The sequence below is a fragment of the Pelophylax lessonae genome (assembly GCF_965119305.1).
Source record: "Pelophylax lessonae genome assembly, chromosome: 10".
Lineage (NCBI taxonomy): Eukaryota > Metazoa > Chordata > Amphibia > Anura > Ranidae > Pelophylax > Pelophylax lessonae.
The window spans coordinates 11,075,766-12,043,265 of record NC_138777.1 but is presented as its reverse complement, the minus strand read 5'-3'; the positions used below and the strand labels follow the sequence as shown (position 1 = coordinate 12,043,265).

Below are 967,500 nucleotides of genomic sequence, written 5' to 3'. Positions count from 1 at the left end.
CTGCAAGATTTAAAGTGACCGTAAAGTATTTTTTTTGTGTGTAGCTACAGGTAAGCCTACATTAAGGCTTACCTGTAGGTACAGTGAAAAAAGGTCAGTGGCCTCTACCTATAAAACCATTCCTGTTTTGGAGGTCGTCCCATTATTGCCCATCTAGAGCAGCTGTTAACACCAAAGCAGCTGAAACTGACTAACAACCCCCTCTGCTACTTTAACTGACCAGATCAATATTCCAGGAGTTTAATTGGCTTGATTTTGAGCAGTGTATTTGGGTTGAATACCGCTTTAAAAAACAAGTAGGAAAAGAACACAAAGTATCATTACGCATGTCAGCGCATCAAACACCACACCAACGCATGCTCATCGGTGCAAAAAGACCAAAAGGATAAGCCGACTTTTATCCCTGGTTCGCATTCCTGTGCAATTCACATGCGATTCAGTGCCCATTAATTTTCAATGGGCTCAAATCGCACTAAAGACGAGCATGCACCTTTTTTGGAGCCGCACTGCAACCAGATTGTATAGGTTTTTTGCATCGTGCGATCCGGTGCTGGCAAAAACGCACTGCAATTGGGGTGTCGTTAACTTTATATTGACACCCACTGTAGATTGCAAGGGCATGCAGTGCGGGAAACGTGCAGGGATCACAGTGTTTCCCGCACCACATAAGTGTGAACCTAGGCTAAGACCCCTTTCACACGAGCGATCCGATCAGGTCCTCCTGTCAGTTTTGTAGGCCGATCTGATCGGATCCTCCATGCATCCCTATGGGGCAGCGGATGTCAGCGGAGACATGTCCGCTGCTAGCCGCATCCGATCCTCTCCATGAAATCCGGACGGATGGAAACCCCATTTTCCATCCGTCTGGATGATTGGATTGGATGAGATCAAACAGGCAGTCCGTTCTCATCCGATTCCCCCATAGAGAGCAGCAGGGCTCTGACACCTCCCTCTCCGCACACAGAGCGGAGACGGAGCTGTCATCCGCCGGCTCAGCGGGGATCGGCGGATCGATCCCCTGCTGAGCAGCATTGATCCCCCTACGGAGGGGGACCGTGTGAAAGGACCCTTACTCTCTTGCACAGTCCTGCTCGCTCACTCACATATTCTAGCTATGGTAAACATAGTTGCACTCATTTTTATTTTTTTTTCTAACTTGATCCAATTGTTGGATTTTTTTTTTCTTTTCAGGGCTCATTCACATACAGTATTGAAGAGCGGTTATATTTCCTGAGTTACATGCTAGCGGTGTGTTAATTAATGGAAACAGAGAAGCTGTATAGACTCATCCAAACTTGAGAGGCACGTGGCCCTGAACGCACACTGCTTGCAGTCGGGGCCACACACCCGTCCCTGCAGGCCTGTCAAACTGAGATGTGTGGGTAATCCTATACAGCCGCTGTGTCTCCACTGATTAAGGCCCTTGCCACAATTTTACAGCAATTTTGACTGGACTTGAAACAATGCCTATGGGCCTCAAAACGCATTAACCACTTAAGCCCCGGAGGATTTGGCTGCTCAAAGACCAGGCCCTATTTTGCGATTCGGCACTGCGTGATTTTAACGGACAATTGCGCGGTCGTGCGACGCTGTACCCAAATGAAATTGATGTCCTTTTTTTCCCACAAACAGAGCTTTCTTTTGGTGGTATTTGATCACCTGTGCGACTTTTACTTTTTGTGCTATAAACAAAAAAAAGAGCGACAATTTTGAAAAAATAATATTTTTCACTTATTTTTTTTATATGAAATTCCCAAAAAAAAAAAAAAATGTAAAAATCTAAATTTTTTAACATTTTAGGCCAATTTGTTTTCTGCTACATATTTTTGGTAAAAAAAAAAAACAATAAAAATACGCTTATTGCGATTTTTTTTTGTTTGCGCAAAAGTTATTGCATTTACTAACTAAGGGAAAGATATTTGTCATTTTTATTGTTTTTTTTTTTTTTTTTTTAACGAGTAATGGCGGCGATCTGCGATTTTTTTTGCGGGACTGCGACATTGCAGCGGAAAGATAGGACCCTTGACTGACATTTTTGACACTTTTGGGGAGACCAGTGACATTACTACAGTAATCAGTGCTATACATATGCACTGTTACTGTAAAAATGACACTGGCAGGGAAGGGGTTAACTTTAGCGATCAAGGGGTTAATGTATGCCTAGGGGCGTGATTCTAACTGTAAAGGACCGTATGATCTCTGCAGTTACACCAAGGAGAATGACAGACGGCTTGGTTTACATCAGCCGCCTGCCTTTCTCCCTCTCCTGCGGGAGATTGCGAGTGGCCGGTGGACATCAGAGACGCCGGTCACTCGCACAGGGATGTCCCTGAACGAGCGGGGGCGGGAGTGCGCCTTCGGCGGCACGCGCTAGCACCCTACAGGCTCCTGGGTAGTACTACGTCGCTTTGCCCAGAAGGGGCTGACTGCCGCAGTAAATATACTGTGGGCGGTCGGCAAGTGGTTAATGCGTTTTGGAGGTCCAGAGACATAGGCTTTGCTTCAAGTCCAGGCAAAAATTGTGGCAAAAAAGCAGCAAGAAATCGCGGTAAGAAATAACGCGACTTTTAGCTCGCATAAGTGTGAAAGGGGCCTTAGTCAGCTGCCTGCATGGGGTTTGGGAAACAAATGGCTCCTGCACTCTGCATAGCTCTCTGCATCTGTGTGAATGAACCCGGTCCCTTACCACCAAAATGAATGAAAGAAAACACTACAAAGAGGTGTAGAGAGGGACAGATGGAGAAGCGGGATCGTCAGTAAACCTAGAACGAGCCGTTCCATTTAACAAGAACATCAGAGCTGCCAAACGACTTGACACGAGCGGCTGAAAAAAGGCGACAAAGCCAAAGAATCCGTCTCAGCGGGACGTCTTTCAGGTGTCGGTAAAGTGTGACTTATCAACAAGATTGATTCCTGTTAATGGTGCAGAGCAGCGCGTTCTCTCTACAGGTGCGGGATTTACTATTTAGGATCCTGAGTGTATTCGTAATTCTAGACAATAGACGCCTAAACGCTCCATTTACATCTAAACTGACCACATCAGATAAATGCAGAGCAATTCCAGAAAAACCACTATAAAAATAAATACACATATATAGTATTGATGAGGTTCTCATCCCTGGAATAGTTCCAGAAAAGTGAAAAAAAAGTCAGGAGCTGCTCCTAATCAGGTAGTAAGCGGGGTCCCCCAAGGCTCAGTCCTGGGACCAACCTTGTTCAATTTATTCATAAACAGCATTGAGGACGGGATCAGTAGTTCGATATCAGTTTTTGCAGATGACACAAAATTGGCCAGGGCAATAACTGCACAGCATGAAGCAGATATCCTACAGGATGACCTGGACAAAATAACGGAGTGGGCAACGACATGGCAAATGAGGTTTAATGTGGAGAAGTGTAAGGTTTTGCACTTGGGGACTAAAAACATAAAAACACAATACACGTTAGGAGGGGAACCCTTGGGGGAATCAAAAATGGAGAAGGATCTGGGAGTCTTGGTTGATGATAGACTAGGCAACAGCATGCAATGTCAAGCGGCAGCTGCCAAAGCCGGCAGAATATTAGCATGCATAAAGAAAGGGATGTTTTCCAGAGATAAGACTATAATCCTTCCACTTTATAAAACTCTGGTCCGACCGCATCTGGAGTATTCTGTCCAGTTATGGTCGCCAGTCCTCAGGAGGGATGTGTTGGAGCTGGAGAAAGTCCAGAGAAGGGCAACTAAACTAATTAGGGGATTGGAGGACCTTGATTATGAAGAGCGTCTGCAATCGCTTGATTTATTCTCCCTGGAGATGAGACGCCTGAGGGGGGACATGATAGCAATTTTTAAATATCTCAATGGGGATCTCAGCTTAGAAAAAAAGCTGTTTAGTCGAAGGGATTGCATGAGGACTCGAGGGCATACAATGCGATTAGAGGAGAAGCGTTTTAACCTCAGGCAACGAGGAGGGTTCTTTACTGTTAGGGCTACAAGATTGTGGAATTCTCTACCACAAGAGGTGGTTTCTGCAGGAAGTATGGTGGCTTTTTAAAAGACTATTGGACGTGCATCTCAAGGATCAGAACATTCAGGGGTATGTGAGATGATTACAGCCACACACACCTACACAGGTTGAACTGGATGGACTATTGTCTTTATTCAACCTCACTTACTATGTAAGCATGCCGAGGTCAGGAACCAAGAAAATGGTTGCTTGTGTAACCCAATGGGAGATACATATGGCACTTCTCCACTGCAAGTACCGGCTCGACTCCACTTGGCCCTGCTTGGCTCCGTTTGGTTTTCCACCGCATGGTACGGTGTTGGAACGGTTCGGTACGGTTTGCTTTTCCACTAAAGTAAAGTGGGTGGGATAACAACGATTCTCTGACCAATCAGTGGGTAGTAGTGACAAACAGTCAAGGCTGCATGCAAAGGATTGTGGGATATGGTACCGGTACGGCCCTCTTGGAACCACAATCGAGGTGGTACTGTTTAAGCGAGCCGTACCGTTCGGTTCCATGTAGTGGAAAAGCATCGCCGTACCGTACCGTACCGAACCGTTCCAACACTGTACCAGGCGGTACCATGCAGTGGAAAAGCGCAAAAGCGAGCCGAACCGTTCGGTTCCATGCAGTGGAAAAGCACCAATAGAGACAGAGCTGCACGATTCTGGGTAAAATGAGAATCACAAATTTTTTTTTTCCATAGATTAAAGATCACGATTCTCAGTGAAACATCTTTCACATTATACAAAAAAATTTGAAGTGTATATTTTCCTAAAAAACTGTATTCGAAAAAGCAGCTGTGCAAATACAGTGTGACATAAAATATTGCAACAACCGCCATTTTATTCTCCAGGGTCTCTGCTAAAAAATTTATACATAATGTTTGGGGGGTTCTAAGTAATTTTCTAGCGAAAAATACAGATTTTTAACTTGTAAGCAACAGGTGTAAAAAAAAAAATAAATAAATAAAATAGGGCTTAGTCTTTGTGGTTAAAGCAGACTTACACCCAAAATTGGAACTTCTGCTCATCTGCTCCCCCCCCCCTCCGGTGCCACATTTGTCACCTTTCGGGTGGAACGGGTACCTGATTTTGACAGGTACCCTTCCCCACTTGCGGAAGACAGCGTCGCATCGCCGTCCCTCGGAAGATCGGCCCCATCCTCCTTCCCCTGGCGCCGGGCCAATTAGAAAGCACAGCACACTCGCGCATGCGCAGTAGGAAACTGGCTGTGAAGCCGAAAGGTTTCACTGCTGGCTTTCCTTAGAATGAATGGCGGCGGCACCCAATCCGAAAATCGGCTGGGGTGCCGACAAATCTCGGGCTCCCTGGACAGGTAAGTGTCTTATAAAGTCAGTAGCTACAGTATTTGCAGCTGGTGATTTTTAATTTTATTTCCACAGCTAGAACATCGCTTTAAACTGATCTAATTTGCAGACCAATGTTCATCCCTTTGATCTAAAAGAACCAAATGATACAAATGTTTCTCTTTATGTCAGTGCTGAGCAATGTTGTGATAAAAAAATAAAAAACAGCCGGCAAAGTTTGACAGCTGCGTGCACAAAACTGCTCTGCACTTGTTACATGAATCGTGGACATGCCGGATTAAGATCCTGAGGCGGATTGAAGCGAGATGACGATTTAAAGATTAATAGTGCAGCTCTAGTGTCAGATATGAATAATAGGATTTTTTTGTACTTACCGTAAAAATCCTTTTCTTTGAGTTCACTGACAGACACAGCTCCATATTCTTCACCATAGGATTATGCTGCCCTCTACAGGAGAAGAGCTAGGCAGACAAAACAAAAGTTTGGCTACGCCCTGTGGGCCGTCCTCAGCTGGCATAACCCCCTCTCTGCTTAGAGATATTCCGTTTTGTACCAAGCAGTAACAGAAGCATAACATCTGCTCAGAGGGGTGGGTGCTGTGTCCGTTCATGAACTCTGAGAAAAGGATTTTATGGGGAGTACAAAAATTCTATTTCCTCTTCCGTTCATTGACAGACACAGCTCCATATACTTCACCAATTGGACGTACCAAAGCAGTGCTGAAAATGAGGGGTGGGAATAAAAAACCCAAGGCTAAACACAAGCCAATCCAGGTAATAGTAACTCAACTAGAACAGGAGCCCAACCTGTAATACACCCTCAAGAGGGTAAAACAGACCCTCTAAATCGCAGCCCGCAAAAACTTTGCGGCCAAAGGAGGCAACCGCAGATGCTAAAATATCCATGTTGTAAAACTTTGAAAAAGTACGCACCGACGACCAAGTGGCCGCCATGCACACCTGCGCCACTGACACCCGATGATAGAAGGCCCAAGAAGCACTAAGTGCCAGAGTAGAATGTGCCATCACAGGGAAAGGGGGGGGGACCTGAAATACAACAAGAGAAGGGCGCACGGACCTTGTGCATTACCACTAAAAAGGTTTAATAAATATCCGAAAAAACAACATACATTATACTCTCAAACATATGAAAGTAGCACATATGTAAAAAATTTATATTGGACCCAATCGCCCACAAGACAACCAGCATATTCCTATGGTGCTGGGTGACATGATGGTATCTGCATATAGCTGGCTGACGCATTTCGAGGGAGAACGTTCTGGCTCTGAGGAAGAGGGTCCTCCCTCGAAACGCGTTTGGGTCCAATATAGATTTTCACATGTGTGCTACATTCATATGTTTGGGAGTATAATGCATGTTGTTTTTTTCGGATATTATTAAACCTTTTTAGTGGTAATGCACAAGGTTGGTGCGCCCTTCTCTTCTTGTTGTCGTCGTGTTTCAGTGTATTTGGATACCCTTGGTCCTGGCTAGGGAGCAAGACTTTAGGTGGTGTCCACAAAGACCACACACCTTCTTGCATACCACTCGAACGCAGGAGAAATATTGCTTTTGAAGGGGGGGGGGGGACCGTAAGCGAAAAAGCCTGGTCACCGTCTTTCTGATCCATCTGGAATAGGTAGCAGAGGAAGCAGGAATTCCCTTCCGTGGCCCATCCGCAATCTCAAAGAGTGAGTCTGACCCCCAAAAAGGGACTCAGTGGTTGCCAAATGGCTCGAACATCAGAGTATAAAAGGCACAATGTCCCCATTCAAATGGAAATCAGAGAAAACCCTAGGGAGGAATGACGGCCATGGTCACAAGACCACCTTATCCCAGTGAACCACCAGATAGAGAGAATGACAAGACAAAGCCACCAACTCTGACACCCTAGGAGCAGAGGTCATAGACACCTTTTGTGACAGCGTAAGAAAGGGATTTCCCATACGTTTTCAAAGGGAGATTTTGAAGACCCGACAGAATCAGATTCAAATCGCATGGGGACAGAGGAGAACTTAGAGCCGGAGTAGAAAGATGAACCCCCTGAAGGTGTGTACACCCCAATGAATGGGAAGCCAAAAGTCTTTGAAAAAAGACTGCTGAGGCAGACACTTGGTCTTTCACGGTGCTCAAGGTCAGTTCCTGATTCAACCCCGCTGACGAAAGGCCAGAATCTGAGCCACCGAAAAGAAAGGAGGCAAACCGCACAGCAAGAAATGTACGCCTTCCACGTCCGATGATAAAGCTTTTGAGATGTAGATTTCCTCGCCTTCAACATGGTTGGAATCACCGAGCCAGACAAGCACCTGTCCTTTAGCACCTGGCCCTCAACAGCAAGGCCGTCAAAGCCAGCGACTGTAAAACAGGATGGAAGATCGGTCCTTGAGACAACAGGGGAGGTTGACAACCAGTCACACTAGGTCTGCGTACCAAGACTGGAAAGGTCAGTCAAGAGACACCAGAATGACCGAAATCCCTTCGTCCTTGATCCTGCATAGAAGTCACATAAGAAGCTGTAGCGAAGGAAGGCGTAAATCATATGGTACCGGCTCCATGGAGCCACAGAGCATCTGTGGCATCTGCCAGAGGATCCCGGGACCTGGCCACGAACCTTAGCACCTTTTCTGTGGAGCCGGGACACCAACAGAGCCACCTCGGGGGTGTCCCACCACCGACATATCTAATGACACGTCCAGATGAATGGCCATTCCCCCTGGTCCAACGCCTGAGGTAATTCGCCTGTAAATTTTCCACGCCGGAAAAGTGCACGGCGGAGAGGGCAAGAATATCTGCCCACCTGAGAATGCCGGACATCTCCCTGGTGACTTACAAAGCCACGGCCATGGCGTTGTCCAACTGAATCTGCACTGGGAGCCCCCAGAGCCGCTCCACCCAATGATCCAGGCAAAGCCTGATCGCTAAAAATTCCAAGACAGCGTCCAACAGCCTTAAGTCAAGTCCAGCCCCAGGACCCCTTCCCACCTGGACAGGCTGGCATCTGTCATGACCACTGTCCAGTACAGAGGGGAGACAGGACTTGCCCTGTAGCAAGGTTGGGGAGCGCAGCCACCAGACCAGAGAACTCGGTCGCCTGACTCAGACAAATTACATTGTCCAGCGACTTGGGACACTTGTCCCATTTGACCAGAATCTCCTTTGAAGGAGTCTCGTGCAGAACTGTGCAGATGGAACTGCCTCGAAGGTGGACACCATCAGGCCCAAACACTCGCATACATGCCCGAAGGGACGCCACTTGTGGGCTAACAGCAGTTGAATAGCAGAATGCAACTTCTGCAACTTTCCCAGAGGAAGGAACACTCTGGCTAGAGCTGAATCCAGAGTCAGCCTGAAATAATCCAATCTCCTGGTTGGAACCAGGGCAGACTTCTGAAATTCAGAAGCCTCCCGATCTCCCGCAAAGTCTGGAAAGTAATTTCCACATTGGCTATCAGAGCCGATAGAGACTCTGCTCACAAGAGGTGGTCGTCCAGGTATCCCAGCACAGCAATCCCCCGCTGATGCAGCAACGCAAAGACCGGGGCCAACACTTTCGTTCGTAAGGAACCAAGGAGCGGAGGCTAAACCAAAGGGTACCGCCACAAACTGATAGTGCTCTTTCTCAGAGCGAAGCAGAGGAAACGCTGATGCCGGGTGCAAAAATGATTGTGCAGGTAGACATCCTTGACGTCTAAAGAAGCCAGGGAACCTTCTTGATGCAGGGACATCACCACCATCCAAAAGGACGTCATGAATTCTTGCACACACACACAAAAACAGTTGAGGGCCTTGAGGTCCAGAATAGGATGAACTTGCCCTTCTTCCTGGGAACCATGAAAGGGTATGAATAAAAACCCTCGATAAACATTTGGACACTGGAACCAGGACGATCACGCCCTGGGACAACAAGTCCTGACCTGCCAACAACGGAGCTTGCAGCCGAGCCAGGGCCAGGTGCACACTGGAAGGAAAAGACCTTTCCAGAGGACAAGAAATGGAATTCGATCTTCAAACCAGATACAATCACCTCATGGACCCACTAGTCACTGACCCAGGGAGGTCCACGGCCCCAGAACCAGAGAAGACATCCCCCCACCCCAGATATCGATGGTGGCAAACCGCCATGCCGAACAGGTTTTGTCAGCAGTTCTGGAGAAGTTTGCTCTCCGATTGCCAGACCAAGGCCACTAGAAACCTCTCAAAGAGGCCTTGAAACCTTTTCGTCCCTGAGGGACGAAAAAACTTCTCGTGGGCTGAAATCATCCAGGGTAGCCCCGAACAGGCGCTCACCCTGAAAAGGCAATTCAGTCAGATCCTTCTTGGAGGTATGATCTGCAGACCAACACTTCAGCCACAAAATACACCTAAGCACCACTGCCGAGACAGATAGCTTAGAGACTCCCAGGAACCGGATCCAAAGATGCATCACAAACTGCAGACCCTGAACCAACCGGTCTGCCAGTTTGCCACAGGCGGGGGAAACCGGTTGCCCCCCCCATGGTCAGACGCAAAAGCGTCGCCCACCACATCCGTGTCTGAGACACCCGAACGGAGGCCAAAACATGCCCCAATAAGGCACCAGCCATAGGAAACATGGATCGGGCCTTAGCAATTCTGCTGGCCTGTCAGCCAGGGTCCTCAAAGCAGGGGAATCTACCACCGGAAACATGGTTGCCTTTGTCAACCTGGAAAATAGGAGCACCCACCGCCCAAAAACAAACAGCAAAAAAAAAAAAAAAAACAGGACCTAGGGCCCGGCAGGAAGACTAGGCCCTCCTCCTGAATTAGGCAAACAAAAACTGAGTATCTCTAAGCAGAGAGGGGGGTTATGCCAGCTGAGGACGCCCCACAGGGTGTAGCCAAGCTTTTGTGTTGTCTGCCTAGTCCTACTCCTGTAGAGGTCAGAATGAATGGTGAAGAATATGGAGCCGTGTCTGTCAATGAACAGAAGAGAAAATCATTTTTTGTGCACAGCAATAGGAGAGCAAGGATGGGAGGTATAAATGGTGAAGATGTAGTATAAAATCTCTTTTTCCTTTTTATGATTCAACTCACACAACAATCTCTTTAATTTCTATAGACAAATGTGCAATTAAAAAGTGACAGGTTCACTTTAAACCTGTGCAGTCTGCATTCAAGTATATGCAAACCCTCACCTTGTAAAAACAACTTATTCAGTTCAAAATAGAAAAATGAAAGGCAAACATTTGCAAATAGATATAAAAAAAAAACAGTATACTGTATATATATATATATATATATATATATATATATATATATATATATATATATATATATATATATACACACACACACACTCCTTTTTTTTTTCCTCCCTTTTTTATCAGTGTTCACATTCCCTCTGTTCTCAGCTGCATACGAGCTGGGTGGAGGAGAAACAGCAGCACACTAATCTTCCTAGTGAGTGGATGTGCAGGGGGGCGCAAGCACGATCATTGGTTTAGCTTCCAGCACAGCCAGAACACTGACCATGCTGTGCTCTCCTGCCTAGTGTGGTCATTTTTTAATAGGAAAGCGTAGGGACTGGTGGGAACACCAGGGATTTCACACAAAGGAAAAACTACAAAGAAAACAGGAGACTTTGCCATACAAGTACATGGTACAGCAGCCACATATGAGAAATATGAAATGTTGGGTTTACATATTCTTTCACTGTACCTCCAGCATCTCCCGCTCTCGGTTCCGGATTTCAGGACTGGCTGCACTGATCAGCATCTTCAGGTTTGCAGTTGGGGTCCATGGGTCGTTAATCTCTGGTGGTTTGGTCGGAGTCTTTAAGGCGGTAGCAGCACATTGCAGCTCTGATAACACCAACGTTGGCTGCTTTGATGGGGTGCGCAAGACTCTCTTGTTTAAGTGCAAAATGCAATTTTCCTGGAAGGAGGAAAAATGGTGGAATAATTGTCAGTGTGTTCCATGCGTATCGCCCCAAGGTGAGGAGATCAGGAACATTTGTACTTACTTTCTGAGCTTCCTCCATATTGGATGCGTTTGTTGGTTTCCTCACAGTGATGTGTATATCCTCGCATAGGGGCCTTGGGAGGAAATAAAAATGAAAATGTTATAAATATAGATAGAGAAGATCTGTCCTGCAGGGTACATTGTGAAAAAGGATATAAACATCGTATACCATCTGATAGAGTAACGTCCCACAATGGAAGACGGCCTAAAGATGCCCATATATGCCTCCAATTTCCACTGACTCCGGGAGAAATTTGCCAAAATTGGAGCCATGGTTGCCCAAGTTAGCACCATCCAATCTCCAAAAAAGGAGCCAGGCAGAAAATTGTAGGCTGTAGGCATGAAGAAGCAGTCACTGTTTGGGTATTCGCCAGCCCAGTCACAGGTGCTGCAGTCCTTAGAATGCGATAATCAGGAAGTCCCACCCAACGAAAACCTCATATACTGTTATAATTCGGTTCCTTTGGGAAAAAAAATTGTTCATGCTGCTCCCTTGAATTTTCTTGTCCATGCAGTCAAAGGACCATCAATTAAACCCCACTAAAGAACTGTTGACCCCCACATGGCCGCTGGCGCAAGGGGCTGCTCAAACCCACGCTGGCCCACTTACGCAAAGGGGTGCACTGGCCCACCTGGGCAAGGGGCCGACCCATCTGCTCTCTTGAATTTTCTTTTCCCTGAAGTCAAAAACAACCATCAATTAGACCCCTGCTAAAGAACTCCTGTGGAGCACAAGGGGCCTGCTGGGGGCCGCTCTGACCGCCAACCCACACGCACACAAGGGGGGGAGGGGGGGGGGCGGATCATGCCCCTTGCGCATGTGGCCAGGAGTAAGGGGCCTCTCTAACCACCCACCTCTTGCGTAAGGGACCGCTCCGAACAACACCACCCCCCCCGTGAGGGGCCCGCTCCGAACAACAACACCCACCCCTCCCCCCCCCCTGTGAGGGGCCCGCTCCAACCAACACCATCCACCCCTCCCCCCCCCGTGAGGGGCCCGCTCCAACCAACACCATCCACCCATCCCCCCCCCGTGAGGGGCCCGCTCCGACCAACACCATCCACCCCCCCGTGAGGGGCCCGCTCCAACCAACACCATCCACCCCTCCCCCCCCTGCGAGGAGGGGCCCGCTCCAAACACCATCCACCCCCCCCGCGAGGGGCCCGCTCGGACCAACACCATCCACCCCTCCCCCCTGCGAAGGGCCGCTCCGACCAACACCATTCACCCCTCCCCCCCACCCGCGCGAGGGGCCCGCTCCGACCAACACCACCCACTCCCACCCCCCCCCACGCGCGCGCGCGAGGGGCCCGCTCCGACCAACACCACCCACTCCCCCCCCGCGCGCGAAGGGCCCGCTCCGACCAACACCACCCACTCCCCCCCCCCCACGTGCGCGAGGGGCCCGCTCCGACCAACACCACCCACCCCACCCCCCGCGAGGGGCCCGCTCCTACCACCACCACCCCGTGCAACGGGCCGCTCCTACTACCACCCCACGCAAGGGGCTGCTCCTACCACCACCACCCCGCGCAAGGGGCCGCTCCTACCACCACCACCCCGCGCAAGGGGCCGCTCCTACCACCACCACCCCGCGCAAGGGGCCGCTCCTACCACCACCACCCCGCGCAAGGGGCCGCTCCTACCACCACCACCCCGCGCAAGGGGCCGCTCCTACCACCACCACCCCGCGCAAGGGGCCGCTCATACTACTAACCACCCCGCGCAAGGGGCCGCTCCTACTACTAACCACCCCGCACAAGGGGCCGCTCCTACCACCACCACCCCGCGCAAGGGGCCGCTCCTACTACTAACCACCCCGCGCAAGGGGCCGCTCCTACTACTAACCACCCCGCGCAAGGGGCCGCTCCTACCACCACAACCACCACCCCGCGCAAGGGGCTGCTCCTACCACCACCCCTTGCACCCACAAGGGGCTGCTCCGACCCCCCCAAACGAAAACCTCATATAAGATTAAAGTTCTGTTCCTTTTTTTTTTTCCATCCTGCTCCCTTCAAATTTTCTTGTCCCTGCAGTCGAAAACAACTATCAATTTGACCCCACTAACGAAATTCCTGTTGACACCCACTGGCCCACCCCGTAAGGGGCCATTCTGACCACCTCCCTACACATGCAAGGGGCTGCTGCGGGCCCCAGCCACACAAGGGGCCGCTCCCACAAAAGCCTAATATTCTGTTTCTATGAGAAAAGTTTTCCATCCCACTCCCTTGAATTTTTCAAAAACGACCATCAAATTGACCCCCACTAACAATTAGAAAATGAAATGTTGACAAAATTCTACTAGTGCACGGTCAGCTTAAGTCTCATTTCCTTTCCTTAATAAAGCAGCCCCCACCCCCTCCATCCTGAAAGTTGGTCAAGCAAAGGAAAGTCATAGGAACAGTCTCTGTTGCAACTTCCTTTTAGACTGTGAAGTTCCGTATACAGTTCAGCTTATGTCTGCTATGCGGGTTGTGATAGATCACCTGACATCATGCAGACTTGAACCCTGCTGCTCCGACTTACCAAGGATTAGGGTTGGGAGTTCCCTCTTAGGAATGCAAGAAGGGTGAGGAAATATTGAGAAATAAAGCGCAGGGACATCTCTTCCTTGCTGAACCAACTGGGTGAGGGTCCATAGTCCATAGCATTCCGTCCAGTGATGGAGCAAAGCCCATTAGGGAAGAAGTTAATTGCATTTTAGTTATTCCACCACTGGCGAGGCAACGACAGTGTAACATAGACCTTATGCTGGTCATACAAGGCTGGAATATCAGCCGATTCCTACTGAATGGTCTGAAATTCGAGTCGTGGTTGGCCGGCCCTGTCAGCACCACCCAACTCAACAAAAGTTGACTGCAAAAATCAAAGGAGTCACTGTTTGGGTATTCAAGATGCTACGGGTGCCATGGCTGTTTGAATACAACAGATCTAAGGCTATCCAGCAATGACGGAGGAACATATATGGCTAGCCTGAAGCTGGCCATGGATGGAAATTCGGACGATTCAGCAGGGACTGACCAAATTTTGATCCATATGTGACTGTCCATTGGGGCCCCCAAGGTCACCAGAATCTCATTTCCTCATTGGAAAATGTCCCCTCTATTACTTATCTGGGGACAACCCAAAATTTGGCATTTTCTTTTACTTTCAATGATAATGGTAAACAGGACAAATAGAGAGGGTGACTCTCTGTAACGGGGGCACAGACAGCAATAAAAACTGACAGGGGTTTGAATTGCCTTTAGTTATACTTTACGCTCTTGATAGTACCAGACCCGCGCCAGGGGACTGCTCCGACCGGAACCCCCCCGCGCCAGGGGACTGCTCCGACCGGAACCCCCCCGCGCCAGGGGACTGCTCCGACCGGAAACCCCCCCCCCCCGCGCGCGCCAGGGGACTGCTCCGACCCGAAACCCCCGCGCGCGCGCGCGCCAGGGGACTGCTCCGACCGGAACCCCCGCGCGCGCGCCAGGGGACTGCTCCGACCGGAACCCCCGCGCGCGCGCCAGGGGACTGCTCCGACCGGAACCCCCGCGCGCGCGCCAGGGGACTGCTCCGACCGGAACCCCCGCGCACGCGCCAGGGGACTGCTCCGACCGGAACCCCCGCGCGCGCGCCAGGGGACTGCTCCGACCGGAACCCCCGCGCGCGCGCCAGGGGACTGCTCCGACCGGAACCCCCGCGCGCGCGCCAGGGGACTGCTCCGACCGCTTTTTCCATCCTGCTCCCTTGAATTTTCTTGTCCTTGCAGTCGAAATATGACCATCAATTTGACCCTACTAATGAAACTCCTGTTGAAACTCGCTGGCCCACCCCTGTAAGGGGGCTGCACTGACCCCCCACTCACAAGGGGCTGCTCCCGGCCCCTGAGGGAAAGGAAAAGAAAAAAAGAGAAAAATCTCTCAGAAGAAAAAAAAAAAAAAAAAAAATAAAGATAAAAAGAAAGGAGGAGGGAAAGAGACACACATCCCTATCAGAGTCTTCATGTGTGTTGTGCCTGAACATATAGTAAAGTAACTTTATCTCGCACATACAAAGTTGTGAAGGTGAAGTGAAGGTGAGCAAAAAAAAAAAAAAAAAAAAGGACAAATAATCGCCTAGGGATCGCAAGTATTGTTGGTATATTGCTATTTATTTGTTCGGTCAATTTTGTGTTCAGGATTCGGCTGAAACTAGAAAAATGATTGTGTGTGTGTCCAGCAGTAAAGTTTATAGAGAACAATGTATATACCGGGAGGAGGCGGAGCCCGGTGTAATCTGCATGGACACAGCAGAGATTCTCCCTCCAACACATCTGATAGGTTGTCTATAGAGCTGGTAAAAGGTTTATAATGTATCTGTGTATGTATAATCCAATTATATCTATTGGTAAACTATCTATCAAAACTTTGGAGCCAATCAAGTACATTCAATGTATCAGCGTTACCAAGGGAAGGCGGAGCCATTTCAGTACATACAATGTATCAGAGCTATCTATGGAAGGCGGGGCTATCTTAGTACATACAATGTATCACAGCTAGCTACAGGGGGAAGGGCTGTTCAAATACATACAATGTATCTAACACAGTATCAAAAGTTATGCATTGTATAGGTCAGAGTACTGAATGTATACATTGTATATAAAAAGGAGCTCTAAACAATCAGTATCAGTGGAACTCTACGTGTACAATGTATCTATCAGAATGTACAGTATACAATGTATGTATTACTAATGCAATGACTAACAATTCTATGAAGCCAATGATGATGAATGTACAATCAGAATATCCGGGAGGGGCTATCCAAGTACATACAATGTATCGATCAGAGGATCAAGGTTATACATTGATAGTATGGCAAGTATACATTGTATTTATGAGAACACTAAGTCTATATGTGTCAATTATCTATTGGAATATCTATCTATCTATCTATATACACACACACACACACACACATACATCAGATTGTTTATTATTTATATTCTATACAATGTAAGAGAACATCTATTGGAATGCCTATGTATACCAAGTAACAATGTATATACAATATATTGTTCTATCGCTATATTATATATATACATACATACACACACACAATGTATCGATCGGTATGTATATACAATGTGTCGATCGGAATGTGTATATTATGAATCAATCTATCAGTGTGTGTATATACACACACAATGTATCGATCTATCAATATATATACACACACACACACACACAATGTATCAATCTATCAATATGTATATATACACACACACGCAATGTATCAATATGTATATATACAATGTATCAATCTATCGGTATATACATACACACACACACACACAATGTATCGATCTATCAATATGTATATATACACACACGCAATGTATCAATATGTATATATACAATGTATCAATCTATCGGTATATACATACACACACACACGCAATGTATCGGTCTATCGGTATGTATATATACAATGTATTGATCTATCGGTATGTATATATACAATGTATCGACCTATCGGTATGTATATATACAATGTATTGATCTATCGGTATGTATATATACAATGTATCGATCTATTGGTATGTATGTACAATGTATTGGTATGTATATATACACAATGTATCGATCTATCAGAATATATATATATATATATATATATATATATATATATATACACACACAATGTATCGATCTATCAGTATATATATATATATATACACACACACACACACACAAAATGAATCGATCTATCAGAATGTGTATATTATGATGTATTCCTCACCTCTCCCGGGTGTCTCCTACCCGGATCGGGTCATTCCTCTTCTCCAGCCGGCGGGTGACGGTGTGATCCGGGCTCAGGGTCACCTGATTCGCCCGGTAGGGTGACGTGGACGGGCAGACAGCCGGGTGGGGTAATGGGGTGGCTCGGTGTTCGGCGGGATCGGGGGCACGGAGTGGCCCGGGTGGGGTGTAATCAGGGACGGGGACCCGGTGGAGTGCAGGATTGGCGGGTGACCCGGTTCGGGTGTCACAATCGCTCAGTTTCAACTTTCGGGCGCCAAAGTGCAGAGGTTTTTTTTTTCAATTTCCCACTTATCTGCAAAAAACGCAGAGAGCCAATCAGGGAAGAGTTGCTCATACAAGCCGGCCAATCAGGAGTGAAGGTCAGCCTGATGGGGCGGGGCGCGGGAAAGCAGTGACCTATATGTGTACTTTGCACTGGAGGGAGATTTACACTAAACTGAGTTATCGGTTATTGGGAGTACTACAACTCCCAGCACTTCATGTACCTAAATATACCATCCATATATTATAGTATATTCATCACTGGGGGACTACAACTCCCAGCACTTCATATACAATCCATATATTATAGTATATTCATCACTAGGGGAACTACAACTCCCTGCACTTCATATACCATCCATATATGATAGTATATTCATCACTGGGGGAACTACAACTCCCAGCACTTCATATACCTACATATATTACAGTATATTCATCACTGGGGGAACTACAACTCCCAGCACTTCATATACCTACATATACCATCCATATATTATAGTATATTCATCACTGGGGGAACTACAACTCCCAGCACTTCATATACCATCCATATATTACAGTATATTCATCACTGGGGGAACTACAACTCCCAGCACTTCATATACCTACATATACCACCCATATATTATAGTATATTCATCATTGGGGGGAACTACAACTCCCAGAACTTTATATACCATCCATATATTATAGTATATTCACCACTGGGGGAACTACAACTCCCAGCACTTCATATACCAACATATACCATCCATATATTATAGGATATTCATCACTGGGGGAACTACAACTCCCAGCACTTCATATACCTACATATACTATCCATATATTATAGTATATTCATCACTGGGGGAACTACAACGCCCAGAACTTCATATACCATCCATATATGATAGTATATTCATCACTGGGGGAACTACAACTCCCAGCACTTCATATACCTACATATACCATCCATATATTATAGGATATTCATCATTGGGGGAACTACAACTCCCAGCACTTCATATACCTACATATACTATCCATATATTATAGTATATTGATCACTGGGGGAACTACAACTCCCAGCACTTCATATACCTACATATACTATCCATATATTATAGTATATTCATCACTGAGGGAACTACAACTCCCAGCGCTCCATATACCTACATATACCATCCATATATTATAGTATATTCATCACTGGGGGGACTACAACTCCCAGCACTTCATATACCTACATATACCATCCATATATTATACTATATTCATCATTGGGGGGACTACAACTCCCAGCACTTCATATACCTACATATACCATCCATATATTATACTATATTCATCACTGGGGGACTACAACTCCCAGCACTCCATATACCTAGATATACCATCCATATATTACAGTATATTCATCACTGAGGGGACTACAACTCGCAGCACTTCATATACCTACATATACCATCCATATATTATACTATATTCATCACTGGGGGAACTACAACTCCCAGTACTCCATAAACCTACATATACCATCCATATATTATAGTATATTCATCACTGGGGGAACTACAACTCCCAGCACTCCATATACTTACATATACCATCCATATATTATAGTATATTCATCACTGGGGGAACTACAACTCGCAGCACTCCATATACCTACATATACCATCCATATATTATATTATATTCATCACTGGGGGAACTACAACTCCCAACACTCCATATACCTAGATATACCATCCATATATTACAGTATATTCATCACTGAGGGGACTACAACTCGCAGCACTTCATATACCTACATATACCATCCATATATTATAGTATATTCATCACTGGGGGAACTACAACTCCCAGCACTCCATATACTTACATATACCATCCATATATTATAGTATATTCATCACTGGGGGACTACAGCTCCCAGCACTTCATATACCTACATATACCATCCATATATTATAGTATATTCATCACCGGGGGGACTACAACTCCCAGCAATCCATATACCTACATATACCATCCATATATTATAGTATATTTATCACCGGGGGAACTACAACTCCCAGCACTCCTTATACCTACATATACCACCCATGTATTATAGTAGATTCATCACTGGGCGACTACAACTCCCAGCACTCCAAATATCTACATATACCTATATTCATCACTGGGGGAACAACAACTCCCAGCACTCCATGTACCTACATATACAGTATCTCACAAAAGTAAGTACACCCCCGATATTATAAAAAAAAAAAAAAAATGAATTTGTAAAATAATTTTTAATGATTTGTACCACAGCTGGCAGCTGAAGTGTAAACAAAAAGGTTGGGGTAGGTAATAGGTAGTGTATTGGTAATTTATACCTAAAAGAAAATACTGTAATATAACTTTATGGAAATGTTTTTAATTCTTTACACTTTACATTATTTTTCATTACATTTCTTTAAATTTGATTGAAGCAGAGAGTATTATGTTTTATTTTATTGCCAACTTGTTTGATAACTTAATGTTCAGGGGTTAAAAATCTGTAAAATAAAAAAGTTCTATATAAAAAAAAAAAAGAATTCCATGTGGTGACTTTTTTTTGGGCCGGGTATATTGTATTTGTCACTGGAGGGGGGCAATAAAACCCAGCACTCAATGTACCTACATATACCATCCATATATTTTAGTACATGTATCCCTACGGGGCTACAGATTTCAGCACGGCCTGCCAATTATAGAATATTCATCACTGGTGGGACTACAAGCCCCAGCATGGCCTGCCAATGATATTGTGTTTATCAATGGGGGACTACAAGTCCAAACACGGCCTGCCATTTAGAGTGTGTACATCTCATAGACTGGCAGCAGTCTCTGTCTGACCTTCCATGTCCCCCCATTGTAAATCGGAGTGTCATTTACTAATTATGGGTTTGTGTCCTTATAAGGGCGCTGACATCACCATAATCCCGCCTCTTTGTTTATGCATGCTAATGACCTCCCAAAAAAAGAGCATGACTTTGAAGATTGGATAGAGGGGAGTTCGGATAACGCCTGAGCTTCATGTCTAATCCCAGGAGAACACTGTGTTCAGGAATGAATGCAGGTTTAGAGAAGAACTAAAACCCAAACCCCCCCTTTTTTTTTTTTTGCCATCTGTGTCCCATGGGGGAGATTTCCCTTCACTTCCTGTCCATAGCCAGGAAGTGGGAGGAAATCCCTCCAAAGTGAGGGAGTCCCTGTGTTTCACCAGAAATAGTGTCCCCATTGAAAGATTTCCCCTCCGATTGTGTTCTGGTGTCAACCCAAAATCTGGGATTTTCTTTCACTTTTGATGATATTTTTTGCGCTATAAACATAAAAATAGTGACAATTTGGAAAAAAAGCAATATTTTTCACATTCTGCTATATGACATTCTCAAAAAAAAAAATTAAAAATCAGAATTTTTGGACATCTTAGGCCAATTTGCTTTCTGCTACATATTTTTGGTAAAGAAAAATCATAATGAGCGTATTTTGATTGGTTTGCGCAAAAGTTATCGCGTCTACAAACTACGGGAAATATTTATGTAATTTTTATTGTTTTTTTTTTACTAGTAATGGCGGCAATCTGCAATTTTTTGCGGTACTGTGACATTACGGCGGACAGATCAGACCCCTAACTTTTTTTTGACACTTTTGGAGGGGACCAGTGACATTACTACAGTAATCAGTGCTAAAAATATGCACTGCTACTGTAATAATAACACTGTCAGGGGTTAACAATGTGGGTGATCAAGGGGTTAAATATGAGCCTAGGCGAGTGATTCTAACTGTGGGGGGGGGGGGGGGGGTGGTTTCTGAAATGACTATATAGAAGGATCACAGGGGCTCTATGTCATTCCAGGGAGAAAAACGGTCAGCTGTGTTTACAACAGCTGACCGTTCTTCTCTCTCAGCGGTGAAGGATCGCGGGTGTCAGGCGGCAATCAGAGCCGCCTGCCCACCGCATCGGCTTCCCCGCTGATGAGTGGGGGCAGGAGCGTGCCGCGCGCTCGCCCCCTAGCTTCGTGCACGCAACTGCTGTACATGTACGGGCGATTTGCCTGTAAGCGGCTGCCTGCCGCTGTATAACTGCGGCGGTCGGTCGGCAACAGGTTAATAGGAGGTGACTGAATGCTTTCACTATTATGTGTTAGCCATCTTGGATGTACACAGCATCGCTAATTGGACGATGTTTCTGAATGAGGATATTCTGTAATAAATTTATTACAGAATGTCCTTATCCAGAACCATAATCCAATCAGCGATGCTGTGTACATCCAAGATGGCTAACACATAATAGTGAAAGCATTCAGTCACCTCCTATTGAAGAGTGAATGCTTGACAAAGTTTCTTATCAACAGCCCTGAAGAAGGGGGAGGCCGTTCCCCTGAAACCCGCTGGCTTCATCTGTAACCTTTGTCATCTTCAATAAACTTCTAGATGGAACCATCAAGAGAGGATCAATTATTACCAGGCGCTCTGTCATACCCACTTAAAGCGGTTGTAAACCTAAAAAAAAAAAAAAACCCTGCAAGACAAAGGCATAATGAGCTAGTATGCATCGCATACTAGCTCATTATGAATTACTTACCTTAGAACGAAGCCCCGACAGGGACCCCCGGACACCGCTGTGGGAGCTGACATGATCCCTCGGCATCTCTTCCGGGTTCGGCGGCTCCATGCGCGCAGGAGTCATTTTCCGGCAAGCTCCCGGCAAGGAAAGCTGAAGGTCCGCCGGACCTTCAGAGCGCATGCGCAGCTCGCGTGAGCGGCTGCATGCAGTGCAAATATCTCCTAAACCGTGCCGGTTTAGGAGATATTAATTGTACCTACAGGTAAGCCTTATTATAGGCTTACCTGTAGTTAAAAGTGGAAAAAAGCGGTATACTACCGCTTTAAGTTTTTCCAGCTGAAACGTCGCTGGCATATCAGACAAGTAGCAGCCCCACGATCTCAACTGAGTACACTACCAATGCCTATCCTTGGGGGTGAATTCCCTGAGATATACAGTACTTCCATCCTATAAATCGTTTTGATATTCACCAACAACCTATTGGTTGGTTCACCAGTACAGTGCCGTCTTCTACACTATTGGTCTTTAAACTGCAGCCCGGGGGCCGAATGTGGCCCTTTTGTTGCTTTTATTGCTTATTTTCCCCATCTGTCAGCAAGAGCGGGGCATTGTTCCTGCCACTGCCACAGACGATGGGGCACTACTTCTCCCACAAGACCATTAATGGGGGGGCACAATTTCTCCTGTTGATCCAATGATGGAGCACTATTCCTGCCATTGATGGAGCACTATTCCTCCTACTGACACCAATGACGAGGCACTATTTGTCAGGGAAGAAGTCCAAGAAGAACTGGCAAATATGCCAATGCCCAATATGGCCGTGCTGATTTGTGCATGTGCATTAGCGAAAGGCACGCAATGGCACATCGGCGTACGCAAAGCGTGCTAATTGCCAGTGTTTACTGGCCTATCTGAGGACATCATTTTCTATCATAAATTGCTGGGTTAGCTTCAGCTTTGTATCCTGTGTTCCTGTGCCTTGTGCTTCTGTTTGATTACCCGTTACCGACCCGGCTTACCCCTGACCTGCTCTGGCTTCTCTCCTGGCTCTTAACCCAGCTTGCTTCATGGACCTGCTCATGCCTATTTTAGATTGACATCCTGTGTTTGACCCTGGCTTAATCTCGACTATGCTACCTACCTCTGCTCTGGATTGACTTGCTGGCTTCTGACCTTGCTCCTGCTTACTTATCTGTCAAGATCCGCCATCACCTCCAGAGAACCTTTGGCTGTGACCACCATGTCTACCCATGGGTGTCATCGCATCTGGTTTCATCTGGGCAACTTTACCTGCAGGCAACCCGTGCATTTTTGGGCATAGCACCCTCTGTCAAAACTTTCAGGGGTACTCTGCACTCAACCACAAGGGGAGCCCTCTCATCACCTCAGCCTCCAGTCAGGTACATGACACTATTCCTCCCACTGACACCAATGATGGGACACTATTCCTCCCACTGACACCAATGATGGGGCACTATTCCTTCCATTGAAACTAACAACAGAACGGTATTCCTACCACTGATACCGATGATGGGGCAAATATTCCTCCCACTGACACCAGTGAAGGGGCACCATTCCTCCCACTGACACCAATAACGGGGCAATATTCCTTCCATTGATACCAACAACAGGGTTCTATTCCTCCCACTGACACTTATGATGGGGCACTATTCCTCCTACTGACACCAATGATGGGGCACTATTCCTCCCACTGACACAGATGACAGGGCACTATTCATTCCTTTGATACCAACAACAGAAAGCTATTCCTCCCACTGACACCAATGATGGGGCACTATTTCTCCTATTGATACCAACGATGGGGCAACTATTCCTCCCACTGACACTAATGATGGGGCAATATTCCTTCCACTGCCACCAATGATGGTGCACTATTCCTCCTATTGATACCAATAATAGGGCAACTATTCCTCCCAGACACTAATGATGGTGCACTATTCCTCCTACTGCCACCAATGATGGGGCACTATTCCTCCCACTGCCACCAATGATGGGGCAATATTCTTCCCACTCACACCAATGACGGTGCACTATTCTTCTCACTTACACCAATGATGGGACATTGTTCCTCCCACTGACACAATGATGGGGCAATATTCTTCCCACTCACACCAATGATGGTGCACTATTCTTCTCATTTACACCAATGATGGGACATTGTTCCTCCCACTGACACAATGATGGGGCATTATTCCTCCCACTAACACCAATGATGGGGCATTATTCCTCCCACTAACACCAATGATGGGGCACTATTCCTCCCACTGACACCAATGATGGGGCACTATTCCTCCCACTGACACCAATGATGGGGAACTATTCCTCCCACTGACATCAATGATGGGGCATTATTCCTCCCACTGACACCAATGATGGGGCACTATTACTCCCCCTAATTCCAAAATGGGCCATTGTTTACTCTCACTGATGCCAATACATTTTCTTCTCCCACTGGCAACAGTCCAGCCCCCCCAAAATTTGAAGGACAGTAAATGGGCCCTTTGTTTAGAAAATTTGGAGATCCCTGTTCTGCACACATCACAGAATGCAAGCAATCTGAATTCAGAACATTCGTCCCCGGGGCATACTGACATAGAAGTTGGTGCCCATCCAGCCCTGTCCAGCTGCGAGCCTCTTATAGAGTTTTACAGACTGCTGGCGGCAGGGTTGGATGGTCTCTGACCTGTAACAAACACTCAGCCAGTGAAGTTAGAACTCCTAGTAGAGTTCTTTCTCCTCGATTCTCTGTTACAGGAAGAACAAGTGTCTGCAAGTTTTTACCTCTCAAAAGGATAGACACACCCAACATTTATTCTTATATTGAAAAACACCCAACCCAGTGTGGAAGGATGCACATTTTTAAAAAGCGCGTAAAGGCAAACGTTACGGTATTAACAGATGTCAGATCTGGAATAACGGTGTTACCGGTTATGTAGTATTAGGGATTCCCGCTGCATAGTGAAACGTGCACCCTAAAACAGCAGTCCTGGGATTCAGGCAATGACAGCCTCTGCATTGGGGCACCCTATGCCCATTATACATACACTATATTGTCAGAAATATTGGGACGCCTGCCTTTACACACAATAATGGCATTCCAGTCTTAGTCCGTAGGGTTCAATATTGAGTTGGCCCACCCTTTGCAGCTATAACAGCTTCAGCTCTTCTGGGAAGGCTGTCCACAAGGTTTAGGAGTGTGTTTATGGGAATGTTTGACCATTCTTCCAGAAGCGCATCTGTGAGGTGAGGCACTGATGTTGGAGGAGATGCCTGGCTCGCAGTCTGCACTCTAATTCATCCCAAAGTTATTCTATTAGGTTGAGGTCAGGACAGTAGAGTTCCTCCACCCTAAACTCGCTCATCCATGTCTTTATGGACCTTGGTTTGTGCACTCGTCCAAATCATTTGGTGGAGGGGGGATTATGGGGTGGGGTTGTTTTTCAGGGGTTGGGCTTGACCCTTTAGTTCCAGTGAAGGGAACTCTTAAGGCGTCAGCATACCAAGACATTTTGGACAATTTCACGCTCCCAATTTTGTGGGAACAGTTTGGGGATGGCCTCTTCCTGTTCCAACATGACTGCGCACCAGTGCACAAAGCAAGGTCCATAAAGACATGGATGAGCGAGTTTGAGAAAGGAGCGCACATGCCCAAGCACGGCACAGCGCATTCTCCGAAACGTGTTGCAAAATATTGTTGATCTTGCTGACCTCACTTCACCGCCCCCTCTATGCTGCACTTCAAGGTGCGGTCCACCACATCCCACCAGCACAAGCAGATTTCCAACATCAGCCCTGGGACTGCCGAGGCACATCTTTCGGGTGTAAAGGCGCAAGACACCACAGACACATGGATTCTTGTTCATAACAGATAAGCCTATGATTTTAACAGCAGCCCTATATAGGGGCCCAATCAATTGTATTGCTCATACTACACTTAGAGAGGCTTTTCCTCTTTTCTGCTTCTCCTGTTTATCTGCAGCCTCCTCTTCTCTACATCTGCTCAAAGTGCTGAATTTATAAGCTTGTCTGAGCGTTCAGGAAAAAAAGGGGCGGAGAGCTGAAGTTACACTCTGCAGAGCTCAGTGAGAGCTGATTGGAGGGAAGTAATACAATCACCTTTACACAGCACACAGGAACAGAGCTAAGGCTGTCAATCAAAAGCTGTGTGCTGGAGCTCCCTTCCCTGTCACCTTTTTTCTCTTGGTGTCAAGAAAACTTGTCAGAGGTGATTCATGCCGATAGCAGAGGAAGGAGGCAGCAGACAGAAATTACACTAATACCTAGCACACACGATCAGAAATTTGGACGAAAAAATAATGCTTTTGAAGCGATCATACCATAATCTGATCATTAGTACACAGCTTTGGAGAGCCAATCAGGACAGTTCATGCAAAATTATCAGAAGGGATAAACACGAAAAGTTTTCTTGTAGGGTACCAGAACATACAATTTTCATTTATTCAGTTATTCGTCTAAAAAAGATTGAAAGACCAAGACAGCGTATGCTCACAAATGAAAGAATACATTACAATACAACACATTACATCACTTCCGAAGTTGCATTTTGTATGAAAGTTTTGGTAAATTGAGTAACTTGTTTATTTTTGATATGAGACTAGCATGGAAAAAAACAACAAAAAAAACAAACAAAACGATTTTCCCATCATGTGTACGAGGCTTTAGTGCTCTTAACTGAGACAAATACACACTATAAGGGGATATGCCAGTGATGGTGAACCTTGGCACTTAAGATATTTTGGAACTACATTTCCCATGATGCTCAACTACACTGCAGAGTGCATGAGCATCATGGGAAATGTAGTTCCAAAACATCTGGGGTGTTAAGGTTCCCCATTACTTGGATATGCTTTGTTCATATCCACTTGCCCACCGCATAACACCATTATACGGCAGCAAGGTGGCTCTCCTGTGCCTAGTCACGTACCTAATACATCACCAGCGCGGCGCTTCTTCTGTTGTGATTAGTCCCAGAAGATACCGATCAGTGGGTGCCGGCCAATGGATGTCTGCCAGCACCCGCTGACCGGTGAGGAGAACAACAGAACAGAGCTCTGCCTTTGTAAACAAGGCAGAGCTCTGTCCCGTCAGCGGGGATGCGCTGAATTTTGTTTCACTGCAAAGCACATCCCTTAGTAAAAGCAGCACACAGTACACATAAACACTGGCTAGGCACATATTTAACCCTTTGATTGCCCTAGATGTTTAACCCCCTCCCAGCCAGTGTCATTACTACAGTGACAGTGCATATTTTTAGCACTGATCACTGTATCAGTGTCACTGGTTCCCACAAAGTGTTAAAAGTTGTCAATTAGTGTCCGCTGCAATATCGCAGTCCCACTTTAAGTCACTGATCGCCGTCATTACTAGTATAAAGAAAAAAATGAAAAATTTCAGTATACATCCCATAGTTTGTAGACGCTATAACTTTTGCACAAACCAATCAATATATTGGGGGCTTTTTTACCAAAAACATGTAGCAGAATACATATTGGCCTAACTTTATAAAGAAATTTGATTTTTAATTTTTTTTTTAATGGATATGTTTTATAGCAGAAAGTAAAAAATTTATATTTTTTTCAAAATTGTCTGCCGCTTTTTCGTTTTAAACGCAAAAAATTAAAAACGCAAAGGTGATCACATACCTTTTAAAGAAATCTCTATTTGTGGGGAAACAAATGACATAAAAATGATTTATGTACAGCGTTGCATGATAGCGCAATTGTTAGTTAAAATAATGCAGTGCTGTATAGCAAAAAATGGTCTGGTCATAAAGGGGGGGGGGGGGGGTAATCGTCTGGAGGATTAAAAACATAAACATAATTTAAAATCATTTTCACAAAGATGCGATCAGCTGTGCCTTGCATCACATCCCAAAAATGACCATAAATATACAGTATATACTAAAAAACAGTGGGACTTCTGGCGGTGCTGCAATCTCAGGAAAAAAACACATATCCACAAAATAAATAAATAAAAATTTTTATTTTTTTATTGAGTACAAAGATTAAAAACATCTTAAAATCATTAATTATTGCCTGATGATGATGAAAACATTTTGAGCCAAATTCTTCTAGTGTGTTGCTGGCATTGGAATAATTCTCCTGTGACCAATGCGGGGATGCATGGCCAGTCTTCTCCCAGTATCCGTCCTTTATTCAGTTACGCTCCTTCAACCCTTTCCTAATTTGTTTATATGTAAACAGGTCCAGCCAGTTTCTTGGAAAAGAGAAACACGCCTTTGTGATCAGTATTACCCTAACAATAGATCAAAGAATGGTCGGGGCTAAATTGTCAGCTTGCTGGGCCAGTAGGACACGCCTGGACATGGCTATGGTCACTATATTGGACAGGGTCAGGTACAGCATGGAGATCTCATCTAAACAAATCCTTTTCTATGGTTTCTGTTGGTGATTCAAATGGTAAATCTCTGACTATAACTTGGTATTAATGGGGATTCAGAGTTGGAAGCTGTTATTATGACAATTATTTCTAAAACTAGTCTGTGTCCGCCCCGATTTACCATTGTGGGCAGCCAGTGGGAGGAAAGCTGCATCTCCACCTGTCTCCACTATTATCAGCTATGGTGCATGTAGCACTACCCCTGAAGGGACTGCTGGTAACTGGCTCTCCTACTCCTGCACAGCCAGGCAACACGCATTCTCCGCTTGCATTCAGACACAAGTCAGTCCCTTGGCTTTGTTTTTATGTTTTATTAGGGGTAACAACTTGGATGGGGTGAAGGGATTTATGGGATGGCCAACTTGAGTCAAGAACACCAACAGGGGACAATTTCCTTCTTTTGTACAAAAGATCCTGGACTGCTATCCTCTCTGTATATACACACAGTCCTTAGTTGATTTAGTAGCAAAAGTCCATTACAGGCTAGGAACTCTCAACCCCTCTTAGATATAGCACAAACACTGGAGGCAAACTGCAAGCAGGAGTGTATCCTCTTCTCTAGAGATGGGCTCAGGCATCTTTGAGATTCTAGTCCCAACCCACCTGCGCGATCCCACCAGGAAGCCAACAATGCACACCGCTAATCACAGGCATTAAGACATTTCCTGGTCTGTGCAGCTGCTGACTGGGAAATCTCTCACTGGTTGTGAATAGCGGTGTGCAGTGTCGGCTTCCTGGCGGGATTGGGTAGGTGGGTTGGGACTAGGATCCCGAGCATGCCTGAGCCCATCTCTACTCTCCTCGTGTAGATCTGCTCCCAGCTACACTATTTGCAGGCATTACGAGCCCTCCTGGCTGCTCAGAAGATTTCCCAGGGCAAGGTAATAAAAGGGTTAGACACAGCGCTGTGTTTTCAGAAAGCTTGCTACATGTGGCAGCATTTCCCCTTAAATGTCCCTGGGTATGCTGATGTGCTCATACTGTCCTCATTGCTCCTGCTGCTTTTCAGGCAGGATTCCATGTTAAATCACACTGCTGAATGGATTCCCCTGAGACAGCCTAAACCCAGCCTGGAGCTGGGATCTCCCCTAGACCTAGGAGACCCTGCCTCGGCCATAGAGAGTCTAGTAAGCATTATATGTTCCACCCGACTCCCCTGCCAGCATGACTCAACCTTATTTAAGTGCTGGCTCAGCCACCCTTCTAGGCCCGCTGCCTGAGATTTGGCCAAGCTCCCCCAAGTATGCAGATCAACCCTCCTTGCCTCCGCCCACTAACTTCTAGAAATGTCTCCAAACTTCCAGAACCAGGGGGGGGGGGGGCACCAGAGACCTGCCTCTATTATTCATCCAGCCTGCCCTGCAATAAACCTTGACCCAGATTCCAGACTCACACTTACCATGAGCCAAATACATTTTCCTGCACTTCACTACTAGTACACTAGAGGGTGCTACATGTGATAAGGTTTAATCTGCTCATATCTTCCCTTCCCTGGATCCTCCCCTTCCCCCCTGTTCCCGTCTCTATCCCCAATCAAATGAAACATCATTGGGTCTCTGTGCTTCTCTATGCAATGCAGGAAGATTAGCCTGGTGGAAGAGGCCAGCAGGGTGTTACAATGCTTCTTGAAATCATTACAGCACCCTGCCTCAGTACTCCCTTCAAGATACCTCAGCTCTGTCACAGGCAATGGGATGGTTTATAGGAGGAGTTAAGCAAAAATGCGTTCATGGGTGGATCAATCTAGGGGAGTGGGCATTCCTAGACAGGCTGTATTTGCATGCAGACAACCCTAAGTAATGCCTACATATGATGCTGAGCCTCCATGATTGAAAGAACTGAAATCCAGTGAATGAGAGGGGTGGGCCAGGGACAATCGGGCTGGGAAAGAAAGAGCTAGATGATGCTGGATTTCCTCCAGCCAGGAAATGAGGCAGGCTCTATCTGATCTACTCCAGCTTCTAATGCAACAGAATTCCAGTAAGTAAATGTGTGGAAATCTTCACAAAGTAAAGATGGTTATAATGAATAAAAGTAGGCTTGCAATAATGGAAATACAATATAGAAATTAATATAGATTCTTATATTATAGGATCTTATTGGAGGGTGGCTATGTTTGTGTTCCATGATCCCAATGTATCTTAGAATGTAGCCATCTTCTCTTTCCCCCTCCAGAGATGGACTATGGGGTTTGTGGTGGGCACAGAGCACTGCACATAACCACAATTGGGTCTTTTTTTTCAGCTAGAATGTGGTGGAACTCTGTTCTGCAACTTCCGGCAGCCCTGTCCCCTCTGACCTGTCATTGTAAAGTAAACACAGAAGCCGGTAGAGGAAGTTTTCTGTACTTCTTACTTCCTGTAACGGCTTCTGTGTTTATGATAGCGCGCCTCTTATTGCAGTTCAGGCAAGCTGAGCCGCCTAGCCTCACTGCTTCTCCTGAGGACTTTTCCCCAGCACTCTCAGGTAAGTGGTGGGAGCACTCTGTAGTGTGTGTGTCCTCCTCAGAACTTCTCCCTGGTGCTCTCGGGTAAGTGGGGGGAGCACTCTGTAGTGTGTGTGTCCTCCTAAAGGACTTCTCTCTTGCACCCTCAGGTAAGTGGTGGGAGCACTCTGTAGTGTGTGTCCTCCTGAGGACTTCTCCTCAGCACTCTCAGGTAAGTGGTGGGAGCACTCTGTACCGTGTGTGTTCCCCTAAGGACATCTCCCTGGCGCTCTCAGGTAAGTGGTTGGAGTACTCTGTAGTGTTTGTCCTCCTCAGGATTTCTCTCCAGCACTCTCAGGTAAGTGGTGGGAGCACTCTGTAGTGTGTGTGCTCCTCAGGACTTCTCTCCAGCACTCTCAGGTAAGCGGTGGGAGCACTCTGTAGTGTGTGTGTCCTCCTCAGGACTTCTCCCCAAAACTCTCAGGTACGTGGTGGGAGCACTCTGCAGTGTGTCTGTCCTCCTCAGGACTTCTCCCTGGCACACTCAGGTAAGTGATGGGAGCACTCTGTAGCGTGTGTCCTCCTCAGGATTTCACACGGATGCACCGTAGTTTACCTGCACCTCAACTGACTTCAGTCTTAACTTCTTCCTCACGATTCCTGCAGGTATTGCTGGCTGCTGCTGTCTCCCAGGTGGGTATGGCTGGTGGCTACTGCTGGCTGTCTTCCAGGGCTGGTAATGCTGGTGGGTTCTGATGGCTGGTACTGCTGGTGGATACTCCTGGCTGGTACTGCTGGCTGGTACTACTGGTGGGTAGTACTACTGGTGGGTACTTCTGTCTGGTAATGCTGGCTGGTACTGCTGGCTTGTACTACTGGTGCGTACTGCTGGTGGGTACTGCTGGCTGGTACTACTGGCTGGTACTGCTGGCGGGTACTGCTAACTGATACTGCTGGCTGTTACTACTGGCGGGTACTGTTGGCTGATACTCTGGCAGGTACTGCTGGTGGGTACTGCTGGTTGGTACTACTGGCTGGTACTACTGAAGGGTACTGCTGGTGGGTACTTGTGACGGTGTTCACCATCACTGGGAGTGAGGGACAGATACTTGGGGGACGCTGAGAGAATGGTTTGGATGGCTTCAGATGGGACAGTAATATTTGTCAGCAATATCTATCAGGAAATGTATGAAGATGAATGGTTTGACTTTTCAGATTGCTAGAATATTGCAGGAGTGTCTCATAGACCCTTGCTAGATAGTGAGATGGGGTGGGGTGTGTTATTGGTAAGTGCCTGTATTCCATTGTTCTATTGTTTCTGTCTGCCTTAAGATAAACTTATTATGGAATATATATGTGTATGTGGATTGGCTGCTAAGAGGGAGGGGGGGGGGGGTTGTCCCACAGCGTATATCTCTTTGTGCATGTGTTTGAATAAACAGTTTGAGTTCTACTTCACCCTCAATTCTAGAGTCCTGTCTCTTATTGGGGGAATCTGCTACAAGGGATTGCTATGCTCTTCATACTCCTTTGAATAATCACTAAGCTCTTGTAAGGGCTTGTTCCTGTTACTGTTTCACTCTCTGGGGAAAGAGAGGTTCACCCACTGGAACCTGGAGCCTTGTCGTAGGTCCAGGGTGGGTAGGAGACGATGAGACCCCAATCAAGTTGCGGCGGTTCATGGAGTCTGAGGTGGTTATGGTGTCTGGTGGAGTGCTTGGAGCCCTCGGGAAGCACTAGGAGCATCCGTCAATGGAGGTACCCGGTTGGGGTGCCAATTGATCCGTTACAGTGATGCTGGCTAGTACTGCTGGTGTGTAATGCAGGCTGGTACTGCGATGGGTACTGTTCATGGGTACTGCTGGCTGGTACTGCTGGTGGGTACTGCTGGGTGGTACTGCTGGCTGGTCCTTGTGGGTACTGCTGGAGGGGACTGCTGGTGGGTACTGTTGTCGGGTACTACTGGCTGGTACTGCTGGTGGGTACTGCTAGCTGATACTGCTGGTAGGTACTGTTGGTGGGTACTACTGGCTGGTACTGCTGGTGGGTACTGCTAGCTGGTATTGCTGGTGGGAACTGCTTGTGGGTACTGTTGGCGGGTACTACTGGCTGGTATTGCTGGTGAGTACTGCTAGCTGGTACCGCTGGTGGGTAATGCTGGTGGGTGCTTCTGGCTGGAACTGCTGGCTGGGACTGCTGGTGGGTATTGCTGGCTGGTACTGTTGGTGGGTAATGCTGGCTGGTACTACTGGTGGGTACTGCTGGCTGGTACTACTAGCTGGTATTGCTGCTGGCTGGTACTACTGGTGTGTATTCCTGGTGGGTACTACTGACTGGTACTGCTGGCTGGTACTACTGGTGGGTACTGCTGGTGGGTACTGTTGGCTGGTACCGCTGGTGGGTACTGCTGGTTGGTACTACTGGCTAGAACTGCTGGCTGGTACTATTGGTGGGTACTGGTGGGTACTGCTGGCTGGTACTGTTGACTGGTAGTGCTAGCTGGTACTACTGGCTGGTACTGCTGGCTGGTACTGGTGAGTATTGCTGGTGGGTACTGTTTGCGGTACTTCTGGCTGCTACTGCTGGTGGGTACTGCTAGCTGGTACTGCTGGTGGGTACTGTTGGCAGGTACTACTGGCCGGTACTGCTGGTGAGTACTGCTAGCTGGTACTGCTGGTGGGTAATGCTGGTGGGTACTACTGGCTGGTACTGCTGGTGAGTACTGCTAGCTGGTACTGCTGGTGGGTAATGCTGGTGGTTGCTGCTGGCTGGTACTGCTGGCGATTACTACTGGCCGGTACTGCTGGTGAGTACTGCTAGCTGGTACTGCTAGCTGGTACTGCTGGTGGGTAATGCTGGTGGGTACTACTGGCTGGTACTGCTGGTGAGTACTGCTAACTGGTACTGCTGGTGGGTAATGCTGGTGGTTGCTGCTGGCTGGTACTGCTGGCGATTACTACTGGTGGGTACTGCTGGCGGGTACTGCAATCAAGAGTATTTTGTCCAGTCTCTTTCTTATTGTTGAATCATGAATAATGATCTTACCTGAGGCAAGTGAGGCCTGCACTTCTTTAGATGTTGTTCTGAGTTCTTTTATGACCTTCTGGATGCGTTGTGCTCTTGGAGTAATATTGGTCGGCTGGCCACTCCTGGCAAGGTTCACCACTGTTCTAAGTTTTCTCCATTTGTGGATAATGGCTCTCACTGTGGTTCGCTGGAGTCCCAAAGCCTTAAAAATAGCTTTGTAACCCTTTCCAGACTGATACATGTCAATTACTTTGTTTCTTATCTCTGTTCTTGAATTTCTTTAGATCGCGGATGATGTATTACTTTTTAAGATCTTTTAGCGTGCTTCACTTTGTCAGACAGCTTTTTTTAAGTGATGTCTTGATTCAACAGGTCTGGCAGTAATCAGGCCTGGGTATGGCAAGAAAATTTAACTCAGCTTTCCAAAAAATGTGAATAATCACAGTTTATTCATGATTTAGCAAGGGGGAGGGGAATACTTTTTCACATAGGGTCAGGCTGGTGTGGGCAGCTTTTCCCCTTCAAAAGTCCTGGAGGCGAGCATGGGAAGAGGTGACGAGGGGGCTAGAGAGCAGGAGGTTTTGAGAGGAACGAAGAGAGCGATTAGGTTGGTATTTTGAGACGAGGCTGGTGATGTAGCTAGGGGCTAAGCTGTGGATTGCTTTGTAAGATGTTGTAAGTATTTTGAATTTAATTTGTTGGGTGAGCGGAAGCCAGTGGAGGGCTTGACAGAGATTGCAAATCCTTTGCAGTCAATTACAGCCTGAAGTCTGGAATGCATAGACATCACCAGATTCTGGGTTTCATCCCTGGTGATGCTCTGCCAGGCCTCTACTGCAACTGTCTTCAGTTCCTGCTTGTTCTTGGGGCATTTTCCCTTCAGTTTTGTCTTCAGCAAGTGAAATGCATGCTCAATCGGATTCAGGTCAGGTGATTGACTTGGCCATTGCATACCATTCCACTTCTTTCCCTTAAAAAACTCATTGGTTGCTTCAACAGTATGCTTCGGGTCATTGTCCATCTGCACTGTGAAGCGCCGTCCAATGAGTTCTGAAGCATTTGGCTGAATATGAGCAGATAATATTGCCCGAAACAGTTCAGAATTCATCCTGCTGCTTTTGTCAGTAGTCACATCATCAACAAATACAACATAACTAGTTCCATTGACAGCCATACATGCCCACGCCATGACACTACCACCACCATGCTTCACTGATGAGGTGGTATGCTTTGGATCATGAGCAGTTCCTTTCCTTCTCCATACTCTTCTCTTCCCATCACTCTGGTACAAGTTGATCTTGGTCTCATCTGTCCATAGGATGTTGTTCCAGAACTGTGAAGGCTTTTTTAGATGTTGTTTGGAAAACTCTAATCCGGCCTTCCTGTTTTTGAGGCTCACCAATGGTTTACATCTTGTGGTGAACCCTCTGTATTCACTCTGGTGAAGTCTTCTCTTGATTGTTGACTTTGACACACATACACACCTACCTCCTGGAGAGTGTTCTTGATCTGGCCAACTGTTGTGAAGGGTGTTTTCTTCACCACGGAAAGAATTCTTCGGTCATCCACCACAGTTGTTTTCGGTGGTCTTCTGGGTCTTTTGGTGTTTCTGAGCTCACCATTGCATTCTTTCTTTTTAAGGATGTTCCAAACAGTTGATTTGGCCACACATAATGTTTTTGCTATCTCTCTGATGGGTTTATTTGTTTTTTTCAGCCTAATGATGGCTTGCTTCACTGATAGTGACAGCTCTTTGGATCTCATATTGAGAGTTGACAGCAACAGATTCCAAATGCAAATAGCACACTTGAAATGAACTCTGGACCTTTTATCTGCTGAGCAGCCAATTGTCCCATTACTTTTGGTCCCTTAAAAAGTGGGAGGCACATATACAAACTGTTGTAATTCCTACACCTATCACCTGATTTGGATGGAAATACCCTCAAATTATAGCTGAAAGTCTGCAATTAAAGCACATCTTGTTTGTTTAATTTCAAATCCATTATGGTGGTGTATAGAGCCAAAAATATTAGAATTGTGTTGATGTCCCAATATTTATGGACCTGACTGTATATATATATAGCATAAATGTGTTTTTAACTGACATTTCTGTTTTATAGAATTTTAAAACTAATTGCACATTGTAGATCGTACCGTTTCATGCCAACTGTTATATTAATGATACATAACTAAAAGCAGAGCCGGAAGCCCCAGACAGTGCTTTGTGCACATGCACTGCAGATGATTATTCAACATGGCTGCAATCAGACTGAATGTACCGTAGCATTATAAAGTAAATCTGCACACTGACAGAGGCAGCTAAATGTGTTATAATATCTAAGAGAGGCTCCCTTACATGTCACAGCACTCTTCTCTCTGGCTTATGTTTGCTATAAACACAATGGCCGAGCCTGCCTCTGAAATTTGCTTCCTTGAAGGGTTAGAGGCGGTCTGTATTACATTTGCCTTATAAGGACCCAACACAAGGATGGCAATACTTGTCGGACGTATAGTGAATTCTTTTTTGAAGAACTTCACTTTCTCAATCCACATGAACTATTTCTAATCCTTATGCTTCTAGTATTAGTAAATACAGTGCTGTGAAAAAGTATTTGCCTCTTCCTGATTTTTTTTTTTGCATAGTTGTCAAACTTGAATGATTCAGATCATCAAACAAATCTTAATATTACACAAAGATAACAAGAGGAAATACAAAATGCAGTTTTTTTTAATGATGATTTAATGTATTAACCACTTATGAACCAGAAGGATTTGCCCTCTTAATGACCAGGGCATTTCTTTTCGGATGGTGCATTATTTTAACGGACAATTGGTTAATGGACAATGGTTCGGCACTGCATTATTTTAACGGACAATTGTGCGGTCGTGAGACGCTGTACCTAAATAAAAGTGATGTCCTTTTTTCCCCACAAATAGCGCTTTCTTTTGGTGGTATTTGATTACCTGTGCGGTTTTTATTTATTGCGCTATAAACAAAAAAAGAGCGACAATTCTGAAAAAAAAAAAAAAAAAGAAAACAACATTTTTCACTTTCTGCTAAATAACATCCCCCCCCCCCCCAAAAAAAAATGTAAAAATTAATTTTTTTCATCCTTTTAGGCCAATTTGTATTCTGCTACATATTTTTGCTAAAAAAAAAATCCCAATAAGCATATTTTGATTGGTTTGCGCAAAAGTTATCACATCTACAAAATAGGGGAAAGATTTATGTCATTTTTATTTATTTATTTTCTTTTACTAGTCCGCCGGACCTTCAGGCTCCATTCACACCTGGGCGTTTTCAGCTCCAAAAACGCTCAAAAGAAACGCTTCCAAAACGCCCAACAAGTAAAACCCCATTCATTTAAATGGCCCCTGTTCACATCTGAGCGTTTTGCAAAACGCCTGTAGCTGAAAAAAGTACATGAGCTTCTTTTTGGGCTGATTACCAGCGTTTTTGATAGATGTCAATGAAAAACGCCTGAAAAAATCGCGGTAAAATCGCGGTAAAAACGCCTGAAAAAATCGCGGTAAAATCGCGGTAAAATCGCGGTTAAAAATCGCTGTAAAAATCGCGGTAAAATCGCGGTAAAAACCGCTACGGTCAAGTGTGAATGCAGCCTCAGAGTGCATGCGCCGCAGACGTCAGCGGCTGCATGCAGGTTGAATATCTCCTAAACCGTGCAGGTTTAGGAGATATTAATTGTACCTACAGGTAAGCCTTACCTGTAGGTAAAAGTCAAATAGCAGAGTATACAATCGCTTTAAGTGTGACAAATATGCAAATAAAATAAAAATCAGGAAGGGGGAAAATACTTTTTCCCAGCACTGTAGATAGGAAGGTATAATATATTTACTTGTTTTAACCTTTTACATTTTTTCAGTTACTTCCTGGTTTCTGGCCTAGATAAAGATTATGTCATTGATCCTGGGAGTCTTCATGGGAGGAGGGGCTTTCAGCTAAGCACACCCTGCTGCTTGAATGTCTAAGCTAAAGGCAGATGGATTCCAGGAAGTAAATGCTACATGAATCATCTGCCCTTACTCAAGATGGCTGCAGTGAGAAATGTTAGGGAGCTGTTTATTGAAGTGATTTCTCAACAAAATAAAACATGGAGACATGGATGGCTGTTGGCTCTCAATATTAAATATGAATTAAATAGCTCTTTCAGTTTGTGGTGCTCGGTTCTCCTTTAACTGGTGCTTAGCACCTAAAAACTCAGGATATTGCAAAACCACTTTTCAGTATAGAGCTAGCTGTTGTGCCACAAACAAAAAAGACGTTTTTCCAGTTTTCAACATCTGTAGCATATTTTTGTACAGATAAAAAAACAAAGCATGCAAGGAAAATATGCTTTTGCCTTTTGGTTTCAATATATTTTTTATCATTTTCTTTACCAAAAGATTTTATTGATATTTAGACAATGGCATAGAGCTGGAGCTGGAGAACTCCAGATGTTGATATTTTTATTTTTATAATTTTCAAGTAGGAGAGTAATAAAGTTACAAAAATAATTATACAGAGATACAGTAGATTTGTACAGAATAACTTGCAACAATAATGGTTTATTTTAGAAAGGTTTGAATGAATTTTCACTTTGTGTTTGGATTACTTTTTGTATCATCGGCTCCACCTTGTGGCCAAAATGCAGTATAGTTTTCTGAAATGCCTCAAAGAGAACAAAATACCACATACTGGCCGCTAGATTGAGCTGATGATACAGGAATTCCTATATTAAAAAAAAACTACAGATAAATATAATTCAGCTTGCACCAATGTTTGTGACAGCATTTTAAAAATAGACCCCTTAGAGCAGTGGTCTCCAAACTGCAGCCCAGGGTCCAGATGTGGCCCTTTGATTGCCTAAATCTGGCCCTTGAGACACTACAGTATTCCTCCCACTGATACAAGACACTATTCTGCCTATTGACACCAACAATGGGGCACCATTTCTTCCACTGACACCAACAATGGGGCACCATTTCTTCCACTGACACCAACAATGGGGCACTATTCCTCCCAATGTCCAAATGATACCAACGATGGGGTACTATTCTTCTTCCTAATACCAAATATGGCAATGTTTACTTCCACTGATGCCAGGAAAATGTCCACTCCCACTGGACACAGTCCAGCCCCTCTAAAGTCTGAAGGACAATAAACGGGCCGTTTGTTTTTACATTTTGGAGACCCCTGCCTTAGGCTCCGTTCACATGTCAGCGTATGGATCGCGGGCAGAACCACCGCGGTTCCGCCCGCGATCCGGAGATTATTGCAAATCGCGGGACGCCTGTGCGTTGCCCGTTGATTTGCAATAGCCCCCCAAACGCTGAGCGATGTTGCCGCGATTTCCACCTGCCGAATCGCGGTAACATCGTGCAAAAAAAAATCGCGGGACGCATTACGCCCAAAAAAGTACAAGAGCTTCTTTGGAGCGTATTGCGTCCCGCGACTTTTTTTGCGCGATGTTACCGCGATTCGGCAGGCGGAAATCGCGGCAACATCGCTCAGCGTTTGGGGGGCTATTGCAAATCAACGGGCAACGCACAGGCGTCCCGCGATTTGCAATAATCTCCGGATCGCGGGCGGAACCGCGGCGGTTCTGCCCGCGATCCATACGCTGACATGTGAATGGAGCCTTAGAGTAACAGACATATAATATCAAGCAAATCTTTACAACATAGCTGCATCATTTTCAAAGAACACAATGGGGTTTGTCTCTCAGACCCTTGACATGCCCCTCTGTAAAAGTTCATTGTGATATATATATATATATTAATATATATATATTATAATAGAAAAGGGTGAGTTATACTGTTTACTTATCAGTTGTAATCGTGAAGACTAGATTTCCACATCAAAGACAGGCTCCCAATATGCCACCAAAATCTTATTTAGAAAGAAGGAGATGTGGTATCTAATTTGATGCAAAAATGATCGACTTTTTGATCGATGCACCATCACAATATTAGTATATTAAATATATATATATATATATATATATATATATATATATATACAGGACTTTTTTTCTCAGAAAATAGGTGCGGGAACTCAAGCAGAACCCCTATCCTCCCCCCCCTTCCGCACACACGCCCTCCAAACTGCACCTAATACTGGGTGTGGCTGAACTTCACTAACAGCAAGTGGGTCTTAAAGGGGCAACAAATGGCAGGAATGCATTAGATACAGAGTGCAGAATTAAGGGATGCCCTGCACACATTCAGAATTTTTCCACAGCTGCCTACCTCTGCATCTCCCAACCACATCTCACTTTCACCCCTCTTCAGGTCTCACCTCTGCATGTAACCTCCCCTTCATTGCCCCCATCCCCCCCCCTTTAAAAGCTTCATAATTTTCCACGTCTTACATTTTTTCTGTATTAAGCTGAAGTACCCAGTCGGCTCTAGTACCTCCCTGCACACTGTAGGTGGCTCTGCCTCTCTCTCACTTGCAGGGAGATCACCTAAAGGGGGTGTTGGCATCCACGTTCCACCCTAGACTCCTGCATCTCCCTTGCCCCATCCTGAACTCAATGGAAGCCACTCAGGAGATCAGACCTGTGGGAGCTGTTGGGAGACAAGCCATCACTTGTGAATACTGTACAGAAGCTGGACTTCTGTGTTTACAACTGTGATACTGGTGAGCATGGAGAAGAGGACCTAAGCCAGAGGTGGTGGAACTGAGTTCCACCAAGTTCCAGCTGAAAAAAAGCCCTGTGTATATATATTATATATATTTATGTATTTATTTATTTATTTTTTAAATATGACTGTGTGAAAATGATTACATTATAGAAAATGTAATATAATCTACGGCATAGGGACAATTTATGAAAGTAAAAGCAAAATAGTAGCATTACCTATAGCAATGAATCAGATTGAGTGGGGGTTATTTACTAAAACTGAAGAGTGCAAAATCTGGTGCAAATCTGCATAGAAACCAATCAGCTTCCAAGTTTTATTGCCAAAGTTTAATTGAATAAGCTTGCAATATCATCACATATATGCTATGTTTTGTATGTTCTAAAACATGTATTTTCAATTCTACCACGGATCATAGTGTACTGTCTTCAGAGTTACCCCTGAGAAAGAAGCTACTATCTCTGAAGCACATTGGGTACGCATATAGAATCTCTGCACACTAAGTTTGTGTATTGCAATTTTTGTACAGAGTTTATTATTGTAACATTATTGTATTGATACATAAGGCTACGTTCACATGTGGGCGCAGCGGATCACGGGCAGAATCACCACAATTCTGCCCGCGATCCGGAAATCATTGCAAATTGTGGGATGCCTGTGCGATGCCTGTGATTTGCAATGGCACCCCAAACGCTGTGCGATGTTGCCGCGATTTCCGCCTGCCGAATCGCGCAAGCAGAATCGCGGGACGCATGACACACAAAAGAAGCTCTTGTACCTTTTTTGGGCGTCATGCGTCCAGCGATTCTGTTTGCGCAATGTTACAGCGATTCGGCAGGCGGAAATCGCGGCAACATCGCACAGCGTTTGGGGTGCCATTGCAAATCACGGGCATCGCACAGGCATCCCGCGAATTGCAATGATTTCCAGATCGCGGGCAGAATCGCAGTGATTCTGCCCGTGATCAGATGCACCCACATGTGAACGTAGCCTTAGAATTTGCATTTTTAACATTTCTATCACCTTTATGATGTAATTACAATAAAAAATATTTTGTAATTATTAATACTGTCTTTGCCTAAAAAGTCCCACTTATTTCGTCACTGTAGTAGCAGTGCCTACTACAGTGGTTTTCAGCTGTCACAGGGATCCCATAGCTATGATATATGGATATTTACATTGGTCCAAACTGGTCCAACGTAACTATGCAAAAATTGCCATACCTGGAATTCAGCTTTAACCACTTGCCGACAGGTTGCAGTACATATACTGTAGCTGGTTGGCTCTATTGCGCAAAATGACATACCTGTACGTTATTTTGCGTAATAGTCAACGGAGGCGCGTGCGCTAATTGGCCAGAGGGTGAGACAATTAGCAGATCCGGCGCTGGCCACCCGCGATCGCTCCCCAGATAGACAGAACAGCGGTCTGCCGATGTAAACAAGGCAGACTGTCGTTCTGTCAGAGATGAACACAGGGATCCTGTGTTCCTGCTATTTAGGAACACGGATCTCTGTGTTCATCTAGTGAGTCCATCCCCCATACAGTTTGAAAGCATCTCCTAGGGACACACTTAACCCTTTTATCGCCCCTTGTGTTAACCCCTTCCATGCCAGTGTCAGTAGTACAGTAACAGTGCATATTTTTAGCACTGATTACTGTAGTAGTGTCACTGGCTCCCTCAAAAGTGTAAAAAGTGTCAGTTCAGTGTTCGATCTGTCTGCTGCAATATTCCAGTCCCTAAAAATCGCTTAAAATCGCTGATCGCCGTCATTAAAAATAATTAAATAAATGCCATAAACCTTTCCCCTAGTTTGTAGAAGTGGTAACTTTTGTGCAAACCAATCAATGTACACTTATTGGGATTTTCTTTTTAACCAAAAATATGTAGCAGAATACATATTGGCCTAAAATGATGAAAAAATGCGATTTTTTAAAAAAAAAAATTTTTGGATGTGTTTTATAGCAGAAAGTAAAAAATATTGTTTTTATTTTTTCAAAATTACTGCTCTTTTTTTGTTTATAGTGAAAAAAAAAAAACGCAGAGGTGATCAAATATCACCAAAAGAAATCTCTATTTGTGGGGAAAAAATGACATCAATTTTATTTGGGTACAGCGTCGCACGGCCACACAATTGTTAGTTAAAATAACGCAGTGGCAAATCGCCAAAAAAGTCTTGGTCATTAGAAGGGAACATTTTTAGATTTATAGGGGTTCGGCGATCCGCGGGAATCTGACGCTGTATATCAAGGGCGGCTGGTCAGCAAGTGGTTAAAATATAATAGCTGCACTCACATTTTGATAGCGCCAACCCAACACTAAGGATCAAACTCTGTGTGAAAAAAAAACTCTTTGTAGCGCCTCCGGCTGTTGCCCCATCGCAAAAAAATGACCTGGTCATTAAGGGGGAAGTTGTTAAAGTGATACTTTAGCCCAGCCTTTCTCAACCTTTTCAACACAGAGGAACCCTTAGAAAATATTTCTGGTCTCGGGGAACCCCTGCTAAAAATTAAAATTCTACAACTCATGACACATTAGTGTGACAGTCAGTGGGCAGAATGCTCCTTACTTTTGTCATCATTGGGAAGAATTACTGCCCTTACAGATAGCTGAAAGGAACAATGGTGTCATTAACCACTTTACAACCGGAGGATTTTGCTGTCTTCCGTCCAGGCCACTTTTTGCGATTCGGCGCTGTGCGACTTCAACTGACAATTGCGTGGTCGTGCGACGCCGTACCCAAACGAAATTTACGTCCTTTTTTTCCCACAAACAGAGCTTTCTTTTGGTGGTATTTGATCACCTGTGCGATTTTTACTTTTTGCGCTATAAACAAAAAAAGAGCGTTTATTTTGAAAAAATAACAATATTTTTCACATTTTTTTATATGAAATTCCCCCCAAAAAAGATGTAAAAACCAATTTTTTTAAAAGTTTTTGGCCAATTTGTTTTATGCTACATATGTTTGGTAAAAAAAATCGCAATAAGCGTATTTTGATTGGTTTGCGCAAAAGTTATTGCGTTTACTAACAAAGGGAAAGATTTCTGTCATTTTTGGTGTTTTTTTTTTAACGCGTAATGGCGGCGATCTGCGATTTTTTTTGCGGGACTGCGACATTGCGGCGGACAGACCGGACCCCTGACTGACATTTTTGACACTTTTGGGGGTACCAGTGACATTACTGCAGTAATCAGTGCTATATATATGCACTGTTACTGTAAAAATGACACTGGCAGGGAAGGGGTTAATTTTATTGGAGAGGGAGGGGTTAATGTATGCCTGGTGCTTACTGACGTGTAGGGGGGGAGGTGACTATGTGATTCATGGACAGATCGGATGTCCAGCTATGCTGAACAGTCCGATCTGTCACTCCCTGTCACTATGGAGATCCGCCCGCTGTGTTTACACACAGCGGGCGGATCTCCAGACTCGATCCCCGACGATCGGGTAAGAGCAGCGGCGATCGCCGCTGCTCCTCCCCTGGCCCGACTCCCGCTGTGAATGAAAACAGCGGGAGCGAGCCTCCGGCGGCGCGCAAGCGCCGCCCAGAAGGGGAGGAGTCCAGTCACGTTAATACTACGTGACTGGACGGGAACGAGCCACTCTGCCGCAGTAGTATTACTGTGAGCGGTAGTAGAGTGGTTAAACTTATTTGAGAGGCAGAAATCGGCCATTGCTCAAGGAACCCCTAGCAACCTCAGGAGGAACCCTAGGGTTTCACAGAACCCTGATTGAGAAACCCTGCTTTAGACTATAAAGTACAGAGCCTATCAACACAGTAGGTATTTATACTGGTGACTACTCCTTTAACTACTGGCAACAATTTAACACCACTTTTTCTGGTTTTCAAATGAATTGGCAACATTTAGAATGAATGACTCCATTCTAGCTAATAGTCTTATCTGTATCCTTTTCACTAAGCTTGCCACAGACAGGGGCTGGCCAAAGTGCAGACATATTGTGATCCCCCTCAGGGTTGTCTGTCTGCCAGCCGGCCTCTGTCTGGTACTGGCCATAGGCATGAGATAGTTGCCTGGTCTGACCAACTGTCATCTGTTGTGTATAGTCTCTGCCAATGACGCCACAGGCTGCCAGTTTTATATCGGATAAAATTCTCATTTCTAAATCTTTCATCTCCCGTTTCACTGACCCAAACCCATATGTGACCCCCAGATCTATTTACATTGACAATAACCACTTGAAGACCAGGCTTTTCTGGAACTTTTTGTTTACATGTAACAGGTTTTTGTTTTTTTTTTGCTAGAAAATTGGTTAGAACCCCCAAACATTTTTATATTTTTATTTTTGTTACAGCAAAGACCCTTGAGAATAAATAAATTGATGGGTTTAGTAATTTTTTTTTATCTTGCACGGTATTTGAGCAGCTGTTTTTTAAACGCAATTTTTGGGAAAAAAAGGCACCTTTTTGAATTTGAATGTAAAAGAACACAATACATAACCCATTTTTTTTTTGGTAAAATAAAAAAGATGAATTTACATCAAGTAAATAGATACCAAACATGTCACACTTTAAAAATGCACACGCCCATGCAACGGCAACAAACAGCGTTAATTTTACTATCCATTGGGGACGCTTTAAAAGCCTTTCAAGGTTACCACCTTAGATTTACACAGGAGGGTTTGCCCATTGTCTGACGTTCATGGTGATGCCTCACATGTGTGGGAAGATCGGCGTTTGCGTGCGTACGAGACTGACGCACTGACGAAAGCGTTTGCCTTTGTGCACTCTTACAGGGGGTTGGGGGCACTTTAATTTTTTTTTTTTTATAAATAAATTAGTTTTCTTTTTTACGTTTTTGCACTGTTGCTTTAATTTTTTTTTTTTATTGCGGTCACAAGGAATGTAAACATCCTTTGTGACAGCAATAGGCACGTGACAGGTACTCTTTATGGAGGGATCTGGCGGTCTTTAAGACCCCAAAATCCCTCCTCTGCCCTTAACAGCATTCAAAAAACCAAGAACTGTGTTTTTGAATACTTTTGATTTTTTAAAAATGGTGCCGTTGACATCCGGGTAAACCGGAAGTCATGTCAGGTCATCGCTTCCAGGTTACTATTGCGAACAGCCGATCCTGGCTTTGTTTGGCGGTCCGGCCAGCTGAAGATGGCCTGAAAAAGGAGCGCATGCTCCGCAACGCGTCGCCACTACGTCCTGGCATCACTACCAGGAAGTGAAGTCACGGTCCTCCAGAGACGATACCCTGCGTTCCACGGACTCGGGAAACTGCGGAAACCACCGAGGCTACCCCTCACCGTGGGAACAAGCACGGACATCGCCACCAGGGACCCCCAGGATTGTGATGCCTATGATGACCCTGTATTATGCTACATGTTTTTACCAAGACTTACCTTTGTGAGTAAGATTTTATTGCACCTCCATTAAAGTAATTGCCTGCTGCACTTAGAAGGGGCTGTGTGTTTCTCTCATTGTTTCCCCTAGAGTTGCTTCTACCTCTTTCACCAGCAGCTGCTACAGTGAGCAGCCTCCACCTGGACATCCCATGCTTCGTCCCCTTCCTTTTTCAAACCCTACCCATGGATGGTCCACTAAGACACTTTGGGGTGACATTGCGAATTCTTACTTGCGCCAATAATCCTGCTGTTTAAGAAAAAAGGAGGGTCTTGGGGGCAGCTGAAGCAGAAAAGGTTTTTCACCTTCATGCATACAATGCATGAAGGGGAAAAACTATGAGACTTTACAACTCCTTTAAACCATTGGCAGGGAAGTCTTGAAAAGCAGCAGGAAGGGATCAGCACCTGTGTCTGTGAGTGGAGTGGTTCAAAATACTGCGAGTATGTGTGAACTCTCTGGCAACAGAGATGCTTGTTGCTGAATCCCTCCAGCTTTGCGGCACCCTGAAACAAGTGGGAACCCTAACCCTCAGTGTGGGACTGATAGTCCGGCGGCGAGCCTGTTGTATGGTTTCCTTTATACCAGGATTATGAACTGTTTGCTTCACTTCTTCTGAAGGAAGCTTTTTGTGTTTGCTTGTTATTAAAGACAAAAAAAAAAAAGACTACTTGCCTTTACAAATGGCATGCTGGTGATCTCTGGTACCATACAACACTATGTAAAAATATCCATACCTATAATTCTTCTTTAAATGTTTGTTCTTGGGTTTAGATACACATTAATAACAATAATAACTGTTTTATGGAATTGCTGCTTTGTGAACTAGTTAGAGGTACACCGCACATCTGTGAAAACCCGATTATGTAGCACAACACGTTTAGATATTAATAAGCAGATAATGCAGCATTAATAATGAATATGCCTCTCTGGGAGTTATTCATATTACTGAACAGCACAGGTTGACTGGGTATTTCCCGATCAATTTGATGAAGGCTTTTGGTGAGGAGTAGAGTAACCCTTGGAGAGGTCTAATCTATAGCACTGTGGAACATTTCCTTGTCCCCACTGGACATTGCCCCACTTTAATTCCTGGATTCCTGAACTGAAGTGGATCAGGTTACACGTTCGATGACATTGATGGACGGCCATGTTCCTATCTCTATTCCCCTCTATCCATTATTTTTGGGTCCCAAGGAACCATCTGCTACGTGTGAAATATGTCTCCTTCTGTTAAGAAACTACCAATAATCATCTCCATTCCATACAATGTTGTTTTAGGTTTCTAAGAGTTCGTTGATGGGTTTAGCCTTGGCTTCTCTGCTTTGATTCCTCAGAACATTTCGGAAAACACATATCAATTTTACAGGCTTATACTAATAATTTTCGGTGACTACTGTACATTCATTTTATTAGTATTCCGGATCTTAATGTCATTTATGATGTGATTTTGACATTTTTACAAGCTTGCCATTCCATAATTTTATAATTGTATTTCCCATACCGATGTGTAGGTTCCTCCTCTAGTGCAGACATGTCAAACTCAATTATGTCACCCTTACCCCTAACACAGGTGGTCAAGCACTATAGCTGGCTTCTGTGTTCTTCACCTATAGCAGCCCACTTTCCCATAAGGCAAGCAGGCCTACTGGTACTTGGTTGCCCCCAGGACTTATACACAATGCTATAGTGCCTGGCTACCATGAACTGAGTAAAGCAAAGGGGTACTTGCAGTGGGCAGATAGGCAGAGTGATGACAGTAAAGGTACATGGTAGGGAGAGTTCAGAATTGTCAGGGTCAAATCCATTGTCAAAAGGCAGGCAAAGATTAGAGAATAGTCAATATCCGATCCGATATGAGAGAATCCAATCTAGCAAAGCAGGGCAGACAAACAGGGAGCTTAATCAGGTATTTATACACTCTATCACAAACATGACTGCAGGCTTAGCTGGCTTAAAGGGGTTGTAAAGTCAGAAGTTCTTTTTATCATAATGCATTCTATGCATTAAGAAAAAAAAAGCCTTCTGTGTGCAGCAGCCCCCCTCAGCCCTCTAATACTTACCTGAGCCCCCTCTCTATCCAGCGATGTCCACGAGTGCCTCAGCTGTCCAAGACTCTCTGTCTCCTGATTGCCTGAGACACAGCAGCAGCGCCATTGGCTCCTACTACTGTCAATCAAACTCAGTTAGAAAATCAGGAGAGAGAGGTGGCAGGGCCGAACAGCATTTTCATGCCTGAATGCATACACGGAGCTGCAGCTTGGCTCGGGTGTTCCCTTAGCAAGCGGAGGGGCCAGAAGCTCCAGCCAGAACATTGTCCCTCCTGCTGAGACTGAACCCTCTGCCATCTAGTGTCCTGCTCTTTGCCATAGGCATCTACATGACTTTCCCAGCCATAGACCTTTGTATCCCCAAGGAAGGAATGCCTACTCAAGAAGTAGCTTTGATGCACTTCAGGAAATGGCATTACAGTCACATCACTAGGACATACGTTCCACATTCCTTTTGATATTACACAGTTAATCACATTTAGTCAACGGTCTGCAGTAGTCACATGTGAAAGCATGTGCAGCCCCTCAGTAGCCACCCCCCTTACAGACTCTTCTCTGCCCTGGGTCATTAGACCTTACAGGAATGTGCTCTCTAAAGACACCTCCTTGCAAGGTACATTTCTCCTGGGAACGCTCCAGGGAGCAGCCTCACACAGGGAACTCTGACCCAGCCTAAAAGGTCTTTTGCAATTCGCCCTAGGCCCCTAGCCCCCATTTCCATAAGGTACAGAAAGACTACAGCCGGCTCCTCCTGAATACAGGTCCACTCCACCCGGCCTCCTGCCCTGTCCAGGGCCTACATGTGCTGACTACATTCTTATAGATATGGGGTGTTCAGCTCTTTTGCCCAAAGACTCACCGTGCCCCACCCTACCAGACTTATAGCAGGGCACTGACTTCACTGCAGGAGAGCTCTATCTAAAAAGGGGCCTAGCACCTAATAACCTTACTTACTGTAACCAGACAATATTCTGGTACAGAGCCACCTAGTGGCAGAGTAGCTAACTGCACCTGCTTATAAACTGCTCTTTTATTCTAGGACAGTGGTTTGCAACTGGGGCCCGTGGTTGAGATGCGACTCTTTGCATGCTTTTATCCAGCCCTTGGGGCAATATTCCTCCCACTGACACCAATGATGGGGCACAATTCCTCCCAATGACACCAATGATGATCATAGAGAATCTGTGGGGCATTGTCAAGAGGAAGATGGGAGACACCAGACCCAACAATGTAGATGAGCTGAGAGCCGCTATCAAAACCACCTGGGCTTCCATAACACCTCAGCAGTACTACAGGCTGATCACCTCCATGCCACGTCGAATTGATGCAGTAATTCATGCAAAAGGAGCCCCGACCAAGTATTGAGCGCATACTATACTGTACATGGACAGACTTTTCACTAAGACAACATTTCTGTATTAAAAATCCTTTTTTTTATTGATCTATGTGATATTCAAATTTTCTGAGATACTGATTTTTGGGGTGTCACTATCTGTAAGCCATAATCATCAAAATTAAAAGAAATAAATGCTTGAAATATATCTCTCTGTGTGTAACACATCTATATAAAATATATGAGTTTACCTTTTTGAATTGAATTTCTGAAATTAATTAACTTTTTGATGATATTCTAATTTTATGAGATGCACCTGTGTATGTAGACACACTCACACTGTGTTTGAGCTTTAGGGTGCACACACCCGAATGCAGTAGGCTGCGCACACCTTTGAGTTTAGGTATGAATATTTTTTCTACAGTTAGCACTTAGGGTTAATGTAAGTGTGTATGTCAGTATGTGTCATACCTGGAAGATCCCCGTGGAAGCTGGAAATCACTGTAACAGGCACCGCTAAGACCTAGCCTCTTCTGTGACTACCAACCATTCTTTGTCAAAAGGAAACTATGCACTTTTAACGAAAACTGGTTCATCTCCAAAGAAAAAAAGGTGTCTCCGCCAAGGAGCAGGAATGAATCGCACGATGAAATGACAACCCGTCAACGCGGGACTGTTATACCTGGAACATCCACAGAAAATTGAGTGAGATTCCGAGCCTCTAGGAAATCTTCGTCTTTCCACTTCAAAGAACCTTCTTGATCATTACTTTCATCCACTGCCAATTTTATATGTCAAGAAGGCCCAGGGGTCTAGTTAGCCCAGTAAATCGAGATGTAATTGTTTTCAGGAGCAAATACTTTCCAGGAGGGGAAATAAAGAAATATTTGAAGTTCCTTTTCTGCTTGGGCCAAAGATGCAAAACAGTCGTTGAAAGAGGAGCACTTAATGGATGGCAATGTAATGAACAGAAAAGTGATGGCAATGTGGCACATCCTGTACAGATAATGCACTGAGCATCAAGTGGTGATATTTAGTTTTTCAAATTTATGGTACCTACCTTCTGCAAACTACATGTAACATAATGTTTTAAATAGGGTATTTGGGAGCAGGGCTGCCATCAGGGGGATACATGAAGGAAGAAAAGGGTCGCACACCACCACGGAATCCAATGAAGACAAGTTCCTTTATTAACATAAGGGGTACAAGGTACAGCAGGGTAGGACAGTAGACGCATGACTGCTACGTGCTTGTTCACTACTAATAGCGGGGGGACAGCCCATACACACTTAGGGGGCCCTAAGATCACTAGGGGCCCAGCCGCCCTGGTGTCCCAAGCTGCCAGAGTGATGTCTCTTTGCTGGATTTGGATGTTTTTTGCTGGATTTGGTTGTCTCTTTGATGGAGGCACTGTCTCCTTGATGGAGGGGCTTTCTCTCTGCTGGACTGGGCTGTCTTTTTGCTGAAGGGGATGTCTCTTTGCTGAATTGGGATGTCTCTTTGCGGGATAGGGATGTCTCTTTGCTGACTATATGGGGGTGTTTCTTAGCTGGATTGAAATTAAATGGCCATGCAAAGGAAAGTAGGGTGAAAATTTTACCCCCCTTTGAAATGGGCATGTAAAGGGAAGGAGAGGTGAAATGTTGTGGTGGCAGGCTTAATTTTTTTTTGCCCAAACATAATTGCTTACTGTTAAATCTTGAAAGCACTGATGACTTGGAATACACTCTTCATTTTCATATCTTAAGAAGTTGTAGGAGTGTTAAATAAAAGTGGGTGCACTGAAGGACTTGGTGAGTTGGCCATTGGGTCCTGGGCAATGTTGGAGGTCAGGCCTGGGGGTCCCGGCCTAAAGCTGTACTAGGAGCCCCAAAATTTCTGATGGGTGCCCTGTTTGGGAGGCCATGGAAAATAAGTACATTCCTAATAGCAGATTTCTCTTATATACAATATATTGGTGTAAATACTTTTGAAATACAATTGGATGAGCATAAGGGGATAAATAATCTATATACGTAACTATTTTATTTATGTGCAATACATATTTGATTTTGTCATTTCCATCAAATTTTTAACATTGAAAAAGACCATGGATTAATTTATTAATTTATTCTAGTACAGTAATCCCCCGCTCCATTGCGGTTCAGTTTTTGCGGTCCCGGTAATTCGCGTTTTTTTTTGTAATGTTATTTTACTATATAAATCATTAAAAATGAAATATTTTTGTGTTTTCCATAGCTCTTGCTATGTCTCTTAGTATCTTTTATGTGTTTAAATGTGTTTCTATTGTTTTAAAAGTGTGTTTAAAGACCTTAAAATGCTTTTACACGTACAGTGACAGTAAAATAATCATGCCTACAATGCATTTTAATAGGGTTTTTCTATTTCACAGAATTTCACTTTTCGCGGCTTGGTCCGGAACGTAACCCCCGCAATGGAGGGGGGTTTACTGTATTAAAGCGAGCCAGCAGTACAGTGTGCAAAAAACTAAACATCAAAGGAACTAGAAAAGTGCACAGGGTGTGTCACTGGTCCCCTTCCAAAGAAAAAGGACCCTTCCATGAGCCCCTGGGGTACAAGACTCCCGATCCCCTTCCCCATTGGTAAACTGAAAAATGCTTGGGTGCACAACACAAGTAATATAATATATGCATCCAATGAGGGAGGGACACACAGTACCCATAGCAGATGCACAAAATACCAAGTGAAATTCCCTACTGAGTGCTTGGCATTTTGATGGCTACTGACAAAGGTGGGCTGTGCCCCACCAAAACAATGTTTTTCAATTTGTGGCTTCTCTTTAACCAGTTCTGGACTGGAAGGATTTGCCCCCTTAATGACCAGGCTATTTTTTGCGATTCGGCACTGCGTTATTTTAACGGACAATTGCGCGGTCATGCAAATGCTGTACCCCAAAAAATGTATGTCATTTTTTCCCCCACAAGTAGAGCTTTCTTTTGGTGGTATTTGATCACCTGTGCGATTTTTATTTTTTGCGCTATAAACAAAAAAAGAGCGACAATTCTGAAAAAAACAAACAAACAATAATTTCCACTTTCTGCTATATAAGATTCCCCCCCAAAAAAACAATGTAAAAATCTAAATTTTCTAACATTTTAGGTAAAATTTGTTTTTTGCTACATATTTTTGGTAACAAAAATTGCAATAAGTGTATTTTGATTGGTTTGTGCCGCAAACGTTATCACGTCTGCTTACTACGGGAAAAGATTTATGTAATTTTCATTGTTTTTTTTTTTACTAGTAATGGCAGCGATCTGCAATTTTTTGCGGGACTGTGACATTGCGGCGGACAGATCGGACCCCTAACTGACATTTTTGACACTTCTGGGGGGACCAGTGACATTACTACAGTAATCAGTGCTAAAAATATGCACTGTTACTGTAATAATGACACTGGCAGGGAAGGGGTTAACACTGTGGGTGATCAAGGGGTTAAATGTGAGCCTAGGGGGGTGATTCTAACTGTATGGGGGTTGGGCTTTTGAAATGATCACAGAGACCTGTGATCCTATATAGAAGGATCACAGGCACTCTGTGATCATTCCAGAGAGAAGAACGGTCAGCTGTGTTTACAATAGCTGACCGTCCTTCTCTCTCAGCGGGGAGCAATCGTGGGTGGTAGGCGGCAATCAGAGCCGCCTGCCCCGTGCATTGGAGTCCCCGCTGAGGAGTAGGGGCAGGAGCGTGCCGCCAGGAGCCCCCTAGCTGCAGGCGCGCGACCGACGTAGAGCTACGTCGGTTCGCGCAGGAGCAGTGGCGTACCTAGAGCATTTGGCACCCCGGGGCGGATCCTATATCTGGCACCCCCCCCCCCCGACTTTAAAATGTAAAAACACCCACAAAAAAATGTAATGTGTTCAAGAATATTTTTTGCACAAATTTCACAGACCCCCCATCACAGTGCCCCTTGCAGTCTGCCCTCCGTCTCTCTAATCACAGTTCCCCCTTTTGCACTCTCTGCCTCCCCTGCACAGTCCTACCTTCAGCATAGATAGATAGCTAATATTAGCAATGTGTTTAAGTTTGAGTAAGAGATTGGAGACTTGCTAAAGGAGATATTCAGGGACTACAGACATGATACAGTAGATGGTCAGAGACTGCAGACGTGATACAGGAGATGGTCAGAGACTGCAGACGTGATACAGGAGATGGTCAGAGACTGCAGACGTGATACAGGAGATGGTCAGAGACTGCAGACGTGATACAGGAGATGGCCAGAGACTGCAGACGTGATACAGGAGATGGTCAGAGACTGCAGACATGATACAGGAGATGGTCAGAGACTGCAGACATGATACAGGAGATGGTCAGAGATTGCAGACGTGATACAGGAGATGGTCAGAGATTGAGGACATGATACAGTAGATGGTCAGAGACTACAGACATGATACAGGAGATGGTCAGAGACTGCAGACATGATACAGGAGATGGTCAGAGACTGCAGACATGATACAGGAGATGGTCAGAGACTACAGACATGATACAGGAGATGGTCAGAGACTGCAGACATGATACAGGAGATGGTCAGAGACTGCAGACATGATACAGGAGATGGTCTGAGACTGCAGACGTGATACAGGAGATGGTCAGAGACTGCAGACATGATACAGGAGATGGTCAGACATTGCAGATGTGATACAGGAGATGGTCAGAGATTGAGGACATGATACAGTAGATGGTCAGAGACTACAGACATGATACAGGAGATGGTCAGAGACTGCAGACATGATACAGGAGATGGTCAGAGACTACAGACATGATACAGGAGATGGTCAGAGACTGCAGACATGATACAGGAGGTGGTCAGAGACTACAGAAATGATACAGGAGATGGTCAGAGACTGCAGACATGATACAGGAGATGGTCAGAGACTGCAGACGTGATACAGGAGATGGTCAGAGACTGCAGACATGATACAGGAGATGGTCAGAGACTGCGGACATGATACAGGAGATGGTCAGAGACTGCAGACATGATACAGTAGATGATCAGAGACTGCAGACATGATACAGTAGATGGTCAGAGACTGCAGACATGATACAGTAGATGATCAGAGACTGCAGACATGATACAGGAGATGGTCAGAGACTGAGGACATGATACAGTAGATGGTCAGAGACTACAGACATGATACAGGAGATGGTCAGAGACTGCAGACATGATACAGGAGATGGTCAGAGACTACAGACATGATACAGTAGATGCTCAGAGACTGAGGACATGATACAGGAGATGGTCAGAGACTGCAGACATGATACAGGAGATGGTCAGAGACTGCAGACATGATACAGGAGATGGTCAGAGACTACAGACATGATACAGTAGATGATCAGAGACTACAGACATGATACAGGAGATGGTCAGAGACTGCAGACGTGATACAGGAGATGGTCAGAGACTGCAGACATGATACAGGAGATGGTCAGAGACTACAGACATGATACAGTAGATGGTCAGAGACTACAGACATGATACAGGAGATGGTCAGAGACTGCAGACATGATACAGGAGATGGTCAGAGACTACAGACATAATACAGTAGATGATCAGAGACTACAGACATGATACAGGAGATGGTCAGAGACTGCAGACATGATACAGGAGATGGTCAGAGACTACAGACATGATACAGTAGATGGTCAGAGACTACAGACATGATACAGGAGATGGTCAGAGACTACAGACATGATACAGTAGATGATCAGAGACTACAGACATGATACAGGAGATGGTCAGAGACTGCAGACATGATACAGGAGATGGTCAGAGACTACAGACATGATACAGTAGATGGTCAGAGACTACAGACATGATACAGGAGATGGTCAGAGACTATAGACATGATACAGTAGATGGTCAGAGACTACAGACATGATACAGGAGATGGTCAGAGACTGCAGACATGATACAGGAGATGGTCAGAGACTACAGACATGATACAGTAGATGCTCAGAGACTGAGGACATGATACAGGAGATGGTCAGAGACTGCAGACATGATACAGGAGATGGTCAGAGACTACAGACATGATACAGTAGATGATCAGAGACTACAGACATGATACAGGAGATGGTCAGAGACTGCAGACGTGATACAGGAGATGGTCAGAGACTGCAGACATGATACAGGAGATGGTCAGAGACTACAGACATGATACAGTAGATGGTCAGAGACTACAGACATGATACAGGAGATGGTCAGAGACTGCAGACATGATACAGGAGATGGTCAGAGACTACAGACATGATACAGTAGATGATCAGAGACTACAGACATGATACAGGAGATGGTCAGAGACTGCAGACATGATACAGGAGATGGTCAGAGACTACAGACATGATACAGTAGATGGTCAGAGACTACAGACATGATACAGGAGATGGTCAGAGACTGCAGACATGATACAGGAGATGGTCAGAGACTACAGACATGATACAGTAGATGATCAGAGACTACAGACATGATACAGGAGATGGTCAGAGACTGCAGACATGATACAGGAGATGGTCAGAGACTACAGACATGATACAGTAGATGGTCAGAGACTACAGACATGATACAGGAGATGGTCAGAGACTACAGACATGATACAGTAGATGATCAGAGACTACAGACATGATACAGGAGATGGTCAGAGACTGCAGACATGATACAGGAGATGGTCAGAGACTACAGACATGATACAGTAGATGGTCAGAGACTACAGACATGATACAGGAGATGGTCAGAGACTATAGACATGATACAGTAGATGGTCAGAGACTACAGACATGATACAGGAGATGGTCAGAGACTACAGACATGATACAGTAGATGGTCAGAGACTACAGACATGATACAGGAGATGGTCAGAGACTATAGACATGATACAGTAGATGCTCAGAGACTGAGGACATGATAGAAGATAGAAGAGCACTAGGGGGGCCGGAGAGCACAGACGAAGCAGAGAGCACAGACGAAGCAGAAAGCACTGGAGGTGCTGAAGGGCCCGGTGGGGGGGGGGGGGAACTGGAGAGAATTAAGAGAGGGTTTGGAAAGCATTGTAGGGGGGTTGGAAGGTGCAGGGGGTGGATTGCACTGGGGGAGACAGGGAGTACTTGAGGGGGCGAGCAGGGAAAATCAGGGGGGTGGAGAGCACTGGGGGGACAGGGAGTACTTGGGGGGCGAGCAGGGAAAATCAGGGGGGTGGAGAGCACTGGAGGGACAGGGAGTACTTGGGGGGCGAGCAGGGAAAATCAGGGGGGTGGAGAGCACTGGGGGGACAGGGAGTACTTGGGGGGCGAGCAGGGAAAATCAGGGGGGTGGAGAGCACTGGGGGGACGGGGAGCACTTAGGGGGGAGGGAGAAAGCACTGTGGGGAGTTGAAGAGCATGGAGGGGGGCTAAAGAACAGGGGGGGTCTAGTGCACTGGGGGGAGAGGGGCTAAAAGCACTGAGGGAGGGATTAGGAGCACTGGAGGAGGTTAAGAACTTTGGGGGGCCAGCAAAAGAACTTGTATAGGAGGGGGATGGGGCTGCTGCATATAGATGAATTGATCTTTCCATATTCTTCCTGCAGGAGGGAGAGGAGGAGAATCAGTTATTCAGCAGGAAGCTGCAGGAAGAATAGAGAAAGATGAATTCCTCTATATGTAGCAGCCCCATCCCCCTCCTATCCAGCACACACTTTTGCAATGGGCACTCACCTTCTTCCCGCCGAGGCTCCGCCCCTTATTCCCGCCGAGGCTCCGCCCCTTATTCCCGCCGCGGCTCCGCCCCTTATTCCCGCCGCGGCTCCGTTCCCTTATTCCAGCTGCGGCTCCGCCCCCTTATTCCCGCCGTGGCTCCGCCCCCCCACTAGCAGCACGGACTGAAGGAGCTGCCAGCCACTGCAGCTGCCTTCACACTGCGGGATCTGTCTGACTCTGAACACACCGGGCAGGACACCGGCTGACACCCCCCAGTGAGTGGCACCCGGGGCGGGCCGCACCCCCGCCCCCCCCATTGGTACGCCACTGCGCAGGAGGGGCTGTCTGCCGCAGTAAAACTGCGGCGGGCGGTCTGAAAGCAGTTAAAGTACAACTAAATACAAAACTTTTTTTTTTTTTTTTTGTTTTGGATAGAGTGGAGATGAATTAGAACCCCCTGTCAAGTTTAATTCCTGTCTGTTCACCCTCTCTATTTGTCCTGTTTACTGTTATCATCAAAAGTGAAAGTAAAAGAAAAAGTCCAAGTTTTGGGTTGATGCCAGAACAGTAATAGAGGGGAAATCTTCCAGTCAGGACACTAGCTCTAAGGACACCTCCCACTTTGGAGGGATTTCCTCTAAATTCCTGTTTTGGCTTTGTGGCAGGAAGTGAAGTGAAATGTCCCCAATGGGACATAGAGTGAAGGAGGGCCTTTTTTCTATCTCAAAATGAAGAAAAAAAAAAGTTAGTTCTACTTTAAGACTATCTATCTATCTATCTATCTATCTATCTATCTATCTATCTATCTATCTATCTATCTATCTATCTATCTATCTATCTATCAGAAATGATTTGTTAGTGATTTATTTATGTATAGATGTATGTATACATATATGTGTGTGTGTGTATATATATATATATATATTATGTGTGTATGTATGTGTATGTATATGTATATGTATGTGTATGTATATGTATGTGTAATAAATATATATATATATATATATATATATATATCACAAAAGAGTACACCCCTCACATTTTTGTAAATATTTTATATCTCTTCATGTGACAACACTGAAGAAATTACACTTTGCTACAATGTAAAGTAGTGAGTGTACAGCTTGTATAACAGTGTAAATTTGTTGTCCCCTCAAAATAACTCAACACACAGTCATTAATGTCTAAACTGCTGGCAACAAAAGTGAGTACACCTCTAAGTGAAAATGTCCAAATTGGACCCAGTTAGCCATTTTCCCTCCCTGGTGTCATGTGACTCGTTAGTGTTACAAGGTTTCAGGTGTGAATGGGGAGCAGGTGTGTTAAATTTGGTGTTATCACTCTCACTCTCTCATACTGGTCACTGGAAGTTCAACATGGCACCGCATGGCAAAGAACTCTCTGAGGATTTGAAAAAAAGAATTGCTGCTCTACATAAAGTTGGCCTAGGCTATAAGAAGATTGCCAAGACCCTGAAACTGAGCTGCAGCATGGTGGCCAAAACCATACAGCGATTTAACAGGACAGGTTCCACTCAGAACAGGCCTCGCCATGGTCGACCAAAAAAGTTAAGTGCATGTGCTCAGCATCAAAGTTTGTCTTTGGGAAATAGAGGTATGAGTGCTGCCAGCATTTCTGCAGAGGTTGAAGGGGTAGGGGGTTAGCCTTTCAGACCATACGCTGCACACTGCATTAAATTGGTCTGCATGGTTGTCGTCCCAGAAGGAAGCTTCTTCCAAAAAATGATGCACAAGAAAGCCCACAAACAGTTTGCTGAAGACAGGCAGACTAAGGACATGGATTACTGGAACCATCTCCTGTGGTCTGATGAGACCAAGATAAACTTATTTGGTTCAGATGGTGTCAAGCGTGTGTGGTTGCAACCAGGTGAAGAGTACAAAGACAAGTGTGTCTTGCCCAGTGCTGGGACAAGGTCATATGGTGCCCAGGGCGAAGATGGCAAACTGCGCCCCCCCAAACCCCCCACCCCCCCGCAGTTCAGCGTTCTTACAGAGTGCCGAAATATGCCCGGTATACAAGTGGTTAACTGTCCCAGGAACCTCTTATGGCAAATGGACCCACCGTCCAGGAAACAAATACACAGATGGTCCCCAAAATACAAAAGTCTCGCTAGTAGTAGTCTAAAAATCTTTAAAAAATGTATTTAAGGTATAAAATATTGCACTTATAGCTAGAAGAACATGTCATTTCATTAGGATCAAAACAAGCCAGCTGGCTAATCGCAGCTACCTGTCCTTCCGCAGACATCCCAAGTCTCCCGCAAGTCGCGGGAGACTCCCGCTTTCCGCCCTGAGCTCACGGACACCCGCGAGCTCAGGGCAATATCCCGGCTCTGTCTGTGTGTGAGTCAGATGACTCATCGATGCAGGCAGAAGAGTGTGCCAGCAAGCCTGCACAGAGCCGAAGTAGGACCGGCTCACAGGCGGAGTGATATGAGTCATCCACTCCGTCTGTGGAAGGAGCTGCAGAGAGCAAGCAGAGGCTTTGCTCTCTACTACAGCCACATCGTCTACTCCAGGAGGCATTTTGGCACGCGGGGGGACCAATCATCGTGACACCCCACTCTGTGACAGACACAGTGACCTAACCTGAGAGCAGCACCAGAGAGCCATGCCCTGAGACCAGTACCAGCAAATGACCAGCACCTATGACCAGCGCCAGTACCAGCACCAGTGACCAGCACCAGCACCAGTACCAGCACCAGTGACCAGCACCAGTGACCAGGCCAGTACCAGCACCAGTGACCAGTACCAGCACCAGTGACCAGCACCAGTGACCAGGCCAGTACCAGCACCAGTACCAGCACCAGTGACCAGTACCAGCATCAGTGACCAGTACCAGCACCAGTGACCAGCACCAGTACCAGCACCAGTGACCAGGCCAGTACCAGCACCAGTGACCAGGCCAGTACCAGCACCAGTGACCAGGCCAGTACCAGCACCAGTACTAGCACCAGTGACCAGGCCAGTACCAGCACCAGTGACCAGGCCAGTACCAGCACCAGTGACCAGGCCAGTACCAGCACCAGTGACCAGGCCAGTACCAGCACCAGTACCAGCACCAGTACCAGTACCAGCACCAGTGACCAGCACCAGTACTAGCACCAGTGACCAGGCCAGTACCAGCACCAGTGACCAGGCAAGTACCAGCACCAGTGACCAGGCCAGTACCAGCACCAGTGACAAGACCAGCACCAGTGACCAGGCAAGTACCAGCACCAGTGACCAGACCAGCACCAGCACCAGTGACCAGGCCAGTACCAGCACCAGCACCAGTGACCAGGCCAGTACCAGCACCAGTGACCAGACCAGCACCAGTGACCAGGCCAGTACCAGCACCAGTGACCAGACCAGCACCAGTGACCAGGCCAGTACCAGCACCAGTGACCAGGCCAGTACCAGCACCAGTGACCAGACCAGCACCAGTGACCAGGCCAGTACCAGCACCAGTGACCAGACCAGCACCAGTGACCAGGCCAGTACCAGCACCAGTGACCAGACCAGCACCAGTACAAGTGACCAGGCCAGTGACCAGACCAGCACCAGTGACCAGGCCAGTACCAGCACCAGTGACCAGACCAGCACCAGTGACCAGGCCAGTACCAGCACCAGAGACCAGCACAAGTGACCAGACCAGCACCAGTGACCAGGCCAGTACCAGCACCAGTGACCAGACCAGCACCAGTGACCAGGCCAGTACCAGCACCAGTGACCAGACCAGCACCAGTGACCAGGCCAGTACCAGCACCAGTGACCAAGCCAGTACCAGCACCAGTGACCAAGCCAGTACCAGCACCAGTGACCAGACCAGCACCAGTGACCAGGCCAGTACCAGCACCAGTGACCAGGCCAGCACCAGTGACCAGGCCAGTACCAGCACCAGTGACCAGACCAGTACCAGCACCAGTGACCAGGCCAGTACCAGCACCAGTGACCAGTACCAGTGACCAGACCAGCACCAGTACCAGCACCAGTGACCAGGCCAGTACCAGCACCAGTGACCAGGCCAGTACCAGCACCAGTGACCAGACCAGTACCAGCACCAGTGACAAGGGCCAGTACCAGCACCAGTGACCAGACCAGCACCAGTGACCAGGCCAGTACCAGCACCAGTGACCAGGCCAGTACCAGCACCAGTGACCAGGCCAGTACCAGCACCAGTGACCAGGCCAGCACCAGTACAAGCACCAGTGACCAGGCCAGTACCAGCACCAGTGACCAGGCCAGTACCAGTGACCAGGCCAGTACCAGCACCAGTCACCAGTACCAGCACCAGTGACCAGACCAGCACCAGTACCAGCACCAGTGACCAGGCCAGTACCAGCACCAGTGACCAGTACCAGCACCAGTGACCAGACCAGTACCAGCACCAGTGACCAGGCCAGTACCAGCACCAGTGACCAGGCCAGTACCAGCACCAGTGACCAGGCCAGTACCAGCACCAGTGACCAGGCCAGTACAAGCACCAGTGACCAGACCAGTACCAGCACCAGTGACCAGACCAGTACCAGCACCAGTGACCAGACCAGCACCAGTGACCAGGCCAGTACCAGTGACCAGGCCAGTACCAGTGACCAGGCCAGTACCAGCACCAGTGACCAGGCCAGTACCAGCACCAGTGACCAGACCAGTACCAGCACCAGTGACAAGGGCCAGTACCAGCACCAGTGACCAGACCAGCACCAGTGACCAGGCCAGTACCAGCACCAGTGACCAGGCCAGCACCAGTACAAGCACCAGTGACCAGGCCAGTACCAGCACCAGTGACCAGGCCAGTACCAGTGACCAGGCCAGTACCAGCACCAGTCACCAGTACCAGCACCAGTGACCAGACCAGCACCAGTGACCAGGCCAGTACCAGCACCAGTGACCAGTACCAGCACCAGTGACCAGACCAGTACCAGCACCAGTGACCAGGCCAGTACAAGCACCAGTGACCAGACCAGTACCAGCACCAGTGACCAGACCAGTACCAGCACCAGTGACCAGACCAGCACCAGTGACCAGGCCAGTACCAGTGACCAGGCCAGTACCACCTCCCTGAAATGAGTTTTTGCAGGTTGGGATGTCTGCCTTCCGGGATTCGAGAAGCGCCGTGACGTCAGCTGACGGAGTGATGTGCTGATGTCACCATGGTACCGGTCACATTGGTACTTTGTGTTTATCACTGGTGTTTGACTCAATTTGTATTATGCAACATGAGGGGGTTAATGTATTGCGCTGGTCACTGATACATTAATGACCAGTGGCAGTTAATTAACCCCTTTGTGCTGCATTAGTGGCACCAGTGTCAGTGTTACTGATGTATCAGGGACAATACATTAACCCCCTCATGCTGCATGTTACAGAAATTAAATGATAGAGAGGGGGGAGAGAGAGGGGGAGAGAGGTGGGGGGGAGAGAGAGGAAGGGAGAGAGAGGAAGGGAGAGAGAGAGAGAGAGAGAGAGAGAGAGAGAGAGAGAGAGAGAGAGAGAGAGGAAGGGAGAGAGAGAGAGAGAGAGAGAGAGAGAGAGGGAGGGAGAGAGAGAGAGAGAGAGAGAGGAAGGGAGAGAGAGAGAGAGAGAGAGAGAGAGGGAGGGAGAGAGAGAGAGAGAGAGAGAGAGGAGGGAGGGAGAGAGAGAGAGAGAGAGGAAGGGAGAGAGAGAGAGAGAGGAAGGGAGAGAGAGAGAGAGAGAGGGAGGGAGAGAGAGAGAGAGAGAGAGAGGGAGGGAGAGAGAGAGAGAGAGAGGAAGGGAGAGAGGAGAGAGAGAGAGAGAGAGGAAGGAGAGAGAGAGAGAGAGAGAGAGAGGGAGAGAGGAGAGAGAGAGAGGAGAGAGAGAGAGAGAGAGAGAGGAGAGAGAGAGAGAGAGAGAGGAGAGAGAGAGAGAGAGAGAGAGAGAGAGAGAGAGAGAGAGAGAGAGAAGAGAGAGGGAGAGAGAGAGAGAGAGGGGGGGGGGAGAGAGAGAGGGGGGGGGAGGAGAGGGGGAGGGGGAGAGAGAGAGAAAGAGAGGGAGAGAGGGGAGGGAGGGAGAGAGAAGGGGAGAGAGAGGGAGGAGAGAGAGGGGGAGAGAGGGGGAGAGAGGGGAGAGAGGGAGGGAGGGAGGGAGGGAGAGAGAGGGGGAGAGAGAGGGAGAGATAAAGAGAGAGAGAGAGGGAGGGGGGGAGGGAGAGAGGAAGGGAGGGAGTTACATCAGAGTACTCACTGGGAAGCAGAAGGGAGGGAGTGGATGGATGGGATGGATGAATGGATCAGACTGCATCTTTCCTCTTCTGGTGCTTACTGTTCAATCTTCCCGCCCACACATCTTCTCTGATGCAGTCAGGCAGAAAACTGTCGGGGAGTGTGGGCGGGGCAAGCACAGGAGGGGAGGGCGGGAGGAGGAGCAGCAGCAGAAGGAGCTCTGTCTTCTCTCCTGTTTGTGGGGGAGGGAGGGGGGAAGTGTTAGCGCAGCGGCTCTCTGACTGATCTGAAATGAAAGGATGAAAGGCTGGACTGCTCTAAGGCTTGTGCCGAGTGCAGGAGCGCACTCGGCACATCGTTGCAGGAGGTACAGCAATCACACACAGTTGTCCTTTTTAGAAGTGCACTTCACTGCGCCCCCCTCCCTCCAATAAATTGTTCCGCCCAGGGCACCCGCCCCTTTCGCCCCCGCCTTGTACCGGCTCTGGTCTTGCCTACAGTCAAGCATGGTGGTGGGAGTGTCATGGTCTGGGGCTGCATAAGTAGTGCGGCACTGGGGAGCTACAGTTCATTGAGGGAACCATAAATGCCAACATACTGTGACATACTGAAGCAGAGCATGATCCCCTTCCTTCCGAGACTGGGCCTCAGGGCAGTATTCCAGCATGATAACAACTCCAAACACACCTCCAAGACAACCACTGCCTTGCTAAAGAAGCTGAGGGTAAAGGTGATGGACTGCCAAGCATGTCTCCAGACCTAAACCCGATTGAGCATCTGTGGGGCATCCTGGAGGAGCGCAAGGTCTCTAACATCCACCAGCTCCGGGATGTCGTTATGGAGGAGTGGAAGAGGATTCCAGTGGCAACCTGTGAAGCTCTGGTGAACTCCATTCCCAAGAGGGTTAAGGCAGAGCTGGAATATAGTGGTGGCAACACAAAATATTGACACTTTGGGCCCAATTTGGACACTGTCACTTAGGGGTGTACTCACTTTTGTTGCCAGCGGTTTATGCATTAATGGCTGTGTGTTGAGTTATTTTGAGGGGACAGCAAATTTACACTGTTATACAAGCTGTACACTCACTACTTTACATTGTAGCAAAGTGTCTAATAAAATATTTACTACAAAAATGTGAGGGGTGTACTCACTTTTGTGAGATAATATATATATATTGTGTGTGTATATATATATATATATATATATATATTGTGTGTATCTATCTATTTTTATATATATATATATATATATATATATATATATATATAAATACATTTTTAGCTAAGTGATACATTTGCAAGTTTTTTTTCTGCTATAAAGCAACTTTATGTACCTAAAATCTATGAACGCGTCCAATAAACACAAACCCATTGATGTTCTTTTATTGAATCTGCTTTGTGCCAGAGGGCCTTCATTGGCTTCCTCTTTCATCCCCCACAACAGCATAATTACAGTGCAAAACATAATTCAAGCGCCGTTTATTCATGTTGAGCACGTTAGGGGTTGTGTCGGGTGCACGCAATCAATGCTGACGCACTTTTTCATTAATTACAATTATTGTCTGAAGCTGAATTGTCAATTTGTCATCGGGTAAAACATGAGCGGAGGGTGTGGGGCTTCCAGCGGCTGCAGTAATTGAAGAAAGCGATTATTACAGATAAGATCTGTAACTTCATTAATTCTGTTTGTCTTTAAACAATTAGCATGATATATTAAATTGACAATGTAGCACGTCTCATTGCGATGTTTGTTTCTGGGCTCGGGACCGAGTTTATATAAACATGAAATTGAAACTGAATTGCGGTGAAATCTGGAATAATTGCAGAATAGGAGAGTGTTATAAAGTGAGGAGAGGATACAATCTAACTGGAAGGGATTTTTCTAATATGTCTAAATCTAAGAAATTCCCTGTGTGAATGTATCAAAATTTGTGAATTAAAATCCTTGCAAAATGATTTTAATATGTGAAAAATTGTATTTTCTAATAGTGAAGTTTTTTTTCAGGGGGAAAAGAATGCATTAATTTGGTGAAACCTGTTTGTTCTAATGTTAAATGGAATGTAATCTGAATGCGTTAAAGTAGTTGTACACCTGAGTAGTTGTACTCAGATCCCAGATTACTCTCAGTTTCCTGCTCTATCTCGTGCAGTGTGTGATATCTTGCAATCAGCAGGGAATATATCCATTGCTGGTAGGTCCAGGTCTGCCTCACAAGGGGCATGTCAGGCCACTGCAAAGAACTCTATGGACCTTCTTGGCAGCATGCTGGCAGGGGGCAGGTTGTTTTAATCTGGCTGTGGCTGCTTTCTTCCAAAAAACAAAAACAAATGGTGAGGTTTCTTTTTGGGAGAATTTTACAAGCAAATAATATGCATAGTAAAAAAGGGGGTATGGAGCAATAAGTGGCGTGTGTACAAAGTTAGTCTAATGAGATCGGCAAAAGGTCCATAAAGCCCAATTGGAACATCCATGACAACTCTCTGCTGGCCACAAAACACTTGATGCAGAATATCTTAGGAGACTGAAGTATCTTGAAGTGAACAGATAAGGAGAACAGGAGGGCGCAATCCGAATGCAGTACATTAAATATTTATTGTGTTAAAAGACAACTGTCAACTCACATGTGTCAGCTAAAAACATTGGCTCAACAACATCACGGGCAGTGTTCATTTTGTTGACAAACATATTTTCATCATAATTTTCGCTGGCAGTGACAAAAACGAAACTAAAATCAATTTGAATTTACGTCAGTCGCAAAATTTATGCCAAAAATCAATTCCAATATTTGTTAACAAACAAAAATGTGAGGGAGGGATGTTTACCCACATGAGCTTCTGCTTTCCTCGGAGCTCCACCTGTAGAGCCTGTGGGTGTTTTCCTTCCCAGCAAAAAAGGGAGCAACCATAGCGTGCATAGTGACGTGCTTAGTGGTGTGGCATACTAGCACTGTGGAGCATTATAGCCCCCCTCAAACAACCAACCAGTGCACTGTGCAGCATTTACAGACCTTCTTCTCAGATGCTCATCTAGAGCACTGTGTGCGCCATTACAGGCCTCCTCAGGTTACTGTCCAGAGCACTGTGTGTGCCATTACTGGCGTCCTCAGATGACTGGCCAACGCACTGTGTGCATTACAGGCCTCGCGCTGTCCAGAGAGTACTGTGTGCAATACAGGCCTCCTCAGATGACCATTTAGAGAACTTTGCACATTACAGGCATCCTCAGACTGTCCAGAGCACTGTGTGCATTACAGGCCTCCTCAGACCATCCAGAGCACTGTGCATTACAGGCCTTCTCAGACCATCTAGAGCACTGTGCATTACAGGCCTCCTCAGACTGTCCAAAGAGCTCTGTGTGCGCTATTACAGGCCTCCTCAGACGACAGTCCAGAGCACTGTGTGCAGCATTACAGTCCTCCTCAGACCATCCAGAGCACTGTTTACAACAGGCCTCCTCAGACTGTCCAAAGAGCTCTGTGTACACTATTACAGGCCTCCTCAGATGACAGTCCATAGCACTGGGTGCAACATTACATTCCTCCTCAGACCATCCAGAGCACTGTGCATTACAGGCCTCTGCAGACTGTCTAGAGCACTGTGCATTACAGGCCCCCTCAGACCATCTAGAGAGCACTGTTCATTACAGGCCTCCTCAGACGATCGTCCAGAGCACTGTGCAGCATTTACAGGCCTCCTCAGGTGACCAGCCAGAGCACTATGTGCACCATTACAGGCCCCCTCAGGTAACTGTCCAGAGCACTGTGTGTGCCCTTACAGGCCTCCGCAGACATCTCAAACTGTGTGCATTACAGGCCCTTAACACTGTCCAGAGAATACTGTGTGCAATACAGGCCTCATCAGATGACCATTCAGAGAACTTTGTACATTACAGGCCTCCTCAAACTGTCCAGAGCACTGTGTGCATTACAGGCCTCCTCTGACCATCCAGAGCACTGTGCATTACAGGCCTCCTAAGACTGTCCAAAGAGCTCTGTGTGTGCTATTACAGGCCTCCTCAGATGACAGTCCGGAGCACTGTGTGCAGCATTACAGTCCTCCTCACACCATCCAGAGCACTGTGCATTACAGGCCTCTGCAGACTGTCCAGAGCACTGTCCATTAAAGACCCCTAAGACCATCCAGAGAGCACTGTAGATTACAGGTCTCCTCAGATGACCATCCTGAGCACTGTGTGCATAATAGGCCTCCTCAGATGACTAACCTGAGCATTGTGTGCATTACAGGCCTCCTCAGATGACCGCCCTAAGCACTGTGTGCATTACAGGCCTCCTCACACTGTCCAGAGCACCGTGCATTACAGGCCTCCTCAGAAATTCTTAAATAATGCATTACAATTTACCTAAACCCATTCGATTTTAGTCGACTAAAATGATTTTAGTCAACTAAATTGTAGTATAATATGACTAAAACTGCATTTTAGTCATAGGACTATGAAACTAATAAAATTGAAACTTGACTTCAAAATGAACACTGATCATGGGGCTCTGTTAGAGAACCCCAGCACAGCAGGGCACCACAGTCCAGACAGAATACACTGGGTTGGTCTGTGAAATAAAACTTGAAGGGCTGAGAAAACACCAGAGGGTGCCAGACCAAGTTACTCAGTATATAGTAATGCCAGGTTCATGTAGATAGGCATCTCACAGAAGTAGGAAGAAATAGCGCTTTGGATGTATATTCAGTTGGCGGTTGGCTCATGCGCATGGGAAGCGGAGTCTCATCTAACAACTTGCAGTCTAAAAGATTAGGATGTAAGCCCAGGTATTGGCTGGGATGCCACAGGAAGGAAGATGGCGGAGGGATCCATGAATGCAAAATGAACTGGAAGTGATGTCTGCAGCACATCAGGGGGGGGGGGGGTACATGTTTTGAAGCAGCCCATGCTTCTTTCTCAAGCCAAATAACATGCATGAGATGCGTTAAATGCACATGTATTCTTATGTTGAAATAAATGCTCTGGTGACAGGGTCTCTGTAAAATAAAATGTATTAAAAACTCAGAAGGTTCTTTTGAACCTGAAGCCAGACAATGTTTCTAAATTTCGACATAAGCTATTCTTGCAGGTCAGAACAGCAACCAAACAAACCATAGCAAAAGCCTGGAAAACACCTCACTTGCCCTTACCGGAAGTGAAACATAGAGTCACCAATGCGATGATTCACGCCAAAATTGAAGCGGTTTTGACTGACAAGGTTGAGAAATTCGATAGACTCTGGCACCCTTGGGTGACTCATTTTCTACCCCCCAATTTTGACGAATCCCTCTTATTGCCTTGATCTGACTCCATGTCCTGAGCAACTCAGGATATAGAATACCTGTTCCCCCCCCCCGACGACTTGCCTTCCCCCAACCCCCCCTTCTCTCCTCTCCCACTTCCCCCCCTCTTTTCCCCCTCCTCTTACTCCCTTCCTCCCTGCTCCTTTTCTTCTATCTTCCTCTCCTTCCCCCCTCTCTCTTTTTTCTGCAAACACTTGCAGTTGTATCAGCAAAGTTCCTGTCATGATCAGCCACTATTATTCAACCTACTGTTATATGGTAATTGAGTTCAGTTTTCCCCTTCCCATTTACCGCTTGTAACTTCTTGTTCCAGCAGTCTTGGTCTATGACCATGATGATCCTGCCTTTCTCATACTTCCCCCCTCTGGGATATGAGTATCTCAATACTATTGCCTCGTCACACGATGATTGACCGTTGACTATGCCTCCCCACCCAGGCACAGCAGCGAGTTCCCTTTACGGGGTGCCTGGGGGGTAGGCCACGCCTACTATTCTCCATCCCCAGATCCCTCATTTTACCACCCCTTTTGCCACCACCTACCATGGTTTACCTGAAGGTACGGTTGTTTCATGCTCTCTGTTACCAAATTTTTGGGTTGTATCTCTTTCATTATCCTCTGTATATCAAATGTTGTATTATATTTGATCTCTCTAATAAAATGTTTGAAACAGAAAAACTCAGAAGGTTGAATTGGCCCCCTTTGTGATAGCGGTGAAAGGTGTGAACATAAATAAAATGAACGAGCCCATGAAAAGCATCTACGAGTTTTAATCTGCAAACTGAAAATGTGTATCCAAGCTTCTTTTCCACCGTCATTGAAAGATCCAGTGATCAAAAGCCATGCGGATAATGGCAGAACAAACATACAATTCATCTGCTACTACAAGTGCTGCTGTAGTAATGGAGTTCCCATGGTAACTGATAGCCCTGATAAGTGAGCAGCACCGCTAGCTAAACAGAGAGCTTATCATTTATGAAGAGAAAGCGGAATCACCTGCATGGTGTGCAGAATGTGATGGCCAATCAAACACTCGGACTCCGGCTGAGCTGACTGCATTTCATCATTGCAACCCTGACAGATAAGAGTGCATGGAGGTGAAAAAACATTTTCTGACGTTAGGCGTATAAAATGTTCTGAGAGCAGCAGTACTCCGGGTTATAGTGCCCTCAGCTGCACTGTGGTTTGTAGTTCCACGTAGCACTGAGTTGCGTAAACCAAAACATGAAAAATCTGCACCCGCAGTCTGATTTATTTAAGCATTTTATGTAGGGTGTATGTAAATGTTTAGCGCACGTTTACATTCGTTATATGTAAGTGGTTATTGACCTCAGGTCATTAACCACTTAAGGACAGGAAGGTTTTACCCTCTTAATGACCAGGCCAATTTTTGCGATACGGCACTGCATTACTCTAACTGACAATTGCGCGGTCGTGCGATGCTGTACCCAAAAAAACGGATGTCCTTTTTTTCCCACAAATAAAGCTTTCTTTTGATGGTATTTGACCACCCGTGTGATTTTTATTTTTTTTGCGCTATAAACAAAAAAAGAGCGAAAATTCTAAAAAAACAATATTTTTTACTTTCCGGTATAAAACATTCCCAATAAAAAAATTAAAAATCTAATTTTTTCATCATTTTAGGCCAATTCGTATTCTGCTACATACTTTTGATAAAAAAATCCCAATAAGTGTACAGTATCTCACAAAAGTGAGTACACCCACATTTTTGTAAATATTTTATTCTATCTTTTCATGTGACAACACTGAAGAAATGACACTTTGCTACATTGTAAAGTAGTGAGTGTACAGCTTGTATAAGAGCCCATTCAGACTAGCGCGACACGACTTTGGGGGGCGACCTGTGAAGTCGCGTGCACCGCTGTGCACGGCGACTTAATGGAAGTCTATGCAAGTCGCCTCCAGGTCGCCCCAAAGTAGTACAGGACCCTTTTTCTAAGTCGGAGCGACTTGTGTTGCTCCTATTAGAACGGGTCCTATGCTAATCAATGGACCGCGACCGAGCGCGACTTGTCAGGCTGACAAGTCGCCTGACAAGTCGCGCTAATGTGAATGGGCTCTTACAGTGTAAATTTGCTTTCCCCTCAAAATAACTCAACACACAGTCATTAATGTCTAAACCGCTAGCAACAAAAGTGAGTACACCCCTAGCCTCCCACAGTGCCTTCAAGCTCCCATCATGCACCCCAGCCTACCATAGTGAACTGCAGTGCCCCTAAGCCCCTACAGTGCCCCCAACCTCCCGGAACCCCGGACCGCCATCTGCCTCTCTGTTTCCTTGTTTCACCACGTCAACAGAGAGAGCTGCAGGACGGCTCTCTCCTTCTCCCTCACCCGGTAGACAGAGGACACAGCAAACCAAAAGAGGACAGTTATTACATGCCTTTTATCTCTGCCATCTTGTAAGTGTTTTTAATCCCTTGCACCAAATAATAAATGCTTTTAATATTGCACTTAGAGGCGCCTTTCTTTCCTTAAATGTATAATCCTATAGAGCTGCTTCTTTTCATACAAGTGCTGCCCTCAGTGCAACCTCTCCACCACAACAAGGGACCCGGGCAGCCTTCCTCACCAGAGCGCCCTCATCTCACCCTTACTGACATCCTAACAACCAACGATGTCATCAGTTGATAAGGAGGATGTCTGTTGCCTCCACAGTATTAGGGTTGCCACTTTTTCTTCAAGCCAGAACTGAACATAACAATTTTTTTTTTTGTATACACTATAAGATAACAGACCTAGGACACCTTTGGGGGCTCCAAAGAGAATAGTAATGTGGTGCACATAGTGCCCCCTTACCCTCCTGTTCCGAAGCACATTCCTGTCTGAATAACGTGTCCGGGTTTCAGGGGGGTCTAAAACCCGGACACACAATTCAAAACCCCGACTGTGCGGATGAATCCCGGACAGGTGGCAACCCTACACAGCATCCTTGTTTGACCCTCCTCTGCCCCTCTCCCTCAGCACTGGGGTCACATTCGCTGACTGATGGAGAGAAATTGAGGGGGATGAGAAACATTGGAATACTGGTTCGTACCAGTGTGCAAAATTGACAGGGTCTTTTTTAGGGTAGGGACTCACTAATCTGCAAAGTAAGCAGGCACTTTCAAGACCAACAACCAAGACCAAATCGTAAAGCGTAACTCCACTTTTGTTGAGAAAAAACATTCCCCTCTGACTGATCTCTGAATGTTTCCCCCTCTGCAGGGATTTTAACAAACGTTGCAGAGATTTTAACAAACGTTGTTGCAGATTCCTACCTTTTTTTCATTCTGAATAAATAATTGTTTGTTGCTCTGTGCTGAGTGGGTTTAATGCAGGGGCAGACTGACAACTTTCGGCCCAGGGGGCAAGTACAAACCAGAGGCCCATGGTGCGGCGACTCTGCCCCCCTCCCACTTACCATCTGAGTTCCCAACCTGGCCAGCAGGAGGAGGTTGGGGGAGCTGGGACAGCTCAGTTAGGGCTGGCCGGGGCAGAAGAGTCTCCAGTGGGGCATGGAACCGGCCTCTGCACAGACACAGTCTATACCATTCATGCTGGGTGGGGGGGGGGGACGCGATTTGTCCTTGTCTTCAACCCACACTCAGTAGGTCAGCGGCTGGGACTTTTTACTTTTCTTCACCAGGAAACCTTTAGGCATGTCTGTGGCAGAAGCAGTGCAGCCTTTTTACGGGGCATCAGAGTGGCCCAAGGGGCAATTGCCCCCTGGCCCAGTCCTCCCCTGGTCTAATGGGAGTGGTTTCATAATTATCTATCAGCTGTGGCAGCTGCAGGGCTATAATGAGGAAAGCTGCTGGGCCTGCATCCCTTTAGACGTGTTCCTATTGGGAGTATCTCACCAAAAATTACATTTTTGTTGCAGGGGATGCCAGAAATTTGACTTGTATCGTAGGCAGACTTCTGGGAAAATTGGTGAGCCAATCACACAAGCAGGAAATGATGTTTCTGGGGGTGTGGTCAGTATACATTCTGTGTACAGAACAGCTCCAGGCGGCCATATTGCATTTTCGTAAATATACAACAGCTGCAGATTGAAAAGGAAAGGTCATTTTTAATAACATTCAATTACAATATGATTTGTGTAGCAATTGTATACGCTGTATTGTTTTTTCTTTATTTGCTATTTTTTTCTCCACAAAAGTGGAGTTACACTTTAAGGTACAAGGCAAATACAATAAAAATATGCCTACCTGCCGTTATTCCAGGCCAAATGATTATAAATAATCCAAAGATTGACCTAAATTGCATAAAATGGTCATGTTGAAAAATATATATTAACGGTTGCTCATCTATAATTATATGGATAATGTGAACATTTTAAGTCTTTGAACATTCTTCCAAAAAAAAACAAAAAAAAGGCCATTTATTGCCAGCCTTATGGTGATAATCCAAGCCTTGCTATTATTGAGTCTCCTGGTACTATAAATGAAATCAGCGTGACTAAGCCAGCAAGAGGTGAATGCAGCATGGAGACCCCTCATGTTGGAGGGACACAGGAGGGAGAAAGCACTTCCAGTGTTTTGGTAAGAAATCCTTTGCTCACCAGACAGAATCAAATTACAGATAAGGTTGAGTCTGAGAAGAGAACCCAGACAGGACATAATTGTAGAGGTCTAATTTAAGCTTTTCTCTTTGACTGACATGTAATAATCCCATTTGTAGATAACTGATACTGAGTAGGCTTGTCTGCAGGCACCGGTTTAGATTTGAGAAACAACTGTTTCTATGAAATAAAATCACCATCAGGCTTATTAGTTAGGACAAAGAGAAGGGTGGTGCAACCCAAGAGCAACTAGCCAGATTTGGATGTTTTCATGGTATAAAACCTGAGCTGGTACGTGTCGAAGTATTTGACCTTTACAGTTAAAGTTGAAGTTTAGATATGGCAATTTCTACATCGCTTCATGGCCTTTTGGCTAAGATCAAGTGTAGTATCTGTTCTGATCAGTTGGTATGGACCTTGATGGTTAGTATCGGCAGAGGCTGAAATGATCCAGGGCGCTCCAGGAGAATCTGGGGGACTGGGAAGTAGGCACTGTCAGAGAAAGCCGGATGGGTCCATTGCCTCCTGGTTTGAATGGGAACCGCCCCTATCAGTTTGAAGGGAGCGAGAAAGCTGGCATAGTTCCACCGGTTAGTACTGCTCCTGGATGTGATTGGAGAGGAATGGTGATGGCGGTGGGAGGGCTTTTCCTCCTGGGTTGAATCTGGCCTTGCAAAAGGCTTGTCCCCAGTTGAAGGCAGGCTCTCCCTAAGCTGTCTAAAGTTCAGATGCCTCCTGGTAGGTATGGGCTATGTTGGTCTGGCTGAAGGTCTGGACCGAAAAAAAGCCAGTGGTGTACATGCCCCTAGGGTGGCAGCCCAGGGGTGCCATAATTCTCACTAGTGGGGGGCAGCTCAACTTGAGGTTTTGGCACCTTGGTCACTGCACACACACACTTTTTTCTCACCTGCCTCTTGGGACGGGCTTTTTGGCCAAGACCAGAGGAATTTGTTATTCCTGGCCGAAGGGCCTATCAAGGTCCTGCACCTTGACACCATGTACTTTCTCCTCTTCCCCTTCCCCACCTTTGTGTTTGTGTGTTTTTTTTTCTTTGTGGTTTGTGAACTTTTCTTTCTCCTTTTTTTTCACTATGAGTAGGAGGGGGTGGATATGGCGTTCTGGCTTAGTTCGCCCTCTCTCATGGGGTCTCCCTTCGGGGTTTACCTGGTTTCGGCCAGGCAGACCATAGTGAGTACCTCAGTCCCTGTCAGGAGTCTTGCGCCCCGGGGGATCAAGGTTAGGGTCTGTCCTCTTCGGAGGTGGACTTTCTGCACACCCTGTGCACTTTTTGTTTTCTCACGTTTGCGTGTGTACACTTTTTTATGCACCTGGTGTTAGTTTGAGTGTGTTCACACACCACGGGCTTACAAAAAAAAAAAAAAAAAATTCTACATAGTTACATTGTTCCAACGTAAGTGTGCAAGGCTGGGACTGAGGGGAGGGGGTGCAGGAAGGGCAGCTGCCCTGGGTGCAATATTCATATATATGTGTGGGGGGGTGGGGTGGCTTGCCGAGCTTCAGACGTCAAGTTGAGGTCTCAATCAAAATGGCACTGAGTGGACCTTCAGGAAGTTCGGAAACTGAAACACTCACTAAGGGCTCATTCATATGTGCTTTGGTCTCGGAAGAGTGATCTGCATCTGGCATTTGGCAGGCAGTGAGGAGGCGCTTTGTCTCCTCCTCACCACCTGCTTTAATAGAACCATTGCATTGCACAACCAGGTGCAATGTATGCAGTTGCAGGGTGCTAACAAAGCAGCCCCATTTATTTGAATAAATCACTATCAGCAGCAGGTAGCAGCCACTGGAAGCGACAGTGTATAATTCCTGCCATGGCTATGGCAAGTATGCGCCTTCGACCACTGTCTCTTCAGCTAAAAGGGGAGCAGTTAGGAGGGCAATAAAACCGCAGCTCAAAAATGAGGTTTTACTATCACTCAACTGCTAGTGTGAACAAAACCTAAGGGAGTTACACTGCAGGCAACACACAGGGCCGGCCTTATGTGTTCAGGCGCCCTGTGCGAGCTAATCCTGTGGCGCCCCCCCTCCCCCGCGCGCATTTTCTTGCACCTTTTTTGCACTTTATTTGACTTTTCTTTTTTATGATCACTAATAACTTAGCCCCCTCTTACATCAGAGACCCTCACAGAGGCCCCACTTCACATCAGAGACCCTCACAGAGTCCTGCCTACATTAGAGACCCCCACGGGAACCCCCTTAAATCAGAGACCCCCCACAGACATCAGAGACCTCACACAGAGCTTTCCTTACATCAGAGACCCCCACACAGAGCCCCCCTTACATCACAGACCCCCCCACACAAAGCCCCCCTTACATCAGAGACCCCCCACACAAAGAGCCACCCACATCAGAGCCCCCACACACAGAGCCCCCCTTACATCAGAGAGCCCCCCTCACATCGAGCCCCCCTCACATCAGAGACCCCCCCTTACATTATTGCAGGAGAGAGACCTCACTTACCTCACGCTGTCTGCAGCTTTTTTTCCCGCCCACACATCCCCGGGGAGAGTGTGGGCGGGGCAGGAGGGGGAGGAGAAGTGGCAGGAGGAGGAGGAGCTGACGATCTCTCTCCTCTGGCGTCCCTGCAGAGGAGGAGGAGGGATCAGTCAGCGGCAGCGTCTCTGTGGCTGAGCTGTTTGTGATACACAGCTCAGTCTGCAGCAGTATGAGACCGGGCACAGCCGCACAGCGGGAGGTAAGCAGGGGCTGCGGCCTGTGTTGACCCTGCCCAGGCTGCGGTCACCGCTTACCTCCCGCTGTGCGGCCTGATCTTCTGCGAGCTGTGATGGCCGCATGGCGCCACTGTTGCCCATGGCGTCCTGTGCGGCCGCACAGCTCGCACACCCCAAAGGCCGGCCCCGGCAACATATTTCTCCAGCATTCTATCCAACACCTCATCTTCGTCACTAAGCACCTGAAGACACATAAAACTACCCATCACTCACTAGAGGAGTACTGGAGTGGGAAGCTGAGCCCAGTGAGCAGCAGTGTCACTCTCCTCTCTGCACTTCAGAGGCACACTGCTCAGTTCCTGTTGTGAGTGAGGGCAGAGAGGGCCACTATCTGCAAGTGCCAGGTGAAGGACACCCGAGGGTTGCCTCATGAGCCGGTGGATTGTGTCCTGGATGAGGAGTTAACAGAAGACATCTTACCCCTCTGCTGACAGATTGTTCTCCTCAGCCACCTCATATTCCAACTCACCCCCCCACATCGAAAATCATTCCTACCAAACCATCTTAGCCCCTCCAGTAGTTACTTCACCTTAACCCATCACAGATATTCCATCCAGACTGCCTCATCCTCCACTGATATCCCTCTACGGTCACCTCGACACCTCACTGATAGACAAGCACGTTGCTTCCTGGTTGCCTTACTTTACTCCCACTGACACACATTACTCTCCAGCCAACACACTGCCAGCCTGGTGGAATCAACACCAACCCCTACTGACATACATCCTTCCCTGAGTTCCTTATCCTATCTCAAAAAAAGCAACAGAAGAGAAATCCAAGTCAAATCAATATTTGATGTGACCACCCTTTGCCTTCAAACCAGCATCAATTCCTCTAGGTAGACTTGCCCACAGTTTCTGAAGGAACTTGGCAGGCAGGTTGTTCCAGACATCTTGGAGAACTAAGAACAGGTCTTCTGTGGATGTTGGCTGCCTCACATCCTTCTTTCTCTTCATGGCATCCCAGATAATAATAATGTTGAGATCAGGGCTCTGTGGGGGCTAAACAACTACTTCCAGGACTCCCTATTCTTCTTTACACTGAAGACAGTTCTTAATAAAATTGGTTGGATGTTTGGGGTGGTTGTCTTGCTGCAAAATAAGTTTGTTGCCAATCCCACGCCTCCCTGATGGTATGGTATGATGGAGAAGTATCTCCTTGTATTTCTCAGCATTGAGGACACCATTGATCCTGACCAAATCTCCAACTCTGTTTGCAGAAATGCAGCCCCAAACTTACAGGGAATCTCCACCATGCTTCAGGGATCCAGGGAACCAATCACACTTCTATTTCTGAAAGAATTCTTCATTTACAGCATTTTTTTCCCACCTACCTAAAACTTTTGCACAGTACTGTACATGTTCACGAGGCTGGAAGATTTTAAGACAATTTTTGAGTGCAGAGGAAAAATAGCCACACCTGACTTCCTTCCAGTACAAAGCCCTGGCAATCAGACTCTCCACAGTAATAAACTGGTGATAACAATGAAAAATAAGATTGAATAAAATTACATGAGAAATGCTAATATCATGGAAAATATCTCAAGCTATTAGACTACAGCCACATATGGGAATTTTATTGCTTGTTAATGAGAAATGTAACTCTTTGTTGACAATTGTACAAACTACGTGTTGCAAACACAGCAACTGGCAATAAAGTGGCATTAAACCTAATTTATTTTGAATGGCACCCTAATGCTAAGGCAATGCAGATTTGAAATACACGCATTGCGCGGTACAACACACGAGGTACCACTGTCTAATAAAATGCTGAATGTATATATTTTTTGGAAGTGCTGGCAGCCCATTAAACTTGCCTACTGTGCACTTAAACACCCTTCCCATCCAGGCCAATTTTCAGCTTTCAGCGCTGTCACACTTTGACTGACAATTGCGCGGTCATGCTACACTGTACCCATATGAAATTTTTATCATTTTTTTCACACAAATAGAGCTTTCTTTTGGTGGTATTTAATCATCTCTGGGTTTTTTATTTTTTACAAAAAAAAAGAATAAAGACAGAAAATTTTGAAAAAAAAAAAAGTTTTTCTTATTTTCTGCGAGTAAATTTTGAAAATAAAATTTTCTCCTTCACTGATGTGCGCTGATGAGGCGGCACTGATAGGCTGCACTGATGGGCACTGATGAGGTGGCACTTATGGGCACTGATGAGGTGGCACTTATGGGCACTGATGAGGTGGCACTTATGGGCACTGATAGGAGGCACTGCTGGGCACTGAGAGGTGGCACTGCTGGGCACTGAGAGGTGGCACTGAGAGGTGGCACTGCTGGGCACTGAGAGGCGGCACTGATGGGCACTGAGAGGCGGCACTGATGGGCACTGGCGGGTGGCACTGATGGACACTGACGGGTGGCACTGATGAGCACTGATGGGCGGCACTGATGAGCACTGATGGGCAGCACCATCAGTGCCCACACTCAGTGCCCATAGTGCTGCCAGTCAGTGCTCATCAGTGCCTAGATGAGCAGGCACTGATGGGCACTGACTGGCAGCACTATGGGCACTGATTGTGGGCATTGATGGGGGACACTGATGGCGGGCACTGTGGGCACTGTTGGGGGCAATGTGTGTATGTTTTTTTACCTTTTAGTAATCAGGGCACTGGTGATCAGTGCCCTGATTACATGTCTCTGTGTCCCCGGCGGCTGACGGCTCCCCCTCCTTCCTCACACTGCAGGCTCCGTGTGAGGAAGGAGCGCTGGCGATGAGAGATGATCTCATATGTTTACATATGAGACCATCTCTCATTGGATGGTCCGATCACGTGGTGAATGGCCGCTGTGATTGGCCATTCACCACGATCTGTGATCGGCTGTGTCCAAGGGACACGGCCGACACAGATTCTCCCCGATGCGCGCTCGCGGGAGCGCGCCGGGAGCCTGCTTCGTTTAAAAACGGCCTCCCGAAAATTCGAGTCCGCGCTGCAGCCGTATATAGGCTGTAGCGCGGATGGGAGGTAGTTAAAGAATGGGCTACCAGAGTAGGAAGCGAAGAAAAATACTATATATCAGTGGTTCTCAACCTGGTTCTTAACCCTGTTTACATATGAGATCATCTCTCATCGCCAGGCTGTGGCCTCCCTTCTGCTGGGCCTCCAGTCAAGTGCAGCTCTCCTAACCTCCCACAGTGCCTTCCAGCTCCCCTAGTGCCCCCAACCTTCAATAATGGGACTGCAGTGCCTCTCAGCCCCCACAGTGCCCCCAACCTCCCACAGTGCTTCCTAGCTCCCAATGTGCCCCCCAACCCAGGGCCAGATTAACGTAGGGGCTATTGGAGCTGCAGCTCCAGGCCCCTACCTTTATATAGGCCCCGGGTTGGCCATATTCACTGTTACCGCTCTTCTGTCACTTGTAAACACAGAAGTCTGGCTTCTATGCTCGCTTCCCCAGGCAGCTCCCTCAGAACCTCCCCACACAGCACGAAGGCCGGACAAGGAGGGACAGTTGCCGATGCATGGATGTGTTTATGGGCTTCAGAGACAGCATCCCATGTTGAATTAGGCATGCATGGCTGCACCCTTCCTCTTCTGGGTGCATGCCAAGGCACGGCCCTTAAGGCCCTTCAAAATCCTCAGCACCAAGCCCATGATGCTCTTAATCCGGCCCTGCCCCAACCTTCCATAGTGGACTGCATTGTCCCTAAGCCCCCACAGTGGCCCCAACCTCCCTCAGTGCCTCCCAGCTTCCATAGTGCACCAAACCTTCCAAAGTGGACTGCAGTGCCCCTCACCCCCCACAGTGCCCCCAACCTTCCAAAGTGGACTGCAGTGCCCCTCAGCCCCTACAGTGCCCCCAACATCCCACAGTGCTTCCCAGCTCCCATTGTACCCCCCAACCTTCCATAGTGGACTGCATTGCCCCTCAGCTCCCACAGTGCCTCAAACCTCCTACAGTGCTTCCCAGCTCCCATTGTGCCCCCCAACCTTCCATAGTGGACTGCAGTGCCCCTCAGCCCCCATGATGCCCCCAACCTTCCACAGTGCCTCCCAGCTCCCATAGTGCCACCCGACATCCATAGTGGACTGCATTGCCCCTCGGCCCCCAAAGTGCCCCCAACCTGCCACGGTGCCTCCCAACTTTCATAGTGCCCCCAACCATCCATAGTGAACTGCAGTGCCTCTCAGCCCCCACAGTTTTCTCCACCCTTCCACAGTGCCCCCCACCCCTGTGTACCCTCCACTACTATGTGCCCCTGCAAAGTCCCCAGTTTCTCCAGAGATCTAATCTCCCATGCTTTCCCTCAGCCCACTCTAGAAATCTGATTGGCCGGAGCCGCGGTGACGTCACTCCCGCGCGCGAGAGCCGACAGTCATGGCACGGGACTCTGAAGGAACGGCCCGAGCGGCCGTTCCTTCAGAGCGCATGCGCCAGTGACGTCACTGGCTGCATGTAAGGTAAATATCTCCTAAACAGTACATGTTTAGGAGATATTTACAGTACCTATAGGTAAGCCTTATCATAGGCTTACCTATAGGTACAAGTTGTAGAGGAGGGTTTACTTCCTCTTTAAGTGTTGTTCACCTATAAATATGGAAAATATCTCAAGCTATTAGGCTACAGCCAAATGGGGGGAATTTTATCGCTTGTTAACGACAAAAGTAACTCCTTGTTGACAAATGTAGAAACCAAGGAGTTGCAAACACATCAGCTGTCAACCAGGTGTTAAAGTGGTATTAAACCCAATTTATTTTGAACGGCACCCTAATGCACTAAGACAATGCAGGTCTGAAATACATGTGTTGCACGGTACAACAAACGAGGCACACTGTCTAATAAAATGCTGAACATCCATTTTTTTGGAAGTGCTGGCAGCCCATTCTTAAAGAGGTTGTAAGCCTATAGGTAAGCATTTATTAACCGGTTGCCGTACGCCACACGACTATTTACTGCGGCGGTCAGCCCCGGCCAGGCAAAGTGACGTAGGGGTACGTCACTAGCCTGTCACTAGCTTGTGAGCCAATAGCGGGCGCGCTCCCGCCCCGGCTTGTTCCCTAAGAAGTCCGTGCGTGTGACACCCGATGTCCGCCGGTCACTTGCGATCGTCCACTGTGAAGGGAGAAAGGCAGGCGGCTAATGTAAACAAAGCCGCCTGTCATTCTCCCCTGTGTAAAAATGGAGATCATACGGTTCTACTATGTAGGACCGTTGAGCTCTGTTCTTACACCAGTAGCCATGTCCAATCACAGTTAGAAACACGCCCCTAGGGACATACTTAACCCCTCCTTCCCCAATAAAGTTAACCCCTTCCCTGCCAGTGTCATTTTTACAGTAACAGTGCATATGTATAGTACTGATTACTACAGTAATGTCACTGGTACCCCCACAAGTGTCAAAAATGTCAGTCAAGGGTCCAATCTGTCCGCCGCAATGTCGCAGTCCCGCAAATAAAATTGCAGATCGCCGCCATTACTCGTTAAATAAAAAAAACAACAAAATTGACAAAAATCTTTCCCTTAGTTAGTAAACGCAATAACTTTTGCGCAAACCAATCAAAATACGCTTTTTGTGATTTTTTTTGTACCAAACATACGTAGCAGAAAACAAATTGGCCAAAAATTTTAAAAAATTTACATTTTTACATTTTTTGGGGGGGAATTTCATATAAAAAAATGTGAAAAATATTTTTATTTTTGCAAAATTGTTGCTCTTTTTTTGATTATAGCGCATGATCAAAAAATCGCACAGGTGATCAAATACCACCAAAAGAAAGCTCTGTTTGTGGGAAAAAAAGGACGTCAAATTCGTTTAGGTACAGCGTCGCACAACTGCGCAATTGTCCGTTAAAGTCACGCAGTGCCGAATCGCAAAATACCCCCTGGTCAGGAAGGGGGTAAAATCTTCCGGGGCTTAAGTGGTTAAGGCTTTCCTATAGGTACTGTAAATATCTCCTAAACTTGCACTGTTTAGGAGATATTTACTTTTAATGCAGCTTGTGCTCTGTGCTCTGTAGGAACGGCCACCCGTGCCATTCCTTCAGAGCCCTGTGCCTTGAACATCAACTCCTGCGCGCATGCGCGGGAGTGACGTAATCGCGCCTTTGGCCAATCAGATGGCCGGAGGACGCGAACCAGGAAGCAGGACGGCCGAACATTTCGGCCATCCTGTCGCTGAGCGGGCGGCACTGCGGAGGCTATGTTCTAAGGTAAGTATTTCATAATTGTGCCTTTGTCTTACAGGGTTTGTTTTTTTTTTTTTTCATTATTTTGGGGAGGGTTTACTTCCTCTCTGGCCAGCCGACGGACATGTCGGCTGGTTGCTCGATTCTGCCGATGGGACAGGAGACCCGGGCGGAGTGGCAAAAGGTGACGAGGAGGGGGGCATCCCCTCCCGCTGCTTGTAATAACAGTCAAGCAGCTACTTAGCCGCATTGGTTGTAATTACAAGAATGCTGACCATCCGCTCTAAAAAACGGTACCAGGGTGATATCTGCAGCTGCACCCATCATCCTCCTACAACCACCTGAGCAAAATGACATCCAGGTATGTGATTTTGTGACAAGTTATTACAATGCATGTTAAAGTATGACGCAAAATGTGTTAATACAATGTAAAAGAATGGCAAAGTGCGCATTCGCCTTTAAAGGAAAAATACAGCCAAAGCTTGTTTGGCTGTACTTCTCATGTGGATCACAGGAATGCAGTTCGTTCGGCTGAAGCCCGCTGTCTGCTGACGTCACAGAGCCAGACAAGGCTCGGGCAAGATTGCGACAATAAAGTCAGGATCTTCCCCTGTGCCAGAACCAGCACCCTGCTCCAGTGAGCGTGGTGGGGGGGGGGGGGGGGGGGGTGAAGAGCAGGGAGCTGGTGACTGTCTGCCCAGGGGGATCTGAGAACTGAGCGATCTGCGGTTTTTAAACGCTTTGTTCTCAGTTTTAGAGTAGGCGGGGGACAGATGCAGCATAGGACCGATCCTGCATCCGCCTAGGTAAGTATGATTCTAAAATAAAAAAGAAAATTCCCATACTTCTCTTTTAACCACTTTACGACTGCCCACCACAGATATACTGTGGCAGGCAGCCGCTCCTGGGCAAAACGACGTAGGTATTCGTCGCTCGCTCTCAGAAGGCTAGGGGGCGAGCGCGCGCGCGCCCGCTCCTCAGCGGGGAAGCCGATGCATGTGTCAGGCGGCTCCGATTGCTGCCTGACACCCACGATCGTTCTTCACTGAGAGAGAAGAACGGTCAGATGTTGTAAACACAGCTGACCGTTCTTCTCCCTGCAATGATCATAGAGCCCATATGATCCTTCTATACAGGATCACATGTCTCTATGGTCATTTCACAAGCCCCCCCCCCCCCCCACAGTTAGAATCACTCCCCTAGGCTCACATTTTACCCTTTGATCACCCATAATGTTAAGGCTCCATGTACACGGGACGTTGTTAAAAGTCCCTTTGAATGCTGGAATTTTTAGGACGTTTGAAACGTCCGTTCGGTCGCGTTTGTACCCGCGTTTAGCGGGCGTTTAGCGGCGTTTGCGGGCGTTTGCGTTTAGAAGCGTTCCTAGAGGTCAAAAAAATTATTCCCCTTTAAAATGGAAAAACACGAACGCTAAACGCGGGTCATCGCGTTTGGACGCATTCAGACGCGTTCGGACGCGTTTGTGCGTTTGAAACGCTGGGAAACACACGTTCGAACGCAAATAATTGCCGCCATTACTAATAAAAGAAAAAAAAAAACAATAAAAATGACATAAATCTTTCCCGTAGTTAGTAGACGCGATATACGCTTATGACCTTAGATTGTAAGCTCCTTGAGGGCAGGGACTGATGTGAATGTATATGTAAAGCGCTGCGTAAATTGACAGCGCTATATAAGTACCTGAAAAAATAATAATAATAATAATTGCGACTTTTTTTTTACCAAAAAATATGTAGCAGAAAACAAATTGGCCTAAAACGTTAAAAAATTTTGATTTTTAATTTTTCTTTGAGAATGTCATATAGCAGAATGTGAAAAATATAGTTTTTTTTTTTTCAGAATTGTCGCTATGTTTTTGTTTATAGCGCAAAAAATAAAAATCGCACAGGTGATCAAATACCACCAAAAGAAAGCTCTATTTGTGGGAGAAAAAGGACATCAATTTTATTTGGGTACAGCATCGTATGACCATGCAATTGTCTGTTAAAGTAACGCAGTGCCGAATCGCAAAATAGGCCTGGTCATTAAGGGGGAAAATTCTTCCGGTCTTAAAGTGGTTAGGTCTCTTTCCTGAATTCAAATCAGCAATGCAACCATGACAGAAGATAGAAGGAAGGAAAATGGAAGATCTCTAGCTACCACTAGAGGGGGCTCCGATCATTAGATATATATATATTTGACTCCATAGTTGTAAAACACGCTTTGTAAAAGTCACTACGGGTACGCTAGAGTTAAATGGCTCTATATTAACAGCCCCCCCCCCCCCATACAGGGAGTTCCATTTTTATAAAGTGAAAACGATTCTGACATCATTATGTGACAACATTTCTGTGTGCGGTGTGAAAACCATGATAACTACCAGTTACCACCCAGCACAGGGGCTGCAATCAAATTTTTGTGAAAATTCAATTTGATTTTGTTTTTTATTTATTTAAAAAAGAGAATATATAGACCGAGAAATTGGGGAAATCTGTGGTGTGCGAATATTGAGCACCAACATATAAATAAAGCTTCTTCACTGACTGTCAAATGTTCTCTGATAAGCAATACGAATGCAAATGTCTCTTCAGAGCGCAGGGCCAGTGCAGTGCAGGGGCAGTTAAAGTCTCCTTCAGACAGGCGGCACCTGAGCTGTACACATACCACGGCCACGGCATACCGTGGCTCAACTCCACATTTATTCGCCCCCCCCCCAACCGCAAATCTAAACAAAGCCTTACAGGTTCCTCCAGCTGAAACTATGAAAAGAGATTTTACAATCCCATAATTGTATGATATACAGTATTTCACAAAAGTAAGTACGTCCCTCATATTTTTGTAAATTTTTTATTATATCTTTTCATGTGACAACACTGAAGAAATGACACTTTGCTACAATGTAAAGTAGTGAGTGTACAGCTTGTATAACAGTGTAAATTTGCTGTCTCCTCAAAATAACTCAACACACAGCCATTAATGTCTAAACCGCTGGCAACAAAAGTGAGTAAACCCCTACGTGGAAATGTCCAAATTGGGCCCAAAATGTCAATAGTTTGTGTGGCCACCATTATTTTCCAGCACTGCCCTAACCCTCTTGGGCATGGAGTTCACCAGAGCTTCACAGGTTGCCACTGGAGTCCTCTTCCACTCCTCCGGAGCTGGTGGATGTTAGAGACCTTGCGCTCCTCCACCTTCCGTTTGAGGATGCCCCACAGAAGCTCAATAGGTTTAGGTCTGGAGACATGCTTGGCCAGTCCATCACCTTTACCCTCAGCTTCTTTAGCAAGGCAGTGGTTGTCTTGGAGGTGTGTTTGGGATCGTTATTATGTTGGAATACTGCCCTGCGGCCCAGTATTCGCGGAGAGGGAGGATCATGCTCTGCTTCAGTATGTCACAGTACCCCTAAGTGACAGTGTCCAAATTGGGCCCAAAGTGTCAGTATTTTGTGTGGCCACCACGATATTACAGCTCTGCCTTAACCCTCTTGGGAATGGAGTTCACCAGAGCTTCACAGGTTGCCACTGGAATCCTCTTCTACTCCTCCATAACGACATCCCGGAGCTGGTGGATGTTAGAGACCTTGCGCTCCTCCACCTTCCGTTTGAGGATGCCCCACAGATGCTCAATAGGGTTTAGGTCTGGAGACGTGCTTGGCCAGTCCATCACCTTTACCCTCAGCTTCTTTAGCAAGGCAGTGGTTGTCTTGGAGGTGTGTTTGGGATCGTTATTATGTTGGAATACTGCCCTGCGGCCCAGTATTCGCGGAGAGGGAGGATCATGCTCTGCTTCAGTATGTCACAGTACATGTTGGCATTCATGGTTCCCTCAATGAACTGTAGCTCCCCAGTGCCGCAGACCATGACACTCCCACCACCATGCTTGACTGTAGGCAAGACACACTTGTCTTTGTACTCCTCACCTGGTTGCCGCCACACACGCTTGACACCATCTGAACCAAATAAGTTTATCTTGGTCTCATCAGACCACAGGACATGGTTCCAGTAATCCATGTCCTTAGTCTGCTTGTCTTCAGCAAACTGTTTGCGAGCTTTCTTGTCTATCATTTAGAAGAGGCTTCCTTCTGGGACGACAGCCATGCAGACCAATTAGATGCAGTGTGTGGCGTATGGTCTGAGCACTGATAGGCTGACTCCCCACCCCCCCCACTTCTGCAGCAATGCTGGCAGCACTCATACGTCTATTTCCCAAAGACAACCTCTGGATATGACGCTGAGCACATGCACTGGTCGACCATGGTGAGGCCTGTTCTGAGTGGAACCTGTCCTGTTAAACCCCTGTATGGTCTCTTGTCCACCGTGCTGCAGCTCAGTTTTTGGGTCTTGGCAATCTTCTTATAGCCTAGGCCATCTTTATGTAGAGCAACAATTCTTTTTTTCAGGTCCTCAGAGAGTTCTTTGCCATGAGATGCCATGTTGAACTTCCAGTGACCAGTATGAGAGAGTGAGAGCGATAACACCAAATTTACCACACCTGCTCCCCATTCACACCTGAGACCTTGTAACACCAACGAGTCACATGACACCGGGGAGAGAAAATGGATAATTGGACCCAATTTGGACATTGTCACTTAGGGGTGTACTCACTTTTGTTGCCAGCGGTTTAGACATTAATGGCTGTGTGTTGAGTTATTTTGAGGGAACAGCAAATTTACACTGTTATACAAGCTGTACACTCACTACTTTACATTGTAGCAAAGTCTCATTTCTTCAGTGTTGTCACATGAAAAGATAGAATAAAATATTTACAAAAATATGAGGGGTGTACTTACTTTTGTGAGATACTGTATTTTACAAATAATTTTCTATAGCAGGGGTCTCGAAACTTTATGAACAAAGGGCCAATTTACTATCCTTCAAACAATGCCCAGTCAGTGGGAGGAATAGTGCCCCATCATTGGTGTCAGTAGGAGGTATAGTGCCCCATCATTGGTGTCAGTAGGAGGTATAGTGCCCCATCATTGTTGTTATCAGTAGCAGGAACCATGCCCCAATGTTGCTGAAAGTGGGAGGAATAGTGACCCAAGGGCCGTATGTAAGCAAGTAAAGGGATAAATCTGGCCCCTGGGCCGCAGTTTGGAGACTACTGTTTTATAAGACTGATTTTCATACAAATTCCTGTGTGAGGTCCCCGAACTCTCTTCTTTCATAGCGGAACCTCTGTACGGTCCCCTCACTCTCTCCTCCCCCAGGGGCCCCTCTGTAGGGTCCCCACACTCTCTCCTCCCTCAAGGGCCCCTCTCTGTGTGATCCCCTCACTCTCTTATCCCTCAGGGAGCCCTCTGTGTGTGGTCTTCTCACTTCCTCCTCCCCCATCGGCCCCTCTGTATGGTCCCCTCACTCTCTCCTCCCTCAGCGGCTACTCTGTACAGTCCCCTCACTCCTTCCTCCCCCGGGGGCCCCTCTGTACGGTCCCCTCACTCTCTTCTCCCTCATGGGTCCCTCTGTACGGTCCCCTCTCTGTGTGATACCCTCCTTCCTCCCCCGGGGCCCCTCTGTACGGTCCCCTCACTCTCTCCTCCCTCAAGGGCCCCTCTCTGTGTGATCCCCTCACTCTCCTCTGCCTCAGGGGCCCCTCTGTGTGTTGTCTTCTCACTTCCTCCTCCCCCAGAGTCCCCTCTGTATGATCCCCCCACTTTTCCCCCCTCAGGGGCTACTCTGTACAGATCCATTACTCCTCCCTCCCCCAGGGGCCCCTCTGTACGGTCCCCTCACTCTCTTCTCCTTCAGGGGCCCCTCTGTGCAGTCACTCCACTCCTTTCTCCCTCAAGGGCCCCTCTGTACGGTCCCCTCACTCTCTTCTCCCTCGGGGGCCCCTCTGTGTGGGGTGCCCTCACTCCCTCCTCCCCCAGGGGCCCCTCTGTATGATCCCCTCACTCTCTCCTCCCTCAGGTGTCCTCTGTGCGGTCCCCTTACTCCCTCCACCCCAGGGGGCCCTCTGTACAGTACCCTCACTCTCTTCTCCCTCAGGGGCCCATCTATATAGTCTCCTCGCTCTCTACTCCCCCAGAGGCCCCTCTGTATTGTCTTCTTACTCTCTCCACCCTCAGGGGTCCCTCTCTCTCACTCTCCCCTCCCTCAAGGGCCCCTCTCTCTCTTACTCTCTCCTCCCTCCGGGGCCCCTATGTATCACTCCCTCTTCCCTCAGGGGCTTCTCTCTTTCACTCTCTCAGGGGCCCCTCTCTCTCTCTCTCCATCCTCTATATGGTCTCCTCACTCCCTCAGGGGCCCCTCTCTCTCACTCCTTTAGAGGCCCCTCTGTGCGGTCCCCTCACTCAGTCAGGGGCCCCTCACTCTCTCTCTCAGGGCCCCATCTCTCACACCCTCTCAGAGGCCCCCCTCTCTCTTTCTCTCTCCCAGGGGCCCCCCTCTCTCACTCCCCTACGGGGCCCCTCCCTCTCAGGGGCCCCCCTCTCTCTCTCAGGGGCCCAGCTCTCTCACTCCCACAGGAGCCCCTCTGTGTGGTCCCCTCACTCTCTCTCAGGGCCCCATCTCTCACACCCTCTCAGAGGCCCCCCTCTTTCTTTCTCTCTCCCAGGGGCCCCCCTCCTCTCACTCCCCTACGGGGCCCCTCCCGCTCTCTCTCAGGGGCCCCCCTCTCTCACTTCCACAGGAGCCCCTCTGTGTGGTCCCCTCACTCCCTCAGGGGCCCCTCTCTCTGACTCTCTCAGGGGCCCCTCTCTTTCACTCTCTCCGGGGCCCCTCTCTCTCACTGCCCCAGGGGCCCCTCTGTGTAGTCCCCTCACTCCCTCAGGGGCCCCGCTCTCACACTCTCTAAGGGGCCCCTCTCTCTCACTGTCTCTGGGGCCCCTCACTCTCTCCAGGGCCCCTCTCTTTCATTCCCTCAGGGGCCCCCCTCTCTCACTCCCTTAGAGGCCCCTCTCTCTCACTGTCTCCCGGGCCCCTCTCTCGCTCTTAGGGGCCCCTCTCTCTAACTCCCTCAGGCCCCCCTCTCTCTCTCCCTCAGGGGCCCCTCTCTCTCACTCCCTCAGGAGCCTCTCACTCTCTCCGGGGCCCTTCTCTCTCACTCCCTCAGGGCCCCTCTCTCACACTCCCTCAGGGGCCCCCTTTCTCTCTCTCACAGGGCCCCTCTCTCTCAGGGGCCCCTCTGTCTCACACTCTCTCTCAGGGCCCCTCTCTCTCAGGGGCCCCTCTGTCTCTCTCAGGGGCCCCCTCTCTCTCTCAGGGGCCCCTCTCTCTCTCAGGGGCCCCTCTGTCTCACGCTCTCTCTCTCTCAGGGGCCCCTCTGTCTCACGCTCTCTCTCAGGGGCCCCTCTGTCTCACACTCTCTCAAGGGCCCCCTCTCTCTCTCAGGGGCCCCTCTGTCTCACACTCTCTCTCTCAGGGGCCCCTCTGTCTCACACTCTCTCAGGGGCCCCCTCTCTCTCTCAGGGACCCTCTGTCTCACACTCTCTCTCTCAGGGGCCCCTCTCTCTTTCTCAGGGCCCCTCTCTCTCTCAGGGCCCCTGTGTCTCTCTCTCTCTCAGGGGCCCCTGTGTCTCTCACACTCTCTCACTCTCACACATCATCCCGCTCTGAGAACAATTTCTAACCTGGCTGAGGAGATGCTGAGGTACTCTGCACTCTGATTGGCCGGAGCCTCAGCACATGACTCCCGATCTCACCAATGACTGGCTGGAGGGACGGGGCGGGGATAGAGTTGCTCAGGTAACGGGATGGATGGAGTAAGCGGGCTCCGGTCCTGAGAGGAGAGAAGGGAGGAGGAGAGGAGAACACTGCCCGGACCGGTGAGTGTACCGGAGAGAGGAGGAGGGGAGAACTGTGTGTGACCGGAGAGAGAGCCCGCCTTACACCCGGAGCGCGGAGACCCCAGCGAGGAGAGAGCAGTGTGTGGGGGGCTCTACATTTACTTTATATAAAGGAGGGGGGGGGGGGGGGTTCTATAATGGGGAACTCTCCATGTGCTCCTAGGGGGGTTGTATGCTTCTTATAATGGGGGGATGGGGGGGGGCAGTGTACTTCATATAATGGGGGGCCCCTGAGTGTGAGGGGGGGGCAGTGTACTTCATATAATGGGGGGGCCCTGAGTGTGAGGGGGGGGGGCAGTGTACTTCATATAATGGGGGGATGGGGGGGCAGTGTACTTCATATAATGGGGGGGCCCTGAGTGTGAGGGGGGGCAGTGTACTTCATATAATGGGGGGATGGGGGGGGGGCAGTGTATTTCATATAATGGGGGGCCCCTGAGTGTGAGGGGGGGGCAGTGTACTTCATATAATGGGGGGATGGGGGGGGGCAGTGTATTTCATATAATGGGGGGCCCCTGAGTGTGAGGGGGGGGGCAGTGTACTTCATATAATGGGGGGATGGGGGGGGGCAGTGTATTTCATATAATGGGGGGCCCCTGAGTGTGAGGGGGGGAGCAGTGTGTTTCATATAATGGGGGGGCCCTGAGTGTGAGGGGGGGCAGTGTACTTCATATAATGGGGGGATGGGGGGGGCAGTGTATTTCATATAATGGGGGGCCCCTGAGTGTGAGGGGGGGGCAGTGTACTTCATATAATGGGGGGGCCCTGAGTGTGAGGGGGGGGAGCAGTGTGTTTCATATAATGGGGGGCCCCTGAGTGTGAGGGGGCAGTGTACTTCATATAATGGGGGGCCCCTAAATTTGAGGGGGGCAGTGTACTTCATATAATGGGGTGCCCCTGAGTGTGAGGGGGGCAGTGCACTTCATATAATGGGGGGCCCCTAAATTTGAGGGGGGCAGTGTACTTCATATAATGGGGTGCCCCTGAGTGTGAGGGGGCAGTGCACTTCATATAATGGGGGGCCCCTGAGTGTGAGGGGGGCAGTGTGTTTCATATAATGGGGGCCCCTGAGTGTGAGAGGGGGCAGTGTACTTCATACAATGGGGGGGGGGCCCTGAGTGTGAGGGGGGGCAGTGTACTTCATATAATGGGGGGTCCCTGTGTGTGTGGGGGGGGGGCAGTGTACTTTATATAATGGGGACCCCTCTGTGTGTGTGTGGGGGGGGGCAGTGTACATCATCTAAAGGGGGGCTCCTGTGTGTGGGGGGGGCAGTGTACTTCATATAATGGGGGGGGGGGCCTGAGTGTGAGGGGGGGGCAGTGTACTTCATATAATGTGGGACCCCGGGGTGTGTGTGGGAGGGAGGCACTGTACTTCATATAATGGGGGGCCCCTGTGTGGGGGATGCACTGTACTTCATATAATGGGGGGCCCCCCTGTGTCTCCTGAGGATGAGGGGCACGTTACATCTGATATGGGTGCCCCAATGTGTCCTGATGATGGGGTCACTGTATGTCCTATAATGGGGGAACCCCTTGTGTATCTTTAAGATGGGGGGCACTGTACCTCTTATATGGGGTCCCCCTGTGTCCTGATGATGGGGGCACTGTACATCTTATATGGGGGGACCCCCTGTGTTTCCTGATGATGGGGGTCACTGTATGTCCTATAATGGGAGAACCCCTTGTGTATCTTTAAGATGGGGGGCACTGTACCTCTTATATGGGGTCCCTCTGTGTGTCCTGATGATGGGGGCACTTTACGTCTTAATAGGGGGACCCCCTGTGTATCCTAAAGGATGGGGGGCACTGTTGGTGTTATAATGGGGTACTCCCTGTGTGACTTGAGGATGGGGCGTGGCTGTTTGTCCTATTTTAGGGGATCCCTGTGTACTCTAAGTGGGGAGTTCTGTACTCATAATGGGGGACTGTGTGGTGTTGTGAGGGGGGAAGGGAGAAGGGAGGAGGAGAGGAGAACACTGCCCGGACCGGTGAGTGTACCGGAGAGAGGAGGAGGGGAGAACTGTGTGTGACCGGAGAGAGAGCCCGCCTTACACCCGGAGCGCGGAGACCCCAGCGAGGAGAGAGCAGTGTGTGGGGGGCTCTACATTTACTTTATATAAAGGAGGGGGGGGGGGGTTCTATAATGGGGAACTCTCCATGTGCTCCTAGGGGGGTTGTATGCTTCTTATAATGGGGGGATGGGGGGGGGGCAGTGTACTTCATATAATGGGGGGCCCCTGAGTGTGAGGGGGGGGCAGTGTACTTCATATAATGGGGGGGCCCTGAGTGTGAGGGGGGGGGGCAGTGTACTTCATATAATGGGGGGATGGGGGGGGCAGTGTACTTCATATAATGGGGGGGCCCTGAGTGTGAGGGGGGGGCAGTGTACTTCATATAATGGGGGGATGGGGGGGGCAGTGTATTTCATATAATGGGGGGCCCCTGAGTGTGAGGGGGGGGGGCAGTGTACTTCATATAATGGGGGGGCCCTGAGTGTGAGGGGGGGAGCAGTGTGTTTCATATAATGGGGGGGCCCTGAGTGTGAGGGGGGGCAGTGTACTTCATATAATGGGGGGATGGGGGGGGGCAGTGTATTTCATATAATGGGGGGCCCCTGAGTGTGAGGGGGGGGCAGTGTACTTCATATAATGGGGGGCCCTGAGTGTGAGGGGGGGAGCAGTGTATTTCATATAATGGGGGGCCCCTGAGTGTGAGGGGGGGGGCAGTGTACTTCATATAATGGGGGGGCCCTGAGTGTGAGGGGGGGGAGCAGTGTGTTTCATATAATGGGGGGCCCCTGAGTGTGAGGGGGGGGCAGTGTACTTTATATAATGGGGACCCCTGAGTGTGAGGGGGAGCAGTGTGTTTCATATAATGGGGGGCCCCTGAGTGTGAGGGGGCAGTGTACTTCATATAATGGGGGGCCCCTAAATTTGAGGGGGGCAGTGTTACTTCATATAATGGGGTGCCCCTGAGTGTGAGGGGGGCAGTGCACTTCATATAATGGGGGGCCCCTAAATTTGAGGGGGGCAGTGTACTTCATATAATGGGGTGCCCCTGAGTGTGAGGGGGCAGTGCACTTCATATAATGGGGGGCCCCTGAGTGTGAGGGGGCAGTGCACTTCATATAATGGGGGGCCCCTGAGTGTGAGGGGGGCAGTGTGTTTCATATAATGGGGGCCCCTGAGTGTGAGAGGGGGGCAGTGTACTTCATACAATGGGGGGGGGGCCCTGAGTGTGAGGGGGGGCAGTGTACTTCATATAATGGGGGGGCCCCTCCTGTGTGTGTGGGGGGGGCAGTGTACTTTATATAATGGGGACCCCTCTGTGTGTGTGTGGGGGGGGGCAGTGTACATCATCTAAAAGGGGGGCTCCTGTGTGTGGGGGGGGGGCAGTGTACTTCATATAATGGGAGGGGGGGGGCCTGAGTGTGAGGGGGGGGCAGTGTACTTCATATAATGTGGGACCCCCGGGGTGTGTGTGGGAGGGAGGCACTGTACTTCATATAATGGGGGGCCCCTGTGTGGGGGATGCACTGTACTTCATATAATGGGGGGGCCCCCCTGTGTCTCCTGAGGATGAGGGGGCACGTTACATCTGATATGGGTGCCCCAATGTGTCCTGATGATGGGGTCACTGTATGTCCTATAATGGGGGAACCCCTTGTGTATCTTTAAGATGGGGGGGGCACTGTACCTCTTATATGGGTCCCCCTGTGTCCTGATGATGGGGGCACTGTACATCTTATATGGGGGGACCCCCTGTGTTTCCTGATGATGGGGGTCACTGTATGTCCTATAATGGGAGAACCCCTTGTGTATCTTTAAGATGGGGGGGCACTGTACCTCTTATATGGGGTCCCTCTGTGTGTCCTGATGATGGGGGCACTTTACGTCTTAATAGGGGGACCCCCCTGTGTATCCTAAAGGATGGGGGGCACTGTTTGTGTTATAATGGGGGACTCCTGTGTGACTTGAGGATGGGGCGTGGCTGTTTGTCCTATTTTAGGGGATCCCTGTGTACTCTAAGTGGGGAGTTCTGTACTCATAATGGGGGACTGTGTGGTGTTGTGAGGGGAATGGTGAACTCTTTATTCATAATGGTGACCCTTTATGGGGGGCTTCCCCCCCCCATTAGGAACCCCCTGTGTGTTGTGGAGGATGGGGAAGCTCTATGAGTCTTGGAGGTAGGCTCTGTATTATTTAATAATGGACCCCATGTGTGTTATGAAGGGGGGGGGGGGGGGCTCTGTACTCCCTATAATGTTCCTATTGCAGGAGACCTGAGTGCACATTGGGTTCCATGTCATATAATCAGGGGGACCCCTCCATAATGTGAACCCCTTATCATGCTTATCATATACAATACAAAAGCACTGTGTAACTGGGACTAAAAAATAAACTGCTAACTGCTAGATTGAATTTAGAATATAATACTTCCATTGAATGAATAGAGCAGTATGTGTAGGTTAGCATTAGGCATACATGAGAGAAAATTGTCTGGTGAGTATTTTTATCCCTGGGAAATTCTGGGGGAGCCCTGCATCTCCTACAATGTAAGAGTGCAATAACTTCCATAATCCCTCCTAATACCTGATGGGGGAGACCCCCCCTGTATCTTGTATCAGCACTTTTTCTTAGACTTCATTCACACGACAGGTCCGACTTTCAGCCGAATCTGATCGGACCCTCCATTCTCCTCTAAAAGGAGTCAGGGTGTTATTACAGGTACTTATATAGTATATTTATATATAATATATATATATTGTACATTGACATCAGTCCCTGCCCCAAGGAGTTTACAATCTAAGCCCCCCTAGCTCGCATTATCACATACACACAGTGCCAGGGACAAGGTCATCCAGAGCTCAGGGTTAACATGCCAAATTGAGACCCCCACCCCCAAGATGTATGAGCATTAAATGTCAGGCAACCCCCCCCCCCCCCAAAAAAAAAAAATTAAGCACTAATCTGCATGCTTGCTCCCTAAGCAATAATTCCCCCTCCTCCCCAATACAAATCAACCCCCCTGCTGAAATCCCCTTCCCATCATGAATCTATGCTTAGATTCCCCAGCTTAAATCCTCTGATTCCCCATATGCTCCCAGCACAAATACACCCCCCCCCCCTGAAACCCCCCCCCCCCTCTAGTACAAATCTTTCAACCCTCAAATTTCCCTCCGCACACAAATCCTCTTCCCCCATTCTAATTCCTCCCCCTCCCTAGCACAACCCCCCCCCCCCCCATTTACCCTCCTAGTCCTATACATTCCTGCTAGCACCATTCCTTCTATCTACAAATCCATCAACTATCAAATTCCCTCTGCGCACAAATCCTCTCCCTATTCTAATTCCTCCCCCTCCCTAGCACAACCCCCCCCCCCATTTCCCTCCTAGTCCCATAAATTCCTGCTAGCACCATTCCTTCTATCTACAAATCCTTCAACCCTCAAATTTCCCTCTGCGCACAAATCCTCTTCCCCCATTCTAATTCCTCCCTCTCCCTACACATATTCCCCCCCCCCATTTCCCCTCCTAGTCCCATACATTCCTGCTAGCTCCATCCCCCCCTCAAAAAAATCCCCTCCTACCTCCTAGCACAAATCACTTCCCTCCTACCATATTACTTTTTCTAGTAACCCTGCCCCCCCTCCCCCCCCCACAAAGTTCAACCCTCAAATTTCCCTCTGCGCACAAATCCTCTTCCCCCATTCTAATTCCTCCCCCTCCCTAGCACAACCCCCCCCCCATTTCCCCTCCTAGTCCCATAAATTCCTGCTAGCACCATTCCTTCTATCTACAAATCCATCAACTATCAAATTTCCCTCTGCGCACAAATCCTCTCCCTATTCTAATTCCTCCCCCTCCCCTAGCACAACCCCCCCCCCCATTTCCCCTCCTAGTCCCATAAATTCCTGCTAGCACCATTCCTTCTATCTACTAATCCTTCAACCCTCAAATTTCCCTCTGCGCACAAATCCTCTTCCCCCATTCTAATTCCTCCCTCTCCCTACCACATATTCCCCCCCCCCATTTCCCCTCCTAGTCCCATACATTCCTGCTAGCTCCATCCCCCCCTCAAAAAAAATCCCCTCCTACCTCCTAGCACAAATCACTTCCCTCCTACCATATTACTTTTTCTAGTAACCCTGCCCCCCCTCCCCCCCCCACAAAGTTCTCCCTCCTAGCACAAATCCTCTCCCCCCACTCCAATTCCTCCCCCTCCCATCAAAAGTTCTCCCCAATCCCCCATCCTAGCACAAATCCCCCCCATTTCCCCTCCTAGTCCCATACATTCCTGCTGGCACCATTCCTGCTAGCTACAAATCCTTCAACCCTCAAATTTCCCTCTGCGCACAAATCCTATGCTAGTTCCAACCCCCCCTCCCCCTAAAAAAAAAAATCCCCTCCTAGCACAGATCACTTCCCTCCTACCATATTATTTTTTCTATTACCCCCCCCACGAAGTTCTCCCTCCTAACACAAATCCTCTCCCCCACTCCAATTCCTCCTCCTCCCAGCACAAGTTCTCCCCAATCCCCCATCCTAGCACAAACCCCCCCCCCCTCAAAAAAAAATATCCCCTCCTAGCACAAATCCCCTCTCCCCTACCATATCACTTTTTCTAGCACAAACCCCCAAAATTCCCCCTTTTAGCACAGATTTTCTTTCCCCCATCCCCCTTCCAAACACAAATCCGCTCAAATCACCACTCCTAGCACACCTCCCCAAATTTCCCCTCCTAGAACAATTCTTATCCCCTGCCACCCCCAAATTCTTTCTGCCCCCAACCTCCTTGTGCTGCCCTCCCCACCTTACATTAAACCACAGTGCCCAGGGCAGCCGCCCCTCCTGCCCAACCCTTGTCCAAGCCCCGCATACACATACTAGGGCCAGTTTAGACAGGATCCAATTAACCTACCAGCATGCCTTTGGAGTGTGGGAGGAAACTGGAGTAAACCCACACAGGCACAACATGCAAACTCCAGACAGGTAGTGTCATGGTTGGGTTTGAAATCGACGACCCTAGTGCTGCCAGGTGGAAGCACTAACCACTTAGCCACTTGTGCCCGTTTACACCTGGCTGTCTCCAGTCTGATCCAGCAAAAACAAACAGAAGGGGGATCCATTCCCCTCCCCTTGCCCGGATGGGATCGGAGGGCTGTCCGTTATCCCTGTTCACTCTGCACAAGCGGAGCAGACGCAGACCTCTCATCTGGTCACTCCGCTCAACTCAGCTCCGCAGGAGATCAGCGGACAGATCCCCTGCCGAGAAAAACGAATCCGGTCTGTGAGTAAGGGGCCTTAGGAATCCTTTATATCATAAGATCACATTGGGGAGGGATTTACTAAAACTGGAGCAGACAGAATCTGGAGCAGCTGTGCATAGTAACCAATCAGCTTCTAGCTTCAGTGATTCTAAAGGCAGAAGGGTTTGCATTAAGATTAAAAAAAAAAAAAAAAAAGCCACCTAATACTTACCTGAGCCCCCTCTCTAGCCAGCAATATCAATGTATGTCTCAGTCGTCCGGGACTCTCCCTCCTGATTGGCTAGGACACAGCAGAGGCACCTTTGGCTTCCGCTGTTGTCAATCAAAGACAGTTAGCCAATGAGGAGAGATGAGAAGAGAGGGGGCGGGGCCGAACGGCGGCTCCGAGTCTGAATGGATACACAGAGCTGCAGCTCAGCTCGGGTGCCCCCATAGCAAGCTGCTTGCTGTGGGGTCACTCAACAAGAGGGAGGGGCCAGGAGATCCAGCCAGGAGGGGGATCCGGGCTGACCTGTGCAAAACCAACTGCACAGAGCAGGAAAGTATAACATACCATGTTTGTTATTTTAAAGAGGTTGTAAACCCAAAATTTTTTTTTTTCAACCTGAAAGAGAAACCCATAATGAGCTAGTATGCATCGCATACTAGCTCATTATGAAATACTTACCTTAGAACGAGCCCCCGCCGTCCCGCCCGCTTACCTCTATGACGGACGACATGTTCAGTTGCCCGTCTTCCGGTATCGCTGCATCCGGCCATCTGATTGGCCGGAGCCGCGGTGACGTCACTCCCGCACACACGCGCGGGAGCCGACGGTCACGGCACGGGGCTCTGAAGAAACGGCACCAGCGGCCGTTCCTTCAGAGCGCATGCGCCAGTGACGTCACTGGCTGCATGTAAGGTAAATATCTCCTAAACGGTGCATGTTTAGGAGATATTTACAGTACCTATAGGTAAGCATTAGCATAGGATCACCTATAGGTACAACTTGCAGAGGAGGGTTTACTTCCTCTTTAGCTTTTAGCTTGAAAATTCATACGTTTGACCTTTGAGCTGTCATAGGAGGAAGTCTGCTACATTAAAGAAACACAAGACACGCTACACCTACACGTGGGGTATTCCAGATGCTAAACAGCTGTCCCCCCTGGCCCCCATTGTTATTTAGAGGATACCTCCTCATATCACATAAGATTCTGCCTAGTTTGGATACTAACAATAGGGGGTGGATTCTTTTGCACACAGGATTGCTAAAGCTTCACATGAATCGCTGATGGAACAATAACAGAATGTGGGATTGTATAATTCAATTAATGACAATTATTTTCATTTACTTTGTTAATTGTGTTGTGGTTGATGCTCGGTATTTTTTTTTTCTGTGGGTAATTGTGGTGAATTGGGATTGTGGACCCTCAGGCAGAGCACACTGTTCAGTTGTGCCAAACATTTATTATTCAGCTGGGCAACAATGCTCCTGGCAATACTCAGGTGGTATTGGTATGGAAAGTCTACATAGGCAGCATGTGTGGTCAGAATAATAGTACTGTGTTAGGGTAGTATTTCTCAATCAGGGGATCATGAAACCCAGTTTATTCTGGTTGAGAGATGAATGAGAGGACTCTACAATCTCGAGGGTATTCTGTGGTGATGGGGGACTCTGTCATGGGGGTGTTGTGATTTGATGGAGGGCTCTAATGTTTTTGTGGTGGAGGGACTCTATGGTGAAGGGGGCCTCTGATGTGTAGGGAGATCCCTGATGTGATTGGGAGCCTATGTCTCTGTGGTGGAGGGACTGTATGGTGAAGGGGGGCTCTGATGTATAGGGGGGCTTTGATGTGATGGGGTCCTCTGTCTCTGTGGTGGGGCACTCTATGGTTAAGGGGGGCTCTCCCTTTAACCCCCCCCTTTAACAAACAGGGGGGCCTCTGCTGTGATGGGAGCCCTATGTCTCTGTGGTGAAGGGACTCTATGGTAAAGGGGGGTCTCTGATATGTTTGGAGGATTTCTGATGTGATTGGTGACCTCTGTGAGTTGGGGGGACTCTGTAGTAAAGGGGTTCCTCTGATATGGGGGGGGGCTGTGATGTGTTGGGGGCCCTCTGTCTCTGTGGTGGAGGGCCTCTATGGTTAAGGGGGGGGGGTGGCTGTAATGTGTTGGAAGATCTCTGATGTTATTGAGGGCCTCTGTCTTTGTGGTGGGGGAACTCTATGATTGAGGGGGGTCTCTGATGTGTTGAGGGATCTCTGGTGTGATTGGGGGCCTCTGTCTATGTGGTGGGGGGACTCTATGGTAAGGGGGGCCTCTGATGTATAGGAGGGGGCTCTTTCTCTGTAGTGATTGGATTCTATGGTGAAGGTGGGCCTCTGCTGCAAAGGAGGGCTTTGATATGATGGGGGCCCTCTGTCTCTGTGGTGGAGGGAATTTATGGTAAAGAGGGGACTCTATGGTGTAGGGGAGCCTCTGATGTGTAAGGGGGACTTCTAATGTGAAGTTAATTTAATCAAGACAGTTGTTGTGTGCATGGCTCCAGGCTTCCCATCAACAAGATTTACATTGTAGACTGGGGTGCCTCAAGATTTTGCACACTTATAAAGGGTGCCGCCACTGAGAAAAGGTTTAGAAACGCAGTGTTAGTGGATAAAGTGCTTTTATGTTATATCTATATTCTTGCTTTGACTTGTTTACCTTCCTCATTATTTCAAAGCTTCACAGTTCATAAAGTAGCATTTGCTGGTATTACTCTAATTAAAGAAAACACAGCATACAGCAGGGGCGTAACTACAGGGGTTGCAGGGGTTGCAATTGCTACCGGCCGGGCCCCATGCTCCAGGGGGCCCAGTAGCAAACCAGTGGGTGAACTTCCAGGATCTCAAAGGTCACACTTGCGACCGGGCCCTGGCATTGCACCACTGTGGGGAGGCCCCAAGATTGCAGGAAGGCGGCCCATTGCAGAACTTGTGAAAGGATCCTGCTGCGGAACCATAATAAAAGGCCATGCAACGAGAGTAAAGAGCCCCAGGATTAGTGGGAAGAGCCCCGGGCTTGAAGGGAAGGGCCCCGGCCAGGGGTCTGGGGGGCCCTTCATGGTTTCTTGCATCGGGGCCCTGAAGGTTCTAGTTACGCCTCTGGCATACAGCGTTGTTAAACAATTCAGAAGCTTTCTTTTGTGATATTATTTACTGTGATATATCTCAATTTCTGTTTTGATTTTTTTTTTTTTGTTAACAAAAGTCTAATGTAACACAGTAATTGAAGCAATTAGCAGTAATTACCCAGCTACTATTGTTAATTGATGTCATTTTCCTGCTGTTTATAGCAGAAACGCTGCATTCTGTGTTGTTTTATTGCACTGTTTGTAAACTTATACACTTTCCGCCACGTTACCCTGGGTTTAAATATGCATGCTGAATACGATTAGTCCTGTAATCCTCTGAGTCGACATTATTTGCTTGCCCTGTTGGTACTTGCTAGTTTCCCCTGTTGTCCATATTTTCTTCTTTTTTTTTTTCATGAATGGGTCCAAAAGCTTTCCAATCTTTTAGTGACCAAATTGTGTCTTTATTGGCCATTGTAAAATAATTGACTTGCTTACAAGGCTGTGCCTCGAGCACCCCGGCTGCTGATAGACTTCTGGAAGGTAAAAAGGATCAAGGGTTTTGCACAATTTATATTCAGGCAGTGAAAGGCTATTCTGTATTGAGCATGCAGAGGTAAAGAGCAGCAGATGTCTTTGCTTTTCCTAGCTGAAAACCCTACCCCCAGTTTTTTCTTCAGTGTTTACACTGTTCGCAAGCATCGCACAGGGAGATTTTGTGTTCTCTTGCTGTATGGTTGGGTATATTTTATATATTTTGTTTCAATATGGTAATATTTTGTGTTCTCTTGCTGTATGGTTGAGTATATTTTATATATTTTGTTTCAATATGTTAATATTTTGTGTTTTCTTGCTGTATGGTTGGGTGTATTTTATATATTTTGTTTCAACATGGTAATATTTTGTGTTCTCTTGTTGTATGGTTGGGTATATTTTATATATTTTGTTTCAATATGGTAATATTTTGTGTTCTCTTGTTGTATGGTTGGGTATATTTTATATATTTTTGTTTCAATATGGTAATATTTTGTGTTCTCTTGTTGTATGATTGGGTGTATTTTATATATTTTTGTTTCAATATGGTAATATTTTGTGTTCTCTTGTTGTATGGTTGGATATATTTTGTTTCAATATGTTAATATTTTGTGTTCTCTTGTATGGTTGGGTGTATTTTATATATTTTGTTTCAATATGTTAATATTTTGTGTGCTCTTGTTGTATGGTTGGGTATATTTTATATATTTTGTTTCAGTATGTTAATATTTTGTGTTCTGTTGCTGTATTGTTGAGTATACTTTTATATCTTGTTTTAATATGTTATTATATTTTGTGTTCTCTTGCTGTATTGTTGAGTATATTTTTATATTTTGTTTCAATATGTTATTTTGTATCTATTGTTTTCATTACTGTATCAGTACATTTTCAAGCTTTGTTGACAGCCAGGGTTAACATAAAATGCGCATATTTTATTACATTTTTACTGTTTTTGATGCATTTTCCAGAACCTCATTCAATTGACTTTTACAGCGATTTATCTGGTAATTCAGGAAAATAATGTAGGATTTGCTATTTTGTAATGCAAGCTAGCACAATGTTTTTGTTAAGCATGCCCTGCATGTGCTTTATAAGCATTTATCATAGTAAATACTGCATGTGTTTTATGTTTTTTTTTTTTTTTTTACTTGCAGGTATGACATTATTGCATGGAATTCCTAGGATACAAATCTCTTTTTTTACAATTTTGGACTTAAAGTTGGCTGATTTTCAAACCGCTGGATTTTATTACATTTCTGTGCAGATGTTATTGTTTGGAAGACCTTAAAATTTTTATCATATTGATGAATAAATATATTTTTTTGGCTCTGGTTTTCTTGTGGATTACTCCTTTTGACTTCCCATGGTGGGCAGAGGGTAGCTAATGCAATGGATGCAGCATCTTTGGTCAGCGTTCGGATGGCCCGGATTCGGCGGGATTGCGAGGATGCATTATGCTGAAATACACTTTGGAATTTTGAATATGGATTGCCTTAGTGCAGCGGCGGGACATCTGGTTCGATGGTCAAATGGAGGAGCGCTATAGAGGAATATATTCGCTTTTTTTATGGATTTCCTGAACGATTAATCCGAAAAATGGAATCTGTTACGGAGACTAAGCATCATCAGAGGAGAAAGCCAGTGACACATGGACTGGAGGACCAGAAGAGGGTAAGAGCATATATATTGTGCATTGCATGAGTTTTATTTTATATACGTCTGTGGTCGGAGTAGTAAGCTTTCAGTTTGTAGCAAGCATCCCTTCATCTCTTTATCCCTTCATCTCTGGGCCTTAACAAGCAAAAGGGGTATTGCAAATGTTGTTTGTGTTAAGGGCCTCATGGAATATATGTTTCCTGGAAACCTTCTGGGGATGTCTTTGTATGATCTTCCTGCAGTTTATTGATCTATGCCGGCATTCAGCTGCAGCCAGGGTAGGGCATGCTATCAAGCCAAAAGTGACCTGCGACTATACAGTTAGGTTATATGCACAAAACGATGTTGTTCTCTGTTCCTTTTTGACAGGTTTTTGTGAGAGTTGAGTGAAGGATGGATGTCATCATATGAGGATAGTTATTGCTGAGTTTTTCATGTTTTTGAGATGCCAGTTTTCATCAAATAATATTAAATTCTTCTATAAGTACTCATAATTGTAATGGTTACCTCATTTTTTATACTCTTTCATATTTTTTCGTGCTTGCTGGTCCATGATTTGCTGACTGCGTTTCATATATAGTACAAATAATTGTAGACAATACCTCTTTTGACTGTCTGTGCAATAAAGGTGAAAGCATTCGCTCTGCGGTGCTTTTTTTTTTGTCAGTGACCTGTTTGATTTAGTGAGGAACAAGAACTGTGGCCAGGTAAAGAACATTCAAAATTTACGTATTTTTAACAAGCAGTAAACAAGCTTTAAAATACGCACACACTGACCTCAGTAGCTAAAGTCACTGTGGGACAATTAGGGGGTAGCCCTACTGCTTAGCAACACTAGGGTTGTCAGTTCAAATTACAAACATGGCACTACTTGCACAGAGATTGTATTTACTCCATGTGCCTGTGTGGGTTTCCTCCCACACTCCAAAGACATGCTGCAAGGCTAACTGGCTCTTCTCTAAAATGGCCCTAGTTTTGTCTATGTATCAGGGGCGTAACTACAGGGGTTGCAATTGCAACCGGGCCTCATGCTCCAGGGGTCTGTGCGGCTCCCCTGTACACCTGGATAGGAGGGGCGGGGGGCAGCATATAGCGAAATCACTGTCCTCCTTTTTACTCCTTTAGCTGCAGGAGGAAAATGGAGGAGAATGGTTCCTCTGTATGCTGCCCCCACCGCTCCTCCTATCCAGTTCACTTGTGTTCTGCAGTCTCTGGGCCCCTGTGTGCTCCCCTGGTCCCTGCCTCCACTGTGCTCCCTTCCCTCTCCTGCCGGCTGCTGCAGGGGATGTGTCACAATAGAGAACCAGGAAGGGGTCAGTAAATATGTAATTTACCAGCTTCTTCCTTTTCTGAATGGACAGAGTCATAGTCAGTGACATTGTAAAAAAATAAAATAAAATGATAAAAAATAATACAATTAAAATACCAAAAAATAAAAACTACTGACACCAGTGGGTGAACTTCCAGGATCGCAAAGGTTACACTTGCGACCGGGCCCTGGCATTCCACCACCGTGGGGAGGCCCCAAGATGGCAGGAAGGGGGCCCATTGCAGAACCTGTGATAAAGGACCCCGCAATGAGAGTAAATGGCCTCAGGATCAGTGGGAAGGGCCTCAGTCATCCTGGGGCCCTTTACGAGAGTAAAGGACCACAAAATCTGTGGGAAGGGCTCCGGCCAGGGGTCTAGGGGGCCCTTCATGGTTTCTTGAATGGGGCCCTGAAGGTTCTAGTTATGCCTCTGCTATGTATAAATATGAGTTAGGGGCATTAGATTGTACACTCTTTGACAACAGAAACTGATGTGAATGTATATATATATATATATATATATATATATATATATATGTATATATGTAAAGCGCTGTGTAAATTGACAGCACTATACAAGTAACTGAAATAAATAAATAATATCTGAACTCAAAAAGTACAGATTTTTAATTTATGGGTGACATTTAAAAATGTTAGTTGAACTTCATCAGTACCCTAAAAACCAACCTTTGGTCTGGAATTCCTCCTAAAAAACGAGTTGTGTACATCTTGGTATGTTATGTTTGTGCCTAGAAGCTCCTCTGCCTTCAGCTTCATAGCAGTATATCTACTGTGTGAAATCCAAGGCACTGCCACCACTTACCACTAGTCTCAGATCCGGAGTCAGATTTATTGATGTCACTGCTTTCCTGCTCGCAGTAATAGGCCAAGCCCGGTCTCTACCTAGATGGCCACCTCCATACATATGGCACTTTTTCACTGCAAGTACCGGCTCGGCTCCACTCGGCACTGCTTGGTCCAGCTCGGCTCAGTTTGCTTTTCCACTGCGTGGAACAAGTCGGCACATTTCAGCACTGTATAGGCTCTACTCGGCTCGGTTTGCTTTTCCACTAAAGTAGTAAGTGGGTGGGATTACAACTATTCTCTGACCAATCAGTGGCTAGTAGTGACAAACAATCAAGTCTGCATGCAAAGGATTGTGGGATATGGTATAGGTACGGCCCGCCTGGAACCCCAACCGAGGTGGTACTGTTTAACCACTTAAGCCCCAGAAGATTTTACCCCCTTCCTGACCAGGGGGTATTTTGCGATTCGGCACTGCGTGATTTTAACGGACAATTGCGCGGTCGTGCGACTCTGTACCTAAACAAATTTGACGTCCTTTTTTCCCCACAAACAGAGCTTTCTTTTGGTGGTATTTGATTACCTGTGCTATAAACAAAAAAAGAGCGTCAATTTTGCAAAAATAACAATATTTTTCACATTTTATTATATGAAATTCCCCCCAAAAAAATGTAAAAATCAAATTTTTTTAACATTTTCGGCCAATTTGTTTTATGCTACTTATGTTTGGTAAAAAAAATTGCAAAAAGCTTACTTTGATTGGTTTGCGCAAAAGTTATCGCGTTTACTAACAAAGGGAAAGATTTTTATCATTTTTGTTGTTTTTTTTTTTTAACGCGTAATGGCGGCGATCTGCGATTTTTTTTGCGGTACTGCGACATTGCGGCGGACAGATCGGACCCTTGACTGACATTTTTGACACTTTTGGGGTTACCAGTGACATTTCTACAGTAATCAGTGCTATACATATGCAATGTTACTGTAAAAATACACTGATAGTGAAGGGGTTAACTTTATTTGAGAGGGAGGGGCTGTGTGTGTCCCTAGGGGTGTGATTCTAACTGTGATTGGCTGTGGCTTGAGCTGTAGGAACAATGATCAACGGTCCTACATAGTAGAACCGTATGATCATTGTTTCTACGGAGGGGAGAATGACAGGCGGCTTGTTTACATTAGCCGCCTGCCTTTCTCCCTCTCCCCCGACAATCGCAGAGTGACCGGCGGACATCGGGTCGGCAAGCGGTTAAGCGAGCCGTACCGAGCCGTACCATGTAGTGGAAAAGTGCCGCTGTACCAAACCGTACCGAACCGTTCTAACACGTACCATGCGGTACCATGCAGTGGAAAAGCGCCTATAGACACAGTGAAAAAATAGTCAGTAATGGGGACAGGAAAAGATTAGTCACTGGCAGTACTGTTGTTGACTATTTCTATTGCCTTTACCTGCTTTTTTTTTTTTTTTTTTTTTTTTTGGGGGGGGGGGGGGGGGTATAGCTTCACAAAGTCAGTTTGAAGGCTGACAGCCTGCCAAGCCACTGCTGAGAGGGGCAACTGAGCAACAGAAATAAAGTGCAAGTATAATTGAGGAGCTATGACTGCAAAGTTTGATTATACGGTGCCTGCATCTACAAAGGCTAGAAATGAACTAACGCTTGTTAAGTACATAAAAAAAAAATGAAAGTCTTTTGCCTGGCTACAGTTCTACTCTTTGTATGAATGTGTGTGTAGGTAACAGTTGGGCTCTTTTAGTTGCTATGGTAGTTTTCCTTGTTTCCTTTCAGGCACGAGTTCCATTTTCTCTGGTGCAGTGTGATGTGCTCCTTTTTTTGTATCAGATCAGGAGATATTGTTAAAATCACCATTTCTGAAAGTTAGTAAATAAATGAAAAATGTAACCATTTTTTTGCTCTGTTGAGAATTGATTATAATTTGTTTGTTTTATTTGCAGCACTGCAAATGGAAAATACTACCAGGAAATATGTTTTTCAGTGTCCAAGGCTGATATCAGATGGATGATTCTCCCGCTGTTTTTGATAGAACCGGTAGGAGGTTGCCTGATTTTTCCCTATGGAAAGGCCACCTCTCTGTAGCAGAGGCAGCAATCTGTGGCTTCCATCACTAGCGAATGAGATTCAGCAGTATTCTGGATAGTGACATCTTGCTGCATTTGGCTACAGTGGGAGTGATTGCATAGGGACAGAGAGGCACCCTCTTTAGTGATCCTGCCGCTGTTGACTTGTCTCTAGTGGTAGCATCACCCATCTGACTTCAGCCTGTAATTGTAATTGGGCCATCATTTCTTGGGCTGGGCATGTGTGGGACAAATGTTTAACAAAAAATTGGGCGAACCAGGTTTAAAAATGATTGATAACTATCAGTAGAAATGCAGAGTTATTTGTCAAAACGAATTGGGTATTCTGGGTTCTCCAATATCCGCCCAGCAGGGCCGCTGATAGGAGGGGGGGGGACCACCAGCCCTCTTGTAGGGGGCCCCGAGCACACAGAGGGGGATTAGTGATGGACAACAAATACAGAAATCTTCCTCCAGCACCTGAATCTGATCTCTGTCCCTCTCCCTGCTATCAGCTTTTATCTGTTGAGAAAGAGACAGTCTTCCCTCACTAATCCCCCTCCCTTGTGTGGGCCCCCCTCCCAGCACTTATCTCTGCTCAGGAGTTTATTTGTAAATTGTAACTTTGTTTCTCTCTCTCTGTCTCTCTGATCACTGAGCTCCAACTGCCCAGCCTGTATATTTTTCTCATCTCATCTTCTTTTTTATTTATGCGAGTTCTGTTATATTTGTGTCTGCTAAAAGTGATTTTGTTGTAATTTTAGCTAAATACATTTTTTATATTTTCTTGGGGGGGCCCTGCCAGGTAGTCTGTACGGGGCCCCGCAATTTCTAACAGCAGCCCTGCCATGGGGGCAGAGCAGAGAGCCATTATAGGTCCAGGAAGACCCAAAACGTTTAATACCAGACAGGAAAAGTACTGTCAATCAAAAAAAAAGAAGAAAAATAAAATCACTGCATTAGTTACATAAAAAGATGTCAATATATGCTACTCATTATACTTTCAGTAATACATTTCAGTCAGCTTTTATGATTTTTTTTCTAAGCAGTATATGTATGGCTAATTTTTGGTTAGCAATGAACTTATCATTTTATTTCCTGGCAATGCAATTAGTTTATCATTAGAGAGATTCAGGTAGTGTATGAGTAGAGTTTCTTCAGTCTCCATCCAACTGACTAGACTGCTGCAGTCGTACACAACACTGGCAGATGACTGGCAATACGTTGCCAATACAGGAGTCAGCAGTTTGCAGTCTGGAGCGATTGATTATGGAAATGCTTTGGGACATTTTTACTTGTGTAGGTTGTCTTAAAATCACCCATGTGGCTCAGAATTTGCATTGTGTCAATGCTGCTGGCAAGACTTGAAGGGTATGGCTGACAGGTTTGAAGTGCGCTGTAATGTGTAAACAGAGGCACTAATGAGTGAAGCACACATCTCTGGCCATGATGTTAACCTTTAGCAGTCTCCAGAGAGTGCCTATAGATTTTACTTGTATGATAGCTTTAAAGAGGAAGTAAACTCTTCCCCTATGAAGCTTTTTTTTTTTTTTTAAATAAGCAATGTATTCAAACACATTTCACATTAAAAATAACCCCAAATCATTTGTTTCTTTGGTCCTGTTCACACCTGAGCGTTGTTCGGCTTGTAAAACGCTCATCTCTGCAGTCTCAAAACGTCCAACAAGCAATATCCCATTAAAGCGGAGTTCTGGCCTATTTTGCAACTTTAGTGATTCCTGGAGTGCTCGCTATGATGATCAACAATTGGGCATTTTACATTTTTTTTGGGGGGTCCCTTACCTTATTACAATAAACGGGGGTGACCAGCGCTATGGAGTTGTGTAAGTGATATATAAAGATTAACAGGTGTAAGCTGCCAACAACCAAACCCTTGGGGGTTTAAAATGAAATAGGTGCCAAGAGGTTGCAACGGCGCTACCTTTAAAGTGATTAAGTGCTATGTGAATAATGTGCCAAAGTAAATAGTGGTGCTCAAACACTATTAACAAGCTTATGTTTGGGTCCAAAGTAAGGTGCACTAGTGACTTGTGGTGTGACAAGAATAACCAATTTTTTATCCTGGACCCAAAACAAGGTGCAATAGTAAAGTGCTATTTGCTGTGCAATAAATATGCCAAAATAATGGAGAAATAGTAAATTTTATTTCAAAGAATAAATATATTAAACAATGCAATTTATTAGTGATAAATTGTGCTTGCTGAAAAAACACATGAATAAAATAAATAAATTCCTCCTTAGAATGAAAGTGCTTGTAATCAAGTAGAAATTTCACTTAGTGAAAGGTTAAGTGAAAAAAGTTATTATGAATGAGAAACTAATGAGAAATGAAAAAAATGAGAAAAATTGGGGTTGCATCCACCAGTGTGACCACTAGGTGTCGCCCCTCACATACGACCTGTTGGCCAAACGATAGGATTTTTCGGGGGTTCTCCGGTAGAATGAGCGTTTACCAGCTTTTGATTCCTCAAAAAGAAAGAGGGAACCCCATGATGCTGTATACAATGTATTAGGAATTGGAGAATAGTAGTGACTCAAAGGTTAGGCTGTCCGAGATCAGTTGGTGCAGCCGGGAAGCTTCCGCGTTCCACGGCCCAGGCTCCGAAAACCGGAAGTGACATAATGACGTTTTTTACTCCACCCTACGCGTTTCGTCAGAGGACGTCTGCTGGAGCCTTACATTATTTTCAGGGCATTTTTGATTGTACTTCTCCTTAAACCCCCTCTGTGGCCATGGCCACCGACATCACTTCCGCCTTTGCATTGCATTGCTGTTTTTCATCACTCCCAGGAGGCTGTAATCAGGAAGAACTCCCAGAACACTCCCTGGAATCAGGAAGAAGGACACAGCAGATTACACTGCGGCTTCAGATGCCCACATCCAAGATGGCCGCGCCCAGACAGCGTTTTTAAAAGTAAGATTTTGACTAAAATCCAATACTGTACACCTTGTAAGTATGAGAATAGCGGTTCTGTAAAGGGCGTTGGATTAGTATTATAGGGGTATTTTTAGTTAAAAAAGGTATTTGAGGCCGGAACTCTAATTTTAATGGCCCCTGTTAGCATTTTGTCGCCTGAAGCAAAACACCTGAAGCTCAAAAAAGTACATGAGCTTCTTTTTTGGCAGATTACCAACGTTTTTGTTAGATGTCAATGGCTGCTTTCAAACACCTGCAAAAAACGCCTGGAAAAATGCCCAAAAAACGTCTGGAAACAATACGCTCAGGTGTGAATGGAGCCTTACTGTTTTGCAGCAGTTTTAAAAAATCCTCCTTCCTGGGGTAAGCCAGTGCCATTTTACCTATTGACTTCTGAGTCCATCTCACAATTTACTTCTGCCCTTTCTGCTAGTCCAATCTTTAATCTCGCGCATGCGCATTGGATTTTTAGCAAGCCTCATTCTAGTTATGAAAACACTATGGTTACTGTGTCGTGTGGCTCATCCTGCAGTTAGCTGTGATGTCCCGATGTTTACACCCCTCCCTGTGACATGTAAGCTCACATGGGGTGTATCAGGACACTTTAGTATCCCGGGATCTCAGTGCTGTGCCGCACAGAGTGGCTATGACAGATGCGGCATACATCTTTATGGACTGACAGCACAAAGAGCGTTAAAGATGTGCATGCGCCGGTGACGTAAGCAAATGCAAAAGTAAAAATAACTAGAAAACAGAGCAAGTAAGATGACATTTGCATACAGCGAATTTAACCGTAGTGATGTTTGATATGGGCATAAATTATGAGGGAGACTTTACTTCCTCTTTAATTCCACTTTAATAATTACTTTAAAGAAGAAATACAGGTATGGATATTTTTACATAGTTACATTAGGCCAGTTTGGACCAATGTAACTATGAACATACCATACCTGTGGGAACCCTCTAGAACTCAATTTCACTGCGGGCCGCATCAGCATTATGTCCTCAAAGGGCCGGTTGTATCAGAAAGATTAGATGTCCAGAGTACCCTGATTCCCTTACATCAAATGTCAAGACCCCCCCCCCCCCACCATCAGAAGTCAAGACTCCCAAAACCTCCCTTACATCACCGTGCACCTACTTACCTGCTGCCTGGAAGAGCTGGAGTAGGAGCTGGGAAGAAGAAAGTACAGGGTCTGGAGGAGGACCAGAGGAGGGTGGGAGTCAGCTGCCTGAGTTTGCTGAATGCTGAGACCAGGGGAGGCAGAGACAAAGGCGTGCTGTGGCTGCAAAGAGAGGCACAGGGTCTGTAGGAGTTTGGTCCTCCTTTCTGCTACCAACTGTTGAGACAGGGGCAGAGAAGACCCTCTCCGCAGCTGCACAGAAAATGGCAGGATCTGTCGGAGGTGTTCTGTCCCCCTCTCTACTGAGACAAGGTGGAGGCAGAGATAAAGGGGGTGCCGCAGCTGCAGGAGAGATGCAAGGGCAAAATGAAATGGCCTGGGGGGCTGTTTTTTGCCCACAGGCCTTGTGTTTGACACATGTGCTCTAGAAGCTGGAAATCACTGTAGTAGGCACTGCAAATCCAGCTGCTTGGCACACCCACCTTTCAGAGATTGCTTTGCATTCTCTCAATGAATGCAAAGTGTTCTCTGATTTGGACACGGTGGGTCAGGGACATCATGCTCTCTACCTTGTCCAATCAGAGCACACTTTGCATTCATTGAGAAAATGCAAAGAAATCTCTGAATGGCACCCAGGCATAGTAGCTGACCTCCTGTGTTCATAATGCAGCAGGGCAGTGGCAGCACAAGACATAGAGCTAGTGGAGATCACTGGGGTAGCAGTGTCTAAACAGTGATTTCCAGCATCTAGAGAGATCCCACAGGTATGGTACATGCATAGTTACATTGCTTGAGTTTGGATCAATGTAACCAGTGGTGGCTGGTGCTCCATGGGTCGGGGGGGGGGGGGGCAGACCACACCAGCCCACACACCATACCCCCCCCCGGACCAGCCCGCACACCTTACCGGCTCACTCACCCTGACACATGGAGGGCAGGCAGCGGCGGCTTCCCCCTCAGTCTCCTCTGTGGGTCAGGCTTCCCCTGCGTCTCCTCCCTCCTCCCTCCTCCCTCCTCCTCCTCCTTGGCCAATAGCATGGCTTCTCCTTTCCGCCAATCGGGAAACGGGTCTCAGGACCTGCTTCCTGATTGGCCAGGAGGAGAATCTGTGTGACAATAGCGAGTATTCATTCGCTATTGTCACACAACTGGGTGGGCTCAGGGCGCAGTGCTGTGCTCCCCGAGCCCACCCTTTTTTGAAGCCTAATAGAGCCTCTGGCTCTAATCACGTGTTTCAAAAAAAAAAAAAAAAACCACATTGGAATCCATGCGTCAGGCGCCCTGCATGTAGATTAGGGGGCTGGACGCATGGATAGGGGGGGGGGGGGCGGCGCCCCTGCGCTCCCAATGGACGGGCCGCCACTGAATGTAACTATGTAAAAATATCTATACCTGGAATTATTCTTTAAAATCACCCATGTGGCTCAGACTTCATGGTATGACTGACAGGTTTGGATTGCGCAGTAACAAAGTAAACAAAGGCACTATTGAGTGAAACACAAATCTCTTGCCATTATGTTAACCTTTAGCAGTCTCCAGAGATACTTATAGAATTTGCTTATAGAACACCTTTAATTCCCCTTCACTTTAAGATTATAAGCTGTGTAGTTGTTAAACAAAGGTGCCACCATTGTTTGCACTGTTTGACGGACGTCCTCCATGTGAAGGCAGTTTATAAAGTGACAGTGTAGATGAAGACATTGGCTACTGCATTGTTTAGCTCAGCATATGGGCAATAAATGTAAATGACTTTATTGGACTTGTTTCCATCCAGTAAAAAATAGAGAGGCTGGCAGTGTCACTTGGCATTGCTGACGAGAGATGAATGGGATTAGCAGTAATTAACAGTTGCTGTTATCAGTTTGTAGGCTGTCGTATTGATCAGAAATGCGGCTTGTCTGTGAAACAGAATATCATTTTCTCATCTGACGCTAGACAGTAGGTCAAAGTTTATGATCTGTGAGGCATCTGTTGTGCGGCTCTCACACTATAGATGTTAATGAAGTCAGGGCACAGAGCCTACGTAATGATTCCTCAGTGCATCTGAACAAAGAGATGACATTTCCCCATGCTGTGTCTGTATTCTTATCTGTGTGCCAACAGACTGGGTAACATACCTTAAGCTAGCTCAGAACTGTAGATTTATTTTTTAGGATAGTCATGCTCATAGCTGAATAGCTGTTTTTTTTTTTTTTAGTTGAAAAAATGAAACTTGCTTTAGGACATGGGTGTCCAATCTTTTGGCTTCTCTGGGCCACATTGAGTGTAGAGAAATTTTCACGGGCCGAATTTAAAATATATACTATAGTTAAAGCAGACATCCCAACTTGCAAAAACTCATTTCAGGGAGGTGACAAACGCATTTCAGGGAGATGGCACTCCACGCCGCCGCCAAGGCCCCCCCACCCCCTTCACTAATTTAACACAACTAGAAGATGATCAAATGAAATGGAATCAGTATACAGAGGTTTACTCCTTCTGAGAAATATTAAAGGAACACTCTATCCACCATGACCACTTCAGTGATTTGAAGTGGTGATGGTGGGAGGAGTCAGAAACACTGCACATACTGGGATATTTACAGTTATGTGTTGGGGGATAGTTGCACCCCTAACACATATGACTTACGCAGCCAGAAAATGTCATGTCCTTATTCATACATGTATGAACAAGGACATGACATATTATGACAAAACGCAACTGGTTATTAAAAAATATATTGCAACAATTTACACACGCTAATGCACATACCTTTTATACTTATTTTGCAGACTGCTGGCGGTTACTGCTGGTGGTTACTGCTGGTGGGTACTGCTGGCGGGTAATGCTGGCGGTTACTGCTGGTGGTTACTGCTGGCGGGTAATGCTGGTGGGTAATGCTTGCGGTTACTGCTGGTGGTTACTGCTGACGGGTAATGCTGGTGGGTAATGCTTGCGGTTACTGCTGACGGGTAATGCTGGTGGGTAATGCTTGCGGTTACTGCTGACAGGTAATGCTGGTGGGTAATGCTTGCGGTTACTGCTGACAGGTAATGCGGGTGGGTAATGCTTGCGGTTACTACTGGTGGTTACTGATGACGGGTAATGCTGGTGGGTAATGCTTGCAGTAACTGCTGGTGGTTACTGATGACGGGTAATGCTGGTGGGTAATGCTTGCGGTTACTGCTGGTGGTTACTGATGATGGGTAATGCTGGCGGCTACTGCTGGTGGTTACTGATGATGGGTAATGCTGGCGGCTACTGCTGGTGGTTACTGGTGTCCCCATCAGAGTGCCCCCTTACATCAATTGTCCTTATCAGAATTCCCCCTTACATCAGGTGTCCCCCATCAGAGTGCCGCCATACATAAGGTGTCAGAATCAGAGTGTCCCCCTTACATGAATTGTCCCTAACAAAGTGCTTCCTTACATCAACTGTCTGGATCAGACTGCCTCATGGATCAGTGGATGCACTCTCATAGACCTAGGGGGAGAACAACTAAAATCTGTGGGGTGGGGGGGAACCCAAACCAGCACCTCCTAGATCCGGCCCTGCAGACACATCAAATAATTTCAATAGGGTGATGACAACTCCACAAGACTTAAATATGTCCAGCCGAACGCTGCAGCCGGAGAATGACGTCATCGCTGTGAGCTGACTGACACTCCGATGGTATGGGACGGGCCGCACACAGCTACTGAAGGCACTGTGTGATGCTTGGACAAGCAGTCCCACCCCATGGGAGTGTCAGTCGGCTCACCGTGGTGACGTCATCCTCCGGCTACAGCGTTCGGCTCCATCGCCTTCAGTCTCCTCTCCAGCAGACATCCTAAGACTCCCGCAGCAGCCGGGAGATTGCATGCCACTTGCGGGTGTCCGTGAGCCGTCGGCCAAAGGCAGGAGACTCCCGCAAGTCGCGGGAGACTTGGGATGTCTGGTTAAAGTATGTATTAAAATGCCGCCGCGCCCCCCGCACTAATTTAACACAACTAGAGGATGATCAAATGAAATGGAATTAGTATACAGAGGTTTACTTCTTCTGAGAGACAATAAAGGAACACTCTAACCACCATGACCACTTCAGTAATTTGAAGTGGTCATGGTGGTAGGAGTCAGAAACCCTGCACATGCTCCTCTCCCCCCCCCCCTCCTCCCCTCCAAGGCAGCCTCTGCCTACTGTTAGTTGGAAGCTGCTGTGGCCGTGTCCCCGACCTGACTTCCTTCCTTCCCAGCAAAAAAAAAAAAATGTCAGGGGGCAATGGGCCGCATTGCCTGCGGTGTCGGGCCGCAGGTTGGACATGCCTGCTTTAGGATATCAGTGGGATTGTCCCTCCTTTCTTCACTGTCTCCTTTTTTCCTCTTCTTCTCCCTCTTTTGTTTTTGATATTCTTCCCCTGTTCTGTTTTGCTGCAATTCTTCTCCAATTTTAGCATCAGTGTAATTACAAAAGACACAAAAGCAGTTTGATCTCCAGCTGCAAAAAAAAAAGAGATCTTCACTAAAACATGGATTAGGCTGGATACATACTATACAACTTTTGTTGGTAGATTTCCTTTAGATTTATCTTCAACTATGTAGTGCAAGGGCCGGCCTGATTGGATACAAATTGAAAGTGTTTAGGTTTGACCTCATATTATACGGTTTTGGTAAATCTTAGTGTCCATTCACATTGATCCAACTTGTCAGGCGACTTGTCAGCCTGACAAGTCGCGGTCCTCACGCTCCCATTGTGTAGTACAGGAGCCGTTCTAATAGGAGCGACACAAGTCGCTCCGACTTAGAAAAAGGGTCCTGTACTACTTCGGGGCGACCTGGAGGCGACTTGCATAGACATTCATGTTATGAAGTCCGTACAAGTCGCGCCGAAGTCGCGCTGCACGCGACTTCATAGGTCGCCCCCTAAGTCGGAGCGACCTAATGTGAATGGAGTCTAAAGGAAAAGATCTAAAGAAAATCGTATAGTGTGTATCCAGCTATAGTTTTCTACAGAGGTTGGTTCTAGCAGATATAGATTGTTTTAAAAAGTGGCTTGGAGTTGTACAAAAAGCCATTGTGGATAGTTGATTCGGGAAGTTATACAATTTGCAAGCAATTTAGAGTCAGAACAAATTTCTTTTTTTACCTGCCAAAGAAAAGTCAACTACACTAGGCTTCCACTGGACTTCCACTGAATCCGCTAGACTTGAGTTTCTGCAAACATTCTGAACTCAACAATTTGGAGGAGAATCCACACATTCTTGGCCATATAGTATAACAACACAGGAGACTATTCCAATCCAAGCCTCTCTTTGCCAGTTAAAATGTCAGTTCCTCATTCCTCTCTGCTGAGTCTGACTGTAAATTGATTACCCGAAAATGTCATAGCTATTGATTTTGTTGTTTGTCGACTTGTTTTCTGTTAATATGTTGCTACTTTGTTTGAAAATTAATACAGAGATTGAAAATGGTGAAAACTTTTAAACAACTGCAATAGTTGACATTACCCTCTGGCTCAGGGGTCTCCAAACTATGTACCAAAGGCCAAACCTGACCCCCTGCAATATTTTATGTGGCACACAGCTAAGGTCAGTGGCGAATTCTCATAGTGCACAGATTGAGGATTCAGATCAGCAGAGGCTTACCACCCTCCATAGTATACAGGGCAGGTTCCCCCCTCTGTGCTGTCATCATCCCCATTGTTGGTTGCTAGAACTGCCAGTAACTTACTAACCAATGACCCACTTGCCCCAGCTTTCACAGGAGGAGAAGGTCCAGACTTTCTTCTTCTCCCGGCTCCTGCCCTGCTGCTTCAGCCAAGCTGCAAGCCTTATAGCGGTATGGGGGATTCTGATGGGGAAACTGATGTAAGGGGGAATTCTGCTTGGCAGGGGGCTGTGATAGGGATAGGGATAGGGCTGCTTGTTCTTAAGAATTACATGCAAAATAATGGTACCGCTTTCAGCACCTAAAATCGGAAAGAATCATACCGCCAGGGAGGTTAAGGGTTACCATAGAGGGAACTTTACTCTCACTTGGGCCTTACCGGTTCCCCTTCTCTTTCAATTAATGAGTGTTGTCCCATCTAATGGATTCATGGTATGATGATTTCATCAGGTATAGGATGGAAAAAGGGGGAAAAGAAGGGAGGAAGACAGTTGGGGAAGGAGAGAGGGGGAGAGTGGAGGGAAGGAAGAAAGGGGGGTGAGGTAGGTAAACCCGTTCTCTCTCCAAGGGTGCAATAATTTGTTTAGTAAATTTTGGGTAAGATAAGAGAATCACGTAAACTATTTTAGGAATCTGTATGGTCCAATTGTTTTACAGTGTCCTAAAGGAAAAGAATGGTAGGGGTAAAAAAAAGTTATGAAATATAGCTACTAATAAGGGGTTATGTATGGGAAGTGTGTTCTAAATGTCATCTGTGTATGATGTGGTATTCTTAAAGTTTAACCAGTAGTGCCATGTTGTTGTAAATTTGGAGAGTTTTTCCTGTGAAATACTGATGAGTTCTTCTATCTTTTCCATGTTGTTCAGTCATTGGTACCATTCCTGTCTTGTCAGAGTCAAATCATAACGCCAATGACAAGGAATACAATGTCTAGCTGCGTAGATCAAATTATTTATTCATTTAACCACTTGCCGACCGCCGCACGACTATTTACTGCGGCGGTCAGCCCCTCACAGGCAGAGCGACGTAGTACTACGTCGCTAGCCTGTGAGGGTCTAGGGAGCGAGAGCGCGCTCCCGCTCCCGAGTGATCACGGACCCCCCGCACGTGTGACCGGCGGACCCGATGTCCGCCGGTCACTCGGCGATCGTCGGTGCAGAGGGAGAAAGGCAGGCGGCTGATGTAAACAAGCCGCCGGTCATTCTCCCCTGTGTATGAAGGATGATCATACGGTTCTACTATGTAGGACCGTTGATCACTGTTCATACACCTCAAGCCACAGCCAATCACAGTTAGAATCACGCCCCTAGGGACACACATAGCCCCTCCCTCTCAAAAAAAGTTAACCCCTTCACTGCCAGTGTCATTTTACAGTAACAGTGCATATGTATAGCACTGATTACTGTAGAAATGTCACTGGTAACCCCAAAAGTGTCAAAAATGTAAGTCAAGGGTCCGATCTGTCCGCCGCAATGTCGCAGTACCGCAAAAAAAATCGCAGATCGCTACCATTACGCCTTAAAAAAAAATGACAAAAATCTTTCCCTTAGTTAGTAAACGCAATAACTTTTGCGCAAACCAATCAAAATTTTGCAATTTTTTTTACCAAACATATGTAGCAGAAAACAAATTGGCCAAAAATGTTAAAAAATTTTGATTTTTACATTTTTTGGGGGGGGGGGGGGGATTTCATATAAAAAAATGTGAAAAATATTGTTATTTTTGCAAAATTGTCGCTCTTTTTTTGATTATAGCGCATGATCAAAAAATCGCACAGATGATCAAATACCACCAAAAGAAAGCTCTGTTTGCGGGAAAAAAAGGACGTCAAATTTGTTTAGGTACAGTGTCGCACGACCGCGCAATTGTCCATTAAAGTCACGCAGTGCCGAATCGCAAAAAAATCCCTGGTCAGGAAGGGGGTAAAATCTTCTGGGGCTTAAGTGGTTAAATTGTGCTCTTTCATTAAAAGCCTTTTGTTTTGTTTTTCGGCTCAGGATTGCTTGTAAAATTTACAGTATGGCCCTTGTACTGAAAAGTTTGGAGGTTCCCTTGTTCTAGATGCTGAATACCTTGTATACTTACTAGATTCATGCTTACCCCCGCTTGCTGTGCTTTGAGAGCAGACTATCTCTTCACATTGGCTTTCTCATTTCTTACTGATAAATCAGTGAGATCTTACAGCACACCGTGGGTAACCACAAGCAGTTCATTTACTATAACATACAGATGAAATGTGATAACATCCTCACTTATGAAGTATATGACCGATAAAACAGTTGGCTTTTCCTCCTAGCAAACAATCAATGCCTTGGTTCAGTTCTTGTATAAATAAAAATGCCTAAAAAAGTATAAATATGTATTTCTTTTGGATGGAAATATATACATGTGTACTAATAAGGTATAAATTAAATTGGCAGTAGTGTGTCTTTAAAAAAAAAAAAGAAGTTAAGAATTTAAATGCCTGCAAATAGTGATCTGTTACAGCTGGTTCCCAGGGCCTCAGTCCACAATATTTGGAAAACTGGGGGGAGTCCTAAATGGATTTTAATGCATGGAGTTTGATTTATTGACTGTAAAGCTGTCAGCTCATCCTGCCTCCCATTCTTCCATAGAAGGCCTCTGGAGCAGGGATCAATCAATACAAGCTGTAGCAAGAGTTTAGGGCTAGGTTGTATAGAAAGGCTTGAAATATACAAGATCTTTGTGATAAAACTATTTTGAACCTTGGTACGTTTTTAATAGCCGAAATTAAACATAGTTATTTCTATGGAGTTGGGCACAATAGGAGCAGCATCCCATCTGCTGCAGGCACAGGGCACCCAACGAATGCGTAATAAGGGGGCTTTGGGGGGGCTTGCAGCTGAGCTCGCATCAATTGGTTATGCTTAGTTGCCATTCATCTTAACTTTAACTGAGGCTGTCACAGAGATCATCCCATTTATAATGATATGTGTAAGTTTGATTTTAATGACTCCTCAGATGTTCCCCTCAGCAGCCTAAAACAAGACTAATTAATAAAAAATACATTCAGATTCCCTATTAAGGCAGACTCATTGGCATTAGCACTCTGGGGTAACATATTTTAGAGGAAATGTATCAATAAAGTCAAATCTTCTGTGACTGCAAAATTGACTCAAGCATCTATTGCTCCTTCACGTTTGTGCCCTGTTTTTTGTGCTGCCTCTATAAGTGTGGCACAGAGCCAATTTGAAGTTCCATGTAGAAATGCTTATTTCTGCCCCACTTTGAGGGCAAAACAGGCCTGGATCTAGGTGGATGTTGGAGTGGGTTGTGCTCTCCCAGATTTTAGTTGGGCCCCCCCCCAGGTCTTTAAGGGTAAATTTACACCAGGTGCAGTAGGACTGTGTTGGGTGGTTATTTAAGCACAGTCCCACCCAGAGGCATAACTAAAACCTTTAGGGCTGGTGCAAGAAACCATGAAAGGCCCTCCTGATTCCTAGTTGGGGCCATTCCCTCCGAGCCCAGGGCCCCTCCCTCTGGGCCCAGGGCCCTTCCCACTAATCCAGGGGGTATCCCTTTACTACCATTGCGGGGCCCTTTATTATGATCACACAGCGGGACCCTTTCACATGTTCTGCGGTAGGCCCCCTTCCTGCCGTCTTACAAATGCGACCTTTTCGACCCTGGTAATTCCACCGCCGGTGTCAGTAGTTTTTTCTTTTTGTTATTTTATTTTTATTTTTTATTTTTTTTTACCATTTTTTTCTTACAATTTTATTTTTTATTATTTTTTTACAATTTTTTTTAGGAGCCCTGTTGGGGGGCTTTGGTAAGACATCAGGGGTCCAAAGAAATCTGTTGTTTCACCTTTGAGTCAGAGAAAGGAGATTGAGGACACAGCCCTCAATCTCCATCTCTGCAGCCCCAGCAGCACAGAATGAATGGATCAGAATAGCTCTGTACGGAGGTTTCTGTTCATTCACAAACTAAAGTATAATAAACACAGTTTACTATGCTTCAGTTATGAATGAACAGAGTGAGTGATCGGTACCAATCACTGACTCTATCCATTCAGAAAGGGAAGGGGCTGGTAAATGACATATTTACTGGCCCCTTTCCCGCTCTCCTTCCTGACACATCCGCTGCAGCCAGCGGGAGAGGTGCCAGTGTTCTGCCGAAAACTCCCAACTCGCCAAAACCTTCAACCACGTCACTTCCGGTGACTCTCCAGCAGCAATAATTGGAGATTTTGACGAGTTAGCTGTTTTCACAAAACACCGGCAGCATACACACTACGGTACACGATATAATGAGTGGACATTGTTAGTCCTCCCGCTAGTACCCAACAACATGGCCGCCTCCAAGGGGACAACAACTTTTTTCCTCCTTACCTGGTGTTCTGTCAAAACAGCCAACTCTTCATGTGCCGTAGTGTATATGCTGCTGGTGTTCTGTGAAAACAGCCAGCACGTCAGAAACCCCAATTATTGCTGTTTCAGAGTCACCAGAAGTGATTAGGGAGTGCTGTGGGGGTGGGGGGGGGGGGGTAGGAGAGCACACAGGGGTATGGGAGCAGCAGGACCTGGATAGGAGGGATGGCATGGGCAGCAAATAGAGAAACTGTTCTGCTTCATTTTCAGCGGATGCAGGAAGAAAATAGAGGGGATTGGTTTCCCTACATGCTGCCCCTCCTATCCAGGTGTACAGAGGAGCCACATAGGTCTCCTGGGGCATGGGGCCGGGCGGAATTGCAACCCCTGAGAATCCTGTAGTTTTGCCCCTGGTTCCACCGCAAGACAAGGCAAAAGGCCTCGTCCCCTACCTGGCTGGTTCACATCACCACATTGCAGTGCGAGGCAATTCACCAGAGTTCACTGCCTCATACTCTCCAGCAGCCAATAGAACCCTAAAGAGGTTGTAAACCTCAGAATTAAAAAAAACAAAAACAAACAAACACCTGAAAGACAAACACATAATGAGCTAGTATGCATTGCAACTCATTATGAAATACCTTAGAACGAAGCTCCGCAGTGCTGTTCGCGCACCTCCTTCACAGGCGACATGTTCGATCGCTCTTCTTCCGGGTTTGTGGCATCCTGCCATCTGATTGGCTGGAGCCGCGGTGACGTCACTCCCGCGCATGCGCGCGGGAGTCGACTTTCACAGCACTGGGCTCTGAAGGAACGGCATGAGCGGCCGTTCCTTCAGAGCACATGCGCCAGTGATGTCACTTGGCTGCATGCAAGCTAAATATCTCCTAAACGGTATATGTTTAGGAGATAATTGCAGTACTTATAGGTAAGCCTTATCATAGGCTTACCTATAGATACAAGTTGCAGAGGAGGGTTTACTTCCTCTTTGAAGTGGTTCTGAAGCCTAAACATTTTTTACCTTAACCACTTTATGTCCGCTCACATTGCTGCTACTGCAGCAATGTGGCTCGTTATCGTCCAGCGGCGTAGACCTACGTCGCTGGACTCCTCCTCTTGTGGGCAGCGCGCACACGCCGCCGGAGGCTCACTCCCGCTGTGTTCAGTCACAGCGGGAGTCGGGCCAGGGGACGAGCAGCGGCGATTGCTGAATGAATCCCTTCCCTGCCAGTGTCATTTTTACAGTAACAGTGCATATTTATAGCACTGATTACTGTAGTAATGTCACTGGTACCCCCAAAAGTGTCAAAAATGTCAGTCAAGGGTCCGATCTGTTCGCCGCAATGTCGCAGTCCCGCAAAAAAAATCGCAGATCGCCGCCATTACTCGTTAAAAAAAAAACACCAAAAATGACAGAAATCTTTCCCTTAGTTAGTAAACGCAATAACTTTTGCGCAAACCAATCAAAATACGCTTATTGCAATTTTTTTTACCAAAAATATGTAGCAGAAAACAAATTGGCCAAAAATGATAAAAAATTTTGATTTTTACATTTTTTTAGGGGGAATTTCATATAAAAAAATGTGAAAAATATTGTTATTTTTTCAAAATTTTTGCTCTTTTTTTGTTTATAGCGCAAAAAGTAAAAATCGCACAGGTGATCAAATACCACCATAAGAAAGCTCTGTTTGTTGGAAAAAAAGGACATAAATTTTGTTTGGGTACAGCGTTGCATGACCGCGCAATTGTCAGTTAAATTCGCACAGTGCCGAATTGCAAAAAGTGGCCTGGATGTAAGACAGCAAAATCTTCCGGTGGTAAAGTGGTTAATGCATTCCCTAAAAACGCTTTTAGGCAGCAGTGTGCAAGTGACCTAAAAGTCTATTGAGCACTAACAGGACAGTGAGACATGCAGCGTCGGATGTAAAGAAATACTTTGGATTGAGGTAAGTACGCATCTGTGGAGGGGTGGGTTGGTTAGATTAGATCAGGACAAAGGGGCAAAATAGATAGTGTACTTTATGTTAAAGTGCAACTGTCCTTTCATAAACCCAGATGACCCATTGTTCCTTCAGTTTGATACTCTATCTGAACTGTGACCTGTATAACAAGTGAGCAGGTGGTTCACAGAATAGGAAGTCAGGGAGCTCCGAATGACTCATTACTTAGGCTTTTCATTTTTTTCCTGACTAAAGGCTTCTTTTCCCTCCCTCAGGTGAAATTATTTTTGGCTGACGCTATAATACGTCTTATAAATCCAATTGATAGATTACCTGCGGCCAAAAGGCAGGCTGGATTCCCAGTGGGTGACTAAGTTAAGGTTGACGAGTATACGGCACAGCAGCAGAAACTATGTGTGGATTTTAGGCAGAAAAGGCTTTACTTCTATGTTCTCTGGCTTTAGCTGACAGATCTCATTTTCTGTGCTCAAATCAGACTTTTTTTTAAGGGTTACTACAAGGGCAATGTTCTGATTATGATACTGCAGAGATGAGGTGTGACACCGTGCTAGGGCTTACTCCTCGTTTTAGTGAACTGAACCATGCAAAGTATTTCTTTATGTCCCTGGATTGAGTGTACATGCAAAACCACACTAGTATATAGCACAAATACAGTTTAACACTGTGGGGCAATGTATTCAAACTGAATACTGCTGTTTCAGGCTTTCATCTGTACAGTAAATGGACACCATAACTTCTGTGGAGCAATTGCATTTATTTCTGTGCTTCCTGTGGAGGTTTTTGTGGTGGACGTGGGCCCCTCCATGGGACAGTTTGACCCCTGGGTTCCCCTCCTTCCCTCTAGGCACCCCCTCATCGGCATGGTGGTCCCTGTGGAATGAAAGAGTCCCTGATATGGTGGCTTTGTTCTTTGGCGCTTCGGCTGGCAAATCCTTCCTCCCCTTGTATTGGACAGTGGTCACCACGGATGCCAGTCTGTCCAGCAATGGAGGCGTCCTTGGCAAAAATCCTGCTAAGGGGATCTGGACACTGGAAGAGTCCACACTACCGATCAATGTCTTGGAACTCCGAGCGATCAGACTGTGTCTGGATCATTGGACGGATCGTCTTCAGGGATGTCCAATGCACATTCAATTGGACAATGCCACGGTCGTGGCTTATGTCAATCACCAGGAGGGCACAAGAAGTGTCCTGGCAGCTCTGGAGGTATCCGGCATTCTAAGGTGGGTAGAACGGTTCGTTCCAGTCTCTGCCGTACACATTCCCGGGATGGAAAACTGGCAGGCAGATTACCTCAGTCGGCAGGCGTTTGACCAAGGAGAGGTCCCTTCATCCAAAGGTGTTTCATCAGTTGTGTCTCTGGTGGGGCATTCCTGAGGTGGATCTGTTGGGGTCCCAGCTCAAGAGAAAGGTGCTGAGGTTTGTGGCTCTGTCATGGGGTCTTTTGGAAGATGCCACAGACGCGCTGGTGGCCCCGTGGGGTCAGCATCGTCTGATTTACACCTTTCCTCCTCTCAAGCTTCTGCCAAGACTTCTACGCAGGATTGAGGGAGAAGGGATTCCGGTCATCTTAGTGGCCCCAGACTGGCCTCGCCAGGCTTGGTACGCCGATCTGGTGCTGCTGGTCACCGACGATCCTTGGAAGCTTCCTCTCAGGGAGGATCTGCTGTCCCAAGGACCAATCTTCCATCCTGCTTTACAGTTGTTGGCTTTGACAGCTTGGCTGTTTAACGCCAGGTGCTGGTGGATAGAGGTTGGTTATTCCAATGCTGTTAAAAGCTAGGAAATCTGCTTCTTGGAAGATCTACCATTGTACATGAAAGATGTACATTGCGGGGGTGGGAGTCTCTTGGGGTTCATCCTCGTTCTTTTTCGGTGGCTCGGATTTTGACCTTCCTTCAACAGGGGGTTGAGCAGAAACTGACCTTGAGTATTATCAAGGGCCAGGTGTCGGCCTTAGCGGTCTTCTTTCAATGGCTCTTGGCCACACACTCCCTGGTGCATACTTTTCTTCAGGGAGTTCACACTTGGCTCCTCCATCGCGGTCTCTGCTACCGCCTTGGGACCTCAATTTGGTGCTCTCAGTCCTCCAGAAGCCTCCCTTTGAGAATCTTCAGGAGATTCCCCTTCTTACGCTGTCCCAGAAGGTGGCCTTTTTGGTGCCTATCACCTCTGCGCGCATGGTGTCGGAATTGGTGGTGTTATCCTGCCGTTCACCTTACTTGGTGGTTCACAGAGATAAGGTGGTTCTTCGCCTCTGTCCATCGTTCCTTCTAAAGGTTGTCTCTGATTTTGAATGATTTGAATGAAGACATTGTGTTGCCTTCCCTGTTTCCCAGGCCAAAACATCCGAGGGAAATTGCTTTGCATGCCTTTGATGTGGTCCAGGCGATTAGGGTGTACCTGGCAGCTACGGAGTCTTTTAGGAAATCAGACTCACTATTTGTGTTCACAGATGGGCCTCGGAAAGGGTTGTCCGCTTCCTCTGCGACTATTTCCAGAGGGATCAGACAGACGGTGGTTCAGGCTTATTCCACCAAGGGTCAGGTTCCTCCTTTCCCTGTTAAGGTACATTCTACTTGGGCACTTAGTGGCTTCTGGGCCTTCCATCATCAGGCGTCAGTGACGCAGGTTTGCAAGGCGGCCACCTGGTCCGTCGGTGCACACTTTCACAAAGTTCTATAAAGTGGATGGGTCGGCATCTGCGGCTGCTTTCTTTAACTGCAAAGTTTTGCAGGCTGTTGTTTAGAGGGGGAGAAGGACCGGTGCTCTCCTTATTCGCCGTCCTCACATACAATGCAAGGTTTTCAGTCCTGCACTGTACTTGACGACATCATTTAACAACCACAGCCTTGGGTGCCTTATAGAAGCATTTTCAGGGGGCTGGTCGCACAGATAGAGGGAGCCTGTTTGAGTAAGGGGTAAGGTAAGAATAACACCTTATTTCTCCTAGAGCTAACGAGTTGTCTTTAAACCTGTTTAGATCATGCGTTGGTTGAGTTTGGACCAATGTTGGTATGTATGTGCCATACCTGTGGATCCCTGTGGAAGCTGGAAAATACTGTAGCAGGCACACCTACTAAAGTGATTGCCATTGTCTTCCAGGTCCCATGCCGAGTGGCTGCCCTGCTGTTTAAGCCAGCCATAGTTGGTGCAATTTTCTTTCCTGCAACCACAAGATGCAGAAAAGAAAATTGTTTGATTCCCGCATCAACACGATTAGTGTTGATGGGGGAATCCCTTCTGTGGAGCTATTGTGTTCTCCAGACGGGGGGTGGAGTCATCCCAGCTGGTAGAACACACAGTGGTTATTGCTAGCAGCTAGAGCGGCTGGCATTAAATCCATGAAAAATCTGACAGGCTGGTTGTACCCAAGTTGATCAAATACCTCCCGTGGAGCTATTGTGTTCTCCCGGCGGGGGGAGCTGTCCTGGCCAGGAGCACGCACAGTGATTATTGCTAGCAGCTATATCCGCTGGCAATATTTCAATGAAATATCCGGCAGGCTAGTTGTATCTAAGTTGATCAATCGAACAACTTGGGTAAGATCAGCCTGCCCATACACTGTTCGAATCTCGGCCAGTCCCTGCTGAACTGGCCGAGATTCAACTGTCTATGGCCAGCTTTACAAAACTCAGGAGGTTGCTTGGCATAGGTGCCATTCAGGGAGCGCTTTGCATTTTGTCGATGAATGCAAAACTTCTCCACCTCATCCAATCAGAGGATGCTCATGCCAAGCAAGTGATCTACTGTGTCCACAATGCAGCAGGGTAACTGCTTGGCACAGGACCTGGAAGCTAGTGCAGATCATTGGTGTAGCGATGCCTATTAAAGTGACTTCCAGTTTCCACATGGATCCCACATATATGGTACATACATACTTGCATTGGTTCAAGATGGTATAAAAATTGCCATACCTAAATTTCAGATTTATTGAGCCCAGTAAGTGTGTGTGTCTGTGTAATATAAGAGGGGTCTTCAAAAAGTTTCCACACTTTTATATATTTAATTGAGTTAAAAAAAAAGTGTGGAAACTTTTTGAAGAACCCCCGTATATACAGTATATATGAATATATATATATAAATATATTTATATTTTTTCTTAATTGAAGTTAATGTCGCAAGGGGTTGTCTCACAGCAGGCTTGGAATGTCTAGAATTTAATTATTACTCTGAGAAATAAATGTATTTGTATAATTTGTCAGAAAGTTTCAGACGCTGTTTCCACTTCTTGTGTAACATGTATTAACACATTCAGTATGTCTATAAACTTCTGTTTTTCTTTATAAGTCCTTGGATTGGGTCCAGGGCTTGCACAGCATGTTCTCTAAGCTATTATATTACATTTCTTGTCGGAGATCTGCATTTAATTGGGTTATATAGAAGAACAGTTCAGTAACTGGGTTCATCTTACTGAAATGTGTGATATTAGTCACCAGATAAAGCCCGGTGAAGCTTATACCTAAATCCCTAGTTCTCTGCCAGCTGTGTCCTTCCAGTGCTGACAGACGGCTCTTAGGTGTTATACTAAAGGGGAGCACTCCCCACTTCTTCTGTATGGAATGGTTCTTCAGCTCAAAAAAACCTTAAGTGCCGGTACACATATATGCAACGCGGGAACCCCGGCGAATCCACTGCGGGTTCCTGCATCGCATTCAACTCGCAGGCAGTTCACACTGCCATATCTGAATTTCTGGGGTTTCAATGCAAAGTTAATGACACCCCCAGATCAGTTTGCATATCGTAATCATTGTATTTTGCTGGCCAGGAAGGCTGCCTGCGCCCCCCTGTCAGCAGAACACAATAGCGCTGTGGGAGACATTCCCCTATCAACAATGAATGTCTTAATGGGGGAATCAAGTGATTTTCTTTGCTTCCACCAGTGGTAGGAAATGGAATCATCTATGAGCAGGCGCTGGGCTCTTTCACACGGGCGATCCGCCTGTCAGTTTTTTAGGCGGATCTGATCGGATCCTCCATGCAGCTCTATGGGGCAGCGGATGTCAGCGGAGACACCTCCACTGACACCCGCTGCCATCCGTATCCGATCCTGTCCGTGAAATCTGGATGGAAACCCTATTTTTCCATCCGTTAAGGGATCGGATCAGATCGGATGAGAGCGGACAGGCGGTCCACTCTCATCCGATTCCCCATAAAGAGCAGTGGGAGCTGTGACACCTCCCTCTCCGCACTGCAAGCAGGGACGGAGCTGTCATCCGCCGGCTCAGCGGGGATCGGCGGATCGATCCCCGCTGAGCAGCACGGATCCGCCTACGGAGGCGAACCGTGTGAAAGAGCCCTAACACATTCTTGTGGCAACTGTAACATATTTGGAGACTAAAGCCGGCCATACATGGTTGGAATCTTGGCCAGTTCAGCAGGGACCAAGATTCAAACCATCTATGGGCAGGCTGGTTGTACTCAAGTCAATCCTTCAATCGACTTGGGTTCAACCAGCATGTTGGATTTTTACACGTGTTTACTGGCAACACCTATAGATGCTAATAATAATTACTGTGTTCTCCTGGCAGGGGCGTCCCCCCGCGCCCCCCCTCCACAGGTAGAACACAATAGCTCTGCGGGAGGGATTCCCCCATCAACACAGACTGCGTTGATAAGGCAATTGAGTGATTTTCTGTCCTTCCACCTGTGGTTGCAGGAATGAAAATTGCATCATCTATGGCCTTGCCAAGGCAAGCCATTGATGATGCGATTTTCTTTCCTTCCACCATGGGTGGAAGGAAAGAAACCCCTTGATTCCCCCATCAACATAGTCAGTGTTGTTGGGGGACTGCCTCCTGCAGCACTACTGTGTTCTCCTAGCACAGGGGTAGGGAACCTATTGCTCACGAGCCAGACGTGGCTCTTTTGATGGCTGCATCTGGCTCGCAGACAAATCTTTAATAAAGGGGGGCGTTCCTGGACGTGAGCCACACTTGACGTGTAGTCCCAGAGCTCCGCCGCGTCTACCACTCAATCCAGTGCCATCCGCGTAGCTGTGCCTGGTGCCAAGGAGATTTCTGCACCCATCAACGGTACACTTTGTGGGCTACCCTCAGTTTGTCTCTGTGTGACCGGATTGCCATGCTACAGACCCCGCGGCCTACTCGCGGTACCGCCGCCGGCTCGTGTGCTGTGCATCTGAGGGCCTTGGCCATCACCGCCCGGTAAGGAGACCTGCTATCCGCTCCCTGTGCCCCGACAGACACAATCTCTTTCCGCTCTGACACCCGGGGACCCGTGGGAGCTGCCTCTCATATCTCCACTTCTGAGGCCTTCAGCGGCCGGCCGCCATTTTCTCAGGGCCTATACTCACTTCCTTCACTCAAAGGCCTGCAGGCCCTTCACCACTCTGGCCTCATTGCATACCTGCCTGCTCTGCTCTCTTCCTGACCGGACTCCAGGCACTTTCACACGGCTCCATCTACTCACTGTATAGCTGCGGCCCATGAAAATGAATATTAAATAAAGGTTCCCGACCCCTGAAATATAGTGTATGGCTCTCATGGAATTACATTTGAAAATATGTGGTGTTCATGGCTCTCTCAGCCAAAAAGGTTCCGACCCCTGTGCTAGCATAAGGGTGCGTAGGGGAGCATTCATGATTTCTGCTAGTGGCTATAGCCGCTGGCAGCAATCACATGTAAAAAATCTGACTGACAGGCTAGATGTACCCACGTCAATCAATGGATTGACTTGGGGACAACCAGCCTGCAACATAGTTGGTTTGAATATCGGCCGATCCTTGCTGAACTGACCAAGATTCGATCCATCTATGGCCGTCCTAACAGCCTTGCTCTGACCTTTTTTTCTATTGGTGCTCTTTTTCAGAACAGCACAAGTTTCCTTAAATGCCTTTTAAGCTTGGTTTAATTTGGGGTGCGAAGCTTCACTTGTCATTCTGTCACAACAATGTATTAAATGTCCCTTACGTTGCATGTAAGCTGTGTGTTATTGCATTAGATGTTCGGCATCTGAACTTTTTCCTCACCAACAGCTATTCATAACTCATGACACTAATTGAATTCACCCAAGTGATTTTGTTAGCGGGGTACATAGCCAGTCCATGTCACGACCTTTCCTGTAAATTTCCCAAGATAATGGCGTCCTTTCCATTTTCACAGCACTTCAAGCAGTGATTTTCAGCTGGTGTGATGAAAGGATGAGTAGTGACTCTTGTCTGTCTTGGAATCGAGTTATCAATTACTTTTTTAAAAAATCAAAGAGCCTTATCAGTCTGCATCTGCCCGGAGAAGCCTTTTCAGAATTATTACGCATTACGGTTCTCTTTTCTTGGCAGAGCATATCCATAATCGTAGTTTAGAAATAAGGGGAAACAAAACATAAACAGACCATAACAAACCACAAAAACTATTTCACAGGATTGCAAGGTATTGTAGTGGCCACTTCACAGGGATGCAAACGAAGGTCAAATTAAGGTTAAAGCTGGAGTCTAATTAGCTTTTTTGTCTTCCTGGTTTCTCCTTTAGAGGAGGACTATGTTGCAATTTTTGAAGATGGCTTTAACAGCTGCATAATTGGGTGTTATTGGGAGGTTTTAAATGAATTTGATCTGCTTCTATTGTGGTCTCTATTGTAAATTGTATATTTTTATTTTTTTTTAAAAACCTTTTCGTGACATTGTTCTTGCCTATTTTTTCAGTCTTCACAAATTCTCATTTTCCTTGAGAAAGAAAGCAATTTTAAAACGTGTTGGAATAAAATCGAATTGAACCCAATCAGTGGTGGCTGGTGTATTGGGGGCACAGGGGCACCGCACCCCCCATCCATGCATCCGTCCCCCTAATCCACATGGGGGGCGCCAGACGCATGGAGTTCAATGGGGCTTTTTATTTTTTTTTAGCCATGTGATTAGAGCCAGAGGCTGTAATAGGCTAAAAAAAGGGTGGGCACGGGGCGCAGAGCACTTCAACCCGAGCCCACCCAGTTGTGTGACAATAGCGAATGAAAATTCGCTATTGTCACATGGATCCTCCTCCTGGCCAATTTGAAGCTATGCCATTGGGCATGGAGGAGGAGGGAGGAGACCGAGAAGGGTATAAGCCGAAGTTGCCGCCGCTGCACTTGTCCAGATGTCGCGTCCAGACAGGGTGAGTGAGCTGGGGGGGGGGGGGTCCTGCTGTGGTCCGGGGGGGGGGGGTGTATGGCGCGCAGCCTGGTGTGGTCCGGGGGGGGGAGTGTATGTTGCGGTCCGTCTGCCGCCCCCATGGAGCACCAGCCGCCACTGAACCCAATATATATTTTGATTGCTGGATGTATATGCAGCTATGCTATGTGATTTTATGTACTATTTTGGATATGTTTTGGATAAAAAGGTTTCTTTTGGATTTATGAGTTATTATATGGAATGCCCTTAAAGGGGATGTAAAGTCAGAAGGTTTTTTATATTGATGCATTCTATGCATTAAGGCCTTTAGTGTGTAGCAGCCCCCCTAATACTTACCTGAGCTCCCTCTCTATCCAGCGATGTTCACCTCTCCTGATTGGCTGAGACACGTCCCTTCCGTGTATGCCCGCTTGGTGTATATCGTACATTCGTTGTGGACAGATCTTTCTGTTCCTCTTCGTTTTTGTTATCTTCATGTGTAGTAAAAATGGGGATTCAATATAATGTGTCCATATGCGATTACAAAGTTTGCTAATAGCAATTTACGCTTATCTTTACTTTGTAAGCTTATTTTTTACATTTAACCTTTTGCCGACCAGTCGCCGGTCGGCAGGTTTCCGCGAATCTACGTACCTCTACAGGGGTTTGCGGGAGCAATCCTGGGGGCGTGCACGTGCCTATTCGCCAGCGTGGAAGCTGAGGCGTGGGGCCAGCGGCCGCGATTACTGCCGGGCACCCGAGATCGCTCCCCGTGGGGAGAGAGCGGCGGTCTGCTGTTGTAAACACAGCAGACCGCTGTTCTCTCAGTAATCATCACAGGGCTCCTGTGTTCCTCCTATTTAGGATCACTGGTCCCTGTGATGATTTTCAAAAGCCCACCCCCCCCCCCCCACAGTTAGAAAACACACCCTAGGCATACATTTAACCCTTTGATCACCCCCTGGTGATCGCCCCTTGGTGTTAACCCCTTCCCTAAGTGTCATTAGTACAGTAACAGTGCATATTTTTAGCACTGATTACTGTAGTAATGTCACTGGTCCCCTAAAAGTGTCAATAATGTCAGTTAGGTGTCCGATCTGTCCGCCACAATGTTGCAGTCCTGCTAAAAATCGCTGATCGCCGCCAATACTAGTAAAAAAATATAAATAAATAAAAATGACATAATTCTTTCCCCTAGTTTGTAGACGCGATAACTTTTGCGCAAACCAATCAAGATATGCTTATTGGGATTTTTTTTACCAAAAATATGTAGCAGAATACAAATTGATGAAAAAATTTGATTTTTACATTGTTTTTATTGGGAATGTTATATTTTGTTATTTTGTTTTATAGGGCAAAAAATAAAAATTGCAGAGGTTAACAAATACCACCAAAAGAAAGCTCTATTTGTGAGAAAAATTTTTTATTTGGGTACAGCATCACACGACCGCGCAATTGACAGTTAAAATAATCGCGAAAATTGGCCTGGTCATTAAGGGGGAAGATCTTCCGGTCCATAAGTGGTTAAAGATACGATTTTTACATGCCTGTAGTCAATGGCAAGCTCAAATGTACTATGTGTCCTGCTAGCTGAATGTGTATTTGAGCTTGTGTAGACCAAAGATCGCTGCGTCTCTATGTTACCTTATTACTAATTTGCTTGCTTCCAGGTTAAAGTTTTCTTGCACCTGCACACAAAAAAATCAAACGATTTTTCCCACGTGAGAAAGCCACTAACCTTACAAATTTTATTCATTCAATAAATATATTTCAAAAATTTCAATCAAATTTTTAGGCCTGAAAATTTGAAACTGATTATTGTTCGTGATCCACTAACTATAAGAAAATTGTCCATTCATTCAATAGAATTTCGTCCGATTTTTCGTATAGTGTATGACCAGCATTAGTATCATCAAAACAAGCTGATATTGTTTCCATTTCATAATAAACAGCGTGAAGGGGAAGGGATATCTCATTATGATTGTAATGAAGTGGGTTAGTCCTTTGCTTGCATACTAAGGGGAGGGATACTTGTAGATATAATCTTTAGTTCCCCATAAGGATCTCCGATTTGAGGCTTTGTGATTGGTTGATGCCACCACACTATCTGAAATTGGATTGGGGGGGATTGGGTTGTTTGTGTCTACAACATTCATACAGCATATGTATAAACAAAGCTATACAGTGTATCCTTGTGTATGGGAGTGCATGTGTTTATTTATATATATATATTAGGGATGCACCGAAATGAAATGCTTGGCCGCAGCCGAAGCCGAATAATAATGAAATGCTTGGCCGAAGGCCGAAGGCCGAATACCGAACGCGGTGTTTCAGGAGCAGGGGGCGGGACGTCACACCCCCTACTCGTGGCCGGACAGGACACCGGCGGCGTGTGAGAAGGGAGCCGCGAGCCGCAATGAGGAAGGTGAGCGGTCAGGGCGGAAGCTACAGAGGATCATTACATACATTATAGCAGAGGGTTACTGCAGAGGACATTTACATAGATCATAATAGAGGACCACAGCAGATCACTACAGAGGATCACTACAGAGGATCACTACAGAGATAATAGCAGAGGATTATTACAGAGATCATAGCAGAAGGTCACTGCAGAGGATCATAGCAGAGGACAATTACATAGATCATAATAAAGGACCATAGCAGATCACTACAGAGGATCATTACAGAGATCATAGAAGAGGATCACTACATAGGATCATTTCAGAGATCATAGCAGAGGATCATTACAGAGATCATAGCAGAGGATCATTACAGAACAGGGGGGCGGAGTGTGGACCTAGTGTGAAGGAGCCGCAGTCAGGAGCAGGGGGCGGGACGCGCGTGTGACGTCACACCCCCTACTCCCGGCCGGACAGGACACCGGCGGCATGTGAGAAGGGAGCCGCGAGCCGCAATGAGGAAGGTGAGCGGTCAGGGCGGAAGCTGACATTGTTCGGCTCAAAATTATTCGGCCTTTTGACTTATTCGCCTGAACGCCGAAAGTGCTATTTTCTCTATTTTCGGCCGAATAATGTTCGGCCGCCGAATATTCGGTGCATCCCTAATATATATATATATATATATATATATATATATATATATACAGCACTTTGGCTTGAAAAAGGGTCATATTAAACCCAAATCTTGTAATGCAAGGTTAGGTTCACACTTATGCTGTTTCCCTGCAGTTGCTTTTGTGAAGGCATGGTAGTCCATTAATTTGTTGGAAATGCGGGGAAAAGGTTCCTGCACCTATTCTAAAATTGCAGCCACACAGAAATGGCATAGCACTACGCATTTCCATGCACAGGAAAACACGCCATGGTTTCCAAAGCGTAGTGGTGCTAATAAGAATTAATGGCACCCCCACGCGTCTGCTGAAAAACAACATGTTTTTGCTGTGGGTGTGGGAATGTGTGCAATTTATATGCAGTCCCACATCCACATTGATGTGAACCTAGCCTAAGATCGATTTTATTGATACATCTCTGCTATTCTGATATTCAGTTGATGAAAAATCCTAGTTTAAAAAAGTAATAATTACAAATCCTCTTCTATACACCGTAATAAAGTTTGCCCTGGAGGTGGTGGGGAAGAGGGAGACCTCAGCACATAGGCGTAAATCACTTTGACGTTCAAGATTATTTTTTTTTCTTGACACAGTATAATAAACACCTTATTAATAATACAAGGTATAATATACCTATTAGACAATTAAACAATTAAAAGAATTACGTAGAAATATATTTGACATTGAAATGTATCCCTAATTTAAAAAAAGTAGGAATATAGCAGATTTGTTAACAAAATCAAACAATCTCGTGTAAACAAGATATTAAAAGGGTCAGTATATAGTACTAGTAATATATTAAGTAGTATTTACGTAGTATAATGAGTATCATTGTTATCAATTGCTAATCAAATGAATAGTGTTTTTAAAGTTGTTCAAAAATAAAATAAATCATATATTATATGGAAATAAAGGAAAGATAAGAAAGAAAATGTGGGCAAGACCAGGACAAGTAAGGTTATTCTTTCACAAATCCCTAATATTCATAGATGAATAATGTAACCGAGGTCGCCTCGTATTTTCAAAAATAGTTAGGCGGTAAAATGAAAGTCAATTTGTCATTGATCATAACCCAGTTCAACTTTTGTATGACATAATCAAAGCATAAATCACCTTGAAGGTGCGCAGGCATCAATGCAGAGGAGAAACATTCTGTCATTAGATATCCATGCTGAGGAATAAAGAATGTAAAATTAAAAAAATAAAAAATAATCCAAAAGAGAAGTGTAAAACAGGTACAATGTGTATAATCAAGTTCATAGATGGATGTTTGGTATTGCCCTGTAGGGTCGCCCTAAGTGGTCTGAATATTGTATCAAACCTTTGAATTGGGTGGCATTATGTCACCTCTGGCCACTCTTTGAATGTTAGACATTATTTATCTTGTGTCTATATTATATACCCAAGAAGAAGATCAAAACGTTGATTGCAGCAGCAGCCCTAGGTCATTCTGATTCATTAGTTTTATAGGCTTACGGCTTCTTCAGTTAAACTGGAACTGAGATGTGAAATTGCCGAAAGCTTGGTCTGCGTTTCACCTTTCTGCTGGTGTAAGGCCTCAGTGTTCCTCCTCGCCTCCCTGACAGTAATATCAGGCAGACTTGGCCTGCAGACCAGTTTTCTGTCTTTGAAAAATGATGTCTGTTCATCTAATGCGAAGTCACGTTCCCATGGCCTTTCAGCAGTAATACTTCTATTTATTTTGTGTTCTGTGAAATGAAATGAGCCTGAAATCTACGCCTGACAGAAATATTATCTTATCTCTATAAGTCCTTCTTGATTTGCCCTAATTTTTAATGTGCTATTCTGTTCAGTGTTTTCTCAGTGTCAAAGCTTTGACTTGATTTTAGCAAGTTTTTTTTTATCCGTGTTAATATTTTTCTTGCTACAAGGCTTAATGAGATTTATATACACTATTAGTGAGTATAGTTAAATATCAAATGACACATTTTGGATTGGCTAAGTCTGCCAATAGAAGGAAGATGACTGAACAAGATTGAGAGAGTGGGAGACATTTTCTTTTTTGACTCTAGAACAGTGGCCCTTTGCTTACTTTTATCCGGCCCTTGGGGCACTATTTTATGTACTGATACCAAAAATAAAGTATAATTCCCTTCACTGACGCCAATGCAGGGGCGCAATTTTTCCCCCAATAATACCAGCGATGGGGCACTATTCCTCCCAATGACACCAATGATGGGGCACTATTCCTCCCACTGACACCAATGATGGGGCACAATTTCTCCCAATGACACCAATGATGGGGCATAATTTCTCCAATTATCACCAACAATGGGACACAATTTCTTCCAATGACACCAATGATGGGACGCAATTTCTCCCAATGACACCAATGATGAGACACAGTTTTTCCCAATGACACCAACGATGATACACAGCTTCTCACAATAACACCAACATCGGGACACAATTCCTTCCAATGACGCCAACAATGAGACACAGTTCTTACCAATGACACCAGTAATGGGAAACAATTTCTCCCAATGACACCAATGATAGGAAACAGTTCCTCCCAATGACAGCAAAGATGGGGCACAATTTCTCCAATTATCACCAACAATGGGACACAATTTCTTCCAATGACACTAATGATGGGACATAATTCCTCCCAATGACACCAATGATGGGACACAATTTCTCCCAATGACACCAATGATGGGACACAATTTCTCCCAATGACACCAATGATGGGGCACAATTTCTCGCAATGACACCAATGATGAGACACAGTTTTTCCCAATGACGCCAATGATAGGAAACAGTTCCTTCCAATGACAGCAAAGATGGGGCACAATTTCTCCAATTATCACCAACAATGGGACACAATTTCTTCCAATGAAACTAATGATGGGACATAATTCCTCCCAATGACACCAATCATGAGGCACAATTTCTCCCAATGACACCAATGATGGTACACAATTTCTCCCAATGACACCAACGATGGGACACAATTTCTCCCAATGACACCAACGATGATACACAGTTCCTCCCAATAACACCCACAATGGGACACAATTCCTTCCAATGATGCCAACAATGAGACACAGTTCTTACCAATGACACCAATAATGGGGAACAATTTCTCCCAACGATACCAATGATGGGAAACAATTCCTCCCAATTGTAGGGCAACCATACTGCTGATGCTGCCCATTATGAAATTGAGTCTGACACCTCTATCCTAAGAGATGAAACAGAGAGTTGTCCAGCATTTTAGGTGGCACAACAAGATGAGCTACAGCCAGAAGCTGCAGAGGTTGCAGGTTCTAAATCTGGACCTTCCCACCATCATAAGCTATGAGAAGCACTAAATATTGTTTTAATTTGCATTACAAGGAAGCATTCCATGCTGCTTTCACTTAAATTTTGCTCCTATATTTGTGGCGTCTGTGGAAGCTCAAACCTGATGTTATTAGTGCACAGAAATGTATAACATTAATGTAACATAGCTGTTAACTGAGGCATCGCCTCTCAAGCTCGTAATGATCTCTGTTAACAGGTTAGTTAGGCGATTCGTCATCAGCGTTATTTTTTCTCTCATTATGCTCAGTTTCTGTTAACATATACGTGAGCCAAGCATCTCAGAACGTGGCTGAATGCCCTGCGCTTTGCCTTCAAGGTCAGCTGTGAAACAGTAGCTTTCTGCGTTTCTGGATTGCATTAAAGCAGGAAACAAAGGAAGAAATGAAATATTTACTTGTTGTGGGCTTATTGCAGGAAGTACTTATACTGTAATGTTTCCTTCTGGAGAATAATTACATTTTCCCCATAAAAAAAAAATTACTGGTAATAACTTTATTGTGATATGCGGGACTTCATGGCGTTTTCCCTGCAGACTGACAAAGAATGCTTCAGAGTTCTAAGATAAGATGTTGGTGATGGTGGTGGAGAAGGGGAGGGGGTTCATTCTGAAACTGCACATTATTTATTTTTATTATTTGCTTTTAGCAGTGTGGTTATAGAGTGGCTGTTTTTTTTATCCCCAACTCTAATGATATCTGTAGACTTGAGATGACTATTGCCCAGTCTGGATGATAATCATTGAATCAGAAAACAATTGCATACCTGTGGACACATTGGGGCTGATTTACTAAAACTGGAGAGTGGAAAATCTGGTGCATCTGTAGACAATCAGCTTATTTAATAAAGTAATTGTATAATAAAAATAATAAACATGTCATACTTACCACATCTGTGCAGTTGGATTTGCACAGAGCAGCCCAGATCCTTCTCTTCTTGGGTCCCTCTTCTGTGCTCCTGGCCCCTCCCTCCTGTCGAGTGCCCCCACAGCAAGCAGCTTGCTATGGGGACACCCGGGCTGAGTCACAGCTCCGTGTGTCCATTCAGACACTGAGCTGTGGCCCGGCCCCGCCCCTTTCTCTCCTGATTAGCTGACTGACTTTGATTGACAGCAACGGGAGCCAATGGTGCCGCTGCTGTGTCAGTCAATCAGGAGGGAGAGTCTTGGACGGCCGACATCGTGGACATCGATGGATATACAATGCATTAAGATAAAAAAAACGTCTGACTTTACAACTCCTTTAAGCTTTGGCCAAAGAAAAAGGAAATAAACTGGAAGCTGACTCTTTTCTATGCAGAGCTACACCAGATTTAGCATTCTCCAGTTTTAGTAAAACAACCCCACGGAGACCTCTGCATACACACCCTGATTGATTTTACATTTTTTTTAGGTTGTAAATCTCCAAAAAAAAATAAAATACCTGAAAGACAAAGGCATAAGGAGCTAGTATGCATCGCATACTAGCTCATTTTAAAATACCTTAGAACTAAGCCCCCGCAATGGCGCCCACACACCGCCGACACGGCCAACATGTTTACCCGTCTTTCTTCCGGGTTCGTGTCCTCTGGCCATCTAATTGGCCGAAGTCAAGATGATGTCACTCCCGCGCATTTGTACGGGAGCCGCCATTCACAGCACATGGCTCTGAAGGAATGGCACAGGCGGCCGTTCCTTCAGAGCACATGCGCCAGTGCGGTCACTGGGTGCATGCCAAGTAAATATCTCCTAAACCGTACAAGTTTAGGAGATATTTACAATACCTATAGGTAAGCCTTATCATAGGCTTACCTATAGGTAAAAGTTACAGAGGAAGCTTTACATGTAAGGAAGCTTTACATGTATATATTGTTTGTTTTACAACTGAATATTTAATATTATATTAAAATATTATATTAAAATTAAGGATTCACAGAGCACTGTGGGTTATCTAAAAAAAAAAAAATATATATATATATATATATATATATATATAGGCATGCCGTCATAGTATTACTGAAGGCAAGACTTTTATTATTTTAGTTTTAGAGTGGAAAAGGATTGGAATACCAGTCAGGTTTTTATTGATGTCTGTGTCCATTAGGAAGATTCACCCTCTCTATTTGTTCTGGTCACCATTATCACCGAAAGTGGAAGAAAATCCCAAATTTTGAGTGGTCACCACAGAGCAGAAATAGAGAGGAAATCTTCCAATGGGAACACTAGTTCTGGTGACAACCAGAGCACAACCCGGGATTCCCTCACTTTGGAGGGATTTCCTCTCACTTACCATGTTGGCTATGAATAGGAAGTGAAGGGAAATCTCCCCAACTGAACACAGATGAGAAAAAAAAACTGACAGGGTTTATAATCTTCTCGTACGCTATCCAAAATGAAAGCTTTGCCTTTTTTTCTACCTTTTGTTTAGTGCTGACAATATATAGTAAACTACTATGCATTTACCTTAAAGACATCCCTAGACATACTTCAGTGATTGGTTTTACAGACAGTAGCCCATGAGTTCCTCAGACAGCTTCATGCGCACAGACACTCAGCTTGGCAGAACCCTCGTGTTTATGGCTACAGGGGTAGAAGAGGCATAGATCTGGAGCTGGATTATCATGGGGAAAAAGTAGTCAAACAAGGTTCTCTAACCTTTGGACACATTGGGGTTGATTTACAAAAGGCAAATAGAATTTTCACCTTGCAAGGGAATGAGGTGAGGCCACGCTGACTTCTATCATGTGCAAGCAAACATGCAGTTTTTTTCCTTTGCATGTGATTGGGTATTATTTGAAAAGTGAATTTTTTTTACCACATTCACCGAGCTGTGGGAAAAATGATCTTGCAAAATAAACAGCCTACTTTATCTTAATATATCAACCTGGCTGAGACCTCTGCATACTTGCCCTGATTGACCAATATTGGGGGGAAAAAATTATTTTTTTCCAGATGATTAAAGGAATTGTAAAGACAGAAGTTTTTTTTCATCTTTAAGGAGTTGTAAAAGCAGAATGCAAAAATACACTTCCCCCGGGACAACAAAGTAGCATCAATAGACCCTCCATCAGCCAGAAACAATAGACCTCTCCCTCAACAGTAGATCCCTCTCAGCAACAACTGACCCTCCACCAGCAACAATAGACCCCCATGCAAAAACGGATCTCCATCAGTGACAATAGATTCTCCCAGCAGCTAGCATCAATAGACCCTCCAGCACACCCCAGCACCCCTTTCCAATACATACATTCATTGCTGGAGGTGCCGGAACTGCGTTCCCTCGCGTTCCCGCTGAAAAAAAGCCCTGGGTACAAGTGTCAGAGGAGGGTTTACTTCCTCTTTAATTGCGGGCTGCATCAGCATTATTATTGCCCTCAAAAGGGCCAGTTGTATCGGTAAGACTAGATGTCCAGAGCATCCCCTACCCTTACATAAGACATCAAAAGCCTCTTCACCATCAGAGGTTGAGTCTCCCACCCTCTCTTACATCACAGTGCACCCCCCTTACCTTGTGCTACTGCTGGGAAGAAGCTGGAGGCATTGCTGGAAAGCAGAAAGTACAGGTTCTGGAGAAGAACCAGAGGAGGGCTGGAGCTCTCCTGCAGCTGCAGGAGAGGTGAGAGGGCCACATAAAATGGCCTGGAGCGCCGGTTTCGGCCCGCCGGCCTTGTGTTTGACACGTGTTCTTGAGGGATCCCACAAGTATGGTATATGCATATACATTTGTTCAAGCTGGACCAATGTAACTATGTAAAAAATGACATACCTGGAGTTCTTCTTTAATATAGTGCAGCTTACTGGTCATTGGATGTGGTGGTCTCAAATATTTTTTTTTTTTTTTTTTTCATTCAGTGATTCTACACCTTTTCCGTCTTAGAATGAGAAAATACTGACTCACTGCACTATATCTTTGCAGAAGCAATGTTGTCACAGGACTTCAGAAATCTCCCCCTCTTTCCATCTCTGTGCCATAAAAGGAAGGTATTCTGCAGTTCTTAGAGATAGCTGGGAACAACGTGTCGGTTCAAACTATGGCGATCCGACTTCGGGGGCGACTAGTGAGGTCGCCGTGCACCGCGACTTCGGCGCGACTTGCACGAACTTCACATGGAAGTCAATGCAAGTCGCTCCGACTTCTGTCAAAAGTAGTACAGGAACTATTTTCTAAGTCAGAGCGACTTGAGTCGCTCCTATTAGAACGGTTCCCATAGCACTGAATGGACCGCGACTTGTCAGGCTGACAAGTCGCGGTAGTGTGAACAGGGACTCATTGATAGGAGTGCAGCACAGTCAGAGAGGGGAAGTTATCAGCTGTCTGTGGAATACACACCCTGGTGTTCAGATAATTATTCTCCTAGACAAATATTCTCCAAATATCACAATTATCAGCATCACATAAGGTATGAGTTGCATGCAATTTATACTACATATAATATAGAGACTCATCTGTATGGTATGGTTATGGTACCATCCTCATCTGACCCCATCCCAGCCATAAATATTTTATGCGTATAACTCCTGTGTCCTCAAAGCTATTGATTGCTTTCTAAATCCATTAGATGCTGATCTAAACTGAAGCAGCTGGAGCCAGACTGCTGCTACTTCTTTAATACAAGTGACACCTTGGCAGCATGCTGCAAGCAGAGCAAATGTTTAGTCACAGTACAGGACAGTACAAAAGATGGCTCTAACTTTTCTTTTTCCCCTCTCTGTCTTTTTATTTCTTTGTGGATAAAGCAGGTGAAGGTTAGGACAGGGGTGGGCTACTTACCTAATTTTGAGGACCTTACATGGGCCCCTGACATAGCCAAAGAGCTGCACATGAAATTCAATGAATGTAAGGCCTTGTTCACATGGGCAAAGAGGGCAGTATAGTGTGACCGGACTGTTTTATTCGCGTCTTTAACCTCCAGGTGCTGCAGGCAGCCCATTGAAGTCTATTAGGATGCAGTGGCTGCATGGACACAACAGCTTGTCCTAGTGTGACAGGCAGTTGCGGGTAATCAATCTTTCAATGATAAAATTAGGCTTCCACCAATTGAAACATGTCAGATTAGGATGCAGCTGACCTCAACAGTTTAGCTTTTTTTTTTTTTGGCGGTACTATTATCCACAGTCCGGACACTGATGGTGATCTAGCGCTCTTGTTCCCTTTTCGCAGCATTCTGCTATACATCCACCAACCCACAGGGGCGAGACGCTCTACAACAGAGGTAGGTGACCTCAGCAGCACTCCAGCTGTTGTGAAACTACAAGTCCCAAAAGGCATTGCAAGACTTTGGCAGCCATAGGCATGACTCCAAAGAGAAGAGGGGATGATGTGATTTGTAGTTTCAGTACAGCTGGAGTGCCAAGGTTGCCTACCTTTGCTCTACAGACACTGGGGTTGATTTACTACAGGCAAAAAGACTGTGCGCTTTGCAAATTGCAGTTGCATTCTGCAAGTGCAGTTGCTCTAGAGCAGGGGTAATGAATTAAAATTCAAGGAGGTCCGGTCGCTAAAATTTTCTTTGGCCCGAGGTCCGAATCTGAAGTCTGTGCTATGACTCCGAAAGATGGGAAAAAAAAAAACGTGTACATCAGCGTTGCTCTTAACATAAAATATGCCCATTTGAGTGCCCCTTAACATAAAATGTGTCCATCAGCGTGACCCTTAGCATAAAATTTGCCCATCAGTGTGACCCTTAACATAAAATAAGGTGCACGCTGATGGGCACATTTTATGTTAGGGGGCACTCTGATGGACACATTTTATGTTAAGGGGCACTCAAATGGGCATATTTTATGTTAGGGGGCACTCTGATGGGCACATTTTATGTTAGGGGGCACGCTGATGGGCACATTTTATGTTAGGGGGCACTCTGTTGGGCACATTTTATGTTAGGGGGCACTCTGATAGGCACATTTTATGTTAGGGGGCACGCTGATGGGCACATTTTACGTTGGGGGCACTCTGTTGGGCACATTTTATGTTAGGGGGCACTCTGTTGGGCACATTTTGTTAGGGGGCACGCTGATGGGCAAAACAAAACGTGTCCATCAGCGTTGCTCTTAACATAAAATATGCCCATTAGAGTGCCCCTTAGCATAAAATGTGCCCATCAGCATGACCCTTAGCATAAAATGTGCCCATCAGCGTGACCCTTAGCATAAAATTTGCCCATCAGCGTGACCCTTAACATAAAATAAGGGGAACACTGATGGGCACATTTTATGTTAGGGGGCATTCTGATGGGCATATTTTATGTTAGGGGGCATTCTGATGGGCATATTTTATGTTAGGGGGCACGCTGAGGCACATTTTATGTTAGGGGGCATTCTGATGGGCATATTTTATGTTAGGGGGCACTCTGATGGGAACATTTTATGTTAAGGGGCACGCTGATGGGCAAAACAAAACGTGTCCATCAGCGTTGCTCTTAACATTAAATATGCCCATTAGAGTGCCCATTAACATAAAATATGCCCATTAGAGTCCCTTAACATAAAATATGCCCATTACAGTGCCCCTTAACATAAAATATACCCATCAGCGTGACCCTTAACATAAAATAAGGCGCACGCTGATGGGCACATTCTATGTTAGGGGGCACTTTAATGGGCATATTTTATTTTATGGGGCACTCTAATAGGCACAAATGTGCCCATCTGTGTGCCCCTTAACAAAATATGCCCATAAGTCTGTATTTTATAAAATTAAGCAAACGCCTAAAAAAAATGTGCCCCACATACCTTTGGGAGCGGTAAATGCCAGAGCCAGGAGCCGCAAACATCAGGGGGGCGGGGCGTGCATGTGATATCACGCCCCAGCTCGCGCAGCTAGGCTGAGTGTGAGAGTCAGGACTCGGACAATACCCAATCACGTGCAAGGAAAATTAAATAAACAGCATTTTTGCTTGCACATGATTGGATAATGGAAGTCAGCAGAACTTCTGCTTATTTAGTAAGCTCTGGAGCAACTGCACTTGCAGGGTGCAACTGCACTTTGCAAAGTGCACAGTCTATTCGCCTTTAGTAAATCTACCCCACTGTGTGCTCTGTGGGACTAATGCACAGAGAAGCACAGCATCTGGGCTCATTGAAGCTGGTGAGCTGTGTGGGTTATTGTTTTTATTTCTCTTCACAACTGTGCATAATTGTTGCCAACATAAGCTACATTGTTTATGGAAGAGTTTTATTTGATACATGTTGTTCAATTTGTGTTTAGTGTAAGAACTGCCTGAAGTTTGTTTATATTATATATAAATGATTACATAGTCCATCTAGTTCAACTAATAGAAAAAAAAAAAAAGAGTAAATACCTTCATATACAGAATCCTAATAGCACAGTTGATCCAGAGGAAATCAAAAACACGGTAAATGCTTTGTTTTGGAAATTGCACTTTTCATATTCCTTGGCCCAACCATGACACCAGAGTCAGTCATGCAAGAGCCTAGGGAGTGTACAGCATTAATATGCATCAGTAAGTGTATCTGCTCGCTAGGCCCTTCCTAATGACTGTGAGAGCTAGGGGTCGTCTGCTCATTTACTCAGTAAAAGTGCTGGTAAACTGCCATTCTGAGCCAAACTGACACCAATTAAGCGTTTAACAAGAATATAAAAACACTGAGAACACAATGCTGCCTCCTTGATCATCTCAATATTAATTTCAAGATGAGCTGTGATGGGCTTAGGGCTATGGCAGGCCTACTGAGGATACCGTAATGCTGCATTTAGAAAATTGGAGAACAGTTTGTGTGATGATCACGGGCGGTTTGCCAAGGGATTCTAAGTTGAACAAGGAATTTCTAGGATATTTTTATTTAAATATTGTATTTACTGCTTCATTTTCTCCTCCTTTCCTTGTCTATCCTTTCCTTTCTTCTTTTCCTTCCTTTCTTTCACTTTCTTTCCTTATACTGTATATGTGTTACAATAAGTACACAGTTTTCTGATGGTTTATACGTGAAATGTAATAGCTAAAACAATTAACACTTGTGAGTGGTGTAATTTTAGGTTTCACGGGGATGACTATAGGTAGGTAGTGTTGTAAAATCTGTAAGGAATCATGTACACCAGGGATATGCAAACTGTGGCCCTCCAGCTGCTACAAAACTACAATTCCCATCATGCCTCTGCCTCTGGGTGTCATACTTGTGGCTGTCAGAGTCTTTCTATACCTCATGGGACTTGTAGTTCTGCAACATTTGGAGGGCCACAGTTTGCAAATCCCTGATGTACACTATAGCTGCTAAACTAAATTTTAGGAGCAGTTGGGCATTTATTTCAGTAGCCTCCTTTATATTATCTTATGTGTACATGTTCAGTAGTTTATAGTAGTTTAGAGGCAGTTGAGTTTACAGGAATTTTTTTGAAAGCAGAAAAATTGCGTTCAGGCCTGTAGTTTACTGACATTTCAAATGCCAAATGTTTATAACCGGGGTAAACCGCAGTTATACGTGTTTGCGTTTGTAAGCATTTTTAACCTCTTCCGGACTACCCCGCGCACATATACTGTGGCAGAGCGGCCCTTCAGCGCGAAATCTCGTACCTGTACGTCTCTTTTCCGGGTATGGGGCGCGCATGTGCGCCACCGCCTACCTGTCCAATCACAGCGGGAGCCAGTCAGCGAGTTTGGCGGACCCGATTTTCGCTGACACCTGGCGATCGTTTCCCGAGAGAGGCAGAACCACCGTCTGCCTCTGTAAACAAGGCAGATCGTCCTTCTGTCAGAGGGGAAGATGGGGATCTTGTGTTTCTGCTAAGCAGGAACACGGATCTCTGTCTTCCCCCAGTCAAAGCACCTCCCCCACACAGTTAGCAACCACTCCCAGGGAACACATTTAACCCTTTGATCGCCCCCGATGTTAACCCCCTTCCCTCCCAGTGTCATTAGTACAATGACAATGCAATTTTTGTTTAGTACTGATCCCTGTATTGGTGTCACTGGTCCCCAAAAAGTGTCACTTCGTGTCAGATTTGTCCGCCGCAATGTCGCAGTCCTGCTAAAAATCGCTGATCACCACCATTACTAGTAAAAAGTAAAAAAAAAAATTCCATAAATCTATCCCATAGTTTGATGAAGCTATAACTTTTGCGCAAATCAATAACTATATGCTTATTGGGATTTTTTTTTTTTTTTACCAAAAATATGTAGCAGAATACAAATTGGCCTAAATTAATGAAGACATTTTATTTTTTACATTCATTTGATATATTTTATAGCAGAAAGTAAAAAATTATCAGTCTTTTTTTTGTTTATAGCGTGAAAAATAAAAACAGCAGAGTTGATCAAATACCACCAAAAGAAAGCTCTATTTCTGGGGAAAAATAAAGGACATCAATTTTATTTGGGTACAGCGTCGCACGACCACGCAATTGTCAGTTAAAGTAACGCAGTGCCGTATCGCCAAAAAATGGCCTGGTCAGGAAGGGGGGTAAACCTTCTGTAGCTGAAGTGGTTAAAGGGGAAAATATTTCTGATAATTTTTGAACATATAAAAATGTTGAAAACAAACAAATTTCACCACATGCTGTTGCCTGCATCAATGGATGAGTCCAGTAGTGATGGAGTTAGGTCCTCTCACACAATTTTCTGTGTCTTTGGAGCCTCAGCAACAGCAACATCAGGAGCATTTCCTCACACATACTCATGATGGGATCCAAAGTGAAAACACAAAAATAGGACAGCTATCTGCAAGCACACGGCTCTCTCTGCTTCTGCACTCTCTTCTCTCACAGAATGGATGAAATGAAATAGTTAATAATTTACTAGTTTTTCATGCATTGTGGGCATTTGGGAGGGTCTCCTGAGGTTATCTTTAAAAAATGTTTCTAACCTCAAATGCTTATAACTGTTGTTAAACTTGCATAAACTTGATATGTAAAACTGTAAAACTGAGGTTCTTTACCGTCAGTGTCCAGCTGTCAGTTTCCAGCATTCAGAAGAGGTTTTCAACTCCCCTGTGTACATGAGCCCTAAAGTGTTACTAAACCCAAAACAGTAAAATCAGTATGTATATGCAGTAAAGCATGCTTGTTATACTCACTGTGGAACCTAAGGGGTTAATCCTCCACATTGTGTAAAAAGGCTGTTTGATTCTGTCTTCTCTAAACCTCCCCTTCTTCCACTCTCCCCAATCCATCTCCTGATAAGACAGAGCCTTTGGAGTCACTCTGCACATGCTCAGTTTGGTGTGTTTTGCTAAAGAGTTTTTTTTTGTTGGGAGGGTGCATATGACCAGCACAGGACCAATCAGCACTGTTCAGACAGAGAGTCATGGGTCCTGCAGCCTCATAGGAGTAGAATGAAAACTCCTCCTCTCCTCCTATAAGCTTTAACCAGTCACTGATAAAAGTCACAAGACTGTGTATTGCTAGAGAGGTTTTTTTTTTTGGGAGGGTGCAGATGGCCAATCAGCACTGTCCAGACTAAAGGGGGTCAGGGGGCCGGCAGCATCATAGGACATTTAGAGTAGAAGGAAAACTCCTTCTAAAGCTTTAACAAGACACTGATAAAAGTCACAAGACTGCTATATGCTGCTGATAGGAAAAGATATTTAGCAGTTTATATTTACAAAATAATTGCATTTCCAGGTTCTGTGTACTGTGGGAGACCAGATATAGTGACTGCAGGCTCCTGGGTTTAGTAACACTTCAATTTTTGCCCCTACTTTGTGTATGCTATCGTCAGTCTGAGAGGTGTAAGGTATGCCATTAACCGGTTGCCGACCGCCTCACGACGATATACGTCGGCAGTCAGCCCCAGCCAGGCAAAGTGACGTATATATACATCACTAGCCTGTCACTTGCTTGGGAGCCAATAGCGGGCGAGCGCGCGCCCGCGGAGGCACGCTCCCGCCCCGGCTCGTTCCCCAGCAAGTCCGTGCGTGTGACAGGCGGACCCGATGTCCGCCGGTCACTCGCCGATCATCGGTGCAGAGGGAGAAAGTCAGGCGGCTGATGTAAACAAGCCGCCTGTCATTCTCCCCTGTGTGGAAACAGTGATCATACGGTTCTACTATGTAGGACCATTGATCATTGGTCCTACACTTCAAGCCACAGCCAATCACAGTTAGAATCACGCCCCTAGGGACACACACCACCCCTCCCTCTCCAAATAAAGTTAACCCCTTCATTACCAGTGTAATTTTGCAGTAACAGTGCATATGTATGGCACTGATTACTGCAGTAATGTCACTGGTAACCCCAAAAGTGTCAAAAATGTCAGTCAAGGGTTTGATCTGTCCGCTGCAATGTCGCAGTACCATAAAAAAAAATCACAGATCGCCGCCGATACGCGTTAAAAAAAAAAACACCAAAAATGACAGAAATCTTTCCCTTAGTTAGTAAACGCAATAACTTTTGCGCAAACCAATCAAAATACGTTTTTTGCGATTTTTTTTTACCAAACATATGTAGCAGAAAACAAATTGGCCAAAAATGTTAAAAAATTTAGATTTTTACATTTTTTTCGGGGGGAATTTCATATAAAAAAATGTGAAAAATATTGTTGTTTTTGCAAAATTTACGCTCTTTTTTTGTTTACAGCGCAAAAAGTACACAGGTGATCAAATACCACTAAAAGAAAGCTCTGTTTGTGGGAAAAAAAGAACGTCAAATTTGTTTAGGTACAGCGTCGCACGACCGCGCAATTGTCCGTTAAAGTCACGCAGTAAAAAAATCGCAAAAAAAACCCTGGTCAGGAAGGGGGTAAAATCTTCCAGGGCTTAAGTGGTTAAACAAATATTAAAAAATGATTCCAGTTTTGGCATTTTTACCTAATTACATTGTTACAGCTTGGATCAATGTAATTATGAATATACCATACCTGTGGTATCCCTTTCTAAAAGCTGGAAATTGCTGTAGTAGACTGCTACTACATTTATGTAGTTAAACAGTTAGTCTGGCTGAAAAATAACACAAGTCCATGTAGTTCAACCAATAAATACAAAGATCTCCACTAGACTCTAGGTCCTGTGCCAAGCGGCGACCTACTGATACTCACTTCTCTATCCCTCATTATCCCTTCCACCATCTCAACTGGCTTCAATACCCAGGGACCCCCTTCCATGCTGCAATGCTTGGACCTAGTGGCCAATCATTAGGTTTTACACAATGCGCAAAATTAACCCTTTCCACAGTGAGTATAACAAGCATGCTTTACTGAATATGCTTTCTAAAAGCAGAAGGTTTTTACCCTAATGCATTCTATTGCATTAGGGTAAAAAACCTTCTGTGCCCTGTTCCCCCTGTATACTTACCTGAGCATGCCCTCGATCCACTGCTGTGCCTGAGAGCAGTAGCACTGCTCTCTCTCTCCATCCTCACAGGACTCAGATGCAGCAGTGAGACCCATCGGCTCCTGCTGCTGTCAATAGACTCACTCACTCAGTGCAGCATCGGGATCAAGCCTGTATGAGTGCCCCCATAGCAAGTGGCTTACTATGGGGGCACTCAGAAGGCAAGATGAGCCAGGGGGAAGGAAGGGTTGAGAAGAGGAGTATTGGGGCTACTCTGTGTAAAACCATTGCACAGAGCAGGTAAGTATGACTGTAAATGATGTAATAAATACCAAAACCAATAAAAGTTCAGCACCAGTCACATCCAGCAGCGCTCAATATGTAATAACATATAAAAGATCATATAGTCCTCATAAATGAGTAAATAAATGCCAAAATCAGTCAATGTTCATAACACAGCCAGATAATCCATATGTTAGTGATTCCCCGGTGCCTGATGTATGTAATCCGGTATTCACCTTCACCACACCATGCGTGACCCCTTAAGGATGGGCACTCACCAGAAATACTATGGTCATACGCCTGTAAGCATTGGTTGCTTGGACCCTTGACACTCCGGTTCTTACTTCTGTCTCAGCTCTGAGATGTAGCCTGTGTGCTCGGAGCTGAGACAGAAGTAAGAACGCTGGGAGCACTGCCTCCAGACCTCTGTGAGTTCTTCTCCCAGACCTTTGAAAGCCCTGCCTCCAGACCTCTGAGAGCTCCGCTCCCAGATCCCTGAGGGCCCCGCACCTGGACCGCTGAGGGCCCCGCACCTGGAACTCTGAGGGCCCCGCACCTGGAACTCTGAGGGCACCGCATCTGGACCTATGAGAGCGGGTGGTGAGCCTGGCTGGCTAGGTCCCTAATTGGTACTCGTGTGCGGAGGTCATCTGATACTGGCAGAGGTATTCCGGAGTGTCAAGGGTCCAAGCAACCAATGCTTACAGGCATATGACCATAGTATTTCTGGTGAGTGCCCATCCTTAAGGGGTCACGCATGGTGTGGTGAAGGTGAATACCGGATTACATACATCAGGCACCGGGGAATCACTAACATATGGATTATCTGGCTGTGTTATGAACATTGACTGATTTTGGTGTTTTTTTACTCATTTATGAGGACTATATGATCTTTTATATGTTATTACATATTGAGCGCTGCTGGATGTGACTGGTGCTGAACTTTTATTGGTTTTGGTATTTATTACATCATTTACAGATTTCCTTTTATCACAGCGGCTGCGATCAGGAAATTTTATTCAGTTTTAAACTCTATATTTATTACTGTGTGGTTTTACCCCTCTTAACAAGAAGCGCTGGGCGAGTGTTTGGAATCTCTGTCTTTCAACCACTTTTTTACATTTAGGTAAGTATGACGTGTTTTTTTTATTTTAAAGGAATTGAACGTTTGCAATCACTTCAAATACCAGCAAATGATAATTCAGTTTCACATGGTTTTAAATCACTGGAGATAGGCACCAGTAGCCTCCCAGTTTGCGAGGAACATTACAGAACCAGAAGATAAAGTCATGCTTGCTTAGTGAATTCTCCATAATGTAGAATAAACAGAAAATTGTGAAATACAGACAAGAAAATGACACCTTATTATGGCTTGGTGGGCGGTAGAAACCACTGCTGAAAATATCTTTCCACTGGAGTCTGATTCAGCTCGTAATTCAATCTGGCAATATCCATCAAGAACTAAAATATTAGTTTTGGGCGAAGTTGGCCTTTAATGAATCTTATTTAATAAAAGCAAGTGGGCTTTGTCTGCGTTGCTTATAGCAGACAGGAAAATTCTAGCTGTCATTTTTCTAGATTAGGTTAAAACACAAGAGCAGGCATCTGGCAAGATAGACATTTTCTTTGCTTTTTACAAACGAGATCCATTGTGCGGTTTGCATTGTGCATTAATTAGCTCACCTCTGCCCTGCAGGTGACAGTATAAATGACGAGAAGATGACAAACACACTATCTCTGAGGCTCATCATTTTCAGTCTAGATAAACACAATAGAATGCTATGGAGAGATGGCTCATTGTCTCCACTAATAGGACTGCTACCAAGTCAGACTGCAGATGAATGGCAGCCACACTCACTGTACAAGCTGTTCTGCTGGACTAATTAGACACACTCATTCTTTTTTTTCCTCCTATCTCTTGCGCCATTCAATTTTTAATTAACTTTCTTCTAATGGGCTCTAAGCACATTAAATTTATCTCAATGACTTGTAAATTCTTTTATCTGCTTCTCTTACTTATTTCACCAAAATACCACCACAGCGGCTTTTCAAAATGAATGTTAAAAGTACATTAGCAGAATAAGATCAGAGATGCAGTATTCCCTTTATGCAGAGAGCAAATTCTGTCACCTCTAGGCACATGATGTTGTTGAAATATTAAGGCCTCTCTCTTTTTAAAGGAATTTATAAGTATATATGCAGTATATAGATCAATATTTTAGGAAGAGTTCAGTTTGTCTTGAAAGAATCTCACGGTCACTCGAATTCTTTCCTCTATATGTATACACATTTGGACCCCACATAAAGCAGCTTTGAAAATTTGAGCAGCAAACAACTCACTACCTTATCGGAAGTACCCACTGTAACGGAACCGCCGACCCACACTGTGTTTGTGGTCTTCCATCAGTATACGGCTTCCTTGAAGTCATGAGCATATATACCAGATTTTCCCAGACACCCTCACTCATACAAACCTAGCCAACAACTTAGCTTGTACTGGAATCACTCTTTATTGAACAGTCACACAGAATTTATATACAGCATGGACCTCCCCCTCCTGCTCATATTACCACACACAGGTCAGGGGTTGCCTGATTACATTATCATATGCAATTGTATACAGAAACAGAATTAACCTGAACTAATTATCTAGCTGTCTGGACAGAATACACATCCCACCTCATTACACAAACAATAGGGAGAGCCTGTCTGACATTGAAGTACAGTACACATTAGCATAAGTGTAAACACAGACCCCATTTGAAGCAATCCAAACCATTAAGTATCTGTCTTTCACTCCCAGTGACGGTGAGTACCGTCACACCCACCTATCTATCTATCTATCTATCTATCTATCTATCTATCTATCTATCTATCTATCTATCTATCTATCTATCTATCTATCTATCTATTTATTTATTTTTTTATTAGTATTTATTTAATACAGGTACTTATATAGAACCATCATTTTAAGCAGCAATTTACATATACTGTATATTGTGTACATTCACATAGCTCCCAACTGTCCCGGATTTCAAGGGACTGTCCCTGATTTGGAACAAAGTCCCTCTGTTGTCCCTCTTTCTTCCTCATTTGTCCCTTTATTTTGTTCTGATCTATATAGTTGTATATAAAATTTACTTTTTATCTTTCAAAAAGTGTTTCCCAGTTCTAAACCTTTCATCCAATTCCTAAAATTGCTGCATTTGTAAATTTCAAAAGCCAGTATAAAGAAATAGTAGTGGTAAAAAAAAAGTACTTGTGGGTTTAACTCAATGTTTCTCAACCTTTTTTCAGTCAAGGCACCCTTTAAAATTTATGGGCAATCTCAAGGCATTCTTTAAAAATGATGGACAGTCTCCAGGCACCCAATTCTAAAATGTAAAACCCATTCTAATAGCTTTACATGATGCAGCAACATCCCCACAATTTAGCAAATTGGTAGGGACTAGTATTTCAATGTTTCTCTTCTATCTCAGTTTTTCTCCTTCACTCAGCTAATGTGACCCTCAATGCTGGTGGAAAGGGGCAGGGGAGGGGCAAACAAGGATGCTATGCAGGCGACTGACATCCTCCTTATCAACTGATGATGCCATGTCCAGCAGGTAGAAGGTTGTATTGGAGCAAAATAAAAACCTGTGGCTTTGTGTAACTAAAAGGCAGGCTATAGCCACACACCGGTTTGTATACCATTTTTGGGCACCTTTTTGGCATTTTGCCAAGGCACCCCTGAATACACCTCAAGGCACCCCAGGGAGCCTGGGCACCTTGGTTAAAAAAGGCTGGTTTAACTAATCATTTTTTATTTTGTATAATTCTCCTATGAGGGGGTGTGACAGAGGGTCCTATGCCTACATACCTTTGGTAATAGGTGTCCTTTGTTCCTATCTGAAAAAGTTGGGAGGTATGCATATGGAAAAAAAGATAACACTATACCAGTGTATCTTTCTGCGCCTCGGAAAAGGTTTTGATTAAATATAAAATAAAAGTATAAAAATATGTGTGTAATTAGTGAGATATAAATATAAAAATATATATTGTGTGGCAGCAGCTGTAGATTTAAATGGATGATAGAAAAATAGCCTAGGCTATATACAGCGCTTGCCGCAAAAAAAATTATGTTAATGTATGTGAACAATGTTGAAAACGTATCTTTACAGTATAAGTGAAAATACAAATCAATTGAACATATGAAAATTAATAAAAAGTTCCAAGAAATTGATAAATAGATAAAAAAGTATTTTCTGGTGGTGGTCATATCTATCTATCTATCTATCTATCTATCTATCTATCTATCTATCTATCTATCTATCTATCTATCTATCTATCTATCTATCTATCTATCTATCTATCTATCTATCTATCTGTAACTACAGTATAGACCAGTGACATCTCAAATGAGCTCCAAGGGGCTGCATTTGCATCCAGTCAAAATGTAGGGCCTCATCTAAGTCAAAACCTCTGCTGTTCCCTGTCCAGGCTATATAAGGAACCCAAGGTAAGGGTGCCACTGTGCCCCTTCCAGACATTTTGTTTAGTTGCATAAAAAGATACAAATACAAGTTTAAAAAGTTTACATAAAAAACTAAAGGAAGGGAGGAAGGGGTAAAAAAAAAACAAACTAGGCAGTGATTCTCCTGTTTAAATTATTGTCATTCTGTGACAGCTGTGCTTTCACTTATCCTGATTATAGAGGGAGAGACGTACTTTCCCGTTGTAATCTGTACGACTAAGCTGTCAATTTGACAGCCCAGTCCTGCAAAGTGCAAGATGCGATAGGGAAAATGCAGAGGTGGGAAAGGAATGTGATTAGACCTTTCGTCAAAGTCAGACATTTTAAAAACGAATGAAGAGCAGATAGCTGAAAGTGGAAGTTCAGCCTAAAACTAAAATCTCTAAATCTACTTGCACCCACAATCTAAGACTAATTTATCTAGCCCTGTAAAGCAAAATTCTCTATACATACCTTTTCTGAAACCACTCCAGTCCGATCTCCTGCAGAGGAAGAACTGTGCAGAAGGCAGGCTGGGAAATGCCTGGGAACTGACATCTCCCATATTGTTACTATGGGGCTTCCATTGTCGGCTGTCTCTTCTGCACCCCTCCTACACAGAAAAGCCGTTGCTGACAGCTCAGCATGGGACTGGACCCGAGAAGATTTCCAGGTATGGGTGCTTTATTCATAGTGACAGTGTTACAGCTTGAACCAATGCAAGCTATGCATTTACCATACCTGTGGGATTCCTCTAGATCAGGGGTTCTTAATTTAGGGTCCGTAGGTCTATGAGGGTCATATAAAAAAAATAACATTTACATTCATTAGTGTCAATGGGAGGAATAATGGCCTATTGTTGGTGTCATTGGCAGAAATGATGCCCCACTTTTAGCAGACATGGGAGTAAGTCACACATGTGGAAGTCACAAGCAAGTCTCAAGTCTTAACCTTCAAGTCTCAAGCAAGTACCAAGTTACTGTGGCGAAAAGCAAGCAAGTCAAGTCAAGTCCCTGCTAGAAGTCAAGCAAGTCAAGTCAAGTCATTTATTTTGGTCAAGTCACAAATCAAGTCAAAATACTGATCTACCCCAATTTTCATCTTTAAATCAGTTAAAAGTCAGTGGTCAGCAAAGGTTTTGTTTTATTTTCAACATTAACAAAACTGCTTAGTGCTTTTTTCTTGGCATATTAAAGAAACACTTTGAATGCCCAAACAGCTCAAAATCCTTCGTCCGGTCATGTTTCAACACCACAGTCACTAAAAACATGTTAACTTAAAAAAGTAAAGTCATTTCGAGTCATATATCTCAAGTCAAAGTCAAGTCTCAAGTCATGAATACCAAGTTAAAGTCAAGTCTTTTATTAATTTTAGTCAAGCAAGTCTCAAGTCCTCAAACTGGTGACTTAAGTCTGACTTAAAGTGGAGTTCCACCCTAAAATGATACTTACCTCCAGCTTCTCGCTCCGGGTCACCTGAAAAACAAATGGATAATCGCATTTTTTTTTTTTTTTACTTACCTCGTAGAGAAGAAAATATACTTACCTTACTTCCTTCTTCCTCCCCTCGGCGGTCGCGGCCTGTCGTCACTTCCTGGCTTTGTAATGATTCCTGGGAGCTGAACGTCATCGCTCCCAGGAATCATTGCGCCTGCACCCACCACGACGTCAGTTCCGGGGCGCGCGCGTTATTCCCTTCTAAACAGCTTCTGGGCATGCCCAGAAGCTGTGGAGGGATGACGCGCGAGCACCGGAAGTGACGTCGGGGCTGGTGCAGTGCATCGTGGGACCGAAGAAGACGGAAGAGGACGCAGAAGAGGATCGCGCTGGCTTCAAGCTGCCCACACCTGAGATGGCAGCGCTGGACAATACTTTTTCAAGGTAAGTATTTTTCCTAAAAGGTAAGTGCAACCCGGGACAGATCAGAGGCTAGCCATTGTGGAATGTACTAGCCCTGACTGTCCCGGGGGTATTTTTATTAAAAAAAGTATTCCAGGGTTGAACTCCGCTTTAAGTCAAGTCATGTGACTCGAGTCCCCCACCACTGACTTTTAGTGTCAGTGGAGAGCATAGTGCCTTTTATCAGAGGGAGGAATAGTGCCCCAAGGGCCGGATAAAGATAAGCAAAGGGCCACATCCATTCCCCGGGCTGCAGTTTGAAGACCATTAATGTAGATGCTGGAAATCACTGTCGAAGGCACCCCTACTTTAGTAATCCCCACTAGTTTCCAGGTCCTGTGTTGAGCAGCTTCCCTGCTGCATTGTGAAAATAGGAGGTCTGCCGCTGGGCATCCAAGAATGCTTTGTATTTTCTCAATGAATGCAAAGCATTCTCTGATTGGACTAGGTGGAGAGTGTGACATCACCACGGTGACCCTCCATCCTGTCCAATCAGGGTACGCTTTGCATTGATTGAGAAAATACAAAGCGATTTCTGCATGATGGCCATGTTGAGCAGCTGACCCCCTGTGTTAACAATGCAGCAGGACTGGGAGATCACTAGGGTAGTGGTGCCTACTACTACAGTGATTTCCATCTTTTAGAGGGATCCCACAGGTATAATATATACATCCAGTTACATCCAAGCTGGATCAATGTAACTATGTAAAAATATTCTTCTATAGCTGTGTTGGAAATCCCAGCAAGGCACAAGGATCCTTCTTCAGGCCCTATAATTCCTTAGCAGATGTGCAGACCTGGAAATTGAAATGCATCTCACCACAAGGGTCCCCAAGAGATATAGGAAATGTAAGATGATTTCATTCTCCAGCATCTACAAAGTACCTAAAACTGAAATAACAGTTCTAGATAGACCTCCTTATTTTTTTTTAATGCAAGCATTCCATTGTTTTTCCTGAAATAATTGTACAGAAAATACCGATCACCCATTCCACAATCATTGGAGACTGGGTATTCTTTTGACCAATATTTAATTCCCATCCTTGTTCTCAATTCTAGCACACTATTGATCATAAAGGGGACAGAGGGAAATAATCAATATTGTTGTTTATGAAGCAGAAAGAGAAGACACAGAGCTTGCCGTTTGTGTATATGGGAAACAATTTCTTAGTTTGGAAGGGTAACAAAAATGATGCACGGATGAACATGTAGCAATTGACTGGATTGTATTTCCTTACTGCTCCCCTTGGAAAGTGCGTATTGTAAGTGCTCTTTCTGTATTATTGTACTGCGTGCAGTTTATGTCCAGTAAGAGAATTGTTAATAGACTCACTTTTACAGTAATAAGTCTTTTTAGATGTTAAAAACTTTTATACGAGTTGTTCCAGTTTTGAAGGAGTTTAAAGTAGAATTCCAGCCTCAACCTAACTAGTTTTAAAAAAAAGTCCCCTCCTCCCTCCTAACATCTATGCTGACCAACCTGTGTATAAAAAATATGTATACTTACCTGTTCTCAGTCCTCTTTTTTTCATGTGATCTCTGTGTCATCCAGCGGCATTCTATGCATTAAATGAAAAAAGGGGTAAACATATATAGGACAAGTGGCCCATAATATAATATTATATAATAGGTAAAATCACATGATGAGTGGACAACTCCACAACATAATAACAATATTACAATGGCCAACTGCCTCTATCCCTAATATGGGAATAAAGGGAATTAGGGAATAAAGGGGAAATTGGGAATTTATATGAAGTGTGTGAAGACAGTTAACACATAAAAGAGGTAGAATGATTCTCCAAATATATGCAGGCGGGATTTCACACAAAGGAAGCAACAAAATCTATGTTCTTTTTTTCCCGCAAATAGAGCTTTCTTTTGGTGGTATTTAATCACCTGTGTGCGATTTTTATTTTTTGCTCTATAAACAAAAAAAAAAAAGCGTCAATTCTGAAAAAAAACCCAATATTCTTCACATTTTAAACAAGCAAAAAATTGGGGGAGCAAGCCCTGAACATGTATATCTAAAGCCGGTGCAGCTATGGACCAAGCAACATATATATTAAAAAAGAATAGCGCACACATGCAAAAGAAATGACTATCAAATATGGAGACAATCCATAAATAAAAATGGGGATTTAGTCCCACCATATGGCCATATCGTGCTCAAGCCCACCACTGCGTCAAAGTACCCCATTATCACATTTTCACATTTTGCTATATAAACTTCCCAAAAAAAAATTTTTTAAATCTATTTTTTAACACTTTAGGCCAATTTGTTTTCTGCTACATATTTTTGGTAAAAAAAACTCACAATAAGCGTATTTTGATTGGTTTGCGCAAAAGTTATTGCGTCTACTAACTCCGGGAAAGATTTATGTCATTTTTATTGTTTTTTTTTTTTTACTAGTAATGGCGGCGATCTGCGATTTTTTGCGGGACTGCGCCGGACAGATCGGACCCCTGACTGACATTTTTGACACTTTTGGGGGGACCAGTGACATTACTACAGTAATCAGTGCTAAAAATATGCACTGTTACTGTAATAATGACACTGGCAGGGAAGGGGTTAATTTTATGGGTGATTAAGGGGTTAAATGTGAGCCTAGGGCAGTGATTCTAACTGTGGGGGGGTGTGGCTTGTGAAATGACCATAGAGACCTGTCTTCCTATATAGAAGGATCACAGGGGCTCTATGATCATTCCAGAGAGAACGGTCAGCTTTGTTTACAACAGCTGACGTTTTTCTCTCTCAGCGGGGAACAATCTGAGCCGCCTGCCTGCTGCATCGGCTTCCCCGCTGACGAGCGGGGGTGGGAGCGCTTGCCCCCTAGCCTTCTGGGCGCGTCCGACGTATAACTAAGTTGGTTTGCCCAGGAGCGGCTGCCTGCCGCCGTATAATTTCGGTTTGGCGGTCGTAAAGTGGTTTAAAATGCCAAAATCAAAGTGGTGAATTAAAAAACTGATACTGCAAGCTAGACTTTCTGATAAGCATTTATAAATAAAATGCCTGCCTTTCCTGAGGAACACCTAAAATAATTTTTAGGCATTGGAGAGCCCTTACTAAAACAAATTAATTTGGGTTCAGTGGAAAAATGATGTCCCTTACATTGGTGGTCAATGGAAAGCTTGTGACCCTACAGTGGTGGTCAATGTAAAGCTCGTGACCCTACAGAGGTGGTCAATGGAAAGCTCGTGACCCTACAGTGGTGGTCAATGGAAAGCTTGTGACCCTACAGTGGTGGTCAATGGAAAGCTCGTGACCCTACAGTGGTGGTCAATGGAAAGCTCGTGACCCTACAGTGGTGGTCAATGTAAAGCTCGTGACCCTACTACAGTGGTGGTCAATGGAAAGCTCGTGACCCTACAGTGGTGGTCAATGGAAAGCTCGTGACCCTACAGTGGTGGTCAATGGAAAGCTCGTGACCCTACAGTGGTGGTCAATGGAAAGCTCGTGACCCTACAGTGGTGGTCAATGGAAAGCTTGTGACCCTACAGTGGTGGTCAGAATGCCACCTTAATGGACATCTAACAAACACTTTTGTCTTGCTGCTTTTTACCAAGGAGCATTGGTCCTACAACTATGCATGCACCATAGTATGGAAGGCCAATCAGCCACAGCTCAAGGACCTCTAGACACCCTTTGAGGAACCTCAAGGTTCCACAAAACCCTGCTGGAGAATGGCTGATCTAAATAAATGAGAGGCAAACTGGCCATCTGCACCTTTACAAATTGGCCCCTTATTTATATGACTGAGGACATTTTTTGGTAAGTGAATATAAGATCTGTGGTTTCAGCTGCCCTGGTTTTGTTGGGTCAGGGCCACTGACATCTCTTTTACACTCGGAAAATTGATCCTGTCTATTCACCAAGGCGAGAGGGCAAATCAGGCAGTCTCAAATGTGATACCAAGCGAAAACAATCTACAAATTGTTCCTTTGTTCTTGGTAACAGATCTATTTGTGTGGTGAAGGATTCACTTTCATGTTTATTATGTTTTAGTGAAGTTTATTTTGTCTTAGATGAAACTTTTCTTATAGGAGCAGAAACCCCAAGACTTTGTAAAATGAGGAGGTTTGTTTCATGTGTGAAGGTGGTAACTGGAGACATTTTGTTGCACTTTTATAATTACACATTTATATTATAGTTTACTAGTGTTTAAAGCTGAACTCCAGGGAAATAGCTAAACATACAGATCAAATACATCAATGAGAGCTCTTTTACCTTCAGTTCTGTCCACCCATTCCTGAGCATTACCGTATAATCTCAGATATCCCAAAAAGGTTGAGATTTACCTGTTTGGATTCCACATACTTAATTTTACTTGTTAAATCAAATATAACTTTTGTAATATTTCATTATAAATCCATATAAAAAAGATACCATACTTATATTAATGTATCAGACATTAAAAACACATAGTTACATAAAGTGCCGCGCAATCCTATATTACGATCAGTGTAGATAAAGATAGATTATAAAAGTAAAACAGTGTAATGAAGATCAATTAAAAAAGAACGGCTCCTTCACATGTGCAGTGATCGCTCTTCAGAAGCCTTTGACAGGCAGTGAGGAGGCATTATGTCGCCTCCCCCCACTGCCTGATTTAACCCTGTAAAGGCAATGGTCACATTTGAAGGCAGTAACGCCTGCTAAATGTGACATGCTGTTGAATTTCTGCCATGGCCACAAAGAACGGCATCACTGCCATATGTACAAACTTGAGTGGCTACATGTCAGTATTCAGGTGGCGTAAAGTGATTGTAAGAACACTGAGCTTCCCAGTGAATGGCTGTGCAGCGGTGGCGTATCAGGAAAAGTCTGATCACTGGAGGAGAGTACACTGAGTTCCCAGCATAGCTAGAGAACTGACCACACTGTGCTTTCCTGCATTGTTTGGTCAGTTTTTAATAGGAAAGCAAGGGGACTAGCAGGAACACCAGGGATTTCACATAAAGGAAGCAATACAAAGGGAACAGGATACTTTGTCATATAAGTACACGGTACAGCAGGCACAAATCAGGAATATGAAGTGTTGGGGTAACATGCTTTAACCTCATGGTTTTACCACCCCCCGATCGCTTGTGTGATCAAGGCCGTCAAAGTCTTCCCTGAAGGGCATGCAATTATAGCTTCCGTCTAATTTCAATCAGTACTGCACAAGAGATATCAGTTTGCCATTGGTCCCATATGGCTGCTCTTCTTTTGCAGCTGCGTGACCGACATCATTATGTACAGTGCATGACCAGTGGCTATTGCTGGCCCTGCACTGTATCAGAGGCGTAACTAGAAGCTTCAGGGCCCTGGTGCAAGAAACCATGAAGGGCCCCCTGGACAGTGGGGGACAGGGAGCAGGGGGGGGGGGGGACCAGGGAAGCACACAGGGGCCCAGAGACAGCAGAACACAAGTGAACTGGATAGGAGGAGTGGCGGGGGCAGCATACAGGGGAACCAATCTCCTCCATTGTCCTCCTGCAGTTACAGGAGGAAAAAGGAGGACAGTGATTTCTCTACATGCTGCCCCAGCCATCCCTCTTATCCAGGTTTAGAGGGGAGCCGCATAGGCCCCCTGGAGCATGGGGCCCGGTTGCAATTGCAACCCCTGCAACCCCTGTAGTTACACCCTGCTGTACATGATGACATTGAAGACCTGCCCACATTTTTCAGTGAGAACAAGAAAGTGGAGGACTTAGGAATAAGGTAAATATTCCTCTGTATTATACCCTCTTGACTATACAAGCATTAAATCATGAAAATAAATGCGGTGTCACCCATATTAAGAGGATTTTTTCCTTTAGAACGGCTGAAGATGTTTCTGGATAACATAAGCTTAAGGATTCACAGTTCGCAGAGAGCCGTAAGGTGGTGGATCCAGCTCTGAACTCAGCTGCCAGAAAGAGAACTTTGGTTGGTATAGATCAGGGGTCTCCACACTTTGGCAGTGGTTAAATATGGCCCCTCAAAAGCATTTTTATCTGGCCCTCTGATGTAAGGGGGGACTCTAATGGGGACCCTCATGTAGGGGTAGACTCTTATGGTGACTCAGATGTTGAGGGGGAACTCTGATGTAAGACTCTAACATAAGGAGGACTCGGATGTAAGAGGGAGTTTGATAGGGACTGTGATGTGCAGGGGCTCTGACTGGGATTAAGGGGGGATTCGAGTTTGTTTGGATTTTTCTTTATTGTTCTAATTTAAATCTTGCTAATTACAATAAAAACTCCAAGTGTTTCACTTAATAATTCATTTAAATCTGCATTGTTCATTTATTAAACTTTTTTTTTTTTTTTTTTCAGCTCGCTAATATTTGTAAAAAAATAAGACATGGAAAAGTTTAGAGACCCTGACATAGATTACTGTATGTTAACCATATCCTATTCTTTCCTAGCGGTTGGTGTTTGATGTACTGTACAGTATAAAGAATGAAACATACTCCATTGATATTATGATGCAGTTCAGAAGTGGACATTGATTTCCACAATTCCTGAGCCACTAACCACAGGATGTATTAGCCATGGTTTTCTTAAGTAGCGGGTGAAGGAGCCAACGAGTGCCAACATTTAGACCCAGCCTTTATTTCTTTTTCTTAGCTGCCTGGCTCCTGGAATTTATTTAGCGCTGGTTTCTGGGAAGGCCAGGGCATGGTGATGGTAATCTGGGACGTAGCGGTGATGGGGTTAAGTTTGGAGTGTGGGCAGGTGCCTCTGGTAGCACAGAGGCGGATTGGAGCAGATGGTCACAGTTTGGAGATGGTCCCAGCAGATAGATTACTGGTGATGCCTCAGTGAAGGCAGATTCACCCTGACCACTGTTTGACTCTGTAATGCTGTCATCGCTTTTGTGTTATTTTTTTTGTTTTTTTTATAGCGCACTAATTGTATTCAAACCCACTACGTTCACGCTGCAGCACAGCTGAGCATCTTCCTCTCACCAGTTATATAATGCTGTACTGACCAGAGGGTGCATTATTATATACACATTCACAGTTGTGCTTTTAAGTCAAGCACCTTTAGTAAAAAAAAAAAAAAAAAAAAAGAAAACTGTCTTAATGTAAAATTTTTAAATAACTTTATTGTTTCCTTCTGCCTGCTTCTGTACTAGAAATAACACACGTACGGATTGTCGGCCGTAAATATTCGGCCAACATCCGATCGGCCGATTGTCGGCTTGTTAGTATGATGGTTGCGACAACTGACTGCGACTTTTCGGCCGAACAAAATCTGGTGTGCATGCTATAAAGTTTTTGTTGGCCGTCACCAGAACGGCCGATTGTTGGTCAGTCAGTACAGATTTCGGCCGACAAAAGTCAGATGAGCAAGACTGGGCATGCTCAGAGAAGAAAAAACACACGAAAAGTAGACCAGAACATGACATCACTTCCGCAGTTTGTTGTTTTTGGCCGACAAAATTTGTGTGCAGTCTAGAGCACATTTCAACCAACACAACAACACTGGACAAAAGACGGCCGATCGTTCGGCCGACAATCGGTGCGTGTGTACGGGGCTTAAGAGCTACTGATGGCATTGAAAAACGAGTCAATGGGAATGTTCTGTAAAGATGGTTAAGCCTAATCTCTGAGAGACAATAATAGCTTCCATTACATAGGTACATAATAGATGTGATTATTTCTCTTATGTTCCTTGAAGGACACAGTCACATTTTTAACTTGTGACCAATGGGTAATCATGCAACCTGCAGGAGTAGGGCTCTAAGTAAAACACATAAAAAACATACCCTAGGGCAGTGATGGCGAACCTTTTCACCCCAGACGTTTTGGAACTACATTTCCCATGATGCTCAACTACACTGCAGAGTGCATGAGCATCATGGGAAATGTAGTCCCAAAACATCTGGGGTGCCAAGGTTCGCCATCACTGGCCTAGGGGGTGGCCCCTGCTGGCAGCTAAACTCCCATCTGCAACACAAAGCTCAGTTTTTTGCCTAGCTCTTAGGAGTTAGGAATTGAAATTTTACAGCGTTGTGCTAAATCTAATAAACATCTTAAATAAATATATAAATGGAGGTATCAAAATCATAAGTAATTGTTATACTCAATGGCTAGCTTCAGATTCAAGAAAGTGTCAAAATGATCCTCTTGAGCTCTGAGGAAGGATGTTTGTCTCTCGAAACGCACCATATTTCCAACTACAGTGATCTGGTATCCACCATGTTGGAGTTGTGATCATATATTCTTGTGATTTCCTCATGTTTGTGAGTTTGGTTTTGGCTTTTTAATAAATTGGATGGTGTTGGAGGTAATGTGTTTGCGCCCTCCTTTATTTCCTTATAGTGGTTTGGAGTTTCCCTGCTCAAGGAGAGCAGCATCGCCTGAAACACTACCTTTGTACCATTGGATGTGAGACGAAGTGAGCCGTGAGGTTTGACTGGTCTTAAGATGTGGGTTTACTAGATAACTATGACCCCTAGTTAAAGAGAAGTCATAGATAGCATAATCCATTTAATTAGGTATTAAAGGCATCCATCATCTCCTCCACACACCATCATATATCTGCGCTTCCTTGGTCCACACCCCTGGTCTTCAGCAGCACAAACTCAGGGGAGAGATAAGCACACAAATGCACCACATAGTGTAAAAAAGCTTCAGGTACCTTTATTACATATAAAAACTATACTTACATATAGTAAAACAAACCTAAATATTAAAATAACAAAACAGCCAGCAAACAGTGAAAACTTCCAGTTTATTTCCAGTACGCAATGACGTCAGCAGGAGGCTCCTCCCTACGCGTTTTGTCATATATGCTTCTTCCAGAGCATGTGCAATTTTCAGGTTTGTTACTGTCAATGAATTTTTGTCTCCAATCAACTGTGGGGCTAGGTGACAGGTTGAAAATATAGATCCTGGTAGCCTATCCAGAGAGGATGAAGGGTTTGGCCACCAGCAGGGGCCCTCCCCTAGGTTGTGTATCTAGCGTTCTACCCCTACAGGTGGCACAAGAACCTATTGATCACAATTTAAAGATCCAGCTTTGTCCTTCGATGAACGCAGAGAGAAGGATTTCCCCTTCAGTACAAAAATCAATTTTTTGTACGTTAAAAAGTCTCAGTTTCTGAAAAAAAAACACTTCTTCAATCTCAGTGCAGCCACAGGTACAGAGAGGCAAAATCTATCCAGCGTATACCGCACATCCACTCACTTTGCTGCTCCACTTACAGAACCTATGGCAATGGGAATTGTAGTTAATAACACTACTTGGGATCAGTGATTGTTTTTTTTAGATTTTTGTGCATGCCACTTTTGTAAAGTGATAAAACTTGGGGAAACATACCTATATTACTAAATGTTTTTATTTTTCATATTAACATTTTTTTCTATTATTTTACCCTGACATTCACTTATTTTTATCTGAATGGAGTTCCACTTCAGGATTAAACAAATTCAGCAAATTGTCGGTCAGCTGGCAGTGTAGCAGTCAGAAGCAGGAGCCGCTGTGCAGCCATATTGCTGCGGGACACCAGCTTGATGTATCCCCTGCTGGTACAGCTGCAAATAATCTGTCTGTATGTACTCCTCTCATCACATAGCTAATATGTAATTAAACATGAGAATCGTTAGCAGGCTACTAATGAGGCATCGTCTGGCCATGGTCCTGTTCTAGAGGCTATGAACTCTCCGAATAGCTCTGCACACCAAGATAATTTGAAGGGCAGCAGAACTGTCTGATATCCGAAACTGATATTTCACATACTTTGTTACAAGGCTTTGATTTAATACAAAAATTAGTAAGAGTGGATAAATTGAGTGTGCATTTTTATTTATTTATTTTTTTTAAGCTGCCACAGTGTAGGGGAAACTCCAAAACTCGTGGGTTTCAGTAACATACTGTTGACACCAGATTGAAAAATATTTATTTTACAAACATGTAGGTAGAAAGACATGTTTGGAGAGCAATTCAGTCGCATTACATTCTGTTGGTTTGAAAACAATTGCTCTATCTGCCTAAGAGTTTGTATTACAATTTAGGCTCCGTTCACATGTAGGCGTTTTGGGGAGTTTTTGGGGAGTTTTTCTGCTCTAGGATCAGCTCTCAAAACACCCAACAAGACAAATCCTATTTATTTCAATGGCCCCTGTTCACATCTGAGCGTTTTGATGCTGTATACAAAACGCCCAATGCTCAAAAAAGTACATGAGCTTCTTTTTGGGCAGATTACAGGCGTTTTCCATTGGTCTCTATTCAATCTAAAAACGCCTGCACAAAAAACGCCTGTAAATCGCGGTAAAAATCGCGGTAAAAAACGCGCGAAAACGCTACGCTCAGGTGTGAATGTAGCCTTATACATTCTGAAGTGGGTGGCACCTAGCTAACTAAATTATTTTGAAGTCCCATTTGAGTCTTTGGTAACATTCTTTGATATGCGGATTGTCATTCACATAGACTTGTCACTTCCAAGGCTCGTTAGCTGAACAGGTCTTCAAAGGTCGAGATAGCAATCTAACAGCTGGAGGTGTAAATGGCTTTTGAACACAACAGCTGTTATACAATATGACTTCTCACAACATAAACATCCAATATATCTGCTTAATCATAAATACATGTTTGACAATCATAAATAAATGTTTGATAAATAAAATGGCTGTTCTCTTTTCTCCTTCATTAGAAAGAGTGTGACACCACTATTCAGAACCTACATAGGACAGTTGTGACACAGCCCCATTCACTTGAATAGGTCATATTGTGTGGCAGTACCCCCACCCGAACAACTGCATGCCCTTGTAGAGGTGGGTGGTAAAATCATGGCTCCCCCGTCTTCTTTTACCATTCCCTGATTGACCAGGTGAATGAGCCCTAAAGGCTGTAATAAAATATTTACTCTAAGGATCCTGAAGAAGACACATGTCCAGGATTTGAGGTTAGAAAAAAAGAGGCTTAACCTTAGATTGTGCAACGGGTTCTTTACTGTTAGAGCAGTTACAATGTTGAACACCTTCCCCAGGAAGGGATACTAGCTGAGAGTCTCAACAACGTTTAGTTTTCTTCTTCAGAAAGCCGAATATACAGGACAATGGGAATTGTTAGGCCTTTTTTCATTCAGGCGTACTATAGCTTATGGCTGTACGAAGACCATGGTTGCCCACACCGGGATACATAGGTGTTCTGTGAGTCTCAGTGCCGAAAGTCCCATTATTGTCAATTGGGGCTCAGCAGAGGAATACTGCCTGTACTCAGGTTGCACCTGAAGGGAAAGTTGGCACATGGGCAACATCCCACAAACTGCGTCCTGGGATGTGTGAGGAGGAGGCAGTTTGTGGGATTTCATACATGTGAAGAAATGCTGCAAGGACTTCTGAAGAGATCCACATCTGGCCTGCGCATGCGCTAGGTCCAGCTACTCCATCCCTTACCTAAGCGTATAATAAAGGGTAGAAGGCAGAAGAGAGGACAATAAGAAAAGGTATTAAGGTAAGATTTAATTGTCTCCAGTTGTGTTATTTAGGAAATGGAGGTTAGTGCAGTCATAACACCACTTTTATTAATTTGTAACACCAATTTTAACAGCACCCTTTTTTTATAGGATATATTTTATAGTAGAAAGTAAAAAATGTTTTTTTTTTATCTGTCTTTTTTTGTTTATAGCGCAAAAAAATAAGAACTGCAGAGGTGATCAAATACCACCAAAATAAAGCTCTGTTTGTGGGAAATAAATGATAATGAAAAGAGGTGCGCGAACCAATGTAAATGTGTAAAAGCAGCACTGTGATAAAGTGAATTTGTGAAAAAAATGTAACTGAAAATTACAAAAGTGCGCTATTACTAAACAATAAAACAATACGCATTGTCCATATGTGCAAAAATCCAAAAAACAATGAGGAGTCTATTCCATCTGAAGGGGGGTGTTCCCAAGGTGATTCATGTAAAATGGACCAACTTGATTGGTGATAGGTGAATTAGCCTCTTACCAAAAAAAAGAATCTAGTAAAACGTGACTTGGTGCAAAAACTGCAAACTTAGAGTGACACCCAGTGATGTGAATGGACTCTTACCACAATAAAGAGAGAATGGAGCATGTACTGTGGTACCAAGGAATCCAGTCCAACGGCCACACTTGATAAAATATCCAGAGGGATGGATGGACGGAGCTTCCCGGTATCTTTTTATGGGTCTGAAGGCTTCCACAGGTAGAATTGCCAGCAGGAGGGCCACAATAAAGAAGAGGAAGGGAAGTAAGAACTCAGGATCAATAGCTTGCTTTTTCAGTGTAGGTCGCATGAAGAAGCTACATGGCTATGTATGCTAAAAAGATACCGGGAAGCTCCGTCCATCCATCCATCCCTCTGGATATTTTATCAAGTGTGGCCGTTGGACTGGATTCCTTGGTACCACAGTACATGCTCCATTCTCTCTCTTTTGTGGTAAGAGTCCATTCACATCACTGGGTGTCACTCTAAGTTTGCAGTTTTTGCACCAAGTCACGTTTTACTGGATTATTTTTTTGGGTAAGAGGCTAATTCACCTATCACCAATTAAGTTGGTCCGTTTTACATGAATCACCTTGGGAACACCCCCCTTCAGATGGAATAGACTCCTCATTGTTTTTTGGATTTTTATGGGAAATAAATGACTTACATTTTATTTATGTAAACTTTGTAAAGTGGCGCACGACTGTGCAATTGTCAGTTAACGCAGTGCCGTATCACGAAAAATGACCTAGTCATGGGGGGGGGGGGGGGGGTTTCTTTATTGAATTCCTCCCAGTGTCTGATAACCACATACTCCAACATGCAGTCTGTTGGCATATTTTTGCAGATCAGTTTATTCACCTGTCACCTATCTCAGTGTTTTGGAATGGCTTTGTAAAACATCCTTGGATTCCCTAAAGGAAACAATCAAGGCTATTCCCTGCCTTGCATGGACAGGTAGATCGGAAATACAAACAGATGGCTCGTACAATTGTATCACTGCTGGCTTACAACTGATTTTCTTCTATTATTATTTTCCTGCCATTTGAGGCCATGAATACTGGCATTATCTCCAATTATTTCCTAGCTAAAGTGTCAAGTATCAGTAAAATAGATATCATCTTACTGTTGGGGACCTCCAGAGACCCGAGCCGCTGTCCACCAGGATTTGTCTCCGGTATGAGTAACTCTGCCCTGCCAGCTAATTATATTAGATGAGATCCCAGGCTTACATTGCTGGAGATATAACTCATTACCTTCCATCCATTACTATTCAGCATTTAAACTGTGCGCACGGCTTCGGAGGGAATTTATTCTAACTGAATATTTTCAGTGAATACAAATTTCAGTTATTATTGTAAAGTTTATCCAAACCTTACTTAAGTTAGGTTTTTATAAACAAGAGACAATTTCAGTAGTCTTCATAGTCACATACTGTAGTCTTTTCCTGCATTGTAAAGGCACAAGTTTTTTTACCTTCATGCATTGTATGTATACATTCATGCTTTCATTGTATACATTTCTATGTAAACTCACCTGAGCCCCCTCTCAACCCAGCGATGTGTATGAGAACCTCAGCTGTCCCAGGACTCCCTCTTCTCATTGGTTGAGACAGCAGAGGGAGCCATTAGCTTCCACTGCTGTCAATCACAGCCAGTGAGCCAATGAGGAGGGAGTGGGGGTAGGGCTGAGCTGCGGCTCTATGTGTCTAATAGATGCATAAAGCAGGGCTCAGAATCTAGCGTGCACCAGTGCCCCCATAGCAAGCAGCTTGCTATTGGTGTCACTGGTCAAGGAGGAGGGGCCAGGCGCATCGGCGGAGGATCCAAGAAAAGGAGACTCAGGGCTGCTCTGTGTAAAACCACATTTTGTGTTGCTCTCCTCACAGGACACAGAGGCAGTAGCAAGAGCCAGGGCTGAGCTGCGGCTCTATGTGTCTAATAGATGCATAAAGCAGGGCTCAGAATCTAGCGTGCACCAGTGCCCCCATAGCAAGCAGCTTGCTATTGGGGGCACTGGTCAAGGAGGAGGGGCCAGGAGCATCGGCGGAGGATCCAAGAAAAAGAGACTCAGGGCTGCTCTGTGCAAAACCACATTTTGTGTTGCTCTCCTCACAGGAGACAGAGGCAGTAGCAAGAGCCATTCTCTCTCCTTGGGTCCCCAGTTAGTGCTTCTGACACTTCCCCTCCTATGAGTGTCCCCATACCAAGCTGTGCAAAACCACGTTTTGTGTTCCTCTCCTTACAGGACACAGAGGCAGTAGCAAGAGCCATTCTCTCTCCTTGGGTCCCCAGTTAGTGCTTCTGACACTTCCCCTCCTATGAGTGTCCCCATACCAAGCTGTGCAAAACCACGTTTTGTGTTCCTCTCCTTACAGGACACAGAGGCAGTAGCAAGAGCTATTCTCTCTCCTTGTGTCCCCAGCCAGCGCTCCTGACACTTCCCCTCCTATGAGTGTCCCTATACCGCTTGCTATGAGGGCCCTACTCCTGCGAGCTCAAGCCTGACCGACACTGTGTGTGTGTCCAGTGACACACATAGCGTGGCTCAACCCCACCCCTCAGAGCTTGTGATTGACATTAGTAAGAGCCAATGGCTCAAACTACCCTGTTTATCTGCTTTTGGCGCAGCCATCATCAGTTTTTAAACAGGGGCCAATTAACCTATCGGCATTTTTTTGGAGTGTGGGAGGAAATCAAGTAACCAGAGGAAACCCACACAGGCACAGGGAGAACATGCAAACTCCACAAACTCCATGCATAGTATGACGACTGGGATGCAAACCACAGCCCCCAGTGCTGCAAGGCGGAAATGCTAACCTCTGAGCCAGAGTGCTGCTTTCATTTCCCATGAGATCACGATTCTGGTTCTTGCAGTCTCGCAGCAACATCAGTACCTTAACTTCTAATGCCTTCATAAAGAATCCAAATACCTTCGGGACAGATGTAGTTTATTTCCCACAGGACCTGTCCTCAGCACAAAACTGAAGATAATGTGTGTCTTTGTGCTCTAAACTATTTATTGCATGGCTGTGGGCTTGTGGCTGCTTGTGCAATTATGTCTCTGAAACAGATGCAGGAATATAAAATGTTAGTTCTGATTTACATATTACTTGTAATATGCTGGGTCACCTACATGTAGAAGAAATGTATACATCACTCCTTAGGGAGTACAGAATTAAATCTATACAGGTGGAGCTTTAGATAGTTTTGATTAAGTATTTTTTTTTTTTTTTTCTGTCCTTCGGCACAATGTTATTATTTTTCATTTCTATTCATTGATTTTAGTTTCCACCTTCTGAATTCCTAGCTTTCTTAGGTCTTGTTCACATCACCGACCAATCTTTTCTTTCTTTTGGTTTCCTTCATAGCTTTAGATCTACACTGCTAAAAAAAATTAAAGGAACACTTTGGAAACGCATCAATGGGGAAAAATCTCATGCTGGATATCTATACTGATATGGACTGGGTAGTTGTTAGGGACTATACTGGTATGGACTGGGTAATGTGTTAGGAATGAAAGGATGCCACATTGTTTGATGGAAATGAAAATTATCAACTTACAGAGGGCTGAATTCAAAGACACCACGATATTTTGGTCATAACATATTGGTATCGACCGATATGGGCCGATATTTTGTACATTTAAACTTTTGAAAAATAAAGACAATTTTTGACACAAATCTGGTACTAAAAATGTTAATTTTTTTTAATGCTTAATGGCTGGCTTGCTGGCACCCTGTGGTGGTTGACTGGCTGGCTGTCACTCTGTGGTGGGTGGCTGCCTTGCTGGCAGCCTGTGGTTGGTGGCTGCCTTGCTGGCACCTAGTGGTGGGTGGCTGGCACCCTGTGGTGGATGACTGGCACCCTGTGGTGGATGACTGGCTGGCTGGCACCCTGTGGTGGCTGGTTGGCTGGCTGGCACCCTGTGGTGGGTGGGTGGCTGCCACAGGGGCTGTGGATGGCTGGCTGGTACAGGGCCTGTGGGTGGCTGGCTGGCTTGCTTGTACAGTGCCTGTGGCTGGCTGGCTGGTACAGGGCCTGTGGATGTGGGTGGCTGGCTGGCACCGGGCTGCTGTGGGTGGGTGTATGGCTGTGATACACTCCCACGAGACTAGTCCCGACTCCAGACGAGGCTGTCCATGGCGAGGGAGACAGCCTAGGAAGGCAGAATGACGTCACAAAAATATCGGCAATATCGGCCAATTCCGGGCCGATACCGATATATCAGGGAAAGTGCATAACGGCTCTCGATATATCGGCCTTGCCGATAATCGGTCTATCCCTACATTGCAGTGACACTCTCCACCTTGGGACAGCCCCCTGTAACTCATTTCACCAAATAGTGCTTAGTCTTAGAGATGACGTAGGCTATCTATATATGGAATAATGATCCTTAGTTAGTTAGGATCCTTAGTTATAACTTACTTAGGATAATAATCAGGGTGTATCACCACATCCTCTAATACTGTATATACTAATTTAAGTAAAACCCGGAAAAACTCAAGGCAGAATGACACTTTAAGGTGGTTGGTCTCTCAATATATACAATATATAACGCATTAATAAAATCAACGGCTTTATTTATTAAACACATAAAACTGGGATACATACATCTCTACATTAAAAAATGTAAACAAGCTCTTATAGTCATAGAACATAATTCCCCAAATTCTTACAAATAACCATAAAATGCATTTCCAACACACATGTGTATTGGTACCAAATATGACACGGTATAAATTTGGACCAATAAGGTGTTGGTAACCAGTGTGCTAAGCCAATCGAACTTGTTTTGTCCAAAGAGGGCTTCCTCAGGAGAACAGTAAGGGTTATTTTCTATAGGTTTGCGTCTTTGACTTTCCAGGCAACTTGGCGATCACATGTTTGTCCAGATGTGATAGCACCCCTCATTCCAATCATCCACTCAGTCATCCACCACTCCGAATGGGTCTCAGATGGAATATACAATGTGGTTTTAATTAGAATCATATATGAACCCGCTACGTCTAACAAATCCAAAGCTCAAAATCCAAAGGGGGCCAGGGCTTTTTTTTCTCAGAAAATAGGTGCAGGAACTCAACCATGACCCCCATGCACACCCCTCCCCCCATGCACACCCTCCAAAACTCATCAAATAGTGGGTGTGGTCGAATTTGACTAAAAGTGTGAGGGGCTTAAGGGCATTCAATTCCAGGAGTGCAGAAATTGTGGAGACGGGTGGGGGTTACACACATAGTGCAGAGTTCAGGAGCGTGCTGCATACAGAGTGCAGAGATCAGCCCTCTTCCACAGCTGCTTACCTCTGCATCTTCCATCTACATCTCACTTTCACCACTGCCCCCATCTTCTTCCCCCTCCTTAACCACTTGCCGACCGCCGCAAGTAGATATACTGCGGCGGTCAGCCCCGGCCAGGCAAAGTGACGTATATATACGTCACTAGCCTGTGACCGGTTTGTGAGCCAATAGCGGGCGAGCGCGCGCCCGCTGAGGCGCGCGCCCACCGCGGCTCATTCACGGAGGAGTCAGCACGTGTGACCGGCGGACCCGATGTCCGCCGGTCACACTACGATCTTCGGTAGAGCGGGAGAAAGGCGGGCGGCTTATGTAAACAAGCCGCCTGTCATTCTCCCCTGTGTAAAAATGGAGATCAGACGGTTCTACTATGTAGAACCATTGATCTCTGTTTTTACAATAGGAGACCTGTCCCACTACAGTTAGAAACACGCCCCTAGGACACACTTAACCCCTCCCTCTCCAATACAGTTAACCCCTTCCCTGCCAGTGTCATTTTTACAGTAACAGTGCATATTTTTAGCACTGATTACTGCAGTAATGTCACTGGTAACCCCAAAAGTGTCAAAAATGTCAGTCAAGGGTCCGATCTGTCCGCCGCAATGTCGCAGTCCCGCAAAAAAAATCGCAGATCGCCGCCATTACTCGTTAAAAAAAAAACCCACCAAAAATGACAAAAATCTTTCACTTTGTTAGTAAACGCGATAACTTTTGCGCAAACCAATCAAAATACGCTTTTTGCGATTTTTTTATACCAAATATATGTAGCATAAAACAAATTGGCCGAAAATGTTAAAAAATTTTGATTTTTACATTTTTTTTTGGGAATCTCAAAATGTGAAAAATATTGTTATTTTTGCAAAATTGACGCTCTTTTTTTTTTTTGTTTATAGCGCATGATCAAAAAATCGCACAGGTGATCAAATACCACCAAAAGAAAGCTCTGTTTGTGGGAAAAAAAGGACGTGAAATTAGTTTAGGTACAGCGACGCACGACCGCGCAATTGTCCATTAAAGTCACGCAGTAAAAAATCGCAAAAAAAACCCTGGTCGGAATGGGGGTAAAATCTTCCGGGGCTTAAGTGGTTAAACACTCCACCATCGTCCACATGTCTTACTTTTATTGCTGTATTAAACTGAAGTACCAAGCCAGCTCTAGTACCTCCCCACACTCTGTAGGTGGCTCAGACTCTCTTGCTTGCAGGGAGATTATCCAGTGGGGGTGTCGGCATCTGCACAGCACCTGCATCTTCCTTATCCCCATCCTGCACTCAATGGGAGCTACTCAGGAGATCAGATCTGTGGGTTTGTCACTTGTAAAACCAGACTTCTGTGTTTACAAGTGATAGTTAGTGATGAACAGGGAGGAAAGTGCTTGAGCCCATAGGTGGTGGAACTGAGTTCCACCAAATTCAAGCTAAAAAAAGCCCTGAAGGGGACACTCCTATTATCTGTAGCCCCTCACTGGTGTTAGCATGCTACCATAGTAGTGTGATTCAAGTGATCCTTATTCATTATTCTGACTATGGCTAGCCGCCTTTTTTCTACTTTTTATCTACATTGATGTTCTTCTTTAAACATTGAGCAAGGTGTTATAGCCTATGGATGCTCTCAGAAAAGTTCAGCCTCTTTGGCTGGTCCCTAAGGATGACCAGTACTGAGTCTTCCTCTTTTCCTGAAGGCATAACAATGGTTCACCAGGCACTTGAAATTTTCCAGATTGGCCAATTACCTTCTTATATCTTTGGCATATTGATGTCAAAGTCATGCCTTACCAGGTTCAGTCTCAAATTTTGCATTGCTAGTTGTCAGTGCCAAATCATTCTATTGTGTTGATGCTTCTATACAGCTGACACTGTCAGGTCATGTAATATCTCGATCACCGGACACAGCGGGACTTAAGTCTAATCTTCCAATTGTGGTGTCAGCGGGGGGGTCACTTTATCTCCCTCTGCAGAACCTCTTCGCCAAGATTCAACCCTTACAGTCCTTGTCATGCAAATGTCTTGCTGCACCCAAGGAGGCCACACTGACCAGCTGCTGCATGTCTTGCTGGGCACCTTCATGTCCTTGTCCCTCCATTGTCCTTTTCTGCTCGACTGGCCTGATTAGGCCTTGTCTCAGAGAGACTGCAACCTCAGCAGGTTGTAGGGCAGATTTTAGTGGCTGGGGTCAGCATAAAGAAAAGATTTGCCTATTAAAGCTCTTTAGATGTAATTTTGCTTTTTTTTTTTTTGTGATGTTTTTATTAGAATTAATGCAACCTAGGCAATTATTTCATGAGTCCAACCTTATGGATCAATATTTTATTTATTTTATCGCTTTTTTTCAAAGGCAAGAAAATGTAAAAGCTGTATCAGCTAATCTTTAGGCAGCGTCATATTTTTTCTTGGGCTTGGCTTCCTCTTTTCTTTTTGAGTTTGTTATTAGTTGGACATGGCAGTATTTTTTCTATACGCTTTAGACATTTAATAAATATTTATAAGGGTTTAAGTAAACCTGTCAAAAATTGGGCAGTTTAAACTGAGCATATGGTGAATGATATGCATAAACAGTGGTTGTCTTCAGTGAAAACTCCAGAGATGTAGAGATATAGGCAACTAATTTATTTTAATCTATCTCTACTTTTCATGTAAAAATTGAGATCAGTTTAAGCCCTCCCACTTCCTCGCGGTCCCCATTTGTCCATTGCTGTGATGAAGGGCTTCAATGACCAGTAGGGAGGCTTAAGGCTCCGTTCACATATTGGGGTCCCAGAACGCAGTCAGAAACACTGCGATTTTGTCTGCGATTCCGAATCACAGCAAATCGCAAGACGCCCGTGTGATTCCTAGTACCTTCCAATGGCACCCCAAACACGGCACGATTTTGCCGCGATTGTCGCCTGACCAATCTTGGTAAAATTGTGCAAACAGAAAAGCGGGACGCCTGTTGCCCAAAGGAAGTTCTTGTAGCTTTTTTTGGGGTGACAGGCGTCCTGCGCTTCTGTTTGCGGGATTTTACAATCGCGGCAAAATCGCGCTGTGTTTGGGGTGCCATTGGAGGTGACAGGAATTGCGTGGGCGTCCCGCGATTTGCCGTAATTCGGAATTGCGGGCAGAATTGCAGTGATTCTGCCCATGATCTGGGACGCCAATATGTTAACAGAGCCTAAAGGATAAGTTCAATTTAAAAAAAAAATAAAAATAAATGCAGGTAAAAAAAAATTTACATTTTGGACTGTAAAGCAGTGCAGGTCTCCTGCAGATCTTTCTGTGTATCTGTTTGTCTGTACATCCTGGGATTCAATCCATCTATGTGCAGGTTGATTGTACCCAAGTCTATCCGTCAATGGACTTGGGTAAAGCCAGCATCTCAGATTTTTAGCATGCAATTATTGCCAGCGGTGGAAGCGATTCCCCCATTAACACTGACTCTGCTGGGGAATCAAGCGTGGTTGCAGGAAAGAAGCTCACATAATCTATGGCCTGCCTTTGGAGGAGTTACAATATGGAGGTAAAGTTACCCATAGATGGATTGAAATTCAGCCTTTGCAGCAGAGACTTGACAAATTTCCATCCATGTGTGGGCACTGTGGTTGTACAGAAGTTGATCAACCGCCCTACTGCTGGAAAATTTTCTCTCGATCAGCTCCGCAGGCTGTAAACTGCAGTGCTGATTAGTGTATTCTAAAAGTGGGGAAGTCTCTCTGCTGTTAGAATACAATGACACAGTGGGTAAGATTCCCCCATCCTCCTTAAATGTATGGATGGGGTATTTGGCCAGTATTTTTTTCATTTATTGCACTGGCTGAATGAAAAAACAGACTCATCTATGACCAGTTTTAACTCGACCCTTACAGGCGGAGTCAAGATTTGTGTATAATTTCAAATAATTGTAAAGCTGGCCATACATGTATCGAAATTCAGCTGGTTCAGCAGGAACTGGACAAAGTTTGACCCACGTATGGCCCAGTGGCAGCTGGTGCTCGGTAATTCAGGGGGGGGGGGGGGGCGGCAAACCAATGGGGTCTCACAACCCTCTTCCTGATTGGCTGGGAGGAGAGTCAGTGTGACAATAGCAAATATTCATTCACTATTGTCACACAACTGGGTGGGCTCAGGGCGCAGTGCTCTGCACCTCGAGCTCACCCTTTTTTTGAAGACTATTAGAGTCTCTGGCTCTGATCATGTGCTTCAAAAAGAAAAAACCCTATTGGAATCCATGCGTCCGGCGCCCTGCATGTAGACTAGGAGGCCGGATGCATGGATAGGGGGGGCTGTGCCCCCAATGGATGGGCTGCCCCTGATGTGGCCCCTATGGTTGAGCAGAAGTCGATCTTCCATTCAACTTCTGTTCAACCACCCTGTCGGTATATTTGGGCTTGATCAGCACCTCAGTCATTAGGCTGTAGTTCTGATCTGTGTATTCTGACAGAAGGGGAGTTTCCCTGCAGTCAGAATACAATGACACAGTGGGGAGGATTCCCACATTCACATCAGATGTGTGTATGGGAAAATCGGGTTGAACAACAAAAAAAAATAACTGACCTATGTATGGCCAGCTTAACTCTGACTCAATTGATCATACAGTAAACCCCCCTCCATTGCGGGGGTTACGTTCCGGACCCAGCCGCGAAAAGTGAAAATCCGCGAAATAGAAAAACCCTATTAAAATGCATTGTAGGCATGCTTTTTTTACTGTCACTGTACATGTAAAAGCATTTTAAGGTCTTTAAACACACTTTTAAAACAATAGAAACTCATTTAAACACATAAAAGATACTGAGAGACACAGCAAGAGCTATGGAAAACACAAAAATATTTCATTTTTAATGATTTATATAGTAAAATAACATTACAAAAAAAACCGAAATATTCCGGGACCGCAAAAACTGAACCGCGATGGAGCGGGGGTTTACTGTACTGACTTTTTTTTTTTTTTTTAAATAGAAGTCTCCAGTCTAAACCAGTGTTTCTCAACCTTTCTTCAATCAAGGTACCCTTTAAAAATTATGGACAGTCTCGAGGCACCCCGTTCTAAAATGTATAAACTATTCTAATAGTTTTGCATAATACATCAAAATCCACATAAGTAGGACACCCAATGTTAGAGGTGATTTATTCTTCCAAAGCAAATACACTTTTGTAAACTGGTACTGACTAGTATTCCAGTGTTTTTTTTTCTCCATCACTCAGCTAATGTGACCCCAAGGCTGATGGAGAGGAGCAGGAGAGGGGGATACAAGGATGCTGTGCAGGCGACTGCCATCCTTCTTATCAGCTGACGATGCCATCGGTCGCTAGGATGCCGGCAGCTAGAAGGTTGTAATGGTGCACAATATAAACCTGTGGCTTTGTGTAACTAAAAGGCAGGCTTCATCCACATGTTGGCTTGTATGCAATTTTTAGGTATTTTGCCAAGGCACCCCTGAATAAACCTCAAGGCACCCTGGTTGAATAAGGGTGTTCTAAATAGTTCCCAAATCCATTTACTATGTAATGCACAAGCCCCATAAAGTAAATAAAAAAAATTCCTTATCCTACTTCAAATATGTCTCACACAGAAGAAATAGCCCCCTATGTAATAGCATATAGGTAGTGACAGGTTCTCTTTATGGAGACATCAGGGGTCTATTAGAGGTCTCCCTCTGCCCTACCCAGCTTCACCCACCATTGCCTTCCCGGGCCCAGAGGTGGGATACCAGAGTCTGGAATACATGGTGGGGCAGTCGTGCAGGATGACAGCATGTTCCTGTAGTTATGGAAGTGAATGGGCACAGTGGCAGAACTACCAGGGTCACAAAGGGCATACTTGCAACCAGCCCTGGTGTTCCCCCACCATAGAGGGGGCCCAAAACAGCAGGAAGGGGGCCCGCTGCTGAACATATGAAAGGGCCCGATCTGGGACCGTAAAAAAAAGGGCTTTAAGAAAGAAAGAAGATCTTTAAAACGCTATACTGCCCCTGGATGGATGTAGAACACAGCCGTGAGGTGGAATGGCGGCTGGTAATGCTGAATGGATCAGTGGAAAGGGCCAGGACCCAGAAGGAAGGGCCCTAAAAAACGATAGAAAGGGGCCGGGGGGGACGACTTCATACTTTCTTGCCGCTGGGCCCTGAAGGTTCTAGTTACACCTCTGATTGGGCGGCTATGAATCACTTCCACCTGAAGACCAACAGTCAGCTTGAAGAAAGTACACACAATCCCTGCTGCTATAGCAGTTTGGAATATATTTAAAAGACTTTATTATTATTATTATGATTTATATGTTTAAAAGATTTTGAAAGCCTTAGATAGCAGCGCCGTTTTTTAACCACTTGCCGACTGCCGCACGACTATTTACGTCGGCAGTCAGCCCCTCACAGGCAGAGTGACGTAGATCTACATCACTAGCCTGTGAGGGTCTAGGGAGCGAGCATGCGCCCCCGGAGGCGCGCTCCCGCGTGGTCACGGACCCCCCCCGCGCATGTGACCGGCGGACCTGATGTCCGCCGGTCACTCGGCGATCGTCGCTGCAGAGGGAGAAAGGCAGGCGGCTAATGTAAACAAGCCGCCTTTCATTCTCCCCTGTGTAGAAACAGTGATCACACGGTTCTACTATGTAGGACCGTTGATCACTGTTTCTACAGCTCAAGCCACAGCCAATCACAGTAAGAATCACGCCCCTAGGGACACACACCACCCCTCCCTCTCAAATAAAGTTAACCCCTTCACTACCAGTGTCATTTTGCAGTAACAGTGCATATATATAGCACTGATTACTGCAGTAATGTCACTGGTAACCCCAAAAGTGTCAAAAATGTCAGTCAAGGGTCCGATCTGTCCGCCGCAATGTCGCAGTACCGCAAAAAAAATCGCAGATCGCCGCCATTACGCGTTAAAAAAAAAACAACAAAAATGACAAAAATCTTTCCCTTTGTTAGTAAACGCGATAACTTTTGCGCAAACCAATCAAAATATGCTTTTTGCGATTTTTTTTTTACCAAACATATGTAGCATAAAACAAATTGGCCGAAAATGTTAAAAAATTTTGATTTTTACATTTTTTTGGGGGAATTTCATATAAAAAAATGTGAAAAATATTGCTATTTTTGCAAAATTTACACTCTTTTTTTGTTTATAGCGCATGATCAAAAAATCGCACAGGTGATCAAATACCACCAAAAGAAAGCTCTGTTTGTGGAAAAAAAAGGACGTCAAATTCGTTTAGGTACAGCGTCGCACGACCGCGCAATTGTCCGTTAAAGTCACGCAGTGCCAAATCGCAAAATAGGCCCTGGTCAGGAAGGGGGTAAAATCTTCCGGGGCTTAAGTGGTTAAATGGCACTGAGACTCAAGCATTTTTATACTTTTATTCCACATTTATATGCCCTGCTTTGTGATTTACCTAGCTGTCCCAGTTTTACCTCCATCACACATATGTGGAATCCTGCAAAATGACTCTCTCTTGGACCATTTTGGTCTCTTGGACCAAAATGATTGATGATGGTAGCAGTCAGCGAGCGTGTACTGTGTTTACACATATTTATTCAGAGCTCTTGCCTCTGATTTGATTCATTTTACCAGTTACGAGAGTATTTTCGCTCATTTAGAATTTTTAGAGGCTCGGAGGTCGGGAACACAGCCTCAACTGCTTCGCTGCGGTGTATTATTGGAAGCGATTTTGGATTATATTGATCAATTTCTCTGAGGCATCGCTGAGCGGTGGGCTGTAAATGAGACCTCCAGCAGTACCAATAGAAAGGCTGCGAGAATATGAATTGGCCTCCTCTCAGTTCACCGACTCACTCAGTCACTGATTCAAGACTAGCCTGTAGTAGATGATTGCTCCAGTATCCAAGCAACCTGGACCATCTCCACCGCCTGCAGAGAAGGGAGCACGATTTATCTTGTGGGCAGGAAAACCTGATTAATTTTAGATTTTCACCTCAGCGGTATGAGCTCCAAAGCCACAAAGGCACAGAAGGACTTTTTTTTAGATGATCCATCTACTTCAGATAGCCAAATTCACTCCAATAATTGTACCAGTTGTTGTCCCAACTCCATTCAGTCTATTGCTCTTCAGAAGTGCTATGGAAAAAAATACAGATGAAAATAAAAATTTAGTCAGTAGTAGTGGGCTTGAATGCCTTAAATCAGTGTTTCTCAGCCAGGGTGTCATTTCAGTTCAACCAAGGTGTCATCAGCACAGGAATCAGTTTGCCCAAGATCAGAGATTGATGAGAGGATTCTGTGATCCAGGGGAAAAACTGCAGGGATGAGGATTCTGAAGCCCTGTACACACAGGTCAAATATGGGGCGGTATATTGGCCGGTTCAATAGAATTCCGTATTTGGCCCGTGTGTTCAGGAGCCAGTCCGACAGAAGCCAGTTGAATGTCCGGCTTCTGTCGAAGGGGCATGACTGAAAAAGGTCTGCCGATCGGCATCTCCTCAGCGTTCTCAGCCAATGGCTGAGAGCACTGACTGGTGTGTGTTAGTGGGAAGGGGGCGTGTCAGTACACAATAGCTGAGCAGCGAGGCCGCTGTACTAACATTGGACTGTTAGTACAGCAATCTCCTCAAGAGCTCTTCAGTTTTTTTTTCTTCAGCCCATGGAGTTGAATTAAAAAAAAAAAACTGATAGTGTGTACCAGTCTTAAATGTGATTGGAGATTTTGCTGTGATGAAGGGAGGGGCTCTCATGTATAGGGGGGACTCTGACTCTCTGATGGGGGAACTATGTGGTAATGGGGGGGGGGTGATGTATAGGAGGGACTTTGATTTGATGGGAGGACTCTGACGTGAAGGGGGACCTCTGTTCTAAAGTTACATAGTTACAACATAGTCACATAGTTAGTCAGGTTGAAAAAAGACACAAGTCCATCTGGCTCAACCAATAAAAAACAAAAAACAGTAAAGAAAACCCAACCATTCAATCCCATATACACAATCCTATACCTGCAGTTGATCCAGAGGAAGGCGAAAAACCCAGCAAAGCATGATCCAATTTGCTACAGCAGGGGAAAAAAATCCTTCCTGATCTCCCGAGAGGCAATCAGATATTCCCTGGATCAACTTTACCTATAAATGTTAGTACCCAATTATATTATGGACACCTAGGAAAGAATCCAGGCCTTTTTTAAAGCAATCTAGTGCGCTGGCCAGAACCACCTCTGGAGGGAGTCTATTCCACATTTTCACAGTTCTTACTGTGAAGAAACTTTTCAGTTTTCGGAGACAAAATCTCTTTTCCTCTAGACCAGTGATGGCGAACCTTGGCACCCCAGATGTTTGGATCTACATTTCCCATGATGCTCAGCTACATTGCAGAGTACATGAGCATTATGGGAAATTAAGTTCCAAAACATCTGGGGTGCCAAGGTTTGCCATCACTGCTCTAGACGTAAAGAGTGCCCCCTTGTCCTCTGTGATGGCCTTAAATTGAATAACCAAGTTCACTATATGGACCCCTTATGTATTTATACATGGTGATCATATCCCCCCTTAATCTCCTCTTCTCAAGAGAGAATAAATTCAGTTCCCCTAATTTTTCCTCAAAGCTGAGCTCCTCCATGCCTCTTATCAGTTTGGTTGCCCTTTTCTGCACTCTCTTCAGTTCCCCGATATTCTTTTTGAGAACTGGAGCCCAAACCTGAACTACATAGTTAGTTTCATTAAGGTGATTAAAAGAGATGTATGGCTTTGGCTTTTTTGCCAGAATTATACTTACCTAGGTGAATGCAGCATCCATCCAATGCTGCATCTGTCCCCTGGCGGCTCTGTACTGAGAACCGAGCAATCGAACACCACCGATCGCTCGGGTCTGACAGCTTCCCGAGCAGAGAGCTGCTGACTGTCAGTCACCGCTCTCTGCTCTTCCCCTTTCTCACTCATTGGAGCGCTGGGCTGTGGAGGGGGCGGGGAGCGCCGGCTCAGCTTCTCAGCGGCTTGCTGAGAGGCTAAGTCGGTAGTCAGTATAGGCACCTGGCGGATCCCAACTTCCATTGTCGTGATTGTTCTGTGACGTCAGCAGAGAGTGGACTTCAGCCCGCTCTCTGCTGAAAATGGGTCACAGGAGTGTGAAATTAATTGCACTCCTGTGATTCATAGGAGAAGTGCAGCCAAACTAGCTCTGGCTATACTGATTCTTTAAGTGAATTGTCCCAGGCTCAGATTTCCCATTGATAAGTAATACTGACATTTTTTACATTTTAGACTGGGCTGTCTCAAGATATTGATCCATGTATGGCTACTGTGGTTGAACAGAAGTTGATCTGCCGGTTGATTTCTTTTTAGGCTCCCTGTTGGAAAACTACTGTCCAATCAGTGCTGTGGGCTATAGACTGCAGCGCTGATCAGTGTATTCAGATGATGTCTTCCCACTGTCAGAATACAAAGACACAGCAGGGAGGATTCCCCCCATTCATCTCGAATGTGTGGATAGGAATATTAGGTCAGTTTTTTCCTTTAATCGGGTTGGCTGAATGAAAAAAAAATGGACTCATCTATAGCCAGCCATACCACTATTTCCCAGATTCATGTGTACTCATGTGTACAGCTGAGCGATTGGCACATTGCTGTTCCCAGTGTGCAGTTCTGCAGGCAACCTGCTTGTCTGGATAATCCCTGTAGGCTTCTATGGGGCCAACAACTGATTCTAGATGCCAGCGGAGTGTTATACTGGGAGGAAGAGCATGCCAGCTGTTAAAATTTGCTTGAGAAAATCTCTGTATTAGTTAAAAACGTGAATGGTACATCATTGCACTCCGCTCCATCTATGTAGCATTATATGTAAAACATACAGTATATGAAATTATTATTAAATAGCTCTCTTCCTATATGTTGATATACACCAAGGAAAATATTACAATACACGAATATACAACTGTATTCCTCAGTGCCGGTTCACACTAGGGCGACCTGTGAGGCGACCTGGTCGCCTCACAGGTTGCCGCAGGTCGCCTCCCATAGGGAAGCTACGGACCCGTTCTAATAGGAGCGACACAAGTTGCTCCGACCTAGAAAAAGGGTCCGGAGCTTCTTTGGGGCGACCAGGAGGCGACCGCCATAGACTTCAATGTTATGAAGTCCGTGGCGGCCGCTCCGAGGTCGAGGTAGTGTGAACCGGCGCTAACAGTTCTAATTAAGTGCTAAATAATGTATCATTCATATGTTTAATTTCATACCTGTTTACAATATAACACTACATGTACATTTACTTACATAGCGGCTTGCTATGGGGGCACTCAGCAAGGAGGAGAGGCCAAGAGCTCTGGTGGGGGATTCCAGAAGAAGAGAATCTAGGCTGCTCTGTATAAAGCCATTGCTCAGAGCAGGTTAAGTATAACTTGTTTGGTGTTAAAAATTACATTTTCTACCTTTATTATTACTTTAACCGCTTTCTGACAGCCTTTAGGAGTACAGCGGCAGAGTGGCTCTCCTGTGCCAGATCACGTACCTAGTATGTGATCTGGCCCTTCTGGGTGGGGGGCGCGCTCCGCAGCTGTCTGTGATTAGACACAGCACAAGCCGATAAGCGGGTGCCAGCCAACGGATGTCCGCCGACACCTGCTGATCGGCGAGGAGAGACACAGAACAGAGCTCTGCCTATGGAAACAAGGTAGAGCTCTGTTCTGTCAGCAGGGATGTGTTGAATTATGTTTCAGCAGGGAATAAAATTCACCACATCCCTTAGTAAACACAAAAACACTGGTTAGGCACACATTTAACCCTTTGATCGCTCTAGATGTTTAACCTCTTCCCAGCCAGTATCATTAGTACAGTGACACTGTATTAGCATCCCTGGTTCCCACAAAGTGTCAAAAGTGTCAGTTAGTGTCCGATTAGTGCCCTGCAATATCGCAGTCCCGCTAAAAGTCGCTGATCGCCTTCATTACTAGTTAAAAAAAAGTTCTAGTTTGTAGACACTATAACTTTTGCAAAAACCAATCAATATACGCTTATTAAGATTTTTTTTTTTTTCTTTTACCAAAAACATGTAGCATCATGTACACATTGATCTAAATTTATGAAGAAATATGATAAAATTTATTGGATATGTTTTATAGCAGAAAGTAAAAAATGTTTTATTTTTTAAAATTGTTGGTCTTTTTTTGTTTATAGCTCAAAAAATAAAAAACTCAGTGGTGATAAAATACCACCAAAAGAAAGCCCTATTTCTGGGGAAAAAAGGATCTAAATGTTATTTATGTACAGCATTGCCGTTAAAATAACACAGTGCCAAAAAGCAGAAAATGGCCTGGTCATGAATGGGGGTAAATCTTCTGGCGGTCAATTGGTTAATAAGACCATTGAGTTGTAGCCCACTAAAATAAAGCCAAGAGCCTGGATCTACTGGTACAATATATTCCCAAAAGTATTGGGACGCCTGCCTTTACGCGCACATGAACTTTAATGGCATCCCAGTCTGAATCCGTAGGCTTCAATATTGAGTTGGATCACCCTTTGCAGCTACAGTCATGGCCAAAAATATTGGCACCGCTGCATTTCTGTCAGATAATGCACCACTTCGCTCAGAAAATTGTTGCAAATACACATGTTTAGGCATTCTCGTGTTTATCCCTTATGTTTGACACAAAAAATTGGGGAAACAAAAAAGCAAATCTGACTCCTAAAATAGGCTGGACAAAATTATTGGCACCCTCAATTTAATATTTGGTAGCACACCCCTTACAAAAAATAGTTGAAAGCAATCACTTCCTGTAACCATCAATGAGTTTCTTACAGCTGTCTACTGGAAGTTTGGACCACTCTTCTATCGCTAACTGCTCCAGGTCTCTCAGATTGGAAGGGTTTCTCTTCACAGATGCTCTATGGAATTTAGATCTGCTGGCCAGTTTGGGACTCTCCAGCTCTTTGTCTTAAACCATTTCTGGGTGTTTTTTGACTTGTGCTTTGGGTCATTGTCCTGCTGTTAGACCCATGACCTCTGACGGAGAGCCAGCTTTCTGACAGTGGGCCCTACATTGCACCCCAGAATTCTTTGGTAGTCTTCAGATTTCAAAATGCCTTGCGCACGGTCAAGACTCAAGATATCCAGTGCCTGAAGCAGCAAGGCAACCCCAAAACATCAGTGAACCTCCACCATGTGTGACTGTAGTAGGGACTTTATTCTTTTATTTAAAAGTCTCATTTCTTTTTCTGAAAACAGCAGAATGATGGGCTTTACCAAAAAGCTGTAATTTTGTTACGTCTGTCCACAGCACATTCTCCCAAAAGCATGTTTGGCTTCCTCAGGTAAGTTCTGGCAAACTCCAATCTGGATTTTTTATGCTTCTGTGTCAGCAGTGGGTTCCTCCTGGGTCTCTTACCATAGCTTCCCTTTTCATTCAGATGGCGACATATAGTGCGAGCCTACACATTTGTACCCTGTGCCTGAAGGTCAGTTTGAATTTGTCTGGAAGTTGATCAAGGTTCTTTATCCACCATTCGAACAGTTCTTCATTGCAATCTTTGATCAATTTTTCTCTTTCATCCACGTCCAGGGAGATTAGCTACAGTACCATTCGATGTAGACTTCTTAACCACTTGCCGACCGCCGCACGACTATCTACGTCGGCGGTCAGCCCCTCACAGGCAAACTAACGTAGGGCTACGTTGCTTGCTTGTGAGGGTCTAGGGAGCGAGCGCGCGCCGCCGGAGGCGCGCTCCAGCTCCCGCGCGGTCACGGACCCCCCCGCGCGTGTGACCAGCGGACCCGATGTCCGCCGGCCACTCGGCGATCGGCGGGGGAGAGGGAGAATGTCAGGCAGCTTGTGTAAACAAGCCACCTGTCATTCTCCTCGCTGTAAAGACACTGATCACATGGATCTACTATGTAGATCCGTTGATCAGTGTCCTTACAGCTCAAGCCACAGCCAATCACAGTAGAAAGCACGCCCCTAGGGACACACACAGCCCCTCCCTCCCAAATAAAGTTAACCCCTTCACTACCAGTGTATTTTTACAGTAACAGTGCATATATATAGCACTGATTACTGTAAAAATGTCACTGGTAACCCCAAAAGTGTCAAAAATGTCAGTCAAGGGTCCGATCTGTCCGCCGCAATGTCGCAGTACCGCAAAAAAATCGCAGATCGCCGCCATTACGCGTTAAAAAAAAAAACAACAAAAATGACAAAAATCTTTCCCTTTGTTAGTAAACGCGATAACTTTTGCGCAAACCAATCAAAATACACTTTTTGCGATTTTTTTTACCAAACATAGGTAGCATAAAACAAATTGGCCAGAAATGTTAAAAAATTTTGATTTTTACATTTTTTTGGGGGGGAATTTCATATAAAAAAATGTGAAAAATATTGCTATTTTTGCAAAATTGACGCTCTTTTTTTGTTTATAGCGCGTGATCAAAAAATCGCACAGGTGATCAAATACCACCAAAAGAAGGCTCTGTTTGTGGGGAAAAAAGGACGCCAAATTCGTTTAGGTACAGCGTCGCACGACCGCGCAATTGTCCGTTAAAGTCACGCAGTGCCGAATCGCAAAATACCCCCTGGTCGGAATGGGGGTAAAATCTTCCGGGGCTTAAGTGGTTAAACAATATTGCGCACAGTGGACACAGGAACATTAAAATCTCTGGAGATGGACTTGACATTGTTCATGCTTTTTACAATTTTTGCTCTCAAATCCTCAGACAATTCTTTGCTGCTCTTTCTCCTCTCACTGCTCCATATGACACACAGAGACACAACAGAATGGCTGAGTCAATTTTTCACCATTTTAACTGGTTGCCTGTGTGATTTCTATATTGTCAGCACCTGTTAACGTGACAGGCGAGTTTAACTACAAATTACAGGAGCATTACAGGTTTGGAATGTGATTATTTCTTACAATTTTGAGAAGGTGCCAATAATTTTGTCCAGTCCATTTTTGGAGTTTTGCGTGGAATGTGTCAGATTCGTTTTTTTTTTTTGTTTCTCCACTTTTTTGTGTCACACTAATGCAAACAAAAGTAATAAACATGAGATTGCCTAAATATTTGTAATTACAACAATTTTTTGGGTGAAGTGGTGCATTAGCTAACAGAAATGCAAGGGTGCCAATATTTTTAGCCATGACTGTACACCAGCTTCCACTCTTCTGGGAATGCTATCCACAAGGTTTAGGAGTGGGTCTATGGGAATGATTGATCATTCTTCCAGAAGCGCATTTGTGAGGTCAGTCACTAATTTTGGAGAGAAGTTTTGGCTCGCAGTCTCCGCTCTAATTCATCCCAAAGGTGTTCTGTCGGGTTGAGGTCAGGACTCTATACAGGCCAGTTAAGTTCCTCCACCCCAGGGGCTGACTGGTCGAATTGCAGCCCAGGGGCAAGTACAAACTAGAGGCCCTCTTCCCGGCCTTCTCCTGACCCCCATTCCAGGCTAAATCTCCGCTCCAGGTACTCTCTACTCACCGGCTGAATCTGGTTTCCCAACCTGGCCAGCAGGGGCAGTTGGGGGGAGCTGGGACAGCTCAGTTGGGGCTGGCCTGGGGAGGAGAGTCTCCAGTGGGGCATGGAACCGGCCTCTGCTCAGACACAGTTTACACCATCCATGCTGAGGGGAGGGGAGTGCTCTGTCCTTGTCTTTACTCAGTAGGTCAATGGTGGGGACTTTTTACTTCTCTTCACCGGGAATCATTTAGGCATGTCTGTGGCAGAAGCGGTGCAGCCTTTTTTATGGGGCATCAGAGTGGCCTGGGGGGCAATTGCCCCCCTGCCCCCTGGCCCAGTCCTTTCCTGCTCCACCCTAAACTCGTTCATCCATGTCTTTATGGACCTTGCTTTGAGGACTGTTGCGCAGTCATGTTGGAACAGGAAGGGGCAATCCCCAAACTTTTCCCGCAAAGTTGGGAGCATGAAACTGTCCAAATTGCCTTGGTATGCTCACCCCTTAGGAGTTCCCTTCACTGGAACTAAGGGGCCAAGCCCAACCCCAGAAAAACAATCCCACACCATAATCCCCCCTCTACCAAATGATTTGGACCAGTGCACAAAGCAAAGTCCATAAAGACATGGATGAGCAGGTTTGGGGTGGAGAAACATGACCGACCTGCCCAGAGTCCTGACCCTAACCCGATAGAACACCTTTGGGATGAATTAGAGCTGAGACTGCGAGCCAGGCCTTCTTGTCCACATCAGTGCCTGACCTCACAAATGCGCTTCTGGAAGAATGGTCAAACATTCCCATAGACACTCCTAAACCTTGTGGACAGCCTTCCCGGAAGAGCAGTAGTTGTTATAGCTGCAAACTCAATATTGAACCCTACATACTAAAACTGGGATGCCATTAAAGTTAATGTGTGTGTAAAAGCAGGCGTCCCAATACTTTTGATAATATAGTGTATATGGCCAATGTATGGGTTATCTCTGTTCTATACTACCTTGTTTTGTCTTTTATTGATCCTCGTGCTGCAGCAAAATGTCCCTTATTCAATGAATTTGAATACAACGTATCCTTGATTAGGTTGTTGCAGATTTGTCATGATTCATTAGCAAGCAGTTAGGCCCTGTTCACATCTGATGATTTGGGATTGCAGGCAAAGTCGCCGCAATTCTGCCAGGGATCCCAAATTGCCAGATGTGAACGAGGCCTACGTTTCTGGACGATTATTAGAATTCTTCAGCCAGCGGAAGGGGAAACATCCGACCAAGTTTAGACCTTGATACAGAGAGCCATAACTGTGATTTTCCCACTAGTGTCAATTCTTGTTCCTCAAGTACGGGAGCAGCGAAGTCCGTCACTTTGCATTACAGCTCATTGCTATTATATCTACATCTACTTGACAGGCTGACTTCACATAGAAACATTCTATTAGACATCTCTGCTGTGCACAACATTAAAATAGATCTTATTACTGGGAGCGTTCTCAGTGTTCCGTGCCAAATGCCCTCCGCCCCTCACTTTTTGCTTAATAGTTTGTAGCGATCATTGTAATATCTCAGAAAAAGAGGCACTCTGCAAAGAAACATGTCCATTTTTTTTCCTTTTTGGGCAATGATGTGCATGCATTGTGCATATGAAATCTCTGTTTTGCTGGTCAAGGACAAGAATTGAAACTGAAGTCAAAGTGCCATACCGGAATGTTAGAGTCCAAAGTAAGATTTTATTCCAAACTAGAGATCGACCGATTATCGGCAAAGCCGATATATCGAGGGCCGATATGCACTTTCCCCGATATATCGGAATCGGCCCCAAAGGTTACTGTTATTACCAATATTTTGGGAAAGTGCTTGTACCGGAGTGATGCCTGCAGCTAGAGGCATCACCCCGATACCGGCGTCCATAGCCGACGGTCGGCTGTCTTGTAATGACAACTGATGTGGCTGAGAAGCCACTCGGCTGTCATTACAAGGAGCGGGAGGGGACGTCCCCCCCTCCTGCCGCCTTGCGCGACTCACCTGGGTCACCTGTCCCACCGGGAGACCCGGGCAACCAGCCTGCACAGCCACCGAAGACCCGATCAAAGCCACATTCGGCTCTGATCAGGTCTCCATGTAAAAACCCGGAAGTGACGTCATGAGTGACATCACTTCCGGGTACTGTCTGGCGCCAGATTAAAAAAAAAATTACAGCATTCAAAACAGCCAAACTTGGCGTTTTTAAATGCTTTTAAGGGCAAAGGAGGGGTTTAAGGTCTTTTAGACCCCCCAGATCCCTCCATAAGAGTACCTGTCAAATAAAAAAAATAAAACATTTTTTTTTTGTACGAAAATATCGGCCAATATCGGCCGATATCAATATGCATTGGCCAAAATATCGGCAACGAAAAACCGATATTGGTCGATCACGTTGATTGATTAACATTCATTGACATGTGGGAATCCCTCCTGCCTGGCATTGTCTGCTCCTTGCTAGGAGGTGGGGGGCGGCGTAGAAGGGTGGGGGAAGATGTCCCGGCAGGTATAGCCGCCACTTGTGATAATCGCAAAAGAATCCAGCAGGCTGGTTGTACTCAAGTTGATATGATTAACATTCATCGACATCAATCGTACATTCAGCCTGCCCAATAATGATTCGAACTGTGTATGGCTGGCCTAATAAGCAGGGCCCTCTGATTCCTCCTGTATTGAATTGTATTGTAACTTTACTATCTGCCCTCATGTTGTAAAGCCCTGAGCAAACTGTGCTATTTAAATCCTATGTAATAATAATAATATTACTTGCATGAAAATATTCTTAGCCTAAAAAAAGAAACTAATGCAGCCACCACATCTAAAGACTGGTAAGCTGCTATATATTTAGGTTTTGTTCTTCAGTTTGGATATAAATATTCATAAAGAAAGCCTCTCACAGACTTGGGAAATTCAAAGTGAACAGTTGCCTAGCTGCATTGCCGACCCCGACTTCAATACTTACTGACCTCATACAAGTTTGCAGATCAAGAAAGACAGAGACGTGTAGAAGTCCTTGTTCGAGGTCTGCGATTCAAGGGGTCAACATTACAGCCAGGCTACTAACATTTTTCTCTAATGGCGTGTTTCTTTACAAATTCTATTAAATGCAATGCAGTCAGATCTAGCAGGCTTCTGTCAGACGTCACTACGGCTGCTCCAAGGTGTCTCCTTTTACCCCATTTTGTACAGGGAAAGCTGCAATGAGCAATACGGTCAGAGAACTGGCATATACATGGACTTTATTTTTATAGGATGATTTGGGTAATTCAGAAGATTGGGTTAATGGCAGACACAGAGAATTAGTGATGACAAGATAAATACCAGATTAGGAATTACAGAGAGCACAGTAGGTGGGCTATATCTTCTGGGTCTAATGGGAATAAAGTAAACTTCTTACTAGATTCTCTATAAAAAAAGAACACATTCTAAACTCAGAACTAATAATGTGCATCCAGCAGCTCCCCATTAAAGCGTTATTAACCTTCCTTGCAAAAAATAAATGTATACATGTTGCTGTATACCTTTTTATGCCAACATTGTCTCCTGTACCCTGTTTTTGGAGTCTTTACACAACATTAGCAACTAGTCATGAGCTCAGGTATGTTCGGATACTAGTCCAAACCCAGGTGAGTGAGCCTGCCAAAAAGCTGCCACCTGTACTGAACCATTCTTCTATGGCTGGGGCATTCCCACATACAATAGCAGCTGTCTGCAGATGATTGCCAAAGTATAGGTGACAGCTTCCGAGACAAGGATCTGAAGTCACCTGAGCTCATCTCCAATAGCAGCCTATGAAAGAATTTCCGCCTATGTCTCCTTTGTCTCCAGTGTCTCCCTAGTGCCACTCCAACATGTACATTCCCACTAATTAGCGCCATACTTATGAGACACATGTTCAATAGAGGCCTGTGTCTGGTTGGTACATGCAAGTTAGGGACCCCTGTCTTTTTGCAGTCTGTTGCTGTGTCCAGTGGCTCATGCCCAGTAGGGTCTGCTGGCACTGTGCCTGCCTTGCGCTTTTGCTGCCAGGGCTGTGTCCAGTGCTGTGCTTATATTTCTAAGGCAGACCCTACTGTGCACTCGCCACATGGACATGGCGCAGGGGGTTCTTTTCTTTGTGTGCACCAGGATGACAGAGCACCAGTGGGCCTTACTGTTGTGCATATGGTGCACTACCAAAGAAAAAATGGCATCACAAAAGTAGGAATTTTGGTCACAAAATAATTCCACAATATTTAGGTAAAGGGAAATTTCATTTAAGGGTTAGTTTTTGAGGAAGGGTCAGTCACTGCTTATTCCAAGGCTGCGGAGTACAATGCATTCAGCTCCAGTGCCAGAATAACTGTGGATATTCGTAAGCAATATCTGCCGGACTCTCCCTGCAGTCAGTCTCATTTGTGCAGTACCGACCCAAGGTTTGCAACCATCTCTCCATGCAGAAGGCTAGGTAATGTTTATTTCCCAGGACAGCATCTCTTTAATAATGTACAACCCTGGGAATGAGGAGTTTCACAAAGTGATTACTCAGCCAGACAGTGGAAGATGTCCTCACTGAGCTTTTCACACCTATGAAAGTTCTTACCACTCGTATTTAAACTACTGCCCGCATTCAGGGCTGTTTACACCTCAGACTTGGTGCTCCTTTGTGTTGAGCATTCATACAGCAGTTTGAATTCACTTTCATAGGGTGCAGCATTAACTATCGTCTAAAGATGAATTGTCGCCACACAAAAACTGCTTTTTTAAAGGGGATTTGGAAAAAGTCAAATGCAGCCACAAGGAGGCATGCTTTGGGTGATTTCTGGTAATAACAAATTGTTTTGGAGATGCCTTTATCATAGATTTACAGTTCATTTTCATTGACTTGTATAAGTAAAAAGAGTTGAAATTTAGCAGAATAAATAAATACAAGTTAACACTGCAACTTATTGTCTAATCCAAACCTAAAACCAGAAATGCCCAAGTACACTAACGATGCTCCAAATCTTTACAATGACCAATCAAGGGTCAGACTGTTCTGGGTCTTCCTAGAGGCAATAATAAACATTTGCAGCTGTTATAAGATCTTTGGTATGAAGTACTGGATTATTGGCCCATGTACCATAGGTAGATGTTATTTGGTACATGATCAAAATGATGCAGACGATGTCCCAACGGCACATCTGGGTGATATGTGAGCTGTTATCATGCACTCCTATGGAAACCTCGGGATATAAATGTAATATTTGGATCAAATGTCTGAAGTGTTGAAGTCTAAAATTAGGTTTTATTCCAAATCTGCAATAATTATAATACCCATCACGTTTCAGTTTCCACACTTTGCCCCTTCATTAGCGCTATGGCATGATATGAAAATATGAAATCGTTACAATAAATAAATAAAAGAAAATTTTAAAAAAATGTTTGATGACCAAGCAAGACACCGTTAGAAGCGCTTTGGTATGGGACACACTTTCTTTAACCAAGGGTGTCATCCTGTGTGCTTTGCTAATACCCATCGGCTGACCTGCAGGGAAGACAGTGACAGCCCTTCATTTTCCTGCACATGCTTACTAGTTGGTGTCATGGTCAGGGGTCAGGCTTGGAGACCAGTAGCTATAGCAGTAGAGAGGCTTCCACCGAACAGCAGGATAGGTGTACAGACAAATCACTTTGGGAAGGATATGGACTCACCCAATGTGTGGGGTCTAAGCACTAACCGGTATTCACCAAAGCTCTTGGTGGTGGTGATGGGCTTTACTGCATGTTAGTACCAGGTTGGGGTCCTCAGGATCGCCCCACCAGAAGGTAAGCAAGCCGGGGTCTAGTAGCAGATATAGCAGGTAGGGAAGAAGCAGATATGTAGTCAGTAAACAAGCCAAAGATCGGTAAGAAGTGGTTGCAGGTTGGGAGCAAGCAAAAGTATATTCGGGGAACAAGTATGAGTAGCGAGCAGTAGCAAAGATATGGATGGCAGCAGGAGTGGCAAGAACAAGACATTGGCTGGAGAGAGCACAATAACCTGGCAAACAGAAAGTGCAAAGCCTTCAATTGGAAGTTCATTGGAGGAGCAAAGGGTTCAAGGTTCAAGAGAAACAAGACACAGGGAAAGGTTATCTAAGGAAGCAGGCATGGCACTATTCAGCATTTCAGGTAGCTCAGCAAGAAGCTATACTCCCAGACACAGCAAAGGTTGCAGGTTCAGATCTACTTCCCGGCAGCTGGAATTCAGGCACCACCCTGCCTCTTCACCTCATCCAGTCTTCATTGAGAGAAAACAGGGCATTGTCTGAAGGGCACCTGTGCCTTGTGGCCAACCTCTTGTGTTTATAATGCATCGGGGCATCCATTTGGCATGGGACCCTGAAGCCAATGCAGATCACTGGAGTAATGGTGTCTACTACAGTGATTTTCATTTTCCACTGGGATCCCACAGGTATGGTATATGCAGTTACATTGGTCCAAGCTAAAAACAATGTAACTACTGTATGTATAAAATATCTATACCTGGAATATTTATTTACTGGCACCTATGCTGGCAACAAATTGGTTCCATTTTGAGGCCTCATCCCCTTGACCTGCAGGGAAGCCCGTATTGGGTCTCAGCAGCATGGCCACAGTGTTGATATGTCTCATCACCTGTTATTCTAAGTGAGCTATCTGACCATCTATAGCCAGCCTCAATCGTAGGAACGCTTTAGGAAGGGCAATCAGCAGCTGGAAAATGATGAATAAGCCGTGGCGTGCTGTTAGACAAGGGCAATCCCAGTCAGCCTGGTCCCGCTAACACCCTCCATTGTTCAGAGGAAAGGCAATATTCACATGAGCGGACGCAAGGCCGGTGTGCCGCAAGACACTGACTCAGCCAGGATTACGCTGATCAGTTCCGGTCTGGTAAAGAGATAGATGTACTATTCCGATTAGCCCTAGGGATTTGTAAAGTTATATTACGTTAAGCTTGTGAATGCATCACTCTATGACCAATACAAATCCTGCCATTATCTCTGTCAGTAACAAGAGACAATTAGAAATTGTTTAAGCAATTTTCTTTAAGAAGATCTTCAGTCTAATTAGAAGGCCAGATCTCGTATTAAAAATTCAAGGTGGCTGAAATCACTAAGTATATCTGATTAGCAATTTTTACATTATTTTTTTTTTGCAATGGAAGAAACAGAAATATATGGTTTAATTTTTGAAAATATTCCATCTGTTCATTCCCTTCATGACATTAAATTTATTGTTAACTCACTTTACACACACAACAGAGCACCTGTTCAAAATCTTGCATTGTATCAAGGGAGTATGTTAGATGTGATAGCCTAAATTGGATCAAACATTGACGTTTTTAACCACCTCCCACCCGGGTCATTGTACATATACGGCCGGGTGGGAGTCTCGTCCTTCTGAATGGACGTTCCGTAACGTCCTTCAGAAGGAGCGAGATCGCGCCGCCGCGGGCACGCGCAGCGGCGCGATCTCGATGTGCCTGTGTCCCTCGGACACAGCGCAACAAGATGCGTCAGGAGGGCCCTGTGATTGGCCCTCCTGATCACATGACGGCTGTGTCCAATCACAGCCGTCATGCAATGTAAATACAGCCGTTGTAACGGCTTCGATCTCTTCTCCTCCCTGACAGATCCTGTCAGGGAGGAGAAGAAGAGGATCGATACTGGAGCTGGGGTGATCAGTGAGTATTTCTAAGTACTCACTGATCACAGGGGGGGTCTGTGCTGGTAATCAGATGATTGATTACCAGTGCAGCCCTGGGGGGAGGGGATGCCACTAGAGCCACCAGGGATGCCCACCGATGACCACCAGGGATGCCCACCATGGCCACCAGGGATGGCAAACAGCCTGCCAGTAGTGCCCTCCTATCAGTGCTGCCCACCAATGCCATATATCAGTGCTGCCCACCAGTGCCCGTTATTGCCATCCACCAGTGCTGCCCACCAGTGCCCATTAATGCCCACCAGTGCTGCCTATCAGTGCCCATCAGTGCCCCCCATCAGTGCCCATAAGTGCCCCCCATCAGTGCCAATCAGTGCCGCCCATCAGTGCCGATCATTGCCACCTATCAGTGCCCACCATTGCCCATCAGTGCCGCCGATCAGTGCCCATCAGTGCTGCCTATCAGTGCCCATCAGCGCTGCCTATCAGTGCCCACCAATGCTACATATCAGTGCTATCTATCAGTGCCACATATCAGTGTCCATCAGTGCTGCATATCAGTGCTACCTATCAGTGCCCATCAGTGCTGCATATCAGTGCCACCCCATCAGTGCCACCCCATCAGTGCCACCCAATCAGTGTCTCCTCATCAGTGCCTGTCAGTGCGGCATCATCAGTGCTCATCAGTGCAGGAAAAAACGTATCTATTCACAAAATTTTATAACCTAAACAAAAAAACTTTTTTTTTTTTTCAAACTTTTCTGTCTTTTTTTATTTGTGCACCAAAAAAGAAAAAACCTGGCAGTGATCAAATACCACCGAAAGAAAGCTCTATTTGTGGGGAAAAAATGACACAAATTTGGTTTAGGTACAATGTTGCATGACCGCGCAATTGTCATTCAAAATGCAACAGCGCTAAAAGATGAAAATTGGTCTGGGAAGGAAGGGGGTTTAAGTGCCCAGTATTGAGGTAGTTAAAAAGGGGGAAGGGAATACTCTTTATTCCAGGAAGGGAGTGATGGAAGTAAAGTAATGTAACACAAGCATATGCATTAAAAATAACAAGCAGCAGTTTTATATTGTATATGGCATACAACCTGCCAATGTACAGCCAACTTGAACAAGAACTCTGGGTATCGATATTTTTAGATAGTTACATTAGTACAGCTTGGACCAATGTAACTATGAATATATCATACCTGTGAGATCCTTCTAGGGGTCTCCAAACTTTATAAACAAAGGGACAATTTTTACTGTCCTTCAAACTTTAGGGAGCCAAGAAAATATCCTGGCATCAGTGGGAGTAAACAGTGCCCCATCATGGGTTTTAGGGGGATTAATAGTGCCCCATCGCTGGTATCAATGGAAGGAATAGTGTCCCAACTTTGGTCTAAGTCTCCAAACTGTGGCCCGGGGGGCAAAAATGCGGACCTTAACTTGCTTTTATCCAGCTCTTGGGACATTATTCCCTCCTCTGTCAGCAACAGTGGGGCACTATTCTTCCAACTGACACCAATGATGCAGCCCTACTACTCCCACTGACACCAACGATGGGGCACTACTACTCCCACTGGCACCAATGATGGGGCACTATTCCTTCCACTGACACCAATGATAGGGCACTATTCCTTCCACTGACACCAATGATGGGGCACTATTCCTTCCACTGACACCAATGATGGGGCACTATTCCTCCCACTGAATCCAATAGTGGGGCACTATTCCTCCTATTTATACCAATGATGGGGCACTATTGCTCCCACTGACACCAATGATGGAACACTATTCCCCTCATTGGTGTCAGTGGGAGGAATAGTGCCCCATTATTGTGTCCTTGGAAAGGAATAGTGCCCCGTTAGTGGTGTCAGTGGGAGGAATAGTGTTCCATTAGTGATGTCAGTGGAAGGAAAGCTTGTCATCATTTGTGTCAGTGGAAGGAATATTGCCTCCCATCATTGGTGTCAGTGTGAGGAGTAGTGCCCCATCATTGGTGCTAGTAGGAGGAATAGTGCTTCATCCTTGGTGTCAGTGGGAGGAATAGTGCCCCATCACTTGCATCAGTGAGAGGAATAGTGCCCCATCTTTGGTGTCAGCGAAAGGAATAGTGCCCTGTTGTCTGTGTCAGTGGCAGGAACTATACCCCACTGTTGTTGATGGTGGGGGGGAATAATACCCCAAGGGCCAGGTAAAAGCAATCAAAGGGCCACAATTGGAGACCACAAATGTAGCCCCCCTAATACAGAAGCTGTGTTATCACATGAAAATAAAGGAATAAACACTTGAAAAAAAGCAAAGTAATGCAGCCACCACATTCAATGATTGTTAAGCTACTATTGTAGCTTATTGTATTATTGTAGCTTATTGCATTACTTTTACTATTGTAGCTTATTGTATTATTGTAGCTTACTGTTTTTTTGTGGGGGGTTAGTGGCCATACATGGATGGATGGATATTTGCCCTGTTGGGGTGTCCTGTTGGCAGCACCCGGATCAACCAAAGTCAATATTTCATCTATCTTTTGCCAAGAGAGAAAATTGTCAGCCAAACAGCGTCTGCATCCAATCAGATGGAGGCACAATTCAGATGTTCTGATAATCGCGGTGGGAGATTCGACCATCCACGTTGTTAGTGTGGATGGAGGAATCTCTTAGATTTCCTTTATTCATATAGAAATCTATACATATATGGCCCGCTTTATTTTGCGAATGCATCAGGTTCTGAAGAGCGAGGTGTGTAGAATGTGTGTATGATAAGCAGGCAAATTAATTCTTGACACATTTATATTTTTACTTAGAAAAATGTGCTAAATGTGCAATAAATGTAACTGTGCAGTGGCAGCACTCACAACATTTTGACATGTGTCTGCTATAGAAAGGGATCTCAAGCCCGTTGTGTCATCCTACATCCGTATCTTCCTGACAGGCTCTGCTCATACAGAAACATTGGATCAGGCATCTCAGGCGGCAATGGGTTCCTGAGACTGGGCTGCATGTGTGCAAGGAGGCAGCCCAGAACATTGGTAGATCCGCAATGATATTAAAGTATCGTTGATCAGCGATGGTGCATGTGGACAGGGTGTCAAAACACAGAAACCTTCTTTATTGTATAATGGACCATTTTACCTTTTTAGTCTGTTTTAAAACACCCTGAATTGGAAGTGGTTGGAAACAAGCTCAGCTGCAGCCATAAACTTGGTGTAATTTTTTTAGCCGGCAATTGGGTGTTCATTAAAAGTGATTGGTTGGCCCTATAGCGGCCCAATCACTTTTAATGTCATGAGAAGGAAAGCCTCCCTCATCCCACCACTGCCCGTGGTTATCCCTGGGCTCTCCCAGTCCTCCGGGTAGCCATGACTACAATACACTGTCCTAATAGATCCAAAGGAGATCAAGAAACATGTATTCCCCAATCTCCTCTGTGACCAATGAACCTGCAAGCGATGAGGATTTTATTACTTATGCTTTTATATTTAGTATTTCCCAGTTCAAAATGGGGGCCCGGGCATCTGCTGAGCAAGAAGGCTGGCTTTACTGTCTTATTGCAGCCACTGATCATCTTCTGCCTCCCCCTGCAGCGCTGCCATCTTCTTCTCCTCATTCTCCCTCCGGCTGCACTGCAGGGGGATTGGGATGTGCCCCTTCCATCTGTTGTCTGGGCAACCCTATGCACCCACCCATCAGGGCATTTTTATATTTGCATAACTCCTCCCAAGAGCTTGCATCAGGACTAAGGCCCCCTGGAGTACTGAGGGGGGGTGGTGCTGTGATGTGTTCAGGAAGTTCTGTACAGCCCCCTACTGGCCCCTCCCACCAGCCATGATCTGCATTGCATAGAGAAGCCCAGAGACCTAGTGATGACATCACTGGCACTAAAATAAGATATGTTTTGAAAACATATTGTATTAGTATATTGATGAAGGAGGAGCCAGGAAAGGGAAATAGAAGCAGATTCAATTTCAGCTTTAACCACTTCCGGACCGCCTGCCGCAGTTTTAAGTTGGTACTTTGACATTAAATACCAGGGTTTTGACAGCAGATAGCTGCCATAACCCTGGTAATTTCCGGGAGTCCTCTTTCACATAAAAGTGGTCCCAGCGGTGGAGACACAACAAGATCACTTTTATGGGCAGTGGGTGAGGTGCCCACCCCCCTCCTGCAGCTTCCCGGAGCCGTCGGTAGCAGGGAAAACGATCTGATCCATCCATGTCCCAGGCAGGAGACATGAGGGAAAGATGGCCCCCACTCGACTCTATGGCCTTGGCGGACCAGTCATACGTCTCTTCCTCCCAGTGGCCTTAAAGGGCCCATTTTTTTTCTTGCTGAAAAAAAAAAATTAAATTTTTTTTAATTACTTTTATTTTTGCTTTTAAGTGTAGAGGTTTTTTTTTGACCCCAGATCTCACATTAAAGAGGACCTGTCCTGCTTATTGCTATTACAAGGGATGCTTACATTCCTTGTAATAGCGGACAAAAATTATCAAATTTTTTTTTTTATAGGGTCAGTGTAAAAATAAAAAATGAAAGGTAAAAAAAAAAAGAAGAAATTTAAAGCGCCCCGTCTCTCCGAACTTGCGCGCAGAAGCGAACGCATACGCAAGTCGCGTCCACATATTTAAACGGTGTTCAAACCACACATGTGAGGTATCGCCAAGATCGCTAGAGTGAGAGCAATAATTTTAGCACCAGACCTGCTCTAACTCTTAACTGGTAACCTGCAGAAATGTTTAAAACTTCACCTATGGAGATTTTTGAGTACCAATGTTTGTCGCTACTCCACGAGCGTGCGCTATTTTGAAGCATGTCATGTTGGATATCTATTTACTCGGTGTAACATCATCATCATTATAGGGGTAGCCGGGGGGGGGGGGGGGGGCATGGTTCTTTTTTACATTTAGCTGTATATATGTCAATGTGATATGTCAATGAAATATTCAGTATGGTTGTCTGTTTTTTATCTATGTATGTTGTTGTGATAAAATGTACATTTTTAAATGATTTATTTAATAAATGATGAATTTTTATTGATTGAGTTTACTGCTCCAGTAGTTCCATTAAAGTCCTGTGTTCCCCCCAAATTTTGCTCGATTTTTCTAATAGAAAAAAATTGGGCTAACTTTACTGTTTTCTTATTTTTTAATTAAAAAAAGTGTATTTTTTTTTTTAATTGTGTTTGTAAGACTGCTACGCAAATATTGTGACATAAAGTATTGCAGCAATCTCCATTTTATTCTCTAGGGTCTCTGCTAAAAAAAAATATATAATGTTTGGGGGTTCTAAGTAATTTTCTAGCAAAAATAGTGTCAGAAACAGCGATGCCAACCATCAGTATTTTATACTGGCAGCCAGTTAAAAAATGGACATTTTTCTCCTGCCAGTAAATGCCAGTGACGTGAAAAGGATGCCAGTAAAAAATATGGCTGTGATGCTTGGTTCGGAACTGTGAATGCACAATTCAAGTCCAGAGCCGAAAGAGACCATTCAAGTGCCCACTACAGTGTGTTTGGAGGGCGCCGGCGCGGAGAGGGTCTGGTGGAGGTGGTGCATGTGCGTATCATGTGATGTCATGGTGCAAGATAGCCGAGCGGTGCCTGCCCATTCTAATTTCTTGCCCTCCCGAGTCCTGTCCCTAAGCTAATTGCTATATTTCTAAAATAAAATAAATGTTTTTTTTGCTTTAATACCTACTTTAAATCACATTGTTAATTGCATATTGTACTTGTTTGTAGCCTAAATACAGAAATTTGCACTTAAAACTATAATTTTGTAACTTTTGGAAATGTCAGTAAAAACTTGGCTGTGCCAGTAAATTTTGGTTGTTGTGTCAGTAAATTTCAATCTGGTAGGTTGGCAACACTGGTCAGAAATGGGCCTGGTCCTTAAGTGGTTAAGGTATTTTAACTATTGTTAGCATTTGTGGTGTCAGGTTTGTTAGGGAGACCCATAAGGTGTGGCTTAATCACCCAGACAAGAATGGCGCCTGATTGTAGCCCTGTAAGTGTTGTGCGTTCCCTTTAAGTGGCATTTTATATGCAGTCGGCATGAAGTGCCTTATAATGAAGACACTTATTCCGCCCCGCTACGGCAGATGATCTTTGTACATATAGAAATGCGTGCGGTGAATCTGAATTCTGCGCTGCTCCAGAAATTCGGGTTAGATGAGACAGATGAGTTTGATATTAGAACACACAGAAAACACTTGCAAATAAAGGCAGCGGTTGCATCTCATGAATTACACATGACTAGCAGCTCCGACCTGTCTGTAGGAGATAGTAGAGACATTCTTTGTGCAACTCGCTACACTGTAACTCTCTCTACTCTCACAATCCTGCGATATGATCAATCACTTGAGGATAAATCCTGCTTGAAATTGAATCTTAGGCATGACTTTCCCGTGAAGCTTGCTGGCAGTGCAAGATGTTTATTGCAAAATGTGTCAACAGATTGTAGAAGAGGCCTGTCAAAATGTGTCTATTCAACCGTATTCCCCGAGCTAAAGACGGGCCCCAGTTGGGTAGAAAAGCAGAATACACTATATTGTCAAAAGTATTGGGACGCCTGCCTTTACACGCACATGAACTTTAATGGCATCCCAATCTTAGGCTGGCCATACGTTATTACAATGTTATTGTACAGTTTTCCTTTAGATTTACCAAAACCATATAATATTAGGTCAAGCCTAAACAGTTTCAATTTGTATGCAATCACTCTGGCCCCTGGACTGCAAAGGTGATGGTAAATCTAAAGGAAATTGAATAAGACAATGGTATAATGTATGGCGAGAAGAGTTGCAGCTGTTATAGCTGCAAAGGGTGAGTCAACTCAATATTGAACCCTACGGACTAAACTGGGATGCCATTAAAGTTCATGTGCGTGTAAAGGCAGGCGTCCCAATCCCTTTGACAATAAAGTGTATGTATAGTCTAGGTTTCTGTGAGTACAGATTTTCAGGTATTTTTAACGTTTAAAGTGTTACTAAACCCTGAAGCCTGCAGTCACTATATCTGGTCTCCCCAGGACTCTTCTTTCACTATATCTGGTCTCCCAAGGAGCCTGAAGACACTATATCTGGTCTCCCCAGGAGCCTACATTCACTATATCTGGTCTTCCCAGGACTCTGCATTCACTATATCTGGTCTCCCCAGGAGCCTGCAGTCACTATATCTGGTCTCCTCAGGAGCCTGCAGTCCCTATATCTGGTCTCCCCAGGAGCCTGCAGTCACTATATCTGGTCTCCTCAGGAGCCTGCAGTCACTATATTTGCTCTCCCCAGGAGCCTGCAGTCACTATATCTGCTCTCCCCAGGAGCCTGCAGACACTCTATCTGGTCTCCCCAGGAGCCTGCAGTCACTATATCCGGTCTCCCCAGGACTCTGCAGTCACTATATCTGGTCTCCCCAGGACTCTGCATTCACTATATCTGATCTCCCTAGGAGCCTGCAGTCACTATATCTGGTCTCCTCAGGAGCCTGCAGTCCCTATATCTGATCTCCCCAGGACTCTGCATTCACTATATCTGCTCTCCCCAGGAGCCTACAGTCACTATATCTGGTCTCCCCAGGAGCCTGCAGTCACTATATCTGATCTCCCCAGGAGCCTGCAGTCAATATATCTGGTCTCCCCAGGAGCCTGCAGTCACTATATCTGATCTCCCACAGTACAAAGAAAATGGAAATGCAATTATTTTAGTAAATATAAACTGCTAAATACCTTTTCTTTTTCTTTGTGACCTCTATCAGTGTCTGGTTAAAGCTTGTAGGAGGAGTTTTCATTATTCTCTGACTGTCCTTTGAGGCTGCATGACTCCTGACCCTCTGTCTGGACAGTGCTGATTGGCCCTGTGCCAATCACATGCACCCCCCTAAAAAAAAAAACAACTCTCTAGCAATACACACCAAACTTAGCACATGCAGAGTGCCCCCAAGGTTCCACAGTAATTATAACAAGCATTCTTTACTGTATATACACTGTCAGGAATGATGGGGCACTATTCCTTCCACTGACACCAATGATGGGGCACTATTCCTCCCACTGACACCAATGATGGGGCACTATTCCTCCCACTGACACCAATGATGGGGCACTATTCCTCCCACTGACACCAATGATGGGGCACTATTCCTCCCACTGACACCAATGATGGGGCACTATTCCTCCCACTGGCACCAATGATGGGGCACTATTCCTCCCACTGGCACCAATGATGGGGCACTATTCCTCCCACTGGCACCAATGATGGGGCACTATTCCTACCACTGTTAGGGATGATGGGGCACCATTCCTCCCACTGATGCAAATGATGGGGCACTATTCCTTGCGCTGACACCAACGATGGGACACAATTTGTCTAATACCAAAAATAGGGCATTTTTTTACTGCCACCGATGCCAGGACGATTTCTGCTCCCACTGGCCACAGTCTGGCCCCTCTAAAATCTAAAGGACAGTAAACAGACCCCTGTTCTAGTAGCTGGAAATCACTGTTCCATTGATCGCCGCTAGCTTTCTGGGTCCTGCGTGGATCGGCCGCCCTTCTGTTTTCTAAACACAGGAGGGTGGCTGCTGAGTATGGATGTCATTCTGGGAATGCTTTGCAAAGCATTCTCTGATCAGATGAGATGGAGAGGTGGGGCAGTGACACCTTGATCTCCACCTCATCCAATCAGAGAATGCTTTGCATTATTGAGAAAATGTAAAGTGTTCCCTGAATGGCGCCTGTGCCAAGCAGCCGATCCTCCTGTGTTCAGAATGCAGCAGGGCATAAGCTGGTGGAGATCACTGGAGTAACGGTGTCCAGTACAGGCGGTCCCCGGGTTACAAACAAGATAGGGACTGTAGGTTTGTTCTTAAGTCGAATTTGTTTGTAAGTCGGAACAGGTACATTTTGTAAGTGTAGCTCCAGCCAAAGGAATATTTTTTAAGTTATTTGGATAGCATAAGGAAGGGCTAACACCCCTGTACCATTTGTTTTGCTGTCTGTACCCCTGTTCAGAAGATGTCACCTCACTTTCTTTCCCTATGACAACTGGATTTTGAAAATTTTGGGTTATTGTGGAAACAAGGATTAGTGATAAAGCTTCAGAGGAGACACCTTTTTCCCATGAGAACTCTTCCAGGAGTAAATTTCCCTTCCTAGGGGGAGATTTCTCCCTCCGTTTGTAAGTAGGAGTCGTTTGTAAGTGGGATGTTTGTAACCCGGGGACCGCATGTACAACGATTTCCAGCTTCTAGAGGAATCCAACAGGTATAGTACAGTATATACATAGTTATATTGGCCAAGCTGTAACAAAGTATCTATGTAGAAATATCTATACCTGCAAATCTTCTTTAGGGTTTATAAACTGCTTTAAATACTTTGGATTTTGCTTTATTTTTTTTTTTTCTAGATGTTTACATCAAATTTAAGGCTGCATTCACATGTCAGCGTATTGATCGCGGGCAGAATCGCCGCGATTCCGCCCGCGATCCGCAAATCATTGCAAATCGCGGAACGCATGTGCGTTGCCCGTGATTTGCAATAGCACCCCAAACGCTGTGCAATGTTGCCGTGATTTCCGCCTGCCGAATCGCGGTAAGATCGCGAAAAAAAAAATCGCGGGACGCATTACGCCCAAAAAAGTACAAGAGCTTCTTTGGAGCGTAATGCGTCCTGCGGTTTTTTTTTTTGCGCGATGTTACCGCGATTCAGCAGGCGGAAATCGCTGCAACATCGCACAGCGTTTGGGGTGCTATTGCAAATCACGGGCAACGCACATGCGTCCCGCGATTTGCAATGATTTCCGGATTGCAGGCAAAATCGCGGCGATTCTGCCCACGATCAATACGCTGACATGTGAATGCAGCCTAAAATATACAGGAAGAATTATTTATAAAACACTAAAACCATCTTAAAACTTATATAAGAGATCAGTTAATAATAAAAATATATATATATATATATACGTATATATATATATATATATATATATATATATATATATATACTACTACTTGCTTTATTCCACTTTGTATTGAGGATCTCTCTGTGTTTTGTTGTAGCAGATTGACTCAGAAGACACTCTTACTGCTTCTTATAATTCCCGCACTGTTTTGGGGTCCTTGCAGGAATTGCAATGCACTGAGCTTCTTATCTCAGCATGCAGAGAGAGTGTAGTGTACAGAGATGGGAATTCTCTCCATCAGTATTCATAGCACTCTCATTTGAAAGAACAAGGTTTATTTACATAACTATAACATTCTGTCTATTACCAGAGAGGATTTTTTGTTGTTGTTGTATCTTAGATAAGCATTATGGGTGTCTAAACAACTATAAAGAATAACTGCATTGTAATGTCAGCAAAACTGAAACTATTTCTGTGTCTGCTTATAAAGCTTGGATTTTGTGTTTTGCTATTAGAAAATATTGTCTATTTATAAAGCTTCTCTGGCCAAACTTCTCAGCTTCCAGGCACAACATTTTGTATTTAAATATATTTCTCAATAGCCACAAAGGATATAAATACACATTGGGGTTGATTTACTAAAGGCAAATAGACTGTGCACTTTGCAAAGTACAGTTGCACTCTGCAATTGCAGTTGCTCCAGAGATTAGTAAATGAGGTAACGTTTCACTTTACAAAGAATACCCAATCACATGCAAGGAAAATAAAAAAAACAGCATTTTTGCGTGCACCCGATTGGATGATGAAAGTCAGCAGATCTTCTGCTCATTTACTAAGCTCTGAAGCAGCTGCACTTGCAGAGTGAAGCTGCACATTCCAAAGCGCACAGTCTATTTGCCTTTAGTAAATCAACCCCATTGTGTGCAGTAAACTCCGCCCTTACGCATAACGTGCCAGTGGGTGGGGACTTAATCAGAACTACTATCTGAGCGCGTGGAGCAGAACTACTATCTGAGCTCGTGGACCCTCTGATGAAGTACCTACCCACTGGGTCGTAATGCGTAAGGGCAGAGTTTATGTAGTGGCATCAACACTCCCACTGGCAAGGCAAGAAAGCGAGCAATGGTGCCTTTGTGTTTGGGATGCCTGGAGCCTAACACGATCCGCAGGATACAACCCAGCCTGATTGTTTTATCTGATATGCACATCAATTATTTTACTATGTGAATAGTTCTTTGGAAATTTTAAAATTAAATCACTATACTGAGAGCACCAGATGTGGCTTATTAATTAAAGGGACGCATGAAGATATATTGATCTGGTGGATCATATATCTATATTACTACTGACTTTATACAAAGCGGTAGTGTGGCACCCTTTCTTATTTATTTATTTCTATTTATACATTTATTTTTTCTCACTAGTAATGTCAGTGATCAGCAACTTATAGCGGGGCTGTGATATTGCGGCGGAAATTCTGACACTAATTGACACTTTTGACACTTTTTGGGAACCATGGACACTAATACAGTGATCAGTGCTAAAAAATATGCACTGTCACTGTACTAATGACACTGCCTGGTAATGGGTTAACATGAGGGGTAATCAATGGATTAAATGTGTGCCTAGCCAGTGTTTTACTACAGTGTGGGAGTGTTTTTACTAGGGGAAGACATGGATCATTGTCCCTGCTTTGCAGAGACTCAGGGTCCATGCCTTCCCCCCTGACAGAATGGCAATCTGCCTTCTTTACATATGCAGATCGCCATTCTGCCTCTCTGCTGCATGATTGGCTGGTGCAGGCGGACATCAAGTCTGCAGGACCTGCTGATGGGCTCCCACTGTGTATGACCACAGCGGGAGCGAGCCGTTGGTGGTGCTCATGCACGCCCCCTACCCGTGAGAGCCGGATCTAGTAAAAAAACTGCTAAAGGGTGGACGATAAATGCTTACAGCGTCACTAAAGGCAATATTTTTTTTTCATTTTGGATACAGTAAGGAAGGGTTATAACCCCTGTCAGTTTTTTCTTTTGCCGTCTGTGTCCCATTGCAGAGATTTCCCTTCACTTCCTGTCCCAAAGCCAAAACAGGAAGTGTGAGGAAATCCCTCCAAAATGAGGGAATCCTGGTATGTCATCGGATATTGTGTCCCCAATGGAAGATTTCCTTTCTATTTCTGTTTCGATGTCAATGCAAAATTTGGCATTTTCTTTTACTTTTAGTGATAATGGTAAACAGGACAAATAGAGAGGGTGAGTCTCCCTAACGGGGGGCACAGACAGCAATAAAAACTGAAAGGGGTTCTAATCCCTATCCACTCTATCTAAAACTAAACTAAAAAATGTTGCCTTTAGAGACACTTCTCTACCTGATGTCTATAGATTGATAACAGACACATGCATTGTTGCTTTAGGCGGCTTCCATGATTTTAGTGTTTTCAGGTGAAGGCGGTTCAGAATGTCACTATATGCAATAATATGACAGGCCAGGATCATCTGCTTTTCACAGCGAGGGACTGACAATTAACACCTCCTTGCATATTATATATATTCAGCTGGCAAAGGTTAAACAAGATTAGGTCAGTGTGAAAGGAAAGGTCACAGATTAACCCCTCGCCCTCCCAGCTGGGCGTCTTTGGGTCCTGACAGCCTTCCTCCTTATTATATTCTCTGCCTCATATTTATGCTTTTGATTCATTGACTTAATTAGTTTAGCGTTCTAATGATCGCTCAGTTTTCTTTTACTTGTGTGATTATGGATGATGGAGAATAATCTTCCTCTGGTAATGGATTCACAGACATACATTCACCTTGGCAAGAAGATCTATCGCCGTTAAAGGACATGATGATATTATGAGAGATCTGTGTTAGTCTATTTGCTTTAATAAATATTATTTCTTCAAATAATAACTTATTCTAATATGGCAAAATAATATATTCCCTGGTGAATTCCTCTATTTAAAGATCCACAAAGTAATCGCTTTTCATTTTGCTGTAATCCAACTTCTTCAGCTGAATTTTTCTCTCATTAAAAATAAAAAATGCTGAGAAAATATAACATGCTGAACAGTAGACAGGTGAAAAAAAAAATGCAATTAGAAAAAAATTAAAAATCATTGTTTTGTTTATGGAGTGATCCCCAGCCCAGGCCATTTCTCAATATTATATATCATAACTAAATATAATATATACAAAAGCAGCAGTCTTCTGTTATCTGATCAGTAATATCAATATTGGGGATCACACAAGACTGCTGCTTTTGTATATATTATATTTAGTTATGATATATACTATAGGGAAATGGCCTGGGCTGGGGATCACACAGGACTGCTGCTTATATTACAATTTACTGCCGATATAAATATTGGGGACACTGGCCTGACTGATCCCTATCTCTTCTCTTACCTTCTCTTCTCAGCTCCGTGTGGGACAGACAGCAGGGACTGACCCTTGGCGGGCTCCTCTGCTCTGTGGGTGGAAGGAGGAAATTAATGATGTCATGTTGAGGTGCCATGCGCCGCGCGTGCAGCACCTCATTGGCTGGAAGCAGTGGCACCTGGCCTGACACACTGCTGGCAGCCAGGCCGCAGCCTAATCCTATTCGCAAGCCGGATTGGCTGCAAACATCAACCAATCCGGGTCGTGCTCACTCACAGTCAGCACAGGTGACCCTAAGACTTGCCTGCACTGCACACATGCACAGTGACAGGAGGATACTCAGCAGCAGTATGCCAGCGGAGCCATGCTCCCGGTGCTGGCGAACAACATGATCAATCTGTGCACACAGGCAGAGCTGAAGGGGCTCGGGAAGCACCCTCCCTAGGCAACAGTGCGCCCCTAGGTGGCTCCAAAAACCAATAGGGTGTGACCACCCTCCTCCTGCGCTTGGTATCCAAACCCCTCGACCACACTCCTCACGGGACTCACAACTGGCTTCTCAAATGGCTTAAGTCTTGCTGCCCATATCGGACTGGGGTAGTCCACCGGTACTAGAATCAAAGAAAACAAAAAAGGGCGCATCGACCTAGCGCATTATCCTCAGTAGAAGGCTTTATTTATGTAACTTCTCATCGATTATGAACGATTGTATGGACTACACCCGGACATTGGAGCAATCTAGCTTGATATGATGTATTTTCATCTACGTCTGTGAGTAGCCATTTTTTATTGTTACATAAATAAAGCCTTCTACTAAGGATAATGCGCTAGGTCGATGCGCCCTTTTTTGTTTTCTTTGATTCCCGCCCCTAGGTGGCAATGCGCCCCAGGCGGCGGCCTAGTTTGCCTAGCGGGAGCACTGGCCCTGCATTTAAGAATGTTGCTGCTGATTTTTTAGGTATTGGGAGAACAGTAGTAGATTTAAAACAAGAAGGTACTGCAGCCTGCTTCGATGACAGATTAAATATATCAGTAAAAACGCCTGCTAACTGGTCTGCACATCCCCTCAGTATTGGGCACCTTTCACACGCGCGATCCGATCCGATGTCAGTTTTTCCGGCGGACCAGATTGGATCCTCCATGCATCCCTATGGGGCAGCGGATGTCAGTGGAGAGATCTCCACTGGCACCTGCTGCTATCCGATCCTGTCCGTGAAATCGTGACGGATGGAAACCCTATTTTCCATCCCTCTGGAAGATGGGATCGGATGAGAATGGACAGGCGGTCCGTTCTCATCCGATCTACCCATAGAGGACAGCAGGGATCTGACAGCTCTTTCTCTGCACACAGAGCGGAGACGGAGCTGTCATCTGCCTGCTCAGCGGGGATTGGCAGATCAACCCCCCCGCTGAGCAGAACGGACTCTGTCGGGCGGTGCGCCCATGTGAAAAGGGCCTTAGGGTTGCCACCTCATCCCTTAAAACCAGGACACATATTAATTACACAGGTTCTGAGGCTAATATAATGCACATAAGGCATTCAAATTGGTTTCAGGTGTCGGGGAGCACTTTAGAAACCTGTGTATTGCTAGATTTAAAATCTACCATTGCTTTAATCCCCTTCCACATGCTACAGGAATTTTGATTTTCTAACTGTTGGCCTCTGAGGTTACTGCATTGCACTATGGGATCTGAGGAAAGGGAGTGTCTGGACTCCTAATTTGAGGTATAAACATATACACTGCGTAAAATTGGATTCGGAGATTCCTGAGCCAAAGCACAGCGGGGTTTATACAAACCAGCAATATCTCCAGGCACATGGACTATGTGGATGGATTTCTTATTTAGCTTTGCATGTTTTTTTAATGACAGGTTCTCTTAAGCACTCTGTCCAGAGCTCACTGTTATATTGGTGGATCAGCCTGGCAGAATTCCAGGGCTAAGGCCTTGAGCTCTCTTCCCTCTTATTACATGCTTATATTGCTCAGCACGATTACATGTCATGAGTTAACAGTATTGACAGAAGCAGCCACTGACATGATACTCCCGGCATTGATAGGATTACACAAGGATTATGTTTTAATGGGATAGAAAACCAGTCTGTGAATGGAGGAAAAAAAAAATCTTGAGGTTTAGTGAAAAAAGCTCATTATTATGTAGAACTGTCCAGAATCTGTAGTGCGGCAATTCACCAGTTGGTCCTCGCCATGGATATAAAGAAAAAAAAATCAAATTCTTTTTTTATTTTTTAACTTTAATGTGTGGAGTTTAACGAACTTCATGCAAGCATAAAACACATTTTTGTAGCCATTTGTGTTTATTTCTTTAAAACATTATTTCAATTTTGCAGAAAACCCCTCTATATGTTTATAATGTGTTCCTACCTGCTATATCTGCTACTTGATCTTCGCTTGCTCACCTCCTGGTGAGGCGATCCTGAGGACTGGGACCTGGTACTAACATGCAGAAAAACTCATCTCCACCATCAGGAGGTCTGTTGAATACCGGTTAGTAATTAAACCCGGCACTGAGGGTGAGCTTGAATCATCCGCCAGGGTGATCTGCTTGTTTACCTATCTTGCTGGTCAGTGGGAGCCTCTCTACTGCTCTAACTACTGGTCCCTGAGCCTGACCCCTGACCATGACACTTGTAACGGATCAACTGGCACCCCGACTGGATGCCTCAGTTGACGGATGCTTCTAGTGCTTCCCGAGGGCTCCAAGCACTCCACCGGACACCATAACCACCTCAGACCCCACGAACCGCCGCAGCTTGGTTGGGGTCTCGCCGTCTCCTACCCACCCTGGACCTACGACAAGGTTCCAAGTTCCAGTGGGGGAACCTCTCTTTCCCCAGAGGGTGAAACAGGAACAAGCTCTTACAAGAGCTTAGTGATTATCCAATGGAGTATGAAGAGCATAGCAATCCCTTGTAGCAGATTCCCCCAATAAGAGACAGGACTCTAGATTGAGGGTGAAGTAGAACTCTTTATTGAACAATCACACAGAATTTATATACAGCATGGGCCTCCCCCTCCTGATCATATTACCACACACAGGTCAGGGGTTGCCTGATTACATTATCATATGCAGATGGAATTGTATACAGAAACAGAATTAACCTGAACTAACCTGAACTAATTATCTAGCCATCTGGACAGAACAATGAGGGGTCAATAACATTTAACAATGGGACAGGCAGACTTAACACAATCCGCATTCCATCTCAATAGATAGACAATAGGACAAGACTGCCAATGACAATCTGCCGTCTCTTACATTGAAATACATGGAATACACATCTACGTATTATTATGATTATTTAGGAGTCAGAATTCATAGCAACAGGCTATAGGTCTCACAGTGGAAAGTGGGATTAAATCTTCATAGTTCTTGAGAGATATTGTTGATAAATATTACTCTCCCATTTGAAGTTATCCAAACCATTTTCTCAGTGTCCCTTAAGTATCTGTCTTTCACTCCCAGTGATGGTGAGAACCATCACAACACTCAACCAGGGTTCCTACATGGGTTGCTTAGGGTTCCTGAAGCCTTGGATAAATTACCACCTAATGGAGCATGCATAGTTCCATGTATGGGAGAGCCAGTGATATTACTCCAAGGGTGTTACTCTAGCAATCCTGTAAGGGGGTCATTTTTCCCACTTACTACCACCAATGCAAGGGGCATTTTCCAATTGACCCCTGTGGAATAATCTTACCAGGAGTTCCCTTAGACCATAAAATTATTTCAAGGGTTCATGTGGGGTAAAGAAGATGGGAAAGGTTGTTCTGGAGAGATCTCACAGGTACGGTATATCAATAGCTGGTCCAAGCTGGAATAATGTAAAAAATACCACACCTGGATTAATCCTTTAATCACTTGTCTACAGGACACTTTCACCCCCTTCCTACCCAGGCCAATTTTCAGGTTTCAGTGCTGTTGCACTTTGAATGACAATTGCGCGGTCATGCAACACTGTACCCAAAGTTTTTGTCATTTTTTTTTGATAGAGCTTTCTTTTGGTGGTATTTAATCACCACTGGGTTTTTTATTTTTTTGCTAAACAAACAAAAAAAGACCAAACATTTTGGAAAAAAAAAATTTTTTCTTAGTTTCTGTTATACAATTTTATAAATAAGTAATTTTCTCCTTCACTTATCTGTGCTGTTGTGGCTGCACTGACGGGCACTGATAGGCTGCACTAATGAGGCGGCACTGATGAGGTGGCACTGTTGGGCACAGATGAGGAGGCACTAATATGCAGCACTGATGGGTACTGATAGGTGGCACTGATGGGCACTGATAGGTGGCACTTATGGACACTGATAGGGAACACAGATAGGTGTCAATAGACTTACACAGTGCAGATCTGGATTAGGTCCACATGAGTAACCCCCCCCCCCCCCATAGCAAGAAGCTTGTTAGTGGGGGTACCCAAAGGGGGGAGGTTGCAGGAGCTCCGGGAAGGACCTGAAAAAAGGAGAATCAGGGCTGCTTTGTGCCAAACTATTACTCAGAGTAAGTAAATATGACATGTTTGTTATTAAAAAGAAAGAAAATGGAACCTTTATGATCACTTTAAGCTGTAGCTGCTGTTTGCTTGGCAGTATGGCTAGCTGACTCCCAGGAATTCCCTAGCTCAGGCTTATGGTGACCTTCAGAGCTTACAAAACTTAGTAGAAAAACAAGTGTTGAGGAATAAAAGTCAGTAGGGAACACAGAATCCAGCCACATAAATGAAGTCATTTCCCAGCTTCAGCGGTACGAAGCCTTATTTGCATTGCTCTGTGTGTGGATTTAATTCCCTCTGATATTTTTCTTGCAAATGACCGTCCACCCTCCCCTCATTGCACCGGGGCTCTGCTGAGAAGCATCCAGCTAACGTGTAATTTCCTGCAGGACCTGAACTGCTATTAGGATGTAATATTCCCACTGTAAATCTCCTAAGACATCACTTCCACCTACAAGACCTGCAGGTTCAATCGTAATTCACTTCAATGGGCCTCTTCCTGCTTTCACAATTGATCAATGCCGGCAGAAACCGGTAAATTGCTCCAGGTTCTGGTTCCCTGAGCAGCTTATTTCCATAGAAGAGGAAATATTTGTCCATTTGTGTAGAGCAGCGCTGACACAGCAAGGAGGTCAGTGAAGTCTTTTACAGAGGACACGGCAAGCCATCAACCAACATGCATAAATTGGAAAGGAAAGAGAAAGTGTTACCACTGCAACCAATCAAATGTCTCCTTTTGTTTCCTAACAGAAATCCAAAAACATGACAGCTGGATTTGATTGGTTGAGGGAAGGCTGGTCATACGGAAATTTATCAGATGTCTCTAGTTTTGACAAGTAGCCCCAACATTTTGTAAATTGGACCAAACAAGTTTTTCATATGTGGAAATTTTCTAGTTCTAAAAATAATTAACATTATAGCAAACCTTTTTTTTTTTTTTTTTGCTTTTGCACAGTTTGCATCTATGGAATTTAGAAGTGTGCATTTATTATCTGTAAAATGCATTGTATATGTTAGATTGTGTAGGATACAGAAGCATGATATAATCGCTGAATTAACATTTTCTTTTGCATTTATACCCTTGTATTGTCTAAGCAGATGTGTTAGTCTCCGTTCACATCTGTGCACTGCAGGAACACATGTGATATTGTTGTTTGTCTTTTTAATGGCACCCCAACACACCTTGCCAACGCACATGCATAGCTGCACACCACAACTCTTGGTAACAAAGTACTATGTATTGTGGTTCATTAAAAAAAAAATAAAAGGTACATGCACTTCTTTGGTGTGATTTCCATGCATTTAGGCAGCCCAATCTCAAATAACTGTGTTTTATCTTTTTTTAAGCTGCGCAGTGCAGTGAGCACATACAAAGCTAAATACCAGCTCCATACAAAAGTGAGCACACAAAAAAAAGTGCACAGGGTGTACACATGGTCCTCCAAAGAGAAGTAAACCCTGGTCCTGATCCCCCGGGGCAGTCATGGTCAACCCAGCCAAAACCGAGTGGACCCCTTTCTTTGGGAGACCTGCTAAAGCAAGGCCTATCCAAGTACTAGGTGGGACTCCCCTGAATACCCCAAGGGAGGGGGAGAGCCTGACCAAAAGGCCAAGACTTTTGTGGCAAGCCCAACGACCTGCACCCTAATGGTCAGGAGTGAGTAAGTGTCAAACTGCATGTACCAAAAAAAAAAAACCAACATAACAAACAAACATGAAAAGTAAAGGGGGTGAAAAAATGCTTCAGGTGCCAAAATGTAATACAATGGCAGGCCCTTCAGCCAGTATAATAATTCCTCCAGTCCTATACAAAAGGCCCAGCCTAGAAGGTAAGTGTGAAAAAGCATGCAAAGGGTGTAGTGGCCATGGTGCTAAATAAACTCATAGTGAGCTCACCCACCGTGAGAATCTCTGGCACCCCTGGACTACCACTCCAGGGGCACATACTCTGTTGGCTTCTCTTAGCTCAGCCCCTGCCAACCAGCTCCCCCCGATTGAAAGAGAGCCAGCCTTTTTCCTCCCGAAAACTGCCAAGAACAGATAATACACTTGATCTTAAGCCTGGTACACACTACAGTTTTTTTTTTCGTGCAATCCAGCGGGTTCCACAGAAAAAAAACTGACAGCTCCAGTCGGAGCCGCTGTACCAACCGTGCGAGGTTAGTACAGCGATTCCTCCCCCCCCCCCCCCCCGCTGAGTTTTTGTGTTCTGACAGGGGGGCGACCCCTCCCCCCCACCACCAGAACACTCTAATCAGCGCTTTCTGCCTTTGGCTGAGAGCACTGATTGAAAGTTGATTGGCTGCTGGTTTTCCAGCATGCACGTCTGACAGAAGCCGGCTGAATTCCCCCTCAGTCTCCTCCGTGTCCCCCTTCGTTGGTCAGGCTTCCCCTGCGACTCCTCCCTCCTCCTCCTTCGCCAATAGGATGGCTTCTCCTTTCGGTCAATCGGAAAACGGGTCTCAGGACCTGCTTCCTGATTGGCCTGGAGGAGAATCCGTGTGACAATAGCGAATATTCATTTGTTTTTGTCACACAACTGGGTGGGCTCAGGACGCAGTGCTCTGCGCCCCGAACCCACCCTTTTTTTGAAGCCTATTAGAGCCTCTGGCTCTAATCACGTGCTTAAAAAAAAATCCCCCATTGGAATCCATGCATCTGGCGCCCTGCATGTAGATTAGGGGGCCGGGCGCATGGATAGGGGGGGCGGCGCCCCTGCACCCCTAATGGATGGACCGCCACTGGCTATAAGCTCAAAAGATTTCTGGTAAAATCAATAGGCAATCTTTTCACTTATCAAATAGATATAACAAAACACTTTGGATGGTATAATTAGCAGACCAAAAGGGAACAAATACAAGAAATTCATTGTTTGGGTTTACATATCCTTTAAATTAATTTGTGTCTTTTATATTTGCCTAGAGTTCAGCTTTACATGATTCAGGCCCAGCTATAAGAAGCAAGAAAGAGGTTGGTGATGGATAAGAAAGACACAGAGAGATGGAGAGGGAAATACAGAGACAAAAAGTGGGGTGGGGGGGGGGGGGAGCGGGCATGGTAGCGGAGTTAGGAAGAAGTGCTTTCTTGCATACATTAATGCTATTATATTACATTTATCTTGCCTGCCTTAATCGGCATGAAATACAAATCATGTTGTACAATTACAATAAATCAATTACAAGCAATGAAGTGAAATCTAGAGCTTCCAGTCCTTCTGGGGAGCGATATATTCATAGATGCTAAAAGATATAAGAATCATACAAGATAAAAAGGGAGGAATCAGACAGTGCCTGTGGGGGAGGGCAGCCAGCAGGGACGAGGCTGGGAAGAGCACCCTGTAAATTAAACATGCTGATTTAGGCTCTGTGCATGGGAGCGTTACATTCTCCATCTATCAGAGCTTTCCCAATAAAGAACTGAAGAGAAGAACACTGACTTTAAGATGCAATTTTTTCATTGATTAAAATATTGAACATGCCAACTGTTGGCTGTGAGGTGGAAGTGCCAAATATGCCAGAGAGTAAAAGTAAAAATGATTATTCTATTTCATCTTTTATCTTTTACAAAAAAATGTGTAATTTGTTGCATTTGTGTGCCCTAAAACTAGCTCAATTGTATTATTTATTCAAATTTGGCACTTGTGTGTGTTAATATCATGTGACTTAAAAGTTTGAAACTTCCACCATTTTTTCCCCAGGGTGTCTGCTTTCAGAAAATGTATAATGTCTTGGGGGATATAAATAATATTCAGGTTCTTTATAGTGGAACTTCACCCCTAAAGGGAAGTTTGGCTTTTATGCCTCCCCCAACTTTTGGATACTTTTTTGATGAGGGGGGGGAGCATGTACCTGGTTTTAACAGGTACCCACTTCCAGTTCTGCCCGGTGTTCCGTGAAAAAAAACCTACCCGTGAAAATTTCATACCCTCGTCACTTCCGGTGCACCTACGTCATTGAACAGCTGAGGAGCTGACTAGTGCGCATGCTTGGAGGGTATGGATTTTTCACGGCAGTGTGTTGTAACGTTACACCGCCTCAGCTGTTGCGGCGGTTACATTAAAACAGCTGGGCTGCAATATGAGTCATCTCCGCTCCTATCCCTGTCACTTCCCTGATCTGGGCTACTAAATATAAAAGCAGCGGCAGGTGTATGAAAAGATAAATCAAGGAGCCGAGATCTCCGTTCATTTAGATTTCATACACCCGCCGCCGCTTTTATATTTACTAGCCAAGATCAGGGAAGTGACAGGGGTTTGAGCGGAGATGACTCATATTGCAGCCGAGCTGTTTTAATGTAACCGCCGCAACAGCTGATGCGGTGTAATGTTACACACACTGCCGTGAAAAATCCATACCCTCCAAGCATGCGCACTAGTAAGCTCCTCAGCTGTTCAATTACGTATCCGGGGCTGTGAGCATGCACACTGCTACGCTGCTCAGCTGTTCCTCACAGGAAGTGACGTGGGTATGCAATTTTCACGGGGTATGCTTTTCTAACGTTACACCGGTTCGCATAGGCAATCCAATCGGCAGTTCAGCCTCGCCTTCTTTGCCCGCAGCCCTTTGGGACACGTCCCAGGAGGCTGCGGATCCATTCACAGGGTGTGTGCAGCTCACACATGCGCATTGGGGAGCCGGCTGTGAAGCTGCAAGGAGTCACAGCCGGCTTCCAACAGTTAGCGTTAGGGGAGGACTGGGCCAGGGGGCACGGGGGCAATTGCCCCCCAGGCCTCTCTGATGCCCCCTAAAATGGCTGTACCGCTTCTGCCACAAACATGCCTAAAGGATTCCTGGTAAAGAGAAGTTAAATGTTCCCGCTACTGACCTACTGAGTACAGGATGAAGACAAGGACAGAGCGCAGGCCTCCCCCCCCTGCCCAGCATGGATGGTGTAAACTGTGTCTGAGCAGAGGCCATTTTCGTGCCTCACTGGAAACTCTCCTCCCCCAGGCAGCTCCATCCGACCTCCCCCCAACTGCCTGCCAGGCCAGGTCAGGAACCAAGATTCGGCCGGTAAGTAGAGAGTACTTGGAGTGGAGCTTCAGCCTGGAATGGGGGTCAGGAGGAGGCCTGGAGAAGGGAGAGTGGGAGGGGGGCCGTGTCGCTGCACCATGGGCCTCTGGTTTGTACTTGCCCTCTGGGCCGAAAGTTGCCAGTCAGCCCCTGGTTAGCATGGTTTCGCCAAGGCACAAAAACAGGCAAAGAACCGGGCTATAAAAGAACACTTACTTGTCCAGGGATCCAGCGTTGTCTTTTGGTTCTTCACCGGCAATCTTTTGTCTACACCAGTGGTCTTCAGATTGCAGCATGCAGGCCAAATGCAGCCCTTTGCTTTTTTTTTTTTATAGCCCTTCGGCACTTTTCCTCCCACTGATACAAGGCACTTTTTCTACCACTTACTTACATTTGTCTACACCAGTGGTCTCCAGATTGTGGCCTGCGGGCCAAATGCAGCTCTTCGCTTGTGTTTTTCTAGCCCTTCGGCACTGTTCCTCCCATTGATACAATGCACTATTTATTCCACTAACACTGGTAAATCACCATTCCTTCCACTGACACAGTGGGGTGTAATACCTCCAACTGACACCAACTACGTGGCATATTCCTCCCACTGACACCAGTGATGGGCCATTATTTCTTTCCACTGATATCACCAATGGGGTACTACTACTCTTCCTAATGATCACAGGCGCTATGTATTTTTTTTACTCCCACTCTCGCTGGGGCATTTTCCTCTCCCACTGGCCACAATCTGGCCCTCGTAAAGTCTGAGGGACAGTAAACTGGCCCTTTGTTTAGAAAGTTTGGGGACCCCTGCTCCACACAGAAGCGGGCCGCTAAAGAGCTCTTGTGACGGGACCAGAGCACCCTCAGCATAAGCAAGTAAACACATCTTTCCTTTCACAGCGTAGTTAAAGCGGAGTTCCACCCACTTTTTCAACTAAACAGATTTGAGTAGGCATATGCTTTTTAAAAATGAATTGGGCAATCATTTTTTTTTTTTTTATCACTTACCTTATTTTAGAAGATTTTTTGTTCCACTTCCTTCTTCTGCGGCCGCGGCTCCGGACGTCACTTCCGGTTTCGCATTGCGTCCTGGGAGATGTGTGTCATCAATACCAGGAGGCAATGGGCATGGCCTCCTCTGGTTGCCGATCGCAATCTACAGCGCATGTGCGAGATTGCTATCGGCATTCTGGGTAGCCAGAAATCAGGAAGAAGGACACAGCGGGAAACACAGCGGCTTCAGACGCCCACACCGGAGATGGCCATGCTCTGCAATTTTAAAGGTAAGAAATTATCAGCAATTAAAAACTGTACTGTACTGTAGTGTGAGGATAATGTAAATGTAATTGGCCATTCGTTAGTATTAAGGGGGTATTTTTAGTTTAAAAAAGTGTTTTCTGCCAGAACTCCGCTTTAAAATAAGCTTAGAATGGGGATTGGAGTAGATTTAGGTATAGTTAGGATTTGACTGGAATTCTACTTTAACTCTTTGTTATAAAGTCTTATATAGACTATGCTATGTGGCCACGTTCTACCTGATTGGGTCACAGAGACATTGATGTGAAAAGTCCACGTTTGGGCAGCTTTAAAAGAAAAGTATGGGGTTTGGGGTTTGGGGTTTTTGCGGATTTATACTTGCCTAGGTGGATGCAGTATCGGTCCAATGCAGCATCTGTCCCCCGCTGGCTCTAACACTGAGAACTGAGGGACCCAACACTGCTGATCGCTCAGTTGTCACAGCTCCCCGAACAGAGAGCTGGTGACTGTCATTCACTGCTTTCTGCTCTGTTTCGCTCACTGGACCGCTGAGCTGTGGAGCGGGCGGGAGCAGCCAGCTCAGGCTCTTAGCTGCTCCCGTCCCCTCCACAGCCAGCGGTCCAGAGAGCGTGGCTGAGCCTTGATCGGCACCCTGAACCAGGTGCCAGTCTAGGCATGTGAGCAGATCCTGACCCCAGTGTTGCTATCTTGCCCGTGCCTCGACTGGCTCTGTGACATCAGCAGACAGCGGGTTTCAGCCCACTGTCTGCTGAAAACAGGTCATAGGAGTGCAAAACAAACTGCACTCCTGTGATCCACAGGAGAAGTACAGCCAAACAAGCTTTTATAATCTGTTGTGTTGCTGTGTACTATATGCATACTCTTTGCCATTCTAACCCGGTTTGCATTCTTGATTTTATTTTGCACCTGTTTAGTAAACTGCAGGTTAAAGTTACTCCCTGTCCCTATGCGATTACCCATCCTGTATTACCGTCATTTCAGTGTGGGAGGGGGAATGTGGGGAACTGAGAACCTAATATTCTTCCATCTAACATTCATGTGGGACATAAAAAATAGATCATGAATTTATCTAATTTTTTGTACAGAGGTGTAGTGGGGAGAAATACATTGCAAAAATGGCATGGATACATTATTTCATCCTTTCTGATGCTTTGGCAGTCCCTTTAAAATATTGCAACGCATGTTAACACAAGTGCAGTAACACACAGCAATGCAGTGGAAAAGTGTGAAGAGGCCCTCGGAGCCAGAAAACCGTCATGACAGCCAGCCAAACTAGCATTTTGACAAGTAGGTCAGCATTGGCATTTCCCCTTGTGCTTGATTGGATGCTATTATTTATCGGTTTTCCCCGAACTGTAAACATGACACATTTTTCTGTAAATTAAGAATGACCCAGTTTTTTTTTTTCTTGTGTTCCTTGTTGTCTGGTGACATTTGTATTACAAGATAATGTCACCGTGAAGAATGGTTTCTTTTCTTCTGATTTATTGATCGTCACTTGTCTCTGCTTGAGGTCTAATTTTATGTCACTCCGTAGCGTAAGATTGTTTGTGTCCTAAAGAGAGAGTTCCACAAAAATACAAAATATACACAAGACATTTGGATTTAACCGCTTGAATACCAGCCTGTAACACTGTTTCATTATGAGCCCATTTTTGCAGTTTTCAGTGCTGTGATAGTTTGATTGACAATTACTCTGTCATACAACGTTATACCCAAATTAACTTTATATCATTTGTCAATTACTCTGTCATGCAACATTATACCAAAATTAACTTTATATTATTTGACAATTACTCTGCCATACAACATTATACCCAAAATAACTTTATATAATTTTTTGAGATGTAAAGAGCTGCCATTAAACCTCTTCAGCCCCGGAAGGTTTACCGCCCCTTCATGACCAGGCAATTTTTTTGCAATATGGCACTGCGCTACTTTAACTGACAGTTGCTCGGTCGTGCAGCGCTGTACCCAAATAAAATTGATTTCCCTTTTACCCACCAATAGAGCTTTCTTTTGGTGGTATTTGATCACCTCTGTGTTTTTTTATTTTTTTTTGCACTATATACAAAAAAAGTGACAATTTTGAAAAAACAAAAACGTACTTTCTGCTTTAAAACATACCCAATAAAAAAATGTAAAAAATCTCATTTATAATAAACAGAAAGAATTCTGCACTAAGGGGAAATAAAGGCTGCAGCCTCCCTCAAATATAAGGCACTGCCTAGGAGTAGAATGTAATATCCAATCAGGAGCATCAGACGTCACTCGAAGCGTCTGATGACGAAACACGTAGAGCGCCATTACGCTACTCGCTACTGTGCCTGAACTTACCAGCTTGTATGTAAGTACCGCTAATTATTTACAGTAGCAGGAGCCAAAACCTCCCGCTACTGTCTCAGCCAATGAGGAGAAAGAGACCCAGGAGAGCCACTGCTCTCATGCACATCGCCGGATCGAGAAGGAGCTCAGGTAATTATTAGGGGGTGGCTGCTGCACACAGAAGGTTTTTTTTATCTTATGCAAAAACCTTGAGCCTTTACAGCCACCTAAATTACTCTCCAATCGCAGGTTGCAAATACACAAAACTACCATGCAATCTGGTTGCAGTGTGTTTCCAAAAAAATAGTGCACACCATAGGTGTGCACAGCCTATTGCATTAGGGTGTGTATATAAAGTATACTGATGGTGTCAGCAGAACAATAGACGGTGTCAGTAAGGCAGAGATTGGTGTTAGTAGGGCACTAGTTTTTAGTTTTAATATTTATTTTTACAATTTTGTAGGAGCCCCGTTAGGGGGTGTTAATGAAATGGGGAAATATTAGTGGAATCTGCACCATACAGAGTGATTAGAGTGTGCCCAGGCACACCTGGCACACCCTGTGCGCACGCCTATTGTGCACACACTACTACTTCGAAATGAATGGGCTCAAATTTCACCACACGGAGTTGCATGTGAATTGCACAGGAATGATCATGCCAGTGCGATTCATAGTCAAGTTTTATTGTGAACCTAGCCCTCATGTTGTGAGTGCTGCCTTTCTGCTTGCCGTCTCTTTTCACAACTTCCTGGATTGCCTGCCTGCTTTGCAGATTCTCCTCCATTGCTAAGGACTCCATATCACATGGAACTTTGCTGTCTGCAAGCTGTGATTCCTGTATTGACTCTGCCCCTCAAACTCCTCTGTTGTTTAGAAGGCAGGCTCTGTGAATTGTGTGACACAGCAGTGCCTACTCACAGAGCGTAGTGAATACGCATCATAGAATTCAAGGTTTACAAACTTTAAGATCATTCAGATTCATAGGAGTCAGATAGAAACAATTGAAATACAAGGTGGAAATTAATATATAATTTTACATTTTGACCATAGATACACTTTTAGGATATTATGATGAAAAACATTTTTGCAGAATAATCCGTTATTGTAACCAATATAAGATCTGTGTGTAAAAATCAGAGATTTGCAGAGATCCAACCTTTGTTACTATTATCACAAACATTAGAAATATATAAAAATAGAAATTAGAAATATAGAAACATTTTTATTGGCTTCTTTGAAAACATTTAATATGCAAACCAGGCATGTGATGTTTTTTGCCAAAAAATAAAAAAAAAAAGAAATTTTCCACCTTTTTCACAGATTAATGTGCGTTTCATCTAACCTTTAAAGTGACAGCTCAGGAGCCCGGCGATCTGAATTATTCATGAGGATGAGAGATTAGTGGGTTGGCGGGAACACTGCGCGGTCTGATTGATCTCCGTCGTCTCACCGTTCTTCTGCTCCACGTGAAACCGGCCCGGTTTAATCACAACATTCGTTCTCAATTAACAAACCTGGTGTTTCTGAGGAGGATTATAATAACTGGTGGTGGATAACCGCAGAAAAATGTCTTTATATCCATAATTGTTATTATTATTTGCTGGGCTGCCTGAGTTTACTTACTGGAATAAGTATTTAGCAGGAGCAATAAGATTAGTTAAAGTGAAGTCTAGAGGGGATTCAAAATAGGCCAGATTACTGCTTTAGTTAAAGCGGTATTACACCCAAAAACAAAAAAAATTATATTACAGTTTACTAATTCTTAGGTGTGGTGGCTGCATTCGTTTTCTTTTTGTAGGTTTTTTACTTTATTTTCACCTGCTGATACTACCAGTAAGTTTATTATTTCTAGACTTCTTTTTACAAACCAAGCTGTCCAGCAAAAGTGGCCATTCATGTTTGGCCAAACCATTTAACACTGGCAGGGGTGCTTACAATGATCAACCTTTGATCTTAAATGATAAGATTGGGGAAGGTGGGTGTTAAAAATGTGTGGTGGGTTAAAAACACATCTCAAGCTGGCCTAAAATTTTATAAAGTGTTAGGTGGGGTTTGGCTTTAATTTGTTTGGTCAAATTCAGGCTAAATTTGCTAGTGCGCCATAAATGGAGCAAATTTCTTGTGCACCATAGTTCACCATAAATGGAGAAATTAGCTTCATTCCCCTGTCAACACAGTCAGTGGGGGGAAGCTATCCCAGCTGGGAGAACACAGTGATTCTAACTAGCAGCTTTAACAGCCGCTAGCGATAATTGCATGTAGAATCCGGTAACCACTTTAAGCAAGCTGCTAGCAGGCTTCAGCAGGCTTTTAACAAGCTTCAAGAAGTGCTGAAGCCTGCTAGCAGCTTGCTTAAAGTGGCATTCAGCACTCCCATTAGGATTTGTGTTTAGCTTTTACAAATTGGGGGTGAATGGTACCATGAGTGTCCGCAGAACTTTTTTCGGGGGGGGGGGGGTATCTTAAGGTCACCCATGATCTGCCCCTTTTCAACAATGTCATGAAGGGGAGGGGCTTAGTCATTATTTCCTATAATCCTTGGCCCCACCCGCTGCAGGCAGCTGTCAGACAGGGAGAGGTCATGACGGGTCATGTGAGCGGTGCTCGGCCCTCTGAAAACTGGCAAACAACGGCTTATTTTTTTTAAAACACATACGCGACCTGGTTCCAGTTTGCTGCAAGGCAGTCCCCACCATCAGGGGCCCTAGTGAAAAAGCAGGCTGGGGCTTATGCTCCTCACCATGGCAAACCCTGGGTTTGCCATCTACAAGGGTTCGGAATCACAGACACCTGACAGTTGATCAGAAATAGGAAGTCGGGTAGACCACCTTGTGAAGAGAAACAGATAGCATGAATTACTTCCAGGTTGCTAGAGAATACAAGAAGTAGTACTATGTCACATTTACATACAAAAACCTAAAAGAGTTACAGCTAATGTAAGTAACAATAAGAAGTATTATACAATATCTGTATGTACAGTATCTCACAAAGTAAGTACACCCCTCAAATTTTTGTAAATATTTTAATATATCTTTTCATGTGACAACACTGAAGAAATGACACTTTGCTACAATGTAAAGTAGTGAGTGTACAGCTTGTATAACAGTGTAAATTTGCTGTCCCCTCAAAATAACTCAACACACAGCCATTAATGTCACAACCGCTGGCATCAAAAGTAAGTCTACCCTTAACCACTTAAGCCCCGGAGGATTTGGCTGCTAAACGACCAGGGGATATTTTGCGATTCGGCACTGCGTTACTTTAACGGACAATTGCGCGGTCGTGCGACGCTGTACCTAAACGAATTTGACGTCCTTTTTTTCCCACAAACAGAGCTTTCTTTTGGTGGTATCTGATCACCTGTGCGATTTTTTGATCATGCGCTATAAACAAAAATAGAGTGTTGAAAGAGAAATAGGGGTGATGGCGCTGCCTGTATAAATTTAGATATAATAAAGATATAATAAACTGTGAATTAAAGTGCCTTATGCTAAAACAATAATGTGTATACTCATACAATAGTATGTTCCATAAAACATCAGTTGGGTGCAAGTGCAAAGTATAAAGGTGCCTTCAAGAAAATTAGAAAGTGACTGGTGCAATAAATATATAAACAATAAATAATAGCTAATATTGATAATATTTAACATGCAATATTAATGTGCTAAAAAATAAAGTGCTATATGATGTGAACTGTTCCACTCATACCACGTGTTGATATGGGGAGTTTATATAAAGTGCCAACAGAGCCAAATAGAAAAAAGTTTTTAAAATACAGCTTGCAAAGTCCAGTAAGGAGAGATCCAGTAAAAAAGTCTATGTCATATACGGTGACTTCAAGAACAATAAAGGTGACAACACTCGGAAAATCAACACTCAGGTGAAAGGTGACCCCGTGGTGGGTGGTAAGGTGCTGGGATTCCTTTGGTAAAAATGCACACTTACCAGAGACACCCACCCCACACAGGGGTATAGAGCAGGTGCTTTAATGGGTCTGGCAACCTAGCGATATCCTCCTATCCCTGGATGGAGGGCGTGTGCCGAGGATCAGGCTGGTCCTGGTATGGATATACCCTGGGATAGTCCCCTGTGTGCCTTCTTGACCTAGGTGTGTTCCGAGGGATCCACTCAGCTCCACTCCCGATATTTATACATTGAATAAAAGAAGGAAGTGCTCGTAAGACAATCTGTGGAGCGCAGAGCGGTCCAAGCCTCCTTCTCTATGCCGGAAGTGATGCTACACGCTGTACCGGTTTCATACGTCAGTACGTCTTCAGCAGGCTACATTGTAGAACCATGTGATCAGTGTTTTTACACCGAGGAGAATGACAGGTGGCTTGTTTACACAAGCTGCCTGACTTTCTCCCTCTCCCCCGCCGATCGCCGAGTGACCGTGGACATCGGGTCCGCCGGTCACACGCGCGGGGGGGTCCGTGACCGCGCGGGAGCGGGAGCGCGCCTCCGCGGGCGCTCGCTCGCTCCCCAGAGCCTCACAGGCTAGCGACGTAGACCTACGTCGCTCTGCCTGTGAGGGGCTGACTGCCGCAGTAAATATACTGTGAGCAGTCGGCAAGCGGTTAAGTGACAACGTCCAAATAGTGTCAATATTTTGTGTGGCCACCATTATTTTCCAGCACTGCCTTAACCCTCTTGGGCATGGAATTCACCAGAGCTCCACAGGTTGCCACTTGGCCAGTCCATCACCTTTACCCTCAGCTTCTTTAGCAAGGCAATGGTCGTCTTGGAGGTGTGTTTGGGGTCCATATCATGTTGGAATACTGCCCTCCTTCAACCTCTGCAACAATGCTGGCAGCACTCATACGTATATTTCCCAAAGACAACCTCTGGATATGACGCTGAGCACGTGCACTCAACTTCTTTGGTCGACCATGGCGAGGCCTGTTCTGAGTGGAACCTGTCCTGTTAAACCACTGTATGGTCTTGGCCACCATGCTGCAGCTCAGTTTCAGGGTCTTGGCAATCTTCTTATAGCCTTGGCCATCTTTATGTAGGGCAACAATTCTTTTTTTCAGATCCTCAGAGAGTTCTTTGCCATGAGGTGCCATGTTGAACTTCCAGTCACCAGTATGAGAGAGTGAGAGTGATAACACCAAATTAAACACACCTACTCCCCATTCACACCTGAGACCTTGTAACACTAATGAGTCACATGACACCGGGGAGGGAAAATTGCTAATTGGGCCCAATTTGGACATTTTCTCTTATGGGTGTGTACTCACTTTTGTTGCCAGCGACTTAGACATTAATGGCTGTGTGTTGAGTTATTTTAAGGGGACAGCAAATTTATAGTAAGGGCTCTTTCACACGGGTGATCCGATCAGATCCGCCTGTCAGTTTTTTAGGCGGATCTGATCGGATCCTCCATGCAGCTCTACGGGGCAGCGGATGTCAGCGGAGACACCTCCGCTGACACCCGCTGCCATCCGTATCCGATCCTGTCCTTGAAATCTGGACGGATGGAAACCCTATTTTTCCAGGGATCGGATTGGATCAGATGAGAGCGGACAGGCGGTCCGCTCTCATCCGATCCCCCATAGAGAGCAGCGGGGCTCTGACACCTCCCTCTACGCACTGCAAGTGGAGACGGAGCTGTCATCCGCCGGCTCAGCGGGGATCTGCGGATCGATCCCCGCTGAGCAGCACGGCTCCATCTAGGGAGGTGGACCATGTGAAAGAGCCCTTATACTGTACACTCACTACTTCACATTGTGGCAGTGTCATTTGTTCAGTGTTGTCACATTTAAAGATATAATAAAATATTTACAAAAATGTGAGGGGTGTACTCATTTTTCTGTTGTCTGTATATGTTGTCACCAAAATACCAATATAGCAGGTCTTCTAAAAGCAGAATGAAACCTCCAGAAGCAGGGAACGAGCTAGCATTTACCGCAGGGCTGAGTCCCTGGCTATAATGGGGAGTTGTAAACAGAAATTGGGCGCCAGTCACTTTTGATCTTTTCAAAGCTTTAATGTTGTACTTGGAAAGAAGGTAGTAGGAGACAGGGTCAGGGGTCCCAAATGCGGCAGCAGATCACTTACAGACTCCTTCTATCCAGAAAAGGTACAGCTTCACAGTGTTAGGACCTTTAAGCCAACCTGGCAACACTGCAAACACAGATTTAGATGTAGAATGAGATCCAGCTTCTCAGTCTCAGAACCTTTATGCCAACCTGGCAACACTGCATGCACATTGTTAGATTCTGGTTGGCTCTCCAAGGGAGTCATCAGGCCCTTCTGAGAGACCAGCCTTCATCCTGGCTCTCTCCAGAAAGGGACCTGCCCTGGGTCTTCTTACCTTAACTAGGCTTCTTCCACACCGGGCAAGACAGCTTCAGGACCACCTCAGCGTTCAGAGGCCCCAGACAGGCTTCTGGGCCTAACCACAGTGCTCACTTCAGCAGCACCTCCTCAGGCCTCAGCCTGAGGCAAGAGTGCGAGCACATGACCCAGCCCAAATATACACTATATTGTCAAAAGTAACTTATTGGTATCCCAATCTTAGTCCATAGGGTTCAATATTGAGTTGACCCACCCTTTGCAGCAATAACAGCTTCAACTCTTCTGGGAAGGCTGTCCATAAGGTTTAGGAGTGTGTCTATAGGAATGTTTGACCATTTTTCCAGAAGCGCATTTGTGAGGTCAGGCACTGATGTTGGACGAAAAGGCCTGGCTTGCAGTGTCCGCTCTAATTCATCCCAGAGGTTTTCTATTGGGTTGAGGTCAGGACTCTGTGCAGGCCAGTTAAATTCCTCCACCCCAAACTCGCTCATCTATGTCTTTATTGACCTTGCTTTGTGCACTGGTCCAAATCATTTGGTGGAGGGGGATTGTGTGACGGGTTGTGTTTCTGGGGCTGGGCTTGGCCCCTTAGTTCCAGTGAAGGGAACTCTTAAGTTGTTAGCATACCAAGACATTTTGGACAATTTCATGCTCCCAAAGTTGTGGGAACAGTTTTGGGATGTCCCCTTCCTGTTCCAACATGACTGCGCACCAGTGCACAAAGCAAGGTCCATAAATACATGGATGAGCAAGTTTGGGGTGGAGGAACTTGACTGGCCTGCACAGAGTCATGACCTCAACCCGATAGAACACCTTTGGGATGAATTAGAGCGGAGACTGCGAGCCAGGCCTTCTCCCAAAACATAAGTGCCTGACCTCACAAATGCGCTTCTCTAAGAATGGTCAAACATTCCCATAGACACACTCCTAAACCTTGTGGACAGCCTTCTCAGAAGAGTTGAAGATGTTGTATGTGCAAAGGGTGGGCCAACTAAGTATTGAACCCTACTGACTAAGACTGGGATGCCTTTAAAGTTCATGTGCGTCAGGCGTCCCAAAACTTTTGACCATATCGTTTATATACTCTCCCAGAATGCACCAGGGGCCATTAACCTCCTACTGGACTGGCTGGAAGAAATATAAATATTCATAACTCAGTCTAGTTGTACAATCTCATACTATGGCCTGAGGAACCAGTGACACCTACTGGCAACATTGAGAAATGCACAACCCAATTAAGCTTAGGGAAAGGCCAGATATAAACTGTACAATCAGTCTAAGCTGCCTACAGCCCAGCCAAAAACTAAATTTACATAGTATCCTGGCATTTAGGACCAAGGGGCTACATCAACACTTACTGCATTTTATGCATAATAACATATCAAAGGGAAAGGGTTGGGTCTCTGGAGAATGAGAAGACTCAAGGGAGACACGGCATAGCCTGCATGACAGGGACACTTCCTATTAATGCCAGGGTACTCTCAGAATCCAGAAGTCTGTACCCTGGGGGATCAATTTTTGCCCAGAGAAGGATCGATGGATAAATGCCCGCTGCCCATGAAGTAAACTGGTATACGGCCTACTTTCATAGTCTGATTTACTGTGTGGGTGTCCTTTAATGTGTAATGGTTAAAACTTTAGATATGGGTATGTACTAATCTTTACCCGTTTAGTGGGTGGAACTATATTTAGCAACTTTTAAGCAAACGGACAATCTGTTTGTCAGATCACTTGTCTTTGCTACGCCTGGTTAATTAAAAATAAAGGCAGTTCTGTGTTGTGCAAAATTTTACTTTGGGAATTAGTAATCTGCGTAGCAAGCATATAATTAGATCTATATTTGCATATTATTCATCCATTATTCATCCCCCGTATAGCAGTTTCCTTCTTTGATCATGATGCTTGATGATTCATAAACACCTCCCCATTACCATAAAATATTGCCTCTCTAACATGTTATATATAGGTTACCCGCTGAGCCGGGGAAGGACATGTCTTGTGTACAGAAGATAGAATCCAACAACTGACAGGCAGCACCTTGAATACTGGGGTGATTAATTATCTTGTAGGAGCAAATACTTCACAGCTCCGATTGTCTTAACGAATCATAAAACAACCTTTATGGGTGACAACTTAAAGAGGAACTTCGCCTTTGTTTAAAAAAAAATGAAAAGCCAGCAGCTACAAATACTGTGAATGTTGACAAATTAGATATCGATGACTTCCCACAGCCAGTTCTTCTTCCTGCTGCGGGTCACCAGTGCCGCTATCTTGGATTTGGTTCCCTTCCCTGTGAGCGTTGCGACGCAGGGGGGTGGAACCGGCGGCAAATTCAAAAAGGTAAATAAACCAAATGAGATGATAGAAAGCTGTGATCCTAACTGATTACACTGTATCATCCCATTTCACCACAGGGTTTCACCTGGTGGCTTTTCCAGTGCCCTGCCTGTGCTTTTCCAGTTCTTTGTGCTTGGAAAATAGAGAACGACCATGGCGTCCAAAAAGCGTTTTTAGACGAACTGGAAAACAGCGACAGCGAAACAGAGTTACTTGAAGAACTGAGCGATAGCGATTCGTGGGAAATTTATCATCAGGTACGGAAAGTGACGACAGCGACGATTCTGATGTCTCTGGCACATCGCTCCATTGGAAATTCTGAACAATCATTTGATATATTTCCCAAATTCCACAAGCGATGTGCCGGAAAGAGACATCAGAATCACCGCTGTCGTCACTTTCCGTACCTGATGATGAATTTTACCACAAATCGCTATCGCTCAGTTCTTCAAGTAAGTCATTGTACTGTTATTGGTTGCTTGGACTGATAATGTCCTTACAGCCAATCATGCAAGTCCCCCTTACATGAGAGTCTGGGCCCCCATCAGTGTCCCCCTGACATCAGAGCCCCCCTTATTTCAGGGTCCCCATCAGCATCCCCATTACATGATAGTTCTCATCAGAATCCCCTCTTACATGAGAGTTCCCATCAGAGTCCCCTCTTACATGAGAGTTCCCAATCAAAGCCCCCTCTTACATGAGAGTTCCCATCAGAGTCCCCTCTTACATGAGAGTTCCCATCAGAGTCCCCTCTTACATGACAGTTCCCATCAGAGTCCCCTCTTACATGAGAGTTCCAATCAGAGTCCCCTCTTACATGAGAGTTCCCACCAGAATCCCCTCTTACATGAGAGTTCCCATCAGAGTCCCCTCTTACATGAGAGTTCCCATCAGAGTCCCCTCTTACACGAGAGTTCCAATCAGAGTCCCCTCTTACACTAGAGTTCCCATCAGAATCCCCTCTTACATGAGAGTTCCCATCAGTCCCCTCTTACATGAGAGTTCCCTTTAGAGTCTCCTCTTGCATGACAGTTCCCATCAGAGTCCCCTCTTACATGAGAGTTCCCATCAGTCTCCTCTTACATGAGAGTTCCCATCAGTCTCCTCTTACATGAGAGTTCCCATCAGTCTCCTCTTACATGAGAGTTCCCATCAGCATCCTCATATCCAGATCATAGTACCTCTTTACATCAGAATCCCCATCAGTGTCTCACTTTACATGAGAGTCCTCACCAGAAACCTCCATATATGAGAGTCCCCATCAGAGCTCCCCCTTCCTATATAAAACAGGGTCCAGATTAGAGTCCTCCCCTTACATGAGAATTCCCATTTGGATCCTGATGTAAGGGGGGGGGGGGGCTTTGATGGGCTCAAGTTTATTTGGATATTCTTTACTTTGTTATACTTATACATTACATTAGAGTCCCCATCAGCATCCCCCCTACATGGGAGTTTCAATCAGAGCCCCCTCTTACATGAAAGTTCCCGTCAGAATCCGCTAATCACCTTATATCAGAATCCCCATATCCAGATCAGAGTCCCTCCTTACATGAGAATCCACATCAGTGCCCCCCTTTATATGAGAGTCCTCACAAGAAACCCCCTTATGTGAGAGTCCCCATTAGAGCTCCCCCTCCCCCTTCCTCTATACAACAGGGTCCAAAGTAGAGTCCCCCCCTTACATGAGAATTCCCATCAGGATCCTGATGTAAGGGGGTCTCTAATGGGGGCCCTGGTGGAAGGGGGGGGGCTTTGATGGGCTCAAGTTTATTTGGATATTCTTTACTTTGTTATACTGAAGTTCTTTCTCTGTTACTCTGAATCATATCATGCTGATTACAAAAAATCTCCAGATAAAACATATTCATTCATTTAAATTCTATTCATTCATTCATCAAACTGATTTTTACTGGTCGACAAATATTTGTAAAATGTACGATGTGGCCCTTATACTGAAAAATTCGAAAACCCCGGAGTTACAGCTTCAATGCCACCAAATAGTTGCTTTTTTCAAAAACAAGACCTCAGCAGTAACAAGACTCGGGGTCTTAATTAATGTAAATCCCCGCTCTGAATGTCAGGAGAGGATGCCCCGTTCATTCTATTCTTCAGAGATCAGATAGGAAAGGCCTTTTGCATGCATGGATCACTGTTTTCCTTCATTAGCTGTCTGACATTTCAGTAACTTACTGTCATGATAATGAGTTCAGGACTGCAGCTTTCTGATGCATACACAGACCTTTACATCCAATACAAAGAGATACGCTTAGACAAAGATTCTTTACAAAAATATTTGTTATCTTTTTCTTTTGTAGTGGGGATGGTTGTTAAAAAATGCATCTAAGAATTTGCATCTAAACTGGTCGTATAACTTAGAGTCATTCCACCTAGTTCACACTTGAGCATATTTCATCTCAATGCTAAGAAACGCTCAACAAGCAAAATCCATTCATTTCAATGGCCTGGCCTCTGTTTATATTTGAGTGTTTTGGCGCCTGCAGCAAAGCGCCTATCGCTCAAAAAAGTACATAAGCTACTTTTCAGGCAGATTTGAGCGCCTATTATGATGGGTTCCCACCATTCCTGTGCTGAGTTCCTGGGTCTGTACCCCTGCTGTACCCATTATGATGGGTTCTCACCATCCCTCTGCTGAGTTCCCGGGTCTTCACACCTGCTTTGCCCATTATGAGGGGTTCTCACCATCCCTGTGCTGAGTTCCCGGGTCTGTACACCTGCTGTGCCCATTATGAGGGGTTCCCACCATCCCTGTGCTGAATTCCCAGATCTGTACACCTGCTGTGCCCATTATGAGGGGTTCCCACCATCCCTGTGCTGAGTTCCCGGATCTGTACACCTGCTGTGCCCATTATGAGGGGTTCCCACCATCCCTGTGCTGAGTTCCCGGATCTGTACACCTGCTGTGCCCATTATGAGGGGTTCCCACCATCCCTGTGCTGAATTCCCAGATCTGTACACCTGCTGTGCCCATTATGAGGGGTTCCCACCATCCCTGTGCTGAGTTCCCGGATCTGTACACCTGCTGTGCCCAATATGAGGGGTTCCCACCATCCCTGTGCTGAGTTCCCTGGTCTTCACACCTGCTGTGCCCATTATGAGGGTTCCCACCATCCCTGTGCTGAGTTCCGGGGTCTTCACACCTTCTGTGCCTATTATGAGGAGTTCCCACCATCCCTGTGCTGAGTTCCCTGGTCTGTACCCCTGCTGTACCCATTATGAGGGGTTCTCACCATCCCTGTGCTGAATTCCCGGGTCTTCACACCTGCTTTGCCCATTATTAGGGGTTCCCACCATCCCTGTGCGGAGTTCCCGGGTCTGTACACCTGCTGTACCCATTATGAGGGGTTCCCACCATCCCTGTGCTGAGTTCCAGGGTCTGTACACCTGCTGTGCCCATTATGAGGGGTTCCCACCATCCCTGTGCTGAGTTCCCGGGTCTGTACACCTGCTGTGCCCATTATGAGGGGTTCCCACCATTCCTGTGCGGAGTTCCCGGGTCTGTACACCTGCTGTGCCAATTATGAGGGGTTCTCACCATCCCTGTGCTGAGTTTTTGGGTCTGAACACCTGATTTGCCCATTATGAGGAGTTGCCACCATCCCTGTGCTGAGTTCCTGGATCGGTACACCTGATTTGCTCATTATGAGGGCCTCCCTGCTAGTATTTCTATTTTTTATATTTAAAAAAAATATATTATAGAGAGATGTGAGCTGTGGAGGTGAGATCTATTTTTTTCCAACAAGCTCCGCCCATACCCTAATTATCTATATCTAGGTAGATTACTCTTTTAATGTGAATTTCAAAGCCAGAATGAAGCGGATCTGAATCAGGGATAAAAAAAGAATCAGTTCCCAAGAAACAGGAGCTTTCCTTCTTTTACTTTTGGAAAATATATAAACTTGGCCTTCTTGAACATAATTACATTGCTGCACAAAGATTTAAGCCTTTAATTGAATCCGCACTTTGCAGAGTAAAATTTCCTGGTGCTTTTCATGTGCTCCGTTGTTTCTTTGAAGATCTTAAACGTTAATGATAATATGCAAATTATCTTTATTCCATTGAGGTCCACATTGAGAGTGGAATTGGTTTTTAATGTTTTTGGAGCATTAGAAAGCTGTCCCTTATGATAGAGAAATTTCCATTTTTTTTTTTTAAAGACAAAAATTAAATTTTCTTTGCCTTAACCGCTTCCATACAGAGCAGTTAGACCCCCTTCCTGCCCAGACCAATTTTCAGCTTTCAGCACTCTCACACTTTGAATGACAATTGCTCAGTCATGCTACACTGTAACCAAACAAAATTTTTATCATTTTTTTCACACAAATAGAGCTTTCTTTTGGTGGTATTTGATCACAACTGGGGTTTTTTTTTTCCGTGATATAAGCAAAAAAAGAGCAAAAATTTTGCAAAAAAAAAACACTTTTTTTTAGTTTCTATTATAAAATTTTGCAAAAAATTAATTTTTCTTCATACATTTGGGCCAAAATTTATACTGCTACATATCTCTGGTAAAATTAACCCAAATTAGTGTATATTATTTAGTCTGTGTGAAAGTTATTGAGTCTAGAAGCTATGGTACCAATTACTGAAAATTGATCACACCAGATGTACTGATGGCCTATCTCCTTTCTTGAGGCCCTGAAATGTCAGGACAGTACAAATACCCCCCAAATGACCCTTTTTTGTAAAGTAGACAGTCCAAGGTATTTAGTAAGAGGCATGGTGAGTTTTTTGACGTTATAATTTTTTCCCACAATTCTTGGGAAAATGAAGAAAACATTTTTTTTTCTTTTTTTTTCCCAAAACGTTGTCAATTTATAAGCTATTTCTAACACATAGCATGTACACAGCAAAAATGACACCCCAAAATTCATTCTGCTACTCCTTCTGAGTATGGTGATACCACATGTGTGAGACTTTTACACAGCCTGGCCACAAAAAGAGACTCCACGTCCAAGTAGCACCATAAGGCGTTTTAGGAGCATAAATACACATAAAACTTTCTTACTACCTATCACACTTTTCAAGGCCCTAGAGCACCAATACAATGGAAAAGTCCACAAAATGACCCCATTTTGGAAAGCAAACACTCCAACGTATATTCTATGAGGCATTATGGGTCCTTTGAACATGTCATTTTTTTCCACAAGTTTTTGGAAAATGTGGGAAAAAAATAAAAACTTTTTTTTTTTACACAAAGTTGTAAATTTATAGAATATTCCTAACACATAGCATGTACATAGCAAAAATGACACCCCAAAATACATTCTGCCACTCCTCCTGAGTATGGCAATACCACATGTGTGAGACTTTTTCACAGCCTAGCCATATAGAGGGGCCTAAACATCCAAGGAGCATCATCATGCATCCTAGCCACTTGCCTAGGCCTATTTTTGACATTTGGTGTTTACAAGCTAAAATCAGTTGTTTTTGCTAGAAAACTACTTAAAACCCCAAAACATTATATATTTTTTTTTAGCAGAGACCCTAGAGAATAAAATGGAGATTATTGCAATATTTTTTATCACACCGTATTTGCGCAGCGGTCTTCCAAACGCAATTTTTTGGGAAAAAAATCACTTTTTTTAATTAAAAAATAAGAAAACAGTAAAGTTAGCCCAATTGTTTTCCATAATGTGAAAGATAATGTTACGCCGAGTAAATAGATACCCAACATGTCATGCTTCAAAATTGCGCACGCTCACAGAATGGTGACAAACTTTGGTACTTAAAAATCCCCATAGGCGACATTTTAAAAATTTCTACAGGTTGCTATCTTAGAGTTACAGAGGAGGTCTAGGGCTCAAATTATTGCTCTTGCTCTAACGATCGCGACGATACCTCACATGTGTAGTTTGAACACTGTTTACATATGTGGGCGGGGTTTCCGTATGCGTTCGCTTCTGCGCGCGAGCTCGCGGGGACAGGGCGCTTTAATTTTTTTTTTTTTTTACTATTTATTTTATTTATTATTTTTTATTTTTACACTGTTTTTAAAAAAAAAAAAAAATTGATCATTTTTATTTCTATTACAAGAAATGTAAACATTACTTGTAATAGAAAAAGGCACGACAGGACCTCTTTTTTGTGAGATCTGGGGTAAAAAAGTCCTCAGATCTCACAAGTACACTAAAAGATAGAAAAAATAAAAAAAAAAAATTAAAAAAAAATTAAATAAAATGAAATAAAAAAAAAAAGGGACCTTTAAACTGGTTGCTAGGCAATGACATTTGCCGTAGCTCCGGTCCTCCAAGACCATAGAGTCAAGTGAGGGCAAGCTTGCCCTCACTCGACATCCTGTCTGTGAGGATCTGGGACCGGATCGTTTTCCCCGCTGCCGGCGGGTCCGGTAAACGGGGAAAAGGACCAGAATGCAGCGGGAGGGGGGGGGGGGGGGCACCTCTTCCGCCACCCCGGAAGGGTGATCCCGCGGCGAATCCGCCGCTGGGACCACCCTTATCGGAAAGCCAACCGTCCACCGTTTAAAAAAATACCAGGGTTATGGCAGCTATCTGCTGCCATAACACCGGTATTTAGGTTTAAACGGACGACGTATATAAACCTTTTTGGACTTGGACATGGTGGCTGTATGAAGGGTGACAGGTACTCGGGTACTTTGCTGGGCAGGTGACAGGTACTCTGGTACTGATGAGCAAGTGGCAGGTACTCGAGTACTCCGATAGGCAGGTGACAGGTACTCGGGTACTCTTATGGGCAGGTGACAGGCAGGTGATAGGTACTGATGAGTAGTACTGATACTGATAGGTGATACTGATACTGTACTGATGATGGGTACGGATGATCAGTACTGATACTAATAGGTGATAGGTACTGATGGGTACTGATGAGTACTGATGAGTAGTGATGGGTAATGATGAGCAGGTGGCAAGTACTCGGGTACTTCAGGTGTCAGGTACTCTGATGAGCAGGTGGAAGGTACTCGGGTACTCTGTTGGGTAGGTGACAGGTACTTGGGTACTCTGATGGGTAGGTGACAGGTACTCGGGTACTCCGATGACGGGTACTCAAAGTACCAGAGTACCTGTCGTCAGAGTACCTGAGTACCTGTCATCAGAGTACCCGAGTACCCATCATCAGAGTATCCGAGTACCCGTCATCCGCGTACCCGAGTACCTGTCATCAGAGTACCCGAGTACCTGTCATCAGAGTACCCGAGTACCTGTCATCAGAGTACCCGAGTACCCATCATCAGAGTACCCGAGTACCTGTCACCAGCCCATCAGAGTACCTGTCATCAGAGTACCCGAGTACCTGTCACCAGCCCATCAGAGTACCTGTCATCAGAGTACCCGAGTACCTGTCATCAGAGTACCCGAGTACCTGTCATCAGAGTACCCGAGTACCTGTCATCAGCCCATCAGAGTACCCGAGTACCTGTCATCAGAGTACCTGATGGGCTGGTGACAGGTACTTGGGTACTTTGATGGACTAGTGACAGGTGCTCTTTATTGGGGGGGGGGGGGCAATCAGTGTGTTTGGGGTGCACTGTACTTGGTAACTAGCTGTTACCACAATCTCCTCCCCACACAGGATCAGTGTGTGAGGAGGAGAACACGGTGACAGCTAGTTACTGTGTTCTCTGATGACATTTGTGACCGGCTGTGATTGGACACAGCCGGTCACGTGGTAAAGAGCCAATTTCATTGGCTCTTTACCTAGATCGGGGATCGACTCTGTCCGAGGGACGAGCCTCGTCCCCGATCGCCGCGCTGCGCGCCCCCGGGGGCGCGCAATAAGGAAGTAACGAGCGGCTCGCGCTGGAGCCGCTCATGTGATCGGCTGTGATTGACACAGCCGATCACGTGGTAAACAGCCAATTTCATTGGCTGTTTACCTTGATCGGGGTTGGGCTCAGTCCGAGGGACGAGCCTCACCCCCGATCGCCGCGCTGTGCGCCCCCGGGGGCGCGCAGTAGCGGGGAGATCCGGGCGCCGTCATATGACGTCCGCCCGGATCGAGAAAGGATTTGTGCCGACGTCATTTGACATGACGCGGTACGGAAGGGGTTAAATAACTCGAGTCTAATTAAAATTCAGGGAACTGTTACTAAATACAGAGCTGTTGCCAGCTATTGTATCCGGACAGGCAACACCTGTGGCTGTCAGAATACCTGAACAGTGACGGCAGCTGATTGGATGCATTCATTGTTTGGCTGACAGTTTATCGCTCAGTTTCTGCTTCAGTTTTCAGGGAGATGCTGACAGGGCCATTAACTACTCAGATTTCCGCTGGTTCACCAGGAACTGATCAAAATTTTCTTCTGTGTACGGGTGTATGGCCAGCCTAAGACCCGGTCCACACTAGCGCGACTTGTCAGGCGACTTGTCAGCCTGACAAGTCGCGCTCCCTCGCGGTCCATTGACCGCTACAGGACCTGTTCTAATAGGAGCGACACAAGTCGCTCCGACTTAGAAAAAGGGTCCTGTACTACTTCGGGGCGACCTCGCAGCGACTTGCATAGACTTCCATTATGTGAAGTCCATGCAAGTCGCTCCGAAGTCGTGGTGCATGGCAATGCACAAGTCGCCCCCGAAGTAGTACAGAGTCGTGTCGCCTTAGTGTGAACCAACTGTAAAGTGTTACTAAACCCTCTTTTTTTACATTAACCACTTCTGGACCGGAAGGATTTGCCCCCTTAATGACCAGGCCATATTTAGCTATTCGGAACTACGTTAATTTAACGGACAATTGCTCGGTCATGCGACACTATACCCAAATAAAATTGATGTCCTTTTTTCCCCACAAATAGAGCTTTCTTTTGGTGGTATTTGATCACCTGTGCGATTTTTATTTTTTGCGCTATAAACAAAAAAAGAGCGACAATTCTGAAAAATGAAAACAATATTTTTCACATTCTGCTATATAACATTCCCCCCCAAAAAAATTTAAAAATCAAAAATTTTTAACATTTTAGGCCAATTTGTTTTATGCTACATATTTTTGGTAAAAAAAAAAAATCGCAATAAGCGTATTTTCATTGGTTTGCGCAAAATCTATCGCATCTACTAACTATGGGAAAGATTTATGTAATTTTTATTGGTTTTCTCTTTACTAGTAATGGCAGCGATCTGCGATTTTATGCGGGGCTGCGACATTGCGACGGACAGATCGGACCCCTGACTGACATTTTTGGGGGGGATTAGTGACATTACTACAGTAATCAGTGCTAAAAATATGCATTGTTAGTGTAATAATGACACTGGCAGGGAAGGGGTTAACACAGTAAGTGATCAAGGGGTTAAATGTGTACCTAGGGGCGTGTTTCCAACTGTATGGGGGCGGGGCTTGTTAAATGATCACAGAGACCTATGATCCTATATAGCTCTGTGATCATTCCAGAGAGAAGAATGGTCAGCTGTGTTTACAACAGCTGACCGTTCTTCTCTCTCAGCGGGGAACGATTGCGTGTGTCAGACGGCAATCGGAGCCGCCTGCCCCGTGCATCGGAGTCCCCGCTGACGAGTGGGGGTGGGAGCGCACCGTCGGCGGCACGCGCTCGCCCCCTAGCTGCAGGCGCACGGCCGACGTATGCCTATGTCATTTCGCGCAGGAGCGGCTGCCTGACGCAGAATAACTGCGGCGGGCAGTCGTTAAGCAGTTAAAATAACAAACATGTTAGACTTACCTGCTCTGTGTATTGGTTATGCACAGAGTAACCCTGATCCTCCTCTTCTTGGGGCCCACTCTAGCACTCCTGGCCCCTCCCTCCTTCCAGGTGCCCCCACACAGCAAGCAGCTTGCTCTGGGGGCACCCTAGCAGGCGCACGCCCGAGACGCAGGTCTGTGTGTCCATTCGCACAAAGGGTTGCGGTTTGGCCTGCCCCCTCTGTCTCCTGATTGGCTCACTGGCTGTGATAGACCGCAGCGGGAGCTGAGAACAGAGGAAATGTAAACAGGTATTTATAATGTATTTTTTTATATCTATACACAAATGTTTTGCCTTCCATTTCTATTTTAAACTGAATGTTTTTTTTTTTTTTTTTACAAGGTGATCGTTTCCAATCACTTTAACCCATGCAGTGTGGGGGGGGGGGGGGGGACACAGCCCCACTGCATAGGCATTTTTTTTCTTACCAGAGTTCGAGTTCTGCTTTAAAAGAATAAAATGTAAGAAAGAATGTGTTGATGAGCTTTACGAGAGGTTTTCAGAATAATTAGGTACATTTCAGAGATTTAGTACATGGTAATGAATGTTCCCTGGCAAATTAATAAAGAATCAATAGGAGTTTTAATGAAAGTTGCAGCACTGTGAAGTGCGATTGGAGCAAGAAGTGGATGATTGCAGAGCACCAGGCTTTCTGCCGTGGCCACCCATTGATTTGTGAAACACAATTACTCCACAAGGCCAGGAACACGGTAATTAAATGGAATCAGCACAATAAATTGTCAGCAGTGATGTTTACAAACGGCCTCTCTGCTGATATAGGTGCCAGTACTCTGGTAATTGATGTCTTAGTCGTGGCGTGTCGTGCTTGCGGTGCCAATCGTTGTTAATGGCACCCCAAATGTGTCTACCGCAAGAATCCACGGTAAATGCTGCAAAAAACACGTGGAAGCGCAAAAAGATACATGAAGTTCTATTGGCATGTTTCAGTGGGCATCCCTATGCGTGAAGTGCGACAACTTTCAAAGAAGTGCATGAAAATGCATTTATGCTTTAGTAGTGCAAATGGAGGCTTTAAATGTGTTCTCAACTTTACTTGTTCATGAGGGGAGTCCCCCATTTTTGTGGAGTGCTGCAAAAAACTGGAGCAAGTGTGCCAAGTGACAATCTCAGTGACCCTAAGCCCCAGTTCACGCTAAAACACAGTGCAGGAAACATGTGATGCCAGCACGTTTCCCACATCGCGTATAAATCGCGTCACGCCCTTGCAATCTCCAGCGGGTGTCACTGCAAAGTTACCGACAACCAGGGATTTTTTTCAGCAGGAATGCGGGGGGAATGCAGCTCAAGCACCTCCAGCACTGAATGTCTGTAATGGCAAGGAGTGCTGGGGTGTGCTACAGGATCTATTGATGCTGGCTGCTGGGGATCTATTGTCACTGGAGGAGATTTTTGCCAGGGGGGGGGGGTTATTGTTCCTTTTGGGTGATCTATTGTTGCTGGAGGTGGCTCTTCTGTTGCTGGGGGGCCGGTAGTTGCTGGGAAGGATCTACTACTGTTGAGGGTAGGGGTCTATTGTTGCTGGCTGCTGGAGAGTCTATTAATGCTGGTTGCGGGGGGATCTGTTTTTGCTGCAGGGGGCCTATTGATGCTGGGGGGGGAGGTATTTTGTTGTAGGCAATCCATTCTTGCCGGGGAAATCTATCGTTGCTGGGGTAGCCTCTTGTTGCTGGCTGTGAGCAGGGCCGGCCTTTGGGGTGTGCGAGCTGTGCGGCCGCACGGGGCGCCATCACAGCTCGCAGACTGTGAGTCGCAGTTAGTTACTCACATCAGTGAATGAGTCACACCAGCAGGCGCTGCCAGGTCCCCCTGCCCTGGGACTGGGTGAAGAGCATCGCACCCCCCGAAAGGCACACTGCGCAGGCACCGCTGCTCGGGAAAACCCAAACACGCTCGGCTATTCTCGGGCAGACGGCGCATGCGCAGTGGCGTCCACAGAATGGTAAGTGAGCCCTGTGCTGTCACTGTGTATCTACTTTTTAAGAGAAATTAGGCTAAATACTTTTTATTTTGTATTGACAATGAAGGGGAGGATATAAGGGACTTAACATAAGGAAAAAAAAAAAAAGAAGTAAAATACAATAAAATAATACATAAAAATAATATGTTTATTACATAATTAATAATGTAATGTATGCATGTATGTAATGTATGCATGTAATGTATGTATATATGTAATGTATGTATGTAATGTAATGTATGCATGTATGTAATGCATTGTATACATGTATGTAATGTAATGTATGTATGCAATGCATGCAATGTAATATATGCATGTATGTAATGTATGTAATGTAATGTATACATGTATGTAATGTATTGTATACATGTATGTAATGTATGTATGCATGTAATGTATGTATGTAATGTATGTATGTAATGTATACAGGTGACCAGGGGGCAAGGGGTGAAGATGGGCGCCACAGGATTAGCTCGCACAGGGTGCCTGAACACCTAAGGCCGGCCCTGGCTGTGAGGGATCTATTGTACTGCTTTTCATGTTATCGTTAACAAATTCCATAAAAATTACTTAATACCACAAATGTTACTTGGTTCTGTATTATCTAAAAGGGGCAGTACTAGGAGGTGAGTAGGGGGTGGAACCAAGGACCGGTGCTCCGAGGTTGGTAGAGGAGACAAGGGGATACTCGGAAAGGGGGAGTTCCTGCACCTATTCTCTGACCACCACCACATCGCATAATGCAAAATGACCATGCGATCCGTTTGCAGTGCGGTTTTAAAATTGGTGCATGCACAACTTGAGCCCAATTTAAATGAAAGGGCTCAATTAACACCACACTGAATCGCATGTGAATTGCACAGGAATGCGGTACACTTCCTGTGCGATTTATAGTATGAACCTAAACTCAGAAAATCTGAATGCAGGGGCCCATTTGTTCTTTTGTTTGGATTATTGGCCATTGCGCCTCTCCCCCCTGGGCATGTGGGGTAGTATTCCTGTCCAAATCTGTTGCCAGCTTTCTGCTACATTGTTTCAGGAAATTGCCTATTTTTCTGTCTCTGATCGGGTTATTTGTGTCACAGTTATTTACTATCCTGTTAACTTCCAATTCCTATAAAGTCAGTTTGCTGAGAAAATCCTATTTAATCTCTGAGTCCCTAGGGGGGTTTTCCAATGATTACATCCAGACGCTGTGATTAATAAGAGTCAGGTGTAAAATATATCTATCCAAAGTTAAATGAGACATCCAGATACAAAGTGTCCACCTGCTGTAAACTGGGATTATACGATGTTCCTAAAGCCATGAAAATTTGAATGCCAAGCTTCACATACAACCTGTCTTCTGTGTAGTAACATTGGAGGAGAATTTCTAATAGTGGAGTACACAGAATCTGGTGCAGATGTGCATGATAGCCAATTAGCTTCTACCTTCAGCTTTCCGATCCAACCCGCCTGTCAGTTTTTCAGTCGGACCGGATCGGATGCTCCATGGAGCTCTAGGAAGCGGCGAATGTCAGCGGAGACATCTCTGCTGAAGCCCGCTTCTATCCAATCTGATCCGGTCCGTGAAATCCGGACAGACGGAAGCCCTATTTTCCATCTGTCTAAAGGATCGGATAGGATCGGATGAGAATGGACAGGCGGTCGGTTCTCATCCGATCTCCCCATAGAGGACAGCGGGGATCTGACAGCTCTGTCTCTGCACACAGAGCGGAGACGGAGCTGTCATCCGCCTGCTCAGCAGGGATTGGCGGATCAACCATAACTGAGCATAACGGACTCCGTCGGGCGCACCGCCCATGTGAAAGGAGCCAGAAGCTGTGACAAAAAAAACCTGGACACGGATTGGTTTCCATGCAGTGCTGCACCAGATTCTGCACTCTCCAGTTTTAGTAAATCACCCAGGTATCCATATTTAAAGTAGTAAAAGTTTAGAAGATTAACCCTTCTGACCTCCTCCTGGCGGCTTTTTCCAGTAAGTGTTAATGCCAGGAGGTAGCGTCTCAATCACTGTGATTGGATCTGACAGTGGTCAAATGATGAGGAGCCTGTACCTCTGACTTCAAATCACAAACAGAGACCAAGAGCTGTCAGTGATAGCTCAGTTAGTATGCAGGAAATAAAAATTATTAACTTGTCATTAGCAACTATGAGTGCAAATCAAACTATATGACTATGGTGTGCTATTGCTCACTGGCACCCCAGCTATGTAATGCTTTTAAATTGACACAAAATAAGGAAAAGATTGCTGACCCCTGATACAATAGTACATTTTTAGCAGAGCTTATATTTTAGAGAACATTTTTACGGACCTACACTTATCTGCATAAGACGACTGCTAGCCTACAGAGGCATAAATGTAAATGTGATGGAGAAACTGTGATGTAAAAAGGGGACTCTGATGTAATGGCGGAGGGGGGGGGGGACCTCTGATATGATAGGAGACCTCTGATGTAATAGGGTGATTTCTGATGTGATGGGGAACCTCTGATGTGATGGGGGAACCTATGATGTGATGGGGGAACCTATGATGTGATAGGGGGACCACTGTTGTAAAGGGGTGATTCAGATATGATGGAGGGACTTCTGATGTGTGTATTCTGATGCTGAAGTTCATTTCACCAAGGCAATTGTGTTCCCCGCTGACAGCTGAATGTAAAAAAAAAAAAAAAATGCTGGTAATAAAAACCGGCATGGGGGTCTCCCCCCGAATCCATATCAGGCCCTTTCATGTCTGGTATGGATCTTAAGGGAAACCCCAAGCCAAAGATTAAAAAAAAATGGCTTGGGGTCCCCCTAAATCAATACCAGACCCTTATCTGAGCATGCAGCCTGGCAGGCCAGGAAAGGCAGGGACGAGCGAGCGCCTCCCCCCACTTTCCTGAACCATACCAGACCACATGCCCTCAATATGGGGGGCTGCTTTGGGAACTCCAAAGCACCTCGTCCCCATGTTGATGGTGACAAGGGCCTCTTCCCCACAACCCTGAGCGGTGGTTGTGGGGGTCTGCAAGCAGGGGGCATATTGGAATCTGGAAGCCCCCTTTAACAAGGGAGCCCCCAGATGCCGGCTCCCGACGTCACAAGTCAGTAGTGCCACTAGGTGACTTTGCTGGGTGGCCCCGTCCCTTAACAATTTAGGAACTGTCACATGGCAGAGCAGGCAGACAGGCAGCTCCACCCTTGTCGCTTCTGGTGGAGCTTTTTTTTTTCTTTTTCCAGGTCTGGTGGCGGCGGGTGTCGTGATTGACGAGGGATCTACATCGGGGGACGGAATTGTCAAAAACTGTGTTTTTATTTATTTTTTCACACTTTTATTGGTGAATGAGTAGGGGTACAATGCACACATGGGGGGGATCTGGGGGGCTTCCTTGTTAAAGGGGGCTTCCAGATTCTGATAAGCCCCCTGCCTGCAGAGCCTCACAACCATTGCCCAGGGTTGTGGGCAAGAGACCCTTGTCCCCAACAACATGGGGACAAGGTGCTTTGGGGCTGGCTGTTGAGGGCATGTGGCCCAGTATGGTTCAGGGGGGGGGGGCGCTCGCTCACCCCCCCCTTTTCCAGTCTGCCAGGCAGCATGCTCAGATCAGGGTCTGGTATGGGTTTTGGGGGGGAGGGGCCCAGGCCATTATCTTTTTAAATTTTGGCGTGGGGTTTCCCTTCAAAATCCATACCCCCCATGCTGTTTTTTTTTTTTTCTGATCCGATGTGTGATTCGTTCCCATAGAAGGCAATGAAAGCCAGTTTATTTTGCGTCATGCGAATCAGATGTGGTTCAAAACGCATCCAATTCGCATATATATAAACCAAACCTAAGGCATGCTAAAATGGCTTCTGCGCCAATGTTGTCCTGTGTCATTTTAGCACATCTTAAAAACTATTTAGTACTTCTTGTGAACCCGTATTCAACCCATTTCAGAAATTTTTAGAACCTCCCCATTTATTGCACATAAATGTAAATGCAGGAAAATGTGTTTCAAGTCCCAGCTAGAAAACCAATATGGAGTCGGTGTTTCTTCTGTATAGGATGCTGCTGAAGAGTGCAGTCATTAAAAGTGATTTTTACATAAAAAGCTTTATAGTTTGCCTGGAACTGCCCAGGTCAGAACCCTCTCCCTTTGTGTCCATGCAGCATTAATAGACCCCCTTTGTCTGGCAGGAAAATGAGTTGGGGGGGGGAGATGGACTCCCATGTTTATGTGATCCATTATTAATGAAGCTGCTAAGTGGAAGGCGCTGGGGTCGGTGCTGGAGAGGAGGCTCGCTCGGGGATTGTTCTGAGCCTCGGGCCGCTCATGCATGCTGTACAGATGGTGGGGAAGCTCGGTAAGGTGAAATCAGGATTTGTCGAAGTTGATTTCATGCCTGGAGGCTGAAGAAAGGGTGTTTTCCACCAGTGGGACAGAGACAAAAGCAGATGGATGAGACCGAGCAATGAGTGTTCAGCTGCCAGACTTTACTGCCTGCATCTGAATCCTCTTCTCCTGACATGATAGGAGTCATCGGAATCAAATCTGAGAGGCCGCAAAACTTCCGCTACCATTAACTGTACGTTTACATTCTGCCCTCAAATAACTCCTATCAGCCTGAATTCACCTTACTTCACTTTTCCTTACTCACCTCAAATACCAAGCTTGTGTATTGTTATATAGCCACATGTGCTCCCATTCATCCGCTTAGTATTTTTCAAAGCGAACCTGTGCCTTGCCAATACAGGGCAAAAAGCAACAGGTTTGTTTCAAGTTACCACTTCTGGACCGGAAGGATTTGCCTCCTTAAAGCGGAGTTCCACCCTGGAATACTTTTTTTTAATAAAAATACCCCCGGGACAGTCAGGGCTAGTACGTTCCACAATGGCTAGCCTCTGATCTGTCCCGGGTTGCACTTACCTTTTAGGACAAATACTTACCTTGAAAAAGTATTGTCCAGCGCTGCCATCTCAGGTGTGTGCAGCTTGAAGCCAGCGCGATCCTCTTCGGCGTCCTCTTCCGTCTTCTTGGCCCCACGATGCACTGCACCGGCCCCGTCGTCACTTCCAGTGCGCGCGCGTCATCCCTCCACAGCTTCTGGGCATGCCCAGAAGCTGTTTAGAAGGGAATGACGCGCGCGTCCCGGAACTGACGTCGGGGCCGGTGCAGGCGCAATGATTACTGGGAGCGATGACGTTCAGCTCCCAGGAATCATTGCAGAGCCAGGAAGTGACGACGGGCCGTGGCCGCCGAGGGGAGGAAGAAGGAAGTAAGGTAAGTATATTTTCTTCTCTACGAGGTAAGTAAAAAAAAAAAAAATGCGATTATCCAATTGTTTCTCAGGTGACCCAGAGCGAGAAGATGGAGGTAAGTATCATTTTAGGGTGGAACTCCACTTTAATGACCAGGCCATATTTTGCGATTCGGCACTGCGTTATTTTAACGGACAATTGCGCAGTTGTACGACAGTGTACCTAAATAAATGTCCTTTTTTTCCCCCACAAATAGAGCTTTCTTTTGGTGGTATTTGATCACCTGTGCGATTTTTATTTTTTGCGCTATAAACAAAAAAAGAGCAACAATTCTGAAAAACAAAAAAAAAAAAAAAAAATATTTTTCACATTCTGCTATATAACATTCCCCCCAAAAAAATTTTCAAATCTAAATTTTTTAACATTTTAGGCCAATTTGTTTTCTGCTACATATTTTTGGTTAAAAAAATCGCAATCAACGTAATTTGATTGGTTTATGCAAAAGTTATCGCGTCTACTAACTACAAGAAAGATTTATGTAATTTTTATTGTTCTTTGTTTTACTAGTAATGGCGGCGATCTGACTGACTGAGATTTTTTACACTTTTGGGGGTACCAGTGACATTACTACAGTAACAACAACTGAGCGAATCAATTTGCAAATCAAACTTTTTCAGTGCATTTGTGGCTATACAAACTGTATGCAGTGTATAGTGTTTGGTTTACAGTTCCAAAGATCCAGAAAATCAATGAATCCAGTTTTGGGATGTTTGGGTGTGAGGTGTTGGATCTTTATAATATCAAAGTTAGATATTGGTAAGGGCAAATTCAAATTCCAGAGCTCACTGGCTTAGATTAGACTGTTCTCATGTATACATTTTACCATTGTTCTAATCTGTTGTACTAAAGCTTTTGGATATTATTGAGTTGATATATGACATTTCTATTTCACACATTTGAAAGCCCCATGTGTGGGGTCCCCCCCCCCACACTTTTATTCTTTGAATAGGTTCCTCTTCTTCTTTTCACAATAGGACTGTAGAATCCAAGTTGGATTAAATTACTAGGTTGACATAAGATATAACAGCCAATCCATTTAGGGGCTCAATTACTTCCCCTTCATTAGGGCTTGATGGCTGTATGGGCCTTAAATTGTTTGGCTCAATGGAAAGATGAGAGTACTAATCATGTTGTTAACATTCATCCAGAACAGTAGCTCAGTAGCTGGTGGCACAGCATGGTACACTATTTCAGCCTTTTTCAACCAGGGTGCCTTGAGGTTTCTTCAGGGGTCCCTTGGTCAAATGCCTAAAAAAATTGTTCAAAAATTGCATAAAACCAGCAGGTGGATCAAGCCTGCCCTTATAGTTACACAAAGCCACGGGTTTTCATTATGCACCATTACAACTAGACACTGGTATCCTAAAAATTGATCAAAAATTGCATAAAACCAGGAGGTGGATCAAGCCTGCCCTTATAGTTACACAAAGCCACGGGTTTTCATTATGCACCATTACGACTAGACACTGGCATCCTAAAAATTGATCAAAAATTGCATGAAACCAGGAGGTGGATCAAGCCTGCCCTTATAGTTACACAAAGCCACGGGTTTTCATTATGCACCATTACAACTAGACACTGGCATCCTAGCAACAAATGCCATCATCAGTTGATAAGGAGGATGTCTGTAGCCTCCACAGCATCCTTGTTTGACTCTCCTCTGCCCCTCTTCCTCAGCACTGGGGTCACATTAGCTGACTGATGGAGAGAAATTGAGGGAGAAGAGAAACATTGGAATACTAGTCAGTACCGGTGTGCAAAAGTGTATTTGCTTTGGAAGAATAAATCACCTCTAACATTGGGTGTCCTACCTATGGAAGTTGCTGTATCTTGTAAAACTATTTGAATAGTTTTTTTACATTTTAGAATAGGGTGTCTTGAGACTGTCCATAATTTTAAAGGGTGCCTTGGCTGACAAAAAGGTTGAGAAACACTCCACTATTGGTTGACCTCCAACCATTTCAAGCCCATTTTAACCACTTACCGCAAAGTGACGTATATTTACGTCGGCAGACTTTGCGGTGTTATACCGGGATGATGCCTCTAGCTAGAGGCATCATCCCGGTACCGTGGTTTAGAGCCGACGGTCGGCTTTCCGTCGGTAATGACCGATGCGGCTCGGGAGCCGCTCAATCGTTACCTGGGTGAGCGGGAGGGGACGCCCCCCCCTACCGCGGCCTTCCGTGACTGTGCTCGGGCCTCCCGTCCCACCAGGAGACCCGAGCACCGAGCCGGCGCGTCCGCCGGCTGTATGGAGTCCCGATCTAAGCCGGAAGTGGCTTTGTTTGGGTCTCCGATGACGTAACCTGGGGGCGGCGTCCATGACGTCACGTCCGGGTTACTCTGCATACATGAAAGTGTAGTGGAGGGGTTTGTTGTCTTTTAGACCCTCGATCCCTCCATAAAGAGTACTTGTCACTGCATATTGGTGTCACAAGGGATGTTTACATTGCTTGTGACAGCAATAAAAGTGATCAGATTTTATTTTTTTAAAAACCTGTAATAAAGTTAAAAAAAAAAAAAATAAATAGGAAAAAAAAAGCCACCCCCGTCACCGTTAGCTCGCGCATGAAAGAAAACGTATACCGAAGTCGAGCTGCGAATTAAATCACTGTTCAAACCACATATGTGAGGTATCGCCGCGATCACCAGAGCATGGGCAATAATAAAAAAAAAAAAAGAGCTACACTCTAAACTGGTAACCGTTAAAAAATTTTAAAGCGTCGCCTATTGAGATTTCTATTGACCGTAGTTTGTCGCCATTCCACGGGTGTGCGCAATTTTAAACCGTAACATGTTGGGTATCTATTTACTCGGCGTGACATCATCTTTCACAATATACAAAAAAAATGGGCTAACTTTACTGCTTAGTATTTTTTAAATGCAGTGAAATGTGATTTTTCCAAAAAAATGGCGTTTTAAAGACCGCTGCGCAAATACCGCGTGACAAAAAATATTAAAATGACCGACATTTTATTCTCCAGAGTCTTTGCTAAAATATATATATAATGTTTGGGGGTTCTAAGTAGTTTTCTAGGAAAAAATACTGATTTTAACTTGTAAACAAAAAGTGTCCGAAATAGGCCTGGGGCTTAAGTGGTTAAGCCCATGCAGCTTTTAAGCCTTGATGAAAAGCTAGTACTTGAACCCCTGAATGTGTTAGATGTTTTATTTTATGCTATCCTAACATGACATATTTAAAAACCAGCTTGGACTCAACAATTTTTGGTTTGATGCTCTTATTGCATCTTCAAGTTGAACCCATGAGTCCAGTAAGTTGGGACGAATGGATTTTTTTTGATCATGGTGGTTTGGACAAATCTATATGCACATATCCAGGGACATTTAATCCTGAGCTCAATCTTTGTGTTTGTTAAAAGAAGCCAAAATTGAAAATGTCATCTTCTTTTCAGTAACACTTGAGAGATCTCAATGGACAGGCTACATTTTCTTGGCTATCCAATAATTTGGTAAAATGGCATTGCAGTCTGTGTTTCTATAGATGTCTATCACACAGGTTTGGTTACATACCGACGACACCCCCTCCTCAAGGGAGGAAACAATGATAGGCTACGTAGACAGCCTAAAGTGGACTTCCGCTTGAAGGCCTCAAATTACAGTTATTTTAAGTCTTCAGGCCATACATATTCCTTCATAGAAGACATTACTGAAGTCAGATAACCCCTCCATTTGAAAGGCAGCCTAATGGATTCACAAGCTGCTGTTGTGGGCCAGTCAATTGGCCGGTATCGTAATTTGAATTTCATCCTCATTTGCTGCATTTTACACATCTCTATCTACTGTGACATTCACATCAAACTCCCTCTGTGACAGCGCTGATATTTACATACAAATCGCGGTGCTCTGGTTTTATGTACTGATGGGATCCCTCTTGGGTTATATATCTCACCGATAATTGTGCTCTGCAAGCTGCATCTCAGGATAAAGCCAGCTTTCAGTCCAGGTTACATTTTTGAATGCATTGGAAGAGATTTATCAAGTTTGGCCTACAGCAATACAGTGCAAACCAGGGGCAATAATACACGAGACAAGTATACTATAAGACTGCAGAACTAATTCATACATTTCTCCCTCTGTAGCTCTAAAGTACCATTGCACCAATCCAACCATCCCCCTGACCACTTTATAGGTGTGTGGGTATTAAGTTGAAAACTGATGCAAGTCCAATTATAAATCTTGTAGATAACTGATACAGCCAGCTATGTGGAATTGCAGGCACAGGGCTTCAAATAAATGCAAAATTATCCATGTGTTCACATTGCATTGTGATCTGTGCATTGCAGCCGCCTAGTTGTACACTTTAGAATGTATTTGGAGATCCGTGTAGGCCAGCCACCTGTCAATGATTTGAAGTGGCTGCCTGCATGGGAATTCCTGTGCATCCTCCATGGATGAAAATGGCCCTTCACACGGGCAGATGGACCAAAATATTCCAGTCTGAATGTGACCTGAGTGGACAGATAAGAATTGGGTCTTAATTGAATCTATTGCACGGGGTGTCCAACTCAATTTCATTGCAGGCAGTATCGGCAGTATAGTCGCCCTCAAAGGGCCAGTTGCTTCTGGGTGCGCTACGTACAGATCGCAGGGTTCAGGCGTGCATTATGTAGAAGTGTCATATGTCATATGTCAGAAGTGCGCTATGTACAGAGTGCCGAGTTCAGGATTGCACTACATACAGAGTGCAGAGTTCAGGATTACACTATGTGCAGAGTTCAGGAGTGCATTATGTACAGAGAGCAGGGTTCAAGGGTGCGCTATGTACAGAGTGCAGTTCCAGGAGTGCCCATTACATAGGGCACCACAAGGAGGTTGGGGAGAAGAAATTTGTGTTGAGAGGGGGAATTTGGGGGGGGGGGGCATGGGATATGAATTGTTCTAGGAGGGGATGTTTGGGAAGGTGTGCTAGGAGTGGTGATTTGTGTTAGTATTGTTTTTGTGTGTTTGTGTAATATGGCAGGGGAGGGGGGATTTGTGCTAGAAGGGGACATTTTTTTTGGGGGGGGGGATTTGTGCTAGCAGGGATGATTTGGGGTAGATTTGTGCTGGGGGCATAACGATAATGCCTGGGGGGAGCAAAGATTCACGCTGGAAAGGGCGGATTTGTATTGGGAGGAGAGGCAATTTATGCTTAGGGGTAAGCATGCAAATTAGTGCTTGCTTTTTCTTTTTTTTTTTTTTTGGGGGGGGGGGGGGATTTTGCTGGCACATAATGCTCATACATCTTTGAGGGGGGGGGGGCACAATTTGGCATGTTGGCCCTGGGCTCTAGGTGGCCTTGTCCCGACACTGCTATAGCATCCCAGACAGTGGAAAAAACAAGTAATAGGAAGCAAACAAGGCCCACAGGATTGTGCACATATATCACATGATTTATTTGAATGAGTAAACACATAAAAAATGCACCTATTTGTAAAAATAGAGTCACATGCCAGGTATTATGTGTCCTCTGAGTCCCTTTAATAACAGTATTTTCATACTTGACCTGAGAGTATCTTTCCATAGAGCAGGGAACATCTGAGGCGACTGCAACATGACTGACACCATCATCCAACTCCAGTGCATTCTGCCTTTACCTACAAAGAGTGCAGCCTTTGCAGTAAGGACTCATTCACATGGATGACCAGGGGGTTGTAGGGGGAGGTAGTAAAAGCAGGTGGTTCAGCCTCAGTTTTACTGCCTCCCCCCTGACTGCTCGCCTAAACACAAAAATGCAGTCGCTCAGGGCTGTACACATGCAAAATTTTTCTCTCTCATGCTCAGCGTTCATTACCGTTTTTAGTTGACAGTGCATAAATGCTCACGAAATTTCTCGTCCGATTTATTTATTTTTTTTTTGGCACATTTGTTCCTAGACTTCCGAGTTATCAGCAACCTCAGATCATGCGCGGTCTTTCATATCCGATTTTTCACGGACGTACTGCATACACATTAAACGAAAATTGGTCGTCTGGGGACGGACGATAAAAATTTTGGTGTTTGTCCCTCCGTTTTTTTTAGTTGAAAATGTCGGCATCGGCTGCTGAAAGTTGCGTACACACTAGACGAAAATCGTACGATGTTACCTTGGACGGGAATTCTCGGCTGATTTTCTACTAGTGTGTACCCCACTTTAGCCACTTGCCGACCGCAGCCCGACTATATACGGCGGCGGTCAGCCCCTCCCAGGCAAAGTGACGTACCGGTACGTCACTAGCCCAGGAGCCAATAGGGGGCGAGCGCGCGCCGCCGGAGGCGCCCTCCCGCCCCCGCTCGTTCACTAAGAAGCCGGCGCGTGTGACCGGCGGACCCGATGTCCGCCGGTCACTCGCGATCATCGGGTGGAGAGGGAGAAAGGCAGGCGGCTAATGTAAACAAAGCCGCCTGTCACTCTCCCCTGTGTAAAAGCATAGATCATACGGTCCTGCTATGTAGGACCGTTGATCTCTGCTGTGTTACACACAGCCACATCCAATCACAGTTAGAAACACGCCCCTAGGGACACACTTAACCCCTCCCTCTCCAATAAAGTTAACCCCTTCCCTCCCAGTGTTTTACAGTAACAGTGCATATGTATAGCACTGATTACTGTAGTAATGGCACTGGTACCCCCAAAAGTGTCAAAAATGTCAGTCAAAGGTCCAATCTGTCCGCCGCAATGTTGCAGTCCCACAAAAAAATCGCAGATCGCCGCCATTACGCGTTAAAAAAAAAACAATAAAAATGACAAAAATCTCTTCCTTAGTTAGTAAACGCAATAACTTTTGCGCAAACCAATCAAAATACGATTTTTACGTTTTTTTTTTACCAAACATATGTAGCAGAAAACAAATTGGCCTAAAATGTTAAAAAATTTTGATTTTTACATTTTTTGGGGGGAATTTCATATAAAAAAAATGTGAAAAATATTGTTATTTTTGCAAAATTGACGCTCTTTTTTTGTTTATAGCGCATGATCAAAAAATCACACAGGTGATCAAATACCACCAAAAGAAAGCTCTGTTTGTGGGAAAAAAAGAACGTCAATTTCATTTGGGTACAGAGTTGCACGACCGCGCAATTGTCCATTAAAATCACGCAGTGCCGAATCGCAAAATACCCCCATGGTCAGGAAGGGAGTAAAATCTTCCAGGGCTTAAGTGGTTAGAGTGCAATGTGGGGAAATGCAATGAATCTTGTGTGTTTCCCACATCGTATTAATGTGAACCGAGACTTAAAATTATATAAACTAAGAGCACGTACCTGTGATATTTTGATGACAAACCTGCCGGTGCGAATATTTGGCATTGCTCAGAAAGTGGCCAAAAAAAACGTGTTGAAGATATTGCCAGTTACCCTTGAACTAGATATCATTTTTTTTTTTTTAATATGTAGAAGCATGCGTACAAGCTGCTCCTCGGGGCATGATCATATAGCTGGAAATATTTATTCTATCCTGACGTTTTTCTGCATGAGATGATTTAAAATTAGCACTTGCAATTCATGCCACATGCATACAAAATGTGACCGCAGAAGCTGTGCGTTGGCAGACATTGAGGAGCTGAGGGGAATCGCATCCTTACGCCCAGATAAAATATGCCAGTTTGCACAACACATTTTATTCACACATACGATTTCTACAGTGTGCGGATCTGATAAATCATAGAAAACTCCGCTTGGATAGAATAACGGCCAGCTCTGTGCCTGGCAGAGGATGTTTATTTGTATGAAGGAAAGTCAGAATAAACCTAAATTATTATTATTATTATCTTATTATTATTACCTAAGCACAGAAAATGATTTAAAGTCCTGTGTGTGAAGCATGCTGGTACTTCTAGTACCTCAACAAATTAAAGGGTGGCTGGTTGATATTCCGTTCTTTAACCACTTTACCCCCAAGCCTATTTTTGACACTTTTTGTTTACAAGTTTAAATCAGTATTTTTTGCTAGAAAACTACTTAAAACCCCCAAACATTATATATATATATATATATATATATATATATATATATATATATATATATATATATATATTTTTTTAGCAAAGACTCTGGAGAATAAAATGGCGGTCATTGCAATATTTTTTGTCACGCGGTATTTGCGCAGCGGTCTTTCAAACGCCTTTTTTTTGGAAAAATTACGAAAAATCACATTTCACTGCATTTAAAAAAAACGAAACAGTAAAGTTAGCCCATTTTTTTTGTATATTGTGAAAGATGATGTCACGCTGAGTAAATAGATACCCAACATGTTGTGGTTTAAAATTGCGCACACCCGCGGAATGGCGACAAACTACGGTCAATAGAAATCTCCATAGGCGATGCTTTAAAAAATTTTAACGGTTACCAGTTTAGAGTTAAAGTGTAGTTCTTTTTTTTAAATTATTGCTCACGCTCTGGCGATCGCGGCGATACCACACATGTGTGGTTTGAACAGCGACTTCCATATACGTTTTCATTTGCGGTGCGACTTCCATATACGTTTTCTTTCATGCGCGAGCTAACGGCGACGGGGGTGGTTACATTTTTTTTTCCTATTTATTTATTCTTTTTTTTTAACTTTAACACAGGTTTTTTAAAAAAAAAAAAAAAAATCTGATCGCTTTTATTGCTGTCACAAGCAATGTAAACATCCCTTGTGACAGTAATAGGCAGTGACAGGTACTCTTTATGGAGGGATCGAAGGTCTAAAGACCCCAAACCCCTCCTCTGCACTTCCATGGATTCAAAACGCCGCAAACGGCATTTTTGAATACACTCGTTTTTTGAATCTGCCGCCTTTTGCAGCAGAGTAACCCGTAAGTGACGTCATGGACGCCGCCTCCGGGTTACGTCATCGGAGACCCGATCGAAGCCGCTTCCGGCTTTGATCGGGACTCCATCCAGCCGGTGGACGTGACGGCTGGGTGCTCGGGTCTCCCGGTGGGACGGGAGAACCGTGCAAAGCCACGGAAGGCGGTCGGAGGGGGGGGGGATGTCCCCTCCTGCTCGCCGGGGTAACGATCGAGAGGCTCCCGAGCCACATCTAGCTAGAGGCATCACCCCGGTACCACCACACAAAGCCAGCCGACTTAAGTCTACGTCCCTGGTTAAGTGGTTAAAGAAAACAGCTTTTGTTAAAAAAAAATTTTACTATGTAATTGCTACTCAAGTCATTCTGTGATTAAAGCGGTAGTATCCCCGTACATTAAAAAAAAAAAAACTCAGCAAGACAATGGCATAATGAGCTAGTATGCGTTGCATACTAGCACATTATGAAATACTTACCTTAGAACGAAGCCCCCACACAGTCGCTCGGACACTGCTGAGGGAGCTGTCATGTTCCCTCTGCGTCTCTCTTCCGGGTTCGACGGCTCCGGCGCTGTGAGTGGCCAGAGCCGCAATGTCGTCACTCCTTTCTAGCAAGGAGCCGGCAAGGAGCTCTAAAGGTCCGCCTTCAGAGCGTATGCGCCGCTGGTGTCAGCGGCTGCATGCAGGGTGAATATCTCCTAAACCGTGCAGATTTAGGAGATATTAATTTTACCTGCAAGTAAGCCTTATTATAAACCTTATTATAGGCTTACCTGTAGGTAAAAGTTAAAAAGCGGAGTATAATACCGCTTTAACCACTTGTCCATGGGAAGGTTTTACCTGCTTCATGATCAGGGCAAGTTTTGCTATTCAGCTCTGCTCTACTTATCTGGTATTTGCGCAGTCATGCAACACTGTACACAAATAAAAATGTATATTATTTTTTTAACATAAATATAACTTCCTTTTTTTTTTTTTTTGTGGTATTTGATCACCACAGGGTTTTTTATTATATAACGGAAAAAAGACCAAACATTTTTAAAGAAAAAAACAATATTTTCTACTTTCTGTTTATAAAACATATCCAACAAAAAAAAAAAATCGAATTTCTTCATAAATTGAGGCCAAAATGCATGCTGCTACATGCATGTCTATGGTAAAAAAAAATATCAATCCCAATAAGTTTATATTGATTGTTTTTTTTTTTTAAAGTTATATAGTCTACTAACCATGGTATATACTGTATACTGGAATTTACACAGCTATAGACGTACTAATAATGGCGGTGATCAGAGACTTATAGTGAGACTGTGATAGGGTGGCAAGCAATCCGGCACTAACAGACACTCGCTGGGATGGTCACTAAAGCCTCATACACAACCCATTGGGTTGAACAACAAAAAAAAAACCTGCCAAAAAAAAAAAAACCTGAGAGTTAAGGTGGAAGCCAATTTTAATACAGCGATCTTCCCTGCTGTTCTACTGTGTTCTGACAGGGGGACACCCCCCCCCCCCCAGAACACTCTGGTCAGCGCTCTCAGCCGATCGGGAGCCAGTCAGCAGTCCTTTGTCGATCATGAGCCTTCGACAGAGACAGGCCGAATGGCCGGCTTCTGTCGGACTCGATGCTATACACAGTCGGCCCGTGTGTACTTAACTGACACTGACGTTGCTAGTGACACTAATACAGTGATCAATGGTAATACTGACACTGGCTCGGAAGGGGTTAACATGTTGGGGCAATCAAGGGTTAAAGGATTTGTAAAGTCAGGAAGGTTTTTAATTTAATGCATTTTATGCATTAAGATAAAAAGCCTTCGGTGTGTAGCAGCCTCCCCAGCATTCCCCTAATACTTACCTGTGCCTCCTCTCTGTCCAGCGATGTCCAGGAGCCCCTCGGCCATCCTGGGACTCTCTTTCCTGATTGGCTGAGATACAGCTCCTGCGGCTGTCAATCAAAGTCAGTGAGCCAGTCAGGGGAGAGAGGGGGTGGGGCCGAACAGCAGCTCCGTGTCTGAATGGACACATGGAGCTGCAGCTCGGCTCGGGTGCCCCCATAGCAAGCGGCTTTCTGAGGAGGCACTCAAAAGAAGGGAGAAGCCAGGAGCAGGAAGGAGGATCCGGGCTGCTCTATGCAAAACCAACTGTACAGAGGAGGTAAGTATAACATGTGTGTCGGTTCACACTATGGCGATCCGACTTCGGGGGTGACCTGTGAAGTCGCGTGCACCGCGACTTCGGCGCGACTTGCACCGACTTCATATAATGGAAGTCAATGCAAGTCGCTCCGAAGTAGTGCAAGAACTATTTTCTAAGTCGGAGCGACTTGAGTTGCTCCTATTAGAATGGTTCCATAGCACAGAATGGACCGCGACTTGTCAGGCTGACAAGTCGCCTGACAAGTCGCGGTAGTGTGAACTGGGACTGTTTGTTTTTTTTTTTTTTTTTTTAAACAAGACTTTACAATCACTTTAACTGTGTGCCTAACAATGTGTAATGTGTGTAATGTGTGCTGATTTTACTTACTTTTCACTTAGGCTCGGTTTCCACTAGTGCGGCTACTAAGTCGTGCTACTTCTAGCGAAATTAAACTGCGCCTTCAGTGAGACTTGTCCCTCATATATAGAGGGAAGTCGCACTGAAGACGGCTCAAAAGTAGTGCACGATCTACTTTTGAAGTTGCCGCAACTGAAGCCGCGGCAGTGGAAACGGGCCCCATTGAAAACAATGGGTTTTGACTTGCTGTGCGACTTGACATGTGTCAAGTCGCACCGCAAGTCGCACTAGTGGAAACCGAGCCTTAGATGGACTTGTGTCTTTTTCAGCCAGACTAACTATGTAACTATGTAACTGATCTGGCTGTTTTTTCTCCATGCTTTTCAGGGAAAAGAAACAGCTAGATTGCTGTTCCTGTGTAAACATAGAACTCTGTGCTGTGATTGGACATTGGCTGAAATCTGCTACCAAACTCGTCCTGTGTCCAATCAATGCACGGGTGGGCAGGGGGCGTAAGCATAGATGTCCCAAAACTGGAAGATGTCCGGTCCCATATATGTGACTGTGCCTGTACCTGCCGCTCGCTCGCAATTTATTCACTGTGAACGCTCAGCAGGTGGTTAAGAAGAAAACTGACATTTGATGTGGATGGGGGAATCCTTCCTGCTGAGCTATTGTATTCTGACAGCAGGGAGACTTCCCTACCATCAGCATACACTGATCAACGTTGCAAACTATAGCCTGTGGTTCTAATAGAGCGGGGAAAATCCGGCAGAGGGGTTGTTCAGAGGTCGATCGGTCCCTGCTGAACCAGCCAAATTTCGATCCATGTATGACCAGCTTAAGGCTCCGTTCACATCTAGGCGTTTTGGGGCGTTTTTGGGGCGTTTTTCTGCTCTAGGATCAGCTCTCAAAACGCCCAACAAGACAAATCCTATTCATTTCAATGGCCCCTGTTCACATCTGAGCGTTTTGACGCTGTATACAAAACGCCCAACGCTCAAAAAAGTACATGAGCTTCTTTTTGGGCAGATTACAGGCGTTTTCCATTGATCTCTATTCAATCTAAAAACGCCTGCACAAAAATCGCGGTAAAAATCGCGGTAAAAAACGCCGCAAAAATCGCGGTAAAATCGCGGTAAAAACGCTCAGGTGTGAATGTAGCCTAAAGGGGTTGAAAAATCAGAAGATTTTTTTTATCTTAATGCATTCTATGCATTAACCACTTTACCACTAAGCCTATTTTTGACACTTTTTGTTTACAAGTTTAAATCAGTATTTTTTGCTAGAAAACTACTTAAAACCCCCAAACATTATATATATTTTTTTAGCAAAGACTCTGGAGAATAAAATGTCGGTCATTGCAAAAATTTTTGTCACGCGGTATTTGCGCGAAAAAATTTTTTTGAAAAAATTTGAAAAATCACATTTCACTGCATTTAAAAAATACTAAACAGTAAAGTTAGCCCATTTTTTTTGTATATTGTGAAAGATGATGTCACGCAGAGTAAATAGATACCCAACATGTTACGGTTTAAAATTGCGCCCCCCCCCGTGGGATGGCGACAAACTACGGTCAATAGAGATCTCAATCTGCGACGCTTTAAATTTAGTTAACGGTTACCAGTTTAGAGTTAGAGTGTAGCTCTTTTTTTTAATTATTGCCCACGCTCTGGCGATCGCGGCGATACCTCACATGTGTGGTTTGAACAGCGATTTCATTCGCGGCTCGACTTGCGTATACGTTTTTTTTGTGCGCGAGCTAACGGTGACGGGGGCAGCTAAATTTTTCTTTTTTTTTTCCTATTTATTTTTTCTTTTATTTTTTTACTTTATTACAGGTTTTTTAAAAAAAATAAAATCTGATCACTTTTATTGCTGTCACAAGCAATGTAAACATCCCTTGTGACACCAATATGTAGTGACAGGTACTCTTTATGGAGGGATCGAGGGTCTAAAAGACCCCAAACCCCTCCACTGCACTTCCCTGTATGCAAAACGCCGAAAACAGCATTTTTGCATACAGCCGTTTTTCAAATTTGCCGCCTTTTGCAGCACAGTAACCCGGAAGTGACGTCATGGACGCCGCCTCCACGTTACGTCATCAGAGACCCGATCGAAGCCGTTTCCGTTTCTGGACGTGCCGGCTGGGTGCTCGGGGCTCCCGGTGAGACGGGAGCCTCGAGCAAAGCCACGGAAGGCGGCGGGAGGGGGGGGACGTCCCCTCCCGCCCCCGGGTAACGATTGAGCGGCTCCCGAGCCGCATCAGTCGTTACCGACGGAAAGCCGACCGTCGGCTTCAAACAACGGTACCGGGATGATGCCTCTAGCTAGAGGCATCATCCTGGTATAACCCCGCAAAGTCTGCCGACGTAGGTCTACGTGGCTAGACATTAAGTGGTTAAGATAGAAAACCTTCTGTGTTCAGCAGCCCCCCTCAGCCCCACTAATACTTACCTGAGGTCCCTCTCTGCCCAGCGATATCCACAAATGCCTCATCCGTCTGAGATTCTCACTCCTCTTTGGCTGGGACACAGCAGCAGCGCCATTGGCTCCTACTGCTCTCAATCAAAGTCAGCTAACCAATCAGGCGAGAGAGGGGGCGGGGCCGGGTCAGGGCTCTGTGTCTGAATGGACACAGGGTGCTGTGACTCGGCTCGGGTGCCCCCATAGCAAGCTGCTTGCGGTGAGGGCACTCTACAGGAGGGAGGGGCCAAAATCACAAAGGAGGGATCTGAGAAGAGGAGGATCTGGGCTGCCCTGTGCAAATCTACTGCAACAGAGCAGGTAAGTATAACATGTTTGTTATTTTTATAGGAAAAAAATGTAGACTTTACAATTACTCAACCTCCATGTATAGGAATGAACTCTGTGCTTCGGGAAAACTGTTTTTATTGTTCAGTACTTTATCTTTTCTAGTTTTATTGCTGTGTTATGGCCGTCCCACATCATCCAATTAAACTGGCTAAATCTCTTAAAATGTTTATGACCAGTCTGAATCCTCCCCCCATCTAATAATCATTCATTGTGTTCTGTCTGTGGCCCCTGTAATCCGGTCACTGATTGACTTGGTGGAATCTTGTTACTTCATCTAAGGCAATTAGTACTCCTGCATGTCCTGTTATTTGGTTGCAAATTGCCTATTCTGCTGCCTGCTGTAAAAACATTGTTGCTCATTATAATGCATACAGATTTTGCATTTCTTTTGTGTTACCTTTATTTTTTTATTTTTTTACTGTCTTTCCTATGTAGTGGTAATATTCTCCCTTTGAGAACATTTTTTTTCATGCAGAATACAACTAACAAACATGGCAAGGCAAGGTGTCTATAGCTTTTCACAAAGTGCTTGTTTGTATAATCAACACTCCTTTATTGTAATGTGAAGCCTCAATATTTCTTTAATATTTTTGCAACAGGATACATACTGCACGTTTTACTGTTTTGTATAGTGTGCCCTCTTCTGGTCAGCTAAAGAAGTACATGCATATTTTTTTCAATTCTGAATAATATATATATCACAGTGCAAACGTTTTAGGCAGGTGTGAAGAAATGCTGTAAATGAGGAATGCTTTCAGAAATAGAAGTGTTAATATTTTATTTTATTAATTAAAAATCTGGAAAGTAAATGAACAGAAGATAAATCCAAATCAAAACAATATTTTTATGTGGCTACCCTTCAGGGGAGGACTGGGCCAGGTGGCAGGGGGGCAGTTGCCCCCTGGGCCGCTCTGATGACCCGTAAAAAGGCTGCACCGCTTCTGCCACAGTGCTTTAAAGGATTGCTGGTAAAGAGAAGTAAAAAGTCCCTGCCACTGACCTACTAAGGGCGGGTTGAAGACAAGGACAGAGCGCAGGCCTCCCCCCCTCCCCCCAGCATGGATGGTGTAAACTGTGTCACTCTGAGCAGAGGCCGGTTCCATGCCCCACTGGAGACTCTCCTCCCCTGGCCAGCCTCAGTTGAGCTGCATCTTTACTGGGCCGACTGTAAAAAAGCAGGAGGAGACAGTCGGCCCCCTGTAATCATGCAACGCACTTTATGTGTAGGTGTGCCCTCCTGAGTTACATGATGTGTGCATCCCAGGATGCTGTGGGCAACTGCAACATCATTGTTGTCTAGGTGAGCATACAGGAAGTGTGGGGAGGAGTCCCTGATATAGGTACTTAAATAAAAAACATCTCTCCGGGATCTTCACTGAGCCTTTTGTGACAGAGTATTATATTCATCATGCTTATATCGATCTCTGTAATGGGGGTCTATATCCTTTGGTAAGCGGCTGTGTGATTGGGTGCTGGTGAAGGCTTTTCCACTGAATCTCAGATCTACTTCCATCTACCTTTACAAGGTTCCTTCATTATGGACTTTGGTATTTAGTTAATCAGTTTTAGCGCTGCATCCCCTCTCTTTTAAATATTATTAGCCCCACACTATGTAACATAACAAAACAACTTTTGCTGCAATACTCACCTTACCTCCGGCGTCGTCCCCATCACTGCTTTGCAATCTAGCGTCCGTCTTCTTGTAGGAATTTATAGCTGTGATTTTTTTGGCCTCAGGTGTTATTTCATCTCCCCCTCATCTCTTCCTCATGTCACTCCTGGTTTGCAGCCCAGGTGTATTATTTAGCCGCTATTAGCCGTTACATGGCCATATACACAGGTCACCATTCCCAAGATATAACTTAATCAATAATAATTTATTCCTACAGCTCTCTGGTCACCACTTTGCTTCCATAGACCAGCTTGGACCGATTTAATGACACCTTTAGCAGCAGTAACACAGATTAGCATGCAAATTAGAACATGTGGGCTAATTCATTATTCACGCCCTTCCCTAAATATTGATGCCTAATTGTGAGAGACACATAAACGCCAATTGGAACCATGACCCCAGGCGTATCTAGCAGTAAATTAGCTTACAATTTGGACGGTTCTGATATAAGTTGGCGACAGAGCTTTGCTAAATTTGATTTGTCTGGTATTTTAAAGTACAACTAAACTCTAACTGGATGACATTCAGTTTGCTCTGTTCTCTGTATATCATTAACAATTACCATTTTTTTTTAAATTATCTGTATTTGCGTTTCATCTCCTGCAGCTTAATCCAGCCCCTTCCGATCTACTTGCATTCGCTCCAGCATTGACTCAATGCCATTACTCTGGACTGGGCTCTTAGGCTCGGTTCACACTGGGGCGGCACGACATAATGGAAGTCTATGCAAGTCGCTCCAAGGTCGCCCCGAAGTAGTACAGGACCCTTTTTCTAAGTCGGAGCGACTTGTGTCGCTCCTATTAAAACGGGTCCTGTAGCAGTCAATGGACTGCGAGGGAGAGCGCGACTTGTCAGACTGACAAGTCGCCTGACAAGTCGCGCTGGTGTGAATGGAGCCTTAAAGTGATTGTAAAGTCTTGTTTTTTTGTCTATTAAAATAACAAACATGTTATACTTTCCTGCTCTGTGCAGTTGGTTTTGCACAGGGCCTCCTCTTCTTAGGAGCTCCTGGCCCCTCCCTCCTTTTGAATGCCCCCCCACAGCAAGCAGTTTGCTATGGGGCACCCATGCCGAGCTGCAGCTCCATGTATCCATTCAGACACAGAGCTGCTGTTTGGCCCCGCCCCCTCTCTCTCCTGACTGGCTAACTGAGTTTAATTGACAGCAGCGGGAGCCAATCAGGAGAGATAGTCCTGGACAGCTGAGGCACTCCTGGACATCGCTGGATAGAGAGGGGGCTCAGGTAATTTAGGGGGGGGGGGGTGCTACACACAGAAGGCTTTTTATCTTAATGCATACAATGCATTAAGATAAAAAAACTTCTGACTTTACAACTCCTTTAAAAGTTCCAAGATGACTATGCCTATTGCCTATAGTCTCTGTCAGGGATGTGTAGATGCAGGAGCACAATTGGGAAAAAATTGTCACACCAATATACCAAGTTTTATAGCAGAAAATAAAAAATATTGTGTTTTTTTTTTTTCAGAATTGTCAGTCTTTTTTTGTTTATAGCGCAAAAAAAAAAAAAAAAAAGAAATGCAGAGGTGATCAAATACCACCAAAACAAAGCTCTATTTGTAGGAAAAAAGGACATCAATTTTATTTGGGAACAGTGACGCACGACCGCGCAATTGTCAGTTAACCGATTGCCGTTGCCGCACTGCCTTTTTACGTCAGCAGTGTGGCTCTCCCAGACGTCATCTGCCTGGGAGGCCACTAGGGGGCAAGTGCGTGCCGCCGGAGGCACGCTCCCGCCCCCTATTGTCAACAGGGAAGCCAGTGTGGGTGCCAGGCGGCTCCGATGTCCGCATGACACCGGCAATCTCCCCCCCCCCCCCGACAGAGAAGGACTGACGGCTGATGTAAACACACCCGTCTGTCATTCTCCCTGACATGATCACAGAGACCATGCGATCCTGCTATATATGATCACATGTCTGTGATCATTTCAAAAGCCCAACCCCCCCCCCCACAGTTAGAATCACTCCCCTAGGCTTACATTTAACCCCTTGATCAACCACAGTGTTAACCCCTTCCCTGCCAATGGCATTATTACAGTAACAGTGCATATTTTTAGCACTGATTACTGTAGTAATGTCGCTGTACCCCCAAAAGTGTCAAAAATGTCAGTCAAGGGTCCGATCTGTCCGCCACAATGTCGCAGTCCCGCAAAAAAATCGCAGATCGCTGCCATTCCAGTAAAAAAAACCAAAAAAAAAAACAATAAAAATGACATAAATCTTTCCTGTAGTTAGTAAAACCAATCAAAATACGCTTATTGCGATTTTTTTTTTACCAAACATATGTAGCAGAAAACAAATTGGCCTAAAATGTTAAAAAATTTAGATTTTTATATTTTTATTTGGGAATGTTATATAGCAGAATGTGAAAAATATTGTTTTTTTTTTGTTTCAAAATTGTCGCTCTTTTTTTGTTTATAGCACAAAAAATTAAAATCGCACAGGTGATCAAATACCAATAAATGAAAGCTCTATTTGTGGGAAAAAAAAGGACATCAATTTCATTTGGGCACAGCGTCGCACGACCGCGCAATTGTCCGTTAAAGTAACGCAGTGCCGAATCGCAAAATAGGGCCTGGCCATTAAGCAGCAAAATCTTCCGGTCTTAAAGTGGTTAAGTTAATGCAGTGCCATATTACAAAAAATGGACTGGTCATGGAGGGGGGTAAATCTTCCAAAGGTCAAGTGGTTAAATAAACATTAATGTGTTAATGCTCAGATGAGATTTTAGTGATTAGGATTTGATGTATTTTAAAGAGAATCTCTAAGGCTCGGTTCCCACTATGAATTGCACAGGAACACGCAGCGCTCCTCATCCATTCACATGTGATTCAGTGGGGTGTGGTTTGAGCAGATTCATTTTGAATTTTAATTTTTAATTCTTTTGAAGCTGTCTTGTTAGATATATATTAGATATGTATGTGGATGTGATCTACCTAAAGAGGAACTCTTCTTTTTTTTATATGCATGCAGGGTGGATTTGATTTAAAGGGGGGGGGGGTCTCTGGTGGGGACCCCCCCCCCCCAGTTTGGCATCCTTGCCCTGGGCACTGGATGACCTTGTCCTGGCCCTGGGGACAACATAGCCCCCCCTTACATCAGGATTTTCATCAGAGTCCCCCCTTACATCAGCATCCCCATCAACGTCCCTCCCTTAACCACTTGCCGACCGCCGCACGACTATTTACGTCGGCAGTCAGCCCCTCACAGGCAGAGCGACGTAGGGGTACGTCGCTAGCCTGTGAGGGTCTAGGGAGGCGAGCGCGCGCTGCCAGAGGCGCGCTCCCGCGCGGTCATGGACCCCCCCGCGCATGTGACCGGCGGACCCGATGTCCGCCGGTCACTCGCGATCGTCGGGTGGAGAGGGAGAAAGGCAGATGGCTGATGTAAACAAGCCGCCTGTCATTCTCCCCTGTGTATGAATGGTGATCATACGGTTCTACTATGTAGGACCGTTGATCACTGTTCATACACCTCAAGCCACAGCCAATCACAGTTAGAATCACGCCCCTAGGGACACACATAACCCCTCCCTCTCAAAAAAAAGTTAACCCCTTCACTGCCAGTGTCATTTTTACAGTAACACAGTAACAGTGCATATGTATAGCACTGATTACTGCAGTAATGTCACTGGTAACCCCAAAAGTGTCAAAAATGTCAATCAAGGGTCCAATCTGTCCGCCGCAATGTCGCAGTACCGCAAAAAAAAATCGCAGATAGCCGCCATTAGGCGTTAAAAAAAAAACAACAAAAATGACAACAAAAATGACAAAAATCTTTCCCTTTGTTAGTAAACGCAATAACTTTTGCGCAAACCAATCAAAATATGCTTTTTGCGATTTTTTTTTACCGAACATATGGTAAAAAAAAAATTGGCCTAAAATGTTAAAAAATTTAGATTTTTACATTTTTTTTTTTTTTCATATAAAAAAATGTGAAAAATATTGTTATTTTTGCAAAATTGACGCTCTTTTTTTGTTTATAGCGCATGATCAAAAAATCGCACAGGTGATCAAATACCACCAAAAGAAAGCTCTGTTTGTGGGAAAAAAAGGACGCCAAATTAGTTTAGGTACAGCGTCGCACAACCGCGCAATTGTCCGTTAAAGTCACGCAGTGCCGAATCGCAAAATAGGCCCTGGTCAGGAAGGGGGTAAATTCTTCCGGGGCTTAAGTGGTTAAATCAGGGTTCCCATCAAAGTACCTCCTTACATCAGGATTCCCATCTGATTCAACCCTCTATATCAGGGTCCCCACCAGAGACCCCCCTACATCAGAGTCCCCATCAGAGTGCCTCCTAACATGGGGTCCCCAGCAAAGTCATCGCCCCCCCCCCCCCACCCTCACCAGGGTCTCCATTAGTGTCCCCATTTTACATCAGAGTCCCTATCAGAGTTTCTGTGCAAGACAGGGGGAGACCATACGCAGCTTCTGCTGACCCTAATCCTCAATCTGTGCACATGTGGATATGCCCCCAGCTCTAGACATGGGCCAGATAGAATCTTGTAGTGGGCCAGATGTGACCCACAGGATGTAGTGGGAAGACCGCTGTCCTATATGCTATACCTTGCTTTGCTGCTTGAGATTTACTGTCTGTATTGTGCTAGCAGTTCATGCCAGTAGGGGGCAGAATGACAACAAAAATGCTGCGACTGTTGCCTTGCTGAGTTGATTGCTTGTGCAGTATTTGTATAATGTTTGTTCTGCGTTGTGTGATGTGGGTGTCAGCTTTCTTGAGATCTGTTTATTGGGTGTTTATTTAAATCCCGCCACCCATCGTGAAGCTGGCTCCTGCGCCTTCTCTGTAGTGCCAGATTGGATGGCGTTGAATAATCTTGGCCCGGTTTTAGCTTTATGTGGTTTTTCCATTCACTATGCAGGTATCTTAAACAGAGTAGAATCAGTGCCAGTTAAAGGGCACCTGTAATAGGAGTCCAATTGGGGTATTAAAAGAGGTCTGTATATAGAATGTTAGGTGGGTACATCAATAATAATAATATGCAATTTTACCATTTACAGCAGGGATCCTCAAACTACGGCCCTCCAGCTGTTGCAGAACTACACGTCCCATGAGACATTGTAAAAGTCTGACATTTACAGACATGACTAGGCATGATGGGAGTTGGAGTTCCTGAACAACTGGAGAGCCATAGTATGAGGACCCCTGATTTAGAGGGAAGCTATAGTCCTTTGACGTTCTTTAAATATATGTTATCAACATCATTAAAGACCAAATTAACTTAAGTTTGGAGCTTTACTTGGTGCAAAATAGGACCCCCCCCCATTTCTTTTTTTTACCTGGGGAATCAAGATATATTTTGCTGTCCAGACTCCAGGTCCCATTGTTTCAGGTGTGCGGGTGGGAATGGGCCACTAAACCAGCGCTGCAAAGGCACCCAAAGCTGCTGGCCTCGCACAGTTCCCTCACACTAGTCTCACTCTGTTTCTGGATCCTGAGAGGACCCCTGCCGCTGGAAATTTAAAAGGAAGGGTCCACATCATGCAAGTCAATGATGAGGACACCCCAAGAAAGACCTTGACGATCCTGGGTGTAAACAAAGATAGAGAGAAGACTAAAGTGTCACATGACCATGGCCGCCCTGGAGATGTGTGAACCAGCTCAATTGAGAGCCGGTCACACTCTCCTGTTATGCAAATTGGATGCAGGGAAACCTGCATGCAATTCGCATAAGGCACCTTTCACACGGCTCCGTTCTGTCGACGGAACCGTTCTGCTCAGCGGGGGATCGATCCGCCGATCCCCGCCGAGCAGGCGGATGACAACTTCGTCTCCTCTCTGTGGGCGGGAACTGAGGTGCCAGATCCCCGCTGTCCTCTATGGGGAATGTTATGAGAACGGACCGCTTGTCCGTTAGGGTTTCCATCCGTCCGGATTTGACGGACAGGATCGGTTTGGATGTCAATGGACATGTCTCCGCTGACATCAGCTGCCCCATCGAGATGCATGGGGCATCCATTCAGATCTGCCTGAAAAACTGACAGGCGGATCTGAACGGACCGTATGTGTGAAAGGGGCCTCAGTGAACCCAGACCTAATCAGCTAAATACATTTCAGGTGCACAAAAAAAGCAAAATGTGTACAAAATCCTACAGTGAAAGTAGAACTATAGGCAATTTTTTTTTTCATTTTGAATATATATATATTTTTTTGCCATCTGTATCCCATTTGGGAGATTTCCCTTCACTTCCTGTCCCATAGCCAAATCAGGAAGTGATAGGAAATCCCTGCAAATAAAGGGAATCCTCTGGGGACCCCCAAGCCACCAGAACTAGTGTCCCCAAGATTTCCCCTCTATTACTTTTCTGGGAACAACTCAAAATTTGGAGTTTTCTTTTACTTTCAGTGATAATGGTAAACAGGAAAAATATAGAGGGTTAATCTCCCTAACGGGGGGACAGACAGCAATAGAAACTGACAAGGGTTTGAATCCCTCTCCACTCTATCCAAAAACAAAAAAAATAAAGTATTGCCTTTAGTTATACTTTAACCACTTATTTACTGGGCACATATACCCCCTTCCTGCCCAGGCCAATTTTCAGCTTTTAGCGCTGTCACATTTTGAATGACAATTACGCGGTCATGCAACACTGTACCCATATAACATTTTTATCATTTTTTTCACACAAATAGAGCTTTCTTTTGGTGGTATTTAATCACCACTGCAATTTTTATTTATTGCTAAACAAACAAAAAAGTTAGAAAATTTTGAAAAAAAAAAAAAGAACTTTTCTTAGTTTGTTATAACATTTTTCAAGGAGGTAATTTTTCTTCTTCATTGATGTGCGCTAATGAGGCTGCACTGATAGGTGGCACTAATGGGCACTGATAAGGCTGCACCAATAGGTTACACTGATGGGCACTGATAGGTGGCACTTAAGGGAACTAAGAGGTGGTACTGATAGGTGGCACTGATGGGTACTGGTAGGTGGCACTGATGATGAGGCACTGATGGGCATTGATTTGCAGCACTGATGTGCACTAATAGGCACTAGTAAGTGGCACTGATAGGCAGCACTGATAGGTGGCACTGGTGGGCACTAATAGGTGGCACTGGCAGGCACTGGCTAGCAGTACTGATGGGCGCTGGTAGGTGGCACTGGTTAGGAGCACTGGAGTCACTGTGTGGGACCGATGCCCCTTTTACAGAAGCCGACAATCGGCTTTTTTTTTCTCTCCTTACGTTGTCAGCGTGAGGGGAAAAAAAGCTGATTACTGTCTTCTGTTTACTTCATGCGATCACCTGTCATTGGCTGACAGCTGATCATGTGGTAAGGGGCAGGATCTGTGTTTAGCCGAGTCCCAAGACCTCTGTGATCACAGAGCGATCCAGGTGGTTAACACCTCCCTCCCCGGCATCCCTTTAAGGATTCATGTACGGACAGTTGAGCGTGGGAGGCCCCACTGCAAGGGTAGATTTCTTTCTTATGTAGCACCCTCCTAGGTAGGTGCTAGTGAGAGAGTATAGTTTTTGGCTCTGTCTGCTTACCAGAGGGGCTGCAGGTAAATCTATATTGCTCTTTGCTTACCAGAGAACAGGATCTGTTAGTGAGGTCTGCTCATTGTGCTCAGTATGCGATTCATTGTGTCTAGAGAGTGTTTCACACTGGTCCAATAGGGAGACATGTTGGACAGTGGGAGGAAACCTGACGAATGAATGTGTAGGCTTTGATACAGTCCTGGTGATTGGCAGTGGTAAGTCGCCTCAGCACATTCTGGAATACTGTAAAAATGCCAGGAGCACATGTGCTGCGGGGTCTTTGTCTGGTCAGCAGTGTCCCAGAAGGAGGGGGGCGGCGGCCTCCTCCTCTGTAGCAGTGGCACGTGGTCCCAGGAGGTCATCCTGAGGGCCGGAGGAATGGATGAGAGGAGCTGAACCCAGAGGTCCAGGAGAGCTGACTGAAGGAGAGACACTTGAGACCCTGGAAAAACAGTATCGTGAGTACAGGGACTCGTGTCAAGGGGCCTGACCTGAGTGGGGCCACCCCACATGTAAGATAGTCAGAGGACAGGTGTCAGCAGTAAAGAGAGAGAGAGAGAGAATGCTGAGGAGAGTGTCCTGAAGACAATCAATAGTTCACCAAGTCTACTTAGGAAAGAGACTTAATTCAAATTCACCTTTTCGTGGCAGGGTGAATCAACAGCCTGGCTGTACATGAAGATGGCAGTCCCCCAACATTGTGCATAGTTAATTTGGAGTATCCCACTATTCCCTTTTCCTATTCCTAATTTATAATAAAACACAAAACAACAAAATACCCCTGGACTGGTAATTGGAGTGAGCCAAGGAGGAAAAGTGAGAAACTGTCATGTCAAGGTTGCTGTTGGTAACTGAGGGGGACCCGCAGGTGTGAAATCTGGCAGTCCTTATGGGGGCAGTGCTACACTTAAATATATAAAGAATAGGTGGGCTAATCATATGACAGTGTATAGAATAAATTAATAATTCCAAAAACTCAAATAAATCAATAAAATATCCATTAAAGTCTTTCAGGTGGTTTATCTTTCTTCAATAGTAAAAAAACATATATCCGTGTTCACAAAGGAATCCAGACAAAAAGGTGCTCAAAGCAGATCCCTTCATCACATATACACACCGCTTACCAGAAATTGTGGATCTCAAATTATAGAGATCACACACGCCTTAGTCACTCCCAACGGGGTGAAGGGTGTTGATTCCTCTGGTTCTTATATGGAAAATCCCATAAGATTCAATAATGAAGCAATCGACTGGCAATAGCTCCCCATGTATATACACATTGTTTGCCCACTCAAGTCTGTTACGATGACCAACTGCACTCAGGTGGAGACCCCAATGAGGACGACAAGCATGCAGATGAGCTTCCCTGAGACGGTTTCTGACAGTTTGTGCAGAAATTCTTTGGTTATGCAAACTGATTGTTGCAGCAGCTGTCTGGGTGGCCGGTCTCAGACCATCTTGGAGATGAAGATGCTGGATGTGGAGGTCCTGGGCTGGTCTCAGACCATCTTGGAGGTGAAGATGCTGGATGTGGAGGTCTTGGGCTGGTCTCAGACCATCTTGGAGGTGAAGATGCTGGATGTGGAGGTCCTGGGCTGGTCTCAGACCATCTTGGAGGTGAAGATGCTGGATGTGGAGGTCCTGGGCTGGTCTCAGACCATCTTGGAGGTGAAGATGCTGGATGTGGAGGTCCTGGGCTGGTGTGGTTACACATGGTCTTCGGTTGTGTGGCCAGTTGGATGTACTGCCAAATTCTCTGAAACGCCTTTGGAGAAGTCTTATGGTAGAGAAATGAACATTCAATTCACAGGCAACAGCTCTGGTGGACATTCCTGCAGTCAGCGTGCCAATTGCACGCTCCCTCAAAACTTGGGACATCTGTGGCATTGTGCTGTGTGATAAAACTGCACATTTTAGAGCGGCCTTTTATTGTGGCCAGCCTAAGGCACACCTGTGCAATAATCATGCTGTCAAATCAGCATCTTGATATGTCACACCTGTGAGGTGGATGGATTATCTTGGCAAAGGAGAAGTGATCACTAACACAGATTTACACAGATTTGTGAACAGTATTTGAGAGAAATCGGCCTTTTGTGTACATAGAAAAAGTCTTAGATCTTTGAGTTCAGCTCATGAAAAATGGCTGCAAAAACAAAAGTGTTGCGTTCTATAATTTTGTTCAGTGTAGATAAAAGAGGGAAACCTCATAGTGTAATACGTTAAAACAGCGTTTATTAACACAAAATATAAGTTACACTTACAGGAATGAAGATACAAACCAGCGTTGTCTAAACACTTAGTGCCCATTCACACTACCGCGACTTGTTAGGCGACTGGTCAGCCTGACAAGTCGCGGTCCATGCAGTGCTACGGAACCGTTCTCCGACTTAGAAAGTAATTTCTGTACTACTTCGGGGCGACATCGGAGCGACTTGCATTGACATTCATTATATGAAGTCTGTGCAAGTCGCGCCGAAGTCGCGGTGCATGCGACTTCACAGGTCGCCCCCGAAGTCGTGCCGCGGTAGTATGAACCGGCACTTAGGGGGATATTTACTAAAGCTGGTGCACACAGAATTTGGTGCAGCTGTGCATAGTAACCAATCAGCTTCCATGTTTTATTGTCAAAGCTTTATTGAACAAGTTGAAGTTAGAAGCTGATTGGTTACATTGCACAGCTGAACCAGATTTTGTGAGTACCAGCTTTGGTAAATTCCCCCCTTAGTATCAAACACACCAGCCTGTTCGTGCGGAATGACGTCACAAATATGGCTCCGCCCGACGCGTTTCCCTATAACAGGCTTCAACTGGGAAAGGAGACTCAATTTCTTTCCTTTTCCTGAAGTTGGGTTGTAGGAGAAAAAGCTATTCAATTCTGGAATTTGCAGATAACCACTAGAGGGAGCACATACAATTATGTAACATTAATCAAAATATGCAACAGCAAGTAAAAATGTCAAAGCCGCCCAAAATGTAATTATAGATAAATGATACAATCATAGCTTAAATTGTGTAGTCACTAAAAATACACCTTAATGGATCCCGCTAAGTGCTGGCAAGAGCTCATTATGACTCCTGACAGTGACAGACATGTTAGTAGGGTAGTTGAGGTGCGCACTCCTGGGAACTCGCAGCAAAATCTTCTCAGGTGACTTGGAATAAATTTGTCAGTAAAGCGTCTGCCCATTATTACCCCCCTCCCCCCTTCATGTTCTTAGAGTATTGTGACCTGATTCAGCTTGGCATTGCTCCCGGCCTCTCAGCAGCCAGGCTCTGCTTGAGACCAGCAGTTTAGTCTATAATGGCTCAGTGTCCTCCGATGTGAGTTCAAAGTCAGGTGGACCTAATTGTCCCTCTGCTCTTTCCATGTCTGATATTGTGCTTCTCCGTCCGCCTTCCGCTCACAGCACTTAGACAACCGGTGAGATGGGATACAGAAAACGATTCAATAAAACTGGAGTAAAGAAAATTTGCTAATGGCAGCCAATTAGCTTTCACCTATCATGGAAAAATGACTTTCATTTGTCAGCATCTCAGCCCCAGTATCGTTAAAGCAAAACTCCAGCCACAACAAAAAATAAAATAAATCAAGACAAAAATAAACAGAACATAAAAGACGAAATGAAAAAAAAAAAGATTTTTCTGCAATATCCACCTTTAATTCAGAGATCTCCTTTGCAGTACCTTCTTTTTTCTGGCAAGTTTAATGGCAAGCATCAAATAAACCACTTCCTCTGAGCCCAGGTTGTCCTTGACCCCCTCCCAGCCTGTGAGGAGCAGCACAGTGATGAGCTAATCTCTCTGTCACTCTGCTTTCTCCTCCTGTCAGAATGCCTCCTGTCAGCACATGAACTGCTTATACTACATTTTCTTCCCCTAGTTTGAGCTCTGCTGTACAGAGACTGTGGGGCTGATACCAGGTTGAATTCAGGTACTTACACAGCTTTTGCTGCAATATTCACCTTCAATCCAGAGATCTCCCCTGCAGTATCTATTCTATCTATTCTTTCTATTCTCTTTCTATCTATTTTTGTGCTATCAAATATCCTGATTTTAATGGCAAGCATCAATCAAACCACCTACTCTGAGCCCAGATTATCCTGGACCCACCCCCAGCCTCTGACTGGACAGTAAAAGGAGAAGCGGCACAGTGATATGATCATCTCTCTATTCGTTTTCTCCTCCTATCTGCATGCTTCCTGTCAGCACATGAACAGATTGGCTTCTTTTACTGCATCTTCCTCTCCAGGTCTGAGCTCTGCTGTACATATACTACAAGAGATTGATATGGTTTACATTAGCATTGCCCTCTAAAGAGTTATCCACAGTGGATCACTTTTCAGAGAGCATTTGACAGAAGGCTGAGAGGTGCTATGTTGCCTCCTCCTTGCCTGTTTAAACCCCTAAAAGCCCACGCATGGCAACCATGGCCCATCCCCTTTCCCAGGGACATTGAGGCTGTGGCAAGTATACAACCCCCACCTGATTGCCTTTGCAGCCATGCTCAGCCACCTTTTTTTTACCGTCCCACAACCGTAAATTTAGCCAAGCTGAAATCCTGACATTGAGCCGAAAACACGAGTCCCTCCAATCAGGCAACAGGCAGCAACCTCCCTTTCTGTGATTCTCTGGGTTTTCAAATCTCAAAATAAGGAACAGAAAACCTGTAAAAAGATGAAGGTAATGTTAAACTTGGCCATCAGACATCACAATGATACATCTTAATTAAAAATCCTGGGGACAATGATTGCCTATATGTTATCTAGATTTTAGTATTCTTCAGGGCCTTTTTTTACAGCGGGAACGCATGGGAACGCAGTTCCGGCACCTGCTGCACTGAATGTGTGTAATGGGAAGAGTGCTGAGCGTGTGCTGAAGGTTCCAATGAGGCTGGCAGCTGGGAGATCTATTGTCACTGGGAGATCTATTGTTGCGGGGCATCTATTGTTTGCCTGATAGGTCTATAGTTGCTAGTGGGGGATCTATTGTTGCTGTTGGTGTCAATTTCTGCTGGGAGGGATCTACTATTGAGGGAGGGGGTTTATTGATGCTGGATGCTGGGAGATCTGTTTTTTCTAGCAGAGGTCTGTTGTTGCTGCGGTGGATTTATTATTGCTGGGGGGTATTTTCTTGTGGAGGACCTATTGTTGCTGGGGGGGGGGGCTATTGTTCTAATTTACTGCCTTTATTGTTATCAGTAGCAAATTTTCCGGCATAGCTAGCCCAACAAAATGATACTTTTTTCTGTATTCTGCAAAGGGGGCGGTACTGAGTGGGGGTGAAACCAAGGGATGGTGTTCAGAGGTGGGTAGGAGGCACAAGGGGTGACTCAGAAGGAGGGAGTACCTGCACCTATTTTCTGAGGAAAAAAAGCCCTGGCATTTTTTTATCTGAAAGCCGAGAGCTGACAGCAGTGCCGGGATGAGGTCATCTAGAGCCCAGGGTGAACATGCCAAATTGCGTCCCCCCCCTCCAAGATGTATGAGCATTATGTATCCGCAAAAAATCACCACTCCTAGCACAACTCCCCAAATTTTCCCTCCTAGAATAATTCTTTTCCCCTGCCTTCCCCCAAACTCCCCACACAAATCCGTTTCCCCCAACCTCCTTGTGGTGCCCCACCTCACATGATACCCCAGTGCCCATGGCAGCTGCCCCTCCTGCCCACTCCTTGTATTGGTCCTGGCTGGTAGTGTTAGGTGCCTTGGTCTCTAGGTTTGTAAAATGCGTCCACTGAAGGGTTAAACTACACAAAATTCTGCTGCGTGATGCTGCGCTGTTGTAGAGATTATTCCACATCTCTGCCACTATGTCATGACTACTACTACTTGACAGCCACTTGCATTAATGTCAGGAGAGTTCTCGCCGTGTGACAAGTAGGCCTGGAGATGTTTGTGCATACATTACACTGGAAGCCTGCACTGCACCATCACACAGGGAGGAAACGGCAGCACCGGCTGCCATGGCAACTGCTGGAGCCAAAGTGTGTGTGTGTGGCGTTAACTACTTCAAAGCTTTATCCATCAGTCCAGGTGACTGGTGGCATTATAAAGATCTCTTTACTATAGGGCAATGACAGGCTTCTGTTCATAGTAGGAATGGACACATCAGGATACAGCAGCGGTAGGGTTACAATGTTGCAAATCTGCTTGGCTACATTATATCCAGGCTGCTTTTACAAATAGATTTGTATTCAGCACAGAAAAGAAGGTCTTCATCTGCCTCATTGCATCACATATCCCAACAATAAGAGGATTATTTCTCATTTCATGACAGTGGGCAAAGCTTTATACCCTATAGGCCATATGCAGATCCAGAACCGATGGTGTACGTCAGAGTTCATTTTGTTGACAATGATTTTCGGCATAATTTCGTCAGCAGCGTGTTTCCAGTGATGAAAACTAAACGAAAATCAATTAGAATTTTCATCACCGAACAAAAAACGAAAATATGAGGGAAAAACGTTCACCCACCCAAAATTCCACTTTATATAATGGCTAAGGCCCAGTTCACACCTGAGTGATTTTCTGCTTGAAGCTTGTAGCTCTAAAACACTCAACAAGCCAAATCCTATTCATTTCAATGGCCTCTGTTCACATCTGAGCATTCTGTCACCTAAGGCAAAACACCTGTTGCTCAAAAAAATTACATGAGCTTCTTTTTGGCAGATTACAAGCGTTTTTGGCCCCATAGACTTCAATAGAAACGCCTGACTTGAGCGTTTTACGAGTGTTTTCTGCTCAAATGGCAGCTCTCCACCCCTAATTTCCTCTGCCTCTCCTCTCCCTAATGTTTTCCAGTAGGGATAGACCAATATGGATTTTTCAGGGCCGATACCAATATTTTGGTCACAATGTATCGGTATCAGTTGATATGGGCCGATATTTTGTACATTTAAAGTTTTGAAAAATAAAGACAATTTTTGACACAAATCTGGTACTGAACATATTAATTTTTGTTTAATGTTTAATGGCTGGCTTGCTGGCACCCTGTGGTGGGTGGCTGGCTGGCACCCTGTGGTGGGTGGCGTGCTGTCTGGCACCCTGAGGTGGGTGGCTGGCTGGCTGGTACAGGGCCTGTGGCTGGCTGGCTGGTACAGGGCCTGTGGCTGGCTGGCTGGTACAGGGCCTGTGGCTGGCTGGCTGGTACAGGGCCTGTGGGTGGCTGGCTGGCTGGCTCGCTGGTACAGTGCCTGTGGCTGGCTGGCTGGTACAGTGCCTGTGGCTGGCTGGCTGGTACAGTGCCTGTGGCTGGCTGGTACAGTGCCTGTGGCTGGCTGGCTGGCTGGCTCGCTGGTACAGTGCCTGTGGCTGGCTGGTACAGTGCCTGTGGCTGGCTGGCTGGCTGGCTCGCTGGTACAGTGCCTGTGGCTGGCTGGCTGGTACAGTGCCTGTGGCTGGCTGGCTGGCTGGCTCGCTGGTACAGTGCCTGTGGCTGGCTGGTACAGTGCCTGTGGCTGGCTGGCTGGCTGGCTCGCTGGTACAGTGCCTGTGGCTGGCTGTCTGGTACAGTGCCTGTGGCTGGCTGTCTGGTACAGTGCCTGTGGCTGGCTGACTGGTACAGGGCCTGTGGATGTGGGTGGCTGGCTGGCACCGGGCTGCTGTGGGGGGGTGTATGGCTGTGATACACTCCCGCAAGACTAGTCCCAACTGCAGACAAGGCTGTCCAAGGCAAGGGAGGCGGCCTAGGAAGGCAGAATGACGTCCCAAAAATATCTGCAATAACGGCCAGTTCCGGGGCCGATACCGATATATCGGGGAAAGTGCATATCAGCCACCGATATATCGGCCTTGTCGATAATCGGTCTATCCCTACTTTCCAGGGCCGGGACAAGGTCATCTAGAGCCCTGGGCGAACGTGCCAAACTGCGCCCCCCCCCCTTTCCCCCAAAATGTATGAACATTATGTGTCAGAAAAAATCCCCCACAAAATCTGCATGCTTACCCCCTAAGCATATATTCCTTCTCCTCCCAGTACAAATTGCCCCCCCTGCTGAAATTCCCCCTGCTCAGCACAAATCTTTACCACTCAATCCCTCAAATGCCCCCAGTTCCAATGGCCCTACCTCAAAAAAAAAAATGTCCCCTTCAAGTACACATAATCTTCCCTCCACTTCAACTCCCCCTCCCAGCCTAAATTCCCCCCAAATCCTTCCTCCAAGCATAAATCTTCTTCCCTCATCCCCCCTCCCAACACAAATCCCCCTAAATCACCACTCTTAGCACTCTAGTCCTAACGTTCCCTCCTAGAACAATACTTACCCTGCCACCCCCCCAAATGCCCCCTTCCAACACAAATCCCCCCCCCTAATCTCCTTGTGGTGCCCCCCCCCCTACTTCACATGATATTACAGTGCCCAGGACAGCTGCCCTTCCTCCCCTCCCCTTGTCCTGGCCCTGGTGCTTTCTATTGGCTAAACATAAACACCTGGAGCTGTAAAATGCTTGTAATAAACTTATAACACACTTTAAAAATGCTTGTAAAAAGCTGCAAAAACTTTAAAAAATGCTAGTAAATCGCTACACTCAGGTGTGAATGGAGCCTAAATCAGTGGGGGTTGATTTTCAAACACTGGAGAGTGCAAAATCTGGTGCAGCTCTGCATAAAAACCAATCAGCTTCCAGATTTTTTTTTTTTTCAAAGCTTAAAGCAGAGTTCCACCCAAAAGTGTTAGCTTCGCTTATCTGACTCCTCCCCCTCCAGTGCCAAATTTGGCACCTTTCCGGGGAGGGGGGAGCGGGTACCTGTTTTTGACAGGTACCTGTCCTTACTTCCAGGAGATCGTGCCGCGGCGCGATCACTCGAAAGTTTGGCTCCCCTCCCCCTTCCCCTCTGCCTGGCCATTCAGAAAGTGCAGCACGGTTCGTGCATGCGCAGTAGGGTACCAGCTGTGAAGCCGCAAGGCTTCACTGCCAGTTTTGCTTACAGACAATGGCAGTGAGAGGCACCCGAGAGCAGATGGAAACGTTGGCTGGGGTGCTGACATTGCTGGATTCCAGGACAGGTAGGTGTCACTCTATGCTGAGAAATCAGCCTGGATCAAACTTGTCCTGACACACCTCTCCCGTGCAGTTATTTGCTGGTAAGATTAGTGTGCTGCTGTTTCTCCTCCTCCCAGCTCTTTTACAGCTGAGAACAGAGGATATGTGAGGGTATCTTATAAACAAAAAGGGAAAAAAAGGTATTTATAATGGTTCAGACTTTGGGGGGGGGGGGGGGCAGAACTGTGGCCATTGGGAGTAGAAATTGTCCTGCCATCAGTCGGAAAACATCACATTTGGTATTAGGTGGAGGAACAGTGCCCTATCGTTGGTATCTTTGGGAGTAATAGTGCCTCATTGTTGGTGTCAATGGGAGAAATGTTTCCCCATTGTTGGTATCAATTGAAGAAATGGTGCCCCATTGTTGGTATCAATTGAAGAAATGGTGCCCCATTGTTGGTATCAATGAAAGAAATGGTGCCCCATTCTTGGTATCAATGAAAGAAATGGTGCCTCATTGTTGGTATCAATGAAAGAAATGGTGCCTCATTGTTGGTATCAATGAAAGAAATGGTGCCTCATTGTTGGTATCAGTGGAAGAAATGGTGCCTCATTGTTGGTATCAGTGGAAGAAATGGTGCCCCATTGTTGGTATCAGTGGGAGAAATGGTGCCCCATTGTTGGTATCAATTGAAGAAATGGTGCCCCATTGTTGGTGTCAATGGAAGAAATAGTGCCCCATTGTTGGTGTCAATGGAATAAATGGTGCCCCATTGCCACTGTCAGTTGTCAGAATATTGTCTTGTATTAGTGGGAGGAATAGTGGGAGAAATAGTGCCCCAAGGGCCAGATAAAGGCAAGCAAAGGGTCGTATCCAGCCCCCGGGCCGCAGTTTGAGGAACACTGATATACTATAGTTTTTAGGTGCTATAACTTTCATGCAAACCAATCAATATACACTTATATTGATTTTTTTAAAATGTAAAAACATGTAGCAGAATACATTTTAGCCAAAATTGATGAGGAATTTATATAGATATATATATATATATATATATATATATATATATATATATATATATATATATATATATATACATATTATAGCTGAAAAAATAAAATCTTGTTTTTTTTATTTTTTTCAAAATATTAAGTCTTTTTTTGTTTATAGCGCACAAACTAAAAAAAACCATTGGTGATCCAATACCACCAAAAGAAAGCTCTGTTTGTGTGGAAGAAAAAAAATAAAATGACCTGATCATGAAGGGGGTAAAATCTTCCAGAGCTGAAGTGGTTATAAAAGAATATTTGCTTTTGAATTCCAGCTGGAACACTATCTGTATGGAGTTTGTATGTTTACCTCATGGTGATGGTTTTCTCTGGGTTCTCCTTTTTCTCTCACAATTCAATGACTTCCACACTTGGACCTTGTATTTTTATAGTTTGAACATTACATTGTGAGCTCCTTCGGGAAATGTGAACCAATATTAGTGGATCAGTGGATGGATTCTGTAAAGCACTGTGCAATATACTGTATACTGCCGTCCTATATATAAAAAAATACAACAGCAAAAGGATAAGATCTTCCAGCATACACAAAGATAGAAGTAGCGGAATCCTGCATTATTGATGTAGCAAATACTTACCTTTGTTCTCCCTTCTGAAGTGCAAAAAACATAGCTGGTTCCTTAATGTCTGGCCTGATAGCATCAGAGCTGCAGAATACAGGCGGGAGAATGGGTGCCTCCCAGCTTTTAAAAAGGCAGCTCCAGTTCTCCTTTGCAGACTTTTAAATCATCTGTTAAGTCGTTTTTGAGATCAGAGGCCGTAGTTTTTACTTAAAGCTTCAGTCTTATTATATACAGTCAGGTCCATAAATATTGGGACATCGACACAATTCTAACAGACAAGATGTGCTTTAACTGCAGACTTTCAGCTTTAATTTGAGAGTATTTACATCCAAATCAGGTGAAAGGTGTAGGAATTACAACAGTTTGTATATGTGCCTCCCACTTTTTAAGGGACCAAAAGTAATGGGAGAATTGGCTGCTCAGCTGTTCCATGGCCAGGTGTGTGTTATTCCCTCATTATCCCATTTACAAGGAGCAGATAAAAGGTCCAGAGTTCATTCCAAGTGTGCTATTTGCATTTGGAATCTGTTGTTGTCAACTCTCAATATGAGATCCATAGAGCTGCACTATCAGTGAAGCAAGCCATCAGTGATGCCCCTGAAGAAGTCTAACATTGGACGAAACGCTGCGTCGGGTGGGACCTGTGACGCAGGACGTCACTACGGAGTGAAGCAGTGGTCATTTATTTGGCATAAGGAAATTAAATGGTGGTTCATTAGGTGTTGCACTATGGTTTTCTTTTTTGTTTTTTTCTGGTATATATGAGTGATCAGTCTGCCTTGTACCATCTGTATGGAGTCGCACCTAATTGGCTTGATCCTGGAATTGCTGAGGATTTCTGGAGGAGCAGTTTGGTGGAACCTTTGAGCCTTCTTTTATTAGTGGGACGGTAAGCGGCAGTGTGATTGGTTGGGGTTGCTCTATCTCTCTGGTGGTGGTGGCACTTCAAGGAGACCAATCAGCTGTACCCTACTTATACCTGGACTTTTTATATAGCGCTGCTTTTCAATTTTATACTGTTTTTATGTTTTATCCAGCATATGTGCAGCAGCTGTTTTTTATTTAATAGACCCAAGCACAGTTTTTTGTTTCATTTTTTTAAGCCATCATTAGGCTGAAAAAACAAAACAAACCCATCAGAGAGATAGCAAAAACATTAGGTGTGGCCAAATCAACTGTTTGGAGCATCCTTAAAAAGAAAGAATGCACTGGTGAGCTCAGCAACACCAAAAGACCCGGAAGACCACAGAAAACAGGAGTATAACTCTGCATTTATATTGGGAAAAAGCAGATGCTAAATCTTTTAGCTCATTAGATAAAACATCTCTCATTTTTGAGTAACCTAGGAGAGGACTATTGACTTTATGTGTAAAGTAATCAAACCTTCCCATTTTAAAATGAAAGGATCTAAAGCAGGGGTGTCAAACTCAATTTTATCACGGGCCGCATCAGCATTATGGTTGCCCTCAAAGGGCCAGTTATATCTGTAGGATTAGATGTCCACTGCACCCCACGCCCCCTTACACCCTTACATGGGATGTCAAGAACCCCCCACCATCAGGTATCAAGAGTCACCCACCCTTCCTTACAGCACAATGCACCCTCTTACCTTGTGCTGCTGCCAGGAAGAAGATGCGGGTGCATCTGGGAACAAGTGCAGGGTCTGGAGGTGAACCAGAGGAGGGCTGGAGTCAGCTTCCAGAGTCTGCTGAATGCTGAGACCAGGGGGAGGCAGAGGCAAGGTGGTGTTGCAGCTGCAAAGAGACGTGCAGGATCTGCAGGAGTTCTGCCCTTCTCTCTGCTGCTGGCTGCTGAGAAGGGGGAGGGGGCAAAGATGAGCCTTTTTGCAGCTGCACAGAGCAGTGCAGGATCTGGCAAAGGAGTTCTGTCCTCTCTGCTGCCGACTACAGAGACAAGGGGGGGGGGCAGAGACAAGGGGGTGCTGCAGCTGCAGGAGAGATGAGAGGGCCACATGAAATGGCCTGGGGGGCTGCATTCGGCCCGCGGGCCTTGTGTTTGACACCTGTGATCTAAAGGATTGTTTCAGCCAAGCAATTAAATACATACATACATGGGAGGAAGTAAATATGTAGAACCCCAACTGCAGCACCAAAAATGTTGTAAAATGATGCATATTGCCTTGAGATCCTTCCACCCCTGCTGTGACATATAGCTACATGGCTTTAGGAGGTCAACAACACTTCTCAGGGCCTGCAGTGCTGCAGATGTGTCACTGCTCCACCTCTTCCCTATTAACATCAGTGATTCCCAATCTCAGCTCCCTCTCCCTCTCTCTCTTTTAAGCCCCTCCATCAGCTCTAAGGCTATGGCTACACTGTCAATTAACGTGACCCTTTGACTTGTCTATGCAGCACAGTGTAGAAAGGTCCCTTAAAGTGTCACTAAACCCACATCATTAAAAAAAAAAAGAAGATCAATAAACAGTGTATTACATGCTGTTCATACTCACTTGGTCACTATGGGATTAATTTTCTGTATTCTGAAAAAAAACCTGGTCTCTATCTCCCTCTCCTGTCTATATCCCCACTGCAGTTAGGGATTTTGCAGTTGTGGTGCCAACTATGCACAAGCTCAGTTTTCAGTGAGTTTCTATGCTGGGCATTTCCTCCCTATTATTATACAGGATTTATATAGCGCCAACAGTTTGCGCAGCGCTTTACAATATGAGGGAAGACGATACAATTCAATACAGGAGGAATTAGAGGGCCCTGCTCGTTAGAGCTTACAATCTAGAAGGGAGATCACATCTGAACAGCTCATGTGACTATAGAGTCACACATGTGGGTGTATACACAGTGGTAAATGACAGCCCTCTCCCTCCCTCCTCCTCCATGCCCACTAACCAGCTAAACACAATGGGGGTGGGGTATTACATGTGAATTAATGGAGGCTTCACCTCCCGGTTATTCTAAGACACAGGCTGGAAGGGTGTGATACATGCCCACACCATGTTATTTCCACAAAATAATAAAGATTTATTTTCAGATATTTTTTTGTAAGACAATCTAAAACAGTTTATTGATATTACTTATTAGTAATTTAGTATTAATCTGTATTCCAAAAGGCTGTTTTTTTCATTTTGTTTTTTCATTTGTGACCAGCAGTAGATGACTGGATGCTCCTCCTGCCACTGTTTCCCTGCAGTCAAGCTGGGAGAGAGCTGGGTCATGTGATAGCTGTATATCAATTACAGAAAAGGTACTTAGATGTTTTTTATTAAAATAATTACAGTGCAATCATCCACATACAGAAAGAGAAGGGGCAATTAAATGCAGCACTGTGTGTTTAGTATTACTTTAACTTTTCTCTCCCAAGCAGGATATATTCACCTTTCAATGGTATCGTGCCCCTTCACCCAGATGCTGGGGTAGGAAAGCCCTGTGTAAATTACAAGATGACTTATCAGTGCTTACAGATCACTATGGGCTCTTTCTTCACTCCATCTGACAGCTCTGAGCCAATTATCAGACAGTAGAACTGTCACATGGGAGAGAGAGAGAGAGACACTTGGTCATTTATGTTTGGAAGTTTCAGGTACACTACATGTCCCAAACCTATGTGGACATTCCTTCCAATGATGTGGTTCAGGTGTTTCCAGTGAAGGGTACTCTCAATACTACATCATACAAATACATTGTGGATGACTGAGATCTTCAAACCTTGTGGTAACAGTTTGGAGTGGACATTTTTCTGTTTCTGTCCCCCTGTTTACAAAGCCAGCTCCCTAAAGACACGGCTTGACTAGTTTGGTGTGGAGGAACTCAAGTTCCTGCACAAAACCTTGATTTCAACCCTACTGACCACCTTTTTCATCAGTCAGAATGTTGATGGCAATCCAGGTATGTTTTTTTTTCTGGTGCCCAAAGTAGGGCCCCAAATGCAAGGAGCCCTGTCTTCTTATCCAGCATCAGCACCTGTCTTCACAAATGGCCACACATTCCCACAGTCCACACAAAAGGTAACACTGCTTCAGGTTGAGCGTACTCACCCCAATTACAATCCACAAATAGAGGATCGTGCCCGGCTCACCTCCAAGATGCAAGATATATAAGATTGGATGGCTGCATACTCTACTGGAAACACCAATTCATTATAAAGATATAAAAAATGCAAGATAAAAACATCACAGCACAAACAGGTTACATAGTTACATAGTTAGTGAGGTTGAAAAAAGACATCAGTCCATCCAGTTCAACCTATGATGTGTGTGTGTGTTTGCTGTTAACCGTACATTGTATACCCCTGTATGTTGTATGTTGTACATTGTATACCCCTGTATGTTGTACATTCTATACCCCTGTATGTTGTACATTGTATACCCCTGTATGTTGTACATTGTATACCCCTGTATGTTGTACATTGTATACCCCTGTATGTTGTACATTCTATACCCCTGTATGTTGTACATTGTATACCCCTGTATGTTGTACATTGTATACCCCTGTATGTTGTGGTCTCTAAGGTGCCCATCTAATAGTTTTTTGAAACTATCGATGCTCCCTGCTGATACGACTGCTTGTGGAAGAGAATTCCACATCCTTACTGCTCTTACAGTGAAGAACCCCCTACGTATTTTAAGGTTAAACCGCCTTTCCTCTAGTTTTAGTGAGTGGCCACGTGTCTTATTATATTCCCTTTCTCTGAATAGTTTGTTCCTTATGCTAGGATCACCAGTACAGTATTTGTACATTGATATCATATCCCCCCTCAATCGTCTCTTCCCCAGAGAGAATAGGTTCAGTGCTTGTAGTCTTTCCTCATAGCTGAGGTCCTCCATTCCCCTAATTATTTTTGTTGCCCTTCTCTGGACTCTCTCCAGTTCCAGCACATCCTCCCTGAGGACCGGTTCCCAGAACTGGACAGCATACTCCGGATGTGGCCGGACCAGAGTCTTGTAGAGTGGGAGAATAATCTCTTTATTTCTGGAGTGAATCCCCTTTTTTATACATCCCAGTATTCTGTTGGCTTTGCTTGCGGCGGCTTGGCATTGCATGCCACTGCCAAGCCTGTTGTCTACCAGTACCCCCAGGTCCTTTTCCATCCTAGACTCACCCAGAGGTTTCCCCCCTAGTGAGTAGCTTGCTTTCTGGTTTCTGGCACCCAGGTGCATTACTTTACATTTTTCAACATTAAACCTCATCTGCCATGTAGTTGCCCTCCCCATTATTTTGTTCAGGTCCGCTTGTAAGGTTTCCTGCATAGAAGATATTGGAATGCTTAGTTTAGGATCATCCGCAAATACCGAGATTGTACTCGATATCCCCTTCTCTAGATCATTTATGTATAAATTAAACAGGATTGGCCCCAGGACAGAACCCTGGGGGACCCCACTTTCAACACCCGCCCAATCCGAGGTAGGAAGGTTGACGGATTTCATGCACAACAGTGTTTAATTATAACACACGTCCAAACGAGGATGCAAATTAGAAAATACCACAACACAATACTAAGGATGACATAAGAAAAAAAAGCATGTACAAAAACAAATGGAAACATATAAAAATAAATATGTAATTTTACAGTGAGGGGGGAAAAAGTATTTGACCCCCTGCTGATTTTGTACGTTTGCCCGCTGACAAAGAAATACTCAGTCTATAATTTTATTGGTCGGTTTATTTTAACAGTGAGAGACAGAATAACAACAAAAATATCCAGAAAACGCATTTCAAAAAAGTTATAAATTAATTTGCATTTTAATGAGTGAAATAAGTATTTGACCCTTCACTAAACACGACTTATTACTTGGTGCCAAAACCCTTGTTGGCAATCACAGAGGTCAGACATTTCTTGTAGTTGGCCACCAGGTTTGCACGCATCTCAGGAGGGATTTTGTCCCACTCCACTTTGCAGATCTTCTCCAAATTATTAAGGTTTTAAAGCTGACATTTGGTAACTCAAACCTTCAGCCCCCTCCACATATTTTCTATGGGTTTAGGGTCTGGAGACTGGCTAGGCCACTCCAGAACCTTAATGTACTTCTTTCTTGAACCACTCCTTTGTGGCCTTGGCTGTGTGTTATGGGCCATTGTTATGCTGGAAGACCCATCTATGACCCATTTTCAATGCCATGGCTGAGGGAAGGAGGTTCTCACCCAAGATTTGATGGTACAGGGCCCCGTCCATTGTCCCTTTGATGCGGTAAAGTTGTCCTGTCTCCTTAGCAGTAAAACACCCCCAAAGCATAATGTTTTCACCTTCATGTTTGATGGTGGGGATGGGGGTCCTTGGGTTCAAAGGCAGCATTCCTCCTCCTCCAAACACAGAGAGTTGGGTTGATGCCAAAGAGCTTGATTTTGGTCTCATCTGAAAACAAAAATTTTCAACCAGTTCTCCTCTGAATAATTCAGATGTTCATTTGTAAACTTCAGACGGGCCTGTACATGTGCTTTCTTGGGCAGGGGGGAGTTGGAAAAATATGATCTTTTTACTTTGCAGTCCATGGTCAAAGAAAAGGTAGCTATAAATCCCTTTTTCTACTGAGGGATTGTGAAGCACACTGGAGTCAATGGGGTTGGTTTACTAATACTGGAGAGTGCAAAATCTGGTGCAGCTGTGCATGGTAGCCAATCAGCTTCTAACTTCAACTTGTTTAATTAAGCTTTGACAATAAAAAATTTAAAAATGGAAGCTGATTGTTTTGTATGCAGAGCTGCACCAGATTTTACTCTCTGATTTTGCACTCAGTTTTAGTAAATCTCCCCCAATGTGTACTGATGAGAAGACCACTGAGTAGTGAAAATTTCCCAGTAGCAGAGATTTAATTGCCGGTGTAACATCACTTTATGTCACTGCAAGCTTCGTTTCAGCTTTCATCTTGCGTGTGACAGCTCAGTATAAAGACAGATTACAGGTAATTAGAGTGACTGAGCTTAACATATATTTACAATATTTGAAGAAATTCAAAAGCGAACTTAAGGATGAATATATGTATTTATAGAGTTTCCATATAAATGTTGTTTATTATTAAAGTTAAAATTGATGCTTTTCTTTATTTCTATCGACAATTTAATTTCTTTGATGATATATTATTTTGTCACCTTATTGACTCACTTATCCCTCTCCTTGAAATTCTCTCACCTGGATTCTTCTACAGTAATTGTTCCATGTGAGGTTGTCAGCGAGCATCATTTTCTCTCCACATCTGCGGCAGAGTCGGGCTGTCAGAGTGACAGTTGCGTTCGTTAATGTGTATGAAAGACATTAATAATATATCTGGCTCGTCTATCTCTTTCATGGTGCCGCTGATGCAGAAAGACAATTAGCTAGTTGACAAAGCATGTGAAGTTTGTGTGGCCTCTTCTAAAGGAATAGAAGTTGTTCGTCTCCCATCCGTCATAAGTGATCAGTTATGACATCCTGGCAGATCCATCCCTCTCTTCTTCCAGACAAGCGAGCACCCCAGAAGGAGGGTTTACATCTCTGCTGATCAGCAATTCAGAAACTGCACTTCAAGGTTAGATGGAAGATGCTGAAAGTCAGAACAGAAGTTTTTATTGACTTTTCGTCTTTATTGTCAATACAGATTACGGTCTTTGTTGCATAAATGAAAGTGGGGTTTGTGGTTAGAGGAATGATACATTCTTTCCAAGAACAAATTATTAATGCAAGGCAGGGTCAGGCAATAAACAGTGTACCACAACAGAAAAACAGTAATTCTCCTGCTCTTAGGTGCTGTGCTGGGTGTCTCTGATGAAGAGGGTTCTCCCTTGAAACGCGTCAACCCTACCAGTACAGACACCTCCAGTCCTTCTGCAGCACTGACAGTATTCTTGTCCTAGAGCTCAACTGACTGCATCAGGATTTTAGATGCGTATTTACAGCATGTGTTTGTGAGTATGCTGTATGACACTCTTTTTTTACTCTTTAAAGCGGAGTTCCGGCCTCTGAAAGTATTTTTCAATAAAAATACCCCCGGGACAGTCAGGGCTAGTACATTCCACAATGGATAGCCTCTGAACTGTCCCAGGTCGCACTTACCTTTTAAAAGAAAAACTTACCTTGAAAATGTCTTGTCCAGCGCTGCCATCTCAGGTGTGGGCAGCTGAAGCCAGCGCTTCCTCTTCTGCGTCCTCTTCCGTGTCCTCTTCGGTCCCACAATGCACTGCACCGGCCCCGCTCGTCACTTCCGGGGCAGGAGCATCATCCCTGCATAGCTTCTGAGCATGCCCAGAAGCTGTTTAGCAGGGAATGCCACACCTGCACCGGAAGTGACGAGCGGGTTTGGTGCAGGCGCATTGATTCCTGGGAGCGATGACGTTCAGCTCCCAGGAATCAACGTGGAGGAAGAGATGGCGCGGGCCGCGGCCGCAGAGGGAGGAAGAGGAAGGAAGGTGAGTATATTTTCTTCAATAACAAGGTAAGTAAACAAAAAAAAAATCGTGACTGTCCATTTCTTTTTCAGGTGACACTGAGCAAGCGGATGGCCCAAAGTGCATGTTGAGGCCGGAACTCCGCTTTAATAAATGTTTTATCATATTGCACTAGGTCGGCTCCCTTCTCTTTTTGTTGTTTTCTAATAACCAGTGTACCCTGAGGCTTAGGATTTGATGGGACGATCACAAGCTGCTTTTGGATGACAAACCAGCTACTGACAAAGCCCGTCGTTGCAAACACACATAAAATAACATAAAAGGTCAAGTTCACTTCACAGATCCTGTCCTGTCAGTGGGGATGTAGTGGATACCCCCCCCCCCCCCCACAAAGTATGGAATAAAATCCATTGCTTGTCTTGTAAAAGCACAGTACACCATAACACTGGCTAGGCACACATTTAACCATTTGATTGCCCTACATGTTTAACTCCTTCCCAGCCAGTGTCATTAGTACAGTGACAAGGTATATTTTTTAGCACTGATCACTGTATTAGTGTCACTGGTCCCCAAAAAAGTGTCAGTTAGTGTCTGAATGTCTGCCGCAATATCGCAGTCCCCTCTATAAGTTGCTGACTGCCGCCATTAATAGTAAAAACAAAATAAAAATTCCAGTATATATCCCATCTTTTGTAGACACAACTTTTGCGCAAACTAATCAATATATGCTTAATGGGATTTTTTTTTTTTAACCAAAAACATGTAGCAGAATAAACACTGGCCTAAATTTATGAAGAAATTAGATTTTTTCCATTTTTTTACAGACGTTTTTCTGGCTTTTTACAGGCGTTTTTTTCTGGCTTTTTACAGGTGTTTTTTTCTGGCTTTTTACAGGCGTTTTTTTTCTGGCTTTTTACAGGCGTTTTTTTCTGGCTTTTTACAGGCGTTTTTTTCTGGCTTTTTACAGACATTTTTTCTGGCTTTTTACAGGCGTTTTTTCGGGGCTTTTTACAGGTGTTTTTCAGGCTTTTTACAGGTGTTTTTTGCAGATAACAAAAACGCTTGTAATCAGCCAAATTTTTGCGCAAACCAATCAATATATGCTTAATGGGATTTTTTTTTTTTTAACCAAAAACATGTAGCAGAATAAACACTGGCCTAAATTTATGAAGAAATTAGATTTTTTCCATTTTTTTTATTGGCTATGTTTTATAGCAGAAAGTAAATAATATTGTTCTTTTTTTTTTTTCAAAATAGTAAGGTTTTTTCGTTTAGGCTCCGTTTACACCTGAGCGTATCATTTTCAGGCATTTTTTCGGGCTTTTTACATATGTTTTTTTTGGCTTTTTACAGACGTTTTTCTGGCTTTTTTACAGGCGTTTTTTTCCGGCTTTTTACAGGAGTTTTTTCAGGCTTTTTACAGACGTTTTTCTGGCTTTTTACAGACGTTTTTTCGGGCTTTTTTCCGGCCTTTTTCTCGGGCTTTTTACAGACGTTTTTCTGGCTTTTTACAGGCGTTTTTTTCTGGCTTTTTACAGGTGTTTTTTTCTGGCTTTTTACAGGCGTTTTTTTTCTGGCTTTTTACAGGCGTTTTTTTCTGGCTTTTTACAGGCGTTTTTTTCTGGCTTTTTACAGACATTTTTTCTGGCTTTTTACAGGCGTTTTTTCGGGGCTTTTTACAGGTGTTTTTCAGGCTTTTTACAGGAGTTTTTTCAGGCTTTTTACAGGTGTTTTTTGCAGATATTTGGAGGAAGGCATTGACATCTAACAAAAACGCTTGTAATCAGCCAAAAAAGATGCTCATGTACTTTTTTTGAGCTTCAGGCATTTTTCTTCTGGAGACAAAACACTCAGATGTGAACAGGGGCCATTGAAATGAATGGGATTTTGCTTGTTGGGCGTCTTGAGACTTCAGAGATGAGCGTTTTACGAGCTGAAATACGCTCAGGTGTGAACAGGGCCTTATAATGCAAAAAAAAAAAAAAAACCCCAGTGATGATAAAATACCACCAAAAGAAAGCTTTATTTATGGAAAAAAAAAGGAAATAAATTTTGTTTGGATACAACGTTGCATGACCGTGCAATTCTCAGTTAAAGTAACACAGCGCCGTGTCGCATAAATGGCCTTGTGATGTAAAGGGGGTAAATTGCAGTTTAAAGCGGAGTTCCGGGCACGAAAACGTTTTTTCACTAAACATACCCCCGGGACAGTCAAGGCTAGTACATTCCACAATGGCTAGCCTCTTATCTGTCCCGGTTCGCACTTACCTGCAAGAAGAAATACTCACTTATAAAATTTCTTCTCCAGCGCTGCCATCTCTGTTGTGGGCAGCTGAAGCCGGCGCGATCCTCTTCTGCGTCCTCTTCCGTGTCTTCTTCTCCCAGAATGCGCCTGCACCGGCCCCTCTCGTCACTTCCGGTGCGGCGCCGCATTCCTCCACAGCTTCTGGACATGCTCAGAAGCTGTTTAGCGGTGAATGCGGTGTTGCCCCGGAAGTGACGAGCGGGGCCGGTGCCGTCGCATTGATTCCTGGGAGCGATGACGTTCAGCTCCCAGGAATCATCGGAAGACAGGAAGTGACGGAGGAGCCGCGGCACAGAGGGAGGAAGTGGAGAATAGGTGAGTATTTTCTATCTAAAATTACAAGGTGAGTGAAAAAAAAAAATATACCTAACTATCCAATTCCTTTCCAGGTGAAGAAGATCCAGCGGAGAGGCACAAAATCGATTAGGTCGATTTTGTGCCCGGAACTCTGCTTTAAGTGGTTAATTATATACTGTATATAAACAAATTTCTTATATTATACAGGATGGTCGCTGCTGTAGTCTCAAAGGACAATATCTCTATTAATCAATCTTTAAACAACTGTGCTAACCTATTAAAAAACAGCTTGTTTTTAAAGGTATACAATGTATACAATGTGTCCACAGGAGGATGAATAACGTGTAAAGTGTATCCAACAATTAGTTACCTGTCAGAAGCAGGAGAACGCATTGTTCTTTACAAATCTCAGGCTTTCTTTCTGTGTGAGCACTGGTGTCTCTCATTTGTTTATAGATTGTATGTTGTAAGTTGGTGTTCATTGATTGAACAGTGTTTTGCGATTACAATATCTGAAACTATATTCCTGCTTTATGTAATTTGATCGGAGTTCTTCTTTAGAGACCTCACAGTCCGCCGGTGGAAGTTGTGTACATTCTCTCTTTGCTTTCTGCAGCGGATGATAAATCTGTGTGTTGCAATGACAGCTGTTACTATTGTTAAGCTGCCACATTAATCCCATCGACAGAAAGGCTTCGCGTTCGGAATAAAAGACAACCTAATTTGGATAGATTTTTTTGTAGCTATTTTCTGCTTTGCTTGTAATAGTTTCATTGCCTAGTTGAACTTTTTCCAGCCCAGAACTTTTATGAACTGTTAGTTATAAGTGTCTTCTCTAATAAAGCAAATGTTTAAACCACAACATTCTATGTGGAGATTTTTTTATGTAGCAGGTTTTCCAGGCCTGTGGCCTGATGTGGGTCTGCCATTGTTACCGGTTACCTCTCCAGCCCATGTGAGCTGCGGCCCTGGGTGTGAGAACTGAGACATCGACAACTCCGGCATCTTGGTTTTTTATCGTAGAAAAGGGGGATGGGAGAAGGGAATGAGTGGGATACTCCTTTAGGCTTAAAGCGGTAGTATACTCAAAAAAAAAGAAAAGAAAAAAAACCCCCCTGCAAGACAAAGGCATAATGAGCTAGTATGCATCGCATACTAGTTCATTATGAAAAACTTACCTTAGAACGAAGCCCCGACACGGACCCCCGGACACCGCTGTGGGAGCGGACATGATCCCTTGGCATCTTTTCCGGGTTCAGCGGCTCCGGCGCTGTGAGTGGCCGGAGCCGCGATTACGTCAAACCACGCATGCGCGTGGGGGATTAACTTTCCAGCAACTTCCCAGCAAGGAACTCTGAAGGTCCACCGGACCTTCAGAGCAAACGCGCCGCTCGCGTCAGCGACTGCATGCAGTGCAAATATCTCCTAAACCGAGCAGGTTTAGGAGATATTAATTGTACCTACAGGTAAGCCTTATTATAGGCTTACCTGTAGGTAAAAGTCACAAAAATCGGTATACTACCACTTTAACTAATTACAGTTGGGACTTAATCCTAGAAAAATGCCCGTTGATGCTTCCTTGACGCCAGCCGACGCCAGCCAATGCTCCTTAACACTGAGAACACACTGTAGCTTGATAGAAGTGCTGGATCCTCGACAATAAGTCCGGAAGACTGGAATTGTAGAATTACTGACACTGCTGCACTGCGAAGTCACTGAATACTCCCCTCCCGCCTTGCACTGGCTTGAGGTAGTACACTGTAGGTTTCTGTAAAGCTGCAACCATTAACTGACACACTCTGTACAATTCAGGGCCCAACTGCAGGTGCCCCCTTTAACTTGAATTTTTCGGGGTTCACCGACTATGTACCCTCTTCTGTAACTTCAGGGTCCTCAACCTAGGTACCCCCTTTCAGCTATCTGGCACTGGATCCCAGAACCTCTTCCGGAGTGGTCCCCTCTGACTCTGGCAGACCCCCAGGGGCAATCCTCAGTACTCACGACCTGTGTAGGCTTTCCTGGGACTGGACCCCTCTCGCTCTCCGCAGGCTCTCTGCACACCGGATCCCCTCAGCTCAACTCAGCTCTCTCTGGATTCTCAAGCGACACCCCGAGACATCCACCTCCTCAGACAGGAGGAGAGACAGCGGCACTCTCCCTCCTGGGACTCTGCTGCCGCCAAAGACACCCCGTCACGCACTTCCCCCAAACTTATACCCACTCCCAGAATCCTTTGCAGCACAATCTGCCTTCTGGGGTAGTTACAAGCTTGGATGTGCCCCCTGATTGGGCTTCCCACACTGCCCTATGAGAATCCTCTCACAGGAGCCAGTCGGGATACTTCTCCCCTCAGCAGGCACATCTGGAAGCCCTGACACCCGGACTAAATAAATCACAGCACTGCTGATAGGCAGACAAGGCTCACTATACATTTACCTAGCACTTACCTGTAGGGTGCTACATTTATATCTGCTGAGAGCTCTTCTCCAAAAGGCTAAGATTCACCTTTTTCTTTTTGTCATTTATTAATTTCCTCCATTGTGTTTAATTACTTTTCTTCCCCCATTTACTTAACTTCGCACTGTCTTTCTGTATCCTCACAATTTTTTTCAAATGTATTAATCCTGTTGGTTCAATTATGTGTAATATTTATATGAAAGCAAAACTACACCTTGGGTGGCCTTGCCAACAATAGCAGAATACCTCTTTCCATTCACCATTGCCTGGTTTGGTACACAGCCTGCACATAGTCTGTACAGAAACAAACATGAAAGGACTGGCGCAACCAGACTGAAAAGTAACCTCAATGGGCTCCTAATGATCAAAGGAAAACTAAACGGACCTGAAAGATGTTACAAAAGAGTCCATGGAGTCCATACATGAAACCGGTCTGTGCTCTCCTGAAGGCAGCTTAATCTCAAGTGTAGAAGAAAAGCTTGCAGGATGCTGGAAAAAAAAAAGAAAAGCGCCACTCTGAGTGCAGTAAACTCGGTACTTTATTAGCCATATACCATCATGGGTACTCACAAGATAAAAATTGTAAAAACATGATGAATTCTTCAGATGGTCGTTAGGTCCAAGGCCTCAGCGAGGGGGGGCTGTTGTGCTCCAGACAAATCCGTGGCTGACTGCAAGAGTCAGCGATATGCGGACCTAGGGGACACCAGCTAATAAAGTACCGAGTTTACTGCACTCAGAGTGGCGCTTTTCTTTTTTTTTTTCCAACATAGTCTGTACAGCCTCCGACACCTTTAGGGCTTGTAACGGTGCCATGCCTACAAGATCAGCACTAGTAGGGCTCTGCCTCACATTGGTTAATAGAGAATTATGTAAAATAAAGAAGAGAGGGCGCACCAGTCTTGCGCATTACCCAAGTGGTATCTTTAATAATATATAAAAAGAAGTATACTCAAATTATTGATAACAGCATATCGGGGTCCGTAGTAGACACAAAGGGGTTTATTTACTGAAGCTAGAGAGGACAAAATTAGTCACATTTCTGCAGAGAAACCAACCAGCTTCTAACCTCAGCTTGTTTAATTAAGCTTTAGCAATAAAACATGGAAGCTGATCAGTTTCGCTGCCCTCTCTAGCTTTAGTAAATAAAGCAACCAGGTCACCAAGACTGTTCCCAGCAAGCCAGAGGACCTTTTAATTGTAATTTCAACTGTCATCCTTCCAGGCCATCTGGAAGGTCCTTCGGCTTGCTGGGAACAGTCTCGTTGACTTGGTTGTTTTGGTGTCTACTATGGACCCTGATATGCTTTTATCACTAATTTGTTTGTGAGTATATTTCTTTTTATATGTTATTAACCTCCCTGGCGGTATTCCCGAGTGTGGCTCGGGCTGGGATTTCACTGCCATTAGCGGTAACCCCGAGCCACACTCTGGGTACCGCCAGGGAGCATCGCTGGATCCTGGTAGAGGTTACTTACCTTGTCCCCGGGATCCTGTGATGTGTCCCTTCAGCATACGGCGGCCGGATCTTCCGCCCGATGTTCTGTGCCCCGGCTTCCGTCTCCTGCGACGTAACACTCGCAGGGGGGGGGGGGGGTGGAACAGGCGGCAAATTCAAATAGTAAGACACACAAACACACTGATTACATTACAAAATAAAATAAATTGACATTAGTTTGCCCCCCAGTGCCCTTTCCTGCAGTTTTACTGTACTTTATATATATATATATATATATATATATATATATATATTTGTACACATCCATCTTCACCCATCTTCCTTCCGGGTCTGCGGGCTCCGGCTGTAATACTGGCCGGAGCCTCATGACTTCACTCCCATGCATGCGCGGGAGCCGCCAGTCATGGCACAGGGCTCTGAAGAAACGACACTGGCGGTTTCTTCAGAGCACATGCGCCGCTGACCTCATCGGCTGCATTCAATGTAAATATCTCCTAAACAGTGAAAGTTTAAGAGATATTTACAGCACCTATAGGTAAGCCTTAATATAGGCTCCCCTATAGGTAAAAGTCAGCAAAGTGGGTTTACAACCACTTTAATGTAATTAAATTGTCATTCTTAATATTTTACATTTGCAGCATCTTTTAAAATATTGCCTGGTAGTCCTGCCAACTTAAAGGTCCTTTTTTTTGACCCTGTTATAGGGTGACAACGCTCCTCTCCTTATCTAACAGTTGTGATCTTGTCATCAGTCAATCTTTCTACGAAGACTGTGGGGTTGATTTAGTAAAGGCAAATAGGCTTTTCACTTTGCAAGGGAAGTTACCCATTGCAAAAGAATCTTCCCCTAAACTTAAGCTGGATACACACTATACAACTTTTGTTGTTAGATTTCCTTTAGATTTATGCCCCGTACACATGTTCAGATAATCGGACGACTTATCGTTCGCATTTTGTTGCATGATACTAACATCGAATTCAACAATGCGTACAAACCGTATGATTTATGTTGTACGATTCGGGAAAAGTTTCCTGGTTGCTTAGTTACGTATCAGATGGTGCAAAACAAAAACAATGGCAGCCAGGCTTTTTCCGTTGTAACGTTAAAAAACCATACCCCGTGAAGAAACCATACCCTCGTCACTTCCTGTGTGAAACAGCTGAGCAGCGCAGCAGTGTGCATGCTCAGAGCCCCGGAGACGTAACTGAACAGCAAAGAAGATCACAAGTGCGCATGCTCAGAGAGTAGGAAAAACTCACGGCACTGTGTGAAATGTCATACTTGCAGCGGTATAATTAAAACAGTTCGGCTGCAACATTAAACATCTCCTTTTCTATCGCTGTGACTTCCCTGATCTCCCCTAATAAATATAAAAGCGGCGGCGGGTGTATGAGATGAAAATGACGCCGATCGCGGCTCCGTGATCCGCTTTTATATTTATTAGGCGAGATGAGGGAAGTGACAGGGGGAAGAGCGGAGATGACTGATGTTGCAGAGGAGCTGTTTTAATGTAACAGCGGTGTTCTAAAATTTTGTCGGACCCGTGAAAAAATCGGACCTCGTCACTTCCGGTGACAGAGCGTCACAAAACAGTTGATAGAAGTCGTCCGTGCGCATGCGCAGAAGACATTTTTCGAGGTTTGGCAAAATTATAACAGAGAACGGACAGCTGATTGCGAGAAGGCGGGGCTGAGGTGCGACGGGACGGAGGCACATATGCAGAGCTGGCGGAGGAGGCGGGACGGAGGTGCGGCCGTGTAATATATGCAGGGCTTAAGCGACTCCCTGTTTTATTATCTTTAGTAATTATCGTATTATTTATCCTTCGGATTTCATGACATTTAGTATTTCTATAATGCAAAATAAGAAATACTAAATGTAATGAAATCCTAAGGGTAAATAATACGATAATTAGTAAAGATAATAAAACAGAAGGAGTCGCTAAAGTCCTGCATTTATTACACGGTCGCACCTCCGTCCCGCCTCCTCTATTCAGCTCTGCAGATGACGCGGCGGTGTCTTCCGTCCCACCTCAGCCCCGCCTCCTCTCATTCAACTGGTCGCTCTGTGTTATAAGTTTACCAAACCAAGATAATGTCTGGTGCGCATGCGCACTTGAGACTCCCATGACCGGAAGTGACGAGGTCTGATTTTTTCACGGGTCCGACAAAATTTTACAACAGCGGCAAGTGTAAGTACAGTGAGAAATCCATACCCTCCGTAGGTGCACCGGAAGTGACGAGGGTATGGTTTTCTCACGGGTATGGTTTTTTCACGGAACACCGTGCTATTTTAGTGTTTCTGATCATGCGCGGTCTTTGTCGGTCGATTTTTATCTTCAATATCTCTTTTATTATGATTTTCCACAAAACAAATAATACACATACACAAGAAGAAAAGGAAAAATATAAACAAAAAATGTTGCAATAAACTTATCAGTCATAGCATTATACATTCAAAACGAGAAAGAAAGCAAAAGAAAAGAGAAAAAAAAGGGGGGGGGGGGGAGAGAGGGAGGAAAGGACAAGGAAAGGGATAGGAAAAGGGGAACCTTCCTTCCAGCTCAGTTTAATCACCAACCAAGGGGTTTCCATATATATATGCCTTTTATCTTGAATCTATCGTCACTGGATGTCAATCTTATAGTGGAGGAGGGATCTTTTCCCCGTGACACATTCGCATTTTACCACATAATCAAAAGTTCATTACTACTAAACAATCCTTACATTTACACACATACCATATCTAATCCATTGTTACTATATATCTTAAATTATTTAACCATGGATTCCATCTGACTCCAAATATTTTCTTCGCCGAACTTATAGTAGCCATATTTTTTTCCATCTCACACTGGTGATTAAGTAATGTAACAATATCAGATAGAGTTGGAATAGTCGATCGATTTTTAGCGGACGCATAGTGTACTGATGAAACGATTGTCGTTCACAGGGCTATCGTACGACAGAAGTTTTCCTGTTTGTCCCTTCGGATTTTGTTGGACCAACTGTCGTGATCGGCTGTCGAAAGCTGTGTACTAACGATCAGATTATCGTGCGATCAGGTCGAAAGCGAGTTTTATCGTAAAATTATCGGACACGTGTACGGGGCATTACCTTCAACTATGTAGTGCAGGGGCCTGCCTGATTACATAGAAATTAGGGCTGCACGATATTGGGGAAAAAAGTATATTGCGATATTTCATTTTTAACGATATATATCGCGATATTTCTCCCAGACAGTCTCCGGAGGAGGTATCCGTTAGCAGAGCTCAGCTTTCTGCCAGGGGATCCACCACACTCCTAGAACTTCTCCCGCCCGAGCCTTCTGTCGGAGCCAAAGTGTAGAGGAAGCGGGCTGTCGGTAGCAGCCTTTGTCCCGCAGTGCTCCTCCGCCATGCTTCGGACGTCTCCCCCCTCTCCTGCTGCAAACACTGTTCCGCTGCCATGCAATCCGCCCCGTACTCCAGCCCTCCCTCTTAGTCAACAGCCGACCATTACTCCGCCCATTGTCTCTCCATTGAAAAACATTACAGCCTGATCCCGCCCCCGATGCAGCCAGGAGAGACAATGGGCGGAGCAGGGCGGAGTAATGGTCGGCTGGATACTAGAGGCAGAGCTGGGAGGGAAGTGTGGGACGGACGCAGTCACTGTAAGTCCTCCTCCTCCCCCCGAGTCCTGACTTCTCCACGCTCTGCCTAATGCCTGAATATCGTGGCTTCGGCGATATGAATATCGCCCGTGCCTGCATCGACTATCGTTCAGCCCTAATAGAAATTGAAAGTGTTTAGGTCTGACCTCATATTATATGGTTTTGGTAAATCTAAATAAAATTGTATAGTGTGTATCCAGCTTTAGGGAGGGTGGTGAAATTTATCTTTGCAAAGAATACCCCTTTACATGTTAGAAAAGTAAAAAAAAAAAACAAAAAAAAAACATTTTTGCTTACACATGATTGGGTGGTGGAAGTCAACTGATTGACTCAAATTCCCATGTAAAGTTCCTTTTAATAAATTATCATTTATAACATATACATATATATATATATATATATATATATATATATATATATATATAATAAAATAATAAATCCCCTATAAATGGCTGTTTCCACATGCATTCACCTATGTGGTCATCATTAGAAAACCCGCCCTGAGAAATGCCATGCAGCTATTGCGGGAGTGCATATAGCCTGGAAGTTGCTGAACAGAGGGTGCAGGTTTTTCAAATTAAAGGATGAAAAAAAAAAAATTGAAAACAAAGATGTTAATTTAATGAGACATGGTTCTTCAGGAAAGTAAATGTCATGAAGGTGCAAATGTACTGGAGCTGCACTGATATAGATGCTTCATGTTTTCCAAATCTGGGATGGAAACTCTTTGTCCCTGGCATACATGTTTTATCGTCCCACCTTGCACATCTTTTTCATAAGTTCATTTCCTCTGCTCTCGGCCTATCTGTCACTCGCACGCCTTCCATCATTCCTGGCTATTTTTATCGCCTTATCACAGTTATTTCCTCCAGCAAGTGGTTTCCTGGCACTGGAGGGAACTGCAGGAGTCCGCGCTGTGCCTGAGCAGGTGCTGAGCATGGAATGATTACTAGTGAAATCAGCCGTGTGTCTTTTGTGATGAATTCTGGGAGATGCAGAGAGAGCGAGAACGATGAGTTTCTGCTGGGGGAATGAAGAACTGACTCCGTAAAGCAGAGAGAGAGAGAGAGATAAATGTGATACTCATTTCCTAAAGACCCAAAAATCGGAAATAAATTTTCGCCCGACTAATGATCTGCCGATTTTCGAAACCTTATGGCTGGAATACACGATAAGAAAATCGGCCGCAAATTTCCGTTCAGCGAGCGATCGGCTGATATTCTACTTGTTAATGCCCAGGCATCAATGAGCGATATCGATATTGTGAATAAAAAATACCATTTGAAAAATCCGAAAAATTCTGTCGTCTCGTTTGCGTATGAACGATATTCTATACGTTGGTGTTGAGGTCGTTTAGTTTAAATCTGTATAACCTCATCACACATGAGGACCGAGGAACACTGTTTCGATGGTCGGCGGGCAACGGTCGGGCGATATTCGGACCGTGTATGTTGGCAACATTTTTGACCGACAAATACTTTTTCAAAAGTCGGTGGTCGAATGATCAGGTGATATTCTAATTCACACCATTAGTATAGTGCTTTTGACAGCCGATTACAAATATTCGGACGACAAAATCTGGATGTGCAGGCTATAAAATTTTTATAGTACGTCAACACAATGTCCGATTTTTGTTTAATTAGTACAGTTTTCATCTGAAAAAAATCTTAAGAGCAAGACTAGGCATGCTCAGAAATGAAAGAAGGCATACAAAACAATTCAATACATGACATCACTTCTGAGGTGGAATTCTGTCATACAGGAATTTTCGTATGAAAATAACCTCTTCACTTTCCATATGAAACTAGCATGCAACAGAAAACGGACGAAAGATCGTTCGATAATCTGATCGTGTGTACGAGGCTTTAGAAGCAGCTGATTCCTTGGGGTAACTTGTTCAGTCACTAGACCCCCTGACATTAGGGTTGCCACCTCATCCCTTTAATCCAGGACACATATTAATTACACAGGTTCTGAGGCTAATATAATGCACTTAAAGCTGGATACACACTATACAACTTTTGTTGTTGGATTTCCTTTAGATTTACTTTTACTATGTAGTGCAAGGGCGATTGCATACAAATTGAAAGTGTTTCGATTTGACCTCATATTATATGGTTTTGGTAAATCTAAAGGAAAAAAAATCTAAAGACAATTGTATAGTGTGTATCCAGCTTTAGGCGCTTTAGGTTCCACAGTTCCGGAACCTCCAGTACTGAATCTAATGGCAAGGGTGTGCTGGAGGTTCTATTGATGCTGGCTACTGGGGGATCTATTGTTGCTGGAGGGGATCCATTTTGCACGATGGTCTATTCCTACTGGAGAGGCCTATTGTTGCTGGGTGAGGGGCGCTTATGTTGCTCGAGGGTCCATTGTTGCTGGAAGGGATCTGCTTTTGAGGGAGGGGTCTATGGATGCTCGCTGCTGGGGGATATGTTGCTACTGCTCAAAGTCTATTGTTGCTAGGGAGTTTTTTTGGGTTTTTTTTTTTTTTGCAGTGGTCCATTTTTTGCTGGGGGAAATCTATTTTTGCTGGGGAAGGTCTTTTGCTGCTGACTGCAGGGGATTCATTTTACTGCTTTTCTTTTTATCATTACCAAATTCCATACAAATTACCTAGTACCACAAAATGATACTTGGCCCTGTATTCTCTAAAAGGGTTGGTACTGAGAGGTGGGTGGGAGTGGAATCAAGAAAGGGTGCTCGGAGGTGGATAGTGGGTGGAGGCAAGAATTGACTCAGGTGGAGTTCCTGCACCTATTCTCTATGAAAAAAAACATCTATCTGTCTGTCTGTCTGTCTGTCTGCCTGCCTGCCTGCCTGCCTGCCTGCCTGCCTGTCTGTCTGTCTGTCTGTCTGTCTGTCTGTCTGTCTATCTATCTATCTATCTATCTATCTATCTATCTATCTATCTATCTATCTATCTATCTAAAGATTTATATTTCTGTCTATCCAACCTGGCAGGTCAAAAGACCTGATTTTCTCTGCTGCAGTTCAGTAACATTTACAGGTCATCTCCCTCCCCACCCTGTGACTGGACAGTGACAAGAAAAGCAGCAATCTGATGAGCTCATCTCTCTGTCATTTTGCTCTCTCCTTCTGTCTGTATGCTCCTTCTTAAATCATGAGCACTGCAGCACAACTGACTCCTTGTGCTGCTCCCCACCCCTACCGAGTATGAGCTCTGCTGTACTGAGAATTGCAAGAGGCGTCATACCAAGTTAATATTCTGGTACTTGCAATGCTTGTATTTAAAGATGATGTACAGATCTGAATTATGTGGTGTCTTTTATATCTGCCTTAAAGGAGTTGTAAAGTCGGAAGGTTTTTTATCTTAATGCATTCTATGCATTAAGAAAAAAAACCTTCTGTGTGCAGCAGCCCTCCTAACACTTACTTGAGGTCCCTCTCTGTCCAGCTAAGTCCACGAGTGTCTCAGTCGACCGAGATTCTCCATACTGATTGACTAAGACACAGCAGTGGCGCCATAGGCTGCCGCTGCTGTCAATCAAAGTCAGCTAGCCAATCAGGAGAGAGAAGGGGCTGGGTCAGGGCTCCGTGTCTGAATTAACACAGGGAGCTGTGACTCCGCTTGGGTGCCCCATACCAAGCTGCTTGCTGTGGAGGCACTCACCAGGAGGGAGGGGCCAGGATCACAGAAGAGGGACCCGAGAAGAGTAGGATCTGGGCTGCTCTGTGCAAATCCACTGCACAGAGGAGGGAAGTATAACATGTTTGCTATTTTTATAGGAAAAAAAACAAGACTTTACAATGGCTTTAAGTTTAGCTTTAAGGGTGCTCATGAAGGGCCTTTCACTGTTTGCAAAAGTGTTAAAGTTGAGTATTGCTTTAAAAGATTTGGCTGTTTAGGGGTTCGCCAGGGCTATGTTGCTGAGCACTCTCCCCATCAGAAACTCCTATTAAAGTACAAAGAATTTCCAGAGAATCTCTATTCAAGAAGGTACCAATTATACTCTTTTCTATAGAGCAGTAGATCCAGACTTTCTAAACAAAGGGCCAGTTTATTGATCTTCAGGCTTTAGGGGGGCCAGACTGTGGCCAATAGGAGTAGAAAAATGCCCCTCATTGGTTTAGTGGGAGGAATAGTGCCCCATCATTGGTGTCAGTAGGAGGAATATTGCCCCATTGTTCGTATCAGTGGGAGGAATAGTGCCCCATCGATAGTGTCAATGGAAGGAATAGTGCCCAACTGATGGTGTTAGTGGGAGGAATAATGCCTCATTATTGGTATCAGTGGGAGGAAAAGTGCCCCATCGTTGGTATCAGTTGGAGGAATAGTGCCCAATTGTTCATATCAGTAGGAGAAATAGTGCCCAATCATTGATATCAGTGGGAGGAATAGTGCCCTATCGTTGGTGTCAGTGGGAGGAATAGTGCCCCATCACTGGTGTCAGTGGAAGAAATAGTGCCCCATCATTGGTGTCAGTGGGAGGAATTGTGCCCCATCATTGGTGTCAGTGGGAGGAATTGTGCCCCATCATTGGTGTCAGTGGGAGGAATTGTGCCCCATCATTGGTGTCAGTGGGAGGAATAGTGCCCCATCGTTAGTGTCAGTGGGACAAATAGTGCCGAATTGTTGGTATCAGTTGGAGAAATAGTACCCCATTGATAGTGTCAATACTGCTCGACTGATGATGTTAGTGGGAGGAATAATGCCTGATTATTGTATCAATGGGAGGAATAGTTTCATATCGATGGTCTCCGTGGGAAGAATAGTGCCCCATCGTTGGTGTCAGTGGGAAGAATAGTGCCCCATTGTTGGTGTCAGTGGGAGGAATAATGCCCCATCGTTTGTGTCAGTGGGATGAATAGCGCCGAATTGTTGGTATCAGTTGGAGAAATAGTGCCCTATCGATGTTGTGAGTGGGAGGAATATTGCCCAATTGTTGTTATCAGTTGGAGGAATAGTACCCCATTGATAGTGTCAGTGGGACAAATAGTGCCGAATTGTTGGTATCAGTTGGAGAAATAGTACCCCATTGATAGTGTCAATACTGCTCGACTGATGATGTTAGTGGGAGGAATAATGCCTGATTATTGTATCAATGGGAGGAATAGTGTCGTATCGATGGTCTCCGTGGGAAGAATGGTGCCCCATCGTTGGTGTCAGTGGGAGAAATAGTGCCCCTGGGGCCAGATAAAGGCAAGAAAATGGTCTCATCTGGCCCACGGGGTGGAATTTGGAGACCACTACGATACAGAAACAGAAAAAAAAAGGACATTAGTGAGTGTTAATTATTCAGACATCGAGTCATAGAGAACATTATAGCAGGTCATGGCTACATGGTGATGCATTCCGCAACATCTCACTGCCAGTTGTTTCTGGTACATCTGCCCATCGATGACTAGCCTTCTTCTTCCCAGAGCTCCTGCTAAATTCATCTACCATAAAATATTTCCCCTTCCCTCCATTAATCTGATAAATATCTGATGTTTCCTATTTTTCTACAAAGTATTTCCAGGATTTCTGCCTGTTTGGCTTCCGTAAGCAACTGGAAGAAAATCAACATTTTTTTTATTTTTGCAACAGCTGAAGGAAACAGAATAAAGGGTGACAGATTTGTCGTTTTCCCAGCTCCAAGTCTGCCCATGAAATGAGATGACTCTGCTCCTGCCCGGCTCACATGTAAGATCTACTCCAGGCAGAGATATATCAGACCAATAAATCTGTTTCATTACCAAGTTATTGTTTTTTTGTTTTTGCAGTTCTGTCTGTAAAAATGATCACCTCAATTTCAAGTAACATAAATAAAAATAATAAAGCAATCCTTCTTGCGTATGTCCCCAGTAGGAGAACAGACAGCAGAGAAGACGCTGATAGAGAGATTCCAAGCCTTCCCCTCTCAATGCAAAACTAAAAGTTTTTGCTGAAGTTGCACTATGGGTAACACACGAAGCCCAGGGTGCAATAAAGTTTTTGCGTTTTCATCTTAAAAGGATGACTAGATTGTATTTTTTAAATATACATCATGCATCATGTAAAACACGAAAATATTTTTTAATGTCAATCTTTTATGTTCGCACATACGGACCGTTCATTTCATAAGTTCAGTCATTTTAACCACTTGCCGACCACCGCAAGTACATATACTGCGGCGGTCAGCTCCTCCTGGGCAAAGTGACGTACCGGTACGTCACTCGCCCACAAGCCTCTAGTTGGCGAGCGCGCGCCGCCGAAGGCGCGCTCCCGCTCGTTCCCTGACATCCCCGCGCGAGTGACCGGCAGCTCCGATGTCCGCCAGCCACTCGCGATCTCCCGCTGGAGAGGGAGAAAGGCAGGCGGCTGATGTAAACACAACCATCTGTCATTCTCTCTGGTGTAACTGCAGAGATCAAACGATCCTGCTATGTAGGATCCTATGTCTCTGTGGTTACATCACAAGCCACGCCCCTTGACAGTTAGAATCACGCCCTTCGGGACACACTTAACCCCTCGATCACTAATAAAGTTAACCCCTTCCCTGCCAGTGTCATTTTTACAGTAACAGTGCATATTTTTAGCACGGATTACTGTAGTAATGTCACTGGTACCCCCAAAAGTGTCACAAATGTCAATCAGTGGTCCGATCTGTCCGCCGCAATGTCGCAGTCCCGCAAAAAAAAAATCACAGATCGTTACTCGTTAAAAAAAAAACAATAAAAATGACAGAAATCTTTCCCGTAGTTAGTAAACGCAATAACTTTTGCGCAAACCAATCAAAATCTGCTTATTGCGTTTTTTTTTTTACCCAAAATATGTAGCAGAAAACAAATTAGCCTAAAATGTTAAAAAATTTAGATTTTTACTTTTTTTGTTGAGATTTTCATATAAAAAAATGTGAAAAATATTGTTATTTTTTCAAAATTGTTGTTCTTTTTTTGTTTATAGCGCAAAAGGTAAAAATCGCACAGGTGATCAAATACCACCAAAAGAAAGCTCTGTTTGTGGGGAAAAAAAGGACCTCAATTTCATTCGGGTACAGCGTCGCACGACCGTGCAATTTTCCGTTAAAGTCACGCAGTGCCGAATCGCAAAATATGGCCTGGTCTTTGAGCAGCCAAATCCTCCGGGGGGCTTAAGTGGTTAAAATGAATGAAGTATTCATCAGTTTTTCATCCATTTTCATCTATTTTTCACCCGTTTTTCGTTAGTTTTTTTTTTACATCCACTACCAACGCAAAAATGAATGAAAAACTGACCGTTTGTCAGTTTACATCCGTTTTTCATCCAATCTGTTTTATTAACGGAAGAAAAATAGAGCTTTGATCAGTTTAAAAAAACTGATGATGACGGATTCTGATGTAAACGCAGGTAAATGGATGATCATCCATTTACATCTGTTTTTCCATAGAGATGCCTTAATGTCCGTTTTTCATCCGTCAAAGGATGGATAAAAAAACAGACAAATGCACAGCATGTGTGAAAGGGGCCAAATGTTCGATTGTGGGTCATCTGATCGCTGTGATAGCCTCTGATTGGCTATCACAGTGATCAGTCACAGTGAAGCCTGTCCCCATCTTTTCTGTCTCTGTGAATGGATGAGACAGAATCATTGTATCTTTGTCCTTCAAGAGATAGGGAAATATAAAGTAATAATATTAATAATAATATAAAAAAAAAATAGGTCAGCCTCAGGGTTAGTGTTTGGGTCATGGTCAAGGTCATAGGTAAGGGTCAATATTTGTTGGACAGATTTTTTTTTTAAAGTTTTAAATTAGTTTTAGTGTCACTTAGAGTTTTATTTACTAAAACTAGAGCGTGCAAAATTAGTCACATTTCTGCATAGAAATCTATCAGCTTCTAACCTCAGCTCAATTAAACCTGGTAGCTGGTTGGTTTCTCTGCAGAATTGTGACAAATTTTGCACTCTCTAGCTTTAGTAAATAAACCCTTTGTGTGTCAGTATCAGTGTGTTTTAGGTAGGATATAAAAAAGCACTATTGTTTCTGGGCTGTACTACATGTACAAACAACTAACATACACGTATGTCTTCTGCAATCATGAGGAGACCTGCCCCCCCATATCACTCCAACCTGCACCCCCACATCTCTCACCCGCCAGTCAGTCAGTCAATCAATTTACTTACAATGACAGGTGGGGGCGGCTTCCCCCTCAGTCTCCTTCATGTCCCTTCTCGGCGGCTGTCTCCTCCCCCATTTTGGCCAATAGCATGCCTTCTCCTTTCGGCCAATCGGAAAACAGGTCTCAGGACCTGCTTCCTGATTGGCTGGGAGAAGAATTAGTGTGGCAATAGCATAACACAACTGGGTGGGCTCAGGGCACAGTGCTCTGCGCCCCAGGCCCATTCTTTTATGAAGCCTATTAGAGCATCTGGCTCTAATCAGGTGCTTCAAAAAAAAAAAAACCCCATTGGAATCCATGCGTCCAGCACCCAGCATGTAGATTAGGGGGGCGGGTTTATGGATAGGGGGGCGGCGCCCCTGTGCACCTAATGGACGGGCCGCCACTGGAGGCAGTCATGCTCAAACAGAAAATGTTCTTTATCAAACTGTTACCACAAGGTTGGAGGAGCACAATTGTGTAGAAGAAATTTGCCTGGGGTTCAGCTTTTACTAAACATAAGGGTGCTGAATTGCATAGAAAATTAATCTGGGCTGTAGATAACAATAAAATAAAATAGCAAAACCATCATTCCACAATCCAGAAAAAAAATAAATAAAGTAGAATTTAAACTGGAAATTTCCACTGTAGGAAGTGACTCTGGGGGACACAGGCCATGCACAAGAGACATGAGCGGGACTGATCTCTCGCTGGGGGCCTCTCTGGCCTTATCTTTGGGATTTTCAAAATTGTTGATAGAACTGACACAGTCGCACTCAGTGTTACTATATGTGTTTCACTTTGTTTTTTATGTTTTCAGATTATTCTGCTTTACCGGGCGTGAACATCATCATTAGCATGTCTAAACAGTACTGCTGTGTTTTGATAAAATACTGTATTTGTAATACGTTTGTGCGTCGAAAAGTTTTAGCACTTATTTTTTAAAATATTAATATCGCATTTTATATTTTTATTTCTTTATTACAGGTAATTACATAGCGCTGACAATTTACACATCACTTTTCATGTATTGTACTAGGGATCGACCGATTATCGGCAAACCCAAATTATCGGGGGCTGATCTGCACTATCACCGATATATTGGAATCGGCCCCGGTGGTTACCGATATTGCTGATATTTCGGGAAAGTGCTTGTACCGGAGTGATACCTGCAGCTAGAGGCATCACCCCGATACCGGCGTCCATAGCCGACAGTCAGCTGTCTTGTAATGACAACCGATGCGGCTGAGAAGCCGCTCGGCTGTCATTACAAGGAGCGGGAGGGGACGCCCCCCCTCCCACCGCCTTCTGTGGCTCAAGTGGGTCTCCTGTCCCACCGGGAGACCCGGGCAACCAGCCTGCATAGCCACCGAAGAGAAGACCCAATCAAAGCCACATTCGGCTCTGATCGGGTCTCCATGCAAAAACCCGGAAGTGATATCATAACATCACTTCCGGGTACTGTACTTGGTACTTGGCGTTTTGAATGCTTTTAAGTGCAGAGGAGGGGTTTGGAGTATTTTAGACCTCCAGATCCCTCCACAAAAGTACCTGTCAAGAAAAAAAAATAAAAATGTTTTAAATGTACAAAAATATCGGCGCATATTGGCCGATACCGATATGCATTGGCCAAAATATCGGTATCGGCACCGAAAAAAACCTATATCGGTCGATCACTAGAGGAATCTGAAGTACCTGAAGAAAACCAATACCAGCACAAGGAGAACGTGCAAACCCCATGCTGATAGTATCCTGGCCAGTATTCAAACTCAGAGTTCCCAAAAAATGGTGCAAGTTGAGTTCCCAATGCTGCAAGGCAGAAGTGCTAACAACTGATTGTGATTGTACTTTTTTTTTTTGGGATTAGTCCCAGACAGGGATTGATGCTTAAAGAGATATTAAAGGCAAAAAATAAATAAATAACAAACATGTTATACTCACTTGCTCTGTGCAGTGGTTTTGCACAGAGAAGCCCTGATCATTTTTCTTCTTGGGTCCCCTGCTGGCACTCTTGGCCATTCCCTCCTGTCGAGTGCCCCCAGAGCAAGCAGCGCTGGGGGCACTCAAGCATAGTTACATAGTTACATAGTTACATAGTTTGTGAGGTTGAAAAAAGACACTAGTCCATCCAGTTCAACCTATGATGTGTGTGTGTGTTTGCTGCTAACCGTACATTGTATACCCCTGTATGTTGTACATTGTATACCCCTGTATGTTGTACATTGTATACCCCTGTATGTTGTACATTGTATACCCCTGTATGTTGTACATTGTATACCCCTGTATGTTGTGGTCTTTAAGGTGCCCATCTAATAGTTTTTTGAAACTATCAATGCTCCCTGCTGATACGACTGTTTGCGGAAGAGAATTCCACATCCTTACTGCTCTCTCAGTGAAGAACCCCCTGCGTATTTTAAGGTTAAACCGCCTTTCCTCTAGTTTTAGTGAGTGGCCACGTGTCTTATTGTATTTCCAAAGCAAGAGTCCCCCTCAGAGTGCACCTCTGCTCTGTGTTTCCATTCAGACATGAAGCTGGGGCTTGGCCCTGATCCTTCTCTTTCATCATTGGCTCACTGGCTGTGATTGACAGCCATGAGGAGGGAGAGCCGATTCTCTCATGCACATCGCTGGATCAAGAGGGAGCTCAGGTAAGTATGGGGGGGGGGGGGTGAATGCATGAAGGTAAAAAATGTTCAGCTTTTAGATCCACAAATGGGGAAGGTTAAACCCTATGTCAGGTGTTTATTGTGGTCTGTTTCCCCATTGGGGGGATAATACAGTGATCAGTGATAAAAATATGCACTGTCAATGTACTAATGACACTGGCTGGGAAGGGGTTTACATCAGGGGGCGATCAACCAGTTAACTGTGTGCCTAGCCAGTGTTTTACTAGGGGAGGAATGCTTTCACTAGGGGAAGACATGGATCCTTGTCTCTGCTTTGCAAAGAGACAGGATCCATGCCTTCCCTTTCTGTCAGAATGACAAACTGCCTTGTTTATATCAGATCGCCGTTCTGTCTCTCTACCTGAAGATCGGCGGGTGCCGGGGGACATCGAGTTACGACATTGATTACACACAGCGGGACCGAGCTGCTGGTGGCGCACGTGGGCCCCTTACCTGGAAGAGTTGGATCACGTCGTGATCCGGCGCACAGATGCCGCCCTGTAGCAGTAAAACTGCTATAGGCTGACCTTAAGTGGTTAACTGAATCTCTTCTCTCTAATAAATAAATCTTACTGGCCCACTGCTGAAACTGTCACCTGGAGCTTGGTGTTCTATGTTTAGCTTGAACAAAGTGTCTTTATCATTTCCCCTGGAAAATGGAGGCTGACGGTTATATAAAGCAGAAAAGAATATGCAGAGGCTGAATCTGCTGTTCTGTGTGGAATAAAAAGATGATGTCAATGCAGGCAGCAAAATCACTTGCAATAGGATTACATGAGAGGTTGCTGAGTTGGCGGAATACATGGATTCTCTGCTATAATGGGCAGATTTGGAGCTGTGACAGCATCCAACAGAAAGTCACATCACAGGAGTACGGGATATTTCAGCTGTCATACTGACATAAGATTTACTCCTGGATCAGGATGAGGAGAGGAATAAAGACGGTGACACAGAGATGACGGAGGACATATGAAAATGATCTAAGCTGAATGATGGAAAATATGGGGGGGGGGGGTAATGATGTCAATGACATCGAGAAGATGGGATATAAGAGAGAGTAACCTGAGCAGGGAGAGGTGGGAGCTGTAAGAGAGTAATAGAGGCAATGATAGGTGGATGATGGGAGTTGTAGGAGGATAATAGAGGAAGTGACAGATGGATGATGGGTGTTGTAGGAGGATAATAGAGGAAGTGACAGGTGGATGATGGGAGTTGTAGGAGGATAATAGAGGAAGTGACAGGTGGATGATGGGGGTTGTAGGAGGATAATAGAGGAAGTGACAGGTGGATGATGGGAAATGTAGTATGGGAATAGTGGCTGTGACAGGGCGATGATAGGAAATGTGTTAAGGGGGATAGGGGAAGTGATGGGTGGATAATAGGAAGTGTAGTAGGAGAATGGAGCCTGTGATGAGTGGATAGTGGGAAATGTAGTATGGGAATAGTGGCTGTGACAGGGCAATAATGGGAAATGTCAGAAGGGAACAGAGGCTGTGACAGGTAGATGATAGGAAATATCGGAGGGTAATAGAGGCTGTGACAAGGGAATGATAGGAAATGTCAGAGGGGAATAGAGGCTGTGACAGGGGAATGATAGGAAATGTCAGAGGGGAATAGAGCCTGTGACAGGTGGAAGATGGGAAATGTCAGAGGGGAATAGAGGCTGTGACAGGGAAATTATATAAATATCGGAGGAGAATACAGGCGGTGACAGGGGAATAATAGAAAATGTCAGAGGGGAATAGAGGCTGTGACAGGTGGATGATAGGAAATGTCAGAGGGGAATAGAGGCTGTGACAGGTGGAGGATGGGAAATGTCAGAGGGGAATAGAGGCTGTGACAGGGAAATGATAGGAAATGTCAGAGGGGAATAGAGGCTGTGACAGGGAAATGATAGGAAATATCGGAGGGGAATAGAGGCTGTGACAGGGGAATGATAGGAAATGTCAGAGGGGAATAGAGGCTGTGACAGGGGAATGATAGGAAATGTCAGAGGGGAATAGAGGCTGTGACAGGGGAATGATAGGAAATGTCAGAGGGGAATAGAGCCTGTGACAGGGAAATGATAGGAAATGTCAGAGGGGAATAGAGGCTGTGACAGGGAAATGATAGGAAATATCGGAGGGGAATAGAGGCTGTGACAGGGGAATGATAGGAAATGTCAGAGGGGAATAGAGCCTGTGACAGGTGGAAGATGGGAAATGTCAGAGGGGAATAGAGGCTGTGACAGGGGAATGATATAAATATCGGAGGAGAATACAGGCGGTGACAGGGGAATAATAGAAAATGTCAGAGGGGAATAGAGGCTGTGACAGGTGGATGATAGGAAATGTCAGAGGGGAATAGAGCCTGTGACAGGTAGATGATAGGAAATTTCGGAGGGGAATAGAGCCTGTGACAGGTAGATTATCGGAAAAATCGGAGGGGAATAGAGGCTGTGACAGGGGAATGATAGGAAATGTCAGAGGGGAATAGAGGCTGTGACAGGTGGAGGATGGGAAATGTCAGAGGGGAATAGAGGCTGTGACAGGGAAATGATATAAATATCAGAGGAGAATACAGGCGGTGACAGGGGAATAATAGAAAATGTCAGAGGGGAATAGAGGCTGTGACGGGTGGATGATAGGAAATGTTGGAGGGTAATAGAGGCTGTGACAGGGAAATGATAAGAAATGTCAGAGGGGAATAGAGGTTGTGACAGGGGAATGATAGAACATGTTGGAGGGGAATAGAGGCTGTGACAGGTTGATGATGAGAAATGTCAGAGGAGAATGAAGGCTGTGATGGGGTTATGGGAAATGTCAGAGGGGAATAGAGGCTTTGATAGGGAGATGATGGGAAATGTGTCGAGAGGAATAGAGGCTGTGACAGGGGAATGATGGGAAATGTTAATGGGAAACAGAGACTGGGAAAGGTGGCTGATGGGAAATGGAGTGAAATAGAGGCTGTGACAGGTGAATGATGGGAGGTATAGGAGGGGAACAGGGGCAGTGACAGGTGGATGATGGAAAAGTCAGAGGAAAATAGAGTCTGTGACAGGGGGATGATCAGAGATTAGGAGAGGAATAGAGGCTGTGACAGGTGGATGATTTATAGGTGAGGGAAGGAATAGAGGCTGTGACAGGTAAATGATGGGAAATGTTGGAGGGAAATAGAGGCTGTGACAGGGAGATTATGGGAGATGTAGAAAGGGAAAACAGGCTGTGACAGGTGGATGGTCAGAGACATAGGAGGGACACAGAGGCTGTGGCAGTTGGATGGTCAGAGACGTAGGAGGGACACAGAGGCTGTGACAGGTGGATTATTGGGGATGTAAGAAGGGAATAGAGGTGGTGAAGGGTGGGTCATGAGAGAATTTGGAGGGCAATTGAGTCTGTGACATATGGATGATAGGAAAGGGAGATCAGAGGTAAAGGATGGAAATAACAGACCAGGGGGATGATGAATGAGAAGGAGGAATGGGGCAGGAAAGGGATGGATGATGGTCAGTGTAGTACAGAATGAAAGTGTCCACAGGTAAGAAGATGGGATGTTATTAGCTTTGTATATTTAGTGGCTGCAGCTTCATATTGTAGCTCAGAAAAGCCTCTTGTGGGTAAGTGGAAATATGGCTGTAACATTCTCTGTCATTCCTCATCCAATAAAATGTGATATATTTGTCTGTAATTGCCTAGGAATAAGCTCCACATTTGCAATGCAAATACTCCCAGATTATCATTTCAAGCTTGTATCAGCTGGAACCTTCTCTTGTCCTGAATAAATAATACATTTTGTTTTTCTATCATGAAGTGAGAACGTGCATTCTATTATTTTACATCACTAACTTTAATCTTGGGCTGGAAACATTAATTTAGATTTTAGGAGCTAGTCAATCCAGCTGAAGACCCGGGGGAGGGTGTTTACTAAAACTGAAGCACACAGAATACAGAATCTGGTGCAGCTGTGCATAGAAACCAATCGGCTTCTAGATTTTATGGTCAAAGCTTCATTGAATAAGCTGAAGATAAAAGGTGATTGGTTACTATACACAGTTGCACCAGATTCTGTGTGTTCCAGTTTTAAGTTCCTCCAATATATAAACTATTGTGTAATGCCCAGAGGCGTAACCTTCAGGGCCCCGGTGCAAGACACCTTGAAGGGCCCCTTGGCCAGGGCCCTTCTCTTCAAGCCTGGGGCTCTTCCCACTGATCCAGGGGCCCTTTAATCTCCTTGCGGGGCCCTTTATTACAGTCCCACAGCGGGACCCTTTCACAAGTTCTGCAGTGGGCCCCCTTCTTGCCATCTTGGGGCCTCCCCATGGTGGTGGAATGCCAGGGCCCGATTGTAAGTTGATTCTCTGTTGTGACACATCCCCGGCAGCAGTCGGCAGAAGAGGGAAGGGGGTACAGTGGTGGGGGGACCAGGGGAGTACACAGGGGCCCAGAGACAGCAGAACACAAGTGAACTGGATAGGAGTAATGGCGGGGGCAGCATACAGAGGAACTAATCTCCTCCATTTTCCTTCTGCAGCTACAGAAGGGAAAAAGAAGGACAGTGATTTCTCGACATGCTGCCACCGCCGCACCTCCTATCCAGGTGTACAGGGGAGCCACACAGGCCCCCTGAAGCATGGGGCCCAGTTGCAATTGTGACCCCTGCAATCCCTGTAGTTACGCCCCTGGTAATGACATCTATTTTACACAGCCTCCATCACCTAAACTCAGTGTCAAGGCTACCTCTGCCAGCCGGTGACATCATGGACATGTGACTAAGGTGTTCTCCATTGTGGTGGATGGAAGGCTTGGTCAATCAAAGGCCACATTTCCACAACCTCATCCCAAGCCTTGATTACTCCTGCCATTTGTGGTTCCCTATACAGCCTACCCATATACTTTAACCTTCTACGAGTATCTGTCTTATTCTTCTCATACAGTTCTAAAAACCATACAGTACAACTGAATAGAATGTTCTAACAGCTGATCACATGACCGGGAACATTTAGGGTTTGTTTATATCTGCCCCATTGGGCTGTGTTGGGCTGCATTGCCCATGTCAGCCGCAATGCATAGAAAATAAAATAAAGCTTGCACAGGCTTTACAAAACGCACACCTGTATATGAGTTGGTATACCTTTAGGACTTTGGGGAAGCCCATGTTCAATTCACCTTCACACTCGCCTACAGCTCAGGAGGTATTGGAGGAGTGCGTTACCCCCTTATCAGTGGCCTTGGCTGGCACCCAAAGACATGCCTACCAACTTTCTTTGGAAGATATAGCTCAAAGTATTTTTTTTCACCATATATTTATAGCACTATCTCTTCAAATACAAACAATATATGCTTAAATTACTCTCTTAGTTGAAAAAAACCACTGAAAATATTAAAATAAAAATATTGAAGTGTTATCTCACATAAATAGTGTCCATCAATAAATCATGCTCATAAATCCAGTCACAACCAAATCCACAGTGCATCAAAACCAAACTAATTTTTCTCCTTTGAAAAGTGTCAGCACACCAGGTGAGAAGGGTCCTCCACCTGCACCAAAATATAACCAAACTCCTTACCATGCAGAATGACCCCATTGTTTTGAAAATCTATGTACACTACAAACTGTATGATTGAATTGGTTCTGATATCGCTGTTTTACTAACCTGACAGCTTATTATTCTAAATGGAAAACCTTCATTTTGCTTGTAAATATTAAAGCCTAACTCCACTTTTGTTGACAAAAAAACATTCCCCTCTGGGTGGGTCTAATGGGAGTGGGAGTGGTTTCATAATTATCTATCAGCTGTGGCAGTTTAATAATGGATTGGCAATCATAAAATCTTACTTTATAAAAAGTTTGCTGAGTGCCGCCATCTTTGTCCTGGTCACCCGAAGCCGCAGTATGCAAATGTCTGCCCTGCTTCCTGGTTAAGGATGGAGGGGGCCGATGAATGCAGCGCGAAATCTCGCGCATGCCCAGTACTATGCGTTCGGCATAGTAAGGGTTTCCATAGGGACGGCAGCGATGAGAGGAGCGGCCGGCCGCCTATGTCACTGCCCATTGCCTCCTGGGAGTGATGAGTAAGAGCTCCCAGGACACATTGCAGGACAGGAAGTGACAGCGCGGGCCGCGGGCCCCACAGGGGGAGGAAGTTGAAGGAAAGGGGAGTATATTTTCTTCTAAAACAAGGTAAGTTAAAAAAAAAAAAATTCGGGAATATCCAATTCTTTTTCAGGTGACAATAAGGAAGCGGATGGCACAAAATCGAATGTAACGATTTTGCGGCCGGAACTCCGCTTTAACTCTGAAGGATAAATCATCCATACTGCATGAGGGACTTCTACAGTATGATTGGCTGTACAGAAAAGATTTATTAGCCATCATGTTTTTCCAAAAGCGGTCGGTAATGACTTTTCTACTTCTAAGGGGTCACTGCACCCATACACGTTGGGTGAGTTGGGCTTTAAGGGTTTAATAGATGCCGGAGAGCTCTGTGTGGTTCTAGAACAATCAGCCCTGATTGTTATGGTAATAATATATCTGTGATATCTAATAGCTCATTCATAGGAGGGTGAATTAATTTGTGCTAATGAACAATATGTCTTTATGACGAATCAACAGATGTTTGCCATATTTTACATTGTATATGAGTCACTGGTGCATAATTTCTCTGTCTAATTCATGGGGATAACTGCCACGGAACAACTGTTCATTATAATGTTCTATATGGCTGTCTATTCATTTCTGCTGTCTGTGCTGCTCGACCACATTCTTCAACTCACCAGCTCCCCGATCATTAAGCGTCAGCAACTGCAGATTTAAATGTGGATGATTGTAAAAGTCCATTTCTCACTTTGACTAGCTGAATATTTTACAGTAAAGGTCGGGTTCATCCAAGTTTGATTGAGTTGGAAAATGGCAGCACTGTTGTTATGGAATGTCACCAATGTGGTTATGGAAGTATCAGCTGTAATTCGGTGGGACCCAAGAAAAACGGATTAAAATACACCTTATGGGTAAATGTTTGTTAACACCTAACCATCATATCTACACTATATGCAGGGCCGTCTTTAATATTGATTGGACCCTGGGCAAATATTTTCTTCGGCCCACCCAAATCCACTTATCAACTATTTGCAGGCAGTGCTGGCTCAAGGGGCAGCTGCTTTGGGCCCCACAACAATAAATGGGCCCAGGGCAGCCGTCCCTTTTGCCCTGTGTTAAAGACAGCCCTGACTATATGGCCATTTGGGCATCCCTCCAAATAATTAAACTCAGGGGTTTCCAGTGAAGGGTCCTGTTAATGATACAAAAAAAAAAAAAAAAGTCAAAGAAAGAACACAAAGAAATAGGGACCTTAAAGGTACATTATGTCACATTTGTGTTAAAATAATATAATTTTATTCCATATTCAAACTTTTGCAATTTGTCATTATTGATAAAATATACTGATATCAGTATATCTATTAACCATATACTATAAGTGCCCATTATAAATAATCCATAGTCCATAATTCAACCTCCATCACTGCCTATCTGTGTGTCATTCATTGGGTCACATAAATTATCACAGTATGAATTTTACAAATAGTAGATGGGAAGTAATACAAATCTCTAAACATTTCTTGGACTGATGGTCCACAGGAGAAACATTGGAGGTCTAAAATGATGCAAAGCTACATTACTACACCATATACATTTCTAAATCTAACTCATTTAGTGGAAAAGAAATACTCAGATTTGCATCATATCGGACCTCCAAAATGTGGCCCCTGGGCCAGACATTGCCGTTTGCTTGCTTTTATCTGACCCTTGGGGCACTAATTCCTTCCACTGACACCATTGATGGGGCACTATTCCTCCTACTGACACCAGTGAGGCACTATTCCATCCACTGACACCAACAGTGGGGCATAATTCCTCCGACTGAAACCAACGATTGGGGTATTATTCCTTCTACTGACACCAATGATGGGGTACTTTTTCTCCCACTGACACCAATGATGGGGCACTATTCCTCCCACTGACACCAATGATGGGACACTATTCCTCCCACTGATACCAATGATGGGGCACTATTCCTCCCACTGACACCAATGATGGGGCACTATTCCTCCCACTGACACCAATGATGGGGCACTATTCCTCCCACTGACACCAATGATGGGGCACTATCCCTCCCACTGACACCAATGATGGGGCACTATTCCTCCGACTGACACCAATGATGGGGCACTATTCCTCCCACTGACACCAATGATTTTGCACTATTTCTCCCACTGACACCAATGATGGGGGTACTATTCCTCCCACTGACACAAATGGTGGGGCACTATTCCTCCCACTGACCCCAATGATGGGGCACTATTCCTTCCACTGACACCAATGATGGGGCACTATTCCTCCCACTGACCCCAATGATGGGGCACTATTCCTCCCACTGACACCAATGATGAGGCACTATTCCTCCCACTGACACCAATGATGGGGCACTATTCCTTCCACTGACACCAATGATGAGGCACTATTCCTCCCACTGACACCAATGATGGGGCACTATTACTTCCACTAACACCAATGATGGGGCACTATTCCTCCCACTGACACCAATGATGGGGCACTATTCCTCCCACTGACACCAATGATGGGGCATTGTTTACTCCCATTGAGGCAGGAGGTTGACTTCTCTTTTCTCCTGAATGCATGCTGTCTGCCCCAGATCAGAGTCTTGGGTTTCCATGGCTCAGGAAGGCTTGCCGACATGAGGCCAGGTAACCTGGCCCTTGAGCGTCATTGGTTGTTATGATGCTGACGGCTGGCCTGCCCACATCATGGTAACTTCCGGTCCAGGCCAAACAGGGTCCCATGCTTGCGGCACCCTGGGAGAAGGCAGACAACACCTCAAGGAGCCATGGCTCTGTGGTTGAGAGACACTGCCTTAAGCTGTACCAGGATGAGTAAGACTTCCAGGTTGCAAGAGAAATGGCAGGAAAAGCCATAAGTCCTTGTTATGAGGACAGTGCGTCCTTGTTATTTTTTCCGGCATGCCTCATATTAGGTGCACATAGGGGCACCGGTTGATCAGAGCAGTTTTAGTTTTGATAACATCTCTGTTAATATATTTTTCCCCCCAGCACTGCAGTGTTTTGGAAAAAGTGAAATCTCTGTAACGTAGTACAGCCATGTCCCGTTGTGCTCTCCCACCCTTCCTGCTCCCCGCTGGGGGGTGTTATGGCAAAACATCTCTGGAAGAACAACACACTTTGCAACATTAGGGATTTGAAAAGCAATCCAATTACAAAATTAAAATCCTATTAGGAAAACAAGTGCTACGAGACAAGCAAAGGGAGAGATGGGAGATGCATAATTATTACTCCTGCCATGACAATGTGTGTACACTTAACCCTTCAGAGGACGGGGAATTCACTTCATTCTGCTGCAGAATCTGCACCCTTGGGGAATAAAAAATAAAAAAAACCAAAAAATCCCTCCAGACTTAATGAAAAGAAATTATAAAGCAATGATGCTGTCTTAATTGATCACTCTGGTTTTGTGTACCACCCTCTTGTTTGTCTTGTTTGTGTGAGCTATGATGGTTTTATTACCCGAAGACTGAATAAAGTACCGGATTTTCCAACACGGTGTGCTGTCATCCTATTATATTTGTACACTTATCCGAAGGCGAACCAGACCAGCACCTGGTATATGGACTGGGGCTAGAAGACGGCAGACCAATCAGGAGCAGTGTGGTTAAAGGTCCGGTTTTGTGATGATGGCTTTCCCCAGCATTTTATCCAATTACATTAAAAGCAGAGCTACTGCCAAAAAAATAAATAAAAAATGAATAGCGATTAAAAGCAAAAAAAAAAAAAGAAACAGCTTTTGCTTCAATAGTCACAAGATCCAGGGATCTCCCCTGCAGCTCTTTTTTCTGCCACTAGATGCCCCTCGGTCTGATGGCCAGAATTTTCCTCTGAGCCCAGGTCATCCTAAACCCAGCTGGTGAATGGACAGTGAAAGGAGAAGCAGCACAGTGATGGGCTCATCTCTCACTCTGTTTTATCCTCCAAGCAGCATGCTTCTTGTTACCACTTGGATTTATTGCTGTATAGTGGCTGCAAGTGGACGATTCCAGGTCAAATTCAGGTATTTATAGTGCTAGTATTTAAACATTAATTTAATAATGTATTGGTGAATACAGAGCTGCATTTATTTGTGTCTTTTATATCTGCCTGCAGTTTATCTGTAGGGCCGGTTCATACCATAATTTCTATGTTCTGGATGTGTTTCTGCATGCGCATTCTTGATGCGTTCCAGTGCTTTTTTTATGTGTTTTTGATTTGTTCCAGTGCATTTTTCCCTTTGTTTTTGTTTTTTTTTCTTCATCTCAATAGGAAGACATGTGGATTACATGTGTTTAAGCGTATTGCCGCATTCGAGATGTGTTCCATACAGAACAAATGAAACATGTTTTGCTTTTGTTGAGTGCACTGAAATGCACTGCACTGCACTGCACTGCTGAGAAGTAGAGCCTTTGGAATCCATGTTCAACACTGTTCATGTGTTTTTGATGCAGAATAAAAACTGAACTGCATTTGCTGTGAACCAGCCCTTGAAGTAGAACTATAGGCAAAACGTGTTTTTTCATTTTGGATAGAGTAAGGGAGGGTTATAACCCCTGTCATGTTTTTTTTTCACCATCTGTGTCCATTGGAAAGATTTCCCTTTAAAGAGGACGTAAACCCGTTTAAAAAATGTGGGAAAAAAAAAACCTGTAAAGACAAAGGCATAATGAGCTAGTATGCATCGCATACTAGCTCATTATGAAGTACCTAAAAACGAAGCCCCCTCAGTGCCGACAGGACGGCTGACATGTCCTGCTTCCTGGATCTCGTCCTCCGGCCATCTGATTGGCCGGGGGCGCGATTACATCACTCCCACGTATGCGCGCGGGAGCCGCCGTTCACGGCACTGGGATCTGAAGAAACGGCACGGGTGGCTGTTCCTTCAGAGCGCATGCGCCGATGACGTCATCGGCTGCATGCACTGTAAATATCTCCTAAACCGTGCAAGTTTAGGAGATATTTATAGCACCTATAGGTAAGCCTTAATGTAGGCTTACCTATAGGTAAATGTAAACAAAAGGGGTTTACAACCTCTTTAATTCCTGCCCCCTAGCCAAAGAGGAAGTGAGAGGAAATCCCTACAAGTTAACACCTTCTCATCCGGCCTATAACAAAATGACAGCCGGGCGATGACTTTAAGATCTTGACTGGCCATCATAAGGCGTCCTGTCAAAAACCGCTGTTCAATGGGCCACAGCCGATGACTGATCAGAGTACCAGCTTGCTGCCGGTACCATGTGACCACCGTGACTAACCACAGCAGGTCACATGACAGTTGTACACAATGGATGACTTCCTTTCATGCCATCCATTGTGTACAATTGTGTTGCTAGCTGTGATTTGTCAATTTAAACACATGGTACAGATGGGCCAATCACAGCCCATCTGTACCATGTGATTGGCTTTGACCAATCACAGCTAATCACAACAAAACAAACTGAATGAATATGTTTCATTCAGTAAAATGCTTGCTTATAGCAATTTAATTCGCTTTTTTACAAAAAATGGGAGGAAGGTGAACACACCTACTCCCGCAACACAGCGCTTGCTGAAGATAAACATATATATATATATATATATATATATATATATATATATACACTATGGTGAAATAAATAAAGTGAACTTGCCAATAGGCAATATAAAATGAACTGTACTATAAATACCGTACCACTGAGGCTGCATTCACATGTCAGCTTATAATGGCGGGCAGAACCGCCGCGGTTCCGCCCGCGATTCGGAGATTTATTGCAAATCGCGGGACGCCTAGCGTTGCCCGTTGATTTGCAATAGCCCCCCAAACGCCGAGCGATGTTGCCGCGATTTACGCCTGCCGAATCGCGGCAACATCGCGCAAACAAAATCGCGGGACGCAATACGCTCCAAAAAAGTACAAGAGCTTCTTTGGAGCGTATTGCGTCCCGCGATTTTGTTTGCGCGATGTTGCCGCGATTCGGCGGGCGTAAATCGCGGCAACATCGCTCGGCGTTTGGGGGGCTATTGCAAATCAACGGGCAACGCTAGGCGTCCCGCGATTTGCAATAAATCTCCGAATCGCGGGCGGAACCACGGCGGTTCTGCCCGCCATTATAAGCTGACATGTGAATGCAGCCTTAGTGAATGTAAATAAATATATGTACACCTTGAAGGGATAAATAAATAAAATAGGATTGCCACTAAGGCCAATAAATATGTGCAATAACCACAAAAAAACTTCAAAGAATCAGGATGAATAGAAAAAAATGTATATTAGATGAATGTATATTAGATGAAAAAGTCCAATAACATATTATAGTCCAAAGCTTATTGCTTCAATAAGAATAAAAGGGTGATGTTGGTCCCAGAAAAAATTCTGGACACTGTATCATGCAGGGAGTGAAAGCCGGGGTCACCATGGGTGCACAGGAAATGTAGGAAAACTCACCAGATACCGTGGATCCTCTCTTGTCTTGCGACAAGGGGATTAACCAAGCTTAGGTGGTTTTCTCAACCAATCGTATCAGGGGCACCTGGATCCGTCCTTCACTCTGCTCCTTCTTCTCCTGCCCCAGATGACTTAACAAGTGTGTGAGTGTGTAAATGGGAAAGGAAGACAAAATCCTCATAGTGAATTCCATTAAGGCAATGATTTATTAAAAAAGTTCCAATAAAAGCTTCAGTACAGGCCATAAAAGTTCTAAATGTGCAGAGAGGAAATGGCACTATACAAAAACCGCGGACTCTGACACAGAAAAAGTGTTTTGAAAGTGTAAGCAGAGAAACGCCGTGCAAGCGGAAATAGCAGTAGCACTTTATTTATTTCACCATAGTGTATATATATATATAATAATTTATATGTATTGTGTGACATTCATAGCATAACTTCTTGCACTCTTTTATTTATTTATTTGTGTGTGCACTCAATATACAGAGCCTTGCGAAAGTATTCAGCCCCTTTGAACTTTGCGACCTTTTGCCACATTTCAGGCTTCAAACATAAAGATATAAAACTGTAATTTTTTGTGAAGAATCAACAAGTGGGACACAATCATGAAGTGAAACGAAATTTATTGGATATTTCAAACTTTTTTTAACAAATAAAAAACTGAAAAATTGGGCTTGCAAAATTATTCAGCCCCTTTACTTTCAGTGCAGAAAACTCTCTCCAGAAGTTCAGTGAGGATCTCTGAATGATCCAATGTTGACCTAAATGACTAATGATGATAAATAGAATCCACCTGTGTGTAATCAAGTCTCCATATAAATGCACCTGCACTGTGATAGTCTCAGAGGTCCGTTTAAAGCGCAGAGAGCATCATGAAGAACAAGGAACACACCAGGCAGGTCCGAGATACTGTTGTGGAGAAGTTTAAAGCCGGATTTGGATACAAAAAGATTTCCCAAGCTTTAAACATCCCAAGGAGCACTGTGCAAGCGATAATATTGAAATGGAAGGAGTATCAGACCACTGCAAATCTACGAAGACCTGGCCGTCCCTCTAAACTTTTAGCTCATACAAGGAGAAGACTGATCAGAGATGCAGCCAAGAGGCCCATGATCACTCTGGATGAACTGCAGAGATCTACAGCTGAGGTGGGAGACTCTGTCCATAGGACAACAATCAGTCGTATACTGCACAAATCTGCCCTTTATGGAAGAGTGGCAAGAAGAAAACCATTTCTTAAAGATATCCATAAAAAGTGTCCTTTAAAGTTTGCCACAAGCCACCTGGGAGACACCAAACATGTGGAAGAAGGCGCTCTGGTCAGATGAAACCAAAATCAAACTTTTTGGCAACAATGCAAAACGTTATGTTTGGGGTAAAAGCAACACAGCTCATCACCCTGAACACACCATCCCCACTGTCAGACATGGCGGTGGCAGCATCATGGTTTGGGTCTGCTTTTCTTCAGCAGGGACAGGGAAGATGGTTAAAATTGATGGGAAGATGGATGGAGCCAAATACAGGACCATTCTGGAAGAAAACCTGATGGAGTCTGCAAAAGACCTGAGACTGGGACGGAGATTTGTCTTCCAACAAGACAATGATCCAAAACATAAAGCAAAATCTACAATGGAATGGTTCACAAATAAACATATCCAGGTGTTAGAATGGCCAAGTCAAAGTCCAGACCTGAATCCAATCGAGAATCTGTGGAAAGAACTGAAAACTGCTGTTCACAAACGCTCTCCATCCAACCTCACTGAGCTCGAGCTGTTTTGCAAGGAGGAATGGGCAAACATTTCAGTCTCTGTGCAAAACTGATAGAGACATACCCCAAGCGACTTACAGCTGTAATCGCAGCAAAAGGTGGCTCTACAAAGTATTAACTTAAGGGGGGTGAATAATTTTGCACGCCCAATTTTTCAGTTTTTTATTTGTTAAAAAAGTTTGAAATATCCAATAAATTTCGTTCCACTTCATGATTGTGTCCCACTTGTTGTTGATTCTTCACAATAAATTACAGTTTTATATCTTTATGTTTGAAGCCTGAAATGTGGCAAAAGGTCGCAAAGTTCAAGGGGGCCAAATACTTTTGCAAGGCACTGTATCATCCACATTCTAGACTATATATTTTTTTTTTCATGTGGGGGTTATTTTGAGTTTAACCCTGCACTTGTTATAGTGTTTAAGCACTTTGGTTTATCTCCAGCAAGCGCTGTGTTGCGGGAGTAGGTGTGTTCACCTTCCTCTCTTTTTTTGTAAAAAATTTTTGCCGTAGCAGGTGGGGCCACAGCGGCTGTTTATATTCGTATTTATTTTTAGAATCACATTCTAATTATTAATTTTTACCCCTTTTTTTTATATATTACAGATTATTTTTTCAGTAGCATTTAAGGATCGTATCAGATAGCGGCGGGTGTCAACGGACATGTCACCGCTGACATCCGCTGCTCCGTAGGGGTGCATGGAGCATCCGATCAGATCTGCCTGGAAAAACTGACAAGGACCGGATCGGAAAGCCCGTGTGAAAGGGGCCAAAGGTTTACACCCCAGCCAGCATAATTGTTATTTTGCTCACAAAAAGACTTCCTGCTTTTATTTGTATTTGGGTTACGTAGCTAATTTAGATGCAAATATTTTTTTGTGGGGGTTATTTTCCTTTAATCTTGTCCACCCTAGAATGTGTCTGACGAAAAATCATATTCCCGTTCTTAGAAAGTTGTTGAACATGTGATCTTTGACACAGACCCAGAATCGTGCTGCATTGCGCTCACCAGTCATATCGCATTAATGTTCCGCTGATAGGAACAGGCTCACTGGAGGAGAATGGGAAGAGCTGCTTTGCTGCGCTCGGCAGAATCGTCTGAATTCTCCTGATCCTTCCAGAAGCAATTCCCTACAGCCAATCATAAAAGCCGGCATTAATAACCTGTTATGTCAGTCCCTCGCAGTCTACACGCTTGTCCAAGACTTGTTGACATGATTTTAACAAACGAGTGTGACTTTATTATAAGGTGTGCAGCGGCGTAGCAAGGCCGTTCTACACGATGGCTGAAAAAAGAGAACAAATCATATCTTGGTTTATGGAAGAATTTGAACATTCAGTATTAAAGGAGAAGTATAGCCAAAGCTTTTTTTGGTCATACTTTATTTCTGGTTCACAGGAACACACTTACTTTTGCCCTCCTGTGACCCAGAATCAGCTGACAGCTGACTACAGCCTGTTGTCAGCTGACAATACAGAGTCAGTCCAGGCTCTGGAAGGATTCCAACAATAATGTAGGCACCCAGTGAGGTGCCTGAACGGCAGCTAGCTCCACTGAGAGCCTGAGCCAGCCACTCCTGCCCCCTCCACAGCCCAGAGCTCAGTAAGCCCTGGAGGGGCAGAGTAGACAGTCACCACTCTCTTCTCAGAGCAGACCTGAGAACTCAGTGATCAGCAGTCATGTGGTCGCACATTTCTCTGGCTTAGACCCAACAGGGGACAGTGATGCTGCAGCCATAGCCACATCTGGTGACATCACCATTACCTTCTATTCTTCCTCCGGAAGAGGATTGGTATTCTTTGAGGACTGAGCAGCATTCGCATAATGACGTATAAGTGTTGCTCAGTCCTGTGTGATGATGCATCCTCTAGGGCAGGGGCCGCACAGCAGGAGATGAGCAGCGACTATGGTCCGCACAGGGCTGTCACAGACCGCGGTCGCCCCTCACCTCCTGCTGTGTGGCCATGCCTGTTTGTCCTTTCCTGACTCCTCCACCCACCTGGCCGACAATGTCATCCAATCAGCAGGGCAGGGGGTGGGAGGAACTGCAGTTCGGAATGGAGAGCTGGGAAAGGACACACGGGTTAATCGCAGCCTCTGCCCTGCCAAAGCTACAAGTCCTGTGCAGGAGGGGGGGGGGGGGCAGACATTAGAATGAGGAATTGTCATGTTAGAGAGGAAAGGGTGGGGGGCAAACTGGAGGGGCACTGTGATGGAGGAGGCTTTGATTGCTAGGGACATTGTAATATAAAGGGGACTGCACTGTAATGGGGCACTATACTTATTACAGTGCCCCTTTACAGTGCAGGCCCCTTTATATCACAGTGCCCCCTTTACAGTGCAGTCCCCATTACATTACTATAAAGGGGGGCTGTGATGTAAAGGGGGGCTGTGATGTGACGGGGAACTGAACACACTGATATAAAGGGGGTCTGTGCTGTAAAGGGGGGCTGTAATGTAAAGGGTGACTGTGATGTGAAGGGGAACTGAACACACTGATATAAAGGGGGGTCTGTTCTGTAAAGGGGGGCTGTAATATAAAGGGTGACTGATGTAAGGGGGAACTGAAGACACTGATATAAAGGGGGTCTGTGCTGTAAAGGGGGGCTGTAATGTAAAGGGTGACTGTGATGTGTAGGGGAACTGAAGACACTGATATAAAGTGGGGTCTGTGCTGTAAAGGGGGGGCTGTAATGTAACGGGTGACTGTGATGTGAAGGGGAACTGAAGACACTGATATAAAGGGGGGGTCTGTGCTGTAAAGGGGGGCTGTAATGCAAAGGGTGACTGTGATGTGAAGGGGAACTGAAGACACTGATATAAAGGGGGGTCTGTGCTGTAAATGGGGGCTGTAATATAAAGGGTGACTGATGTAAGGGGGAACTGAAGACACTGATATAAAAGGGGGTATGTGCTGTAAAGGGGGGCTGTAATGTAAAGGGTGACTGTGATGTGAATGGGAACTGAAGACACTGATATAAAGAGGGGTCTAAGCTGTAAAGAGGGGCTGAAGACAGACCCTGTAAATAGCCCCCCCCCCCAGCAAAATTGGCAGCCGTGAAACCTGTCCCTGGTGCCAAAAAGGTTGAGGACCATTGATCTAGGGCAGTGATGGCAAACCTTGGCACCCCAGATGTTTTGGAACTACATTTCCCATGATGCTCAACTACACTGCAGAGTGCATGCTAAGGTTCGACATCACTGCTCTAGGGCATGTAAGGTCACATTCACTCCTGTGAATGGGCCTACCAGTGCCCTCAGCTAATTGCAGCTGCTCGCATGTAAGTGCTCATGCAGAGGTCACCTGCTCGTTGATTGACCCTGGATGTAGGAAATCTGGGTCCATGGCTGCTCACTCGCAGGTGATCACTGCATGAGAACATGTGAGAGGCCATGATTAGCTGCGGGAGCCAGCAGACTCTCGTAGCTTTCCATGGGGGTGCCTCCTACACTTAATCGCCGGGAACCCCCACTGGGGTCCTCGCACGTAATCATTATCAGGTCCATTCGCAGGCGTGAATGTAGCCTTTATGACAGGCTCTGAGTGTCACTCTGCCTGAAGAGGGTCACTGGTGCTGGACCGAGGAGTAAGTTGGGGACACTGGAAGATGGAGAGGGAAAGTAGAACTTGGATTCTTTTTAACAAAGGAGGAAGTAAACTAATAAAGAAAAAAGAATATAACTAGATTTTGACATGAAAGGCTCACATTTGGGGGGGTGTGATGTTCCTCACAGCGCCAGCTGTATTGATGGAACTAGTTTTAGTTGCTAGGAGTTTGGCAAAAAATAGCAACTTTCTTCTCTTAAATGTGTAAGTAGTAATTACTTTGTAACATACTGTGCTTTTCTCCTGAACATCACAATAGACTTGTCTACATATGTGATGCGATAATGTGCTTATTTGTCTCCTAATGACGGGTTTATGGGGAATATAAGCAGCCAGCCCATCTTTACATTACACTTCACGTGGCTTCTCTTTACAAAGGGCAGCTGGAACCGGCTTCATTACTTTAAATAAATGTTTTTTTTTCTTCTCTAAAATGTTGATCAAGTTTTTTACAACAGAAAATCATAAAGCGGTATTAAACCCAAAACCAAAAATATCATATATTGCAGCTTACCAATCATTAGATGTGACGGCTGCATTCGATTTCTTTTTTCAAGTTTTTTTCCCCTCTGTTTTCACCTGGTGATCTCTGCAGTAACACACCTCCCTTGTTGGAGCGCCCCCCCACTCTGGATGAAGGAGCACAGGGGCACCTTTGGACAGCAGCATTGTCAGTCTGGGGGGAGGGGAGTGTTATGGCACTTTTCCACTGCAAGTACCGGCCCTGCTTGGCTCGATTTGGTTTTCCACTGCATGGTACCGCATGGTACGGTGTTGGAACGGTTCAGTACAGTTTGCTTTTCCACTAAAGTAGTAAGTGGGTGGGATAACAACGATTCTCTTACCAATCAGTGGCTAGTAGTGACAGTCAAGGCTGCATGCAAAGGATTGTGGGATATGGTATCGGTACGGCCCTCTTGGAACCACAACCGAGGTGGTACTGTTTAAGCGAGCCGTACTGTTCGGTTCCATGTAGTGGAAAAGCGCCGCTGTACCGTACCGAACCGAACCGTTCCAACACCGCACCATGCGGTACCATGCAGTGGAAAAGCGCAAAAGCGAGTCGAACCATTCGGTTCCATGCAGTGGAAATGCGCCATGGACTAGCAGATTTAAATACACTGAACAAAAATGATGACAAAGCTCTAGCTCACACTTTATAAACGGTCACAGCAAACAGTTTTTTTTTCTTTTTGGAAAAAGGTTCTACATAAAAAAAAAAAATCTGATCATTGTAAACACCCCTGTCAGTGGTAAATGGTTTGTCTCAACACTCCAGCTGCTACATGTGCAGGACAGCTGGTTCTGTTGAAAAACTGACTGTTAGTGAAGTAAATAGCTTTGTCCAGATTAACTATTTTAGCTTCACTAAAACGTGGAAAACAGATTTAAAGTGGAGTTCCACCCAAAAGTGGAACTTCGGCTCGTCTGCTTCTTCCTCCCCTCCGCTGCCACATTTGGCACCTTTCAGGGGGGTAGAGGGGAATGGGTACCTGTTTTTGACAGGTATCCTTCTCCACTTCTGGGAGACAGCGGCGCGGCGATGTCCCTTGGATGTTTGCGCCCTTCCTCCTTCCTCCCGCTGCTGAGCCAATGAGAATGCGCAGCGCGCTTTGCGCATGCGCAGTTCGGCTTCACAGCCGGTTTCCCTTAGAAAGAATGGCAGCGGCAGCACCCGGCAGCCGATCTGAAAATTGGCTGGGGTGCTGACATTGCGGGCTCCCTGGACAGCTAAGTGTCTATATATTAAAAGTCAGCAGCTACAGGATTTGTAGCTGCTGACTTTTATTTTTTTTTCCCCAGCTGGAACACCGCTTTAAATACCATTCCAATTATATGCCATACCTATTCAATAATCAGGTGAAATAACTAGGAAAACTAAGAACACAGCAGACGCAGAATATACAAAAGAGATCTCCTATTTTGCAATGTTCTGTATGCGCATCTAAGCATCTTATAATACTTTTCTTTTTTTACTTTTTTTAATGTTTATACCAAATGTCAAATATAAAATTACCTGAAGCTTTAAAAAATAAACTTCACTACACCCACACCCCCCCCCTTCCATTTTTTTGCTATTTGTAGTTTAGGTTCTACCAAAGCAACATTAAATGTAAAGTGGCTCTAAGGCTGGGTTCACACTTTGTGCAGAGCGGCTCGCAGCAGGGGGTCCGGTACATCCCTGTTCACTGTTTCAGGTCCAAATTCGGTCCAAATTTTTGGCTCAATTCGGACCTTAAACAGACCAGAAGATGCACAGGACCCTTCTCCAAACTGCTCCGCAGCCGTCCCGGAGCTGTGTGAACTGACTCCATTGAGAGCCGGCAGAGATGTATAGTAACTAAGTAGAAATACTTCACTACTGTACTTAAGTACCGAAAGGCGGTATCAGTACTTTCCTAGAGTAGAATTTTTTTCTCCTACTTCCACTTTTACTTCACTACATTTTTTCAAAGAATTTCAATACTTCTACTCCGATATTTTTTTTTTGTGCTGCATAGTTACTCGTTACAATTATAAAAATTACCACTGCCAGAACAGTAGATGGCAGGTTTCATGAAGTTCAAAACATGTGTATTATCAGCGCATACGAAAATAAATGCTACTGTATGTATAAATAAAAGCTGCATTTGAAATAATAAAAAACAATATGATGTTCAAACTTTTGACTTCTTTCTTTAATAACTACATAACACAGTACTTGTACTTTTACTTTCAGTACTTGAGTAGCAAAATATTTAATGTTATTTTAATATTTAAAAATGTTGAATACTTTAGTACTTTTACTCAAGTCACTTTTTGATCAAGCACTTCTACTTCTACTCAAGTCACTTTTTTATTCGAGCACTTGTACTATTACTCAAGTATGGGTTTTGAGTACTTTATACAACTCTGAGAGCCGGTCATAGTTACCTGACATGCAGACTGGATGTGGAGAAACCTACATCCAATTCCCACCAGTGTGGACCCAGCCTCAAGCCTTAGGACTCTCACACTTGCCACTCCGTCGGCGGACTCCGTTTTTCTCAGCGAGGGATCAATCCGGCGATCCCCCGCTGAGCAGGCGGATGGCAGCTCTGTCTCTGCACTGCGGAGACGGAGCTGTCAGGTCCCCGCTGTCCGTTATCATCCGATCCCATCCGCCAGACAGATGGAAAATAGGGTTTCCATCCGTCCGGATTTGACGGACAGGATCGGATCGGATAGCAGTGGACATGTCTCCGCTGACATCCGATGCCCCATAGAGATGCATGGGGCATTCGTTTAGATGAAAAACTGACTGGCAGATCTGAACGGTCCGCAAGTGTGAAAGGGGCCTTAACGGTTTTCACCTTAATGCATTCTATGCACTTTAAGTGATATTAGAGGCAATTTTTTTTAAAATAACAAACGTCATAATTACCTGCACTGTGCAGTTGGTTTTGCACAGAGCAGCCCGGATCCTCCTCTTCTCGAGCCCCCAGCCAGAGCTCCTGGTCCCTCCCTCCTGCCAAGTGTCCCTAGAGCAAGCAGATTGCTGTGGCGGCCCCCGAGCAGGCTCACTCCCTAGCAGCTACTCTGCGTATCCATTCAGACACAGAGCCGCGGGTCGGCTCTGCCCCCTCTCTCTTCTCATTGGCTCACTGGCTGTGATTGACAGTTTTAGCCAAAGAAGAGAGAGAGTCCCCGGAAAGCTGAGGCTCTCGTGCACATCGATGGATTGCAATGGGACTCAGGTAAGTATCGGGGGCGGTGGCTGAAGGGGTGGCTGCACACAGATGGTTTTTGTCCTTTATGCATAGAATGCATGAAGGTCAATTACCTTGAGCTTTTGGAACCACTTTTATATCTAAACATCACAATAGTAAAAACAACATTCAATTTACCTAGTTCCCCTCTACAGTATTTTTAAATGTTTGCACATATGATAAAATCAGATTTTTTTTTTGCTATAAAAATTACTTTATCCCCCCCAGAACATAAATCTTCTGAAAGCAGAATCCCTGCACGATACAAATATATTCATTGCAATTGTTTATGTTATACATGATTTGCTCAACTTTATCAAATCTACATATATTTTCAGGATAAACTGGAGATACAATAGACACAACTCTTCATATGTTTGCTAGTCTCAGACATCAGGTAATTTTCTTGTATGATTTATAAATCTCACAGCCAGCCTAGACTTGATGAACCAAACAAAATGGCTGCCTTTCTATGTGCAGACAGGAGATCACTTTAAGTCTGACATCTGATAAATGTATCATACGGCCTTTTTATGGAAGCACTTTGCTTTCAAGGAACCTCATTTCAATGCTGACAGAATGACTGAAAGCAGGAGCGCTGCGAGAGACCCATTCAGACGCACCGCACATTCATTTCCAAGAACGATTCCGTTTATCAGAAAAAACATCCTTCTGACCAATCCAGCGTCCCCTTCCAGAGCAATTCCAGGCATAGCAAATTGTGAGCGTTTTTTCCACCACAGGAAAGACCTTGTCGCTCGTTATAGGGTCATATCTGTGATCTTGGATGGAGTGAATGTTAAAAGTGCTCACGCCAGGAATTCATTCTGAATCACGGTCAACATTCTTCTGCCAGTAGGAAAATACAAAAAGAAGAATATGTGGGATTTTAATGGAGCTGAAACCTCCCCATAGATAAAACATTAGACAAGCATATTTATGAAAAAACATTAATTTTATTATAACAAATTCATTAACCAGTTCTGGACCGGAAGATTTTCCCCCTTAATGCCCAGGCCATTTTTTGCCATTCGGCACTGCGTTACTTTAATGGACAATTGCGCGGTCATGCAACGCTGTACCCAAATAAAATTGATGTCCTTTTTTTCCCACAAATAGACCTTTCTTTTGGTGGTATTTGATCACCTCTGCGATTTTTATTTTTTGCGCTATAAACAAAAAAGCGACAATTCTGAAAAAAAAATATTTTTCACTTTCTGCTATATAACATTTTCAAAAAAAAAATTAAAAAATCAGATTTTTTTTAACATTTTAGGCCAATTTGTTTTCTGCTTTGTATTTTTGGTAAAAAAAAAAAAAAAATCGCAATAGGTGTATTTTGATTGGTTTGCGCAAAAGTTATCGGCGTCAACTAACTATGGGAAAGATTTATGTCATTTTTACCATCCGCTGACATCCGATGTTCCTCCTTTCAGTTCTGTTCCGTTTTTTGGAACGGAACAGAACCCTATTTTTCCTCCGTTCAAAAAACGGAAAGGAAGGAAAATCGGATGTCAGCGGTGTCATCCGCTGACATCCGCAATCCCCATAGACTTACATTATGTCCGCATATCATCCACAAACGGATGGGATGATATGCGAACACACGGAGTGGATGACACAAATGTCATCCGCTCCGTGAAAAAAAAAAAAAAAAGTCCCGCAGCGGAGCTTTCACACAGAGCGGCCGTGTGAAAGAGCCCTTACTGTATTACATATTTACGTACATATTTTGCGATTCGGCACTGCGGTACTTTAATGGACAATTGCGGGGTCATGTGATGCTGTACCCAAATAAAATTGATGTCCTTTTTTCCCACAAATAGAGCTTTCTTTCGGTGGTATTTGATCACCTCTGCAATTATTATTTTTTGCACTATAAACAGAAAAACAGCGACAATTCTGAAAAAATAAATATATATTTTTCTTAAAAATCTAAATTTTTTAACATTTTAGGCCAATTTGTTTTCTGCTACATATTTATGGTAAAAGTTATTGCGTCTACTATCTACGGGAAAGATTTACGTCATTTTTATTGTTTTTTTTTTACTAGTAATGGCGGCGATCTGCGATTTTTTGCGGGACTGCGACATTGCGGCGGACAGATCAGACCCCTAACTGACATTTTTGACACTTTTGGGGGGACCAGTGATATTACTACAGTAATCATTGCTAAGAATATGCACTGTTACTGTAATAATGACACTGGCAGGGAAGGGGTTAACACTGTGGGTGATCAATGGGTTAAATGTGAGCCTAGGGGAGTGATTCTAACTGTATGGGGGTGGGGCTTATGGAGTGACCATAGAGACATGTCATCCTATATAGAAGGATCACAGGAGCTCTGTGATCATTCCACAGAGAACGGTCAGCTGTGTTTACAACAGCTGACTGTTCTTCTCTCTCAGCGGGGAGCGATCGCGGGTGTCAGGCGGCAATTGGAGCCGTCTGCCCTGTGCATCGGAGTCCCTGCTGCCGAGTGGGGGCGGGAGCACGCAAGCAGCGGCATGCCCTCACCCCTTAGCTGCCAGCGCGCGACCGACGTAGCCCTAGCAGGAGGGCCAGCCTGCCGCAGTATATATGCGGTGGACAGTCTGGAACCGGTTAAAAAAAGTAGCACTAGGGAATCTTAACCCATAAAAATGCATTTAGCAGAGGCATATTAGATAGACAGCTCAGTCACCCTCAACATCAACCTCCGTTATTTATTGGTCAGAAAAGAGTGTATACAAACACTAATACATGGAATGCACAAACTCAAATGAGAGGTGATGATATATGACTGATGCGTTTCACAATAATAGCTTCCTCAGGGGTGGAGGGTGTTTTTAGAAATAGTAGACTCTAATTCCCTGGAAAGGGAGAGGATATGTGTTCCGAGCTGGTAAAAACCTCAAGATCTTGAGTGAAGGGTAGACGACAAGCTAGTAAGAAGAGAAGTTGGTATCAAAGATGTCAAGCCTGGAGGCACAGCAAGCTCTGCATAGGGGGAGAGGAGTGTGGCTCAGAACTCCTGTTGCCTTTCAAAGGAAGATATCCATTTGAGAAGGTGAGGTGAATCGTAGCAAAATTACAGCTTCATCTACAATGGGGGAGAGGTAAGATGGTAAAAGACCACATGGAGTCACCTCCTTGTATTCTCCAATGTTTGTTTGCAAGCATCAGCCAGGCAGCGGCAACCATGCTTCTGTCAGTACTTGGGATTTTCACATCACTTGCTTCCTTTGGTCTGTTAAATATAATTTACCTTATCACTTAAATCTAACACTGTCAGTGAACAGCGGTGCTCAAGTGTATGTTAAATGAAAATTAACTACTAATGCTTATTAGAAACATAGAAATCATACATAATGAATATGAACATCAAGATATAAAAACATAAATGAAACAATCACTACAGTGATAATTTAATGCACATGTACATGTGTAACAAAAGTCCATCAATGAAGTGCAAGAAATGTCAAAGTGTACAAGAGCAGTCCTCCAAAGAGTGAGGAGTTCTTCACATCACACCGTTAGTGCACCAAAACATCTCTCCCTTAACCTCCCTGGCGGTATGATTCTGTCAGGAATTCTGTTCCAAAAGCGGTACAATTCTTTTCATGGAAATTTGGCGTTATGTATTATAGGCCTACAATTCTTAGTAATTACTGACTTAAACCTGACCAAAACAAGTCTCTAGTAGACATCCCAGATGTGATAAATTTGAAACACAAACAAGTGAATTATAATCGAATCAATAATATTATTTTATTATTTAATATATAATATATATAATAAAATTATATTATTGATTAGATTATAATTCATGCGTTATATATTTTATATATATATATATATATATATATGTGTGTATATAGATATATATATATATATGTGTGTGTTTATATATATATATATATATATATATATATATAATGCATGAATTATAATTGAATCAATAATATAATTTTATATATATATATATATATATATATATATGTGTGTGTGTATATAGGTATATATATATATATATATATATATATATATATATATATATACATATACATATATATATATACATATATACATATATATATATATATATATATATATTTGCATATATATATATATATATATATGCATATATATATATATATATGCATATATATAATATAAAATGTGTTATGTGTTTTGTGCAACGTTTTTTTTTTTTTGAATTTCCCTCCCTAGTTCCGCTCCCATGCAGCATTGCTGCTGCAGGGAACTGAACTAGGAAGTCCTCCTACCGACAGACGAGCGGAGGAGATCTCGGCTGGCGGTCACAGCAATGAGAGCTCATCGCTGGATCGCCAGGATAAGGTAAGAGAAGCTCCGCTGCGCTGTCTGCATAGCTCTGCCATTCACCCCGAGCGTGACTCGGGGATACCGCTAATAGCATAAAATTCCTACCCCGAGTCACGCTCGGGGATACCGCTAAGGCGGTTAAGGATGTGCACTCCCCGGAGCTATTTGCCTCACACTCGCATGTTTGCAGGTACCCCCACAGGGTTAATGTCTCCAGCACAGCGCTCTCTCTCTGTATTGCAGTTATACATAGAATTTGCTCATAAAAATTGGGAGACAAAGGAAAGTTCCACTAGTGTAATATGTCTCATACATGTGATCAATTTATTAAAATCTTCAAACTTTGAACTTACAATTACAACTGTAGCACTGCCCCCTAGAGGACTGCTGAGAATTGCACTTTCTGGATTCCCCTGGGTTACCCGTAGCAACAGTCTATGGAAACTTATCACTCACTTAGATGCTTGGCTCAGACAATGAACAGTCCAGGTCCAGGGGATTTGGTTTTTGTGTTTTATTTAGAACTGGGATGGGAGAAGGGATGAGTGGGGTACTCCAAATATGAACTATGCACAGATCTGAGGACAACTAGCTGTAGTGTGCGGCAAGGCCGCTGCTTCACCCTGCCACTGAAGTGAAGATAAAGAATATGATCCTGTTATAGTTTCTCTTCAGGGTCCTAACTTGGCACCCCCTTTCTCACTTGCTGTGTGCTAGCTCCTGTCCACTGACTCTCCACTGGAGTGGTCCCCTTCCTGGGCAGACCCCTGGCAAGCTTGCTGGTTCTCACAGACACTGTTTTTCCCAAGGTTGCTCTGCCTTCAACTCCACTTGTCAGCATCTGCTGGACCTCCTGGCTCAGCACCACACTTCTGGCTCACTAGGCTGACCGCCTGTGACCACCTTCCACACCGACAGGAGGAGAAACAGCCGCCACCCGCCTCCTGGGACCTGGCTTCCCGCCCAAAGACACCCTGTCACATGTGCCCTTTACTTTTATAAAATATCCCAAGATGCACCACTGTGTGCCAACCCACTGGGATAGCTACAAAAGCCTGTGTGTCACTGGCTGGGTTTCCTCCACTGTCCAACAGGCTCCTCTATTGGATACAATGGGGACACTACATGGACACATGAAACAGGCCTAACTACTGATCAGGCTCCTCTGATAAACAGATGGAGCAGGCTATGGTTTACCTGCTGCTCCCCTGTTAAGCAGGCAACAGTGCCATCTTAAGAGCATTGTAGACCCCCGGGCAATGCAGTGCACTGGGGCCCCGCCTATACAATCACCCACGAGAATAAAAAATGCAAATTATTGATAAGGCGATATTTATTGGTACAGCAGTGCCAGGCTAATGACAGCTTCCAAGTTCGGCGGCTGGGTCCGGTGAACACACACACTGATGGGAGTCAGACTCGACTGTCCTGTGTGTGCGCCTGTTCCCATGGAGGTGGACAGGCATTCCTGCAGTTGTGGGCTCCCCCCTCCACAGCCAAAGTGTCCTGACAGCAGCGCAGGGTTGACAGGCGCTTGCCACCTGCTGGGACTGGGTTGCTGGGCAGGTGGGGCTCCCTGGGGAAGTGGGCCCCCCCGGGCAACTGTCCAGCGTGCCCATTCGGAAAGATGGCCCTGGCAGGCAGAACAAACTATCCTCCCTAACTAGCACCTATCTAGGAAGATGCTAAACAACATTAAAAATGAGCATTGGATACACAAATCCCAGAGTGTTATAATGTCTCACCAGACTGGAAACCTCGCTGGAACGACACTTCCAATACTCCTAAACGTCACTTTCAGTTGCCGTACAGCCACGTACTGACGCATTTCGTTGTCAAAACTTTGTCCAGGGCTGTAACACTCTGGGATATGTGTATGCAATGCTCATTTTAATGTTGTAATTTAAGTGCAATGTTTGAAGATTTTAATAAATTGATGACGTGTTTGAGACATATTACACCAGTGGAACTTTCCTTTTTCTCCTCTTTTTTATGAGTGAGTTCTATGTATAACTGCAACAAGTGGAGAGCACTGTGCTGGAGACATTAACCCTGTGGGGGTACCTGCTTATCTGCCAAACACGTGAGTGGAAGGCAAATAGCTCCGGGGAGTCCACATCTTATGGGGAGACGTGTTTTGGCAACTAATGGTGTGGTGTGAAGAAATCCACTCTTTGGAGGACTGCTCTTGTACACTTTGACATTTCTTGCACTTCATTTATGGACTTTTGTTACACATGTACAGTATATGTGCATTTTGTTATCACTGTGGTGATTGTTAAATTTCATTTCATTTATGTTTTTACATCTTGATGTTCATATTCACTATGTATGATTGCTATGTTTCTAATAAGCATTAGTAGTTCATTTTCATTTAACATACACTTGAGCGCTAACATACACTTGAGCGTCGCTGTTCACTTACAGTGTTAGATTTAAAGCGGAGTTCCACCCTGTAATTTTTTTTTTTTTTAAAATACCCCCGGCACAGTCAGGGCTAGTACATTCCACAATGGCTAGCCTCTGATCTGTCCCGGGTTGCACTTACCTGTTAGGACAAATACTTACCTTGAAAACGTCTTGTCCAGCGCTGCCATCTCTGATGTGGGCAGCTTGAAGCCAGCGAGATCCTCTTCTGCGTCCTCTTCCGCCTTCTTCGGTCCCTCGATGCCCTGCGCCGGTGTAACGTTAAAAAACCATACCCCGTGAAGAAACCATACCCTCGTCACTTCCGGTCTGAAACAGCTGAGCAGCGCAGTAGTGCGCATGCTCAGAGCCCCGGATACGTGATTGAAGAAGAAAGAATTTGACAAGTGCGCATGCTCGGTGGGCATGAAATTCTCACGGCACTGTTTCTAATGTTATACTTGCAGCGGGTACATTGAAACACTTTGGGTGCAACATAAATCATGTCCTCTCCTATCGCTGTAACATCCCTCATCTCCGGTAATAAATATAAAAGCGGCGGCGGGTGTATGAGACGTAAATGTGACGGCGATGGCGGCTCCGTGATCCGCTTTTATATTTATTACCGGAGATGAGGGATGTTACAGCGATAGGAGAGGACATGATTTATGTTGCACCCGAAGTGTTTTAATGTACCCGCCGCAAGTTTAACTACCGTGAGAAATCCATACCCTCCGTAGCGGAACCGGAAGTGACGAGGGTATGGTTTTCTCACGGGTATGGTTTTTTCACGGAACACCGGCCCAGACGTCACTTCCGGTGCGCGCGCGTCATCCCTCCACAGCTTCTGGGCATGCCCAGAAGCTGTTTAGAAGGGGATGACGCGTGCGCCCCGGAACTGACGTCGGGGCCGGTGCAGGCGCAATGATTCCTGGGAGCGATGACGTTCAGCTCCCAGGAATCATTGCAGAGCCAGGAAGTGACGACGGGCCGCGGCCGAGGAAGGAGGAAGAAGGAAGTAAGGTAAGTATATTTTCTTCGCTACGAGGTAAGTAAAAAAAAAAAAAATATGTGATTATCCATTTCTTTTTCAGGTGACCCGGAGCGAGAAGATGGAGGTAAGTATTAAAATAGGGTGGAACTCCACTTTAAGTGATAAGGTTAAAAAAATTCTTTGAATGTATATTGAAAATGGCGCCTCCTAGTGATAGAATTCTACAAAAACATACAAGCAGCAGCCTTCAATTTTGGTGAAACCAAAATAAAATATATAAAATAAAATTTGAGGCGCTGTTTAATTTTGAATCACAAAGTGCTAAGTGCTAGAAAGTGGTATGTGAATAAATAGTGTGATAAGTAATCAATTAATAAAACTTTCATAAAAAAACAATGGTATAATATCAATTGATAAAAAACAAATTGTAAAATTCCATAACAATATCCGGATCAACAATTCACCACAAAAGTGCCAAGTGCTCAGTAATCTTCTTATAAGAGGTGCTTGGTGCTCCTCCACCCAATGATAAAAAGGGGCCACTCACCAGAAGGCTACGGGCCCTAGGACCCAACTTGCTTTTCTAATGATCCAATTGGGATAACCTCCTTTATGATGCAGCAAATGCACTGGATTGCCCCCTTGGGCTGGCAATAGAGGATATAAAGTCCTTGTTCCACAATAAGTGGTAGGATGGCAAAACGTTGCCCCAAAAAAATATAAAAAAAGGATAATTACCGTTACAATACCGTTTTATTGAATTAATTTGTTAAGATCTAGTACAAAGTACTCACATATAAAAGGGCCATCAAACTGCGCCCATTGTATGTAGCTGTCCGGAACGCTGCTCAGTCACGACGTGCGTTCCAGCAAAAGCAGATTAGAGGAAACCAGAAGTGTTGCCAATGGATTGACCTCAATGCATTTCGCATCTAGCATCATCAGGGAGTAGTACTACTACTTCCGGATATTGTTATGGACTTTTACAATTTGTTTTTTATCAATTGATACTATACCATTGTTTTTTTATGAAAGTTTTATTAATTGATTATTTATCACACTATTTATTCACATACCACTTTCTAGCACTTTGTGTTTGAAATTTATACAGCGCCTCAAATTTTATTTTATAAAATAATTCTTTGATGTTTATTGAAAGTGGGGGCTACAAACCTATACCTAATTTTATTCACGTTTCATGTTCACCTTTTTATATATTTTTCTTTGGCCCAGTGGTGGATGGGTGTTTTTTTTTTTTTACCTAGTAGATCACTTATTCATATATTGCTGTTAAATATACTATTTGGAAGAATCTGTTTGGTAAGTGCAAAAAAAAAAAAAAAAAAACTGCTGATGCTGCCAGACTTTAATGCTGGCCATACACCTGCCGAAAAATAGGGCAAACTCAATTTTGAAAAATGAAAAACCGGCCCTGAGAGCAGACGATCGTGCCATCATGTTATGATCAAATTTCGAGCGATAAATAATTCAATGGACATAAATGAATTCAGTTTGTCACATATACCTAGCGCAAGCAGGTCGGGCCGAGAAACACATTAACCTTTCAATTCATCGTTCGTTTATCGATCGGCCGGCAGATTTTCAAAACTGTTCCTTCGATTTTTCGGCTCTGAAAAGTTGAAAACGATTTTCTATTTGTGCCCATTAACTGGACGAAAATTTTCGAACGATTTTTCGGCAGGTGTATGGGTAGCATTAGGCCTTTTGCACACTGCAGCTTAACCACCTCCCACCCGGGCCATTGTACATATACGGCCGGGTGGGAATCTCGTCCTTCTGATCGGACGTTTCGGAACGTCCTTCAGAAGGAGAGAGATTGCGCCTATGCGGGTGCCCGCATCGGCGCGATCTCGATGTGTCTGTGTCCCTCGGACACAGAGCAACAAGATGCGGCAGGAGGGCCCTGTGATTGGCCCTCCTGATCACATGACGGCTGTGTCCAATCACAACCATCATGTAATGTAAATACAGCTGTTGTAACGGCTTCGATCTCTTCTCCTCCTGACAGATCCTGTCAGTGAGGAGAAGAGGAGAGGATCGATACTGCAGCCGGGGTGATCAGTGAGTATTTCTAATTACTCACTGATCACAGGGGGGGGTCTGTGCTGGTAATCAGAACATTGATTACCAGTGCAGCCCTGGGGGGGGGGGGGGTGCCACTAGAGCCACCAGGGATGCCCACCCATGACCACTAGGGATGCCCACCCATGACCACCAGGGATGCCCACCATGGCCACCGGGGATGGCAAACAGGGCTCAGAGAGCCCCCCAGTGCCCTCCCTATCAGTGCTGCCCACCAATGCCATCTATCAGTGCTGCCCACCAGTGCCCGTTATTGCCATCTATCAGTGCCACCCACCAGTGCCCATTATTGCCCACCAGTGCTGCCTATCAGTGCCCATCAGTGCCCCCCATCAGTGGCGATCAGTGCCGCCCATCAGTGCCGCCCATCAGTGCCACCTATCAGTGCCCATCAGTGCCGCCAATCAGTGCCCATCAGTGCTGCCGATCAGTGCCCATCAGTGCTGCCTATCAGTGCCCATCAGCGCTGCCTATCAGTGCCCACCAATGCTGCATATCAGTGCTATCTATCAGTGCCACATATCAGTGCCCATCAGTGCTGCATATCAGTGCTACCTATCAGTGCCCATCAGTGCTGCATATCAGTGCCACCCCATCAGTGCCAAACCATCAGTGCCACCCTATCAGTGTCTCCTCATCAGTGCCTGTCAGTGCGGCGTCATCAGTGCTCATCAGTGCAGGTAAAAACGTATCTATTTGCAAATTTTATAACCTAAACAAAAAAACTTTTTTTTTTTTTTCAAACTTTTCGGTCTTTTTTTATTTGTGCACCAAAAAAGAAAAAACCTGGCGGTGATCAAATACCACCAAAAGAAAGCGCTATTTGTGGGGAAAAAATGACACAAATTTGGTTTAGGTACAGTGTTGCATGACCGCGCAATTCAAATTGCAACAGCGCTAAAAGCTGAAAATTGGTCTGGGAAGGAAGGGGGTTTAAGTGCCCTGTATTGAGGTAGTTAAAAAAGCTCAGTACAGCCTTTTTTTTCTTCTGAGCTAAAATACAGCCCATTCATTGTAATGTGCCTATGCACACAGGCGCGTAAATGAGCGCCGTGCATTCTTCAGTAAGAACAAAATGGAAAAATCTGCATTTTAGGCCTAATGCGCGCAAATACACGCAATTGCGAACAAATGAGTGCACACGAACACACTGTTGATCTGAAAAATGCAAATTTGCATATGTTACAAAAACGTGAGAATACATTTGCGCGAAAAGACGCAAATCTTTGCAAAAGCGTATGCGCGAAAATACGTGCATTTCATTTAACCACTTAAGCCCCGGAGGATTTTCCTGCTAAAAGACCAGGGGGTATTTTGCGATTCGGCACTGCGTGACTTTAACGGACAATTGCGCGGTCGTGCGACGCTGTACCTAAACGAATTTGACGTCCTTTTTTTCCCATAAACAGAGCTTTCTTTTGGTGGTATTTGATCACCTGTGCGATTTTTTGATCACGCGCTATAAACAAAAAAAGAGCGACAATTTTGCAAAAATAACAATATTTTTCACATTTTTTTATATGAAATTCCCCAAAAAAAAATGTAAAAATCAAAATTTTTTAACATTTTTGGCCAATTTGTTTTATCCTACCTATGTTTGGTAAAAAAAATCGCAAAAAGCGTATTTTGATTGGTTTGCGCAAAAGTTATCGCGTTTACTAACAAAGGGAAAGATTTTTGTAATTTTTGTTGTTTTTTTTTTTAACGCGTAATGGCGGCGATCTGCAATTTTTTTTGCGGTACTGCGACATTGCGGCGGACAGATCGGACCCTTGACTGACATTTTTGACACTTTTGGGGTTACCAGTGACATTACTACAGTAATCAGTGCTATACATATGCACTGTTACTGTAAAAATACACTGGCAGTGAAGGGGTTAACTTTATTTGGGAGGGAGGGGCTGTGTGTGTCCCTAGGGGCGTGATTCTTACTGTGATTGGCTGTGGCTCTAGCTGTAAGGACACTGATCAACGGATCTACATACTAGATCCGTGCAATCAGTGTCTTTACAGCGAGGAGAATGACAGGCAGCTTGTTTACACAAGCTGCCTGACATTCTCCCTCTTCCCCCGACGATCGCCGAGTGGCCGGCGGACATCGGGTCCGCTGGTCACACGCGCGGGGGGGTGCGTGACCGCGCGGGAGCGGGAGCGCGCCTCCGCGGGCGCGCGCTCGCTCCCCAGACCCTCCCAGGCTAGTGACGTTAATTAACGTCACTCTGCCTGGCAGGGGCTGACCGCCGCAGTAAATCTACTTGCGGCGGTCGGCAAGCAGTTAAACAAATACGGCTGAAAAAGGAGACGCTCAAACAGGAGTATCGTGTGTAAGGTGTTCATGTGTCCTTTCCACACTTTCTTTGTTATGTCAAGGAGCCCTCCTGGTTACATAATTAGGCTGAATAAAGACATTTATTCTTTTTTTCTGTGTAGTCTTTTTTTTTTTTTTAGTCCATTTAGTTCAATCAATAGAAATACTAAAAATTCTCCATATATAGAACCCTATACTTACCTACAGTTGATCCAGAGGAAGGAAAAAATTAAGCATGTCCAATTTTCTCCAAAGAGGGAAAAAATCCTTCCTGATCCCCAAGGAGGCAGTCTAATATTCCCTGAATAAACAATCTCTGGTGTTATTACCTATAAACGTTTTGTGTATTTAGGAATGTTTCCAGCTCTTTTTTCAAACAATCTATTGAGCTGACCAGAACTAGTTCTTGAGGGGGGGTCTATTCCTTACTGTGAAGAATCCTTTCCATATGTAGATGTTAAATCTCTTTTCTTACATGTGTAAAGAGTGCCCCCTTGTCCTCTATAAATAACCACGTTCACTTTATGGACCACTTATTTATTTATACAATGTGATCATACCCACTCTTAATTGGCTAAATTCAGTTCCTTTAATCTCTACTGATAGCTGAGCTCCTCCATGCCTCTTTGTGGCCCTTCTCTGCTCTTTATCCTGTTCCCAGATATCCGTTGGCGCCCAAAACTGAACTGCATATTCCAGATGAGGTAGTATCATGGATTACAGAAAAAAATTTGCCTTTATGTTGTAAAGATCTAAGAATAGGAGTGGTTGAGTACTTTAGCAAAAGACACTGGACAGGGCTGACACCACTCATTCCACAATAGGAAGTTTGTTGCTGAGTGCATTTCTGGGAGTTTAAAATTTGATGTAATTGCAGGGTCAAAGCATGGGGGAAAGTGCCAGTCCATCAGTATGATTTCACCCCATCACCTATTGGCAGTTTTCCACTGCAAGTACCGGCTTGGCTCCACTCGGCCCTGCTTGGCTTGGTTTGGTTTTCCACTGCATAGTACCGCATGGTACAGTGTTGGAACGGTTCGGTACGGTTTGGTACGGTTTGCTTTTTCACTAAAAGTAAGTGGGTGGGATAACAACAATTCTCTGACCAATCAGTGGCTAGTAGTGACAAACAGTCAAGGCTGCATGCAAAGGATTGTGGGATATGGTACCGGTACGGCCCTCTTGGAACCACAACCGAGGTGGTACTGTTTAAGCGAGCCGTACCGTTCGGTTCCATGTAGTGGAAAAGCGCTGCCGTACCGCACCGAACCGTTCCAACACCGTACCATGCGGTACCATGCAGTGGAAAAGTGCAAAAGCGAGCCGAACCGTTCGGTTCCATGCAGTGGAAAAGCGCCATTTGGTTATTGTAACGGAACCTCCGACCCACACTGTACTTGTGGTCTTACGTCAGTATACGGCTTCCTTGCAGTCATGAACATATATCCCAGATTTTCCCAGCCGCCCTCATACAAAGCTAGCCAACAACTGAGCTCGTACAAGTTTTGGAACCTTCTTCCTTATTGAACAGTTTCACACTCAATTTATACACACATGAGCACATCCCCCTCCTGATCAAATTACTACACACAGGTCAGGGGTTGCCTGATTACATTATCCTATGCAGATGAAATTGTATACAGAAACAGAATGAACCTCAACTAATTATTTAGCCATCTGGACAGAACAATGTGAGGTCATTAACATTTAACAATGGGACAGGCAGACTTAACATAATCCACACCCCAGCTCAATAGATAGACAATAGGACAAGTCTGCCAATAACAGTCTGAACGTTTCCTACATTGAAGTACATGGAATACACATTATCTCAATACACAAACAATAAGGGAAGTCTGTCTGTGACATTGAAGGACATGGAACAGAAGCCTATGTGATTAGCTCTTTCAATGAACATGTTCAGAATCAAACAGCTGACAAATATTACTGTCCCACTTGACGCAATTCAAACCATTAAGTATCTGTCTTTCACTCCCAGTGACGGTGCGTACCGTCACAGTTATAATGTAGTGTAAAGCTAGGTACACATGTGAAGTTTTTCTTTCATTCAACCCAGCAGGTTGAGCTGAGAAAAGACTGAGAGGTCGCTGCACTAAATAATCAATCTTAATGTGGTGATCTCCCCCCACTGTGCTATTGTGTTCTGATAGGGGGACTGTCTCTCCCCCCCTCCCCCTGCCAGAATACACTGATCAGCGCCTTACAGCCATTGGCTGCGAGTGCTGATCTGATGCTGGTTTTCAACATGCGTTCAAGAAAAGTCGGCTGTGAGACCACCTTCTGTCAGAGGAGGAGCTGTACACAGGGGCCGAATGTCAGCTGATTTCTGTTGAATGGTCAGATACCGGCCTATATGTGGCCTGTGTGTGCCAGCCTTAGAGAACAATTTGAACTTTCCACACACTTTACATAGTTAGTTTTGGCCAGCTATGTCCCTCACTAACCTGTGAGGCCACTGGATGTGCGGTATAAACTGTATACATACAGCATACCACGCTGTGTCCCGGGGGTGACCTGAGACTTCCTACCCAGAACATAAAAGAGTCTTCCACAGCGATGCTCTGCAGCAGACTCTTCCGGGTGTTCCGGGTATGAGACAGGAAGACAGGAAGCTTCCGCTTGCACCCGGAACACAGTTCTTCTTTAACCACTTTACCACCGGAGGATTTTGCTGTCTTACGTCCAGGCCACTTTTTGCGATTCGGTACTGTGCGACTTTAACTGACAATTGCGCGGTCGTGCGACGCCGTACCCAAACGAAATTTACGTCCTTTTTTCCCCACAAACAGAGCTTTCTTTTGGTGGTATTTGATTACCTGTGTGATTTTTACTTTTTGCGCTATAAACAAAAAAAAAGCGTTTATTTTGAAAAAATAACAATATTTTAACATTTTTTTTATATGAAATTCCCCCCCCAAAAAAATGTAAAAATCTAAATTTTTTAAAATTTTTGGCCAATTTGTTTTCTGCTACCTATGTTTAGTAAAAAAAATCCCAATAAGCGTATTTTGATTGGTTTGCGCAAAAGTTTTTTGCGTTTACTAACTAAGGGAAAGATTTCTGTCATTTTTGGTGTTTTTTTTTTAACGAGTAATGGCGGCGATCTGCGTTTTTTTTTGCGGGACTGCGACATTGCGGCGGACAGATCGGACCCTTGACTGACATTATTTACACTTTTGGGGTTACCAGTGACATTACTACAGTAATCAGTGCTATATATATGCACTGTTACTGTAAAAATGACACTGGCAGTGAAGGGGTTAATTTTACTGGAGAGGGAGGGGTTAATGTATGCCTGGTGCTTACTGATGTGTGTGGGGGGGGGGAGGTGACCGAGTGACACAGGGACAGATCGGATGTTCAGCTATGCTGAACACTGCGATCTGTCACTCCCTGTCACTTAGGAGATCCGCCTGCACTGTTTACACCAGCGGGCGGATCTCCAAACTCGATTCCCCGACGATCGGGGAAGAGCAGCGGCGATCGCCGCCGCTCCTCCCCTGGCCCGACTCCCGCTGTGACTGAAAACAGCCGGAGCGAGCCTCCAGCGGCGCGCGAGCGCCGCCTACAGGGTTTGGAGTCCAGCGACGTAGGTCTACGCCGCTGGACGGAATCATGCCACTTTGCCGCAGTACGGTCAACGTGACCGGTCGGCAAGTGGTTAAATTAGCACTGCTGAGTTATGACCTAGATCCTCCATGCACTCGGCTGGCGCTGTGGTCCTGGCTGTCCTTGTGTATCAGTAATCTGTTGAAGTGATTGGTGGCTCCAGATGCAAATTGTTATTGCTGCATCCAATATATTTAATCCCATAATAGGATTGTCCCTGTGATTTAGTAAAATAATGTTTGAAGAGATTGACAGTCCCATCAAGGTACTGAAGCGTGCACCCCCAGTACTAATTGTATTATTGCTGTTTGCTTATCTAATGTCATAATCCACGGTGCTTTGCAGAGTCTATTCTATCCACCTGTTTCACATGGGATCTTACAACCTAAACTCCTTCACACTAAAGGCGACCATAGACAGTTCCAACTGAACCAGCCGAGATTTGAACCATGTACCATGCATGGGCAGGCAGATTGTACCCAAGTCGATCGACTGGGTACAACCAGCATGTTGGATTTTTACATGTGATTATTGCCGGCAGCTAAAGCCGCTAGCAATAATTGTGTTCTCCTGGCAGGAACACAATTCCCCCCCCCCCCCCCCCCCCGCAAGGATGAAGAACACAATAGCTCTGGGGGAGGGATTCCCCTAGCAACACTGGCTGTGTTGATGGTGGAATCAAGCAATTTTCTTTCCTGCAATCTCTTGTTGCAGGAAAGAAAATGGTATCATCTGTGGCCTGCTTAGGTTATCTCATGCTGAACCTGATGTTTTCAACCATGGATTGAATTTGGTCTGATTCCCTGAGAATTGGCAAACATTCTTTTCTTGGGTGTTCCTGCCTGTACAACACAGCTAAACAAAAGTCGATGTTTCAATTGGCTTGCCAGCCCTCTGAGAAGTGATCAGCGGTGAATCACTTTTCAGAGGGTGATAGGTGGCAGAGAGGTGTGCATTACATTAGATAGCAGGGCAATTGCTGCATGGCCGTATAAACTTTAATAGGTCAGGTTCGGTGGTGATGTGTGGTGGGGGTACTGTTCGGTGAATGCGGCATGTGTACAGCCATGTTCTTCTTTGAGTGGGAGGTTGGAGGACAGTAGAACTACCACTGAATTGCCGGCTTGTACTGCCCCCTGTCTGCCTGTCTGAACGAAGCCTAAAGGCCCGTACACACGTACCGATCGTCGTCATACAAACGTCGGCGGACGAAAGATCTGCCGATTGTACGCGTGTTAGTATGGTGCCTCCGACAGCTGTCTGCACACAATCCGCGGACAAGAGTCTTTCTTGCAAACATGAAAATTTTTGTCTGCAGACACCAGAACGGACGATTGTTCGCCTGTCAGTACAGAAATCAGCCGACAGACCGCAGATTTGCAAGACTGGGCATGCTCAGAAAATAAAAAACACAGGGAAAGTTAACCATTACATGACATCACTTCTGCAGTCAGCTGAAGTCTGCGGACAAAATTCTTGTGCTGTCCTTGTGCTGTCTTTGCACTTTTCAACAGACACCGACATCCCGGGGAGAAAAAACGAACATTTGTATGACGACGATCTGTGTGTGTGTACGGGGCTTTACTGCCATTTTTGCTGAACAGCTTGGTTTGTTAAAGAAAGCTGAGAAATAACAGACATACTGGCAGGATCACAAGGTTAAAATAAAGAAAAAAAGCCTAATACCAAACAAATGCAGCCACCACATCTAAGAATTGGCCAGCAACGATATGTTCTTTTTTGGGGTTTAATACTGCTTTGAGGAAACTGAAATAAATACGATGCTGGAAAATACCTGCAACTGGTGGGAATTTGTCTTCTTTCTTCTCCTGGAAATTGATCGATTCTCCCAGTCTCAGTACACTGAGTAGGATTTTTGTATCCAGTGATTTCTTTTTCATTGATCATCCTATGTGTTTTGTACATGTGGACAGCCATACCTGTCTGTTCTTTGCAGATTTTGATCTACTTGAGGCTGGGTTCACACTTATGTGAACTGGATGCGGGGTTCCCCCGCATCTAATTCGCATGACAGGAGACTGTGACCGGTTTTCAATGGAGCCGGTTCACACAGCTCCGGGCGGCTGCCGTTCGCACTGGAAAAGGGTCCTGTGCATCTTTGGCTCAGTTTCAGGTCCGAATTCAGCCAAATATTTGGACCTGATTTGCACCTGAAACGGGGAACAGGGGCGCTCCAGACCCCTGCTGCGAGCCACGGCTAGTGTGAACACGGTCTGATATCTGTGGAAAACTCATCTCTCTAGATATATACTTGTTTACTGAATGAAGTGGCCACTGACCACTGCCCTGTGCAGTGCTGTTACATTAGTAGGGGCTGAAAAGGTCATGGCGAAATGAAACCTGAGCCTACACTCCTGCAGAATAATTAGTATCCCTGCATACCAACATGCGTTAACATGCATTGCAAATGTGGTTCTAATATTAAATAAAAGAAGAATTCAGGTATATTTGTTTAGTTACATAGTTCCAGCTGGGACCAATGCATATAGATTTTGGGTTCGGAGTGGCTGCTCTGCTGCATTGGCGCCATTGGTTGGCTACTCGGCATGGGCATCATTCAGAGAATGCTTTGCATTTTCTCAATGGATGCAAAGTATACTCGGATTGGACCGAAGTGGAGGCATGTCACCACCCCGCCTTTCCTCCTTGAGAGAATACAAAGCGGTCTCTGAATGGCGCCCATGCCAAGCAGTTAACCTCCTGTGTTCAGAATAGCACTCAGCACAGGACCCAGAAGCCAGTGAAGTGCACTGTAGTAGCAGTGTCCATTGTATTGATTACCAGCTTTTAGAGGTTGGATGCTGGACCAGTGTAACTATGTAAAAGTATACCATACTGTCATAGTTTCGACGGAAGTCTCCTGCCCATGAAAATCTTACCTCCATGCTGCAGTGGTTCTGCTAGATCTGCAATTCTATTCACGAATTGTTTAGCTTTGTGTTTACCTATGTACATCATTGCTCTACTGTGGATTTATATCCATTTCCCTTCTATCACCTCTTAGCCCGCCTCCCAGTTTGCTTCCCTATATAAGACATGCTTGGTGCAACCCACGTTGCCTTAGCAACTTCCTAGTTCTCTGTGCTTCTGTTTCCTTGTATTACTTGTATTTAGTGTCTGACTTCCCTTGTACCGACCCTACCTTCGTCTACTGTTTGTGCCGTCATGACCTCGGCTTGTTTTACTGGATCTTCTTTCTCCTGCCACTTGTACTCTGCACACGTGAGTGGTTTCTGCATCTTTAGCTGGGTGTACCTGGGGCTGCAACCTGGTTCCAGTTTGCTGCAAGTCAATCGCCACCTTTAGGGGCCCTGGTGAAGAAGCAGGCTGGGGTTTAGACTCCTCGCCCTGGGGACCCCAAGTTGGTGTTCTACATAGTTACATAGTAGTTGAGGTTGAATAAAGACAATTGTCCATCCAGTTCAACCTGTGTAGGTGTGTGTGGCCGTAATCCTCTCTCATACCCCTGAATGTTCTGATCAATGAGATGTACGTCTAAGAGTCTTTTGAAAGCCACCATACTTCCCGCTGAAACCACCTCTTGTGGTAGAGAATTCCACAATCCTATAGCCCTAACAGTAAAGGTTAAAACGCTTCTCCTCTAATCGCATTGTATGCCCTCGAGTCCTCATGCAATCCTTTCGACTAAATAGCTTTTTTTCTATGCTGAGATCCCCATTGAGGTATTTATAAATTGCTATCATGTCCCCTCTCAGGCAAGGACTTAATACAAGGTCGTCTACAAGGACTTAATACCACTAAAACCTGACCCATATCTTGAATTCTTCTTAAACAACATTACAAATGTTTTGGAAGGTAAGACTGGTATAAATATCTGTATTTTAGTGGTATGGTTCAGTTATAAAAAGCTGGTATGCGGTGTGAAAAATGTCAGTTCTTTTCTAGCTAAGAATTCTCTATCTTGTTTTTGTGTTGTTGGTCTTTTTATTACTTTATTCTTTCACTTTAAAACCTAATTATTTACTACTGTCTTTCTTTTTTCTTGCTCTGTTGGCACACTCTAAGCAGAAAATAAAAAGTGTCTCTGACATCTGCCTTGGGGGACAGAGGTGGGGGGGATTAAAGGGGTTTTCCACCTTCAGCGATGAAATGGGAATCCCCCCTCCCTGAACTGCGGCAGTTGCTGGGAGTTTGTCCCCTGGCGCTACAACTCCATCTAACTAATTACTGTTTGTCCCAGTGGCCGGAACCTGCAGGCTGTTCCACTTTCTCTTTATTAGGAAAATAAGTCAATGTATTGAAAGTTATAATAGGCATCCATGTTTTCCTTCAGAGCTCTTGTGTCAGCGTTTTTTTCTGATATGCAAAAAGACAAAATTCTTAAACTGAAGGGAGGCCGAACTACTTGAGATAACTGGGCCTTACTGGAGATGATAGACCGATTGAGGACACTTGTGGGTTCACAAAGCGCTCATTGTCACATGCAGTCTATTTTCTGACATATTGAAGGTATGCATTCTTATCCTATTTTGGGTCTTTCGGTAGTAATGTAATTTATTGGTTTCCCGGTAGAGCAGGAACAAAGATAGAGGCACTGCAAAATTTGAGCAATGAATGAAATATTGATTGCAATAGACCAGCCATTCTCAACAAGGGTTTCAATGAAACTCTAAGGTTTCTCAAGAGGTTGCTAGGGGTACCTTGAGCTGTGACTGATTGACCTCTCATCTGATGGTACCTTCATAGTTCCTGAGTCAAAACCATTTGGTAGAGCCTATTGAATGACACCAGTGATCTTTTTATACATCTGTATGGGTGGCATTGTGGCCACCACTGAAATAGGTGCATTCTTCCCACTGACCACCAATGTAAGGGGCATTTTATCCACGTGTGACTAAGGTGCAGCATGGTGTGGTGGGTAGTCCAAGTCAGGTAATAATGTTATATTGTAGAAAAGGTTCAGGTTGGGTTCACACTAAATTCGGATGCGGTTCACAGCAGGGGTCCGGTGCGTCCATATTCTCAGTTTCAGGGACAAATTAGGCCCAAATTTTTGCCTGAATTTGGACCTGAAATGGAGCCAAAGACGCACAGGACACCTGTGCAATCTGTTCTGAAGCCGCTTTGGAGATGTGTGAACTAGCTCCATTGAGAGCCGGTCATAGTCTCCTATTATGCAAATTAGATGCGGGAAATTCCACATCCGATTCGCATAAGCGTGTGAACCCAGCCACAAATACAACTTATTTAGGACCCGCGGGTAAGCACGCTTATTCAGGGCCACTTACAAACAGTGACAGTGGTCTAAAGACTTGAAAATGCCAACAGCATCTGCAACAAGTAGTGGAATGCAGCCTGGTCGGTCTGCACTCAATAGTGAAGCTTACTAAAGAGAGGTATACGTAGTCCCTGCACTGTCCCTACTCTTCTGGAACCTTTCCCTACCTCTAAGCACTGTCCCTGTCAGATGGGGATCCTGTCCCTATGCTAGCCACATAAATAGCGCATAAAGCCCACCAAACCAGGGAGACTGAGTCCTAAATAGACTCTGCCTGACCCAAGATGGCCACTGGAGTCACATGGGGGGGCCAACGTCCAATCAGACAGTTGCCTCCCAAGTTCCTCACAACTTCCTTCCCCTTCTGCTTTGCTGCTTCAGTGGAGTGCCACCTGCAGTGGGGAGTACAGACTGCACCTGCCTACACACTGACTTCCAAATAATTAGTTTAGCTGGCCTGAAAATTATTTCAAGGGTTTCTCCGGGACAAAAAAGTTTGGGAAAGGCTGCAATAGACAATATGGAAGAACTATGGCCAATCCACATGAGGGTTGCAGGGCACTAAGAAAGCCTAATAAGTGTATCAACATCATTATTTTATGGTTTGCCATTCTCACAACTACCGCCACTTTGCCAGGAGTTTTGACGCTTTATTTATAGAACCTTTCATTGCATATGCATTCCCAACTTTAACCAAACTGATAATTCATGTGTATCTGGTTGTTGGCAAGTAGAATCTCATGATGGCTCCCTCTACATATTAGAGACTGCACTGGTGAAGTAGTACCAGCCCACACTGAGCCAGAGCCACAGTACCTATAGGGCTGCCAGAACCTATGGGGCTGCTATAGGTTTCTTATGGCCCTAAGCTACACATCCCAGCATGCCTTGTTATCCTGCATGTTGGCGGGTGGTGGGTTGCCTTGTGTGTGGGCATAGCAAGCAGCCAAGCTGACCCCTAACGTGAATTGATCTGCAGGACAACACAGAACCTTTGGCCACGATTCTCCCCGATGTGTGGGTGATGGGCAGAGACTGACCCCCAATCCACCCTCCTAGCTGTGCGGCTTTGCCCCTCACTCAGATGGGTTTTAGATGCTGGCCTACCTTTTCCAGGCCCAACAGACAGGGGACACAGGTAGAACTCAATCTCCTCGGAGCAGCATTTTGACCAATTAAATGCACCACAAGGCTGGATAAGGTAATGTTCTTTACTGAAAGCCTCAATGGGTCACAGACCCCAGGGGGTTCCAATAACAACTTGGACTCTTGGTCCCAGGCCCTGTCGGTGGCTGCTATTGGCCTGCTTTTCTTCCTGGGCTAAGGAGGGAAGGGACAGAGGGGTGTACTACCTTCCAAAGTCCTCTCCTGGGCCTGCACTGACCCACTGCAACATTCTCTTTTTTTCTCATGGGGCATCCCCGGGCACTGAAGAAGTGTTGAAGCGTCGAAACGCGCCAGCTGTCATTTTGTCAGGGACAGTGGACATTTACACAACTGTTTCCGATGTTTGGATTTGATATGCTGGTTTACACCATTGTTTGTGAGTAGTTACTTTTACTTTTTACTAATAAAGCCTTTATTGAGGATAATGCACTCTCTTTGTTTTTTGTTTGCAGCACTTTTAGACTACCCCAGTTCTATAGGGCAGCAAGACCTTAGCCATTTGCGATGCCAAGTGTCAGTTCCGTGAAAGGAGTGATCGGGGGGCTCTGGTTCTGAGCGCATGAGCAAGGTGCTATGCATCGCAATTTTGTTTTGGGGATCCCGGGGCACCCTGCCGTCCCCCAGGAGGGGGGAGAGAAGGAGCTCAGCAGACAGTTGTTGCCTCCTCCTTTTCTTTTGTAGTTTGACCCAGCTCCCTCCTGGATCCTGCCTTGTCTCCCAGATATCTCCCTAGGGAAGGAGGCACTTTAAAGGGGCACCTACTAGGGATCGAACGATTATCGGCAAAGCCGATATATCGAGGGCCGATCTGCACTTTCCCCGATATATATCGGAATTGGCCCGAGGTTACCGATATTTCAGGAAAGTGCTTGTACCGGAGTGATGCCTGCAGCTAGAGGCATCACCCCGGTACCGGCGTCCATAGCCGACGGTCGGCTGTCTTGTAATGAAAGCTGATGCGGCTGAGAAGCCGCTTGGCTGTCATTACAAGGAGCGGGAGGGGACGACTCCCTCCTCCCGCCGGCTTCCGCGGCTTGCCCGGGTCCCCCGTCCCACCGGGAGGCCCGGGCATCCTACCTGCACGGCCGCTGAAGAGAAGACCCGATCAAAGCCGCATTCGGCTCTGATCGGTTCTCCATGTAAAAACCCGGAAGTGATATCATGACATCACTTCCGGGTACTCGGCGCCAAATTCAAAAAAATGACAGCATTCAAAACAGCCAAACTTGGCATTTTGAATGTTTTGAAGTGCAGAGGAGGACCCCCAGATCCCTCCACAACAGTACCTGTGTAAAAAAAAAAAAAATAAAATAAAAATTTTTTTTTTTTTCAAAAGTCAGAAAATATCTTCAGATATCGGCCGATACCGATATGCGATGACCAAAATATCGGTATCGGCAATAAAAAAACAATATCAGTCAATCACTAGAACCTACTCTACCACCTGTCTATAAACAGCTGGCAACATGTGCTAAGACATGTAGATCTTGTAAAGTAGGAGGTCAGCTGGTGGTCCAATGTCTGGATTACGCTGTGAAATAAATGTGTGGTTTGGTGTCACCAGGGGCAGCAATGAATCATCATCTGCGGAATTATAGATAACCACTTTCTGCTATTCACTGGTGATGAATGTGGATGGTTTTATATGAACTTTGCGGCTCTCCTACGATAGCATCAGGTGGGAGGTTAGGATGAAAAGACTCAATATCACCAATTGTTCGGAAAGTATCGTGTATTTTCCGGGAACATATGCTTTCAGTTACCATTGCCAGTACCTGGCTTTAAAAAATGCTGTTCAGTTCTGCTAAACTCATTATATGATCCGCTGCAGGACAACACGAACCATTACACACTGTGTGATCTGGGGCAAAGGTAGACCAATTACATGTAGCAATTCTTATCATTATATCATCTGGTAACTGGAGGTGCTGAAGCTCTACCTGGAGTTCTGCTTTATTTCCCACAGCATATAATAAATGTTCTTCATCATTTCCATCTGAGCTTCTTGTGCTACTGTGAATGTCTGAGTCTGGTTTCTGCTCCTATTCCATAGCTTCCATTAACCCTTCAGCTGCAACAGGCCGCACTGCGAGGCCTCTCTGGGTGTATCAGAACGCGGCATGATCCATGACGAGCGTTGTCTGGGCTGCGTTCCCCTCACCACAGCTTGAAATAATTATCCTGCTCTCTGAAAAATCAATAGAGGATCCAAGACTGTTTTCCAAAGTCATTAAAATATGCAATTAATGAGGCGCTTTCTTTAATCGCACTTTTATGCTGCGCTTTAGTGGGCTGCAAATTACTCATACAGTTTCATCGCTCTTTATTTATGTAGCAGTCTTGGGACTGAACGGAAAAATGCTGTTGTCTTTAAATTCCCATAGTGAAAACAAATTACATTTTTCTTTTTCGATCTGCAGCCTGTTTAAAGGTTTAGTATGTTTTAGTTTGGTTTGGACTGTGTAGGTGCTGCGCCACTTACCGGCCACACAAGTGATGAGCCATGGAAGCAAAGAGTGTTACCCATAAAGAACACTTGTCGGCTCTACAAAAGATCCGCTTGAAGGGCAGCTACAACCAAACAGATAATTGACCAACTGAAGAACACAGTATTGGTATTGTTTTACCAGCCTAAAGATCTGTGAAGTAATGCACTTGCCCTTATAGTTCTCCTACCTTCATCTAGGCCAGTGATGGTGAACCTTGGCACCCCAGATGCTATGGAACTACATGATGCTCAACTACACTGCAGAGTGCATGAGCATCATGGGAAATGTAGTTCCAAAATATCTGGGGTGCCAAGGTTCGCCATCACTGATCTAGGCTATATGGCCCCTATACTTCAGATCTTGCTAGTTTTCTCCATCCCGTGAACCACCACAACATGTACTCGCTTGGTTTGGCAACTTATTATTGAGACACATTGCAGGGTTTTATACTGGCTGAAATGAAGAATGTTTTAATGGCTTTGAATTAATTGGATTGTCTTTAAAAAGGATTTTCTTTACATTGGTGGGCAGTGGCATAGCTCTCTTTACATTAGTGGTCTGTGGCAAAGCCGCCTTTACATTGGTGGTAAGTTACAAAGCCCCTTTTACATTAGTAGTCCATGGCAAAGCCCCCTTTACATTGGTGGTCAGTGAGAAAACCCTCTTTACATTAGTGATCAGTGACAAAGCCCCCTTTAAATTAGTGGTCAGTGACAAAGGCCCCTTTATATTAGTGGTCCGTGGCAAAGCTTTCTTTACATTGGTGGTCAGTGACAAAACCCCCTTTAAATTAGTGGTCCATGGCAATGTCCCCTTTACATTGGTGGTCAGTGACAAAGCCCCCTTTACATTAGTGGTCCATGGCAAAGCCTCCTTTACATTAATGGTCCATGGCAAAGCCTCCTTTACATTAGTGGTCTGTGGCAAAGCCCCCTTTCCATTGGTGGTCAGTGACAAAGCCTCCTTTACATTTGTGGTCAGTGACAAAGCCCCCTTTAAATTAATGATCAGTGACAAACCCCATTTACATTAGTGATCAGTGACAAAGCCCCCTTAAATTAGTGGTCAGTGACAAAGGCCCCTTTAAATTAGTGGTCCGTGGCAAAGCTTTCTTTACATTGTTGGTCAGTGACAAAACCCCTTTACATTGGTGGTCAGTGACAAAGCCCCCTTTACATTAGTGGTCTGTGGCAAAGCCCCCTTTACATTGGTGGACAGTAACAAAGCCTGCTTTAAATTAGTAGTCAGTGACAAAGGCCCCTTTATATTAGTGGTCCTTGGCAAAGCTTTCTTTACATTGGTGGTCAGTGACAAAACCCCCTTTAAATTAGTGGTCCATGGCAAAGCCCCCCTTTACATTGGTGGTCAGTGACAAAACCCCTTTACATTAATGATCAGTGACAAAGGCCCCCTTTAAATTAGTGGTCAGCGACAAAGTCCCTTTTACACTGGCGGTTAGTGACAAAGCCCCTATACCTCAGTGGTCCATGGCAAATCCCCCTTCACATTAGTGGTCCGTGGCAAAGCCCTTTTTACATTTGTGCTTAGTGACAAAGCCTCTTCTCCCGGCCCTGCCAGGCGCCCCCTACAAGTGTATGGGCTGTCCCCCCTGATGGCGGCCCTGCAGCTTACCAATCATTATATGTGGTGGCTGCATTAGTTTTCTTTTTTAGGCTTTGTCCCCTCTCTTTTCACCTGGTGATCTAACCAGCAATGCACCTCCAGTATTAGAGTGCCTCTAATCTGAATGAAGGAGCACAGGGGGCACCTTTAGACATGAGCATTGTTAATTTGGCAGAAGGAGAATGTTAGATGTACTTGCAGATTGCAATACACTAACGCATTAAAGCCAAACTCCGGCTAACCCTTTATAATCAGTTACAGCAAACACTTTTTTTTTTCCCGTTGGCATAAAGGATTTACATAAATGAATAGAAGCACACCTGAGTACTCTGATGGGCTGGTGACAGGTACTCGGGTACTCTGATGGGCTGGTGACAGGTACTCGGGTACTCTGATGGGCTGGTGACAGGTACTTTGATGGGCTAGTGACAGGTCCTCTTTATTGGGGGGGGGGGGGCAATCAGTGTGTTTTGGGGTGCACTGTAATCGGTGACTAGCTGTTACCACAATCTCCTCCTCACACAGGATCAGTGTGTGAGGAGGAGAACACGGTAACAGCTAGTTACTGTGTTCTCTGTTGACATTCTGTGACCGGCTGTGATTGACAGCCGGTCATGTGGTAAAAAGCCAATTTCATTGGCTCTTTACCTAGATCGGGGATGGGCTCTGTCCGAGGGATGAGCCTCGCCCCCGATCGCCGCACATTGAGGAGAGAACGAGTGGCTCGTGCTGGAGCCGCTCATGTGATCGGCTGTGAATAAAACAGCCGATCATATGGTAAACAGCCAATTTTCATTGGCTGTTTACCTTGATCGGGGATGGGCTATGTCCGAGGGACGAGCCTCATCCCTGATTGCCGCGCTGCGCGCCCCAGGGGGCGCTCAGTAGCGGCGAGAGCGGGCCGCTGGCATATGACGTCGGCTCGGATTGACAAAAGCTTCCTGTCTCCGTCATTTTACAATGACGCGGTATGGAAGTGGGTCATGCACTACCTTGGTCCGACTTTCATGCAACTTAAGGGCTATAAACTTCAATGAATAAAGGAATATGGAGCGGCGCTATATCAATAATATAGTAGTGAAATAAAAGTGGAATAGTGAAACAATATTTAGAATGACATAATATAATGCCTGAGCTTCAAAACATATAACATGCATCTAAAAATAATTGTATGATGAAAAAAGTGCATGTGCAAACAAGCAAACCATCAACAAGTGTTACATATCATCCAATAAGAATATCAATATATACCGTACATATATATATATATATATATATATCATGTGAGATGTTCAAAAAAACTGTGTAAAAAACGTGTCCAAGATACACTGTGCAATGGTGATAATTGAACAACAAAAAGTTTGTTGATTCAAAAATAATGTGATCCAAAATGTGTCCTTTTCCCCACAACCAATCTCCAACACTGAGTGCAATGGCCGCTCACCTTAGGAGGAATGATTTTGCATTTTTATGGGGGTCATACATTGGCTGAAGAGGATCACTCCAAATATAGTCAAACGCAGCTCATACAAAATAAAACGAGGATCTCCATAGTGTAATATGTAAAATAAGGCTTTAATGTAAACAACAGTCACCTACAGTTAAGTAGGAGACAGCAGATGTAGCCTAGGAACCAAACCGAGGGGTCCCTGGATGATAGCAGCTAGAAAATCTGAACATTATATATATATTTTGGGACTTTGATATACACTATCTCACAAAACTGTGTAAACCCCTCACATTTTTGTAAATTTTTTCTTATATCTTTTCATGTGACAACACTGAAGAAATGACACTTTGCTACAATGTAAAGTAGTGAGTGTACAGCTTGTATAACAGTGTAAATTTGCTGTCCTCTCAAAATAATTCAACACACAGCCATTAATGTCTAAACTGCTGGCAACAAGTGAGTACACCCCTAAGTGACAATGTCCAAAATTGGTCCCAAAGTGTCAACATTTTGTGTGGCCACCATTATTTTCCAGCACTGCCTTATCCCTCTTGGCCATGGAGTTCACCAGAGCTTCACAGGTTGCCACTGGAGTTGGGGTTGTTATCATGTTGGAATACTGCCCTGCGGCCCAGTCTCTGAAGGGAGGGGATCATGCTCTGCTTCAGTATGTCACAGTACATGTTGGCATTCATGGTTCCCTCAATGAACTGTAGCTACCCAGTGTCGTCAACACTCATGCAGCCCCAGACCATGACACTCCCACCACCATGCTTGACTGTAGGCAAGACACACTTGTCTTTGTACCCCTCACCTGGTTGCCGCCACACACGCTTGACACCATCTGAACCAAATAAGTTTATCTTGGTCTCTTCAAGCCACAGAAGATGGTTCCAGTAATCCATGTCCTTAGTCTGCTTGTCTTCAGCAAACTATTTGCAGGCTTTCTTGTGCATCATCTTTAGAAGAGGCTTCCTTCTGGGACAACAGCCATGCAGACCAATTTGATGCAGTGTGCGGCGTATGGTCTGAGCAATGACATGCTGACCCCCCCCCTCCCCACCCCTTCAACCTCTGCAGCAATGCTGACAGCCCTAAATGACGCTGAGCACGTGCACTCAACTTCTTTGGTCAGCCATGGTGAGGCCTGTTCTGAGTGGAACCTATTCTGTTAAACTACTGTATGGTCTTGGCCACTGTGCTGCAGCTCAGTTTCAAGGTCTTGGCAATCTTCTTATAGCCTAGGCCATCTTTATGTAGAGCAACAATTCTTTTTTTCAGATCCTCAGAGAGTTCTTTGCCATGAGATGCCATGTTGAACTTCCAGTGACCAGTATGAGAGACAGAGCGGTAACACAAAATTTAACACACCTGCTCACCATTAACACCTGAGACCTTGTAACACTATTGAGTCAGATAACACCGGGGATGTGGGAAGTTCGATGCAGGAAACCCTGCGACTCAGTGCCGGTTCCCACAACGCACCTGAATCACACAGGGGTTTACACTGACATCTACTAATGTAAACTTAATCACATCCCCAGATTGGTTCACAGATCGCAGTGCGAACTGTGAAATAGTGCAGGAATCGGTTCACATAGGTGTGTACACCCATGCGATCCAATTCTAGTGCAGATGAAAAGAAGGGTCCTGTACAATTTTGGTGCGAATGCGATGCAATTTCAGCCATACAGTTTGTATGGCTGAATTTGCATTGCACAGACGTGATCACACGCATGTGATCTGCACAGCAATGCCGTGCGAATTATATGCGATGTCTGCGATCGCACAAGTGTAAACCCAACTTCAATGCCACACAGTGTAAAATCACATCAAAGTCGTATCAAAGTCAGATTGCAAAGTTGCACTGAAAGTTGCGAGACTTACACTATACACTATACAGAAAGAAGCTGCAGGCACACTGCATATGCCCATCTCCATCATCTCTTAGAAATCACCCCATTCTCCTTCTATTAGGTGAAAAAATATTTTCATTATTTCTCAGTCGCAGGACTTCCACGTGATCCAATACAGCCCACCGAACAAAGCCACTTCACATAACAGAGGAGGAATCTTCTGATCGAAGCTTGTCATTTCGTGCTATCTTGTATCTTTTTGTACCTCTAAGCTTAGATTGTGGATTAGATTTATCTTTTAAATCTTCCAGATCAGGCTAAGTAATACAAGTTGTGCTTTTCAGATTACCGAAAGCCCCGTTCTGGCACAGCAGGAGGGAACCGTAATACAGACTTCATGTTATTCCTTCCAATTTGAATGTCTAGTCACGATATGTATTAGATTAGGTTCGATTCACACGTTGGCTTCTGAAAAAGTACATGCACGCATTTTTATGGAAAAAAACAAAATGAGTAGCGCTTTTGTATAGTTGTGGTGTATTTGCAGAACTTTTGATACTTTCATTAACCACTTGAGCTCCATAAGATTTACCCCCTTTCATGACCAGGCCATTTTTTTGTGATACGGCACTGCATTAATTTAACTGTGCGGATGTGCGACGCTGTACCTAAATAAAATGAATGTCCTTTTTTTTCCCCAACATATAGAGCTTTCTTTTGATGGTATTTGATCACATCTGCGTTTTTTTTTTTTTTTTTTTGCGCTATGAGCAAAAAAAAGACCGACAATGTTGAAAAAAATATATACTGTATATATTTCTTACTTTATGCTATAGACCATACCCAATGAACAAATAGAAAAAATCAAATGTCTTCATAAATTTAGGCCAATATGTATTCTGCTACATATTTTTGGTAAAAATAAAATTCTAGTAAGTGTATATTGATTGGTTTGCGCAAATGTTAAAGCGTCTACAAACTATGGGATATATTTATTCATTTATCATTCATTATTTCATTTTTTCTTCTTTTTACCAGGGGTGGCCTGTCCATTGAGGGCACAGGGGCGCTCCCATATCCATGCGTCCGGCCCCCTAATCGACATGCAGGGCGCCGGACACATGGATTCCAATAGGGGATTTTTTTTTAAGCACGTGATTAGAGCCAGAGGCTCTAATAGGCTTCAGAAAAGGGAGAGCTCGGGGCGCAGAGCACTGCGCCCCGAGCCCACCCAGTTGTATGGCAATAGCGACTGAATATTCGCTATTGTCACACTGACCTCCTCCCAGCCAATCAGGAAGAGGGTTGTGAGACCCCTTTCCTGATTGGCTGAAAAGAGAAGCAATCTTACTGGCCAGTGGCCAGGAAGAGGCAGAAGACATACGGCGGCTGGAGGAGGCAGGAGGACAGCGGCTCAGTCATCCAGCACTCCCCGGCTCCCAACAGGAGGAAGGAGGTAAGGAGACAGAGAGGGGGGGGGTGGAGGAATGTGTCGCCTGACTCACTGACCCGACAACCTGACCCGCCCCGACCGACCGACACATTGGTTTGCCGCCCCTCCCCCCCGAGTTACCGAGCACCAGCCGCCACCCCTTTTTTCTAGTAGAGGCAGTGATCAGCGACTTATAGCGGGACTGTGATATTGCGGCAGACATTCGGACACTAACTGACACTTTTTGGGAACCAGTTACACTAATACATAAAGTGATCAGTGCTAAAAAAATATGCAATGTCGCTGTACTAATGACACTGGCTGGAAAGGGGTTATTATCTAGGAGAAGGGTCTTTAAACTATGGCCCTCCAGTTGTTCAGGAACTACAATTCCCATCATACCTATTCATGTCTGTGAATGTCAGAGTTTTACAATGCCTCATTGGATGTGTAGTTCTGCAACAGCTGGAGGGCCGTAGTTTGAGGATCCCTGATCTAGGACAATTAAAGGGTTAAATGTGTGCCTAACCAGTGTTTTACTATAGTGTGGGGTTTGCTTTTACTAGGGGAAGACATAGATCCTTGTCCCTGCTTTGCAAAGACACAGGATCCATGCCTTCCCTCCTGTCAGAACGACAATCTGCCTTGTTTACATAGGCAATTTAATGAAAAGTGTTTGGGTCTGGTGGTTAGGATGGGTATTGCCAACATCCCTAAAGTTATGAAACTGGAAAAGGAATTCCCCTTGGGTATGGGACTTTATAGGCAATAACCCATCACAGAGTAGGCTCCAGTAAAAATATAGATTTATTCAAAATATACAAAATGACATAATAAAGAAAAAAGCGATCAAGAACAATAACGATTAAAATACATGTGGCTAGATGTTACATCACTTCAGAGAAGAAATGAGATGAGAAGAGCGAGAGTTCCATGTGATGAACTGATGCGTTTCGGACTTGGCCTTTTTCAGGGGTCAATGGAAATGCATCTCAGGCACTCATACCACTCCACAAGGTGTATAAAGCCACTGAGTTAAAAACACAAATGTTGCGCATCCAATAAATGGACTGCTGCAACACTATAAAACAGTATAAATTTGCCGAGGCCACAGGGAGAAAACGGAGGGAGAGCCAGCATGGACAAAGTATATTATGATGGTGAATATGCGTAGTATCATTCCATAAAGAATGCGGTAAACCCCCACTATTGGTTCCCACGAGGATCCCAAAATGGTCCCTGAAGGGGCGTTATGTTCAAGGTAAAGATGTATGTTGGTCTTGATAATAAAGGAGACTTTATGAGTAGAAGAAGTAAGTAATGTCTCACAGAAAAAGGGGGGGGGGTGACCAGCTCTATGGAATATATGAAAAAATGTATATACAGGTGTAAAGCTGCCACCAACCAATCCCTGGGTAACAGGGGTCGAATATAAATAAAGGGTTGGAAAAGGTTGGTACCGGCGCTACCTGTTAAAAATGTATATTGGCCCTATTCAGGCTGATCGGATTCAGTGCAGACGTCGGAATGCTTCTGTGTTCTACGGCTAGAGACTTCAAAACCGGAAGTGACGTTGACGTACGAAACTCCGCCCTACGCGTTTCGTCATTGGACGTCTACTGGAGCGGCGTCAACCTAACATACTCCCAGTTGTTATATAGCCGTCTGTATCCTAGCAACAAATAGCTCGCCCATCGCCATATCCATAGCACTTTATTAAAGGGGTCTCCTCCCTTTATCCATTTCATTTGTTTATATTTTCCTTATATTTCTTTGATTTATACATGTTTTGAGGTTGTTTACCAAGGTTTACATTATATTGATTTATCCACATTCCCGCACTGGATACTGCACTACCAGCACTGTATAAATAAATTTTATTACCTTTGCACCTTGTTTTATTTTTGGTAAAAAAAAAAAAAAATCGCAAAAAGCGTATTTTGATTGGTTTGCCCAAAAGTTATTGAGTCTACTAATTACGGGAAAGATTTCTGTCATTTTTATTTATTTTTTTTATTAGTAATGGCGGCGATCTGCAATTTTTTGCGGAACTGTGACATTGCGGCGGACAGATCTGACGCCTAACTGACATTTTTGACACTTTTGGGGGGACCAGTGACATTACTACAGTAATCAGTGCTAAAAATATGCACTTTCACTGTAATAATGACACTGGCAGGGAAGGGGTTAACATTGTGGGCGATCAAGGGGGTTAAATGTGTACCTAGAGGCGTGTTTCTAACGGTGGGGGGGCGTGGCTTGTGGAATGACCATAGAGACATGTGATCCTATATAGAAGGATCACAGGAGCTCTATGATCATTCCAGAAAGAAGAACGGTCAGCTGTGTCTACAACAGCTGGCCATCCTTCTCTCTCAGTGGGGAGCGATCGCGGGTGTCAGGAGGCAATCAGAGCCGTCTGCCCCGTGCATCGGCTTCCCCGCTGCCGACTGGGGGCGGGAGCGCGCCGCTCGCCCCCTAGCTGCCACCAAGCAACCGACGTATAACGATACGTCGGTTTGCCTGGGAGAGCCACACTGCCACAGTATATATGCGGTAAGCGGTCGGCAAGTGGTTAATGAGAACAGTGGCTAAGTGCTTAGAACTTCCGCCTGGCAGCAGTAGAGTCGCCCGTTCAAATCCCAACCACCACATTACCTGCCTGGAGTTTGCTTGTTCTCCAGGCACCTGTATATGTAAAGTGCTGCTTAAATCGGCAGTGCAATATAAGTACCTAAAATAAATAAATATAATAAACATGAGGATACCATCAAACAAGAGGGAGCTGATATTGGCAACTGTTTCGTTTTGTAGAGTTGTATAAATTTCTGGTTGTTAGCGCCCACTTCTCAGACATACTGTACGCTTGCTGTATCACACTTCCACCCACGACATGCGTTCTGTGTCTTGTCTGTGTCACCTGACTCATGATTCCTGCACCTCCATCTGCTGAGCCCCCTGTGTCTTTCCTCTCCTCACACTTGCTATTTTCAGCCCTGCACTGCTAATTGTATACTGTGTCTCTGTGCTGCTTCATTTCACAAGATTTACACAATTTTAAGAAACTGACCTTTTTTTCTGCTTTTTATTTTTGTGTTCTTGCATTGCATTTTTTTTGATACTTACCATTACAGAGTTTAGGAAGTACACAGAGCTGTGGATATAGAATAAGATTTCTCTTTAATATTGTATTTAAAGGAAAACTTTACTTTTTAATGTATTTCAATTTTGGATGCACTAATAAAAATGATCAGTAGTAGGTAAATCTGTGTAAGTGTCGGTTCACACTATGGCGACACGACTTCGGGGGCGACTAGTGAAGTTGCCGTGCACCGCGACTTCGGCGCGACTTGCACGGACTTTACATAATGGAAGTCAATGCAAGTCGCTCCGACTTCTGTCAAAAGTAGTGCAGGAACTATTTTCTACTTGAGTCGCTCCTATTAGAACGGTTCCCATAGCACTGAATGGACCGCGACTTGACAAGTCGCGGTAGTGTGAACCGGGACTAATGGCCGGAATACACTATAAAAAAATCGGCTGAAAATTTCCATTCAGCGAAGAATCGGCCGATATTCTACTCGTTAATGCCCAGCCATCAGTGACCGATATCGATATTGTGAACGAAAAATCCCGTTTGAAAAAAACGAAAAATTCTGTCGTCTCGTTTGCGAACGAACGATATTCTATATGTTGGTGTTAAGGTCGTTCATTTAAAATCTGTAGAACATCATCACGCATGCACATGGTCGGCGGTCAAACGGTCGGGCGATATTCGGCCTGTGTATGTTGGCAACGTTTTCGACCAAGGAACACTTTTTCATAAATCGGTGGTTGAATGATCGGGCGATATTCGGCCCGTGTATTCCAACCATAAATCCTGGATTACAGCAGAATGTAAACAAAGTAGCCCGTCATTAACCACTTTACCACCGGAGGATTTTGCTGTCTTACGTCCAGGCCACTTTTTGCGATTCGGCGCTGTGTGACTTTAACTGACAATTGCGCGGTCGTGCGACGCTGTACCGAAAATAAATTTAAGTCCTTTTCTTCCCACAAACAGAGCTTTCTTTTGCTGGTATTTGATCACCTGTGCGATTTTTACTTTTTGCGCTATAAACAAAAAAATGCGTTTATTTTGAAAAAATAACAATATTTTTAACATTTTTTTATATGAAATCCCCAAAAAATGTAAAAATCTAAATTTTTTAAAATTTTTGGCCAATTTGTTTTCTGCTACCTATGTTTGGTAAAAAAAAATCACAATAAGCGTATTTTGATTGGTTTGCGCAAAAGTTATTGCGTTTACTAACTAAGGGAAAGGTTTCTGTCATTTTTGGTGTTTTTTTTTTTAACGAGTAATGGCGGCGATCTGCGATTTTTTTTGCGGGACTGCGACATTGCGGCAGACAGATCGAACCCTTGACTGACATTTTTGACACTTTTGGGGTTACCAGTGACATTACTACAGTAATCAGTGCTATAAATATGCACTGTTACTGTAAAAATGACACTGGCAGGGAAGGGGTTAATTTTATTGGAGAGGGAGGGGTTAATGTATGCCTGGTGCTTACTGACGTGTGTGGGGGGAGGTGGCTGAGTGACACAGGGACAGATCGCAGGTTGAGCTATGCTGAACCATGCTATCTGACCCTGCCTGTCACTTAGGAGATCCGCCCGCTCTGTTTACACAAGCGGGCGGATCTCCAAACTTGATTCCCTGACGATCGGGGAAGAGCAGCAGCGATCGCCGCCGCTCCTCCCCTGGCCCGACTCCCGCTGTGACTGAAAACAGCGGGAGCGCGCCTCTGGCGGCGCGCGAGCACCGCCTACAGGGGGTAGGTCTACGTTGCTGGACGGAATCGAGCCGCTTTGCCACAGTACAGTCAACGTGACTGGTCGGCAAGTGGTTAAAAATAAACAAAATGGCATGAGTTTGTTTCCTGGTTCACATCTCTGGAATCGCACTAGTGTGAACCAGGCCTAAGTGCTGGTTCACATTTGTGCAATGCGAGAACGCTGCGAATATACAGCGTGTTCCCGCATCGCATCCGCACCCCTGGCAGTTCACACTGCCATATGTGATACACTGGGGGTGTCAATTAAGAGTTAACGTCACCCCCAGATCAGATCGCATATCGCAGTGCAATCTGAAAGTTCACACAGAATCGGATCGCAGTAGTATGAACCACCATGCGATCCGATTCTGCTGTGGACCAAAAAAAGGGTCCTGTGCGTGTTTTAGTGCGATTGCGGTGCGAATTCAGCCATACAAACTGTATGACTGAATTTGCACCTCACAGAGATCGCATGTAATTTTAGGAGCAGTGCGCTCCGAATTACATGCGATCTCTATGATCGCACAAATGTGAACCGGTCGCCGTAGGTCGCCTCCCATAGGGAAGCTGCAGACCCGTTCTAATAGGGTCCGGAGCTTCTTTGGGGCGACCTGGAGGCGACCGCCGACTTCAATGTTATGAAGTCCGTGGCGGCCGCTCCGAGGTCGCAGCGAAGTAGCGTCGCTTGTATGTGAACGGGGCCTAAATCCTGGATTACAGCAGAATGTAAACAAAGTAGCCCGTCATTAAAAATAAACAAAATGGCATGAGTTTGTTTCCTGGTTCACATCTCTGGAATCGCACTAGTGTGAAGCAGGTCTAAAACAAACTCCATATTTAGAGTGGAGATTATATTTAAAATGAACCATTGGTCATTGGTAATAGCAATAGTTATAGTAATATTTATAGTTTAGCAATAGTTATAGTTGACAATATTTGACAATCCAACATAAGCTTATGTGAAAAATCTCCTTTTATGTTATGAGCTCTACCTGTCTACTGGCCAATGGCCATCTCTTTCCACAACTTCCTGCTTTCCCTGCATGCTTTGCAGCTTCTCCTCTGCTGTTTATTTGTAATTTCTAAGGACTACATATCCCATGGGGCCTTGCTGCCAGCAACCAGTGATTTCTGTACTGACCCCGCCTCCTGAAACTCCTCCTCTCATCCCCTCAGCAGTTTAGAGGCAGGCTTTGTGAGATATGTGACGCAGCAGAGCCTACTCACAGGCATTCAAGGAAGTAAATGTGTGGGGATCTTCAAACAGTAAGTTTGCAAACTTCAAGATCCTTCTGGTTATTGGATGTAGGCTAGAAATAATAGAAATACAATGTGGAAAAGTATATAGGATTTTACATTATGATCAAAGATGTGCTTTAATAACAGAACCCTGAAGTCCTTTTTCCCAGTAGCTCATCCCATCCTGCTCTTCCTCTCAACTGGTATGTAGCAGCTCAGCGCCCCCTCTTAGCAGTGATTTCATAGAGGCTCCATCATCCCAGCTCAGCTTACTCCCTCCAAGCAGCGACTTTCAGCCATCTTTAACCACTTCCTGCCCGGCCCATTGTAATAAGACGGCCGGGCGGGACTTTCGTCATTCCGGGGGGACAACATCTGACGCCGAAAACAGCAGATAACTGATTGCTGTACAGGTGTTCCGTGAAAAATCCATACCCGTGAGAAAACCATACCCTCGTCACTTCCGGTTCCGCTACGGAGGGTATGGATTTCTCACGGTAGTTAAACTTGCGGCGCTTACATTAAAACAGCTCATCTGAAACGTAAATCATCTCCGCTCTTCGCCCTGTCACTGCCCTCATCTCCGGTAATAAATATAAAAGCGGATCACGGAGCCACGATCGCCGTCACAATTACATCACATACACCCGCCACCGCTTTTATATTTATTACCGGAGATGAGGGCAGTGACAGAGCGAAGAGCGGAGATGATTTACGTTTCAGATGAGCTGTTTTAATGTAAGCGCCGCAAGTTTTACATTAGACACAGTGCCGTGAGAATTTCATGCCCACCGAGCATGCGCACTTGTCTAATTCTTTAATGTTCAATCACGTATCCGGGGCTCTGAGCATGCGCACTGCTGCGCTGCTCAGCTGTTTCAGCCCGGAAGTGACGAGGGTATGGTTTCTCCACGGGGTATGGTTTTTTAACGTTACACCGGCCTGCTGCCGATACCATGTGATCGCTGCGACCAATCACAGCAGATCACATGACAATTGTAAACAATGAATGGCTTCCTTTCATGTATTTCATTGTATGCAATTGTGTTGCTAGCTGTGATTGGTCACAGTAATCACATAGTATAGACAGAGCCAGTCACAGCCAGATCCTCTGTACCATGTGTCCATTCACAGCTAATCACAACAATACTGTAAATACTAAATTAATCCGTTTTATTCAGTAAAAATGGTTGTTTATACCAGTGAAATACACTGTTATAAGCAATCAGTGAGGAAAAAAAAACTCCTGATCACTTCCCCAGAGTAGTACGTTGTTACTTTGGTAACAATGTATTGCTCTGGTCAAAGGGGTAAAAAAAAAAAATTAATGTTACAAAATGAGAAAAAAAAAAAAAATTATAATGTCACCAGACAATGTCCCTGATCATCATCACACCAGTTATAAGATGACGCTGAACTGCATTTGTAAAAATATGTAAAAAAATGTAAAAAATTGTGAATTTTTTTTTTTTTTATTTCTTCATTTTCAAACACACAGTTTGCGGACTCTATAACTTTCCTACAGGCTTAATAATATACACTGATTTGGGTTATTTTCACCATAGAATTGGAGCAGAATATATTTTGGCATAAATCTATGAAGAAAGTTTATTTATTTGCAACATTTTATAACATGGCGATTAAATACAACCAAAAGAAAGCTCTATTCGTGTGAAAAAAAGATAAAAATTTCATATGGGTACAATTTTATATAGATACTCTAGAGAGAGTTCAGAGAAGAGCTACTAAACTAGTACATGGATTGCAGGAAAAAACTTACCAGGAAAGGTTAAAGGACCTTAACATGTATAGCTTGGAAGAAAGAAGAGACAGAGGGGATATGATAGAAACTTTTAAATACATAAAGGGAATCAACTCGGTAAAGGAGGAGAGCATATTTAAAAGAAGAAAAACTACCACAAGAGGACACCGTTTTAAATTAGAGGGGCAAAGGTTTAAAAGTAATATGAGGAAGTATTACTTTACTGAGAGAGTAGTGGATGCATGGAATAACCTTCCTGCAGAAGTGGTAGCTGCAAATACAGTGAAGGAGTTTAAGCATGCATGGGATAGGCATAAGGCTATCCTTCATATAAGATAGGGCCAGGGACTATTCATAGGATTCAGATATATTGGGCAGACTAGATGGGCCAAATGGTTCTTATCTGCCGACACATTCTATGTTTCTACAGTGTTGCATGACGGCGCAATTGTCATTCAAAGTGTGACAGCGCTGAAAATTGGCCTGGGCAGAAAGGGGATAACAGTGCTCGGTATTGAAGTGGTTAGTGTAACCATAGAGTAGGAGCTCTGAGAGGGGTTGACAGGGTAAGTGCTTCTACCGTGAACTTTGGTATAAGTTGTTTATTATGGCTTGTGTTAATATATTAGGGCAAAACTTTTTTTTTTGTTTTGGATGGAGTGGAGAGGGATTAGAACCCCTGTCAGGTTTTTATTGCTGTCTGTGCCCCTGTTAAGGAGATTAACCCTCTATATTTGTCCTGTTTACCATTATTATTGAAAGTGAAGATAAAAGAAAATCCAAAACTTTGGGTTGTCCCCAAAAAAGTAATAGAGGGGAAATCTTCCAATAGGGACACTCATTCTGGTGATCTGGGGGGTCTCCAAAGGAATTCCCCTAATTTGCAGGAATTTCTTCTCACTTCCTGTTTGGTTATGGGACAGGAAGTGAAGGGACATCTCCGCAATGAGACACAGATTGCGAAAAAACCCTCCCTTGCTCTATCTAAAATGAAAAGTTTTGCCTAAAGTTCTACTTTAAAGAGGAAGTAAACCCTCCTCTGACACTTTTACCTATAGGTGATCCTATGATAAGGCTTACCTATAGGTACTGTAAATATCTCCTAAACATGCACCGTTTAGGAGATATTTACCTTACATGCAGCCAGTGACGTCACTGGCACATGCGCTCTGAAGTAACGGCCGCTGGTGCCGTTCCTTCAGAGTCCCGTGCCGTGACGGTCGGCTCCCGCGCGCGTGCGCGGGAGTGACGTCACCGCGGCTCCGGCCAATCAGATGGCCGGATGCCGCGATCCCGGACATGTCGCCCGTCATACAGGTAAGCGGGCGGCACGGCGGGGGCTCGTTCTAAGGTAAGTATTTCATAATGAGCTAGTACTAGCTCATTATGTGTTTCTCTTTCAGGTTACAAAAAAAAAAATATGTATATATATATATATATATATATATATATATATATGGGTTTACAACCTCTTTAAAGCCCATTTACTGCTTATAAAGTATATGTAAATTAATGAATGCCCATCACCTAGATGCAGGTTCAATTTAAAGTATACTGTCTGCGCCCGCGTTAGCGAGATTCACCCCCTCTATTTGTCCTGTCTACCATATTATTGAAAATAAAAGAAAATCCCACATTTTTGGTTGTACCCAGAAAAGTAATAGAAAGAGGTGTTACTCCTCCTGAGGACGTCATTACGACGAAACATACGTTGGGGTGGGGCTACAGGAAGTGACATAATTTCTCCGGGGATAAAGTGAAGATGAATTAGAACACTTGTCGGGCCTTTATTGCTGTCTGTGCCCCCGTTAGGGAGATTCACCCCCTCTATTTGTCCTGCTTATCATATTATTAAAAAAGTAAAAGAAAATCCCACATTTTTGGTTGTACCCAGAAAAGTAATAGAAAGAGGTGTTACTCCTCCTAAGAACGTCATTACGTAGGGTGGAGCTCCATGAAGTGACATAATTTCTCCGGGGACACCGGATGTGGTGAGAGAAACCCATACAGATCAAGGGAACGAGCCGTGCTCACATTAGGTAAAGTGGAGGCAGCTCACAACAATACTTAGGCTCCATTCACACCTCTGCTGTTTGCTTTTGAGCATTGTTGCAGTGCTTTTTGCATTTTGCGTTTTTTTATGCTTTTTTTTTTCTGACAAATTTGTGATCCAGGGGTGATCAATGGGTTAGGTGTACTCCTAGGGTGTGTTTTTTAACTGTGTGGGGGATGGATGTGCTGGAGGAAAAGCTTAGCTGAAACACAAGATTTCACTCTTCCTCTGTGACAGAACAGCCGTCTGCCTTGTTTAGATGGCCGTTCTGTCATTCTCCTGCACGGTCGCAGGCGGCTGGCGGCCTTCAGGGTCGCCGGACCGGCTGATTGGCTCCCACTGTGTCTAATCACAGCAGAAGGGGCGCTCCGGCGGCATGCGTGTTCCCCCGAGAACCCCTGCACAAAATCAAGTATCTATACGTGATTTTGCGCAGCCGGGCCACCCTGCCGCAGTTTATATAGGCGGTGGGCGGTCCGAAAGTGGTTAAATAGATATGGTGCAATATGTCATTGAAAAAAAGGTTTTACACTATTGGAGGTCTTCTCTAGCCTGATTTTTAAGGTGTTTATAGTGGTTCTGAGGTATCATATAAAGGAACTGGTGGTAACCCTGGGGATCTGATCCCTTAAAGCGCATATTGACCTACTCTAAATTTTAGTGGTCAAGGGAATCTGGTGAGTTTTCCTGAGTGGTGGTGGAGCCCTGGGGTGATGTGAGAGCACTTTTTGCACAAGGCACCATTTTCATGATAAAAAGGAGCTCCAGGCTCCCCCAAAAATATTAAAAGTCAGCAGCTACAAATACTGTAGCTGCTGACTTTTAGTATTAGGACACTTACCTGTCCAGGGATCCAGTAATGTCCTCACCCGATCCGATTCTTCAATCAGCTTCTGGTGCAGGTGCCGGCATCTCTAGTAAGGGAAACAGGAAGTGTAGCCTTATGGCTTCACAGTCGGTTTCCTGCTGCACATGCATGAGCCGCGCTGCGCCTTTTGAATGGTTCCAAAGTCTTCTGGGATCTGTAATGTGTCCCATAAGACTGGGGGGAAAGGGGCGAACTTCTGGCTCAGATCACCATGGCGCATCAGACCAGAAGTGGGAGCGGGTACCTGTCGATACCAGGTACCCGCTCCCCCCTTACCCCCCAAAAAGTGGCAGTGGAGGGGGGGATGCAAACAATCTGAACTTCCCCTTTTGGGTAAATCCTAAATCCTATTGGGCATCTGTGAGCGCAATGTCTCTAACATCCACCAGCTCCGTGATGTCGTCATAGAGGAGTGGAAGAGGACTCCAGTGGCAACCTGTGAAGCTCTGGGGAACTCCATGCCCAAGAGGGTTAAGGCAGTGCTGGAAAATAATGGTGGCCACACAAAATATTGACACTTTGGGCCCAATTTGGACATTGTCATTTAGGGGCGTACTCACTTTTGTTGCCAGCGGTTTAGACATTAATGGCTGTGTGTTGAGTTATTTTGAGGGGACAGTAAATTTACACTGTTATACAAGCTGTACACTCACTACTTTACATTGTAGCAAAGTGTCATTTCTTCAGTGTTGTCACATGAAAACTTTTTACAAAAATGTGAGGGGTGTAGTCACTTTTGTGAGATACTGTAGATGATTTTTACACTGTTTTCAGATATTTATTTGTGCACTGTTATTTGAATGCACTTCATTTAAGAAAAGTGCTGCAATTTTTTGTGACTAGCAAAAAAAAGTGTTTTAAAGAGGTTGTAAACTCATTTAAAAAAAAATTTTTTTTTTTACAACCTGCAAGAGAAAAACATAATGAGCTAGTATGCTTCGCATACTAGCTCATTATGAAATACTTACCTTAGAACGAGCCCCCGCCGTGCCGCTCTCTTACCTGTATGACGGGCGACATGACATGTCGCCCGTCTTCCGGGATCGCGGCATCCGGTCATCTGATTGGCCGGAGCCGCGGTGACGTCACTCCCGCGCACGCGCACGGGAGCCGACGGTCACGGCACGGGGCTCTGAAGGAACGGCACGATCAGCCGTTCCTTCAGAGCGCATGCGCCAGTGACGTCACTGGCTGCATTAAAGGTAAATATCTCCTAAACGGTGTAAGTTTAGGAGATATTTACAGTACCTATAGGTAAGCCTTAACATAGGCTTACCTATAGGTACAACTTCCTGAGGAGGGTTTACTTCCTCTTTAAAGCCCCTGGCTGCAAGTAAAAATTACAATGCCGTGTGCTCTCCGCAAGACCAGTCTCTGAACCTGCTTCACTTCCCGGCTGCGTGCAGCTTTCTCATGTTATCTTGTACAATGCAGGACCAGCAGTCCTGCATTGTACAGTAGGACAGGAGGGGCAAATTTAACCCCAGCCCAGAGATAGGCCTTAAGCAAGCAGTTTTGTATACAACATGCGTATCTTATCGCCTAAAGAGGTCAATCAAAGGTACGTCAGTGTAAAATAAAAGTACACGCATATTTGTGAGTCTTCCCAGGCGCTGTTTAAACAAGCTCTGTTTTATTGCTCCATATCTGCTGTTGGTTTTGTAAGCGGTGCCGGCCTGTCCTTATATAGGCACAATCCTAATTATGTAAATGCCTCATAGTGACACTATACACAAGCTTCTCTCAGCAGCGAACGGGATCGCAGCCAAGAGTCAGAGCCATAGAGCTGCGCATCATCTGTTTCTGCAATGTGTGAAAAAGGGAATAACATTGTCACACCTCCAGACCTCGGGTGGCTCCAGTCTTCTGCTATACATGAGGCTGAGCACACACAGCAGCCCGAAAATTCTACAAATGGCTATGTTTACTGGGGAAATATACCACAGCTTTGCTCTGCACACACACTGCAGTATTTTTGCCTATAAATGTATAATCACCTGTCTCTAAGCCAGCGTTTCTCAAGGTACCTTAGTCTAAACTAGGGATTGACCGATTATTGGCAACACCTGATATATCGGGGGCCGATATGCACTTTCCTTGATAAATCGGAATCGGCCCCTGAGTATACCGATATTGCCAATATTTAGGGAAAGTGCTTGTACCGGAGTGATGCCTGCAGCTAGAGGCATCGCCCCGGTACCGGTGTCCATAGCCGACGGTCGGCTGACTTGTAATGACAGCCGATGCGGCTGAGAAGCCGCCCGGCTGTCATTACAAGGAGCGGGAGGGGATGTCTCCCCCCTCCGGCCGACTTCCGCTGCTCACCCGGGTCTCTCGTCCTACCAGGAGACCTGGGCAACCTAACTCCAACGTCGACGCCACCAAAGAGAAGACCCGGGTCTCCATGTAAAAAAACCCGGAAGTGATATCATGACATCACTTCCAGGTACTCGGCGCCAAATTAAAAAAACTGACAATGTTCAAAACAGCCAAACTTGGCGTTTTGAATGCTTTTCAGTGCCGAGGAGGGGTTTGGGGTCTTTTAGACCTCCAGATCCCTCCACAAGAAGTACCTTTATAAAAAAAATAATAATAAAACATGTCCGAAAATATCGGCCGATACCGATATCTGATGACCAAAATATCGGTATCGGCATTAAAAAAAACGATATTAGTCTAAGCGTAATAAAAATGTAAAGCTGGCCATAGATGGATCCAAATTTGACATGGTTCAGCACGGATTGGACGCAATTCAGTCCATCTATGGCTGTTCTTGCTTGAGAGAAGTCAACCCAATAATCGGATTCTTTTGAACGGGAATGTAGGAAATCTTTAATTTGATTGGCTTCTGCAGCCAATTGGCTGCAGTGCTGATCACTGTATTCTGATAGCAGAGATGACCCCGCTGTCAGAATACAATAATGCAGCAGGGAGGATTCCTCCATCCACCTCTCTTGTGTGGATGGGGGAATCTATTAAGTTTTTTTAATCAGCCAGTTGGCTAATTATCCATCTTTGCCCAGCCTTACTTATCAAAACCTAAGCCTGGGGCGATGCACACAACTGTCTCTGATGAAATAAAATGCACATCAGAAGCCCCCTTCACATCAGAGGTCCCCCCTGATCATAACAGAGACCTTCCATCACATCACAGGTCCCCACATCTCATCAAAACCCCCATTCACATCATAGGTTCCCCCATCACATCAGCTGTCCCCTCAAGATCAGAGGTCGCCCCCCTTCAGCACATCAGAGGTCTCCCCCATCACATAAGCATCCCCTTTTCACATCAGAGGCCCCCATCACCATCTCGTCAGACGTCCCCCATCACATCAGAGGCCCCCCCCCCATCACATCAGAGATTTCCCATCACCATTATGTCAGAGGTCCCCTCATCCCATCAGAACCCCCCATTTCTTTTAAGAGTCCCCTCTGCACGTCAGAAGCCCCCCATTAGAGTTCACCCCCATCATATCAGAGGTCCCCCATCACATAAGTGTCTCTCTCTCTTCACATCAGAGGCCCCCCATCACATCAGAGGTTTCCCATAACCATCACGTCGGAGGGTATCTATCGCATCAGATGTCCCACCTACACATCTGAAGCTCCTCTTCACATCAGAGATCCCCCATCTCATTAGAGTTCCCCTTCACATCAGAACCCCCATCTCATTAGAACCCCCCTTATCTTTAGAGTCCCTCCTAGACACATCAGAAGTCCTTCTTCCGATCAGACGTCCCCCATCACATCAGAGGCACCACCCATCACATCAGAGATTTCCCATCACCATTATGTCAGAGGTCACCCATCGCATCAGGGGTCCCTCCTACACATCTGAAGCCCCCTTTTACAATAAATGTCCCCCATCTCATCAGAGTTCCCATATACATCAGAGCCCCCCCCCCCCACATCTTATCAGAACTTCCGTTCACATCATAGGTTCCCCTATGACATAAGAGGTCCCCTCATCTCGTCAAAACCCCCCTCCTTCACTTCAGTGTACCCTTTACACATTAGAAACCCCCATTCAAATCAGAGGTGCCCAAATTACATAAGAGTCCCCCTTCACATCAGAGGCCCCCCAAGACATCAGAGGTTGTCCATTACCATCAAGTCAGAGGTGCCCCTTTACATCAGCATTCCCCCCCCCCCACACATCAGAAGCTCCCCTTCACATTAAAGGTCCCTCCATCACATCAGAGGTCCACCATCAGATCAAAATCCCCCTTTACATCAAAAGCCCACTCCACAACAGAGTCCTCCTTCATATCAGAAGCCCCCCATTACATTAGAAGTCCCCCTTCACATCAGAAGCCCCCCATAACATCAGAGTCCCCCTTCAGGTCAGAGGCACCCTCATTACATCAAAGTCACTCCTATACACCAGAGGCCCCTGTACATGAAATGGAGAGATTTTCCCTCATTTCCTGTCCTGTCCTGTGACCACACTGGGAGTAAGGAGAATCCACCTCCCAGGGGCATGCACTTTAAAATGTGTGAAAACAAAAGGCCTTTATTGTTACCTGTGCTACTTTTGGAAAGATTGAGTTCACTTCCGGGCCCGGGCTACGACACAGGTAATAAAGGAAACTCTATTCAGTGGAGTCCCATTGTAATCCCTCCCAGCTCTATCCAAAACTTAAACATTTTGGCCAGAGACCACCACTGATTGCCTTCAGCCTCTGGAAGAGGAGTGTATGGAACACTAATGTACGGGTACAGCCAGAATGGTGAAGAGCATTGAAACAGAGGAACTGCAGCTGTCAGAGGTAAGTATGCATCTGTGGGGATAGGGGGGTAGGTCAGGGGAAAGGGCAATGAGGACATATGCACTTATTCTTTAATAACATACTAAACAAAGTGTACAAAATAAAAATACTAAGGCAAGTAAATATTACACAAGAATGTTATATAAACATTATCCCAAAGAAAAGAAAATAGCAGGACGTAATGATCACATCTACAGCCACCACAGACCTAATCCAACAATTTAGGTGGAAATTCAGACAACATTTTTGTGATGTAAATTAGGAAAGGGTATTTAACTATCTGTGTTCCTGTAGGGGAGAGTCCCCTCAGTTGTGTGGCCTCTGGGACTGGACATAAGGCTAGTTCTCCCAAGAAAGGACAAAGACAACAAGAAACTTGACAAAAGCTATATAACCTTTCCACATTCTTATCAGTTTAAAAAATAAATAAAAAGGCAGCAGGTGAAGCAGTGACACCTCCCCTTCCTTTAGACTGCTCTTTTGGAGGTTTCAATCAGAGATAGGGTGTCTGAAAGCAAAAAGACTCTATTATTCTGCCTACACTATAGTACCAAAAATATTGTGACGCCTGCCTATATGCACACACATGAACTTTAATGGCATCCCAGTCGTAGTCCGTAGGGTTTACTATTGAGTTGGCCCACCCTTTGCAGCTATAACAGCTTCAATTCTTCTGAAAGGCTTCCACAAGGTTTAGGAGTGTGTCTATGGGAATGTTTGACCATTCTTCCAGAAGCGCATTTATGAGGTTAGGCACCGATATTGGGCAAGAAGTCCTGGCTCGCAGTCTCCGCTCTCATTCATCCCAAATGTGTTCTATCAGGTTGTCAGGTTAATTTGGTTTGTAAGCAAACTGGTTAGCAAATTGAACTGGGAATTTTTATCTTTGTCTCACGTGCGTTGCCCTTCCATCTGTTCTTTGCTATGAAGGCCAGTTATAGGTGGGGGCAGAGGCCATTTTCTTTGTTGTATATGTGTACTGGTGAGTGGACATACTGGATTCCTTTGCTGTTGTACCATTGGCTGGGCGTCCATTATGCCCCCAAGTACCTTTAGGAGGGTTGGGCTACCTCCAGCCTCACCTGCCCCCTATCTATCCATTAGCTTGCATGTGCTTCCACTGTGGAGACTCTCATAAATTCACAAGAGTTAGGACTGCAGGTAATACAGGGTGCTGTGGAGTGGCCCTGCAGCTTACAAATGCGTTTGCAAATGTGTGCTACTAAACCCCTGTTTTGACGCAAACTGTTAGACAGGTAAATTTGTTTTTTAAGCAAACTGGTTAACAAATTGAACTGGGAATTGTTATCTTTGTTTGCCTCATGAGGCCAGAACTCTGTGCAGGCCAGTCAAGTTCCTCCACCTCAAACTCACTCATCCATGCCTTTATGGACCTTGGTTTGTGCACTCGTCCAAATCATTTGGTGGAGGAGGGATTACAGTGTGGGGTTGTTTTTCAGGGGTTTGGCTTGGCCCCTTAGTTCCAGTGAAGGATCTCTTAAGGCATCAGCATTCCAAGACATTTTGGACAATTTCATGCTCCCAACTTTGTGGGAACTTCCAGTTCCAACAGGACTGCACACCAATGCACATAACAAGGTCTATAAAGACATGGATGAGCGAGTTTGGGGTGGAAGAACTTGACTGGCCTGCACAGAGTCCTGGCCTCAATCCGATAGAACACCTTTGGGTTGAATTAGAGCGGAGACTGCAAGAGCGGAGACCTTCTCTCCAACAGTGTCTAAGCTTACAAATGCGCTTTTGAAAGAATGGTCAAACATTCCCATAGACACACTCCTAAACCTTGTGGATGGCCTTCCCAGAAGAGTTGAAGCTGTTATAGCTTCAAACGGTGCCGGTGGGCCAACTCACTATTGAACCCTATAGACTAAGACTGGGATGCCATTAAAGTTCATGTGCGTGTAAAGGCTGGTGTCCCAATACTTTTGGTAATATAGTGTATATTGCTCTAGGAATCAATAATTACCCACCAGCAGCACTAAGCCCTGCCCAGGATTTTCAACTGTCAGTATTTCATTGGACAGTTCAGGCTGTGGCATTCAACAGGTGAGCGATGGGATGGGGCTTTAAGCCAGGTGCTGTATGGACTTTACGATGACTTGGATTGAAGTTAAGGCCTCATGTAGTGCCAGGCCTAAGATCCAAAGGGCTCTACAGGGACACAGGATTAAAGTGATTGTAAAGGCTTTGTTATTTTTAAAATGGCAAACATGTTATACTTATCTGGTCTGTGTAATGGTTTTGCACAGAGCAGCCCTGATCCTCCTCTTCAGGGGTCTCCCACTGGCTCACTGGGTTCCTCCTCTTCTCCCTGAGCCGTCATAGAAAGCCACTTCCTATGATGGAATACATGTGAGCTCCATCCCAAACCATGCTGTGTGTCTATTGACACACATATTGCAGCTCGGCCACACCCCCCGCTCCCTTGTCACTGGATTTGATTAACAGCAGCAGGAGCTAATAGCTCCCACTGCTCTCACTGGGTCCAGTGAGGAGGGGGAGAGAGAACAGCACTGCTGCTCTCAGGCACAGCGCTGGATCGAGATCGTGCTCAGATAAGTATTAAGAGGGAGCTGCACATAAAATACTTTTTACCTTAATGCAAAGAGTGCGTCAAGGTACAAACCTGAAGCCACAAGATATTGTAGCACAGCTGTTACTTTAGAAAAGTTTTAGGTCAGGCCAGTTGCACTTGAATTTGAAAGTATTTTCGTGATTTTTAATTAGACCGAAGCTGATTAATAGTTTCTCCCTGATATGGGAGTAGATAAGAATTATACAGAGTGGCATCTTCATATTCAGATGCCATTCAACCCTTCATTATTGGCAGTCAGCGCGTTATTGTTGCATCGCCAGAATTTTAATCGCAATTTGTCAAGTCTGTTCATTTTACATTGTATCTGTTATAAACACATTTCCATTCTGTTCACATGAGATGAAGGAAAAGACATGTAACCAGATTGCTGTAGTCAGATTTCACTCTGTCACCACACAGTGCTGCCACTACTTCCCCACGACTTCTTATGCATTATATATACCGTATTATTACAACTAGCCACAATGGAGGAATAAATGACCATTCCAGGCCCCCAGACCCTATTTGGAAAGTTACCTACTCAAGCAGTCTTTGGTATCCTAATGTATTCTTAAGTATGAAATCATTTTTTTTTTAAAAGATGAACTCCAGGCAGATAGAAAAAACACCAGTAAATACAGTTATCCCCCAAAGTATTTTTAAAATGTAACTAGCGAAAGTATCTGAATTTTATCTGGGATAGATATGTTATGATTTCTTGTACAAGAAAGCTTGGGCTGGGAGGAGAAGGGGCAGCATTTGGGCCAGCAGGTTCTGGTGCATGCACAGGTCATTAAAAAGGAACAAATTGATAAATAAGAGCTGAGTGATGATGATGTTAGTGCCCTGGTGCTCCTAGATTGTCCAGTCACAAGCTGGGGGGCTGAGATGACCAAGTTGCATTGCTTAACTGCAGCAAGGAAAAGTGACACCACCACCCTGGCCTGGATGTTCTATCTGGCAGGGGTTTGTCATTCTCAGGAATGGCTGGACAGAAATGGCACAGTGACTGCAGAGCTGCAAGCTCTAAAATGCCTTTAACCAGGGGCGTAGATAAGGGGGGATATGGGGGTCTAAACCCAACAAGAGAGTCCTGACTGGTGGATGTCTTAAGACCTTGGAGTTGCATAGCCTGGGCATTCTTCTGTGTCTTCTTGATGCACTATCAGCAATAGGGAGAATACATCCGTACACTCTACACAGGTTTACACAAGTACCGGTGTACACACACACAGCCATTCATGTCTATGGGCAGCTGTACACAGTACCTGGTGTTCCCAGAAGCAGAAATTTGCCCATATTTATGTTGTACATGGCCTCATATTTCCGGGTGCATGAGGCCTTTTAGTGCAAGGACTGTGGTGTATAATACTGTGTAGGCTCATGCTTTAAGCCCCTCCCACTGTTAGCACACTTTTGACAGACCTATAATTCACCGCAACATGGACAGTGCGCTGCCATATTGTTCACCTCTGGGTGCCTGAGGTTAACAACACCCCAGGAAAAAAAATGATCAATGGCCCTGGTTGTCACTATTTTTAAGCTGTGCAGGTATAAGCACACAAGGGGCAGGAGAACAAAAAAAGCTATGTGCATAACTTAACAAATTGTCTGGCAAGTCATATTATTCCTATGTATGCATTTCAACTGTGTTTTTAGGTTTTGGGCTGGAGTTCCCCTATAAAATGTCCATTTTAAAGTTGCAGCCATTCTGGTGGTATGGAGGTCATGACTGCAACTGGCAGATATCTCATCCCCCTTCCATGGCCATCCTTACATAAGTATAGGTGGTGTTTCCCATATAAACCAACCATGTATGGGTAGGTATGTAGGCAAATGACACGCCACTTTGATGCACCATGTTACATGATCCATAAAGAATTAATACAAATAAAATTTATTGTATAATAAACCCCTAGTGCCCGACCTGTGGCCCTAGGGCCAAAATGCAGCCCTTTGGCACTTTTTATGTGACCTGTGAGCCCCTGCAGAAACGAATTTGTGTGTCACTAATTACTTGTTATTGTAGTGATTTCCAGCAGTCCCGTAATATGTCTCCAGTCAATGACTGTCTCCTGAAGCATGTCCCAAATCTCCAACCACTCTTATAGCATGTTTACAGTCTCTTACAGTATTCTGCAGCATGTTCCCAGTCTCTGACCATCTGTTGTGTTATGTTTGCAGTCTCTTACCATCTCCTGTATCATGTCCACAGTCTCTGACCCTCTTCTGTACCATGTCTGCAGTCTCTGACCATCTCCTGTACCATGTCTTCAGTCTTTGACCATCTTCTGTACCGTACGGAGTCTGCAGTCTCTGACCATCTCCAGTACCATGTCTGCAGTCTCTGACCATCTCCTGTACCACACCTGCAGTCTCTGACCATCTCCTGTACCACACCTGCAGTCTTTGACCATCTTCTGTACCGTACCATGTCTGCAGTCTCTGACCATCTCCTGTACCATGTCTGCAGTCTCTGACCATCTCCAGTACCATGTCTGCAGTCTCTGACCATCTCCTGTACCACGCCTGCAGTCTTTGACCATCTTCTGTACCGTACCATGTCTGCAGTCTCTGACCATCTCCTGTACCATGTCTGCAATCTCTGACCATCTCTTGTATCATGTCCACAATCTTTGACCATCTCCTATCTAATTTTCATGGTCTTTGACTATATCCTGTTGTATGTTTGCTGTCTCACACTGAAGATCCACTGAATTTTGTGTTGGCCTTTGGTGATGTTGAGGGCCACACTTTGCCTTCACTCCTTTTCAAGAAAGTTGATCACCACGGGGTTGAGACACCAAGTGGTTGTTTTTCACAAGTGTTTTATAGAAGTCTTTTAAACAAACAAATACAATAATTTAGTGGTTGGATATAATTTTTATTGCAATATATAACACTTCTTTATAGAGGTCTATGAAAAAGGTCAGCTGGAAAAGAGGGACAACGAGGAGGAAAGAGGGACAAAGGTGTCAGGGATGTGGGAATCTGCTCCCACTAGGGACAGAGTCAATTCAGAAGATGGTGGCGAAAGCCATGGAGTAGACACAGTTGTGCTCAGGGTGCCTGCTCACTTGGTGATGGTGAGAGCTCTGAAATGGGCCGAGGTGCAGAATCTAAGGCACCCTCTGGTCTTCACCACAGCTACTAGAGTTGGAGATGTTACCCTGCATACGATACCCTGATTTTGGTCCTCAGACCCACCTGAGCAGGAGACAGGCCCTTGCAGTGCTGGGGCACTGGATTCTCCAGGCAGCAGGTAACACATGAGTGACAGCAACAGTGCATGGGAAAACACAGAGGTAGGATCCTTTCACATGGGCTTTTCGCTCGGCAGACTCTGCTTTGCTCAGTGGGGGATCGATCCGCTGATCCCCGCTGAGCATGCAGTTTACAGGTCCGTCTCCACTCACTGTGCTGAGACGGATCTGTCAGAGCCCTGCTCTCCTCTATGGTAGAGCTGCACGATTCTGGCCAAAATGAGAATCACGATTTTTTAGCTTGGAATAAAGATCATGATTCTCTCACGATTCTCTGTGTAACAAAAAAAAATTGGGATAACTTTACTGTTACGTTTTTTTTTTTATTCATTAAAGTGTATTAATTGCGTTTGAAAGACTGCTGCGCAAATACAGTGTGACATAAAATATTACAACAATCGCCATTTTATTCTGTAGGGTCTCTGCTAAAAAAATATATAAAATGTTTGGGGGTTCTAAGTACTTTTCTAGCAAAAAAAAATGATTTTAACTTGCAAGCAACAAGTGTCAGAAAAAGGTCCAGTCTTTAAGAGGTTAAACGTTCTTTCTCCCTGGCAGAGGGAAGGAAAAGATACAATGTAATCATTTTGTTTATAGTTACTGGGAGACTAATGCTGATAGGCGTTTGCGGGAGGCTTTTTTTTTTTTTTCCACAGCTGTTCTCTCTGCTTCCTCAGCTATGCAAAGAATCGAGCATATGTCAGGTTTAGATCATCAGGGGGGGGTGAATCGAGATCGCGATTTTCATACGATTAATCGTGCAGCTCTACTCTATGGGAGATCAGATTAAAACAGACCGCCTGTCCGTTTTCATCTGATCCAATCCAATCCTCCAGACGGATGGAAAATAGGGTCACCATCCATCTGGATTTCACGGACAGGTTTGAAGCAGATAGCAGCAGGTGTCAGCGGACAGCGGATCGCACGATAATCTGATCGTTAGCTTTCGACAGTCGATCACGACAGTTCATCCAACAAAATCCGAAGGGACAAACAGGAAAACTTCTGTCGTGCGACAGCCTAACAAACGACAATCGTTTCATCAGTACACTATGCGCTAAAAATCGATCGAGAAAGACCGCGCATGCTCAGAAACACTAAAATAGCACAGAAAAAGCCTGGCTGCCATTGTTTTTGTTTTGCGCCATCTGATACGTAGCTAAGCAACCAGGAAGCTTTTCCAGAATCGTAAGACAAAAATCATACGGTTTCTACGCATTGTTGGATTCGATGTTAGTATGATGCAACAAAATGCGAACGATAAGTCCCCCGACTATCTGAACGTGTGTACGGGGCATAAAAGAGTATGAGTTCAGTATGAGAGAGATATAACACCAAATTTAACACACCTGCTCCCCATTCACACTTGAGACCTTGTAACACTAACGAGTCACATGACACCGGGGAGGGAAAATGGCTAATTGGGCCCAATTTGGACATTGTCACTTAGGGGGTGTACACACTTTTGTTGCCAGCGGTAATGGATGTGTGTTGAGTTATTTTGAGGGGACAGTAAATTTACACTGTTATACAAGCTGTACACTCACTACTTTACATTGTAGCAAAGTGTCATTTCTTCAGTGTTGTCACATGAAAAGATATAATCAAATATTTACAAAAATGTGAGGGGTGTACTCACTTTTGTGAGATACTGTATGTGTTTTCTGTCTTTTCCAGTCAGTGAATGAGGCCTGCTGACAGGTTTTTGCATGTCTTGTCTTCCTCTGCAATAACTACTTGTGTCATTGAAACAGACCTAAATACAGCCGAGGTCCACTTTAACTCCATTAGAAAATTATTTTCCTGAAAAGTTCGGTGTCAGCGCTGAGATGGTGGCGGTGTTGGAGCACTCTGTAGATTTCTTAGGTTTGGCTCGTGGCCTCCAGCGCATCTGTGTCTATTTGTCGCTGGAGACCGTCATCCTTCTCTGGGATGTGGTGTGTGACGAGCCCTGGGGAGCCTCCAGAAGCTGCTTCAGTCTCTCTGGGATGTTCACATTTATGTGACATGTTTCGCTCATGATTGCCTCGTGTAATAGACTAAAATGTTTTACATTCCAGAGCTGCGTAATGGGAATCGGGAACATTATGAACACTAAGTTTCAGTTTAAGGAATTACTTTGCACAGGATTCAGTGCATACTTCAGACGTAATTGGTATAAATTATTTTGCTTTCATTGCATTGATTTTGATTGCAGTAACTGACAGCAGAGTAATGTCTATAGTGCATGATCCACATTTTGTTTGAGTTTAGCAATCATAGCTCACTGCTGTGATTGAAACTGAAAACAATCGGATGGGTTGAAAAATTCAGTCAGTTGTGTGCTGTATGAAGGAATTGATTCTGAAACCATCACTTGCTTTTTGTTTTATTTTTCCAAAAAAATGTTTGATCATAACAACTATCAGATGAATGTACATGTAGTGTAAGGCTGGCCATACATGGGTCGAATTTTCGTTCGATTTTCACACCATTAGTGGGCCGCAGCAACCGATGGTTACATTTGAGGGATCTGGCATGTTGGAAATTTTTTCAAAAATTAATGATTTTCTAATCAATGATGGGAGAAACGTGTGGGAAATATAATCCCCCAAAAAATGTGCATGAGCACAAGAAAATAAAATTCCTGGAAAGAAATTAAGATTCCCGGCCACAAAAAAAATTATTTGTACCAACATGAGGTGAAATTGAAGGCTTGGTTGATCAAATTTTGGAAATCAATAGTGGTACCACAAAACGCACAAAATTTCTGCAGCATCTTTTTATCCTGTTGTTTGAACTTTTATTTTGGGTTGCAGCATCCCATTGCTCTCATTTCTAGTCACTTCTCCACTGGCCGCTAGTGTGAGGGGACACTACCATTTTTTTTACAGACTGTTTCTATTCAGGTCTTTATTACTGTTCATTTCTTTTTGTGATTTTTTATTAAAATCGCTTTGCCATGTAGACAAGGCCAGGACAAGAGGTGGGCAGGAGGGAGCAGCCATCCCAGGTTCAGTGTGTGTGGGGGAGGGGTGGTGCCAGCCAGCACACCGCACACCCCAGATCAGTGGGCTTCCAGCAGCTTCATGGCTGCTTTGACAGCCGTTCCTGTCACACTGTACTCCAAGATGCCCACTTTCCAGGCCATTCGCCCACAGTTGACACGATATAAAACACACTGTGCGAGTGCAACTAAACTCTAGCTGCTAGAAACAAAGTAATTGGTCACACATGGGTAGTACATGCCCAATGCCAAAAATGGACAACGGAAGTAAGGGGTCAGAGAATAGACTCATGTAAGACAGAGAAAACGCTGGTTTAAAGTGATATTAACCGCTTGCCGCGTGCCCACCGCCAAATGATGGCAGAGCGGTGTGGCTCTCGTTCTGGGAGGACGTCATATGACGGCGCCCCAGAACAGCCGCTCTTGCACGCCCGCGGGGGCTCGCAGCATGGCGATCACCGTCGCGCTGTGTTCCTAGGACACAGCGCGACCCCGATCTTGGTAAAGAGCCAATGACGTGTTCCTAGGATACAGCGCGACCCCGATCTTGGTAAAGAGCCAATGACGTGTTCCTAGGACACAGCACGACCCCGATCTTGGTAAAGAGCCAATGACGTGTTCCTAGGATACAGCGCGACCCCGATCTTGGTAAAGATCCAATGACGTGTTCCTAGGACACAGCACGACCCCGATCTTGGTAAAGAGCCAATGTCCTAGGACACAGCACGACCCCAATCTTGGTAAAGAGCCAATGACGTGTTCCTAGGACACAGTGCGACCCCGATCTTGGTAAAGAGCCAATGACGTGTTCCTAGGACACAGCGCGACCCCGATCTTGGTAAAGAGCCAATGACATGTTCCTAGGACACAGCGCGACCCCGATCTTGGTAAAGAGCCAATGACGTGTTCCTAGGACACAGCGCAACCCCGATCTTGGTAAAGAGCCAATGACATGTTCCTAGGACACAGTGCGACCCCGATCTTGGTAAAGAGCCAATAACGTGTTCCTAGGATACAGCGCGACCCCGATCTTGGTAAAGAGCCAATGACGTGTTCCTAGGACACAGCACGACCCCGATCTTGGTAAAGAGCCAATGACGTGTTCCTAGGACACAGCGCGACGCCGATCTTGGTAAAGAGCCAATGACGTGTTCCTGGGAAACAGCACGACCCCGATCTTGGTAAAGAGCCAATGACGTGTTCCTAGGACACAGCGCGACCCCGATCTTGGTAAAGAGCCAATGACATGTTCCTAGGACACAGCGCGACGCCGATCTTGGTAAAGAGCCAATGACGTGTTCCTGGGAAACAGCACGACCCCGATCTTGGTAAAGAGCCAATGACGTGTTCCTAGGACACAGCGCGACCCCGATCTTGGTAAAGAGCCAATGACGTGTTCCTAGGACACAGCGCGACCCCGATCTTGGTAAAGAGCCAATGACGTGTTCCTAGGACACAGCGCAACCCCGATCTTGGTAAAGAGCCAATGACATGTTTCTAGGACACAGTGCGACCCCGATCTTGGTAAAGAGCCAATAACGTGTTCCTAGGATACAGCGCGACCCCGATCTTGGTAAAGAGCCAATGACGTGTTCCTAGGACACAGCACGACCCCGATCTTGGTAAAGAGCCAATGACGTGTTCCTAGGACACAGCGCGACGCCGATCTTGGTGAAGAGCCAATGACGTGTTCCTGGGAAACAGCACGACCCCGATCTTGGTAAAGAGCCAATGACGTGTTCCTAGGACACAGCGCGACCCCGATCTTGGTAAAGAGCCAATGACGTGTTCCTAGGACACAGCGCGACCCCGATCTTGGTAAAGAGCCAATGACGTGTTCCTAGGACACAGCGCGACCCCGATCTTGGTAAAGAGCCAATGACGTGTTCCTAGGACACAGCGCAACCCCGATCTTGGTAAAGAGCCAATGACATGTTTCTAGGACACAGTGCGACCCCGATCTTGGTAAAGAGCCAATAACGTGTTCCTAGGATACAGCGCGACCCCGATCTTGGTAAAGAGCCAATGACGTGTTCCTAGGACACAGCACGACCCCGATCTTGGTAAAGAGCCAATGACGTGTTCCTAGGACACAGCGCGACGCCGATCTTGGTGAAGAGCCAATGACGTGTTCCTGGGAAACAGCACGACCCCGATCTTGGTAAAGAGCCAATGACGTGTTCCTAGGACACAGCGCGACCCCGATCTTGGTAAAGAGCCAATGACGTGTTCCTAGGACACAGCGCGACCCCGATCTTGGTAAAGAGCCAATGACGTGTTCCTAGGACACAGCGCGACCCCGATCTTGGTAAAGAGCCAATGACGTGTTCCTAGGACACAGCGCAACCCCGATCTTGGTAAAGAGCCAATGACGTGTTCCTAAGACACAGCGCAACCCCGATCTTGGTAAAGAGCTGATGACATGTTCCTAGGACACAGCGCGACCCGATCTTGGTAAAGAGCCAATGACGTGTTCCTAGGACACAGCATGACCCGATCTTGGTAAGGAGCCAATGACGTGTTCCTAGGACACAGCGCGACCCCCATCTTGGTAAAGAGCCAATGACGTGACTCTTTACCCATGTGATCGGGTGTGTCCAATCACAGCCGGTCACATGTAAATGAGGAAGTGCCATTTATTGGCGCTCCTCGCCTCACACTGTCAGGGTGTGTGGCGAGGAGAGCCGATCAGCGGCTCCTCCTCAAAGGGGAGTCTAGGGCAGGTAATCAGGGCCCTGATGATCAGTGCCCTGATTACAGTAAAGTAAAAACAGTGCCCATAAGTCACCTCAACCAATGCCCATCAGTGCCCACAATCAGTGCCCGCAGTGGCCTGGGCAGGAAGGGGGAGAAAGTGGCCTGAATTGAAGGGGTTAAAGTTATTATGTTTTTTTTTTTTCCCAGTGTGCTGTTGCTGTTGATTTCATAATTTTTCTCCTTTGAGATTGATCCTCACATTGACCTCTGGCCGCACTGCCTAACTCCAGGTATGTGGGTGCCCCCTGGTTGGCACCACAACGCGTCATTGCATGTAATATGCATTGCTGCACGTTTCAGTAACACACGTGGTAAAACTATATTTTTTCAAGTAACTATTCCTAACCCAAAGAAATCCCTTCTATTGCTCTCGAGCCTCCTACAGACCTTTAGTTTCCTTTCCTGCTGTGATCCAGCTTCCTTTTTGAAGAAAACTTTATTTTGTGCACAATGCAGAACGTGGCTGTTTTCTGTGACAGCTCAGTAGATGAAAACGTAAACAAGGTTTGTGATGATGTCATATTATTGATTTTATGATTAAATATTTCATTATCATACTTTATGACCAATCTTTTCCAGGTTGAAGTTTGCCTTGGGATTAGCAGTTATGAGTCAAAGGTAATTTGGTTTAGATTCGGAGGACATTCTGACCCTTAGGATCTCTTCATCCTTAACCACTTAAGCCCCGGAGGATTTTACCACCTTCCTTACCAGGGGTTTTTTTGCGATTCGGCACTGCGTGACTTTAACGGACAATTGCGCGGTCGTGCGACGTTGTACCTAAACGAATTTGATGCCTTTTTTTTCCCCCACAAACAGAGCTTTCTTTTGGTGGTATTTGATCACCTGTGCGATTTTTTGATCATGCGCTATAAACAAAAAAAGAGCGACAATTTTTCAAAAATAACAATATTTTTCACATTTTTTATATGAAATTCCCCAAATAAAAAAATGTAAAAATCAAAATTTTTTAACATTTTAGGCCAATTTGTTTTCTGCTACATATGCTTGGTAAAAAAAAATCACAATAAGCGTATTTTGATTGGTTTGCGCAAAAGTTATTGCGTTTACTAACTATAGGAAAGATTTTTGTAATTTTTGTTGGTTTTTTTTAACGAGTAATGGCGGCGATCTGCGATTTATTTTTGCGGGACTGCGACATTGCGGCGGACAGATCAGACCCTTGACTGACATTTTTGACACTTTTAGGGGTACCAGTGACATTACTACAGTAATCAGTGCTATAAATATGCACTGTTACTTTAAAAATGACACTGGCAGGGAAGGGGTTAACTTTATTGGGGTAGGAGGGGTTAAGTGTGTCCCTAGGGGCGTGTTTCTAACTGTGATTGGACATAGCTACTGGTGTAAGAACAGAGATCAACGGTCCTACATAGTAGAACCGTGTGATATCCATTTTTACACAGGGGAGAATGACAGGCGGCTTTGTTTACATTAGCCGCCTGCCTTTCTCCCTTCACGGCGAACGATTGCGAGTGACCAGCGGACATCGGGTCCGCCGGTCACACGCACTGACTTGTTAGGGAACAAGCCGGGGCGGGCGCGCGCTCGCCCGCTATTGGCTCACAAGCTAGTGACAGGCTAGTGACGTACCCATACGTCACTTTGCCTGGCCGGGGCTGACCGCCGCAGTATATGTACTTGCGGCGGTCGGCAACCAGTTAAAGAGAAAGTACGACATTAACTTCTCAAGTTGTGCTGGTTTGAGACTATGCTGTTCTTACCCCTAGCTTTATTAAAGATAGTACCGTCCAGCTGGCAGCTCCAGGCCTTCTTCTGTGGCCCTCGGGGTCCTCTGTGCAATGTTGCCAATAGTCATCGGGAGGAGAGCAAGAGTGCAGGAGTGACTGTTTAGGAAAGTAGCAACCGAGACCAAAGAATGGGGACTATTATTCCTGTCATTGTCACTGACACCAATGAAGAAGTAGGGGTCTTTATTGTTGCCATTGACACCTGAAGGGTGGGTGACCGTGTGAGGTAAAAACATCCATGCCTGGAGTTCTGCTTTAAAGACACAAATTAATGCAGCTTTGTATTCATTATTACACATATGTCAAAAGGCCCATGGGCTAAATCTGGCCCACCAGACCTTGTCATGTGGCCCTCCCACCCAGTTTTGCAGCTGAATCGTGGCGGAACTCCATTCTGCCACCTCCAGCTCTCACCCTTTTGCTCCTGCTCCCCGCTATCACTTGTAAACACACAAGGGACATCTTTGCTTTCACCGGATTCCTGATGTAACCGATCCCACTCAGGCATGGTGGGGTCAGCTTTCTAGAATCTGAGAGTGAGATCGATTTCCCACCTACACAACACAGGGCGGTACTAGAGCCGCCTACATAGGGGGGGCGTAGGAAAGAGTAGAGATGAGAGGAAGCTTTGAGTGGGGGTTGGTGTTGCACACTGTGCATAGCGCGCTCCTAAACCCTGCACTCTGTACACAGCACACCTCCGAACTCTGCACTCTGTACGTAGCACACCCCTAAATTCTGCACTCTGGGTATAGTGCACTCCTAAACCCTGCACTCTGTACACAGCAAACCTCCGAACTCTGCACTCTGTACGTAGCACACCCCTAAATTCTGCACTCTGGGTATAGTGCACTCCTAAACCCTGCACTCTGTACACAGCACACCTCCGAACTCTGCACTCTGTACATAGCACACCCCTAAATTCTGTACTCTGGGTATAGCGCACTCCTAAACCCTGCACTCTGTACACAGCACACCTCCGAACTCTGCACTCTGTACCTAGCACACCCCTAAATTCTGCACTCTGGGTATAGTGCACTCCTAAACCCTGCACTCTGTACACAGCACACCTCCGAACTCTGCACACTGTACGTAGCACACCCCTAAATTCTGCACTCTGGGTATAGCGCGCTCCTAAGCCCTGCACTCTGTACACAGCACACCTCCGAACTCTGCACTCTGTACGTAGCACACCCCTAAATTCTGCACTCTGGGTATAGTGCACTCCTAAACCCTGCACTCTGTACACAGCAAACCTCCGAACTCTGCACTCTGTACGTAGCACACCCCTAAATTCTGCACTCTGTACACAGCGCAACCCTAAATTCTGCACTCTGGGTATAGTGCTCTCCTAAACCCTGCACTCTGTACACGGCACACTCCTGAACTCTGTACATGCCGTACTCCTGAATATTTAAAAGAGCAGATGTACTATATTATCAAAAGTATTGGGACGCCTGCCTTTACACGCACATGAACTAGCATCCCAGTCCTAGCCCGTAGGGTTCAATATTAAGTTGGCCCACCCATTGCAGCTATAACAGCTTCAACTTTTCTGGGAAGGCTGTCCACAAGGTTTAGGAGTGTGTCTATGGGAATGTTTGACTATTCTTCCAGAAGCACATTTGTGAGGTCAGGTACTGATGTGGACGAGAAGGCCTGGCTCGCAGTCTCTGCTCTAATTGAACCCAAAGGGGTTCTATCGGGTTGAGGTCAGGACTCTGTGCAGGCCAGTCAAGTTCCTTCACCCCAAACTCGTTCATCCATGTTTATTATGGACCTTGCGTTGTGCACTGGTCCAAATCATTTGGTGGAGGGGGATTATGGTGTGAGGTTGTTTTTTAGGGGTTGGGCTTGGCCCCTTAGTTCCAGTGAAAGGAACTCTTAAGGCATCAGCACACCAAGACATTTTGGACATTTCATGGTCCCAACTTTGTGGGAATAGTTGGGCGATGGCCCCTTCCTGTTCCAACATGACTGCGCACCAGTGCACAAAGCAAGGTCCATAAAGACATGGATGAGCGAGTTTGGGGGGGGGGGGAGGAGCTTGACTGGCCTGCACAGAGTCCTGACCTCATCCCCATAGAACACCTTTGGGATGAATTAGAGCGGAGACTGCGAGCCAGGCCTTCTCAAGGCCGGCGGCCATGAACGCTCCCCGTGGAGCGAGAACGGCAGTCTGCTGTTGTAAACACAGCAGACCGTTGTTCTCTCTGCTATCAACACAGAGCTACTGTATTCCTCCTATTAAGGGACACAGGTCTCTGTGTTGATGTCACAAGCCCATCCCCCTACAGTTAGAAAACACCCCCTTGGCTGACATTTAACACTTTGATTGCCCCTGGGCCCCTTCCCTGCCAGTGTCATTGTTACAGTAACAGTGCATATTTTTACCACTGATTACTGTAGTAACATCACTGGTCCCCCCAAAAGTGTCAAAAATGTCAGTTGGGTGTCTGATCTGTCCGCCGCAAAGTCGCAGTCCCGCTACAAATCGCAGATCACCGCTAAAATAAAATGAATAAAAATGGCATAAATCTTTTCCCTAGTTTGTAGACGTGATAACTTTTGCGCAGACCAATTAAAATACGCTTATTGGGATTTTTTTGTAGCAGAATACAAATTGGCCTAAAATGATGAAAAAAAATTGATTTTAACATTTTGTTTTTTGGGAATGTATAGCAGAAAGTGAAAAATATATTGTTTTTTTTTTTTTCAGAATTGTCGCTCTTTTTTTGTTTATAGCGCAAAAAATAAAAAATCGCAGAAGTGATCAAATACCACCAAAAGAAAGCATTATTTGTGGGGGAAAAAAGAACATCAATTTTATTTGGGTACAGCGTCGCACGACCGCACAATTGTCCGTTAAAATAATGCAGTGCCGAATCGCAAAAAATGGCCTGGTCATTAACCACTTGCCGACCGCCCACAGTATATTTACTGCGGCAGTCAGCCCCTCCTGGGCAAAGCGCCTTAGTACTACGTCGCTCGCCCAGGAGCCTGCAGGGGGCGAGCACGCGCCGCCAGAGGCGCGCTCCCGCCCCCGCTCATTCCCTGACATCCCCGCGTGAGTGACCGGCTGCTCCAATGTCCGCCAGCCACTTGCGATCTCCCGCTGGAGAGGGAGAAAGGCAGGCGGCTGATGTAAACAAAGCTGTCTGTCATTCTCCCTGGTGTAACTGCGGAGACTGTACGATCCTGCTATGTAGGATCGTATGTCTCTGTGGTTACATCACAAGCCACACCCCTTTACAGTTAGAATCACGCCCCTAGGGACACACTTAACCCCTTGATCACTAATAAAGTTAACCCCTTCCCTGTCAGTGTCATTTTTACAGTAACAGTGCATATGTATAGCACTGATTACTGCAGTAATGTCACTGGTCCCCCCAAAAGTGTCAAAAATGTCAGTCAAGGGTCCGATCTGTCCGCCGCAATGTCGCAGTCCTGCAAAAAAAAAAAAAAGAAAAATCGCAGAAAAAAAAAACACCAAAAATGACATAAATCTTCCCCGTAGTTAGTAAACGCAATAAGTTTTGCGCAAACCAATCAAAATACGCTTATTGCAATTTTTTTTACCAAAAATATGTAGCAGAAAACAAATTGGCCTAAAATGTTAAAAAATTTAGATTTTTACATTTTTTTGGGGGGAATTTCATATAAAAAATTTGAAAAATATTGTTATTTTTTCAAAATTGTCGTCCTTTTTTTGTTTATAGTGCAAAAAATAAAAATCGCACAGGTGATCAAATACCACCAAAAGAAATCTCTGTTTGTGGGAAAAAAAGGACATCAATTTTATTTGGGTACAGCGTCGCACGACACGAATTGTCAGTTAAAGTAACGCAGTGCCGAATCGCAAAAAATGGCCTGGTCATTAGGAGGGCAAATCTTCCGGTCCAGAAGTGGTTAATATATCATTAAATGTATAGATTAAAGGTCAAGCAGCATGTACCTGAATTTGACCTTATATCAGCCTCTTGCAGTCCCTGTATAACAGGCCTGGAATGTAAGCAAGAGGAACAGCACAAGGAGCCAATCAATTGTACTGCAGTGCAAGGAGCATGCTGATAGGAGGGGGATAGCAGAGTGACAGAAAGATTAACTCACCAGTCCAGAAGGAGGGAAAAGAATTGTACCTGTTACCGAACTGCAGCTGAGAAAAATCAGTTCTCTTCCTCTACTAGACAAGACTGTGCCTTTGTGACAAAGCTGTGTAAGCGCCGGTTCACATAGGAGCGACGCTACTTTCAGGGGCGACCTCCGAGATCGCGGTGCGAGCAGCGCGCCGCGACCTCGGAGCGTCCGCCACGGACTTCATAACATTGAAGTCTATGGCGGTCGCCTCCTGGTCGCCCCAAAGAAGCTCCGGACCCTTTTTCTAGGTCGGAGCGACTTGTGTCGCTCCTATTAGAACGGGTCCGTAGCTTCCCTATGGGAGGCGACCTGCGGCGACCTGTGAGGCGACCAGGTCGCCTCACAGGTCGCCCTAGTGTGAACCGGGGCTAAATCTGAGGACTCTTTAGAAATTGATACAAATCCCTTGGCAGGTAAATAGCTCCCACATATGTATTTCATCTGTGCATTTATCTGTCTGGAGTTCATTAAAGATTCTGGAGCTGTATCTGGTAATCATCTCCTGTGCATTCAGTAAAGTCACCACCTTTCAGGTGAGGGAAGGAGAGACTCGTGTAATGATTTGCCTTTGAGACTCTTTATTTCCAGCTGAGCCATGGCTGATAATTCCTGGTGGAGTTGTATTGCTGCAGATCCACATTATCTACAAATCATTTAAAGCACACAGCGGCTGGTAGCATTTCCTAAATTAGTACCAGACAGAGAAATGGAAGAATTTTTATACACAGATCAATATATCAGACCCAGAAGGACACGGGAAAGAGATCGGCACAAGGACAAGGAAGCCGGAAATCTTCTGGAGAACTTAAAGCGACCCTGTCACTATGTTAAAATATGACAGTTTCTGGGGGTGTTGGATACCACACCTCCCGCTAGGTGCTGTCCTTCCTTCTGCTGGCTGCTACTTCACTATGGTCACAGTAGTGGGGTAGAAGGGGGCAGGGGGAACCACAGCACCAAGGGGGGATGCTCTCTGACATACCCTGAAGTAGTGATTGACCAATATCGTTTTTTTATTGCCGATATTTTGGTCATCGCATATCGAAAATCGGTATTTTTTTTTTTTTTGTTAACAGGTACTCTTGTGGGGGGATCTGGGAGGTCTAAAATTATGCAATTCCCAAATCACCTCAAAATGCAGGACGCACTTGCGATCCCATTACTTTTCAATGGCACCCCAGTCGCCCAGAAGGCTCCATGCACACTTGGAATTCCCGAATCACCGCAAAATGCTGGATGCACTTGCGATCTCATTAATTTTCAATAGCACCTCAATCGTGGCGCGTTTGTGCCGCAATAGTCAACCAGACAAATCTCGACAAAATCGCCCAGAAGGCTCCATGCACACTGGGTTTAAAAAAACTCCAGTTCCCTTGGCAGAAAAAAAATGCTCAAATAGAGCATTTTTTGTACAAAGTTTAGACCAGTTTGGGAGAGTTTTACATTTTTTCTGCCAGAAAGCTCCAATCAGGAACGCAAACCTGAAGTTTTTTTTTTTTTTTTTTCTCCTGCCGCTAAACGTTGAGCTCAAAATATGCCTGTAATCTTCCTAATGTGCATGGACACGTAGGATAACATTGAGCTGCTTCTACACGCAAAACACAAAACTCCTGTACAAATAGCGATTTTTTTAAGCCAATGTGCATGGAGCCAAAAAAGTTCCAGAAAGTCTTTTGCGCAACAGGCGCTCCCCGATTTCGTTTGTACGATTTTGCCACAATTTGGCTGGTGACAATCGCAGCAAAAGCCTGCCGTGATTGAGGTACCATTAAAAAGTAATGGGATCACAGGCGTGTCATCAGCATTTTGCGGCAATTCGGGATTTCCCCAGTGATCTGGAACGCGTAGGTGTGAATAGAGCCATATAGTCAAAGAGAGGAGCCGGTACAACTTTGCAAGACTGAAAGGAAGGCCGGAGGTCAGATTTAACAAATCACATTATTGATTTGCATGCAAAAGAATTACAGTTACAGTTATACAGGATTTATATAACGCCAACAGATTGCTCAGCACTTTACAATAATAAAGGAAGTCGGCACAGTTACAATACAATGCAAGACAACAGGGTAAGGAGGGCCCTAATCAAAAGAGCTTACAATCTACAAAGAAATCCTCTTTCTTGCTATGAACAGAGTCTTGGACTATGTGATACTGACAGTAACTTGTGCTCATGCTGGACCATTGCTATCCACATCCAACTACCATCCTGTGTGTGGGAACCATATACTAAGCTGATGCCTGACAAAGCAATGTCTGTACCAGTTTATAGCAATGGAAAACCTGGTGCTTTCCTCTCATATAACCTTTCCCCTCGGTGTCCTATATAAAAACAGATGTGGTGTTTACAAAGGGTGTGGGAGTTCAAACATGAAGCCGTAAAATCTCTTTACTCAATTGGGAGATATGATCTCTGGGTGTGTTTGTATGTATATATATATATATATATATACAGTATCTTACAAAAGTGAGTACACCCCTCACATTTTTGTAAATACATTTATTTTAGCTTTTCATGTGACAACACTGAAGAAATGACACTTTGCTACAATGTAAAGTAGTGAGTGTACAGCTTGTATAACAGTGTAAATTTGCTGTCCCCTCAAAATAACTCAACACACAGCCATTAATGACTAAACCACTGAGTACACCCCTAAGTGAAAATGTCCAAATTGGGCCAGATTAGCAATTTTTCCTCCACCCGGTGTCATGTGACTCATTAGTGTTACAAGGTCTCAGGTGTGAATGGGGAGTGGATGTGTTAAATTTGGTGTTATCGCTCTCACTCTCTCATATTGGTCACTGGAAGTTCAACATGGCACCTCATGGCTCTCTGGTGATCTGAAAAAAAGAATTGTTTCTACATGAAGGTGACCTAGGCTGTAAGAAGATTGCCAAGACCCTGAAACTGAGCTGCAGCACGGTGGCCAAGACCATACAGTGGTTTAACAGGACAAGTTACACTCAGAACAGACCTCGCCATGGCCGACCAAAGAAGTTGAGTGCACGTGATCAGCGTCATATGCAGAGGTTGTCTTTTGGGAAATAGACGTATGAGTGCTGCCAGCATTGCTGCAGAGGTTGAAGAGGTGGGGGGTCAGCCTGTCAGTGCTCAGACCATACGCCGCACACTGCATCAAATTGGTCTGCATGGCTGTTGTCCCAGAAGGAAGCCTCCTCTATAGATGATGCACAAGAAAGCCCACAAACAGTTTGCTGAAGACAAGCAGACTAGGGACATGGATTACTGGAACCATGTCCTGTGGTCTGATGAGACCAAGATAAACTTATTTGGGTCTGATGGTGTCAAGCGTGTGTGGGGGCAACCAGGTGAGGAGTACAAAGACAAGTGTGTCTTGCCTACAGTCAAGCATGGTGGTGGGAGTGTCATGGTCTGGGGCTGTAGGAGTGCTGCTGGTACCGGGGAGCTACAGTTCATTGAGGGAACCATGAATGCCAACATGTACTGTGACATACTGAAGCAGAGCATGATCCCCTCCCTTCAGAGACTGGGCCACAGGGCAGTATTCCAACATAACGACCCCAAACACATCTCCAAGATGACCACTGCCTTGCTAAAGAAGCTGAGGGTAAAGGTGATGGACTGCCAAGCATGTCTCCAGACCTAAATCCTATTGAGCATCTGTGGGGCATCCTCAAGGTGGAGGAGCGCAAGGTCTCTAACATCCACCAGCTCTGTGATGTCATCATGGAGGAGGGGAAGAGGACTCCAGTGGCAACCTGTGAAGCTCTGGTGAACTCCATGCCCAAGAGGGTTAAGGCAGTGCTGGAAAATAATGGAGGCCACGCACAATATTGACACTTTGGGCCCAATTTTGGACATTTTCACTTAGGGGTGTACTCACTTTTGTTGCCAGCGGTTTAGACATTAATGGCTGTGTGTTGAGTTATTTTGAGGGGACAGCAAATTTACACTGTTATACAAGCTGTACACTCACTACTTTACATTGTAGCAAAGTGTCATTTCTTCAGTGTTGTCACATGAAAAGATAGAATAAAATATTTACAAAAATATGAGGGGTGTACTCACTTTTGTGAGATACTGTATATAATATTTTCTATTGCATTAAGGCTACATTCACACCTGAGCGTAGCGTTTTTCGCGCGTTTTTTACCGCGATTTTACCGCGATTTTTGCGGCGTTTTTTACCGCGATTTTACCGCGATTTTTACCGCGATTTTTGTGCAGGCGTTTTTAGATTGAATAGAGATCAATGGAAAACGCCTGTAATCTGCCCAAAAAGAAGCTCATGTACTTTTTTGAGCGTTGGGCGTTTTGTAAACAGCGTCAAAACGCTCAGATGTGAACAGGGGCCATTGAAATGAATAGGATTTGTCTTGTTGGGCGTTTTGAGAGCTGATCCTAGAGCAGAAAAACGCCCCAAAAACGCCCCAAAACGCCTAGATGTGAACGGAGCCTAAGGCTATGAAATTCCCATGTCTGGAGCTGATGAATTTATTTTTAAATCACTATGGAAACCATTTAGAGACTCGACCATAATCCTGCTTTGCTGTTCTTTGTGTTACCAAAACTCGTAAATGGAGCACATAAATGGGGGCACGCAGTTCACCCTAACACAGCACTATGGGGACACAGACACCACGCATGTCAGTTTTGTTGGAATGTTGACGAATGATGCGTATTATTATGTATTCACATAAACTAATTATAATATACGTATTTTTCTGATAGGCTCTAATAATTACATCATAAAAAATAAGAAGCAAGAAACAGAACTGAACTGTAGTTTTCTGCAGTGGGTGGGGCCTAATGGGCCCCTCCCACAGCCCTGCTCTCTCTCCTTGTGCAGGGTAACTGGTCTTGTCTCTGTCCCCTGTGTAGTTTTCTGAAGGCAGCCTTTGGTGGGAGGGGCTGCTTGGCCTCCCCCCACAGCTCTACTTACATACAGCCCCATGATGATGTCACTGCTGCTTTTACAAGGTAATATCTGGGTTTAAAAAGGCATTTGGTGCACGCAAAGTGTATTTATATCTTTTGTGGCTAGATAGAAATAGGGTCAGTTTTCCTTCCTTGGACCACTTTTGGCTTAAAAAAAAAAAAAAAAGATATACTTACAGTGGTTTTTCACAGAGCAGCCCTGATCCTCCTCTTCTCGGTTCCCCGCCAGGACTCCTGGCTCCTCCTCCATGACCAATGCCCCCAATAGCAAGCTGCTTACTATGGCGGCACTGGTGCATGCTCATTACCAAGCCACGCTCTGTGTCCATAAGACACATAGAGCCACAGCTGGGCACTGCCCCCCGCCCTGCCCTCATTGGCTCACTGGCTACGATTGACAGCCAGTGGTTCCCGCTGCTGTCACAGCCAATGAAGAGATAGAGACCTGAGACAGCCGAGGCTCTCGTGCACATTGCTGGATTAAGAGGGGGCTCAGGTGAGTATAAGGGAGGTCTGTGGGGGAAGCATAGAATGCACAAAGGTAAAAAAAAAAACATCAGCCTTTACAACCACTTTAATGCTGACTTTCGCATGACCATGGCCCCCATGACACTGTTCCTGGGCATAAGTGAGCACGTTCACGAAAATCCCCACATTGGATGATAATTCCTGCCCACACTACAGTTTTGGAGTTGTTCTGACCCGGTCATGTAACCATTACAGTTTGGCCCGTGTCATAGTCGATCAAATCCTTATGGTTGGCCAGTTTTTTCTGCTTTCAACACATCGACTTTAGGGATAACATGTTCACTTGCTGCCTAATATATCCCACCCACTTTCAGGAGCCATTGTCACAAGATAATCAATGTTATTCACTTTACCTGTCAGTGGGCAGAATGTTATGCCTGATTGGTGTGTGTATGCGCGTGTATGTATATATGTGTGTGTGTATGAATATATATATATACACACACACACACACACGTGCATTTCAATGAATTACACACAGAGTGATATATTTCAAGCATTTCTTTCTTTTAATTGTGATGATTATGGCTTACAGCGAGTCACACCCCAAAATTCAGTATCTCAGAAAATGAGAATATTGTGAAAAAGTTCAATATTGTAGACTCATGGTGTCACACTCTAATCAGCTTATTAACTCAAAACACCTGTAAAGGTTTCCTGATTCTTTAAATGGTCTCTCAGTGCCGGTTCACATATATGCGATCACAGACACCGCATATGATTCGGAGCGCACTGCTCCTAAAATCACTTGCAATGTCTGTGCCGGTGTGAATTCAGCCATACAGTTTATATAGCTGAATTCGCACCACAATCGCAGTGAACTCGCACAGGACACTTTTTTTGGTCCACAGCAGAATCGGATCGCATGGTGGTTCACACCAGTGCGATCCGTTTCTGTGCGAACTCTCAGATAGCACTGCGATATGCGATCTGATCTGGGGCTGTCGTTTACTTTGAATTGACACCCACAGCGTATCGCATATGGCAGTGTGAACTGCCTGTGCTGTGGATGCAATTCGGGAACACGCAGTATATTCGCAGTGTTCCCGCATCGCAATAGTGTGAACCGGGACTCAGTCAGGTTCAGTAGATTACACAATTATGAGGAAAAAGACTGCTGACTTGACGGTTGTCCAGAAGACAGTCATTGACACCTTCCACAAGGAAGGTAAGTCACAAAAGGTCATTGCTAAAGAAGCTGGCTGTTCACAGAGTGCTATATCCAAGCATATTAATGGAAAGTTGATTGGAAGGAAAAAAGTGTGGCAGAAAAAGGTGCACAAGCAACAGGGATGACCTCAGCCTTGAGAGGATTGTGAAGAAAAGTCCATTCAAGAATTTGGGGGAGACTCACAAGGAGTGGACTACGGCTGGTGTCAGTGCTTCAAGAGCCACCACACACAGACATATCCAGGACATGGGCTACAACTGTCACATTCCTTCCTTCCAGAGACGTCAGAATCGTCTTACCTGGGCTAAGGAAAAAAAGGACTGAATTGTTGCTCATTGGTCCAAAGTACATTTTGCATTTCATTTAGAAATCAAGGTCCCAGACTCTGTAGGAAGAGTGGAGAGGCACAGAGTCCAAGTTGCATGAGGTCCAGTGTGAAGTTTTCCACAGTCAGTGATGATTTGGGGAGCCATGTCATCTGCTGGTGTTGGTCCACTGTGTTTTATCGAGTCCAAAGTCAGTGCAGCCCTCTAGCAGGAAATTCTAGAGCACTTCATGCTTCCCTCTGCTGACCAGCTTTATTGAGATCCTGATTTCATTTTCCAGCAGGACTTGGCACCGCCCACACTGCCAAAACTACCAATACCTGGTCACATGATTATGGGATCACTGTGCTTGATTAGCCAGCAAACTCATCTGACCTAAACCCCATAGAGAATCTGTGGGGTATTGTTAAGAGGAAGATGAGAGACCCAACAATGCAGACGAGCTGAAGGCTGAAGCAACCTGGACTTCCATAACACCTCAGCAGTGCCACAGGCTGATCGCCTCCATGCCACGCTGCATTGATGTACTAATTCATGCAAAAGGAGCCCCGACCAAGTATTGAGTGCATCCTATACTGTACATGGACAGACTTCTCCCCCTATACTGTACATGGACAGACTTTTCACTAAGCCAACATTTCTGTATTAAAAATCCTTTGTTTTTTATTGGTCTTATGTAATATTCTAATTTTCTGAGATACTGAGTTTTGGGGTTTCACTCGCTGTAAGCCATAATCCTCAAAATTAAAAGAAAGAAATGTTTGAAATATGTCACTTTGTGTGTAATAAATCTATATGAGTTTTACTTTTTGAATTGAATTACTGAAATCTGATATTCTAATTTTCTGAGATGCACCTGTATGACTTTTTTTTTTTTAGCCAAAATTTTAAACTGTTAGGTGTGGACACCACGCTAGAGAAGGACCTCATACAAGCTGCAGGAAGAACTGTCTTTATTGCTCCCAGTGGCCAGTCAGACCACAGTTTCTATTTTTCCACAGCCAATATAAAAATGGAAAGGAAAGGTTAACCACTTGCCGACTGCCGCCCGACTATATACGGCGGCAGTCAGCCCCTCACAGGCAAAGTGACGTATGGGTATGTCACTAGCCTGTGAGGCTCTAGGGAGCGAGCGCGCGCCGCCGTAGGCGCAATCCCGCTTGCTCACGGACCCCCCCCCCCCCCCGCGCGAGTGACCGGCGGACCCGATGTCCGCCGCTCACTCGCGATCCTCCGGTACAGCTGGAGAAAATCAGGTGGCTAATGTAAACAAAGCCGCCTGTCATTCTCCCCTGTGTAACAGCACAGATCATACGGTCCTGCTATGTAGGACCGTATATCTCTGCTTTTACACACACAGCCACATCCAATCACAGTTAGAATCACGCCCCTAGGGACACACTTAACCCCTCCCTCTCAAATAAAGTTAACCCCTTCACTGCCAGTGTCATTTTTACAGTAACAGTGCATATGTATAGCACTGATTACTGTAGAAATGTCACTGGTACCCCCAAAAGTGTCAAAAATGTCAGTCAAGGGTCCGATCTGTCCGCCGTAATTTCGCAACAATAAAAATGACAAAAATCTTTCCCTTAGTAAACCAATCAAAATACGCTTTTTGCGATTTTTTTTTTAACCAAACATATGGTACAAAAAAAAAATTGGCCTAAAATGTTAAAAAAATTTGATTTTTACATTTTTTTTGGGGGGGGGGATTTCATATAAAAAAATGTGAAAAATATTGTTATTTTTGCAAAATTGTCGCTCTTTTTTTGTTTATAGCGCATGATCAAAAAATCGCACAGGTGATCAAATACCACCAAAAGAAAGCTCTGTTTGTGGGAAAAAAAGGACGTCAATTTAATTTGGGTACAGCGTCGCACGACCGTGCAATTGTCCCTTAAATTCACGCAGTGCCGAATCGCAAAATAGGCCCTGGTCAGGAAGGGGGTAAAATCTTCCGGGGCTTAAGTGGTTAAAAATCAGACACTTTGTTACAGGTGGCCCCCCTGACTTCAAACATTTTAGGGCTCTCCTTAGACCTCTAGCTAGCTTGCGATGCATACTGGCACCTGTAGTTCCCCAGCAGCTGCAGGGAAGCAGGTCATTTACTGCTGAGCAAAGAGTCATGTGACATTGCCCATATTGCAGGAAATGTGCCTTTTCCTTACACGCCGATGTTTTTCCTTGAATCATATCAGGGATGAATCACCCATCCCCTTGTATTCTCGGCAGTTATTTGGCTGTTTGAAAAACTGGCTGATTTTCTGTTTCCTAGTACGGTGAGACGACTCTGACAGCTCTGAGCAGGCCCCTCCCCTCCTGCAGAGATATTTTCCAATCTGGCCAATAAGCATCCTGCGTTGCACTGTACTGTCAAAATGCAAAGCTATCCCCACACACATACACACACACACTCTCAGCTCAGCGAGCTCTGTACAGACAACCTGCTAGTGACACATTACCATTCTGCTAAAGTCTACAGGTTGGGCTGATCCCATCACTACTACGCCGAGATCCCGGATAACGTCAGCTCCAGACAAATTTCCTCTTCTCGCCTTCCAGCAGCCCTGAGCCTCTAACTGGTATTATGATTAAAGAGGCTTGATTCCCTCTAAAGCAAATATACAAGGGCATCAGTCATTATCGTAGTAAGCTGCATCTGCTTCTTGGCTCAGGCTGAAGAAAAAAGACATCTTAAGCTGCTTGGAAGCCACGCTGCCATCAGGACAGGGGGGGGGGACACATGCTACGTCTTCCCTGAGATACCCTTCGGAGACGAGCTGATTAGATAATGAAGAGAAGTCTTCCATTTCCCGAGAGGAGAATTACAGGTGTCTCCCCATGAGAAGATTCCGATGAACGGAGACGAAGATGAGTCTCGGTTGTACATCAGAGGAATCGTTATAAGGATGGCGACTCCAGTCCGTTAGTGGGATTCATGTGTATTGCCGACTCGTTCTGCAGTGGACGTGATTGAAAGATTTTTTTTTTTCTCCATCTAGCAGGGCAAGCTTATCCTCGTAGAGAGAGAGAGACGATTGTGTCAAGAAAAGGGTTATTGGAAAAGATGCCATCCATCCTGGTGGCCTCCAAAATGAAATCAGGACTGCCCAAACCGGTCCACAGTGCCGCACCAATCCTCCATGTTCCTGCAAGGACAATCCCCCAGCCCTGTTACCTCAAATTGGGAAATAAGGTAGATGTCTCGAAGCCCACTTACCCCAGTCAGATTTCGCTGAAGCCTCAGTATGGGTACGAGTCCACCGGGGAGGCATTGCCTATCAAGAAGACGGATTCTGAAGAAAATGTCTTTGACACACAGGTCAGTATACAGTCTGATTCAGCACCATTGGGAATAGCATGTCTTTAAATAAAACATTTCCAACAAAATTCTACTAGTGTATGGCCAGCTTTATACAATAATATGTTTATTGGGCTATATATCATTAGCTGTTGACAGAATGCACTAATGTGGCTTTATTTATAAAGAATCTCATGTACTATATGACTCTATCCCCATATGATAGCACCCTGATCCTGGGGTTTGGTCAGTGATGTGTGTGGGCTATGGTAGACCTTCACAGACCTCGATTGATCCTAGAGGAAGAATTGGACTGCTGTTGACCAGCTTCTATTTCTCCCTTAATAATAAACCAGTACTGGAGGCATCTGCAGTGCTTGAACATGTACACATGGCTGGTGTAAGTGCACATGTCTATGCCACAATTGATGCACAGATTGATCATACAACAGTTGAATATCACCTCAGTCTGATTTATAGTGTGGCCAAAGATCTGCATTCATGGAAAGCCACCAATGGTTATAGATTGATTTTTTCTTTAGTGCTGGATCTCTTAAGGCTCCCCCTGGGATCTTTTTTTTGGCAGCTGTGTACACAGGCTCGTTCGCACAAGCATGGGCTGTGTATGGGGTGCAAACATGGGCTGTTTATGGGGTGCAAGCATTGACTGTTTGGGGTGTAAGCATGGGCTGTTTATGGGGTGCAAGCATGGGCTGTTTATGGGGTGCAAGCATGGGCTGTTTGGGGTGTAAGCATGTGCTGTATATGAGGTGCAAGCCTAGGTTATGTATGGGGTGCAAGCATAGCTTGTGTATGGGTGACTGTGGTCTCTCTCATGAGTGTCTATGGATTAATAATGTGACATACTAGAGCCCAGTCAATGCACAGATTAAATATTACCTCCATCTTATTTAGGGTGGTCAAAGATCTGCATTCATAGAAAGCCACTAATGGTTTTAGATTGATTTTTCTTTTAGTCTTAGATCTGTTGGGCCCCACTGGGATTTTTTTTTTTTGGCAGATCTGTACACAGGCCAGTCAGTACAAGCATGGGCTGTGTGTGGGGTGCTAGCATAGGATTTATATGGGTGACTGTGGTCTCTCTCATGGGTATCTGTGGATTAATAATGTGAAATACTAGAGTCGAATCAATGCACAGATGGATCATGCAATGGTAGAATATTACATTTGTCTTATTTAGGGTGGCCAAAGATCTGTATTCATAGAAAGTCACCAGTGGTTTTAGATTTATATTTCCTTTAGTCTTGGATCACTTGAGGCCCCAGGGATCTTTTTTGGCAGTTCTGTACATAGGCCAGTTGGTACAAGCAATGGCTGTAAATGGAGTGCAAGCACAGGCTTTGTAAACGGTGAAACATAAGATTTGTGTGGGGTGCAAGTATGGACTGTGTATGGGGTACAGGCATGGGCTGTGTATGGGCTGGAAGCATGAGCTGTGTATGGGGTGTAAGCATGGGTTTTGTATGGGGTGCAAGCATGGACTGTGTATAGGGTGTAATCATGGGCTGAGTTTGGGGTACAAGCATGGGCTGTATATGAGGCGCAAGCCTGGGTTATGTATGAGGTGCAAGCATAGGCCATGTATGATTGACCACGGTCTCTCTCATTAGTGTCTGTGAATTAATAACGTCAAATACTAGAGCCCAGTCGATGCACAGATTGAATATCACATCCGTCTTATTTAGGGTGGCCAAAGATCTGCATTCATGGAAAGCCACCAATGGTTTTAGATTAATTTTTCTTTTAGTCTAAGATCTCTTGGGCCACACTGGGATCTTTTGGTGGCAGTTCTGTACATAGGCCAGTGGGTACAAGCATAGGTTGTAAATGGAGTGCAAGCACAGGCTTTGTAAAGGGTGAAACATTGAACTTTGTATGGACTATGTATGGAGTACAAGCATGGGCTATGTATGGGGTACAAGCATGGGCTTTGTATGGGGTACAAGCATGGGCTGTGTATGGGGTACAAGCATGGGATGCAAGGATGGGCTGTGTATGGGGTGTAAGCATGGGCTGTGTATGGGGTACAAGCATGGGCTGTGTATGGGGTGTAAGCATGGGCTGTGTATGGAGTACAAGCATGGGATGCAAGGATGGGCTGTGTATGGGGTGTAAGCATGGGCTGTGTATGGGGTGTAAGCATGGGCTGTGTATGGGGTGCAAGCATGGGCTGTGTATGGGGGGCAAGCATGGGCTGTGTATGGGGGGCAAGCATGGGCTGTGTATGGGGTGTAAGCATGGGCTGTGTATGGGGTGTAAGCATGGGCTGTGTATGGGGTGCAAGCATGGGCTGTGTACGGGGGGCAAGCATGGGCTGTGTATGGGGGGCAAGCATGGGCTGTGTATGGGGGGCAAGCATGGGCTGTGTATGGGGGGCAAGCATGGGCTGTGTATGGGGTGCAAGCATGGGCTGTGTATGGGGAGCAAGCATGGGCTGTGTATGGGGTGTAAATATGGGCTGTGTATGGGGTGCAAGCATGGGCTGTGTATGGGGGGCAAGCATGGGCTGTGTATGGGGTGTAAGCATGGGCTGTGTATGGGGTGTAAACATGGGCTGTGTATGGGGTGCAAGCATGGGCTGTGTATGGGGTACAAGCATGGGATGCAAGGATGGGATGTATATGAGGTGTAAGCATTGACTGTGTATGGGGTGCAGCATGGGATGTGTATATCTATCTATCTATCTATCTATCTATCTATCTATCTATCTATCTATCTATCTATCTATCTATCTATCTATCTATCTATCTATCTATCTGTCTGTCTGTCTGTCTGTCTGTCTGTCTGTCTGTCTGTCTGTCTGTCTGTCTGTCTGTCTGTCTGTCTGTCTGTCTATCTGTCTGTCTATCTAAATATCTATCTATTATCCATGTATGTATGTATGTATGTATGTATGTATGTATGTATACGTATATTATACATCTGCAACAAAAATTGGCTATTTTAGAAAAGAAAGAATTGTCCCTGGCCTGTAATAACGTCATACACACAGAGAATTGAATATCATATGCAAATAACATTGTTTATGTACCCGATACCAATAACATTTCAGTCACCTGACCTTTCTTGGAACGCTCTGTAGCTGGTGTAGTGATTGTTGAGCTTCTCCTGTAACGTAGCCATGTCTGGAATGGTGGTGCTGTTTCAGTTTCATACATACACATGCAGAAAGTCACCGTAAGGCGTCAGTGTATTTCCAAATTACAGACAGATCCATTCTCTGATATCCTCTGTTTGGAGAATAGCATTTACTATGTGATTGTTTCTAGAAAACGTGGTTGGTTTGAGCATGGTTCACTCATGCCCTAGGTGCAGAACATGTCCTGTGTGTCAGTAGCAGAAATTTCCCAGCATGCTGAGAAACCTTTGTAATTCATTTAGAAAAATAGATAGAGCTGTTCTGTGGTCACCTATTGGCTTTTTAGCTCTGAAGCAAACAATAGTTTTTTTTTTGTTCTATTTTCACATGTGGGAGATGAAAGGAAGAATCTAAATTGTTCAGAAGGGGCAACGGGGATTGCCTGGGAAAATTCTTCCTTCTAGCACTCTGATAAATTAGGGCCCATTAGGGCTTGTATCTACTTGTATTTCCTTGCAGCTAAACACACGTGTTGGACACAGGTACAGCGCAGAGCCTGGAGAAATAAATTGGAAATCAAGGTAGTTTCCATTATTGCTCTGCAGTGCAGAACCCCATTCAAGGGTGGTACATGCTGCTGCTTGGCTATTTTTTGGCTCTTCAGATGAAAGTCAATCTGCCAGCATGCATGCAACATTCTTTTCTCTCCTTTCTCTTCTTTTTCTCCTTTTCTTATCTCCCTTGTAAATCCATGCACTAAAATCTCATATAAGCTTCAACATGGACATGTTAATGTCATTTCAAAAGTAATTGTTAGTCAATAATAATACCTGGTGGTCCTGTCATGAGTCCTTGTTCTAGCACTTTCCATTATAGGGTGACAAGCACTCCATCCGCAGCCGTGCCAACACATATTGCACAGGCATGGTCCACAGTTATCACTATCAGGAAGAAGCCAGTCCAGGGCAAGGATGTGCAGCGGTTGGTGGAGTGAGTGCATATAGACAAGAAGTGGCTGAAAAAAAAGGCAGGAGGGGATCAGCAGCACTTAAATGAATAAAGGATAAAGGTGAAGACAATATTGCAATTATTTATAATACATGGTGCAACCTAAATGCCATCCAGATAGCTTTTGCATCCTAACACAAAACTGTAAGTCAAAGAGCAAATAATGGAACATAAGAGGTTTATACATGTAATAAGAACTCCAGCTGAAGGTCTATAACAGTGGTCTCTAAACTGCGGCCCATTGCTTGTCTTTATCTGGCCCTTTGGTCACTATTCTTCCCTCTGACACCAACTATGGGACATTATTCCTCCCATTGACACCAATGATGCAGTGTAAATTCTTCCTCTGATACCATTGATGGTGAACAATATCTCTCACAGACACCGATAACAGGACATTATTTCTTACACTGACACCAACAATGGGGCACTATTCCTCCCATTTACACTAATGATGAAGCACTATTCCTCTCACTCACACCGATAATGGGGCACTATTCCTCTCACTGACACCAATAACAGGACATTATTTCTTACACTGACACCAACAATGGGGCACTATTCCTCCCATTTACACTAATGATGAAGCACTATTCCTCTCACTCACACCGATAATGGGGCACTATTCCTCTCACTGACACCAATAACAGGACATTATTTCTTACACTGACACCAACGATGGGGCATTATTCCTCCCATTTACACTAATGATGAAGCACTATTCCTCTCACTGACACTGAGGATTGGGCACTGTTCCTTCCACTGACATCAACAATGAGGCACTTTTTCTCCTACTGACACCAAGGATGGGGCACTATTCCTCCCACTGACACCACTGAAGGAGCACTATTCCTTCCACTGACACCTATACCGGGGCATTATTTATTCCACTGACGCCAATGATGGGGCACTACTCCTCCCACTGACGCCAATGATGGGGCACTACTCCTCCCACTTACACCAATGATGGGGCACTATTCCTCCCACTGACGCCAATGATGGGGCACTACTCCTCCCACTGACACCAATGATGGGGCACTATTCCTCCTACTGACACCAATGATGGGGCACTATTCCTCCTACTGACACCAATGATGGGGCACTATTCCTCCCACTGACACCAATGATGGGGCATTATTCCTGCTACTGATACCAATGATGGGGCACTGTTCCTCCCACTGACACCAATTCATGCAGACACCTGTTAGCTCCCTCTGTGCTGTGTAATTTTTTTATTCCCACTGATCACCAAGCCTGAGGCATTATCTCTTTCCCCCGGCCACAGTCCGGTCCTGCTAAAGTCAGAAAGACAGTAAGCTGGCCCCTTGTTTAGAGACCCCTGCTCTATAACATGCCACTGTGTGGGTATAAGTGCTTCTGACCACCACACAGAATATGCATAAGGTTTCCACCCCCAGACATGTGAAGAGGGCCCTGTGCTGTATATTGGCAGCATGCAGTCTGGGTGGTGACTTCATTGTTTCGCTCTCTTTGAGGCTTCAGTTACAAAGCCAGACAAAACCTGCACAGCACAGAGGGGGTTAATAGGTGTCTGCCTGAATTACCCGGGCTGGCTGTGCCCAATCACTTGTGCCTCTTGCAGCTCTCATTCTCAGTGGCTGCCCTGCAGATGGCCCCCCAGTAATGAATCATTTTTTCCCCTCCGTCTAACGAGTAGCATTCCTGGAAGTCGCAGATTCAGACAGGTGTCGCCCTGAAGTCAGACGGAAAGGATGTGACTTTTATATTAAGATGAAGAGGGAAAGGTGATGTTTTCCGGCACGTTTGAGCGTGCTGACCGTGCTGGACGGTGTGCTCTTCTGTTGGAAAAAAACACATTTATTTTCATAAATGTGGGACTTTACATGAGGTGTGGCCAGTATACACATAATGATAATGGTATCACATATGCATCTGCTGGTAAGCATATAGAAGCATCACATGTTTATTTATATATCCATAGCAGTTGACATAAAGTACAGTAAATACAAAACAAGTAAAAGGGGACATAGATAGAGTACATATGGATAACATGATAAGACCATAAAAAATAATGAAGAATAATAACAAAATAAACCAGAAGGCGTAGAGTGTAAATGAATATTGATAATAGGATGCATGATGAATATGGCCTCCATGGCTCAACACGTTTCATGAAAAGTGTTTCACTTCATCAGGAGAAGGCACATTTCTAGTTTCTAAAATATATATATATATAAGAACAATATTGCATCCAATGGAGGGGTATTTTGAAAAAAATGAAAATTATATAACTTACAATCAGTGCTGTATTTTGGCATAGGCCAACAAGGCCCAGGCCTAGGGCGGCACTTTGCAGGGGGGCAGCAAAAAAGCCACCCCTCCACCTGAAACTCTATTGGCCACTGGTTGCTAGAACTGCTTCTCTCACCCCCCTCTCTCTCTCTCACTCACCCCCTCCTCTCTCTCTCTAAGCCCTCCTCTCTCTCTCTTCCTCTCTCTCACCTCCCTCTCTCTCTTTCACCCCCCCTCTCTCTCTCTCATCCCCCTCTCTCTCTCATCCCCCCTCTCTCTCTCACCCCCCTCTCTCGCGCTTTCTCTCTCATCCCTCTCTCTCTCACCCCTCTCTCTCTCTCATTCCCCCTCTCTCACATTCCCCCCCTCTCTCTCATCCCCCTCTCTCTCTCATCCCCCTCTCTCTCTCATCCCCCTCTCTCTCTCATCTCCCCTCTCTCTCTCATCTCCCCTCTCTCTCTCATCTCCCCTCTCTCTCTCATCTCCCCACTCTCTCTCATCTCCCCACTCTCTCTCATCTCCCTACTCTCTCTCATCTCCCCACTCTCTCTCTCATCCCCCTCTCTCTCTCATCTCCCCACTCTCTCTCATCTCCCCACTCTCTCTCATCTCCCCACTCTCTCTCATCTCCCTACTCTCTCTCATCTCCCCACTCTCTCTCATCTCCCCACTCTCTCTCATCTCCCTACTCTCTCTCATCTCCCCACTCTCTCTCTCATCCCCCTCTCTCTCTCTTTGATTCCCCCCTCTCTCTCTCATCTCCCCTCTCTCTCTCATCTCCCCTCTCTCTCATCTCCCCACTCTCTCTCATCTCCCCTCTCTCTCTCATCTCCCCTCTCTCTCATCTCCCCACTCTCTCTCATCCCCCCTCTCTCTCTCATCCCCCCTCTCTCTCTCTTTGATTCCCCCTTCTCTCTCTCATCCCCCCTCTCTCTCTCCCTCACCCACCCCCTCTCTCTTTCTCTCCTTCCCTCACCCACCCCCCTCTCTCTCTCCCTCACCCACCCCCTCTCACCCTCCCACCCCCCCCTCTCATGAGATCTCAAGGGTTCATGATGGGACTTGTAGTCTTTCAATTTTGGAGGGAGTCACATCTGTTAAAAAAGGAGTTGGGCAAATTTACATAAGGGGGGCGCCCAATTTTAGTCTTGCCTAGGGCAGCGCCAAACCAAGATACACCACTGCTTACAATAGAGTATTGGTTGTCAATGAGACTGTTGATCTCCCAGAAAAAATGTCCCTGTTGGAAACTGAGGGGGCACAGTCAAAAGCGCAAGGTCCAGTAGCATGGTATGGATTCCCATAGTAGGTCTTGGGCTGGATAATCAGGTAAAAATCTAATAGGGGGGTACCAAAGTAGTAATGTATATTATAAATGAAACCATAAGATATATAAATAGAATCAATAAGCCCAAGACCAAGAGTGAAAAAGAGAAAAATATAAATGTTGGGCAAAAATGCACCAATAGGTCCAAATAGGTGGAGGGTAGACAGTGAAGGAGCGTAACAACCATATACCGGTACATAAGATAGTGTGCCAAAAAGCAATACTAAAACGTGATGGAGGAAGCAATGAAAAGATAATGGAGAGAAAAATCCCAAAAGGAATAGTCAAAAGTGTGGCCAAAAATGTGGAGGAAAAAACATCTGGTGCAAAAAGGCTAAAAAGTGTGGTTCCAGTGTAGCAAGGATAGTGTGCATAAGGGAAGAAAATAGACCTGCACAGTGGTGTCAACATGCTAATTACAATTTTAAATAACATCTCTGCATTTTCATTACATACCTTTTTTTGTCTCGACGCAGCAGTGTCATCACTGGGTCTCTTAGCTTCCCTATACAATGCAGACAGACAACAGACAATGGCTGGTGGGGAGGTGGGGGGCATGGTGCCAGGGCCATCTTACCGAATGGGCACGCTGGGCAGTTGCCTGGGGGCCCCACTTGCCTGGGAGGCCCCACCTGCCCAGCGACCCAGCCAAGCATTAGTCCCGATTCATGTGTGCATCCCGTCGCCAAACTTAGCAGGTGGCAATGCCTGTCAGCCCTGCGCTGCTGTCAGGCCACTTGGGCCGTGGAGGGGAGCTCACAACTGCAGGAATGCCTGTCCGCCTCCACGGGAACAGGCACACACAGGACAGTCGAGTCTGACTCCCGTCCGTGTGTGTGTTCACCAGACCCAGCCGCCGAACTTGGAAGCTGTCATTAGCCTGGCACTGCTGTACCAATAAATATCACCTTATTGATAATTTGCCTTTTTATTCTCGTGGGTGATGTGTAGGCGGGGGCCCCAGTGCACTGCATTGCCCGCGGCCCGTTAATGCTCTTAAGATGGCACTGCATGGTGCTGTATGTAGCTTCCTAAAAACATCACAGCACTTGGCCTCGGTACACGGTGGGGGCTCGTTCCAGGGTAAGTATTTCATAATGAGCTAGTATGCGATGCATACTAGCTCATTATGTGTTTCTCTTGCAGGGTGAAAAAAAAAAAAAAAAGGGTTTACAACCTCTTTAAAGAGCACCTGTCATTTCAGATCCATCATGGCAGCGCCTGTTAGTGGGCATCCACTCACCTGCTGCCGCCACGTCCCTCACCTTGTTGTGTCACTGCCGCATCACCAGCTGTCCCATTAAAGTAAATGGGACTGTCAGTGAGTCAAGAGCGGGTCAGAGGAGGAGCCGCAGGGGGACAGAGATGACAGTTGCTGTTTAAAAATTATAATTTAAATCTACTTTATTTAAATCAAATCTACTCAGCATACATTTGCTATTGGATATTTCCAAAAAGCTCAGAATGGAGGGGCTGGCGTGTGGTGAAGTTGAGTATCGGGGGGGGGGGGGGTGGAGCTGGTGCCCAATCAAGAGAACCTGTTGCTTTGCCCTTGATGGGTACATGAACACATTTCTTTTGTTTGGCATAAGAAGGTTGTATTTTTTTTGCTGACTTTGTATTCCTGAATGTGAATGAAGTTTCCACAGAAGCCGCTGTTCTCCTAAAGTAGTAAAGAGTCACAGAACATATTTTAGCTGTTTTTTTTCTAATGACAAACACATTAAAAATGTGTTACTCGCTTCGAAAATGAGAGTAGTAGCAGGGAGGCTCAGCGATGGAAAGTGTGAAGAGGGATTTTGGCAGAATGAGAACTTCTTCCTATCAGAATATTATGTTCCCTTTTCTTCTCAGCGTGCTACAATATAGAGACGATTGTAAAGTAGATCTACACCCGGACTGACATGTATTTTTCACTGTGCACTCATAAACAAGTCTCATTTATTTAATTAAAATGCTTGTTTTCACCTTTGTTACATCTCAGTGCTGCTGAACGTCTGCAGCCTCTTTACAGTCACTTCATCTCTATATAATGCAGATGGCTGCTAAATAATGGAGAATGATGCCCGCATCCCTATTCTGTAGACTCTATTGGCAAGGCCCCTTATTATGGGATTTTTTAGGGCAAAAATATCACCAAAACAATTAAAAGTGCATGAAATTTTTAATTTACATATATGTATAAAAAGACACTACAATACAAAAATCCAATAAAATAACATAACATTGCAGTTGAAATATACTGTATATTACTGTTGTGTAAGTGTAACCTCAAATCCACTGTAATGACATAATATGATATGAACCCAACGCGTTTCGTAAAATCTTATAGTTTTTCTTCCTCGGGGATAAAGGGTGCATTTTTTTCTGCTGGGGCTGCACAACAATGAAAAAACAACCGCATAATTAAAAGCACAAAAGAGGGGTTTTTGCTATCGCCTGTAGCCCGAAGTTTAAACCAATGGGGGTCACCACCTAGGACACCACGGAAACCACAAGGGGTACAAAGAACACGGACCCAATTGATTAGTAAGTCTTTATCGCACACATAGAAAAACGGGTACGCGGGGGGGGGGGGGGGAGGGAGTCCACCCTGTCTCATATAGGTATTGGCCGAAGCGTATAAAAAGTGTGATGATGCCACTAGGTGCACAGCGTTAGCAGGTTATGGCCAGAATCTGAAGTCCAAAAGCCCAATCCTTCCTAGTGCCACTTTAGCCTGAAGCGTGGCACTAGCAAGGATTGAGCTATTGGACTGTTAATTGTTTTGGTGATACTCTTGGCCTAAAAAAATGGGGTCTTGCCATTAAAGTCTTTCTCTCTATATACACTTCAGCAATGGCTGCATGGAATTTCCCAGAAGGTGAAAACAGTGGGCCGTGTCTGTTGTGTGTCGGCTTCTCTATTGGTAGCCTATGTGACTGGGTGACAACACAGGAGAACAATGGGGAGACAGAGCAATGTCACCCTTTAATATGAAGCGTTTGAGGAAGGGCTTCATATCAGGATCACCAGGAACTTTTTTTAACAAAAGTCTTTGATTCAAAAATATTGAAAATAAAACAAGCAGGACACCCCTCCGCCCCTGGGGCATGACGGTAGGGATGGGTGAACCGAGCAAAATTCAGTTTGTTGGACATTTGCTGAACGCAGCAGGAAATCCACAAACTCTGAACATAGCACCTGGACTTCAATGACGTCTATAAGAGCTGATATTTCAATGCCAATCTTTAAGCTTTTCAATAAAAAAAAAAAAGGGCATGGGTAGCTGGACACCGCCATGTTTATTTGACTATATATGGTCAATAATGTTCCTGGGAAGCTGTTATTTAATGGCGGTAATCATACCACCAATAGTTGGATGACTTCTGGCTATAGCAGCCTGAGGTTCGGGTAGACGGTCAGGTGAAGCGGCCAGATCTGCCCATTTAGTTTGCTGAACAGCAAACAAGTTGGGTTTGAATTAACTGATGATCCACCATAACCTCCTCCTCACCTGAGGGCTGCCCTCTTACTTTATCTGCATTTTTGTAAATTGACTTATAAATATTGTCCCATTATTTCATGGGGCCCCGTGCAGCTTAAAACGCACCGAGTTCAGGCGTCTGGAGTATGTATTGTACAGAGTGTAGGTTCAAGAGGATGCAACAAACAGAGTGTAGGTTCAGGAGTATGCAACAGAGTGCAGGTGTCAGGAGTATGTATTGTACAGAGTAGATTCAGGAGTATGTAACATACAGCATGCAGGTGTCAGTAGTATGTATTGTATAGAGTGCAGGTTCAGAAGTATGTAACATACAGAGTGCAGGGGTCAGGAGAATGTATTGTACTGAGTGTAGGTTCAGGAGTATGTAATGTACAGCATGCAGGTGTCAGGAGTATGTATTGTAGAGAGTGTGGGTTCAGGAGTATGTAATGTACAGCATGCAGGTGTAAGGAGTATGTATTGTAAAGAGTGCAGGTTCAGGAGTATGTAACATACAGAGTGCAGGGGTCAGGAGTATGTATTGTAGAGAGTGTGGGTTCAGGAGTATGTAATGTACAGCATGCAGGTGTCAGTAGTATGTATTGTAAAGAGTGCAGGTTCAGGAGTATGTAACATACAGAGTGCAGGGGTCTGGAGTATGTATTCTAGAGAGTGTAGGTTTAGAAGTATGCAACATACAGAGTGCAGGGGTCAGAAGTATGTTTCTAATACAGAGTGTAGGTTCAAAAGTATGTATCATACAGAGTGCAGGTGTCAGGAGTATGTATTGTACAGAGTAGATTCAGGAGTATGTAACATACAGCATGCAGGTGTCAGGAGTATGTATTGTACAGAGTAGATTCAGGAGTATGTAACGTACAGCATGCAGGTGTCAGGAGTATGTATTGTACAGAGTGCAGGTTCAGGAGTATGTATTGTACAGAGTGCAGGTTCAGGAGTATGTAACATAGAGAGTGCAGGTGTCAGGAGTATGTATTGTACAGAGTACAGGTTCAGGAGTATGTAATGTACAGCATGCAGGTGTCAGTAGTATGTATTGTAAAGAGTGCAGGTTCAGGAGTATGTAACATACAGAGTGCAGGGGTCTGGAGTATGTATTCTAGAGAGTGTAGGTTTAGAAGTATGCAACATACAGAGTGTAGGTTCAAAAGTATGTAACATACAGAGTTCAGGTGTCAGGAGTATGTATTGTACAGAGTGTAGGTTCAAGAGTATGTAACATACAGAGTTCAGGTGTCAGAGGTGTGTATTGTACAGAGTGCAGGCTCAGGAGTATGTACCATACAGTGTGCAGGCTCAGGAGTATGTACCATACAGTGTGCAGGCTCAGGAGTATGTACCATACAGAGTGCAGGGGGCAGGAGTATGAATTTTACAGAATGTAGGTTCAGGGGTATGTAACATACATAGAGTGCAGGGGTCAGGACTATGTATTGTGCAGAGTGTAGGTTCAGAATTATGTAACATACAGAGTGTAGGTTTGGGAGTATGTAACATACAGAGTGCAGGGGTCAGGAGTATGTAACATACGGAGTGCAGGTATCTGTAAAGACTGTTGGGAATCACTTAATATTACTCCACCGTCTCCCGAAAGAAAAAAAAAAATTCCCCCTCTCAGCCCTTGGGCCGTCCTGTTGAACTAATGGGGCCCATGGAACTTTATTATAAGTGCTTGGAGCTGCAGACCAAAGTAATACTTCCCCTGCGTCCCATGGAAAATAGAAAGCTCCTTCTCTGCCTCTGGGTCCCCTCACTGGACTAATGGAGTAAGGGTCCAATACCGGGGGGCCAGCTTTAACCTCCTATCAGCAGCCCTGCCTTCTTTTATTTCCATGGAGACCCTGTTTCCAGATTTACTGAAAAATCTATCAAAATTTCGAATAGAAAAAAAAATATTGAAAAAAATTACATTTTAAATTATTTTAAAATAAATCTTTTATGGGATGTTAAGGACTGAGTTTCCATCCTCTTTGAAGCAGTTTCTGCCTTACCTATTCAATCCGCTATTCAAACTTTTTTAATAATTTAAATTAAAAGTTATTTTTTAGTGGAATGCAGCTTATCCTGCCAAATCCATGGAAAAAGAAATCTATTCAACCTGCACCGATCATTACTTTTTCACAGAAAAAAGAGAAGCAAATGTTTTGTAAATTTTGACCTTTGAAGTGAAAGTTCCCCTTTAAAAAAAATATAAAAAAACATTTTGTGACATGTTTGCTACATTCTTCACTTCCTCAGATACTTTTAGTTAAGTTTTCTTTCCTCTTTTTATGATTACTCACTTTATTTTGTTGGCATGGGTGATGTTATATGAGATTTCCCCTGAATTCTTGTTTTATTGACACCACAGGACATAGAGCCTACCTGGACACATACCTCAGTAAAAGCATGGCAGTGGTTGTATCCCTTTCCCACTCTATATGAAAGGAAAATATTATTTCGTTGGAGTTTCACTTTAACCGCTTGCCGACTGCCGCACGACTATTTACTGCGGCGGTCAGCCCCTCACAGGCAGAGCGACGTAGTACTACGTCGCCTGCCTGTGAGGGTCTAGGGAGCGAGCGCGCGCCCTCGGAGGCCCCCCCCCCGTGCGTGTGACCGGCGGACCCAATGTCCGCCGGTCACTCGGTGATCGTCGGTGCAGAGGGAGAAAGGCAGGCGGCTAATGTAAACAAGCCGCCTGTCATTCTCCCCTGTGTAGGAATGGTGATCATACGGTTCTACTATGTAGGACCGTTGATCACTGTTCCTACACCTCAAGCCACAGCCAATCACAGTTAGAATCACGCCCCTAGGGACACACATAGCCCCTCCCTCTCAAAAAAAGTTAACCCCTTCACTGCCAGTGTAATTTTACAGTAACAGTGCATATGTATAGCACTGATTACTGTAGAAATGTCACTGGTAACCCCAAAAGTGTCAAAAATGTCAGTCAAGGGTCCGATCTGTCCGCCGCAATGTCGCAGTACCGCAAAAAAAATCGCAGATCGCCGCCATTACGCGTTAAAAACAAAAATGACAAAAATCTTTCCCTTTGTTAGTAAACAAAATAATAACTTTTGCGCAAACCAATCAAAATACGCTTTTTGCGATTTTTTTTACCAAACATATGTAGCATAAAACAAATTGGCCGAAAATGTTAAAAAATTTAGATTTTTACATTTTTTTTTGGGGGGGGGGGATTTCATATAAAAAAATGTGAAAAATATTGTTATTTTTGCAAAATTTACGCTCTTTTTTTGTTTATGGCGCATGATCAAAAAATCGCACAGGGGATCAAATACCACCAAAAGAAAGCTCTGTTTGTGGGGGAAAAAAGGACGTCAAATTAGTTTAGGTACAGCGTCGCACGATCACGCAATTGTCTGTTAAACTCACGCAGTGCCGAATCGCAAAAAAACCACTGGTCGGAATGGGGGTAAAATCTGACCCAGCTTTGGAATGGTTACCGGCTCAGTATGTAGGTGACAGGTACACTTTACTGCCCATGTGTGGGGTGTGGGGTGGGGGGGGCTCACACATGTTTTCCCTGAGGAGGAACATTTCCATCATTTTGGAAATTACCTGTAATCAGTGAGTTTTTTTTTTTCTTTAAGGATCTGTAATTGCAGCTGATTTGTTGACCGGCGTTTGGCCTTCCAGATGGCAGCGAGCGTTTTATATTTAGTCTTTTCTGTGCAGATCATTTTTTCCTACAAACAAGCTGGAAAATTCATCCCAATGCCAGTTCTCCCGGGAATGCCGCCGAAATTTATATAGGCATATACAGAATATTTAAAGTTTTTTTTTTTCTTTAATAAATGAAGGTTGTTATATATTTTTTTCAACCACTTGACCTCTGGAAGGTTTTATCCCCTTCATGACCAGGCCATATTTTGCTATTCCTCACTACGCTACTTTAACTGGCAATTGCTTAGTCATGCAACACTGTACCCAAATTAAATTTATATCATTTTTTTTACACATATATGCAATGGTGGCTGGTGGATGGACCACACCATACCCCCCCCCGGACCACACCAGCCCACACACCATACCCCACCCCCCCGACCACACTAGCCCGCACACCATACATACCCACCCACCCCCGGGCGCTGGCTCACTCACCCTGCCTGGACATGTGGAGGGAGGGCAGGCAGCAGCAGCTTCTTCCCCCTCGGTATCCTGCGTCACCTCCTCCATGGCCAATGGCATGGCCTCTTCTTTCAGCCGATCGGGAAATGGGTCTCAGGACCCGCTTCCTGATTGGCCAGAAGGAGAATCCATGTGACAATAGTGAATATTCATTCGCTATTGTCACACAACTAGATGGGCTCAGGGCGCAGTGCTCTGCACCCCGAGCCCACCATTTTTGAAGCCTATTAGAGCCACTGGCTCTGATCACGTGCTTCAAGAAAAAAAAAAACCCCCATTGGAATCCCTGCATCCGGCGTCCTGCATGTAGATTAGGGGGCCGGACGCATAGGGGGGGCGGCGCCCCTGTACCCCCAATGGACGGGCCACCACTGCATATAGGGGGTTAGTTACTAAAAGCAAATCCACTATGTACTACAAGTGCACTGTAAGTGCAGCCGCTATATATCTGAGAAGAAGATCTCAAATCAGGGAAGCTCTGCTGATTTCTATCATCCAATCATGTGCAAGTAAAAATGCAGTTTTTTTATTTTCCTTGCATGTCCCCCTCAGATCTACAGTGACTGTACTTCCAAGTGCACTTGTAGTGCACAGTGGATTTGCCTTTAGTAAATAACCCCCAAAGAGCTTTCTTTTGTTGGTATTTGATCACCACTGTTTTTTTTTTTTTTTTTTTTTATTATTATATAAATTAAAAAATACTGAAAACTTAAAAAAAAAAACAAACAAACAATATTTTCTACTTTCTGTTCTAAAACAGATCCAATAAAATCAAATGTCTTCATGAATGTAGGCCAAAAGGTATTCTGCTATATGTCTTTGGTAAAAGAAAATAAAAATCCCAACAAATGTATACTAATTGGTTTGTGTGAAAGTTATAGCATCTACAAACTACGGTATATATATACTGGAATTTATGCAGCTATGGATGCTATTCTAGTAATGGCAGCTATCAGCGACTTATAGTGGGACTGTGATAGTGTGGCGGGAAATCTGGCGCTAACTGACACTGGCTGGGAGGGACACTAACTGACCAGCTAACCAACTGACACTCAGACAATGGCTCCTGCTGTTGTCAATCACAGCCAGTGAGGAGGGAGCAGGGGGCGGGGCCAAGCCATGCCATGAAAGTCAATAGGCACACAGAGCGGGGCTCAGAAGCGAGCATGCGAGGGGGGGAGGGGGAGCCAAGAGAGCCACTGGGGGACCTAAGAAGAGGAGGATCGGGGCTGCTCCGTGCTTTTAAATCGGCCTAATTCCTTTCCACTGTCAAACAACAAGCAGGCAGACCTGATGGAGAAGTAGCCTCTTGGCTACGAATGGAAGACAAACAAATGAATAAAAGGTCCGTCCACTCCATTCATGGATACTATTTCATTTATACACACTGTAGTATCGGCTTCAATGAACAGAGGCGCTGGGCCGAAAGGACGAGCATAATTGGAGTCTCTCATAATGAGTGTAAATAATAGCTCCTTCAGTTCTATTATTCCCCTATGACACTGGTAGATTACAGTGGTGAGGGTGGGTGGGCTTTAAGGATGGAGAAGGATTTTAATGAAACCAGTAGCCAGCAGCACAAGGGATACAGGGCTTTAAAGGTCATATTCCGTGTGCTGATGTTTGTGTTTTTTGTTTTGACTACACTTTTACCCCGGGTTCACACTGCCTGGGACTTCTGCGGGACTTTGAAGTCGGACCCCAGTGCGACTTTGGCGCAACTTGCATGCGACTTCTTTAACCACTTGCCGACTGCCTAACGACGATTTACGTCGGCAGTCAGCCCCTCACAGGCAAAGTGACGTAGTACTACGTCGCTAGCCTGTGAGGCTCTAGGGAGCGAACGCGCGCCACTGGAGGCACGCTCGCTCACGGTCCGCCACCCCCCCCCCCCCGCGAGTGACTGGCGGACCCAATGTCCGCCGGTCACTCGCGATCATCGGTTACACCGGGAGAAAGGCAGGCGGCTAATGTAAACAAAGCCGCCTGTCATTCTCCCCTGTGTAACAGCACAGATCATACGGTCCTGCTATGTAGGACCGTAGATCTGTGCTGTTACATCACAAGCCACATCCAATGACAGTAAGAATCACGCCCCTAGGGACACACTTACCCCTCCTTCTCAAATAAAGTTAACCCCTTCCCTGCCAGTGTCATTTTTAGAGTAACAGTGCATATGTATAGCACTGATTACTGTAGTAATGTCACTGGTAACCCCAAAAGTGTCAAAAATGTCAGTCAAGGGTCCGATCTGTCCGCCGCAATGTCGCAGTCCCGCAAAAAAAAAAAATCGCAGATCGCCGCCATTACTCGTTAAAAAAAAAACAATAAAAATTACAAAAATCTTTCCCGTAGTTAGTAAATGCAATAACTTTTGCGCAAACCAATCAAAATACGCTTTTTGCGATTTTTTTTTTTTTTTACCAAACATATGTAGCACAAAAAAAACAAATTGGCCTAAAATGGTAAAAAAATTAGATTTTTACATTTTTTGGGGGGGAATTTCATATAAAAAAATGTGAAAAATATTGTTATTTTTGCAAAATTGTCGCACTTTTTTTGTTTATAGCGCATGATCAAAAAATCGCACAGGTGATCAAATACCACCAAAAGAAAGCTCTGTTTGTGGGGAAAAAAAGAACGTCAAATTCGTTTGGGTACAGCATCGCACGACCGCGCAATTGTCCGTTAAAGTCACGCAGTGCCGAATCGCAAAATAGGCCCTAGTCAGGAAGGGGGTAAAATCTTCCGGGGCTTAAGTGCTTAAGAGAAATCAATGCAAGTCGTACCAAAGTGGGATCAAAAATAGTGCAGGAACCTTTTTCCAAGTCGCACTGATAAGAACGGTTCCATAGCACTGAATAGGGTCCGACTTCTGATGCGGGAAGTGCTGGAAATTCGGAGCAATTGTTGGATCAGTGTGAACTGGGCCTTCGGCTTTATTCCAGGCGGTCTGATTTGCACTAGGCAGGTGTCTGATTCTGTCAGTAACTTGGTTGATAAATATGCCTCACTGTTTTCAAAACTTTATCCCAAGCTGATAAGATTATTTGCACCGCGCTGATTGCATTCATCTGTATTTTTAAACAGAACTGAAAAATGTGGTAATTCAATGTTCAAGGTGTTTGCTGACATTTACAATGTATACTGTTCTGTACAACCACCTCATAGAACATACAATATATATCTCTTCACACTGACGTGCTGATTCTGTATTGCTCTGTACGGCCCTGTTCTGTGCACCAGTCACGCAGTGCAGAGACACACAGGTTGTTGTATCAGGGGTACAGCGCAGTGTACACTGACCTAGATTTACCAGTGAGGTGTGGGCAAAATAGCAATTAATAAGCAGCAGGGTGTGTCACTTATCTATATAGTGCTGCAAGGGGTAAACAGTTTAAGGCGGAGGCAACTTGTGAGATTTTATAGTAGATATGAATTAGGAAAAGTGAAGAGTTACATTCTGTTAACCACTTAAGCCCCGGAAGATTTTACCCCCTTCCCGACCAGGGCCTATTTTGCGATTCGGCACTGTTTGATTTTAACGGACAATTGCGCGGTCGTGCGACACTGTATCCAAATGAAATTGACGTCCTTTTTTTCCCACAAACAGAGCTTTCTTTTGGTGGTATTTGATCACCTGTGCGATTTTTACTTTTTGCGCTATAAACAAAAAGAGCGTCAATTTTGAAAAAATAACAATATTTTTCACATTTTTTTATATGAAATTCCCCCCCAAAAAAATGTAAAAATCAAAATTTTTTAACATTTTTGGCCAATTTGTTTTCTGCTACATATGTTTAGTAAAAAAAATCGCAATAAGCGTATTTTGATTGGTTTGCGCAAAAGTTATTGCGTTTACTAACTAAGGGAAAGATTTCTGTCATTTTTGGTGGGTTTTTTTTTCAACAAGTAATGGCGGCGATCTGCGTTTTTTTTTGCGGGACTGCGACATTGCGGCGGACAGATAGGACCCTTGACTGACATTTTTGACACTTTTGGGGGTACCAGTGACATTTCTACAGTAATCAGTGCTATAAATATGCACTGTTACTGTAAAAATGACACTGGCAGGGAAGGGGTTAATTTTATTGGAGAGGGAGGGGTTAATGTATGCCTGGTGCTTACTAACGTGTGTGGGGGGAGGTGACTGAGTGACACAGGGACAGATCGCATGTTCAGCTATGCTGAACCCTGCAATCTGTCACTGTTTGTCACTTAGGAGATCCGCCCGCTCTGTTTACACAAGCGGGCGGATCTCCAAACTCGATTCCCCGACGATCGAGGAAGATCAGTGGCCATCGCCGCTGCTCCTCCCCTGGCCCGACTCCCGCTGTGACTGAAAACAGCGGGAGCGAGCCTCCGGCGGCGCATGAGCGCCGCCCACAAGGGGAGGAGTTCAGCGACGTAGGTCTACGTCGCTGGACGGAATCGAGCCACTTTGCCGCAGTACAGTCCCAGTGACTGGTCGGCAAGTGGTTAATTAATGCAAAGTACAATGTGACAAACAGTCCATAAATATGAGTGAATCCAAATAACACACAAATCCACCTTCCGAGCATAAAACAAAACATTCAGTGCTAGTGCTGATCCACCACCCGTGCTAATGAGCCTCTCATCTTACATTCTGACCCCTGTCTTACCGGTCAGAATACGCAGGTCCCCTTCTGGGGATAAAAGTTATCTGATGGACCTCTCTGGCTGTAGGCTATAAAGGCCCGTACACACGATAAGAAAATCTGTAGGGAAAATTCGTCCGACGACCGATCTGCCGATTTTCGGATTGTTAGTATGGTGCTTTCGACAGCCGACTCCGACTTTTCGGCCGACAAAATCCTGATGTCCAGACTATATATTTTTTTTGTCGTCCGTCAAAACAACGTCCGATTTTCGTCTCATTAGTACAGATTTTGACGGAAAAAAATCTTAAGAGCAAGACTAGGCATGCTCAGAGGTGAAAGAACGCATACAAAGCAATCCAACACATGACATCACTTCTGAAGTAGAATTCTGTTGTACGGGAAAATTCATATGAAAATAACCTCTTCACTTTCCACATCAGACTAGCATGCCACAAACAACGGACGACAGAACGTTCGATAATCTGATCGTGTGTACGGGGCTTTAGGCAGGCTTCTCAAGACCTCAATCTCAATCCATAGTAGGTCATAAATATAGGGAAATGGAAAAAGGAAATCTCTAGAGCTCTCCATTTAAAATCCAAAAGATTTATTAAAAGATAAATAACTCACAAAACAAGCACTTCAGCAGTGCGAGCTGTTCCAGCATATACAATCGTATCTGTGGCCACGATGTGACATCAATGGACAGGCTCCGCCCCTATACGCGTTTCATCAGACGTTGAATTCCTCGGCCTGATTGGCTAAGAAACAGCAGCAGGCACCCTTGTTTCCCCTCTCTTCTGAAGCTGCCACTGAAGGCCCATTATGTGGCCAGAACAGACTGCCCTGAGGATAGGTAAGTAGTCGCATCTTCCTTCTACAGGTTAGTTAGTAAAGGTGTTAGAAGGGGGATGGGAGCCGTTTTAAGCTTAGCGTGTTAGAGCCTAAAATTCCACTTTAACTTGCATAAAAATGCATGCATAGGTATGAATCCACCTAACTGACTGCAAGGCTTGCATCTAAACTGCTGCTACCCTGTGAGGAGGCGATGTGATGCCTCCTCGCCACCTATTTTAACCTTGTAATTGCCACAACAACGCACAGCAACCACGTGCACTGCATGCATTTGCAGGTCATTTGCAGTGCTACTGCTTCCCCATTTGCTTGATTTGGTTGCATTCCGCAGGCTTGCTGCCTGCCAGACGTGACAAGAGAGATAATTTTATTGCTACGAGCATAATGCAAAGCATTGCAACCACAGCAGTGAGATGTAGCGGGGAAGCTTTACCTGTCAGGAGTTCTGTTATCTGGGGCTCCTATGTTCCCTTCATTTTCCAAACACTCTGACAATACTTTTGATCTCCGGCCATATAGGGGATTACAAAAAGCTATTATAAAGACAGACTAGGTACTTATACTTCCTGTATTTAAAAATAAATCTAGGAAATTTGTTTTATAACTATTGCTAAACTGGATTAAATGGTAGCCTTTTATATCTGTCTGGAGTTCAGACTTTAAAGAAACACATATTTCAAATGTCGACACAACACATACACAAAAAATAATTTTTAGTCCCGGTTCACACTACCGCGACTTGTCAGGTGACTTGGTTGCCTTAGAAGTCGCTGTCCATTCAATGCTATGGGAACCGTTCTAATAGGAGCGACTCAAGTCGCTCTGACCTAGAAAAAGGTTCCTGTACTACTTTTGACAGAAGTCGCGGTACACAGCGACTTCACTAGTGGCCCCCGAAGTCGTTTCGGATCAGTGTGAACCGACTCTTAAAGGCATTCAATAAGTACACCAGAATCTCTTCCTATTAAATATTTTAAACGCTAAGTTTTTATATTACTTAAAAAACACTTGACGCCCACTAACAGTACATTTACTGCTAGCGGGTGGTACAGCCAGACAAACTTCCTGGTTTAGTGGTGCCTGCTGACATGTGCAGTGATTGGACACAGCACGAGTTTGTCAGCAGGTTACAGCCAATGGCTTTGGCTGTATAGCTGCTGATCAGCTATAATCAATCACAGCACAGACACGCAATCTGGCTGTTTTTTCTCCCTGAAATCAACTCGAGTTCAGGGAGAAAAGACAGCCAGATTCTATAAAATCAGCGCAAGTACATTTGTTAGGCACACGGTTAACCCCTTGATTGCCCTTCTGATCACTCCTTACACCCATTAGGTGCATTATCACTGTATTAGTGTCACAGTCACTGAGCCAATGAGGAGGGAGAGAGCCGCTGCTCTCATGCTCATTGCTGAATCGATCGGGCTCAGGTAAGTATAAGGAGGGCTGGGCAGAGAATGCTTCAAGGTAAAAACCTTCTGCCTTTAGAACCACTTTAAATGTTACAGTAATGGATCAAACTCTTTATTAAAAAAAAAATATATATATACTATATAGGCCAGGGATTCCCAAACTACGGCCCTGCAGCTGTTCCAGAACTACACATCCCATGAGGCATTGTAAAACTCTGACATTCACAGACATGACTAGACATGATGGGAATTGTAGTTCCTTAACAACTGCAGGGCCATAGTTTGGGAATCCCTGATATAGGCTAACTGCATATTTGCCAACATCATCTCAGTCCCCAGGACACCGTCACCCCCTCCTATGGCCCACACACACCATGCCCTATGCTGGCCGTCTCACCCTTATTATGCCCTTTTTCCAGATGGTCTTGCCCAGATTATGCTTACACTATGGGCAGCCACAATTATACGGGGACTGCCCACTTGCATGTGTGATGCCCTTAGTAATGTGTATACTCATTAACTCAAATAGGGCGGTGTTGTGATCTTGGAATGCAGTCAGGGACACAGCATCTTCAGGACCTAGACTAGCAAACCTTGGACAGTTGGCAACTATGTAACCGGAGGAATTGTTCATCTACTGATTAAAACAAAAAAGGTTAAAATGTAACTTTTTGTTAAAGTAATGATGTCTGCTTGGCTTTGAGGGTTTGACCAGCTCCAGACTACACCACTACTCCTTGACTTGGATGTGCTGAGCGGAGTATGAGGATGAATATGGTGTAGAGGCAGCCGTGAGTTCTGTTACTGTATGATGCTGATACTGTACTCTTTACATGATAAATCTCTGGGGCAATGGAGGATTTAATTATATCTTGTAAATGTAATGCACTATACATTAGATTCCAGCCTGGAAGACTCGCCTGGGCTATTAAGGATGCAATCATATTTGTTTAAATGACAATGAGCTTTTAAATACCAAACATACCTTTAGGAGGATATGGCTAAATATAGCATGCAATTCCATAATGTGAGTGATCTCTGTGCCCCGCGCTGCTATGGAAACGCTGTTCACAATTCATTGTTATTTGTTGGAAATATATTACACACACTACTTGCTGTTCTTATAACTTACAATTCCCAACTGTGGCTGGAATTATGAATGACCACTGACTGACCACCATGCTGTTCTGCCCTGTCCTGTGACCTTAAATTGTACATTTAATAGAAGCTGCAAAGATGTTATATTTTTGCTGCATTTCTGTCCAACCTAAAGGTATTCCAGTTTGGGGTAGTCTGGTATTTTTGCAAGGAACATTCAGGACCTCATGCTGCCCATTTCTTGTATACAGTTCAGCTATGCAGCATCAATATAGCATCTGAGACCATTGTAAGCACCAGGGGAAGACTGGGCAAGGGGGCAGGGGGGCAATTTCCCCCTGGGCTGCTCTGATGTCCCATTAAAAGGCTGCACTGCTTCTGCTACAGACATGCCTAACAGATTCCTGGTGAAGAGAAGTAAAAAGTCTCTGCCGCTGACCTAATGAGTGCGGGTTGAAGACAAGGACAGGCCTCCCCCAGCATGGATGGTGTAAACTGTGTCTGAGCAGAGGCCAGTTTAATGCACCACTGGAGACTCTTCTCCCCTGGCCAGCCCCAACCAAGCTGTCCCAGCTCCCCCCAACTGCCCCCTGCTGGGCAGGTCGGGAATCAGGAAATATCATTGGTGTCAGTGGAAGGAATAGTGCCCCAATAATGCTGTCAGTGGAAGGAATAGTGCCCCATCATTGGTATTAGTGGGTGGTATAGTGCCTCATCGTTGGTATCACTAGAAGAAATAGTGCCCCATCATTGGTATCAGTAGGAGGATTAGTGCTTCATCGTTGGTGTCAGTGGGAGGAATAGTGCCCCTTCATTGATGTCAGTGGGAGAAATAGTGTCCCATCATTGATGTCAATGGGAGAAATAGTAGGAATAGTGTCCCATCATTGGTATCAGTGGGAGGACTAGTGCCCCATCATTGGTGTCAGTGGGAGAAATAGTGTCCCATCATTGGTGTCAGTGGGAGGAATAGTGCCCCATCATTGGTGTCAGTGGGAGGACTAGTGCCCCATCATTGGTGTCAGTGGGAGGAATAGTGTCCCATCATTGATGTCAATGGGAGAAATAGTAGGAATAGTGTCCCATCATTGGTATCAGTGGGAGGACTAGTGCCCCATCATTGGTGTCAGTGGGAGAAATAGTGTCCCATCATTGGTGTCAGTGGGAGGAATAGTGCCCCATCATTGGTGTCAGTGGGAGGACTAGTGCCCCATCATTGGTGTCAGTGGGAGGAATAGTGTCCCATCATTGGTGTCAGTGGGAGGAATAGTGCCCCAATAATGGTATCAGTGTGAGGAATATTTTCCCATCATTGGTGTCAGTGGGTGGAATAATGTCCCTTCATTGATGTCAGTGGGAGGAATAGTGTCCCATCATTGATGTCAATGGGAGAAATAGTAGAAATAGTGTCCCATCATTGGTATTAGGGAGGGAATAGTGCCCCATCGTTGGTGTCAATGGGAGGAATAGTGCCTCATCATTGGTATCAGTGGGAGGAATAGTGTCCCATCATTGGTGTCAGTGGGAGGAATAGTGTCCCATCATTCAGCTTCGGGTGTGGCTGCAGGAAGGTTCTCTGGCTGTGTGTCTGGAGCTGCTCCAGGTGATTTCTGTGAGAGGGGAGTCTGGTAAAATCTCTCCCAGCCCTGCTGGCCCCTATCTGGGGAGGCCATGCAGGCCAGCAGGGCCTCTCCTGCTGGAAGCTCTCAGCTATCCCCTGGGCTGATGGATGACATACCTGCTCCTGAACAAGCCATGGCTGGAGATCTCTCTGCCCCTGGTGAGGATGAGGATACCGAGTCCATTCGGGAGCGAGTGGTGGCCGGGATCAAGGTCCTGAATAGGGAGAGAGACCAGCTCTACAAATTGAGAGCGGAGTTGAAGCGTCTGCGAAAGCAACGTGAAGGTTTGCACAGCCGCAACCGTGGATCTATGGATTCGGAAATCCAGTTGGCAAAGGTCCGGGTTCAACACCAGGAAACCATTGTGGCCATGATGGAAGGTAAAGAGGGGCCCTTTAAGGAAAAGTTTTGCAATGACCGCAGATTTGCAAGGATGGCAAAGATGGAGGTGGGGGAGGAGACCCCCAATTCTGTCCCCTTGACCCCCCAAGGTGAGGTAAGCAACCCGTTGCCTTCTCAGGGCTCAGGAGGCATGCTGAAAGTGATCCAGGCAGTGGAGTCTCCAGTACGGGCGGATCAGCTGGTGTTTGGTGAGGAGAACTTTCCTGACAATGTGCCTGATAAGGTAAAGCCTATCAAGTCTCAAGTGACTGATAAAACTATTTTTGTGCCATTTAACACCTTGGCTAATGCGGATGTTTTGCCCAATGACACCCAGGCTGGTAATTCCATATCCAGCAATATTTCAGCTGCTGATGTTTCCTTGCAGGAAAAACTGCGTTTAAAAAAATGACATTGCAGCAAAGGAACTACAAGAGCCAGAGCAACCCATTAACCCCCCTTTTGCTGAGTCAAAGGCTGTTTGTCCAGTCATAGCTGCTGTCTCTATACTGCAGCATCAGGCCACCTGTGGTACTACAGCAGAAACTGTGATAGTGAATACTGATTGTTGTGACATTTCTTCCAACACAGCTGTTCTGAATAATCATACTAATGTGTGTTTAATGGACAATCCTGCTGGCTCAGTACAAGAAGTTAATAATAAGGATAATAATAATAATGTACCGGCTAAAGTTACATCAGTGTGGGGCCTTGGCCCTGATAAGCCCTCTTTTGCTCAGGTGGTACGCTCTGCTCCTGGTAATATTATTAAGCCAGGGCTGCAGCCAATGAGGAACCCTGCTTCCAGGCAGAGATTTACACCACAAACTGCCACTTTGAGCACCACTGGTTCCGGTCTTGGGTCTCTGGCTTCTGCTGGGGGTCCAAGACGTAATGTCGTTATACTTAAATGGGAAGGTGGTGCAGTCTCTCCAGCACGGCGTGTGGTGGTGGATATGATTTTGGAGATGGGCTTTGGGGCGAATGACCTTTATGCCCTAATACACGTAGCTGGGAGCCGGGAGTACACAATCAGCTTCACCAGGCCGGAGGGTCTTGACCTGTTCTGGGAACGATATGAAGCTCGGTGCAGGTCAAGACCCGAATGGGAAGATCTGGCACCAGTTGCTGTTTTGCAGAGATCAACGGTTAAAAAAATAACCATCATCCTCAATAATGAGAGTGTTCCTGCTCGGGACCTAGAGGTCTGGTTAAGGAACTATGGTGAGGTTTTGACAAGGCTAGAAAAAATCCTTGATGAACGTGACATCTGGACCGGGGGTTGGTCAGTAACGGTCAGGTTGGCCAGGGATGGGAATGTTGTCCGTCACCTGCCCTCCTCGGCTTTCATAGGGAGGGATAGGATGACTATTTTTTATCCTGGTCAGCCAAAGCTATGTCACCGCTGTGGAGAAAAGGGGCATTTTAGCTCCTCCTGTTCAGCCTTAATATGTTCAGTATGTCGGGGACAGGGTCATGTGGCCAGGGACTGTACCCAGGCGATAAGGTGCAACCTGTGCCTGCGCCTTGGCCACCCCTACAGCCGATGTCCGGAGGCCTGGCACAACATGGAGAAGGAGGTAGTAGATGAACTGTTGAGGCTGGACGGGATGGAGGATGAGGCCCCTGGTGTACCATCCTCCTCAGCGGTGACTGACCCCGCAGGTCCTGTTCAGGATCCCTCCCCAGTTTCTGTGGCCAACCCTCCTGTGTCTGTAGGTATTCCTTCTGTGGCTGTCTCTGTGTCCCCCCAGCCTACTGTACCCGCTCCTCTTGTGTCAGAACCTTCTAAGTCTGTACCCCCCGAGTCAGTCTTTCCCCATGAGTCATCCCCTCCTAGGTCTGACTTAAGGGAAGGTCCCCCCCCCACCAGGAGTGGTAGAAGGTACCAAAAAGGGTGCTGCGGTTTCCTCTGTAAAGAAGTCTTCTGTGAAGACTTCAAAAAAGAAGAAAACAAGAGATAACATCTCTGAATCTGACCTGCAGTACCTGGAGGAGAGAAGGAAGGTTGTGAGGCGGAAGAGACAGGCGGTGAGGACGGAACAGGGACAGGAAGCCCCAGTGTCTGTCCCCAACCGTTCTAGGGCTTCTGCATGGGATATCTCCACATCTGGAGCTTCTTCTGAGCAAAATTCTGATTCAGAAATGGAATTGGAGGAGGCCTCAAGAAAGAGAGAGGCTTCTGGTGATGAGCAGCAGAGGGGAGCTAAGAAGCAATCCACCCAATAACCCAAATGGCGGTTCCCCCTCCGTTAAAAGTGGTGACAATAAATGTTGCCAGCATTAAGTCGGTAAGAGCTCGTTCTATGGCCTTCTTTTTGTTCAGCCAATTAGATGCTGAAATTTTATTTCTCTTACGTCCTCCGACAGTCGCCGCCTCTTCATATTCGTCACATATGGGGTATTAGACTTTGCTCCGAAGGAGTAGCTAGGCAACAGAATATGTTAACAATAAAGCTTTAACATATCCCACCCTCAAGGGGTGGTCCCCTCAGTCAATACCCTCCTACTTCCTGCAACCATATCTCAGTTTTAATGTCTAGCTTGTCAGGAGTGGCTGGCTCTCTCTGTGCTGGGACTTTTTGTCCCAGACTCTTTCTTCTTTTTGATATTTTGTTTGAGTTTTCTCTCTACCTTTACTTAGCTGTTATTTTTGTCAGCATTAGTTAGTTCTTCGGACGAAGAGGATCATGCGGACTGGGTCTCGGGCTGATCCCCCTGGTCGCAGGTCGTGGGTCAGTGGCTTCCCAGTCTGCCATCGAGCGTTCAGCCAGGTATCGCTCCTGGCACAGTGAACGACCCATCCCTGTTCGGTGCAGGGATGATTGGTGAGGTGGCTACCTCACCGGACGCTGTGCGGTTTCTGAACCGCCATTGTGTGCGTCTTGAATTGCGACTCTCCCTGCCTCATGTGCAGCGGCTTGTTCGCCTGTGCGGGTTCCCCACGCCATGTGAGGTAAGTGTATCTATGTGGGGACCTGTCTGTCTGGGGGGGGTCTCAGTCTGGGACTGTGTAACCTGCCTTTAATCACACTGCTTGTCTCCCTATCTCTCGGCTGCATGCTGTGGGCTGCAAGGGGGGGGGGAGCTGTATGACACTGAGTATGTCAGGCTGGGCAGTGTGAGGAGCTGTGTGCTGTGGGGCATGTTTTTTAATGGCATGTTGGGGCATATACAGCGATCGCTGCGGCGATCTAACATGTATCCATATAATGGGTTAATATTGTGTGTGATTTTATGCACTGTGGAGCGGCGATTTCGGCGCCAAACGACGCCATTTTACCGGCGCCCGCTCCGGCCGCATGGTTTACATGCACGGCGGCCATTTTCTTGTAGCCTCCATAGGCTTACATAGAGCGCCCTGGCAGCATCACTTCCTCTCTCCTGGAAGCACCGATCGAGGCAGCAGCAGCAGCGGAGTCTCCTCAGGTTTTATCCTTCTATTCCTGTGTTCCATTGCCTGTATTCAGTCTGTATATTCCCTGTGGGGGTCTCATTGTGCCTGAGTGTGGTGCGGTGGGCTGCGCTTGCCGCGCTTGCTGTAAGGGGGCAGTTAACCCTTGGTTGTCTGGCATACAGGGGCAATGGATTCTCAGGAGGGCAAGTTTCCCACAGTATTGGTGGAAAGCCAGGGGACCGCTGTTTCCCCCCCAGGGGGGGATTTAGCCACTATTGTGGCTGGCCTTGCTGCACAGGTGCAAATGCTGGTGGCTGCTCAATCTACTAAACGGCCCAGAGTTGCTCTGTCCTCTGATTCTGAGGGTGAAGGTGATGGGGCTGTTCTGGCGGGGACCTCCCTATCGGGGTCCCGCTCCTCTCTTGATCTAGTGGGGTCTGAGGTAGAGGCTGAAGTTGAGGGGGTTGATAATTCTCCCCCTGGCTCGCCTGAAGAGCTTGCAATCATGGATGAGTTGATTGCTTCCATTAAGCAGACGCTACGTTTGCAGGACGAGGTGTGTCCCCCAGCTGCCTTGGCGGCTTATGGGACGCAGAGAAAACGCAGGACGCCGCAGGTTTTTCCCTGCAATGCTGATTTTCAGCGCGCTGTTAAGGACCAATGGCGCGATTTGCGCAAGCCTTTTGCGGTGCCAAGTAAATTTAAGCTGCGTTATCCTTTCTCGCCTGCCACTGATGAACGGTGGTGTGTGCCTCCGCCGGTGGATCATGCTATTGCGGTTTTGAACAAAGCCACTGCGATCCCTGCAGAGGGATCCCCTGTTTTCCGTGATGCCACGGATAGGAGACTGGAGTCTCTTGCCCGTCATACTTATTCTGTTACGGGTTCTATGCTTAAGGCTCTGTTTGCTTCTCTCATGGCGGCCCAGGCGATCGCAAGTTGGACGCAGATGCTTAGGCGCGTCCTAGTGGCCGATTCGGCCTCGGCGGCGACCCTGGATATGGTGGATCAGATCCACCAGGGTGTCATGTATCTGTGTGATGCGGACCTGGACCTGATTCCGTTGGCCGCGCGTGTGCACAGCGTGGCGGTGTTGTCTCGCCGCCTGGTTTGGTTGAAATGTTGGTCGGTGGACCAATCTTCACGTACAACCTTAGCCAATCTGCCTTATGATGGGTCTCGCCTTTTTGGGGAGTCCCTGGATGTGTTGATTAAGGGGATTACCGGGGGTAAGAGCACTCTCTTGCCCCATTTCCCCAAGGCTAAGGGGGCTTCTGGGAAGAAGCATGCTCAGTTTCGGCCCCCTCAGGGGTCCTTTCGTGCCTTTCGGCCGCACTACAAGGGCAAACCGTTCAAGGGCCAAGGCTCTCAGAAGAAGCCCTGGTCTGGGAAACAGAAGTCCGGTCAATCCGGACCTGCGGCCCATAACAGTTCGGCCTGAAGGGGCGCCCTCACCCAGTTTTGGGGTGGGGGGACGCTTGCTCGGTTTTCTTCAGCCCTGGTTGGCCCGTGTGAGGGACAGATGGGTTCTGGAAATCGTTCGATCTGGTTACAAGATCGAGTTTCTCTCTCGGCCGGAGAGCAGATTTTTTCCCTCAAATCTTCAACTGTCTCCAGAGCGCCTGCGGGATCTGCACCTGGCGGTGCGGGACCTGAGGGCTCAGGGAGTGGTGGTTCCGGTGCCTCATCGGGACAGATTTCGGGGGTTTTATTCCAATCTGTTCACCGTGCCCAGAAAGGAGGGCAAGGTTCGTCCGATTCTGGACTTGAAAGCTCTGAACCGCTCTGTGCGAGTTCGCAAGTTCCGCATGGAATCCCTGCGCTCGGTGGTGGCTGCCCTGGTTCCGGGGGAATTCATGGCCTCCATCGATTTGAAGGATGCGTACCTTCACATCCCCATATTCGAGGGTCATCAGAAGTACCTTCGATTTGCCATTGCGGAGGATCACTACCAGTTTGTGGCGTTGCCCTTTGGGCTCGCCTCGGCTCCGCGGGTCTTCACCAAGGTGCTTGCACCGGTTCTGGCATTATTGAGAGCCCAGGGCATTTCTGTCCTGGGGTATCTGGACGACATTCTGGTTCGGTCTGCGACCAGACAGGGTCTGGAGAAGGACCTGTCTGTCACAATGCAAACTCTGCAGGAGTTCGGTTGGACGATAAATGTTCCAAAGTCGACACTGAGTCCGTCGGTTCGTCTCCCCTATCTGGGAATGATACTGGACTCGGTGCAGGCGAAGGTCTTCCTGCCGGAAGACAAACTCAGGACTCTTCAGGAGGAAGTCAGGTCCCTCAGGGACGTTCCGCACTTGTCTCTGCGGACGTGCATGAGATGTCTGGGATTGATGGTCTCGGCCTTCGAGGCGATTCCTTTCGCGCAGTTTCACACGCGGGGTCTCCAAGCGGAGATCCTGTCCAGGTGGGACGGGCGACCTCAATCTCTGGATCTTCAGATCTCGTTGAGTCATCGCACCAGGGAAAACCTTCTGTGGTGGCTCCAGTCCCCGTTGGTGTCCGGGGGCAAGTCGTTTCGTCCGATCTCGTGGACGATAATCACCACGGATGCCAGCCTGTCGGGCTGGGGTGGTGTTCTGGGCGTTCTGTCCGCCCAGGGGACCTGGTCGGAGGGGGAGTCTTCCCTTCCGATCAACATTCTGGAATTGCGTGCGATAAGGCTCTGTCTTCATCGCTGGACGGACCGGCTGCAGGGCTGCCCGGTTCGGGTGCAGACGGACAATGCCACGGCGGTGGCCTACATCAACCACCAAGGGGGCACCAGGAGTGCCCGAGCGGCTCGAGAAGTGGCCGACATTCTGTCTTGGGCCGAGACTCATGTCCCGGCGATAACGGCGGTTCACATTCCGGGAGTGGAGAACTGGCAGGCGGACTATCTGAGTCGCCAGACCCTGGATCAGGGGGAATGGTCTCTCCACCCGGCTGTCTTCCAGATGTTGTGCGCGAAGTGGGGTTTTCCAGATGTGGACCTGTTCGCGTCTCGCCTCAACTACAAGGTGAAGAGGTTCGTGGCAAGGACGCGCGACCCTCGGGCAGACGCGTCGGACGCGTTAGTGGCCCCGTGGCATCAGTACAGGCTGATGTACGCGTTTCCACCGATTCAGTTGCTGTCCAGGTTCCTTCGCAGGTTGCACTCGGAACGCAGCACGGTGATTCTTGTGGCACCGGACTGGCCTCGCCGGTCCTGGTACGCAGACCTCGTGAATCTGGCGGTCGACGCTCCTTGGCGTCTGCCTCTTCGAGACGATCTACTGTCTCAAGGACCGATTTACCATCCTGCTTTACAGTCGCTGGCTTTGACGGCCTGGCTGTTGAGACCGAGGTCCTGAAGGAGAAGGGTCTCTCTCCGGAGGTCGTTCATACTTTGATCAACGCGAGGAAGTCTTCCTCGGGGAAGGTTTATTACCGTACTTGGAAGGCCTATTTTGCCTGGTGTGAGTCCAGGGGGTTTTCACCCCGCACGTACTCGGTTTCCCGTGTGCTGTCTTTCCTTCAGACGGGTGTCGATCAGCGTTTGGCGCTGGCTACGATTAAGGGTCAGGTGTCGGCGCTGGCCGTTCTATTTCAACGTCCCGTGGCTTCCAACTCCTTGGTTGGCACTTTTATTCAGGGTGTGCGGCATCTGGTTCCTCCTAGGAGGGATCCTTTGCCCCCTTGGGACTTGAATCTAGTTCTGTCTGTGTTACAACGTGCTCCTTTTGAACAGATCAGGGAGATCTCGTTGTCTATGTTGTCCAAAAAGGTCGCCTTTTTGGTGGCGATCACTTCGGCTCGCAGAGTGTCGGAACTGGCGGCTTTGTCCTGCAAGTCTCCGTACCTGGTTGTTCATTTGGATAAGGTGGTCTTGCGACCTAATCCTTCCTTTCTACCGAAACGAGTTTCGGAATTCCATCTTAACGAGGATATTGTTTTGCCTTCGTTGTGCACGAAGCCTAAACATCCAAAGGAGGTGAGATTGCACTCTCTGGATGTTGTTCGGGCGATAAGGGTTTACCTTAAATCGACTGAGTCTTTTCGTAAGACTGACTCCTTGTTTGTTCTTCCAGAGGGTCCTCGGAAGGGCATGGCGGCTTCCGCCTCTACCATTGCCAAATGGATCAGGCAAACCATTGAACAGGCCTATGCCTTGCAGGGGAAGGTTCCCCCTGTGCCTGTGAAGGCGCACTCTACTAGATCACTGAGTACGTCTTGGGCCTGCCGTCATGGGGCTTCTGTAGCCCAGGTGTGTAAGGCGGCGACTTGGTCGACCGTACACACTTTCACAAAATTCTACAAAGTAGATGTTCAGGCATCGGCGGATGCTTCCTTTGGCCGCAAGGTTCTTAGTGCGGCTGTTCCATAGGGTCCCTTGTTGGGGACTCCTGGCTGTTGGGATAGTTTTTTTGTATCCCCTGGTTTTTTTGTCTTTTCCTGGGTTGTTGCTCCTGTTGAGCACTTATTTTTGCTGTTGCCCAGCTGGTTTCCTTCCTTTGGTAAGGTTCCTTTCTTTGATGTGGAGACTGCGTTGCCTTTCGGCGCGGATGCGTTTCCCACCCCTCATGTTTGCACTGCTTTGGGACGTCCCCATATGTGACGAATATGAAGAGGCGGCGACTGTCGGAGGACGTAAGAGAAAACGGAATTTTTGTAAAATCTTACCTGTAAAATTCCTTTCTCTGAGTCCTCCGACAGTCGCCGCCCCCACCCCTCTTTTGGGGTTTGAATGTATACTCTACTGCTATTCCACTAAAACTGAGATATGGTTGCAGGAAGTAGGAGGGTATTGACTGAGGGGACCACCCCTTGAGGGTGGGATATGTTAAAGCTTTATTGTTAACATATTCTGTTGCCTAGCTACTCCTTCGGAGCAAAGTCTAATACCCCATATGTGACGAATATGAAGAGGCGGCGACTGTCGGAGGACTCAGAGAAAGGAATTTTACAGGTAAGATTTTACAAAAATTCCGTTTTTTGCAGGAGACTAGGCTCACCTCCTTGGCAGATATTCATATGGCCAAGAGAGAGTGGAGGTATGGTCCATCTTACTGGTCTCTTGCGGCCGAGCCTTACGGCGGGGTGGCGGTGTTGTTTAAAACCGGCATGGTAACTGTCCGGCGGGTTATTGAGGTGGAGATTGGGAGATGTATGGTCTTAGACGTTCTTGTGGGAGGGCAGGACCTGCGCCTAATTAATATTTATGGGCCGCACACAAAGTGGGACAGGAAATGCCTTTTTACAAGGATCAAGCCATTTCTTTTTACATCCCGGCAAGTGGTTTTTGGAGGTGACTTTAATACTGTGACTAGGCCCAAGGACAGGAAGGACTTCAATGACAGGCTGGGATATGATAGCGTTTTTTTAAATAGTATGGTTAGGGATGCTGGTCTTGTGGATGTGCACATTAAGCACCTTCCGGATGACACAGGGTTCACCTTTCATCGAGGTAATAGTCAGAGTAGGATAGATAGGTTTTTTTTTGAAGGAGGCCTCTGCTTTCTCACCCCCAGTGGTGCAGGCAGTGGAGTTCTCTGATCACTGTATGCTATCTGTGGTCTTGAATGCTTCAGACTTCCCTCAGAGGGGCAAAGGCATCTGGAGATTAAATTCGACTCTCCTTGAGGAAGAACATGTTAGACAATCCTTTGAGGAATTCTTTCAGGCACAGGTGACCATCCTGGACTTTTGTAGCAGCAAGGCTGAGTGGTGGGAGCTGACCAAAAAGAGGATTGCTGGATTCTTCAGGGGTCTAGCCAATTAAAAACAGTTTAATAGATACATGACCTACCAACGTTTGCGGAGGAAGCTGGATATTCTTGTCTCGAGAGGAGGAGATCCTGGGGCAATCTCTGAAGTGAAAATCCTCCTCAGGAAGTGTCAATATGACCAGCATACCTCTTTGGTTCTGGAGAGGGACTATGGGAAATACCACTCGCCTGACCCTTACCAGAACTGCAAACAGGGTGTAGCTGTTAAGATGGTAGTTGGCCTTAAGGATAGTACAGGTTCCTTGACAAAGTCCAGGTCAGGGATCCTGGAGGTCGTGAGGTCTTTTTATGCTGAACTTCTTGGGAGGAAAGAGCTTGACCGAGACAAGATGGAAAGCTTTTTGGACTCTACTCCAGGTCTAAATGGTGGAGATGTCCTCTTGATGAATTTGACAGAAGAGATCACAGTTGAAGAGGTGACGAGGGCAATTGAACAGCTTGCCATCAAAAAGTCACCTGGACCGGATGGTCTGACGGCTGAGTTTTACAAAGCCTTTAAGTCTATTCTGGCCCCACATTTGGTAGAGATTTTTAACAGTTGTCTTGCTGAGGGGGTGCTTCCCCCTTCCATGAGACTCTCAGCTGTGATTCTTCTTTCAAAAGGTAAAGATCCTTCGATGATTGAGAATTGGCGCCCCATCAGCCTTCTCAATGTCGATAGAAAGGTGCTGGCGAAGATACTTTTCTGGCGCCTATCGGCAGTAGCAGAGTCTTTGCTTTCTCGCCATCAGCACTGTTCTATCCAGGGTAGGAGCACCTTCACAGCGGTTTTAGCTGTCCGGGAGGCCTTGGAGCAGTACAGGGCTGCAGGCTGGGGAAAGTATTTACTGGCATTGGATCAGGCAAAGGCTTTCGATCGTGTCAACCATGAGTACCTGTGGTTGCTCTTTAGTAAGTATGGTCTGCCGAGTGGTTTTGTCGATTGGTTAAAAGTCTTGTATAAGGGGGCAGAAAGCTACCCTCTTGTTAATGGTTGGGTTGGACAGTCCTTTGAGGTTGGTTCTGGGGTGCGCCAGGGTTGTCCCCTGAGTCCCCTGCTCTATGTGTTTGCAATCGACCCCTTCATCAGGAGACTAGAGAGCAGCATGTTGTGTGGGGTACCAGTGGGAATCCCGGGTGACCCGCCTTTGAGGGTTGTTGCCTATGCGGATGTTGTGTCAGTGATTGTCACTGGGACAGATGAAGCGGAGGAGGTGGTCTCTCTGACATCACGGTACTCTGAAGCATCAGGCTCCAAGATCAATCAGGAAAAGAGTGAAGTTTTTTGGATGGGAAAGGAAGGGGAGGGGTTTGATCTCCCGGACACCTTTCCAGTGCCCCAGGAAAATATTAAGATATTAGGCATTGAATTTGGACCTGGCGATTATGGCCTCAAAAACTGGGAAGGCAGGCTGGAAGTTGCCAATACTAAGGTGGTCAACTGGAAGAGATGGAAGTTATCTCTGAGGGAAAGGGTTGATCTGATTAAGACTTACCTGATACCGATCTTCTTGTATGTCAGCCCTGTCTGCATCTTGCCAGTGTCTCTCTATGCTAGGATCTATAGTGTGTTCTTCCAGATGCTGTGGGGGAACAGACTGAACCCCATCAAGAGGAATGTCACCTATCTATCCAGGAGGGAGGGTGGCTTAGGTATGGTCAACCCCGTTTTCTTTTCACTGCTATTTCTCAAGTTTAACATTGGTAGTATGCTTACAGTGGAACCTCCTGGATGGGCAGGCATGTTTAGATCTTGGTTTAGGCTTTTTCTGCGACTTTGGGAGGAAGGTGGCCAAGTGAAGAATCTCAGGGGTCATCGTGGTCAGCTCCCAGCCTATGTCGCTCAGTGTCTGAAGTTACTGCTGCAGTGGCGACTGTCGGCTGAAGATCTCAGATCCGCTCCGAGGAAAGTCCTTATGAGCCGAGTCTTGAGCGAAGTCTTTCATGACCCACTGGCCTTAAGGGATTGCCCAGGCCCAATTTTGAGGGAAGGGTTAAGACTGATTAATTTGGCTAGAGTCCCCCTTAAATTCAGGGATCTCCCCTGGTTGTGTTTCCACGGGAGGCTCTATGTTTGGGGCAATTTGAAATTCCGCAGTGGGATGGATCGTGGTTGTCCTGGGGAGGAATGTACAGGTGAGGAGGAGACTATGGACCATTTTCTGCTTCGTTGCCCTTTTAACATAGAGGTATACAAACAGGTTGGGCGGGCCCTCGGTGTTCCTTTCCTCTCCAGGCTGGGTTATGATGAGTGGGTGTACGGAGCATTCAATACTGGTGGGGGCTTTTGTTTGGATACACTTTTTTTAGTTAGTTTAGTAGTCCGTTATTACACCTGGAAAGCACGGTGTCAGGTCACCCTTCGGCGTAAAATCCTTCCTGTTCAGGTGGTGGTGTGTGACATTCTGCATGAGGTGGGGAAGATTCGGGCGCTTGAGAGAGACAAGTGGGGTCAGAGGGCTTGGCTGAAGGCATGGAGGGGTTTCAAGCCTCCCTGACTGCCAGGAGTCTCTTTCCCGGGTGTGGATTTCTGTCTCTTATCACCCTAGATTTTTTCTTAATGCTCAGTTTTTGATAAATGGCTGCATACATAGGTGATGGGTTGTGCCTCTTAGGCCCTCTCTGCTGCTTTATGTAAATAGTTTTCTAAAAATGTTGGAAGTGGATTATGTATATATTGTATATATTCTGCACATGGATGTGTATTCCTTTGTTTTCTGTTGGAATATTGTACTATAGTTCTGTTTTTTACTTTTGTATAAAATATGTTGCTTGATTCTTTTCAATAAAAGATCAATAGTGCCCCTTTATTGATGTCATTGGGAAGAATAGTGCCCCATCTTTGGTATCAGTGGGAGGATTAGTGCCTCATTATTGGTGTCAGTGGGCGGAATAGTGTCCCATCATTGGTGTCAGTGGGAGGAATAGTGCCCCATCTTTGGTATTAGTAGGAGGACTAGTGCCTCATTGTTGTTATCAGTGGGAGGAATAGTGCCCCATCATTGGTGTCAGTGGGAGGAATAGTGCCCCAATAATGGTATCAGTGGGGGGAATAGTGCCCCATCATTGGTGTCAGTGGGAGGAATAGTTTCCCATCATTGGTATCAGTGGGTGGAATGATGTCACTTCATTGCTGTCAGTGGGAGGAATAGTAGGAATAGTGTCCCATCATTGGTATTAGGGAGGGAATAATGCCCCATCATTGGTGTCAGTGGAAGGAATAGTACCCCGGGGCCAAATAATAACAAGCAAAGGACCACATCTGGCCCATGGGCCACCGTTTGGAGACCACAGAGCTATAGCATCAGTAGGTCAGAGATCACTTAAATTCCTATCGTTGCTGCCCTGTCACCTGCCTGACCTCACACACTGTCTCACATTTGCAGAGATGATCAGTATTAGCAGTTTCCATTCTTCCTCAATATAGGCTTCACCTAATCTCCTGGGTGTCCTGGCACACAGGCTGTGTACATTTATATATTTATATTATACTTTCTGTCTCTAGAGCCGCAGGCTTTAATAATGTAAATTTAACCTGCAGGAATAAATCGGGAGTTGTATGTGTGTGTGCTCTGCTGTGTCACACAGAATTTACATCTCCTTTCACTATAGCCATGACAACTACATAACAGAGCCAGGGATTGTCCTGCGGTCTCTATTTATATATTTGAGGATTACTGGTGTGACTGGGCATAACATTGATGGGTTCTGTATGTATTTGTTTTTCTCTGTGTGCTATAATACACGGCTTGGTAGATTGCTGGCGTCAGGTCGTCAATACACAACTCAAGCCAACAGCAGATCTAAACCCAATTGCTAAAATCACATAAAAGCTTTAACACGTTAAGATAATTTCAAAAGTCATTTTCAATATTTTAAAGTCCACCAAAGTTGGTAGTGCCCTAGGTGGTGTATTGACATGGGTGCTCAGACATTGGATAAATACCTTTTCTCATCGGCAGTATATTGCAGTCTTGTGACTTGTATAAGTTCCTAGTAAAGCTTGGAGGAGGAGTTTTCATTCTCCCCTGACCCTCTGTCTGGACAGTGCTGATTTGCCCTGTGCTGATCACATGTACCCTCCCAAGAAAAATAAATAAATCTCTCTAGCAATGCACACAGAATTGAGCATTTGCAGCCCATCCCCTGGCTCTGTAAATATTGGGTTATTTTTTGGAGACAGTGAAAGAGGAGGATCAGAGAGACAGGATCAAACAGCCTTTTTACACAATGCAGAGGATTAACCTCTTAGGTTCCACAGTAAGTAAAACAAGCATGCTTTACTGCATATACACACTGATTTTAGTGTTGTTGGTTTAGTAACACTTTAAGCATGGGCGGTAACTCCAAAAAGGATAATAACTGGGGGGATTGCAGACAACAGTGGCTGGTTCTTGCATAATAAAGGATGTGACCATCCAAAAAATGTGCATCATTTAGGCAGGACCAGCAAGAAAGTGAGCCTGATCTGGGCAAGGAACACCAGAAAAATGGGCGTGGCCTGGGCAGGACCATCCTGAAGGGGAGCATACCAAGTCCTGGGGAGGGGTATGAAGATTTTGGTATGTAGGGTAATAACTGGGGGGATTGCAGGCAGGGCAGCCATCAGGGGGGTACAGCCCATACACATGTAGGGGGCCTGGGCGTTCTGAGGGGCCCAGCCGCCCAGGCCCCAACCAATGAGATTGAGTTGTTGCTGCTGTATTAACTAGCAATTGCTAAAGCAGGATGGCTCCAGAGGAAGCCGATGCAGCTGAAGGGATGTTTCTTTGCTGTCTCTTTGATGAAAATATGAGGCTGTCTCTTTACTGGTTGGGGATGTGTCTTTGCTGAATATATAAGGCCGTCTCTTTGCTGGATTCGGATGTCTCTTTACTGAATATATGGGAATGTCTCTTTGCTGGCTTGGATTAATTTTCATAAGTTGTAAGAGTGTCAAAATATCAGTGGGTGCACTGAAGGACTCGGTGGGATGGCCAGTGGGCGGATTTGGTGGGACGGCCAGAGGGCGGGCCCCAAAAAATGTTGGTGATCAGGCCCGGAGGGGCCCAGGCCTAAAGCGGTGTAAGGGGCCCCAAAATTTCTGATGGCTGCCCTGATTGCAGGCATAATAAAGGTTGTGACCATCCAGCAAGTGGGTGTCATCTAGGCAGGACCAGCCAGAAAGTGAGCATGATCTGGGCAAGACCACCTAGAAAATGTGTGTGGTCTGGGCAGGACCATCCAGAAGGTGAGGATACCAAGTTTGGTTGTTCTGGGGGTTGGGATGAAGATGTTGGTATGTAGGTTATGAATGTGATGTTCAGGGAATGGAATCGCAGAGAGTGGCATTGAATGCAGGCATTTCACCCATCGCAACTGTCACACCTCATTCTATCCCATTTTATTCTTCACAATGAAAATCCTGTTTCCTTCTCTGTGCCTCCAGGTGATGTCCTTGATTTGAGGCTGATGCAGAGAGACCGGGCAATTTTCCTAGCTGCATGAAATGCACACAGCAGTCTTTTTATAGCACCCGTGATATTTACATAGCAGAAACGTCCAGATTCTCTGTGTATTGTACGTTCTGTAATAGGAAACTGCCTGGAATCAGCTCAAACACTCGTACCACTGGCCGTCCGCTATTTTTAACATGCACATTCTCTTCTACCCAATTTATGGGAAACTTCAGAGAAACAAATCTGGTGATTTCTCAGTGAACCGGGGAAAATATCCACTTCTGCTTCTCCAGCGCTGACGCATCCAGCATATTGGAGGAAGAGAACCTGATCCTGCCAGTAATACAATGACTGCATGTCTGCTGGATAGTCAGGGTGTAAATATTTCTAACTACTATAATAGTAACTGAGCTTATAAACACAGTCAGGAAATTCATAGCCATATATACATAGGTATATATAATCTGCTGTTAAAATGCAATTTTTTCATTTGTAAATATATCAGAGAAGAGGCTGCAATAGAAAAAATAATTGGAGAAATTCAATAAATTCCGGCTGACACTTTGCTGGCACTATGCCAGAACCATTTTTACATTTATTTGCACACATGGTTAAAAAATCATTTTAGGCATGAAAATTACACAAAATATTTTATACCCTAGTCCGACCTGGACCGCGACTTGTCAGCCTGACAAGTCGCGGTCCGTCACGCTCCCATTGTGCGGTACAGGAACGGTTCTAATAGGAGCGACACAAGTCGCCCCGATTTAGAAAAAGGTTCCTGTACTACTTCGGGGACCTGGAGGCGACTTGCATAGAAATTCATTTTATGAAGTCCGTGCAAGTCGCGCTGCACGCCACTTCACAGGTCGCCCCCTAAGTCGGAGCGTCGTAGTGTGAACCGGCACTAAAGAAAAAAATAGCGAAAGTTCCAATTTGTTATGTTACACGATTTTACCGCAAAGGTCAAGAAAACGCAAAATTTCAGTATAAAACACACCAGTGGCGGCTGGTGCTCCATGAGTCGGGGTGGGGATAGAGGGACCACACCATAATTCCCCCCCCCCCCCTGGACCGCACCAGATCGCACACCATACCACCCCCCCCCCCCCTCGTTGCCGGCTCACTCACCTAGACTGACGTGGAGGGCAGGCAGGGGCGGCTTCCCCCAGCAGCTGCGGGGGCTTCCCCTGCGTCTCCCCCCCCTTCCTCATCCTCCTTGGCCAATAGCATGACCTCTCATTTCCACCAATCGGGAAACGGGTTCCTGATTGGCTGGGAGGAGAATCAGTGTGATAATAGTGAATATTCATTCACTATTGTCACACAACTGGGTAGGTTCAGGGTGCAGTGCTCTGCACCCCAAGCCCACCCTTTTTTGAAGCCTATTAGAGCCTCTGGGTATAATTACGTGCTTCAAAAAAAACCACATTGGAATCCATGCGGCCGGCGCCCTGCATGTAGATTAGGGGGCCGGACTCATGGTTAAGGGGGGCCGCGCCCCTGCACCCCAAATGCACCAACCGCCACTGAAACACACCAAAGTGAATTTTTGGTCCAATATAAAGGACAAGATTGCACCGAGTAAATAGATACCCAACATGCCAAACCTAAAATTTGTGTGCGCCTGTGAAATGGCAACAAACTTCAGTACCCTATACTTTACTGGAATCATTTTAGGCATGAAGATTACACATTAATTACTGAAAGTAATTAAGACTAACTCTAAGTTGGCATACAGAGACATGCACAGTGCCTGACCCTGTGCACAGTGTAGAAGGACGCCATCTTTTGCCATCTGTGTCCCACTGGGGTCTTCACTCCACTTTTCCTTCACTTCCTGTCCCATAGCCAGAACAGGAAGAGTGAGGAATTACCTCCAAAGTTAGGGAAATCCATTGTTGTCAATGGTGTCCCCTCCATCCCTGTTCTTTTTATGCTGTATTTATTTTGGCTGTCAGTGATAACGGTCATCAGGACATATGAAGTGGGTGAATCTCCTTGGAGCCGATTTAACATTAATCCGACTCAAAGGCCCCCCCCGACTTTGGGCGACTTTGAAGTCGCCTGTGCAGCGCGACTTCATCGCAGCTTGCAATAGAAGTCAATGCAAGTCGCTCCGACTTTGCCAAAAAATTGTGCAGGAACCTTTTTCTAAGTCGGAGCGACTTGAGTCGCTCTGTTTAGAACGGTTCCATTGCACAGCATTGGGAGCTACCAAATCACCTGACAAGTCGGAGTAGTGTGAACCGGCTCTTAATAGGGACACAGACAGCAATTAAAACCTGACAGATTTCCTAATCCCTCTCCATTCTACCCAAAGCTAAAAAAATATATATTTCAAGGTGACTAGTAAAACCAATCATAGAACTGCCAGTGAATTTCATAAGATATCTAGAGCCTTCATTGGGGGGGATGGGGTGAGGGGGTGCCCTGATAAAGTCTATGAGATGAAACATTGTGGGGGAGGGTACCCTGATGAAGCCTATGAGACGACATGTGTAATGCCCCATACACACGTGCAGATTATCTGCAGACTTTTGTCTGCAGACTTACCAAAACCATATAATATGAGGTCAAACCTAAACACTTTCAATTTGTATGCAATCCGGCAGGCCCTTGCACTACATAGAAAAGGTAAGTCTGCAGATAATCTGCACGTGTGTATGGGGCATAAGGAGGAGGAGACAGCGATGCAATTGTATATGTGAGCTAAGTCGGAGGATCAGGTGGGAGGATCAGGTGGGAGGATCAGGTGGAGCAGAGGTGACCCTGGAGTATTGGAGATGTATACAATAAATGGATTTAACTTAACCACTTTACCACCGGAGGATTTTGCTGTCTTACGTCTGGGCCACTTTTTGCGATTCGGCACTGTGCGACTTTAACTGACAATTGCGCGGTCGTGCGACGCTGTACCCAAACAAAATTTACGTCCTTTTTTCCCCACAAACAGAGCTTTATTTTGGTGGTATTTGATCACCTGTGCGATTTTTACTTTTTGCGCTATAAACAAAAAAAGAGCGACAATTTTGAAAAAATAACAATATATTTCACATTTTTTTATATGAAATTCCCCCCCAAAAAATTTAAAAATCTAAATTTTTTTTATCATTTTAGGCCAATTTGTTTTCTGCTACATATTTTTGGTAAAAAAATCGCAATAAGCGTATTTTGATTGGTTTGCGCAAAAGTTATTGCGTTTACTAACTAAGGGAAAGATTTCTGTCGTTTTTTGTGTTTTTTTTTTTTTTAACGAGTAATGGCGGCGATCTGCGATTTTTTTTTTGCGGTACTGCGACATTGTGGCAGGCAGATTGGACCCTTGACTGACATTTTTGACACTTTTGGGGGTATCAGTGACATTACTACAGTAATCAGTGCTATATATATGCACTGTTACTGTAAAAATGACACTGGCAGGGAAGGGGTTAATTTTATTGGAGAAGGAGGGGTTAATGTATGCCTGGTGCTTACTAACGTGTGTGGGGGGAGGTGACTGAGTGACACAGGGACAGATCGCATGTTCAGCTATGCTGAACCCTGCAATCTGACCCTGCCTGTCACTTAGGAGGTCCGCCCGCTGTGTTTACACAAGCGGGCGGATTTCCACACTAGATCCCCGACGATCGGGGAAGAGCGGCGGTGATCACCGCCGCTCCTCCCCATGCCCGACTCCCGCTGTAACTGAATACAGCGAGAGCGAGCCTCCGGCGGCGCGTGCTTGCCGCCAAGAGAGGGGATTGTCTGGTGACTTAGGTTTACGTCGCCAGATGGTAAAGAACCACTTTGTTTACACAAGCGGGCGGATTCCACACTCGATTCCCCGATGATCGCCGCTGCTCCTCCCCTGGCCCGACTCCCGCTGTGACTGAATACAGCGGGAGCGAGCCTCCGGCCGCACACGCCGCCGAGAAGGGGGAGTGGCTGCTGACGTAGGTCTACGTCGTCAGACCTACAAGAGCCACTTTGCCGCAGTAGACCTCTAGTGAGCAGCGGCAAAGTGGTTAATGGCTCAACATTTGCGTAATATTTTGCAAGAGCCTATTGCAGCCAATCAGGATCCATCCTGTACTGATATGATGTCAGCAACGTGCATTCAGATTTGTTGCATGCAGGAATTAGTGCTCATTTTATTGAACATCAGAACAATCATATTTTGTACAATCCTCATATCTGGAGAGTCCAACTATAACATTTTTACATAGTTAGTCAGGTTGAAAAAAGACACAAGTCCATCTGGCTCAACCAATAAAAAACAACAAAGAAAGCACAATCATACAATCCCATATACACAATCCTATACCCATTCTTGATGAAAGCAAATTACAACATATAAAAAAAAATGTTCTTTTGCTCGTAGCATCCAATCATTTATGGGCTTTGTAGCTCTAGCCTGAGCTGGGGCCACTATATAAATGATCTGGTTGCTCTACTAATCGGCCTCAATGTGTAGATTTGGGTGTCGTAGGAAAGAGAGATGAGGTCATACGCACATCACTGCAGTCTTATTCCAAGCTTGCAGATTTTTTTCTCTGTGTCACATTGCGTCCTTGTAGCCCCCGTTGTTCTGCAGAGGTGAGGCGTCCTTCATGGGTGAGTACATCACTCAGTGACATCATTTAGGTGACACATTAGTAACATCCAGCTGAACACAAGTGACACTAATCAGTGAGCAGATTACTGAAGAGTTCTAGGAAAGTTTCCTGTAACATTTCCTTCTAGGTGAGAAGTTCCATGTAATATATTAAGAGAGGCTGCAGGCATCAGAGGTTGGTTGGGTCAGTTCTGCCGGAAGGATCCAGCCCTATGAAGATGTCTTTGGGTCCAGCTGTAGCCATAAACATAGAGACTCGGTTCAACACGAAGGTTCATGTTTATGCTGCAAAGAAGGGAGGTGCATGAGGGGGGTCTCCGGCACCAGCTCACCAGACCAAGCTTTACCAAGATCTCTTTTTACAATCTCTGGTTAGATCAGGTGAAAATCACATGACAGCCACCTTGTATTTATGTTTATTGCAGAATGTATCATTTTTACATTAACATTTGCTTCATGCTTGCTATGTTTTTCATGATTGGATTTTTTATACAAAAATGCCATTCTCCTTATCTCTCTAGTACAGTGGTCTCCAAACTGAGGCCCAGGGGCCCGATGCAGCCATTTGCTTGCATTTACCTGGCCCTTGGGGCATTTTTTCTCCCACTGACATTAACAATGGGGCATAATTCCTGCCACTGACACCAACAGTGGGGCACTATTCCTCCCACTCACACCAATAATGGGACACAATTCCTCCCACCGACAACAATGATGGTACACTATAGCTCCCACTGACACAACACTGGGGCACTATTCCTCCCACTGACACCAATGATGGGACACAATTCCTCCCACTGACAACAATGATGGTACACTATAGCTCCCACTGACACAACACTGGGGCACTATTCCTCCCACTGACACCAATGATGGGGCACTATTCCTCCCACTGACACCAATGATGGGGCACTATTCCTCCCACTGACACAACACTGGGGCACTATTCCTCCCACTGACACCAATGATGGGGCACTATTACTCCCACTGACACCAATGATGGGGCACTATTACTCCCACTGACACCAATGATGGGGCACTATTCCTCCCACTGACACTAATAATGGGTTACTATAGCTCCCACTGATACCAATGATGGGACACTATCCCTTCCACTGACACCAATAATAGGACACTATTCCTTCCACTGACACTAATGATAGGGCATTGTTACTGATACTAGGACATTTTCTACTCCCATTGGCTACCGTTCCAGCACCTCTGAAGGATAGTAAACTGGCCCTTTGTTTAGAAAGTTTAGAGACCTCTGCTCTAGTACAAGAGTCTCCAAAAATTTCTAAACAAAGGACCAGTTTGATGTCCTTCAGGCTTTAGGGGGGCCACACTGTGACCAATGAGAGTAGAGAATGCCTCAGTGGCAGTGGGAGCAAACAGTGCCCCTTCAATGATTTTAGCAGGAGGAATAAAGCTCCATCAATGGTGTCAGTGGCAGGAATAATGCCCCATTATTGGTGTCAGTTGGAGGAATAATGCCCCATCATTGGTGTCAGTGGGAGGAATAGTGTCCCATCATTGGTGTCAGTGCGAGGAATAGTGCCCCATCATTGGTTTCATTGGGAGGAATAGTGCCCTATCATTGGTGTCAGTGAGAGGTATAGTGCCCCATCAATGGTGTCAATGGCAGGAATAATGCCCCATCATTGGTGTCAGTGGGAGGAATAGTGCCCCATCATTGGTGTCAGTGGGAGGAATAATACCCCATCATTGGTGTCAGTGGGAGGAATAATGCCCCATCATTGGTGTCAGTGGGAGGAATAAAGTCCAAAGGCCAAAATCAGACAAAGAAAAGGCCATATCTGGCCCCTGGGTCACCATTTGTAGACCACTGCTCTAGCAGATATGTAGTTCTCGCTCTAGTGGCTATTTATGCTTGTCAGACAAGTACATACTGTATTAGCTTTGCTGAAAGACTTGAGTCTATGTACATCTATTAAAAAATAATATTGTATTAAAATTTTATTGTATGCTAAAAACCTTAGGATCACACACTAATAAACCGATATACCTTTAAGAAAATCTGCCACATTGACTACCCACAACAACCATACTTAACTTTACTGTGCTACGCCATCCCTCCAAAAAAGTAGGGGTGGAAGGGGAGCCAACTGCATGGCATGCTTCATGCACCACTGCAAAAATTGGGCTTGGCTACAAAGCGTTGCATATATGTGAGCATTAAGGTGCATGGTTAACCCTAACCTATAGTTAAATTGGGTTTAATCAGAAATATCTTAAAGGTTTACTGTTTGGCTGCAGTATAGGTCGAGGATGATGACCATATTTCAGATGAATAAAAAAAATATTTATGGATTTATGTACAAAGTTAAAGGGTTAGAAAAAGATGTGATTCTTAAAGGATAAGTCCACCCTAAAACTAAAATCCTTGCATCTATAAATCTCCACGTTCTAACACTAATTTATGTAGCCCTGTAAAGAAGAAATCAGTATACATACCATTGGCTGCTAGTGCTCAATATTTTAGTGGGGCAGCAAACCAATGCTTCTCCTCCCGGCCAGCAGAAAGTAGGTCCTGACACCCCAATTGGCCGGGAGTCCTAAGACTCCCTGGCCAATCAGGCCTTAGGACTCACTTCCTGATTGGTCGAGAGGAGAATCAGGAGGACAATAGCGAATATTAATTCGCTATTGTCACACAACTGGGTTTGCAGCTGTACCCCGAGCCCACCCTTTTTTTAAGCCAATTAAAGCCTCAGGCTCTAATCACGTGCTTAAAAAAAAATAAATAAAAACCATTGAAATTCATGCGTCCAGCGCCCTTGTAGATTAGGGGCCGGGCGCATTGATTAGGGGGGCGGCGCCCCTGTGCCCCATATGGACGGGCCGCCACTGATACATACTTTTTTTTAAAGTGGATCCGAGCGAATCTCCAGCGGCAAAAGCTCTGCAGAGGACACGGCCGACAGCAGCTGTGAAATGAATGGGGAGTGATGTCACCCATAGACTTACTATAGGGCTTCTGTTGTCAGCTGTGTCTTCTGCACCCGCCTACACAGCGAAGCCACGGCTAACAGCTCAACGTGGGATTGGGTCGGATCGGCTTAAAAAAAAGGTATGTATATACTGATTTCTTCTTTACAGGGCTAGATAGGTTAGTGTTAGAACGTGGAGATCTATAGATGCAGGGATTTTAGTTTTAGGGTGGACTTCTCCTTTAAATATTTGACAAAATCAGTATGTTTTTACAGCTGCCAAATATACCTGGTGTGGGAAAAATGTGACTTCCTCCCAGGATGAAGTGCTCAGGCCTAATTAGCCCATCACCAGGTTGAACACTATTGCCTGACGAGGATGACATCATCAACCCCATGTATACAATGACACCATCCGACATGGAGGCTTAGGCTGGCCATACATTATACAATTTTCTTATTAAATTTTCCTTTAGATTCACTAAAATCATATAGTATGAGGTCAAACCTAAAACACTTTCAATGTGTATGCAATCAGGGAGGCCCTCACACTACATAGTTGAAGGTAAATCTAAAGAAAATTGAGTAAGAAAACTGTATAGTGCATGGGGTCTCCAAACTATGGCCCTCCAGTTGTTCAGGAACTACAATTCCCATCATTCCTAGTCATATCTGTGCATGTCAGAGTTTTACAATGCCTCATTGGAAGTGTAGTTCCACACCAGCTGGAGGGCTGTAGTTTGGAGATCCCTGGTATAGTGTATAGCCAGCCTAACACCAGGTTTGATTGTCCAGCGTCTGCAAGATTACTGACTGACCACCTGTGAATTAATTAGGGCAAGGCCGATATATCAGTGGCCGATATGCACTTTCCCCGATATATCGGTATCGGCCCTGGAACTGGCCGATATTGCCGATATTTTTGGGATGTTATTCTTAGGCTGCCTCCCTCGCCTTGGACAGCCTCGTATAGAGTTGGGACTAGTCTTGCGGTAGTGTATCACAGCCATACACCCACCCACAGGAGCCAGCCAGAAACTCAAATCCTCAGGCCCTGTACCAGCCAGCCACAGGCACTGTACCAGCGAGCCTGCCAGCTACCCACGGGCCCTCTACCTGCCAGCCACAGGAACTGTACCAGCCAGCCACCCACAGGCCCTGTACCAGCCAGCCACCAACAGCCCCTGTGCCAGCCACCCACCCACCACAGGGTGCCAGCCAGCCAGCCACCACAGACAGGGTGCCAGACAGCCAGCCACCCACAGGCCGTGTACTAGCCAGCCACAGGCACTGTACCAGCCAGCCACCCACAGCCCCTGTGCCAGCCACCCATCTACCACAGGGTGCCAGCCACCCACCACAGGGTGCCAGACAGACAGCCACCCTCCACAGGGTGCCAGCCACCCACCCACCACAGGGTGTCAGCCAGCCAGTCACCCACCACAGGGTGCCAGCCAGCCAGTATATCCCTAGAATTAATTACTCATTCTGATATAAGCTGCCATTGCTGGCCTTATAAAAATGCCAGTTGGCCAGGCTTCTGTACTTTCTGGGTCACTGACCTAGATCAAGCATGCAGAAAGTGATGTCTTGCCTCTGCCTAATGCTCTGGCCCAGAAAGTATTGCACCTACACAACAGCCAGCCAACTAGCAATTTCAGAAAGTAAGCACTGGCAGCTTTTCCTGCCACAGGTTTCTTCAACAATGTCTGGTGCTGTGATGTATCCAGTCATTCCTGTCCTATAGTTAGAAGGCATTTGTGTTATTTCTGTCCCACTCCACGGTTCACACACAGGGTCAGCGCCGTCTTTCTGTTGCCCTGAACTCCGCTTCTGGTTATTATACGGAGCAGAGTCTCCGCTGCACAAGTCAAGCCCGTTCAGGTCACACTGATCCTCCATCCTGACAGCCGTCGTCTCCGGTTATCCTCTGTGATGCCATGGCACTGGAAGAGATGCTGAGGGAGGAAGTACAGGCTCTGTCACTGAACTCGCAGATCTCTTCTGGGCGAGCAGACCACACAGTGTCAGGAGGAATTATGGGGGCTAAGATGTGTGCATAGCTCAGCAACAGGAGATCTGCCACCAACTTCCATTATATGAAATTCGGGGTCTGCTTAGACAGACTGGTATAGTAATGACTTTTGTGGACCTCCTCCTCTTCTTCAAGCAGCATAATAAGGATTATTAGTTATAGCCGGTAATATGCTGTTTGAATTGGCTACAGAAATACTGTTTTTGACAAATATTATCTTGCCTACCTCATCCAATATTTACCCTAAAATGAATATCTTTATTGCAAATTCATGAATATTCTAAGCACTGATGAAGTGGGAAAGTCAGAGCACCTGAAACACCTTGGTTGCTCTACATCAGGGATCCTCAAACTACGGCCCTCCAGCTGTTGTGGAACTACACATCCCATGAGGCATTGTAAAACTCTTGACATTCACAGACATGACTAGGTATGATGGGAATTGTAGTTCCTGAACAACTGGAGGGCCATAGTTTGAAGACCCCTGCTCTACATCATCCTAATATTATCTAAAATGTAGAAAAAATTTGGTCTTGCTCTTATTAGACTTGGTACTTGTTAAATTCAAAATAGAAGTAAAAACCCAACTATTCTTAAAAATATTCCAATCCCCTCCCCCTAAATATCCCGCCTAACCTGTATAAAATGATGTGTCTATTTACCTATATATCAATCTCAGTGCATGATCCACAATGTCTGGGGATTCCAGGAGCCATGACATCACCCATAGACTCCCATGACCCAGCCGTTGTTACACTTAGGCTTTTCTTCAACTTTATATTTTGGGACCTCCAGCTAGGGGTACCTGGTTTTCTTGAGAGAGGCCTTACCAAAGCCCTTGTGCTCCATGCACTGGACTGAGCTTCTACAATCATGAGACATTTAGAAATGAAAACTGGTCTGTATAAACTAGAGGTGCAGGGAACATATAGGAAGGGGGAATTAAAAAATGGGATCAGGAACAGGGGGGAGTAGGAACAAGGTGGCAGCATTCAGGGTATAGATACAAGGCAAAGAGCATGATAAAGAACAGGAACAGGATAAACAGTAAGAAGTATCTGGCAGCAAAGCAAAATACTGGAGTGAGGGGAAAATGTAGAGAAAGGACTAAATACCCTCCCAGTAGCTAGCATCAGGTGGAATCTAATTATTGGGATATGGAGATGTACCTGGCACCGACATTTTTATATGCACATTATTACATTGCAATGAAGGTATACCTATCACTGTTATAGTCTGTTGGGCACATATATGTTGTATATTAATTATTATCCACACTGTTTTTGCGCTGTGGTACAAGTCTTGTTTGATTTCACTGTGTGTTGAACAGCAGCAACAGTTTTTCTTTAATTTAAAAGGTATATACATTTAGCGCGGGGTGGGATATGCTTCCTGCTGGGAGACACCCGCTGGTGGACACTGGAACTACAACTTTCTGCTCTGGGAAGCACAGTGCCACCAGCAGGTGGTCCAGTTCATGTCAACTATGTAACTGTTTACAATTCTATGCAGCCAGCTTAAAGAGGTTGTAAACCTTCTCTTATAATTTGTACCTATAGGTAAGCCTTTAATAAGGCTTACCTATAAGTACTGTAAATATCTCTAAAAATTCACCGTTAAGGAGATATTTACTCCTAAACACCTGTGCCGTTCCTTCAAAGCGCTGTGCCGTGAACTGCGGCTCCCGCGCGCATGAGCAGGAGTGATGTCACTGCGCCTCTGGCCAATCAGATGGCTGGAGGACGCGAACCAGAAAGCAGGATGGCTGAACATGTCGTCCCTGCTGAGTGGGCGGCATTGCGGGGGCTTCGTTCTAAGGTAAATATTTCATAATGAGCTAGTATGCGATGCATACTAGCTCATTATGCCTTTGTCTTACAGTTTTTTTCCCCTTTTTCATTTTTTTTTGGGGGGTTTACAACCTCTTTAGGTGATAAGAGTACCTGTCTGGGTTGCTGCTATCGATTTCTAGTCCTTTGTGCTCAATGCCCTTCATCAACCCCCGATGAAGTGGGGTGTCGGAGCTCCTGAAACGCGTTGGCTCTTCTGCCTCAGGCTAAAATAAATGAATTATAAAAAAAAACTCTTGGATAATCAATCTATTGATAATAGATTGGTTTGTTGTGTTCGGACATATTGACATACTGTGATGGTGCCGTGTTCACATCACTATAAACCTACCGCTTTCAATGAACAGGCACCCTAATCAATTTTTTTTTTTTTTTATATGTGTGTGGTTTTATATTATATATTTAAAAAATATATTCACTATAATTCCACAAAGTATTATTATTTTAAGCACAAGGCAAAACTTAACCTTGGGAATACCAATGTACCCATTCCTCATCCAATGCTACACAAATGGAAAACTTCATTTTACACATTTGGCCAAGTAAAGCAATTTATTTTTATTATTCCACCCTGATGACACCGCTCTTGTGATTTAATTTATAAGCCCAGTTATTAAAGTTGGCATTAGCCCTCATCCTCACTCCCTCGCTGCCTGGAATTAGCGACCTTTTCTAACCAATGTCAGACAGTTGAGCTGGTGATGTGCAGAGGCTCCCTTGGCCGGGCTGCAGGCTGTCGTCTCCCGACTGCCCCTCTCATACACGAAGTTTGCGCTCAAAGGCCCCACGTATAGCCGGCCCGGCCACCAGCCAGACCAGAATAATTTAATTAGGCGGGTAGAATTCATGCTTCATGCTGGCATAAGCAGGAAGTGTTCAGCGATGTGTTTATTTAAATGATACCACTGCTTGGCATGATCTTTTTATAAGGCAACTTGTGCAAAATCAGCATTCTATACATTAATGCTCAGAGGGGGAAAAAAAAAAAAACCAGCGTGGGTGTTCCATTTCCTTTATTAACAGCTAATCCCATCTAAATGGCCCAATAACTAGGTCAGTGTATCCCAAACAGGACCCACCAGGGTATATAGCTGTTTCTTAAAGGGTAACTCCACTTTCGTGGGGGAAAAAAATCAGCACAAAAACAAATCATATTGTAATTGAATGTTATTAAAAAGTAGACATGAAGCCCGTTAAATTAACGGGCGCTAGAACATATAACCAGCTCTGCGCATAGCGTCCTTGTTGCCCTAGCAACATCGGGGACACACGCAGAGCTGACCGAGCGGCTCTCGCGTGCCCGCGCACACCCGCCGCTTCAACATTTTCGCCCGGCCGCCCGAAGTCTCTGCGCTCCAAGTCCCAACGGCTGTCCGTAGGGCACATGCGCAGTAGCGCAATCCCACGGACACAGGGCCTGGATGCAGAGACACTTGTACTTTATTATAGTAGATTACCTTTCCTTTTCAATCTGCAGCAGTTGTAATTTTCTGAAAATGCAATATGGCCTCCTGGAGCTGTTCTGTACACAGAATGTATACTGACCACACCCCAGAAACATTTTCTGCTTGTGTGATTGGCTCACCAATTTTCCCAGAAGTCTGCACTAAGATACAAGTCAGATTTCTGGCATCCCCTGCAACAAAAATGCAATTTTTGGTGAGATACTCCCAATAGGAACACGTCTAAAGGGATGCAGGCCCAGCAGCTTCACTCATTAGAGCCCTGCAGCTGCCACAGCTGATAGATAATCATGAAGCCACTCCCATTTGATCCACTCAGCACAGAGGAACAAACAACGATTTCTTCAGAATTACAAAAGAGAGGAATCTGCAACAAAGTTTGTTATAATCCTTGTAATGTACAGAGATCACCCAGAGGGAATGTTTTTTTTTCTCAGCAAAAGTGGAGTTACGCTTTAAAGGAACACTCCTGTCAAAATGAAAAAAATATTTCTTGAGGTACAGAAAGAGAGCACAGTCCGCCAGCAGGGGGCTTTAGATCCACAAAACTTAATTTTAACCACTTGGACCCCTGGAAGATTTACCCTCCTTCATGACCAGGCCATTTTTTGCGATATGGCACTGTTATTTTAACTGACAATTGCGCGGTCGTGTAGCGCTGTACCCAAATAAAATTTGTATAATTCTTTTCACACAAATAGAGCTTGAGGTGGAGGAACTTGACTGGCCTGCACAGAGTCCTGATCTAAACCCGTTAGAACACCTTTAGGATGAATTAGAGCGGAGACTGTGAGCCAGGCCCTCTCATCCAACAGCAGTGTTGACCTGACAAATGCGCTTCTGGAAGAATGGTCAAACATTCCCATAGACACTCCTAAACCTTGTGGACAGCCTTCCCAGAAGAGTTGAAGCTGTTGTAGCTGCAAAGGGTGGGCCAACCCAATATAGGTAAATGGAGGTTGGGGTGTCAATGAATCCTCATGGAAATGAAGGCAGTGACTGAAGGAGACTTTGCCCCCTGAAACATGTTGGCTTTTCTTAGTCAACTTTTTATATTTATCATCAAGCTAGGTTACCTTTTTTTTTTTTTTTTTATTATGCTCTTCTAACCCCTAATACTCTTCAGCAAGTAGTGAAGGAGCTGGCACTATCAGACCCCGTTCACACTGGGGCGACAAAGGTCTGACAGGTCGCCTGCCATAGAGAAGCTGTGGACCCGTTCTAATAGGAGCGACACAAGTCGCTCCGACATAGAAAAAAGGTCCGGAGCTTCTTTGGGGCGACTTGGAGCGACCTGCATTGACTTCAGTGTTATGAAGTCTGTGCCGGCCGCTCCAAGGTCGCGGTGTGAGCTGCGCAACGCGACCTGTGAGGTCGCCCCGGCAAGTAGCATCGCCCCAGTGTGAACGGGGTCTCAGAAGTGGCAGCTTCTATACTTCTCTCCTTTTGTTCCTTTTGTTAACCACTTACCGCATACTAACGTAGGGCTACGTCAGTAAACTTTGCGGTAGTGTACCGGGATGATGCCTTTAGCTAGAGGCACCATCCCGGTACCGTGGTTTGAAGCCGATGGTTGGCTTTCCGTCGGTATCGACCGATGCGGCTCGGGAGCCGCTCGATCGGTACCCGGGGGGGCGGGAGGGGACGTCCCCCCCCCTCCCGCCGCCTTCCGTGGCTTTGCTCGGGGCTCCCGTCCCACCGGGAGCCCCGAGCACCCAGCCGGCACGTCCGCCGGCTGGATGGAGTCCCGATGAATGCCGGAAACGGCATTGATCGGGTCTCCGATGACGTAACCCGGAGGCGGCGTCCATGACGTCACGTCCGGGTTACTGTGCTGCAAAAGGCGGCAAATTTGAAAAACGGCTGTATGCAAATATGCCGTTTTCGGCGTTTTGCATACAGGGAAGTGTAGTGGAGGGGTCTAGGGTCTTTTAGACCCTCGATCCCTCCATAAAGTGTACCTGTCACTACATATTGGTGTCACAAGGGATTTTTAATTAAGTTTTTAATTAACTTTAATAAAGTTAAAAAAATAAATAAAATAAATGGGAAAAAAAAAAAAAAATTTAGCCGCCCCCGTCACCGTTAGCTCGCGCACAAAAAAAAACGTATACGGAAGTCGAGCCGCAAATGAAATCGCTGTTCAAACCACACATGTGAGGTATCGCCGCGATCGCCAGAGCGTGGGCAATAATTTAAAAAAAAGAGCTACACTCTAACTCTAAACTGGTAACCGTTAAATAAATTTAAAGTGTTGCAGATTGAGATCTCTATTGACCGTAGTTTGTCGCGATCCCACGGGGGGGGGGGGCGCAATTTTAAACCGTAACATGTTTGGTATCTATTTACTCGGCCTGACATGTTCTTTCACAATATACAAAAAAATGGGCTAACTTTACTGTTTAGTATTTTTTAAAATTAGTGAAATGTGATTTTTGAAAATTTTTCCAAAAAAATGGCGCTTTAAAGACCGCTGCGCAAATACCGCGTGATAAAAAATATTGCAATGACTGACATTTTATTCTCCAGAGTCTTTGCTAAAAAAATATATATAATGTTTGGGGGTTCTAAGTAGTTTTCTAGGAAAAAAATACTGGTTTTAACGCGTGAACAAAAAGTGTCCGAAATAGGGCTGGGGCTTAAGTGGTTAAACAAGTCCAGGTACACTTTACATTGCTGACATGTATCTTTGTCTGGTGACATTGTAGCAGATTATGTTGTTACATGGTAACAGTTCTACAAAAACTACAAATATTTGTCTATCGCTAGCGTGTGACTTGTGTTGACAGAAGTTATTTTGTGTCTGAGAAAGATTTGGAAATGAAACCCGCTAAGTTTATAGGAGCCGCGTGCCCGGGAATGAGTGCTGTGACCACGGTGCCCAGCACAGCACTAGTCCAGACCAACCTTTTTCAACCAGGGTGCCTAGGCATCCTCGTGTGCCTTGAGGTTCTTTTAGGGGTGCCCTGGCAAAATGCCTAAAAATTGCCCCAAAATTGTATATGATTCAGCGTGTGGATGAAGTCTACCTGTTTAGTTACACCAAGTCACAGGTTTCCATCATCATTTGATAAGGAGGATGTCAGTCGCCTGCATGGCATCCTTGTTTGACCCTCCCCTGCCCCTCTCCATCAGCGATGGTGTCACATTAGCTGAGTGATGGAGAAAAACTGAGGGAGAAGAGAAACATTGGAATACTAGTCAGTACCAGTTTGCAAAAGTATATTTGCTTTGGAAGAAGTAATCCCCTCTAACGTTGGGTGTCCTACTTGAACTTGTGGATGGTGCTGCATTATGTAAAACTATTAGAAAAGCTTTTACATTTTAGAATGGGGCGCTTCTAGACTGTCCATCATTTTTAAAGGGTGCTTCGAGATTGTCCAAAGTTTTTAAAGGGTGCCTTGACTGAAAAAATGTTGAGAAACACCGGTCCAGACCAATGGAAGTCAGGCCGTGCCCAGAAAAGACAAGCAGAGGACTAAAGCTGGCCATGCATAGGTAGATGTTTGAACGAACATTCATTTGAACATCCGTGTGAAAATTCTCAGAACATTCAATGACTTGATGAACGCCATTCAAAAGTACTTTTTTTTTTTTTTTTTTTTGCTGTGGTCAAAAATGAACATTGCTTTGACCCCACTAATGAATAGAAAATCAAACAAAATGTTTACTAATAGGTAGTAAACCACACTGTTTTTTTATTTTTTATTTTTAACCCTGCAAGGTGAAAGCATAATGTGCATTGCATACTAGCACATTATGAAATACTTACTGTCGAACAAAGCCCTCCTGTGGCGCGCTGTCACCGCTGAGAGGGCTTCCATCTTCTCCCGGTCTTCCTTCCGGGGTCACGCGATGAAGTCATTCCTGTGCATGCCATTGGCTCCTGCTACTGTCAATCAAATTTTTTTGACAAGTGAGTGGGGGCGGGGCCGAGCCATCCTTGACACAGACAAGGTGGCTTGGGAGCGAGCCCACATGAGTGCCCCCATGGGGGTGCCTCCTGAAGAGAAGGAGCCGGAAGCGCCAGCGGGGGACCCTAGAAGAGGAGGATCAGGGCTTCTCTGTGCAAAACCAGGAGAAAACGTGAAAGTTTAATCCTTCATCCTTACATAGATGTGACGTTGTCCTGCCTCCTCCTCACCAGTATTGTCTGTAAGGCTCCCTGCAGCGGATATTTTCCCATTACTCACTGACGAAGCCTGTGCTGTGTCTGTGTGTGGGCGCGGCCATTTTGGTAGAGGCAGGGCTTTGCTTCCTAATATTAGAGTCCCCCCCCCCTATAACTGATGACCTGATGACCACTGGAGGAAAAATTAAGCATATATTTTTTTTGACTGATATGCCAGAGTGCAATTGGCCAACCAGAACCCAAATATTTTACAGTGGAGCCTTTGGTGAGCCATTTGCCTTGAGTAGAGAAGAAAAAAATGGGTATCGTGGGACTTTAAGGGTGCGTTTTTTTCCTCTAGAATTTTCCTAAAAGAATTTATTTTATCATAATTTTGTTTGTATTGACCACATTAAATGTTTTTTAATATAATTATTTAATAAAATTGGAATACTTTCCTTCCTTTTAAAACTTTGTGTCTTGCCTAGTTTTGATAACTAGAGGAAAAAAACCACACCCTTAAAGTCCCATGATACCCCTTTTTTTCTTCTCTAATTACATTATGGGGATGTCGGTGCATTACTTGACCTTCATTACATTGGCTCCGTTCCTTTGATTTCTTTTTTATTTGCCTTGAGTAGTGCATTATCTCCTTGTGACACCAGATCCCACATGGGCTAAAAAGTCAATCGGGACTTTCTCAAGAAGCCAAAATTTACAAAGGCGTTTCTGGAGTTGTTGGGATTGAGGCGTTGAAGCAGAGAAAGGGTAAAACACATAATACAGGCAACATTCTTAATGTGTATGCTATAAAGGAAAATGTTACTTTGCCTCAGCTAAGGACAGGTTCTCTCCAAATCCTGGATGTGAATTTAGTGCAATTTACAGGTTGCTGAACTGCAGATGGAGAATGATCAGTTCAGTTTAATATTGGCGCCATCTAGTGGCTGATTGAAGTCATGACAGTCTGGGATATCTTTTGCTCTTATTATTATTATTATTATTATTATTATTATTATTATTATTATTCAGGATTTATATAGCACCAACAGTTTACGTAGCGCTTTACAATATAAAAGGGAGACAATACAGTTACAATACAATAAAATACAAGATGATTAAGAGGGCCTCAGAAGAGCTTACAATCTAATGGCATATGATTTAAAAATTGGGTTATCTGCTACTAGAAAGGTGATGAAACACAACATTGGTGATGGTTTAATAATAATAATCATAATGATCATCATAATAATAGTACACACTGTAGGAGGGTAAAATATATATACAGTATATATGTGTGTTTATATACTGTAGGCCGGCTGGGGACCAGAGAAGTAGAGAATCATGGCCAGTTTGTGCAATTCCATTGCACAGAGCAGGTACATACATTATATTGCCAAAAGTATTGGGACGCCTGCCTTTACACGCACATGAACTTTATTGGCGTCCCTTTACACGCAAGGTCCATAAAGACATGGATGAGTGAGTTCGGGGTGGAGGAACTTGACTGGCCTGCGCAGCGTCCCGACCTCAACCCAATAGAACACCTTTGGGATGAATTAGAGCGGAGACTGTGAGCCAGGCCGCCTTGTCCGACCTCACAAATGCGCTTCTGGAAGAATGGTGAAACATTCCCACAGACACACTCCTAAACCTTGTGGAAAGCCTTCCCAGAAGAGTTGAAGCTGTTATAGCTGCAAAGGGTGGGCCAACTCAATATTGAACCCTACAGACTAAGACTGGCATGCCAATAAAGTTCATGTGCGTGTAAAGGCAGGTGGCGTCCCAATACTTTAGGTAATATAGTATATTTAATGTTTGCTATTTTAAAAAAAAAAACTTGACTTTACAAATCGCTTATATAAAACTAAAAATAAAAAAAAATGGCCTTTACATAACCTTTTGAGCTGTGTGCAATGCAATGTGCATAGAAGCTGCAGAAAGTCAGAAAGAGTCCATCTCATTTTCTGCCTGGAGGACATCCAGCATCATCTAGCCCCCTGACCCCAATCAGCATAAGGGCCCTTTCACACAGGCGGACCGTTAAGATCCGCCTGTCAGTTTTTTTTTGGCGGATCTGAACGGATACCCCATGCATCTCTATGGGGTATCGGATGTCAGCGCTTTACATATATATTGCACATTCACATCAGTCCCTGCCCTCAAGGAGCTTACAATCTAAGGTCCCTAACTCACATTCATACACAGTAGGGCCAATTTTTTATACAGGATCCAATTAACCTACCAGCATGTCTTTGGAGGTAATTCATGCAAAAGGAGCCCCGACCAAGTATTGAGTGCATCCTATACTCTACATGGACAGACTTTTCACTAAGCCAACATTTCTGTATTAAAAATCCTTATTTTTATTCGTTTCATGTAATCTAATTTTCTGAGATACTGAATTTTGGGGTGTCACTCGCTGTAAGCCATAATCAGCAAAATAAAAAGTAAGAAATGCATGAAATCTATCACTCTGTGTGTAACACATCTCTATAAAATAGATTTTACTTTTTGAATTGAATTACTGAAATTAACTTTTTGATGATATTCTATGTATACACACTACCTGTGTGAGATAAACTGTATATATACAGTGTATATGTGTGTGTGTATATATATATATACAGTATATATGTTTATTCTGTATATATAGTATAATGCATACCTAAAGAAAATACAGTAATATCTTTATAGCTTAGCGGAGTTCACTTTTATTCCCCTATATATAATGTGCGCCCCAAGGAATAAAGTTCATTCAAATATGACCCAACGGTTTTGAAATGTCAGACTTCGGCGGTAGCTGGAAGTGGGCGGCTGTCTTCTGAAGCTGTGCCAGGAACTCTGGAGAAACGACTTTGGTTCCTTTGAGTTTAAAAAGTACAAATTGAGCTTCTGTACATTTTTTTTTTTTGTCAATAAAATAAACAAGCGTCGCGAGCGGGATATTCCAGACGATACGTAAAAAAAACCACACACGGTTTTCATTACAAGGGGATACTGTGTAGGCTGGGAACATACAGCGGGGTTATTCTTTATACTCAGGGTTTGTTTCATGTCTGTCCTCTGTCTATATTGCGGCTTCATTCACAGCTTAACTGGTAAACCACACGCTGTCATATGTCTTATATAACAGATAAGGAAATAGGAGAGACGTGTGGGTGACTTTAAACCTGCGGAAACCAGCCAAGCACTGTTTGGATCCAGAAAAGTCCTATATTTAGATTGCTTTTAGATTGTAAGCTCTAAGGAGCAGAGCCCTCTGATTCCTTTTGTACCAAATTGTATTGTAACTGTAATGTCTGCCTTCATTTTGTTAAGCGCTGTGCAAACTGTTGGCGCTATATAAGCTTTTTCCTGCCTTGTGTCCTAATCCTGTATAAGCCAATAGTTAACCACTTCTGGACCGGAAGATTTCCCCCCTAATGACCAGGCCATATTTTGCGATTCGGCACTGCGTTACTTTAAAGGACAATTGCGCGGCCGTGCGACGCTGTACCCAAATAAAATTGATGTCCTTTTTTCCCCACAAATAGAGCTTTCTTTTGGTGGTATTTGATCACCTCTACAATTTTTATATTTTTTGCGCTATAAACAATAAAAGACCGACAATTCTGAAAAAAAAAAAAAAAACAATATTTTTCACATTCTGCTATATAACATTCCCCCCCCCCCCCCAAAAAAAAAAAAAAAATTAAATTCACAATTTTTTAACACTTTAGGCCAATTTGTTTTCTGCTACATATTTTTGGAAAAAAATCGCAATAAGCGTATTTTGATTGGTTTGCGCAAAAGTTATCGCGTCTACTACAGGAAAGATTTATGTCATTTTTATTGTTTTTTTTTTCCTTACTAGTAATGGCGGCGATCTGCGATTTTATTGCAGGACTGCGACATTGCGGCGGACAGATCGGACCCCTAACTGACATTTTTGACACTTTTGGGGGGACCAGTGACATTACTACAGTAATCAGTGCTATACATATGCACCGTTGCTGTAATAATGACACTGGCAGGGAAGGGGTTAACACTGTGGGTGATCAAGGGGTTAAATGCTAGCCTAGGGGAGTGATTCTAACAGTATGGGGGCGGGGCTTATGGAATGACCATAGAGACCTGTGATCCTATATAGAAGGATCACAGACGCTCTGTGATCATTCCAGAGAGAAGAACGGTCAGCTGTGTTTACAACAGCCGTCCGTCCTTCTCTCTCAGCGGGGAGCAATTGCGGGTGTCAGGTGGCAATCGGAGACGCCTGCCCTGTGCATCAGAGTCCCCGCTGCCAAGTGGGGGTGGGCGTGCGCTGCCTATATGTGTGTATATATACTGTAGGCCGGCTGGGGACCCGAGAAGCGGAGGATCATGGTCAGTCTGTGCAATTCCATTGCATTCGTCCTTCTCTCTCAGCGGGGAGCAAGTGCGGGTGGCAGGCGGCAATCAGAGCCGCCTGCCCCGTGCATCGAAGTCCCCATAGCTGCAGGCACGCGACTGATGAAGCCCTATGATGATTTGCGCAGGAGGGCCAGCCTGCCGCAGTATATACAGTGCATTGCGAAAGTATTCGGCCCCCTTGAACTTTGCGACCTTTTGCCACATTTCAGACTTCAAACATAAAGATATAAAACTGTAATTTTTTTTGAAGAATCAACAACAAGTGGGACACAATCATGAAGTGAAATGAAATTTATTGGATATTTCAAACTTTTTTAACAAATAAAAAACGGAAAAATTGGGCGTGCAAAATTATTCAGCCCCCTTAATACTTTGTTAATACTTTGTAGCACCACCTTTTGCTGCGATTACAGCTGTAAGTCGCTTGGGGTATGTCTCTATCAGTTTTGCACATCGAGAGACTGAAATTTTTGCCCATTCCTCCTTGCAAAACAGCTCGAGCTCAGTGAGGTTGGATGGAGAGCGTTTGTGAACAGCAGTTTTCAGTTCTTTCCACAGATTCTCGATTGGATTGAGGTCTGGACTTTGATTTGGCCATTCTAACACCTGGATATGTTTATTTGTGAACCATTCCATTGTAGATTTTGCTTTATGTTTTGGATCATTGTTTTGTTGGAAGACAAATCTCCGTCCCAGGTTTGCGCAGGTGGGGCCACCCTGCCGCAGTATACATGCAGTGGGAGGTCCGGAACCGGTTAAGAAGAATCAGGAGCTGTTTGTCAATGTGCATCAGAGAAATTGATTTTATGGTAAGTCAAAATCCCATTTTTTCAGTTTTGGGGGACCCACTGCAGGTGTAACATTTTTTTCCCCATGTTGGGGGACCCTTTAGAAGGGTAACTCCCCCATAGTTCACTTTTGAAATCATCACAGAATCTGACTTCTGAATATGCTAAGTTTTCTTTTTTCAGTGCTTTGTGACAACGCATTGGAAGTCATGTGTCCAGGAACCATGATTGCTCCAGGATCCTGTGATCTTGTAATCCACAGAGGATCTGCAATGAGATTTGTTTACTAGAGAGGCCTGGCTGATAACGCTGACCTCTTTGTGCACTCCTTATTGGCTTTGGAGAGATTTCAAGACCTTTGCCTCAGCACGTTTATACTATTCAGACACCTTGTGCTTCCAACACCAGTGATAACGTTACCATGGTGACGGTTTTACGGACCAGAAATGGGTTGGGGATCACCGTATACCTTGAAGGGCCCTGGTAACCGAGCTCATTCACCGTGTCCCTGCTATCTCCACCCCACAAAAGCGGCCTTGTCTCCTCCAAGATAAACAGCGCAGAGGGCACTGCTTTTCAGCGTTGACAGGTCGTTTCCCCTGCCAAATTCCCACCTTGTGATTCTCTGCCAAGCTTTGATGGAGCTGCAAGCTTCTTGGGGCCCCTGGGTATCACAGTTCACAGTTATTTTTGGCAGTTCTTTCCGTGTTTTTTTCAAAATCCTTCGTTTTCATGTCAAAGCGGGTCAGTTTTTGAGAAAGTTTTCAAATTTAAATTTCCCGCTTGCGTAGAGGAATTTGTTTTGTCTTATTACGTCAATTAACCACTTTACCACCGGAGGATTTTGCTGTCTTATGTCTGGGCCACTTTTTGCGATTCGGCGCTGTGCGACTTTAACTGACAATTGCGCGGTTGTGCAATGCCGTACCCAAACAAAATTTACATCCTTTTTTTCCCACAAACAGAGCTTTCTTTTGGTGGTATTTGATCACCTGTGCGATTTTTACTTTTTGCGCTATAAATAAAAAAAGAGCGTAAATTTTGAAAAAATAACAATATTTTTCACATTTTTTTTATATGAAATCCCCCCCCCCCCCCCCAAAAAAAAAATGTAAAAATCAAAATTTTTTTAAATTTTTGGCCAATTTGTTTTCTGCTACCTATGTTTGGTAAAAAAAAAATCACAATAAGCGTATTTTGATCGGTTTGCGCAAAAGTTATTGCGTTTACTAACTAAGGGAAAGATTTATGTCATTTTTGGTGTTTTGTTTTTTTTACGAGTAATGGCGGCGATCTGCAATTTTTTTTTTGCGGGACTGCGACATTGCGGCGGACAGATCGGACCCTTGACTGACATTTTTGATACTTTTGGGGGTACCAGTGAAATATGCACTGTTACTGTAAAAATGACACTGGCAGGGAAGGGGTTAATTTTATTGGAGAGGGAGGGGTTAATGTGTGCCTGGTGCTTACTGACGTGTGTGGGGGGAGGTGACTGAGTGACACAGGGACAGATCGCAGGTTCAGCTATGCTGAACCCTGCAATCTGTCACTGTCTGTCACTTAGGAGATCCGCCCGCTTTGTTTACACAAGCAGGCGGATCTCCAAACTCGATTCCCCGACGATTGGGGAAGAGCAGCAGCGATCGCCGCTGCTCCTCCCCTGGCCCGACTCCCGCTGTGAATGAATACAGAGGGAGCGAGCCTCCAGCGGCGCGCGAGCGCCGCCCACAAGGGCAAGAGTCCAGCGACGTAGTACTACGTCGCTGGACGATAACGAGCCACTGTGCCGCAGTAGAGGCACAGTGAGCGGTCGTAAAGTGGTCAAAGAAGAACTAAACCCATCCGTTATAACAGTTTACCAAAACTGTTATAAGGCATGCCATGAATGATAATGGTGACGGTTGCTTGTGCCCTCATCCGAACTGTCAAGCCATCAAAAGGCTGGTGTCACAGTCAGGGGACAGGCTCAGAGATGAGTAGCTATTGCAGTAGAGAGGCTCCCGCCAACCAGCAGGATAGATATACAAGCAGGTCACCCCATAGGCATTTACATTATTATAGTTACATAGTAGGTGAGGTTGAATAAAGACAATAGTCCATCCAGTTCAACCTGTGTAGGTGTGTGTGGCTGTAATCATCTCACATAGCCCTTAATGTCCTGATTATTATTATTATGGATTTCTATAGCGCCAGCAATTTACGCAGAGCTTTACAATATTAGAGGGAGACAGTACATATACAATACAATAAAATACAAGAGGATTTAGAGGGTCCTGCTCAGAAGAGCTTACAATCTTCTGATCCTTGAAATGTACATCCAAGAGTCTTTTGAAAGCCACCATACTTCCTGCAGAAACCACCTCTTGTGGTAGAGAATTCCACAATCTTGTAACCCTAACAGTAAAGAACCCCCTGCGTTGCCTGATGTTAAAACGCTTCTCCTCTAATCGCATTGTATGCCCTCGAGTCCTCATGCAATCCTTTCGACTGAATCGTTTTTTTTCTATGTCGAGATAACCGTTGAGATATTTATAAATTGCTATCATTTCCCCTCTCAGGCGTCTCTTCTCCAGGGAGAATAAATCAAACGATTGCAGACGCTCTGCATAGTTAAAAGTTATAACTTATAACGCATAACATGTGCTTGCTGGGACTTGCCCGACCCCAGTGAATCACAGGTCAGACACCGGCCTCTGTTCTTCTCCCCCTGTCTGACGTCTGGAGAAAAATTTACAATACTTGCACTACCGGTACTTTTGATTATTCACATAAATGTCTAGTTACCTCCACAGAAGATAACCTATTTTCCTAAATATGTTTATGCACCCCTGAAGAAGAAAAGAAAAATAAATTACATTTTGAAACGCGTTGGGTGTCGATCACTTGAATTTCCTGTTTGGCGCTTTCAATTGGAAACCTGAGTGTACTCGAGATTATCTAGGAATTGTGCAATAATCATTGTAATATTGAGTAATGTATATACAGGCATACCCCATTTTACGTACACTCACGAGTACAGACACAGCTTGGTCAGCTTGGCATGGCACTACTTCCAGTTTTTAACATTGGCGTCTATGAGAAAACTTGGTCAGCTTGGTAAGACACTGCTCACTGTCTAACATTTGTGTCTATAGGAAATCTTGGTCAGCTTGGTAAGGCACTGCTCCCTGTCTAACATTTGCGTCTATGGGAAATCTTGGTCAGCTTGACATAGCACTGCTCCCGAACCATAAGTGACAGGGACACCAAACTTAGGGAGCACTAAGAATGGACCCAGTACTACAACATATCCTATTTTGTGGCAGGCCACCTTTCTAGGTCTACCATGTCATAGTCCTGGGTCCCTTAACGTGCTCCCCAAGTTTGGTGTCCTTGTCACTTATGGTTTGGGAGCAGTGCCATGTCAAGCAGCTGACCAAGATTTCCCATAGAGCTAGTGTATTTACATGCATTGAGAAGTGATAAAAGGTATTGCTTCACTTTAAGTACATTTTAGTTTTACATACATGCTCTTGTCCTATTGTGTACTTAAAAGTGGGGTATGCCTGTATATTTTTTATATTTTTGTTACAATAATAAAGCTTTTGTATCATTTTAACAGTTTACTCAAAATCACAACATTCTATGTCTATGTGTTGTTGTTAAAAGTCCCATTTTGAGGGTTCTTCTCCATAATTTATTAGTTTAAGGGATGTTGGCAACTATCAGCTACTTCTTCCATTTCTGATGGTGGAGATAGGTTTTGCTGTGTGTCAGTACTCAATACCCAGTTAAAAAAACCAAAATTGTATGAATCCTGGGAGTGGTTGTTTGAAATGGTGCCTGTACCCTAATACTGAGGGGAGGCGCTTCCATTATTATACCATACAAAAGCCACACAAGATAAAAATGCACCAAAGCTACCAATACAAAAAATATAAACATATATTGGACATATTATATCAATGTTGCACAAGGAAACCCTCAACATCACAAGGTACCCCTGACCCCCTCTCCCTTTCCTCCCCACAGCACATCCAGAACCCCCCCCCCACCCCCCACTCTAAATGCCTTGGGCCGCCCTTCTCCCAATAGTACCCTCCCTAACCCTTCTTCCCTTAGCTAAAACCTAGCTCCCCCTCTGCCATTTGGAGTGGGGGGTGTTTCTGGGTGTGCTGTGGGGAGGAACAGTGGGGGTCAGGTTGACCTTGTGATGCTGGGAACACACCCCAAGTGGGTGGGGGGTTTCCCTGTGACACATTGATACAATATTGATATATTATGTCCAATAAATGTATATATATATTGAATTGGTAGCCTTTGTAGGTGCATTTTTCCTTGTGTGGTTTTTGTATATGCTCTTCAATACCGACCCTAGAGCTAAGTCATGTGACCTGCAGTTAGAACTCCATTGGATACCGCAGGCTTCACCCTGTGACCTGCATTTTATGAATGGACTGCAATATGCAATAGGACTGTAAAGTGTAATTTGAAAACGACTTGGGATATCTTCTCTCTCTTATAAATGCCCCCCCCCCCCCTTAGTGTTGAGCACACGGGTATTTGGATAATTAAACTTCCAGAGCTAAGTCATGTGACCTGCAGTAAGAACTCCATTGAATACCGCAGGCTACACTCTGTGACCTGCATTTTATGAATGGGCTGCAATGTGCAATAGCACTGTGAAGTATAATGGAGAACGAATTGGGATATCTTCTCTCTCTTAAAAATGACCCCCTTAGTGTTGTTTATTAGCTTATTAAAAAAAAAAAAGTTTGGATAATTAAACTTCCAGTGTAGTCCCACATTTATATGCACTCCTATTGTATTGAGGGGTTGAGATGAATGAGTATTCAGCTGGCTGATTCCCTATATGAGCCTTGAGGGCTCCTGCTGTGCGGGGCACAAAGGCAGATAAGTATTGTAGTCCACCGAGTATCTGCCTGTCTGGAGGGGAGGGACCTGATAAGTAAATAATAGGAGATGCTTGAATTGAGGAAAATAGCCGTTTGAGCCCCGCTGATGTCATGCAGGGATCCCAGCGAGATAAGCTTGGGGAAGGCTGGTGACTCAGTCCAGTACAATCAGCGGGGAGTTTGACCCCTGGAGCTGGGAAAAAAAAAAAATCTTTGTCAAAAGAGCACTAAATCTGTGAACAGCTGAGCTTACAGAATCCACCAGTGCATTGAACTGATAAGGCCTTAATTAATGTCCGAATAAAACGGATGGATCACACAATGGCCTGCGAGGTTTTGTCTCCATGTAAATGACCCAAAACATTTTGTGGTCCACAGAGCAAGAGCACTTCACACATCCATCCTTCCTAATCCGGCTGTTTGAGGACGGCTCCAAACCATCAATTGGGTGGGACTGCCTCAGTTCACCCCAAATATTCCAATTACAGGTGGGGGTCTAATGGGCTCTGTGTACATCTGCTGGCCTTCTATGCCAGCCTTTTTCAACCAGGGTGCCCAGCAGGGCCGGGACAAGGTGTGGGCCCTGGGTGCAAAGGTTTATTGCAGGGATGGAGACGCCCTGACCTTAACCCCAAGGGATGGGAGGGGGGTGCAGTTTGGCATCTTTGCCATGGACGCTGGATGATCTTGTCCCAGCACTGGTGCCCAGGCACACTAGGGTGCCTTGAGGTCTCTTCAGTAAATGCTTTGGCAAAATGCCTAAAAATTGATCAAAAATTGTATACAAGCCAGCAGGTGGATGAAGCCTGCCACAGGTTTTCATTGTGCACATAGGTGTGCACAGCCTATTACATTAGGGTGTGCACCTCAAAGCTTAAACATGTGTGTGCATGTGTATATACAGTATATACTGCATGTATGTATATATATATATATATATATATATATATATATATATAGACAGTGTCAGTAGGGCAGTTGATGGTGTCAGTAGTTTTTATTTTTATTATTTTTTTATTTTTCATTTATTATTTTTTTTAGGATCCCTATTAGGGGGCTTTGGTGAAATATCAGGGGTTTAAACAGGGGGAATCTGTGCTACACAGGATGATTAGGGTGTGCCCAGGCACACCTGGCACACCCTGTGCTCACGCCTATGATTGTGCACCATTACGGCTTTCTGGACACTGGCATACTAGACGTCATCAGTTGATAAGGAGGATGTCTGTTGCCTCCACAGCATCCTTGATTGACCTTCCTCTGCCCCTCTCCATCAGCACTGGGGTTAGATTTGCTCACTGATGGAGAGAATTGAGGGAGAAGAGAAACATTGGAATACTAGTCAGTACCAGTCTGCTTTGGAAGAATAAATCACCTCTAACGTTGGGTGCCTTACGTGTGGATGTTGCTGCATTGTATCAAACATATAGAATAGTTTTTTTTTACATTTTATAATGGGGTGTCTTGAGATTGTCCATAATTTTAAACAGGGGCGTAACTACAGGGGTTGCAGTTGCAACCGGGCCCCATGCTCCAGGGGTCCTGTGCGACTCCCCTGTACACCTGGATAGGAGGGGCGGCGGGGGCAGCATGTAGAGAAATCACTGTCCTCCTGGTTCCCCCCCCCCCCCCACTGTGCTCCCTCCCCTCTCCTGCCGGCTGCTGCAGGGGATGTGTCACAATAGAGAACCAGGAAGGGGTCAGTAACAATGTAATTTACCAGCTCCTTCCTTTTCTGAATGGACAGAGTCATAGTCAGTGACATTGTAAAAAAATAAAAAAAAATAATAAAAAAAAAAATACAATTAAATTACCAAAAATGAAAAACTACTGACATCAGTGGGTGAACTTCCAGGATCGCAAAGTCACACTTGCAACCGGGCCCTGGCATTCCACCACCATGGGGAGGCCCCAAGATGGCAGGAAGGGGGCCCACTGCAGAACTTGTGAAAGGGCCCCGCAGCGAGAGTAAAGGGCCCCAGGATCAGTGGGAAGAGCCCCAGACTTGAAGGGAAGGGCCCAGGCCAGGGGTCCGGGGGGCCCTTCATTGTTTCTTGCATCGGGGCCCTGAAGGTTCTAGTTACGCCTCTGATTTTAAAGGGTGCCTTGACTGAAAAAAAGGTTGAGAAACTCTGCTCTATACAGTAGTCCAACAGAGGAATTTTTTTCTGCCATAGTTGCCGAGTTCCTGTGCACCTTGGAATCTTTATTCTGCAGCATCCTGGGTGTCCCAACTGTTGTACTCTCCAAATTAGACCTCCAAAAGATTTACACCCCCCCCCCCCCTCCTTCATGACCAGGCCATTTTTTGCAATACGGCACTGTGTTATTAAAACTGACAATTGTGTGGTTGTGCGACACTGTATCCATTTTTTTCCCCAGAAATAGAGATTTATTTTGGTGGTATTTAATCTCCTCTGCATTTTTTTATTTTTTTCAGTATAAACAAAAAAAGAGCAGCAATTTGGAAAAAAAAAAAAAAAAAAAAAAAAAAAAACACAATATCTTTTACTTCTGCTATAAAACACATCCAATAAAAAAAAAATGTAAAAAATCAAATTTCTTTATAAATTTAGACCAATATGTATTCTGCTACATTTTTTTGGTAAAAAAATAAAAGAAATCCCAATAAGCGTATATTGATTGGTTTGCGCAAAAGTTATAGCAACTAGAAACTATGGGATACGTACTGGAATTTTTATGTATCTATTTTTTTATGCTAGTAATGGCGGCGATCAGCGATTTATAGTGGGACTGTAATATTGCGGCAGACAATCAGACACTAACTGACACTTTGCGGGAACTAGGGGTGCACCGATCCGACTTTTCTAGTCCCGATACCGATATCTGGCATTGTGTATCTGCAGATTCCAATACCAATCCAGAACTACACACATACACAATATCCATCCGGCTGCAGTACAGAGCAAAGCCACTGCTTCATGTGTATGGCTCCTCCATTAACAGGTGGAGTGCATCTGATATCACTACGCCTGTGAGCCTGACCTATACAGGAAGTAGCGACTACCATCATACTACTAATACACCAAGTAAGGGATGGCTGAGCCGGGACTCAGCAAAACCGTGTCGGCCCGTGGATCCGTTAATTTTACAGATCCAGCTATTTTGGCAGCATCGGCGACGATATCTGATCCTAATATCGGATCGGTGTCGGTGCATCCCTAGCGGGAACCAGTGACAATAATCAGGGCTGCTGTTAGAAATCACGGGGCCCCCTACCTGGCAGCCCCCCCCCCCCCCCCGTATTTATCAAGACAATACTTTCACTAAATATACACTCTGTAGCAAAATTGCGGTAAAAACGAAGATGCAATTTTGCTCGGTTTCAGAAGCGTTTCTGGTGTGTTTTTGGGTTGCCTGCACCTGTGAAAAATGGACTTGTGACTTAAAAATGCAACAAAAACTCAAATCGAGGTTGTGTTTTACTGTGATTTCCATTCATTTAAATCGGAAGCTGCGTTTTTGGTGCATTTTTCAAAACCGCACCAAAGATGCAGCATGCAGGACTTTGCAAAATGCACCGCACCTGTATCGCAGTGGTGTAAAGATTCTCATAGGATTTAAGGCTACGTTCACATGTGGGCGTAGCGGATCACAGGCAGAATCACTGCGATCCGGAATCATTGCAAATCGCGGGACGCCTGTGCGATGCCCGTAATTTGCAATGGCACCCCAAACGCTGTGCAATGTTGCCGCGATTTCCCCCTGCCGAATCGCGGGAACATCGCGCAAACAGAATCGCGGGATGCCTGACGCCCTATAAAGTTACAAGAGCTTCTTTAGGGCGTCAGGCGTCCCGCGATTCTGTTTGCACGATGTTTCCGCGATTCGGCAGGCGGAAATCGCTGCAACATCGCACAGCGTTCGGGGTGCCATTGCAAATCACGGGCATCGCACAGGCGTCCCACGATTTGCAATGATTCTGGATTGCGGGCAGAATCGTGGTGATTCTGCCCATGATCCGCTACGCCCACATGTGAACGTAGCCTAAAGGGAAACATTTTTCTTGCAAGGAAAAAAACGCAGGATAAACATATGAGTGTGAAAGGGCCCTAAAAGTCAGCGCTGTCTGTCGGTGGGAATAACCCGCATGTTGTCATTTTAAAAACGAAAAAAGTGCCCTTTTTGAGAGCAATCATCAGAGACGAGGTCAGAGTTCTATCGTCCTTTCTGCGCAGTGTTGGTGCGATGTGAATGTGCCAGGCTGGATAACCCACGCGGGTAAATGCAGTTTTATCGTTGGCTAATTGGCTGGCTCAAACAGATGGCAGCGGTGGATTATTAATTCATCTCTGGCCGGTTGGCTCTTTTGTCCCGTTTGTCCTTTTGTTGCGATTCATTTGAGCATAAATACATTTATAGATGTTAAAGTGGATCTTTTCTGGCACCAGCAGCAAATGTTGTCCCGTCATCCGGTATTCATGACTGCGGTTCTTACACGCGACAGATCCTGGCATATGACTCCAGGCCGGGACAGGGGGTGGGAAGGAGGGTGACTGCCCTGGGCACTGTGGTATCATTTGAGGTGGAGGGGCATCACAAGGAGATTGGAGGGGGGGGAGGGAGATTTGTGTTAAGAAGGGGAATTTGGGGGGGGGGGGGTTGGCAGGGATAAGAATTGTTCTAGGAGGGCAAATTTGGGGATGTGCTAGGAGTGGTGATTTGGGGGGGGGATTTGTGTTGGGAGTGGGGATGGGGGAAGGAGATTTGTGCTAGGAGGGGATATTTATGCGTAGGGGGTGAGCATGCGGATTATTCCTAATTTCATGGAGGGGGGGAGGGGATTTTTACTGGCACATAATGCTCATACATCTTGGAGGGAGATGCAATTAGGCATGTTCGCCCTGGGCTCTAGATGACCTTGTTTTGGCACTGCATTACACAGAGGTAACAGTCCAGCCTGTAGTATCAAAGCTTAGCCTAGGTGCACACCAGTGGCGGCCCATCCATTGGGGGCGCTCGGGGCGCCTCCCCCCCTATCAATGTGTCCGGCCCCCTAATCTACATGCAGGGCACCGGACGCATGGATTCCAATGGAGTTTTTCTTTTTTGAAGCACTGCACCCTGAGCCCACCCAGTTGTGTGGCAATAGCGAATCAATATTCGCTATTGTCACACGGATTCTCCCCCTAGCCAGTCAGGAAGCGGGTCCTGAGACCTGTTTCCTGATTGGCCGAAAGGAGAAGCCATGCCATTGGCTGAGGAGGAGGAGGGAGGAGACGCAGGAGACTGAGGGGGAAGCCACCGCCGCCGTTGCCGCTTGCCCTCCATACATCCAGGGTGAGTGAGCCGGCGACGGGTGGGGGGGGGGGGGGTATGGTGTGCAGGCTGGTGTGGTCCGGGGGGCGGCCCTTGGAGCACCAGCCGCCACCGGTTCACACTACTGCGATGCGGGAACCAACACGATTCTAGTACTGGTTTCTGCATCGCATCTCCCCCCGATTCCAGTGCAGGACAAAAAATTCCTGCAGCTTTTTCGTGTGAATGGGATGCGAGTTCAGGTATACAAAATGTATGGCTGAATTCGCATCGCACATACATCACGTGATCTGCACAGCAATGCGGTGCAAATCACATGCAATGTCTGTGTTCGCAATAGTGCGGCCTTAATCTGTTTTATTTTTGCCTTCCCTGGTTCCTGCTTTCCCAATGCTGCTGCCTTCTGTGGCCTCTGTGCTCCTTCATCCAGAGTTGCATTTGTTTAATACAGGAGGTGTATTAGGCTCGGTTCACACTGGGACAACTTGTCAGGCAACTTAACCGCCTGACAAGTCACGCTTCATTCAGTGCAATGGAACCGTTCTAATCGGAGCAACTCAAGTTGCTCTAAATTAGAAAAAATTTTCCTGCACTACTTTGGGGACGACTAGCATTGACTTCTATTAGAGAAGGTCGTTTGCAAGCCACTCTGAAGTTGCGCTGCACGGGGCGGCTTCAGAGTCAGACGACTTTGAAGCCGCCCCCAGTGTGAACCCAGCCTCACTGGCCAGATCATCAGGTGAAAATTTTCCAAAGTTTTGGATCTGTATGGTGGGAACCCCCCATAATGGGCACAGCAGGGGTACAGACCCGGGAATAGGGATGTAACGATATCGAAGATATCGCGATATCGTATCTTCGTAGTCGTCTCGATATCGTCGTGGTCGTGTCTCAATATCATCGTGGTTGGGTTACAATATTAAAAGGACAGGTGTCCGTCAAAAAGCAAGAGGAATAAACACAGTCCCACGGAACAAATCATTGTTAACTACATAGACCAGAGTTTAAGGATTTTTTTTACTGTTTTTATTTTCTTGCAATGTAGATATTTTGATCTTTCTGATGAAAAACGTGAACATAAGCTAAATGATAGGTCAGTGTTTTTTTTAAAGGCTTTTTGACTGACTATTTTATTTAAGTTTAAGTTATGTTCCTAAATACCAGTTTTAAAAGGCTGCCTTTATTTGCCTTGCACATTTAAACCACCTGACTTAAAGCGGAGTTCCACCCAAAAGTGGAACTTCCGCTTTAGGGAGTCCTGACCCCCCGACATGCCACATTTGGCATGTCATTTTTTGGGGGGGGGAGCGGGTACCTAGTTTTGACAGGTACCCGCTCCCACTTCCGCTCGGAGCGCCGCGGCGCCCTGAGCGGAAGTTCTCCTCTCCCCCTCCCTCCCTGCAATCTTCTGGGACACGTCAGAGGTCCCAGAAGATTGCCGGCCAATCACGGCGCGCAGCGCGACTCGCGCATGCGCAGTGGGTACCCGGCTGTGAAGCCGCAAACTGTAACAGCCGGGTGCCCACAGCAGTGATGCCGGCGCCGAGGGAGAGGATCGAGGCTTCCGGCGGCCGCATCGCTGGACCGTTGGACAGGTGAGTAAATGGCTGGAACTCCGCTTTAACTTGATCTTTGTTTGCACTTAAAGGGAATTGCCTATTGTTTGATTACAATTGTTCTAGCTGCTTCTTAACTTGAACATTGCACAGAAGAATCAGTTATGCAACCAAATATTACTATACAGAATATTGATGTTCCTGACTACAACTTGCACTTTAAAAGCACTATGTGATCAGTGTTTTATGTTGTCATGGATCCATAAATACAACAATAAATTGCCTGTTGACTGGCAAAAGCAGAATAAATGTCGGTATTTTTTCGCTATTATCATCACAAACACTATCATGAGCTATTTAACAATACCGTGAGCTTTTCCACAATATCGCAATAAATATCGTACCGTGAGGTCAATATCGAAATTGTATCGTACCGTGAGATTTTGATATCGTTACATCCCTACCCGGGAACCCATTGGTTTTGGATCTGTATGGTGGGAACCCCCCATAATGGGCACAGCAGGGGTACCGACCTGGGAACCCAATGGTTTTGGATCTGCATGGTGGGAACCCCCCATAATGGGCACAGCAGGGGTACCGACCTGGGAACCCAATGGTTTTGGATCTGCATGGTGGGAACCCCCCATATTGGGCACAGTAAGGGTACAGACCTGGAAACCCATTGGTTTTGGATCTGTGTGGTGGGAACCCCCCATAATGGGCACAGCAGGGTTACAGACCTGGAACCCATTGGTTTTGGATATGCATGGTCGGTGGGAACCCCCATAATGGGCACAGTAGGGTACAGACCTGGTAACCCATTGGTTTTGGATCTGTATGGTGGGAACCCCCCATAATGGGCACAGCAGGGGTACCGACCTGGGAACCCATTGGTTTTGGATCTGCATGGTGGGTGGGAACCCCCATAATGGGCACAGCAGGGGTACAGACCTGGGAACTCATTGGTTTTGGATCTGCATGGTGGTAACCCCCCATAATGGGCACAGCAGGGGTAACGACCTGGGAACCCATTGGTTTTGGATCTGCATGGTGGGAACGCCCCATAGTGGGCACAGCAGTGGTACAGACCTGGGAACCCATTGGTTTTGGATCTGCATGGTGGTAACCCCTCATAATGGGCACAGCAGGGGTAACGACCTGGGAACCCATTGATTTTGGATCTGCATGGTAGGAACCCCCCATAATGGGCACAACAGGGGTACAGACCTGGAAACCCATTGGTTTTGGATCTGCATGACTAGATTTACATAAATCTAGTCATACAATGCACATAGGATTTATTCACACTGTAACCCGTGTTAGCATATTATTTATTTCCTGGAAAACATTCTATTACATGTTTCCCCCAATCATTACTTATTTGTGTGATTGCTGTATTTTTATTCAGTGTTTTCTTTGTTTACCATTGCTTTTGGCGTACACAGCATTGTGCTTCAAGAAATGATTAGGAAAACAAATATAATTCATCCCTGAAGGTTTCCTGTGAGAAAATGGTGTTTTGCTGGAGTGAATGTAGAACACAATGCTAATTGGTGAGTGTTTTGGGTTCCCAGCACCTGCTTCCTATGTTTTCCCGGGATTCAGGATGTACAGATTTTTTAGCAGGTCATGTACAGCGAGTGAAGGCCAAACTTCAGGTTCTGGTAGCCACTGGCTGGATGTACAGGGGCCTGTGGGTTCACACAGAAATGTATAGACCTTGCATCAAAAGCCTTGGGTCTGTACACCTGCTATGCCCATTATGAGGGTTCCCACCATCCCTGTGCTCATTTCCCAGGTCTGTACACCTGCTGTGCCCATTATGAGGGTTCCCACCATCCCTGTGCTGAGTTCCCGGGTCTGTACACCTGCTGTGCCCATTATGAGGGTTCCCACCATCCCTGTGCTGAGTTCCCGGGTCTGTACACCGGCTGTGCCCATTATGAGGGGTTCCCACCATCCCTGTGCTGAGTTCCCGGGTCTGTACACCTGCTGTGCCCATTATGAGGGGTTCCCACCATCCCTATGCTGAGTTCCTGGGCCTATACAACTGCTGTGCCCATTGTGAGGGGTTCTCACCATCCCCGTGCTGAGTTCCTGGGTCTGTACACCTGCTGTGCCCATTATATGCGGTTCCCACCATCCCTGTGCTGAGTTCCTGGGTCTGTACACCTGCTGTGCCCATTATGAGGGTTCCCACCATCCCTGTGCTGAGTTCCCAGGTCTGTACACCGGCTGTGCCCATTATGAGGGGTTCCCACCATCCCTGTGCTGAGTTCCCGGGTCTGTACACCTGCTGTGCCCATTATGAGGGGTTAATTTTGTTTATTGAAAAATCTTACAAACAACAACTTATATACAATAAAACCATAATAAATAAATTAATAAATAACATATTTACAAAATAATTAAATATAACTATACAAAACCAAAAACCAAACAAGAACATAATAAATAAACCAAATTGCGCACAGCATAAACCCTACGAGAGAGCCAGACTAAGGAACATCACCGTCACCATGCATGTAGCCTTTTATCAAAAATATATTTTATCTGAAAATCTAGGGGAGTGAAGCAAGGACAGAAAGAAAAGCCGCACACCCCGAGATCAACAGGCAGCAGCTACAGAGTCCTGATATTCCTCCACGCCTTTATCCAGGCCTCCTGCTGCCACCTGTCTTTCTCAAGACCCCGAATCTTCCCAACCTCACCCAGAATGTTCTGCACCACCACCTCAACAGGGAGGATTTTACTCCGTAAGGATACCTGGCACCGTGCACTCCACGTGAAATAACGGACTACTACACTAACTAAAAAAAGTGTTTCCAAATCATAATCCCGGCGAGTCTGGAATGCCCCATACACCCACTCTGCATAACTCATATGGGGGAGGAAGGGTACACTCAGAGCCCTCCCTACCCTCTTGTACACCTCTATATTAAAAGGGCACTGAAGCAAAAAATGATCCATGGACTCCACCGCACCTCCACACTCTACTCTCGGGCAGCCACGATCACTCACAGAGAGAAACTTCAGGTTGCCCTTCACATATAGTTTTCCATGGAAAGCGAGCCAAGCCTGATCCCTAAACTTCATTGGGATTCTCTCCAAATTAATCAAACGCAAACCCTCCCCCAAAACTAGGCTTGGGCAATCCCTTAAGGCCAGTGGTTCGCAAAAAACAGAGCTCATGATCCGCTTCTCAAGAAGTTTCCTTGGAAGAGATCTGATCTCCCCTGCCGTTACTTGCCACTGCCGAAGTATTTTCAAACACGGGGCAACATAAGTCGGGAGCTTATCATGCTTGACCCTCAGGCTTTTCACTGGCCCACCATTTTCCCAGTTTCGCAGAAAGGGCCTAAACCAGGACTGGAAAATACCAACCCACCCAGGCGGTCTCTCTGCCAACATGTTACCAAGGTTGTACTTTACAAACATCAGAGAGAAAAAGACTACAGGGTTGATCATTCCTAGACCACCCTCCCGCCTAGGAAGATAAGTCACACTCCTTTTGACAAGGTTTATTCTGTTTCCCCATAACAGCTGGAAGAAACAACTATAGATCCTGGTATAGAGAGACACTGGCAAAATGCAGACAAAACTGACATACAGAAAAATTGGAATCAGGTAACCTTTGATCAGATCAACCTTTTCCCTTAAGGAAAACCGCCAACTTTTCCAGCTCGCCACCTTGGCATTGGCATTCTCCAGCCTGCTCACCCAATTTGCATGACCATAGTCACCTGGGCCAAATTCAATGCCTAGAACTCTAATTTTTTGTTGGGGCTCCGGGAAGTCATCCGGGAGAACAAAGCTCTCACCTTCCACGCCCATCCAGAAAGCTTCACACTTGTCCTGGTTGACCTTTGAACCTGATGCTTCCGCATACTGCCTTGTCACTGAGACCACCTCCTGCGCTTCCCCAGTCCCAGAGACAAAAACAGAAACGTCATCAGCATAAGCCACAACCTTCAAAGGAGGCTCACCAGCGATGCCCAAAGGTACCCCACACAATGGTCCACTCTCTAGCCTTCTAATGAAGGGGTCGATTGCAAACGCATATAGCAGAGGACTCAAAGGACACCCCTGACGCACACCTGAGCCAACCACAAAGGGCTGCCCAACCCAACCATTAACCAGAGGAAAGCTTTCAGCCCCTTTGTACAAAATCTTGAGCCAATCAATGAAACCCCCCTCCAGGCCATACTTGCCAAGAAGGAGCCATAGGTACTCATGATTAACCCTATCAAAGGCCTTAGCCTGATCCAATGTCAGCAGATATTTACCCCAACCAGCAGCCCTACAACGCTCCAAGGCCTCCCGGACAGCTAACACAGCTGAGAAAGTGCTTCTACCCTGGATTGCGCAGTGCTGGTGATGGGATAACAAATCGCCTGCCACTGATGATAATCACCAGAAAAAAATCTTTGCCAGTATCTTTCTATCGACATTAAGAAGGCTAATGGGGCGCCAATTCTCAATCATCGAAGGATCTTTGCCCTTTGACAGAAGAACCACTGCAGATTGCCTCATGGAAGGAGGGAGAGAACCCTCATGCAAACAGCCATTAAAAACCTCCGCAAGGTGTGAAGCCAGGATCTTCTTAAAACATTTATAAAATTCGGCTGTCAAACCATCTGGCCCTGGCGTTTTCCTGATGGCTAGTTTATCAATAGCCTGGATCACCTCATCTGCAGTGATTTCATCTGTCAAATTCATCAAAGGAACAATATTTTCCAGACCTGGCGTAGAGTCCAAAAAACTCAACATCCCTGCCCGATCAAGGTTCTTTCCTCCCAGGAGATCAGCATAGTATGACCTGACGACCTCCAGGATCCCTGACCTAGACTTCGTCAGAGAGCCCGTACTGTCCTTCAGGCCATTGACCGTCTTAACTGCTACGCTCTGTTTACAATTCTGGTAAGGGTCAGGCGAATGGTATTTCCCATAGTCCCTTTCCTGAACCAAAGAGGCGTGCCGGTCATATTGATGGGTCCTCAGGAGGAGCTTCACCTCAGAGATCGCCCCAGAATCTCCTCCATTCGATACAAGGCGGTCAAGTTTCCTCCGCAAACGCTGGTAGGTGATATACTTATCTTGCTGTCTCTTTCTCCCTATGGCCTTGAAAAGCCTAACAGTCCGCTGTTTTATAAGCTCCCACCATTCTGACTTACTGTTGCAAAAGTCTAGGATAGTTACCTGTGCCTGAAAAAATTCCTCAAAGGATTGTCTTACTTCCTCGTCATCCAGGAGGGCCGAATTCAATCTCCAGATACCCCTCCCCCTAGGTGGCACGCCTGAGGCATTCAGAGTCAAATATAGAATACAGTGATCAGAAAACTCCACTGCCCGACAAACAGGTGCCGAAAAAGCAGAGTCCTCCTTTAAAAAAAACCTATCTATCCTACTCTGACTATTACCTCGCTGAAAAGTGAACCCCGTGCTGTCTGGGCAGCGCTTAATGTGCACATCTACCAGACCTGCTTCCCTAACCATTGCATTCAGGAAAAGGCTGTCATAGCCCAGCTTATCTCTGAAACCTCTCCTGTCTTTAGGCCTAGTAATGGTGTTGAAGTCACCTCCAAAGATAACCTGCTGAGCCGTAAAAAGAAAAGGCTTAATCTTTGTAAAGAGGCATTTCCTGTCCCATTTTGTCTGGGGACCATAGATGTTAATCAGGCGCAGGTCCTGCCCCCTCACAGAGACATCCAAAATCATGCATCTCCCAATCTCTACCTCAATTACCCGTCGGCATGTTACCATACCAGAAAAAAGGACCGCAACCCCGCTGTAAGGCTCGGCCGCAAGAGACCAAAAGGAGGGACCACGCTTCCACTCCTTCTTTGCCAGATGTATATCAGCCAGATTACTGAGATGGGTCTCTTGCAAAAACAAAATGTCAGCATCAAACTCGCTGAGCAAAAATAAGGCCATATGACGAGCACTCACTGATTTTAAGCTGGCAACATTAATGGTTGCCACTTTTAACGGAGTGGGAACTGCCATTAGGATAATTGAGGCAGCCGTTTCTTAGCCTGACTACTCTCTCTTCCTGGAGAACCAGTGCGCTTCAATGCACCCTGGGACTCATCATCCATAGAAGACGCCGTACTCAACGAGTCCCATTCATCGTCATCATCTGACAGGACCCCAAACTTATTTTTCAAGGGCAAAACCTTAGGACTTTGGGCAACTGAACACCTTTTTTTTTTTCTTTTGCCCTTCTTCCTTTTCTCCTCCAACCATTCCACATCATCCTTGGACAAACTGCAAATTACAGTCTCCCCACTCTTAGCCTCCCCTTCACCCCCACTCTCCCTTACCTTATCTGCCACCAGGCCAGCCTCTTCACCATTTTCCCCACTCCTCTGCATCCCCTGGTCCCCAATAGAAGCCCTGAAATGTCGAGGGGGTGGGACTGGCACTGCACTTGATGCCCCTGCATCAGCACCTCTTGCGGCCTCTGCAATTTTGGAGGACATAGACACAGAAGGATTGGACACATTCTCGGTAACTGATACATGCAAACGCACAGACTGGGGCACCACAGATTTGGAAGACACTGACACACTGGGAATTGGCACAGACTGGGAAATCACAGACTGGGAAGACACAGGCACACTAGGCAAACGCACAGACTGGGAAGACACAGGCACACTAGGCAAACGCACAGACTGGGAAGACACATGCACACTGGGCATTGGCACAGACTTAGAGGGAATCGCAGGCACCCTAGCTGCTGAGCTCTGAGCATCCTCCATGTCCAGGCGGAAGAACTCTCTCATGAGCTCAGGCTGGTTATGCATTGCCTCGGGACACTGGCTATAAGGATGCCCAACCGAATTGCACAAGTTGCACCTTATAATGTTGCAATCCTTTGCCAAATGCCCTAAATCCTGACACAGAGAGCATTTCATCACTGGACAGGAGGATGCAAAGTGCCCTTTATCCCCACATTTATTACACAGTTTTGGCTGGCCTGGATAAAAGATGGTCAGCCTGTCCCTTCCCAGGAAAGCTGAGGATGGCAGATGCTGGATGACATTATCAATAACCCTCAGTTTTAGCTGCACAGACCATCCCCCCGTCCATATTCCTCGGTCATCCATAATTTTGTGTAAGGGGCTCAGGATGTCTCCATATCTCCTCAGCCATACAGATAAATCCCCTTGTGGTATGGACTCATTGCGCACAAGAATCGTCACCATTTTAATAAGTGGCTGACGTGACACAACTTTGGGGATGAGCCCTCTCCAGTCCGGCAGGCTCCTACACACATGCTCATATTTCTCCCAAAATATGTCCAAAGACTCCGGACGGATAAAGGACAAATCATACTCATAGGAGCCGGTCGGACTGATCAGGGCGAAGATATCTTCGGGTCTAAACCCCATCTGCAGAATCTTATCAACCACAGCTCTCCTATATGGGGGAATACCTTCGCCTTCCCATCTGAGCTGAACCACATTCCTCCTTTTAAATAGTGAGGAAGATAAACCATTTCCATGCTCCCCCCTACCAGATCCTGTAGCAGCACCAGCATAGGTTTTCCTCCCAGACATACCAGTAATTACAGCATTGTCCTTAGACACAACCACACCTGCTGACAAGGAGCCTGAATCAACCCTTGCAGTCTTTGGAGCAGCAGAGACAAGACCCACCCCCTCCCCCTTCTCTAAACACTCAGCTGCTTTCCTGGGTTCAATCACAGTTTTTTTTACTGCAGAATCCCCAACAGTTGTAGCACTACTGCTCCCAGCATCTCCTGCACCATTTTCAGGAACAACAGCTTTATCTGGGTCAGGAAAAGCCTTTGCAATGTCCGTGGTGCTCCTCTCTGCAGACACTTCAACCAAAAGCTCAAAGTTATTTTCAGTTTTCCCACCAATCGCATTTAAAGTTTTTTTAGCAGGTGCATCAGGTTGCACTGCATGCTGCACATTGTCTATGGGTGTGGGCTGACAGCCCATAGCACTACAACCCTCAGCAAGCACATTGTCATTAAAGTTCACATCACCACCTTGCACACACACTGTACCTGCTTGCTGTGTTGTTACCTCTGCAGTGTCATGGCTGATGGTGGGATCAAACTTCCTCCTGGTTGTTGCAGGCTTCATGGTGAATGTTCCTCTCTCCACAGGTCTCTCTTTCATAGGGCGAGGAACGGTATCCATATCCTCATCTGAGGAATCCGCAGAAAAATGTAACTTTCTTCCATCCAGAGGGGTTTCCAGCTCAGCGATGAACTCCAACATGCCAGTACCCCCCTCAACCTCCTGCTCAGATGTTCCACATTGCTGCTGCAGAGGGAGGGAGACAGAGGCCTCCGCCATTGGGGGCTCAGCAGATGTCTGAGGTGTTGAAGAGCTGGGCTCATCCTCCGGGCCCACTTTCTCACTCTCTGCTGACTCTGTCGGTACCTGAATCTCCTCACTGGCTGGGTCACTCTCCATGCTGGAAACGGCTCCTCTCCTCATACGGCTGAAACGTTCCTCATTCCTGTATTTTTCCTTAAAAGCTCCGCTACTTTCCTTCAGAGAGCTCACCAACTCTTTCTGCTTCCTCAAAGCTTGCTCCAAGTCCTTTAATTCAGGCCTCAGAGCCGGTCTCTTCTTACTGTACAGTTTGGCACAATACAACTTTTTCTTTTTAAATTCAGTTTTTAAAGCTGCCAATTTCTCCTCCTCTTTCTCAATCCTTGTCAGCTTGTCCACAATCCTCCGTCTAAAGGTAGATAGGGATTCACCCCTCCTTGGGCCGAGCTCCATGTCTTCCATAGGCTGAGGCCTAGTCTCAGGCCTATCCAGGGGGCCCCCGCCGGGGTCCTCCCCAGGATCCAGCATCCCTCCTGGGGCAGAGAAACAACTCTAGCCCCTGGCTTCTGGAAGCACACGAGCTAAGGAATCAGCAACCTCACACCTCGCTGTCAGGGAGTGGAATGGCAGTTTCCCACCATCCCTATGCTGAGTTCCTGGGCCTATACAACTGCTGTGCCCATTGTGAGGGGTTCTCACCATCCCCGTGCTGAGTTCCTGGGTCTGTACACCTGCTGTGCCCATTATATGCGGTTCCCACCATCCCTGTGCTGAGTTCCTGGGTCTGTACACCTGCTGTGCCCATTATGAGGGTTCCCACCATCCCTGTGCTGAGTTCCCAGGTCTGTACACCGGCTGTGCCCATTATGAGGGGTTCCCACCATCCCTGTGCTGAGTTCCCGGGTCTGTACACCTGCTGTGCCCATTATGAGGGGTTCCCACCATCCCTGTGCTGAGTTCCCGGGGTCTGTACACCTGCTGTGCCCATTATGAGGGGTTCCCACCATCCCTGTGCTGAGTTCCCGGGTCTGTACACCTGCTGTGCCCATTATGAGGAGTTCCCACCATCCCTGTGCTGAGTTCCCGGGCCTATACAACTGCTGTGCCCATTATGGGGGTTCTCACCATCCCCGTGCTGAGTTCCTGGGTCTGTACACCTGCTGTGCCCATTATATGCGGTTCCCACCATCCCTGTGCTGAGTTCCCGGGTCTGTACACCTGCTGTGCCCATTATAAGGGGTTCCTATGATTAAATAAAATAATAATAAAATAAATTATTTTAAAGGAATGAAATTTCATTCACACAATACACACAAAAGAAAACCTATTAGACAGATACAACATTTTTTTTGAAGAAAAGACATAAAAAGTCACTTCTACTAAAAACAAAAAATAAATTAAAAAAAAAAAACTCCACCTGCTCGCAATATTTTTTGCCTCTTTTTCTGCTTTAAGTGACAGAATCAGTTTAAGGCTCAGCTGCATCATCTTTCCAAACTGGATAAAAAAGGAACAATTGCAGCAAAACACATGAGCTGTCATTTATTGCTGTGGGACATTAATAGATAATTGTCACAGCTCTGCTCCCAGGATCAATTTATTGACAGTAACAAGGGTAATATACACAGCAAGGAACTTCTAGAGCGATCCTCCGGGGAGGGGGGGACAAAGCAAGAAATGTCCGAAGTATATCCACAGCTCAAATGTCCTGAAGTGTCCGGCGGGGGGTGAGGAAGCAAAGGATGAGCTAACCCTCGTCTTTTGTCACCGGTGTCAGCTGAGAATGTCAGCATTTAAATCACAATGACACCCAGATAAATAAGAAACCTATTTGCACGCTATCGCATCTTGGGTGCCAGTATTCAGGCAAAGTGGTTAAATGGTCTGATAGAGCCACGTCAAGGCTTGTAGAGCTTCAAAATGCTATCCTGCATTAAACTTTTCATCCATCCTGTAAATTATTTGAAAACCAAAGCAAAGCTCATGATACCTGCTAAATGCAGAGCTCTGACTCAGCTGGGGGTGTACCTGACCTCTGCAGACAGACCACTGCTTCCACACAGAGAGCAAGGGTCCTACTCTGCAGCATGCTGACAAGCAGGGGTCCTACTCTGCAGCATGCTTCTACTCAGGATGAGGCTGCGTCCAAAAACAATAAACTGTTAGGGATCTTTCATACTTAAAGAATATATAAACCCAACACACCCCGCGCACGCAAAGATCCCCCCTTACATACTTTATAAAAACGCAGTGTATCACAGAGCATTGTTTGTGTGTTGTATTGTGCTGCAGTGCACAGGCTGTAATTGTACAATCTGTTAGGGTGCCATTCAAAATAAATGGCAGCAAAATGAATTGCATATGGTACATTTCAATGCATTGCATTAACATGTGTGTTTTAGGCTGAGTTCACACTAGTGCGACTTGGATGCAGGTTTCCCCTCATCCGATTCGCATGACAGGAGAGTGTGCCTGGCTTTCAATGGAGCCTGTTCACACATCTCTGTGGCGGCTGCGGAGAGAATTGTACAGGGGTTCTGTGTGTCTTTGGCTCCATTTCAGGTCCGAATTCAGGCAGCAAACTCACCTGACCTAAACCCCATAGAGAATCTGTGGGGTATATTCAAGAGGAAGATGAGAGACATCAGACCCAACAATGCAGATGAGATGAAGGCCGCTATCAAAGCAACCTGGGCTTCCATAACCCCTCAGCAGTGCCACAGGCTGATCGCCTCCATGCCACGCCGCATTGATGCAGTAATTCATGCAAAAGAAGCCCCGGCCAAGTATTGAGTGCATCCTATACTGTACATGGACAGACTTTTCACTAAAGCCCCGTACACGCGTACCGATCGTCGGCCGAACGATCGGCCGTCTTTTGTCCAGGGCTGTCTTGTCTGTTGAAAAGTGCAAAAGACTGCACACAAATTTTGTCGGCCAACAACAGCCGACTGCAGAAGTGATGTCATGTGATGGTTAACTTTCCCTGTGTTTTTTCTTTTCTGAGCATGCCCAGTCTTGCAAATCTGCTGTCTGTCGGCCGAAATCTGTACTGACTGGCGAACAATCGGCCGTTCTGGTGTCGGCGTACAAAAATTTTAATGCCTGCACGACAGATTCTGTTCGGGCCGAAAATGCGCTGTCGGCTGTTGGAAGCATCATACTAACAAGCCTACAATCGGCCGATCGTTCGGCAGCCGAATATTTGCGGCCGACAATCGGTACGTGTGTACGGGGCTTTAGACAACATTTCTGTATTAAAAATCCTTTTTTTTTTTTTTATTTGTCTTATGTAATATTCTAATTTTCTGAGATACTGAATTTTGGGGTGTCACTCGCTGTAAGCCGTAAACATCAAAATTAAAAGAAAGAAATGCATGAAATCTATCACTCCGTGTGTAACGCAGTAATATGCTGCTGGTGTTGGTCCATTGTGTTTTATCAAGTCCAATGTCAGTGCAGCCCTCTAGCAGGAAATTCTGGAGCTCTTCATGCTTCCCTCTGCTGACCAGCTTTATGGAGTTGCTGATATATCAAATATATTAGTTTCACTTTTTGAATTGAATTACTGAAATAAATTAACTTTTTGATGATATTAAAATTTTATGAGCTGCACCTGTACATATTTCACATTCACATCAATCCCTGCCTTCTTCAACAAGCTTACAATCTAAGATCCCCTAACTCACATTCATACATACTTATACTAAATAACAAGTTCAGACGGAGGATGAACTAGCCCTTGCTCTCTCCACCTCCAAGCCGCACAAGGCGCCGGGCCCCGACGGTTTTACTCTGCCCTACTACCAGCAGTTTGCGGCAAGTCTCAACGCTCCCCTTCTGGCTCATTTCAACGCTGTCAGGGAGGGCGGCTCTTTGCCCGCAGACTCCCTCCGGGCATATATTACCCTTATTCACAAGGATGGTAAGGATCCCACCTCCTGCGGCAGTTACCGCCCCATCTCCCTTCTCAATGCGGATCTTAAGCTATTCGCTAAGATTCTCGCCAACAGACTTCTGCCCCACATACCGCACCTGATCCATTATGACCAGGTGGGTTTTGTACCGCTCCGGGAGGCGAGGGACAATACGACCCGGGTGATTGACCTTATCCATTTCGCTCGCTCTTCTCGTCGCCCGATGGTGCTCCTCTCCACCGATGCCGAAAAGGCGTTTGACAGGGTGGCCTGGGATTTTATCAGGGCCACCCTGTCCCACGTTGGCCTTGGCCCCAGACTGCTGCAGTGCATCCTGGCCCTCTACTCCTCGCCCTCGGCGGCGGTACGGGTCAATGAATGGCGGTCGGATTTTTTCCCGATAACGAACGGTACTCGTCAGGGCTGCCCATTGTCCCCCCTGATCTTTGTTCTGGCCCTTGAACCGTTCCTCTGTACGCTCCGGAGGAATCCAGATATCACGGGCCTACAATTAGCAGGCGGCAACCATAAAGTGGCGGCTTACGCGGACGATTTGATTTTCTTTGTCACAAACCCTGTCACGTCACTTCCGAATATTCTGCACGCTCTCGATGTTTATGGTAAACTTTCAAATTATAAGATCAATCTCACTAAGTCTGCGGCACTTAATATCTCTTCCCCTGCGGCGGCCGAGCGCGCCCTCAGGTCCTCCTTCCCATTTCACTGGGCCGACAAGTCTCTGGTGTACCTGGGGATCCGCATCACGGCAGATCCACTCGACCTCTTTCAGGCAAATTTTCCTCCTCTCCTGGGAACCCTCAAGGCGGATATTCGAACTTGGCAGTCGCTAACGCTAACCTGGTTCGGGCGTTGCAGCGCCCTTAAAATGAACGTACTCCCCAGACTCCTCTATGTCCTCCAGGCTTTGCCGATTGCGGTTCCTATCACTTTTTTTACCCAGGTGCGGGCGCTTTTTCGATCCTTCATCTGGGCCTCTAGATCCCCTAGGATCGGGATGCGGATCCTCTCCCTCCCCAAGGTGAGGGGGGGTGTGGGTCTGCCGGACCTCCTCCGCTATTACAGGGCTTCCCACCTTGTGCGCGTTCTCGACTGGCATGGTAATGCGGCGGCTAAGCAGTGGGTGGGCCTAGAGAATGGTGTGGCGGGCCGACCCTTGCCCCTGGCCCCTTGGTCGCCCATAACACCTGCTGACCCTCTTCTCTCTCACCCGACGATCGGGGCCACACTCCGAGAGACCCGACGAATACAACAGCACCCGTCGGTCGCCCCCTCGCCCTCCCCACTAATACCCATCCTGGGCAACCCTGACTTTCCCCCGGGATGCATGAGTGCTAGAGTGCGGGCATTGGCCCAGTCTGGGAGGACCCGCCTCATGGATGTGTGGCCGAGGGGCGGCGTTCCTTCTCACGCGGAGATCGTGGCCTGGCCGGGGACTTCCTTAGACCCCCTCAGTGCTCTACAGATCCGACACTTCCTCCTCCATATGCAGAAAACAGGCTACACTCCTCGACCTCTGACGACGTTCGAGGCCCTATGTCGAGATGGTGACCCCCCTAGACATGCTCTGTCCTTCCTTTACTCTCTCCTTCTGGATCTGGATGGGGGATCACAATTGCCCTTCTTGAAACAATGGGAGCGCGACCTTGGCGTCTCTTTCACGCCCAAGCAAACGGAAAAGATCCTGACCTTGGCCCACAAGGCCTCCCTGGCTTGCAAATCCCAAGAAATCAGTTACAAAATTCTTACCAGGTGGTACAGGGTCCCTGCGGTCCTCCACAAAATGAGTGCGGATAGCCCTGACAGGTGTTGGAGATGCAGCTCTGAGGGAGGGACGATGCTTCACATTTTTTGGGAATGCCCTTTACTGCGGGCTTTCTGGAGCGAGGTAGCATCGGTCATCAAACAGCTTACTGCGGTCGAGGTGGGAGACGACCCTGCACTGTGCCTATTACACCTTACAGGGAGGCCTATTCAGAAATACCGGAAGTCTTTGACAATCCATCTCCTCAATGCCGCGAAGGCCTGCATCCCAGCCTTGTGGAGGCAGACTCAACCCCCCACTCGGAAATTATGGTTCTCTAAGATAGTGGAAACCCACCGTATGGAGGACCTGACTGCAACATTGAAAAACACCGAAGAACTCACAAGGGACCGCTGGCGGCCTTGGGTGCATCTCACATGTACGGACGCGTACTTACAGGCCATGGGTTAGGCTATGGCGGTCTGTTGGGCCTTCGCCGGGTAGGTGCTCTGGTGCCCACGTCCCGGCCCTCTTCCTTCCCTTTTTTTTTCTTCTCTCCCCCTTCTTCAACTTGTAACTTCCATTCTTTCCTCCATTCCTCCCCCCCTCTCCCTTCCCGTGTCCCCCCCCTCTCCCGTCCCGTGTCCCCCCTCCTCCCCCTTTGTTCTTACGTGGCTGTTTATTCGTTGCCAGTTATGTTACCTGTCATTCATTGCTGTATCTGGACCCTCCTCTCCTAGGCGATATGTAAGGTGTCCTCGGTTAGGGGTTGGCGGCACGTCTTTGCGCCTCCCCTGGCATGCAAATTCACAGAGTGCACCTTCCTTTGCTATATTTTTGCAGATTGTTCTCATGAGGCACCTGCATAGATCTGTACACGGTCACTGCGTATTTGTTACCACCATGTTCACTTTCGTGCCTGACTGCTGCTGTATTTCACTGTTGACTTTTTCTGTTAACTGGAGTGACTTTGTTCCCGTCCTCCTACTGCCTTTTTGTACGGTGCTTTGTTCTCAATAAAGAAATTAAAAAAAAAAAAAAATAACAAGTTCAGTTACAGAATCTTTGAAAAGTCTTAAAGATCTCCTTAAAGAGAGTCAATAATTGCCGGAATCCAGTCCATGGCTATCAGCACTGCTACAATTGCTGCAGAGTTTCTGTTAATTTAGGTAGTAAATGAATCAGAAGGGGAGCAGAAGAAGAACCTTTTACTTCCCTGCAATAATTCTTGTAAATAGCCTGAGCCAGAGAGCCAGGCCTCTCCAACGTGGTATTCATCCATTCATGAGCCTGTCAGCGGGTCATTGTGCCTGTCTGTCCGGCCCTCCTCCGGCTCGTTCATCTTACTAGCCAGACTCCCACTGGGTGCAGCCCCATCATGTTCACAGCATTGTACAGCTGACCCCCCCAGCAGCACCAACTTCCCTGACTACAAATATCTAAGAGCTTCATTAAAGTGTATCCAAACCGAAGAACCAAACAGAAGAAATGTATTATATTGCAGCTTACCAATTCTTAAATATCATGGTGGGATTGGTTTTCTTTTTTAGGCTTTTTTTCTCCCTATTGTCACCTAATGATCCCGCCAGTAAGTCTGTTATTTTTCAACTTACTTTTAAGGGGCCTTTCATGCGATCAGTCTGATCAGGTATATGTCCATTTTTTGGATCCTCCATTCATTTCTATGGAGCAGCAGATGTAAACAGACTTGTGCCCGTTTCAACCTGCTTTCCTCCAATCCGATCTGCTAAACCAGTGTTTGTCAACTCCGGTCCTCAGGACTCACTAACAGGCCAGATTTTAAGTATTTCCTTGGGAAGATGCAGACTAGAATACTGCAATCACTGAGCAGCAAATGATATATCCCGGGATGTATTTCAGTTTTCTTCCAAACCTGCCTGTTAGTGGGCCCTGAGGACCGGAGTTAAGAAACCCTGATCTAGCGGATCAGATCAGTGGGTAGCCGGGTGTAAATAGACAGCTTGTCCATTTACACCTGGCCGCCCATAGAGCAGAGCAGGCTGTGTCCCCTCTGCATAAATTGAGCAGACATGGATCTGTTATCCAGCCGCTGTGCTCGGCGGGGATCTGCAGACAGATTCCCTGCTGAGAAAACCGGAATTAAGCCTGGCCCGTGTGAAAGGGGCCTAAAAGACTAAGCTGTCCAGCAAAAGTGACAGTTAGAGGGTTGAGACAAACAATTTGTCCCTGACAGGGGTGCTTACAAGGATCAGCTTTTATTAATTTATGTAAAACCTTTATCCCAAAAGGAAAAAAACAGTTTCTGTAGCTAGCAATTGAGCCCCGCTTTTACTGGCCACCTTTAGCTGCAGAGGCAGCAGCTAGGGGTGTACACATGCACTGGCTGTGATGCTTTGTAGGAATTATACCCTCTGTCACTTTTGGTGGGCACAGCTCCCGCTGAACGAGATGTGTTCAAGGGAATGTGGCTGCTCTTCAAGATCCCCTAAACTGTGTGCTATTGCGGGGTTAAAGCACTGCCTATCAAATGCTCTCAGAAAGCAAAGCCTAGTGTAAATTATCCCTAACTGCTTTAAACATGTTTGCTATACTTCACCTTTAACCCTTTCTCGTCAACGCCTCCTAGCCCCTTAAAGGTATCAAACTGGTAGGAAGTGGGCATCCCAATCATGTGACTGCTGTGATTGGCTGATACAGCGGTGACATGACCAAAAGCTCCTGATTGCAAGTAAGCATTGGCAGTTTTTCATGACAGTTTAGTTACTGTTCTCACAGCACAGTAAACTGTTTACATATAGAGGCATACAGTGCCGGGACAAGGTCATTCAGCGCCCAGGGCAAGGATGCCAAACTGCACCCCCCCCCTTCTCTTAGGGTTAGGGTCAAGGCGCCCTCATCCCTGCAATAAACCATTGCACCCAGGGCAAATTTCCTGCCCACCCCTTGTCCAGGCCCTGGAGGCATATACTGTATATACTCGAGTATAAGCTGACCCGAATATAAGCCGAGGCACCTAATTTTACCACAAAAAACTGGGAAAACGTATTGACTCGTGTATGCCTAGGGTGGAAAATGCAGCAGCTACTGGACCCAACTGGACCACCATGAGACCCAAAACAGGGGTTGCGGGCATGGTGCAGGGGCTGCGGACATGGTACAGGAGATGCAGGGCTGTGGCATGGTACAGGAGATGGTACAGGCATGGTACAGGAGATGGTTCAGGAGATGGTACAGGTATGGCACAGGAGATGGTACAGGCATGGTACAGGAGATGGTTCAGGCATGGTACAGGAGATGGTACAGGCATGGCACAGGAGATGGTACAGGCATGGCACAGATGGTATAGGCATGGTGCAGGAGATGCAGTGCTGCAGGCATGTTACACCTGTACCATGCCTGCAGCACTGCATCTCCTGAGGAGATGCATGGGCTGCGAAAGGAGTCTGACTTACCTTTCGGTGAGGTGCCTTACATTTAAAAATGGCGCCGCCTGGCGCCGTGTACCCAGGAATAGCCGAACGTGTACAGACTTTTCCGAGCGGCGGCGGCACATGCACACTGACCGGGAAAAAGGTAAGGGAGACCATGACTCGAGTATAAGCCAAGGGGAGCTTTTTCAGCATAAAAAAACTTGCTGAAAAAGTCGGCTTACACTCGAGTATATATGGCATGCAGCCGATCGGTGGTAAAGCCCACCTGCTGAGAGGCCACATACATGCATGCGTTCAGCAGGAAGAGGTTACATTGTTAGTCACTTATGTTAAGTCCATTTAAATCTACTCGTCCTATAAACACTGCCCTATCCATACAGTGCTGCTCTCCAAGGGTGTCTTATTTGCACCTCCATAGATAGAGGACGCCCTACGGCAGGCCATAGATGATGTGATTTTCTTTCCTACAACCACGGGTTGCAAAAATGAAAGTCGTTCGATTCCCCCCATCTGAGATTGTTCTGTTTTCATGGTTTTACCACATTCGTTTTCTTCTGTGAAGTTGCCCCAGACGATTTCTTCATTTTTTTTTTTTTCAACAAATGTATAAACCCCCCAGTAAGGTCCAGCCTGCTGATAACATTACAGTTTATAAAGGTTTCCCACCTCTCTTTCTGTTCTGATAATTTATTGCCGCTGGGTGGTGTTGATGAAATCTCCACACTCAGCACACAGCTGTCCAATTCAGAGATCCGGGATGATGGCACAACATTGTGGAGGAGTTTCATTTTACAGAATCAGCAGGAACACCTGCCGCTGCCCTTTCTGTGCTATGTGAAGGTAAATAACAAGGCCTTGTGTAAATGCTGCATCTCCTCCTCCTATAAAAATGGGGCGTGGGGCAGGTGGAGCGCTATGTACTGACACATATGTGGGAGAGAAATAACGTAGCCGGTGGATTTTCAATTAAATTCCAGATCCTCCCTTCTGCTGCTGACCTTTCAATGGAAGATCATTCTGTTATGATATATGTTACATTGCAGAGCCTGCAGCAGGGGTAGTGAGACTACTGTAGCTCCAGGAGAAGGGGATGGAAACCAGGAGCTCCAGTGGGAACAATTCACTTTGAGAATCACAGGCATACCTCGAACCTTCAGGACCCCAGTGCAGGAAACCATGAACGGCCTCCCTAAACCCCGGGGTTCCTTTCCATCAGTCCCAGGCCCTTCCACCTGAGCCCAGGGCTCTTCTCACTGATGCAGGGACCCTTTCCATCAGTCCCAGGTCCTTCCACCTGGGCCCAGGGCCCTTCTCACTGAAGCTGGGACCCTTTCCAGCATGTCCCTGGCCCTTCCACCTTTTCATCAGTCCCAGGCCCTTCCACCTGAGCCCAGGGCCCTTCTCACTGATGCTGGGACCCTTTCCATCAGTCCCAGGCCCTCCCACCTGAGCCCAGGGCCCTTCTCACTGATGCTGGGACCCTTTTCATAAGTACCTGGCCCTTCTGCCTGGGCCCAGGGCCCGTCTCACTGATGCTGGGACCCTTTCCATCAGTCCCAGGTCCTTCCACCTGGGCCCAGGGCCGTTCTCACTGATGCTGGGACCCTTTCCATCAGTCCCAGGTCCTTCCACCTGAGCCCAGGGCCCTTCTCACTGATGCTGGGACCCTTTTCATCAGTCCCAGGCCCTTCCACCTTGGCCCAGGGCCCTTCTCACTGATGCTGGGACCCTTTCCATCAGTCCGTGGCCCTTCCATCTGAGCCCAGGGCCCTTCTCACTGATGCTGGGACCCTTTCCATCAGTCCCAGGTCCTTCCACCTGAGCCCAGGGCCCTTCTCACTGATGCTGGGACCCTTTTCATCAGTCCCAGGCCCTTCCACCTGAGCCCAGGGCCCTTCCCACTGATGCTGGGACCCTTTTCATCAGTCCCAGGCCCTTCCACCTGAGCCCAGGGCCCTTCTCACTGATGCTGGGACCCTTTTCATCAGTCCCAGGCCCTTCCACCTGAGCCCAGGGCCCTTCTCACTGATGCTGGGACCCTTTTCATCAGTCCCAGGTCCTTCCACCTGAACCCAGGGTCCTTCTCACTGACGCTGGGACCGTTTTCATCAGTCTCAGGCCCTCCCACCTGAGCCCAGGGCCCTTCTCACTGATGCTGGAACCCTTTCCATCAGTCCCAGATCCTTCCACCACGGCCCAGGGCCCTTCTCACTGATGCTGGGACCCTTTCCATCAGTCCCAGGCCCTCCCACCTGAGCCCAGGGCCCTTCTCACTGATGCTGGGACCCTTTTCATAAGTACCTGGCCCTTCCACCTGGGCCCAGGGCCGTTCTCACTGATGCTTGGACCCTTTCCATCAGTCCCAGGTCCTTCCACCTGAGCCCAGGGCCCTTCTCACTGATGCTGGGACCCTTTTCATCAGTCCCAGGCCCTTCCACCTTGGCCACCCCCCCACCAACTTACTGCGGCAGGGTGGCTCGGCCGCGCATAATCACGTAGATCTATGTGATTATGTGCATGCGGTTTCGGTGTGCCCCGACCAAGTATTGAGTGCATATGCATGCTTATACTTTTCAGAGGTCCGATATTCTTCTATGTACACTCCTTGTTTTATTGATTGCACTTACTATTCTAATTTACTGAGATTGTGGATTTTGGGCTTTCATGAGCTGTAAGCCATAATCATCACAATTATGATAAATCACGGCTTGAACTATCTTGCTTTGCATGTAATGAGTCTCTCTCATGTATTCGTTTCCCCTTTTAAGTTGCATTACTGAAATAAATGAACTTTTGTACAATATTGTAATTTTTTCGAGTTTCCCCTGTATGTGTATTGCATGTGACTCTTTTGGGTAATAATTCCTTTATCAGGTAAAACACAAAAGAGTCATTGAAGAGCCATATACTTACCACATGTACTTTGATCTGGAAGTCATTAACTTTCATTAATGTTCAATACAGATCAAGCAATCGCTACATAAACCAGAACAGAGAAAAAGACCTGCTGCGCATTTGACAGTTTTGCATTTGTACCTGAACACTGCATTGTTCTCTATTTATGGAATTTATGCTGCAGTGCATTTGAAATCCCTCTATACACAACATTGAAATACAGTCAGGAACCCCCCCCCCCCCCCCAGATAAAAAACCGCCCCTGATTATTTACCCCAATCAGAAATTAAGATAATTGCCAAAACACTCACCTTAATCTACAGTAACATGACATGTCCTCTGGTCCCAAGTCTTTTCTTCTCTCCTGAACTACATGTCCGGCCCTCCTGCTTCCTTGTTTGCGTCCTCCGGCCATCTGATTTGCCGGAGGCACGCATGCGCGAGGGAGAGGCCGTTCACGGCATTGGGCTCTGAAGGAACGGCACGGGTAGCCGTTCCTTCAGAGTGCATGTGCCAATGACGTCATCGGCTGCATGCACTGTAAATATCTCCTAAACTGTGCATGTTTAGGAGATATTTATAGCACCTATAGGTAAACCTTAATATAGGCTTACCTATAGGCAAAAGACTTTAAAGTGGGTTTACAACCACTTTAATGACCCATAAGGTTAGATTTCTCATTACCATTTTATATCTGTCACATCATAATTGTAAAAAGTGTGTTCAAAAGTAACATATGATATCCTCCAATCATCGGTGTTACCTTCCGTCCGCGTACAAAGATTCCCACCACTTTTTGCAATTCTGGACCAAACTTTAATTTATAAGTGATCTTAAAATTCAAGAATATGGGATTGATTTATTAAAGGCAAATAGCCTGAACATTTTGAAAGTGCAGTCACTCCAGAGCTTAGTAAATGAGGTAAAGGGTCACTTTGCAAAGAATCCCCAATCACATGCAAGGAAAATAAAAAAAACTGCATTTTTCCTTGTGCATGATTGGATAATAGACATCAGCAGAACGTCCCCTCATTTACTAAGCTCTGGAGCAACTGCACTGACAAAATGCAGTCTATTTCCTTTAATAAATCAACGCTTATATCTCATCTTACCTGTCAACCTTTACTTCTAAATATAGGTAATCCTGCAAGCTATACTCATATGCTCAAAATATCAGAGTCCACTTTATATATGTGTACATAGAAGGCGGCCATCGCTATCTGCTTCCTCAGGAGATAAGAATAACATAAAAAAAAAGAAGATAATGTAGCCCAATGGGACCACAATGTAACAGTTTTGACTGAATATGTTATAAAGTATATTTGTATGATTTTATTATATAGGCTTCGTTCATATTAGCTTACCACTCTTTGAAAAGTGATCAGCAATGGTTTACTTTTCAGAGGATGGTATAGCAGCAGCTGACAGGCATATAGAAGGTGCTACTGCCAGCTCTTGACCGTCTATTTTGTTTTTTTTTTTACTTTTATTTTTATATTGCAGGACTGCGCCGCAACTGCTGAGGCTTGCAGTGTGGCCCCATTGAACTCTATGGGCGATTTTGATAAGCCGCGCTGCTTGTGAGACTTTGTACCCCAAGTTAACCACATTAAGACCGCCCGTCGCACATTTACTGCGGCAGGCTGCCTCTCCTGCGTGAACCCACGTAGCCCTACGTTGGTCACGCATGTGGTGCTGGGGAAGGGGGGGTGCCAATGCACGAGACCGGTGGCCGCGATTGCCACCAGGCACCCACGATTGCTCCCCGCTGGGAGAGAAGAACAGTCAGATGTTGTAAACACAGCTGACCGTTCTTCTCCCTGAAATGATCACAGAGCTCCTGTGATCCTTCTATATAGGATCACAGGTCTCTATGGTCATTTCACAAGCCCATCCCCCTTACAGTTAGAAAACACTCCCCTAGGCTCACACTTAACCCTTTGATCACCCCTGGGTTAACTCCTTCCCTGCCAGTGTCATTATTACAGTAACAGTGCATATTTCTAGCACTGATTACTCTAGTAATGCCACTGGTCCCCCCAAAAGTCTCAAAAATTTCAGTCAGGGGTCCGATCTGTCCCCCGCAATGTTTAGGTCCCGCTAAGAATCGCAGATCGCTGCCATTACTAGTATAAAATAATATAAATAATATAAATAAATAAAAATGACATAAATCTTTTCCTATAGTTAGTAGACACGATAACTTTTGCGCAAACCAATCTAAATACGCTTATTGCGATTTTTTTAAACCAAAAAATTGTAGCAGAATACAAATTGGCCTAAAAGGATGAAAAATTCATATTTTTACTTTTTTTTTTCTTTTGGGAATGTTATAGAGCAGAATGTGAAAAATATTGTTTTTATTCTTTCAGAATTGTCGCTCTTTTTTTGTTTATAGTGCAAAAAATAAAAATTGCACAGGTGATCAAATACCACCAAAAGAAATCTCTATTTGTGGGAAAAAAAAGGACTTCAATTTTATTTGGGTACAGCGTCGCACGACCGCGGAATGTTTTCGTTAAAATAACGCAGTGCCGAATCGCAAAAAACGGCCTGGTCATCCTTCCGGTCCAGAAGTGGTTAAAAATGCTGTGGCTATGATGCTTTGCTTCATGTGTACATCTCTGTCTGGTTATATTGTTACAGTTTGGGTGGGCTGCCAGGGGGTAGTAAAACCGCGGCTCAGCCACCCCTCATTTGAAAGAGTCTTCTGACTCATATCTGACACCCCAACCAGTGCCGGGACAAGGGGTGGGCAGGTGGGGTCGGCTGCCCTGGGTGCAATGGTTTTCGGAAAGGATGGGGGTGGCCCTAACCCTAACCATAAGGGAAGGGGGGGGGGGTGCAGTTTGGCATCTTTGCTCTGGGGGCAGGATGGCCTTGTCCTGGCACTGACCCCAACTGTGGGTATATGATTTTTTTTTTTGTGACGTGGTACCTTAGTTACCCCCCCCCTCCATCACCACCACAACCGCCCCCCCCCCCCCCATCACCACCACCACCACTTCAACCGCCCCTCTCATCACCACCACTAACACAACTGCCCCCCCCATCACCACCACTTCAACCGCCACTCCCATCACCACAACCGCCCCCCCATCACCACCACTAACACAACTGCCCCGCCCCCCCCACCACCACCACAACTGCCCCCCCCCCCCCCCCATCACCACCACTAACACAACTGCCCTGCCCCCCCCCCCCCACCACCACCACAAAGCTTTCCTCTCTCCTACAGTAAAGCAGAGAAGATTGCCATTACTGGTGTTAGTTTTCTTTCTTTTTAATGACTGATCTCTCATTCTCATTAAAGTTTACAGAACTCTTTGGAAACTTCTGTCTGGAGGACTTTGTTCCAATACTTTAATGACTTCCTAAAGAGAAATCTGTTTTCTTTCTGTGGCCAGCCAGCCCACAATATGTGCTTATCCCTCTAGGAGTTAATTGCAATTCTTTTCTGTAATGATGAACAGCCTATTGAGTCAGGAATGGCCCGGGGGAGGGGAGTCCATCTCACCCCCCCCCCCCCCCCTATCTCTGTCCCAGCTGCCACCTCCTGCCCCATTCACAACCAGTTTTGAATGTGTAGAGGCGGTGAAGGAACTGGTTGCTGCAATTGGGACAATGCTTTGCTCTCAGACCTGATCTCTGATGGAGGGGACCCTGTCCAAGTCACCTGAGATTGGATTGCTGGAATAATGACGGGGACACGCTGTGGGTTCATCCAGGGGCCCGGGCCCTCAGCAGCAGCAGGTGCCTATGAGGACAGGGAGAGGAGTGTGATGCTTTGGAGATGGGAACAGAACAACAGCAGTATGAAGCTGGTAAGTGATCTGTGCCCAGATTCCTACAATCACAGTTTACCACCAGAAAACTAAAACTGGCTGCAAACTCCATGAAAAAGGAAAAAGCTTTTTTTTTCTGGCATTATCACTTCTAAACTATAAACTCTATTGGTGTCAGTCACCCAAATAATGGGGCCCCTATCTGTCATAGAGCTCTGCAGCTATACCAACATGTCCAGGCAATGCCCATAGGGGTCCCATTATATGTAAACCCATTATAAACTCTGACTTAAGCTGGATACACACTGTTGTTAGATTTCTTTTAGATTTACCTTCAACTATGTAGTGTAAGGGCCGGCCTGATTGTATACACATTGAAAGTGTTTTAGGTCTGACCTCATATTATATGGTTTTGGTAAATCTAAAGGAAAAAATCTAAAGACAATTGTATAGTGTGTATCCAGCTTTAGGCTGGGTTCACAGTATTGCAATGTGGGAACCAGCGCGACCCCACGTCTCTGGCAGGCGATGTAAACCACTGTGGGTGTCAATACAAAGTTAATGACACCCCGAGATTGGTTCGCAGATCGGGGTGCAAACCGCCAAATGGTGCAGGAATCAAATCGCATCCCAAAATATTCGCTTCCAGTGCGGACCAAAAAAAAGGATCCTGCACCATTTCGGTGTGAATGCGATGCAAATTCAGCCATAAAATCTGCACAGCTGAATTCACATCGCACAGACATCGCATGCGATCTTGCACAGCAGTGCGGTGCGAATCACATGCTATGTCTGACATTGCAATAGTGTGAATCCAGCCTTATCAAGAAATTGTGCGCAAAGTAATCAGACTTCTAACGTATAGGCCCCCTTCACACCGAAGTATCGGAATCGCAGTAAAAAGTGCTTGCGGTGCCATTATTATTATTATTAATGGCACTCAACGCGGTGCGATTATACTGTGATTGTCACAGAAATCGTGACAAAATGCATGTCGCCAAACACACCTGGCTGAGTGCCAAAATTTGGTACATTAACTTATTTGGCGTGACAAACGTTCACATTGAAGTGAGGTGGGCTGCCTTATGTGCAACACATGGAATCGCATTTAAATTGCACAAAAAAAAAATCATGAGTGGGAATGCACACGCTCACCATATGAACGGAGCAGGTTGGTGATTTTTCTGCAGAAGTTTATATTACATTTTGGAAGATTTACCTACCAAGAGGGTCGCTGGTTTGAATCCCAGTCACGACACTTCCCTGTGTGTGTTTCCTCCGGGTTCTCCGGTTTCCTCCCACACTCCAAAGACATGCTGGTAGGTGAATTTGCTCCTGTCTAAATTGGCCCTAGTATGTATGAATGTGAGTTAGGGACCTTAGATTGTAAGCTTCTTGAGGGCAGGGACTGATATGAATGTACAATGTATATGTAAAGCGCTGCATACATTGACAGCGTTATATAAGTACCCGACATAAATAAATTAATAAAATAAATATATTTTGGGGTTTTACAGGGGAGTGAAACCCGGCTAAAACACAACACAAAAATATTTCTGTGTTTTCCGGCCCTATTCACACTTCGTGTAGCGGGAAGTCGCATTACTGCTCGCCATTTTGTGTGAGCAATTTTCACACGATTCCACCGGTCACACACAGGGCAGCCCATGCACATTTGTTGCCCAAAAGAAGCCCCTGCTCCTTTTTGGGGCGTCAAGCTTCATGCGAATTTTAAATCTGAAATTCCGTCACGCAACTAATCGCACTGCATTTAGGGTGCCATTTAGAGTGAATGCCACCCAAACATGTGCAGTGACTGCCACCCAAACATGTGCAGTGAATGCCACCCAAACATGTGCAGTGACTGCCACAGGATTTGGAATTGCAGGCAGGCCTGGGATTCTACATTGCCAAGTCTGAATGGGACCTCAGTGCTGGTTGTGATACATTGTAACACAGTTTGGTGGTGGTGTTTTTTTTTTTTTTTTTTAATTATTCACTGATACTTTGTAATATACAGTTTGTTGTGTTTCTAATGCCGGCTGTGATATATTGTAACATACAGGGTTTTTTTTAATTTGCTTGTTTTTTTTTTAATTCTCCTGTTGGGATACATTGTAACATGCAGTTCTGTGTTTTTTTTCAATACTGGTTGTGATACATGGTAACATATTCCTAATGTGGGCTGTGAAACTTTAACATACAGTTTGGTGTTTTTTTTTTTTTTTTTATTCACTGGTTGTGATACTTTGTAACATACAGTTTGTTGTGTTTCTAAGGCTGGCCATACACTATACAATTTTCTTATTCAATTTCCTTTAGGTTTACCTTTAACTATGTAGTGCAGGGGCCGGCCTGATTGCATACAAACTGAAAGTGTTTAGGTTTGAACTTATATTATATGGTTTTGGTAAATCTAAAGGAAAGTTGAACAAGAAAATTGTATAGTGTATGGCCAGCCTTAAGCTGGTTGTGATATATTGTAACAAACAATGTTTTTTTTTTTTGTTTTTTTTTTGCGTGTATTTTTTATTTATTTATTTTTTTTTAAACTCCCTGGTTGTGATACATTGTAACAAACAGTTTGGTGTTTTGGGTTTTTTTATTTACTGGTTGTGATTCTTTGTAACTTACAGTTTGTTTTGTTTCTAATGCTGGCTGTGATATATTGTAACATACAATTTCTTTTTTTTTTTTATTTGCGTGTGTTTTTTTTTTTATTCCCTGGTTGTGATACATTGTAACATGCGGTTTGGTGTTTTTTTTTTTCAATGCTGGTTGTGATACATGGTAACATATTTCTAATGTGGGCTGTGATACTTTGTAACATACAGTTTGTTGTGTTTCCAATGCCTGTTGTGATATATAGTAACATACAATATATATATAATTTTATTTGCGTGTGGTATTTGTTTGTTTTTAATTCCCTGGTTGTGATACATTGTAACATACAGTTTGGTTTATGTGTTTTTTTAGAAATCATCAATACCCATGCTCCTCACTGGGGGGGGGGGGGGGGGGGGAATGCATGCTGAAAAGTACCAAAAGCATATGAAAATACATTTGTGCACTTTGCATGTTAACCAGAGAAGTGGCACAATGTACCAAAGCGTGTTTTTGCTGGGTACAGCTGGAACAAAGGATGACGTGTTTTTGGGATACACACTGTGGGGGAGATTTACTAAAACTGGAGAGAGCAAAATCTGGTACAGCTGTGATTGGTAGCCAATCAGCTTCTAGCTTGTTCAATTAAGCTCAATAAAACTTACAACTGATTGGTTTCTCTGCAGCGCTGAACCAGATTTTACACTCTCCAGTTTTAGTAAATCAACCCCTGTATGTTTTTTTTCTGCAAGTATAGGATGTACTGTATATAGTGTTTTTAGAGTTGTCCAGTTTGGCTATAAATGGCCCAACCGGAGGAGTTCATGTGATTAGGTTACACGAGGTCAGAGATGAGGAACTGTTTACATCCCAGAGACAGCCTGACCCTCTACCGATCCTGTCCTAGTATTTCCCAGTGTCCTATTGTGGAAGCAAGGCATGCTGGGGATTGTAGACTCTCTTCTAATCACATGATCTGTGCTGAAGGAGAATATTACAGTTCTGATTGGTAAGTCCTTCCCTTTAACAGCAATCATGGGAAGTATTATTTGGCATTTGGTCATATGACAAGCATCATTGGGATCCCAGAGCATCTCTTCTTCTCTCAATGGGTATTTTATGGATTCTTCCGTTCATGTGCCTAATGTGGAGCTTTCACAAAGAATAGGGCATTGATCACCATAATCATATCATCTTCAATTTGAAAGTGCTTGTGTTTTGCCCTGAATTAAAAAAGCTTAGCAGGGCCAGATCTAGTTTATCCAATCTAGGGGTGCTGTATAAAAATTCAGAGTGCTCCCTTACATCAATTGCCCCCAGCAGAGTGCCCCGTTATTTTGACTGTCCCCAGTGGAGTGCCCTATTAATTTGACTGTCCCCATCGGAGTGCCCCCTTAAATCATTTGTCCCCATCAGAGTGCCCCCTTACATCAACTGTCCCTATCAGAGTACCCCTTACATCAATTATCTCTATTGGAGTGCCCCCTTACATCAATTGTCTCCATCAGAGTGCCCCTTACATCAATTGTCCCCATCAGAGTGCCCCCTTACATCAATTGTCCCCATCAGAGTGCCCCCTTACATCAATTGTCCCCATCAGAGTGCCCCCTTACTCCAATTGTCTCCATCAGAGTGCCCCCTTACTCCAATTGTCTCCATCAGAGTGCCCCCTTACATCAATTGTCTCCATCAGAGTGCCCCCTTACTCCAATTGTCTCCATCAGAGTGCCCCCTTACATCAATTGTCTCCATCAGAGTGCCCCTTACATCAATTGTCTCCATCAGAGTGCCCCTTACATCAATTGTCTCCATCAGAGTGCCCCCTTACATCAGTTGTCTCCATCAGAGTGCCCCCTTACATCAATTGTCCCCATCAGAGTGCCCCCTTACATCAATTGTCCCCATCAGAGTGCCCCCTTACATCAATTGTCCCCATCAGAGTGCCCCCTTACACCAATTGTCTCCATCAGAGTGCCCCCTTACATCAATTGTCCCCATCTGAGTGCCCCCTTACACCAATTGTCTCCATCAGAGTGCCCCCTTACATCAATTGTCTCCATCAGAGTGTCCCCTTACATCAATTGTCTCCATCAGAGTGCCCCCTTACCTCAACTGTCCCCATCTGAGTTCTTCATGGATCAGTGGATGCACTCTTGTAGACCGGGGGGCACAACTAAAATCAGGGGAGGCACAGCGCCCCCCTAGATCCAGGCCTGAAGTGTAGGCAGGGATCACATGGTAGTTCAGGAGCAGGGTGGAAAAAAATCAACAATTTTTTTTATTTTTTTTTTTAAAACAAAAAATCTTTATTTTTTATTTATTTTTGTTTATTTAAATCAGATTTTTTTTAAATTTAACTCCGATTTTTTTTTTATTTAAATCCAATTTTTCTTTTTTTTTTTTTTATCAAATTTATTTTAATAAAATTATTTTAGAGTAAACATCTATGTAAAGACAGTTTTCTAATTAAGGTACATTATTAATTTAGTTTATTCAGCATGAAATGAAGCTTAGTTATGTAGCATGAGGCTGTATATTCTGCAATATTTACAATTTTTGGTAAACTCATTCAATAAATCCAAGCTCTGCAAGCCGAGATAACATGCACTGCATTGATGCATTCACATTAACTACCAGCAGGAATGAGTGCTTACATTTAAAGAGCACCTGTCATTTCAGATCCATCATGGCAGCGCCTGTTAGCGGGCATCCACTCACCTGCTGCCGCCAGGTCCCTCACCTTGGCGTATCACTGCAGCATCACCAGCCGTCCCATTAACCACTTGCCAACCAGCCGCCGCAGTAATACGTCGGCAGGTTCCCGCGAATCGCCGTACCTGTACGGTGGTCCGCAGGAGCGATCCTTGGGGTGCACGCCTCCACTCGCCAGGGGGAGGCCGATCCACGGGACCGGTAGCCGCAATTGCCACCTGGCACCTGCGATCACTCCCCGTGAAGAGAGAACAGCGGTCTGCACAGCAACACAGCAGACCTCTGTTCTCTCTGGAATGAACACAGGGCTCCTGTGATCCTCCTATTTAGGAACACAGGTCTCTGTATTGATTTCACAAGCCCATCCCCCTCACAGTTCTAAAACACCCTCTAGGCTCACACTTGACCCTTTGATCGCCCCTGGTTTTAACCCCTTCCCTGCCAGTGTCATTATTACAGTGACAGTGCATATTTTTAGCACTGATTACTGTAGTAACATCACTGATCCCACCAAAAGTGTCAAAAATGTCAGTTAGGGGTCCGATCTGTCTGCCGCAATGTCACAGTCCCGCTAAAAATCGCTGATCACCACTATTACTAGTAAAAAAAAATAAAATAAATAAAAATGACAAATTTTTCCCCTAGTTTGTAGACGCAATAACTTTTCTGCAAACCAATCAAAATACACTTATTGGTATTTTCTTTTACCAAAAATATGTAGCAGAAAACAAATTGGCCCTAAAATGATGAAAACATTTCATTTCTAACTTTTTTTTTTTGTATTGGGAATGTTTTATAGCAGAAAGTAAAGAATATATATTTTTTTTTTTTTTCAGAATTGTCGCTCTCTTTTTGTTTATAGCGCAAAAAAATAAAAATCGCACATGTATTTAAATATCACCAAAAGAAAGCTCTATTTTTGGGGAAAAAAAATATAAATTTTATTTGGGTACAGCATCACACGACCGTGCAATCGTCCATTAACCTCCTTGGCGGTAATCCCGAGCGTGACTCGGGGTGGATTTTTTAGTCTAGGATCGGTATCCCCGAGTCACGCTCGGGGTGGATGGGCAGAGCGCGCAGCGGCCTCTTACCTTCTCCTGGCGATCCAGCGATGATCTCCCATTGCTGTGATCGCCAGCTGTCTGAGATCCCCGTCGCTCATCCGTCCTCCGTCGGTGTGATGACTTCCTAGTTCCGTTCCCTGCAGCAGCAATGCTGCATGGGAGCAGAACTAGGGAGGGAAATTCAAATGTTGCACAAAACACAAACACACACATAACATTTATATTATATATATATACACACACGCACACATATATATATATATATATATATATATATATATATATATATATATTATATAACGCATGAATTATAATCTAATCAATAATATAATTTTATTATATAATATATATATTATATATTATATAATAAAATTATATTATTGATTAGATTATAAATCATGCGTTTGTGTTTCAAATTTATCACATCTGGGATGTCTACTAGAGTCTTGTTTTGGTCAGGTTTAAGTCAGTAATTACTAAGAATTGTAGGCCTATAATACATAACGCCAAATTTCCATGAAAACAATTGTACCGCTTTTGGTATGTAATTCCTGACATAATCATACCGCCAGGGAGGTTAAAGTAACGCGGTGCCGAATTGCAAAAAATGGCCTGGTCATAAAGGGGGGAACTCTTCTTCCGGTCCAGAACTGGGTAAAGTGTTGAGTTAACAGCGGGTCAGAGGAGGAGCTGCTGAGGGACGGAGATGACAGTTGCTCTTTAATAATTATGATTTAAATCAGGCATGTCCAACCTGCGGCCCTGGGGCCGCATGCAGCCCGGAACCGCAGGCAATGCGGCTCACTGCACCCTAACTATTTATTTTTTTTTGCTGGGGAGGAAAGAAGTCGAGTCGCGGGCATGGCCCAACTAACTGTAGGCAGAGGCTGCCTCGGAGGGGATCATCCACTAATTGTGTTAAATTAGTGCTGGGGGGGGGGGGGGGGCAGCTGCATTTTTTTTACTTATATACCTTAACTAAAGTATATATTTTATATGCGGCCCGAGAAAATTTCTCTACACTCAATGTGACCCAGAGAAGCCAAAAGGTTGGACACCCATGATTTAAATAAAGCCTTTTTACAAGTGATTTAAATAAATTTGATTTAAAACAAATCCGCCCTGTTCAGGAGGACACGCCCCCTACAGAGGTGATGGTGGACTCTGTTATTGGGGGCGTGTCACGCACTCTTCCATAGGATTTCTCTATAAGGTTCCCATCCGTATCCTATTTGTAAAATGAGTAGAAAGCCACCTGATTGTTTAGTCAAGTACTAAACGCACGTCTTCCCACCCGGCCCCGGTTTACTGTAAGCCGATAAGCGTGTAACAGTGAGGTGTGTGGGGATTGTCTGATTGCAGAAGTCGTAGAACCGGTTTGGTTTGGGTTTTAGTAAATACGGTCTATAGAATGGACATGAGGTTCAGTAATCCATTGTGCCGGGTAAATCCCTTTTCTGTGCGTGATTTGAAACTGGAGTAGAGTTCCTTACCTTTGTTCCAGGCATTACATCACCCCACAGATAATGACAATGGAGCTCAGCAGAGGCCGGCAAGTGACCCTGTCATTCCCTCATGATGTGATGTGGGGGGGGGGGGGGTCGTACAGCTGGGACTGAGGTTTATACGGTGCCTCTATACCTCTCACTTTATGGGGCTCATAGTGTATGTGCAATGGGGTGCGCTCTAAGGGGTCAGAATCATAAAACATACTCAGCTCAGTCTCTATGGCGAAATCAGACAAAGATCTCCATTCCCCTGTTACATATCTGAGTGAGAATTCCCAGAGGATGAAGCAATAATCCTCTGATGGGCAAAATCTCTCTCTAATGAGTACATCAACTACAGGCATCCTCCCTATGTGAACTACAGGCATCCTCCCTATGTACTGCAGGCATCCTTCCTATGTGAACTACAGGCATCCTCCATATGTGAACTACAGGCATCCTCCATATGTGAACTACAGGCACCCTCCCTATGTGAACTACAGGCACCCTCCCTATGTGAACTACAGGCATCCTTCCTATGTGAACTACAGGCATCCTCCATATGTGAACTACAGGCATCCTCCATATGTGAACTACAGGCATCCTCCATATGTGAACTACAGGCATCCTCCCTATGTGAACTACCGGCATCCTTCCTATGTGAGCTGCAGGCATCCTTCCTATGTGAACTACAGGCATCCTTCCTATGTGAACTACAGGCATCCTCCCTATGTGAACTGCAGGCATCCTTCCTATGTGAACTGCAGGCATCCTTCCTATGTGAACTGCAGGCATCCTTCCTATGTGAACTGCAGGCATCCTCCCTATATGAACTGCAGGCATCCTCCCTATGTACTGCAGGCATCCTTCCTATGTGAACTACAGGCATCCTCCATATGTGAACTACAGGCATCCTCCATATGTGAACTACAGGCATCCTCCATATGTGAACTACAGTTATCCTCCCTATGTGAACTACAGGCTTCCTCCCTATGTGAACTACCGGCATCCTTCCTATGTGAACTGCAGGCATCCTTCCTATGTGAACTACAGGCATCCTCCCTATGTGAACTGCATAGTGCTGAGGAGCATGGACAGTGATTGCACGGTGCTGAGGAGCATGGACAGTGATTGCACAGTGCTGAGGAGTATGGACAGTGATTGTAGAGTGCTGAGGAACATGGACAGTGATTGCACAGTGCTGAGGAGCATGGACAGTGATTGCACAGTGCTGAGGAGCATGGACAGTGATTGCACAGTGCTGAGGAGCATGGACAGTGATTGCACAGTGCTGAGGAGCATGGACAGTGATTGCACAATGCTGGGGATCATGGACAGTGATTGCACAGTGCTGGGGATCATGGACAGTGATTGCACAGTGCTGAGGAGCATGGACAGTGATTGCACAGTGCTGGGGATCATGGACAGTGATTGCACAGTGCTGAGGAGCGCGGACAGTGATTGCACAGTGCTGAGGAGCATGGACAGTAATTGCACAGTGCTGAGGAGCATGGACAGTGATTGCACGATGCTGAGGAGCATGGACAGTGATTGCACAGTGCTGAGGAGCATGGACAGTGATTGCACAGTGCTGGGGAGCATGGACAGTGATTGCACAGTGCTGGGGATCATGGACAGTGATTGCACAGTGCTGAGGAGCGCGGACAGTGATTGCACAGTGCTGAGGAGCATGGACAGTGATTGCACAGTGCTGGGGAGCGTGGACAGTGATTGCACAGTGCTGGGGAGCATGGACAGTGATTGCACAGTGCTGAGGAGCATGGACAGTGATTGCACAGTGCTGAGGATCATGGACAGTGATTGCGCAGTGCTGAGGAGTATGGACAGTGATTGTAGAGTGCTGAGGAGCATGGAAAGTGATTGCACAGTGCTGGGGATCATGGACAGTGATTGCACAGTGCTGAGGAGCATGGAAAGTGATTGCACAGTGCTGAGGAGCATGGACAGTGATTGCACAGTGCTGAGGAGCATGGACAGTAATTGCACAGTGCTGAGGAGCATGGACAGTGATTGCACGATGCTGAGGAGCATGGACAGTGATTGCACAGTGCTGAGGAGCATGGACAGTGATTGCACAGTGCTGGGGAGCATGGACAGTGATTGCACAGTGCTGGGGATCATGGACAGTGATTGCACAGTGCTGAGGAGCGCGGACAGTGATTGCACAGTGCTGAGGAGCATGGACAGTGATTGCACAGTGCTGGGGAGCGTGGACAGTGATTGCACAGTGCTGGGGAGCATGGACAGTGATTGCACAGTGCTGAGGAGCATGGACAGTGATTGCACAGTGCTGAGGATCATGGACAGTGATTGCGCAGTGCTGAGGAGTATGGACAGTGATTGTAGAGTGCTGAGGAGCATGGAAAGTGATTGCACAGTGCTGGGGATCATGGACAGTGATTGCACAGTGCTGAGGAGCATGGAAAGTGATTGCACAGTGCTGAGGAGCATGGACAGTGATTGCACAGTGCTGAGGAGCACGGACAGTGATTGCACAGTGCTGAGGAGCATGGACAGTGATTGCACAGTGCTGAGGAGCATGGAAAGTGATTGCACAGTGCTGGGGATCATGGACAGTGATTGTAGAGTGCTGAGGAGTATGGACAGTGATTGCACAGTGCTGAGGAGCATGGAAAGTGATTGCACAGTGCTGAGGAGCATGGACAGTGATTGCACAGTGCGGAGGAACGTGGACAGTGATTGTAGAGTGCTGAGGAGCATGGACAGTGATTGCACAGTGCTGGGGAGCATGGACAGTGATTGCACAGTGCTGAGGAGCATGGACAGTGATTGCACAGTGCTGGGGAGCATGGACAGTGATTGCACAGTGCTGAGGAGCATGGACAGTGATTGCACAGTGCTGGGGATCATGGACAGTGATTGCACAGTGCTGAGGAACATGGACAGTGATTGCACAGTGCTGAGGAGCATGGACAGTGATTGCACAGTGCTGAGGAGCATGGAAAGTGATTGCACAGTGCTGGGGATCATGGACAGTGATTGTAGAGTGCTGAGGAGTATGGACAGTGATTGCACAGTGCTGAGGAGCATGGAAAGTGATTGCACAGTGCTGAGGAGCATGGACAGTGATTGCACAGTGCGGAGGATCATGGACAGTGATTGCACAGTGCGGAGGAACGTGGACAGTGATTGTAGAGTGCTGAGGAGCACGGACAGTGATTGCACAGTGCTGAGGAGCATGGACAGTGATTGCACAGTGCTGGGGATCATGGACAGTGATTGCACAGTGCTGAGGAGCATGGAAAGTGATTGCACAGTGCTGGGGATCATGGACAGTGATTGTAGAGTGCTGAGGAGTATGGACAGTGATTGCACAGTGCTGAGGAGCATGGAAAGTGATTGCACAGTGCTGAGGAGCATGGACAGTGATTGCACAGTGCGGAGGTACGTGGACAGTGATTGTAGAGTGCTGAGGAGCACGGACAGTGATTGCACAGTGCTGAGGAGCATGGACAGTGATTGCGCAGTGCTGAGGAGCATGGAAAGTGATTGCACAGTGCTGGGGATCATGGACAGTGATTTCACAGTGCTGGGGATCATGGACAGTGATTGCACAGTGCTGAGGAGCATGGACAGTGATTGCACGGTGCTGAGGAGCATGGACAGTGATTGCACGGTGCTGAGGAGCATGGACAGTGATTGCACAGTGCGGAGGAGCATGGACAGTGATTGCACGATGCTGAGGAGCATGGACAGTGATTGCACAGTGCTGAGGAGCATGGACAGTGATTGCACAATGCTGGGGAGCATGGACAGTGATTGCACAGTGCTGGGGATCATAGACAGTGATTGCACAGTGCTGAGGAGCGCGGACAGTGATTGCACAGTGCTGAGGAGCATGGACAGTGATTGCACAGTGCTGGGGAGCATGGACAGTGATTGCACAGTGCTGAGGAGCATGGACAGTGATTGCACAGTGCTGAGGATCATGGACAGTGATTGTGCAGTGCTGAGGAGTATGGACAGTGATTGTAGAGTGCTGAGGAGCATGGAAAGTGATTGCACAGTGCTGAGGATCATGGACAGTGATTGCACAGTGCTGAGGAGCATGGAAAGTGATTGCACAGTGCTGAGGAGCATGGACAGTGATTGCACAGTGCTGAGGAGCATGGACAGTGATTGCACAGTGCTGAGGAGTATGGACAGTGATTGCACAGTGCTGAGGAGCATGGACAGTGATTGCACAGTGCTGAGGAGCATGGAAAGTGATTGCACAGTGCTGGGGATCATGGACAGTGATTGTAGAGTGCTGAGGAGTATGGACAGTGATTGCACAGTGCTGAGGAGCATGGAAAGTGATTGCACAGTGCTGAGGAGCATGGACAGTGATTGCACAGTGCGGAGGAACGTGGACAGTGATTGCACAGTGCTGAGGAGCACGGACAGTGATTGCACAGTGCTGAGGAGCATGGACAGTGATTGCACAGTGCTGAGGAGCATGGAAAGTGATTGCACAGTGCTGGGGATCATGGACAGTGATTGTAGAGTGCTGAGGAGTATGGACAGTGATTGCACAGTGCTGAGGAGCATGGACAGTGATTGCACAGTGCTGAGGAGCATGGACAGTGATTGCACAGTGCGGAGGAACGTGGACAGTGATTGTAGAGTGCTGAGGAGCACGGACAGTGATTGCACAGTGCTGAGGAGCATGGAAAGTGATTGCACAGTGCTGAGGAGCACGGACAGTGATTGCACAGTGCTGAGGAGCATGGACAGTGATTGCACAGTGCTGAGGAGCATGGAAAGTGATTGCACAGTGCTGGGGATCATGGACAGTGATTGCACAGTGCTGAGGAGCATGGACAGTGATTGCACAGTGCTGAGGAGCATGGACAGTGATTGCACAGTGCTGAGGAGCATGGAAAGTGATTGCACAGTGCTGGGGATCATGGACAGTGATTGCACAGTGCTGAGGAGCATAGACAGTGATTGCACGGTGCTGAGGAGCATGGACAGTGATTGCACAGTGCTGAGGAGCATGGACAGTGATTGCACAGTGCGGAGGAACGTGGACAGTGATTGTAGAGTGCTGAGGAGCACGGACAGTGATTGCACAGTGCTGAGGAGCATGGAAAGTGATTGCACAGTGCTGAGGAGCATGGACAGTGATTGCACAGTGCGGAGGAACGTGGACAGTGATTGTAGAGTGCTGAGGAGCACGGACAGTGATTGCACAGTGCTGAGGAGCATGGAAAGTGATTGCACAGTGCTGAGGAGCACGGACAGTGATTGCACAGTGCTGAGGAGCATGGACAGTGATTGCACAGTGCTGAGGAGCATGGAAAGTGATTGCACAGTGCTGGGGATCATGGACAGTGATTGCACAGTGCTGAGGAGCATGGACAGTGATTGCACAGTGCTGAGGAGCATGGACAGTGATTGCACAGTGCTGAGGAGCATGGAAAGTGATTGCACAGTGCTGGGGATCATGGACAGTGATTGCACAGTGCTGAGGAGCATAGACAGTGATTGCACGGTGCTGAGGAGCATGGACAGTGATTGCACGGTGCTGAGGAGCATGGACAGTGATTGCACGGTGCTGAGGAGCATGGACAGTGATTGCACGGTGCTGAGGAGCATGGACAGTGATTGCACAGTGCTGAGGAGCATGGACAGTGATTGCACAGTGCTGAGGAGCACGGACAGTGATTGCACAGTGCTGAGGAGCATGGACAGTGATTGCACAGTGCTGAGGAGCATGGACAGTGATTGATTGTACTCATGCTCAGTAATAGAGAGCAAAGAGTAAACGCTGACCACAGACCACAAGCTGGCCGCAAGTATCTTACTGCAATCCAAAATATATTCAAACGATGAGTTATTAACCTGGAGGGGAAATATTAAAAAGTTACCCATTCCTATCAAAGAGAATTGAGATTGTACAGCTACTCTACACATTGTAATCCGTTTAGATCTGCAGTATTTGTGATGGGATTGGATGTTGTACGAGCTCTGTACTGAGAGTGTAATCCTATCCAATATTCCCTAGCAGCCAATCAGAACTCAGGAATGCTTGTATAGATTATCTGCAGTGAGTGTTTTAGGGGCACCATATTCGTCTGACCATACAATCTCTATCTCCATACAATCAATATTTAGATTGTTTGGTCAGAAATATATAAATACAATAATATATAATACAAAGACCTACCTAAACTTTCAAATCAATTTGTATAAAATCAGAAAGACCCTGGCACTTTGTTGGTAGATCTGAAGGAGATTGTACAATTAGATTATAACGTGTGGTGAGCTTTGCATTTGCAACTTGAAGGGGGTAAATAAGGACAGAGGCCCCCCCCCAAAAATGAGGGTTGTTTGATTGCTGCGTAGCCCGTGTGGTTACTCTCCCACAGACATTCAGGTCGGGTTGTGTAAATGATGAGCTGGTGCTCCTGTTACTTGTAAAACGCTAATCTCATCCTGTAACAAGACTCCTCCAGGAAGTGTCCACACGCCATTTCCAATGTCTCCACAATCTGTCCAATCAATACTTCCATCTGCTCAGTCAATGTGTACAGTCAGGATGACTTCTTTGAGTGTCCCATCATTCGTACACTACACAATATATTGTAAAACCTGAAGGTGCTGCTTGGCTTATGGAAGAACCAAGGACTATTTCCACCCAAACCTATCCCTGGAAAACCAATGACCCCATCAGTGAGGAAAAAAAAAACTTTCTGGGGCTCCCATATCTGTAACAGTCAAATGTGGAAGGATTTTAAAAAATGAGGTGTGTGTGTGTGTGACCTCGAAAGGTCTGAGCCAGGAAAAAAAAAATGTTGTGTCACCTATGGAGCTGCAGGAGCTTACACTGGTCCAAATCATTTGATGGAGGGGGGATTATGGTGCGGGTTGTTTTTTCAGGGGTTGGGCCCTATACAGATAGCTGCGGTACATCGCTCCTGGACGCTGTCAGCTGTATTTTTCTTAAATGCACAAAACTGTTATGAAAACTATGCTAAACGCAGTGTGTGAACGGGGTCATAGGAATGCATTGCCTGCATTTAGCTGCGGTAAATAAGTTCTTCTATCCGCAGCTAAAAACTGAAATCTAACCACTCGTGTGAAAGTGGCCTAAAGGTAATGGACTGGCCAAGCATGTCTCCAGACCTAAACCCTATTGAGCATCTGTGGGGCATCCTCAAATGGAAGGTGAAGGAGCGCAAGGTCTCTAACATCCACCAGCTCTGTGATATCATCATGGAGGAGGGGAAGAGGGGAAGAGGACTCCAATGGTAACCTGTGAAGCTCTGGTGAACTCCATGCCCAAGAGGGTTAAGGCAGTGCTGGAAAATAATGGTGGCCACACAAAATATTGACACTTTGGGCCCAATTTGGACATTTCCACTTAGGGGTGTACTCACTTTTGTTGCCAGCGGTTTAGACATTAATGGCTGTGTGTTGAGTTATTTTGAGGGGACAGCAAATTTACACTGTTATACAAGCTGTACACTCACTACTTTACATTGTAGCAAAGTGTCATTTCTTCAGTGTTGTCACATGAAAAGATAGAATAAAATATTTACAAAAATGTGAGGGGTGTACTCACTTATGTGAGATACTGTAGATGAGTGAGTTTGGGGTGGAGGAACATGACTGGCCTGACTTCAACCCCATAGACTTTGTGGGAACAGTTTGGGGATGGCCCCTTCCTGTTCCAACATGACTGTGCAGTGAGATTGGGGTGGAGATATTTGACTAGTCTGCATCGAGTCCTGACCGCAACCCGATAGGACACCTTTGGGATGAATTAGAGCGCAGACTACGAGCCACTGCCAGGCCTTCTCATTCAACATCAGTGGCTGACCTCACAAATGTGCTTCTGGAAGAATGGTGAAACATTCCCATAGACACTCCTAAACCTTGTGGACAGCCTTCCCAGAAGAGTTGAAGCTGTTATAGCTGCTAAGGGTGGGCCAACTCAATATTGAACCCTACGGACTAAGCCCCGTCAGACACCGCATGTGATTCGGAGTGCACTGCTCTGAAAATCACGTGTGATGTCTGTGCGATGCGAATTCAGCCATACAGATTGTATGGCTGAATTTGCATCGGATTCGGACACACCCTTTTTTTTGGGTCCGCAGCAGAATCTGATTGCACGGTGGTTCACACCTTTTTCGATTCAGGTCTGAACTGACAGTTCGCACTGCGATATGCAAACTGATCTGGGGGTGTCGTTAACTTTGTATTGACACCCCCAGCGATTCGCATATGGGAGTGTGAACTGCCTGCGATTTGAATGTGATGCGGTATTCGCAGGGTTCCCTCATTGCATATATGTGAACCGGCACTAAGACTGGGATGCCATTAAAATTCATGTGCGTGTAAAGGCAGGCGTCCCAATACTTTTGACAATATAGTGCATGTATGTAAGTGATTTAGGGACCTTTAGATTGTAAGCTCCTTGAAGGCAGGGACTAATGTGAATGTACAATATAGATGTAAATCGCTGCCTAAAATTGACAGCGCTATATAAGTGCATGTAATAAATAAATAAATATTCCCTGATATACAGAAAGCCACTAGAGGGAGACTCTCTGTATCAAGTACAATAATCAAAATATGAAAACAGCAAGCATGTAATATCTGAAAAACACATTAAATATGACTTATGGTTTAAGTTGGAATAAAAAGTGAAAATGTAGTAATAATAGCCGGCGTTTCCCTATAACATGGGAGTCACCTGTCTTTTCTTGCACAATGCTGTGTTTATATTGGACTCTTCCTGTGTGACCGGCTCTGACATGTTGTATCCATTCATCTGATATTGTATGAGCTTCATTCACCACCCACTGCCTCCACCACTCTGTAGGATGTTATTTATACAGCGGGAGCTTTTACATGTGATTGTGTGAATATCTGCGCAATGCCGACACTTTATATTCTGGCAGCAAAGTATGTGCACCCCTTCCTGACCACAATCCGCCTTGTAACTGCAGAAAAAAACATTTTTTTATTCATGTTGGTTGGCCAGGGGACGGTAAAATCGCTGCTCAGCCGCCTGTGTGAAGAGCCCGAATTGTTACCATCCGCATCCTGATTAGTAAAAAAGAAAAGCTGAAGTTTAGCAATTATTTATTTTTATGTATCGCACCCCCTTAAGGGCCACAGTCGAACTGAGATCCCCCCAACCTGCACAGCCAGGCATATCGAATTTTCACAGGCACTTCAAAGTCAGAGAATAGTCTGTGACTTTGTATTTATTTTTTATTGGGGGTAATAACTTAGATAGGGGAGGGGGGGAGGGGGGGGGGTGGGGGGGTGCCCACTTGACTTCAACAACTTCAGGGACAACTTTCTATATACAGTCCCTATATACAGCACTCACTTCTTCCTCCAGCACTCACTTGCAGAACCCAGCTGGAACACTGTGAAGATCTGACAGTCATTCAGTCAGATTAACCACAACAATACCGGGCACTTTCACCCCCTTCCTGCCCAGGCCAATTTTCAGCTTTTAGCGCTGTTGTATTTTGAATGACAATTGCGCAGCAGTCATGCAACACTGTACCTAAACCAAATATATGTCATTTTTCCCCCACAAATTTCTTTTGGTGGTATTTGATCACTGCAAGGTTTTTATCTTTTATGCTAAACAAATAAAAAAATACCGAAACGTTTGAAAAAATATATAATTTTTTATTTGTTATAAAATTTGGGAAATAAATATGTTTTTTCCTGCACTGACCATAACTGATTAGGCCGCACTGATGAGGAGGCATTGATGGGCACTGATATGCAGCACTGATGGGCACTGATAGGTAGCACTGATAGGCGGCACTGATGGGCACTGATAGGTAGCACTGATATGCAGCACTGATGGACACTGATAGGTAGCACTTATAGGCGGCACTGATGGTCACGGATAGGCGGCACTGATGGGCACTAAAAGGGCAGCACTGATGGGCAATGTCGGGCACTGGTGGGCAGCACTGATAGATGGCAATGATGGGCACTGGTGGGCGGCACTGATGAGGGCACTGACAGGCTCCTTGAGCACTGATTGGCATCCCTGGTGGCATGGGTGGGCATCCCTGGTGGCCATGGGTGGGCAGCCCTGGTGGCCATGGGTGGGCAATCCTGGTGGCATTCCCTAAGGGTCTGCACTGGTAATCAATGCTCTGATTATCAGCACAGACCCCCCCCCCCCCCGTCAGGAGAGCCGCAGATTGGCTCTCCTCTTCTCGTGCCTGTCAGGCGCAAACTGAGGAAAGCCAATCAATGGCACTTCCTATTTACTATGTGACCAGCTGTGATTGGACACAACTGATCACATGGTAAAGACCCTACGTCATATGCTCTTTACCATTAAAGGCAGGAACCCGAGGCCCCTTGGTTGTGTAGCAAGAATTAGTGTCCAGCTCCTCCTGTGGCTACTGATCCCAGCACCACCTCTTCAGGCACTGCCAACCCACCTGGCTGCAGCTGCCCTTTACTAGCCCTCCAGCCTAACCTCTCCACCACAGTCCTCCAAACACTCATCAGCCGACCCGGCTGACTCTCAATGGCCTGACAGGTGGGATTCCCCTGTCAGCACTGTCTGTGTTGATGGGGGAATCGTGCAAATTTCTTTTCTGCAACCCGTGGTTGCAGGAAAGAAACTTGCTCTGTGTATGGCCGGCCTTAGACTACCAAAGCAAGGAGTGTTAGTGTGCATCGTGTGCAACTCTTATGACTGATGTTTCAGTTGCTCCTGAGAACTAGGATGTGCACAGTTGCAAATTCCTAGCACTCTGTTGCAAGGTAAACTGATAACAAAGCACGAGTTTAAGACCAGTTATAGGTGGGGGCCACTGCCATCATAAGAGCATTAAAGGGCCCTCGGGCAATGCAGTGCACTGGGGCTCCGCCTACACAATCACCCACGAGAATAAAAATGCAAATTATCGATAAGGCGATATTTATTGGTACAGCAGTGCCAGGCTAATGACAGCTTCCAAGTTGGGCAGCTGGGTCCGGTGAACACACACACGCGGGCAGGAGTCAGACTCGACTGTCCTGTGTGTGCCTGTTCCCGTGGAGGCGGACCGGCATTCCTGCAGTTTTGGGCTCCCCCTCCACGGCCCAAGTGGCCTGACAGCAGCGCAGGGCCGACACCCACGTGCCACCTGCTAGGTTCGGCGGCGGGGTGCACACGGGAATCAGGACTAATGCTTGACTGGGGGCCGCTGGGCAAGTGGGGCTCCTGTGCAACTGCCCAGCATGCCCATTCGGTAAGATTTCTGAAGTGGGGGCGGTGGCCACTTGTTTGGTGGCAGGATGGATTCTCCTGTCAGCACTGTCTGTGTCAATGAGGGAATCGAGCGAACTTCACGGGTTGCAGGGAAAAAAGATCTGCACCGTCTTATCACCTGCCTAAGCTTCAAAAACTGTCACTAAAGGGTTAAAAATCAGAATATTGTTTCAAAATTGGGTCTGAGTGAAAGTTTTCCCGAGTAATTAGTGTCAGAACCGGGATCCAGTGCGGTGGTAAGGCTCCATGTTTGATGTTGGCGCTGTGGAGGAGCCTGCGCTCAGTATGTCGTGGTTTTGGAGGGATTGTGTTAACCACACCAGTCCCCGAGGGCTTCTCATGAATCTCTCTGAAGTCTCATAGACTATCCGGCATCGCACATTGCCCCCAAACTGTCCCTCCTTTACTGACCAGCTTCTGGATCCAAATGCCTCTGTCCTATAAAAAGGAATATAAGGATCGAGCACTGGGAATCATCCAGGCACCACATCCATCGCAGAAACATTGAAACAAAATAACAATATCACGTGTCAGGACTTTTTAGGTGCCACAGAAACAAATGAACAAATATGTATCAATATTTTATCACTTCAATACCGGGCACTTTTACCCTCTTCCTGTCCAGGCCAATTTTCAGCTTTCAGCGCTGTCGCACTTTGAATGACAATTGCGCAGTCAACACTGTGCCCAAATTAAATTTTTATAATTTTTTTCACACAAATAGAGCTTTCTTTTGATGGTATTTAATCACCACTGGTTTTTTTTATTTTTCGCTAAACAAACAAAAAAAAAATAATACATTTTGAAAAAAATTGTTTGTTTTTTTTTTGTTTCTGTATTACAATTTTGCAAATAAATAATCTTTCTTCATAAATTTAGGTCAAAATGTATTTTGCTCCAATTTTGCTTGGTGAAAATAACCCAAATCAGTGTATATTATTTAGTCTGTAGGGAAGTTCGAGAGTCCACAAACTATGGTATATATATCTGATCAATCCTGATGTACTGACGGCAGATGTAATTTCTTGAGGCTCGAAAAGCAAAGACAGTACAAATATCCCCCAAATATATACATAATTTTTTATTTTTTTTTACTATTTTTTTTCTAACACACTGTGACTAGAGCAATCCACTGTTACCATAGTAACACTGTACTACTCTGGGGAAGTAATCAGGATTTTTTTCTTTTCTTACACATTATGATTGCTTATACCAGTGAATTTCATTGGTATAAGCAACCATTTTTACTGAATTAAACTGATTCATTAAGTCCTGGTTTACACATATGCGAATTGGATGCCAGATTCCCCGAATCTAATTTTGCATGAGATGCGAGTGTGATCGGCTCTCAATGGAGCGGGTTCACACATGTCCGGGGCGACCGTGGTCTGGACTGAAACGGTCCAATGAGTGTTTGGGTCCGATTCAGGTGCGAATTCAGGCAAACATTCGGACCTGAACCAGTGAACAGACACGCACCAGACCCAAGGCATAAACCCATGGCCGCACATGTTTGAACCCAGCCTTATGCAATGCACGAAACGCAGTGAATCCTTTGTGTTTTCCGCATTGCACGGCATCCATGCAATGTGCTGCGGGTGTCAATGGTATCCTAACGACACCCTAAAACAGATCGCAAAACGCAGTGTGATTGCCAGAACACCCATATGAGGCGATTCAGGTGCAGGGGAAAAAAGTGTCCTGCACCATTTTGGTGCAGATGCAACATTTTTCCCCTGCACCTGAATCGCATCATATGGGTGTTGTTTTGTTTTTATTTTTTAAATTAGGGATGGGAGAAGGGAATACTCCAGATTAAGAATGCACAAAGTTTGGAGGACATCTATCTGTTGGTACAGCCAGGCTGTTGATCCACCTTGCCACTTGGATTTAGGATTGACTTGATGAACTAAAGTTATCTTCAGGACACTCTCCTAGTATCCTCTTTCTTGACCACTGACTCCCGTCCACTGACTATCCTACTCCGGGGTGGCCCCCCTCAGGTCAGGCCCCTTGACACAATCCCCTGTACTCACGATACTGTTTTTCTAGGGTCTACAGTAGTGATCGACCGATATCGGTTTTTCGTTGCCGATACCGATATTTTGGCCAATGCATATCGGTATCGGCCGATATTTTCGTACATTTAAAAAAATATATATTTGTTATCTTTAGCACTTGACAGGTACTGTTGTGGAGGGATCTGGGGGGTCTAAAAGACCCCAAACCCCTCCTCTGCACTTAAAAGCATTCAAAACGCCAAGTTTGGCTGTTTTTGAATGCTGTAATTTTTTAAAATCTGGCGCCGAGTACACGGAAATGATGTCATGACATCACTTCCGGGTTTTACATGGAGACCAGATCAGAGCCGAATGCAGCTTTGATCGGGTCTTCGGCAGCCGTGCAGGCTGGTTGCCCGGGTCTCCTGGTGGGACAGGAGACCCAAGCGAGCCGCGGAAGGCGGTGGGAGAGGGGGGGGGACATCCCCTCCCGCTCCTTGTAATGACAGCTGAGCGGCTTCTCAGCCACATCAGTTGTCATTACAAGACAGCTGACCGTCAGCTATGGACGCCGGGACCGGGGTGATGCCTCCAGCTGCAGGCATCACTCCATTACAGCACTTTCCGAAATATTGGCAATATCAGTAACCTCAGGGGCTGATTCTGATATATCGGGGAAAGTGCATATCGGCCCTCAATATATTGGCTTTGCCGATAATTGGTCGATCCCTAGTCTCCAGTGTCTCTTCCTCAGTCAGCTTTCCTGGACCTCTGGGTTCAGCTCTGTTCCTCTGGCCCTCAGGACGACCTCCTGATGCCACATGCCACTGCTACAGAGGAGGAAGCAACCGCCACCGTCCCTCCGGGACTCTGCTCACCAGCCAAACACCCAAACACCCCACAGCACATGTGCTCCTGGCTTTTATGCAGTATTCCAGAATGCACCGAGACCGCCTGTCTCTGCCAATCACCAGGACTGTATCAAAGCCTATGTATCCATTGGTCATGTTTTCCTCCCTATTGCCTCCCTATTGGACCAGTGTGAAACACTCTCTAGACTAAATGAATCGCACACTGAGCACACAGAGCAGACCTCACTAACAGATCCTGCTCTCTGGTAGGCAGAAAGCAATATAGATTTACCTGCTGCTCCTCTGATAGGCAGACGGAGCCAAAAACTATACTCTCTCACTAGCACCTACCTAGGAGGGTGCTACACTCACCCCCCGCCAAACAGAGCCATGTCTCCACTAGCACCTACCTAGGAGGGTGCTACACTCACCCCCCACCAAACAGAGCCATGTCCTCCCTAGCACCTACCTAGGAAGGTGCTACACTCACCCCCCACCAAACAGAGCCATGTCCCCACTAGCACCTACCTAGGAGGGTGCTACAGAGATATAAAAGGGGAAGGGTGGAGCCTCTGCCAGGTTTTTATTGCTGTCTGTGTCCCTATGGAGGAGTTTTATTGAATGATTGTGTCATACAGAAACTTTTCAGCCTGTCGATGGTGTTTACTCAGAATGATTGTTACAGCACCCTTTTCATCTTCCTCACTTTGCCACCATCATAGGTTGCGAGCAAGTTTGGTGCTTTATGGCGATGGTGTAAAGTTCTTTCTGTGACCGCACTCTGTTAGGCAATATCTGAATGAAGTCAGCGCCGTCTCCCAGTGCTTCACATGAATCAGACTTATCTGGTTGGCTAGAAAGGGAACAAGCAATCGTATTAAACTGGAAAGGAATTAAGGATTCACCCCGCTGGAAATGCACAGAGGTTTATCACACCAAGCAGCATATCGCGGCTGATTTACACGCGGCTCCCCCTTCTATTTAGCGTGCCCCCGGTAATACCCTTATCTCCTTCTGCCTTCTGGGCTAATGTGAAGTGTGCCGCTGACGCTACGCACCCATGTAGACGCTGCAGATTGTCAAGTGCAGATTCCCCCGTTGCTTAGCTGAGGCGAGACCTCTTCAATGTTCAGATTTACATTTAATGAGTCGTCAAGCCAATCTAAAAGCAGACAAATTGACAGAAAGCAATGCGTGCAATTTATCCGGGCCGGATTCTGCATCATTTAGATGGCTGCAGATGATCTGAAAATGCAATTAAAGGGCTCGTCTGTGAAGGTTCTCGTTTATCCAGGTCAGGGGATAGCTGGTAATGGTCACATTCATCTGGACTTTTTCTTTCATGTTGAAGATGTTTCATAGCTTCTCCAAGCTGCTTCTTCGCTTCTAATGAGTGTCAGGAACATACCCCAACCTTTGTATCCGCATAGGAAACCCCAACCTTTGTATCCGCATAGGAAACCCCAACCTTTGTATCCGCATAGGAAATCCCAACCTTTGTATCCGCATAGGAAGCACCAACACCAATCGCCATGGAATGTGTTAAGCCAGATGTTGATTGTGCATTTTAGGTGTAAGAGGGTCTGCATAGGTGTTAATTATTTCATTTGTATGGATGAAGGTGTGAACCTTTGTCAAATTTTATTATAACTGAAGAGGTGGCTAAAAAACACCGTCACCATTACAAAATAAGTCCTTCTAAAGGTGACCAACTACTACTAGCAGTTTAAGGGCTTATTCATGTTTATGTGTTTCATCTCTATCACATGTCAGGAAGAGAGGCTGTTCACAACTCAATATTGGTGCAGTGGCATGTTTGGTGACCACTACCGAGTTATGGTGAGGCCTAGCAGTTGCTCTCTGGGAAGACCCCAAATCTAGGTTCACATCTGAGTCAGGCCAAAAGAGGATCGGTCAAGTGAGATGTCTACATGGAGTTCCCAGATCTGTACACCTTCTGTGCCCCTAATGTGCATATAATAAGGGGTCACCCACCATCTCTGTGATGATTTCCTGGGTCGGCACACCTGCTGTGCTCATTATGAGGGGTTCCTACTATCCCTATGCTGAGTTCTCGAGTCTGTACATGCTGTTCCCATTATGAGGGGTTCCACCATTCCTGTGATGGGTTCCTAGGTCTATACACCTGCTGTGCCCATTATGAAGGGTTCCCACCATCCCTGTGCTGGGTTCCCTGGTCTGTACACCTGCCGTGCTCATGAGGGATTCCTGCTATCCCTATGCTGAGTTCTCGGGTCTGTACACCTGTTGTTCCCATTATTAGGGGTTCCACCATTCCTGTGCTGGGTTCCCAGGTCTGTACACCTGCTGTGCCCATTATGATGGGTTCCTACCATCCCTGTGCTGGGTTCCCTGGTCTGTACACCTGCTGTGCCCATTATGAGGGATTTCTATCCTCCCTATGCTGAGTTTTCGAGTCTGTACATGCTGTTGCCATTATGAGGGTTCCCACCATACCTGTGCTGGGTTCCCTGGTCTGTACACCTGCTGTGCTCATTATGAGGGATTTCTATCCTCCCTATGCTGAGTTTTCGAGTCTGTACATGCTGTTCCCATTATGAGGGGTTCCCACCATTCCTGTGCTGAGTTCCCTGGTCTGTACACCTGCTGTGCTCATTATGAGGGATTCCTGGTATCCCTATGCTGAGTTTTTCGGGTCTGTACACCTGCTTTGCCCATTAGGAGGGGTTCCTATTGTCCCTGTGCTGAGTTCACAGGCCTGTACACCTGCTGTGCCCATTATGAGGGGTTCACACCATTCCTGTACTGGGTTCCCAGGTCTAGACACCTTCTGTGCCCATTATGAGGGGTTCCTACGATCCCTATGCTGAGTTTTCGGGTCTGTACAGCTGCTTTGCCTATTATGAGGGGTTCCTACTATCCCTGTTCTGAGTTCCTGGGTCTGTACACCTGCTGTGCTCATTATGAGGGGTTCCCACCATCCCTGTTCTGAGTTCCCGGGTCTGTATCCCTGCTGTGCTCATTATGAGGGGTTCCTATCGTCCCTGTGCTGAGTTCCCGGGTCTGTACACCTGCTGTGACCATTATGAGGGGTTCCCACCTTGCTGGATTGTGATCTATTTTATATTATGATGAAAAGTGGAAAGGAATACCAAAAATTCCCAGGTAGATGGGAGTAATGTCAGACATTTTGGTAGGGAGCTCTCACAATTGGAATATCAATGGACAATTAGGAAACCTTTAATCTTCATGTATATTTACAATATTAGTTTTGAGATATCTATTTACAGTTGACCTTGGCCGTAGGACAAGGGTGAGTTTTGCAGGCAGGCGATGTAGAGTAGACGAACGCCTACAAGAGGCCATGTCTCTCTGGGGAAAGAATTATAATCGGACGACATTTTCAATCCCATCCAGTCTACAGCCAGGCCAGCCAGCCGATGCCACTGACATGGGATTGTCCTCCAGTCTGGCCAAAACCTGCTAGATCAGGAGACTCTCATCAAATGTTTATTGCCAGGTAAAGTTCACCTCCTCAATGTGTTTGGTTTCTCTTCATGTGAGATTGGCTCCCTCTCCATAGTCACAATATGATGCATGTGAGAGAGATTATCGGTGGTACGGGAGGATGGAGCCCAGAAGCTCATTATGTAGTATCTGTAGGAAGGTCACGTGAGGACAGAGCACTGTATTATGGTGTGCACAGGACAACCATGTCCCTGCTAGGACCTAATTGTTGAGTAGTCAAAAATTGTCCAAGCCTATACATTTATACCTGGTTGTAGTGAGATGATCAGTGTCATCTAAATGATGGTATCTCCATTGGCTGATTGTGTAGTCAGTTTTATAAGTATTGCCCATTGTGCTGACTAACTATAGGAAGAAATGATTGTAAGTGTTTAATTATTTGGTTTCTTAGGCTAGGTTGACACCTATGTACCTTGCAAATGATGCGTTTTTTTCAGTGCGTTTTTGAGTTTTTAACACATTTTTTATGCGTTTTGCGGTTTTTTTGGCCATTAGGAAAGTATTGAGTGCAACTTTGATGCAACTTTACACTCTCTGGCACATGAAAGCGATACAAGAACCTTTTCAAAGTCGCATAGATTTGAAGAGGTTCCATTGCAATCAATGGGCTGCGACTTTGTGTTCAAAGTTGCATGTTAGTGTTAAGGGCTTGGGTTAGGGGTTAGAATTAGGGTTAAAGTGATACTAAAGTCTCGTTTTTTTTTTTTCCCCGTTAAAAATACCAACCATGTTATACCTACCTGCTCTGTGCAGTTGGTTTTGCACAGAACAGCCCAGATCCTCCTCTTCTCGGGTCCCTCTTCGGTGCTCCTGGCCCCTCCCTCCTGTTGAGTGCCCCCCCCCCCCCCACAACAAGCAGCTTGCTATGGGGGCACCTGAGCCAAGCTGCAGCTTCCTGTGTCCATTCAGACACGGAGCCGCGGCCCAGCCCTGCCCTCTTTTCTCCTCATTGGCTCACTAACTTTGATTGACAGCAGTGTGAGCCAATGGCACCACTCTGCTGTCTCAGCCAATGAGGGGGGGAAGTCCCAGACAGCTGAGTCTCTTGTGCAACACCGCTGGATCTAGATTAACCTCAGATAAGTATCAGAGGGGCTGAGGGGGAGGGGGGGGGGCTGCTGCACACAGAAGGCTTTTTAACTTAATGCATGGAATGCACCTTCTGCCTTTACAACCACTTTAAGTGCTAGGGTTAAGGGTTAAGATTAAGGGCTAGGTTTGGGGTTAGGGTTAAGTGTTAGGATTAAGGGCTGTGGTTTGGGGTTAGGATTAAGGGCTGTTGTTTGGGGTTAGGATTAAGGGCTGTGGTTTGGGGTTAGGATTAAGGGCTGTTGTTTGGGGTTAGGGTTAAGGTTTAGGATTAAGGGCTGTGGTTGGGGTTAGGGTTAAGGGTTAAGATTAAGGGCTAGGGTTAGGGTTAAGGGTTATTTGTGGTTTGTGGTGCCTCAAGTCAAGTATGGGATTTTATGGGCAGGAGTACAGGAGAATAAGCAAAAGTAGTATAATATACAATCACCGATCTGGCACCTCCTCTGCACTCATCCCGGTCTTTTGACATGAGGAACAGCAGAGCAAGACCACATATAACCCACTTTTAAGTCACTTATTGCCACATGCAAACACACTTTATTTCTTCTCCTTCACTGCACAATGGGACTTTACCCATTAAAGTCACCATTTAATTGTTGTATATATATTGCTAATTCGCAATAAATTTTGTATATTATACTACTTTTGCTTATTCTCCTGTACTCCTGCCCATAAAATCCCATACTTGACTTGAGGCACCACAAACCACAAACAATTTTGTCGGGATGGTGGCAGAAACGATTATAATCTTCCAATGTAAGATCCAAAAAAACTTATCTCTTCAACAGGGTTAAGGGTTAGACTTAAGGGCTGTGGTTGGGGTTAGGGTTAAGGGTTAGGATTAAGGGCTAGGGTTGGGGTTAGGGTTAAGATTAAGGGCTAGGGTTGGGGTTAGGGTTAAGGGTTAAGATTAAGGGCTAGGGTTGGGGTTAGGGTTAAGGGTTAGGATTAAGGGCTGGGGTTGGGGTTAGTGTTAAGGGTGAGGGTTAGGGTCAAGGGTTAGCATTAAATGTTAGGGTTAGATCTCGAACCCTAACATTAAACGCTAACCCTGAACCCCAACATTTAATACTAACCCCAGCCCTATACCCTAACCCCAACATGCAACTTTGGAAACCATCAAGTCGCAGCCCATTGATGGCAATGAAACCCCTTCAAATCTTTGCGACTTAAAATTGCAGCGACTTTGAACAGGTTCCTGCACTACTTTGATGCGACCCCCCCAAAGATCCTGGGTGACAATCTCCCTGTTTATCTTCTCCACCCTCTCATAGGAGAAGATTTCACTACAGAATTGTCCTTCCAATCTTTCTTCTAAGTGGTGAAAATGGGATGTGATTTTGTTTTATCGCCTAAATAAAACAAAGACCCCGAAATCTCTCCCTTTTGCACGCAACCCGCCATTGCTTTTTGTCAATGTGCAGGAAGTTGGAAAAGAAGCTAAAGTGCCCAATTTACCCTCATCTTTTAGGTTTTGAAAGCTTTTTTTCTCCATATTCTGCTTACTTTTCTGTTTTTAGACTAATCTGCTTGAAATCCCTCACCGCTCACGGCGCGGCTGCCGGGAATGTCTTTGGTACCGGATTATGTACTTAAAAATACTCTGGGCACATTTTTCTGATGGCTCAAACACTTGTGTTCTGAGCTCCACGTAGGAGGCCTTGCTGAAGGGGCCGCAGTGTTTAGCCAGCTGTTCTTTGTAAAATGGAAGGAGTTTAATTAAATTGCATCTGACGGTGGAAGCGGCGAGATCTATTGTTATGTGCCGGACAACTATTAAATTAGCCTGGCCTTGAGCTGCCTGGTGAGAGGGAGTGCAGGCTTTGCTTGCTGCTGATTGACCAGAGTTTAGAGTTTACATGTATTGGATAATTCTTCACTAAGAAAAGTTCCTTACATGAAAGGTTACTCTTACTCTAGTTCAGGGGTCTCCAAACTTTCTAAACAAAGGGCCTTCAAAACTGTCCTTCAGGATTTAGGGTGGTCAGACTGTGACTCGTAGGAGTAGAAAATTCTCTGTTGTCAATGGCAGTAAAAAATACCCCATCAATGCTTTTAATGGTAGGACCAGTGCCCCATTGTTAGTGTCATTGGGAGGAATAGTGCCCCATTGTTAGTGTCAGTGGAAGGAATAGTGCCTCATCATTGGTGTCAGTGGGAGGAAAATTCTCCCTATTATTGCTGTCAGTGGGAGGAATAGTGGCCCATCATTGGTGTCAGTGGCAGGAATAGTGCCCCATTTTTAGTGTCATTGGGAGGAATAGTGCCCCATCATTGGTGTCAGTGGCAGGAATAGTGCCCCATTTTTAGTGTCATTGGGAGGAATAGTGCCCCATCATTGGTGTCAGTGGGAGGAATGTTGCCCCATCATTGGTGTCAGTGGCAGGAATAGTGCCCCATCATTGGTGTCAGTGGGAGGAATAGTGCCCTATCATTGGTGTCAGTGGGAGGAATAGTGCCCCATCATTGGTGTCAGTGGGAGGAATAGTGCCCCATCATTGGTGTCAGTAGGAGGAATAGTGCCACATCATTGGAGTCTGTGAGAGGAATAGTACCCCATCATTGATGTCAGGGGCAGGAATTGTGCCCCATTGTTGGTGTCAGTGGAAGGAATAGTGCCCCATCGTTGGTATCAGTGGGAGGAATGGTGCCCCATCATTGGTGTTAGTGGGAGGAATAGTGCCCCATCATTGGTGTCAGTGGGAGGAATAGTGCCCCATCATTGGTGTCAGTGGGAGGAATAGTGCCCCATCATTGGTGTCAGTGGGAGGAATAGTGCCCCATTGTTAGTGTCAGTTGGAAGAATAGCGCCCCATCATTGGTGTCAGTGAGAGGAATAGTGCCCCATCATTGGTGTCAGTTGGTGAAATAATGCCCCAAGGGCCAGATAAAGGCAAGCAAAGGTCTGCAGTTTGGAGACCACTGCTCTAGTTAAAGCCCAACTCCAGGCAAACTGCTACATACACAGTCAAAATGCACAGTATAGAGGGAAGTATAGAGGGATATGCCTTGTGCATATTTCATGTCTGATGTTTCCAACCACTTTAAAGCCCAACTCCAGTATAATGGATCTCCCCTTCCAGCCCTTCCTCCCTCATCCCTCTAACTGATTGCAACAACAAAAAAAAAAAACTCTAATTTCTAATATTTCTCTCGAATTCTCTCTCCCACTTTTACTTTCTTGAACCCACGGTCTTGTGATCTCCAAGCACTGGGTCTTTCTCCTCCTGGAGGGGTCCTTCTCTAGGTTGTCCACATCACACAGGCAGTGGCTCATTTGAGTCTGTGGAACGGCTCGCTTAGTGACTGAGCCAGGTGCCGGTCCAGGCATGTGGGCGATCCTTCCAGAACCTGTGGCCTCAGCTAACACCCAGCTTCAGCCCTCTGTCTCCTGAAAACGGGTCACTGGGGTGCCGAACATACGGCCATCCTATGATCCACAGGAGAAGTACAGCCAAACATGCTTTCCCCATACTTCTCCTATAATAATAAATAAAAGCAGACCATAAAATAATTACAGCTGCCTTGAAGTGAAATTCTACTGTATTGTCAGTGAGTATTCATATTGAATAGCTATTGTAGGATTTACATGGAAGTCATTTGGAATGACTTTTACATTTGCACACCTTGTCTGGGTCACATTTCATACAGAGATTTGTAGACTCTCCTCTGGTGGAGTGTGTCTGGTATCTGGTTTAAGTGCTGACAACTAGATTTAGGATAACATTTAAGATAATGGAGCCTCGCCTGTGACTGTAAAACCACCTGGGGAAGACCTCCAGACCCTGAAGATGTTCAAAATGCTTCCTATGTCTTTTGAAACCTGTTCTTCAAAGAGGTTGGAAAATGTCCCTCTCTCTAAAGAAAAGGGAACGCTCCCCACTTGCCGTCTCTTTGATGGCTGAGTCAGAATAGCCATGGGGAGTCCCTTCTGCTTTCTGATTGGCAGAGCTCTTCCTCTTCCTCACGGTGAGAGACGTCCTCTTGTAGGACCAACCTAATTTGCAGTTGAAGCCCCTCCATGCTGTGCTGAGCTGGCAGAGAGCTAACTGTGGACTGTCTTTGCTTTATGCAATGGGCGAGTTTTTTTAAGGTCAGTTTAAGGGTAATTACTCAATATTGTGAACAAAGGAAGCGTGCCCACTTCAACATTCTCTTCTGCTGCTGCCGCCGAGGACACTATGGGGTTCAGATGTGCAAGTCTTACCAAGTAAACCTGATTTCACATTAAAGGGGCTTTTATATAAAATTGGCAAAATAGTTAGTGAATTTGTAACCAAAAATGAGCCTGTGTAGGTTATATATTACCTGAGTCCCCGGGGGGGGGGGGGGGTCGGGGGGGGATTCACCATCTCTACTTTTCCTAATAAAAATTGTCAGCTGAACAAAAAGTGATGGCAAATCCAACATTTTACAGTTTTTACTTAACCACTTAAGGACCAAATTCAGTATTTTTTGCTAGAAAATTACTTAGAAACCCCAAACCCCAATAAAATGGAGATAATTGCAATACTTTGTCACACTGTATTTGCGCAGCGGTCTTACAAACGCTATTTTTTTTTTTTAGAAAAAAATACACTTTTTTAATTAAAAACGAAGAAAACAGTAAAGTTAGCCAATGCTTCCATGCTCATGGAATGGCGACAAACATTAGGACTTAAAAATCTCTATAGGTGACAATTTAAAATGTTCTGCAGGTTACAAGTTTAGAGTTACAGAGGAGGTCTGGGGCTAAAATTGTTGTTTTCTCACTCTAACGATTTATTTTATTTTAAATAATAAAAAAAAAAGTTTGCATGACATGTGAGTGTGTCTGGTTCTCAATGGAGCCGATTCACACATGTCTGGGGCGGCCGCGGTCTGCATTCTAAAAGCATCCTATGTGTGTTTGGGTTCGGTTCAGGTGCGAATTCAGCCAAAAATTCGGACCTGATTCCCACATGAACAGGTGAACAGGAATGCACCGTACCCCCTGCTGGTAATTGCTGCTGCACATATGTGATCCCGGCCTAATGCCTCGTACACACGCAACGATTATCGGCCGACCGATCGGCCGTCTTTTGTCCAGTGTTGTTGTGTTGGTTGGAATGTGCCTAGACTGCACACGAATTTTCTCGGCCAACAAAAATCTACTTCAGAAGTGATGTCATGTGCTGGGTTACTTTCCGTGTGTTTTTTCTTCTCTGAGCATGCCCAGTCTTGCTCGTCAGATTTTTGTCTGCCGAAATCTGTACTGACTGACGAAAAATCGGCCGTTGTGGTGACGGCCAACAAAAATTTTATAGCCTGCACACCAGATTTTTTCCGGCCGAAAAGTCGGAGTCGGTTGTCGAAAGCATCATACTAACAAGCCGAAAATCGGCCGATCGGACGTTGGCCGAAAATTCACGGCCAACTATCAATGCGTGTGTACGAGGCATTCGTTTCTGCTCACACTACTGCGATGCAATTTTAATGTGATTTTCAGTGAGACTATGTAGTGCGACTTTGATAAACTTTGGATGTGGTTAGTGTATTCTATGGAGCCGAATCACACTGAAATCGCACCAGAGTAGAACAGGAAAATTTTCAAAAATCGCACCACACATCCCATTGATGCGAACAGGCACCATTGAAAATATTGTGATTTTACCTTGTTATGTGATTGTTTGCTCAAGTCGCATTTGAACCAACACTAACAGGGAATGGTTAGAACCTGTATATGTTTTATATAGCTGTCCTGTTATACCCCAAGCTTAAGTAAACTCTATAAAAGGCATCCCTAAATGGCGGACCGTGGTCCGGATCCAGACCAAGTGACAGTCCTGTCCGGATCACCACGGCTGTGCCATTTAGCTGCCTGTGTGTGTCCTCTGTTCCTCCCGCCACTGTTGTCATCTTCATGGCAGGGCAGAGAGCGGGAGGTACAATTGGTCTGCATAGAGAGCGGGGGCTGCTCCACTTTTCGAGTTAACAATCGGCCAGTTGGTTGCTATGATGTTGAATGGTCCTAGCAACCAATCACCCACTTGTTAACCCTTAAAGTTGGGAAGCTCCCACCATCCATTCAGACCAATAGCACCTCCCTGCTCTAATTTAATACTCCTCTCTTTTGTATAGTGTGTACATTTCTCAATCCAGAGAATTTAGCATGATTTCTGTCTCCTCTGTCCTTTCTCTGCTATCTGCATGGGTCACTTCTGACAGTCTATGCCAAAACCAATCAATCCCGGGAGATGGCCATATCCCCCCAGAACACAGCAGGTGATTGACAGCCTCAGCTGTGCATGTTTCTCCGTGAGACTGTGTAGGGGTGGGTGTGCATTCCCTCCACTCAGGTCTCAGATTACACTTAGCTCTCTGCTGTGCAGTGTGTGATTTTAGATCCTCATCATCTGCCTTCTGGAGCTCAGAAATGCTGTGTAAATCCTGTGCACAGAATGATTGTCTGTAGAGGAGAGATGACTGCAGATAACCACGTACAACTAATGCAGGTGGATTTTCTTTATCTCTGTGTATCACCTCAGGCCGGCCACTTCACTGAGACGTTTACAACCACCAAGTTTTTTTTTTTTCACACATGTGCAATCAACCTGAGATCCGGGACCTCATACATGTAACGTTTTTGCGCATGCGTGTACTCCCCCTGCACATGCTTTTAGACAGTGCCGGGACAAGGTCATCCAGAACCAAGGGCAAGGATGCCAAACTGTGACCCCCTTTCCCTTAGGCTTAGGGTCAAGGCGCCCCCATCCCTGCAATAAACCCTCCTGTCCCGGCCCTGCTTTCAGATGTGCTGCAGGTCACTGGTGGGGCCCGGAGCCCTGACACACATCTGCACATATAGTAACCCAGCGCTATCAGTGCCAGGGATGGGTACATTGCATGCAAAATAATTGTAAGAACACGCAATGCTCTCCTCCTATCAGCATGCTTCTTGTTAGCACATGAACTGGGCAAGAAAGAAGGAAGTGCTGCAGCACAAAAGTCACTCAAGGACAAAAAAAATAAAACATTTTGTAAATCAAATTGTGGAAGAGGAAGTGGGAGGAGCCAGCTGCAGAGAAGTTGCTGTACTGGGTGAAAGTTCGCTATAACCTGAAGTTATTTCTAAAGTGACCCCCGGTAAGCTTGTCCACACTTGTCTGTGGTGTAATTGCAGCACAAGCACCAGGATCCGTGGTGTGTAATGTGATAGATCCAATATTCTCATTGGTCTGGGGGGTCTCACAGGAAAGACCATTAGGTGAGCCAATAAAGGTGACTAAACCCAGTTTAATGATCTCTGCGCTCTGCCCAGCCCAGGCGCTTTTACAGCTGTCTGGTTTGCATTGATAAGGAATAGGTGAATGGTTGATTGTGTCCTGCAGTAAATGTTATATTATAACTTCCTGTACAGAGTTCAAAGAATAGTTATTGATCCACAATTATACAAAGTAGACTAGACAGGGAAGACCCCTCCACCCAGGGAAGGGTCAGCTCTGAAGGGGTTGTAATCCCAGAACTCCTGTGCAGTCCAGGGAGGGAGGGGGCTGCAGACAATCCCATTTTACTATATTATCTGATTTCCTTCCTCCTTATATTTGTTAACATAATTAAAAGTAATAAAAAAAAAAAAATATATATATATATATATATATATATATACAGTATCTCACAGAAGTAAGTACACCCCTCACATTTTTGTAAATATTTTATTCTATCTTTTCATGTGACAACACTGAAGAAATGACACTTTGCTACAATGTAAAGTAGTGAGTGTACAGCTTGTATAACAGTGTAAATTTGCTGTCCCCTCAAAATAACAACACACGGCCATTAATGTCTAAACCGCTGGCAACAAAAGTGAGTACACCCCTAAGTGACAATGTCCAAATAAGGCCCAATTAGCCATTTTTCCTCCCCGGTGTCATGTGACTCGTTAGTGTTACAAGGTCTCAGGTGTGAATGGGGAGCAGGTGTGTTACATTTGGTTATTAAAAAAGAATAGCGCGCAAATGCAAAAGAAATTACTACCAAATCTAAAAAGAGTCCATAAATAAAAATGGGGGTTTGGTCCCACCATATGGCCATATCGTGCTCAAGCCCACTACTGCGTCAAAGTACCCCATTATCAGTGGGTCCTACACTATCCATGAAAAAGAGATGAATCCAGCCTTTCATCTGCTGCTCAAAAAATTTGGGGGAGCATACCCATGACCAAACCCCCATTTTTATTTATGGACTCTTTTCAGATTTGGTAGTAATTTCTTTTGCATTTGCGCGCTATTCTTTTTTAATATACATGTCTTTTGGTTCATAGCTGCAGCAGCTTTGGAAATACATGGGTATGCTCCCCCAAATTTTTTGCCTGTGTTATATTTGGTGTTATCGCTCTCACTCTCTCATACTGGTCACTGGAAGCTCAACATGGCACCTCATGGCAAAGAACTCTCTGAGGATCTGAAAAAAAGAATTGTTATTCTACATTAAGATGGCCTAGGCTATAAGAAGATTGCCAAGACCCGAAAACTGAGCTGCAGCACAGTGGCCAAGACCATACAGCGGTTTAACAGGACAGGTTCCACTCAGAACAGGCCTCACCATGGTCGACCAAAGAGGTTGAGTGCGCGTGCTCAGCGTGATATCCAGACGTTTTCTTTGGGAAATAGACGTACGAGTGCTGCCAGCATTGTTGCAGAGGTTGAAGGGGTGGGGGGTCAGCCTGTCAGTGCTCAGACCATACGCCGCACACTGCATCAAATTGGTCTGCATGGCTGTCATCCCAGAAGGAAGCCTCTTCTAAAGACGATGCACAAGAAAGCTCACTAACAGTTTGTTGAAGTCAAGCAGACTAAGGACATGGATTACTGGAACCATGTCCTGTGGTCTGATGAGACCAAGATAAACTTATTTGGTTCAGACGGTGTCAAGCGTGTGTGGCGGCAACCAGGTGAGGAGTACAAAGACAAGTGTGTCTTGCCTACAGTCTAGCATTGTGGTGGGAGCGTCATGGTCTGGGGCTGCATGAGTGCTGCCGGCACTGGGGAGCTACAGTTCATTGAGGGAACCATGAATGCCAACATGTACTGTGACATACTGAAGCAGAGCATGATCCCCTTCCTTCAGAGACTGGGCCGCAGGGCAGAATTCCTCACTAACACACCTCCAAGATGACCACTACCTGGCTGAAGAAGCTAAAGGTTAAAGATGATGGACTGGCCAAGCATGTCTCCAGACCTAAACCCTATTGAGCATCTGTGGGGCATCCTCAAATGGAAGGTGGAGGAGCGCAAGGTCTCTAACATCCACCAGCTCTGTGATGTCATCATGGAGGAGTGGAAGAGGACTCCAGTGGCAACCTGTGAAGCTCTGGTGAACTCCATGCCCACAAGAGGGTTAAGGCAGTGCTGGAAAATACTTTGGGCCCAATTTGGACATTGTCACTTAGGGGTGTACTCACTTTTCTTGCCAGCGGTTTAGACATTAATGACCGTGTGTTGAGTTATTTTGAGGGGACAGCAAATTTACACTGTTATACAAGCTGTACACTCACTACTTTACATTGTAGCAAAGTGTCATTTCTTCAGTGTTGTCACATGAAAAGATAGAATAAAATATTTACAAAAATGTGAGGGGTGCACTCACTTTTGTGAGATAGTGTATGCATCGCATACTAGAACATTATGTGACACTTACTTACAAACGAAGCCTGCGTTGTCCTCGCATCCATCTTCGCCTGTCTTCCTTATGGGTCTGCGGACTCCGGCTGTCCGACTGGCCAGAGCCGCGTGACATCACTCTCGCGCATACGCGCAGGAGCCGACGGTCACGGAAAAGGCCCGTGCCGTTTCTTCAGAGTGCATGCAGCTGATTACGTCATCGGCTGCATGCAATGTAAATATCTCCTAAACGCTGCAAGTTTAGGAGATATTTACAGCACCTATAGGTAAGTCTTAGGCTTGCCTATAGGTACAAGTTATCAGAGTGGGTTTACAACCTCTTTATAGAAAAAAAGAGACTTTACAATCACTTTAAAAAAAACCTCTAGCACACATGGAGCCTAGAGGACTGTAGGCAAAGCGCAGGCCAAAGGTTTTCCCCGTTCTGCATCCAGCACCCGTGGGGACTCACCCTAATTATGTTCACATGGCACAGCAGCCAGAGAGGAAGGCGGCACAGTTACAGTTCCGGTGTGAATATTATCGCTCACCTAAAATAACTTTTTATGATTTAAGTCTTTTGATATAAAACACTTCTTGATACAAACAAGTTCAGACTTGAGCTCCTTCTAATCCTCCAATAATATTTTAATCGTGAAGCCTAATAATTCCCTTTGAAGTGGTGCACAAATCAGATGAGAGAACAGCTAGCGGGCCTTTATCCTCTGAGGGACTACAAGTCCTAGCATGCACCCTGAGATTTGGAACTGAAGGGAGACACTATGTACTTATTGTCATTGTGCCGGCAGGGAAAGGGTTACTCCTGATCTTTTTGTTGGGTTCTTCCTTGGTCCTGCTTGTCTGAGTGGAATCCTTAGTGTCAGGCGCTGGCCTTTGATATAATCTGCCTTTGATCAGCCAAACGTTACTAAAGACTGCTCATGTTGACTACTATGGGCTCTTCTCAGGCCCGCTACCACTAATAAATGTTCAAACACTCCATTTCCAGGATTAATTCTGAGGGCTTCCAGAGTGGCCTCTTTAGGATGTTTATACAGGAATTCACCTTGCTTCATCTTCCCTTTACAAGGGGGAAGGTATGTGACCTCATCTGTGACCGATAAGATAACAAGACATTTTGCTTGTTCTCCTCAGGTAAAGAGGGTAAAGGCCCGTACACTCGATCAGAAAAATCATACAAAGCAATAACGCATACGAAGCGATCGTACGATAATCTGATCATTAGCACACAGCTTTCCTCTGAAGTTTTCCAAAGGGACAAACACAAACATTTTCTTGTGGAATTTTTTTCAAATCAGTACAGGCTTCATCCAAAAATATACAATATAAGTACAATACAACCCAATTCTTCCAAAATTTTATTCTGTCGTACCAGAATTTTCATAACTTTTGTAACCTCTGTTTTTTCGATATGGAGACTAGCATGCATAAAATCATTCATCTGATAATCTCATTGTGTGTACCAGGCCTAAATCTATATACTGTATTTTCTGGCGTATAAGACTACTTTTGAACCTCAAAAAAATCCCCCAAAAATGGGGGGTCGTCTTATACGCCGAGTATAATATCTCCATGGTAACCTAAGTATAAGTATTACCGGTAGATGAAAATTAGGGGGGTTGTCTTATACGCCCAGTTGTCTTATATGCCGGAAAATACAGTAGTTTATATGTATATATATATATATATATATATGTGTGTGTGTATGTGTGTGTGTGTGTGTGTATGTATGTATGTATGTATGTATGTATATATATATATATATATATATATATATATACACACATACACACAGTAACTGTATATGTGTGTATATATATATATATATATATATATATATATATATATATATATATATATACACACACATACATACATACATACATATATATTAGTGATCGACCAATATAGTTTTTTATTACCTATACCGATATTTTGGTCATCGGATATCAGTATCGGCCGATATTGGCCGATATTTTCGGACATTTAAAACCCCTCCTCTGCACTTAAAAGCATTCAAAACAGCCAAACTTGGCATTTTTTTGAATTTGCCGCCAAGTACCCGGAAGTGATGTCATGACAACACTTCCTGGTTTTTTACATGTAGACCTGATCAGAGCCGAATGCGGCTTTGATCGGGTCTTCTCTTCAGCGGCCATGCAGGTAGAATGTTTGGCAATAGTAGCCTTATAGTGAGGCTACCTATAGCGCTTGCTGGTAAATATACCTATTTATTTATATATATATATATACCATCAGGCGCGGGGAATATACCTTTGGTATATTTTTTACTACATGCAGGTAGAATGCCCGGGTCTCCCGGTGGGACGGCATTGCTGGTAATCGGCCCATCCCTAATATATATATATATACGCTTTATTACCAAAAGTATTGGGACGCCTGCCTTTACACACACATGAACTTTAATGGCATCCCAGTCTTAGTCCGTAGGGTTCAATATTGAGTTGGCCCACCCTTTGCAGCTATAACAGCTTCAACTCTTCACAAGGTTTAGGAGTGTCTATGGGAATGTTTGACCGTTCTTCCAGAAGTGCATATGTGAGGTCAGGCACTGATGTTGGAGAGAAGGCCTGGCTCGCAGTCTTAGCGCTTTGTATACCATCTGGCCATTCCGGTTACAGAGCTCCTCCAGGCGGCCATTTTGCATTTTACCAAAAATGACAGACTGCAGATTGAAAAGAAAAGGTCCTTTTTTATAACATTCAATTATAATGAATTGTGTAACAATTGTATGCGTTATGTTATTTTTTTTCTTTATTTGCTAAGTTTTTCCCCACAAAAGTGGAGTTACCCTTTAAACATTTCATCAGCATGTTGATTTTGGGGGGGGCAAACTAAGCAGATTAAACATCAGCTGTAGTTTGGAAGAGCACATTGCGTTCGGTTGAATATTTTCATCTTGCTGATTCCGGATCCCCTCTTTATATCACGTTTCCACCTTGAAGATTCATACTGCGCAAATCAGATTTCTGAACGATCGAGGACGACAGACTGTAATAAGCCGAGCATCTGCTCAACAGATGGCAAATCAGCGGCTTATTACATTACATTTAACAGGTCTCCAAATGGAATCGCTTAATTGTTGTCAAGAAAGCCGAGCACTTTGTCTTCATTCGTTGCTGCCGGTTCATACACACACACATGCATGATGTCAATTTGCAGCAGATCATTTGTCTGGCGCGGAAATACTGCCACCTTCTGTCTTGTTTATTTACTTGTTTGTTTCTCAGTGTAGTCCTCCCTGTAGAGGTGATAAAAATGGCAAAAGTGCTTTTTTATTTGTGTAATTATCACTAGTTGGTCATCGTCTTTTGAAAAAAAAAAAACAGCTGAAATGGCAAATCAGGCTGTCTATAGCCTTGCCTCTGGCTGCTAAAATATGAGAGATGTTGGAGAGCAGGAGTGAGTGACACAGGGTCTGACTTTTAGGGCCCATTCAGATGGGTCCCAACAGGTGTATTTTACTGCATAACCCCAATGCGCATCAACATGCGAACCACAGTGCAGTGTGTTAAAGTGCCATTTATTGTGACTGACACCCCAACAAACTGTACAGGTTCTTTCACAAAGGTAGCCAGGATCAGTGGTGTAGCATGGGGGGCAGCCAGTGCGCTTGCCCCGGGCGCAACATTTATGGGGTGCAGAAATATTCCTGCACCATCCCAAATGTTGTGTTGCGGCCTATTGCCTCCCCTTTCACCAGCGATGAGGCATATCCTTGCGTTGCAGCCTATTCCCCCCTCCCCTGGGATTCCTCCGGTCCAATCGTTCCCCCCCCCCCCCCCCCGGATCTCTCTGGTGCAGCCTGTGTGTGAGAGAACGGTGAAAGGGGAGGGACTGTGCAGATTGCAGAAGTATGGCAGCTGTTGGTGAACCTTCAGGTGGGGAATACCGAGTAGCGGAACTTTAAAAGCGTGCTGTACGTCCGGTGCCGGGGAGAGCCTGACCATGGAGGCCATGGAGAGATGAGGAGGATCCATCAATCTATATTGTACTTTGGGGGGTGGGGGAGAGTGTGAGCAGTGCAGGGCTGTACTGAGGGCTGGAGATCACTTCTCAGCAGATGTACTCGACTTTCCAGTCAGAGTTAGTAGGAATCAGGTAGGTCTGTGTAGGAATCAGGTAGCTTCCTATAGTGGTCAGGTAGGTCAGTGTAGTGGTCACTGTAGAAATCAGGTAGGTCTGTGTAGGGGTCAAGTAGGTCAGTGTAGGGGTCGGGTAGATCTGTGTAGGGATCAAGTAGGTTCCTATAGTGGTCAGGTAGGTCAGTGTAGTGGTCACTGTAGGAATCAGGTAGGTCTGTGTAGTGGTCAGGTAAGTCAGTGTAGGAATCAGGTAGGTCATGTAGTGGTCACTGTAGGAATCAGTTAGTTCCCTATAGTGGTCAGGTAGGTCAGTGTAGGGGTCAGGTAGGTCTGTGTAGAAATCAGGTAGGTCAGTGTAGTGGTCACTGTAGGAATCAGGTAGGTCTGTGTAGGAATCAGGTAGGTCAGTGTAGTGGTCACTGTAGGAATTAGGCAAGTCTGTGTAGTGTTCAGGTAGGTCTGTGTAGTGGTCAGGTTGGTCTGTGTAGTGGTCAGGTAGGTCTGTGTAGTGGTCAGGTGGGTCTGTGTAGTGGTCAGGTTGGTCTGTGTAGTGTTCAGGTAGGTCTGTGTAGTGGTCAGGTTGGTCTGTGTAGTGTTCAGGTAGGTCTGTGTAGTGTTCAGGTAGGTCTGTGTAGTGTTCAGGTAGGTCTGTGTAGTGGTCACTGTAGGAATCCGGTTGGTCTGTGTAGTGGTCAGGTAGGTCTGTGTAGGTCCCTATAAAGGTCAGGTAGGTCAGTGTAGTGGTCACTGTAGGAGTCAGGTAGGTCTGTGTAGTGGTCACTGTAGGAATCAGGCAGGTCAGTGTAGGAGTCAGGTAGGTCAGTGTAGGAGTCAGGTAGGTCTGTGTAGTGGTCAGGTAGGTCTGTGTAGGTCCCTATAAAGGACAGGTAGGTCAGTGTAGTGGTCACTGTAGGAGTCAGGTAGGTCTGTGTAGTGGTCAGGTAGAATACTAGAATCAGAGGGGGACATCTTCTTACACCCACGCAAGTCTTGAATGTTAAACTTATTTTAGCAGTAAACTTACGTTATATACTGAATCACAGTATTACATTTCTATTATTATTGTATTCTAGTAAGTATGCGAGAAACCGGCAGGTAGAAGGTGATGACGGCCATCTTGGTACACCCCGCACTGCTCAGCGACAAACTGATTATATAATGAAATAGACTATTTCAGGCGGTCGAGGTGAAATAGTCTATTTCAGTATATAAGGTGAGTTTACTGCTAAAATAAATGTATAATTCAAGACTTGCGTGGGTGTAAGAAGATGTCTGCCTCTGCTTCGTGTTTTGTCACATTGAGAAACCTATTGGAACAAATAGCGGCCATTTTGGATCGCATAGCGACCATGTTGGACCGCATGCGCAGTAAGTTGTTTTTGTCCGAATGTCATTTCTGGTTGCAGAATCTGATAGATAGCTCTATTCTAATAGAACTCCGGTTTAAATAGTTGTCACTGGAACTAGTGTCCCCATTGGAGGATCCCCCCCCCCCTTCCTGTTTTGGTGGACAAGAGGGCAAGAAGTGTGTTACTGGCAGGATTTCAGGTGAACATATAGGGGGGAAATGCCAGAAAAAAAAAAAATAAAACGATTGCACTCAGCATATCGAAGGACTTTTTTTTTGGAAATTTCCTTTTTTGGAAAAAAAATCTTTTCCCTGCATTAAATGGTTAAACCAGTTATACTATTGGAACTATTAGGATACAATGTATAACCTGCTTCATACTACTGCAACATTATAACAAACAGATACCACTTGCGGCACTGCCTTTTATTCGGAGTGCACAGCTCTGAAAATCATGCAATGTCTGTGCGATGCAGATTGTATGGCTGAATTCGCATCTGATTCAGACTGAACACACACAGGACCCTTTTTTGGGTCCGCAGCAGAATCGGATCGCATAGTGGTTCACACCAATGCTACCTGAATTATCTCTGGACTGTCAGTTCGCACTGCGATTTTTGGGGCTTAGATACCTTTTTATTTTATTTATTTATTTATTTTGCATGTCTAAAAGCTACTATCCCTTTAAATAGTGAGATAAGGTGGGACAGGAAGGGATAACATTCAAAGTTTGTGTGAAGTCCCGCCAAGGATGTGTGAATTTGGCAGAGAATCCAGTAGGGAGGGTCCGTTCTACGCGGAGTCCAATCTGAGAGAACCTGCCGTGTAATGAAATCTCATGGCTCCAAGGCTAAAATTACCCCCCGTATAGCCTGACACATAACCCCAGAGCGGGGCCCCCACAGCCTCACACTCCTCTCTCATCTCTCCGGCCCCTGCCCGCCCGTGTGCAATGCCCGCAAGCTTGAGATTTTGGGTGCCTGAACGGAATGGGAGTAAAATTTCCTTCAATCAGTATAAGAAAGTAAGATCTGCATGTTCTCTGTATGTCTGATAGGAAGTGGTGGGATGTCTGGAGGCGGTGGAGGGGCTGATTGTTGTTTCTATACAGAATATTTCTCTTCTGGTGTCAGGATTTTAGAAACGTTTGTTGTTTTTTGTTATGTAAACATGAACTAGTTGTGATTTTGTTTATAAACAGCATAGAACAGTGATTTCCCCTCCCCCCCAACCCTTCCCAACAGCCACTCAGAAACCAGTTTGCATTAGTCTGATTTGACCAGCTTGAGAGGTTATTTCTGATTGGCTGCTCTGGACTACACTTGTGTTGTTATTTAGCATTGACTGCATGCTGGTAATATACAGGTTTACCTGTTCAGGAAATTAATATACACTATATTGTCAAAAGTATTGTGACACCTGCCTTTACACGCACATGAACTTTACTGGCATCCCAGTCTTAGGCTGGCCATACATGTTCAATCTTCTTCTATAATTTTCTGTTAGATTTACCAAAAAAACGCATAATATGAGGTCAAAGCTAAACAACACTTTCACTTTCCTCACTTGATTCCTCTGCCGGAAAGGAAGGAATACACATGGCTGGTTGAAATACAGCAAGTTCATATATATGAAAAACAACCCCACACCATAATTCCCCCTCCACCAAATGATTGGTGTTCTATCGGGTTGAGGTCAGGACTCTGTGCAGGCCAGTCAAGTTCCTCCACCCCAAACTCCCTCATCCATGTCTTTATGGACCTTGCTTTGTGCACTGGTCCAAATCATTTGGTGGAGGGGGGATTATGGCGTGGGGTTGTTTTTCAGGGGTTGGGCTTGGCCCTTTAGTTCCAGTGAAGGGAACTCTTAAGGCGTCAGCATAACAAGACATTTTGGACATTTTCATGCTCCCAACTTTGTGGGAAGAGTTTGGGGATAGCCTCTTACTGTTCCAACATGACTGCACACCAGTGCACAATGCAAGGTCCATAAAGACATGGATGAGTGAGTTTGGGGTGGAGGAACTTGACTGTCTTGACCTCAAGCCGATAGAACACCTATTGGATGAATTTGAGCAGAGACTGCGAGCCAGGCCTTCTCGTCCAACATCCGTGCCTGACCTCTGGGGAAGGTCCCTTCCTGTTCCAATATGACTGCTCACCAGTGCACAAAGCAAGGTCCATCAATCCAAAGTGAGGGAATCCCTGGTTGTGTCCCATTGGAAGATTCCCCCTCTATTTCTGTTCTGGAGACGTTCCAAAATTTGCGATTTTCTTTTAATTTCACTTTCAATGATAACGGTAAACAGGACAAATAGAGAGGGGGACTCTCCCTAATGGGGACACAGACAGCAATAAAAACTGACAGGGGTTCTAATCCCTCTCCACTCTGTCCAAAACTGAAAAAAGTTTTTACTTTTAGTGACACTTATTTTGTGTTTTCATTGTATCACATTTTGGTTGACAATGTTTCTTTCTGCCTTTGGCTCTATTCATACTTGTGCGATTTGTCATGCGACTTTGGACGTCAAAGTCGCATTCCATTCTTTTCAATGGCACCCATTCAAATCTGTGCGACCTAAAGTCTCAGTGACTTTCAAAAAGGTTCCTGCACTACTTTGGTGCGACTTTTGATGCGACTTTGATCCATAGAATGTAAAGTCAGATCAAAATTGCACCAAAAGTCGCGTCCAGTGCGACTTTGAAGACACGCTTATGTGAATGGAGCCTAACATAGTAATATGATAAGGATGATGTGACATTGAGGTGAGTGTTGTATGTATAGGCGGCATGGGTCTTCAAAATTTGGCCCTCCAGTTGTTCAGGAACTACAATTCCCATCATGCCTAGTCATGTCTGTGAATGTCAGAGTTTTACAATGCCTCATGGGATGTGTAGTTCCGCAACAGCTGGAGGGCTGTAGTTGAGGATCCCTGGTATAGGGGAATAGATTTATAAAATGTCCCTCTTACTTACAAATCTTAAAGTAGAACTATAGGCAAAACTTTTTCTTTTCTTCTCATTTTGGATAGAGTAAGGGTGGGGGGGGGGGGATATACCCGAGGGGGTGATATACCCCTATAAGATTATTTTTCGCTATCTGTGTCCCATTACCCTTCACTTCCAGTCCCATAACCAAACCACTCTATTCAAAAACTAAAAAAATAAAAAGTTTTGCCTTTAGTTATATTTTAAAAATCAGGAGAATTTATAGCTGATTACCCAATATGGCCACCACTATGTTTATATACTGGCTCCATTGTCTCCTCCTCCCATGCTCATCTCCAAGACTTCTCCAGAGCCTCTCCCATTCCCTGGAACTCCCTACCCCAACCAGTCCTTCTATCTCCTACTCTGTCCACTTTTAGGTGACACCTGAATATTCATCTCTTCAGCGAAGCCTATTCTGCCTTCAGCTAATAACCAAACAACCTGAACCTTCTATTTCTCCCATCAGTTCATCCCTGACAGTTATTACATTTTGTTCCACCAGCTCCTCCCTATTAGATTGTAAGCTCCCAGGAGCAGGGCCTTCCTAACCCTCTTGTATTGAATTGTGCTGTACTGTTTTCCTTTATATTGTAAAGTGCTGTGCAAACTGTTGGCGCTATATAAATATAGTAATAATCTGCGTAGTCACTGCTCAGTACAGCCGGGCTGTCCTTGTATTCCGGTGTTTTCAGATATCACACTATGAACATGAGTCAGCGGGATCCATTTCTGGGAAGTACCATTGTTCTGTGACCTTTCCCTCTTCCACAGGGAGAGCAGAACCCATCATTCCTATTCATGGCGGTGGATTGTGTGACAAGGGGCTGTCAGCTGACAATGGAAGGAGCAGGCTGCAGGCAGTGTGCCCCCCTGTATAGAACAAGGGGGGCTCTGACAGCTCTCTGAATCATTGTCATCTACTCCTGAGTCACACGGCCGACCGCCACTCACTGATGAGCAGAGCCTGGGGAATGTGTTTTCATGCTTTGTTACATGACACCCAGACATGGGGGTCATTCACTGTACAGTCAGCCTGTCACACTCAGATCTGACTGCTGAGCCTGGGAGGAGAGCGCATTATGGGACCCCAGCAGTTCCTAAATCTTATTAAAGTGGACCTTTCAGTTAATGTACAAGTCTGCATGAACACATCACTGACATCACAATATACCGCAACAGTATCATTATTTAGAATAGCTGCACTTTATATAATTAAAATAGAGCACTGCCTACATCAGATGTCCCCATCAGAGCACCCCTTACATCAGATGTCCCCATCAGAGCACCCCCTACATCAGATGTCCCCATCAGAGCACCTCCTACATCAGATGTCCCCATCAAAGCACCCCCTACATCAGATGTCCCCATCAGAGCACCTCCTACATCAGATGTCCCCATCAGAGCACCCCCTACATCAGATGTCCCCATCAGAGCACCCCCTACATCAGATGTCCCCATCAAAGCACCCCCTACATCAGATGTCCCCATCAAAGCACCCCCTAAATTAGATGTCCCCATCAAAGCACCCCCTACATTGGATGTTCCCATCAGAGTGCCCTCCTCACATTGGATGTTCCCATCAGAGTGCCCTCCTTACATCGGATGTCCCCATCAGAGCACCTCCTACATCAGATGTCTCCATCTGAGTACCCTCTACATCAGATGTCTCCATCTGAGTACCCCCTACATCAGATGTCTCCATCAGAGTACCCCCTACATCAGATGTCTCCATCAGAGTACCCCCTACATCAGATGTCTCCATCAGAGTACCCCCTACATCAGATGTCTCCATCAAAGTACCCCCTACATCAGATGTCTCCATCGGAGTACCCCCTACATCAAATGTCGCCATCGGAGTACCCCCTACATCAAATGTCGCCATCAAAGCACCCCCTACATTGGATGTTCCCATCAGAGTGCCCTCCTCACATTGGATGTTCCCATCAGAGTCCCCTCCTTACATCGGATGTCTCCATCAAAGCACCTCCTACATCAGATGTCTCCATCTGAGTACCCTCTACATCAGATGTCTCCATCTGAGTACCCCCAACATCAGATGTCTCCATCAGAGTACCCCCTACATCAGATGTCTCCATCAGAGTACCCCCTACATCAGATGTCTCCATCAGAGTACCCCCTACATCAGATGTCTCCATCAGAGTACCCCCTACATCAGATGTCTCCATCAAAGTACCCCCTACATCAGATGTCTCCATCGGAGTACCCCCTACATCAAATGTCGCCATCAGAGCACCCCCTACATCAGATGTCCCCTTTAGAGCACCCCCTACATCAGATGTCCCCTTTAGAGCACCCCCTACATCAGATGTCTCCATCAGAGCCCCCCCCTACATCAGATGTCCCCATCAGAGCACCCCCTACATCAGATGTCTCGATCAGGGCACCCCCTACATCAGATGTCTCGATCAGAGCCCCCCCTACATCAGATGTCTCGATCAGAGCCCCCCCTACATCAGATGTCCCCATCAGAGCACCCCCTACATCAGATGTCCCCATCAGAGCACCCCCTACATCAGATGTCTCGATCAGGGCACCCCCTACATCAGATGTCTTGATCAGAACCCCCCCCCTACATCAGATGTCAACATCAGAGCACCCCCTACATCAGATGTCTCGATCAGGGCAGCCCCTACATCAGATGTCTCGATCAGAGCCCCCCCTACATCAGATGCCTCGATCAGAGCCCCCCCTACATCAGATGTCTCGATCAGAGCCCCCCCTACATCAGATGTCTCGATCAGAACCCCCCCCCTACATCAGCTATCCCCATCACAGCACCCCCTACATCAGATGTCCCCATCAGAGCACCCCCCTACATCAGATGTCCCCATCAGAGCACCCCCTACATTAGATGTCCCCATCAGAGCACGCCCCTACATCAGATGTCCCCATCAAGAGCACCCCCTACATCAGATGTCCCCATCAGAGCACCCCCTACATCAAATGTCCCCATCACAGCACCCCCCTACATCAGATGTCCCCATCAGAGCACCCCCCTACATCAGATTTCCCCATCAGAGCACCCCCTACATCAGATGTCCCCATCAGAGCACCCCCTACATCAGATGTCCCCATCAGAGCACCCCCTAGGTCAGATGTCTCCATCAGAGCACCCCCTAGGTCAGATGTCTCCATCAGAGCACCCCCTAGGTCAGATGTCTCCATCAGAGCACCCCCTAGGTCAGATGTCTCCATCAGAGTACCCCCTACATCAGATGTCCCCATCAGAGCCCCCCCTACATCAGATATCCCCATCAGAGTACCCCCTACATCAGATGTCTCGATCAGAGCCCCCCCCCCCCCTACATCAGATATCCCCATCAGAGCACCCCTTACATCAGATGTCCCCATCAGAGTACCCCCTACATCAGATGTCCCCATCAGAGCATCCCCTACATCGGATGTCCCCATTAAAGTGCCCTTCTTACATCGGATGTGCCCATCAGAGCGCCCTCCTTACATCAGATGTCTCCATCAGAGTACCCTCTACATCGGATGTCCCCATCAGAGTGCCCTACTTACATCAGGTGTCCCCAACTTACATCAGGTGTCCCCATCAGAGCGCCCTCCTTACATCAGATGTCTCCATCAGAGCACCCCCTACATTGGATGTCCCCATCAGAGTGCCCTCCTTACATTGGATGACAGCACCCCCCTTAGATCTAGCCCTGTTCTGGAGTCACCTGTCGGTGCTCTCCTCTCCTGCTTGGGCCCCCATAGCAAGCTGTGTGTTATGGAGTACGCTCCCAACAGATCAGCACCTCACCAGCAATAAAAATTCCATATTTTATTTTGTATTATTTGTTCATTTATACATTATTTTGGATTGTGTAATAATACAAAACACCAACATAAATCATTCCAAAATCAAGGAAAGAAAGGGGATTAGTATAAAAAGTGCAAAGCTCAAATCCCATTCCAGAAATCTTCTATGGCTCTGTACTATGGGATGTGTGGTGGGATGGATGGAAAGTTCAGTACCCCCCCCCCCCACCCCTCATTGTCATACAGTTAGCACGCCAAGTGTGGCAGATAATGACCCCTCAGATCATGGTGCTGTACACTCCCCTCCCTGCCCGCCGGCCCCAACATCAAACATGACATCACACTTCAAAAATATACCAGAAAAATAGAGAGAGAGCAGAGAGAGCCATGGATCCCTGCCAGCCGTGTCCGTCCATCTAACTGCTTCTCTGCAAGGTACAGTCACTGATATGACTCATTGCAGTGCAGGTGCCCCCAGCTCCAGGATCCTTCCCTTTCATCTTCCTTGCAGGTGCCCCCAGCTCCAGGATCCTTCCCTTTCATCTTCCTTGCAGGTGCCCCCAGCTCCAGGATCCTTCCCTTTCATCTTCCTTGCAGGAGCCCCCAGCTCCAGGATCCTTCCCTTTCATCTTCCTTGCAGGTGCCCCCAGCTCCAGGATCCTTCCCTTTCATCTTCTTTGGAGGTGCCCCCAGCTCCAGGATCCTTCCCTTTCATCTTCCTTGCAGGTGCCCCCAGCTCCAGGATCCTTCCCTTTCATCTTCTTTGGAGGTGCCCCCAGCTCCAGGATCCTTCCCTTTCATCTTTTTTGCAGGTGCCCCCAGCACTAGTTTTAGTAGTGTTACATTGCATCATTTTTACTAGTAATACATTGTATTAGTTTTAGTAGAATTACATTATATCATTTAAGTAGTGTTACATTGTATAATTTTTTAGTAGTATTACATTGAATTAGTTTTAGTAGTGTTAAATTGTATCATTTTTAGTAGTATTACATTGTATTAGGATCTCTTGCTGCCTTGTAGAAAGTGTTACAAGAAATGGGCCAATGATACAATTGCATACAATGTGTTTGAAGAGCGCTATACAAAGCTTTATACATTTTAGGGGTCAGTCCAACCAGATCCAGTTTTATGTGGATGCTGTTGGCTGTAATCACCTCGGATCTCATTTCCAGGCAGTGTTTGTTGGGCGGTTCCAAAGATTTAGGAGAAAAGTGACCTTTTATATGGCTGCCATAAACTTGTTATCACGCTGTTGTCATTGTGTACTTGTGTTTAGTGTGTAAATATTTGTAAGTGCGTTTACATGGAGGAAATGATAAAATGCCTGTGTGTGTTCCCTTTTATCTGTGGGATCTCTTCAGTCTGCTCAGCTTTTATTCATCTTCAAGAAAATAACAGAGAGTCTTCCTGTCCTTTCCTAATCCCTAAATGCCTCGATTGTTTCTGGAGATGTTTGCAGGTGTTGTATTCCAAAAACAAAAAAATTCCTGGAAAGTGCAGTGTATTGTCTGAGAAGTAGTTCTGCAGAATTTGCAAAAGGTATATCTGAGTATGCCAGAGCTTTATAAATGTATAATAATAGTGTGGGACTGTGGGGGGACATTAGAGTGTAAGCTCCTCTGGTACAGGGACTGATGTGACTGGCTCAGTGTTCTCTGTACAGCACTACGGTATATGTCAGAGCTTTATAAATGTATAATAATAATAATAGTGTGTGACTGTGAGGGGACATTAGAACGTCAGCTCCCCTGGTGCAGAGAATGACATGATTGGCTTAGCATTCTCTGTACAGCACTGTAGTATTTATCAGAGCTAAATAAATGTATGATAATAATAGTGTGTGGCTATGGTGGGGACATTAGAGTGTAAGCTCCTCTGGTACAGAGACTGATGTGACTGGCTCAGTGTTCCCTGTACAGCATTGCGGTATATGTCAGAGCTATATAAATGTATAATAATATTAAGGTGTAACTGTTGTGGGACATTGAAGTGTAAGCTCCTCTGTTGCAGATCCAAAGACTGATGTGACTGGCTCAGTGATCTCTTTACAGCGCTGCGGTATATGTCAGAGCTATATAAATGTATAATAATAGTGTGTGACTGGGGGGGGACATTAGAGTGTAAGCTCCTCTGGTACAGAGACTGATGTGATTGGCTCAGTGGTCTCTGTACAGCACTGCGGTATATGTCAGAGCCATATAAATGTATAATAATAATAGTGTGTGACTGTGGGGGGTCATTAGAGTGTAAGCTCCTCCGGTGGGGGGACATTAGAGTGTAAGCTCCTCTGGTACAGAGACTGATGTGACTGTGGGGAGGGGGTGGGGGACATTAGAGTGTAAGCTCCTCTGGTACAGAGACTGATGTGACTGTGGGGAGGGGGTGGGGGACATTAGAGTGTAAGCTCCTCTGGTACAGAGACTGATGTGACTGTGGGGAGGGGGTGGGGGACATTAGAGTGTAAGCTCCTCTGGTACAGAGACTGATGTGACTGGCTCAGTGGTCTCTGTACAGTACTGTGGTATATGTCAGAGCTATATAAATGTATAATAATAATAGTGTGTGACTGTGATGAAGACTTTAGAGTGTAAGCTCTTCTGATTCAGAGACAGATGTACAAAGCTCAGTTTTCTTTATACGACACTACAGACTATGTCAGAGCTATATAAATACAGCATAACAATAGTAATAGAATTTCCTATGTTTTGTAAATTTATATCATTACAAGATTTTATAAAAATGTATTAATTTTTTTTTTTTCATTTTAAATTTGGCATGTGGTGGGGGGTGCAGAGCCCTCGTGTCTGTTGTCATATTACCAGCCGGTCTGGTGATTGGGGAGTTTGAAAACAAACACATTAGCCTTTTGCAGATGGGGGGGAACAGCTAATCCCCCCAACATAATCTATTGAAAATGAAGGAGGCATCGGGACAGAGCTAAAATTGCTGCGGCTGAGCCTTTGCCTCCTCGCCCAGCCAGGCTGCCCATTCAGTGGCATTCTCTTTGCCTCACGCTAAGCTGTGATGTCACACGGCTCAATAGAAGAAGGCACCGGCTATTGGAGAAGCACTGGAGATTTGTAACATGTCCTGAATGTTAATAGGCCTTCCGCTTTGTTAAATCTCTTCTGCTCTTTTTCTGGATTCTGTCTTAATAATGAGACGGGAAGGCGACTTTCCATGTACTTAGGTCTCTCTATTCTTCACTCTGTTTCAGATTTACACAGACTGGGCGAACCACTACCTGGCAAAATCCGGCCACAAGCGTCTGATTAAAGACCTCCAGCAGGATGTGACGGATGGGGTGCTGCTGGCCGACATCATTCAGGTTGTTGGTAAGTCGTATTTCATTTTTTATTTTTTTTTGTGCATTGAAGTACAATCTGATTGCCTAACAGATTTCTCAAAGCAGCGCAGGACTTTCCAACACCTGGATAAAGTTTACGGAGTAACTCGGGACAAGTTCAAACTTGTATGCAGCTGATCTGACATTGTGGGGTCACTCCTAGGCTAAATCTGGCCACACACATTGCTACTTATTTATGTTTTGCTTTTTAGATATTATCATACAGTAGTGCCCCCTACACAGTATTGTGCAATTCAAAGGAGATTGCATGTAGCAGATTGTAAGATTATTCTAACTTCCTAAAGATTCCAATTGTACAATTCAACGAACTGCCAGGGAGAAATCACATACTGCATGTTAGGTTGTCCAGTTTTTTAGCAGATTAAATGACCCCCCCCCCAAAAAAAAAAAAAACCCCAAAAACATATTTTAAATTTGATTTGTGTAATCTTGGGGTGACTGATCATTGGCGTCAGTGGTCAGAGCAGTAGCAGATAACTAGATTGCCTTTGTGATTGCCTTATACTAATAAATTAATGTATTGATAACATTTCTCAAATGCCTGGGAAGAATTTTCCAACAAAACTCAGAACTAACACAGTTGATCTCTGCATGTGGGCTTCCCCCACACTGCAAGGGTTAAATACTTTTTTTTTGTCTTGGTCAGTGGTCTCCAAACTGCAGCCCGGGGGCCAGATATGGCTCTTCACTTGTTTTTATCAGGCCCTTGGGACACTATTCCTCTCACTGATACCAGGCAGTATTCCTTCTACACCAGCAATGGGGCATAATTCCTGTCACTGATACCAACGATGGGGCACCATTACTGCAACTGACCCCAACAATGGGGCACTATTCCTCTCAATGACACCAATGATGGGGCACTATTCCTCCCTCTGACACCAACTCAACTGTAGGTCTCTGTTCTTCCCATCAATACCAACAATGGGACACTATTCCTCAAAATGATACCAATGATGGGACACTATTCCTCCCACTGGCACCAATGATGGGGCACTATTCCTCCCACTGGCACCAATGATGGGGCACCATTCCTTCCCCTGACACCAACAATGGGTCAATATTCTTCCCACTAATACCAGTGATGCACTATTCCTTCCACTGATACCAATTATGGGCACTATTCCTAAAACTGACCCCAACAATGTGGCACTATTCCTCCTAATGACACCAACTGCAGGTTCATGTTATTTCCATCATCACCAATGACGGGGCACTATTCCTACAACTGAGCCCAACAATGGGGCAATATTTCTCCCACTGACGCCAATGATTGGACACTGTTCCTCACACCGACAATAATGATGGGGCACTATTCCTCCCACTGACACTAATGATGGGACACTATTCCTCCCACTGGCACTAATGATGGGACACTATTCCTCCCACTGGCACTAATGATGGGACACTATTCCTCCCACTGGCACTAATGATGGGACACTATTCCTCCCACTGGCACTAATGATGGGACACTATTCCTCCCATTGACACTTATGATGGGGCACTATTCCTCCCACTGGCACTAATGATGGAGCACTATTTCTTCCCCTGACACCAACAATGGGTCAATATTCTTCCCACTACTAATACTAATGATGCACTATTCTCTCTCCCCCCCCCCCCCGACACCAACTGCAGGGCCCTATTCTTCTCACTGACACCAATGATGGGGCATTCTTTACTTTCATGGACTCTGGCCACATTCCGACCCCCTAAACGTCTGAAGGACAGTAAACTGGCCCCTTGTTTAGAAAGTTTGGAGACCCCTGGTCTAGGGGAACAGTAAAGATAGTTACTTATCTTAATTCTCTTAGGCTTCCAGTTGCCTGACTGGTCCTCCAAAGCTGTTCCTCCTCACTGCTCCGTCACAGGATCAGTGGATGGAAAAATCATTAACAATACCATATTGCTGATTTATTGATCTTTGCCAAATCCCATTTTTTTATGCAGCAAACAAACCCTGGTTATTGTCTTGCTATCATACTTGGGTCCTGAAGAGGGGGTAACCTTTTAGCCCCCAACGCATGCCGGTTGTTCTTTATTGTCTCTTTGTGAACAGACATCAAGGTTGAAGGCTTTTGGGCTCTTGGTCCTTTAAGCTTGCATATATTAAGCAAATTTCCGGTAAGCCCCGCGCCATTCAACAAAAGTCAATGATCAACCTTGGTTGAAGAGTCTACTGGAAAATTTCCGTCTGAACGGAGGCCAATTGGATGCAGCCATTATTTTGGCACTCTCATTGGTTTTGCCCACACAAATTGAGATCATTTAACTTAAAGTTTTAGTTTTTACAATGATTGTAGCCGGTGTTAGACGGTCAGTGGTTAGATTCAGAGCATGGACACTATTATTGACAATTCTAGCCTGTAACATTGGCCATACATTTCACAAGAATTACTAGAGATGAAGCCCGGTTTAGAATCTTTCAAGTTTGTCTGCATATAATGGGACATTGTAACTACAAGGTGCCAACGAATAAAGTTTTTGTTTAGAATGAGAGCAATAGAGAATCCATAGTGTTGCTGAGATTTTCCAGCATGCAGAACAGTTTCTATATCCAATTATTATGTAACAGAAGTTACCAGGACAGAGAGGGTGAATTCTTCAAGTGGAGAGACAGAGCAATATATCTTGACACGGTTGCTCATTCCTTCCATATTTCTGGGATTAAAAAGAGGGACGCCTTTTGTCCCAAAGTATGTAGGTAAAGAACACACTCCTGCCCCACCCCCCAATAAGCTGGACCAGGAAGAATTAACACAAAAGAAATGACCGGTTAAACCCTTTTCATCACTACTTTTCAATTATATTGTCTTTTCAAAATAACAAACACATTAGCTTAGAGCAGGCATTCTCATCCAGGGTTCCGCTGAGCCCCTTATGGTTCATCCAGAGGTGTCTAGGGGTCCCTTGTGCTGTGGCCGATTGACCTCTGATTTGATAATACCAGTATAGTTTCAGGTCCATTGAGACTTGGCAGAGCCAGCAATTAACTTCTTAGCTGTTCTGTAAGGGTGGCATTCTGACCACCACTGCAAAGAGAGTTCTCTTCCTGCCAACCACCAATGTAGGAGGGTATTCATTACATTAACTACCAATGTAAGGGGTATTCTTCCAACTAGCCACCAATGTAAGGAACATTCTTCCCACTGACCACCAATGTAAGGGGCATTCTTCCCACTGACCACCAATGTAAGGAGTATTCTTCCCACTGACCCCCAATGTAAGGAGCATTCTTCCTACTGACCACCAATGTAAGGAGCATTCTTCCCACTGACCCCCAATGTAAGGAGCATTCTTCCTACTGACCACCAATGTAAGGAGCATTCTTCCCACTGACCCCCAATGTAAGGGGCATTCTTCCCACTGATCACCAATGTAAGGAGCATTCTTCCTACTGACCACCAATGTAAGGAGCATTCTTCCCACTGACCCCCAATGTAAGGAGCGTTCTTCCCACTGACCACTAATGTAAGAAGCATTCTTCCCACTGACCCCCAATGTAAGGAGCATTCTTCCTACTGACCACCAATGTAAGGAGCATTCTTCCTACTGACCACCAATGTAAGGAGCATTCTTCCCACTGACCACCAATGTAAGGGGCATTCTTCCCACTGACCACTAATGTAAGAAGCATTCTTCCCACTGACCCCCAATGTAAGGAGCATTCTTCCTACTGACCACCAATGTAAGGAGCATTCTTCCCACTGACCACCAATGTAAGGAGTATTCTTCCCACTGGCCACCAATATAAGGGGCATTCTTCCCACTGATTACCAATGTAAGGAGCATTTTTCCTACTGATCACCAATGTAAGGAGCATTCTTCCCACTGACCACCAATGTAAGAAGTATTCTTCCCACTGACCGCCAATGTAAGGAGAATTCTTCCCACTGACCGCCAATGTAAGGGGCATTCTTCCCACTGACCACCAATGTAAGGAGTGTTCTTCCCACTGATCACCAATGTAAGGGGCATTCTTCCCACTGATCACCAATGTAAGGAGCATTCTTCCCACTGACCACCAATGTAAGAAGTATTCTTCCCACTGACCGCCAATGTAAGGAGAATTCTTCCCACTGACCGCCAATGTAAGGGGCATTCTTCCCACTGACCACCAATGTAAGGAGTGTTCTTCCCACTAACCACCAATGTAAGGAGCATTCTTCCTACTGATCACCAATGTAAGGGACATTCTTCCCACTGACCACCAATGTAAGGAGCGTTCTTCCCACTGACCACCAATGTAAGGAGCGTTCTTCCCACTGACCACCAATGTAAGGAGCGTTCTTCCCACTGACCACCAATGTAAGGAGCATTCTTCCTACTGACCACCAATGTAGGGAACATTCTTCCCACTGACCCCCAATGTAAGAAGCATTCTTCATACTGACCACCAATGTAAGGAGCATTCTTCCCACTGCCCACCAATGTATTATTATTATTATTCAGGATTTATATTGTGCCAACAGTTTGCTCAGCGCTTTACAACATGAGGACAGACAGTACAAGTTACAATACAATTCAATACATGAGGAATCCGAGGGCCCGGCTCGTTGAAGCTTATAATCATGTTAACCACTTGCTGACCACCTGCCACATATATACTGCACCAGGCTGGCTCGGCTGCGTGAATGGACGTATGGGTACGTCAGTTCTCAGGAGTGGTGCTGGGGGGCGAGCACGCGCCGCCGTCGGCGCACCCCCGTCCCCACTAGGCAGCGTGGATGCCGATCCGTGGGACTGGCGGCCGCAATTTCCGTCAGGCACCCGGGATCGCTCCCCGCTGAGAGAGAAGAATGGTCAGCTGTTGTAAACACAGCCGACCGTTCTTCTCTTTGAAATAATCACAGAGCGCCTGTGATCCTTCTATATAGGAACACAGGTCTCTGTGATCATTTCACAAGTCCCCTCCCCCCACAGTTAGAAAACACTCCCCTAGGCTCACAATTAACCCTTTGATCACCCCTAGGTTAACCCCTTCCCGGACAGTGTCATTATTACAGTAACAGAGCATATTTATAACACTGATTACTGTAGTAATGTCACTGGTCCCCCCAAAAGTGTAAAAAATGTCAGTTAGGGGTCCGATCTGTCCACCGCAATGTTGCAGTCCCGCTTAAAATCGCAGATAGCCGCCATTACTAGTAAAAAATAAATAAATGTAAATGACATAAATCTTTCCCCTAGTTTGTAGATGCGATAACTTTTGCGCAAAACAATCAAAATACGCTTATTGCAATTTTTTTTTTTTACTAAAAATATGTAGCAGAATATCAATTGGCCTAAAAGGATGAAAAATTTAGGTTTTAAATTTTTTTTTTTTTTTGGGAATGTTATATAGCAGAATGTGAGAAAAATATTGTTTTTTTTTCTTCAGAATTGTCACTCTTTATTTGTTTATAGTGCAAAAAATAAAAATCGCAGAGGTGATCAAATGCCACCAAAAAAAAAGCTCAATTTGTGTGGAAAAAAAAAGGCATCGATTTTATTTGGGTACAGCGTCGCACGACCACGCAATTGTCAGTTTAAGTAAAGCAGTGCCGAATCGCAAAAAAAATGGCCTGGTCATTAACCACTTGCCGACTGCCTAACGCCGATCTACGTCGGCAGTCAGCCCCTCACAGGCAAAGTGACGTAGGTCTACGTCGCTAGCCTGTGAGGGTTTAGGGAGCGAGCGCTCCCGCGCGGTCACAAACCCCCCCGCGTGTGTGACCGGCGGACCCGATGTCCGCCGGTCACTTGGCGATCGTCGGGGGAGAGGGAGAAAGTCAGGCAGCTTGTGTAAACAAGCCACCTGTCATTCTCCCCTGTGTATGAAGGATGATCATACGGTTCTACTATGTAGAACCGTTGATCACTGTTCATACATATGAAGCCACAGCCAATCACAGTAGAAAGCACGCCCCTAGGGACACACATAGCCCCGCCCTTTCAAAAAAAGTTAACCCCTTCACTGCCAGTGTCATTTTACAGTAACAGTGCATATGTATAGCACTGATTACTGTAGAAATGTCACTGGTACCCCCAAAAGTGTCAAAAATGTCAGTCAAGGGTCCGATCTGTCCGCCGCAATGTCGCAGTACCGCAAAAAAAATCGCAGATTGCCGCCATTACGCGTTAAAAAAAAAAACAACAAAAATGAGAAAAATCTTTCCCTTTGTTAGTAAACGCGATAACTTTTGCGCAAACCAATCAAAATACGCTTTTTGCGATTTTTTTTTTTTACCAAACATAGGTAGCATAAAACAAATTGGCCGAAAATGTTAAAAAATTTTGATTTTTACATTTTTTTGGGGGGGAATTTCATATAAAAGAATGTGAAAAATATTGCTATTTTTGCAAAATTTACGCTCTTTTTTTGTTTATAGCGCATGATTAAAAAATCACACAGGTGATCAAATACCACCAAAAGAAAGCTCTGTTTGTGAGAAAAAAAGGACGCCAAATTCGTTTAGATACAGCGTCGCACGACCGCGCAATTGTCCGTTAAAGTCACGCAGTGCCGAATCGCAAAATACCCCCTGGTCAGGAAGGGGCTAAAATCTTCCGGGGCTTAAGTGGTTAAGGGGGAAAATCTTCTGGTCCAGAAGTGGTTAAATTAAAAAAGAAAAAAAGAAGGTTTTTAGGATTTATTTAGTGCCAACAGTTTGCTCAGCGCTTTACAACATGAGGACAGACAGTACAAGTTACAATACAATCCATTACAGGAGGAATCCGAGGGCCCGGCTCGTTGAAGCTTATAATCATTTTAATCTGTGTTGCTGACAGGTCCTCTTTTTTTAATCTCTGTGCGGAATACACAGATGTTCAGCCTTTCAGTGTGAGATATGTGTTCAGAAAAGGTTCACATACTCTCCCCGCAGTTCCGGCTATCGAGCGATTCCCGGGGGCAACAACAGTTTATCACATTCTCACATCCAGCGTACACTGATAGTCTTTTGCCCCCAGGAATCTTCCATCTTGTTGTAGATCACTCTGAATCCATCCCGACACTCGTCACATTGATAGGTGATGGTCCTCAGCAATCAGTGCTACTGGAAAAACACACACGGGAGGTGTAAACAGGGCCAGGAACAAGTTAAAACTTTGTTGGAATGTCTGTAGTCAGCCATCTCCATACAGCAACAATATAGAGAGAGCAATGTAAATAATTCTACATCTATAGAGAGCTGAGAGAAGAGAACAGGCTGCATGCGCTGTCATCGGGGGCAGCATGGAGGAAGATTTCCCTGACTGCTGAGGTCTTTTAGGGTCACTTGTGAATTGCAATGCAGGTATGTGCGTTGTGGGAATTGGTGTATTATTGGTCTTGCATTGGTATTGGAAAAGGATTGGAAAAGGGACCGTCGCCGATCTCAATACTGATATTTTGGCCATTGCATATCGGTATCGGCCGATACGAGCCGATATTTTGAACATTTTAAGTTTTGCAAAATAAACACAATTTTCGACACAAATCTGTTACTGAACATGTTAATGTTGGCTGGCACCCTGTGGTGGGTGGCTGGCTGGCACCCTGTGGTGGGTGGCTGGCTGGCACCCTGTGGTGGGTGGCTAGCTGGCACCCTGTGGTGGGTGGCTGGCTGGCACCCTGTGGTGGGTGGCTGGCTGGCACCCTTTGGTGGGTGGCTGGCTGGCACCCTTTGGTAGGTGGCTGGCTGGCACCCTTTGGTAGGTGGCTGTGTGGCACCCTGTGGTGGGTGGCTAGCTGGCACCCTGTGGTGGGTGGCTGGCTGGCACCCTGTGGTGGGTGGCTGGCTGGCACCCTTTGGTAGGTGGCTGGCTGGCACCCTTTGGTAGGTGGCTGTGTGGCACCCTGTGGTGGGTGGCTAGCTGGCACCCTGTGGTGGGTGGCTGACTGGCACCCTTTGGTGGGTGGCTGGCTGGCACCCTTTGGTAGGTGGCTGGGTGGCACCCTGTGGTGGGTGGCTGGCACCCTTTGGTAGGTAGCTGGGTGGCACCCTGTGGTGGCTGACTGGCACCCTTTGGTAGGTGGCTGGGTGCCACCCTGTGTGGTGGGTGGCTGACTGGCACCCTTTGGTGGGTGACTGGCTGACACCCTGTGTGGTGGGTGGCTGGCTAATACAGGCCCAGGACCTGTGGCTTGCTAGCTGGTACAGGCAGGGCCTGTGGCTGGCTGGCTGGCTGGTACAGGCCTGTGGGTGTCTGGCTGGCTGGCACCGGGCAGCTGTGGGTGGATGTATGTATGTGGTGGCTGTGTTAAACACACTGTGTGCACTGTACACTCACTGTCCTGAGACTCCCCAACTCCAGACGAGGCAGAGGGAGGCGGCCTAAGAAGGCAGAAGCTGTCCCAGTGCACGAAGGCGCGTGACGCAACATACGCAATGACGTCACGACAATATCGGCATTATCAGTAACCTCCGGGGCCGATTCCTATATATCGGGGAAAGTGCATATCAGCCCTCGATATATCGGCCTTGCCGATAATTGGACGATCCCTAGTTTGCTGCACTCAAATATTGCAGTTTTTGGCAAAAGATCACCCACTGAAAACTCCACAGTAGGATCTTTGTATTGAGGTTATGGGCGCTCAGCTGGGACAGCCATTGCTAGGAGGTCAATTTCCTCCAATCAGATTCAGTGGCCGTTTGGGTATTCTGTCAGCCATGGGTGCCAGTTGTCCAAATACAATTGCCAGCAGTGGGGATTCCTCCATCCAAGCTGTTTAACGTGGATGGGAGAATTGAAAGATTTCTCTTGTTGAGCCTACTGAATGGAGTGTATTCTTACAGTGTATGGCCAACCTAATGCCCAGTGCACACCATCAGAAAACCAAGACGAAAAATACAGTTTTCAAAGTGATCGTACGATAATCTGATCATTAATACACATTTTTCGAGAGCCAATCACAACAGTTCATCCAAAATTATCCAAAAAGACAAACACGGAAATTTTTCTCGTGCGATATCGGGTTGCACAGTTTGCATCTACCATTTGCACACTGGGCACTCTTACCCCCTTCCTGCCCAGGCCAATTTTCAGCTTTCAGCACTGTTGCACTTTGAATGACAATTGTGCGGTCATGCAACACTGTACCCAAACTAAATTTTTATATATTTTTTTTACACAAATAGAGCTTTCTTTTAGTGGTATTTAATCACCTCTGGGTTTTTTATTTTTTGCTACATAAACGAATAAAAACTGAAAATATTGAAAAAACAAAAGAAAAACACTTTTTATAAAAGTTGCAAACAGGTAATTTTTCTTCTTCATCATTGATGTGCGCTGATGAGGCTGCATTGATGGGTTGCACTGATAGGCTACACTGATGGGCACTGGTAGGCAGCACTGATGGGCACTGTTGAGCGTTGATGGGAATTGATAGGCTGCACTGGTAGGCGCCACTGATGGGCATTGGTAGGCACTGATGAGGCAGCACTGATAGGCTGCGCTGATGGACATTGATAGGCACTAATAGGCTTCCCTGATGGGCAATGATAGGCTGCATTGATGGGCACTGATGAGGTGGCATTGATGGGCACTGATACGTGGCACTAATGGGTACTGGTAGGCAGCACTGTTGGGCACTGTTGAGCATTGATGGGCACTGAAAGGCTGCACTGATAGGCTGCACTGTTGGTCACTGATTGGAACAAATCAAAGAGAGTTCCCCTAATGGTGGGACTTTGAAGGAACTTCAAATATCAAACAGAATCAAAAATACATATGAAAATTTTTATTGATATAAACATATAATATTTAAAATAAATCAAGCAGTATACAATACATGACAAGAAATAGCAGATAGCGACCACAAGAAGCAAGGGTAAGTACCCAACGCATTTCAAAGTCAATTATAACTTCTTCTTCAGGGGTAACCTTGAGTGGTTTTCTGTTGGTGATCAAATACAAATATAAATAGTCTGTTTCATTTACATTACAACGCATATGAACTTGAAAATATACATATAATATATTTGTTGTTCACTGATGGGCATTGATGGGCACTGATAGGCTGCACTGATAGGCAACACTGATAGGTGACACTGATGAGGAGGCACTGATGAGAAGGCATTGATTGGCAGCACTGGTGGGCACAGATTGGCAGCACTGGTGTGCACTTTTGGGACTGCATTGATAATCAGTGCCCTTATCTGTGCGCATGTCCCTTTAACAGAAGCCGGTTATCAGTTTTCTTCTCCCTTCCTCACACTGTCAGCATAAGTAACCAGCCTCTGTTTACATCCGTGATCAGCTGTGATTGGACACAGCTGATCACATGGTAAAGAGCCGCTAATTGGCTCTTTAACACAATCTGTGATCAACAGTGTCTGGAGGACACTGCAATCACAGGGCACACGAAGGCCGCGATCATGGGACACCATCATATGACGGCGTCCTAGGACTATCCAGCTGCGCTGTAGTCGTCATACGACTCTAGTGCGGTATGCAAGTGGTTAATCAGTGGTGTATACGTCTGAAAAAGATTGGAAGCCCAAGCCCACACATGTTCAGAAAACAAAGAATAGATTACAGTACAATACAACACATTGCATCGCTTCCCAAGTTGCATTCTGTTGTATAAGAATTTTCGTAACTTTGGTAACCTCTTCATTTTCAATATGAGACTGGTGTGCAAAAAGAAAAAAACTGACGATCATTCGTCCATTATTCTCATCGTGTGTGCGAGGCTTAAGACAGTTTTACCCTCACCTAGGAGCATTGGCGTGTGCAGGGGGTGTGCCAAGTGTGCCCAGGCACACCCTAATCAGCCAGGTGCACATTACATGCTTGCCAACAGTCCGTGACTTTCCTGCTACAGCTCAGTCCCGGAACCAAGGCTGTGAGTACAGCAGCACTATCATTTCTTGCTTCTAATCTCCAATCCCCCTGGCAGTCTCCTGTCATCTCCATCTGTGTCCTCCTTCACTCAGATCCCCCTCCTCCTCACCAATCTCCAGTTCCATGTGCTCAGAGAACATGGAGGCGGAGCACAGCTACTGCCAGGTGTGCTGACACTGTGCAGGGAGAAAGTTTAGCTGAGCTAATGTTCTTCCGAGGAATGTCTGTTTGGCTCCTGAGGTAAGCTGGCAGTTTCATGTAAGGATTTAGGACAGGGGTCTGCAACCTTTAAGACATAAAGAGCCACTTGGACCCATTTCCGAAGGAAAAAAAAAAAAACTGGGAGCCGCAAAACCTACAAAAACCTACCGGGGGGTCGAAAACAGGGACGTAATTAGAAATCACAGGGCCCCATAGCAAAATTTGCTATGCCCAATGATTATACCCCAATGCAGAGACCAGCGTACATACCCCTTTCAATGTAGTGACCAGCATACATGCCCCTTTCAATGCAGTGACCAGCATACATGCCCCTTTCAATGTAGTGACCAGCATACATGCCCCCTTACAATGTAGTGACCAGCATACATGCCCCTTTCAATGCAGTGACCAGCATACATGCCCCTTTCAATGTAGTGACCAGCATACATGCCCCTTTCAATGCAGTGACCAGCATACATGCCCCTTTCAATGCAGTGACCAGCATACATGCCCCTTTCAATGTAGTGACCAGTATACATGCCCTTTTCAATGCAGTGACCAGCATACATGCCCCCTTACAATGCAGTGACCAGCATACATTCCCCTTTCAATGTAGTGACCAGCATACATGCCCCTTTCAATGCAGTGACCAGCATACATGCCCCTTTCAACGTAGTGACCAGCATACATGCCCCTTTCAATGCAGTGACCAGCATACATGCCCCTTTCAATGTAGTGACCAGCATACATGCCCCTTTCAACGTAGTGACCAGCATACATGCCCCTTTCAATGCAGTGACCAGCATACATGCCCCTTTCAATGTAGTGACCAGCATACATGCCCCTTTCAATGTAGTGACCAGCATACATGCCCCTTTCAATGCAGTGACCAGCATACATGCCCCTTTCATTGTAGTGACCAGCATACATGCCCCCTTTCAATGCAGAGACCATCGTGCGTGCGTGCCCCCTTCAAAGTAGTGTGTGGGATCCCCCCCCCCTGAGGCATCACTTCTTTTACCTCACACTGGTGCCTGGTGTGCTGCTGCTGACGGGAGTCTTGACGGACGTCTTCTTCGAACTGCATGCACGCCGCTGCCCTCCTCTCTGACAGCGGGTGGGAAGGTGACGTTGGGACGGTGCGTGACTAACGCACGCACCGCCCCCCACGCGACATCACAGCCAGGACAGCGCCACAGTGGGGAGTGTCGGGGCGCACAATGCGCCTCCTCCCCTCGCTAGCATCTGCCCCGGAGCCGCAGAAAAGGTTCAAAAGAGCCGCATGCGGCTCCGGAACCGCGGGTTGCTGACCTATGATTTAGGAGAATTTGTTTGCAGGACATGAAAAGAGTGAAACTGATAAGGAGGATCGGAAGAGGGGAGTTGACTGAATCTGAAGCTTTCCTCACCCCCAAACTGTCACACATCACTGTATACACACCCCCTAAGGCTTAGAGGTTGTAAACCTCAGAAAAAAAAAAAAACCTGAAAGACAATGGCATAATGTGCTAGTATGCATCGCATACTAGCTTAATATGAAATACTTATCTTAGAACGAAGCCCCCGCAGTGCCATCCGCTCACCGGTGACACAGGTAATATGTTCAGCCGTCCTACTTCCTGGTTCGCGTCCTCCAGGCCATCTGATTGGACGGAGCCATGATGATGTCACTCCTGCGCATGCTCACGGCACAGGGCTCTGAAGGAATGGCACGGGGCAGCCTTTCCTTCAGAGCACATGCGCCGATGACATCATTATCACTCGGTGTGCCCGCAGACAGATGAGAAACATCTCCCACCGTCCAGCTCTGCCTTGAGAGAAGTGCTTCCGCACTTCTGTTTTACTGTGCAGGGGGGGGGGGGGGGGAGGGTGTATATTTCTATCTATCTATCTATCTATCTATCTATCTATCTATCTATCTATCTATCTATCTATCTATCTATCTATACTGTATATATATATACTGTATATATAGATATATAGAGATATATATATATATCTATATAGATATATACACATGCTGGCGCATGTTTGTTTGAGCTTTGGGGTGCACACAGGTGTCAAACACAAGGCCAAATGCGGCCCACCGGGCTGTTTCATGTAGCCCTCCTCGCACTTCTCCTTGCACCAGCTGCAGCACCCCCCCCCCCCCCCCCCCGTCTCAGTAGTCGGCAGCAGAGGGGACAGAAATCCTTTGCCAGTTCCATTGCTTCTCTGTGCAGCGACAGAAAGGCTCGTCTTTGCCCAGCCCTACTTCTCAGCAGTCTGCAGCAGAGAGGAGGGCAGAACACCTCCTACAGATCCTGCACCCCTCTGTGCAGCCGTAACACCACCTTGTCTCTGCCCCCCCCTCTCAGTAGTCGGCAGCAGAGGGGACAGAAATCCTTTGCCAGATCCAGCACTTCTCTGTGCAGCAAAAGAAAGGCTCGTCTTTGCCCAGCCCTCCTTCTCGGCAGTCCACAGCAGAGAGGAGGGCAGAACTCCTCCTACAGATCCTGCACCTCTCTGTGCAGCCGTAACAACTCCTTGTCTCTGACCCCCCTTCTCAGTAGTCGGCAGCAGAGGGGACAGAAATCCTTTGCCAGATCCATCGCTTTTCTGTGCAGCGACAGAAAGGTTAGTCTTTGCCCAGCTCTCCTTCTCAGCAGTCCGCAGCAAAGAGGAGGGCAGAACTCTTCCTACAGATCCTACACCTCTCTGTGCAGCCGCAACACCACCTTGTCTCTGCCCCCCTCCCCTTCTCTGTAGTCGGCAGCAGAGGGGACAGAAATCCTTTGCCAGATCCATTGCTTCTCTGTGCAGCGACAGAAAGGCTCGTCTTTGCCCACCCCTCCTTCTCAGCAGTCCACAGCAGAGAGGAGGGCAGAACTCCTCCTACAGATCCTGCACCTCTCTGTGCAGCCGCATCACCACCTTGTCTCTGCCCCCCCCCCCCTCTCAGTAGTCAGGAGCAGAGGGGACAGAAATCCTTTGCCAGATCCATCGCTTCTCTGTGCAGCGACAGAAAGGCTCGTCTTTGCCCAGCCCTCCTTCTCAGCGGTCCGCAGCAAAGAGGAGGGCAGAACTCCTCCTACAGATCCTGCACCTCTCTGTGCAGCTGCATCACCATCTTGTCTCTGCCTCCCCTGGTCTCAGCATTCAGCAGACTCTGGTAGCTGACTCTAGCCCTCCTCTGGTCCGTACTTTCTTCCTCCCAGATCCACCCGCATCTTCTTCCTGGCAGCAGCACAAGATAAGGGGGTGCATTGTGATGTAAGGAAGGGTGGGTGACTCTTGACTTCTGATGGTGGGGGGGCTCTTGACCTCTCATATAAGGGTGTAAGGGGGGGGGTGTGGAGTGCTCTAGACATCTAATCTTACAGATATAACCGGCCCTTTGAGGGCAACCATAATGCTGATGTGACCCGCAATGAAATTGAGTTTGACACCCCTGACCTAATGCAGCAGGCTGCGCACACCTAGGCTTAGGAGATATTTCTCTTATTTCCTTTTGTGTCTCTAAGTCCGGAAGTGTGAGGAAATCAGCACAAATAACTGATTTTATAACCTATTTTTGGGCAAAAATTGGCAAAAAAAACCCTTGGGTTTTTCCCTTTTCCCTACTCTACTATAAAAAAGTGGCTTTAGATATATTTTAACCATTTCCCGTCCCTTTGTTGTTTATAAATGGTGGCAGATTGAAATGGTTATACCAGGATCATGACTGCAGCTAAAGTCATGATCCTGGTGTTGTTTTTTTTTAGACCCAGTGATTCTTTTTATGTAAAAGTAATCCAAGTGATCCTACAGCTGCTGGATTAATTTTACAGGTGGCAGAAGGGGGTGCCCTGTCGCCGCTTTTACCAGGCTTTCCCAACCCATCAGGAAGCCCGGTGAGGATGGCACTGGTGGCATCCAGTTTCTGGGACATGATGGGTGATGTCAGAAACCCAAATCAATGAGGATTTCTTCACCTCCAGTTTTGGTTTGAAATAAACAAACCGTTACTGAAAATCTATGTTTGATAAACTGCTGCACAAATATCGTGCAACATTAAAAAATTGCATCAACAACAATTTTTCTTCCAAGGGTCCCTGCTTAAAAAAAAAGAAAAAGAGAAAAAAAAAAAAAAAATATATATATATATATATATATATATATATATATATATATATATATATATATATATATATATATATATATATATATATAGTAACTGTATTGTCTTCCCTCATATTGTAAAGCGCTGTACAAACTGTTGGTGCTATATAAATCCTGTATGATAATAAAAAAAAAAAAACATATATATATATATAGAGTGTGTGTATGTATATATATATATATGTGTATGTATATATATATATATATATATATATATATTAACTTCCCTCTTATTGTAAAGCGCTGCACAAACTGTTGGTGCTATATAAATCCTGTATAAAAATAATAATAAATGAAAAAAAAAAAATAAAAAAATAAAAAAAAAAATATATATATATATATATATATATATATTAGTGTGTTTGTGTGTATATATATATATATATATATGTCTTCCCTTATATTGTAAAGCGCTGCACAAAACATTGATGCTCTATAAATCCTGTATAATAATAATAATTAATAAAAAAAAAAAATATATATATATATATATAGTGTGTGTGTATGTATATATGTGTATATATATATATATATATATATATATATATATTATCTCCCCTCTTATTGTAAAGCGCTGTGCAAACTGTTGGTGCTATATAAATCCTGTATAAAAATAATAATAAATGGAAAAAAAAAAAATATATATATATATATTAGTGTGTTTGTGTGTGTGTGTATATATATGTATATGTATATATATATATATATATATATATATATATATATATATATATATATATATATATATATATATATATATATATATATGTATATGTCTTCCCTTATATTGTAAAGCGCTGCACAAAACATTGGTGCTCTATAAATCCTGTATAATAATAATAATTTAATAAAAAAAAATATATATATACATATATATAATGTGTGTGTGTGTGTGTGTATGTATATATGTGTGTGTGTATATATATATATATATATATATATATATATATATATATATTTTTTTTTTTCTTTTTTATTATTATTATTATTATACAGGATTCTATATATATATAAAATGTATGTATGTGTTTGGGGGTTCTTAGTAGTTTTCTAGCAAAATAAATTCAGATTTTTCTGTGTATGAGAGAAATGTCAAAATTTACCGGGACAGGAACCAGTTAGATATCTCTGTGGACAGGAACTAGTTGGATATCTCTGTTTCTGTGCAGGTGTAGGAAGTTTTCTATGATACACTGGTTATGGATATTACTGTATTACTACCTTTTATCCAATGTCATGTCAGGGTTTTGTGATAGTTTGTTAGTACATCTGTAGCATGTTCCCCAGCTGACACGTCTAGAAGCAGCGCAGTTTATCCGGTGGGTCAGCTCAGGATCCCTGGCCATTCCCGGTGGATCCCGGGGCGATTGTAGATTATAAAAGCTGTGAACAGTTGTCTCAGCTCCCTAGATGACCTCTTTTCAGCTGTCTTGGGTGGGCCGCTCTTGTGAAATCCCCCACCTCTCTCTCTCTCTGGATGTCTTTCAGCATTTCACATGTTGACTTGTTCTCTGCTGTACTTGTTGGATGCTTCACCCCACATACCTGACCGGTGCAACCTTCTCTCCTCTTCTCTTCACAGCAAATGAGAAGATTGAAGACATCAATGGCTGTCCCAAGACCAGATCACAAATGGTGAGTGACGGCATTTATCTCTCCTGTGTTGAAGCCTTGATTGGCAGCTCTGGAGGATCACTGAGGCTCGATCATGAATTGCTTTTTGTCTGTCTTAGGCTGGCCATACATGTTCAATCGCCTTGTACAATTTTCCTATAGATTTACCAAAAACCATATAATATGAGGTCAAAACTAAACACTTTCAATTGTATCCAATTAGGCAGTCCTGTGCACTACATAGTTGAATGTAAATCTAAAGAAAATTGTACAGAAAATTGTATAATGTATGGGCAGCCTTCCTGTATGTTGAGTTTAATTTAAAGTTAAAGCAGTTGTAAAGGCTAAAGGTTTTTTTTACCTTAAAGGAGAAGTACAGTAGAAGCTCATTTGGCTGTACTCCTCCTATGGAGGTTGAAGCCCGCTGTCGGCTGACATCACAGAGCCGGTCCAGGCTGGGATCCACCCACATGCCTGGACTGGCACCCAGCGAGAGCCTGAGCCGGCCACTTTTGCCCCCTCCACAGCCCAACACTCCAGTAAGTTCAGGGGGGGGGGGGGGCAGAGCTGACAGTCTGACAGGAAGCACTGAGAACCAAGTGATCAGAGGTGTTTGATCGCTCGGTACTCAGTCGGGGACAGATGCAGCATTGTACCGACGCTGCATCCACCTAGGTAAGTATGATTCTTAAAAAAAAAAAACAAAATCCAAAACTTCTCTTTTAAAGCATTCTCTGCCTTAACCACTTCACCTGCAAAAGATTTACCCCCCTTCATAACCAGGCCATTTTTTGCGTTACTTTACCTGACAATTGCGCAGTTGTGTGACACTGTTCCCAAATAAAATGTCCTTTTTTTCCCCCCACAAATAGAACTTTGTTTTGGTGATATGTGATCACCTCTGCGTTTTTTTATTTTTTATTTTTTATTTTTTGCACTATAAACCAAAAACAACCAACAATGCTGAAAAAAAAACAATATTTTTTACTTTATGCTATAAAACATATCCAATAAAAAAAAAAAGTAAAAAATCTATTTTCTTAATCATTTTAGGCAAATTTGTATTCTGCTACATATTTTTGGTAAAAAAAAAAATCCCAATAAGTGTATATTGATTGGTTTGTGCAAAAGTTATATTGTCTACTAGTTATGGGATATATTTATGGAATTTTTATTTTTATTTTTTCAATAGCAATGGCAGTGATGGCTCCAATTACTAGTGAATGATTGGTTGTGTGACACTGTTCCCAAATAAAATGTCCTTTTTTCCCACAAATATAACGTTATTTTGGTGATATGTGATCACCTCTGCGGTTTTTATTTTTTTGCACTATAAACCAAAAACAACCAACAATTTTGAAAAAAAAAAACAATATTTTTTACTTTCTGCTATAAAACCTATCCAATAAAAAAAAAATGTAAAAGATCTAATTTCTACATCAATTTAGGCCAATTTGTATTCTGCTACATATCTTTGGTAAAAAAAAAAAATCCCAATAAGTGTATATTGATTGGTTTGCACAAAATTTACAAACTATGGGATATATTTATTTTATAAATGACCAGGCCATTTTTTGCGATTGGGCACTGCCTTATTTTAACTGAAAATTGCGCGGTCGTGCGACGATGTACCTGAATAACATTAATGTACTTATTTCCCCACAAACAGAGCTTTCTTTTGGTGGTATTCGATCACCTGTGCGATTTTATTTTTTGCGCTATAAACAAAAAAATGCGACAATTCTGGAAAAAAAACTATTTTTCACATTCTGTTATATAACATTCCTGAAAAAAAAAATTAAAAAATCTAATTTTTTTCATCTATTTAGGCCAATTTATATTCTGCTACATATTTTTGGTAAAAAAAAATCCCAATAAGCGTATATCTACAAGCTATGGGATATATTTATGGAATTTTTATTTATTTTTATTTTTTTACTAGTAATGGCGGCGATCAGCAACTTATCGCCGGGCTGCGATATTGCCGCGGATAAATCGGACACTTTGACACCTTTTTTTGGGGACCAGTGACAATAATACAGTGATCAGTGCTACAAATATGCACTGTCACTGTACTGACACTGGCTGGAAAGGGGTTAACATCGAGGGTGATCAAAGGGTTAAGTGTGTGCCCAGCTGGTGGTTCAGTGTAGTGTGGGAGGTGCTTTTACTTATGGAAGGCATTGATCCACATTCCTGCTTTACAGGAACACAGGATCCATGCCTTCTGTACTGACAGAATGGCAATCGCCTTGTTTATGTAGCACTGCCCCCTAGAGGACTGCTGAGTATTGCACTTTCTGTATTCCCCTGGGTTACCCGTAGCAACAGTCTGTGGAAACTTCTCACTCTCTTCCTAGCACCTATCTAGGAGGGTGCCGCATATACATAAGCGGTTGCTGGCGCACATCTCGTCCACCGGACCCGCTGATCAGCCCCCGCTATGTAAATTCACAGCGGGAGCAAGCCGCAGGCGGCACACCCTCGTGCCCGATACCCGAATTGCAGGATCACGTGTATACAGTATATACGTGATACTGCCCTGTAGAAGTAAGTGTGCTATGGGGCGGTCCGCGTGTAGTTAAGGTAAAAAAACCTTTTAAGTGCAACACCCCCCCCCCCAAATACTTCCCTGAACCCGACCTTGATCCAGCTCTGTGCCCACTGGACCCGGTCTTGATCCAGCGCTGTGCCCAAGAACTCTCTCTCTCCTCACTGAACTCAATGAGAGCAGCGGGAGCTGTTGGTTCCTTCTACTGTCAATCAAATCCAGTGATTTTGGGGGGGGGGTCTATTGACACACTCGGGATCAAGCCCACATAAGTACTCCCCCTAGCGCAGGCGTATTTGGAGGGCAGAAGGAGGCAGGATTTCTGGCAGGATTAACAGGTTTATTTTGCATTTATCAAGCAAGATGCTTCCTATGGCATATTAAACAGACCAAAGGGGAGCAAATAAGAGACGTTCAATTTTAGGGTGTACATACACTTTAAGGCTGGGTTCACACTGTGTGCAGCAACAGCTCACAGCAGGGGGTCCGGTGCACCCCTGCTCTCCGTTTCAGGTGCAAATCGGGTCTGAAGTTTGCCTGAATTTGGATCAGAAATGGAGCCAAAGCTGCACAGGACCCTTTTCCAGTGCCGCCCCAGGGCTGTGAAAACCGGCTCCATTGACAGCCAGGCACAGAATCCTGTCTTGTGAATTGGAGGCGGGGAAACCCACATCCAATCCGCATAGTTGTGAACCCATCCTAAAGTTCCCCTTTCAGGAAAGATCAATGCGGGGTGCCATCGATGGGCTTCTTTTATAATATTTGCATTTCTCGGACAAGGTCATCTAGAGCCCAGAGCGAACATGCCAATGGTGCCCCCCCCCCCCCCCCCAAGATGTAAGTGCATTATGTGTTAGCAAAAAATCCCCCCCCCCCCCAAAAAAAAAAAAAAAAAAATGAAGCACTAATCTGCATGTGTACCCCCCAAGCATAAATTCCACTTCCTTCCAGTACATATCTGCCCCCCCCCCCAACTCATATTCTCTCATTCTGCATATGCTCCCAGCACAGTTCCCTACCCCCCCCCCAAAACAATTCCTAGCTCAAATCCTCTACCCCTAAAATATCCCCTCCGAGCACAAATCCCCCCCCCCCACTCTGAATCCTCCCTCCCAGCACAAACTCCTCTCCCCCATTCTTCCATCCTAGCAAAAATCCCCCCACCCAAATTTCCCCCTCATAGCACAAATAATGCCCCCTCCCCCCCAAACATCCCTACTAACACAAATTCCCCTCCTAGCACAAATAATGCCCCCCCAAACATCCCTACTAACACAAATTCCCCTCCTAGCTCAAATAATGCCCCTCCCCCCAAACGTCTCTGCTAACACAAATTCCCCTCCTAGCACAAATCCTCTTCCTCCATAAATCTCACCAGATCACCATTCCTAGCACACCTCCCCAAATTCCCCCTCTTAACACAAATCCCCTCCCTCTAATCTCCTTGTGGTGCCAACCCCCCCCCCACGATACCACAGTGCCCAGGGCAGCCACCCTCTCCTGCCCACCCCTTGTCCCGGCCCTGAATACTAGTTTACTGGCTGTCTCTGGCTACAAAGTGACAGCTGTATAAGTATGTGGCAAAGGAATCTTGGAATCCTTTTTGCATTCTATGCAATGCTTGTGGCAGGTCACTTAGAACGTATGAAAACCAAACCAATAGCGTGACAGCCAGGAACGAGCTTTCTTTCCGAAGCCGTGGTGATCAATGGCACCCTGCGTATTTAACCCACAAATTAGCACTTCATTTTAATTAATATATATTATTTATATCATATAATTATTATTAATATAATAATTATATTAATAACTAATATAATTTATACAGCTATAAAATTTGTATCAGTGTTGTAAATTCTATTTTACAGATTTTATAAAAAAAACGTAATTGTCGGTTGTATGTGGCCGTATTTTGCAGCAGATTTTGGTGCGGTGACGCCTTTCCTTCTATACCTTCATGTGAAGTGAATTCTCCGTTTTTTTTTGCCCTGACTAATCCCGGCCACTTGTCACAGATTATTCCGGCTAGCTTGCAGGGTGACAGTTGCAGCTGGTCTATTTTTGTGAGCGTCCCCTCGTAGCCGCTGTAAAAACACTATGCCTGGCACGCCATCCATCTCAGTGACAGCCAGGCCTTGCCACAACTGACTGCTCTCTTCCTGCAGTCTTCTCATGGCTGAAATAATTCATCCTGGGACCCTTCGTCATGCCCCCCCCCCCCCAATTCCCTGGTCTGTCTGTTGTGTGCAGCGGATCCCCTTTGTCAGTACTGTACCCAAACAATAGCCAGCGTTCTGCTAAAAGTAACGTCTCAAACCCAGCCACGCCACCGCACTATTCAAAAAGATCGTCAGCCAACACCGTCTACTCTGCCACTCTGCCATATATACTGGTGAAAATCTTTTTTATACTTGCTGTGTTTATTCGAATTATTTTATTAGTATTTCAAATTTGGGAAACATGGGGGATCTGTTTATTTTATCTTTTTATGCTGGTATGTTCAGTAAATGGAGAAAAAAAGCTATTTAAAGGAATACACAACACACACACCTGGGCAAGAAATGTCATGTGCAAGAAACTTTATTAGCTTATGTTTTCCATTTTCTATACAATTGTAGGACATAATAATTATAACTACACTTTATAGAGGTCGCAGTTCTGCTTTCTCTGCAAAGGCAATGCCTCTGCCCCACCTTCTTCCTGTTCTATAAACGCCGTGCCATTGCCTCTCCTCCTGCCTGCTTTGCGAGTCATATGCCACTGTCCTGCCTCCTGTCAATGCATTGCCACTACTTCTCCACCTGCCTACTTGGCGAGTCATATGCCACTGCCCTGCCTGCTCTGCAGTCTCTGTGCCACTGCCCCACCTCTTTCCGGCTGTTTAAACTTTATGCCACTGCCCTGCCTCCTGTCAATGCATTGCCACTGCCTCTTCACCTGCCTGCTTCATGAGCCATATGCCACTGCCCTGCCTGCTCTGCAGTCTCTGTGCCACTGCCCCACCTCTTTCCGGCTGTTTAAATGTTATGCCACTGCCCTGCCTCCTGCGCAAACACTGTACCACTGCCCCACCTCCTGCCTGCTTTGCGGGCCTTATGCCACTGCCCTGCCTCCTGTCGGTGCATTGCCACTGCTTTTCCACCTGCCTGCTTTGCGGGCCTTATGCCCCTGCCCTGCCTCCTGTCAATGCAGACTCTGTGTCACTGCCCCACCCCTTTCCGGCTGTTTAAATGTTGTGCCACTGCCCCGCCTCCTGCGCAGACACTGTGCCACTGACCCATCTCCTGTCTGCTACACTGTTGTTTTGTCTTTGGCTGTTCACTTGCTTTCTCTACAAATCTTTTGCCACTTCCTTTCTAATGCCTGCTGTGCAGACACTTTGCTACTGCCTCTCCTCCTGCCTGCTTTACAAGCCTTATGCCACTATCCTGCCTCCTGCCCATTTTGCAGTCTCTGTGCCACTGCTCCGCCTTCTGTCTTCTCCACAAATGTTTTGCCACTGGCTTTTCCCTTGCTTTTACTGCAAACCCTGAGCCACTGCCCTGCCCCCTGCCTGCAACATAGATGCTGTGCTGCTGCCTCGTCACCTGCTTTCTCTTTAGACTGTGCGCCAACGCCCCTCCTCCTGCCAGCTTTGCAGATTCTGTGCCACTGTACTTGCCTCTTGCTTGCTCTACAGATCTTCTGCCACTGCCTCTTCCCCTGGTTTCTCTGCAGACCTTGTGCCATCACCCCTCCTCCTGCCTGCTTTGCAGAAATGGTGCCACTGTCCTGCCTTCTCTACAAATCTTGAGCCTCTGGCCTGAGCTCTGCATGCACTGTGCTGTGCACTCTGTGCCACTGCCCCGCCTTCTTCGTGCTCCGCAGATACTGTGCCACTGCTTCTTCTCTTGCTTTCTCTACAGACCTTTAGACATTGCCCATCCTCCTGCCCGCTCTGCACACTCTGTGCCCCTTCCTCTTCCTCCTGCCTGCTCTTTGACTTCTAGTAAACACCGGCTTGGGTAACAGTCTCTCATGAGTCCAACACTCAAGGACAATTGAGTGGACAAATGGAAAACTTTTGTTAATTGCCATTTTCTTTGTTATAAGTGGCATTACCAGCATCCACCTGAGCGAAACACAATGGGGTTGATTCGGTAAATGCAAATACACTATGCACTTTGCAAGTGTAGTTGCACTCTACAAAATGCAATTGCTCCAGAGCTTGGTAAATGAGGGGAAGCTCTGCTGATTTCCATCAAGCAAAAATGCAGTTGTGTTTTTTTGGGGGGTTTTTTGCCTTGCATTTGATTGGATATTCTTTGCAAATGGAAGCTTTGTCTCATTTACAGAAACTTTGTCTCATTTACTGAAACTTTGTCTCATTTACTGAAACTTTGTCTCATTTACTGAAACTTTGTCTCATTTACTGAAACTTTGTCTCATTTACTGAAACTTTGTCTCATTTACTAAAACTTTGTCTCATTTACTGAAACTTTGTCTCATTTACTGAAACTTCGTCTCATTTACTGAAAATTTGTCTAATTTAGGGTCCATTCACACTAGCGCGACTTGTCAGGCGACTTGGTCGCCTGACAAGTCGTGGTCGGTCGCTCGCCATTGAATAGCACAGGACCCGTGCTAATAGGAGTGACACAAGTCGCTCCGACTTAGAAAAAGGGTCCTGTACTACTTTGGGGCGACCTGGAGGCGACTTGCATTGACTTCAATTATATGAAGTCCGTGCAAGTCGCGCAGAGGTCGCGGTGCACTCTGTGCACCGCGACTTCACAGGTCGCCCCACCAAGTCGTGTCGCCCCAGTCTGAATGGGGTCTTACTGAAACTTTGTCTCATTTACTGAAACTTTGTCTCATTTACTAAGCTCTGGAGCAACTGCACTTTGCAGAGTGCAACTGCTACTGCAAAGTGCACAGTCAATTTGCCTTTAGTAAATCAATGCCTATAGGTTTGCCTTCATTAGTCCCCCCCCCCCCCCCCCCCATTGGTTTACAGTACAGCCACCCCCATTTAAAATCCTTATTTGGACTCTTGTGTATTGCAGTGCAATGTAAAGATTTCAGGTTATTACAGTTGCCTAATTTAAAAATGGTTTTATAAATGTTAAAGGAGTGCAGAAGGCTGTCCTATAGATCAATACTTTTAGTGCATGGCTATGATATAACCCAGCAGACCTGATAAAACCCCATCACTGTTATCTCCGGGTGTAGCTTTGATCAATGCTGTTCCTGTATTCTCAGAGATGAATTCACACAGTGACACCGCTCCGTGTAACCTGTCACCTTCTGTTTTCTTTAGATTGAGAATATTGATGCGTGCCTGAGCTTCCTGGCAGCCAAAGGAATTAACATACAAGGCCTGTCATCTGAGGGTAAGTCCCCGATCTCCCTGTCTGATTGCAAGTAGACAATGGGCCTCATTTATTAACAGTGGGAGGGGAAGGACACCTAGCAAATATTGCTCAGAGTAACCAACCAAATGTTTGTTTTTTATTCTACTAGCTAGTCAGATGTAATCGGAAAATCTGTCAAAATAGAAAAAAAGAAAACATTCAGTACGTCTCCATTACATGCACATTTCCCCAAAATGACTACAGAAAGATTTGTGTTGAACTGACAGAAATCCAGTGAGCTTCTAAGTTACTGTAGTCAGCTGACAACACAGTGTCTGCACTCTTGAGGACTGGGCCATGGGGTAGGGGGGCAATTGCCCCCTGGGCTGCTCTGATTCTCCAAAAAAAGGCTGCACTGCTTTTGCCAAAGACATGCCTAAAGGATTCCTGGTGAAGAGAATTTAAAAGTCCCCACCACTGACCTACTGAGTGCGGGTTGAGGACAAGGACAGAGAGCAGGCCTCCCCCCCCCCCCCCCACCCAGCATGAATGGTGTAAACTGTGTCTTAGGCTATGTTTCCACTAATGCGCCTACAAAGTCACGCAATTTCAAGTGCGACTTGTTTGTGACTACTTCTGGGGATTTCAGTGCGACTACCTTCTATGAGGGACAAGTCGCACTGAAGTCGTCCAAAAGTAGCGCAAAAACCTTTTCTCCAGTCGCTGCGTCTTGAGTCGCAGCAGTTAGAACGGTCCTAATTGAAATTAATAGGTTTTGACTTGTCATGCGGCTTGACATGTGTCAAGACGCACAACAAGTCGCACTAGTGGAAACAGGGCCTTAGTAGAGGCCGGTTCCATTCCCCACTGGAGACTCTTCTCCCCCAGTCAGCCCCAACTGGGCTGTCCCAGGTCCCCCAACCGCCCCCTGCTGGCCAGGTCAGTAACCCGGATTTTTTCAGTGAGTAGAGAGTACCTGGAGTGGAGCTTCAGCCTGGAATGGGAGTCAGGAGAAGGCCTGGAAGGGGGAGAGTGGGAGGGGGGCTGAGTCGCTGCACCATGGGCCTCTGGTTTGTACTTGCCCCCTGGGCCGAAAGTTGCCAGTCAGCCTCTGTCTGCACTGCACTGAAACCCCCTGCATCAATGTCCTCTATACATGTGATCTCCCCCTGCTGGACTACAGAACACCTCCCCCTCTCCTCATTGTCAGAACATAAATAGGAGTGTTCTATAGTGATGTAAGAAAGTAGGGCTGACAACACTGCTTGGGAAAATAGAAGTTTAGGCAACCACACTCCAAATTGAAAGTAAAGATGAATAAAATTAGTTTATTGAAGATGTCAAAAATCCATAATAACAAAAATCAGAGACAGGGGACAGACATAAGCCTCGTACACACGCACATATTGTTGGCCAACCGATCGGCCGTCTTTTGTCCAGTGTTGTTTGTTGGTTGAAATGTGCTCTAGACTTGCACTGGACTTTTGTTGGCCAGCAAAAACCAACTTCAGAAGTGATGTCATGTGATGGTTGACTTTCCGTGTGTTTTTTCTTCTCTGAGCATGCCCAGTCTTGCTCATCTGATTTTTGTCTGCCGAAATCTGTACTGACTGACGAACAATCGGCCGTTCTGTTGTTGGCCAACAAAAATTTTATAGCATGCACACCAGATTTTTTTTGGCCGAAAATTCGCAGTTGGTTGTCGGAAGCATCATACTAACAAGCCTACAATCGGCCGATCGAATGTTGGCCGACAATTTACGGCCAACAATCTGTGCGTGTGTACGAGGCTATAGTTGACGCGTTTCACAAAATTACATTCGCTTAGTCATAACTATGAGGATACATGTGGAGAAGCTGCCTAAATAGTAAACTGCAACCTAAAACCAATTTCCGTTAATTAAGTGCAGGGTTGCTAGCCATAAAGGGCTAATTGCCTACAAAAGTAAAACAGGCAGATTTCCATAGTAGAGAAGAGAGAAGAAAATAACCCTCCACATGAATGAAGAAAAAGAAGAAAAGAGTAAAAATAAAAATAAAAATTGGATGTATACAGGAAATGAGTAATGAAAGAAATGTAATAAAAAAGAAGAAAATATGCAAAAAGAGAAGAATATTACCAGATGGTAAACAAGGTAAAGATGTACATGTATAGATCCATGCATCTGTGTTGTAAACCTAAATGCATGAAGTTGATTCATGTATGTTTGTCTCATAAAGTTTACGTAACGAATAAAAAATGAAAAATGAAACACACACATGTCATCAGAAAATTTCTCTAGAAAATACTAAGTTGTAAAAAATACTAGATTGTAAAAGATGTGGAAAAAAAAATATATAAAATTGGCTCCAAAAAGGAGGTGACTCTCCAACTAAGCAGGTCCTAAATTAAGTAGCATCTCACCAAACATGTACCCACATCGTAACCAGAGATGTATAGTAACTAAGTAGAACTACTTCACTACTGTACTTAAGTACTGAAAGGCGGTATCTGTACTTTCCTAGAGTAGAATTGTTTTCTCCTTCTTCCACTTTTACTTCACTACATTTTTTCAATGATTTCAATACTTCTACTCCGATATTTTTTTTTTTGCGCTGCATAGTTACTCGTTACTATTATAAAAATTACCACTGCCAGAACAGTAGATGGCAGGTTTCATGAAGCTCAAAACATGTGTATTATCAGCGCATACGAAAATAAATACTACTGTATGTATAAATAAAAGCTGAATTTGAAATAATAAAAAACAATATGATGTTCAAACTTTTGACTTCTTTCTTTAATAACTACATAACACAGTACTTGTACTTTTACTTTCAGTACTTGAGTAGCAAAATTTAAAAAAAAAACTACTTGCAATACTTAAGTACAAAAAATGTTGAATACTTTAGTACTTCTACTCAAGTCACTTTTTGATCGAGCACTTCCACTTCTACTCAAGTCACTTGTACATAGTGTAACAATTTATATAATAGTATAAACATATACATCCGAGGATGTATAAAAACACGTATTGTAAATCCACAAGGTAAAAAAGAGAAAAATGAGAAAAGAAAAACAAAGAAAAGAAGAAAAAGGGCTCTTTCACACGGGCGTTCCGTATGTCCGTTTTTCATCCCAACCGTTTGCGGATGAAAAACGGACATAATGTATCTCTATGTAAATACGGATGTCAACGGATGATCATCCTCTGACATCCGTTTTTTGTCAGTTCAGTTCAGTTCAGTTTTTTTGAACGGAGGAGAACCCTATTTTTTCTTCCTTTCAAAAAACGGATGTCAGTTGTGTCATCCTCTGACATCCGTATTTACATAGACATGCATTATGTCAGTTTTTCATCCGCAAACGGATGGGATGAAAAACGGACATACGAACCGGATGACACAAGTGTCATCCGTGTCCGTTACAAAAAAAAAAAAAAGGACCTGATCGGGCAAAAAAAAAGGAACGCCCGTGTGAAAGAGCCCTAAGAGAAACAAAAAACATAAGAGAAACATAAAAGAAAAAAAGAGAAAAAAAAAAAAAACGAAAACAAGAATAAGCAGTGAGGATAAAAATATATATAGAAAGAAAAGAGAAAAACAGGAAAAGAAAAGAAGAAAGAAAGAAAGAAAGAAGAACCAGTCGTAGGCAATGTGGACAAAACTTGTCCACACTGTAGATGTTAAGAAGATTAGTCAGAAAACCACTTATACAGCCCTATCTATCTATATATATATATATATATATATAATAATGTTTGGGGTTTTAAGTAATTTTCTAGCAAAAAAATCAGATTATTTTATTATATATATTTATATATTACTACATATATATTATATATTACTACAGACATGTATGAGAGAAATGTCAGAGAAATGTCAGAGTTGGCTTGGGGGTCAAATGGTTAAACTACAAATTTTAGGAAAGTACCTCCCAGGTCGGTGCCCAATTTTACAGATAAGCCGGCTATGCTAAGTTCTGAATTGCTACTGGAGTGGCAGGTAGAGCTATGCAATGACATCTGTGGAGATCCGTGGAATACATATAAATGATGTGGTGAGGTTTGCTATTTTGCTACTTTTATCATTCTTCAAATTCTGCTTTAAACTACAATTTTGAGTAAAATACCTCCCAGGCCGATGCCAGAGAAGCTGGCCACTCTGAGTTATAAATTTCTACAAGTTATTAGTAAATGTAAATAATCCGATCATTTTGTCATGCTTGGGAAAATCATGTGACCCGGAGAAACCGCGTGCCCTCTCTTGGAATGACAGACCACCTCCTTTTCTCACAATCTCCCCTTTAAAACTTGTGAAATCTGGCAATCCAGGGGATTAGGACCTGTCATATTGCACACTGACAAAGTAAATAAGGCCCGATGAGCTGTCATTGTCCTCTCCCCGGGCAGTTGAACTGTTAATTGTCTAGGTTTAAGCTTGAAAAGAAGAGCTCTCACGTTGTTCCTCTCCAAGCAGAAAGGTCTCTTTGTCTCTCTCGAAAAATTCCAGGCTCCAGAAATAGGTGGTGTATTTTGTGTCACTCTATTTCAGTGACACAAGTGCAAGGCTGGAAATACTGTGATGATGACTCGGTACACAAGTTGTACACGCAAAAAAAAGTGTCATTGCGGAATGCGGGCGGAAGATATCTGTATTTGTGTGGGCATCCATTGAGCTTAGATTTCACCCTGAAATACGACATATTATGAGGGGAAAGCAGGATAACTGGAAGGGGAAATGTACTACAACAGCTGGTGGTAGCATTGCCTGGAGGTGGAACATTGATGGGCCGCAGATGGACAGATGTCCTAAGGAGATGTCTTGCATTAGGATTTTTGAATGGGATTGGAGTTACATAAGATCTATTATAAAGTCCCAAACTTCCTCCCTTTTTTTTTTCCATAAGATCCAGTCAAACACTGGATGAACTTTTATAGGCCAGTGATTGGGTAAGTTAGAACCTGTTTCATTTGATCTAAGAAGATTGCAACATTTGTGGCGTGATTGTACAGCAGAACGTTCTCTATGGTAGCTTGGAGTGTGTTATGTAATCTTACAGGTTTTCTTTTCCCTCAGTCACCATCAGCTTTTTTATATATATGTTTTAGCACCCTCCTAGTGTGGGTTTCTAGGTAAATTTAGTTAGCTCCTCTGTAATCAGTGGCGCAGGGGTTGATTGCTCAGTGTCTCACAACCTGCTACTCTGTTGGCAGTCTCAATATTTATTGAACACCAGCCAATCCCTGGGGAGGCATGCCCAGTAGGTGGTTAGAGAGCCCATAAACAGTCTGAGGCCTGAGACAGAGGAGGAGAGTTTCTGGGTCCAGTCCTGCTGAAGGAGACCCCTGTGCAGGGGCTCTGCACCTAGGGCAGGAGTATTAGAAAAGCCTTTAAGAAGACATTGAGGTTTAAGCTAGGCTCAGCAGGGGGGGGGGGGACTATTCGCAAGTTTAGTCATGGAATCTTTTTGGGTCTGGAGAAGATCACCGGAGATTACCAGGAGGAAGATTGGGTCGGGGGGGGGGGGGAGTGTCCAGCTGTCCTATGGTGGTGTGAGTCAGCATCTCCCTCACTGAGAAGAGTCTGGTGGTTATCGGAAGGAGGCAACCGATGATCCTGTGGCACGGTGAGTAATGGCACTTTTCCACTGCAAGTATCGGCTCGGCTCCACTCGGCCCTGCTTGGCTCTGTTTGGTTTTCCACTGTATGGTACCGCATGGTATGGTGTTGGAACAGTTTGGTACAGTTTGCTTTTCCACTAAAGTAAAGTGGGTGGGATAACAATGATTCTCTGACCAATCAGTGGCTAGTAGTGACAAACAGTCAAGGCTGCATGCAAAGGATTGTGGGATATGTGGGATATGGTACCGGTACGGCCCTCTTGGAACCACAACTGAGGTGGTACTGTTAAAGCGAGCCGTACCGTTCGGTTACATGTAGTGGAAAAGCGCAGTCGTACCGTACCGAACCGTTCCAACACCGCACCATGCGGTACCATGCAGTGGAAAAGCACAAAAGCGAGCCGAACCATTCAGTTCCATGCAGTGGAAAAGCGCCATAAATGACTCCAGTGCTGGAAAGTTGGTGACTCTGTGTAGCTTTGGTCTCTGGGAGAGGTCATAGTCACCGTCAGCATTAGAGATTCTGTTGAACATTTTTGTGCAGATTAGCAAGCTAGAGAAGAGTCCACAAAGTATTTAGTTCACAAGCTTTGGCATATCCCGTGCTCCCCTTCACCCCATCCAGGTTCAACTTTCCAATAAAAACCCTAAAAAGACAACCCTTGACTGTTCCTTTGATCCAGTGGATGAGTGAAGAAAATCCTGTGTGCCTTTCTAGGTGTGCTTTATCTGGGGAAAAAGAACTAAGTTCACCAGCGGCTCCTTAGGGGGTGTTCCATTTTGAATGGTCATTGTATGAAGAAGTTGGAGTCCATGAGGTCTTTAATGAAAGGGAGATCCACACGTCCCGGGGCACCCTAGGTGTCTTCGACCACAAAAAAGTTCACAGATATAATCAGTGAAAAGACCGAAAAGACGTATTGAGGACCACACACGTTATCTTTTCAAAAGTGTGGACCTTTTTTCTGTGTCCTCAGGACAAGAGGAGAGGACTGTAAAGCCTCGTACACACGTAACGAATATCCGCCGACCGGTCGTCCGTCTTTTGTCCAGAGTTGTGTTTTGTTGGTTGGAATGCGCTCTAGACTGCACTGGACTTTTGTCGACCGACAAAATTCTACTTCAGAATTGATGTCATGTGTTGGATTGCTTTATTTGTGTTCTTTCTTCTCTGAGCATGCCCAGTCTTGCTCATCAGATTTTTCCCTGTCGAAATCTGTACTGACTGCACGAAAATCGGGCGTGTTTTGACGGTGGACAAAAATTTTATAGCCTGCACACCAGATTTTTTTCGGCCGAAAAGTCGGAGTCGGTTGTCGGAAGCATCATACTAACAAGCCGAAAATCGGCAGATCGGTCGTCGGACGAAAATTCCCTGCCGATTTTCGACGCGTGTGTACGAGGCTTAAGTGTCTTCATTCCAACAATGGCTCACTTTGAGGGTCATGAATCCAAGAGTAAGGCCTTTTGGGTGTCATTGGTTCATGAGTGGGAGGCTGTGTGTTTCATCAGTTCAAGACTGGGGCCGTGTGGAGGTTTTCAGTCCAATAGTGAGGCACTGTGGGTGTTTTTATCCAATAATGGGCACTATGGATGTCAGGAACTCAATAATGGGGGCATTTTTGGTCCTACTGTGGGGGACAGTGGGTTTTCATTGGTCCTACAATGGGAGGCTGTAGGTGTCCTAGGTCCTACAGTAGGAGACCTATAGTGTCATCGATTCTACAGTAGGGGACTGTAGGCCTCATCGTTCTACAGAGGTAGTCTGTAGGTGTCATTAGTCCTACAGAGATTGACTGTATGAGTTATTGGTCCTACAACAGAGGACAATGAGTGTCACTGGTACCACAGTGGGGGATGTGGATGTGATTGGTCCTACAATGGGGGGACTGTAGGTGTTATCAGTCCAACAATGGGGTCTGTGGGTGTGATCATCCCTATAGTGGGAACTGTACGTTTCCTCAGTTCTAGAGAGGCAGACGGTGAGTGTCATTTTGTCCTACAGTGGGGGACTGTCATTTTGTCCTTCAGTGGGGACTGTGGGTGCAATCGGTTCTACAGTGGCAGACTGTGAGTGCCCCTTGTCCTACAGTGGGGCACTGTGGGTGTGATCAATCCTACAGTGCGAGACAGTGGGTGTCATTGGTCTCACAGTAAAGGACTTTAGGTGTCATTGGTCTGACGGGGGGACTGTAGGTGTCATCGTTCTACAAAGGTACGGTATATAGCTATCATTGGTTCTGCAGCAGGAGGCTGTATGTGTCATGAATCCTACAGTGGGAGACATATAATGTCATCAGTTCTACAGTGGGGGACTGAGGCCTCATTGTTCTACAGAGGTAGGCTGTAGGTGTCATTAGTCCTACAGAACTGGACTGTAGGTTTATTCGTCCTACAACAGGGATCTATGAGTTTCTCTGGTACTACAGTGGGGGATGAGGTAGTGATTGGTCCTAAAGTGGGGGGGGGGGGGGCTGTGGTGGTATCAGTCTTACAATGGGGTCTGTGGGCATGATCAGTCCTCTAGTGGGAACTGTAGGTTTCATTTGTCCTACAGTGTGGGACTGTGAGTGTCATTTGTCCTACAGTCGGGGCTATGAGTGTCATTTGTCCTACAGTGGGGGCTGTGAGTGTGATTAGTCCTACAGTGGGGGACTGTGAGTGTCATTTGTCCTACAGTGGGGACTGTGGGTGTGATTAGTCCTACGGTGGGGGACTCGGAGTGTCCTTGGTCCTACAGTGGAGTGCTGTGAGTGTGAGCAGTCCTACAGTGCAGGACTGTGCGTGTCATTGGTCTCACAGTAAAGGTGTAGATGTCATTGGTCCAACGAGGGGACTGTAGGTCTCCTCTTTCTACAAAGGTAGGCCGTAGGAATTATTGGTCCTACAGAGGTGCGCTGTAGCTTTCATTGGCCCTAAAATGGGGGACTCTTGACTGTCACCAGTACTACAGTGGGGGAAGTTTGATATGATTGATCCTACAAAGTGGGGACTGTAGGTGTCATCAGTCCTACAGTGGGGGCAGTGGGTGTAATCGGTGTTGGTGTCAATCTGACAGTGGGGGACTGTGGGTATCATAAGTCCATATGGGGTACTGCAGGTTATATAATTTTAATACTGCGGAAACGTGGATGTCATCAATCTGTGGATGGGAGGTCCACAGTCATTGCTAGTCCTAGATGACATGAGGCCAGCCTGGTGCTTAGTAGTGTCCCACAATGAATGTACTTTACTGTTTCTCTCAATTCAAGTCTATGTACTGAATCTGACTGCAAACAGTAGGCACTCTGTAGGGTTGGCCTAGCGTTTTTTTGTTTTTTTTTCCCAACCATGATCACACATGGAGCCTAATCACATGATCTTATGTGCAGATTAGGGCAAGAGGATTTTTTTTTTATAAATAAATAAAATAATCCAAATATAATACAGCAAAAAAAATAAAAATAAAGAAAATCTCATAAATATCTAGTAAATATTACAATTATTCAAAATCGCTAATGATTGCAGTGGAGATTTCTTAGAAATCTGCTTTACTTGTAGTAACAGAAAGCAAAAAATCTAATTTCCCGCTCACATTTACACAAAGCTGGTATCCTATACATAGAATATTTATATCAGTATTGTGTCTTTTGTAAATTGTGTGCAGAAACTTGCAAATTGTTCTCATTTCCATTGAATGGACCTCCACCAGTACAAAGCAGTGAAGTCCCTGACACCTCTTGTATGGGGAATAAATCACTATTTGTTCACACCTGTTAATAGGCGACTTTCCTATTCAGGCTTTTTGCACTGAAGAATATTCTGTTTTTGTCCTCTGTGTCGCCGTGCAGACTGTGCCCCGTCTTTTAACGCTTGAAATGTATACACTTGTAAATAGAAGGGAGCACCTGTTCCTGGCCTCTGTCTGCACTTGTAATTACTGCTGTAAATCCATTGAATGGAGCTGTCTGCGGCCCGGTATCACCCATGACCTGACCATGTGACTCCCGCCTGGCTTCCATATTGTCGGCCTTTCACAGACCAGTAGCCACATCACTCTCCATCTGTATCATTGTTACATGGAACTGCTGGTGTGCGCCTTGGCTGGACTGTACCGCCATCACAAAAAGACTGCTACAGAGAGCTATGAACAGAGGCAAAGGGAGCTACACAGAAAATAACCGTCCTTTAACCCTTACAATATCAGAGCCGTCTTTGCATTTTTTGCGCAGGTTTAAAAAAATCATTGTAGCCTTGAAGATTACTGAAAACCCCCCAAAACATAACATATTTCCTGAAAGAGACCCTGGAGTATAAAATAGTGTTAGTTACAGTTTATTATATCACACAATATTGGAATAACAGTTTATCAAAGGGCAACATTTGCCGACCAGGCCTTTCCTGGCACTTTTTGTTTACAGTGGGTACGGAAAGTATTCAGACCCCCTTAAATTTTTCACTCTTGGTTATATTGCAGCCATTTGCTAAAATCATTTAGGTTCATTCTTCTTCCTCATGAATGTACACACAGCACCCCATACTGACAGAAAAACACAGAATTGTTGACATTGTTGCAGATTTATTAAAAAAGAAAAACTGAAATATCACATGGTCCTAAGTATTCAGACCCTTTGCTGTGACACTCATATATTTAACTCAGGTGCTTTCCATTTCTTCTGATCATCCTTGAGATGGTTCTACACCTTCATTTGAGTCCAGCTGTGTTTGATTATACTGATTGGACTTGATTAGGAAAGCCACACACCTGTCTATATAAGACCTTCCAGATCACAATGCATGTCAGAGCAAATGAGAATCATGAGGTCAAAGGAACTGCCTGAAGAGCTCAGAGACAGAATTGTGGCAAGGCACAGATCTGGCCAAGGTTACAAAAAGATTTCTGCTGCACTTAAGGTTCCTAAGAGCACAGTGGCCTCCATAATCCTCAAATGGAAGACGTTTGGGACGACCAGAACCCTTCCTAGAGCTGGCCCTCCGGCCAAACTGAGCTATCGGGGGAGAAGAGCCTTGGTGAGAGAGGTAAAGAAGAACCCAAAGATCACTGTGGCTGAGCTCCAGAGATGCAGTCAGGAGATGGGAGAAAGTTGTAGAAAGTCAACCATCACTGCAGCCCTCCACCAGTCGGGGCTTTATGGCAGAGTGGCCCGACGGAAGCCTCTCCTCAGTGTAAGACACATGAAAGCCCGCATGGAGTTTGCTAAAAAACACCTGAAGGACTCCAAGATGGTGAGAAATAAGATTCTCTGGTCTGATGAGACCAAAATAGAACTTTTTGGCCTTAATTCTAAGCGGTATGTGTGGAGAAAACCAGACACTGCTCATCACCTGTCCAATACAGTCCCAACAGTGAAGCATGGTGGTGGCAGCATCATGCTGTGGGGGTGTTTTTCAGTTGCAGGGACAGGACGACTGGTTGCAATCGAGGGAAAGATGAATGCGGCCAAGTACAGGGATATCCTGGACAAAAACCTTCTCCAGAGTGCTCTGGACCTCAGACTGGGCCGAAGGTTTACCTTCCAACAAGACAATGACCCTAAGCACACAGCTAAAATAACGAAGGAGTGGCTTCATAACAACTCCGTGACTGTTCTTGAATGGCCCAGCCAGAGCCCTGACTTAAACCCAATTGAGCATCTCTGGAGAGACCTAAAAATGGCTGTCCACCAACGTTTACCATCCAACCTGACAGAACTGGAGAGGATCTGCAAGGAGGAATGGCAGAGGATCCCCAAATCCAGGTGTGAAAGACTTGTTGCATCTTTCCCAAAAAGACTCCTGGCTGTATTAGATCAAAAGGGGGCTTCTACTAAATACTGAGCAAAGGGTCTGAATACTTAGGACCATGTGATATTTCAGTTTTTCTTTTTTAATAAATCTGCAACAATGTCAACAATTCTGTGTTTTTCTGTCAGTATGGGGTGCTATGTGTACATTCATGAGGAAGAAGAATGAACTTAAATGATTTTAGCAAATGGCTGCAATATAACAAAGAGTGAAAAATTTAAGGGGGTCTGAATACTTTCCGTACCCACTGTATATCATGGGTCTCCAACCTTTGGCCTTCTCTGGGCCACATTGAATGTAGAGAAATTTTCTCGGGCCGCATATAAAATATATACTATAGTTAAGGTATATAAGTAATAAAACGCCGCCGCACCCTTCCCATTCTGACGCGCCCCCCCAGCACTAATTTAACACAACTAGTGGATGATTCCCTCCGAGGCAGCCTCTGTGCCTGTGCCCCCGACTCGACTTCCTTCCTCCCCAGCAAAAAAAGAAATATTGTCAGGGAGCAGTGGGCCGCATTGCCTGAGGTTCTGGGCCGCATGCGCCCCCCGGCCGCAGGTTGGACATGCCTGGTTTAGAAGTTTAAGAGCCCATTCAGACTAGCGCGACACCACTTTGGGGGTCGACCTGTGAAGTCGCGTGCACCGCGACTTTGGCGCGACTTGCAGAGACTTCACATAATGGAAGTCTATGCAATTCGCTCCGAGGTTGCCCCAAAGTAGTACAGGACCCTTTTTCTAAGTTGGAGCGACTTGTGTCGCTCCTATTAGAACGGGTCCTGTACTACACAATGGACCGCGACCGAGCGCGACTTGTCAGGCTGACAAGTCGCCTGACAAGTCGCGATAGTCTGAATGGGCTCTCAGTCAGTATTGTTTGCTAGAAAATTATTTATAACCTCCAAACATTATATTAGTACTAAGGGGAGATCAGGGAACGGGCGTTTGCTGGTCTTCCTCCCCTCTACCCAGTGGCATCCACCATGTCGGTCCCGGGTCTTCCAATGGAAGCACAGAGCCAGAGAAACATGGCGAGGGCGCACATTTGGGAGGGGGGATGGGGTTTGACCGCTGCCGGGACGCGTGTAAGCGCTTGGTTGGGTACAGCTGCCCAATTGCTTCTATTTGACAGTCAGTTTTTCAGATTTACACACATTGCTAACCAACCCCCCCCCCCCCCCTGGCTGGTCTTACTCCCGTCTACCCAGTGGCATCCACCATGTCGGTCCCGGGTCTTCCAATGGAAGCACAGAGCCAGAGAAACATGGCGAGGGCGCACATTTGGGAGGGGGGATGGGGTTTGACTGCTGCCAGGACGCGTGCAAGCACTTGGTTGGGTACAGCTGCCCAATTGCTTCTATTTAGTGAACACCAACAAGGTGCTGTGCATAGATTTCTGAAAAAAATAACATTGTAGTAACGCCTACATGTGACGCTGAGCCTCCATGATTGAAATCCAATAAATGAAAGGGGCGGGGCGGGCTGGATGACTCTGGATATCCTCCAGCCAGGAAATGAGGCGGGTTATGATTTGCTGCAGTTTCTAGTGCACATTGTGAGAAGCTCACAGTGTGCAGTGAAATCAGAGGAAGACATTTCAGTCCAGGAGAGGAGCCGGTACAACTGTGCAAGACTGAAGGGGAGGCCGGTATTGAGGATTTGAGTTGAGAAGCAGTAAAGCCCAATCAGTGCACTATGACCGTCCCCCCCCCCCCCCCTGTACAATTACAATAGGAATTTATGAATAGCGATTGATAAGATAGAATAAAGATTTCCTCATGTATCTGAAAACACTCAAACGTTCCCCAATTCCCATAGACTGTTCCATTGTGCAGTGCAAGGTGGGTTCATTCCAGCAGTTGGATCCCCGGAGATGGGAGTTGGTGTGATGAGATAGATGAACTGCTGCCTTTCACATGTTTTATTTAAATATTTTTATCAGTGTGTGTTCCTTCAGTGTAATCTTTCTGTATAGAAGATATAATGACCTACATCAGCGCCGTCCAACCTATATCCTGACAGGGCCCATCTGGTTACAGCGAACTTGTGTTCCAAGCTGCTAATATAATTGAAAGGCACAGGGAGCGTGAAACTATTCACTTCCTAAAAGAGCTAACAATCTAATTTCCATGCCACAGTCGCCCGGACACACATTTTAGGGCCATTTTGGGTAGTCGCCAGTTAAGGCTGAACTACGCCGCAGAAACATTTATTTAAATATATTCCTCAACAGCCACTAAGGATATAAATCCACTTTCTGTGCACCAAATGCCTTTGCAAACCGAGTTTTTACATTGTAAATAGAGTGATGACATCATCACTGTGCTATACAAAGCCTGTGCAGAGAGCAGAGCTGTGGGAGGGATCCAGCAGACCCCACCCACTGCAGGGTTTCGGAGGGGGAGACTAGAGCAGTCACTCTGCACAATGAGAGAGAGCAAAGCTGTGGGAGGGTCCCAGCAGGCCCCACCCATTACAGGGTTGCTGCAGAGAACTACAGGAGGTGGGGGAGATTAGACCACCCAGTCTGCACAATGAGAGAGAGCAAAGCTGTGGGAGGGGCCCAGCAGACCCCACCCTTTACAGGGTTCCTGCAGAAAACTACAGGGGGAGGGTGGAGACTAGGCCAGTCACTCTGCACAATGAGAGAGAGAGAGAGCAGAGAAGTGGGAGGGGCCCAGCAGACCCCACCCATTACAGGGTTCCTGCAGAAATCTACATGAGGAGGGGGAGACTAGACCATTCACTCTGTTCAATGAGAGAGAGCAGAGCTGTGGGAGGGACCCAACAGCCCACCCATTACAGGATTCCTGCAGAAAACTACAGGAGGTGGGCGGAGCCTAGGCCAGTCACTCTGCACAATGAGAGAGAGCAGAGCTGTGGGAGGGGCCCAGCAGACCCCTCCCATTACAGGGTTCTTGCAGAAAACTACATGGGGGGGGGGGGGAGGGGGGACTTAGACCAGTCACTCTGCACAATGAGAGAGAGTAAAGCTGTGGGAAGGGCTGAGCAGACTCCACCTACTACAGGCTGCCTGCAGAAAAATACAGGAGGGGGCGGAGACAAGACCAGTCACCCTGCACAAAGAGAGAGAGCAGCAGTGAACGGTCTTTATTACAGGAAGGAAAAGTCTCGCACTATATTACTGCACAGATCTGGAAGAAATACACAAAACCCTGGGTGCAACAATTTACTGGAGGGGAGAGTGCAGATATAGTGTCAACCCACAGTGCAGGCAGTGTGCTGCTAAAAAGACTTGCTTCTTCCTGGACCAGTACACAGATTACCGCCGCTGATGCAAACCCATTTATAATGCTGCAACATCACAGTTTTAGCCAGTCAAATGTGTTGATTGTTCGTATTTTCTTATCCTTATATTATAATGAAATAGTAATAATATATTTTAACAATTTGTTTTAAATTTATACATTTTTATGCTAATTATATATATATATTTTTTTTTTTTTTTTTTCAAATTTCTGTGTATTGATTTTGCATTAAGAGAAGAAAAAATACGAACCCTACAAAACAACCATACAAAATAACACAACCACATACAAAAAATGCTAATTATATTATTATTATAATTAATATTGTTAACATTAATAATAATAGTTGTTGTTGTTATTATTATTGTAATTAATATATTAATAATGTTTCTAAATTAAGGACTGGTTTCTTGCATTGAGATTACTTCCTGTGCGAGGTGAGATCTGATTGGTCAATAGAGGCAGCACTGGAAGGTCTATTGATGTATTATTGTGCAGTGTTATGACATTTGCTGTCTTTTTTTTGTCTTGCAGAGATCAGGAATGGGAATTTGAAGGCCATTCTAGGCCTGTTTTTCAGCCTATCACGCTTCAAACAGCAACAGCAGCAACAACAGAAACCCCAAAATTATCACCAGCCCCCTCCAGCCACCCAGCATTCAGGAACGCCAAGCCAGTGCCAGCAGCCATATCACCCCTCCGGTACCCTCCATGCCCAGAACTACTCAGCCGCTCCAGTCCAGTGCCAACAACCACAGCAACCTCCCCAGTCGCAGATTAAAGCACAGTCGGAAATGCATTCCAGGTACGGATCAAATCCACCAATCTTCAGGCTTGTAAAGTGTTTTGTCTTTTTTTTTCTGTAATTCACAAGTGAGACTTTTCAGTCATTTACATCCAACATTCTATAACTTTTACAGGAAAACCAAGGGCCGAATCGCACATCACACCGCCCTTTAGCGCAGCTGGCAACGCAAAGCGGCTGAAGCGGTGATCGCAACGGCTGCTCTGCGATTTGCCAGCTTGCATAGTGTGAATTTGCCCTCAGGAATCAGAATGCTTGTTCTGGGACTGTGACTCAAAATACTGAAGTCAGACACAGCCAGGCAGCCAGTATTTTCTTCGGGAGGCCAACAATGGCAGCCCCTATTTTTTCCTTGTGATAGAATCACTTTGGATTTAGGGTGGGAATAGTTGTAAGATGCTGGGCCTTAAATCTGACCTGCAGCCTCTTTCTTGAGTCTTGCACAGTTGTACCGCCTCCTTTCCTGGACTGAAATGGCTTCCTCTGATTTCACTGCACACTGTGAGCTTCCCACAATGTGCATTTGAAACTGCTGCACACCAGAGCCCTCATCATTTTCCTTGTTGGAGGATGTTGAGCATCCAACCTTTGCTTTGTAAAACTTTGACATTACAACTTTACAAAATGAATTTAAGTACCATCATTGTTCTCATCATCTACTCTGTGCATTGGGAAGCTCTCAAAATCCCCACATAGGGGGATGGGGACAGTCAGTCTAGAGAAAAAGCTAGATTACGCTGGATGTCTTTCAGTGAGAAAATGAGGTGGGGCTCTATCTGACTTGCTGCAGCTTCTAATGCACATTGTGAGAAGTTCACAGTGTGCAGTGAAATCAGAGTAAGACAGTTCAGTCCAGGAGAGGAGCCAGTACAACTGTGTAAGACCGAAGGGAAGTCTGGAGGTGAGCTTAACCTCCCTAGCGGTATTCTTGAGTGTGGCTCGGGGTTAATTTTCAGTACCAAAAGGGGTAACCCCGAGCCACTCTCGGGATTACCCCAAAATCTTACTCACCTTTACTGCGATCCCCGCCGCCCTCCCCCGCCGTCCTCCTGTCATCCTCCCGCTGTGTGCTCGGCAGATGTCGGCACTTGCCTTCCGGTTCCCTCCCTGACATCTATGCGACGCAGGGGGGTGAAACCGGCGGCAAATTCAAAAATGTAAATACACCAAATGAGATGATAGAAAGCTGTGATCCTAACGGATTACACTGTATCATCCCATTTCACCACAGGATTTCACCTGGTGACTTTTCCAGTGCCCTACCTGTGCTTTTCCAGTTCTTTGTGCCTGGAAAATAGAGAACCACTATGCACAAAAGCGCTTTTAGACAAACTGGAAAACAGCGACAGTGAAACGGAGTTACTTGAAGAACTGAGCGATCGCGATTGGTGGGAAAATTTGTCATCAGGTACGGAAAGTGAAGACAGCGATGATTCTGATGTCTCTTTCTGGCACATCACTCCGTTGGAAATTCTGAACAATCTTTTGATATATTTCCCAAATTCCACAAGTGATGTGCCAGAAAGAGACATCAGAATCCTCGCTGTCCTCACTTTTCGTACTTGATGACGAATTTTCCCACCAATCGCTATCGCTCAGTTCTTCAAGTAACTCCGTTTCGCTGTCGTGGTTTTCCAGTCCGTCTAAAAGCGCTTTTGCGTAAAAAGAACGCTTTTTGGACACCATGGTCGTTCTCTATTTTCCAGGCACAAAGAACTGGAAAAGCACAGGCAGGGCACTGGAAAAGTCACCAGGTGAGATCTTGTGGTGAAATGGGATGATACAGTGTAATACGTTAGGATCACAGCTTTCTATCATCTCATTAGGTTTACTTACATTTTTGAAATTGCCGCCGGTTCCACCCCCCCTGCGTCGCAACGCTCGCAGGGAAGGGAACCGGAAAACAGGTGCCGACATCAGCCGCGCATACAGTGGGAGGACGGCGGGGGATTGCAGGGGAAGGTTGAGTTTTAAAATATAAAACAACAGATTTCCATGCAAAACAATGTATCGCTTTTAGCACAGAAATCCTGACATAATCAGACCGCCAGGGAGGTTAAAGGTTTAAACTTCAATATACCTTATTTCATTGAAATATAGACAGTAAACACAAGGACTTTTTACTGATAAGCAGACTGATCCAAGACAGTGGCCTTGTCTCCTGAACCTCTGCATATAAAGAGTAATAATGATCAGTTGTTGGACTTTAATCCCGGAAGGTGAAGGCAGGCTTGCCATATTTAGAAAAGCAGATATGGTTATTAAAGAGAACCTTGACACGGAGAGATTAGATCACACACATACATGCAGGCCATACATTGAATGTGACCCCGCTGATGGGTTGCCCGAGCAGGTTCTCATGTCATCGCACAGAATACTGTCCTTTGTAGTGGTGAAAAATTGTGCAATTAACTGATTACCCCAAGCAAAATAGGCCGTGTAACACAAAACCGCTTCTTTTTAAGTCTTCCAAGGGAAAATCTTCCTGCAAACATTCATGGTATAAAGCGGGAGGGACACAAATACGTCCTTATCTGCTTCGTGAGGAAAGAAAATCATGTTTAGGTGGGAGCCGCTCTGAAAGAGGTTTATGTTTTCTGGCAAAGAATCAATGATAAAAAATAATGAAACCTGTATAGATTTATTAACTGAAGCAACGCAAACTGTTATATTGTGCAAAGCCAGGAAACTCACCACTGGTAAGAAATCAGCTCTTCTCTTGTCTAACTGCAAACCCTGAATTATATTCCTTAGCTGAATCCGGGGTCTTCTAACTTCTGTGTGCAAGGAGCACATCATATGTTTTACAAATATCTGTGAAAATAAAAATAAAAAAATCAGTTTTAGAAATAAGTGAATAAAATGTAAATAAATGAATACGTTATACTTGGAGAACCTTTGCAGTCAGCATGATATGATTCGGAAAAACAGAGAAAGAATTCAGTAATACAAAGCAAAGAAATTCCAAATAAACCTGAGCCATAATAAAGGTTGAACAAAAATAAATTCAGTCTGCACCCTTCTCATCAGAGTTCCCCTTTACATCAGAGTTCCCCTTTACATCAGAGTTCCCCTTTACATCAGAGTTCCCCTTTACATCATAGTTCCCCTTGACATCATAGTTCTCCTTTACATCAAAGGTTCTCCTTTACATCAGAGGTTCCCCTTTACATCAGAGGTTCCCCTTTACATCAGAGTTCCCCTTTACATCAGAGTTCCCCTTTACATCAGAGTTCTCCTTTACATCAGAGTTCTCCTTTACATCAGAGTTCTCCCTTTACATCAGAGTTCTCCCTTTACGTCAGAGGTTCCCCTTTACATCAGAGGTTTCCCTTTACATCAGAGTTCCCCTTTACATCAGAGGTTCCCCTTTACATCAGAGGTTCCCCTTTACATCAGAGGTTCCCCTTTACATCAGAGTTCTCCTTTACATCAGAGGTTCCCCTTTACATCAGAGTTCTCCTTTACATCAGGGGTTCCCCTTTACATCAGAGGTTCCCCTTTACATCAGAGGTTCCCCTTGACATCAGAGTTCTCCTTTACATCAGAGTTCCCCTTTACATCAGTGGTTCCCATCAAATCCCTTCTTCACATCACATTCTTCATCAAAGTCCCTTTTTTTTATCAGGTGTACCCATCAATGTACTCCCTTACACCAGTGTCCCTATCAGAGCCCACTTTACATCAGTATACCTATCAGAATCCCTCCTTATATCAAAGTCCTCATCAAACTCTCCCTGGAGTCCCCCTAAATCAATGTCCCCCCTTACACCAGTGTCCTTATCAGAGCCCACTTTACATCAGTATACCTATCAGAATCCCTCCTTATATCAAAGTCCTCATCAAACTCTCCCCGGAGTCCCCCTAAATCAATGTCCCCCCTTACACCAGTGTCCCTATCAGAGCCCACTTTACATCAGTATACTTATCAGAATCCCTCCATCAAAGTCCTCATAAAACTCTCCCCAGAGCCCCCCTAAATCAATGTCTTCCCTTATATCGGTGTCCCTATCAGAGCCCCCCTTTACATTGTTGTACCCATCAGAGCTCCCATTACATTTGTGTCCCCATTAGAGTCCCACCTTACATTAGTGTCAAAGCCCCCTTTTTATCAGTGTCCTCATTAAAGTCCTCATCACAGTCTCCCTTTGCATCAATGCCCCCCATCAGAGTCCCCCTTACCTCTGTAAATAGGTTTAAAGAGCAGTGTAACCACAGGGTGGGATCCAGAAGAGGGAGCAGATCCGGATGAAGGAAGTTCTGTCATTGCGTGAATGCCGGGGCAATCACATCAGTCCTAGGAAATGGCAACATAGAGCAGGGGGTGGGGGTGGAGATACCTGCACTCTTGCACCAAAGAATATGCACAGGGTTTCCAGGAAGTGTCCCCATCAGCATCCCCCTTACATCAGAGTCCCCATCAAAAGTCTCCCTGTACCCATCAGAATTCCTCCTTATATCGAAGTCCTCATCAAAGTGTCCCCAGAGTCCCCCCTTATATCAGCTTCCCCATCAGAGTCCTCACATCAGATTCACCATCAGTGTCCCCATTAATGTTCTTCCTTATATCCAGAGGCCCCATCCAAGTCTCCCATTACATCTGTGTACCCATCAGAATCCCTCCTTATATCAAAGTCCTCATCAAAGTGTCCCCAGAGTCCCCCCTTATATCAGTGTCCCCATCAGAGTCCTCACATCAGATTCACCATCAGTGTCCCCATTAATGTTCTTCCTTATATCCAGAGGCCCCATCCAAGTCTCCCATTACATCTGTGTACCCATCAGAATCCCTCCTTATATCAAAGTCCTCATCAAAGTGTCCCCAGAGTCCCCCCTTATATCAGTGCCCCCATCAGATTTACCATCAGTGTCCCCATCAATGTTTTCCCTTCTGTCAGAGGCCCCATCACAATCCCTCCTTATATCAAAGTCCTCAATACACTGTCCCCAGAGTCCACCTTAAATCAATGTCCCTCCTTATATCAGTGTCCCTATCAGAGCCCCTCTTTACATCGTTGTACCCATCAGAGCTCCCATTACATCAGTGTCCCAATCGGATTCCCCCCTTACATCCATGTCCCTATTAGAGTCCCCCCTTGCATCAGTGTCCCATCACAGTCCCCTCTTACATTGGTGTTCCCATCAGAGCCCCCCTTTCATCAGTGTCCTCATCAAAGTTCTCATCACAGTCTCCCCTTGCATCAGTATCCTCATCAGAGTCCCCCTTAAATCAATGGGGTTGGATGCCTACCAGCACTCTTGCACTGGAGAATGTGTGCAGGGTTTTCAGGAAGCTCTGTAAAGCAACCTGTTGGCCCCTCCCACCAGCCATGATTTGGATTAATTGCTTACAGAAGCACAGAGACCTAGTAATGAATCTCTGCGTACATAAAAAGGTAAAAACAGAAATGTTTTATTTCAAAAATGTATTTGCATGTTCAGTGAGGAGGAGACCAGGGAAGGAAAATAATAGGCAGAATAAACTTCAGCTTTAAGTGGCTTGGTGCTGCCCTACCCCACCCTGGATAACCGGGCACTATAGGTATGGAACCATTGACAGAGCTCTTTAGGGCGTGATTGTCCAATATATTGATGAGTTGTGTCTTTACTCTTCTATATTTCATCCCACTGTGCAGTTCGTCCTCCAAAGACCCGAGCGAGGTCAAGTTCCTGCGGTTCTCCCTGGGACAGAGAAAATGCTCGCGGTCAGTGTGCGCCCTTCAATGAGGGATGTGTTCTGTATGCAGGACCCATAATAATATTAATAATAAGAGATTAATGCACAAACTAACATCAATGAGCCGGCTGCAGTGCCGGCCTCAGTAACCTTTGCTGTGCATTGCTTTGATTTTGAATTAATGTATTAATAAATGTAATCTTATTAAAGGGAAATGTTATTAAGTATACATTTTGAGTCACTAATATAACATTTATATGCAACCTATTTTTTTGCGGTGGTATTTTATTTATTGCTTTTTAGATTCTTTTACTGTTGGCTGTCCGTATATGAGAGTACTGTTAGCATCCCTGCTAAAAGACTGCTGAAATAAAATCACTTGGGGGTAAACCTATTTACAGACTTAATCCCCAGCTCCGGGCCATTATACTGTTATGGCAGGTGTTGGGGTGACAACCTGTCAGGGGCAGGTCTTTGATGCCCTGCATGTACAGGATGGGTTCAACCTTTAAGACTGAGGATATCTAGCGACAGAGAAGAATTACAGCGAGAGAGAGCCCTAGGGAGGAGGAGATTATTGCAGAGAAGAAGCAAAACCAAAAAAAAAAAAGATCCTGGGAGTTGGACTTTAACCACCTCAATGCCAGCATGTTACACCCCCTTTCTTTCTAGGCCATTTTCAGTTTCCATTGCCGTGATATTTTGTCTGACAATTACTCAAGCATGCAATACTGTACCCAAATAAATTTGACATAATTTTTTGTGAAAGATAGAGCTTTTTTTTTGGTGGTACCTAAAGCCATAGTTCACCTTTGCCTATGCTGGTTAGGGGCATATATAGTTAAAAACAAACTGTGCAGCTATGATCAAAGTTGAATAATGCCTTTCCTATAGATGTAGCCCATTTATATACCTATAACAACAAATATACTTCCCGAGGACTGCCCAAAAAACTTCCAGAGATTGCATCTCCCCATTTATGCCTTGTTGCTCAGACATTGCTAAGACACGCCCAGCTGTTTACTGTTCACATCCACCATCACAGGAGTGAGCTCTGTCACGGCCAGGGGTCAGGTTTGGAGACTAGTAGCTATAGCAGGATAGGTGCACAAGCAGGTCACCCTGGCGGATGACGCAGGCTCACCTGAGGCGCGGGATCGAAGCACTAACTGGTTTTCACCAGAGCTTCTGAGAGGATTCCCTGCGTGCTAGTACCAGATCGCAGCCTTCAAGATCACCCCACCAAGAGATGAAGGAGGCCAGGGTCCAGTAGCAGATAAAGCAGGTAGGAATCAAGCAGAAAAGCCAAGCCAAAAGTCGGTAACAAGTGGTTGCAGGTTGGGATCAAGTGAAAGAGTGGTCAAGAAACAAGGTAGGTAATGAGTGGTTGCGGAAATAACAAGGCTGTCATGGCCAGGGGTCAGGTTTGGAGACTAGTAGCTATAGCAGTAGAGAGGTTCCCACCAATCAGCAGGATAGGTGCACAAGCAGGTCACCCTGGCGGATAATGCAGGCTCACCTGAGGCACAGGATCTAAGCACTAACTGGTATTCACCAGAGCTCCTGAGAGGTTTCCCTGGGTGTCAGTACCAGGTTGCAGCCCTCATGATCACCCCACCAAGAGATGTGGAGGCCGGGGTCCAGTAGCAGGTAGGAATCAAGCAGAAGCATAGTCAGTAAACAAGCCAAAAGTCGGTAACAAGTGGTTGCAGGTTGGGATGAAGTGAAAGAGTGGTCAAGAAATAAGGTGAGTAATAAGTGGTTATGGAGATAACAAGGCTGTCATGGCAAGGGGTCAGGTTTGGAGACTAGTAGCTATAGCAGTAGAGAGGTTCCCACCAATCAGCAGGATAGGTGCACAAGCAGGTCACCCTGACGGATAATGCAGGCTTACCTGAGGCGCAGGATCTAAGCACTAACTGGTATTCACCAGAGCTCCTGAGAGGTTTCCCTGCATGTTAGTACCAGGTTGCAGCCCTCAAGATCACCCCACCAAGAGATGTGGAGGCCGGGGTCCAGTAGCAGATATAGCAGGTAGGAATCAAGCAGAAGCATAGTCAGTACACAAGCCAAAAGTCGGTAACAAGTGGTTGCAGGTTGGGATCAAGGGAAAGAGTGGTTAAGAAACAAGGTAGGTAACTAGTGGTTGCGGAGATAACAAGGCTGTCATGGCCAGGGGTCAGGTTTGGAGACAAGTAGCTATAGTAGTAGAGAGGTTCCCCCCAACCAGCAGGATAGGTGCACAAGCACAGCACCCTGGCGGATAATGCAGGCTCACCTGAGGCGCAGGATCTAAGCACTAACCGGTATTCACAAGAGCTCCTGGGAGGTTTCCCTGCGTGTTAGTACCAGGTTGCAGCCCTCAAGATCACCCCACCAAGAGATGTGGAGGCCGGGGTCCAGTAGCAGGTATAGCAGGTAAGAATCAAGCAGAAGCATAGTCAGTACATTAACCAAAAGTCGGTAACAATCGGTTGGGATCAAGTGAAAGGGTGGTCAAGAAACAAGGTGGGTAATTAGTGGTTGCGGAGATATGGACAGCAGCAGGAGTGACAAAAATAAGATATTGGCTGGAGAGAGCACAATAATCTGGCAAATCTGGCACAGGAAGTGCAAAGGTGGGGCTTAAATAGGAAGTTCATGGGAGGAACAATGGGTTCAAGGTTCAAGAAAAACAAGACAAAAGGCAAGGTTGTCTAAGGAATTAGGCAGGAAGCTGTCCAGCATCTCAGGTGGCTCAGCAAGAAGAGATACTACCAGACACAGCAGAGGTTGCTGGTTAAGATCTGGGCCCTGAAAAAGGTAGCCCGGGGCGAGGTAATCTCTGAGAGTTTTTGGGGTACATAAATGGCCTACACTTGTAGCAAAGGCATTATTCAAATTTGGTGAAAGCTGCACAGTTTTTTATAACTGTGCAGACACCCCTTACCTTCATAGGCAGTTTGGTGGTAAAGGTGAACTATGCCTGTAATCAGCAGCAATCCCCCTTCCTTTCACGCAGACAAGAACCATTGTAAGAGGAAGGGAGGGCTGGCTGCTGATCACAGCCAGTGTTCACTACTTGTGATCGCTGCGATTGGTTCACAGGGATCACACGACACAGAACCACTCTGATTGGGTCTTTGATCTAAGCTGTGTGATGATTGCACAATCAGAGGCATGGTGAGCATACCTGGTGCAATGTTTATAAACGTCTTCTCAGAACAACAGGTACCCCAACTGTCGGTTTAATTACAACAGCCGGTCATGAGGTGATGAAAGAATTGGCTGTGTCAGATGATCACATGTTGTTTTGGTGGTCAAATCTTTCATCCTCCATCTCCCTCATATGGTGTGGGCAAACCTCTCACAGCAGTAGTATAGTGATCAGTGAACCGAACGATCGGCCTTCCTTCTGTCTGCTGCGTTTGTCTCGGTAATAGAAAGCTCACCATAGGAAGATGTTGACGCTCTTATGACTTGTAAAATTTGATATGGTTAGCTCCAGGACGAACAAACTGTACATCTTCATGTCTCTGTACATCAAAGACCGTTCTATAGATTTTACAGCCTCGCCTGGTTCTGAAAAAAACAGATGTTTTTCTCCGGCAAGCCCTAAAATTTTTCCGTCACATGCAATTAAAAAGAGAAGAAAAAAAGGTCTTGTCTTTTTTTTTCTCCCCCTGGGCCAAATTTACCCAACACAGATCAATGTTAAGCGTGAGATTCCCCAGCATCAAACAGAACATGTGAAGATCATCACCTCGTGTCATGTAACTGAGAACATACAGCCCTCCGCCGCAACGTGTTGACTGATTTGTGCTCGGTGTGTGACATGACAGAGGCTGGGGCCCCAGGGGACAAGACTTTCCACTGGAAGATGGATACCTGTTTATAACATAACTAGACTGGACAAAGTAATAAGTGGGGTTCCTTTTTACTGTTTTTACTGCCAGGTTTATGTGCAAAAATTTGAATTTTCGCATGTAGCAAAAGTCCGAGCTGGCCTAAAGTGGGAACAAAAACTCCAAAGTGGAAGCTTATATTGTAATGTACTGAAGTGGGTGGGCTCAGGGCTGCCATTAAAAATCTTGGGACCCCATACTTCTTTCCTGCCACCAGGGGAGGACTGGGCCAGGGAGGCAGGGGGGCAATTGCCGCCTGGGCCGCTCTGATGCCCCATAAAAAGGCTGCACTGCTTCTGCCACAGACATGCCTAAAGGATTCCTGGTGAAGAGACGTAAAAAGTCCCTGCCACTGACCTACTGAGTGCGGGTTGAAGACAAGGACAAAGCGCAGACCTCCCCCCCAGCATGGATGGTGTAAACTGTGTCTGAGCAGAGGCCGGTTCCATGCCCCACTGGAGATTCTTCTTCCCCAGGCAGCCCCAACCGAGCTGTCCCAGCTCCCCCACCACCCCCTGCTGACCAGGTCAGGAACCTGGATTCAGCCAGTAAGTACGGAGTATGTGAAGCAGAACTTCAGCTTGGAATGGGGGGTCAGGTGGAGGAAAGGAAGAGAGAGAGTGGGAGGGGGGCCGAGTCGCTACACCATGGGCCTCTGGTTTGTACTTGCCCCCTGGGCCGAAAGTTGCCAGTCTGCCCCTGCCTGCCACCCTCCTTCACCCTTGGATGTGATGTCAGCTTTAAGATTATTTTAATAAACTTTTATCTGCAGGTTTTTAAGTTAAGTTAAGTGACAGGGTCTCTTTGATCTATATGGGAATGTTTATTATATAAATAGTATTATTAATAAAGGTCATTTTTCTATGTATACATTTTATATATATATATATATATATATATATATATATATATATATATATATATATATATGAAACTCGGAGCAAATCAATAAGTGCAGTTGAATGCCCCCTCCCCCTGCGCAGCTGCACATACTCTTCTTTCCTTCACTCCCTATCCCACCCATTGGTCGCCCTAATTGAAGTTGCTGCATTTAGAGCTTACACCGAGCTGAGGATCCTCCTCATAGAGCTGAGCCAATCAACAAGCACTATCACTGTCACATGACGGGAAGGGAGTGAGTCAAATGCTCCACCATACCTGAAAATACTGGGCATTCTCTGGCTGAACAGAGGGGCAAGGGCACAAAGGAAAGGCGAGTAGGTGCTGCTGCTGGGGGATGGGACATTAAAGCAAACCTGGTTCTCTACACAATATGGCAGAGGGCATGTTTTCATGCAAAGATCTTACTACCAAAAAAAGATATATAGACAACCATCAGTTATTTTTGTGTACCAAAATCCGCTACGAATAGACTGCAGAAAAGAAACAAAAGAAAACAGGAAGGAAAAAAAAATGGATTTAATGAGTTCTCACCAGACCAGCCAATCAGATTCTATGCTGGACTTTCCCTATGCAGTATACTGAGTGAAAGACAAAATCTGATTGGTCGGTGTGGGTAGTTTCCCCTTTCTTTCTTTGATCATCTTCGGTAGCTCTGTGTATAATGACCAAAAGTCTCCAGTCTTGGTTTATGGTATGATAACATTAAAGAAATAATATTTATCTTTTGCTAAAAAAAGTTTCCGTTCCATGGCTACAAATAATGTCCCGTGGTGTGTGGATGTGTAGTCCGCACATGGTCCTTATCCCCGGCCTCTCATTTTCTGTTTTCTCACTGTTTGCAGGCTCCCCGGCCCCAGTACGAGGACATCTGCTGCAGGCAGCGAGGCCAAAACACGGGGCCCGGTCCCTGGGAACAGACGCAGTCACAGCTTCAACAACTACGACAAAGCCAAGCCAGCCAATCCCCCCGCGGCTGTGACTGAGAAAGGTACGTGACATGGCGGCAACACTAAAAATGATCAATCTATCTATCTATCTATCTATCTATCTATCTATCTATCTATCTATCTATCTATCTATCTATCTATCTATCTATCTATCTATCTATCTATCTATCTATCTGTCTGTCTGTCTGTCTGTCTGTCTGTCTGTCTGTCTGTCTGTCTGTCTGTCTGTCTTTCTCTCTCTGATTCTGTCTCTCATTCCCCCCCATTCTCTATCTCTTATCCCCCCCCATTCTCTCTTTCTCTTTCTTTATTTCTTATTGCCTTGTTATCTCTCCCATTCCCTCTTTCATTCCTGCTTTCTGTCATTCTCTATCTCTCCCATTCTGGTTTCCTTCTTCTCTTTCATTCCCTTTTCATCTCTCTCTCTCATCCCCTCCTCTCTTATTCACACTTTTCTCTAATTTTTTTTTAAATTTCTCTTTATTTTTTCTTCTCTCATCTCCCCTCTCTCACTCTCTCTCTCTCTTTCCTCCTTTCTCTCGCTCCTATTCTCTTTTCCTCTTATTCTTGTTCTCTCTCTTTCTGTGTTTTTTCTTTCTCTTTTGATCTCTCTTCATCTCTCTCTTTCCTACCCCCTCCTCCTCTCTCATTCCCTCTTTTTATCATCATTTCTCTTTTATTCCCCCTCTGTGTCTCATTCCCTTTCTCTCTCATTTCCTCTATCTCCCTCTCTTATTCCCTCTTTCTCTCGTTGTTCCACTCTCTTTCCCTCTCTTTCTAAGCCCTGGTTCACACTATAACCCATGTGTGAATTGCACAGGAGCCGCACCGTATTCTTGTGCAATTCACATGCGAGTCAGTGCAGTGTGAGTTGAGCCCATTCATTTTGAACTGGCGCAAATCACACCGTATTGCACCAAAAAAAGTGAAGGCACCTTTTTTTGGAGCTGCACCACAACCAGATCTCAGTCATTTTGTACCATGCGATCCTGTGCGGGCAAACCGCACTGCGTTTCCAATCCCTATGGGGTGTTGTTAACTTTGCAGGGCCGATCCTAGGGTCACAGGCGCCTGGGTGCAGAAATGGCGTTGGCGTGGTCATCTTACTGGCTCCTCCCCTTTACACATGTTTCTATGGCAACGACTCAAACACAGAGATGCTCCCCTAAGAAGTCTTCCTTACCCCGGGACCCTCCTACGATCTCTTAACAATAAACAAATTACAGGAAGAGAAGCAGAGTACTCTAATGGGAACTGGAGGGGGGTCTATCTAATGGACACAGAGAGGGCATCTGTTAGAGAGTCTGTTAGACAGAGCCCCCAGACAGGAGATGGTAAGAGACTGCAGACTTGATACAAGAGATGGTCAGAGACTGCGGATATGATACAAGAGATTAATGCTATGATGCAGCCTCATCAGTGCCCACCAAATGCAGTCTACCAGTGCCCACTAAATGCAGCCTACCAGAGCCCACCAAATGCAGCCTTATCAGTGCCCACCAAATGCAGGCTTATCAGTGCCCACCAAATGCAGCCTTATCAGTGCCCACCAAATGCAGCCTTATCAGTGCCCACCAAATGCAGCTTACCAGTGCCCACCAAATGCAGCCTTATCAGTGCCCACCAAATGCAGCCTTATCAGTGCCCACCAAATGCAGCCTACCAGTGCCCACCAAATGCAGCCTACCAGTGCCCACCAAATGCAGCCTCATCAGTGCCCACCAAATGCAGCTTACCAGTGCCCACCAAATGCAGCTTACCAGTGCCCACCAAATGCAGCTTACCAGTGCCCACCAAATGCAGCCTACCAGTGCCCACCAAATGCAGCCTTATCAGTGCCCACCAAATGCGGCCTACCAGTGCCCACCAAATGCAGCCTTATCAGTGTCCACCAAATGCAGCCTTATCAGTGTCCACCAAATGCAGCCTTATCAGTGTCCACCAAATACAGTCTTCCAGTGCCCACCAAATGCAGCCTTATCAGTGCCCACCAAATGCAGCCTACCAGTGCCCACCAAATGCAGCTTACCAGTCCCCACAAAATGCAGCTTACCAGTGCCCACCAAATGCAGATTACCAGTGCCCACCAAATGCAGCCTACCAGTGCCAACCAAATGCAGCCTTATCAGTGCCCACCAAATGTGGCTTACCAGAGCCCACCAAATGCAGCCTTATCAGTGTCCACCAAATGCAGCCTTATCAGTGTCCACCAAATGCAGCCTTCCAGTGCCCACCAAATGCAGCTTACCAGTGCCCACCAAATGCAGCCTTATCAGTGCCCACCAAATGCAGCCTACCAGTGCCCACCAAATGCAGCTTACCAGAGCCCACCAAATGCAGCCTACCAGAGCCCACCAAATGCAGCCTACCAGAGCCCACCAAATGCAGCCTACCAGAGCCCACCAAATGCAGATTACCAGAGCCCACCAAATGCAGATTACCAGAGCCCACCAAATGGAGCCTTAACAGTGCCCACCAAATGCAGCCTACCCCCCACCCTGACCACACGCTCAGATACCCCCCACTCTGATCACACCCCCCAGATACCCCACCATCCGGATCACAAACACCTCCAGATACCCCCACCCTGATCACATGCCCAGATACCCTCACTCTGAACACGCCCCCCAGCTACCCCCCACTCTGATCATACCCCCTACTCTGATCACGCCCCCCCCCCCCCAGATACTCCTTCATCCTTATCGCACACCTCCAGATATCCCCACTCTGATCACATGCTCAGATACCCCCTACTCTGAAAACACCCCTCATATACCAGCCCCCACTCTGATCACACCCCCCAAATACCCCCCCCCCACTCTGATCACAGCCCCCAGATACCCCCCATACTCTGAAAACTCCCCTCATATACCCACCCCCACGCTGATCACACCCCCTTAGATACCCCCTCACTCTGACCACCCCCCCTCCAGATACCCACCACACTCTAAACACACCACCTAGATACCCCCCCACCTAGATATCCCACCCCACTCTGATCACACCCCCCTAAATACCCCCCAGTCTGCTCACACACTACAGTCTTTCTTTACATTACAGTATCTCCCCTGTCTGGGGACACTTACTTTTGTCAGGCTCCAGAATGAGGACACATCATGGGACAGCCTCAGACATTAGGCTCACTACAGGCTCCTGGGGGAGGAGCCGAGTGCAGAGGGGTGGAGCCCTGTCCATAGTGCTGCATGTGGATCTTCTGATTGGCCCTCCGCTGTGGCCAATGGAGACAGAATAGGCGTGGACTAAAGCATGTGAGAGACACCGGCCGCTCTCTCTTCTCCCGCACTGATAAGGGAGGGGGAGGGGGGGCACTCTGACAGCCCGCAGCTCGCCTCTCCCCAGTGTCACAGCGCCGGCCCTGTGTACACCTCTGGAGGAGGAGAGGACAGACCGGCGCCGCAGCTAGTCTCTCCCCTGTGTCACAGCGCTGGTCTGTGTACGCCGCTGGAGGAGGAGAGGACTCAGTGCCACTGGAGCTTCGGCGCCCCTCCCCCGCCTCAGCTCGCGGCGCCTGGGTGCGGTGAACCCCGTGAACCCGCCCAGGATCGGCCCTGTAACTTTGTATTGACATCTGCAGCGGATTACAAACACCGTGCGAATGCAATGCGGGGCGGGAGATCACTGCGTTTCCTGCATTACACAAGTGTGAAACTAGGCTTATTTCACTCTTCACTTCAATATTTATTTATTTTCTTGGCTAGGTTGTATCTCTTTCTCTTCTTTTTGTTTTCTCTCTCTCTCTCTCTTTTCCCTTTCTCTGTCTTTCTTCCTTTCTTTCTTTCTCGCTTTCTTTTTCTCTTTCTTTCTTTCTTTCTCTTTCCCTCTTTCTTTCTTTCCCTCTTTCTTTCTGTCTGTCTCACTCTTTCTCTCTTTTCCCTTTCTCTCTCTCTTCCTTTCTTTCCTTTTTTTTCTCTTTCTCTCTCTCTCCCCCTTTCTTTGTTTCTTTCTCTCTCTCTATCTTTTCCCTTTCTCTCTCTCTCTCTTCCACTCTTCCTCTCTCTCTCTTTCTTTATTTCTCTTTTTCTCTATCTCTCTTTCTTTCTTTCTCTTTCTCTCTCTCTCTCGCTCTTTCTTTCTTTCTTTCTGTCTCTCTCTCTCTCTTTATTTCTCTATCTATCTTTCTTTTTTTCTTTCTTTCTTTCTTTCTTTCTTTCTTTCTTTCTTTCTTTCTCTTTCTCTCTCTCCCGCTCTTTCTTTCTTTCTTTTTCTCTCTCTCCCGCTCTTTCTTTCTTTCTCTTTCTCTCTCTCCCGCTCTTTCTTTCTTTCTCTTTCTCTCTCTCCCGCTCTTTCTTTCTTTCTTTTTCTCTACAGTAAACCCCCTTCCATCGCGGGGGTTACGTTCCGGACCCACCCGCGATAAGTGAAAATCCACGAAATAGAAATACCCTATTTAAATACACTCTAGGCATGTTTTTAGAACTTTTACGCATTTTAAGGTCTTTAAACACACTTTTCAAGCAATAGAAACACCTTTAAACACATAAAAGATATTGAGAGAGAGCAAGAGCTATGGAAATCCCAAAAATATTTAATAATTAATTAATTAATATAATAATATGAATAGGTCTTACAGAAAAAAAACGGGAAATACCGGGACCGCGAAAACTGAACCGCGATATAACGGGGGATTACTGTAAATAAGTAAAAGCTGATCATTGTCAGCCCCCCCATCAGTGGTAAATGGTTCTTCTCATCTCTGTAACTGCAAGAAAGCTTGTTCTTTAAAACATGACCTACTGGCTGGATCACCAGGTGTAAATAAAGGAAGGAAAGCCTAAAATAATAAACCAAATGCAGGCACCACATCTAAGAATTGGTAAGCTGCAATAAAATAAATGTTTGCTTTTGGGTCTAATACTGCTTTAAGTGAACAACAAGAATTGCCAGACCTCTGCCCCACCCTGATCCTTATATATGTGTATGGGCAGGATTAAAGTACTTGTGTATTTAATAGAATGGGCCTCTCTTGGCTGGGTACTTATACCCATGTGGAGGAATGGACAGATAATGCCAACATTTACTTTCTCCCGGAAGGATCAATAACTATCATCGGTGCCAGGCGCTGTCAGTAAATGTAGTCTGAAAGTACAAAACATGGTGCAGTGTCGCCCTCTGGTGCATTTATTGAGAAATCGCACACACATCACAGAAGGGAGCTAAAAGCAAAGAGAATATATTTCACAAGAGGGCCAAATACACTTCAGAGGGAAATCGCCTGAGGGTGGAGAAGCCCCTTTAAGACAGAGACAATTGTGTAACTAAGGCTTTGCTGTCCATAATTGTGACAGTTTGTGGGAAGATGCAGTAAATATTATTTTATCAAATAAATTAAATTAATGGTGCTCGTGATGAAATTTTAAAGTGGAACTTTACTCAGAAAATGAAGTCCTGGCCCATTTTTGCAGGTATAGCTATGTAAAACATTAAAAATAAGTGCCTATACTGTGTAAAGTCCAATAATACACCGTCCTAACCTGCTCTGCACATGCTCAGTTGCTCTCAATATTAGGCACTGTGCCGAAAATCAGAGCCACTAGAGGCCGATCTGCTGACAGCCTAAAAATTTACTGCTGCTTAGGGGCTCTGGGCTTCAGCAAAATGGCAGCCTCCAGCAAGCGGAAACCTGAACAATGCTGGAGGTAATTTACAGCACACACTCTTTTTGGTAGCGTAATTATTAATGTGGAATGTGTGCTCCTATATAGAACATTATATTTTATCAAGTTGTTTTGGGTAAAGTTCAGCTTTAAGGTGGATACACATGTTTCAGTATGTACAACTTCTAAGGTCGGCCACCCAGCAGGGATGGGATGCAATTTGATTAGTGTGCAGGCTCCTCCCACTCAACAGAAATTGGATTGGCTGTATCCAATCAGTTGCAGCCGCTAAGCAGCGTATTCTGAAGCTGTGCTGGTGGGGAGAGAGGGAACTCCTCCATCCAACTAACTGTGTATGGCCAGCATTACCAGCCAACTAAGGTCCAATCTATTTAGCTTATGTCTACCCAGGCAGGATCTCTCAGTATGTACCCTGAAAAAAACTTACAATCTAAAGCCCCCTATCTCACATGCATACATACTAGGAACAATTTAGACAGGAGGTTGTGGGGCAATTGCCTCCTCCTCCTCCTATATCGCCTCTTCAATGCTTGATTTGAAGCGGTATTAACCACTTCTGGACCGAAAGGTTTTGCCCCCTTAATGACCAGGCCATTTTTTTGCGATTTGGCACTGACAATTGTGTGGTCGTGTGATGATGTACCCTAATAAAATTAATGTCCTTATTTCCCCACAAATTTGTATTCTGCTATATATTTTTGGTATAAAAAAAAAATCCCAATAAGCTTGTTTTGATTTAAGTTATCGCGTCTACAAACTAGGGGGAAGATTTGAGCAGGGCCGATCCTGGGCGGGTTCACGGGGTTCACCGCACCCAGGCGCCGCGAGCTGAGGCGGGGGAGGGGCGCCGAAGCTCCAGTGGCACTGAGTCCTCTCCTCCTCCAGCGGCGTACACAGACCAGCGCTGTGACACAGGGGAGAGACTAGCTGCGGCGCCGGTCTGTCCTCTCCTCCTCCAGAGGTGTACACAGGGCCGGCGCTGTGACACTGGGGAGAGGCGAGCTGCGGGCTGTCAGAGTGCCCCCCCTCCCCCTCCCTTATCAGTGCGGGAGAAGAGAGAGCGGCCGGTGTCTCTCACATGCTTTAGTCCACGCCTATTCTGTCTCCATTGGCCACAGCGGAGGGCCAATCAGAAGATCCACATGCAGCACTATGGACAGGGCTCCACCCCTCTGCACTCGGCTCCTCCCCCAGGAGCCTGTAGTGAGCCTAATGTCTGAGGCTGTCCCATGATGTGTCCTCATTCTGGAGCCTGACAAAAGTAAGTGTCCCCAGACAGGGGAGATACTGTAATGTAAAGAAAGACTGTAGTGTGTGAGCAGACTGGGGGGTATTTAGGGGGGTGTGATCAGAGTGGGGTGGGATATCTAGGTGGGGGGGTATCTAGGTGGTGTGTTTAGAGTGTGGTGGGTATCTGGAGGGGGGGTGGTCAGAGTGAGGGGGTATCTAAGGGGGTGTGATCAGCGTGGGGGTGGGTATATGAGGGGAGTTTTCAGAGTATGGGGGGTATCTGGGGGCTGTGATCAGAGTGGGGGGGGGTATTTGGGGGGTGTGATCAGAGTGGGGGCTGGTATATGAGGGGTGTTTTCAGAGTAGGGGGTATCTGAGCATGTGATCAGAGTGGGGATATCTGGAGGTGTGCGATAAGGATGAAGGAGTATCTGGGGGGGGGGGGGCGTGATCAGAGTAGGGGGTATGATCAGAGTGGGGGGTAGCTGGGGGGCGTGTTCAGAGTGAGGGTATCTGGGCGTGTGATCAGGGTGGGGGTATCTGGAGGTGTTTGTGATCCGGATGGTGGGGTATCTGGGGGGTGTGATCAGAGTGGGGGGTATCTGAGCGTGTGGTCAGGGTGGGGGGTAGGCTGCATTTGGTGGGCACTGTTAAGGCTCCATTTGGTGGGCTCTGGTAATCTGCATTTGGTGGGCTCTGGTAATCTGCATTTGGTGGGCTCTGGTAGGCTGCATTTGGTGGGCTCTGGTAGGCTGCATTTGGTGGGCTCTGGTAGGCTGCATTTGGTGGGCTCTGGTAAGCTGCATTTGGTGGGCACTGGTAGGCTGCATTTGGTGGGCACTGATAAGGCTGCATTTGGTGGGCACTGGTAAGCTGCATTTGGTGGGCACTGGAAGGCTGCATTTGGTGGACACTGATAAGGCTGCATTTGGTGGACACTGATAAGGCTGCATTTGGTGGGCTCTGGTAAGCCACATTTGGTGGGCACTGATAAGGCTGCATTTGGTTGGCACTGGTAGGCTGCATTTGGTGGGCACTGGTAATCTGCATTTGGTGGGCACTGGTAAGCTGCATTTTGTGGGGACTGGTAAGCTGCATTTGGTGGGCACTGGTAGGCTGCATTTGGTGGGCACTGATAAGGCTGCATTTGGTGGGCACTGGAAGACTGTATTTGGTGGTCACTGATAAGGCTGCATTTGGTGGACACTGATAAGGCTGCATTTGGTGGACACTGATAAGGCTGCATTTGGTGGGCACTGGTAGGCCGCATTTGGTGGGCACTGATAAGGCTGCATTTGGTGGGCACTGGTAGGCTGCATTTGGTGGGCACTGGTAAGCTGCATTTGGTGGGCACTGGTAAGCTGCATTTGGTGGGCACTGGTAAGCTGCATTTGGTGGGCACTGATGAGGCTGCATTTGGTGGGCACTGGTAGGCTGCATTTGGTGGGCACTGGTAGGCTGCATTTGGTGGGCACTGATAAGGCTGCATTTGGTGGGCACTGATAAGGCTGCATTTGGTGGGCACTGGTAAGCTGCATTTGGTGGGCACTGATAAGGCTGCATTTGGTGGGCACTGATAAGCCTGCATTTGGTGGGCACTGATAAGGCTGCATTTGGTGGGCTCTGGTAGGCTGCATTTAGTGGGCACTGGTAGACTGCATTTGGTGGGCACTGATGAGGCTGCATCATAGCATTAATCTCTTGTATCATATCCGCAGTCTCTGACCATCTCTTGTATCAAGTCTGCAGTCTCTTACCATCTCCTGTCTGGGGGCTCTGTCTAACAGACTCTCTAACAGATGCCCTCTCTGTGTCCATTAGATAGACCCCCCTCCAGTTCCCATTAGAGTACTCTGCTTCTCTTCCTGTAATTTGTTTATTGTTAAGAGATCGTAGGAGGGTCCCGGGGTAAGGAAGACTTCTTAGGGGAGCATCTCTGTGTTTGAGTCGTTGCCATAGAAACATGTGTAAAGGGGAGGAGCTAGTAAGATGACCACGCCCATATGGGGGCGCCAGAAAAATTTCTGCACCCAGGCGCCTGTGACCCTAGGATCGGCCCTGGATTTGAGCACATAGGATGCAACCCCCTACTCATTTTTATGTTGGCATGTGTTGTCATTTATTATCTGATCTTGCAATCTTCAGCTACTTTTACTCTACAGCCTATGCTGTTTATATATTATTGTCAGGACTTCTTTTATTGTGTTGTATGACTTTCACTTTGTATTTTGTATTTATTATCATGCAACTTGTAAGTTTCACACTGATGTGATGATGTTTTTAATAAACACTGTTGTACTATTTATTATCTTTTGTTGCCTTAGACCCCATTCACACTAGCGCGACTTGGTCGCCTGACAAGTCGCGGTGGGTCGCCTGCCATTGAATAGCACAGGACCAATTCTAATAGGAGCGACACAAGGAGCGACTTGTGTCGCTCCTATTAGAACGGGTCCTGTGCTAATCAATGGCAGGCGACCCACCGTGACTTGTCAGGCGACCAAGTCGCGCTAGTGTGAATGGGAGCGACACAAGTCGCTCCGACTTAGAAAAAGGGTCCTGTACTACTTTGGGGCGACCTGGAAGCGACTTGCATAGGCTTCAATGATATGAAGTCCGTGCATGTCGCGCCGCTGTGCACCGCGACTTCACAGGTCGCCCCGGCAAGTCGTGTCGCCCCTGTGTGGATGGGCTCTTACATTGGTGTGATTACCCATCACACCCTGCTCTGGTTCATTACCACACCTCATCTAAAGTCCCTACTTCCCCTCTTTTATTTCTTGAATAGGGATGGAGACACATGTTTTCCCCATGTGTCTTGTCTAAAAGCCCCAAATCCCCTTTCCTACATAAAGGGGAAAGATTTATGTCATTTTTATTTATTTATTTTACTAGTTATAGCGGCGATCTGCGATTTTTAGTGGGACTGCGACATTGCGGCGGACAGATCAGACCCCTAACTCACATTTTTGACACTTTGGGGGGGGACCAGGGAAATTGCTACAGTAATCAGTGCTAAAAATATGCACTGTTACTGTACTAATGACACTGGCAGGGAAGGGGTTAACACAGGGGCGATCAAAGGGTTAAGTGTGAGCGTAGGGGGTTCTTTCTAACCGTGAGGGGGATGGGCTTGTGGAATCAACACAGAGACCTGTGTTCCTATATAGGAGGATCACAGGCGCTCTGTGTTCATTCTAGAGAGAAGAACGGTCTGCTATGTTTACAACAGCAGACCATCGTTCTCTCTCAGCGGGGAGCGAACGCGGGTGCCCGGCGGCAATCGTGGCCGCTGGCCCCGTGGATCGGCTTCCCCGCTGCCTAATGGGGGGGGGCGCGCGCCCCCAGGAGCATTCCCGCAAACCGCCGTATAGGTACGACGGTTCGCGCAGCCAAGCCAGCCTGTCACAGTATATCTGCGGCAGCGGTCGGCAAGAGGTTAAAGTCTTGTTTTTTTTTTTTTTTTTAAATAACAAACATGTTCTACTTTCCTGCTCTGTGTAATGGTTTTGCACAGAGTAGCCAAGATCCTCCTCTTCTCGGTTCCCCTGCTGGCGCTCCTGGCTCCTACCCCTGACCAGTGCCCCCAAAAGCAAGCCACTTGCTATGGGGGCACTGGCGCGTGGATGCTCGCTCTGAACCTTTCTCTATGCGTCCATAAGACACGAAGAGCCGCGAATCGGCTCCGCCCCCCGCTCTCTCCTCGTTGGCTCACTGGCTGTGATTGACAGTAGTGGGAACCAATGGCTCTCGCTGCTTTCTCAGCCAATAGAGAGAGGGCTCTCGTGCACATAGCTGAATCGAGAGGGGGCTCAGATGAGTATTAGCAGGGCTGTGGGGGGAGCTAAAGGTAAAAAACCTTCAACTTCTTCAACCACCTTACCCTTTAAATGCCTCACAGCTGTGCCTCAAGTGCAGTCATTGCATGCAGATGCAGGGCGGTTGCGGCATAGTCCCATGGGCTTGTATTGGTTACATTTAGCACCAGTGATGCCTACTGAACGCAACATGCTGTTTCATTTTTCTGGTGGCATATGTACAGGCATGTTCGTGTTCAGACGGGCAGTCAGGGGGTGGTAAAACCATGGCTCAAACGCTCGGGTGGGGGAAGGGGTCAGAGGCAAAATCACAGCTCAACCACCTAGTTTTACCACCCCTTAGCCATTTGTGTAAACAAGCCCTAAATGGGCCCTTACTGGGGTGATCTTCCTCCCTCCTCTCGTTTTTGGGGGTTTCCTACCTTTTGCATTATGCAGGGTTTGCAGGTGAATGTAAATGCTGGCAGTGATGTTCTGAGACTCTGAAGCTGCAACTACAGAAAAAAAAAAACTGATGGTTTGACGAGGCGATGAGACAAGGATGACCTGGAAGATGTAGGACATCTCCCTGTAGACACATTGTATATCCAACCCAATGTATGTGGGAGGAGAAGGTTGGATAAAGGGGGTAATACATTGGATTTTGCGTAGGGTACGCAGGCTGGAATCCGCTACACCCTCCCCGTATTCCTGTGAGCATCTTTCCTCACATCTTGCACATCAAAGCCGCGCCTCGTATTCTGTTTGAATTTAATTTCAGGGGTCAGCGGAGCCCGGAGTGTTTCGCAGTGTTTTTGTAGCAGTTTGGTGATGGAATATCCGAGTTTGCTTCCTGCTGCTCACAGATGTCCAGATAAGCGAGAACTTCCATCTGTTCCACGCGTATTATTTATAAAGCGCATAAAAATAATTGCTGCTTGTTTGGTCGCACTGTGACACGTTCTGACGCTGAATTCTTGGCAGCAGATTTTTTTTTTTTTCCAGTTTACAAATGTTTGTAGAAGCCGCAACGCCAAAGTGTGAAAAAGGAAATCAATTGGAGAACCAATTAGTGAAATGCTGCGAGAACCAAACAAAATGACGCTTCTTAGAGGGAAAATCTTCTTTCCTCTTCCCTCAGTTAAAAATAATAAATTCCCCATTTTCTGGGTGGTGTACGTTCCCCTAGAAATAGGAATGTTTTTATAAAAATGAGAAATCTCTGCATTGCCCGATCTGCATCCCCAGCCCCCCAGTAGTGCTCCTAAAAAATAATAAAAAAAAAAAGGTAAAAAAAAAAAACTTCTGACACCATCCACTACCCTACTGACACCGTCCACTGCCCTACTGACACCGTCCACTGCCCTACTGACACCGTCCACTGCCCTACTGACACCGTCCACTACCCTACTGACACTGTCCACTACCCTACTGACACCGTCCACTGCTGTACTGACACTGTCCACTGCTGTACTGACACCATCCACTACCCTACTGACACCGTCCTCTGCCCTACTGACACCGTCCACTGCTGTAATGACAGCGTATACTGCCCTACTGACACCGTCCACTGCTGTAATGACACCGTCTACTGCTGTACTGACACCGTCTACTGCTGTACTGACACCGTCCACTGCCCTACTGACATCGTCCACTGCCCTACTGACACCGTCCACTGCTGTACTGACACCGTCTACTGCCCTACTGACACCGTCTACTGCCCTACTGACACCGTCTACTGCCCTACTGACACCGTCCACTGCCCTACTGACACCGTCTACTGCCCTACTGACACCGTCCACTGCCCTACTGACACCGTCCACTGCTGTACTGACACCGTCCACTGCCCTACTGACACCGTCCACTGCCCTACTGACACCGTCCTCTGCTGTACTGACACCGTCCTCTGCTGTACTGACACCGTCCACTGCCCTACTGCCACCGTCCACTGCCCTACTGACACCGTCCACTGCCCTACTGACACCAACTTCTGCCCAACTGACACCATCCATCCAATCCTCAAGAGAAATAAGGATTTTCTATGCACCATAGTGAAGATCTGTGGTGTGCACAGTTACATTTTATCTCTTCTTTTTATTTATTCATAAATTTTTTTACAGAAGAATCTGTTTTTGTTTAATTTTGCAAAACCTATGCTATCAAGACAAATCTTTCTTTAGTAAAACTCGGCAAGTAATTGGATGAAAGCTATACCTAACTCTGGACAGAAGGGGGCGCACATACACTGTGATTAGAAATAAAATATGACATTATTTTTTTTATTATAAGTGAATCCTCTGAGGTCACAGAAAAGGTCATTCCTTTGGTGGTATCAGAGGAGGGGACGGCCGGCATTTTCCCACCACATGAAATGGTTCTGGCTCTCACCTGTTTACTTTTTAACTTCAGTCTCTTTAATCATTAACACGGGCGTTTGGGAAGTCAAGGTGATTTTCTCTTGATGACCCCGTGGTCCTATAATGGGGTCACCGTATCTTGGACTGTTTACTGAGTGTGAATAGCGCTTAGCAGAATGCCGCCAAACACCTGAGAGGGGCCGGCTACTTTTACTTATGAATGACTCAGCTGTGTTTCATCCCCAGTGATACAATCGCATGTTCTGAATTCTTTTTTATATAATAGTTTGTGTGATGTTTATATTTTTTATTTAATACATCATACATTGATGTCTTACAAAAATAGCAAACTATACATGGGAGGAGATCTGCAGTGTGACTACGCTCATTCATAGTCTAATGCAGGGATATGCAAACTGTGGCCCTTCAGCTGTTGCAAAACTACAAGTCCCATCATGCCTCTGCCTCTGGGTGTCATGCTTGTGGCTGTCAGAGTCTTGCTATGCCTCATGGGATTTGTAGTTCTGCAACAGCTAGAGGGCCACAGTTTGCATATCCCTGGTCTAATGGGTGAGGCAAGACGTTGCAGTGCCACAGAAGGGAATAGTGATGTCACCCACGTAGAGATACAGATTGCCTAAAAAGAGTTGATAATATTCTGGCAGTTAGAAAAGTTCATATACATATTTACTTTGCTATTAGGCGCCTTTCACATGGCTCTGTTCTGTGGATGGAGCTGTGCTGCTCAGCGGGGGATTGATCCGCCGATCCCCCGCTGAGCAGGCGGGTGACAGCTCCGTCTCCGCTCTGTGTGCAAAGACAGAGGGGTCAGATCCCCGCTCTCCTCTATGGGGGAATCAGATGAGAACGGGCCACATATATATATATATATATATATATATATATATATATATATATATATATATATATGTGTGTATATATGTATGTGTATATATATATATATGTTTGTGTATATATATATATATATATATATATATATATATATATATATATATATATATTTATATACATCATTTTTGCAGCTGCTGCAGGTGTTCCATACTGCTGTATTGAGAACAATGCCCAGACATCCCCCACAGAGGGCAAGTCCATGACACCCTGGGCTCATAGGAAGTAGGTTGACTTATGCTGGCTGTCATTCAATCTTTCAACTTCAAACACTTGAGGACATCTAGTGGCAGAAAATAAAACCTGCAGGAGAGTATACAGTTATCTTGTAAAAGGCTATGTGCACCGTTTGGAAAAAAAATATATAAATGCAGATGTTTTTGAAGGTAAAAAAAAAATGCATTTATTATTATTTTACTCAGCAGTCTGTAAAGCATTGCACCCGCGATAAGCAGATTGCAGGTGAAATGTCTGGATCCTGCAGAATCTCAGTCAGTGAAGTAGGTACGGGCAGACAGTTACAGCACTGTAGGGAGATTCTGTGAACTATGAGAGTGCTCACCAGCGCCCTTGCCGTTTATGAGAACTACATGCTGTCTTCTGCAATGGGAGATGGTACTTGTAGTTCATTCATTCACAGGAAACTGTTAATCAGGCCATTTGGGTGGAGCCCTGTTGTTTTGGAATTGTGACAGTGGGTGTGGGGAGAGGATACCACGCATGCTGTCACAATGAGGGATCAGGGTGGTGTGGACATTTGCTAACATGTTGCCAACTTATCCTTTATTAAGTTAACAATTTTATTTTTTTAACCTGAGTTCTGTCTTACCTTTGCTGTGATTAAGGCTCGGTTCACACTTGTTCGATGCGGGAAGGCTGCGAATTCGCAGCCTGTTCCTGCATCGCATCCGCACATCTGGCAGTTCACACTGCCATATGCGATACGCAGGGGGTGTCAATTAAATGTTAACGACACCCCCAGTTTGATAGCATATCGCAGTGCGATCTGACAGTTCGCACAGGGTCTAAGTTGCCTGGGACTCCCCTCCCGATTGACTGAGACAGCAGCGTGGCACGATTGGCTCCCACTGCTGTCAATCAAAGTTAGTCAGCCAATTAAGAGAGAGAGCGGTGGGGCCAGGTCGCGGGCTCCATGTCTAAATGGAAACAGGGAGCTGTGACTCGTCTCGGTTGCCCCCATAGCAAGCTGCTTGCTGTGGGGGCACTCGACAGGAGGGAGGGGCTAGGAGCAGCAAAGAGGGACCCGAGAAGAAGAGGAGGATCCGGGCCACTTTGTGCAAAACCAACTGAACAGAGGAGGTAAGTATAACATGTTTGTTATTTATTTATTTTTTTAAACAAGACTTTGCAATCACTTTATTGCATTCTCTGCATTAAGGTAATGTTCTGAGCGTAGCTCTCCCCTACTTATACTTACCTGAGCCTAATCTTGATCCAGTGCTGTGCACGAGAGTAGCGTCTCTCTCTGTTTTCTCCCTCCTCATAGGCTCAGAGACAGCAGTAGGAGCTATTGGCTCCCTGTGCTGTCAATCTCAGCCAGTAAGAAGGGAGAAGGGTCGGGGCTAAGACATACCATGCTGTGTCTATGGATGCAGGCAGCGTGGCTCAGGATCGAGCCAGCCTAAGTGCTCCATAGCAAGCAGCTTGCTGCGGTGGCCACTTGGCAGGGGAGAGGAGCCAGGAGAACCGGCGGGGGAACCCCTAAAAAGGAGGATCAGGACTGTACTGTACAAAAGCATTACATAGAGAAGATAATTAAAACATGTTTGTGAACCTGAATAAACTTTGAGTCCTCGCCCAGGCTTCTCCAGCCCTGTCAGGTGAGATCTGCTGTGGGTGCAGGCTGGATGAACGTCTTTCCTGACTCGTTACAATAGAACCAGAGAAGTGTCCCGTATGCCACACGCCATGCAAAGCCATCCATTGTGTAAGCGATAGCAGCCTCACCGAGCTCCATCTAGGCCATGCCATCGGACGCGTTTCGTCCCGCCCCGCAGCTTAGTCATGGAGGTGTAGCATGTTTGTAAAAAAAAAAAAAAAATTAATTTCTTTGGACTCTTAGGCCCCGTTCACACAGGGGGGGCGACCTCCGAGGTCGCGGTGCGAGCAGCGCGCCGCGACCTCGGAGCGGCCGCCACGGACTTCATAACATTGAAGTCTATGGTGGTCGCCTCCGGGTCGCCCCAAAGAAGCTCCGGACCCTTTTTCTAAGTCGGAGCGACTTGTGTCGCTCCTATTAGAACGGGTCCGCAGGTTCCCTATGGAAGGCGACCTACGGCGACCTGTGAGGCGACCAGGTCGCCTCACAGGTCGCCTTAGTGTGAACGGGGACTTAGACTTTGGTTTGGCACTCTCATTGGATTACATGTGTGTAGAGTAACTGATCCGACAACAGTTATACAGATCAGAAATCCTGACTTCACTTGCTTGTGTATTTGTTCAGTCAATGACAGTACTGATGCTTTAAACAACCAGGCAATAGGCATTTTCAGAAGGCTACCAATGGCTGCCTCTGTATTGGTCTCAGTGCAGGTTTTGTATAAAAGACTTTTCATAACCCGGACACACTCCTATGTGACACCAAACCCACAACGCACAACCCCGCCAGATCTGCAGAGCTCCGGGTTCTGTGGAATTCCAGGCTCGTGGACATGTTTCCAATTTGTAAAAGAGGGGACGTTAGTGAAAACATTGTATTATTGACATAGTCAGGAGATTATTAACGCGGAGTCCCCGGGGTGATGAAAGAGAGCTGGGTGCACAGTGACACAGCAGTGTTTGGTCAGCCTTTGCTGAATTCAAGCAATCCGGAGACCTGCAGGGGACGGTGAGGAAGTTTGATATGAAATATTACCAGGAGGGATATTTCGGAGGATGCAGGATTAGGATTGGGAAGCGCAGAAAAGAGAAATGGGGGGGATTTATTGCAGCCAGGAAATCTCAGATATAAATCACTGGAATGGAAATCTCTACCTTCTGAATGTCATACTTGTTAGTTTCATATACATATAAATATACTGTATACGGTATGATGTACTATATACTAAATGGTAAAACTTTATATATTTTCATGATACATTTATACTGTATACTTTGTATATATGTACATATATATTTTTATATATTATTATTATATATGTACATATATTATTTTTATTTTATTAATTAATTTATATATATATATATGTGTGTGTGTGTGTTTTTTTTTTATTTATATACACTTGTGTGTATATAAATGCAGGTGGACGATTACACAGTGTGTGTGTGTGTGTATGTATGTGTATATATATATATATATATATATATATATATATATATATATATATACATACATACATACATACATACATACATACATACAGCTGCAAGAAAAAGTATGTGAACCCTTTGGAATGATATGGATTTCTGCACAAATTGGTCATAAAATGTGATCTGATCATCGTCATCTAAGTCACAACAATAGACAATCACAGTCTGCTTAAACTAACAACACACAAAGAATGAAATGTTGCTCCTTGTATTCTCCATTCTGTATTATCCACAGATGGGACACACTGATTCTAGGGTTTGTAAACCCCTTTTTATTGTACCTGTTAGCAGAACCGCTGATAGGGGGCCGGGGCACACAGGGGGGTCCCAAGAGCATGGGGAATCAGTGTGGTTGGACGAAGGGGCAATTACAGAAGGCAGCCCTGTGCTGCTCTCTGCAGCAGCTGAAAGCCAGTTTCTCCCCCTCCTGCCAGCTTTCCGCTGCTGCAGGGAGAGACACAGACACAGGGCATCGTTCCTGTAAATGCTTCTCCAACACCGATCCCCCCTTCCGGTTCTGCCTGCTTCTGATCACCCTCTCCTCCCCCTGTGCCCCACCATGCACTGTGCCACCCCCCCCCCCCCACAGCGCTGCAGGCTTCCCTGTCCTATAAAAAAATAACAAACTGTAAAAAATAATAATAAATAAACATTGTAATAATTGAAAAAAATTGTTAAATAAAATAATTGCAAAATTCTTTAACATTTTAAAAAAAATTATACATATATATATATATATATTTTTTTTTTAAACCAATGTAAAAAAACAATTAAAAAAGGGCTTATTCACACAGGTTCTGTTATGTTTGTGTCTGCTTATTATGATTTTAGTGTATTTTTAGTGAAAATATTGTCTTGATATATTCGGGGGCGCCCTGTCAGGTACGCTGTACGGGGCCCCGTGATTTCTAACAGCAGCCCTGCCTGTGAGTGTTCCTTGATTCCCTCTCTGTAGATCCTGAGCAGTACAAGTCCGGTAATTCCCCTGACAAGTGGTGTGCAGGGTGGAATTATCTCGGCACTCGTAGAGTCGTGTTTAATAAATAGTGTTTCTTGTGGTGGGGAATTCTTCTCCCTTACAAGGAGAACCCTTCAGCTGTTTGTTTATATCACAGGTCCTCTTACCGATGTAGTGGAACCAATAAAGTCCTGCGTCTGCATACTTCAAACTATTGTTTAATTTCCGAGAGAAGATAAACCATTATCTGGTCCGACTGTAATTTTCTCCCCCACTCCCTCCAAGAACAAAGTCGGGACACTTCCTGTCCCGGGATTTATCTGCAGGTGGACGCTTTGAACTCGCGGGGGCCATGAGCAGCCCTTCCTCTGCTAAAATGTAGTCCTGGTTGTGTGATCAGAGCAGGATTTGTGTTTGGAGGGGTGGGTTGGCAGCATCTTCTAAAGCAGTGTTTCTCAACCTTTTTTTAGTCAAGGCACCTTTTAAAACCTATGGACAGTCTCAAGGCACACTTTAAAATTATGGACAGTCTCATGGCACACTTTAAAAACTATGCACAGTCTTGAGGCACCCTTCAAAATTTTAGACAGTCTCAATGCACTCTTTATAATTATGGACAGTTTTGAGGCATCCTTTAAAATTACGGACAGTCTCAAGGCACACTTTAAAATTATGGACAGTCTCGAGGCACCCTTTATAATCATGGACCGTCTCAAGGCACACTTTAAAAACTATGGACAGTCTCGAGGCACCATTTAAAATTATGGACAGTCTTAAGGAACCCTTTATATTTATGGACAGTCTCAAGACACGCTTTATAATTATGGACAGTCTCAAGGCACACTTTAAAAACTATGGACAGTCTCGAGGCACCCTTTAAAATTATGGACAGTCTCGAGGCACTCTTTATAATTATGGACAATTTTGAGGCATCCTTTAAAATTACAGACAGTCTCGAGGCACCCTTTAAAATTATGAACAGTCACGAGGCACCTTTTTAAATTATGGACAGTCTCGAGGCACGCTTTATAATTATGGACAGTCTTGAGGCACCCTTTAAAATTATGGACAGTCTCAAGGCACCCTTTAAAACTATGGACATGGACAGTCTCAAGGCACCCTTTACAAACTATGGACAGTCTCGGGGTACCCTTTAAGATTATGGACAGTCTCGAGGCACCCTTTAAAATTATGGACAGTCACGAGGCACGCTTTATAATTATGTACAGTCTCGAGGCACCCTTTATAAATATGGACAGTCTCGAGGCACCCTTTAAAATGATGGACAGTCTTGAGGCACCCCATTCTAAAATGTAAAAACTGCTCTGCGTCTGCATACTTCAAACCATTGCTTAATTTCCATGTTCTGTGTACTGCGGGAGACCAGATATAGTGACTGCAGGCTCCTGGGGAGATCAGATATACTGACTGCAGGCTCCTGGGGAGATCAGATATAGTGACTGCAGGCTCCTGGGGAGACCAGATATAGTGACTGCAGGCTCCTGGGGAGACCAGATATAGTGACTGCAGGCTCCTAGGGAGAGCAGATATAGTGACTGCAGGCTCCTGGGGAGAGCAGATATAGTGACTGCAGGCTCTGGGGAGAGCAGATATAGTGACTGCAGGCTCCTCAGGAGACCAGATATAGTGACTGAGGGCTCCCGAGGAGAGCAGATATAGTGACTGCAGGCTCCTGGGGAGATCAGATATACTGACTGCAGGCTCCTGGGGAGATCAGATATAGTGACTGCAGGCTCCTGGGGAGACCAGATATAGTGACTGCAGGCTCCTGGGGAGACCTAATATAGTGACAGCAGGCTCCTGGGGAGATCAGATATAGTGACTGCAGGCTCCTGGGGAGATCAGATATAGTGACTGCAGGCTCCTGGGGAGACTAGATATAGTGACTGCAGGCTCCTAGGGGGGCGAGATATAGTGACTGCAGGCTCCCGAGGAGAGCAGATATAGTGACTGCAGGCTCCTGGGGAGACCTGATATAGTGACAGCAGGCTCCTGGGGAGATCAGATATAGTGACCGCAGGCTCCCGGGGAGACCAGATATAGTGACTGCAGGCTCCCGGGGAGAGCAGTTATAGTGACTGCAGGCTCCCGGGGAGAGCAGATATAGTGACTGCAGGCTCCCGGGGAGAGCAGATAAAGTGACTGCAGGCTCCCGGGTAGAGCAGATAAAGTGACTGCAGGCTCCTGGGGAGAGCAGATAAAGTGACTGCAGGCTCCTGGGGAGATCAGATATAGCGACTGCAGGCTCCTGGGGAGACCAGATATAGTGAATGCAGGCTCCCGGGGGGGGGGCAGATAAAGTGACTGCAGGCTCCTGGGGAGACCAGATATAGTGACTGCAGGCTCCCGGGGAGAGCAGATAAAGTGACTGCAGGCTCCCGGGGAGAGCAGATAAAGTGACTGCAGGCTCCTGGGGAGAGCAGATAAAGTGACTGCAGGCTCCTGGGGAGATCAGATATAGTGACTGCAGGCTCCTGGGGAGACCAGATATAGTGACTGCAGGCTCCTGGGGAGAGCAGATTTAGTGACTGCAGGCTCCTGGGGAGACCAGATATAGTGACTGCAGGCTCCTGGGGAGATCAGATATAGTGACTGCAGGCTCCTGGGGAGACCAGATATAGTGACTGCAGGCTCCTGGGGAGACCAGATATAGTGACTGCAGGCTCCTGGGGAGAGCAGATATAGTGACTGCAGGCTCCTGGGGAGACCAGATATAGTGAATGCAGGCTCCTGGGGAGACCAGAGAGTCCCTGTCATCAGACCATACCTCCCAATTTTTTGAGATGGGAATGAGTGACACCTATTAGGCTCTATTCACACCTGAGCTTTTTGTTTTCAGGTGTTTTTTCTGGCATTTTTCAGGTGGTTTTTTTTGGGCGTTTTTTTGCAGGTGTTGAGAGGCAGGCATTGCCATCTGACGAAAAATGCTTGTAATCTGCAAAAAAGATGTACTTTTTTGAGCTTCAGGTGACAAAACGCTCAGGTAGTCTGTATGGGACCCTGTGATTTCCAACAGGAGCCCTGCCCATAGATCTATGGTAATGGTTATTCTGGGCTCTCCCTGATGTACCTGTGTGATTAGATCAGTATGTTTGCCTGCAGAGATCTGCTGCCGGCAGGAATGGGGAATTGGTCCCCCCTTGTGATTGCAATCTTCCCTGCTGCAGCTCCTGTTATATAACATCTGATAGCTGGGATCTTCTATGTAATGTTATGTAACGCACACTGCGCTGGACGCACAATGTTCTTCAAGGGTAAAGAAGGCATCACAGAATTCTGCTTTGTACGAACCCTGAGAGCAAATTCTGAATTTGTTCATGAAATTGCATAGAGAACCCCATGGCAGGAGAAGTACACAATTTAAATAAATAAAATGAATAGATGTGGTAGTGCTGCTAAAAGAGATAGACTTAATTGTACAGTGTAAAAAATACAAAAAAATCCATGCAAAATATAATGCAAAATAAAATATATGTCTTACTAAAGTGCAATGTGATACTGATTATATAAGGCACACCGAACAGGATTCAATCCAAAAAAATAAATAAAAATAAATAAATATGATAACACTCCTAAAAAATAAAAGCATAAGTTGTACACCATAAATAATTTTTTCGTTTTTAAATGTAGTGCCAAATAAGGTGAAGAATGTAAAAAAGTGCAATGTGGTACGAAAGTCCAGTTCTTATTGGAGTAAAGTGCAAAACAAGCGAATAAGTCCAAAGTGAAAAATGAAATAAATATCCACTCCGAAAGTGCAAATGTGCAACATAAAGTAAGTCCAAAAAATCTATCAGAAGGAACGCCCGTGGGCAGGGCTGCTGTTAGAAATCGAGGGGCCCCGTACAGACTACCTGGCAGGGCCCCCCTAAGAAAATATTAAAGATATATTTAGCTAAAATTACAACAAAATCACTATTAGCAGACACAAATATAACATAACTCGCATAATTCCTGCTAAATCTAAAAAAAAACAATGTTAAATAAAAATGATGATGAGAGGAGAAAAATATACAGTCTGGGCAGTTGGAGCTCAGTGATCAGAGAGAGAGAGAGAAACAAAGTTACAAATAAACTCCTGAGCAGAGATAACATTAGAGCCAGTGCTGGGAGGGGGGCCCACACAGGGAGGGGGATTAGTGAGGGACGACTGTCTGTTTCTCAGCAGATAAAAGCTGATAGCAGGGAGAGGGACAGAGATCAGATTCAGGTGCTGGATTAATATTTCTGTATTTGTTGTCCATCACTAATCCCCCTCTCTGTGTGGGCCCCCCTGTGTGCTTGGGCCCCCTACAAGAGGGCTGGTGGTCCCCCCCTATCAGCGGCCCTGCCCTGGGTCATTCCATGTATATCCATTCTTTGGATAATGTGCTGCTATCACCGGGTGAAATGTCTGCTCCGCTGGTGATGGCAGCACATTATCCAAAGAGTGGATATACCGTACATGGAATGACCCACGGGCGTTCCTTCTGATTTTTTTTGGACTCCCTTTATGTTGCACATTTGCACTTTCGGAGTGGATATTTATTTAATTTCTCACTTTGGACTTATTCACTTGTTTTGCACTTTACTCTAATAAGAACTGGACTTTTTGTACCACATTGCACTTTTTTAGATTCTTCAGCTTTTTTAGCACTACATTTAAAACAAAATAATTATGTATGGTGTACAACTTATGCTTTTTATGTTTTTTTAGTAGTGCTATCATATTTATTTATTTTTTATTTATTTTTTTGGATTGAATCCTGTTGGGTGCACCTATATATAATCAGTATCACATTGCACTTTAGTAAGACATGTATTTTATTTTGCATTATATTTTGTATGGATTTTATTGTATTTTTTACACTGTACAATTAAGTCTTTCTCTTTGAGCAGCGCTACCACATCTATTCATTTTATTTATTTCACACGTGGGAACTCATTTAGATGGTAGCAGCAGCTAGTGATCGACCGATGTCGTTTTTTTTAGTGCCGATACCAATATTTCGGTCATCGGATATCGGTATTGGCCGATATTTTCGGATATTTAAAAAAAAATTTTTTTTTTTCACAGGTACTCTTGTGGAGGGATCTAGGGGTCCAAAAGACCCCAAACCCCTCCTCTGCACTTAAAAGCATTCAAAACGCCAAGTTTGGCTGTTTTGAATGCTCGCATTTTTTTAAATTTGCTGCCGAGTTCCCCGGAAGGGAAGTCATGACATCACTTCCGGGTTTTTTACATGGAGACCCGATCAGAGCCGAATGTGGCTTTGATTGGGTCTTCTCTTCAGCGGCCGTGCAGGTAGGATGCCTGGGTCTCCCGATGGGACGGAAGACCAGGCGAGCTGCGGGAGGGGGGGAGGGGGGACGTCCACTCCCGCTCCTTATAATGACAGCCGAGCGGCTTCTCAGATGCATCAGGTGTCATTACAAGACAGCCGACCGTTGGCTATGGACGCCGGTACCGGGGTGATGCCTCTAGCTGCAGGGATCACTCCTGTACAGCACTTTCCTGAAATATCGGCAATATCGGTAACCTCCGGGGCCAATTCCGATATATCCGGGAAAGTGCATATCGGCCCCCGATATATCGGCTTCGCCGATAATCGGTCGATCTCTAGCAGCAGCTATCTTTTAATTTTTATCACAGTTTTGTTTTTAAGGGTAGCGCACAATTATATCTCAATCTCAGAAATACACAATTATTTGCCCTCCGGTGCAGACTAAAGAGCGTACAATATAAATACAATAACATCTTTATTTGATATTTATAACGGCCCTGTACTAAAGTGCAGCTAATCGCATAAAGAAGTTTGTTTTCTCACAGCCAGCGATTGGATTCTGCGTGTAATTCCCGTTAGCATGGAGTTTGTATTACCCCCCTGTATATGTGTGGTTTCCTATAGATTCCCCTTACAGGGAAAAGAGATGAGGGGGAGCTTCCCTAATGGGGGGACCGATAACAAAAAAAGAAACCTTTTCCTGCTGTGTCTACAAAGAAGGTTTTGCCTGCAGTTCCACTTTAATCTGATTTCTTCAAAATGGTCTCTTATGTACTTGTATGTGACCATGGTGGGGACATTGGATTGTCAGCTCCTCTGGTGCAAAAACTGATGTGAGAAAAAAAATTACAATAACTACTGGTGCAAAGACAGTGCATCCGTAAATAATAAGGCACATTTAAAATCGTCCATAAGTAATGCAACTTAAGTATAAAGTCCATATAAAAAAGTGTATATCTCTAATATAACATAATGGTGGCAGCAATCCTCAGAGAAAGCCGGCTCTGTGGGATGAAGCAAGAAGGGGAAAAGCAGGAAGCGCCACCTGAGTGTAGTATTAGTGTAAATGGTTTAATAGAAAATTACATAACACTCTCACAGGATAGAAGTTAAAAACAGCTCATCTGGTAAATAAATAGTGTCACTCTGGTCTCCTGGCGTCTTTCAAACTGCATCCACAAGCTGCTCAGGTGGGGACGGGTCCGTAGCACGTTCTGTGGCCACCAGGAATTGATCGGAACCAGCGTGGAACCAGATGAGCTGTTTTTAACTTCTATCCTGTGAGTGTTATGTCATTTGCTATAAACTATTTACACTAATACTACGCTTGTGGCGCTTCCCGCTTTTCCCTTTCTTGCAAAAACTGATGTGACTGTGGGGGATGGGACATTAGAGTGTAAGCTCCTCTGGTACAGAGAGTGATGTGACTGGCTCAGTGTGTGACTGTGGGGGATGTGATGTTAGAGTGTAAGCTCCTCTGGTACAGAAAGTGATGTGACTGGCTCAGGTGTTCTCTGTACAGCATTGCGGTATATGTCAGAGCTATATAAATGTATCATGATAATAGTCTGTGACTGTTTGGGGGGGGGGGATGGGACATTAGAGTGTAAGCTCCTCTGGTGCAAAAACTGATGTGACTGTCTCAGTGTTCTCTGTACAGCAGTGCGGTATATTTCAGGGCTATAAAAAAGTGTATAACAATAGTAGTGTGTGACTGGGGGGGGGGGGGACATTAGAGGGGAAGCTCCTCTGGTACAGAGACTGATGTGACTGGGTCAGTGTTCTTTGTTCAGCACTGCGGTATATGTCAGAGCTATATAAATGTATAATAATAATAGTAGTGTGTGACTGTCGGGGGGGGGGGGAGGGGAATTAGAGTGTAAGCTCTTCTGGTACAGAGAGTGATGTGACTGGCTCAGTGTGTGACTGTGGGGGATGTGACATTGGAGTGTAAGCTCCTCTGGTACAGAGACTGATATGATTGGCTCAGTGATCTCTGTACAGCACTGCTGTATATGTCAGAGCTATATAAATGTATAATAATAATAGTGTGTGACTGTGGGGGATGGGACATTAGAGTGTAAGCTCCTCAGGTACAGAGACTGATGTGGCTGGTTCAGTGTTCTTTGTTCAGCACTGCGGTATATGTCAGAGCTATATAAATGTATAATAATAATAGTAGTGTGTGACTGTCGGGGGGGGGGGGGGGGACATTAGAATGTAAGCTCTTCTGATACAGAGACTGATGTGACTTGCTCAGTGTGTGACTGTGGGGGATGTGACATCAGTGTGCAAGCTCCTCTGGTACAGAAAGTGATGTGACTGTCTGTGTTCTCTGTACAGCAGTGTGGTATATGTCAGAGCTATAAAAAAGTATATAACAATAGTAGTGTGTGACTGTGGGAGGACATTAGAGTGTAAGCTCCTCAGGTACAGAGACTGATGTGACTGGCTCAGTGCTCTCTGTACAGCACTGCGGTATATGTCAGAGCTATATAAATGTATAATAATAATATGTGACTGTCGGGGGGGGGGGGGTGGACATTAGTGTGTAAGCTCTTCTGGTTCAGAGACTGATGTGACTGGCTCAGTGTTCTCTGTACAGCACTGCAGTTTATGTCAGAGATATAAAAAAGTGTATAATAGTAGAGTGTGAATGTGGGGAGATATTAAAGTGTAAGCTCCTCTGGTGGGGGGACATTAGAGTATAAGCTCCTCAGGTACAGAGACTGATGTGACTGGCTCAGTGATCTCTGTACAGCACTACAGTATATGTCAGAGCTATATAAATGTATAATAATATTAGTGTGTGACTGTTGGGGGACATTAGAGTGTAAGCTCCTCTGGTACAGAGACTGATGTGACTGGCTCAGTGATCTCTGTACAGCACTGCGGTATATGTCAGAGCTATATAAATGTATAATAGTGTGTGACTGAGGGGGGACATTAGAGTGTAAGCTCCTCAGGTACAGAGACTGATGTGACTGGCTCAGTGATCTCTGTACAGCACTACGGTATATGTCAGAGCTATATTAATGTATACTAATAATAGTGTGTGACTGTGGGGGGACATTAGAGTGTAAGCTCCTCAGGTGCAGAGACTTATATGAATGGATTAGTCTCCTGTCCGGCAGTATGACATATAAATGAGAGGTCAGTGAGGTGGAGAGCTGTAGAGGGGACGGGGATTTGTATGGATGGGAGGGGGGTGGAGAGGCGGCTGGCAGAGAGTCTGGTGGAGGGTGGAGAGATTAGTACATCTCACAGAAGACTTTGTAGTAATAAATCCAGGCAGCGTGGAGCCGGTACTATGGGGCTGGGAGCAGAGAAGGTGAGTAACAAACTTCACCATTATTCACTCTTCTCTATACTTCTCTATATGAATTGTGTATATGAGGGATCCATTGCTGAACGTAAACTATCCCATGCTGAAACATTCTCTCTTTTTAGGGTCAGGTCACAGCAACTGCAAAGCTCTCTCTGTTCTCCGGCAATTTGTATCTGGCTGTAATGCATGTCTGTGCAGGTTTAACGTGTGCCATGTACTGTACATCAGCAGCTACACTTGATAATGAGAGAAGATATTAGACAGTATAAATGCTGCAAGAACTGACCATACACTATACAATCTAATAGTACAATTTTCCTCAGATCCAACAACAATGTAATGTATACATTGAATATTTTGTTTAGGTGTGTCCTCATATAACATCGTTTTGTTACATTTAAAGGAGATTGTACAGTCAGATTGTAGTGTGCATGGCAACCCTATGTGACTGGGCTTCAAATTATTGCAACGCAGACTTTCATTAGGCTCAATTTACAAAGCTAGATTAAGGATAAGGATTTTTCTTTATTTATGTATTTATTTTTTCATTAGAGGACACAGTTCCTGCTTTAGATCTTCACCTACTGGGTATATTGCCACCTGCAGTAGATGATGATCTTGAGCAGGAGCTGTGTCCTACCCATAAATGCATAGAGCTGCATCGTCCAATGAACACACAGAGCTGAATCCTCCAATGGACACCCAGAGCTGCGTCCCCCAATGGACACCCAGAGCTGCGTCCCCCAATGGACACCCAGAGCTGCGTCCCCCAATGGACACCCAGAGCTGCGTCCCCCAATGGGCACACAGAGCTGCATCGTCCAATGAACACACAGAACTCCGTCCTCAAATAAAAATAAAGAGCTGCGTCCTCCAATGACGCATAGAACTCTGTCCTCTAATCAACACACAACTGCATCCTCCAATGGACACCCAGAGCTGCGTCCTCCAATGGACACCCAGAGCTGCATCCCCCTATGGACACCCAGAGCTGCGTCCTCCAATGAACACACAGAGCTGCATTCCCCAATGGACACACAGAGCTGCGCCCCCAATGGACACACAGAGCTGCGCCCCCAAATGGACACACAGAGCTGGGTCTTCCAATGGACACACAGAGCTGGGTCCCCCAATGGACACACAGAGCCGGGTCCCCCAATGGAGACACAGAGCTGCGTCCCCCAATGGAGACACAGAGCTGCATCCTCCAATGGACACACAGAGCTGCGTTCCCCAATGGAGACACAGAGCCGGGTCCCCCAATGGAGACACAGAGCCGGGTCCCCCAATGGAGACACAGAGCCAGGTCCCCCAATGGAGACACAGAGCCAGGTCCCCCAATGGAGACACAGAGCCAGGTCCCCCAATGGAGACACAGAGCTGCGTCCCCCAATGGAGACACAGAGCTGCATCCTCCAATGGACACCCAGAGCTGCGTCCTCTATTGGACACCCAGAGTTTCGCCCCCCAATAGAGACACTGAGCTTCGTCCCCCAATGGAGACACAGAGCTTCGTCCCCCAATGGAGACACAGAGCTTCGTCCCCCAATGGAGACACAGAGCTTCGTCCCCCAATGGAGATACAGAGCTGTGTCCCCCAATGGAGATACAGAGCTGCGTCCCCCAATGAACACAAAGAGCTGCATCCTCCAATGACGCATAGAGCTACGTCCCCTAAAGAACACACAGAACTGCGTCCTCCAATGACCCTTAGAGCTCCGTCCTGCAATGAACACACAGAGCTGCGTCCTCCAATGACGCATAAAGCTCCGTCCTCCAATGGACACACAGAACTACGTCCTCCAATGACGCATAAAGCTCCGTCCTCCAATGGACACACAGAACTACGTCCTCTAATGATGCATAGAGCTGCTTCCAATGGATGCATAAAGCTGCATCCACCAAATGAACACATAGGGATTTGTCCACCAATGGACACATAGAGCTGCATCCACCATTGATGCATAGAGTTGTGTCCTCCAATGAACGCATAGAGAAGCATCCACCAATGAATGCATGGAGCTACAGCTTCCAATGAACACAGAGCTGTGTCCACCAAAGAATGTATAGAGTTGTGTCCTCCAATGAACGCACAGAACCCTATTTTTAACCATTGCGACTGTAATTTTTTAAAACCTATGGGCCGCTTTTTTTGAAGATCGAGGTCCTGGTGTGTTATCTTTGTGAACTAAGCCTAGTGACTTGTGTAGTGAAAAAGTATACCTGCGCTGCTTACAAGGCAAACTAATAAATAAATCTCAATAAATATTGTGTATAAATACTCTATATTAAGTGCTAGTGCTCAACTTAAAATACACAATTCCTATGTATAAATATCAATCAATATACATAAATATACATAAATACATATATTATACTCGTAAAGATAATAATAATAATAATAAATGTGAATAAAATCCTTCAATTAAACACGTGCTCAAATTGTGACAGTCTTTGTGCAAAACATAAGTCCAAAGTGCTGCGTGCTCATATAACAAGTGCCGGTGCTCTCTGTGCACGAGTAGGTGCTCCCCTCCTGGACCCCTACTCACCAGAAGACAGATAATACACCGCTTTCAGAGTATCCTTAGATAGGACAAGCCTTATTGGACCATCAACTCAACAACTTTATAGTAGATCACACCATCCAGGTATTGCTCAAAAAAGAAAGAGATGCTGGCATCGTGAAGTATGTAACCACTTTATTCGATGCACACAATACAAGATACACTTACAATATGGCAAAGGTTCAAACGCCTAGAAATCATCCCACGGGTTGCCAAACAAAAGGGCTGTACTCACTCCCCGTGTCCCCGTATGTCGGAAGGTGGATGCAGTCGGGCGTAGTACGTACTCGGACGAACGGCTTGACGCGTTTCGCTCCGCACACAGAGCCTTATCAAAAGCCTTTGGACTTATGTTTTGCACAAAGACTGTCACAATTTGAGCACGTGTTTAATTGAAGGATTTTATTCACATTTATTATTATTATTATTATTATTATCTTTATGAGTATAATATATGTATTTATGTATATTTATGTATATTGATTGATATTTATACATAGGAATTGTGTATTTTAAGTTGAGCACTAGCACTTTATATAGAGTATTTATACACAATATTTATTGAGATTTATTTATTAGTTTGCCTTGTAAGCAGCGCAGGTATACTTTTTCACTACACACGTCTTAAAGGTACATCACCTTTTATACCAGCAGCAGCCTACTATACTGTGTTATCAGAGTAATTGTAATCCTCAGCGCTAGCCCATAATCTTTATTAAGCCTAGTGACTGCAATTCAGTTTGGACTAGCACCACTTTCTTATCAGATATCTTTATCCATTGCATTCTGTTTTAGCTTTTGAGAAACTACAAGTTCCAGCATGCATCTTCTGCTCAATGGACACTAGAGGGCAGTCCATGAGTGAGCCATTGGCTCCTGCTCCTGTCAATCAAATCCTATTGGGAGGGGCAAGAGGGGGCAAGCCCCGCTCTGTGTCAATAGGACGGTTAGGAAGCGCGCCTGCATGAGCACCCCCATAGAAAGGAGCTTTCCATGGGGGCACTCAGTGGGGGGAAGGAGTGCCAACAGGGAACCCGAAAAGAGGAGGATCGGGGCTGCTCTGTGCAAAACCATTACATAGAGCAAGGGTGTCCAAACTATGGCCCTCCAGCTGTTCAGGAACTACAATTCCCATCATGCCTAGTCATGTCTGTGAATGTCAGAGATTTACAATGCCTTATGGGATGTGTAGTCCTGCAACAGATGGAGGGCCGTAGTTTGGCGACCCCTGACATAGAGCAAGTAAGTACAACATGTTTATTATTTTATTTATTTATTTTTTTAAAAGGAAACTTTTTTATTACCTTAAATAATAAATGATTTTCTACCAGTGTAGAGAAGGAATTAGCAATATATTGATGACAGTTTCCTAAAATAAAGGGAGGGGCCATCTGAATAATTGGGGATGTATAGCCAGGCATACAGTAGCTAGCAGTGACCAGCTGTAATCCAGACTGAAAGGAGAGGATATGGGCCGTTTATAAGTTCTATACAAAACTAAATTCACTCCAGCTGTGGATACAACGCTGATCCTCGATCTCCTCCTCCGCCGCATGACACAGAAGAGATTGTATGAACTCGCCGCTGTGTATCCAGTGAGGAGTGCAAATGTTTGTTACTGTAGCGGTTTGCTTCCAGCATTTGACAGTTTGTTATAATATTAATACATTGTATCTGTTGTAATTATTTATGTTGTATTTGCTGTATTTATCTTTTGTAAATGTTGTATTTGATAAAGCCATTTTTTTTAGGAAGCATCCATATAACTCTGTTTATACAGCAAGTAAGATTATATATATATATATATATATATATATATATATATATATATATATATATATATATATATATATATATATATATATATATGTGTTATACAAAATATAAAATATTTGGAAAAAGCGTGAAGGACTTCTATTGAGTATCAGATTGTTTTTTATGCTAAGTGCAGCATGCTAAGTAATGTGTCAGTACAGGGCTGGCCCAAGACAATGTGCTGCCTGGGACCAAGAATTAAATGCTACCCCCCTCCCCCCCAAAAAAAAAATCACACCCAACAAAGGCCCCCATATCCTTTATATAAATATAACATTTAGACAGAGACAAAACCAGAACCCCAGAACCTTTAGGGCCCCGGTGCAAGAAACCATGAAGGGCCCCCCAGACCCCTGGCCAGGGCCCTTCCCACTGATCCTGGGGCCCTTTACTCTCATTGCGGGGCCCTTTATTACTGTTCTGCAGCGGGACCCTTTCACAAGTTCTGCAGTGGGCCCCCTTTCTGGCATCTTGGGTTCTGCAGTGGGCCCCCTTTCTGGCATCTTGGGGCCCCCTGCACAGGCCCCCTGGAGCATGGGGCCCGGTTGCAATTGTGACCCCTGCAACCCCTGTAGTTACGCCCCTGCATTTAGGATATATTATATATACTGTTATCTTCTTCCATAACTCTCCATTGGACTGGTCCACCAAACACCCAATGTCTGTCCTCCTGTCACTCCTGTGTCACTCCTGTGTGGGAGTCAATTTTCTGCCCCTCTCCAAGTGCTGCCTGGGTCCAATGGACCCAACAGGACCCATGGTAGGGCCGGCCCTGTGTCAGTGTATTTATTACCTCTCATAGAGATCACAGCAGGGCCGTCTTTAAAACAGGGCAAAAGGGGCAGCTGCCCTGGGTCCAGTCATTGTTGTGGGGCCCAAAGCAGTTGCCCCTTTAGCCCACACTGCCTGCAAATAGTTAATAAGTGGTTTTGGGAGGGCCCAAGAAAATATTTGCCCAGGGTCCAATCAATATTAAAGATGGCCCTGGGTCACAGTACTCTCCCTGGCAATGCCTTAAATTGGTGTCTGTGAAGTTCCTGCCTCAAATATCTAAGGCTGGGTTCACACCGAATTTGACCGCAGCTCGCAGCAGGGGGTCCAGTGCATCTTTGTTTTCCATTTCAGGGATGAATTGGGCCTGCATTTTTGACTGAATTTGGGCCGAAAATAGAGCCAAAGACGCACAGGACTCCTGTGCAATCCGCTATGTGCCCCCCCCCGAAGGTGTGTAAACTGGCTATATTGAAAGTCGGTCACAATCTCCTGTTATGTGAATTGGATGCGGGGAAACCTGCATCCAGTTTGCATAAGTGTGAACCCAGCCTGACACAGATCAGCTCTTGCTGCAGCCTCTCACTTTGTGAGTTGCTACAAAGTTAGTGCTGCATTTGGATCTCTGGTGAAGGGAGGGTTGAGGAAAGTCACAAACTGGAGCCCAAAGGACAGCTTATTAACCATTTCCGGACCACCCTATAGCAGATATCCTGCTACAGGGCGGCCTTCCTGTGCAAGATCACACATATATATATATATATATATATGTGTGTGATTCTGCACTTCTACCTACAGATGTCGCCGGCGGGCTGCTTCTGCTGTTAAAGCAGAAACTGATCTACAGGTGCCGGGCACTGGATGTCCTCTGGCACCTGCTGAACATCGGTAAAACACACAGAACGGAGGCCCAGCAGGCCCCACCCACTGCAGAACACAGAACGGAGGCCCAGCAGGCCCCACCCACTGCAGAAAACTAAAGTAGGAGGTGGAGACAGGACCAGTCACCCTGCACAAGGAGAGCGAGCAGCAGTGATCGGTCTTTATTACAGGAAGGAAAAGTCTCACACTGGATTACTGCACAGATCTGGAAGAAATACACAAAGATCACCGAGATTCGGGAAGAATACACATGACTTTTCAGACAATATTTGCTCATCCTGGAGTCTTTCTTTACAAAAATGTGAACTTATAGAAAATATGTTTTTTTAACCTCTTGGTACCTACAGCATGCAAATATGTGGCCTTTCGGCGGGTGTGCCATGGCGCTAAGCGGCAGCATATTTGCATGCAAGATTGCAAAACAAGCTGTGCTGAGAGGGCGCTTCCAGCACAGTACCGACGGCTAACAGAAAGCTTTCCGATCATGTGATCGCTGTGAAAGCCAATCACGGCAGTCACATGATCATAAACCCCGGCGCCAAGGGGTTAAACAGGACATTCCTTAGGATACAGTAGATCCATTTATATATTCCTTCAAAACTGAATTGACACATTCCAGCTGAAATTTGACATCAGGTTTGTATTGGGCGTGCTCCTGTAAGCTGAGTGCCAGGTACATATTACTAAATCTGGTGCAGCTCTGCACAGAAACCAATCAGCTTCCAGGTTTTATTGTCAAAGCTTAAAGCGGAGTTCCACCCAAAAGTGGAACTTCCGCTCATTTGCTTCCCCCCCCCTTCCGGTGCCACATTTGGCACCTTTCAGGGGGGAGGGGGGAACGGGTACCTGTTTTTGACAGGTACCATTCCCCACTTCCAGGAGACGGTGCCGTCCCTCGGAGGTTTGGCCCCCTCCTCCTTCCCCTGTTGCCGAGCCAATCCGAATACGCAGGGAGCTTCGCGAATGCGCAGTAGGACCCGCCCGTTAAGCCGCAAGGCTTCACTGCCGGTTTCCCTTACCGGCAATGGCGGTGGCAGCACCCGACAGCTGATGGAAACATCGGCTGCGGTGCCGACATCGCTGGACTCCAGGACAGGTAAGTGTCCTAATATTAAAAGTCAGCGGCTACAGTATGTGTACAGTGTGTGTAGCTGCTGACTTTAATTGAACAAGCTAGTTAGAAGCTGATTGGTTACCATGCACAGCTGCACCAGATTTTGGACTCTCCAGTTTTAGTAAATCAGCCCCCATTGTGTCAGATGGGCCAATCTCTGTATGAGTTTCTCAGTTATCTGTCGGGAATAGAATTGCCCTTTCAGTGAAAAGTTTTTCTAGCTGGTTCCTGGCCAAGTGCACTTAGGAGATATTAAGCAGCTGATAGAAGATAAAAGTTGAGTATGAAATCCTTAGAGCTGCCCCCCCCCCCCTTTTATCTCTCCTTTTCCTCCCCCTGATACTCTCCACAGAAGCCTGTGTTTTATTGAGGAACATTCAGGGATTTAGGTTCCCCTCTTATATCATTGTTCGGTTATTGCACGTAAACGTGATTCCGATTTGCGGTATGGTTTTTTTCCTGGACCCATTTCAAGACACAACAAATGTTTGCAGTCAGGGGGAGGAAGAAGTGAAGGAAAAGCAGATGTGACTGATTTATTTTAAACCCCCGTTATGTAGCGTTATGTCTGTTCCAGGCGATTCCTCGGCTTGTAGTAAAATGTTTGCACAATGGTTTGGTGTGGAGTCACTTACATGGTCATTATCACTGTTACTGGCTGCTCTGGCGGAGTCGATGAGTGGTAAAACGCACGTTGTCACTTCATTCAGGCACAGAAGTGGAGTTGGGTTACCAGGCAGAGATGGAACCCTCGTATTACATTTCCTGGAAGAATCCAGAGAGAGAATCATTCTTCCCTTCATTATAACACCTCAGGTGATTCACCTGTGTGAAAGAGGGATGGTTGTCTGGTAGCTATTTTTGGTAATCTAAAATCTAGCAAGCTGTATTGATGTTAAAGCGGTAACATGCTATTTAAAGTGTCATGAAATATGAACAAAGCATACCCCTCTATAGTGTGTACTTGTCTCAGTCGCAACGATTATCGGCCGACCGATCGGCTGTCTTTTGTCCAGTGTTGTTGTGTTGGTTGAAATGTGCTCTAGACTGCACACTAATTTTTTCGGCCAACAACAACCAACTGCAGAAGTGATGTCATGTGCTGGTTTACTTTCCGTGTGTTTTTTCTTCTCTGAGCATGCCCAGTCTTGCTCATCTGATTTTTGTCTGCCGAACTCTGTACTGACTGATGGAAAATCGGCCGTTCTGTTGACGGCCAACAAAAATGTTATAGCCTGCACACCAGATTTTGTTCTTCCGAAAAGTCGCAGTCGGTTGTCGGAAGCATCATACTAACAAGCCGATAATTGGCCGATCGGACGTTGGCCGAAAATTCACGGCCAACAATCGTTGCGTGTGTATGGGGCTTAAGTATCATTTCTGTCTGCTGCCTCCTTCCTCTGCATGCGCAGTAGGGACCCGCCCGTGAAGCTACAAGGCCGGGTTCCCTTACCGGCAATGCGGGCGGCAGCACCCGACAGCCGATGTTTCCATTGGCTGCGGTGCCGACATCGCTGGGCTCCAGGACAGGTAAGTGTCCTAATATTAAGGCCCCTTTCCGTTCAGATCCGCCTGTCAGTTTTTTTGGGGCGGATCTGAACGGTCCCCCCATGCATCCCTATGGGGCATCCGATGTCAGCGGAGACATGTCTGCTGACATCCAATCCGATCCGTCAAATCTGGACGGAAAGGAAACCCTATTTTCCATCCCTATGGGGCATCGGATGTCAGCGGAGACATGTCCGCTGACATCCGATCCGTCAAATCTGGACGGATGGAAGCCCTATTTTCCATCCCTCCAGCGGATCGGATGAGAACGGACTGACGGTCCGTTCCCATCCGATTTCCCCATAGAGATGTATGGGGCTCTGACAGCCGTGTCTCCGCACACAGTGTGGAGAACAGCTGTCATTCTCCTGCTCAGCGGGGGATCAGCGGAGATAAACGGAGTCCGCTGACGGAGCGGACTGTGTGAAAGAGCCCTAAAAGTCAGCAGCTTCAGTATGTGTAGCTGCTGACTTTTAATTTTTTGGAGGGGGAGGCGAAACTCCGCTTTAAACTCTTTTCAGGAAAATTCAATTAATTGAAACTCTAACTCTAGAAACCCAATGGACAGTATTTGGGAGGGCGAGGTGGGGAACACCCAGCACCACCATTGCCATCTGTACAATCCAGGCACTAGTCATTTCTGGGACTCCGTCCCGTAACAGCCGGGGGTCTCAGACCGCACATCTCTGCAGCTTTATCACTTAGCTCAGGAAATATGTGAAATAGTTACTAATTTACCTGTAGATGACTTTTCTTGTCATTAGGCAGTTCTGTATCTTCCACAGAGGCTGATGTGGTCACCTTTCCATTAATGTTTAGTAACTGATCTCTGCAGTACAAGCGGTTACTAATTTCCTAGGAAGTTCATTTGATCACCCACATGTTAACTTGAGTGTGAAGGGTCATAAAGAGATGGGCATGGCCAAACCTACCCAGGCCTTGGCTTAGGCCTCATGTACATTGGTGCTGATAAACGGACGTTTAGGAGCAGTTGTGCGTGTTTTTTTTTTTTTTTTTTTCAGCAGCCCCTGAACTCTCCTCTATGTTATCTTATCTGTCCATGTACACTGAGACGTTTAACTGCTTACCGACCGCACGCCGCAGATATATTGTGGCAGGCTGGCTTGGCTGCGCCAGTCGCAGTACCTGTACAGCGACCCGCGGGAGCGATCCTGGGGACGCGCTCGCCCCTGTTTGCCAGCAGGGAAAGCTGATTCACGGGGCGATCGCTCCCCGTGGAGAGAGAACAGCGGTCTGCCGTTGTAAACACAGCAGACCGTTGTTCTCTCTGCTATCAACACAGAGCTCCTGTCTTCCTCCTATTTAGGATCACAGGTCTCTGTGTTGATATCACAAGCCTATCCCCCTCACAGTTAGAAAGCACCCCCTAGGCTCACATTTAACCCTTTGATTACCCCTGGGTTACATAGTTAGTGAGGTTGAAAAAAGACATCAGTACATCCAGTTCAACCTATGATGTGTGTGTGTGTCTACTGTTAACCGTACATTGTATACCCCTGTATGTTGTACATTGTATACCCCTGTATGTTGTACATTGTATACCCCTGTATGTTGTACATTGTATACCCCTGTATGTTGTACATTGTATACCCCTGTATGTTGTGGTCTTTAAGGTGCCCATCTAATAGTTTTTTGAAACTATCAATGCTCCCTGCTGATACCACTGCTTGTGGAAGAGAATTCCACATCCTTACAGCTCTTACAGTGAAGAACCCCTTACGTATTTTAAGGTTAAACCGCCTTTCCTCTAGTTTTAGTGAGTGGCCACGTGTCTTATTGTATTTCCTTTGTATTGATCATTCTTCTTACTGACCATCACACTAATGTATAGTGAGTTGTGGATGAAGTCATTTTTAGCAAGGGTTCCCTGAGACCAGCAAGATATTCTAGGGGTTCCTCTGTGTTGGGAAAGCCTGCTCTATACAGATATTTAGCAACGTATGACCGGTACTCTTAAAGCAATGTCCAATAATATATTTTGTGTCTTGCAGAGCCGGTGGAGAGCGCTGTTTCACAGCAGACAGGAATGAATGAAAATGGATTGTCAACGCTTTCCGCTAACAACTCAGCCATACCCCAACCCAACTCTGCAAATAAACCTTGGAGGAGCAAATCCCTTAGCGCAAAGCACACCAACACGTCTTCCATTCTGTCCGTCAAGCAGCCCATGCCGGACAGTGCTAAACAACCTCAAGAACCCCCCAAACCCACTCCCAACAATCAGAAATCTATGCTGGAGAAGTTAAAACTGTTCAATAGCAAGGGGGGTTCTAAAACAAGTCTAGAGGGCTCTCGGGATACCAGCTTTGAAAGACTCGACACCCTCCCGAGCTTCGAGGAGGCAGAGGAAATGGAGAGCGCCGTAAGAAATACCAACAGCACAAGCCCATCCTCGAACAGCCCCAAGATAGCGCTCAAGGGCATCGCTCAAAGGACGCTTGGCCGGGCCCTGACAAATAAGAAAAGTTCTCCAAAAGGCAGCGAGAAAGAAAAGGACAAACAGAAAGAAAAAGATAAGAACAAAGAGGTCGCCAAGAGGATTTCCGTTACAGAAAAGCCGGAGGTCAAAGAAGAAGCAAAAGAGGAACCTGCCCCGGCTTCCGCCGACATGCCAAAAAAATCCTCTAAGATTGCCAGCTTCATCCCCAAAGGGGGCAAAAAGGAGGGCTCTGCCGCCTCTCACAGTGGAATACCAAAACCAGGGAGTAAAACTGCCACCCCAGGGAAGTCCTCAAGTGCCCCCCCAGTCTCTGCCAAGGATGGGGAGAGGAGCCGGAGTGGGAAGACCAGTTCTGGGCTGTCTCTTCAGAAGCTTGACAATAGGAATTCAAGCTCTACGTCAAGTTTGGCCTCCTCTGAGGGGAAGGGGGTGGCCAGCACAGGAGGAGCCCAGCCTGCTAATGGGCCCGGTGGGAATACACAGACGACCGGAAGTAACACAGTCAGTGTCCAGCTACCTCAACCTCAACAGCAGTATAATCACCCGAACACGGCCACCGTCGCACCTTTCATGTACAGGTAACTTGTGTGGTGTGAGAACATAATTAATGCAGCTTTGTGCTCAGGCCTTGCCGTAAAGTTGAAATGTGAACCGGCCATAGACATTCATATATAGAGATAGGGGGAGATTTACTAAAACCGGAGCACTCAAAAGCTGGTGCAGCTGTGCATGGTAGCCAATCAGCTTCTAACTTCAGCTTGTTCAATTGGGCTTTGACAATAAAACCTGGAAGCTAATTGGTTTCCATGCAGAGTTGCATGCTTCAATTTTAGTAAAGCCCCACCCCCCATGGGCTTAACAAGCAGCAAATACGTTTAATGGCAAACCTTCACTGATCTCTGTAGCTGCAGGCACTGTGGAGCAAATTATGCTCAGAATTCACAAGAAAAGCAAAGCATTTAAGTTGTTCAATTATGCTTTGACAATAAAATCGGGAAGCTGATTGGTTTCCATGCAGAGTTGCATGCTTTAATTTTAGTAAAGCCCCACCCCCCATGGGCTTAACAAACAGCAAATACGTTTTAAAACAAACCTTCACTGATCTCTGTAGCTGCAGGCACTGTGGAACAAATTATGCTCAAAATTCACAAGAAAAGCAAAGCATTTAAGTTGTTCAATTAGGCTTTGACAATAAAACCTGGAAGCTGATTGGTTTCTATGCAGAGTTGCATGCTTCAATTTTAGTAAAGCCCCACCCCCCATGGGCTTAACAAGCAGCAAATACGTTTTAAAGCAAACCTTCACTGATCTCTGTAGCAGCAGGCACTGTGGAGCAAATTATGCTTAGAATTCACAAGAAAGGCAAAGCATTTAAGTTGGGACTCACCATTCTGCTCCCCCCCTGCACACCTGCCCTGTGCCTCAAGTCACTGCTGAAAGGGGGAGCAGAGTAAGCTGAGCTGCAGAAGTGAAAGTGCTAAAGTAGAAGGAAAGTCTACACTGTTGTTGGTTATTTGTTGATGAACATGCAAACGCATGCATTTTGTAATAGCAGTCTAAACAACTTTTTTTTTTTAAGTTTTTTTCAATGTGGTCACGTGACCACAAAGCTCCACCTAGTGTGTGACAGACAACGATTCTAAATCTCAAAGGACAGCGTCATCCCACCGCAGTCTAGAGCTGTAAGGCATTGGGTTCTATTTACTAAAACTGGAGAGTTTAAAATCCGGTGCAGCTGTGCATGGTAGCCAATCAGCTTCTAACTTTTAAGCTTTGACAATAAAACCTGGAAGCTGATTGGTTTCTATGCTGAGCTGCACCAGATTTTGCACTCTCTAGTTTTAGTAAATCAACCGCATTGTTGGCCAGGAGAGAATTCACACCCATCGGCCACACCAAAAGGGGATTGAGCCTGAGATTTGCAGTAAAAAACAAAACATTTAGACTTTGATTTAGTAGTAAATATATGTGGGGAGTATTAGCGATGGGGAAGTAACACTGGCATGTGGGTTAATGTGTGGACATATCTTCTTATTTAAGGATGAATTTGTCCACAGTGGCAGCAGCTACAGAGGTCAGTGAGGGCTTATTTAAAAGCTTTTTTAACCAGAAGGTTTTTTTAACCCTTCATGACCAGGTCATTTTTTGCTAATCAACACTGCTCTACTTTAACTGGAAATTACTCAGTCATGCAACACTGTACCCAAAATAAATTTACATAATTTTTTCACAAAAATAGAGCTTTCTTTTGGTGGTATTTGATCACCTCTGGGTTTTTTCAATTTTTTATTGCTATATAAACAAAAGACCGTAAGTTTTTTTAAATAAAAAAAAAAAAAAAAAAATATATATATATATATATATATATATATATATATATATATATATATATATATATATATTCTATTTTCTGTTATAAAACATATTCAATAAAATTATTATTACTATTATTATTATTATTAATAAAATATATTATATATAAATATAATATATTTATTATATATAAAATATATATATATATATATATATATATATATATATATATATATATATATATATATATATATCCAATTTTTTCACAACTTTAGGCCAAAATGCATTCTGCTACATGTCTTTGGTAAAATAAAAAACCCAATAAGTGTATATTTTTTTTGTTTGTGTGAAAGTTATAGCATCTACAAACTATGGGATATAAAAAAAATTGACCAATCCTAATCCTAAAATACAAGGACAGTACAAATACCCCCCCCCCCCTCCCCCAAATGTCCCCTTTTTGTAAAGTAGACAGTCCAAGGTATTTAGTAAGAGGCATGCAGTCATCATACTGACTGGTGAAAGCATGTAAAAAAAATAAAAAAATTCCTTTTTTATTTATTTTTTATTATTATTTATTTATTTTTTAATCTCTTTTTAGAATTTATTTTTTTTTACATCCTTTGATCAGAGTAGTTCAGTGTCACCATAGTGACCGTGTACTACTCTGGAGGGGTGATCAGAGATTATTTTTATTATTGATTATAACCAGTATGATGAATGACCCTGCCGCAGTGATTGTACTGTGGTGGGGTGGTTGGTCAGTCAAGTTGTTATCACTGCCTGTGCCCCTGCTGGGAACATTTGCCCTCTTTTTTATCCTGGTGACCATTGTCCACCGAGACAGAAAGTGATGAGAAATCCAAAATTTAGTCAAGTTTGGAGCGGAAATCTTCCAAAGGAGAGACTTGTTAAAGCTGAAATACCCTTCAATTTTCAGGGATTTGCTCTTTCTTCCTGTTATGTCTCTGAGAGAGGAAGTAAAAGGAAATTTCTCCAACGGGACACAGATTGTGAAAAGAAAAAACCTGAGGAGGGTATTTTTTTTTTTTTTTACCCTTCTGTACAATATCCAAAACTCAAATTTAAAATGTTGGCTTTAGCAATACTTTATAGCAGTGGTCTCCAAACTGAGGCCCGGGGGTCAGATGTGGCCCTTTAATTTTTTCCCAATGACACGAACAATGGGGCAGAATTCCACCCACTGGGGGCATAGATGGGGCATTGTTTTTTTTACTACCGTCGTCAGGACCTTTTCTACTCCCAATGTCCACAGGCAGGCCCCCCTAATGTCTGAAGGACAGTAAACTGGCCCATTGTTTAGAAAGGTTGGAGACCCCAGCTTTATTGTAAGGGCTTTAACCCTTGAAGGGTTTACAGATACTGGACAGACCTGCTTTTTGCACATATCAGAATATAACAAGCAGGGCCCTCTGATTCCTACTATATTAAAGTGTATTGTAGTTGTACTGTCTACCCACAAGTTGTAAAGCGCTGCGTAAACTGCCAGCGCTATATAAATCCTATATAATAATAATAGGACTGCTACAGGGATTCTAGGTATGCTGCACTGGGACGTGGGTCTGGAATGACCTGCAGGGCCTTGGGAAGCTGATAGTTACAGGGTGGGTAGGAGTTCCTGGAGAAGGAGGGTTTGCTTGGTAGGAAATACAATGTTTAATCCTCTGCTACAGACCAGAAATCCGAACAACCTGTGTAAATAGGAGAACTCCTAATAACAGACATCGTCTGCTCAGACTGAGCCACAGCGCCCTCCAGTGACCATTGTCAGGATTATCTGAATGTCATTCTAGGATATTTCTGGAATGCAGAAAAGAATTGTGAGTTAGTTAAGTCTACTTTTCCTGATTTGGTTTTCAGCATTCTGTGTCAGCTGCCTATTCATTGGACAGTTCTAGTGATTCATGAAAAATAAAAAATGATCACAGGAGTGGAGTTATTTACCTGAAAAGAATAATCGGCATTCTTCTTTGATTTTTTTTCATAAAATTAAAGTTGATTGGTTGATAATGGCATCAGTTTAAATGAATCTGCAAATGATACTGATTTGTTTTTGAGCTGGAGGGGGAGAGGTTACACAGGAACGCTATTATAATAATAAATAATAATATAATAAAATAATAATATAATAATATAAGTATTGGGTAGTGGTGTCACTATGTTGGCCATTTAGCTTGTGATTTTCAAGACTGGTCAAACAAAATCCTATAACGGATTACACATACAGAATATCTATACCAACCATGTCAGAGCAAAGCAACAGGTTTGCTTTAATTTGCCACCCCCAGCAGAGGCATAACCAGAACTTTCAGGGCACTGGTGCAAGAAACCATGAAGGGCTTCCCCCTGACCCCCAGCCGGGGCCCTTTCCTCTGGGACCCGGAGCCTTCCCACTCATCCTGGGGCCCTTTACTCCTGTCATGGGGCCCTTTATTGTGGTCCCGCAGCGGGACCCTTTTACATGTTCTGCAGAAGGCTCCCTTCCTGCTGTCATGTGGCCCTCCCACAGTGGCAGGAACGCAAGAGTCCAGTTGCAAATGCAACCTTTGTGACCCTGGTAGTTCCGCCACTGGTGTCAGTCGGACTGAGAATGGTGTCAGTCAGTAAAGCAGTGAATGGTGTCAGTAGGGCAGTGGATGGTGTCAGTAATGGTGTAGACCGTGTCAATAGGGTAGTGGAGGAGTCAGTAGTTTTTATTTTTGTTATCTTTTACCATTTTATTATTATTATTTTATTTTTACAATTCAATTTTTTTTTTTGCAATTTTTGAAGGAGCCCCACTGGGAGTGGGGGGGGGGGGTCTTTGGTGAAATATCAGTGTCATTAGTACAGTGACAGTGCATATTTTTTGGCACCAATCACTGTATTAGTGTCACTGGTTGCCACAAAGTGTCAAAAGTGTTGTTCAGTGTCTGAATGTCCACCGCAATATCTCAGTCCCACTATAAGTCACTGATGGCCGCCATTACTAGTATTAAAAAAAAGAAAATTCCAGTATATATTCCATAGTTTGTTTACACTATCTCCTGTGGTCCGGGGGAGGGGTATGGTGCGGTCCATCTGCCGCCCCCCGGCCCATGGAGCACCAGCCGCCACTGGTTATAACCCATGGGAGATATTTTTTTTGCCATCTGTGTCCCATTGAGGAGATTTCCCTTCACTTTCTGTCCAACAGCCAAACGGGAAGTTAGAGGAAATCTCTGCAAATTAAATGAATTCCTTGGGGACCCCCCCAAGTCACCAGAATCCGTGTCCCCATTAGATTTCCCCTCTATTACTTTTCTGGGGACAACCCAAAATTTGGTATTTTCTTTTACTTTCACGTTCAATGAGAATGGTAACCAGTGCAACTAGAGAGGCTGAATTCTACTCAACGGGGGCACAGACAGCAATAAAAACTGACAGGGGTTCTAATCCCTCTCCACTCTATCCAAAACGAAAGGAAAAAGTTTCCCCTTTAGTTATACTTTGTGTCTTATCCTGTGACATGGTCTCTCATGGCATTAAAGCAAGAGTGCTGACTGTACTGTCAGCTAGAAAGGATTAGAGAGATCACCCAAAAAACTGTCTTCATGAAAATACAGAAAAACAAACCAGTAAACAGAAAAACACATCGACAAATGACTTTTCAGACAAACATTATCTGGTATTCAGTTCTCTGTTCATATTTTGCCCCAGGGACCAGGAAGTGAGGTGGAATCTCTACAAGGGGGACACAAATAGTAGTAAAACATGGAGATTCTCTCTCTCTTTATCCACCCCAAAAATGAAAATCCTAGTAATGCATCGGGTCGGAATCCCTCCATTCTTTTAACCCTTGGTGCCTCTCCGTCGGTTAGTGCACATTGCCAGCGGGCAGCGTTGGCATGGGCAGCGCTCGGCATGGATCTGGCATGGCCGGGATGAGTGGAAGTGACAGTGTGAAGATAACTGTAATGAATTATGTAGGATGAATCTGCTGCAAGTTTATTCATTGTGTCTGCTTTGTTTCAGGTCGCAGGCAGACAGTGAAGGGAATGTTTCGGTGGAGAGCAGTTCAGGTGGATTACACATGGAACCAACGCTGTATAATAAACCAGGAACGGCCTGTCTGGAGGATCTGTCTGGTGAGTCTCATCAATGACCAGCATTGTAATGTACTTTACTTCCTGCATGTGGGGGTCCCATCATCCCTCCACTCTGCTCCCATACATGATCACCAGAATCTGGTTGGTCTGAGCAGCAACAAATGTCTATTCTCCCAGTGTCTGCATTGTGAACTGTCTGTGCTGATCCTTCACCACCAATCAGGCTCAATCAGAAAGCTGCCCTCAAAATACAGTTAATATAAATATATGAGAGATAGGTAGATATATAATATTATCTTATAAGTAATCGGTTTTATGATAGCTTTATGGGGGTTATCAGGGCTGTGCAGAGACCTTTGGAGCGGAAGGCGCTCAAAGTATAAAAGGGGCACATGGAACAGGGCTTTAAATAGGCAGGTGCGGGGGTGATCATTGGCTGTGGACATGATGCAGGGGGTGATCAGTGGCTGTGGACATGATGCAGGGGGTGATCAGTGGCTGCAGACATGGTGCAGGGGGTGATCAGTGGCTGCAGACATGGTGCAGGGGGTGATCAGTGGCTGCAGACATGGTGCAGGGGGTGATCAGTGGCTGCAGACATGGTGCAGGGGGTGATCAGTGGCTGCAGACATGGTGCAGGGGATGATCAGTGGCTGCAGACATGGTGCAGGGGGTGATCAGTGGCTGCAGACATGGTGCAGGGGGTGATCAGTGGCTGCAGACATTGTGCGGGGTGTGATCAGTGGCTGCAGACATTGTGCGGGGGGTGATCAGTGGCTGCAGACGTTGTGCGGGGGGGGGTGATCAGTGGCTGCAGACATGGTGCGGGGGGTGATTAGTGGCTGCAGACATTGTGCGGGGGGTGATCAGTGGCTGCAGACGTTGTGCGGGGGGGGGGGTGATCAGTGGCTGCAGACATGATGCAGGCGTGATCAGTGGCTGCAGACATGGTGCAGGGGGTGATCAGTGGCTGCAGACATGGTGTGTGGGGGGGTGATCAGTGGCTGCAGACATGGTGCAGGTGGTGGTCTAGTCAAAGGCTGCAGACAATGGTGCAGGGAGTGGTCAGAGGCTGTGGACATCGTGCGGGGGGTGATCAGTGGCTGCGGACATGGTGCAGGTGGTGGTCAGAGGCTGCGGACATGGTGCAGGGGGTGGTCTGGTCAGAGGCTGGGGACATGGTGCAGGGGGTAGTCAGAGGCTGTAGAGTGGTCTGGGGTCTGGTCTTGCCTAGTGATGTGACAACGAGGTGCTGTCGCTGTGCTGAGACCGAGTGCCTCAGTTTAAAAAATGGCGCCATATGGCCCCATTGCGTCTGCTCATTGGGCTCAGTATATGATTCATCTGGTCTAGAGAGTGAACCCGGAGGTCCATGAGAGCTGACTGGAGGAGTAGAGACACTTGAGACCCTCGAAAAACAGTATCGTGAGTAAAGGAGATCGTGTCTAGGAGCCTGACCTGAGGGGGGCCACCCCAGTGTAGAATAGTCAGAGGACGGGTTATCAGCAGGTGGAGTGAAAGGGGGTACTAGGTGTGTATCCTGAAGATAATTCATCCTAACAAGTCATCTGCACAGACACTTAATCCTAAATTCATCTAGTGGCAAGGTGAATCAGCAGCCTGGCTACATCTTCAGACAGGAGTCCTCATCCATTGTTAATAGTTCATAGTTGGAGTATCCCACTCTTCCCTTCCCCCATCCCTAATTTAAATAAAACCACAAAAACAAGACTGTTCATTGACTGAGTAAAGAGTTAAATTGTGCATGCTGCAGTTGCTAACGGTAACCCAGGGGGATCCCAAAGTGAACAATCCAGCAGCCCTCTAGGGGGCAGTGCTACACATACAGTTGGGGTGCTTTGGGAGATTTCCTCTTATTTTATATTCCTGAGGTCCTTTTTGATCTAAAGATGAAAGCTCTGATTTATACCAAAACTTTGAGGATAATTTCCTCTTGATTGTTGATTTAGGTAAAACAAAATAAATGAGAAAATCTCTGTCAACATTCAGGTGAATGGGTCACGTTCAGTAAACCTTTGCAGCTTAAAGGGGAGAGATAAAAACAATGCTCAGCCGTGCGTTTTTGACGCCCCCGACCACAAGTTTAAACAAGGCCTTAAAGCGGAGTTCCAGCCATTTACTCACCTGTCCAACGGTCCAGCGATGCGGCCGCCGGAAGCCTCGATCCTCTCCCTCGGCGCCGGCATCACTGCTGTGGGCACCCGGCTGTTACAGTTTGCGGCTTCACAGCCGGGTACCCACTGCGCATGCGCGAGTCGCGCTGCGCGCCGTGATTGGCCGGCAATCTTCTGGGACCTCTGACGTGTCCCAGAAGATTGCAGGGAGGGAAGGGGAGAGGAGAACTTCCGCTCAGGGCGCCGCGGCGCTCCGAGCGGAAGTGGGAGCGGGTACCTGTCAAAACTAGGTACCCGCTCCCCCCCCCCAAAAAATGACATGCCAAATGTGGCATGTCGGGGGGTCAGGACTCCCTAAAGCGGAAGTTCCACTTTTGGGTGGAACTCCGCTTTAAAGTTGTGTGAGAGTCTGCAGAATGGATTTCCTCCCCCATCTGTTTAGAATTGGAGAGAAATGTGTGCTGGTTTGGATACGTTTTCTTTATTTATTATGTTCAGCAATATAAAAATAAATAAACAAAATGTTTAAAAATATTTTCCTTTCCTGGACTTCTGTTTGGAATATCTGTCAGAATCCCAGTACAGACTTCTTAAAGGGAAAGTACAGTCAATATTCAGTGAGAACATGTTTTGAGTTCATTGCGTTTGCACTAAGGTCATACTTCTGTGTTTTTACTTTTCATATCCTTGCTGTTCTGTATGAAAAAAAAAAAAAGCCATCATAGCAAATTTCCATCTAGCAACCAGCTTTGTATAGTAGGACTGGTAGATAAGAGATTTAACCACTTAAGCCCCGGAAGATTTTACCCCCTTCCTGACCAGGGCATATTCTGCGATTCGGCACTGCGTGAGGTTAACGGACAATTGCGCGGTCGTGCGACGCTGTACCTAAACGAATTTGGCGTCCTTTTTTTTCCCACAAACAGAGCTTTCTTTTGGTGGTATTTGATCACCTGTGCGATTTTTTGATCATGCACTATAAACAAAAAAAAGAGCGTCAATTTTGCAAAAATAACAATATTTTTCACATTTTCCCCCAAAAAAAAATGTAAAACATTTTCGGTCAATTTGTTTTATGCTACATATGTTTGGTAAAAAAAATCGCAATAAGCGTATTTTGATTGGTTTGCGCAAAAGTTATCGCGTTTACTAAGTAAGGGAAAGATTTTTGTCATTATTGTTGTTTTTTTTTTTAAACGTGTAATGGCGGCGATCTGCGGTTTTTTTTTTTTTTTTTTTTTTGCGGGACTGCGACATTGCGGCGGACAGATCGGACCCTTGACTGACATTTTTGACACTTTTGGGGTTACCAGTGACATTACTGCAGTAATCAGTGCTATATATATGCATTGTTACTGTAAAATTACACTGGAAGTGAAGGGGTTAACTTTTTTGAGAGGGAGGGGCTGTGTGTGTCCCTAGGGGCGTGATTCTAAGTGTGATTGGCTGTGGCTTGAGGTGTAGGAACAGTGATCAACGGTCCTACATAGTAGAACCGTATCATCTCCATTCTTACACAGGGGAGAATGACAGGCGGCTTTGTTTACATCAGCCGGCTGCCTTTCTCCCTCTGCACCGACGATCGCTGAGTGACCGGCGGACATCGGGTCCCACAGTCACACGCGCGGGGGGGGGGGTCCGTGACCGTGCACTCGCTCCCTAGACCCTCACAGGCAAGCGACTTAGCCCTACGTCGCTCTGCCTGTGAGGGGCTGACTGCCGACGTAAATAGTCATGCGGCAGTCGGCAAGTGGTTTAAGAGCTCACTCTTGTTAAGGAGGTGAGCAGTAAAGACTAGGCCTCTCTTAGCAACATCCTAGCAATGTCCTGGGGGTATTCCAGTCAGGTTTCAGGAGGTATTTAAAAGGCAAAAAAGGGGGAGGGCACGTAGGCCTAGTGCAGTGATGGTGAACCTTGGCACACCAGATGTTTTGGAACTACATTTCCCATGATGCTCAACTACACTGCAGAGTGCATGAGCATCATGGGAAATGTAGTTCCAAAACATGTGGGGTGCCAAGGTTCACCATCACTGGCCTAGGGCATTACCCTCAATAAATGGCTTTATTAACCACTTCTGGACCGGAAGATTTTCCCCCTAAATGACCAGGCCATTTTTTGCGATTCAGCACTGCGTTATTTTAACTGACAATTGCGCGGTCGTGCGGCGCTGTACCCAAATAAAATTTATGTCCTTTCCCCACAAATAGAGCTTTCTTTTGGTGGTATTTGATCACCTGTGTGATTTTTTTATTGCTTGCGCCATGAACAAAAAAAGAGCGACAATTCTGAGAAAAATAAATAATATATATATACATATATGTATGTATGTATATGTATATATATATATGTGTGTATACAATATAATGTGTGTGTGTGTGTGTGTATATGTATATATATATATGTGTGTATGTATGTGTGTGTATATGTATATATATATGTGTGTATACAATATAATGTGTGTGTGTGTGTCTATATATATATATATATATGTGTGTATATATATTTTTTTTTCACTTTCTACTATATAACATTCCCAATAAAAAAAAAATGTAAAAATCAAAATGTTTTCATCATTTTAGGCCAATTTGTATTCTGCTACATATTTTTAATCAAAAGAAATCCCAATAAGTGTATTTTGATTGGTTTGTGCAAAAGTTATCCCGTCTACAAAGTAGGGGAAAGATTTATGTTCTTTTTTTAAAAAAAACTAGTAATGGCGGCGATCTGCGATTTCTTACCGTGACTGCGTCATTGCGGCGGACAGATCGGACCCCTGGCTGACATTTTTGACACTTTTGGGGGTACCAGTGACATTACTACAGTAATCAGTGCTATACATATGCACTGTTACTGTAATAATGACACTGGCAGGGAAGGGGTTAACCCTATGGGTGATCAAAGGGTTAAATGTGAGCCTAAGGGAGTGTTTACTAACTGTGAGGGGGATGGGCTTATGGAATCAACACCGAGACCAGTGATCCTATATAGGAGGAGCTCTGTATTGATTTCTGAGAGAACAGTCTGCTGTGTTTACAACAGCAGACCGCCGCTCTCTCTCCACAGGGAGTGATTGCAGGGGCCGGGTGGCAATCACAGCCGCCGGCCCAGTGAATCAGCTTCCCTGCTGGCGAATGTGGGCACACCCCCCAGGATGGCTCCCGTGAACCGGCGTACAGGTATGGCAATTTCCAGGAACCTGCCACCGTAATTTGCAGGAACCAACCGACGGCTGGTTGGCAACTGATTAAATAAACAAAGATACATATACTCACAAACCAATGCTTGAATAAATGCTTTTCATAAAAGTCTTCTGCTTCAGGCCCCTTACACACTTCAAAGTCGTACGATTTTACTGCGACTTTGTTGCCACGATTTTGATGCGAGTTTGACTGGGCTTGAATGTCTTTGGCCTCAAAACGCATCAAAATTGTGCAAAAGTAGTAGAGGGACTACTTTGAAATCGGTGCAACTTCAAATCGCACAGATATGAACGGTACTCATTGGGAAATAATGGAGAACGACTTGTCATGTGATTTTTGCAGTCCTAAATCGCATGACAAGTCGCACAAGTGTGAAAGGGGGCTAAGTCCATGTAGATATGTGCATGTCACATGGGATTAGCTTGATCGACTAATGAGTTTAGAGGTTTCCATCTTCCTCAGAACCTTAAACGCATTAGCCGATCGAACTAATTTATTCAAGCATTGGTTTGTGAGTATATTTACCTTTTTTTTATTTAATAAAGCCATTTATTGAGAATAATGTGCTAAGCCTACGCACCCCCCCCTTTTTTTTCCTTTTATCTGCAGTATTTTCGGACATCCCCAGTTCTTTTAAAGGCAGCAAGGCATGCATTATCCACAGGGCCGCCTTTAATATTGATTGGACCCTGGGCAAAATTTTCTTGGGCCCTCCCAAATCCACTTATCAACTATTCTCAGGCAGTGCAGGCTCAAGGGGCAGCTGCTTTAGGCCCCACAACAATGACTGGGCCCGGGGCAGCTGCCCCTTTTGCTCTGCCTTAAAGACGGCCCTGATTATCCACTCAATCAGTCAACATGGTGCATCTATTGACACAGGCAGCGTGGCTTGACCCCGCCCTCTGCTCCCTTTTCACTGGATTTGATTGACAGCAGCAGGAGCCAATGGCTTCCGCAGCTCTCACAGAGTCCAGTGAGGAGGGAGAGAGCAGTGCCATGGTACAGCGCTGGATCGAGTTCAGGCTCAGGTAAGTCCTTAGGGGGGGGGGGGGGTGCAGAGGAAAAGCTGCATTAAGGTTAAAAAAAAAAAAACCTTTAGCTTTTACAACCACATTAATTAATATTTCTTAACCGGGAAAGAGTCTTGTTTCGGGATTCATTGTTTCAGTATCATACAGTTCCTTAAGCTGCGTAGCTAAAACTTCAGCGGGCGCCTCGGCTGCAGTAGAAACCTTTTTGGTCTTTTTTTTTTTTTTTGGATCCATCCTGATTATATAAAATACTGCGTATTTCCCGTGTTCTCAACGGCCTTGCATAGCAAGTAATGTATACCCTCTATTGTGCTTCCAGGGGAAGATCCTGAAACCCGGAGATTAAGAACTGTGAAAAACATTGCTGACCTTCGACAAAACTTGGAGGAGACCATGTCCAGCCTCAGGGGAACCCAAGTCACACACAGGTACCCTCTGATCCTGATTACCCCTTTCATTCTACATTCTGTTGTCCGAAAACTAGTGAGGAGTGGTGGGTTGATCCCCCTATCAGGTCTTTATTGCTGTGTTTGTAGTGTTTGGGATATTCACCTTCTTTATTTCTCCTAATGCCCTATAGCAACAAGATCAGAAATTAGGAATTTTAAAACTTTCAATAAACACAAATTGACTAACTTTGTACTCTCACCACCCTGTGGTGGGTGGCTGGCTGTCTGGCACCCTGTGGTGGGTGGCTGGCTGTCTGGCACCCTGTGGTGGGTGGCTGGCTGTCTGGCACCCTGTGGTGGGTGGCTGGCTGTCTGGCACCCTGTGGTGGGAGGCTGGCTGTCTGGCACCCTGTGGTGGGTGGCTGGCTGTCTGGCACCCTGTGGTGGGTGGCTGGCTGTGTGGCACCCTGTGGCGGGTGGCTGGCTGTGTAGCACCCTGTGGTGGGTGGCTGGCTGTCACCCTGTGGTGGGTGGCTGGCTGTCTGGCACCTTGTGGTGGGTGGCTGGCTGTCTGGCACCTTGTGGTGGGTGGGTGGCTGGCTGTCTGGCACCCTGTGGTGGGTGGCTGGCTGTCTGGCACCCTGTGGTGGGTGGCTTGCTGTCTGGCACCCTGTGGTGGGTGACTGGTTGTCTGGCAACCTGTGGTGGGTGGCTGGCTGTCACCCTGTGGTGGGTGGCTGGCTGGCTGGCACCTTGTGGTGGGTGGCTGGCTGTGTGGCACCCTGTGGTGGGTGGCTGGCTATCTGGCACCCTGTGGTGGGTGGCTTGCTGTCTGGCACCCTGTGGTGGGTGGCTTGCTGTCTGGCACCCTGTGGTGGGTGGCTGGCTGTCTGGCACCCTGTGGTGGGTGGCTGGCTGTCACCCTGTGGTGGGTGGCTGGCTGTCTGGCACCTTGTGGTGGGTGGCTGGCTGTCTGGCACCCTGTGGTGGGTGGCTTGCTGTCTGGCACCCTGTGGTGGGTGACTGGTTGTCTGGCAACCTGTGGTGGGTGGCTGGCTGTCACCCTGTGGTGGGTGGCTGGCTGGCTGGCACCTTGTGGTGGGTGGCTGGCTGTCTGGCACCTTGTGGTGGGTGGGTGGCTGGCTGTCTGGCACCCTGTGGTGGGTGGCTGGCTGTCTGGCACCCTGTGGTGGGTGGCTTGCTGTCTGGCACCCTGTGGTGGGTGACTGGTTGTCTGGCAACCTGTGGTGGGTGGCTGGCTGTCACCCTGTGGTGGGTGGCTGGCTGGCTGGCACCTTGTGGTGGGTGGCTGGCTGTGTGGCACCCTGTGGTGGGTGGCTGGCTATCTGGCACCCTGTGGTGGGTGGCTTGCTGTCTGGCACCCTGTGGTGGGTGGCTTGCTGTCTGGCACCCTGTGGTGGGTGGCTGGCTGTCTGGCACCCTGTGGTGGGTGGCTGGCTGTCACCCTGTGGTGGGTGGCTGGCTGTCTGGCACCTTGTGGTGGGTGGCTGGCTGTCTGGCACCCTGTGGTGGGTGGCTTGCTGTCTGGCACCCTGTGGTGGCTGGCTGTGTGGCACCCTGTGGTGGGTGGCTGGCTGTCACCCTGTGGTGGGTGGCTGGCTGTCTGGCACCTTGTGGTGGGTGGCTGGCTGTCTGGCACCCTGTGGTGGGTGGCTGGCTGTCTGGCACCTTGTGGTGGGTGGCTTGCTGTCTGGCACCCTGTGGTGGGTGGCTGGCTGTCTGGCACCTTGTGGTGGGTGGGTGGCTGGCTGTCTGGCACCCTGTGGTGGGTGGCTGGCTGTCTGGCACCCTGTGGTGGGTGGCTGGCTGTCTGGCACCTTGTGGTGGGTGGCTGGCTGTCTGGCACCCTGTGGTGGGTGGCTTGCTGTCTGGCACCCTGTGGTGGCTGGCTGTGTGGCACCCTGTGGTGGGTGGCTGGCTGTCACCCTGTGGTGGGTGGCTGGCTGTCTGGCACCTTGTGGTGGGTGGCTGGCTGTGTGGCACCCTGTGGTGGGTGGCTGGCTGTCTGGCACCTTGTGGTGGGTGGCTTGCTGTCTGGCACCCTGTGGTGGGTGGCTGGCTGTCTGGCACCTTGTGGTGGGTGGGTGGCTGGCTGTCTGGCACCCTGTGGTGGGTGGCTGGCTGTCTGGCACCCTGTGGTGGGTGGCTGGCTGTCTGGCACCTTGTGGTGGGTGGCTGGCTGTCTGGCACCCTGTGGTGGGTGGCTTGCTGTCTGGCACCCTGTGGTGGCTGGCTGTGTGGCACCCTGTGGTGGGTGGCTGGCTGTCACCCTGTGGTGGGTGGCTGGCTGTCTGGCACCTTGTGGTGGGTGGCTGGCTGTCTGGCACCCTGTGGTGGGTGGCTGGCTGTCTGGCACCTTGTGGTGGGTGGCTTGCTGTCTGGCACCCTGTGGTGGGTGGCTGGCTGTCTGGCACCTTGTGGTGGGTGGGTGGCTGGCTGTCTGGCACCCTGTGGTGGGTGGCTGGCTGTCTGGCACCCTGTGGTGGGTGGCTGGCTGTCTGGCACCTTGTGGTGGGTGGCTGGCTGTCTGGCACCCTGTGGTGGGTGGCTTGCTGTCTGGCACCCTGTGGTGGCTGGCTGTGTGGCACCCTGTGGTGGGTGGCTGGCTGTCACCCTGTGGTGGGTGGCTGGCTGTCTGGCACCTTGTGGTGGGTGGCTGGCTGTCTGGCACCCTGTGGTGGGTGGCTGGCTGTCTGGCACCTTGTGGTGGGTGGCTTGCTGTCTGGCACCCTGTGGTGGGTGGCTGGCTGTCTGGCACCTTGTGGTGGGTGGGTGGCTGGCTGTCTGGCACCCTGTGGTGGGTGGCTGGCTGTCTGGCACCCTGTGGTGGGTGGCTGGCTGTCTGGCACCTTGTGGTGGGTGGCTGGCTGTCTGGCACCCTGTGGTGGGTGGCTTGCTGTCTGGCACCCTGTGGTGGCTGGCTGTGTGGCACCCTGTGGTGGGTGGCTGGCTGTCACCCTGTGGTGGGTGGCTGGCTGTCTGGCACCTTGTGGTGGGTGGCTGGCTGTCTGGCACCCTGTGGTGGGTGGCTGGCTGTCTGGCACCTTGTGGTGGGTGGCTTGCTGTCTGGCACCCTGTGGTGGGTGGCTGGCTGTCTGGCACCTTGTGGTGGGTGGCTTGCTGTCTGGCACCCTGTGGTGGGTGGCTGGCTGTCTGGCACCCTGTGGTGGGTGGCTTGCTGTCTGGCACCCTGTGGTGGGTGGCTGGCTGTCTGGCACCCTGTGGTGGGTGGCTGGCTGTCTGGCACCCTGTGGTGGGTGGCTGGCTGTCTGGCACCCTGTGGGTGGCTTGCTGTCTGGCACCCTGTGGCGGGTGGCTGGCTGTATGGCACCCTGTGGCGGGTGGCTGGCTGTCTGGCACCCTGTGGTGGGTGGCTGGCTGTCTGGCACCCTGTGGTGGGTGGCTGGCTGTCTGGCACCCTGTGGTGGGTAATATCTGCCAGTTCCGGGGCCGATACCGATATATCGGGGAAAGTGCATATCGGCCCATGATATATCGGTCTTGCTGATAATCAGTTTATCCCTAATTCCTATATCATCACTGACACCTAGTGGCCATCATTTTTCCAAGGAAAAAAAAAAACATTATGGACACTAGATGGCGCTGACAATATAGGAACCACACATAAGAGGAAGTACAGCAATTTTCTTCCTGTGTGGGTGTTCATCACATCAAAATAATGAACATTTATTCCAGGAATGCATTTTTTAAAGCTTTGTGAGTGTGTTTTGTAGTCTGCTTATTGTATCCTTTTTTTGTTGGTTGGGGAAAATTATTGTTGGACAATTTTACTTATAATAAATGGACTGTAACAGATCAATAATGTGTTATAATTCTTATATTTTTTCTCTTTTCTCAGCACGTTGGAGACAACATTTGACAGCAACGTGACTACTGAAATCAGTGGCCGCAGCATCCTTGGCCTAGCCTCCCGACCAACTCCTTTGACGTGGAGATTGGGACAGTCCAGCCCTCGTCTGCAGGCAGGCGATGCCCCCTCTATGGGCAACGGGTACCCTCCACGAGCCAGCGCCAGCCGCTTTATAAGCTGCGAGTCCGGGCGATACATGTACCCTGCGCCTCTCAGGAGGCAGCTGGCTAACAGAGGAGGTAACCTGGGCCACGGCGACCTCTCTGATAAATGTGACGACTTGGACATGGAGAGCGTCAACGTCGATGCCACGGGATACATGAGCGATGGCGATGTCCTCAGCAAGAACATAAGAAGCGATGAAATCACTAGCGGGTAAGAACTGTCACCTGAATAGCAGGAGAAATTATTAATATCAAATTATAACATTTATTGTTAACTGCTACTCTTGTAAAATCTCCTCATCCTCTTCCACTTCACACTAGAGCAAGGGATCTCCAAACTACTGCCAGGGGGCCACATACGGCCCACTACAAGATTTTATACAGCCTGCAGCTAGAGTCAGTGGTGTATCCTCAGACTTAGCAGACTGAAGATGAAGGTCCATTGGTCTCTACTTCTGCTGGGGAGCTCTGATAGGAACCCCAAAGTATGGGGGAACTCTGATAGGGACCCTGATGTATGGGGGAACTCTGATAGGGACCCCAAAGTATTGGGAACCTCTGCTAGGGACCCTGATGTATGAGGGAACATTGATAGGGACCCTGATATATGGAAGAACACTGATAGGGACCCTGATGTATGGGGAAACTCTGATAGAGACCCTGATGTATGGGGAAACTCTGATAGGGACCCTGCTGCATGGAAGAACACTAAGGTCTCCACTTCTGCTGGGGAGCTCTGATAGGAACCCCAGTGTATGGGGGAACTCTGATCGGGACCCTGATGTATGAGGGAACATTGATAGGGACCCTGATATATGGAAGAACACTGATAGGGACCCTGATGTATGGGGGAACTCTGATAGGGACCCTGATGTATGGGGAAACTCTGATAGGGATCCTGATGTAAGGGGGAACTCTGATAGGGACTCTGATAGTGACCCTTCTGTGTGGGGGACTTTGATAGGAATCCTAATGTATAGAGGAACTCTGAGAAGGGACCCTAATGTAAGGGGGAACTCTGAGAAGGACCCTGATTTAAGGAGGAACTCTGAGAACCCTGATGTATGGGGGATTTCTGATAAAGGACCCTGATGTATGGGGGAACTCTGCTAGTGACTCTGATGTATGGGGGACTTTGATAAGGACCCTGATTTAAGTAGGAACTCTGAGGACCCTGATGTGTGGGGGATTTCTGATAAAGGACCCTAATGCATGGGGGAACTCTGATAGTGACTCTGATATATGGGGGACTTTGATAGGAACCCTGATGTATGGAGGAACTCTGATGGAGACCCTGATGTAAAGGGGGACCCTGATAGAGACCCTTATGTGTGGGGGACTTTGATAGGAACCCTGATGTATGGGGGAACTCTGAGAGGAACCCTGATGTAAGGGGGAACTCTGATAGAGGCCCTGATGTATTGGGGACTTTACTAAGAACCCTGATGTATGGAGGAACTCTGATAGGCACCCTGGTGTTAGGGGGAACTCTGATAGCAATCTTGATGTATGGGGGAACTCTGGTAGGGACCCCAAAGTATGGGGCAACCCTTATTAGTAAGGGGGCTCTGAAATGATGAAGGACTTCGGATATGAAAGGGGGACTCCTATGGACGTTGATATAAAAGGGGGACTCTTATTGCCATTGATACGAAAGGGAGACTCTTATTGACGTTGAGGAGGGGTTCTAAAGCGATGGTGAGGCTTCTGGTGTGGAAGAGGGGAATTCTGATATTAAGTTACTTCTTGAAGTGTGTTTATTCATTCATTTCAATTTTATTCATTCATTTCTTGACCTGTCAATATTTGTAAAATATACAATGTGGCCCTCGAAAGTTTGGAGACCCCCTGCACTGGAGAACAAACTAGAACCACCGATTGTTCAGACATGGGAAGCCACAATAGAACATTGAACACACAAGAAAATAATCTACGCCCTAGAAAAAGTGTCCAGACCACAGAAATCGATAAAAAAATAAAATAATACTTTATTATAAATGACAAAACACTATGCAAATAAGGATCACCCCTGGTAATATACCTGACAGGGGAGCCTGAGGATGGCCTATCCCACACATCTAGCCCTGGGCTCCTTATAGGATGAACAGTTAGGACAAGGTCTGTTGGATGCTTGTACAGGTGAATGGCAGCCGCTGGTTCCCTCTGGAGGATGACAGGCAGGGGACCCGTCACTGGAACAACAGCCGAATTCAGCATCAGCAGACTGGTGGGCAGGCAGGTGCACAGTAAAAGGGGCTGCATACTGGTGCGCAGAACAGATGCAGGAGCTCAGGTCTGGTTTGAAGCCGGGCAGGCCGGGTCAGCAGCTGTTGGGCAGATCAGGTACAGAATCTGTAGCAGGTGCAAGGTCAGGTTCCAAGCCGGGGTCAGTATCAGATGAACCAATCAGACACATCCTCCACAGATCCCCCCTATGAGAAAGTATAAGAGGAAAAACAGATTGAATCCTGAGTGCTACTGATCCAGATCAGCAAGCAGTATACACAACATGCATAATGTATACAACCAACTGAATAGAATACGTAAAGTGTAAAATATATGTGCTAGATGCAGAAATAAATACTATAATAATAACCAAATTTGTGCCCATCAAAACCCACCCCAAAAACCTACTGATGACGTTGCCGCACGGACCATATAACAATAAAAATAAGAAGTACATATGCTAAAACTGTTGGAATAGAAGAGGTAGTGCTAACATAAAAGTAGATGATCTGGAGACTGGTGACCCGAAGCCCTATGCGTATTGCTTCACAGTTGGCCCCCTTTGTGTCATTTATTTACAAAATATGCAATCGCAATCATTAATAAATGTATTGATCCATACAAAAAAAAAAAAAAAATGAAAAATGTCTTCATGTGTCACTGGGAGGTGCATTTGGAAGAGGAACTATTGTTGGGAAAGAAATGCAGTTGCTCAAAACTTTGGCCACTAGATGGCACCATAAATACATTAAACATGCAGACATGATGAAGGGGATATAGGTCCCGATTTACCGGAGAGTAATGTACAGTGTAGTGATCATATACAAAGGAATTTAACAAGAAAACAAAATTGAACTCATTCAGATGTTTGTAGTAAAAACAGGTTCATGTCACCTTAGTAAATCAGGTGATTTACACCATCTATATTTTATTTATTTTATTCTTAATTTTTTTATTTATTTATTATTTTATTTATATTTTATTTATTTATTTTATTTATATTTTATTTATTTTAAATAAATAATAAAATATTTATTATTTATTTTATTATTATTTTATTCATTTACACTATCTATATCCAATATATAGAAAGCCTGGGGAAATGTACCCCTCAGCATAAGGTCAACCAAACCAAACTGTGTCCTTGGAATAACTCAGCCGTTACACAACTGATTGCTGCTGAACTTTTGGCGTATAAACAGGCTTTCCACTTTCTGCTTGGAATTGTCTTAATGTAAACCAAAGAGTAATTTGGGGGATGCCATTGTTCTCCCTCCTTCTGAATATGCTAGTTGCCTGGCCATCATGCTGAGTATTATGAGCTCTGGTCTGCAGAGTGTGCTCCAGTTTTACTAAATATCCCCTAATGACACTTTGGAATTTGTGCTAGAATATCTACAATACATGCCCCCCCCCCCCCAATGTACATGCAAAACTACATTCACCAGCCACATTATTAAGAACACCTTGCTAGAAGCGGGTTTTTGCCTTCATTCTTTGTGGCATAGATACAACAAGGTGTTGGAAACGTTCCTGAGAGATTTTGCTCCATAGCAAGTTGTCTTCACCACGCCTAAATGCATTGAGTTGCTGGCTTGTGATTGGCTGAATAGCAAATTGTGTTACCAAGCAATTGAACGGTGTACCTAATAAAGTGGCCGGTGAGTGTATAAAAGTACTCTATACAAAGAAGCAGAGCATTTAGGATAGTAAAACATAGCGATAAAGCGGTTTGCAATAATTGATCCCCTTCACATATACAGTATATCTAATAAATGATATAAAAACCTTTTAAGCTGGCCATACACTAGCCGAAAAATCGTTCAAAATCATTTTCGAAAAATCGGCTGTGAGAGCAGACGATCGTGCCATCATGTAATGACCAAATTTCGACATAAATGAACCCGTTTTTCGTTCAGTTTCTCACATATGCCCGGTGCAAACAGTTTGGCCGAGAAACACATTAACCTTTCAATTTATCGTTCGTTCGGCAGAATTTTCCAAACTGTTCCTTCGATTTTTCGGCTCTGAAAAGTTAAAAAACGATTTTCTATTTGTGCCCATTAACCACTTGCCGACCGCCACAAGTACATATATTGCGGCGGTCAGCCCCTCCTGGGCAAAGTGACGTACCGGTACGTCACTCGCCCACGAGCCTCTAGGGGGCGAGCGCGCGCCACCGGGGGTGCGCTCCCGCCCCCGCTTGTTCCCAGCGCGAGTGGCCAGCGGCTCCGATGTCCGTCGGTCCCTCGCGATATCCCCCTGGAGAGGGAGAAAGGCAGGCGGCTGATGTAAACACAACCATCTGTCATTCTCCCTGGTGTAACTGCAGAGACTATACGATCCTGCTATGTAGGATCGTATGTCTCTGTGGTTACATCACAAGCCACGCCCCTTGACAGTCAGAATCACACCCCTAGGGACACACTTAACCCCTTGATCACTAATAAAGTTAACCCCTTCCCTGCCAGTGTCATTTTTACAGTAACAGTGCATATATATAGCACTGATTACTGTAGTAATGTCACTGCTGGTACCCCCAAAAGTGTCAAAAATGTCAGTCAGGGGTCCGATCTGTCCGCCGCAATGTCGCAGTACCGCAACAAAAGTCGCAAATCGCCGCCATTACTAGTTAAAAAAACAAAACAATAAAAATGACATAAATCTTTCCCTTAGTTAGTAAACGCAATAACTTTTGCGCAAACCAATCAAAATCCGCTTATTGCGATTTTTCTTTTACCAAAAATATGTAGCAGAAAACAAATTGGCCTAAAATGTTAAAAAATTTAGATTTTTACATTTTTTTTTTTGCGAATTTCATATAAAAAAATGTGAAAAATATTGTTATTTTTTCAAAATTGTCGCTCTTTTTTTGTTTATAGCGCAAAAAGTAAAAATCGCACAGGTGATCAAATACCACCAAAAGAAAACACTGTTTGTGGGAAAAAAGGGACATCAATTTTATGTGGGTACAGCGTCGCACGACCGCGCAATTGTCCGTTAAAGTAAAACCGTGCCGAATCGCGAAATTGGCCCTGGTTAAGCAGCCAAATTGAGCAGCCAAATCCTCCGGGGCTTAAGTGGTTAACTGGAGGAAAAACAAACGAACGGACCAAATGACAGATTTTCGAACGATTTTTCGGCTAGTGTATGGCCAGCATTAGAATCTGTTTTAACAGAACTCCATTATAACAGAAACCCTGCAACCCTTCTATAGCATTAATAAAGAGCACAGATTCTTTATATAGGCCCATGTAATGCTCCAGTGGGTTGACCCTCATTGGCCTTCCTGCTGGGTGTGTGATAATTGTGCTCAGCCTGTCTATTCTTCTCTGGGATGGGAACCTCTGTGATGGGATGTGTTTCCGGGGGACTCTGATAGAGATCTGTGTGTTGGATAATTGTCCCCAGAATATGACGGAGGAGAGACTTCCATCGCTATTAGTGACGTCAGATCCGTCTGGTGTCCCATCCTGGGAATGTAGGAGAATGCATTAATGAGGAATTAAAGACCTTTCTTCCAGGCATGGGGGTGGCTCATTAGACATCACTATTCATAGCCCCCCCCCCCCCCCCCCCCATCCATAATAAGCAGTCCAAGGGGCTCTGGTGACTCAAAATGTATTTATTCAGTAAAATGGTGAAAACGTTATCTACACAATTATTTCATGAGCTTGCTGGCTCTGGTGAGGCTGCTGATGTAAAACAAGGCTCCCCAAGAGGGGAGGCCAAAGGTAAAAGCCCAACAGGGGCACCAAACCGTATGGTGAAATGTCCTTTAATGTACCTTTAAGGATTCATCATTTGGTCACATAAAACAGCTAATGTGTTTCAGGGGCTCAAGACACTTCCTCCCTTCATCAGGGCTTGAATATTGCATGTACTTAACCTGTTGTCTGCCAAGGGACATTTATATATGGCATGGTATACCAAGGGTTAAATTAGGCTCAGCTGCTGCAGCCATGGCAACTTTTTTTTACAGTCAGCGAAGGGCTTTCAGGTAAAAGTGATCTGGGGGGCTCTAGAACCACCTGATAACTTTTGTGGGGTGCTCCCTGAAGGTGTGCACCCTTCTTGTTCCTCTGGGGAGCCCAGGACCATGGGAAGCCGGTTCCACAGTGAGTATAGGAGGTGATCGTACCTCAATCCGCCCTGTGACTAGTGAACCCGTGCATTATGTCATTTTCTGAGTTCACAGATGTTATTCCTTGGCTACTCTAGCCAAAGATGCAGATAATCAAGCATGATCTGTGCTTGATTATCTGCATTGGAATACTGGGGAGATATTGTGGGTCTAGTTCACTACCTAAAGATGATGATGGGGGGAGTGTTTTGATCCCCTGAAATGCATTGGATGGGCTTATGCGACCACTTGATTAATAATCATTAAACCTAGGTAGACTCGCTTTTCGGTCTAGTGCACCTTTTGCCCCCCCCCCCAACCTTCTTGATTTCATTTATATTATGACACCCGTCCTCTGACTATCCTACAGCGAGTGGCTCCCCTCAGGTCAGGCCCCTAGACACGATCCCCTGTACTCACGATACTGTTTTTCGATGGTCTCCAGTGTCTCTACCCCTCTAGTCAGTTCTCCTGGACCTCTGAGTTGAGTTCCTTTCCTCTGGTCCCCAGGCCGACTAACTGACCACGTGTCATTGCTACAGAGGAGAATGCAGCCACCACCGTCCCTCCGGGACTCTGATCAACAGCCAAAGATCCCTTATGATCCCTCAGCACGTGCTCCTGGCTTTTATACCACACCCCACAATGCACCGAGACAGCCAGTCTCTGCCAATCACCGGGGCTGTATCAAAGCCTATGTACCAATTGAACAGGTTTCCCCCCCCTGTCCAACATGCCTCCCTATTGGACCAGTGTGAAACACTCTCTAGTCCCAATGAATCGCATACTGAGCAGACCTCACTAACAGATCCTGCTCTCTGGTAGGCAGTGCTGTATTTTGGCCTAGGCCAACAAGGCCCAGGCCTAGAGCGGCACTATGCAGGGGGGGCAGCTGAAAAGCCGCCCCCCCCTCCACCTGAGACTCTATTGGCCACTGGTTGCTTTCTCACCCTCCCTCTCTCTCTCTCTCACTCACCGCCTCTCACCCACCCCCCCTCTCTCTCACCTCTCTATTTCTCTCTCATCCCCCTCTATCTCTCACCCCCTCTCTCTCTCTCATCCCCTCTCTCTCATCCCCCCTCTCTCTCTCATCCTCCACTCTCTCGCTCTCTCTCTCACCCCCCTCTCTCTCTCATCCCCTTCTCACCCCCCTCCTCTCTCTCCGTCACCCCTCCTCTCTCTCTCCCCCCTCTCTCTCTCATCCCCCTCTGTCATCCCCCCCTTCTCTCTCTCTCTCTCTCTCTCTCTCTCTCTCTCTCTCTCTCTCATCCCCCCTCTCTCTCTATCTCATCCCCCTCTCTCATCCCCCCTCTCTTTCTCTCTCATCCCCCCCTCTCTCTCTCTCTCTTACCCCCCTCTCTCTCACCCTCTCTTTCTTTTATCCTCCTCTCTCACCCCCTCTCTCTCACCCCCTCTCTCTCTCCCTCTCTCTCTCATCCCTCCCTCTCTCTCTCTTTGGTCTCCCCCCTCTCTCTCACCCCCTCTCTCTTTCACCCCCCCCCTCTCTCTCCCTCCCTCCCTCACCCACCCCCTCTCTCTTTCTCTCTCCCTCACCCACCCCCTCTCTCTCTCTCCCACCCCCTCTCACAACCCCCCCTCTTGTAAGATCTCAGGGGTTCATGCTGGGACTTGTTGTCCTTCAATTTTGGAGGGAGTCCCATCCGTTAAAAAAGGAGTGGAGCAAATTTACATAGGAGGGGGCGCCAAATTTTAGTCTTGCCTAGGGCAGCACAAAACCAAAATACACCACTGCTGGTAGGCAGAAAGCAATATAGATTTCCCTGCAGCTCCTCTGATAGGCAGACAGAGCCAAACACTATACTCACTAGCACCTACCTAGGAGGGTGCTACAGCTGAATTCTGATTGGTTGATACGGCTTGGCTCTTTGTATAGTCACACACCCAGGTACGGATGTGTTATTTGCACATCGTATTTTCCTTGCACACAGAAGCAGACAGGGACTCCTCTGAGAGGAGACATACCCCAGTGAACATTGCCTAGTGTTTGCGCTCGATGTTGTGCTGGTTTTTGCTGGCTGGTGTAATTCAGAGAAAGAAAAAACTGTTCTCATGGCCCTCGGGGCGGAGCGCAGTCCTCTGAGACGTCCCCGTCTTCCCCGGGCTAGCAACGCTCCAAGAGAAAGGTGCTGAGGAGGGGAAGATCCATGGCATTGCCACAGAGATCATTCAGGAGTGCAACTTCATCTCCTCCTACCAGTACAAACCCAACACAGCGCAGAGAGCCGGGGACACGCAGGGACTATACAGGACTGTGATCTCAGGAACCCCAGGTAGGTCCATCTCTTCTCCAGTCTGATTTCTTTTTCTTCCCGATGGATTAAATATTTAAATGTTGAATGGAAGGTTTTCAGTATTTAAGCTCCTTATACTCAGGATTGTTTGAACTAATCCTGTAGAAATTTCTAAGCTTTCCCAAGTTGTGCTAAAAACCAGTTCTTTTTTTTGGGGTCCACGATTGTTCAATGAATCGAATACACTTCATCTTCCTGAGGAAATGGGGTGACTGAGAAGTAGAAAATCTTATATTTTGATGGAGCCCCTCCGGTACTCATCCAACACTCCTGTTATTGTGAATGAGATTTCTATTCGCCTGTTGCAAATATTTATCAGCAGATGGCATGTAGGGATTGCTGCATGTAATAGGGTTGATTTACTAAAGGCGAACTGACCATGTACTCTGAAAGTGCAGTTGCTCCAGAGCTTAGTAAATGACAGTGGCGGCTGGTGCTCCATAGGCCGGGGGGGAGGGGGGGCGTCAGACGGACCACACCAGCTCCAGCCCGCACACCATACCCCTCCCCCGGACCACACCAGCTCCAGCCTGCACACCATTCATACCCCCCCCCCCCTTCCCCGCCGGCTCACTCACCCTGGACTGACATGTGGAGGGCAGGCAGCAGCCGGGGCTTCCCCCTCAGTCTCCCCCGTGGGTCGGGCTTCCCCTGCGTCTCCTCCCTCCTCCTCCTCCTTGGCCAATAGCATGGCTTCTCCTTTCGGACAATCGGGAAAAAGGTCTCAGGACCCATTTCCTGATTGGCCAGGAGGAGAATCCCTGTGACAATTGCCCACCCTTTTTTTGAAGCCTATTAGGATCTCTGGCTCTAATCACGTGCTTAAAAAAAAAAAAAAACCCTATTGGAATCCATGCGTCCGGCGCCCTGCATGTAGATTAGGGGGCCGGATGCATGGATAGGGGGGGCAATGGACGGGCCGCTACTGGTAAATGAGGTGAAGCTTTACTTTGCAAGGTATACCCAATCACATGAAAGGAATACAAAGAAACTGGAGTTTTGCTTGCGCATGATTTGGATGATGGAAGTCAGCAGAGCTTCCCCTCATTTACTAAGCTCAGGAGCAACTGCACTTGCAAAGTCTATTTGTCTTTGGTAAATCAACCCCAGTGTGTGCTAGGAAGATGCTAACTGGGGATGGGCGAACGGTTCGGGCCTAACAAGTTTCGCCCGAACATCGCCAATTTGGGTATTCGCCAAACACCCAAATTTTCTGTGCCCTCGGGGGAATGTTCACCCGCCGAGCGCATAGTCAATAGGTCGTTAAGGAGCGGGGCAAAAAGCCGTTTGACGCGCCCATAACAGCGGATGAGTCATCAGCTGCCAGCGGGCTGTAGATGTGCACAGCGCTAGATCAAATGAAGGCTCAAGTAAGTGAAGCAAGGAATGCACTAAGGTAAAACATTTTTAGGCTTTAGAACCACTGTAAGGTTGTAATACTGCAAAATAATAACCCATTACTTTATATAAAGAAAAACTCAGGGTTGATTCAGGGTTAGAAGAACCCAAAGGGCACCCTGGTTGAAAAAGGCTGAACTAAGGCTCTGCTGCCTCTGACTGCTAGTCTCACCAGATTATTTTAGAGTGAGATTTGGTGATGTCACTACTGTGCTGCTAACTGTTCTCCTTGCTGGAGCGGAAGCTGCACCTTAGGACCTGCAGTGCAAGGATCTCCCTGCTTCTACTTCATCCCTTCTGTGCTTCCTTCACCTCTTCTCCTGCTTCTATATCATTACCTCTACCAGACAATAAATCCCCGGTCATAAGTTGGGTAGCTCTGAAATGAGGAAGCCAAGTTCTGGATACTCTGTAATGAAGGAAAGTTCAGTTGCATATGGATCCTTTAGGCCCCTGGGCCCTTTGGTAGATGATGTGCGGCCCTCGGACTTCAGCAGTCTGTAGTGGAAACATTGATTAGGGGAATAGCATTGATCTCTACCAGCCTCATGCAACATCTTCCCAGCTTCGTATTGTCTTCTGCAGCATCTCCCCACCAACATTGTATCCTATCCTCACTCTCTGACCCTCATCTCCTCTATTAGGTCTGCAGTCTCTGGCACTCCTCACAAACATTACATATATTGAACATTATGTGTGGCCCTTTGGTGATGTCAGGGGCCGCATTTGAAGCTCCCTTTAGCTCATAAGTTGACAACCACTGCTCTATAGGCAATACTAGTGACTAGTCCTTTGCTCCTTGCTGACATTTTTTGGGATGCAAGAGAAATGGCCACACACCAGACAATGGCTCACGAAGAAAGGCTTTATTGAATAAGGATGCAAGGTACAGCAAATGGATGGTAGACGCGTTTCACACGACCCACAGCGTGCTTGTTCATTTTTTGGGCACAGCCTCCAACTTACAGGCCCTCTTTAATCAGGGATGCTGATTGCCCCAGTACCAGTAGAGGGATCAGTTACTAATCTGTGTGTGAAACACAATAATTGTGTAGCACCCTCCTAGGTAGGTGCTAGTGAGAGAGTATAGTTTTGGGCTCTGTCTGCTTACCAGAGGAGCTGCAGGTAAATCTATATTGCTCTCTGCCTATCAGGGAGCAGGATCTATTAGTGAGGTCTGCTCATTGTGCTCAGTATGCGATTCATTCAGTCTGAAGTGTGTTTCATGATGGTCCAATAGGGAGGCATGTTGGACAGTGGGAGGAAACCTGACCAATGGGTGCATAGTAGAGACCGGCCGATTATCGGCAAAGCCGCTTTATCGAGGGCCGATATGCACTTTCCTCAATATATCAGAATCGGCCACCAAGGTGCCGATATTTCGGGAAAGTGCTTGCACCGGAGTGATCCCTGCAGCTAGAGGCATCACCCCGGTACCGGTGCCCATAGCCGACGGTCGGCTGTCTTGTAATGACAGCTAATGCGGCTGAAAAGCCACTCGGCTGTCATTACAAGGAGTGGGAGGGGACGTCCCCCCTCTCCCGCTGCCTTCCGCGGCTCGCCCAGGTCTCCCGCCCCACCGGGAGACCCGGGCAACCAGCCGTCACGGCTGCCGAAGACCCAATCAAAGTCTCATTCGGCTCTGATCGGGTCACCATGCAAAAACCCGGAAGTGATGTCATGAGTGACATCACTTCTGGGTACTGTCTGGTGCGAGATTAAAAAAAATGACAGCATTGTCATCAATTTGAATACTTTTAAGTGCAGAGGAGGGGCTTGGGGTCTTTTAGATCCCCAGATCCCTCCACAAGAGTACCTGTAAAGTAAAAAAAAAAAAAATAGTTTTTTAAATGTACAAAAATATCGGCCGATACCGATATGCATTGCCCAAAATATCGGTTTTGGTATCAGCAACGAAAAACCAATATCAGTCGATCACTAGTGCATAGGCTTTTGATACAGTCCTGGTGTTTGGCAGAGGGCAGGTCGCCTCGGTGCATTCTGGGATACTGTATAAAGAGAGAGCGGAGTCCCGGATGGAGGGGGCAGCTGCCTCCTCCTCTGTAGAGGTGCCATGCGGTCGCAGGAAGTTGTCCTGAGGGCCAGAGGAGTGGTTGAGAGGAGCTGAACCCAGAGGTCTAGAAGAGCTGACTGAGAGGGGAGACCCTGGGTCTACAGTATCGTGAGTACAGGGACTCATGTCAAGGGGCCTGACCTGAAGGGGGCCACCCCTACTAGTAGGACAGTCAGTGGACGGGTGTCAGCCAAAAGAGGGAGAGAGGATACTAGGGAAGATAACTAGTTGTTCACCAAGCCATCCGAAGGATATGAGGCTTAATCCACATTCATCCAAAGTGGCGGGATGAATCAACAGCCAAGCTGTTCCAAATCTGTAGTAAAGCAGAGAAGATAGGAGGCCTCAATCACTGTGAGTAGTTAAAGTATCCCACTATTTCCTTCTCCTATCCCCCATTTTACAATAAACCACAAAAACAACCAAATACCCCTGGATTGATAATTGGAGTGTGAGCCAAGGAGAATCAAGGACTTGTCCTTACTTATAGCGGAGTGCTGGTAACCAGGGGGAACCTACAGAATAAATATCAAGCAGTTCCTACGGGGACAGTGCTACAATTAGAATATGGAACAGCAAAAATCTAAGAATCTCATTAAAAATGAGTTCCAGGTAACTGATACAATAATAGCTGAAGTGTCTCAGTTTCCCTTTAAGCCCATTGTCTCAGTTTACTGTCATGTTTAAACGTATACGTTTATGATGAAGTGTTTTAAACTGCCAATTTCTCCCCCCCCCCCCCCTTACCCACACATTGCGGGGGTAGTTCACACTCCTGGGAAACCTTTGTGACATTTTATAGAACATACTGAGCCCTCGTTTTACTGCTGGTGTTCGTATTATTCTCACATTCGGATCCGTTTGGGGGGGGGGGGGGATTCCTGCCATCCCGCCCTGCAGGGACCTCGTCTTCAGGTTCCCTGTAACTGGATACACCGGCAGACATTGTACAGAGTGTAATCTCCGTGTGTAATTGGGGCTCTCAGGCTGGATCCCGTTTCTGAAAGGTGATGGCCGAACCTCCCCCTTCTTATTATAGAATCTAGAAGGGGCTTTGATATGTAGAACGGAGGAGGAATGGTGTTCACTGGCCCAGAATTAAACATCTGTTCTATGTGGATTATCCCTTTTATTGGCCTTTTTATATCGGATTGGTTGACCCCCACAAACGCATTAAAAGGAGATTAAAGCCTAAAACGTAGGATCTAAAATTGCCGCTATTCAAGAAAAAGAAAAACGTATGACATGATTATATTTATATACATGCAAAAAAAAAAAAAAAAAGTAGCTATAAAAAATGCAAATTACTTAACGCTGAGTTTTTTTTTTTTTTTTGTTTTGTTGTTGTTAAAAGTTCCCTAGTATAGTCAGGGCTCGTGCATTTACATTAAAGCGGAGTTCCGACCACAAAATCGACCTAATCGATTTTGGGGATATCCACTTGCTATTTGTTACCTGAAAACCAAATGGGTAGTTACGATTTTTTTTTTTTTTACTTACCTTATTAGTGAAGAAAATATACTCACCTTTCCTTCCACTTCCTCCCTCTGCGGCCGCGGCCCGCGCCGTCACTTCCTGTCCCGCAATGCGTCCTGAGAGCTCTTACTCATCACTCCCAGGATGCAATGGGCAGTGACGTAGGCAGTGCTGTATCCTGGCCTAGGCCAACAAGGCCCAGGCCTAGGGCAGCACTTTGTAGGGGGGGCAGCAAAAAAGCTGCACCACGCATGAGAAAAAAACAGCCTCCTCCCGCCTCCCCCACTAAAAAGAGTCCCTGACGGCTTGCACTACACACTTTTAGTATAGTGCCAGACTTATAGGGCAAATTGGGCTGGAGGGCAGGGTCCAGGAGGCAAATAAGTCTGCCACCCCCATAAAGCGGTCATACTGCTACCTCCTGGTATGATATGATGTTATGATGATGGGCACTGCTGAGGCTGACCTTATGGGAACTGATGAGGCTACACTGATGGGCACTGATAGACTGTGGTTGTGGTTTACAGATGACAGGGCGGGTCATAAACAAGAAGAGGTGTGGCCTTTACAGGAAGGGGTGAGTCATATTTAAATTAGGGGGTGCACAAGTTTAGTCAGGCCTAGGGCAGCACAAAACTTAAATACACCACTGGACGTAGGCGGCCGGCCGCTCCTCTCATCACGTTATTTGCAAACAGCAAATAACGCGATGATAGGCGTCCCTATACTATGCCAATCGCATAGTACTGGGCTTGCGCGAGATTTCGCGCTGCATTCACCGGCCCCCCTCCATCTCGAACCAGGAAGCGGGGCATCCATTTACACACAGCGGCTTCAGGGGAACCCGGACAAAGATGGCGGCGCTCAGGACACATTTTATAAAGTAAGATTTTATAATTGCCAATCGATTACTATACTGTAAAAAAACGGATTAGTTGATGTATGAAGGGGTGGGGGGGTGGTGACAGTTTGGGAAGTATTGATAAAAAAAAAAAAAAGATTCTGTGGCCGGAACTCCGCTTTAAGGTATCCTGTAAACTGTCCCCTGTTTTGTGTTTGCGCAGCACGTATACGTTACTTTATTCACCCCACGATTCTGCTTGCGCGATTTTACTGCGATTGGTCTGGCAGCAAAATCGTGGCGCGTTTGGGGTGTCATTGCAGGTCACAGGAATCACACGGGCATCCCGTGATTTGCAATGGTACCCCAAATGCCTCGCCATTTTGCAGCGAGTGAATCACAGTAAAAGCGCGCAAACAGAATTGCGGTACACCTGTCGCCCAAAAGAAGTTCTTTTTTTTTTTTGGGCGCCAGACGCCCCACGATTCTCTTTGCACGATTTTACGGCGATTCGTCTGCCGGTAAAATCGCGCCATGTTTGGTTTGCCATTGCAAGTCACGGGAATCACACAGGCGTCTCGCACTTTGCAATGATTCGGGATCGCAGGCAGAATCGCGAACCTGTGAATGGAGCCTAAACATGAGTAACTTCTCCAGTGTTCGGATTCAGCTGTAGATGGAGGGTGCGGGGTCATTATGTAAAGGTCACCTTTGACAGTGTCAGCAGATTCCTATCTCTGGCTGGACCCTTCTGGCCGCTCTGTAGTAACACGTCCTGTAGGAGTGGACTTGCCACATTTTTGGGAAGTTTTCTGCATGGCTGCAAACCCCCCCCTCCCCCCCCTGCCCACCTCAGCTGAGTGTGAGATGACCTCATTCCTTAAGATGTCTGAAATCATCATTCTGTCTTCCCACAGCAATCAGATAGGAAAGACGGATAGAATGGGATAGCTCGCTCTCATTGGGTAATATGGGTGGAAGTCTGTGCCTGAGCTCCAGGAATGTGGAGCCATTTTTCAGGCTGGGCCTGTATTCTGTATTCCCGGGAGGACCAGGCCTGAGGGATCAGCAACCATCTTGATTGCATATTCATGAGAATGAAGTCAATTAAAATTAAACTATTGACATCACTGATTCATCCGGTTTGGAAGGATCCCAGAATATCCCCCGCCAATCTCAGACAGATGAGGCAACAGTTATCATATGCTGTACGTTACTTTTATTGTTTCTTACATAGCGAAAATTGTCAATTGATCTATAAAGTGATTTTATAGGAAAAAAAAAATGTCATACTCACCTGCTCTGTGCATAGGTTTTGCATAGAGCAGCCCTGATCCCCCTCTTCTTGAGTCCCCTGCTAGTAAACCTGGCTCCTCCCCCTTCTGAGTACCCCCTTAGTAAGCCGCTTGCTATGGGGGCATTTTGTGTCGAGCTGAGCTGTATATGTCCATTGACACACACAGCACAGTTCAGTCCCGCCCTCCTTCTTCCTCCTCACTGGCTGCGATTGACAGCAGCAGCAGTCAATGGCTCCCTCTGCTTCCTTAATCTCCAGTTAACAAAGAGAGAGCCGAGGGAGCCACTGCTCTCGGGCACAGCGCTGGACCAAGATCAGGTAAGTATAATGGGGGGCTTGGGGGGGGGGGGAAGCTGCACACAGAAATTTTTATACATAGTTACATTGTTCCAGCTTGGGCCAACTATGTATATACCCAGGGGCTTTTTTTTTTTTCTAAGAAAATAGGTACAGGAACTCAACCCTCCCCCCTCACACACACACATGCACTCCGAACCGCATCAAATAGTGGGCGTGGCCGGATTTCACTAACTGTGGGAGGGTTTTAAAGAGGCATTAAATACCAGGAGTGCGTTACGTACAGAGTGCCGAGTTCGGGGAGGGGTTTACAAATAAGGTTCAGAGTTTAGGGGTGCAATATGTACAGAGTGCAGGGTTCGGGGAGGGGTTTACAAATAAAGTTCAGAGTTTGGGGGTGCAATACGTACAGAATGCAGAGTACAGGGAGGGGTTTACAAATAGAGTTCAGAGTTTGGGGGTGCATTACATACAGAATGCAGAGTTCAGGGAGGGGTTTACAAATAGAGTGCAGAGTTTGGGGGTGCGTTATGTACAGAATGCAGAGTTCAGGGAGGGGTTTACAAATAGAGTACAGAGTTTGGGGGTGCAATACATACAGAATGCAGAGTTCAGGGAGGGGTTTACAAACAGAGTGCAGAGTTTGGGGGTGCAATACATACAGAATGCAGAGTTCAGGGAGGGGTTTACAAACAGAGTGCAGAGTTTGGAGGTGCAATACGTACATAATGCAGAGTTCGGGGAGGGGCTCCTCCATCTTGACTAAGAGAAACTGGCAGTGTAGCCCTGCGGCTTCACAGCCGGTTTCCTACTGCCCATGTGCGAAGTGTGCTGTGCTTTATGAATGGGCCGGCTGCAGGGGAAGGAGGGGGGCTGAACTCTCGGCTCAGTTCACTCACTCAGTCAAAACCAGGCACCCCCCCCCAAAAAAAAAAGATGGCGAATATGGCAGCAGAGGGGGGGGGGGGGGGGAGACAGACAAACGTAGCTTTCAATTGATCCCTATGCCCTGTAAAACATGTTCTTATTTTATCAGTAACAGCCCTATGGTGATAAATACCGGTGTCTGTGTGTATGGCTACTTAGCTACACACCAGGTGAATTGTACCTAAGTAACAATCTTCCTTTGGATCAGCATGAATTTCCTGTGTCTGCATAGTGGATGAACTTGCATGCTCAGGGGATACAGTCTCAGGGGATACATTTGAATGTACAGATCCCTTAAAGTGTGTATTAGAGTCGGTTCACACTGATCCCACACGACTTCGGGCGACTAATGCAGTCGCCCGTGCACCGCGACTTCGGCGTGGCTTGCAACGACTTCACATAATGGAAATCAATGCAGGTCGCTCCGACTTTGCAAAAAAAAGGTGCAGGGACCTTTTTCTAAGTCGGGGCGACTTGAGTCGCTCCTATTAGAACGGTTCCCATTGCACAGCACGGTCCGCTACTTGTCAGGCGACCAAGTCATCTGACAAGTCGGAACAGTGTGAACCGGCAGTTAACCTACATAATTACCTTCTGAAAACTTTACATGTTAAAGCGGAGTTGCACTGTTTTTTTTTGTTTATTAAAAGTCAGCAGCTACAAAAACTGTATCTGCTGACTTTACATAAACACACACTCACCAGTCCTACGGTCCAGCGATGCGGCCGGCGGGAGCCTCGGTTCTCTCCCTCTTCTCCCTGTGGCACCGGCATCACTACTGTGGGCCCCCGGCTGTGACCGCTTGCGGCTTCTCAGCCGGGTGCGCACTGCGCATGTGCAAGTCGCGCTGCGCGTCCTGAGTGGACGGGCAATCTTCTGGGACCTGTGACGTGACCCAGAAGATTGCAGGGAGGGAGGGGGAGAGGAGAACTTCCTAGGCAGCCCGAGCAGAAGTGGGAGTGGGTACTTGTTAAAACTAGGTACCAGACCCCCTCCCCCCCCCCCCCCCCAAAAAAAAGAAAATGACATGCCAGATGTGGCATGTCAGGGGGTCAGGAGACCTTAAAGCGGAAGTTCCACTTTTGAGTGGAACTCCGCTTTAAATATAATTGGGAAAAGTGTTTTTTATTTTTTTATTACTATATGTTTGTAAAAGTGTATAAAGTACCTTGGTCGTGCCAGTTTCTGCAGTCTGTGTGGAGATTCCTCTAATAGGGCGACAATGCCAAGTACTAATGCTGTTTTTAATATTTTCATTTGGACTGGCCAATGCAATGTGCTTGCTAGGTCCTGTTGTCCGCTTCTGAAGCACCAATCGGATGCATTAGGAAACACCATAAGGAGACAGGACTTCCTGGTGTCTCCGGTGTTCACAAGCTGCTGGGGTTCATGAGCCCCCCATCCTCATGGCTATGTATTCTTGTTGGTCGAGCAAAGTGGAAGCCACCACTGCATTGACATGTTAGCTTTATAGCACTAAGGTCGTGGGTTCAAATCCCTACCATGACACTACTAGTTTCCTCCCACACTCAAAAGGCATGCTGGTAGGTTAATTGGCTCCTGTCTGAATTGGCCCTAGTATGTGTATGTATAAATGTGAGCTAGGGACCTTGGATTGTAAGCTTCCTGAGGGCAGGGACTGATGAGAATGTACAATATATACGTAAATTGATGGCGCTATATAAGTGTCTGTAATAAAATAGATATTATACATGTTTCTGTATTATTATACATGTACTAGACATGCTGTGGTGTAAGGTGTCCTGATTATTCTCCTCTTTCTCTATCAGTTATCTGACCGATGGCGGACTGGGCCTGTACACCCGAAGACTGAACAGACTACCTGACGGAATGGCGGCTGTGCGGGAAACAATGCAGCGGAACACGACGCTGGGACAGGGGGATGCTGACAGGTCAGAAAAACAAAAGAAAAGTCAATCCTCACTTTCCATTTGTGATTTCTGTAACACAAATAGAAATATTATAACTTTGTCCTTTCATAAATATTAGAGCAGGCACAGTTGTGTTTGGAACAGATATCTGAAAGCCTTGATTACCTCTCCCTGTGACAAGCTAATATGCCCTTGAATCCTGGGGTCTCCAAACTATGGCCCATGGGCCACGTCTGGCCCACTACAAGATTCTATTCAGCCTCCCAGCTAGGGTCAGTGGCCTATCCCCAATGTGCACTGACTTAGGATCAGCAGAGGCTGCCTGTGGTCTTCATTTCTGATGAAAGGGGCAAAATCTGATGGGGACCCTGATGTAAGGGGGGGGTTCTGATAGGGACCTTGATGTAAGGGGGGACTTTGATGTAAGGGGGGGAATACTGATAGGGACCCTGATGTAAGGAGGGATTCTGATAGGGACCCTGTTGTAAGGAGGATTCTAATAGGGACCCTGATGTAAGGGGGGAATACTAAAAGGGACGCTGATGTAAGGTGGGATTTTGATTGGGACCCTGAAGTAAGGGGGGATTCTGATAAGGACCCCGATGTAATTGAGGATCCTTATAGGGGCCCTGATGTAAGGGGGGATCCTGATAGGGACCCTGATGTAAGGGGGGATTCTGATAAGGACCCTGTTGTAAGGGGGGATTCTAATAGGGACCCTGATGTAAGGGGAATACTAAAAGGGACCATGATGTAAGCTGGGATTCTGATTGGGACCCTGATGTAAGGAGGGATTTTGATAGGGACCCTGAAGTAAGGGGGGATTCTGATAGGGACCCTGTTGTAAGGGGGATTCTAATAGGGACCCTGATGTAAGGGGGGAATACTAAAAGGGACCCTGAAGTAAGGGGGGATTCTGATAAGGACCCCGATGTAATTGGGGATCCTTATAGGGGCCCTGATGTAAGGAGGGATTCTGATAGGGACTCTGATGTAAGGGGAGATTCTGATAAGGACTCTAATGTAAGGAAGGATTCTTATAGGGACCCTGATGTAAAGGGGGCTCTGTTTGGAGACCCCTGGTTTAGACCACATTACCTTGAAGTAGTGGTGCACCGAAATGAAAATCCAGGTGCTGAAACTGAAACAGAAAATTCAGGAAGCACTTGGCCGAAAACCAAAACTGAAACAGACAGTTATTTAAAAAATGTTTTTAAAAATGTAATTAATGTGGCTGGCGATTTTGCATTGAAGTCAATGGGACGCGATTTTGCATTGAAGTCAATGGGACGCGATTTTGCATTGAAGTCAATGGGACGTGATTTTGCATTGAAGTCACTAGGGGGTGTTTTTGCATTGAAGTCAAGGGGACGTAAGTTTGCATTGCAGTCAATAGGGGGCGTTCTTGCATTGCAGTCAATTGGGGGCATTTTTGCATTGAAGTCAAAGGGACATGATTTTGCATTGAAGTCAAAGGGGTGGGATTTTGCATTGAAGTCAATGGGGCGCAATTTTGCATTGAAGTCACTAGGGGGTGTTTTTGCATTGAAGTCAAAGGGAAGCAATTTTGCATTGCAGTCAATAAGGGGCGTTCTTGCTGTGCAGTCAATTGGGGGCATTTTTGCATTGAAGTCAAGGGGACATGATTTCTTATTGAAGTCAGTGGAGCGCGATTTTGCATTGAAGTCACTAGGGGGTGTTTTTTTTTTTGCATTGATGTCAATGGGACATGATTTTGAATTGAGGTCAGTGTGACATGATTTTGCATTGAGGTCAATAAGACACGATTTTGCATTGAAGTCAGTTGGACGCAATTTTGCATTGAAGTCAGTATGGCACGATTTTGCATTGAAGTCACTAGGGGGTGTTTTTACATTGAAGTTAATGGGACGCGATTTTGCATTGAAGTCATTGAGATGCGATTTTTGCATTGAAGTAAATGGGACGCGATTTTGCATTGAGGTCACTAGGGGGCAATTTTGCATTGAAGTCAATGGGACGCGATTATGCATTGAAATCAATAGGACGCGGCATGCCATTTTCGGCAGCCCTATTTCCGGCTGATAATTTTCGGCGCCTGATATATTGGTGCATCTCTATCTTGAAGTATTTATTGTATTAATGTATTTAGAATTCTGGATGGAATGTGGATAAGCCCCCCCTGTTGGGTATTTGTTGCTTTCTGCCCTTGCCAGGGTGATTCACGCCCAAGAAAGTGATGGGAAAAATCCAAACTTTACCATTTCCACCTAAACAGGAAATCTTCCAATAGGGGACACCTGTTTTTTTGGTGACAGCTGTGTAATGGAGGATTTCCTCTCTTTTTCCTGTTGTGTAACTTCGTATAGACAGACACAGAAAGAAGAAAGGTTCTAACCATTCTTTACTCTATCCACTACTGCAGGGGTCTCCAAACTGCGGCCCGAGGGCCAGATGTGGCCCTTTGCTAGCCTTTATCTGGCCCTTGGGGCACTATTCCGCCCACTGACACCAACAAAAGGAGCCCTATTTCTTCCACCGATACCAATATTGGGATACTATTCCTCCTACTAATAGGGGCACTACTCCTCCTCCTATCAACCATCAATCCTGAGGCCATATTTATTCTCACTGATGCTGGGCCGGGGACATTTTCTGCCCCCACTGGCCACAATCCTTCTAAAGTGTGAAGGACAATAAACTGGCCCTTTGTTTGAAAAGTTTGGAGACCCCCGCACTACTGGCTTTACATACACTTTAATATTAGTCTAAGTATAGAAGTCTTGTACAGTCCACTGCATCCATGGGAGAGGCGGTCAGCAGTATTTCACATTCTGGGTCTATTTTTGATCCCTGGTGATAAGCTGAGAATGGCGACATTTGTTCCTTAAACAGAAAATATTTGCAGGCTTTAACCCATTAAGTCCGCAGCTCTGTGACTGGCCCTCGTGTGGCTTGCCTGTGTTTATGTAGCTGGATGCTAACCTTCAGTTGCTATCTATAGAGATTGGGGCCCCTCCGGCTTGTATTGTGTCACTCACAGAGAAGGACAGAACTGTAAAGTGTTTTTCTGGAATGATGAAATCATACAATATTGGCAGCAGGCCTATTGGAAAAGACAACAATACCACCAACCTAAGCAAAAATGAGACCAGTCACCCAACCATCTACTTATGGTCACTGGAGGGATCGGGTGAACACGGCTGTATAAAGTCACAGTGGAAAACAGCATAGATATAAAATGACCAGGGGCATGCTGGGTCGATGATGTCACAAGGGGGAGGCCTGGGACGTCATTAGGTGGCGCCGCCGCTATGTTATTTAACCACTTCTGGACCAGAAGGTTTTACACCCTTAATGACCAGGCCATTTTTTCTTCAACGGACAATTGCATGGTAAACCATCGTCGTGCATTTGCTTCTTCATCCCACTCTCCCTGTCTCATGTAGAGCAGGCCTCACACTTCTCTTAAGCATTAGAACACAGCTCTTGAGAGGAAAATGACATTTTTGGAATTTTTCTTTGGCTTTTTCTTTTCTTCCGGTAAACCAGGGCAATATCCCGGATGAGCCCCCAAATGTAGCACTGCCCCCTAGAGAGCTGCTGAGATTTACACTTTCTGGACAGTGGAGGAAACCCAGCCAATGAAACACAGGCTTTGTAACTGTCCCAGTGGGTTGGCACAGACAGTGGTGCATCCTGGGATACGTTATAAAAGCCAAGGGCACATGTGGCAGGGTGTCTTTGGGTGTTGTAAACACAGCAGACTGTTGTTTTCTCAGGAATCAATACAGGGCTCCTGTGTTCCTCCTATTTAGGATCACAGGTCTCTGTGTTGATTCCACAAGCCCCCCCCCCCCCAGTTAGAGAACACCCACTAGGCTCACTTTTAACCCGTTGATTGCCCCTGGGTTAACCCCTTTCCTGCCAGTGTCTATAGTACAGTGACAGTGCATATTTTTAGCACTGTTCCTCCTATTTAGGATCACTGGTCTCTGTGTTGATTCCATAAGCCCCCCCCCCCCCAGTTAGAGAACACCCACTAGGCTCACTTTTAACCCGTTGATTGCCCCTGGGTTAACCCCTTCCCTGCCAGTGTCTATAGTACAGTGCATATTTGTAGCACTGATTACTGTAGTAATGTCACTGGTCCCCCCAAAAGTGTCAAAAATGTGAGGGGTGTGATCTGTCTGCCGCTAAAAATCGCTGATCACTGCCATTACTAGTAAAATTAATAAATAAATAAAAATGATATAAATCTTTCCCGTACGCAATACATTTTGTGCAAACCAATCAAAATACGCTTATTACGTTTTTTTTTTTTTTTTTTACCAAAAATATGTAGCAGAATACAAATTGGTCTAAAATGATGCAAAAATGTGATTTAAAATTTTTCAATTGGGAATTTTATATAGCAGAATGTGAAAAATATATATATTTTTTTTTTCAGAATTGTCGCTATTTTTTTGCTTATAGCGCAAAAAAAAAAAAACTTGCACAGGTGATCAAATACCACCAAAAGGAAGCTCTATTTGTGGGGGGAAAAAGACATCAATTTTATTTGGGCACGACCGCGCAGTGCCGAATCACAAAAAAATGGCCTGGTCATTAACCGGTTGCCGACCGCCTCAAGTATATATACTGCGGCGGTCAGCCCCGGCCAGGCAAAGTGATGTACCGGTACGTCACTAGCCTGGGAGCCAATAGCGGGCGGGTGCGCGCCGCCGGAGGCGCGCTCCTGCCTCGGCTCGTTCACGGACACCTCCGTGCGTGTGACCGGCAGGCCCGATGTCCGTCGGTCACTCGCGATCGTCCGCAGTGAAGGGAGAAAGGCAGGCGGCTAATGTAAACAAAGCCGCCTGTCACTCTCCCCTGTGTAAAAGCACTGATCTAACGGTCCTGCTATGTAGGACTGTAGATCTCTGCTGTTACACACACAGCCACATCCCTGCACAGTTAGAAGCACGCCCCTAGGGACACACTTAACCCCTCCCTCTCCAATAAAGTTAACCCCTTCCTTGCCAGTGTCATTTTTACAGTAACAGTGCATATGTATAGCTCTGATTACTGTAGTGATGTCACCGGTACCCCCAAAAGTGTCAAAAATGTCAGTCAAGGGTCCGATCTGTCCGCCGCAATGTCACAGTCCCGCAAAAAAAACCGCAGATCACCGCCATTACTCCTTAAAAAAAAAAACAACGAATATGTCAAAAATCTTTCCCTTAGTTAGTAAACGCAATAACTTTTGCGCAAACCAATCAAACTACGCTTATTGTGATTTTTTTACCAAACATATGTTACAGAAAACAAATTGGCCAAAAATGTAAAAAAAATTTGATTTTTACTTTTTTTTTTTCGGGGAATTTCATATAAAAAACTGTGAAAAATATTGTTATTTTTGCAAAATTGTCGCTCTTTTTTGATTATAGCGCATGATCAAAAAAATCGCACAGGTGATCAAATACCTCCAAAAGAAAGCTCTGTTTGTGGGAAAAAAAGGACGTCAAATTTGTTTAGGTACAGCGTCGCACGACCGCGCAATTGTCCGTTAAAAGTCACGCAGTACCGAATCGCAAAATACCCCCTGGTCAGGAAGGGGGTAAAATCTTCCGGGGCTTAAGTGGTTAAGGGGGAAAATCTTCCGATCCAGAAATGGTTAACGTAATATATAAAAAATACATCTAAAATAAAGAATAAAAAAGTAAACATTACAGTAATAACTGAAAATGTCAGTCGGCTCAATTATACTGTAAAAAATTAGGAAAATATGTATCAAAAACAAACCTAGACCTTCCTTATAATGTAATTCTCATTCTCCCCCAACAGTTATTCCAGCAATCGCTTTCTTAGTAATTATGTCAGAATACAACTATCCAGTTTTTCTTATCACTTCCTACAATGCTGATGAATGAATACTTCTTGTTGTAGCGACATGAGAATGTAATCTGGTTCTTGTCATTGCCGGGCCCCGTTCCGGACTGTACATCTCCGCTATGGCTGTGTAGTTGTGTACTGTTTGTGGTGGAGGTTTCAGAGATGTCAAATGATGCGTCTATTAATAGAAACATGCCTTAACTAGCCGTCCCATAGCAATACATTCCCCGCCGGCGCTGCATTAGATTGATAAATGGCCGCCCTGGAAGGGGGAGGGATCAGTGTAATGAGGACCAGTGGATGATAGTGTACAACTTCATGTAGATAGCACACATCCTTCTCTGTCCTAGGGCATGTGCAAGAGATGGCAGTTTCCTATACCTGGTAATGATCCAGGGGCGTAACTACAGGGGTTGAAGGGGTTGCAATTGCAACCGAGCTCCATGCTCCAGGGGGCCTGTGCAGCTCACCTGTACACCTGGATAGGAGGGGCGGCGGGGGCAGCATTTAGAGAGTTAACTGTCCTCCATTTTCCTCCTGTAGCTGCAGGAGGAAAGTGGAGGAGATTGGTTCCTCTGTATGCTGCCCCCGCCACTCCTCCTATCCAGTTCACTTGTGTTCTGCTGTCTCTGGGCCCCTGTGTGCTCCCTCCCCTCTCCTGCCGGCTGCTGCAGGGGATGTGTCAAAATAGAGAACCAGGAAGGGGTCGGTAAATATGTAATTTACCAGCTCCTCCCTTTTCTGAATGGACAGAGTCATAGTCAGTGACATTGTAAAAAAAATAAAATAAAATGATAAAAAATAATACAATTCAAATACCAAAAAATAAAAACTACTGACACCAGTGGGTGAACTTCCAGGATGGCAAAGGTCACACTTGCGACCGGGCCCTGGCATTCCACCACTATGGGGAGGCCCCAAGATGGCAGGAAGGGGGCCCACTGCAGGAACTTGTGAAAGGGTCCCTCTGCAGGACCATAATAAAGGGCCCCGCAATGAGAGTAAAGGGCCCCAGGATCAGTGGGAAGAGCCCCAGGCTTGAAGGGAAAGGGTCCGGGGGCCCTTCATGGTTTCTTGCACCGGGGCCCTGAAGTTTCTAGTTAGGCCTCTGTAATGATCTCATAGCTATAAGTGGCGATGGGCACCACTGGAACCAATATCTCCTCCAGTCACAGATTCGTCTGCATGTACTGCATGTATGATCAGCCAATCCTTGCATACAAGTTTATGGAGTGCTCTGCTGCCACCTCCATTGTCATAAACTTGTATTTGCCGCCAACTCTTTTCTACAGGTTAATGGAGCATTCCCAACGCAGCCTAACTTAACCACTTCCATACCGGGCCATTTCCTGCACTCCGCTCCTACATGTTAAAATCATCATTTTTTTTTTGCTCGAAAAATACTCGGAACCCCCAAAAATTATATATATATATTTTTAGCAGAGACCCCAGGGAATAAAATGGCAGTCATTGCAACTTTTTATGTCACACGATATTTGCGCAGTATTTTTTCAAACACGTTTTTGTTTGGAAAAAAAAACAGTTTTATAAATTAAAAAAAAAAAACACTAAAGTTAGCCCAATTTTTTGTAGAATGTAAAAGATGATGTGAGGCAGAGTAAATGGATACCTAACATGTCATGTTTTAAAATTGCGCACACTTGTGGAATGACGCCAAACTTCAGTGCTTAAAAATCTCTATAGGCTAAGCTTTCAAAATTTTTACAGGTTACCAGTTTAGAGTTACAGTGGAGGTCTTGGATGAGAATTGTTTCTCTTGCTCAAACGTTCATGGCAATACCTCACATGTATGGATTGAACACCATTTACATATGTAGCCGTGACGTACGCATGCGTTCGCTTCTGTGTGCGAGCACATGTGGGCACGAGGGCACTTTATATTTTTTTTTTTTGGTTTATTTTATTTTTACACTTTCGCTGTATTTTTAATTTTTTTTAATCACTTTTATTCCTATGAGGAGATCTGGGGTCAATAAGACCTCAGATCTCTCCTACAGGCTGGAAAGCCTGAAATAAAAAAAAAAAAACGCTGTCCAGCCAAGATCACACCAGTATTGACAAATTCCAGGCCCGGTGTGACATCATCACATCAAGCCCAGGCCTCCGAGAGTCATAGACACTGTCGGGGACCATCTGGTCCTCGGCAGTCTCTGTGGTGTACTTCAGCCGGTGGCTGATTCCTTCTCTGGCTCGCCGATTGCACGGGTGAACCGGTAGAAGCACCAGAGGGTGTAAGCCATTTCACACAGCTCTGGGGTGGCTGCGATCCGCATTGGAAAAGTGTCCTGTGCATCTATGGCTCTATTTTCAGGTGCAAATTCAGGCAAAAATTTGCGCCTGAATCAGTGAACAGGGATGCCCGGGGCCACATCAGTGTGAACCCAGCCTAAGGGATTACAGATGCCGGGAGACGGAGCCGGTTTATGACCATGTGACAGCAGACTTCTTGTGATTGGGAGCTTTCCGTTAGCCAACGACAACCGTGCCGGGAGCACACAGGGAGCGCACTCTCGGCACAGCTGTGTCTGCTAAATGGTACGCAAATTTGCGGCCCCTCTGTGCCAAGGTCCACCCTACGGAAAGGCGACATAGGCCCCTATTTGTCTGTTTTAACTCCCTCCACATGAAATAGCTGGGTTTGGGGCTGCTTAGAAATATGTGAGCATTAGCAGTGGATGGATACCTGTGTAGCTCTGAGCAATTCAGTGGTGAGTCACAGGACAGTTCCCGTAAGAGAGTGGAGGATTGTCCTGTCATCATCGCACTTCCCGACACCAAAGAAATGTCCTAATTGTTGCCGCCTCATCTTCCAGTAAATTGGATGAGCCTGGAGACGTTCTCTCCCTCCAGCAGCACATACCGTCCCACCCGGCTCAGGAGGACCCCAGGAAGGAGATTGTAGGAATGAGCCTATTGAAGACTTAAATTATAATTCCAGGTTTTGATATTTTATACATAGTTACATTGATCCAGTTTGGACTAATGTAACAAAGCATATACCAGTGTGTCTCAATATTTTTTTTTAATTACGGCGCCCTTTAAAAAAATACAAAATCTCAAGGCATCACAGTCTAAAATTGGATCCTTTCGACATATCATTCGACCTTTTACAGCGGAGTCCTCAGTCTTCTCTCCCTTTCACATAAGAGTCCTTAGCCCTCCTCCCTTTTACATCACAGTCTTCAGTCTCCCCCTTTCACATTATAGTTCTTAGTCTCCCCTTATGCATAAGAGTTCTCCCCCTCCCACCTTCACACCAGAGTCCTCAGACCCCTTCTTCCCTTTCACATTAGAGTCCTTAGTGTCCCCCCTCTTCACAATCAGAGTCCTCAGTCTTCCTTCCCTTTCACATCAGAGTCCTTAGCCCTCTTCCCTTTTACACCAGTCTTCAATCTCCCCCTTTCACATTACTGTATAGTTCTTAGTCTCCCCTTATGCATAAAAGTTCTCCCCCTCCCGCCTTCACACCAGACCCCTTCTCCCCTTTCACATTAGAGTCCTTAGTCCCCTCTCTTCACATCAAAGTCCTCAGTCTTCCTTCCCTTTCACATCAGAGTCCTTAGCCCTCCTCCCTTTTACATCACAGTCTTCAGTCTCCCCCTTTCACGTTATAGTTCTTTCACATTATAGTGGGATGCACTGCCTTGCTAAAGAAGCTGAGGGTAAAGGTGATGGACTGGCCAAGCATGTCTCCAGACCCAAACCCTATTGAGCATCTGTGGGGCATCCTCAAACGGAAGGTGGTGGAGCGCAAGGTCTCTAACATCCACCAGCTCTGTGATGTCATCATGGAGGAGTGGAAGAGGACTCTAGTGGCAACCTGTGAAGGGGTCAAGGGGACGACCCCTACCGGCTTGCCCGTGTGATCGGGGGCTGGAGAATGAATCGGCTGGTGGTGGCCATTTACCATAGAGCTGGCCGAGGACCAGATGGTCGCCGGTCATCTCTATGACCTTCGGGAGGCCAGGCGCGACGTTATGACATCATGTCCTGCCTCGGCAGACGTAAATACTGCTGGTAGGCTGAGATTTTTTTTTTTATCTCAGTCTTTTCAGCCTAGAGGAGAGATGTGAGGTCTTATAGACCCCCGATCTCTCCATAAAGACCTGTCATGCCCTATTCCTATTACAAGGGATGTTTACATTCCTTGTAATAGGAATAAAAGTGATAAAAAAAAAAAAAATACAAAGGGAAAGTGTCAAAATAAAAAAAATAAAAGTAAAATAAACAATAAAAATAAAGCACCCCTGTCTCCAGAAGCGAACTCATACGTATGTTGCGCCGGCATATGTAAACGGCATTCAAGCCCCACATGTGATGTATCGCCACAAATGTTAGAGCGAGAGCAAAAATTGTAGCCCAATACCTTCTCTGTGTCTCTAAACTGGTAACCTGTGAAAAATTTTAAAGCGTCCCTATGGATATTTTTAAGTACCAGGTTTGGCGCCATTCCATGAGTGTGCGCAATTTATAAGCGTGAGATGTTAGGTATTTATTTCCTCGGCGTAACATCATCTTTCACATTATACAATAATATCTGGTCAACTTAACTGTTTTTTTTTTTTTTATTTAAAAATTTTATTTATTTTTTTTTTCAAAAAAAAAAAAAAAATGCGTTTGAAAAATTGCTGTGAAAATACCGCGTGACATAAAAAATTGCAACGACCACGATTTTTATTCCCAAGGGTCTCTGCTAAAAAAAATAAAACATACAGTATATAATGTTTCGGGGTTCTGAGTAATTTTCTAGCAAAAAAAATATGATTTTTACATGTAGGAGTGGAGTGCCAGAATAGGCCCGGTATGGAAGTGGTTAAAACACAAACATATAATACTTGCCTGCCAATGGCTCCCACTGCTGCCAAAAGCCAATCAGGAGTGCAAGTCTCCAGCGAGGCAAGGCTCTCGTGGACATAGCTGGATCGAGAGGGGCTCAGATAGTGGGGGGCTGAAGGATCTGCTGCACACAGAATGTTTCTTACCCTCATTCAAAGATAAAAAGCATTTACAACCACTTTAACACGACCTTTCTGAGAAAGTAAACAAAAAAAGAAAAATCTGGTAATATTCGTGCTAATGGTTTATCGTCTCCAAAGCTAGGATGAAGTCTTAAGTGGAGTTTCACTTTAACTCTATAGATATAGGCCATGCAATGATTATTGAGAAGACAGGTGAAGCTGAGCTTTGTTTATTCCTCCATGCGATGGAACAGGTAGCCGTAGGGGTTGTAGACGACAGTGAGGCACAGAGACCAGCTCCTCGGGGCCGATACACTTTCCCACACCTAGAACACACATTCACACCCCTGTGTGAACCTCTCTGGTGTCTTTCTCACACGACTTTCTCTTCTCCTAGTCTGTGTCCACCATATTTGCAGACAGGACTTTAAGACTTACACTGATCCGCCATAACATTATTATCCACCGACAGGTGACATTTCACTTTACGATGGCACCTGAAAGTGGATAAGAAATATTAGGCAGCAAGTGAACATGTTGTCCCTGAAGTTGATGTTACTGGGTATAAAGTTTCATGACCAGTCAACACACATTAATTATAATAGGTGCCTCTTAACCGCTTCCCGACTGCCTGGCGCAGTTATACTGCGGCAGGGCGGCCCCCCTGTGCGAACCGAAGTTGGTATACATGGGTCTCGCGCCTGGAGCTAGGGGGAAAGCGCGTGCCGCCAGCGGCGCGCTCCCACCCCCACTCATCAGCGGGGACTCGGATGCACGGGGCAGGTGGCTCCGATTGCCGCCAGCCACCCGCGATCACTCCCCGCTGAGAGAGAAGGACGGCCGGCTGTTGTAAACACAGCTGACCGTTCTTCTCCCTGGAATGATCACAGAGCGCCTGTGATCCTTCTATATAGGAACACAGGTCTCTATGGTCATTTCACAAGCCCCGCCCCCATACAGTTAGAAACATGCCCCTAGGTACACATTTAACCCCTTGATCACTTACTGTGTTAACCCCTTCCCTGCCAGTGTCATTATTACAGTAACAGTGCATATTTCTAGCACTGATTAGTGTAGTAATGTCACTTCCTGCCCCAAAAGTGTAAAAAATTTCAGTCAGGGGTCCGATCTGTCCGCCGTAATGTCGCAGGGGACGGTGCTTGGAGGTGGGTAGGGGGGTGGATCCAGGGGACGGTGCTTGGAGGTGGGTAGGGGGTGGAACCAGGGGACGGTGCTTGGAGGCGGGTAGGGGGTGGAACCAGGGGACGGTGCTCAGAGGTGGGTAGGGGGTAGGACCAGGGGACGGTGCTTGGAGGTGGGTAGGGGGTGGAATGAGGGGACGGTGCTCGGAGGTGGGTAGGGGGTGGAACCAAAGGACGGTGCTCGGAGGTGGGTAGGGGGTGGAACCAAGGGACGGTGCTCGGAGGTGGGTAGGGGGTGGAACCAAGGGACGGTGCTCTGGGGTGGGTAGGGGGTGGAACCAGGGGACGGTGCTCTGGGGTGGGTAGGGGGTGGAAACAGGACGGTGCTCGGAGGTGGGTAGGGGGTGGAACCAGGGGACGGTGCTTGGAGGTGGGTACGAAGGTGGGTAGGGGGTGGAACCAGGGGACGGTGCTCGGATGTGGGTAGGGGGTGGAACCAGGGCACGGTGCTTGGAGGTGGGTAGGGGGTGGAACCAGGGGCCGGTGCTCAAAGGTGGGTAGGGGGTGGAACCAGGGGACGGTGCTTGGAGGTAGGAAGGGGGTTGAACCAGGGGACGTTACTTGGAGGTGGGTAGGGGGTGGAACCAGGGGACGTTACTTGGAGGTGGGTAGGGGGTGGAACCAGGGGATGGTGCTTGGAGGTGGGTAAGAAGGTGGGTAGGGGGTGGAACCAGGGGACGGTGCTCGGATGTGGGTAGGGGGTGGAACCAGGGCACGGTGCTTGGAGGTGGGTAGGGGGTGGAACCAGGGGCCGGTGCTCAAAGGTGGGTAGGGGGTGGAACCAGGGGACGGTGCTTGGAGGTAGGAAGGGGGTTGAACCAGGGGACGTTACTTGGAGGTGGGTAGGGGGTGGAACCAGGGGACGTTACTTGGAGGTGGGTAGGGGGTGGAACCAGGGGACGGTGCTTGGAGGTAGGTGGGGGGTGGAACCAGGGGACGGTGCTTGGAGGTAGGTGGGGGGTGGAAGCAGGGGACGGTGCTTGGAGGTAGATAGGGGGGTGGAACCAGGGAACGGTGCTTGGAGGGGGGTAGGGTGTGGAACCAGGGGACGGTGCTCGGAGGTGGTTAGGGAGTGAAACCAGGGAACGGTGCTCGGAGGTGGGTAGTGGGTGGAACCAGGTGATGGTGCTCGGAGGTGGGTAGGGGGTGGAACCAGGTGACGGTGCTCGCAAGTGGGTATTGGGTGGAGACAAGGGGTGACTCTAAAAAGTAAGTACCTGCACCTATTCTTTGAGAAAAAAAGCCCTGGGCTCAACCATCTATTTTTACCACCCCCTGCCACCTGTGTGAATGAGCCCCTTGCAGGTAAATAAATCACATTAAATGCACAGATAATTTTATGGTAAGATTTGTTAAAATGAATAGGCTGACAACTATGTCTCTTAAATACCTTTTAAGCATCGTTCTGTCAGAATTTAGTTTAACAAGTTTATTGATATACTGGTGAAAGACTGACACCTACACGCATCATCGCTGTACCAGCCGCTCAGAGTACCAGTGACAGGCGAGAATTCACACCGGCGGTGATATCACTCCGGCAAGTCTTAACAATCTCGGTGTTCCTATCATGAGCCCTGGGCTCTGTCTGAGATCAGAGGGTGGTGTACTGCAGCCCTTGGCTATGTTATGTCATATGAGGCAGATGACTTTCTAATATACGTTGCGTTCTTCACATCGCCAACCCCAGGCGGCACCACGCCAGGCACAGAAGAACAGCAGACTGTGTCGGCTTACGTTACCCAGAACCCCCCTCTCTCTGGGCCCATTCCTGCCAGACAAATATTTGTCGGATTGGCCATGTTAGTCATTGTTTACTGAAGGATTTCTGTACTGCTTATCGCATTCTCCGAAGGACTGGCAAGGTTCAGCTCCAGTGTGTAAATAGGTCTCCCTGATTGGCCATGTCTCACTTATTTCTTTTGGTTTTTCGGGAGGCGTACACAAGGGAGCTTATATTCAAGTAACATTCAGTAGACTTGGAAACTCAGGCATGCAAGAAGATTTTCACAAGCATACGCAGACATTTAAAGAGGTTCAGGAGTCTTTCCCATAAAATGCCCGATGAAAGGCGCCAAGCTCCAGGACACTTCTTCTTCCCATCGGTTACTATGGTGTACCTTGTGTATCTTGTATTTTATGTTTGTATTGTATGGTGTATCTTGTATTTTGTAATAGAGTGGAAAACCTTTTAGGGTTCGTTCACACCAGGTCTGTTTAGCTGCACTGATGAACACAGGCTACATGCAAGATCTCTTAGAAAGCCATTCTTGGTGCCCCAGCTGTAATTGGCGTATTCTGGGTGCGCTGTGATTGGCATGAGCCCAATTGAACCTGATTGCATACTGATAAGCATGAGTCCAGTGCATTCTGGGTGCACTGTGGTTAGCATAAATGCAGTGCATTCTTGGTGCTCTAGCTGTGATTGACATGAGCCCAGTGCATTTTGGGAGCCCCAACTGTTATTGGCATGAATTCAGTGCATCCTGGGAGCCCTAACTGTAATTAACCCAAGTCCAGTGCATTGTGTGTGCCCCAAGTGTGATTAGTGTGAGTGCAGTATATTCTGGGGAATCCAACCGTGATTAACATGAGTCCAGTGCATTCTAAGAACCCCAACTGTGATTGGTGTGAGTCCAGTGCATCCTCCTGGGAGCCCAACTGTGAATGGCCTGAGTCCAGTGCGTTCTGGGAGCACTGTGGTTAGCATGAATGCAGTGCATCCTTGGTGCTCCAACTGTGATTAGTATGAGTCCAGTGCATTCTAAGAACCCCAACTGTGATTGGTGTGAGTCCAGTGCATCTTGGGAGCTCCAACTGTGATTTGCCTGAATCCAGTGCATTTTGGGTGCACTGGGGTTAGTATGAGTGCAGTGCATCCATGGTGCTTCAACTGTAATTTCTGTGGGTCCAGTGCGTTGTGCAATCCCCAGCTGTGATTGGCGTGAATTCAGTGCATCCTGGGAGCCCCAATTGTGATTTACATCAGTTCAGTGCATTCTGAGCACCCCTACTGTGATTAGCCCAAGTGCAGTGTATTCTGGGATATCCAACTGAGATTAGCATCAGTCAAGTGCATCCTGGGAGCCCCAACTGTAATTGACGTGAGTCCAGTGCATTCTGGGAGCCCCAGCTGTAAATGGGGTCAGCCAAGTGCATTATAAGCACCCCAACTGGGATTAGCCCGAGTGCAGTGCATTCTGGGAGCCCCAACTGTGATTGGTGTGAGTCCATTGCATTCTGGGATCCCCAGCTGTGATTAGCATGAGTGCAGTATATTCTGGGGACTCCAACTACGATTAGCTTGAGTCCATTGCATTTTGAGCACTCCAACTGTGATTAGCATGAGTGCAGAGCATTCTGGGAGCCCCAACTATGATTAGCATGAGTGCAGAGCATTCTGGGAGCCCCAACTGTGATTTGCATGAGTGCAGAGCATCCTGGGAGCCCCAACTGTGATTAGCATGTGTAGAGCATTTTGGGACCCTCAACTGTGATTAGCATGAGTGCAGAGCATTCTGGGAGCCCCAACTGTGATTAGCATGAGTGCAGAGCATTCTGGGAGCCCCAACTGTGATTAGCATGAGTGCAGAGCATTCTGGGAGCCCCAACTGTGATTAGCATGAGCGCAGAGAATTCTGGGAGCCCCAATTGTGATTAGCATGAGTGCAGAGCATTCTGGGAGCCCCAACTGTGATTAGCATGAGTGCAGAGCATTCTGGGAGCCCCAACTGTGATTAGCATGAGTGCAGAGCATTCTGGGAGCCCCAACTGTGATTAGCATGTGTAGAGCATTTTGGGACCCTCAACTGTGATTAGCATGAGTGCAGAGCATTCTGGGAGCCCCAACTGTGATTAGCATGAGTGCAGTAAATTCTTGGTACCCCAGCTGTGATTAGCGTTAGTCCAGTGCATTCTGGGAGTCCCAACTGTGATTGGTGTATATCCTGGGAGCCCCAACTGTGATCAGCGCCTAGTTTAGTGCATTCCGGGTTTTCCTATCTTGTTTCCCCTGATTCCTAATAACTCCAGTTTTAGAGACTCCGGCAGTCATTTGACATGTCTCCGGCCCTGAAAGTCATTAGCCACAGGAAATGCCCTCTTTATCGGGCAGAATAATTACACGGGAGGTGGGGGGTGCAATCTCTGTTCCCATGCTCACATTCTCCCTGTCAGCAATTTCATCTCCTGAGTGATTGAAAACAAACGTCTAAACAATACAGAAGATTAAAATAACAAATTATACACATGGCTGCCTTCCCAGGGTGCATCTATCAGTGGACGCTAATTGGCCAGATGTATGGATCGCCTGCATGGAATTGCCTGCAGAGCTCCTTTTTACAAGGCGCTGCTGGTTGTTGTAAATTCCTGGATAGGTGACAGACACTTGTCAATGACCCCTTCATCAGACCCCGAGTTCACTAATACAGCAAACTCTGCAGGGTCCTGGGAGATCAGGGGAAGTGACCGCTCGATTGAAGACCCAATAAAATGACTGCTTCCACTGCTGGCCACAGACCTTCCATTCTATAGTGACAATCTAGTTTCCTGATTGTAAGATGTCTCCACACACATCAAGAAAATTGTGCAATCTGATAGCGATTGTAAGCTTACCCTCTCCCCACCCACAAAGATTAAATCTGCCCTCCGGCCTTTCATTCAGTCTTGCACAGGTGTACCGGCTCCTCTCCTGGACAGAAATGGCTTCCTCTGATTTCACTGCACACTGTGAGCTTCTCACATTGCGCAATAGAAGCTAGCTGCAGCAAGTCAGATGGAGCCGTCTCATGCCCTGGCTGGGGGACATCTAGCCCCTTCCTCTCCAGTCTTACTGCCCCTGGCCTGTCCCCTTTCATTCATTTAGTTTTAGTTCTTTCGTTTCCAATAATTTGTTATATTAAGTACAAAAGCCAACTAGAAAACGTGGCCAAGGGTTTCAGTTCTTTCAATCATGGAGGCTCAGCATCACATGTGGGCGTTACCCAGGGCAGTCTGCATGCAAATACAGCCTGCCTGGGAGCACCTACTCCTCCAGACTGCCATCCACCCATCAAGACCAGGGCTGTCTTACCAAATGGGCATGCTGGACAGTTGCCCAGGGGCCCCATGTCCCCAGGGGGCCCCACCTGCCTAGCGACCCAGCCCCAGCCAAGCAGTAGTCCTGATTCCCTTGTGCATCCTACCGCTGAACTTAGCAGGTTGCAAGCGCCTGTCGGCCCTGCGCTGCTGTTAGGCCACTTGGGGGCAGTGGAGGGGAGCCTACAACTGCAGGAATGCCGGTCCGCCTCCACGGGAACAGGCACACACAGAATAGTCGAGTCTGACTCCCGTCTGTGTGTGTGTTCACCGGACCCAGCCGCCGAACTTGGAAGCTGTCTTTAGCCTGGCACTGCTGCACCAATAAATATCGCCTTATCCATAATTAGCATTTTTATTCTCGTGGGTGATTGTGTAGGTGGGGCCCCAGTGCACTGCATTGCCCAGGGGCCTATAATGCTCTTAAGATGGCACTGATCAAGACTTTAATTTTATTTGCATAACTCCTCCCAAAAGCCTGGCTACTTGTTGCCTGCTGAGGTGTTGATGATGTTTTAGGAAAGCTGTGTATAACCCCCTGCTTGCCCCTCCCACCAGCTATGATCTCCCAACATTGCATAGAGAAGCAAAGAGAGCCAATGATGTCATAACTGGGCGTAAAATAAAGTTATGTATTGAAAATTGAATTTTTTTTATTTTAATGTATTAGCATGTTGATGAGGGGGAGAAGCCAGTGAATGCAAAATAATAGAAGATTAAACTTAGACTTTGAATATAGATATGATGAATCGAAAAAACGTAAAGATTGCCGATACAGTTTGTCCGTCCAGCCAAAAGAGCATTTGTGAGGTCAGGTACTAATAATGTCCTGGCTCAGTATTAGCGTTACAATTCATCCCAATGGTGTTCCGTAAGGCTCAGTTCAAGACACTCAAGGTCCTCTACACCAAACTGGTCAACCATGCTAATGGAGCTGGCTTTGTACGCGGGGTCTTTTTGGAGCAGAAAGGGGTCTTCACCAAACTGTTACCACGAGGTTTGAAGATCTTAATTGTTTACAGTGTCTTAGTATGATGTAGCATTAAAAGTACCCTTCACTGGAGACACCTGAATTTCATCGTTTAGAGGGGTATCCCCAGAGTGTATACCAGAGGTGTCCAAACTTTTCAGTACGTGGTGGATTTTACAAATATTCGCAGTCTGAAAAAAATCTGTTTTATTATTTAAGCCCCCCTTACATCCTGAAGAGCTTCTAATAGTTCCCCCTTACATCCAGCAAAGCCTACCACCTTAGATCCTGGAGTGTCCATCAAGCTCCCACCTTAGATCCTGGAGTGTCCATCAAGCTCCCACCTTAGATCCTGGAGTGCCCATCAAACTCCCACCTTAGATCCTGGAGTGTCCATGAAACTCCCTTCTAAGATCCTGGAGTGTCCATCAAGCTCCCACCTTAGATCCTGGAGTGTCCATCAAGCTCCCACCTTCCATCCTGGAGTGTCCATCAAGCTCCCACCTTAGATCCTGGAGTGTCCATCAAGCTTAGATCCTGGAGTGTCCATCAAGCTCCCACCTTAGATCCTGGAGTGTCCATCAAACTCCCACCTTAGATCCTGGAATGTCCATCAAACTCCCACCTTAGATCCTGGAATGTCCATCAAACTCCCACCTTAGATCCTGGAATGTCCATCAAACTCCCACCTTAGATCCTGGAATGTCCATCAAACTCCCACCTTAGATCCTGGAGTGTCCATCAAACTCCCACCTTAGATCCTGGAGTGTCCATCAAACTCCCACCTTAGATCCTGGGGTGTCCATCAAGCTCCCACCTTAGATCCTGGGGTGTCCATCAAGCTCCCACCTTAGATCCTGGGGTGTCCATCAAGCTCCCACCTTAGATCCTCGAGTGTCCATCAAACTCCCACCTTAGATCCTCGAGTGTCCATCAAACTCCCACCTTAGATCCTCGAGTGTCCATCAAACTCCCACCTTAGATCCAGGAGTGCCCATAAAAAGTCCCCCCTTAGATCTAGGAGGGCCCATCAGTGTCCTGTTTTAGATCCATGAGTGCCCATCACAACCCCCCCCCCCTTAGGATTTGGGAGGGCCCATCAGAATCCCACCTTAGATCCAGGAGCACTTATCTGTCCCCTTTAGATTAAGTAGGGCCCACCAGAGTCCCGCCTTAGATCCAGGAGGGTCCTTCAGGGTCCCCCCTTAGATTCAGGAGTGCCCATTAGTACCCCTTTGATTGAAGAGTACCTATCAGAGTCTCCCCTTACATCCAGGAGTGCCATCCAGAGTCTTCCCATAGATCCAGGAGTGCCCATCAGAACCCCCCCCCCCCCCCCTTATATCCAGGAGGGCCCATCAGTCCCCCTTAGATCCAGGAGTGCCCTTCATAGTCCCCCTTAGATCCAATAGGTCCCATCAGCATCCCACCTTAGGTCCAGGATTGCCCACTAGAGAGATTGGGGGGGGGGGGGGTTGCACATGGCTGGCTGGCTAGCAGTGGATAGGCTAGTCTTCATGTTTCTGAAATCTGATTGCTGCCAGCCAGCCTACGGTATTTTCACACACCCTTGCCGCAGACTGGATTAAATCTTGTAGTGTGTTGAATGTGGCCCGCCGGCCATAGTTTGGTGACCCCTGGTGTATAAAAAGCCAGTGGAAAGCTCTGTCCGAGAGACTCGACCTATAACCGGAATCTAACATTTGGGTGGACTGACCCTTTAAGCTGAGATTTATCCCATGGAATTGGCTGAGTGCTGCTCTCCCGTCATCAGATCTGTAACCTTGATTCCTCCCTCCAGCACCACTGACACACACAAGTGATTTCATGCGCTCGGCATTTCAATTCTGCCTCTAGAATTTCATTACCTGCAGCTTAGCGTCTGTTCCGCTGCCTGGCCTTGTAAACCGGCAGTAAATCCGCTTCCTTACACACCAGAAAAGAACCCTCTTTTGTTCCAGTCCCGCCGGTAGTATGCGCCCAGTAAAACGGTTTTGGAGCGGAATTCCTGAATCTATAAGCAGTTGGCCTTCTGTGGAGATGTATGGTCGCTGTTACGTCATGTTTTGTGAAGTCGCCATAATACTGCGATTAGGCCTAGATTATAAACAGCTGCATGTAATCTAACGGCTTCTCCAGGAACATTATATATTGGATAGTTCCATCTCCCATCTGCCACGATGGCGGAATACAGAAATGTGAAATGTACAGTAAGGTAAAGGACAACTCCAAGCCAATTCAAAACATGGCCGCAGTTTTCAATGACATTTTAAATAGCACTTATAGCAGAACTCCAGCTAAAACTAAGATAAAAAAAAAAAATAATAATATCCCAGTAAAAGATAAAATCACAAAACCAGCTTTCACTGCAATATTCACTGTCAATTTAGAGATGCAGTACTTTTTTTCTGCCGATATTTGTCCTCAGTTTAATGGCCAGCAGCAATCAAGACACTTCCTCTGAGCCCAGGTCATCCTAGACTCACTAAAAAAAAGGAAAGGTAATGCTCCTGCGCTTGAGAGGTGGTAATGTGACTGAAAGAAACTGAAGGTCCACTACCACAAGTGCCACGTGGGCTGTGCTGCCACTCTCAACAGGTCAGGGGACCCCGAATAGCACTCTAGAAAGAAAAAATAAAGAGCGCGCACACGCCTGGCGCATTTCCTTTGTAAAAATGGTTTTATTAAAAAGTATATGCACATAATACTCACAAATTTAGACAACAATTCAAGCAATAAACGTATGAATGTACCCAAATTTCCACTTGGCATGGCCTGCTGGGCAGCGACAGTCGTGGAATTGACATCTCCAAAAGAAGTTGACGCGTTTCGAGGGGTATACCCTCTTCCTCAGAGCTGGAATTCCCCCATAGGTGTGTATGCATTACCTGTCCAAAGATCCAGCGCCATCCTTACCCAGGCCAGTTCTTTGCCGGTCTTTGGGTCCCCAGTGCCGGCATGTTTAGTGTGGGAAGCCAGCTGTGACTCCTTGTGGCTTCACAGACGACTTCCCACTGTGCATGTGCAAGCCGTGCTGCGCTGCGCTATGTGAATGGACCACAGCCTTCTGGGACCTGTGACATATCCCAGAAGGCTGCGGTCAGGGAAGGGGGGAGCGTGCTAAACTTCTGATAATAATATTTTATCTGGGGTTCTGCTTTAAATTAAACCTTGCATTAAAAGGCAATGTCTACTTGGTATATTAGGAGCCCTCCCCTATTGGAAGTAGCAGCATGAATATAGAAATTAAACTGTAGAAAAAAAAAGTTATTACATATATTACCTTACCTGCTCCTGGCACCAAGGCAATGGTAATGTTATGGCAAAATTCCCAGGGAAATGCCTAGCTCAAGAAGTCTCCAAAGAAGAGAATTCTGCACTTTGCTGGGACGGCATCGGATGATATTTTAGGTACTCAGCATTCCCCGGGATCTCGTCGGAAGGATGGTGGCAATGCAGTACGGAAGCTGGAGTAAGCCAAGTATATTTAGCTATTTCCACATTTTTCATCTAGGAGATCTGTCCGGAAGTGGGAGTGGGTACCTACCAAAACTAGGTATTTGTTCCCCCCACCAAAAAAAAAAAAGTTTCAGAAGAAGAGGAGGAGGTGGGGATGGGGGAAATAAATTGGAACTACTCCATTAGGGTGAAGTTCTGCATTAAAGAGAACCTGTCACATAAAAAATAAATCCCATAGGGGACTTTTTGCCCCAATGTGATATAAATAACATTTTGGTAAAAAAAAAAAAAAGTGTCAAAAATGAGTTACACTTAAGCATTTAACTTCCCCACAAAAAATGTTGAGCCTCCTCCCACCCACATACACGCACATAGGAATATAAACACATGTCAGGGGTGCCTACACATGGAAATGTCAATTGCACTACACGTTACATATCGCCGCACACACCGGAGTGAGAGCAAGAATTTTCAGCCCAATATTCACAGTTAAGGGCTCTTTCACACGGTCCGCCTCCGTAGGCGGATCCGTGTTGCTCAGCGGGGATCGATCCGCGATCCCCGCTGAGCCGGCGGATGACAGCTCCGTCTCCGCTTGCAGAGCGGAGAGGGAGGTGTCTCAGCCCCCGCTGCCCTCTATGGGGGATCGGATGAGAGCGGACCGCCTGTCTGCTCTCACCTGATCCGATCTGATCACTGAACGGATGGAAAAATAGGGTTTCCATCTGTCCAGATTTCACGCACAGGATCGGATACGGATGGCAGCGGGTGTCAGCGGAGGTGTCTCCGCTGACACCCGCTGCCCCATAGAGCTGCATGGAGGATCCGATCAGATCCGCCTAAAAAACTGACAGGCGGATCTGATCGGATCGCCCGTGTGAAAGAGCCCTAACTCTAAACTAATGACCTGTAGAAGCGTGTAAAGTATTACCTATTAAGGTACTGAAGTTTGTCACCATTTCACAGGCGCACGCAATTTTACAAAACATTACTTTTATTTGTTCCTATATTAAAAAAAAAAGGCTCTAGCAGCAAAAGGTTTAATCAGAGTCCCTGAATAATTTGACTGTGCGCTCCCTACTTTTGCAATTTATTTATTTTTTTGCTTTGTCTGTGCCTGCCCTCCATCATTGATTTGCTCAGGGAGTGTGGCCACACAGCTCCTGTGTTTTTTTTTTGTTTTTGTAATTCCTGCACACCTGACTGACTGGGGAAGCCTATAAAGCAGTGATGGAGAACCTTGGGACCCCAGATGTTTTGGAACTACTTTTCCCATGATGCTCAACTACACTGCAGAGTGCATGAGCATTGAGCATTATGGGAAAATTTGTTCCAGAACATCTGGGGTGCCAAGGTTCGCCATTACTGCTATAAGTCGTGTTTTTCACAGAAACTGTTTTGCCCAAATCCCTCTACTACAACAAATTCCTGCGTTTTGTTATCTAGAAACAAAATCCATTCCTAAACTGGGTTCAATATTCAATAGATCCATTCAGCTTAGAAATAGTAGATGGAGGTCAGTAAAGCGTCAAGGCTTACCAAATATTTATTTTGTCTGAGAAGCAGATGGGTATCTGACAGGTGTTCTTACTCATCAACACCTGATGGAGGTTCTAACCCTTCCCCACCCTATCCAAAAGTACAAAAAGAAAGTTTTTGGTGGGGGACTGGTGCTCCCGAACTTTCAACTCTACTTTTGGGCGGCAGGGTTGGTGACTGTCCGGTGGTTATTCTCCCAGCCTAGGCAGAACTCGGCGGTGACTCTGGAGGTGGCCGTTCTGGGCTCGTATGCGGCACTGAGCAACCTTGTCTTTAGGGGGGCGTGCACTCATCCCCTGATAACGACCCCAATGCGGACGGTGATAGGGGTTTGGGCCCGGGCGGTGTATAGGCAGCCCCTGCACATCTCTCCCCATGTTCCTTTGTGGGGTAACCCCTCCCTTCCACATTTGTGCAAAAAGAAAGTTTTATCTGGGGTTCTGCTTTAAATTAAAACTTCACTTGAAAGACAATGCCTACTTGGTATATTAGGAGCCCTCCCCTATTGGAAATAGCAGCATGAATACAGAAAATAAACTGTAGAAAAAGTTATTACATATATTCCCTGCTCCTGGCACCAAGGCAATGGTAATGTTTTGGCAAAATTCCCAGGGAAATGCATAGCTCAAGAAGTCTCCAAAGAAGAGAATTCTGCACTTTGCTGGGATGGCATCGGATGATATTTTAGGTACTCAGCATTCCCCGGGATCTCGTCAGAAGGATGGTGGCAATGCAGTACGGAAGCTGGAGTAAGCCAAGTATATTTAGCTATTTCCACGTTTTTTTTTTTTTTTTTGCAATGAGGGAGGGGACCCCAATATATCATGCAGACTTCAATTTTTCCTGCAAGGTCGGCTTTAAGCCGATCACATGTAATCCTGTAGTAAAGGTATTTTTTTAAAATCTAAAACATAAAAACAAGTCATACGTACATGCTTTGCGCAATGCTATTGAATGGAGTGGTCCCTTACCTCCTCTTCTGGGGTCCCCCACTGGCTCTCTCCATTCCTCTTCTTGTACATGTGCCACCATACAAGCTGTGTTCTATGGTGGCACTTGTGCAGGTTCACCCCCAAGCGGGGCTGTGTGTGATCATAGGGGCGCACAGCCCTGCTCAGCCCCGCGCCCAGCTCTTTCCTCAAATTATTTGATTGACAGTAGCTGGAGCCAATGGCTCCCACTACTGCCTCTGTGTCAATAAACTGGGCAGTTGTAGTAGTGCTACTCCATTCTCCACCCTATACTAGGCAGTTATAGTAGTATCACCCCATTGTCCACCCTATATTGGGCAGTTGTAATATTACTCTATTCTCCACCCTTTATTGGGTCTTAGTAGTGTCACCCCATTTTCCACCCTATACTGGGCAGTCATAGTAATATCACCCCATTCTCCACCCTACACTGGGCAGTCATAGTAATATCACCCCATTTTCCACCCTACATTGGGTAGTAATAGTATCATGGGTTGAACTAGATGGACTGGTGTCTTTTTTTCAGCCTCAGTAGCTATGTATCACCCCATTTTCCACCCTACATTGGGCAGTCATAGTAATATCACCTCATTCATCACTCTACACTGGGCAGTCATAGTATCATCCCATTCATCACCCTACACTGGGCAGTCATAGTATCATCCCATTCTCCACCCTACTATGGACAGTCATAGTATTATCAACCCATTCTCCACCCTACACTGGGCAGTCCTTGTATCATCCCATTCTCCACCCTACTCTGGGCAGTCATAGTACTATCATCCCATTTTCCACCCTACACAGGGCAGTAATAGTATCATCCCATTCTCCACCCTACACTGGGCAGTCCTTGTATCATCCCATTCTCCACCCTACACTGGGCAGTAATAGTATTATCACCCCATTCTCCACCCTACACTGGGCAGTAATAGTATCATCCCATTCTCCACCCTACTCTGGGCAGTCATAGTATTACCCCATTCTCCACCCTACACTGGGCAGTCATAGTATCATCCCATTCTCCACCCTACACTGGGCAGTCATAGTATTATCCCCCCATTCTCCACCCTACACTGGGCAGTCATAGTATCATCCAATTCTCCACCCTACACTGGGCAGTCATAGTATTATCCCCCCATTCTCCACCCTACACTGGGCAGTCATAGTATCATCCCATTCTCCACCCTACTCTGGGCAGTCATAGTATTATCACCCCATTCTCCACCCTACACTGGGCAGTAATAGTATCATCCCATTCTCCACCCTACTCTGGGCAGTCATAGTATTGCCCCATTCTCCACCCTACACTGGGCAGTAATAGTATTATCACCCCATTCTCCACCCTACTCTGGGCAGTCATAGTATTATCACCCCATTCTCCACCCTACACTGGGCATTAATAGTATCATCCCATTCTCCACCCTACTCTGGGCAGTCATAGTATTATCACCCCATTCTCCACCCTACTCTGGGCAGTCATAGTATAATCCCATTCTCCACCCTACACTGGGCAGTCACAGCCCTCCACACTACATTCCTCCTTCCCTCTCTGCCTGTCCAGCAACTTGCAGTTCAATATTTGCTCAGCAGATTCCCTGAGCTGAGAACGGCCCCTGTCATTTGCTTATCCTGCCCCTGGCTGCGAGCCTCTGGCACTGAACTGGTTAACCGCTCAGAGATCAGATTTCCTGACTGAGAAACTTTTGAAGTTTTTTTTTTTTTTGTACTGGGAGACTTCCAGTGATTGTCAGAGGTTTCCATGTGCTGCAGACACACAGAGGATATGATTGTGTATAGAGATCCCTGTCCTCAATGAAGGTGTCATCTCCGATGACTGAGGACCCCATGTCAGAAATCGTCAGCGGACGACAGATCAGAACCCTGCGATGGACGGCGAACGCAGACAGGTATGGTAATCTGCACCACCGATGAAAACCTTCTCTTTTACTGGCTAAAAATAGAGCGGGGGATTTTGCGGGGAAAAGGTAGTCGAATTTTTCCTGCATGACTTCTATTTGGACCCTTTTTCTGCCTGATACCCAAATTAGTCCGTATCACCTTGTACCTGTCGGGGCTGAGAACGCCTATTCTCTCGCCAATTTTAATGACCTTCGGAATAAGCGTGGAGGTGAGTACAAGCCGCTGCCAGTACACGTCAGGGAGCTGGATCTTCATCTGGACAATGTTAGATCTTCCTGGACTATGGAGGTCATGGTTGTTACTAATATACAGACTCCGCATGTTCTGATAGATTGTAAGCTCTAACGAGTAGAGCCCGCTGATTCCTACTCTATTAAAGTGTATTGTATTTGTACTGTCTACCCTCAAGCTGTAAAGCGCTGCGTAAACTGTCGGCGCTATATAAATCCTATATAATAATAATACTAAGTGCCCCTTAGTGATATCTCTATCTCTGCCTAAGATTTTCCGGCTGTGTCTGAGACTTATATATATATATATATATATATATGTGTTATTATTATTACTGTACAGGGTTTACATAGCGCCAACATTTTACAGCGCACAGCACTTTACAACGTGAGGTCAGACACGTATGTGTATATATATATATACACTATATGTGTGTGTTATTATTATTGTACAGGGTTTATATAGCGCCAACATTTTACAGTGCACAGCACTTTACAACAGGAGGTCAGACATGTATATATATATATATATATATATATATATATATATATATATATATATAATGTGTGTGTTATTATTATTATTATTTGTGTACAGGGTTTACATAGCACCAACATTTTACAGCGCACAGCACTTTACAACGTGAGGTCAGACATTATATATATATATATATATATATATATATATATATATATATATATATATTTATATATAACCCAGAAAAGCAAGAAAGAGCGAAAGAGATCGAAGTCCAACAGAAAGTTGTAGCTTACTTTGAAAAGTTTTATTCAAAAAGATTCAGCATACAATGTAGCATTGTGACAGTTTTGTTCTCTTATCAATCCTATGCGCTACATTGTATTCTTTTGGATAAAGCTTTTGAAGCGTGCTGCAACCTTTCCATATTTGAACGGAAGGAGTGGGATCCCCCTTCTGGACCTTGCTGCATTGAAGTGATTTCATACATAAAAAATGTATATACTGTCTTTTCTTGGCTTTTTGTTTTCAAAATTGTTGACTTTTTGTGTATTTTTTATTCATGTTATGATTTGATGAGTTGGTTTATCCTTGCATCCAAGAAGCAAAATTGGTTTGATCTGCTACTAGAGACCGTTCACTTATGCCAGCCATACACTAGCCGAAAGATCGTTCGAAAATCTGTCATTTGGTCCAATCGTTCCTTTTTCGTCCAGTTAATGGGCGCAAATAGAAAATCGTTTTGAACTTTTCAGAGCCAAAAAATCAAATGAACAGTTTTGAAAATCCGCCGACCAAACGATAAACAAACAATAAATTGAAAGGTTAATGTGTTTCTCAGCCGACCTGTTTGCACTGGGCATATGTGACAAACTGAACGAAAAATTGATTCATTTATGTCCATTGAACGATTTATCGTTAGACACTCGGTCATTACACGATAACACGATAGCACGATCGTCTGCTCTCACATTTTTGAAAATGAGTTCGCCCGATTTTTCGGCTAGTGTATGGCCAGCTTTAGCTCAGTGAATTGGGGAAATCTGTGTTCACTTCAATCATCTAATCCAGGGTTTCTCAACCAGGGTTCCTCCTGAGGTTGCTAGGGGTTCCTCCTGAGGTTGCTAGGGGTTCCTCCTGAGGTTGCTAGGGGTTCCTCCTGAGGTTGCTAGGGGTTCCTCCCGAGGTTGCTAGGGGTTCCTCCTGAGGTTGCTAGGGGTTCCTCCTGAGGTTTCTAGGGGTTCCTCCTGAGGTTGCTAGGGGTTCCTCCCGAGGTTGCTAGGGGTTCCTCCTGAGGTTGCTAGGGGTTCCTTGAGAAATGGTCAATTTCTGCCTCTCAGATAAGTTCCCAATGACACCATTGTTCCTTTTAGCGATCTGTAAGGGGGGTAATTCTTCCCAATGATGACAAGAATAAGGAGCATTCTTCCCACTGACTGTCACACTAATGTGTCATGAGTTGTAGATTTTACATTTTTAGCAGAGGGTTCCCCAAGACCAGAAATTTATTTCAAGGGTTCCTCTGCGTTAAAAAGATTGAGAAAGACTGATCTAATCACTCGCACACAGCAATCCTTCTTTTTATTTATTTCCCTTGAAATGAACATATGCTCACCTTATTTATTTTCCTAATTGTTCCATCCTTATTCTTTTAATCAAGCCTGAGGTGTGAATTTTCCTAAAACAACAGCATCAAAAATCAGTTGGCAGACACTGGAATTTTTTTGGGTGTTTTTTTTCCACTGTGCAAACCTTTTGCATGTTTGTATTTCCATCTCACAATAATTATACAGAACACGCAGTGCTGTATCTGAAAACATTGGGGTTGATTTACTAAAGGAGTAGAGGCTGTTCACATAGCAAAGTGTATGATCAGTAAGTTTAGTAAATAAGGTGGAGCTGTGTTCACTGTGTGCTTGTATATGGTTGGATGACTGGAGTGAATGCGGCTCTACCGCATTCTCTAAGCTAAGTGAACATTCATTTTACAAAGTGTCTATTGCTTTAGAACAGGGACCTCCAGACTTTCTAAGTAAAGGGCCAATTTACTGTCCTTCAGGCTTTAGCGGGGCCGGACTGTGGCCAGTAGGAATAGAAAATGCCCCAGCTTCAGTTCCAGTGGCGGCTGGTGCTCCATGGGCCGTGGGGGGGTGGCAGATGGACCGCACCGCACACCCCCAGACTGCAGCAGGACTGGACCCCCAGGACAGGATCCCTCACCCTGCCTGGACATCAGCGACGGCGACAGCAACGGCGGTGGCAGCGGCTTCTTCCCCCTGTCTTCTGCGTCTCCTCCCTCCTCCTCCTCTATGCCCAATGGCATGGCTTCTAGTTTCGGCCTGTTGGGAAACGGGTCGCAGAACCCATTTCCTGATTGGCCAGGAGGAGGATCTGTGTGACAATAGCGAATTTTCATTTGCTATTGTCACACAACTGGGCACTGTGCCCCGAGCCCACCCTTTTTTTTTTAGCCTGTGAGAGCCTCTGGCACTAATCACATGGTTAGAAAAAAAAAAACCCCATTGAACTCCATGCGTCCGGCGCCCCGCATGTAGATTAGGGGGCCAGACACATGGATGGGGGGGCGGCGCCCCTGCGCCACATATGCATCAACCACCACTGCTCAGTTCCCCATCATTGGTTTTATTGGGAGGAATAGTACCCCATTGTTGATACCAATGAGAAGAATAGTGCCCCCTTGACTGTGTCAGGAGTGGGATGGTGCGCCATCACTGGTGTCAGTTGGTATAGTGCCCCAATGGCCAGATAAAGGCAAGCAAAGGGCCACCCTTTGGAGACCACTGCTTTAGAGCACCAACCCTAGTTTGTTGGTAATATCTAGAACAGATCCATTCTCATTGATTTTTCTTAATGCTTGAAGGAGTTGCAAAGTCAGAAAGTTTTTTTTATCTTAAAGGAGAAGTATAGCCAAAGCTCGTTTGGCTGCACTTCTCCTATGGATCACAGGAGTGCAATTCGTTTTGCACTCCTGTGACCTGTTTTCAGCAGCAAAGAGATTGCTGATTGCAACCTGAAAAAGAAATGGATAGTGCCGATTATTTTTTTTGTTTACTTACCTTATTATAGAAGAAAATATACTCTCGTTCCTTCCACTTCCTCCCTCTGCGGCCGCGGCCCGCGCTGTCACTTCCGGCTTGCAATGACTCCTGGGAGCTGAACGGCATCGCTCCCAGGAATCAATGCAACTGCACCGGCCCTGCTCGTCACTTCCGGTGCAAGCGCGGCATTCACTGCTATACAGCTTCTGGGCATGCCCAGAAGCTGTGCAGGGATGCCGCGCCTGCACCGGAAGTGACGAGCAGGGCCTGTGCAGTGCATCGTGGGGCTCCGACGTCACGGAAGAGGACACGAAAAGGGACGCTGCGGCTTCAGCTGCCCACACCTGAGATGGCAGCGCTGGAGAGGAACTTTTCAAGGTAAGTATTTCTTCTTACAGGTAAGTGCGACCCGGGACAGTTCAGAGGATATCCATGGTGGAATGTACTAACCCTGACTGTCCCGGGGGTATTTTTAGCTAAAATTTACCCCCCGAGGCCGGAACTCCGCTTTAAGGTGTGTTGCATTAAGGCAGCCTATTGAAATGATGGAACGTGACCCTTTTTTAACTCACGAGCGTGCTTGGCAGTATACTTCAACGCAGGTACGTTGCTGTAGTGCATTGGGGTGCCAATCAAAATGAATGGCACCATAATGCATTTTATGTGCATTACCGTCAGATGTTTATTGCTGCCTGTGTTCCTGTGAGAAAGAATTTCCTCACTTACTGTCCTGGAGACTCCGTATGTGTCAGAGTCTAATCATGTCCCCAGGATAGGAAGTGGGGGAAATCTATCCTGTAGGGACACAGCAATAAATCAGATAGAGGTATAAACCCTTCTCAGTTTTATCTTAAACTAAATAAATAATTTGGGCTACAGTTATACATTTAAACACAAGTTCAGCCAAGTGTTTTCCATAATCCGTTCCCTGTAGCGATATCTATTAGTTTCTAGCTGAGATTTGAAACCGATTTCATGAAAATCTATGAGAACCGTAAAAAAGAAAAGAAAAAGTAGCCAAATAGAATAGGTAATAATATATTTGTTGCTCCTTTGGAGATCAGATGATTATACATTGTCTGCTTTTGGACAGGCTGAAATTTTAAAAGCTTGCTTACAACAGGCGTTTAACCACAACACATAGCAATACGCTGTATATGCGTGGGGCAGTGCAATTCTTTATTGCACCCAAAGTACATATACAGTGCAGTATAGCACACCACAATGCAAGTATGCAGATGTTCTGTGCTCTGCATTGTAAAAAGATATGCATGAACAATTTTAGTGTCAAAATGCATGGGATGCCTCAACATGCAAAATGGGGGCTTTATCATGGGCTATGATGTAAACAAGCCCAGAAGGGTCAGTCAAAAATATTTTATGGCCATTTACAACTATGCATTGCAGGACTGCTTGCATTTTGAATGTAACCCCAAAGGCAGCATGCCACAATACCTTACAACAATTTTCTGATACATACGAATTTTGGGATCTTTTGATGCATTGACAGCCCATTATTTTCATTGGGCTGGTCTAATGTGATATGCATTAACACACCCTGCACAAATCTATATGGTCTCTGGGTCTAGGTTCATACCTTTGTGCTGCAAGAGCTATCACATGTTGCCTGTTGAGCTGCAATGCCATTCATTCTTTATGGCACCCCAATGCACCTTGCTAATGCACGTGCATTTTAGCACTTCACAATGCATGATTATGCACTACTGTGCATTGGCTTTAAAAAAAAAAAAAAGCACATGCACCTTTTTTTGTAGTTCTAGGTGTATCTTTTTGTTGCTTTTTATGTGCGCCGGCTGCCTTGACACAGAGCATGTTAATGCAAGAAGTAACATAAGACAACACACTTTGTGGTAAAGCAGCGCAGGCATGTGAATCTAGCCTAAAGGCCCGTACACACGTGCAGATTGTCGGCCGAAAAGATTCGGCCGACGACCGATCGGCCGATTTTCGGCTTGTTAGTATGATGCTTCCGACAGCCGACAGTGCACATTCGGCCGAACAGAATCTGTCGTGCAAGAATTAAAATTTTTGTATGCCAACACCAGAACGGCCGATTGTTCGCCAGTCAGTACAGATTTCGGCCGACAGACAGCAGAAGACTGAGCATGCTCAGAAAAGAAAAAAGACAAGGAAAGTGAACCATCACATGACATCACTTCTGCAGTCGGCTGTTGTTGGCCGACAAAATTTGTGTGCAGTCTTTTGCAGTTTTCAACAGACACGACAGCCCTGGACAAAAGACGGCCGATCGTTCGGCCGACGATCGGTACGTGTGTACGAGGCTTTAGTGTTTAGGAGTTACACTATTACTGCATAGGAGTTCCTGGCTCTGCACACCTACAAATGTGACGTTGTCACCATATTGGATTTTTCTAAAGTACAGCAAGGGCAGTAGGGTCACCCAAAACTCCAAAGTGGGTGGAAACTTAGCCAGGGTAACACTTTGGCAGGGTAAGCGCTCACCCTCCGCCCACCAGACTCCATCTGCAACTGAAAAACGACTATTCTGTGAATAGTCTTAATTCAGTGGTTCCCAACCATTACTGCTGGGCCTCAGTCCCCAGTCTCCCAGACCTCCAGTCAACTGCAGATCCCAAAACCTCCCACAGTGCCTCCCAGCTTCCAGGATGTCCCCAGGCCCCCTGAGAGCCCACAGCTTACTCAGTGCCTCCAACCACAATCAGTGCTGCCTAGCTTCCCACAGTGCCCCCCTGGCTGCTGCATAGACTCCATAATGCCTCCAATTTCCACCAGTGTCCCACAGCCCCCCCCCAACCTCCCACAGTGTTCCCCAGCCCGCTCCAGAAACTTCATGCCCTCTACCAAATCAGCTGCAGAGCCCCTAACCCCCTCCTCCCCACAGTAACACCCAGCCCCCTTCAGAAACCCTATCTCCTATAAAGCCAACAAGTCAGCTTCAGAGCCCTAACCCCCTCTACAACCCCCATTCTCCCCACAGTGACACCCAGGCCCCTGCAGAAACCCATCTACTATAGAGTCACCTTTAACTGCAGAGTCCCCCTAATCCCCTCCACAACCCCAATTCCCCCCACAGTGACACCCAGGCCCCTGCGGAAACCCATCTACTATAGAGCCACCTTTAACTGCAGAGTCCCCTAATCCCCTCCACAACCCCCATCCTCTCCACAGTGACACCCATCTCCTCCAAAGGCTTCCAGCATTTCAATACTAGTTTTGCCTTCCCATACATTTATTGTGCGAGTGTGAACTTTATTATTTACTGTTGGGCCATGGAAGGTTTTGGAAGAATTTACCACCAAGAACCAGTGAATTTACTGATGTTATCCTGGAATTCCGGAGGGGTTCCTGCCAGCTGCTATTGTCTGGGAATATTGCTGACTACAGAGTTTTTGAAATATTTGGGACGATTAACGAATAACCTGTGAAATAACAAGTGTTCGGATGACGGCACATAGACTGCGGCCAGTTTTTGCTGCTTGCTAGAGTCACCTTAATCCTTTTAGCAGAGATTAGCACAGTGCTGTCCTCCTCCTCCCCCTTCCTTCTATCACATTCCCCTGGAGACATCCGTGCCTCTTAGGAGCTATTGTCTCAAACAATTGCCCTAGAACGAGTTCTTCCAGTTAGCAGTGTGTAATTAATAGGGTCTGCGGAGTGCTGGAACCAGGGGCTCATCGCAGGAGGCCGCCATGATGGGAAATACCAAAGAGGCTTCTGCCGCAGGAATGTCAAACTTCAAATAAAAGTAAAATGATCATGTCATTTTGAAAGCCTTTTTTTAATATTATTACTTCTCTGCAACTAATAATAAAAGAACTCCTTGTGATCAGATTGTTAATTTTTTGTAAGCCTACAGTTTACCATAGGCAGTCGTTTCAACTGTTCCATGTTTCGCTTACCTGGAACTATTACCTTCAATATATAGCCAGTTCACGGCATAGTGTGACATCTAGGACGCCTACCTACCTACAAGATGTTGCAATTGCTTAGAGATATCTCAGAATCAGCTTAGCAGATGTAGCACCCTCCTAGACAGGTGCTAGGCAAAGCATTTGTTTTGCTCCGTCTGCTTATCAGGGGAGCCTGATCTTTTAATTATGCCTGCTCTCTGTGCTCAGTGTGCATTCATTTGGTCTGAGGGAGTGTCCCCACTGTTTTCAGTAGGGAGGCCTGTTGGACAGTGGAGGAAACCTGGCCAATGATGCACAGGCTTTTGTGGGAGACCCAGTGGGACGGCACCACCGCAGTGCATCCTGGGATTGACCTTAAAAGCAGAGAGCACATGAGGCAGGGGGTCTTTGGCGGGAAGCAGAGTTCCAGGAGGAGGGCGATGGCAGGGCCATCTTACCGAACAGGCATGTTAGACAGTTGCCCGGGGGCCCCACTTGCCCAGGGGGCCCCACCTGCCCAGCGACCCGGCCTCAGTGAAGCATTAGTCCCGATTCCCATGTGCATCCCGCCGCTGAACTTAGCAGGTGGCACGCGCCTGTCGGCCCTACGCTGCTGTCAGGCCACTTGGGCCGTGGAGGGGGAGCCCACAACTGCAGGAATGCCTGTCTGCGTCCATGGTGTAGGGCAGGGGTGTCGAACTCAATTTCATTGCGGGCCGCATCAGCAGTATGGTTGCCCTCAAAGGGCCGGTTTTATCTGGGGTGCGCTATGTACAGAGCGCAAGGTTCAGGAGTGCATTATGTGCAGAGTTCAGGACTACGCTATGTACAGATTGCAGAGTTCAGGAGGGCATTACGTGCAGAGTTCAGGTGGGCATTATGTGCAGAGTTCAGGAGAGAAGTGAGAGCCGGAGGTGGCGGAATAGCATTCCAGCCATGTTCTGGCTGCAAAACTGGGTGTGAGGGCCATATGACAAGGCCTGGAGGGCCGCATTCGGCCCGCGGGCCTTGTGTTTGACATACGTTGTGTAGGGGAAACCCCAAAACGGGAACAGGCACACACAGAACAGTCAAGTCTGACTCCCGTCCATGTGTGTGTTCACCGGACCCAGCCACCGAACTTGGAACCTGTCATTAGCCTGGCACTGCTGTACCAATAAATATCGCCTTATCGATAATTTGCATTTTTATTCTCGTTGGTGATTGTGTAGGCGGGGCCCCAGTACACTGCATTGCCCGGGGCCCTTTAATGCTCTTAAGATGGCCCTGGGCGACGGCTGTCTCTACTTCTCTATTCTGAGGAAAGTGGTCACAGGCAGTCAGCCTAGTGAGCCAGGTGTGGAGCTGAGCCTTAAAGGTCCTGGAAAAACTGACAGTGGAGCTCAAGGCAGAGCTACTTGGGGAAAACAGTGTCTGTGAGTACCAGGGGCTTGCCAAGGGGTCTGCCCAAGAAGGGGACCACTCCAGTGAGGTCAGTGGACAGAAGGTCAGCGCACACAGTCAGTGAGAAAGGGGGTGCCAAGTAGAACCCTGAAGAGTTATCTACCAAGTAGTTCACCTTTTGTATACTTAATTTTAGTGGCAGGGTGAAGCAGTGGCCTTGCCGCATTCAACGTAGATAGAAGTCCTCAAGATTGTGCATAGTTTTCTAAGTTGAAGTATCCCACTCATCCCTTCTCCCATCCCATCATAAAATAAAAACCAAATCCCCTGGACTGTTTACTGACTGAGCCAAGAATCTAAAGTACTAAGGATTTACAAGTCGTTGCTATGGGTAACTCAGGGGAATCCGCTTTAAGCAGCTCCCAAGGGAGTAGTGCTACACAAGATTACGGTTACAGTAACTTTCTGTTAAATCTGCAAACTAAATTACCTTCCACTTACGACCCAAAGTCACAAACTTACCACCACCATGGCTATTAAAATTTCATCTCTGAATGTTAAAGGACTGAACAGCCCTTAGAAAAGGCAAATGGCACGGAAAGAAGCGAGTAATGCGACATTATGTGCTTCCAAGAACTCATTGTGATCCCGCCATAAAGGTCCTTGTTTAGGCATTTCTTGTCAAAGGTGACAACACTCCTGTCTCCCTAATGGGTGTAGATGGGTTCTGTACCCTGTACTGGGCACAAGAAATGCCACGTTTGATGTGTTGTAGCAGTGCCCGCCATGGAGGCATTTGACCCCCTGCAGGTAAAACCATGGTTGCTCATACTCAGCATTTTGTGAAGTTACCAATTTTTCTGGCTTGGTTCCAGGGCCGCCTTTCAAGGTCTCGTGCCCTGCCTTTGTTGGCAGCCGACAGAACTGTTGAGATGGATCCAAATCCTTCCAGACCTCATAACATAAACAGGCCAGTGCCCAGAATAGCGCCGGTGAAATACGAGATTAGCGCTCTGTACTTGGGGAATGAAGCCTGCGTTCTATCACTGTTTTCATACGAGATGCCAGAGGGCCGGCTATCAGGACTGCATACAGTATATTGAAGATAGACGCCGCTATTTGTCCTCGTGAACTTGTTCTGAGTCTAGAAATCCTGCAAACTTTTCTGTGGAAAAAAAATGTCTTGCTTACGGCATCTCTCTAACTGCCGGGTCCTTGAGCAGAAATGTGTACTTTTTTTGTAGAAGTGCATGGAATAGAAGCATCTCTGGCACTAATCTTGTATAAGCTGTGCTATAAATTCAGTGTGCATGCAACTATCGTTTAACGGGTATTGGTTTGTGCACCACTTTACCTCTGCAAGAAAACTATGGGGCGGGTTTGATGATTATATGGCTTCCTAACTTGGAACTAGGCTGGGACTGGAGGGGAAGCTGCCCTGGGCGCAGTGTATTTAAGTGTTTTTTTTTTTTTTGGGGGGGGGGGGGTAAAGGGAGCAGCCTTTAGAGTACATTTAACAAAGTTGAGATCCCCCCTCTTCCATTTTATTTCAAACTTGGAACCAGGCTGGCACTATAGAGGGGGCAGCTGCCCTGGGTGCTTTCCCTCACCTTTCATTCAAAACTTGTGACAAGGCCCGGACTAGGGGGGGGGGGGTCTGCCTTGGGAGCATTGCCTTTATGTGTTGGGGGAAGCAGCCTTTAGAGTACATTTAATCAGGTCGAGCGCTACCCCTCACCTCTTTCATTCCAAACTTGTAAAAAGGCTGTGACTAAAGGGGGGGGGGGCAGCTGCCCCGGGTACATTGTCTTTGTGTTGGGGGTGGGGGCAGCAGCCTTTAGAGTACATTTAAACAAGTTGAGTGCTACCCCTCACCTCTTTCATTTGAAACTTGTAAAAAGGCCGGGACTAAAGGGGAGGGGGGGGGGGCAGCTGCCCTGGGTGCAGTGTCTTTATGTGTTGGGGGCAGCAGCCTTTAAAGTACATTCAACCAAGCCTCACCTCTTTCTTTACTCACCTGTCCTGCTGCCTGGGCACTGCCTCACCTCAGGAGGAGCCAGATCAGAGGAGCAGTGATGTCTCCAGGGGATGAGGTCCATTGTCTGCACCATTGGCATACTTAGGTGGGTGGAGTCTGCACCAGGTACTGGCACTCTAAGAGTACCAGCTGGGCAAATTTTTATTTTCCCTTGCAACTTTTATAGTGTAAATGAATCCCATCGGCAGAGGACGATCAGAGTGTCCACATCAGGAGAAGGGTGGGGGGCAAAGTTTGGCATCTTCGCATTGGACACCTTCTGAATGTAGCCAGTAAAGTTATATCATTTGAGCATGAATGCTCGTTCAACATGACAGAAACTATTTCAGAAAGAGATTAGCAGTGTCAGCCGGTATATTTCTGTTATGGCGTGCATCCTATAATTATCTTTACGTTTCTAAAACGTTAATTGATCTTAATATGTTAAAATGGGCCTGTCATCAGATATAGATTTTCATGCAGCATGCTCAGTAATGTGTCAGTGTACTTCCAGGTAATTGTTACCTCTCATAGAGATCACAATACTCCCTCTAACAATGTCTTCATCTGCTTTACTCTCCAAAAGTACAGCACCATCTTTGTTCAGCCATCATCCAGGGTCCCCATCTACCAGTACCATCTTAAGAGCATTAAAGGGCCCCGGGCAATGCAGTGCACTGGGGCCACGCCTACACAATCACCCACGAGAATAAAAAGGCATATTATAGATAAGGTGATATTTATTGGTACAGCTGTGCCAGGCTAATGACAGCTTCCAAGTTTGGCGGCTGGGTCCGGTGAACACACACACGGACGGGAGTCAGACACGACTCTCCTGTGTGTGCCTGTTCCTGTGGAGGCGGACAGGCATTCCTGCAGCTGTGGGCTCCCCCTCCACGGCCCAAGTGGCCTGACAGCAGCGCAGGGCTGACAGGTGCTTGCCACCTGATAAGTTCGGCGGCGGGGTGCATATAGGAATCGGGACTAATGCTTGGCTGGGGCTGGGTTGCAAGTAGGGCCCCCGGGCAACTGCCTAGTGTGCCAATTCGGTAAGGTGGCCCTGCCATCTACCTCCTGGATTGTAATGCTGACCAGTGGCGGCCCATCCATTGGGGGCGCAGGGGCGCTGCTCCCCTATCCATGCGTCCGGCCCCCTAATCTACATGCAGGGCGCCAGTGTTTTTTTTTTTAAGCACATGATTAGAGCCAGTGGCTCTAATAGGCTTCAATAAAGGGTGGGCTCTGCGCCCCGAGTCCACCCAGTTGTGTGACAATAGCAAATGAATATTCGCTATTGTCACACGGATTCTCCTCCTGACCAATCAGGAAGTGGGTCCTGAGACCCGTTTCCTGATAGGCCGAAAGGAGAAGACATGCCACTGGCCGAGGAGGGAGGAGAAGCAGGAGACTGAGGGGGAAGCCGCCGCTGTTGCTTCCTGTCCTCCACATGTCCAGGGTGAGTGAGCCGGCAATGTGGGGGGGGGGGGTATGGTGTGCGGGCTGCTGTAGTCTGGGGGGGGGGTATGGTGTGGTCTGCCCCCCCCCCCCGGCCCATGGAGCACCAGCCGCCACTGATACTGACTGAGAGATGAGTAAATCCTGGTGTCTGTTCAGTTCTCTGCTGTGTTTACAAATGTCTGACACAGATCAGCCTCCCCCCTTGTCATTGTGTTGCTGTCAGACTTTTGTGGGAGAAGAGACTGAGGAATATCTTCCTCATGCCTGCAGCAGACTGATGACATCCCAGGCTAGGCAAAGCCACTGGGTGGAGCTCCCAAACTGCTTTTAATGATAAAGGGTGGAACTTTTCTGAAAATGATACGGCTGCTGTATATTGGGACATGTCAGGAATATATTCATGCAAACTCCACTTTGATAAAAAATACTTTTGCATAAACCTGTTTAGGAAAATGAGGTAACTGCTATTTCAGGGTCATTTAAATGTAAGTGTCGGCTATAAAATGTGCCGGAGTTCAGGTGGACATTTTACAAACTTTGTCTGTTGGAAATTTCCCGGTTTCCCTTCCTATAGTAAAACAGTTTTTTTCATAGGCGCCTCCCAGGTTGGGTTCTGTGTGGTCGGAGTTATTTCATAACAAGTGAGGTCTGTGTGCTGCACAGAGGTGTGATAGCGGCGCAGAGTTCTGGGATTCGCTGTGAGCCTGGGGCTTTGCAGTTTGTTTTGGCATTTTCTTGCGCGGTTGGTTTATAAAAAGGCTTCTTGTGTCTCTTTCAGCTGGGACGACAGCAGCTCGGTGAGCAGCGGCATTAGCGATACCATCGACAACCTCAGCACCGATGACATCAACACCAGCTCCTCCATCAGCTCCTATGCCAACACGCCAGCATCATCAAGGAAGAACCTGGACGCGCAGGTACCGTACCCGACCACCTACCATCTGTTTATTGATACAGATCTCACAAACACCTGATGGAATCCCAAACATGTGGAATTACAATAGGACACCAGTACTCGGATTATAGGATCTGACACAGGTTCAGGGAATACTCATGCAAAAAACGCAAACACTGTGTGAGAATTCTGGGACTTTTCCGGTGCTTCAGTTGATATACTACACATATCACAAATATAAAAGAGAGAGGGTGTTGGAGTTGTCTGAAAATAATAAAGAGTTAAGTTGTTGTAATAAAAGCTACTTCCACATGGAATACAGAACACTCAACGTCCCAACAGTCAGCACACATCTTCCACAACATAAAAATGCAGTTCTTGTATAAAGCTGATTTTGGTGATGGGTTAGGAATAGCGTTCAAAGTGTTTCCCAACTCTGTTATATAAAGGAGAGAGAGCCCTGAGCATCATTCAGATCACTTATATAAAAGAGAGAGAGAGCCCTGAGCATCAGTCATATTACTTATATAAAAGAGAGAGAGCCCAAATCATCAGTCAGATCACTTATATAAAGGAGAGAGAGAGCCCTGAGCATCAGTCAGATCACATATATAAAGGAGAGAGAGAGCCTGGATCATCAGTCAGATCACATATATAAAGGAGAGAGAGAGAGAGCCTGGATCATCAGTCAGATCACATATATAAAGGGGAGAGAGGGCCCAGATCATCAGTCAGATCACTTGTATAAAAGAGAGAGAGAGAGAGCCCGGATCATCAGTCAGATCACATATATAAAGGAGAGAGAGAGAGCCCCGATCATCAGTCAGATCACATATATAAAGGAGAGAGAGAGCCCTGATCATCAGTCAGATCACATATATAAAAGAGAGAGAGCCTGGATCATAAGTCAGATCACTTATATAAAAGAGAGAGAGAGCCCGGATCATCAGTCAAACCAGTTATATAAAAGTGAGAGAGCCCGGATCATCAGTCAGATCACATATATAAAGGAGAGAGAGAGCCCTGAGCATCAGTCAGATCACGTATATAAAAATGAGAGAGCCCTGAGCATCAGTCAGATCACATATATAAAGGAGAGAGAGGGCCCTGAGCATCAGTCAGATCACATATATAAAGGAGAGAGAGATCCCTGAGCATCAGTCAGATCACATATATAAAGTAGAGGGAGATCCCTGATTATCAGTCAGATCACATTTATAAAGGAGAGAGAGAGCCCTGAGCATCAGTCAGATCACTTATATAAAGTAGAGAGAGATCCCTGATCATCAGTCGGATTACATATATAAAAGAGAGAGAGCCCGGATCATCAGTCAGATCACTTCCTGTATATAAAAGAGAGAGAGCACAGATCATCAGTCAGATCACTTATATAAAAGAGAGAGAGCCTGGATCATCAGTCAGATCACTTCTATAAAAGAGAGAGAGCCCGGATCATCAGTCCGATCACATATATAAAGGAGAGAGAGAGCCCCGATCATCAGTCCGATCACATATATAAAGGAGAGAGAGCCCGGATCATCAGTCAGATCACATATATAAAAGAGAGAGAGCCCTGAGCATCAGTCAGATTACATATATAAAAGGGAGAAAGAAAGAGAGAGCCCTGAGCATCAGTCGGATCACATATATAAAGGAGAGAGAGAGCCCCGATCATCAGTCGGATCACATATATAAAGGAGAGAGAGAGCCCGGATCATCCGTTAGATCACATATATAAAGGAGAGAGCGAGAGAGCCCTGATCATCAATCCGATCACATATATAAAGGAGAGAGAAAAAGAGAGAGCCCTGAGAATCAGTCAGATCACATATATAAAGGAGAGAGAGAGCCCCGATCATCAGTCGGATCACATATATAAAGGAGAGAGAGAGCGCCGAGCATCAGTCGGATCACATATATAAAGGAGAGAGAGAGAGAGCCCTGATCATCAGTCAGATCACTTATATAAGGTAGAGAGCGAGAGAGTCCTGATCATCCCCCAACATTATCAGGTATGCATACAAGCACGCAGGGGCCATATAAACTACTGCAAAATGGAAAAGCCTGCTGCATTATTTTTTCACTTAGATTTTTGGGGTTTCTTTGAATTTAACCCTTCTGTAGGTTGATAATTTTTGTTTCCATCAAACTATGTGGCATCCTTTCGTTCCTGACACACTACCCAGTCCATATCAATATAGATATCCAGCATGATATTTTTCCCATTGAGATCTTATTGTTTTTCAAAGTGTTCCTTTCATTTTTTTGAGCAGTGTATATAAATGTTGTATTAGGGAAGGTGTAAAGACTTGTCATGCCTGAACCCTGTACCATCATCTTCCCTGCAGACAGATGCAGAGAAGCATCTGCACATTGACCGCAATTCGCTGTGGTCAGGCGATGATCGGAAGAAGTCGGATGGTGGTTCAGATAGTGGAGTGAAGATGGAGTCTGGTTGTAAATGGAGGAAAAACCCCTCAGACCTCTCGGACGAGTCTGACAAGAGCACATCGGGGAGGAAGAACACGGTCATCTCACAGACTGGGTCCTGGCGGAGGGGGATGACGGCGCAGGTGGGGATAACAACACCTCGGACCAAACAATCAGGGACACTAAAGACACCCGGGACAGGTGAGAGATAAGATGGGTACTTTAAAAATCTCTGGAGGAAAGACCACACTTTCTGCCCATAGCAATCAATAATGTTTTCTACTTTCTTTAAATTCATAGGCACTGGGAAAACAGATGATGCAAAGGTCTCTGAGAAAGGTCGGCTTTCTCCAAAGTCTGCGCAGGTAAAACGTTCCCCATCAGACGCCGGCCGCAGCAGTGGAGATGAGACCAAGAAACCTCCGAGCAATACCTCAAGGTCTATCACGACAAACACTAATACATTTGGCTTTAAGAAACCAGGAAGCACAGTCGTTGGCATGCCTATCATAACCGCCAGTGGCGTCACCATCACCAGCGGCTCTGCTACTTTAGGAAAAATGCCAAAATCCGCCGGACTCATTGGCAGGTCGGCGAACCGCAAGGCCAGCGTAGATGGCTCGCACAACCAAGACGATGGCTACTTACAGCTTAGTGCCAGGACCAACCTTCAATACCGCAGCTTACCCAGGCCCAGTAAATCCCGCAGTGGTGCTGGGAACCGATCAAGCACCAGCAGCATCGACTCCAACATCAGCAGCAAGTCCGCTGGGCTGCCGGTCCCCAAAATGAGGGAGGCTGGAAAAGTGACCCTTGGAAACTCTGTGCCGGGATTTATAAACCAGACCGATCGCGAGAAGGGGATCTCCTCGGACAATGAGAGTGTAGCATCCTGCAATTCTGTGAAATTAAACCCAGCATCACAAGCAGCGCCTGGTGGTACCCGCCAGACAGGAAATAAGTACCCCGATGTATCTTCACCCACTTTACGCAGGTATGATGCTGCATGCCCAATTTAGGCTTATTGAAACTGTAGATAAGAAAAAATAGGATCGGATTTTAAAGATATTATTTCAGGTAATATAAAAACAATAATGTTTTATTTATACAAAGGTTAAAAAATGTAAACAGATTACATATATATATATATATATATATATAACAAGAATTTCGACCAATGCTTGCTATATTATGTTTGATTCCAGGCGCACTATGTTCTTCAACATGTTTCGCCAAAATGGCATCTTCAGGAAGTATTTAAGTTCAGATAATATAACAAAGCTCCCAAAGGTTGCACCCAGATGGAGTCAAGGGTCAGAGAATGGCCTGGGAGGCTTCTTTACTTGGAGATAGTGGCATTTTTCATCCAAAAAGATCCAATTTGGACTTTCATATTAGTGGATGATTCTGACCGCAGCCAATTTGGGAGCATTTTATCCTCCCAGGTATTTGCCATTAATTTGATTTTAACTCAGTTTTGTCCTGTGTCATTGGTGCCCCTTCTATGATTGACCCATAGCGTGGGTGTGTGTGGGGGATTTGGGGTTATGTCTTTGGGCTGTTGGGTGACTTGTTGCACTCCCTCGCTCTCTGGGATTGTCTCCCCTCCATCTCTGGCCCTTGACTCTATCTGGGTGCAACCTTTGGGAGCTTTGTTATGTTATCTGCACTTAAACACTTCCTGAAAAAGCCATTTTGGTGAAATATGTAGAAGATATTAGTGCATCTGGAATCAAACATAATATAGAAAGCTATGGTTGAAATTCCTGTCTTATATACGTAATCTGTTTACATGTTTACGTTTTTTTACCTTTGTACAAATAAAACATTCTTGTTTTTATATTAACGTTGCTTGTGAACTCAAATAGCACCTTTAAAATCCCATCCTATCTATTTTTTCTTTCCTTTAATGTTATTTCGGTATGTGGTGCAGCCATAGATAAACCTTTAGCCATACAATCCCCCCTTTCTTACTGGAACTGTACGCACATTCGGTTTAGATATATTGTAAATTACTGGAAACCTTTATCAATTCAAATCTGTATAGCTGAACCCCACCGTTCCCTTCAGTCTACAGGCTTCTCTCCTATAATGAAGCTGTTTCTCTGATTTCACTGCACACTGCGAGCTTCTCACAATGCAAAGTAAAAGCTACAGCAAGTCAGATAGATCCCACTTCATTTCCTTGCTGGAGGACATCCAGTCTAATATAACGATTTCCTGCCCAGCCTGATTCTCATGCGCTCGCCCCTTTTTTTTTTCTTGTACTCGCAGTGGTGCACAAAAACAAAACACCTAGGTGTAAAAAAAGTGCATGTGAAAAACACACAAAGTGCACTAAAGGGTGTCTCTCTAGTCAACCCCCCAAAGGATAGGGACTCTTACCTGACACCCCCCCCCCCCAGGGCACGAGGCTCCTGACAGGGACAAGGCTCAACTTGGTCCACCTAGCCAAAAGGCCCTGTGAGCCCCTTTCCTCATGGTTAGCTGAACCTGACTAAAGAGTACTAGGTGAGGGGCTCCCCAAAAGGAAGACCCCCCCCCCCTTGTTCAGGGGAGGAAGGAACCTGGTGGCCCCACATCCACCCTCTAGACTTCAGGGTAGGCCCGAGGACCCACACCCTCAATCCAAGTGAGAAAAGAAACACAGACAAAAGTGCTTAGTGACAAACAGTGGGGAAAACAAAATAGCACCGCTGCAGGTGCACTGGATAGGCCTTGCGGCCTGGTAGCAGAAATTGCCCGGGACCTATCCCCAAAGGCCTAGCCTATAGTGGCGCATTGTAGAGAAACGTGGCCATGTGCCTTTTCACACAGTGAGGTTCCCAAACTCAAGTATTACTAGGAGCACCCTTGGGGCGATGAACTCCCAGGGGGCACAGACACAGCCGATTATATGCCTTCCCAGCCCATGGCCAGACCCTGTAATCCCATTCAATTTAAGAGACACTGGGCAACTCCAGTTTTCCTAGGGGAATTATTTCTGTGCCCCACATCCTGTGGATGCCCCAGTTTCTGTTCCAGCCAGTACTAGCCTTCAAAGCCCCCATCATACCAACAGGGACACTATACAGCCAGCCATTCCTGCCAAAAGGCCAGAATAAAGGTGCGCCACCCCCTACTAGACACTGATAAGGGCAAATACTACGCTTCATCTTGGCCAAAAGATAATTCAGCTTAGCATCACATATGGGCATTACCTAGGATGCACTGCTTGCATCAGAACTGAGGGATATTGAGAGGAATACTGAAGCAGGCTGCTGTGATATTTTCAGGAAGCTATGTACAGCACCCTCCCACTAGGTAACAGGGTCTTTTTAACATCCTAATTCTAATTTCCCATTTCCAGGCTTTTTGGAGGAAAGCCCAATAAACCAGGCCCAGTCACAACTTCGGAGAACATGAAGAACTCAGTGATCATTTCCAACCCCCACGCCACCATGGGCATCTCCTCTCACCCAGACTCGCCGTCCGGTAGCGGTATTCTGAGCAGCGGAGGCAGCAGCCCTCTGTATGGGAAAGGCATAGACCTAAACCCGTCTCCCCTTGCCTCCAGCCCTGGCTCTGCCCATTCCGTGCCCTCCAACAGCTTAACCTGGGGTACCAACGCCAGCAGCTCCTCTGCCGTCAGCAAGGACGGTTTGGGATTTCAGTCCATCAGCAGCCTTCACACCAGCTGTGAATCGATCGACATCTCCCTCAGCAGCAATAATTCTCCCAGTGCTCTGACCGCATCCCCCCGGGATGACTCCATGTCTGGATTTGTGAGGACGAATAGCGTGAAGACCGCAATGTCAGAGAGGTGAGCAGCCTTCATTTTTTTTTCATCCTATGTTAAGACACGTGGGTCAGATTTGGGGTGCACAGTGCTGCAAAGTTAACATTTTAAGTTGAACTACAGGCAGATATGAAAACAAAACGCGAACAGATGCAGTAATACATCATTACTTAATTTTTTTAACTGCAACCAGTGTATCAAACTTTCATTTCGCAGCATTCAGACTGGGAGAGGGAAGGGCAGCACTTGGGCTCAATCAGGTGTGCCATGTGCAAATATGCTTACAGGTGGGCAGAGCAGAAGGATGACCTTACCAGCCTGTTGCTGCTCCTTAACAGTTCAGTCACAGGCTGAGGGCAGGGAGGTGACCTAACATAACTTAAAGTAATTCTAAAGGCAGAAGGTTTTTTTTATCTTAATGCATTTTATGCATTAAGATAAAAACCCTTCAGTTTGCAGCAGCCCCCCTGGTACTTACCTGAACCCCCATCTCAACCCAGCAATCTGCAAGAGTGCCTCAGCCGTTCGGGACTCTCCTTCCTGCTGTCAATCAAAGTCAGTTAGCCAATGAGGAGAAAGGGGGCGGGGCTGAACCGCGACTCGTGTCTGAATGGACACACACAGCTGCGGCTCGGCTCGGGTGCCCCCATAGCAAGCTGCTTGCTGTGGGGGCACTCAACAGGAGAGGGGGCCAAGAGAGCTGGGTAAGTACCGCGAAGAGGAGGATCGGGGTTGCTCTGTGAAAAACCAACTGCCACAGGGTAGGTAAGTATAACATGTTTGGTTTTTTTAAAGGAAAAAAAAAAATGAGACTTTAGTATCATTTTAAAGGGTACATTTTTGTTGAGAAAATACAATCCCCCCTGGGTGATCGTTTTAGGACAGGCCTTTCTACTCAGACTGTAGCTACTTTAGAATAAAAATGAACAATAAGATATTGAAATAATTTTGTGTTAATGCACCTGAATGTATTTAATTGCTTTAAACTGAAGGATTGGATTAAACAAAGCCTCAGCCGATGACGTGAAAGCATTTAGACCAGCGCCCCCTACTTAGTGAATGTTTCTGGGAAAATCTTTTACAATGCACACCTGACCTCCACCAGTGAGATACAGTGAGAAAACCATGTGCTGCCTATTGATACATCTGTGGATACAGGGGGTATAGAAAATATTTACCCCCCTTTTAAAATAATCACGTTTCATTGCTTTGCAGCTTTAACCACTTAAGCCCCGGAAGATTTTACCCCCTTCCTGACCAGGGCCTATTTTGCGATTTGGCACTGCGTGACTTTAACGGACAATTGCGCGGTCGTGCGACGATGTACCTAAACGAATTTGGCGTCCTTTTTTTCCCACAAACAGAGCTTTCTTTTGGTGGTATTTGATCACCTGTGCGATTTTTTGATCATGCGCTATAAACAAAAAAAGAGCGTCAATTTTGCAAAAATAACAATATTTTTCACATTTTTTTATATGAAATTCCCAAAAAAAACATTTTAGGCCAATTTGTTTTCTGCTACATATGTTTGGTAAAAAAATTTTGCAAAAAAACGTGTTTTGATTGGTTTGCGCAAAAGTTATTGCGTTTACTAAGGGAAAGATTTTTGTTGTTTTTTTTTTTTAACGAGTAATGGCGGCGATCTGCGATTTTTTTCGGTACTGCGACATTGCGGCGGACAGATCGGACCCTTGACTGACATTTTTGACACTTTTGGGGTTACCAGTGACATTACTGCAGTAATCAGTGCTATACATATGCACTGTTACCGTAAAAATTACACTGGCAGTGAAGGAGTTAACTTTATTGGAGAGGGAGGGGTTAAGTGTGTCCCTAGGGGCGTGTTTCTAACTGTGATTGGCTGTGGCTTGAGGTGTAAGAACAGAGATCCACGGTCCTACATAATATAACTGTGTGATCTCCATTCTTACACAGGGAAGAATGACAGATGGTTTTGTTTACATTAGCCGCCTGCTTTTCTTCGGGTGTAACAGAAGATCGCAAGTGCCCGGCAGACATCGGGTCCGTCAGTCACACACGCGGGGGGGGTCCGTGACCACGCGGGAGCGCGCCTCCGGCGGCGCGCGCTCGCTCCCTAGAGCCTCACAGGCTAGCGATGTAGACCTACATCGCTTTGCCTGTGAGGGGCTGACCGCCACAGTAAATAGTCGTGCAGCGGTTGGCAAGCGGTTAAATGAAGACATACACAGTTTTTGTTTTATCCAGCTGCATTTACTCATCCAAGTGAAAGATAAAACACCAACATGTCTTTAAAAGAAAAAAAAATGCAAAACCAAAATCATTGAGTTAGAAAAAGGATCACCCCCCTCTCGTAAAAATGACTTGTAAACCCAATCAGGTGTAGCTAATCACCTTCTCAGTAGCACACAAAGCCATTTGCCTTTCAACTGTGATCAGCTGTGGTCATTTTGATTATCTCAGCATGAAAATAGCTTTCCTGGAGCATTTCGGTCCCTGATAGTGCAACTGAAGCAAACAATCAACTATGGGCGGCAAGGCACTGTCACCAGGATTCCTGGGATAAAGTTGTGGACAGGCAGAAGTCAGGAGATGGTTACAAAAGCTTTATCAATGCCTAGATGCAGAGTAAAGTCTATTATTAGGAAGTAGAAGGTATTTGGTACAACACAGACCCTCCCTGGATCAGGACGTTGCTCCAAACTGGATGAAAGAGCCAGGAGGAAACTGGTCAGAGAGGCCACCAAGAGGCCTACAGCAACTCTGACAAAGAGTGGCTATTTTGTGCATGCATGATATAACAAATTCTCCACAAATGTGGCTTGTATTGGAGGGTTGCAGGAAAAAAGTCAATCCTCAAGAAAGACCACATTCAGCCACCACTGAGCTTTGCCAAAACGCACCTTGAAGATTCTGAGGCCACATGGAAAAAGGTGTTCTGGTCAGATGAGACTAACCATGAATTATTTGTCCTCAACAACAAAGGATATGTCTGGTGGAAATCCATCCAAATAACACCATTCCCACAGTAAAGCATGGAGGGGGTAATATCCTGTTATGGGGGGGTGGTAATATCCTGTATGTGTTTCTCTGCAGCAGGGACTGGAGAACTTGTCAGGATTGAAGGAAAATGGATGGGCAAAATACCATCAAGTTCTTGTGGACAATCTGTTGCCCTCTGCCAGAAAGTTGTCAATGGGAAGAAGGTTTACCTTCCAACATGACAATTACCCAAAGCTCACAGTCAGAGCCCAGACTTAAACCCCCAACTCTGACAAAGAGTGGCCATTGTGTGCATGTGACAACAATATCACAAATTCTCCACAAATATGGCTTTGTATGGGAGGGTTGCAAGGAAAAAGCCAATCCTCATTCATTCTTGAAGATTCTGAGGCCACATGGAAAAAGGTGTTCTGGTCAGATGAGACTAACTATGAATGATTCGGCCTCAACAACAAACGATATGTCTGGCGGAAATCCATCCAAATAACACCATTCCCACAGTAAAGCATGGACAGGTGTACTATCCTGTTATGGGGGTGTTTCTCTGCAGCAGGGACTGGAGAACTTGTCAGGATAGAAGGAAATAGTATGGGCAAAATACCATCAAATTCTTGGGGACAATCTGTTGCCCTCTGCCAGAAAGTTGTCAATGGGAAGAAGGTTTACCTTCCAAAATGACAATTACCCAAAGCTCACAGCAAACAATGACCGCACAGTGGTTGAAGGAGAAAGAGGTGAATGTCGTTGCATGGCTGAGTCAGAGCCTAGACTTAAACCCCATTGAAGATCTGTGGAATGACTTGAAGACTGCAGTCCACAAACGGTCACCATCAAATGTAACTGAACTTGAACAGCAAAGAAGAGCGGGCAAATATTGCAAAGTCTAGATGTGCAAAGTTAGGAAAGACAAATCCCAACAGACTAAAGGCTGAAATTAAAGCAAAACGTGGTCCAACAAAATACTGACACAAGGGGGGGGGGGGATCCTTTTTCCAACTCAGTGATTCTGTTTTTGTTTTTCTGACATATCAACTCATAACATCCAAGTGTTATATCTTTCACATGGATGTTATAAGTTGCACTGAGTAAAACAAAAACTGTGTCTGTGTTCGTTTCAGGCTGCAAAGCAACAAAATGTGATTATTTTAAAGGGGGGGGGATTCTTTTCTATACCCACTGTATGTATGGTAGACCGGTCTAATGTCACAATGCCATGCATACCTGTGACATTGCCGTATCGGCTTTTTCTGCCGGTACTCCAGCCCCCCATCAGATGCACATAGAGATAATGATAATGGTTTGCACTGAAGCGGTGAGTCATTTGCAGCTGATGGTGAATCAGCAAAATGGGATGCAGCACGAAATTCCTATCTTCCTTCTAACATTTACACAACAAATATTCCAGCCCTCTTCATTTTATTTACTCATCAAAGTTATGTGCTCACTTCTACTGCATGTAATCCAAGTGTATCTAAAACATGAAATACCAACAAAGGATACCGCTGCAGGCGGGCTTATGGGTTACTCAAGGACCCCGGGTGCCGGCTAAGTGGGGCCCAACCTTCCCCAGTGCAGTAGAATCAAAGAAAGCCGCACCTGCGTCATGCTTTTTTTTTTTTTTTTCTTCAACTTCGAAAAACATCTTTGCTACTTATTTGCAGCAAAGTAAAGCACATCACTCTACCCTGCAGGATCTGGCGGGGAGCGATGTACTTGAGGCCATACACCCATGCGAGGCCCATGTTTGCCCACACAGGGATGCGCAGGTGTTCCATGCACCAGTCCTATTCATGTCAGTTAGGATGCAGCAGCTGCACGGATAAAGTTCCCACTTTGACAGTTGTATGGGTGCATGGCCCTGAATTCACACCCACACAGATGCCAAATTCAGAGCAGCAGCTACGTTGCATCCCAATTGACATGAATGGGACAACCTGCACTGCCCTTGTATGGGTGTACGCTGTAGTATGCCCATGGGAATGAGGCCTAATGCTGCGCTAAAGTATAAAGTTGCAATGGTGTGTCTAAAACACTTTTGGATGGAGTGTAGAAGGCATAAATTCCCCCTCCCCCCCCCGTCAGGTTTTTAGTGCTGTTTGTGCCACTAGGGATACGTCCTGGTGCCCAATGTATCCTGGAGAGAAAGTGATGGGAATCCAAAATTTTACAGTTGTCGCTGGAACAGAAAGTAATGGGAAATCTTTCATTGGGGACACTTGTTCTGATGACAACAGTATAAGCAGGGATCTTTTCTTGCATTAGGGAGATTTGTTCTCACTTCCTGTTGTATCTCTAGGATCAGGTATAGGAAGTGAGAGGAAATATCCCCAACACAGACGGCAAAAAAAACAGACGGACAAACATTTAACTATTCCTTAAAGTGTTACTAAACCCAGGACCCTACATTCATTATATCTGGTCTCCCCAGGACCCTTCATTCACTATATCTGGTCTCCCCCCCCCCAGGAGCCTGCATTCACAATATCTGGTCTCCCCAGGAGCCTGCGTTCACTATATCTGGTCTCCCCAGGAGCCTGCGTTCACTATATCTGGTCTCCCCAGGAGCCTGCGTTCACTATATATGGTCTCCCCAGGAGCCTGCAGTCACTATATTTGATCTCCCCAGGAGCCTGCATTCACAATATCTGGTCTCCCCAGGAGCCTGCGTTCACTATATTTGGTCTCCCCAGGAGCCTGCAGTCACTATATCTGGTCTCCCCAGGAGCCTGCGTTCACTATATCTGGTTTCCCCAGGAGCCTGCAGTCACTATATCTGATCTCCCCAGGAGCCTGCAGTCACTATATCAGATCTCCCCAGGAGCCTGCAGTCACTATATCTGGTCTCCCCAGGAGCCTGCAGTCACTATATCTGCTCTCCCCAGGAGCCTGCAGTCACTATATCAGATCTCCCCAGGAGCCTGCAGTCACTATATCTGCTCTCCCCAGGAGCCTGCAGTCACTATATCTGGTCTCCCCAGGAGCCTGCAGTCACTATATCTGCTCTCCCCAGGAGCCTGCAGTCACTATATCAGATCTCCCCAGGAGCCTGCAGTCACTATATCTGCTCTCCCCAGGAGCCTGCAGTCACTATATCTGGTCTTCCCAGGAGCCTGCAGTCACTGTATCAGATCTCCCCAGGAGCCTGCAGTCACTATATCTGGTCTTCCCAGGAGCCTGCAGTCACTAGATCTGCTATCCCACAGTACACAGACCATGGAAATCTAATTATTTTAGTAAATATAAACTGCTAAATAATTTTTATCATCAGCAGTATATAGCAGTCTTGTGACTTCTATCAGTGTCTGGTTAAACCTTGTAGGGGATGTTTTCATTCTCCCCTGATTGTTCTATTAGGCTGTGTGACCCCTGACCCTCTGTCTGGACAGTGCTGATTGGCCCTGTGATGATCACATGCACCCTCCCAAGAAAAAAAAAAAAAACAATACACACTAAACTGAGCATGTGCAGAGTGACTCCAAAAGCTCCATTCTATCAGGAGATAGAACAGGGACAGTGGAAGAAGAGGAGGATCATAGAAGACAGGTTCAAGCAGCCTTTTCACACAATGGGAAGGATTAACCCCTTAGGTTCCACAGTAAGTATAACAAGCATGCTCTACTCCATATACAGACTGATTTGATTGTTGTGGGTTTAGTAACACTTTAATCCATCCAAACTTAAGGAAAAAATGTTTGTATTTTATTAAAAATGTATTTCATTTTAAATGTTTATTAAATTTGAAAAACGCGATGAAATAAAACTGAGATTGAAGGATTTGCTGGCACACTGAATCAAACTTCAGAATATAATAATACTACTTGGGGTCTATACAGCAGAATTCCCAGCTCAAGTCAATGGTGTCACACTCCCCCCACTCCAATAATCCGGGGTCCTGCTGGGATGGGGTTTGGTTATGGCCTTGTCAAAGGGGTGGAGTTAGATCCTTTTACAGGAAATTCCCGCCATTTGGAGTCACCGCAAGATGTAGGTAGCCAATGGGGCGATTCAATCCAGAAAATCCTAGTGTTGGGTGGAGTTGACTTTTTGTTTTCTTCTTTTTCTAATTTGTGGCTGGATCTTTAATTGAATGTTGTTTTGTTTTGTGCTTGGTGTCGATCTGTTGGCGTAGCCCTCTGTCCTCCCCTGGCGCTAGTCCTAAATTCAGCAGAAACACTCTTCCCCGGAAGCAGGACAGGTAACTGCGTCTGTCATAGCTGTACACAATGCCTGTCCTATGTCTGCACAGCAGGCTGCGCTTTGTTGTCTTATCTGTGGGAACAAGCCACGGCCCATCACCTGTTGCTTGCGGTTCCCATCACAGTGTTTTGTAGTCCAGTGCAATGATCCCATGGAGAGCTTCTTGCTGGCAGATGGCTTTCTCTCTCTCTCTGGCATGCGGCTGCGGCCTGACAGCTTGTCATCACGTCTGTTGTCCGTCATCATTCTCACCTGTTTGGATAAGCAGTTCTGACTCTGTGTATTTATAGACCGCTTTTAGAATTTGTTGACATTGAGCAGCAAGGTGTAAAGAGAACTGGTCATTACTGAGCTAATGCAACAATCTGAATATTCTGTCCTGGAATATTATAATACTGCAGGCGTGGTTATGAAAACTTAGTTTGAGTATGCAGGATCAGAGTATGCAGATATCGGACAGTCAATGCCCTGTCTCCAGCTCCTGAGATTGCATAACAAACTGACCTCATACACTGCCTTCCAGCTCCTGAGACTGCATAACAAACTGACCTCACATTGCCTTCCAGCTCCTGAGACTGCATAACAAACTGACCTCACACTGTCTTCCAGCTCCTGAGACTGCATAACAAACTGACCTCATACACTGCCTTCCAGCTCCTGAGATTGCATAACAAACTGACCTCACACTGCCTTCCAGCTCCTGAGACTGCATAACAAACTGACCTCATACACTGTCTTCCAGCTCCTGAGACTGCATAACAAACTGACCTCATACGCTGTCTTCTGGTTCCTGAGACTGCATAACAAACTGAGCTTATACACTGCCTTCCAGCTCCTGAGACTGCATAACAAACTGACCTCACACTGCCTTCCAGCTCCTGAGACTGCATAACAAACTGACCGCACACTGCCTTCCAGCTCCTGAGACTGCATAACAAACTGACCGCACACTGCCTTCCAGTTCCTGAGACTGCATAACGAACTGACCTCATACACTGTCTTCCAGCTCCGGAGACTGCATAACAAACTGACCTCATACACTCTTCCAGTTCCTGAGACTGCATAACAAACTGACCTCACACTGCCTTCCAGCTCCTGAGACTGCATAACAAACTGATCTTTACATAATCTTCCATCTCCTGAGACTGCATAACAAACTAACCTCACATTGTCTTCCATTTCCTGAGACTGCATAACAAACTGACCTTACATTGTCTTCCAGCTCCTGAAACTGCGTAACAAACTGACCTCACGCTGTCTTCCATCTCCTAAGACTGCATAACAAACTGACCCCATTCACTGTCTTCCAGCTCCTAAGACTGCATAACAAACTGTAACCTCACGCTATCTTCTGGCTCCTAAGACTGCATACCCAACTTACCTCTCACACTGTCTTCCAGTTCCTAGGACTACATAACAAACTGACCACACACTGCCTTCCAGCTTCTGAGGCGGCATAACAAACTGACCTCATACATTGTCTTCCAGCTCCTGAGACTGTATAACAAACTGATCTCACACTATCTTCCAGCTACTGAGACTGCATAACAAACTGACCTCATACACTACCTTCAAGCTCCTGAGACTGAAAAATAAACTGATCTCACACTGCTTTCCAGCTCCTGAGACTGCATAACAAACTGACCTCACACTATTTACTAGCTCTTGAGACTGCATAAAAAACAAGCCTCACACTGCCTTCCAACTCCTGAGACTGCATAATAAACTGACCTCATACACTGCCTTCCAGCTCCTGAGACGGCATAAAAAACAAGCCTCGCACTGCCTTCCAGCTCCTGAGACTGCATAATAAACTGATCTTGTACATTTTCCCATGTCCTGGATCTTCATAACAAACTGACCTCTTACTGTTTTCATACTCATGAGACTGCATAACGAATTAACCTCGCACATTGCCTCCCAGCTCCTGAGACTACATAACAAACTGACCCTTATGCACTATCTCCAAGCTGATTTCAAAACCCAATACTGCCTCTATTTCTATGCAAGATCATAAAAGACTTTGACCAGCCCAACATGTTTCGTCCCTTCATCGGGGCTTGAGGATTGGAAACAATGCACTGTGTTCAAACTAGACTGAGTAAAGAATACAGTGTGTAAGGTACTTTGACTAGATACATAATAAAGCACATTGTTTCTCAGAAGCTGGTTTAAGGCTTGGCGCCTCAATTTCAGATTCGTATAATTATAAAACAAACGAAGGATATTGTGGAAATTCTTTGGCATACGGAAGCTGCCAGCCCACAATCCAGAAACCCAGTTTGAACACCACTGCAATATTATTGGATTCCAAAAGGACAGTTCTAGGATTTCAGTGATGCTTTATCATTTCTTTCAAATTTCCACGAGTGAAGGCAGGTTAAAATTGCTTATGAAAATTGCCCATGTATATACCCAGAATTCTGTTTCTTCAGGTGACCTCTGACCCCTGACACACCACCTAAAGTATCACACTATAGACATAAACATAACTTTTCCTGGTCCTGCTATTCAATCAATGAAAAAAAAAAAAAACAACCATTCCATACAAAATAATACAATGTTGACTTCACCATATCTGCATGCTTGCTTAAACAATCACATTTACTTATTACTAGATAGACCTAACTATGAGATAGCACACATCTGTGACATCACTGGGGGGGGGGGGGGGGGTTGTGCCTGAAGACGCTGTTGGCCTTCTATTCCCATACACCTTACTGATTTATGGCACTTTTCCACTGCAAGTACCGGCTCGGCTCTACTCGGCCCTGCTTGGCCCGGTTTGCTTTTCCACTGCGGTACCGCATGGTATAGTGTCGGAACGGTTCGGTACGGTACGGTATAGGTTTGCTTTTCCACTAAAGTAGTACTAAAGTTTAGTGGGTGGGATAACAACGGGGTGGGTGTGATTCTCTGACCAATCAGTGGCTACTAGTGACTGCATGCAAAGGATTGTGGGATATGGTACCAGTTTGGTACCTGTTGGAACCACAATCGAGTAGGTACTGTTTTTTCAGAGCCGTACCGTACCGTACCGTTCGGTTCCATGCAGTGGAAAAGCAAACCTATACCTTACCGTACCGAACCGTTCCGACCCTATACCATGCAGTACCGCAGTGGAAAAGCACAAAAGCGTGCCGAACCGGTACGGTTCCATGCAGTGGAAAAGCGCCAATACACTATATTACCAAAGGTATTGGGACGCCTGCCTTTACACACACATGAACTTTAATGGCATCCCAGTCTTAGTCCGTAGGGTTCAATATTGAGTTGGTCCACCCTTTGCAGCTATAACAGCTTCAACTCTTCTGGGAAGGCTGTCCACAAGGTTTAGGAGTGTGTCTATGGGAATGTTTGACCATTCTTCCAGAAGCGCATCTGTGAGGTCAGGCACTGTTGTTGGACGAGAAGGCCTGGCCCGCAGTCTCCGCTCTAATTCATCCCAAAGGTGTTCTATCGGGTTGAGGTCAGGTCAGCCAAGTTCTTCCACCCCCAAACTCGCTCATCCATGTCTTTATGGACCTTGCTTTGTGCACGGGTCCAAATAATTTGGTGAAGGGTGGATTATAGCGTGGGGTTGTTTTTTGGGGGGGTTGAGCTTGGCCCCTTAGTTCCAGTGAAAGGAACTCTTAAGGCATACAAAGACATTTTGGACAATTTCATGCTCCCAACTTTGTGGGGACAGTTTGGGGACGGCCTCTTCCTGTTCCAACTTGACTGCGCACCAGTGCACAAAGCAAGGTCCATAAAGACATTGATGAGCGAGCTTGGGGTCGAGGAACTTCACTGGCCTGCACAAAGTCCTAACCTCAACCCGATAGAAGGCCTTTGGGATGAATTAGAGCGGAGACTGCAATCCAGGTCTTCTCGTTCCAACATCAGTGCCTGGCCTAAAAAATGCGGTTCTGGAAGAATGGTCAAACATTCCCATAGACACTCCTAAACCTTGTGGACAGCCTTCCCAGAAGAGTTGTTCATGCGGCTGGAGCCATTCTTGGGCCCATATGCCCACCTAGGCATGTCAGGTAAGCTGTATGGGGCCTTGGTATCATGTATCATAGCCCCAGTAATATGTTTACATGCTAGGAAATCTAAATATTATTTATAATTTCTATGGACCCCCAAATTTGGTGCTAAAAATAGAAAAATTTGGATTGGAATCCCTTTTTAGAACCTTTTTTTTTTTTTTTTTTCTTGTCTTACAAGCTCCTGGAAGAAGCTTCTCCAGGTTTATCATCACGTCAGCCTGATTAATATATTCCCCTTCACCCTGCTGGCACAAGCCCTGGGTTGGTTGGCAGCCAAGGCGATATTTGTCATAACTTTCAGTTAGGGGAAATCTAGGTCACATGAGGTGTGCGCACTTTCTAAACGATCGCTATAATTATAGCCTAACATTGCTGAAAACAGTGTCAGTTGTTATTTATATATATACTGCTCAGCTCTTATCCAACCACACCTTATTCGCATATGTAATTTTTAAAAGCAGAGCAGGTAAATGGTCACTGTTGTATGCAGTGGTATTAGTTTTCTAGTTCCCTTATGCTTGTACTGGCTCTTGAAATGTCTAGTATGCCATTATGGGTCATTATAAGCAATCTGCTGTTATCTTTGCAATGACCACATGGCCAGCCATTCTCAACAAGGGTTCTGTGGAACTCTGGGCTTCCTCCAGAGTTTGTTAGGGGTTCCTTGAGCTGTGGCTGATTAACCTTTTGTTTGATGGTGCTGCGTAGTTCCACTGCCAACACAACTTGACAGAGCCAGCTGCATGACACCAGTGATCTTTCAACTGTCTATGAAGGTGGCATTCTGACCACCACTGCAAGGGACATTCTTCCTGCTGACCATCAATGTGAGGGGCATTCTTCCCACTGACCGCCGATATAAGGGGCATTCTTCCCACTGACCACCAATGTAAGGAGCATTCTTCCCACTGACCACCAATGTAAGGGGCATTCTTCCCACTGACCACCAATATAAGGAACATTCTTCCCACTGACCGCCAATGTAAGGGGCATTCTTCCCACTGATCACCAATGTAAGGAACATTCTTCCCACTGACCGCCAATGTAAGGGGCATTCTTCCCACTGACTGCCAATGTAAGGGGCATTCTTCCGACTGACTAGACTACTAAAAGGGGTATTCTTCCTATTGGCCACCAATGTAAAGGACATTCTTTCCTCTATCAACCAATGTAAGGTGCATTCTTCCCACTGACCACCAATGTATGGAGCATTCTTCCCACTGACACCCAATGTAAGGAGCATTCTTCCCACTGACCACCAATGTAAGGAGCATTCTTCCCACTGACACCCAATGTAAGGAGCATTCTTCCCACTGACACCCAATGTAAGGAGCATTCTTCCCACTGACCACCAATGTAAGGAGCATTCTTCCCACTGACACCCAATGTAAGGAGCATTCTTCCCACTGACACCGAATGTAAGGAGCATTCTTCCCACTGACCACCAATGTAAGGAGTATTCTTCACACTGACTGCCAATGTAAGGGGCATTCTTCCCACTGATCACCAATGTAAGGGGCATTCTTCCCACTGACCGCCAATGTGAGGGACATTCTTCCCACTGACCACCAATGTATGGAGCATTCTTCCCACTGACACCCAATGTAAGGAGCATTCTTCCCACTGACCACCAATGTAAGGAGTATTCTTCACACTGACTGCCAATGTAAGGGGCATTCTTCCCACTGATCACCAATGTAAGGGGCATTCTTCCCACTGATCACCAATGTAAGGGATATTCTTCCCACTGACCGCCAATGTGAGGGACATTCTTCCCACTGACTGCCAATGTAAGGAGCATTCTTCCCACTGATCACCAATACAAGGGATATTCTTCCCACTGACTGCCAATGTAAGGGGCATTCTTCCCACTGACTGCCAATGTAAGGGGCATTCTTCCCACTGACTGCCAATATAAGGGGCATTCTTCTCACTGACTGCCAATGTAAGGGCCTGGGGTGTGGATGCATGCATGCCCGCTGCCCTGGATCAGTATCATGTGGTACATCATGTGTTGCCATGGTATAGGTGGGACATCATGTGTTGCCATGGTATAGGTGGGACATCATGTGTACTGGCCCTAGAGCTTCATTAATTGTTAAGATGCTGGTGGCTGGCACGCACCGTGGCAGCACATTCACATTCAGGGCAAACTGCATCCTGTGTTCACCGCACCTAAGACAAACCCAAATGGCACCCTGGTTGAGAAAGGCTGCTCTAGATAGTTATACAAGTATAAGGGATTACCATGGGTGATAATTACTGCTTATGAAATTGATGATTTTGCTGCCTTGCCTTTATAATATGACATTTGTAGACAAATGAATTTACACTTTAAACTATTCCATTAACATCCGCACTGGTTTGATTGTCGTTTCCTCACAACCGTGGACTTGTGAGTGTTCACCTTGCACGTTTCACACGCTCCTATGTTTTGCACGTTTGTGTTTGAGCATTCCTCCCCCCGCTGTAATGTTTGGCTGGTCCGTAAAACGTCTCCACTTCCTGTCTCCACTCTTTACAAATGATCTGTCCTCTCTTAACTTTGCTGCAGTGACCCCCAGCTCGATAGAAACACATTGCCTAAGAAGGGATTCAGGTATTGCCACCACTGTGACTTCTGCATAGTGCTGTTGTGGTTTTCGAAGCCTCGTTGTTACATGTTTTCAGTTTTTGCATTCTTGTTTGTACAGCGAATATTCAAAGTGGGTTTTTATGTGTTGCATGTGACGGACTGGTGGGATGTTGTATGATATGTCATTGTTAACCAGCAGAATGTTAATGAATGTACTAGTGTTAATAAAACTCACAATCATTGCACATGTTTATTAATATTATTGAATATTTGGAAAAATGTGTGGACTGGGAGTATGCCGTGGCCTACCCTAATTTTCGTGTTACTAAAGTATTATGAAGATTATTGTATATTACAAGTTTTATAGTAAATTCCTTGCAATCAAAGAGAGTACAATGTGAAATTGGATTCCCAATTGAGGAACAGATACCCATTTCAATGAAGAATATGACTTCCGTTGGAAAATATATATATATATATACATATTTGTTCTTTTTGCATGTTGAAGTGTGTATTGCTGTGTAATTGTTTTGCAATTATTACTCAATGTCTAAACTTCATAATTTCTAAACTGCTGCATTTCACTGACGCGGTAAAACGAGAAAGCACAGAGAGAGCCGCGTCGGGCTAATTTGGGGATATGTTCCAGCATGCATTTTGCTGTGGTCATCAAATATGGTCTTGTTTTTTGCCATAACTTCTTGTCATTTAACCTCATTTCACGGGTCAAAGTGGAGACACAGACCGGATTTAAAACGCATCCATTCTCCTCCAGGTTCTGTGGAACCCTAGGGTTCCTCTAGAGGAGCCTTTAATACAGAGATACACTTGAAATGATGTTCTGCTCTCAGCGAACCCACCCTATACCAGGGAGTGCCACCCTAAACAAGGGCGCACTCTGAATATTTAGATCCAGGTGTGTGTATGTTTGAAGTAGGGACAGTCCCAAGAAGTTTGGGAGTATTGACCAGTATGGTTGTTGAACTTTGTCATCTATAAAGGTTTAGCCTTGGGAAAATAATTGAAGCACACATTTTGGTGTTAATTACTGTTGCTTGGAGTGTTCCACATTGATGGTTTGTGCATGGTTGTTGTTGATGTCTTCTCCTTGTCTACAAATATTATGAACCCATTGTCCTGGCTTCACCCAGGTATGCACCGTCCTCTCAGCTCCGAAGTCAGGATGACACCAAGGAATGGCTACATTCTCATTCAGCAGGAGGGCTACAAGACACGGCCAGTAGCTCTCCATTTTCAACAGGCTCCAGCATTACGTCTCCTTCCGGAACTAGATTTAATTTCTCTCAGCTCGGTAAGTGACTTTGATACCTCAAATCTATGATAGCCAAGATAAAAGATTCCCAACGGTAATATTGACCCTTACGAGATAATTCTGAATCTGGGGTGCTTGCTTTCCTTCCTAAATTAGACAGTCTTGTTAGTTACTAGTGTATGAAATCAACCCATTAGTGCCTACAAGAGGAAAAAAAATCACTCAAAGGCTTAGTAGTGCCTCAACAAGCAAACACTATTACATAGTTCGTCAGGTTAAAAAAAGACACAAGTCCATCTGGCCCAACCAATAAAAAACAAAAAAAACAAAAACAGTAAAGAAAACCCAACATACAATCCCATATACACAATCCTAAACCCGCAGTTGATCCAGAGGAAGGCATGATCCAATTTGCTACAGCAGGGGGAAAAAATTCCTTCCTGATCCCCCGAGAGGCAATCGAATATATTCTCTGGATCAACTTTACCTATAAATATTAGTACCCATTGATATTATGTATGCCCTGGAAAGAATCCAGGCCTTTTTTAAATCAATCTAGTGAGCTGGCCAGAACCACCTCTGGAGGGAGTCTATTCCACATTTTCATAGCTCTCATGGTGACGAAACCTTTCCGTATTTGGAGACGAAATCTGTTTTCCTCTAGACGTAAAGAGTGCCCCCTTGTCCTCTGTGTTGACCTTAAAGTGAATAATTTATATATTTATACATGTTGATCATAATAACCCCCTTAATCTCCTCTTAAGAGAGAATAAATTCAGTTCCTCTAATCTTTTCTCATAGCTGAGCTCCTACATGCCTCTTATCAGTTTGGTTGCCTCTCTCTGCACTTTCTCCAGTTCCCTGATATCCTTTTTAAGAACTGGTTATTACTATTATGTGTCTTTGACTAGTAAAAGTAGTCAAGGAACAAGTTTGGAATTTGCATTCTTTGAAGGGTTAAAGTGATGGTTTTCAAACCTCAGTATGGGCATATTCGAATGTTAAACACAACACCTAGTGCGTAGGAGTGTGGTGGTCTAATACAGTACTTGTTGCACGTCTGATTCACAACTAGAGATATAAATGCACAGCGCCTTGCTGCCCTCTCTGGACTGGGGGTGTCTTAATGACATCTAGAAAAACACAAGAAAAGAGAGGGCGCACTATGCCAAAAACCATTTATTATAAAAAATGTAATTAAATCTACTCACAGATGATATGACTGACAAATGACATCTATCAGTCCACTCCCTGTCCTCCTGAGCTTGGGAGGATATCACCTAGGATCCAAATGACTTATACGTTTCAACGGCTACACCCTCTTCCTCAGAGCCAAACCTTTTTTTACTCTGAGGAAGAGGGTATAGCCCTCAAAACACTTAAAGGATAAGTCCAGGCAAAACCTAACTAACGCTAAACCTGCTCTGTGCCACATTCTAAACTTAATCTATATAACTCTGTAAAGAAAAAATCACTGTACTTACCTATTCTGCAGCCAATCCAGTCTGGTCCCACGCTGAGCTGTCAGCGGCGGCTTCAGCATGGAGGCGGGTGCAGGAGAGGCACTCGACAACGGAAGTCCCATAGTAAGTCTAAGGGTGGCATCACTTCCCATTCATTTCACAGCCGTTCTCGGTCCTCTCCTGCACAGAGCTTCAGTCGCTGGAGACCGGACCAGATCGGGTACAGAAAAGGTAAGTGCAGCGATTTTTGCTTTACAGGGTTAGATAGATTAGGTTTAGAATGTGGCACAGAGCAGGTTTAGCATTAGTTAGGTTTTGCCTGGACCTACAGTATTTTTTAAGCCATTTGAATCCCATATTTGAATGCCTCTGGTTTAGTAGAATCATAACTCCTGGGATGGTTGAGTGACCATTTAGACATCTAGTTTATTAACTGTCTTATGGTAGAGTTGACATCTCTTCTCTCCATATAATAGAGCAGCGGTCTCCAAACTGCGGCAAAGGGGGCCTGGTGTGGCCTTCTGCTTGCCTTTATTTGGCCCTTGGGGTTCTACTAAAACTGACATCAATGATGGGACACCATTTCTCCTACTGACACTATCAATGGGGCACCATTCCTCCCCACTGATACTAACAAGGGGCACTATTCCTCCCATTAAAACCAATAATGGGGCATTGCTTGCTCCCACTGACCACTGTCCAAAGCTTGAAGGACAGAAAAACTAGACCTTTGCTTAGAAATTTTGGAGACCCCTCCACTAGAGTGAAAGAATGACCAGTGTACATGTGGCTGCTTTGACATATCTCTTTGGGATTTAGGTCTAAAACACAAAGAATGCAAATATCAATTGAAGGTCACTAATTATTTTCATGTAGAAATTCTTGAATGTTTTATCATGGCAGCCTTATGGTAAAAAGGTTTGTGATGGTTTCTATAGGTAGATTAACATAATTTAGATATAATTGTGGCACTATCAAATAAACATGACGGTACCATTTTGCAACAAGTTCATTGCGGGCATCTGTCCAGGACATAAATTTGCATCCTATAATATTGTCACATTCCCTTATTGTTAGGCTCGGTTCACACAGGGGTGGCTTCAAAGTCCCGATTCCGTACAGCGCAACCTCAGCGGGGCTTGCAAACGACTTCTCTTATAGAAGTCAATGCAAGTTGCCCCCAAAGTAGTGCAGGAACCTTTTTCTAAGTCGGAGCGACTTGAGTTGCTCCTATTAGAACGGTTCCATTGCACTGAATGGAGCGTGACTTGTCAGGCGGCTAAGTCCCCTGACAAGTTGCCCCAGTGTGAACCGGGACTAAGGCCTCATGTATACTACACCTCTTAAACTTGAGTTTAAGAGATTTCGTTTTTTTTGCCAAAGCTCCTAAACTCAACTTTATAAAAGCCTGTGTCGATGTATACATAGGCTTTAACCAGCGTTTAGGAGCTGCTGCAGTTAGGGGAGCTTCAACCTCCCTCTCATGAACGCGGAAGAATGGCGCTCAGGATAGGAAAGTTTTGAGCACCAGCCACAAAACCGCAGTAAAATTATGGCGTAATTTTGCCGAGTTTTGCGCAGATTAAAGTAGGCTATGTGTACATTAAGCCTAATTTTTTTTTTAATATTTATGTGTTTTCCACCTACAGCAAGCCCAACAGCTTCGTCACAGATGAGTTTGTCAAACTCAGCGATGCTTCGAACTCACAGTCTGTCCAACGCCGATGGCTCGAATGACCACTATGGTGAGACCCGCTTCCGAAACAGCTCCATGTCATTGGATGAAAAGACCCGAACCATGAGCCGCTCGGGGTCCTTCCGAGAGGGGTTTGAAGAAGGTAATTGTGTAGAGGACGTGGGACACTTCCTGTCCACAAAATGAGAAAGTGCTGTAATTGGCTCGGCTCTTGATTTTTAGCTTTCTCCCTCTTTCGAGCAGCGAGCTACTTACATCCCTTTGCATTGTATCGAAGTGTTGTTCTTTCTCTACCTTTAGAAGAAACTTCTAAGATAGAGAAAGAGACCTCCTGGTTTCATTAGTAAATATATTTTTTTTGCAGCATCATCAATTTCCCTTCCAGAGGATTATTTCAATAGCTCATATCTACTTTAACGTCAGGAGCTGATTTGCCAGTCTGTTTATCTTTAAAGCCTATGGCCAATTTTTTCACCACTTGAATTAATGCCGTCAGCACCATCTCAATGCGGAGACCCAGCTGTCGAACTTTGCTTAGCGCTAAGAGGCAAATACTGGGCTTCTCAGAGATCTTTTTCTCCAGGATATTGTTTGCAGACAAAAGATGAAATTTCATCTTCAGGCAGAATTCTGTTCTATGGTGGTTGTCTTCCTGTTGAATATCTATAGCTACACCTGTGGGAAACATCAGCCACGCTGCCTATAATGGAGAGGTGAACAGAAGCAGAATTCCTGTGTGAAAAATGTTTGATGGAAGCTGACTTCCAGCCTGAGAATCCCTGTGTGATAAAGATTTTGATGATTTCCAGCCAAGAGTAGACCAAGGCTTTCAACACAGCCAAGGCAAAGTCTATCAAGGCTTTCCCCACAGGCAAGGCAGCTTCTATCGAGGCTTTCCTCACAGGCAAGGCAGCTTCTACCAATGCTTTCCCCACAGGCAAGGCAGCTTCTACCAAGGCTTTCCCCACAGGCAAGGCAGCTTCTACCAAGGCTTTCCCCACAGGCAAGGCAGCTTCTACCAAGGCTTTCCCCACAGGCAAGGCAGCTTCTACCATGGCTTTCCCCACAGGCAAGGCAGCTTCTACCAAGGCTTTCCCCACAGGCAAGGCAGCTTCTACCAATGCTTTCCCCACAGGCAAGGCAGCTTCTACCAAGGCTTTCCCCACAGGCAAGGCAGCTTCTACCAAGGCTTTCCCCACAGGCAAGGCAGCTTCTACCAAGGCTTTCCCCACAGGCAAGGCAGCTTCTACCAAGGCTTTCCCCACAGGCAAGGCATCTTCTACCAAGGCTTTCCCCACAGGCAAGGCAGCTTCTACCAAGGCTTTCCCCACAGGCAAGGCAGCTTCTACCAAGGCTTTCCCCACAGGCAAGGCAGCTTCTACCAAGGCTTTCCCCACAGGCAAGGCAGCTTCTACCATGGCTTTCCCCACAGGCAAGGCAGCTTCTACCAAGGCTTTCCCCACAGGCAAGGCAGCTTCTACCAAGGAGTATTTCCCACAGGCAAGGCAACTTCTACCAAGGCTTTCCCCACAGCCAAGGCAGATTCTACCAAGGCTTTCCCCACAGGCAAGGCAGCTTCTACCAAGGGGATTCCCCACAGGCAAGGCAGCTTCTACCAAGGGGATTCCCCACAGGCAAGGCAGCTTCTACCAAGGCTTTCCCCACAGGCAAGGCAGCTTCTGCCAAGGCTTTCCGCACAGGCAATGAAGTGCCCTTGAGTCCTCCTACATATTGATTACAAGTGATTAACGTATCTTTAACTTCTGCTAGTATAAGGGTCTGAAATCCTTCCTCATATTATCTTAGTGTAATCCTCTGTACAGCAGGCTGAGCGTGGGAGGGTCTGCACTATCAGTCTCTCCAGCTCTATTGCAAAGCTCGGGCTAACCAAACATGTTTCAGACTCTAGGAGATGAAGCGGTAGGAGTCGTGCTCACTCATAGTTTACCCATATGTATGTATGTACCCGGATTCAACCAAGGCTTTATCTAATCCACTGCTAGGATTTTTTTTTTTTGTGTGCACAGTAATTCTTAATACTTCCTGCAACATTTCCAGCCTTAGGCAAAAACACTAAACACTCTTCCATTCCATCTTCCCCCTCTGTCCTCTGAATAGTTGTCAGCTATTGAAAGGGATTGGATATCCCAAATCTCCCTACTTCAATTACACATGGAGCTGTCAGTGTTATGATCTGCAAGCAGATAGTATATTATATCCCTGGTGTGTGTGTAACTCAGAGGAGAATCAAGGCACAAACCGCTTACACGGTATTACTGGTGCAGGGGATTCAAAGGGAAGACCACAGTCTTTAAAAGAAGGCTGTACTGTGAGAATGACTTAAAACCCGCACCTTATACTTGTCCCGCTGCAGATTTTACTGTATGCAATCTTCTTTCCTTGTATCCTTCGGTGCTCACATTTTACAAGACATAAAACTATGCATGTGTCACTGTTTGCACACTATTCTATGTAAATTTTCCACCTGTGATTGTTTTTTTTCATTAGGGAGGTAAGTGCTGGAGAAGGAGAGAGCACAGGGCACACCTCCACCTGGCACTTTCCCCCTCTCTGGTGCTGGCTCCCCGCTCCAGCTGCTATATGACTGGAGTAATGACGCTGATGTCACAGCTGCAGTCAGCCAGTTTAAAGGCAAGTGGATGAGAATGATTTAGCAAATGAGTAGCCAGAATCCCTGGGCCAAATTCAGAGAAATCCCAACTTTACAGTCCACATCTGGAGAAACACTAGCTATACATAGCTTGAATCCCCAGCCAAATCCGTGGAGTTCCCAACTATAAACATAGCTGGAATCCCCAGTCCAAATCTGGAGAAATGCTAGCTATCCATACAATATGGTCAAATCCAGAGAGTTCTCAGCCATGCATAGCTGGAATCCCCAGGCCAAATCTGGAGATTTCCCAACTATACATAGTCAAATCCCCAGGTCAAAGCACGAGTTCAGAATTATACATAGCTGGCATCCCTGGGCCCAATCTGGAGAAATATTCGCTATACATAGCTGGAATCTCCAGCCAAATCTATAGAGTTCTCAACTATTCATAGTCAAATCTGGAGTTCACAATCATACGTAGCTGGAATCCCTGGGCCAAATCTGGAAAGTTCCCAACTATACATAACTGGAATCCCTGGGCCCAGTCCGGAGAGTTATTAGCTATACATAGCTGGAATCCTCTCCTAAATCTAGAGAGTTCCCAACTATACATAGCTGGAATCTCCAGCCAAATCCAGAAAAACCTAACTCTACATAGCCAGAATCCCTAGTCCAAATCTGGAGAAACACTAGCTATACCTTACATCCCCTGCCAAATCCAGGGAGTTCCCAACTATACATAACTGAAATCCATGGGCCAAATCTGCAGAGTTCCCCACTATACATAATTGGAATCCTTTCCCAAATCTGGAGAGTTCCCCACTATAGGTAGCTGGAATCCCCAGCCAAATCTAGAGAGTTCCCAACTATATAAAACTGAAATCCCTGGGCCAAACCCAGAAAAACCTAACTATACATAGGCCAAATTCCCAGTCCAAATTTGGAGAAACACTAGATATACATAGCTGGAATCCCCGGCCAACTATACAGAACTGGAATCCCTGGGCCAAATCTGGAGAGTTCCCAACTATACATAGCCAAAATCCCTAGTCCAAATCTGGAGAAACACTAGCTATACATATCTGAAATCCTCAGCCAAATCCGGGGAGTTCCCCACTGTACATAACTTGAATCCCTAGGCCAAAACTGCAGAGGTCCCCACTATACAAAGCTGGCATCCATGAGCCAAATCCAGAGACTTCCCACCTATACTTTGGCAGAATCCTTGGGCCAAATACAGATAAATCCAAACTATACATAGCTGGAATTCCCCACCAAATCCAGCAGGAATACCTAGTCCAAATCTGTGAAAGCACTAGCTATACTTTGCTGAAATCCATGGGCTAAATCTGGAGAGTTCACAACTATAAATCGCTGGAATCCCTGGGCTAAATCTGGAGAGTTCACAACTATACATCGCTGGAATCTCTGGGCCAAATCTGATGAGTTCCCAACTGTATGTGTGTGTGTGTGTGTGTATATATGTATATGTGTGAAAAAAAAAAAAAAATATATATATATATATATATACACAGTATCTCACAAAAGTGAGAACACCCCTTACATTTTTGTAAATATTTTATTCTGTCTTTTCATGTGACAACACTGAAGAAATGACACTTTGCTACAATGTAAAGTAGTGAGTGTACAGCTTGTATAACAGTGTAAATTTGCTGTCCCCTCAAAATATCTCAACACACAGCCATTAATGTCTAAACCGCTGGCAACAAAAGTGAGCACCCCCCTAAGTGGAAATGTCAAAATTGGGCCCAAAGTGTCAGTATTTTGTGTGCCCACCATTATTTTCCATCACTGCCTTAACCCTCTTGGGCATGGAGTTCACCAGAGCTTCACAGGTTGCCACTGGAGTCCTCTTCCACACCTCCATGACGACATCCCAGAGCTGGTGGATGTTAGAGACCTTGCGCTCCTCCTCCTTCCGTTTGAGGATGCCCCACAGATGCTCAATAGGGTTTTAGGTCTGGAGACATGCTTAGGCAGTCCATCACCTTTACCCTAAGCTTCTTTAGCAAGGCAGTGGTCGTCTTGTGTTTGGAGTTGTTATCATGTTGGAATACTGCCCTGCGGCCCAGTCTCTGAAGGGAGGGGATCATGCTCTGCTTCAGTATGTCACAGTACATGTTGGCATTCATGGTTCCCTCAATGAACTGTAGCTTCCCAATGCCAGCAGCACTCATGCAGCCCCAGACCATGACATTCCCACCACCATGCTTGACTGTAGGCAAGACACACTTGTCTTTGTACTCCTCACCTGGTTGCTGCCACACATGCTTGACACCATCTGAACCAAATAAGTTTATCTTGGTCTCATCAGACCACAGGACATGGTTCCAGTAATCCATGTCCTTAATCTGCTTTCTTGTGCATCATCTATAGAAGAGGCTTTCTCCTAGGACGACAGCCATGCAGACCAATTTGATGCAGTGCTTGGCGTATGGTCTGAGCACTGACAGGCTGACCCCCCACCCCTTCAACCTCTGCAGCAATGCTGGCAGCACTCATATGTCTATTTCCAAAAGACAACCTCTGGATATGACACTGAGCACGTGCACTCAACTCCTTTGGTCAACCATGGTGAGGCCTGTTCTGAGTGGAACCTGTCCTGTTAAACTGCTGTATGGTCTTGGCCACCGTGCTGCAGCTCAGTTTCAGGGTCTTGGCAATCTTCTTATAGGCCATCTTTATGTCGAGCAACAGTTCTTTTTCAGATCCTCAAAAGAGCCATGAGGGGCCATGTTGAACTTCCAGTGACCAGTATGAGAGAGTGAGAGCGATAACACCAAATTTAACACACCTGCTCCCCATTCACACCTGAGACCTTGTAACACTAATGAGTCACATGACACCGGGGAGGGAAAACGGCGAATTGGGCCCAATTTGGACATTTCCACTTAGGGATGTGCTCACTTTTGTTGTGGGTTTAGACATTAATGGCTGTGTGTTGAGTTATTTTGAGGGGACAGCAAATTTACACTGTTATACAAGCTGTACACTCACTACTTTACATTGTAGCAAAGTGTCATTTCTTCAGTGTTGTCACATGAAAAGATAGAATAAAATATTTGCAAAAATGTGAGGGGTGTACTCACTTTTGTGAGATACTGTGTGTGTGTATATATATATAGCTTTCCTTAAAGCATAACTCCACTTTTGTTGAGAAAAAACATTCCCCTCTGGGTGATCTCTGTACATTAGAAGGATTTTAACAAACTTTGTTGCAGATTCCTATCTTTTGTTATTCTAAAGAAATCCCTGTTTGTTCCTCTGTGCTGAGTAGGTCAAATGGGAATAGTTTCATATTTATCAATCAGCTGTGGCAGCTGCAGGGCTCTAATGAGGAAAGCTGCTGGGCCTGCATCCCTTTAGACGTGTTCCTATTGGGAGTATCTCACCAAAAATTACATTTTTATTGCAGAGGATGCCAGAAATCTGACTTGTATCTTAAGCAGACTTCTGGGAAAATTGGTGAGCCAATCACACAAGCAGGAAATTATGTTTCTGGGGGTGTGGTCAGTATACATTCTGTGTACAGAACAGCTCCAGGAAGCCATATTGCATTGCAATTTCAGAAAATTACAACAGCTGAAGATTGAATAGGAAAAGTAATTTTTAATAACATTCAATTACAATATGATTTGTGTTGCAATTGTATATGTTATATTGTTTTTCTTTATTTCCTATCCCCCCCCCCCCCCCCCCCCAATGAAAGTGGAGTTACCTTTTAAATCCTTAGCCTTCCATTGTAGTAAAAATGGTGATTTTTACAGGTGACTGCGGTTTGCAATGTTTACCTAGCCTTAGATAAGGAAAGTGACTTGTCATCCCATTGTGTCAGGTTTCAGTGTTGGATTTATGGGGCTATTTACGTCACCCCGAGACACACAAACACACAGAGGAACCTGCCAGTCCGGTTCACTGCCCTGGCTTACACAGTGTTTGTGTTTAAATAGAGACTCCCGTAGGCCACAACAAACAACTGCAAAGTGTCATCTTATTTTCCACCAAACATGACAGTCCGTGTCTAAACACACTTACTCCCCAAAGAAGCCCAACTGAAGAACACTGGGTTAAGGGGAAGAGCTTAGCAGATTTCTGGTACACGTCAGAGAATGAAAGGGAACTCCGCCAGACTTTCCCTGAACAATACCACTAATACCTCATTTCCACTGAGCGGATCGGTTCGGGTCGGTACGGTACGCTATTTTGAGTGTTTTCATTATAAAAGTGGCCCATACAACCAAACCGCACCATTCCTTGTCCTCCTTCAGATGTAGGGCCATAGGAAATGGTACGGTACGGTTAGGGCGGAGCTACTGGCGTCACACGATGATTGGCGGACAGGAAAACGTCAATGCTCACGTCAAACGAAAGCGCAAAACAAACACCACATTTGGTGTAAACCCCGCATGGCCCCTGGTGGTCCGACTTGCAGTGGAAACGTTCACCTAAATAGGCCGGACCATTCTAACCCTTCCAAACTGTACCGACCCGAACCGTTCCGCTCAGTGGAAACAAGGCATAATCGTCTTTAGCTCCAGTTATTATAAATTGTGTTTTTTCGAAGTAAGCTTGTGTAGATCTTGTTTAGGTCATTTTTAGAAGGCAGGTCTGGTTAATTAGCAAAGACACAAGTGAGCGACAACACTTCTCTGAACCAGTAGTTCTGCACGGTCCGTGCCACTACCTCCTTGCCTGCTCCAAACAATGCCAATATTAGTGATGCCCAATTAGAATTCCATTCATCTTTAAGCCTGCCCCCTCATGCACAACAGCTCACATAGCAGAGACTCCCCTCTGCAAGACTGATTTCCGCTTTGGGCTGGTACCTGACAACACAATACAAAGATACATTGAGAGTTATTTCAATGACAGGGTTAATAAAAGAATTTCATTATATGCATTAAAAAATATGTGAGCTAAAAGGAGTATTCCTATGCTGGAGCTATTATTAAAAAGGTTGACGGCTCTGAGGAGCTGTATGAAATAAACTTTACCTCTCGGTAACTCTACAAATCTCCTTGAATAAATTCTTGATGGTATACAGCAGGGATCTTCAAAATACGGCCCTCCAGCTGTTGCGGAACTACGGGTCCCATGAGACATTGTAAAACACTGACATTCACAGACATGACCAGGCATGATGGGAATTGTAGTTCCTGAACAACTGGAGGGCCATAGTTTGGAGACCCCTGGTATACAGCAACAGTATATTTTTTTAGAAAAGCTCCACATTTTATTATATAAAAAAAAAAAGCCATCCTTGAGCTTTAGTGTAGTGACTTTTCCTAGGCTGCGATGATGTTATCAGTCTGCTGCAGCCAGGAGGAAGAATTTTCTTAGTCTCCCCTCTCTTGTGTCAGTAAATCTCCAGTATAGTGAGATCTTGTGAAGGAAAACGTTACAAAGATATATATCCGATGGAGACACAAAGCAGCTACCTGACACTCTCTGATCCGTATCTCCTCTTTTATTCCGCAGTTCACGGCTCTTCCCTCTCTCTGGTATCCAGCACATCGTCTGTCTACTCTACAGTAAGTACAATGCATGTACCACCATAGGTGCACTTTTTAGTGAATAAAGGTTGATTTGTAAAAGGTGGGAGAATGAAATGCGGCTGCTTTGTCAATGGGAGTAAAATTCCAGGTGCCATTTCACTGGTGCCGCGTAAAATATGGATCAAAGGATTGGCGTAGTTGCTATGGATACTGCCCACTCTTCTAGAGTGCTCTAATTTTTATACCTTGCCTCTTGGTTTTGTTCAGGTTATTCTAATCTTTTTTGCTCAAGAGTTTGCAAGAGTTAGTGAAACATTGGGGTGATTTGCTAAAGGCAAATAGACTGTGCACTTTGCAAAGTGCAGTTGCAGAGATTTAGCAAAAGCTCTGCTGACTTCCATCATCCAATCATGTGCAAGCAAAAATGCTGTTGTTTTAATTTTCCTTGCATGTGATTGGGTATTTTTTGCAAAGTGAAGCTTCACTTTATTTACTAAGCTTTGGAGCAACTGCTCTTGCAGAGTGCAGCTGTACTTTGCAAAGTGCACAGCCGATTTGCCTTCAGTAAATCAACCCCAGTGTCTGTTTTGTAATTGCTGAAAAGGAAAAAAAATAGGACTTTGGGAGCTGTCATGGCTGTCTTGGGACAGCTTTCAGAGTTATCTTCATCATCCTCTACATTGGGAGGCATGGGGGGGGGGGGGGGGATTTACTAAAACTGGTGCATGCAGAATCAGCTGTGCATAGTAACCAATTAGCTTCTAACTTCAGCTTTGTTCAATTAATCTTTGAAAAAAAAATGTTTTTATGGTAGGGGGCAAGAAAGATCGGTCGATCACGTGACCACTGTAATTGGCTGTCACAGTGGTCACATGATCCAGAGCTGGTCCCTCTGGCTACCAATCATGGTCAAACAAAGAAAACACGCTCTACCGCAATTTACCTGGAAGAATGGGAACTGATTGTTCTTCCCCAAGAGCCTTTGGAGGGTAGTAATAATCCTCTAATACAGGGGTCTCAAACTGGTGACCCTCCAGCTGTCTCTATCTATGGGAGTCATGCTTACAACTACTAGCCTTGCAATGCCTCATGGGAATTGTAGTTCTACAACAGTTGGAGGGCCACCAGTTTGAGACCCCTGCTCTAATATAATGAAGCCAGATACTCTGTAACATCCATTGCATCAGTTCTTTATTGGCTACATGGCAGGATACAGCAATAACATGCTAATACATTTCCGCCAAAGCCTTACTCTGCTTTAGCCGAAACGCGTTAAGAGTGTTACTGCTGTATCTTGCCATGTAGCCAATAAAGAAGCAATGCAATGGATGTTACTGAGTATTTGGCTTCATTATATTAGAGCAGGGGTCTCAAACTGGTGACCGTCCAGCTGTTGCGGAACTACATGTCCCATCATGCCTCTGCCTATGGGAATCATGCTTACAACTGCTAGCCTTGCAATGCCTCATGGGAATTGTAGTTCTGCAACAGCTGGAGGGCCACCAGTTTGAGACCCCTGCTCTAATATAACGAAGCCAGATACTCTGTAACATCCATTGCATCAGTTCTTTATTGGCTACATGGCAGGATACAGCAGTAACATGCTAACACGTTTCTGCGAAAGCCTTAGTTGGCTTTGGCCGAAACGCGTTAAGAGTGTTACTGCTGTATCTTGCCATGTAGCCAATAAAGAAGCAATGCAATGGATGTTACTGAGTATTTGGCTTCATTATATTAGAGCAGGGGTCTCAAACTGGTGACCCTCCAGCTGTTCCGGAACTGCAAGTCCCACCATGCCTCTGCCTATGGGAGTCATGCTTACAACTGCTAGCCTTGCAATGCCTCATGGGAATTGTAGTTCTTCAACAGCTGGAGGGCCACCAGTTTGAGTATCCGGCTTCATTATATTCGAGGATTATTGCTACCGATCATGAGCAGGCACCAATTAGTAGAGAGGTAGGAGGGAACGTACTCTCAGCACAAGAAGCACTGCTGCCCATGGATTTAGGGGTTTCCCGACCCCACCCCCTACTCCACCCATTGGGCAGGCACAGTTTGGCATCTTCGCCCCTGGATGACCTTGTCCCAGAACTGTCTACAAGCAATACATGTGATTGATTTTTGGATCAATGACCCTTAGACCTTATAATTTGGCTGCTATGTAGATTCTGAGTATCCTCATGAGTGGGGCTGTACATCGTCCAGGTCAGGACGGGAGCGGACATGGGACACCCTTATGCAGGCACAGTCCCGTTCCCCATCGCGCCTCTATTGTTCAACCATCTCGTCATTTACACAGGAATGTCAGACAACGGCAGCTCTTGTTCTAACAAGATTGTTTGAGATCCGTGACTCTGAGTGTTTAATGTCTCCAGCACTCGGGGCTCTGCTTGCCAGAGATTTTCCTTGCCAGTAAATGAGCCGATCCAGCGGGGTTCTATTAAAAAAAGCAAACAGCCCAAATAAGGGAAAGGTAACAAGTCTCTGCACTTCACACCCGCCGCCGCCGCTTCTATTTTTAGGAGATGAAAAGATAAATGTTTAAATTGGGTGATGTCTACATTGTATCACTTCATCTTCAAGGAAAGACCCCCCTCCACCTCATTTGCCCTAATCCTGTTGCACGGTCCAAAGCTACTTTCCTATAACGTTCTTTTCTTTTTTTTTTTTGCTTTTCATATACAATATAAAATGTCAAGAAAAAGTCACATGAGAGAAGTTCTTCTTTAAACCCAAATATAGATAAAAAGAAGTAAAGCAAAGCAATACGAAGGATCAAAGTGTTGAAAACTCTTATCCTTTAATATATTCATTTCAAGTCAATATCAAATCCCCCCCCCAACCCAACCCCTACCTGGAGAGTTAAAGCCTCCTGCTTCCTATGATTTGCTGCTAGTTATCAATTGAGGGGATACATCTGACCTCCTTTTTTATTAAAGGACTTATCGAAAATTGTGTTTTTATTTACTGTTGACTTTTTTTTGGTGAATGAGTTAGGGTTCTATGTACCCCATACTCGTTCACATAGGGGGAGCTGAGATATGGGGGTCCACTTCTTAAAGGGGGCTTCCAGATTCAGATAAGCTACCCCCCCCGCACAGCCAGCGGGCCAGGGTTGTGGGGAAGAGGCCCTTGTCCTCCTCAAAATGGGAGCAAGATGGTTTGATAAGGGTCTGGTATGGATTGGGGGGGGGGAGACATTTTTCAGTGTGGGGTTCCCCTTAAAATCCAATCCAAACCAGACCAACGGGCCAGGTATGGATTTTGAGAGGATTCCACCCGCTTTTTTTGGCATAGGGTCCCCCTTAAAATCCACACCAGACCTGGATAGAATGGCATGTACTTATTGGGGCGGGGCTACACTGTTTTTTTTTTTTTCCTTTTCAGTTCCAGTTCTTTTGTTTACATTCTGCTGTCAGCAGGGAATCCACGCTGACAGCAGGGATGACTCATCGTTGTTAGGAAGCCAGCTCCTTAACAACCAATGACTCATCCCTGCTGCTGATAGAGGGGGGTGAGTCATTGGTTGTTAGGATGCCGGTGGGTGCCAGCTCCTAACAACCAGCATAAAATACTCCCAAAATGCTCGACAAAATGCTCAAAAACAGGCAAACCATGTGTTTCAATGCATTTCTTTGGACAAAAAAACACTTCAAACACACCAGTCTTCCCAAGTCGAGCTACAAAGATAGTTCCAAAACTTTTTAAGCTTCAGGAATTTGGCTTCTGGTGATTTGGAGTGGAGAAGTGAACCAACTCCATAGAAAATAATTGTTTTTGAGTGTTTTGGAGCTTCAGGCGACAAAACCCTCAGGTGTGAATGGGGGCCTAAAGGTGAAGGGTGAAAATTATATGTTATAAAATGTTAACATTTCTGTCAGACTGTAATTTCTGTGACCCCCCCAGGTTTTCCCTGACTTCCTGTGCCTGTGACACCTGGACCATACATGGTGAGTGCAGGTGTCACTGATACAGGAAGACCTGCAGAAAAAAAACATTGTTAGATATTATAACCCCTCCCCCCACTCTACTTAAAATGTGTCTTTTGTTTAAACCCCCCCCCCCCCCCCCACTGGAGAGATTTCTCATCACTTCCTGTTCTGACCAAACTTCTGTTTCCTAATATGAATTTTAATTTTTTTTCTTTTTTCATTTTCAGCCAGAGGAGAAGTGTCAGTCTGAGGTGACTATTACATTCATTTTATCATTCTCGATTCTTTGGATCAGTGGTCTCCAAACTACGACCCGGGGGCAAATGGGGCTTTTTGCTTGTTTTTTCCGGCCCTTGGGGCACTGCTTTATTCACTGACACCAATGAAGGGCACAATTCCTCAAAATGACATCAACAATGGGGAACAATTCCTTCCAATGCCACCAATGATGGGGCATAATTCCTTCCAATGACACCAACAATAAAGCATAATTCTTTCCAGTAACACCAACAATAGGGCACAATTCCTTCCAATGACACCAACAATGGGGAACAACAATGGGGCACAATTCCTTCCAATGACACCAACAATGGGGCACAACTCCTTCCAATAACACCAACAACGGGGACCAACAAAAGGGCACAATTCCTTCCAATGACACCAACAATGGGGCACAACTCCTTCCAATGACACCAACAATGGGGAACAACAATGGGGCACAATTCCTTCCAATGACACCAACAATAGGACACAGTTCCTCCAAATGCCACACACAATGGGGCATAATTCGTTCCAATGACACCAACAATAGGGCACAGTTCCTCCAAATGCCACACACAATGGGGCATAATTCCTTCCAATGACACCAACAATAAGGCACAATTCTGTCCAATGACACCAACAATGGGGCACATCTCCTTCCAATGACACGAACAATGGGGAACAAAAATGGGGCACAATTCCTTCCAATGACACCAACAATGGAGAACATCTCCTTTCAATGACACCAACAATGGGGAACAGAAATGGGGCACAATTCCTTCCAATGACACCAACAATGGGGCACAATTTCTTCCAATGACACCAACAATGGGGCACAGTTCCTCCAAATGCCACCAATGATGGGGCATAATTCCTTCCAATGACACCAACAATAGGGCTCAATTCTGTCCAATGACACCAACAATGGGGCAAAACTCCTTCCAATGACACCAACAATGGGGAACAATTTTTATTAATGACACCAATGATGGGGCACAGTTTCTCCCAATGCCAACAACAATGGGGAACAATTCCTCCCCATGCCACCAAGATGGGGCATAATTCCTTCTAATGACACCAACAATAGGGAACAATTCCTTCCAAAGACACCAACAGTGGGGCACAATTCCTACCAATGACACCAACAATGGGGCACAATTCCTACCAATGACACCAACAATGGGGCACAATGACAACAATATTAGGGCATAGTTCCTCCAAATGACACCAATAATGGGGCACAATTCCTCCAAATGACACCAATGATGGGATATAATTCCTCCCAATGATGCAGCACAATTCCTCCAAATGACATGGACGCTGGAGCCCAATGACAATAATGACGGGGCACAATTCCTTCCAATGACACCAACAATGTGGCCCAATGACAACAATGACGGGGCACAATTCCTCTCAATGACACGAACTATGGGGCCCAATGACACCAAAGATAGGGCACAATTCCTCCCATTGACACCAATTATAGTGTACAATTCCTCCAAATGACACCAATGGTGGGGCACAATTCCTCCCACTGACACCAGTAACGGAGGATTGTTTACTCCCAATGACACCAATTATGGGATTGTTTACCCCCACTGATGCTGGGACATTTTGTACTCCCAATGGCCACAGTCTGGCCCCCGTAAAGCCTGAAGGACAGTAAACTGGCCCTTTGCTTAGAAAGTTTGGAGACCCCTGTTCTAGATTGCATCAAAATGTAATATACTCTTACAGCAGCCATCTTATGTAATTGTGTTTGTTTTTTATTTCTTTTTTCCAGATCCGCAAGCTAAGAAGAGAGCTCGATGCCTCGCAAGAAAAGGTTTCCGCTCTGACAACCCAGCTTAGTGCCAATGTAAGTTCATTTCTGTGTTCGTCTGTATGTTTTACCCCTTTCAAGGCCAGAGGTCATCAAGGCTTACCCGCAGCGTATTCCAATTGAGCTGCTCTTGCGCTCTGCCTCGGGGGTCAATGCAAAAGTAACAACACCCTAAACGCAGGTCAAAAACGCAGTGCGTTGGCCCTCACCGGATCACATGGTACAAAAGTGCCGTGTGTTTAAAAAAGTCGTGAATGCAGTAGTTTTGGTGTGGACAGAACTGCATGCGAATGGTACAGGGAACACAGCGTTCCTGTTCGATTCACATGCATGTTTCTAGTGTGAATGGCCCCTTAGAGTTCCATAAAACCCCTCTGTTGTGATATGAAGTGGTGGCGGGTCAGAGGTGACATCATCTGGACATTGTTTCTCGCGCTCTTCCTTGTTTGTTATGTTAGAAGTACAATGGAGAAGACTCACATCCTGCTCCCCATTGTGTCCTCGTGTTTTTTCTGCTGTTTGCTGGGGGATTTGCAGCGCGTTAGTTGCGCTCCAGTGAACGTGTTTTGGGATCATACAATCCCTGTGATGTGTCTGTGGAGTGGAGAGGTGTTTGTGTCTCGGCCGTTTCCCCTCAGGTATTTCTGGTGTATATATAGAAACTACGTCCTCCTCTCATTGTCCGCAGTGTCACGCAGGTGGCTGGTGCTATATACAGGGGATGAAACAAACGCCTTAGTCATAGCACGTTCGTGATCTGTAACGCTGATCAAAGCCTTTGATGTATAGAATTGTGTAAAGAAAAAGGGAGAAAGGCTCCACCTTCAATACGACACCGTAATCAAATAAACAAATTTGTTACACAATGCAGTGCCTTACCTTTCCTTCAGTCTTGCACAGTTGTACCGGCTTCTCTCCTGGACTATAATGGCTTACTCTGATATCATTGCACACTGTGAGCTTCTAACAATGTGCATTAGAAGCTGCAGCAAGTCAGAAAGAGCCCCGTCCCATTTCCTGGCCCAGCATCATCTAGCCCAGCGGTCTGCAAACTGCGGCCCGGGGGCTGCTTGCCTTTATCTGGCTCTTGAGGCATTATTTCTGCCATGGACACCAACAATAGGGCACTATTCCTCCAACTGACACCAAAAATGGGGCGCTATTCCTCCCACTGACACCAATGATGGGGCACTATTCCTCCCACTGACACCAATGATGGGGCACTATTCCTCCCACTGACACCAATGATGGGGCACTATTCCTCCCACTGACAACAATGATGGGGCACTATTCCTCCCACTGACACCAATGATGGGGCACTATTCCTCCCACTGACACCAATGATGGGGCACTATTCCTCCCACTGACACCAATGATGGGGCACTATTCCTCCCACTGACACCAATGATGGGACACTATTCCTCCCACTGACACCAATAATTGGACACTATTCCTCCCACTGACACCAATAATTGGGCACTATTCCTCCAATGGACACCAACAATAGGGCAAAGTTCCTCCCACTGACACCAACAATGGGACATAATTCCTCCCATTGACCCCAATAATTGGGCACTATTCCTCCAATGGACACCAACAATAGGGCAAAGTTCCTCCCACTGACACCAACAATGGGACATAATTCCTCCCATTGACCCCAATAATTGGGCACTATTCCTCCAATGGACACCCACAATAGGGCACAGTTCCTGCCACTGACACCAGCAATGGGACATAATTACATCCAGTGACCCCAATAATTGGGCACTATTCCTCTAATGGACACCAACAATAGGGCACAGTTCCTCCCACTGACACCAAGAATGGGACATGCAGTAATTCCTCCCACTGACCCCCAATGATTGGGCACTATTCCTCCAATATCCACCCACAATAGGGCACAGTTCCTCCCACTGACACCAACGGTGGGACATAATTCCTCCCACTGACCCCAATAATTGGGCACTATTCCTCCCCCTAATACCAAAGGTCCACACTGGGCACAGTTCAGTCACCCTGACAGTAAACTAGCCCTTTTTTCTTTTTTTTTGGAAACCCCTGCATCCCGGGGGCCAGATCCAGCCCTAGCTTGCTTTTATTTTGCCCTTGGGGTGCTATTTATATTCACTGATGCCAACAATGGGTCCTAATTCACCCACTGCCACCAATGAAGGAACAGAATTCCTCCCAATGACACCAACGATGGGGCACAATCCCTCCCATTGACCCCAACAATGGGGTCCAATGACACCAATGATGGGGCACAATTACTGCCAACAATGCCAACGAAAGCAATTCATCCCACTGTCACCAGCGGTGGGGTATTGTTTATTCCCAGTGATGTTGGGACCTTTTCTACTCTTAATGGCCTCAATCCAGCCTCCCTTAAGTCTGAAGGACAGTAGACCGGCCCTTTGTTTAGAAAGTTTGGAGATCCCTGCAATAGAGAGACCCAGTGATGACATCACTGGTCTAAAATAAGGTATGTAATGAAAATGGAAAGGTTTTATATAAAAAATTCATTGGGATGTTGATGGGTGGGGGAGGGGGGGTGACCAGGGAAGGCAAAATTGATTGTAGCAATAACCAAGTGAGGATCTTGCTGGCCTGGTGGTTTCTAGTCTCGTCTTTCAATTCTGAGAGTGTGAGATTTCTGAGAGATTCCATCACCTACCAGACACATTCCTCACCTGTTTGTTTATTGCCTCCTCCACATGCCCACTGATATTGGCATCCCATGGTAGACTCTTATTTAAAGGGACAGTAACCTGTACAGTTTTCTTTGGCTTGTATGTTTTTTGGCAGAAGGTGATGTCATAGTATCTAGTTCTGTAATATGGTAAAGATATGAAGAGTTCCTACCACTCTCTCTTCTAAACAGAGGATTCATGCCGATGTAAACACAATCATTACATTCTCATACAAAGGCAAAAGAGAAACACTGTGCTAGAACATATAAATAAAAGCTGCCAGCACTAAGAGCAATCAAACATACTCCAAAAATATGTATATAGAAAAAAGTGCAGCGCTAGACCAATTAAAATATACTGTTAAAAAAGTCCATATAATCATAGTTAAATAGTTAATCAATAACTGTCCACAAGAGTAGTCATAGCAGAAAATCCGGACCACCATTGGTGACAGATGAGTAGAAGTAGAAAGCAAGAGGGGGACTCAAGACAATAATAGCAGAGAGAACAACGGTCTGCTGTATATACAACAGAAGACCGCCATTCTCTCTTCACGGGGAGCGATCCCGGGTGCCCGGCAGCAATCGCGGCTGCCGGCCCCCCCGCCTTGGCTTTCCCATTGACGAGTAGGCGCGGGGCTCCGGCGGCGCGGACACGCACCCACAGGATCGCTCTGTGAACCGCCGTACAGGTACGGCAATTTGCGGGAACCTACCACCGTATAACTGCGGCCGCTGGTCAGCAAGTGGTTAACCTGGAACCTCCACACGCTTTAGGTAGAGGTAGTCCCGGCCAAAGAGGCAAACTCCATTGTGGAGAATGTAATAGCTGAGGGCAGCTATATTACAAAAAATGACTTTTCATTGTGATTAAAACTTATATAAAAAAAATGATTGATAAAAAAAATAGTTACAGAGTATTTGGCTGTACACTCCTATGGCCAGAAAGGCCTTTTAGCTTAATTGTGGACATGCATAGCTGAACACAGATCGTTCTACATGAAATGGAAGACCTATAAAAGACAATATGACTTCAACATGGCTGAACTACTTTTCATATCACAATAAATATATATATATATATACTGTGTATATATATATATATATATATATATATATATATATATATATATATATAGAATACATGTATGTCCCTTACAATTAAAGCATTTGAATAAATACCCCAGACTGTGATTACAAAAGGAAAACAAATCAAACACAGAGATACTTTAATTTAGTCAGTTTTGCGGTGTGGATCCCGGTGACTTTTCCTCCAAGCTTTGTCAACTGCACATGAAATAGACGCTGTATTGTATCTCCAAACATTTCCTTATATATAAATGTCTCTTATACACCACAAGTCACCTGGCTTTAGTTTGAGATCCTTCCAAACTATTAGGATCTGGAATTGGGGAGAAAACACATAAAATAATTGGTCAAAAACCTTAAAAGATCAGCAACATTCTCTGTAAGATCTGAGTGGAGGCCTTCTGAAATGGCTTAAAAAGTAGATTAGATGTAGATGTTCCTGCAATCACCAGAATCTTGTGCTGCACTGCAGCTCGCTAATGTTTTTTTTTTTTTCTGTGTTTCCAGGCTCACCTTGTTGCTGCCTTTGAACAGAGTTTAAGCAACATGACAATCCGGCTGCAGAGTCTCACCATGTCAGCAGAGCAGAAAGTAAGTACAACGTCCATCTTTCATTAAAATGATCTGTCAGATCGAAGCATTGCCTTGTTTACATAAGCAGATCTCCATTCAGTGTCTCTGCCCAAGGATCAGTGGGTGCCGGTGGACATCCAGTGCCCGCCACCCACAGATCAGCTTCTGCTGTGAGTAATCACAACATAAGTGGGCCGCCAGTGGTGTGTGCACCCTAGGTGAAAGTGCAGAATCAGGTATATATATACATGGCTTTTTTTCTCAGAGAGTAGGTGCAGGAACTCCCCTCCTTCTGAGTCACCCCTTGTCTCCGCCCCCTACCCACCCCCAAGCACGTCCCTTGGTCCCACCCCCTATCCACCTCTCAGTGCTGCCCCTTTTAGAAAACACAGAACCAAGTATCATTCTGTGGTGCTATGTAATTTGTTTGGAACTTGTTAATTATAACAAGAAAAGCAGCAAAATAGATCCCCTGCAGCCAACACCAATAGACCCCCCAGAAACAAGAGATCACCCACACAACAATGCCCCACCACAACAAAAAAACACATTAGCAACAATAGAAGTAGATCCAAGCCAGCGACAATAGACCTCCAGCAGCAACATTTGATTCTCCAGCAGCCAGCAACAATAGACCTCTCTCTCAACAGTAAATCCCTCCTAGCAACAACTGACTCCCCAGAAATATAAGATCCCTCCCAGCAACAATAGACCCTCATGCAAAAATAGATCCCCGCTAGCGACAATAGTTCCCCCAGCAGCCATCATCAATAGACCCTCCAGCACCCCTTGCACTTGCATACATTCAGTGTTGGAGGTGCCGGAAATGCGTTCCTCCGCGTCCCCCCTGAAAAAAAGCCCTGTGTATGTGTATATATATATATATATATATATATATATATATATATATATATATATATATATATATATATACCCCCTCATGCAAAAATAAATCCCCGCTAGCGACAATAGTTCCCCCAGCGGCCATCATCAATAGACCCTCCAGCACCCCTTGCACTTGCATACATTCAGTGTTGGAGGTGCCGGAACTGCGTTCCTCCGGGTTCCCCCTGAAAAAAGCCCTGTGTATATATATATATATAGCACTTGCATACATTCAGTGTTGGAGGTGCGGGAACTGCGTTCCTGCGCGTTCCCCCTGAAAAAAGCCATGTGTATATATATATATATATATATATATATATATATAAAAAAAAAATATATATATATATATATATATATATAGACCCTCATGCAAAAATAGATCCCCGCTAGCGACAATAGTTCCCCCAGCGGCCATCATCAATAGACCCTCCAGCATCCCATGCACTTACATACATTCAATGTTGGAGGTGCTGGAACTGTGTTCCTCCACGTTCCCCCTGAAAAAAGCCCTGTGTGTGTGTGTATGTATATATATATATATATATATATATATATATATATATATATATGTGTGTGTGTGATTCTGCACAGGAGGGCCGCCCTGTAGCAGAAAATCTGCTATAGGGCGGTCACTAACTGGTTAAATTAAAAAAAAAAAAGAGGATGATCCCTCCTTTTCCTAGCAGAGGAGGGACTGTCTGGCATTTCCAGGTATATACAGGCTTCCAACAAACATGCAAGCAGTGCTGAGGTTTTATTTTATTTAATTTTTATTAACATCAGATACAAATAATTAACAAAATATTTAAATTTGTACATTAAAAAAAAAGGAAAAGTATAATATAATTGGCCATATAATATATTTCTCTTTTAAATGGCCATCAAAGTAGGGTACATACTATCAAAAAGATCCGTATGAGGCACGATCGTTCGATGTTCATATAGTGTGTACACAACTTTCCACATCCAATACAGACTTTCCAAACAAACATTTCCAGACCAACTCCAAAATCTTCCTCATATGTGAATAGAACTAATGATTTTTGTTTAATGAGTACTGTTTTCGTACAAGAAAAAGCAGATAAGAAAGACTGCGCATGATCAGAAACAATAAACAACAACAAAAAAAGCCTTTGTTGTAGGAGAACTTTCATACATTTATTTCCATCCTCGGTTTTGACTTGCTGGGAAAATATAGAGGAAAACCAGGCGATCGTTTGCCCAATTTTCATGTCTACCCACTTTAAAGGGTAACTCCACTTTTGTTGAGAAAAAATCATTCCCCTCTGGGTGATCTCTGTACATTGCAAGGATTATAACAAACTTTGTTGCAGATTCCTACATTTTGTTATTCTGAAGAAATCATTGTTTGTTCCTCTGTGCTGAGTGGGTCAAATGGGAGTGGCTTCATGATTATCTATCAGCTGCAGGGCTCTAATGAGGAAATCTGCTGGGCCTGCACCCCTTTAGACGTGTTCCTATTGGGAATATCTCACCAAAACTGACATTTTTATTGCAGAGGATGCCAGAAATCTGACTTGTATCTTAGTGCAGACTTCTGGGAAAATTGGTGAGCCAATCACACAAGCAGGAAATGATGTTTCTGGGGGTGTGGTCAGTATACATTCTGTGTACAGAACACCTCCAGGCGGCCATATTGCATTTTCAGAAAATTACAGCGGCTGCAGATTGAAAAGGAAAGGTCATTTTTAATAACATTCACTTACAATATGATTTGTGTCACAATTGCATACGCTATATTGTTTTTTCTTTATTTGCTGATATTTGTCCCCACAAAAGTGAAGTTACCCTTTAAAGCCTCCTTCACACAGGCTGCTGTGTTTACTGCCATAGGGATATGCAGGTGTTCTGTGCATCCCCATGCATGCAGGCACATTTATGTAAATTGGGATGCAGGGACTGCACAGACAGAGACACTGCTCCTAGTTTGACTTCCATGCGGGTGCAGGGCCCCGAAACCCTCTGCACCTTCCAAATTGGGAGCAGTGGCTGTGTCTGTGTAGACCCTGCATCCCAATTGAGATGAATGGGCATGCCTGCTTGGAAATGCACGGAACACCCGTGCAACCCCATGCAGGTAAACACGAGTCTCACATAGGTGTACACTGTGAACAAGGCCTACATCTAAAAGCTTTTGTTTTTTTAAAAGAACAGCATGGTCATCTATGAATGTCTGCCTGAGGTTTCAGGATGTCACTTCCCTGTCTTCCCCCTTTACAGGATTCGGAACTGAACGAGTTAAGAAAAACCATCGAGCTCTTGAAGAAGCAGAATGCTGCAGCACAAGCTGCTATTAACGGTGTCATCAACACCCCGGAGCTAAGCTGCAAAGGTAATATCACCCCCCTCCCCAATCCCCCAAGGCTGTGCTCTCTCCCTGGGCAATTTCTGATGCAATTCTTCCATTTTCTACTAAGTCTGGATATTGGCTCCTGGAGCAGAATTAGAAAACCCAGGGATGAGGGTTGTCAGTGCGGAGATTTTGTGCTATGTCTGTGTAAAGATGGCCATAGGTGGATCAAAATACCGCCGATTCAGCAAGGACTGGACAAATTTTGATCCATCAATGGCCATTCCTGCTTTACAGAAGGAATCCATCTAACGATTGACTTCTGTTGAACAGGAAATTTGGAAAACTTAAATTTGATCAGTCAAGCAGTGGAAGTGCTGACCAGTTTATTCTGACAGCAGAGGAGTCCCTCTGGCACAGTAGGGAGGATTTCACCTTCCACCTCACTTACGTAGATGGGAGAATGTTTTTTTTTTTTTTTTCCGGTCGTCCCTTAACACAGTGGTCTCTAATCTTCGGCCCATTGCTTGCTTTTATCCAGCCCTTATGGCACTATTCCACCCACTGATAGAACAATGAGGCATAATTCCCCCCATTGACACCAACAATGGGGTCCAATGACACCAAGGATGGGGCACAATTCCTCCAAATGACACCAAAGATGGGGCATAGTCTTTCCCAACAACACCAACAATGGGGCCCAATGACACCAAGGATGGGGCACAATTCCTCCAAATGACATCAGAGATGGGGCATAGTCTTTCCTAACTACACCAATAATGGGGCCCAATGACACCAATGAAGGGGCACAATTCCTCCAAAAGACATCAGAGATGGGGCACAGTCTTTCCCAACTACACCAACAATGGGGCCCAATGACACCAATGAAGGGGCACAATTCCTCCAAATGACACCAAAGATGGGGCACAGTCTTTCCCAATGACACCAACAATGGGGCCTTTTGATGCCAAGGAAGGGGCACAATTCCTCCAAATGACATCAGAGATGGGGCACAGTCTTTCCTAACAACACCACAATGGGGCCCAATGACACCAAGGATGGGGCACAATTCCTCCAAATTACACCAAAGATGGGGCACAGTCTTTCGCAACGATACCGACAATGGGGCCTTATGATGCCAAGGAAGGGGCACAATTCCTCCAAATGACATCAGAGATGGGGCACAGTCTTTCCCAACTACACCAACATGGGGCCCAATGACGCCAACAATGGGGCCCAATGACATCAAGGATGGGGCACAATTCCTCCAAATGACACCATAGATGGGGCACAGTCTTTCCAAATGACACCAACAATGGGGCCCAATGATGCCAAGGAAGGGGCACAATTCCTCCCAATGACACCAAAGATGGGGCACAGTCTTTCCCAACAACACCAACAATGGGGCCCAATGACGCCAATAATAGAGTAAAATTCCTCCCAATGACACCAACAATGGTGTACAATTTCTCCCACGGACACCAATAATGGGGCCCAATGACATCAACGATGGGGCACAATTCCTACCAGTGACACCAACAATGGGGCATTGTTTTTTCCCACTGACGTCACCAACTTTTTCTACTGCCAATGTCCACAGTCCAGCCCACCTAAAGTTTGAAGGACAGTAAACTGGAAAGTTTAGAGACCCCTGTTCATACAGAAAATAAACGAATCAGCTACAGCCAGGAAAAACGGTTACATCTGCCCTGCTTCAAAAAGCCATCCAATTAAATAGGAACCATAACATGCTCTGCCCGCCCCTGAGGGGAAGCAGGGGGCCAGGTTTAAATATAGAGTAAGTGCTGAACTGCAACCTGGAGGGCAAACCTTGAATAGACGAAAAGTCAATGGAGCAGTTCAAAGTGGAGTAGCTGCGGATGCTCAATAAGAATTGCAGCTACTGGTCAGGGCTATAAGCAGCAGTTTCTGTGAGTTTTCCTCTTTCAGAGCATTTGTGGGCACCTGACCTCAGTTCACATGTGTTGCAGGGCATTGCAACGCAGGCGGGTTGCCTTAAGACTATTGGGGTGGCATTTAAAATAAATCAGACACATCAGACCTTGATCGTGATCAGAATTAATTTCCTAAAATATATTGTGTTATTGTGCAGGTAATGGGTCCATGCAGTCAGCTGACCTGCGCATTAGACGGCAACACTCATCCGACAGCGTCTCCAGTGTGAACAGCGCCACAAGCCACTCCAGCGTGGGAAGCAACGTGGACAGCGATTCCAAGAAGAAGAAGAATCGGAAAAACTGGGTAAGAGCACACGCCATTCCAGGGGCCCATGTGATGAGGGGATATACAGTAATGTATAAAAAAAAACACCATTTATTGACATTTTGTTTTTTATTTTTATTTTATTTTATAAAAAGAGACCTCTAACGCTTCATTAGAGTATTTTTGTACTATGACTTTTCATTGTTCCATATTTTCATGACGGTATTTCATATGTAGATCCTCTCTCTAGCTATCTGTATGTCAAACAGTACAATTAACATCTGAGCTGCTGAGATAAAATGCATTACAGGATAAGTGACAAAGAAAGCAATCTGATTTGGCTTTTAGGTGACCATTTATCACATCAGATATTCCCGATTTCTTTTTTTTGGCCAGCCAGGAGTAGCTGCTCCCTGTGAGCAGACCCTGGCAAAGGAAAGGATCAGTGTACCTTGTGTGCCCCCCCGTCTGGTCCCAGCACTTGGCCAGCTTGGGCCAGGCCAGCCATAGACTTGAACATCAATTAACTGCTGTGCTGCATTACTGATCGAATGCATATGTAATGAGCAAATATGTTGCTGTTTATTGTTTATAAATAAACAGAATCAAATGTTGTAAAACATTAAATGAACAGTCCTTTCAGGATTGTTGATGTGGGTGGAGCCAGACGGTGCAGAGAAATCTTCAAAAAGCCAGAAGTGGTTCACCACAACCGTCCCAACCTACATTTACTGAAATCTAATTTTTGGGCCAGCAGACAATAAAATGTGGGCGATCATTGTTGCCCCATGCCATGCAGGCTTTTACTTGTGTCCTGTTCAGCAGGATTGTCTAACTCAGTTCCATTATAGACTGCATCAGCATTATGGTTGCCCTCAAAGAGCTGGTTATATCTGTAAGGCCAGATGGACAGAGCACCCCACCCCCCTTACATCAGATGTCAATAAACCCCCTCCCCCACCATCAGAAGTCCCCCATTCTCCCTTACATCACAGTGAACCCCCCTTACCTTGTGATTCTGCCAGGAAAACGCTGGGGACTGAGCTAGGAAGCAGAAAGAGCAGGGTCTGGAGGAGGACTGGATTCAGATGCTGAATGCTGAGACTAGGGGAGGCAGAGAGGAGGGGGTGCTGCGGCCGCACAGAGAAGCACAAGGTCTGTAGGAGGAGTTCTGTCATCCTCTCTGCTGCAGGCGGCTGAGCCAAGGGAGCTGATATGAGCCTCTCCATGGCTGCACAGAGAAGCACAGGGTCTGTAGAAGAAGTTCTGTCTTCTTCTCTGCTGCAGACTGCTGAGCCAGGGGAGCAGATATGAGCCTCTCCATGGCTGCACAGAGAAGCACAAGTTCTGTAGGAGGAGTTCTGTCTTCTTCTCTGCTGCAGACTGCTGAGCCAGGGAGCAGATATGAGCCTCTCTGTGGCTGCACAGAACAGCGCAGTGTCTGGCGGAGGGGTTCTGTCCTCCTCTCTGCTGCAGACTGCTGAGCCAGGGGAGCAGATATGAGCCTCTCCATGGCTGCACAGAACAGCGCAGTATCTGGCAGAGGGGTTCTGTTCTCTCTGCTGCAGACTGCTAAGCCAAGGGAGCAGATATGAGCCTCTCCATGGCTGCACAGAAAAGCACAGGATCTTGCGATGGGGTACTGTCCTCCTCTCTGCTGCAGACTGCTGAGCTGGGGAGCAAATATGAGCCTCTCTGTGGCTGCGCAGGGAAACACAGGATCTGAAGAAGGAGTTCTGTTCTCCGCTCTGCTGCAGACTGCTGAGCCAGGGAGCAGATATATGCCTTTCCGTGGCTTCACAGAGAAGCACAGTATCTGTAGGAAGAGTACTGTCCTCTCTGCTGCCGACTGCTGACACAAGGTGCGGGGCGGAGATGACGGGGTAGCCTCAGCTGCAGGAGAGGTGCAAGGTCCACATCAAATGGCCTGGTGGGCTTGGTTAAGCCTCGGGCCTTGTGTTTGACATATGTGTTGTACAGTCTTTGCTTCTCTGCCCCTCCCCCACGTTAAAGCTTTGTTCTCTCTTCAGCTCTGGCTTGCTTCCCTCATAATTCCAGTTTTACAGATCTGGGCATAACCACGTGGCAGGGCATGCTGGGATTTGTAGTCTGCCAGTAGATCCCTAACTGCTCATTGAGTAGAGCAAAGTCTTGTGCTTGGAAATGCTACATAGAGCTTTCTATAATTTCCTATGCAAAGCAAAGGGGCCTTGTAGGGGCCCATTGTACATTGACTGGCTTCCCAGTTGGTGAGTGGGTTGGTGGCTGTCTCGTATTTGAGTTAAAAGAAAGAAACAAAGCTCTTAGTCCCATCTTTTACTAATGTATGGTCCAGGTGGAGGTCTTCGTTAGGTCACCAAGAGGAGGATCTAGGTTGGGGGTGCAATAGTGCCATAGAAAGATGAATGAGGAAATGGTCTGAGAGAGTTGTTACCAATGAAAGCATCCTTGACCATCAGAAGATCCTTAGTGAAATAAAGGAGTAGTGAAGCCTAGAGTAGGTTTGGTGAGCCTATGAGAAGAAGAAAAAGTCCTCTGTCATAGTTTGCATAAATATTAATCCTAAATAGGCCCGAAGCCTTCCTGTAGTGCATTTATAATCTTACCCAGAAGCCTTTATTCATTAGCACTCATGTCTGTCCTTTTTTGTGGCCCGTAGAAGTATTTTATGTTGTCTGTTAAACATTTTTATTTTTTTTTTTTCTTCTCCTACCTTCTCTTCTGTTTCGTTTTTGCTTTCGTATCCTGATTCAGGTGAATGAGGTAAGACCTGCACGCTATCATCGTCCATCTTGTGTCATCCATAGTCTCTTTTTTCCATCATCATCATTGTCTGCCTGTGCTTCTTCCACCAGTTCACCATTTTCTCGAAATTCACATCACAGGACTCTTTATCATCGAGTGTCTTTATCCGCCATGTTGTTATCCGAGGTTCCTCATGGTGCTTCTCTTTCCTTTCAGCTGAGAAGTTCCTTCAAACAAGCCTTTGGTAAAAAGAAGTCCCCCAAATCGGCATCCTCACACTCGGATATCGAGGAGATGACAGATTCCTCCCTCCCTTCCTCACCAAAGTTACCTCACAATGGCTCTGTGATGTCCACCCCACTCATGCGGACCTCCCACTCCAATTCTATGTAAGTCAGAGAAGTTTGTGAATCTTTAACCTATGATGACTATTGTTTGGTGTGCAGAATTCTGTTTGTCATGACGGCGGCAAGATGGCCGATTAGTACAGTGGTCAAAGATTATGTAGAATGCAACTAAAAATGTATTCGTGAAGGTTAGAATTTTTTTTTTCCAGATTTATGTAGCGCACAAACTATATTACCAAAAGTATTGGGACACCTGCCTTTACACACGCATTAACTTTAACCTCCCTGGCGGTCTGATTATGTCAGGATTTCTGTGCTAAAAGCGCTACATTGTTTTGCATGGAAATCTGTTGTTTTACATTTTAAAACTCAACTTCCCCTGCAATCCTCCGCTGTCCTCCCCCGTTGTCCTCCCCCGTCACCCTCCCGCTGTCCTCCCCCGCCGTCCTCTCGCTGTGTGCTCGGCCAATGCCGGCACCTGTCTTCCGGTTCCCTTCCCTGCAAGCGTTGCGACGCAGGGGGGTGGAACCGTCGGCAATTTCAAAAATGTAAATACACTTGTGGATCGGGTGACCACCATCCGTGTGCCTCTCGAACTGGAATTTCTCTGTCGCTCATTGACAGACGCAGAATCCATATCTTGATATCCATAGGGTTATACTGCCCCCTACAGGAGTAGGACACTAGGCAGGAAAAAAGTTCTGGCCATACCTATGGGCAGTCCCAGGGGGTATATCCTCTCTCTCCCTGCTATAGGATGTCAGTTTTTTTCTGCCTAGTCAGGGGTAAGGACCAAAGTTCCTTGCTGAGATCTCTGGTCCTGGCAAGTTTTTTTAGATAAATCTTTTTTTAGTTGGTTAGCGAGGAAACTGGTGGTTATTAGATGGCGTAGGCCCGATCCGCCCACCCTTTCCTTGTGGAAGGCCTTGGTGAACTCTGCTACCCCTCTCTACAAAGTGGCCTATCATAACAGGGGTTGCCCTCAGAAATGTATGAAGGTCTGGAATATTTGGTTGGAGGCAAAGGAAACTGCCAATGACAGTGACTGTCAGGATGCTGTGGCTCCGCAGCCCTGATGTCCGCTCTTTTCTTTTTTTGATTGGGAGAGTGGGACCGTTCGGCCTTCCTTGTCCCCTGAGGAGCCCCACGGTGATCGGAATTTTTCCTCCATACATTACCGCCCCACGGTGATCGGAATTTTTCCTCCATACATTACCGCCCCACGGTGATCGGAATTTTTCCTCCATACATTACCGCCCCACGGTGATCGGAATTTTTCCTCCATACATTACCGCCCCACGGTGATCGGAATTTTTCCTCCATACATTACCCCCCCACGGTGATCGGAATTCTTCCTCCATACATTACCTCTCACAGGTGAAGCATGACGTTATGTTGACTTTGATTGCAGCCTTGTTCGGGGTTTGTTCTTGTTTTCTTAGGAATTACTTGTTATGTTTGTTCCTTGTATTGTTTTGAGCCAGGGTATGCCCAACAGCTCTGTTTTTGTATGTTTTTTCTTTTTCAAAAATAATAAAAAGAATTTTCACAAAAAAAATGTAAATACACCAAATGAGATGATAGAAAGCTGTGATCAGATTACACTGTATCATCCCATCTCACCACAGGATTTCTCCTGGTGACTTTTCCAGTGCCCTGCCTGTGCTTTTCCAGTTCTTTGTGCCTGGAAAATAGAGAACGACCATGGCGTCCAAAAAGCGTTCTTTTTGCGTAAAAGCACTTTTAGATGAACTGGAAAACAGCGACAGCGCAACGGAGCTACTTGAAGAACTGAGCGATCGCGATTGGTGGGAAAATTCATCATCAGGTACGGAAAGTGACGACAGCGACGATTCTGATGTCTCTTTCTGGCACATCGTTCCGTTGGAAATTCTGAAGAATCATTTGATATATTTCCCAAATTCCACAAGCGATGTGCCAGAAAGAGACATCAGAATCGTCCGTCGCTGTCCTCACTTTCCGTACCTGATGATGAATTTTCCCACCAATCGCTATCGCTCAGTTCTTCAAGTAACTCCGTTTCGCTGTCGCTGTTTTCCAGTTCGTCTAAAAGTGTTTTTCCGCAAAAAGAACGCTTTTTGGACGCCATGGTCGTTCTCTATTTTCCAGGCACAAAGCACTTGAAAAGCACAGGCAGGGCACAGGAAAAGTCACCAGGTGAAATCCTGTGGTGAGATGGGATGATACAATGTAATCCCATCACAGCTTTCTATCATCTAATTTGGTGTATTTACACTTTTGAATTTGCTGCCGGTTCCATAATGCCCCCCTGCGTCGCAACGCTCACAGGGAGGAAACCGGAAGACAGGTGCCGGCAATCGGCTGAGCACAGAGCGGAGAGAGACTGTCAGGATGCCGGGGAGGGCAGCGGGGGATCGCAGGGAAGGTGAGTAACATTGCAGTGTAATCCCGAGTGTGGTTTGGGGTTACCGCTTTTGGTACTGAAAATTAACCCCGAGCCACAGTCAGGAATACCACCAAGGAGGTTATTTGCATCCCAGTCTTAGTCCGTAGGGTTGAATATTGAGTTGGCCCACCCTTTGCAGCTATAACAGCTTCAACTCTTCTGGAAAGGCTGTCCACAAGGTTTAGGAGTGTGTCTATGGGAATGTTTGACCATTCTTCCAGAAGCGCATTTGGGAGGTCAGGCACTGATGTTGGACGAGAAGGCCTGGCTTGCAGTCTCTGCTGTAATTCATTCCAAAGGTGTTCTATGGGGCTGAGGTCAGGACTCTGTGCAGGCCAGTCAAGTTCCTCAACCCCAAACTCGCTCATCCATGTCTTTATGGACCTTTGCTTTGTGCACTTATTCAAATCATTTGGTGGAGGGGGGATTATGGTGTGGGGTTGTTTTTCAGGGGTTGGGCTTGGCCCCTTTTTTCCAGTGAAGAGATCGCTTAAGGTGTCAGCACACCAAGACATTTTGGACAATTTCATGCTCCCAACATTGTGGGAAGAGTTTGGGGATGGCCCCTTCCTGATCCAACATGACTGGGCACCAGTGCACAAAGCAAGGTCCAATAGCTTTCCTAATGTGACAGAACACGAAGCAGAGGCAGACATCTTGTTACACCCACACAAGTCTTGAATTTTAGATTTATTTTAGCAGTGAACTCCCCTTATAGACTGAAATAGCAGTATTGCATTTCTATTATTACTGTAATATAGTAAATATAGCGAGAAACCTGCAGGTAGAAGGTGATGACGGCCATCTTGGTACACCCCGCACTGCTCAGCGACAAACTGACTATATAGTGAAATAGACTATTTCAGTATATAGGGGGAGTTTACTGCAAAAATAAGGCTGAAATTCAAGAGTTGTTTGTTTGTAAGAACATATCTGCTGATTCGTGTTATCATTATTATTATTATACAGGATTTATATAGCGCCGACAGTTTGAGCAGCGCGGTTCTGTTACCAGTGGTGACTGGTGCTCAAAATTTTTTGGGGGGGGGGGGGGCGCAAAAAGAATAATGTAATAGGCATTGCTTCGCGGCAAAAAACGCGGTAAAAAATTGCGAGACTTTGAGGTCACGCAAGTGGGGATAATCTGCCGAACATATAAATATATAGGCACAATATAGTTCTCTTCTATCTATTTATATTTTCGGCAGCCCCGATGACCCCCAGAAGGCCGAAAATCGGCGCCTCTGCGTGGCACATGTGGGGTGCAAAACCCCCCCCCCCCCCCCATAGACACCAGTAGGTCCGGCGCCCCTAGTGGGCTGAAAATTATATATATTTTTTTTAATTTCTTTTTTTTTCTTGCAACATATTGGGGGGGCGGCGCCCCCTATAGACTGCCCGCCACTGTCTGTTACATTAGGAAAGCTATTGGAATGCATAGCGGCCATGTTGGAACGCATGGTGCATGCGCAGTAAGTTTTCTCAGCCGTCACTTCCGGTTGCAGAATCTGATAGGTAGCGATATTCTGTTAGAACACCGGCATCGGCCGGAGGACATCGGGGGACCGTAGGGACAAGGTAATTTTCACTACAGGGTAACCCCACGCGTGGCTCGGGGTTACCGCTTTTAGTACTAATAATTAACCCCGAGCCACACTCGGGATTACCGCCAGGGAGGTTAAGGGGCCGGGCCCTTTGGCAGGTGGCAAAAACCCGGCTCAACCACACATTTTTTGCCACCCCCCAACCGCATGTCTAAATAAAGCCTAAGGCCCCTTTCACACTGCCTTGATTTTACTGCAATTTTGATGAGATTTTGACTGGGCTTGAAGCAATGCCTATGTCTTTGAACCTCAAAACGCATTAAAATCGGGTCAAAGTAGTGCAGGGACTACTTTGAAGTCGTTGAGACTTCAAGTCGCACAGATATGAACGGTACTCATTGGAAATAATGAACTACTTGTCATGCGATTTTGCAGTCCCAAATCGCAGGACAAGTCGCACAAGTGTGAAAGGGGCCTTAAGAATATCTGTGAGCATTACATGAAAGACGCACTTTACATTTGTGTGCTCATCCAACCCCTTTAAGACTGAACCCAGAGCCCCTACCCTTCCCTCCTCTGAGATGACATATTGTTTCCATCTCTATAGCCTTTACAATCCGTTAATGATCTTATATGCCTTAATTGATCAATTACACGTTAATTAAAGGGAATCCGCACAGTTCTGTCCAGACAGGCAGCCTTGATCAACCAGTTTCAGCGGCTGCCACATAAGAGGAAATGTTCATACAATAAAAAGAATCATAAAATCTTTATAGGCACATCCTGTGCTCCGTGTCACGCTCCAAGTCATGAAGTAGAATTGTCTGATCTGTGGATTCTTTTCAAGTCTGGAAATCTTTTTTTTGTAACCGTCATGAAATATTAGTATGACATTTTATTGCATTATAATATGTCGGGCTGAGTAATTGCTTCAAGCTGAAATCCGGCCTCCCCTTCAGTCTTGTTATACCGGCTCCTCTCCTGGACTGAAATGGCTTCCTCTGATTTCGCTGCACACTGTGAGCTTCTCCCTATGTGCATTAGAACCTGCAGCAAGTCAGACAGAGCCCCGCCTCATTTCCTGGCTGGAGGTATCTAACCTTCTCCTCCCCAGCCTGACTGTCCCTGGCTTGCCCCTTTCATTAATTGGATTTCATGCCTTTCAATCATGGAGGCTCAACATCACATGTGGGGGGGGTTATGGAAGGTACAGGGTCGGTACAAGGATTTTTGCCGCCCTAGGCAAAATAAAAATTGCCGCCCCCCCGGAAAACATGTTCGTAGTGCCCCTCTCCCTCCCACCCCTCATCCCAAGTTGCTGAAGGGGTTAAAACCCCTTCAGTTACTTACCTTGGTGCTGGGTCAGGCTCCACCTACTCTCCTCCCCCGCCGACGTCAGCCGGCGGGGGTAGACCTAATGCGCATGTGCGGCATTAGACCTCCCCATAGGAAAGCATTATTCAATGCTTTCCTATGGGGATTTTGGTGACGCTGGAGGTCCTCATCCTGATTCCGGGTGCATAATGCTAAGTTGCGCCCTAGGCGGCTGCCTAGGTTGCCTTACAGGTAGCGCGGCCCTGGGAAGGTACTGCAGTGACTGGATTTTTCTTTCTGTCCCATTTAGCCTTTCTGAGTGCACAGAGAACGAAGCAGACAGCGTGTTACAACTGCGCAATGAGCTGCGTGACAAGGAGATGAAACTGACTGACATAAGACTGGAGGCTCTGAGCTCAGCACACCAGCTGGATATACTGCGGGAGGCCATGAACAGAATGCAGGTACTGCCCCGCCGCAGGATTACATTCCTACCCCATTGAATGTGTTCACTTATTGCCTGTCATTGCACCTGATTTATTGATCCTTTTGCCTGAGCCTCTTCTGTGTGCTCTAATTATTATCCCTTTCCAGACCGAGATTGAGAAGCTAAAAGCTGAAAACGATCATCTGAAGGCAGAGACTCATGGGAAATGCAGCAGAACGCCATCCCAGATCTCCATCTCTTCATCCCCAAGACAATCCATGGGCTTCACACAGCCAGGGATGGCTATGACTGAATCCTCCAGCCTGGGTGAGTGGAAATCACTGCTATAACTTACATCAGCCTTTCTCAACCTTTTCAACACAGAGGGACCCTTGAAATAAATTTCTGGTCTCGGGGAACCCCTGCTAAAAATAAAAAATCTACAACTCATGACACATTAGTGTGACAGTCAGTGGGAAGAACGCTCCTTACTCTTCTCATCATTGGGAAGAATTACCCCCCTTACAGATAGCTAAAAGGAACAATGGTGTCATTGGAAACTTATCTGAGAGGCAGAAATTGCCCATTGCTCAAGGAACCCCCAGCAACCTCAGGAGGAACCCTGACTTACATATACACTCACCAGCCACTTTATTAGGTACACCTGTTCAATTGCTTGGGCTACAGCAGCAGAAGACCACACCGGGGGCCACTCCTGTCAGATAAGAACAGGAAACTGAGGCTACAATTGGCACAGGATCACCAAAATTGGACAATAGAAGATTGGAAAAACATTGCCTGGTCTGATGAGTCTGGATTTCAGCTGCGACATTCAGATGGTGGGGACAGAATTTGGCATAACAACATGAAAGCATGGATCCATCCTGCCTTGTATAAACAGTGCAGGCTGGTGGTGTAATGGTGTGGGGGGGATATTTTCTTGGCCCCTTAGTACCAATTGAGCATGGTTAATACACCGCAGCCTACCTGAGTATTGTTGCTGACCATGTCCATCCCTTTATGACTACAGTGTACCCATCTTCTGGTGGCTCCTTCCAGCAGGATAATGCACCATGTCACAAAGCTCCAATCATCTCACCACTGGTTTCTTCACCATGACAATGAGGTCACGGTCCTCCAATGACCTCCACACTCACCACATCTCATCCAATAGAGCACCTTTGGGATGTGGTGGAACGGGATATTTGCATCATGGATGTGCAGCTTACAAATCTGCACCAACTGTGTGATGGTATCATGTCACTATGGAGGAAAATCTCTGAGGAACGTTTCCAACACCTTGTTGTATCTATGCCACCAAGAATGAAGGCAAAAGGGGGTCCAACCCGCTACTAGCAAGGTGTACCTAATAAAGTGGCCGGTGAATCTATAGTTACATGAAATATTGAGCTGTGTGCTGTATATGTACACGTTGGTCATCAGTGATGTTTGTTAGAATCTCAGTTTATTCAGTAAAGCAGAAAAAGAAATTGTAGGGGGACCAGTGACATTACTATAGTAATCAGTGCTAAAAATATAAAAATAGTCACTGTTACTGTAATAATGAAGGTATTAACACTGTGGGTGATCAATGGGTTAAATGTGAGCCTAGGGGAGTGATTCTAACTGTATAGGGGAGAGCTTATGGAATGACCATAGAGATCTGTGATCCTACATAGAAGGATCACAGGCGCTCTGTGATCATTCCAGGGAGATGAACGGTCAGATGTGTTTACAACAGCCAACCGTTTTTCTCTCTCATCGGGGAGCGATCGCGGGTGTCAGGCGGCAATCGGAGCCTCCTGCCCCATGCATCGGAGTCCCCGCTGCCGAGTGGCGAAGGGAGTGCACCGCCGGCGGCACGCGCTCGCCCCCTAGCTGCCTGTGCGCGACCGACGTAGCCCTACGTCGGCTTGCACAGGAGGGCCGCCCTGTCGCAGTATATATGTGGTTGGCGGTCCGGAACAGGTTAAAGTTTGAGAGAGGTTGTAAGCCTTTCACACTCCAAAACAATGAAGGTTCGCTTTAATTCTGATTGGATCTTCCCTTTAACACATTGCTCTCTGAAAGAAAACTTCAGTCAGGCTTAAAAATAAATTCCAAATATGGCAATTTTTGCATAGTTACATTGGACCCGGAGGATGGAAATCGCTGTAATAGGTACCGCTGCTACTGTAGTCCCCACTAGCTTCCGGGTCCTGTGCCAAGCAGCTGCCCGGCTGCATTGTGAACACAGGAGGTGGTTTACTCACTCAGCATGGCTGCAATTCAGGGAACACTTTGCATTTTTTCATTGACTGCAAAGCATTTTCTGATTGGACACGATAGAGAGGCAGGGCAGTGATGTCACAATCTCCATCTTGTCCAATCAGAGAACACTTTGGGTTTAAATTACTAAAACTGGAGAGTACAAAATCTGGTGCAAATGTGCATGGTAGCCAATCAGCTTCTAACTTTAGCTTGTTCAATTTGTATAAAAAAAAAAAAACCTGGACGCTGATTGGTTTCCCTGCAGAGCTGCACCAGATTCTGCACTCTCATGTTTTAATAAATCCCCCCTTTGCATTTATTGAGAAATTGGAAAGTGTTCTCTGAATAGCACCTGTAGCACTGTCCCCGTAAGGACTGCTGGATACTGACTCTGTGGGCTCCCCTGGTTACCAAAACACGCTTATGGTTAAATAAAGCTCCTTGATCCCTCCTTGCTCCTGTTGGCTTCAAAAGTTGCCAGTCAGCCCCTAATAAAGACCCGGGGGGGGGGGGGGGGGGAGCAACTAGGTTCAGATCTGGTCACTGAGCTGCGTTACAACAGAGAAAAGATTTACCTGTGCTCAAATCCCAATAGCATGTACATGTATTAACAACTTTACCACCGGAGGATTTTGCTGTCTTACGTCCGGGCCACTTTTTGCGATTTGGCACTGTGCGAATTTAACTGACAATTGTGCGGTCATGCGACGATGTACCCAAACAAAATTTACGTCCTTTTTTTCCCACAAACAGAACTTTCTTTTGGTGGTATTTGACCACCTCTACGATTTTTACTTTTTGCGCTATAAACAAAAAAAGAGCAACAATTTTGAAAAAATAACAATATTTTTCAAATTTTTTTATATGAAATTCCCCCCAAAAAGAATGCAAAAATCAAAATTTCTTTTACATTTTTGGCCAATTTGTTTTCTGCTACATATGTTTGGTAAAAAAAATCGCAATAAGCGTATTTTGATTGGTTTGCGCAAAAGTTATTGCGTTTACTAACAAAGGGAAAGATTTCTGTAATTTTTAGTGTTTTTTTTTTTTTAACAAGTAATGGCGGCAATCTGCAATTTTTTTGCGGGACTGCGACATTGTGGCGGACAGATCGGACCCCTGACTGACATTTTTGACACTTTTGGGGGTACCAGTGACATTACTACAGTAATCAGTGCTATAAATCTGCACTGTTACTGTAAAAAAGACACTGGCAGGGAAGGGGTTAATTTTATTGGAGAGGGAGGGGTTAATGTATGCCTGGTGCTTACTAACGTGTGTGGGGGGAGGTGACTGAGTGACACAGGGACAGATCGGATGTTCAGCTATGCTGAACCCTGCAATCTGTCACTGTCTGTCACTTAGGAGATCCGCCCGCTTTGTTTACACAAGCGGGCGGATCTCCAAACTCGATTCCCCGACGATCGGGGAAGAGCGGCGGTGATCACCGCCGCTCCTCCCCTGGCCCGACTCCCGCTGTGACTGAATACAGCGGGAGCGAGCCTCCGGCGGCGTGCGTGCGCCGCCCACAAGGGGAGGAGTCCAGCGACGTAGGTCTACGTCGCTGGACGGGAACGAGCCACTTTACCGCAGTACAATCAACCTGACCAGTCGGCAAGTGGTTAAACTATCAGGTGCTAAAGGGGTGTGACCACATATTAACTCTACAAATTCTGGATTGACCCCTCTGCACACTGCTACACCCTTTCCAGAAAACTATGCAATGAAACCGCTATTGGGATTTGAGCACAGGTATATCTTTCCTCTGTTGAACTTCATCTAAATCACAGCTGCTATGGAAATTTGAAGTGAAACCGGAGGAGAAATTCGCATCAAACAATGTGGTATGTTAGGGGTTCTGTAGGACCCTCCTTCATGAAAGCTTTACATAAATTGTTGGACAAAATCAATCTGGATGTGATTTGAAGGTGTATAAAACTTTGCTCCAGTTCCTGTAAGGGGGCCCTTTAAAATGTTGCTATGGGGCACCAAGATTGGTAGTTGCACCCCTGTTCCTAACAATTCCCTTTTCCCTTTCAGACATGCTGCTGGAGGATTCTGCCGATGGCACCCTGCGCAAGGAGAGCCGCCATGTCAAGATTGTGGTCAGCCTCTCGGAGGAGGTGAAATGGAGAGAGGTGGGTGTGCTGAGCGGCCTATCTGTGTTTTGTTAACATGAATGATGTTGGAGCCGTGTATGTGGGGACAGATAAAAGATGAAGGCTACTCTTTAGCATTATACGTCATAATAGAAAGAAAGGAATGTGACCTAGGAAGCAGTGGCGGCGCATCCATTGGGGGCGCAGGGGTGCCGCCCCCCCCATCCATGCTCCTGCCCCCCTATTCTACATGCAGGGCACCGGACGCATGGATTCCAATGGGGGATTGTTTTTTTTTTTTTTAAGCACGTGATTAGAGCCAGAGGCTCTAATAGGCTTCAAAAAAGGGTGGGCTCGGGGTGCAGAGCACTGCACCCTGAGCCCACCCAGTTGAATGATTATTTGCTATTATCACACTGACTCTCCTCCCAGCCAATCAGGAAGCGGGTCGTGAGACCCCCTTCCTGATTGGCTAAAAAGAGAAGTGATTTTACTGGCCATTGAGGCCAAGAGGGAGGGGACGTACAGCCGGAGGAGACTCACAGCCGCTAGGGGAAGGAGCAGGTAAGGATTCTGGCTGTCCGGCTGGGCAGCCAGCCAGGCGGCCGTCCGTCCGTCCGTCCGTCCCAGGAGGAGGGAGGGGTGGTAGATTTGATTGCCAGCCGGCCGTCCCGCCTGGGGAGTGTTGTTTTTTTTCTGCCCCCCCAAAAATTTTCACACTTTTTTTCACACATTTTCTTCCACTGCTAGGAAGAGGAAATAAGAAGCAGAAGGGACATACGGCAATAATAACAGGAAAAAAAGACCACAGCAGAGACTTTGGGGTTAATTTACTAAAGGCAAAGAGGCTGTTCACTTTGCAATGTGAATTCACAATTACCAAGCCAAGAATACCCAATCACATAGTTACAAAGGTAGTCTGGTTTAAAAAAAGACAAAGTCCATCTAGTTCAACCAACAAAAGGGGAAAAAAAATTCAAGAACATTAAAAAAAAGTAATATATTTGCTTGCACATGATTGGGAGATGGAAGTCAATAGAGCTTCAATTTATTCACTTAGCTAAGCTAAGGGAAAATTCCCTTGTATAGTGAACAGCCTTTCTGCCTTTATTAAATCAACCCTTATCTGCTTTTATACCCTCTCTAACTGAAACTTTGAACAACATGGCAGGAGGGAGGGGAGGAAACATAGCCCTGAAAACCTGAAAAAGTTATTTAGAGCTCCCCCTACTGGCTAAAAGTGAGAATGTTTTCTATATGTTGTAGCCCAGAAACTAAGAAAATATTCGCAAAACTACTACACATTGGAGTTGATTTTCTAGAACTGGAGAGTGCAAAACCTGGTGCAGCTTTGCATGGTAACCAATTAGCTTCTAACTTCAGCTTGTTCAAGTAAGCTTTTACAAGAAAAAAAAAAAAAAGGAAGCTGATTGGTTTCTCTAAACAGCTGCACCGGTTTTTGCACTCTCCAGTTTTAGTAAAACAACCCCCATGCTCTTTACAGGTTATTCTAAACCAGGGATCCCCAAACTACGGCCCTCCAGCTGTTGCGGAACTACACATACCATGAGGCATTGTAAAACTCAGACTCATGACTAGGCATGATGGGAATTATAGTTCCTGAACGACTGGAGGGCAATAGTTTGAAGACCCCTGTTCTAGACCCTAGAGCAGGGATATGCAAACATTGGCCCTCCAGCTGTTGCAAAACTACAATTCCCATCATGCCTCTGTCTCTGGGTGTCATGCTTGTGGCTGTCAGAGTCTTGCTATGCCTCATGGGACTTGTAGTTCTGCAACATCTGGAGGGCCACAGTTTGCATATCCCTGACCTAGAGAATTAAAGCACAGAAGGGACACCCGACCAAGAGCCAGAACAGTCCCTTTTTATCAGGGCCTTAGGCTCAGACAGTACTAGAACAGACCGTAAAACCAGACTTTTCTATAATATTCTGTAAGGTTTGTGATTACTGGAGCTAGTAGACAATAGTGCCAGTGGTAGGAGGTTATAAGTATAATAGGAAGTTATTGGTTATAAGTCCTAGATGTCTTTTTTTGGAATTGAGGTTGTTATAAACAAAGGAAAGGTAGTGCAGGATATATAATGCCCCCCCCCCCACCTTGTTTGTTAGAGCAGTGACAGAAGTAATGAAGCTGTGGTTCTTTGTATATCTCACACATCTCCTTATGCTTCTTCTCCAGGATTGCCGGCCTCGCATATTTCTTATTGGCTGTATTGGTGTCGGTGGCAAAACCAAATGGGATGTCCTGGATGGGGTTGTACGCCGGTTATTTAAGGTAAAATATTATCAATTATAAGACCCTGAAGTGTTGTGTTCACTGTTTGTGTAAGGGGTCTTTGAAAAAGCCCAAATATGTAAGAAACAATAAGGGTGCCAAATTAATGGTCCAAAATAGTATTTTATTGGAAAAAAAATAGAATAAGAAAGCCAGCTCTTTTGGGGGCTCAGACACTCCCCCTTCACCAGTTCTTAAGTACTATCTAATCTAAGGTAGAAGATTGTATGGAGAAGAATGGTCTAAATGTGTAGCAACTGGCACCGTCCCCTATAAAAAATTGTGATACAGTAGTGTAGCCAGGTTGGCAGGCGACTAAAAGGATGGGGATGGGGGAAGGGAAAGGAAGCATAGGGCAATAAACTGCCAACACTGGAAATGGGGATTTAACTGTGCCTATATCTCAACAGAAGTAACGCATTAGAGAAAATAAAAATATAATAAAACATGTTTATTAGGGTACAGACAATATGGCATATGTGTGTGTATATATATATATATGTAACATCTCTAGTAATATACAAAAAGCAGTATATCTAAAACGTATCACATGATTTGCTTGTGGATCAAAAAGCAGATCATGTGATACTTTTTTTTCCCACAAATAGACCTTTCTTTTGGTGGTATTTGATCAACTGTGCAATTTTTATGTTTTGTGCTATAAAACAAAAAAAAGAGCGACAATTCTGAAAAAAAATATATTTTTCACATTCTGCTATATAACATTCCCAAAAAAAAATGTAAAATCAAGTATTTTTAACGTTAGGCCAATTTGTTTTCTGCTACATATTTTTGGTAAAAAAAAAAATCGCAATAAGCATATTTTGATTGGTTTTCGCAAAAGTTATCACGTCTGCAAACTAGGGGAAAGATTTATGTCATTTTTATTGTTTTTTTTTTTTTTTTTTCTAGTAATGGCGGCGATCTGCGATTTTTAGCCGGATTGCAACATTGTGGCGGACAGATCGGACCCGTAACTGACATTTTTGACACTTTTGGGGGGACCAGTGACATTACTACAGTAATCAGTGCTAAAAATATGCACTGTTACTGTAATAATGACACTGGCAGGGAAGGCGTTAACACAGTAAATGATCAAGCGGTTAAATGTGTACCTAGGGGCGTGTTTCTAACTGTATGGGGGCAGGGCTTGTGAAATGATCACAGAGACCTGTGTTCCTATATAGAAGGATCACAGGAGCTCTGTGATCATTCCAGAGAGAAGAACGGTCAGCTGTGTGTACAACAGCTGACCGTTCTTCTCTCTCAGCGGGGAATGATTGCCACTGCCGAATGAGCCACGGGGAGCGGCTGCCTGCCACAGTATAACTGCAGCGGGCGGTCGCTAAGCGGTTAAAAAAGGTTCAGCATCATGGTTGCCCTCAAAGGGCCGGTTGTTTCTGTAAGGCTAGATGTCCAGAGCAGCTCACCTGCCCTTACACAGAGATCTGTAGGAGTTTTGTCCTACTCTCTGTTGCTGACTGCTGAGATGAGGGGGGGGGGGGGGGGCAGTGACGTGCCTCTCCGCAGCTTCACAGAGAAGTGCAGGATCAGGCGGAGGAGTTCTGTCCTCTCTGCTACCGACTGCTGAGACAAGTTGGGGGCGGAGACAAGGGGGTGCCACAGGAGAGGTGGAAGAGCCACATGAAATGGTCTAATTCAGGCCGCAGGCCTTGTGTTTAACACGTGGCTTCGGATGATGCACTTTCATGTACAAAGCCTAACCTGCGTGATGTTCTTATAGGAGTACATTGTACACGTGGATCCAGTGACACAGCTAGGACTCAATTCTGAGAGTGTAACCGGTTACAGCATCGGAGAAATCAAACGGACAAACACTGTGGGAACCCCGGAACTCCTTCCCTGCGGGTATCTGGTGGGTGAAAATGACACCATCGCCCTCACATTAAAAGGTAAGTGACATTTTTGATTAATTGCTGAATCCTTGTATTCATTAAATTATTGTGCATGTCAAAAATGTTGGGATAGATGAGGTGATAAAAATGCCCAAAGTGTTACCCTCTAACCCCCTGGTACTCAACCTGTGGCCCCAGGGCCACATGCAGGGGCGTACCTGCGTGAGGAAAATAAGGGGTTTGCCTTGGATGGCATTTTTCAGGGGGGCGGTGCCGCCCCCCCCCCCCCCCCCAGACGACAACACTGTAGCTGAATGATGGCTACAGCGAGGTCTTCCAGTTGTGGGAGTGTTGAGAGTGTCCTGATGATCAGTGCCAAACAGTGCCTCCTCACCAGTGCCCTTCAGTGCCACCTTTTAGTACCCATCAGTGCTGCCTATCAGTGCTCATCAGTGTCTCCTCATCCTCTGCCCTGCTGACCATGTCCTAAGTCCTGCTAACCCCATCCTCTGCTCCAATGACCACATATGTGACACTTGGACGAATCATGTCTCAGGGAATGATGAGGAAGCCACAGCTGTTCACTGTGAATGGCTACAGCTTCCTCATCAGACCCTGAGACGAGAACGATATACCATGGCTGGTGTGGGACAAATTAAGATTGGGGGGGGGGGGGGGGGGCAATTTAGTCTTGCCTAGGGCAGCACAGAACCAAAATACACCACTGGCCACATACAGCCCTTTAGTACCCTCAGACCCCAGTAGCCTGTATTGGGAATGAGCGCACTCATCTATAAAGTGGTAATAGCAATGCTTTCTGCTGGTGCCATGTAATATGTCTCTTGCAGTATGTCTCCAGTCTCCAACTTAACCTGTAGCATTTCCACAGTCTCTGACCTTCGTTTCCTTTTCTGGCATTACATATACTGGATATCATGTAAATCCCCTTGGTGTTGTCAAAGGCCACATTTCAAGCTCTATATACCTCAAACCCACAAGATGGTGGCCTGCATTGTTAGTGATAGACAGGTTCACCATAAAGGCCTAATCCAACTAAAACTTTAGTGTTACGTAGTTGCTGGCAAGCTGAATCACATGGCGGCTTCTCATATATTGGGGGCATCCAGGGGAAAGGTCACACAAACAAAATTCCCAATTCTTCCAACTGCAATGGCCATCACAATGCCATATGATGGTATCAGGCTTTCATAGCAGACAAGAAATTAGGGTTTTAGGGGAAGATCTACAGATGTTGTCTCAGATATCTGCCAAAGTGTCCAAAAAGCTTTGCCACTAACACAATGCAATTCTGTGCTATTAGAGGGTAATGTTGTCTTCTGTTCTTTTTCTGTTTTAGGTCTCTCTGAGAACAGTTTGGACGCTCTGGTGTTTGAAACGCTGATTCCTCGCCCCATATTACAGCGATACGTCTCACTGCTAACAGAACATCGGAGGATTATCCTGTCCGGTCCTAGCGGGACGGGTAAAACCTACCTAGCTAACCGACTGTCTGAGTACATGGTGCTGCGCGAGGGGCGGGAACTAAGTGATGGCATCATTGCTACTTTTAATGTGGATCATAAGTCCAGCAAGGTACGGATTCCTCACTGTCATATCGGTTCTATAGGAAGCTGCAAACCTAACTTACCAGGCTGCAGACTTATCAAGCATGACAGAGGGATGTGTGAAGTGTAGTTATTCTTAGCAACCAATCAGAAATGACTTTTCACTGTGACCTTATCCTTTAACAGCTCTTTTCAGCCACTTGCTGTATACATGCAGCTGCACATTATTGCTCTTTATAGAGAAAAAAAGGAGGACATAAACGCCTAGTGAATTACCTTCAACAATCAACAGCAATTATGTATTTATTAACGCATATAACGCATATCAAACACAACTCCATATGTCCTCTATATAACTCTGATACATTGATTACCTCTACATGTCCTCTATATGTCCCTGATACATTGATTACCTCTACATGTCCTCTATATGTCCCTGATACATCGATTACCTCTACATGTCCTCTATATGTCCCTGATACGTCGATTACCTCTACCTGTCCTCTATATGTCCCTGATACATTGATTACCTCTACATGTCCTCTATATGTCCCTGATACATCGATTACCTCCACATGTCCTCTATATGTCCCTGATACATCGATTACCTCTACATGTCCTCTATATGTCCCTGATACATCGATTACCTCAATGTGTTCTCAATTCATAGAAGTGATGTCCAGGGCCGGACTGGCCTACCGGGATACCGGGAAATTTCCCGGTGGGCCGCCGGCCCTGGGGCCGCTTTAAAATTGTGGCCGCTTTAAGACGCGGCCGCTATTGTGGCCGCTTTAAGATGCGATACATCGATTACCTCTACATGTCCTCTATATGTCCCTGATACGTCGATTACCTCTACCTGTCCTCTATATGTCCCTGATACATTGATTACCTCTACATGTCCTCTATATGTCCCTGATACATCGATTACCTCCACATGTCCTCTATATGTCCCTGATACATCGATTACCTCTACATGTCCTCTATATGTCCCTGATACATCGATTACCTCAATGTGTTCTCAATTCATAGAAGTGATGTCCAGGGCCGGACTGGCCTACCGGGATACCGGGAAATTTCCCGGTGGGCCGCCGGCCCTGGGGCCGCTTTAAAATTGTGGCCGCTTTAAGACGCGGCCGCTATTGTGGCCGCTTTAAGATGCGGCCGCTATTGTGGCCGCTTTAAGACGCGGCCGCTATTGTGGCCGCTTTAAGACGCGGCCGCTATTGTAGCCGCTTTAAGACGCGGCCGCTATTGTGGCCGCTTTAAGACGCGGCCGCTATTGTGGCCGCTTTAAGATGCGGCCGCTATTGGGACCGCGCCGCGGCTGCTGCATCCCTGGTGAAGTGAAGTCTGTACTACGTCAGCCGCTATGAGCGGCATGACGTCAGATCTGGCGGGAGCGGCTGCGCGGCGCCGGCCGGCGATGGATCATGTGACTGTCAGCAAGACGGACGGTCACGGTGACGGCGCCGAGGGACCCATTACACGGACGCCAGCCCAGCAGCCCAGCACCCTGTCTGACCAAGTTAGTAATAAAAAATCAGCAGACTGCAGTGCAATTATTTATCCCATCCTCCGACCTCCACCAGACCACCACAGATCTTCTCCCTAATAGGATGGGGGGAAGCAGTGGCGGTGGGGAGGATGGCACCCCCCATCACCACTGCCACCAATCTCCCCTCACCACCACCACTGCCAACGATTCCCACCCCCCTCACCACCACTGCCACCGATTCCCACCCCCCTCACCACCACCGCCACCACTGCCACCGATTCCCACCCCCTCACCACCACTGCCAACGATTCCCACCCCCCTCACCACCACTGCCACCGATTCCCACCCCCCTCACCACCACCGCCACCACTGCCACCGATTCCCACCCCCTCACCACCACTGCCACCGATTCCCACCCCCCTCACCACCGCTGCCACCGATTCCCACCCCCCTCACCACCACTGCCAACGATTCCCACCCCCCTCACCACCGCTGCCACCGATTCCCACCCCCCTCACCACCACCGCCACCACTGCCACCGATTCCCACCCCCTCACCACCACTGCCACCGATTCCCACCCCCCTCACCACCGCTGCCACCGATTCCCACCCCCCTCACCACCACTGCCAACGATTGCCACCCCCCTCACCACCACTGCCACCGATTCCCACCCCCCTCACCACCACCGCCACCACTGCCACCGATTCCCACCCCCTCACCACCGCTGCCACCGATTCCCACCCCCCTCACCACCGCTGTCACCGATTCCCACCCCCCTCACCACCGCTGCCACCGATTCCCACCCCCTCACCACCACTGCCACCGATTCCCACCCCCTCACCACCACTGCCACCGATTCCCACCCCCCTCACCCCCACTGCCACCGATTCCCACCCCCCTCACCACCACTGCCACCGATTCCCACCCCCCTCACCACCACTGCCACCGATTCCCACCCCCCTCACCACCACTGCCACATATTCCCACCCCCCTCACCACCACTGCCATCGATTCCCACCCGCCTCACCACCACCACCACTGCCACCGATTCCCACCCCCCTCACCACCACCACCACCACTTCCACCGATTCCCACCCCCCTCACCACCAGCACCACCACTTCCACCGATTCCCACCCCCGTCACCACCACCACCACTGCCACCGATTCCCACCCCCCTCACCACTGCCACCGATTCCCACCCCCCTCACAACCACTGCCACCGATCCCACCCCCCTCATCCCCACCACCGCTGCCACTGATCCCACCCCCCTCATCACCACCCCTGCTGCCACCGATCCCAACCCCCTCACCACCACCCCTGATCCCACCCCCCTCACCACCACCACCGATCCCACCACCCCTGCTGCCACTTATCCCACCCCCCTCACCATCACCACCGCTTCCACTGATTCCACCCCTCTCACCACCACCCCTGCTGCCACTCATCCCACCCCCCTCATCATGTCTGCAACCTCTGACATCTCCTGTACCATGTCCGCACAGCCTCTGACATCTCCTGTACCATGACTGCAACCTCTGACATCTCCTGTACCATGTCCGCACAGCCTCTGACACCTCCTGTACCATGTCCGCACAGCCTCTGACACCTCCTGTACCATGTCCGCACAGCCTCTGACCTCTCCTGTACCATGTCCGCACATCCTCTGACCTCTCCTGTACCATGTCCGCACAGCCTCTGACATCTCCTGTACCATGTCCGCACAGCCTCTGACATCTCCTGTACCATGTCTGCACAGCCTCTGACATCTCCTGTACCATGTCTGCAACCTCTGACATCTCCTGTACCATGTCCGCACAGCCTGTGACATCTCCTGTACCATGTCCGCACAGCCTATGACATCTCCTGCACCATGTCTCCACAGCCCCTGACATCTCCTATACCATGTCTCCACAGCCCCTGACATCTCCTGTACCATGTCTCCACAGCCTCTGACATCTCCTGTACCATGTCTCCACAGCCTCTGACATCTCCTGTACCATGTCCACACAGCCTATGAAATCTCCTGTACCATGTCCACACAGCCTATGACATCTCCTGTACCATGTCCGCACAGCCCCTGACATCTCCTATACCATGTCTCCACAGCCCCTGACATCTCCTATACCATGTCTCCACAGCCCCTGACATCTCCTGTACCATGTCTCCACAGCCTCTGACATCTCCTGTACCATGTCCACACAGCCTATGACATCTCCTGTACCATGTCCACACAGCCTATGACATCTCCTGTACCATGTCTCCACACCCCCTGACATCTCCTATACCATGTCTCCACAGCCCCTGACATCTCCTGTACCATGTCTCCACAGCCCCTGACATCTCCTGTACCATGTCTCCACAGCCTCTGACATCTCCTGTACCATGTCCACACAGCCTATGACATCTCCTGTACCATGTCTCCACACCCCCTATGACATCTCCTGTACCATGTCTCCACACCCCCTGACATCTCCTATACCATGTCCGCACAGCCCCTGACATGTCCTGTACCATGTCCGCACAGCCCCTGACATGTCCTGTACCATGTCCACACAGCCCCTGACATGTCCTGTACCATGTCCACACAGCCCCTGACATGTCCTGTACCATGTCCACACAGCCCCTGACATGTCCTGTACCATGTCCACACAGCCCCTGACATGTCCTGTACCATGTCCGCACAGCCTATGACATCTCCTTTACCATGTCCGCACTTTTACCACTTTTAACTAGAATTTGCTCTTTTATATATAAAGCACTATATGCTTTCATATCTATCTTATCTATGTATAATACACTCTTCAAATTTGCTTTAAAATGCATGGTTTTCCTTTTTATGAACAAGGAAATAATGGCGCTATGCTGTTGGGCCGGTATAATAGTGCTATGGGGCTGGTATGACATTTTTTCCAGGGCTGAATTTTATTCCCAGTCCGGCCCTGGTGATGTCTGTGAGTTTTCACCAACATTTTCCTGTTTCGTTGTGCAGGAACTGCGTCAGTATCTCTCCAACCTGGCCGATCAGTGTAACAGTGCGAACAGTTCGGTGGACATGCCTCTGGTCATCATCCTGGATAATCTGCACCATGTCAGCTCCCTGGGGGATATCTTCAATGGCCTTCTGAACTGCAAATACCACAAATGGTAATTATGTTCAGTATTCTAGCTGCTCATATGGGGCTTTGTTACAACAGCACAGATATATATATATATCTTCCATATATCTTATATACAGTAATTATATTTATGAAACTGGTTTGTTAACTAGTAACTGACTGCTGAAGTTTGAGTCCCAGCTTGCCTTTTGCTCTGCTGATGTCACTAGTTCCTGGTCAGAGGGTAGTTATTGCCTTTCTCTCTATTGTGTATATATGACATTGGTCATAATGACCAGGAACAACCGCAAGAAGATTCTGCTATGCCTCCCTTTGTCCTTGTCTATTATTCCCAGTGTTCTAGGCACAAAAACGTTAATTTAAATATTTTCCTTAACACCCACAAAGGGTATAAATCCACTTTGTGCTCACCCTGTAAAAGTAGCAGTGACATCATTACTATGCTGTACATGGCCTGTGCAGAGAGTAGAGCTGTGGGAGGGGTCCAGCAGGATCCACCCAATGCAGCCTGCCTTCAGAAAAGTACAGGAGGGGGGGCGGAGACAAGACCAGTCTCCTTGCACAAAGTGAGAGAGCAGAGTTGTGGGAGGGATCCAGCAGGATCCACCCAATGCAGCCTGCCTGCAGAAAAACATAGGAGGGGGCGGAGTCAAGACCGGTCTTGCTGCACAAATTGAGAGAGCTGAGTTGTGGGAGGGGACAGCAGACTCCACCCACTACAGGCTGCCTGCAGAAAAATACAGGAGGGGGCAGAGACAAGACCAGTCACTCTGCACAAGGAGAGAGAGCAGCAGTGAGCGGTCTTTATTACAGGAAGGAAAAGTCTCACACTGGATTACTTTACAGATCTGGAAAAAATAAACAAAGATCACTGAGATTCAGGAAGAATACAAATCACTAATAATAGATTTAGGCAACATTTGCTTCTTCTGGAGTTCAGCTTTTTTGAGTGAAGACCAAATGCCATTATGTTTTAAATTCCATATTTTTTTCTTAATCATATTCTCCCTACAGCCCATACATCATTGGCACCATGAACCAGGCAACATCCTCCACGCCCAACCTGCAACTCCACCACAACTTCAGGTATGTCTGATCTTTTTTTTTCTGGATAGCAGAAGGTTAAAGTGGCAAAATATTAATTGAGCAGGAAAAAAAAACCTGTCTCAATAACTAATAATTTCCACCGAGATAGGTGGATATTGAGAATATATTTTGAATATATTTTTCCCCCAATAACCACTTAAAGACTGCCCAATAGCAGATTTACTGCTACAGGGCGACCCTCCTGCGCACACAGAATCACATACACATATATATGTGTGTGATTCTGCACTTTTTCGTAGGGGGCACGCACGCGGTCCGTTTTTGCTGACAGCAGAAGCCAATGTGCGGGTGCCAGGCACCGGATGTCTGCAAGCACCTGCCGATCATCGGGCAGAGACACAGAACAGAATACTGCCTATGCAAACAAGGCAGAGTTCCATTCTGATGGGGGAAGGGATGGATTTTGTGTCTCTGCAAAGCAGGGAAAAATTCCATCACTTTCCTTTGTAAAAGCAGCACACACAGTACACAAATACTGGCTAGGCACACAGTTAGCCCTTTGACCGCTATATATGTTTAACCCATTTCCAGGCAGTGTCATTAATACAGTAACAGTGCATATTTTTAGCACCAATCACTGTATTAATGTCAGTGGTTCCCACAAAGTGTCAAAAGTGTCAGTTAGTGTTAAATTGTGCCCCGCAATATCACTGTCTTGTGATATTGCTGACCGCCACTATTGCCAGTGTAAAAAAAAAAAAAAAAATCCAGTGTATACGTCATAGTATAAATTTTGCGCAAACCAATCAATATACGCCTATTGAGATTTATTTTATTTTTTTTACCAAAAACGTGTGGCAGAATACATATTGGCCTAAATTTATGAAAAAATTGGATTTGTTTTATTGGATATGTTTTATAGCAGAAAGTAAAACTTTTTGTTTTTTTTCAAAATTGTCAGCCTTTTTTTTTTTTTTTGTTCAGTATGGCGTAGGCAGGCCATTTGGAAAATTACTCATCCCCACAGAGTTCGGTGTTTCCTGGCCGACATCCCAATGTAACAAAACAAGAGAAAACCCCCCTAGGGTGGCGGGATTTTGGAGGCCACCACAAACCTACATGTAAAAAATATATTTAATAGATCATGTTAAAATCACATAGACAAATAGTGAACAACTATTAAAAGACATGGTATACAGAATCTTCATACAAAAAAAGTATAATGTAGAAAGACAAATCCTGATTACAACAAATGTACAGGTGCACACGTTTTCCAACGTATGCAGGTCATTTAGTAAAAATCTGGATTTTGCTGCGCTGATTTAAGATCATAAATTAATAAAACAACATTAAACTCAGTATATATATGAAGCAGCTAAACAAATGATTTTGAAAGGAAATCAATAATAAAAATGAGGGTGGGGGGTGTAGCGCTACTAATGGAAAACAGTATGAACAGTCCATCAGAAATTAAATGTCCAAGTGAAACTAAAGCATCACACCAGCGAGCTTGATAGTGAGGAGAAGTATATAGTGAATCCACCACCGGAAAAAATCTGATATGCCCTTACCAGACCAACAGACCTGGATAGGTCTTAAGAGGCAAAACAGCAGATAATAAACGGAGGATCTGAAACACAATCTTCTCCCTTCTCACTGGAAACTGATATGTCACCTGCCGATCTTTAATTATCTCGAAGACATAAAGGAACACCCTCATAGCGTATTATGCTTCATAAATTTTAATTAGAGATAAACATAAAGGCTTACACAAATGCAGAGTGGCAGCAGCATCTCATAGTGTGCTAAGGTCGGCGTGATGCTCGTTTCCAACCCAAAAGATGGCCGCCGCTCTTCCCAATTGCGCATGCGTCCGTCCACCAGGGGCTACGCCCAGTAATCATTCCCACCCTTGTTAGGATTCTCCCTCCATACTACATTTTTAGAGTTTGATCATGTTCTCGATAAATCTCATCTGACTTTGTTTTTACTTGTTACCTACATAGATGGGTGCTCTGCGCCAACCACACGGAGCCGGTAAAGGGTTTCCTGGGGCGCTACCTCCGCCGGAAGCTGATCGAAACAGAAATGACCAACCGAGTACGGAACGTGGAGCTGGTGAAGATCATTGATTGGATCCCTAAGGTGTGGCAACATCTCAACCGCTTCCTGGAGGCTCATAGCTCCTCAGATGTCACCATCGGTGAGTGTTTGGATGGAATAGTCATAGATTGTCGGGGAGGGGAGGCTTTGGGAATGCAGTTGTCCATTGACTATGAAGTTACTGTATGTTTTACCTGTCTAAGGCTGTAGCCATGGGGCATGATGGGTCTTGTTCTCCCAATATAAAGGCTAAATTCCCCTTTTAGGTAAAATAATAAATCATTGCACCCAAGATCAGTGAATCACCAGTGCAATGTCAGACTCCTGCAGACACGCTCTACAGCTTTCAGCCATACCTCTGTATGGGTCAGCAGTTTGAAAGCTGCAGGGCTTGTGAATGAACTATGAGCGTGTTCATCGGTGCCATGGTGGCAGACAGGACTTATAGTCCTCTCATTGTATGTTTCAGCTGTGTGGGCGGAGCTCTGCACAGCTGCGCTGTTTACAAAATGTGACAGCGGGTGCAAGGAGGGGATCCCCTGCCCGCTATCACAGGGAAATCCGGGGGGGTTGAGGAGAACAAGTGCTAAATTATGCTACACATTGCACTCTATAAGTGTGTAAAATGCTCCAAAAGGAACTTATTCTGTAACTGGAGAGTAAGATTTATAGGTGTGCGCAGCCTTAACGCATTAGGATGTGCACTCTAAAGCTAATGCACACATGCAATGGACCTGTCAGTAGAGCAGAGATTGGTGTCAGTAGTTTTGTTTTTTAAAATTGTATTTTTTTATTATTTTTAAAATATTAAATCATTTTTTTACAATTCTTTTTTTTAGGAGCACCGATTTGGGGGCTTTGGTGGGACTTTGGTGAAGTATCAGGGGTCTAAACAGACCCCTCATATCACACTTTCACTATCTCATAGAGAAAGGGATTGAAGACAGAGATTTCCCAGTCTCTTTCTCTATAGCTGGATACACACTATACAACTTTTGTTGTTAGATTTCCTTTAGATTTACCTTTAACTATGTAGTGCAAGGGCCGGCCTGATTGCATACAAATTAAAAGTGTTAAGATTTGACCTCATATTATATGGTTTTGGTAAATCTAAAGGAAAAAATCTAAAGACAATTGTATAGTGTGTATGGCCCATTAATGTGCACAGCACAGGGTGATCAGGGTGTGCCTTGTGTGCACGCCTATTGTAAAATTATTTTTGGCTGGTCAGAACAACTGTGATTCACTCAGACTGCCACCAGATGGCAATGCAGGCTTAGGGATTTGTAGTTTGATATATATAGAATAGAGGTCAGTGACCTTTTCCACATTAGGGGGTATATTTATGAAACATCTGTTGCGTGAATGTCAGAAGCATTTGTGCAAGCTGAAACAAAAAATAATCGTCATTTTTCTAAGAGATTAATGCCTAGAATACCTCTATGAGAAAAATATACATTTTTTGGTGTCCTTTCATTCAGCTTGCACAAATTCTGACATTCATGTAAAATATGTTTAATAAATAGACCCCATTGTGTCATGTTTTCAAGCATTAATAGACAACCATTGTGTTGTAAGCTTAGTTTTTTTTTTTTTTTGCTAATGCCAAATATGTAATAATGGGTTTAACATACTATTAACAATACAACTATGAGTGGCGGCTGGTGCTCCATGTGACGGGGGGGGGGGCGGCAGACAGACCACACCAGCCCGCACACCATACCCCCTCCCCCCTCCTGGACCACACCAGTCCGCACACCTGTCACCGGCTCACTCACCCCTCACCCTGGACATGTGGACAGGCAGCAGCAGCGGCGGCTTCCCTCAGTCTTCTGCATCTCCTCCCTCCTCTTCCTTGGTCAATGGCATGGCTTCTCCTTTCTGACAATCAGGATTGGCCAGGAGGAGGATCCGTGTGACAATAGCAAATATTTATTCGCTATTGTCACACAACTGGGTGGGCTCAGGGCGAAGTGCTCTGCGCCCCAAGCCCACCCTTTTTTGAAGCCTATTAGAGCCTCTGGGTCTAATCACGTGCTTAAAAAAAAAAAAAACCCCATTGGAATCCATGTGTCCGGTGCCCTGCATGTAGATTAGGGGGTCGGACACATGGATGGGGGGCGGGGCCCCTGCACCCCTAATGCACCAGCCGCCCCTGACAACTATGAGTGCAAAACTTAGCTGGTGCTCACACCAAACATGTTCAGCTCCAGTGCATGCACTGTGGGCCCTGTGTGGCCAAGCTGTGCCCCCCCAGGTGTTGCAGAACTACAAGTCCCATTGTGCCTCAGCCTTTCGGAGTCATGCTTGGAACTGTCAGCCTTGCAATGCCTCATGGGACTTGTAGTTCCGCAGCAGCTGGAGGGCCACAGGTGGAGCACCAATGCTTTAGGCCTTAGATCAGCCCCGTACCTTTAGGAACTCTAGGTGTGCAATGTTCATCTGTGGAGGACACCAATGTCTTCTGCTTTCATCTGCCTTTCAGTGATATCAGGGAGGCAGGCGGGAGGAAAGGAAATACTTTATAGCGGAGAGCCCAGTAAGCTGTCAGTTCCAGCCAATAGTAGCGAGTGCCAGTGCAAATGGCATTGGGTGCCTGGGGTTGCCAGCATCTGTTTGAGTCTGAGCAGCTGTAATTTTCTAAACCGCCACATGATGGTATTATGAGTAAATGAGGAATGTGTATAAAGTAACTGCGTATGGAATGAATGAAACGCCAAATACACCAACGTAACCTCTTTTTTAAAGACTTTTTTTTACTGGATTAAATATTTGTATAGTAATACGGGTGTGCGCCAGATGTCTGCATAGCAAAATCAGGGTGACAACCGCTTTTAGAGGCAACATTTATGTAGACACTGCCTCGCTTACTACGGTAATCTCCTCTCAGTTCTCTCCCTCCTGTAAGCCTGTATGAGTGCCTTCCCTTTCTGCCCGTCAGCTTATAGAGAAGCCACTCCCATTTAAAAGTCTGATTTCAGTAATGAGGTGCAATTCTGAATAAAGACTTAATTTATGGCTTTTGAAAAATAAATATTGGCGTGTTTTAAGGGTTTTTAATTTTGTCCCAACTGTTATTGCAGGTCCCCGCTTGTTCCTTTCCTGCCCCATGGATGTGGACGGCTCTAGGGTCTGGTTTACAGATCTCTGGAACTACTCGATCATTCCATATCTACTGGAAGCTGTCAGGGAGGGGCTGCAGGTAAGAAATTTTCATCTTTCTCGCTTGACTGAATGGCAGCCATGTTTGTCCAGAACTCCCATTTTGATCACTGATCCTCTGTTACCTAGTTGTACGGCAGGAGGGCACCATGGGAAGATCCTGCTAAGTGGGTCATGGACACGTACCCGTGGTCCGCTGTTCCCCAACAACATGAGTGGCCACCACTGCTGCAACTGCGACCGGAAGATGTTGGATTTGATGGTTACTCTGTGCCAAGGGAGGGGGCCTCCAGCAAGCAAGCTCCATCTGGAGATGGTGAAGGAGATCCACTGGTAAGGAGACAATACACATCTAACTGATATTTTATTCTGTCTCTCGACGTGGATTCTAGAGCAGGCTTGTCCCACCAGAAGTTGTTTCTTAAACAGAAACAGATTGATCTCCCACCTACAATGGCTACTGTTGTATAGGTCACGAAGGCTGTTAGCGTCACTCCTAGCTGGAGGCTTGAGGAACTCCTTGCCAGTACTCAGAGCTCAAGAGCAGGCCGAGAACACTAATTTAGAACTGTGGATAAACCGAGGGAAAGGACACCGATCAAACGGTGTATGGCCTTAGCTGATGCGCTTCGCCCCGCCCACTAGGGCTATGTGGCCAAGCCCCCTGGTGGGAGTGGTGAAATGTGGCAGTGGGCGTGGCTGGAGCGGTGTCAACTGAGGCCATTTACCGTGACAACATCGGGGCAGTTTGAGCGACATCCTTTGCCTTGGTTTACTGATGTATAGGGTTACTTCTCTGGCCATTAATGACCTACAATGGCTACTGTTGTATAGATCACGAAGGCTGGTAGCGCCACACCAAGCCGGAGACTTGAGAAACTCCTCACCAGTACTCAAAGCTCAAGAGCAGGTATCCGAGAACACCAATTTAGAAGTGTGGATAAACCGAGGGAAAGGAAGCCGCTCAATCGGTGTATGGCCTCAGCTGATGCATTTTGCCGCATGCACTAGGGCTATGTGGCCAAGCCCCTGGTGGGAGTGGTGAAATGCAGTAGTGGGCTTGGCTGCAGCGGTGTCAACTGAGGCCATTTACCTTGACTACATCGGGGCGGTTTGAGCGACATCCTTTCCCTTGGCTTACTGATGTATAGGGTTACTTTCCTGGCCACCAATGATAAATAGACCCTTTTTCCAATGATCACCAATAAGAAAAGGGACACTTCTTTCAATGGCTACCAAAGAGAAAGGGAAACTTATTCCAGTGACCACCAATAAGAAAGAGACCCTTCGTCTAATGACAACCAAAGAGAAAGGGGCCCTTCTTCCAATGACCACTAATGAGAAAAGTGGCTACAAACGTAAGGGGACACTACCATTTTCACAATCTGTACTACTTCGGGGTTTTAAAGGCTTAGAAAGAGGGTTGGAGAGGCTGGATTGTTCTGGCTCAATGCCCAAGATGTCAGACAGCCAGGCCCCTACCAAATTCAGAAGGACTTCAGCATGGGCAGCTTATAGTATGTATTTTCCTCAGCACAGATTTCCTCAAATACTTCCTTTTACCTAGTCTGTGCTTCCTGGTAATCAGTGGCATGTTGTCTTACTTATACTCCTGGGTCGGAGTCGTGGCGAGGGGCAGGATCTGTGTGAGGCAAAGGTAGCAAGATGCTTCTCAAGCAAATGCAACAAACTAATGTCACAGCTTCCATGAAGCTCCACTCCTTGACACTGCTTAGACCAGCAAGCAGGTTAGGTGCCTAGCACAGCCACATGGGGCAGGGGAGGGGGGGGGGTCCATAGCCCTGTGTTAGCTCAGACCAGTCAGTTTGGAGCCTATGCATGGCTTTCTGGTCTTGGTCCTGGCCACAAAACAAAATAGCAGGGAATCCGAAAAAGGTGAGTACATGGTGCTGGGGAGGGAGTAAAGCAAACCTTTTGCTTTGCCCTGTGCAAGGTCATTAAAATTGAGTACTTAAAAGCTGCACCCCAAGTGCACACACCTCCTTGTTCCTTAAGATTTTAAATATTTTGCTCCGTCCCCATCTTTATGCAAATATTGACTTTTCAGATAGGTAATGTTTAGATGCAACTGTCCCATTGCAAGTGTTGACTAAGATTAGGGGCTCTTAGAGCAGAATGCAATGGTATTTCACACAAGGCCAGGTCAAGCCTGTTTGATGTGGGGGTGCAGTAAAAAAATGTCAGCAGGGCAGTGTACAGACACTATTGGTTTTTAAGGCAGGGGTCACTGCTGGAGAGGCAGAGGACACGGGGTCATTGCTGGCAGGGCACTTAACAGTGCTGAGATCACATTGCTTTACACACAGCCATGATCTGCGCAGTGTGGATCTGGCTACTGCAGCTACACTGCCAGAATTTCACAGGTCAGATCTGCAACATAGCATCCAGCTACACACTGTACTGTTTGTAGTGTGGGAAGGAGGACCTCTGTGCTGGGATCAGCCAGGCAGATCTTCTAGGGTGGGGGGGTTGGTCACGGGGCTTTGGGAGGGAGGAGGCACAACTGAAATCTTGGGGGGCGCGCAGTCCACCCCTATAGTTATGGCCATAATCCTTTATTAAACTGCTCCCTCTCGTCTCTTTCTTCCAGGGTGGAGGGGAAGTTGGTCATGGGGCTTTGGGAGGGGGGCATAACTGAAATGGGGGGGGGGGGCGCGCATGCAGTCCACCCCTATGACCCTTTATTAAACTGCTCCCTCTCGTCTCTTTCTTCCAGATGAACATGCTGATGAGGCTTCAGGAAGCCGCCAACTACTCCAGCCCGCAGAGCTATGACAGCGACTCCAACAGCAACAGTCACCAAGATGACATCCTGGACTCTTCGCTGGAGTCCGCGCTCTGACACCACTCCGCTGCCTCAACAGACAGCGGAACAAGAGACACTTTATAGACTTTTTTTGGGGGGGTGCAGGTCACCCTTCCAACTACCGTTTTTTTTTTTTTTTGTTTTTGACAACGTGTAAGAAATATGGCTGCACTACTTGTAAGCGGCGGTAACGCCAAAACACTGAAAACGTTTTTAAGTTGTAGACAGAACGGGCCTCATGGTGCCGAGCTGGAGGGGAAGAGAGTTCACTGCCTATGCTGCTGTAACCAAACACGAAAAAAAAAAAAAAAAATGGCGTGCTGGACACTCCGCCTTCACAAGATGACCTCACTGCAGATAGTTGCTGACTATACTGCTTGCCTTGCTCTTGGCGTTAACCGGTGCTGGTTGGGGGGGGGATTGGTGTCGGCTGCAAAATATTGTACAGCTATGCAGGACATAATCCGTACCTCTCCTGAACCCCGGGAGTGTAAGGGCTCGCACCTGTGTTGCTTGAGAAACTTAAACGATAATCGGTGAGCATCAGTGGTCAATTCTGAGAGAGTTTCAGATTTAAAATGAGACTTTAGAAGCCAAAAAAAGAATAAGCCACCCCTTACCCACCACAACAGTTGTGATGGTCATTGAGTACATATAAACTAAGCTATGCCGCGGGTTGGTCTTAAGTGTTTTTAAATCAGATAATGGTCATTTATCCACAAAATCCATGAACGCACATAGGAGACAGATATAATTCTGCATATTGCTGCCGAGGACCTGTACTGCCTGTAAATGAGGTGCTACACAGTTCCCAAGAGCATCAGATAAGTTTTAGCCTACAGTTCCTGGACAAGTACAGTCCTGTTACTGACAATGAAGACAGTGGGAGATCTAACCAACATAGCTTCATGGTTACCTGCTGCCCTCCCTGTCCACACCTACTCCCAGCCATAGTCCTGATACTGACAATGAAGGCTGTGGGAGATCTAACCAACATAGCTTCATGGATACCTGCTGCCCTCCCTGTCCACGCCTACTGCCAGCCACAGTCCTGATACTGACAATGAAGGCTGTGGGAGATCTAACCAACATAGCTTCATGGTTACCTGCTGCCCTCCCTGTCCACACCTACTGCCAGCCACCCAGCTGGGGAAAAAGAGTCACAATCTGGAGCTTACACAGGGTCTGAGGATTCTGTCCCCACCCCACGTGACAGCAGTGGGTGTCTGAGTGGTCAGTCACAAGGGAGGTTGTCACCTGCCTATACTCAACCTACCTGTTATATCATTTCAGTCTGGAGGGTACTCATCTTCTGGGAATTGTGGCTTCACCGATATTAAGGGCTCCAGAATAATAGGGAAGGATACTTTTCCAAAGTCCCCATCAACCCCGGAGACAGTGGGAAGTACTTAAAGACTGTTGCTGTGATGCACAAGAAGCAGGCTTTAGTACAAAATTCATTGTCCCCCTTTTTAAAGATTTCTAGGGGCTTGGCATGTTGGAAACACAAATACCTCCTTCCTATAGCAGCAACATAAACAACACATGTAATAATATACATCAGCTGCCATTAGCTATCACTCAGGTAATACCTCTCACCCCATGTGATTCATACGGGCCTTATGTAAAACTCTGCTTTTGTGCAAATCTTAATCAAATCCCTTCTGCGCATTTCAGCCACGTCTTTCTATCTGTAAGTCACTTTGGGGACAACAAATAAATTGTGCGGTAACACAGCAGAAAGGTCGCTAAAAACACAGATGGAAGGCATTTATAAATAGCGGGGGTGGGCAGAAGTAGAGGCTGGGCCAAAGGGTAGGCAGAAGTGGATGCTCTAGCAGGATAGGGTGTTTAAAAGGTTGGAACCCACAACCCATATGCTGAAGTAGTTCACAGCTCATGGAGGGAGGGGGGGTGGGGGGCGCATACTTCGTTTTTTTTCACCTTGGGTGCTAAAGGACTTTGTCCCAACACTGGGTGAGACACATAAAGGCCAAAATATATACAATGAAAAAATTAAACTAACGATGCATTTGGTGCTGATCGCTCAAGGCCTTACTAGAAATTAAGACATGGTGCAAAAAATGTATTTCAGCTACAGATAAAGTCACCCCCACACAGTGCGTGGTTTCAACATTACAGCTCTGGTCAGGGCAGATTTCACTTTTGTGTCTTGTGCTACTCTATTTATTTGTGCGGGATCACCATCAGGGATTGAGACAGCAGAATAGCCCAAATCACATTATGCATTGGTACCCTCATCAGAGCAGAGCAGCACAAATGATAGTCAACGATGGCTTTTCCATTTACTTTTCCAAAAGGGCAGAGTAAATAGTACCCCTTTATAGTAATATAGAAGTTGTCTCATGAGCAATAAAAATCTAACTTCTGGTGTATTGATTCATGTGTACTTATCCCTTCTCGAAAAAAGAAACACCTGTCCACTCCTCCCCTGCAGAAAGCCCAACTTGTGTGAATTACTATTGTGGTGCTCAGACAATCTCTGTGGCTCGACAAAAGACCTGTCAGCTCCTCCCCTGCAGAAAGCCCAATTTATGTGAATTACTATTGTGGCGCTCAGACAATCTCTGTGGCTTGACAAAAGATACACCTGACAGCTCCTCCCCTGCAGAAAGCCCAATTTATTTGAATTACTATTGTGTAGCTCGAACAGAGCTCTGTTGCTACTGCTCCTTCTAGTGTAACCGCATATGTTGGGCACACTAAGGTCATTATCACTTGTCTACTGTCCCCACAGGACATGCCCCTTCCCCCTGAGTAGCGATAATGCTGATCTCAGGCTCACACCTAGTGCCAGAGTCAAGCACCATCAGTCACACCTCATTAGGTATTCACCTCCTCCTATTAAGCAGTGTGGGCCAACAGTGGTGAAGGAGGAGGGCATGCTGTTGACCATGCATAGCTCAGCACCCACAGCACTGATTGCAATAGGACAAAGGTCTAAAAAGGAACTGGAGAACGCAAAATCTGGTGAAGCTGTGCATTGTAGCCAATCAGATTCTAACTTCAGCTTGTTCAGTTAAGCCTCAACAATAAAACCTGGAAGCTGATTGGTTTTCATGCAGAACTGCACCAGATTTTGCACTCTCCAGTTTCAGTAAATCACCCCCACTGTTGTCTCAGTAAATCACCCCCGCTGTGGTCTCAGTAAATCCCCCCCCCCCCCCCCCCACTGTTGTCCTAACAGACAAGCACATCACTGTTGGAGCATAATTTATAATACTTCACTTTCCTTTTATATATCCCAGAAGTGCTGACAATACAGCGACTTCTGGGCTCTTCCAGCATTAAAAACTCTCAAATCACAAAAAGGCCGTACTGAATTTACCAAACACATTGCCACATGAGCCTTCCACGCCCTCCCCCCCGCGCACACACACATGCCTCTAAATACTTTGCTTCATCAATCCCCTGCATTTACTTACACACATAAGGGTCACTTTGTTTATTATGCAACAACCTCTGTGGCTCGTTTTCATAAACTGTGAGAATTTTAAAGCCTCCGAAAAGTCAAATATCACGTCTTTCCTGTGAAACGCATAACGCAAAACAATAGTACATTTATAAGAACCCGAGTTCTGGCACTGAAATCGGCTACCGTAAATCTGGCTGGATACATTTCATATCACTGATAGTTCTCACATATAAAATAATAAAAATAAAATGATATATTTATAGTGATGGGATTCTGTACATAAATCTTGATTCTGTGTCTATAAAAAAACGCGTCAGCTTGTGAATATCACTGTATTGTACCCCCGAACGTCAGGAAGCAGGTCTGCCTGTACACAGCCTTTGTAACGGGAAACTTTATCTTATTTTTTACAAATCATTTTCCACACGTCACACCAGCTCATCCAATCAGTGGATTAAGACTGTTATTATATCCTCGTCTGGGCAACATGTAATGGATCGTTTAATAAAGCATTGCAAAGGGCCGTGTGTGTGTGCAAAGTGCAGCGACTGATAGGGACAAGACTTAGAGGTTATATTTATAAATAAATAGGTAAGATCAATCAGAACATCATTGCTGCCTGTTTATGGGGACATTTCCCTGCTTGTTTGAGCCTCCATCTGCTTTTCTTTCCAGATTGGAGCCATTTTTGTTCCGACATCATCCGGGATCACTGCTTCCTGGGCTGAGATGCCGATGTAAATCCTGGTGCCTGTACAGTTCTTGGCTGTGTTCACGAATGTCTGAAACAGATCAGCCCCTCTCATCTTGTGACTTGCTACAATGTTGTAATTTGATCACTTGGGGGGACTGAGGAAATGTTTCCTTCTGCCTGCAGCAGACTGATGACATCATCTCAGCCTAGGCAAAGTCACTGGACTTGTGCTCTGCGCAAGGATGGCTTTTTAAAGATAAAAGGTGGAGCTTTTTATGAAAAATTATACAATTGTACATTGCAGAATGTCAAGAGTTTAAAAGAGATGTACGGGAATATTTTTTTTTGTAGATTCATGCCTATCTAGGTGGATGCAGGATCTCTCCGATGCTGCATCTGTCCCCCGCCGACTCTAACAACCGAGCGATCGAACACCGCCGACCACTTGGTTCTCACAGCTCCCTGAGCAGAGAGCTGCTGACTGTCGGTCACCGCTGTCTGCTCCGCCCCCCTCGCTTACTTTGAAACACTGGGCATGACTGTCGGTCACCGCTGTCTGCTCCGCCCCCTCACTGACTTTGGAGCACTGGGCATTACTGTCGGTCACCGCTGTCCGCTCTGCCCCCCCCCCCCCCCCACCTAACTGACTTTGGAGCACTGGGCAGTGAAGGGGGTGGGAGTGGCCGGCTCCACCTGAAAGGCTGAACTGGGTGCCGGTCCAGGCATGGGGGTGGATCCCCAACCATATGATTGCGATTCTTCCGGAGCTTGGACTGACTTCTGTGACGTCAGCCGACAGTGAACTTCAGGCCGCTGTCTGCTGAAAACAGGTAACAGGAGTGCAGAACGATCTGCACTCCTGTGATCCACAGGGGAAGTACAGCTAAATGAGCTTTGGCTGTACTTCTCCTCTAATTCATACTTCGTCCCGTTTGCGCAATGTTCAAACAGCGATTTTGCGTATCACATAGGGCCAGTCCATTCATTTAAATGGGCTGCCCCTATGATCATTTGTTGCCTCAAAAGAGGGTCTTGCTCCCTTTTAGGCGACAAGCTTCATTCAATTTTTAAAGGCGCAATTTGCTGCGACTGTCACATGATCCTATTGCGCAACATCCACGGGCAGAATCACTGCGATTCCAAATTGCAAAGTGTGAATGGGGCCTAACTTATAAAGTTGCTGAAAAGTCCACTTCAACCCCTTCCCACCTGCCCCAGCATCCCTTTAGAACGTTCTGAACGCCCACGTGATCGGCTGTCACAGTGGTCACATGTTTGAGAGGCGGTCCCTCCAGCTAAATGACAGTGGGGACAGAGAGCGGTCTTTGACAGCTCTGTCTCTGTGATGGGAGCGCGCTCTCAGCATAGAACAATTTGCTGCCCCCTGACGCATATGTGCGGCGACAAGAGGGTGGGCAGCAACAGGTTAACAGACTGTTATTTTTAAAACAAAAGCATTAAAAGATGAGCTTTAACATTAAGCAATCAATCAATCACTTTTCATGTCTGTACAAATAGGCTCCTTTAGAATAGCCATGTCAATACATACATTCGCATAACATCAATAAGTTCTGATTGGTCGTTGCACTTTGCACATCACTTTTTTTTTTTTTTTAATAAAATGATGTATTCTGTCAAAAAATTCTATACCACAAAAATGCTTCCAACGTTCGACTATCGACAGCACGCCACCCCCCCCCCCCCCCCCAACCGACTCTATGCAACACTAGAATGATGGAAAGCAGACCGCAAAAGGAACCTGTTTGCAAAAGGCATTAATCATGAAAAAATATATAAGAAGTCCCCTAAACTCTGTCTCTGTAAATTTTGGTTTTGATGTGAATGCAAAAAGGATCGTGTATTAAATTTTTGTCTGTTAATAAAAGTTTCTGGATCGTACAGAAAAACAAAGACAGATATTTCTCTTGTTTTATGCCGAGATGTAAATTTTCACATTGTAACATAGAAATGTGTACATATTTGATGAATTTGCTGCATTTTGATGAGAATTTTCTAGACTTTTTTTTAAAAGCAAAAACAAAGTTAGGTATTTTTTTTTCTTTTGCCTCAGTTTTTTTTTCGGTTTAATTTTGTTTTATGAATTTTACGCATGGTCAGCTCGGATCATGTCTTGTGTTAAGACGAACAAAACTTGATGATTGTACCAGTCTTAAATTATTACTGAATAAATAAAATTCATGCCTATTTATCCAGTCTTTGTTTTAGGTGTCTCTGTTTTATCAGATATGGTGATATACTGTATTCATTCAAAAGGGAAACTACCAAAGAGGATGATGAAAAATACAGTGGGTTTAAAAAAGAATCACCCCCCTTTAGAGCCGGTTCACACTGGGGCGACCTGTCAGGCGACCTGGTCGCCTGACAGGTCGCCTGCCATAGAGAAGCTGTGGACCCGTTCTAATAGGAGCGACACAAGTCGCTCCGACTTAGAAAAAGGGTCCGGAGCTTCTTTCTGGCTACCCGGAGCGACCTGCATTGACTTCAATGATATGAAGTCCGTGCCGGCCGCCCCGAGGTCGCGGTGCGAGCTGCGCACCGCGACTTCACAGGTTGCCACCGAAAGTCGGGTTGCTCATATGTGAACCGCCTCTTAACCACTTAAGGACCAGGCCTATTTCTGGCACTTGCTGTTTACAAATTAACCACTTCTTCCTGACCACCCACCGCCTATTTACTGTGGCAGAGTGGCTCTCCTGAGCGCGGAAAGCTAGGGGGTGAACGCGCACGCCGATGGCGCGTTCCTGCCCCCACCCGGCAGCGGGGACTCCGATGCATGGGTCAGGTGGCTCCGATTGTTGCCGCCTACCACCCGCTATCGTTCCCCGCTGAGACAGAAGAACGATCAGCTGTTGTAAACACAGCTGACCGTTCTTCTGCCTGGAATGATCACAGAGCTCCTGTGATCCTTCTATATAGGATCACAGGTCTCTATGATCATTTCACAAGCCACATCCCCCCACAGTTAGAATCGCTCCCCTAGGCTCACATTTAACCCATTGATGACCCATAGGGTTAACCCCTTCCCTGCCAGTGTCATTATTACAGTAACAGTGCATATTTTTAGCACTGATTACTGTAGTAATGTCACTGGTACCTCCAAAAGTGTCAAAAATGTCAGTTAGGGATCCGATCTGTCTGCCGCAATGTCACAGTCCCGGAAAAAATCACAGCTCGCCGCCATTACTAGTAAAAACAAAGAAAACCAATAAAAATGACATAAATCTTTCCCGTAGTTAGTAGATGCGATAACTTTTGCACAAACCAATCAAAATACGCTTTTGTGATTTTTTTTTTTTTTTTACCAAAAATATGTAGCAGAAAACAAATTGGCCTAAAATGTCAAAAAATTTAGATTTTTACATTTTTATTTTTTTGAGAAAGTTATATAGCAGAAAGTGAAAAATATTGTTTTTTTTTTTCAAAATTGTCGCTCTTTTTTTTTTTTTTATAGCACAAAAAATAAAAATCGCAGAGGTGATCAAATACCACCAAAAGAAAGTTCTATTTATGGGGAAAAAAAGGACATCAATTTTATATGAGTACAGTGTCGCACGACCGCGCAAAATAGTAATGCAGTGCCGAATCGCAAAATAGAGCCTGGTCATTAAGGGGCAAATCCTTCTGGTTCCTAAAGTGGTTAATACCAGTATTTTTCGCTAGAAAATTACTTAGAACCCCCAAACATTATATATATATTTTTTAGCAAAGACTCTGGAAAATAAAATGGCGGTCGTTGGTCGTTACAATATTTTTTGTCACGCGGTATTTGCATAGCGGTCTTTCAAAGGCAATTTATTTGGAAAAAATATATTTCACTGCATTTATAAAAACTAAACAGTAAAGTTAGCCCAATTTTTTTTTTAATGTGAAAGATGATGTTACGACGAGTAAATAGAACTGGGTGCCGGTCCAGGCATGGGGGTGGATCCCCAACCATATGATTGCGATTCTTCCGGAGCTTGGACTGACTTCTGTGACGTCAGCCGACAGTGAACTTCAGGCCGCTGTCTGCTGAAAACAGGTAACAGGAGTGCAGAACGATCTGCACTCCTGTGATCCACAGGGGAAGTACAGCTAAATGAGCTTTGGCTGTACTTCTCCTCTAATTCATACTTCGTCCCGTTTGCGCAATGTTCAAACAGCGATTTTGCGTATCACATAGGGCCAGTCCATTCATTTAAATGGGCTGCCCCTATGATCATTTGTTGCCTCAAAAGAGGGTCTTGCTCCCTTTTAGGCGACAAGCTTCATTCAATTTTTAAAGGCGCAATTTGCTGCGACTGTCACATGATCCTATTGCGCAACATCCACGGGCAGAATCACTGCGATTCCAAATTGCAAAGTGTGAATGGGGCCTAACTTATAAAGTTGCTGAAAAGTCCACTTCAACCCCTTCCCACCTGCCCCAGCATCCCTTTAGAACGTTCTGAACGCCCACGTGATCGGCTGTCACAGTGGTCACATGTTTGAGAGGCGGTCCCTCCAGCTAAATGACAGTGGGGACAGAGAGCGGTCTTTGACAGCTCTGTCTCTGTGATGGGAGCGCGCTCTCAGCATAGAACAATTTGCTGCCCCCTGACGCATATGTGCGGCGACAAGAGGGTGGGCAGCAACAGGTTAACAGACTGTTATTTTTAAAACAAAAGCATTAAAAGATGAGCTTTAACATTAAGCAATCAATCAATCACTTTTCATGTCTGTACAAATAGGCTCCTTTAGAATAGCCATGTCAATACATACATTCGCATAACATCAATAAGTTCTGATTGGTCGTTGCACTTTGCACATCACTTTTTTTTTTTTTTTAATAAAATGATGTATTCTGTCAAAAAATTCTATACCACAAAAATGCTTCCAACGTTCGACTATCGACAGCACGCCACCCCCCCCCCCCCCCCAACCGACTCTATGCAACACTAGAATGATGGAAAGCAGACCGCAAAAGGAACCTGTTTGCAAAAGGCATTAATCATGAAAAAATATATAAGAAGTCCCCTAAACTCTGTCTCTGTAAATTTTGGTTTTGATGTGAATGCAAAAAGGATCGTGTATTAAATTTTTGTCTGTTAATAAAAGTTTCTGGATCGTACAGAAAAACAAAGACAGATATTTCTCTTGTTTTATGCCGAGATGTAAATTTTCACATTGTAACATAGAAATGTGTACATATTTGATGAATTTGCTGCATTTTGATGAGAATTTTCTAGACTTTTTTTTAAAAGCAAAAACAAAGTTAGGTATTTTTTTTTCTTTTGCCTCAGTTTTTTTTTCGGTTTAATTTTGTTTTATGAATTTTACGCATGGTCAGCTCGGATCATGTCTTGTGTTAAGACGAACAAAACTTGATGATTGTACCAGTCTTAAATTATTACTGAATAAATAAAATTCATGCCTATTTATCCAGTCTTTGTTTTAGGTGTCTCTGTTTTATCAGATATGGTGATATACTGTATTCATTCAAAAGGGAAACTACCAAAGAGGATGATGAAAAATACAGTGGGTTTAAAAAAGAATCACCCCCCTTTAGAGCCGGTTCACACTGGGGCGACCTGTCAGGCGACCTGGTCGCCTGACAGGTCGCCTGCCATAGAGAAGCTGTGGACCCGTTCTAATAGGAGCGACACAAGTCGCTCCGACTTAGAAAAAGGGTCCGGAGCTTCTTTCTGGCTACCCGGAGCGACCTGCATTGACTTCAATGATATGAAGTCCGTGCCGGCCGCCCCGAGGTCGCGGTGCGAGCTGCGCACCGCGACTTCACAGGTTGCCACCGAAAGTCGGGTTGCTCATATGTGAACCGCCTCTTAACCACTTAAGGACCAGGCCTATTTCTGGCACTTGCTGTTTACAAATTAACCACTTCTTCCTGACCACCCACCGCCTATTTACTGTGGCAGAGTGGCTCTCCTGAGCGCGGAAAGCTAGGGGGTGAACGCGCACGCCGATGGCGCGTTCCTGCCCCCACCCGGCAGCGGGGACTCCGATGCATGGGTCAGGTGGCTCCGATTGTTGCCGCCTACCACCCGCTATCGTTCCCCGCTGAGACAGAAGAACGATCAGCTGTTGTAAACACAGCTGACCGTTCTTCTGCCTGGAATGATCACAGAGCTCCTGTGATCCTTCTATATAGGATCACAGGTCTCTATGATCATTTCACAAGCCACATCCCCCCACAGTTAGAATCGCTCCCCTAGGCTCACATTTAACCCATTGATGACCCATAGGGTTAACCCCTTCCCTGCCAGTGTCATTATTACAGTAACAGTGCATATTTTTAGCACTGATTACTGTAGTAATGTCACTGGTACCTCCAAAAGTGTCAAAAATGTCAGTTAGGGATCCGATCTGTCTGCCGCAATGTCACAGTCCCGGAAAAAATCACAGCTCGCCGCCATTACTAGTAAAAACAAAGAAAACCAATAAAAATGACATAAATCTTTCCCGTAGTTAGTAGATGCGATAACTTTTGCACAAACCAATCAAAATACGCTTTTGTGATTTTTTTTTTTTTTTTACCAAAAATATGTAGCAGAAAACAAATTGGCCTAAAATGTCAAAAAATTTAGATTTTTACATTTTTATTTTTTTGAGAAAGTTATATAGCAGAAAGTGAAAAATATTGTTTTTTTTTTTCAAAATTGTCGCTCTTTTTTTTTTTTTTATAGCACAAAAAATAAAAATCGCAGAGGTGATCAAATACCACCAAAAGAAAGTTCTATTTATGGGGAAAAAAAGGACATCAATTTTATATGAGTACAGTGTCGCACGACCGCGCAAAATAGTAATGCAGTGCCGAATCGCAAAATAGAGCCTGGTCATTAAGGGGCAAATCCTTCTGGTTCCTAAAGTGGTTAATACCAGTATTTTTCGCTAGAAAATTACTTAGAACCCCCAAACATTATATATATATTTTTTAGCAAAGACTCTGGAAAATAAAATGGCGGTCGTTGGTCGTTACAATATTTTTTGTCACGCGGTATTTGCATAGCGGTCTTTCAAAGGCAATTTATTTGGAAAAAATATATTTCACTGCATTTATAAAAACTAAACAGTAAAGTTAGCCCAATTTTTTTTTTAATGTGAAAGATGATGTTACGACGAGTAAATAGATACCCAACATGTCATGCTTCAAAATTGCGCACACTCCTGGAATGGCAACATACAAAAAAATGTTTTTGATTACCTTTATTCCTATTACAAGGAATGTAAACATCCCTGGTAATAAAAATAAGCAGGACAGGTCCTCTTTAACCACTTGCTGACCGCTGCACGACTATTTACTGCGGCAGTCAGCCGCTCCTGGGCAAACCGACGTAGGGCTACGTCACTCGCCCAAGAGCCTGTAGGGGGCGAGCGCGCGCCGCCGGAGACGCGCTCCCGCCCCCGCTCGTTCACAGGGATCCCTGCGTGTGTGACCGGCGGCTCCGATGTCCGCCGGCCACTCACAATCTCCCGCAGGAGAGGGAGAAAGGCAGACGGCTGATGTAAACAAAGCCGCCTGTCATTCTCCCTGATGTAAGTACAGAGACTATACGCCCCCCCCACAGTTAGAATCACGCCCCTAGGGATACATTTAACCCACTGATCACCAATAAAGTTAACCCTTTCCCTGCCAGTGTAATTATTACAGTAACAGTGCATATGTATAGCACTGATTACTGTAGTAATGTCACTGGTACCCCCAAAAGTGTCAAAAATGTCAGTCAGGGGTCCGATCTGTCCGACGAAATGTCGCAGTCCCGCAAAAAAAATCGCAGATCGCCGCCATTACTTGTTAAAAAAAAAAAAAAACAATAAAAATTACATAAATCTTTCCCGTTGTTAGTAAACGCAATAACTTTTGTGCAAACCAATCAAAATACGCTTATTGCGATTTTTTTTTTTTTTTACCAAAAATATGTAGCAGAAAAGAAATTGGCCTTAAATGTTAAAAAATGTAGATTTTTACATTCTTTTTTTTTTGAGAATTTCATATAAAAAATTTTGAAAAATATTGTTATTTTTTCAGAATTGTCGCTCTTTTTTTGTTTATAGCGCAAAAAATAAAAAATCGCACAGGTGATCAAATTCTCCCAAAAGAAAGCTTTGTGGGAAAAAAGGAAAAAAGGACGTCAAATTCATTTGGGTACAGCAACGCACGACCGCGCAATTGTCCGTTAAAGTCAAGCAGTGCCGAATCGCAAAATACGGCCTGGTCTTTGAGCAGCCAAATCCTCCGGGGATTAAGTGGTTAATGTGAGATCTGGGGTAAGAAAGACCTCACATCTCACATCTACACTAAAAAGCAAAAAAAATGTCTTTTTTTTTCATGATGAAAAAAAATGGGCCCTTTAGGGCCGCTGGAAGGAAGCACGTTTGATGTCGCTCCGGTCTTCTAAGGCCATAGAGTGGAGTGGGGGCCATTGTGCTGTCACTCGACTTCCTGCCTAGGAGGGAAAAGGACCGGATCGTTTTCCCCTCTACCGACGGCTCCGGTAAGCGGGGAACACTACCGGGATGCGGCAGGAGGGGGGTGGGCACCTCCCCCGCTGTCCATAAAAGTGATCCCACTGTGAATTCACTGCTGGGACCACTTTTATGTGAAAGAGGACCGCCTGCCCAGTAAAAAAAAATGGGGGTTATGGCAGCAATCTGCCTCCTTTACATCACAGCTCCCACCATTTTATTGCAGCCTCTCCTTAACAGCAAGCCCACCTCCTTTACAGCAGTGTCCTGCATCCCCCTCCTCCCCTTCCCCTTTACATCAAACCCACCTTTCCAGTCCTACCTTACATAGCAGGGCAGAGGGAAGGAGGTGTGACATGTCTGGCTGGAATGCAAGAGCTTCCCAACTTTTCCTGATAACAAGTGAGTGACAAGGTGTGGCCGCACCTGCTCTATGTCTACATGTATCGCACCTCCTGCCCTCTGCTGTGAAGTTGACAGCAGAGTAGAGGGCGCTGCAAGCTGGGTTGCTTAAATCGTTTCTGGCCTGGCTGGTACTGCAAGCTGGGTTGCTTGACTTTTTTCAGGCCTGGCTGTCTACTATGAGCACTGGCCAGTGTAAATAGTATGTAGGCCAGTGTCCAGGGGTCATTAGTAAATAGGGCAGTGTACAAAAATAAGTAGAATGCATGGCAGTGTACAGAGTTCAGCAGTAAGTAGGGCAGTGCACAGAAGTTGAAAGAGGTCAGTAGTAGGTAGGGCAGTGTACAGGGAACATCAGGGCAGAGGCGAATGGATCAACATGGCAGAACACATGGCGTTGTCAGGGCAGAGGACAGGGCATCAGCAGGGTAGAGTATAAGGGGGTCAGGAGGGAACATAACAGGAGGGCCTGGTACAGGGTGATCAGGAGACCATGGTACTGGAGGGGCCAGGAGAGACTGGTTTGGGGGAGGGGGGGCCATAGGACACAGTATAGGTGAAGGGGGTCAGTATGGCACAGTATGGGAAAAAGGGGGGAGGGGGTCAGTATGGCACAGTTTGGGAAAAAGGGGATCATGAGAGCACAATATGGGGGAAGGGAGGGGGGGTCGTGGGGGGACTAGAGAGGGGGGCCACTGGGGATCATCACGGTACATTCCAAAGATGAGCTCAGGCACATTTGCACCACCAGAGCCCACACCCCCTGTAGTGTATTAACACAGACCAGGCTGTACAGGTTGCTTCTTTATTCACTGCACATCAGCATGCAACTAACTTCAGCCACACCCAGCTCCCAGACATATACATAATTGTAACATTTTGCAGACAGCAACTTAACCCGTTGCTTACCATACTACACCCCCCTGAGCCATTCTGCTTGAAAGTTATCAAAACCAACGGCAAAGCATTCCCCTCCCTGCAGCCTCAAGGTAAGCAAGAGGTGTGCTGCGGAGGTGGGGAATGCCTTCGCCACCTAGGATTGAATTTGACACTTCCCAGCCTCAGAGCTCAGACAACCAACATGCCTAAGCTCATCGCTTCCCTGCGCACCTCTGCCATTTTGAGGGAGGAACACTTGCTGGGTGGCAGGGCAGGGCAGGGACATTCATGCAATCTACCTGTCACATGTCTGTGGTCAACCAGTGGATTGCAATTTACGGGTTGCCAACCCCGGCCTCAAAGTGTTAGTTCACCTTTACTGAATTTTGCCAAAGCCTCCCATGTATTATGGAGTCCTCAAACATGCTGTGCTCTGTTTTGTAAATAAATGCTTGTCAAATGCTCATTACATTGTCCTCCCCTCTTCATCCTGCAGATGGCAGGGCATACCCAGTCACTCATAAGCAAGCACCTATGCATGCCCAGTCTGCTCTATTTTAGAACAATGAGCTGCAAGAGAGAGCATGTGTGATTAGGGTATGAAGCCGAGCTAATGAGTTTCCAGGGCCATGCATTGAACTCCGGGTATGTTCTGCCATTTGCAGAACAGATAGGGGAGGACAATGCAAAGAGTATCTGAAAAAGTAAGTATCTATTTATTAAATGGAGCACAAGTATGTTAATGTATCGTGGACACTATATGCAGAAAGAGGTTTTTGGGGTTCAGTAAAGGTCAACTAACCCTTATAACTGCCATCTTTACTTCCTCTTCTAGAGTGTTATTCTATTATTTTTAGATGTGTTTTCTATTGTATTTATGGAAATCAGATCCTATGAAATTCACGCGTAGTTTTTCTATTTAACCACTTCCAAGTTCCCACCCAAGGACATAGCCGTGCATCCTTGGGTTTCAGTGGTTATACCGGGAAGGTGGGTGCACCTACAGGCATCATTCCAGTATCGTTTGCAGCCGGCGATCCCCTTTCAGGCAGAAGTGATCCGAGTGGCTAATCAGCTTATGCGGGGGGCGGAAGGGGATCCCATCCATCTTCCGCCGCCGCCTCCTCTGGGCTCTCCAGTCTTGTCGCGGAGATTGGGAGTGATGCTGCCGGCGGTGATGGCTGCCTGGGACAGAGAGAGTCGTTCCTTTCTCCTTATAACCCTGGAAACCGGTAGCGATGAGTATCCGTCACTTCTAGTTCCGCCCCTTCGTTTACCTGGCCACCAGCGGCCGGAGAAGAAGCTGATCGGACCGATCTAAGTCTGATTGGCTGCATGGGGGGGGGGGGAGGGGGCAGAGGAGAGATTTGGGGTATAATAGACCCCAAATCTCTCCATAAAAAGGACCTGACACGGTCCATGGTATCACAAGAGATGTTGTTCATAAAAGTTCAATAAAGTTTGTACAAAAAAAAAAATTTGGGGTATAAAATAAATAATAATAAAAAAAAAAATTAAAGCGCACCATCCCACTGTGCTTACACGAAAATGCGAACGCATTCGTTACTCCCGCACGCATATGTAAACGGTGATTGCACTACACATGTGAGGTATTGTCGTGAATGTCAGAGCGAGAGAAATAATTCTAGTGCCAGACCTCCTGTGCCACTCTAAACTGGTAACCTGTAATACCGTTTAAAGCGTCGCCTATGGAGTATTTTAAGCACCGTAGTTTGCCGCCATTCCACAGGAAGGCGCAATTTTAAAGTGTGACATGTTGGGTATCATCTTTCACATTATACAAAAAATTGGGCTAACTTAACTTATTTTGTTTTTTGTTTTTTTTTTCAAATTCAATTTTCAATTAATGAATGTGTTTTTTTTTCCAAAAAAATTGCGTTTGAAAAACCGCTGCACAAATACCGTGAGACATTAAAAATTGCAACACTCACCATTTTATTCTAAAGGGTCTCTGCTAAGAAAAAAAATATATATAATGTTTGAGGGCTCTAAGTAATAATCTAGCAAAAAAATTATTATTTTTTTTTTTTTTTAAATTGTCAGTGTTTTTTTTGTTTAAAGCACAAAAAAATAAAAACTGCAGAGGTGATCAAATACCACCAAAAGAAAGCTTTATTTGTGGGGGGGGGGGGGAAATGTTATTTGGGTATAGCGGGCATGACCGGGCAATTGTCAGTTAAAATACAGCAGTGTCATATTGCAAAAAAATGGCCTGGTCATGAAAGGGGGGTAAATCTTCCGGAGGTCAGGTGGTTAAAGGCCTCACCCAAGAATATTATTGAAATTGTTTGTCTATCCCAAAGGTTACCCTCAAAGTCACATGGTCTCCTTTTTTTGCATTGGTCCCCTATTCCCAGCTTCTCACGACAACTGCACCTGTCCTATCAATAAAATAAACACTTTGATTGGATGAATAGATAACATATCAGCACTATAAATTCATATTATAGTAAAAAAAATAAAATAATAATTAAACACTTTATTGGCATGAGAGGACATAAAAATCCACTCTGTCCCAGTCAGCCAAGATCACCCCCCAGTGAGTCTACCACAGAAAATCCATAGTATTCGATCAGCAGTGATAAGAGGATGACAAGTTTGCACCCATATTTCTATATAATGATAAGCTATACAGAGAAACAATGTTTTTAATGCATGAACACTTATCAATAAGATTGTTTATGTCTTTCACATCCACTGAATATCTAAGCATAAAACAGAGCAGAGGTCTCCTTAAAATATCGTCAATTCAGTAATGAAAAACAACCAGAGTGGCAATATCCAATCTGACCACAAGATGTCAGGATTGTCAAGTTAAATAATGTTACATTGTCACCATAAATGTAACATTTACTGAAAGTATTTATTACATTCATTTATATAGAGCTGACAATTTATGTAGCACTTTATATATTGCACATTCACATCAGTCCCGGTTGTTAGATGGCTTACACCAGGCCCGGACTGGGACAAAAAAAAGCCCCGGGCATTTTAGACTGAGCAGCCAATTTTTTCAGGGAACCGGGGGGGTGTCAGAATCCAGGGGTGCGCTAGTTTACACTCTAAAGTCCTGGCGCCCAACCTGCAGCCTGAGTCTGCACAGAGCCCCCCTTACTTCAGAGTCCGCACAGAGCCCCCCTTACATCAAAGTCCCCACATAACCCCCCCCTTACATCAGAGTCCGCACAGAGGCCCCCTTACATCAGAGTCCGCACAGAGGCCCCCTTACATTAGAGTTTGCACAGAGGCCCCTTACATCAGAATCCGCACAGAGGCCCCCTTACATCAGAGTCCGCACAGAGGCCCCCTTACATCAGAGTCCACACAGAGGCCCCTTACATCAGAGTCCGCACAGAGGCCCTCTTAAATCAGAGTCCGCACAGAGGCCCCCTTACATCAGAGTCTGCACAGAGGCCCCTTACATCAGAGTCTGCACAGAGGCCCCCTTACATCAGAGTCTGCACAGAGGCCCCTTACATCAGAGTCCCCACATATGCCCCCCTACATCAGAGTCGGCACAGAGCCCCCCTTACATCAGAGACCCCCCACAGAGCCCACCCTTTACATCAGAGCCCCCCCCCCCCCACAGAGCCCCCCGTACATTTGTTTTATATGGTGAGGCAGGAGAGAGGGTGAGCTCACTCACCCCAGAATGGAGGCTCTGGCACAGGCTGTGCATCTTTTCTTCTCTGGGTTTAAACTTCCCGCCCACACATCCCCGGAGAGTGTGGCTGGGGCAGACCCGGGAGGAGGAGGAGCAGACGATCTGTCTCTATCCTCTCGCGTCCCTGCAGAGACAGGAAGGGAAGTGTCAGCGGCGGCTCTGAGGCTGAGCTGTGAGATACACAGCTCAGCCCTGCAGCCGGAGGAGACAGAGGCACAGCCGAACAGCGGTAGGTAAGCGGCGGCCGCAGCCTGTGTTACCCTGTCCAGCCTGAGGACAGCATGTGGCCCTTTGGTAGATGATGTGCGGCCCTCGGACTGCAGCAGTCTGTAGTGGAGACATTGATTACGGGAATAGCATTGATCTCTACCAGCCTCATGGAACATCTTCCCAGCTTCGTATTGTCTTCTGCAGCATCTCCCCACCAACATTGTATCCCGTCCTCACTCTCTGACCCTCATCTCCTCTATTACAGGGGTGTCAAACTCAATTTCACTGAGGGCTGCACAAGCATTATGGTTGTCCTCAAAGGGCCGGTTGGTTCTGTAAGGCTATATACATTTATGCAGGGATTTTTCTTCTCAGGGAATAGATGCAGGAACTTAACCACGCCCCCACTGAACCCCATCAAACTACGGGTGTGGCCAAATTGCAAAGTGGGAGGATCTTAAAGGGGCTATAAATATCAAGTATGTGCAGAGGGCAGGGATTCATTGTGTATAGAGAGCAGAGTCCAGGGGTGCGCTGCGTACAGAGTGCAGAGTCCAGGGGTGCGTTACATACAGAGTGCAGAATCCAGAGGTGCATTATGTACAGAGTGCAGAGTCAAGGGGTGCGTTATGTACAGAGTGCAGAGTCCAGAGGTGCGTTATGTACAGAGTGCAGAGTCAAGGGGTGCGTTACGTACAGAGTGCAGAGTCAAGGGGTGCGTTACGTACAGAGTGCAGAGTCCAGGGGTGCGTTACGTACAGAGTGCAGAGTCCAGGGGTGCGTTACGTGCAGAGTCCAGAGGTGCGTTATGTACAGATTAAAGAATCAAGGGGTGCGTTATGTACAGAGTACAGAGTCCAGAGGTGCGTTATGTACAGAGTCCAGAGGTGCGTTATGTACAGAGTCCAGAGGTGCGTTATGTACAGAGTGCAGAGTCAAGGGGTGCCCTACGTACAGAGTGCAGAGTCAAGGGGTGCCCTATGTATATAGTGCAGAGTTCAGAGGTGCTCTATGTACAGAGTTCAAAGTCCAGGGGTGCGCTACGTACAGAGTGCAGAGTCCAGGGACAGCGCTAAGGGAGGGGGGCAGCACAGTAAAAACAGGGGCACATGGGGAGGGGCCCTGGCCAGAAGCAGGCAAAACTGGGAGGGGGGGGATCGGTGTTGGAGAAGCAACTACATACAGGAATGATGCCCTGTGTCTGTGTCTCTCCCTGCAGCAGGTGAAAGCTGGCAGGAGGGGGAGAAACTGGCTTTCAGCTGCTGCAGAGATCCACACAGGGCTTCCTTCTGTATATTCCCCTCCGCACCAATTCCCCCTGCTGTTGGGGCCCCCCTGTGTGTCCGGGGCCCCCTACAGGAGGACTGGTGGTCCCCCCTATCAGCGGCCCTGGGAGTGTTAGATTGACTAGCAAATTTAAATACACCAACAAACTGAAGCCAAACTCCAGCTCACACTTTGCATGCCGTTACAGGAAATAGTTTTTTTTTTTTTTATCCTTTTGGGTTTTACATAAAAACATGGTAAATGGTTGGTTTAATCCCTGTAAACCAATACATTCTGCCTGAGAGCGTGTTCTATTGAAAAACAACAAACTTACTGGCTTGATCGCCAGATAAAAAAGAAAGCCTAAAAAAGAAACCGAATGCAGCCATCACATCTAAGAATTAGTAAGCTGCAAAAAAATAAATAAATGGTTTTGGGTTTAATACCGCTTAAATACGCAGAATATAACTGGTTATTAATATTTCTAAGAAATAAAGCTGCAGATTGGTAGCGGAGGGGGGGGGGGAGGGTATCGGAGTATCGGATCGTCTTTGGGGGATCAGAAAGAAATTGGTCACTAGAGCAGATTTGATGGGATTTTTGGTCTTGGTTTGGAACAGATTTGTGAAGATACAAATTTAGAAGGATTTTATTTCCGCCTGTGTATTGAACTCAGTGGACATTTGGCTCTTTTCAACCAACCAGAATTCTCAGACTCATTACCTCCAACAATGGCACCTGAGAATGGGGGGGAGGAGCTCCTAGTGGAGACACAACAATCATGGAAGGTGACTTTGTCTCTTTTTTTCTGGCATCCTGAACCACAAAGGCGATTTTTTTGTGTAAGACTTTTCATAGGAATTTTGGGACCTCCTGGTATGACCCCTAATTGTGACATCCGATCCTCCGCTGGTCTCCTATTCACACACAGCAGTCTACATGCTATTCATGGCCAGAATCGCAGACTAATTTAATGGACCCCCATGTGGTCACTTCCTGCTCCATCAGCTGCTTTAATCACTTTACAGACACTGGTAGGAAACCACCATTCTACATCATAGGGAAAAACAGAGATCTGCTAGACAGGATATGCAAACTGCGGCCCTCCAGATGTTGCAGAACTACAAGTCCCATGAGGCATAGCAAGACTCTGACAGCCACAAGCATGACACCCAGAGGCAGAGGCATGATGGGATTTGTAGTTTTGCAACAGCTGGAGGGCCACAGTTTTCATATCCCTGTGCTAGAGGATAAAGAAATGTACAGTATATACATACAGTATCTCTCAAAAAAGTAAGTACACCCCTTACATTTTTGTAAATATTTTATTCTATCTTTTCATTGGACAACACTGAAGAAATGACACTTTGCTACAATGTAAAGTAGTGAGTGTACAGTTGTATAACAGTGTAAATTTGCTGTCCCCTCAAAATAACTCAACACACAGCTATTAATGTCTAAACCGCTGGCAACAAAAGTGAGTACAAGTAAAAATGTCCATATTGGGCCCAATTAGCCATTTTCCCTCCCTGGTGTCATGTGACTCGTTAGTGTTACAAGGTCTCAGGTGTGAATGGGGAGCAGGTGTGTTAAATTTGGTGTTATCGCTCTCACTCTCTCATACTGATCACCGGAAGTTCAACATGGCACCTCAAGGCAATGAACTCTCTGAGGACCTGAAAAAAAGATTTGTTACTCTACATAAAGATGGCCTAGGCTATAAGAAGATTGCCAAGACCCTGAAACTGAGCTGCAGCACGGTGGCCAAGACCATACAGCGGTTTACCAGGACAGGTTCCACTCAGAACAGGCCTCACCATGGTCAACCAAAGAAGTTGAGTGTACATGCTCAGCGTCATATCCAGAGGTTGTCTTTTGGAAATAGACGTATGAGTGCTGCCAGCATTTCTGCAGAGGTTCAAGGGGTGGGGGGTCAGCCTGTCAGTGCTCAGACCATACACCGCACACTGCATCAAATTGGTCTGCATGGCTGTCGTCCCAGAAGGAAGCCTCTTCTAAAGAAGATGCACAAGAAAGCCTGCAAACCGTTTGCTGAAGACAAGCAGACTAAGGACATGGATTACTGGAACCATGTCCTGTGGTCTGATGAGACCAAGATAAACTTATTTGGTTCAGATGGTGTCAGGCGTGTGGGGCGGCAACCAGGTGAGGAGTACAAAGACAAGTGTGTCTTGCCTACAGTCAAGCATGGTGGTGGGAGTGTGAAGGTCTGGGGCTGCATGAGTGCTGCCGGCACTGGGGAGCTACAGTTCATTGAGGGAACCATGAATGCCAACAAGTACTGTAACATACTGAAGCAGAGCATGGTCCCCTCCCTTCAGAGACTGGGCCACAGGGCAGTATTCCAACATAACGACCCCAAACACATCTCCAAGATGACCACTGCCTTGCTAAAGAAGCTGAGGGTAAAGGTGATGGACTGGCCAAGCATGTCTCCAGACCTAAACCCTATTGAGCATCTGTGGGGCATCGTCAAATGAAAGGTGGAGGAGCGCAAGGTCTCTAACATCCACCAGCTCTGTGATGTCGTCATGGAAGAGGACTCCAGTGACAACCTGTGAAGCTCTGGGGAATTCCATCCCCCAAGATGGTTAAAGCAGTGCTGGAAAATAATGGTGGCCACACACAATATTGCCACTTTGTGCCCAATTTGGACATTGTCACTTAGGGGTGTACTCACTTTTGTTGCCAGCGGTTTAGATATTAATGGCTGTGTGTTGATTTATTTTGAGGGGACAGCAAATTTACACTGTTATACAAGCTGTACTCTCACTACTTTACATTGTAGAAAAGTGTCATTTCTTCAATGTTGTCACATGAAAAGATAGAATAAAATATTTACAAAAATGTGAGGGGTGTACTCACTTTTGTGAGATACTGTATATATATTTCAGGTGTTACAATAGTACATTAAAATGTGTACAAACTGAAAATATATGAAGGTTACCCTGAAATACTAGATTTCATCAACAGGTGGCGCTGCAGATTTCTACAGAAAAGAAATTAAAGATAAAAGAGAAATATGGAAAATAAATTCTCCTATATAATAAGTACAGACAAGTCCTGTTAACAAACAAGCCATGTATTCCTGACCTGAAGTCCCAGCGCAGTGGCTAAGTGATTAGCACCTCCACCTGGCAGCACTAGGGTCATCGGTTCAAATTTCAACCATGGCACTCCCTGCCTGGAGTTTGCATGTTCCTCTGGGTTCTACGGTTTCCTCCAACACTCCAAAGACATGCTGGTAGGCTAATTGTCTCCTGTCTTGATTGGCCCCAGTATGTGTGAGTTAGGGACCGGACCTGGTGTGAATGTTCAATATACTGTATATGTACAGAGCTGTGTAAATTGACAGAGTTAAAGGAGTTGTAAAGTCAGAAGGTTTTTTATCTTAATGCATTCTATGCATTGAGATAAAAAGCCTTCTGTGTGTAGCAGCCCCCCCCCCCAGCGACCCCTAATACTTACCTGAGCCCCCTCTCTGTCCAGCGATGTCCACGAGTCCATCGGCCATCCTGGGACTCTCCCTCCTGATTGGCTGAGATACAGTTGTGGCGCCATTGGCCCCCATAGCTGTCAATCAAAGACAGTGAGCCAATCAGGAGAAGGGGGGTGCCCAATGGCAGCTCTGTGCCCCAATGGACACACGGAGCTGCAGCTTGGTTTGGGTGCCCCCATAGCCAGCTGCTTTCTGTGGGGGCACTTGATAGGAAGGAGGGGTCAAGATCACAGAAGAGGGACCCGAGAAGGGGAGGATTGGGGCTGCTCTGTGCAAAACCATCTACATAGAGGAGGGAAGTATAACATTTTGTTTTTAAAAAAAAATAAATAAAAACAAACAAAAATAAAAAATAAAAACACGAGACTTTACAATCATTTTAAATTTTAAATAAGTACCTGTGAATAAAATAGGTATAGAACAGAATCATTGGATGGGAAGTTGCAGTCCTGCTTGGGAGCCCAATGCCTAATTATTCTTGCTGATATTGAATGACAATATTATTATTATAATACAGGATTTATATAAAGCCATAATTTATGCCCTCTTTTAACCTCACCATGGAAAAGTCTCATTGAGACCCGGTTCACACTTCTGCGTGTGCCGGGTTCGCATGTCATGTCGGAGCGCACTGCTCCGACATGACATGCGATCAGCTGTGCGGTGCGAGTTTAGCCATACAGTTTGTATGGCTAAATTCGCACCGCACCCGCAGCAAAGACGCACAGGAGGCATTTTTGCTGCCGCATCAGGATCGGATCGCACAGCGGTTCACACTTGTGCGATCCGATCCTGTGCGAACTGCACGATCGCACTCCGATATGCGATCAAACTGGGGGTGTCGTTAAGATTACATTGACACCCCCAGCGGATCGCATATGGCAGTGTGAACTGCCGGGGGTGCGTGTGCGATGCGGGAACAGGCTGCGAATTCGCAGCCTTCCCGCATCGCAATAGTGTGAACCGAGCCTTACAGCCAACCCACAAACCATTCAAAGATCAATACTGGAAATATTCACCTTTTCATTTTATTTGGGAATGTCAAAGCTCATTATATACATATATAAAATTCTGTACATTTGTAAAATACAAAATAAAGGCTTCTTTATAAGTTATATGTAGAAAATCATTCTAAATGTTTTGAGCACAAACTTCTATTGCGTTTAACAATATAAAAATACAAGTGGCATAGAATACCAATACAGTCCGTGTACAGAATAGCGTACAGTTTATAGAAAGCTGTGGATCCACAGCAAAAGTTTAACATCGAAGAGGAAGCCCCCTTAATGTAGCGCCCCCTACAGACACACGAGACACATAGACAATCATATACAATCATATACAATTTAGACATAGAAAAACAATTTTACAACATTCATTCTTGACATACCTAGCAGACATTGGATCCAGCTATTTTGGAATGACAAAAGCCAGTTGCCAGTTGGGGAATCCAGGATCCCAAAACCAGTTGGAGATACCTGGATTTAAACTACAGGTGGAGAACACAGGATCTCCAAATCAGTTGGCGAACCCAGGATCCTTGAATCATTTGGAGAACCTAAGATCCTTGAATCAGTTGGGACAACCCAGGATCCAAACTATAGTTAGAGTGAACCAATTGGAGAACCTAGGATCCCTGAAACAATTGGAGAACCTAGAATTCCTAAACCAATTGGAGAACCTAGAATTCCTAAACCAATTGGAGAACCTAGAATTCCTAAACCAATTGGAGAACCTAGAATTCCTAAACCAATTGGAGAACCTAGAATTCCTAAACCAATTGGAGAACCTAGGATCCCTTGATTATTTGGAGAACCTAAGATCCCTGAACCAGCCAAAGAACGCAGGATCCCTGAACCAGTTAGAGAACCCAGGATCCCTGAACCAGTTAGAGAACCCAGGATCCCTGAACCAGTTAGAGAACCCAGGATCCCTGAACCAGTTAGAGAACCCAGGATCCCTGAACCAGTTAGAGAACCCAGGATCCCTGAACCAGTTAGAGAACCCAGGATCCCTGAACCAGTCTGAGAATCTGGGAACCAAACTAAAGCTGGAAAACCCAAGATCCCTGAACCACTTGGAGAACCCAGGATCCAAACTACAGTTGAAGAACCTAGGATCCCTGAACCAGTTAGAGAACCCAGGATCCCTGGACCAGTCTCAGAATCTGGGACCCAAACTAAAGTTGGAAAACCCAGGATCCCTGAACCACTTGGAGAACCCAGGATCCAAACTACAGTTGAAGAACCTAGGATCCCTGGACCAGTTAGAGATTCCAGGATCCCTGGACCAGTTAGAGATTCCAGGATCCCTGGACCAGTTAGAGAACCCAGGATCCAAACTAAAGTTGGAGAACCCAGGTTCGCCATTACTTTTGGAGAACCCAGGATCCCTACACCAGTAGAAGTTAGGATACCCTCAATAGCTGGAGACCCTAGAATGCTATCTATACTTTGACTCTTGCAGACAGAAGGGGGAACATCACTGAGACACCTCTCCAATTCCTTAATAACATTTATATTTTTTTACAACATTGCAAAGTCTTTGTGGATAAATAAATGGAACCATTAAGAGACCGTGATTTCATCTTCTGGGTCCACATCCGAGTCGGACTCTGACAAGTCTGAGTTTTTGCTGTGGCTGCTGGAGTGGTATGGTGAGGAGGGAAGTTGTGTTTCCACCTCTAGGTGGAGCTCTGTGCGCTGATAAGGCAGGCCGTCATCCTCTCCTTCTAAGATTTTCTTTCCCACATCGCTGAGGTCGGGGTTGGGGTTAAACTTGGTGGGCAGAGTCTGCTCTCTGCACCCACCAGAGGACAGAAGTTCCCTCTCTTTGGAGTTCCTCCATTTCATCCTTCTGTTTTGGAACCAGATTTTCACCTAAAAAAAAAGGAAATAGGAAAAGTCAGAACCTTGTGTGCTGTGCAGTTGGATGAACCAAAGTTATTTCTGGGAGTTTTAGGTCATCCCTGTTTACATTTAATACAGATTTGAGCTGTGAGAATTAGGTTTCAATATTGACCCCAATTTATTACCAATTTTAAATTCTCTACGGGCTGTCAGATCATTCTTGTTAGTAAGGTTGCCCATGGATAATGGTTGATCAGGCACATAAAATCTGACTGAATGAAGGGCGCTCAGAATTTAGCTTTCATAATTTGGGACCACATTTTATTTGTGAGTGGCTCCTGCATTTCGTAGACAAGCATTGAATGGCCAACAGCACTCTGCATTTTTAGGACCCTAGAGATCTTATTTAATAAATCCCTAACACCTGGTGAGGCTCCTCACCCCATTAACAATGGAATTAATAATTCGGGGCGCTCACCTGAGAGTCCTTGAGGCCTAGTTTGCCGGCCAGCTTCTTCCTGTCTGGCTTGCTGATGTACTTCTGTTTCTGGAACATTTTCTCCAGAGCTTTGCGCTGAACGTCAGAGAAGACGGCTCTGCGGAGCATCCCCCTGCGGGGCTTTCCACGAGCTGCCAGGGGCCACGAGAACGTTCCTGGCATGGGGACCACCGATGAGGAAGCTGGAGAAAAGGGGAAAAAAAAAGAAAGTATGTTACTGGAGGGTTCTAGTCAGGAGAAAAATCAAGATGACTGAGATTATTTCAGTTGGGTACTTTTTGGGGTTATCGCAAGCTCCAGAAGTCCCTTCACTGTGCAGCAACCTGCAGCTGATAATAACCAATCAGCAGAACATTGGGGGGGGGAGGGACTTTGGGTTTGCAAGTTGACCCATGGACCATCTCCAAAACCAAACATACCAGCAACCAGTAGAAGATCCTAATGCAGTGATGGTGAACCTTGGCACCCCAGATGTTTTGGCACCCCAGATGTTTTGGAACCACATTTCCCATGATGCTCAACAACACTGCAGAGTGCATGAGCATTATGGGAAATGTAGTTCCAAAAAATCTGGGGTGCCGAGGTTCACCATCACTGTCCTAATGTAATGGTAGGTGTTAGCTTTTCTGCCAAGAACCTCATGGAAAAAGGTGATGAGCAACATTACTGCCTATTGAAGTCATTCAAAAGCCAAAACTTTTGGTTTTGGGGAGAGTGATGAAGGATTAGAACCCCCATCAGGTTTTTATTGAGGTCAGTGGGGTTGATTTACTAAAACTGGAGAATGCAAAACCCCGGTTTTGCAATATTGATCTTGGGATGTTGGTGTTGAGTTCAAATGTTAAGTTTGAGCCTTGAAATAACGGACATCTACGCCAAACAGGTTTGCATTCGTCTCCATATGTTTACTCAGAATATACGCCATACAGCGGCCGGACAACGGTTCTTCAACGGATGTGTGACCCAGATTACATTTTGGTTACAGCTTTTATAGTACATAAACGGGCACAAGCCCAAGTTACAGATTACACAAGGTTTCACAAGATTTCACAATACAGTCTAGGCGAATGACAATACATTCCTTGTGGAAAATCCCAATTACACATAGGGTCATCTTGACCCAGCAAGGGCGTAGTGACAGGTTAGTCTGACAATTAAAAAAGATTGAATATGTTAGGGAAAATAACATTTTACGGTAATAAGGGCTTATTTTCATAAACATCTCTTTCCGGGAACTTTATCATTTTTGGCAGAACATTTCATATCCTCTGGGACAACGTGACACACAGTATTTACAACATACCAACTAGAATTCTAAGCATTAAGAAGAATATATTTTTTTTAGTATATTAAAGGGGACTCTTTGACTATATAACGATATGCTCTTCATATATTTTCATATCTTGACATTGGTATCTTTTACTTGGTTTGGTATACATTACAGGCTTGACATTCTCCATTAAAACTGGAGAGTGCACAATTTGGTGCAACCCTGGATAGAAACCAATCAGTTTCCAAGTTTTATTGTAAAAGCTTAACAAGCTGAAGTTAGAAGCTGGTTGGCAAATCTGGCAAATCTGGCAAATTCCGCAGATTGTCCACTCTCTAGTTTTAATACATCAACCCCAGTGTGCCTTCTGGGTAGATCCCTCCTCTATTTGTCCTGGTCACCAAGGCCACTGGGACAGAAGATTAAGGTAAACCCAAAATTCTGAGTTGTCACCAGAACCAAAGTAGAGGGCAAACCTTCCACTCTTCCCCTTAAAGCCGGTGCAACTTTAAAAATGTGTGGATCTTTGCAACCGGCCTCCGCCTAGAACTGAACTGAGCTCATCTCTGTGGCCGAGGCTCTCCAGGAATGCAGAGCAGATAATAGCTGAGCTAATTAGGACTCTGCCTGGCCCTGGATGGAGGAGGAGGAGGAGGGAGGCCTCCTCTATAGAGGACAGAGCTTCTAATGAAGCGTGCTTGGTAATTGTCTTGTAATGAAGTAGCAGAGAAAAGGCTGGGGACAGGCAGCTAAAGCCTAAATACCCAAAGGGGACAATGGAGTGACACTTTCCAACTAAACAGCCGAGTATATGGAGAGGCCATCAGAGGAATACAGATGATGGAGACCGAGCAATGACCACCCTTGGCTGTGTATAGAGGGGGGGGGGGGGTCATTCACTGCGGCCACAATTGGATTCTATTATAAAGCTCTGTCTCTGCCTGCGATGAGTAGAAGTATAAATGTTACAGCAACAAGTCTTCTGCTGCTACTTTATTACAAGGAGCATTATAACAATGTATCAGAGTCCTGAAGCTATAGGGAGGAAACCTTCAATGTTACAATGAGTGTTATAAACTTACAATGTATCAGAGACCTGAAATGTTGTAAGTTTTTACACAAAGAGACTGATCTTTATTTTACCCATGTGACTGTCATTTCCAAATCTGGTTGGACTTAACTGTCACTTTTTGGGAAAATAAGGACCCTCATCCTGGTTTAATTATTTTATTTATCCTCGTCCATTTTATCCATGTGACTGTGATTTCCAAATCCGGTTGGACTTAAGTGTCACTTTTTGGAAAATTAGGGACCCTCATCCTGGTTTATGTATTTTATTTATCCATGTGACTGTCTTTTCCAAATTTGGTTGGACTCAACTGTCACTTTTTGGGAAAATAGGGACCCTCATCCTGATTTATTTATCCGCGTTCATTTTATCCATGTGACGGTCATTTCCAAATCTGGATGGACTTAACTGTCACTTTTTTTTAGGAAAATAAGGACCCTCATCCTGGTTTAATTATTTCATTTCTCCTCGTTCATTTATCCATGTGACTGTGATTTCCAAATCCAGTTGGACTTAACTGTCACTTTTTGGGAAATTAGGGACCCTCATCCTGGTTTATGCATTTTATTTATCCATGTGACTGTCATTTCCACATCTGGTTGGACTCAACTGTCACTTTTTGGGAAATTAGGGACCCTCATCCTGGTTTATGCATTTTATTTATCCATGTGACTGTCATTTCCACATCTGGTTGGACTCAACTGTCACTTTTTGGGAAATTAGGGACCCTCATCCTGGTTTATGCATTTTATTTATCCATGTGACGGTCATTTCCACATCTGGTTGGACTCAACTGTCACTTTTTGGGAAAATAAGGACCCTCATCCTGGTTTATTTATTTATTTTATTCATCCTCGTTCATTTTGTCCAGGTGACTGTCATTTCCAAATCTGGTTGGACTCAACTGTCACTTTTTTGGGGGGAAAAAAAGAACCCTCATCCTGGTTTCGTTCATTTTATCCATGTGACTGCGATTTTTAGCTGTCACTTGTTTGGAAAATAAGGACCCTCATCGTGGTGTGTTAACTTCCAGGATACAATTACCAAAATCTCTGAAACATTGTGCATTTATATTACTTATTGTAACATTGTTGTTTTCGGATTGTATTTTGGTAGATTGTATATTGCTGACAGAACAGTGAAGAGAGAATGGCGGTGTGCTGTTGTAAACACACGTTGTTCTCTCAGGAATGAACACAGGGATCCTCCTATTTAGGAACACAGATCTCTGTGTTCATTCTACAAGCCCATCCCCCACACAGTTAGAAAGCACCCCCTAGGATCACATTTAACCCTTGGATCGCCCCTGAGTTAACCCCTTCCCTGCCAGTGTCATTATTACAGTAACAGTACATATTGTTAGCACTGATTACTGTAGTAATGTCACTGGTCCCCCCAAAAGTGTCAAAAATGTCAGTTAGGGGTCCGATCTGTCCGCCGCAATGTCGCAGTCCCACTAAAAAAAAAAAAAAAAAAATAAAAAAAATCGCAGATCGCCGCCATTACTAGTAAAAAAATAAATAAATAAAAATGACAAATCTTTCCCCTAGTATGTAGACGCCATGACTTTTGTGCAAACCAATCAAAATACGCTTATTGGGATTTTTTTTTACCAAAAATATGTAGCAGAATACAAATTGGCCTAAAATTATTAAAAAAAAAATTAGATTTTTACATTTTTTCTTTTTTATTGGGAATGTTATATAGCAGAAAGTGAACTATATTGTTTTTTTTTTTTTTTTCGCTAATTTTTTTGTTTATAGCGCAAAAAAAAAAAAAAAAAATACCACAGAGGATCAAATACCACCAAAAGAAAGCTCTATTTGTGGGGAAAAAAATACATCAATTTTATTTGGGTACAGCGTCGCACGACCGTGCAATTGTCTGATAAAGTAACGAAGGGCCGTATCGCAAAAAATGGCCTGGTCATTAAGCCATTTTTTGTCATTTTCGCAATTTTTTTTTTTTTGAACCACTTCAGCCCGGAAGGTTTTACACCTTCCGGGGCTGAAGTGGTTAAAAAAAAAAAGGTGAATGTTTTTGTATTTATTTTATTTTGCTATTTTAAAATGATTTCAGCTTTTTCTTTAGTGGAAGGATTACCTTTCATGGTGAAGGAAGGATTCTCTGCATCCCAAGTATTCACCATCGCGTTTGTTAACCTCTACTCTGCCCCCCGATTGGACACAGGAAAGTTCCATGTAGAGGTGGCGTCTCCGCCATCCATCATTTTCTAATTGGACGGATGACATTCGCTGCGCCGATTTCTGGGCTGCCATCGCCGCGGACACCTCTCCCAAGGAGAAGCGCCGGGGGGGGGGGTCTTGTGAAAAAAGCGCCGCTGGCTGACCCCGGACTCTGAATGAGCCGGCTTGGCTGGTGGGTGTCGATCACGGCTCTGTGTGTGGCAGGACGGAGGCAGCGAGCCGATTGGTCACGCTGCTCCCGAGCATTGTCAGGGCTCGCTGGCTCTGTGGGAAAAGCCGGCCCGTGAAGGGGGCCGCGGGGGCTCCCTCTGAGAGGGGGGGGGGGAACGCCTCAGATTTTCAGCCTGACAAGTTGGGCTAATTTGTGGAGCAGGGGAGAGCTGTACAATGTCAGCAGTCACTGCCAGCGATCAATGGGGCCTCAAATTAGCGAGACCGATTCTGCTGCATGGGGGGGCCCCCCGAGAAATGGGGGTGGGGGCGCAATGAGGCACGAGACACTGGGAGCTCCGAGGAGGCACTTACCTGGGAAATAGGATCTGATGAATGGTTGGAAGGAGCCATCAAAGTACGGCAGAGAGAAGGTGGTCTTTGGGGGGGCTGCGGGGAGCAACGTCTGCGAGGAATCTGCAAGGACAAAGCAAACATTAATGATCGGGACGCACGGATTGGATGCATCGCAGGACCCTCTGGACCCGGATTTATTATTTTTCATGAAAAAAAAAAAAACGCATTAAATAGAACAGCGGCGACGAATGAGCGCGTTCACACGGACATCGAGAACTCTCCGACACTCTGCGACAACCCATTCCCAACACCTGGTGGAGCCTTAGAGGTCATGTTGAAATCCCATAATGCACCATTGTAGCCAGTGGCGGGACATGGTCACCTAGAGCCCATGCCAAATCGCTGCCCCCCCCCCCCCCCAAGATGTATAAGCATGTGTTAAATCCCCCCCCCCCCCCAAAAAAAAGAAAGGAAAAAAAAAAAAAAAGCACTAATCAGCATAAATTTCCCCAGTGCAAATCAAATCTGCCCCCCCCCCCCACTAAAATTCCTCCTCCTAGCATATTTGCCCCCCCTCCTCAACTCAAATCCTCTCACCCCCACACAAATCCACCCAAAAAAAAAAAATCCCCCTTCTAGCACAAATACCCCCAATCATCCTAAGTAGCACCCCCCCCCCCCCAATAATGAAATATTTCCCCACTATCATATTACTTTTATAGCAAAAACCCCCAAATCCCCCCTCCTAGCACAAATCTTCTCTCCTCACTCCAAATGCCCCCTTCCAGCACAAATGTCCCCCAATCATCCCTACTAGCACAAATTCTCCCCCACCCAAAAAAAAGGAAAAAAATATTTCCCCACTATCATATTACTTTTATAGTACAAACCCCCCAAATCCCCCCTCCTAGCACAAATCCTCTTCTCACATCCCCGCTCCCCAACACAATCCCCCCCCCCCCAAATCACCACTCCTACCACACAAACCCAAATTTGCCTTCCTAGCACAATTCTTACCCCTGCCATCCCCCTTCCAAAATTCCCCCTCTCAACAAAATACCTCCCCCCAATCTTAGTGGTGCCCCTCCACCTGACATGATACCAGTGCCCAGGACAGCCGCCCCCTGTTGCCTAACCCTTGGTCTGGCCCTGATTGTAGTGTCTTAATGGGACCAAAACGGTTACATGCCAACTCAGGATTCAGAGTTGCCATTCAGAACTGTGGCTGCCAACAACGTGCCTACTGATATAAATGGGGCCCCACACCCTCCTCTATGATTATTAATAGGACTTTATATTTATATCCCCTACCTCATATTATAAAAAGACGGACATACCCCAGGATAAGGATCTTCAGGCTCACAGTGACAGTTATTTTTCAGCTAAGAGCCAATGAAATTAAAAAAATGATAGTCACATGACTGAAGTGAAAGATCCTTACCCTTGTGGCATGGCTTTGCTAATTTAGCAGTGCATGCGCGTTTCCACAAATCTTGCATTTTCCCAGTGGATATAAAAAAAAATATCAAAAAAATTTAATTAAATGTAATATCAAATATACTCCTGATCTAGCCTGAAAATACACGGCTGAAAAATCAGATCAGGATAATGCTAACGTTTCTAGGAAGAGTGATTGAAAAAGTTTAGAAAGTTGGTTTTTCATTTCCTTTCTCTATTCGCCACTTTCGCCATCATGTGACCAGCCGCTGGCAGCCAGTCCAGGCGTTTGGAACAGTCATCTCATTATTGCCCCATGCAGTGCCCCATGAACTGTTATCTCATTATTGCCCCATGCAGTGCCCCATGAACTGTTATCTCATTATTGCCCCATGCAGTGCCCCATGAACTGTTATCTCATTATTGCCCCATGATAACAGTCATCTCATTATTGCCCCATGAGGTACCCCCTGAACAGTCATCTCATTATTGCCCCATGCAGTGCCCCATGAACAGTCCTCTCATTATTGCCCCATGTGGTGCTCCATGAACAATCATCTCATTATTGCCCCATGCGGTGCCCCATGAACAGTCATCTCATTATTGCCCTATGAGGTGCCCCATAAACAGTCATCTCATTATTGCCCTATGAGGTGCCCCATAAACAGTCATCTCATTATTGCCCCATGCAGTGCCCCATGAACCGTCATTTAATTTTTGCCCCATGCGGTGCCCCATGAACAGTCATCCCATTATTGCCCCATGCAGTGCCCCATGAACAGTCATCCCATTATTGCCCCATGCAGTGCCCCATGAACAGTCATTTCATTATTACCCCATGAGGTGCCCCATGAACAGTCATCTCATTATTGCCCCATGACCAGTCATTTCAATATTGCCCCATGAGGTGCCCCATGAACAGTCATCTCATTATTGCCTCATGAGGTGTAATTCCTGGACCCCCAAAAATTAAAAGAGAGCCAAAAGCCGCTCACCTGTTCTGGGCGTGGAGTTGGACAGGATTGCGTTGACGCCAAACTTCAGGAAGGTGGAGCCGCCGTTGCCGCAGATTGAGTTGTGCCTGGAGCCCAGGAGCTCGGAGGTGTCCGCCAGGCTGTTGGGGGTCTCGGAGGTCGGAGGAGAGATGCTGGGAGGGGGGACAGCCCTGGGTAAGTATTCTGTGGTGGCTATGGGTCGGGTGATCCTGAGGAGGTCCTCCACCAGGAAGCTGGAGTGGGTGGACAGGGCGCTCTGCAGGCTCTGGGGCAGGGTGAGGGTCGGCGTTGGGCGCAGGAGGTTGGGGTAGACGGCCGGAGGAGCGAGGAGACTGGGGAACATCATCTTCAACTCCTTTCTGGTTAATGAACTCTTGTGTGTCTCTTCTTCTGTGGGATATCTGCGCTGCTCCCCCGGAAGGTGCCTTTTATAAGGCCCGGGGGCTTCAGGTCCTTTCACATGTGACAGCTCCAACAATAGACCTTCAGCAAAATCCCCCACTTCACTTTCATTCATGGGGACCTCGGCCCTCCCTGATTGGTGCACAGGGGCAATTTATGATTGGATTAGGCCCCATAAGTAAGCAATCCACTGTGGGTCTGCAACAATGGACCTGTAGCCATAGACTGAGCATGCTGACCCCCCCTTCCCCCCCACTCCTCTATAGCAGCCCAGCGGGGGTTTTGTTCTGCACTAACACACGGGCTAATTAAATGCCTATTTAAGAAACTTTCCAATGACATCTCAGCCTCATAGAAGAGAAAGGGATGATTTAAAGACACCACTAAATTTATTTGTTGCCCCCCTGCCGAGGTGAGAAAATAAATTAATATTCATACCGGAGGAGACGGGGCTCAGAGCTGGGTCAGCGCAGCTTCAACGTTCCTCCGACACGACGCCGGGACAAAACTGCGCCATTCCCATCCCAATCACACATTTTGTAGCTCAAGAAAAAAAAATCAATTATTCTCTATGAAGTTTGTTCACTTCTCCTCTCCGAGGCATCCGAAGCCAAAAGTCTGAAAAGTTATGAAGCTTTTTTTTTTTTTGTAGCTTAAATTGGGCGGATTTGCGCACTTGGAATTAATGGAAACGCGTGATTTTCACGTTTTTGTGCATGGTCGCACGTTTTGTCATGATTTTCTGCTCAAATGAAAACAAATATATATATATATATATATAAAATTGTAATAACCTATGAATAAATAAAAAGGTAAAATAAAATACACACATAATTTAAAATCATTATAAATTATAAAGAATACATAAAATTAATTCATAATATATAATAAAAAAATAAATAAATTCATTTTTTCCAAATGTTTTTTCTACAGTAACTCGGGATGTGGTGTTGACTTTACAATGGAGCTCACCTTTCTGAATAATAATTAACTCCTAACATTAAAAAAAAAAAAAAAATCTATACATATACAAATTTATAATAATAAAAAAATGTATCTTAGGATGTTATAATATTTTATTATAAAAAATAAAATAAAAAATAAAGGGTTGGGGTTAAACCCCCCCAAATCCCTCTCTCCAAATCCCCCCCTTCCAGCACAAATACCCCCAATCATACTGACTATCACAAATCCCCCCCCCCTCCCAAAAAAAAAACCATTAAGGGTTAGGGGTTAAACCCCCCCCCCCCAAATCCACCCTCCTAGCACAAATCCCTCTCTCCAAATCCCCCCCCCTCCAGCACAAATACCCCCAATCATCCCGACTAGCACAAATCCCCCCCCCCCAAAAAAAAAAAAACATTAAGAGTTAGGGGTTAAACCCCCCAAATCCACCCTCCTAGCACAAATCCCTCTCTCCAACCCCCCCCCCTTCCAGCACAAATACCCCCAATCATACCGACTAGCACAAATCCCCCCCCCCCAAAAAAAAAACCCATTAAGGGTTAGGGGTTAAACCCCCCCAAATCCACGCTCCTAGCACAAATCCCTCTCTCCAAACCCCCCCCTTCCAGCACAAATACCCCCAATCATACCGACTAACACAAATCACCCCCCCCAAAAAAAAATTAGGGTTAGGGGTTAAACCCCCCAAATACACCTTCCTAGCACAAATCCCTCTCGCCAACCCCCTCCCCCCTTTCCAGCACAAATACCCCGAATCATCCCAACTAGCACAAATCCCTTCTTCCCCCAAAAAAAATTAAGGGTTAGGGGTTAAACCCCCCAAATCCACCCTCCTAGCACAAATCCCTCTCTCCAACCCCCCCCTCCAGCACAAATACCCCCAATCATACCGACTAACACAAATCACCCCCCCCCAAAAAAAATTAGGGTTAGGGGTTAAACCCCCCCAAATCCCTCTCTCCAAATCCCCCCCCTTTCCAGCACAAATACCCCCAATTACCGACTAGCACAAATCCCCCCCCCCAAAAAAAAACATTAAGGGTTAGGGGTTAAACCCCCCAAATACACCTTCCTAGCACAAATCCCTCTCGCCAACCCCCCTCCCCCCTTTCCAGCACAAATACCCCGAATCATCCCGACTAGCACAAATCCCTTCTTCCCCAAAAAAAAATTAAGGGTTAGGGGTTAAACCCCCCAAATCCACCCTCCTAGCACAAATCCCTCTCTCCAAATCCCCCCCCCTCCAGCACAAATACCCCCAATCATACCGACTACCACAAATCCCCCCCCCAAAAAAAACAAAAACAATTTTCCCTCTACCATATTCGTTTCATAGCACAAATCCCCCCCCCTAGCACAAATCCTCTCTCCTCACTCCAAATCCCCCCTTGCAGCACAAATACCCCCCAATCATCCCAAATTGCAACCCCCCCCCCCCGGCTTTTTGTTTTGTATACCCAGCTTTATTACTTTTACCTACAGGTAAGCCTATGATAAGGCCTATGATAAGGCTTACCTGTAGGTAAAATGAATATCTCCTAAACCTGCGCAGTTTATATTCACCCTGCATTTTCCCATGTGGACAAACCCACAACAAATGCATCAAAATGGCTGGTTTAAAAATAAAAACGCTGAGGTTCACATATGTCCCTCCCAGCCGGAGCCTAGGTCACGTGTGCATGTGCGTTTACGCGCACGCACCGTGGGTACAGCAACCTATTTGAATGGGCTGCTGTACCTGCGAGAAATGCAGGTAAAAATGCACCACATGGTGCTATGGCACCTTGCTTTTCTGTACATGGGTGCCAAAGCGTGGGGGCAGTGCCGGGACAAGGTCATCTAGAGCCCAGGGCAAACATACCAAACTGCCCCCCCCCCCCCAAGATGTATGAGCATTATGTGTCAGCAAACCCCCCCCCCCCCCCAACAAATCGAGCACTAATCTGCATGATTACACCCTAAGCATAAATTCCCCCTCCTCCCAGTACATATCGCCCTCTCCTGCCAGCACAAATCTGTGCCCCCCCTCACCCTCCCTCCAAGCTCAAACCCCTCTCTCTCCAAATCCCCCCAAACCCCCCCCAACAAATTGAGCACTAATATGCATGGTTATACCCTAAGAATAAATTCCCCCTCCTCCCAGTACTAATCACCCCCCTGTTAGCACAAATATGTGCCCCCCCCCCATCGCACCCCTCCAAGCTCAAATCCCCTCTTTCTCCAAATGCCCCCGCACAATTCCCCCCCCCCCCCCCAACAAATCAAGCACTAATCTGCATGATTACACCCCAAGCATAAATTCCCCCTCCTCCCAGTACAAATCACCCTCCTGCCAACACAAATCCGTGACCCCCCCACCCCCCCCTCAAAGCTCAAAACCCCGCTCTCTCCAAATCTCCCCGCACAAACCCCCCACCCAACCCAACAAATTGAGCACTAATCTTCATGATTACATCCCAAACATAAATTACCCCTCCTCCCAGTACAAATCGCCTTCCTGCCAGCACAAATCTGTGCCCCCCCCTCTACCCCCCCTTCAAGCTCAAATCCCCTCTCTCTCCAAATCCCCCCAAACCCCCCCCCCCAGCAAATCGAGCACTAATCTGCATGGTTATACCCTAAGCATAAATTCCCCCTCCTCCCAGTACTAATCGCCCCCTGTCAGCATAAATCTGTGCCCCCCCCCTCACCCTCCCTTCAAGCTCAAATCCCCTCTCTCTCCAAATCACCCCTGCACAAACCCCCCCCCCCCCCAAAAAAAAAAAAAAAAATCACCCCTTCTAGCACAGATCCTCTACCCTTTAGATTTCCTCCCCAAGCACAAATCACCCCCCCCCCCCAGCTCTGGATCCCCACGCCCGACACAATATATTCTCCCAATCCCCCAAACTAGCACAATTCCCCCCCAAATTTACCCTCCTAGCATAAATGCCCCCCAATCAGCTCTCCCACAAAAAAAATGTCCTCTCCTAGCACAAATCCCCCCCCCCCTCTACCATATCACCTCTTCTAGCACAAACCCCCCAAATTCCCCCCTTCTAGTACAAATCCTCTGCTCCCATCCCTCCTCCCAACACAAATTACCCCCCAAATCACCATTCCTAAAATACACCCCCAATTTCCCTTCCTAGAACATTTCTTATCCCCTGTCACCCTCCAAACTCAAATCCCCCCAAATCTCCTCGCGGTGCCCCCCTACCTCACATGATACCACAGCGCCCATCCCTTCTGTTATCCCCTTGTCCCTGCCCTGCTTGGGGTACCATTAGGAATTAATGCCACCCCCGCCCATCTGCCAAAGAGCAGCGCGTTTCTGTGTGTCTCTAACCCACACATATGTGAACCCGCGGGTGTTCTGTGAATGCATGCAAAAGCACACGTTTTCGAAACACATTAAAAAAAGCGCGTCATCATTCATTCATTTGTTAATGGCGCCGCAAACGCAGCAAGCAGACGCGCTTTATCACCCGTGTCAAAATGCGTGGTTAAAAAACGCGTGAAGCTCAACGCCTGAGAAGGTACAGGAGCTTCTTTGGCATATTTGTCGCACGTAGGGCAGCCCATTCAAATAATGTAGCGCATAGGGTGACAACGGATTGTTGCTGTGTCCCCAATTGTGCTCCTGTGTTGTCACATTAACCACTGAAGGACCGGAAGATTTTACCCCTTAATGACCAGGACATTTTTTGTGATACGGCACTGCATTACTTTAACTGACAATTGCGCAGTTGTGAGACGCTGCACCCAAATAAAATTGATGTCTTTTTTTCCCCCCACAAATAGAGCTTTTGTTTGGTGGTATTTGATCACCTGTGTGATTTTTATTATTTGCGCTACAAATGAAAAAAGAGACAATTCAGAAAAAAAAAAAAACATTTTTTACTTTCTGCTATAAAAATATTCCCAATAAAAAAAAAAATTAAAATCTATTTTTTTTATCATTTTAGGCCAATTTGTATTCCGCTACATATTTTTTGTAAAAAAAATCTTAATAAGTATATATTGATTGGTCTGCGCAAAAGTTATCGCGTCTACAAACTAGGGGAAAGATGTCATTTTTTAAAAATTTTTTTTTTTTTACTAGTAATGGCGGCGATCTGCGTTTTTTAGCGGGACTGCGACATTGCGGCGGACAGATCGGACCCCTAACTGACATTTTTGACACTTTTGGGGGGGACCAGTGACATTACTACAGTAATCAGTGCTAAAATTATGCACTGTCACTGTACTAATGACACTGGCAGGGAAGGGGTTAACACCAGGGGGCGATCAAAGGGTTAAATGTGTCCCTAGGGGGTACTTTCTAACTTTTGTGGGGGATGGGCTCACTGAACACAGAGACCGGTGTTCCTAAATAAGGGGATCCCTGTGTTCATCACTGACAGGACAGCGCTCTGCCACCTGTACATCAGCAGACCGCTCCCCTGGAGACAGAACTGCGATCGCGGGTGCCCAGCAGACATCATGTCCACCGGACCCGCTGATGGCTCCCCCTCTAGCCAATCGGCTTGTGTGCGTGCCTCCTGTGGCGCGCACGTGCCCCCACTATCTGTTACACGAAGCGACGTACAGGTTACGTAATTACGCATGACAGAGCCGACCTGGGTCGGGATGCGGGTAAACAGACATGGTCACCATTAGGAAACCCATCCTGAGAAATGCCATGGAGCCATCACTGGAGTGCATGGAGACAGGAAGTAGCTGTGAAGAGACTGACGGAGATCAGCAGCATTGAGATGCAACAAAGGAAGAAAAAAGGTAAAGTATTTTCAGGGTAACTCCACTTTAGTGGGAAAAAAAAATCAAATAAAAAAAAAAAAAAAACAAACAATATAGCGTATACAATTGTGACACAAATCCTATTGTAATTGAATGTTATTAAAAATGACCTTTCCTTTTCAATCTTCAGCCACTGTAAATTTCCTGAAAATACAATATGGCCGCCTGGAGCTGTTCTGTACACAGAATGTATACTGACCACACCCCCAGAAACATCATTTCCTGCTTGTGTGATTGGCTCACCGATTTTCCCAGAAGTCTGCACTAAGATACAAGTCAGATTTCTGGCATCCCCTGCAACAAAAAATTCATTTTTGGTGAGATACTCCCAATAGGAACACGTCTAAAGGGATGCAGGCCCAGCAGCTTCACTCATTAGAGCCCTGCAGCTGCACAGCTGATAGATCATTATGAAACCACTCCCTTTAGACCCACTCAGCACAGAGGAACAAACAATGATTTCTTCAGAATAACAAAAAAGTAGGAAATTGCAACACAATTTGTTGCAATCCCTGCAATGTACAGAGATCACCCAGAGGGGAATGTTTTTTTTTTTTCAACAAAAGTGGAGTTACGCTTTATTTTTAAAAATGGGAATGGGTTTTGGTACGCGGAGCTTCAACAAACTAAGGCTAGCGTCATATTTGTGTGTTGTGGGAACACGCACAAAATCACAGAAACCGCAAATCTCATTTGTGGCAGTGCTTTTAATTCTCAATGTAAGCTTGCTAACAAAATAATGTATCAAAAAATAAATAAATAAATTAAAAAAAGGCTGCTGCGCACTTCTTTTCTGTGGTTTTCGCACATAGGACAGTCCATTGAAATCGATAGGCTCCCCTACATGTGAAGCGTGCACAATGTTGAGCAGAGCCTGAATGGCATTTAGCCCTGGTTCACCCTGCTGCAATCTTCTTATAGCCTAGGCCATCTTTATGTAGAACAACAATTCTTTTTTTCAGGTCCTCAGAGAGTTCGTTACCATGAGGTGCCATGTTGAATTTCCAGTGACCAGTATGAGAGAGTGAGAGCGATAACACCAAATTTAACACACCTGAGACCTTGTAACACCAACGAGTCACAGGACACTGGGGAGGGAAAATGGTTAATTGGGCCCAATTTGGACATTTTCACTTAGAGGTGTACTCACTTTTGTTGCCAGCGGTTTAGACATTAATGGCTGTGTGTTGAGTTATTTTGAGGGGACAGTAAATTTACACTGTTATATAAGCTGTACACTCACTACTTTACATTGTAGCAAAGTGTCATTTCTTCAGTGTTGTCACATGAAAAGATAGAATAAAATATTTACAAAAATGTGAGGGGTGTACTTACTTTTGTGAGATACTATATATATATATATATATATATATATATATATATATATATATATATATATATATATATATATATATATATATATATATATATATATATATATATACATACATACACACACACACACACACATCTCAAAAAATTTGAATATCATCAAAAAGTTATTTTATATCAGTAGTTCAATTCAAAAAGTGAAAATCATATATATTATATAGATGCGTTACACACGGAGTAATATATTTCAAGCATTTCTTTCTTTTAATTTTGAGGATTATGGCTTACAGCTAGTGACACCCCAAAATTCAGTATCTCAGAAAATGTGAATATAATAGAAGACCAATAAAAAAAAAAAAAAAAAAAAAAAAAAAAAAAAGGATTTTTAATACAGAAATGTTGTCTTAGTGAGAAGTCTGTCCATGTACAGTATAGGAGGAGAAGTCTGTCCATGTACAGTATAGGGGGAGAAGTCTGTCCATGTACAGTATAGGATGCAGTCAATACTTGGTCAGGGCTCCTTTTGCATGAATTACTGCATCAATGCGGTGTGGCATGGAGGCGATCAGCCTGTGGCACTGCTGAGGTGTTATGGAAGCCCAGGTTGCTTTGATAGCGGCCTTCAGCTCCCTTGCATTGTTGGGTCTGATGTCTCTCATCTTTCTCTTGACAATCCCCCACAGATTCTCTATGAGGTTTAGGTCAGGCGAGTTTGCTGGCCAATCAAGCACAGTGATCCCATGATCATGTGACCAGGTATTGGTAGTTTTGGCAGTGTGGGCAGGTGCCACGTCCTGCTGGAAAATGAGCAGCAACAATAGAACCCCCATCAATAAAAGATACTACACTACTGGACCCACCCAAATAACAATAGGTCACCCCAACAACAGTCAAATCCCTATCAATAATAGATACCCCCAGCAACACTACTAGACCCACCTGAGCAACAATAGATTCCCCCATACACTATACCCCCCCCTAACAAAGGATTGCCAGTTATAAAATACCAACTCAACGACAATAGATCTACCTCCGCAACAATAGACCCCCAACAACAACAACAGATTTCCCAGCAGCCAGCAACAATAGACCTCTACCACAACAATTGCCCCCCAGCAACAATAGACCCCCACACCAAAATAGATTCCTGCCAGCATACCCCAGTACCCCTTGCCTTAACATACATTCAGTGCTAGAGGTGCCGAAACTGCGTTCCCCCACGTTCCCGCTGAGAAAAAGCCCTAGTGGTCCCTTACACAGACTGTCAGATCCTTGGTAAATTCAAGCCAGCAACTTGGTGTAGTCTTTAAAACCCGGATATTTATTAGCTACATACTAAAACACATTGGTTACAAGCTTAACGCGTTTCGGCTGTAACAGCCTTCCTGGTGGTGCTCTGAGAAAGGCTGTTACAGCCGAAACATGTTAGCTTGTTACTTATGTGTTTCAGTATGTAACCAATAAAGATTGGGATTTTACAGACTACACAGAGTGGCCAGCTACAATTTACCAGTGGCTGAGAGAGAATTGAATCCATTGGACCAGTAAAACCAGGGGAGGACTGGGCCAGGGGGCAGGGGGGAAATTGCCCCCTGGGCCACGCTGATGCCCCGTAAAAAGGCTGCACCGCTTCTGCCACAGACATGCCTAAAGCCTGGTGAAGAGAGAAGTCAAAAGTCCCTGCCACTGACCTACTGAATGCGAGTTGAAGACAAGGACAGAGCGCACCAGTGTCTGGTGGTGTAAACCGTGTCTGAGCAGAGGCCGGTTCCATGCCCCACTGGAGATTCTTCACCCCCGGCAGCCCCAACCGAGCTGTCCCACCTCCCCCTGCTGGCCAGGTCGGGAACCCGTATTCAGCCGGTAAGTAGAGAGTATCTGAAGCAGGGCTTCAGCCTGGAATGGGGGGTCAGGAGGAGGATTGGGAGAGTGAGAGGGGGTTGAGGGAAAGTGGGAAGGGGGCAGAACCGCGGCACCATGGGCCTCTGGTTTGTACCTGCCCCCTGGGCCGAAAGTTGCCAGTCTGCCCCTGAGTAAAACAGATAGTCAAATAACATTTTCAGAAAGGAATGCAATGGTACCCTCTATTTATTTCCTGACTAATTTCCTGAAAACTGACTCAACGTATTCATCACAGCTCTCTAATTTGTAAAAAAAAAAAAAAAAAAGGATGTTGATCCTGCAAAAATCCTGTGAGCTGCCAACTTCCTGTACCCTCTGCTCGTGCTGCACATATTAGCCCTGCCCCAGGACTACATACTTACCATATCTGTCACCTCCCCCCCCCAAGGACAACACCTGGCACACCTACCTTCCAGGAGATCCTACCCATATCCTGCCCACTTTCGGAGTTGTCCTATCCCTAAATATTCAAATCATCCCCTCAGAGTTATCGTTTCGAGTTACTGTGCATCTTTTGTAACTCCAATGTCTTTAATGCTGTGATCCCAGGACACAGCCCGGAACACAGCATCATCTGGACAGGGGGCTGAGGTGCGGGAACAACCTCTCATTTTGGGCACTGTTGGCATCTATGGGACTATAAGACAACTCCCCCATGCTAGAAAGAGGAGGAGGGTGTTCTGTATCCCTGTCCTAGGATGACAATGCTGCTTCTCCATAGATATAGTACAGTGAGTTAGGGTTATTATCCTAGGACAGAAGTCCAAAAACAAAAAGGACTGAAAAAAAGAATAGCATATAGCAGCAGTCTCCAAACTTTGCTCAGGGGGCAGATGTGGCCTTTTGCTTGCCTTTATCTGGCCCCTGGGGCAGTATTCCATCCACTGACACCAACAATAGGGCACTATTCCTCCCACTGACACCATCGAAAGTACACTATTCCTCCCACTGGCATGAAGGATGGGCCATTTTCCTCCCAAAGACACCAACGTTGGGCCATTATTTCTCCCAATGACACCATTGATGGGCCATTATTCCTCCCAATGACATCAACGATAGGCCACTATTTCTCCTGAAGGCACCAACAATGGGGCACTATTCCTCCCACTGACACCATCGAAAGTACACTATTCCTCCCACCGGCACGAAGGATGGGCATTTTCCTCCCAAAGACACCAATGTTGGGCCATGATTTCTCCCAATGACACCAACGATGGGCCACTATTCCTCCCTATGACATCAACAACGGGCCACTATTTCTCCTGAAGATACCAACGGTGGGCCACTATTCCTCCCACTGACACCAACCTTGGGCCATTGTTCCTCCCAAAGACACCAATTATGGGGCACTATCCTCTCACTGACACCAATGAGGTGGAACTATTCTTCCCACTGACTCCAAAGATGGGCCATTTTTTCTCCCCGAAGACACCAAAGATGGACTATTATTCCTCTATGAAGACACCAATGATGGGCCATTATTCCTACCCAAGGACATCAACGATGGGCCACTATTCCTCCCACAGACACCAATGATGGGCCATTATTCCTCCTTGAGGACACCAATGATGGGCCACTATTCCTTTCCCGGACACCAATGATGGGGCACTATTCTTCCCACTGACTCCAATGATGGGTCATTTTTCCCCCATGAAGACACCAACGATGGGCCATTATTCCTCCCCAAAGACACCAATGATGGGCCATTATTCCTCCCCAAAGACACCATCGATGGGCCACTGTTCCTCCCGCTGACACCAACAATGGGGCATTGTTTACTTCTGGACCCCAGAGCATTTTCTACTCCCACTTGCTACAGTTTGGCCCCTCTAAAGTCTGAAGGACAGTAAACTGGCCCTTTGTTTAGAAAGTTTGGAGACCCCTGGCATATAGCATTGTCAGTCTGAGGGGGAAGGGGAGTGTTAGTGTATCTATATCTACTAATACATCTAATAAATTGAAGCCAAACTCCAGATCACACTTCACAATCAGCTACAGCAAACAGTTATTGTTTTTCCTTTTGGTAAAAAGTCATTGTAAGCACCTCTGCCAGTGTTAAATGATTTTTCCCAAACATGTAAACTGATACATTCTGCTGGAGAGCTTGAGCTTGTTAAAAACAACAGACCTCATCCCTGTAACTGCAAAAGAGCTTGTTCTGTTGAAAACAGACTTGCTGGCTGGATCACCAGATGAAAATAGAAGAAAAAAAGCCAAAAAATAAAAATAATGCAGCCGTCACATCTGAGAACCAGTAAGGTGCAATATAGGACATTTCTCTGCTTGAGCACATACATAAAATTTATATACGATGGCTGATAATGATCAAAGTACAGGGATTAGATGGTACAGTACAGCTGAGGGGAAGCAGGCGCTGTGGCAGAGATGCCGCCGTGATGATGAGCCTCCATAATACCCAGCGCGGTGTATGGTGAGCAGGTTTGGGGGTGACCCCCCGAGCTCCAGCCGTCACCCAGGCCGAAGCGTGCGTAAGCTTGATGCGTGCAGCCCTGATCCTATTATCCATGAAGTGACTGTCCCCTTCAGCTGTTTCACTGCTTTACTTCCACACACAAAGGCCTCCTGAAAAATCTTATTAACCAGCTTTCTCCTGGCTGAGGGGTTTTATTCGGGGGTTTTGTGCCCCTGATCCTGCGTGTCGGTGCTTTAACCATTCAACACGCAGAGAAAAGAGAAATATATAATCCATGTGCAATTTATAGAACATTAGAGAATGAGCTTCTGGTTAAAACTCTCTTTAATTCAAATTAAAAGTTGCTTAGAGGGCAAAGCCGGTGTCCCACACATCGCAGCGGTGCAAGGCGGGTCTTAGGGGGTCCCAATACACCCTATGAGGGAAGAGATCACCCACCCCAGGGGTGGACATTATATAAGAATAAAAACAGTGTAGTGCACTAGAGAAGTACAAATAGATGCTCATAAAAAGTCCAAGCAATCAGGTGTCCAAAGCGAAGATCTTAAAGAGGTTGTAAACCCACCCTTATAACTTGTACCTATAGGTAAGCCTTTAATAAGGCCTAGCTATAGGTACTGTAAATATCTCTTCGCCAGATGAATATCAGCCAAACTAGACAACCGGCTCTCTTCCGAAAAGAAAAGATCAGCAATTAACCTGCTGAGCAAAAATAAGGCCATATTACGAGCACTTACTGAGTTTTTGCTGGTGACATTAATGGTCGCCACTTTCAAAGGAGTGGGAACCGCCATCAGGATGATTGGGGGTACACATTTCTTAGCCTGCTTACCCCCCTCCCTACACAGGGACCCTACACGCTTTAATGTTCCTTGTGATTCCTCTTCCATGGAAAACACAGACTCCTCTCCCGAAGAACCCTCATCCTCCACCTCAGAAAACACTTCAAACTTATTGGACACCTCCACCCTCCCAGGTTCAGGTACAGGCACATTACATAGTTACATCGTTTGTGAGGTTGAAAAAAAGACACCAGTCCATCCAGTTCAACCTATGATGTGTGTGTGTGCTGTTAACCGTACATTGTATACCCCTGTATGTTGTACATTGTATACCCCTGTATGTTGTACATTGTATACCCCTGTATGTTGTACATTGTATACCCCTGTATGTTGTACATTGTATACCCCTGTATGTTGTGGTCTTTAAGGTGCCCATCTAATAGTTTTTTGAAACTATCGATGCTCCCTGCTGATATGACTGCTTGTTGAAGAGAATTCCACATCCTTACTGCTCTGACAGTGAAGAACCCCTTACGTATTTTAAGGTTAAACCGTTTTTCCTCTAGTTTTAGTGAGTGGCCACGTTGTATTCCCTTTCTCTAAAAAGTTTGTTCCTTATGCTAGGGTCCTCACCAGTACAGTATTTGTACATTGATATCATATCCCCTCTCAATCGTCTCTTCTCCAGAGAGAATAAGTTCAATGCTTGTAGTCTTTCCTCATAGCTGAGGTCCTCCATTCCCATAATTATTTTTGTTGCCCTTCTCTGGACTCTCTCCAGTTCCAGCACATCCTTCCTGAGGACCGGTGCCCAGAACTGGACAGCATACTCCGGATGTGGCCGGACCAGAGTCTTGTAGAGTGGGAGAATAATCTATTTCTGGAGTGAATCCCCTTTTTTATACACAGTATTTTGTTTGCTTTGCTTGCAGCAGCTTGGCATTGCATGCCACTGCCAAGCCTGTTGTCCACTAGGACCCCCAGGTCCTTTTCCATCTTAGATTCACCCAGAGGTTCCCCCCCTAGTGAGTAGCTTGCTTCCATGTTTCTGACGCCCAAGTGCATTACTTTACATTTTTCCACATTAAACCTCATCTGCCATGTAGTTGCCCACCCCATTATTTTGTCCAGGTCTGCTTGTAAGGTTTCCACATCCTGCATAGAAGATATTGGCAAGCTTAGTTTAGTAGCATCTGCAAACACCGAGATTGTGCTGAATATCCCCTCCTCTAGGTAGTTTATGAATAAATTAAACAGGATTGGCCCCAAGACAGAACCTTGGGGGACCCCACTTTCCACATCCGCCCAATCCGAGTACTCCCTATTAATCACCACCCTTTGGACTCTCCCCTGGAGCCAGTTCTCTATGCAGGTACTCACCCTATGGTCCATACCTACATTCCTTAGTTTGTACAGTAAGCGTTTGTGGGAAACGGTGTCAAATGCCTTTGCAAAGTCCAGATACACCACATCCACAGGCCTTCCTTTGTCTAGATGGCAACTCACTTCATCATAGAAGGTTAATAGATTGGTCTGGCAAGAACGATTTTTCATGAATCCATGCTGATTACTACTAATAATACCTTTTTCATTACTAAAGTCTTGTATATAGTCCCTTAACATCCCCTCCAAAATCTTGCAGATTACAGATGTTAGGCTGACAGGCCTATAGTTACCCAGGATAGATCTCGACCCTTTTTTAAATATTGGTACCACGTTGGCTTTTTTCCAATCAGCTGGCACCATACCCATCTGTAGACTATCCTTAAAGATCAAAAATAATGATCTGGCTATAACCTTGCTGAGTTCCTTAAGAACCCTCGGGTGCAAGCCATCCGGTCCCGTGATTTATTTATGTTAAGTTTCTCTAGTTTAGTTCTAAGTCTATCTTCTGTTAGCCATGTGGGTACCTCCTGAGGTGTATTATTTAGTTTAGCATTACAAGCTGGGTTAGTGTAGCCCCCCGATTCTTTTGTGAAGACTGAAGAGAAGAAATTATTTAACACTTTCGCCTTCTCTCTGTCCTCTGTGGCCAGCTTCCCTTCGTCGTCTTTTATGGGGGCCAATGTGTTCTGGTCTCGCTTTCTTACTGTTTATATACTTAAAGAATTTCTTGTGTTTTTTTTTTTTTTTTACTCTCTTCCGCTATATGTCTCTCGTGTTCTATTTTAGCCGCCTTGATTTCGCCTTTACATTTCTTATTGCACTTTTTGTAATGTTGGAATGCTGCCAATGACCCCTCAGCCTTGTATTTTTTGAAGGCCTTTTCTTTAGTATTAATATGCATTTTTATGTTGGAGTTTAGCCACCCAGGGTTTACTTTTGCTCTTTTAAATGTATTCCCCTTTGGAATGCACTGGCCAATCCCTTTGTTTAGTATGCTCTTAAAACACTCCCATTTTTCCTCCGTGTTCTTTGTTCCCATGGTTCTATCCCATTTGATATTTTCTAGCAAAGAGCGCAGTTTTGGGAAATTGGCTCTTTTTAAATTCGGTGTCCTTATATTACCCTTGTGTTTCCTATTACTATGATTAATACTGAAACTACTTTGCCCCGTATTTCTATATCCGTGATCAGGTCTGTATTGTTGGTAATCAGTAGGTAAAGTACCGCATTGTTTCTTGTCGGTGCGTTCACCATCTGACCCATGAAATTGTCCTGCAAAACATTTAGGAACTGCCGAGCCTTGGATGAATGCGTGGTTCCTTCTGCCCAGTCTATATCTGGATAATTAAAGTCCCCTGTTATGACATTTCCCATCCTTGCTGACAATCAAATCTGTGAAAGGAGGTCCGCCTCCCCCTCCTCCCTCTGGTTGGGAGGTCTATAGCATACGCCCAATAATACTTTTCCCATAGTGCCTTCCCTTTGAAGTTCTACCCATAGCGATTCAACCTCATCCATAGCTCCATTATTAATATCATCCCTCAAATTTACCTGTACACTGTTCTTAATATACAGACATTACCCCTCCCCCTTTTTTACCTTCTCTATCTAGCTCCAGCCCAGGACCGGCCTCCTTGTCTTGTTCCCTTCTACCCCTCCCAACTGTCACCCTTCTACTCTGCTCTGATGCCTGCACCCCTGTATGTCCGCCCTTCTCTGTGCAGGCCCCTGCCTGCACCTGACAGGTACGTTCCCAGCTCTCCTTCAGTATGGAGAGTCTTCTCAGTGTTGCCAGTTGCTTCCCTAGATTCAGGACCTGAGCTTCCAGGGAAGCAACGTGCTTACATTTTGTGCAGCTGTATTCTCCCTCGATCACCTGATCGAGGAACGTATACATGCCACAAGATGTACACCGAATTGTATCTCCACACCCGCCAGGCATTGGACCCACTAATCTCATCTAATGGGGATTCAGTAATTTAAGTCTGTCCTGTGTGGCTGTTTTCTAGCTTCCTAACTCTACTTTCTCATCCTCTGGTACTCCACGACACTCACTGACACACACAGGCACTGGCAGGCACTCGCTGACACTCGCTGACACTCACTGAGGTATTACTCCCAGTCGCTACAGCACTCCTCCTGGTCGTTAAGGTATTCCTCCCGCTCGCTAAAGCACATTCTTCTTCCTCTTCCCAGATTTTCATTTTGCCTCCAACCACACCATATCTTCTTTAGACAAATTTGACTGAAAAGCCCCCTCCCCTTCCATTCCATTCCACCATCACCCACAACATCATCCACCCCACTCACTCCACTCACAACAGTCCCCCCACCCTTCACCCCAGCACCCCCACCATCATTCAACTCCATCCCCGGGCACCTCTCGCCCCCCAGTTCTCAGACGCCAGGGAACAGGCTCGGTGCAACCTTGCACACTGGTCCAGCTCCCTCCACATCCCCTACTACCTCTGGGGAGACTGACACAGGAGGATCAGACACAGCATCCACTGAAACGACTCAGGGGGCACGACACAAGGGGATGACACAACATTGGATGGACCATCAGACACTGGTTGCACTGAGACAAGAGGGACAGAGACATTGGGGACCCCTGGCACAGCCCCCCTCTCCTCTGCCTCCTCCATGTTCAGCCGAAAAAAACCCTTCCACCAAAGCAGACTGATTATGCAAGGCCTCCGGGCACTGGCTGGTCGCACGCCCAAACTTATCACAAAGATTGCATTTGATCTCATTGCAATACTTAGCAAGATCGCCCAGGACATGACACAGAGAGCACTTCATCTCTGAACATGAGGAGGCAAAATTACCCCGAAAACTGCACTTATTACAGAGTTTGGGCTGCCCAGGGTAAAACACAACAATCCTATCCTTCCCAATGAAGGCTGAGGAGGGAAGATGCTGGACCACATTCCCACACACATGCAACCTCATCTGCACCGACCACCCACCTGTCCATATGCTCCTCTCATCCACAATCTTCTTCAATGGGGTCAAAAGCTCCCCAAATCTTCTCAGACAGACAGACAGGTCAGGAGAAGGAATGGATTAATTCCTTACCAGGATGGGTACATTCTTCACAATTGGTTGGCATGAGAAATGTTTTTGGGACCAGTACCTCCCACTCCGGCAGACCTTATACACACGCTCATACTTCTCCCAAAACATATTGAGAGATTCGGGGCAAACAAAGGAGAGATCATACTCATAGGAGCCTACCGGACCGATCAGAGCAAAGAGGTCATCTGCTTTGAAACCCATCACCAAAATCTCGTCAACAACCTAGGGGGTGCATCCCCACCTTCCCACATGAGCAGCACTACATTCCTACGCCTAAAAGACAGGGGTGCAGATGGTAGACCGGCAACAGACCTCCCCCCTGAGCTGCCTGCCGGATGTGACCCCCTCATCCCAGCCAGAGCTCCAGCATAGGTTTTACTTGCAGGATTAGAAACTCCAGATCTCAGAGCTGCACCATTGGTTGCAGGAGCCTCAGAACCCCCACTCTGCAAATCACCACCAGAGGCAGGGGTAGCAGCTGTCACTCCATCCACCAACACACATACATTCCCCTTTCCAGCATTACAAACAGCTTTATCATTCACATTCATTTTCCCATCCATGGCACTACTATTCCACCAGGTGCTGCTGTCTTCACCTCCTCCTCCCCCAACATACTCCTCTTAGGTAAAAGCCTTCCACTCCTTGTCACTCTTCCTGGGATTTTAGTAACACCTTTCACAATGCAGCTGTCATTTCCTTTCCCACCATTATCTGCTATACCTGCAGCAACCAGTGGGGAGTGTTCAGAAGCAATGGCAGATCCCTTTCCCTTCCCCCCAGCAGAGTTCACAGTCATAGTTTTCTTATGGTCATTGACCAGAGATATAGAATTCATAGCAGCGTAGTTCACAGTCACAGGCATCTTAGTAGCAGAGTTTAATCTTGCAGACACAGCAGCCATCTTCCCTGCAGTGCCTTGTGCAGACACAGGAGTTTTCCCTCCAAAACACTGCTCTCCATGCTGCTCTGCACACTGCTCTGCATGCTGGAGTCCATACTGAGCATGGCTTCTCAGTCACTTACCTTTAAAGGTCAAGGTACAGAGTCCTCACCATTGTCCTCATCCACAGAATCCGCTAAAAAGTGAAAAGGTTCTTCCACTTAAGGGAGACTATTTCCTGAATAAAATTCAGCAGGTTTCCGTCATTTTCCTCTACCTCCTGTGCTGTTCCTCCAGCTTGCTGGGGAGCGAGGTAGAGGCCGCCATTTCCTCTAGTGAAGCGGATACTGAGGTGGATGGGATTTCAGGGGCAGCATCTAGGACCCCCTCCTCACTCTCCACCCCTACTGCCACCGCCGATACTTTTCTGCGACCGGCGTCATCCCTCATGGGAACCTTTCCTCATTCTGGAACTTTTATTTGGAAGCTCCGCTTTTCTCCTTCAACACTTTGACCAGATTCTGCTGGCGCTTTATTGCATCCTTCAAAACTTTAACCTCTGGTTTCAGAATCTGTCGCTTCTTGCTCCATGCTTTATCATGCACAGCTCTCTTTTTTTTGTAGTCAGCTTTCAGACTCACCAGCTTTTCCTCCTGCTTCTTTATTTTCTTTAGATGATCTGCAACCCGCTGTCTGAAAGTGGGGGTCGATTCCCCTTTTTCAGGGCCATAGCCGAGGTCTTCAGGTAAACATGTGGTTTGGGAATCACAGGTCAGATCCCTCAGGGGGACCATCGCTGGGTCTTCCCCAGAATCTCCCATCCTCACTGGGGCCAGGTAACTCACCCCACCCCCTGGTGTCTGGAGAGGGAGAGCTGCAGTACACACAACATCTCTGTTACAGAGACTGATGTTACTACCTCAGTGTTCTCTGTGCAGCACTGTGGTATATGTCAGAGCTATATACAGGTAAATGTATAATAAAATAAAAGTGTGCAACTGTGGGGGGCATAAAGAAACAGATGTGACTGGCTCAGTGATCTCTGTGCAGCACTGTGGTATATGTCAGAGCTATATGCCTTTCTGTATTAGCACATATAAAGGCCAATGCTACGGACCTCCTTTTGAAAATGCTAGGTACCTGGGTTCAATACTTTGGGGTTGATTTACTAAAACTGGAAAGTGTTCAAATCTGGTGCAGCTGTGCATGGTAGCCAATCATCTTCTAACTTCAGCTTGTTCCGTTAAGCTTTGACAATAAAATCTCGAAGTTGATTGGTTTCTATGCAGAGCTGAACCAGATTTTGCATTCTCCAGTTTTAGTAAATCCCCTTTGAGTCCATGCCTTGGGACAAACATGCACAAAGTCAAGTCAGGAAAAATCCAAACTTGTGTTCTTTGAGTATTTTCCAGGTCAGTGGCTCACAAAGACAGGAAACTAGAATTTTCAGAAGCAGAGAAGAAAGTCTCAAAGTCTTCTCATCACATGGCCCAAATGCCTCCTATACAACCGTGCAACATTTTGGTCACAATTGGCCTTAATACTCCTATAGCAGATTAGACGTTTCTAGGGGAGCTTCTGCATGAAATGTTCTACCCATCTCTGCAGAGCCCTAAGGACCTGCACTATACAGACCAATAATGAGCATCTTGTAGGCAGTAGAAATGAGGACTCCAATAGCTGTCTCCTTTTATTTCTATGGATGGATGTCCCAGAGAAGTAGGCTTCAGCTCTTCAGTGTCATTGGGGGTCATTGGTATCATGCTGTGACACACGTGGTCTGCAGTGGCTCTAAGGGCCCTGGAGAAAGAGGGGGCAATCCTGGCACAATGAGGGTGAGATGACAAGGACTTCGGTGTCCAATGCCGTCCCTTCGCCATCCACTCGGTCTGAGCTCAGTTCCCTTCTATGCGGCTTATTCCTGTGACTAATGCAGATTGACCTGTGCTCCTGACCATTGTCCTCCCTGCCAGTTGTACCCATGTGTCATCACTAAAGAGCCCCCCTCCCCGAGGTGCAGCCCAGAAAGCTGAAGAACAGTTTGGGTTGGGAGTAACTTTATCCCTGTGACAAACTGACAGAGATGGAAATATATTGGGGTCATAATGATCCACAAGTCTGCCGAGCGTTAAATGGATCCCTTTGGTCACTCTGTTCCTTCACTAATGCCCCGTACACACGTGTAGATTATCTGCAGACTTTTGTCTGCAGACTTACCTTTTCTATGTAGTGCAAGGGCCTGCCGGATTGCATACAAATTGAAAGTGTTTAGGTTTGACCTCATATTATATGGTTTTGGCAAGTCTGCAGACAAAAGTCTGCAGATAATCTGCATGTGTGTATGGGGCATTACTCTACGCCATCACACTCCTTCCTTCCCATTTTCCTTCACTTCATACCCTATCCCTTCCACCATTCCTTCCCACTCCCTTCCCAACATTCTTTCCCCTTTTTCTCCCCTTCCCTCTCTGTCCCTCTACTCTGCTTTCTTTTTTGTGCCTCCCTGTGCTTTCCTTATCTTTCTTTCCTGTGCCTTTCACAGCTATACCCTTTGCTTTCCCTGCCTCTTTCCTGCTTTGCTCCCCTATCTTTTTCTATGCATTCCCTTTTTTCTCCCTATATCTTCTTTCCATGTCCCTTCTTTCCCTGCTTCTTCCTTCCCTTCCCAGCCTTGCCCCTGTCTCCCCTTCCCGCTCTACTCCTTCCTTCAGTGTCCCTTCTTCCCCTTCCTTCCCTGTCCTTCCTTCCATGTCGCTTCCTCCTCTTCCTTCCATGCCCCTTTCCTCCCCTGCCCCCTTTTCCTTTACCTTGTATCCCTGCTCCTTTCAACCCTTGCTTCCCTACTCCTTCCTTTCCTGCCCCTCCCCACTCTTCCTTCTCTGCCTCACTTTCATTACCCCCCCTTTCCCCTTTTCTTCCCTGCTCCTTCTTCCCCTGCCCTCTCCTTCTTTGCTCCTTTCTTTTATTTATGTCCCTTCTTCCCCTGCTCCTTTCCCCCCTATTTCTCTGCCCCTTTCCGCCTTCTTTCCTCTGCCCCTTTCACCTTCCTTTCTCTGCCCCCCCACCATTCTTTCTGGCCCCTTTCGTCTATGTCCCTTCATCTCTTGCCCCTTTCCCCTTTCCTTACCTGCCCTTTTCCCCCTTCCTTTCCTGTCCCCCCTTTCTTTGCTGCCCCATCCTTCCCTGCACCTCTCCCTTTATTTCATGTCTCTTCCTCCCCTGCCCCTTTCTTCCCTGTCCCTTACCTGCCTCTCACCCTTTCTCCTACGCCCCTTCACCCCCACTGTCTTTCCTGTCTCTTCCCCCTTCTTCCAATTCCCTTCCTCCCCTGCCAGTTCCTCTTCTGTCCTTTCCTTTCTTGCCCCATTTTCTATGTCCCTTCCTCCCAACTTTCTTCCCTGCTCCTTTCTTTCCTTTCCTTTCCTGCCCGCCCCTCCCCTCCCCCATTCTCCTATGTTCCTTCCTCTTAAATTTCTTCCCTGCCCCTTCTTTTCCTTTCCTGTCCCTTTCTTTCATGTCATGTTTCCTGCCCCTTTCCCCCTTTCTTCCCTGTCCCTTACCTACCCACCCTTTCCTGCCCCTCCCCCTTTCTCCTATGTTCCTTCACCCCCACATTCTTCCCTCCCCTTCCTTTCCTTCGCCTTTCTTCTATGTTTCTTCCTCTCTGTCCTTTTCCCCCTTCATTTCCTGCCACTTCCTCCTCTGTTCTTTCCTTTCTTGCCCCATTTTTCTATGTCCCTTCTTCCAGTTCCTTCCCAAGAAATGATATGTTTGCAGCCCTGATGAAGTGGGACTCACAACCTCTGAACCATGTTGGCTTTTCCTTGGAGATGTTAAGGAAAATATCACTCTGGACTCTCTGTATGCGGAGTGGCACTTCTATTCCTTATCTGATAGGAAGTACACCAGCAGAAATCCTAAGACAAAAAGTTGCCAATCATCTCCAATAAAACCTTTTAAACAGACCTTGAGGAATCCAGCGCTCCTCACCACCTGAAGAAATATGGGGCAGTGTGGTCACCCCACAACAGGAAGCGTCTGAACAAGGCCCTCCATGGCAGAATCACCAGGGCTTTTAATGAAAGCTTCAGAATAAAAAAATATAAAAAAAATTACCCTTGGAATGAAATTAATATGCTAAATCCAGGGCTTTTTTCTCAGAATAGGTCCGAGTCACCCCTTGAATCGACCGCTACCCACTGCCCACCTCTGAACACCATTCCTTGGTTCCGCCCCTTACCCACCTCCCGGTACCACCTCTTTTAAAGATTCAAGAACCAAGTATAATTGGTGGTAAGTATTTTGTATGGAATTTGTTTATAACAAGAAAGGCAGTAAAATACATCTAGCAACAATGGACACTCCAGCAACAATAGATCCATCCCAGCAACAATGGACCCCCAACAGCCAGCATCAATAGACCCTCCAGCAGCCAGCAACAACGACCCCTTCCTCAACAGTAGATCCATCCCAGCAACGATTGACCCCCCCCCCCCCAGCAACATAAAACACACCCCAATAACAATAGTCCCCCTTCCTCCACAAAAATAGATCCCCCAGCAACAATAGATTCCCCAACAGCCAGCATCAAAAGACCCTCCAACATACCCCAGAACCCCTTGCCATTTAATACATTCAGTTCTGGAAGTGCTGGAACTTCGTTCCCCCGCATTCCTGCTGAAGCCCTGGTTAAATTGGATATGAGATGTTAGGGATTGGGTTTATATCTAGTTTAAAAGGGATCCTTACAGTATGTTGTATCTTTATATTTCTAGAGTTCTGAGCCATAACAGAGCAGCCAGTGAGTGGAGGGACAGTGCGTACACCAGTGACAGCGCTTATAGTAGTCCGCAGTGCCTATTAATAGTCTCTCTCTGCGGGGGTCCCTCTGCATGGGGAGGCTTGTTTGTGACGCTTAATTAGCCTCCATTGTATCACAAATGGTCAGAAAACACGCACATTATGAAGAAATTAGCGTCCAGTTAGCTACCAGGGAGACAGGTTGTGTATTGCTGGAACTGAGACGCCATTGGCTGGGTCAGGGGTGTCACTGACGAACTACAGGTCTCAGTATGTCCTGACTGTCATTTGTTGGAGAACAGAACTGCAGTGTCTACAATTGTTAGGAAACACAAGACAAGGAAGCAACAGCCGTAGATGCCAAAGTTTATATGCCATAGAATTGCCACCATGTCTCTCTTCTAATTTCTTGGAAATTATTGGTGAGATCCCTGTGTGGACTTCTCAGTTCTGCACACTTGCTATGCCCATCATGAGAGGTTTCCACCATCCCTGTGCTATGTTCCCAGGTCTGAATACCTGCTGTGCCCAATATGAGGGGTTCCCACCATTCCTGTGCTGAGTTTCTGGGTCTGTACACCTTCTGTACCAATTATAAGTGGTTCCTACCATCCCTGTGCGGAGTTCCCGGGTCTATACACCCGCTGTACCCATTATGAGGGGTTCCCACCATCCCGGTGCTAGGTTCCTGGGTCTGTACACATACTGTGAACATTATGAGGGGTTCCCACCATCCCTGTGCTGAGTTCCCGGGTCTGTACACCTGCTGTGCCCATTATGAGGGATTCCCACCATCCCTGTGCTAAACTCCTGGGTCTGTACAGCTACTATGAACATTATGAGGGGTTCCCACCATCCCTGTGCTGAGTTCCTGGGTCTGCACACCTTCTGTACCCATTATGGAGGGATTCCCACCATTCCTGTGCTGTGTTTCCAGGTCTGTACACCTTCTGTACCCATTAAAAGTGGTTACCACCATCCCTGAGCTGAGTTCCCGAGTCTGTACACCTGCTGTGCCCATTATGAGGGATTCCCACCATCCCTGTGAACATTATGAGGGGTTCCCACCATCCCTGTGCTGAGTTCCTGGGTCTGCACACCTTCTGTACCCAATATAAGGGGTTCCCACCAGTGGCGACCGGTGCGTTGGGGGAGCAGGGGTGCTGCCCCCCCATCCATGCGTCCGGCCCCCTAATCTACATGCAGGGGCGCTGGACGCATGGAGTTCAATGGGATTTTTTTTATTCTTCTGAAGCACGTGTGACAATAGCGAATGAATATTCGCTATTGTCACACGGATCCTTCTCCTGGCCAAATCAGGAAGCCGGTCCAAAAACCCGTTTCCTGATTGGCCAAAAGGCGAACCTTTGCCATTGGCCAAGGAGGAGGAGGAGGACTCGGGAGACGCGGAGGATGCGGAGGACTGAGGAGAAGCTGCCGCTGCATCAGGTAAGTGCACTGGTCTCTGCACGCTGTGGTCACTCTGCATTGATGGGGGCACGCTGTGGTCACTCTGCATTGATGGGGGCACGCTGTGGTCACTCTGCATTGATGGGGGCACGCTGTGGCCACTCTGCATTGAAGGGGGGCACGCTGTGGTCACTCTGCATTGAAGGGGGGCACGCTGTGGTCACTCTGCATTGAAGGGGGGCACGCTGTGGTCACTCTGCATTGAAGGGGGGCACGCTGTGGTCACTCTGCATTGATGGGGGCACGCTGTGGTCACTCTGCATTGATGGGGGCACGCTGTGGTCACTCTGCATTGATGGGGGCACACTATACTTTGATTACTGAAGGCCCCTTTCACATTTTTGTGACCTCAAAGTCATGCAATTTTTTGCTGTGTTTTTTGCTGCAAAGCAATGCCTATTATATTTTTCTGTTTGCGCCCCCCCAAAATATTTGGAGCACCAGCCGCCACTGGTTCCCACCATCCGTGTGCTGAGTTCCCGGGTCTGTACACCTGCTGTGTCCATTATGAGGGGTTCCCACCATCCCTGTGCTGAGTTCCCGGGTCTGTACACCTGCTGTGCCCGTTATGAGGGGTTCCCACCATGGGAAAATCATGTTCTAGAATCTAGATATCTCGTTGTTGGATTATTAAAAACATAGGCTGACTCAGGCCACGTTCCACAAATAACTAAAATAATATCACTTTTGGGTGGACTGACCCTTGAAGAACATGTAAGTTGACCTTTAGCTCAAGGTGGGGACAGACTCTTACAACTTGGACAAGAGATCTGCCTGCTGGTGACAAATTCAAACACAATTCAGACCAAGTTCTTCTTGTGGAATCTCACACCTAATAAAAGGACTGTTCTGATTTTCCTGACATTTCCCAGCATGGAGGAAAAATATTCACAGCCTGCACCATACATTAGAGATAGATTAGTCCAATCCTTCCTTAAGCTGGCCATACATGGATAGAAAAATGGTTGGATTTCCAATGATCTGTCGAACGTGCATGCGGTAACGCTTAACGATTAGGCTGCCATAGAGGAGTAGAATTTTGAACAAAAATTCCTGGGGAAAATAAGGTTCTACAAAAGTTCATTCGTTTTTCTAATCATTGGTGGGGTCAAATCAACATTTGTTTTCGACCGCAGTGACAAGAAAATTTGAAGAAGCAGGATAGAAATATTTTTTCTAAAACAAATTAATTTCTAATAGTGTATGTGGTTTTCATTCAGTAAAGTCCATTCATTCCAAAATCAAATGTTAAAAGCAAATGAAGGACATGAATGTTCTGGGAATTTTCGTTCAAGATTTCCTAAGATTTTGCCTACGAAATTCCATCCATCTATGGCCAGCTTTAGAAATGCGAAGAATAACGGCTGGTGTTGATAGGTCCAGGGCCCGGACAAGGTGTGGGCTAGAGGGACGGCTGCCCTGGGCGCAGTTGTATATTGCAGGGATGGGGGGCGCTGCTATTCGGACGATGTCCCTGACAGGAGTAGTGACAGCGGCATCACTACTCCTGCCAGGAAAGCAGCTCCGCTCTCTATCTCCTCTCTGCCACCATGCACAGCCTCAGTTCTTGTGATGACTCCACTCTTAAAAATACCCCCGGGACAGTCAGGGCTAGTACATTCCATAATGGATAGCCTCTGTACTGTCCCAGGTCGCACTTACCTTTTAGAAGAAATACTTACCTTTAAAATTTCTTCTCCAGCACTGCCATCTCAGGTGTGGGCAGCTGAAGTCAGTGCGTCCTCTTCTGCCTCCTCTTCGGTGATGTCTGAGTCCCAGAGTGCCTTGCACCGGCCCCGCTTGTCACTTCCGGTGCAGGCGCGGCATCCCTGCACAGCTTCTGGGCATGCCCAGAATCTGTTTAGCAGGGAATGCCGCGCCTGCACCGGAAGTGACGAGCGGGGCGGTGCAGGCGCATTGACTCCTGGGAGGGATGATGTTCAGCTCCCAGGAGTCATCGCAAGCCAGAAAATACGGCGCGGGCCGCGGCCGAAGAGGGAGGAAGTGGAAGGAAGGGGAGTATATTTTCTTCAAAAACAAGGTAAGTGAACAAAAAAAAAAAAAAAAATAGAAAAAAAAAAAAAAATCGGGAGCACCCATTTCTTTTTCAGGTGACCCTCAGTAAGCGGATGGCCCAAAATCGATTTTTTCGATTTCGAGGCCGGAACTCCGCTTTAATAAAAAATCCTCCGAAGCGGATGACTGCGGGGGGGGGGGGGGGGGGTTGGATCCCCTAAGCTTGCATATAAATCAGGGGGGGGGGGTGCAGTTTGGCTTGTTTGCCCTGGGCGTTGGATGACTAAAGACCGATCTATGGGGAACCTGGTCTGCTCTAAAGGGGGATCTATAGGGGCAAAAAGGGGAGAAGCATGGGTGACCCCAAAATTATGCCCCCCCCCCGAAAAAAGTTTCTCGGTCGAACTGGCAGAAACGGTAAGCCCGAGAGACACTGGCGGGTGGACGTCCCGCCGCTTCCGAAAGCGTCACCATCTGTTCGGAATGTTTTTTGAGAAAGCCAGCTGCTGGCTGTAAAAAAATGGTATGGTAAATGGTTATGGCTGATATCTTCAGCCATCACTCCGGTAAACCACTTCAAAGCTGCAACCTATATATATATATATATATATATATATATATATATATATATATACAGTGGGTACGGAAAGTATTCAGACCCCCTTAAATTTCTCACTCTTTGTTATATTGCAGCCATTTGCTAAAATCATTTAAGTTGATTCTTCTTCCTCATGAATGTACACATAGCACCCCATACTGACAGAAAAACACAGAATTGTTGACATTGTTGCAGATTTATTAAAAAAGAAAAACTGAAATATCACATGGTCCTAAGTATTCAGACCCTTTGCTCAGTATTTAGTAGAAGCCCCCTTTTGATCTAATACAGCCAGGAGTCTTTTTGGGAAAGATGCAACAAGTCTTTCACACCTGGATTTGGGGATCCTCTGCCATTCCTCCTTGCAGATCCTCTCCAGTTCTGTCAGGTTGGATGGTAAACGTTGGTGGACAGCCATTTTTAGGTCTCTCCAGAGATGCTCAATTGGGTTTAAGTCAGGGCTCTGGCTGGGCCATTCAAGAACAGTCACTGAGTTGTTGTGAAGCCACTCCTTCGTTATTTTAGCTGTGTGCTTAGGGTCATTATCTTGTTGGAAGGTAAACCTTCGGCCCAGTCTGAGGTCCAGAGCACTCTGGAGAAGGTTTTTGTCCAGGATATCCCTGTACTTGGCCGCATTCATCTTTCCCTCGATTGCAACCAGTCGTCCTGTCCTGCAGCTGAAAAACACCCCCACAGCATGATGCTGCCACCACCATGCTTCACTGTTGGGACTGTATTGGACAGGTGATGAGCAGTGCCTGGTTTTCTCCACACATACCGCTTAGAATTAAGGCCAAAAAGTTCTATTTTGGTCTCATCAGGCCAGAGAATCTTATTTCTCACCATCTTGGAGTCCTTCAGGTGTTTTTGGAGGGCTGCAGTGATGGTTGACTTTCTACAACTTTCTGCCATCTCCTGACTGCATCTCTGGAGCTCAGCCACAGTGATCTTTGGGTTCTTCTTTACCTCTCTCACCAAGGCTCTTCTCCCCCGATAGCTCAGTTTGGCCGGACGGCCAGCTCTAGGAAGGGTTCTGGTCGTCCCAAACATCTTCCATTTGAGGATTATGGAGGCCACTGTGCTCTTAGGAACCTTAAGTGCAGCAGAAATCTTTTTGTAACCTTGGCCAGATCTGTGCCTTGTCACAATTCTGTCTCTGAGCTCTTCAGGCAGTTCCTTTGACCTCATGATTCTCATTTGCTCTGACATGCATTGTGATCTGGAAGGTCTTATATAGACAGGTGTGTGGCTTTCCTAATCAAGTCCAATCAGTATAATCAAACACAGCTGGACTCAAATGAAGGTGTAGAACCATCTCAAGGATGATCAGAAGAAATGGAAAGCACCCGAGTTAAATATATGAGTGTCACAGCAAAGGGTCTGAATACTTAGGACCATGTGATATTTCAGTTTTTCTTTTTTAATAAATCTGCAACAATGTCAACAATTCTGTGTTTTTCTGTCAGTATGGGGTGCTATGTGTACATTCATGAGGAAGAAGAATGAACTTAAATGATTTTAGCAAATGGCTGCAATATAACAAAGAGTGAAAAATTTAAGGGGGTCTGAATACTTTCCGTACCAACTGTATATATACATATATATATATATATATATATATACACACATACACACACACACACACACACACACACACATATATATACACAGTATGTATTGCGGGCTTGGAGTGGTTAAGGCTCGCCCTTTTGCTGCTGCACATAAAGCGGAGCGGAGTTCCACCCAAATGTGGAACTACCGCTCATTTGCTTCCTCCCCCCTCCGGTGCCACATTTGGCACCTTTCAAGGGGGAGGGGGGAAATGGGTACCTGTTTTTGACAGGTACCCTTCCCCAATTCTGGGAACGGCACCGCTGCAAAGTGAGGACCCCTCCTCCTACCCTCCGCCGCCGAGCCAATCTGATTGCGCAGCGCGCTTTGCACATGCGCAGTAGGGACCCGCCCGTGAAGCCGCAAGGCTTAACTGCCGGGTTCCCTGACCGGCAATGGCGGCGGGAGCTGTGGTGCCGACATTGCTGGACTCCAGGACAGGTAAGTGTCCTAATATTAAAAGTCAGCAGCTACAGTATGTGTAGCTGCGGACTTTTAATTTTTGCAGGGGGGGGGGCGGAACTCCGCTTTAAGGATGGACACACCCCAGCTGAAATTTAAAAAAAAGGCTTGCAGCCGGAGTGGCTGCCCTGCAAGTCTGCAGGAGGGGGTGCTTAAAGCACAACTGCAAACCTTGAACCCCTGTCCCCGTATCTCCCCTACTATCAGGACAGGAAGTGGTGGGAAATCTCTCCAACAAACACACAGATAAAATCTCATTTTTAGCTCAGTCATGAATGATTAGAACATCTGACGTTTTTATCGTTTTCAGTGCCCTTCAGTTCTGGTGGTGCCTGCACCTATTTCTAGTGCAGGTGTCACAGGGGCAGGACATATTAAATCTCATTAATGGGGTCATCAGCTATAAAATTGACAAATGTTAAATGTTTCCATCCAAAACTTCATATAAAAAATAAATAAAATGGTTGGTGTTGTGCTTCAAGTGTGGGTGTCACCAGCAGGAGGCGGAGCAGTGACACAGTGTGCAGATTCTGAAAAATGTTTTCTTTATTCTTTTTATAATGTGCAGACAGACAACATTACTTTACACATCTATGGGCAAATAAAATTGTTCCTTCCTATGCATTTTACTTGTGTGTTTAGTAGGAGCCCTTAAAGTCGCAGCCCCTGTTACCAGTACGTAGTACATAGTGGGGACGTAGAGGATTTGGAGGGGGGGGGGGGGGGGGGTTACAATTCCCTCTATATAAGCAACAGTAACACTCATTCACTTTTCCTGGATGTCCCTTTTCTCTGGAAAATCCTTCTATTGTGCCAATCAAGCAGATGGTTTGCAGGAAATTTAGCACAACCTTGGTGACCGAGACTAATTTTTACCAGTCTTGCAAGCTTGGCACGTTTGCTTTGCTCTTACAAAGTAACTTTAAAAAAACAGCTGGCCGGGGTGAATTAAACCCATTAAAGACACATTTATAAGAAATTATATTCAGATAGCCTGCTGCCCCCCCCTGCACACCCCCCCCCCCCGCCAGACTTAAGAAGGGAGATGGGGCCATTGAAATGAAAATGTAGCCAATTCTGGCTTCTTAACATATCCTGAGAGTCCCCAAACATTTTACTAAATAGATTAACTGGGCTTTTGTTTTGCTTCACATTTATCAGCTTCATTAAGTGAATAGCTGGACAAATATATTACGCATGCATGAAAGGCCCCTTTCTGGGCCGGGGCATTGTGTGCTCAGCCTGACAGGTGGCTGCTTGGCTGGTTTTTGCGCACAGAGAAAAGGGAAGCTCGGATGCGGTGGAGGCCTGTGGATGCGATTTCTCCATCGCTACATGTATTAACCATTGGCTTAATATTCACACCCTCATTGAAACGATATTATCTCTTCTGCCGCAGAGCCATCAAATCCTCATCTATTTAAATGCCCCGTTATAATCTCATTACCCGACTGATGGACAGGTTTAATGGCCGGGCGGACTGTGCAGAACAATCTGCTCTCACGCTGGGAATGGTCAGTGGATGAGGAGGCTGCAGAGCCAATAAACATTGACGACACATAGAAATACATCTGACCACTAATCGTTACTGATAAAAATTTCACTAACATGAATAAAAAGAAAAAAGAGAGAAAGAGAAAAAAAAAAAAAAAAAAAAAAGAGTAGAAGAGAAGAGAAAAAAGAAAAAAAAAAAAAAAAAAAAGAGAAAAAAAAAAAAAGGGAGAAAAAAAGAAAGAGAGAAGAAAAAGGAGAGAGAAAGAGAAAGAGCACGCGAGAGGAAGAAAGAGAGAAAGAAAAAGCATGAAAAAGAGTAAAAGAGAAGAGAAAAAGAAGAAAGAAAAAGAGCGAAAAAGAAAGAAAAAAAAAGAGAAAGAAAGAAAAAAAGCACGAAAAAGAGTAACAGAAGAGTTAGAAAGAAAAAGAAAGAAAGAAAGAGCGTAAAAAAAGAGTAAAAGAAGAGAAAAAGAGTGAAGGAAAGAAGAGAGAAAAAAAGAGTGAGAATGCAAGAGAGAAAGAAAGAGAGAGACAGAGAGAGACCTAGGAGGGAAAAAGAGAGAGACCGAGAGAGACAGGAGGAAAAAAGAGAGAGAATGCGAGAGAGAGAGAGAATGCGAGAGAGAGAGAGAATGCGAGAGAGAGAGAATGCGAGAGAGAGAGAATGCGAGAGAGAGAGAGAGAGAGAGAGAGAGAGAGAGAGAGAGAGAGAGAGAGAGAATGAGAATGCGAGAGAGAGAGAATGAGAATGCGAGAGAGAGAGAATGAGAATGCGAGAGAGAGAGAATGAGAATGCGAGAGAGAGAGAGAGAATGAGAATGCGAGAGAGAGAGAGAGAGAATGAGAATGCGAGAGAGAGAGAGAGAGAATGAGAATGCGAGAGAGAGAGAATGAGAATGCGAGAGAGAGAGAGAATGAGAATGCGAGAGAGAGAGAGAATGAGAATGCGAGAGAGAGAGAGAATGAGAATGCGAGAGAGAGAGAGAATGAGAGAACGCGCGAGAGAGAGAGAGAACGCGCGAGAGAGAGAGAGAACGCGCGAGAGAGAGAGAGAACGCGCGAGAGAGAGAGAGAACGCGCGAGAGAGAGAGAACGCGCGAGAGAGAGAACGCGCGAGAGAGAGAGAGAGAACGCGCGAGAGAGAGAGAGAGAACGCGCGAGAGAGAGAGAGAACGCGAGAGAGAGAGAGAACGCGAGAGAGAGAGAGAACGCGAGAGAGAGAGAGAACGCGAGGGAGAGAGAGAATGCGAGAGAGAGAGAATGCGAGAGAGAGAGAATGAGAATGTGAGAGAGAGAGAGAGAATGAGAATGCGAGAGAGAGAGAATGAGAATGCGAGAGAGAGAGAATGAGAATGCGAGAGAGAGAGAATGCGAGAGAGAGAGAAAGCGAGAGAGAGAAAGCGAGAGAGAGAAAGCGAGAGAGAGAAAGCGAGAGAGAGAAAGCGAGAGAGAGAACGCGAGAGAGAGAGAACGCGCGCGAGAGAGAGAACGCGCGAGAGAGAGAGAACGCGCGAGAGAGAGAGAACGCGCGAGAGAGAGAGAGAACGCGAGAGAGAGAGAGAGAGAGAGAGAGAGAGAACGCGAGAGAGAGAGAACGCGAGAGAGAGAGAGAGAGAGAGAGAGAGAGAGAGAGAGAACGCGAGAGACAGAATATGAGAGAGAGAGAGAGAGAGAGAGAGAGAGAGAGAGAGAGAGAGAGAGAGAACGCGAGAGAACGCGAGAGAGAGAGAACGCGGGAGAGAGAAAAGAAAAAGAAAAAGAAAGAAAGAAAAGAAAGAGAGAGAGAAGAGAAAAAGAGCGGGAAAGAAAGAAGAGATAGAAAAAGAGAAAGAAAGAGAGACCAGGTTCTCCCGCAATTAGAACATTGGCTTTGCCTCCCTATGCCCCCTCTCCTATCCTGTTAAGTGTTCGTTAGTCAATGCACATCCTTCGTTATTCCTGAGGATGCTTTCTGCAAGGGGATCACAAGATCAGCGTTCATCCCCACTAGCAAGGAGTGCCTTTTAGCCTTGGGGGGGGGGGGGGGGGAACGAGGGTACACCACAGCTAGGGAATTAAAAAGATTCGGATTGCCCAGCTACAGAAGAGTCAATTGTCAACTTCATTGACAGGTACCCATTGTAGGGGAACTTCGGGGTCCCAATACCCCAAATCCCTAGAACTTTCAACTTCTGCAGCGGTAGGTGTTTAAGGTGTTTGTTGTAAAAGTCCAGGTAAAGCTGGGTCACCTGTATCCAGAAGGTGCCTTTGTATAGATCCTTCTACTTGGATTGGCATGATGGGAGAGTGGCCTACTAACTTGTCAGGAATTTTACTTGAAGCAGCAGGTCCTGCTGTCTGTATTCGCACCTCATTCGTTGGCTTTTGGTTTTGCTGGGGTCTCGATAGTGCTTTAAGAGATTGGTGTGCATTACTTTTCTGGGACTTCCTACCTGAAGTCAAGCAAGTCGGATGGTCACTCCAATGGATTTCGACCACCACATTTGACTCAGGTGACCATTCTGCTTCTTAGACCACTGGGTGGCTACAAGGTACCTGGCAGTATTAGCTGGCTATCACTGGGGCCCTTCTGTAAGGTGGTTCATGTAAAGCTGTCCCTTTAAGACTGTACAATGGATGGCTGATGGGCTACTAAGCAAGACGCAGTATTTATAGACCGTAACAGTGGGCAGTAGGGAGATTAAGCTTGATAGTTCCGCTCACCACTCCTCCTGTAACTGATCCAGTTCAATAGGCTTTGCGGTCCGTTGTCCCAGAAGTCTCAGTCCTCATGATCAGGTGCTCCCAAACAGGTTCTCACAAGCTCAGTCTCTCAACTCTGATCCTCATGGGAATGGTCGTCTCTGCTGTAGACACACATGGCAATGCATCTCCCAAACTCTGGTCCTAAGACACAGCGACTCTGTGGTTCAGTCATCAGCTCCATTCTGCATGCTTTCTAGGCACACAGAACACTGGAATGGCACCCTGGATTCCATGCAGGCTCTGATGTAATGTACAGAGCCCAGCGGCATGTCTGCACTGTTTCCCTCTCCAGACTAGATTGCCTAGACCTCCAGTAACACTTGCATTGTACTGTGCTCCCTGGGGACTACATGTCCCATGATCCTACTTTATCACTGATTGGTTCTTGCTGCGAGAAATAAGGGGAGAGGCAGGAGCAAGCAGGGCACACACACACAGACACACACACACAACACATACACAGCCCACTTTGCCCATACATAGGAGTCTCAGTGGCAATGGGATGGGGAGGGGGGGGGGTAGAGCAGGTCCTGGGTAGTACAACCTGCTCCTCCAGCCCTTCCCAAAGTGTAAGGGGGGGGGGGAGTGTGAAGGAGTGCTCAGCCTGCTTCTAATGAACACACAGAAGTCCCAGTGGTGGGAGGATGTGGGGTTGGGTTTAAGGGTGAAGAGTGGGCACAAGAAGGCACAGACCGATCCTCTAGCTGCAGCAGCCCACATCTACAAGAGAAAAAAAGAGAAAAAAAAAGAAAAATTTGCTGATTGGAGAGCTGTAGCTTTAACTCAACGAGCAATGGGAGTTGGACCTCTTCACCACTGCTTCCTTATTTCTCTAAAGCATGCTGGCAGAAGACAGGTTTTTCTACTCAGGTTGTGGCTGTAAAACATTGCACACCATTTGTTTGATAAACCCAGAATGTATTTGGCTGATTTGAAAACCGAAAGTTCAATTAGGTTTTAAATCTGAGATCAATATATATCTTAGGTCGAGTATATAACTGAGTGTATGCTTCAAAAAGGTTTAGACTCTACAAGATAAAGGGGTACAATCATCCTTTGGATAGCAATTATTGGCAGGGGCAGACTGGCAACCTTCAACCCAGGGGGCAAGTACAAACCAGATGCCCATGGTGCAGCGGCATGGCCTGCTCCCACTCTCCCTCTTCCCGCCCTTCTCCTGACACCCATTCAAGGCTAAAGCCCTGCTCCAGGTACTCTTTACTCACTGGCTGTATCTGGGTTCCCAACCTGGCCAGCAGGGGGCGGTTGGGAGGAGCTGCGACAGCTCAGGTGGGGCTTGCCAGGGGAGGAGATTCTCAAGTGGGCATGGAACCGGCCTCTGCTCAGACACAATTTTCACCATCCCGCACTTCTTCATCCCGCACTCAGTAGGTCAGTGGCAGAGACCTTTTACTTCTCTTCACCAGGAATCCTTTAAGCATGTCTGTGGCAGAAGTAGTGCAGCCTTTCAACAGGACATCAGAGTGGCCCAGGGGGCAATTTCCCCCCTGCCCCCTGGCCCAGTCCTCTCCTGATTATTGGTATAGCCAGGAGTTACCCCCAGCATGAGGAAAATGGACTATCTCGGCACCCAAGAAGTAGCACAAATGATGCAATAATAAAATGTAAAAGCCTTTTTAATACAAAAACCGATCAATCAATTTTTGTAATAAAAATGTAACAGCCTTTTTAATACAGAATCTGTGTTACTTCGTGGGTGCCGAGATAGTCCATTTTCCTCATGCTGGGGGTTTAGTGGGGGCACCTCCTGGCTAAACCAATAGATTTAGGTCAAGTGCAGTCATAAGACCTATTATTGACTTTACATGGCAAAGAAAACAAAAATTCATATATTTTATTGTATACAATTTAAAATGAATCTTCATAAAAGAACAATCCTGGCAGAGTGGTACATCTTTTGTGTAACTGCTATACCCATATACTGTACAACTGGCAGGGGTCAACCACATAAATACATCCTGTGTTAGAATGTCCTCCACCAGAGAAATCCAACGTGTTTTTCTATTGTGTTCTTTTTGCAGATATTCAGGGGAAGAGTTTGCCAATCTACAAAAAGATCCTACAACATACCATAAACAGTCTTATTGGATAATATTATTCATACACCTCCATTGTTTATGGAGCACATAATCATTTACATATTAGAAGCAACCCCACAAAGACTAAGCTAGAAATTCTAAAAGCAGATGCCACATCTTCAGACCCCCAAACCCCAAAGGGCCCTCAGGAACAATGTGTGTGCACACAATGGCCCAAGGAAATGCCCGAAATCGGTCCAAGGATCAGCTACTCCAAAAAGCCTAATAAATGTATAGATCTTCAGATCAGAGAATAAATAAATACGACATGGCTAGGCCATCATTACTATCCCCAGGCTGTGAAATAATTGACATTAGAACAGGGATAGTTTGGCGCTGGTACTGGTACGTCAGAGTCCATAGAGACAGTACAGATAAATTAGTTTGTGTAAAATGAGAGTTTATGTGGCTTGGTTCCCATTCCCAAGAAGGAAAGAAACCAAACCGTTGAGCAAGTCTACCATTCAGGGCCAGCCTCCAAACTGGGGGGGAGTAGAAGCAGCTTCCCAGTACAGGTTGAAGAGAAAAGAAAAAAGGAAGGCGCCTCAGAGTGTAGACTGTTAAGATAATTCATTTATTAAAATGCAACATTTAAAACTTACATTAGAAAATCTAGAGCCAGCTTAAGTTTAGGAAGTGTCCCTCAAGACATCCCGAGGAGTAGAGGACAGAAGCGCCCGCGCTTGAGAAAGGAGTGCGCATTGTGTCATGTTATCTACTGAGCATGCTCCGAAACGCGTCGAAGACTAGGGAGGTCAGAGGTTTACACTGCATCTCACTGTACGTTCCACGCCTCGGTCCGGTCTCTGGCTCCTTTCTCTGTATCGCCGGCTGGTTTCAGAGTGGCGATCGGCGTACAAGACAGCAACACGGGTGCTTCTGCCCTCTACTCCTCAGGACGTCTTGTGGGACACCTCCTCATCTTAAGCTGACTCTAGTTTTTCTGATGTGAGTTTTAAATATTGCATTTTAATAAAATTAATTATCTTAATAGTCTACACTCAGACGCACCTTCCTTTTCTTGTAATACACAGAAATTGTTTAAGGACTTATAACAGTTCTATCCATATACGTTATAAATATACAGTATGTCCACTTTAAACTCCTTCTGGAAGTCACTAGGGCTGCGAAACAGACCATCGCCAAGGCCTGGAAATCCCCAACGCTGATAATGGCTGAAGCCAAACAGTTAACCAAGCCATGATCCATTCCAAAATAGAAGCCATCATTTGGCACCCTTGGGTCACACACTATTTACCCTCCAACTTTGATGAATCCTTGTTGATGCCTTGGTGACGTATTTTTACATTCAAGCTTCTGATATTTATAATAAATGCTTGAGGTCGCACATTACCCCAGGGATTATCTTTAACCTTATCCTTTTTTTTCTCTTATTCCTATTTCATTTTCCTATTCTCCTTACTTTTCTTGCTCCTCTTTTTCCCCTTCTTTTACTCTTCCAATGTAGTTCAGGTAGCAGCATTTATACCTATACTTTCTATACTTGTAACATTATATTGTTGTGCATTAACCGGTTCCGGACCACCCACCGCATTTATAACACGGCAGGCTGGCCCTCCTGCGCGAACCGGAGTAGAACTACGTTGGTCACGCGCCTGCAGCTAGTGGGCTAGTGCGCGTCGCTGGCGGTGCACTCCCGCCCCCACTACGCAGCGGGGACTCCGATGCATGGGGCAGGCAACTCCGATTGCCGTCTGACACCCGCGATCGCAGTGCCCCCCCCCCCCGCTGAGAAAGAACGGTCGGCTGACCGTTCTCTCTGGAATGATCACAGAGCTCCTGTGATCCTTCTATATAGGATCACAAGTCTCTATGGTCATTCCGTAAGCCCCACCCCATACAGTAAGAATCACTCCCCTAGGCTCACATTAAACCCCTTGATCACCCACAGTGTTAACCCCCGTGCCAGTGTCATTATTACAGTAACAGTGCATATTTTTAGCACTGATTACTGTAGTAATGTCACTGGTCCCCCCAAAAGGGACAAAAACAATAAAAATGACGTGCTGGTGATAGAAAAATTTATTTTTCATTAATTGTGGCTCACTAATGTAGAAGAATGGACTAACTTGTCCTTAAAATGGTTCTAAAGCCTTAAGGTTTTTTTCCCGAAATGCATTTCATGCATTAAGGTAAAAAACCTTGTGTGTCACAGACTTCATACTCTTCCCCCCCCCCCCCCCGCTTATACTTACCTGAGCCCCATCGGGATCCAGCACTGTGGATGAGAGCTGCTGCTGTCCTGGCTTTGTCCCTCCTCCCTGGGCAGATCGATAGCAACTGGAACCATTGCCTCCCGCTTCAGTCAATCAACTCCAGTTATGAGGGAGCTGGGGTCGAGTCTCAGGAGGGAGCATGAACGAGTTCCCCTTTGGGAATCTGCTTCCTATTTTGGCCACCAGCAAGAGAGGAGCTGCCAGGAGTGCCCCTGGGGGGACTCGAGAAGAGGAGGTTTGGGGCTGCTGTGTGCAATTCTTTTGCACAGAGCAGGCAAGTATAGACATGTTTATGTGCCACAGACTCCCCCCCCCCTCACCTCCCCTTATACTTACTTGAGTCCCATCATGATCCAGCGCTGTGGATCAGAGCTGTAGCTTTCCTGGCTTTGTCCCTCCTCTGTCTGTATGTCAATGGATGCAGCAGCGGGTCTCGGGAGGGAGCCCGTCTGAGTGCTCCCATGGGAATTGGCTTCCTATTAGGGGCACCAGCAAGAGAGGAAGAGCCAGGAGCACCGGATGGGGATTCGAGAAAAGGAGGATCGGGGCTGCTCTGTGCAATTCTACAGACCAAGTATAGACATGTTTGTTTTTTTAAAAAAAATCCTTTACAAACACATGAATAGAAATTGGCCATTCAAAGTTAAATACAAGGTGTCCTACTAAGACTCCGTTCACACCTGAGTCATCCAGGTCAAGGGCAGGATCCCTGCGATTCTGTCTATGATTCCAGAACTGCGACAAAACACGGAACGCGTTTGCGATACCATTTTATTTTTAATAGCACCCCAAACGCGGGGCGATTTTGCCGCGATTCTCAAGCAACAAATTGCGCTACACTCCTGACTCTGTGCCAAGATTTGGTACATGAGCTTCTTTGGAGCGTTTTTGGAGCAGAGGGAGGCCTATTCAAATGAATGGTGCCACTCCAAATATGCTCCACTTATTAAAAAAAAAAAACAAAAAAAAAAAAACCACAAAGAAACTAAAAGAAAAGAAAAAAAAAAAAAAAACACAAGCTGCAGCAGCTGTCACTGCAGATCGCTCAGGTGTGAACGGAGCCTAACAAATTTACTAAGAAAAGGGTCACCTGACCAATAATCTCTGCATGTTGATTAGAATAACACATAATAGACCGAGTCATATCCTCATTCTTAGAAATGTTCTTTTTGATAAAAAAATGAATTTTTCACGAGATTGCTTCTGCACACGATTAAATGCTTTACATGAGAAAGTCCTTGTGTAAACTCTCTCCAACAATCCATTGCACAGTTTGTCAGCTTCTCTCCTAAACAACTTGCTCAGTGGAGCAATTACGCCTCACCCAAAGACATTGACTATAGGGGTATGGCATTCATAAGAGCAAATGTTTGAAAACTGGATGCATGTAGGATCGTATTGCCAGTGGTTTCCCTACAGAATAAACCGCCAAACCATCGTCCATCATGCTCCCTTTGTATCTGTACATCCAGAAAGGTAACTATCTTCCTGTTATATGACATGGTAAACCTCAAGCTGGGGTCATTAGGAGTCCATCACTGCTAGGAACCAGGCTAACGACTCCTTAGTACACTTCTAGATGAGAAAAACATCGTCAATGTACCTATACCATGTACTTATGTGGCATGTGTACATTGAGAGGCTCTCGTCTATGGGTTTGGCCATCATGGTCACTGGCGATTCAGAATTTTGTGGCTTGTCAATCAGCAGCTAGCACCATCTAGCCCCGCCCACTTTTTTCTGTTCGGCCTCCAACTGTGAGCTGCAGTGTCTGGGAGGGGGGAGTGTGTGAGACACAAGTGAAGTTTTTTTACTTTATGAGGTTTGCACATCTCATGGTACCTATAGCCAAGAAATGAGATGGGCTCTATCTGACTTGCTGCAGCATCTAATGCACTGTGTGAGAAGCTCACAGTGTGCAGCAAAATCAAGAGTAAGTAATTTTGGTACTGGAGAGGAGCCGGTATAACTGTGCAAAACTGGAGGGGAGGCTGGAGGTCAAATTTAAGTAGCAAACACACATATAGAAAGGATGTAGAATGGGAACAGGCAAAGATAAATTCCAGCTATGCTTAATTATTTTGGATGCTTTTTTCTTTTCTTTTTTTAATTGGCGTTATCACCATTATACACCATATTTTTCCTCATATTCCTCCTCAAGTCAGTGATTTGTAGCAATATGAAGACGCAGCTTGCTCCTTGGGCCACCAAGTTTCTTTGATTCCCCTTTAAAGTGTCATCCCTTTGTGACATCAGGGATGATTGTCAAAGGGCCCCATCGATTTTCTGTCCCAGCTGAGGGACTCCAAGGTGAATGTACTGACACGGAGCAATGAAATCCTCCAGAGAGCGGGCAGAGGTCTATTTAAAGTCATTCTCTAACCAGCCGAGTATTTATCCAGCAGCCTGAATAGCGGCTAGTGGTGGATTTTATGATACGCTGGACCCTGGTGACTCCTCTGCTGAATGACACAAGTCAGGGACTTAAAAAGAGAACCTCCACTAAAAAGCTATTATCTCTGCCTCCTTTGTGCGAAGGATGTAAGAGAAAAAAAGAAGAAATGAATCCCATCTTCTGCGTCATCTGAATAGTAAACTAGCAATTGCATACAATGTAATTCAACTCAGCAAAAATTCCTCATCTAATAATTAAAAAAAAAGTAGGTGGGGCAGAGTGGGAATTTTTAATCTTGTGATTAAAAAAAGTTTGGGTACCTTCTTAAAATAAAATGCCCTTTATTTCGAAGAGCTGCACACCCTCTTCTACACACCTCTGTGCCCCTCCACCACTTTACTGCTTTGACTTCCCAAATCTGTGCACGCTTATCTCAGAGCTTACACAGGGCTAACTTCGTCCAAATAGGAGTGGTGATTGGCCAAGTCAAGCCCAAGCTCTGCATTCTGAAGAGGAGGTCACATGCTCCTTTTTATCCAAAAGTACCAGGTATTTTCTGGAGGGCTCCAGCAAAGCAATGGGAACTCGAGGGGGGCATGGCAAAAGTATAAGTGGAGGGGGGGGGGGGGGGCTGGAAGCTCTTCTTTCCAGAGACCCATTTATTTTGATCTGAATAGGCAGATTTTCTTCAGCAACTACTGAGATAAAATATTTGTCACATGAGTGCATTGTTTTTAGTGGATCAGCCCACTTCATAGACTTCCATTGTGAAATAAAGTAGTAAAGCAAAACCACTGTGTAGCACTGCAAAGCAGGTAGTAGAGGCTTTTTACAACACTTCCAGAATACTTGCAAATATTCCAACAGAATTATGTGGAAACTGTGCCAGTACTGTGCCAGTACTTCCAATGGCACCTGCAGAATCCCTTCAAAAGACTTCTAATGGTATTCACAGAATTGTTGCCAGCAGTTTCCAAGTTCCCAGAATCAACACTGGGCATGCCCTCTGATCAAAAGGGTGTTTAAGACCTAGTGCCATGTCTGTCTTACCAGCTACCCCCTGTTGCAAGTGAGATTGCTTGACTGTTGCTGACCTCGGTTTACACCGACTACTCTTCTGCCTGCCAAGAGCCCTGCCTGAACCCTACTGCACTTCTGCCTGCCAAGACCCCTGCCTGAACCCGACTGCTCTTCTGCTTGCCATGACCCCTCCTGAACCCAACTGCTATTTCTGCCTGCCAATACCCCTGCCTGAACCCAACTACTCTGCTGCCTGCTAAGACCCCTGCCTGAACCTGACTACTCTTCTGCCTGCTAAGACCCCTGCCTGAACCCGACTACTCTTCTGCCTGCCAAGACTCCTTCCTGGACCTGTCTACTCTTCTGCTGTCAAGACCCCTGCCTGGACTCGACTACTCTTCTTCCTGCCAAAATCCTTGCCTGGACCCGACTATTCTGCCTGCCAAGGTCCAAGCCTGGACTCGACTACTCTTCTGCCCTGCCAAGACCCCTGCCTAGACCTAAATAGTCTTCTGCTTACCATCTTGTACTGCAGTTTCTACCACGACCTAGTGATAGCGGCAGTGAAGCAAACTGGGACCACTAAGGCTCCTGTCCATCCCTACTTTCAGGAGTTCTGGTGAAGACAGACTGCCACTTAAGACTCCACGTCTCAGGTAAGCCCGCAACACCTGCCAGGGGGCCACCAGTATGAAATAGCTATCACGCAACACCTGCCAGGGGGCCACCAGTATGAAATAGCTATCAAGATGCCGAGCAGCATCAGTAACATTTTGCCTGCATCTAGAATACAAACTAGGATGTTTGGGCATTTAGATATCCCCGGGTGACTGTTCTATGAAGGGCAGATCTCCCTGGCCGACTCTTCTGTGTAGGACAGATATCTCTCATTGACTGTTCTATGGAGGAAAGGTGTGAAATTACTATTCAAAAGTAATTTTCAGCATGTTATAAGGTGACAATGCTCTGTCTCCCAGTTGAGCACCTGCATTGTCAGCTAGGATTCCAATGGAGACTATAGGTGGTGTGGTCTATTGTTGTCACTAACCTTGCCACCTCTCAAATGCTCTCTCTGAAGAGTAATTCAAATGAAGATCCTCTTCAGAGACCAATGAGCCCTTCAGAAGAGGACATCTGAACAAACACCACCTCCAAGTCAAACTTGTTAAATTTGTCACTTTTTATAACAAAAAGAATGCATTAATAAAAACATAACCTATAGCAGCCAACATTTATGCTGGATTCACACCTGAAGGTAGCCGAAACTCGTGTTCCCATTTGTGTTTTTTTTTAAAACAAGTTTTGCACCTGTTAACGGGTGTTGTGCCTGATGGGCTGCCCTACCAGCGACAAACACCCCAAAGTAGCTTCAGAACTTTTTCGGTCATGGAGCTTCGGACGTTTTTTCAGTGTGCGTTTTGACACTATGAAGCGCGGCAAAATACGCGTATGCACCATAAGCTCAACCCATGTTTGTAGTGTTTCTGAAACGCATTGCAAAACCCATTTTTGTGTGTTTTGTTGCACGTTTAGGAAACATGTAAATGAAGCATAGGGGGTGATTCACACAGGTGCATTTCACATGCAGTTCTATGCGGTGCAATTTCAGCCCATTCATTTTGAATAGGCTGAAACCACACCAAAAGTAGCACGTGCACTACTTTTGGAAGCATACTGCAAACGCATCACAGAGTACTTTTGCACCATGCGATCTGGTGCAGGCAAACGAACTGCGCTTGCGACCTGCGTATGGGGTGCCATTAACTTATTGACACCGGCTGCCGACTGCAGCTGCAGTGTGCTTTGCGGTGCAGGAATACCGGTGAGAACGAGCCCTAAGGCTCCTTTCGGTTTGATCGCACTGCGGGAGCAGCGTAGTTTACCTGTTGGTTTGGTGCAGGTTAGCTGCGCTTTCTAATTCCTGCAAAACTTCTGCACGCTGCATCTTTGGTGCGCTTTCAGAAAGAGCCCCAAAACTGCAGGACCTAATAGAACTCCATGGGAAAGTGGAGAGAGAGAGAGAGAGAGAGAATGCGAGAGAGAGAGAGAGAGAGAGAGAGAAAAAGAGAGAATGCGAGAGAGAAAGAAAAAGAGAGAATGCGAGAGAGAGAGTGAAAAAGAGAGAATGCGCGAGAGAGAGAGAGAAAGAAAGAAAGAAAGAGAGAATGCGCGAGAGAGAGTGAAAAAGAGAGAATGCGCGAGAGAGAGTGAAAAAGAGAGAATGCGCGAGAGAGAGTGAAAAAGAGAGAATGCGCGAGAGAGAGTGAAAAAGAGAGAATGCGCGAGAGAGAGTGAAAAAGAGAGAATGCGAGAGAGAGAGTGAAAAAGAGAGAATGCGAAAGAGAGAGTGAAAAAGAGAGAATGCGAGAGAGAGAAAGAAAAAGAGAGAATGCGAGAGAGAGAGAGAAAAAGAGAGAATGCGAGAGAGAGAGAGAGAGAGAGAGAGAGAGAGAGAGAGAGAGAGAGAGAGAGAGAGAGAGAAAAAGAGAGAATGCGAGAGAGAAAGAAAAAGAGAGAATGCAAGAGAGAAAGAGAAAAAGAGAGAATGCGCAAGAGAGAGAGAAAAAGAGAAACACAAGAAAAGAGTGAAAAAGAGAGAATGCGAGAGAGAAAGAAAAAGAGAGAATGCGAGAGAGAAAGAAAAAGAGAGAATGCGAGAGAGAAAGAAAAAGAGAGAATGCGAGAGAGAAAAAAAGAGAATGCGCGAGAGAGAGAGAGACAGAAAAGAGAATGCGAGAGAGAAAGAAAAAGAGAGAATGCGTGCAAGAGAGAGAAAAAAAGAGAAGAGAGAAAAAGAGAGAGAGAGAGAAAAAGAGAGAGAGAAAAAGAGAGAGAGAAAAAGAGAGAGAGAGAGAAAGAGAGAGAAAGAGAGAAAGAGAGAAAGAAAAAGCAAGAAAGAGTAAAAAGAGAGAGAGAAAGAGAGAGAAAGAGAGAAAGAAAAAGCAAGAAAGAGTAAAAAGAGAAGAGAAAAAAGGGAAGAGAGAGAGATAGAAAGACAAAGACAGAGAAAGAGAAAGACAAAGAGGGGAGAGAGAGAAAGAAGAGAAAGAGAAAAAAAAAAAAAAAAAAAAAAGGGGGGGGGGGGGTTTAAACTGGAGGGAAAAAAAAAGGAAAAAGAGGAAAGAGGAAAATTAAAAAAAAAAAAAGAAAAACAAAGAAAACAGAGGTTTGGGAGAATTACAAATCAGAAAAAGGTTTTCCCATGTAAATAAAGGTAAGGCGTTTAATATTCCTAAACTGCTTATCGTTCGTGGCCAGGAATGACCCGATTTTTTTTTGGGTGGGAGAAAAGAGAGGATTTGTGAAACAGCCAAAATAAAAAAAATTTAAAAAAAGTATATATTTTTTTATTTGTGTAGACTCGATTCTTTAACACAAAGACATAAGCACCTTGTCGAATGGGAGCCATTGAGCGGGGCTGATGGGTTAAGCGTGGGTCCTACAGGAGGCAGCGTGGGTTGTTGTTTAATGGAGAGGAGTTGTCACTTGTTAGCCGATGCGGTGAAAGGAAAGACGCCAAAACCCTGACGCCTTTGCCCAGTTTTGACGTGGAGGTAATGGAGTAATCCGGTTGAATGTTAGTCATGGTATTTGTGTCACTTCACATCTTGTCAACAGGAGGAACGTGAAGCTTCCACCTTGGCCCGGGCACGGCGAAGAAAAGGCCGCCACTCATTTAATTCAAATCTATTTCTCAGCCAGTGTTTAATGAGCGGATTAATTTGCATAATAGTGGCGTGGCTGCTTTAATTCCGCAGGCTTTTTTTTTTTTTTTTTTTTGGGAGTAGAATAAAAGTTCACATTTGTTTAAGAAGAAGAGGGACTGGACAGGAAGTGAGTGGATTGGAGGAGAGGGGGTTCCTGGTCAGGTGTCACCTCTATGTAACGTTCATCCCAGATACCGGAACGCATACAGGTCCTCTTTGCGATAAAGCGGAAGATTACCGCCTCAGTGGTGGTTTTTCCTTAAAGTGGACCAAATAATCAGATAAGTTTTAATGTTGGGTTCACAATGGGGAGAAATTTACTAAAACTTGAGAGTGCAAAATCTGGTGCAGCTCTGCATGGTAGCCAATCAGCTTCCAGGTTTTATTGTCAAAGCTTCATTGGACAAGCTGAAGTTAGAAGCTGATTGGCTGCCATGCACACCTGCACCCAGTTCTGAGTGCTCCAGTTTCTTGTATATTGTGAATTGTTACAGGGCCGGTTCACACTGTAGCGATGACAGACATTGCATGTGATTCGCATCGTACTGCTGGGCAAATCACATGCGATGTCTGTGCAATGCAAATTCAGCCATATGGGTTGTTTGGCTGAATTCAGACCACATTTGGACCAAACTCGTGCAGGACCGTTGGTTTTTTTGGTCCGCACCAGAATCGAATAGCATGAGTGTTCACACCCATGCGATCCGATTCCTGTCTGAATTGACAGTTCGCACTGAGAAATTAACCTGGGAGTGTGAACCGCCTGCAGGGTGCAATGCGGGAGCCCGCAGTGGATTCGCATAGTTCCCGAATCGCACCAGTGTGAACTGAGCCTGGGGCAGGTTTGTGAAGGTAATGAAAGCATCCTTGCTCTGTGTGGAAGCAGTGGTTTCTCTGCAGAGGTTCAGCCAGTCCTGGGACAAGGCCATCTAGAGCCCAGGGCGGACGTGCCAAACTAGCCCCCCCCCCCCCCCCCCCCAAGATGTATGAGCATTATGTCTTTGCAAAAATCCCCCCCCCCAAAAAAAAAAACAAATAAAAATTTGTTGTTGGGCTGATTGAAAACGCTGCAAAATTGTGGTTAAAAAACACACTATATGCTTTTTTGTAGGTTCACTATTGAAGTCTGTTGAACCAAAAAAACGTTTTAGGTTTAAAAAACGTCTCTGACCCTTTCTAAAAACGCAGAGGCACAAAAATGCATTGATGTGAACGAGTTCCATAGAAACCCATGTTAAAATAATGTCCTGCATTTCTGCAAAGAGTATGAGAAAATGCATTGGTGTGAAAACAGTGAAAGACTTTCCTTTAGAGAAATTGCAGACAGCCAAGGTGTCAGCGAGTACAGTTTCCCACACCATCAAAAGGCACTTGGAGACTGGAGGAAACTGACAGGAGGAGGTCCGGCCCGACCCAAAGTCACAACAGAATCAGAAGACAAGTTTCTGAGAGTCAACAGCTTGCGTGACGGACATCATACAGGACAACAGAGAGGATAAAGTTTGCCTTTTGACAATATAGAATAAATGCAAATTTTGCAGGTAAAAAAAAATAAATAAAAAAAAAGTGCATTTATTTTTTTTTTTTTTGCAGGAGCCTGTAAAGAACTGCACCTGCGATCAGCAGATTGTGGATGCCATGCAATACACAGGCAACTTCAAGTCATAAGGCCCGTACACACGTACCGATTGTCGGCCGAAACTGTTCGGCCGCCGAACGATCGGCCGATTTTCGGCTTGTTAGTATGATGCTTCCGACAGCGCACTTTCGGCCAAACAGAATCTGTCGTGCAAGCATTAAAATTTTTGTATGCCGACACCAGAACGGCCGATTGTTCGCCAGTCAGTACAGATTTCGGCCGACAGACAGCAGATTTGCAAGACTGGGCATGCTCAGAAAAGAAAAAAAGACAAGGAAAGTTAACCATCACATGACATCACTTCTGCAGTCGGCTGTTGTTGGCCGACAAAATTCGTGTGCAGTCTTTTGCACTTTTCAACAGACACGACAGCCCTCAGACAAAAGACGGCCGATCGTTCGGTCGACGATCGGTACGTGTGTATGGGGCTATACTGGCGCCCTCAACTCACCATGTGACTGGATCAGCAGCGGAGAGCAGCCTAGTAAATCGCCAGCATGATAGCCAGGTAAGCGGGTAATAACTCTGTTCTTCAGTCCTATCTGAGCTGCCTGATTGATGCACACCAGTAATACCAGAGACTGCTTGTGGCTACCCCACAGTCCACCAGAGCCCCCTCACAAAGCCACCAGAGACCCCGCACAGCCACCAGAGACCCTTCTCAGCCATCAGAGCCCCATCACAAAGCCACCAGAGACCCCTCGCATAACCACCAGAGACCCCACAGAGTCCTCCAGAACCCCCAGCCCCCAGAGACCCAGGACAGCCACCAGAGACCCCCGCACAATCCATCAAAGACCCCTCCAATAGCCAGCAGAGACCCCGCACAGTCCACCAGAGACCTCTCGCACAGTCCACCAGAAACCTCTCCCTTAGCCACCAGAGACCCCTCCCTTAGCCACTAGGGATGAGCTTCGAGTCAAACCTAAGTTCGAGCAGAACATTATCTGTTTGCTCGTTCGTAGAACTTCGAACAAATCGGGATGTTCGAACCAAATTCGAAAATTCAAACGTTTTCTTTTTTTTTTATAGAAAAATAAGAAAAAAAATAAGGTGCTTTATTAAGGTCTAAGTGCAGTGAGATTGAGCAGTGATTATATATCAGCTACTAGTCCATCTAGAACCATGTAGAACATCAGTTTGGTTAGGGTTAGGGTTCGGGTTGAGGTTAGGGTAACTCTAAAGGTTAGGGTTAGTGTTTGGGTTAGAGTTAGGGTTAAGGTAACTCTAAGGGTTAGGGTAACCCTAACCTAACCCTAAGGGTTAGTGTTAGAATTAGGGTTAACCCTAACCCTAAAGGTTAGAGTTAGGGTTAACCCTAAGGGTTAGAGTTAGGGTTAGGGTTCGAGTAAGAGCTAGGGTTAACACTAACCCTAACCCTTAGGGTTAGAGTTGGGATTAGGGTTAGCCTTAACCCTAACCAAACTGATGTTCTACATGGTTAACCCTAACTCTAACCCTAATCAAACTGATGTTCTACATGTTTGACAGGGTTAACCCTAACCCTAACCCCAACTCTAACCCTAACCCTAAGTTAAGGGTTAGAGTTAGGGTTAGTTTAAATTACATTTTTTCTTTTAGAAATGTATTTTTTGCTGTAGAAAAATCTATCTATGCTACAGATCCAAAACTCTACAGGCACATTGCGGGAACCCCGCCCCCCCACCCCCCCCCCCCCCGCCACAATATTTAAAGGAATTTTTCATTTTTATTGGTTCACTTTTAAGATCAATAAAATCACTGCTCCTTTAAAAATAAATCTTTTTTTCATTGATATATGTACTTTAGGGCATTACCCAGGTCCCTATATTCTTTTTGGGGGGAAAACTTGCATTTAAGGCTTTAAAATTAGTTCTTTTGATTTTAGAAGTTCGTTTTCCCATAGACTTCAATGGAGTTCGAAAGTTCGAGTTCGGCAAACTTTTCCAATGTTCACGCTGTTCTGTGCGAACTGAACAGGGGTATGTTCAGCTCATCACTAATAGCCACCTCCAGAGACCCAGCACAGCCACCAGAGACCCCTCCCGTATCCACAGAGACCTTGCAAAGCCTCCAGAGACCCCGCACAGCCACTTGAGAAGGAAGGGGTGGAACAAATATAGATGGGGGGGCAGCACCCAATTTTTGTCTTGCCTAAGGCAGCACCAAACCAAAATACACATTGAAAATTTCCAGCTGACAGCCGCTAAGCAGTTGTCCATTCACAGAACAGGGTGAATGAGTGACGCAGCCGGGCAGAGCCCCCAATGGCTGTCAAAGCTGGGGCCGATCCGTTCATCACATTACACCCTGATTATAGGTGGGACATGTTGTAAAAGGTGGACTTATCCTTTAACATCAATTGAAATAATCAAGTCTCAGGCTGGGTTCACATATATGCGAATTTCGGTGCGTTTTTACCTGCATCCAATTCACATAACATGTGAAGGTCACTGGCTCTCAACAGACCCTGTTCACACATGTCCGGAGCAGCCGCAGAGCTGTTTTGAAAAGGGTCCTGTGCATTTTTGTGTCGGGTTAAGGTGCAAATTCAGGCAAAAAGTTTCACCTGAACCGGTGAACAGAAACGCACCGGACTGCAAACTGCAGCCAGGCACGCGTGAACCCAATCTCAGTTGTGAAAAAAAAGCACACACATTATACACTATATTACAAAAGTATTTGGACATCCCAAAGGTGTTCTGTTGGGTTGTGGTCAGGACTCGATGCAGACTAGTCAAGTTCCTCCACCCCAAACTCACTGCACAGTCATGTTGGAACAGGAAGGGGCCATCCCCAAACTGTTCCCACAAAGTTGGGAGCATGAAATTGTCCAAAAATGTCTTAGTATGCTGACACCTTAAGGCCCCTTTCACACAGGGAGTCCCGTCAGACGGACTCAGTTTTTCTCAGCGGGGGATTGATCCACCGATTCCCCCGCTGAGCAGGCAGATGGCAGCTCTGTCTCCACGCTGTGTGCAGAGGTGTCAGGTCCCCATTCTTCTCTATGGGGGAATCGGATGGGAACAAACCGTCTGTCCGTTTTCATCCGATCCGATCCGCCAGACGGATTTGACGGATCGGATGTCAGCGGACATGTCTCCGCTGACATCCGATGCCCCATAGAGATGCACGGGGCATCCGTTCAGATCCGCCTGAAAAACGGACAGGCGGATCTGAACGGTCCACCTGTGTGAAAGGGGCCTAAGAGTTCCCGTCACTGGATCTAAGGGGCCCATCCCAACCCCACACCATGATCCACCCTTCAACAAATGATTTGGAGGGGTGGCCCAACGCTTTTGGCAATATAGTGTAGGTAAGCGATTTTGTGGTGGAGGAACTTGACTGGCCTGCACAGAGTCCCGACCTCAACCTGATAGAACACCTTTGGGATGAATTAGAGTGGAGACTGCGAGCCAGACCTTCCTCCACACCAAACTCACTCATTCATGTCTTTATGGACCTTACTTTGTGCACTGTTCCAAATCATTTGGTGGGGGGGGATTATGGTGTGGGGTTGTTTTTCAGGGGTTGGGCTTGGCCCTTTAGTTCCAGTGACGGGAACTCTTAAAGTGGTTGTAAACCCCCCTCTCTAAAGCCCCGTACACACGAGTGGAAATTTGGCCGGGAATTTTCGTCCGACGACCGATCTGCCGATTTTCGGCTTGTTAGTATGATGCTTTCGACAACCGACTCCGACTTTTCGGCCGAAAAAATCCTGGTGTGCCGGCTATAAAATTTTTGTCGACCGTCAAAACAACGTCCGATTTTCGTCTCATCAGTACAGATTTCGATGAGGAAAAATTTTATGAGCCAGACTAGGCATGCTCAGAGATGAAAGAACGCATACAAAGCAATCCAACACATGACATCACTTCTGAAGTAGAATTCTGTCATGCGGGAAAATTCGTGTGCAGTCTAGAGCACATGCCAACCAACAGACACCACTCTGGACAAAAGACGGATGATCGGTCAGCGGAAATTCGTTACGTGTGTACGAGGCTTTGCTATATTAAGGCTTACCTATAGGTACTGTAAATATCTCCTAAACTTGCACCGTTTAGGAGATATTTACTGGCGCATGCCCTCTGAAGGAACGGCCGCCCATGTTGTTCCTTTAGAGCCCTGTGCCGTCAACGGCGGCTCCCGCGCGCATGCACAGTAGTGACGTCATCGCGGCTCCAGCCAATCAGATGGACGGAGGACGTGAACCAGGAAGTAGGACGGCTGAACGTGTTGGCCGTGTCACCGTTGAGCGGGTGGCACTGCGGGGGCTTCGTTCTAAGGTAAGTATTTCACAATGAGCGAATATGCTATGCATACTAGCTCATTATGCCGTTTATTTTATTTATTTTTTTCGGAGGTTTACAACCTTTTTAAGGCATCAGAATACCAAGACATTTTGGACAATTTCATGCTCCCAACTTTGTGGGAACAGTTTGGGGATGGCCCCTTCCTGTTCCAACATGTCTGCACACAGCAAGGTCCATAAAGACATGGATGAGCGAGTTTGGGGTGGAAGAACTTGACTGGCCTGACATCAAATCGATAGAACATCTTTGGGATGACTTAGAGCAGAGTCTGCAAGCCAAGCCTTCTCATCCTTCATCAGTGTCTGACCTCACAAATGTGTTTCTGGAAGAATAGTCAAACATTCCCATAGACACACTCCTAAACCTTGTGGACAGCCTTCCCAGAAGAGTTGAAGCTGTTATAGCTGGAAAGGGTGGGCCAACTCAATATTGAACCCTATGGACTAAAGCTGGATGCACACTATACAACTTTTGTTGGTTGATTTCCTTTATGGGCCATACACACTATAAGATTTTCTGAATACTTTTTCCTTAGATTTACCAAAGCCAGATAATATGAGGTCAAACCTAAACACTTTCAATTTGTATGCAATCTGGCCGACCCTTGCACTACATAGAAAAGGTAAATCTGAACGTAAAAGTCTTCAGAAAATCTTATAGTGTGTATGGCCCTTTAGATTTACCTTAAACTACGGTATGTAGTGCAAGAGCCGGCCTGATTGCATACAAATTAAAAGTGTTTAGATTTGAACTCATATTATATGGTTTTGGTAAATCTAAAGGAAAAAATCTAAAGTGTGTATGGCCCATAAGACTGGGATGCAATTAAAGTTCATGTGTGTAAAGGCAGGCGTACCAATACTTTTGGTAATATTGTTTATATATATATATATAAAAAATAGAGATATAGTCAGGAGCTGTGCCACAATCCAATTAAAGGGCTATACATGCCACACACAGGGAGACACAACACAATGAGGTCATCCGTCCAACTACAAAGCTGCAGAAAACAACAACAATTCGTATAAAGCTCCAATGAACAGGAAAATAAAAGCAAGCACGGGACATGTTTGAAGCATTGCCAGGAAATTCTGAATGATCTAAAAAGATGGAAATGATCCTACCTGGATTTCAATGAGAATCCCGATGATGGATAGATGCTGTGCGGGGATGTCCTCCGTCCTTATACATTGTATATAGTGGAAATGTCTCTTCCTGTGTGTATACATTGTATAATCCTCTATGGGATATGACAGAGGAAAGCTCTCCCATTACACTGGCTGCATCTCACACATTGCTCATTAGACCAGGTGACGGGTAATTAACGAGCTGCAGCTCACCTGTATAGGACACCTGTACACAGGGCAGTGCTGAGACAAGCTCCTCTTATGCATCGTACACACGATCAGATAATCGGAAGACTTATCGTTCGCATTTTGTTGCATGATACTAACATCGAATTCAACAATGTGTACTAAACGTATAATTATTTTTTTGGTACCATTCTGGAAAAGCTTCCTGGTTACGTAGCTACGTATCGGATAGTGCAAAACAAAAACAATGGCAGCCAGGCTTTTTCCGGGTTATTTTTGGTGTTTCTGATCAACCGTGGTCTTTGTCTACCGCGGTTCCCCATCCGGGGAGGGATCTGTGGTTATTAATTTTGGAATATATGGATGTAACCAATCTATGAGGCTACAGTTTGGATTTAAGCCACAATAACCATATGTACGCCAGCCATATGGTGTACAGAGCTTGTCTCTTGGTTGTTATTACTCCAATGGTTTACATCTTCTACTAACTATATGCTCCATCCACTCCTTCTGAAATCCACGATACCCTCCTCATTAATTACAAGTGACGCGGTGCGCGTTTTTCTTTTTTACAGCATTATACAGAATATCCTTTTAGAACGCTCCAGATGAAGCCGTAAAAGGCGAAACATGTCGAGCAATGTGAATGTTTATACAGTGAATAATTGAATACAACATCAATTGATCTGGTTGGACGGCAGTCTCATCCTCTGTCACCCTTCGTCAAGATCTCCTTGATGTGAAGTATTTATTTTTAGTGTTTAAAACCTTTTTGTCAGATATATGGTCAAATACTCTGTATGAAGCAAGTATCAAGTCAACTGCTACAAAAATGTATTTGGGCCTTGTGTAAGGTCATTTTTACAAATTATTATATTTTCTGGTTTTTATATGTAGTTATCAATAAAAATAAATTTTAGAAACTTTCTGTGCCAAAAAATCCTTGCCTCCCAATCCTTCCCTATTCACTTGATTTTTATAATTTTATATTGAAGTTAAACGTATACAAGTAAAGCCAACACATTTCGGGGGAATTGCCCCCCCCCCTTTTTTTAGGGCTGTATTTATTGGAGAATGGTTAGGCTCTGGGAGGCTGATACTGCTTCACAACACACTGGCATCCTTCAGAACTGCTGAGCGAATATATTTACCCTCTCAGAGCCTAAGCATTTTCCAAGAGATACAGCCCTGAAGAAGGGGGAGGCAATTCCCCCTGAAACACATTGTATGTACTTGTATACTTCTGGATTCAATAAACAATTATAAAAAATCATTTTTCTGGACCCTGGGCTCTCCTCTCCAATCACCCAAGTGTTCCCTGTCGTAGCAGTCCTGTTGTCATTATCAGAAAGGTAGCAGTCCTAGACCCCAATGGAGTCCTTCACCATCCACCTGCATATGGGATACAGCCCATTGGAAGTGACTCTCTCTATACCTACCACATGAAAACCTCCTGCTAAGCATCTTTCAGTGGCACAAGTCCAGCGCCCAAACTCAAATCTGGTTTTAGTCTTCGTTTGGACAGCTGGACTAAAAGCCATAAGGAGCACATGGAGATCAGGAGGTGTTGTGCGTTGCCTGGAGTTCCCCTTTACATCTATACATTTCCCCTTTGTCCTCTGCATTTTCAGATGTTCTCCTTCAACTCCGATGACTTTGGTCACTCTTCTGTTTTCCTGGTAGAGTTACCTTCATTTCCACACGAGGGGGGAGAGCTCAGAGTGACCGGTGGTCTTTTGCAGGAGGGTCCGACTACAAAAGCTTTGGGGGTGAGTTAAAAAGAAGCCTCTTTTATAGAGCATGCTGAATGCAGAGGGGACACTGGGCTCTCCCTTCCAATCACCCAAGTGTTCACTGCGGTAACGGTCCCATTGTGGTTGTCAGAGAGGTAGCGGCCTTAGACCCCAATGGAGTCCATCACCATCCACCTACATATGGGATACAACCCATTGGAAGCAACTCCCTCTATATCTGCCACATAGAAACCTCCTGCTAGGCAGCTTTCGGCGCCCAAACCCAAATGTAGTTTTAGTGTGTGTTTGCTCTAAAAAACATAAAAAGCACATGGAGATCAGGAGGGGTTGTGTGTTGCCCAGAGTTCCCCTTTACCACTATACAGTTTCCCTTTGTCCTCGTTGTTTTCAGATGTTCTCCTTCCACTCCGGTGACTTTGGCCACTCTTCTGTTTTCCTGGTAGAGTTACCTTCATTTCCACACGAGGGGGGGAGAGCTCAGAGTGACCGGCGGTCTTCTGCAGGAGGGTCCGACTACAAAAGCATTGGGGGGGAGTTAAAAGGAAGCCCCTTTATAGAGCAAACTGAATGCAGAGGGGAGATTAGAACTTTCATTTGGGATTTGGCTGTATTCATGGCTTCGGGGTGGTGAATAGGACTCAGGCCGGGCCCTCAGCAGTGTCATGCCCCTCCATTCTTCACCACGTCTTCAGACACAGGTTGTTTTACACTTGAAAGTGGTGAGAAGGGGGGATAATGATGAAGGCCCCACCGCGCCTGCCAGAGACTTATCCATCTCAGGTGGGCAGAGGGAAACTGCGGAAGGTCGTGGAATAACTTTTTTTTTTTGTCCATCACATTGCTTTGCTTTTCTTTTCTAAACCGCGCCAGTAACTTTTCCGAAGGTCATGGAAAGGATCACCTTAAGCCCCCATTCGCAACTGAGCAATCTTGTCAAATGTGGCACAACGCATGGTTAAAAACAACACACAAAGCTGGACAGTCAAAAGGTACATGAGCTAAAAGCAAAACACCAATAAGTGAACCAAAAGAGTGCACCTAGGCCAGTGATGGCGAATCCATTGCACACGTGCCACAGCCATCTCTGTGGACACATGAGAGAGTCCATGGAGAGTCCAGGTTCGGTGGCAGTGGCAGCAAACAGCGGTGCGGGAATGTATCTGCACACAACGAGCGACTGAGTGGGTGGCCCTGCAGCCTCCATGGGGAAGGCTAACATGCCTGAGAGCCCAGGAGGGAGAGAAGAGCTTCACCGCCTCCTTGACCCCCGAAGAGGCGAGCAGAGGGTGCAGCATCCCCGACGCCTTCCAGAGCCTGGAGTTCTCAAACTCCATCAACTTCAATAGTGAGGCCCGGGGAACTGGAAAGAACAGAGCAGAGAGCACCCCCAGATCAAGGATAGAGACTGGCATGGGAGATACCTGGCACAATCATACACAGACTACCTAATGACAAAGACTGGAACAGGGGGGCAGAGCAGGGACTGCAGATAGGGACAGAGCTAGAGGTATCTCTCTCATTACCCCCCCCCCCCACTCTCCTCTCAGCTCCCCCTCTCTCTCCCAAGCCCCCCCCCTGTCTCAAGCACACCTCTCTCTCACACCCCCCTCTCTCTCCCTCTCACCCCCCTCTCTCTCACTCCTCTCTCTCTCCCATCCCCTCTCTCTCTCTCCCTCTCACACCCCCTCTCTCACTCCCCTCTCTCTCTCCCTCTCACAGCCCCCCCTCTCTCTCTCCCACTCCCCTCTCTCTCACACCCCCCTATCTCTACCTCTCACACCCCCCCTCTCACTCCCCTCTCTCTCTCCCATCCCCCTCTCTCTCCCTCTCACACCCCCCCTCTCTCTCACTCCCCTCTCTCTCCCATCCCCTCTCCCTCTCACACCCCCCTCTCACTCCCCTCTCTCTCTCCCTCTCACACCCCCCCTCTCACTCCCCTCTCTCTCTCCCATCCCCTCTCTCTCTCCCTCTCACACCCCCCCTCTCTCTCACTCCCCTCTCTCTCACACCCTCTCTCTACCTCTCACACCCCCCCTCTCACTCCCCTCTCTCTCTCCCATCCCCCCTCTCTCTCCCTCTCCCTCTCACACCCTCCCCTCTCTCTCTCTCACTCCCCTCTCTCTCACACCCTATTTTCCATCCGTCTGGCGGATCGGATGAGAACGGACAGGCAGTCGGTTCTCATCCAATTCAGCCATAGAGAACAGCGGGGATCTGACACATCCGTCTCCGCACACAGAGCGGAGATGGAGCTGTCATCCGCCTGCTCAGCGGGGATCGGCGGATCGATCCCCACTGAGCAGAACAGCTCCATCGACGGAACAGAGCCGCGTGAAAGGGGCTCAAGAGTTTACAACTACTTTAAGGTACTCTCGGGAGTCGGGAGACATGGTGTGAGGTCAGCTGAAAAAACAGCACCAAACATCAGGCTCAGGAAAAGTAAGTAAAGCTAAATTAAATATATAAGTAAACTTGATCAATTATAATAAATGGGGGTAAATATTCTGATTGAAGCATGAGACCCATTATTACTAGTTCTCTTAAAACAACTTTGGACTGAGAAAAAAATGTAGGCTGTCATTACTAAGCTCAGATTTCAGGGTCCTGTAGTCCAGACTTTCTGAACCTTTTTTACTCTGGAGGAACCAGTGAAATAAATTTTAGGTCTCAAGGAACCCCTACTCAAGTCAATTCATTAGTGAGAAGAATGCCCCTCACAATGGTGGTCACAATGCCACTTTTACAGACAGCCAAAAAGGTAATTGGTGTCTGCTGCTGGCTCTGCCAGTAGTGCTGCAGGCACCATCAAATGGGAGGTCAATCAATCACAGCTCAAGGAACCTCTAACAATCTCTGTAGAAACCCTAGAAACCTCTGTAGGAACCCTACAGGACCCTTGTGCTTCCTCACAATGGTGGTTAAAAAGGCACTTTTACAGAAGGTTAAAAAGATCATTGGTGTCCTGCTCCTGGCTCTGCCAAGTGGCCGGCACCATGAAACAGGAGGTAAGTCAGCCACAGCTTGGGGAACCCATAAATGCCTCTTTAGTAACCTTAGAAACCTCTGTAGGAACCCTAGGAATCTTGTAGGAACCTTATGCCCCCTCACAATGGTGGTCAGACCACTTTTGTGGACCGCTATAAAGATCATTGGTGTCCTGCTGCTGGCTCTGCCAAGTGGTGTTACAGGCACCATCAGATGGGAGGTCAATCATCCACAGCTCAGGGAACCCCTAACAACCTCTGTAGGAACCCCAGTGGCCCTGTAGGAACCTTGTGCCCTTCACAATGATGGTCAGAATGACATTTTTATGGATAGCAAAAAAGATAATCGGTATTCTGCTGATGGCTCTGCCAAGTGGTGTTACAGGCACCATCAAATAGGCGTTTAACCAGCCACAGCTTGGGGAAACCCTAACAACCTATGGAGGAACCTTAGGAATCCTGTAGGAACCTCGTGCCCACTGACAATAGTGGTCAAAATGGTACTTTTACATACAGCTAAAATGATTATTGGAGTCTTGCTGGTGGCTCTGCCAAGTGGCATTGCAGGCACCATCAAATGGGAGGTCAATCAGCCAGAGCTTGGGGAACCCATAACAACATCTGAAAGAGCCATATGAACCTATGTAGGAACCCTAGGAACCCTTTAGGAACCTATTGCCCCTTTACAAAAGTGGCCAGAATGCCAAAATTGTACTTTTACAGACAGCTAAAAGGATCATTGGTATCCTGCTGCTGGCTTTGCCAAGTGGTGTTACAAGCACCATCAAATAGAAAGTCAACGAGCCACAGCTTATGGAACCCCTAACAACCTCTGTGGGAACCCTGAGAATCCTGTAGGAACCGTGTGCCCCTTCCCAACGGTAGTCAAAATGGCACTTTTACATACAGCTAAAAAGATCATTGGTGTCTTGCTGGTGGCTCTGCCAAGTGACATTTCAGGCACCATCAAATCGGAGGTCAACCACCCACAACTCAGGGAACCCCTAACAACCTCTGTAGGAACCCAAGGAACCTTGTGCCCATTCACAATAGTGGTCAGCATGACACTTTTATGGACAGCTAAAATGATAATTGGTATCCTGGTGCTGGCTCTGCCAAGTGGCTTTGCAGGCACCATCAATTGGGAGGTCAATCAGCCACAGCTCGGAGAAACCATAACAACCTCTGAAGGAGCCCTAGGAACCTCTGGAGGAACCCTAGGAACCCTGTAGGAACCTTGTGCCTCGTGCCATTTTGACCACCATTGGCAGTTTTACGGAAATTTAAAAAAGATCATTGGTATCCTGCTCCTGACTCTGACGCCAAGCTCTGCCAAGCTCTGCCAAGTGGCATTGCAGGCACCATCAAATGGGAGGTCAATAAGCCACAATTCACTAAACTCCTAACAACCTCTGGAGGAACCCTAAGAACCTTGCAGGAAGCTTGTGCCCCTTCACAATGGTGGTCAGAAAGCCACTTTTATGAACAGCCACAATGATCATTGGTATCCTGCTTATGGCTCTGCCAAGTGGTGTTACAGGCACCATCAAATGGGAGGTCAATCAGCCAGAGCTTGGGGAACCCATAACAACCTCTAAATGTACCCTAGGAACCCTGTAGGAACCTTGTGCCCCTCCATAATGGTGGTCAGAATGATACTTTTACAGACAGCTAAAAAGATCATTGGGGTCCTGCTGCTGGCTCTGTTGCAGGCACCATCAGATGGGATAGTGTTGTAGGCATCAACAGATGGGAGGTCAATCAGCCACAGTTAATGGACCTCCTAAATTACCTCTATGGGAACCTAGGAACCCTCCAGGAACCTTTTCCCCCCTCACAATGGTGGTCAGAATGCAACTTTTATGGACAGCTAAAATTACCATTGGTGTCTTGCTGCTGACTCTGTCATGTGGGCACCATCAAATGAGGGGATCAATCACCCACAGCTTGGAGAACCCATAACAAACTCTGTAGGAGCCCTAGGAACCTCAGTAGGAAGATTGTGTTCCCTCACAATGGTGGTCTGAATGCCACTTTTATGGACAGCTGAAAAGATCATTGGTATCCTGCTGCAGACCCTGCCAAGTGGCATTGCAAGCTTCGTCAGATGGGAGATCAGTCAGCCACAGCTCTGGGAACCCCTAACAACCTCTGTAGAAACCATAGGAACCTCTGTAGGAACCTTGTTTCCCCTCACAATGGTGGTCAGAATGCCACTTATACGGACAGCTATGAAGATCATTGGTGTCCTGCTATTGGCTCTGCCAAGTGCCATTGAAGACACCATTAGATGGGAGGGCAAACTTGGGAAACCCCCTAACAACCTCTGTGGTTGAGAATGGCTGCCGTAGTCAAATGTAAAAAGGGTGAAATCTCATTGGCTGAGCGCCAATCACATCGCCATGACACTCTGCCTTATTAAAGGGCAACTCCAGCCAAGTAGCTTAACACACTGATAACCACATATATTGGAACTGTGTGAACTGTGAGAGTTTTGGCTCATATATATCTCTCTTTAGGTATTTCTGTGTCTGTATTGCTGGGATCCCTGCGAGGAGCTGCTGCCAGGAGGGCAACCATGACCCCTTCATAGAACCGCGGAGAGGGGTGAAATTTCATGCTCATTACATACACTGGACCTGCTTTGGTGGTCTGCAATGTCCCATTCTTCATCATGTTAATGAGGCGCAACAAAAACAATCCAGCGAGTTTGCAGAGGGAGCCCGTTCTGTCCTCAGCCGGCCTGGGGTGTCTCAAAAGGGACAATTTATAAAGGTCATCAACAAAATAACTCTGATCCTCAGACTTCTCCTCTTTATAGAAGTTTCACATTGAAAGTAGAGGGAGGAACCATTGATTATTCTATCTATATGTATCTGATATACACCAATCTGCCATAACATTATGACCACTGACCGGTAAAGTGAATAACATTGATTATCTCATGACAATGGCACCTGAAAGTAGGTGAGATATATTAGGCAGCAAGGGTGATGTGGCTGTAGGCTTTAAGCCTACAGCACCTGGTATTCCCAGGTGGTCTCCCTTCCAGGTACTAACCAGGCCCGACCCTGCTTAGCTTCCGAGATCAGACGAGATCGGGCGCGCTCAGGGTGATGTGGCCGTAGGCCTTAAGCCTACAGCACCTGGTATTCCCAGGCGGTCTCCCATCCAGGTACTAACCAGGCCCGACCCTGCTTAGCTTCCGAGATCAGACGAGATTGGGTGCGCTCAGGGTGATGTGGCCATTAGGCAGCAAGTGAGCATGTTGTCCCTGAAGTTGATGCATAGAAAAAATGGGCAAGCCTAAGGATTTGAGGGACTTAGACAGGAGCCAAATTGACCACTGGGTCAGATCAACTGCAAAACAGCAGCTCTTGTGGGATGTTCCCGGTCTGCAGTGGTCAGGACTGACCAAAGGTGGTCCAATGAAGGAAAAATAGCCAAATGGAGACACGGTCATGGGCGGCCAAGGCTCATTGATGGAGGTGGGGAGCGAATGCTGGCCTGTGTAGTCTGAGCCAAAGGAAGAGCTACTGCAGCTCAGATTGTGAACACTGGTCCTGATAGAAATATGTCAGAACACACAGAGCATCGCAGTTTGTTGTATATGGGGCTGTGTAGCCGCGGACCGGTCAGGTTGTCCACGCTGACCCTTGTCCACAGCTAAAAGAGCCTACCATGGGCATGTGAGCATCAGAACTGGAGGATAGAGCAATGGAAGAAGGTGACCTGGTCTGATGAATCACGTTTTCTTTTACATCATATGGGCCGGGCGTGTGTGCGTCACTTACCTGGGAAAGAGATGGCACCAGGATGCGGTATGGGAAGGAGACAAGCTAGTGGAGGCAGTGTGATGCTTTGTCTAGTGGAGTCCATGCCTGGACAGGCCAGGGCTATTTTGGCAGCAAAAGGGGACCTACTCAATATTAGGTGGGTGGTCATAATGATATAGCTGATCAGTGGAGATACTACTGAAGAATTGTTTTTACCCCAAAATAGGTCAGTTAAACACATAAGCCCCGGAAGATTTTACCCCCTTCCTGACCAGGGCCTTTTTTTTTGCGATTCGGCACTGCGTAACTTTAACGGACAATTGCGCGGCCATGCGACGCTGTACCCAAATGAAACTGACGTACTTTTTTTCTCACAAACAGAGCTTTCTTTTGGTGGTATTTGATCACCTGTACGATTTTTTGATCATGCGCTATAAACAAAAAAATAGCGACAATTTTGCAAAAATAACAATATTTTTCACATTTTTTTATATGAAATTCCCCCCCCAAAAAAATGTAAAAATCAAAATTTTTTTAACATTTTAGGCCAATTTGTTTTCTGCTACATATGTTTGGTAAAAAAAAATCTCAAAAAGCGTATTTTGATTGGTTTGCGCAAAAGTTATTGCGTTCACTAACTAAGGGAAAGATTTTTGTCATTTGGCGGCGATCTGCGATTTTTTTTTTGCGGGACTGCGACATTGTGGCGGACAGATCGGACCCTTGACTGACATTTTTGACACTTTTGGGGGTACCAGTGACATTACTACAGTAATCAGTGCTATAAATATGCACTGTTACTGTAAAAATGACACTGGCAGGGAAGGGGTTAATTTTATTTGAGAAGGAGGGGTTAAGTGTGTCCCTAGGGGCGTGTTTCTAACATAGCAGGACCGTATGATCTCTGCTGTTACACAGGGGAGAATGACAGGTGGCTTTGTTTACATTAGCCGCTTGCCTTTCTCCCACTGTAACCGACGATCGCGAGTGACCGGCGGACATCGGGTCCGCCGCTCACACGCGCGGGGGGGTCCGTGAGTGAGCGGGAGCGGGAGCGCACCTCCAGCGGCGTGCACTCTCTCCCTAGAGCCTCACAGGCTAGTGACGTAGACCTACGTCGCTTTACCTGTGAGGGGCTGACTGCCGACGTAAATCGTCGTTAGGCAGTCGGCAAGTGGTTAAATTTAGGTTAGGTCTACCTGCCTATGTGATATAAAAAAAAAAAAAAAAAAAAACACAGATGTTGCTTTTCTGCTTTTTCTGTGCATTTAAAGGAATCTGAAGATTTCCATTAAATGAGGTTCAAACACAACATCAGAACGGTCATTCACACTGCATTGTGTGAGGGATTAGCTCGGTGGTAGGCGTGGATGACCCCTTTGGGGGTGCGTTTTCACAGAGAGATAGCCGATTAGAGGTTGAAAACAAGACTGATTTATTCATGCAATTTACTTAACACAATTGCAAGCATCAAAACAGCCAAAATAAAATAAAAGACAAAATAAATCCTTGCCTCTGTGGGCGGCTACCTTCTCACGCTGGAACCTACCTAAGAAGTCTTTCCAACCTACTGTTGGGCCGACACTGCTGATCCTACAGCAGACACTCAAATGTCCATTTGTTTGCTTTTCACACAGCACAAACATTGTCCATTGAACATGTCCCTTTGTTTTCTTTCACACAGCACATGTTCATTTATAACAGGATCCTTTACTCTTCAGATTCTTCATATTGAACACAGTTCATTTAACAGGTCCCTTTACTCTTCACACTCTTCACATGGAACACTTTGTCTTCTCACCTTTGAGACGTCTTCACTCGTGGTTACCCTCCTTAGCTTCACATCGCTTTAGGGGGTCTTCTCCCATGCTCACCAGCTTGTCGGGAGGCACACATCCGACTGTCCCCCTCTCCCAGCCCACACGGCGACAGGCGGCAGCAGTCCTTCTCCCATGCCCACACGGCGTCGGGAGGTACACGTATGTCTGTCCTCCTCTTCCCAGCTCACACAGCGACAGGAGGCAGCACTCAATAGATTTTCTCTGGACAAATTATAGAGTCCTTGATCTCCTCATTCTGAACAGCTGAATGGTTTTCAACTTCCTGCTGGCTCTCTCTGCAGCCAACACCCTATAGTATCAGTGAACTTTCAAAGCAGGTGGGAATGTGTCTCCTCTCAGTGACTACATTCCCAGATTTACCTGACTTCCTGTCACATACCCCCCCCTCTTGTTTCAACCCTAGGGTTGGGACACATATTTCCAGGCACGCATGTGTCAGGCACTGCTGACTCACTGATAAGCCTCCTATTATCCTCAAGCTTCCGGATGAAACTGTTTTGTCATCTTCATTGACAGATTTCTCATAACTGCCACACAGTTTGTCTCTCATCTCATATACACATTCTTCAACTGCATTTTTGGCATCATTTTGCTCCTTCTCGTTTCTGTCATCTTCATTGACAGCTTTCTCATAAATGTCAGACAGCTTGTCCCTCATAACCGTCTGTCCAATCCACCATGGAGGACCGTGATCCATAGGCAACTCAATTGGGCTAGTCTTAATGTCTTCAACATTCTTAAGACGCCTCTCTCTGCAATCCATAAATGTTTTCCACAAAACTTTGAGAACCTTTGCTTCACTAAGCTTTGTTCCAAGTAGGGACTCTTGACATCCCTCTGTGACTTGAGTTGCCTCTCCATACATCTGTACACAATCATTGACTTTTTGTTGTAAAAGGGAATGATCTTCCTTCTTGAGCTTCGCTTGCTCTAAGATGCTGTGCAGAGGATTTTCCAATTGAGACAACAGGCTGTCACACATTTCTTCAAAGTGACCCCTGTTCCTTTTCCCAGAGATATCAATATCATTCACCAAACATTTCATATTCATAGGCAGATCGGAAGCATTTGCACTCATCAACTTCTTAAACTTTTCGCCCTCCTGAGCGAGTCGCAGTAAAGGCCTACTATTTGATTTGATATTCAGTTTATATTTCTTGCCAAACTCTTCACAGAAGTAGTCAACCAGAACATCATCAACTTTCCTTACACCAACATAGGGGTTAAAGGCAACAACACAGTTGAACCCAGCGATCTGGGTGGTATCCATTATAGACCTCCTCTCTGCATCAGTGAAGAAGCATGGAACTGCAACACATTCTTTTACAGGTTTCTTCAATGCACTTTCTGCTGAACTATTTGACCGCTCAAGGTCACCTAGTTCTTTTTCTCTATCTGAATTCCACATGGAATGCATCTCAAGATCACGATCAAACTTCTGCCACCCGTCTTTCACCAGTTCCATTTTGGAAACACTCCCTGAAAGGCACTTATTCATTTGCTTCACGTTTTCACCAACAGCCTTAGTTTTCCCCACTAGGTTTTCAGCCTGAACTGAGAAATCATCACATTTCTTACTCAGCTCCTTTGTTTGCTGAAGCTCTAATGATACATTTTCCAATGCTTGAAGTTTTTGAAGGAACGGTTTATTCCAAAGGGGTGATTCAAGCCACATGTCATCACATTTCTGAGGCTCACTCAGGACAGACCCCAAAACACTGATCCTTTTAAAAACTGCATCAGGCACACTATCCCCTCTTTGGGACAGATCCTCTGTTGCCTGGAATTCCTCTTCCAGTTCCTGCAACGGAATCTTCATCTCTTCTACTTGCTGTTCTAAGGCTCGCTTAGACTTTTCTAGCTCCTGAACTCTTTTCACAACATCATCCTTGGAGCTGACCAATTCTTCCATTTCTGTACGCAGCTGTTTGTTAACACTTTCTAGTTCAGCCTTACACTCTAGAGCTTCCTCCAAAGAGCGAGCCAAGAACAGGGCTTTGCTCTCGTTATCACGCACCTCCGTTTCTGCACGGGCGCGTTCTTCTGCATATTTTGCAGACACAGTCTTCTCTTCACCAAGCATCTGATCAAACTTCTTTTTCACATCTTCAACACACTGTAATGAACCAACGCTTTCTTCCATGCGTTTTTTCATATCCGCTATCTGAGCTTGCAATGTTGCGACTTGCTCTGATAGGTTTTTCTTTGCGTCCGCCTCCTCTTTTAATTGTTCCAGGAAGCCATTTTTCTCATCTTCCATTTGTTTGAGCTTTGTGCTAAAACTCAGCCTTTGACACCTCTCTTCCTGTAAGAGTTCCTGCGTGTCTTGCAGCTGCGATTCCAAGATAGAAAAATCTTCCGCAATTTCTCTAGATTTGCTGTCTGCTTGAGAAAGCTGATTTGTAACATTGTCCAACTCAACCTGCAGTCGGTTTGCCTTCTCTGACAGCTTAGCACACAATCGGTCACCTTCTGACACTTTGACTTGCGATTCCAGAAGCTGTGCCTCTACTTTTTCCCTCTTATGTTCACAATCTTCTTTTCCCTGCATAAGAGCCTTCACCTCATTGGCTAGCATCTGGGAATAAGAATGTAATTCTGCCACACAGGCTTCTTTCTCCTTTAACTGCTGCTGGACACGTTGGGCTTCCCCTTTCCAACTTTCACAGTCCGCACGCCATTCATTTACCACATTGCTTAAAGTAGTGAGCTCATACACAGTACTCAGTAATTTAGCCTCTCTTTCACTTTTCTCTTTGTCGCTGAGAGACAATGTCGCTTTCAGAGCAACATTCTGTTCCTGCGACTCCTGCAGGTCTATTTTTGTAACTTCCAAACACTGAAGACTTTTTTCCAGCTGATTACGCAACTCCAACATATCAGCCATACTTTGCTTCTGCAAAGTCTGAATTTCACTTTCCTTTTCCATGAGGATGGTATCTTTCTCCATTATAGTCTCTCTGCGTTTTTGCAACTCGACCAAAAGAAGAGCAGTGGATTCTTCCCACTGTAACACATGAGACTTGAGTAGTTCATTCATTTCCTGCAAGTTTCTATGCTCCATTTTAAGCAATTCCAAGGCTTGTTCCTTTTCTTCCATTTTCCGTTGCAAGGCATCCAATTCAGCCCTGCACACATACTCGGTTTCTTCCAAACCGATGGCCTCCATTGGCTGCTGGCGTCTCTGTTTCCAGCCTGCCATGCTCTCTTGGTGAGCCTTTTGCTGAGCTGCAAAGCTCCGCTGAAAATCCGCATTTGCCTGCTGTTGAGCTGCATTTGCTTGCTGTTGAGCTGCATTTGATATAATCAGATGTTTCAACATCTCCTCCATTTTGAGTTTACTTTTCATCTGAGCACACTGCGTCTCCATAGCAGTTTCATCAGTGTTGCTAGGGACAACAACCTTCCTCTTTAGTAGACTCTCTTTAGGCATGGATGGGGCTGGTTCAGACGGCAACATCCCCTCCATCCAAAGAATCCGGTCTCTCATTTCATCTATCTTTGCATTTTTCAGGCGTTTGGACCGCCCCATCTTCAATAACTCCACAAACAAATTTTTCACAGTCCAGCAAACAATTTTCAGACCACTGTCTCTTCAACACATGTAGTTTTTCTCTCTCTTGCAGGATCTCTTTTCCTGCGCACACAGTTTGTGCAATCTCATGCACCAGACAAAGTTCATCAAACATTTGCACTTCCTTGCAGGGATCTTGCTGCTTCTGCCCACTGCATACCTCCACCATATGTGAGGGATTAGCTCGGTGGTAGGCGTGGATGACCCCTTTGGGGGTGCGTTTTCACAGAGAGATAGCCGATTAGAGGTTGAAAACAAGACTGATTTATTCATGCAATTTACTTAACACAATTGCAAGCATCAAAACAGCCAAAATAAAATAAAAGACAAAATAAATCCTTGCCTCTGTGGGCGGCTACCTTCTCACGCTGGAACCTACCTAAGAAGTCTTTCCAACCTACTGTTGGGCCGACACTGCTGATCCTACAGCAGACACTCAAATGTCCATTTGTTTGCTTTTCACACAGCACAAACATTGTCCATTGAACATGTCCCTTTGTTTTCTTTCACACAGCACATGTTCATTTATAACAGGATCCTTTACTCTTCAGATTCTTCATATTGAACACAGTTCATTTAACAGGTCCCTTTACTCTTCACACTCTTCACATGGAACACTTTGTCTTCTCACCTTTGAGACGTCTTCACTCGTGGTTACCCTCCTTAGCTTCACATCGCTTTAGGGGGTCTTCTCCCATGCTCACCAGCTTGTCGGGAGGCACACATCCGACTGTCCCCCTCTCCCAGCCCACACGGCGACAGGCGGCAGCAGTCCTTCTCCCATGCCCACACGGCGTCGGGAGGTACACGTATGTCTGTCCTCCTCTTCCCAGCTCACACAGCGACAGGAGGCAGCACTCAATAGATTTTCTCTGGACAAATTATAGAGTCCTTGATCTCCTCATTCTGAACAGCTGAATGGTTTTCAACTTCCTGCTGGCTCTCTCTGCAGCCAACACCCTATAGTATCAGTGAACTTTCAAAGCAGGTGGGAATGTGTCTCCTCTCAGTGACTACATTCCCAGATTTACCTGACTTCCTGTCACAATTGTTACATGGAAATCTGGAGATTTCATTTAACTCAAGCTTGGATCCAAATATTCCCCAGCATTCAATACAATTAAACTGCTTCAACATTTAGCTTTGATAGAGAAAAATAATTAGTATATACAGTATCTCACGAAAGTGAGTACACCCCTCACATTTTTGTAAATATTTTATTTTATCTTTTCATGTGACAACACTGAAGAAATGACACTTTGCTACAATGTAAAGTAGTGAGTGTACAGCTTGTATAACAGTGTAAATTTACTGTCCCCTCAAAATAACTCAACACACAGCCATTAATGTCTAAACCGCTGGCAACAAAAGTGAGTACACCCCTAAGTGAAAATGTCCAAATTGGGCCCAAAGTGTCAATATTTTGTGTGCCCACCATTATTTTCCAGCGCTGCCTTAATCCTCTTGGGCATGGAGTTCACCAGAGCTTCACAGGTTGCCACTGGAGTCCTCTTCCCCTTCTCCATGATGACATCACAGAGCTGGTGGATGTTAGAGACCTTGCACTTCTCCACCTTCCATTTGAGGATGTCCCACAGATGTTCAATAGGGTTTAGGTCTGGAGACATGCTTGGCCAATCCATCACCTTTACCCTCAGCTGCTTTAGCAAGGCAGTGGTTGTCTTAGAGATGTGTTTGGAGTCATTATCATGTTGGAATACTGTCCTGCAGCCCAGTCTCTGAAGGGAGGGGATCATACTCTGCTTCAGTATGTCACAGTACATGTTGGCATTCATGGTTCCCTCAATGAACTTTAGCTCCCCAGTGCCGGCAGCACTCATGCAGCCCCAGACCATGACACTCCCACCATCATGCTTGACTGTAGGAAGACACACTTGTCTTTGTACTCCTCTCCTGGTTGCCGGCACACACGCTTGACACCATCTGAACCAAATAAGTTTATCTTGGTCTCATCAGACCACAGGAGATGGTTCCAGTAATCCATGTCCTTAGTCTGCTTGCCTTTAGCAAACTGTTTGCGGGATTTCTTGTGCATCATCTTTAGAAGAGGCTTCCTTCTGGGAAGACATCCATGCAGACCAATTTGATGCAGTGTGCGGCGTATGGTCTGAGCACTGACAGGCTGACCCCCCACCCCTTCAACCTCTGCAGCAATGCTGGCAGCACTCATACGTCTATTTCCCAAAGACAACCTCTGGATATGATGCTGAGCACGTGCACTCAACTTCACTGGCCGACCATGGCGAGGCCTGTTCTGAGTGGAACTTGTCCTGTTAAAACCACTGTATGGTCTTGGCCACCGTGCTGCAGCTCAGTTTCAGGGTCTTAGCATTCTTCTTATAGCCTAGGCCATTCTTTTTTTCAGATCCTCAGAGAGTTCTTTGCCATGAGGTGCCATGTTGAACTTCCAGTGACCAGTAGGAGAGAGTGAGAGCGATAACACCAAATTTAACACACCTGCTCCCCATTCACACCTGAGACCTTGTAACACTAACGAGTCACATGACATCCGGGAGGGAAAAATGGCTAATTGGGCCCAATTTGGACATTTTCACCTAGAGGTGTACTCACTTTTGTTGCCAGCGGTTTAGACATTAATGGCTGTGTGTTGAGTTATTTTGAGGGGATAGCAAATTTACACTGTTATACAAGCTGTACACTCACTACTTTACATTGTAGCAAAGTGTCATTTCTTCAGTGTTGTCACATGAAAAGATAGAATAAAATATTTACAAAAAATCTGAGGGGAGTACTTACTTATGTGACATTCTGTATTTTACTAATGATTAAGTGACAATATTTAGTGCTTGTATGCTAATGTTAGGTTCTTATTTTAATAATAGTGTCACTTACCGCAATGACTTTGAAGAAAGATGTCATGGAACGTGTTGTTGTTTCCCATCTCCCGGAATGTCTTGCTGTGTAGTGTTCAGAGACAGTTAAGTTGGCTATAAATTAGTATTTTTTTTTTTGAGCCCTAATATTAATCCCCCATGCAACCCTAAAACCAACCCTCTGTGAAACTCACTGTGACCCTAACACTAACCTTCTCTGTAACCTTAACAATAACCCTTCCTGTAATTCCTATACTAACCCTCCATGTGACCCTAAAACTAACGTTCCTTGTAATCCTAACACTTACTTTTCCTGTAACCCTCACAATAACCCTCTATGTAACCCTAACACTAGCCCTTGATTTAATACTAATCTTAACATTTCCTGTAACCCTAACACTAAACCTCCCTGTAACCCTCATACTAACCCCCATTTAAACTCCAGCACTAACCCTCCCACCCATAATTCTAACAATGACCCTCCCTGTAACCTTAACACTAATGTAACCATATTGGTAACATTGCCTGTAATTCTAACACTGATCTTTCCTGTACCTCCATTATTAATCCTCCCTGTATCTCTAACAATACTCCCCTGCAACCCCAACACTCACCCTCCCTGGAACCCCAACACTAACTCACCGGTACCTCCAGTATTATGCTTATCTGTAACCCTAACAATCAACCTCCCTGCAACCTTAACACTAACCTTTCCTGTAACCCTAACAATAATCTTCTATGCAATACTAACAATACCTTCCATGCAATCCTAACACTAACCCTCTGTGAAATTCCATGTAACCCTAACACTAACCCTTCCTGTAACTGTAATACTAACCCACCATGTAATCCTAACAATAAACATCCCTGTAACCCTAACACTAACCCTCTCTCAAACCCCAACTCTAACCCTCCCTGCACTCTAACAATAACCTTCCAAGTAACCTTACCGTTAACCCTAACACTAACCTTCCCTGTAACCCTAATACTAACCTTCCCTGTAACCCTAACACTAACCTTCCCTGTAACCCTAATACTAACCATCCCTGTAACCCTAACACTAACCTTCCCTGTAACCCTAATACTAACCATCCCTGTAACCCTAACACTAACCTTCCCTATAACCCTAACACTAACCTTCCCTGTAACCCTAACACTAACCTTCCCTATAACCCTAACACTAACCTTCCCTGTAATCCTAACACAAACCCTCCCTATAACCCTAACACTAACCATCCCTGTAACCCTAATACTAACCTTCCCTGTAACCCTAATACTAACCTTCCCTATAACCCTAACACTAACCTTCCCTATAACCCTAACACTTACCGTCCCTGTAACCCTAACACTAACCGTCCCTGTAACCCTAATACTAACCTTCCCTGTAACCCTAACACTAACCTTCCCTATATCCCTCACACTAACCATCCCTGTAACCCTAATACTAACCTTCCCTATTACCCTAATACTGACCTTCCCTGCAACCCTAACAATAATCCTCCCTGCAACCCTAACACTAATCTTCCCTGCAACCCTAACACTAATTCCCCCTGCAACCCTAACACCAACCCTCCCTGTTACTCTAACAGTAACTGTCCTTTAAACCCTGACACCTAGAATCCTAACACTATCCTTCTTTTGTAACCCTAACATTAACCATCCCTGTAACCCTAACACTAATCCTCTCTGTAGCCCTTACACTAACCTTCCCTGCAAGCATAACACCAACCAACACTGCAACCCTAACACTAAACCTCCCTGTAAACCTAACACAACCTTTCCCGTCACCCTAACATTAACCCTCCTTGTAACTCTAACACTAACCCTCCCTAGGACCCTTATACTAAACCTCCCTGTAACCCAAACACAAACCCTCCACGCAATCCTAACACTAACCTTCCCTGTAACCCTAACACTAACCTTCCATGTAACCCTAGCACTAACCCTACATCTAACCCTACCAAACATCCCTGGGACCCTAACACTAACCTTTCCTACAACCCTAACACCAACTGTCCCTGGGACCCTAACACCAACCATCCCTGGGACCCTAACACCAACCATCCCTGGGACCCTAACACTAACCGTCCCTGGGACCCTAACACCAACCATCCCTGGGACCCTAACACTAACCATCCCTGGGACCCCAACACTAACCTTTCCTGTAACCCTAACACCAACTGTCCCTGGGACCCTAACACTCACCATCCCTGAGACCCTAACACTAACCATCCCTGGGACCCTAACACTAACCTTTCCTGCAACCCTAACACCAATCATCCCTGAGACCCTAACACTAACCATCCCTGGGACCCTAACACTAACCTTTCCTGCAACCCTAACACTAACCATCCCTGAGACCCTAACACTAACCATCCCTGGGACCCTAACACTAACCTTTCCTGCAACCCTAACACCAACTGTCCCTGGGACCCTAACACGAATCATCCCGGGGACCCTAACACTAACCTTTCCTGCAACCCTAACACCAACTGTCCCTGGGACCCTAACACCAACCGTCCCTGGGACCCTAACACCAACCATCCCTGGGACCCTAACACTAACCATCCCTGAGACCCTAACACCAACCATCCCTGGGACCCTAACACCAACCATCCCTGGGACCCTAACACTAACCCCTTGTAACCCTAACATTCTCACTGTCTCTGTGACCCTGCTCTCCTTGTTTGCTTACTCACCTTTCCTGTATTATGATTCCAAAAAGACCAACAGCACTCCCTATCCTCAGACACCGTCCAACCAGAAGATTTTTCCATTTCACCAAGTATTCATTATTTCATTGACGATATTTTTTGGAAATAAACATTATCATTATTGTTTCTTCTTTTATTTATTATTTTACATCCTAAAATTTTATTTATAAAAAATAGAAATTTACATTTTAAAATTTTTAATTTGGAAACTACAAAACCGGATTTATTTTTCAAATTATTTTTTTTTTTTAATTTACAGATTGTATTTTATAATTATTCAAATTATTAACTTGGTTAATGCTTGGAAATAAAGGTTAAACTTTAAAAAGATCATTGTTGTTTCTTCTTTTACTTATTATTTTAAACCCTAAAATTTAATTAAACAAAAAAATGTAAATTACATTTTACATTTTTTAACTTGAAAACTACAAAACCAGATTTTTTTTTTTTTTTTAATTTACAGATTTTATTTTCATAATTATTCAAATTATTAACTAGGTTAATGCTTGGAAATAAACGTTAAACTTTAAAAAGATCATTATTGTTTCTTCTTTTACTTATTATTTTAAATCCTAAAATGTTCTTAAAAAATCAATAAAAATTACATTTTAAAGTTTTTAACTTGAAAACTACAAAACCGTATTTTTTTAAATGTTTTTTTAATTTACAGATTTTATTTTATAATTATTCAAGTTATTAACTAGGTTAATGCATGGAAATAAAAGTTAAACTTTAAAAATATCATTGTTGTTTCTTCTTTTACTTATTATTTTAAATCCTAAAATTTTATTTAAAAAAAATTAAAATTACATTTTAAAATTTTTAATTTGGAAACTACAAAACCAGATTTTTTTAAATTTTTTTTAATTTACAGATTTTATTTTATAATTATTCAAATTATTAACTAGGTTAATGCTTGGAAATAAACGTTAAACTTTAAAAAGATGATTATTGTTTCTTCTTTTACTTATTATTTTAAATCCTAAAATTTTCTTAAAAAATAAATAAAAATTACATTTTAAAATTTTGAACTTGAAAACTATAAAACCAGATTTTTTTAATTTTTTTTTTTTAATTTACAGATTTTATTTTATAACTATTCAAATTATGAAGTAAGGCAATGTGGTGCCAGCTTTTTGGAAGCAAAATAAACGTAATTACAGGGATTTTAGGGTTGGATAAATGGGTATCCCATGACTGTGTGATGAAAAGATCAAAAGATTTAATTTACAGATTTTATTTTATAGTTATTCAAATTATTAACTAGGTTAATGCTTGGAAATGAAGGTTAAACTTCAAAAAGATCATTGTTGTTTCTTCTTTTACTTATTATTTTAAATCCTAAAATTTAATTTAAAAAAAATTAAAATTGCATTTTAAAATTTTTAATTTGAAAACTACAAAACCGGATTTTTTTTATTATTTTTTTTTTAATTTACAGATTTTATTTTATAATTATTCAAATTATGAAGTAAGACAAGGTGATGCCAGCTTTTTGGAAGCAAAATAAATGTAATTACAGGGATTTTAGGGTTGGATAAATAGGTATCCCATGACTGTGTGATGAATATTTGACCTTATACTCTGTATCCATGTGGCAACCTGCTTTAAAATGATCATTGTTGTTTCTTCCTTTACTTATTATTATAAATCCTAAAATTGAATTTTAAAAAAATTAAAATTACATTTTAAAATTTTTATATTTGAAAACTACAAAACCGGATTTTTTTTAATTAATTTTTTTTAATTTAATATTTTTTTTTTTTTATAATTATTCAACTTATGAAGTAAGACAAGGTGATGCCAGCTTTTTTGGAAGTAAAATAAACGTAATTACAGGGATTTTAGGGTTGAATAAATAGGTATCCCATGACTGTGTGATGAATATTTGACCTTATACTCTGTATCCATGTGGCAACCTGCTTAGAGCTTTGCCCCCCCCCCCCCCCATGACCCCTCTATAATGGATTGCAGCCCTGCATGGAGTAATTGGTTCATGAAAACTTTGTCAACAAGTTAATATCTGATTTGTCTACAGAGCGTCAATCCTGACAGCGTTGTCACCCAGCTTATTACCCTCTCTGCAAATACCAAAGTGCTGGCATTTCAATGTCCGCCTTAGCCGTACGACATTGAACATCTTAAATCCCTTCAGACAGTTGCTCCCTCATTGACAGTCCCTGATGTAAGGGACTTGTAATTGTCCTGTGATACGACATTCCTTGTGTATGAATACAGTGCTCTCCTTATTGTGCCTGTGATCGCACGCAACCTCCTCTGGCCATTCCCTTTAAATATGGAAAGAAGGAGCAATTTGGTGCACACGTTCGGAGGCCCGGATAATGATGTCATTCTCACTCAGAATCACAGCTCTGAATGGCGGCTCTAAGCTGGAGGCGCTTTACAAAAGAGCCAGTTTAAGAGAAGAATACAAAACCATTTTCCTTTTATTGGAAAGAAACAAAAATAAAAAAAAAAAAAAAAACTCCCTATAAAATAAGAAATTAAAAATGTGCACTTTTTATTGAAAATGAGGTACTGTTAAACTTACTTACATTTAGGAATTTTTTTAGCACAAAAAAGTTTTTTTTTTTTTTTTTTTTTTAAAAAGGAGTCCTGCTGCCTTGCTTAGCTATTACTGCTTTCCAAAGTATGGCTAGAAAGGGGAAAAACTAAATCCCTATAGAATAAGAAATTAAAAATTTGCACTTTTTATTGAAAATGAGATACTGTTAGACTTACTTACATTTAGGAATTTTTTTAGCACAAAAAAAAAAAATATTTAAAACAATTGCATCCTGCTTCATTGCTTAGCTATTTACTGCTTTCCAAAGTATGGCTAGAAAGGGGGAAAAAACAAAACAAAAAAAAACTTCTTATAGAATAAGAAATTAATAAATTGCACTTTTTATTGAAAATTATGTACGGTACTGTTAAACTTACTTACATTTAGGAATGTTTTTTAGCACAATAAAAAAAAAAAAGTTTTAAAACAATTGAGTCCTGCTGCATTGCTTAGCTATTACTGCTTTCCAAATTATGGCTAGAAAGGGGAAAAAAAAATAAAAATCCCTATAGAATAAGAAATTAAAAATTTGCACTTTTTTATTGAAAATGATGTACTGTTAAACTTACTTACATTTAGGAATTTTTTTTAGCACAAAAAAAAAAAGTTTTAAAACAATTGAGTCCCGCAACATTGCTTAGCTGTTACTGCTTTCCAAAGTATGGCTAGAAAGGGAAGAAAAAAAACTCCCTATAGAATAAGAAATTTAAAATTTGCACTTTTTATTTAAAATGATGAAACGATGCACTGTTAGACTTTCTTACATTTAGGAATTTTTTTTTAGCACAAAAAAAAAAAAAGGTTATAAGACAATTGCGTCCTGCTGCATTGCTTAGCTATTTACTGCTTTCCAAAGTATGGCCATAAAGGGGAAAGAAAGACAGAAGACATAACATTTTTATTTAACCAAAATATTTATTGATGCATACAAGTTTTATTCATTCAAATTGGCTGCTTCTGCCAAAGAAAATTGATCATTTTTAATGTATCCTTTTTTTTCTGTGCTGTTTTTTGGGGTTACTAACTAGTTACAATGTATAATTGTTTCCAAAGAATAAATATAGAAAATGAATATAATAGTAAAAAAAAAAAAAGAAAAAAAGGATTTCTTTTTCAAATCACATTTTGTTTTCTTTAAAAAACAGTCTTTGCTTTTTGAACACAAAAGTAGACATAAATTCTAGGCTTTAGTTTGCATCATAAATAATTGCAATTTAATAATTGCAATCTAAAAAGCTGTTTTTTGGGGTTACTAACTAGTTCCATTGTATAATTGTTTCCAAACAATACATATTAAGATAATAGTAAAAAAAAAAAAAAGGATTTATTTTTTAAATCGCATTTTGTATTCTTTAAAAAAAAAAAAATCTTTGCTTTTTTAACGCAAAAAGTAGACATAAACTCAAGCCTTTTGTTTGCATCATAAATAATTGCAATCTTGTTTTTATTAAATTACTGAATTCTACTTTTTTTTTTTTACATCGTCTGTTGCATCTCAGCGCTGCTGATCTCCTGCAGCCTCTTTACAGCTGATACTTCTTCCTGTGTACTCCAGTGACAGTGCAACCCAGAATCAATCATTCTCAATCATTACATAAACTAAAAAATTAACAATTCAATAAATTAATGGTGGTTTAAAAGAAATATTTAAAAAAATGTTGTATATATTTTAAATTAACCAACATTCATGTATTTTTATTTATTTATTTAAGTTACATCAAATATTACAAAGCGAATATTACAATAGTGACTGAACATATGCAATCAATAAAGATGGGCTCTATTTAAATTTTGAGTGTTTTTCCTTTTTTTTTTTTTTTTTTTTAATCATAGCAAGGAGTTTGAGTTTTCATTTTAATTGGGCAATTTTTTTCAAATGCATGTTCAATCTCTTATACAGAATAAAGATAGAAAATAATATAATAGTAAAAAAAAAAAAAAATAAAAAAAATTATAAATCAGATTTTGTTTTCTTAAAAAAAAAAAAATAAATAAAAAATCTTTGCTTTTTTAACGCAAAAATTAGACATAAACTCTAGCCTTTAGTTTGCATCATATATCATTGTAATCTTATTTTTATCAAATTATCTGAATTCTCCTTTACATCGTCTGTTGCATTTTAGTGCTTCTGATCTCCTGCAGCCTCTTTACAACCAATTCTTCATTCTATGTACTCCATCTGTAGCTCTATGGCATTTCTCAGGGTAACAACAGTGGACCGGGGACATGCCTGATGGGGAACATGTCTGATAGTGACAACAGTGCATCAGGGCTAAATGAATGTGTAATAAATCCACGCCACAGCTATATAAGCGAAATAGCTTAAATCAGCAGCAGGTGCTATATCACAGCATATGTGAAAAAATAATGTCAATATAATAGTGGCCACGTTAAAAAAAAAATGAATGAATATGTGCAAAAAAGTGTGAAAAATCCCGAATCCACTAGCGTGAAACATTCCAATTACAATAAAGTGACAGTGCAACCTGAAAAAAAGACATTAATTCAATAAATTAATGGTAGTTTAAAATATATACATAACCACCATTCATGTATTGTATTTATTTATTTAAGTTACATCAAATATTACAATAGTCACTGAACATATGCAATCAATAAAGATGGGCTCTATTTAAATTTTGAGTGTTTCTTTTTTTTTTTTTTTTTTTTTTTTAATCATAGCAAGGAGTTTTGAATTTTCATTTTAATTTGGCATTTTTTTTTTTTTCAATATGCATGTTCAATCTCTGCTACATAACATAAATCAGGGCTCCACTTATATTATTATTATTATTATTATATACTGTAGGTTTTATATAGCGCCGACAGTTTACACAGCGCTTTACAACTTGAGGGTAGACAGTACAAATACAATACACTTTAATACAGGAGGAATCAGAGGACCCCGCTCGTTAGAGCTTACAATCTAAGAGGGAGGGTCAAGAGCAGGGGTCAAGTCCTGGGGAAAAAAGTGTGGGAACTCGAGAACCCGAGATCCACCCGCGCCCCCCCCCCCCCCCGAAAAAAAAAAAAATATGCTCCTATATTTCACAAAAAATACAATGCAACATTTACTATGATATATTCATGAAAATATTAATGACTGATGACAATTGTCTGGAATATTTCATGTTTATGCATTTGATTCCCATTGTCAAGAAACAATGGATATTAAACGCATAAACGTTACATGACAATGTGGACTGACACGCCGACAGAATGTTACAGCTGGACATAGCAAACTTACTGACATGTATTATACATGTTTGCCATGTTCAACTGTAACATTCTGTCAGCGTGTCAGTCCACATTGTCATTTCCAGGGGTGTGAGGGTAGCACGAGAATGCAAATGTGCAGTGGACTTACCTGCCACCTCTGAAATCGATGTCCCCGGGCCTGTTTCTTGTGTGCTGGCTGTGTCTGGCTCCTCTGCTGCGTGCTGCTGCCTCGCCTTACCGGTGACTCCACTGATGTCGTCCACACGCTCTGGGCCTTCAAATGCATAAACATGAAACATTTGTGACAAATTGGCCAAATAAACACATAAACATGAAATATTCCTAACAAAGGGCATCAGTCACGATTCAAAAATATTTCATGTTTATGCATTTGAAGGCCCAGAGTGTGTGCAGACAGCATCAGTGGAGGAGCCCGGGGGCCTCGATTTTAGAAGTGGCAGGTAAGGTAAGTGGAGCAGTTCAGCTGTAAAATTCTGTCAGCATGTCAGCCACATTGTCATTTTTAGGGGTGTGTGAGTCACACACCCCTGAAAATGACAATGTGGCTGATATGCTGACAGAATTTTATAGTGTGAGGGTGGTATGAGAGGCAAATGTGCAGTGAGTGGATGGTGGACTCACTGCACTGCTCCAATGACTCACCTCCCAGGCAGGCTCCCACAGTGCCACTTCTAAAATCAGCCTGCTCCTCTGACTGCTGAAGTTTTCTTCTGGCAGTGAGTCCACAGTCCACTCACTGCACATTTGCCTCTCATACCACCCTCACACTGTAAAATTCTGTCAGCATGTCAGCCACATTGTCATTTTCAGGGGTGTGTGAAAATTACAATGTGGCTGACATGCTGACAGAATTTTACAGTGCGAGGGACAGTATGAGAGGCAAATGTGCAGTGAGTGGACTGTGGAATCACTGCTCCAGTGACTCACCTCCCAGCCCCAGTGCCACTTCCAAAACCGGCCTGCTCCTCTGACTGCTGTTCTGCAGTTTTCTTCTGGATATGCTGCCAGCTGCCTTTACCTTGCCTCACCGCCTCATCGATCGACTCACTCCACTCCAGTCAGGCCACGCCCACGCCTGTCCATTCCGCGCGCGCTCTAGGCCTGCGCTGGGCCTGTGCTGGTGGTGCTTGCTGCGCTCTCTCCCTCTGCTGGCGTGACGTCATGCCGCTGTGCACGCCCCCTCCGCCGGTATCCTGCTGAAATTTTAAATAGTGGCCTGTTTGTAGAGGCGGCGCGAGCGGCGAGACGCTGCGGCTGCCTGCACTGTTCTCTCTTCTGGCTACCCTGGTCCTGCAGGAGGACTGGAGCAATGGGAACGGCGTTCCTGCTGTGGAAATAGTGCGGGGACGTCGTTCCCATGCGTTCCCGCAGGACTCGACCCCTGGTCAAGAGATACAAGAGGTAATAACTGTGGGGGATGGGCTGATGGAGAAAATAAAAGTACAGTTGTTAGGTGGATGCCAGATAGGTTTATTTGAAGAGATGTGTTTTCAGGGATCGTCTGAAAGTAGACAAAGTAGGAGATAGTTGGACAGATTGGGGTAGAGCATTCCAGAGGATGGGAGAGGCTCGGGAGAAGTCCTGGAGGCGAGCATGGGAAGTGGTTACAAGGGAGCTAGAGAGCAGGAGGTCCTGGGAGGAACAAAGAGAATGATTTGGTTGGTATTTTGAGACCAGATTAGTGATGTAGCTGGGTGCCAAGTTATGGATGGCTTTGTAAGTTATGGTTAGTAGCTTGAATTTAATTTGTTGGTTGCGTGGCAGCCAATGGAGGGATTGGCAAAGATGGGTAGCAGACACAGAGCGGTTTGCAAGGTGGATGAGCCTGGCAGCAGTGTTCATGATGGACTGAAGGGGGGATAGTCTATTTAAAGGTAAGCCATTGAGAAGGGAGTTGCAGTAATCAGGACGAGAGATGATCAGGGAGTGGATTAGAAGCTTTGTGGTATCGTTGGTTAGGAAGGGACGTATCTTGGAGATGTTGCGGAGGTTGAGGCGGCAAGCTTTGGACAGTGACTGGATGTGTGGCCGAAAGGATAGTTCAGAGTCCAGGATTATACCTATGACCTTGGCATGGGTGGACGGGTTGATAGTTGTGCCGTTGATGTTGACAAAGAAATCAGGGGAGGAGGACCGTGGGGGAGGAAATACCATGAGCTCGGTTTTGGACAGGTTGAGTTTGAGGAAGTGATGTGACATCCAGGCTGATATGTCTGTTAGTAAGCTGGTGACGTGTGAGGAGACTGAAGGAGTGAGCCGAGGGGTGGAGAGAGAGATTTGGGTGTCATCAGCGTAGAGATGATATTGAAAGCCATGGGAGGCAATCAGCTGACCCAAGGAGGAGGTGTAGATTGAGAAAAGGAGTGGTCCAAGGACAGAACCTTGGGGGACCCGAAAGAAAAAGGAAGAGGAGAGGAGGTAGTAGAGTTGTAAGTAGCACTGAAGGTGCGTTGGGATAGGTAGGATGAGAACCAGTGAAGAGTACGGTCACGGAGGCCAAAGGAGTGGAGTTTTTTTGAGTAGGAGGGGGTGGTCTACTGTGTCAAAGGCAGCGGAGAGGTCCAGGAGGAGTAGTACAGAATAGTGTCCATTGGTGTTTGCTGTTAGTAGGTCGTTTGTGAGTTTAATGAGAGCAGTTTCAGTGGAATGTTGAGGGCAAAAACCGGACTGAAGGGGATCAAGAAGATTGTTCTTAGCCAGATGGTAACTCAGTTGGTTGTAGACCAATCGTTCAAGGAGTTTGGAAGAGAAGGAAAATAGGAGATGGGGCATAGATTGTGAAGGTTGGTGGGGTCCAGTGAGGGCTTTTTAAGGATGGGAGTGACTAGCGCGTGTTTTAGAGAATTAAGGAAGATGCCAGAAGAGAGGGAGAGGTTAAAGATGTGAGTTAGAGAGCGTAGAATAGAGTCAGAGGGTGAGCGTAGCATGTGCGAGGGAGCAGGATCCAGAGGGCAGGTGGTTAGATGGGTGTCAGATAAAAGTACAGCAACCTCGTTAATACTAGTAGGGTGGAACGAACAAGGGAAGTAATGATTGTACTTGAGGATATGGGTTGTTAAGTGGGGGAGGTTTTTGCACATTGGAGATCTCCTCACAAATTGTATCGATCTTATTTTTTAAGTGATTGGCGATCTCCTAGGCAGTGAGCGAGTTAGAGGGTGGAGTTGGTGGAGGACAGAGTAGAGAGTTAAAGGTAGAGAAGAGATGACGAGGACTAGAAGAGAATGTTTGGATGAGCGTGATAAAATTGGTTTGTTTGGCAGTGAGGAGGCAGGAATAGTATTTTAGAAGGGCAGATTTATATTGGCTGAAGTCTTCCAGGGACTTAGTCGTACACCACAGGCGCTCTAAAGCGCGGCTACGTTTTCTGAGACTTCGGGTGTCGTCTGTTTGCCAGGGTTGTAGGGGTCAGGGCCGAATTCTGCGTGTAGTGAGGGGAGCGAGCTTGTCTAGGGAGGATGACAGTGAGCTGTTATAGATGGAAGTGGCTAGGTTGGGGCATGACAGGGGTGAGATTTTGTCATATAGTTGGTCAGTAGCAGAGTAGAGCATAGAAGGGTTGAGGTGGTGAAGGTTTCTACGGGTAACTGTTAGGCGTTGGGAGGAAGAGGAGGTGGAAGACAGGGAGAGTGCGAAACAAATAAGGTGGTGATCAGAGAGTGGGAGAGGTTTGTTGGAGAGGTTACATGGAGTGAATAGATAGGAGAAGACAAGGTCAAGGGTGTTGCCAGTGGAGTGTGTAGGGGCCTGTATCCATTGCTTCAGGTCAAGAGATGAGGATAGGCTGAGAAGTTTAGAAGCAGTAGTAGTATTGGCATTAACAGAGAAGTCACCAAGAATGATTGTGGGGATTTCAGAAGAGAGAAAGTAGGGTAGCCAGGCAGAGAAGTCCTCAAGGAAGGTTGATACTGGTCCAGGGGGCCGGTAGATGACAGCGATTCTTAAAGAAACAGGAGAAAATAAACAAATGCAATGCACCTCAAAAGAGGAGAATGTCAGAGAGGGAGGTGGGTGAAGTACCTGATAGGTGCTGTATGGGGCTAGAAGGATTCCCACTCCACCTCCCTTCCGTCCACCTGGTCTAGGGGAGTGAGTCCAGAGGAGGCCAACATGGGAGACGGAAGCAGGAGAAGTAGTATCGGAATTATGAAGCCAGGTTTCGGTGATGGCGAGTAGTTTTAAGGAATTTGGGATGAAGAGGTCACGGAGGGTGGTGAGTTTGTTACATACGGAGCGGGCGTTCCAAAGGGCGCAGGAGAAGGGGAGGCTGGTCTTAGGAAGAAGAGGAATGGAGACTAGGTTCTGTGGGTTGCGGCTGCTGGCAGAGGGTGTAGGGTGGTGGGAGCGTAGTGAAAAGCCAAATGGAGGCCCAGGGTTTGGGGATATGTCACCAGAAGCAAGGAGAAGGGTGAGGGAGATAATGTGGGAGTGCGATTTATATGAAGGGACATGCCCCAGAGTCCTGGAAGTTTTCTCAGTATGTGGATGTAAAATTAGCAAGAGTTGGTAGGAGCAGTAATAGGGAGAGGACAGAAGACGGGGTGATATATATAAGCTGTGGGGTGGAGAAGAGGGGTGAAGGTGAGTGAGTTTGAGAAGAGAGGACACAACTGTCAGCAGGAATGGTAGAGTGTGCCAAGAGCTGAATAGGGAGACAGGGTCACCTGCAGCCAGTTTGGTGCTTGTTGGTGTTGTTTGCTGTGTATGTTTGCCTTGTGCAATCGCTGAAGTGCAGAGCTTGAAGTGCGTATCACTTGTAGAAAAAAATCACTTAGAGAAAGAAGCCTTAAAGGAAAGATGCCCAGCAATGTGCTACCCCAGCAATGTGCTTACCCTTAAGGGTGCACTAAATGTATACATGTATAAGGGTGGGGGTGGAAATTGGTTAATTAATCATGAGTGGATATAAGGATGTCTAACAGAGTGGATCTTTCACTTCTAAAGTCAGACTGGAACGGGGCAAGAATGACTATAAAGATAAGGCCTGCTCGTAAAGCATTATTGGACACTTCAAAACAACAAAAACATCATGGTAATGCACACAGGGCAAAAGATGAAAAAGGCCGCATACCAAAAGCACAAATACACAGAGAGAGTAAACAGGTTCCAGTTGCAGTTAAGGGTGGAGTTGCAGTTTAAAGCGGAGTTCCACCCAAAAGTGGAACTTCCGTTTTAGGTAGGAATAACCCCCTGACATGCCACATTTGGCATGTCTTTTTTTTTTGGGGGGGGGGGGGGGGGAGCGGGTACCTAGTTTTGACAGGTACCCGCTCCCACTTCCACTCGGAGTGCCGCAGCACCCTGAGCGGAAGTTCTCCTCTCCCCCTCCCTCCCTGCAATCTTCTGGGACATGTCAGAGGTCCCAGAAGATTGCCGGCCAATCACGACGCGTAGCGCAACTCGCGCATGCGCAGTGCGTACCCGGCTGTGAATCCGCAAACTGTCACAGCCGGGTGCCCATACCAGTGATGCCGGCGCCGCAGAGCAGAGAGGGAGAAGAGCGAGGCTTCGGGTGGCCGCATCGCTGGACCGTTGGACAGGTGAGTGTGTTTAGGCTGGAACTCCGCTTTAAGAGTGAATGTCTTTTAGCAGCTTACACATACCTGTGGAGGGACAGAAAAGAGATTTTCAGGTGATGAAGCAGAGCTTGAAGTGCGTATCACTTGTAGAAAGAATCACTTAGAGAAACTAGAGGAAAGGCGGTTTAACCTTAAAATGCGTAAGGGGTTCTTCACTGTAAGAGCGGTAAGGATGTGGAATTCTCTTCCACAAGCAGTCGTATCAGCAGGGAGCATTGATAGTTTCAAAAAAACTATTAGATGGGCACCTTAGAGATCACAACATACAGGGGTATACAATGTACGGTTAAAAGCAAACACACACACATCATAGGTTGAACTGGATGGACTGATGTATTTTTTCAACCTCACTAACTATGTAACTATGTAAGAAAGAAGCCTTAAAGGAAAGATGCCCAGCAATGTGCTACCCCAGCAATGATAATATATACATATAGATTAGATTGTAAGCTCTAAGGGACCTCTGTTTCCTCCTGTAAAAGTGCTACGCAAACTGTCGCTATATAATAATTATATATATATATATATGATAAAATAATAAATATAAAACTATTTTTTCTCACTATATATTTTTAATTACATTTATATATAATATATAATTGTTTTTCATCCAAAATACCCACATTAAATACAAAGGATTAAATAAGAAAATGTGTGAATCTTGGGTGTAAAACATGTGGTACAGTACTATACTGTATATCAATATTATATAATGAAAAAATATATAAATACAAATATTTTTTGTTCATTACCTTTATATGTAATAGGTTTTCATGCAAGATACTCATATCAGGTATTCAGTTAGAAAATGTTTGAATGCTGTTTCACAGTGAATCCCTGATAGTGATAGTGGCAATATATATAAATATTATATATTGAAATCATTTAAAAAAAAACTTTTTTTTCCATTATATAATGAAGCAATATTTAATTGAGAAAAAATATATTATATATATATATATATATATATATATATACAGTATATATATACTGTATATATATATATATACACAGTATATATATATATACTGTGTATATATATATATATATATATACAGATAGAAAAAGTGTAGTGCACTAAAACATAAAAAATAACAGAAATTTCCTGTGCTGTGTATAAGAAAGAAGGCAGCTAACACAAATGTGGTGTACCCGACCAGCATGTAACTTAAGGCCCGTACACACGTAGCGATTGTCGGCCGTAAATATTCGGCCGCCGAACGATCGGCCGATTGTCGGCTTGTTAGTATGATGCTCTCGACAACCGACTCCGACTTTTCGGCCGAACAGAATCGGGTGTGCAGGCTATAAAATTTTTGTTGGCCGTCACCAGAACGGCCGATTGTTCGCCAGTCAGTACAGAATTCGGCCGACTAACAGCAGATGAGCAAGACTGGGCATGCTCAGAGAAGAAAAAACACACGGAAAGTTAACCATCACATGGCATCACTTCTGTAGTCGGCTGTTGTTGGCCGACAAAATTCGTGTGCAGTCTTTAGCACTTTTCAACCGACAGGACAGCAACGGACAAAAGACAGCCGATCGTTCGGCCGACATTCGGTACGTGTGTACGGGGCTATATACAGATAGAAAAGTCTAGCGCACATAACACATAAACACATAATTGGTTGTTTTAAAAGAGTCCATATAATTGGGTGTCCAGGACGACAATCATAGACGACATAGCCGCTTAAAGGTGCAGCAATGTAAATCCATTGTGAATCGACGCCACCACCAGAAAGATTGGATACTCACCAGATGGCGTAGCTACCATTACAGTAGCAAAAAAAAAAATTATGTGTTAGTGCGCTACAATTTTTTATCTGTATATGCTACATGCTGGTCGGGTTCAAAACATTTGTGTTAGCTCAGCTGCCTTCTTTCTTATACACAGCACAGGAAATTTCTGTTATTATATACAGTAGTTCACATAAGTAAGTACACCCCTCAATTTTTTGTAAATATTTTATTCTATCTTTTCATGTGACAACACTGAAGAAATTACACTTTGCTACAATGTAAAGTGGTGAGTGTACAGCTTGTATAACAGTGTAAATTTGCTGTCCCCTCAAAATAACTCAACACACAGCCATTAATGTCTAAACCGCTGGCAACAAAAGTGAGTACACCCCTAAGTGACAATGTCCAAATTGGGCCCAATTAACCATTTTTCCTCCCCGGTGTCATGTGACTCGTTAGTGTTACAAGGTCTCAGGTGTGAATGGGGAGCAGGTGTGTTAAGTTTGGTGTTATCTCTCTCACTCTCTCATACTGGTCACTGGAAGTTCAACATGGCACCTCATGGCAAAGAACTCTCTGAGGATCTGAAAAAAATAACTGTTGCTCTACATAAAGATGGCCTAGGCTATAAGAAGATTGCCAAGACCCTGAAACTGAGCAGCAGCACGGTGGCCAAGACCATACAGCGGTTTAACAGGAGAGGTTCCACTCAGAACAGGCCTCACTATGATCAACCAAAGAAGTTGATTGTACGTGCTCAGCGTCATATACAGTGGTTGTCTTTGGGAAATAGACTTTTGAGTGCTGCCAGCATTGCTGCAGAGGTTAAAGGGGTGGGGGGTCAGCCTGTCAGTGCTCAGACCATACGCCGCACACTGCATCAAATTGGTCTGCATGGCTGTCATCCCAGAAGGAAGCCTCTTCTAAAGATGATGCACAAGAAAGCCTGCAAACAGTTTGCTGAAGACAAGCAGACTAAGGACATGGATTACTGGAACCATGTCCTGTGGTTACATGAGACCATGATAAACATATTTGGTTCAGATGGTGTCAAGCGTGTGTGGCAGGCAACCAAGTGAGGAGTACAAAGACAAGTGTGTCTTGCCTACAGTAAAGCATGGTGGTGGGAGTGTCATGGTCTGGGGCACTGGGGAGCTACAGTTCATTGAGGGAACCATGAATGCCAACATGTACTGTGACATACTGAAGCAGAGCATGATCCCCTCCCTCCGGAGACTGGGAAGCAGGGCAGTATTCCAACATGATAACGACCCCAAACACACCTCAAAGACAACCACTGCTTTGCTAAAGAAGCTGAGGGTAAAGGTGATGGACTGGCCAAGCATGTCTCCAGACCTAAACCCTATTGAGCATCTGTGGAGCATCCTCAAACAGGAGGTGGAGAAGCGCAAGGTCTCTAACATCCACCAGCTCTGTGATGTCATCATGGAGGAGTGGAAGAGAACTCCAGTGGCAACCTGTGAAGCTCTGGTGAACTCCATGCCCAAGAGGGTTAAGGCAGTGCTGGAAAATAATGGTGACCACACAAAAAATGTACACTTTGGGCCCAATTGTACTCACTTTTGTTGCCAGCGGTTTAGACATTAATGGCTGTGTGTTGAGTTATTTTGAGGGGACAGCAAATTTACACTGTTATACAAGCTGTACACTCACTACTTTACATTGTAGCAAAGTGTCATTTCTTCAGTGTTGTCACATGAAAAGATAGAATAAAATATTTACAAAAATGTGAGGGGTGTACTTACTTTTGTGAGATACTGTATATATATATATATATATATATATATATATATATACAGTGCCTTTGCGAAAGTATTCGGCTCCCTTGAACTTTTCGATCTTGTGCCACATTTTAGGCTTCAAACATAAAGATATAAAACTGTAATTTTTTGTAAAGAATCAACAACAAGTGGGACACAATCATGAAGTGGAACGAAATTTATTGGATATTTCAAACTTTTTTAACAAATAATAAACTGAAAAATTGGGCGTGCAAAATTATTCAGCCCCCTTAAGTTAATACTTTGTAGCGCCACCTTTTGCTGCGATTACAGCTGTAAGTCGCTTGGGGTATGTCTCTATCAGTTTTGTACATCGAGAGACTGAAATTTTTGCCCATTCCTCCTTGCAAAACAGCTCGAGCTCAGTGAGGTTGGATGGAGAGCGTTTGTGAACGGCAGTTTTCAGTTCTTTCCACAGATTCTCGATTGGATTCAGGTCTGGACTTTGACTTGGCCATTCTAACACCTGGATATGTTTATTTGTGAACCATTCCATTGTAGATTTTGCTTTATGTTTTGGATCATTGTCTTGTTGGAAGACAAATCTCCGTCCCAGTCTCAGGTCTTTTGCAGACTCCATCAGGTTTTCTTCCAGAATGGTCCTGTATTTGGCTCCATCCATCTTCCCATTAATTTTAACCATCTTCCCTGTCCCTGCTGAAGAAAAGCAGGCCCAAACCATGATGCTGCCACCACGTTTGACAGTGGGGATGGTGTGTTCAGGGTGATGAGCTGTGTTGCTTTTATGCCAAACATAACGTTTTGCATTGTTGCCAAAAAGTTTGATTTTGGTTTCATCTGACCAGAGCCCCTTCTTCCACATGTTTGGTGTCTCCCAGGTGGCTTGTGGCAAACTTTAAACTACACTTTTTATGGATATCTTTAAGAAATGGCTTTCTTCTTGCCACTCTTCCATAAAGGCCAGATTTGTGCAGTATACGACTGATTGTTGTCCTATGGACAGAGTCTCCCACCTCAGCTGTAGATCTCTGCAGTTCATCCAGAGTGATCATGGGCCTCTTGGCTGCATCTCTGATCAGTCTTCTCCTTGTATGAGCTGAAAGTTTAGAGGGACAGCCAGGTCTTCGTAGATTTTCAGTGGTCTGATACTCCTTCCATTTCAATATTATCGCTTGCACAGTGCTCCTTGGGATGTTTAAAGCTTGGGAAATCTTTTTGTATCCAAATCCGGCTTAAGGCCCTATGCACACGGGGTGTTAGAAAAAACGTACGTCAAAGTTAGTTCTGACGCCGGAAAAAGCAGCTGTAAAAACGTGCTTTGCCACGTTGCTTTTAGCAGCGTTTTTTTCTGCCTCCTTTCAAAATCAATGGTTCCCTATGGGAGCCTATTGATTTGAATGGAGGTCGCACCGCAACACCACAAGTCGGATCCGACTTGCGGGGCGAGTTGCGCTGTGAGAATCTTGAGGGGGAACTCCACGCCAAAATGGGAAAAAAAACGGCGTGGGGGTCCCCCCAAGGTTCCAAACCAGGCCCTTCGAGTCTGGTATGGAATTTGAGGGTAGCCCCATGCCGAAAAAACGGCGTGGGGTTCCCCCCAAAATCCATACCAAACCCTTATCCGAGCATGCAGCCCGGCAGGCCAGGAAAGGGGAGGGGACGAGCCAGCGGCCCCACCCCCCCTGGACCACACCAGGCCACATGCCCTCAACATGGGGGGGTGTTGGTGCTTTGGGGCAGGGGGAGCTCTGCACCCCCCACCTCAAAGCACCTTGCCCCCATGTTGATTAGGACAAGGGCCTCATCCCCACAACCCTGGCCGGTGGTTGTGGGAGTCTGCGGGCAGGGGGCTCATCGAAACCTGGAAGCCCCCTTTAACAAGGGGGCCCCCAGATCCCGGACCCCCTCCCTATGTGAATGGGTATGGGGTACATTGTACCCCTACTCATTCACCACATAAAAGGCAGTGTATGGAAATAACGACAGGATACGTTTTGGAACGTTTATTAAAAATCTTCATTCGGCTCTTCTTGTCTTCTCTCCGGGGTCTTCTCCTCTCCGGGGTCTTGTGCTCTTTTGCTGTCCGCTCTTCTTGTCTTCTCCTCTCCGGGGTCTTCTGCTCTTTTGCTGTCCGCTCTTCTTGTGTTCTTCTCTCCGGGGTCTTCTGCTCTTTTGCTGTCCGCTCTTCTTGTGTTCTTCTCTCCGGGGTCTTGTGCTCTTGTGCTGTCGGCTGTCGGCTCTTCTTCCTCCGGTCCTCCTCCGACGACGTCTCCGCTGATTATGCCGGTCTCCGGTCTCTGCAGCTTATTATATAGCCATTAGGGGCGTGGCCCCGATGACGTCATCGGGAGGCCCCGCCCCCTCGTGTCACAGATGACGTCTTCTGTGACACGAGGGGGCAGGGGCCTCCCGATGACGTCATCGGGGCCACGCCCCTAATGGCTATATAATAAGCTGCAGAGACCGGCATAATCAGCGGAGACGTCGTCGTCGGAGGACCGGAGGAAGAAGAGCCGACAGCCGACAGCACAAGAGCACAAGACCCCGGAGAGAAGAACACAAGAAGAGCGGACAGCAAAAGAGCAGAAGACCCCGGAGAGGAGAAGACAAGAAGAGCGGACAGCAAAAGAGCACAAGACCCCGGAGAGGAGAAGACCCTGGAGAGGAGAAGACAAGAAGAGCCGGATGAAGATTTTTAATAAACTTTCCAAATGTCTCCTGTCGTTATTTCCATACACTGCCTTTTATGTGGTGAATGAGTAGGGGTACAGTGTACCCCATACCCATTCACATAGGGAGGGGGTCCGGGATCTGGGGGGCCCCCTTGTTAAAGGGGGCTTCCAGATTCCGATGAGCCCCCTGCCCGCAGACCCCCACAACCACCGGCCAGGGTTGTGGGGATGAGGCCCTTGTCCTAATCAACATGGGGGCAAGGTGCTTTGAGGTGGGGGGTGCAGAGCTCCCCCTGCCCCAAAGCACCAACACCCCCCCATGTTGAGGGCATGTGGCCTGGTGTGGTCCAGGGGGGGTGGGGCCGCTGGCTCGTCCCCTCCCCTTTCCTGGCCTGCCGGGCTGCATGCTCGGATAAGGGTTTGGTATGGATTTTGGGGGGAACCCCACGCCGTTTTTTCGGCATGGGGCTACCCTCAAATTCCATACCAGACCCGAAGGGCTTGGTTTGGAACCTGGGGGGACCCCCACGCCGTTTTTTTTTCCCATTTTGGCGTGGAGTTCCCCCTCAAGATTCCCACAGCGCAAGTCGCCCCGCAAGTCGGATCCGACTTGCGGTGTTGCGGTGCAACCTCCATTCAAATCAATAGGCTCCCATAGGGAACCATTGATTTTGAATGGAAGAAAAAAAAACGTATAACGTGGCTTAACGCACGTTAAGCAACGTTATAGCAACATTATTCAGCTTTTAGCAGCGTCAGGCGTTTTTAACGCTCTAACGCTGGTCCTCAGAACGCGCAGGTCGTGGGTTCTTGTTGCAGCTTAAAAACGCCTAGGCCACTTACAGCTCAAAAACGTCTGAGTGTGCATGAGGCCATAGAATAACATGGAGGGGCGTTTTTAGGCTGCAAAAAGAAAACGCCTGACGCTGCTTACAGCCGCGTTAAAAACGCCCCGTGTGCAACTTCTCCACAACAGTATCTCGGACCTGCCTGGTGTGTTCCTTGTTCTTCATGATGCTCTCTGCGCTTTAAACGGACCTGAGACTATCACAGTGCAGGTGCATTTATACAGAGACTTGATTACACACAGGTGGATTCTATTTATTATCATTAGTCATTTAGGTCAACATTGGATCATTAAGGCCCCGTTCACACTGGGGCGACGCTACTTTGCCGGGCGACCTCATAGGTCGCGGCGCGCTGCTCGCACCGCGACCTCGGAGCGGCCGGCACGGACTTCATAACATTGAAGTCTATGCAGGTCGCTCCGGGTCGCCCCAAAGAAGCTCCGGACCCTTTTTCTAAGTTGGAGAGACTTGTGTCGCTCCTATTAGAACGGGTCCGCAGCTTCTCTATGGAAGGCGACCTGTCAGGCGACCTGGTCGCCTGACAGGTCGCCCCAGTGTGAACGGGGGCTCAGAGATCCTCACTGAACTTCTGGAGAGAGTTTGCTGCACTGAAAGTAAAGGGGCTGAATAATTTTGCACGCCCAATTTTTCAGTTTTTTATTTGTTAACAAAGTTTGAAATATCCAACACATTTTGTTCCACTTCATAATTGTGTCCCACTTGTTGTTGATTCTTCACAAAAAATTACAGTTTTATATCTTTATGTTTGAAGCCTGAAATGTGGCAAATACATATATATATATATATATATATATATATATATATAAAATATATAATAGTGGAGCATGCACAGGCAGCAGAGCTCTGTTTGAGTTTGTTGGATATTTGAACACAATTTGTATATGTAATAAAAAAAAAAAAATCCAATTAAGTAATTACTGTAATGTTAAAGAAAAAAAAAACACTTTCCAATACTAATTTTGCATATAAAAAATAGGTATCCTTTTTTTTTAAGAGTTAAATTGAGCCACGAACATTGTTTTTAATTAATATTGTAGAAAATTTTAACTTTATATCATGTTTTTGTACATCATTTTATTTAATAATTTATTTGCTTTTTTTTTTAAAATTGCTTATTCCCTTTTTTAATAGAGTATTCAGCAAAATCAAACATAGCTCTATTCTCCCTGCGTGTTCCAATAAGGCATCCCATGCAGGCACTGCATTAATCTGCAAGGTAATTAGCTCAGGACAATGATTTAATAGCTTGCTAATGCTTTAGCTTTAGTTCAGCCCTGGGTGATGTAAACAACGCAAGCAAGTTTTTAAACTATGCCAGGCCTGAAAATGTTTATTGTAACATGGGGAAATAGATGGAGCTTTGTGGGGACGAGCTTGGCAACAGCTTGTTGAGCGTAAATCCTCCTTTGGAAGGTTTAGCTAATCTGAATAAATTCAATTTCAAAATCCTTCCTTGATCTAAGCTTGCTTAAGCTCCTGCTTCGGCCCGAAGACCGCCAGGGTCATTCCCCGCAACAAAGGCGCTGGGTAAAATCTACTGTTTCTCAAAATCTGCTACCTTGGTGCAAACAGCCTTTGGGTTGAGGTAACGGGGCGCTCTCTCTGGGCAATTTTTGGCAAAGAGGAGTTTACATGCCACCCAAGAGAGAGGTGTCGTGCCAAGAGCAGCCTCCCCGTTGCCCAAACCAACAATTTGAGATTAGAGGCTCCAGACAGGAGGCTTTTTTTTATATTTTTTGTAAATAAATGTTAGAAATTTTTTTGAAGGATTCAAAATTCAAAAAAATGTACTAGCATTCCACAATAAAATCATGCAGATGTAGTGCCATCCAACATCACACATAAAAACATCCAATTCACCATCCAACGGTGGGCCCAACAGAGGGCAGTGTTGGAAAATGGAGGGCCCATGGATTTTGCATTCGATAGGCCCACTAGAGGAAAGTGCTGGAAAATGGAGGGCCTATGGATGGTGCATCGAGTGGGCCCAATATAGGGCAGTGCTGGAAAATGGATGGCCCATGGGTGGAGCATTGGATAGACCCAATAGAGAGCAGTGCTAGAAAATGGAGGGACCATAGATTGAGCATCAGATAGGCCCAATAGAGGGCAGTGCTGAAAAATGGAGGGCCCATGGGCAGTGCATCAGTAGGGCCCAAAAGAGGGCAGTGCTGCAAAATGGAGGGCCCATGGATGGTGAAATGGATGGTCCTAAAAAAGAGCAGTGGTGGAAAATGGAGGGTCAATTGATGGTGCATTGGATGGGCCAAATAGAGGGCAGTGCTAGAAAATGGAGAGCCCATGGATGATGCATCAGATGGGCCCAACAGAGGGCAGTGCTGGAAAATGGAGGGCCCATGGATAGTGCATTGGATGGACCCAACAGAGAGCAGTGCTAGAAAATGGAGGGCACATGGATGGTACATTGAATGGGCCCAATAGAGAGCAGTGCTGGAAAATGAAGGGCCCATGGATGGTACACCGGATGGGCCCAATAGAGGGCAGTGCTGGAAGATGGAGGGCCCATTAGTGGTGCATCGGATGAGCCCAATAGGGGGCAGTGCTGGAAAATGGAGGGCCCATGGATGGTGCTTTGGATGGACCAAATAGCGAGGAGTGCTGAAAAATGGAGGGCCCATGGGTGGTGCATCAGATGGGCCCAAAAGAGGGCAGTGCTGGAAAATGGAGGGCTCATGAATGGTGCATTGGATGGGCCCAGTAGAGGGCAGTGTTGGAAAATGGAGGGCCCATGCATGGTGCATCGGATGGGCCCAACAGAGGGCAGTGCTGGAAAATGGAGGGCCCATGGATAGTGTATTGGATGGACCCAACAGAGAGCAGTGCTAGAAAATGGAGGGCACATGGATGGTACATTGAATGGGCCTAATAGAGAGCAGTGCTGGAAAATGAAGGGCCCATGGATGGTACACCAGATGCGCGCAATAGAGGGCAGTGCTGGAGGATGAAGGGCCCATTAGTGGTGCATCGGATGAGCCCAATAGAGGGCAGTGCTGGAAAATGGAGGGCCCATGGATGGTACACCAGATGCGCCCAATAGAGGGCAGTGCTGGAAGATGGAGGACCCATTAGTGGTGCATCGGATGAGCCCAATAGAGGGCAGTGCTGGAAAATGGAGGGCCCATGGATGGTACACCAGATGCGCCCAATAGAGGGCAGTGCTGGAAGATGGGGGGCCCATTAGTGGTGCATCGGATGAGCCCAATAGAGGGCAGTGCTGGAAAATGGAGGGCCCATGGATGGTGCATTGGATGGACCCAATAGAGAGGAGTGCTGGAAAATGGAGGGCCCATAGGTGGTGTATCAGATGGGCCCAAAAGAGGGCAGTGCTGGAAAATGGAGGGCTCGCGAATGGTGCATTGGATGGACCCAATAGAGAGGAGTGCTGGAAAATGGAGGGCCCATGGATGGTGCATCGGATGGGCCCAACAGAGGGCAGTGCTGGAAAATGGAGGGCCCGTGGATGGTGTATTATTGGATAATCCCAATAGAAAGCAGTGCTGGAAAATGGAAGGCCCATGGATGGTGCATTGGATGGGACCAATAGAGGGCAGTGCTGGAAAATAGAGGGCCCATCAATGGTGAATTATTGGATGAGCCCAATAGAAAGCAGTGCAGGAAAATGGAAGGCCCATGGATGGTGCCTTGGATGAGCCCGATAGAAAGCAGTGCTGGAAGATGGAGGACCCATGGATGGTGCATCGGATGGGCCCAACAGAGGGCAGTGCTGGAAAAAGGAGGGCCCATGGATGGTGTATTATTGGATGAGCCCAATAGAAAGTAGTGCTAGAAAATGGAAGGCCCATGGATGGTGCATTGGATGAGCCCAATAGAGGGCAGTGCTGGAAAAAGGAGGGTCCATGGATAATGTATTATTGGATGAGCCCAATAGAAAGTAGTGCTAGAAAATGGAAGGCCCATGGATGGTGCATTGGATGAGCCTGATAGAAAGCAGCACTAGAAAATCGAAGGCCCCTGGATGGCGCATCAGATGGGCCCAATAGAAAGCAGTGCTGGAACATGGAGGGCCAATGGATGGTGCATCAGATGGGCCCAACAGAGGGCAGTGCTGGATAATGCCGCACAATTCCGCATTCTTATTTGCAACAAGCACTGATAAACTTTTTCAAACCTGTACATGGTGATTTTGAGAATTTTGAAAAAAATAAATAAAAATGTTTTAGGGCATTTCCTACGAAACAGTCACATGATCCCATGATGGAAACTGGACATTGAAATTATTCAATATTCTTCTACATCATTAGCATTAGAATAATAATTACATCAAAGAAACTTTGATTGCAAATATTTTTTTAATTCAATGCCTCTAAGCACAATGCCGCAAATTAAATTGAAACCAAGCCAAAATGTAATTTTAGGTTTGCTGCCCTCCTCATACTAATACCTCTATGTTAAAGTCTAGCCACAGCCTGAGTAAAAAAGCCCATCCCCTGCTAGCATGCTGCAGAGAAGGATTCTTGTTCTCTGTGTGGAAGCAGTGGTCTCTCTGCAGAGCTAACATTGCTGAGTCATAGCTGGAGCTTATCAATCAGCAGAGATCATGAATTTCATGAATTTTGCTAACCACAGAGCTGTAGGTCTGACTTGGTGAGGGTGCGTCCTCATTCTAACCCCTAACTGTTGGTCTTTAGAAAGTAGTCACAACTTGAGTAGAAAAGCCTGTTCCCTGCCAGCAAGCTGCTTAGGGGGATCCTTGCTCTCTGCAGTGCTAACTAGGGATGGGCTCTGTGCAGAGTGCCTTTGGCCAATCATGGCAATCAAGTCCACGCCACACACTATATAAGGCTGCTGCTTACACGGCAGCCGTGTATAGGGTGTGACAATGGAGATTAGGCAAGTAGTTAGAAGATAGTGAGTTCAGTCAGTATAGAGCAGTCAGTGTAGTGTACAGGCATACTCCACTTTTAAAATGTATAGATATGTTGTACTCCTGGGTTCTCTCTTGGTGTTCCCCAAGTTCGGTGTCCCTGTCACTTATGGTTCGTGAGCAGTGCCATGTCAAGCCGACCAAGATTTCTCATAGAAGTCAATGTCAAAGATAGGGAGCAGTGCCATGCCAAGCTGTCCAATATTTCCCATAGACACCAATAATAAAGACAGGGAGTAGTGCCATGCCAAGCCGTCCATTATTTCCCATAGATGCCAATGAGCACTGAAAGCCGAAAATTGGTCTAGGCAGGAAGGGGGTGAAAGTGCCCTGTTTTTAGTGGTTAAGGGGAACCCTATGACAGAATAAAAAAAAAAAAACAGTGTGGGCTCTCCCCCAATATCCATACCAGGCCCTTTGGGTCTGGTATATATTTGTAGGGGAACTCAGCGCCAAAATTTAAAAAAACAAAACAAAAATTGGCCCCAACAAAATCAATGCCAGACCCTTATCCGAGCATGCAGTCTGGCAGGCCAGGAAAGGGGAGGGGGCGAGCGAACGCCCCCCCCCCTCCCCTCCTGAACCATATCAGGCTGCTTGCCCTCAACACAGGAAGGGTGCTTTGGGGTGTCCCCCAAAGCACCTTGTTACCATGTTGATGGGGACAGATGCCTCTTCCTGACAACCCTGGGCTGTGGTTGTGGGGGTCTGCGGGTGGGGGTCTTATCGGAATCTGAAAGCCCCCTTTAACATGGGGGCCCCTAGATCCCATCCCCCATATGTGAATAGGTATCAGGTAACCCGTACCCATTCACCAAAAAAAGTGTAAAAAAAGTAAAAACCATAAGAAACTGTTCAAGTTTAAAAAGAAAAAAAATAGTGCCCTTTCAATGTAAATCTGCATCATCAATCACGACCCCCGCCGAAACAGAAAAATAGAAAAAATGTAAAAACACTTTAAAAACATGACGTCAGAAGGAGGCGGTGCCACTGGGTGACATAGCCTGTTGGCCCCACCCTTTGCCTATAAAAGAACTGTCAAAGCTGAAGAGCGGGCATACAGAGTGGTTCCGATAAGCCCCCCACCCGCAGACCCCGACAATCACAGCCCAGGGTTGTCGGGAAGAGGTAAAGCACAACTCCGTGTTGAGGGCACGTATGGTTCCGGGGGGGGGGGGGGCGCTCGCTCATCCCCCCTTTCCTAAACCTGCCAGGTTGCATGCTCGGATAAAGGTCTGGTATGGATTTTGGGGGGGACCCTACCCCGTTTTTTTTTTTACATCTTGGCATGACGCTGTTCTTTTTTTCATTTTTTTTAAATCTGTATTGCCAGGAGCTGACAATAAATTACAGCCACTAGAAAGTTTAAAGTACATTTTTTCCTTTAGAAATGTCAGTATTGCTGCAGCAGGCTCCATGCATTGTACAGATGCGCTAATTTACAGGCACATTAAGGAGATCCCCCCAGGCATGATATTTAAAGGAATTTTTATTTTTTTATTGTTTCACTTTAAGCTTCATTAAAATCACTCAAAAATTAAAATAAAAAAAGTGCGCTGGATAAATAATATAGTAAAGCTGCAACCTTAGAACCAATTGGAAAACAATATTGTGAATAAGAAAGCAGGTGCGCTAAACTCATGTGTGTCAATCAATTGAGAAATGGTAAAACCATTAATGTGATATCAGAAACAATTAGTCACAAAACTAATGGTAAACAAATACATAAGTGAATATTGAGTGATAAAACTAGCGAAGCCTCCAAAAGGAAGGCAAAGTAAATCAACAGTACTGGTGATTGACAATAATGGGTTTGTGAGAGGTCACAAACTAATGAAAATGGCAACAAACTGTAAGATGAACAAAAATTCCAAATAGGTGCAAATAAGATTAAGGTGCACAAAGTCCAGAAAAAAGTCTGTGATGTATCAAAACATATTGGGTGACTTCAAGGTGATTAAATCCACAGCAACTCAGGGTGCAGTTAATCCCACCACCATAACTGGACTGGCCCCTTAACAGAATACAAGAGTTTAAGGGCGTATAGATGTTGGCATCCAGATAAGAAGGAACATGCCCAAGTGAGGATATTGATGAGAAAAACCTTCTCCAGGAAAAGGATAAGCCTCTTACCAGATAATCAATGGCATAGGGCTAATCAATAGACTCCCCTGATGATAGGTATCCTCCTCACTGGTCAGCCTAGGTCTGGATCGATCCCCTTTGGTACCAATAATCGGGTCATTTAGCGTCTTTCAAACACACATAGGGACTGGACCAAGGAAAGGATAGCCACGGCCGCCTGCAGTACGGTCCGCGGCGATGAGTGATGACAATGCGGCGCTCCTCTCTGACGCGTTTCCTCCTAAAGCGGATGTCAACGGAGACCAGGTTCCCCATAGATCCCCCTTTAGAGCAGGGCAGGCCAGGGTCCCCATAGATCCCCTTTAGAGCAGGTCCCCATAGATCTCCCTTTAGAGAAGGCCAGGCCAGGGTCCCCCATAGATCCCCCTTTAGAGCAGGGTTCCCCCCTTTTAGAGCAGGCCAGGAAATTTCCAGGGGGGGAGAGCATACCCCCTTGCGGATGCCCATGGGGACAGCAGACACATTTCTGCACAGATGTCAACAACAAGACCCACTTTTACAAGATCTTAGTCCAGTACCTCTCATCTAGTGGTCCGTTTTATGGCACCTCAACCGGCCAACCCCTGCAGGGACACACTGAGCCTGGAACCCCCGTAGGCGTAATGCCAGCGCGCCACGCAACCAACAAACTGCTACTTAGCTGGTGCATAGAAACATGGCTTTGACCCTCCAACTAAATATTAGACCTAATCTTCAATGGGGAAAGCAGATACATTTCTGCACAGATGTTAACAACAAGACCGCCTTTTACAAGATCTGAATCCAGCGCCTCTCATCTAGTGGTCTTTTTTTGGCACCTCAACTGGCCAACCCCTGCAGGGACACACCGAGCCTTGAACCCCCCGTAGGCGCCACGCAACCAACAAACTGCTACTTAGCTGGTGCATAGAAACATGGCTTTGACCCTCCAACTAAATATTAGACCTAATATTCAAGAAGGACCCGAAATTGAATTAGTTTGGCGGTGCCGGCCTATTGATTTGTCACGGCGGAGGAAAGAATGTGACAACAATAAGAGGGACAGCAATGGGCTTCCGCAGAACCTTTTTGCGGGGGGGGGCATCATTTTAAGGTCACCAATGCTCCTCCTCTTTTTGCCCCCATAGACCCCCCTTTAGAGCAGGCCAGGCCAGGGTCCCCCATACATCCCTCTTTAGAGCAGACCAGGGTCCCCATAGATCCATCTTTAGTCTTACTTTTTTCCCTATATTACCAGTGCTACCAGGTTTCCCTGCACCACCAGGTACACCAGGCTCTCCCTGCAAAGTATATCTATATATTTAGCCAATATGACCCTCTTTAGAGAAGGCCAGGATCCCCATAGATCCCCTTTAGAGCAGACCAGGATCTCCATAGATCCCCCTTTAGCGCAGGGCAGACCAGGGTCCCCATAGATCCCCTTTAGAGCAGGGTCCACATAGATCCCCCTTTAGAGCAGGGTTTCCCTTTTAGAGAAGGCCAGGAAATTTCCAGGGGGGGCACACCCCCTTGCGGATGCCCATGGGGACAGCAGATACATTTCTGCACAGATGTCAACAACAAGACCCCCTTTTACAAGATCTGAGTCCAGTGCCTCTCATCTAGTGGTCGGTTTTATGGCACCTCAACCGGCCAACCTCTGCAGGGACACACCGAGCCTGGAACCCCCCCATAGGCATAATGCCAGCGCTCCACGCAACCAACGAACTGCTACTTAGCTGCTGCATAGAAACATGGCTTTGACCCTCCAACTAAATATTAGACCTAATCTTCAAGAAGGACCCGAAATTGAATTAGTTTGGCGGAGCCGGCCTATTGATTTGTCGCGGCGGAGGAAAGAATGTGACAACGATGAGAGGGACAGCAGATACATTTCTGCACAGATGTCAACAACAAGACCGCCTTTTACAAAGAGCTCCCAAAAAAAAAAAATCTTACAGAGCTGACAGGCCGAGAACTGTGCCTATGTGTGTTAACCAGAGAGTGTGCTGCATGGAGGATGAATGGGGAGCCGGGTGTAAATGACTTTAAAATTAGCTGGAACAGATGGAAGGGTCACAGTTGAGCAATTTTACACAGGCACATAATGGCCGCACTCAAGTTCAGTTCATTGCCTCTGATAGATACTGTCAATCACTCCGGGGCTCTCTCAGTTAACCAGCAACCTCCTATTTGCAAAGAATACAATTTTCCCCCCGGCCGCTTTGTGAATCAATGACTGCGTCCTATCGGCTACATGTCAAGCAGAAACTCCGCTCCGCGCTGCGCACCCACCGAGACAATGGCTCTTGAATTTTCTTGTCTTTCGATATGTTAATACCTTATTAACGCCAAGGAAGTGGGGGCTCGGGGGGGTTCTATAGATGGGACTTTTTTTTTTTCTCAAACCAAAATAAAATCGTGGGGGTGCCCAAGCAGAAGTAGAATCATCCCATCGTGAAACATTGTAAAAATCAGACTTTATTTTTGGTGGGATGGCGGAAGAATTAAAATGGAACTACACCTAAAGCATAACTACACTTTTATTGAGAAAAAAACATTCCCCTCTGGGTGATCTCTATACATTGCAGGGATTATAACAAACTTTGTTGCAGATTCCTACCTTTTGTTATTCTGAAGAAATCATTATTTGTTCCTCTGGGCCTCTGTGCTGAGTGGTTTCATGAATATCTATCAGCTGTGCAGCTGCAGGGCTCTAATGAGGAAAACTGCTGGGCCTGCATCCCTTTAAACTAGGGATCGACCGATTATAGACAATGCCGATATATCGGGGGCCGATATGCACTTTCCCCGATATATCAAAATCGGCCCCTGAGGTTACCGATATTTCAGGAAAGTGCTTGTACCAGAGTGATGCCTGAAGCTAGAGTCATCACCCCGGTACCGGCATCCATAGCTGACGGTCGGCTGTCTTGTAAAGTCAACCGATGCGGCTGAGAAGCCGCTCGGCTGTCATTACAAGGAGCTGGAGGGGACGTTCCCCCTTCCCGCCACCTTCCGCGGCTCGCCCGGGTCTCCCGTTCCACCGGGAGACCTGGGCATCCTACCTGCACGGCCGCCGAAGAGAAGACCCGATCAAAGCCGCATTCGGCTCTGATCGGGTCTCCGTGTAAAAACCCGGAAGTAATGTCATGACATCACTTCCAGGTACTCGGCGCCAAATTAAAAAAAATGTGAGCGTTCAAAACACCCAAACTTGGCGTTTTGAATGCTTTTAAGTGCAAAGGAGGGGTTTGGGGTCTTTTAGACCTCCAGATCCCTCCACAAGAGTACCTGTGAAAAATAAAAAATAAAAAAATAAATTTTTTTAAATGTCCGAAAATATCGGCCAATATCGGCCGATACCGATATCCGATGATCAAAATATCGGTATCTGTATTGGCACTAAACAAGCGATATTGGTCGATCACTACTTTAGATGTGTTCCTATTGGGAGTTTCTCACCAAAAATGACATTTTGGTTGCAGGGGATGCCAGAAATCTGACTTGTATCTTAGTGCAGACTTCTGGGAAAATTGGGGAGCCAATCACACAAGCAGGAAATTATGTTTCTGGGGGTGTGGTCAGTATACATTCTGTGTACAGAACAGCTCCAGGCGGCCATATTGCATTTTCAGAAAATTACAACAGCTGCAGATTGAAAAGGAAAGGTCATTTTTAATAACATTCAATTACAATATGATTTGTGTCGCAATCGTATACGCTATATATTGTTTTTTCTTTATTTGCTCATTTTTTTCCCCACAAAAGTGGAGTTACCCTTTAACCACTTGCCGACCGCTCACTGAGCTGGTACTGCGGCAAAGTGGCTCGTTATCATCTGGCGACGTAGATCTTCGTCACCAGACTCTCTCCTCTCTCTGCGGCGCACGCGCATCGCCGGAGGCTCGTTCCCGCTGTATTCAGACACAGCGGGAGCGGGCCAGGGGAGGAGAGACGGTGATCACGGCCGCTCTACCCCGATAGTCGGGGATCGGGTGAGGAAATCCGCCCGCTTGTGTAAACAAAGCGGGCGGATCTCCTATGTGACAGACAGGGACAGATTGCAGGATTCAGCATAGCTGAACCTGCAATCTGTGTCTGTGTCACACAATCCCCTCCCCCCACAGACGTCAGTAAGCATGAGGCATACATTTAACCCCTTGATCACCAACAGTGTTAACCCCTTCCCTGCCAGTGTCATTAGTACAGTAACAGTGCATATTTTTAGCACTGATTACTGTAGTAATGTCACTGGTACCCCCAAAAGTGTCAAAAATGTCAGTTAGGTATCCGATCTGTCCGCCGCAATGTCGCAGTCCCGCAAAAAAAATCGCAGATCGCCGCCATTACTAGTAAAAAAAAAATAAACAATACAAATGACAAATCTTTCCCGTAGTTAGTAAACGCAATAACTTTTGCGCAAACCAATCAAAATACGCTTATTGTGATTTTTTTACCAAACATGTGTAGCAGAAAACAAATTGGCCTAAAATGTTAAAAAATTTAGATTTATAAATTTTTTTTGTGAATGTTATATATCAGAATGTAAAAAATACTGTTTTTTTTTTTTTTTTCAAAATTGTCGCTCTTTTTTTCAAAAATTAAAAATCGCACAGGTGATCAAATACCAACAAAAGAAAGCTCTATTTGTGGGGAAAATAAAGACATAAATTTAATTTTAGTACAGCGTCGCACGACCGCGCAATTGTCCGTTAAACTAACGCAGTGCCGAATCGCAAAATATAGCCTGGTCAGGAATGGGGTAATATCTTCCGGTCTTAAAGTGGTTAAAAAAACGCTCATTGAGAATTTTTTTGTCAAAGACATGTAGCTAAATACATTTTGGCCTAAATATAGGACAAAAATTGAATATACAGTATTGGATATTTTTTAACTGTAAAATTCGAAAATGTCAATTTTTTCGCAAAATTTTCGCTCTTTTTTTATTAATATCGCAAAAGATGAAAAGCGCAGAGGTGATCAAATACCACCAAAAGAAAGCTCTGTTTGTGGGAAAAAAGAGAACGTAAATTTCGTTTGGGTACAGGGTTGCATGACCGCGCAATTGTCAGTTAAAGTCGCGCAGTGCCAAGTTGCAAAAAGTGGCCTGGACGTAAAGCAGGAAAATCCTCCTTTGGTAAGGTGGTTAAAGCGGAGTTCCGGCCACATTTTACACTTCCCATCATGCATACATTTTTACATGCTAAAAATGATTTGACATTTTTTTTTTCAGTTCCTTTATCTTATTTTTGTTGAAAAATCTCTTCACTTCCTCCTTATTGCGCCACGGCCACCTACGTCATTTCCTGCTTTGCATTTGCTCCTGTGAGATGAGTGTCATCAATCCCAGGAGTCAATGGGCATCGCCGTCTCATAGCAAGCTGTGGGACTCACTGCCATGCACTGCGCATGTGCGAGAAAGGAAGGTGAATGCTGGGTAGCCAGCATGCACGAAATCCCGGAAGAAGAAGAGTGCGGCTTCAGATGTCCAGACTCACGTCTTCTCATTGCGACCAGGAAGTGATGTCACGGTACTTCTGTGCTTATTCCACGTGCGTTCCACGGACTCTGGATGCTTCGGCTACCACAGAGGACCCCCTCCCCATGTCGAGAGAACCAACAGGATAATCGCCATCAAGGACCTTCAGGATCGCGATAAAGACCCTCTTATGTTATCACATGCTTTTAACCACTTCTGGACCGGAAGGATTTGCCCCCTCAATGACCAGGCCATTTTTTGCGATTCGGCACTGCGTTACTTTAACGGACAATTGCGCAGTCATGCGACGCTGTACCCAAATAAAATTGATGCTCTTTTTTCCCCACAAATAGAGCTTTCTTTTGGTGGTATTTGATCACCTCTGCGATTTTTATTTTTTGCGCTATAAACAAAAAAAAGAGCGACAATTCTGAAAAAAAAAAACAATAATGTTAACTTTCTGCTATATAACATTCCCCCCCAAAAAAATAAAAAATGAAAATGTTTTAACATTTTAGGCCAATTTGTTTTCTGTTACATATTTTTGGTAAAATAAATCACAAAAAGCGTATTTTGTTTGGTTTGCGCAAAAGTTATCGCGTCTACTAACTACGGGAAAGATTTATGTCATTTTTATTGTTTTTATTTTTTTACTAGTAATGGCGGCGATCTGCGATTTTTAGCAGGACTGCAACATTGCTGCGGACAGATCGGACCCCTAACTGACATCTTGGACACTTTTGGGGGGACCAGTGACATTACTACAGTAATCAGTGCTAAAAATATGCACTGTTGCTGTAATAATGACACTGGCAGGGAAGGGGTTAACATTGTGGGTGATCAAGGGGTTAAATTTGTACCTAGGGGAGTGCTTCTAACTGTACTGGGGTTGGGCTTGTGAAATGAACATAGAGACCTGTGATCCTATATAGAAGGATCACAGGCGCTCTGTGATCATTCCAGAGAGAACGGTCGGCTGTGTTTACAACAGCTGACTATTCGTCTCTCTCAGCGGGGAGCGATCGCGGGTGTCAGGCAGCAATTGGAGCTGCCTGCCCAGTGGGGGCCAGAGTGCGCCGCCGCCGGCGCGCTAGCCCCCTAGCTGTAAGCGCGCAGCTGACGTAGACCTACATCATTTTCGTGCAGGAGGGCTGCTCTGCCGCAGTAAATTGGCGGTGGGCCGTCCAGAGGCGGTTAATATATTGTCATTAATTATACTATCACCCAATATGATTGTTAACTAGGCAAACATAAAGTGGATTAATAATAGTAATAACACAATTTAGCATAAAAAGTAATTAACAGTAAGGACTAGCAATAAGATGACATTTGGCATCCAGATCATTGAAAAAAAGATGTAACAAGGCCACCTCAAGTGCAGCAGGGAGCAGAAGTAAAGTTTAATCTACTGAGTGCTTGAACTATATACTGCCAGAGCGCATTTATGGCAATGATGCTGGTCCTAGACTGACTGGGCATGCACTGTCCAAAAGAATTGGAGGATGGTAGCAGAGGGGGCAGAGGAACAAAGGGGATTTGCGGAATATTTATTATGAGAGGGTCAATTCTTTTAGAGATGTTCTTTTGCCAGCTATAGTTGGGGCCCAAATGTGTTGGTGCACTCAACAACAATCCCATGTAACCTCCATGCAGTAGAGGTGCAGCATAGGTATGGCATAGTCTCAGCACAGGTGCAAGATAGATGTAGTATGGTTCAGTATAATGCGGTATAGGGTTGGTATAGGTGCATTTTAGGTTTGGACTAAGTGCAGTATAGAGTACATTTTGGGTGCTGTATGGATTGGATACACTTAGTGTCCTGCTCTCAGTGGCTCAGCCCTTGCTAGCAGTATCAGTTTTCTCACCAGTCCTTGTGGTATGGCTGTGAACTTTTACTTTAGAAAGGGGCTCCCTCCATGAAGGCCTCCAGTGATTAGCGGTGGGAAGCAGAGGGTGATGTTCCAGACTCATTGCGGCAGTGGGGCTGATGTTGTGACGTGAGTGGTGCTGTGCTGCACACATGTGTCCTCATTCCCAATCTCTGGCTTGGAGCTCTCTCTGGTATGGTCTCTTACTGGCAGGTGAATATTTAGACTGAGGTCCTCTCTTTCTAAGTCCTTCCACAGCAAGAAGTACAATTTTCCCAGGCAGTTTAGAAAAAAAAACTCCCACTCCTCCTACTGCACAACTATTAGGATCTGTAGTGTAAGGGGGTCATTTGGCCCCATTATACGGCTGCCTTCTAAAACTATATCTCACAGGATTTTCAGTACTCTGCATTGAAGTCTATGGATTTGCTTGGCTTTAGCACTCCCCCTGCTGGCTGGAGGAGAATTGTGCAGCATAACATCAGTATCTCAGTAGAGGGAGAGAAGAATAAAAGGCAATGTCTCCTGCTTCATATTGCTGTAGCCCAGCACCTGGTTATACTGACAAAGCTTTTTGGGACTTCGGTATTAAAGCAGCCCGCCTAATACTTACCTGAGCCCCCTCTCTATTCAGCGATATCCTGGAGTGCCTCAGCCGTCCGGGACTCTACCTCCTGATCGGCTGAGACACAGCAGCGGCGCCACTGGCTCCCACTGCTGTCAATCAAAAACAGTTAGCCAAGGAGAGAAAGGGGGTGGGGCCGAACGGCAGCTCCGTGTCTGAATGGACACACAGAGCTGCAGCTCGGCTTCGGGTGCCCCCATAGCAAGTTGGTTGCTGTGGGGGCACTTAACAGGAGGGAGGGGCCAGGAGCTCCAGCCAGGGACCCGAGAAGAGGGGGATCGGGACTGCCCTGTACAAAACCAACTGCACAGAGGAAGTAAGTATAACATGTTTGCTATTTTAAAAGAAAAAAAATAAATAAAATTTAGAATCACTTTAATCTCTTCAATACCGGGCACTTTCACCCCCTTCCTGCCCAAGACAATTTTCAGCTTTCAGCGCTCTCACACTTTGAATGACAATTACGCGGTCATGCATCGCTGAACCCAAATTCAATTTTTATCATTTCTTTCACACAAATAGAGCTTTCTTTTGGTGGTATTTAATCACTGCAGGGTTTTTTTGTTTTTTTTTTGCTAAAAAAGATTGAAAATTTCAAAAAAATAAAAGTTTCTGTCTGTAAATTTCTGTTTCTGTCTGTAAATTTTATAAATAAGTAATTTTTCTATCTCACTGATGTGCACTGATCAGGTGGCACTGATAGGCTGCACTGATGGGCACTGATTAGGAGGCACTAATATGCCGCACTGATGGGCACTGATAGGTGGCATTGATGGGCACTGATAGACGGCACTCATGGGCACTGATAGGTGGAACTGGTGGGCAATGATACATGGCACTGATGGGCAGGCACTAAAATGCAGCACTGACTGCCATCACTAATAGGCACTGATTGGTGATAGTGATGGGCACTGCTGGGGCTGTACTGTAATCAGTGCCCCAATTACCTGCAAAGGTCTCCCATGCGAGGAGATGCTGCTGATCGGCTGTCCTCGCCATACACTCTGTCAGTGTGAGCCGAGGAGCGCCGATAAACTGCACATTCCTTGTCTACATGTAACCAGCTGTGATTGGACACAGCCGATCACATGGGTAAAGAGCAGTGTCATCGGCTCCTTACTGAGATCGGGGTCTCTCCATGTCTTAGGAACATGGCGCGAACCACGATTGCCGTGCTGCGTGCCCACGCGGGCGTGCAAGAGCGGTGGTTCTGGGGCGCTATCATATGACATCGCCCCAGAACAAGAGTGCTTTCCACCCGCCGTCCTTTTACTATACGGCGGGCGGGAAGTGGTTAAGGTCTGGATGGTCCTGGTGCACACTTAGTTGCCTGACAAATGGGACTCAGTCAAAGGCTTTTTCATTTATCTTTTTTTCAGAATTTGTAAGGACAATTGTCAGATTTATAAATATTTTTATGTGAAGGTACCTATTGTAATGGTATTGGGAGTGGCTTGGTAAAAGAGGCGTGTCTTGCATTGAGGGGTTGCAAAATTCCTTAACCGCTTCCCGAACACCCGCCGCCTTTTTACCGCGGCAGGGTGGCTCTCTTGTGCAAACCGATGTAGACCTACGTCGGTCGGGCATGGGAAGCTAGGGGGCGAGCATGCACCGCCGGTGGCGCGCTCCCACCTCCACTTTGCAGCGGGGAAGCAGATGCACAGGTCAGGCAGCTCCGATTGCCGCCTGACACCCGCGATCACTCCCCGCTGAGAGAGAAGAACGGGCAGCTGTTGTAAACACAGCTGACCGTTCTTCTCTCTGGAATGATCACAGAGCTCCTGTGATCCTTCTATATAGGATCACAGATCTCTATGGTCATTTCAGAAGCCATGGCTCCCCATCCCCCACAGTTAGAATCACTCCCCTAGACTCACATTTAACCCCTTGATCACCCATAGGGTTAACCCCTTCCCTGCCAATGTCATTATTACAATAACAGTGCATATTTTTAGCACTGATTACTGTAGTAATGTCACTGGTCCCCCCCAAAAGTGTCAAAAATGTAAGTTAGGGTTCCAATCTGTCTGCCGCAATCGCCGTTACTAGTAAAAAAAAAAACAATAAAAATTACATAAATCTTTCCCGTAGTTAGTAGACGCAATAACTTTTGCACAAACCAATCAAAATACACTTAGTGCGATTTTTATTACCGAAAATATGTAGCAGAAAACAAATAGAGCTTTCTTTTGGTGCTATTTTATCACCTGTGCATTTTTTATTTTTTGCGCTATGGCGCTATAAACAAAAAAATAGCGGCATTTCTAAAAAAAAAACAAACAACAAAAAAAAACAACATTTTTCACATTCTGCTATATAACATTCCCCAAAAAAAAAATGTACAAATCAAAAATTTTCATCCTTTTAGGCCAATTTGTATTCTGCTACATATGTTTGTTAAAAATCGCAATAAGCATATTTTGATTGGTTTGCGCAATTATCGCATTTTGATTGGTTTGCACAGTTATTGCATCTACAAACTAGGGGAAAGATGTATGTCATTTGTATTTATTTGTTATTTTTTCTACTAGTAATGGCGGCGATCTGCAATCAGGGGTTCTAATCCCTCTCCACTCTATCCAAAACTAAAAAAAAAGTTTTGCCTTCAGGTAAACTTTAAATTGTAAAGGTTTACTGTAAAAAAAAAAAAATAGTAATAATACTAGTGTAAAAATTAAATTTAATTATTAGTTAGAATTGTAGTTTATTTTTTATTGCTTTTTTTTTTTTTTTAAATTGATAAAACATTTATGTACAGTTCATATATAATACAGTCACAAGCCTTATAAATTTTGTTTACCATCACAAGTGATTTTATTAGTATTAGGTTGGATGAGATGGGGGTTAATAAATATATTTTAGGCTTTGTCATCGTAATGAGAGAAAAACCAACTGGTCCAGACTCAGTAGACCACTTGGTCTTTTTTTTTGCCGTCACATTTGTATGTTTCTATGATCTATGATCCTACTTTATTCTTTGACATCATAATTCCAACTACTAATTAAATTATTTTTTTTTTTTTTATTGTTATCTTTTTTTTTTTTTTTACTTTTTTCTGAGTATAGAGCTATGTTTGTCCCAAGCATGTTTGAATCTACTTACTGTTGATTGACTCATTACCTCTGCTGGAAGCCTATTCCAAACATTACCTATTCTTATGGTAAAATCATTAATAGTATCTGTTACAATGTACATGACCCAAAGGTACACCATTATTTCCAACTACTTCGCTAATGTACATCATTTTCAAAAAAACATTTTTACCATACATTTTTAGTGATTTCGATTGTTTTCATGGAAGTGACACCCGGGAAGGAGGCAACCTTTGGATTTCCATATTTGCAAACAACGTTTTCTAAAGACAGGATTTGACTCTTCGGTGGGCATTGGTGGATTAGCGAAGCATAGAGGAGACATTGCGGCCTTGGCGGATCTTGGCCAGACTCAGTAGACTACTTGGTCTCTTTTTGCCATCACTTTTGTTTGTTTCTATGATCTATGATCCTACTTTATTCTTTGACATCATACTTCCAACTACTAATTAAATTTTTTTTTTTTTTTTTTTACTTTTTTTTGTCTGAGTATGGAGCTATGTTTGTCCCAAGCATCTTTGAATCTACTTACTGTTGGCTTATTCGCTACCTCTACTGGACGCCTATTCCAAACATTAACTATTCTTATGGTAAAATCATTAATAGTGTCTGTTACAATGTACACGCCCACATGGAAGAAAAATATATTTAAAATATATTTTAAAAAAACATTCTTAATTTATTTTTCCCAAATATATTGGAAATATATTTGAAATGCTACAATTTTGGCCATATTCAATATATTTCTAAATTTCTTTCCCTAAATATATTAGAAATATATTTTTCTTCCATATGGGAATAGATATAATAAAAAAATGGAAATAGAAATAGAAATGCAGCTGCTATAGGGAGAGTAAAGAATAATAGGAGTAAGACCACAATATAATGGGGCCAGCTATAGCCCTTGCTGTGAATAAACCACTACTGGACAATTGCTTGTAAATTCAGAAGATGGTTACAGAATATCATGAGGTTAGTAGGCCTTGGGGTGTATAAAATGATTTTTAGCCTTTTATTTTTTTTTTTTTTATTCACAAAATAATGTTCACAAAGAACTTTTTACTCTAGACAATGAGTGTATTGTATCTTTCTCCCTAATTTTTTCTTTTACCTCTGTTTTCCTCCAAAAAAAAAAAGTTAAAATGCTACAGCCCGTCCCTAGCCATAGTTGACTGTAGACAATGATGGGGGTGGTGGAAAGGTTTTCTCCAAAGCTTTTTAATTTTATTTTCTTGTTTTATCTGCATTGTGAGGTTTTTTTTTTTTTTTTACTTTTTTCTCTTCTCTTTCTCCTTAATTCTTTTTTTTCTTTTACCTCTGGACTTTTTTGTCTGTTTTCCTAAAAAAAAAAGTTAAAATGCTACAGCCCGTCCCTAGCCATAGTTGACTGTAGACAATGATGGGTGGTGGAAAGGTTTTCTCCAAAGCGTTTCAATTTTTTTTTTTCTTGTTTTATCTGCATTGTGAGTTTTTTGTTTTTTTTTTTTTACTTTTTTCTCTTCTCTTTTTCAAAACAGTTCATAAAGAAAGCACTATATTCAAACCGGAGCTCTTCTAGGGGGAAGACAATGGCGGCAGTGGCAGGGTTTCCCCCCAAAACTTTCATCTATTCTGGTGCCTCAAGCTTGGCTGCTCAGATCATGCTTCTTTTTCCTGCACTCGAGCTGCGTTACTATGCTTTTTTTATATACTGCACTTCGTGCCCTTGTGAACCTGTTGAAAAGCCCTGAAAGAGAGTTGAAAAGTCCTAAAAATACTGCTGACTAGCAGGCAGAAAGAGAGGAGTCGGGTTTTATTCAGTGCTAAAGATAACAGTATACAGAATGATAGACTTCCTTCGCCCATTGTCCTCAGTTTATTGAAAGAGCCTCTTAGGCTGTACTTGAGGGGCTGTCACAGGTAGGCAACCAAGAGAGATAATTCCAGGCCTATGCTTCATTGCCCCCTTATAGACCCTCACTCATGATGTCTGAAAAGCCTCAGACACTGCTGAATACACTTCTACTCGCCTCCATAAACTTTTTCTCCCACTGAATTTTCCGGAGATTTGAGCAGCTTCAGGCCCGGGGATGCTTGTGAACGTTCCCCTCCTTCTTTTTTTTTCTGAATCAAAGACTGACAGCCACAGTCATCTTCATATAACAAGAGGAGAAGGTTGGACTTTCCCCCCCTCCCCTCCTCCTTGCTGGAATTCACTTTTCTGCTTCAGGTGAACTCACATCTTCAGCGGTGGGAAATGGAGATAATGGTCAAAGATCCGCCAAGACCGCAATGTCTCCTCTATGCATCGCTAATCCACCAATGCCTGCCAAAGAGTCAAATCCTGTCTTTAGAAAACATTGTTTGCAAATATGGAAATTCAAAGGTTGCCTCCTTCCCGGGTGTCACTTCCATGAAAACAATCGAAATCACTAAAAATGTACGTTAAAAAGGTTTTCTGAAAATGATGTGTATTAGCGAAGTAGTTGGAAAGAATGGTGTTCCTTTGGGTCATGTACATTGTAACAGATACTAATAATGATTGTACCATAAGAATAGTTAAGGTTTGGAGTAGGCTTCCAGCAGAGGTAGTGAATAAGTCAACAGTAAGTGGATTCATGAATAAAACCAAATTAATGCAGCGCTAGCAACAAATTACTACAAAAAATTACAAATTATTTAAATTGAAACCAATCTATATCATGTGAATACAATATGAAATAATAAAATATATTAATCACATTAAAGTGCATAAATTCCTATAAAAATATTTTAAAGTGCATATTTAAACTAAAATATAAACATTCAAAATGTGAGATTTAAAGTGCAAAAATGGTGGAATAAAGTCCTTATTGATGATCCAAAAAGGTGCCAAAGTGCCAAGTAAATAAAGGTGCTTGTGAGGTGAAGGTGCCCTCTTGGTTCCCCACTCACCGTCACACACAGCGTCTTCAAAGGACCTTGTGTGTGTGACGGCGAAACGCGTTGACGCACTTCCGGTTGCGGACGTAACGTCATTTCCGGTCGGGAACTTCCTGTATGTGGAACGCACGCCAAGAGCGGCGCCACTTGCTTTGTATGCTATATGCCATTTTTTATCCTTTGATCTTGTAAGTATTCAATCGTATTTTGGGGAATAAAACTATACCTACGTACTTCACGATGTATGGCCCTCTTTTCTTTTAATGGTGTTATCGGGAACGATTTCCATACGGAGGACACATCGGAGGAATTCCATATCTGATCCTGGGCAAATGTGCAATAAAACCAAGGGCTTTTATACTATCTAATTCCGGTGAGTGGGGAACCAAGAGGGCACCTTCACCTCACAAGCACCTTTATTTACTTGGCACTTTGGCACCTTTTTGGATCATCAATAAGGACTTTATTCCACCATTTTTGCACTTTAAATCTCACATTTTGAATGTTTATATTTTAGTTTAAATATGCACTTTAAAATATTTTTATAGGAATTTATGCACTTTAATGTGATTAATATATTTTATTATTTCATATTGTATTCACATGATATAGATTGGTTTCAATTTAAATAATTTGTAATTTTTTGTAGTAATTTGTTGCTAGCGCTGCATTAATTTGGTTTTATTCATTTATTCTAAGAATTTCTTAGTGTTGCAGCAGCTGCACACCTTCACAGTTTTTTCACAGAATAACACATCACTACTGTGTAGCGCGGGTTTAAATTTGTTTTTTTTCAGTAAGTGGATTCAGACATGCTTGGGATGAACAAAGCTCTATATAAAACAAAAGTTGAAAATAAAAAGATAACAATTTAAAAAAAAATGGAGCAGACAAATGGAGATAATGGCCAAGGATCCACCAAGGCCGCAATGCCTCCTCTCTGCTTCGCTAATCCACCAATGCCCACCAAAGAGTCAAATCCTGTTTTTAGAAAACATTGTTTGCAAATATGGAAATCCAAAGGTTGCCTCCTTCTCGGGTGTCACTTCCATGAAAACAATCAAAATCACTAAAAATGTATTTTAAAAATGTTTTTTTTTTTAAAAGGATGTGTATTAGCGAAGTAGTTGGAAATAATGGTGTTCCTTTGGGTCGCATAAGTTATTTATTTATTTATTTAACCACTTTACCGCTGAGTACCGTAGTACTACTGCGGCAAAGTGGCTCGTTATCGTCTGACGATGTAGTACTACGTCGTCAGACACTCCCCTTGTGGGCGGCGCTCGCGCGCCGCCAGAGGCTCGCTCCTGCTGTTTTCAGTCACAGCGGGAGTCGGGCCAGGGGGGGAGCAGCGGCGATCGCCTCTGCTCTTCCCCGATCGTCGGGGATCTAGTGTGGAGATCCGCATGCTGTGTGTAAACACAGCGGGCGGATCTCTGAAGTGACAGGCAGGGTCAGATTGCAGGGTTCAGCATAGCTGAACCCTGGATCTGTCCTTGTGTCACTCAGTCACCTCCCCCCACACATGTCAGTAAGCACCAGGCATACATTAACCCCTCCCTCTCCAATAAAATTAACCCCTTCCCTGCCAGTGTCATTTTTACAGTAACAGTGCATATATATAGCACTGATTACTGCAGTAATGTCACTGGTACCCCCAAAAGTGTCAAAAATGTCAGTCAAGGGTCCGATCTGTCCGCCGCAATGTCGCAGTCCCGCAAAAAAAATCGCAGATCGCCGCCATTATGTGTTAAAAAAAAAACACCAAAAATGACAGAAATCTTTCCCTTTGTTAGTAAACACAATAACTTTTGCACAAACCAATCAAAACACGCTTATTGTGAATTTTTTTTACCAAACATAGGTAGCAGAAAACAAATTGGCCAAAAATTAAAAAAAATTTTGATTTTTACATTTTTTTGGGGGGAATTTCATATAAAAAAATGTGAAAAATATTGTTGTTTTTTCAAAATTTACGCTCTTTTTTTGTTTATAGCGCAAAAAGTAAAAATTGCACAGGTGATCAAATACCACCAAAAGAAAGCTCTGTTTGTGGGAAAAAAAGGCCGTAAATTTAGTTTGGGTATGGCGTCGCACGACCGCGCAATTGTCAGTTAAAGTCGCACAGAGCCGAATCGCAAAAAGTGGCCCAGACGTAAGACAGCAAAATGCTCTAGTGGTAAAGTGGTTAATTATTATCACCTAAAATAATTAATTTATTAGAACATACTTAACCTACCCATAGGCGCGAGGGATATACATATTTCAGTATATTCATTTTAATCAATAAAGTTTATACTTTAAATAAAAAAAAAAAAAACGTTCTACTACACTCATTGTCTACAGCAAAAAGTTCTTTGTGAACATTTTTTTGTTAATAAAAAAAAATAAATAAATAAAAGGCTAAAAATCATGTAAAAATGTGATAAGATACCCTTTTTGTTTTCTTTTCTTTTATGTTTTGTATATTTTCCTTGGTTTCTAATAAGAAAAATGCTGAATTTTCCATAATAAATGTATTTTATTAATATTATATTCACATTGTACAGATTTGCTGAGTAATCTGTCACAGGTCTGTAATGGATTATTCTCCTTGGTTGTACAATGTTGCGAAGCAATATCCAACTTGTATATTGTTGTTTCAGTGTTAAAACTCAATAAAGTTTACACTTTAAATAAAAAAAGACTGTTCTACTACACTCATTGTCTACAGCAAAAAGTTATTTGTGAACTTTTTTTTGTGAATAAAAAATAAATAAAAGGGGCTAAAAATCATGTCAAAATGTGATAAGATACCCATTTTGTTTTCTTTTCTTTTATGTTTTGTATGTTTTCCTTGGTTTCTAATAGGAAAAATACAGAATTTTCCATAATAATTGTCTTTTATTAATATTATATTCACATTGTACAGATATGCTGAGTAATCTGTCACAGTTCTGTAATGGATTATTCTCCATGGTTGTACAATGTTGTGAAGCAATATCAAATTTGTATATTGTTGTTTCAGTGTTGAAACTCAATAAAAATTACACTTTAAATAAAAAAAATATGATAAGAAAATGAAAAAATTTGATAAAACCGCAACAATTTTTTGCTTCTGTTTTATGTAAATCTTTCTTAACTTTAGCTTTAATGGGACTTATTTTCATAGTAGGAATCTTACAAAGGCTGTATTATTTTTTTTTATGTTAAAATAAAATGTTTTTATGCTATAAAATGTATAGAATGCTATGTGTAGTACAAGTGTTGAAAAACAAAAATACACCTTACAAAATCAGCACGATATTGCTGGCCATACGTAATACAATGTTATTGTACAATTTTCCTTTAGATTTACCAAAACCATATAATATGAGGTAAAGAGTAAGGAGAAAAACAACTGCGCTGAACCCTATTTTTGGAGGGCGTTAGGATCCTACCACAATAATTAATTAATGACAGTAAAATATACAAAAAAAAAAATATGAGGTCAAACCTAAACCCTTTCAATTTGTATGCAATCAGGCAGGCTCTCATACTACATAGTTGAAGGTAAATGTAAAGAGATTTGAATAAGAAAATTGTATAACGTATGGCCAGCCTAACACTATTTTAATTACAAAAAAAAAAAATCTTGTTAGTAGCGTGTTAAAGGTAAACTATAAGTGCTGTTTATAACTTTAATACTTTATTACAAAGAATGTTATAGCCAATTTGTGTTTGATTAGTAAAATGACAATTACAAATGTCAAAAAAATGGCTATTATTGCTATGTGTATGCAAAAAAAGCAGGTAGCGCAGTGGCTAAGTGGTTAGTACTCCTGCCTAGCAGTGCTAGGGTCATTGGTTCAAATCCCAACCAAGATGCTATCTGTCTGCAGTTTGCATGTGAATGATGGGGGGTTTCCTCCCACACTCCAAAGACATGCTGGACCGTTAATTGGCTCCTGTCTAAATTGGCCCTAGTATGTGTATGAATGAGTGTGAGTTAGGGACCTTCCGTTGTAAGCTCCTTGAGGGCAGGGACTGATGTGAATGTACAAGATATATATATATATGTAAAGCACTGCATAAATTGACAGCACTATATGAGTATCTGTAATAAATAAATATGATTTTTTTCATTTATTTAAACTAATAATGAATGAATGGGTACATAAAAAAAGTCTTACAAGAGAGAAAATGCAATAAAAAAACACCAATTCAATTGGACCATGTTGTTTAAAAAAAAAATCTACATCTATATACATAGTATACATATATGTGTGTATGTATGTATATATGTGTGTGTGTGTGTATATATATATATATATATATATATATATATATATATATATTTATTTAGATATGTGTGTATATATATATATATATATTTTTTTTTTAATTTAGATATACCTATAGATCTATCTATCTATCTATCTATCTATCTATCTATCTATCTATCTATCTATCTATCTATCTATCTATCTATCTATCTATCTATCTATCTATCTATCTATTTATCTCTCTCTATATATATATAGATTATATATATACACAGTCCACAGGTGAGGCAAACGGCAAAACGACACTCCACAATCTCACATGTGCATGCAATCATGCCCTCCCACAGGCCACATATAAGAAAAAAGTCCAGGATTGCTGCACACTATATTTAGTAAGAAAAAAATTGTACAAATATGTGAAAGTTCCGTGGAATTCCATTTTCTTAATGAATATAGTGTGCAGCAATCCTGGACTTTTTTCTTTTATTTATATATATATATATATTTTTTTTTTTAATTTATATATATATATATATATATATATATATATATATATATATATATATATATATATATATATATATATATATATATTATATATATATATATAATATATATTTTTTACATATATATATATTTTATATATATATATATATATATATATTTTTTTTTTTACATATATATATTTTATATATATATATTTTTTACATATATATTTTATATATTTATATATATATATATATATATATATATATATATATATATATATATATATATATATAAATAAAAAAATGTGTGTGTGTGTATTTATGTACAGTATATGTAAAAAAAAAATGTTTTATTTATTCGTGAAACTATATAACAAAAGAAATACTTGAAAAACTTTAAAAAACAATTGTCAATTTTATCAAAAAATATTTTTATATTTAATTTTAAATCTTTTTTAAGTAATACATTTTATTGATTTTAAATAACCAAATATTAGTAATTAATATTTATTTAAAAAAAAACATTTAAAATAATTTCTTAAAAATATATATATATATTTTTTCATGTTATTACTGTAAATATAAACATATGAATGGAAAAATAAAAACTCTACAAGAAGTCTACTATAAATTCACAAGTAAATAAATGCAAACATCAATAAGTCATATTCTACCACTTTGGTTTACATATTAAAAAACAATAATCTATGACGGTCCTCGATGTCACAGGGGATGCATCCTTCAACCAGTTAAATGGCAGTCCTCCAAGCCTTGGCCTGTGGGAAAGCGGAAAGCATGACTTATGTGAACATATGGTTTGTGAATTTGTTTTAAGATGTCTTTGGCCTGTTGCATCTGGTGCCATTTTAGTTTGTGGGAGATACCACACAAGGCTGTGACTAAAGGAGAAGAAATGGTGAAAAATACAGTTATTACACAGTCAAGAGCCAGTTTTGCGGCTCATTAAACCGTGGACTCCGTGACTAATTTGGTTTTGTCACTCTTGCTTGGTCATTATGCCTCAATTTTTTTGCACGGTTATTCAGGCATCACTTGAGGAAAAATGAAGGCAGGAATGCCTCTCCCCACTCCTGGTTGCTCTCAATCAATCGGAGCTTCAGAAAAAAAAAAACAAAAACCAGAAAACACAACAAAAAACAACAACAACAAAAAAAGGGTAAAAAAAAAAAAAAAAAGAAGCACTAAAAACTGATGAAATGATCATTTTGCAACAAAGGAGACAAAGGAGTGTAAGTGCATTAAAGAGATGCTCTTTTCTCGTCTTCCTAAAAGGCCATATTGACTGGTTGAGGGCACAATTCATTGAGGAGGATCATTAACTTTGAAGTCAGTCATCCACTAATAATGTCTGATCCCTTTATCTGCCATTGTTCAGCTTCTGGCCTTAGCAACCTCTATTTTAACTCGGCCTCTTGGAAAACCAGAAAGGGGAAAACTTGTGGTGAAGCAGAGGCCTCCAGCCCTCTGTTGGTCTGAATCCTCGGTTAATTTTAGACTAAGAGCAGAGAAAATTGGGGACCCTGTGCAGAACTGCAGTAGGTCATAGATTGGCCCTGCGTTGGTGAAAGGCTTCATGGTGTGAGGGGAAGTATTGGCGTCAATCATTGAGTAGGCCTTGACAAATGCGGGGGATTGTAGTGGTGGGCCTCCGGTTTTTATCCTCCTGAGGCTGCAGTGTATGGCTTGCCCTGTTTTTTAACAAGGAAACGATTTATCAAGGTTGGCCCTCCCATGCTATGCTTCGTTTAGGAGAACCGCTCACTTAATTCTCTTCAGGAACCTCAATATGGGGAGGATGGAGACCACCGCTGGGGCACTAGGGACATTCTTAGCACAATTTACAGGGAATATGGCTGCCATTCAATGGCAGAACAAAGAAAAATTTAAAAGCCAACTCAACTCAACTCTGAATCCAGAGTAGGTTGCATGGCCTTCCTTTTGATTTCATTCACCAACAACCATTGTGAACCAGAAAAAATTTGTGTCTCCACAAAGCCAAAACATAAGCAAATGGGCAAAATGATAGTTCCTCTTCACTGGACAGCTACCTACCTAAACCAATCAATGCCATTTCCTCCCCATTGTTCTATTGTTTGTTGGATCATTGGGAAATACCTGGTACTTCCAGGCATGGGATACTTCAGTCCCACCTTCCTCCCATGCAGTGGCGGCTGGTGCTCAAAATTTGGGGGGGGGGGGGGGCACAAACAGAAAAATGTAATAGGCATTGCTTTGCGGGAAAAAAAACACTGTTAAAAAAAAGCGTGACTTTGAGGTTGCAAAAGTGTGAAAGGGGGCTTCAGTAGTTAAGGTATAGTGTGCCCTCTTTCAATGCAGAGATACCAGCATGCCCCCTTTCAATGCAGAGAGACCAGCATGCCCCCTTTCAATGCATGGTGACCCCCCTTTCAATGCACAGTGACCAGCATGCCCCCTTTCAATGCACAGTGACTAGCGTGCCCCCTTTCAATGCACAGTGACCAGTGTGCCCCCTTCAAAACAGTGACCAGCGTGCCCCTTTCAATGCAGTGACCAGCGTACATGCCCCCTTTCAATGCATTGACCAGCGTACATGCCCCCTTCAATGCAGTGTGCCCCCCCCCCCGAGACCAGTGCACTTACCTGGAGCCCTGGAGCAGCCTTGGTGGCGCCTTCTCCTCAGTGTCCCGGCGGCGGCTTCTCTTCAATCCCCCAGCGTCTCCACGAGTCCTCCCGCTTCCTCCTCGGCCAATGGCATGGGGTTTTCCTTGCAGCCAATCAGGAAGCGCGTATCGGACGTGCTCCCTGATTGGCCAGGAGGAGGATCGGTGTGACAATAGCGAATTTTCATTCGCTATTGTCACACAATGGGTGGGCTCGGGACGCACTGCTCTGTGCCCCGGGTCCACCCTTTGCATCGCCCTATTAGAGCCTCTGGCTCTAATCTGGTGATGCCAAAAAAAAAGCCCCATTGAACTCCATGCGTCCGGCGCCCCGGCATGCAGATTAGGGGGCCGGATGCATTGGATAGGGGGGGCGCCCCCAACGCACCGGCCACCACTGCTCCCAGGATGCATCTCTCAGACTTGAACAGCCAATTGCCAGTATTGCACATTATGGTGAATCCATTAGGTAGGGTACACCATCATTCAACTTTGTAATGCCCATGGCAGTTAGCGGAAACTGGGATTTTCAGCGTGGAGATTTTACCAGTGCAGTCCTCGAGAGGCACCAGCAAATGAAGCCAAGAAATGAAAATATCAGTTTTGGGTGCAGTTGGGCTTTAAGGAGGAGCATAATGCATCAGTGGGACGGTTGTTTGTGGGTTTGGCTGTGCATGCGGTTACTGTACCCGTAAGACTATAGCTACAGGTATATATTAGATCAGTGATTCCCAAACTACGGCCCTCCAGTTGTTGAGGAACTACAATTCCCATCATGCCTAGTCATGTATGTGAATGTCAGAGTTTTACAATGCCTCATGGGATGTGCAGTTCTGCAACAGCTGCAGGACCGTAGTTTGGGAATCCCTGTACTAGATGGATGTCCTCCAGCCAGGAAATGAGGTGGGGCTCTATCTGACTTGCTGCTGCTTCTAATGCACATTGTGAGAAGCTCACAGAGTGCAGTGAAATCAGAGGAAGCCATTCCAGTCCAGGAGAGGAGCCGCTACAACTGTGAAAGCCTGAAGGGAAGGCCGGAGGTCAGATTTAATGTGTACATTCTAAACCAGGGGAAGTTGGTCACCTTTGCCGGGCAATGCATGAATGGGGAGACTTCTTTTTCATGAGACCAATTTACTATCAAATTTTAGTTTGATTCCTAAATTCCCTCTCTGCTGCTCAGAGGTGTAAAAAATCCATGACCACATCTTACAAATGAAACTGTTTCCATCTTTTATTGAAGTATTAAAAAAAAAACAATAACACAAGATAACTGAAGATAATATAGAGGAGGAAATGTTGCATATTAAATGTAATAATTTATATTAAACAAAAAAAAGTTATAAAAGAATAAAAGAATTAGGAAGGACAGAATTGGGGAGAAAATAAACATCTTATAGAAAAAAAAAAAAAAAACTAAACAAAAAGGTTGCAATGGAAGTCATATATCTGACACAAATGTTTATTCCAAGAGGATGAACAGCTAGCAGAAAGGATACAAAACTGTTTCAAATCCTTTGAACAATGATAGGAAGTTGGGATTATAATATAGGAGGTTATGATTAGGATATAAGAAATTGGATTTAGGATATAGGAAGTTGGGTTTATATTATGAGAAGTTGGGTTTAGGATATAGGAAGTTAGATTTATAACATAGTTGGGGTTAGGATATACTGTAGGAAATTGGGTTTATAATACGGGAAGTTGGGTTTAGGATATAGGAAGTTGGATTTATAATATAGAAGTTGGGTTAATAATGTGCAAAGTTGGATTTAGGATATATGAAGTTGAGTTTATAATATAGAAAGTTAGGTTTAGGATAAAGGAAATTGGGTTTATATTATGGGAAGTTGGGTTTAGGATATAGGAAGTTGGATTTATAATACGGGGAGTTGAATTTAGGATATAGGAAGTTGGATTTATAGCATAGGGTTAGGATATAGGAAGTTGGGTTCATAATATAGGAAGCTGGGTTTATATTATGGGAAGTTGGGTTTAGGATATAGGAAGTTGGATTTATAGTATGGGAAGTTGGGTTTATAATATGCAAAGTTGGATTTAGGATATATGAAGTTGGGTTTATAATATAGGAAGTTAGGTTTAGGATATAGGAAGTTGGGTTTATATTATGGGAAGTTGGGTTTAGGATATAGGAAGTTGGATTTATAATACGGGGAGTTGAATTTAGGATATAGGAAGTTGGGTTTTTAATATAGACAGTTGGGTTTAAAATATTGGAAGTTGGATTTATAACATAGGAAGTTAGGGTTAGGATATAGGAAGTTGAGTTCATAATATAGGAAGTTGGGTTTAGGATATAGGAAGTTTGGTTTATAATATAGGAAGTAATGTTTTTAATATAGGAAGTTTTAAATTATAGGAAGTTAATTGATATGAAATGATATGACGTTGGATTTAAAATATTGAAAGTTGGGTTTAAAATATAGTAAGTTGGGTTTATCATTTCAGAAGTTGGGTTTATAATATAGAAAGTTAAGTTTATAATTTTGGAAGTTGGGTTTATAATATTTGAAGTTGAATTTATAATATAGAAGTTGGATTTAGAATATTGGAAATTGGGTTTATAATATAGGAAGTTGCGTTTACAATTTCAGAAGTTGGGTTTATAATATAGGAATTTGCGTTTACAATTTCAGAAGTTGGGTTTATAATAAAGGAAGTTGGGTTTATAATATAGGAAGTTGTATATATAATATTGGAAGTTGGGTTTATAATATAGGACATTGGATTTATAATATTGGAAGTTGGGTTTATAATATAGGAAGTTGGGTTTACAATTTCAGAAGTTGGGTTTATAATAAAGGAAGTTGGGTTTATAATATAGGAAGTTGTATATATAATATTGGAAGTTGGGTTTATAATATAGGAAGTAGGATATATAATATTGGAAGTTAGGTTTAGAATTTTCGGAAGTTGGGTTTAGAATTTTGGAAGTTGGGTTTATAATATTGTAAATTGGGTTTTTTATTTATTTATTTATTTATTTATTTATTTGTTATTAATCTCCCTGCCCAATTTCTATAGCACTTTTGATTTGCTATACATAAAATGTGTCATGGTCATCTGCCATGTTGTATAAGTGAACATCAGCCAGCTATGCAAGGATGAGGCTGCAGCTTTGTCCATGCGGAGAAGCCAACGTTATATAACTATAAGGAGCCTTTTGTGTGATTGTCCCCCACAGGAGGAAAAGGCAGAGAGTAGGAGGGGGCCAAAGAGTGAAGGCCCACTGCAGGAGACCCCTATCTCATTGTCCTTCTCTTCACTGGGACACAATGGCAGCAATTTTATGCTAATCAGGGTACATGAAATGAACATTTTTTGCAAATTTTCTTTCTTTCTGTTGGTACAAGATAAATTAGCTGACAACAGCACTGCACACATCTCGCTGCAATCGGTCCCAGCTGGTGGGACACTTTGCTTTCTGTTCAGGCTACTTGAGAAGAGAAAACAGCAAATTAGGTATAATTATTGTGGAAAAGGAGATGCCAAGTTAGCAAGTGCGGGGGCCTTTGACACATTAGCCAGGGCTCCTCCGCTCTTTGTTGGCAAATTGGGATGTCATTTGTAATAAACTCAGGGCTCTTTAATACACTCCACACAGTTATCTAGAACAGTCTGATGATACATGTCAATGCTTACAAAAGAGGGTGTCAATTACTTATAGAATAATAATAATTTATTTACTACTTATATAAAAAAAATTAAAAGGATGTGAAGTTGGTTTCGTGCAAGGTATGCATTAAATTGGATACCCGGGTTTAGAAAAAAAAAAAATTGGAGCCCTACCTTGGTGTGTAATAAAACAGAGAATGGGGGCCCATTAGAAACTGGAAACTATGATTTAATAATTGCTCCCCTCTCTCCCCCACTGTGCCCCTACAGGCAGTATCACAGCTCTGTCATTTAGGTATAATGCCTCTCCAAAGAGTCAATAAAATTGTGTTACTCTAACAAATTCAATAAAAATGCCTGCAAAGCCAAAACATTCTTTTTTAACCACTTACCTACAGGGCACTGACACCCCATTCCTGCCCACCGGGCACTGACACCCCATTCCTGCCCACCAGGCACTGACACCCCCTTCCTGCCCAGGTCAATTTTCAGCTTTCAGCGCTGTTGCGCTTTAAATGACGATTGCGCCGTCATGCAACATTGTACCTGTATAACAACAAATAAACATAAAAAGACTGCAAATGTTGAAAAAAAATGTTTTTTTCATAGATTGTTACAATATTTTGCAAACAGGTAATTTTTCTCCTTCACTGATGTGCGCTGATGAGACTGCACTGATGGGCACTGACAGGCAGCACTGATAGGGACTGATGGGCACTGATAGGTGGCACTGATGGGCACTGATAGGTGGAACTGATGGGCACTAACAGGCTGCACTGATGGGCATTGATGGGCACCAATAGGTGGCACTGATAGGTAGAAATGATGGGCACTGATAGGTGGAACTGATGGGGACTCATAAGGCGGCACTGGTGGACACTGATAAGGAGGCACTGATGAGGCTGCACTGATGGGCGGCACTGATAGGTGGCACTGATAGGGACTGATGGGCATTGATAGGTGGTACTGATGGGCACTGATAGGTGACTCTTATAGGCAGCACTGATGGGCACTGATAGGTGGTACTGATGGGCACTGATAGGTGGCACTGATAGGCAGCACTGATAGGTGGCACTGATGGGCACTGATAGGTACTGATAGGTATATATCCGTTGCAGAAATTTGGCTAAAGCGGGAAGTCCCAATTTTGCTCATTCAGCTGTTTAGGAAATATTTACATTCCAACTCTTCTTTTTTTATGTGTTTGTTTAGCCGGTTCACACTACCGCGACCTCTAAGTCGCCTCATAAGGGGCGACTTGTTAGCGCGACTTTCAGCGCAACTTAGCGCTACTTCAGCGCGACTTGTATGATAGACGACTTTGTATTTGGCCAATAAGAATATGATGTGTTGTCATTTCCTCATTGCCCACCAAAAAAAAGTTCTTAAAAATTGTCGTTTTAGATATAGAGCTAATTATTGGAAAAAAAAATAAAAGAGATTTCTTTGGATTTAGTGTCTGGGGGGTCTAAAAAAAGTGTACCTGTGAAGTTTCAGCTCTGTAGCATGTCCAGAACCAGACGTTTCAGGCGTTTATTGGGCTTTTTTTTGGGCGTCTTTGGAGGCAGGCATGACATCTGAACTTCTGTGTAGGGATATATATATACACACACACACACATATATGTATATATACACATACACACATATAGGTTTTAAAAGGAGCGGAACCATATCCCTGCAAATTATTTAATTAGCGCATGGATAGGGTTCCTCTCCTTTTAAAACCTATATGTGTGTATGCGTATATATACATATATGTGTGTGTGTATATATACCCCTACACAGAAGTTCAGATGTCCTGCCTGCCTCCAAAGACGTCCACAAAAAAGCCCAATAAACGCCTGAAACAAAAACGCCCAGGTGTAAAAGGAGCGGAGCCCCATCCCTGCTCTACTAATAATTCTAAGAAAAATTATCTTTTTCATATGGCGGTCACCCTGACATGGATGAGTTCAGTCACCCTGGCATAAAAGGAGCGGAGCCCCATTCCTGCTCTACTAATAATTCTAAGAAAAATGATCTTTTTCTTATGGCGGTCACCCTGACATGGATGAGTTCGGTCACCCTGGCATAGCAGTCAGAGTCAGTTCACCCTAAACTACACTACGGTCACCCTGACACTTAACACTTTCCCTACAGAAACTAGATTATTGAATCTAACAATAGTGGTATATAGTACCCTAACTACACTGCATATCCCTTTCCTCACACTAAGTGTCCACCAATGCCACGTATCAGTGCCGCGTATCAGTGCCACAAATCAGTGTCCACCAGTGCCACGTATCAGTGCCACATATCAGTGTCCACCAGTGCCACATATCAGTGCCACGTATCAGTGCCACAAATCAATGTCCACCAGTGCCACGTATCAGTGCCACGTATCAGTGTCCACCAGTGCCACATATCAGTGCCACAAATCAGTGTCCACCAGTGCCACGTATCAGTGCCACGTATCAGTGTCCACCAGTGCCACATATCAGTGCCACGTATCAGTGCCACGAATCAGTGTCCACCAGTGCCACGTATCAGTGTCCACCAGTGCCACATATTTGTGCCATGTATCAGCGCCACGAATCAGTGTCCACCAGTGCCACGAATCAGTGTCCACCAGTGCCACGTATCAGTGTCCACCAGTGCCACTGCCCACCAGTGCCACTTATCTGTGTCCACCAGTGCCACTCACACAGACCAGGCAGAGATAATGGTATATAGGAACTGTAGGCATGGCTGCAATGTGGGGAATACATGGTTAATTTTCCTTCTTCTTCCTGGAAAGGCAGATTACAAATCGCTTCAAATAAGCTAAGGATCCGACTTGGAGGCGACTCCCATTGAAGTCTATGGGACAAGTCGGATACAAGTCACCTCAAAGTAGTACAGGACCCTTTTCTGAAGTCGGAGCGACTTCAGTAGTGCCAATTAAGACGGCACTCATTGATTAACATTGCTTTTGTTATGTCAAGCGACTTGGGGCGACTCGAGGGCACACAAGTCGTCTCACAAGTCGCGGCAGTGTGAATGGACTAGAGGGTGCATTTTTGAGGTGTATTTAAAGTAGCTTTTAGGGTCAATTCATTTATTTTGTTTAGTGTTTTTTTTTTCTATTATTATTATTTATCGGCTTGTCTGGTTTTAAATTTGTATTTTTTGCTGTGTTTTGCTGTGTTTTCTTTCTATGTAAAGCCCATTACACCCTTAGGCCCCGTTCACATAGGGGCGACGCTACAGGTCGCGGTGCGAGCAGCGTGCCGCTACCTCGGAGCGGCCGCCACGGACTTCATAACATTGAAGTCTATGGCAGTCGCCTCCTGGTCGCCCCAAAGAAGCTCCGGACCCTTTTTCTAAGTCGGAGCGACTTGTGTCGCTCCTATTAGAACGGGTCCGCAGCTTCCCTATGGGAGGCGACCTGTGAGGCGACCAGGTCGCCTCACAGGTCGCCTTAGTGTGAACGGGGACTTTAAAAAAAAACCTTTATTTAGGGGGTGTTGTTATAAGGTGTATTTATAGTAGTTTTTAGATTTGTTTAGATTTTTTCATTTAGTGTTATCCTTACTTGTGTTTTTGTCAACTCGTCTTTACATTTTAATTTTTACTTTTTTTTTTTTTTGTTGTCTGTGCTTTCTATGTAAAAAAAAAAAATATAATAATAATAACAATAACAATAATAATGCTGATTAGGGGCCATTTGTGGTCACAAGAACAAGATTTGGAATAGATGATAGGAACCATTAAAAGCCCATTGAACCCTTACAAAAGACTGTGTTCTTTTCTCCTTCCTCATTGACATTGAAAAAAAATAAAATAATGAGGGGCAGTTTTTGGCCACAAGAACAAGTTTTAGGATAGATAATAAGAGCCATTTAAAGCCCATTGCACCCTTAGAAAAACCCTTTATTTAGAGGTTGTGTTTTTTAAGTGTAATTAGAGTAGTTTTTTTAGGCTAACATAGATTTATATACAATGAGTATTTAATGTTTTATGTTGTAGTTGTGTTTCATTTTGTCTTTTCTCTTGTTTATTTGTCAATTTGTCTCTAAATTTTTATTTTTCCTTTTTTTTTTTTTTGCTGTCTGTGCATTCTATGTATAAATAAATAAATAAATAAATAAACAAATAAATAATTATAATAACAATAATAATAATAATAACAATGCTGATTAGGGACCATTTGTGGCAACAAGAACATGATTTGGAAAATATGATAAGAACCATTAAAAGCCTATTGAACCCATACAAAAGACTGTGTTCTTTTCTCCTCCCTCATTGACATTGAAAAAAAAAATAATGAGACTAATGAGGGGCAGTTTTTGGTCACAAGAACAAGTTTTAGGATAAATGATAGGAGCCATTTAAAGCCCATTGCACCCTTAAAAAAAAACTTTATTTAGGGGGTGTGTTTTTGAAGTGTATTTAGAGTATTTTTTAGGCTAACTTAGATTATTATACGAAGAGTATTTAATGGGGTTTTTTTTGTATTTGTGTTTTCTTTTATTGTTTTTTTGTCAACTTGTCTCTAGATTTTTATTTTTACTTTTTTTTTTTTTTTTTTTTGCTGTTTGTGCTTTCTATGTAAAATATATATATATATATATATATATATATATATATATATATATATATATATATATATATATATAATATTTTTAATAAGGCTGATAAGGGGTCATTTGTGGCCACAAGAACAAGATTTGGAATAGATTATGGGGGCAATTTAAAGCCCATTGCACCCTTATAAAAACCCTTTATTTAGAGGGTGTTTTTTTAAGTGTATCTAGAGTCATTTTTAGGCTAACTTAGATTATTATATGAAGAGTATTTAATTTTTTTTTTTTTTTTTTTTTGTATTTGTGTTTTCTTTTATTGTTTTTTTGTCAACTTTTTATTTTTACTTTTTTTTTTTTTTGCTGTTTGTGCTTCCTATGTAAAAAATAATAATAACAATAACAATAATAATAATAATAATGCTGATTAGGGGCCATTTGTGGCAACAAGATCAAGATTTGGAAAATATGATAGGAACCATTAAAAGCCTATTGAACCCATACAAAAGACTGTGTTCTTTTCTCCTTCCTCATTGACATTGAAAAAAAAATAATAATGAGACTAATGAGGAGCAGTTTTTGGCCACAAGAACAAGTTTTAGGATAGATGATAGAAGTCCATTGCACCCTTAGAAAAACCCTTTATTTAGAGGTTGTGTTTTTGAAGTGTATCTAGAGTGGTTTTTAGGCTAACTTAGATTATTATATGAAGAGTAATGTTTGTTTGTTTTTTTTTTGTTTTATTTTATTGTTTTTTTTTGTCAACTTGTCTCTAAATTTTTATTTTTACTTTTTATTTATTTATTTATTTATTTGCTGTTTGTGCTTTCTATGTAAAAAAAAAAAAAATATACAAAAATAATATTAATAATAAGGCTGATAAGGGGTCATTTGTGGCCACAGGAACAAGATTTGGAATAGATTATGGGGGCAATTTAAAGCCCATTGCACCCTTAGAAAAACCCTTTATTTAGAGGGTGTTTTTTTAAGTGTATCTAGAGTCGTTTTTAGGCTAACTTAGATTATTATATGAAGAGTATTTAATGTTTTTTTTTTGTATTTGTGTTTTCTTTTATTGTTTTTTTTGTCAACTTTTTATTTTTACTTTTTTTTTTTTTTTGCTGTTTGTGCTTCCTATGTAAAAAATAATAATACTAATAATAACAATAATAATAATAATAATGCTGATTAGGGGCCATTTGTGGCAACAAGATCAAGATTTGGAAAATATGATAGGAACCATTAAAAGCCTATTGAACCCATACAAAAGACTGTGTTCTTTTCTCCTTCCTCATTGACATTGAAAAATAATGAGACTAATGAGGAGCAGTTTTTGGCCACAAGAACAAGTTTTAGGATAGATGATAGAAGTCCATTGCACCCTTAGAAAAACCCTTTATTTAGAGGTTGTGTTTTTGAAGTGTATCTAGAGTGGTTTTAGGCTAACTTAGATTATTATATGAAGAGTGATGTTTGGTTTTTTTTTTTTGTTTTGTTTTCTTTCATTGTTTTTTTGTCAACTTGTCTCTAAATTTTTATTTTTACTTTTTATTTATTTATTTATTTTTTTTGCTGTTTGTGCTTTCTATGTAAAAAAAAAAAAAAAATATATACAAAAATAATATTAATAATAAGGCTGATAAGGGGTCATTTGTGGCCACAAGAACAAGATTTGGAATAGATGACAAGAGCCATTTAAAGCCCATTGCACCCTTAGAAAAACCCTTTATTTAGAGGGGGTTTTTTTAAGTGTATTTAGAGTAGTTTTTAGGCTAACTTAGATTATTATATGAAGAGTATTTCATGTTTTGTTTTTTTGTTTTTTAGTATTTTTGTTTTCTTTTATTGTTTTTTTGTCAACTTGTCTCTAAATTTTTATTTTTACTTTTTTTTTCTGCTGTTTGTTCTTTCTATGTAAAAAAAATATATAAAAATAATATTAATAATAAGGCTGATAAGGGGTCATTTGTGGCCACAAGAACAATATTTGGAATAGATAATAGGAACCATTTAAAGCCCAAGAAAAGACTGCGTCTTTTCTCCTTCCTCATTGACATTGAAATGGAAACATTTTCACTGAAATCTTCAAATGTTTACCAAAATTTTGGGGAAATGAAAACTCTAAATATTTTTCATGGGTGATATAATAATGTTTAAAACATGTTCAGTTTGAAAAAAATAATTCAGTGACTTCAGATAGGCTCAAAAAAATCATTCGCCCCTCTCTTGACTAGAATTCCCGGACCCTAATTAGCCAATTAGCTTTCCAATAAACCATCTAATCAGTGCAATTAGAACACGTTAGACCGTTACCCGCACAATCTTGTCACCTGCACCAACAACAGGTCCTCTCTTGGTGCCAAAATTAGCATGACATGGCCTGAATTTTTCGCCCGTTTTCCGGCTGGGCGTCACGTGTTCTGTCTGCTGTAAGGGGACATCTGCTTCATGAAAACCAGTTCATATTGTGGCAAGGTTCAAAGGAGCCGGATAATTTGTAGTGCCAGTTTTATGACGGCGAGCTAATGGAATTAAAGCTGGGCAGCCATAATATGGGACAATGGGGGTCTCATTAAGCGGTGATTTATCATGGTGAAAAGAACGGTGTAGCCTTTGGAGTTCTTCTGCTTTCTCCACCCACACAAAGAGATCAGTTACCTCCAGTTGTCAGGCAATAATTTGTGAGTTGTTTAAAGGGCAGATAATAAAGTATACTGCCGACTTACAGGTCAATTGTTCAAGATGGCTTCTATAGAAGGGGGGGCTATGCTATAGAAATCCACTATGGTAAAAGGGGGCAAGATGTCTGGGCACGAATCAATGTCACATGACTGTCAATATAAAATAGATAAAATGTTGCTATTTATAGCTTCAATCTTCTATTTAATAAAATTAGAAACTCAGTAACAATATATAATAGTAACAATCAAGACAAGAGTTGGCGTTGGCCTGGTGCAAAAAACATGAGGGCCTCATTTGCACTTGCCACTTGCTGACTGCCCGTCGCAGATATAATGCGGCAGGCTGCGTAAACTGCAGTACCTGTATGGTGGTTCGCGGAATCGCTCCTGGGGGCGAGTGCGCACCGCCAGAGCCGCGCGTCCGCCCCCACTACGCAGCAGGGATGCCGATCCACATTCTCTCTCAGCAGGGAGTGATTGCGGGTGCCCGGGCGGCAATCGCGGCCGCTGGGCACCCACATTCGCTCCCTGCTGAGAGAGAACGACGGTCTGCTGTTGTAAACACAGTAGACCGTTGTTCTCTCTGGAATGAACACAGAGTGCCTGTGATCCTCCAATATAGGACCACTGGAGGCGCTAGCCCGCCCACCCACCAAGCAGTGGGGATGCCGATCCACAGAGCTAGCGGCCGCAATTGCTGCCGGGCACCCTTAATCACTCCCTGCTGAGAGAAAATGACGGTCTGCTGTTGTAAACGCAGCAGACCGTTGTTCTCTCTGGAATGAACACAGAGCGCCTATGATCCTCCTATTTAGGATCACAGGTCTCTGTGTTCATTTCACAAGTCCCTCACCCATAGCACTGCCGGAGGTGCGCGCCTGCCCCCACTAGGCAGCTAGGCATGCTGATCCACAGGGCCAGCGGCCACTATTGCCGCCGGGCACCCGCGATCACTCCCCACTGAGAGAGAGAACAACGGTCTGCTGTTGTAAACACAGCAGACAGTTGTTCTCTCTGGAATGACACAGAGTGCCTGTGATCCTCCTATTTAGGATCACAGGTCTCTGTGTTCATTTCACAAGTCCCTACCCCATACAGTTAGAAAACACCCCCTAGGCATACACTTAACCCTTTGATCACCCCTGGGTGAACCCCCTCCCTGCCAGTGTTATTATTACAGCAATAGTGCATATTTTTAGCAGTGATTACTGTAGTAATGTCACTGGACCCCCCAAAAGTGTCAAAAATGTCAGTTAGGGGTCCGATCTGTCCGCCACAATGTCACAGTCCCGCTAAAAATCGCAGATTGCCAGCATTACTATTAAAAAATGAATAAAAAATGACATAAATCTTTCTTTTGTAGACTTTTTGCACAAACCAATCAAAATACGCTTATCGGGATTTTTTTTACCAAAAATATGTAGCAGAAATTGGCCCAAATTGATGAAAAAATTAGATTTACATTTTTTTTTTTATTGGGAATGTTTTATAGCAGAACGTGAAAAAATATTGTCTTGTTTTTTTTTTTTTTTTTCAGAATTGTCGCTCTTTTTTTGTTTATAGCACAAAAAAATAAAAATCGCAGAGGTGATCAAATACCACCAAAAGAAAGCTCTGTTTGTGTGTACATTAGTATTTAATAGAGATATTTTTCAACCAATAGATGGCAGTGTTTATAAGTTTGTAGCAGCAGCTGTGGCGGGGGTCGACAGGTCTTCGATCACGATCGACTGCGGGGGACTGACAGACGGATCGTGAGCACGGCTCCGCTTCCCCCCAGCCTCCACCGGTCTACTGTTAGCTGCAGAGTGGAGAGTGGGAGGTAGGAGCTAGATTAGGGTTGCCACCTGTCCGGGATTTACCTGGACAGTTCGGATTTTGAATCATGCGTCCAGGTTTTAGACCGCCTAAAACCCGGACACATTATGCAAGCCGGACGATGGCTTCCCAGCAGGGTTGATGGCTGCAGTTGTCTAAGCCTGTTACACTCTCTTTTACACTGCCCAAAGTCAGCACTAACACCCCCCCCCCCCGAGGGGTTTGATCTGCTCCTCTTCCTCCCATCCCTACCTCTCTATGTCTGCCAACTCTAAGGTAAATCAGGGTTCTCAGAGCACCCCTTACATCAGAGTTCCCTTTTACATTGGTGTACGCAGAGCTCCCCCTTAAAATATAAGGGGAAACTCTGCGGACTCTGATGTAAAGGGGACTCTAGGAACCCTGATTAAAGGGGAATGCAGGCAACCCTGATGTAAGATAGGCTCTGGTTACCAGAGACACCTTTACATCAGAGTTCCCCTTTACAACAGAGACCGCAGAGTCCTCTACCTACATCAGAGTTCTCAGTGTTCCCCCTTAAATCAGGGTTTCAAAGCATCCCTTATGTCAGAGTCCCCAGAGTTCTCCCTTAAATCAGAGTCTGCAGAGTCCCCCCCCCCTCTTACAGTGTAAGGGAACTCTGCAA

General features: G+C 45.3%; 3 protein-coding genes across 7 annotated transcripts in view; 1 reads left to right on the top strand and 2 right to left on the bottom strand.

The window, feature by feature from the left end:
• Positions 1–11,365, bottom strand: part of E2F8 (E2F transcription factor 8) — a 41,080-nt gene extending 29,715 nt beyond the window's left edge. Inside the window, exons 1-2 of the mRNA XM_082271087.1 lie at positions 11,298–11,365; positions 10,994–11,209 (exon numbers count right to left, since the gene is read on the bottom strand). Of these exons, the coding sequence (XP_082127213.1) occupies positions 10,994–11,209; positions 11,298–11,315 (234 nt within the window). The 5' untranslated portion in view covers positions 11,316–11,365. The remainder of the gene's footprint in view (positions 1–10,993; positions 11,210–11,297) is intronic.
• Positions 11,366–89,567: 78,202 nt separating this feature from the next.
• Positions 89,568–803,322, top strand: NAV2 (neuron navigator 2). 5 transcript variants are annotated; one of them, XM_082270271.1, is made up of 39 exons: positions 405,857–406,994; positions 556,561–556,678; positions 573,443–573,495; positions 581,325–581,397; positions 596,551–596,821; positions 602,458–602,526; positions 608,128–608,273; positions 645,772–646,798; positions 652,548–652,660; positions 659,310–659,418; positions 663,260–663,646; positions 682,197–682,319; positions 721,561–721,699; positions 724,026–724,308; positions 724,408–725,101; positions 727,457–727,909; positions 734,997–735,062; positions 741,650–741,694; positions 742,822–742,982; positions 746,056–746,244; positions 754,216–754,268; positions 758,392–758,415; positions 760,209–760,283; positions 764,533–764,616; positions 767,725–767,836; positions 769,908–770,056; positions 772,979–773,151; positions 778,706–778,859; positions 778,990–779,149; positions 783,113–783,210; positions 785,374–785,469; positions 787,214–787,382; positions 788,683–788,918; positions 793,381–793,535; positions 794,522–794,593; positions 796,561–796,757; positions 799,741–799,859; positions 799,949–800,152; positions 802,557–803,322. In XM_082270271.1, exons 1-39 carry the CDS (start codon positions 406,740–406,742, stop codon positions 802,680–802,682), a joined length of 7,230 nt encoding a protein of 2,409 aa, XP_082126397.1. In that variant the 5' UTR covers positions 405,857–406,739; the 3' UTR covers positions 802,683–803,322. The 5 variants fall into 5 exon arrangements, with proteins under 5 accessions (XP_082126400.1, XP_082126397.1, XP_082126398.1 ...); XM_082270273.1 differs by lacking the exon at positions 405,857–406,994 and adding an exon at positions 547,457–547,588; XM_082270272.1 differs by lacking the exon at positions 602,458–602,526 and having other exon boundaries at positions 405,858–406,994.
• Positions 803,323–827,556: 24,234 nt separating this feature from the next.
• On the bottom strand, positions 827,557–836,489 carry DBX1 (developing brain homeobox 1). The gene is made up of 4 exons (XM_082270239.1): positions 836,035–836,489; positions 833,621–833,722; positions 828,529–828,731; positions 827,557–828,080 (listed from the first exon to the last, which is right to left on the bottom strand). The coding sequence occupies exons 1-4, from the start codon at positions 836,378–836,380 to the stop codon at positions 827,769–827,771; spliced, it is 963 nt and encodes a 320-aa protein (XP_082126365.1). The 5' UTR covers positions 836,381–836,489; the 3' UTR covers positions 827,557–827,768.
• Between the last annotated feature and the right edge of the window lie 131,011 nt (positions 836,490–967,500).

Coding starts and splice junctions, on each gene's coding strand:
- NAV2 (XM_082270271.1), top strand. CDS start 406,740: ATGCCATCCATCCTGGTGGCCTCCAAAATGAAATCAGGACTGCCCAAA. Junction 573,496..581,324: donor CCAAGACCAGATCACAAATG/GTGAGTGACGGC, acceptor TGTTTTCTTTAG/ATTGAGAATATTGATGCGTG. Junction 646,799..652,547: donor GTCGCACCTTTCATGTACAG/GTAACTTGTGTG, acceptor GCTTTGTTTCAG/GTCGCAGGCAGACAGTGAAG.
- DBX1 (XM_082270239.1), bottom strand. CDS start 836,380: ATGATGTTCCCCAGTCTCCTCGCTCCTCCGGCCGTCTACCCCAACCTC. Junction 828,732..833,620: donor CATCAGATCCTATTTCCCAG/GTAAGTGCCTCC, acceptor CCTTTTCTCCAG/CTTCCTCATCGGTGGTCCCC. Junction 828,081..828,528: donor TAGGCCTCAAGGACTCTCAG/GTGAGCGCCCCG, acceptor CTTTTTTTTTAG/GTGAAAATCTGGTTCCAAAA.